At 44.2% G+C, this 1,153,433-nt stretch overlaps 3 protein-coding genes and 1 long non-coding RNA gene across 7 annotated transcripts; 3 read left to right on the forward strand and 1 right to left on the reverse strand.

Annotated features, from left to right (window-relative positions):
• Nucleotides 1-46,348: 46,348 nt before the first annotated feature.
• On the forward strand, nt 46,349-538,831 carry STXBP5 (syntaxin binding protein 5). Of its 3 annotated transcripts, XM_073557677.1 has the most exons (28): nt 46,349-47,112; nt 70,961-71,058; nt 162,120-162,201; nt 165,274-165,374; nt 254,239-254,373; nt 309,992-310,055; nt 311,818-311,901; nt 321,871-321,994; nt 356,001-356,079; nt 400,106-400,260; nt 411,002-411,074; nt 418,598-418,745; nt 418,827-418,894; nt 429,442-429,482; nt 437,970-438,190; nt 439,994-440,163; nt 443,833-443,958; nt 452,498-452,649; nt 482,151-482,216; nt 502,111-502,164; nt 502,262-502,309; nt 507,996-508,046; nt 512,111-512,350; nt 512,551-512,920; nt 529,975-530,140; nt 531,518-531,629; nt 534,654-534,871; nt 537,898-538,831. In XM_073557677.1, the coding sequence occupies exons 1-28, from the start codon at nt 46,966-46,968 to the stop codon at nt 537,937-537,939; spliced, it is 3,435 nt and encodes a 1,144-aa protein (XP_073413778.1). In that variant the 5' UTR covers nt 46,349-46,965; the 3' UTR covers nt 537,940-538,831. The 3 variants fall into 3 exon arrangements, with proteins under 3 accessions (XP_073413778.1, XP_073413779.1, XP_073413780.1); XM_073557678.1 differs by lacking the exon at nt 502,111-502,164; XM_073557679.1 differs by lacking the exons at nt 502,111-502,164; nt 502,262-502,309.
• Nucleotides 538,832-581,488: 42,657 nt separating this feature from the next.
• On the reverse strand, nt 581,489-602,924 carry ZBTB2 (zinc finger and BTB domain containing 2). 2 transcript variants are annotated; one of them, XM_073557681.1, is made up of 3 exons: nt 602,519-602,924; nt 590,338-590,524; nt 581,489-583,383 (listed from the first exon to the last, which is right to left on the reverse strand). In XM_073557681.1, the coding sequence occupies exons 2-3, from the start codon at nt 590,508-590,510 to the stop codon at nt 582,021-582,023; spliced, it is 1,536 nt and encodes a 511-aa protein (XP_073413782.1). In that variant the 5' UTR covers nt 590,511-590,524; nt 602,519-602,924; the 3' UTR covers nt 581,489-582,020. The 2 variants fall into 2 exon arrangements, with proteins under 2 accessions (XP_073413782.1, XP_073413781.1); XM_073557680.1 differs by lacking the exon at nt 602,519-602,924 and adding an exon at nt 601,764-602,134.
• On the forward strand, nt 601,940-609,423 carry LOC141063561 (uncharacterized). The gene is made up of 2 exons (XR_012224896.1): nt 601,940-602,032; nt 608,960-609,423. It is a non-coding gene; the product is annotated as an uncharacterized lncRNA (long non-coding RNA).
• A 115,703-nt stretch (nt 609,424-725,126) lies between these two features.
• CCDC170 (coiled-coil domain containing 170) lies at nt 725,127-1,096,786 on the forward strand. The gene is made up of 13 exons (XM_073557682.1): nt 725,127-725,360; nt 754,793-754,866; nt 775,050-775,077; nt 876,395-876,529; nt 913,769-914,025; nt 916,633-916,777; nt 926,468-926,653; nt 928,391-928,708; nt 990,911-991,111; nt 992,903-993,076; nt 1,001,303-1,001,545; nt 1,032,591-1,032,827; nt 1,095,148-1,096,786. The coding sequence occupies exons 1-13, from the start codon at nt 725,208-725,210 to the stop codon at nt 1,095,283-1,095,285; spliced, it is 2,289 nt and encodes a 762-aa protein (XP_073413783.1). The 5' UTR covers nt 725,127-725,207; the 3' UTR covers nt 1,095,286-1,096,786.
• The last annotated feature ends 56,647 nt before the right edge of the window (nt 1,096,787-1,153,433 follow it).

A 1,153,433-nucleotide genomic window follows, 5' to 3' on the forward strand; every position in this document is an offset into this window, starting at 1 on the left:
AGAGTAATATCTCCTCCCCTTATGTCCATTTGAACAGACTCAAGTCCTAGGATTTTGGTACCATTCCACCAAGAATTATGCAGATCTAGATAGTCTGATGCTACCGAAGTGAGTGTTTTACCCTTCTCCAAATCCTTTTTGGCTGTTGTAATACCCGAGAACTGCTGTTGTATCCTCCTCCTCAATTCCTGCATTGTTTGCCCAACATAAATCCTCGGGCACGGGCACACCAGAGCATATACTACATTACGAGATTTATAATTAAAATAGCTCCGTGTAGTGACCTGGAATGGAAAAACAGGTAGGGTAAGAACATTAGAGCCAATGGTAAATGGGCAAATGTTGCAGTTGCCACAGGGGTATGTGCCAGTCAAGCGTACCCCCCCTATTCAATCTAGTAACTGGTCGTCTAAAGTGACTATGGCACAGATGGTCTTTAAGATTAGTGGCCCTTCTTGCAACCAAACTTGGTTGTGCTGAGATATGGGGTTTTAGTCTCGGCTCGCTTCAGAGGATCCCCCAATGTTTAGTAAGAATTCTTCCAATATCCCGCCACTGGTTATTATATGTGATAATGACCCCAAGTGGTTTAGGGGGTCCCTTAACCCGAGGTACAAGCAAATCATCCCTATCAGCATCCCTTGCTGCCATAAAGGCCCGTGATAGTACCTTTTTGGGGTAGCCTCTGTTCTTGAATCGTGTTGTTAGGTCCCGTGCATGGGCCAAAAAATCCTCTTGCGTGCTACAGTTCCTTTTGACACGATAAAACTGCCCCTTAGGGATGCCATTCCTAAGGTGTTGTGGATGGAAACTGGTAAAATGCAGTAAACTGTTAGTAGCCGTCAGCTTACGGTATAGGGTAGACAAAATGCGAGAACCATCCAAACGAAGCTTCAGATCCAGAAATTCCACTTCTGTTTTGGAGAAGTGGGAGGTAAGTCGTATATTCAGAACATTGTTGTTTAATGTCTCAACAAACTGCTGACATTCATCCAGGGTGCCTGTCCAGAGAAACAAAATGTCATCAATGTAACGATACCATGTATTGACATGGGTGGAGAAGGACTCAAGACAGTACACCCTGGTGAGCTCCCGCCACCCCAAAATCAGATTTGCACACGCGGGCGCACAACATGCGCCCATCGCGGTGCCAGTCACTTGCCTGTAGTGGACCCGATCGAAGACAAAATTATTTTTATCGAGTATAAAATGTAACAAGTCCAGCAAGAACGAGTCATGTTTTCGATCGCCCGATGTATTTTGGTCCTAAAAGAAAGAGACCCCTGGATCCCCAAGTCATGTCGTATACACGTATACAATGACTCAACATCAAGCGTTACAAGCCAGGTGTTCGGAGGGACATCAAGATCCCGTAGCTGTTGGATGGGAAAAGTGGAGTCCCTTACAAAAGAATTGAGGGAGGACACAAGTAGCTGAAGAAAAAAGTCAACATAGATGCACGGTCATTCCAATAAACCACCCATCCCGGACACGATAGGCTGCCCAGGTGGCACCTGTAAAGATTTATGTACCTTGAGTAACATATAGAAGGTCGGTGTCCTGGGATGGTGGTTCGTCATAAACTCCTTTTCCCTCTTGTTGATAATGTTGCAGGTGAATGCCGAGTGCAATAGGCGGTCCAGTTTAGCTTTAAAGGCACAAGAGGGGTCCAAGGGGAGAACCTGTTAACAGTTAGAGTTTGATAATTGTCTTTTAGCTTCATCAAGATATAATTTGAAAGTCCAAATAACCAGATTCCCCCCTTTATCAGCCTCACGGATGACAAATTCCCAATTTGACCCCAACCTAGCAATAGTAGCCTGTTCAAGCTTACTTAGATTCCTATCTCTGTTAGAATCTAACCTTAAAGCTTTTATTTCACTGCACACTGTATTGAAGAAGGACTGCACTGCTGGAAATAGTGAGAAGGAGGGTGTGGCCTGGGACGGTAACCTACCGGAGAATCTCTTCCTCCTTGTAAACCCTTCTTCATTCTCATCCAACAGATCCAATAGATCTCTAAAAGCCTGTCTTTCGATTAAGGGGAGGTCATCAATGGCGGATGGCTGGTGATATAGTAGTCTGAATGTGAGCTGTCTACAAAAGAGATAGACATCCTTAGTTAGGAGTTTATGACTAACCACCATCCCAGGACACCGACCTTCTATATGTTACCCAAGGTACATAAATCTTTACAGGTGCCGCCTGGGCTGCCTATCGTGTCCGGGATGGGTGGTTTATTGGAACAGCCGTGCATCTATGTTGACTTTTTTCTTCAGCCACTTGTGTCCTCCCTCAATTCTTTTGTAAGGGACTCTACTTTTCTCATCCAACAGCTACAGGATCTTGATGTCCCTCCGAACACCTGGCTTGTAACGCTTGATGTTGAGTCATTGTATATGTGTATACGGCATGACTTTGGGATCCAGGCGGTCACTTTCTTTTTGGACCAAAATACAAACGGCGATCGAAAACATGACTCGTTCTTGCTGGACTTCTTACATTTTATACTCGATAAAAATCATTTTGTCTTCGATCGGGTCCACTACAGGCAAGTGACTGGCACCGCGATGGGCGCACGTTGTGCACCCGCGTATGCAAATCTGTTTTTGGGGTAGTGGGAGCTCACCAGGGTGTACTGTCTTGAGTCCTTCTCCACCCATGTCAATAGATGGTATCGTTACATTGATGACATTTTGTTTCTCTGGACAGGCACCCTGGATGAATGTCAGCAGTTTGTTGAGACATTAAACAACAATGTTCTGAATATACGACTTACCTCCCACTTCTCCAAAACAGAAGTGGAATTTCTGGATCTGAAGCTTCGTTTGGATGGTTCTCGCATTTTGTCTACCCTATACCGTAAGCTGACGGCTACTAACAGTTTACTGCATTTTACCAGTTTCCATCCACAACACCTTAGAAATGGCATCCCTAAGGGGCAGTTTTATCGTGTCAAAAGGAACTGTAGCACGCAAGAGGATTTTTTGGCCCATGCACGGGACCTAACAACGCGATTCAAGAACAGAGGCTACCCCAAAAAGGTACTATCACGGGCCTTTATGGCAGCAAGGGATGCTGATAGGGATGATTTGCTTGTACCTCGGGTGAAGGGACCCCCTAAACCACTTGGGGTCATTACCACATATAATAACCAGTGGCGGGATATTGGAAGAATTCTTACTAAACATTGGAGGATCCTCCGAAGCGAACCGAGACTAAAACCCCATATCTCAGCACAACCAAGTTTGGTTGCAAGAAGGGCCACTAATCTTAAAGACCGTCTGTGCCATAGTCACTTTAGACGACCGGTTACTAGATTGAATAGCGGGGGTACGCTTGACTGGCATATACCCCTGTGGCAACTGCAACATTTGCCCATTTACCATTGGATCTAATGTTCTTACCCTACCTGTTTTTCCATTCCAGGTCACTACACGGAGCTATTTTAATTGTAAATCTCGTAATGTAGTATATGCTCTGGTGTGCCCGTGCCCGAGGATTTATGTTGGGCAAACGACGCAGGAATTGAGGAGGAGGATACACCAGTTCTCGGGTATTACAACAGCCAAAAAGGATTTGGAGAAGGGCAAAACACTCACTTCGGTAGCATCACACTATTTGAATCTGCATAATTCTCGGTGGAATGGTACCAAAATCCTAGGACTTGAGTCAGTTCAAATGGACATAAGGGGATTAGATATTACTCTTGAACTTTTGAGACGAGAATCAAGGTGGATCTTCAATCTCGGAAGTCTGACTCCTTCAGGCTTAAATGAGGACTTATTATTCACTGGCTTTTATAAACAGATCTGATCATGCGCGGTACAGATGTCTTGTTTTTCACCCTGGTCCATGTAAACATCAATAGTATGGCCCATGTCTAAATAACATCTACCTTTTGACTACTTTTCTTTACAGGTTTCCTGTGGTGGCTACATGTCAGTGGGGCGTGATTACCCATATCTATCCTTTTTCCGTCCACCCTTAAGATGTTTAGTTCTTGACTTACTATGTGCGGCTTCTGCTTTATCAAGGCGATTACTCGCTTAGTATTCCTTACAGGCGTTTTTACTCTTTGTTGGGGGCCCTGGGTGTGGAACTTTCATTCTTCCACGCTGTCTCGATCTTTTGGGTGTGCGTGAGAATAATAATAAAATGTGAACTGATCATGACTATATCTGTTTTACTTTTGCTTGATCCCTTCATCCTGATTGGGACTAGCGGGACGCTTTGGTATAAGTTGGGTATGGCTGGGCTCATTCTAATGTCGCGATCTCTATCATTTATATGTCGTTACTTGTTGTCCATACTTGTGCACCGTGCAATTGTGCGTTTGGGGATTGGCCATTTACTCTGTGTTCGATCGGCTTATGGAGCCACTGACTAGTTGGCTATTTATTTCACCAACGGAGTTATGAGTGATATTATGTATACTGGTTTTTTTTGTGCTTGTGACTATTTTTAGTCCAGCACATATAATAATATCTGAGTGCCTGCGCACCATTGATAAGGAGTTCTTTTACCCCTTTATTTGTGGTCACCGTTACTATAATTACTGATTGTAGCACTGGGACTAACAAAAAGGTCAACAGTTACCTTCTGGTCTATTTTTTACAAGATCTGTATTAGAGTGTGTTAGCCCCGCCCACTTGGCTGAGCATAAAGATCTTTATCATTTACATACCATAACTTTTTGTCCACACTTGCTCACGGGGTATTTGTGTGTCTGGAGCCGTTTACTTTGTATCTGGTCGGTTTATCCAGCCACTGCCTAGCTGGCCATTTATTTTACCAACCTAGCTATGAGTGAGACTATGTATACTGGTATTTGCACAGTAGCGCCTTTTCTCTATTTCCAGAACTGACTATTGTTAGAAATGTGCTTGTGACTAATTTTAGTCTAGCATATCTATTATCTTAGCGCCTGCGCACCAGTGATGAGGACCTCTTTCATCCTTTTATTTGTGGTCGTCTTTCCTATATCTACAGATTATAGCACTGGGATAGACAAAAAGGTCAATAGTTACCTTCTGGTCCTTCTTTTATAAGATCTGTATAAGAGTGTGTTAGCTCCACCCAGTTGGCTGAGTATAAACAGTGTCCCGTGTTAGCTCCGTCTAGTTGGCTGAGCATAAAGTGTCCTGTTTATTTAACTGATCATCATGGCAACTGAGCCCCGAACCAGCACGGTCTTTGTATAAGTACAGGCACTTTAGATCACAGGTATTGCACCTTATCATTGTTTTCTCCAGCGAGGTGCGTCTATTGGTGACTATGGCAGCTGCATGACTAGTAATACAGTGGTTATCTACGTCTCGCTCTGGCCGGGAGCGCCTAGGGGGAGTGTTTTTGGTCATCGCCTACTCAGATAATTACTACAGTGAATGTGCTGCATATCTTTAGAATGTCCCCTTAATTGTGTCTCTTCACCTATTTGTGACGCGCGCTTTGTTTATTATACGCCGACGCTTGCGCAGATAATCATCACAGCAAGTGAGCTGTATATCTTTGAGGGTTAATCGGTCACATGACCGCAAGCGTCCCCTTGATTGGTCTTTCTCATTTATTCGTGACGCGCGCTTTGTCTACTATACGCCGACGCCTGCGCAGAAGGCTACTGCAGGCGCCTGCGCAGTAGCAATATTGAGCTCTCTCTCACTTCCTGTATTCAGGATGTGTGCCTTGTCTCCCAGACACCGACGCTTGCGCATTTGGCATTCTGTGACGTCACATGCCGCTGCTGTGAGCTGTCAGCCATAGCTATGGATCGTGACTAACAGCTGACTCTCAGATATATTGGATGTTAACCCTGTCATGGTAAGCAGTGGCACAGCTGCTCCCTATCTACTAATTGTGCAACCATATATATTGACACAGCTGACTGGCAATCTGTACCCCTGACAATGCCACCTAGAGTGGCGACACGCGTCAGGTCTCTGGCTCTACCTGCCCCACTTCACTTCTCATGGGTTTTGTATTGTGCTGATTTGCATGTGTGGTTATCATTTGGGGTGGTTATGGAGATTTTCTCTGTCCACTTAGACCCTCTCTAGCCCCTAATGGTCTGGCTGATCTGGTCCTTGATGTTCCCTATGCCTGATCTTTGCCTGGGGTACCTCTACGCATATATGAGGTCTATTTAGTGTGCATTTCTATCTTTTTTGTACACCTCATAGTGATCAGCATCTTTTTGGGTTTACATTATCCCTTGTACTGTTTTTTGTAATTATTTGGTTGGAATTGCATCATTTTTTCATTGTATTTGTATATTATTGGTGTTTCTGACTTATATGCTCTATATTACCTATGTGTGGGCTTACTAATTCTCCTATTGAGAATCCTGTTTACATGGACCTAGGGATATAGGCATCATTCTCGGTGAGGGTGATAGTCAGTACCGAAATTTGACCACAAGATGGCAGGGGGAGTGTAGTTCAGGACTCAACATCAGCTTATGGCTTGAGAAACGCTTAGTCATGGGGGGCGGGGAGATAGGAACCCAGGAGGGGAATTCCCAGTGAGAGAGGGGATAAATAGAACAGGATAGGGTTCCAGGCAGGCTAGTCCCAGGAGGAGCTCGGTAGAAGACGGTGAAGAGTGAAGAGCTCGACTAGGGGACGGACAGCAAAGAGACAGTCAGGGGGGTGGCCCTGACTTGACAGACCGCAGGACAGACGAGGCCCCGGGGGTCCTGATTGGACGACGACCTCGGGCAGGTGAAGCGCTGGCGGTAGATTGGTCTAGGACAGCCCCTGTGCAAGATCCGCGAGGGACGTTACTTCGACTGGAGCAAAGGTGCAGGTACCCGGGCCTGGAGACAGAGAACTGTAAGGAGGCTACAGTGGGTGGTTGTGGTCGTCAGGAGGATGACGAATAAATCCGGAACTGTTACTATTGAAATCTGTCTCCGCCTCGTCCTTGCATCGCCTGGTGTCTGTGTCATCTGGACAGGGTAAGCAGTGGTCCACCCCCCAATCCCGGCCCCCTACCACAACAACAAGGTCAAGCAGCAGACATTGGGGACAACAAAGATACATACCGGCAGAGGGCAAAAATGACTCTCCACTGACCGGGATGACCGTCATCTTATTCGAATGTCACTCAGCAACGGCAGGATTACATGAAGTGACCTACAAAAGGAATGATAAATGGCAGCTGGGGTGAAGTGCAAGAACAGTTCGTAACAGGCTCTTAGAGGCAGGGCTCAAGTCATGTAATGCTAGAAAAAAAGCCTTTCATCAATGAGAAGCAAAGAGAGCCAGACTGAAGTTTGACAAAGACCATAAGGATTGGACCATAGAGGACTGGCGTAAGGTAATCTACTCTGTGAGTCTAACTTTCAGCTTTGCCCAACACCTGGTCGTCTAATGGTTAGACGGAGACCTGGAGAGGCATACAAGCCACAGTGTCTTGAACCCACTCTAAAATTTGGTGAAGGATCGGTGATGATCTGGGGATGCTTCAGCAAGGCTGGAATTGGGCAGGTTATTCTTTATGAAGGGCGTATGAATCAAGCCGCATACAAGGCTATCCTGGAAAAACAGTTGATTCCTTCTGCTCAGGCAATGTTCCCCAACTCTGAGGACTGTTTTTTCCAGCAGGACAATGTGCCATGCCACACAGCTAGGTCAATCAATGTGTGGATGAAGGACCACCACATCAAATCCCTGTCCTGGCCAGCCCAATCTCCAGACCTAAACCCTATTGAAAACCTCTGGAATGTAATCAAGAGGAAGATGGATAGTCACAAGCCATCAAACAAAGAAGAACTGATTAAATTTTTGTTCCAGGAGTGGCATAAGGTCACCCAAAAGCAGTGTGAAAGATTGGTGGAAAGCATGCCAAGACGCATGAAAGCAGTGATTAAAAATCATGGTTGTTCCACAAAATATTGATTTCTGAACTCTTTCTGAGTTAAAACATTAGTATTGTTGTTTCTAAATGATTATGAACTTGTTTTCTTAGCAATATTTGAGGTCTGCAAGCACTACATTTTTTTGTTATTTTGACCATTTCTCATTTTCTGAAAATAAATACAAAATTTAGTGCTTGGAAATTCGAAGACATGTCAGTAGTTTATAGAATAAAAGAGCAATTTACATTTTACTCAAAAATATACCTATAAAGACAAAAATCACACAAACTGAAAATTTTGCAGTGGTCTCTTAATTTTTGGCAGAGTTGTATATATATATCTATAATAATAATTGCCCTAAGCAGCTTCCGGTTGTAACAACTTCCGTCCAGTTGTAACCGGTGACGTCACTGCACACCTCTTTCCATGTTAACCCTCAACACACACTCCTCTCACCTTTCACCATCTCCACTCACTCTTTCACTCCGCATACGACCCTTTCTCTCACTCCGTCTCTCATACTCACGCTGTCATCGCCGCTGATCCACGATCCCCGACATCTTCTTCCCCCGGCGCCATCCTGGATCCAGACGTCCTCCACGCCGGCGACATGTTCTTGCGGCGACGCCATTTTGGATCGGCGAAATCCCGCGATAGTCAAGATGGCGTCGCCGCAAGAACATGTCGCCAGCGTGGAGGACGTCGGGATCCAAAATGGCGTCGGCGAAATCTCGCGAGATTTCGCCGATGCCATCTTGGATCTTGACGTCGTCCACGCCGGCAACATGTTCTTTCGGCGACGCCATCTTGACTATCGCGGGATTTCACGATACTCAAGATGGCGTCGCCGCAAGAACATGTCGCCGGCGTGGACAACGTCTGGATCCAGGATGGCGCCGGCGGAAGAAGATGTCCGGGATCGTGGAGCAGCGGCGATGACGGCGTGAGTATGAGAGATGGAGTGAGAGAAAGGGTCGTATGTGGAGTGAAAGAGTGAGTGGAGATGGTGAAAGGTGAGAGGAGTGTGTGTGTTGAGGGTTAACATGGCAAGAGGTGTGATCGGGCCATAATCTAGTATATATATATATATATATAGTCATCGTTTATATTTTAAAAATTATAAAAAAGGAAAATGGGTCAATGCAAAAGTTTGGGCATCCTTGGAGATTGTGTGTTCAGATAACTTTGACCAAAATTTCAGACCTTAATTAGTCTGTTAGCATTATGGCTTGTTCACCATTATTGTTAGGAAGGGCTAGGTGGTGCAAATTTCCCAGCTTTATACATGCCTCTTCTAACCTTGTGCCAAAAAACAGCAGTTGCCTATCATTCTTAAAATGAAAATGGTGGAGACCCACAAAGCAGGAGAAGGCTATAAGAAGATTGTAAAGAGTTTTCAAGATGAGGTTAAAATAGAGCTTTTTGGCCACAATGATCAAAGGTATGTGTGGAGAAAAAAGGGCACCGAATTTCAGGAAAAGAGCGTCTTGCCAACCATTAAGTATGGCGGTGGATCAATCATGCTTTGGGGTTGTATTGCAGCCAAATGCACAGGGAACATTTCACAGGTAGGGGGAAGAATGGATTCAATTAAATTTGAACAAAAAAAGAAAAGAGGATAGCTTCTACAAATGGACAATGATCCTAAACAAACATCAAAATCCACAATAGACTACCTGAACAGGTGCAAGCTGAAGGTTTTACAATGGCCCTCACAGTCCCCTGATCTGTACATCATTGAAAATCTGTGGCTAGACCTCAAAATAGCAGTGCATGCAAGATGACCCAGGAATCTCAAAGAACTGGAAGAATTTTCCATAGAAGAATGGATCAAAATCCTTCAAACAAGAACTGAAAGACTCTTGGCTGGCTACTACAAGCTGTGATACTTGCAAAAGGGGGTGCTACTAAGTATTCATTTTGGTTAAGGGCATAGCCTACGACATGGGAGACTGTGGTTCAAATCCCGGCTCTGCCCTGTGTAAAATAAATTTAAATTAATTATATACCATGGCTCCAAACACTATAATAGTACCTTAGGTGACTGTTATAGTTGTTAAAAGTGCACAACTACCGACATGGGAGACTGTGGGTTAAATCACGGCTCTGCCCTGTTGGAAATAATATACCAGTAGTAGTCCTTGGGCAAGACTACTAACACTATAGTGCCTACCTCAATAAACATGAGAGTGTCACAAACAATGAGAGTCATGCCGGCTCGGACATCGGCCATATTAACAAGGTCCATGTTAGATGTTAAGGAACCAGGACAATCTGATGATAAATGGGCTAAAGGAAAAAACCATACATGGACAAGGCAAGAGATCCTGGATCTGGTGAAATGCTACTATAACAGCAGACATCGTACAGGGAGCAGGGAAAGGGATTAGTGGTGCCTCACCAGAATTTGCATGAACACAGGTGCCAGGAACAAGTGGCTGGATACGACTCATTAACAGGCGTCTCTTCATTAAAATCTTCAATATTTTATTTCCATGTCAAGAATAAAACATCATGTGGGGACACAGCCCCTAAACTCTGGATGGATACGAGACCTGCACCCAATGTTTCAATATCATCAAGAGAAAGCTATTATCACAACTTGAGATGGATCAACTGCACTGTAGATCCACCCCAAATGAAGACCTGGAACAACATGTGCAACCCCCTGAAAATTCTAATCCAATCCTGCAATTATAGAGCACTGCAGCTGATCTGAAACAGAAGATCTTAGATAAACTAAATGCCATCAACACCAGAGATCGATTGCCAAGACTCAGCAAAGAAATACCACCAGACACTATGCTAGAAGATGCCAATAGAGCACTTGCATCAATACCTACCACCACAATAACACAAACTAATAAACTGATCTATGCTACTGCCTCAGCAATCATGGAAATGCTTGGCTACACAACCAGCAAGAACAACAGAAGTACGTGCCCCCCTTGGAAAAGAAGACTGGAGAAAAAGATCAAGGTGACACAAAGGGAAGTCAACCAACTAACAGAAATACAGAAGTGTGTAAAGATCAAGAATAAGATCAAGCTGGACAAGTATAAAGGCCTGACCCCAACTGAAGACCTAGAGACTGCTAAGCAAAGCTTCATAGCACTCACTGCAAGACTAGGGAGATACACTAGAGAAGCTGAGGCAAGAAGATAAATGCCCTGTTCTCCAAAGAACCATCCAAGGTGTACTCCCAACTACAGAGTAACAGCACAAAGGCAGCAACTCCACCAGTAGCAGAGACTGAACAATACTGGAGGAACATATGGGAGAAGGAAAAAATGCACAACACCAGTGCAATGTGGCTGCAAGATCTGAGAATGAAACACAGCAACCACCTAGAGCAAGAACCAGTCACGATTACAGAAGCAGACATCCAGCAGCGGGTCAAGAACATGAAGAGCTGGACAACACCTGGCCCAGACATGATCCACACCTACTGGCTAAAGAAATTAACAGCAGTACATGAACGCATGGCAAAGCAGATGAACCAACTGCTAAAAGCAGTCCACCACCCAGCTTGTCTAACAGAAGGAAGAACAATGCTGATCATGGAGGATCCTCACAAAGGAACAGTTCCATCCAGCTACTGCCCAATAACCTGCCTTACAACAACATGGAAACTCCTGTCATGCATCATAGTCACCAATCTACAGAACCATACGAACCAGCACATGAATCCAGCTTAGAAAGGCATTGGGACCAACACCAGAGGCTCTAAGCACCAGCTCCTAGTAGATAGAGCAGTCGCTCAAGACGCAAGATCCAGTCAGACCAATCTCAACACAGCCTGGATTGACTACAGGGAAGCTTATGATTCAATGCCACACACATGGATCTGTGAATGCTTGGCTCTCTATAATGTCAACAGGAAATTAAGAACATTCCACAGAAACTCAATAGGGCTATGGAGAACAACAATGGAATTCAACTCAAGATAACTACCACAAGTGACCATCAAATGTGGCATATACCAAGGTGATGCACTGTCCCCATTGCTGTTCTGCATAGGCTTGAACCCCGTCAGCCAGATAATTACAGAGACTGGCTATGGATACAAGTTCAAGAGTGGAAGCACCATCAGCCACCTCCTGTACATGGATGACATCAAGTTGTATGCGTAAAACAGATGAGACATCAATTCACTGATCCATCCGACAAGGATCTACAGCAAAGACATCGTGATGTCCTTCGGACTGGAGAATTGCGGCCAGTTGGTAATAAAGAGAGGCAAGGTAGCCAAGACTGATGGAGTGGAAATACCAGCAGGGCACATAGCAGATGTACAGACATGCTACAAGTATCTCGGCATCCTACAGGGATACAGTAACCATGAGGAGGAGGCAAGGAAAGCAGCAGCATCCAAATACCATCAAAGGGTAAGACAGGTCCTGAAGAGCCAGCTAAATGGGATGAATAAAATCCGCACCATCAGTACGTATGCTCTGCCAGTTATCAGATACCCTGCTGGCATAGAGTGCTGGCCAAAAGAAGAGCTGGAAGTTGTAGATGTGAGGACACAAAAGCTCCTCACAATGCATGGAGGTCTCCACCCTAAGTCTAACAGCCAAAGATTGTATACCAACAGAAAAGAGGGTGGTCGAGGCTTGATAAGCATCCAAGCCACCATCACGGATGAAATAAGGAGTATCCAGGAATACATCAGAAAAATGGCACCAAAAGATGAGATGCTGAGAGAATGCCTAAGGCAGCAACAACAATAGATCTGGAAGGAAGAAGAGAAACATGAAGCGCCATGGCAAGACAAGCAGCTGCATGGGATGTACCATCGACAGATAATTGAGGTGGCTGACATGGAGAAATCCTACTAATGGCTGGAGAAAGCTGGACTCCGAGACAACACAGAGGCACTAATCATAGCGGCACAAGAGCAAGCACTAAGTACCAGATCCATAGAAGCAGGAATCTACCACACAAGACAAGCCCAAGGTGCAGACTATGCAAAGAAACCTCAGAAACAGTCTAACACATAGTGCAAGGATGCAAAATGCAAGCAGTTACAGCTTATACCGAACTCCACAACCAAGTAGCGGGAATTGTATACAGGAACATCTGTGCAGCATATGGGCTAAGCCTCCCTAAGTCCAGGTGGGAGACCCCAGAGAAAGTGATGGAGAATGAAAGGGCTAAATGCCTGTGGAGCTTCAAGATCTAGACGGATAAGCAGGTGTTGGATAGCCAACCTGACATTGTGATAGTAGACAAGGACCAGAAGACAGCAATGATAATAGATGTGGCAGTGCCAAGTGACAGCAACATCAGGAAGAAGTAACATGAGAAGCTGTAGAAATATCAGGTTCTCAAAGGAGAACTGGAGAAGATATGGAAGGTGAAGGCAACCATGATTCCAGTGGTAATAGGACCACTTGGAGCAATGACCCTTAAGTTGGGAAAATAGCTACAACATATCCCAGGAGCAACATCTGAACTCTCTGTCCAGAAAAACGAAATGCTGGGAACAACTAAGGTCCTGCACAGAACCCTCAAAATCCCAGGTCTCTGGTAGACAACCTGAGAATGAGGAATGCCAAAAAAGAACACCCCCTTTGGGGGATGAGAAGGAAGTTTTTATGATATACAGTGGGGAAAAAAGTATTTAGTCAGCCACCAATTGTGCAAGTTCTCCCACTTAAAAAGATGAGAGAGGCCTGTAATTGACATCAAAGATAGACCACAACTATGAGAGTCAAAATGAGAAAACAAATCCAGAAACTCACCTTGTCTGATTTGGCAAGATTTATTTTTCAAATTATGGTGGAAAATAAGTATTTGGTCACCTAAAAACATGCAAGATTCCTGTCTCTCACAGACCTGTAGCTTCTTCTTTAAGAAGCTCCTCTGTCCTTCACTCATTACCTGTAGTAATGGCACTTGTTTGAACTTGTTATCAGTATAAAAGACACTTGTCCACAACCTCAAAAAGTCACACTCCAAACTCCACTATGGAGAAGACCAAAGAGCTGTCGAAGAACACCAGAAACAAAATTGTAGCCCTACACCAGGCTGGGAAGACTGAATATGCAATAGGCAAGCAGCTTGGTGTGATGAAATCAACTGTGGGAGCAATAATAAGAAAATGGAAGACATACAAGACTACTGATAATCTTCCTAAATATGGGGCTCCACACAAGATCTCACCCCATGGGGTCAAAGTGATCAAAAGAACAGTGACCTGCATAAAGCTGGGACCACCATAACAAAGGCTACCATCAGTAACATACTACGCCGCCAAGGACTCAGATCCTACAGTGCAAGACGTGCCCTCCTGCTTTAGTCAGTACATGTCTGGGCCCATCTGAAGTTTGCTGGAGAGCATTTGGATTATCCAGAAGAGTATTGGGAGAATGTCATATGGTCTGATGAAACCAAAGTAGAACTGTTTGGTAGAAACAAAACTCGTCATGTTTGGAGGAGGCAGAATGCTGAGTTGCATCCAAAGAACACCATACCTACTGTGAAGCATCGGGGTGGCAATGTCATGCTTTGGGGCTGTTTCTCTGCAAAGGGACCAGGACGACTGATTTGTGTACATGAAAGAACGAATGGGGCCATGTATCTTAAGATTTTGAGTGCAAACCTCCCTCCATTAGCATGGGTACTGAAGATGAAACGTGGATGGGACTTTCAGAATGATAATGATCCCAAGCACACTGCTAGGGCAACAAAGGAGTGGCTTCGTAAGATGCATATGAAGGTCCTGGAGTGCCCTAGCCAGTCTCCAGATCTCCACCCCATAGAAAATCTTTGGAGGGATTTGAAAGTCCGTGAGGCCCAGCAGCAGGTCCAAAACATCACTGCTCTAGAGGAGATCTGCATGGAGGAATGGGCCAACATACCGCCAACAGTGTGTGCCAACCTTGTGAAGACTTACAGAAAACGTTTGACCTCTGTCATTGTCAACAAAGGACAAATAACAAAATTTTGAGATGAACTTTTGTTAATGACCAGATACTTATTTTCCGCCATAATTTGAAAAATAAATCTTGCCAAATCAGACAAGGTGATTTTCTGGATTTGTTTTCTCATTTTGGCTCTCATAGTTGTGGTCTACCTATGATGTCACTTACAGTCCTCTCATCTTTTTAATTGGGAGAACTTGCACAATTGGTGGCTGACTGAATACTTTTTTCCCCACTGTATATTATTATTATTATTTATTTATGTAGCAGCATTGATTCCATGGAGCTGTATATGAGAAGGGGTTACATACAAAATACAGATATCACTTACAGTTAACAAACTAACAATGACAGACCAATTCAGAGGGATAAGGGCCATGCCCTTGCGGGCTTACATTCTACAGGATGGAAGGGAATGAGACAGTAGGTTTGGAGGTTGCAGAAGCTCCGGTGTGGGTGAGGCGGCAGCTCCGGTAGTGGTGAGGAGGCAGCAGGGTCATTACAGGCTGGAAGACTTCTTGAAGAGGTGGGTTTTCAAGTCCCATCTGAAGGAGCCGAATGTGGTTGATAATCAGAAGTGTTGGGGCACAGAATTCCAGAGGATAAGCTATATTCAGGAGAAGTCTTGAAGGCGATAGGGTAAGGAACGAATAAGTATGGAGGAGAGAAGGAGGTCTTGGTAAGACCTTATATTATGTGAGGGAAGATATCTGGAGATTAGTTCAGAGGTATACGGAGGAGACAGGTTATAGATGGCATTGTAGGTCAGTATTAGTAATTTGAACTGGTTACGCTGAGGAATTGTGAGACAGTGAAGAGATTTGCAGAGGCGAGAAGCGAACGAGCAGCAATGAGAGTGATGAATTAGTCAGGCAGCAGAGTTAAGGATGGACTGGAGAGGAGTGAGAGCGTTAGCAGGTAGGCCACAGAGCTTGGATGTGCAGTTTGAAGGACAAGGCAGAATCAAGGGTTACTCTGAGGCAGCGGAATTCAAGCATGGGGGGATTTGCGTGATGTCATTTATTGTGATAGATCAGATAAGGAAGATTTGTGAAATGGAGGAAAGATGTTGAGTTCAGATTTGTCCACATTGAGTTTGAGGAAGCGAGAGGAGAAGAAGGAGGATATGGCGGATAGGCACACCAGCAGATAGGTGACATTTGGGCCAGGGAGGTAGATCTGATTGTCATCAACATATAGATGGCACTGGAAGCCATGGGACTTTATGAGTTGCCCTAGACCAAGGGTATAGATTGAGAAGAGTAGGGTGTCTTAGGACATAGCCTTGAGGGACTCCAACAGAGAGAGGGCAGGATGACAAGGTAGTGTTGGAGTGGGAGATGCTGAATGTACGGTTGGTTGGAAAGGTATGAGGTGATCCAGGATAGGGCGAGGTCTTTGATGCCAAAGGAAGAGCGGATCTGTAGTAGGAGGCAGTGGCCAACTGTGTCGAAAGGCAGAGGACAGGTCTAGAAGCAGGAGTATAGAGTATTGTCCATTGGCTTTGGCTGTAAGTAGGTCATTAGTAATTTTTGTCATGACAGTTTCAGTGGAATGATGGGGATGGAAACCAGATTGTAGATTGTCAAAGAGCAAGTTAGATGAGAGGTGGGAGGAAAGTTCAGCGTGGACGTGCTGCTCCAGGAATTTGGAAGCGAATGGGAGCAGCAACAGCTGGACATAGCGGTTGGATCGAGGGATGGCTTGCTAAGGATAGGCGTGTTTGTACAGCCGGAGGTTTTCTGGTATGAACAATTACAAACAATTTGATAAATAACAAAAGGTCAATCAGTTTCTGTGTTAATAATTATAATGAATCCTTGAAAAAAGCATGACATAGATATAGTAACACTCGTTATCTGTTTTTTGTGCACCCACTGAATTATAGTGGGCGAGTCTTTTCCGAGACAACTGCACACACAATTTTACCCCACTCCCTTACTTGCCTGAAGCTTTGAGCTTTGCAGAGATACCCTAACTGGGAGGGGAGGAGATTTAGCTGGTCTGTGAGGAAAGACGGTGTGAAGAAAATGGAGAATGTTCTGGGAGCAGTTACATGTGCTCTCTCCAGGAACGATGCTGAGAATGATCAGGGCTTCAGCCCCTAGGCCATCTATGCTTCTAGAGTCTGATGGTAAGCTGAGAGGCTGTGTGGTTTACACAACCAGCAGTGGAGTGTCTTCTCCCAGGAAAACTACAGCAACAGAGAATCAGTGAGGGATTACGCAAGAACAAACATGTGCCTCACAAAGGATTCAAGCTGCATGTTGCCAGGGCAGAAAACACCATGAGTACTGGTAGTACTAGAAGTTTCAGACTCTGGGAAACATTTGTTCCCGAAGGGATCAGAACAGCAGGAAGTTTACACTGAACCACTGTTATAATCTGTTTAGTTTGTGACTATCCGCCATTTTCTTGTAGTGTTCTGGCTGCTGGTCTTTTTCCTCTGGTGCTGGGTTTGTCTTGGGTCAGGTGATTGTATCACCCTTTATTAACCTGCACCTGTCTCCCAGTCCTTACTGGACAACAATGTTAATCCGCTTGAGTTCTGGCTTGAAGCTTTGCTTTGCCTTCTGTGTGTTTAATTAGTTCAGTATTGGGACCTCTGGTTCTGCTAGTCTTAGTTTCTGTTTTCAGTTTGTTTCTGGAGCCTTCTCTTTGTTTTCTATTAGGAGGTTACCCGTTTTTGTACCCAGTCCTTAGATCTTTCAGGGACCCCCTTCCCCCTATCTATAGGTCTTCGCTTGAGATTAACCTAGGATCGTTGGTGGGTCTATTCATAAGGAATGGGTCGCCCACTCCATCGTAGGGTATCAGCCTAGTTGAAGTGCAGGGTCAGTTTTCCCTTCTCCCCTTGTCCTGTGCTACAGATCCATAACAACCACAGCAGAGAAGTGTAACTCCCACCGTGCAGAACAGACTGTAAACCTGGTGAGAGAGTTGTATTTTATCCTCTGAACTGCATCTGGACTTCAGTAAATGATAAAGTGACTTTCCTTGTCTCCTGCTTTGTTACTCTGTGCCATTTACTTTCATCACTATCTCTGGGGGCCAGCCCTAGTTGGAGGGGATTAAACACCTGCGCTGCCATCATCATCCACCCCCGAGGGATCATCTGCAGTGCTGGCTATCTTACAGTTAAACACTCCAACTGGCGTCACAAACTCTTTCTTTTATTTTTTCTTTCATTTTTAACCCCTATTTCACTGTCCCCAGAGCACAGGCACCAGGCACGGCTGCCACCCCTGTGACTCCCTGAATCCAACGCTGCCCGGCAACCTGAGTACCCCGCTCTGGGTGATACAAAACTTGGCGTCACAAACAGGATCCTGTGCGACTAAAAACACCTTCCTGTGATAGCAAGGAATTCCTAGTCACAATCCGTGCATGTCGTGGCGGGAATCGTGGTAGGTGGAGCATTACTGGTACACCTTGCTCGAGACTCCAGCCATCCAGGATCCTACAGGAGCAACGACCTGTAGCAGCTGAAGCGGTGAGTCGCACCCCTGCAAGGGTTAACTGGGGGGAAGATGTCTAATCCCGGCGACGCTCAAGGTGGAGCAGCTGCGGCTCCCATATTGCCATTCACCATGCCTTATATACCGGGTGCGGCATGGCTGCCACAGTACACATGCGAATCGCACACCATAAGTGACTTCAAGGAGAAGCTGCGCAGCCTGTTTGAAATCTATCCTGTGTCAGAGGAGCAGAAGGCCAGTATACTTACAAGTCAGCTCAGTGGCGCTGCCCAGAGAAAAGTTAAATCTTGGCCAGCGACTGATAAAAAGACTATAAAAGACATTTTTGCTAAATTAAAGGATACTTTTGACACCCGAACTGCTTCAGAAATAAAGATTCGATTTTTCAGCTGCCGACAGAAATCACAGGACACTGTTAGAGACTATGCCCTTAACCTGCAGGAGGCGCTGTGGGCCATTCAACAAATTGATCCAGACAGTGTAAGAGATTCATTGAGGGCCTATTGTCTGACTCTAGTAAGGCTCAACTGCACATGATGTCGCTGCAGAACCCTGACATTGACTTTGCTCAGTTTAAGAACAGATCCGTCCGTATCTTAAGAGAATCTACCTATGTCAGCACTGAGCCAGTTAAATACCCAGCAGTTACGTACCACCAGGGGGCAGTATCCTCAACTCAGGTGCCTGCTGTACAGTATGTGCAGACTCCAATTGATGATTCTACTGTAGATTTACGGCTGCAAGTACAAGAACTGGCTAAAAGTGTGGCTGCTTTATGTAAAACTGTTCAGACTCTCCAGACTTGTTCCCCCACAGAGAGGACTGAATTAGCCTCGAGCCCGAATGATCTCCCATGGCGATGGCCAAAGAGGATGCCACAACAGCAGTGACGACTGAACCACACTGGCAGGAGATCTACTGACCGATTTGACACTTCCGGAAGACCCATCTGCAGACAGTGCGATAAGGTTGATTATATCGAAAGAGAACGTCCTTTAAATGGGCAACCCCTGGGGGCAGGGACCAACCCCCAGGAGTAAGACAATCTGGTCTAATTAACTGGAGAAACAGATATGTTGGAGGATGTCCACTTATACCTATGGTAATTGATGGAATCCCTTTCACTGCCCTCCTGGACACTGGGTCACAGGTAACCACAATGCCCCACATACTGTACCAGAGATATTTGACTGATGCTGATTTCACCCGACTCCTTGATGGTGACTTGTCGTTAATAGCAAGTAATGGTCAACCCCTGACACAGGTAGGGTACAAAGAGGTTGTTATTAAAGTGGGGAAGGTAGAGCTCAAAGCTCAAGGTCTCATGGTAGTAGATGTAGAAAGAGGAGAGTGTCAACCTATCATAACATTGGGCACAAATGTGATTGAAAATTGTTTAAGAGAGGTCATCGCCATTTTGAAGAACATAGCCGAGTCGGCCCTGTACAAAGAGCAGCATGCCCTCAATAAAGAAATCAAGGCCCTTGTGTGGCAACAGCAGGTGGAGTTAACTGGTGGAGAGATTGGTAGCGTAAGGGTGAGTGATCTCAATTCCATTATGCTTCCCCCTAGGAGTGAGACTCTCATCTGGTGCAGAGCAGCCATAGGCATCAGAGGACAGGATTGCCAAGCCCTCCTAGAACCAGTCTATTCAGATAGCAGACCTACTGTGATGACAGCCAGGGGAATTGTTGATGTTAAAAAGGGCAGGGTCCCGGTACGTGTTCTGAACTGTGGGGAGGAGGAAGCTCGCTTGCCCCGATATGCAACCGTAGCCAAACTATTCACTCAACAACAATGATATTCAGGCTGTAGAACCCCCTTGGATCCGTCCGAAGCGACGGATGGCAATGGCTCTTTTGTTCAGACGGAGGAATGGTTCCAAAAGATACATGTTGGCACCGACTCCACTCCTGTACATCAGAAAAATGGAGTGCATCGAGTAGAACAAGAATACGAGAGGGTTTTCAGTAACCATCCCTTGGATTTTGAGCAGGTAAAATGGTTTCAACATAATATCCCCACAGAAGATCACCCACATATCAAAGAGAGGTATTGTCCAGTACTTCCAGCTCATTATCAGTGTGCAAAAGGCATGCTAAAAGAAATGAAACAAGCAGGGGTAATCAGGGATAGCTACAGTCCCTGGGCGGTGCCCCTGGTGTTAGTCAAAAAGAAAGATGGTACCATGCGCATATGTGTAGATTACAGACAACTTAACAAAATTACTAACAAAGATGCATACCCCCTACCGCACATAGAGGAGTCCCTGCCAGCATTAAAATCAGCTAGGTACTTCTCCACTCTGGACTTAACCAGCAGGTACTGGCAGGTTCCTGTTGCTGAGGCAGACAAAGAAAAAACTGCGTTCACTACTCCAATGGGGCTATGTGAGTTTAATTACATGCCGTTCGGATTGAGCAGTCCCCCCTTTCAGAGAATTATGGAATGTTGCCTTGGACGTATGAACTTTAAGACTGTGCTATTGTACTTGGATGATGTGATTGTATATTCCAGGACTTATGAGGAACATCTGCAACACCTGGCCGAGGTCTTTGAGGCGTTGTCCAACTTCGGCTTAAATGTAAAACCATCCAAATGTCATCTCCTAAAGCCCAAAGTGCAGTATTTACATCATGTCGTGAGTGCAGAGGGAGTAGCGCCCGACCCAGACAAAGCGACTGTCAATAGAGACTGGCAGGTACTCTCCAACATCCAAGAGGTCAGACAATTCCTAGGGCTAGTGGGGTACTACAGACGCTTTATTAAACACTTTACTAAATTGGCAGCCTCCCTTCAAGGCCTTCTGGATGGCCAACCCAAAAAGGCCAGAGGTAAGAGTTCTCTGATAGAGTGGGATGCTAGGTTGGATGAGTCGTTCAAAAGCCTTAAGCAAGCACTTACTGGAGAAGAGATCTTAGCGTATCCAGACTATGATCGGCTGCTTATCCTGCACACTGATGCCAGCAATGTTGGGTTAGGAGCTGTCCTGTCTCAAGAGCAGCAAGGTAAGGAGAAAGTCATTGCTTATGCCAGTCGGAAGCTTCGTCCTACTGAGAGGAACTCTACCAACTATAGCTCCTTCAAGTTAGAATTCTTGGCTATCGTTTGGGCAGCGACCGAGAGGTTCAAGCACTATTTTGACTCATCTAAATTTACCATCTATACGGACAACAATCCGTTAACCCATCTGGAGATTGAAAGGCTCGGCATCTTGGAACAAAGATGGATGGCTCAGTTGTCCAATTAAGCCTTGCCGTTCACGAAGTTTCCCTTAAACCACTACCTCACCATGGTTGGGCGGGGACGCAGAGCAGTGACCCGGCTATAAAGTGGGGCAAAAAAGTATTTAGTCAGTCAGCAATAGTGCAAGTTCCACCACTTAAACAGATGAGAGGCGTCTGTAATTTACATCATAGGTAGACCTCAACTATGGGAGACAAACTGAGAAAAAAAAATCCAGAAAATCACATTGTCTGTTTTTTTTTCATTTTATTTGCATATTATGGTGGAAAATAAGTATTTGGTCAGAAACAAGCAAACAAGATTTCTGGCTCTCACAGACATGTAACTTCTTCTTTAAGAGTCTCCTCTTTCCTCCACTCATTACCTGTAGTAATGGCACCTGTTTAAACTTGTTATCAGTATAAAAAGACACCTGTGCACACCCTCAAACAGTCTGACTCCAAACTCCACTATGGTGAAGACCAAAGAGCTGTCAAAGGACACCAGAAACAAAATTGTAGCCCTGCACCAGGCTGGGAAGACTGAATCTGCAATAGCCAACCAGCTTGGAGTGAAGAAATCAACTGTGGGAGCAATAATTAGAAAATGGAAGACATACAAGACCACTGATAATCTCCCTCGATCTGGTGCTCCACGCAAAATCCCACCCCGTGGGGTCAGAATGATCACAAGAACGGTGAGCAAAAATCCCAGAACCACGCGGGGGGACCTAGTGAATGAACTGCAGAGAGCTGGGACCAATGTAACAAGGCCTACCATAAGTAACACACTACGCCACCATGGACTCAGATCCTGCAGTGCCAGACGTGTCCCACTGCTTAAGCCTGTACATGTCCGGGCCCGTCTGAAGTTTGCTAGAGAGCATTTGGATGATCCAGAGGAGTTTTGGGAGAATGTCCTATGGTCTGATGAAACCAAACTGGAACTGTTTGGTAGAAACACAACTTGTCGTGTTTGGAGGAAAAAGAATACTGAGTTGCATCCATCAAACACCATACCTACTGTAAAGCATGGTGGTGGAAACATCATGCTTTGGGGCTGTTTCTCTGCAAAGGGGCCAGGACGACTGATCCGGGTACATGAAAGAATGAATGGGGCCATGTATCGTGAGATTTTGAGTGCCAACCTCCTTCCATCAGCAAGGGCATTGAAGATGAAACGTGGCTGGGTCTTTCAACATGACAATGATCCAAAGCACACCGCCAGGGCAACGAAGGAGTGGCTTCGTAAGAAGCATTTCAAGGTCCTGGAGTGGCCTAGCCAGTCTCCAGATCTCAACCCTATAGAAAACCTTTGGAGGGAGTTGAAAGTCCGTGATGCCAAGCAAAAAGCCAAAAACATCACTGCTCTAGAGGAGATCTGCAAGGAGGAATGGGCCAACATACCAACAACAGTGTGTGGCAACCTTGTGAAGACTTACAGAAAACGTTTGACCTCTGTCATTGCCAACAAAGGATATATCACAAAGTATTGAGATGAAATTTTTTTTCTGACCAAATACTTATTTTCCACCATAATATGCAAATAAAATGAAAAAAAAACAGACAATGTGATTTTCTGGATTTTTTTTTCTCAGTTTGTCTCCCATAGTTGAGGTCTACCTATGATGTAAATTACAGACGCCTCTCATCTTTTTAAGTGGTGGAACTTGCACTATTGCTGACTGACTAAATACTTTTTTGCCCCACTGTATGTATGGTTAAAGAACTCCTTGGTGAAGCAGATTCGTCTCCAGCTCCTGATGCACCTGCAGATGTCCAACAGTTGTGGAAAGCAAGAAAAAAGCTATTCCTTTTTGAAGGAAAGTTGATCCGAAGAGCTATTAACCCACATACGCATGAACTGGTATGGCAGATTGTGGTCCCCAAAAATGACGTGCCCATGGTCTTGGAAGCTTACCACAATCAAGCGGGACACTTTGGTTGGAAAAAGCTGGAAGTAGTCATCCGTGACTGCTTCTTCTGGACAGGTATGAGATGGTCTATTGAACAGTGGTGTAGGGAATGCTGCCCATGTAATCGCAGATGAAAGAATTCTGCCAATCAAAGGGCCCCCTTGCAGCCCATCATCACTAAACAACCTTTGGAACTGGTGGCCTTAGACCACGTGCAACTAACCCCAAGCCGATCAGGGTATACCTATGCCTTAACAATAGTGAATCACTATTCCCGTTTCCTAGTGGTCGTACTTGTGAAAGACCAAACAGTGAGAACAGCTGCAAAGGCATTTTAGGAATATTTCTGCAGACCCCATGGCTATCCAGATCAAGCGCTTACAGACAGAGGTCCAGCCTTCGAAGCAGAGGTCTTTCAAGAATTTTGCTCCCTCTATGGATGTAAAAAGTTCAGAACTACACCATACCATCCACAAGGCAATGGTCTTTGCGAAAAACTGAATCATCTGGTGATCAATTTATTGCAGATCCTACCACTAGAAGAAAGGAACCAATGGCCTGAGAAATTACCTGATTTGATCGAAATGTCCAATCATATCCCAACCAGCGCAACAAGATATGCCCCAGCTTACTTGATGCGTGCAAGCCCCTATAACCTCTCCATCGACCTAGAAATGGGAGTCCTAACTCCTGAAACCATATCCAGCCAATTGGACACTGATTGGAATACAGAAAGACAATTGCAATCTAAAAAAGTTCAACAATGTGTAGAGGAAAGTCTTGCTCAAGCTAGGCAAAAGCAGGAAAGGAACTTTAATAGACATGCTGTGGCAACCTCTTTACCAACTGGTGAACAAGTGTTGAAGAAAAAGAGAAGAAACCACAAGTTAGATGACCAATGGGAGGCTCAGCCTTACACTGTTCAACCATCTAGCTCTGACAACAGCAAAGTGTGTACCATCTCCAAAGACGGCGGAAAAACGTGTACTACCGTATCAAGAGATAATCTGAAAGTATGTCCAGCACAATTGCGTGAAAGAGTTGAGACTAAAGAAGATCCTCAGCTAAAAGAAAAGACTGATACAAAGATTCGCACTGTTCTAGGTGAATTTCCTAGTTCTTGGCTACAAGTTAACAACGCAGGGTAGTTCCAGTGATGGTGTTCCCACAAAGGTCTTTACCAGAGACACCAAATTGTTCTGGAAGCGAAGAGTCGCTAATGCCAACCACTAACACTTTGCATGCGGAAGAATCAGAAAACTTGCCCACAGTCAGCAGTGAACCTGTTGTACCCATGGTAGGTTCAAAGAGTTGTAGGACGTTGCCTAGCACTCCTATCTTGCGCAGATCACAGCGTAGCACACAGGGACAAACCCCTTCTCTCTATAGAAATGATTTGTAAAATATTCTCATAGAGTATTAAGATTAATGAGTTAGTTTTGAGTTGTAATTATATTGAACTTTGACTTATGTAACGTTATTGAAAATGTTGAAGAAGTTGTGCCCACATGGACTAATGTGAGATTACAGTAGTTAATATGCCTTATTCTACCATAAGAACTTTTGTAAAGACTCATAAACTTGAGAGAAAAACCCATTCATCGTGCCTTGGCAGGAAGCCATCTAAAACAGCCAGTGCAGTGAATTTCATATTATGGTCTGTGTGCCCTGCAGCTGCACTCAGGGAGGATCCAACCAATCAGAAGTGGTTTTGGGCTGTAATCCACAACTCAGTTAATGTGACTGTTCGCCGATACTCAGGTTAAATGTTGTAATTTTGCTATACGCTTATGTGCCGTGGTGTAGCCGAGGAAATGGTTAAAATATGCCACAAAATGGTTAAATATGTACTGTTTTGTATGTGTTTTGTAAGCAATGGGAGTTATGCTTTCTCTGCTAGAGACCACTGCACACACACAATTTTACCTCACTCCCTTACTTCCCTGAAGCTTAGAGCTTTGGAGACGTACCCTAACTGGCAGGGGGAGGAGTCGAGTTGTTCTTTTTCTGTGAAGAAGACAGTGGAGGAAAATGGAGAACGCTCCTAGAAGCTATAACATGTGTTCCCTCGAGGAGCAAAGCTAAGAAGAATCAGGAAATCAGTCCCTAGGCCATCCATGCTTTTAGAGCAGGGTGGTAAGCTGAGAGACTGTGTGGGTTTATACAACCAACAGCAGAGTGTTTTCCCCCAGGAAGACTACAGCAAACTAGGATCAGTGAAGAATTGTGCAAGAAGGAACTTGTGCCTCACACAGGATGCAAGCTGCAAGTTGCCAAGGGAAGAAAACACAGTGAGTAGTGGCTGTACTGGAAGTTTCCCACTCCGGGAAGCCTTGGTCCCTGAAGGGATAGAATAGCAGGAAGGTTACACCGAGTCTCAGCAGAGAGAAGGATGACTCCCATCTTGCAGAGCAGACTGTAAACCTCGTGAGAGATGTAATATCTCCTCTGAACTGCATCTGAACTACAGTAAATGATAAAGTGACTTTCCTTGTCTCCTGCCTTGTTACTCTGAACCATCTACTTCCATCACAATCTCTGGGGTCAGCCCTAGTTGGAGGGGGTTAAACATCTGCACTGCCATCACCATTTACCCCCCAGGGATCATCTGCAGTGCCGGCTATCCTACAGTCGAACACTCCAATTGACGTCACGTACTCTTTTTCAAATTTCTTTTATTTTTACTTTATTTTTTAACCCCCTTTTCACTGTCCCTGGAGCACAGGCACCAGGCACGGCCACCACCCCCGTGGCCTCCTGAATCTAACGCTGCCTGGTGACCTGAGTACCCCGCTCTGGGCAAGACAAACGTCTTGCTCAGGCTAGGCAAAAATAGGAAAAAAACTTTAATAGACATGCTGTGGCAACCCCCTTACCACCATGTGAACAAGTGTTAAAGAAAAAGAGAAAAAATCACAAGATAGATGACCAATGGGAGGCCTAGCCTTTCACTATTCAACCATCTAGCTATGACAATAGCAAAGTGTGTACTATCTCCATAGATGGCGGAAAAACGTGTACTACTGTATCAAGAGACAATCTGAATGTATGTCCAGCACAATTGCCTGAAAGAGTTGAGACTAAGGAAGATCTTCAGCTAATAGAAAAGACTGACACAAAGATTCGTACTTTCCTAGGTGAATTCCCTAGTTCTTGGCTACAAGTTGACAACGCGGTGGTAGTTTCAGTGATGGTGTTCCCACAACGGTCTTTAGAAGAGACATCAAACCGTTCTGGAAGTGATGAAACGCTAATGCCAACCATAGACACTTTGCATGCGGAAGAATCAGAAAACTTGCCCACAGTCAGCAGTGAACCTGTTGTACCCATAGTAGGTTCAAAGAGTCTTAGGAAGTTGCCTAGTATTCCTATTTTGCACAGATCACAGCGTAGCATGCAGGGCTAAACCCCTTCTCGCTATCAAAATGATTTATGAAATATTCTCATATAGCAGTAAGATTAAGTTAGTTTTGATCTTGTACTCATATTAAACTATGCCTTATGTAACGTTATTAAAAATGTTGAAGAAGTTGTGCCCACATGGACTAATGTGAGATTTCAGTAGTTGATACACTTTATTCTACTATAAGGACTCCTGTAAAGACTCACAAACTTGAGAGGAAAACCCGTTCATCGTGCCTTGGCAGGAAGCCACCTAAAACAGCCAGTGCAGTGTATTTTATATTACGGTCTGTGTGCACTGCAGCTGCACTCAGGGACGATCTAACCAATCGGAAGTGGTTTTGGGCTGTAATCCATGACTCAGTTAATGTGACTGTTCATCTATACTCAGGTTAAATGTTACGTCATTTTGTTACACTCTTGCGTTCAGTGGTGTAGCCAGAGGAAGTGTTACCTTTAACTAGGGGGGAATGTGGCACCCTGTGTCTTTGCCACCACAAAATGGTCAAATATGTACTATTTTATATGTGTTTTGTAAATAGTGGGAGTTATGCTTTCTCTGCTGGAGACAACTGCACATACAATTTTACCCCACTCCCTTACTTGCATGAAGCTTAGAGCTTTGCAGAGATATCCTAACTGGGAGGGGAGGAGTTTTAGCTGGTCTGTGAGGAAAGATGGCGTGAAGAAAATGGAGAATGTTCTAGGAGCAGTTACATGTGCTCTCTCCAGGAACAATGCTGAGAAGGATCACGGCTTCAGCCCCTAGACCATCTATTCTTCTAGAGTCGGATGGAAAGCTGAGAGGCTGTGTGTTACACCCGGTACCTGTCCTGGCGCGGCGCCCAGGTCTGCCACTGTTACACCTGGTCCCCGTCCTGGCGCTGCATCCAGGTCTGCCACTGCCCTCCATTATGGGCACTCACCTCGAGCCTCACATGCTGTCCTTAGTCAGCAGCCAGCCTCCTCTGTTGTGAGTTCATTTTTCCCTTCACTACTGAGGCCCGAGGAACTCCCTCTTCTGGTGAAGAAAGTTAGTGAGCCTGATTGTCAAACACCTGGGGCTGATGATGATGGCTGGCTGAGTGGAGTTAATGACTGGATATAAGGCTGCCGACGCCCTTCTGGCCTGCGGGTGATTTCTCTGTGGACTTCTAGGAAACCAGTCTGATTCCTGCTCATCTAAAGCTAAGATTTCTGCTTTGCCTTTTTGCATTAGTGTTTTGTTTTCTTTGCTTTTCTGGATTCTGCCATTCCCTGCTGGGGTGAGCTGAATCTCCTTTTGCCTGTTGCTCTGTCTTCAGAATATTCCTGAGTACTGACATAGCTTTTTTGAAGCCTAGCGTCTTCAGGGCTTTTTTTACTGTCAGTTTGTTGGCTCTTATTTTCATAGGGTTTTTCACGGATTGCAGACAGCAGCCTTCCTGTCCTTTCCTATCTAAGCTAGCGTGGGCCCCATCTTTGCTCAGTCTATCTTTCTGTCTGTGTTTTGTTCTTTTTTCTTGCTTCACCATCATTATATGTTGGGGGCTGCCTTTTGCTTTGGGGTCTGCTCTGGGGCAGTTTAGATTTCCCTTTCTGTCTTTAGGCTATGTAGTCCTCCGGCTGTGATCGAGGGGCCTAGGGCATCGTAGGAGCCCCCCACGGCTACTGCTAGTTGTGTTGATAGGTTCAGGGGTCTGCAATCCGATAGCTGCCAACTTCTCTGGTTTTCTGGACTTAGCTAGCATTTCTATTTTTGCCTCCTACGGTGACTCAATCATAACAGAATCACCCGCCATACCGCAGATTCTAGGGTACTCCATAGCAGGAAAGAATTTTATAAAAAAAAAAAAAAAAAAGTGTATATTTTTTCCTCTATATCTCTGAGGCCGTAGGGGGAATTTTTTTTTTCTCTCAATGGAGATAAAGCAATTGTCTGATCGTGTGGAGCAGCTCGCTGTGGAAGTGCGGGGAATTTCCGCCTACCTTGCTCATTCACATGCTGCTGAACCAAAGATTCCTACACCTGATGTATTTTTTGGGGATCGGTCTAAATTTTTGAATTTCAAAAATAATTGGAAATTATTTTTTGCCTTGAAGCCTAACTCGTCAGGGAGCTCCGCGCAGCAGGTTAAAATTGTCATCTCTTTGCTGCGTGGCGATCCCCAGGATTGGGCGTTTTCTTTGAAACCAGATGATCCTATTCTGACTAATGTGAAAGCATTTTTTCAGGCCTTGGGGTTGTTGTATGACGAACCTAATGCCATTGATCAGGCTGAAAAGACCCTGCTGGCATTGAACCAGGGTCGTGATTCTGCAGAATTGTACTGTCAAAAATTCCGAAAGTGGGCAGTACTTACTACCTGGAATGATAATGCCTTGGCTGCTCTCTTTCGGAAGGGGTTGTCAGAAGCCATAAAAGATACTATGGTGGGATTTCCTGTTCCCTCTGGTCTTGACGATTCTATGTCTTTAGCCATTCAGGTTGATCGGCGTTTACGCGAACGCAGAGCTGCTCGAGAGGTGTTGCCACCTGTTGAACAGATGTCTGAACCTATGCAATGTGATAGAGTTTTTTCCAGAGAGCAGCGTCAGGAGTTCAGAAGGCGTAATAAGTTGTGTTTTTTCTGTGGAGATGCCTCGCATATTATTTCTGTCTGTCCTAAACGCGAGAAACGCTTTGCACACACGTTTTCTGTTGGTGGTGTTCAACCTAAGTTTCTTCTGGCTATTACTCTGATCTGCTCCCTGTCCACATTTTCCGCCAAGGCTTTTGTGGATTCGGGAGCAGCTCTAAACCTAATGGACTTGGATTTTGCTAAACGTTGTGGATTTCCGATGACACCTCTGCAGACGCCTATCCCTTTGAGGGGGATTGATGCTACTCCTTTGGCTAAAAATAAACCTCAGTTTTGGACCCAGGTGGTAATGCGGGTCGCCCCAGACCATCAAGAAAATTGCAGGTTTTTGGTGTTACATAATCTGCATGATACTATTGTTCTGGGGTTTTCCTGGTTACAAATTCATAATCCAGTTTTGGATTGGAAATCTGTGTCTGTGGTGAGTTGGGGTTGTCGGTGTGCCTTTAGTGAGGCTCCGGTGTTTTCCACCTCTCCTCAGTCGCATGATGTTCCTGATTATTTGGCGGACTTTTATGATGTATTTAGTGAGAATAAGTCTGCGTCTCTGCCTCCTCATAGGAGTTATGACTGTGCTATTGAACTGAGCCCGGGGTGTAAATTTCCCAAGGGTTGGCTCTTCAATTTATCTGTACCCGAGCACGAGGCTATGCGATCCTATATTAAGGAGGCGTTGGAGAAGGGTCATATTAGACCATCCTCGTCACCCTTAGGTGCCGGTTTTTTTTTTGTAGCCAAAAAGGATGGATCATTAAGACCTTGTATTGATTATCGTGCTCTCAACAAAATTACTGTTAAATATCAGTATCCGTTACCCCTGATTTCTGATCTATTCTCCAGAGTTAAAGGTGCTTGCTGGTTTACCAAGCTTGACCTCAGGGGGGCGTATAATCTTATTCGCATTAAGCATGGGGATGAATGGAAGACGGCGTTTAATACTCCGGAGGGACATTTTGAGTACCTGGTGATGCCTTTTGGGCTCACTAATGCCCCTTCTGTCTTCCAGTGCTTCATGAACGATATTTTCCGAGATTTTGTCGATAAATTTTTGATTATCTATCTGGATGATATTTTGATCTTCTCCAAGGATTGGGATTCTCATGTGGAACATATTCGGACTGTGTTCCGGATCTTGAGGGAGAATTCCCTGTATGTCAAAGGATCTAAATGCCTTTTTGGAGTACAGAGGATTTCTTTTTTGGGATTTATTTTGTCCCCGTCAACTATTGAAATGGACCCGGCCAAGGTACAGGCCATTTACGATTGGGTTCAGCCCACTTCTTTGAAGGCCCTCCAGAAGTTTTTGGGTTTTGCTAATTTTTATCGGAAATTTATAGCAAAATTTTCTAGTATTGCCAAGCCATTGACTGATTTGACTAAGAAGGGTGCTGATGTGTTAAATTGGTCTCCGGAGGCTGTTTCTTCCTTTCAGGAGCTGAAGCGAAGATTCACCTCCGCCCCGGTTTTGCGGCAACCTGATGTCTCACTTCCGTTCCAGGTAGAGGTGGATGCTTCTGAGATTGGTGCAGGAGCTGTTTTGTCCCAAAAGGATCCTGTAACATCTACAATGAATCCCTGTGCTTTCTTTTCCCGAAAGTTCTCTCCATCTGAACGTAACTATGATGAGGGGAATCGGGAACTGTTAGCCATGAAATGGGCATTTGAGGAGTGGAGACATTGGTTGGAGGGAGCTAAGCATCAAGTCGTGGTCCTCACTGACCACAAGAATTTGATTTACCTAGAGTCGGCGAAGCGCTTGAACCCTAGACAGGCTAGGTGGGCCTTGTTTTTTACACGTTTTGATTTTGTGGATTCTTTTCTTCCTGGAACTAAGAATGTCAAGGCTGATGCCCTCTCTAGGAGCTTCTTTGCTGATTCTCCTGTGGTGACCAAGCCTGCTACCATCTTAGGGGAAGGGGTAGTTCTTTCTGCCATCTCGCCCGATTTGAGACGTGCTCTGGAAGAGTTCCAGGAGGACAAACCTGAGCGTTGTCCCAGTGGAAAGTTGTATGTTCCTGACCAGTGGAAGAAGAGAGTGATGTCTGAAGTTCATTGCTCTGCTTTGGCTGGTCATCCAGGTATTTTTGGTACTAGAGATCTGGTGAGTCGGTCTTTTTGGTGTCCCTCCTTGTCTCGTGATGTCAGGAATTTTGTGCAGTCCTGTGGGACGTGCTCCCGGTCTAAATCGTGTTCTCGCTCTAGTGGGTTGTTGATGCCTTTGCCTGTTCCCAAGAGGCCATGGACCCATATTTCAATGGATTTCATCTCTGATATGCCTGTCTCTCAAAGGATGACTGTTATTTGGGTGATTTGTGATAGGTTCTCTAAGATGGTTCATCTTGTACCACTCCCTAAGTTGCCATCTTCCTCTGAATTGGTGCCCCTGTTTTTACAACAGGTGGTTCGCTTGCGCGGGATTCCTGAGAACATTCTATCTGACAGAGGAGTCCAGTTTGTGTCTAGATTTTGGAGAACTTTCTGTTCCAAGCTGGGAATTCAGTTGTCCTTCTCCTCTGCTTTTCACCCTCAGACCAATGGGCACACAGAGAGAACAAACCAGACCTTGGAGTCATATTTGAGATGTTTTATTTCTGCTGATCAGGATGATTGGGTTTCATTTTTGCCCTTGGCCGAATTTGCTTTAAATAATAGAGCTAGTTCTGCCACTTTGATGTCTCCTTTTTTTTGTAACTTTGGGTTTCATCCTCGATTTTCTTCAGGGCAGGTGGAGCCCTCTGCCTGCCCAGGGGTTGAAACTGTGGTGGAGAGAATGCACCAGATCTGGGACCAAGTGGTGGATAAGTTATTTCTCTCGCAGGAAAAGGCCCAGCGGTTTTCCAACCGACATAGGACCATTGGTCCCCAATTTAAGGTTGGTGATATGGTATGGTTATCATCAAAAAATATTGCTATGAAGGTGGCTTCTCCTAAGTTTAAGCCTAGATTTATTGGACCTTACAAGATTTTTGAGATTATTAATCCGCTCTTTCGTTTGGCTCTTCCTGTCACATTTAAAATCCATAATGTGTTCCATAAATCTTTGTTGAAGAGGTTTGTTGAACCTGTTGTTCCGGGGGTTGCACCTCCAGACCCTGTATTGGTTGAATTTACCTTCAATACGCCGCAAGAACATGTCGCCGGTGTGGAGGACGTCTGGATCCAGGATGGCGCCGGCGGAAGAAGATGTCGGGGATCGTGGATCAGCGGCGATGACGGCGTGAGTATGAGAGACGTAGTGAGAGAAAGGGTCGTATGTGGAGTGAAGGAGTGAGTGGAGATGGTGAAAGGTGAGAGGAGTGTGTGTGTTGAGGGTTAACATGGAAAGAGGTGTGCGGTGACGTCACCGGTTACAACTGGACGGAAGTTGTTACAACCGGAAGCTGCTTAGGGCATTTATTATTTTAGATGGTATGAATGTCTGTCTTATTGGCCCACCAGACATAAACACTTAAATCCACAAGCCAATATACAGATAAAAAGTCAGTTCTTGTGAGTTTAGAAAAACATGGTTGTCTGGGAAATTAAGATACAATCTGGTTTCTTCACGCACCTGCACTGCCATCATCATCTACACCCCAGGGATCGTCTGCAGTGTCGGCTATCTTACAGTGGAACACTCCAAGTGGTGTCACAAACTCTTTCTTTTATTTTTTCTTTCATTTTTAACCCCTATTTCACTGTCCCCAGAGCACATGAACCGGGCACGGCTGCTACCCCCATGACCCCCTGAATGCAATGCTGCCCGGCGACCTGAGTACCCCGCTCTGGGTGATACAGAAGCGATGAGCGAATCATGTTCAGGGCCACAATACATGGCATTACATGGAACAAGGCTGTGTTACTACAAAGAGCAGGGCTGTGATACTACACGGAGCAAGGTTGTGTGACACGGAGCAGGGCTGTGTTACTACAAAGAGCAGGGCTGTGATACTACACGGAGCAAGGCTGTGTGACACGGAGGAGGGCTGTGTTACTACATGGAGCAGGGCTGTGTTACTACAAAGAGCAGGGCTGTGTTACTACACGGAGCAGGGCTGTGTTACTACAAAGAGCAGGGCTGTGTTACTACACGGAGCAAGGCTGTGTGACAAGGAGCAGGGCTGTGTTACTACAAAGAGCAGGGCTGTGATACTACACGGAGCAAGGCTGTGTGACAAGGAGCAGGGCTGTGATACTACACGGAGCAAGGCTGTGTGACACGGAGGAGGGCTGTGTTACTACACGGAGCAGGCCTGTGATACTACAAAGAGCAGGGCTGTGTTACTACACGGAGCAGGCCTGTGATACTACAAAGAGCAGGGCTGTGTTACTACAAAGAGCAGGGCTGTGTTACTACAAAGAGCAGGGCTGTGTTACTACACGGAGCAAGGCTGTGTGACAAGGAGCAGGGCTGTGTTACTACAACGAGCAGGGCTGTGATACTACACGGAGCAAGGCTTTGTGACACGGAGCAGGGCTGTGTTACTACAAAGAGCAGGGCTGTGATACTACACAGAGCAAGGCTGTGTGACACGGAGCAGGGCTGTGTTACTACAAAGAGCAGGGCTGTGATACTACAAAGAGCAGGGCTGTGTTACTACATGGAGCAGGCCTGTGATACTACAAAGAGCAGGGCTGTGTTACTACACGGAGCAGGGCTGTGATACTACAAAGAGTAGGGCTGTGATACTACAAAGAGCAGGGCTGTGTTACTACACGGAGCAGGCCTGTGATACTACAAAGAGCAGGGCTGTGTTACTACACGGCGCAGGGCTGTGTTACTACAAAGAGCAGGGCTGTATTACTACATGGAGCAGGCCTGTGTGACAAGGAGCAGGGCTGTGGTACTAGACAGAGCAGGGGCTGTGATACTACACGGAGCAGGGCTGTGGTACTAGACAGAGCAGGGGCTGTGATACTACACGGAGCAGGGCTGTGTGACACGGAGCAGGGCTGTGGTGCTACATGGAGCAGGGCTGTGGTACTACACCGAGCAGGCCTGTGTGACAAGGAGCAGGGCTGGGGTACTAGACAGAGCAGGGGCTGGGGTACTAGACAGAGCAGGGGCTGTGATACTACACGGAGCAGAGATGTGGTACTATGTAAGGAGGTGACCAAGGCTGTCACATGCCTCCCCCTCTTTGGACACTGTTCACATGGATTACGTGCGATTTCATAACGTTTATAAGTGTTAAAGTGTTCCTGTAATGTTGCTGTATTGTGTATGTACTTGATATGTACTGTTTATAAGATTATAGGACAATAGTGAGGGGCACCATAAAGATAGGGAATGAGATACAATAGTATAGTAAGCATTAGGGGTTTTCCAGACTGGGAGGAGTTACAGAGTAGTTTAGTGCAGAAACAGTGGGGATATAGTATAGACACTTCCTGATTAGAGAGCAGAGCAGCCTTGCCCAGGGCAAAAAGTGAAGATGCGCAGTGAGCAAGGACAGTTGGACAGCCATGGGGATAGAGTTGCTTTTGCAATAAGGGGCCCCAGGCTGAGCGGAATGCAGGCGGTCACCAGCTTGAATTGTAAGCATCCCGAAGAGGATCCGGGATCTACGACCAGGGCAGGTGAAGCTGAGATGGCAAGCCTGACACCTTTTCCTTCTAAAGCCGGACAAGGGAATGGTAGGAAGCTGGTGGGCCTAAAGGCACGGACGGGCCAGGGATTGTCCAGGAAGAGTAGTGATTGCCAAGGCAGGACAGGGATTGTCCAGGAAGAGCAGTTATTGCTGGAACAGGACAGAGATTGTCCAGGAAGAGCAGAGATTGCTAGGAAGACAGCAAAGTCACATCTGTGATGGAAGCCCTACTGATAAGTAAAGTTGAACTGTTGAAAAAGGACATTGTATCTGGAGTTGTTTGTGGAGCTCGTGAATCCGGAGCTGTAGTGACAGAAGCAGAGGGGACTCTGACAGTAAATGTGAGTGTTCTGTTGTGCATGCTGTACATACAGCAGAAGGGACATTATGTTTCATCTGTGGGACACCAGGGTGTTGGAACACTACAGCTCGTTGCCATGACTACCACCCTGGTCGCCTTACAACTACACGGAGCAGGGTTGTGTTGTAAGGTATGTCTAAAGCCATGATATTCGTGCCTTTTATTTATGTTATATTTAATCTTGATTAATGTCTTCTCTGTATGCTTTGCTATTATCGTATTTATGTAAGGCAAGCGTAGTTCACTGGTAGGCCCACTAGATGGGGATATAGTTATGTTCAGAATGTAAATAGTTAATGTAGGAGGGGCTAACTGTGGTTAAGCCAGGGAGCATCTGGCATTTTAGTCAGTTGAGCTTAGTAGCCCTGACAGGGCAGATAGCCCTGTAACATTTAAGGACACAAGCCCAGCCGTTCAGGGCCTGAGGGCTACAGATGACAGCAGTGCAGAACATTGCAGTACTGAGCACTACACTGCAGATGGTAGTGAGACAGTTGTCAGCAGTAAGGCAGCACAGATCACTCATTATGAGGCAGCTTGCTATGTGGGCAGATGCCCTTTTGTCTGGGGAGAAAAAGACAGGGAAGCTCCCAAAGATAGTGAAGCTGGACAGGGAGGATGCTGTGATGCTGACCGGGATGGGACGACCTGGGAATGTTCTGAAAGGTGACAGTGAGAAACAGGGCTGTGGAGTTGGTAAGCCAAACCTGCGACTCCGACTCCTCAATTTCCCTTACACCGACTCCGACTCCACGACTCCGACTCCCAGATATATTGCTTATATTAAAGTGAAAAATGTATTCTAGTACAATGTGAACATCAGACATTAAATCATTTTTATGATACAATAATCAAGATATTTAGATAGAACATAATATTTATTGGAATACAACTTTAGAACACAAAAAACTAATAAATTGTAAACATGTTATACACTATGTAATATCTATATATATCTATATATATCTATATATATATATAGTGTGTATGTGTATATATATATATATATATATATATAAAACACTATGTAATAAACTATAATTGGCAAAAAACAGTTTTCAACAAAAACATACTAAATAACATTTGTGCAGTCTATGAATTTGTTCTTAGAAATAAAATTGCCTCCATCAGATCCTCCTTCATAGATGACCTCAAATCTGACCTAATAATTTTAAGGCTAGAGAACAACCTCTCTACACTAACTTGGGTTGGAGGCAAAGCCGTAACCACATGGGCAACATCTCTAACAATTTCCGGGTATAAAGGAATTGCCTCATGCACAGTAAGTTTTGATGAACAGTTGAATTTTTCTATTTCTTTGAGAACAAGTGAAACATTTTGCTGAAATATGGTCAATCTGCTTGCTATAGGAGACAGAGTGAAATCTTTCTCCTTTCGGCAACGCTTTGCCTGCTCCATGTCATACAAATACTTGTCAAAATCAAACTCCTCATCTGATGAGGATGAAGATATGGCAGCAGTAGCACTGTCAGGACCCGAGTCCTCTTGCGCCTGGCAGTCCTCCTGTAGACCACTCTTCCTAACTGCTACCTCAGTCAGAGCTTCTTTTCCTTTAGTAAGCTGTTGATCATCAAGCAATATACGATGACTTGGGTCACATAAACAGCTGCCAGAAAAATTTTATTTTCCAATAGCTGTGTCTCTCTCCATTTCATTGAAGCAGAAATGCCATCTGCGATTAAACAGCAAAATAGCAAGTTCTTCCGCTCCCTCATGAAATTGCCAGGAGGTAAATCCTCAGCTTGTAATTTTTTAGTCACAGTAAATGGGTGATTAAGCAATTCCTTCAATTCAGCCACCTGTGTCCATTGACCTTCATTTAGGGTTACCTGAGGGTTCGCCATATCTATAAGAAATGGTTTTAGTTGATCAACAATTGCCCTTTTCCAGCACGTCTCTTCAAGATGGAATCAATTTTAGGGGTTCTGGCGGCAATAACCAATTTCCTCACTTTTCCAATCAGATTTCCATCATGTCCCTCTTGCAGACTATCTCTTATTGCCAGCTGCAGCGTGTGCACAACACAGCGCATGTGATGAATAGGAAAGTGTTTTGAAGCAGCTTCAACAAGATCATCTATTTCTACAGTATAATTTTGCTGTTCTTCTGTAGTAATATCTGTTTGTTCCTCAGTTTCATGAACAGCACTGTGGCCTTCCATCTGAAACATACTGAATCCTAAATGTTCCTCTAGCTGTTGTTCATTACTCTCATTCATCAGTGTAATTGTACTTATGTTTGAAGCATTGTCCATTACAATAGCAAGAACCTGTTCTTTTTTGCGTTCGTAATCTTGCAGAACTTTTTCCACTAAGGCCTGGAGAAACTGGCTGCTGTGATGAGCTTTAGTATCTGTTACTGCCAGCGTGTTGGTAACAATTTTTGTTGTCACAAACATATCGAACATTGATGGCAAAATAGTTCACTCTGTGACGTGTGCAGGCATCCATTTTAAGAAACATGAAGCGTCTTTTGAGAGTCTTTTTGCCAAAAATACAAAAGAGTAAAATTTCTTGTTTAAACTTGGAATTGGACTGTGTCTTCCAAAAGAGTTGGAAAAAATGCGCAGCCACCTGGGGAAGGCCCTGAAGGTGAGTAGAATGGAGCTACAGGTATGCTAACAGAGAACTGTCATGTCTATGTGAGGGAAGACCAGGGCGTGCCTGAGCCGTTTACCTCAGCCACGACTACCGCCCTAGCCGTATCTTACACCGTGACACGGAGCAGGGCTGTGTTACTACACAAAGCAGGGCTGTGTTACTACACGGAGCATGGCTGTGTGACACGGAGGAGGGCTGTGTTACTACATGGAGCAGGGCTGTGTGACACGGAGGAGGGCTGTGTTACTACATGGAGCAGGGCTGTGTGACACGGAGGAGGGCTGTGTTACTACACGGAGCAGGTCTGTGTTACTACAAGGAGCAGGTCTGTGTTACTACACGAAGCAGGGCTGTGTGACTACACGGAGCAGGGCTGTGTGACTACACGGAGCAGGGCTGTGTGACTACACGGAGCAGGGCTGTGTGACTACACGGAGCAGGGCTGTGTGACTACATGAAGCAGGGCTTGTGTGACACGGAGGAGGGCTGTGTTACTACACGGAGCAGGGCTGTGTGACACGGAGGAGGGCTGTGTTAATACACGGAGTAGAGCTGTGTTACTACACAGAGCAGGGCTGTCTTAATACACGGAGTAGAGCCAGGCTCGGACTGGCCCACAGGGTAACGGGAATCTCCCGGTGGGCCCTTGGTGCAGATCTGGGCCCCCATCCCCACTGGCATAATTCACTTGATTCACGCTGTACAGAAAAAAACAGCATCTCATCATTCACTAACCAAACTGCCCAGTTTATTATATAGAGGTAGAGGTAAATTTGTGAACGAGGGTAATAGAATATGTGTATGCAGGTGAAAAGTGGGCCCCTACTACACAGAGCAGGGCTGTGGCTCTACACGGAGCAGAGCTGTATTACTACACGGAGCAGAGCTGTGGCACTACAAGGAGCAAGGCTGTGTTACTACACGGAGCAGAGCTGTATTACTACACGGAGAAGAGCTGTGGCACTACACGGAGCAGAGCTGTGGCACTACACGGAACAGAGGTGTGGCACTACACGGAACAGAGCTGTGGCACTACACGGAGCAAGGCTGTGGCACTACACGGAGCAAGGCTGTGGCACTACACGGAGCAAGGCTGTGGCACTACACGGAGCAAGGCTGTGGCACTACACGGAGCAGGGCTGTGGCACTACACGGAGCAGGGCTGTGGCACTACACGGAGCAGGGCTGTGGCACTACACGGAGCAGGGCTGTGGCACTACACGAAGCAAGGCTGAGGCACTACACAGAGCAGAGCTGTGGCACTACACGGAGCAGAGCTGTGGCACTACACGGAGCAGAGCTGTGGCACTACACGGAGCAGAGCTGTGGCACTACACGGAGCAGAGCTGTGGCACTACACGGAGCAGGCCTGTGTTACTACACGGAGCAGAGCTGTGGCACTACACTGAGCAAGACTGAGGCACTACACGGAGCAGGGCTGTATTACTACACGGAGCAAAGCTGTGGCACTACACGGAGCAGAGCTGTGGCACTACACGGAGCAGAGCTGTGGCACTACACGGAGCAGGGCTGTGGCACTACACGGAGCAGAGCTGTGGCACTACACGGAGCAGGGCTGTGGCAGTACACGGAGCAGGGCTGTGGCACTACACGGAGCAGGGCTGTGGCACTACACGGAGCAGGGCTGTGGCACTACACGGAGCAGGGCTGTGGCACTACACGAAGTAAGGCTGTGGCACTACACAGAGCAGAGCTGTGGCACTACACAGAGCAGAGCTGTGGCACTACACAGAGCAAGGCTGTGGCACTACACAGAGCAAGGCTGTGGCACTACACAGAGCAAGGCTGTGGCACTACACAGAGCAAGGCTGTGGCACTACACAGAGCAGGGCTGTATTACTACACTGAGCAAGGCTGTGGCACTACACGGAGCAGGGCTGTGGCACTACACGGAGCAGGGCTGTGGCACTACACGGAGCAGGGCTGTATTACTACACGGAGCAAGGCTGTTACTACATGGAGCAGGGCTGTATTACTACAAGGAGCAGAGCTGTGGCACTACACGGAGCAGGGCTGTGGCACTACACAGAGCAGAGCTGTGGCACTACACGGAGCAGGCCTGTGTTACTACACGGAGCAGAGTTGTGGCACTACACAGAGCAAGGCTGTGGCACTACACGGAGCAAGGCTGTGGCACTACACGGAGCAAGGCTGTGGCACTACACGGAGCAGGGCTGTATTACTACACGGAGCAAGGCTGTGGCACTACACGGAGCAGGGCTGTGTTACTACACGGAGAAGAGCTGTATTACTACATGGAGCAAAGCTGTGGCACTACACGGAGCAGAGCTGTGGCACTACACGGAGCAGAGCTGTGGCACTACACGGAGCAGGGCTGTGGCACTACACGGAGCAGAGCTGTGGCACTACACGGAGCAGGGCTGTGGCACTACACGGAGCAGGGCTGTGGCACTACACGGAGCAGGGCTGTGGCACTACACGGAGCAGGGCTGTGGCACTACACGAAGTAAGGCTGTGGCACTACACAGAGCAGAGCTGTGGCACTACACAGAGCAGAGCTGTGGCACTACACAGAGCAAGGCTGTGGCACTACACAGAGCAAGGCTGTGGCACTACACAGAGCAGGGCTGTATTACTACACTGAGCAAGGCTGTGGCACTACACGGAGCAGGGCTGTGGCACTACACGGAGCAGGGCTGTGGCACTACACGGAGCAGGGCTGTATTACTACACGGAGCAAGGCTGTTACTACATGGAGCAGGGCTGTATTACTACAAGGAGCAGAGCTGTGGCACTACACGGAGCAGGGCTGTGGCACTACACAGAGCAGAGCTGTGGCACTACACGGAGCAGGCCTGTGTTACTACACGGAGCAGAGTTGTGGCACTACACGGAGCAAGGCTGTGGCACTACACGGAGCAAGGCTGTGGCACTACACGGAGCAAGGCTGTGGCACTACACGGAGCAGGGCTGTATTACTACACGGAGCAAGGCTGTGGCACTACACAGAGCAAGGCTGTGGCACTACACAGAGCAAGGCTGTGGCACCACACGAAGCAAGGCTGTGGCACTACACAGAGCAGGGCTGTATTACTACATGGAGCAAGGCTGTGGCACTACACGGAGCAGGGATGTGGCACTACACGGAGCAGGGCTGTGGCACTACACGGAGCAGGGCTGTGGCACTACACGGAGCAGGGCTGTATTACTACATGGAGCAAGGCTGTGTTACTACATGGAGCAGGGCTGTATTACTACAAGGAGCAAGGCTGTGGCACTACACGGAGCAGGGCTGTATTACTACACAGAGCAGGGCTGTGGCACTACACGGAGCAAGGCTGTGGCACTACATGGAGCAAGGCTGTGGCACTACACAGAGCAGGGCTGTGGCACTACACGGAGCAGGGCTGTATTACTACACGGAGCAGGGCTGTGGCACTACACGGAGCAGGGCTGTATTACTACACGGAGCAAAGCTGTGGCACTACACAGAGCAGGGCTGTGGCTCTACACGGAGCAAGGCTGTGGCACTACACGGAGCAGGGCTGTGGCACCACACGGAGCAAGGCTGTATTACTACACGGAGCAGGGCTGTATTACTGCACGGAGCAAGACTGAGGCACTACACGGAGCAGGGCTGTGTTACTACACGGAGCAGGGCTGTATTACTACACGGAGCAGGGCTGTATTACTACACGGAGCAGGGCTGTGGCACCACACGGAGCAGGGCTGTGGAAACACACGGAGCAGGGCTGCGTTACTACACGGAGCAGGGCTGTGGCACCACACGGAGCAGGGCTGTGGCACTACACGGAGCAGGGCTGTGGCACTACACAGAGCACAGCTGTGGCACTACACAGAGCACAGCTGTGGCACTACACAGAGCACAGCTGTGGCACTACACAGAGCACAGCTGTGGCACTACACGGAGCAGGGCTGTGGCACTACACGGAGCAGGGCTGTGGCACTACACGGAGCAGGACTGTGGCACTACACGGAGCAGAGCTGTGGCACTACACGGAGCACAGCTGTGGCACTACACGGAGCACAGCTGTGGCACTACACGGAGCAGAGCTGTGGCACTACACGGAGCAGAGCTGTGGCACTACACGGAGCAGAGCTGTGGCACTACACGGAGCAGGGCTGCGTTACTACACGGAGCAGGGCTGTGGCACCACACGGAGCAGGGCTGTGGCACTACACGGAGCAGGGCTGTGGCACTACACGAAGCAAGGCTGTGGCACTACACAGAGCACAGCTGTGGCACTACACGGAGCAGAGCTGTGGCACTACACGGAGCAGAGCTGTGGCACTACACGGAGCAGAGCTGTGGCACTACACGGAGCAGGCCTGTGTTACTACACGGAGAAGAGCTGTGGCACTACACGGAGCAGGGCTGTGGAACTACACGGAGCAGGGCTGTGGCACTACACGGAGCAGGGCTGTGGCACTACACGGAGCAGGGCTGTGGCACTACACGGAGCAGGGCTGTGGCACTACACGGAGCAAGGCTGTGGCACTACACGGAGCAAGGCTGTGGCACTACACAGAGCAAGGCTGTGGCACTACACGGAGCAACGCTGTGGCACCACACGGAGCAAGGCTGTGGCACTACACGGAGCAGGGCTGTATTACTACATGGAGCAAGGCTGTGGCACTACACGGAGCAGGGCTGTGGCACTACACGGAGCAGGGCTGTATTACTACAAGGAGCAAGGCTGTATTACTACACAGAGCAGGGCTGTGGCACTACACGGAGAAAGGCTGTGGCACCACACGGAGCAGGGCTGTATTACTGCACGGAGCAGGGCTGTGGCACCACATGGAGCAGGGCTGTATTACTACACGGAGCAGGGCTGTGGCACCACACGGAGCAGGGCTGTATTACTACACGGAGCAGGGCTGTATTACTACACGGAGCAGGGCTGTGGCACCACACGGAGCAGGGCTGTATTACTACACGGAGCAGGGCTGTGGCACCACACGGAGCAGGGCTGTATTACTACACGGAGCAGGGCTGTGGCACCACACGGAGCAGGGCTGTATTACTACACGGAGCAGGGCTGTGGCACCACACGGAGCAGGGCTGTGGCACCACACGGAGCAGGGCTGTGGCACCACATGGAGCAGGGCTGTATTACTACACGGAGCAGGGCTGTATTACTACACGGAGCAGGGCTGTGGCACCACACGGACACAGAGCAGGGCTGTATTACTACACGGAGCAGGGCTGTGGCACCACACGGAGCAGGGCTGTATTACTACACGGAGCAGGGCTGTGGCACCACACGGAGCAGGGCTGTATTACTACACGGAGCAGGGCTGTGGCACCACACGGAGCAGGGCTGTGGCACCACACGGAGCAGGGCTGTGGCACCACACGGAGCAGGGCTGTGGCACCACACGGACACAGAGCAGGGCTGTATTACTACACGGAGCAGGGCTGTGGCACCACACGGAGCAGGGCTGTATTACTACACGGAGCAGGGCTGTGGCACCACACGGAGCAGGGCTGTATTACTACACGGAGCAGGGCTGTGGCACCACACGGAGCAGGGCTGTGGCACCACACGGAGCAGGGCTGTGGCACCACACGGAGCAGGGCTGTGGCACCACACGGAGCAGGGCTGTATTACTACACGGAGCAGGGCTGTGGCACCACACGGAGCAGGGCTGTATTACACGGAGCAGGGCTGTATTACTACACAGAGCAGGGCTGTGGCACCACACGGACACGGAGCAGGGCTGTATTACTACACGGAGCAGGGCTGTGGCACCACACGGAGCAGGGCTGTATTACTACACGGAGCAAGGCTGTGGCCCCACATGGAGCAGGGCTGTATTACTACACGGAGCAGGGCTGTGGCACCACACGGAGCAGGGCTGTGGCACTACACGGAGCAGGGCTGTGGCACCACACGGAGCAGGGCTGTATTACTACACGGAGCAGGGCTGTATTACTACACGGAGCAGAGCTGTGGCACTACACGGAGCAGAGCTGTGGCACTACACGGAGCAGAGCTGTGGCACTACACGGAGCAGGCCTGTGTTACTACACGGAGAAGAGCTGTGGCACTACACGGAGCAGGGCTGTGGCACTACACGGAGCAGGGCTGTGGCACTACACGGAGCAGGGCTGTGGCACTACACGGAGCAGGGCTGTGGCACTACAAGGAGCAGGGCTGTGGCACTACACGGAGCAGGGCTGTGGCACTACACGGAGCAGGGCTGTGGCACTACACGGAGCAGGGCTGTGGCACTACACGGAGCAGGGCTGTGGCACTACACGGAGCAAGGCTGTGGCACTACACAGAGCAAGGCTGTGGCACTACACGGAGCAACGCTGTGGCACCACACGGAGCAAGGCTGTGGCACTACACGGAGCAGGGCTGTATTACTACATGGAGCAAGGCTGTGGCACTACACGGAGCAGGGCTGTGGCACTACACGGAGCAGGGCTGTGGCACTACACGGAGCAGGGCTGTATTACTACAAGGAGCAGGGCTGTATTACTACAAGGAGCAAGGCTGAGGCACTACACGGAGCAGGGCTGTATTACTACACAGAGCAGGGCTGTGGCACTACACGGAGCAGGGCTGTGGCACCACACGGAGCAGGGCTGTGGCACTACACGGAGCAGGGCTGTGGCACCACATGGAGCAGGGCTGTGGCACCACACGGACACAGAGCAGGGCTGTATTACTACACGGAGCAGGGCTGTGGCACCACACGGAGCAGGGCTGTATTACTACACGGAGCAGGGCTGTGGCACCACACGGAGCAGGGCTGTATTACTACACGGAGCAGGGCTGTGGCACCACACGGAGCAGGGCTGTGGCACCACACGGAGCAGGGCTGTGGCACCACACGGAGCAGGGCTGTGGCACCACACGGAGCAGGGCTGTATTACTACACGGAGCAGGGCTGTGGCACCACACGGAGCAGGGCTGTATTACACGGAGCAGGGCTGTATTACTACACAGAGCAGGGCTGTGGCACCACACGGACACGGAGCAGGGCTGTATTACTACACGGAGCAGGGCTGTGGCACCACACGGAGCAGGGCTGTATTACTACACGGAGCAAGGCTGTGGCCCCACATGGAGCAGGGCTGTATTACTACACGGAGCAGGGCTGTGGCACCACACGGAGCAGGGCTGTGGCACTACACGGAGCAGGGCTGTGGCACCACACGGAGCAGGGCTGTATTACTACACGGAGCAGGGCTGTATTACTACACGGAGCAGAGCTGTGGCACTACACGGAGCAGAGCTGTGGCACTACACGGAGCAGAGCTGTGGCACTACACGGAGCAGGCCTGTGTTACTACACGGAGAAGAGCTGTGGCACTACACGGAGCAGGGCTGTGGCACTACACGGAGCAGGGCTGTGGCACTACACGGAGCAGGGCTGTGGCACTACACGGAGCAGGGCTGTGGCACTACAAGGAGCAGGGCTGTGGCACTACACGGAGCAGGGCTGTGGCACTACACGGAGCAGGGCTGTGGCACTACACGGAGCAGGGCTGTGGCACTACACGGAGCAGGGCTGTGGCACTACACGGAGCAAGGCTGTGGCACTACACAGAGCAAGGCTGTGGCACTACACGGAGCAACGCTGTGGCACCACACGGAGCAAGGCTGTGGCACTACACGGAGCAGGGCTGTATTACTACATGGAGCAAGGCTGTGGCACTACACGGAGCAGGGCTGTGGCACTACACGGAGCAGGGCTGTGGCACTACACGGAGCAGGGCTGTATTACTACAAGGAGCAGGGCTGTATTACTACAAGGAGCAAGGCTGAGGCACTACACGGAGCAGGGCTGTATTACTACACAGAGCAGGGCTGTGGCACTACACGGAGCAGGGCTGTGGCACCACACGGAGCAGGGCTGTGGCACTACACGGAGCAGGGCTGTGGCACCACATGGAGCAGGGCTGTATTACTACACGGAGCAGGGCTGTGGCACCACACGGAGCAGGGCTGTATTACTACACGGAGCAGGGCTGTATTACTACACGGAGCAGGGCTGTGGCACCACACGGAGCAGGGCTGTGGCACCACACGGAGCAGGGCTGTGGCACCACACGGAGCAGGGCTGTGGCACCACACGGAGAAGGGCTGTATTACTACACGGAGCAGGGCTGTGGCACCACACGGACACGGAGCAGGGCTGTATTACTACACGGAGCAGGGCTGTGGCACCACACGGAGCAGGGCTGTGGCACCACACGGAGCAGGGCTGTATTACTACACGGACACGGAGCAGGGCTGTGGGTCTGGGAGACGGGGGAGGAGCGCAGGAGCCGCAGGTGACGGAGTGGACATGGCAGGAGTGGGTGGGGAGTCGGAGGGGGCGCGCTCGGAACTGACAGGAGGGCGGGTGCACAGGAGGCAGGTGCAGCTCACATCGGGGACGCGGAGCTGCAGCAATCACCGCCGGCATCTTGCTGGAGCAGCGCGTAATTACAACGGAGGACAGCGGGGACTGGCGCTAATATGGAGGCAGCAGCGCTGACAAACAGGAAAATGTGACCGTGAGGGAAGGGGAGGGGAGTAGCCGGAGAAGAGAGGAAGGAAGGGGCGGGAAGAGCTGCTGGCGGCAGCGGCTGTCACTTCCAGTGCAGCACAGGCAGGAGACAGGGATCCTCGTACACAAGCACCGAGGCTGGCACCTCTGCCCACTCCCCGGGATCTCTACATGACCGGCACCAGTGGATTCTCTCCTCTTCCCGCCAGGCTCCCGGTGTCCGGCTCGCTCAGGGGTTGTGTCGTCTGGAGAGGCCGATAACCATCAGGAGCAGCCCCCTCCTCCCCGTCACACACAGCACCTGCAGCCCCAGGGCCAGGACCCTCCTGTGTGTGGGGCGCCCATCAGCCACAGCAGCACACCGAGCCGAGGAAGAAGGGAGGAGGAGGAAAGGTGGGGGGTGAGCGGAGAGAGGGATCTGGAGGAGGAGGAGGTGCTGGAACCAGAGGCAGAGAAGGGAAGCGGTGACCATGTGGAAATTTAAGGAATTCAGGAAGGTGCTGGACGGGCTGACGGCCGCGTCCTCCTCCTCGTCATCCGCTGCTTCATCCCAGCCCGGGACCAGGGAGGTGGACATCCAGGAGACGCTCCAGTCCGAGCACTTCCAGCTCTGCAAGGTGAATAGTGATGATGACAATGCCAGCAGTAAATGGGTCTCAACTGCAGGAGGCCCTCCCCGTGTCACAGCAGCCACCACTGCACCGTCCTCCATCATCATCCTCGGGGTGCCCAGTCAGGAGGCCCCCAACAACTGGGTGCCCATTGAGCCGTGCCCCCCCCCCCACCTTCCTTCCTCCGGGGTGCCCAGTCAGGATGCCCACCACCACCTCGGGGTGCCCAGTCAGGAAGCTGCCCCCACCTGTGGGTTCTCAGTCAGGAAGCTGCCCCCCTGCCCTCACCTCTGGGTGCCCAGTCAGGAAGCTGCCCCCACCTGTGGGTTCTCAATCAGGAAGCTGCCCCCCTGCCCTCACCTCTGGGTTCCCAGTCAGGAAGCTGCCCCCACCTGTGGGTGCCCAGTCAGGAAGCTGCCCCCCTGCCCTCACCTTGGGGTGCCCAGTCAGGAAGCTGCCCCCCTGCCCTCACCTTGGGGTGCCCAGTCAGGAAGCTGCCCCCACCTGTGGGTGCCCAGTCAGGAAGTTCCCCCCCCCTTGCCCTCACCTCTGGGTGCCCAGTCAGGAAGCTGCCCTCACCTCTGGGTGCCCAGTCAGGAAGCTGCCCCCCTGCCCTCACCTCTGGGTGCCCAGTCAGGAAGCTGCCCCCCTGCCCTCACCTCTGGGTGCCCAGTCAGGAAGCTGCCCCCCTGCCCTCACCTCTGGGTGCCCAGTCAGGAAGCTGCCCCCCTGCCCTCACCTCTGGGTGCCCAGTCAGGATGCCCACCACTGCTGGGTGCCGAGTCAGAAAGCTGGCCCCCTGCCCTCACCTCTGAGTGCCCAGTCAGGAAGCTGCCCTCACCTTGGGGTGCCCAGTCAGGATGCCCCCGCCACTGGGTGCTCATTGAGCCCTTCCCTCACCTTAGGGTGCCCAGTCAGGTCCCCCCCCCATCTCTAGGTGCCCATTGGGCCGTCCCCCCACTTGTGCCCACTCAGGAGCTGCTCCTGCCCCCACCTCGGGGTACTAAGTCATGAGGGCCCCCACATTGCTCCCCAGACGGCCCACAGCCTGATAGCCAACCCATGTATTGTGGCCCCCACATCAGTGTGTGTGTATACTATTGTGAAGCTCACGGTATACTTTTGGGGGCGGACATATCATTAGTGCAAACTGTGCAGTCGTAAAGGGGCCTGAAAGGTAAAGGGGCCTCTACCACACAAAGAGGTGCGTTATGATAATCTATTGGATTGCAAAGGCCCAAATATTCCTGCACAGGGGCCTCATTGGCTGTCAGCCCCTGGATGAGGATGCAGCGTAATTGTGTGTAGATATATCTATATATCATGCGGGTGTGCACGGTGTGTGTGTGTGTATATATATATATATATCATGCGGGTGTGCACGGTGTGTGTATATATGTGTGTGTGTGTGTAATATATATATATATAATGAGGGTGTGCACGGTGTGTGTGTATGTATATATATATATATATATATATATATATATATATATATATATATATCATGAGGGTGTGCACGGTGTGTGTATGTATATATATCATGAGGGAGTGCAGTGTATGTGTGTGTGTATATATATATCATGAGGGAGTGCAGTGTATGTGTGTGTGTGTGTGTATATATATATCATGAGGGAGTGCAGTGTGTGTGTGTGCGTGTGTGTGTATGTATATACACTCACTGGCCACTTTATTAGGTACACCTGTTCAACTGTGTGTTAAGACTTAATTTCTAATCAGCCAATCACATGGCGGCAACTCAGTGCATTTAGGCATGTAGACATGGTCAAGACAATCTCCTGCAGTTCAAACCGAGCATCAGTATGGGGAAGAAAGGTGATTTGAGTGCCTTTGAACGTGGCATGATTGTTGGTGCCAGAAGGGCTGGTCTGAGTATTTCAGAAACTGCTGATCTACTGGGATTTTCACGCACAACCATCTCTAGGGTTTACAGAGAATGGTCCGAAAAAGAAAAAAAATCCAGTGAGCGGCAGTTCTGTGGGCGGAAATGCCTTGTTGATGCCAGAGGTCAGAGGAGAATGGGCATACTGGTTCGAGCTGATAGAAAGGCAACAGTGACTCAAATTGCCACCCGTTACAACCAAGGTAGGCAGAAGAGCATCTCTGAACGCACAGTGCGTCGAACTTTGAGGCAGATGGGCTACAGCAGCAGAAGACCACACTGGGTACCACTCCTCTCAGCTAAGAACAGGAAACTGAGGCTACAATTTGCACAAGCTCATCGAAATTGGACAGTAGAAGATTGGAAAAACGTTGCCTGGTCTGATGAGTCTCGATTTCTGCTGCGACATTCGGATGGTAGGGTCAGAATTTGGCGTAAACAACATGAAAGCATGGATCCATCCAGCCTTGTATCAACGGTTCAGGCTGGTGGTGGTGGTGTCATGGTGTGGGGAATTTTTTCTTGGCACTCTTTGGGCCCCTTGGTACCAATTGAGCATCGTTGCAACGCCACAGCCTACCTGAGTATTGTTGCTGACCATGTCCATCCCTTTATGACCACAATGTACCCAACATCTGATGGCTACTTTCAGCAGGATAATGCGCCATGTCATAAAGCTCGAATCATCTCAGATTGGTTTCTTGAACATGACAATGAGTTCACTGTACTCAAATGGCCTCCTCAGTCACCAGATCTCAATCCAATAGAGCATCTTTGGGATGTGGTGGAACGGGAGATTCGCATCAGGGATGTGCAGCCGACAAATCTGCGCCAACTGTGTGATGCCATCATGTCAATATGGTCCAAAATCTCTGAGGAATGCTTCCAGCACCTTGTTGAATCTCTGCCACGAAGAATTGAGGCAGTTCTGAAGGCAAAAGGGGGTCCAACCCGTTACTAGCATGGTGTACCTAATAAAGTGGCCAGTGAGTGTATATATATATATATATATATACACACTGCACTCCCTCATGATAGATATATATATATACACATACACACACACACTGCACTCCCTCATTATATATATATATACACTCACTGGCCACTTTATTAGGTACACCATGCTAGTAAGGGGTTGGACCCCCTTTTGCCTTCAGAACTGCCTCAATTCTTCGTTGCAGAGATTCAACAAGGTGCTGGAAGCATTCCTCAGAGATTTTGGACCATATTGACATGATGGCATCACACAGTTTGAGCAGATTTGTCGGCTGCACATCCCTGATGCGAATCTCCCGTTCCACCACATCCCAAAGATGCTCTATTGGATTGAGATCTGGTGACTGAGGAGGCCATTTGAGTACAGTAAACTCATTGTCATGTTCAAGAAACCAATCTGAGATGATTCGAGCTTTATGACATGGCGCATTATCCTGCTGAAAGTAGCCATCAGATGTTGGGTACATTGTGGTCATAAAGGGATGGACATGGTCAGCAACAATACTCAGGTAGGCTGTGGCGTTGCAACGATGCTCAATTGGTACCAAGGGGCCCAAAGAGTGCCCAGAAAAAATTCCCCACACCATGACACCACCACCACCAGCCTGAACCGTTGATACAAGGCAGGATGGATCCATGCTTTCATGTTGTTTACGCCAAATTCTGACCCTACCATCCGAATGTCGCAGCAGAAATCGAGACTCATCAGACCAGGCAACGTTTTTCCAATCTTCTACTGTCCAATTTCGATGAGCTTGTGCAAATTGTAGCCTCAGTTTCCTGTTCTTAGCTGAGAGGAGTGGTACCCAGTGTGGTCTTCTGCTGCTGTAGCCCATCTGCCTCAAAGTTCGACGCACTGTGCGTTCAGAGATGCTCTTCTGCCTACCTTGGTTGTAACGGGTGGCAATTTGAGTCACTGTTGCCTTTCTATCAGCTCGAACCAGTCTGCCCATTCTCCTCTGACCTCTGGCATCAACATGGCATTTCCGGCCACAGAACTGCCGCTCACTGGATTTTTTTTCTTTTTCGGACCATTCTCTGTAAACCCTAGAGATGGTTGTGCGTGAAAATCCCAGTAGATCAGCAGTTTCTGAAATTCTCAGACCAGCCCTTCTGGCACCAACAATCATGCCACGTTCAAAGGCACTCAAATCACCTTTCTTCCCCATACTGATGCTCGGTTTGAACTGCAGGAGATTGTCTTGACTATGTCTACATGCCTAAATGCACTGAGTTGCCGCCATGTGATTGGCTGATTAGAAATTAAGTCTTAACACACAGTTGGACAGGTGTACCTAATAAAGTGGCCAGTGAGTGTGTATATATATATATATATATATATATATATATATATATATATATATATATATATATATATATATATATATATATATATATATATATCATGAGGGTATGTGTGTGTGTGTGTGTGTGTGTGTATATATATATATATATATATATATTCTCTCATGAGGGTGTGCACGGTGTGTGTGTATGTATATATATATCATGAGGGTGTGCACGGTGTGTGTGTATGTATAGATTCAAGATTCAAAGAAGCTTTATTGGCAGGACTAAATACACATTAGTTTTGCCAAAGCAGGTGTACAGAAGGGAATAGGGATAGGGACTGTAGGGATGTTGGGAAGGGGCTGTAGGAAAGGTGGATGGGGCAGATCCAGGTTGGGGCTATAGAAGTCCATGGCATAGGGAAGGTGGATGGCGGCATGGGGGCAGATCCAGGATGAGGCTATAGAAGTCCATGGCATAGGGAAGGTGGATGGGGGATTGGGGCATATCCAGGGTGGGTGCCATAGAAGTCCATGGCATGTCAGAGTTCTCTTTCTCGCAGTCTATGGCATTTGTTCACATATTGCGCTGCTATCTCCACTGCTCTCTCTTCTTCCCCCAGCAGGATGTATGTTTTCTCTTCCTCCTTCATGGTGGTGAAATCCGGGAAGAGATGTGAGTGTCCCTCACTGCTGAGTACTTGGAGCAGTGTAGCAGGAAGTGGGTCTCATCCTCCAGGGCCTCCTGGTCACAGTGTTGGCACAGTCTTTCCTCCCTGGGCTTGTAGCTCTGCCTGTGTCGGCCGGATTCGATGGTCAGACTGTGGGCACTGAGTCTATACCGGCTCAGGATCTTGCGGTCTTTGGGGTCCTGGAGTTTCTCCAGGTATGGAGCCAGTCTGTAGTCTCTCTGTAGACTCTGGTACATGGTCAGTTTCTGTGAGCTGATGATGTCGTTCTTCCAGTCACTTACGTACCTCTCCTGGCCTTCGTCTACCATCTTCCTGATTCCGGCTTTTGTCAGGTTGTTGTGATTGGTTTTCTGGTCAGGTTGGGTTTGGGTGAACTGTTCCGAGGGTCCTGGTTTTTCTGTTTCCCCTACATGTGTCAGGGCTTTATGGTGATGGGAGCTTGGATTGCTCCTACGTAGGTGAGCCCGGAATGACAGTGCCCTCTTTAGAACCGTTAGGTGTAGAGGGAATCTGCCCAGCTCGGCCCGGCAAGCACTGTTGGAGGTGCTCCGATGGACTTGGAGAAGGTGCTTGCAGAATTCCAGGTGGAATATTTCTGTTGGGCTTGAATCCCACCTTGACCAGTCTGGGTAGGTGTGAGGACCCCAGACTTCGCTGCCATACAGGAGGATTGGGGCGATGATAGAATCGAAGATTTTTAACCAGACCCTCACTGGTGGCTTTAGATGGTAGAGTTTCCTTCGGATGGCATAGAAGGTTTTGCATGCCTTGTCTTTCAGGGTCTCTATGGCTTGTTTGAAGCTCCCTGATCGGTGAATCTCTAGGCCCAGATATGTATATTTGTCCGTTCCTGTAAGGGCGCAGTTGTTGAGGATAAATGAAGGGTGCTGGTCTGATTTTCTTTCTCTTCTGGAACACCATGATGTTGGTTTTCTTTAGGTTGACCGGTAGAGCCCAGGTGGAGCTGAATTTCTCTAAGATTTTCAGGTTGTCTTGGAGGCCTTTCTCGGTTGGTGACAGAAGCAGCAAGTCATCTGCATACAGCAGGAATTTCACCTGCACGTCGTGGAGGGTGAGACCTGGTGCTGTGGAAGATTCCAGAGCGGTAGCCAGCTCATTGATGTAAATGTTGAAGAGCGTTGGGCTTAGGCTGCAGCCTTGTCTGACTCCCCGGCTCTGCTGGAAATAAGCCGTTCTTCTGCCGTTCACACTCACACTGCAGAGGTTCTCGGTGTAGGAGCTTTTGATAACCTCATAGGTCTTTCCTCCTATTCCGCTCTCCAGCAGTTTCAGGAATAAGCCTGGGTGCCACACCGAATCAAAGGCCTTTTTAAAGTCCACGAAACAGGCGTATATCTTCCCGTTCTTTGTATTGTGGACGTGGCTCTGAATGAGGCTGTGCAGGGTGTAGATGTGGTCAGTAGTGCGGTGGTTTGGCATGAACCCTGCTTGGCTCTTGCTGAGGACGTTGTGCTCGGTGAGGAAACTGGGGATCCTCTTGTTCAGGATGCTGTTGAACAGTTTTCCCAGGTTGCTGCTGACACATATTCCTCTGTAGTTGGCTGGGTCATACCTGTCCCCATTCTTGTGGATGGGTGTGATGAGGCCTTGATTCCAGGTAGGAGGGAAGTAGCCGGCACTTAGCACAATATTGAAGAGTTTAACCATTGCGGCCTGTATTTCTGGTGGGCTGTACTTCAGCATTTCTGGTAGGATTCCATCCAGGCCACCGGCTTTTCTACATCTTATGGAAGAGATTCTCTCTGCTACTTCCTGTAATGTAATAGGTGCATCCACGGGGTTTTGGAAATTTTTTACTTTTTCCTCCATTGCTTTTAGTTTTGCCATTATGTTTTCCTGTTCTTGGCTTAGTTCTTCCTTTGGAATGTCTTTATAGAGGTCTCTGAAGTACTGGAGCCAGATGTTGCCATTTTGGATATGGATGTTGTTTTTCTTGTCTTTTGTGCCCATGTGGTTCCATAGTTCCCAGAAGGAGTTGTCTTGGAGGGCGTCTTGGAGTTGGTTAAGTTTGGTGGAGATGTAACTCTGCTTCTTCCTCCTGAGGATGGTTTTGTACTGCCTTTGTATGGTTTCATAGGTTTCCCTCAGACCCGGGTGGTTGGGGTCTCTGTGTTTCTTGTTTGAGGCTGTTCTCAGGGTCTTCCGTACGGCTTTACATTCTCTGTCAAACCATCCATTGATCTGTTTTTCTTTTGGTCTCTTGTAGTTGACTTTTTTAAGGTCGGACAGTCTGGCCATTGCATAGAATATATTGTTGAGGTCTTTTGCAGCTTGACTCACTCCCTTTGGGTTAGGCTGGTACTCGTAGTTGTAGAAGTGGTGGAGCATCCGCTGTATTTCAGGTCTGCTGGGAACCTCTTTATACTTTAATGCCGACGTTTTGTGCCATTTATAGGATGGAGGCCGGGTGAAGAGGCCGCTCTGCTGTGGCTTTTGAGTGGATGGTTTCTCTGTAGATTTCAGGTACAGAAGAAGTTGGTGTATGTGTGTGTATATATATATATATATATATATATATATATATATATATATATATATATATAGTAAGGATTCGGACTCGCTTAGGTGCGGCGGGAGTCAAACATGAGGCACGTTCCTTTAAAATTTCACAGGGTTTATTACTCCATAAACCAGAGACAGCACATAAACAGTCCTTAGCTGGGCTGTGTTCCCTCAGGTCCTGTGCACACAGGTCAGGGCAATGTCCAGAGCAGCGCTCTATCTGCAGCCGCAGACACAGGAAGGCTTCGCCTTCCTTGGAACACAGACCACTCTCTGTAGTGTCGCACCTGGACACATGGAAGTCTGTCCACACTCTGCCAGACTTCCTCACAGTCTCTCTCACATGTGCCAAACACCTTAATTACATAGCCCTGTAACCACACCCATAGGTGAGGTATGGATCACATGAGCTGGTCACATGGTCAGGACTTCACCACATGTCCTGAACAAACACATATCTTCAGGCAAAACGGAGTACATTCCGCACCCAGTGCACTAAATGACATCTTTAGTGCTCATGTACACTATAGGCAAAATACTCCGGGTTGCATCGCAGGGAGCATCCCTCCATGTGACATATCTCCCATTAACCACGCGTTCACCTGTCACACCACATATCCCCCTCCTCTGCCTAAAGCCGTGGGGCTTGGCACTTTCTATTACTCGACCAGAGATCCTTCTCGGTCGTCTCTGCCAGTCAAATCGTCTATCAAAGTCAGGCCCTGCTAGTGAACTCTTCAGTAGGCATCCCTTATCCGACATTGTCTTGTTCTTTGATAAAGATGGGCCCACGTCAGACCACCCGCATCCCCGGCGGTCAGTATGGTGTTGCGACTCCCTTGCCCCCATACCTCTTGTCTGGACTGACTCTTTGTCACCACGTCTTCTACAGGGTCTCCTGCCTAGGTCACTCAGCTCTGAGCTAACTGAGGCATCACTACTTCCTCTTCCATCAGGCCACCTACTGTCCTCTCTCTGCTGGCCATTTCTCCTAAGGTCTATAAAGTCCCGAGAGCAGCCCTTCCATTTATCTCTATGTACTCTCTTATCTCCATCTTTAGGACTTCCAGTCTTAAGTGAACCTCTTTGCCTTTCTATACCGCGAGTTGAAGGAGGCGGCCATCTTCTTTCCATTTCCTCCAGCTCTCTACTGATCTGCTTCCTCTCAAGTCTTAGCTGCTCTACTTCTTTCAGGTATGACACGCGATACTCCAGGAGCATCCGGATATTCCCAAGGCTCTCCATGGACCCGACAACGAGGAATGGAACCATCCCATCTTCACCCTTGTCCTGGGTTTCGTCATTAGCCGGAATCCTCACTCTCATCACGCCAGACCTGTTCACCATGTCCTGCATCACTTTCCCAAACCTTCCGATGACTTTCCTCACCAGACCTCCGGGCACTTGAATAATGTCTTCTGCAATGCCCTGCTGACTTTGAACTTTCCTCGCACACTCTAGACATCGAGCGGCTTCTTTTTTTTCCAACAGGATCATCTGCCTTGTGCGGAGGCATTGTAGATGCATATCCCTCAGGATAGTAACCCGCTTCCTTGTGACTTCCTTAGATGACAGTATGACCAGCTGCTTCGTCTCTGGTGCCCAGATCACACTACATGCTTCTATAGCCTTCCTAAAGGCCTCATGCACACCTTCCTCAGCACAGGCTTCCTGCATGTCTTCTGGTACATCAATTACAACCTTGAAGGTCGTGGACTTGCTCTCACCCTGAACAGATGGCTCTGGGTTCCCTACGGACACTTCCCTCAAGATATCTGTCACGATTGGATGACTGTCTTGTGCAGCCCTTGGCTCACCATCTTCCTGAGATTTACAGTCTTCAGGACCCTTTTCCAAGATGGGCTTTGGCAGTTCTGCCTTGCTATCAGGCGGGCACGGCTGCTGTACGTCTTCGCCCATCCACTTCTCCCGTAGAAGACCTTTTCCTACTCCACTGAGTTCTTGCAGAACTTTATCTCGCTCTTCTGCCAGGTAGCGACGCTCATCCTCTCTCCTGAGAATCTCCTGTTGATACTTCTCTTGGGCCTCTCTGAGCACCTCCATATCTTCCAACAGGGTCTTGTTCATGGTTTTACACGCTGACAGGTGACCTCTGAGCTCAGAGACTTCCTTCTCCAGCTCATCCACTCTGTGCTCAGTCACTTGTCTCAGTGCTTTGCCTGCCAAGAGCTCGGACTCTAGGTGGTGCAACCGCTCCACCTGCGCGGAGTTGGCGACTTCCAGACTCGCCACCTTCAGACACTCCCTCGCCAGCTGCTGACACATCTCTTCGCGCCCTTGCTCCAAGTCTCGTAGGTGCGCTTCTACCTGGTGCAAACTGTCATTACACTGGATTCGTGCTTCTGTCTGACAAACACTGTCTTCAGCCCTAGTGGTTGCTACTGGCAATAACATATTACAGTCACGCCTGGTACCTGTGTCACACCCCACCGCATGGGAAATGTTCATGTTGCTCTCTGTTCGGGTGTCAGGTCCACTCTTTTTAATTACCACACCACTATCAGTCTCTCTCTGGTACCCGTCAGGTGACATCATGTCTGTAAGTGGGGCCGACGCACTGTTCTCTCTGGTCATGTTTAACTTAGGCCTGTCAACTTTAGGAGGCGGACTTTTCATACCATTACCTCCCATACACATTATATCAACAGACACTTCTCCTTTTGTCCACCAGTCCCACAGGGCTTCTAAGTCCCGCCCTATTACCATAGTATACTGTAAGTCTGGGTCTACTGTCACTACATGGTACGTGGAACTCTCAGTTGTGTCAATGTAGAGGTATGCTGTCAAAAGTTCTTTATCGTCCCCACCAAAGCCATTCACTCTCGTCACCGTCCCAGGCGACACAGAACGTCCAGGAGTGGTTTTTAGCACAGATACCGGACTCCCAGGGTCTAACAATCCCATCACCCGTTCTCCATCCAGCCAGAAGGGGCACTGTAGTGTTGGTTCACTGACCGAGCTACTCACAGTCGTCTCATCTCCCAGCCCACCATCCGTCATGTCACGAGACGTCAGGTCCGTAAGTTGGGCAGATGTCCTTCTCCTTCCGGTCAGTTCTACCTCTGACCTGTCTACGTCAGGAGCCGTCACTATCTTAGTGTCCGCTGGCCCCACAGTCGAAGCATCTCCATCGTCCGACCAAACGTCATCAAACAAAACAAAGTCCCGGCCCCTCTCCCAGGCATAGACTAAGTCCCGTGGTATCCCTCCCCCTTGGCACTCACCACCTTTGGTCCCCTCAAACACTACTCTGTCTACTGCATAGTTCACCGTGAACCCGTGTTTACAGCGAACCCTGACGTTTTTCTCGGACAGACAAAGTGAGAGGAGTTCCTGTCAGAGTCACCTGATTCTCTGATTCCAGCCGACCAAAGGCTCCTTCCCGGTGCAGCATCACTGTACACATCTGTGGCCCGTCATTACTACCTGGAAAGGATATTCCACATTCTGGAAAAGACCTGCACATACACTGCGGTACTCCAGACGTACCTACTGAGTCACCCAGTGCTGTCACTTCTTCAAACTTGGCCCCTTTCTGGACCACCACCCCGCTTTGGGTTGCCGCCCCCTCCCGGGACTCCACCCCATTTTGGGTTACCACCCCAATTTGGGCCACCGCCCCCTTTGGGGACTCCACCCCTTTACGGGCTACCACCCCGATTTGGGCCACCGCCCCCTTTTGGGACTCAACCCCTTTACGGGCTACCTCCCCGATTTGGGCCAACGCCCCCTTTTGGGACTCCACCCCTTTACGGGATCTCCCCATGTCTGTCCTGCAGAACCTCTTAGGCCACAGTTCACACAGTACAGTTTATGCCTTTTTCTGGTACTGGCCCTTTAAGCACGACACCACACCAATTCCTTCTGGCACTGCCCCAGCTCCTGCCGTCGCTCACAAGCAGCTGCTGGTGTTTCTGCAGCTCCTGCTGCGTCATCTTCGAGGACCCGCCGATCCACCGGAAGCCACTTGTCACCCTCAAAGATAAAAAAACCACAAAAGCGCGCCCATAGGGCCTTACCAGTGCAGGTATAATGGGTATAAGGACATAATACAGGGTACTCACCCTTAATAGTTGTGTAAAGCCACAACTACTGTATCCGCTTAGTCATATGCCATAAAGCTGCAGCAGGATGGTGTAGACAGACAGCGTCTGCTACCAATGCTCAAATAGGAGATCCCAAAAAGAAAAAACATCAGGTCCCCGCGCTGCGAGACCTTCGTGAGCGTACTGAGCCACAGCAAGCACTTTCAGGATTTTTTTTTTTTTTTTTTGCAGAGAAGCGAGGAAAAGGGAAAAAAAAAACACAAGCACAGTCTCTCACTGACTCTGGTCAGTGCAACACGGATTCCTGTCCGTTACCTGCTGGTGTCAGCCACACAGGTTCTCGGGTACCTTTTCTCCTCATAGGCATCCCACAAATCTCCATACAGTCATTTCCTCTGACCTCGGTCAGTATTACTCACGATTTTCCATACCGTCTGTGCTCCTGGGAATCGCTGCCCGCATTCTCCACCAATTGTAAGGATTCGGACTCGCTTAGGTGCGGCGGGAGTCAAACATGAGGCACGTTCCTTTAAAATTTCACAGGGTTTATTACTCCATAAACCAGAGACAGCACATAAACAGTCCTTAGCTGGGCTGTGTTCCCTCAGGTCCTGTGCACACAGGTCAGGGCAATGTCCAGAGCAGCGCTCTATCTGCAGCCGCAGACACAGGAAGGCTTCGCCTTCCTTAGAACACAGACCACTCTCTGTAGTGTCGCACCTGGACACATGGAAGTCTGTCCACACTCTGCCAGACTTCCTCACAGTCTCTCTCACATGTGCCAAACACCTTAATTACATAGCCCTGTAACCACACCCATAGGTGAGGTATGGATCACATGAGCTGGTCACATGGTCAGGACTTCACCACATGTCCTGAACAAACACATATCTTCAGGCAAAACGGAGTACATTCCGCACCCAGTGCACTAAATGACATCTTTAGTGCTCATGTACACTATAGGCAAAATACTCCGGGTTGCATCGCAGGGAGCATCCCTCCATGTGACATATCTCCCATTAACCACGCGTTCACCTGTCACACCACTATATATATATATATATATACTCACTGGCCACTTTATTAGGTACACCTGTCCAACTGTGTGTTAAGACTTAATTTCTAATCAGCCAATCACATGGCGGCAACTCAGTGCATTTAGACATGTAGACATGGTCAAGACAATCTCCTGCAGTTCAAACCGAGCATCAGTATGGGGAAGAAAGGTGATTTGAGTGCCTTTGAACGTGGCATGATTGTTGGTGCCAGAAGGGCTGGTCTGAGAATTTCAGAAACTGCTGATCTACTGGGATTTTCACGCACAACCATCTCTAGGGTTTACAGAGAATGGTCCGAAAAAGAAAAAAAATCCAGTGAGCGGCAGTTCTGTGGCCGGAAATGCCATGTTGATGCCAGAGGTCAGAGGAGAATGGGCAGACTGGTTCGAGCTGATAGAAAGGCAACAGTGACTCAAATTGCCACCCGTTACAACCAAGGTAGGCAGAAGAGCATCTCTGAACGCACAGTGCGTCGAACTTTGAGGCAGATGGGCTACAGCAGCAGAAGACCACACTGGGTACCACTCCTCTCAGCTAAGAACAGGAAACTGAGGCTACAATTTGCACAAGCTCATCGAAATTGGACAGTAGAAGATTGGAAAAACGTTGCCTGGTCTGATGAGTCTCGATTTCTGCTGCGACATTCGGATGGTAGGGTCAGAATTTGGCGTAAACAACATGAAAGCATGGATCCATCCTGCCTTGTATCAACGGTTCAGGCTGGTGGTGGTGGTGTCATGGTGTGGGGAATTTTTTCTGGGCACTCTTTGGGCCCCTTGGTACCAATTGAGCATCGTTGCAACGCCACAGCCTACCTGAGTATTGTTGCTGACCATGTCCATCCCTTTATGACCACAATGTACCCAACATCTGATGGCTACTTTCAGCAGGATAATGCGCCATGTCATAAAGCTCGAATCATCTGATTGGTTTCTTGAACATGACAATGAGTTTACTGTACTCAAATGGCCTCCTCAGTCACCAGATCTCAATCCAATAGAGCATCTTTGGGATGTGGTGGAACAGGAGATTCGCATCAGGGATGTGCAGCCGACAAATCTGCGCCAACTGTGTGATGCCATCATGTCAATATGGTCCAAAATCTCTGAGGAATGCTTCCAGCACCTTGTTGAATCTCTGCCACGAAGAATTGAGGCAGTTCTGAAGGCAAAAGGGGGTCCAACCCGTTACTAGCATGGTGTACCTAATAAAGTGGCCAGTGAGTGTGTGTATGTGTATATATATATATATATACACTCACTGGCCACTTTATTAGGTACACCATGCTAGTAAGGGGTTGGACCCCCTTTTGCCTTCAGAACTGCCTCAATTCTTCGTGGCAGAGATTCAACAAGGTGCTGGAAGCATTCCTCAGAGATTTTGGACCATATTGACATGATGGCATCACACAGTTGGCGCAGATTTGTCGGCTGCACATCCCTGATGCGAATCTCCCGTTCCACCACATCCCAAAGATGCTCTATTGGATTGAGATCTGGTGACTGAGGAGGCCATTTGAGTACAGTAAACTCATTGTCATGTTCAAGAAACCAATCTGAGATGATTCGAGCTTTAGGACATGGCGCATTATCCTGCTGAAAGTAGCCATCAGATGTTGGGTACATTGTGGTCATAAAGGGATGGACATGGTCAGCAACAATACTCAGGTAGGCTGTGGCGTTGCAACGATGCTCAATTGGTACCAAGGGGCCCAAAGAGTGCCCAGAAAAAATTCCCCACACCATGACACCACCACCACCAGCCTGAACCGTTGATACAAGGCAGGATGGATCCATGCTTTCATGTTGTTTACGCCAAATTCTGACCCTACCATCCGAATGTCGCAGCAGAAATCGAGACTCATCAGACCAGGCAACGTTTTTCCAATCTTCTACTGTCCAATTTCGATGAGCTTGTGCAAATTGTAGCCTCAGTTTCCTGTTCTTAGCTGAGAGGAGTGGTACCCAGTGTGGTCTTCTGCTGCTGTAGCCCATCTGCCTCAAAGTTCGACGCACTGTGCGTTCAGAGATGCTCTTCTGGCCACCTTGGTTGTAACGGGTGGCAATTTGAGTCACTGTTGCCTTTCTATCAGCTCGAACCAGTCTGCCCATTCTCCTCTGACCTCTGGCATCAACATGGCATTTCCGGCCACAGAACTGCCGCTCCCTGGATTTTTTTTCTTTTTCGGACCATTCTCTGTAAACCCTAGAGATGGTTGTGCGTGAAAATCCCAGTAGATCAGCAGTTTCTGAAATTCTCAGACCAGCCCTTCTGGCACCAACAATCATGCCACGTTCAAAGGCACTCAAATCACCTTTCTTTCCCATACTGATGCTCGGTTTGAACTGCAGGAGATTGTCTTGACCATGTCTACATGCCTAAATGCACTGAGTTGCCGCCATGTGATTGGCTGATTAGAAATTAAGTCTTAACACACAGTTGGACAGGTGTACCTAATAAAGTGGCCAGTGAGTGAGTGTGTGTGTATATATATATATATATATATATATATATATATATATATATATATATATATATATATATATATATATATATATATATATATATATATATATATATATCTATCTATATCATGAGGGTGTGCACGGTGTGTGTGTATATGTGTGTGTGTGTATATATATATATATATATATATATATATATCTATCTATCTATATCATGAGGGTGTGCACGGTGTGTGTGTGTGTGTATGTATATATATATATATATATATATATATATATATATATATCTATATATATATATATCATGAGGGTGTGCACGGTGTGTGTGTATGTATGTATATATATCATGAGGGTGTGCACGGTGTGTGTGTATGTGTGTGTATATATATATATCATGAGGGTGTGCACGGTGTGTATGTGTGTGTGTGTGTATATATATATATATATATATATATATATATATATATATATATATATATATCTCATGAGGGTGTGCACTGTGTATGTGTGTGTGTATATATATATATATATATATATATATATATCTATCTATCTATATCATGAGGGTGTGCACGGTGTGTGTGTATGTATATATATATCATGAGGGTGTGCACGGTGTGTGTGTATGTATATATATATCATGAGGGTGTGCACGGTGTGTGTGTATGTATATATATATCATGAGGGTGTGCACGGTGTGTGTGTATGTATATATATATCTCATGAGGGTGTGCACGGTGTGTGTGTATGTATATATGTCATGAGGGTGTGTGTGTGTGTGTGTGTATATATAATCTATATCATGAGGGTGTGCACGGGGTGTGTGTGTGTGTGTGTGTGTATATATATGCACGGTGTGTGTGTATGTATATATATATCATGAGGGTGTGCACGGTGTGTGTGTGTGTGTATGTATATATATATCATGAGGGTGTGCACGGTGTGTGTGTGTGTATGTATATATATCATGAGGGTGTGCACGGTGTGTGTGTATGTATATATATATCATGAGAGTGTGCACGGTGTGTGTATGTATGTATATATATATATATATATATCATGAGGGTGTGCACGGTGTGTGTCTGTCTTGTCTGTCCTGTGTTTATTTCCAATATCTGCTCGTCCTTTGTGGCATTCTGTGCTGGTCTTGTCCTCGGGTGGCTTGAAGGGCATATCGGAAAGCTCTGCACCATTTACAATTCTTTTTGGGCTGTATTTGCTGAGATCAGGCTCCCCCCACCTTGTCAATGCCTCCCCCTCACTCCTCCTCCTCCTCCTGTCAATTTCCCTCTAGTGATGGCCGTAATGTCAGCTGTTGTCAGGCTGGCTCTTGTTGATATGTTTAGTCATTGGTCCGCTAGCCTCCTGCCTGTCTTCGGACATGTCCTTTCACCCCTTGCCAGGTTTTACCCTGGATTTGTGGTGGTGATGTTCCCAGTCCTCGGACGCTTTCCTGCCAGTTGTGTAGGCAGCTGTCGTAGACGGGTCAGGTATATCCAGGGTGGAGATGGGCATTTGTGCTGGGCGCAGGCTGATGGCACAGTGGATTGCACATAGCAGGCAGATAGAACGATGGTTTGTACTGATGAGACTTGTGAGAGATGTAGTAATGGATGCTTTGCTTGTTTGATACTGATGTGTATAGCAGTGAAGCAGATCTGGTCTGGACAGTGTCAAGCCCCTAATGCAATGTGTACACAGCTGATCCTCCAGTGTCAGGCATCTGTCTGTATATCTAATCAATGGACTGACAGATCCTGGAGCCTGGTAACCAAGGCAGCCATAACATCACGGCTGCCTTTTACAGTTGAGTCATGGTAATGGAGGTCAGTAGCCGCACGTCTTCTCCAGCTCCCATTGGGATGTTATGCTGTAACCATTAACAGCAGCCATCACCGTGACAAAAGGGGTCATCCATTCTGTAAATGAATGGAGCCGAGGGCCGTCGTAAAGATGTGACAGCCATCACAAGAGCCCCTGTGCGATCTCTCATCACAGGGTCCCAGAAAGGCTACCTGGATTCTGCAGGTGCAGCCCCCGGAAAGAAGACGGGGTAAAGACATACTCAGTGACTGCCCGGCTTCATTATGGAAACTGCTTACAATGCTGGAGGGAGGGATGTACAGAATAGGTGCATTTAGGGCCAATTCTCTAATATATTTGTTACAATGGCTCCTAGTGATGCATGGTGTAATGTCCCTTATTCTTTCAGTGAAAGACCTGTTTAAGATATGTTTTCTCCTATGTGTTTTATCCATTCTTTTCTCACAATTAGAACATGTACCCATCAATTTTTCAGAATGATTGCAAAATAATAAATGGGGACATGGGTCTTTTTTTCATCTGATTTGTGGATCAAACTTTCAACTTCAAGTGATTTGATGTGAAAAAAAGCAGAAAAAACAAAACAAGTCTCAGTCTCCTCCCTGTGTGACACTGTCGGCGTGGTGTGTACAGAGCGCCTCACCATCATTGTGTATACAGCATAGTGCTGATTATTACTGTCTAATGGGCAGGAGAAGCTAGGTATTTGTTTCTTTTTGTGTATTATTAAAAGATGTTACGCTGATGGTAAAAACTGACACATGGACCAAAAAATGGATACAAATAAGAACCAGCACACAAATGTGTTTTACCTTTTTTGTGTATGCAGAAAACACCTGATGTGAATGAGGCCAAATTATAATTTCCAAACCATCAGCAATATAATGACCACGTTGGACATCGTGCCCCCACCGTGAAGACGTGTACACTAACTTACTAGACAATCTCCATCCAGTTTTGAAATTGAAAGCCATCAGTCTCCAATGATGTATAAACCTGTCGGGAATGGTTGGACTGATCACATCTATTGTGTGTGACCAGCGGGGCTAAAATGTCCTCTCTTCTGGTAGAGGAGACGTAGAAATGGAATACGGTGCATCCTCAGCGGACAGGACTGCTATATCCTGTTTATAAGGCTGGTTTTCTTACATTAAAAATTGATGGCAAATGCAGTCACTGGGCCACACAAATCTAAGCCCACCATATGTTCATTTATATAAGTGTCTGGATGTAACCAGCTCCAATGCGGTGTTGCTGACCATTTGCAGTCCAGCGGGAGTGTGGATGTTACCTTTAGAGTGCAGTCATGTACAGTGCACCCATATACAGGGGGGCCGTGGCCCGATAATACAGCCTGTTTACAGTATATGCCTCATGTATGAAAACGAGGTAAGCAAAAATGGCAGGACAGGAGGCAACTAGATGGCAATTGCTATAAGCACACCTTCTAGTAGCGAAACGTTAGGACCTTGGCAACCTAACCCCATGTAATGGGGGGAGGGGGGAATTCTTAAAGGGGTTGTCCACTACTTTAAATTAACCCACCAATGTATCCCCCTGGGCCCTTAATGAATTTTGTAAATACTTTGTTGCCTATACTGCCTGTGAGCGTCGCTTTCTCAATGAATGGGCGCGCGGTGGATGTTGGGTGTGACGCAGGGGGTAACCCTGCCCACAGCCTGGCAGCCAGCGCGGAAGGAGGAAGAGGGACCCCCGGCTGCTGCCAGCACTTGTCGGGACGTCAGTGGAAGCAAAAGTCGGCTGTATCCGGGGGTCACGTGCTGCTTGTGAGCGACCAGCGATAGCGCCGCTTGCAGGCAGTATAGGCAACATGAGGTATTTACAAAATTCATTAGGGCCCCGGGGGGGATACATTGGGGGGTTAAATTAAAGCAGTTTTTTTCCGATCTTTTTGTTAGGTATCACATGTAAAGCGCTGTGGCATATGTTGGTGGTATATAAATAATAATATATGTAAGTGCAATGCATGTAGTTTCATACTTATTATTCGGCGTCTCCATCTGTTTTCAGCTCCGCTGCGGTTGCTGCGGCACAACTTGACTGCTTGTCACCTGCCCGGTCGCTACATCCCGGAAGACCTTTTTCTCAGATGTAGTGGACTCAAAATGGGGTTATAGACCCTGTGTCTAAATTCCCGTAGATGAGCATGGAGAAGATTTTAAAAAGTGACCTCCGCTTCACACATTATACTCTGTGTGAATTGGCCGGTCACAACTGCAGTCACGCGCTGCAATAATGGGGCTGAAAACCGGTAAAGACTGCAACCGGCGAATCTGAGACTTGCATGTGTTACTCTTATATGTGATCCCTAACAAAGGGTTAAAAGACACCAGAAAAACACTGGACTAGTGCTTTATAGGAAACCTGCCATCTGCTACCAAATCCACAGGCAGCATGAGTCAGAGCTGCATTATTGTATCCATGTGTGCTATGGCGATTCCTGCCATTGCCTCTAGTGTCGCTCACTACCGCTCCCTCTGGGACTGTGCACACTGACAGCACAACGGTTTTGTATTGGTGGCATTCACTCTGCTGAAGTTTGCACTCTGTAAAGCTGTTATTAATGGGATTTTTTTTTTTTTTTGTACTGGTTAGTCTTAAATTTTAGGGTGTGTGCACACATAAGCGGTTTTTTTTTCGCGTTTTTTAAACGTTTTTACTGGCAAAAACTCTTAAACGCCTAAAAGAAGCATTCCATTCATTTTAATGAATTCTGCACTTTGTGCATATTGATGCATTTTTTTCTGCGAAAAAACCGCATTGCGGTAAAAAACACAGCATGCTCATTAATTTCTAGGTAAAATCTGCATTTCTAACGCTTTTCTATGAGACTGGGGCCGCTCCGGAAAAAAACGCATAAACGCGTGTTTTCTGGGAAGGAGTCCGGTTTTCAGTCAGGAATTTTCTGCATACGTGGGTACATAGCCTTAGTAGGCTTTTTAAAAAAAAAAAAAATATCTGTTGTTGGACCAAACACAGCAGCACACCCTTGGGGTGTTAATGTATGGAGGTGGAGAGCTCCTGATGAACTCCTGCACCACAATATTGTGTTATCCGAGCCCTGTACAGCAGTAAATGTGATACTCCATGAGTAAATGTGCTACAGGCCTACAAAACGGTCCAATGTAACTGGATCCATGTGCAGAAAGCAAGCACTAGTGACCGGATACATTACTATTAGGCGCAGGGTAGATGGTGGTTTACAGGAGCGCAGAGAGAATGTCTTGGCTTTGGAATACAGGCATTTTGCTGCAATGTCCTTATATTTATAGACACATGAAATTTATAGGGAAATGGGAATAACACGAGTCAGTAAGGTTAGTGTGGTGCCAGTCATGGGCACATCATGTGGTATGATTGTGGGCCGAGGAGAGGACACTTCCTGGGGACTTGTCCATACAGATTCAGATAAATACTTTTTTATACTTAATTTATCAAGAGTTGGACACGTTATTAAATATTTGTTGAAAAACTCTTGGGGTGTGTGCACACGCTGCAGATCCGCAGCAGTACCATAATATCCTATGGGAAATGGAAACCACTGTGCAGACGCTGCGGAATTTTCCACGCAGATTATCTGCGGTTTCTAAACCGCAGAAAGAATTGACATGTCAATTCTTTCTGCGGATTCCTATCTCCTCCATTGTGGAGATGGTGAAACCGCAGGGCAAAACTGCAGGCTAATCCGCAGATAAACCGCAGGTCTTTTGACCTGCGGATTTATCCACGGATTTTGCAAAATCTGTGCAGATGAATCCGCAGCAGATTCTGCAACGTTTGCACGTACCCTAAAGGACTCTTTCAGAAATCCATTTTTTTTTCATGACTAGAACATGTACCTACTGTTGCCTATGGATCAGTTCTCATGTTAGTTTTTCTTCTCTATATGACCCCCCCAAGATGGGCCTTTAATTATAATTTTTTTTTTTATTAATGTGATGCACAATAAATGGTTTCTTCAGTTGTCTGAGTGTTCTCACCCCATTTTTTTTTTTTTCTCTGGGGGGGGGGGGCTACAGTCACTTAGTGTAGTATATAGTGTCACTGGTGGACCTCTGATGGTGTTCAGCCTCGGTATACTTTCTGCAGGCGTCTTATGTTTGTAATAAGCTTTCTGATTCTTCTTATCCCTCCCCCATTGTTCCTGGATTTGGCCGATTACTTGAATTCTCCATTGTTTTGTCTGTCGAGTCTCTTTTCCATCTCTGTTCCTTTTTCTTGTGTTTCCATGTGCGTACAGATCCTTTACTGTATCCTCTTCTTTAATGGACTGCAGTTTTCATTCAGTGCACCAGATATTTCTGAGAACGAGGAGGGAGCAGCTCCAAAACTGCAGCCAAGTGGATGTTGATCCTTTCATTGTCGATTTTATTTTATTTTTCTCCCCCCTAATGAAAGAGCTTTGTGAAATAAACTGCCTAATGTAGATCTCCTGTAAGGTTAGATGTTGTCCAGCAGCTCTGTATCCTAGCATAATATGATTGTTCTGGGCATGTTTACCAGATTTAATAAAAATGGTAGATGTTTAGCAGGTAGTGGTTTGTGCCGAGGTTTGATACAGTATCCATATTGTAAGATGCATTCGTTACTGTACAGTGCAGTTAAATTCACATAGCCCTGTAAGGCCTGCTTCATACTTCAGTTTTTTGACGTCAGTAAAAGACCGTCGTTTTTATAAAAAAGCGGATCCGCCCTTTTTTTGGCTGATCCGTTTTTTCCCCCATAGACTTGCATTAGTGCGGATTTTGACTGATGGTCGTCCGTTGCATCCGTTTTTAGACAGATCCGTTAAAATTGTAGCGGCCGCTGAAGTGAACCAACAATATAACATTGTTTTGCAGCGGCGGACCTCTCCACTGAAAGGATATCTGTACAAATCAGGAAGTGTGAGTCTATTGTGAAAATTGAATAACTTTGAAAGTTTAGAGTTAAAAAAAAGTAACATTAAAAACCCAATTTAATAATTTCTAAATATATATTCTCTTTAAGGGAGTGTTAGAATTCTTATTTATATAGGCGTGAATTAATCCAGTTTGCTGTGCCCACGAGACGTTTGTATCAAGATCTGTCTGTGTACACATGGGTCCAGAATACGGTACCGTTATTATGCTGCCCATTCATACTGTGGCTTAATGTGCCTACAGCCCCACATGGAGGGTTTTGTTACAGATTCATTGTGAATTCAAGTGTGCGGGAAAAATCGGTGCATGTTATGTTAGCGGTTTTTCCACCTCGAAATATTGCTTTTAGTGGAGACGATGGTGCCTCATGGAATACTCCGGAGTCTGTAATAAAGATCTAAGTGATCTTGGCTTAACCTGAAGAAAAGCGGATAATTTTCAGATACATTTGTTGCATAGAGTACACCCCGAAGGAAAGGACCTGGCTGGCGTCTGGGACAGTTGCCGATTTGCAAAAAAAAAAAAAAAGTAACAACAAAAATAAGGAGTTGTGGTGAAGTCAGTACATCCGCCTTCCATGTGAAATGAGGATGAGCCTAAGGCTATGTGCACACGGTGCGGATCCTCCTGCGCGGATTTTACTAAATCCGCAGGTCAAATGACATGCATTTTTCCTGCGGATTTCTTCCTTTTTTTTTTTTTTTTTTTTTGCGGTTTTACTGCAGTTTTTGTGCGGTTTTCCACCTGCGGATTTGTAGAATGGAGCAGGTGGAAAACTGCAGCAAAACCGCACAAAAGAAGTCACATGCAGCGTTTTTTTTTTTTTTTTTTTTTACATAGGCTATAATGGTACTGTACATCACCTGCAGTTCTGCTGCAGATCCACAGCGGCAAATCCTCTGCGGATCCGCAGCAGAATCCGCACTTTGTGCACAGGCCCTTAATGTAGTTGTTGGCTCAACAGTATAAACATTGGGGACCAGGATGGTTAATAATAAGTATGGTAGATGGGGTGGCCCAGTCTGTTTTTTAAGATGGCACTTCTTGAGTTTTGTATTTAGGATCTGGATACCATGTGTGTGCTGCTTGTACATATGTATTGTGCTGTGGCATATGTTGGTGGTTATAACATAATATCTTTATTTCCGTTTGGCATTTCTATTCCCTAATATCGATAGCAGGGTCAATCACATTATAAAACTTATGATATATGAAAATATCTAGGAATCATTTTTGGCAGCTCAGACCTGTAGCGCGTGCTTTCTCCCTATAGATGTGACGACACGTTTTACTGTCCTGTGATCATTTCTGAGTTTTTGAGATAGTCAGGTTGCAATTGCATAAAATGTGTTGGTTTTCTCAAAACCCTGCAGGTCAAGAAACTATCACATTAATCAGCCTGGTCTGTGTGGGTCAGGAAGAGCTGAATAGATTGCGGGGAAAGATTTTGTATAATGTTTTAAGTAATTTGTTTTTTGAGTCCGTTGGATGGCCTTATCTCGGACAGCTCCCACTGTAAGCACGCTAATACACGGTGGGCTGTTAGTGATGAGGAACGTGCTTAGATGTGGTGTTATCTGGGCATGCTCGAGTGCTAACCAAGAGACCTTGGGATGCTCAAAAAATGTGTTTGAGTCCCTGTGCCTGCGTGTCTCGCGGATGTTCAACAGCCACAATGCATGCAGGGATCGCCTGACAGACAGGGACTCGAACATATTTTGCGAGCACTCCAAAGACACTTGGTTAGCACACTGAGATAACGCCTTATCCAAGCACGTTCGCTCATCACTACTGTTAATCGGTGAGTAGTGCCGCCCCCTGGACTCCTAAGCAAATACTGAGCAGGGATTTAAATTGAAAAAATAAGTTATACAGAATATTTTTCAACACATTGCTATATATATATATATATATATATATATATATATAGTTATAGTATATCAATCAGTTCAGCTCTTCCCGTTCCGTATCCCGGTGCCTACAGATTGGATATTTGACGTTGCCAGTTTCCCTTTAGGTGTTTAGTGCTGTATCTTTAATCACAATGTATAAACATGTAAATATAAATTGAGTTTCACAAGATACTAACATTTCTCTTGTTTTCTTTGTGGTCAGACGGTCCGCCATGGATTTCCCTTTGAGCCATCCTCAATGGCGTTTGATCCAGTGCAGAAGATTCTTGCAATTGGCACAAATCATGGAGCTCTAAGGCTGTATCCTTTTTATTATCTAAAGCAGCAACAGATGATGTCAGAGGAAGTGGACAGACACGGATCTCGTTGGTAACAGGTACTTTGTGTCATAGAATATGATGCCAAACAAAACTTTTACTTTTCCTTTTTTTTTTTTTTTTTTTTTTAAGGGAAATGTGTTAGCAGGCTTTTGCAAAGTAATATAAGTGCACCGTGATGTAGGAGCAGAGATCCCGCTTCTATTACTAGACCTTATTTTTCTGTTTCAATACAATTAGAGTTTTATCAGCAGTAGAATATCACTACTGGCCTTGTGTCTGCTAGTCAAGCAATGTCCTCAGCACTGATTAGCAGCTCTGTCAATAAAGAGTGTACACCGTTGGCTGCCAGTCAGTGGTGTGGACGGCACTATATAGGGATCAACATTCTGAGCTCTGCTGGATCTGCATCAGAAAACTGTGATTGTATCACCATTGCTGCAGCCAGTAAACTAAGTGATACATTGCTGGAATCGGGGTCTCTGTCCCTAAGTTTTGCTGTTGTTAGATTACATAGCAAAAATCTGCTGATGGATTCCTTATATCAGTTTATTAAGCTGTCCAATATAACTAAGATAAATTGATCTACTCTTTACAATTGCATTGGTGCTGTGTGAATTATACTGGAAAAAAATATTCTATGACTTTTTTTTTTTTAATACTTTAACTTTGATACTTTTCCCTTTCTAACGTCAATCACAGCCAGGCTCCTGTGAGCACAGCTCGGATACACAGGCAAGGAAGTGAGTAGGTGTCAGTCTGTGTACGGCAATTCATGATATGCAGATATCTCGGTGCCTTTGTGGGGCGTTAATGTATGTATTTGTTCATTATTTTTTTAAGTGGCGTATGCCCAAAGATAAAGCAAGAACCCATTCATCTGCACTTGTCTCCAGGCAACCAAATCAATGATCCTGATGTCTGCGTGATATTGACAGTGTCTTTCTCGCGCTGTGCTGTCGTTACTCAGTGCTGTAAAGGTGATATTCTGAACGAGCCGCCTGGAAGAGGATGATATCCAGAAAAATCTGCCAAAAACCAAACTGTGCGATGGGACCTGGCATTTTTCCTGATATAGAAATATATTTTTTTGTTTCATCATAAAATGTGTGTATGTATTATGCTCTTTGGTGTGTTTTGTGGCATTTTTATATTTGTTTGTGCAATCCAATGATATAAATCTGATCTGTCATCAGTCTGCAGACAATGCCAAGAGCAGCACAGTATTGGCACAGTACCGCTTGCTGTTATAGGTTGTACACTAAAGAGTGTGAGTGTGTGCAGGTCTTGTTTATTGTACAATTTATTCTTATATGATCATATGGTTAAACCTACCATTCTTTAAGAAAAGAGTAAAAAAAGAAGCCAAATATTAAAGCTGTAAATTATAGGCTTGTAAAGTTTTACTTGCAATGTGGGTACAAAATTTAAAACTTGGGTATGTTAACTCTTTCCCAGCATCTGCTTCATGTGTATTGAGCTTCCCTCTTTATTGGTGCTGGTCCTGTTATATAGCAGCGTCCGGAGCTAGCTCCGGTTGCTGCTGTTGGCTTCAAGCAGAGCATTTTCACCATATCCTTCAGCACGTAGGTGTTATTGTACATTACTGTAAAGGCTAATGGTCTTGCCACGGATCTTAGCCTCGGCATTGCAATCTGAGAAAATTCATAGCCTGAATTTATTGATAAGCTGGATGTCAAATCTGTAGTTTTGCTCAATTTTATCTGCAGCTTTGGTAAAAAAAATCTCCAGTGGTACTGAAAAATGGAGCGTCTGAATGTTGCACGCATTTGGCGCAGCTGAAATGTATTATGTAGTTTGAATTCTTGACAATTGTGAATAAATAACTAAAGATAGCCATGCTTGGTTTGATTGTCCTTGTTTGAGAGAAATTACTGGTTTATTACTCAGAAGGGTTTTCTTAGAAGCCATCCTAGTTTGTCAAGTCATATGAGGCCTCATAGGGGTTACCGAGACTAGTGTTTATATGGATTTAAAAAAAAATCTGTTTCTAACTACCTTCCTGTTCTACCCAGCTCTGGCTCAGAGTGGTTATGGACCGCTCCTTCTGGCGATTCTGCTACTTCATGTCAACAGAATAGCTCTTCCAGGCTGCTCTGGTGACAATATGTGAGACTGCAGACGTCATGCTGATTGACAGCCGGCTCCCCGCAGTTACGTTAACCAGCATGACATCGGTAGTCACGCCCCGTCAACAGGAGAGAAGCAACTGCTCTGTTGACGTGACATCAGCAGACGCCGTTGAATCGCCAGGCATTTGCGACTACCTACCTGTTAGTTCTTCAACTCTTAGTAAAAAAAAAAAAAAAAAAAAAAAAGGTCCCAAAATAACCCTTGAAGCCACCAAAACACTTCAGATAGCTTCTGGCCATGCAGTTAGAAGTCTGCAATCTTGCCTGACTTTCCTATACACAGCAGCACTGTTTGGCCAAGTGCCCCTGTGTTCCCTATATGAGGGTTACTACCAAACTTCTCTGGCAGCATCTTATCTCTAGAGAACATAAGGATCGCTGTCCGAAATTGGACGTGACGTCTCATATGTTGGGGGGGGTTTCCCCATACACGTGATCTTTGTTACTTTTGGCCAAATCGGTCGATATTGGTAAGCTCAACCGACGTTAGTCGGGGGCTTTACGGAGATTTCAGTATAATTCCTGAAAAGTTCTTTAATTACTTTCTGATGAGCACATTTCACTTTTAAAAGTGTTTTCTACTACTGATATGGATGATCTATCCTATATTGATTACCTTTCCTTTTGTGTATATATCTATTCAATAGTGATGAGCAAACGTGCTCTGATAACATGTTATTCGAGTATCTTAAGCATGCTTGGAAAATGAAACAATCACTGACCTCAGGGAGACCAGTCAAAGAAAACACTGCGGCAGCCGGCAAAGGCGCTCAATCGGTGAAATCCTAGGTGCATTACTCCCTGGGAAATACGAATATGCAAATAAAGTCCGTGGAGCCTCATTTAAGAGTCTCAAACGTGGGACTAACCAGATCTTCCTCCAGGGAAGGACCCAGCCAAGCATGCTTGGATAACATTCAGGTCCCTGCGGCTGCATGTTTTGTGGGGGTAAACGGCCGCAACATATGCAAGGATTGCCTAACACGTTATCCGAGCAGGTCCGCTCATCGCTAATAGTCCGTATCAGACGTTTGGGGATCTGACCGCCTCCCAAACCTGTTGGTCCGTTATCAGTTTAGCCAGTGGGCGGATGTAATCGGTGTACGGAATGGAATACCACAGCTGTCACCAGAGAGAGTAAGGGTGTGTGCACACACTGCGGATTCTGCTGCGGATACGCAGCGGATTTGGCCGCTGTGGATCCGCAGCAGTTTCTGCTGCGGTGTACAGTACCATTATTCCCTATGGGAAATGGAAACCGCTGTGCAGACGCTGTGGAATTTTCCGTGCGGATTATCTGCGGTTTCTAAACCACAGAAAGAATTGACATGTCAATTCTTTCTGCGGATTCTGCAGCGGTTTCCCATCTCCACCATTGTGGAGATGGTGAAACCGCAGGGCCAAACCGCAGGATAAACTGCAGGTCTTTTGACCTGCGGATTTTGCAAAATCCACGCAGTTGAATCTGCAGCAGATTTCGCAGCGTGCACGTACCATAACAGCTGATCATTAGGAATGCCAGGTGTTAAAAGTTCTATCTGATATTGTTCACCCATCCAAAGGACACTGTGTCAGTGGACATTCCCTTTAAGTTGAGGTTAAGGCTGAGTGATTTTTCTGTAGTAGCAGCAATTTCACAAATCTATAGTGAAAATGTTGTATTTTTGTGGTCTGCTCAGTAAGGTAGATGTTGGAACAGTGTCGACTTATTCCATATACCGCAGTCTCGAGTTGTATTAATGCAAATAACTGTAGGCAACGTAATTTTACAATAAATCACGTTCAAGTATAATTTTTCACTGGTATAATATTTCTGCCTAAGTAAAGAGGACAGGTATTATCACTAGGTGACTTTATTTTTCTTGACTGATGTGATTCAGAGGATTACGCAGGTTTCGCCTTAAACATTTCAATACATTGATTACGCAGTGTGTAGCCTACGCATAGCTCCCTTGTAGGGCTCTATTGACATTACGGCTAAGCCTTCCATCAGACGTATACATTGACAGTATTGACCAGCCAAAGGCTATGATGCTTTCCTTGTGAGATGCCACTGAAAAGCTTAGACCGTAATGGCTTTCCTGTGCAGTACAAAATAATTGTGCAGATTTATATCAATGTAATGTTGGTTGAAGGGACAGACTCTTAACCATTGGGTAATTGGAGACCTATGGATATATTTGATATATGAACCTGTGCTTGTAACATTACGTGAGCAGAGCCCGTGCTGTTCTTGTATACATTTTAACCAGAACTTTATAAATACCCTATTAAATACAACCTGTCACCAAGTTTTTGCCATTTGTTCTGAAAGCAGCATAATGTAGAAATGAGACCCCCGATTCCAACAGTCTGTCATTTACTAGGTTTTGCTAAAATTGCTATTTATACAGCATCAGATTTCTTGGAGGACCTGCCGCCATGTAGACCTTCATATTGATGAGCGGTGTATAATCACTCGCCCCCTATCGATTGGCAGCTGTCTGTGTACACACCATAAGCTGAAGATGACAGTCAGTGGGGTCGGCAGGGCTGTATAGAGCTCGGCATTCAGAGAACTGGTAGATCTGCAGCAGATAAAACGGGAATTGTATCAATACTATAGGAAGCAGCCCAGTACGTGATACATTCAATCTGTCAGATTCTGTTTTACCACAAGCCCAGAAACTCCAGCGTTGTATAGACCCCACTTCTCTACCTTGCTTCATCTAAGATAACAGATCTGATTGGTGAAAGATTTGGGAAAATAACTTGTTGGGTCTACGGTCAACATGACAATTTGATGTTAGGTCCGCGAGAGCAGGTCTTGCAGAATGACTTGAGTTGGTGGTGGTTTTGATGGTTGGAGGTGTTGATTTGATTAAATGTATTATAATTTTCTAGAAAGCCAGTTGACTTAAATGTATCCTAAAAAACAGACCAGATCCACACTTGAGCATTAGTCGGGCAATAGCTTGCAATCCGAGGTCTGCAAGACCATAAAACAATTGAAGGACCTATGTTCTTATAAAATGTCTCCTAATGGAAGGCGCAGTTCTCCTCTAGCCTTCATTCATGAATGCATGTAATCAATGCCCCTCTGTACCTCAGCATAATTCGGGAAGCAGATCTGATGAAACAAATTGTAAACAGAAATATAGCAGCAGCTTCCTTTGTTCTATTAATTTTGTTTTTGCAATGTGTCCTTTTAATGTATAGCCAGGATTGACTTTTTCAGTATACTGTACATGTGGTCCGTAGATTATTTTTTTTCTAATATTGACTTCATCAGTGTGCCATTGGCAGTGTTTCCGGATGGCGCCATAATGACTAACTGTAAGGAGGACGGTTAGCGGAACTGTGACTGAACCTGATTGTGCCGCCTGATTGTGAAGGAGAATATGCTCCGCTGATTAGGAATTTAGTGACAGCTGCGGCTTTGCTTTATGTATAGGAAACTTGGTGATATGATCCATTTCTGTAACAGGAGGAAGTGGAAATCTTTTTTGCATATCAATCTGTGCAAATTGTGGTCTGTTTCAAGCTGCCTTTGGCATCAGTCTGTTACTGAAGAAGGACATAATTGTGGGTAGTTTCTTATTTTTTTTTTACAGTTTCCTTTAGATTTTACATACATGCACATAATCTTTATAATGAATTTTAGCTCCTATTCTCAAAAAAATTGCTTTAATGAGCCTACATAGATCAGACTTTGCCCATATGGTACGTGTAAATATATATTTTTAATATATAGTATGAGGCCATTCTGACTCATGGCTATGGATGACTCGTGTATGCTGGTCAGGCCGCAAAAACTAACACTGGATTCTGATTACTGCTGCTTGTTTTTGTTATTCTTTCATTAACAATAACACTCCCACATATTTTATTTCCCTGTTTATATAATACAAAGACTACTTTACTGCGGCGAGAGACCTTGGTAAGGACAATCTCATGCCTCCAGGCTACATTAGTAGCATTTTCTGGGATTTTTCGCCTTTTTCTTTTTTGCACCCTTAGCAAGAACCTGTGTAATTTACATTACTTTGTATTTTCTCATAGTAGAGCATGTCCCATGCTAAAAGGTTATGAACGCCATTGTTACACTGCATTCACAGGAAAAAATAAAGCCTCCAGGCCAGAAGTCAGCAACATTCTCACTGTGCCATGCAATATTGAAATATTGCACAAGCTGATTGGGGGATTGCACCTGACAGTATTGTGCCAGCTGTCTGCATGTGATATGTTGGCAGTCGTCTTAAGGCCCTTTTACATTTAGCGATGCACCAGCGATCCAACCAGCGATCCGACCCGGTCAGGATCGCTGGTGCATCGCTAAATGATCGCTAGTGAGCTTTCATACAGAAAGATCTCACAGCGATGCAGCAGCGACGCAGCGCACGATACTTACCATTCACACACAGCGATCCTGCGTCCTCCCGCCCGCGTCCAGCGTCGCTCGTCGTCACAGCAGGAAGTCTCAGCAGGAAGCGCCCGACGAGAAATGGAGCCGGACATTCTCGCGCGATCAGCGATGAGCAGCGGGGGAGCCGGTCGCTGGTAAGTATCACACATAGCGATATCGCTAGTAATATCGCTATAACGTCACAAAACCAGTGACGTTTTAGCGATATTGCTAGCGATATCGCTTAGTGTAAAACCCCCTTTACTCTCAGAGGCTGCGATTTTCTGCATTTGATTGGAAAGACGTCATTAACTTTCCTATTGTTTTAAATGGACTTTGTCACCAGTTCAGACCAGGATTATTTATGCCAAAATGTGCGTAGCAGGTAAGAAGTTCAGCGTTCAGTGCATGCCCTGATGCCCGGGTCTCTACATGAGTGGGCTCTGCACATGTTATTAGCCTAGCCTCCTTTACAATGGCTCAGTCAACACCTTGGCATCTCACTTTTATAGGGGGTTTTCGGTTTTCTCCTTCCCTCTGCTTTACTTGCCCTCCCCGAGTCCAGTGATGAATCTCTGCCTTTGCTCCCAGTGTCTTGGTACAGCCAGTAACTGAGCTCAGTGGTCCGTGCCGTCGACTCTGGCAGAGCCGCTGAGCTCAATAACTGCTGCAGCACTATCGACGTGACATCAGCGTTGCCGACACTAACGGGACATTGTTCGCAGCGGCGGAGACTCGGCGCTGCACCCAGGGCTGGTGAAAAAAGTATCTACACAATGTACCTGGGAGAGAGGGGTCTTCCGAAACTAGAAAATCCCTTTTAAACCCAGTGATCTGAGTCTCTACTCCTTTATTTACTAGTCCTAACTATCTTACATTCCTGTGATTTCCTTAAAAAAAAATCAAAAAATCAATGTTCTAGTTCTTGCTTTAATGGTGTATGACAGCCCAGACAGTAGTGTAATGTTAATCATCATTGTGTGAGGTGTATGAAAAATTGGTCTGTTTGTAACTAAAGGTTGCACCGCTAAACAATCCGCCAGTCCAATCACTGCAGCCAGCGTCAGGCGGAGGTGGTCACGCGCCCGCACACAATCACCATGAAAATGGCAGCATCCAGTTTAAATTTACCTTAAGAATTACTGTAGGCTAATGGCACAATGCAGAACCATCAAAGGTACAAAGTCCAGAAATAGAAGGCGAGCACCATCACAATAGTCCACACATCCGAACCATCATACGTGTATAAAAGAGACCAGCCGGCAATACAACTGTTTTACCCTTAGGTGCACATTCATGGAAAATAAGCTAATCCACATAGCAAAGTGAGTGCCGCTCTTTTCTACTATTTTTTGCTATGCAGAACCATCAAAGGATGTACTCCAAAATGATTTAGTAAAACAGATATGTAAATGGTGACTGATTCTCTGGATTCCCACCAAAAAGCTAAAATGAGAGCAGTAACCAAGGTTTGGTTCTTCTAATTCAAAATGAAAGCTTATATGGCTCCATCCAAAGATGTGGACCATCCCGAAATCGAGACTATTTGATAAAGCTGGAAATATCTGACTTTTTTTGGTTTCTTATAGTGTTTACTTGGATAAAAAAATTGGTTAACATCGTGGTTCTTAGGGTATGTTCTCACGGTCACTAAACGCTGCAGGTTGAAATCCCATCTCCTCTATGCGTGCTCTGACACCTGCAGACTCCCTGCGGAGACGGACATGCGTTGAATCTTTCCAGACTACAGCATGTCTATTTATCTTGCAGAGACTCGAGTCTCTGCAAAATAAATATCACCCGAACAATGGTTTGGACGCCGTGAATTTGCACGGTTCAGTGATCACATGCGGATTCACCTGCGTTCAAAAGCAGACAGCGCTTTGGACGCAGCAGACATGTGCTGCATACAGTGCCTTGCGAAAGTATTTGGCCCCCTGGAACTTTTCAACCTTTTCCCACATATGCTTCAAACATAAAGATACCAAATGTACATTTTTGGTGAAGAATCAACAGCAAGTGGGCCACAATTGTGAAGTTGAATGAAATTTATTGGTTATTTTTAAATTTTTGTGGATATTCTAAAACTGAAAAGTGGGGCATGCAATATTATTCGGCCCCTTTACTTTCAGTGCAGCAAACTCACTCCAGAAGTTCATTGTGGATCTCTGAATGATCCAATCTTGTCCTAAATGACGATAAATATAATCCACCTGTGTGTAATCAAGTCTCCATATGAATGCACCTGCTCTGTGATAGTCTCAGGGTTCTGTTTGAAGCACAGAGAGCATCATGAAGACCAAGGAACACAACAGGCAGGTCAGTGATACTGTTGTGGAGAAGTTTAAAGCTGGATTTGGATACAAAATGATTTCCAAAACTTTAAGGCTATGTGCACACGTAGATTTTTGTCCTGCGGATTTGGAAAAAAATTAAATTCTCCGGTCTAAAGACCTGCAGATTAGCCTGCAGTTTAGCCCTGTGGTTTCACACCTCTACAATGGAGAAGGTGTGAAACCGCAGCGGAATCCGCACAAAGAATTGACATGCTGTGGATTTGAATACGCAGCGTGCACAGCGGTTTCCAGTTTACCAAAAACAATGGTACTGTACAACGGACCTAAATCTGCTGCGGACCTGCAGAGCCTGAAACGCTGCGGATCAGCAGCAGAATCCGCACCATGTGACATCGCAATGCAAGCGATTATATTGAAATGGAAGGAGTATCATACCACTGCATATCTACCAAGACCCAGCCATCCCTCTAAACTTTAATCTCAAACAAGGAGAAGACTGATCGGAGATGCAGCCAAGAGGCCCATGATCACTCTGGATGAACTGCAGAGATCTACAGCTGAGGTGATACAGTCTGTCCATAGGACAACAATCAGTCGTACACTGCACAAATCTGGCCTTTATGGAAGAGTGGCAAGAAGAAAGCCATTTCTCAAAGATATCCATAAAACGTGTTGTTTAAAATTTGCAACAGGCCACCTGGTAGACACACCAAACATGTGGAAGAAGGTGCTCTGGTCAGATGAAACCAAAATCGAACTTTTTGGCAACAATGCCAAACGATATGTTTGGCGTAAAGGCAACACAGCTCAACACCCTGAACACGCCAGCCCCACTGTCAAACATGGTGGTGGCAGCATCATGGTTTAGGGCTGCTTTTCTTCAAGGACAGGGAAGATGGTTAAAATTGATGGGAAGATGGATGGAGCCAAATACAGGACCATTCTTGAAGAAAACCTGTTGGCGTCAGCAAAAGACTTGAGACTGGGACGGAGATTTGTCTTCCCACAAGACAATGATCCTAAACATAAAGCCAGATCTACAATGGAATGGTTCACAAATAAACGTATCCAGGTGGTAGAATGGCCAAGTCAAAGTCCAGGCCTGAATCCAATCGAGAATCTGTGAAAAGAGCTGAAAACTGCTGTTCACAAACGATATCCATCAAACCTCACTGAGCTCGAGCTGTTTGCCAAGAAAGAATGGGCAAGAATTTCAGTCTCGTTGTACAAAACTGATAGAGACATACCCCAAGTGACTTGCAGCTGTAATCGCAGCAAAAGGTGGCGCAACAAAGTATTAAGTTAAAGTGGCTGAATAATATTGCACGCCCCACTTTTCAGTTTTTGACTTTCCACAAAAATTTAAAATAACCAATAAATTTCGTTCAACTTCACAATTGTGTCCCACTTGTTGTTGATTCTTCACCAAAAATTTACATTTGGTATCTTTATGTTTTGAAGCATGATATGTGGGAAAAGGTTGAAAAGTTCCAGGGAGCCGAATACTTTCGCAAGGCACTGTAAAAAGCGCAACCTAATACTGAACGTCTGCGCATACCCTTACAAGTTTCTTATTGACTATATACCCAGGACCATTTAGGCAGTGACTTATGGTCATAGTCTGATTTTATAAAGAATTCTTTACATGCAATGTGTTCTGTTTGCTGCCCATTCATCTGAGACCACAAATACAAATCTAACCCACATACTAATAAACTGTTAATTTTTGCCCAGGTTTTCGATGTTGTTTATCTGTTGTCCTGTCACGAGCACATCATGTGACATTGTACACACGTTGCTCATGTGATTGTTGGGAGCCTAGTAATTGTGAAAGAAAGCCCGGAATTAGTTACATTTTTTTTTTTAATAGAAACTCTCTTAAATGTAAGCAAACTGTTCCCATGCATTTGTTTTCCCCTGTGGACTTTCCTGAAACGCTGCACGCTTTTGTGCTGTCGACTTCTTTATAATTGAGTAACAGTAATGATCAGTGTTTGCCATGTGCGTTCTGCAGCCCGGCCGCTGGCATGGTTTCCACAAGCCTGCTAGCACAGATGACACATCCCACTCCTGTCCTTTAGCTTACTGATGGATTTCCTTTCCTGCAGGGTAGACGGTCCTGATAGAAATGTCCATTGGATCCTAACCAATGACTTTCACAAATTGGTTTATCATTAGAATTTAAAAACATAGTCTTCTGTTTTTCTATTTTTTTTTTTTTTTAAACATCTTTGGTTTAGGTCTACGTGCTATTTTTCAAGGTTTTATTTTCCTGCTAATTTCCATCTGTAGCACCTTTCTATAGTTGTCTTTGCCGCCCGACATGTGATATGGCCTGGGGCAACTCATAAAGCCCCATGGATTCCAGTACCATCTTTATGCCGATGATACTCAGATCTACCTCTCTGGCCCAGACGTCACCTCTCTGCTGTCCAGAATCCCGTAGTGTCTATCAGCCATATCCTCCTTCTTCTCCTCTCGCTTCCTCAAACTCAATGTGGGCAAATCTGAACTCATCATCTTTCTCCCATTTCATAGATCTTCCTTACCCGACCTATCTATAACAATTGACGACATCACGCTTTCCCCTGTACCAGAGGGCCCGCTGCCTCGGAGTAACCCTTTACTCTGCCCTGTCCTTCAAACCGCACATCCAAGCTCTCTCCACCTCCTGTTGCCTCCAGCTCAAAAATATTTCCAGAATCTGTCCCTTCCTCAACCCTTATTCTACTAAAATGCTTGTACATATCCTCATCTCCTGCCTTGACTATTGCAAAATCCTTTTCTGTGGCCTCCCTGCTAACACCCTTGCACCTCTCCAGTCCATCCTTAACTCTGCTGCCCGACTAATTCATCTCTCTCCTCGCTACTCCACTTCTTCCCTCTGCAAATCTCTTCACTGGCTCCCATTCCCTCAGCGTATCCAATTCAAATTACTAATACTGACCTACAAGACCATGTATAACCTGTCTCCCCATATGTCTCTGAACTAATCTCCTGATGCCTTCCCTCGCGTAATCTCCGGTCCTCTCAAGACCTCCTTCTCTCCTCCACACTTATTCGCTCCTCACCCAACCGCCTCCAAGACTTCTCCCGAATAGCCCCCATCCTCTGGAATTCTTTGCCCCAACACGTCCAACTATCAACCACATTCGGATCCTTCAGACGGAACCTGAAAACCCATCTCTTTAGGAAAGCTTACAGCCTGCAATGACCCCGCTGCCTCCTCACCTCTATTGGAGCTACTGCCTCACCATCACTGGAGCTGCTGCAACCCCCCAACCTACTGTCTCCTTCCCCACCATCCTGTAAGAATATAAGCCCGAAAGGGCAGGATCCTCTCTCCCCTCTATATCAGTCTGTGATTGTTAGTTTGTTTACTGTAAGTGATATATGTAATTTGTATGTAACCCCTTCTCATGTGCAGCACCATGGAATCAATGGTGCTATATAAATAAATAATAAAAATAGAACTGTTCCGCCCTTTGGGGAACATACCAGAGGTTTATTTTTCATAGCACTGTCCAGCACAAATTATTCCAAAGTTTCTCTTAATTAGTGGAAAACAGACTGCACTTGGATGGCAGTCGTGTACTGCCTGTGTGTGGGTCGTTTCTTACCGCTGGATATCTATCTTTCTCTTTATTTCTGCAGACTATTTGTTAACAAAAAAACAAATTTGAGAAAACAATTTTGACTAGCTGTTACTGCTGATACATGTTACGATACAGAAAACCATTTAATTTACTGTTACTAATAAAGCAGTAAATACTACTGCTCTTGTAAGGGTACGTGCTGACGATCAGTAAGCGCTGTGGGTTGGACGATGGGTACTTATGCAGCGTCAAATCTTCAGCGGCCAGATGTTACAGCATAGTGGATGGGATTTCAGGAAATCCCATTCCTACTGTGCGTCCACAGAGGCCCACGGATCACCTGACGTGCGGCACGTCTCTCCAGACCGCAAGAGAAATTTTAACCGTAGACTGTATTGGATGCGGTGCTTTTGCACGGTTCAATGAACACATGCGGATTCACCTGCGTTCAATAGTCAGCAGCGCTTAGGACACAGCAGACATGCTCTACGTCCAAAGCGCTGCCGATTCCTGAACGTGTGCACCCGGCCTTATTCGGCTCTAAATGCCGTCATCACGACAAAAATGCAAACCTTTTTAATTATGGTGTATAATCAGCCTGTATCTATGTCCTGCCTTTTATATGTTTGTGGGTATTTGTTGCATCACCCGCTTTTCCATGGGCGTCATATCCAGGAGTTATATTTATCAGAAAATTTGATTTGCATAAATTTCCTTGAAAAAATTTCCCCTGATTTCTCCATGATGACCCTATACCTGACAGAACCGAGAATAGAAGATATAATTGGCCTTATACAGTACCTGTGTGGCAACATAATAGTAAGAGATTGAAGGAAAAAAAAAAGTTTTCCAATTTGTTTTGGAATGTCTCAATTTATTGTTGCAATTTCCTTTATCTGTAGAAAGCGTGTGACTGGCATCGTGTTTTGCTTTGGGCTGTGTTCATACATGCATAATGTGGACGGTGCTAAATATTTAATGACATAGACTGTGCCGAGGTGAGAGGCTTTCTTCTGTACCCATGTTTGAGTCCTGGCCCTTCTGTGGCAATGTATAAAGGGCTCATTCACAGCAAGAAAAATGTTTTCATTTTTTTTTTAAACTTTAACTGTGTAACGTAACAATTACTAGTTTTAAAGCAATGTGAATGCAGCCTAACAAATGGCCAAATCGTTGACCACCTCAGTACAGGACCCTTATCTATTAGCTAGAGCAATAAGTGGCTGTAAAGGACTTTGCATAACCATTTATTGCACGGAGTGCCAACCCATTGATTTACACCTCTATTTTAGCTGGGCAGGACTTGAGCGCTTAAAGGGAATCTGTCAGCATGTTTTTGCTATGTAATCTGATGACCGCATGAGGTAGGGGTTAAAAACAGAATTAAAGGATGTCCTTTATCAAGCTGTGTGATGTTCTTTGTTTTAGAATGAAGGTTTTATCACCAGCTTATCACTGCCTGGAATAGCTCCCTTGTACCACGCCTGTTCCTGTGATAAGCAGCTCACTGTCAATAGACAATGAACATGGAGAGCCTGTTGTGGGTGAGGTTAGCTTTCTCAGCTCTGCTGCACTTTGATTGTGTCACAACTGCTGTACCTAGTAAACTAAGTGATACACTGTTGGATTTGGGGGCTCTTTGCTTCCATAATGTTGCTTTCGGATGAGGTAGCAGAAATTTGGTGGCAAATTCCCTTTTTAAGGTCCCATACACCTTAAATTGGCCAGACCTACAGATGCCAGTGTGATCAGCCAATAGTGTAAGGCGGCCACCCAGCTCTTAGCTTACCGATGTCTGGAGAGAGAAGCTTACTGTTGAATTTCAACCTCGGATCCTTGTTATCCCTGGAGTTAAGCCACAGCTAAAGGAGCCGGTTAGCGGCTCGTTTATAGAGGGCACAGGGGCGCTCAGCCAAGCCCCAGAGTTCCTGTATATGTTGGGAGATACAGCTCTGGCAAAAATTAAGAGACCACTTCCAAATGTTCACTTTGTCTTATTTTTCTCTTTATAGGTATATTTTTGAGTAAAATGTAAATAGTTCTTTTAGTCTATAAACGTCTGACAACATGTCTCCGAATTTCTAAGCAATAAAATTTTTTTTTTCTGAATAGGAGAAATGGTCAAAATTAAAAAAGAGTTCTGAAATCAATATTTTGTGGAATAACCATGATTTTTAATCACAGCTTTCATGCGTCTTGGCATGCTTGCCACCAGCCTTTCACACTGCTTCTGGCGCAAAAATGTAAGCAGTTTTTCTTTGTTTGATGGCTTGTGACTATCCATCATCCTCTTGATTACATTCCGGAGGTTTTCAATGGGGTTCAGGTCTGGAGAATGGGCTGCCCATGGTAGGGTTTTGATGTGGTGGTCTCTTCATTTTTGCCAGAGCTTTATAGGTGATTGCTGAACAGTTGTCTGTGTGTCATCTTGGGAAGAGCGTTGCTGCCAGGTTCCACAGATTTCAGCTAATTGCTGTGAGTAGAAGCAGACAACACGTGATCAACTTATTGTCCCCCCAAAAAGCATAAAGTTCCTTTTAAAAGTACACAGCTTGTCCATTGGGATGTCTCCATGATGTACTTCAATTACAGCATTAGTCTTGTCAGTGTTGATTGACTGCTGAGTCTTATTACTTGAAGCTGTGTCCTTGAAGTTTGCAGCAAGTATCCAATCACTATCGGCACCACAGTGTATGTAAACCTTTAGGCTACTTTCACACTTGCGTTTTTTTGCGCTGCGTGCGCAGTGCAAACGCGCATAAAAAACACCATGCGCTTTATGCGTTTTCTTGTTTTTTTGCGCATGGTTTTTACAAAAAAAAGCATGCGTTTTTAAACGCTGACGTGCGCATGACCATACAAAAGCATGATAATGCGCACCCATGTTAAATATAGGGAAAAAAACGCATGCGCATTTTTGTGCAAAAAAACGCAAGTGTGAAAGTAGCCTAACACAATTATTGAGAAGCGAGGATCCTAGGAACGCTTGCTTCCTAATAATTGTGCAGTGTAAACGGGCTCCCAGTTGCCCAATGAAAGAGCAAAACACTTGTTCGACCGGTGCAATGATCTTTTGGTGTGCCCCAAATCCTCATTGTCTTGTGTAGAAGAGACCTGTGCTGCCGATAGCGATGACGGCCTTTGTTCTCAGAACCATCTACTACTGAACATTCTGGAGCGCAATCGGCCTTTCTAAACTTTCTAAACGAGGAAACGAGTGCCGGCCTGAAAAGTGTTGCCGTTCGGTGGTTGTTTAGCATGATGCTAACCACGGTTTAAATTGCCCTGTTAAATACTGATTTTGTTTTCAGCTCTTATAACATGATATTTCCTTTAATCTTTTCGATTACTTGAAATGAGAATTTTGGCTACTTATGGTAATTTGCATGTACTTGCTAATAACCGTGTTTTCATTTTCATACACAAACCTTCCCATTGGGAATGACCAAGCAGATGGATGGTAGGTAAAACTTAAATCACTAGTGTTTGTGACAAGTGTTGGCTTGTACTTGGGCATTGTTCAGTATTTTCATTGTAGATGGAGAGAAACCAGTTTGCTGTTACAGGGAAAGTTAATGTATTATCTGGGTCCTCTCTAACCTGTCATCTTCTATTGATAAATGCAGCATAAGAGACGGGTGTAATAAGGAGTTACCGTTGGCAATATAGAATTTTATTCTAGGTGTTGAAGAACTGGCCGGTGTATTATGGCAGCATGGGATTTGCTTCTTGTCCATGAAGCTTATGAAGCACATTACAGGTGGACTGTCCCTGCTAATGTAGGAAAGCCGCGAGGTGTGCCGCCATGTCCTGCTTGTATCAGTGCTTTTTCTGCGAGCCAAATACATATAATCAGAAACCTCATTTACTCAGTGTATCAATTCATGAAGGTGCGTAACGCTGCAGCGGCTCAGGTGCTCTCCGGAGCTGTCAGCCATCCACTCTCAGTGGGAGGTTACCTATCTTGAGCCGTCTAGAATTGAATTTACACACTTACTGCAGTGAACGAGGAGATGCTGGCCCTAAACAAAAACCTCTCCTCCCGTGTGAGTTAACGCACAGCGAGGGCTAGAGGTGATGGGGTACAGAGAAGATGGCAGCATCAATAGTTACTGTAATTTACAGTCCCGTCTGTCTATATGTTACACAGAGCAGGTATAGGCTTTGAAACCTTCTGTTACCAGCTAAATTGGAACATTGAAGGGTTAATCATGATGGTGCAGCACACCCAGCTTGGAAAGGTGGAGGACATGGGTTTTCACTAATAACTGCGTGGGAACTAAAGGCTTAAGACAGTGAAGCGAGATCAAGGCGCAGAGTGACTGTGGATAAGCCAGGCATGAGAGAGATTCCCAGGCCCTGTGTAGTAGATCACAGCTAGCAGACGCACAGACCTGTAATCTGTTTCTCTATTACTTGAGACTGATCTAACTTATAGGTGTCGTCCATAGTGATGAGCAAACGTGTTTGGATTACGTGTTATCTGAGCATGCTCGGGTGTTATCAGGGTACCTTGGGCGGGCTCAGGTAATGTATTCGAGTCCCTGCGGCTGCATGTTTTGCACTGGTAGACAGCCGCAACACATTCAGGGATTTCCTGTTTGTTTGGCAATGCCCCACATGTATTGTGGCTATCTACCATTGCAAAACCTGCAGTCTCGGGGACTCTCTTAATATATTATCCGAGCCCGCCCAAGGTACTCGGATAACATGTTATCCGAGCACGTTCGCTCATCACTAGTTGTCAACCCCTTCTTAACTGAAACTGGGCACCATTGAGAATAAGAACTGCTTATATCCCTTTCTGGACCAGTGTAGTTCCAGAAACGTCACCGCATCTGCCGGTACTCAGGTGATGTTGGCTGCAGCACTCACGTGACCGAACAGAGATCACCAATGGTCGGCTCCGCACACACTTCCCTCTTATTAAACTTGGGCATCCAGGGAAGATGTGAGCGCTGCAGCCCATTTTAGCAGGCATAGATTGGCTGCCGTGCTCCCTTCACTTAACGATATTGAGTACTGGGAGACGCTGCGCTGACCTCACTGGAACGGCACAGGTCCAGGAGGTGAGTAGTAATCTGAATCTGCTTTCAAAGAGAAGTCCTTGTACTGCATGCTTTGGTCACAACTTATGTGAAAAAGAATGTAAATTTTCTGTACGTTACAGTTTCTATATACTGTCCTTAAATCCTAATTTCAGATGCTGAAAAGAAAAATGTATTTTATTCTCCACTTAATCGTACTCCTCTCCTCCCACCAGCCTTCTTTTGTCACATATCAGTTCAGTGGCAAAATTAATATTTAGAAAGGCAGAGTAGCGAGATTGATTTTATGTAGAGATAAGGCAGGTTATAGCTGCTGCCTACAGATATCTATGTAAAAAGAATGGGAGGAAGCAGCTGCAGTGAGAGATTGAGCTATTTCTGTATGTTTCCTGCTAGCTCACCCTGGCGCTGGATTCACAGAAGCTCTGCTTATTACTTCTGTAGTATGTCCTTCATGCTGCTGCCATCGGCACTTCTGAGGTTGTGCTACAGAAGCAAATTGGAGACTAGTGTTCAGTCACTCTGGAGTGGCGCTCAAGGAAAACTGGCAACTAGAGAAGTCTGTGGGGAGTTAAAACCGATATGCAGGGTATAAGTCATAGTTGTGAGAACTCACACAATTCATATGCCATGTACATCGGCTGTCCTCAGTAGTTGGCATGGTAGGGACTGGAGCTGCTGCAGAGGGCTAGCACTGGACCTGGGGAGAGTATGTAAACTTCAGTTTTTAATTTTAAACATCACTGAGCAGGTGGGCCAACAATAGGTGAAGGATATCAAGTCCCTTTTAGGCTGTGTTCACACACAGCGTTTTTTTTTGCGGATTTACCAAAAAATCCGCTTAAAAAAAAAACACTTAAAAGAAGCTTCCCATTCATTTTAATGCATTTTGCACTTTTTGTGCATATTGATGCGTTTTTTTTCCGTGAAAAAAAACGCAGCATGCTCATTAATTTCGCGGAAAATTTCGCATTTCTGACTATTTTCTATGTGTCTGGGGACGCCCGGCAAAAATCGCAGCAAAAACGCGTGTTTTCTGGGAAGGAGTCCTGTTTTTATGCAGAAATTTTCTGCATACGTGTGCACGTAGCCTTAAGGGTATGTACACATGTTAAGTATTTGCTGCAGAGTTTTCTAATACAGATGCTAGAATTGGCATAAAATTGTGCTTTTTTTTGTGGTTTGTTTTTTTTTTGACTAGCATCTCTGCACTAGAATTTGACACGCTGCGGTCTTGATGGATGCCCCGCATGTCAGTCTCCACGGGTGATCCACAGGCGCCCATGGTGGACATGGGATTTCTAGAAATCCCAGCCACTCTGCTTGGCCACTTTTGGGTTTGATGCTGCATAAATGCGCAGCGTCAAACCCACAGCAGTTCCTGATCGGGAGCACATAAGCTTAAAGTACTAACAAAAGCTTTTAGACTTCAGGAATCTCCCGCACGGGAGAAGAGTATAGGCTTTTTATTTTATTGGGGTCAAACATTTAGATCACAAAAAGGTTGTCCTAGTAGTGCACAACACCTTTTACATGTGGGTTCCCTGAGCTCAGTGATTGGCCACAGCACCATCTATATAACGTCACATTCTGTAGCTGCTCAAGAAATACCTGAGGTTTAGCGATGAATGGAAGGAAACCTCCGCTTATTTTATAAATCACTGAGCCCTTGGGCTAAAATAGTTGGAAAGGGACAACCCTGGTTTTAATTGTGCTGATCAGCAAAATAAATGCAACGTTTCATTTATACAATGCGATGTGCACTGTAAAGCTGATCTTAATAGTAATTCTGAAGTTTGTTTTTTTTTGGCATGCACCTAAAGTTTTATAAAATCTAATATTTTGCACCTCAAACTGGCATTAAAAAATAAACCTTGTAATGCATAAACGCGCATTTATATGGCTGAATTGATAGAAAATTTGCTGAAGGAATGCATTGATCAAAAGGTAAATAGTGTGAAATAGGTGGTCCCTTTTAAAGGGGGACTATTCAATTTAGTAGGCGCTCAGCTGCAGTTCTGGTCAATGGCCACTACACACCATTAAGGGATCAAACGCTGTAAGAAGCCTGTGTGCTGGGGATTTATTACGTTGTGGTTTCTCTTTATAGTCTGAATAGGATCGGAGCACAGTTCTCCTTCACATCTAGGAATAGTAGACGGAAAATTAAACGCCCATTAAGATCCGTTTTGTATCAGTGATGTAGTATATGTCAGGTCTCCTATGCTTCCCTACCTGAAGGCAGAAAAGGATAAAGGGAGGGATTTCTGAGCTCAGGCATATAGTTTTATATGGATTTATGTGTGTGTAAAATGATGTGCGAGTTCAATTTAGACTTGCTTAAGGTATGTTTATGAGATTTTTACCCCAAATTTCACAATACATCATAAAATATTCCACATGACAGCATGTGATAAATCTATCTAAAAGTAAGCAATCTAGGTGAAGGAATCAACTAGCAAAAGCTCTATAAATGTTAGTGATAAGGGCTGATGAATGTAACTGGATCACATGTTCCTCCATAAACAGCAATTTACAGGCTGTGAGCGGCGGTGCTGCCCAGGGATCAAGTTTGGTTAATAAAGGGAGCTGGCTTCAAAATGAAATTGATCAACAAGGCTCTTTTTGAAGAACTTTTTAGTAAATTCCTAATATACATCTTTCCTACCTTTTTGTACACCTTTATATAAAGTTGGTATGGAAACAATTTTGATAGGTTATACATTTGTAATTTTTTTTTTTTAAATTATACATTTTCTTATGTAGTCATGGTTTTTCCCACACATGCTGAATGTGAGAGTTGTGTGACACCACTAGCTGTTGTATTGAAGTACATCTTCACTCTGTGCTGGTTTATCACTCCCTTGGTCTGACACCTTTGTTAACGGGGCTGCGGAGTCTCTGTCCATTTTGGTGAAGTTGGGAGTCGGTATAAAATGGACTGACTCGGACTCCTAAAATATATAATAAATTGGCTGAGTTTAAGAACCTTGCGTTTGAAACGCGTCCAGGTGCTCTGCAAATCGGTCCAAGGTAATTCCCCTAGTGGGTATACCTATCTACACTTAGCTGCCCTTTTTGTATTAATGATTTTATCAATTTTGGAAATAAAACCTGTGAATTTTATTCCTTGAGCTGGATTTCTTCTTTTTTTGACATGCTCATTAGTGACCAGTGTTGTGGAGTCAGAGTGGAGATGAATCTGCTGCACCTTATGTACATTCTCAGTAGTGCGGCCGCGCTGTGGAGTCGGAGGTTTGGCTTACCGACTTCACAGTCCTGGTTGTTGGTGTGATTTCTCTTTCTCCTTGGTCTTCTGTGGGTCATATCCTCCTCTTTTTTATGCCACAACCTATGTGATTGCTCCCCATTCCTCTTGCAAATTTCTTCTATTTTCCTCCCTACCTAATGCATGTGATCTTCTCTCCCTGAAAGCATGGATACTTTCCTTCTCTAATCTTTTGCCATGTACAGTTGTGCTCAAAAGTTTACAGAATGTTTGCTTTCTTGGCCTTTTTTTTTTTTTTTTTTAGAGAATATGAATAACACCAACATTTTATCCACTCATGGTTAGTGGTTGGTTGAAGCCATTTATTGTCAAACTACTGTGTTTTCTCTTTTTAAATCATAAAGACAGCCCAAAACATCCAAATGACCCTGATCAAAAGTTCACACACCCCATTTCATAATACCGTGTATTGCCCCCTGTAACATCATGACGGTTTGTAGTCTTTTGTGGTAGTTGTAAATGAGGTTCTTTATTTTCTCAGATGGTAAAGCTGTCCACTCTTGGCAAAAAGCCTCCAGTTCCTGTAAATTCCTGGGCTGTCTAGCATGAACTGCATGCTTGAGATCTCCCCATAGTGGCTCAATGATACTGAGGTCAGGAGACTGAAATGGCCACTCCAGAACCTTCACTTTGTTCTCCTGTAGCCAATGACAGGTTGACTTGGCCTTGTGTTTTGGATCGTTGTCATATTGAAACATCCAAGTATGTCCCATGCGCAGCTTCCTGGCTAATTGCCAATGTGCCTCCAGTATTTGCTGATAACGTGCTGCATTCATCTTTCCTTCAACTTTGGCCAAGTTTCCTGTGCCTTTGTAACTCACACATCCCCAAAACCTCAGCGAAACACCTCCATGCTTTACAGTAAGGATCGTGTTCCTTTCATCATAGTACTTGTTGACCCCTATCCAAATTTAATGTTTATGGTTGTGGCCAAAAAGTTCAATTTTGGTCTCATCACTCCAAATTACCTTGTTCCAGAAGTTTTGAGGCTTGTCTCTGTGCTGTTTTGCGTATTGTAGGCGATATACTTTTTTCTGGCGACTCGACTATGCAGCCCGTTTTGCTTCAAGTGTCTCCTTATTGTGTATCTTGAAACAGCCACACCGCTTGTTTTCAGAGAGTCCAGTATTTCAGCTGATGTTATTTGTGGGTTTTTCTTTGCATCCCGAACAATTTTCCTGGCAGTGGCAGTTGTGGACAAAATTTTTGTTGGTCTACCTGACTGTAGTTTTATTTTTACAGAACCCCCTGATTTTCCATTTGTTAATCAGTTTGAACACTGCTGACAGGCATTATCAATTCCTTGGATATCTTTTTGTATCACTTTCCTGTTTTATACAGTTCAACTACCTTTTTCCGTAGATCCGTTGACAATTCTTTTGCTTTCCCCATAACTCACAATCCAGAAATGTCAGTGGCTGGATGAAAGATGCAAGAGTCTGTCTGGATCCCAGAAACTCACTCAGCTTTTATGCACACACTGATTACAAGCAAACAGGTCACAGGTGAGGATTTTACCTTTAGCAGCCATTTAAACTCATTTGTGTCAACTTCTGTGCATGTTATCAGGCCAAAATCACCAGGGTATGTGAACTTTTGATCAGGGTCATTTGGATGTATTGGGTTGTCATTATGATTTCAAAAGGGGAAAACATTGATATTCTCTGAAAAAAGGCCAAGAAAGCAAAAATTCTGCCGGGGTATGTAAACTTTTGAGCACAACTGTACTTGCCTCCTCACCCTTTCAGCTGCTATCTCTAACACTGTAAGAAGAGAGGAGGATAGCAGAGAAAGGTTTCACAGCCAAGTCTATTTAGAAAGGTTCTCCCGGATGACTTTCAGCAATTTTGCATTTGGTAAGCAAATCAACAATACAAAAAACAATACAAAAAAATTACACTGCAAAATGTCCATAACTGTTTTACTTCATATATCACAAAACATCCATGTTTATCATAATCTGCTCCTATGCCCGAATGATGGCTGTACTGTTCCAGGTAAAATGCTGAACTCATGTAGGGGACTGACCTTCATTTGTGACTTAATTTCTGCTCCTTAATCCTTAGGCTCAGGAGAACCAGCCCTTGCTTTCCATGGACACCTCGCTTGCCTTGGTAGGCAACCTACAGACTTGTAATCAATGAGGGGGCGAACTGTATCATTTTCTGGAAAAGTAACAGTGGACAGTTTGGATGGAAAACATCTCGGCATTCATAAATCAGTGAATAGCTGAAGATTATATTGTTTACCTATTTTTTTGCACATTTAATTAGCGGGTTGAAGGCTGTGGTGTATGTTTATAAGTAGGTGATAATAAAGCTAAAAGTTCTTTAATTGAATTTGTGCAGATAATACACTGTGTCTGCCAGTGCTGCCTATCTGCAGTCATGATGCCCAACCTCCATTAATCAATATTTTCAGTTGTGGATGTGCCAGTCGCACTATGCTATCCCTGAAAAGGATAGAACAGGCAAGGTTGGAATGACAAATGATGATACCGCTTAAAATTAGAAAGAGAACTAATACTTACACAGATGTTTTTATGGCATGCACTTGCCAAAATTGGCTTCAAATCACAGCTAAGTTCTGGTCCATACGTTGTTTTTTGTAGACACTGTTTACCATAAAGAATCATGTATACTAAATCGCTTCTACAGCTGCAGCCAATCACTGGTGTTATGCCCCACAACAGTGAGCCCTGTCCCTGTGATTGACTCTTGCAGTCACCTGTGTACATGGGACATATAATATTATGTGTTTTTCCTTCTCGACCTTGGACAGCTCCTTTGAATGTGCAAAGACACTTAACTGTTGGCCGACAACTGTTTCTCCTCACCTCCCACATAAAATGTTGCCTGCGTTTTCAGTTGGGGTGAAATAAACCACTGCCAGCCACCTCTGGCAAATAGCTTTTGTAAAATCAAAGGATTGTGCCTGATCATTCCTTCCTCACAGCTCTGCTGGCACGGTAAATTCTCAACACCCCCATGAAAACTGAAAACCTGTTTGTTTTCGCCTGAGGTTCATTTACTGTACATGGAATCCTTAACATTTTAAAGGGAATCTGTCTCCAGGTTTTTCTACCTCATCTGAGAGAACATGATGCCAGGCAGAGACTCTGATTTTAGTGCAGCATCACTCGTGGGGCCGTTTTCTCTAGTTTTGATAAAATCCTGTGTTTATCTGCTGCGGATCTAGCAGTTGTCTTATTGCTGATCTCTGTATAACTCCGCCCACACCACTGACAGCTTTCTGCCTATGCACAGTGTGCATAAAATGGTGTCAATACCTTTTAAACACCGTTTATTTCTGTTGATCTCTTACGAAATATTGAGTTTGGCTTACTCTATATTCTTATAGTAGTTTGTTCCAAGTGGATAAAGAAAACGTCCAATACAATTCCAAATCCGAGTTGACGTGACCCAAGGCATGCATTTATGATGTCTACTGTATGAAGTGCTAACACTGCAGTTTTTCCAACTCTGATGACTGCTCAGGCTGTTCTGTGTGTTTTCCCCCCCACTACCACCCCCCAGCCCCAATCCTAAGGGTACCTGACCTGTCGCCTTGTTTGTTGACTGACTGCAGCTTCCAGCTCTTAAGTATATGCCCTCTTGTCTTTGAAGCGTAAACCACTCACCCCTGTCATGCCATCATTTTTGGTTGTGCTCATGGCGTTAAAATCCTAAAACTATTTTCATACAAAGCTCCTTTGTTAATGTATTCTGGCATAGGCTAGGTTCTGCAAGCAGATTTTTTTCCCCTTCCATTATTGATGCAAATTGGCAGTGTTTTCTGCACAAAGAAATATTTCATTTGTTGTCAGCAAAAACCCAGAGGTTAAACTGGCCGTGGATTATAAATAGCAGTGAGCGGCTGCAAGCCGCAATCTGTACTGCAGAAAGTGTAAATGAAGCTGTTTACGGAGGATGTGAAGGCTTAATACTATGCCGAAAGAGGAAAACAGGAAATTCTCTCTAATTTTGTGACATTGGGGATTCCTGTAGTGACATGTAAATCTCTTGTACACCGGCATACTACTAGGGAGTGTGATAAAATATATATTTTGCCTTCAAAAAGTATTCATACCCTGTGAAGTTGTCAACATTATTTCACGCTACAAACACAAACGTACATGTTTTTTATCTGGGTTTTGTGATATACCAACAGAAAGTAGTATTTGTGAACTGTAATGAAATGATTATACGGTTTTCTAATACTTTTAAATGCAAGTCTGAAAATTGTGACTTTCACTTGTATTCAGCCGCTCTGAGTCAGTAATATGTGGGACCACCTTTCTCCATAATTACTGCTCCAAGTCCATTGGGGTCTGTCTCTACCAGCTTTGCACATCGAGAGGCTGAACGTTTTGTCCATTCTTCTTTGTAAACTAATTCTAGCTCCGTGAGATTGGCTGGAGATGTCGTTTCACAGTTTTCAAGTCTTGTCGCAGATTCTCAATGGGATTAATGTTTGGACTGTGATGGGGCCATTCATACACATGAATATGCGTTAGTCTAAACCATTCCATTGTAGCTCTGGCAGTATGTTAGGGTCACTGTTTTGCTTGAATAATGGACCTATGCCACAGTCTCGGGTCTTTTGCAGCCTCTAACAGATTTTCCTCCAGGATTGCCCTGTATTTCGCTTCACCCTCCCCATCAACTCTGACCAGCGTCCTGGTCCCTGCTGAAGAAAAACATCCTCACAGTATCATGCTACCACCACAATGTTTGACGGTGGGGGTGCTGTTTTCATGGTGATGTGCAATGTTAGTTTCCAATACGAGTAGCATTTCACTTTTAGTCCAAAAAGTTTTATTTTGGTCTTATCTGACCAGAGCACCTTCTTCAACATGCTAGCTGTGTCCCCCGCATGAGTTTTTGAAAACTGCAAATGGGACTTCTTATGGCTTGCTTTTAAAACATGGCTTTCTTCTTGCCAGTCTTCCCATAAAGACCAGATTTATGGAGTCTATGACTAATAATTGTATTGTGGACAGATTCTCCCACCTGAGCTGTGAATCTCTACAGCTCCCCCAAAGTGATCATGGGCCTATTGGCTACTTTTCTAGATAGTACTTTCCTTTCTTGGGTTGTAAATTTAGGTGGACGGCAATGTTGTGGTAGGTTTCCGGATATGCCATACTCCTTCCATTTTTGGGTTATGGTTTGAACAGTGCACTGGGAGATGTTCAGAGGTTGGGCTGTTTTTGTGTAAACTAACCCTGCTTTCACATGGTGGGAGCCAGTGTTTCTCAGCTACATGCATGTGCAATTACTAGAGTAGAAATTAGTGTGTCTGCGTTACCAATTCCAAATATGTAGCTGATATATTTGCCAGTGTCAAAACAAGAAATGCTATTCCGCCAAGCACTGCTCAACTGCCAGGTAGGAGCAGATTTGTTTCTACCTTATTCAGAGTGCTATGTGGAATTGATAAATGTAAAACCTTGCTTCTTTATACAAGTATAATCCCCTTATTTAATAAAGTTTGTTTTTAGTGCAATGCCCGTCGGCGGTATATACTTTGAGGTTTTTCCGATGCATGTCTAAAATGTATATTTTCTGCAGATACCACCTAAAGGTTATATTGTTGCAATTGTTGCCCAAAGGCTCCCCTTATTAAAATCCTATACACTGCTTGTCTTTTTTTTTTTTTTTTTATTATTTTTGGCTTAGTTTAAAAATGTTGAAAAATTGGAAACTCTGTAATGTTTTAAAGTGTGTATTTTGGACATATCTGGGAATTTGCAAGTCCTGACCTTGAGAAATAACCTTCCAGTATTGGGCTCGTCTACTCATTTTTCTTGTTTTTCTGACAATAGACCACGCTTTCAACTGGAAACTGTTTTGTTCTGCAAAAACTGTTCCCCAAGCAAATCGCAGTTACATAACTTCTCATTATAATTATGATTAGGCTACTAGATTGAACAATCCCTTTAAGCGTCCTTTCCCGTAATGTTGAGACACTTGCATGAAAGCAAGTGAAGAGGCAAGAAAATGGATGTGAATGGCATTTCACTCATTGTTTCTGGGGAGAATAAAGAGAAATGTCACATCTTGTGTTTCCTGGTAAATGAAAACTCTTTGAATTGAATTGGACAGCTGCCATATTGGATGGCAAGACAAAATTGAAGTTATCATGGGCAATTCAGACCTGATGATCTAGGATAGTGTAGTTACTCCCTCAACAATTGTGTGAGCGGTTATTGACTGTGACTTGCTTTGGTAAGGCTTCATTCTTCTTGAAACAGAGTTTTTGTCTATACTTGGATATATCTGAAGTGAATTCTGTTCTTTTTACATCTGGGTGCATGACGGGGTGAACCTTTCTCTGTTCCTGAGATTTATTTCCTCACTTATAAACTTGAGACCTATTGATTTGGTATTAAATGATGAGCCAATTTCATCTCTCCCATATTTTAACATTTTAAGGTGGGTTTAACTGATCAGTCATTGGAGTCTCCTAGTGAATTGGGGTGACTAAACCGGATGGTTTTGACATCTCACTGCATGTTGATGTTCTACACGTTTTAATTGTAATTTGACAAGTCCTCTATACTTTGAGGAGTGTAAAAACTGAATGCAACTAACATTTAGGAAGAAAAATCAAACCCAAATTAGTGGCCTAGATTGATGGCACTTCCATCAAATGAATAAAACCTATAAACAAAGGGAAGTTATATGCCAAATATAAAAATTATATTGAAATCTTTATTGAAACATATATACACATAAGGTTAAAAAATATTTTGGCAGGTGGCTACAAATGCAAAATTTACATTCATAAGGTGCACTAGAAGTCTATAAATAATACTAAATGTTTACATGATTAAACAAATGATCTCATGGAATAATTTACAGGATTGTATATGAAATATAAAAATATTAAAGAAAAAGTAGATATGACAAAGTGCTTACAGTGCATATAGTACAAATACATACAGGGGTTGGACAAATAATGGAAACACCTGGAAACATCAACAAAAGTTAGTTTAATATGGTGTAGGTCCACCTTTTGCGGCGATAACAGCCTCAATTATCCGAGGTATGGATTCATACAAGGTGTGAATTGTTTCCAAAGGAATTGTAGCCCAATCTTCAGTTAAAACACCCTCCAGTTCTTTGAGCGACGACGGCGGCGGAAATCGACATCTAACTTGAATCTCTAAAATCGGCCATAAATGCTCAATAATGTTGAGGTCTGGGGATTGTGGGGGCCAGATGAGATGCTCAACTTCATTACAATGTTCCTCGTGCCATGCTTTAACGATTCTAGCTGTATGAATTGGTGCATTATCATCCTGAAAGATGGCGTTCCCCTCCGGGAACAGTTCTTGAACCATGGGATGAACTTGGTCTCCCAAAATGCCTAAATAATTGCGGCTATTAACTCTTCCATGAAGGGATATCATTGGCCCAACGGAGCTCCACGAAATAGCACCCCAGATCATCACAAAACCTCCGCCATGTTTTTCGGTTGTGAGAAGGCAGTCTGGATGGAATGCTTCTTTCGGCTGTCTCCAAATGTACACTCGGCCGGAGGTCGGAAATAGAGTAAACGATGATTCGTCTGAGAATGTCACGTTTCCACTGCTCGAGGGACCTATTCTGGATGTTTCTACACCACTCTAAACGCTTGGAAACATTTGTCATTGAGAGCAGAGGTTTTCGAATTGCAGCTCTTCCGTGGAATCCAGATTTGTGAAGCTCCCGACGAACATTTTTTGTGGAAACTGGGTTCTGTAGGTGTTCATTGAGCGCAGCAGTGATTTTCGGAGCCGTGGTCTTGCGATCCTCTCTAACATTTCGCTTTAAAGTCCGACTGTCAACTTCGACTTTAGGCCGGACCTGTGCTTTGCTGCTGACATTTTTCCTTCTCTTTCAAACGCAGTCATTACTTTGGAGACAGTACATCTTGACACGCCAAGCATTCGGGCACTTTCTGTTACCCTAGCGCCTGCCATACGAGCACCAACAATTTGGCCTCTTTGAAAATCTGAGAGGTCTGCCATTGGTATCAGGTCTTCATCAATGTTCTTACAATTCTGCAAAACAAACAGTTAATTTACATACACATCACATAACACAACTAATCAACTACAAAACATTACCATATGTCACGGATTGCACGTTTATAACATGTTCGAAGATCATGATGCCAAAACGTTAGGTGTTTCCATTATTTTGTCCAACCCCTGTGTCTGCTGCAAATAAATTAAAGTAAAAAAATCTTATAGTAAGAGAAATTAGCAGCATGTCATATGTATCAGCAGCATAATAACGCTAGCAATAAATAAAAATAACAGCCCAAAATAATTCCAAAAAGACAGAGGGGTCTCAAGGTGCTAACAGTGCATAAAGTGCAAAAACAAAATATATGCATCAGCTGTAATCAAGCATAGGTCAAGTGTCTTATATAAGAGGTCTCCTAGTGATTATAGGTCAAGTGCCTTATAAAAGAGGTCTCATAGTGAGAATAGTTAGCAGCATATCACAAGTTTTTAGCAGCACAATGTTACTGAAAGTAAACACAATGCTACCCTCTACAGTGTCACAACTCCCTAAAGTCCTCTTCCTCTCTAAAGAGACAATATGCATATTGCCCAGAGGAGCAATGCAAGGCTTAAGTCTCCTCACCTTGGCATGTCAGTCTCCGCAAGGAGAAACGTTACCCCTTGGATCCTGGTAAGACGCCGCTCACCCAGCCAAACCAGATCTCACACTTTGCACTGATGAGGAGCAGCACCCCGAAACAGTGTCTTCAAATTGAGATTTTGGGTTTGGCTTTTATCCCAAGTCATGTAGCAAGGCTCGTTAGAGTCGATATTGACTTTTAGGATTACTTCTTCCAATAGGTGGCACTAAAGTTCTAGTCCTCTTCCTTTCTGAATAGACAGTTTGCACAGCTCCCTTAAACCTGTGTACCTGATGTCCCTACAGTTCCGCTGTACACAGTATGATGTCCCAACAGTTCCACTATAGACCGTATACTGTCCTGATAACACTGATGCCTCCACAGTAGTCCCCACACTGTGTGAGGGCCCCACAGAAGTCTCCACAATGTATAATAGCCCCTTAGCAGCCCCCACACTTTGACTCCCATAATGTTTGATGTCCCCACTGTATGATTGCCCCCTCACTGTATGATGGCCCACACAGTAGTATTTAACTTGTATGATGGCCTCCACAGTAGTCCACACAGTATATTGGCCCCCCTTAGTAGCCAAAACTCTGTAAAATTGCCCCCTCAATAGACCTCTCTCTAATGGCCCCACTGAAAGGTCCAACTCTGAAGGAGGGCTCCCTTATTAACACCTACTCTATAGGAGGGCCCCATTAGTAGCCCCAACTCTATCATGGCCCATTTAGTAGCCTCCAAACTGTATAAAGGTCCCTCTTAGTAGCCCCCACACTATATCTTGGTCCCCTTGGTAGCCACAACTCTGTAGGAGGACTCCTTAGTAACCCTAACACAGTATCATGGCCTCTTTAGTAGTACCCACATTATATGATGGTCCCCCTTAGTAATTCACACTTTGTGTGGATCCACTTGGTAACACCCACTATGTGTGAGGGACCACTTAGTAGCCCCTATGTTATATGATGGCCCCCTTTATTAGCCCCCACACTATTATGATGGTTCCCTTTAGTAGTCCCCATGCTATTGGCCCCCTTAGTAGTAGCCCCCCATACAGTCCTGCTCATCGTTATTGGCACCCATGAAGTGTAAGTATATTGTGAGGATCTGGACACGTATTAAACACTAATGGACCATTGCCCGTAGAGCAGAGTCCATGGCTCTACGGGATGCAGACTTTTTCCAGCATGGAGCACCAGTTGCGATGATGTTGTTTTATTCTTTATTTGCTTACTGTGTTTTAGTAGTGATTGGATTGCTAGTCATTTCATCCTCAGGAATTATTTCAATTCAGTGACGTCAAGCAGAGAATGTCATCCTGGTGGACATGGATGAATGGCCTATGGAGTTTGGAGATCGGTTGTTGGCTGGAGGGGTATCCATGAGCTATGGTTGTGATAGCCATTGTTTGGAGGAACATAGGCTGTGAATGCCCACTATACCGGCTGGAGACACCAAAAGCTGTCGGCCGAACAAATATTGGGAGACGGTGGGTATCGCCTGGTACGGGAGCAGTGGTAGTGCCGATAATGGGTTGGGAACTTGTGGACTGAGGATATTGCCATCTAACTGGATTTGTTGTACAACCTTGGACGTAAGGAATAAAAAGTAGTTGCATTGTTAACCTGTCTACATTACTATTACAACCCACAACCTCAGATCTTCACATACATAATGTGGAATATCTCCTGAAAAAAATGAATCAAATGAAATTTTTTTTTGTATAGAGCACTCGTGTAAAATACAAAAGAGCAAAATGATAAACCATAATTTAATACAAAAAAACAATGGGAGGGAAAATTAGAAAAACTTAAAGCTTTCTGGGACACTGGAATCGGCACCCTTTACATTAAATTAGTATGGAAAAACACTTTGATTCGCCTGCGGTAAATCACAAATAGGATTAATTCAGTGCCCATGTGACATGAATTGGCCAATGAATGATGACTTCATTGTTTTAAAGTCACATGGTAGGGCCCTGTTCCTTTATCACAATAGTGAAGACACAGGAGCTGTCTGAGGACATCAGAACTGCTATTATTAGCAAACACAAGACTTCCAAATGGTATGAGGCCATCTCCAAAGACCTTGGTATTCCAGTTTCAACAGTGCGCAATGTTAAGAACTTTGCAAAACATATAACCGTCAAGAACCTCCCTAGACGTGGGGGAAAGGGGAAAATTCACGAGAGGTCTTTGTAGGTTTGCTCCAATGGTGCAAAAACACCACGTCAAGCATCCAAAGACCTGAAGGCCAACTTTGAAGACTATGGGGGTCATGGTTTCAACAAGTACCATATGTCGCACACTAAACCAAGCATAGCTTTATGGGCAAAAGCCAAGGAAGAAGCTATTGCTGTAGAAAAGACATAAAAAGGAACAGCTTATTTTTGCCAAAGCGTACCTTAACCAGCAACATTTCTTCTGGGAAAATGTTCTGTGGACAGAAGAAACAAATAGAGCTTTTTGGCAATGCAAAGCAGCAGTTTGTTTAGAGACTGTGCAATGAAGCATATAAGGAAAAGAACGCCCTACCAAGAGAAAAGCAAGGTGGAGGATTCATAATGCTGTTGGTTGGCTTTGCTGCATCTGGTACTGGATGACTTGACTGTATCACAGGAATCATGAGAATTATCAAGAAGAGCGAAATGTAAGAAAACTTTGTTTTTAGTCAAAGATCATGGGTCTTTCAGCAAGACAATGACCCAATGCACACATCCAAAAGTACACAGGAATGGTAGAAAATGAAAAAAATGGACTGTTTTAAAATGTCCAGCAATGAGTTTTGACCTCAATCCCATTTTAAAATCTTTGGGGTGAGCCGAAATCTGCCATTGGGGAAAAAAACCCTGCAAACATTCAAGTGCTTGAACAAAATGCAAAGGAAGAGTGAAGAAAATACCAGCTTAGAAGTGCAGGAAGCTTATAGATGGCTACAAGAAATGTTTGGAGGCTGTCATCAATGCCAAATGGTATGCAGCCAAGTATTAATTAGGGGGGGGACCTTTATTGCTGCACATGATGTTTATTCTGTTTCTTCTTTGAAATTACAACATGCAAGTTGAAAAACAATGTTTTATTTTATTACTTTGGACCACTAATTCAAAAATCTCAAGGATATAACTTTAGTACATTTATATTTCTGAAGATATTATAGAGTCTATGAAAAAATGAAGGGGTGCCAAATCAATAATGGTGAGCAGCACTGTACATAAAAACAATCTTAAAATAAAAAAAATAAACTTATACTCACCTAAACATGGCAAATCAGCAGATAGTGGTAGGTCCTGGGCAGTCCAACGCAATGACGTCATTGCATCGGAACTTTGACATCCAGTGCATGGCGCGGAGCAATGACGTCATCGCGTCGCTCCGCCCTGGAAATACTGTTTTGTAGGCCTCAGGCTGAATGCGTATTGCTACCTATAGAGTGGAGAGCGACGTTGCTGGGAGGCCATCTATCCCTGCTCTGTCCCAGGGTTTAACTGTATCGGCACGCTGTGCTCGTCGCTACAGTTAAGTGTAGTGTTGCTGTGGGCGGGCCTCTCAAAGCACTGGGCCCGGGGCGACCGCACCCTCTGCCACCCTACCTGTTGGTATGCTACCGGCTAGTTCTAATCTAATTGTAATGGTTTTTACTTGCAGCTGAACTTTTTGTCTACAGGTTAATAGCATTTAGGTACGTGACTGATTGCCTTTAACTTCAGTGATGACCTGTAATGCTACTGTGCAATTTTAAGTGGAGTAATAGACTAATGTGAAATGACTGCTGTGTGTGCACAGCAATGAGATGCACACAGTTTTGCACAGGGGCTTCTGCATGGCTTGTTCTGTCCCTGAGAATATAGTATAATGTCTGTGAACGTAAAAGCTTTGCGTTTCAAAATTCATATAAGGAGCACATGAACACAAAGGTAATATGGTAATTTTATGTTCTACAGTCATATGTAAAAGTTTGGGCACCCCTATTAATGTTAACCTTTTTTCTTTATAACAATTTTGGTTTTTGCAACAGCTATTTCAGTTTCATATATCTAATAACTGATGGACTCAGTTATATTTCTGGATTCAAATGAGGTTTATTGTACTAACAGAAAATGTGCAATCTGCATTTAAACAAAATTTGACCGGTGCAAAAGTATGGGCACCCTTATCGTTTTCTTGATTTGAACACTCCTAACTACTTTTTACTGACTTCCTGAAGCACTAAATTGGTTTTGTAACCTCATTGAGCTTTGAACTTCATAGCCAGGTGTATCAAATCATGAGAAAAGGTATTTAAAGTGGCCACTTGCCAGTAGTTCTCCTATTTGATGCTCCTATGAAGAGTGGCATCACAAAGATTATTCAACATAGCTTTTCAGGGGAAGGATACAAAAAGTTGTCTCAGAGATTTATCCTGTCAGTTTCCACTGTGAGGAACATAGTAAGGAAATGGAAGAACACAGGTACAGTTCTTGTTAAGCCCAGAAGTGGCAGGCCAAGAAAAATATCAGAAAGGCAGAGAAGAAGAATGGTGAGAACAGTCAAGGACAATCCACAGACCACCTCCAAAGACCTGCAGCCTCATCTTGCTGCAGATGGTGTCACTGTGCATCGATCAACAATACAGCGCATGCATAACGCCTTTTTGTATGACCAAACAACTCAATCTTTGTTTCATCAGTCCACAGGACCTTCTTCCAAAATGTAACTGGCTTGTCCAAATGTGCTTTTGCAGACCTCAGGCGACTATGTTTGTGGCGTGCTTGCAGAAACGGCTTCTTTCGCATCACTCTCCCATACAGCTTCTCCTTGTGCAGAGTGCGCTGTATTGTTGACCGATGCACAGTGACACCATCTGCAGCAAGATGATGCTGCAGGTCTTTGGAGGTGGTCTGTGGATTGTCCTTGACTGTTCTCACCATTCTTCTTCTCTGCCTTTCTGATATTTTTCTTGGCCTGCCACTTCTGGGCTTAACAAGAACTGTACCTGTGTTCTTCCATTTCCTTACTATGTTCCTCACAGTGGAAACTGACAGGTTAAATCTCTGAGACAACTTTTTGTATCCTTCCCCTGAAAAGCTATGTTGAATAATCTTTGTTTCCAGATCATTTGAGAGTTGTTTTGAGGAGCCCATGATGCCACTCTTCATAGGAGAATCAAATAGGAGAACTACTTGCAAGTGGCCACCTTAGATACCTTTTCTCATGATTTGATACACCTGGCTATGAAGTTCAAAGCTCAATGAGGTTACAAAACCAATTTAGTGCTTCAGGAAGTCAGTAAAAAGTAGTTAGGAGTGTTCAAATCAAGAAAATGATAAGGGTGCCCATACTTTTGCACCGGTCAAATTTTGTTTAAATGCAGATTGCACATTTTCTGTTAGTACAATAAACCTCATTTGAATCCAGAAATATAACTGAGTCCATCAGTTATTAGATATATGAAACTGAAATACCTGTTGCAAAAACCAAAATTGTTATAAAGAAAAAAGGTTAACATTAATAGGGGTGCCCAAACTTTTACATATGACTGTATAAGCTAAGAGCAGACAAATGAGGACCCCACATTATTTGATAAAATCACAGCTTTCACGAAGTCTAAGTATAGTCTTGCACATTTAAGATTAGTTTCTGTGCTAAGGGAACCTGGCACCTACTATAAAGCTCATTGTATAACAAAAAAGGGAGGCTGGGGAGGAAATCCTTTTAATGTGACCCCCATCTTTTAAATTGAAGTTTTAATGGTACAGTAGTTCCTCTTTAGTGCATTTCAGCAGGCCCATTCTTCCTTCCTAAGGCATGTTATTATCCTTCAGTTGTGTTTCCAGAGTAGAATTTGTTTTTTAATTTCACTGCTGCCCATCTTGGCAGTAATTGCCAGATAATAGGCCTAGAGTATGTCGGAGGATAGATGCAGCTGATAAACGAAGAGTGTTCTATGTAAAAGGCCTTCATGGGATTTTCAGAGCTTGGCACACATTGCAGATTGGGCGCGTTTTTGCCATGCAGATTTGCTAGCAAAACCTAAAGCAATCCTGACGCCAGCAACGTTCCACCCATCTGTGGCTGGCAAGTAGCCGCACCATTGTGGAAGTCAGGTGGCAATTGACCATCTCTGTGATTTTTCCGTGCAGTCACTGCACCATCTGGCCATACCCTTATATAATAATAATCTTTATTTTTATATAGCGCTAACATACTCCGCAGCGCTTTACAGTTTGCACACATTATCATCACTGTCCCCGATGAGGCTCACAATCTAAATTCCCTATCAGTATGTCTTTAGAATGTGGGAGGAAACCGGAGTGCCCGGAGGAAACCCACGCAAACAAGGGGAGAACATACAAACTCCTTGCAGATGTTGTCCTTGGTGGGATTCAAACCCAGCACCACTGAGCCACCGTGCCGCCCAGATCTGCTTACGTGGATCAGGCATATAAAAAACAGGAAATATTTCTCTTCCTCAATGCTTTCTTACGAAAAGTGTGTAAATCTTTATGTATGCGAGCTGTATATACACTAAATCTTGAATTGCTTTTTTCAGTAATTGCTTCAGTAAAGCAAGAATATCTGGCCCTTCCAGAAGTTGTTCTGCCTCAGTGGACAATGTGCTATGGGAACAGTGCCCCAAGCAGTGATTGTCAGTCAGCTTCCAACATGACAGCGGATTAGAATAGTTAAAAGGTCAATGTAAATGTACGTATGTGTGTATGTGTGTGTATATATATATATATATATATATATATATATATATATATATATATATATATATATATATATATATATATATATATATATATAATGTGTGTGTATATACAGCTCTGGCAAAAATTAGGAGACCACTGCAAAATTTTCAGTTTGTCTGATTTTTCTCTTTATAGGTACATTTTTGAGTAAAATGTAAATTACTCTTTTATTCTACTGACAACATGTCTTCGAATTTCCAAGCACTAAATTTTGCATTTTCAGAAATTGAGAAATGGTCAAAATAACAAAAAAAAAATGCAGTGCTTGCAGACCTCAAATAATGCTAAGAAAACAAGTTCATAATCATTTAGAAACAACAAAACTATTAACCGAGGAAGGGATCAGAAATCAATATTTTGTGGAATAACCATGATTTTTAATCACAGCTTTCATGCGTCTTCGCATGCTTTCCACCAGTCTTTTACACTGCTTTTGGGTGAACTTATGCCACTCCTGATACAAAAAGTTAAGCAGTTTTTTCTTTGATGGCTTGTGATTATCCATCTTCCTCTTGATTACATTCCAGAGGTTTTCAATGGGGTTCAGGTCTGGAGATTGGGCTGGCCATGACAGGGATTTTATGTGATGGTCATTCATTGGTCCTCTAAGGTCCAATCGTTATGGTCTTTGGCATACTTCAGCCTGGCTCTCCTTTGCTCCTCATTGATGAAAGGCTTTTTTCTAGCTTTACATGACTTGAGCCCTGCCTCTAGGAGCCTGTTACAAACTGTTCTTGCCATGAACTTCACCCCAGCTGCCACTTGCCATTCCTTTTGTAGGTCACTTGATTTCATCCCGCAGTTGCTGAGTGACATTCGAGTAAGATGACGGTTATCCCGGTCAGTGAAGAGTCGTTTTTGCTCTCTGCCGTTCTGTAGCTTTGTTGTCCCCAATGTCTGCTGCTTGACCTTGTTGTAATGGACTGCCAACTTAGAAATTTTAAGGATAGAGGCAACATGACGCTCACTGTATCCCTCTGCTAGTAAAGCCAGAATTGAGCCCTTCTTTTCCTCGCTCAAGACTTTTCAACTCCTTTGGCATGGTTAAAGTTATTTTTTATATATTTGTATATATTATATTTTTTCATAGTTTTATATTCATTGTTTTTTACATGAAGATTGTGATATAAAAATACCAGCCAAGAATGCATGCAACACAAACTTGATTTAAGAAAGAGGTTATACATAATATATTTTTTAAAAAAACATTTTTGCATTTTTTTCCCCAGACATGGATATTTGTCTGAAAAAGAGAAACTCCACCAGAGTGACGACATCTGCATACAGTAAAATGAATCCCTCTGTCTGGGATCCTGTTTTGGGGATTCTAACAGAAACCCTGACCGTGTTCAGCAGAAAGCGCTGTATTGATGTGAACCTAGCTTAATAAAGATCCTATGGGGGAGAAAACAAGCCAAAAAACGTTTAAATGCATGTAATACAAAAATCTGATTTTAAACCAGGTCATATTCTGATGATAGCTTCTTTTCAAAGATGAACTGTGGATTATTATTTTTTTATTTTTAGATAACTCAATTGTAAACTACCTGCACTATAATAAAGGTACTAGTTGTTTCTTCCCAAATTTTCTCATGGGCAGCCTTCTCATGTGATGTCAGTTTGGCCAGAAGTCTATACCTTGATTTGCTGTGTAGCTTGGCGGTTGGTCCCCACCATGTGGAGGACTACCGGTGAACTAACCTCACTTACCAAATCTCTCCTGGCAGTCCTCTCGCACCTTGTCTCCTTTATAAACCTCTACTTTGCTCCACTACCTGCATCTCCATGTATGGAGCGCTGCTGCTGTCATTTCGTTCATGTTTAAAGGACACGAAGAGCGGTGATCTAGTAAACGAGCCTCTGCAATGATATACTGCAAAGTTATAAATCTACCATAATTCTCCCTGAACATTCTGTACCGTTCATGGGTGCTGTAATCTCAATTGTATCCTACAAGATGCCGCTTACCTTGGTTTCCAGCTTGTATGAAGTGACACGGACCACAAATGACAGAAAAGCCAAGCTCCATTACATAGGGATTTCTATTACCCTGCATGTAAGTTAATGTGCTAATAACTCTGGAACACTTCAGCAAATCCCAGAGATTTTGAGATTGTTATTTCATGGCACATTATAATTTCTGATAATAAATTTAGGTTGATGTGTTAATTTATAAAAAAAAAATATAAAATTTTACAAAAATATAAAAAATTGCAATTTTCAAACTTTGAATGATTATCCCTTTAATCCAAATAATCACTCTACCCAAAAACATTAATACAGAACATTTCCCTCATGTCTGCTTTAAATCAGCACCATTTGTAAAATGGTTTTATTGTTACATTTCTAAACCTCCTATAATGCTATCAGTAATGTATCATATTTTTTTTCAAAGAAATTTACAAAATTAATTTTTTTTTAGGGACCTATCCAGGTTTGAAGTGACTTTTGGGGATCCTAGATATCTGAAAACCCCCAAAAGTGATATATTTTTTAAAAAAAACAGTACCGCCTCCCCCAACATATTGAAAACTGTCAGGTAGTTTATTAAGCCTTCAGGTCATTTTCAGGAATTAATGCAGAGTGACTTGACAGAAATGAAAAAGTGTATTTTTACCACCTATGTTACTAATTTCTGAACAGGTCACTACAGCGGGCGGACTATAAGGCCGCTATTTGGCCATGAATTGCCATGACAATCACCAGGACCACGCAATCATGATCTCAGGGTGCCGATTGGGATAAAGAGGAAGCCTCCATACTCACTATTGACAGCAGCATCTAAGGGGTTAAACAGATATGGACGGTGCCAACACTGATCGTTTGTGATGCGGCAAGTTGTCAGCTATAGTGCACAGCTGACAGATGCTGGATGGTCACCTGTATGGGGATGATATTCTCATATCTCAGGTCATAACATAAAGTCAGTACTGTGCTGCTAACCATCACCCATCTGGTTCCTTGTTTGGTGCAAAAACAGGAAGCAGTGATATCACTATTCCACAATCCGCCAGACTATTGCAGCTTGTGATTAGCTGCAGCGGTCAGGTCACTTTGAACAATGTTTCTCTGTGCGTTTCTGGTCTCGTGAGCGCTGCAGCCAATCACAGCATGAAGTGGTCCTCTGACATTTAGAGCTGGTGCAGACCTCTGGAGTCTCCTGCTCTTGATTATAGATGGGGCTAAAAGTTGAGAATTCCTGTTTTATTATAAGATTGACTCCAGAAGGCTTTTTGTGGACTTTTTCGCTCTGCTGATGAATGAAGATGTAAAATTCAGATGATTATGTGTTTATTCTACGTGTTCCGAAGGTACAATACACTTCTTCCTTAGGAAAACCCATACCCAATACAGCTGTGTGTTTTTTCCTGTGGAAAAGTGTATTATACTTGAATAAAACCATATAATTTCTTCAGTCTTCTGAATTTGATGTCTTAAGTGAGCAGCATCGTGAACAAGTCCACTAAATCCCTTCTGGTTTCTATTGCAAGTTGTCTGACGACCCGTGGATCTGCAGCAGCTAAATAACATTTTAAAACGCACAAGCCTATGGATCAGGTGAGCAAAATCTGCTATTTTTAATTCTGAGTTTTTATCGGTTAAGACCCTATTGTGCTTTTTTTTTCTTTTTCTCTCGATCCTATTTAACATTGTTCATGTCTCAATAAAATGAAAAACATTTCTATATTGGGCAACCATTTAAACAGCACTTTATGAAAGATAATCATTCATTATAGTTTGGACCTAAAATACAAATGAGAAAAGCACGAAATGCCAAGTAAGAGTGCTCCATATGATTACATTCACCCTAATAAATGATGAAAACAGACCAAAAGGAGCAAGAGCCAATATAAAGGGAAGCCGCCCACAAACACAATCATTGTGTGAAATCAATGAGGCTCCCTACAGGACACTCCCAAATACTAATATGAAACTGTTGAGGTAGGGCTAAATTAACCCTTCACGGTTGAGCCAGTGATTTCCAAATTAATTTACAGGGCGTTGCTAGCAACTGGGAATGACCACACGGAGACGGGGGGGTCTCTGTACGGGAGGATCGAGGCAGATCACTGAGCCCCTTTACTGAATCTCACATTACATAGCATTCTGTTTAATTATGCAAAGTATACAGCTACCAATAGAATCGTAATACATTTAAGCCAATAGTATTGTAAGAAAATCAGAATATGTCCCCAGCTGCGTGACGGAGAATATAGAACAATAGCACATTCTTTTAGGGTCTCATCTCATATCTCATATCTTGTACAAGCTGGAACAGTCTGGTTTCATAACAGCCATGAACTTTCATCTAGTTAAGTTACAAAATTGAACTCGTAAACAGCAAAATGGCGTCGCAAGCACAAAAATGGATCCCGAAGAACAAGATGTCCCGTACATCTGAATACTGTACTTCACAATTCCCCCCTAGATAAATTTTGTTAACACATATGCAGCATCAGAGGTGCTATCCCAAGCTAACAGCTTGAGGAGTACTGGTCTTCACATGACTGATGCCGTGTTATCAGTCATGGCTGTCGCGGCGCACCCGTCCCCCCTGTATACTGCAGTTCACGAATAACAATTTTTGATGACGGTGGTAGGGATCTTTTGTAGGTAGCCATGTGCTTGGCTTCAACATCTTCATCAAGTAGCCTTTTAAGATCGGTGCAGAGAAGAACAGGGGCAATGACACCTTTGGTATCATCATTAGCTGTCTTAGTGCAGAATTTCCTAATACATACAGAAATACACCAAAGAACAAGTTTTAGTATCACATATACAACAAGGATACAGGTAGCAATGTGTAACAAGCTCTGTAAGATCCCAGCTATCCAGCCCCCAATTCCCTTAAACCAATTGGCTGGATTGAGAAAGGAGAAAGTGTCTGACCACCAACTCTCCTTATTACGATCATTGTGTTTATCGTATTAATCTCTGAGTCTTTGAATATCTTCTAACTTTTAACTTCATAGTACTGTTAGGATCTATATAATGACAGCAAGCGGGTCCACTGACCTGACACATACTGCCTTGTGCCGCTGTTAAGTAGTCCAGCACTATAGTATGTTGATTAGTGACTATAATAAGTTGATTTTGGACAGCAACAGTAGTGTTAAGTATATCCAATATATCCCAAATTTGATCATCTAGATAGTCTGTGGCTCTAACCAATTTATCCCACATTTGTGTAATCATTGGGTAAATGAAAATAGAACTGACAACTTTATTGGCCACACTCATCTGCACTATATGTGGTCTCCCTGAAGGGCGGGGTGAATTGTCCGCAGCTCTTTTGTATAATGTATGTTTGGGTATAGCCTGTGTATCCAATTGTTTGTTTAGAATAACAAAGGTGGCCGGGGTCAAGCGACCCAGAGTACAAGTACCTCTTACCCCTACTGGCACCCATTTATAAGCATTGTCTCCACATACCCAGAACATGTCATCAGGTAAATCCCATAGGGCTGAATGTTGCAGTACCAATCTATGAGTTAAGTCTATGAATGCAGATGCATTCTGAAGCATGCACCAAGCTGGAGATTGTCCTAAAGGACTACAATAACCTACATCGGGATTTCCACAAGTGGGGGTTCCTGGCACATATTCAGAGGACTCATTACAAGATATATTGCCAGGAATACTGGCACAGGTTTCGTTAGAACCCTGGGGAAACAAATTAGAATATTCCCATGACGTGTTATGTAACCTTCTTTCTAGCAACATTAGTTTGAAAGCATCAGTAGAGTGTGAAGTTACATTGAAACTGACTTGTAGACCATACATTGGAACTTGCCCCAGATTGGTTAAACTAGTCTTATTCTTAGGGACCCAAGCCCCTCCTTTGTAGGCCAAATATTGAAGTTGTGTATTACTTCCTGAAAGGTTACCTTGCCACCAGGGGTATCCCACCCATCCCACAATAGGTATACCAACAGTTAAATTCCATAACTTAACATTATCTGTGGCATTATTAGCGAGTGTGTCAGAACAGTCAGTCCAAGCAAATAACTCCTCGGGTGGAACAGGGATAGCCAAAAAGGGGATGCTTGTGGCTGACACTGGTGAATACGTGCAAATCCAACAGTCTGCCAGAGACTGGGACTTGTCCAACAAATCTCTCAGTAATTTTTCATGATGTTGTATAACCTTATTATTCAAGGACGTTGGGGAATTTAGGCTGTCCCATGCAGTTACCAATAATGTGAAAAATGCGAAAAACCAAAACATTATGTCCCTTCATTTGCTATTGGCTTGTTGGGTGATGAGGAGGACTTCATAGGGACCATCATACAAGAGTTCTAGTCCGTGCTTCCTGACATGCCTTTTCACGACTACCAAATCACCAGGCTTCAGGTTATAGCAGGTGTCGGTTTCTGCTGAATCTGGAAAAGAAGAGGAAACTAGAACATGGGTGTTAGCAAGATTTTTACTAAGCTGAATAACATATTGAACAGCACGGTCAGTGTCTTCTGATAACTGCTGGGGCTGGAAATTTGCAACTGGGGGCCTAGTACCAAACAATATCTCATATGGGGACAGGCCATGTTTTGCAATAGGGGTAGTACGAATATGGTATAGTACAATGGGTAGGAGCTCTGGCCATTGAGCCCGTAGTCTCCTGCATCATTTTGGTCAATTGTCCCTTCAGTGTGCCGTTCAGCCTCTCAACTTCCCCACTGGATTGTGGGTGGTACGGAGTATGGAGGGCTACAGTGGATCCAAGCATTGTCAGAACTTCTTGGTACACATGAGAAGAAAAGGCCGGACCTTGATATCAACAACTTCTGGAACCCCATATCTGCATATAACTTCCATTACCAGTTTCTTCGCTGTGGTTTTTGCAGTCATATTGGTAACAGGGAATGCTTCCGGCCAACTGGAGAACCGGGGCCCAGTAGAATTTTTGCACCAGTGCGAGGGCCTGATTCTTTCCTCGATGTGTAGGCCCATGTGCCCATGTGGCAATAGCAGGGTACATCCGCTTAGGGAGACACATGAGTTGGTCCTTTTTCCAGAGACCATTATCCATACGTGCCTCATCAGTCTTCCATTGCTTCACCTCTTCCTTTGGAGACATTCTCTGCATCGTCATTAAGCGGTCTCGCAGGGTCCGACAGAAAACTTCTGTCTGTTGTAGATCCTCAGGTTCTTGTAGGGTCAGTGCTTCTTGTAACTGTTTACGCTGAGAGCGTGTGGTCACCATAGTTGGTTCAACGGGTAAGAGAGCGGCGGCTTTTGCTTGCATATCCGCAAATACGTTGCCAACAGTCTGTGGACTGTTCCTAGGACCGTGCGCCTTAACTTTGATAATGGTCACCTGAGTAGGTAATTTGATTGAGTCCATGAGGGTTTTAACAGCTTCACCATTTTTCACTGGGGTTCCGGCAGTAGTAATAAACCCTCGATTGGCCCATAGAGCCCCAAAATCGTGAGCAATACCAAATGCATACCATGAGTCCGTGTATATATTAGCCCGTCTGTTCTTGGCCAAAGTACATGCAGTAGACAGAGCCTGGAGTTCTGCTTCTTGTGCGGACTGTGAGGGCGGGAGTGCAGCTGCGTGCACTACAGTGTCTTCTGTGGTAACAGCATATCCCGTGTGGAATCTACCAAACTCGTCAGCATATCTTGAACCATCCGTGTATAACACCAGATCGGAATTTGGGAGTGGATTCTCACTGACATTTGGTGGAGTAGCTGTTTCTTCAGTCAGAAGTTGGGAACAATCATATTGGAGGTAATCCTCATCACTGCCATCTTCCCTTATAGTTCATTATACTGTCTTTCAAGGCGTTGTAAAGGGGTTGCATTATGCGGGATGCATCCGGTATCCACTGACGACAATAAGTGCATAAGAAAACGCTGGAGTTCAGTTTCATCTTTTGGGAAAGGAAGGGAGCTGACAGCTATTTTTCTTTCTTCTGCGAGGTGTCTGGCACCCTGAAGGAGACAGTGACCCAAGAACATCACTTGACCAAGGCAGAAGTGAAGTCTCGAGGCCGAAACCCGACAGTTCAGTGCTGCCGGATACTTAAGGAGGCTAACAGTGGCAGAAATGGCTAAAGACACCTGCTCATATTTTTTTTGCAAACTGGTTGGGACTGTTTTTGGGCCCCTTGTGGCATAACTGTCCATGTTAACTGTTGTCCCTGATAAATGAAGGCAAATAGAAACTGACAGTCTGGGTGTAACGGAATGCTAAAGAAGGCATTGGTAAGATCAATAACTGTAAACCAAGCAGCATCCTGGGGTATTTGGGACAAAAGAGTATGAGGATTAGGCACCAGGTCTGAGAAACACTTTTACTGGTTCTACAGGCATTTTCCCTATATCATTTCGCCCTTTTGACCAGAATTTAGATAGTATCTCTGAGAGGTATGGGGCGAGTCATTGATCCTCAGGTAATATTGGGGGTGGATCTGAGCCTATCGGGGCCATCATAACTGTAGGAAGGGCATGCAAAATACAGTTTTCCTCACTGTCTTCTTAACGTAAGAGCCATCTGACCATCATCTTGGAATTGTATTCCGGAGCGGAACTGTGATAATAAATCTGCCCCTAGTAAATTTACTGGACATGTGGGAGAGATTACGAACTGAACAGTAACCTTGGGAAAAGGTCCCACAGAAATAGGGTTTATGAAAGAATATTAATTGGGTCTACCATCTACTCCGATTAAAATAGCAGGGGAATGACAATCTCTGAAAATGTTCGAGTCTGGCACAGCGCCATAATTAGCAGGGAGGGGCTGAGGAGTAAGGTTCTCAGTAGCTGAAGACTGGGGGGGCAGAGTTTGCTGTGTGGGCTGAAGGGCACACTGTGTGCTCGCAGCTGCGGTGGGGACTGGAGGCTGCTGTTTGCTTTTGCTTTTTTTTTTCTCTGTACGCTGAACAGACGGGTTAAATACTTCTGAAAACTTTTTTTTTTTAGCGGGGACTGAGGCTGGCAGCGGTGGCTCATAAGAGATACCGTGAGCGTTTAACAAAGAAAAGGTGGGGGCTGCGACTCTCGGTCTCCTTGTACCATTGTGATCTAGCAGGGAGACCTCTTCTTTCAAATCATCACTTTTAACTATTCGTCTGCCTGACACATTAGTATCATTAATCTCAGTTCCTTCTTTTAATCACTTCCTCACACCACAGCCACTTGCTTGAACCACAAACAATCCGTCTTTTCCATAATAGACAATTTTTCCTTCTTCAACATAGCAGTAACAGAAACAATCAGAATTCACTTCCTCTGTTCTTCCTAACACCTTCGTCACACAATTCATGTGCCAAGCCACAAAATTCTTCTTTTCCTTCCACGGATTCTCTCATTTGGAGCTAAATATCCTTTGGTTGTGAACAATACTGGAGCGGCCGTCTCAGTTTGTTCCACCGGGTCAATAATCCCCCTCTGGGATTGCCCAAAATTCGTGGTACTCAGTGAAAGGAGGAGGGCGTCTCAGACTATCCCTCCGGACACCTCTGGTTATATATATAATATATATATATATATATATATATATTCTATATATACCTGAGTTACGCGTCCTACCCATCTTCGATTACATGACCACCCTGATTACTAACAGTGAATTCAGGAATTCAGGATATTTTGACTATAAAGAGAGTCACAATCACTGGTCAATCCGGGGTGTCCGTCCCTTATGAGGTACGGTTCGAGCACTGGGCCCCCAACGGGACTACACCTCTATATGATTCCACCCATGAATCACACCACGGGGACAAACCTCAGATCCTCTTTGCAGCAACAAGCACAGGAAAACCACACCAACGGTCAGTCTGAACAGTATAACTGCCAACTTACCGAGGCTGTGGGGGGTGATCAGTCCCAATTTTCCAACACCTGTGTCCGCTCCGAGGGTCCTTTGTCTTGTTGTCCTCCGGGGGCAGAGGCGTCCCTACTCGGGGGCCCCACGTTTGGGCGCCAAGACTGTTGAGGTAGGGCTAAATTAACCCTTCACGGTTGAGCCAGTGATTTCCAAATTAATTTACAGGGCGTTGCTAGCAACTGGGAATGACCACACGGAGACTGGGGTCTCTGTACGGGAGGATCGAGGCAGATCACTGAGCCCCTTTACTGAATCTCACATTACATAGCATTCTGCTTAATTATGCAAAGTATACAGCTACCAATAGAATCGTAATACATTTAAGCCAATAGTATTGTAAGAAAATCAGAATATGTCCCCAGCTGCGTGACGTAGAATATAGAACAATAGCACATTCTTTTAGGGTCTCATCTCATATCTCATATCTTGTACAAGCTGGAACAGTCTGGTTTCATAACAGCCGTGAACTTTCATCTAGTTAAGTTACAAAATTTAACTCGTAAACAGCAAAATGGCGTCGCAAGCACAAAAATGGATCCCGAAGAACAAGATGTCCCGTACATCTGAATACTGTACTTCACAAAACCAAGAGGAACACACTGGAGTACAAAGTCCATAATGATAAAAATTATATAAATTTATTAGAGTAATTTAAAATGACAAGAACAATGAATACACATACATTTAATACAGTATAAAGATCATGCAATAATGGCTGGGATCAATAGTAATAAAGTTAAAGCAAATTTGCCTAAAATACAGGCAGCACACAGGGATTAAAAAGCTCACACGTCTGCAAATAGAAGTTTTTATACAAGTGTACAGACAATAATCTGAGGTGTAAAAAATTGCTTAAGCAAAGTGCTTACCTATGATAAATTGCCCAGGACCACAGACCGCCGCAACCGACGCGCGTTTCGTTCACTCTTTTTCAAGGTGCGGTGCAAATTGTGGGATATTGGCACAATATATTCTTCTGTTGGCCGGCATACATTGGCTTTTAAGAGGTCTACGGCAATGGGTAACTCCAATAATATCGCCATATCTGAAAAGTAAAAATCTACAACAATTTTTCACGATTACATAGCGTTATGAACAAATCTAAAGATCCTGTGGAGGCCAGTTTGTCTTTTATATTAATCCAGAGCTATAACTGTGCCTTTTCTCTACCCGTTTCATCTGATTTCCTCCTGCCATTGCATTTATTATTAATGAAGTGTTCTGTTCCTCACCCTATGCATGTTAATCTAAAGTTCAGCAGAGATGTAAAGAATGCGTAATTGCATTACTCCCACACGTATTGTGACTTCTCTAACACTGCATTTTTTTAAAGGGGTTCTCCAGGAAAAGAAAAACGCTCTGTTGTGGCATGTGTCTTAAAGCCCTGGAAAACAAAATTCAGATGTTTGCACTGATGGGGCCAATGACTGTAATGCTTCAAACGCAGTCACTTTGCGAACATATGCTCCCCGTTGTATGGAGACAAAAATCCACAGTCTGATGAGCCAGGTGGTGCATGGAATGGAGCAAGCAGCTTGTTGCCAAAATAAAGAAGATGTATCCAGTGCTCATCCCCAAGGTTCGATAAAATGATGGCCTGAGTCAGTGTGCTTTGTCGTCCATCGATTTCTGTAGCCGACTGTTTGTAGTGGGCTCCAAGATGCAGTTGACCTCAGGATGAGTGGTGGATACTTTAATGCTGGACCTGCCTGTTCCATTCCAAGCACCACCTGGCTCATCAGACCATGGATCTATACAAAGGTGAGCTGAAACTGCCTTTTTTCCCCCATGATCACACACTGACTCAGTCTGCCTCATTACAGTCAATGGCCCCATAAGCACAAATGTCCAAAACCCATTTTCCACACTTTCGGCCATAATCCCCGACAGAACCACTGACCGTATGCGAAAACCTATGAACACAGCCTAATGTGTTTACTGTTTTTGTGCTGATCTGAATAGGAGGGTGTCTTCCTGGAAAAATGATTGAGATACATTGAAATGTCTTATACTGGGAAAGAGGATCTAGCTTGCTTGGTCTCAGAGTAACTGTTTTTATTTCATAAATGGTGCACATGAAAATATGCAACTTATAGTTTGCCAGAGAAACTTGCTTTTGAGATTTTACTCTCAATTCATGGGAGAACATCTGTATTCGGTGAAGTCAGATTTTCACGTTATATAGTAGATGGTATTGTTTTTTGATTTTACTGACAGATTTCTTTTTAATCGTTTCACAACCTTTGACATACCCATAAGTCATGGTCGAGAAGGGGGATCCTGACCTTTGTATGAGTATGTCATGGCGATTTTGCGGTGCAAAGGAGCTGTGCCTGAATGATCGCCGCCGGGAGCTCGGATTACATCGTTGTCTAGCCCTGGGCTGTTTACCCCCTAAATAAATGTCACAACTGATATCGATCGTAACATTTAGAAGGCTGGGAGAGAGAGGGGCTCCCTCTCCCGCACCATCGACATTACAGCGACGTCATCATGGGCTACAGGTAATTGCCATGTAACCTGAGGTCACTGCATGACCTCCAGGTTAGCCAGCTACAGCAAGCCTGTTAGCCATACTGAGAACATGGTCTAAGAGGCTTCTGTCATTACACCAATGCATTACACCAATGACCTCAGTAATGAAAGTTAGAGGGACTAGGTTTAAAGTAAATCACAAAATAAAGAAAAAAAAATGAAAAAATATTATACCAAGATACGTATATTTATATATAAACAAAAGTACACATTTGGTATTGCCAAATTGTCACACGATTTAACCCCTTCATTGAACATTGAAAAACAATGATTAAAAAACATGTCAACTATTCTTTCATCAAACCGTGAAACAAAAAATTGAAACGCCATCAAAATGACTTATTGTATCTCTGAAAATGTTATCTTATAAAACAAGCAACCATACAGCTCTGTCAGCGGAGAAATAAAAAAGATATAGCTCTCAGAATATAGCGATGCAAAAACAATTTTTTTTTTCTCTAAAATAGTTTGTCAGAAGACATAAAAACCCCCGATATAAATGGGGTATTACTGTAATCGTACTGACTCTGAGAATAAAGCTGCCTTATCACTTTTACCATGCTTGGAGCAACAAGAAAAAAACCCCAATAAACAATTCCTGAATTGCTGGTTTTTGTTCATTCTGCCTCCCAAAAATCAGAATACAAAGTGATCAAAAAATGTTGTACCTGAAAATGGTACCAATAAAAACATTGACTCATCCCCCCAAAAATAACCTGCAACATGACTGTCTGCAGAAATACAGAAAAATTATAGCTTTCAAATATGGAGCGGCAAAATTTTTTTTTTTTTTAAACTTTTTAAAAGCAGCTAAACAGAAAAAAGCTTTATAAATATTTTATCGCTATAATTGTACCAACCCTAAAAAAAAATAGTCTAATCACTGATGCCTCACGAGGAACGACGTAAAACATAAAACCAATTCTTCACCTGCTATTGATTTGTTTATGCTGACTCCCAAAGATCGCAGTATTGCTCGGCTCATATTTATCCTGCACTCTGTGCTGTGTGCTTACACCTGGGTTTCCAATTACATCTCTGAAATACATGACTCAGACTGAACAGCCTATGCCAAAAATAAAAGCGTCAACTCGACCCACAAACAATAAGCCCCCACACAGGTTCGTCACCTGTTTAACAGAAATATAGCCTGGTGTCCAAGTTACCGGTAGCACAAAGGCTCTGGAAAAGCAATAGGTCTCCCAACAAAAGAAATGTAGCAAAATCCATACCCTCCAATCTAAATCCCCCCCGCCTTCTGGGCCCTACAATGTGCCTAAACCACGGTTAGCATCCACATGTTTTACATTAGCGTAATGAAGAGAGCCAGCTTAATTCCCTACAATGGCATCTTTACAGTATTTACTCTCACTTACACTGCATGTTTGATTCTGGAAAATGCCCATAAAAATAGAAGTCAAATAGCACTCCTTGCTTCCTGAGCACTGCCATGTGACCAAACAATACTGTACAGACTTAAGGCTCATTCACATGTCAGTATTTGGTCAGTATTTTGCATCAGTGTTTGTATGCCAAAGCCAGGAATGGAACTTACCAAGAAAAAATATAATTGAAAGACTGATTCCTGTTTTGTGTTTTGGAGACACTCCTGGTTTTGGCATAAAAATACTGATGAAATACTGAGCAAAAACACTGATGTGTGAATGAGGCCTTACATGGGTTATTGCTATTTTCAGGAGAAATTGTGTACAAATTCTGGGGCCTTTTTTTACCCATCTCCCCTTGTGAATATAAAAAAATCTGGAGATAAAGCAATATTTGTGATTAAAAATGTAGTTATTAATTCTTCACTATAAAATGGTATAAAATTGTATGACATGTGGTGTCAATATCCTCACTGAATCCCTAGATTTATTCACTGGGGGGGGGGGCAGTTTGTAAAATGGTCTCACTTAGAGGGTTCCGTTATTCTGGCACCTCAAGGGCTCTGCTAATGTGACATGATGCCTGCAAACCGTTTCAGCAAAATCTGCATTTCAATATGGTGCTCCTTCCCTTCTGAGCTTTGCCCTGTGTATGAAAAGTAGTTTCCGACCACATATAGGTTATTGGTGAACTCAGGAGGAAATGGACCATATAATTTATGCAATTTCTCCAAACAGTCATTTTGAAAATTAAAAACATTTTAATGGAAACAAAAAGTTTTCATTTCTGCAACCCAGTGTTACACAATTCTGTGAAGCATCTATTTAAAATGCTCACTACAGCCCTAAACTAATTTCTCAAGGGGTATACTTTCCAAAATGGGGTAACGTGTGTGTTTTCTTCTGCCTTGGCACCGTAGCGGTCCTTCAAATGCGACATGACACCTGCAGTCTGTTCAGGCTAAATCTGCGTTCGAAAAGTTAAATGGTGCTCTTCCTTTCCACTATATATGGGGTATCGGCGTACTAAGGCGAAATTGCGCAAGAAATTGTATGGTCCATTTTCTCCCGGTTTCCTTGTGAAAATGAACAATTTTGGGATAAAGCAATATTTTTGTGCAAATTTTTTTTTTTTTTTTTTTTTCCATTTTCACTGCTCATTTTAATAAAATTCTGGGAAGCACCTGTGTGTTCAAGGTTCTCATCACACCTTTAGATACATTCTTTGAGGGCTGTAGGTTCCAAAATGGGGCCACTTGTGTTGGGTTTTCCACTGTTTAGGCACATAAGGGGATCTGCAAATGTGACCTGACATCTTATCTATTCCAGCCAATCTTGTGCTCCAAAAGTCAAAATGGTGCTCCTTCCCTTCCAAGCCCTGCCGTGTGCCCAAACAGTAGTTTTTCGCCACATATGAGGTATTGATGTACTCGTGAGAAATTGTACAACATATTGTATGGTTCATTTTCTCCTGTTACCCATGTGAAAATGTTAAATTTGGAGCTAAAGCAACATTTGTGGGGAAAAAAGTACAATTTAAATTTTTTCCTTCCACATTGCTTTCATTCATGTCAAGCACTTGATAGGTTAATAAACTTCTTGAATGTGGTTTTGTTCACTTTGAGGGGTGTAGTTTTTAAAATGGTGTCGCATTTGGGTATTTTCTGTCACATAGGCCAGTCAATCATGGTCCCCCCCAAAAAAAATATACAGCTCAAGTCTGAAGCGGGTGCATTGAGTGAGCTCACACAGTGAACCCACACCATACCCAGCAGCCAATGTCTGAGTATTATAGCCAGGACCTGCCACTACAATCGCGGGTGGAGTGGAGCTCCACCTGTGATTGTTAACCTGATGCTGATGTTAGGGTATGTTTCCACGGTCCTGATTGCCGACGCTTTGGATGCAGCGGAAAGCCCGCTCCGCCCAAAGCACCGCCCACCTTTCTACGCGCGGTGATTCCGCAAGTGTTCATTCAGCTGAACACATGCGGAATCACCACATCATATCCATATACTGTGTAATTTATCTTGCGTAGACGGAGCGTCTACGCAAGATAAATAGACATGCTGCGGTCTAAAAAGACACGCTGCATGTCCCTAATTTCGGGTGTGTCATCCGCGTTCTTGCACGCATAGTGGAGACGGGATTTCTTAAAATCCCCTCCACTATGCTGTAACATCTGGATGCTGCGGATTAAGGCTATGTGCCCACGTATGCAGAAAATTTCTGCTTCGAAACCGGACACCTTCCCAGAAAACGCACGTTTTATTTCCGTGCGTTTTTTGCGCGTTTTCCGCGCATTTTCTGACTCATAGAAAATGGCAAAAACGCGGACTGTTCAGCAAAATTAATGGGCATGCTGCGTTTTTGACCGCTAAGCGTTTTTTGAGCGGAAAAAAAAGCATCAATGTGCACAAAAAGTGCGGAATTCATTTAAAATGAATGGGATGCTTTTATGCGTTTTTGAAGCGTTTTGACCGGATAAACGCTTCAAAAATGCTTAAAAAAAGCTTACGTGGGCACACAGCCTAAACGCGGCTGTATGCAGTGTTCAATCCGCAGCAAATCCGGATGCAATCCTGAACGTGGAAACATACCCTTAATCTCTGACAGTAGCATTTAAGGCCTGTTTCACACATCCGTTTTTCCCCATCAGTCAAAATCCGCCGTTTTGCAAAAAAAAAAGGATCCGCCATTTTTCTTGGCAGATCCCTTTTTTTCCCCATTGACTTGTATTAACGGCGGATCTTGACGGCTGGTCTTCTGTTCGATCCTTTTTTTTTTACGGAGCCGCCAAGATTTTGCTGTCCGCTGAGCGGACAGGACGGACAATGAAACGTTTTTTTCTCCGTCCGGACCCGCATTTTCTATTGCGCAGGCCCGGGAGAAATGCCTGTGTCGGAAATTTAACCCTAAACTCAGTTCTCACGTCTGGAAAAAACTCGCTCGCTCGCTCTCGGCAGCGGTTCCTTCAAAATTCTTCCTTCACCGGATCCGTTAAAACAACGGTCCGGTGCCAAATGTTGTCAGTACAGGAACGGATCCGTTGACCGCCATTTTAGTGGATTTTAGCTGACTAAAAAAACTCATGTGTGAAGCAGGCCTAACTCGCACTGACGACTGCGTTTCCTTCCACCCATCGGCGCTCCTGTGACGTGATCGTGGGTCGCCGATGGCAGAGCTTCAAAAGGGACTGATTTCTGCTGTATGCAGTGATGTTGAAGCATTCCTGAATATAGCACATGCAATTGGACAGCTTCAAGTTAGTGGGCTAACAAAATCGGTAAATAAATAAAAAAATAAATTAAAATAAATATGAAAATAATAACTAAAAGTTCAAATCACCCTCCTTGAAAATAAAAATATAAAAAAAATTGAAAAAAACCTGTGGTATTGCTGCGTTCAGAAAAGTCCGATCTATAAAAATATAAAAACAAATAACCCGATCGGTAAACACCGTAAACGTAAAAAACCATAATTACACCATAATTGCGCCATAATTACATTTCTTTTAGTCACATCAATTCCACAAAAAATGCTCTAACAAGTGATCAAAAAGTCATATCTATCTCAAAATGGTACTAATAAAAAACGTCTTGCCCTACAGGTCTTGTAAAATGGCGACACCACAAATTTTTTTTTTTGCACCACTATAATAAAAAAAAAAATTGGTCATGTTTGGTATCTCCTTAATTGTATTGATGAGGAGAGTCATATTACATGGTAATTTTTATTACAAAATGTACACCGTAAAAACAGCTCCCAAAAAACTGTCAGAATTGCTGTTTTTTTTTTTTTTAATTTCACATTTTCACCGCACTTGGAATTTTATTTCCAGTTTTCGAGTACACCATGTGGTAAAATGAATGATGTCATTCAAGAGGTACAACTGGTCCGGCCAAAAACAAGGCCTCATGTCTATGTGGGCAGAAAAAGAGATGGCTCTGTAAAGACGTGGAGGAAAAGCTGAAATGAAAATGGGCCCAGTTAAAAGGGTTAAGGGGGTAAAAATTAAGTCTTTGAAAATTGCAAAGTTTTCTCCAAAATTCCGATATTTTCACGAGCGCAAAAAATAACATATTTACCAGTAACATAAAGTACAATGTGTCACAAAAAATAACCTCATAATCACAGGGAACGGTTGAAGAGTTCCAGAGCTATTACCGCATAATGTGACACTGGTCAGAATTGTAGAATTTAACCTGGTCAGGAAGGTGAAAACAGGCTCAGGTGTAAAGGGGTTAAGTGTAACTATTGGCTAATAGCAACTATAAGATGCTTCCTTTTGCCATTTGTAAGATATTTTCTTAAAGGGCAGGACAAATTGCAGAAACCGGTAACTGCTGGGCCAAGAAACTTGCACAACTTGCGCCTGGCTCCTAACCTTTTGGACTGTTTTCTGAATTCACTATAGGACCTTTTTGTTCCTGCTACTAAATGGAATTAATAAAGTTACTACTAATGTTCAAACTGGTTAAAATATATTCTCTATTCCCAAATGTTAACGTTTATGCATGTGCAATAATTTATGCAAAAAAAAAAATTATGCAGGACTGCATTGACGTTTAAGTTACTGTCTTTAGCTAGTGTAAGCACAGATTTTGTCTTTCTAATATAAAACCTCAGTATTCGGGGCACTTTGCAAAAGATAAGTGGGTTTTGGATTGCAATTTGAGCTCTCGGTCACTGGACTAGTAGTACTTGACTTATTCATGGCGTCTCAGGTATAATGAGCTCTTCATGATGCCCTGACGCGCGTTTCGCTTTATCAGGGGTAAGTCACTACATACACCTGTCTGAACCTGATTTTGCACAGTGGCTGAAAGCCAAGTTGGGAATTGCAAAAGTATCATAGTGATGATGTCTAGGGTAGCCTATTACTGTGTGAAAAAAAGTTATTGGTTAATTCTGGTGGTGATATATTATTTGCAGACTGTAGTCAAAGCAGCTTTTTTTTCTATGTTTGTATATAGTACCTAATTGTCAGTGAGGAAAATGTCACAAATGCATAGCACTTAGTCTTCAAATCGCCAGAAAATTTGGTCACATGTGGCTGTAAAACAGAAATAAGCTAGTTCGTAGATGTTACCAAACATACTAAAACAGTTACATTATTAATTCATTATAACTTGGCCACTTAATGAAAATGCTGATGCTATTTTGGTTTGCCTTAGCACAGCAGAATACGTTGTAGTATATATTTATAGATGAAAATATGCAGAGAAATGGTGTTGTGTGTAGAGAATAAATTAGCCTTGCTTCGTATTCCTAGAAAGATTTATGAAATGTGATTTTTTTTTTTTTTATTGTATTTATCTACCTCTTAAAATCTTTGTGTTGTATTGTCATAATCGAGAATAATAATTTCCACTACCATTAATGTACTTAACTTCAGAGAAAACTGTAATCTCAGATCATTTGTACTGTTTAGTTCTATCTCACGTGCTGGAGTAGGTATTTTTATATTGCTTCTACATACTGTCATCTAATGGCTGATGATTACAGAAGTGAACACAGCGGATGGCATCTTAGTCATGCTTTGTTTTGTCATTGACATCCATATTTAATGGATCATAAAATTGCTTAGGTGAGCCATTAGTTGAAAGCCTTGGCGAAAAAGATGATTAGACGTTTGTCTCAACAATGTGATTGTGGACTTTACCTGCACATACTCTTCTTAATCTATGGATTCTGTACTGAGAATACTCACTGTACGTACAAGGTAAAAATCCAAGGCCTCATTCACACTTAAATATTGAGTTGGCTAAAAATACAAAAACCTTCTTTATACAGCGGTCTGTAATCCTCGTTCTATGTATGCCTACTGTCAAGAGAAGGAAGACCTTTTAAGTCGACAACAGGTTGGTGAAAAACAATGTAAAAGGGGCAGGCGGGTGATTGTAGAGCAGTACACGGGACAAGTTTATAAAGAGACAGTCTAGACGGCATTTACAGAAATCGGTATTGGGATGGAAAAGAGACAGCTTTTTATTCTTTACTGCTTATCATATACAAGGTGTCTCAAATGGAAGGAAACTCCTATACCAAATTAAAACTAGCCGATGTTGAGCCACTTTAGGCATAAGCTGTGGGTGATTGGAAAACCTGATAGGCCATGTCACCAAGTTGGTGGCCAAAATGTCATCATCTTGGATTCAACTTCAGTTATTCTAATGGCAAGGTACAGTAGAAGTGACACATCAGACTCGTAGAGAATTAAATGTGTTGTCCGGCTTTGGGGTACAAATCTGCAGTCACACTCTGTGTGCATTGAGGATTCTTCGTTGGTGGCGCATGATCGGAAATATGTGATTTGCGTATATCCGCTCACATGCCAACTAAATGAGTACTGCCTCACTGAAGGCAAGTGTATTGAGCAAGGTCAGATATAGTCTAGTAGGAATGTGGCCTGAAGTGTGCAAAATACATACTTGCGGTCTCGGGGTCGCCTGCTCCCAGCGCGCAGACTTAGTGATTGCAAACATGTAGCCTGAGGCCGGACAAACCCTTTAAAGCTGGGGTCAGACTTGTGAGAAACTCGCACGTCAATACCTGGCACTGCCGCCGGCACTCAGATCGGAGCGTTCAGCTGCATGTATTTCTATGCAGCTGAACTCTCCGGTCCTGAGTGCCGGGTATTGACTTGCGAGACTTGTGCGTAACCTTATTTGTAGTGTTAAATCTGTGCATTTTGTTCTATTAAGGTAATGTGAAGCGGAAGATGTTAAGAATTCAATTTCAGTGAACAAGCACACATTTTTGCAGGTTTTCAACTGGCACTGCTGACTTGGGTTTCCAATTACCCACAGTGCAGTTTCCATACTTCTTGCCAAATTCCAGGTTGTTACCAGTAAACTGAAATCTGATGACCAAAAAACACAGCAATGTTGCAACAACCACTGTTCTGGAATCCTTGAGCAAGAATGAAAAATTGTAGTACTCGTCTCTCTGGATTGTCTGGTTAGCTGTGTCTCAATTCAATACATTTTGCTTGCCCATATTTGACACCCTTAAATAATTCAGATGCTGCAGCACCCAACTGAGGACGACCCAGATCTTCGGATAGAATTTGTATAATTGGTGACATAGCAACTTCATGAAGTTTGGCAGCTAGATTTTGAGTAATGGTGTAACAAGGCGGCACGGGGGGGTAGTTATGGCCGAGTTACTAAGGGTACCGTTACACTTAGCGATGCACCAACGATCCCGACAACGATATGGATCGCTGGTGCATTGCTAAGTGGTCGCTAGTGAGCTGCCACACAGGCAGATCTCACCAGCGACATCGCAGGGGTCGCTACTTACCTGTCAGACGCGGCGATCCTGACGTCCTCCCGCCCACGCGTCGCTCGTCGGCGCCACAGGAAGCCCACGACGAGAAATGATCCAGGACGTTCTCGTGCAATCAGCGATGAGCTGCGTGGGAGCCAGTCGGAGGTAAGTATTAGACATAGCGATAGCGCTAGCAATATCGCTATAACGTCACAAAAAACAGTGACGTTACAGCGATATTGCTAGCGATATCGCTATGTGTAACGGGGGCTTTAGACCCAGTCCACTGAGCAAGCGGTCAGCGAGCACCCCCCCCGGCCCCTTGAACATAGAGAGGACTGACTGACACAGCTTCTTGCCATGGGTTACCTCTTCTTTCCAGCCACTGTTGTCCGGCATTCAAAATCCAGGATCACTGCTGTGATCCAACAGGGATAACTTTTTATGCTTTGCAATATTAAAGAAGTATGAACGGGTAGTAGAAAAGACACAACACTGGTTTCCTGCTCTTTCCCTGACACTATCCACGGTCATATCCACAACCGCTACGGTAGCTGATATCAGGCAGTCCACTTGCTGGAATCTGGATGCTTGTAGTCCCTTCAGCTGGGGCACATCTCAAGTCCTGGGGCCTGTGTTTTGGTCCTTTGGTGCCTAGTCCTTTTGCCCGGGGCAGCAGATCCTCTCCCTCCTGGGAGTCTGGCAATGCTCTAGCTGCAGCCACACGTCTACCCAGGGCGAAAGTGCCCAGACTTCTGACAGGAAGCAGGAGCTGACCCAGCCCACAAAGTTAACCATTAACTGTCCCTCAAATTGACATCATGGAGACAAAGCCAATTGAAGGGAACTCACCATAGAACAATGTAAATATAACACATTAAAGTAAGGCAGAGCAATGAGATTACATGTAATATACAGTATACACGAGAACAACAGTAGTACATAGTAGTGTATAACACATTTTTACATAGAATGCATGGGGGAGCCACACAGGAAGGAGAGAAGGAGCACAAAGGTCCTCCGCCACCTCCTCACAATGGGAAGACCTGGTTTGGTAGAATTAGTTGACATTTTCTGTGATGTGTGCACCATAAATGAGGACTCTCTCAACATGTTCTCAATGGGATGATGTCCTCCTTCACATGAGCTGTACAAGAAAACACAAATCACTATTTTTACAGGAGTGCATATATACTCAACAGAAAGAAACAATGATCTGCTTCATGGTAAATCCCCTACCAGTGTGACATGTTGCATAACTTCTACCGGACATTGAATCATGGCTGCACGTTGGTGACATGGCCCATCTGGTCTTCCCCTTGCTCCACAGCTTCTGCCTGAAACTGGATTTCTGCTTGCCAAGCAGTCATTCATTTTACAAGGTTGTTTTCTTACCTTTGAGACACTCTGTACACGTTATGTGCAGCGAGTTGTGATTTGTGTTTTTTTAATTTTTTTCCCATTCATTGCTCACGTGACCTCCGGATTGTATTGTCTGCATTTAGCTGAGCATAGTCAGTGCTTTGCCCTCTAGGTTCCAGTGTTTTTTGTTTTGTTTTTCACATGCATTTTACCTGCATACGCACCAGTGCAGATATATAGCTCTAATATGTTGAGAAGACACATGGCCAACAATAGATATCTATTATTGCAAAATGTCAAGGATTTGTTTTTCATTCATCTGCATCTGAGAAGATTGCGACTGCTTTATGTCTCCTTCATTTGTATTTGCAAGATTAGGACACTATGGCAACACCATGGTATATGTAGTATCATGGAAAATGTAACTTTTCTGTTAGGTGGATTGTAGGTAATGGTCTGCAGCTGCAAAGACCTAGCCTGCCCTCAAGCACTGACCATGCGGGTCTGAATGCCGTATCACTTATTTGTCACTTTGCAGTACTTGGTTATGTCAGAATTATGCCGTTGCACCGGTGTGTTAAATCCTCATTGCATATCTGCATTAGGGACAGGAACAGCCACTTACAGATGTATCCATCAGGTTTGTTCAGACAAATCTCGCTCTTGTGTCAATACTTTCATTTTAAGTGTTTTCCATTATTGCCAAAGTCCGGATACAAATGTCAGCATAAAAACCTGCTGTCAAACTGCACCACTCTGCTGCTCCCTACAATTACAGGGAATCAAATTCCAGAGACAGTCTGCAAAATAAGATCTCTACGAGAGAACCAGAAGGGAATATTCAAATGGGTCCGATTCAGTAATGGCACCTATCAAACAACTGGAACCTGTGTATCATTGCATAGCCATATATACATTTGCCATGTATACCAAGAAAATAATGTGCAAATTGGGTCATCACTTTGCAAAAAAATCCATTTCTCAATTGGTATATTAAAATGGGCTAATTACCGTAGATGTACAGTCATGCACCACAAACTATGGTAATATGCATTTTAATAATCTTTTTAAATCTTTTATCTCTTGTTTGTAAGATTTATAGGGCTTTTATAGTGTGGTTTCTTTTACTAGTTTAACTTCAAACATTTCGTTTAAAAAAAAAGTTAGTCACCATTTTCTGATTTGCAAATGTTGCAGCTGTGTAAAGTCTTGGGTTTTTTTTTGCATGACAAGCTGACATTTTTATGAATTTCAATTTTTTTAGTACATGATGGTTTGATTGCTTTTTTTTTTTTAATTTATTTTAATGGGGATTGACTTTCAAAAACTGCAATTATGACACTGATTTTTCTCCCCTTTTTACAGCATTTATTGGATGGTTTAATTCTTATATTTTAATAACCATTAATTTTAGAGATCAAACAATACCAAAATTCATTTACCTCACAATACCAAATACGTGTTAGGTTATGTTCACGTGTTGCGTGTTTGCTCTTTTTTTTTTTTTTCTACTGCTTTTTGTTGTGCAGTTTAAGCTACTTTATGCAGTACCAGCAAAAGAAATCTCATGCTTATGCTTTTTTTCCTGACTGAATAGGAAAAATGATGCATCTAAATTATTGCAGCTTTTCTCTTTTTTCACCCAAAGAAAGCAATGGGTAAGTGAAAAACACTGCCATCAATATCTGCAGCCTTTTTGGTGGGAAAAAACACAGGTACAGCAGGATGTGAAACACATTTATATTTGTGATTTTCCCAAGTTTAAACCATAATGTCTTGATGTCCTCACATGGTCATTTATGTTAGTATTGGTACAGTTTAGTTAAATTAGTGATGTGTTAAAGTATTTAATGTCCTATCAATGTGAGAAGGTAAACCATGCCCTACCAAGTCAATGCCCTACCCATCTGAGAAAGTAAACCATGCCCTGCCAAGTCAATGCACTACCCATCTGAGAAATTAGACCATGTTCTACCAACTCAATGCTCTACCCATCTGAGAAAGTAAACCATGTTCTTCCAACTCAATGCTCTACCAGCTGAGAAATTAAACCATGTTCTACCAACTCAATGCTCTACCCATCTGAGAAAGTCAACCATGTTCTACCAACTCAATGGTCTACCTATCTAAGAAATTAAACCATGTTCCTCCAACTCAATGCCCTACCCATCTGAGAAAGTAAACCATGTTCTACCAATTCAATGCCCTTCCAATGTATTGGGTAAACAATGCCTGACCAATTTAACTTTCCCCTGTTGCTTTTTACTTTCGCAATAGTGTATTTTTTAATGAACTCATAACCTTAGTTCATGGCTGCGCTTCATACATGAATCGAGCTTTTAGGAATAGTCACTAATTTTTTTTTTTTTTTTTTTTCCAGACCCACAACTTTTTCCACTAAATAATTTGATCAAATTGTCCTTTTTTTCAAAAATATTTTATGGTTTCATGTACATCTTGCATTGGTGGCCTAACACCTTCTAATGGTCATGCTCGCAAGGTGGAAGCAAAGCTGAACTTTGGAATCCTGAAAAACCATGAAAAAGGCAGAAAAACCTCCGTTTGTAGTTTCTTTCACTGCCAAGAGATCAGGTTTTGGCTGCAGGAAAAAAAAGCAGCAAAAAAAACTAACCTTACAGGAGAACGAAGATGGTGGCAAAATTCATCAAACCTACATGAGCAATTTTGAATATTTATGCAAAAAAAAACTCCCAAAAAAAACAAAACCGCATAATGTAGACCTCAAGATAAAAAAATCTGAAATGATGAGTCTGCTACAGAGTCCACTCCACTGTGTGTGTCTCAATGGGAATGTGTTTTCTGCTTGGTGAGCGTGTTGTAGATGGTGTATGGCTAATCTGCATTAAAACGTGTGACTTATTCTACAATTTCATATCTATAAACTGTGCTGAATGGATTAATTTATTTCTGCTGATATATTAATGCGCCCATAACCTTTTGGGTGAAAATGAATAATTTTTCAGCCTGCCAGAGGATTTTCCGTCTTTCCGGCAAACGAAGTTTGAGCTCATCCAAGCTCTGCATGATATTGAAATTCCGTCAGCGCAGTTCCAGTACCTGTGCCTTTTTTGGGAGCTGTAATTGCAAATTGCACACATTGTGGCTTTTTGCACTACATTTAGATCGTTTCATAGTTCAAAGACCTTCAGCTTTGAGTGGATAATAAAATAAGTTTTATTGTTAAGTCTTATATTTTGTTTTTTATTTTTTTGCTAATATAAATGCATTTTTGCTTTTAGGTAGGTCACCTTGGTTAATGTTTTTAATTGACAGTGATCTGCATGTTCATATTGCAGTTTTAGGCCTCATTCAAATGTGTCTGACTTACATGTAAAAACAGGCTATTGATCCGTGTTTTGGAGATCAATAACTCGGAGCAAAAATGTACATGTCTTTTGTTGATTTTTTTTTTTTGTTTGTTTGTTTTGTGCAAGAAAAAAATCACCAGACACATGAGTAGCCATGTAGGCCATGATGGGTACGTATTTCACGCTTGGAAAAACCTGGGTAGAACGAGTACCTGACTCCCAGATGCCTTGGCGGGGCCTTAGTGTTGTTAGTCTTCCCCAGGTTAGAGTTTATATCATTTACATTTTATTTATTTAAAAAAAAAAAAAAAAATTTCTGTGTTATGTTGTCACCTAATTTTACTTTGGGGACACGTTTATTAACCCCCTTTCACTACCCACCTATTTTCTGTTTTTCAGTTTAGTTTTCTCTTCCCCTACTTGCAAGAGCCATAACTTATTTTATTTTTCCGTCAATATGACCGTATGATGGCCTGATTTTTGCGGGGCGAGTTGTACTTTTGGTTGCCATTCATTTTACCACATAGTGTGCTGGAAAATTGTGTTTTTTTTTTTTGTTTTTTTTTTTTTTATTTACCATATTCACTATATGGTAAAACTGACCTGGCAATCTGATTCTCCCAGTCAGTTTGAGTGCACAGATACCAAACGTTTAATTTTACAATTTTTTTTTTTTATTCCGGTGGTGAAAAAAATTGAATATTTGTATGTAATAAAATACAAATATTTTGCTCTACACTTATTGCATTTTTTGGCCACCGCAACATTGCAATAAAGGCGTTTTTATTTTCCCGTTACGTTGTTGGTTTGGACATTTCTGAACACAGCTATACCAAATGTGTATTTTTTTTATTTTTTTTTATTCTTAAAGGGAAGGTGCCGTGTTTTTCATAATTTAATGTAAAAAAGAAAATAGTATAAAAAGATATTGTCCCCTTAGCTTGACTGTGGTGGTGTGTATGTTTTTTTTTTTTTTTACTGCATTAATGCAGCCACTGGGGGCTGCCATCTTACCTTTCTGGCTGCTGAACGACACTTTCCATGCTCATTTACGGCAGTCCCTGGGCATAAGAGACAATAGTCGGCTCCCGACCCTATCTGTATCATTGCAACAGCATCAGCTGTGAACTGGGCACACCTCTGTGGGCAGCTCAATTCACAGCTGTAGGTGTGGCCAGGCGCCATTTTATTAGAGCCCAGTGCTTTCCTTTTAGCTCCATTTACACTCTATTGTAAGCCTTGGCTGCTGTACTGCTCCAGCATAACAGGGCTTGGATGTTCACTCTGCACATACAGCTGCCGGAGAGGAATCAGGACGAGCTCCTGGAGACCGAGCTGCTCTTTCCAAAACACCCGACCAGCTGCAGCCCCTGCTCTTGCAAAACATAGGAGGAGCTGCTCCCTGCTCTTTCAAAACACTTGGCCATCTGCTAGACATCTAATCCTCTCCTGTATGATGCTGACTGCTGAGAAGTGTATCTAATCCTCTCCTGTGTGATAGTCTGCTGAGCCGTGTTTCTAATCATCTCCTTTGTGATACTGACTGCTGATGTGTGTATCTAATCCCATCCTGTGTGATACTGACTGCAGAGCCGTGTATCTAATCCAATCCTGTGATACTGTCTGCTGAGCCGTGTATCTAATCCTATCCTGTGTGATACTGACTGCTCAGCTGTGTATCTAATCCTATCCGATACTGTGTGCTGAGCTGTGTATCTAATCCTATCCTGTGTGATATCTGCTGAGCCGTGTATCTAATCCTCTCCTGTGGGATACTGTCTGCTGAGCCGTGTATCTAATCCTCTCTTGTGTGATACTGTCTGCTGAGCCGTGTATCTAATCCTATCCCTGTGATAAGGACTGCTGAGCCGTGTATCTAATCTTATCCCGTGTGATACTGCTCTCCTGAAATACTCTGTGCTGCTGTCACCCTGCTGGTTTTATATGTGATCTACATGGTGGTATTGTGTATGATCTATATGGCGGCATTATGTGTGAACTGTATGGTGGTATTATGTGTGAAGTATATGGCAGTATTATCTGCAGGAAGGGGACCCATTCTAGGGTGGTCCTGGCTGAGCACCTGCACACAGGTCAGGGGTAATGGGTGCAGTCACGGGAGGGCTGCTGAGGCAGCTGAAGAGAGGGGTCTCATTTTTATCGTTACTATATGGCTACATTTCCCCCAGCCTGCTTCCCAGCGTCACCCCGGACTGCGGCTGTCGCCTCGCTTTCACATCGCCAGGACAGGATCTGAGGAGGGAATGGGATCTTTGCATGCAAAGTCTGGATCAGAACAGGTCATCAATCAGCAGAAATGTTTCCTGGATTTCTGTGGTGCTGTCACCCTGCTCCTCCCGCCTATATCTCCCTCTGTGCCCCCCATAGACCAGCGCACTGCTCTCCTGAAATCTGTGCTGCTGTCACCCTGCTCCCAGAATCCTTGCCTGCCATCCTCGTTGACCGAAGACCCCATTCCTCTCCTCAGATCCTGTCCTGGCGATGTGTGAAAGTGAGGCGACAGGAGCCTGATATATGGTGGAAAGAGCAGGGTGACAGCGGCACAGAGTATTTCAGGAGAGCTGTGTGCTGGTCTATGGGGGGGGGCACCCTGTTCGGTGCCAGGGATTGTACATAGAGCGCTGTGTTTTATACACATGGATGGACCGTCTTCTTGTCTGCTCCACAGAAATCCAGGACACATTTCTGCTGATTGCATGCAAAGTCTGGATCAGAACAGGTCATCAAAGACAGTCAGTAACTTTGCAGGCCCCATCAAAATGGCTGCTCACTGTGTTCCTAAATGTCATCCTCTCTTTTTCCTTAGCAAACACCCAGAAGAGGAGGAGAGGAGTGACATCACACCCATGTCAGCAGATTCCTCCCATAATTACTGCAGGGCAGTAATGTGAGCTAGTTGTACACTAGGTTTTTGTGCCAAATTTCAGTAGCTGCTCCCCCTAGTGTTAACAAGTGGAAATGCCAAAGTTTTTAAAATTATTTTTCATATTTTACAAAATTAAAAACAAATGATATCTTTTAAGAAAATGTAAACATTAATTCTTTACATTTTTACAATTGCTGAAAAAAATTTTTTTGGATGGCACCTTCCCTTTAAAGGGGCAAAAGGGTGATATTAAATTTGAACTTTTTTTCATATTTAACTGAAATCACCCTTCGTCGCCCCATTTAAAATAAAAAAAAAATTACGCACGTTTGGTATCGCCGCTTTCAGAATCGCCCGATTTTATTAATATATAAAAATTAATCAGATTGATAAACGGCGTATCAATCAAAAACAATTAAATTGCCAGAATTATTTTTTTTGGTCACTGCAACATTGCAATAAAATGCAATAAACGGCAATCAAAAGGTCATATCTACATCAAAATGGTATAAATAAAAATGTCATATCGTCGCACGCAAAATAATCCCTCACCCAGCTGCAGATCCCGAAAAACTAGATGCTGCGGGTCTTGGAAAAAGGTGACTTTTGTTGTTTTTGGAAAAACTTTGGATATTATTTTTCACAACTTAAATGAAAAAAGAACTTAGACATGTTTTGTTTTATTTTCCCATTTTCAAGTACACTATAGGGTAAAAACCTTTGGTGTTCAAAAGTACAATTTGTCTTGCAAAAAGCAAGCCCTCACGGCTATATTGACAGAAAAGTTACAAAGTTATGGCTCTGGGAAGACGGGGAGCGAAAAGGGAAATGTATAAAATGGAAATATCCCTGGTTCTTAAGGGGTTAAAAGACCTGAAGCTGCGATCGTCTGATCACTTGTGCTATACTTTACATTCTCCTATGAACACCGCTCCCGGGCCGGCCCTCACAGGAGGATCATAATGACAATTATGGGGTCATCAGCAGACCCCTGGCTGTCACAACAACCTATCAGTGCCCCGCAATCACGTGACACAGACGTCTATGGGAAGGATTAATGACGCTCTTTTGGCTGGCACAGGTTAAATCCCGCTGTTGGTAATTAACAGTGGGATTTTACTGGTTAACAACCAGGGTGGAGAAGACAATGTTGGAGGCACTTGATGTGAGCTCTGCAAACATGTACGTCAAAGTTAATGAAGAGGTTAAGTCTCCATGATATTTTAGTTTTGAATGTACAGTGCTGCTCACCATTTGGCACCCCTTCATTTTTTTTGATAGACTGTACAATATCTTCAGAAATAAATGGAAATATATGAAAGATATATCCTCAGGGTTATTTAGTTAGTGGTCCAAAGTAATACAACAATAAAACATTGTTTTTCCACTAATGGTACATGTTGCAATTTCAAAGAAGAAACTGAATAAACAGCATGTGCAAAAATAAAAGCCCCCCTAATTAATACTTGTTTGCACCCCCTTTGGCATTGATGATAGCGTCCAAACATTCCTTGTAGCCATCTATAAGCTTCTTGCACTTCTCAGCTGATATTTTCTCCCACTCTTCCTTTGCTCTTGAATGTTTGCAGGGTTCTTTTTCCTAATGGCAGATTTCAGCCCACCCCAAAGATTTTCAGTGGGATTGAGGTCAGGACTCATTGCTGACCTTTTTAAAACCTTTTTTTTTTCCTTTTTCTACCATTCCTGTGTACTTTTGGATGTGTGCTTTGAGTCATTGTCTTACTGGAGGACCCGTGATCTTCGACTCAGAACAAGTGTTCTTATACTGGGTAGGACATTTCCCTCTAAAATCTCTTGATAATTCTCTGATTTCATGATTCCTGTGAATGGACAATGCCTCCAGTACCAGACGCAGCAAAGTAACCCCACAGCATTATTGATCCTACTCCATGCTTAACTATTGGTAGGGTGTTCTTTTTCTTTATAACTTTCATTGCGCAGTCTGTAAACAAACTGTTGCTTTGCATTACCAAAAAGATTTACTTTTGTTTCATCTGTCCACAGAACATTTTCCCAGAAGGATTGTGGGTTGACAAGATATTCTTTGGCAAAGATCTGTTCCTTTTTATATCTTTTCTTCAGCAATGGTTTCTTCCTTGGCCTTTGCCCACCAAGTTCTGCTTGGTTTAGTGTGTGGCATATGGTACTTGTGGAAACTATGACTTCCAGACAGTTCCAGTTTGGCCTTCAGATCTTTGCATGTTCGATGTGGTATTTTTTCCACCAACCTTCAGAGACCTCTTTCCCCCACAACTAGGGAGGTTCTTGACTGTTCCATGCTTGGCAAACTTCTTAACGGTTGAACCTGGGAAACCAAGGTCTTTGGAGATGGCCTTAAACTCCTCTTGTGTTTGCTAATTATAGCAGTTCTAATGTCCTCAGACAACTTTGTCTTCACCATTGTGACAAAGGAACAGGACCTACCATGTGGCTTTTTGAAACACTGAAGTCATCATTCATTGGAGAATTCATATCACTTGGGGACCAACAATCACATGTGATTCTAATTTGCGATTTACCATAGGCGAGCCAAAATGTGTTTCCATACTAATTTAATGTGAAGGGTGCCAATACCAGCGTCACAGCAAGCTTTAGGTTTTTCTATTTTTCCCTCCCATTGTTTTTTTTACATTGTTTATTTGCTGTATACAAAAAACTGTTTCACTTGATTCATTTTTTTCCACATTCTGTACTTACACCTCATGGTTGCCAATAACGATGAGCAGGACTGGATTTATAAAATGTACAAAAGTTATCGAGTTATACAAACTTGTAAAACGAACTAATAAAGATAAAAATGTGAGTGGTTAACGTGGTGTACATAGGATGTGGTTTATCAAAGTAATTTTTCATTTGTCAATTATTGTAGTACATTTTGTGGCATGTTTATCCCCTTTCTGACATCAGACGTACTATCCCGTCCATGGTACCCGGGCCCCTATGCCCATGGGCGGGATAGTACGTCTAGCGCGATCAGCGGCGCCCACGTGGTGAGCGCCGCTGAACGCGGCCGGGTGTCAGCTGATTATCACAGCTGACACCCGGCACAATGTGTCAGGGGCGATCACGGACCACCCCCGACACGTTATCCCCTTGCACACCGCGATCAAACATGATCGCGGTGTTCCGGGGGTTAAAGGGAAGCATCGGCAGGGAGGGGGCTCCCTCCGTGCTTCCCTGAGCCCCCCACAGCATAGCAATGTGCAGCGCTGCTGAGGGGGGCTCCTTCCCAGCAGGCCCCCGAATCCAAGATGGCGACGGGGGCCTTCGGTGGCCTGCAGGGAGCTGACTTCCTCAGTGCCTGCAAAGCACAGGCATGAGGAAGTCTGCAGCAGTGCCTGTGATGTGACAGATTAGCGATCTGTCACAGGACAGTGATGTCCCACCTGGGACTATGTAAGGCTGGTTTCACATTTGCGCTTTTGTGCGCAGCGCATCGTGCGCACCCGTGCGCATGCGCACTGCGCACCTATGTTTAACATGACGTGCGCATGTTTTTGCGCACACTTGCGTTTTCGTGCGCATGCGTTTTTTTGTCTTTTGCGCCAGGTGCGCCAGACGCAACATGTTGGATTTTTTGGTGCGCCCTGTCTCGGCAAAAAAACGCATGCGCACGCTTGCGCACGGAATGCGCAAAAACAACACATTGAAGTCTATGGTAACGCATGCGTGCGCATGGTCTTGCGCACGGTTGCGTTTTTTTACGCATGCGTTTTTGAGTGAAACAAGTCTAGAATGTTCTCTAGACAATGGAAAAAACGTCACACTTAAAAACGCATGCGCATAAAAAACGCCAACGCATGCAAAAAACGCATGTAAAACGCAAACAACGCTGCTTTTTTTTACACATCAGCGTGCGCATGACGTTAAAAAAACGCGCGTTTGTTTTGCGTTTTTCTTTGCGTTTTTATGCGCCCGATGCGCTGCGCAAAAAAACGCTAATGTGAAACTAGCCTAATAAAGTTAAAAAAAAAAAAAAAAAAAAAAAAAAGTGTTAAAATCATTTTTAAACGCCAAATAAATTAGAAAAAAAAAAATCGGAATAAAAAGCGATCAAAAAATGTCACGTGCCCGAAAATGGTACCAATAAAAACGTCAACTCGTTCCGCAAAAAATAAGACCTCACATGACTCGGTGGGTCAAAATACGGAAAAATTATAGCTCTCAATATGTGGTGATGCAAAAACTATTTTTACAATAAAAAGCGTCTTTTAGCCTATGACAGCTGCCAAATATAAAAACCGCCATAAATAGTAAATCAAACCCCCCGTTATCACCCCCTTAGTTAGGGAAAAATAATAAAATTAAAAGAAAATGTATTTATTTCCATTTTCCCATTAGGGTTAGCACTAGGGTTAAGGTTAGCGCTGAGATTAGGGTTAGGGGTGTGTTGGGGTTAGGGCTGGAGTTAGAATTGTGGGTTTCCACTGTTTGGGCACATCAGGTGCTCTCCAAATGCAACATGGCGTCTGATCTCAATTCCAGCCAATTCTGAGTTGAAAAAGTCAAATGGTGCTCCTTCCCTTCCAAGCTCTGCCATGCGCCCAAACAGTGTTTTACCCCCACATATAGGGTATCCGCATACTCAGGACAAATTGCAAAACAACTTTTGGGGTTCAATTTCTCCTGTTACCCTTAGGAAAATTAAAAATTAGGGGCAAAAATATCATTTTTGTGGAAAAAAATTATTTTTTTATTTTCACGCCCAGGCGCTATAAACTTCTGTGAAGCACTTGGGGGTTCAAAGTGCTCACCACACATCTAGATAAGTTCCGTGGGGGGTCTAGTGTCCAAAATGGGGACACTTGTGGGGAGTTTCAATAGTTTAGGTACATCAGGGGCTCTCCAAACGCACATGACACCCGCAGACCATTCCATCAAACTCTGCATTCCAAAACGTCACTACTTCCCTTCCGAGCCCAGACGTGTCTCCATGCAGTAGTTTTCTCCCACATATGAGGTATCAGCGTACTCAGGACAAATTGGACAACAACTTTTGGGGTTCAATTTTTCCTGTTACCCTTGGGAAAATAAAAAAATTGGGGACTAATTGATCATGTTTGTGGAAAAAATAAAAAAAAATTATTTTCATGCCCGGGCATTATAAACTTCTGTGATGCCCTTGGGGGTTCAAAGTGCTCCCCACACATCTTGATAAGTTCCTTAGGGGGTCTAGTTTCCAAAATGGGGTCATTTGTGGGGGGTTTCCACTGTTTAGGTACATTAGGAGCTCTCCAAAGGCAACATGACACCCGCAGACAATTCCATCAAAGTCTGCATTCCAAAACGTCACTACTTCCCTTCCGAGCCCCGACGTGTGCCCATACAGTAGTTTTCTCCCACATATCGGGTATCAGCGTGCTCAGGACAAATTGAACAACAACTTTTGGGGTCCAATTTCTCCTGGTACCCGTGGGAAAATAAAAAAAATTGAACCTGAAGTATTTTTTTTGTGAAAAAAAGTTAGATGTTCATTTTTTTTTAAATATTCAAAAAATTCCTGTGATGCACCTAAAGGGTTAATAAACTTCTTGAATGTGGTTTTGAGCACCTTAAGGGGTGCAGTTTTTAGAATGGTGTCGCTTTTGGGTATTTTGTATCATATAGACCCCTCAAAGTGGCTTCAAATGTGATGTGGTCCGTAAAAATAAAATGGTGTTGCAAAAATGAGAAATCGCTGGTCAATTTTTAACCCTTATAACTTCCTAACAAAAAAAAATTTTGGTTCCAAAATTGTGCTGATGTAAAGTAAACATGTGGGAAATGTTACTTATGAAGTTTTTTGTGTGCCGTATCTCTGTGATTTAAGGGCATAAAAATTCAAAGTTGGAAAATTGCGAAATTTTGAAAATTTTCGCCAAATTTCCATTTTTTTCACCACTATCATGAAGTACAATATGTTAATAGAAAAGTGTCAGAATCACCGGGATCCATGGAAGCGTTCCAGAGTTATGACCTTATAAAGGGACAGTGGTCAGAATTGTAAAAATTCGCCCGGTCATGAACGTGCAAACCACCCTTGGGGGTGAAGGGGTTAATTAATAAATCTTTACTAATTTAAGACATGTGACCTATTTATGTCATGTATGTGTTAGGAGATAGTTTTGACTTTTGCAATGTTGAGCAGAGAAAATAAGTGGAAAATGGAACAAAAAGCGAATTCTAAAATTTTTTTTATATATGGAACGGTTAACAAGCTTGGTAATTTGCCACCTGTTTGAAGGTTGGGTGGCTGTACATTTGTTTAAGGATCATATGAAAGATACAATAAAATGACTAAGAAGCTCAAACCAAAACCTTTATTGAACTTTGAGCCCTTTCCCAGATCTAAAGGCAGAAATAAGTAATAAAGCCTAGTAATAGAAAGGTGTCACACCGAATGTAACTTACAAAATATAAAATTTCTCTCTAACTACAGTAATTATTAACCCCGTTAGGGCTTCCCTAATTTGGGCCTTTAGAGTATATATCTACCGTATATATTTTTTTTTCGTATCGGTCAGTGGCAGCATTTTGGATTAAATGTCTAGTTTCCTGACTTAAAGGGAGCCTGTCACCAGGTTTGTCCCATACGAGTTACGGCCACCGCCTTTCAGGGCTTGTATACAGCATTCTATAATGCTGTAGATAAGCCCCTGATCCGACCTGCAAGAGAAGAAAAATGACTTTTATTATCGTCACCTGCGGGGTGCTCCGGTCCGAGGGGTGTCTCAGGTCTTGGTCTGGCTCCTCCCATCTTCTTGTGATGCCATCCTCCTTTTTGCTTCTTGTGGATGACGCATCGCTGCATCATTCACACAGGCTCCCCAGCATCGTGCTCCTGCGCAGGCGTACTTATCTGCTGTATTGAGGGCAGAGCAAAGTACTGCAATGTGCATGCATCGGGAAAGGTCAGAGGCCCAGCGCCTGCGCACTGCAGGAATTTGCTCATAATGTAGATTGTGAGCCCCAATGGGGCACAGCAATAATCATGTATGTAAAGCGTTGCGGAATATGATAGCGCTATAAAAGCAAAGCATAATAAATAAAATAAAGTTGTATGCATAGAAGAGGATTCTTTACAGTTAGGACAGTGAGAATCTGGAATTCCTTGCCTGAGGAGGTGGTGATGGCGAACTCAGTCGAAGGGTTCAAGAGAGGCCTGGATGTCTTCCTGGAGCGTAACAATATTGTATCTTACAGTTATTAGGTTCTTTAGAAGGACGTAGATCTGAGGATTTATTCTGACAGAGTATAGGCTGAGCTGGATGGACTATTGTCTTTTTTTGACCTTACTAACTATGTTACTATGATATGAGATGTTATAGCTGTAAACAAAAACTTGGCTTTTGAATCCGAACTTTATCAGTAGGAATTGTTGCTTTTATCACGCATCAAATGATAGAACTGCTGCAGTAAGTACTGTAGAGCGGTTACCATTAAAGTTGAGCTGTCACATTAATGAGTAAGGACCATATAGATAAGCTACAGGTTAGTAGTCATAGTAGTGCAAGTAATACAGCTGATGGGGAGTCCAGCCTACCCTATTTGATAGCTCTATATATGCACAAACGGATAAAACTGCAGCTTGTTGCAATAAACGTAGTCATTTGCATCTTTATATATGTACATATGATGTCATGAAAGGGAAATTTAAAAAAAAAAAAAAAAAAAAAAAAAGGTGAAATGCCAGAAACCTTGTTTTTATGGGACTCTGCTTTGTCTGGATACATTAGGCATATACCTTAAAGCAAAATGAGAGCCCAAATAGAGCGTTAATAATGTGTTTTAGGGCAGGGTTCCCCAACTCCAGTCCTCAAGGCCCACCAACAGATCATGTTTTCAGGATTTCCTTAGTATTGCTCAGGTGATAATTGCTTCACCTGTGCAATACAAAGGAAATCCTGAAAACATGATCTGTTGGTGGGCCTTGAGGACTGGAGTTGGGGAACCCTGTTTTAGGGCTTCCAAAAGTTAGCTAGAAAGTTTAATGAACATGAGTTAGTTTATTTGGCTGTGAAAGAGCTGTTGTGTGTTTTGCAGTTTGGAGATATGTGCTGTTACAGATGTGTGAAGAGTGGGGCAGCCATACTTCGTCTGCGGGCTTCTGGACTTGCTCTCCGCTTATGGATGCATTGGACGGCTCATAGGCTCATACAAATGGTGGAAAGACATCAGAGATTGTACAGATTACTGCAGGTGGTTTGACAAAATAGGTCTAATAATGTGACTAGTATTTCATGTGGCTTTATTGTAGCTGTTTTTTTTATTCCGTACTCTCCCTGTATAATGGTGCAGGATATAGGTATTAATGGGGTTATCTGCATATTCCAATGTTAGCAAGGAACCAACAAAGTTGTTCAGGGTTTTAACATTTTTAACCTTTTTCTAACAGCAGCAAATGCCTGTGTGCAGATATAGATCTATATAATGAATCCATCCGTGTACCAGTATAACGCGCACGTTTTATTATCTACATGTTATAGAATGTGTACATTACATGCGGACAAGGCACCTTTGCCCATGACCTGGCGAGCGTTAGGTTACATGTGTTCACTATACCATCCCCTTCATAGCTACTAGCAATTACCCCAAGATGTCTTTAGGATCAATTTCCAGTCCTTTATTGCTGTTCCCGATAATATCTACATCCTGAATACTGTCCGTGGCCACAGCCCTGTAAGTAAACAGACCGCCTGTTCCATCCTTTCATACAGCAAATGTACTTTGTGTATTGATGCAGTAAAAGCCGTTTCCCAGGGTTAACTAGAAATTGTAAATCCGATCTAAACATGTAATTAGTATTCTTTATACTCTCTTGCTGTCCTTGTGTCCTTGCATGTCACTGGTAACCTCTGTTGACTTTAGAATGAGATGAGCAGCAGAGCGCTCAGCCGAAATAAACATTTCCGTAGACACACACAAGGTATAACACCGCGCATGTGAACAGGACACCCATTCCATGGAATTAGTAGAGCTTTTGGGCCTGTGTCGCACGTTTCCAGAGAACAATGTGTTGTCTTATTTTCTTTGCTGGCAACCATTCTGAGATTTAGCAAGAAATATTGTGACAGGACTTGTACCTGAGAATACAGAAGTCAGAAAGACTCAGCAAAAATGAAATTTTGCCTGTCTCCATAATGGGAACCTTCACTGGTCATGAAACGGTGGCACAGAGACTCTTGTATGGTGTCCAGCTCTCCTCAGTTCTTCTTCTCCATTAGATGGCCGTGCTGAGAAGGAACAGACCTTTTACAGAAATGGGTCACGTACAGAGGACGCAATTTCCTCAGAGGTGGAGCGCCTTCCTCCTCCTCTCCTGACAAAGGGAGCGACAGCGCCTGGACCCCACAACTTATGGTAGTCAAGACGTCACGGGGACACAGCAAAGTGAACACTTACTGTGTAGCGCTCTCATCTTTTATCTCTGAAATGAATTGTGTACGATTGGGCCATTCTAGCGGAGTGGTCTTCGCGTAGCTGGGTCTAAAGTGTGAAAGTCTTTTCCTTTTTTGTCTGTACAGTTCTCTTTCTTAGGAGATCTTTAGTTTCATTAATTACCTAGCTCTTCATGTGCTCTTGTATATTTGCTTTATCATATAAAGGGCCCTCCACCCACCTGAGAACCAGATTCTCACCTTCTGAGAACACATTCGGAAGGGTGGAGTGCATCAGACAAATATGGGCATAGTGTTTGATTAGATAAGATCCTGTGTATGGAAGAATTAGAAGCGGCTTACGGTACTTGTGGATCTACACAGGCAATGTGATGAATTTGTAACACAATGATCCAAAAGGCTAGCTCCCATGAGCGTATGACTCGGCTGAGTGCTAGCTCATGTTTTATCAGATAATGCTTGGTCCAATGTTATACTATGGGGCAGTGCAGATCTGTATTTTTTTTTTCTCATGCCGACTCAGCGTGCGCAAAAAAAAAAAAAGACATCATGCTACGAGTTGCTCCGGCAATCGGACCACGTACACACCCATTCAAGTCTATGGGTGTGTGTGATTGGCTGCACCCAGATGTCTTCCAATTCCAGTCTGACATCTGCAAACTAAGACTATGGAGGAATTGAGTTCTGTCTTCACCACACCTGTGCTACGATTCTCTCACTATAGATCTGGATCACACTGAGAGGACACGTAGATCTACACTCAGACAGAGATTGATCCCAGAGGATTTGCATAATCGACCCGATGATCTCGCATGAGAGAATATACGCCAGTGTGTCCCAGTCTAAGGCCAGGGGGGGTCACACTTGAGATTGTGATGCGAGAAACTCTCGCCTCAATACCTGGTACTGCTGTCGGCACTCGGGCCCGGCGCGTTCAGCTGCATAGAAATACATGCAGCCGCACAGTCCACTCCCGCGTGCCAGTGCCGGGTATTGAGGCAAGAGACTCGCGCAAGTTTCTCGCATCACACTTGCAAGTGTGATGCCGGCCTCAAAGTGATATTTGTGATGTGACGGAAGCAAACAGACTCCCTCTTTGTATCGAGTTTACATTTTATTCTGCAGCCGGGTGCCTGTAGATTAACCTGAGTGTGACCCATACGATCCTGTTGACCACATATGGCAAAGGCACCAGCAGAGTGGAGCGCTACATCATATTCTTTGTTTGTCGTTTTTTCAAGCCGCTACAGGGATGATTTTATGGAACATATGTAGATAGATATTTCTTTATTGTGCATAAAAGTTGCTTCCTTTCCTTAAATTATGGCTTTAGGCCAGATCACGGCTCATATTACTTGAAGATCCTTTATATACTTTTCAGATGTTGCTGGTTGAGAAATGTTACGTTTGCTGTGAATATATTGGTGCGCTTATTTCCTACAGTGCGCATAGTACATTATTTTGCATTACTTTTATGAGGACTCTGTGTTTTTAGTGATGAGTGAGCATGCTCGGGTGCTAATAGTGTCTTCGGTGTGGTCGAATAATATGTTCAAGTCGCCGTGGCTACTTTGTCTCGCGGCTGTTCAACAGCTACAATACATGCAGCCATGGCAACTCAAACATAGTATTCAAGAACGCCGAAGACACTATTAGCACCCAAGCATGCTCAGATAACTCCTTATCCCAGCACGCTCGCTCATCACTATGCAGCAGTTGTGTGGGGGTTGCGGGCTGTGAATGATTTTGCCAGTATGTCACATTGAAGAGGCCTCTAAAGGGGTATTCCATCTCCAAGATCCAATCCCGATAAGTTATCGAATGCCTCCAATTAGAAATGTAGTATAATTCTTCTGATTCGCTCTGTCGCTTACCCCATGTGTATAGCTGTGCAGTAGCTTAGATATTCATGATTAATACCACTCATATAGTGACTTGGTTGTTAGTGGTCGTAACCTTGGATATCTAAGGGTACTGTCACACTTAGCGATGTACCAGCGATCCCGACCAGCGATATGACGCTGTCAGGATCGCTGGTGCATCGCTAAGTGGTCGCTAGTGAGCTGCCACACAGGCAGATCTCACCAGCGACATCGCAGGGGTTGGGGGTTGCTACTTACCTGTCAGACGAGGCGATCCTGACGTCCTCCCACCCGCATCCACGCGTCGCTTGTCACAGCAGGAAGCTGACGACGAGAAACAGTCCAGGACGTTCTCGTGCGATCAGCTTCTGATTGCTTGTGCGAAACGTTTCAGGGCTTCAGCCTATTTGTAGCAGAAATGCTCATCTGCTATGAATGCCAGCCATGGGGCGGTGCTCATAGCATATCGGCAATGACAACCACAGACTGTAGACCCCCAGTTGTCATGCCAAGCCATCGTGATCAAGTGACGGGTGCTGATGGGCAAGCTAGTGACGCTCTTCCGGCATGTTAAATGCCGCTATTCGAGATTGACAGCAGCATTTAACGTGTTAACAGCCACGGATGGGTTGGGATCAAATCAGCTGTCATGTGCCGGAAACTGTGCGGGTTCAGCGTCAAAGCCCGCGTCAAAGAGGGGAAAGACACTACCTATGAAGTGTATATATACTTCATATATTGTGAAGGGGTTAAACTTATTGCTGGAGGGTATCAACAAAGATGGCCGATTTGTGGAAAATAAAAGGTAAATTAAGGGAAGGTTTTGCTGAAGTGAAAACAGAGACGTCTCTACTCCCACTTCATTCACGTAAAGGCTCATTAGAGGCCAGCAATTATGACTTTCTACAAAGCAGTTAATAACTGATTAGACCAGAGGTGCAAAACATTTTTTGGTTCAAGGCCGTAATGCCATACTGAACCAATCCCAAGGGCTACTGAAGTGTTTGAGGGGGATATTTTGAAATTGTACTAAGAAAAAAAAAATGTGAACATGATGAGTTTTTGGAGCAGAAACTGAGCAAAATTTTGCCAAATCCTAATCATAATCTCAAAATTGTAAGTTGAGGATTTTTAAGTTTTAACATAGCCATGAAGCATGCTTTACTGTCTGCACATGAATGAAGCTCCAGGACCACCGGCAGTACATACAAGCAGTGCTAGAACCACTATAAGTACATGAATAAATCGCCAATATTAGTAGAGTGATCAATTGCAATGTCAGGTCAGCCCCATGTTCAACTGAATCACATGAACCTACAACTCCTAGTATGTCTTTAACAATGCTAAGGAGATACAGGGAGCTGTTAACAGTCATCATACTGTCATCATACTGTGGACCATGTGGGAACCATAGCACTGATGAGACGCAGGAAAGATCACAAACGATTACATCCAGGTACCTTATATCTTCTCTGATTGAAGTCCTTCCCATCTCTGTCTCCAGTACAGACCCCATGGTGAGATTTTACACCCAGAGCTCATCCCCTCCCCTGCACACTGACCCTCTGCAAAATGTCTTCCCCACCCCCTCCCCCGACAATGCTTCTTTGCAACAGGTCCCCCTTACACACGGTCCCTCATAAAACTGTGCCCCTTTTCACAATTTGAACCCCCCCCCCATTTATGTGCCTTTACAGTGCCCCAGTCTCTATGCCAGTTTTAGAATGTATGACATTTGACCATAAGAAGGAATAGATGTTCCTCAGATGGCTCCAGGGACCACATGTTATGCAGGCCTGGAATAGACATGAAGAAACTAGGGAAGCACTGTGGTGTTTATCTAGTGACCAGACGGCTGAGATTTACTCTATATATAACCCATTTTCTATCCAGTTTACTGTGTGTGAAAGTTCTTCTTGTGCCAGCCATCTAATCCTGAGTATGGTGGTCCCATGAGATAATTTGGCCCCGTTTGTGTACTACAGTCTGAAATATAATGAAAGGCTGCAGTGCAGGAGTTTTCTCTTGTTCTATTTTTACCTTTGCTCAGTCACTGTTCTCGCTGTTACAGATTTTTTTTTTCCCTTTGCTTAGTATAAAAGGTTGCGGCTGTGCGGTTTCTTTAGCAATCTGGAACTATCTTTGTAGTTGGAGAAATATCTACATTTGGTTAATCAAAGTAGATGCCTTTTTGAGTATTTTCGGGTGGTCGGCGAAATTCATGTTTTGTCTCATAACCCTTCTTATTCTATCTTCACTAATGCATGGCATCAAATAGAGTTGGCAAGAACATAGCTTGTGTATTCGGTGCGGTTTGTATATTAGATCTACACAATATACAGAAGGAATGACCTTCATTGAAGTTTCCTGACATGACAAAACTGCGCAAAATATGTAAAGATAGGTGTTTCATACATCGGTTTTAAACAAAATCTACCTGGAGTAATATGCTGTCATTTAAAAGATGAATCTAAGTCTACAGTTTCGTACTGCGGCTAGAAGACGCCGAAGCCACCAGATGAAGTGACTACCTTTTACTCGTATTTTATTCCACAATCGGTGAACTAGGTCGGCACTACTATTCATTGTATGCTATTATCGGCATTATCCACGGGTATCCGCATTACTAGGCGTGGTGCTCTGTGCCAATTCGTAAAATACTGCAAAGTAATCAATGTATAGAGAGATATTCACAACACCCGGCCCATTAAACTTCATCCAAAAGTTCCGTTTCTCTGAATAAGTGCATACAGGATGCAGAGCAGGAGACAAACGCGGCAAAGCCACTATGGTCGCGTCACGTCCTCTGCGCGTTTGTCTTCTGCTCTTCATCCTGTATTCACTTACTCAGAATTTGCACTAAGTATTAAAGGCACTGGATGTGTGTGATGGTGTGATATGCTATATGGATATCATTTTGTGTATATTTCTACTTCACTGATTTTCATAGTGTTTTTCTTGATGCCTTGTATGTCTGCAGCCTGACTTTTATCTATGTCTCTTGATGACCCCCTGTAGTGTCATAATGCCCCAGGCACCTTTTGTCAGGCATGGGAGGCCTGAGAACCACCCCAACCTGTCTGGCTACTCCTGGACATGGGGAGGGAGCTGGAAGGGACAGGAGGGGGGAAGTCAGTTGCTGTGTGCAGAGCATGGTGTGAAGACAGGTCTTCGGAGAGAAAGAAGAGTATATGGAACATGTTATCCACGGTCAGCTGGATTTTGGACTCTCATCTCCCTGGACATATTATCCTGTTACTGGACTGTATTTGGATTCTGGACTATCTTATCCTTTTGTGGTGGACTGAATATGGACCTTTTGAATTTTTGCCTAAATAAAGGTCTTGGAATTGTTCACTCTTCGCATGCTCTGTTGATTGTGTGATACCAGAGAAGGACCCCGTGACAGATGGATTTAAAAAAAACAAATAAACACAAACAAACTGAATACTCAAAAGTAGCAGGTATAAGAAAAGGGCAGTAACGGTCTACTCTTGACATGAGGACAGGTTCTCTTTGTAGACAGATGGCTGTTTCACCTGGCAAACTAAATGTGCGCAACACAGACCGCCCCTGCATAGGTGCTGTGGTTTTTGGATGCAGTGCGACTGCTGTGTGTAACTGCAGCCTTAATCGGCCTGTACAGTATAAAATATCTACACTGGCTACAAGCTGCTCAGTTTCCCCTAATCTGACCCACGTTATTTAAAAAAAACAACTTTGGGGACCTAACTAAATCCAGTTGACCGTTGGGCTCTGCTGTCCTACCGGCACGCCTCTTGTTTCTTTTGTCCATCTGATCTCATGCTGGAGACCAGAGGGGTCCAGACAGTTCAGTGAAGCACTTTAATCCCCCCTTTTATAGATGAGTTTTTACAGGGCATTGGCCACTTAATTTAAATACTAGCCCACGCAATAGGAGTCTTGAATAAATAAATACACAGACAACATCTGCAAGACATAGGACGCAGGTTCTGGCGTTATTGTGATGTCTGTATGGGCCAGTACAGTCAGTGACAGAACGTTTCAGCCATGCAGGAGCACCATTGTTGGGTGTGGCGTACCATTCAGTAGTAAGGGCCTCGGCTTTCCAATCTTTGCCACTGTATATGTAGCTATGGAGCCAATGCTTGCCAGGTATGCCACCATAGCCAATTACATGACAAAATAGTGGTTTATATACTTAATATTCCTCATTATGGTCGTCTATGTACAACATAAATGAATCCGTCTTTTCTTATGTACAACTCGCAGCAGCTGGATCCTCCGTGAAGAAGAGGGTCTAAATTAGTAAAGGCAGGTAAATAATATATAAGGAATCAGCTGCTATGAAGATAAGTCAGTGAAGATATTATGATCAAACATTAAAGCTAAAAATACCATCTGTCCTCGGTAACCCTTAGTGTGAGTCGGAACAACGCTCCATCAAAGGTCGGCTTATGATTTAATTTCAAGCTACGCTGTTTTAGCATACCGTAAGTTATTCCTCCGGCCTCCTAGAAATAAATCTTCTGCTTCTGTTAAATCTTTACTATACAGTGCTTCTAAATAAGGGAGCAAATATTAAGGAAAAAATAATTACATTCAAGAACCGCAAGATGTTTTATCACAAGGTGATTGCCCCCATTTCATCAGTTGAGTGGTTTGTGAAAGTATTCCACATCGCTGGTGACATAAAATTGGGCAAACATTGGACAAACATCATGGCCTCAGAAGGCAGAGTACATAATTTTGGTAAGTGTGCCCCCATGAAAAAGAAGAAACGATCGAGAACTAATTTAATAAAGCAGTGCAGAGAAAAAATACAAATTCTCAGATTAGTTTCTTCCGTGTGTTGGATGAGACTCGCCCAGTTAAGTGTATGGGTGCGGAAAATGAAATCTGATTCCGTGTGGAGCCACTGTATGGCATCCGATTTTTACCTATACGTTGCAATTCTATAACTTGGGAAACTATTTGGTCTTATAAATGTTTTACAACTTCTGATGTATAAAAACGGATGCCATACATATGACAAATGAGAGAAAATGTCAGTTTTTTGGATGAAATTTGGCCTTTTTTCATTAAACCCTTTCGTGAGCATGGCCTTTATAGATGGTGGCACTCCCATCCACTATACGATGCAGTTCAGACTGTACTATTTTAGAACTCCCATTGCTTCAGCTTGGCACGTGAGCTAAGGCATGAGCCCCTCAGAGTGAAAAATGTGAAAACATTTTGTAATGGGAAAGGGAATATCCATATCAGATAACCCCAATCTTAGGCTACTTTCACACATCAGGTTTTCGGCGTCAGGCGCGATCCGGCGTCGTGCCGGAGCGCCGGATCCGGCAAATATTTCGTAAAACCGGATGTGACGGATCCGTTTTTCTGCCGCATCCGTCTTGTTCTTGACAGACAAAACCGGATCCGTCTCATCCGGTTAATCCAGTTTTTGTTCCGTTTTTTGGCGGATTACGCCGGATCCGGTTTTTAAAATTGACCCTTGTGGCCTTCCGAACGGGATTGGCTACTGAAAAACTATATATAGCATGTTGCTACAGCCCTTCTTTGACAGGTTGTAGAGGAGAAAGTGCAGGTTGGAGAGAAATATTTTGAAGAATTTGGCGGATTTTACAGCGGAGGCGAATCGTTTGAGGGTGATTGTTCTGGAGAAGGAGAAAGCGAGACAGCAGCTCATCAGGCATCGTAGACGACGTTTATGGATCCACCCCATCACAGCCAAGAGAATGACGCGTGGGGTCTATTCTACACTCTGCATGGACCTTAGACGAAACCCGGATACATTTTTTGGATATGTTCGGATGAAAATGGAGAATTTTGATTACTTGGTGGAGCGCATTGCACACCTCATAAGAAAAGCGGACACCTATTGCCGCTTCTCTGTTTCACCCGCAGAGCGTCTGATGGTGACTTTAAGGTAAGCCACATTTATTGGATGTGCTCGCATCAGAGCACACTTTCACTGCAATCTTGTTGGTGGTAGTTTGTATCTCCAAGTGTTATAGCTGAGTTTTGGTATGTAATGCTGTGATTTAAAACTAATTGATTGTTTTTTTAATTCCCCACAGATTTCTTGCAACTGGAGAATCCCTTTCGTCACTGCATTTCCAGTACAGACTCGGAATTTCCACCATATCTGGAATAGTGAAGTACACATGCCGTGCACTGTGGGATTCCTTAGCTGAAGAGTTTTTACCAGAGCCCACAACAGAGAGGTGGATTGAAATTTCAGAAAAGTTTCTACAGATATGTCAGTTTCCGAACTGCTTGGGCGCTGTGGACGGGAAACATATCCGCATTGTAAAGCCAGCCGGATCGGGATCGGAATATTTCAATTACAAGAAATATTTTTCAATTGTCCTCATGGCCATCGCTGACGCGGAATACAAATTTATTGCTGTTGATATTGGGGCCTATGGCCGCTCCAATGACTCTCAAGTTTTCAAACTGTCTGCCATGGGGAGTAAACTGTATGGAAACACCTTCCAGTTCCCACCCCCTAGACCGCTGCCGCAAACATCTGGTCCACCTATGCCATTTGTCTGTGTAGGGGATGAAGCCTTCCAGCTGTCAGAACACCTTTTGAAACCGTACTCTAGCAGAGGATTGACAAGAACAAAACGCATTTTTAATTACCGCCTCACAAGAGCAAGAAGAATGGTTGAATGTACCTTTGGTATTCTGACAGCCAAATGGCGGGTCCTATTGACTGCGATCAACCTCAAGACAGAAACTGTGGACGAGGTGATCAAAGCTTGCGTGGTACTCCACAATTTTGTTAGCTGCAAGGAACCCATTTCCATTGAGGACACCTCTGAAGAAACCACCTTGCAAGATTACCATGACATTACCACTAGAAGTTCTGTGACGGTTTCAGTAATGAGGGACAATTTTGCACTATACTTTGTCACCTCAAGGCAGAGTACACTGGCAGGATGACAGAGTGTGAAAGATTTGTGCCCTTAACCAAACTTGTGTACCTTCTGTACCAACAGTATATACCTTTGCCAACCAAAGTTGGCTATCTTGTCATGGTCTTACTATTTTTACCTTTAGGCCACAGGTGTGTACCTGGTTGTGTTTTATGCAGTATTTCACCTTGTAACAAAAGTTGTGTACATTGTTAGGAAATCACCAACAATAAACACAACTTTTTAGGTGAAATACTTTGCTTCAAACACAACCAGGAACACAACTGTGGCAAAAAGGTAAAATTTACCCACAGTTATATACCTGGTTTTGAATACCTTTTTACCTTTGAAATACCCTGTATTTAACCTTTTTTTTAAACATAGTTCGCCGCAGAAAGAAATGACAGACAACCATTGTAAAACGATAATTTATCTTTTACTTAAAATATTTTTTTTTTTGTAAAATGTTTTTAAAGTTTAAAACACTTTTTTAATAAATGTTTGAAACCAACCAAATGGGCATTTTTATTACAACAAAAAACATTATAACTCGGTGTAGTGTGGGGTGGAAATAGTGCTGGAGGGGCTGCGGGACACTTCGACACTGGGAGTGTGGAGAGAGGACTGGGATCGTGGTGGGGAAGGAACAGTTAGAGGTGAAGGTGTGGAAAAAGCTACAGAATGGGTGGACATGTGGGAGGCAGAAGAGGTGGTGGGCGGTGGAGTGGAGGGTTGGGCAGGGACTGTAGGAGCAGATGATGTTGATGGCAAGTTGTATGGGGAAGGAGTTTGGTACTGGGAAGGAGTTTGGTATGGGGCAGGTTGCTGGAAGTGGGGAGATGTCTGGTACTGGGGAGGTTGCTGGTACTGGGGAGGTTGCTGGTACTGGGGAGGTGGCTGTTGCTGGGGAGGTGGATGGTATGTAATAGGAGGGGGAGGATGGAAAGTGGCTGGAGGGGGTGCAGGTGGAGGAACTACTGTGGTGGGAGGAGGAGGTTGGGAGGTAACGTGCTGGAGAGCACCGTGGCATGAATGCATTACATGCATCTGCTGGGTAGGAGAGAGCGTTTCCATGCGCTCCACAACAGACCTGAAAAAGGTGTGGTTTGGCGAAGATCTTGCTTCTGAATGCATGGTTTGCAGAAGTGTCTTCACCTCCAGAATGCTGGAGTTGATCTGCTGAAAGCCTGCGGAGATTTGCTCTGACAAGACTTTTAGACAGTTCTGGAAAGATGCATTCAGATGCAAGAACTCTGGCGCATAAGTCTTTTCCTGACCCCTCTGCCGCTGCCGCCCAGTACCCGCAGGTGTACTAGAGGTGGCAGGGGCAGAAGGGTGGGGTAAAGGGAAAGCGATCTCCTCACCAGCAGCTTCATGTAATGTAGGCGGCCACAATGCTCCTGTGCTGGTGGATGGGACAGATGGGTCGAATGTGTGGGAAGGCTGGGAAGGTGCAGATGTACCGGGGCGGTCGAAGTGTCCCTCGGTGCCGGTCTCCTCAGGGATCGCCTCAGAAGGGTCCAATCGTGCAGGCTCCCGAGTGCTGCTCACCGTGCTGTGGAATAAAGAGAAAAAAAAACAATTAAAATAGTGACATGGTATGGCCCTGGCTGAAAAAAAAAAGTTACATCTAAACATTTTTTTTCACATGTGGTGTGTAATATTTACCTTCTGGTGACCATTGTTTCCCGGAGGAACGACAGGGCTTGTGCGTACTTGTACTTGCTCCTGCGTCCTCCAGATCCACTCGGGGCCCGCATCTCTTTATTGAACTCCTTCTTGAAACAATCCCTCACAGACCGCCACCGCTTCACAATTCTGTCCCCTGAAACGAGAAAGGAGTGGTTAGTATACAACATCAGTGTTTCCCAAACTCCAGTCCTCATGGTCCCCAGGGGTCATGTTTTCAGGATTTCCATAGTAAATAGAAATCCTGAACACATGATCCGTGGGGACCACGAGGACTGGAGTTCGGGAAACACTGGTTTACATCAAGCAACCGGTACTGTATATACTTACGCTCTTTAATCTGGGCCCGAGCATCGAGGTCCTCCCAGCGGTCCACAAGGAGCGAACAGATTTCCTCCCAGAGTCGTCGGGTAACGATCAGGTCAGCATGGCGGCGGTCAGCCATATTCTATAGCGGCTCCTTTTCTCTGACGAGATCGATGAGGTGGTCCACATCAATCCCTCCATCCTCACCGTCAGAGTCGGGAGCACGCTGTGAAGGCTGTTAAAGAAAAAGACAAAAATAACATAATTTGCCTCCACAAAAGAAATGAAATAAAAAGTGCAAAAAAACAAAGCAAAAATATTTATACTTACACGCTGGTGATCGCCGCCGCGTTGCTGTCGCCGATGACCCTGGGAGGCACTGCGAGGACCTCTTTGCCGAGCACCAGATTGGGAAGACTAGAGAAGAAAACAAAAAATGTTATGTCTTTGGATGTAGGCATTTGTTTGCTGTGTGTGGTCAGCAGAACATTGTTTTCTATGTGTTGTATGTAGTGTGATGTTGTGTTTCTGCGTTTGATGCAAAAAACTTACCAATTGGGAGCCCACTCCAGGTGTCTGTCCACCCCTTCCTTCTTCTTCTGGGAGCTCCTCTTCATCTTGTGATTCCTGTTTTGAAATAAAAGGCAATGAATATGTTTTCGTAAACAGATTTTATCCTGCTTTGTCATGTGAAAACCATTGATAATATTTTAGTTGAACGACAAGACTAGAGACACCACTTTGGAGTGGTTTATCTTGATGAAAAGTCAGTTTGGGTAAATAAAGTAGTCTTGCATTTTTGTTACTTCTTGCACTGCAGGCTGTCCTGAAAATGAGAAGGTTTTCAAATTCTCAATTTTCCTTACCTTGAGTTTTTTTTTTTGTACGAGACTATTTCATTATTTCGATCAGTGTTATTGTTTAATGTCTAACTCATTAAAACCAGTTTTTTTGGTGGTCAGTGAGTGTCAGCATTTGATGTGTGTGTGTAGGTACAGTAGGTGTGTATGTGTGTATTTAGTTTTACAAAATTAATACAACAAAGGATCAAATGTATTGGAAGACCAGCCACACAAGCCAAAATTGGATGAAAAATGTGATTCAGCAAGGTGAAAATAGGTCTTTTTTTTTTTTTTTTTTTTTTTTGTGTGTGTGTGGGGTAATGTGAAAAAAAATGCATGAATTAAACGTTATACTAAACTCCTGTAATGTTGTTTGTTCTTGCAGATGATTGTTCACTGCTCAGAATGCATATCAAAGAGCCCGTAAGAAATGCTGGGATATTTTAGCATTGAAGCTATGTTATGGTGTGGAACTTTTTGCACTTAGACTTTAATAGAATGGTCCCATTATTTTGGTGCTGTAGAGTCTGATCCTTTTTTATATAGCTGGTTGTCCTGCTGCTGACATAAATCTGATGGCATGTTGCTTTTGGCTGTTTTGGCTCCCACTGCTCTACTGCTCCTGATTTTCTTAGTATAACACTGTTTATAGGAAGTTATCGATAGCAGATCAGTATTGTAGAGAGGAAGGAAAGCATTGAAGTCTTCTGGGGCTTGCAGAAGGTGTGAGCATCAGCAAATAGATATTGAGATCACGAATAGCAGTCTATAGTAGAGAATCGCGTGTCCTGCGTGTCTGTAGAGGAAAGGGCATTAAGTGCAGACTCGTTAAGGAGAAGAAAATGGCAGACACACATTGCAAGGCTTGGGGTTAGATTGCACTGGCACCAATTTCTAGCACGTTGGATGAGTGTGTATATATATGTATCTACAGTTACAGTTGTACAATGCAATAGGGTGATCGCTGTATTGCTAAAATACATTATTCCATTCTACTAACAGTTTTCTAAGCTATTCAGAAAGATTAAGGATATTTTTTAATAGAATTATTAATCATAAGCAAACAATAAAATCAACTTCTGAATTTTGATCTTGCTTGAATCTGCTTTGTCTCTGCTTTTGGGCGATTTGTATACTAGTTTGCCAAATGTAAAAGTGTGTGTCTCCATAGCTGGTTTGACAGCCCAGCATCTACACAGTCCAACTAGACTTTGCCGACATCCTGCTTTCTCTAATCCCCAACCCCTCTGCTTTTTAGAGCATTACCATTTTCATCTAAACTAAAAATCGCAAGTATTATGTAGTTATGCGGACCTGAGATCTTCATGGACCTGCACATAGACCAACATTGGTTCGTGCGTGCTCTGTTGCGAGCCGACCATACATTCATGTCAATGTACTCCCGCTGCTAATATTTATAGGAAAAAGCCTAATAATTTAATGCATGAACGATTTCCCCAGTATGGATATTTCTTCTTTACACTATATTTAAATGTTGGCTGGTGGGCGCATAATGTTTTTAAGTTGTGTACTGTAATGTGGAGATTTCCAACTTTATCTCTGAAATTAGGGGATGCAGTCCATCTCCTCTAGTAAATGTAGAATGGATGTCACCAGCTTCTTAATTAGTGATGATTTGCCTTAGTCCTCCATGTGTTCTCTATGACTCCAAACCGTATAGATGACAGCACTCTGATATGTATCACTTTGATTAAGTGATTTTGCTAAAATTATTAACGATACATGTCTATATTTCATTGAAATGTAGCTGCTGCTGCAAGTCAAGGTGCCTGAAGGGGTTAAGCGTTGATGGTGGCTCTTCTTCTAGGAGTAGCACTTGCTGGTGCAGCATCCTGACCTTGAAGTAGTCCTCTCTCCAGTGGAGCATACCCTGGAATAGACAAGAATCAGATTTGGCATCAGACATAGCCTGGATCCCGGGTCACCCACTTTAGAACAACTGGGGAAAAACACAAATTGTTTGAATAAATGAAATTTGCTCCCTTCCCTTAAAATACAAGTGACATCCTGCCTTCCCAGCAGTAAGGAAAGCAATAAGTTGCCATAGAAACCAGTTTAATCTCGTGCATGCAGCTTGCAGCAGAAATATGTTTCGTAACTACTGACATTTCCATTCCCGATCTGCTCCTGACTCGCAGGTAATCACATCACTAATTGGGAATGGTACATTGTTTCTGTTACACCGTTGTGTAGCTGCTGGTACGAAAAATGCCACAGTGCCAACATTACTAACCTCTTCATTTATGTCCGTCACCACTGATGGGAGCGAACGCTGCGTTGTGATGGTCTACACTATATTATGCTATGTGGATATACCTATAAGTGTATTTAATGAAAAAAATGCTTAGAAACGAAAATTCCCATTTTCCCTGTAGCTGCATCTCATATACATATAAAGATGTTCTCTACTACCGAAAAGATGACTGTTCAAATGATGTCCCGCCGCTCGGGGCTTTACAACGGGGACAATCCTTTATATACACCTTCCCACCTGCTTGTTTTCCATATATCCTCTTTGACAGCGAGAAACCAAGCTGAGAAGTTATAATTGTTTGACCACGCCATGGAGCGCCTGAAGAAACATGACATGCCCGAAACGGCTGTCGGCCACTTCGTCTCCACAAACTTTGTTTGGAACTGCAAATAAAGCTTATTTTAATGTACAGTGTTATTGCCCCATTTCTCTCCTTACTTTATGAATTGGACTTTCTCCTGGTGATCACCATTGAGACGCTTTATTAGCTGCTGAATCTAGACAATTCTTTTCACTGCTGTTTAATGGACAGTGTATGGCAGTACTTGCATTAACATTAATGTGTGCTGGAGTGGTGTCTGGTGTGGGTGGAAAGTATAAAAATATTTTCTCTGAAGCACAATTGTAATTAAGGTTTTTAATTTAATCGGCGCATTTAAGGTATCGTCTATGCAGTAGATCCCTTTAATTGCAAGAAGTACATCACATTTAGTTCTGAACTCTTATCGAGCTGAATGATCCCTGTATGGCCACATAACAAAGTATATTGATCACCTGTGGATGTATTTTGAATGGGTGTAGTCACTAGATAGATCTTCAGACCTGTTGTATACAAATTCTTTTAATACCAAACCTTATGCTAAAGGGATGGCATCAGCGTGTGCCACCTCCAGGTCTGGCATCAATGCATGTGGGAATAGCAGGGTTTGACAGAGTGCAGAATCGTACACCACATTTTCAGGCCAATGAAAAGGCTTCTCTGTCATACTCTTCATTTTAGACATTTTGCTATGAATCCTTTAGTATCTAGACATTTGTATGTGAGCTCCATGTTAAATGATATCACGTGAATCGTTGGCCTTCTTCTGCCCTACACGTGGATGCATATGTACAGAAAAACTGGCATTTTGTAGGCAAGTGGAGCAGCAGGAGAACATTTGAGTGATGAGTTCATCAATCTACAGATCTAATTTTCCACCATTACAGGAGGTTTATCTCTCCCCCTACACCCTCTTCCAGTGGCGGGCAAGCTCAAAGCTGACTGGAGGAAGGTGCACCAAATATCTATTAATGTATAATGTCTACCAGTTTTTAGCTTAAATGTTATTAAGTATGTTGGCAGCTATAGGCCATGTCCTCCTTTGTAAGCTCCATTTCCTTTTTGTCGCCTTCATAAAAGGTCAAAAAGTTCCCAAATTTGTGGGTAAAGTACCACTAAAGTCTGGATTCATAAAACCATGTCACGCTTTCTGACTATGGACCCGCGATGGGGTGTCCTGACCTTAAATTTTATAGGGCCGTATATGCGTGTCAGGGTGGCTAGCCACTGCCTGTCCATTTTTAGACCGCTAAACATGGATGTGGGGATCCAGCCTAATGCCGTATTTTTGGTCCAAATTCTGTCTGTGGGGAAAAAAAACAGATGGCACTCTGATCACTGTTATTTAGTGGGGTGGTGCAACTGAATTTTATTTTTTGCACAAACCAAATCTGCACTTTAAAAAATAAAATAAAATGAAAAAATTGCTGCATGCAAGTCAATGGGTGCATAAAAAATAGGCTTTCATGCTGAGCAACCATACGGCATACATTGCAATTCTTCACCATATGAAACTGTATTGGGTCTTGTATATTTGTAATAACTCCTGATGTATAAAAACGGATTGCATGCAGATGGTAAATGGGGGGGAAGTGTCCATGTTTTCTGAATGACGCTCAGAAAATCTTTTATACTCCCATCTGAATATGGCCTAAGACAAATGTCAGATGTCAGAATGTCAGAAAGCGTCCGCAGGGGCAAGATAAATCCCCCCTGTAAGTGACCTCCCCCTTATATCTCCAGGGAAGCACGTGCCTGCCACAGGGTAAGGGTCCCGTTTCACTTAGCGACGCACTAGCGATACGACCTGGTAAGGATCGCTGGTGCATCGCTAAATGGTCGCTAGTAAGCTGCCAAACAGGCAGATCTCTTCAGCGACGCAGCAACGATCCAGCGATCCTCGGGGGTCCTTGATACTTTGTCACACAGCAGCTTTTCTGAACGATTCCAGCCTGCGTCCTGAGTTTTGCGTTGCTGAAGAGATCGCTCGTCGGCGGCGTCAAACACAGCGATGCGCGCTGGCCAGCGGGACACCGACGATGAAAAAATGGCCCAGGACATTGCAGCACGATCAGCGATATCCAGCCTGGGGGGGCCGGTCACCGCTGCGTGTCACATGTAGCGAGATCACTGTTGCGTCACAAAATCGGTGATGCTTCAGTGATCTCGTTAGCGATCTCGCTATGTGAGACGGGGTCTTAAGTCCCTCCTTGGGAACCGTGCATCCCACCTTTCTAGTTTATTCATTGTGAGACCTTCCATTGCTTGCGGAGTGCCGGTGTAATGGTGACACTGATCTGTGCTGGCTCCTTGTATGGTACAATACATGAATAAATCTCCTCCTGGTTGTCTGGTAATATGTTGAGTGCAATTGCTCTGATTCTTCATTTCTTGCCTTTGCATTATATTTGAGCCCTTTTTTATGCTATAAGGAGGATCCGATGTAAATGCCTTTTTAGACCTTGTTTTTCTCTTTCCCCCGCTCGTGTCTGAGGCTCACTGTTACATTCTGGATGATGCTATTCAGACAAGATGTGGAACAAACCTCCATCTGTATATAAGGAAGCGTGCGGTCTTGTGACATTTTCACAGCTTATGTTCTTTCCTTTGTTAGTTTCCAAACATGCTCTTTTTATTTAACAATTTTTTCTTTCTTAAGCGGTTCTTCCTTAACATAATTAATGTCAGGTTTGGTCGGCCAGGAGTTGAGTGCTATTGCCAGCATGACAGTGCTTCTTCAGTAATCCAGCTTCAGTTCCTGATTAATGAGGTTAGTGGAATCACTTTAATCTCCTCTCTGACATCACTGGCTCATGTGTTTCTTCTCTCCTTCAATTCCTATTGTTATCTTTGTCTGTTTAGTGTTGAGCAACTACTACTGGACAAAAATCCCAGTAAACGGCGTTATACACATATTTCTGTGCATATTATGTACGGTATATGTATGCACATTAATGAGACATGCATTTTATTCTGCATAGACTTAGTTCACTCTTTTTACATTAAAACCAGACATGTTAGAAGTATTATAAAGCCAATTTTAACATTAACGTGCATTACATACATAATTCCATAATGTTTTTTTTGCAGTAATTTTCTAATAATCCACATTTTAAAAGCACATGGGTTACATACTGAGATACCTTGTGATGGGCTTCAGGAGTACTCGTGATATGGTGTAGTTGTTCTCTGTTCTTTGAGGGGCCAATATAATGCAGCAGCTTCTGTGGGGCTCAGCAGATGTGGAAACCCAACTGAATTTCTAACCAGACAATGACAAAGTGCTGGAAATTTACCTGGTCTTCCTGTAATCCTGCGCCAATGTAAACTCATGGATCTTTCTTAACGCTCCTGCGACCTAGCAGTAGCAGGTCCATTTCGCAGCTGCATGGCCGTGGACCTCAAAGAGGAGATAGATGCAGTTTATTGCCGCTTCTGTCTTTTTGCCGGTTACATAACGCTTACTGAGCGCTGTGGAGTGAAAAGAAGCTTTGGCACTGCCTTTACTTCTGTAAAAACGATCACTAGATCGCCAGGTCACTCCAGGGCATATCCAAAGAACTTACTTACAGCAGGGTATATACTCATTTTTGCTTTAATCTCAGGTTTCGTCTCCCCCCCAGTGTAGCAGCACTGCAAAGTCCTTGTAGACACAGATTAGATCTGCCATTGAGATGTGGCACGGGGGAGGGGGACCATTTTCCTATGGATGCCCTAGTTAGAGAGGGAAAAGTAAACATTAAAGGAGAAAAATTGCTCTCTAAAGCCCCCTTTACATTTAGCAATGCACCAGCGATCCCGACCATGATATGACCCGGTCAAACAGGCAAATCTCAGCAGCGATGCAGCAGCGGTCGTTACTTACTTTTCAGACGCGGCGATGAAGACGTCCTCCCGCCCGCGTCCATTCGTCGGCCTCAGCAGCAAGCCACCAACGAGAAATGGACCTGGACGATCTCGCCCGATCAGCGATAACCAGCGGGGGAGCCGAGCCGGTCGGAGGTAAGTATCACACATAGCGATATCGCTGCTGTGTCACAAAATCGGTGACGCTTTAGCGATATTGCTAGCGATATCGCTATGTGTAAAGCCCCCTTAAGGATCTATTATGACTTCTTAAGGAGCAAAAATCTAAAAAGTGCTTTGGAAATTACCACCAAACCTATACAAAAGCCCCTTCAGGAAAGCGACTCCTACATTTTTTTTTTTTTTTTTTGAAGGGTCCTCCTCTTGAAAAATTTGGATGCTTCAAAAAAATGTCGTCTGCTCATACCCTAACACCAGCGAGAGAAGCTCTGTCCGCTGTGAACTTGTATGTAAACGGCATTTAAACCGGGTGAACCAAAGGTGTGCTCTTTTACACACCCTTTTGGCTCCCTAAGGGGACTAACAAAGTAACATACTAAGAAAAAAGTTTTGAGAGATAAGATACTGCAAATTTTTTTTGAGTGTTATATGTATTTTTTTATCGCAATTTGACTGCACATGTAACTTTTTCTTGTTTTCTGTTACAAAAATAAATGTCATTTAAGAACTACAATTCATCTTACAAAACCAAACTCTCAAATGGCTTTGTGGACAGAGAAATACTTATGGCTACTGAAAGAAAAGGAGGCAAAAACTCAAAGCGAAGAAAAACCAAAAACTGAAAGTCACCCATTTTGAAAGTGTTTAAGGACGTTCAGGCAAATGACCTTACCCACTTCTTGATCACACTCTGTGGTAAGAGCTGTCATGGTAGAGTTGCATGCCCCCACTTCTCAGGTCCTCTACCAGAGGCCTGGGAGTTTGAGGGTTCTGCGCTGGATCTTCGTTGTTTCCAGCATTGTGCTTTTCTGGACAGAGACTTCAGATGTTGCTCCTGGGATCTGTTGTAGCCATTATCCCAACTTAGGGGTCACTACTCAAAGTGCTCCTATCACCACTGGAATCACTGTTGCCTTAACCTTCCACATCTTCTCCAGTTCGCCTTTGAGGCCTTGGTATTTCTCCAGCTTCTCATATTCCTTCTTTCTGATGTTGCTGTCACTTGGCACTGCCATATCTATTATCATTGCTGTCTTCTGATCCTTGTCTACTATAACAATGTCTGGTTGGTTAGCCAACACCTGCTTATCCATCTGGATCTTGAAGTTCCGCAGGATTTTAGCCCTTTCATTCTCCACCACTTTCTCTTATATGTAAGAGTTGTCCATTAAATTATATAATCCTAAAGTATTTAGAATTGTCGTTGTTTTACTATATTTGAGCAACAGTACACCTGAAACTATGACAATACCTACTTAAATTGTCAGTGGTCAGCGGCACTTGATGTACAGGCATCGGACACTTGGTAGGTTCTCTGGATCAGAGCTTAGCACTACTGATGGACTGAAGCTGGAAGTAACTTGCAGCATGAAATGGACCAGAAGGGACAAAGTTCCGTATATCAAGAAAAAAAAAACCCATTGCAAACACATAAACCCCTATTATAATGGATAATCTATCACTGTTCTTAAACATATACAAGATATATATATATATTACATAAAAAATAGTTTAGCTATTTCTTTAGCTCTCAATTATATGTATATTTTTTTAAATTGGAAAGTTTTAGTAAATACACTTGCACAATATGCCTTTTCTGTTTCATTTAAAAACCAAGTAGCAGCTATGTGTTATTGGATAACCCTTTGAAATGTTTAATTTGAACCATTTGTTGCTGTTTTTTTTCTTAGAATATGTTCAAAGCCAATATAAAAATGTTCCACTATTGGAGCTAATTTCCTATCAGAACACACCCAAACTTTCCTTGTAACCATGTTGCGTTTATTTTCTGACAATTCGTGTATCATTTTTATAGGGAGCGCTTGTGAGTGCCTTGACGGATGACACTTTACATCTTTGGAATCTGCGACAGAAGAGACCTGCCATACTGCATTCCCTGAAATTCAGCAGAGAACGGTAAGAAAATGCAGATAGCCACTGATTGTAGTGATGGGCGCCTTTTGTCATAATGCATAGTTAATTGTGTTTGGAGACCACTAGTTGTGCTGCTTCACTGTCAAGACGATGATCTGCGGCAGGTAGAAAATCCTAGTAAATGAATGTATCATAATGTCAAATGAGATGTCCAATACTGGACTTGCCTTTCTTCACTTCAGTGCCCAAGATATGATAAAAACACTTCTCTGAGCGGCGATGTTGGCGCTATCTCTTGCCGCAGGTCATGTGGCTGTGTGACCCAGCAGGAGTGACGCCGACAACCTCGCAGAAATGGTGCCACTCCATAAGGTTCAATATCACATTTTTTATGTTATTTTGGGCACTGAAACTATTAATAAGTTAGTCCAGTAGTGGACATCCCCCTGTAGGTGACAAGTTGTGACTAAGCCTTTAAATACTGCTTCTTCATATTAGTTACAGATTGCACCATACCTAATGTTTCTATTATGTTCCATTATTAGTAGTTACTGTATCTCTATAGATGACCTGCAGACTTTACGTTGACCTGCAGACTTTACGTAAGTATTCCTATGTAATTCTCCATGAACAGAAATATTCCACTTATCGGACATTTGGCATGTGGTGTTTTGTATGTCAGACAAAAATACCATATTTTTCGGATGAGACGCACTTTTATGTTCCTTAAAATTAGGGGGAAAATGGGGCTGCGTCTTATAAACTGAACACTGTTCTTACCGAAGGGTCAATGCTGCGGGCCCGGTGCTGGGGGTGTTGCGGTGGTGGTACAGCGGCGGCATATGTCGGCCACCATTCCTCTTCCAGGGTCCGGCATCCGGCTTCTCACTCGGCGCAAGCACAGATGGAGGAAAGCCGAGATCTCCATCCACGCCTGCCTCTACGCGATGTCTTCAGGAAAATGGCCGCAGATGCGGCGCAGATGGAGATCTTGGCACCAAGATCTCGGGAGATGAAATCTCAGCGCCAAGATCTCCATCTGCACATGCGCTGTCCCGGCAGCCATTTTCCCAGAGTCCAGCGCATAGTAAACAGTGCGAGGGCTCTGGGCTTTCACAAAATGTCGGCGGAGCACCCACACCACCGAACACCCGCACTGCCACTCTTGCCTCCTCCATCTGCGACCCTGGGACCCTGCTTCACTGAGACCTGCACCACTGAACACTCCTTTCTCCCAGTCTGGGGTCCGCAGCAGTGACCCTCGGACCCTGCTTCACCGCTGCCACCATCCCCATTATGGAATAAGACACCTGGATTGTAAGAAGCACCACCATTTTATTTTAAAAAATTCTTTTTTTCCTCCTTTTTTTTTTTCTCCTCTGGATTCGGGGTGCGTCTTATAATCCGGTGTGTCTTATCAACCGCAAAATACGGTAATCTATTGTTCATATAGTGATTATTTTAATATAATAAGATAAACCTTCATAAGAAGTGCAGCATGCAGTTTACATGAGAGTTTCAGGGGTGATCACTGTGGCGGATAGGAGGTCACTAGCAAACAAAGGTCTATATGGTGATAAATTATCCAGCGATTTGTAAAATGGGGTACAGCTGTTGACTTTGATTTTTTTTATGATCCTGGAAGGCAGTGGATTGCTGGACAGAGAGGGAAATATATGATGGTAGGTGGTAGATTTTAAGGCAACTTGTCAGAAGATTATGCTCCCCGAACCACAGGCAGCAAGAATCGGACACTGGCTTTGCTTTTGCTGCAGAGTATGCTTTACTCGGAAACAATTTCTTTTGTTTTTCAGAAAAATACTATTTTGAAAAGCCAGCTGGTGGCTCTGCGTTGAATGATGGGTCCGCTGCAGCTTCTCTAGGCTTACTGGTCTCTACGTGCTGTATTTGTGTGCGTAGGGAGAGACCTTTCAATCTAGCGAGACTGTCAACTTCTCCTGTAGGTTTTATCTCTGAACTCTTCAGCATAAAAGATACCTGGTTGCAATAACTCAGCCAGTGTCTGATTCTTGCTGGCTGGAAGGTCTGACATATGGCGGGCTAGTAGTATAGGTGGTGTTGGAGTCTAGCTGAATATGATTAGTTATAGTATGATGGCCATTTCTTAATACTTGTAATTATGTATTTGGTGCATGAAATACTACGTGATGTTACCCTTTTGCAGTAAGTGGCCGCTAAGGGCTGTTGCTGTGTTCATTTATAGTGTAAACTGTATCGGCGCATTGTACAACCAGTTTAAATCACTTTCTGTGCTACTTTTTCTGAGGATCACGTAGGATATAGGCAGCTGCCCTGTTTTCAGGGGTGTCTCACTGGATGTCCTGAAGTAGTTTCCATAAAATCAAAGTGTATTTCCTGCAGCATGAGATGAGCATGGAGTGTGATGATTTGTGAGCGGCTGTTTTCCTTACTTTCACCGACAGTCCTCTCCCTCTATGGTGGAAGCTTCCAATCTGTTACGTGGAGAGTCGAGAACCCCTTTAATATTGATTAGTGTGCACAAGTAATGGAGAGGAATCCAGTGTTTGGTACCCATTGCAGGAGAAAGTCCTATTTTATGAAAACTACGTTTCATTAGAGAATCCCTAAGCAGGTTTTTTCTATTTAATCTGGTAATAGCATAATGTATGGCACGAGACCGATTCCAGGAAGATGTCACTTATTACGCTGTTATAGTTTCATTACAAAGTGTTTTATCAGCAGGAGATTAACACTACCAGACTACAGCTCACATGCCAGTCCATCAGGCCAGTCTGTGTGATCCCGCCCCATCACTGATTAGCATCTTGCTCACTATGCACAGCGTACACAGGAAGCTGCCAGTCAGGGGTGGGGGGGAGGGGTTATACTGAGCAAAAGACTTACATCTACATTAGACAAATAGGGATTCTAAGAAAACTGCGCCAAGCAGCCCAGTAAGTGATACATCCCGGGAATCGGGCTTTCTTGCCCTATGTTATGCTGTTCTCAGATTATGTAGCAAAAACCTGCTGAAAGATTCCCTTTAACCTTAACGACCGCCGATACACCTATTAATGGCGGCAGTTAAGGGTACTTGTTACATTAAAAAGTCGCGATGAGAATTAAGGTTATAGCGAACCCCAGCATCGGATAATTTCCGGGATCTCTATCGGGGGTAGCTGAGACCACGGAGAACATGATTCAGGTCAGTTTTTACCAACCCTAGTGTTGAGTTCACCGTTATTTAAAGAATAACTGCAACCGCAAAAAAACCCCAAAACATTTTTTATTTGTCTCTCCTCTGATCTTGATCTAGCACATCAGAGGAGAGAGAAATGGGGTCCCCCTGCCCTCAGTGTAATCTTCTAGGAAGAAAATGGAGACGTATGCGCAGTGCGCCCGCCGAGATGTGCCTGGTGGCACCCATCAACAATAGATTTTTCTTATTGTTTCATTTTGAAAACTGTGATAGACCCTATCACAGTGATCAAAATAATAATAAAAAAAGTACATCAAACCCCCCTTTATTACCCCCTTATTTAGGTAAAAATAATATAATAAAAAAAGTTTTTTACCGGTTGGGGTTTGGGCCAGGGTTGGGGCTAGGGTTAGGGTTGTTGTGTTGGGGTTATGGGTGTGTTGGAGCTTGGGTTAGGGTTATGGGTGTGTTAGCGTTAGGATTGGGATTAGGGTTGGAGTTTGAATTAGGGGGGTTTCCACTGTTCCTCATCAAGGGGTCTCCAAATGTGACATGGCGCCTGCCTTTGATTCCAGCCAATTTTGTGTTCAAAAAGTCAAACTGTGCTCCCTCCCTTCTGAGCCCTGCCATGTTCCCAAACAGTGACTTTCTCCCACATACAAGGTATCTGCGTACTCAGGAGAAATTGCACAGCAAATTTTGTGGTCCATTTTCTCCTGATACCCTTGTGAAAATAAAAAAGTTTGGTTTCAAAGTAATTTTTTTGTGAAAAAAGTAAAATGTTCATTTTTTTCCTTCCACATTGCTTTAGTTCTCGTGCAGCACCTGAAGGATTAATACACTTCTTGAATGTGGTTTTGCACAACTTGAGGGGTGCAGTTTTTAGATTGGTGCCACTTTGGGGTATTTTCTGTTATATTATCCCCCCCCAAACTTGCTTCAAATGTGAGGTGGTCCCTAAAAAAAAAAAAAAAAATGGTTTTGTTAATTTTGTTGCAAAAATAAGAAATTGCTGGTCAATTTTTGACTCTTAAAATTTCCTAACCAAAAAAAAATTGTGTTTCCAAAACTGTACTGATATAAAGTAGACATGTGGGAAATGTTATTTCTTAACTACTTTGTGTGATATGACTCTCTGATTTAAGGGCACAAAAATTAAGTTGAAAATTACAAAATTTTCAAAAATTTTTGACAAATTTCAGTTTTATTTCATAAATAAACGCAAGTCATATCGAAGAAATTTTACCATTAACAAGAAGTACAATAGTACAATATGTCGCGAAAAAATAATCTCAGAATTGGCGAGATCCGTTGAAGCGTTCCAGAGCTATAACCTCATAAAGTGGTCAGAATTGTAAAAATTGGCTTGGTTATGAAGAACAAAATTGGCTCTGTCGCTAAGGGGTAAAATCATGCAGTAAGTGAGCCACTGCTGGAATTGGGTCTCTTACTAATGTGTGCTGCCCAGCTGACGCACAAATGCAGCAACCTTCATCTTTGTTTATACCAGAATAAAAGGGGTTTTCACAATTTATTAATGTGGTATAGTGCAAAGTGCTTGATAAAGAAGACCTCTTTGAAATTTACCTGTTTGTCATATAGTGATATGTTGTACAGATCATTGCCTAGGTGATTGGCCACCACTGCAATTTAGAGGCGGCTAGTTACTTAGGTAAGGAGCTTGTGCTAACAAGCTCTTATCCTTATAGCTTGCAAACACTATTCTCCTTATAGCTAACAAACACTATTCTGAAGCTGGCCGTATTGCATCATCCGAAACTGTATACTGGGGTATATAGCAAGGGATTAGATTAGGATCATTGCTTTATTATGGAATTTTAGTTATGGGAAACAAACCACTTAATGCCTTGAAGCATGCAGAAAAGATATTAGTATTTCTATCTCTTGTATTTGTGACTTTGTCTTAGTCACTGTAATACTTTTAGGTCATTTTCTATTACATGCCTACAGTACTCTAGAAATACAAGTTCCTATAGAATATCCATTGCTGCCTTGGAGGATGTTGCCCTCCTAATCCTTCTAAGTATTTATCAAAAAAGGACCAGGAGCAGTACATAAAATATATATGGATTTTATTATTATACAAAAATGAAAGATAACAACAAGATTATATATAAGTAATTTAGGATTACATATATAAGGGAATCAGCAACACCTAGATACCACACACAGGGGGGTTAGGTAAAAAAGTGGCAATTTAATGTAAATCACATATACCAATACAGATGGCCGTGAAAAGTACACAAAAGGTATTACATTACATGCAAAAAATATAATCACCACCAAAAAAGGATCTATAAAAAGTGCAAAAGACAGATATCTCTCAGTAGTGATATAAAGTGCAGCAGTGCATTATTTAGTGATCCGAAACACGGACCTACATAAATAGACCACAGAAAAGAAAGTTATAGTCTGATACCTAATGTGACTACCACCAATAATAGCCAAATTGCTATTGTGTTTTTTTTTTGGGGTAGTCACATTAGATATCAGACTATAACTTTCTTTTCTGTGGTCTATTTATGTAGGTCCTTTTTTTTTTTCTTGGGTTCATGTGATGTTATAATGGATGAGCTTTAATAGTTCTAGCCTTTTTTGGGATTATTGTATTTCTCAAAAAGTCTAGCCAATAATATGTATGGATAAAGTACCCCATAGCATTAATTCTAGGACTTGTTTGGCTGTACATGTCTTTACCCTCTTCAGGCTGCAAAGTGTAAGACCTTATGTCATTGCTAAAAAGATATTTGGAGTTGATGTGAATCTATCTATGAGCGTATTCACTCACTTGTCCCATATGTTCTACTAACGTTCTAGGCCCCCTCCTCTTCTCCTTGTACACTGCCCCTATTGGTCAAACAATCAGTAGATTTGGTTTCCAGTACCATCTCTATGCTGATGACACCCAATTATACGCTTCTTCTCCTGACATCACGCCAGCCTTTCTAGAAAACACTGGCGATTGTCTAAACGCTGTGTCTAATATCATGTCCTCACTATATCTGAAACTGAACCTGTCAAAGACTGAACTCCTTGTGTTTCCTCCCGCTACTAATGTACCTACACCCGACATTGCCATTTCCGTCTGTGGTTCCACTATTACTCCCCAGCAACATGCCCGCTGTCTTGGGGTCATACTTGATTCCGAGCTTTCCTTTGCCCCCCACATTCGATCACTGGCTCGCTCTTGTCATCTGCACCTCAAAAACATTTCTAGAATTCGACCTTTTCTTACTTTTGACTCTGCAAAAACTCTTACTGTTTCTCTTATTCATTCTCGTCTCGACTATTGTAACTCTCTTCTAATCGGTCTCCCTCTTACAAAACTCTCCCCTCTCCAATCTGTCTTGAATGCTGCAGCCAGGATCATATTCCTCACCAATCGTTACACCGATGCCTCTACCTTGTGCCAGTCATTACACTGGCTACCCATCCACTCCAGAATTCAGTATAAACTTATTACCCTCACCCACAAAGCCCTCCATGGCTCAGCACCACCCTACATCTCCTCCCTTGTTTCAGTATACCACCCTACCCGCGCCCTCCGTTCTGCTGATGACCTGAGGTTGGTATCCTCAATAGTCAGAACCTCCCACTCCCGTCTCCAAGACTTTACACGTGCCGCGCCAATTCTTTGGAATGCACTTCCCAGGTCAATACGATTAGTCCCCAATCCCCACAATTTTAAGCGTGTCCTGAAAACGCATTTATTCAGACTGGCCTATCGCCTCAACACATTAACCTAACCTATCCCTGTGTGGCAGAGCCAAAAATTTTACCATAACCAGGTTCCCAGCATCATGTTCCCACATGCTTTATGCATCCATTAGCCCTCTGTGTCTGTACTGTTACACACTTAACATTATGGCTGGTCCATACAATCAGGGCAATTGTTACCACCCACCTTTCGTGTCTACCTCTTTCCTCATAGACTGTAAGCTTGCGAGCAGGGCCCTCACTCCTCTTGGTATTTGTTATAATCTACTGTATGTGATTATTGTTATGCTGTAATGTCTATTGTCTGTACAAATCCCCTCCGAAATGTAAAGTGCTGCGGAATATGTCGGCGCTATAAAAATAAAATTTATTATTATTATTATTACTAACGAGATTTGAAAGGATACAACTTTAGGAGTGTCTCTATGTAATAATTTTAGGCTTTAGCTTGATCTATATAGACAAACCAATTCACCCATGTGCGTCCTGAGATTCCGCATCTCCTTCTTTGGGATCACATAGTTCTACACTTATGCTGAGTAGTATGTACTCACACTTGCAATTCTATCAATGGTTGTTGAAATCTGCATTGACGCATTCTAAACCGCTTAGCTAAGCTCCTCTAATGCATTAAGGCACCTGATTTTTCCTAATCAGATTAAGGGGTAGAACAGAGACTTCCCAGAATGTGAAGCATCAGAGCAAGGACTGTGCTGATTGCGAAGCCAGCTATGCGTGCTGGGAGGTTTCCACTTGTACAGAATAGTAAATGCTGAACCGTAGGACAGTCTAGATTAGAGATGTGCGAACCCGAACAGTAAAGTTCAAGGTCTATACCGAACGCCTACTGTTTGGGAAAGGAACTGCCTAACACGGACTTCTCCAGGAAGTCCATGTCAGGCTGCGTTCACACTTTACGTTTTTTTTGCGTTTTCGCGGCGGTTTTTAACGCACGATTTTGCCGCAAAAACACAAAAAAAAGCATCCCATGCAATCCTATGGGATTCCACAATGCTGTGCTAATGCAGCGGATTTTCCTGCGGCGGAATCGCATTGCGGAAAAATACGCAGCATGCTCACTATTTTGCGGAATCGCGGAGATTCCACCCACATAGGAATGCATTGTTCTACTTACTTTACGCATGTGGCTGTGCCCACCATGCGAAAAGTAAGCAGAACATTTGCGGATGGTACCAACTGTCCGGAGGAGTGGAGACTGTTCTCCTGGCTCTGGGTACCATATCCCTGTATAAAATAGAATTAAAATAAAAAAATCGGGTTATATTCACCTTCCGATGTCCATCGCGGCGTCCCCAGGCCTTCGCGATGCTCGGCAGGTCCCGTTTCAAGTGATGCATTGCGATAATGACCTTTGCGGACATCGCGGTCTTGCGATACTGTAGCGGTCTCGCGAGACTGTGACGTCATCAAAGGTCATTACCGCAATGCATCACTGGGAACGGGACCTGCCGGCAGCATCGCGATGATCGGGAATGCTGCGCGGGACGTCGGAAGGTGAGAAAAACACTTTTTTTTTTTTTTTTTTTTTTTTTTAACATTAGATCTTTTTACTACTGATGCTGCATAGGCAGCCTCAATAGTAAAAAGTTGGTCACACTAGTCAAACACTATCAGTTCTCCAAGCGATGCTACAGATCGCTTGGAAAACGCTAGCATTCTGCAAGCTAATTACGCTTGAAAATCACTAGTTTTTCCGTGGGAATTTAAAATGCGGTTTTCCCGCGGAATGGAATTCTGGAATTCCCGCAGTAACTTCCGAGGCAGTTCCGCAACGTGTGAACTTAGCCTTACTCTTCGGATTCGGCACCCCGAACATCGGGTATTTTCCATGCTGTCCATTAGCATGAGAGCACAAGAAATACCTGCGACTCTGATGTGTGGTAAGATTATTACTAGTGATGGGTGAGTATACTCGTTGATCGGGTTTTTTTGAGCATGCTCGGGTGTCCTCCGAGTATTTTGGCATGCTCGGAGATTTAGTTTTCGATTCTCATCTACATGATTTGCAACTGCTAGAAAGCTTGAATACATGTGAGGAATGCCTGTTTGTTAGGGAATTCCCACATGTATTCAGCCTGTCTACAAGTCGCAAATCATGCAGATGAGATGACAAAAACTAAAGCTCCGAGCACGGCAAAATACTCGGAGGACACTCGAGCAAAGAGTATACTCACTCATCACTAATTATTACCACCGGTCAGAGTGCTGCTGCTCCCACGGTGACAGATACCAGTGCAAGTCAGCACCTGTGTCTGGCGGTAAAAAGTTTACTTCTGGTCACAGGTGTTGACTGAGAACAGCGAGAGCAGATTCCAGCTGATGGGAGTATTCAATAGCTGGCTCCTGTGCTATAAATAAAAAACTGGCACGGGGTCTCTTCTATGTTTAATAACCAGCTTTCATGGTAAGCCTAGGTTACTTTAGGCTAAAACCCCGGGAGCCCTGCGGTGTCCCTCAGACTAGGGAAAACCCTGTCTGTCCCTCAACCCAGGGTTTACACTGAAGGTGTGCCTGCCTGGGCCTCCACCCTGTCCCTGTCTCCTGTCCAGCCCTAAGCTGAACCCACCACCCTCCACCCAGTGAGGGGACCAGACACCAGACCCCACAAATACGTATGGACAGGGGTAAAAGAAACACCACACCGTTAATACACAAGGGAATACAATAATGCGCAAGGGCAACCAAATATATATATATATATATATATATATATATAACAGATAGGAGAAAGAACAACTGAGAGATATACTGCACCAGATATCAGACGCTCCAAAACCACCACTGCTGACCGGTATTGCTAGCACTATGCAAAAGCTATAGTCGGCGACGCCCATAGTCAGGACGGACTATTTAAAGACCAAGGGCGTGGCCCAGCCCTCAGCCAGCATGACAACCTGGTTAACCCTATCCCGACTGGAACAGAATACCCAACAAAGTCCCTGAGCATACTGTAGTGGAATAGGGTATTACCGCTGTCTGCCGGACACCCTGGTGTGAACAGTGTCCGACATGACACCAGCATGGCAAAACTGACAACTGTGGGCTGCAACCATAAGCGTTCAGCTTTATTATGGCTGGTAATCAAAAATAGAGGGGTTCCCATGCCATTTTTTTTCATTCTATATGTAAAAAATAAAAAATAATAATAATAATAATAACAATATTCACCTAACGCCCATTCAATTGGAGCCCTGGTTTCCTGTTAAAAAACAAAAAAGCAAAAATAAAAGACCATATCCCTTACCTGTCCGACATATTGTCCCACTCCATAATCCATGCCTAGACGGTGCCAATATGCAACCGTCCAGGCTAAAGACCACAGGAGAATGGGTTGCTGCGAGCGCAGTCAGTGACTAGCTATGAGGTGATATCATCGAGGTTACCATAGGTCACAGAGGCTGCATTCCCAGATCACTTCAGTGTGAGCCGGGCCAATGAACTGCGGTGACTTCAATGAGATCACCATGAGAAAAAGTCTCACGGTGCAGTGCTGAGCTCAGTGAGTTCATCGTGAGAAATTTCTTATGGTGAGCTGTAGTGCACTCGCTGAGCTCAGTGCTGCACCTTGAGACTTTTTCTCACTGTGCTAGCGATGATCTCATAGAGGTCACCACAGTTCATTGGCCCCGCTCACACTGAAGTGAGCCGAGAACGCAGCCTCAGTGACCTTTGGTAACCTTGATGATGTCACCGCTAGTCACTGATGATGCACTCGCAGCAGCTTATTCACCCAGGTCTTCAGCCTGGACGCTCACGTCTTGGTGCCTTGGGTAAGTATAACTTTATTTTTTATTTTTAAATAAAAAAGAAAAATGGTGTGTATTTTTATTTAAAATAAAGGAATTTTTTTGGCTGTGTTTATTTACAATATAACCATAGGATAAGTAATTGATAGGTGTCTTGTAGACTCCTCTCCATTTTTTATCCGTGTTCTTGATGTCACCTTTGTATTGTTGGGTGACATCAACCCTACAAATATTAACCCCACTTTCCACCACCACAGGGCAAGTGGGAAGAGCTGGGCAAAGCTCCAGACTTGGTGCATTCAATAGAGGCACCTTTTCTAGCGTGGCTGTGGGCTGCTATTTTTAGGCTGGGAGGGCCAATATGGCCCTCAGGCTGTTTTTTAAATTATTTAGTTAGTAATTTTAAAAAAATGGCAGTTGGAATTTTTTTTTTTTTTTATATAGCCAGTCATGATAAAGCTGACCGCTGAGGGTTGCATCCCCAGCTATCAGTTTTGCCATGCTCTTCATCAAAAATAGAGGGGAACCCACTTCGGGTTTTTTTTATTTTTAATTTTTTTATATGAATACTCCTCAGTCGTGCCTGCTCTCGTTATCAGTGACAGCAGGCGTAGACTGATGGGAGTGGTAGTCCCATCATCCGCACCTCTGACCGGCAGTAAACTTATTACCTCCGGTCACAGCAGCGCTCTGACCACCGGTAATGATCTTAGATCAGAGCCAGTGTATGCCACGCTGTCATGCAGATTACAGTGTGGAAAACAGTGGATGTTCAGGCTGGGGTTCGGGTACTGTTCTGGTGCACGATCCAAACTTTTTTTTTTTTTAACTGTTCGTCTGAACCCTCCGGATTCGAACATCCACGGGTTTGCCCATCACTAGTCTAGACTTCAACAACACAAGATAGGTAATGTTCAACTCCCTGCAACTGAAAGTCAAGACTTGCCTAGTATTTGTTCTGTTGATGTTCAGAAGCTGCTTTGATAATATGCAGTGAATTCTAAAATCCATTGACTGTTCATGATGGTGATCAGATTCTTTCCATTGTTTTTTATTGAAATGTGTATTTCCAAATGAATCCACAAAACGTGTTGGATATGGTATTAATCTCATTGCAGTTGATAAAAGAAATCAGTACAATTTTAAAAACTGGTGATCTTAAGATATGTGATCTTGGAATTTGATGATATTGTACAATTGTGGTGATTTTCCCATTGCAGAACCGGTGTCCTCAACCCTTTCCTCTGAGAGGTAAAGGCCTTCCAGAGAGGATACGGCCCATTGACTCACAATGAGCTGCAAAATGTGGTTAGCTGTGTGTGTTTGCTGTTTGGGGCTGCTGGTAGGCTGCGCAGTTGATAGCTACTTGTCTGTGATGTTTTGGACAAATCCACAGATGTTTTGTTCTAGCAAATTGCAGCCTCTGTTTGGGAAAGAAGTGGCCAGGCCATGCTGTTTTTTTTGGTGGTGGGGGTAGGGAGGGTGGAGTATTGCTATTTTGACAACACCAAAATAAGAACATTCGGTATACCATAGCACTGATACACAAGCTTTATATGGGATTCTTGGTGGTGCACACTTTGCTGACCTCTTCCTGCAGATTCAACCGATCAGCTCGCTTTTGGATTTTATATTTATAGAAAAGGGAATTTTTTAAAAACATCAAGATGCATTAGCTATAAGCTATGAAATCCTTTTCTGTGTTATCTAGTTGAATGAACATCACACTGTTCCTGGAAGCACGGGCTCCTTTGATCATTTTAAGGGAGGATGTATATGTTCAGAGTAATTGCAGGTTTGTAGCGGTTCCATGCGATAGCTGATGTTTGCTTTTAATAGTGCTCTCCTGATTCCGAGCGTGTTAGGAAAGCTTGTTTTTCTCTTGGAAAGGTGGTTTTGTTCAATTCTACAGCTCTGGAAAACATTAGGAGACCACTGCAAAATTTTCAGTTTGTCTGATTTTTCTCTTTATAGGTATATTTTTGAGTAAAATGTAAATTGCTCTTTTATTCTATAAACTACTGACAACATGTCTTTGAATTTCCAAGCACTAAATTTTGTTTTTATTTTCAGAAAATGAGAAATGGTCAAAATACCAAAAAAATGCAGTGCTTGCAGAACTCAAATAATGCTCAGAAAACAAGTTCATAATCATTTAGAAACAGCAATACTAATGTTTTAACTCAGGAAGAGTTCAGAAATCAATATTTTGTGTAATAACAATGATTTTTAATCACAGCTTTCATGCGTCCTGACATGCTTTCCACCAGTCTTTCACACTGCTTCTGGGTGACCTTATGCCACTCCTGGTTCAACAATTTAAGCAGTTCTTCTTTGTTTGATGGCTTGTGACTATCCATCTTTCTCTTGATTACATTCCAGAGGTTTTCAATGGGGTTCAGGTCTGGAGATTGGGCTGGCCATGACAGGGATGTTATGTGGTGGTCCTTTATCCACACATTGATTTTACCTAGCTGTGTGGCATGGCACATTGTCCTGCTGGAAAAACCAGTCCTCAGAGTTGGGGAACATTGCCTGAGCAGAAGGAAACTGTGGGTTGATTCATACGTCCTTCGCAAAGATTAACCTGCCTAATTCCAGCCTTGCTGAAGCATCCCCAGATCATCACCGATCCTCCACCAAATTTCACAGTGGGTGCAAGACACTGTGGCTTGTACGCCTCTCCAGGTCTCTGTCTAACCATTAGACGACTAGGTGTTGGGCAAAGCTGAAAATTACTCATCAGAGAAGATTACCTTACTCCAGTCCTCTATGGTCCAATCCTTATGGTCTTTGTAAAACTTCAGCCTGGCTCTCCTTTGTTTCTCATTGATGAAAGGTTCTTTTCTAGCTTTACATGACTTGAGCCCTGCCTCCAGGAGCCTGTTACAAACTGTTCTTGTCGTGCACTTCACCCCGGCTGCCATTTGCCATTCCTTTTGTAGGTCACTTGATATCATCCTGCTGTTGCTGAGTGACATTCGAATAAGATGACGGTCATCCCGGTCAGTGGAGAGTCGTTTTTGCCCTCTGCCAGTCTAGCTTTGTTGTCCCCAATGTCTGCTGCTTGACCTTGTTGTAATGGACTGCCGCCTTAGAAATTTTAAGGATGAAGGCAATATGACGCTCACTGTATCCCTCTGCTAGTAATGTCAGAATTGAGCCCTGCTTTTCCTCACACAAGACTTTTCTTTTCAACTCCTTTGACATGGCTAAAAGTTATTTTTTCATTCTTATAACTTTTGGGATATTACTAGCACTTGTTTTGCCATCCAGCTTGTCCTATTGCAAGAGGAGTGTGAACACCACAGCAGGGTTTTTTATACCTTCCTTCGTTAAATAAAATTTGGTTCCGGTGATCACCTAATCAGAAGCACATTAAGTGGAATGAGATGTACTCTGGTTGGAATTCAACTGACACTGGAATGGAATGGCTGTCAGACATGTAGAGAAGATGATTTTTATAAAACTGTGCAGTGGTCTCTTAATTTCTTAATTTTTGCCAGAGCGCATGTATATACTGTATGTATGTGTGTGATAGATAGAGATATATATATATATATATATTATTATACAGTTGTGGCCAAAAGTATTGACACCCCTGCAATTCTGTCAGATAATACTCAGTTTCTTCCTGAAAATGATTGCAAACACAAATTCTTTGGTATTATTATCTTAATTTAATTTGTCCTAAATGAAAAAACACAAAAATAATTGTCCTAAAGCCAAATTGGATATAATTCCACACCAAACAAAAAAAGAGGGTGGACAAAAGTATTGGCACTGTTCGAAAAATCATGTGATGCTTCTCTAATTTGTGTAATTAACAGCACCTGTAACTTACCTGTGGCACCTAACAGGTGTTGGCAATAACTAAATCACACTTGCAGCCAGTTGACATGGATTAAAGTTGACTCAACCTCTGTCCTGTGTCATTGTGTGTACCACATTGAGCATGGAGAAAAGAAAGAAGACCAAAGAACTGTCTGAGGACTTGAGAAACCAAATTGTGAGGAAGCATGAGCAATCTCAAGGCTACAAGTCCATCTCCAAAGACCTGAATGTTCCTGTGTCTACCGTGTGCAGTGTCATCAAGAAGTTTAAAGCCCATGGCACTGTGGCTAACCTCCCTAGATGTGGACGGAAAAGAAAAATTGACAAGAGATTTCAACGCAAGATTGTGCGGATGTTGGATAAAGAACCTCGACTAAAATCCAAACAAGTTCAAGCTGCCCTGCAGTCCGAGGGTACAACAGTGTCAACCTGTACTATCCGTCGGCGTCTGAATGAAAAGGGACTGTATGGTATGAGACCCAGGAAGACCCCACTTCTTACCCCGAGACGTAAAAAAGCCAGGCTGGAGTTTGCCAAAACTTACCTGAAAGAGCCTAAGGCTGAGTGCAGACGGACTTTTTTGCCCTGCGGATTTTTCCGCGCAGAATTGATGAAATCCGCAGGTCAAATGACCTGCATTTTTCCTGCGGATTTCTTCCATTTTTAATGCGGTTTTCCATCGGCTTTTGTGCGGTTTTCCACTGCGGATTTCCCCCTGCTGATTTGGAGACAGGGGAGGTGGGAAAACCGCGCAAAAGAAGTAACATGCTGCGGATTTTGTACCGCAGGAAAACCGCGCGGAAAAATCCGCAGCGTCTGCACAGCGGTTTTTTTTTTCATTGATTTCTATGCTACTGTACATCACAGCGCGGAAAAATCCGCTGCGGATCCGCTGGATATCCGCATCGTGTGCACACAGCCTAAAACGTTTTGGAAGAATGTTTTCTGGTCAGATGAGACAAAAATAGAGCTTTTTGGGCAAAGGCATCAACATAGAGTTTACAGGAGAAAAAAAGAGGCATTTAAAGAAAAGAACACGGTCCCTACAGTCAAACATGGCGGAGGTTCCCTGATGTTTTGGGGTTGCTTTTCTGCCTCTGGCACTGGACTGCTTGACCGTGTGCATGGCATTATGAAGTCTGAAGACTACCAACAAAATTTGCAGCATTATGTAGGGCCCAGTGTGAGAAAGCTGGGTATCCCTCAGAGGTCATGGATCTTCCAGCAGGACAATGACCCAAAACACACTTCAAAAAGCACTAGAAAATGGTTTGAGAGAAAGCACTGGAGACTTCTAAGGTGGCCAGCAATGAGTCCAGACCTGAATCCCATAGAACACCTGTGGAGAGATCTAAAAATGGCAGTTTGGAGAAGGCACCCTTCAAATATCAGGGACCTGGAGCAGTTTGCCAAAGAAGAATGATCTAAAATTCCAGCAGAGCATTGTAAGAAACTCATTGATGGTTACCGGAAGCAGTTGGTCGCAGTTATTTTGGCTAAAGGTTGTGCAACCAAGTATTAGGCTGAGGGTGCCAATACTTTTGTCTGGCCCATTTTTGGAGTTGTGTGAAATGATCAATGTTTTGCTTTTTGCTTCATTCTCTATTGTGTTTTTTTCATTTAAGACAAATTAAATGAAAATAATAATACCAAAGAATTTGTGTTTGCAATCATTTTCAGGAAGAAACTGACTATTATCTGACAGAATTGCAGGGGTGTCAATACTCTTGGCCACAACTGTGTATATATACCTTATTTTCCGCTTTCTAAGACGCACTTTTTTTCTCCCTAATTTGAGGGGAAAATGAGGGTGCGTCTTACAAAGAGGATATACCTTTCTGTGCTGCCGCAGAGGGTGTCCAGTACTTGCCGCGGCGCTGTCCCCCAGTGCTGCCGCGGTGCTGTCCCCCGGTTCTTATCGCCGTTGTCGCCACCGCCGCGCTCTGTCCCGTTCAGCGTGGGGGGGTCTCTGCCGCTTCATGCCTGCTTTCCTGTGGATTTCTTCCTGGAAAATGGCCGCCGCGCATGCGCAGATGGAGATCTCGGCAGATTAGATTTCAGCTCTGAAATCTCATCTCCCGAGATTTCAGTGCCGAGATCTCCATCTGCGCATGCGCGGCGGCTATTTTCCAGGAAGAAATCCACCGGAGAGCAGGCATGAAGCGGCAGAGACCCCCCACGCTGAATGGGACAGAGCGCAGCGGTGGCGGCAACCACCGGGGGACAGAGCGCGGCGGTGGCGGTAAGAACCGGGGGACAGCGCCGCCGCAGCACTGGGGGACAGCGCCGCAGCAAGTACTGGACACCCCCACGCTGAATGGGACAGAGCGCGGCGGTGGGGGTAAGAACCGGGGGACAGAGCGCGGCGGTGGGGGTAAGAACCGGGGGACAGAGCGCGGCGGTGGGGGTAAGAAGCGGGGGACAGAGCGCGGCAGTGGTGACAAACACCAGGGACAGAGCACCGCAGTGGCAAGCACTGGGGGACAGAGCACGGCGGTGGTGGCAAGCACCGAGGGACAGCGCCGGGGCAGCAAGCATCAGGGGACAGAGGGCAGCGGCAGTATCAGACACCGGCAGCGGCACTCTGCACATCAAAACACCCCCTCATCCCAGCAGCAATGTTCCACTCCGGCCTCCTCCAGCACCACCCCCAGTAAGCAATAATACGCATGGATTATAAGATGCACCACTATTTTATTAAAAAAAAAGTTTTTTTCCCTATTTTTCTCCTCAAAATTTGGGGTGCGTCTTATAATCCGGAGCGTCTTATAAAGCGAAAAATACGGTATATATTTTGTTTTTTCATTTATTTACCCGCAGACACAGTGGGAATCCAAAGGTAATTGTTTTAAAGAGTAACAGTCAGTTTTAACTTTTATTTCATAAATCAATAGCGCATTTAAAAATAAGCAACTTTGTAATATATCTTTATCAGATAAATCTGCTTCTTTCTACTCGTAGACTGATTTTTTTTTTTCTCAAAATTTTAAATTCAGAGGTAAAAACTGTATTCAGTGAAGACAGAATGGTACATTCCTGAGATGGGAGAAGACAGTAGATACTGATAGAGTCCATGGAGGGGGAAGAATTAGCTCTGCTTCTAGCTCCTTCCCGTGGTCTACATGAAATCTGAGCAGCAGCAAAGTTGTCATCTCCTATCTCAGTAATGTAACATTGAATACAAATTTTACCTATGAATTGTTAATTTGCAGAGTAAGGCTATGTGCCCGTTATCAGGAAATAGCAACGTTTTGGACCCAGTGTATTTTCGCTACGTCGAAAATGTTTCGTTCTAATCGCGCAGCTAAATCCGCATGTGTTCAGTGAACCATGTGGATTTACCGCATCTAATGAATGGCTATGGGTGAAACTACGTAGCTTCTCCTCTGCAGATGATTGGCATGATGCTGCTCGTAAACCACAGTGCGGGTGAGTTTACTAAGCGTTAAAGAGAAGCACCGTGGACATTGGTTTACTATAAATCCCATCCACTCAGCTCCTAATGTAGAATGCAGCGTTTTGGATGTTGGTTCCCAATTGTGGGCACACAACCTTAACGATCAATCCAGGAGGAGAAAGAAGACTATTTCTTTGAGATATTTTTACAAAGTTTTACATTTTCATGATTACTAATGATTTTTTTTTTTTTTTTACAGCAAAATATAAATGATTTATTTTTTTAAACCTCTTTGTGTAACTGGAACAACGGCTGCAGTGACAAAATGCAGTTATATCCTCCTTGTAGCCACTCGCTTCCAGTCATTGGGACGGTACAGGGAGCCATTAGTCTCCACTCCCTACAGTGAGCGCATCACTATCGCTGCGTAGTGATTGCAACGCGCGCTCTGTATAGTGAGTGGAGACTGTTACGGACCTCTGCACCGCCCCGATGACTTGGATGAATTTCAGCTTTATTTTCTCCTTGTAGCCTCTCTTCCCGTTGGTCGCCCTTCACACGTCGATATAATTCTGGAACCATAAGTGTGCATCTGCCTTTTTTCCAGGATAGCTTAAGAAAAATTCCCCTATACTTTGCAGTGTTTAAAGACATGCAGCACACAGATGCCATCTATGTTCTGTGCATGTTTTACTTGGAACCATAGACTTTAATGGCTCTTGTCATCTGTGCTATTAGTGAAAAATAAACGTGAGCGGCCCCATAGATTGTAATGGGTGTGTTTGGTATCCGTGAAACAAACGGATGGCACATGTACCTGTCACATGTACATGTGGAGGGGGTCTTTAGGCAGCTAAACTATAGATCTTCAGGTAAAAGCTGTTTTTGTTTTTTATTTAAATATTTTTTTCTGACACGTTTCCTTTGACTAGTTGTGTTTACAGCATAATTGAACATTGAATAGCTGACGTAATAAAAATAGAAAAATTACACTAAGTTACAGTAAATAAAATAGACAGCTAATTTTAGGTGGTCAATCAGTAAAACCTGGGAGGATGATAAAATGGTTAAAATTAGTGATGAGCGAACATGCTTAGATAAGGTGTTATCTGAGTGTTCGGTGTCATGATACCAGTGCTGGGTGACCGGCACTTCTGGGGTTAATGTTCTGATCGCAATGCAGACTCTCACCTGCACACCTGGGACCTATTATGGTGGCCTCTCATTGGTTCTGGGGAGGCTTCTTATAGCTTCAGGAAGCTCCCATCCCCCCGTCAGTTATACTTTCGCCCTTGGCATTGTGTGGTGACCCCTGAGTGTGTTTTGTGCTGGGTTCTGGTTGCTTGATTCTCTGTGTATGACTCGGTCTGTTCTCTGGATATCGCTTTGGATCCTGCTTGGTACCTTCTATGTACGTTTGGTTTTTGATCTCTGCTTGGCCCTGACTATCCGTTCTGTCTCATCCCTGGTACTGTATTGATATCTTGTGTATGACCTTTGGTTTTGTCTGACCTTCCGTCTGTTTATCCCTCCTGTACCTCGCTTGCCTGTATTGTGCCTGACCTCTGCTTTGCCGACTCTGAGTTTTCTTCCTCCTCTGAAAGCAGGACGCTAAGCCCTGCCCCCTTGCAGTCACTTGACCGTTCAAATGACCGTAGGTCCTGTGCCGGCTTTCTAATCTTCTACATTCAGGTCCCGTGCATCTTTAATGTCCGACTGTTCTTGTCTCCAGGGGTCCCTACAGTGCGGGTGAGTCCCTGCTTAGCGGAGGCTGTACGCCGGCGCTGTCAGGACCCTGACATTCGGATGCTAACTGGGCGACTTCAGCGTGCTCCGATAATTTGTTTGAGTGGCATCCATCATCTTTACTTTTTCCTTTTTGATCTATACACATTTTTTTCTAAGCCCTTGACAAGGCAAGGACATAAAAATGGTTTTGTAGGGACAGCCACTGATGAGTGGAGTGGCCACTTACTGTTGACTTATAGGGTGCCGGCGTCCGCAGCTAGGCAGATATATCCAAATAGGATAATGCTACATGATGTAATAGGATATTTAGTGTTGACTGGTGACCTCATGATACTGATTTACTCTGAGGGAATATTTGTTAGTTTGTTTGTTCTATTTTAATGGATATCTAATAAAATTTATTTTTAAGGTTTTTCATGATCATTGACATTGATGACCTTGAGAGGTACATCATACTTAATGTGTTAAACCTTGTCAAACATCAAGTCATTACTACAAGTTCAGTGTTTCTAATTTTATCTCTTATTTTAACTGCGATATTTTCATCCACTGGGAAATGTTGGTTAAGACTTGCAAATTCTTGGACTTGATTTCTAGCTGGAATATGTGGAGGAGGGATGGAGTGATGGACGGAGGGATGGGATTCCTTGACGGACAGCACGCTAATCCAATAAAAAAAGTGTCTGTGCACACCAATGGTCTACATGAAAGAATCACAGCATGCGCTAGTTTGATGTACAGACCAGAATAGTCCATAATGGGAAGCTAATGTGCTGTGCAGACGAGCGCGCTGAGCCAGTTTCGTATGTTACTGGTGCGAGTTTCAATACAGCAGTCTAAAACCGGCTTTAATTTTTTTTTCTCTCTTAAATACATCCGATTTGTGTCAATACTATTATGGCAGAATGTTCCCTACTAAAAGTACAGTTCATAGAGTAATCGCTTATATTAATATTGTGGTTCTAGATCTACCCACTGTAAATACAGAGTTGGATGTAACCTCCAAGTGCTGTATTCATTATAATCTATATTAATCCTTCTTGGATTATTGCAATATTTATCCAGAACAAAGTATTAGTTGTGGTGATGTTATTGATGCTAGAAAACCAATTTGTAGCCCTCCACAGTCCATATCACCTTTTAAAAACCACAGTGTCCCTGCACATGTCCTGTGCTTTAAACAGTTGGTGCTCTGCCTGCGGCTGTTAACCAGTTAAATCCCGCTGCCAATCATTGACAGCAGATTTTAACACACGCCAGCCAGAAACGTGTCATTCATATCAGACCTGTGAAGTGATCGCAGGTCGCCGATGGGTTGCTGATGACCCCTGTGTCATTACTATCCTTCTGTGAACGCTGGCTTGTGGTTGGTGTTCATTGGAGATTGTGATTTCTGCTATAAAGATTTCTGCTGTAAAGAGCAATCTCAGCGTCAATCCTGTAAGATGATTACTCAAAAGTGAGAAAAAAGTTTTTAAAAATGAGAAAAATAAAAAACACAAGTTCAAATCATCCCCTTTTGCCCCCATTAAAATAAAACAAGTTAAAATAATACACAAATACACATATCTGGTATGTCTGCATTCCTAAATGTCTGGTCTATCAAAATGTAAAATAAATTAATGTGATTGGTAAACACTGTAATGAAAAAACAAATCAAAACACCAGAATTACCATTTTTTGGCCTCCGCAACATTGCAATAAAATGCAATAAGAAGCAATCAAAATAACGTATCTACCCTCGAATGGTATCATTAAAAATGTCAGCTCAGGATGCAGAACATAAGCTCTCATCCAGCCCCAGATCACGAAAAATGAAAACGTTACAGGTCTCAGAAAATGGCGACACAAGCTAAATTTTATTTTCTTGCAAATTGCAACATTTTTTTCACCACTTAAGTAAAAACAAATGCAAAAACTCTACATGTTTGGTATCGGCGTACTCATACTGACCTGGGGAATCATATTGCCAAGTAAGTCAAGTTTTGCTATATAGTGAATATGGTAAATTAAAAAAAACCAAAACATTTGTAGAATTGAACTTTTTTTTGCAGTTTCAACATACTTGGATTTTTTTCCCGCTTTCTAGTGCATCACATAAAATAAATGGTGTCAATCATGATTACAACTCATACTGCAAAAAACAAGCCCTCATACGGCTATGGAGATGGAACAATAAAAAAAAATATGATGGCTCTTGGAATAAGGGGAGGAAAAAGCAAAAACAGAAAATCACAATGTCATGAAGGTGTTAAGGAGATATTTTATGTTCCTTTTTTCGAATGTCACCTGTCATGAAGTAACTTTAGATTTCATAGACTCCCACCATTCTCAGTAAAAAAAAAAAAAAAATTATCCGTCTATTATTTGTACAAGCAACTATGTAATGTTCTGAACCCTGTGGTAAATCTACCAGACGTGCTACTGAGTGTTTTTTTTATCCAGGTACTTAGAGGATTCTCCTAGACCAAAAAATGGTATTTTGTCCTCAATCACCATCTTTCCCTACTTCGGGACCCATGTTATAAGCCTTGGTTCATGATTAGTGAAGGGCAGACCCGTGGATGTACGGGACCATTGGGTTCGGCCGAACATTTCAAAAACAAAAATAAAGTTTGGTTCGGGTACCAGAACGGTATCCAAACCTGGACTCCATTCAAATGAATGGGGGTCCCGAACATCCAGCATTTCTCACGCTGTCATCTGTTTGACAGCATTGGAAACACCGTCTTTGATCGGCGGTAAGTTCTTTCCCGCCGGTCAGAGTGCTGAGGTTCTCGTGATGTCATTTGTGTGAGCCAGCAGCTGTGATCAAGGTTACCGCCGGTCACAGTCGTCTCCTGATGAGAGTACTACTCTCATCATCGTACACCTGGTGTTTTGCTAATAGCAGCAAGAGCAAGTGTACGATGATGAGAGTATTCTCCAGCCAGCACCTGTGCATTAAATAAAAAAAAAAATGGCTTGGGGTCCCCTCTATTCTTGCTAACCAACTCGGTTAAGGCTCACAGCTGCGGGCTGCAGCCCTCAGCTATCAAGCTTTTATCTTGGCTGGTTATCAAAAATAGAGGGGTCCTCATGCTGTTCAAAAAAAATAAATCAAAAAATTTTTTTTAGTCCACCCCATTTTTGACAACCAGCCAAGCTAAAGCAGACAGATAAGGGATGTTATTTTCAGACTGGGAAGAGGCCATGGATATTGGCCCTCCCCAGTGTAAAATGGCATCCCGTAGCCGCCTCATAAAAGGCGCGTTGCCCGGCTCTTACCTCTTATACTGGTGTGGTGGCAAGTGGGGGAATAGTATTAAGGTTGAAGTCAGCTTTGTAATGTAAGCTAACATGACACCTAGGGGTTAGTAATGGGAGACGTCAATATGATCCCCCCATTTACTAACCCCGTAGTGAAAATTAAATAAAGACACATAGAAAAAACTCTTATTTAAAATAAACACTCCCCACCCCCTTTTACTCATTTATTACTATAAAAATTAAAAAAAAAATTGTGTTTCTCAACAGTCTGCCAATAATCCATATGTCCCACTACGTGCTCTCACTCGCTGAGCGCTGGCATCAGTAACGTGACTGGAGTTCATTGGCTATGAATTCCGCTAATCTTATTAAGGTAACCGCACTGAAGCTACATTCTCACGCTCAGCTCAGTATCTCCTGGATGCTCGGCTGAGTGGTATCATCCTACCACCCACCGCTCAGCAATGCATCCAGCCTCGCTTTTTCCACTTGCCCTGGTGCGGTGGTAAGTGGGGTAATAGTATTTGTGTTGATGTCAGGTTTGTAATTTCAGCTGACATCAAGTCCCAGGGGTTAGTATTGGAGAGGTGTCTATAAGACACCCCCATTACTAACCCCATAGTCAAATGTAATAAAGACACAGAGTAAAGTCTTTTAAATATTGGCCTCAAGGATACCGTTCTCTCCTGGTTCTCCTCCTATCTCTCCGACCGCTCCTTTACTGTATCTTTTGCCAGTTCCTCCTCCTCTCATCTTCCCCTTACTGTTGGGGTCCCCCAAGGATCGGTTCTAGGTCCCCTCCTCTTCTCCTTGTACACTGCCCCTATTGGTCAAACAATCAGTAGATTTGGTTTCCAGTACCATCTCTATGCTGATGACACCCAATTATACACTTCTCCTGACATCACGCCAGCCTTTCTAGATAACACCGGCGATTGTCTAAACGCTGTGTCTAATATCATGTCCTCACTATATCTGAAACTGAACCTGTCAAAGACTGAACTCCTGGTGTTTCCTCCCTCTACTAATGTACCTATACCCGACATTGCCATTTCTGTGTGTGGTTCCACTATTACTCCCCAGCAACAGGCCCGCTGTCTTGGGGTCATACTTGATTCCGAGCTTTCCTTTGCCCCCCACATTCGATCACTGGCTCGCTCTTGTCATCTGCACCTCAAAAACATTTCTAGAATTCGACCTTTTCTTACCTTTGACTCTGCAAAAACTCTTACTGTTTCTCTTATTCATTCTCGTCTCGACTATTGTAACTCTCTTCTAATCGGTCTCCCTCTTACCAAACTCTCCCCCCTCCAATCTGTCTTGAATGCTGCAGCCAGGATCATATTCCTCACCAATCGTTACACCGATGCCTCTACCTTGTGCCAGTCATTACACTGGCTACCCATCCACTCCAGAATTCAGTATAAACTTATTACCCTCACTCACAAAGCCCTCCATGGCTCAGCACCACCCTACATCTCCTCCCTTGTTTCAGTATACCACCCTACCCGCGCCCTCCGTTCTGCTGATGACCTGAGATTAGCATCCTCAATAGTCAGAACCTCCCACTCCCGTCTCCAAGACTTTACACGTGCCGCACCAATTCTTTGGAATGCACTTCCCAGGTCAATACGATTAGTCCCCAATCCCCACAATTTTAAGCGTGTCCTGAAAACGCATTTATTCAGACTGGCCTACCACCCCAACACATTAACCTAATCTATCCCTGTGTGGCAGAGCCAAAAGTTTTACCATAACCAGGTTCCCCGCATCATGTTCCCACATGCTTTATGCCTCCATTAGCCCTCTGTGTCTGTACTGTTACACACTTAACATTATGACTGGTCCATACAATCAGGGTAACTGTTACCACCCACCTTTCGTGTCTCCCTCTTTCCTCATAGACTGTAAGCTTGCGAGCAGGGCCCTCTTTCCTCTTGGTATTTGTTATAATCTACTGTATGTGATTATTGTTATGCTGTAATGTCTATTGTCTGTACAAATCCCCTCTGAAATGTAAAGTGCTGCGGAATATGTCGGCGCTATAAAAATAAAATTTATTATTATAAATAAACACTCCGCAGCGCTTTTTTACCCATTTATTCAATAAAAATAAAAAAGGAAAGTTATACTCGCCTTTCTACTAATAATCCATTGATGACCATGTCCCACGACTATTTGAATGGTTTGGAGAGCTCTCACACCAGTGATGCGACCGCTCTCCACGCCAGCCGGAACACACTGAGCACAGCGTGAGAAGCTCTGCCTGTGACCGGTGGTGACATGATTAAGGTTACCGCTGGTCACTGCAGCCGCGTTCTCACACTCTGCTCAGTGTGTTCCGGCTGGCGTGGAGAGCATAACTTTGCTTTTTTAGTTTTGTTGAATAAATAGGTTAAAGAGGGTCGGAGAGCGTTTATTTCGATTAAATGTCTTTTATTACATTTGACTATGGGGTTAGTTACGGGGTGTCTGACTCCTCTCCATTACTCCATTACTAACCACTTTGCTTGATGTCTGTGAACATAAGGAACAGCTGACTTGAACCCCACAACTATTACCCCACTTGCCACCGCACCAGGGCAAGTGGAAAGAGCTTATTAAAGCACCAGAATTGGCGCATCTAATGTATACACTTTTCTGGGGCAGCTGTGGGCTGCTATTTTTAGGGTGGGGAGGGCCAATACACATGGCCCCATCCCAGTCTGAGAATACCATCCCCCAACTGTCTGCTTTAGCTTCAGATTTTCAACAAGCTTTGTTCAGGCTGCCAAACACAAACAGTAATACGGACTTCCAGGAGAAGTCCATGTTTGAGGTCCATGCACATACAGGAGGTGTCCAGTACGGACCCGAACTTTACCGTTTGGGTTCGCCCATCTCTATTCATGATGCACAAAACCTCCATGCTATGACATTCACTGTACGTCCTTGGCAGTAAGATAAACTTCCATTAGTGTCATTTTCTCACCCTATATTAGCAGTTATCCATTTTTTATTCATCCTTGTCAGCTGATCCTCCGCTATTCTTCTGGAGGTTAACCACCCCAGTGAATAATTTGCAACAAATGCAGGTTGGCAGAACAATTTACATATTTCCCAGATTAGGTTTTTTGTGTTTTTCCCTCATCCATTCAAGAAAATTTCATTTTCTCTTGCTTCTATTTACTTATTCTTTTAGCTCTACTCAATTGGCCATCATCCGTCAGAAGATGTGCTATTTATAAACTAGATTTTGTTTGTGAAATTTGCATGATGTGGAGCTGCAGGATAGCAGCTTTAATAGCATACTTGCTTATGAGAAAAGAGGTTTACGGTTTTCATTAGTTCCTCCACCGCTTCTTTTCCAGTGCTCCCACTTATGGTGTTTATGTGCTCTCCATTCAAGTTATGGTCCTGCTTATGTACATACAACGAAATGTTTGTTATAGAGCTGGATATGTTATTTTTAGGTTTTTTTCACTATTCTCTATGGGTGTATTCACACTTTGTGGGCAAATTGTGGTTAACCTCAGTGAATGGCTGAGGATTGGCTGGATGAATAGACAATGGATAACTGCTCACGCCGAGCAAACAGATCATGCTAATGGAAGATTTTGTGATTGTCTTTTCTAATAAATAAAAAAAAAAAAAAATATATATATATATATATATATATATATATATATATATATGAGAAAGCTATATATAGATAGATAGATACATTATATATCTATCTATGTGTATATATAATGTTTATATATATTATTTTTTTTTTCCAGGACATCCCTCCTGATAGCACCATGGAGCTCGTCCTCCTCCTCCTCCTTTCAGGGACAGGAAACACACAAGAGATTTAAAGGCCCCTCAGTGTTTTTTCCTGTCCCTGCATGGAGGGACGCACGAGAGAGTGAGAGAAGCGCAGGAGCTTAGCGGATGGGCTCAGGGGGATCATACAGCACAGTCAATCCTTCCCCCTGTCAAGAAAGTCCGAGGCTGACACTCTCTGGTGGGGAGTCCCTCAGCCACAGAAACCAGTCGAGCAGAGCTCCTGGGTAGAGCCGCTTCCTCCCGATGGGGGGCTCTCGGCTTTGACGCCTGCAGGGTGCTTCTTCTTCCCGAAGTCGCGCCGTGGGGAGATCTGTCGCACTTCCGGTAACGTCAGGAGGGCGCCGGGTTTACAAGATCGGCGTGCGTTCCGTAGTGGAACGCTGAAGTGGCGGAGACAGGTGATAAAACCATTACCTGGGTCTCGGGAGGCACACGGCAGAAGTAGTGATGGAAAATCCAGAATGGGGCATGAGATACTCCTTTGCCTTGGAGGATACCGATGACCTAGTCCAGGTAATTAGAGATACGATGCAGATGGAGGTAGTCCCAAAACCGCAGTCTAGACAGGATGAGATGTTTGGGGGTCTCAGATCTCAGAAGCAATGGGTGTTCCCAGTGAATGACCATATCGGGGCTATGGTCCTGGTGGAATGGGAGGATGTGGAGAAATGCATGGTGATACCACGGGACTTTAAAAATCGTTTACCGTTTGATCATGAGGACATTAAGATCTGGGAGGAGGTTCCCAAGATAGATGTTTCGGTCGCTAGGAAGACATCTATACCCTTTGAAGATTCATCAAGTCTGAAGGACCCTATGAACAGGAAGGCGGATAACCTCCTGAAACGGGCTTGGGAGACATTCGCGACTTTGATCAAAACCAATATAGCCGCCACTTCATTTGCCAGGTCTATGTTTCTATGGATGGGGCAAACTGGAGGAGCACTTAAATAGTAAAACACCTAGTGAAAATATATTCTCCCTCCCACTGATGAAGTCGACCACAGTCTTTTTGGCAGATACATCTGCCGAATCAGTAAGGTTCTCGGCTAAGAATAGCTCGTTGTCTAATGCGGCCCGTTATGCTATCTGAATGAAAACCTGGTTGAGGGACAGCGCATCTAGAAATAAGTTATGCTCCATTCCCTTCTCCGGGTTAAGGGTGTTTGGGCCGGCACTGGACGACATTTTTGAGAAAGTATCGGACAAAAAAAAGTGTTTCCCGAAGATAGGTTTAGAAGGATCTAGTCTTTTCGCAAACCTGGGCCGTCTCGGAGACAGTTCGATTACAGGGTCCAAGGGAAGTCCAGTAGAGGAGCCTACCACAAAGGAGGGAAGAGTAAGGGATCCCTATTTGGGTCAGGGTCATCCATTTTATTTTTCTTCTTAAGCCGTGTTTACATGTAGCATTAATGTTGAACTTTTTCTAATGCTTTTTTGCGCAAAAAATGCTACAAAAATTAGATAATCACTGTCCCCTCTGACAGCTCCTCCTGCCAAGATCAAGAAGGCAATGACACCATCTTGGTCGGGGGGAGGGCACTCAGGCGGTTCACGGCAAGTTGGCACCACATTACCCAGGATCCTTGGGTTCTCAGAACCATAGTGGAGGGTTATGGAATAGAGTTTACTGCGCCTCCCCGAAAGGTTTATCGCTCCCCGCACCTTGTCGACAGTCACCCATGGTAGCAGATTTAAGAGAGCTGGTCGACACTGCTGTTATAATTCCAGTCCCCCAGTCAGAGGAGGGCAGGGGTCACTAGTTAGCATTATTCACCATCATAAAGCCATCAGAAGAATCTCGCACTAAAATAAATATTAAACTTCTGAGTAAAGTACAAAAGACTCAGGATGGAGTCAATAAAATCTACGGTTCCCCTTATAGACAGGGACACATTTATGTGCATCCTGGATCTAAAAAGTGCATGTTACCAGACCCTGATACACCCGGCGTCTCAAAAATTTTTGGGATTTACAGTAAAGATCCAGAATCGAACCTGCCACTTACAATTTCAGTGCTTTCCATTCGGCCAAGCATCGGCTCCTCCGGTATTCTCCAAATTGGTGGAAGAGATGGTAGCCTACTTAAGGAGCAAAGGGATAATCATAGTGCCATATTTGGACGATTTCCTCCTGGTGGCGAGTTCGATGGAAGAACTCCGACTTCACAGGGAGAAGACCATATCCAGAATAGAGTACCTTGGATGGATCCTCAACCAGCAGAAGTCAGACCTGGTGCTGAAAAACAGGAAGATTTTCCTGGGAGTACTATTGGATTCCAGATGCAGAACATCTTTCCTACCGGAAGAAAAGCAGGAGTCTGTGCGAAACAGAATTCGAGAGTTCCTGAGAAGTCTGGCTTCAATCAAGTCGGCAACGAAGATTCTAAGCCTCCTGACTGTCACGGTCCTGTCAGCGCTGGCGTGCAGCCACCGCGGGGCAAGGACTCGCCCACACTGCAGAGGGGCCCGGGGTCAGACACGGCCGGATAGTTCAAGCAAACAGGACCTGGAGAAGCTAAAGTCAGTGAGCAGTGAAGGACCTATGGTCATGTGACCGCAAGGGGGCGGGGCTTAGCGTCCTGCTGTCAGAGATGGGCAAAATACTATACAGGAATACTCAAAGTCAGACAAACCACAAACCAAGTCATACACAGAGATAACAATAAAGTACCAGGGATGAGACAGAACGGATAGTCGGGGACAGGCAGTGGTCAAAGCCAAACAGACATAGAAGGTACCAAATAGAATCCAACAAGCAGTATCCAGAGAACAGACCGAGTCGTACACAGAGTATCAGATAAACAAGAACACAGCACCAACACACTCAGGGGTCACCACACAATGCAAAGGGCGAAAGTATAACTGACTTGGATGGGAGCGTCCTGAGGCTATAAGAAGCTTTCCCAAAACCAGGGAGAGGCCACAATCATAAGCCCCAGGTGTGCAGGTAAGCCTGCACTGGGATCACAACCTTTAACCCCAGAAATGCCAGTCATCAGCACTGGTTCCAGACATTAACCCCGCATGTGTGAGTCAAACCCGCACTGAGATGACAGTACCCCCCTCTCAACGGGGGGGCCTCTGGACCCCAAGGCTTGCCCGGGTACTTAGCATGGAAAGCCCGCACCAGGCGATCAGCATGCATCATCCGGGCCGCTACCCAGGATCTGTCTTCCGGACCACACCCCTTCCAATGAACCAGGTACTGTACCGACCGCCGTACCAACCTGGAATCTACGATATGACCAACCTTGTACTCCACCTACCCCTCGACCAAAACAGGAGGAGCAGCGGACTCGGAGTCTCCCCGGACTGTTTCAAAAGGTTTCAGTAGATATTTGTGGAAGACGTTAGGGATCTTGAAAGAGGGTGGAAGGCACAGCCTATACGCCACTGGATTGATTTTTTCCACAATCTTGTATGGGCCAATGAATTTGGTCCCCAACTTGGCTGAAGGAACCTTCAACTTAATGTTTCGTGTGGAGAGCCAAACCTTGTCTCCAACCTGAAACGTGGGCCCTGGTGTTCGTTTCCTGTCCGCGAAAAACTTATACCTGCCCTGAGACCTAGATATACTCCGCTGGACTTCTGCCCACTTATTCTGTAATCGCTGAACAGAGCCCTCAGCCCCGGGACACCCCGAGTCCAGACGAGAAAACTCCCTAAAATGAGGACTGAACCCATAATTGATCAAAAAAGGAGTCATACCCGTGGATTGACTCACCTGACTATTGAAGGCAAATTCAGCCAACGGCAGTGCATCGCACCAGTCATTCTGTCTAGCAGAGGTTAGACACCTGAGGATCTGTTCCAGGGACTGGTTAGTGCGTTCCGTCTGACCATTGCTCTCAGGATGGTATGCAGACGAAAAGGACAGACATCCCTAATTTTTTCAGAAAGCACGCCAAAACTTAGCCACAAACTGCACACCACGATCAGACACCACATTCAGGGGTACCCCATGCAACCGGATCACATGCTGCACAAACAACCTGGACAACGTCTCAGCTGACGGTAGTGCGGACAGGGGTACAAAATGAGCCTGCTTAGAAAACCTGTCCACCACTACCCATACCACCGTATTACCCTTAGATGGAGGGAGATTGGTAACAAAATCCATGGATAATTGAGTCCATGGTCTTTCGGGCACTGCCAAAGGCATTAGCTCCCCTGCCGGCCGGCTATGAGAGCTTTTGGAACGAGCGCAGACCCCACAACCAGCAATTAACTTTTTTATGTCCGAACCCAGGGTAGGCCACCAAAAGGTCCTAGCCACCGCCAGACGCGTGGCTGAAATACCAGGGTGAGCACTTAGCTTGGATTCGAGAGTTTCAGGCGAAGTTGCTCTGGGACAAACAACTTACCCCCCGGCTTGGCCGCCGGAGCCCGCGACTGGGCCCCCTGAATCTCCCGTTCCAATTTAGATGAGACCTCTGCTAGCACAACCCCAGGGTGAAGAATGGAGGACGGTGGCTCGGAGGGAGACACCGGATGAAAACTGCGCGATAAGGCGTCAGCCTTGACATTCTTAGACCCTGGACGAAATGTAATCTTAAACTGAAAACGGGGAAAAAAAGTGACCAACGGGCCTGTATGGACGTTAGTCTTTTAGCAGACTCCATGTATGACAAATTTTTGTGATCCGTGATCACCGTAACCGGGTGACTGGCCCCCTCCAAAAAGTGCCTCCATTCTTCAAACGCCAATTTGACCGCAAGAAGCTCTCTATTGCCTACGTCGTAATTTCTTTCCGCAGCAGAGAACTTCTTGGAAAAGAAAGCACATGGCCTGAGGTTGGTTAGAGTGGCAGGCCCTTGGGACAACACTGCCCCCACCCCCACCTCGGAGGCGTCCACTACCACGAAGAATGGTTTGGAAGGATCTGGCTGTACTAACACGGAAGCAGACATACAGCTTTTTTTCAGGGTCGCAAAGGCCTTTTTTGCGAGCAAGGACCAGTTTCTCACATCCGCACCTTTACATGTAAGATCTGTGAGTGGTTTGACCACCTGGGAAAACCCCCGAATAAATTTGCTGTAATAATTGGCGAACCCCAAGAAGCGCTGAAGACCCTTAAGGTCTCGAGGTTGCACCCAATCCGCAATGGCCTGCACCTTCTTGGGGTCCATGCGAAAACCCTCACAGGACACAATTAAACCCAAAAAAGACAATTCTTGAACAAAAAACACACATTTCTCCAATTTGGCATACAGATGATTTTCCCTCAGTCTTTGGAGAACGGTTCGTACATGATTCAGATGAGATTGATTGTCGGGAGAGTATATCAGAATATCATCTAAGTAAATGACAACAAAACGACCAATGAGATCCGAGAATACCACGTTGATGAAGTTCTGAAATATGGCTGGGGCATTGGTAAGACAAAATGGCATGACTAAATTTTCAAACAGTCCCTCGGTCGTGAGGAACGCCGTTTTCCATTCATCCCCCCTCCCGGACCCTTATCAAATTATATGCCCCGCGAAGATCCAGTTTGGAAAACCATTTTGCCCCTGAAAGTTGGTTACACAAATTGGGAATCAACGGAAGGGGGTACGTATTTCGTACAGTAATCTTGTTGAGCTCACGAAAATCGAGGCAGGGACGTAAACCACTATCTTTTTTCTTTACAAAAAAAAAACCCTGCCACCACAGGTGAGGCTGAGGAACGTATGTGTCCTTTGCGCAGACTCTCAGCAATGTAATCTTTCATGGCCAAGCGCTCAGGGCAGATAAATTAAACAGACGGGCTTTAGGCAATTTAGCCCCCCGGGACTACCTCGATAGCGCAGTCAAAGGGTCTATGTGGCGGCAACGTCTCGGCCTCGCTTTCAGAGAAGACATCTTTGAATTCTTTCAGGTACTCCGGAATACCTTCCAGCTCAACAGATGACACAGATACAGATTTAACAGGTTCAACCAATAGTGCAGACTTATCACATAACATTGAATCATTAAACCCCCACTGAACAATCTCCCCCGTTTTCCAGTTAATGACTGGGTTATGGCGTTGTAACCAGGGCATGCCCAACACCAATCCTGCTGGTAGATTGTCCAGAACCAAACAACTTAAGTTTTCCACATGGGTAGCACCCACTTTGAGCGAAAACAAGTCAGACATAGAGAATTCCCTCTTTAGTGAGGGGGGAGGAGTCAATGGCCACCACTTTGATCGGAACCTCAAGTCTAACTGTCCCTATCTTACAGAGTGTAGCCAATTGGGAGTCAATAAGCTGTAGAGGGAAAACAACAACCGTCCACTAACAGTTCCACATGAAGCAACACCTTAGAAAACGAGGATAAGGGTACCTGAGGGTCTGAGTAGTCTCCCTGCTGACTACCCAGACTTAGTCGTTTCCCGTCGACCGGGTTGAGGATGGACAATCAGGACACTCCTTTTTCCAATATCCCGTTTTACCACAGTAGAAGCATAACTGCTTTTCTCTCCGGCGTTGTCTCTCCTTTTCCTTCAGGGAGAGAGCCCCTACATCCATGGGCACAGAAGCAGTCTCTTTTCCACTAGGGAACAATGGAGTCTGCGCCTGCATCACCCCCCTGGCCCGCAGCCTGCGGTCCATCTGGACGGCCTGGGTCATGGCGTCCTCGAGTGAGTTAGGTGGGGGATGTAATGCCAACGCATCCTGTAACCCCTCGGACAAGTCTCTGCGAAAGAGTCCTCCGAGTGCGGCGTCGTCCCAAGAGACCTCTGCGGCCCAGCGGCGGAATTCTGTACAAAACCACTCAGCCGAGTGTTTCCCCTGACACACTCTTCACCATGTCCTCTGCCAATCGCACTCAGTCCGGCTCATCATATATGTGCCTGAGGGCCTCAAAAAACGCATTCACAGACACTCAGGGGAAGTGGGAGGAAGGGAGAAAGCCCAAGCTTGTGGGGACCCTCTTAATAAAGACATAATGACCCCAACCTTCTGACTTTCGTCCCCAGAGGAACGTGGCCTCAAACTACAGAAGAGTTTGCACCCCTCCATGAAGACCCTGAACTCCTATTTGTTCGCAGAAAAGAAATCAGGCAATTTAACAGGTGGTTCTGGGGACACCAAAACAACATCAATCGCCCCAGCCCCCAGAGACCCAGCAGCTAAAGCGCCCCCCACACTGTCTCCGAAACCTGCTGCTGAGAATGAGCCAGAGCTTGCTGCTGCAGAGATAAACCCTGAAACATCTGACTCAGATTTTTCACTTGCTCAGCTAGAGATTGTATGGGATCCATGTTTCTCAGCAGAGAGAGAAAAAAAACAAACCCAAAAAACTTAACGGTCAGTTATAATGTCACGGTCCTGTCAGCGCCGGCGTGCAGCCACCGCGGAGCAAGGACTCACCCACACTGCAGAGGGGACCGGGGTCAGACACAGCCGGATAGTTCAAGCAAACAGGACCTGGAGAAGCTAAAGTCAGTGAGCAGTGAAGGACCTATGGTCATGTGACCACAAGGGGCGGGGCTTAGCGTCCTGCTGTCAGAGATAGGCAAAATACTATACAGAAATACTCAAAGTCAGACAAACCAGGTCATAGCCAGAGATAACAAAGTACCAGGGATGAGACAGAACGGATAGTCGGGGACAGGCAGTGGTCAAGCCAAACAGACATAGAATGTACCAAGCAGAATCCAACAAGCAGTATCCAGAGAACAGACTGAGTCGTACACAGAGTATCAGATAAACAAAAACACAGCACCAACACATTCAGGGGTCACCACACAATTCCAAGGGCGAAAGTATAACTGATGGGGATGGGAGCGTCCTGAGGCTATAAGAAGCATTCCCAGAACCAGGGAGAGGCCACAATCATAAGCCCCAGGTGTGCAGGTAAGCCTGCACTGGGATCACAACCTTTAACCCCAGAAATGCCAGTCATAAGCACTGGTTCCAGACATTAACCCCACATGTGCGAGTCAAACCCGCACTGAGATCATGACACTGACCACTTGCATCCCCTGGGCCCAGTTCCACTTGAGAGCCTTGAAGGGGGAAGTCCTATTCGTCTGGGACCGGTGCCAGTCTTCACTCGACAGAGGAATGTCCTTATCTCTGGCAGTGAGAAGATCTCTACTTTGGTGGACTCAGCCAAAAAATCTGCAGTTAGGCATTCCTTGGATCTCCTCACCGTGCATGGTGATCACTACGGACACCAGCAAGTGGAGTTGGGGAGTGTACTTGGAGAGAAGGATTCTTCAGGGCAGATGGCCATCAGAGATCCAGTCCAAGTCGATCAACTACAGGGTCTGGCCGACGGAATGGGAGCTACACAAAGAAGTTTTCCAGTACTGGTGTCATCTCTGGGGTACACCTCAAATAGATCTATTTGCGACGCAAAGGTCACCAGGTTTTACTCCCTAAATCCGAAGGACAATCCAGAAGCCGTTGACGTGTTGAGTCAGAGGTGGGACAGGTCTCTGTCTTATGCCTTTCCCCTGATGGCGCTTATTCCAGGAGTACCCAGGAAAATCCAAGAGGATCAGGCAAAAGTATTTCTGATTGTCCCTTATTGGCCAAAGTGAAGTTGGTTCCCACTGCTAAGTCCTATGGCATTAGAAGATCCAGTTATGCTACCTCAGAGGAAAAATATGATCCACCAGGGTCCAGTCTTTCATCAGAACCCAGAAAGACTTCATCTGTCAGCCTGAATCCTGAGCGGGACATCCTAAGAGCTCAGGGGTTATCGGACCACGTTATTACCACAATTTAGGCTAGCAGAAAACCAGTCTCATCTGCAATATACAATAAAATCTGGAAAATGTTCTGTTTGGAAGGTGGCAGGTCCAATGTTGTTTCCGGCAGGCCCAATATTCCAAGGGTTTTAGATTTCTTACTGGCGGGTTTTAATAAAGGGCTCAGACCAAGCACCCTTAAAGTCCAAATATCGGCATTACGTACATTCTTTGACTATTTTTTGGCCACTCACCCGTGGGTAGCTACTGTAGGTTTGTTAGGGCAATTCAGAGGTTGCATCCTACTATAAGGTGGTCGGTGCTCCCTTAGAATCAGAATCTGGTCCTTAAAGCCCTCTATAAAGATCCTTATGTACCTGGGAAGAAGATATCCATCTAATATTGGACAACCAAAACGGCATTTTTAGTGGCTATTCCTACCGTGACGAGGGTAGGAGAAATTCAGGCCCTGTCCACTCGAGATCAATATCTTCGAATATGGGAGGATCGCATAATCCTAAAATTAGATCCTGCTTTCTTACCAAAAGTAGTGTCCTCTCAGAACCTAAACCAGGAGATTATCTTGCCCTCCGTTTGTGAAAACCCGTAAAATCAGAAAGAGCAGGCCTTTCGCTCATTGAACGTTAGGAAGACGGTCATCGAATATCTAGAGGCCACTTGTAGTTGGAGGCAGGATCCTAACTTGTTTATTTTGTTGGGGGAAAAAATAAGGGGAAAAAAAAAACTCAAAACCACCATCGCAAGATGGATCACTTCAGTAATCTCCCTACCGTACGAGTCAGAAGGGATTATTCCACCCGAAGGATTAAGAGCCCACTCGACGAGAACAGTCTCCATCTTCTGGGCTGAGAGGGAGGGGGCAACAGTTGAGAAAATTTGTAGGGCCGCAACCTGGGCCAGGCTTGATACATTTTGCAAACATTATAAATTAGATCATCAAACTGCCGTCGGGAGAAAGGTTCTCCAATCAGTGGTCCCACCCTGAGGAGTTAGTTTAGTATTCTCCATGCTGCTGTTAGAAGGGATGTCCTGGAAAATAGGTATTAGACCTACCGGTAATTGTTTCCAGGAGTCCATCCTGACAGCAGGGTTAGTTTCCGCCCTGTTTGTGTTGTTTCATGATGTCTTGATATGATATCAGTTGGAATAAATTTAAGTTGCATCAATCATGGTGGAGTACTTGTTAAAATACTGAGGGAGGTGGGTGAGGAGGGGCCTTTTAACCTCTCGTGTGTTTCCTGTCCCTGTAAGTAGGACAACGATGACCTCCATGGTGCTGTCAGGATGGCCTCCTGGAGACATAATTACCGGTACGTCTAATACCTATTATATATGTGTGTGTTTTTTTGTTTGCTCGGCGTAAGCAGAAAGAAATTGAATATATTCTTTTTTTAACATAAAAAACTTATTTAAGTGTAACCATATATCTGGCAACCAATGTTTTAATTCAACATGTGTTTCCTATATACAATGAGCTATTCAGGATAATGGGCAGAACATTGACCTGTATGAGAATCTGCCTCCAGAGAATGTTTACTAGAAAGGGGTATTGCCAGTGTGAGACATGTAACTAAGACAGAAAAGTAGAAATTAACTTTGTCTCCTTAAAATCACAATGTGCTGCAGCTCTCACAGCTCTGCTGTATTACAACAATATTACAAGCCTGTCTTCCTGTGAGATGGAAGTTGAGAGGAACCTGCAGATTTGTCGGGTATAATCACACAAAGCTCTTCCTTGAGATCAGGACAGCAGAGAGCGGCCATTACACATCACTCTGATAACCATGGCTGTGGAATCAGAGTTGGAGTCTGTGTCCATTTTGGTGGTGTTGGTCAGTAAAATTTGGACCGACTCAGACTCCTAAAATATATAATAAACAGGGTTCAAGTAGTTCAGTGCAGGATTTGCTTTAAATGTTTTCATAATTTTGTAAAGTTATGAACTGTCCTATAAATATCTGTTCTGTTCCTGATCTAAGGATCTCGTCTTTTAGTTGAGATGAATCTGTGCTTCACTTTATGTACATGCTCAGTAGTGACCAGTGCTGTGGAGTCGGAAGTCGGGGAGATTGAGGAGTCGGTGTTTTGGCTTATCGACTCCACAGCCCTGTTAACACTGGTAACCCTTTACAAATCACACTGGTAATGCCCCCTTTTATTAGAGGCAGATTCTCATGCAGATAAATGTCCGGCCCATAGCTCATTTACAAATAAGCAAAACATGTATTTCTCGGCAATCCCATAAGACATGGCATTGTCGATACCAAAGTATCACTTTAGTCATTTTCCAGTGATCTACATGCCCATATAGACGGTTTAGGAGGGTTTGTCCTACTGACAGATTTCCTTTAATTCTTTTATTCTATCTACTGATAAACTTTGACTGAAGATTTTCTACGTCATTGCTTTACTGCCATTTATTATACTGGTCTTATGTGACCAAGGCTATGTTACGCTATGTTATGCACCAAGACTTCCATATGACTGTTACCTTTGCACCCTTACACTCCTCTTCAGATTCCATATGTTGCTGACACTAGGCTTGGGAGACTGGCTTAAATCTTGAAAAAGTGTTTTTTTATTTTGAAAAGCAATTTGCTCAATAGTTACCAAGTAACTTGCACAATATTTGGATCATTATAATCTGATTTAAAAATAAGTAAAATATTATTGGATTAAAATTTGTTTATTTTTTTTCTACCAGCTACATTTGAGTATAAAGTAGCAAAAAAATTAGACAAAATGCAATTTTTTGCCTAAAAGGCAAGCCAAAGAAATTTAACTATAAAAAAATTCTAAATGCGTTCGTTCAAAACACCTTCCCACCTTTTTGCTCTTCAAATTCTTAAAAGCTAATTTTAAAAAACTTCAAAATGTTGCTTAAAAAATTGTACACTACATCCCAAAAAATCTCCGCACAGCTGGAAAAATATAAAACTATGGCAGACTGCATGTGGGAGATTAAAGTCAAAAGTTGCCTTTTAGTGATGAGCGAACGTTCGGATAACGTGTTATGAGAGTATCTTGGGCATGGTTGGATAATATGTTCGAGTCCTCATGCCTGCATGTCTCGCAGCTGTTAGGCAATCCCCACACGTGTTGTGATGACTAACAATAGCTGTATGTATTGCAGCTATCTAACGGCCGCGAGACATGCAGGCGTTGGAACTCGAACATATCATCCGACCATGCCCAAGATACACGGAGTAAGGCTAGTTTCACACTAGCATTTGAAGGCGCAGCGCACGCTTGGAGTGAAGCTCCGCCCCCTGCCACGCCTCCTCCGGTCAGCTCCGCCTATGGGCGCATGCCGCTGCATGCGACCTGCGTACCCTATCTTTAGCATTGGGTACGCAGGCCGTGCGCAGGTATGCTTTTGGCAGTTCATCTGGCCCTTTGATGGTGCGCCGGGCGCACCAAAATGCAACACGGTGCGTTTGGCGCAGGTCAGCGCACCGTCAAAAGGACGCATGCGCCGCCAAAAGCATGCCTGCGTACCCAATGCTAAAGATAGGGTACACTGGTCGCATGCAGCATCATGCGCCATAGGCGGAGCTGACCGGAGGAGGCGCGGCCATGGTGCGGAGCTTCACGGCAGCCGTGCGCATCCCTCCTCAGCTCCATGAAACGGTAGTGTGAAACTAGCCTAACACATTATGTGAGCGTGTTTTCTCATCACTATTTCCCTTATTCCGACCAAATGCAAACATGCCTAAGTTGCACATCTAAAATTAAAGAGGTTGGCCACTACTAAGGCAACGCCTTCTCATACCCCTCGCTTGGCCCCGATGAAATAAAAAAGCATATACTAACCGCCTGTGCTGGCACCATTCCTGTGGTGTCGGCGCTCGCTCTTCCCGGGGCTCCTGTGTGGTTGTTGTGACATGTGACCCCGGCACCCAATCAGTGCTGGCGTCACTGTCTCCCCCTTTGGACAACTTGAACATGAAGACGTCAGAGATCAGTTGCAGCTCGGACTTCCTCGTCTTCATCATTTTATCAGAAGGCAGAGACAGTGACTCCAGTGCTGATTGGGCATCGGGGGCATGTGCACAACAAATGCACGGGAGCCTTGGGGACAACGAGTGCTGACACCGTGGGAACAGTGTCGACACTGGAGGAGGGAGTATAAGGCCATGTGCACACGGTGCGGATTCTGCTGCGGATCCACAGCGTTTCAGGCTCTGCGGGTCCGCAGCAGATTTAGTTGCGTTGTAAAGTACCATTGTTTTCAATGGTAAACTGAAAAACGCTGTGCACATGCTGCAGATTTTTCCGCGCGGATTTGCTGCGGGTTCAAATCCGCAGCATGTCAATTCTTTGTGCGGAATCCGCAGCGGTTTCACAGCTTCTCCATTGTAGAGGTGTGAAACCGCAGGGCTAAACCGTAGTCTAATCCACTGGTAAACCGCAGGTCTTTTGACCTGAGAATTTACCTGTGGATTTTTCCAAATCTTCGTGGAAAAATCTCAAACTACCTCAAACTACGTGTACACATAGCCTATGCTTTTTTTTATTTTATCGGGGCCAAGCGTGGGGTATGACAAGGAGTTGTCCAAGTAGTGGACAACTTCTTTAAGGACTACAATTAATCTCAGTCTAACACTATATTCACATTCAGTGTTTTTGCTGTGTTTTTTTGTGCAAATTAAAAGCTTGTTTTAACAGACGTGGCAAAATCAATAAGATTTCAGAAACCTCATGCACACCCCTTTTTTGTTCCTGCATTTTTGCATTTGCATTTTTTGTGAATAAAGCCAGCTTTATATTAAACATTTACTGTCTGCTCAGAATACATGTAATCTGCACCCAGAAAATGCTGCAGAACGGGCTTTTCGAATGCATTTTTTTACTGACTTGAGCAGGTTTTGGCAAATCTAAAAACGCAGCAAAAAAGCTACGTGTGAACCTAGCCTGATGCTCATTAGGCTCACCCTGGCACCTTCATAAAACATTGGTCTCCTGGCTTCTGGGGTTTCTCCAGCCCTTCTGGATTGTAGGTAAATGTATATTTTCGCTCTGGTCTTCTGAATGCATTCACACATCTTTTCATGAGTGGATCTGGGCATTTATCTGTTCAAGTGAAATATGAACAAAATAGCAGTTAACACTGTTGTAATTTTAATAATCTGAAAATTGCTATTGTTTTAGCACATCCCTCCCTGAGGATATTTTGATTTGCTGCTAAATAGTTTCCAGAAAAAGCTGAAATGTTGTATTGTTTTGTACAAATGTGCTGCCATGGGATATATTGTATTTGATTGATGTTCGCGGCTCCAGAGATCCGGCTTTATGTGCTACATTTACATGCTATACACAACATTAATTAGCTACCAGTTAACATGGAGTCCTGTGATACAATCAGCAGAATTTACCAACTTGCATTTGTTATATTAAAATAATCCCAAAGCTAAAATAGCAAAATGATTTAGTTTATAGAAAAAGTAGCATGAGTTTAAAGCACAGATGACTTCTTTAAGTCTCCTGACAAGGTACAAGCACATGTTAGAGGAGGTTTTATTGTTGATATGCCCTGACTATCAAAAAACAAACAAAACTGATCGTGCATATGTATCGCATCTTATTTTTACAGATACATTGCAATTTTTAAAGGGTTTGTCCAGGGCTAAATTGATGGCCTATCCAAAGAATAGGCCATAAGTATCAGAGTGGTGAGGGTTTGACAATCAGCTGTTCTAGGTGGCATAAGGCTTCTTGAAGTGATCATTTGTATATCGGAACTTCACAACTGTTGACTTGTCAACTGTATATTGGCCATAGTGGAGTACTGCAGATCCACTTCTTTGCTTTTGGTCGTCTGAAATTGGCTGAAGTCGGCAACAAAAATTTCCATTCTTCTATAGGAAGTTAATGGGTGAAAATACACAGTTAGGCCTGGTGTGCTGTCCCCTTTTCATTGGCTCAGGCAGGTGTTGATAGTTCAGCATACCTACTCTGAGTGTTGGGCATGGAGATAAGCAGAAGCTCTCCTCTGCGCCACCGACTCAGCTGGACTCTGTTACTGACTTTCCTGGCAGTTTGCGACTGACTTCTGCTGCCCTTGGCTGACTCCTGCTCAGTCTGCAACTCAAGGGATCTCTTCTGTTTATATGTGCAACATTCCAGGAGCAGCTATGCAGAAACCTGCGTTACTGTGCCTTGTGAGCATGTTCAGTGCGTCGATGAAGCCAGGGAGCGTACGCCCTGCTTCACTGTGCATGCTCAATTAAGAAGAAATGAGATTTATAGCGATCTGCAAATGAAATGGACATCAGGCAGGACATAAATCACACTCAGTATCTAAGGCTTCAGAAGTCTGAGGAAAGCAACTTCCAGGTCCAGTTCTGGCTAATAATTTGACGATGCGTTATTACAGTACATGAATAGAGCTCTGGAGCATAATGGTGGCAGCTTAGGAAACTTGGGCAGACCCAAGAGCTGCCCTCTGCCTCTACGAGCAGGAGACTTGTGGCTCAACATCTGTAACAGCTGGTGTCATTTGTTGTTAGGAGTTCCTTTAATATGTTATTTCTGACTTCTGATCACCATATGTTGAGTGCTTCTTCAGATTGCTCGATTCTTTCTGTCCATCAAATATTAATACGATATCATTAAAATTAAGGAAACCATGCGGGGAGCCAGGAAGCCATTATGTTTCATGCTTTTTTGCTTGTGACAGGCATATTTTGACCTTTAAGCCTTTTCTGACAACTTCTTTGGGGCTCTACTGTATGCACACAGAGTTCATGCAGCTGTTAGGCTGTGTGCACACGCTGCGGATTTTGCTGCGGTTCCGCAGTGGTTTTGGCCGCTGCGGACCCGCAGCAGTTTTTGCTGCGGTGTACAGTACAATGATTCCCTATGGGAATCAAAAACCGCAGTGCAGACGGTGCGGAATTTTCCGCGCGGATTATCTGCGGTTTTCAATCCGCAGAAAGAATTGACATGTCAATTCTTTCTGCGGATTCCCCTGCGGTTTGCCATCTCCTCCATTGAGGAGATGAAAAATCGCAGGGCCAAACCGCAGAGCAATCCGCAGGTAAAACCGCAGGTATTTTGACCTGCGGTTTCACCTGCGGATTTTACAAAATCCGCGCGAATGAATCCGCACCTAATCCGCAGCGTGTGCACACAGCCTTAAGTGCAGAGATCTTGTGATATTTTGCTTCAGTGACTTTCTCGTTTAACCCGTTCATCGACATTAAGATATTTAATATGTTAGGACTTTAAATGAATGTGAGCGAAATCTCCATTTTTCTCATTCTCTCCAGCACCTTTTCTTCATTTCTGATGTGGGTGTGGATATATTTTCAAAACAACTAGGTCTCGTTGGATGGCTTTAATAATATAAAGGCAATAGTGAAAGGTATTACTTTTGTAATCAGGATCTATCTACAGCCTAATTGCAGAGGGAGCTAAAGCAAAGCAGTAGTTTGGAAATAATTGAAAGAAATCACCTGCAGGATTTCAGACTGCATAGAGTGGTGAAGCTATTGATTGAGCTTTACAACTACTAACTAGACCATCGCTGTGTACAGTAGGCTGCTGTACGTGCTATTAGAAAGTTTCATACTAGATGGTGGCCCGATTCTAACGCGTCAGGTATTCTAGAATATGTATGTATTTTATTTAAAGGGAATCAGTCACCCCATTTTTGCCCCATAAGCTGGGGCTGCAGCCATCAGGGGTTTATCTACAGCATTCTGTAATGCTGTAGATAAGCCCCCGATGAAACCTGAAAAATTAGAAAAACATGTTAGATTATACTCCCCGGGGGGCCGGGGCGGTGGGTGTCGCGGTCCGTTCCGGCGCCTCCCATCTTCATACGATGATGTCCTCCTCCTTGCTTCTCCCTCGGCTCCTTCGCACACGTACTTTATCTGCCCTATTGAGGGCAGAGTAAAGTATTGCAGTGCGCAGGTGCCAGGAAAGGTCAGAGAGGTCCGGTGCCTGCGCACTGCAGTACTCTGCTCTGCCCTCAACAGGGCCGATAAAGTACGCGTGCGCAGGAGCCGAGGGAGAAGCAAGTAGGAGGATGTCATAATCGTATGAAGATGGGCTGCGCCGGACGGGACGGCGACACCCATTGGACCGGACCGAACACCGGGGTGAGTATAATCTAACTCTTTTTTTCTTATCTTTCAGGTTTCATCGGGGGCTTATCTACAGCATTACAGAATGCTGTAGATAAGTCCCTGATGGCGGTGGCTGCAGCGGATAGGTCAAAAATGGGGTGACAGATCCCCTTTAAATTCCGCGCCAATATCGCTGATTGTGGCAAATCCGTGCGGCAGGAGATGACCCGCAGATCTCCCAACGGTAGTAGTGGCGTGCGTCGTTCGAATTCCGCACCAATTCACGGCCGGACTGCGCCTGTTGTTGGTTGGTAGCGCGGCCAATCAGCGATGCATGATTTCCGTTACAAACAGAATTAGACGATCACTTAGTAGAGCGTACACACGTGTGGAGGTCCATGTAATGGAAATATAAGTGTAGAACTCACTTATAATTTTTGATGTATGGGTATGTGGCCTTTAAGTTTCTTCAGATCCGGCAGGAGCTGCGCCAACAAAAAAAAATATATATATAGGGCCCGCACACCTTTTAGTATAAATGAATATACAGGTGCACAAATACACTATGTGGCCAATGTATGAACAGTCATGGCAGAAAGTGTTGGCACCCTCAAAATTGTTCCAGAAAATGAAGTTTTTCTCCTAGAATATGATCGCTTTGTTATACACATGTTTATTTCCTTTGTGTGTATTGAAACAAAACGAAAAAAGTACAATTTAAACATACCGTATATACTTGTGTATAAGCCGAGTTTTTCTGCACTTTTTTTGTGCTAAAAACAACCCCTCGGCTTATACATGAGTTATTGTCCCAGAAGCCGGCGAGGGAGGGGGGCGGCGGAGCAGCGGGTCACAGAGGCAGGAGCCGGTTGCTGCGGCTGTAACTGTGCCCGCTGCTAAAGAGAAATGAGTATTCACTGCACTGGCAAAGAATATTCATTTCTCTTTTAGCGCGCACAGTTGCAGCTGCAGCCGCCGGCTTCCAGCAGCTGTAAAAAAAAAAAAGAAAACAAAAAAAAAAATCCTCCTACTTACCTCCCCTGCGTGCCCTCGTAGCATCTTGTTCAGGCTTCCAGCAGCTCCTGCAGCCGTGCAATCACGTGTCCCGCTGAGTGGAGAGAGGTGAATATTCATTACCTTAATGAACGGGGACACGTGATCGGCCGACCACAAGAACTGCTGGCACTGGAACAAGATGCTGCAAGTGCATGCAGGGAAGGTAAGTAGGAGGTTTTCTTTATCGCCTTATTGGGGGACACAGATTACCATAGGTGTATGCTGCTGCTGCTAGGAGGCTGACACTATGCAAAACACTAGCTCCTCCCCGGCAGTATACACCCACCGACAGGCACCAATTACCTCAGTTTGTGCTTAGTGTCTGTAGGAGGCGGACCGGGATCTCCCAGATCCACACTTAAAGATTTCTTTTTAGGCTTTAGTTGTGTGTGTATTTATCTTTTCCGTTTATTTTTCAGATTCAGCATCAGGAAACAGGGTGTAAGTTCACCCTGTTTTCCCATATCAGGCGGCTGAGCGAGCAATGTGGTAGTGCCCACATCGCAACTCTCAGGACCGCAGGCAGGACTTTTCCCCTATCACCCTCGGGTGCTATGGGCTGATGACAGTGGCCGGTCCTAGCCAATTCCCCTCCTCACCCCTCTCCCGGGACAGGGCTGAGAGGAAGACGGCGGTCACCAGCGGTGACATTCCTCCTTTCAGCAAGAAATGGCGCCGTCTTCTGCACTATAGGGACATGGTGCGGGTACAGAGGACTTTCGCGCCCAGCGGCCTGCTCTCTATTCGTGGGCCCCTGCGGTCACCCTCCTCAGGGACATCAGGTAAGCTGTCTGAATGTCCCCTACAGCCCCGCATTCACCTGGACCTATGCTGACCCCCTCAGTACCGCAGCGTGACACAGGCATCTAGTAGCAGTCACTGGGGGAGCTGGCCCCTGTTTGAATCTCCCACCCTGCGTTCTGTTCACATGGCAATTTTCAGGACTGGCTCCTATAATAGCCAGTTTGAATTTCCCGCTCCCTTTTCCCCCGGGCGCGCGTCTCCCCTGCCATCGCTCTGCTCTGAGGGAGTACATCGGTGTTTCTTCTCGGCGGGCAGCAGTTACCTTCTTCTTTCATATGTCCGCAGCATCGCGGGCGTGGGTACGCCGTCCGACATTAGCCTCGGGGGAGACGCGCTTTAACTTTCACTTTCACTTTGGCAAGCTTCTTCCTCCTCTCTGCGCGCGCTTTATTCGCACCTTTTTCAGCCCATCACGGGGCTGCTTTCTCTTCAGCGCCATCAGTCTCCCCCTCTAGCCGCTCCCCCCCGGTCTTCATCCAATCACGCGGCTCAGCCGTTAAGCTCCGCCCACCGCTAGCGTTTTTCTGGCATTTCTGAGAGATCACTTTCTCTCCCTTCTCCGACTCTATTCTTGGGGGACACAAGGTGTTTGCTCCGCATCTGAACCTCGGTAGGCTCGGCGCTGCTATAGTTTGATGCTACTCTTAGCTCCCCACAGCAGATTCCTGTCAGCTTAGTGCTACTGCCGCATAGACTTATGCCCAACTCTGCAAGGGCTCTCTGTTCCAGACCCACCGCTATTCACTACGCCTGCGCGCGCTGTAAAAAGAAGTGGGCATCAGGTCAGTCTTCAAGCAGACAGGTCGGGTAGAGATTCTAGGAAGCGGGCTCTGTCTGGCTCTTCTTCCAGCTCGCAAGGTCCTTCCGCTTCACCCAGGCTACGCTCCTCATCTCCCTCATCAGCAGACGACCATAGGTCAGACGATGATTCCCCATCCGGATCTGACTCAGAGGCGGACAACACGGCTAGAACTCGGGACATGGTAGATAGTCTCATATCAGCTATCTTCCAAACCCTCAAAATAAAGGAAGATAAGGCACCTCCTCAGGAATGCTCTGTCTCTTTTAAGCGAGCGAGGCCTCCCCCTCGAACCTTTCCTAATCACAAGGAGTTCGACACCTCCTTAGCCAATCACTGGGAACACCCTGAGAAACGGTTTTCAGGCCGCAAGTACTTAGATGTGCTATATCCCTTCGAGGCGGATCTAGTCACGAAATGGACCAAAGCTCCTGAGGTAGATCCCTCCAGTTTCCCGTCTTTCCTCTGACGGTTCTATCCCTCCCGGACGGAGCTTCGCTTAAAGATCCGACGGACAGGCAAATAGAATCTCTGGCTAAGTCAATTTTTGAGGCATCTGGCGCCTCCCTCTGTCCTATTTTCGCCTCCGCCTGGGTGGCCAAGGTCATTTCAGCTTGGGCAAAAATTCTTCGCAAGGGCATCTTAGCAGCAGCACCTCAGGACGAGCTAGCAGATTTGGCAGATCAAATTAATCATGCAGGTACTGTAAATACCTTTTGGCCGCCTCCTTGGACGTGGCCGGGTGTGTAGCAAGAGCTAACAGCAACATAGTAGCCATACGCCGCATCTTTTGGTTGAAGTCGTGGAGTGCGGACACCACCTCTAAAAAGTCGCTCACCAACCTAGCTTTTCATGGCTCTAGGCTCTTTGGCGCCAAGCTGGATCAGATAATTTCGGATGCCACTGGTGGTAAAAGTACCTCTCTTCCTCAGTCCCGGCCTAGAAGGTTTTTCAACAAAAAGGCTGCTCGGCCATTTAGGTCCTTTTGCCCCTTCGCTTCCACAGAAGGTTCATCCCAGCAGGACCGGCCCTCCGCTTCCAGGGACCGGAGGAAACCATCATATAAACCCGCTCCCCGCTGGAGGTCAAGAGGCCAGCCCACCAAGTCTTCAGGCTCCCGGTCCGGCAGATTTTCCTCTAAGTGACGGGTCACCCCCACCTGGAAATTCTTCCAGGTGGGAGGCAGACTTTCCTTTTTCAAGGACGCTTAGCTGTCTGTTGTCGATGACGCTTGGGTCAGGGAAATCATCACTTCCGGTTACAAAATCGAATTTTCTTCCCTCCCAAACAGTCGCTTCTTCATGTCTTGACCCCCAAGACAGCGGTCCCAGATTCCAGGGTTCCTTCAGGCCGTCTCCTCCCTTCTTTCCGTCGGGGTTGTCGTCCCCATGCCGTCAAATGAACGGTTTTCAGGGTTCTACTCAAATCTCTTTGTAGTCCCGAAAAAAGACTGCTCTCTTCGTCTAATTTTAGACCTCAAGTTGCTCAACCACCATGTGAGGGTCCTCCACTTCAAGATGGAGTCCCCGCGCTCGGTAATAGCCTTGATGGAACCCGGGGAGATCCTCTGCTCTGTCGACATACAGGATGCCTACCTCCACATCCCTATTTGTCTGCAACATCAGAGATTCCTCCGCTTAGCGATTCAGGACAATCACTAACAGTTCGCGGCCCTTCCCTTCGGCCTGGTCTCTGCTCCCCGTGTCTTTACGAAAGTAATGGCAACAGTCATGGCCATCCTTCGATCCAGGGGGATTCTCATAATCCCTTTTCTGGATGATCTCCTGATCAAGGGCTCGTCCCACCAAGACTGTCTTCAAAGTCTTCAGATAACCCTGGATGCTCTTGGCCACCTCGGAAGGATAGGCAACAAGGAGAAGTCCATCCTGCACCCTACCCAGTGTCTGACCTTTTTGGGCATGGAATTCGACACGAATCTAGCCCGGGTGTTTCTACCGATGGACAAGTTTTCAACCCTTTGCAAGGGAATCCGATCCCTAAAACGCTCGAGGATCATGCCCCTTCGGTCCTGTATGAGGGTCCTGGGGAAGATGATAGCTTCCATGGAAGCAGTGCCTTTCGCACAATTTCTCTCTCGCCCTCTCCAGCTGTTCCTCCTTTCAGTCTGGGACAAGACTTCGTTTTCTCTGGACCGCCCCATCCTCCTTCCGCTCAGAGTCAGACAATCGCTGACTTGGTGGACTTTGCCGGCGTCAGTTCTCCAGGGAAGGTCCTTTCTTCTGCCTCAGTGGCAAGTCATCACCACCGATGCCAGTCTCCTGGGATGGGGGGCGGTTTACCATCGGAAAACGGCCCAAGGGCACTGGAACGCCAAGGAGGCTCTTCTTCCCATCAACCTTCTGGAGATCAGAGCAATCTTCCTTGCTCTCCTTCGTTGGCAGCCTCTCCTCGTAGGCAAACCAGTCCGCATTCAGTCAGACAACGCCACGGCCGTGGCGTACATAACCCACCAGGGCGGTACTCACAGCAGGCAGGTAATGTCAGAAGTGGCAAGGATACTGCGTTGGGCAGAGCGTCACGTTCCAGCGATCTCTGCCATTCACGTTCCAGGGGTGGAGAATTGGGCAGCGGACTTCTTAAGTCGCCAGGGTCTAGCGTCAGGCGAATGGTCCCTTCATCCCACAGTCTTCAATCAGATATGCCAGCGTTGGGGCACCCCGGACGTCGATCTCATGGCATCTCGGATGAACAACAAAGTTCCTCACTTTGTAGCCAGGTCCAGGGATTCTCTAGCCGTCGGTTGCGACGCACTGGTATTCCATGGTCCCAGTTCCAACTGCCTTACCTGTTTCCTCCCCTTGCCCTAATCCCAAGGGTGGTCAAAAATATAAAGTCAGAGGGCATCCCAGTCATTCTGGTTGCTCCAGACTGGCCAAGACGTCCTTGGTACGCGGAGTTGGTGAACATGCTCGCGGACGTCCCCTGGAGGCTTCCAGACCGTCCAGATCTTCTCTCACAAGGCCCCCTTTACCACCAGATTTCTCAGTCTCTGAGTTTAACGGCATGGCCGTTGAGGCCGCAATTCTGAGAGAATCACCGTTTTCCAGCCGGGTCATTCAAACCATGATCAGAGCTAGGAAGCCAGCCTCCTCCCGCATTAACCATAGGTACTGGAAGGTATTTTTCCGTTGGTGCGATGATAACGATGTTTTTCCATTGTCGTTCTCCATTCCATCCATACTTGGCTTCCTACAGTCCGGTTTGGATGCGGGCCTGTCTCTCAGTACCCTCAAAGGTCAGGTGTCTGCCCTGGCAATCCTCTTCCAGAAGGATCTGGCTTCCTTACCGCAGGTGAAGACTTTTCTCCAAGGAGTCGCCCATGTGGCTCCTCCTCATCATTCTCCTATAGATTCGTGGGATCTCAATCTCGTTCTTGGCGCTCTCCAAAAGGCGCCGTTCAAACCAATCCAGGACATTCCTCTGTCCCTTCTCTCATGGAAGATGGCTTTTCTAATCGCCATTACATCCATCAGGAGAGTTTCTGAGCTGGCGGCTTTATCCTGTCGGTCCCCGTACCTAATCCTCCACCAAGATAAGTTCGTTCTCAGGCCAGTTCCTTCCTTCCTTCCAAAGGTGGTATCCCCTTTTCACATTAACGAAGATATCGTCCTTCCATCATTTTGTCCTGCGCCTGCTCATCCTCTGGAAAACTCGCTCCACAAACTGGATGTAGTGAAAGCCTTGCGTGTCTACCTTGCCAGGACCGCTTCTTTTCGCCAATCCGATTCCCTGCTTGTCATCTCTGAAGGTCGCCGGAAAGGGCTTCCGGCATCCAAATCCACGATTGCTCACTGGATTCGTTCTACCATTCTGGAGGCCTACCGACTTCAGGAAAAACGGCCCCCTCCGGGAGTGAGCCCACGCCACCCGGGCCGTAGGGGCTTCTTGGGCTGTGGGACACCAGGCTTCGGCCTTACAACTTTCCAGAGCTGCGACCTGGTCATCTTTGCACACCTTTGTGAGGTTCTATAGGGTTCATACCCAGGCCTCGTCCTGTGTCCGTCGAAAAAGTAAGCTCCCGGCTGGGGCAGACTCTCTCTCAAAATCGGGACTATCCCGCTGGGAGGTATGAATGCTCCCCACCATACACCTTGTACACGTATGGCTCTGCACACCTCATACACACACGGTTCCGCTTTTTATGCCTCGTACACACATGGCTCAACTCCGTAAACCTTGTACATATGCGGCTTTGCTCAATACACCTCGTACACACGCGGCTCCGCTCTGTACACATGCGGCTCCGCTCTGTACACACGCGGCTCCGCTCTGTACACACGCGGCTCCGCTCTGTACACACGCGGCTCCGCTCTGTACACACGCGGCTCCGCTCTGTACACACGCGGCTCCGCTCTGTACACACGCGGCTCCGCTCTGTACACACGCGGCTCCGCTCCACTCCGTACACACACGGCTCTGCTCCGTACACTTCGTACACACAGGGCTCCATTTTGTACGCCTCATACACACGCTGCTCCACTCCGTACACCCGTGGCTCCGCGCCGTACACCTTGTACTCACGTGGCTCCGCACACACGCAGCTCGTACACATCTCTCCTCCGTACACCTCGTACTCGCGCGGCTCCGCTCTGTACACCTCGCACACGCTCCGCACACCTTGTACACACATGGCTCTGCTCCCTACACCTCGCACACGCGCGTCTCCGCTCCATACACCCTGTACACACACGTCTCCTCTCCGTACACCTCACACACAAGCGACTCTGCTCTGTACACCTTGTACACACATGGCTCTGCTCTGTACACCTCGTACACACATGGCTCTGCTCCGTACACCTTGCACACACGGCTCTGCTACATCCACCCTGTAAAACCTCCCCTGACCCAACACATAAACTTACTGATCCAGCACCATGACAACCAGCACAGCAGAGTCCTGCACACAGTGAGGGCTGTGCCACAGGACCTGTGATGAGTTCACAGGAGGGGAGGAGTCAGGGATCACATGATCAGGGGCCCCTGACTCCTTCCCTCCTGTGACCTCATCTACAAGGCTCTGCATGCTACTGCAGCACCAGCGTGCAGAGGCTAAATTGTAGGTGCTGCGGGTAGCAGAACGCATAATTCCGCCCCATGAGCACAGCAGCTGGCTGCCGCCTGAGCCACAGTCTCAAATGGCCTCATTATAGGTGCGGCCCTGAGCTGAACACAATGGTATTGCCTTGCTCTGTCGACATATTAGTCTTTGTATTGAGGCTTTAATCCTCTTTCATGTCAAAACTGTCAGGAAAAATGGAGGACATGGTGCAAGTGCCAGGATGGTACACACTGTTCTCCTACACTGGGCGCAGCTGCTGTGCCTCCAGCTAAAGTCCATCCACCTGTAAACCCCGCAAATCTGTGCATAACCATGTAACATGTATATACAGTAAATGTATGGAATATTGATGCTCAACGTTTTAGTACATTTTTAAAATATAAACCGATCCTTTACCAGGTTAATGGGCTGCAAAACATTGATGAATCACTACCTTTATCTTCTCACGCCTGAAGTGCCAAATTAGTTTGGTCTGCAATTGATTGCGTCTCTAGTGTATTTTTATTTTATTTTTAACAGGCTTAGAAATACAAGTTTTAAAGGATTGCTTGGGGTGATGTCTTCCCATTGTTCAAGAGAGTATCTGTTCTTTGCAGTGAAATTGCACATGTAATACATCTTTTTTTCCTACTTATGTAGAGATATTATATTCTGTATTGAGCGTACTGCTGATTCAGGCTTGATGAGTTTAGCTTTAGAAATGATAATTTGGACTAATTACTTGCTTTGCTTATCGTGGTATTTTTTTTTTGTATCATTTTAGCTTTTGTAAATGTTATATGTATTTGATATGTGTGCACATAGTAGTGTTTCAGAACAGTCTGCCATAATCAGCCGGAGTAGATATGTTCCTTGACTGATAGGGAATGGTTGTGATAAAAGAAATGACACTGTGACTGATAAAGCTTCAGCTAGTTTCTAAGCTACAGTGCTGAGCACTTTTCCGTCGTAATCCCTGAAAAACTGTGTGCCAACAGGAGCCCCGAATGAGCCATTCACTTCAATGTAGACTGAGTTGTTTTTGTGCACTGCCAGAATGGAAGCCATACTATTATGTACATAGTGACTCCATCTTCCCCATTTTAGTGAATGACTGGGTAGTCCTCAAAATACACTTTTTTTGAGAATTCCGATAGAAACTCTGACTCTGTACTCTGTGTAGAGCACTGATACATATATCCTCTTTATTTTTCCCAGTCTTAAAAATGTGTCTAATAAAGTTTAAGATATGTCTTTAATGGAATGAAACCAAAATAGCTATCTGTAGAGGAGTAAGATGAGTAAGTTGAACTGTTCTACAATACAAATACGAACAATCCAATATATAGTATTTTATAAAGGACATGAAAATACTGTACTGATGAGTACAAACATTGCCCCAATATGCATTTCACTATTCATATGGGGTATTTAGCCTGAAAAATAAAAAAACTACTTATATTTCATGTAGGTATAGAAGGAGAGAAGGTTTGTGAGGGTGTGAGGGTGTTCTGTGATAGTTTATTGGGCTTGTCGAATCTTCATGGTGTTCTAATCAAAGGGAATCTGTCAGTAGGATCGACCTTCCTAAGCCATCTGTATCGGCATGTAGGTCATAGGAACCTGCACAGAATGTATCATGGTGGTTCATGCTGTTTGACAAACTTAAGGTAGATTTAGGCTACATTCCCACGGTGAGCTTTTGGTGAGTGCTTGACGCTGCAGAATTTCTGCACCTGTTATTTTCCATTACGTTTTTGTGCGGGTTTTTTATGCTTTTTTTTTTTTTTTGCGTATCATGCTTTTAAAGAAACTGCTTTGTTTTTGTTTTTTTTTATAACTCCTGCTATTTGGCTTTGCCAAAAATTTGATATACTTAGGTGCAGATTACATGTGGTTTCAGTTTGTTTCCACCACGTAAAAGCACTAAAACGCAGGTGCTTTATTATCTGCAGATTTTCCGTATCTAATGTAAAGGCCCTTTTACATTTAGTGATGCACCAGCGATCTGACCAAGTCAGGATCGCTGGTGCATCGCTAAATGATCGCTAGTGAGCTTTCACACAGAAAGATCTCACAGCGATGCAGCAGCGATGCAGCGCACGATACTCACCTTTCACACACAGCGATTCTGACGTCCTCCCGCCCGCCTCCACGCGTCGCTCGTCGTCTCAGCAGGAAGCCCCAGCAGGAAGCTGACGACGAGAAATGGAGCCGGACATTCTCACGCGATCAGCGATGGACAGCGGGGAAGCCGGTTGGAGGTAAGTATCACACATAGCGATATCACTAGCGATATCGCTATAACGTCACAAAATTGTTGACGTTATAGCGATATCGCTTATGTGTAAAACCCCCTTTAGTCTGTGTTGAAAATCTGAGAAGAAAACTGTGTACACAAGAGACCTTTGACATGCTGAGGTGGCTTTGAAACGCTCACCACCATTCACTTTACGCTGAGTAAGGTAGAAGCACAGTGGGCAGGAGATTTCTATAAATCCAATCCACTCTGCGGGAACTGTTAGACAATGAGTTTAAGACACAGCAAAAATACACATCATCAAAAATATACCAAAAGGTCATCGTGTGAACGAAGCCTTAGACTTTAGTCTAGGTTTACATAACGTGCTAGTTGCCTTAGGCTATGTGCACACGGTGCGGTTTTTGCTGCGTTTCCGCAGCGGTTTTGCCACTGCGTAAACGCAGCAGTTCCGCTGACCAAGTACAGTACAATGAAACCCTATGGGGTTTCAAAAACGCTGTGCTGACGGTGCGGTTTTTTCCGCGCGGTTTTGCTGCGGTTTACAAACCGCAGCATGTCAATTGTTTGTGCGGTTTCTGCAGCGGTTTCATACCTCTACCATAGTAGAGGTGTGAAACCGCAGGGCAAAACCACAGACCAAAACGCAGGAAAACCGCAGGTCACTTTACCTGCGGTTTTACCTGCGTTTCCGCGCGGAAAAAACCGCAGCGGAATCCGCAACGTGTGAACATAGCCTCAGGGTATGTGCACACGCTGCGGATTCTGCTGCGTTTCCGCAGCGTTTTTGGCTCTGCAGAAACGCAGCAGATTTTGCTGCGTTGTACAGTACCTTTATTTCCTATGGAAATAAAAAAAAAGCTGTGCACATGCTGCGTTTTTTTTCCACGCGGTTTTGCTGCGGTTTACAATCCGCAGCATGTCAATTGTTTGGTGCAGAAACGCTGCGGTTTTACACCTCATCCATTATGAGGTGTAAAACCGCAGGGCAAAACCGCAGAAAAAACGCAGATAATCCGCAGATAAACCGCAGAAAAACCGCAGCACTTTGTCCTGCGGATTTCCTGCGGTTTTCTCTACAAAATCCGCAGAGACTAAAAACTACGTGTGCACATACCCTTACTTTGCTGAAATTTTGCCGCAGATTTTTTGCACACAGTTTTTGGTGCATAGTGCTGCTCATTACACTATGCTCCTCGGGATCCCACCAGAGCAGAGGCCAGACTTGAGACCAAGGTGACTCAAACTGCCTCTTTATAGTGGGGGGTTCCATCGGGTATATCTTTTTAGTAGTTGTAATATTTTTAAAAGCAGAAACAATCTAAAATCGGGAAAAAAGATATGGCTGACATGGAACATGTATAGGTGCATAAGAAAAATATCTAACCAACTAACGTACTATCAAAATAAAGGACCGCTTAAAGGATGCTTTTTGTGAACTAGATATGTGGTAAATGTTTAGTATCTAGTATGTGTGGTATGATTAAGGTTATTAGCATTCAGAATTTTCTCTTTTTTTTCCTAATTTTTGGACAGTTTTCAAATTCCACGTATTTTCATGCAAAACAGATGGACCTAAATTTCCTACCATCATAAAGTATAACGTGTCCTGAAGAAAGCCTCTCCAAATTATTGGGATATGTAGAAACATGCCAGAGATATTACCACATAACTGAACGCTTATGGAAGATATGGAAAATGGGCTCTGTCCCTAAAGGGTTAAACACACTTTCTCAAATTGAAATGCAATCATGCTAAGTAATATTTGAGATGCTGTTAGCAGTGTGTTATGCAAACTACTTATGTAAGCTTCCTTTTCTAAAAGTGTTGCGACAGATTAAATGTTGAAAATAAAGTTCTTTATTCCATAGCTTAGGAACATACGCTACAGCCAGTTGTTTCTTGGGTACTAGCAAAATCATACAAGAGTGAAGTGTTATTTTTTTATTCTAATTCAGCTTGATTTAGTAAAGAGGCCGTTAATGCACATGTACTGAATTTGTAAATGTATTCAAAGACCAATACCAATATACCTTATACTGATGAAAAAAATAAATGGAACAATAAAATACCACATCCTATATATCACTGAAATATTCTAGTTCCAAATATTTATAACATAGTGAAATGCGTTGAGAACAATAAAACATAAAAATGATCAATGTAAATCAAAACTAATATCCCATGGAGGTCAGGATTTGGAAGAATACTCAAAATCAAAGTGGAAAATCAAATTACAGGCTTATCCAACTTCAGTGGAAATGCCTCAAGACAAGGCCATTAAGGACATTATGCTTAGTAGGGTGTGTGGCCTCCATGTTTCCTGTATGTCCTCCCTACAACACCTGTGCATGGTCCTGATGAGGTGGCAGATGTTCTCTTGAGGGACCTCCTCCCAGACCTGGATTGATGCATGAATCAACTCCTTGACAGTGTGTGATGCAGCGTGGCATTGGTGGATGGAATAGAGACATGATATCACAGATGTGGGTCAATTGGCTTCAGGTCTGGGGAACAGGCAGACCAGTCCATAGCATCAATGTCTTCATCATGCACGAAATGCTTACACACTTCTGTCACATGAGGCCAAGCATTGTCATACATCAGAAGGAACCCAGGGCCCACTGCACGTGTATAGGGTCTCACAATGGATCTGAGGATCTCATGCAAGTACCTAATGGAAGTCAGGGTATCTGGCTAGCACATGGCCCTCCAAAGAAATGCCTCCCCATAGCATTACGGACCCAATGCCAAACTGGTCATGCTGGAGGATGTTGCAGGCAGCAGAATGTTCTCCACGGCGTTTCCAGACTCTTGTCATGTCTTTCACATGTGCTCATTGTGAGCATGCTCTCCTCCATGAAGAGCACAGGGAGCCAGTGTCGAACCTGCCAATTGCCCTGCACAGTGTTGGGCTGTAAGCACAACACCCACTTGTGGACGGTGGGCCCTCATAAAATCCTCAAGGAGTCTGGTCTGACAGTTTGAGCAGACACATGAATGTTAGTGGCCTGCTGGAGGTTATTTTGCAGCGCAGTGGCCCTGCTCATTCTGTTCTTCCTTGCACAAAGGAGGAGGTAGCAGTCCTGCTGCTGGGTTGTTTCCTTTTTATGGCCCCCTCCATGTCTCCTGGTGTACTGACTTGTCTCCTGGTATCTGATCCATACTCTGGACACTGTGCTGACAGACACAGCTATCTTTCTTGATGTGCCATCCTGAATGAGCTACACTACCTGAGCAACCTCTGTGGGTTGTCGACACCGTCTCATAGTGTACGCACCTCTAAGGGTAAAAACAATGACAAAATGCAAAAGTGACCAAAACCGGTCAAAAGGAAGAGAACAGAGAAAGGCAGAACCACTCCTTTATAGGGGTTGTCGTGCTAATTGTCTATAAGTTCTACCTGTTGTCTGTTCCATTTGCTCAATAGCAGGAGAAAATGATTCACAATCAGTGTTGCTTCATAACTGGACAGATTGAGTTCACAGAAGTGTGACTGACTTGGAGTTACACTGTTGTTTGTGTTCCCGTTATTTTTTTGAGCTGTGTATGTATATATGGTACACACACTCATTTGAATATTATACACATGAAAAATTGAATTTGTAACACCGAAGGAAAACTCTTCATAGGATGGATAGACATGTGAATTAAACTGTAAATGATGAAAAACAGAAAACAAAGCCTCTGTTTTATTCAGTATAGATTGAGCACCGCATGCAGGAATACATGCATATGCACACCTTGGAATGCTTTATATTGTTGTTGGTTGTCTAAGGAATGTTCTTCACACTGAATTCACTTGATCAAATCAACATCTGCTGCTGGCTGCTCCCTTTGCAGTTTCTGACCAATGACTCCCCCAGATTTGCTCAATGGCAGTCAGTCTGTAGATGCTGCCAGGACATGGTAGCACCAAACAAGCTGCCCACGGTAACACAGGCAGAATGCGGTTCCACGTCCATATTGATTTAATGCTGAGCTGTTAGTGAACATCTAATAAAGACTAGAGGTATCCAGATGTTGTATGATTTCTTAATTCCTTGACTTCTCCCTCCTTTTTTATACAATTTCAATGTTTAGATGTGTCTGTTTATACACACGCTGTGCTCATGATTTGCCAATCATGCTTTTTATCTTGAACAAAATTGATAGAATTGTAATTAACCCTGACCCGACATATGACATACTTGCTGTAACCCTGCTATGTATAGAACAAGTGATGAGATGGTTATTTCCCTCAGGGGACTTGAACCTGCAAAACAGTAATATATACATATATTAAATATATTTTTTTAAAAGTTCAAATCATCCTCTTTTTGCGCCATTAAAGATGGCGGTGTCAGAAATTGGCCATGTTGTGAAGGGGTTAATGATACTGCTATACATAATCGATTATTACTTGCATACAGACAAATACTTACATACATCCAGACTGTACAGTGATAGAATATGCTACACACTGCGTGTGTGGGACTGTGCAGCATTCTAGACTCCAATTCAGTACTTGTGTAGCAAGTAAGTAACACCTAAGGATAAAATGTCTAATGTAGATGACACCTTGTTAAAAAAAAAAATATATATATTATAGAGCTCATTTTGCAGTTTTGTTTATGCAAATTAAAAGCTGCTTTTTATAGTACCAGCAAAAGCTATGGGTGCCTTCACATTGTGGCTAGGGTCACGTTCACTGGTCCTGTCGGGGCATATGTCCATACCTCCATCAAAACTGGATCCAGCCACATGCGCCAATGTGCTCATAGACCTTTATGGTTCCGGCAGAGTGAACGTGCGCTCTGACGTGCATCATTATCGGGAGTTTATGCCTACAGGAGACTGACACACAGACGCAGTCTACTATGTCTGCTAAGTATTTCTGAAATCTCATGCACATGCTTGAAAACTGCAGCATGTCTATTTTTTCAGTGTTGTTGCAGCATTTCTCACTCATAGAAAGGAATGAGTAAGTTGTAACTATTAGTGCAGTTTAAATTAGTGATATGTGACAAAGCCTGACCATTACAGTGCCTGACCAATGTGTGAGATTAAACAATGACTGACCAACTCAATGCACTGCCCAATGTCATAGGTAAACTATTCCCAATTCATAGTAAAAAGGAATGCAGTTGTTGACATTTGTAGCTTTTATTTGTACTTAAACCTCAAACAGAGTTAAAATTGTGATAGTAGTCCTGTAAAAATCCAGTCTTCTCATGGTTCCTGCTGCCCTCCGAGGTCATGTCGTTGTGATCACCCTGCCTTATTGTATGGCATACATGCTTTGTCACAAATGGAGGTATTTTCCCTAGGAATCCACAGTACGTGTGTGAGCAGATTATTGAATCACTTTGGCTGCATTTCCATGATGAATGAGTTTTTGTTGGTGCAAATTTTCTGCACCTATTTAGGTAGTTCAGTCTACTTGCAGTTTTTCTTAACAATCAGGTGTTTTTTTGACCTTTTTTTTTATTACATGTTTTACGCTACATGTTTGATATTTCCTGATGTTTCGCTTTGACAAAACTTTGATACAGTTATGTGTTAATTATGTGCATTTGTAACCCATGGATTTTCCGTCAGATGCGCCTTGTGAGACCTTAAACTTAAAGGAGCTCTCCCCCTAACTATTTTATTAATGTGTACATATTATGAAGTGAGTGTATTAATATACTCACCTAGCGCCGTGCTTCTCTGTGATGTCACCGCAATTCTTACTAGCCGGCTCATTATATGCACTATCCATGACATGGAAGTCTATTTTACAATGAGTGCCTGTGGGGTCTCGTTCTGACGCTCCATAGGCTGTCATTGTAGAAGATACTTCCCGGTCGCGCAGTGTGACCTGGTCATTCTGCAGAGCGGTGACATCACTGAGAAACAGAAAAGGACACTGGAGAAAGCGGTGGTAGGGGATTATAATTCATACTCCCACTACATTATTTGCATGTACACATATTTAATCAATTAGTAGTAGGGCCTCTTTAATCACCTTTTGCACCTGTTGTATTCAGACTTTACGCTGTCACCATAATTTACTACACCTTTAGGCTGTTTCATACAAATGTATTGAAAAAACAAAAAAGTTCAATTTTCATGCAGAAAAATGTTTTCACCTGTATTGTCACACGTCTGCTACCTGTACTTCCCTTTCTGTTCACATGTTCAGGCTTTTGAGCATCTTTTAAAAGTGTCAGCTTTCCAAAAACGGCAATAGTAAAAATTGAGCAGACCGGTCTTCATTTTTTTCTTGGATGGCGCTCCATTCTTTAATATGGTAGTCAATGTGAAAGCAAAAAACTGCCAGAAGACTTCTTTTGGAGCGTGAGGTTAACTTTTACTTGTTTTTGAATGGGCTTTAAAAAAAAAAAAAAAAACCCAGCTAGTCCCACCACCCTCTATGGTCTTCCCAAAAAAGTTAAATATATCCCCGCATAAGAATAAAAAAAAGCTTCAAGGAGTTTGCTAGTACTAGGGAAACACCTTCTTAAATACTATATTCACCCTTGTAAAATAAAAATACCCCGTACTCTCCTCTCGTTCCAACGATGTCTGCGTCGGGTCTCCTGAGGATTTCGTGACATTCTTTGACTACCGAGATCACGTGGCATGAGAATGTCATGGGAGACTACGTCAGCATTGCTGGAACGACCCCAGTACAAGAGGGGACAGTAGGATATTTATATTTTGTCAGGGGGAATATCGTATTTAAGAAGAGGGTTGCCCTTGTAGTTAAAAAAAAAAAACAACAAAAAAAAGTCCTTTAAGAAAATGCCATCAAAAAAGTTTACAATCTGCTTCAAGAAATGCTCGGAAAAAAACATACAAAGGTGCTTCAGAGAAAAAACGCTGGCCCTTCATGCAGCGGTTTCCACATTCAAACCTCTTCTGTTTTGCATGCCAAGGAAAACGTTGAGTAGGTGCAAATGTGTTTTTAATTTATTTGCATTTTATCATAAAGGTACGTGAAAGTGGTCATGGCTGTCAGCAGCACGCACTGTTACGATAGTTGTCTGCTTTAAAAAATGTGCAGGTTGTTGGGTTAGACGTAATTTTCATCTTGCGTCATCCCCGTATTATAGGTGGCTTTAACATTTCCAGCTTTACGCCAGGTATTTTGCTTGTCCATTTCAGATATTCTCAAGATGGCCCATAAGCCTATTTAGTATGTTTATATTCTGTACATTATATTTTTTACTTTTTGGCGGGTTTTTGTGTCTAGTTTATGGTTTTAATTTACCCTTGCAGCTTTTTTTCTTTTTCTTTCATCTTGTTATAAAATTCAATGAAGTGCATTTTTGGAATTCGCCAGGTGTCTACTTTCAGAAAATATATTGGTAAAGGTGTTTTTAATATATTGCCTTGTAATTTTACTTGTACCTGTCATAAGTGTGGAACTTGTCCTTGTTACCAGCGACACAAAATGTAACAAAAAAAAAAAAAGTTTCTGCAAAAAATGTTATGGGCCGAAGCATTTTTAGAATCTGATCGCCGAACTTTTCCTTTTACATTGTGGAAAAACTGTTTTTGAGGGACAGTAGGGACACGTCCCGACCCATACAGCTCTAGGAATCCTGCAGTAATGCCACGTGTATGGGTTCTTATCACCCACCAAACATGGGGGGAATTGTATCTTGTGCCCATTCTCTACTTATTTCTGTAATATCTCTTCCTTATGTGTGTGTTTTGTGTTTTTTTTTTTTTTGTATTCCTTAAAACCAGAAATGCATGAACCGATCACTTGGTGTTAATGCCGTCATATTTATTTTTTCTGAAATTGCCATTTTTTATCAGTAAGAAGCCAGTTAGATGTTCTCCTGCAGTAAGAAGAATAATCCATAAGCTGTACATACAGTATGTGATTCCCACATCTGGTGTTGGCCTCGTCTGGGGCGGCTTATACTGTGGCTCGCCCTTTGTTTCTCTCTTTAATTGCACTCTCTTCTCTAGAAGACAACAGGGTTTTGTTCCCATTCCACCTCACCAGTTTCTGCTCCGCTAATGACTTCTGCAGACAGCATGCAACTGCTGAGAGAGACTCCTGGATGAGACTTAAGGTGGACCAGGTGATGCATGAAGCATTTAACAAAATGTTACACTGTTATGAAAGGCTTATTAGCCGGCTTTGTGTGTAAATGATGTGCGCTCGTGGAAACACTGTTACAGCATTGTACATCTAGGTAATTAATGTGTGCAGCCTCCTGTTCTCAACATGTTTAGTCCACATTAGTTCTGCTATCAGTCTCTTAAATCTATAAAATTGTAAGATGTAACCTCTTTATTTGCCTGAAGGATTATAGATTGCTTTCTTGTTTCTTTGTTTTTTTATGGGTTTTTGTATTTGTGCTTGATAAAATACTTGCGTATGTGATTTGGCTTTGTATGACTAAGAATTATAGATGTTAATTACTGGATATCTGAGGTTCATGTAATATATAAGGGTATAGAAGAATGCATATGTCATATGCACACATTATTCTCTAAATCCCTTTGTGTGTCCAACACAGTCTATTTAGTTTAACCCCTTTTTGACATCGGGCTTAATAGTACGCCGATGTCGGACTCCCTCCCTTTCATGTGGGCTCCGGCAGTGAGCCCACATCTTTCCCAGCACGTGTCAGCTATTTTGAACAGCTGACATGTGCCCGCTATTGCCGTGCGTGAAATCGCGATTCATCCGTGGCTATTAACTGGTTAAATGCCGCTGTCAAACGCTGACGGCGGCACTTAAATGATGCTTCCGGCAATCGCGCTGGAAATACGCATGCCGGTGACCCACGTCACGTGATCGCAGGTCACCGGTGTGTAAGCATGTCAACCCGAGGTATCCTGGAGACCTCTATGGTTGTAAATGCCGGAAATTCTACTACATAAAGGTGATCTGCTCATCGCCTGTATGTAGCAGAGCCGATCGGGTTATGGCAGCTTCTAGCCTCCCATGGAGACTACTGAAGCATGGCAAAAGTAAAAGAAAAAAAAAAAGTGTTTAAAAATATATATAAAAAAAAGTTCAAATCACCCCCCTTTCGCCCTATTCAAAATAAAACAATAAAAATAAAATCAAACATACACATATTTGGCATTGCCGAGTTCAGAATCGCCCGATCTATCAATAAAAAAAGGATTAACCTGATAGCTAAACGGCGTAGCGAGAAAAAAAGTCAAAACGTCAGAATTACTTTTTTTGCCGCGACAATATTGCATTAAAATGCAGTAACGGGCAATCAAAAGATCATATCTGCATCAAAATGGTATCATTAAAAACGTCAGGTCAGCACGCAAAGAGTAAGCCCTCACCCAACCCGAGATCACGAAACATGGAGACGCTACGGGTATCGGAATATGGCACAATTTTTTTTTCTTTTTTAATGGAAGTTTGGACTTTTTTTTTCACCACTTGGATAAAAAAAAGAACCTACACATTTTTGGTGTCTATGAACCCGTAGTGACCTGGAGAATCATAATGGCAGGTCAGTGTTAGCATTTAGTGAACCTATCAAAAAAGCCAAACAAAAAAGAAGTGTGTGATTGCACTTTTTTTGCAATTTCACCGGACTTGGAATTTTTTTTCCCATTTTCTAGTACACGACACTGTAAAACCAATGGTGTCATTCAAAAGTACAACTCGTCCCGCCAAAAATAAGCCCTCACATGGCCATATTGACGTAAAAATAAAAAAGTTATGGCTCTGGGAAGGAGGGGAGCGAAAAACGAAAACGCAAAACTGAAAAAAGCTGCGGGGTTAAAATGATAACCTAAATAAAGACCCCCTAGTTAATATGGCTTTAGAACCGAACCTAACAATATATTCTGTCCCTATACTGAACCTTAAACCTTCATAGGCTACTTGTTTCTTTTAAATACGATATACGTTTTTCCCTTTTTTATGCATCATGCAGATCACAGGGAGGGGGTCTTAGGAACCCGATCCCTATTCATTTTCTAAACATGCAATTGACTTTAAATCCTATACTAGAACCCCAAATTCAGATTCTAGGTAAAAAAAATAATCAGATCCCAGATTAGACTGCTACCACCCTTGCCCTCCTCAATCCTAAAATCCTCTTAAGGACCTTTTACACATATCGATATCGCTAAAGCATCACTGATTTTGTGATGCAACAGCGATATCACTAGCGATCTGGATATCGCTGATCGCGCGAGAACAGGATGGTCTATTTCTCGTCGTCTGCTTCCTGTTGGCTCCGACAAGCGATGCATGGACACGGGCGGAAGACGTCATCAGAGCTAAGCTGTGTGTGACAGGTAAGTAACGACCGCCGACCACTGCTGCATCGCTGGTGAGATCTGCCTGTTTGGCAGCTCACTAGCGACCATTTAGCGATGCATCAGTGATCCTGTGCATCGCTAAATGTAACGGGAGCTTTAATCTCGGGACATCGCCAAAACAGGGTTATAACCTTTGAAAGTGCTAGGACATTGTGTACGGAGACTTTCCAGTGTGAAGACATTGTTCAAGGTCACACAGTGTAGGGAAAAACACTATATATAGATGGGTATGTGTATGTATGTATATGTATTTATATGTGTGTGTGTATGTATGTATGTGTGTATATATATATATATATATATATATATATATATATATATATATATAGTGAAGAAAATAATTATTTGATCCTTTGCTGATTTTGTAGGTTTGCTCCCTGACAAAGACATGAACAGTCTATAATTTTAAGGGTAGGTTAATTTTAGCATTGAGAGATAGAATTTAAAAAATAAAACTCAAAAAATCACATTGTATAAATTTATTTGCATTTTGCAGTGAGAAATAAGTATTTGATCCCTCTGGCAAACAAAACTTAATGCTTGAATAAACAGGAGCCCAATGGCGCTCAGCACTCAAATTGGATTTTAGTCACCTTGTTTGGTTGAAAACTACCACCTGTTGTCAAAAAAGAAATACTATAAGATATGAATAGAGATCAAATGGTGCTCAGGACCAATAAATTATAGATACAATTGTCCCTGTAGCTGTTGCAGGTCAACATACACCATTAGTGTTGATCGTGCAACAATTCACTGTGGGAGGGGGCGGTTAATCTTACCGGAGAAATTGTGTCAGGGTATAAGTTAGTGTAACAGTGACAAACTGTGCCACCGGTAGGATTATACTGAGGTAATACCTGTATTGCTGTATGGTTGCTGGATCTAGTAGTAGCAGTCTGCACCGCAGGAGGGATGTGCCGTTTGCTCTAACTCCTTGCATGTGACAGCCGTTGTTGCAGACAGACGGCGATTCCTGCTGGAATTATACTTCCTTCTCACCCTTCAATGGGGGTGGACTTTTTTCCTTTCTTATTCTCGGGTCCTCTACCAGATGCCTGTGAGTTTGAGGGTTCTGCACAGGATCTTAGTTGTTTCCAGCATTGTGCTTTTCTGGATAGAGCGCTCAGATGTTGCTCCTGGGATCTGTTGTAGCCATTCTTCCAACTTGGGCGTCACTGCTCCAAGTGCTCCTACCACCACTGGAATCACTGTTGCCTTCATCTGCCACATCTTCTCCAGTTCTCCTTTGAGACCCTGGTATTTTTCCAGTTGCTCATACTACTACTTTCAGATGTTGCTGTCACTTGGCACTGCCAGATCAATTATCATTGCTGTCTTCTGCTCCTTGTCTACTATCACAATGTCTGGTTGGTTAGCCATCACCTTCTTATCCGTCTGGATCTTGAAGTCCCACAGGATTATAGCCATTTCATTCTCCACCACTTTTTTTCTGGGGTCTCAGCCTTGGACGTAGCCCATATGCTGTGAAGATGTTCCTGTATACAATTCCCGCTACTTGGTTGTGGCTTTCAGTATGCTGTTCCTGCTTGCATTTTGCATCCTGACACTATGTGAGGTTTCTTTGCAAAGTCTGCATCTTGGGTCTTGTCTTGTGTGGTAGATTCCTGCTTCTATGGATCTGGTACTTAGTGCTTGCTCTTGTGCCGCTATGATTAGTGCCTCTGTGCTGTCTGAGTCCAGCTTTCTCCAGCCATTGGTAGGATTTATCCTTATCAGCCACTTCCATTATCTGTCGATGGTACATCCCATGCAGCAGCTTGTCTTGCCATGGTGCTTCATGTTCCAGTTCATCCTTCCAGATCTGTTGTTGCTGTCTTAGTCCTCTTTCACACATCCGGTGTCAGGGGTCCGGCGGGGTGCGGCGAGAAGCCGGGCCGCCGGATCCGGCCTGCAGCGGTGACACCGGATGTAGATGCGGCGCCTGATGTGGCTTGGATAACATTTAAAGGAGCCGCAGCATCGGGGGACGAGAGAGCAGCTGGAGAGAGAGCAGCCAGAGAGAGAGAGCGGGGGACGAGAGAGCAGCCAGACAGAGCGGGGGACGAGAGAGCCAGCCAAAGAAAGGTATGGAGCGTATTGAGAGAGAGGGGAGGGGGAGAGAGAGAGATGCGCGCCGGGTACTTGTGGGGTTAAAACTCACAGTGCCCGGGCATGCGCTGTTTGAAAAGCCGTTCTGACGCTGCAAAAAAAACGTAGACAAGAACGTTTTTTTGCAGAGGCCGGACGGCGCATGTTTGCTGTATCCGGCAAAACCTGGAGGCGCCGCATGTCCATCCGGCACGATGCGGCGATCATTATATTCTATGTAAAAAAAACGGATCCAATTCCGAATCCGGTTTTCACAATTTTCGCCGCATCGTGCCGGATTTAAAAAAACGGATGTGTGAAAGTAGCCTTAGACTTTCTCTCAACATCTCATCTTTTGGTGCCATTTTTCTGTTGTATTCCTGGATACTCCTTGTTTCATCCGTGATGGTGGCTTGGTTGCTTTTCAAGCCTCGACCACCCTACATATAGCTCTGTCAGTAGACCTTATCATTCTCTGTTGTCACGTAACTTCTAGGCAGGTCTTGCATTACACAACAAATTAGAAATTTGAAAGTATGTAAGATGCATGCTTAGTAATTGTTCTGCTGTTTACTTGGGTAATGACAGAAATGTTATGTAACTGGTGAATAATATAATAAGCAGACATCATAGAATTTGCTAACACAACTATAAAATGTACAAAGTGTAGTCCAATCACTGCAGGTTTCATCACCAAGTAAAAAGTGCGATGTAGGACGTGGGTACACTTTGAATGGGAGTTGACCGCTTGGTTCCTGAGGTCATGAATACTATATACGCTTGGATGAACTGGACATAATAAGGTACAAGAACATGTTTGATATTTCTTTGATGTCCACAAGCCACCCAGAAAAAGGAGCTGATGAAAGTGTCAGGCGTTCAGGGTCAAGGGTTGTGTTCTCCAAAGTGATTCTCTGGAAAATGAATAGCACTTTTCAGAGAACCACTTGCCTGCCCCCTGACCCTGAAGTCATGGCTGCTCCTCCTCTTACCAGCTTTTATGCCTGACAAAAAAAACATCTTTTACCTGAAACGTTACTACTCTTCAGTACATATCGCCTTAATGCCGTGAGGATTGTGGACATAAAGTGTTTCCACCGTATTCTTGTGCTTTTATGGTATTCAAAAATGAAGTAACAAAAGGCCCGTTTTCACCAGAATTTTGTTTGAGATGTTACAAAATTTGTTTGTCTTTTGACAGTTGACGTAACACCTGGCTCTCCCACCAGCTTTCGGACAGTGGGTGGATGGTAGCCTGGAGGAGGCATGGCTGAGTGCAGCCAACAAATTCATGATAACTTACACCAGTTATGCCATAAATGAGTATATACAAAATGACACTGTTTATTAACCCTTGCCTATATGTGAGGACCAGTGATGACAATGCTTGTTATTCTGGTTGTCTGGGCCCAGATTTCCAGGTTTTGGTGAGCAAACTTGCAGTCTTTCACCATCTGACGTCCCCCAATAGGTGGGGTAACATGTAAGTGACTTCCTCGTTAGATCACTTCTTTCTTGATGGTGCCTCTTTGGACCATAAAAGTCTTCTGGTTTGTATTCAGGATATTGTGATCTGTAACGTAAGCAGCACATGTTTCTTCGCTATTGCGCCCTGGCGAACATTATACCATTTCATTGGCAAAAATATCGATGACCTATATTTTCCCTAATGTAATTTTTAGATTTTTAGTTTAATGACTAACTGGACTAGTTATTGTCTAGTCACAAAATCAGAAACTAATATTGATGCGTTGGTTTGTAATTCAATAATCCATCTATATAACTTAAAGGTTATCTTCCGAAGACTGACTGAAGACTTCTTTCGGTCTGGTGTAATTAACCCTTCAATGTACATTGTACGACTGTCTGCAGTTTTTTTGGGGTGTAATAGTTCAGTATAACGGGCTCCTAAGACCGCCAATGTCTGCTCATGCCTTGACCACCGTAAATTGAAAAAAGGATTTTGCTTACAAGATTTTACGGTGGGTAGTTTGTGGCCTTTATTTGGATTAGTCAGCTAAATATACTTCCCTCCACTAGGAGAGCATATTACATGTCAATAGGAGCAATAAAATGGCATAGCAAACCTATAGGCCTATTTCATCCGTGTCCTGGATTAGGTTTTCTGCAACATTTAGTTGGTGTGTCCCTTTTTGCAAACTGATTTTTCTCATATATCAAAAAGCAATATGAGGGCAAGGTTTATCTATTGCAAACAGACATGCCATCCCTGTGGTGTCCATGTTTGTCATGGATTCATAGATTTGTATGCCTGATGTTGATCTGTGACCAGATTAAAAAGCGTACACACTGCCATGATTTTTTTTTTTTATGTTGGGGGGTAGGTACTGATAGAACAGGTACATAAAAAATGGTGTTCTGAATAACTATAGGTCCTCACTCGCATTAGATTAATGCTGGCTGAACACGCCAATATTGACGGGTTTGGTTGACAATACATAGGAGTGCCAGCCAACTGATCGATTAGGCATGTCTGGTTTCCGACTGCCGATCACAATGTTCTTGCTGATGTGTCAGCTGGCGGCCTTCTCATAGAGAGCAGGAATGCTCAGCTAAATGAATGCTCTGGTGCTGGGGAGATATGGGTGAGATGGCTGCTGACTGACTGACCAGCCAAAGTTCAGGTGACAGCCTTCTAATGTGTATGGCTGCTGTATTAATGATGGGAGGACTTCATCACCACCAAGGTGTGATCAGACTGCTGTGGTAATGTGCTAAATTAGCAGCTAGTGTAGGGAAGGCTTCCTCCAATGAAATTACTTTTGACATCCATGAGTACAGAGCTGTTGCTGTAATATGCCGCATTTACATAGGACTGAGATTTTATCAGATTTTAATCTGGAAATACAGTGGGTTTTAAAATGTGTTTTGGCCACATAATCATTACATGTAACATAACACTACACTGTCACTTCTCCATTCTTAGTAACTTTGCTATATTTCACAATATCCGTTTAAGATTTTTTTCTATGCTCCTCCGTTTAAACAGCAGCGTGCCAGTGATCCATGGTATTGTACAGACATTTGCTCACATGGCTGGATAAAAATGACCACAATAGTCTTGTATGTTCATATGTTACTTGGTGAACAAATGTTAGAGTATGTTTGGACTAAAGGATTTGTACCATGATCTCCAGCAGGTTACATTGAGAATGACTGACTACGGCGGAGGTACGCATGTCCACCTCTGTTCCCGTCTGATGGAGCTCTTCAGGGCCCCATTCTCCAGATCAGTGGGGTCCCAGGAGTTGGAACCCCAAGCGGTCATCCCGGGGGGTTGGAACCCCGAGCGGTCATCCCGGGGGGTTGGAACCCCGAGCGGTCATCCCGGGGGGTTGGAACCCCGAGCGGTCATCCCGGGGGGTTGGAACCCCGAGCGGTCATCCCGGGGGTTGGATCCCCGAGCGGTCAGCCCAGGGGTTGGATCCCCGAGCGGTCAGCCCGGGGGTTGGAACCCCGAGCGGTCAGCCCGGGGGTTGGATCCCCGAGCGGTCAGCCCCGGGGGTTGGATCCCCGAGCGGTCAGCCCCAGGGGTTGGATCCCCGAGCGGTCAGCCCAGAGGTTGGTTCCCCAAGCGGACAGCCCAGTGGTTGGATCCCCAAGCGGTCAGCCTCTAGTAATCGGGAATAATGTGCAATACTGATATAAACTTTTTAATAATGAACATCCATATTATCAAAATTATTGTCTTTTATATGGTTGTACAACAAGGAATGAAAAAAATTTAGAAAAGGTTGTATGATGACCTGCAAGAACATAGCTGGATAAACTCGCAAAAAAAATCATAAATTTACCTTTCAAATCAAACTACTTTATTTCCTGCAACAAAAACATCAACATTGTTTAAAAATGTAATAGAACTAGAAAGTATCTTTTAGTCATAGTTTGTCATTAAACCATTAAATTCTTTTGTATGTATTTCCTGTTGCTGCATATCTGCAGCTCTGCTCGTGGGTCACGCTGATTGGTGCAATTTAGATTTTTCCAAGCCTGGAGAAAATCTGTGTACAATTTTCCGCTGATAGGTTTATTTCAGTGTAATTGATTTAGCTTTTGTCAAAAAAATTGCAGTCATCTAGATGAATTTATTTACAATACGTCCTTCTCAACTTTCCCTCTGACTTTAAAGTCTTGGTACATCACAGAAATGTATTGTAATAGGGTTATTTGTCTCCTTGTGTTAGTAATCATAGTGCATTAGACATTGCATTAGAGCTGTGATATTTTGTGGCAATCTGTCATAGTGTATATGTGAGAAACACATTCATTCAGTCTATATGGCCAGTAATCGTTTCCCCCAACCCTTTTTAATGTCTTTATTTGTATGCATTCTCTTAGCATTTTAATAACATGGAGGTTCTCCAGTGGAAACTGGCACCCCCTTTAGTTTAAGACATGTTTACCAGAATCTAAGATATAAGGACCTAGAATGCCATTCAGTAACAAGAAGGTCCTGTAAGACATGGGATCTTTGGAACATCCACTTGCCTACCTATAAAATAGAAATTGCACCACTTTTCATCCTTCTCCTACTCTCTTCACCCATGCTCTTCTGTCCTTTGCCGCGAATAGATCCTTCTTGTCAATAGTACATTCTTATACACATTAGCAAAAGAGTATGGCCCAATTCATCAAGACCGGCAGGAGTCAGATGCTCCTGATGAAGAGGTACATGCCATTCATGAATGACGACCGCCTGACGAGTAGCAAACACCTCTGTTCACCTCGCCAAATCATACTGTAGCCCCTGCTGGAGTAAGAGTTGTGCCATAACGTATGCTGCTGCCCTTCAGGAATTTGACTAGCGGCCTTCACCGTGTTCCCGTCCCGCCCCGCCCCAGCTTTGCCCACTTTCTCTGAGCGGAGTGAAAATAATGTGCATGCGCCAAGTCACATTTTCACGCAGCAGTCAGTTTAGCCAAAACTCTACAACTTACGCAGAATACTGGTGTAACGGCTTTGAATTGTTCCCTATGTTTAGAGCCTTACTGTTCATGTGATTTTTGCTTTGTTTTTCATTGTAATGGACTTGACCTATTATTCTGTAATATAGAGGAGTTACTGTGCATACCTGCCTCATTCCATTATTATTTATGCCTAGGTTTATTATTTTTAACCAAAATATATTTAAAATGCTCAATTAAAAAAAAAAAAAAAAAATGAAACAATGAAGTATCAGATCAGTGGCGGTCGGACACCTGGGACCACCGACAGCAGGCATGGATGCCGCTGGGGAGCTGCCTGTACGGCTAGTCACCTGTGCGGCTCGGTCCCTGGAAGCTATTAAAACACCGCAGCGTTTCAGAAACGAATATACCTAGCTGGGATGCTGCCGTCAGTGGCGGATACATGCTGCTCACGGATTGAGCTGCATTGATCAGCTGACCGTTTAAATATATGAAAATTGCTGTTATCAGTGGATTATTATGCATTGATTATATAGCGCCATCATATTCTGTAGCGTTTTACACGCTCATCACTGTCATCATTAAGGCTCACAATCTAAATTTTCTATCAGTATGTCTTTGGCATTGTGGGGAAAAAACACAGACACAGGGAGAACACAAACTCCTTGTAGATGATGATCTAATGCAGATTGATCCCAGGATCGCAACACTAGACTATCACCAGTGTTAACCACTGAGCCATCATGGTCAACGATTTGCATAATTTATTACTTCTATATTGTGTAATAGATGTCTGATTATATTTATGTGTAGTAACTCTGTGCGTCTGGTATTACATGAAAAATGCTACTAGGTAAAGGCTGTGTTCACACACAACGTTTTTTTTTGCGGTATTTTTAGCGGATTTTCCAGTAAAACCGCTATAAAGCTGCTAAAAATAAGCTTCCCATTCATTTCTATGCATTTTGCACTTTCTGTGCATACTGATGCGTTTTTTTACCACGAAAAAACCGCTTCGCGGTAAAAAACGCAGCATGCTCATTAATTTCGCAGATTTTTCCACGTTTCTATTCTATTCTATTTCTATTTCTATGCGTCTTGAAAACGTGTGGAAAAAACGCATAAAGATCGCACATTTTTTGCGCAAAAAGCGCGCAGAAAACGTGCAGAAAAAGACGCCCGGTTTCTGGGAAGGGAGTCAGGTTTTTCAGCATAAATTTTCTGCTACGTGTGCACTTAGCCTAAGGCTGTGTGCACACGCTGCGAATTCTGCTGCGGATCCGCAGCAGTTTCTGCTGCGTTGTACTGTACCTTTATACCCTATGGAAAAAAATAAAACGCTGTGAAGACGCTGCGGAATTTTCAGCGCAGATTTGCTGCAGTTTCAAAACCGCAGAAAGAATTGACATGTCAATTCTTTCTGCGGATTCCGCTGCGGTTTGCCATCTCCTCGATTGTGGAGGTGAAAATCCGCAGGGCAAAACCGCAGGACAATCCGCAGATCTTTTGACCTGCAGATTTACCTGTGGATTTTGCAAAATTCACAGAGCATTCCGCAGCGTGTGCACATACCTTTAGGCTATGTGCACACGGTGCGGATTCTGCTGTGGAATTTTCCGCGCAGATTTTGCTAAGGCTGTGTTCACACACACTGGTTTTTTAGCTGTATTTTTAGCGTTTTTTCCAATAAAACCGCTAAAAATAAGCTTCCAAGTCATTTCTATGCATTTTGCACTTTTTGTTCATACTGATGCGTTTTTACCGCGAAAACAGCGCATCGTGGTAAAAAACACAGCATGCTCATTAATTTCGCGGATTTTTCCGTGTTTCTAGCTATTTCTATGCGTTTTGAAAACGCGTGGAAAAATGCATAAAAAGCGCGCGTTTTCTGCGCAAAAAAACGTTTCTGGGGCGGCAGTCAGGTTTTTCAGCATAAATTTTCTGCTACGTGTGCACTTAGCCTAAGGCTGTGTGCACACGCTGCGAATTCTGCTGCAGATCCGCAGCAGTTTCTGCTGCGTTGTACTGTACCTTTATACCCTATGGAAAAAAATAAAACGCTGTGCAGACGCTGCGGAATTTTCAGCGCAGATTTGCTGCAGTTTCAAAACCGCAGAAAGAATTGACATGTCAATTCTTTCTGCGGATTCCGCTGCGGTTTGCCATCTCCTCGATTGTGGAGGTGAAAATCCGCAGGGCAAAACCGCAGGACAATCCGCAGATCTTTTGACCTGCAGATTTACCTGTGGATTTTGCAAAATTCACAGAGCATTCCGCAGCGTGTGCACATACCTTTAGGCTATGTGCACACGGTGCGGATTCTGCTGTGGAATTTTCCGCGCAGATTTTGCTAAGGCTGTGTTCACACACACTGGTTTTTTAGCTGTATTTTTAGCGTTTTTTCCAATAAAACCGCTAAAAATAAGCTTCCAAGTCATTTCTATGCATTTTGCACTTTTTGTTCATACTGATGCGTTTTTACCGCGAAAACAGCGCATCGTGGTAAAAAACACAGCATGCTCATTAATTTCGCGGATTTTTCCGTGTTTCTAGCTATTTCTATGCGTTTTGAAAACGCGTGGAAAAATGCATAAAAAGCGCGCGTTTTCTGCGCAAAAAAACGTTTCTGGGGCGGCAGTCAGGTTTTTCAGCAGAAATTTTCTGCTACGTGTGCACTAAGCCTAAATCTGCAGGTAAAATGACCTGCGTTTTACCTGCAGTTTTAGTGCAGATTTAGTGCAGTTTTTGTGCAGATTTCCCCTGCAGTTTTCACTTGCAGATTTCTATAATGGAGCAGATGAAAAACTGCTGCAGAACTGCACAAAAGAAGTGACATGCTGCAGTTTTAAATCTGCGCGGAAAAATCTGCAGCATGTGCACAGCGGTTTTTGTTTTACATAGCCTTAAATGGTACTGTGCATCACGTGCTGTTCTGCTGCAGTTCTGCTGGGCCAAATCTGCTGCAGAACTGCACAGAATCTGCACCGTGTGCACATAGCCTAAGGCTATGTGCACACGCTGCGGTTTTTGCTGCGGTTCCGCTGTGGTTTTGACGGCAGCAGAACTGCAGCAGTTCTGCAGACAGTGTACAGTAGCATGTTATCCTATGGGATTTACATTCTGCTGTGCACATGCTGCGGATTTTTAACTGCGGAAAAGCTGTGGTTTTGAATCCGCAGAAAGAAATGACATGTCAATTGAATCTGCTGCGGTTTGCCACCTATTCCATTGTCCAGGTGGCAAACCGCAGGCCTATCCGCAGGTAAAACCGCAGGTCATTTTACCTGCGGTTCCGCAGATAAGAATCCGCAGACCAATCCGCAGCGTGTGCACATAGCCTTAGGCTATGTGCACACGGTGCATATTCACCCTCGGATTTGTATCTGCGGATCCGCAGGTAAAACCACAGCTAAAATGACCTGCGGTTTTCCTGTGAATTGGCCTGCGGTTTTCCCCTGCGGTTTGACACCTGGACAATGGAATAGATGGCAAACCGCAGCAGAGTCCGCAGAAAAGAATTGACATGTCAATTTTTTCTGTGGATTCATAACCGCAGCTTTTCCGCTGTTGAAAATCTGCAGCATGTGAACAGCAGAATGTAAATTACATAGACTTACATTGTACTGTACACTGTCTGCAGAACTGCTGCAGATCCGCAGCGGCCAAAACCGCAGCAGATCCACAGCGTGTGCACATAGCCTTAGGGGGACATAGCCGGTCCTAAATTCACTAGTACAATAATATTTGCAGATTTAATTATTTAGCTGGTCCTATGAGGGTATTGGGTGGGTCTTGCTATATAAATGCACAGTAAGAAAGTTTATTACGGTTTACTTGATCAATCTGTCTTTTAGGTTACACGTTATAATCCAGATAATAGACCCACATTAGTAATTGCCATGGAAGCCAGGATGCAGACCTTACTTTAGGAATTGGCAAATGTTCCTTCTCCGTAATGATTAGCCTGGGCATGTTTCCTGACATTGGAAATGGCTAAATGGAAAATGAGTGATATCCGATATTTGCTGCCATTTTCCTCAGTTTAATTCTCAGGACATGGTTACAAATAAAAAGGACTTCATTCACAGTGCTATGGGGGCTCCAAAATCTCCAAAATGTTTTTTATAGGATGCAATGAAATCAACACGTTTGTCAAATTCAGAAATTGAAATCCATTCCCAAAGGGTAGATGGGTCATCTTTTAAAAGGACAGTTTTTCTTTTGTAGGCCAGAAATGCTACTCTAGTCAGCGCACCACTCTGAAGAGGCACTGAAGTCATTAAGTGGTGTGTGACCCTTAATGGATTTGGTGCCTTTTTGTCCAGCAGCGCAAATTATCAAAACAGGATTGGTGATCATTTCTTGTTTGGGCATTTGACTGCTGGGCCCATCACTGATTGGTACAACAGGGAACTTTTATACTGTTAGAATGGGACAGCAGGGTGAATTGTCGACCTTTGCTCCATTCATTCTCTATGGGGCTGCTGAACGGAGTGGCGGTCAGGCATCTGACTAGTCATTCCATATTGTAATGGATCTACTGATCTATGCGGGTCCCATCATTGAGACATCCACTGATAAACAAGTCATCACTCATACTGTGAATAGGTGATAACTTGTTGTACCTGGACAACCCCTTTAAGATACGCTTTTATAATTGCTGCCGCATGTGGGTGTAAGCATAGCTAGTCCCCATTACATAACTAACAACCTTATTTACGGTATTTATTTTTTATATCTATCGCTCCACTGCAGCAGATTGGGTGGAGGAAAGTGGGATTGGGTTTGGATCGTACTGTATATTTCCTTATAAAATAATTGTATTATAAAATTACATTTATTGAGTATTTGGTGTGTTTTTTTTTTTTAAAGGGAAAATTGGTAACCTTGCATTTTTTTCACATTACACTGTGTTCCAAATTATTATGCAAAAAATATTTCCTCATGTTTTCTGTAAATTACCTATATGAATTGCAGTCATTGTTATTTTGCAGTCATCTACTATTCTAGTATAATTGCAATGTTTTTGAACAAACTGCCTATGAAAACAGTATATTTTTAAAAATAATAAACACTCAAAATGCATGTTCCAAATTATTATGCACAGCAGAGTTTTCAACCTTTTTATTTTTATTTTGAACAAAAAAATGGTCAATTGTGAAATTATAAGCATTATGAGCTTATTGCAAAATGAAATCAAAGGTTTCAAGTCAAAACTTTATTCTAGGTGATGTTACATTTGCACATAGGACCCCTTGTTGGAAAGAAGCTTCTAAACTCTCTCGTCCATTGAATTTGTCAGTTTTTGGATGGTTTGTGCTTCAATTGTTTTGCATGTGGACAGAATACCCTCCCAGAGCTGTTGCTTAGATGTGAACTGCCCCCGCCATCATAGACACTCCTTTTGATGATGCTCCAGAGGTTCTCAATGGGGTTGAGGTCAGGGGAAGATGGTGGCCACACCATAAGTTTGTCCTCTTTTATGCCCATAGCAGCCAGAGATGCAGATGTGTTATTTGCAGCATGAGACGGTGCATTATCATGCATGAAAATGATCTTGCTGCGGAAAGCGCGGTTCTTCCTCTTGAACCATGGCAGGAAGTGCTGTTTTAGAAACTCCACATAGATTATGGAGTTCAACTTTACCCCTTCAGGGATCCTAAAGGGGACGACAATCTCTCTCCCCATGATTCCAGCCCAAAACATTACTCCACCTCCTCCTTGTTGGCGCCTTAGCAGTGTTTTCATGGGGTGTCCATCAACCAGCCATCCTCCACTCCATCCATCTGGACCATCGAGCGTTGCACGGCACTCACCGGTGAAAAAAACAGTTTGGAAGTCAGTCTTCATGTATCGTTTGGCCCACTGGAGCCGTTTCTGCTTGTGTGCAGTGGATAGAGGTGGTCGACAGGATGGCTTACGCACAGCTGCAAGCCTCTGAAGGACCCTGCATCTTGTTGTTCGGGGGACGTTGGAGGCACCAGCAGCTTCAAAAACTTGTCTGCTGCTATGACAAGGCATTTTTGCAGCTGCTCTTTTAACCTGACGCAATTGCCTGTTGGAAAGAGGCCTCAATTTTTCCTTGTCAGCATGCACACGTGTGCTGGGAATCAGCTACATACTTCTTGATTGTGCGATGATCACGATGAAGTGTCTTGGCAATGCTGATTGACCTAAATACTCCACAATTTGTTGCTTCTCAGCAGCCGACACATCCTTTTTCTTTCCCATTTTGGCAAAAAAATGTAGGCTGCTTAATAATGTGGAACAGCCTTCTTAAGTAGTCTTGCCTTTATTTGGACACACCTGCCAAACTAACTTGCACAGGTATCTGCAATTGCTTTCAGTGATATAAAGAGCCCTGACACACATCACCATCAATGAGTTTAAATGACAAACAAAAAAATTCTAACCTTATCACTCCTAAACTCTTTTTGCATAATAATTTGGAACACAGTTTAGCCACTGAAGTTTTTTGTAGTTTTACATAGAAGTACTGAAATTACTGATGTAACTAGTGATCAAATGTTTCGGTTTCAATGTGACGTAGCGGTGATGGATATTTAGCAGTTTCCTGTAGGTCTGTATTATTATAGATATATAACATCCATGGCAGTCACACAACACATAGGACTGTGCGCCATTACATTAGTCTGGGTATTGTGCAGACTTTCTTAGTAGGGCCTTGCAGTCATATATTGTGATAAAATCCACGTCACTTGAATTAAATTTGTGACCTTTTGTTTCATATTGGGCTGCGTTGTATGTGGACCCATGCAGTTTAAACTGGAAATGTAAAGGTCAGTCTTGGACGTCTCCAGAATATTACTATGCGCAATGAATGATTTTACACACACTCCCACAGTAGTGAGATCCAGAGCCCTCCTTTCCAGTCCAATAACCCAACCATCGCACATTAATGACACTGAGATCTTGTAGCCTCCTCCCCTATCGGCAGTAACGTACGTACAGGGGTTCCCACCTTATTATAATTCAGTATTCTTGTGCTAAGCTCTTCCTCCACATTATTACTTTAACCAGCCATCCCACTGGAAGTATGATCTGATTACCAGCTTGCCATATTTATCTCTCCACCATTACGGCCCGCATGTGCACATCAAAATCGGATCTTCTATACAGGGCAACACCAAAAAAAAGTCTGGATACCTGCTCTTCATAAGTTTGCATGAGCCCAAGACGTACATTTAACTTTGAAGCCAAAGGTTAGGGGGAACTTTGCTCTATAGGGTTGTCTGTGTTTGCAAACCCATTTTATAGTTATTAGGGCTTTCTGATGTAATAATGGGGAATCCTTCATTCAGGAACTTAAGGTGGCCATACATATACGATATCCGAGGGCTCATTTGGCAGTCTGCTAGTTCTCCTGCCCCCTCACCTTCCCCATTCACGTGAACTTTTGGCTTGGGGGAGAGTTTAGAGGCCCCCGCACGTTGACTTGGGGCTTTTAACCAGAACAGAGAATGGCTGTGAAGAAAATGTCTCTTGAAGACCCTACAATACACATTTTGTGCATTCCACAGCAACAACTTTGACCTTCAGTCTGAGCGAATACCATTTGGATATGTGCACAAGTCTTTTAGACGCACGGAAACTCGCCTAGTTTTTCAAGAACAGTGTTCAGTACACGCCGGCATCTTTTGTCCTGAAGTGTCTTTTTGGCCGCTTTTTTTTTTTAACTTGAAATGAATAAACTAGTGAGCTGCTTCAGTAGCTAAAAGGAGCTCAAAGGCTGAACAAATGAGCTAGTAGTTTTTATATAGAAATGTTCATAAATGAAATTCCTTTTTTAGCTTTTTATTTTTTTTTTAAAGCACAAGCTATCAGAAAATAAGTTGGTTTTCTTATGTTTTTGTGTTTTATTTGCAATTTCTTTTTGTTCCCCATCTTACCTTATTACAATTTGTTTTAAAAATAGAAATCGCACTCTCCGTTTTCACTCTGGCTTATTAGACTCGTCCCGTTTCAGCAAAGGCATGTTTATTAGATGCAGTGAATGGACTCTGATCCTATTCTTTCATATTAAAGCATCTATCCAATGTGTGTGCAAACGTCATTGTGAAAATCGCAAAATTGCTAATTTTGGTTTGAATAAAAATAGTGGTATGACAAATGCCTAAAATTTTGCAAAAAAAAAAAACTGCATGTAACACAGAAGCCTGGTTCCTCTTTAACAAGTTCCATCTTGTGTGTTCTCCAGAGAAGCATCTCCACACACTGGAGTTGTTTTGGAAGTTTGTAGTTGTTTTATTTCCCATATCGCCATCTTTCATGCCACCTCCTCTCTCCTTTCTAAGCATCACTTGGAGGTAGTACGAGTTTAGCAGCGTTTGTATTTAGACATCCGCACGTTTCACCCTTGTGGATTACCGTAATTGGCACAGCCTGGGCATGCTTCCTGACATTAAAAATGGCCAAAAAGAACAAGAGTGTGTGTGTGATAACAGATTTTTGCTAACATTCCAGCTACAGTCACAAGCATAACATGAACCAATTAATGGACTCACTTTAGGCAAGAATTAGATTAGAAAGAAGAACTAAATCTCGTATCATTAAACTAAAAACAGATTATGGGACCAGAATGAACAAAAAGAAAGGACTGTTCCTCAGAGTACTGTCATGTAGGTGCCGGAGCGTTATCTTGGCAAAGAGCTGAATTGCTGCAGTATTTGGGGAGTAGTTAGTTGGCAGACGTAGGCTGCCAAGCAATGATTTTACTTTATATTGTTTATATATATGATTGTACACATTTTGTGACAGTATTACATATTCTTGTGGATGTGTATAGTATTTTTTTTTGCCCCCCTCCCCCAAACTCCCAATTCACCCCTTTTTATTACTTTTTAATAGGACTGCTGTTCATTGCAGGGTAACAAGTGATTACTGTGGTTTTCCTAGAAGCGATCAGTCTATAGGCATGTAGAGACGATAAGTAATGATCTTTGCGGTATTACCCTTCCTCAGGTCTAGGGCTGCCTCTGCGCTGCGGTGACTTCTCTACTACAGCACACGACTGCTGCAGCCAAACACTGGGCTGAGCAGTGATGCTGAGGTAGTCCGCAAGAAACCGATGCAACAGTCGCCTGCCCAATGTATATGGGTGCACTCTGATAAGGCATTTGTGTCAGACTATATATATATATATATATATATAATTTTATTGGTTGCCCATTTAAACTTCATTAGCTGAATTTTTAATACAATGCCATCTGACACTGAAATGATTTTTTTTTTTGCTTTGGCACAGCCCATGTTAGAGTTGGCATTCATCACTGCGCATTTGCTTGAAGGCCTATTCCACTATAATTAAATGGCTTTTCCAATTGTTAGCATTATACAGTGATTAAGCTTTTAATAACATAAGTTCTGCAACTTCCTAATATTCTTTGTTATACTTTTCGCCATAACAAGGTCTGTTTTAAGTCATTAACTGAAAATACCTTTATTTAATTCTATAGAGCTGAAAACCTTCAAACATCTAAACTTGAGAGGTAAAAACAATTGTATACAGTCTAGACAAACCACTTGCACTGATGCAGCCAATATACAATTATATTCACGTTCAGCTTATTTTCCAGTATCTGCTTGTAAAAACCAATATTCCGTAGTTTTATTTTGATTCCATCCTTTCAGTCATTGCTGACTCTCAATATGCTTCCCTGTTTTCCACGACTTATTTCAATTGCTTGATGTTCATTCCCTTGTCATTCTTTATGGTATCAGCCCGTGGGCTCTCGGTCTACCCCTTTTTCCTTTTACTGCTGACCATTCCGCGTAGTCTCTCCTTGACCATTCCAAGTAGCATCTCCTTTTCAAGTGAATTTGCTGTCATCGCACATCCTAAAGGTCAATTTGTGCTTGGTGATCTTTTCTTCCTGGGACAAGTTTGGGTTTAATATGATTAAGAACATAATTATTGGTGATCCTAGCTATTAGTGGGATTTGTGGAAGTGTTTTACAGTACCACAACTCAGACATCAATTTTTCTCCAGCTTTTGTGACATTCCACGCCTTACAGCCATAAGTCACATTTTAAACACATGTTAAGAGATTTGTCTGTGTGATAGTAACTGAGACATTCCTTGCAGTCCCAAATTTGGTCCATGCTCACCATGGCTGTATGCCCTTGTTAATCGTTCCTTGATTTCTTTTGTTGAACTGCCACTGTAATTAATAATTTACGCAAAGAAAACAAAGCTGTTGGGTACTCGGCCACGACTACTTTTTAATTTTTATTTTTGTGAACTTATTTATTGGTGTTTGTTATGATTTTTGTCATCTTGAACAGATAAGATTCCATCTCCCCTTTTAACTTCAGGACCGGTTTATTCAGGTCTTGCTCGCTCTTTGCCAGTAGGTTTATATTCATCTTCATCTCTGATTGCTGGTGGTTCTTCTGCCTATTCTCACCTAAACACTGAAATCCTTTAAAAAGGTTGTCCACTACTTTTATTGATGGCCTATCTTTGATAGGTCATCGATGTCTGATCGGCCGGGGTCCGACACCTTGCACCCCTGCTGATCAGCGGTTATCTGTGTCAGCAGCGGCGACCGCCACAAGTACTCTCTTGCCGAGGTGGCCATTTTCTGGTGGTGGCCTATGCTTGGTACTACACATCCGCTGTCTAGGACCCTCGCCGATCAGACATTGGTGACCTAGCCTAAGGATAGGTCATCAATGGAAAAAGTAGTGGACAACCTCTTTAAGTACCATTAATTTCTTCTGCGTAGAGGTTGAAATCAAAATGAGCAATGATGTATCCTTGTTTTGTGTGTTTTTTTTATTTTCTTTTTTATCTTGAACCATTTTCCTACCTGTTTAGCATTGTTGCTTCTTGATCGTCGTAGATTAACCTGACTTTATCTAATAAAGTGCGCTGGCACTACCACACTCTGTGCTTCCCAAAGCGTATTGTATATGTCAAACTCTCAAAAGCCTTGGTATAGTCCATGAAGCACGAGTAGAGCTTCTTCTGGTACACCTAATCTTTTCTATAATCCTTACCAGGTTTGAGATGTGATCAGTGATCTCTCTGTTCTAACAGAATCCAGTTTGGGTATCAGGAAGTTATCGATCAAGGATGTTGCCTAAGTGATTTAAAAAGCACCTTTCTGAATCGGGGATCAGAAAGTTGTTCTATAATTGACATAGTCCCTGGCATTGACTTGTTTTGCAGTTAAATGAAGACTGATGTTTTCCAGTCCTTTCCAAGTCATCCAAATCTTCTGATATAATACGGTCAGTGCACCCTTCCTATACCTGGCCCAAATTGCCAAGGAGGGTCATGTGGCAGTGATGTTTCTAAGTGCCTTGGGTTGGGGAAATACTTGGTGGCCTACCCCTTAAGACGTTCACTTTGAAATCCTATAAATCTGAATCAGAATCATTATGCTTTATAAATTATGCTTTACAATGCCCTCCACGCCACCTCAGGCTGGACAGCATAATTCATGTGACTGGAGAAGAACGAAAGGGAGCCAAAATAATGACAAGTATGACTCAAGCAGGAGAAACCCACATGGAGGCACAGTTGCTGAATGAATCTATGAAAGAAAGGGCTACCTGGGCTACAAAGAATGATATACCTTCAGACTCTGGTGCATGAGAGGGATAACCTATTAAAAGGGAAATGGGGAAAAAGTTTGCTCTATTGTGGCTAACACATGGATTGCAAGGTGTGTAGCAAGTTCTCAGTATATCAAAATGAGGGTCATGTCCATCCGCATCAGAGTGAAACCTCTGAATGTGATCATCATCCAAGTATACGCACCAACAGCAGACTCTTCAGAGCAGGATTTCTATGCCCAGGTTCAAAACTCACTCAAAAGAACCCCATGAAAGGACTTAATCTACATTATTTACATTATGGGAAACTTCAACCTTGTTCCAAAGTTGGTGGAGGAAAGGTTCAGGAGTGCTTGGCCAACACTGCCTAGGGGAGAGAATCAAACATGGGGAACACCTTGTTAAATTCTGCCACAAGAACAAGTTTAGAATCGCCAACACCACCTTCACCCAGCCAAAACAGAGTCTATATATATCTGAGGCTCCCCAAATGGATCACATTGTAACCCTATTGTCTACATTCTCTGCCAGTAAAAATGGAATGGACCAATTCTGTACAAAAACACAACCAGGTGAAAAAGATTGTGGAACTGATCACCAAATTCTTATAGGCAAGTTTTGGTCAGACTATGCAAGATAAAGCATGCAGAGGACATTTGATGTCAATAAAATCCCTGCCGAATATACACTGCTCAAAAAATAAAGGGAACACTTAAACAACAGAATCTAACTCCAGGTGAATCAAACTTCTGTGAAATCAAACTGTCCACTTAGGAATCAACACTAATTGACAATCAATTTCCCATGCTGTTGTGCAAATGGAATAGACCACAGATGTAAATTATTGGCAATTATCAAGACACCCTCAATAAAGGAGTGGTTCTGCAGGTGGGGACCACAGACCACATCTCAGTACCAATTGTTTCTGACTGATGTTTTGGTCACTTTTGAATGTTGGTTGTGCTTTCACACTCGTGGTAGCATGAGACGGACTCTACAACCCACACAAGTGGCTCAGGTAGTGCAGCTCATCTAGGATGGCACAGCAATGCGAGCTGTGGCAAGAAGGTTTGCTGTGTCTGTCAGGTTAGTGTCCAGAGGCTGGAGGCGCTACCAGGACACAGGCCAGTACACCAGGAGACGTGGAGGGGGCCATAGGAGGGCAACAACCCAGCAGCAGGACCGCTACCTCCACCTTTGTGCAAGGAGGAACAGGAGGAGCACAGCCAGAGCCCTGCAAAATGACCTCCAGCAGGCCACAAATGTGCATGTGTCTGCACAAACGGTTAGAAACAGACTCCATGAGGATGGCCTGAGGGCCTGATGTCCACAGATGATGATTGTGCTCACAGCCCAACACCTTGCAGGACGCTTGACATTTGCTACAGAACACCAGGATTGGCAAATTTGCCACTGGTGCCCTGTGCTCTTCACAGATGAAAGCAGGTTCACACTGAGCACGTGACAGAGTCTGGAGATGCCGTGGAGAGCGATCTGCTGCCTGCAACATCCTTCAGCATGACTGGTTTGGCAGTGGGTCAGTAATGGTGTGGGGTGGCATTTCTTTGGAGGGCTGCACAGCCCTCCATGTGCTCACCAGAGGTAGCCTGACTGCCATTAGGTACCAAGATGAGATCCTCAGACCCCTTGTGAGACCATATGCTGGTGCGGTTGGCCCTGGGTTACTCCTAATGCAGGACAATGCCAGACCTCATGTGACTGGAGTGTGTCAGCAGTTCCTGCAAGATGAGTGCATTAAAGCTATGGACTGGCCCACCCGTTCCCCAGACCTGATTCATGTCTCGCTCCATCCACCAACGTCACGTTGCACCACAGACTGTCCAGTAGTTGGCGGATGCTTTAGTCCAGGTTTGGGAGGAGGTACCTCAGGAAACCATCCGCCGCCTCATTAGGAGCATGCCCAGGTGTTGTACAGTAGGGAGGTCATACTGGCACGTGGAGGCCACACACAATACTGAGCATCTTTTCCTTGTCATGAGGCTTTTCCACTGAAGTTGGATCAGCCTGTAATTTGATTTTCCACTTTGATTTTGAGTATCATTCCAAATCCAAACCTCCATGGGATATTCATTTTGATGTACATTGATAATTGTTATATTTTATTGTTCTGAACACATTCCACTAGGCAATGAATAAAAATTTGCAACTGCAATACTTCATTGAGATATCTAGGATGTGGTATTTTAGAGTTCCCTTTATTTTTTGAGTAGTGTACAACTGAAGTGAGTAACTGGTTTATCTGGCTTGGGCAGGAAGAAGAGGCTCTGAAATCAAAGGAACAGTCACTGAAATTGCTCAACAAACATGTGTTATGCAAGAAGCCAATGCATGATGGGAATTAATTGCAACCACCGTATTGATCACTAGGAAGAGGAGAGACCAAGGAAGGCTATGGTCATGATACACTTGAAGGTTGGCTACAGCCAAAACCCGTAGTGTTTTTACTTTTTTCTATCTGCACTTAGTAGATCTATCTGCCTTTTTCATCTCGACAGGAGCGCCCTCCATCTGTGTGTTTTTTGTGTTTTTTTTTTTACCTTATGTGGAAGACCATCATGTACAATGGATGGTTAGTGTATTCCACAGGAAAGTCGGGTCGGGTCAGCCATCATCAGTTTGTAGGGAGCCTTCACTTTTCCTACATGTACAATTGCTGTCATTGCACCTGCAGTTGAGAAGTATCCTGGCGGGATTGGATTACAGGTGATATCCATATACTATAGAAATGTCAGTGATATCAAGGTCCACATGTGTTTACCTCAAGGCATCCCCATTTCGTGGATGAATCCCACAAGACCTTTCCATACATTATTTATTATAAATGTGTTTCTTGTAGTACAAATTGTTAAAAGCTTTGTTATTTGCTCTGGAAGCTATTTGCCTTGACATCAACCCTTTATAAAAGCCGAGTTTATAACAATACGTCAGAACGCATGAATCATTCCTTCAAGGCAGCCCTTCAGTGTCCTTGTAGAGAATCTATGCGAAGGCACAGGAGAAAGGCACAATCATTTTGTAGCTCTTTGTCACGCTATTATACCCTGTTGGGTAACATTTTGCCACTTCCCTTCCTGTAGAAATGTGTACAGACTTCAATTTCTGATGTAGATTTGCGACATCGGCTAAGTAGTTCACAACTCCTCATAAAGATTAATCACTAATTTTGAAACCTCCATGAGATCATTTTTTATATTAGAGGAACACAATTGCTTTCTGTAGAAGGCATGTAAGGGGGTGAACTGCAGATACCCCTTCTTGCCATCTTTATAACTGTTCAGTATTTTATTTTGGATTGTGAACAGGGGTGCATGAGACTGACTGTTGCCATTCCTGTGCTAGTTGATGACACTAGGACCAGCTTACCTGACTGTCACTATGTAGGTGATGCAATTGTTAGCATTGCTTGTTGCCTTGCATCTGTCTTGGTGCTGGACATTGCAGCATTAGAAGTATTATGGTGTATAAAAGCCAAGTCTTACAGAAGGTGTAGCTGCACAAGAATGTTTGCTAGTGATGAGCGAGAATGTTTGGATATTGTGTATCTTGGGCGTGCTCGATTAATATGTTCGACTCCCCCCGAGGCTGTGTGATTTGCGGCTGTTAGACAGCTGCAACACAAGAGGGGATTGCTTGATAGGCCACGAAACGTAGTTGCGGGGACTCTGACATTTTACTCGAGCACTCCTGAGATACTTGGATAACACCCAAAATGCTCGGATAACACGATATCTGAGCACGCTCGCTCATCACTTCATTTTTTTGCAACTTTTGCTGTTGATGCCAGCCCAATGACTTCTCTAAAATATTGATTGGAGCTTAGATATAATGTTGTGGTAATTCAGTGTCTGACAACGGTATTATAATTTTTGATAGAAAGTAGTGGAAATTATAGTAAAAAATCTATTTCAGCCCATAACGACAGTTGATTTCTGATACAAGACAGCCCAAAATGTCAACTTCAAGAATTTGGTGCATTTTAATCCAGAGGGCTACTGTAGCATCTCTAGTTATCCTCCAGTGAGACATATCCAGAGACAATGTATTGAAATTTGTTAAATTAGTGCCCAGTTAAACCATGTGCCCTTATTCCAAGCCGAAATCTTGGGGTGTGGTCACACTGAGTTTTTTCAGTATTTTTAGAACCGAAATTATCCTATCAAAACCTCTCATGGTTTTTAAAGAATTCTTGCTTCCAAAACTCATGGGAAAAAAGCCCTCTGTGTACACACCCTTGAAGAAGCAATGTCCCAGTTAGTGGGCTGTGAGCTTTGTTAAGTTGACCATTGTCTGTTAAATAGTGAGTCGGAATGGTTAGGCTACTTTTACACTTACCGCATTTTTTGCGGATCGCCGGTTTTCATTTTTCCAATACTATGTAAATAGTATTTGGGGAAAAAAACGGCGTTCCGCAAAACCGTAACTCACGGGGAACCGCAAAAATAAACTTCCGTTTGTTTTTGCGGCCCCATTGATTTTCAAAGGGGGCCATGTCCGTACACAAGTAAGCTCTATCTTTTATAACAGCCGCAAATACGGCCCTCACGGCCGTACGGCACATGTTGCACCATGTAATTTTTGCTGGACGATTTTGCAAAATCATCCCGCAAAACACGGTAAGTGTGAATGCGGCCTTATTCTGGAAACCAGTAGTTGGAGCCAGTGTCATTAAGGCGTATTGGGCTAGCACACAGTCATTCTTAACAGACCTTCTTCTACAGCACAGTCTTTTTATGACAACGCTGTAGAATAGGGTCATGATGCTGCAAGTTGTGTTGAAATTTTCATGCAAGCCTACAGTCAGGCCATGGGAAGAAGCGCTGATTGGACCCTCAAAGGAAGCAATGGTGAAATGCGTTTGGCTGGGTAGGCACCATTCGGTATTCCGCTATATCGTATGCGCTCTCTCCAGTGGTGATACTTTTACACTTGTCCGGCTGCCTCAAATGGGGAGATCTTTCTTGTCTTTTTATATACTACTGTCTGCTGTTTTACATGTTGGGAGTAAATGCAGGTCTGTGGTGCAGCATGTGATGGGTGCCGTAGACCTCTAGATATACATGCAATGAATCGCTTATTCCTGGACAACTCTTCCATCTTGTGGGAAGATGGCCTTCCCATGTCAGTGTGCGCACATTCCATTATTATCGGTTTGTGCTATTTTGTTGTCTGTATTGAATAAAATAAATGTCCTCATGTACGGCGTGAGGTTTGCTATTATTGTATAGGAGTTGCTGGTAGTTTTGGGAAAGCCCCACCCAGCGATTACTAAATAGGCCATTTTCTATGTTTCCTAACCTTAAATTAACCCTTGCCCTTGTCCAAACTCCTAACCCTTTATATTTGTGGTGATTATATTTTTTCATTCCTGTTTGGATCTTTTTGTAACTTCATGTACACATGGTTATATTGGACAAGCCTTGTTGATGGTAAAAAAACAAAACATGTAATTTATGTATCTAAGGCCCTCTTTCATGTTTCATTTTAGCGATTTGTAGTAGAGTGACAACTCTTATTAGATTGTTGTCCAGGATGTGGTAATCTTTTATTTATTTTTTGTCTATGTAAAATATCATTGTTAGAGTTGAGCAGATGGCTTCACGGGACGCTGGTCCAGGTCAGTGGCACCTGGCTGCTGGACGGGAGACCCGTAAATCCCTTACTTTCCAGTGTCCCCAACATAGCATTTCATTTACCAGGGCTGGCGCAACATCATGTAAACTTTAAAGGTTTCAGTCGCGACCCAAAACGTTATTAAGCTGCAGATAGGGGTTAATCTCCAGGTTTGCAGCCTTCCAAAGCTTATCCATCCGCTGCACTAAAAGCCCGAGGAGGAAATGAACCTTATTCCAACCTGGAACCTCAGGCTTCGTCATACAGTGTAGAGCCGGCTGTCAGTCAGTGCCGGGGGCACAGTTATAGCCCTACTGAGCAGTGACTGAAGCCAGACCTCTATGACTGAAAGCCGGAGGCTGCTGGGAGGAATAAAGTTCATTTCCTCCAGGTAGCCGGGCTTTCTGTGCAGCGGCCGAGCAGCTTGGGAACACTGTTAAACTGTGGATTAACCCTGTATATGCAGGTTAATAGTCTTTAGGGATGTGACAGGTTGTTGCAGGGACAGGTGTTCTCCCATTGTGTCAGAATCACTGTTTTGCTGATGGACAGTATTAGAGGATAAAAAGCGGTTTGTTTGTTTTTATTTTTCCCCTCCATTTTTTCTTAAATTTTGCTACTGTGAAGTTTTACTGTTTTGCCTCATTGTAAATATATTTTTTTATACAGCAATGAGCTATTCTTGGATGAGAAAGTATAAACTGCACATGAAAATGCCATCTGTAGCATCCACACAATTTATGAAAACTTGCAGTCATAGGTAAAGGCTGTATGTATAGAGCTCAATGCAAACGGGTAGATTGGGGTACAGCCATGTCTGCATTGGGGTGCTATTGGGTAGCATCTGTTGCTGTAGTGTATGGTCCTAGCATGCATGGTACTTAGTACATTATTCATTCATTTCTTTTTTTCTTTTCAGGATAACATTTTGCCACCTGCCTTTTCAGAGCAAATGGCTCTACGTGGGGACTGAAAGAGGAAATATTCACATTGTCAACGTGGAGATGTTCACGCTCTCAGGCTACGTCATCATGTGGAATAAAGCCATTGAACTGTGAGTGTTACGTAGCCAGTGACATTAATGAGAACATTTGTGTCAATTCTGCATGAAAATGCCCTGAGGGGCCCTCCAGAAAACCAGGCACCAAGCCAAGTTAAAGATGCATAAATTCGTCCTAATTGGTTGCAGAGAATCTGATGCCTCACTAGATTATCAGTTTATATACGTCAGTTCTTGCTCCGAGAGCTAATTACTTTTTGGAGGCCTGAATGTTGGCTGCAGAGAAATCCAAGCAGATAAAATCACTTGGAGCCTTTATGTGGCATGACACGGTCTCCAAGCTGAGCTTGTACTCCATGCCCTTATTCTCCTTTTCATCTTTTGTATGCTCTTGACAGCTGCATGATTTTATTAAAACTACTCCTGGGTAAAATCCCAGAATTTCCACGTTCTCCTCCTTTACAAAACTAATAATAGATCTGGGCATTGTCTCATACCGTAAAAAACTTTCCTGTGCCGCATTGCTAGATATGTGGGCACCGTCTCCCACCAGCTTTGCTGGCCAATTTCGGAGCCGTCTATAAAATGATTACCGCTCTTAAGCAGTTTTACCAGCATATCCAGCTGGCACTGATAAGGTGACCGTATCAAACTGGCTGCATGGCTGATATTCACAGCGGTGGTACAGTATCCCAGTATTGCCATATACAGGGTGGGCCATATATATGGATACACCTTGGTGGGACATGTATATGGATACACCTAAATTAAATGGGAATGGTTGGTGAGATCAACTTCCTGTTTGTGGCACATTAGTATATGGGAGAGGAAAAACTTTTCAAGATGGGTGGTGACCATGGCTGTCATTTTATAAATGACCCACCCAGGTGTATCTATATAAATGGCCCACCCAGGTGTGTCCATATAAATGGCCCACCCTGTACATGCCACTGTGGTTATGGAGTATTATATATATCTGAAAGCAGAATAAAGCCAACCATTCAAGGCACCAGGTAACCAATGTAGGTAATTTAAAAAGAAAAAGTACTGTACATCAATGACTGCTAAGAAGATCCACTTGGCTCTTATGTTGGCTCCTGAAGTCCAACTCTACTGTAAGGTGGTTGTTTGGCGCAATCACATAAGTAATTTTTTCTGACTTTTTAGTTGAGGCAATGGTTAATATGACTGGCACAGCACATTAGTGGCTTTCAGCATGCCAATATATGGCCAAGGTGCTGAGCGTCCATTGACTCTTGCTGCACCTATGCTTGGCCTGTGCCACTCAACCTTTACCCTTATGTGCATGTCATACTTATATTTTGTTTTTCTATATGGCTGGCATAGATACAATATTGTGTTAAAGGGAGCCTTTCTTCTATTTGCAAGGCTACAAGGGGGAAAGCTGTCAATTGCTGAACATCAGAGGTGGGAATGGGGTTTGTATCTTATACCATGTACCCCAGACCCCTGACTAAACGCTCTGGCATAACACACATGCTTAAATTATATGTTCTCCAAAACTAAAGCACATTGGCACTCACAACAAATGACACTGCTAAAATCAGCATGCCACTACTCAGTGATACGTAAATGTTTACAGTGTGACCCGTGACCTATCACAATGTGACTTTGGATTCTTGGACTCGTCTTTTGACCATTAGAGCTCAATTTACGGACTGTGCCACTTGCCCGTGATCTAGGTTTGTTCTTTGTTTTTTCTAGTGCCCAAAGAATTGTCGCATAACAGCAAAACGCAAACAAGTTTCACAAATGTTTATTGATCGCTCGCCGTGTCTGACAATGTCTTTTGTCATACATCTTGTAAAATAATCTGGCGGTTTCACAATCCATATTAAATGCACGAATCCTTGGTAAACTCAGCCAGTGTCTTGGTGTATGTACACTTTTATTACCGATTATATTCGCTTACTATGGAAGGTAAATTTCTTTCAGCCTCTAATGAAATTGAATAATTCCCTAGCGTATAATCTTCCTTAAACTACTCTCTAAATTTCTGCCTCCTTGTTTCCCCTCCATGCACATAAATCTGAGCCTAGGTACTGTGTGGCCAAGTAACAAATGGAAACAGTAATAGGTGGGCATAGGGAGATGACTTGAGGATCAGTGGTCTCTAACCACTGGAACCCCCACTATCCTGACAGTGGGACTGAAATCCGCTATTAAAATGACTGTTCAAGCAGGATATTGCAGTGGTATGGTGCTGTACTTGGCACTCTTGCTGTCCCATGCACAGTAAATTGATCAGTTTTTGTACATATAATCATTGACAACCGGGCAATTCAGAAGCCCTTTCCAAATTAGAGGGCATACCTCACCAATCTGCAAGTTCTCCTTATCACCTGTTCTTTAATTGTCAATTTCTCATATTTGTTTCAAAGCAACAATCTGCAACAAGATGACATCTAATGAAGAAGTTGCAATTTGCAATAACAAATAGTTTTTTGTATTCCACTGTTCTCAGAACCTCCGTAGAAGGGAATGAGCGCTATTCCTGAAGTGATTGAGGGTCACTTATCTGATATTATACTGTAGATGTCTCATTGAAATCACCAGTTTTTACATCCTTCAAAATTCACTATGGGAATTCTTTACATTCTCATTGTGGACCTGCAAGCAGAATGCAGTCCTTTTGATGATCCTTTATTACTGGGAATCAGTGGGACATTAATGGAGCCCTTTGTCCATACTGTTAGGCTGTTTTGTGTTGCTTTAGCTCTAGTTTCTTAAAACAAGTTTCGCTAAGCTACAGTTGGTTGTATCCCCCTCCGTTAGCTTTACATGTGGCTCGTGCGCTGAACATACACCTTTATGGTCAAAAGTATTTGTACACCTCACCATCAGTTCTGTGACCTGTTTTAACATCTCTCCACATGTAGTATGGATATGTGGGGTTCTCTTTTTGTTACTTTAACATTCTTCTCTATACTTGAGACTTACTCCTAAAATATTGCTAAATGTCTGTCGGTGTTTTGTGCCTTTTTGGACAAAAATATATATTTCCAGGTCACCACCTGACAGCACATTGGAGGACGTCCTGCTCATCCGTAGTGGGACAGGAAACCACGAGAGTTTAAAAGGATCCTCCCCTTCCCATCCCTCAGTGTTTTTCCTGTCCCACTGCAGATGGGAACGACGAGAGAGGATCCGGGGCGTTCCATGCAGATGGTCAGGATCGGGGGGCTCAGCCTCACCCTTCCTACCTGATAAGATCTGCGGCTGAAACCCGATGTAGGGTCCCTCAGCTTCTCCGGTGTAGCGCTGCTCCTGGACGCGGGGTCGCTTCCCCTGACGGGGGGCTCTCGACCCTGGACGCCACCACCGCAGACCGCCACTGGGGTTGCAGAGCCCGCAAGCGGTCCATCTACAGCAGACTACCTCCGGGTGACGCTGTTGTGTCCGGAGGGCGGGAGCGCGCTGTAGCAGGCGCGCGTCAGCCGCCCGCCCCACCGGAGGGTGCGCGCGTCACGGACGCGTCACTGCCGACCGGACGCAGTACTTTCGGCCGTGCCGCTGTCAGGACACCTCACGCAGTGACCGCCCAGTACTGAGCACACCGCGGCGGCATCTGCCCATCAGGAGAAGGGCAGGCGTCCGGAGATTGGAGCGGTAGCGACAATAGAGGCTGTATGCAGCTCTGCTCCACAGGGCAGGTGGCAGGGGGCGCCCGTCACCACTCACATGTATGGGTCTCCTCAGCAGTCAGCGACTTCCATCACCACCAGCATGGAGGACCAGGCAAAGACGGAGGCAGGAGCAGAGTGCCAGGGTCACGTGAGTAAACTCTGAAGAGGTCACTGGAGGGCCCCGTAAGAATAAACCCCATAGAACCCGTATTTTATATGTTCTAGGGGGGAACCTCTACCTCTGAGAAAAAGGAGCCTAAACGAAAGGATAAGAAGTGTCCGGTCTGCTCTAAAAAGCTAAAGGACACGTGGCAGAAGACCCTTTGTGACGCATGTACAAAGCGTATAATGGATGAAGAGCAGGCTACGTTTATGTCTAATATGAGAGCAATAATTAGGGAAGAAGTGCAGGCCTCGGTATCCGGCCTAGCCACCTCCCTGGCCCTGCAGGCGAACCCCCAGCCATCCAGGAAAAGAGAGAGGGAGTCTGATACGTCATCGGAAGGCATTCTGTCCGACTCTGACGCAGAGGAAGAGGAGACTAGAGAACACCCAGAAAGGGGGAGAAAATACTTGTTTTCGTCTGGGGATACGGACGAACTATTGGGAGCGGTGCGGCAGACTATGCAGATTGAGGAACCCCCTCCTTCCCTCTCAATACAGGACGAAATGTTCGGGGGATTACGCTCCCAGACTTCGATGGTCTTCCCAGTAAACACCCACATACGGGCAATGATACTGGAGGAGTGGGAGGAGGCAGAGAAGAGATTAACTTTTCCCAGGGACTTTAGGTCGCGTCTACCATTCGACCCTGAGGAGGTTAAAGTCTGGGAAGAGATCCCTAAAATTGATATTCCCGTAGCTAAAGTATCAAAGAAAACGGCAATTCCGTTTGAGGATTCCTCAAGCTTGAAGGAACCCCTAGATCGGAAGGCAGACGGGCTCTTAAAAAGGGCCTGGGAAAGCTCAGCAGCGGTCATAAAGACAAATATAGCCGCGACATCGGTAGCACGCTCCATGCATCTGTGGATAGATGACCTAGAGGAGCATCTGTCAGACAGAACCCCGAGGGAAACAATCCTAAAATCACTCCCCTTGCTTAAGTTGGCTACGGGATTCTTGGCCGACGCCTCAGCAGAATCAGTTAGGTTCTCGGCCAGAAGCCAGTCCCTGTCCAACACAGCCAGAAGAGATATCTGGTTGAAGAATTGGACAGGCGACATGCAGTCAAAAAATAAACTCTGCTCAATTCCTTTCTCGGGGGGCAGGGTCTTCGGGCCCGTGCTCGACGACATTTTAGAGAAAGCGTCGGATGAAAAAAAGGGTTTCCCTGAGGAGAAACGTAAAAGATACCAGCCCTTTCGTAGGCCCCGTTACAACCAGAGAGCGGACTACAGGGGGAAAGGTAAAACGGGTAGATGGAGCTACCCCAAAGGAGGCGAAGGTAGAAGTAGGAATAGAGATAACATCTTTTCCGGCCCAGGGTCCAGCTCCCGGAGGAAATGACGCCACCAGAGTAGGGGGGCGATTACTCAAGTTCCCGGGAGAGTGGCAAAAGGTCACCTCCAGCCCCTGGGTATTACATGTCATCTCAAAGGGGTACAAAATAGAATTCAGCTCCCTACCCCCGAACAGATTTCTGGTGACCAGTTCACGCCTCCGTGCAGCTTCCCCAATGGGGTTGGACATCCAAGATCTTATAGACATGGAAGCAATTACTCCGGTCCCCGCCCAGGAGGAAGGCAGAGGACACTACTCAAGTCTCTTTGCAATAAAAAAACCCTCGGGGGAAACCCGAACAATAATAAACCTAAAACCTCTGAACAAATGGGTGTCTTACAGGCGCTTCAAAATGGAATCGATAAGATCCACGATTCCCCTTCTGGGAAGGGATGTGGTAATGTGCACTTTGGATTTAAAAAACGCATATTATCATGTCCCTATCCACCCGGATCACCAGAGATACCTCAGGTTTGCGGTCGAAAGAGACGGCACAATATACCACTATCAGTTTTGTTGCCTGCCCTTCGGCCTAGCATCGGCCCCAAGGGTCTTTACAAAAGTAATAATAGAGGTAGTGGCCTACCTAAGGGCCCGAAATATCACGGTGGTCCCATACTTAGACAACTTCCTATTTATAGCTGATTCAGCAGCCCAGCTCAGGATCGACTGTCAATCCTCAATCTCCACGCTGCAGAGTTTAGGATGGATAATAAATTGGGCAAAATCAGATCTCATACCCAAACCCAGAGTAAAATTCCTGGGGGTCATGTTAGACTCAGAAAAAAGGATGTCGTATCTACCAGCCGAGAAACAGACTTCAGTGCCGAAGAAGATTCGTCAGTTCTCGAGAAATCAGGTATCGGTCAGAGATGCAATGAGGATCCTGGGGCTGATGACTTCTTGCATTTCCTGTGTCAGATGGAGTCAGTTTCACTCCCGCGACCTCCAACACGCAATTCTAACATCCTGGGACAGAAGGTAGACTTCTCTGGACAGCAAGATACGGTTAACCCTCCGAGCCAGAAGATCGCTTCTATGGTGGACCATTCCGAGAAACCTAAAAAGGGGTGTCTCATGGGTTCAGTCCCCGGAGGTCGTAGTGACGACGGACGCAAGTCTATTCGGCTGGGGCGGACACGTCGCAGGAAAGTATTACCAGGGGCAATGGAGTTCAGAGGACAGCAGAAGATCCTCCAACGTCAGAGAACTACATGCGGTCTGGAAAGTGCTGCTCGTCGCCAGGTCCAACGTGAGAAACAAACACGTCAAAGTCCTGTCAGACAACACCACAACAGTAGCCTTTCTCCGCCATCAAGGCGGACTAAGACATCCCACACTTCAGGCCTTAGCAGATCAGATTTTCAGATGGGCAGAGAGGGAAGTCCTCTCAATCTCGGCCGTACATCTGGAGGGCTCTCGGAACCAGATCGCAGACTTCCTCAGCAGGAGAAGGGTAACGGCAATGGACTGGGAGCTCAACGACGTTGTGTCCAGCAGCCTGTGCGATCGTTGGGGACAACCAGCGGTAGACCTGTTCGCGGACAAAGAGAACGTAAAGCTTACGACCTTCTACTCCCTGAACCTCCTGGGAAATCCGGCAGGAATAGATGCCCTATCACAGTCTTGGAGCAGGGGTCTGTTGTATGCCTTCACGCCCCTAGCCCTCATTCCACGGGTCCTCAGGAAAATCTGCGAGGACAGAGCCAGCGTTATATTGATAGTTCCCTACTGGCCAAGAAGAACCTGGTTTCCCCTACTCAGGAAGCTAGCGGGCGAGGAACCCATTTTTCTACCAAGAAGGAAAGACCTCTCCTCCATCAGGCTCCGGTTCTGCATCAAAAACCGGAAGCTTTCCAGTTGTCAGCCTGGATCCTGAGCGCCAGGTCCTAAGGGCAAGAGGTCTATCGGACGAAGTCATTTCTACTCTACAAGCAAGTAGAAAACCCGTGACCGCGGCAATATATAATAAAATCTGGAAAAAATTCTGCAGCTTTTGTGGGGAGGAGACAGTCGGAACTGACCAGCCTGACATCCCGAAAATACTCGACTTCTTACAGGAAGGGTTCAGGAAAGGCCTTAGACCCAGTACTCTGAGAGTACAGATATCAGCCTTGAGTGTATTCTATGACACAGCCCTATCATCACACCCATGGGTAGCCCGGTTCTCGAGAGCGGTGCAAAGGCTTAAACCCCTAATTAGGAACAGCATACCGGGGGCAGCTCATAAAACTAGCCTCCATCCAAAAACGGAAAAAAGACGCAGATATTAAATATATATTAACCCGTATTCATCACCTTGAATCCCTGAATAAAGCCAAAGCAACCCCTAACTTGACTAAAGAAATTGTAACCCATAGATTCCAACTAAGATCCCTACTCCTGCAAAAATACGAACATAATCTTAAAAAAAATAGATCGACATTTTATGCTATGGGGGATAGAGCGGGGTCCTTATTGGCAAGAAGGACGAAAAAACGTGAGATCCAATCTAAAATAGAATTCCTGAGGGACCCAAACGGAACAATCACTAGACATCCCATTGAAATAGCAGAAGCATTTGCGAAATATTATGAGGCCCTGTATAATCTAAAATATGATTCCAACACGTCACAGCCGACTCAAGTGGATATACAGGGTTTTCTAGACACCCTGGATCTTCCCCGGGTCTCAGATGAGCAATTAGAGGAACTTAATCTTCCCTTTACTACACATGAAATCCTAGGTGCCATCAAAATGACTAAGTCTAACTCTGCCCCAGGCCCTGATGGGCTGCCATACGAATATTACAAACAATTTACCTCCACTCTGTCCCCCTTTATGTTAAAAACCTTCAATTTTTGGCAAAATAAAGGGTCAATTTCCCCAGACAACTTAGAAGCGATTATTATCACGCTACCCAAGCCAGGGAAACCTGCAGACACCCCGAGTAATTTTAGGCCCATTTCACTCCTAAACTGTGATGTAAAAATTTATGCCAAACTAGTGGCGGATAGACTTCATAAAGTGATCCCGGCCTTAGTGGCTCCAGATCAAGTTGGTTTTGTGACAGGCAGGCAATCTAAGGATGGCATCAGACGGATGCTTGACTTGATTAGACTGGTGGAGATATCGGGTGGACCCAGTGCATTCCTGTCTCTTGATGCTGAAAAAGCTTTTGACTGGGTGCACTGGGGGTACCTGGAGAGAGTTCTAACAAAATTCGGGTTCTTGGGGAAAATCAAGTCATCCATTCTAGCTCTCTACTCTTACCCAAATGCGTCAGTGTTGGCATCGGGGTTTCTGTCATCTAAATTTCAAATAAGTAATGGCACTCGCCAGGGGTGTCCATTGTCTCCCGCTATTTTTGCTTTAGTGGTAGAACCTCTGGCGGAAGCTATACGAAAAAACATAGCCATTTCTGGTATAAGAGTTGGGAAATTTGAACATAAACTTGGTCTATACGCAGACGATGTGATAATTTCCTGTTCTAACCCTGTAGTTTCGATTCCAGCAGTGGTGAACACATTATCAAACTTTTCGAAAGTGTCGTATTATAAGCTTAATGCTGCAAAGTCTTTGATATTGCCGTTTAATGTACCGGTGGAGGCCAGGAGTGCGCTGGAGGGGGCCTTTCAATTCAAATGGTGCGACAGGGGGATACCTTATTTGGGTATTAAGCTGACACCATCGCAGATGTTAATTAAAGAAAATTTAGAACCTCTGATCCAAAATTTAGAAAAGGAATTGGGAAGGTATGAAAAAATATCGTTGTCCTGGATGGCCAGGATACAGTCCTTTAAAATGGTTTTCTTACCCAAAATATTGTATGTGCTCAGATGCCTACCCATTAAAATTTCTCACAAAACCCTGATGAAACTTCAATCGTTGACTAACAAATTTGTCTGGGGTAATAAAAGGGCTAGGGTCGCAGGTAAAGTGTTATATCCCCCATATGACTTGGGGGGATTGGGCACCCCAAACATAACGGCATATTATAAAGCCTTACAAATTGAATCACTAAAGGAATGGTGACGTCCAGGTAATTCACATAGATGGGCTCAGATTGAAAATTTCCTGTCCCGCCAGGGCTCGGTCAGAAGAATGATGGAAGCAGAATATTTGAGCCGTTCACGGTTCTCCCCGTGTGTTCCCACCATGTCAGCCTCCCTGGAGGTCTGGCGAAATGACTTGATTCATAAGATTCAGATTCCTCTTTCAGAGATTTCCCTCAAGTCGTTGGAATCTCAAATACCCTTTTTGAATCTGGCCAGGTGGGAGGGATCGGGCATTACAGTGCTGGCGGATCTCTACTCTGATTTGGGTGTTAACCCCTTTAATGAAATAGTACGGAAACACCCCTCTTTAAAGGGCTGTTTCTATCAACACATCCAAATTAGTCATTTTCTGGCCTCTAAATTTCCTCCAAAGTCGAATCCTCTGTTACCTACAACAAAGGCCTTGGTATTTAAAAAGATAATTAAATCCAAAGGTATCTCCTCAACATACAAATGGCTCAATAACCCCCCTGAAGAGCAAAAATCTCCTTATATGAATAAATGGGACGTGGAGTTGAGTGTCTCTACCTCTCCTTCAAACTGGCACTCGGCTTCAGCAAATATCCAAAAATATTCCAAGTGTATAAATCATCTGGAGCAACTGAAAAAAGTACACCTGCGATGGTATCGGTCCCCAGCCAACTTAGCACAGTTCCTCCCAAATTATTCGCCACATTGTTGGAAGGGCTGCCTCCAAAAGGGTACTCTTGGTCACTGCTGGTGGGATTGTCCCAAGGTTTTCTCGTTCTGGTTGGAGGTGTTTGGCCTGATGGGTGAGCTGACAGGCAATCCTATTAATCCGAATCCAGGTTTGGCAGTGCTAAACGTGGGTATAGAGGAGTTCTCTTGGGAATCGAGGGGATTATTAGTTCACATTCTAGTTGCTGCCAGATATTGCATAAGTAGCTATTGGAAATCCCCAAAGACACCTACATTAGCTGAACTATATAACCGAATTAATCTCCAATGCCAATACGAGTTCTGTCTGGCTCACTCCATCCGCGCCAAAAACAAAATACTTCAGACTTGGGACACGTGGCTAAACTCTGTATATGCATCCCCTGTCAGGCATCTGTTTCCAGGGCAAACTGTCTGAGATTAATAAAATGGGTCAAATAGGGTCAAAGAGAGTGTTACGCAGGGAGTTCATCCGTACCACATGTCAATATTCAAGGTGTTATAACTCTGTTGTTGTTACTGCTCGGGCTACCCCGGAACGCCATCTAATTCCCTACCTCCCCCCTCCCCCTCCCTGGTTGCATCTTTGCAACCATCCATGGTTCTCCCCCCCCCCCCACACCTCTTTCTCCCCTCCCTTTTCTTATCTTCCTTTCTTACTCTCTGGTTCTAGTTGTTTGGAACCCTCGTTTTGAGGATTAAAGAGTAAATTGGTAGGTTGACTCTATACGTATTGGGTGTTGATTAACCAAAAAAAAAAGTTTCAACGGACATGATTGTTGGTGGTGTGATAGGAAATGTGAATCATAATCAAAGGATTTACTACCACGTGTTACAGCGTTGTTCTCTTTGTGTATTATTGCCAATGATACCTGAATTTCTCCTATTTGTAATGTAACTTCCTACAATAAAAATTGATTGGAAAAAAAAAAGGAACAGCATACCACCTTGGGACCTTAACCTAGTCCTCAATATGCTTTGCAAACGGCCATATCAGATAGGGACAGAGATGAGTATTCGTAATCTCTCTCTTAAAGCAGCCTTCTTAGTGGCAGTCACCTCAGCCAAGAGGTTAGGAGAACTGCAGGCCTTATCAACCCAGGATCCCTACTTACAGGTGTTTAGTGACCGGTTAGTGTTAAGACTCGACCCGGCCTTCCTACCCAAAGTCGTCTCAAACTCCAACATGAATCAGGAAGTAGTACTTCCTTTTTCCAGTCTCCCAAAAATAGCAGGGAAAAAAGCAACCATAGCTTGGACGTAAAGGAAACTGTGCTCAGGTACCTGGATGCAACCAGACCCTGGAGACAGGATAGTAATCTTTTTGTCCAGTTTACAGGTCCTAATAAAGGGAAAAAAGCATCAAAATCGACAATAGCAAGGTGGATTAGGTCCACTATTAGCATAGCCTACAAATCACAGGGTCAAAATCCCCCGGGGAACCTTAGAGCCCACTCAACCAGGGCCATGGCCGCTTCATGGGCAGAAAGGGGGGGGAGCCTCGGCGGAGCAGATTTGCAGGGTGGCATCTTGGTCTAGTCTTAGTACTTTCTCCAAACACTATAAACTAGACATAGCATCCACACAGCTGGCATTTGGGAGAAAAGTACTCCATGCAGTAGTCCCGCCCTAGGACCAATATACTTTGGTACTACTCCAATGTGCTGTCAGGTGGTGACCTGGAAAACGGTAATTAGACCTACCGGTAATTGTGTTTCCAGGAATCCATCCTGACAGCACTGTTAGATCCCTCCCGATAATACTTTTCATACAACTGTGATGTAACATGTGTATGGAGACTGTTGGTTTAAATAAAAACTGTTTGCATCCATCCAGAGGTGTTACTTTGTGAAATCACTGAGGGATGGGAAGGGGAGGATCCTTTTAAACTCTCGTGGTTTTCTGTCCCACTACGGATGAGAAGGAAGTCCTCCAATGTGCTGTCAGGATGGATTCCTGGAAACACAATTACCGGTAGGTCTAATTACCGTTTTTTTAGAGCAGATACTGAGATTGTATGAGAATAGCTTTGTATATGGCAATACAATTTGTCTCAGGGGTCCCAGATGGCATTGAGGTCAGAGCTCTGTGCAGGATACTTTTGTTCGACCATAACAAAGTCATCAAACCATGATGACCATGCTTTGTAGAATGGGGCACAGTCATTTTGGGACAGATAAGGACCCTCCCCAAATTGTGTAATGTATGCAATAACAGTACCATCAATCGTCACTTAAGTATGAAGTCTTCCACAAGCCATAAAAAACAGCCCTGTGCCATTGTACCTAATCTACCAAATTTTACGGTAGCCACAGGTAGCACCTTTGTTGACATGTGGTCTATGACATGCCTGACTCCTGGGAAAGCCTGTGCAACAATTTGTGGAGATGCCAGAAGTCAATGTTTCACATCTTGAATGGTTTCCTCAGACATTTTCGGACAACCTTACTCATTACTATCTGGTATTCTTCCTATACACTCCAGCTTATTCACCAATGACAGATTACACACGATGCACGGTAGATTTCATCCTTCAAACTTCTTTAGAAACTCACTTTTCACCTCTTTAAGGACTTTCCAATAAGTTTTCATAATGAAAAACACTCCTCCAATCTGTCTCTATTGTTAGGGGTGAAATGCCAGCACCACACACAGACTTCCTGCACATCGGTATTTTATCTCGTAGTAGAGACGACCAGCAGGGCTCCAAGACGGCAAGACCACTTGGTGCGAGTATGTTTCTCACCGCTGTCGCTGAGGTTTATTGCTCTCTAACTTCTCATGAATCAAAGTATGTACAGTCCAAATTTCAGTACAGTTCAGTCTTTTAGAAGTTACAGCCGTTTTCCCGGGTAAAGTAGCTCGTGAAATCACCCTGTATAATTATGAAAAAATAAATAGCCCTAGTATATCAGAGTATACCGTAGGTATATTACTTTTATGTGATCGGTTCCAACATGGCATCGGTTACTAAAATGCTTGCGTTCTATTTGAATGGACACGTCTCAATTAGTTTTCTTTTTTTTTTTTTAAAGATTCAGGGCGCAGACCTTAACTACACCGCCCCTGTAGACTGTGTGATGTTAGTCCGTCAGTTTAATTTTAGAATCGTATGTTTCGTAAAGAACATCTCTCGTCTCCAGACTTCAATAATATCTTTCAGATTCCAGAACGTCACATCAGTAATGCTAATTTAAGTTCCGTCGGTTCCAGATAGAAAGGAATATGATTTGGAATCTGTGGTCAGATGTTCAGAACTTAATTAGCGGCTCAAAAATCTGATATCTGCTTACGCCAGTGCTATTCTTGTCCAGGCCAGTGACATTGTGGAACATACAGTTACAGTTCAGTGCATAGAAAGCTAAATTCAACTTTTCAGCACAATGAACATCTGGTCCACTGTTCAAATCATTGTTACGAATAAACTAAGGAGTATTGGCACAATGTGGAGATGGCTATTAAAAACGAGAGGGAAACATGCTTTGTGAGGGGCAGTTGTGATACATGTGAGATTTTACTTATTCTTTTGGTTTTCAGGATTTTTGCAAGCAATTTACACTTTTTCTACAAAAAGTAACTTTCAAGATTTTCTTGATTAGAAATGTGATGCGATGATTTTACTGTGGCAGAGTTCAGACGAGCGTGTGAAAAATCATCAATTTTGCAACATTGAAAATTGGCTGCTTTTCCATACATATCATGTTCCATGTGTTGCTCATGTTTTCTTTCTCTCACTCATTGTGTGGCAGAGTTTAGTCCACAGATCAAACGTGACTAGCCGATGCTGTGATTGTTCTTTTTTTTTTTTTTTTTTTATATATCTTTCTGAATTGTGCTGTCTACATACCGTATGTGTTTGTGTAGTACACTGAGCACATTTACGGCACACAGGCAGAAAATAAGCTTGTGTAAACTCATCGTGTGAAAGTCTTGCACAAATCTGATACAGCACTGCTCCTGGGTTTGATGGTTTTTTCTACCATCAACCTCCCTTATCTCAGTGTTAAAGATCGAAGTACGAAGAGATTGGGTATTTACACAGATCTTAGGCTAGTTCACATTTGCGGACAGAGGGCTGCAGACTTCCTCCGTGAAGCCCCGCCCCTGATGCACCTCCTACGGTCAGCTCCGCCTATTTCTGCATGCGGCTGCATGTGGCCTGTGTACCCTATCTTTAACATTGGGTACGCAGGCTGTGCCGCAGTATGCGGATGCCGCCGCATGCGTCGTTTTGACGATGAGGCGCCCGCATAAAATTCCGACATGATGCGTTCTACGCGGGTCACCGCACCGTCAAAATGATGCATGCGACGGCATCCGCATACTGTGGTACTGCCTGCATACTCAATGTTAAAGATAGGGTACACAGGCTGAATGCAGCCGCATGCAGAAATAGGCAGAGCTGACCGGAGGAGGCGTGGCAGGGGATGGGGCTTCATGGAGGAAGTCTGCAGCCCTCCGTCCGCAAATGTGAAACCAGCCTTAGAGTGGAGAAAGTACTTATGGTATTAGGGAGGGGAGAATACTCAAGTTGTAGAGAGGACAGCACAAGAATAAATCTGTTCTAATACAAGTGCTTCTCACTAAATTAGAATATCATCAAAAAGTTAATTTATTTCTGTTCTTTAATACAAAAAGTGAAACTCGTATAACAGCTGCAAGGAGTTTGTATGTTCTCTCCATGTTTGCATTGGTTTCCTCCCACATTCCAAAGACATACTGATAGGGAATTTAGATTGTGAGCCCCATCGGGGACAGTGATGATGTCTGTAAGGGTACCGTTACACATAACGATGTCCCAGCGATCCCACCAACGATCCGACGTGGATGGGATCGCTGGGACATTGTTAGCTGATCGCTGGTGAGCTGTCACATAGACAGCCCCTCCAGCGATCAGGACCAGCGAGCATGCTGGTTACCAACGTAAACATCGGGTTTCTAAGGGCTGCCGGGCCCTTAGTAACCCAATGTTTACCCTAGATACCAGCGTGCACTGCAGGCAGGGCGGAAGGTGGAGGCAGAGCGGCGCACAGACAGACCGGCGTAGCTCTGCTATCTGCTACTCCGGTCTGACAGACTGGAGTAGCAGATAGCAGTGCTACTCCAGTCTGTGCGCCGCTCTGCCTCCACCTCCCACTCTGCCTGCAGTGCACGCTGGTATCTAGGGTAAACATTGGGTTTCTAGGGCCCCGCAGCCCTTAGAAACCTGATGTTTACATTGGTAACCAGCGTGCAGCGTCGCTCATCGCTGGCTCGCCCTGCCACACGCAGCGATGCGCTCTGGCCAGCGGGAGACCAGCGATGAAAAAATGGCCCATGACGATCCAGCACGATCAGCGATACCCCGCAGGGGGGCCGATCGCTGCTGGATGTCACACACAGCGATCTCGCTTGAGAGATCGCTGATGTGTCACAAGATCAGCGATCTCGCCAGCGAGATTGCTGTGTGTAACGGGCCCTTAAAGCCTTGTGGAATTAATGGCGCTATATAAATGAGTAAAATAAATAAAAAAAAATAGTCATTAGAAAGTTATCTATTTCAAGTGTTTATTTCTGTTAATGTTGATGATTATGACTTACAGCCAATGAAAACCCAAAAGTCATTATCTCAGTAAATTAGAATAATTAACAAAAACACCTGCAAAGGCTTCCTAAGCGTTTAAAAAGGTCCCTTAATCTTTTTCGGTAGGCTTCACGATCATGGGGAAGACTGCCGACTTGACAGATGTCCAGAAGGCAGTCACTGACACACTCCACAAGGAGGGTAAGCCACAAAAGGTCATTGCTAAAGAAGCTGGCTGTTCAGAGTGCTGTATCCAAGCATATTAATGGAAAGTTGAGTGGAAGGAAAAAGTGTGGTAGAAAAAGTTGCTCAAGCAACCGGGACAACCACAGCCTTGAAATTGTTAAGAAAAGGCCTTTCACAAATTTGAGGGAGATTCACAAGCAGTGGACTGCTGCTGGAGTCATTGCTTCAAGAGCCACCACGCACACAGACGTATCCAGGACATGGGATAAGTGTCACATTTCTTGTGTCAAGGCACTCATGACCAATAGACAACGCCAAAAGTGTCTTACCTGGGCCAAGGATAAAGAGAACTGGACTGTTGCCCAGTGGTCCAAAATGTTGTTTTCAGATGAAGGTAAATTTGGCATTTCATTTGAAAATCAAGATCCAGAGTCTGGAGGAAGAGTGGAGAGGCACACAATCGAAGCTACTTAAGGTTTAGTGTGAAGTTTCCAAAATCATTGATGGATTGGGGAACCATGTCCACTGTGTTGTATCAAGACCAAAGTCAGCCCAACTGTCTACCAGGAGAGTATAGAGCACTTCATGCTTCCCTCTGTCAACAAGCTTTTTGGAGAGGTAAATTTCATTCTCCAGCAGGACTTGGCACCTGTCTACACTGCCAAACGTAACAACACCTGTTTTAAAAACAGCAGTATGATCCCAGCAAAGAGCAAACAGATGAATGGCACACTAGGGCACACAAATCACCTCATTAACAGACGGAGCTATTTATCTGAAGTATTGCGGTATATATTTCAGTCAAAAAACGGAGGTGCTTGCATGAAAAAACATGAATATTTCAATGTGAAGCGAAAAAGAAAGAACTATGCAGCACTCACCAATATAGCTGAAAATCTGTGCGTCTTTATGTCACATGAATTCCATCAATGGATATGTGGACATGCAGGACATTAGAGGAATGCTAGGGGAGGGAGGTGCCGGACAAAGGCCGTTTTGCGATTACTCGCTTTTAAGGGTCCACTGTGCTTGATTGGCCATGCAACTTGCCTGACCTTAACTTTGTCAAGAGGAAGATGAGAGACACCAGACCCAACAATGCAGATGAGCTGAAGGCTGCTATCAAAGCAACCTGGGCTTCCATAACACCTCAGCAGTGCCACAGGCTGATCGCCTCCAAGACCAACACCTCAGCAGTGCCACAGGCTGATCGCCTCCAAGACCAAGCATTGAGTGCATTTACTGAACATGCATATCAGTAAGCCAACATTTAAGATTTTAAAATAATTTTTCAGCTGGTGTTATAAAGTATTCTAATTTACTGAGATAATGACTTTTGGGTTCTCATTGGCTGAAAGCCATAATCATCAACAAGAACAGAAATAAACACTGGAAATAGATTACTGTTTGTAATGACTCTATATAATAGTTTCACTTTTTGTATTGAAGAACTGAAATAAATTAACTTTTTGATAATCTAATTTAATGAGAAGCCCTTGTGAAGGCAGCAGCATGCATGACACACAAACTCGCATCAAACATACACCCATAAAATAAGTCTGAAACATGGATTAGCCGGCAGACTGCTTATCAAGCGGTCTAAAAGTGAATGAAAGAATGGAGATTGCAGCCTGTAACTTTATGGACCTAACTGTCGACACTAAACTTTCTGCTAATGCAAAATATATATTTTTTTATTCCTTGTCCAAGGTGTCTGTTAATCATTAAATCAATACTTGTTTTTTTTTGTCAGTGAAACGAGCTGTATCTATTCCTCTTCTCTACCAATTCTTGTGGTGTGTTGTTGCTTCTCAGCCTTACTCACGTTAAAGGAAACTGTCACATTATATAGAGTTAATCTGCAGCTTGATAATAGCGTTATGAAGAGAACTGTAGTGAATGTGCGGCACCCGGAGGAAAATGGACTTTATTTCTCCCTGGAGCCGCTGGCTTTCAGTCATGCAGGTGTGCACTGAGAGCAGTGGCTGTGAGTACGCCCCTACAATGATTCACATCTGGCTGTGCACTGATGCACTCCTGAGCCCACTGTTAGTCCAAGTGCCAGGCTGTGCTTACAATGGCCAATGATTCAGTGGCCAGGTGCTGCCAACATTCCCCTCAAAATGACAGCCAATTGCTGCATGTTTTTGCTTTTATATTCGTGCCACCATTAGCTCACCATGCATAGGAAAAGAAGCATTGGATGAGCAACCACAGCACCATTTGGCCCTACCCTAATAAAAGTGAAGTTAGTGCTTTGGGACATCCCACTTTGCTCTGGATTATGGTGTTTGGGTTTTGCACCTAATAGTGAGTACAACCCATGGACAGGTATGACACGACTGCGGAAAGACCTGTTTTTCTAATCCTACACGACCTGTAGGGTTTTGTTCAAGCTGCTGCCAAGTGCGTAATGTCCGCTCCCTCATGGATTGTTAGTTTAAATTGCATTAAATCACAGAGTGAGCGGTGCTATCAATTTACACTCAATTCTAACAATTCATTTGAAACCCAATGCTATTTACATGATGAAGTGGGATTCAGCAGCATTGATGGGCAAGTACATAAGGAAAAACTAACTCCTATAACATATGAAGTCTTTTGTGTGTTAGGCTATGTGTACACATTGAGTATTTGATTGCAGAAATTTCTGCAGCGTTTCTGCATCTCTAGGAATTTATTTGCAGCACAAACACAAGAGAAAAGCGTGTTTTTGGGGTGTTTTTTGCATGCTTTTTTTGCATGCATTTTTTTATACGTTTTGTACAGCAATTAATACTTTTTCGAGCTAAATAAAGATATTTGAAAAAAGGAAAAAAATAAGTTTTGTAATGTAATTTCCTTGTTCAACACCTTTTTCCTTGCTTATTTGCCCCGTCCCAGGCTAAAAATATCAGCCCTCAGCCGCCCCAGAAATGGCACTTCATATTTGAAGCACCAATTCTGGCACTTAGTCCAGGGTCTTCCTGATGCCCTGGTGCAGTCGCATTGTGCTAATGGGATTAGGGGTTGGTGTCAGCAGCTGTCACTGACAACAAGCCCTAGGTTTGGTAATGAAGAGAGGTCAGCCAGACACCCTCATTACTAAACTTGTAAAGAGTTAAACACACAATGAGAATAAAACACTTTAAAAATGATGTCTGTTTTATTTCAAATAATCATTTAAATTAACCCAATACTTGCCCCAGGTCCGACGGTAATTCAATGGTTAAAGCGATGTCCCACGTTGTCACAAGCCTATGTAGGAGCATTCACAGAATGAACCTGTATAGTATTTACACTACCGATCAAAAGTTTGGGGTCACTTAGAAATTTCCTTATTTTTGAAAGAAAAGCACAGTTTTTTCCAATGACGCTAACATTAAATGATTCAGAAATACACTCTATACATTGTTAATGTGGTAAATGACTATTCTAGCTGCAAACGCCTGGTTTGTAATGCAATATCTTCATAGGTGTATAGAGGCCCATTTCCAACAACCATCACTCCAGTGTTCTTATGGTACTTTGTGTTTGCTAACTGTGTAAGAAGGCTAATGGATGGTTACAATACCATTGAAAACCCTTGTGCAAGTATGTTAGCACAGCTGAAAACAGTTTGGCTGATTAGAGAAGCTATAAACCTGACCGTCCTTTGAGCTAGTTGAGAATCTGGAACATTACATTTGTTGGTTCCATTAGATTCTCAAAATGGCTAGAAAAAAAGAACTTTCATGTGAAACTCGACAGTCTATTCTTGTTCTTAGAAATGAAGGCTATTCCATGCGAGAAATTGCCAAGAAAGTGAAGATTTCCTACAACGGTGTGTTCTACTCCCTTCAGAGGAGACCACAAACAGGCTCTAATCGGAGTAGAAAAAGAAGTGGGAGGCCCCACATCACAACTGAGCAACAAGACAAGTACATTAGAGTCTGTAGTTTGAGAAATCAGGGTATGTGCACATGTTGCGGATTCTACTGTGGATTTTTCCACACAAAATCCACATCTCTTGACAGAAAACACAGGTGGGTTTTTGATGCGTTTTTGCTGTGGATTTGATGCGTTTTTTCAGTGCGGTTTTGCCTGCGGATTTGTATGCGTTTTTGTAAGCTAAATAGATGTTGTTTAACAAAAAAAAGATATGTGATGTCATTTCTGTCCAACCTCTTTTACATTTGTCCAACCCACACTCCATTACACACACAGATAGACAGATGATGATAGATGATAATAGATGGCTAGATAATAGATAGCTAGATAGATATGAGATAGCTAGATAGATATGAGATAGATAGCTAGATAGATATGATATACTCCAAAAATGGGCCAGACAAAAGTATTGGCACCCTCAGCCTAATACTTGGTTGCACAGCCTTTAGCCAAAATAACTGCGACCAACCACTTCCGGTAATCATCAATGAGTTTCTTACAATGCTCTGCTGGAATTTTAGACCATTCTTCTTTGGCAAACTGCTCCAGGTCTCTGATATTTGAAAGGTGCCTTCTCCAAACTGCCATTTTTAGATCTCTCGACAGGTGTTCCATGGGATTCAGGTCTGGACTCATTGCTGGCCACCTTAGAAGTCTCCAGTGCTTTTTCTCAAACCATTTTCTAGTGCTTTTTGAAGTGTGTTTTGGGTCATTGACCTGCTGGAAGACCCATGACCTCTGAGGGAGTGTTAAGGGCTGGCGGAACACACCAAATAATAAGATGGTGTTTAGGTGCGTTCGCAGCCCGGGGTCCACCGTGCAGAGGTGTTAACTGCTGATCGGTAATGGGGGACGCGATATGGCGGTGCAATAACGGCACACACGGGGTTAACCTCACCCAAGGTGTACCGAGGCGAACTCTTATGATTTAGAGCCACACTACCGCAAATAATAGATGCCGTAGCCTGTTTTCGCTCACAGAGCTCGGCAGAGTAAGCGCTAGCGTAACGTCACAGAACTCAGCCCTTAGACAGCAGGACTGAAGTCCCTCTAGACCGCTAGCGCCCGGTACCGCGACTGCGATACCAACAGGGATCAAATAAATGGCGTGTGCAAGGGTGCAGACGGCCGGTATGCACTGTGGCCTACAGGCTAGCCACTAGCAGGCGCTGACTCAGTCTCTAAACCCTAACAGACGTATCAAAGGGTAGGGGTTTCATAATGAGTCAGACACCAGATACATGCATCCATCATCATACACACCAAACTATTTGAGTCTATCTTAGCGCATGGCCGAGCGGCCATGCGAACCTTTTATAGCCGCAGGCGTCCGTGATCCTCCTTGCTTCTCGGATGGGCCAATCCGAACACGAGCAGGACCTGAGCACATGACCTTTGATCTCCAATGGGAGATCACTCCACAGGCATGCTCAGTGGCCCGACATGAGGACTTAGTCCCTGGAGGATCTTGCTGCTGAGCAGCATGCATTGCCAAAGCTGAACCAGGGGTGGCAGCAGCAAGCAAACCCACGGAGCTGATCTGGACAGAGCGCCGGGACCGACGAGTTTGCTGAGCAAGCTCCTCTGCGGCTGGGGAGGAATGGGAGACCGTCGGAGACAAGGCTCAGGATTCCCGCTGTGCAGCGCCGGAAATCCGACGCCTAACAGGGAGACACAGCTTTCTCACACTGGACCCTACATTATGCTGCAAAATTTGTTGGTAGTCTTCAGACTTCATAATGCCATGCACACGATCAAGCAGTCCAGTGCCAGAGGCAGCAAAGCAACCCCAAAACATCAGGGAACCTCCGCCATGTTTGACTGTAGGGACCGTGTTTTTTTCTTTGAATGCCTCTTTTTTTTCTCCTGTAAACTCTATGTTGATGCCTTTGTCCAAAAAGCTCTACTTTTGTCTCATCTGACCAGAGAACATTCTTCCAAAACGTTTTAGGCTTTTTCAGGTAAGTTTTGGCAAACTCCAGTCTGGCTTTTTTATATCTTGGGGTAAGAAGTGGGGTCTTCCTGGGTCTCCTACCATACAGTCCCTTTCCATTTAGATGCCGACAGATAGTATGGGTTGACACTGTTGTACCCACGGACTGCAGGGCAGCTTGAACTTGTTTGGATGTTAGTCGAGGTTCTTTATCCAACATCCGCACAATCTTGCGTTGAAATCTCTTGTCAATTTTTCTTTTCCGTCCACATCTAGGGAGGTTAGCCACAGTGCCATGGGCTTTAAACTTCTTGATGACACTGCGCACGGTAGACACAGGAACATTCAGGTCTTTGGAGATGAACTTGTAGCCTTGAGATTGCTCATGCTTCCTCACAATTTGGTTTCTCAAGTCCTCAGACAGTTCTTTGGTCTTCTTTCTTTTCTCCATGCTCAATGTGGTACACACAAGGACACAGGACAGAGGTTGAGTCAACTTTAATCCATGTCAACTGGCTGCAAGTGTGATTTAGCTATTGCCAACACCTGTTAAGTGCCACAGGTAAGTTACAGGTGCTGTTAATTACACAAATTAGAGAAGCATCACATGATTTTTCGAACAGTGCCAATACTTTTGTCCACCCTTTTTTTTAATGTTTGGTGTGGAATTATATCCAATTTGGCTTTAAGACAATTTCTTTTTGTGTTTTTTCATTTAAGACAAATTAAATGAAGATAATACCAAAGAATTTGTGTTTGCAATCATTTTCAGGAAGAAACTGAGTATTTAATCTGACAGAATTGCAGGGGTGTCAATACTTTTGGCCACAACTGTATGTGTTATATGTTTTATGTATGTTATATGTTGGGTATTTGTGTTTTTTTATTACATTCAACACATTAGCCGGATGATGGAACTTACTACTGTCCCATCATTGGCTAATGTGTCACTCACTGTCAGTGTAGCAGGCATAGCCCGATGGGACTTGCAGTCTCATCGGACGATGCCTGCATACACATTCAAACGCACAGCCCGGCAGACCCCCGGACTGCCCGATGACCCCCCGGCAGACCCTCACAAGACCCCGGAAGACCCACGCACAGCCCGATGACACCCCGCACAGTCCCGGCAACCCCCGCAGACCCCCCCACACACACACCGTCACCACCCACACACCATACACACACACAGTCACCGCCCACACACTATACACGCACACAGTCACCGTCCACACTCCGCCCACACTCTTCCCCCCCTCCCAATCTGTAGCGTTTCATCCGCAGCAAAACCGCAGATACTTTTTAGACTTGCGGTTTTGCTGTAGATGTGCCTGACTCAATGCAGGTCAATGGGTGCAGAAACTCTGCAGATCCGCACAAAGAATTGACATGCTGAGGAAATGAATCTGCAGCGTTTCCGCGCTGATTTTTCCGCAGCATGTGCACAACGCTTTTCAATTTAAGTAGGCTATAATGGTACTGTACAATGCAGGAGATTCTGCTGCGGACCCGCAGGGCCAAATCCGCTGCGGATCCGCGGTAGAATCCGCAACGTGTGCATACCCTGAGTCACAGGTTCTCACCCGGCAGCTTCAGTGAAGAGGCGACTGCGGGATGCTGGCTTTCAGGGCAGAATGGCAAAGAAAAAGCTATATCTGAGACTGTCTAATAAAAGAAAAAGATTAATATGGGCAAAAGAACACAGACATTGGACAGAGGAAGATTGGAAAAAAGTGTTATGGACAGACAAATCCAAATTTGAGGTGTTTGGATCACACAGAAGAACATTTATGAGGCGCAGAACAACTGAAAAGGTGCTGGAAGAGTGTCTGACACCACCTGTCAAGCATGGTGGAGGTAATGTGATGATCTGGAGGTTGCTTTTAGTGCTGGTAAAGTGGGAGATTTGTACAAGGTAATAGGGATTTTGAATAAGGAAAGCTATAACTCCATTTTGCAATGCCATGCCATACCCTGTGGACAGCACTTAATTGGAGCCATTTTCATCCTACAACAGGACAATGACCCAAAGCACACCTCCAAATTATGCAAGAACTATTTAGGGAAGAAGCAGGAAGATGGTATTCTATCTGTAATTAAGTGGCCAGCACAGTCACCAGATCTTAACCCCATTGAGATGTTATGGGAGCAGCTTGACCGTATGGTATGCAAAAAGTGCCCATCAAGCCAAACCAACTTGTGGGAGGGGCTTCTGGAAGCATGGGGTGAATTTTCTCCAGATTACCTCAGCAAATTAATTGCTAGAATGCCAAAGGTCTGCAATGCTGTAATTGCTGAAAAGGGAGCGTTCTTTGACGAAAGCAAAGTTTGAAGGAGAAATAAAAATCTTTTTTTCGAACCTTGTCAGTGTCAGGACTAGCTTTTAAATTAATTTGGTAACTCATAAAAGTATGAGTTTTCATGGAAAACACAAAATTGTCTGGGTGACCCCTAACTTTTGAACGTTGGTGTAAATTTTAGAAATTTTTTTAAATTTGATTTAAAAGTCTTAATACTAAAAGGTTATTTTATGGACAACAGAGAGAGAGAAATTGGGGAATTCAAGCTAAGGATGTTTAAGTCTCAATGTAACACCTGGATTTATGACACTTTTCACACCTCCACTAGACTGACTCCAGATCACCAAACTCTTAAACCATCAATCCCACCACCTCTCCATTTGTAAAAAAAAAACCCAAAACAAGAAAATCCTTGATATAACCTTGTCTTATCTTTTGGAGGCATCAGTCGATCCCAACATCTCTTAAAATGTAACAGTAGTTTTAAATTTTCATTTCGTAAATCACTAGAACAAGAAAAAGCTTTGTAATATCTACTCCTCCTTCTCGACCTGTCCTCTGCCTTCGACACGGTTGACCACTGCCTCCTACTACAGATCCTCTCTTCTTTTGGCGTCAAAGACCTTGCCCTATCCTGAATCTCCTCATATCTTATTAACTGCACATTTTGCTTTTCCTACTCCCCCACTACCTCCTTATCTCATCTCACCCTCTCCCTCTGTTGGAGTTCCTCAAGGCTCTGTCCTAGGACCCCTTCTCTTCTCCATCTATACCCTTGGCCTAGAACAACTTATAAAGTCCTATGGCTTCCAGTACCATCTATATGCTGATGACACTCAGATCTACCTCTCTGGCCCAGATGTCACCTCTCTGCTGTCCAGAATCCCGGAGTGTCTATCAGCCATATCCTCCTCCTTCTCCTCTCGTTTCCTCAAGCTCAACGTGGACAAATCTGAACTCCTCATCTTTCCTCCATTTCGCATATCTTCCCTACCTTATCTATCTATCTATCTATCTATCTATCTATCTATCTATCACAATAATTGACGTCACACTTTCCCCTGTCCCAGAAAACCGCTGCCTTGGAGTAACCCTTGACTCTGCCCTGTCCTTCAAATCACACATCGAAGTTCTCGCCACCTCCTGTCGCCTCCAGCTCAAAAATATTTCCAGAATCTGTCCTTTCATCAACCCTCACTCTACCAAAATGCTTGTGCATGCCCTAGTCATCTCGCGCTTCGACTACTGCAACATCCTCCTCTGTGGCCTACCTTCTAACACTCTCGCACCTCTCCAGTCCATCCGTAACTCTGCTACCTGACTAATCTCTGTCCTCGCTACACTCCTGCTTCCCCTCTTTGCAAATCCCTTCTTTGGCTCCCAATTTCCCAGTGTATCCAGTTTAAACTACTAACACTGACCTACAAAGCCATCCATAACCTTTCTCCTCCGTATGTTTCCGAACTAATCTCCCAATATCTTCCCTCACGTAAACTCCGATCCTCACAAGACCACCTCCTCTCCTTCACACTTATTCACTTCTCTCCCAATCACCTCCAAGACTTCTCCCGAATATCCCCATCCTCGGTAATTCTGTGCCCCAACACGTCCAATTATCCACCACTTTTGGATCCTTCAGACGGAACCTGAAAACCTAGCTCTTCAAAAAAGCTTACAACCTGCAATGACCACACTGCCTCCTCAATGCCATCATTGCTACTGCAACCCCCAAACTACTGTCTCCTTCCACATAATCCTGTAGAATGTAAGCCCGCAAGGGCACGGTCCTCTTCCCTCTGTACCAGTCTGTCATTGTTAGTTTGTTTACTGTAAGTGATATTTGTATTTTGATGTAACCCCTTCTCATGTAAGCACCATGGAATAAATAATGCTATATAAATAATATTGTGATCTGAGAAATCTGCTTTATTTGTGCCCTGTCCTATCTTAGTAAAGTAAAAATCTGTATTCATTGAAGACTAATTTTACCCAGAAATTAAAGAGAAATAAAACTATTGACCCTTTAATGAGCTTTGCAATATGACTTTGCATAAAAGCCAAACCAGAATCTCAATTTGCAGACATTGTGTTTCAGGATATTGCCCCTTGTCAATGCAAAATATGAGATCTGATTTGGCTAGGTGAGGGGCTCTTGACTGAGGTCAGTTTGTCACTCTCCACAAGGAGAAACGTTACCCCTTAGACCTCAGTCCAAAGCATCTCAAATCCGTTCTCCTACTTTGCACTGACGAGGTGCAGTACCCCAAAACATTGTCTGCAAATTGAGATTCTGATTTGACTTGTATCCCGAGTCATATTGCAAGGCTTGTTAAATGGTCTATAGTGACTTGTAGGATTGCTGCTTCCAACAGGTGGCGCTATGGAGGTTTAGTTATCTTTAATTTCTGGGTAAAATTGGTCTTCAGTGAATACAGATTTTTACTAAGATAGGATATGGCAGTTGCTATCGCTAAGATTCTATACAGATGAGAGAGGGAGGAAGAGGCAGCTCTCTGGTTCTAGCTTCCCCTCCCCCTACAGTACATAGTGCTTTATGAGCAGCAACTGCCATCTCCTCTCATTAAAGGAAATCTGTCACCCCTTTTTTGAGATATCATATAATGATATCATTCAATTGTGTGTCACATAAGGATTCTCTTAGTACTTTTGCTTCCCCCTGACCCCGCACCTTTCATGCATAAATACCTTTTTTATATTGGTTCAGATGTATGTAAACTGCCGCTGTCCGGTCCGCTGGGCGGGGCTTATTCACCTGCCCCCCCCCTCCCTGTCTGGCTCTACACAAGAAGAAATGCGCAGAGCAAGACAGGGAGGAGGGAGCAGGTGAATAAGCCCCGCCCAACGGACCGGACAGCGGCAGTTTACATACATCTGAACCGATATAAAAAGGTATTTATGCATGAAAGGTGCGGGGTCAGGGGGAAGCAAAAGTACTAAGAGAATCCTTATGTGACACACAATTGAATGATATCATTATATGATATCTCAAAAAAGGGGTGACAGATTCCATTTAATGTAGTTACTTGTCTCCACTGAACACAGATTTTACCAGAGAATTGATCATTTTGAAAATGCATGCTCAGTCTTTGGGGAGAAAGAAGCAGATTTCTGACATGATATATTATAAAGTTTCTTGATTTTTATACGCACTACTGATTTACTCTTTAAAAGGAACCTGTCACCTGGAAAAAAAAACCGCTGAACAGCTGTCAGTGTTGGGGACGCAGTCACAGCCATTGTTCTCTGTATTCAGAGCGGTGACTGAAGCTGTATCGGCATCGCCCCTATGAGGGGAAGCTGAGAACTATCAGGAGGAATAACGTTAATCTCTTCCAGGCAGCACGGGTCTAAGTCCCCGCACCGGGCAGGTTCACAATGCTATTAACCTGCAGATTCACCCCATATCTGCAGGTTAATAGCATTTTTTTTAGGTGACAGGTTCCCTTTAAATGTTGTGCTTGTGTCTCAATAATTCAATTGTAAATTTGCCGTAGGAAGGACCTTCTGTGCGCTGAAAGCTTGCCAACATAAATTTTCATTCTTTAAATACTTTTATGCCCAAAAAGACAAATGTAATTACATACATTTTTCTGGCCAACACTGTACCACAGAATAATTTTTTTTTTTTTTATTGTACAATATTATTTAAAATGTGCTAGTGCTGTGTATTCACCAGTTTCAATACTAATTAAATACCTTAAGTAAGGGTATGCCCATCTTTATAACCAATTTTAAAATGCTCCAGTGCTATAAGAGAAACTGATCAAGAAATTGATCTTAGTTAACACTTTCCCACTGCGCAGTGCACATTTACAGTGTTGGCGTAATGTGATCTACAGCTGACTGCCTACTACTACCAACAGGAGTGAAGTGATCATTGAACCTGACTGTTTAACATTTTAGATGTGACTGCCAGTATTGACCTCTGCACTCAAGTCCTGTAAAAAAAAGAACCCTTCTACACCTACATTTGAAAGAAAAAAAAAATTAAAATTGATAGCTAAAAGGGTGTACTTAAAATCTAGTACAGTGCAAGTTTTGTGCAAGAGTTATTTAACATACACACGTGGTTAAAATTGTTGGTACCCCTCGTTTAATGACAGAAATAACTTTAATCTGACAAAAGTAATATTAATCAAAAATCTATGAAAATGAACAAATGAAAGCCAGACATTGCTTTTCAACCATGCTTCCACAGAATTAAAAAAAATAAATAAAACTCAAGAAATAGGCCTGGGCAGAAATGATGGTACCCCTGAATATAATGTGACAAAAGGGAAACGTTAATCAAGGTGTGTTCATGAATTAGCATCACAAGTGTCTACAATCTTGGAATCAGTGAGTGGGCCTGTATAGAGGGCTACAGATGCTGTTTGGTGACATGGTGTGTATCGCACTCAACATGGACCAGAGGAAGCAAAGGAAATAGTTGTCCCAGGAGATTAGAAAGAAAACTATAGACAACCATGTTAAAGGTAAAAGTTATAAGACTATCTCCAAGCAGCTTGATGTTCCTGTGACTACAGTTGCACGTGTTATTCAGAAATTTAAGCTCTATGGGACTGTAGCCAACCTCCCTGGACGTGGCCGCAGGAGGAAATTTGATGACAAATCATAGAGACGGAAAATACGAATGGTAACAAAAGAGCCCAGAAAAACTTCTAAACAGATTAAAGGTGAACTTCAAGCTCAAGGAACGTCCGTGTTTGCTCGCACCATCCGTCGCTGTATGAGCCAAAGTGGACTTATTGGGAGACGACCAAGGAGGACACCGTTGTTGAAAAAAAAATCATAAAAAAAGCCTGAATGGGATTTGCCAAACTACATGTTGACAAGCCACAAAGCTACTGGGAGAATGCCTATGGCAGATGAAACAAAAATGAAACTTTTTGACAAGGCACTTCAGCTCTATGTTCACAGATGGAAAAATGAAGCATATCAAGAAAAGAGCACTGTCCCTACTGTGAAACATGGAGGAGGCTCTGTTATGTTCTGGGGCTGCTTTGCTGCATCTGTCTCAGGGTGTCTAGAATCTGTGCAGGGTACAATGAAATCTCAAGACTATGAACGGATTCTAGAGAGAAATGTGCTGCCCATTGTCAGAAAGCTTGCTCTCAGTCGCAGGTCATGGGTCTTGCAACAGGATAATGACCCAAAACACACAGCTAAAAACACCCACGAATGGCTAAGAGGAAAATATTGAACTATTCTGAAGTGGCCTTCTGTGAGCCCTGACCTAAATAATATTGAGCATCTTTGGAAAGAGCTGAAACATGCCGTCTGGAAAAGGCAACCTTCAAGCAAGTGACAACTGGAGCAGTTTGCTCTTAAGGAGTGGGCCAAAATACCTGTCGAGAGGTGCAGAAGTCTCGTTGACAGTTACAGGAATTGTTGGATTGCAACAAAATATTAAGTTAAGGGTACTATGATTTCTGTCCAGGCCTATTTCATGAGTTTTGTTTTTTTTTTTAAATTCTGTGGAAGCATGGTTGAAAAGCAAAGTTTGAATATCATTTGTTCATTTTCATAGATTTTTGATTTATTACTTTTGTCAGATTCAAGTGGTTCATTGTTATGAATGGGTCACCGAGGAGGATGGCAGGAACAGGCTAAGCCACCAGAAAACCAGAGAGGTTGGTAACTAAGCGGATTTCAGACCTCTGATCCTTTCCACACAACTAGCAGTAGCCGTGAGGCATAACTACGATGCCCTAGACGCCTTGGCACAGCCGGAGAGCTAACTAAGCCTAAAGCAAGAAAGGTGAAATCTAAACTGCCCCGGAGCAGACCCCAAAAGGAATAGATAGCCCCCAAACATATATTGTTGGTGAGACAAGATGAAACACAAACGCAGGTAGGAAAATAGACTGAGCAAATGATGGGGCCCAAACTGACTAGATAGGAAAGGAAAGACACTGTCTGCAATCACACAAAAACCCTGAAAAATCCAACACGTCTGATGTACAGAAAAACACTGAAGTCACACGACTTCGCCCCCACTATATCAGCACTCTGGTATGAACTAGAAGCAATGCAAAAGAGACCAATATAACAGGGGACTGAACAAACTGACACACGCTGTAACATATGGAGCGGTGGTCCAGCACAGCCCCCCCCCCGAGGAGCAAGTTGAACCCGCACAACAAGCAGAGAGAGACAAAAACAGATCAGGTGCAAAGGATTAGCAAATGAGCACTTAGCTGAACAATGCAGGATCAGGGCAGGAGACTTCAGACCTCAGAATGCACATGAAAGCAATCACCAGCAGGGATTGAAGGAAGTCTGCAGACTTAAATACTCCAATCAAGTAACCCCAGACCTCCAATCGTCATCAGGTGGCAGACCTCTGTCAATCTGGCCAACTCCACTACCTCCAGTAACCACCGGAGGGAGCAGGGGGAACTTTCGCTCAGAAGTCTGAGCTAGGGAATTCACAACAGTTCATACTGCATTTAGGCAGTCCGTTTAACGGATTGCGTTACACCGCAGCATAGCGCGATGTAACGCATCCGTTAATGCTGCCATTAACGAGCGCATCACTAACGTATGTCATAAGCGGCATACGTTAGTGATGTCCTGTCATTCTGTGATGGACCCTTGGACGCGGTCTGCAGCGTCCGAGGGTCCGTCACTGCTAGCGCAGATGAAGTATCACGGGATCGTGTGATGCAGTAGTGTTAATGCAGTCCGTCAACAGTATACATTGAACGGACTGCATTAACGCAGTATGAACCTGGCCTTATTTCTGTAATCATTGTGGGTTTTTCTGTCATTATACACACTCTTATGCTAAAAGTATCGGCCAATAGCCCAATGTTTATTGGGTATTCTTGCCTCAACCGATGGTTGTGAGAGAAGGATCCAGCCTGTTTAATGTCAATATCCAGTCCATGTGTTCTACCTGGCGACAAGTTTACCAGCAGCAGCTCTTTCATAGAGAAAAGAGGAATTCTCCTCCTAACTGGGTGTTGCCTGCCTATGCAAGGGGCCAGGAGAGTGCAAGTGTTGGGCCAACAGTTATTTAATGAATATGGGGGTCTCTTTATAAAAGTTTTCACATATTTTTGATTGTTGGCCTCAGATAAAACAGCAAGGCAGAAACTTTCCACCCTTGGGAGTAATTCTTCCACAGTTGAGGTCACAACCATGATTTAGAAGTTTTTCCTTTCCTCCATGTATGTAAGATCAGAGCCGCTGGACATGCAAGTATGGTTACTCTTCGTTGTTCGCTGAATTCTCTTTAGTCCTCTCCTTGCTAATGTTGGTGGTGTCGGTATTATGCTCCTTGATGGTGAAGAACCTTATCCATGGTCTTATACTCTAAAGCAGAATTGCAATAATTGCCTATGTCCATTTTACCTTTCTATTACTGTTTGCAGTAATGACCAGCTCTGTATTGTACATATTGACCTTTCTCATCCTGTAATTAATTTGACATTAATGAAGATGCTCATCTGACCTAATTTTCATATGTAGGGTAATGCGACCAATACATTGTAGCCGACAGCTATTCTATATTCAGTATGGCTGCAATAGGAAGAGGAGAGAAGGCTATTCAAAATGCTGTACTTAAATCAGCCATTCATGCAGGACATTGGTCGTACATCACATTATTTGTGAAGAATAATAACATTCCGTTGCCTAACATTGCAGCTACCCCATAGGCTTCTATGAGTCAAATGATTACATGCTTTAATTAGGTTTTGTTGCATGTATTTAAAAAAAAAAGTTGTTTTTTTTTTGTTTTAGAAGTTCCAAGACTTATTAATCTCTTACTTTTCACACTTCCAATCCTTGCAGGAACAATTTACAACCGTTTGTGTCGTCAGAGAGAGGGTTACAATAACTGATACCACCTCTATAACCAGCTGAAAAGAAAAGATCCACTCTTCATAATGGGTGTGTGATAGTTCAACACACGTGAGGGTATATCGAGGTAGAAAACAGGAACACGTCTCTTTAAATCTTCGGTTGGTTTATTGTTGTGCGGCATAAACCATCAAGAAGGGAAAATAAACACAGCTTTTCCGACTAAAACAGAAAAAACAAAACACTGCAACACAGTCCATATGTATGTGGGTAGCACCCCGCTCTGAAGCAACACAGGTTTAGACTCTCTTCAGGACACAAAACAACTGGAGAGTCTCCCTTCAGTCTAGCTGAACCCCGACTGTCTCCAGAGCCCAGTGATTTAAGCCTCAAACCATGTGACTTTCCCACACGCGACTCTTTCCCACACGCGTCTCTTTCCCACACGCGTCTCTTTCCCACACGCGTCTCTTTCCCACACGCGACTCAACACATCACACAGGTCCTGTTAGCACACCGCAGTACTCGGGTCTGTAGGTAGCGATACGGTGGACATTCTCCGACCCGCTCTAGGAATGTTCACTAAAATCCAGCCCATAATGTTACTTTAATTTTACCCTCCCAGCACATAGTGTGCTGGAGGAAATTACCCTGATTTCAAATCACTAACGCCAACATGCACAGTGACACGTATCTCCCCTCCAACGATACACAAGTGATTTTGTCACAGGTGATATCACAGCTCTCCTGTTCCCTTCACATTGACCTTTTCACACCCATTAGATATTTCAATACACAAAATAAAGTTAGTCCATTAAAGTTTGTTATAAATAAAAATCAGTGGGAAAAATTTCAAGATTTTTAATTTTTATTTTTTAATAAAGATTGTGATATGGGAAAAACATTCAAAAATATAAAAATAAATCACATTAAGCATAAAAACCTTTTGATTACCTTTTGTCACTTTTTATTACACATTCCCTTTTAAGTTGCTTTTCCAGTCATTTACTGTTGACTAACAAATATCTTTTTTTCCTGCGTCATCTGAAAGGTATGACTCTCCTCTTGTAGAATAATATGTAGTATAGGTCCACATACATACTTGTGATTGGTAAATGGTCTACATCCCGCTGACAGACCATGTGGCATTTTAACCACCACCATAAATGCAGCATTTTGCCTGCCTGCCCGCTTTTCAACATTTACCAGAGTAAATGAATTGACATACCAGCGATTGCCCATTAACAGGGCCATATTATATCACTAGATGGAGGCCCGATGCTATCGTATCAGGAGGGCGGTAATGTCATGATGGGGGCAGGCTTTGTAGCGTTGAGAATCCCCCCCCCCCCATGTGCTCACCCACCTAGCCACTCTCTCTTTCCCCATGTGCTAACTTCTCCCGTGCTCTTTTCTTTGACCTGTCTACCCCATGTGCTATCCCCCTTGTCTGCTGTCTCTCTCCTCCCTGTGCTGTGTTCTCCCCTCATGTGCTGTCCCATTTGAGCTGGCTCCCCCCATGTGCTCTGTCTCTCTCACCCCTGTATCTGACTGTGTACAGCGCATACCACAGCTCCTGGGCAGGGGAGGAAGCAAAAGACAATACTGACATTACAGCAGGAGATGGTAGAGGATACATTTTGTGAGGTAAAATATTGTTTAAAAACAGTGAAATATTTTACCTCACAATATGAATCCTCTGCGATCCCCTGCTGTAATGTCAGTATTGTCTTTTGCTTCCTCCCTTGCCCAGGAGATGTGGTATGCTCCGTACACGGTCAGACACAGACAATTTTTAAAATGAACTTTCATTCTTGGGAAACCCCTTTAATGTGACCGGCTTCCTCTGCCTGTAGGCACATCGTGCATCTGCCGCCGGGATCAGCCAAATGATTCACTGCGCCTGCGTGGAATTCGCGCAGGCGCAGTGCGACGGTGTTCCGCTGGTGGAACCACTCAAAGACTGTGCGAGTGTGTGAGGTGTGTGCGGCGTATAGAGTTTGTGTGTGGTGCGACGGTGTTCAGCTGGTGGTACTGTGCAATAGGTTGGTACCAGCAGCAGTTTCCATATTGAGACACCCATCACTTGGGTGCCCAATATGGCGGTCGGTGAACTTCCTTCGCTTGGAATTCTAGGATACGGTGACATCTGGACAGAAAAGGAAATGAAAACATTACAAGGCAATTGTATAACTAGATTGCATTTGCTTTCTTGGACTGTTTTGCAGCGTTGCAGATGACCCTTTCTTATATCTTATAATCCACTAATTAACTATGACCTTGGAATTAATAAGCTGGAAATCCTCTGCAATAATGAGTCTCTGGATGTAACCAAACTGCATCTTATTTTATCCGAGGGTTTAACAATCAGCCCTTACTTCTGTCTTCTGACAAAACAATACATGGTGAAATAGACTAATGTATCACTGTAAACGTAAGATGAAGGCGACTTCAGCAATGCCCTGAAGGTCCTTCTCTGAGGTGGTACAACGCGTTTCTGTTGTTGCTTGGCAAGCTTTTCTGAAACAGAAATAGATGACCAAGTGATACGTCCCCAGCAGTGTCTGTCAGGGAAGGAGAATGTGTTGTGACAATGACATACAGGAAATGGCGGCCTAAACACATAGGGCAAACTTGCTTGATTCAACAGCAACGAATACGAGACAGAACATCAAGAAAATATTATATTGACAAGCTCTGCCTGAAATGCGTCAGCAATCCAAGGAGCTTATTACATTACAATAAGCTTTAATGCCTCACTGTATTAATGGGTCTGGTGGCAGCATGCTATTATCATTCAGAGTCAATGTGATTAAATGATTCATTTTTTTAGATCTATGCCTGCCGTTGTAATCTGTACATAATGTACATCTGAGGAGAGTATAACTCATGGAGCTAGTATTAACCAAAGTATCTTGGCGGCTCAGTTGTTACCACTGATACCTTGCATTATTGACTTCAAACGTCTGCTTTGTGTTTATATTGCGTTTTCTATGGATTTTCTCTGTGTTTATCAAATATGTCGGCTGGCTTCTTATGAAATTGGCCTTAGGCCATGTGCACACGGTGCGGATTCTGCTGCGGATCCACAGCGTTTCAGGCTCTGCGGGTTCACAGCAGATTTAGCTGCGTTGTAAAGTACCATTGATTTCAATGGTAAACTGAAAACTGCTGTGCAAATGCTGCAGATTTTTCCACACGGATTTGATGCGGGTTCAAATCCGCAGCATGTGAATTCTTTGTGCAGAATCCGCAGCGGTTTCACACCTTCTCCATTGTAGAGGTGTGAAACCGCAGGGCTTAACCACAGGCTAATCCACAGGTAAACCGCAGGACTTTTGACCTGCAGATTTTCCCAAATCTGCAGCACCTAAAGCTACGTGTGCACATAGCCTTAGGCTGGTTTCACACATCCGTGTTGCAGAGTCCTAGAACAGACTGAATCCGTAGGCTGGCTATGGTCTCATGATCGAAACTAAACAGCCTCTTGGACATATATAACTTTTGGATACAAAACCTGCAAAAGACAAAATGAGAAAAACCCTGCTGTAATTAAATAAATAAAAAGCAAAAATGCATTTAAATAATTCAGAGTTCTTAGTAATACTGTATTTGATCAAATATCGCATAAAAGCCGTCCCATCGTCGACGAGGTGAGTCTGATTGGGGCGGTCCTACACTGTCTAATATTAAAAACCTAATCATGTGTCAAAGTTGACGTCAGTGTGTGAATAACGGCAGACAAAAGGCTGGGAGTGGACACCAGTCAGGGGATATAAATTTTGGGTCAGAAGACCTGCTGCCAGGCTGTCCTTCACGGTCCGGTGGTCTATACCTAGTAAGTGAAACATAGCATATGTGAACCCAGCCTAATGGTTATCATAACACCTTAAATAGCTATCCGCGTTTGGCAGTGGCTTATATTCATGAAGAGCAAAAAGATAGGACACTTTAAATTGCAAATGCCAAAACCTGCTTTCCCCCCACATCATCTGACAAGTCAGGAGGCCCCATAAACATTACATTTTCCACTTTTTCCTCAGTTTTCCTCTCTGTATGGGAGCGTTAAGTATGCCCAAAATGAAAAGTGAGCTCCACTGCGAATAGGAGTTGATGTCAGGGCTGTGGAGTCGGTAAGCCAAACCTGCGACTCCGACTCCCACATATATTGTTTATATTTAAGTGAAAAATGTATTGTTGTACAATGTGAACATCAGACATTTAATCATTTCTATGATCCAATAATCAAGATATTTAGATAGAACATAATATCTATTTATTGGAATACAACTTTGGAACACAAAAAACTGTAATAAATTGTAAATATGTAATACACTGTATAATATCGATTACATACATACGGTACAGACCAAAGTTTGGACACACCTTCTCATTCAAAGAGTTTTCTTTATTTTCATGACTATGAAAATTGTAGATTCACTCTAAAGGCATCAAAACAATGAATTAACACATGTGGAATTATATAATTAACAAAAAAGTGTGAAACAACTGAAGATATGTCTTATATTCTAGGTTCTTCAAAGTAGCCACCTTTTGCTTTGATTACTGCTTTGCACACTCTTGGCATTCTCTTGATGAGCTTCAAGAGGTAGTCACCAGAAATGGTCTTCCAACAGTCTTGAAGGAGTTCCCAGAGGTGCTTAGCACTTGTTGGCCCTTTTGCCTTCACTCTGCGGTCCAGCTCACCCCAAACCATGTCGATTGGGTTCAGGTCTGGTGTCTGTGGAGGCCAGGTCATCTGGCGTAGCACCCCATCACTCTCCTCCTTGGTCAAATAGCCCTTACACAGCCTGGAGGTGTGTTTGAGGTCATTGTCCTGTTGAAAAATAAATGATGGTCCAACTAAACACAAAGCGGATGGAATAGCATACCGCTGCAAGATGCTGTGGTAGCCATGCTGGTTCAGTATGCCTTCAATTTTGAATAAATCCCCAACAGTGTCCCCAGTAAAGCACCCCCACACCATCTCACCTCCTCCTCCATGCTTCACGGTGGGAACCAGGCATATAGAGTCCATCAGTTCACCTTTTCTGCATCGCACAAAGACATGGTGGTTGGAACCAAAGATCTCAAAATTGGACTCATCAGACCAAAGCACAGATTTCCACTGGTCTAATATCCATTCCTTGTGTTCTTTAGCCCAAACAAGTCTCTTCTGCTTGTTGCCTGTCCTTAGCAGTGGTTTCCTAGCAGCTATTTTACCATGAAGGCCTGCTGCACAAAGTCTCCTCTTAACAGTTGTTGTAGAGATGTGTCTGCTGCTAGAGCTCTGTGTGGCATTGACCTGGTCTCTAATCAGAGCTGCTGTTAACCTGCGATTTCTGAGGCTGGTGACTCGGATGAACTTATCCTCCGCAGCAGAGGTGACTCTTGGTCTTCCTTTCCTGGGGCGGTCCTCATGTGAGCCAGTTTCTTTGTAGCACTTGATGGTTTTTGCCACTGGACTTGGGGACACTTTCAAAGTTTTCCCAATTTTTCGGACTGACTGACCTTCATTTCTTAAAGTAATGATGGCCACTCGTTTTTCTTTACTCAGCTGCTTTTTTCTTGCCATAATACAAATTCTAACAGTCTATTCAGTAGGACTATCATCTGTGTATCCACCAGACTTCTGCACAACACAACTGATGGTCCCAACCTCATTTATAAGGCAAGAAATCCCACTTATTAAACCTGACAGGGCACACCTGTGAAGTGAGAACCATTTCCGGTGACTACCTCTTGAAGCTCATCAAGAGAATGCCAAGAGTGTGCAAAGCAGAAATCAAAGCAAAAGGTGGCTACTTTGAAGAACCTAGAATATACGACATACAATATTTTCAGTTGTTTCACACTTTTTTGTTAATTATATAATTCCACATGTGTTAATTCATAGTTTTGATGCCTTCAGAGTGAATCTACAATTTTCATAGTCATGAAAATAAAGAAAACGCTTTGATTGAGAAGGTGTCCAAACTTTTGGTCTGCAAAATATATATATATATATATATATATATATATATATATATATACATACAGTATATATATATATATATATATATATATATATACACACACACTATGACTTATCTTGGCTAAGATAAAGCCTAGATCCTCTGGCTACATTCACACTGTGGGCGTAGCCAGGATCAAACCTGGGGGGGAGCAGAACCTCATACTGTTCTGCAGAATTTCATACTGCACACCTCAGCTGCTGCAGAACCTCATACTGCACACCCCTACACTTGAAAATAAAGCCTGCACCTTAAGAGGATGTGGCGATGAATGCAGTCTATTTATTCCAACTATCAATTGATGTTGATGTGTTACTGAAGACGAGTAATGCCTGTCCTGGGCGTCCTTTTGGGCAGCTATGAGGTGTACCTGACTGGTGCTAAAAAAAAGGAGTGTTAGTCTGTGTGCTATCCGGCTTTCATTCTTTTTGGTATAGATATGATATGGATAAATGGATATATAGAGCAGATTTCTAATCTGCTCTTGCTATTAAAACATTAGCTATGAGCTCAAAAACCTTTCAGGTGATGCCGTTTTTTAAAAAGCTGATCTGCTTTTGCAACTGAAAAACGTATACTCAAAAAACGCAGGAAAAATGCTGTGTGTGAATGTAGCCTTAGATCAGGAATAGAACAGTCATTTATAGGACAGTTCATAACTTTCCCAAATTCTTATGAAAAAATATTCAGCACATTCTGCACTGAACTACTGTACCCAATTTATTATATATTGTCGGAGTCGGTCCATTTTATACCGACTCCACCAAAATGAGCACCGACTCCGACTCCACATCCCTGGTTGATGTCAATATAAACTGGGGAAGACTTCTCTTTTTGGGCTGGACACTTGTGATGCAGCCTTTGGAATTTTAACAGTGGCACTGTCATTTCATGCCATAATTCATGTGCTAACATTAGTTGTCTGGTCCACAAGAAGTGCTGAAATTGGAAAATAAAGATGGTTCAGTCGGAAAATACACAAGTGCATAAATACACCCCTGCATGTGCTGGTGAGCTTACTGTAATTGCTTTGTATAAAAGATACAGGGAAGATGTATATCTTTGTACCGTGTTAGCCAGTAGATAGAAAAATATTCAGGATTGAGAGTCCTCAGTAGTTGATACCTTTTAATGGCTAACTGAAAAGATGGTAACACATTGCAAGCTTTCGAGACTACTCAGGTCTCTTCATCAGGCTAGACTAATACAAAATCTGAAGTGTCACATATTTATGCACAATACAGCCTAGAAAAAATGCAATAGATAAGACAAGTGACGTGAAGCAGAACTATCAATATGGGAGAGGGAGAAACATAAATATAAACATTGGACCAGTTCATAGATAAGGAGTCCGGATGTTTTATGGTCCTCTGATTGGGGTCTAGTTCTGTGTTGTGATGCCCCCACACGGTTTTAAAAGGAAATTCCTTAATTGATGTAAAAAGACATAAATCCATGCGACACATTCATTCCAGCACTGAGAGTGTCAAAGTTCGTCATAAATTTGTACTCCCAAACTCGTCTCTCTCTCTGAGAATTGAAGTTACCTTTCAATACCAGTAATTTCATATCCACGCTGCTGTGATCAGGGATACAAAAATGTTTTGCCACAGGTAGATCCATTCTTTTTTCTCTTATTGTGTGACGATGTGCATTCATCCTTGTTCTAAGCTTTTGCCCTGTCTCCCCCACATACATACCCCCAGTTGGACATTTAGTACAAATAATTAAGTACACCACATTAGATGTAATGCAGCTGAAAGTACCTGCGATCTTGTAGTCCTGATGTGAGTTGGGGATCTTTATCTTGTCCGTGGTCATTATAAATGGACAGGTTTTACATTTTTTCTGGTTGCAAGGAAAGGTTCCTGCAGTTGTTGTAGAGGACAGGGAGCTTCTGACAATGATGCTTCTTAAATTTGGGGGCTGCCTAAAACACAGCAGTGGGGGGTCTGGAAAAATGGATTTCAATCGGGCATCTTTTTGTAGTAAAGGTTGTAATTTCCGTGCAGCTCCCCTTAGCACCTCCAGATTTGGGTTGTAGGTGACTACTAGAGGCACTCAGTTATTTTCTTCTTTAGCTTTGTAATTTAGCAGGTGATTCCTTGACAATCTGGTGGCTCTTGTAATTTGGTTTTCAATTGTTCTTGGATGGTAACCTTGATTCAAAAAGGTCTTTTGGAGGCGACCAAGGTGTTTGTCTCTGTCCATGGGGTTGGAACATATACGATTGTATCTGATGGCTTGGCTATAGATAATAGAGTTCTTTATGTGTTTTGGATGGAAACTGTCCCATTTAAGGTATGTTGGACGGTCGATTGGCTTCTGATACAGGGATGTCTCTATTTCATTGTTTTTTAGCTTAATGATGGTGTCCAAAAAATTAATCTCAGTACTGGAGTAGTTGAGTGTTAAATTGATGGTGGGATGAAATTGATTAAACTGTTCGTGGAACGTCTTTAGCTGTTGCTCAGACTCCGTCCAGATGATTAAAATATCATCAATGAAGCGGTAGTAGGCCAGGGGCCTGATGGGGCATGAGGACAAAAAGTCGCTTTCCAGCTTTGCCATGAAAAGATTTGCATACTGTGGAGCCATTTTACTTCCCATAGCTGTGCCAGTCTCCTGTAGATAGATCCTGTTGTCAAATTCAAAGTAATTGTGGGTGAGGATGAATTTTATAAGTTTCACCACAGCATCAGCATCAGTCCCTGTGTTTTCCATGAAGAATTTGCAGGCATTTAAACCATCTTGGTGTGGGATATTAGAGTACAAAGATTCCACATCCATGGTGGCCAGGATGGTTCCTTCTGGTAGAGGACCTATTGCTGCTAGTTTATTCAATAGGTCAGTTGTGTCCTGAATGTAGCTGGATGTATGCTTCACCAGTGGTTTAAGAATACCCTCTACCCATCCAGATACCTGCTCAGTGAGGGTGCCCACACATGAAATAATTGGTCTTCCTGGATTTCCAGATTTGTGGATTTTGGGAAGCATGTAGAATGTCCCTATTCTTGGAGTCTCTGGTATCAGGTCATCGCCAGCTCTTATGGACTGGTCAGGCAGACAAGAAACCAACTTGTTTAGTTCCTTGTAATAGTCCTGTGTAGGATCCGACTCCAATTTTCTATAGTAGCGTGTGTCCATAAGTTGCCTGTTTGCTTCCTTCATGTAGTCTGACGTATTCATCATGACTATTGCACCTCCCTTGTCAGCAGGTTTAATGATGATTTCTTTGTTGGTTTTTAAAGACTGTATGGCCTTTCTCTCCTGGGCACTGATGTTGGATGCTTGTCTCCTGTTAGTGTCTATGATTGTGGATTTTATCAAATGTCTGAAGGAGTCTATATATTTATCCAAATGAGGGTTGCGTCCAGGTGGAGGTGTCCAGTCTGACCTTTTCCTAGTTGTTACGATCCCTTTTCCTTCGGTCTGAGTGTTTTCTGAATCTTCTGTATCATTGAAATATTCCCTCAGGCGCAGTCTCCTGAAATACTGTTCCACATCACTGCAGAGTTCAGTTTTATCTAGGGCCTTAGTGGGACAAAATGAGAGTCCTCTAGAAAGCACGGGCAGTTCCACTTTGTTGGGTTTATAATCTGAGAGATTGATGACACAGATGCTTTTGTGTCTGGAGTGGAGTGGTTGTCCAAGTTGTCAGGTTTTGGATTTGTTTTGTATCTGTTTGTATAGAGTCCTGAATTGAGACGCAGTCTGTGCAGTTTCTTTTCCTTGTTATGAACCAGAAAGGTCCATAGTTTGTTGTAGTATTGTTGTAATTTTTGCTCTGTGCTTTCTGTAAGTGTTTTCCTCAGAGTTTCAAATTGCCCCTGGACTTTACTCCTTATGCTGTAGCAGACATGTAAAAGGTGAATTTGAATTTGACAACAGGATCTATCTACAGGAGACTGGCACAGCTATGGGAAGAAAAATGGCTCCACAGTATGCAAATCTTTTCATGGCAAAGCTTGAAAGCGACTTTTTGTCCTCATGCCCCATCAGGCCCCTGGCCTACTACCGCTTCATTGATGATATTTTAATCATCTGGACGGAGTCTGAGCAACAGCTAAAGACGTTCCACGAACAGTTTAATCAATTTCATCCCACCATCAATTTAACACTCAACTACTCCAGTACTGAGATTAATTTTTTGGACACCATCATTAAGCTAAAAAACAATGAAATAGAGACATCCCTGTATCAGAAGCCAATCGACCGTCCAACATACCTTAAATGGGACAGTTTCCATCCAAAACACATAAAGAACTCTATTATCTATAGCCAAGCCATCAGATACAATCGTATATGTTCCAACCCCATGGACAGAGACAAACACCTTGGTCGCCTCAAAAAGACCTTTTTGAATCAAGGTTACCATCCAAGAACAATTGAAAACCAAATTACAAGAGCCACCAGATTGTCAAGGAATCACCTGCTAAATTACAAAGCTAAAGAAAAAAATAACCGAGTGCCTCTAGTAGTCACCTACAACCCAAATCTGGAGGTGCTAAGGGGAGCTGCACGGAAATTACAACCTTTACTACAAAAAGATGCCCGATTGAAATCCATTTTTCCAGACCCCCCACTGCTGTGTTTTAGGCAGCCCCCAAATTTAAGAAGCATCATTGTCAGAAGCTCCCTGTCCTCTACAACAACTGCAGGAACCTTTCCTTGCAACCAGAAAAAATGTAAAACCTGTCCATTTATAATGACCACGGACAAGATAAAGATCCCCAACTCACATCAGGACTACAAGATCGCAGGTACTTTCAGCTGCATTACATCTAATGTGGTGTACTTAATTATTTGTACTAAATGTCCAACTGGGGGTATGTATGTGGGGGAGACAGGGCAAAAGCTTAGAACAAGGATGAATGCTCATCGTCACACAATAAGAGAAAAAAGAATGGATCTACCTGTGGCAAAACATTTCTGTATCCCTGATCACAGCAGCGTGGATATGAAATTACTGGTATTGAAAGGTAACTTCAATTCTCAGAGAGAGAGACGAGTTTGGGAGTACAAATTTATGACGAACTTTGACACTCTCAGTGCTGGAATGAATGTGTCGCATGGATTTATGTCTTTTTACATCAATTAAGGAATTTCCTTTTAAAACCGTGTGGGGGCATCACAACACAGAACTAGACCCCAATCAGAGGACCGTAAAACATCCGGACTCCTTATCTATGAACTGGTCCAATGTTTATATTTATGTTTCTCCCTCTCCCATATTGATAGTTCTGCTTCACGTCACTTGTCTTATCTATTGCATTTTTTCTAGGCTGTATTGTGCATAAATATGTGACTCTTCAGATTTTGTATTAGTCTAGCCTGATGAAGAGACCTGAGTAGGACTCTCGAAAGCTTGCAATGTGTTACCATCTTTTCAGTTAGCCATTAAAAGGTATCAACTACTGAGGACTCTCAATCCTGAATATTTTTGTATAGAAGACAAACTTTACTGTAACTGACTAGTAAATGTATCATTTAGGTATCATTGGAAATGTTACTTTGCCCTGTCCCGTTTTTCTTTAGTTTCCTAGGTAAATGCTTCCTAGTTTCCCTACAAACTGCCTTTAGAAACCACATCAATGTGTTGCCGTTTTTTTATTTGTGCCTTTATGAATTGCTTTTATTGCCAGTTGGGCACTCCAAGTTCTTACGCTATGCACAAGGCGAAGACAATAATGGAGCCTCTGAGCCCTGGAGAGTTGCATTTCACCATTTGGAATAATATTGGCTGTATCTGGGTTTATAGGAGAATTTCTTTTGCTGAATGATATAATTAGTACTATAAAGTTTGAAAGCGTAATAATTATGGGCTGTATTAAGCCTTTTGGTTTCAGAGAATGAAAAGCCTTAAAGTGAACCTGTCAGCATGATTTTGCTAAGTAAACTACAGGCATTGTCAGGTTGACATTCTTCCATTGATTAAAATGATAGGTGGGGTGAATAAATCAGTCTAGTGGTTCCTGTGTAATCAGTGTTAGTTTTCAGTTAAAGGGAACTTGTCACCTGTTTTGGCCGCTATAAGATGCGGTCACCACCTTTCAGGGCTTATATACAGTATTCTGTAATGCTGTAAATAAGCCCCTAATCCGACTTGAAAGGTGAGAAAAATAACTTGTATTATACTCACCTGCTGGGCTGTCCGATTCTGATGGGTGTCATGGGTCTCGCGCCTCCCATCTTCTTGCGGTGCCGCCCTCCTGCTTGCTTCACCGCACCCCTGCATCGCCCTGCTGCGCAGGTTTACTTCTCTGCCCTGGCAGAGCAAACTACTGCAGTGCACCGGCTTTGGGAAGGGTCAGAGAGACCAATCGGATCGCCCCCCCCCGGGTGAGTATAATAAAACTTATTTTTCTTATCTTTCAGGTAGGATCAACAGCTTATCTACAGCATTATAGAATTCTGTAGATAAGCCCCGAGAGGCAGTGGCCGCATCTTATAGCTGCCAAAACAGCTGACAGGTTCCCTTTAATGATATGCCCGTGCTCCAGGGCAGGAATGTAGGCAGAGTCTTATCTTCCTGCTCTAAGCCAGAGAAGCCAAGAAGAGACCTGCCCACAGGCCGCCCCAAAGTAAAAATATGTTCCTCGTCATAGAAACAGAAAGGGAAACACTGTTTTCTTCACCACAGGTATCATTTTAATCCGTGTAACAGCGGAAACCTGACAATGCCTGTAGTTTAATTAGCAAAACCATCCTTACAGGTTCGCTTTAAGCTACAGAAAAACAGTAATGTTTTATGGGGCCTTGATTGCTTGCAATGCCATTAAAGCACAATAATATGTGCATTATCTACCATGGTAGATGTTGTTTCAGCGAAACTGTTTGATAATGGTTTTCCCCTAGGATAGGGTTAATATTGTGATGTAGTATATACATATTGTCAGCTGCACATTCCGTGTACATGGAGTGATGTGCTCCCAACAAGTGATTTTCATGTTAGCATAAACTGTCCGATTGGTCAAAAATCCAAGTTTTGCATGTTCATCTGCGTGTTTACATGAGCTAACGAACGTGAACAAGCATTCTTATGGAGTCTTATTTGCCAATTACCTGCGGGCCAAAATTCCACTACAAGTTCACATCTCGTCATTATGAATTGTTTAAGTTGATATAGTGGATGTCGGGCTAATCACACAATAGACTGATGATTGATAGGCAACGGCTGCGATAACTATTAGGCAAAAGTATTCGGCTCCTTGGAACTTTTCAACCTTTTCCCACATATCATGCTTCAAACATAAAGATACCAAATCTAAATTTTTGGTGAAGAATCAACAACAAGTGGAACACAATTGTGAAGTTGAACGAAATTTATTGGTTATTTTAAATTTTTGTGGAAAGTCAAAAACTGAAAAGTGGGGCGTGCAATATTATTCTGCCCCTTTAACTTAATACTTTGTTGCGCCACCTTTTGCTGCGATTACAGCTGCAAGTCACTTGGGGTATGTCTCTATCAGTTTTGTACATCGAGAGACTGAAATTCTTGCCCATTCGTCATTGGCAAACAGCTTGAGCTCAGTGAGGTTTGATGGAGATCGTTTGTGAACAGCAGTTTTCAGCTCTTTACACAGATTCTCCATTGGATTCAGGTCTGGACTTTGACTTGGCCATTCTAACACCTGGATGCTTTTATCTGGACTTTGCATGTATACCGCCTCCTGTGCCTACCTCAAGAGCAGCTAAGTGAGTGCAAACCTCTACAGGGCCAATAAATAAGATTCGGTCTCAGGTACCAAAAATTGAGATTCTCAATCTTTTGGATCTTTGCTCCCTGGATGTCCCAGGCAGTTGATATTAACACCATATTTCCTATCACAATTTTAGCTCTCTATGCACATGAGACATATGCAACTGTATCCGCCTGGCTGATATTAATTCTGGCCTAATGGCTAGGCAGTAATGCAAGGGAATACGTTGTGTTCAGCACTGCACCACAATGCCGAAAATTTCTCTTATGTCTATAGAACCTAAATCTGTTATTACAAATCCACAAGGACATTGGCCATGTGGCTTTAATGTTTCTTTTTAAGTCAGAAAGATCCTAATGATAAAGTGACCAGAAAGTGTCATCACACAAACCTGTTTCATATTCGTACTGACCATAACAAAAGAGGTTTCTGCACCACAGACCCTCCGCTCAATGGGGGGGTGTTTGAACAGTTGGGCAGCAGATATGGTCAGCTCTTCTTCCCAAGGCCCTGATTCACAATTCATATTGAAGCCATGCTCCTATGGTTGATATGAGGGTGACATTGGATACAGTAGAATACACTTGGGCAACTTTATTTTAGTTTTGACCATTTGAAGCCTTTCATTTGCCGTACATCTGCATTGTTACTGTGATCGACGCTTACCATAACCTGAGCCGTAGTGGGATTATTATTGCTCGGGCTATGTATAGTACATGTTATCATGCCTTTTCTATGTAACCGTTACCAGTCCTTGTTTCTATACCCACAGACTGTTTTCTCAGTGTTTTACTATCTCTACCTTTTAACTTGTAGCTAAACAGGAAGGGAAGTGTTACCTCTTTCCTTCCACCTCCCTTGTATTGTGAAAATGCACGTGTGACTGCTTGCATGGTTTACATAGGATTGAGTAAGACGCATCTTGCTTCACCAGTAGATCAACTGGAAAACTGCCTCACGACATCCTTACAAAATGTACCCGATAATCTGTATTAATAGGACTTCCACTACCTGCAACCGTACAATAGAACACATGGTATTTGCAGGTCCTGGGTTATCAGACTTATTAGACTGGTACTCTAAGGGTTATCTGAGGGTTATTTGCTTTACAGAGGACCTTTCACTACTTTTTTTTTTTAATTGTATACCTCATGATTCTCATTTGGTGTGACATGCACTGTGAGCTGTGAGGTGTTATATAGACAGGTGTGTTCCTTTACAAATCAAGTCCTGTCAGTTTAATTAAACACAGCTGAACTCCAATGAAGGAGTAGAACCATCTCAAGGAGGATCACAAGGAAATGGACAGCAGGTGACTTAAATATGAATGTCTGAGCAAAGGGTCTGAATACTTATGACCATGTGATATTTCAGTTTTTCTTTTTTAATAAATTTGCAAAAATTTCTACATTTGTTTTTTTCAGTCAAGATGGGGCGTGTACATTAATGAGGAAAAAATTGAACTTTGTTTCATTGCAGCCGTTTGGTAAATTCAAAAAAGAGTGAAAAATTTAAGCGGGTATGAATACTTTCCGTACCCACTGTAAAAGAATAACGTACTCTCATAATATGTCTATATACACTTAGGCACTAGGCCACCTGGCCTATTTATGTCTAAATGCATGAACATACTTAAATAAGTATATAGGCATAAATGATGGTAAAAATCAGGACCTGGGAACGCAAGGACCGAAACCACATATGACAGTCCTTTGAGACCTCTGACTGGCACATCTAACCCATCTGCCCTTGTGTATTTAGTGGATGAAGGCAAAGGGACTACCTCCTATCCCTAGATGTAAGCAGTTATCACTGGGGGAAGTAGCTTCTGCCTATACATTGTATTTTGTATGATTCAAAGGCTTTTGTCGGTCTCATTTTACTCTGGCTTATGCCTCTTCTGGCAGCGATAAGCATAGCCCTCTTTCTGAAATTATTTTTAGAGCACCAGTGATGACATAGTACTGTACATGAGAAAAGGGGTTATATACAAAATACAAATATAAATTTCAACCAACAAACTAACAATGACAGACTAATATAGAAGGGTTAGTCTACAGTGTAATGGGGAAGGATACATTAGGTTGGGGGGATGCCGCAGCTTTGGTGGTGGCTAGGTGACAGCAGGGTCATTTCAGGCTGCACATTTTCTTGGAGATGGGCTTTCAATTTCATTTGAAAGTTCCAAATGAGGTAGATAATCGGATGTGACTGGACACAGAATTCCAGAAGATGGAAGGATTTTTGGGAGACTTTTTGGAGGTGATTGGGTAAGGAACGTATGAGTGAGTTGAAGAGAAGGTGTTGGGAGGACTGAAGATTACTTTGTGCAAAGATATTGGGAGAAAAATTAAAGATATATGGAAGAGACAGATTATGGGAGACAGATTATGGACGGCTTTGTCAGTCAATGTTAGTGGTTTGGACTGGATACTTTGCAGAATTGGAAGCCAATGAAGGAATTTGCAGAAGGGAGAGAAGTGGATTAGTTGGGCAGCAGATATAAAGATGGACTGCAGAGGTTCAGGATTGTTAGCAGGAAGAAGATATTGCAGTAGTCAAGGAGAGAGATGATGAGGGCATTCAGAGTTGGGGAAAGGACGAATGCTAGAGATATTTTTGAGTTGGAGATCCCAAGAGGTTGGTTGGTTTGAAGGACAAGGCAAAGTCAAGGGTTACTCCGAGGTAACACACTTCCAGGGGAATTAAGTGGGATAGAGGAAAGCTTATCAGTTTGGTTTTGGCACATTGAGCTTTAAAAAAGCATGATGAGGAGGATGTGGCTGAGAGATGGGAGGAAAGTTAGGTTGGGACAATGCTGTTTGAGGAGTTTGGAGGCGAACGTAAACAGCAATATGGGACGATATCTGGATGTGGAGGTTGTGATCAAGGGATGGTTTCTTCAGGATATGTGTGATTGTGGCATTTTTTAAAGCAGAAGGGAAGGTACCAGATGTTAATGGTAGGTTGAAGAGATGGGTTAGAGCTGTGATGGGCATGGTGGTGAGGTTGGGGATGAGGTGGCATGGGATCAGATCAAGTGCATAAGTGGTGAGGTGTGATGTGGAGGGAAGATTAGTAAATTCTCTTTTTAGTGATATTTAAGGAGGAAGGTTATAGAGGAAGGGCAGTGGTCTATTATACATAGGGGCTGTGGTAGTTAATTAGTAAAGACTTGGTCGATCCTGTTTTTGAAATGTACAGCAAAGTCCTCTGCAGAGATGAGGGAGGTCGGAAGGGGCAAAAGTGGGTGGAAAAGGCAGCTAAGTATTACCTACCAGTTAGGTGTTGTGGGATAAAGAAGATTTGAATTTGTGAAGTAGTGCTGTTTAGCAGAGGTGAGGGCTGACTTGATTGTGAAAGTTGCTTGTTTGAATGGGGTGAAGTCTTCCTGCGAGACAAGTGAGTATTCTTTCACTTGTCCATCATGAAACCTAAATTCTCTAAGCTCTTATTTTGAAGGGTTTTTTTTTTGTATTTGAGATATTGATGTACTATCCTTAAAATAGGTCATAAATATCGGATTGATGGATGTCTGACAGCTTACACCTCCACTAATTTGCTGTTTTCAGTGCCAGTCAAATGTAAGTGGGTCGCCCTCCCTGGGCTGTGGGGTACTCGGTACCGGGCCGGTGTCGACGGGATGTGTCACAGCAGCGGTGACCCGGTCCGTGGCCCTGGGCGCCCAATTAATGGGGGAAATTGAATGGTAGAATGTAGTGAATGGAATAGTTTGTGACGCCACCTTTAGTGTTCGGCAAGTGAGATGTTAGGCCGACACTGCATGCAGATCCTCTGGGGCTGGTGGTGTGTTGCAGCCAAGATGGTGAAGCTCCCCACAGTGTAGATGTAGGGGAAGAGGAGAGGCACAAGCGGTGTAGAAGCTGGTACCCAGATGTAGCGGTGCTGGGTGCGTTGGCGCAAGAATGAATGGAGGACACCAGGGCTTGTAGTTCCAAAGCTTTAATCACAGTCTGTAGTACTCACAGGTGCCTGCCTCCGTGCCGTGTCCTGCGGGTCAGGGACTCAGTCAACCTCCAGGCAAGATGGAATGCTCTCTTCCAACGCTCCGCCAACATGTACCTTTCTGAACGTCTCCTCTTATAGCGCCTTTAATTGTGAAGATCTCCTAGTACTGAGTTACACTGGAGTTCCTCCTGACAGATGTTCCCAAGAACTCTACTTGTACGGCAGACTGCTGTAGCCTGCTTCGGGGACTCCTCACTCCTGAGTCCCGGCTCACTATCCAAGTTGCTTTTGTGCCCCAAGTCTTAGATGGGAGTAGTGCATTTACAGCCCACTACTCCATCGGTGTCTGCTTGCTGCAGGACCATTAGCATCCATACAACCTCGGGGACCGGGCCCCGGCCTTGCGCTTAGAACTTCTACACAGGGTTCTCTCCTAACCCACGTCCTCTGTTCCCTTTTACTCCTTCGTTTCATACTAATCTCTCTCTCTTATGGAAGATCAGGTTTCAGTTCAATGTCTTTCTCCTTTCCTTTCCCATGCCAGCAGACCCAGGTCACTGAGGTCTGCTGCAGCACCTCCTTCCTCCATCCCTCTCTCAGGGATCTTCTTTCCTCACTCCTCTCTGAGTGGCTTCCTCTCCCAGACTGACCTGTAATCCTAAACATTCCCGCTCTTATGTGTTCTCAACTCCACCCGCCTCCCAGCACGTTTAGTGTTCCAAGCAGGGAACCACCAAAGGTGCTCTGCTACTCTCTAAGCAAGGAGCCGCAATGTGGTTTTGCTGAACTACTCTATTGTGTGGAGTGCGAGTGTTGGAGCGTGGTCAGGAGCCTCCAACTTACCTGGATGGTGGGGCACCACACCTCAGGAGGAGGTGCAGTACCTCTGTGGCGACTGAGCCTCAGGGGCGCCACATAAGCAGTGGATCTGAGCAACACCATTCCCTTTAGTGTGTAGTGACTGTTCTCTGGTACTGCACCTCGGCTCATGTTTACAATAAATGTTAAGCTACACGACCTATAAATGTAAAATGTGAACAGAGCTGTGCTGTTTTGCTCAATTTACCAGCTGTTGCCATTGTTGAATTCAGCTGGAAAGTTGATTGTCAGTCCCACACAAATCAGATATTCATGATCTAGTTACAGATAGCTCATCTATATCTTAAGATTGGATAATTGTAAAGTGCTGCGGAATTTTTTTGGCACCATATAAATAAAATGAACCCCTTTAATCTCTTCGCTGTCATACTGCTTGATACTACTTCAGAGCTGACAATGTTGGCTAAATTGCTGATCTGGAAAATCTGTCTTTGCAAAATAATGATCATAATGATTTTCCAGATTTTTTTTACCTTTCCAAAGAATGGTTGAATTTCTTTAGTCCCTATTCTTCCTCTGAATATTTCTGGCACACCTCTGACACATTTTTTACATTGATGGTAAAATTAAAAGCAGGTGCGATTAATGGCAACTTTGAGGTAGTTAGACATCTGGAAAGGTTCTGTAGTTTAACCATTGGTAAATTAAAAAATATATAATTACCAACGTTCCAATTTTTAATTTATAAATAAATAGTACACTTGAAATTGATAAAAAAAAAAAAAAAAAGTTTTCAGAGAAATCAGTTTCTCTCTCCTTGTAGTCTAACCAGTCATTACAAAATTTTCAATTAGCTGGTAAAATCTGCATTCAGTGAAGACAGATATTTACATTATTGAGATTACAGCTGCTACTGATAAGTCAATCTATACAAGGGGGAGGAGATTTTCCTCTTGCTCCTCCTCTCTCTTCAAAGTTTCCCTTTTATGTAGAATCTTATTGGCAGCAGTGGTCATCTCCTATCTCAGAAATGTAATAATCTGTATTCACTAACTGCGGATTTTACCCGTGAACTGAGTTTTGAAAATTATCGTCTTGGTGGAGAAAGAAGTGGATTTTCCTAAGATATATTACAAAGATGGTTATATTCACCTGTACTATTGATTTATTAAGTCAAAATTAAAATAACTTTAACTCTATCTACTCATGTGTAAGTGTTATCATGTAATTCAAAAACTGAAGCTTTCTGTGTAAGGCAAAAATAAATTACATTTTAAGACCTGATAAGGACAACTCCTCTTCTCTAAAACTATGTACAGTGGGTACGGAAAGTATTCAGACCCCTTTAAATTTTTCACTCTGTTTCATTGCAGCCATTTGGTAAATTCAAAAAAAGGTATTTTTTTTCTCATTAATGTACACTCTGCACCCCATCTTGACTGAAAAAAACCCAGAAATGTAGAAATTTTTGCAAATGTATTAAAAAAGAAAAACTGAAATATCATATGGTCATACGTATTCAGACCCTTTTCTCAGACACTCATATTTAAGTCACATGCTGTCCATTTCCTTGTGATCCTCCTTGAGATGGCTCTACTCCTTCATTGGAGTCCAGCTGTGTTTAATTAAACTGATAGGATTTGATTTATAAAGGAACACACCTGTCTATAAAAGACCTCACAGCTCACAGTGTATGTCAGACCAAATGAGAATCATGAGGTCAAAGGAACTGGCCAAGGAGCTCAGAGACATAATTGTGGCAAGGCACAGATCTGGCCAAGGTTCCAAAAAAATTTCTGCAGTACTCATGGCCATATAGTCAAACTGAGCAATTGTGGAAGAAGAGCCTTGGTGAGCGAGGTAAAGAAGAACCCCAAGATCACTGTGGCTGAGCTCCACAGATGCAGTAGGGAGATGGGAGAAAGTTCCACAAAATGAACTATCACTGCAGCCCTCCACCAGTTGGGCCTTTATGGCAGAGTGGCCTGACGGAAGCCTCTCCTCAGTGCCAGACATGTGAAAGCCCGCATAGAGTTTGCTAAAAAACAGATGAAGGACTCCCAGATTGAGAAATAAGATTAACTTGTCTGATAAGATGAAGATAGAACTTTTTGGTGATAATTCTAAGCGGTATGTGTGGAGAAAACCAGGCACTGCTCATCACCTGCCCAATACAATCCCAACAGTGAAACATGGTGGTGGGGAGGATCATGTGATGGGAGTGTTTTTCAGCTGCAGAGATAGGACGACTAGTTGCAATTGAAGGAAACCTGAATGCAGCCAAGTACAGAGATATCCTGGATGAAAGCCTCTTCTAGAGTGCACTGGACCTCAGACTTGGTCGAAGGTTCACCTTCCAACAAGAAAATGACCCTACGCTCACAGCTAAAATAACAAAGGAGTGGCGTCAAAACAACTTTGACCATACTTTGCTGGCCCAGCCAGAGCCCTGACCTAAACTCCAAAGGTGTATCTAGGCTTTCTGGCACCAGGGGCAAGAATTCAGTTTGGCCCCCCCCACCCCTCCAAGGACATATGCAATTTGCACATTTAGTCATGTACCGATGAGCTGCTCTCCCTTCTCTCAATGTTCAGTGAAAAACTGGCAGAAGCAGAACAGAAGCTCATTGTCACAGGACCATAAGTATGAAAATTGCTAATGAGTGAAGTGTCCATGTGATGAGTGCTGGAACCTGCAGAGCTGATTCCTGACATTGCAGGCTTCTGAATTCTCACAACAAATGCACTTGCACAGTTTTTAGGATTCTCCCTTACCGGTGGCAAGAGTGCGCAGTCATGTCAGCACAAGCATGTGATTCTGGCCTCATTCCGACTAGATGTGCCCAGCTTCGCTCCATTCATTTTCATTGAGTAAGGCCACACATGTCTAGTCAGCATGTGACTGCATGTATGTAATTTACCGGCACGAGAGAATCCTAATAGCGTTCAGTGAGCACTGTGTGAATCAGAAGTCTGCAGTCACATAGAATGAAAACAAACAAAAGCCAGCTCACCAAGTGTTCTTCGCAGACCTCGGAGCTCCGTCTGGACTGACGTGTAATCAATAGGAAAAAGCAATTAGTTCCAGCTGCGTGTAAAAAATTTCTTCTTTATTTCAACATTAAAAATATGTCATCTTCATAGTATATGCCATACATGCCGTGTCCGTGTGTATGGCATATACTATGAAGATGACATATTTTTAATGTTGAAATAAAGAAGAAATTTTTTACACGCAGCTGGAACTAATTGCTTTTTCCTAGTCACATAGAATGACTGGAGACCCAGCACAAACCTGGACAACCCCTTTAATGCTCCAAACATAAATAAACACATCAGAATTAGTCAGTATCGCAAATAACATTTACATCCAGGTACTTTACTGATGACGTAGTCTCTGGAGTCGTTCTGATTCTTTTCTTCATCTTGTCAAGACCCCATGATGGGTTTTCTCATCCACATCCAGCTCTGCAGACTTCCATCTTCTCCGGTCTTCTGCGGCAAATCTCCACAGGATGCCCTTAAAGATAGAAGTGTCATTATAATGCTCCTGAATAAAGATATCTGCATTACACTGAGCCCCTGAATAAATAATTGCTCCTCACTGTTTGTGCAAAATATGTCCCCACACTGTGCCTCTTTTGGTACATGCTTTTCACATTGACCTCTCCTTTCCAGACTGGGATACCTTTTTACACTGTACTCTCACTCTGCGTCCTCCCTATAGGGTTCCTGCTCTATACTGTACCATTTTATCACACTTACCCCTCCTTAGAATACTGTCCCCTCCTGGCTGTAACCTTAAGCTGGAGTCACACATAGCGACTTACCAGCGATCCCGACAACGATATCAACGTGTCAGGATCGCTGGTAAGTCGCTATGTGATCGCTGGTGAGCTGTCAAACAGACAGCTTCACCAGCGATTAGCACAGCGACGCCGCACGCGCGCGGCATCGCTGTGTTCGTTAGCGCTGATGCCATATTCATGTCAAAAATAGAATTAAAATAAAAAATATTGTTATTCTCACCTTCCGACGTCCCGCGCAGCATTCCCGCCTCTCTCCACGCTCCGGTCCCAGTAATCCTTTGCGAGAATTACCGCGATGACGTCCATTCTCGTGGGATCGCGAAGTCTCACGGTCATTCTTGCAAAGGATTACTGGGACCGGAGCGTGGAGAGAGGCGGGAAGACTGCGCGGGACGCCGGAAGGTGAGAATAACAATATTTTTTCTATTTTACAGCTGATCGCTGGTCTCCCGTCTGTCACACGCATCGATGCGTGCTGGCCAGTGGGAGATCAGCGACGAAAAAATTGTCCAGAGGTTTCTTGCAGCGATCAGCGATACCGGCAGGGGGGCCGGTCGCTGATCGCTGTCACACACAGCAATCTCGCTGGTGAGATCGCTGTTGTGTCACAAAAGTTGTGACTCAGCAGCGATCTCGCTAACGAGATTGCTATGTGTGACGGGGCCTTTACACTGTCCCCACCCCCATGCTACGCCCCCGCTACTCAGACTATTCTGTGCCCACTCACTTTTCTCTCCCCATACTGTCACCTCACACTATTCCCCTCCCTCCTCATACTGTCTCCTCTCACATCCCACTGTTCACCATATAGTCTCCTCATATATTTACCCCCTCACTCTCTATACTGTCTGCTCACACATACCCTTGACTCCCCATACTGTGTGTGCACACATCCCATCACCCTCACTCCCCATACTGTGTCCACATACATTTTTTCCATCGCTACTTATACTGTGTCCACATACATTCACCCCATACTGTTTCCGCATACATACATGCTCCTCATTTTGTTTCCTCAAATCTCCCCACACATTAAATCCCCCCATGCCCACTCCAAATCCCCACACACACATTAAATCTCCCCATCCCCACCCCAAAACCCCCCACACACATTAAATCCCCCATCCCCACCCCAAAACCCCCCACACACATTAAATCCCCCCATCCATACTCCAAATCTCCCCACACATGTACCCCCCAGCCCTACTCCATACTCCCCACACACATTATGTACCCTCCCCCCTTAATCTTCAGTGGTTTATTCAGCTCCAGAGTGAAGCACACTCACCACCGATGCTCTTCGCGCTGCTGGGTGTTGGCAAGTGACGTCAGCAGCGTGATCACATGACATGATCACTCTGCTGGCGTCGCTCTGACCCGGTGGTCAGAGCTTCAATTGTAATCGCGTATGACTAGGGCTACACAGCGACTTTGGCCGATACCAAAGTTTCAGAAGTCAGTAGGGTCACATTGTGAGAACTGCAATACTGCGACTAACAAGAAGGAAAAAATCCGACTTTTTTTTTTGCGACATGCGTGTCATGGAAGTATAGGTGTCGCAATGTGATTGTAGAAATTTTATTTTGGAAGTTTCTGAGAAATCCACCAATGAAATTGTATGCAAAGGAGCAAAATTTGCTCTTGCGTCTCTCCTGTCCTCTCCCCCCTCATCCGCTGTCCTGGCAAAATATTTGCATCCCTCTTGATTTTCCTATATAATATCCTATCCTATTTCCTATATAATATTAAGACTTTGATTTTTTTTGTTTATCCAGGTCATCCAAATCACATCCAGGGCCAGTCGTCCATATCAGTGATAATCCAATGGATGAAGGAAAGGTAGGTGTTAATATATTTTTTGATTATTGGAAACATTATTTGTAGAAAAATATTCCAGAGTTCATTGTCAGACAGATCATGTTTTCAATAAATCTGTTATCCCAATAACGAACACAACAGGTTTCCAGATAGTAAATCTTTTCCTGGCTAGAAAGGTCAATGTTTCCAAAGCATAAAGACCTGATTATAAAGAATGAGCAAGACAAAGACTTCAATGATGAAACTGTGGCCTCCTGCGATGCTCATTTAGGACCTGTAGTGTAGCATGGCAGCTGTACCTGGGGTACCAGGATTTGTGACCATATTTATGAGAAAATAAAAACCTACCATAGCAAGATCTATGATACCAATCATTGATGTCACCTTGCAGCCAGGATGGATTTCTAGCATTTTTTTTTCAGTAGAAAATAGTGGGCTCCTCTGTCATTCTGTAAAGAGGAACACAAGTATTGAAAGAAGAACAGGTCTCACAATGGAGTAAAAACAACTTATAAAATAAGTATTTTATCCTGCAGCTATATGTAATAAATTTATGATTGACATGATTTGGGACCAGAACTGAAAAACCGCTATGGAGCCTGCCTCGTAAAATGCACGTCATGAGTTTGTTCAGTGACCTTTAGCATTGAACGTCTCATACTTAATCTGCTTAAGTATTCTGCATTTAGCTCCTAGGGGTAAATTGGATGATTAGTACTCGACCTTCGTCATATCAGGCCTGACGATTTTGGTCCTTTAGAGCTGATTTTTGGGACAATCACTTTGAGGAACGTAGCATTGTCATTCTTTGCCATCCCTGCAGGTGAGGCTGGCATAATGGATTTATTGCTTGCCATTATCTTTTTTTTTTTTTTTTTTAGAGTTTACTTTTTAAGTGATTGTCTAGTGAAATGGAGTAACTTTTTTTTTTTTCCATGAAAAAAATCCACATTACAAAATGGTGCTGCCAATCAGAGGGAAGGACCGCAGCTTCATTCTCTATGGGACTTCCAGAAAAAGCAGAGTATAGAGCTCAGCAGCCACAGAAGGAATAAATGGAGTGGTGCTCAAACATGCGCGCTGACGCTCTATTCTACCTGGAATAAAAGCTCCCCGTTGTGCCAATGAGCGTAGGTCCTAGCGGAGAGATCTCCACCAATCAACAGACAACCCCTTTAAGGCAAACCTTCAAAACGCAAATGGCTAGCAAGGGGGAAATGTGCCTCCACTACTTTAGGTCTGCCTTTTATATAGTGATTACAAGTCTGTGTAGACAGGAGATCTTAATGAATACTCTACTTGTCTGTTTCTGTTAATGGCAGCAAGAATAGTAATTGTTCCTTATCAGTTCTCTCCGTTGGTGAACTAACCATAATGTAAAGCGAAGCCGACCATAACTAGTAAAGTGCCGTTACTTCTCCTGTGAAATTTCTGTTTAGTTCTTGGAAAATTCTTCCCTTCCATATCCCTCGGTGCTGACATCTGTTGTAAACGACAATGGCAGTCTTTCCACTAACTACAAATTAAAGTCTTTCACGGTGTAATTTGAACATCTGCTCTTCACTGATATGATTGTGCACATCTTGATAATTCGACCAAGAGCCCGAGATGAAAACACTACTTTCTGCCGTCTTTTCTGTCTTAGTCACCTAACATAATTGATCTAATGTCAGAAAATGGGAAGGAAAACAAAGTTGAATGTATCTTAATTGAAATGAAAGAAAAAAAACCCAACTCTTTAGTGTGTTCAGTAATATCTGACATTTCCGGTGTTTTCTTTCAGCTGCTAATTGGTTACGAGTCTGGTACAGTAGTATTATGGGACCTCAAGTCGAAAAGAGCGGACTACAGATACACCTACGATGAGGTATGTCATTCACCTCAACTTATTTTCTATGTTCTGGATTTGTAATAATGGTGTATTGTTTAGGAAATCTATATAGAAGTCAAAAAACGAGTGAATAAATTGGAAAATCTAAATCTGCAGCTCGCTCACATGATTTACCACTCAATGAATCTTTACCTATAATTCCATCTTGTGATGTAGCTGACAGCTTTCAGCATAAATATACCAGATAATAAGATCTAGTCCAAGCTTCCTTTTTATGAATATAATGTGACAACTCCAGGAACTACTCCAGTGAAAGAATAGATCTTTGTATAATACAGAATAGCCATTATGTTAGAGACTCTTGCATTTCATGTTTGGAGCTTTCCTCTATAGAAACTAGATATGTGGGGGGGAGTGCATGAAAAATGTAACTCTTTGAGTGACTTTAAGCGAGGCGTGGTTAAAGGTATTAGAATCAGTGAGGTGGAGTCGGTAAGCTAAACCCCCCACTCTGACTCACAATCAATTTCCCTGACTGACTCGCGACTCCCTCATACATGCCTTATGTTTAAGTGATCCATTTACTGTAGTAAAATGTTAATAGCAGGCTTTTCATCACTAATATGATATAATAATTAAGCTATTTACTTGCCTTAATCCTTTTGTCCTGTTTAGGCTAGCAGTTCTGAGATAAGTGCAGGGTAGCAGGCAGGGCTGTGGAGTCCGTAAGGCAAAACCTCCGAATCCTCAATCTCCATGACACAGTCTCAACGACTCCGACTCCCTCATACATGGCTCATGTTAAGTGATAAATTTACTGTAGTAAAATGGTGACATCAGGCTTTTAATCTTTATTATGATACAATAATCAAGCCATTTAAATAGAACATAAAATATATTTATTGGAATACAACTTTAGAATAATTTTTTTTTTGCACTTTTACAATTTATTATACACTCTGCAGTAAGTGGGGAAAAAAACAGTTTTCAACAAAAACATACTGAATAGCATTTCTGCAGTCTATGAATTTGTTCTGAGACATAGTATCGCCTACATCAAATCCTCCTTCATAGATGACCTCAAATCTGACCTTCTTATTTTAAGGTTAGAGAACAACCTCTCTACACTATATTGGGTTGGTGGCAAAGCAGTAATGGGCAACATCGCTAACAATTTCAGGGTGTAAAGGAATTGCCTTGTGCACAGTCAGTTTTCATGAACGATTGAACTCTTCTACTTTGAGAGCAAGTGAAAAATTTTGCTGAAATATAGCCAATCTGTTTTCTATGGGAGTGGAATCTCTTTCCCTGTGGCAATGCTTTGCCTGCTCCATGTCGTCCAAATACTTGTCGAAATCAAACTCCTCATTTGATGAGGATTAAGGAGCGGCAGCAGCACTGGCAGGACCCGAGTCCTCATGCTCTTGGCCATCCTGTAGCCCACTCATCCTAACTGCTACCTCAATCAGAGCTTCTTTTCCTTTAGCAAGCTGTTGATCATCAAGCAATATACGATGACTCGGGTCGACATAAACAGCTGCCAGAAGAATTTTATTTTCTAGTAGCAGTGTCTCTCTCCGTTTCATTGAAGGGTTTCAGCTCAAGCAATCGCTCAATCATTAAATAGATGCTGCCCCACCGAATGGCTTGATCTACAATTGCCCCTTTTCCAGCACATCTCTTCAAGATGGAGTCAATTTTAGGGGTTCTGGCAGCAATAGCCAATTTCCTCACTTTGCTAATCAGAGTTCCAGCATGTCGCTCTTTGCAGACTATCTCTTATTGCCAGCTGCAGAGTGTGCACAACACCGCCCATGTGATGAATAGGAAAGAGGTGTGAAGAAGCTTCAACAAGAACATCTAATTGTAAAGAATCCTTTTGCTGTTGTTCTGTAGTAATATCTGTTTGTTCCTCCGTTATGGGAACAGGACTGTTGCCTTCCATCTCCAACATACTAAATGTGAAATGTTCTTCTAGCTTCTGTTCACCTTTGTTTTTGCGCATTCATCAGTTAAATTGTACTTATGTTTGAAGCATGATCAGTTACAATAGCATAGAACCTGTTCTTTTTTTATTTCATAATCTTGCAGAACTTTTTCCACTAAGGTCTGGAGAAACTGGCTGCTTGCTGTGATGATCTTTAGTATCTTTTACTACCAGTGTTTTAGGAACAATTTTTTTGTTGTCACAAACATATCAAACGTTGAGAGCAAAATAGTTCACTCTGTAACGTGTGCAGGCATCCATTTTAAGAAATACAAAGTGTCTCTTGAGTCTTTTTAAGATCTTTCTTTAGGTTAAGGGTTTCTTCACTAATTTTCTAATACTCTCTCTTTCCAGAGAAACACCAAGTTTGCAAATCATTTCTCCATTAAGAGCTGTAAAATCTGGTCATGCAAATAATAACACAGTCCCTCACAACAAGCTCGATGAGCTGTCTTTTAAACACATCTGCTGTCATTCTTACAGTAACTTTCACTTACAAAATACCTTGTAACTGAGGTTTAAGATGCTCTTTCCTACTCCTTTGCCTGGCGGGAAGTGCTGGTCTCTGGTTTCTTGGTGCTGCTGTGAACTTTTTCAGTTACAGCTTTGTAAACTTCCGGGTGGCAGCGTTGTAAATGTTTTTTTTAGATTGGAAGCTCTTGAAGGAGCATTTTTACCACTGCCTGGAGTATGCACTGATTTTGTCATCACAGCATTTGTTTTCATCTGAGTCACTTATACACTGACGCACAAAATGTTCATCATCTTGAGTCACTGTGAAATGCTCAAATACAGCTGACTACATAAGATGCTTCTTAGACATTTTGTAATTATGTAAATTTGCTCTCAAAATAATTTTGTCCTGTAAAAAAAATAAAGTATATTGTAATTCTTGTAAGAATAGGGAATCATGCACTGTATAGTTTGGGATAGAAATAAAACAATCTTTGCATATACCAATTGGACAGATAAGTTTTAAGTTTGTAAAATGTGTTGTTAGGTAGCCTTACTCTGAACTTTCAATGTCAAGGCTTGTCTTAGCAGGGTACAGCTCACTAAATGCTTTACATCATATTTCTTCACAGTCTATGAAGAGGGAGCATGTTTGTGCTGAATCATATTTCAGAACACACACACAAATACATATGTCCTCATCGATCCTCTTACTGTATTTCCAAATTTGAGATGTTAGAAAACATTTTTTTCCCCCTTATATTCTATGTATAATGTATATAAGTCATCGGAGCAGCTGATTTCTCCAAACATGGGCTAAGAGGAAAAACAAGCTAAAACATCAAGCATACAGAGACAACATATACAGGACTATTGATTTATGCACAGTTTATTGAAAGTTTAGATATGCTTTAAGAAGTACTTACCTTAATCCTGCATTCCTGTTCACTCCAGAAGTTCTGAGATGAATGCAGGCATTCCTTCCCTGTGTGTTTTGTTATTTTTTCCCCTTATCTGTAGAGGAGGAGCTTCACTACTTATCATGAACGTAAACTGCAGCACAGATTTATCTCAGCTAAAAATCGACACCTTAGATCAGGATCAGGAACAGGACAGACATTTTTAGGACATTTTATAACTTTCCCAAACCCTTAGGGTATGTGCACACGGTGCGGATACTGCTGCGGATCCGCAGCTTTTTCTGCAGCTGCGGGTCCGCAGCAGATTTAGCTGCGTTGTACAGTACCATTATTTTCAGTGGTAAATTGGAAAACGCTGTGCACATGCTGCAGATTTTTCAGCGTTTTACAATCCGCAGCATGTCAATTCTTTTGTGCAGAAACGCTGTGGTTTCACACCTCATCCATTATGAGCAAGAGAAAAAAAAAAAAATTGATCCAGCTGGAGACAGAGGCGGCTGCAATTAACAAAGTTTTATTGGACAACTTAAAAATATGTTGGTTCTAAAAAATTTCTTATAGCAAACACCAAGCACACCAGTGAGGAGGATCAACGCGTTTCAACTAAAAAATAGTCTTAGTCATGAGATCATGACTAAGAGTATTTTTTAGTTAAAACGCGTTGATTCTCCTCACTGGTGTGCTTGCTGTTTGCTATAAGAAATTTTTTAGAACCAACATATTTTTAAGTTGTCCAATAAAGCTTTGTTAATTGCAGCCGCCTCCGTCTCCAGCTGGATCAACTTTTTTTTTTTCCTCTTGCTCCTAATTCATGTGGATGCTCACCACAGTCCGTGCTGGCAGGCTTGGGGATTGCTTTGCAGACGGGTAAGCTGACTACACTTTTTTTTACTCATCCATTATGAGGTGTGAAACCGCAGTGCAAAACCACAGGCAAATCCACAGATAAACCTCAGGACTTTAGTCCTGCGGATTTATCTGCGGATTTTACTACAAAATCCGCACCACCAAAAAACTCCGTGTGCACATACCCTTAAAAAAAACTATTCCGCACATACTGCGTTGAACTACTGTACCCAATTTATTATATATATTAGGATTCGGTCCATTTTATGCCAAAATGGACACTGATTCCAACTCCACGACAGTGACTCCACATCGCTGGCTAGAAGAGCTATTTAAAAAATAGCTTAGCTTTGTGCAGTTTTCTGGTGTAATAGTCTTTACAATGTGTTTACAGAAAAACATCCAGCAAAAAGGGATCCTAGAGAAGTAAATGACTCAATAAGGGGGTCTCGCATTACTTAGTTTCTCCTTACCTTGGAAAGCAAATAATTGTTCAATTCACTTCCATTACCTGTGCTGGTTCTACCTGCGAAGCAAATAGCGAGTCACGTGATTTGTTTCCATGCAGCTCATTCCTTCAGTCCGAGTTTTGTCCGATCAGCATCTCTTCCGGGCTCCGGATGAACATGTCAGACTCGTTCTGGTGGAGGCGGTGCAGCACTCATTTGATTGATGCATTGTCTGCATTTGTATCTCAGGTCATTAAGTTGCATTTACACTGAACGAGCGTTCCTAGCATTTAGATTGGATCGCAGGAGCAAGTAAAGGCTTGGTACTCGGCATGCAGACTAATGGACTGAGATGCAGATGAAGCATCAATCAAATGGGTGTTGCACAGTCCCAAACAGAAGGAGGGTGACATGCTCATCCAGATTCGCCCAGGGCCCGGAATGATGGCTGATCAGACAAGACTGAATAGGACGGTGGGGCTGCATATGAATGGTAGAGCAAATGACCTGCCGTCAGCTGCACGGATAGCAGCAGCAAATGACATTGGAGTATGGTAAAAGCTATCAGGAGTTGGGGCAAATGAAGTGGAGTTCAAAGGTTGTGGGAAAACCCTTTAATGAAATGGTTTAAGGAGGATGTCGAAAAGAATTCAGACACATACAGATTGCAACCAAATCCAAGGTTTGTGGTCCATAGCAGTGTGAGTTATAAATCTAGAAATATAAAAACTGGTGGAGAAAAGTTGAACTTGAGGGACCTAAGTGCTTTCAACCTTTATAACTATTAATGTGTCCAAATGCACAGCTCATCATTCCTTACCATAAATGGCAAACTACCACCTCAAGTACTATTGCTTGTCTGAGCGAATAACACTGCCGAGTCTAAGGAATCCAGGTTTCTCTAGCACCATGATGGTGGTAGGGTCAGAATTTAGGTGTAGTAGCAACACTCACTAATCCCTCTTATAAGGCAAAAGTTCAGACTGGTGGAGATGGAGTAATGGTGGGTAACGGTTTCTTGGCACTCGCTGGAACCTCTAATACCTGTTCATTAGGACACTAGTCCTTCCTAGGCATTGCAGGAGGCCCAAGTTCAAATTTTTATTTTTTTGCTCAAAACTGCATGCAACCAATTCTAAATTCACCCCTTTATGTTCTCCCCATGGAAAGTGATAGCCGTCTATTGGCAGCAAACTACCCAACGATCTGAGCCACACATCCTTTATGGTAATAATAATCTTAATTTATATAGTGCCAACATATTCCGCAGCGCTTTACAGTTTAACAGTTCCAAACATAAGTCATAAGTAGCAACGTTAACAATACAATAATTAAAGCAAAATACACGACCCTGCTCGTGAGAGCTCACAATCTACAATGAGGTGGGGAGATACAAAGTACAGGTGTGTATTTACAATGATGGTCCAGCCATCTTGAGAGAGTGAGGGATAGGTAGAGATAGTGAATGGGCTACACATGCACACTTACACATAGAATGACTGTGATTAGTGAACGTGATAGGCCGCTCTGAACAAATGTGTTTTGAGGGAGCGCCTAAAACTGTGCAAATTGTGGATAGTCCTATTTTCTTGGGGTAGAGCATTCCAGAGGATTGGCGCAGCGCCGGAGAAGTCTTGGAGTCGGGAGTGGGAAGTACAGATTAGTGCAGAGGTTAGTCGAAAGTCATTTGCAGAGCGCAGCGGTCGGTTAGGCCGATAGACATGGTAAAGTCACATGTGGCAGACTCACTGCTGAACTTCTGTTCTAGATTTCTGAATTTGGTTGTTTTCGAGCCAATTCATGATGTTCGTAAAGGGAATCTGTCTGCAGGTGTTTGCTATTTAATTTGAGCAAAGCATAATGTAGGGACTGAGAATCCGATTCCAAGGATGTGTTACTTGGCAGCACAAGATTATCACTAGTGGACTAGGTGTCACTTGCAAGACAGTCCGGCTAATCTGTGTGTTCACCGCCCCCACCACTGATTGGCAGCTTGCTGACAATGCACAGCGTACACAGAAAGCTGCCAATCAGAGGTGGGGACGGGGTTTATACAGGGATCCACATTCTGAGCACTGCTAGAAAACAGGGTTTATAGTAAAGCAGCCCAGTAAGTGACACATCGCTGGAGTGCAGCTATGATTTCATAGCAAAAACCTGCTATGTCTGCCATCTAAGTGATATTTAAATTAATAGGTGTTTCTGGAATTATAGGAATAATCCTGCCACATGTGAATGCAATGTCACATTCAATAGGGAGCAGCATAAGATTAAGATTTAGTAGTAGCCCTTAAAGGGGTTTTCTGGCTCCAGTAGCATCTTCATAAATAGGGGAGTAGAGTGGGTCACATCCAGGAATATTGCATGATACTGTCCTATTACACTTGTGACACGGAAGATGTCAGATGTGACTTCACCATTGTCGCTCAACTCCCAAGAAGTATCTGGAGCTAGAATACCCCTTTAAAACTATGTATGTTTGACTAATGCTCTCTTCACCTCAACTTGGTGCCAGATCTGTCAGATAGTAGATACTGGCTTTGCCAGTAAAGACCCCAATGACCTATAATTGAGTCTGCAGTGTTCTTTTGACCTGTCGGTTTTCTTGACAGAAGAATTAGGCCCTTTAAAAGTGACCTATTCTGCAAGCGAGCCTCCAAACCAGACGGTATAGATTGTAGCCTACCGGTGTGCGTTTCCTGCAGCTTTGAGAAAGGCCTATCCACACACAGAAGATGTATGATGCCCTCTGCTGGCAGCTGCTGGGAACATTCAGAGATGGTCATATAAATGCTTACGTCTCTTATGCTTGAAGTTATCTGTAGCATAGCAGGGGAAGGCCTTTGGATATTGTTTTGGTTTGTCTTCCTTCTTAAGGCATTAGTGAACTGTTTGTAAAGGGAATCGCTGCTTGTGCAATGCCGTATTTTTAATGAAGAGTTAAAAAATAACACTCCTCTCTAATTGTCCTTTTGCGCAATGGATGAAAGAGCTGTTTTTCAGATTTGTAGGAAAGTCTTAATAAGCATTTTCTGCATCACAATACAAGTCTTGCCGTTTAGTCCTTCAGATTAGTTATGTTAGGGGCTTACGCTCAGTTGTCCTGGCCACACTTTCCTCAGTTCTACGAGTGTGACAATTACCATTGTGTGAGACTCGGCGAGCGGCGGTCACTAGGAATCTTGGCTATCATGCCGTGTATCCAGTCTTAGCCCAGAATACTTACTGCTTAGATGATAACCTCTTTAAGCAGAAAATGCCAATTGGAGGATTAACATCTGGCAGCTAATACTCCGTCTGTTAAGTAAAGGCATTGAAAGGTCATGTGAGGAAACTCCGCGTACATCTGTCATTAGCCCACTCCCCACTGACTAACTTTTCCTAATGTTTTTAGCCTACATCAGAAACCATTACTACGATTTCCACAGATGGTTTAATCCCACTTGGTTTTATTGCTGCTACTACTAATGTGAAATAAATCTTTAGAAATGTTGGAGGCTTCCATTTGTGGTGGGGGCTAGATAAGCTGGGAAGGCTTGCTAGGCCTTGTATTTCTCATCCAGTGTTAGATGAAAAAATGCATGTGACCCATTGTTGCAGTACTTCCCCCGAATTTAATTTTCCGCTAAAGTATAGAATCTAAGGGGTAAGTTTTCTCCTTGTAGAGCGTTACATGCTAGGTCTGACATGCCAGTATGAGGAGACTTACAATAAATGCCATGCATGCTCCTCTGGGAAATTAAATAGACACTGATAAAGTTTATAAGCTAAAAAGTACGGTAGCGGTATATCACTTCAGGTGCATCTACTTGCACCGATCTCTGATCAGTTAGATCAGTTTAACAGCTTCTAAAATTGTTGGCGTTGGCCATCTGCACCAACAGATATTCTCATCTCCCTCTTCTGTTGTAATTGTGCCAATATATATAGTTGAGTTTCAAATATCTGTTTGACACTAACATCTGTGTATTTGGAAGACGGATGTCTTTCAACAATTGGAATGAATTTTTCTGCACAAGAGAACGATTTATTGTGCACCTGTCACCAGGTTTGGCCAATATAAGATGCGGCCACCGCCTTTCGGGCTTATCTACAGCATTCTATGATCCTGCAGATAAGCCCCCAGTCCGACCTGCAAGAGAAGAAAAAGAAGTTTTATTACAGTATATTCGCCTCACCTGCGGGGCGGTCCAGTCCGATGGGTGTCGCAGTTCCGGGTCCAGCGCTTCCCATCTTCTTACGATGCTGCCCTCCTGTTGCTTCATGGCTCCCCGGCATCGCGGCTCCTGCGCAGGCATACTTATCTGCCCTGATGAGGGCAGAGGAAAGTACTGCAATGCACAGGTGGCAGGAAAGGTCAGAGAGGCCCAGCGGCTGTGCACTGAAGTTCTTTGCGGTGCCCTCACTGGGGCGGTTAATCACGCTTGCGCAGGAGCGTGATGCCAGGGATCCATGAAGCAAGCAGGAGGGTGGCAATCATAAGAAGGGAGGCGCCTGACCTGCGACACCCATCGCACTGGACCGCACCCCCCCCCCAGGTGAGTATAATTTCTTTTTCTTATCTTTCAAGTCGGACCTGGGTCTTTTCTAGAACATTACAGAATGCTATATATAAGCCCTGAAAGGCGGTGGCTGTATCTTATATCGGCCACATCAGCTGACAGGTTTGCTTTAAATTTGATCAAATGGGCATGCACATGTGCAATACTTTTATCACCGCTGGACAGACATTTGTCAGATATCTAAAAAATTGAAAAAATGGAGTGCTGACTTCATCAATATAAAAAGAGGACTCTGAATCCGCACCCTGGGAATAAAGAACTGGTTATGGGATTGATCCACAAAAATGTGTAATGTCAAAAGTTTAAGTAATTCATGGGAAGAAAATCCATGAGAGCGGAGTACATCACTCCAAAGGCCCAAACAATACAGGAGAATAGTAAAGTGCCTGTGCTGAGATCATGACTCGCTCAGTTTATTATTTAAATGCTATTACTAAGCATGAGTATCAGAGTTTAAATGGAACAAACAAACTGCAGCTGCGCAGTTAGATCGTATTCAGTGACACTCACCCATTTGTATAGTGCACAGATCAGAAATTCTCAAGTAATCCTTACTAAAATTAAGTGACACGTCAGATCAGAAAATGGGGCTGCGTCCTCCGATCCAAAATATGCTGTCTCCATTAAGGATTGTCATGCACAAGCTTATTATAATATGGATCACCACATTGCTGGCTGTTTAAAAATGATTTAACACTTGAAAGCATGAAGTCTTGTACATCCTCATTCACCTATGTAGTTTTTTAGCTATTGGTCAATTTCAGTACTTTCTTGATTTTTACTCTTAGGCAATCCATTCTGTTGCTTGGCACCATGAAGGGAAGCAGTTCATCTGCAGCCATTCAGATGGCACCCTGACCATATGGAATGTACGGTCTCCTGCCAAGCCCATACAGACAATCGTTCCACATGGTAAGAGAACGTTATCTAATGTTACGTATTTTCACACCGCATGGACACCAAACTGTTGACCTAATGTTATCTTTTGTATGCTTTTTTTTTTTCCTTCTGAAAAGCCTTTTCTCAAGAAACCCATATTTACTTTTATGACTCCTTTTACTGTCACTAGGATTTTACCACCTCATCTGAAAGCAGCATAATGCAAATGCAGAGACCCTGATTTCAGCAATGTATCACTTGCCTTACTGGCTGCTGCAGTTTCGATAAAATCCTTGTCTGGATCTACCAGAGTTCTGTATAACCCCACCTACACCACTGATTGACAGATGTGTACACTGTGCATAGGCAGAAAGCTGTCAATAAGTAGTGTGGGGGGAGAGGTGTATAGAGCTTATAAATAAAGAAGACTTCTCTACTATAGTGATAATTTTGTGGTTGTAAAATGTGATTTTATTAAAACTACAGCAAGCAGCTCAGTTAGTGACACATCACTGAAATCAGCATCTCTGCCCCTGCATTATGCCTCTGTAGATTGGGTAGCAATACCTGGTGACATATTCCCATTTAAAGGTAACCTTTCAGGTCCGATGACGCTACTAAGCTTCAGATATACTGCTAGGTTACTGCAGGTTAATAGCATTATAAAAGTGCCCGGCTGCTGTACTGAAAGTGCGACACCCAGAAGACAAGGAAATATATTGATGTTGCGAGTTGCCAGCTTTCAGTCATACTGGTGTGCCGGCACAGCTTCAGTCACCGTCCACAGCACCCAGGACATCAGCGGTAAGTACGGCCTGGCACTGATTGACAGCCGAGGCAATACCAGGGCGTGCTTACAGCTGCCACAATCAGTACTGTGTGCAGTGACTGTATTTTCACGTGGCATGCATTCATGACTGAAAGCTGGCAGCTTCCAGCCTGAAAGTTAATTTTCTCACTTTCAGTATGGCGACTGGGCACCTTCATAACGCTAATAACCTGCCGATTAACCCTTTGTCTGCTGCCAGTTTATAGTGTTATTGCACCTGACAGGTTCTTATTAAGGACCAGAAAGAATAATGAGACTGTTAGAATTGCATTTAGGAATTGTGTGTTTTTCTTTATTTTTGTTTGCTTCGTTTTGTGACACAATGACTATTGATCGTAGTAGTTATTATATGAACAGACATGCGCATTTCATGCATCCGTGCGTTCTCTCTCCATAGAAGAAATAATAAAAAAAAATATTATCTCAAATCCAAAAAATCAATATCAGTTTATTCTATAAATGTTACCACCTAGAGTATCAAAACATTACTGCCAATAATACTGATATACAAAGGAGACAAATTACGCTCCCAAACCACGACAATGTATTATCCTTGTACTAACTGTGAACCAAAATCTCTGTGCAAAGCCCAATATTGCCCCAATACAGTGGACACGAGGTTACACTGTTGCTCTGCTAGACCACATTGTGAAATACTCTCCAGATAAATCCAGTGACTCCTGGCTGCTGTCTGTCCTGATTGGAGTCACATGCTTTCCCTTTTCTTATCCATCCTTCCCAGACTGCTATAAAGACTTCTCCTGCCTTGATTCCTCTCTGCTGCATTTAACACACACCTGATTGATCGCTTTTGATTTTCCTGCTTCCTGAGAGTAACAGAGGCATGATCATCAGGGGATAAAAAAAAACACACTTTCTCTAACCTCATACAACTTTTTATAAGCATAACTTGCTTAGACCCAGAATCCCCTTTGTCTTCTAAGTACACTATTTCTTGACCGAAAATGGTTTGGCGCCTGACAACAAAAGATGTAAACGAAGCTCGTGACTATTTCCTGAAAGGGTCCCAATACAGATTGATATATTACCTTACAGCACACATAGTCATCTTGATGACTCCATCAGGAAATATTGGTAGATGTTGTTAGTCCGTGTGGGCAGCGCTTGGCCGTATGCTGTAAGTTTTACAAATGTTGTAGGACGACGCCACTGGGTGCCAGAGGGGAAAGTCGTGGCAGAGGAGTGAATTTGTGCTCCATATGGTCTTTACATGTATTCTACTTCACCCATGTTTGGAATTGGTTTTTAGTTGTGATAATGTCATGAGTGTATGCACATATTAGGACTAGCAACACAAAGTATTTAAAAAATGTTGGTTGGCTGCGATTGCACTGAATTTCAAGATTTTAAAGGTTCGTTAATAAAAGGCTATGGATTTTTGGGTGTAAAGTCAATCTAACTTTAACAATTTTCACAATCCAAAATTATTTTAGAAAGACTAAGTTATATGTTATGTATTGGCCTGTATAAAGTCTATATAAAGCTTTAATAATGGCTTATTTTGTGACCAATCATACTTTTTCTCCATTTTTTATTTACAGGTGCATTCATGGACTCTACTTTTTTTATTTTGCGGTTGAATAATGATATAGAACACCAAACCTATTGCGTTTTTTTTTTTTTTTTTTTTTTTGTGTGTGTACACTAGTGGTTTATTTTTTTTCTTTTAAAACAAACTGCATCTCTCTCTCGGTCTGGCGCAGAGTCTCCGCTGCTGCTGTCAGTGTCTGCTGATGGTCTGTTTTGCTTGAATTATTTTCGGACATATTAGTGATCTATAGCGGTGCACGATGATACAAAGGTTTGGGCGCAAGAGCGCTGCTCGTTCTGCAGCTTGGCCTCGGCTCCGCTTCTCAGGATACATTGCGTTAAGTGCACATATTGTAATTAAGGTTACCTTTTATTCACACTCTATATAATCGCTTTCTTCTTCCTTTCCTTATTTATCTTCTGCTGTTTGTCTGCAGTGCTGATGTCACATCCAAAGGCGCTGCGGCCAATCGCTCAGGGGCACTGACCGTGTACATAGCATGAGCCGCTGAACGCAATGATTGTTTGCAGCGCTGTTGATGTCACGATGACACTGGAGATGATCGCAAACACTGGGGACCTGGGGAGGGGGTGTAAAACAATACACAGGGACCACTTTCTTGAATATGAGAAACCCATTTTGAGTGTTCTCCTACGTCTTTCCCGCTGCATTAGTAGGTGAGAGACGCTAGTGACGTCATCCGGTACAACATTAAGATGTTCGCACAACATAAGCTGGCTTTTATGCAGTAAAAACACAATTTGTGGTACAAAAATCAGCGATCATTTTGCTTCTGTGCTTTGTAGCACATCCTGAGAACGATTCGTACAAGTAAAGGAATCTTCACGGCAACATGGTGCAGTAGGATTTTTGCTGGTGGCAGCGATTTCTGGATCTTTGTCATGAATATAAAGGAATATCGGAAAACAAATGGTCCTGACAAAACTTAGATTTTAGTTGGGATTCATTAAATAATGTTCAAGTGTCTTGTCTATTGTTTCTCGTAGTAGGCAAGTCGGAACCATTTTGGCTCACTTGGGTGTTCGTGTTTTTGAGGCACGCTGCTTGTTAAAAAACACATTATGTTTATTTCAGAGTCAACCCAATAGTTCTATCTTTTCCTAGTGTGCGTGCAAGGTCAGTCTGGAAAATGTGCTGCATTCAGATGAGCAGGTTATAATTTATTGAAGGGCTCGCAGCCTTCCTCTGCCATGGTGCCGCAGGAAGCTCCAAGCAGTAGAGGTCATGTTGTCTCGGAGTTGGAAAGAAAGGAAGCGGTGTAATGAAGAAGATGATGTAAAGGTACAGCTGTTATGGACAACAAGCACAGCCGCTGCACGTTAAAGTTTAATGAAATACACTGCATAAAAGCAGCAGGATAGGGACATGTTCACTCTAATAGAAGGGTTACCAAAGAAACACAAGTTTGACCATCAGTTGTATCACCGTTTTAGAAGGAATCAAATAGCTCTCAGTAAGCGAAACAAAATGATAATCTTGAAAACACCTACAAGAAGCAAAATAAACAAAAACCCTGCTATAACTAAATAAGTAAAAAGCAAGTGCGTTTAAATAACCCAGGATTCTTTGTAATACGATTTTTGATCAAAAAAAGCATGAAAGCCATCCCGCGGCGCCAAGGTGACCCTGATTGAGACGGTCCTACATGCGTTTATATGCTGCATGTATACCAACTTTAACTAAGCTCAGTTTTTGCGTTGTTTTTTTTAAAAATGTTAATCTTGTAGATATAATACATTTTAATGGCTAACAAAAATAAATTGTTATACAGCAAGCTTTCAAGCCTTCTTGGCGCCATCAGGCATGGAATAACACAGAATCTGAAATTGCAAATAGCCTGGTCCGAGAGAAAGACGATAGGAACTCTAGATCCACCTATTCCTAAAGACCACTAGGTACCCAATAAAGGGTCCTGCGACATAATTTAGGAAAAGAAGCCAAGGAAGGACAACTTGGTGAAATGATTCTGACAATGGGTTAACCCTTTCACCCCGAAGCCTGTTTTCACCTTCCTGACCAGGCCAATTTTTTCACTTCTGACCAGTGTCATTTTGAGGTCATGACTATGGATCGCTTCAACTGATCTCACCGATTCTGAGATTGTTTTCTCATTGCACATTGTACTTCCTGATAGTGGTAAAATTTCTTCGATACAACTTGCATCTATTTGTGAAAATATTGAAAATTTGGCAATTTTCAAACTTTTTCATTTTTTCTGCCCTTAAACCTGAGCATTATGTCACACAAAATGGTTAATAAATTAGAGGCAAAACAGCTGAACGGAGGGCACCGCTATACTACAATATAAAAGGGGCATGTCAAATAAGCAGTAACATAGAGTAAAGAGAAAGCGACTTGCCCATGAAATGGGAACACCACAAATATAAAATTTATGGTAGACAAAGAAAAAAATTTTTATTAATCAGAAAATGGCACAAACATGGAACACTAAACCCATAAAACCAATTAAAAACATGCAAAAGTGCAAACTGGTCATGTCATAGAATGATACAATGACCCTCCCACATCAAAAATCCCACAAATGGAAGCAAATATATTAAGGCAAGGTATGCTCCATACATTTAGTGTACAAAATAGATAGCCTGTAATGCAATTGCATATAAATGGTAAAGAGACCTGCACACTACAAGTATGGCTACTCACAGCACCATGCAAATTAAATCCTAAGCCTATATAAGGAAACAAAGCAAATGCCTATACATCATTAAGAAGAATAAATGGATGCTGCATGTTACCAAAAGATGGAAGGCAGAGAGCCAGATGAACCAAAGCTCCCTGCATGTAGGTGCATGAAAAAAGGTAAAGTGCCTGGTGCAGCTGTGGGATGAGATGGTGTATCTCCACTACCCAAGTGGCTTTCTCAAGGGAGGATGAAGCGCATTGGTTCATCTGGCTCTCTACCTTCCATCTTTTGGTAACATGCAGCATCCATTTATTCATCTTAATGATGTATAGGCATTTGCTTTGTTTCCTTATATAGGCTTAGGATTTAATTTGCATGGTGCTGTGAATAGCCATACTTGTAGTGTGCAGGTCTCTTTACCATTTCAAATTTTGAAATCGGACCACTGTCACTTTATGTGGTTATAACTCTGGAACACTTCAACGGATCCCGCTGATTCTGACATTTTTTTTTTAAATTTCTTCGATATGACTTGCGCTTATTTCTGAAAAAAATGGAAATATGGCAAAAAAATTTAAAATTTTGCAATTTTCAAACTTTTAATTTTTATGCCCTTAAATCGGAGAGATATGTCACAAAAAATAATTAATAAATAACATTTCCCACATGTCTACTTAACATCAGCACAATTTTGGAACCAAATTTTTTTTTTCTTAGGAAGTTATAAGGGTTAGAAGTTGACCAGCAATTTCTCATTTTTCCAACAAAATTTACAAAACCATTTTTTTTAGGGACCACCTCACATTTGAAGTGAGTTTGGGGGCGTCAATATAACAGAAAATACTCAAAAGTGACACCATTCTAAAAACTGCACTCCTCAAGGTGTTCAAAACAACATTCAAGAAGTTTATTAACCGTTTAGGTACTTCACAAGAATTGAAGCAATGTGGAGGAAAAAAATGAACATTTAACTTTTTTCCCCCAAAATTTTTGTTTGGACACAATTTTTTTTATTTTGTTAAGGGTTTCAGGAGAAAATGAACCACAATATTTGTTGTGCAATTTCTCCTGAGTACACCGATACCCCATGTGTGGAGGAAGACCAATCTTTAGGCCATGGCAGTGCTCAGAAGGGAAGGAGCATCATTTGAGATTTTGAATGTCAAATTGGCTGGAATCGACAGCGGACGCAATGTCGCGTTTGGAGAGCCCCTGATGTACCTAAACAGTGGAAACCCCCCATAAGTGACCCCATTTTGGAAACTAGACCCCCCCAAGGAACTTATCTAAATGTGTGTTGAGCACTTTGAACCCCCAAGGGCTTCACAGTAGGTTTTAACGTAGAGCCGTAAAATTAAAAAAATCATATTTTTTCCTCAAAAATGATCTTTTCACCCCCAATTTTTATTTTCCCAAGGATAACAGGACCCCTAAAGTTATTGTGCAATTTGTCCCGAGTACGCTGATAACCCCATATGTGGGGGTAAAATACTATCTGGGTGCGTGGCAGAGCTCGGAAGGGAACGAGCTCAATTTGACTTTTTTGGCTGGAATTGAGATCGGACGCCATGTCGCATTTGGAGAGCCCCTGTGTGCCTAAACAGTGGAAACCCCCCACAAGTGACCTCATTTTGGAAACTAGACCCCCCAAGTAGCTTATCTAGATGTGTGGTGAGCACTTTGAACCCCCAAGTGTGTTACAGAAGTTTATACCATAGAGCCGTGAAAATAAAAAAATCATTTTTTTCCACAAAAATGATCTTTTTTCCCCCAAATTTTTATTTTCACAAGGGTAACAGGAGACATTGGACCCCAACAGTTGTGGTGCAATTTGTCCTGAGTATGCTTATACCCCATATGTGGTGTGGATCCACTGTTTGGGCGCATGGCAGAGCTCAGAAGGGCAGGAGCACCGTTTTGGAATGCAGACTTTGATGGAATGTTCTGCGGGCGTCATGTTGCATTTGCACAAGTGACCACATTTTGAAAACCAGACCCCTCATGGAGCTTAACTAGATGTGTGGTGAGCACTTTGAACCCCCAAGTGCTTCACAGAAGTTTATAATGCCCGGGCGTGAAAATAAATCATATTTTTTTCCACAAAAATGATCTTTAATGAGCTATAATTTTTCCATATTTCGGCCGACAGAGTCATGTGCAGGCTTGATTTTTGCGGGAAGAGCTGACGGCTTTATTGGTACCATTTTCGGGCACATAACGTTTTTTGATCGCTTTCTATTCTGATTTTTCTGTTCATTTTTTGAATGAACAAAAACCAGCAATTTAGGAATGCTTTTTTTTCCCCTCTGTTCCGCGTGTGGTAAAATTAGTATGGCAGCTTTATTTTTCGGGTCACTACGATTACAGCGATACCTCATTTATATTTTTTTTATGTTTTAGTGTTTTTTACACAATAAAAACTTTTATAGAAAAAATAATTATTTTTGCGTCACTTTATTCTGCGAGCTATAACTTTTTTATTTTTTCGCTGATGATGCTATATGGTGGCTCGTTTTTGCGGGACAAGATGACGGTTTCAGCGGTACCATGTTTATTTATATCCATCTTTTGATCGCATTTAATTGCACTTTTTCCAAGCGGTATGATGATACCGCTGAGAATAAGAATAATTTGCTACTTTTTTGTGTTTTTTTGATTTTTACGGTGTTCACTGAAGGGGTTAACTAGGGTGACACTTTTATTGATAGGATTTTTACGGATGTGGCGATACCAAACGTGTAATTTTTTTGTTTATTTTATTTTTTTTTTTTTTACATACAAATGTGTAATTTTGAGGGGATTTTTTAGGATTTTTTTTTTTATTTTTTATATTTTAATACTTTTTTTACATATATTTTTTTTTAAATGTTTTTTTTTTTTTTATCTTGTCCCTTCATGGGACTTTGACTTTCACATTAGGTACAATACATTGCAATGCTCCATCATTGCAATGCATTATACCAATGCTGAAAGCTGGTGTCACCATGTTATGAGCATGTTCTCACCAGCTTTCCATAGGTAAATGACCCGGAGGTTGTCATGACGCCTCCGGGTCATCATGGCACTGGTCGGGCCCCGCGATTACATCGCGGGGACCGACCTGAGGCAGATGGAGCCCCCTACCCTCTGCCTCCCCCTCTGAACGCTGCGATCGCAGCAGTGAGCGGTTTAACAGCCAGGGGCGGTGGGGGCTCCGCTCCTAGCTGTCAGTGCTGGACGCTCAGCCACTGCAGCGCTGAGCTTCTTCACGGATCGGGCAAGGAGAGGCTCAAATTTCAGCTTCTCCTGCTCATCACTGCTGTGTTTGGTCTGTCAGATTGACTGACCAATCACAGCGCTGTGGGTGCAGGGACCGAGTGCAAGGGTCCCTGCCTCCCTTGCTGTGCCTCTCAGCTGTCATAGACAGCTGTCTGCACTGAACTGAAACTGCGTGTTTACACTCAGTGACAGTTAAAAGGCAGGACGTGCAGAGTCCGTCATGGTGCGGGAAGTCTCCTCCTGCCATGACGGACTCTGCACGTCCATAGACATTAAGGGGTTAACCCCCAATTTTTTTTTTTTATGTAGCAATGTAGTGTCGGTAGTGGGGTGCCAAGCTGGGGAGGGTAATAGGGGGTGATCCCACTTCTTACCGCGCAGAGATGATACAGAGACACGATGAGGCAGATTCTGGGTGCAACAGGTCCAAGTTTATTTCACACCGTCCGACTGACGGTCCTCGCGGTACACCGCGATATCTCTCTCTGCCCTCCGTGTTCAGGGCCGCTTCAACACCGTATGTTACACAAGGGACGTACTTACACGTCACGTCCCGTCTCACACTGTGACAATCCTGACAGCTCGGTTACTGTGGCCGCCTTAGGCCCGTACACCAACAGCACTTTACTAATCAGTTTCGTCGTAACACATACGGTGTCTTCCACCCAGAGCCTTGTCTCTGCTGCGGTCCTTCCCTGTCAGGACCACCCCCCTGACGTTTCTTCTCCTCAGTCCCCCTGGTCGGATTCTCCTCAGGGCACACAGACTGGCGAAGTCCTCCTGTCACCTGGGCTCCCCCTGGGGACTGGAACCTTCTGGAACCCTCCCTCAGAATTTATAACTTCCCCGGTTCCTTGAAACTGTCACTAACTGTCACCACGCCCCCCATGACCAACGGTTTCTAAAGCCCTAAGCTGCTGTAAAGTCCTTTGCTCACACTCCACCCTGCCATCTAATGGTCATCCCAAGGTACTGCACGTCCACTACACTTTTCTAGTTGTTTCCCCACTGTAATCACTGTCTCCTACCTACAATGTGCAAACCTATCTTTCTTCACTCTGACTAGTCCGTCCGTCCGTCAGGTCACCTTCCCTACACTCTCCCTTCCTTTGTCCATTGTCGTCCTCGACAATCGTCATCCCTGCCTTCGTCGTTCTGAATCTACACCTACGTTCTGTTGTCGGACCAGAAGTTGAGCCAAACCCACTATCCGCGGGGGCCGAACCATACTGGGAGCACTATGCTCTGAGCAGCCTATTGCTACTCACCAGCGCGCACGCCACATGACAACGCCTTTCAAATTGGGCAAGGTACACCCGTATTCTCTCTACGGCGTGTATCTTTCCCCTACTCTCCCCTACTGTTACCTTTCACTATCCGGTACGCCATGATCGAGGCCACTCACCTACCAGATCATTGCCGGCGCCCGCCTTTCCTTCTTCAGGGGTGTCCGTGGTGTCGGGGACCTGACCTAGGACGGCTGTCTTTCTCACATCTTCCCATTCATTTTCCTTCTTTCAATTACATGTCATGGTCGGCGTCCCGGTCTCCCAGACCTCAACTCTTAGATCCTTACCGGATCTCACACTTTCCTTTGGTCCCGCAGACCTTCCCTTAACCCGGACCTGTTGCATTTTACTTTGCATATTATACATCATACAACTTTATAATAGCACAAGTACCCCATTTTTTATAATTTTTTTTTTCATTTTCTCTTGCTTTTAAAACCAAAATATAACATAACATTGCATTTCCTCTTTCTTCCTCCCCCCCTTCCTTGGACCTGGACACTCCTCCACTTTTCCGTATCCCCGTTCTGTCAGGTAAACATATTTTCGTATATAAAGAACATAGAAAGAAGAAAGAAAGAGAGAGAGAAAATAGTTGCATCAGTTAAACAACAACAAAATTTTTTTTTTTTCTGAATGCAACTGTCCTTATAATCTGCACAACGGTGCATCGAACTCCTGACAGTTCAGTCCTCCTTCCGGTGGTCAGTAGTAAGGGACCCCACAACCGTGGAACTCCCAGAATGCAAGAAGTGTCCCTTTCTGCAAGTTAGTATAAACGAGCCGTCCCGGGGGTCGTGCAGCCGCCATGCCAGCCTCTCCCTTCTCATGGAGCAGGTTCCAGACATCCTGCCCCCTGGCCCTCTTCTTCTCTATAACTCCTGCGACCCAAACAGAGGGTCCGGCACGAGCCCTGGAGTCCGGTGGGCGGGACTTAACCGAGGAAGGGCGTGGATCAGAGGCGGCCGATGATTCCTGCGGCTCAACAGCCACTGAGGCCAGGTGGCAAATGGGGACAAACGGGTCCTCGGAGGCTGGAATCACAGGGCCCACTAAGTCAGCTGCAGTCGACTCCAGCAGTGGCATAACCGCGGCCTCAGGACAGGCTGCATCCACTACTTCCAATGGAGCCGGAGTAACGGCCGGTTCCAACGACGCAGCTGCTATCAGCAGGGGGAACGCAACAGCGTCTTCTTTGGATGACTTCCACACTGGCGGCTCCAGGCGGGGTACCTCTGGGACTTGAGCAGGGGCCTCGCTCAACTCTGCATACACCACGGGGCCCGTGGTAACTAGGCCTTCCGGTGCGCAGGGGGCCGCGTGCTGCAGCAGAATGGTGGGGGCCGCTTGCGGAGGCACTGGTAGGGCCGGGGGTACTCTCACCTTCCCCGGCGCTGCGGCCTCCGTTCCATCATCACGCAGTTTCCCCCGCAGCCTCCGTTCCTTGCTCCACTGTCCTGCGGGCCTTCCCTCCGGACTCGGGGGCTCCGCTGAGAAGTCCTCTGCTGGTATTGGTGGCAGCCGTTCTCGCTGACTCCCCTCAGGCTCCGCTCCCCGGCTCAGCATCCCGCTGCCTGCCCGTAAATCTGAAGATGACTTCTGGTGCAGCTCCATCTCCTGCCACCATTGCCACTCTAGGCGGCCAATGCCCCGACACCCGCAGCATCTCATACCGTTGGTTGGGCAGCACTCGAATGGCGTCAGACAGCTGCAGCCAAGTTTTTCTTTTGTGCCACTCCCTCTGTGAGGTGGGGTGTCGGCAGGCCTCTCCACCCACCTGTCAGGGTCCAATATAGGGAAGCGTCGATCTCCAGGCACATACTGCTTCTTTTTGGGGTACGTTGGAGGGGGTCCCAGTCCATTCTGAACAACTGCAAACACCCGGACCTCTCCTCTGCGCTGAAGCAATACCGTCATACTGCACAGTACCTGGTACCGCCCCGGATCCTCTGCTGGCCACACAGATCCGACACAGCGCTCCCAATTCATATTCCACAGGTAAGTCATTTGTAATCCACAGGTGTTTATAATCCATGCAGCATAGTCCAAGTCCTTTTCCATTACTTGAGGCAGGTCTGCCGCAGAAGATGAGGTATTAGCGGCGGCGATCCTGCCGACTACGCCAAATGTAGTGTCGGTGGTGGGGTGCCAAGCTGGGGAGGGTAATAGGGGGTGATCCCACTTCTTACCGCGCAGAGATGATACAGAGACACGATGAGGCAGATTCTGGGTGCAACAGGTCCAAGTTTATTTCACACCGTCCGACTGACGGTCCTCGCGGTACACCGCGATATCTCTCTCTGCCCTCCGTGTTCAGGGCCGCTTCAACACCGTATGTTACACAAGGGACGTACTTACACGTCACGTCCCGTCTCACACTGTGACAATCCTGACAGCTCGGTTACTGTGGCCGCCTTAGGCCCGTACACCAACAGCACTTTACTAATCAGTTTCGTCGTAACACATACGGTGTCTTCCACCCAGAGCCTTGTCTCTGCTGCGGTCCTTCCCTGTCAGGACCACCCCCCTGACGTTTCTTCTCCTCAGTCCCCCTGGTCGGATTCTCCTCAGGGCACACAGACTGGCGAAGTCCTCCTGTCACCTGGGCTCCCCCTGGGGACTGGAACCTTCTGGAACCCTCCCTCAGAATTTATAACTTCCCCGGTTCCTTGAAACTGTCACTAACTGTCACCACGCCCCCCATGACCAACGGTTTCTAAAGCCCTAAGCTGCTGTAAAGTCCTTTGCTCACACTCCACCCTGCCATCTAATGGTCATCCCAAGGTACTGCACGTCCACTACACTTTTCTAGTTGTTTCCCCACTGTAATCACTGTCTCCTACCTACACTGTGCAAACCTATCTTTCTTCACTCTGACTAGTCCGTCCGTCCGTCAGGTCACCTTCCCTACAGCAAGAGAAAACCAATACCAAATATTTTTGTGCAATGTGTCCTGAGTATGCTGATTGATACCCTATATGTGGTGGAAAACTATTGATTGGGCACCCGGCAGGGCTCGGAAGGGAAGGAATATCTGGAGCGCAGACTTAGTTGAAATGGTTTGCGTGCACCATTTCGCATTTAGAGAGCCCTTGATTCGACCCTCAACAGTGGAAATCCCCCAAAAGTGACCCCGTTTTGGGAACTACACTCCTCAAGGAATTAATCTATGTGCAATGTTTTATAGTAATGATTATAATGTTTTTGGTTTTATTAGTGCATGAATTTATTATGTGGTGGTATGTGTAAGATGTGCGGGGTACATCAAATTATAGAAGTGTGTTGTGTCAACATGGTAAAGACAAATTTTATTAATTTGTGGATGTGTGGTACTCTTTGAAGCAGTCCTTAATGCAAAGGCCAGGTTTCTCATGGCAGGTTACCCAAAGGTAAATTGTGTCTTTTTGTATTCCCCTCTTGGAACATACTATTCACCATTTTTGTTATCTTCCCTTTCTTCGCTGTTTGGGGAACCTCTCTGGAAAAATGTTGACCTGGTATTATACGAGCACTATCTGTTTCAGAAGTGACCCTCACCTTCCTGAATGCCAAACTGAAGGAAGGTCCCCTTATTGCCTGTAGATCAAAATGGCTCAAAAGCATTGTACAGTGCCATCTGTACAATGTGCATGGCCAATATTTTGTACCATACTTTAGCTTTTTGCATGGCACTGTATGGTTTGAGGATCTGATATGAGAAATCTACACCACCCATGTACTTATTTTTTAAGGATACAATCTGACTTTTTGTTGTGATAGCTCGCGGACTGTGACAAGGTAACTGATGTCACGGTGTATGGTGGTCAAGATATACTGTCCTTATACTTGACCACCAGCATGTTGTCGCTGCATTGAGCTCTGCTTTTGCCCTTTTTCAGCAGTTGCCTAATTATCGGCTTAGGGAGGCCTCTGAATTTTTTTTGCTTGATGCCGCATGCAGCTGTTCCTCTGACAGAGGGTATTGAAGAGTGGGATGCTGGTGTAAACGACGTTATCAATGTAGAGGTGATAACCCTTATCATCCAGCAGTGGGTACAGCAATTCCTACACAATTTTCTCCTTCACCTCATTGGGGGACACAGGACTGTGGGTGTATGCTACTGCTGCCAGGAGGCTGACAGTAAGTGAATAAAAAAAAGTTAGCTCCTCCTCCGCAGTATACACCCTCTCCCTGATTGCCGGCGAGACCAGTTCATGCTTAGTGTCCGTAGGAGGCACACGTCTGGTATTTTTCCCAGACTTTTTTCTTTTTACTTTCCATGAATATGAGACGGGAGACGGACCCTATTGAAAGGGTATGATCTCCCCAAACCATCAACGGGCGAGCACGTGCGAGTGTCACCTCCACGTATCCTCTCCCACAACGTGGGACCTGATGCCGGACTTAGCCCTGACCACCCTGAGGTATTAAAACCCTAGGCTGTACAGAGGCACAATTAAAGTTTGTGCGGCCCCCACTGCATGACCAATGCAAGGACTGTGGTGGTGGAAGGAGGCAGACGGTCCCTCTCCTCAGCCCTGGTAAGGATCGATGGAGCCAGGGTGCCTGCACTGTCCTGTACACAGCTCCCCTCTCCCCCACACACACCTGACAGGCTGGCATCTGAAGCGCTCCATGCGATCAGGACATGGGGCACGGATCGAGGTTGGGCTGGGATGGCTCCTTTGGATGGCCTGCCGTCCTTCCTGTGCGGTGCAGCTTTCGCTGCAATATTAGCGCCAGCAGCAGTTCCCTGGCGCGTGTAGCACGGCGCTGCTTCATTGCCGGCCAACACCAGAACTTTTCTCCCTGGCTCCTAGTTTGCCCTAGGCCGTGGGTGGGAGTCCATTTCCGGCAGCCCGCCCCCCGTGTCCTCGGGCCGGAGCTGTTAATTTAGCCCCCGGCTTCGGCATGTGCAAGGCCACAGCCGGACGTCAAGCTCCCAGGCATGCCTACTTCCGGCGGGCCCGCTCATTCGCGAGGTGCAAATTTTGACGTTAGAAGTGGCCCAGACCCCTCCTGCTGCACTTCAGGATGCTCAGGGGCGCAGGACTATGGGTAAGTGCTACCCCCCTCCAGCCGGGCAGCCATACTAATGGCGTCACTGCCGCAGGCCATGTCAGCCAGAAGGCCCAGCATGTCGCCACCAGCCATTCTAGGCTGAGTATGACTGCTCTTGTCAGGTGGCGGCCGATAAAAGGTCACTGGCCATGAAACTGAGGACCAAGCTCATACGGTGCTATTTGCTGCATGCACCTCCTGGCGGTCTGTTTTTTCCGCAGGCACAGAGCAATCAGTTATGCGAAGCCTGTGTTTCCTAACGCACCCAGTAGCCCTCCCCTGCGACAAAGTCCCGGAATGGGCTCTGTTTTTGTCACAGTCTATGGCACAATAGAGTCCCTCTAGGCCCCAGATAGGGACAGGGACAGTGGCTCGCCTGTCTTGGAGAAATCCTCGACCTTACAGGAGCCTCCAGCCTAGAAGGGCCGCCCTCACTCTAGGCAGACGTGAGGGGGGAAACAAACCCACACAGCGTCGCCGAGCCCGACTGGTGCCTCAGCATTCATGAGCTCTGCTTCTCACTCCCCTTTTCCAGGGGGTGACAGCGAGCAAAACTCGAATTACGATTCCGAGGGGCCCCTCAATTTAGATGCACCTGGTTACCAGGAATCAGTTGACAGTCTCATTGACTGTCTTTCAAATGGGTCAGACGGCCTCATAGACTCAGAGTTTGAGGACAATGGCAATGACACAGGGAGCAGCCAAACAAAGGCTTTGCAGGACAGTGGGCACTGGATGCAAGATAACCGTTTGCCTCTGAACTCCGTGAAAGGTGGGCAGAGCCCCCATCAGTAGATCCACCCTTATCGCGGTTGGTATCAAGAACCCGATTATCCCTATCTAACTGGTCTTCTAATAAGGATTCCACTGACCGTCTCAATAGAGATCCGGGCTCGCTTGGTGTTTTAGGTCTCAGGATCAGCCCTCTCTCCCTCTTGCACGGCAATTTGGGTAGCCAAGGCCATGATTTCCTGGTGAGAGTCACCAAAGTCAGCTTTGCAGAGCCTGTATCTACCGTCAGATGTAGCTGAGATCGCGAATCAGATAGTCCTGGCAGGAGGTTATTTTATTACCGCATCCTTGAATGCAGCTAACCACGCAGCACTGGCTGCCGCAAATGCGTTTTGCATCAGGGGAGCCCAATGGTTGAGAACATGGCGAGCCTACCCAACTTCCAACAAATTCCTAACTTCTTTGCCCTATCAGAGCAGCAGAGTATTCAGTGAGACGCTAGATCAGCTTATCTCTGACACCACAGAGGAGGAAAGCAACTTTCTCCCACAACAGGGGGCTAAGCAGCCATTCCGTCACCAGTTTCAAACATGGTTTCGACTGCATATTCAGGTCGGCCCCATCAGGGCAGAGATTGTCAGATCTCATATAGAACCAACCCATTGGGGAGGATGCTTTCCAACCAGCCAAAATCAGGGGGATCAAGGTCCCACAGGTTCACGGCCAAATGACTGGAGGAACTTCCGGTCTACACCTGCAGAGTAGGCAGGGGCCTGCTATGGTTTTGTCACATCTGGCTCACCGTCGTACACGAAGCGTGGGTAGGAGAGACGGTGTCTTTAGGGTACAAGATAGTATTTATCAGCCACCCCCAAATGATTTTTCCTGTCTCGCCTCCCAAATCTGAAACCCGGGCATGCGCCTTATTTGAAGCCGTCGAGCCTCTCAGGTGCAGTGGATTGATCACCCCTGTACCGGAAAAAGAGAGATTTCAGGGTTTCTACTCCAACCTGTTTGTGGTCCCCAAAGAAAAAAAAAAAAAGAAGAAAGGAACGGATCCGTGAGGCTCATTCTGGACCTGAAGCTTCTGAACAGGTTTTTTTGTCAGGATCAGACATTTCTGGATGGAGTCTCTCCACTCGGTCATATCTGCCGTGAAAAAGGGGGAGAATATTTGGCCGCTATCGACGTCTAAGGCGCCTACCGGCACGTTCCCATTTTTTTTCCTGGCATCAAAGGCTCTTAGATTTGCCATCAGCAACCTGCATCACAGCCTTATCCTTCGGGCTCGCCATCACCCCCAGGGTATTCACAAGGGTCATGGCGGCCATCATGTCCATCCTGCATGCCCGGGGCATAATCATCTGGCCTTATCTGGACGACCTCCTGGTCAAGGGCCCATCTTTTCAGTCTTGTGAAGAGAGCGTCAACATCACACTGGTTACACGTCTCCACCTAGGGTGGCTGGTGAATTTGAAGTTCTGAAGTTTTCCCCTATTCCAACTCACACAATTTCCTTTCTAGGGATGATCTTTGACACTTCCCGAGAGTTGGGAAAAATCTCCCTCGGGACAAGGCCCTAGCACTCCGGCAGGGAGCCTGGGTACTTCACTATCCGGTCTCCCATACCATCCAGTTTGGCATGATGGTTTTAGGGAAAATGGTGGCAGCAATTGAGGCTGTTCCATTTGCCCAGCCCCATCTTCATCCCTTGCAGCACGCCCTCTTGGCAGCTTGGGACAAGAAGCCTGTTCTCCTTCGACCACAAGTGCCGGCTGTCCGCACCGGTCAGACAGGCTCCCAGATGGTGGACGATGAGTCCCTCCCTTCTGCAGGGGAAGACTTTTCCTTCGAACTATTGGTTGATGGTCACGACTGACGCCAGTCTCCTTGGATGGGGAGCAGTATTTCGCCACCACACAGCCCAAGGATGTTGTCACCTCGGGAATCATGCCTCCCGATCATCCTTTTAGAAATTCGGGCGATTCAGCTGGGTTTGCAGCACTTTTCGTCATCTCCTGGCAGGACGCCCTGTAAGAAATCAATCAGACAATGTCACGGCAGGGGCTTACATACAGTCATGGCCAAAAGTTTTGAGAATGACACAAATATATTTTCACATGATCTGCTGCCCTCTGGTTTTTATGTGTGTTTGTCAGATGTTTTTATCACATACAGAAATATAATTGCAACAATATTATGAGTAACAAAAGGTTATATTGACAGTTAGAATGAGTTAATGCAGTAAGTCAATATTTGCAGTGTTGACCCTTCTTCTTCAGGACCTCTGCAATTCTCCCTGGCATGCTCTCAATCAACTTCTGGATTAAATCCTGACTGATAGCAGTCCATTCTTGCAAAATCAATGCTTTTATTTTGTCTGAATTTGAAGGTTTTTGTTTGTCCACCCGTCTCTTGATGATTGACCACAAGTTCTCAATGGGATTAAGATCTGGGGAGTTTCCAGGCCATGGTCCCAAAATCTCTATGTTTTGTTCCCTGAGCCATTTAGTTATCACCTTTGCTTTATGGCAAGGTGCTCCATCATGTTGAAAAAGGCATTGTTGATCGCCAAACTGCTCTTGGACGGTTGGGAGAAGTTGCTCTCGGAGGACATTCTGGTACCATTCTTTATTCAAGGCTATGTTTTTAGGCAAGACTGAGAGAGAGCCCATTCCCTTGGCTGAGAAGCAACCCACACATGAATGGTTTCAGGATGCTTGACAGTTGGCATGAGACAAGACTGGTGGTAGCGCTCACCTCGTCTTCTCCGAATAAGCCGTTTTCCAGATGTCCCAAACAATCGAAAAGGGGATTCATCAGAGAAAATGACTTTACCCCAGTCCTCAGCAGTCCACTCCCTGTACCTCTTGCAGAATATCAGTCTGTCCATGATGTTTTTTCTGGAGAGAAGTGGCTTCTTTGCTGCCCTCCTTGAGACCAGGCCTTGCTCCAAGAGTCTCCGCCTCACAGTGCGTGCAGATGCACTCACACTTGCCTGCTGCCATTCCTGAGCAAGCTCTGCACTGCTGGTAGCCCGATCCCGCAGCTGAAACACTTTTAAGAGACGGTCCTGGCGCTTGCTGGTCTTTCTTGGGCGCCCTGGAGCCTTTTTGGCAACAAGGGAACCTCTCTCCTTGAAGTTCTTGATGATGCGATAGATTGTTGACTGAGGTGCAATCTTTCTAGCTGCGATACTCTTCCCTGTTAGGCCATTTTTGTGCAGTGCAATGATGACTGCACGTGTTTCTTTAGAGATAACCATGGTTAACAGAAGAGAAACAATGATGCCAAGCACCAGCCTCCTTTTAATGTGTCCAGTGGTGTCATTCTTACTTAATCATGACAGATTGATCTCCAGCCCTGTCCTCATCAACACCCACACCTGTGTTAATGGAGCAATCACTGAAACGATGTTAGCTGGTCCTTTTAAGGCAGGGCTGCAATGATGTTGAAATGTGTTTTGGGGGATAAAGTTCATTTTCTAGGCAAATATTGACTTTGCAAGTAATTGCTGTTAAGCTGATCACTCTTTATAACATTCTGGAGTATATGCAAATTGCCATTAGAAAAAATGAAGCAGTAGACTTTGTAAAAATTAATATTTGTGTCATTCTCAAAACTTTTGGCCATGACTGTAGATCATCAAGGGGGGGCAGCCGCAGCAGGATGGCCATGCTCGAGACATATCCTTTGCTGGGCTGAGAAAAATCACTCTGTGATCTCGGCAGTTCACATTCTGGGCAGGGAACTGGAGAACTGGGCGGTGATCTTTCTCAGCCAGCAGGGTCTCGCGTCTGCGGTATGGCCGCTCCATCCCGAGTTTTTTCCAACACATTCTCCAACATTGGGGAACCCCAGAAGTGGACCTGATGACTTCCAGGCTAAATGCCAAGGTGCCCAGGGTTGTCGCTCGGTCCCGGTACCCACAGGCAATCGCCGTGGACGCGTTGGTCCTTACATGGAACCAGGTTTCACCTCTCGTACCGGTGTCCTCCGCTTCAACTGCTTCCGAAGGTCCCAGGAAGTTCAAGGCATAGGGGGTTCCAGTAATACCGATTGTCCCAGATTGGTCTCGTCAGACAGGATACGAGATTTAGTGCAGCTACTCGTCGACATCCCCTGGCGGCTGCCAGAGCGCCCAGACCTACTTTCCCAGGGCCCGATCTACCACAAGAACCCAGAGGCCCTGAGTTTGGCGTCTTAGCCGTTGAATCTTGGATCTTGGCCCAGGCCGGGTTCAGCCAGAAGGTGGTGGCTGTGATGGTTAGTGCCTGGGAGCCTGCCTCAGCAAGTCTTTACCATCACGCCTGGGAAGTTTTCTTCTCACGGTGTAGGGACCGCGGTTATCTGAGATTCTCCATTCTTAACATTTGTAGCTCTTCTCCATTCTGGCATAGACTCAGGTTTAGCTCCAAGATCCCTCAGGAGGCAGATTTCGGCCTTATCTGCCCTTTTTCAGCGTAGGATTGCAACCAATCTGCGGTTTAAAGACCCTCAGCCAGGGGGTCTCCCACTTGATACCCCCCTATAGGGTCCCTCTTGACGCTTGGGGCCTTAACCTGGTCCTAACCGGTCTGCAGCAAGCTCTGTTTGAACCACTACTGGGTGCCTCTCTGTCATACCTTTCCTGGATGGTTGGTTCCTCGTGGCCATAATATCAGTTAGACTGGTCTCGGAGCTGGCGGCTCTATCCTGTCAAGCTCTGTATCTGATTTTCTACAAGGATAGGGTGGTTCTCAGGCCGACTCCTCCTTTTTCTCCCAAAGGTCGTTTTCTTCATCTCACTTTGAGGATGTTGTCTTGCCCTTTTTTCTGCCCAGCACCGGTACACCGGGTGGAAAAGGCTCTTCATATGTTGGATCTGATGAGAGCTCTCAGGAGATACGTGTCACGGAAGGCACCCTTTCGGTAGACAGACATGCAGTTCGAGCTTCCCGAGGATCGCAGGAATGGACTCGCGACCTCAGGATCGACCATAACCAAGTGGATTCATTTTGCTATGCAGGAGTCTTACCGCATCAGAGGCGCACCTGTTCAGCGGGGATCAGAGCACACTCCGCTCGGTCGGTGGTCGCCTCTTGGGCTCTTCAGCACCAGGCTTTGGCGCACATTCTGGAAGCACGACAATATCTATACTCAGGCTTCAGCATACGTGAGCCTGGGTAGAAGGATTCTTCAAGCAGCGGTGGTGCACCTTTAGACAGGAGGTGCGTATAGCTTGGACCGGTGAGTCGACGTCCCACAGTCCTGTGTCCCCCAATGAGGCGAAGGAGAAACCGGATTTTTGTGATGACTCACTGTAAAATCCTTTTCTCCGAAACGCTCATTGGGGGACACAGCACCCACCCTGTTAGCCAATTGGCTAATTTGTTTGTTAATATATATTTATGATAAAAGGTGGGTATTTCCAGACATGTTGTTACCTGCATTAAGGTTTATTTTTGTCTGTGTTTTTCATCTCCTACTGCTTTTGCACCGAACTGGTCTAGCCGGCAATCAGGGCGAGGGTGTATACTGCGGAGAAGGAGCTAACCTTTTTTTCATTCACTTAGTGTCAGCCTCCTGGCGGCAGTAGCATACACCCACAGTCCTGTGTCCCCCAATGAGCGTTTTGGAGAAAAGGATTTTACGGTGACTTATCACAAAAATCCCTGTTTTATTACTATGCCCATAATGCAGCACAATTCCTCAAAATGTCAAAATTTATGCTGCATTTACAGGGGTCCATCTGGCGTTTTTGGATGAAAAACTGGTGGGCATACAAATTCGTCATGGCCACCATAAGATTTATTATTTCCCCTCTGAAAAAGAATTTTAAAAAGTTAATTTCAGTGAGGCCTTTAGCGTCAAACTGAATTCTTGAGCTGCCCATGAGGCTGATTATTATTATTTTATTTTTTTCGGGGGGGGGGCTGTCCATGTGGGATCAATTGCTGTAGGGGTTTGCTAGAGCACCTTGCTGGGGGTTCCTTCCTCAGTAGATGAGGAGGAGGAAGAGATATAAAGAAATGCGGCATCTTTCTTACTGCCTGAATCCATGTTGAAGGCAAGGAAAGCATATGCCTCATATGGTGAATATCGTTGTCTTGACAAATCAGCCTTTTTTTTTTCTTCAAAACACTGGGAATGTGTGTGTAAGTGGTGACAAAAGTAAAAAAAATATTTAGAAGAAAGGCTTAGGAGAAAAAAAAAAAAGATATCAGTAGGTGTAAAAAAAATTATAAATTATATCCTTGTATGCATTGTTCCTCATCCCTATCTTTGCATGGATGGCACCCATGAGAAAAGCATAAAAAAAGCATCCTACTTACCTTCCCTGTGCTCCCTCTCAGCATCTTGTTCCGGTGCCAAAAGCTACTGCGGCTGGGCGATCATGTGTCCCTGCTCATTAAGGAAATGAATATTCACCCCTCTCCACGCGTATGGGAGTGGAGAGAGGTAAATATTCATTACCTTAGTGAGCGGGCACCCGTGGTAGCCCGGCAGCTGCTGGAAGCCGGCGGCTCTAACGGTGTGTGCTTTAAGATAAATGATTATTCATTGCCAGTGCAGTGAATATTCATTTCTCTTTAGCAGCGAGCACAGACTTTAGCCACTGGCTCCTGCTTCTTGTAATCCTCTGCTCCACCGCTCCTCCTCCCCCCCTACTGTCTTCTGGGACTATGACTCATGTATAAGCCGATGGGGGCATTTTCAGCACAAAAAAATTGCTGAAAAACTCAGCTTGTACACGAGTGTATATAGGGTAAATAAAAAGTGCATAAAAAATTAGTGATGTTCACTACACCAATGCACTACCTATAAAGTTACTCGGCTATAACGATTCTTTTTTTTTTTTTTTTCAAAATAAAAACGTCATCAACACTGTGACGGACTCTCCCCTAATGCACTAGCTAAAAATTTATTTGGGGACATAGGCTTCCCTAATGCAATAGAAAAGCGCCTACCTGTAAAGCTAGGCTGTACTATTTTTTTTTAGCTAAAAGAAAAATTGGTCGTCAATAACACTGCTATGTCTGCAACGCTAATTTGTTACCAAACTACCTATAGAGCTGCACTTTTGTAACTTTTTTTATAAACTTTTATATTGTTTAAATGTCAGAAATCGCTTACACTGCGACGTCCGCTACTCTTACTAGCTTAAAAAATAAATAAATAAAAATCCCCTTGGTGCAGACTCTGACCAACAGCAATGCCGATCAGAGTGCTTTCGCCACGGGAAGAGCACAAATCTTTAGCCCAGGACGCTGCTCACATGGAGAAAATGCAAAAAATATATAAACGCCAAAAATACAATTGGGAGTGAGGTGGACTGAGGCTGGCCGAATGGGGGGGGGTTTACGGGGATTGGGAAACTGCTGCTGCTAGGCTCATAGAGGGGTCACACCACAGTGAGGACAGCACTGTATCGCAGGACGATCGCACCGGCCACCAATGATTTTCTCTCACTCCATTAACAGGGTGTATACAACCACTCTGCACGCCAACTTTGAGGTAAAGATGATGTGCAGAGTGGCAATTGCCATTTTAGATTAACCCCTTTGGCACTGATTGGCTGAGCAATGGTTACTGACCAATCAGCATAAAAGAGGGTTAATCATGCAAGTTGACATTGCGATCACCCCACCCATTGTGACTGCTGGGAATCAAATGTCACAATGAGTTTTTTTTCTACATTTTGTCACATCGCAGTGATAGGCTGGAATTAATCAGCCAATCACGGCGTTCGCCGGTGTGGGGGGGGGCGTACAGCCCTCTGGGGGGATTTGCAGGGATGGCCTGTTGGCAGAGACAGCAGCCATTAAAGCTAAATATTTTTTCTGATATCCATTGGTCTCATTGCCACACAATTACAATTGGCTCTAGGATGGGGTAAACCAGTTGTTAAGTTCACCACGCTATTGCTATTTCTTTTTAGTCTCTGCCTGTTCCCTCTCTCTGCTCCTCACTCCACCTCCCCTCTCCATAGAGTATAATGGGCTGTGTAACATGACACCTTCTGTCTGAGCGAGATGAAATTGACTTGTCTTTTCAGAGTGGAAAGCAAGTTCAGGAGGGCAGGTGGGAGAGTAAGGCTACATTCACACGTAAGCGTTTTTTTTGCAGTTTTACCAAATAAAACGCTGTGGTGTAGTAACCACTGTGTCCACTAGGGGGCACTGTGTGGATGTCCCAGGAGAGTGGATGAATGGCAAGATACTGAATGACCGTTATGTATCTCAAGGTGGGTGGCCTTGAGATGGAGATTTATGTGTGTGTTAATCAGCAGTGATACTGCTGAAGTGCTGGTTCAATGTGTCAGGACTAGTTACCTATAAACCCACCCAGGGGGTGTGTTTAATAATGCTATTGTAAAGTGTATATGTGTGTGTGGAGGACCTGTGATGATGTCAGTCATGTGACCCAGTGGGCGTTGCTATGGACCATATAATGTGGCCAGGGTAGGTCACATGGGGGTGAATGCTGGGACCTGGTTGGTCCAGTGTGGAAGGTCCCGCTGAGATGGGGCTTCCTGCCTGACAGCACGTGTGGACGCTGTGAGTAATGGCTGCAAGTGCCTGAGAGTTCCCTGGATGGAATGAATGTCTGCAGTATGGAGAAGCAGCCATGAGAGAACCCTGACGGGGTGAGATATAACTGTGAGGCTGAAAAGCCTGCGTACTGGACATTGCTACCAGAGTGAAGCTATAATGGATGCTATGCTGTTATATGCCGTTTATCATGGAGGAATAAACCGCATGGACTATGTTATGATTTATGAAAACACGGTGCCGGATGTGTTTTGTTCGCTGCCTAGCGAGGATCCCCTAATTGAATGACAGCGCTACCTCACAACGCTTAAAAGAAGCTTCCCATTCATTTTAATGAATTCTGCACTTTTTGTGCATATTGATGGGGGAGGGTTTCCGCGAAAAAAAAGCATCGCGGAAAAAATTCTGCATGCTCATTAATTTCGTAGGAACATTCCGCATTTCTAGCTATTTTCTATGAGGCTGGGACCGCTCCGGAAAAAACTGCATAAACGCGCGGAAAAAAACGCACGTTTTCTGGGAAGGAGTCCGGTTTTCATGCAGAAATTTTCTGCATACGTGTGCACATAGCCTAAGAACTATCTGATAAATGGGGAAAGAAGCAGATTTATTTTAATAGCATATCACAAATTTTCTTATTTGCATGTACTATTGATTTTTTGCAATGTGTTGAAAGTAGTTCCTTTTTTAAGCTTGAGGAAACAAAAAGCAAAAAACACAAATTACCTGAACTAAAAATAAAAAAAAAACTGCAAATAATGCATAAAGGTAATAATAATAATAAGGGTATTTAGTAAACATAATTTTGATCAAAATAATGTGCAAGCCATCCTGCCACATCACGGCAACCCTTGTGGGACAGTCCTACTCTAGTATTTAAAACCTTTTCACTTGCGAAGTGACGTGAATGTGAACAAGGATCGAGCGACTAAACCACTAGTAACAGCTTAGGCCAGACTGGATGGCTTTCCCAGCTCAGAAAGAGGGTGGTCACACCCATATATTATTATTACCTTTATGCATTATTTGCAGTTTTTTTTTTAATTTTTAGTTTAGAATATTTGTGTTTTTTGTTTTCTCTGGTTAAGGCCTGTTTCACACTTCCGTTTTTGTGTCCGCCAAACGGATCCGTTTCCGTTTTTTTGACGGAAACTGATGCAAACGGATCCGTTTTTTTAAAAACGGATCCGTTTTTTTGACGGATCCGCGGTAACCGTAATGGAAGTCTATGGGACAAAAAAAACGGATCCTGCAAAAAATGGCGGATCCGTTTTTTTACGGAAAACAACGGATTTTGACGGATTTGAAAAAACGGAAGTGTGAAACAGGCCTAATGGTCATGTGTTAATATGCACTTACATTGTGCATACACATTAACTTACTTTCTCAGTTCATACTCCAGTTTTTTATTTCCTTTTTTAGGCTATGGGCCCACGTAGCGTTTTAAAAAGCACAGTGAAAACCGGACTCCTTCCCAGAAATCGCGCATTTTTTTTCTGCGCGATTTCACAGCGATTTTACCGCGATTTTGCCGCGATTTTCTCAAGCACTTTCCAAGCGATTTGAAGCATCGTTTGGAAAGTGATTGACAGGTTGGTCACACTCGTCAAACATAGTGTTTGACAAGTGTGAACAGCTTTTTACTATTGAGGCCGCCTATGCGGCATCAATAGTAAAAGATAGAATGTTAAAAATGATAAAAAAAAATAAAAAATTGGGGCATATTTACCTTCCGACGTCTTGCGCTGCATTCCCGGGCCTCAGCGTTCCCAGCGATGCCTTGCGAGACCTGTGATGACGTTGGTCTCGCGTTACTATAGCGATCTCGCGAGACCGCTAGAGTCACGCGAGACTACATCATCACAGGACCTTGCCGCAAGGCATTACTGGGAACGCTGAGGCCCGGAAATGCAGCGCGGAACGTCGGAAGGTAAATATACCCCGATTTTTTATTTTTTATTCTTTTTTTTACAGGGGTATGGTACCCAGGGCCTGGAGGACAGTCTCCTCTCCTCCACACCGTGGGTACCAACCGCACATGAGACGCTTAACTTCCCGCATGGTGGGCATAGCCACATGCGGGAAGTAAGCGATTCTCATGCATTCCTACGGGTGCGGAATCGCGGCAATTCTTTGCGATTCCGCACAAAAGAATGAGCATGCTGCGATTTTTTCCGCGATGCGATTCCGCCGCGGGAAAAAAGCGCAGCATTAGCACAGCATGTGCGGAATGCCATAGGAATGCATGGGGGGCATTCTGTACAAGATTTTTAAACGTTTTTACTGCGGTTTTTGTGCGGTTTTCCACTGCGGTTTTCCACCTGTGGATTTGTAGAATGGAACAGGTGGAAAACTGCAGCAAAACTGCACAAAAGAAGTGACATTCTGCTTTTTTTTTACCGCACGGAAAAATCCGCAGCGTGTGCACATCGTTTTTTTTTTTTTCATAGGCTACAATGGTACTGTGTACATCATCTGCAGTTCTGCTGCAGATCCGCAGCAGCAAATCCGCTGGGGATCCGCAGTAGAAACCACACCGTGTGCACAGGGACGTGAACTTCACTTTGCACAGAAGGATGGTTTTCTCTTTGAAGAACCTAGTGAGATAACACTGCACCTCTCCTTTATAGCAGTATTCTCTTTTTACAGGACTAGAATTAACTGTCTCCTTTGTAGGTCAAAAGCAGAAAGTTGCTGACCTGTCCTCTGTCCAACTCAAAATCTCTTAGGCTGTGTTCACACGTTGCGTTTTTTTCGTGTTTTTTTTTCCGAGTTTTTACCAAATAAAACGCATAAAAAAGGCTTAAGAAGCTTCCCATTCATTTTAATGAATTCCGGACTTTCTGTGCATATTGATGCGTTTTTTTCTGCGAAAAAAACACAGCATGCTCATTAATTTTGCGGAAAATTCCACATTTCTTGCTATTTTCTGTGTGTCTGGGGATGCCCGGAATAAAAAGGCATAAACGCACTCTTTTTGAGCAAAAACCGCACAGAAAAAAACGCGTGTTTTCTGGGAAGGAGTGCTGTTTTCATGCAGAAATTTTCTGTATACGTGTGCACATAGCCTTAGTGCTAGCATTCCTAAATTCTAGCAGTCTCCCACAGACTGCCTCTTTTTAGATACTGTGAAAACACACAGGCCTTGCTGCAAAACATCATTCTTGCAGTTTGGATCCCCTGGTCTCCTGTAGATTGTACAAGCTGCTAGTGTTAGATATCCCTACTCTGCACCACTCAGGTTCTCGGTGACTCGCTTCTTCTTTAAGCCCACTGGCAGCCTCTTTAATGACTTGGTACAGTGACGAGCAAATGGGTAACAAGGTTTTGAACGTTTAGCTTTCAGGATCCATACCTGACCATCCACTACTGCTTCGAACGTGAGTCTACAGTCATTTTATAGACCAACTTGTTGTTTATCGCATACATGAATTTGACTAACAACTATTTAGCATATGCTGGAACACTGTCGTCTTTTTCATACCCATTGTACTCGAATGTAGAAAGTAACTGGTCCTGTAGGATACTCACATATAGGTCAGCATTGAGACCACCATCAATTCTGGTCAAGTCAACAACTCCTTTGGATATGAAACAGTCCCGATCATCAGGCTTCCTTCACCAAACTTGACAGTTCCTTCAATTTCTCGATCCTTTAGCCCCCTTTCCCCTTGTTTCTTCCAGACCCATTTGCACCAGAGCCAACTCTATTGACTTTCGTCTCCTCGCTCCAAATCACCCATTTCTAATGTTCTACTGTCCACTTTGCATACTTTTTTGAAAACTAGGGACAACTCTTCTTATGACTATTTTGAAGTCAAGGCTTCTTCACCTTTTTCAGGCCACCATTCCTGACTAGTGTAATGTGCGATGCATGATGCCTGCATGGGTGCCTGTGATCTCGTTATTATGAAGCATATGAGCCACCTCCACTGGTGTATTTGTCACTCCAGAACTGATAGACTTTGTTATGAGCTGACTTTTTGATGACAATGTTTTGCCTGGATGTCCACCTCTTGACTTTGGAACAGTTGGACAAACTTAATTTCGTATTCTGCCAACTGTCATGGCACTCTTATGATGCAGTCTGGCAAGTTTCTTGGCCAAGACACCACTGACAATGAGCTGGATGATGATGTTTATATTTTCTTGGGATATCTTCTTCATGGTTGTGTCACAATCCATTTTTGGATCTGTGTCAGTTTGGGCTGCTCACATTTAAACTTTTTTCCTTTTTGGCCTCTGGGGGTTAATGTCAGTTTTTCCCCCTGGTGGCTGCTGGTGTTACTACAACTTTAGTTAGTCTTCTGGTGGGTTTTTCCCCCCAGTGGCCGCTGGTATTACTACATGTTTTGTTAGTCTGAATCTACTGGTGGTTGACCACTCTCACCTTCCTTTTAGAAGGTCACCAGGTGCTGCAGCTCACTGTTGGTGATACAGGTCATTTGCAAACCAACCTTTCTGAAGAGAGGAGCTATCTGGAGCAGTGCTGTTTGCAGCCTAGCTGGAGCTGTGGTGTTTCTGCTGAAAGCAGTATTCGGGTACCTTACTCTGCTGTCTGGTGCATGGCAGCAGAGGAAGCTAAGTGTTTGTTTTTTTCCCTGTCTGTTTTCTTTCCTTGGTGTTGTATTAGTGCAGCGGTGGGACCAGTGTCCGCACTAGCCAATTCCCTAGTGAGGGATAGGTGGAGGGCAAGTAGGGGCTGAGGTATCCTGGTCAGCGACGGTTTGAAAGAAGCCGTATAGGGACATCAGGATAGTCCAGGACACAGCCTCAGGAGAGTGCAGGAGTTGTCCCTTTCCCCGTACCCTATTGCAGGGCCCACCATTGTAATTGTGTCCCCGGTGTCCCCTTGATTTGTCTTGTTGTTTGGTGACCGACCGATCATCGGGTTGCGTCACGCAGGGCCAGTCCAACATCATGACAGGTTGTTCTTCAATTTGAACCAGTGACCTTTTGATGCTTGGACATCAACCTAATAACACACTGAGCTATTGGGGAATGTGAGAACAGGTTGTATTTTGTAGTATATAGGAAAAAAAATATTTTTTTTCCACCACCAGGAGCAAAACAGTAACAATGCAGTGATATAGGAAGCTTCATAACTAATCATATGCTAAATATGAGACACCAAAAAACGAGGTATAAAAAGTCCATTTAAAAATTACTGCATAGCTTTATTCAATAAATATTCCAATACAGGTATGTGAATACATACATTTATACACAAAAGAAAAGGTCAAGTAAATGCCGCAAGTGGTAGAAGGCTAGCTCATCCTGCAAAAAGTATGGTGGACATGGGAAATGAACCATGAAAAGGTATTGTAATGATAAGAAATGGCATTAATAAAGTGTCAGTGCTTCAGCATTTAATATAGTCCCAGCACAATGCTTATTATCACTGGAAAAAGTACTATTGATTTAATTTCTGTGACTCACATCATCAGGGAAATCGTTTATAAGGGAATTTCCCAACCAGTTTAACAATGCATGAGTTCAGGATGCAGCACATGATTTAATCAGAGTTCTTACCCATGGATCTAACTCCAGGATGAGTCAGTCAGCAGCCCCAATGCGCGTTTCACATGGGCTTCCTCGGGGGACTGTGCATTTTGTGAATAAAGCTATGTACTAATTTTTAAATGGACTTTTTACTCCTTGTTTTTGGTGTCTCAAGTTTAATATAAGGAGTGTCTATAATATATCAGGCCTGTAAACCTAATGGTATAAGGCCTTGACTTTGATTGTTTTTCATAATTTTGAAATCTGTTCTAGTGATATTGTTTTCATCATATGCTAAATAGTTGTAAGTAAAATTTACGTATGAGTTAGCCAAGATGATTGTTTATAAAATGATGGTAGTCTCCTGATCGAAGCAGTAGTGGATGGTGAAATATGGAGCCTGAAGGTCAAAAGTTCTAAACATTGTATCCGTTTACTTGTCCATATAAAGGCTTACACCATTCACACAGTATAAATTGCCTTCCAGTCATGTCCTGTCATGTATAGCCCCTCCTACAGCCCCAATTCCAAAGAGTTGGGATGCTGCGTAAAATGTTAACAAGAATGCAGCGATTGGGAAATTTCCTATAGCTAGATTTTATGTACAACAGAACGTAGGGCTCGGATCAGAAGATGAAGGGTGGACCTTTTTAATTACATTTGAAAAAATTACTGTAACTCCTTTAGAAATTCAATGCAGCAAGAAATCTACTAATACTAATGAGAAACTGAGGTTGTTAATGAAATTGGAGGGTCACTTTTCAATTAAATAATGACCTTGTACAAAAAGATCATGTTAGAAAGGCAAAGTCTCTGAGAAGCAAAGGTAGTCAGAAGGGCGCTTACACCTGACCGTACAGGAACACGGCCTGATAAATCTCAGCTGCTGGCCAGGAGAGAAAGTCTATACAGACATTACAGCATTGTATCAATGGGGTGAATATAGTGAAATCTTATTGGATGACACGCAATATCCCCTTTTGGTGTAGGTACTAAATAGCAAGGGACGCATCGCTATGGCGCTGACCATGGACGACCATAGATCCAATTGTTGGTAACGCTGACCAATGGCAATGACATATCCTCATGATGCTCTGTAGGCTACTCATCTTTTGCCCAGTCGACGAGTTTCTCGTCACCCTCATATATACCTAGGATGTATCTGGCCCTCATTTGCAGGCACCGAGCACGGCAGTAATGCTATTAGTAAATCGATTCTGATACCCTTAGCTACTACTATGATTTGCCGTAAAAATATGCATGTCACGATCATGTGCATGCACTGATAATTAAACAGGATGTGATGTTTTCCAATACAATGTTACATACAGTGGGCATGTCTGCCATTGAGGCCACTATCCCATCCACAGATGACGCACTGTATTCAGTGAAATATTTCGAGGGAGAAGGGAAGGACATGTGCCTGGTGTTGGGTATAAACCTATCGTTTTGGCTTCTCTATCCTTGTATGACACTCCCCAGGGTTTTATCCAAAATTCCGGTGATAACCAATTGCTACTCTATCAATCTAAAGATCATTAATTTTATTTTATTCATACCCTAAATTAGTTTGCATCTTTTAGCACAATGAATTAAAGGTTGTGTTTTATAATCTGTTTGTGAGGATTACTATTTATTGGGGCTTAACCTTTTTAGGAATTTGCATTTATAGGATTATATCAGTGCAGAAACTTTTTTTTTTTTTAACACATCCTATTTTATTCTGAGATCTATTGACTGAAATGGACTTTGTTGGTGGGAAACCCCTTTTAAAGGAAATCTGTCAGTACATTTGACCCATCTAAACTATTAATATGGGCATACAGGCTACAGAATGCTGTCAAAAAAGAACATTCCTGTGTCTCATATCAGATGCCTTGTTGCTGGGAGATCCTCTTTTATCACTTATGTAAATGACCTCTTCCAGGCTATGAGGAGGATGTTTCCTTGATAACTTTGCCCCCCTTTACAAGAAAGGAGAGTTACCAGTGTGATGTGTAATGGCCGCTCTCCTGATCTCACTGCAGAGCTGTGTGTGATTTATAACTGATCCATTTGCAGGTTCCTCTCCCCTTCAGCTTCCATCTCATAGGCAGACAGTGTTATAATATTGTTACAATGCAGCAGAGCTCAGAGAGCTGCAATAATGTGTTTTCGCAAGAAGACAGTTAATTTAATTTCTCCTGTTCTGTGTTGGTTACTTGTCTCACACCGGTATCTTTCATTTCATGTAAAATAAGCTCTGGAGGCAGAGTTATCTTCTAGGCAGCTTCCTTACCATAGCCTGGAAGAGGTACTTTACATAAAGTGATAAAAGATGATTTCTCCATAACAAGGTATCTGATATGAGACACACAGGGAGGATGTTTTTCAGCAGTCTATTACCTGTATGCCCATATTAATAGTTTACATAGGTCAAATGTGGTGACATATTCCCTTTAAAGATCTGATTTTTGTAGAATGAATCATGATTTTCCTACAGAAGTGCAGCACTATATGTCAGTGTTTTTATACAGAATCAATATATACAGTAGTTGTGTGTTCATTTAATATCTTGGTCGTGCTTTACCACAGAGGTGGTGCTTACAGTGATTCCAGGTGGGAATTCGGTGCAGTATACACCGCGCCAGTGTGCACCACTTCTGTCACCAAGTCTTAGTGTTGGAATCTGGCCGCACGTTTCCAGGCAATAGATGCTTGTTTACGATTCCAATAAGATTGTGGGAAATAAGCATCCCCATGGCAACAGCAGGCATGTCATGTGAAAAGCGCATTATCAGCTCCTGCCTCACCGAGGTTACCGAGAAGCTGTGCAGCTGATTGCCAAATGACAAGATATCGTTTAAATGGAAATGTACTTAAGTCATGCAAAGGACTAATAATGCAAAGGGCTCTGGTCAGTAACACAGAAGAACATGGCCTGCGTGGAAGGGACTAGTAGATTGTATTCATGGCACAGTTTGATAATAGCCTGCCTGTTGGCACTGGTCGTGTTATAATTGGTGGCTGCTCGTCTGTGTCCGAACAGTATGTGAAATTACACGAGCGCTGTTAGTGACCGATCCATTGTTTGTAACCACGTCTATTAGTTTTTCCATACCTGCTATCTGTAACAGCGCACAGAACCTATAAGTAGTAGTTCGGCAAAGATCAGAGGTTTTCCATTTCACAGATTGTGAGATTCACTCTGAAACAGGAATTGTGTAACCATCGCATTTCTCTAATCTATTTGTAGGATTTCTACAGGTAAATGAAATAATCGAAAAAGCTTGAATAATCTGGATGTTTCCGCATTATGAAAAGCTGTTTAAACCTGATTAGCAGCACTCAATGAATAGTTCACTCTGCATTCTTGTCCCCATCTGAGACTTTCATCTGAGTTCCTGAAAATGGGTTTTTCGAACATGATGGTATAATTGAGTTGACTAAAGGTTCATTCACACATTCGATTTTTCCACGTATGAGAAAAATGGATGGATGAGACTTTGATCAGTGTGTGGTCCGAGTGTCATCTGTTTTTCTTGTATGTGAAGACTATTTTCACAGACCCATTGACTTCCAATGCAGATTTTGATCTGACCCTCGGATCAAAATCGGTCATATCGCCATGGTTTTCCATGGACCTCTGAGCCAGCAAAAAATCACGGATATGTGATAGCTTTCATACATGAAAATCGGCCGTCTGAATAAGGCATAAGGAAACGCTGAGCTTCATTTGCATTTTTTATCATTGTATATGATTTCAGACCAGGACAAGATCAATGTAGGGTGTTCCTACTGTAGGCGCGGTGTTCCTTCTGTAGGCGCTGTGTTCCTACTGTAGGCGCGGTGTTCCTACTGTAGGCGCAGTGTTCCTACTGTAGGCGCGGTGTTCCTACTGTAGGCGCGGTGTTCCTACTGTAGGCGCGGTGTTTCTTATTCAGTGGCTCAATTAGGGGCACATCTGAAATGTATTTTTTGGGGATTTAGCTGCAAGTCCTGAACATTGTCTCCAACCCACTACTAAAACAATGAACAGTCTCTAAGCTGAAAATGAATGTTCATAGTGTCAACTCTAAAAATGTATTTTTAATTCTTTCAAGTATTAACCTGTAGGGGCTGCCTACTCTGCTGTTATTTCTATGCTATTAGACAGTCTTTTGGTGGGTTTATATTTCTCCACTTGCATTGTATTTAATGCTTATGTTTATATGGTTTTCATCAGCCGCCTTGTTACCTTATTCTATTATACTTCCTTACTCATTAGTGGGAATATATGACAACGTGAGGAATGTGCTTCATACACATCACAAGTAATGGAATAAAAGAATTATAAGTGGTATTTTCTTCAATTTAAAAATAAAGTACAACTTCCTGCAGCTATCAAAATATTGAAAAAATTGTGATATATTTCCGCTCATGGGACATCAGTTGGCAACTTTGTCCTATAGGTATTGTATAATGGATGCCTCATGAGCTGACGTCAGCACAGGCAAATGTCATGACTGTACTTCAAAGTAATAATGTACATTGTTTATTCACAAGGAGAATATTGTAATATTTGTGTTACTTAGCTACAGAAGCGATAATTTGCTTTTCAGTGTAAGCCTACTGCACTATAAAATACATTTAATATGAACGTCGTATTTGTATCCTAGGTAAACAGATAAAGGATGGAAAGAAACCAGAACCGTGCAAGCCTATTTTAAAAGTGGAGTATAAAACAACAAGAAATGGGTGAGCAAACCATTAACAATCTGAATATTTAACTCAGAATGCAGTAAGACTTTGTTCACATCGTGTCTGAGCATACCATACAATTGCATATATTTCCTTTACACTTTTGTTGTTGTTTTTTAAATCTACTATGTTGTAAACATTTTTTGTGATTGCGTGCAGTATATGAAAATATCAGAAGCTGCGCTTTCCTGACACAAAAAAAGTTCTATTTCTTTTCACTTTGCGCCCACATACTTAAATGTTTTTGCTTATCTAAATATTTTAAAAATATACTTTGTGATGTGCCTTTGTAGTCAGCTCTACTGAATCTCTACTTTGTAGGACCACCTTTTCCTGCAATAACTGCTGCAAGTTTATTGGGGTATTTCTATACCAGTTTTGCATATCTAGAGGGTGAAATTTTCCTTTATTTTATTGCAAACTTAATCTAGCTCATTGAGATTGTGGTAAGAATTGAAAATTGGTGTTCAGACTCTCTTCTTCCAGATTCTCAAACAGATTTGGTCATTCAAACACCTGAATATGCTTTGTTCTAAACTATTCAATTGTAGCTCAGACAGTATGTTTAGAGCCGTTGTCCTGTTGGAAGGTGAACCTGTGCCCCAGTCTGAAGTGTTTTGCAGCCTCTAATGGAGTAAAAACCTAAGTTTGCCCTGTATTGAGCTCCATCTTTCCATCAACTCTAACTAGCTTCCCTTTTCCTGCTCAATAAAAACATCCCTACAGAATGATGCTGCCATCACCATGTTTGACAGTGAGGATGGTGTTTTCATGGTGTATAGTGTTAGTTTTTCACAACACATTGCATTTTGCATTTAGCCTAAAAAGTTCTATTTTGGTATGACAAGCAGGGCTGTAGAGTCGGTAAGCCAAACCTGCGACTCCAACTCCTCAATTTTCCCTTACACCGACTCTGACTCGACGACTCCGACTCCCACATATATTGCTCATATTTACGTGAAAAATGTATTGTAGTACAATGTGAACATCAGACATTTAATCATTTTTATAATCCAATAATCAAGATATTTAGAACATAATATATATTTATTGGACTACAACTTTAGAACACAAAAAACTGTAATAAACTGTAAATATGTAATACACTATGTAATATCGATTACATATATACAGTACAGACCAAAAGTTTGGACACACCTCATTCAAAGAGTTTTCTTTTCTTTATTTTCATGACTATGAAAACTGTAGATTCACTCTGAAGGCATCAAAAATATGAATTAACACATGTTTAATTATATAATTAACAAAAAAGTGTGAAACAACTGAAAATGTCTTATATTCTAGGTTCTTCAAAGTAGTCACCTTTTGCTTTGATTACTGCTTTGCACACTCTTGGCATTCTGTTGATGAGCTTCAAGAGGTAGTCACTGGAAATGGTCTTCCAACAGTCTTGAAGGAGTTCCCAGAGATGCTTAGCATTTGTTGGCCATTTTGCCTTCACTCTGCGGTCCAGCTCACCCCAAACCATCTCGATTGGGTTCAGGTCTGGTGACTGTGGAGGCCAGGTCATCTGGCGTAGCACCCCATCACTCTCCCTCTTGGTCAAATAGCCCTTACACAGCCTGGAGGTGTGTTTGGGGTCATTGTCCTGCTGAAAAATAAATGATGGTCCAACTAAACGCAAACCGGATGGAATAGCATGCCGCTGCAAGATGCTGTGGTAGCCGTGCTGGTTCAGTATGCCTTCAATTTTGAATAAATCCCCAACAGTGTCACCAGCAAAGCACCATCACACCTCCTCCTCCATGCTTCACGGTGGGAACCAGGCATGTAGAGTCCATCCGTTCACCTTTTCTGCGTCGTACGAAGACACGGTGGTTGGAACCAAAGATCTCAAATTTGGACTCATCAGACCAAAGCACAGATTTCCACTGGTCTAATGTCCATTCCTTGTGTTCTTTAGCCCAAACAAGTCTCTTCTGTTTGTTGCCTGTCCTTAGCATTGGTTTCCTAGCAGCTATTTTACCATGAAGGCCTGCTGCACAGTCTCCTCTTAATAGTTGTTGTAGAGATGTGTCTGCTGCTAGAACTCTGTGTGGCATTGACCTGGTCTCTAATCTGAGCTGCTGTTAACCTGCGATTTCTGAGGCTGGTGACTCGGATGAACTTATCCTCCGCAGCAGAGGTGACTCTTGGTCTTCCTTTCCTGTGGCGGTCCTCATGTGAGCCAGTTTCTTTGTAGCGCTTGATGGTTTTTGCCACTGCACTTCGTGACACGTTCAAAGTTTTCCCAATTTTTCGGTCTGACTGACCTTCATTTCTTAAAGTAATGATGGCCACTCGTTTTTCTTAGCTGCTTTTTTTCTTGCCATAATACAAATTCTAACAGTCTATTCAGTAGGACTATCAGCTGTGTATCCATCAGACTTCTGCACAACACAACTGATGGGCCCAACCCCATTTTTAAGGCAGGAAATCTCACTTTTTTAACCTGACAGGGCACACCTGTGAAGTGAAAACTATTTCTGGTGACAGCCTCTTGAAGCTCATCAAGAAAATGCCAAGAGTGTGCAAAGCAGTAATCAAAGCAAAAGGTGGTTACTTTGAAGAACCTAGAATATAAGACATATTTTCAGTTGTTTCACACTTTTTTGTTAATTATATAATTCTACATGTGTTAATTCAAAGTTTTCATGACTTCAGTGTGAATCTACAATTTTCATAGTAATGAAAATAAATCTCATTGAATGAGAAGTCCAAACTTTTGATCTGTACTGTGTGTGTGTGTGTGTATATGTATATGTATATATATATATATATATATATATATATATATATATATATATATATATATATATAGTGTGTGTATATGTATATACACTATGACTTATCTCAGCTAAGACAAAGCCTAGATCCTCAGGCTACATTCACATCATGGGCGCAGCCAGGATCAAACCTGGGGGGGCCAGAACCTCATACTGTTCCGCAGAACCTCATACTGCACACCTCAGCTGCTGCAGAACCTCATACTGCACACCGCTACACTTGAAAATAAAGCCTGCACCTTAAGAAGATGTGGTGGTGATGAATGCAGTCTATTTATTCCAACTATCAATTGATGTTGATGTGTTACTGAAGACTAGCAATGCCTGTCCTGGGCGTCCTTTTGGGCAGCTATGAGGTGTACCTGACTGGTGCTAAAAAAAAAAAAGGAGTGCTAGTCTGTGTACTACCAGGCTTTCATTCTTTTTGGTACAGATATGATATGGATAGACAGATATGGATAAATGGATAGAGCAGATTTCTAATCTGCTTTTGCTATTGAAAACATCTATAAGCTCAAAAACCTTTCAGGTGATGCGGTTTTTTAAAAAGCTGATCGTTTTTTGCAGCTGAAAAACGTATCCTCAAATAACGCAGGAAAAACGCTGTGTGTGAATGTAGCCTGAGATCAGAAATAGAACAGCCATTTATAGGACATTTCATAACTTTCCCAAATTCCTATGAAAAAATATTCAGCACATTCTGCATTGAAATACTGTACCCAATTTATTATATATTTTAGGAGTCGGTCCATTTTATACCGACTCCGACTCCACCAAAATGAGCTACGACTCAGACTCCACAGCCCTGATGAGAAGAGCACCTTCTTTCACATGCTTGCTGTGTCCCCTACATGGCTTTTTGCAATGCAAGTGGGACTTCTTATGGCTTGCTTTCAAAAATTCCTTTCTTCTTGCCGCTCTTCCGTAAAGGCCAGATTTGTGGAGTTGTCCTATGAACTGATTTTGCCACCTGAGATGTGAATCTCTGCAGCTCCTCTAGATTGACCATGGGCCTCTTGGCTGCTTCTCTAGTGCTAACCTTGCTTGGGATGTTCGTTAGGTGGACAGTTATGTCTTGATAGGTTTGCAGTTGTGCAATACTCCTGCATCCAGATTCTTTTATTTTTGGGTGATGGGTTGAACAGTGATCTGTGAGATGTTAAGAGCTTGGGCTATTTTTTTTTTTTTACAACCTAACCCTGCTTTACTCTTCTTCACATCGTTATACCTCACATGTTTGGTGTGATCCTTGGTTTTAATGGCACTGTTAGTAGATCCCTAGTGTTCTCAAGCAAACCTCTGAGGCCTTCACAGAACAGCTGTACTTATACTGAGATTAAAATACACATAGGTGGACTCATTTTACTAATTGTGGTTTCTGGAGGCAATTGGTCACTCCAGATTTTATTTAAAGGTATCAGACTACAGGGGTCTGAATGCAAATGTCACAATTTTCAGATTTATATTTTTAAAATAATTAGAAATCCATGTATCATTTCCTTTACCCTTCACAAATACTTGCTATTTTGTGTTGATATATCGCATAAAATGCCAATAAAATACTTTTAAGTTTGTGGGAGTAAGGCCGGTTTCACATTTGCGCTTTATAGCGCAGCGACGGCCTGCGCACGGCCGCCGCTAAGCCCCACCCCTCCCGACTCCCTGCCCGCCCCATCCGGTCATCGCCGCCTACTAGCGCACATGGACGCTTGCGATCTGCGCACCCTATCTTTAGCATAGGGTGCGCAGATCGTGCGCTGGCCGTGTGCTAGCAGGATTTTGCCGTGCGCTGCGCACTTTTGAAGGTGCGCCCGTGTGCGCCGAACGCAGCATGTTGCATCTCGGCGCGCATGGTGCACCTTCAAAAGCGCGCAGCGCATGGCAAAATCCTGCTAGCGCACGGCCAGCGCACGATCTGCGCACCCTATGCTAAAGATAGGGTGCGCAGATCTCAAGCGTCCATGTGTGCTAGTAGGCGGCGATGACCGGAAGGGGCGGGCAGGGAGCCCGCAGGGGGCGGGGCTTAGCGGCGGCCGTGCGCAGGCCGTCGCAGCGCTATAAAGCGCAAATGTGAAACCGGCCTAACATGAAGAAAAATGTGGAAAAATTCACAGGGTATGAATAATTTGTGAGGACCTGTCATTTAGCCCCCGTGTTGCACTTATTGTGATCCCATGTGTGAAGGTACTGGTTCTTCTGTGAGCACAAATGTTGGAGATCTTCTCTCTGTGAACTAGAGCTGTTTCAGTGACAATGTAACATCTCTGTGTAACACCTTGTAGAATTGCATAAGTAGCAAAAACTTATTTTGGGATTCCAGTGGATGTTCAAATATAGCAGTTTTTCATTTGGCCTAATAAGTAATATCTGCGAAGTACAACAGTCCAATATGTAATAACATACTATTGGCTGGTTTCTTTTTGTTTTTGGTGTCTTATTAGCATGAATGAAAATTCATTGTTCTGTGAGCTATAGCAAGAAATACTGTGGAAATGTGTACTCAAATGTGCAAGTTTTGTTCATTCTTAATAGTTTTTGAATGTCTCTAATTGAATACAGTTTTGGTTTTTGTTTTTTTTTAAATTTACAACCAATTATTGGAAGTTTTGTAGAAACCAGTACTATGTATCTTCCAAGGGTTGGAAAATGTATATTGAATTCAAAAGATCTGCACAAAAACATGACATTTTAATAGGGAAGTGTAGACTTTTCATATCCGCTGTAAGACACCATATAAAGTCTGCAACATTATTATCAGCAACTGTATAATTGGCTAGTATGCCGGACACAATTTGCATATATGGCATTTTTATACCAGATGCACATCTCAAAATTAGCTTGTATTCTGCTCCGGAGACGCAGCTGTTCCAATTGTATCTCTGTGTACAAACGTCATTTTTAGTTAACTTGACATGAAAAATGTAGATGGAGAAAATCGTTGATAAACCTATATATAACAATAGAATTTTTGTGCCTGGTTTATCAACTGTTAACAAAAAATTGCTAATGGCGGTATTGTAACATCAACTGTTGGTACAAAGATAAAACAAAGTTATTTTAGTTCTTATGATGCATTTACTGCATCTACTTGTGAGGGGTTCCAGGGCCGTAGTCATGGCCCGCAATGATAGCTGTTTAGGCGCACCCTGGCCACCCGCCACATACACACACAGTCCCTATGACTCACTTGACTGGCCCTCCGGGTCCTCCTTGAGCCGGCAGGGATTCCTTGCTTCAGTTACTTGACAAAGACAAGCAGAGTCCAGGTCCAACTTCAAACAGTTAACTTTACTCAACACTTGACACAGCTCGTCCAGTTTACATACGGATACAGCACACAGTTCTTTACACAGTTTGACATTCTCTGTCCCTGTGAAGTTCCTTGCCTCCATAGGAACGCTGCCGGGTCACACCGTATTTCCCAGCACCGCAGCTATCCATCTGACCAGCTTTAGGAGTTCCCAGTCCATTTCGCCCCAGACACTCAGACAGCTGCTTATGTAGCTGACGGTCTTCTTGATGTAGCTGTCCTGCATTCCTTCTCTTTTCCAGTGTTTCACTACTGTCAAGCCCTGGACGAGCTGGGCTCCTTGATTAATGTTAGGGGTTCCACCCGACCTGTCCTTGCTCTCAAGCCCTACTAACTAAAATGCCGGGAACTTGCTGGCTTACCCACGGTTGCCCCTTCCTATATTAACTATTTACTCTACCCTGTATACTAATGTGTCCCCATCTAGTGGACTTACATACTGCACTTTCCCTAGCTAATCATACATTATACATATATACAATACGCTACCCAATGGTATACATATAACAGACGTTATAACACCAACATGAGAAAGGGGAGTGGAGCATCACGTAATCTTAGTACACCCCTTACACACTCCCCTTGTGAAACTGTGGTAATCTAGTTAATTAACTCCTTACCGATATACACCAGCACCAGGTCAGATTACCAATGCACTTAACACAATATATCAGACCCTCATGATAAAGGCGGGGGCAGTATAGGTGCAAAATAGCCACTCATAAACCTACCAATCCATGAATGGGGGTGGCTGTGTAATATTAAACATGCACCCAGATGGCGCTTGCATAATACTCCAGTCACACAGGTACATGTGATGCAGTGTCTGGCTTGTAGCCTATTAATGACACCCATACTACTGGAATAAGAGGGTTATCCAACAACATATAAGCGCAACCCACAAGGACAGACACCCCCAGGACACCCAACCAACACTAAACTAAAGGGTCTGGCTGCATCCTGCAAAGAAATTTAAAAAATGCATTAAATAAGATGAATAATGCATAACATACATACATTACATTAAGTATTAGTTGCTATTTTGGCCAAAATTGCGAGTCCCTAACACAAAATTAAAATGGCTAACAAAATTTCAAAAAACATCACAGACTAAAGCTGGAATCACACATAGCGACTTACCAGCGATCCCAACAACGATATCAACATGTCAGGATCGCTGGTAAGTCGCTATGTGATCGCTGGTGAGCTGTCACACAGACAGCTTCACCAGCGATCAGCACAGCAATGCCGAGTGCCCGGCATCGCTGTGTTCCTTAGCGCTGATGCCATATCCCTGTAAAAAAATAGAATTAAAATAAAAAAAATTGTTATTCTCACCTTCCGACGTCCTGCGCAGCCATCCTGCCTCTCTCCACACTCCGGTCCCAGTAATCCTTTGCGAGAATGACCGCGAGAATGTGACGGTCTCGCGGCAGTGTGACGTCTCGCGGTCATTCGGGCAAAGGATCACTGGGACCGGGAGCGTGGAGAGAGGCGGGATGGCTGCGCGAGACGTTGGAAGGTGAGAATAACAATATTTTTAATTTTTTTAATTATTTTTTACAGCTGATCGCTGGTCTCCCGCCTGTCACACGCAGTGATGCGTGCTGGCCAGCGGGAGACCAGCAACGAAAAATATGTCCAGAGGTTTCTTGCAGCGATCAGCGATACCGGCAGGGGAGCCGGTCGCTGATCGCTGTCACACACAGCAATCTCGCTGGTGAGATCGCTGTTGTGTCACAAAAGTTGTGACTCAGCAGCAATCTCGCTAGCGAGATTGCTATGTGTGACTCCCGCTTAAAAGATACAGCCTTACCAACACCAGTTGAGATTACCAATGCGCTTACCAGGTAGCAGCAGAACCCCATGATAAAGGCTTGCTCCATAACCCAGCAGGTAATTCCTACCTCTAACAGCTGCAGGTGGAGCAGAGATCTGCCCACGACTATTAACCTGTTAAATGCTGCTGTCAAACTCTGACAGCAGCATTAACGGTACTTCGACATGGGGGTGTATCTTTCTATTAACTCCGTGACGTGATGGCGGGGCACCGATGGATTGCTTGGATTTCGTTTTCCAATACACTATGTGGTAAAATGCATGGTGTCGTTAAAAAGTACAACTCCTCTTGCAAAAAGCAAGCCCTCATATGTGTATGTAAACAGAAAAAATAAAAAGGTTATGTGTCTTGGAAGAAGGGTAGGAAGAAATGAAAACAGAAAATGGAAACTGGACATATCGGGAAGGGTTAGTATTAATATAATAGGAATATATTTATTTCCTATCACTTTGATTGGCGACGGTCTGACCTCGCTGGCCCTGTGATTACATGTGCCACAGTTCTGTATTCGCATCGCGTCCTTTGACACTTTGCACTATAATTTTCAGAATACCTCTTAAAAGAAGCTCCTGTACACATTGAAAACGGAGAATAATTAGATTTAACTTTTTTTCCTCTGCTCCAAAAAGTTTATTTTGTTTCATTTTAGGTGGTGTTTTATTACACTTTCAACCCTTAATGACCAAGCCAATTATGACCCTAATGACCAAGATAAATTTTACAATTCTGACCAATGTCACTTTATGATATAACTCTGAAATGCTTCAACGGAGCCCACTAATTCTGAGACTGTTTTTTCGTGTCATATTGTACTTCGTGTTAGTGGTAAAATTTCTTCTATATAACTTGCGCTTGTGAATAAACTGAAATTTGAGGAATTTTTTTTAAAATGTAGCTATTTTCAAACTTTTAATTCTTATGCCCTTAACTCAGAGTTCTATCACGCAAAATAGTTAATAAAATTTTCCACATGTCTACTTTACATCAGCACATTATTTGAAACATAATTTTTTGTTATGAAGCTAAAAGGGTTAAAAATTGACTAGTGGTTTTTCATTTTTCCAACAAAATTTACAAAACAATTTTTTTAGTGACCACATCACATTTGAAGTGACTTTGAAGGGTTTGTATGATAGAAAATATCCAAACGTGATGCCTTAATAAAAATTGCACCTCTCAAGTGCTCAAAACCACATTCAAGAAGTTTATTAACCCTTCAGGTGATTCACAGGAACTAAAGTAATGTGGAAGGAAAAAATAAACCTTTAAATTTTTTCCACAAAAAATTAACTTTAGACCCAAACATTTTTATTTTCAGAAGGGTAACTGTAGAAAATGGATCCCAAAATTTGTTGTGGAATTCCTCCTGATCATGCCGATACTCCATTTGTGGGGGAAATCTACTGTTTTGGCGCACGGCAGAGCTCAGAAGGGAAGGAGGGCCATCTGACTTTTTGAATGTAAAATTTGCTGGAATAATTAGAAGAGGCCATGTCGAGTTTGGAGAGCCCTTGTGTGCCTAAACAGTGGAAACCCCCTACAAGTAACCCCATTTTGGAAACCACACCCCTCAAGGATTTCATCCAGGTGTATCATGAGCATATTAATCCTACAGGTACGACACAGTGTTTGATAACATTTGGTCGTCACTTTGAATATATCGTCATTAGTGTTGAGCGCAAGTGCTCGCTACTCGAGTTTGCATTGGGTGCTTGGGTATGCACCGAATTTTGCGGGTGTTAAAGTGACATGGCTGAGTCCCCGCACCGAATTTCACGGTCGAATCCCCACCCCACATGTTTTGCAGCTGTTAGACACCCAAAAAAAATCATGCGGGGATCCGCAATATTCTGTGCATACCTGAGCACCCAATGCAAACTCGAATAGCGAGTACTTTCAACATTAGTAGTCATATCGTAATTTTTTTTTTACTTTTGAAAAAAAAACAACTATATCCCTAACCCCAACACTGCCCTATCCTCAACTGCAAAGAGTGAAAAAAAAATATTTAAAAACTTATTTTATATTCTTTATCTTATTAAGGGGATGACAAAGAGGATTTGATTTACATTTAGGGTCTATCACAGTGATCAAAAGGAACCAATAAAAAAATTACCTACTGTTGCCAGGCACTGGCCAGAAGATCTCGGCGGGAGCACTGTGCGTCCGCCCGCCATTTTTTTTTCCAGGAAGATGACGCTGGGTGACAGATCAGGAGGGCCCGGGTATGGCGAAGGTACCAGGAGGTCTTTGGGGGTATGATATCGTTCTTTTCTGACATGTATATCATATCAGAAGAGAGAAAAATCATTGCAACAGCGTGCACACTTTTTTTTTGCGATTGCTGTTATCCAGTGAATAACGGCTATCATGTGATTGTGCACCGGAAAATCCAGCCCTGATAATGTTCTCTGAGATTTTCTGACTCTGGGGTGAGCTACGGCCTTATTCCCGATTGCCGTTTTAAAATAACGGTGAGGGAATAAGGACCCTTAGCGGCACTGTTTTAATGTGTATCTGGTGGTCACTAAGGGGTTAAAGAATTGTTGCTTTTCACCTGTAGTAAATCCCGGTCATATTATTGTTTTATTATCATTTTAGTACTTAAGAGTTTCTTCAAAAAATTACCTATTTTTATCTGTTTTTTTGTATTAAATGTATTTTCTGTTTTAATTTACATTAATTGTCAAATACAGTCAGGATCGTGTCCTTAATTCTAATTTGCTTGCTAAACAGTTTACCAAATGCAAGGGACTTATAGTTAAAGGCTCTGGTAATGTTAGATTGTGCTCAGAGGAGTTTTCTCATTTCAAAGGGGAAATTGGAATCTCCTATTATCCTGAAATGTTTTCTATCCTTGAGAGTCTTTCCCTGAAGCCTGGACTGTTGTCACTATTGAATTCTGCTGAATTTGCCTTCTGTCTGTGCGAGTCTTTGGGGCTGTCTAACTTTTGCTATGACACAAGTGGATTTTACCAGCATATACACTTTGTGGAGATTCATTATTTAAAGGGTTTTTCCCATGATTTAAAATTCCCTTGCTTGAGAAAGGTCCGTACCCCTTTTGGACCAAAACGTCACGCTGTATGGGCACATAGCTGGATGGGCTAATAAACATCACTCAAATTGAAGTCTCCATGGCGTGCGGCTTTCATTTCTGATGGATAGTTTGGAGGTTTCGGTATATGCCTGGAAGTGTGCACTCGCTTTTTTCCTTCTTTTGTGCTGCTTTTTCTTTTTTCATTTTAAAATTCCCTTGAAGACAATCCCTACAAATCGGGCATGCAGATATTTTAAATGGTAATCCATTGACACCTTTATATCTTTTATGTGTTGCTGCAGCACTGCATAAGGTGTTGTCAGATATTGGTAGAGATCCACACAAAACCACCGAGACATCTGATTATGGTCTGAGTCTCATTAATCTTTCCAATGCAAGTCTATAATTCAGTGAAAACCATCCTTGTACTGACAGTGTTTCCCTGGCTAATAGGAGAGGCTTAGTCTATATTCTTGTTTTGAAGCACTGGTGAATACTGGGTCAAAAAACATTACTAAAACTCAGACTGTATTTTGTTTAAACTGGTGTGGGAACTGATGCCGTGTTTTCCCATTTATGCCATTATTTGTTATGCTGAACCCCTAAAGGAGCCAGATGAAAAAACACTGCATATTGCATTTTTCGATTGGTTTCTTTATTTTACAGCAGAAACTTGTTTAACCCCTTCCTGACATCAGACGTACTATCCTGTCCATGGGACCCGGGCCCCTATAGTACGTCTAGCGCGATCAGCAGCGCCCACGTGGTGAGCGCCGCTGATCGCGGCCGGGTGTCAGCTGATTATCACAGCTGACACCCGGTACTATGTGTCAGGGGCGGTCACGGACCGCCCCCGACACGTTAACCCCTTGCACACCGTAATCAAACATGATCACGGTGTACCGGGAGTTAAAGGGAAGCATCGGCATGGAGGGGGCTCCCTCCGTGCTTCCCTGAGCCCCCCATGGCAGCGCAATGTGCAGCGCTGCTGCGGGGGACTTCTTTCCTCCAGGCCCCTGGATCCAAGATGGCGACGGGGGCCTTCGGGGGCCTGGAGGAAGCTGGCTTCCTCAGTGCCTGCAAAGCGCAGGCATGAGGAAGCCTTGTGCACTGCCTGTGACAGATTGCTGATCTGTCACAGTGATCTGTGATGTGACAGATCAGCGATCTGTCACAGGACAGTGATGTCCCACCTGGGACTATGTAATAAAGTAAAAAAAAAATTAAAAAAAGTGTAAAAATAATTTTAAAAAAATCGCCAAATAAATTAGTAAAAAAAAAAAAATATTCCCCAATAAATTCATTTTTTGAAAATAAAAAAAACCAAAACAATAAAAGTACACATATTAGGTATCGCCGCGTCCGTAACGACCCGCCCTATAAAACTGTCCCATTAGTTAACCCCTTTAGCGAACCCCTTAAAAAATAAAAATAAAAAACGAAGCAAAAAATGATGATTTATTATCATACCGCCAAACAAAAAGTGTAATAACGTGCATATGAATATCCATGGTACCGCTGAAAACGTCATCTTGTCCCGCAAAAACGAGCCGCCAGAAAGCATCATCAGCGAAAAAATAAAAAAGTTATAGCTCGCAGAATAAAGCGAAGCAAAAATAATTATTTTTTATATAAAATAGTTTTCATTGCATAAAACCGACAAAACATAAAAAAACGACCTAAATGAGGTATCGCTGTAACCGTACTGACCCGAAGAATAAAACCGCTTTATCAATTTTACAGCACGCGGAACGGTGTAAACGCACTCCCCCAAAAGAAATTCATGAAACGCTGGTTTTTGTTCATTCTGCGTCCCAAAAATCGGAATAAAAAGCGATCAAAAAATGTCACGTGCCCGAAAATAGTACCAATAAAAACGTCAACTCGTCCCGCAAAAAATGAGACCTCACATGACTCGGTGGGTCAAAATACGGAAAAATTATAGCTCTCAATATGTGGTGATGCAAAAACTATTTTTACAATAAAAAGTGTCTTTTAGCGTGCGACAGCTGCCAAAAATAAAAACCGCCATAAATAGTAAATCAACCCCCCCGTTATAACCCCCTTAGTTAGGGAAAAATAATAAAATTAAAAAAATGTATTTATTTCCATTTTTCTATTAGGGCTAGCGGGTTAGGGTTAGGGCTTGGGTTAGGGCTGAGATTAGGGTTAGGGGTGTGTTGGGGTTTGGGTTGGAGTTAGAATTGGGGGTTTCCACTGTTTGGGCACATCAGGGGCTCTCCAAATACAACATTGCGTCTGATCTCAATTCCAGCCAATTCTGAGTTGAAAAAGTCATATGGTGCTCCTTCCCTTCCAAGCTCTGCCATGTTCCCAAACAGTGTTTTACCCCCACATGTAGGGTATCAGCCTACTCAGGACAAATTGCAAAACAATTTTTGGGGTCCAATTTCTCCTGTTACCCTTAGGAAAATAAAAAATTGGGGGCAAAAATATCATTTTTGTGGAAAAAAATGATTTTTTTATTTTCACGTCTGAGCGTTATAAACTTCTGTGAAGCACTTGGGGGTTCAAAGTGCTCACCACACATCTAGATAAGTTCCGCGGGGGGTCTAGTGTCCAAAATGGGGTCACCTGTTGGGAGTTTCAGTAGTTTAGGTACATCAGGGGCTCTCCAAACGCACATGACACCCGCAGACCATTCCATCAAAGTCTGCATTCCAAAATGGCACTGCTTCCCTTCCGAGCCCCGACGTGTGTCCATACAGTAGTTTTCTCCCATATATGGGGTGTCAGCGTACTCAGGACAAATTGGACAACAACTTTTGCGGTCCAATTTCTCCTGTTACTCTTGGGAAAATGAAAAAATTGGGGACTAATTGATCATGTTTGTGGAAAAAATGCGATTTTTTTATTTTCATGCCCGGGCATTATAAACTTCTGTGAAGCCCTTGGGGGTTCAAAGTGCTCACCACACATCTAGATAAGTTCCTTAGGGGTTCTTGTTTCCAAAATGGGGTCATTTGTGGGTGTTTCCACTGTTTAGGTACATTAGGGGCTCTCCAAAGGCAACATGACACCCGCAGACCATTCCATCAAAGTCTGCATTCCAAAACGTCACTACTTCCCTTCCGAGCCCTGACGTGTCTCCATACAGTAGTTTTCTCCCACATATGGGGTGTCAGCGTACTCAGGACAAATTGGACAACAACTTTTGGGGTTCAATTTCTCCTGTTACCCTTGGGAAAATAAAAAAATTGGGGACTAATTGATCATGTTTGTGGAAAAAATACGATTTTTTTATTTTCATGCCCTGGCATTATAAACTTCTGTGAAGACCTTGGGGGTTCAAAGTGCTCACCTCACATCTAGATAAGTTCCTTAGGGGGTCTAGTTTTCAAAATGGGGTCATTTGTGGGGAGTTTCCACTGTTTAGGTACATTAGGGGCTCTCCAAAGGCAACATGACACCCGCAGACCATTCCATCAATGTCTGCATTCCAAAACGTCACTACTTCCCTTCCGTTCCCCGACGTGTTCCCATACAGTAGTTTTCTCCCACATATGGGGTATCAGCATACTCAGGACAAATTGGACAACAACTTTTGGGGTCCAATTTCTCCTATTACCCTTGGGAAAATAAAAAAAATGGTGACTAAAAGATCATGTTTGTGGAAAAAATACGAATTTTTTATTTTCACGCCCGGGCATTATAAACTTCTGTGAAGCACTGGGGGGTTCAAAGTGCTCACCACACATCTAGATAAGTTCCTTGGGGGGTCTAGTTTCCAAAATGGTGTCATTTGTGTGGGGTTTCCACTGTTTAGGTACATCAGGGGTTTTCCAATCGCGACATGGTGTCCGATCTCAATTCCAGCCAAAAACGTCAAATGGCGCTGCTTCCCTTCCGAGCTCTGCCATGCGCCCAAATAGTGGTTTACCCCCACATGTGGGGTATCAGCGTACTCAGGACAAATTGCACAATAACTTTTAGGGTGCTGTTACCCTTGGAAAAATAAGAATTGAGGGTGAAAAGATCATTTTTGTGGAAAAAATATGATTTTTTAATTGTACGGCTTTATGTTATAAACTTCTGTGAAGCCCTTGGGGGTTCAAAGTTCTCACCACACATCTAGATAAGTTCCTTAGGGGGTCTAGTTTCCAAAATGGTGTCATTTGTGGGGGGTTTCCACTGTTTTGGTACATCAGGGGTTTTCCAATCGCGACATGATGTCCGATCTCAATTCCAGCCAAAAACGTCAAATGGCGCTGCTTCCCTTCCGAGCTCTGCCATGCGCCCAAATAGTGGTTTACCCCCACATGTCGGGTATCAGCATACTCAGGGCAAATTGCACAATAATTTTTAGGGTCCTGTTACCCTTGGGAAAATAAAAATTGGGGTGAAAAGATCATTTTTGTGGAAAAAATATGATTTTTTAACTGTACCGCTGTACGTTATAAACTTCTGTAAAGCCCTTGTGGGTTCAAAGTTCTCACCACATATCTAGATAAGTTCCTTGGGGGGTCTAGTTTCCAAAATGGGGTCACTTGTAGGGGTTTCCACTGTTTAGGTACATCAGGGACTCTCCAAACGTGACATGGCGTCCGATCTGAATTTCAGCCAATTTTGCATTGAAAAAGTCAAACGGCGCTCCTTCCATTCTGAGCTCTGCCATGCGCCGAAACAGTCGTTCCCCTCCCACAAATCAGGTATCAGCGTACTCAGGACAAATTGCACAATAACTTTTGCAGTCCAATTTCTCCTGTTACCCTTGGTAAAATAAAAAAAATTGAACCTGAAGTATTTTTTTTGTGAAAAAAAGTTAGATGTTCATTTTTTTTTAAATATTCAAAAAAATTCCTGTGACGCACCTAAAGGGTTAATAAACTTCTTGAGTGTGGTTTTGAGCACCTTAAGGGGTGCAGTTTTTAGAATGGTGTCACTTTTGGGTATTTTCTATCATATAGACCCCTCAAAGTGGCTTCAAATGTGATGTAGTCCTAAAAATAAAATGGTGTTGTAAAAATGAGAAATCGCTGGTCAACTTTTAACCCTTATAACTTCCTAACAAAAAAAAATTTGGTTCCAAAATTGTGCTGATGTAAAGTAAACATGTGGGAAATGTTAGTTATCAAGTTTTTTGTGTGCCGTATCTCTGTGATTTAAGGGCATAAAAATTCAAAGTTGGAAAATTGCGAAATTTTCAAAATTTTTGCCAAATTTCCGTTTTTTTCACAAATAAACGCAAGTTATTTGAATGAAATTTTACCACTAACATGAAGTACAATATGTCACGAGAAAACAATGTCAGAATCACCGGGATCCATAGAAGCGTTCCAGAGTTATGACCTCATAAAGGTACAGTGGTCAGAATTGTAAAACTTGGCCCGGTCATGAACGTGCAAACCACCCTTGGGGGTGAAGGGATTAAAATAAATCAGTATTGATCAGTTGTGGAAGAAAAAATTATCCTAATAGCCCAAGATGTAACTCAAACATGAAAGGGGCATAGCACTTCTGAGTTAATACTGGCACTTTTTTTAGCAATCGGCTGTGTTCACAGCAAGGAGAGATTAAAAATCAAAATTAATAAAGTTCATTTAAGATAATTTTGCGATTTAAAGTGTCTGCTTTGCAGCATAAAAAAAGGAAAATAAAACCTTTCAGTAATGTTTTCAGCTTTCATCGTTTTCTTTAATAAAAAGCTTTGTACTTCTTTCACCAGTTAACTTATTTCTCAATTGCACTTCTGCTATGGCTGTGCGAAACAGTCGTCCTCATTTTTATATAGCTTGTAAATAAAAATTTTTGCTCTTAGTTGATTATTCCTTTGTGCGGATACCCCAAAATTAACTACCGATACTTAGATTTCCTACTAAATCATAACTAAACAGACTACGGTCCTATTTCAGCAAGCCTTTTATGACTTCTGTACCCATTGTTACACACGTGGGTTTGGAACCACTGTGCCACAGTCTGGTGAGAGCCTGGAGGGGCATAACTAAGTGGCATAACTAAGTGGACAACCTGAATCTTTGCTAGAGTCCATGATGGTGGGGTTAGATTTGTCTCCAGGTGAACGCCAGATGCTTTTCCAGGACGAACCCACAGAGCTGTGGCAGCCGACTCCCCAAGGAGGACGGGGAAGTAGGATTGGCAAGGAACTGGTTAGCATGTTTTTCCTGCATGACGCTTCCTGTTTATGATTGGGCAACGTCATGCAGGGGAAAATTAAATGTCTCCAGGGAAGAAGCTCTGTTAAAGGGAATCTGTCACCCCTGGACGCTTCAAGCCCATAACTATGGGTATATAGGTAATAGAATGGGTAAAAAAATACTTACCTGAATGTCTCATCACTACGTTCTTGTTGTGGAGAGTTAAGAGATTTAATGTTTAATGTAAATGATTTCTTCCAGGCTCCGGGGCGTGTGGTGCCTGCTAGAAACCTCTGCCTCCCGACTTCATTATAATACCACCCTCCTCTCCCATGCCATTCACAATACCCTGTGACGTACAGTTGTGGTGCCATAATCTCGCGCCTGCGCCCTGCACTCGCGCTGTTCTGGGTACCTTATCCACATTTCTATGGGCAGTGTCTTCATCCTGCTTCTGTGCAAGCACCACTTGCTGTCTTTCCCCCTCTACTGGGCAGCACGGTGCCTCAGTGTATAGCACTGCAGCCTTGTAGTGCTGGAGTCCTGGGTTTGAATCCCACCAAGGACAACATCTGCAAGGAGTTTGTATGTTCTCCCCGTGTTTGCGTGTGTTTCCTCCACGTACTCCGGTTTCCTCCCACATTCCAAAGACATACTGATAGGGAATTTAGATTGTGAGCCCCATCGGGGACAGTGATGATAATGTGTGCAAACTGTAAAGCGCTGCGGAATATGTTAGCGCTATATAAAAATAAAGATTATTATTATTCTACTGTCTTTGTCTCTCCCTCCACTGTCTTTGTCTCTCCCTCTACTGTCTTTGTCTCTTGCTCTACTGTCTTTCTGTCTCTTCCCCTACTGTCTCTCCGCCCCGCATTGTTTTTCTGTGTTTCTCCCCTCTACTGGTTTTCACTCCCTCTCTCCCCTACTCTCTTGGCTGGCTGTCTCCTTCCCACATTGTTTTTCTTTGCTTCTCCCCTCTACTGGTTTTCACTTCCTCTCTCCCCTACTCTCTTGGCTGGCTGTCTCCTTCCCACATTGTTTTTCTTTGTTTCTCCCCTCTACTGGTTTTCACTCCCTCTCTCCCCTACTCTCTTGGCTGGCTGTCTCCTCCCCACATTGTTTTTCTTTGTTTCTCCCCTCTACTGGTTTTCACTCCCTCTCTCCCCTACTCTCTTGGCTGGCTGTCTCCTCCCCACATTGTTTTTCTTTGTTTCTCCCCTCTACTGGTTTTCACTCCCTCTCTCCCCTACTCTCTTGGCTGGCTGTCTCCTCCCCACATTGTTTTTCTTTGTTTCTCCCCTCTACTGGTTTTCACTCCCTCTCTCCCCTACTCTCTTGGCTGGCTGTCTCCTCCCCACATTGTTTTTCTTTGTTTCTCCCCTCTACTGGTTTTCACTCCCTCTCTCCCCTACTCTCTTGGCTGGCTGTCTCCTCCCCCCTGCAGATATACCGTAATTTCAATATTGCAGGTTCCCTTTTAATGTAAAATGCTGAAGTTTTAAAAATCCTAACAATTTTTCCTTTACTATTCTCCTCCCAGTTTAATTTATTCAGTATTTTATGGAGATAAAAATGTCTATTTCATCGTGTCTGGTGGTAAGGTAACTGGCTATAGCACTTGATTCATCCTGCGCCTGTAATAAAAGACCTGAACCCTTAGGCTATGTGCCCACGTAAGCGTTTTTAAAAGCTCAGGAAACTGATCCCCTTCCCAGAAAACACGTGTTTTATTTCCGCGCGTTTTTGACGTTTTTTTCCGCGCGGTTTCTGGGAACATTGGAAAAGGCTAAAAACGCTGAGCGATGCGGAAATTCATGAGCATGCTGCGTTTTTAGCCGCTAAGCGATTCCTGAGCGTTAACGCATGCATTGGCACAAAAAGCCAAAAACGCATGCAATTTAATGGGAAGCTTCTTTTAAGCGTTTCACACAGCCTTAAACACACACCCTTATTAAGACCACACATTAAGGCCCTAAATCAGTAAAATCTCACTCTACCATGCCTCTCCATCAAGATTACATAAGCGATGTGCGTCTTTTAATGAATCGGGCTCCTCTTAATCAGTCACATTGTGTGCGTTGCATGCGAATCATCCGAAATTTTACTCCAGGAATTCTGGAATTAGATTTCTAGAGTAAGGTACAGCTGGTTACTAGAGTCCCGCCGTTACCACACACCACAGCTCTTGCCATTTTGTCTGAGCTTACCAGGACAGGCGGGAAAACTGCACGTCACAACGCTTCTGCACAACTCGTCATTGCATAGTTATGTTGTGTTGTACACTAGAAAACTGGCGTAAATATTTTGAGACATCAGCCCACATGGATCTTGTCATCGAAACCTAGAAAAGATCAGAAGAAAAGGACTACCTGTATTCTTTATAACATTTCTACAGGCTTGTATGTTTCAGTAGCATGGAAAAACAATCCATTTCTAGTTTAAGTCTTCCTTTAATTTGTTTCTCACCCAATGCCGATACATTAATTTGACCCTAATGAATTGCAGCATACATCTGATTGTGATTCGCTGGTACTTGCTGGATCTTGTTTAAGTTGTGCCAGGAAATTATTTTAATGATGAATAGCACAAATTCCCTGTTTCTTCAGCACATCTTTATTAGAAAAGCAAAGTTATAATTTGGGCAACCAAATAAATGTAAATTGGTGCTTATCTGCTTACTGCTGTTTCCACAGATGGGATTTGCTCATTTGTAACAAGAAAAACAAGGATTTAACTGCAGCAACTTGAAATGTAGAACGTCAACTCAGTTCCTTTCCATCCCTCATTCTTCTCTGGCTGCTGTCTTTCTTTTTGTGAGACATTGAAAAATTGCAGCAGAACCCTATTCCACAAAGTCATCTGTTTTTCATTTGACACATGGTTATATAGATTTAAAAAAGATCAATCAAGTTCAACCATTCTCCACCAATTATACATTTTGTCACTAAATCATCTATAACCCACAACATTGTGTATTGAGGAAATCATCAAGCACGTTTTAAAAGCTGTCATATAGTCTGCCATTACTAATTCTTGTGGTCGGGTTTCACATTCTGCCTGCTCTAACTGTAAAGAACCCTTTCCTATTTATCTGCTAGTGTCACCTTTCTTCTTTCTTGAGTGCCCCCTGGTTCTTAGTATGGTCTTTGGAAGGAATAAGTCATGTACCTATCCTTTGTACTGGCCATATATATATTTTTATACATACTCTATACACGAGATCTGCTCTGAGACTTTTTTGTTCTAAGCTAAACAAGCCCATCTTTTCCAACATCTCATCACATGAGAGGCCTCCATCCCTTGTAGTAATCTAGTTGCCCACCTTTGAACTGACTTTCTTCTGAATATCCTTTTTAAAATGTGGAGCCCAAAACTGGATCACATATTGTAGATGTGGCCTCACCAGTGATTTATAAAGGGGTAACAATACGTTGGGATCGCAGGATTTTATCGCTCTTTTTATACATTCTAAAATCTTGTTTGCTTATGCAGCTGCTGACACTGAGTACTGCTGCTCAGCTTACTTGTAACCAGAATACCCAAATCCTTCTCCTGTTCTGTAGTCCCTAGTATTCTCTCATTTAATGTATATGCAGTGTTAGGATTACTCCGTCCTAGGTGCATTATTTTACATTTATCAACATTAAATCTCATTTGCCAAGTGTTTGCCCATTCGGTCATCTTATCCAGATTGTTTTGTAATATTTTAATGTCTAGGTCAGAATTTAATATCTTACATAGTTTCGTGCTGTCAGCAAAGACTGACACTTTACTCTCAATCTGATTCACAAGGTCATTAAGAAAAAGGTTAAAGAATCGGTCCTAGCTCAGATCCCTGCGATACCCCACTGCTGACTATTTCCCATTTAGAGAACGTATTATTTATGACTATTTTGTTTCTGGTCTTTTAGCCAGTTAATTACCCATTTGCATACAGTTTCCCCCAGTCCTTGCTCCTGTAGTTTCAGTATATAGTTGTGGCCAAAAGTATTGACACCCCTGCAATTTTGTCAGATAATACTCAGTTTCTTCCTGAAAATGATTGCAAACACAAATTCTTTGTTATTATCTTCATTTAATTTGTCTTAAATGAAAAAACACAAAAAGAATTGTCCTAAAGCCAAACCGGATATAATTCCACACCAAACATAGAGGGTGGACAAAAGTATTGGCACTGTTCGAAAAATCATGTGATGCTTCTCTAATTTGTGTAATTAGCAGCACCTGTAACTTACCTGTGGCACCTAACAGGTGTTGGCAGTAACTAAATCACACTTGCAGCCAGTTGACATGGATTAAAGTTGACTCAACCTCTGTCCTGTGTCCTTGTGTGTACCACATTGAGCATGAAGAAAAGAAAGTAGACCAAAGAACTGTCTGAGGACTTGAGAAACCAAATTTTGAGGAAGCATGAGCAATCTCAAGGCTACAAGTCCATCTCCAAAGACCTGAATGTTCCTGTGTCTACCTTGCGCAGTGTCATCAAGAAGTTTAAAGCCCATGGCACTGTGGCTAACCTCCCTAGATGTGGACGGAAAAGAAAAATTGACAAGAGATTTCTACGCAAGATTGTGCGGATGTTGGATAAAGAACCTCGACTAACATCCAAACAAGTTCAAGCTGCCCTGCAGTCCGAGGGTACAACAGTGTCAACCCGTACTATCCGTCGGCATCTGAATGAAAAGGGACTGTATGGTAGGAGACCCAGGAAGACCCCACTTCTTACCCCGAGACATAAAAAAGCCAGGCTGGAGTTTGCCAAAACTTACCTGAAAAAGCCTAAAACATTTTGGAAGAATGTTCTCTGGTCAGATGAGACAAAAGTAGAGCTTTTTGGGCAAAGACATCAATATAGAGTTTACAGGAGAAAAAAAAAGGCATTCAAAGAAAAGAACATGGTCCCTACAGTCAAACATGGCGGAGTTCCCTGATGTTTTGGGGTTGCTTTGCTGCCTCTGGCACTGGACTGCTTGACCGTGTGCATGGCATTATGAAGTCTGAAGACTACCAACAAATTTTGCAGCATAATGTAGGGCCCAGTGTGAGAAAGTTGGGTCTCCCTCAGAGGTCATGGGTCTTCCAGCAGGACAATGACCCAAAACACACTTCAAAAAGCAACACCTGTGGAGAGATCTAAAAATGGCAGTTTGGAGAAGGCACCCTTCTAATATAAGGGACCTGGAGCAGTTTGCCAAAGAATAATGGTCTAAAATTCCAGCAGAGCATTGTAAGAAACTCATTGATGGTTACCGGAAGCGGTTGGTCGCAGTTATTTTGGCTAAAGGTTGTGCAACCAAGTATTAGGCTCAGGGTGCCAATACTTTTGTCTGGCCCATTTTTGGAGTTTTGTGTGAAATGATCAATGTTTTGCTTTTTTCTTCATTCTCTTTTGTGTTTTTTCATTTAAGACAAATTAAATGAAGATAATAATACCAAAGAATTTGTGATTGCAATCATTTTCAGGAAGAAACTGAGTATTATCTGACAAAATTGCAGGGGTGTCAATACTTTTGGCCACAACTGAAAGGCTGTTATGTGGTACAGTAACAAATGCCTTTGCAAAGTCCAGGTAAATCACATCCGCTGCATTACTAACAACCAGATTTGCACTTACCTCCTTATAGAAACCCAACATATTGGTTAGACTCACACAACTTATCTTTCATGAATTCATGCTGGTTGTCATATATTATGCTCTGCAATATATCTCTGCAGGTCATCTCTTATGATGCCCTTAAAAACTTTGCACACTACTGAGATCAGACTTACTGGCCTCAGTTGTCTGGATCCACCTTCTTACCTTTCTTAAATATTGGTACCACATCAACTATCCTCCAATCCTCTGGCACCACCCTTGTTACAAGAGAGTGTAAGAATATGAGATACAGAGGTCTGTCAGCTACTGAGCTCAATTCCCTTAAAAGCCATTGGTGAATGCCCTCTGGGCCGGGGGATTTGTCAGTGTTTAGTTTGTTCCGATGCAGACGTACTTCTTGTGTTATACTAGTTATATCGGGTGGTGAGCTTTGTCTTTTACCTTGTTGAATGATCCCTGGAACAGACCATTCATTGGTGAACGCAAATGAAAAGTGCCTGTTTAATATATCAGCCTTTTCTTTGTCCTCTATAATTATCTTATCTTTTAAAGGGCTGATACCGTCCATTTTTTTTCTTTTTGGCATTGATATGTTTATAAAGAAAAATGTGGGGCTTTATTTTAATGTCACCGGTGATTTTGTATTTCTGTAGCTAGCTTACATTTCGTATTGAAATCTTAATACTCCTGAAATGCTATTTCTGTATTCTCGGCCTTGAAGATTTTGAATGCCCTTTGCTTTTTGTTTTAAGTTTTCTACTTTTATTTATCCATAATGGTTTTTCGTTTTATTCCTGGACATTTTATTTTTATTGCCAGAAGGGTATGTTTTCTACAGGGTTCAAGTAGTATATCCTGAAACATTCCCCATTTATGTCTCTTCCCTTGGGTGTTTTTTTATATATCCACTGTGTAGTAGAAATTTAAAAAAAAAAATTGTGCACCTAAATAGAACTTTCAGTGGAATTAACGCAAATATTTTATTTTCTACAAAGGAAGAGAATGCCTACCAGGGATAGCAAATGAAGTTATTTTTTAGATTTGTTTTGTCAACCTATTTTGATTCTTTTTCAATGAAAAAAAAAAAACAACTAATGCTGTTCTAAGTTTATATCTATCGTGGTAAATAGATGTAAACATTATTAAAACTTAAGTTCTTTATCTTTTACATTTCTTCGGATTTTATTTTATTTTGAGGAAACAAACACTATTTATAGATTTACAGTATTGTAGTTATATATCCGTTTTACTACAACGTTGAGTCCGAAGCAGGCAAATTAAGCCTGATGAAGAGTATGATACAAAAATAGATCCAGATTTTATATGCCTGGTATAGACTTGGTTGATCTGCATTTTAATAAAGGCCCTGATTTTAAAGTGAGCAATTGTGGAATGAGCAGTAGTTATTTACTAGGTGACATTTTGACACGTTACCATTGATTTCAAGAGAAGAAAAAAAATAGGAAAAAAATAACGCATCTGTCTACCCAAAAAACAGGACCAGAACATATAACTTGGCATATAGTATAAAAAATGATGATACAAGGCAGATTAAAAAAATCACACTGGAAACAGATTTCATGTTGTGATGAAATCCTTTAACTTTCCGTTCCGTTGGTCAGCTATTCCGTTTACTTGTCAGTGAAGCGAGTGGATCTGACCATTTTTGCATTATGTCCTTTTAAGCTGCAGTTTGCAATCAATACCCCATGCTAGGCTAACAGCCATCGAGCTTGTTATATTTTTGTAAGAACAGCTGAGGATAGGAGTCTCTGTGCTGGATTATAGAATATCACTATATATACTGTACTAGGGTGCCAAGGAAAAATGAACTTTACAAATTGGTAAGTCTTACCCCTCAAATTTGTTCCTTTTGGAATAAGGATTCACCATGTAAAATATGTTGACATTAAATTTAGATTTACCACTTGCTCAAGGCATGTGAATTATTCCATGTTTCTCATTTTCCACAATATTGTACACACAATAGCCACTCAGTTTGTCATTATATGTTTAACTGGATATAATAAATATATATATATATATATATATATATATATATATATATATATATATATATATATATAAGTTCAAATCACCCCCTTTTCGCCCCACTGAAGATTAAAGGGTTAAAAAAATATACCCACATTTGGTATCGCCGCGTTCAGAAACGCCCGATCTATCAAAATATAAATACAATTAATCTGATCGGTAAACTGCATAACATACCATACATAACGCGGGATATGCATGACGATAAATGCTAAACAAAACTGCAATATGATGTGCAATTGAGCAACCAGTAAATGATAACTAATCTTAAAAGAAAATTATAAAATATCTATGACCAAAAAGTAACAAAATTAGGAGATAAGACCTTCAAAATCTTGCTACTTAATTTTTACCATTGTAGGGATTCGACTCACTCAGGAGCTACGGGAGTCAATCAGGAGGCACGTTCCTTTTAAAAGTTCACAGGGTTTATTGCTTCATAACCCATAAAGTAGCACATAACCCAAGGAATAGCCTTTAGCTCAGGCGAAAGCAAGCATAAGTGTCCATGATTTCAGGCTCAGTCCTGGAGCCTCAGCAAACAAAGGAGGCTTATCCCTCCTTGCATACAGCCAATATACACAGGCCTCACCGGGTCAGCAGCCTCAGCACGTGGTCTTCAGGAAGGTAGCACACCTTCCTCCAAATAGGCCTGCTAGGACCTTCCACATGGCTCAATCAGATCCATGTGCTCTCTCTCATGTGACCTACTCTGGTTACCTTATATGGTCCGTAGCCACGCCCACTGGGTCACATGGCTATGACCTCATCACAGGTCCTACAAGCATTCATACACTCTATTAAGGCGTTCTAGACACCGCCCCTTGGTGGGTTTGTAGGTAGCTCTCGCTGACAGTGTAACAACAGCTCAGCAGTGCCTCTGCTGATCAACACACATATTCAAGCTTCCATCCCAAGGCCACCTACCTTGGGATACATAACGGTCATTCAGCAACCTATACCCTTTACCACAATGGATATGCCTGTAGGCCCGTCCTGGGACACCCACACAGCGCCCCCTAGCGGACATAGTGGTCACTATGTAGGGTCGGTGAGCCGGGCTGGGGGGTGGTCCCTCTGTATACCGCGCAGTAACGTACAGACACAAGCTGGAGGCAAGTTTTGGGTGTAACAGGTCCAAGTTTATTCTTTCTCTCGCCGTCCGCCAGATGGCCTCACAGCACAACGCATTTTTCTTCACAGTTCTCCTTCAATAGAAGTCTTCAAACAGAGGCTGGACAGACATCTGTCTGGGATGATTTAGTGAATCCTGCTTTGAGTAGGGGGTTGGACCAGATGGCCCAGGAGGTCCCTTCCAACTCTACCATTCTATCCATGATTCTTCATCATGTTGCGAATGTAGGTGCAAATGCAAAGGGTGGCTGCAGTGTAGAAGTGGTGTAGGAACATTGCCTTTCTCACCTATTCAGTCCTTTACAAATCCTGTTATAAATCTTAGTAGTATCATTTTTCATCTTTCTCCCCAACTTCATATGAGTTTTGTGCCCCAAGCACTGCACCTACGGATTCAACCTGGTGTTTTCTAAAAGCTAAAATTTCAGCTCTAGGCCAGATTCTGGTCAGAGGAGTTGTTTAAATTAATTCTGTGTTATGTACATCCTTGGCAGTGGAAGGGTTAATGCAGTATTCTTACTATTAAAAATAGAGAGGCCAACAGAGACCCGAGCAGAACACTGGTATACTGTAGTAGTGTGAATAAAGTCTTGGCAAAAAGGAGAGAAAGAAATAGGCTGAGCAGGGGATCACCCTGAATAGGACATAGCATTTATAATACAAATTTTATTAAACACAGCAAACCGCAAAAATTCTTAAAAACATTAAAGATGGTCACAGATGTGACACATACACAAATAATGCAATGCTCATAATAGAGCAACCCACCTGCTACCAACTATCACCCTCACCGAGAATGATGCCTATATCCCTAGGTCCATGTAAACAGGATTCTCAATAGGAGAATTAGTAAGCCCACACATAGGTAATATAGAGCATATGAGTCAGAAACACAAATAATATACAAATACAATGAAAAAATGATGCAATTCCAACCCAATAATTACAAAAACAGTACAAGGGATAATGTAAACCCAAGAAGATGCTGATCACTATGAGGTGTACAAAAAAGATAGATAGAAATGCACACTAAATAGACCTCATATATGCGTAGAGGTACCCCAGGCAAAGATCAGGCATAGGGAACATCAAGGACCAGATCAGCCAGACCATTTGGGGCTAGAGAGGGTCTAAGTGGACAGAGAAAATCTCCATAACCACCCCAAATGATAACCACACATACAAATCAGCACAACACAAAACCCATGAGAAGTGAAGTGGGGCAGGTAGAGCCAGAGACCTGACGCGTGTCGCCACTCTAAAGTCTTGGCTAGCAGGTCTTAGACCTAATATGTAAGATTACTAGAAAAAACATATTTGGCTAAAATATATCATGAGGGACTAATAAATGAATCAACCATTACATGGATGCTGCAATCCTTGACTTTGTTTTGTATGCTTGCTACAGGCTATGCCAGTAAATTAGTCAGTTTGTGTGGCAAAGACAATGGAAACTCCAACAGACCCCGATGTAAAACTGTAGAGTTAGTTGGGCACCATTGGGATTCATTATGACCATTCTAACTTGTGACATGACCATGCTGGAAGTATAAAACTTCTGTGTAACAAAGGATACTTAGAAACCCTCTGTCATAGCATCTTATAAGGTAAGATCTTTTCTTTTGTTTTTAATTTTTCAAATTATTCCAAAAACTTTTGTGATATCTAAAAGAAATGATCTAGCGTTTCTTACCGACCTTGGCCAATCACACTGAAAGGAGAGTAGGAAGCATATAGATATCACTTTGCTGTCAGGCCATGTAACATAATGATTTCACCATTGAGGCGTAAAATTGACTTTTATTATAGCACAGAATATGAAAAGCCATTTCACAACACAATCAAAACTGGTAACAAGAAAATGAGGTAACAGAAGAATCAAGAGCCGCATGAATCCCAAAGATTTAAAGCAAGATGATGCTTTCTTGTTATAGACTTGCACAGAAGTAAATATTCAATCTTGCGTGTCTGTGCACGCAGAAACTAAAGGTATGATTTCTAAGCAGAGCTTACAGAGGAAAGGGGCCGTAAATGCAGACACAGCTTACAAAGACCCTACGGTTTCTGCAGTTTAGCTTCAATTACACTTTTTGGTGATTGTAGGATCCTGCCAAATATTCTGGCAGCAGCTTGTCTTCCATGGGAAAAAAATGTTGAAATCGAATAGATGTGCCATAAGAAGAAAGTTGAGGGTAATATTGTATGGTCAGCTGTATGGCCAGCCTTACATAAATGGCAATTACACTCATGTTATAGGATCACCCTGAGCAATATCTCATCAAACCTGCATGCATTCCTTGAGCAAAAGGTCCATAATAGTGATGTGAACATGCTCGGATAGGGTGGTTATCAAACTCCGATAAGTTGTTCACAAACTGGCAATCTCTGCATGTGTTGCGGATGAGACATGCTGCCGCGGGGATTTGAACAATTTTCGAGCATGCTGAAGACATTCGGTTAGCACCCAAGCAAACTTGGATAACTCCTTATCGAAGCACGTCATTTGCTCATGACTAGTCTACACTAGAAAAATGTTTTGACTCTTTACAGTTTCTTCCATCATTAGAGATCTATTTTGGTGCAACACCCAGTAAATTTCAAGATTGAGTTTGACGAATAATTTTGAAAATGCAGACCTCCTTCAGAACTCCTTTCCGTATATGAGTTGCCTGAGTCCACTCTATATTCTTTACATATACAGAGATGTGTTTGGTTTTGATTCAAGTCACTGATCAAAATCAAACTTGCATGCCGTCTTTGTGCTGTCTGTTTTTAGCACTGTAATGGGGGGTAATAAAAGCATTGCAATTTTTTAAAACTGATTGCTGGGGTCACATCACAAACACCTGAGAAAATTATTTGGGGCCTTTATTTTAGGACCAAAGAAAAGTGTTCTTTAAAACTAGTGTCTCAATCTGGACCCTTCCTGCTATTCTATTACAAACATGAATTTTCCCAACTATTTTTAGACAATTTCCCTCCTTACTTATCGGTAACTTGGCACGTGGCTGCTGATACCTAGAATGGATATGTGTATATACCTTTTATATATCTTTATTTACTATATGTTAATTACTGTTAACCATACCATGTCTTATATCTTTATTTGATTGATATCAGGCTGACATATATTGTAAACTAATATTTTTTGTTAGATACATGTATAATACCCACCATTTGATAGCCCATGATATACCTCAGATGTTGACACTTTATATGTACGGTCATCCCCTGCACCTGCCGGTACTTTGTGTGGTGCACTCACCGCCACGGCCAGTGTACATGCGTGCCCTATCTCCACCGTCCTCACCGGCTCTCGGTGTATATAGAGCATCTGATGCTGGATCACGTCGGGTCCCATGTGTCTCTGACATCACCTGCTTTGTGACTCGGATGCCAACGAGCATCGTGATAACCATGGTAATGCATCATCACTTCCAGGACATATGCTTTTTAAACACTGTCTGTACAATATACGTTATTCCCCCGTGACGAAGGTGATGTTCCGAAACACGCGTTGGGGCGGATGCACGGATCATATGAGCCCCTGCTGGTGGGACTCTTTCAGGTAATAGGATACTCTGAGTGTACTTTTGACTGCAGCGTCATTTTGGACTCTACATTTTCTTGCATTAGCCATCTATGTGTATCCATATAGTAATGGCTTCAGTTTTAAGATATATGTACATCTCTTTATTAGTATTTAATCCTTACACCATACTTCAGGTTGTTTCCTACAGGACCTTTACTAAAAGATTGTGCTTATACCTATAGTAGATGTTGCCTATTAGGTTTTTAACCCTGCAGGATATCATCTGCTTCTATCATCTGGTGCTCCCTCTGCATACATTTTTGTGTATCTTTTTCACATGTTCTTTACCCACGCCTATTCATGCCTGTTAAAATTATTTAATTAAGCTATTTTGTTTTCACTATATGATGGACTTTAAGATCATTTTTTTGTGGGGTCTCCCTCCCCCCCTGTCTCTTATCTGTAACCTTGTAGTTAGTTTTCTCTGCTTTTGTATAACAAACTAGTGCATTTTGATCACTTTATTGACTTTATTTTTTTTTTACTCCAGTCTGATTTGATGATATTTTAAATGCAACCTTACTTTATAGAGTAACAAATCTCCACTTCTATGGTTTTCACAAAAATACTTTAGCCTCTATGTATTTTTTTTCTGCCCATTCTCATATATCACTGTATTTTTTAAAATTGCAAATCTTTTTTTTTTTTCCTCTACCTTCTCTATTTTTAGTTTTACAGTGAAGTTCTGTTGTCTCATATAAAGGCTGATATTTTTTGTGATTATACGTGGATTACCTTCACACTACAACACACAATTCTACATCAAACTAATGGAAGTTCTGTTAGGGCAAATTAGTTAGAAACTAATTTAAAGGGTTGTCCACTACTAGGACAACCCTTTCTTAAACGAAATGTTCTGCCTCGATAAAATAATAAAGCCTGGCGTTGTTCCCGCTGTGTCGGCACTCGTTTTCCCGGGGCTGTGATGCGGTATTATGATACCTGATGCCGGCACCCAATCAGAGCTGGTGTCACTGTCTCTGCCTTCGGACAAATTGAACATTAAGAGGAAGACAGGGATTAGCTGTAGCCTGGACTTCCTCTTCAAGATGAATATGCAGCTTTTTCAGTAACCAATGTGTTTGCATGTGTTTGTGTAAATCAGTCCAGTATGTTAGATTTATTAATGCTCTCAGTGTGAAAAACAAGATTATCTTGTAGTTATGATACACGGGCTCACCATGTATGTGTTGTGACTGGCACACAGCCCCGTGACACATGCAGCTGCGGCGCCAAACAGCTGATCAGCCGGTGCCCTCCATGTATCCGGGTTCCTACTGTAGCTTAATCGGTAAGTGCTTGTAGCTTGCCGAATAAGCAGGGACCCGAACAAATTCGCTCATCTCTAATGATAATGTCTGTAAAGTGCAACATACGTGAGTAAAATAAATGTTCCACTATAAATGCCTATAGACTAGGTAGCTTTCATGCTGAACACAAAGATGTCAGTAGTGTTCACTTGTGAAACGGCATCCAGGCATTGGCTGTGGAAGAAATAACAAGTCAGATGAAAGCATCCGCTGCTGTGATATGATGCTCTTGTAGTGTCAAGAGTCTGTGATGCTTTATTCTGAGATGGCCTAGCCGCAAATACAGAATGTCATGAATTTCAGATTGTGGTAGTCGGGACAACTGTCAAGATGACCCATCTGTGCCCTAATGAGTCAATCTAGGTACTTGGGCTACAAATCAAAAAGGAAAAATATGGAAAATTTGACTCAACCATTTTATATTTTTAAAGGAATATTCCTTTGTATTTTTAACATTCTCGGTGGGGAACCTTTCTGATTAAAGAAATGCTTACACTTGGAATCTGCTTTAGTGTTGCGGCTCAGCCCGTCTAAGTTTTTTGATGATTTTATAATCTCAGTGTGAAACATTAAATACATTGAAGTATAGAATAGATGGTCGTACATTGATGTTTATATTGAGTTCAGCTATCTAAATTTCAGTGTAATGTACATCATTTTACAGGTTAAACTGTCCACCATATGGCACATAATAGCCTTGATGTTGGGCATTTTAAGATTATGCTTATCCCTGGCTTGTTGTGATAGTTTGTGGTCAGGTAACTTTGGGTGGAATATACTAATACTCATACATTAATTATCATGCATATAGATGATATCACAAGAGAAAATAAACAAGATTTCTATGCAGACAGTATTTTACGCATCATATAGTACCATATTACTGTATAATAAAAAGGGAACTATACTTTAACCCCTTTCTGACATCTGACGCCCATGGACGGGATAGTACGTCATAGCGATCAGCGGCGCTCACAGCTGACACCCGGCACTATGTGTCAGGAGCGGTCACGGACCGCCCCCCGACACGTTAACCCCTGGCACACTGCAATCAAACATGATCGCAGTGTACCGGGGGTTTAGGGAAGCATCGGCAGGGAGGGGGCTCCCTTCTTGCTTAACTGAGCCCCCCCGGAGCAGCGCAGCACATCGGGCCTCCTTCCCTGCAGGTCCCCGGATTCAAAATGGTGGCGGGGAGCTGCAGGGACCCGGCTTCCTCATGCCTGCAAAGTGCCGGCATGAGGAAGCCTCCAGCACTGCCTGTGATCTGTGATGTGACAGATCAGCGATCTGTCACATGACAGTTATGTCCCCTCTGGGACAGTATAATAAAGTTAAAAAAAGTGTAAAAATAATTTATAAAAAATCGCTAAATAAATTTTTAAAAAAATACCCTAATAAATTCATTTTTTGGAAATAAAAAAACAACAATAAAAGTACACATATTTAGTATCGCCGCGTCCGTAACGACCCACCCTATAAAACTGTCCCATTAGTGAACCCCTTTGGCGAACCCCTTAAAAATAAAAATAAAAAACAAAGCAAAAAATAATGCTTTATTATCATACTGCCGAACAGAAAGTGCAATAACGCGCGATCAAAATGACGGATATAAATAACCATGGTACCGCTGAAAATGTCATCTTGTCCCGCAAAAAATGAGCCACCACATAGCGTCATCAGCAAAAAAATAGTTATAGCTCGCAGAATAAAGCGATGCAAAAATAATTATTTTTTATATAAAATTGTTTTTATTGCATAAAAGCGCCAAAACATAAAAAGACATAAATGAGGTATCGCTGTAATCGTACTGACCCGAAGAATAAAACCCCCTTATCAATTTTACCGCACGCGGAACGGTGTAAACGCACCCCCCAAAAGAAAATCTTGAAATGCTGGTTTTTGTTCATTCTGCGTCCCAAAAATCAGAATAAAAAGTGATCAAAAAATGTCACGTGCCCGAAAATGGTACCAATAAAAATGTCAACACGTCCTGCAAAAAATAAGACCTCATATGACTCGGTGGGTCAAAATATGGAAAAATTATAGCTCTCAAAATGTGGTGATGCAAAAACTATTTTTACAATAAAAAGTGTCTTTTAGCGTGCGACAGCTGCCAAACATAAAAACCCATCATAAATAGTAAATCAAACCCCCCTTGATCACCCCCTTAGTTAGGGAAAAATAATAAAATTAAAAAAAATGTATTTATTTCTATTTTCCCATTAGGGTTAGGGCTGAGATTAGGGTTAGGGGTGTGTTGGGGTTAGGGTTGGAGTTAGAATTGGGGGGTTTCCACTGTTTGGGCACATCAGGTGCTTTCCAAACGCAACATGGCATCTGATGTCAATTCCAGCCAATTCTGCGTTGCACCTTCCCTTCCAAGCTCTGCTATGCGCCCAAGCAGTGTTTTACCCTCACATATGGGGTATCAGCCTACTCAGGACAAATTGCAAAACAACACTTGGAGTCCAATTTCTCCTGTTACCCTTGGGAAAATAAAAAAATTGGGGACTAAAAGATCATGTTTGTGGAAAAAATATGATTTTTTTTTATTTTCACGCCCGGGCGTTATAAACTTCTGTGAAGCCCTCGGAGGTTCAAAGTTCTCACCACACATGTAGATAAGTTCCTTGGGGGGTCTAGTTTCCAAATTGGTGTAATTTGTGGGGGGTTCCCACTGTTTTAGCACATTATTGGCTTTACAAACGCGACATGGCGTCCGATCTCAATTCCAGCCATAAAAGTCAAATGGCGCTGCTTCCCTTCCGAGCTCTGCCATGCGCCCAAATAGTGGTGTATCCCCACATATGGGGTATCAGCGTACTCAGGACAAATTGCACAATAAATTTTGGGGTCCTGTTACCCTTGGAAAAATAAAAATTGAGGGTGAAAAGATCATTTTTGTGGAAAAAATGATTTTTTAATTGTACGGCTATATGTTATAAACTTCTGTGAAGCCCTTGTGGGTTCAAAGTTCTCACCACATATCTAGATAAGTTCCTTGGGGGGTTTAGTTTCCAAAATGGGGTCACTTGTGGAGGGTTTCCACTGTTTTGGCACATCTGGCTCTCCGAACGTGACATGGCGTCCGATCTGAATTCCAGCCAATTTTGCATTGAAAAAGTCAAACGGCGCTCCTTCCCTTCTGAGCTCTGCCATGCGCCGAAACAGTGGTTCCCCCCCACATATCAGGTATCAGCGTACTCAGGACAAATTGCACAATAACTTTTGCAGTCCAATTTCTCCTGTTACCCTTGGTAAAAGAAAAAAAATTGGACCTGAAGTAATTTTTTTGTGAAAAAGTTAAATGTTCATTTTTTTTAAACATTCAAAAAATTCCTGTGAAGCACCTGAAGGGTTAATAAACTTCTTGAATGTGGTTTTGAGCACCTTGAGGGATGCAGTTTTTAGAATGGTGTCACTTTTGGGTATTTTCTATCATATAGACCCCTCAAAGTGACTTAAAATGTGATGTGGTCCGTAAAAATAAAATGGTGTTGTAAAAATGAGAAATCGCTGGTCAACTTTTAACCCTTATAACTTCCTAACAAAAAAAAATTTTGGTTCCAAAATTGTGCTGATGTAAAGTAAACATATGTGAAATGTTACTTAAGTTTTTTGTGTGCCATATCTCTGTGATTTAAGGGCATAGAAATTCAAAGTTGGAAAATTGAGAAATTTTCAAGATTTTCGCCAAATTTCTGTTTTTTTTCACAAATAAACGAAAGTTATTTGAATGAATTTTTACCACTAGCATGAAGTACAATATGTCACGAGAAAACAATGTCAGAATCAGTGGGGTCCATGGAAGCATTTCAGAGTTATTACCTCATAAAGGGACAGTGGTCAGAATTGTAAAAATTGGCCCGGTCATGAACGTGCAAACCAGCCTTGGGGGTAAAGGGGTTAAACAAACTTTGCATAAATCTGGAGTGCAAGAGATTATAAACGTTGTAACGCCTCTGATTGGAGAATTCTGCTCTACTTATGAGCCACTACCCCTGCCTTCTGAATTTGTCATCTCATCTTTAAAAAAAACAAAAAAACAGCTCAACTCTGTCTTGCTCAAGGCAAGATGGACTGCCAATCAAGGCTGTGGAGTCGGTAAGTCAAACCTCCAACTCCCTTATACATGGCTCATGTGTAAGTGATAAATTTAGTGTTGTATAATGGTAAGATCAGGCTTTTAATCATTATTATGATACAATAATCAAGCCATTTAGAACATAAAATATATTTATTGGAAGAATAAAAAACTTTTTCATGTTTACAATTTGTACACTTTGCAGTAAGTGGGGAAAAAACAGTTTTCAACAAAAACATAGTGAATAACATTTGTGCAGTCTATGAATTTGTTCTTAGAAATAGTATTGCCTCAATCAGATCCTCCTTCATAGATTACCTCAAATCTAACCTACAGTGTTGGCCAAAAGTATTGACACCCCTGCAATTCTGTCAGATAATACTCCGTTTCTTCCTGAAAATGATTGCAAACACAAATTCTTTGGTATTATTATCTTCATTTAATTTGTCTTAAATGAAAAAACACAAAAAGAATTGTCCTAAAGCCAAATTGGATATAATTCCACACCAAACATAAAAAAGAGGGTGGACAAAAGTATTGGCACTGTTCGAAAAATCATGTGATGCTTCTCTAATTTGTGTAATTAACAGCACCTGTAACTTACCTGTGGCACCTAACAGGTGTTCGCAATAACTAAATCACACTTGCAGCCAGTTGACATGGATTAAAGTTGACTCAACCTCTGTCCTGTGTCCTTGTGTGTACCACATTGAGCATGGAGAAAAGAAAGAAGACCAAAGAACTGTCTGAGGACTTGAGAAACCAAATTGTGAGGAAACATGAGCAATCTCAAGGCTACAAGTCCATCTCCAAAGACCAGAATGTTCCTGTGTCTACCATGCGCAGTGTCATCAAGAAGTTTAAAGCCCATGGCACTGTGGCTAACCTCCCTAGATGTGGACGTAAAAGAAAAATTGACAAGAGATTTCAACGCAAGATTGTGCGGATTTTGGATAAAGAACCTCGACTAACATCCAAACAAGTTCAAGCTGCCCTGCAGTCCGAGGGTACAACAGTGTCAACCCGTACTATCCGTCGGCGTCTGAATGAAAAGGAACTGTATGGTAGGAGACCCAGGAAGACCCCACTTCTTACCCCAAGACATAAAAAAGCCAGGCTGGAGTTTGCCAAAACTTACCTGAAAAAGCCTAAAACGTTTTGGAAGAATGTTCTCTGGTCAGATGAGACAAAAGTAGAGCTTTTTGGGCAAAGGCATCAACATAGAGTTTACAGGAGAAAAAAAGGCATTCAAAGAAAAGAACACAGTCCCTACAGTCAAACATGGCGGAGGTTCCCTGATGTTTTGTGGTTGCTTTGCTGCCTCTGGCACTGGACTGCTTGACCGTGTGCATGGCATTATGAAGTCTGAAGACTACCAACAAATTTTGCAGCATAATGTAGGGTCCAGTGTGAGAAAGCTGGGTCTCCCTCAGAGGTCATGGGTCTTCCAGCAGGACAATGACCCAAAACACACTTCAAAAAGCACTAGAAAATGGTTTGAGAGAAAGCACTGGAGACTTCTAAGGTGGCCAGCAATGAGTCCAGACCTGAATCCCATAGAACACCTGTGGAGAGATCTAAAAATGGCAGTTTGTAGAAGGCACCCTTCAAATATCAGGGACCTGGAGCAGTTTGCCAAAGAAGAATGGTCTAAAATTCCAGCAGAGCATTGTAAGAAACTCATTGATGGTTACCGGAAGCGGTTGGTCGCAGTTATTTTGGCTAAAGATTGTGCAACCAAGTATTAGGCTGAGGGTGGCAATACTTTTGTCTGGCCCATTTTTGGAGTTTTGTGTGAAATGATCAATGTTTTGCTTTTTGCTTCATTCTCTTTTCTGTTTTTTCATTTAAGACAAATTAAATGAAGATAATAATACCAAAGAATTTGTGTTTGCAATCATTTTCAGGAAGAAACTGAGTATTATCTGACAGAATTGCAGGGGTGTCAATACTTTTGGCCAACACTGTAATTATTTTAAGGCTAGAGAACAACCTTTCTACAGTATATTGGGTTGGTGGCAAAGCAGTAATGGGCAACATCTCTAACAATTTCAGGGTGTAAAGGAATTGTCTTGTGCTAAGTCAGTTTTTATGAACGATTGGACTCTTCTACTTCTGTGAGAGCAAGTGAAAAATGTTGCTGAAATATGGCCAATCTGTTTTCTATGGGAGTGGAATCTCTTTCCCTGTGGCAACGCTTTGCCTATTCCGTGTCATCCAAATACTTTTCGAAATCAAACTCCTCATCTGATGAGGATGAAGAAACGGCAGCAGCACTGGCAGGATGCGAGTCCTCTTGCTCTTGGCCGTCCTGTAGCCCACTCATCCTAACTGCTACCTCAATCAGAGCTTCTTTTCATTTAGTAAGCTGTTGATCATCCCGCAAAATACAATGACTTGGGTCCACATAAACAGCTGCCAGAAGAATTTTATTTTCTAATAGCTGTGTCTCTCTTCCTTTCTTTGAAGCTGCAATGCCATCTGTGATTAAACCTCCTCTTTAGGACAGGAAAAACATCAAGTTCTTCCACTCCTTTATAAAAATGCCAGGAGATAAATCCTCAGCTTGAAACTTTTTAGTCACTGTAAATGGGTGAATATTCAGAATTGAGAGTCCTCAGTAGTTGATACCTTTTAATCGCTAACTGAAAAGATGGTAACAAATTGCAAGCTTTCAAGACTACTCAGGTCTCTTTATCAGGCATTGACTAACACAAAATCTGAAGAATCACATATTTATGCACAACACAGCACAGAAAAAATGCAATAGATAAGACAAGTGACTTGAAGCAGAACTATCATTATGGGAGAGGGATTAACATAAATATTGGACCAGTTCATAGATAAGGAGTGATATGTAAATTGGTGATGAAGCAATTCCTTCAATTCAGCTACCCGTGTCCATTGACCTTCAAGTAGTGTTACCTGAGTTTTGGCCATATCTACTTGTACAAGGAAGGGTTTCAGCTCAATCATTAAATAGGTGCTGCCTCACCGAGTGGTTTGAACCACAATTGCCCCTTTTCCAGAACGTCTCTTCAAGATGGAATCAATTTTAGGGGTTCTGGCAGCAATAGCCAATTTCCTCACTTTGCTAATCAGAGTTCCAGCATGTCCTTCTTGCAGACTGTCTCTTATTTCCAGCTGCAGCGTGTGCACAACACAGCGCATGTGATGAATAGGAAAGAGGTGTGAAGCAGCTTCAACAAGATTATCTAATTGTAAAGAATCATTTTTCTGTTCTTCTGTAGTAATAACTGTTTGTTCCTCCTTTATGGGAACAGGACTGTGGCCTTTCATCTCCAACATTCTCAATGTGAAATGTTCATCTAGCTGCTATTCACCTTCCTTATTCTCATTCACCAGTTTAATTGTACTTCTCATGTTTGATGCATTATCAGTTACAATAGCATAGAACCTGTTCTTTTTTGAGTTCATAATCTTGCAGAACTTTTTCCACTAAGGTCTGGAGAAACTGACTGTTATGAGCTTTAGTGTCTCTTACTGCCAGCGTCTTAGTAACAATTTTTTTTGTTACAAACATATCAAACGTTGATAGTAAAATAGTTCACTCTGTGACATGTGCAGCCATCCATTTTAAGAAACACAAAGTGTCTCTTGAGTCTTTTTAAGATCTTTTATTTAAGGGCTTCTTCAATCACTTATTTTCTAATACTTTCTCTTTCCAGAGAAGCACCAAGTTTGGGGGCTATTTCTCCATTAAGAGCTGTAAAAGCTAGTCGTGCAAATAATTATAATGGTACACTGTCCTTCACAACAAGCTCAATGAGCTGTCTTTTAAACACATCTGCTGTCATTGTTACAGTAAGGGTACCGTCACACTTGGCGACGCACCAGCGATCCCGACAACGATGCGACCTGGTAGGGATCTCTGGTGCGTTGCTATGAGGTTGCTGGTGAGATGTCAAACAGTCAGATCTCCACAGCGACGCAGCAATGATACAGAACGATACGACGGTCGTTGGGACCCTGTCACTCAGACCTATAATATTGAGGTCGTTCGTCATTGTCCCTGTCAAACACAGCGATGCATGCTGGCCAACGAGACACCAGCGATCAAAAAATGGCCAAGGACATTCGAGCACGATCAGCGACATCACAGCAGGGACCCAATTGCCGCTACGTGTCACACGTAGCGAGATCGCTGTTGCGTCTCAAATTCTGTGATGCAACAGCGATCTCGCTATGTGAGACGGGGGCATAACTTTGTCACTTAGAAAATATCTTGTAACTGGTGTTTGAGACGCTCTCTCCTCATCCTTTCCCTAGCAAGAAGTGCTGGGCTCTGTTTTTTTGGTGCTGCTGTGATCTTTTTCAATCACAGCTTTGTAAACTTCTGGGTAGCAGCGTTGTAAATGTCTTTTTAGATTGGAAGCTCTTGCGGGAGCATTTTTATCACTGCCTAAGTATGCACCGATTTTGGCATCACAGCATTTGTTTTCATCTGGGTCACTTATACACTGACACACAAAATGTTTTTTATTTTGAGTCACTGTGAAATACTCAAATACAGCTGACTTCATAAGATTCTTCTTAGACATTTTGTAATTATGTAAATTCACTCTCAAAATAATTTTGTCCTGTAAAAAAAAGGTATATTGAAATTCTTGCAAGAATAGGAATACATGCACTGCATAATTTAGGATAGAGATAAAACAATCTTTGCATAAATCAATAGGACAGATAATTGTAAAGTTTGTAAAATATGTTAGATATCTTTACTCTGAACTTTCAATGTCAGGCTTGTCTCGGTACAGCTAACTAAATGCTTCACTTCATATTTCTTCACAGTCAACGAAGAGGGGAAGAGGTAGGGAGCATGTTTGTGCTGAATCATATTCCAGAACACACACACACATAAATTTTATATATATAATTTGAGATGTTAGAAAAGGTTTTCCCCCTTATATTCTATGACTCTATGCTTAGTGTATATAAGTCATAAGAGCAGCTAATTTCTCCAAACAGGAGTTAAGAGAACAAACAAACTAAAACATCAAGTATACAGAGGCAACATATACACGACTATTGATTTATGCACAGTTTATTGAAAGTTTAGATGTGCTTTAAGAAGTACTTACCTTAATTCTGCTTTCTTGTTCACTCCAGAAGTCCTGAGATGAATGCAGGCATTCCTTCCCCGTGTGTTTATTTTTCTCCTTATCTGTAGAGGAGGAACTTCACTACTTATCATGAACATAAACTGTAACACAGATTCATCTTAGATAAAAGTCTACACCTTAGATCAGGAATAGGACAGACATTTATAGGGCATTTCATAACTTTCCCAAATTCTTATGAAAAAAATATTCTCTACAAACTCCATTGAACTGCTGTACCCAATTTATTATATGTCTTAGAAGTTTGAGTCGATCCATTTTATTCGGACTCCACCAAAATGGACTCTGACTCCGACTCCACAGTCCTACTGCCAATACATGTATGATGTCAGATTAAACCTCTTGTCATATTCTATGGGTAGAGGAAGGGGGGGGGGGGAAATAATCAAAGTAAGAAAACATTGTGATGAACTTTTCTAACAAGTCTTTTACCTCACCCGCAAAGCTGTATTAAAGGTGTTGTTTGATATCTTAAATTTTTAAATTGTCTCTATATTTAAAAGCAAAGTGTTTTAGTTGACACTTGTGTAAAATTCCCTACCATTCTTATGTCAGCCTAATTTCCTTTTTACTTCTGATGGCATTTCATTTGAAACTCCCAGCATGCATAGGGCAGTCTAAAACTGAACCTTATCACGGATTTTCACTCAGTGGACTGTTCCAGCACCATGCTTTCCCTCCTCGCTGCTTGTTTCAGTGCCACTTCTTCCTTGGAAAAGAATGTCCACTACTCAGTCGGTCCTCTCTCTTCTTGCTGACGTTCTTTCACTGCACTCTGCTCCATAGTCTCATTTGAAGCTGGCAATGAGTTGTACAATACAGTGATCTTTCAAGTCACAATGAGATTTTGTTGGAGATGATCATTGTAAATTGAAATTGTTATTTTAGACCATAATTTAATGGACAACTAGTAATTTGTCAAATCTGACAATTGTCGCCTCTAAATTAAAAAAAGGTAAATTAGAAAAATTAAGAATATAAAAAAGGCAACTATTTAAAACAAGTCATTACAGAGAACATTAAAGTGCTGCTGATAAAACCTGTAAATCACTTTGAGGTTAAGAGCTTCTCCAAAGTTCCTGTAGATTAATAGATTAGAACGGGACATTTGAAGTGCCTGTACTTTTATAATGCTTATCATTCATGGTAAAAATTCCAAGGTTTCACCAGTAAAATGCCTAATCTGGTTGCATAAATCTTCTAGCCACTCACATGAGCCACCAACCATCATTGTTGTGTTATATGTGGAATTTGATAACTTGATGGACCACTTAATATTTGTTGAACATTGCCCGCTCTCATTCCCTACTTTCCCCAATACATTTCACTGAGGTGTTTAGTTTAGCAGACACCCTATCATTGCACAGGGAGGTTTTTCGCTGTGTCTGAGGCTATTTTCTCCGACAGCTGTGTCACATATACTCTCTGCCATTTATTGAAGCTTATACGGTATCAATTTGCAGAATTCTGTGTTTGCTGTTACTACTGACCCGCCACTGAAGAAAAACAAAAAGTGTTTTAAAACATAACATAATACGTTGTCACTCCTGTTATAACACAAGCCAGCTCACCCCACGTTCTGTACTTCTGTTTGGCTGCAGTGGTCACAAAATCATACAGATCAATCGTTGCAGCTAGTGATTGGTAACATGTTATTTGGAAAGGGACAATCACAAATGGATTTTAGCAAAACTGTTATATAGCAATTGTATACATACATTCAAGCAAAGAAAAATTCACACTTTGAATATTCATAGTACTTATGTCCTCAGTGTCTAAACTTGGTGTAAATGACTAACAGAATTAGCATACCACATACTCACAAATTGCAGTTCTGTAGCCTCAAGTACAGCTCTGATAACGCAGCCCACATGGCACCATAGTGGTGACTTTAGTGGTACTGTGCCCCATCCTTAGGGCCCTGTCACACATAGCGATTTCGCTAGCGAGATCGCTGCTGAGTCACAAGTTTTGTGACGTAACAGCGATCTTACCAGCAAGATCGTTGTGTGTGACAGCGATCAGCGACCGGCCCCCCTGCCGGTATCGCTGATCGCTGTTGGAAAGCCCTGGACATTTTTTTGGTCGCTCGTCTCCCGCTGGCCACGCATCGCTGCGTGTGACAGGCAGGAGACCAGCGATCAGCTGGTAACTAAGGTAAACGCAGGGTTTTAAGCACGGCGCTGTGCTTAGAAACCTTCTGTGTACCTTAGTTACCAGCTCCCTGCATCAGCACGCTGGTAACTAAAGTACACAGCGACGCCGCGCGCTGGTCCTGATCGCTGGTGAAGCTGCCTGTTTGACAGCTCACTAGCGATCATGTAGCGACTCACCAGCGATCCTGATACGTTTATCTTTGTCGGAATCGCTGGTGAGTCGCTATGTGTGACGGGGCCCTTAGTCTCCGTGTAAAAGTCCGTTCAGATTGTCGGGCAAGTCACATCTGCAGCTTCATGCCCTCGTCGTCATTGGCATTGAAACACATGCGGTCTCATCTTCCTGGTAAACGGCTTTATTAAAGTTTTTATTAGAATAACCAGAATAAAGAATTACAAGATATAAATCAAAATGAAGAAAAAAATAAATACAGACCCCAGTTCATGATGACCTGACATTTTGTGCACTAGTCTTCATAGAGTACGGTAATAAGATGCAGTACATTAATTTGGCACCTGCATACTCCACTTCAAGAAATGTACCCAGAGACTGTTGTACCTGCTAAAATCTTCCCACCCAATTTTTTCAGAGCTGACTTAGACAAGCATAAAAAGTTTCAATTTCCGATGGAGTGTACTAGTGTGTGTACAAATATGTGTGTATGTATGCAATTTTTTCTGACACAGGACCACTATAATGCAGTTTAATTTTTTTTCTCATAGCCGTAGTAATTATTTTTATATATTGGACATGTTTTTGTTTTTCTTTCCCGAGGGTGCGTGGGCTTAGTAACCACAGTTTGGACAGCGTGATTTCAACATTTAGAGGCGTTGGCCACTTTATCAGATATCAGATGTGTTGAGGACATAATTTTATGGTACTTGCTATTATGCAAGTTTAACAGTTTATTCCCTGCTGGTGGAGGAGCAAGCATGTGACCAGACCAATCCAGCAGCTTACCCCAATAGAAAAGCCATTTTCCCATGTGAGGTGTTTTACAATTGGAGGAGGATGATAAACGGGTGTGGGCACATGCTCTTCCACGCGGTGCAGTCTGCACAAGGGAAGGAGGAGAACCTGTCCTACTTATGTAATGGTGTCCTCAACATGTCTGATAAAGATAATGTGGCCAAGCCCGTTATCTCATTCTGCTAAAAATTTTTACACCTAATTACATACATTTAAATAAGAAACTGTATCGTCCCCAAATCCTTTTTTTTAATATACATCTAATTTTCCATGTAAATGGGGCTGGTATTATTAGGCCCATTTGCAGGGCAATTTCAGGCTTCTGGCTGCACCACCGAGCTGATTTGGGACTGTGGGAACTCTACATCTTAGTGTAATATGCTGACCACCCAGTTTAATGTCTATGGACGGTTCACAAGTAATATATAATGCTTGGATTTTTTTTTAATTTTTTTTAAAGAAAAAAAATATAGGAACAGCAACATTCTGAAATGAATATAATAGACGGGGAGATTTATCCCGCTATCAGCTTTTGGCATAGATTCTAGAGGGGATAAGTAATAAAAGTTTTAGAGCTTGGTGGGGTAAGGTATATGTTCACTAGCACATAGGCCAACTTGGGTCCGTGTGTTTTCCATATGCAGTTCACAGTGTGCGCAGGCTACGTTCACATAACAACCATATTTTGGGTCTAACAAGCATAATTACCTAGCCCCTAGTGGACCAGGCAGTAGTGGTAATGCAGAGGAATGGCGCAGTTTCCTCTACAGAATATATTGTTTGGTTTACAACATGTAAAATGTTGCTGTATAATGAAGTCTTTTCTGTGGTAATATGGAAATTAGTTTTACTCCTTTGTTACAGTGTTTATATCATCCTTTTTGCTCTAGGGAGCCCTTTATTATCCTGTCTGGTGGTCTGGCCTATGACACGGCGGGAAGAAGGCCTTGCTTAACAGTCATGCATGGAAAAAGCACAGCAGTCCTAGAAATGGATTATCAAATTGTGGATTTTCTTACCCTTTGTGAAACTCCATATCCAAACGGTGAGTGTAAAACTAAATGAGGGAATTGTTTGGTGAATCTTCACCGCATTTCTTGTAATAGCTTCTTTAGTAAACGGCATTGATGAGGCTAAGGTTTGACAAAATGGGCGTCTGCTTACGATGCTGGAGTTGGTTTCTTATTTGGCAATTTCATTTGTCTTTTTTATTTATTTTTTTTTTTTACAGGTTTAACAACAAAGGTAGAAAATCACAATAATAAAATACAATACAGTGAGGTACAAGTCTGCAGTCTCTCTGTGTGACTGTTACTGCAGACTTGTGAATCCTCACATCGCACGCACTGCTCACTGTGAGGATTCTCTGTTGCCAGCGCCACGAGCGGCGGGTGTTATGATCACAAAAAACTGTTGAATCTCCGCTGCGCACATATTGGTTTGGATCGGACAACCCCTTTAAATGTTTTTATTTGTTCATTATTTTTTGTTTTTTGTGTTTTTATGTTCATCATTTTTTATTTTATTATTTATGTTTTTATTCCTACACAATCCCCCTGAAGCTTAAATACAAACCCAGCTATGGGATTACACCATGTTAGTGCTGTTCCACATCTTGTGCTATCGGTGCCAACAATCCTTTGTCCTCCCAGTAGAGTCTGTGCAAATAAAGTAGAACAAGGTGGAATAGATTGTTGAGAATGAAGACATAATAGAGATTATATGCAAAAATATCATGAGCACATGGAAATTTTTTTTTCTATTATAGTATCAAGTAAGCTTGATTTAACTCTTGAGATTCCTTGGAGAATAAACATTTGGTCCCTATTGGATAAATGCACTTTTTGGTATTTCCTTCATAGACATAGTTAGCGCAGCTGCATTTTTTATCTCCCTTCACGGGTAAGTCGACTTTTAACTTTTAAGGAAAAATTTGTTAATAAATTTTCCACAAACTTTTTTTTTTTTTTTTTTTTTTACTATTTACCGTATGTGTCTTTATGATTCTTGTGAAAAAAAAAACTAAAGCACTTTCTAGCATTAGCCAGTGACGAATGGACAGCAGACAGAGGCTACGTCACAGGTTTGGTTCGGAAACTAATTTAAAAAAAAAAATTAGAAGAGATACTTGAAACATGAACGTGTGAATGGAGCTTTTACTGTGAGAAGAGCTAAAAGCCGCAAAGAATCCCTCACTAGGAGCACTGTGTACCCACAAAAACACTATAAAGTTGCTTTAAATATAATGAGAAAATTTTCCTGGAGTAGTGGTACAGTGACAAAAGAAGCTGTAGTCACCCATTTAATCTTTCGACTCCATGCGTATGGTCTTCCTTTCTGGCCTTCTGTTTACCTGGCAGCTGCTGTAATCACTGGTCTTGGCAGTATAAGGCACAAGACCAGTAAATGGCTGTAGCACTCAAGTGCAGTATACCGGAGCTTGGTTAGCAGAAGACTGACTAGTGAGGAGCAGGGACTTAGTGATGTAGGGGCATTGTCTAAATGGCATCACCGCGCAATGATGGGAGCTTCTGCGGTCATGTGTCAACTGCATATAAATGGATGCAAGAATTGATACTGAAGGCATGGAGAGGGAAGTTTTAGGGAAATGGGTGAGCAGGATATTTTTTTTTTCTATTTTATATTAGTTGTTTGTAAGAATGGGCTTTAGTTCATCAGAAAACATGAAAAAATAATCTTCACTATGGATAACTGCCTGCAGACTGAAAAAACAAAGAGAGGGCTTTCCTGTACTTTCTGCCATAAAGTTTATTTGATAAGCATGATGGCAGTTTCAAAAAGAAAGAAAATCCAAGTCAATGTTGAAAACAATTCTTTATTCATTCAAATTCAGCAAAATAGAGGATAAAATTATCAGCATAGGTAGAAACAGATATTGCGATATCAACACGTTTCAGGTGTCACAGCACCCTTAGGGTCCCGTTAAACATAGCGACGCTTCAACGATCCTGACAATGATACGACCTGGTAAGGATTGCTGGTACGTCACTAGTAAGCTGCCAAACAGGCAGATCTATTCAACGATGTAGCAACGACACGGAGATCCGTATAACGACCTCAGCAGTCGTTGGGACCTTACCACACAGCAGCTATTCTGACGACTCACGCTTGCGTCCCTGAGTTCTGCATCGCCAACGAGGTCGCTCGTCGGCGTCAAACACAGCAATGCATGCTGGCTAGCGGGATGCCAATGATCAAAAAATGGCCTAGGACATTCGAGCACGATAAGAGATATCCAGCGGAGGGGGTCAGTCGCCGCTATATGTCACACGTAGCGAGATCACTGGCGAGGTCACTGATGCGTCACAAAACCTGTGACGTTTCAGCGTTTCAGTGAGACAGGGCCTTTAGTCATCGTATCGTACGCCCAGAGGGTGGGTGGGTGTGTGTCGTATGCCCAGAGGGTGAATTTTCAAATGCATATCAATTATCTTATTTCCTGTTTTCATATTTTAATGTAGTGTTGCAATTCCCATGCTGTTTAGTTACCGTATATACTCGTGTATAAGCCGAGATTTTCTGCACATTTTTTTCTGCTGAAAATGCCCCCTCAGCTTATACACGAGTCATTCAGCAGAAACCCAGTGTGGGAGGGGGAGCGGCGGCAGGAGCCCGGTGGCTGGGAAGTCATACTCGCCCCTCCCATGCCTCGCTGAACCCTGCTGTGCCATCGCTGAACGCCCCTGCATCCTCCTTGTCCCAGCGCTGACAGCTTCTTCTTGCCTTCAGCAGTCACATGGTACCGCTCATTAAGCTCATGAATATGGACGCCTATGGGTGTGGAAGCATATTCATGAGCTTAATGAGCGGTACCATGTGACCGCTGAAGGCAGGAAGAAGCTGTCAGCGCTGGACAACGGAGGATGCAGGGACGTTTAGCGACGGCACAGCAGGGTGCATATGAAGGGGAGGACAGGGGAAGCATGGAGGAGGACAGGGACTGCACAGAGGGCATTGGAAGCACGGAGGACGGGTGCAGCACGGAGGACGACGGTGGCAGCACTGTGGAGGATGGGGGCTGCACAGAGGACATTGTAAGCACGGAGGAGGATGGGTGCTGCACGGACGACGGCGGTGGCAGCACAGAGGACGACGGGGAGAGCACAGGGAGGACAGGGAGCTGAGCCATACATAGAAGGGGGAGCTGAGCCACGCGTACTGGGAGGGAGAGCCACACAGAGCAGGACAGGGATGAGGGGACAATGTACACCCGGCTTATACTCGAGTCATTAAGCTTACCCAGTTTTCCGTGGCAAAATTAGGGGCCTCGGCTTATACTCAGGTCGGCTTATACTTGAGTATATACGGTAACTTGTTTTACGTTTTAGTTTTTGAAAATATTTGCAAAGAACTTGAGCATATTGGCGCTTTAGTAACATGCATCAGAAGAGTGGGTGGCCAATGACCGCATTGTACAATGTTACAATAATGGTTATTAGTGCAACGGATGTATGGAGCTGGCTGTCATGTGTTTGCAGCTGTGCTCTTCAGAATAATAAACATCTTGACTATTTGAAAATACCATAGTAAATTGCTTAGTGCATTGGCACACTGTGCTGATCAAAAATCTGTAACCTTGTCATCTTATTTCTTTACAAAGTTGCTTTCATACCAAAATCGTTTTTTACTTCTTATTGGAGGTCCCAGTAATCACACAGCTCCACGCTCCTCCTGAGTGACTATTGTAGGGAGTTTGAGCAGTGTAGCAATAATGCAGGTAATACACGCACTGCTGCTGCATTCATACTATAATGGAGTTGTGGAGAGAACACGATCTACTAGAGTGCAAACATTGTACCAGGACTGTGGAGTGTATAAGCCAAACCTCCGACTCCTCAATTTCCCTGACTCCCGACTCCCCAGCACTGGTCACTACTGAGCATGTACAGAATGTGCAGCACAGATTCATGTCAACTAAAAGCCCAGAGCCTTAATGTGGAACAGAACAGACATTCATAACTTACCCAAATTGTTATGAAAAAATTACAGCACATCCTGCCCTGATCTACTGAACCCAATGTACTATATATTTTAGGAGTCTGTCCCTTTTTATACCGACTCTGACTCTCTGGCTCCATAGCCCTTCTTTGTATTGTGAGAAGCAGACCCACACCATAATCCTTGTTCTACCAAATCTCAGAGTGTGGGCCATATGCTTATTTGTAGTGAGCAGTAATATTAGTGACCCAGTTTACACAGGCTTTTGACCCATTATTGTTACAACATTACTGTGCTATTTTGCAAGAAGTGAGGCCAATAAAGTTGATAAAGACACATTCTAAATTATGCCAATAAAATAAAGTGCCAAATTTACACATTTATATAAAGGTGCACAGCTCTTAATAAATTTGGTGCATTTATGGTAGGACAAAATCATAAAATTAATCTATTCATATATTGGCCATACCCTCTTCTGATATACCACACATTTTTTATCAACTTTTGGTAAGCATGGTGCAAAAAAGGTAAAATTTTGCACATGTTGTGACTTTTTGGGGCTCTGTTTTTTCCAAAAACTAGACAGATTAGTAGAAAAGTAGTAATATCCAGCTCGACCGGACAAATGGTTGCAGAAATTGAAGCAAGGAAATAATCTATGCCAAGATGTGGTTCAGCGAGAAAAATAGGAGGATTTCCAGCTTCACAATGGTGCAAAATTATTTACTTGGTGGAAGAACACAAAACCACCATAGAGAAAAAATTGAAATGTACAAAAGGAAGATAAAAAAGATACCGTATGATTTTAATCTTCCTTTGTACATTTTAATTTTTTCTATATGGCTGTGTTATATTCTGCCACCAAGTAAATAACTTTGCATCATTGTGAAGCTTGACATTCTCATCTTTTCCTCGATAAACTGTTTGCTAGCTGTGAACCATCACAGTGTGAAGAATTTTGACCTTAATCCCATTAAAGGTATATGTACCACACTTCTTTAAAACTCTGGTTTACTCCTTGAATTTTTCAAGCAGAAGACACTTAAGAATACTCTGGCATGGCTTTCTTTCCCCTCTAGCATCTTTTTCTTCATTTTTTTATCACTTCCTGAGCCGTTTTCTGGTGCCTGTGTGTGAATAAGAAACCGCTAGAGTTTTAAGCAGAAACAACATCAAAACGCTGCAAAAAACTTACAGGTTTCTTACGAGTCTCTTCTGCTCTTTCCATTGACTTATTCTGTATAGTACAGAGCATTTTCCAAGTGGAGAATGCCAGAAGAATGGACGCGACTTCCCTTTACCGCATTGCCTGAAGCGGTTAAGACGTTTAAAAGACTTATGCACATCAAGTTATTACATAGAAATGTTTTCTGATAGTTTAATTCTACCAAAGAAGCCACCTTAAGGCTATGTGCACACGTTGTGGATTTTGCTGCAGATCCGCATCTTTTCTGGCCCTGCGGGTCTGCAACAGAATCTGCTGCGTTGTACAGTACCATTTTACTCTATGTAAAATGGAAACCGCTGTCCACATGCTGCGGAATTTTCCGCGCGGTTTTGCTGCGGTTCCTAATTCGCAGAAAGAATTGACATGTCACTTTTCTGCGGATTCCGCTGCGGTTTACCATCTCCTCCATTGTAGAGGTGATAAACCGCAGGGCAAAACCGCAGGCCAATCCGCAGGTAAACCACAGGTCTTTTGACCTGAAATTTACCTGCGGATTTTTACAGAATCCGCAGGGACAAATCCGCAGCAACAAAAAATACGTGTGCACATAGCTTAAGAGGTAAGTGCATATAGCCGGGCACGTTTAGGATTAATTAGAATTGGGATTGTGAGCCTGGCCCTTTATGTCCAACATCAGTATCTGACCTCACAAATTCTTGTCTGGATGAACGTGTAAAACTTCCCTCATATGCGCTCCAAAATCTTCTAGAAAGCCTTCCCAGAAGAATGGAAGCTGTCAAGGGATGAGCTCCATATTAAAGTACATGGATGTTGAATTGAATTTCCAATAAGCTCCTAAACGTGAGGATGAGGTGTCCATATACTTCGTGGCATATCCGAGATGTGATTCCTTACTGGAAATAACAATCAGAAGATGAGGATAGCCGTGATGTATGTGAAGACGATACATTTGGCTACACGTCTGTTTAAAAGTAGAGTTTGGTGCTTGGGCAATTATCTGTTATCTTAAATCATAATTATAACTTAGCAATATGAATTCAACAAAAATACAGCATGCGGTGATTCCTAAACTATTATTAAATGTGTTCAGCGCTGTCCCTACTGTGCAAGCATGTCTGTCACACACAGCACTATGGAGCCATCTAATGGTGACCACGGTGATCGTTTTTGCTGTTGTCGTCTATACACGGGCCATTAACATGGAGGCATTGAGAAACTGAATCAAAATGAAGTGCTTTTTAGCAGCCGTAATCTTTTCACTGACCTGACTGTATGAGGTTGTGTTTATGTGGGCAAAATTGCGCTATTACTATGGTGTTTTGGAGGTGTAATAAATTGCGATGTAATGGAACATTAAATGAGCTATTGAACTAATTCCTAATATGTGCTTGCGGATACCTAATATGTTGGCTTTCTGCTATCTGACCTGCTACAATGCAGAGGCATTATTGCATTAAAGACATTAAACAGACTCTGGACTTGCTCTGCCCACTGTCAAGACACATTGGGTATGATGGCTACGCGAGGGGTTTTTGGAATTTAAAACCAAAAGAAAATGTCACTCTGGAATCAGGGCCTGTGTAAGTGCTTGGCCCTCAGCAGGCGGGGGGGGGAGGTGTCACTCGCTGTCGAGGAAATGGGCATGCTATGGGGGCCCAGTGCCTGCGAGTGGCTCCGGTACTTGCAATACTTACCTCTCCCCGTTCCTCCACTCCGGCGTCTTCCTCTTCTCATTGTGAGGCTATGTGCACATCCACATGCGGAAAGTAAGCAGAACAATGCAATCCTATGGGTGCAGAAGCGCCGCGATTCTGTAAAATTAATGAGCATGCTACGTATTTTTCTGCAATGCGATTCCGCCGTGGGAAAATCCGCAGCATTAGCACAGCATTGCGGAATCCCATAGGACCAGAGGAAGCTAAGGAAAGAGTTATCTCAGGAGATTAGAAAGAAAATTATAGACAAACGTGTTAAAGGTAAAAGTTATATGGCCCTCTCCAAGCAGCTTGATGTTCCTGTGACTACAGTTGCACATATTATTCAGAAATTTAAGCTCCATGGAACTGTAGCCAACCTCCTTGGACGTGGCCGCAGGAGGAAAATTGATGACAAATCAAAGAGAAGGATAATACGAATGGTAGCAAAAGAGCCCAGAAAAACTTCTAAACAGATTAAAGGTGAACTTCAAGCTCAAGGAACATCAGTGTCAGATCTCACCATCCGTTGTTGTATGAGCCAAAGTGGACTTCATGGGAGACGACCAAGGAGGATACCATTGTTGAAAAAAAAAATCACAAAAAAAACAGACTGGAATTTGCTAAACTACTTGTTGACAAGCCACAAAGCTTCTGGGAGAATGTCCTATGGACAGAGGAAACAAAAATGGAACTTTTTGGCAAGGCACATCAGCTCTATGTTCACAGACGGAAAAATGAAGCATATCAAGAAAAGAACACTGTCCCTACTGTGAAACATGGAGGAGGTGCTGTTATGTTCTGGGGCTGCTTTGCTGCATCTGGCACAGGGTGTCTAGAATCTGTGCAGGGCACAATGAAATCTCAAGACTATCAAGGGATTCTAGAGAGAAATGTGCTGCCCAGTGTCTGAAAGCTTGTTCTCAGTCGCAGGTCATGAGTCTTGCAAACAGGATAATGACCCAAAACACACAGCTAAAAACACCCAAGAATGGCTAAGAGGAAAACATTGGACTATTTTGAAGTGGTCTTCTATGAGCGTTGACCTAAATCCTATTGAGTATCTTTGGAAAGAGCTGAAATATGCCGTCTGGAAAAGGCAACCTTCAAACACAAGACAACTGGAGTAGTTTGCTCTTGAGGAGTGGGCCAAAATACCTGTTGAGAGGTGCAGAAGTCTCATTCACAATTACAGGAATCGTTTGACTGCAGTGATTACCTCAAAAGGTTGTGCAGCAAAGTATTAAGTTTAGGGTACCATCATTTCTGTCCAGGCATATTTCATGAGGAGTTTGGGTTTTTTTTAAATTCTGTGGAAGCATGGTTGAAAAGCAAAGTGTGACTTTCATTTGTTCATTTTCGTAGATTTTTGATTTATTATTACTTTTGTCAGATTCAAGTTATTTCTGTTACCATTGTGGGTTTTTCTGTAATTAAACAAGAGGTACCAACAATTTTGACCACGTGTGTGTGTGTGTATATAGCAATATATGGGGTCCATCATCTACTGTACTGAGCATTATAGCATTAAATGGTGCCTTTTATGTTTGGAGCATTATATGGGCCCCTCATATACTATATGGGGCCCATCATATACTGTATAGACATACTGATAGGGAATTTAGATTGTGAGCCCCATCAGGGACAGCTATGATAATGTGTGCAAACTGTAAAGTGCTGTGGAATGTTAGCGCTATATAAAAAAAGAAAAATAAAGTATGGAGCATTATATGGGGCCCATTATATATGGAGCAATATATCGGACCCATCATATACTGTATGGAGCATTAAATGGGGCTCATTATACTGTATGGATGATCATTATATGGGGCCCATAATACTGTATGGTGCAATATATGGGACTCATTATACTGTATGGAGCCCATCATATACTGTATGGAGCAATATATGGCTCATGTATGGAGCAATATATGGCTCATGTATGGAGCAATATATGGGGCTCATTATATTGTATGGAGAATTGTATGGGGCCCATCATATATTGTATGGAGAATTGTATGGGGCCCATCATATATTGTATGGAGCAATTTATGGGGCTCATTATACTATTTGGAGCACTATTTGGTCTCATACTGTATAAAGCAATATATGGTGCTCATACTGTATGAAGCAATATATGGTGCTCATACTGTATGAAGCAATATATGGTGCTCATTATTCTGTCTGGAGCACTATGTGGTGCCCATAATACTGTATGGAGCAATATATGGGGTTCATTATTGTGTATGGAGCACTATGTGGTGCCGATAATACAGTATGAAGGACTACACTGTCCGGTTCCTGAGCTATTGTAGCATTTACAATAGATATCACTCATGTAATGTAAGAAGTAAGTAAAATCTTTGGCATTGTACTATACCTATATTTCTCTGCCGTATCTGTGCATCATGAATCATGGTATGTTTTAAAGGGACTCTTTCGTCCGGGACCCATGAAAACCTGAAGCCGTCCCTGCCTGGACGGCTTCAGGTTTATGCCTACAGTTTAAATGATAATTGGATTATATGAGTTTTTAATTTAAAAACTTTTCCTGATCTAACTCTAACAGCTACTCATTAGTAGAGATGAGCAAATTTGTTTGTTTTTTGTCCCCGAATCTGATTTTGACATATTCGAGCCATATTCGAACACTATTCGTGTCGATTGTATGTTTAATGATTGGTTCCAAACATATATGATTAATTTCTACTCCCATTGACTCTAATGACGTTCAGCTGTGTTTGACGAATATTGCAAAAACAATATTCGATGCTGATCGTATTCGGAACCGAATCTGAACAAATTTGCTCATCTCTTCATTGGTTAAATCTTCTGCCACTGCACTTGTCCACGTCTGACTTTTCTTTTATAGAGCAATTGCGTGCCATACTGGCACATAACTTCTACAACCTATTATTGGCTTTGGACACATGCAATGCCAACTAGCATCAGAACTGAGGCAATAATTGGCTGCAGCGGTCTTTCTTCTATAGTCCTTCCTCACTTAAAGATATTGAGCGAGAAAGCAGCCAAAACCACCAAAGACTCCGCAAAGAGTTTGGGAGAGAGGTTGTGTATTAGAATATCTAATGATGTTTAATGTCTAAAACTTGTGTATAACTTCTGTATGTCAATATAACCTTAAAGAGTATATCTGGGACTTAAAAACATACAAAAAAGGCATGTAGTTGCTAACAGAGGAAACTACCTGCCTGTTGTACCCAGCGCAGGTCATCGACTGCTCCTGCAAAAGATTCAGTTGCTCCCAATCAACAGCAGCAATTTCTCATCTTGTTGACATGGCGGGACTACTGATGCCGATTGACAGCCGGCTTCCCCCCATTAGACAGTGGATAGCCAGCTGTCAATCAGCATGACACCAGTAGTCCCGCCCTGTCAACAGGAAAGCAAACTGCCGCTCTGTTGACGTGATGTCGACGGAAGACTGTGATTGCTCTGTTAAAATGAAAACATGACAGTAGTGCACACAGTATTTTCTACTAAATGTGATTGCTCTGTGACAGCGGAGAACGGCGCCTGGCACAACACAACCTGCCTGGTAGTGCTTAAGCACATTTGTTTGGGTTTTTAGAGCCTCGCATATCTCCTTTAAAGAGGTTGTCTTAACTATTTTTTTGTGTTAGAAGGGTTTTTGTTAATGAGCAGATCTCAGGGTATCACACTGGAACTGTGGGGAAAGCTGGAATGTTTTAAATTCCCCTGAAATGCCATCATAAGTGAAATTAAGCATTCTACAAGGCTTTTGAAATTAGGATGATTCAGCGTCAGGCTATGACATGAGGTTCCTGAATGGGGGCCTCCCTTATCTTGCAATATCCTTACAGTACTCACCATTTAAATTACTTTTTTCTTTTTGTATGAAAACTTTTTATAATTGGAATAATTTGTAATCCTTTATCAATACAACTATTTTATCTTCCTAGATTTCCAGGAGCCCTATGCTGTGGTTGTGCTTTTAGAACAAGATTTAGTAGTTATAGACCTTGCACAAAACGGGTAAGATTTTATTTACTTCCACCATTTGCCTTTGCCTATAGATGTCATCTATTACGTGGACAGGAATGTGTGGCCATATAATCAGTTTCATAGATGCCTAAAATCAGTCATACTGATATGTAATTTCTATTGACAAATATCAGCAGTATATTGGATCTTCATGTATAGTACATGGCATTAATGAAGTCATGACAGAAACTACAGTGACCATTTACAGGAGGGTGCTTTGAGAACAGTGATGAGTAGTGTTGTTCTGGAAAATGTTGATGCCTAAAGCCCCCGTCACACATAACGATGTCCCAGCGATCCCACCAATGATCCGACATGGATGGGATCGCTGGGACATTGTTAGGCTGATCGCTGGTGAGCTGTCACATAGACAGCCCCAGCGATCAGGACCAGCGACGCTGGACGCTGGTTCTAATGTAAACGTCTGGTATCCAGGAGCCGCGACTCCTGGATACCCGCTGTTTACCTTGGAAACCAGCATGTAAGCCGGTTTCCAAGGTAAACAGCGGGTATCCAGGAGCCGCAGCTCCTGGATACCTGACGTTTACATTAGAAACCAGCGTCACAGATCGCTGGTCTCGCGCTGCCACACACAGCGATGCGTGCTGGGCAGCGGGAAACCAGCGATGGAAAAATAGCCCAGGCCGCTTGAGTACGATCAGCAATAACCGGCAGGGGGGGGGCGGTCGCTGATCCCCATCACACATAGCGATCTCGCTGGTGAGATCGCTGATATATCACAAAATCAGCGATCTCGCTAGCGAGATCACTGTATGTGATGGGACCCTAAGGCTGGTGATTGCAGCAGCTTTGTCATGAGCTGAGAATGGTAGGAGTATGTGAACAGTTGACTACTGTATAGAAATCAATGGATTGGAGAGAGCTGACAGAGATCTTAGGAGATAACTCAGTCTGGAATGTAGCTACTGCATATACTCTGCTCTTGTGGTCAATCTGCTTGGCAACAAGCTGTACACAATGCAAGTTAAAATTTCACAACAGTTGAATGAAAGCAAATAGAGCAATTCAGTTGAAAACTTCCTTATTTTCATGCTGTTTAACCAACTATACTGCAATAGCCGTGGTATGGGGCCATTCCGTTCACTGTTATCCACCCCCACAAAGTGTCCACAGCCAATAGAATAACCACAGACAACAGGTCTCGGGGATAACAGCTGCTTTACTTCAGCAGAACGGGAAAAAATAACATGGAGTTATGGTAACAGTTCACGTGGGGAATCCACGGCCAATACAGTTCAGGATTGGATTCTGACACAGAATTGAGGTTCTGGAGCTTTAAGAACCTGTTTTAGTTAGGAGCAGTACTTGCAGGTAATTATAAGAAACTCAAAGTCTCTTGGTTGCATAAAGGCAGAAGAGGGAATATATGGCAATATTTACAGACCTGAAATCCCGTATTCATTTCCTCAGCTGGTCACGGTACGTGCAGAAATATACTTGAAGTAAATAACGGATAATTTGCGGTGAGGCGGGGGACCCTCAATTTCCTCAACACGCGGAGCAATAGGTTCATCTGTACACATTTAGTGTGGCCTAATACTGTAGAAACACGACTTAAACCGGATAGCAGGGATCTAGGGTTAAAAAAGGTTAAAAGTCTTCAGCCATCTTGGCTGTAGAAGGCAGGGGAAGATCCAAGGCATTAGGCCTGGCTATAAGTGTTTAGATGAAGAGAAGGATGAACCTCCAGGCTTGGAGCCTGGAGGGGGTCAGGAGACCCCTCACATGAGGTCTGCTCTGGGTCACATCTTGAACCAGACTCCCCAGGGAACCTTCCAGAACCCTGTCTTGTCTCCACAGAGACTGGAGGTAGCTCCTCCCATTGAACCTTGGTGATAGGGTCACCGACCAATAGGATAACTCTCAATTGTTGTGCCTGACTTCACATTGTGAGATTAATCTATAAATCATGAATATATGAGAATAGTGAGTAATGGATTCATTTACACCATATAACAGTGAAAGGATAACTTAGGGGTGAGCTGAGGTGTACAAGAGCTACTCACGGGCCAGAGTTACTTAAAGGGACATACCCAGTCTGGACCGGGTCACTGCAATACCAATTTCAAAACGTGAGAACCCCCTCTTTAAACCATGGGAACCTTTATCTGTAATTGCTTTTTGCTATTTAGCTATTCTTTTAAAATCAAATGTGAAAGTCTTTTCATGGATAAGCCGTCATAAGCTATCAATCAGTTAAAATCTTAGATACAACTGTACTGAATATTTAAAGAGGTTCAGTAGAAGTGACTTATTGACTTAAATGGCCTGTAAAGAATCCTAACCGGAACCCTAAGGACATATTTAGTACAAATGGAATACGTCCTGAGACAGAATTATCCTACAACACTGCCCAGACTCACAAAGGCTCTTCTGGCTGCGAATTACTGAAACCATGTTCCAAAATTTAGAGGAAAACATCCAGAATATTGGAGTCTGATATATCAAAGAAACCTTTGCACAACATGGATTTCGTGTTGAAATATTCATCAAAATGTCCATATACTTTTTAAGATGTAGTGTGTGGAAAAAAAGGCAGTTTGGTTCACCCTTGTCAGTCAATGGCGAGCAAACAAATGTTGGATTTTGCATAATACTCTTGTAAAATGAGACACCAGTAGAGGAGTCTGTTTTGTTGTTTTGCTCCCCTTCCTTTCACCACTGAAAGACCCCTATACATTCAGCTGATTTAAGTGTGTGTGTATGTAGGGGAGTTGGGCAGAATGTCTAACATGCATTTGGCTGACTCACATCTAAGGATACCGTCACATTTAGCGATGCACCAGCAATCCCGACAACGATATGACCCCGTCAGGATCGCTGGTACATCGCTAAATGGTCGCTAGTGAGCTGCCAAACAGGCAAATCTCACCAGCGATGCAGCAGCGGTCGGCGGTCGTTACTTACCTGTCAGACGCGGCGATGAAGACGTCCTCCCGCCCGCGTCCACGCGTCGCTCGTCGACTCCAGCAGGAAGCGGCCGACGAGAAACGGCCCAGGACGTTCTAGCGCGATCAGCGATAGCCAGCGGGGGAGACGGTTGGAGGTAAGTATCACACATCGGTGACGCTTAAGCGATATCGCTATCGATCTCGCTTAGTGTGATGGGCCCTTTAGATGTATGATGCCCCACACACCTTTTATTAAAGTTTACTTTAGATCTGGTTTCTAATTGACATTTTGTATACTATGTTACCTTATGTCCATACAGTGGGTGAAATACACTTATGATCGAAAGTTTTGGCACCCTTGAATTTGTTCCAGAATATGAAGTATTTCTCCCTAAAATTATTACAATTACACAATTTGTTATACACGTTTATTTCCTTTGTGCGTATTGGAACAGCACAAAAAAGGGGAAAAAAGGCAAATTGGTCATAATTTCACACACAACCCCAAAAATGGGCCGGGTAAAATAGTTGGCACCCTCAACTTAATACAGTATTTGGTAGCACACCCTTTTGGAATAAACAACTGCAATCAATCGCTTCCTATAACTATCAACAAGCTTCTTACACCTCTCAACTGGAATTTTGGACTTCTTTTGCAAACTGCTCCAGGTCTCTCATATTTGACGGTGCCTCATCCCATTGCAATTTTAAGATCTCTCCACAGGTGTTCAATGGAATATAGATCCGGACTGATTGCTGGCCACTTTAGAACTCTCCAGTGCTTTGTTTCCATCCATTTCTGGGTGCTTCCTAAAGTATGTTTGGGGTAATTGTCCTGCTGGAAACCCATAAACCAGGATGCAAACCCAGCTTTCTAACACTGGACACTACATTGCAACCCAAAACCCTTTGGTAATCTTCAAATTTCATGATGCCTTGCACATAGTCAAGGCATTCAGTGTCAGAGGCAGCAAAACAACCCCCAATACATATTTAAACTTCTTCCATATTTGACTGAAGGTACTGTGTTCTTTCCTTTGTAGACTTCAATTCGTTTTTCGTAAACAGAATGATGTGCTTTACCAAAAAGCTCCATCTTGGTCTCCTCTGTCCAGATGACACCTTCTCAGAAGGTTTTCAGCTTACTCAACATCTAGCGTTGTCTGTATTTCCTGCCATAGCATTTAATTTCATTCAAATCTCGATGGATAGTTCGTGCTGACACTGATGCACCCTGAGCATCCAGGACAGCTTGAATTTTTTTGGAACTTGATTGGGGCTGCGTATCCACCATCCGTGGCTATCCTGCATTGCAAACCTTTCATCAGTTTTTCTCTGCCATCTACCACCAGGCAGATTAGCTACAGTGCCATGGGTTGTAAACTTCTTGAATATGTTGCACACCATGGTCATCAAGATCTCTGGAGATGGACTTGTAACTTTGATATTGGTGATATTTTTCAACAATTTTGGTTCTCTTCTCTGTTCTCCATGCTTAGTGTGACACAATTCAAAGATTGAGTCAACGTCGTCCCTTTTTTTATTTGGTTTCAGGTGTGATTTTCATATTGCCCACACCTGGTACTTGAAACAGCTATGTTTGAACTAGCATCACATGTTTGAAGCAAAGTTGTTTGCCCACTTTTTTGGAAAGGTGGCAACAATTTTTTCCAGTCAATTTTGGGGGTTTTGTGTGAAATGATCTAATTTGTCTTTTTTTAACTGTTTTTGTGTTGTTCCAATATACACAGGAAATAAACGTGTGTAACAAAATGTGTAATTGCAATAATTTCCAAGGAGAAATACTCAATTTTCTGGAACAGTTTAAAAGTTCACAACATTTTCACCCATGACTGTTTGTATTGAACACGTTAACAATTTTCTAAGTAAATCTATTTCTAAAGGTGCTGTTGACATGAAATGCTCACTACATGTCTGTAACAATACATCCAAGTCACGCTGACAAAGAAATCAAACCATAGATAGCTATAAATTAAGTTGTGTAATAATGAGAAATGAAGAAAAAGAGGTGCAAAAATCCATGGAAAGTCATGACACCAGCTGAAATCTATCGATGGTTAGAAAACAATCTTGCCACTTAACGAAAAATATTCTTGTTAAACCGATGGCCAATAAAAAGGTGTCTCGTTACCAAGGTGCCACACGTGAAAAATCTCATGATGGTTAAATCAGTGAGCTATCTCAAGACCTTTGCAACCTTATTTTTGTAAAACATACTGATGGCATTGGTTACAGAAAAATGTCTAAATTGCTGAAGGTTCCAGTGAGCACTGTTGGTGTCATAATCCAAAAGTGGAAAGAATACAATTTCACCATAAGCATGCCACGACCAGGTGCTCCATGAATGATTTCAGAAAGAGTGAAATGAATTATCAGAAGAGATTGTCCTAGAGCCAAGGACCACCTGTGGGGAGAGCTTCAGAAAGATCTGGAATCAGCAGGTACAGTTGTTTCAAAGAAAATGTAAGTAATGCACTCAAACTGCATAGCATGTATGTGAGCTTACAATGAAAAACTTAGTTACTGAACAAAAAGCATGTTCAAGCACGTTTAAAGTTTGCTCAATAACATTTAGACAAGCTTATGAAGTACTGGGATAATATAGTCTGGTCATAGGAGACCAAAATTGAACTCTTCGGATACTATAATACTGACCTTGTTTGGAGGCCAAAAAGCACTGCATATCACCCCTAAAACACCATACCAACAGTGAAGTTTGGAGGTGGGAACATCATGGTGTGGGGCTGTTTTCAGCATACGGCACTGGCAAACTTAATATAGTTAAAGGAAGGATGAATAAATAAATGTACCGATACATTCTTAATAAAAATCTTATGCCATCTACCAAGCTGATGAAGATGAAACGAGGATGGACGCTTCAAGACAATGATCCGAAAAAAGATTGCTCTCAGTAGGAATAAACAAAATAATAATTTTATCCCAAAAGGTAAGTGTCTTAGAGGCAGCTTCAATATTCAAAACCGATTCTAATAACAGAAGAATCTATATGCCAAATAATACAATTACAATATTTTATTGAGATACGTGTAAAAAAATAACATTAAAAAACATATACAAAATAGGGACAACAATGTGCAAAAAAACACCACATCATTAAGGTAAGTAGAAAGCCATCAAAAAAATCTCATAGCAGTGTATGGACAAAGAGTGAAAAAGCTACACGCGAAACGCACGTCGGGGTACTGCCACTATTTAAGGTAATGTAGCAGCACCTTTTCTTTTACATACCTTCTCCATACTTTAGCCTTCAATACCTTTAATATGTACTCTGGTCACTTTGCCACATGGATTAACATTTTTATACCTGGAGTTACATATTTTCTTTTGGACGCTTAGGCAATTATTTGAGCCTTTTTTTATATTTGGCCCCTTAGTACCATTTAGGACTTATTTTGATTCTACTACACATGGGTGCTTTTTTCTATTGTCCTGAGTTTTGATTGCTGCCAAATGTAGTGAGTTTTTTTCACTCTTTGTCCATACACTGCTATGGGATTTTTTGATGACTTTCTGCTTACCTTAATGATGTAGTGTTTTTTTGCACATTGTTGTCCATATTTTGTAAAATAATGATCTTGTAGTTATACCTTTTTTAATGGCTAGCAAAAATAAAATAAATGATGTTGCTTAGCAAGAGCAATCATTTTTTCAACCGGCTAACACGGTAACAAACCTTTTTTTTATTTTTAATGATCCGAAGTGCACAGCCAAGGAAATTCTCAATTGGTTTCAGAGAAAGCAAATAAAGCTGGAGGTATGGCCCAACTAATCACCTGACATGATACGATAGAAAACTTATGGAAGGAACTACAGCTCAGAGTTCATAGGGGCTCAAGGAACCTTCAGGATTTAAATTGATTGTGTGGAAGGATGGGCCCAAATCACACCTGAGCAGTAGGTGCAACTAGTTTCTCCATACAGGAGGTGTCTTGAAGCTGTCGTAATCACCATCAAAGGCTTTTATACCAAGTATTAAATTTCAGTGTGTGCAATACTTTTTCCTTGTGTCATTTCTCATTGTTATACACAACTTAATTTATGGACATCTGTGGTTTGATTTCTTTGCGAGTGTGGATTGGATGGGTTGTTACTGAGATCTGGTGAGAATTTCATGTCAATTGCACCTTTAGAAATATTTCCTCAGAAAATTGGTTAAGTGATCAATACTTATTTCACCCAATTGTGTACAGTATTAGTGACAGCACTCAGTAGGAAATGACAGTCTCTAAATATGTCAGCCATTTTCATACTTTTTACATTTGTTCATTTTAGAGAAAACTAGCTGCACCAGATGCGCAATCATTTCTTACTATTGCGTTTACATGTGGCATACAGAAAAAGAAAACGATAAATATATCAGGAGTTTTGCTAAGAATATATTGATCTTTCATAGCAAAGACAGGGCTGTGATGAGCTTCCATTCTGATTTCCTGAAACACAAGTTGGGTGTCAGCAATAAAAGAATGAGAAAACAATGATATAAAAATTATTATTGCAATTTGTTTGGATGGTGCTCAGCTGTGATATGTTACGAACTATGTTTATTTTTTCTTTTGGTAGATATCCGATATTTGAAAACCCTTATCCTCTGAGCATACACGAGTCTCCGGTCACTTGCTGTGAGTATTTTGCGGACTGTCCTGAGGACCTTATCCCTGCACTTTATTTTGTTGGCAACAGGCAAAAGCGACAAGGTTACAGTAAAAAGGTGAGTACTGACAACCCTCATATATCTACAGATATTTTCTTATTTCATCTGTTTCATAAGTTTGATCTTGTTTTATTACAGGAATGGCCCATCAGTGGTGGTAACTGGGGTGTTGGCACTCAAAGTTACCCAGAGATAATAATCACAGGGTAAGTCAGCACCACAGCATTTCCTTATATTACTCTTTTAAGGTCAAAAGCTAATGCTTACTCATTCTGTGGAATTTAAATAGTAACAGTCGTTTTAATTTTTATTCCATAAATTGATAGTACACATGAAAATAAGCAACTTTGTAATATATCTTATCTGCTTTTTTTCTCTGCGAGGACCAAGCATTCATTTTCAAAAATCTTAAGGCTGCGTTCACACGTCGCGTTTTTTTCGCAGCGGTTTTTAATGCGCGTTTTTACAGCGAAAACGCAAAAAAAGCATCCCACGCGTTCCTATGGGATTCCGCAATGCTGTGCTAATGCTGCGGATTTTCCCGCGGGGGAAACGCATCGCGGGAAAATACGCAGCATGCTTATTAATTTTGCGGAATCGCGGGGATTCCGCCCACATAGGAATGCATTGTTCTGCTTACTTTCCGCATGTGGTTGTGCCCACCATGGGAAAAGTAAGCAGAACATTTGCGGATGGTACACACTGTCTGGAGGAGAGGAGACTGTCCTCCAGGCTCTGGGTACCATATCCCTGTAAAAGAAAAAAAGAATAAAAAATCAGGTTATATTCAACTTCCGGCGTCCCGCGCAGCCTTCCCGGGCCTCAGCGATGCTCCCGTTCCCAGTAATGCCTTGCGAGACCTTTGATGACGTCGCAGTCTCGCGATTACTGTAGCGGTCCATATTCCTTGCGAGATCGCTACAGTATCGCGAGACCACGACGTCATCAAAGGTCTCACAAGGAATTACTGGGAACGGGAGTATTGCTGAGGCCCGGGAAGGCTGCGCGGGACGCCGGAAGGTGAATATAACCCGACTTTTTTATTTTTAACATTCGATCTTTTTACTACTGATGCTGCATACGCAGCCTCAATAGTAAAAAGTTGGTCACACTAGTCAAACACTATGTTTGACGAGTGTGACCAACCTGTCAATCAGTTCTCCAAGCAATGCTATAGATCGCTTGGAAAACGCTAGTATTCTGCAAGCTAATTACGCTTACAAATCGCTAGTTTTTCCACTGGAAAATTGTGGGAATTTAAAATGCGATTTTCCCGCGGAATGGAATTGTGGTCTTCCCGTGGAAGTTATCGTGGGAATTCCGCAACGTGTGCACATAGCCTAATTCTTGGGTAAAAACTGTATTCACTGAACAGACTTTTTACATTACTGAGATGGCTATTGTTACTGATAAGATTCCATGTAAGTTGAGGAGGTGAGGGAAGAGGATGTGGTTGGATCTAGAGTAAAAGCTCCCATCCTTCTCTTGTCTACATAGGAGACAGCAGTTACTACTGAAAAGACTATCTCACCTATGAAAAAAAAATCTATCTACACTGATTTTACCTGATATATGAGAGAATCAAAGATTAATCCTGGGGAGGAAAAAATGATTTCTCTAAAAAGACATATTACAAAGTTGCTTATTTTCAGGTATACTATTTATGAAATAAAAATTAACGCGACAATTAAACTTTTAAGATTTCACAATCATTATGCAAAAAAACATTAGCTCGCGCATGCATATGATGCCTTACAGAACAGTTAGAACTATTTCTCCTACCAAACCATGCCTATCCAATATGTTCAGGTGCTTCTCACAAAATTAGGATATCCTCAAAAAGTTAATTTATTTCAGTTCTTCAATACAAAAAGTGAGTTGTACAAACTCGGTGATCTATTTCAAGTGTTTTTCTGTTAATGTTGATAAATATGGCTTCCAGACAATAAAAATACAAAAGTCATTATCTCAGTTAATTAGAATACTTTATAACACCAGCTTGAAAAATTATTTTAAAATCTGAAATGTTGTCCTACTGAAATGTATGTTCAGTAAATGCACTCAATACTTGGTCGGGGCTTCTTTTGCATCAATTACTGCATCAATCCGGTGTGGCATGGAGGCGATCGACCTGTGGCACTGCTGAGGTGTTATGGAAGCCCAGGTTGCTTTGATAGCAGCCTTCAGTTCGTCTGCATTGTTGGGTCTGGTGTCTCTCATCTTCCTCTTGACAATACCCCATAGATTCTCTATGCGGTGAAGGTTAGGCGAGTTTGCTGAACACAGTGGACCTACACCAGCAGATGAGATGGCTCCCCAAACCATCACCGACTGTGGAAACTTCACTCTAGACCTCAAGCAGCTTAGATTGTTTGCCTCTCCACTCTTCCTCCAGACTCTGGGACCTTAATTTCCATATGAAATGCAAAATTTACTTTCATCTGAAAACAACACCTTGGACCACTGAACAACAGTACAGTTCTTTTTCTCCTTGGTCCAGGTAAGAAGTTTCTGGCGTTGTCTATTGGACATGAGTGGCTTGACACAAGGAATGAGACACTTGTAGCCCATGTCCTGGATACGTCTGTGTGTGGTGGCTCTTGAAGCAATGACTCCAGCAGCAGTCCACTTCTTGTGAATCTTCCCCAAATTTTTGAATGTCCTTTTCTTAACAAACCTTTCAAGGCTGTGGTTATCCCGGATGCTTGTGCACCTTTTTCTATCACACTTTTTCCTTCCAACTTTCCATTAATATGCTTGGATACAGCACTCTGAACAGCCAGCTTCTTTAGCAATGACCTTTTGTGGCTTACCCTCCTTGTGGAGTGTGTCAGTGACTGCCTTCTGGACATCTGTCATGTCAGCAGTTTTCCCCATGATTGTGAAGCTTACTGAAACAGATAAGGGACGTTTTTAAACACTTAGGAAGCCTTTGCAGGTGTGTTTTGTTAATTATTCTAATTTACTGAGATTATTTTTGGGTTTTCAATGGCTGTAAGCCATAATCATCAACATTAACAGAAATAAACACTTGAAATAGATCACTGTTTGTAATGACTATATAATGAGTTTCATTTTTTTGTTTTGAAGAACTGAAATAAATGTAACTTTTTGATATTTTAATTTTTTGAGAAGCACCTGTATTAAAGGGAATCGAACCCTTTTTTTGTGATACGATGTAAAGATATAATTCAATTTAGTGTCACATAAGCATTATAGCAGGACTTTTGATACCCACTGACTCCCCACCTTTGATGCATAAATACCGTTTTTAGCTCCTGCAGTGTATGTAAATCTCTGCATCTTGATGGGCGGGGCTTATTCTCCTTCTCTCCCCCCCCCCCCTCTGCTTGCTGTACGTATTGTGATCTGTGAATATCACAGATCCTGGAGAGTTACCGCGCGTGCGCATTGAAATGGCCTCTCGCACGTGCAGAATGCTTTGCCCAACTGTGGGCAAAGCATAAAATCAGTATTGCGCATGCGCTGGCATACGCAATTACGTTCTGTGGCCCAGAAGTATTGTAATACGTACAGCAAGCCGAGGAGGGAGAGAAGGAGAATAAGCCCCGCCCATCGGACCGGACCGCGGAGATTTACATACACCGCAGGAGAGCTAAAAACGGTATTTATGCATCAAAGGTGGAGCGTCAAGGGCTATCAAAAGTACTGCTATAATGCTTATGTGACACTAAATTGAATGATATCTTTACTTCATATCGCAAAAAATGGGTGACAGATTCCCTTAAAAACCGTCTATTAAAGTAGCGCTCCCATTAGTTTTTACCCTCTTAATATATTGCAGTCATCTAATATATAAAGCTCAAGTGTGTGTATGTATGTCCGGGATTGGCATCCGCACCGTCGCAACTACAGCCACAAAATTTGGCACAGTCACACGTCTGGACCCCGAGAGTGTCCTAGGCTATGTTTTGAGGCGAAATTTTAACCCCGCGCGTTCCAATTCACCAAACAATTTTGCCCCTATCTACATGATGGGGAAAAAGTGTGTATCAAGCCCCGCCCCTCATTATGATGTCATAATGGTTGCCATGGCGACGCTGATGTCATCATAGGTTGCAAGCCCCGCAGCTCATTATGATGTCATAATGGTTGACTATGGGAAGGAGGATGTGTGATGGGTATATGGGCACTGGACTATGGGATGAAGGATATGTATGATGAGCATATGGGCACGGGACTATGGGATGGAGGATGTGTGATGGGTATATGGGCACTGGACTATGGGATGGAGGATATGTATGATGGGTATATGGACACGGGACTATGGGATGGAGGATAATTATAATTTGCTATAACAACAGTTAGTTACTATGCCCGGGCAGCGCCGGGCTCTTCAGCTAGTCTTATTATATATGCCTATGCATTTAAAAATTGCTCAATTTGCCTTTCTACCCAGTTAATATGTTTTCTGCTACATGTAGCAACAGGAAGTCATAACCCTCTTTAACTCCTGACCCAGCTGCTCCCTCCTCCCCTGCCAGGGACTTTGCAGCCAGTAAATTTGTAGTTCTAATGATGACGTGTGCAGGGAAAAGATATCTCCTGTTTCTACATAGAGCCTAGAAGAATTCAGCTAGTGTGCTTTTTAAGCACGTAATGTCATAGACCTAATGGAAAAGAGAAAAATTAACTGGAAAGGAGAGCAAAATGAGCAGTTGTAAGCACACAGTGCCATATAATGTGATGATTAAGGGGATAAAATTTGATGGGAGTGCTTCTTTAAGTGATCCCCGAGAATATTGGAGAAATGAATTACTACATTACAGATGAACAGGTTTTTCTTACTAAAGCCTGAATATATCTTTAAATCACCACTCCAGTGTTTTTTTTTATCTTATTTTGGCACTGGAGTGGCGCTGTAAGCCCCCTGCCCCATTCTTTTATCACATTCCAGCCTCACCTTTTGCCGACGACGTTCCTGTCCCCCTGCGCCATCTTGTGCCCGTAACTTGTTCTGACTAGCCGGAAGTCAGAAGCTAAGTCACAAGAGTTTTATTCAAGTCTTTGAGAGCCAGTACAAGGCTCTCATGGGAGCAACACTGGAAAAGGACGAAGGCAGCAGCAGGTGAGTATGAGACAGGGAACAGGGGAATTAAGTTTAAAGCACCGCTCCAGTGGTGTAGAAAAAAAAAAAGGAGCTTACTTAGAGGTGTAGTGAGCACCTTGAACCCACAGGTACTTCACAAAATTTTATAATGTTGAGATGTGAAAATGAAAACATTTATTTTTCCCCACAAAATGTTGCTTTAGCCACAAATATTTCATTTTCACAAGGGTAACAGGAAAAAATGGACCATGTAATTTGTTGTACAGTTTGTCCTGAGTACGCAGGTACCCCATGTTTGGTGGAAAACTACTGTTTAAGCACACGACAGGGCTCTGAAATGAAGGAGCGCCATTTGAATTCTGGATCATAATTTTGGCTGAAATAGATTGCGGATGCCATGTCACATTTGAAGAGCTCCTGACATGTCAAAACAGCAGAAACCCCAAAAAGTGACCCCATTTTGGAAACGTACCTTTTGTTGAATGTATTGAGTGGTTTTAACCCTCAAACGATTTACAGAATTGTAGAACATTGGGCTGAGTCAAAGGAAAATTTCCATTTTTACACTAAAATGTTACTTTAGCCCAAAGTTTCAATTTTAAAAAGGAATAATAGGAGAAAATAGACCACATAATATGTTAAGCATACCACATGTGTATTATAGTACAGATTTTGCTGCTATGGTTTGCAGGTACCATGTCTCATTGGCAGTGTCCCTGAGGTGCCAGAACCGCAGAGCTCCCCCATAACTGACCTCATTTAACAAACTACACCTCTCAATGTATTTCATCTAGGGGTGCAGTGATCATATTGACCACCACATTTGTCACAGAATTTTTTATACCATTGGGCGTAGAAGAAAAAATAATTCCATTTTTAGAATTCTTTTGTTTTAGCCCCAGATTTTACATTGGAGATTATTAACAAAATGGCACCACAATTTCTGTTGAACATGGCTGTACCCCATATGTGGCTATACTGTACTGCTTAGCCACACGAGAACAAATTATCGTGGAATAGTTTGCAAACTCCATATACAGAGTCCCTAAGTGCCAGAAGGGCAGAATCACCCCCCCTCCCAAGTGACCCCATTTTGGAAATTACACCCCTCTGTGAATTTATCGTCAGGTGCAGTGATGATTTTGACTCCATGGGCGTTTTCCAGAAACAAGCAGCAGTGAATGTAACGGCGGTAAAATTGCAAATCTTCCATAGACCCCATAAATTAAGCAGGCTCTCATCAGTTCAGAAATGCCAAACATGTGGATGTTAATTGTAGTTTAGATGCACACTGTGGGGCCCAGAAAGGGGGGTGGGCATTAGGATTTAGGAGCACGGAATTCACTAGATTTATTTTTGGTGGTGAGGAGCCATTTTGCTTTTCCAGAGCCTCTGTACTACCAGTAACATGGAAGCCCCCTATATTTCCATTGACAGATGATGGAAATGCATGGGGACTTGCTTTTTAGTGGATTGAATGAATGTACAGCATGAGCTAAAAACAGCAGTACTGGAATGATTATTTTTGTGTGCCTTTTAATCGTGTAGTAAAAGTGATAAGGCAGCTTTACTCTTTGGGTCAGTACGATTACAGTGATAGCACATGTATATCTTTTTTTGTTTGTTTTGGCGCTTTTACACAATAAAAACTATTTCATTGAAAAAAAAATTGTTTTTGCATCGTTCTATTCTGAGAGCTATACCTTTTCTTTATTTTTTCACTGATATACAGTGGGTACATAAAGTATTCAGACCCCTTTTACATTTTTTATTGTTTTATTGCAGCCATTTGGTAAATTCAAAAAAGTTCATTTTTTTCTCAATAATGTACACTCTGCACCCCATCTTGACTGGAAAAAAACAGAAATGTAGAAATTTTTGCAAGTTTATTAAAAAAGAAAAACTGAAATATCACATGATCATAAGTGTTCAGACCCTTTGCTGAGTATTGAGTAGAAGCACCCTTTTGAGCTAGTACAGCCATGAGTCTTCTTGGGAATGATGCCACAAGTTTTTCACATCTGGATTTTGGGGTCCTCTGCCATTCTCCCTTGCAGATCCTCTCCAGTTCTGTCCGGTTGGATGGTAAAAATTGGTGGACAGCCATTTTCAGGTCTCTCCAGAGATGCTCAATTGGGTTTAGATCAGGGCTCTGGCTGGGCTAGTCAAGAATGGTCACAGAGTTGTTCTGAAACCACTCCTTTGTTATTTTAGCTGTGTTTAGGGTCATTACCTTGTTGGAAGGTGAACCTTCAGCCAAGTCTGAGGTCCAGAGCAATCTGGAAGAGGTTTTCATCCAGGATATCTCTATATACTTGGCCACATTCATGTTTCATTCAGTTGCAACCAGTCGTCCTGTCCCTGCAGCTGAAAAACCCCCATAGCATGATGCTGCCACCACCATGTTTCACTGTTGGGATTGTATTGGGTAGGTGATGAGCAGTGCCTGGTTTTCTCCCCCCTTCCCTTTTAGAATTATCACTAAAATGTTCTGTCTTTGTCTCATCACACCAGAGAATCTTGTTTCTCATAGTCTGGGAGTCCTTCATGTGTGTTATTTTTTTTATTTATTTATTTTTTTTAAAGCAAACTCTATGCAGGCTTTCATATGTCTGGCATTGAGGAGAGGCTTCTGTCGGGCCACTCTGCCATAAAGGCCCAACTGGTGGAGGGCTGCAGTGATAGTTGACTTTGTGGAACTTTCTCCCATCTCCCTACTGCGTCTGTGGAGCTCAGCCACAGTGATCTTGGGCTTCTTCTTTACCTCTCTCACCAAGGTTCTTCTCTCACGATTGCTCAGTTTGGCTGGAGGGCCAGGTCTAGGAAGACTTCTGGTGGTCCCAAACTTCTTCCATTTAAGGATCATGGAGGACATTGTGCTCTTAGGAACCTTGGGTACTGCAGAAATTCTTTTGTAACCTTGACTCGATCTGTGCCTTGCCACAATTCTGTCTCTGAGCTACTTCGCCAGTTCCTTTGACCTCATGATTCTCATTTGGTCTGACATGCACTGTGAGCTGTGAGGTCTTATGTTGACAGGTGTGTGCCTTTACAAATCAAGTCCTATCAGTTTAATTAAACACAGCTAGACTCCAATGAAGGAGTAGAACCATCTCAAGGAGGATCACAAGGAAATGGACAGCATGTGACTTAAATATGAGTGTCTCAGCAAAGGGTCTGAATACTTATGACCATATGATATTTCAGTTTTTCTTTAATACATTTGCAAAAACTTTTACATTTCTGTTTTTTTCAGTCAAGATGGGGTGCAGAGTGTACATTAATGAGAAAAAAATTAACTTTTTTAAATTTACCAAATGGCTGCAATGAAACAAAGAGTGAAAAATTTAAAGGGGTCTGAATTCTTTCCGTACCCACTGTAGCTGCATGGCGGCTTGTTTTTTCCCAGACATGATGGTGTTTTCCACGATACCATTTTTATTTACTTTTGAATCTGTCTCGTTTTATTCCTGTTTTTTTTTCGGTGTTATGATGAAAAAGCATAGTTTTTTGCCTCATTTGTAATTTTTCTTTTACGATGTTCATTGAAGGGATTAACTAGTGGGACAGTTTTATAGGTTAGGCTGTTCCGGACGTGGTGATATCAAATATGGTACTTTGTTTATTTTTGTTTTTACATAAATGTATGCATTTATCAAATTAATATTTTTTCATTTTATTTTGGATTCTTTATTTTGTGATTTTTATTTTTTTTAGATTTTTACAATTTTTAAAAACCTTTTTTAATTTTTTACCTTGTCCCAGTGTGATCATATGATCAGTAGATACAGTAACACCTGAGAATTCCACAGTAATATATTGTGCCAAAAAAAAAAAAAAATGTAGACGTGCTAATATATTAATTACCAGGTGCACTGAAAGAGATAAGTGGGAACCACTCAATTATGTACCAAGAAAGGAATACCCCAAAACAGAGGATAGAAAAAAGTGCCAGACAACAGAGATATTGAAATAAAATTGCCTTTATTATGCAAAATTGGCAAGTAAGTAGTACTAAACATCAAAAACATGTGCCCGTGCTGGGGTAAAAAGAGATGGACCTAAGGGAAGGAATGAATCAGCATTATAATAATTGATCATATAAAAAACAATAATACTGTATGGTCCCAAGAATGAAACCCCAAAAGCAAGGAATTGGTTGATTCAATATGTATCATATCAAAAAAGTGGAAAGTTACATAATTAATATACATAATGGTGCACGTAATAGAAAAAACCTGTACATGTACGGCAGATGTCGTGAAGGGGTTAAAAAGCCTTTAAAATAAAATGTGCATGAATGGTTCCTTGAATTTATGAATGGAACGCCATAAAAAAATCTCAGCTAGCCACTGTGTAAATGAACATCATGTAAAATCTGGGTCAAATGAGCATTAAACTTTTATAACCGTGATTTTAAAAGCAACATTTGGGAAAGTGGAACAGCTGTAAGGTGGGTGAAGTCGGGTTACATTTGAATTTGTTAAAATACATTTGTATGAAGGAACATATTACATTAGAAAGCTTATTCTGGGATTTATTCAGTTTTCGTAGCACTGATATTAAAAGGAACCTGTCCCATCCTTGCTAGCATGTAAACTGTCCCCAATGTGTTCATAGGGATGCAGTCTACATCACAAGCACTTTTTTAGTCTTTAAAAACGGCGGTCTCATCATGTGCAAAAAGCACTTTATATAGTTAGATCGTTACCTGTTCATTTAGTCATAGGGGTGTGCTTCATTTCATTCAGTCTCCATTGGCGCCACTCATGCAATTTGAATGATATTCCTGGGGTTGTGCCAATGTCGCTCATATTGGCTTTAAAAAAATCCTGCGCTTGTGCAGTGTTGATCGGGGAGCCGCGTTTGCGCCATGACGAGCGACTCCAGACATACAGTGATGCCGGGTACTATACACAGCTTCAGTGCGCATGCGCTGGTATCCACTCGTCACGGCGCATGAGCGGCTCCTCGATCGAAATTGCGCAAACGCGGCTCCATGATGCCAGCACTGGATTTTTCAAAGTGGATTTGAGTGATGTTGTCGCAACATCGTTCAAATTAAGTGGTAGGCGACAACCGTGACTGAATAAAATGAAGCACACCCCTACGACTAAACGGTGCGATATAACTATATAAAGTGCTTTTTGCACATGATTAGACCGACGTTTTTAATGAAAAAACATGTTAGTGATGTACATTGTATCACTAAATTCACACTGGGGAAGTTTACATGCTGAAAAGGTACATAATAGGTTCCCTTTTAAATGACATTTTAATTATTCTTGATAAAAGTTTTATATAGTTGCACTCATAAATTCTGTATTCAAAAATTAGTACACGGACTATCTATATGTCACCCTTTGGTGCCACCATGAGGCACTGTATTGGCCCCTAGAAGCAGTGCTTTGGTCATACAGAATACAACGTTTAAAATCTGTAAAGAAAAATGTATAAACTGATGGATTACATTATCGCACATGTTTCTATGGGAGCTCTGTCGGGTTTCTGTGCCTCATTGATCCCAATTACAGCTGGGTATGAGGCCTCGTCATTGCCATGTCAGCTAGTCTACAGTGAGCAAGCTGTTCTGTCTGTATCCAAGCGTTCTATTTAATAAGTGTTGGTATGAGCAGTGTTAAAAAATCCCTTTTAATAGATGTTTGTGTCTGTACTTTTCAGTCATGCGGATGGATCAATCAAATTTTGGGATGCGTCAGCAAGTAAGATTTTTTTTACTTTACATCCACATGTAAGCCAACCATGTACTTTCTTCTTTTATACTATTTGATGTGTGGAAAATACTGAGTGGCTATACCATTAATTCGTCTTTCTTGTAAGATCTCCATAATATCCTTGTGAGCATTCTTTGATCTGTGCTGCCTAGACTTGTTTCTTGTTTGGCCAATAGATCCTTACTAGTAATCCTGGCCTTTAAAAAGTAAGACTTTTCTTTAAACATATTTTAATTTAGAACTCAAGTGGTTTAGTCATTAAATAGAATGCGTGACATTGTAATGTTTCCATATCGTTCTCTGTGATGGCACCACTGATGGTTGACCTCTCTATAGACAGTGGTAAAAAGTTCCTGTTGCCACCACTGTTCTCTGAGCTTACATCAGATGTGGCAGAGAGCAACAGTGGTCTCTCTAGGTCCATGAGGGAGGGAAGGTTAAATATGAATGTGTGGTGCAGCATGATTCGAATGATTGAATTTTCCTTTCTTTACTTCCAGATATGCTGCTTATTTTCCAGCATGTTGCTGACAAATTTGGAGTCCTACTACTTTTTAACGAGCTGATATAGCAGAATACAGTCTTATTTCCTTTGTATTTTGGGCAAACAATATATTAGTTTTTACTTTTTAAAAATTACAAAAGGGAAAATTGGCTGATGCAAAAGTGTGAGCACCCTTGGAGATTTCTGTGCTCAGATAACTTTGACAAAGGTTTCAGACCTTAATTAGCCTGTTTGGGTTATGCCTTGTTCACGATCATCATTGGAAAAGGCCAGGTCATAGAATCATAGAATCGTAGAGTTGGAAGGGACCTCCTGGGCCATCTGGTCCAACCCCCTGCTCAAAGCAGGATTCGCTAAATCATCCCAGTCAGATGTCTGTCCAGCCTCTGTTTGAAGACTTCCATTGAAGGAGAACTCACCACTTCTCGTGGCAGCCTGTTCCACTCATTGATCACTCTAACTGTCAAAAAGTTTTTTCTAATATCTAATCTGTGTCTCCTCCCATTCAGTTTCATCCCATTGCTTCTAGTCTTTCCTTGTGCAAATGAGAATAAAGTTGATCCTTCTACAATGTGACAGCCCTTTAGATATTTGTAGACCGCTATTAAGTCTCCTCTCAGTCTTCTCTTTTGCAAACTAAACATTCCCAAATCCTGCAACCTTTCCTCATAAGACAGGGTTTGCAGACCGGTCACCATTCTGGTCGCTCTTTTCTGAACTTGCTCCAGTTTGTTGATGTCTTTTTTAAAATGTGGTGCCCAAAACTGTGATGCAAATTTCCCAACTGTATAAAAACCGAGCCTCCTCCAAAAAACAGCAGCCAAGGGATCTTCTAAGCAGCTGTCTAACACTCTGAAAATTAAAATGGGGGAGGCCCACAAAGCAGGAGAAAGCTGGAAGAGGATAGCAAAGCGTTTTTAAGTTTCCTTTCCTCGGTTCGAAATGTAATTAAGATTAGGCAGTTAACAGGAACAGTGTAAGTCATAAGGTCTGGAAGGCCAAGCAAAATTTCAGTGAGCACTCCTCTTAGGATTGACAGGCAAATCAGAACCCCTGCTGGTTGAAAAAGACATTCAGAAAGATTTAGCAGACTCTGGAGTTGTGGTGCATTGTTTTACTGTTCAGAGAAACCTGCACAAATATTGCCTTCGTGGAAGAGTCATCAGATGAAAACCTATCCTGCGTCCTCACCATAAAATTCAGCGTCAACGATATGTAAAAGAACATTTAAAGAAGCCTGATGCATTTTGGAAACACGTCCTGTGGACAGATAAGGTTAAAATAGAACTCTTTGGCCACAATGATCAAAGATGTTTGTGGAGCTAAAAATGTCACGAACAGAGGGAAGAATGGATTCAATGAAATTTCAACAAATTCTTGACGCAAGCATAACTCCATCTGTAATAAAAAGCTGAAGTTGAAAAAAGGATGGCTTTTACAAATGAATCATTATACTAAACACACGTCAGATTCACAATAGACTACCTCAAAAGGCGCAAGCTGAAGGTTATACAATGGCCCTCACAGTCCCCTAATTTGAAAATCTGTGGTTACCCCTCAAAATAGCAGTGCATGCAAAACAAACCCGAAATCTCACAGAACTGGAAGAATTTTTCAAGGAAGAATAGAAGAAAATATCTCAAAACAGAATTGAAATACTCTTAAATGGCTACAAAGAGTGTTTACTGTGATATTTTCAAAACGGGGTGCTGGTGGGTACTAAACATGCAGGCTGCCCAAACTTTTGCATCAGCCTATTTTCCTTTTAGTAATTTTTAAAATGTAAAAGATGAAATTGTGGTTTGTTTGTTTGTTTGTTTGTTTTTTGCCTAAAATACAAAAGAAATGTGTAATCTTTAACTTTAGGCCTTTTTAGAGATCATTTCATCTTCAACTTGCTAAATAAACTGTTCGTAATAACAGTAATATTGATCAGAGATGCCCAAACATTTACATGCTGCTGTAAGATGAAGTTTGATGTTAAAGAAAAAAATGAATGTATGCTATTCATGCAAAAACATTTTTACCTAAATACACTGCTCAAAAACATAAATGGAACGCTTAAACAGAATATAACTTCAAGTAAATAAAACTTCTGTGAAATCAGACTGTCCACTTAGGAAGCAACACTACTGACAATCAATTTCACATGCTGTTGTGCAAATGGAATAGACAACAGATGGAAGTTATTGGCAATTATCAAGACACCCTCAATAAAGGAGCGGTTCTGCAGGTGGGGACCACAGACAACATCTCCGTACCAATGCTTTCTGGCTGATGTTTTGGTCACAAACCCCCATCTGTGGACGTCGGGCCCTCAGACCATCCTCATGGAGTCGGTTTCTATCCGTTTGTGCAGACACATGCACATTTGTGGCCTGCTGGAGGTCATTTTACAGGGCTCTGGCAGTGCTCCTCTTGTTCCTTGCACAAAGGCTGAGGTAGCAGTCCTGCTGCTGGGTTGTTGCCCTCCTATGGCCTCCTTCCATGTCTCCTGGTGTACTGGCCTGGCTCCTGGTAGCGCCTCCAGCCTCTGGACACTATGCTGACAGACACAGCAAACCTTCTTGCCACAGCTCGCATTGATGTGCTGCCATCCTGGATGAGCTGCAGTACCTGAGCCACTTGTGTGGGTTGTAGAGTCCGTCTCATGCTACCATGAGTGTGATAGCACAACCAACATTCAAAAGTGACCAAAACATGAGCCAGAAAGCATTGGTACTGAGATGTGGTCTGTGGTCCCCACCTGCAGAACCGCTCCATTATTGAGGGTGTCTTGATAATTGCCAATAATTTCCATCTGTTCGCTATTCCATTTGCACAACAGCATGTAAAATTGATTGTCAGTCAGTGTTGCTTCCTAAGTGGACAGTTTGATTTCAAAGAAGTTTGATTTACTTGGAGTTATATTCTGTTGTTTAAGTGTTCCCTTTATTTTTTTGAGCAGTGTAGTTCAAAAAGGGAAAAAAAACCTTTTTTTTTTTTGAACTAGTAGATTGTGTAAAGGATTCGGAATGAAATCCATAAAATCTTTGACATTTTATGTGCCCTGTACTTATCAGATGTCTATTTTTACCCCACACAAAATTCAAGCAATTTTGGACAAAAAAAAATTTCGGCAGTGAAAGTCAAGTTAATGGTCAGGTGGGCAAGAAGAATACATTTCTAAAAAGGGGTCAAATTTTTTCAAAAGTAATTTCCAAAATAAAACATATACTGCCCAATTAGACAAAAGGCTCGTTCTTTAGGAGAGTTTTCTTAAGGGCTCATGGTTATAATCTATAGTAACCAACATGAAAATAAGACTGTTAAACTTAAAGGGGTATTCCCATCTCCAAGATCCTATCCCAATATGTAGTAGGTATAATAATATTAGCAATTGCTTCCAATTAGAAATTTAGTATAGTTTTTCTGATTCGCTTGGTCTCTTTCCTCATGTGCAGGCATTGCTGGACCTTAGGTATTCATGTTTACGACCACTAGCAACCAGCTAATTAATGGTCAATATATCAGTGGTCATAACCATGGATACCTAAGGTCCTGCAATGAATGTACATGAAGAAAGAGACATGGCGAATCAGAAAAACTATACTACAATTCTAATTGGAGGTATTTGGTAATTGTATTATTATTTCACCAACTACATATTGGGATAGGATTTTGTAGATGGGAATGTATTTTTAACCCCTTTACAGCCTTGGACATATAGGTACATCCAAGGCCGCCTCCCGCTGTTTGCTGTGTGCTTTGGCAATGAGCCTTCAACTTTTCTGGCACATGTCAGCTGATTTTCTCAGCTAATATGTGCCCCTAACAGCCACAGGTGGAATCGCGATCCACCTGCTGCTGTTAACCTCTTAAATGCCGCTGTCAATATGATCGCGCCAGAGAGTGCATCACAAACCCCACCCATCAGCACCCATGTCACATAAGCACAGGTCGCCGATGGATTACCTTGACAACCCTAGGTCTGTGGTTTTATTTACAGGATAGCTATGAGCGGCACCCAATGGCCCGCGCTTATAGCAGATGAGCATTTCTGCTATACAGAAGATCATAGCTTTTAGTCTACACATATTTGGTATCATCACATTCAGAATTGCCTGATCTATCAATATATAACAAGAATTAAACCGATCAGTAAACAGTGTAACAAGAAAAAGAATCAAAATGCCAGAATTACGTTTTTTTGGTCACAGGAACATTGCATGCAATAACGGGCGATCAAAAGATCGTATCTACACCAAAATGGTTTCACTAAAACTGTCAGCTCGACACACCAAAAAATAAGCCCTCATACAGCCCCTGATCGTAAAAAATGGAGATGCTACGGGTCTCAGAAAATGGTGACTTTTTTTCCACCACTTAACTAAAAAAAAAAAAAAAAAAAAGCCTATAGATGTTTGCTACCTATGAACTTGTAATGATCTAAATAATCATAGTGGCTTGTCAGTTTTAGCATTTAGTGAACATGGTAAAAAAAAAAAAAAAAAGTGTGGAATTTTTTTTGCAACTTCACCACACTTTCAATTTTTTAGTCCCATTTTCCAGTACATTATATGGTAAGCCACTGGTGTCATTCAAAAGTACAACTCATCCCGCAAAACACAAGCCATCACATTGATGGAAAAATAAAAAAGTTTTATGGTTCTGGGAAGAAGGGGATCAAAAAACAGAAAAACCCGATGTGTGGAAGGGCTTAAAGGGAATCTGTCACCTCAGTTTGGTGTGGTATGTAAATGAGTTGTGTCCGGTCCGATGGACGGTGTTTTGGCTCCTTCCCTCGACCCCTCCTTGGACGCTGTACGTAATCTTTCTGGGAATTTCCGTAGTTGTCATCCAGATTACGCGCGTGCGTAGTATGCTTTGCCCAACTGCGGGCGAAGCTGAAAAGCATTAGTGTGCATGCGCCGGTGAAATATGTCCCGGAACACAGAAATGGCAACAAAATACTTCAGGGACATCGTTCACCGGCGCATACGCACTAATGCTTTTCGGCTTTGCCTGCAGTTGGGCAAAGCATACTGTGCATGCGCTTGGATATTGCATCGGACCAGACACAACTCATTTACATACCGCGCCAAATTGAGGTGACAGATTTCCTTTAAATATATGTTTTTCAATTGAATTTTCATGATAAAACTATATTACACTACAATGACAGTACTTTACCACCTAGGAGGTATTAAATCCCATCTAATATATCTTTTATTGGTCAGAGAAAAATCATCTTGACCACAATATCAGCTAAAAGAAAAAAAAATAGCTGTTACTGACTATAAATACAAAGGAAGTTGTCAGCAAATTAATACATTTTGGAGATTCCCATAATGGGTGTGTAAATGCAGGAAAACGTAACTCCATCTCTTAGGTTGGATATGAAATTAAGACATGCGCTTTTTCCAAATACTATATTCCAGGGCACTATAAAGTCAGGATATACAAAGATCACACTAATAATTCCTCATTGTCAACAGAAAATCTTGTCTGAAAATTGATCCCCAACATATTCACTGTTTTATATGATACAACCTTCTGTCTCAAGTAAGATCTTGCTTGTCATGGCTCACTTACCTAAAGAATAGTGAGCTTCCCTCATAAAGTGATCTCTCCATGGCAACTACAAAGAATGGTGTTTTCTATGCATTTTAAAAAGATTTTCCCCCACACAAAGAAAAAACTGTTTGTCTGATATTGATAACCGTCTTTAGGGAGACTATTTGTCCAGGCCTAGCACCATTAAGGTACAGATTTGTATTACCATATTTTTTTTTTAATCTAATTAGTTGATCATTAAATGAATAATAAAATGAATGAGCAGCTTCTTGACCAAAATCTTTATTAAAATGAACCTGACAGCTGATACATGCTGTCCTATCCACGGGCAGCATACATAAGGCACTGGCTGTATGATCTCACCCAGGTATGTTTGGTCCTGAAACACTATGGATTTTCAAAGAAAAATAGTTTTGAAGCCGCGAATGACAGAACTACACGGAAGACTAGTCGGACAGATGTGCATACAAAGAGTAGCAATCGAGAGTAGCTGGTGAGAAGAAGCCGCTGGTGACCCTCCTGTCCGACTAATGTCCTATGCGGCTCGGTCCTCGGCAGCTATTAAAGTATGTTTTTGTCCGAAATGTATTCACAGTATCAAACAGGGTAGACAGTATGAGTAGGAATTAGCTAGCTCACCGTAGAACTCTAAACTTTATTTAGGGTTAAAATGTAACTTTTAATTCATATTAATAAAATAGCAAAAACCTACGTAACGTGAAACCAATCACCATCACCAGGAAACTACAAGATACAGATACCACAGGGAGGTGCCTACCCCTGTATAATACTGAACCACCCTACCTACCAGCGGAGGTTGGCACCCTATAAACCTGTACAGTAGCTCCCCAGGTCGTCTATTGACTGCTCACCCTGCTAACCCTGTTAGGCCCTGGTGATGGTGTTTGTTTTCAAGTTATCTAGGGTTTTGATATTTTATTGATATGAATTAAAAGTTACATTTTAACCCTATGTTTTTGTCCCGCACCGTTTGAGTCAAACATACCTAGCTGAGATCATACAGCCAGTGCTTAATACACAGTCCAATATACAGGCAGTATGTATTTACTGTCAGGTCCCCTTTAATCCCGATCAGCCTTTAGTGGAAATTGAATTCTGTGAGGCCTAGCCCTTAGCGTTGGTAGCGTCACTGGATTTATAAAACTGATCCTGTAGTACGATTTTCTTGGCTGTAATAAGATCTTATACAAGTGATTGAGAGATTCCGCCTTCCTTTCAGGTGGCCTCTCACTGATCTCAAAACATTCACTTCAACATTAACTTTTTTGAAAATCAAAAAAATAGAAACATTTCACACTTTGGCCATGAAACTAAAAGTTCAGAAATACCTGCTTCTTTTTAAGTAGAGAAGGAAGTTTTTCATCGAATTTCAAGCTAGAAACAAGGAAAAGAATATCACAAAGAATGCCATAGTAAGATTAATTTTGTATGTTAGATTGCAAGACACTTTATCTACGGGGAATGGAGGGAGAGGGTTGTGTGTTAATGTGAAAGGAAGACATGGAGCTGGCAAGGAGCCCACTTTATGGGAGAGTAACAGCATACTTGTGGGCTGAGATGCAGAGCGACTACATGGTTCAGCCTCCCTACCTTTTGAAAGGTTGCTTTGGTAAGACTTGATACATATGATGACTTGATGATGGCATCACCTTGGAAGGAAACTTTTGTAGGCTATTGTTCCCAGTGGTACCATCATGAGGGACGGAATGGAAAAAGGGAATTGGTCCTACAGGGAATTCTGATTCCATGAGTCCACCATGACGGCATCATTCTTTCCATCTAAATTTTCTCTTGCATGTGTGAGAGTGTTTTGTTGGTTAATAAATATTTCAAAATGAAGGAGTCTGGTCTAGTAATCTGGTAAAGACTCCTAGATGGGGCCTTTTAACTGCTCTCCGATTCCTGTCCCTCCAGAGGTCAACAATCAATGTGCAGAAATGCCATCACAGTGGACTGGAAACCAAGTTACTGGTAAAGCTTACATTTTTTTTTCTTCTCCCTGGCCTTTGGTGTAAACTAAGGGTAGGATATCCCCATTCTGATCAACTTAAATGTTTCTGAACATGTGTAAAATGTGTGCTTTAGAAACTCACATGTAAGCTAATACATCTGTATACAGAGTTACTACATTTTATTTCATGACTAAACTTTCTCACTGATGAAAAATTAGTAAACTGTAGCTTTTACCATAGATGTTGCCCTATGAAATATTATATATGCAATATTTTTGTATTCTGTAACATCAAGTGGCCTGCACTTAGCAGATTGGGTTTTAACATTTTAGAATGCATGCCACTTTACCAGGTTAAAGCAATGTTCAGCTTGGCATTAGTAAATGACCTTTTCATAAGTAGTGTTCTTCTACAGTTCCTAATTACATTTTTTTCCCCTAGTAACGTTGCAAATGTTATATAAACTCAAGACCGCAAAAGTATTTGAGAAATCTCGGAATAAAGAGGATAAACCCAGCACCGACATTGTAGATGAAGATCCTTATGCCATCCAGATGATCTCCTGGTGCCCAGAGAGCAGGATACTTTGTGTGGCCGGTGTCTCAGCCCATGTCATCATTTATAGATTCAGCAAACAGGAAGTGACCGCAGACGTCATCCCGGTAAAGACCATGTTTGGCTTTCGCATGCCTGGTTAAGTGTGAAGCCTAAATATTTTGTGCCCCCTATTAATTGATGATAGTCTAGCATCCATGATAAATAATATTTAACTGCAGTAATTATTATAATTCCAATGTCGCTTTCCCTTGATTGTAAACAGAATTGGGAGCATCCGTTTGCCACACAACATGGATTAATTACAAAGAATTGTTGTTAAAAAAAAATATTTGGGAACTAGACAAAATCCCAGTGGTAGTAAAGCAGAAAGTGACATACTTTGCCATCTAGAAACATTTACCTCTGTAATGTAATGTTTTGGAATTTCCATTTCTGCAATAACCAGAATTCCAATTTTAAAAAGGCACCGCACCACAAATGACAGCGAAAAAGCAAAACCTAAAACCACAGCTGTAGATATGTATGACATGTTATGGGTCTTTTCATGCCTCTGCAGCTTTCAAAATTTTTGTGTGTTGTTTTCTGGTTTTGCAGTTCAGCCCCATTAACTTGATAAATTAATTCAGATATACTATTGTGGTAGGAAGTGTTCACTGTAATGCATTTGTTAAAATTATGGATTAAGGAGCTTAGATTTGGGTATTGTTTTGCCCCAAATATTCACTTTTAATAGATTTTGGGATACCAAAGCTCACAAGTCAATATTTAATATGCAGGTCAAATAGCAGGACGAGAATTTTTACTTAGAAAAAGGCAGCCTTACTCGCCAACACCAGGTCACAATACATTACAGGAAGCGGTAGACACCTATGATAAAGGCGGAAGCAGTATAGGTGCACAAGACTGATGAAACGCCCACTCACACACCTACCGTTTATGGAGGGGTGGTTGCCTAGTATTATAACACACCCAGATGAGGCTTGTGTATGGCACCAGTCACTGATTTATGTGGAGCACACTGTCTGGCTTATGGCCTGTTAGTGACACCCATACTATTAGATCAACCTGGCTTCCCAGTACTATAACTATATACATGCACCCACAGGGACAGACACCCCAATTTGCCCAACCAGCAATATTAAAGGGCCTGGCTGCATCCTGCAAAAAATGGGGAAATATCTATAAAAATAAAGTATAATGGGCATATGCGGTATTAGTTGATATTTTGGTCAAAATATCCAAACTTGCAACCCAAGTCAAAGGTCCTCATTGTCTTGGGAGTCCCTACACTAAAATCAAAAGCAGCTCACTAAAAGTTGTCATGGTCATCTCTCTATTACAGCCTGCAGTGACTCCTGAGGATATTATTTGTCCTTTTCCTCGTGTTATCTCATACCAATGTGAAAGCTCTTCGTCATATTTATGTCTGTTAAAAGGGTGTAATGATGATCCAGAACGGAGATCTGCTCTTTGCGAACAGGTCCTGCTCTGACAGACTAATGTCCCTGTCGCATACACATTTATGTGAAGGGCCACCATGTAAAATGACTTTATCCTTACTCCAGGGTAAACGCCGATCTGCCTGCTGCCTCCACCTACAGAATCAGCAGAGTGATGGGAGTGAGGCTATCGGCTAAGCTGTGTACAATACAACCTCTTTAAAACCGTGGATGATGCCAGCGTCAATTACCTTTGGTCTCTGCGGATTTTTTATTTCTGTTTCGAGAAGTTATTTACTACTTGAGTGATATTTAGTGTAACACCGTGAACATTGTAAAAAATGTTCCAATATATTGTAAGTTATTCTGCAGATGCACATTGGCCAAAGATAAAAAAAACTTTTTTCTTGGTTCTTGAAGTTCATGTTGTTTTTCTGCATTTGTTTATATTTTGTGCTTGACTCTAAGATGCTGGAAGTAAGATTGCTTTACGAAATTGGTGAACTAGAGTCCCCGGACATTGAACAAGTGCCAACGCCCAGTGGTCCTTCGAACTCCCAACCCATAGCTCTTCAGTCTCACCCGTCCACAAGCAGCAGTTCATCGGATGGGATTCGTGATAATGTACCCTGTTTAAAGTAAGAATTATGTTATGATGTTTACATGGCATTGCAAGTATACTAGCTAAATGTGAGCCTGCACAGAACACAGACTTGATTATTTAGAGGATCTGTTTTTTGGTTAAATAGGTCTGGTTTACAATGGTGTCCTACATGCTTTGTGGCACCTCGATTATAAGGCTCTCTTGGAGATCATTGATGAGATGAAAGATTTGAAATGGTCAATGTCCTTTCTTTGCATAAATCAATAGTACTGGAAAATATAAGATGCTTTACACTATAATTTATTAAAGAAATAGACTTCTTTCTCCATTTATGAGACCTTTATCTTGCCTCATGAACTTCCATCGATTTCTAAAAAAAAAAGACGAAAATTTGTCTTGATAAGACGAACTGCAAGCTCACAGAGATTTCAGATTACATCTGACTATTAAAGGGGTTGTCCACTACTAGGACAACCCATTCTTGATTTGAATGTTTGGTGCTGATGAAATAAAAACACCCTTGCTTGCGCCGTTCCAGCATTGTTGGCACTCATGTTCCTGGTGCTCTCATGCAGTTGTTATGCCTCGTGAACCCGGCGCCCAATGAGCACTGGAGTGACTGTCCCCTACTTTGGACAAATCACATATCAAGAGGAAGTCAAACAGCAGCTGCAGCCCTGACTTCATGTTGATGTGTTCAATACATCCAAAGTTGGAGGACCATGACGCCAGAGCTGATTTGGCATCGGTCTCACATGGCATAATAACCGCACAAAAGCCCCGGGAACGTAAGTGCCGACATCGCTGAAACTGCACAAACACGGAAGGTGAGTATAAGTGTCCTTATTTTTTTCTGCGCCAAACATTCATATCAAAAAGGGATTATCCTAGTAGTGGACAACCCCTTTAAAGGCTTTGAAGAGTGAGGTAAAGATTGAAAGCAAGAAATGCCCAAGCAGCAGTATTCTAGTTAGTGTTTTATCTCACCCCAAAGCTGAATTCACAGCTACACTGTTCCGTAATGATTTACAACTGTCATGCTTGCTGCTGCCACTATATGTTTGCCGCAGAGAAGAGAGCAGGAGTCCCTAATGCGCCTGTGTACAGTGCATGTGAGACATCATGGCAGCTAGTGTCTATCAGTTAGAGACAACTGAAATTTAGCGAGACCAGCTGTGTGAAACGTGAAAAATGCAGGCCAAATGCCAGATAGCATATTCTGAGCAGTCAACCAAAGTAAAGGTATGCTTCAAGTCCTTATAACATATACAGTGTAAAATTACATGTAAAATTTTGTGCACCCCTGGAAAAAATACTGTTATTGTGCACATTTAAGCAAGTTGACACATTTCCTTAGTATTTTAGGCAAAAGTCATTTTTTACATTTTAAAAATTGCACAAAAAAAGTGGCCCGATGCAAAAGTTTTGGCACTCTTGGAGATTTGTGTGGTCTGGTAACTTTGACCAATGTTTCAGACCTTAGCCTGTTAGGGTTATGGCTTGTTCACGATCATCGTTGGGAAAGGCCAGGTGATGCAAATTTCCCAACTTTATAAAAACCCAGACCACTTCTAAATAAAAGGGGAGAAAGGAACCTCTGGCCAACCATTAAGCATGGGAGTGGATGAATCATTTTTTGGGAATGTGTTGCAGCCAATAGCAGGGGGAACATTTCACGGATACAGGAAAGAATGGATTCAATGAAATTTCAACAAATTCTTGATGTAACAATCGCGAGACATGCAGCCGCGACTACTCAAACATATTTTTCGAGCACGCCGAAGACACTTGGCACACGATCGTGCTTGGATAACATCTTATCCGAGCACGTTTGCTCATCACTAATCTTAAACACACAGCAAAATCCACAGCAGACTACCTCAAAAGGCGTGGACTGAAGGATAACAATGGCCCTCACAGTCCCTTGATCTTAACATCATTGAAAATCTGTCGCTAGACCTTAGTTTGAGATGCTTCATTTCCCATAGCGCAAACTTCACATCCTATGGGCGCCACTCGTGCCCTCCCACAAATCAGACACCGCTCCAAGACATTATTGGGTCAAAAAAACAGACCATAAGCATTATCGCTACTAAATCTCAGGAGCTAACTCATATTGGGGCAGAAAATAAATTTATTAACATTTATTAATTTCTTTATTTTATGCCACAATAGGAGTTAGCTCCTGATATTTAGTAGCGATATGCTTATTGTCTGTTTTTTGACCCAATAATGTCTTGGAGCTGTGTCCGATTTGTGAGAAACGCGTCGGAGTGCCTCCACACATAAGTGACCTCCTTGGAATCTTTACCTATGTTTGTATACCCCTGAGTGGCACTATTGGTGTTGAATATCATGTTTTTTGGACATATTGTTGGTCTTTAGGTATCATGATGTGGATTCATTTGTTTATCTTTTGATTATCGTGGTCTGGGATTTTCTGCATTGTACTGTATGTAGGGCATTCTGATATCTAATCTCTGCACAATCCTGACGTTGTTTTACCACCTGTGAAACCAGGGACTGGTAGGGGACTGAGGGATAGTCCTTGTTGAGTGGGGGCGTCAAAATAGTTTCTTAGGGTGCCAACCTCCACAGTCAGGCAGGCATCAGATAGGCCTAATATCCGGGTTTTGCAGCATCTCAGAATAGGTCTTTTTTCTCTATTTTGGTGGCATTTGCCAATACTTTCACTGGGAAGGTGTCTTTTAACATTTATGAAATAAAAAATTGGTTTAAGGGGATTGCATGTTCACTTCAAAAATGTTCTGATTCCCAAAAAATAGTGTTTTTGTTCTAGACCTCAAAATAGCAGTGCAGACAAGAAGACCAAGTAATGTCACAAAACTGGAAGAATTTTCCAAGAAAGAATCTATGAAAATCCTTCAAACAATAATTGAAAGACCCTTGGCTGGTTTCAAAAAAACAATTACAAGCTGTGATACTTGCAAAAAGGGGGTTCTACTACGTACCAACCATGCAGGTTGCCCACATTTTTGCATCAGTCTATTTTCCTTTTTGTATTTCTTATTATGTAAAATATGCATCTCTCTCGATATATAATATATTTTTTATTGGGGTCAAAAATACAAAGGATATGTGTCATCTTTAACTTTAGCCCCTTTAGAGATCATTTCATCTTCAACTTGCTTAACTGTTCACAATAACAGTAATTTTGACCAGGGTGCCCAAACTTTTACATGATGCTGGATTAATTGTATGAATTTTAGATGTCAAAATAATAGTTTAAATTGTGTGAATACAATTCTATATTAATCTATTCTAGACAAGTATGTAGCGTGCATTCAGGCAATCACTATTCCCACAGTGTGGAATGAGTTTTGTGTTTACTGAGGAATCCTAGCACCTATTTCTAAAAATGGTCTGAGAGGATAAAAATGCTAAAAATAATGTACATTTTGAGTAGCATCAGTGTAAAAACTAGTTGCCTCAGAAATTATATAAATGTTGCCTGATCATATGTCTAATCCGCTTATCAAGAAGTATAAAATGTCAGATTTATACTTGGAGGGAGGGGGTAGGGTGTCGTTATCACCTTGATTAGTTTTTCTATCTTAAATTTTAATTTTTTATCTAGAATGTACCGTCAATCATGTATATTTTTTTTTACTATAGATTAGTTGTTCTGATGTTGCTGCTCATTTTGGATTTATCTGATATGAAAGAAATTTCCTTTTCACAGGGTCAAAAGCACTCCATTAAAGCAATCTGCTGGCTACCAAGTAGAGCTTGTAATACAACTTGTGTGGGTTAGTGGAGAACCTCCGCAGCAAATAACCAGCCTAGCTGTCAATTCTGCGTATGGCCTGTAAGTATGTTTTAATTTCTTAATGTCCATGAGCTTTATATACGCAAGACTTCAAAAATTCTCGGGGTCTGTTTGGAACCCTTGAGATGGGCTTAAAATTTTTTTTTTCTTACTTTTTCCCACTGTTGGTTTATGTTCTGGAAAATTAGAATATAAAACAGTTATTTCATTGTTATCTTGTTATTGTCATTGCAGTAGATGTAGAGACTTGGCAATAGAAGATATGTGACAGTCTTCCCCTTGTTCTAGAGGGCTGTTCACATCATGTCTTCCTTTTTTAGAGCCCACTTTTGAGATCTAGTCTAGGAAAGCTAGAAAGTTCCATGTGTGCAGAGCAAATGTATTCATAGTTTGTCTACTCGACAGACATGATAATATACAGTATATGTATATATGTGTGTGTGTGTATATATATATATGTGTGTGTGTGTGTATATACATTCTCAAAAAAATAAAGAGAACACTTAAGCAACACAATGTTAACTCCAAGTCAATCACACTTATATGTAATCATCCTGTCCAGTTATTCATTTTATAGGCAATTAGCAAAAAACCCCTGTAAAGGATTGGTTTCTGAAATGTCTGCGGGGAAACCTTATTTATGCATGTTTCTTACATTAATATATGATAACAGTTTTGACCCGGGTTTTTATGGTCTCTCCACCTTTTCTATTATACTAATTGCCTTCTGCTGCCCCGTGTTTGCACTGCTGCTCGCTTGTATTCTATTATAGATTATTGGTGTGTGGACTTATTCACATTATTACTGTTCTGTGTATCTATTAATTAATAAAGATGTCTTTTGTACCTTTGACATGTTGACAAGAGCAGTCTTTAAAAAAAATATATATATCTGAGAACATACATATATAGGTATATATGTATGTTATCACATTGAGGCTTATTCATACAATTAGGCCGGTTTCACATTAGCGCTTTTTCAGCGCGCGCACGGCCGGGGGTAGCTCCGCCCCCGAGCCGGCTCTCTGCCCGGCGTGCCCGCCCCTTGCTTGTAGCGCCGCCTACTAGCGGACAGCGGCGCCTGCGATCGGCGCACCCTATCTTTAGCATAGGGTGCGCAGATCGTGCGCAGGCCGTGCGCTAGTTGCGCTTTGACCTGCGCTGCGCACTTTTGACGGTGCGCCGTGCGCGCCAAAATCCGAAAAGTTTGATTTTAGCGCGCACGGCGCACCGTCAAAAGTGCGCAGCGCAGGTCAAAGCGCAACTAGCGCACGGCCTGCGCACGATCTGCGCACCCTATGCTAAAGATAGGGTGCGCCGATCGCAGGCGCCGCTGTCCGCTAGTAGGCGGCGCTACAAGCAAGGGGCGGGCACGCCGGGCAGAGAGCCAGCTCGGGGGCGGAGCTACCCCCGGCCGTGCGCGCGCTGAAAAAGCGCTAATGTGAAACCGGCCTTACTGGGATGCTTAAACTCTCTATGGTCCTTTATTTAATTTTTCTCCAACATCCATCTGTCTGCTCTGTCAGAAGCAGACTCCATGAGGGTGGTATGAGGGCCTGACGTCCACAAGTGGGTGTTGTGCTTTACAGCCCAACACCGTGCAGAGCGATTGACATTTGCCAGAGAACACCAAGATTGGCAGATTTGACATTGGCGCCCTGTGCTTTTCACGAATGAGAGCAGGTTCACTTAGAGCACATGTGAAAGACGTCTGGAGACACAGTGGAGAATGTCCTGCTGCCTGCAACATCCTCCAGTATAACCGCTTTGGCAGTCAGTAATGATGTGGGGAGGCATTTTGTTGAAGGGCCACACAGCCCTCCTTGTCCTAGCCAGAGACTTCCATTAAGTACCAGCACGAGATCTTTAGACCCATTATAAGACCATAGGCAGGTGCAGTGGGCCCTGGGTTCCTTCTGATGCCTAACAGTGCTAGGCCTCATGTGGCTGAAGTGTGTCAGCAGTTCCTACATGATGAAGCCAATGATGCTATGGAGTGACCCACTCGTTCCCCATACGTGAATCCAATCGAGCACTTTGAGAACATCATGCCACATTGCACCATAGTCTGTCCAGGAGTTGACTGATGCTTTAATTTAGGTCTGGGAGGAAATACCTCAGGACATCCGCCGCCTCATCAGGAGAATGCCCAGTCGTGATATGGAAGTCATGCAGGCACATGGAGGCCACCCACACTACTGAGCATAATTTCCTTGTCTTGAGGCATTTCCACTGATGTTGGATCAGCTTGTAATTTGATTTTCCACTTAAATTTTGAGTATCATTCCAAATCCACACCTTCATGGGATATTAGTTTTTATTTACACTGATCATTTTTGTTTTATTATTTTCAACGCATTCCAATATGTAATACATAAAGATTTGCACCTGGAATATTTCATTTGTTGTTAGCTAGAATGTGGTATTTAAGTGTTTCCTTTATATTTTTGAGCAGTGTATATTGATGTAAATACTCATGTCCCAAAAAAATGAGAAGAGTGTTCAAGGAGTGATGCCTTTATTGGCTAACCAGAAAAATTTTATTTGCAAGCGTTAAGAGCTCAAAAGGCCCCTATATCAGGCTGTATTACAAGTGAACCCTGAAAGCTTGCAAATATAGTTTCTCTGGTTAGCCAGTAAATGTATCACTCCTTGAATACTTTTCTCATTTTTTGGGGACATAAGTATTTACCGACTTACTGAAAAAAGCTCTATTAAAATGTAAGTTTTATTAAGTACCTTTAAAAAACTTTAATCCTGATTTTTGATACAAATATCCCCTACTCCATGGGTTATCTGGGCTTCCAGCATTACTAAAGAAAAATGGATGATAACTTGCAGATGAAACTGATCTACCCAGTCAAAAAGCCAGTTAAATGTATCTGGCCAGATATAACAAACTGCAACAGGAAAAAATTCCTGCAAGAACAGCTCATAAGAAAGAGTCTCAAAAAGGAAAAACGAAAAGGAAAGGGACAAAAACAATATGTACAAGATTGATATGTAGTGCTGCACACGAATTACAATTACACTCAGCCGGTGTGTGGAAGAGAGTGATCTGGCCCTATAGATAGCTTGGCCTAACTGAACACCCACCTAGGTGCGGATGTTGGCACCCTAAGAGATACGAAAATGGCACCCCCGCTTGTGCGTCGGCTGTCCCTATTCTCCTATAACTCCCTATAAGACGTAAGATCAGAAAAAGAGAGCCAGGTGGCCTGTATCCACTTGTTTATGACATCTTCATGGATGCAATAGAATATTTTATACAATCAGATATAGGTGTTCAGAAAGAGTAAAGGGTCCATGCAGCCTAAGTTGCTTCACACCACTCACATTAGATAAGTATTAGATAAATTGTATGATACATATAAGTCCCTACCCAAAAAGAAAAATACACTAAAATAGATATGCAATATATGATTAGTCACAGCAAATATGTCTATTGATCCATCATGTTGCTACAGTGATGCCATTTTTGCGTGCAAGGGTAAGGACACCAACATATCTACTGACATACACATATAAAGATGAACTAAAGCCTCATGAATTGGACAATGTTCCACTGCCAGACCGCTATGACCGCAATGAGTCTCTACTGATGAACCCACAAAGGGGCGGACTCCATCTGAGTGATCATACTATCATATACTTATGGGCTATTACTATGCTGCAACTGATGGTCACAGATAAGTACAAAGTTTGGATTTTGATGTATGGCTTCACATTTATGCATAGATGGGCATCTGTATATCTGCCTAAGGCATCGATAGTGGTGTTTAGCCACTGAATGTTTGTTTATATGTATATATTCATCAGTATGTGAACCTGTTACCTTATGTGATCCATCTTTGGTGTCTACGGATTTGTTTTGATGGTATACTGCTTTTGTCTAGAGTCCAGGATCGAGGCTTTAATTCATCTTTATATGCCAACCTCCGCACCTAGGTAGGTGTACAGTTAGGCCAAGCTATCTATAGGGCCAGATCACTCTTTTCCACACACCGGCTGAGTGTAATTGTAATTCGTGTGCAGCACTACATATCAATCTTGTACATATTGTTTTTGTCCCTTCCCTTTTCGTTTTTCTTTTTTTGAGGCTCTTATGAGCTGTTCTTGCAGGAATTTTTTCCTGCTGCAGTTTGTTATATATGGACAGATACATTTAACTGGCCTTTTAACTGGGTAGATCAGTTTCATCTGCAAGTTATCATCCATTTTTCTTTAGTAATGCTGGAAGCCCAGTTAGCCCATGGAGTGGGGGATATTTGTATCAAAAATCAGGATTAAGGTTTTTTAAATGTACTTAATAAAAGTTACATTTTAATAGGGTTTTTTTCAGTAAGTCTGTTTATGCTCAACCCTTTTTGTATATATTTTTTTTGTTAGCTTTTGGGACATAAGTATTTACTGTATATACTCGAGTATAAGCCGAGACCTCTAATTTTGCAAAAAAAAAAATGGGAAAACTTATTGACTTGAGTATAAGCCTAGAGTGGAAAATGCAGCAGCTACTGGTAAATTTCAAAAATAAAAATAGATACCAATAAAAGTAAAATTAATTGAGACATCAGTAGGTTGAATGTTTTTGAATATCCATATTGAATCAGGAGCCTCATATAATGCTTCATACAGTTCATGATTGCCCCATAAGATGCTCCATACAAAATACCTCCCATATAATGCTGCACAAAGGTTAATAATGACCCCATAAGGTGTTCCATAGAATATGCCCCATATGCTGCTCCATAAAGCTTATGGCCCCATAAGATGCTCCAAAGATTATGCCCCATATGCTGCTCCATAAAGATTATGGCCCCATAAGATGCTCCATAGATTATGCCCCATATGCTGCTCCATATATCTTGATGGCCCCATAAGATGCTCCATAGAATATGCCCCATATGCTGCTCCATAAAGGTTATGGCCCCATAGATATATATGCCCCATATAATGCACAAAGATTGATGGCCTCATAAGATGCCCCATATAGTGCTGCATAAAGGTTGATGGCCCCATAAGATGCTGTATAGACATATATGCCCCATATGCTGCTCCATAAAGGTTATGGCCCCATAACATGCTCCATAGAATATGCCCCACATGCTGCTCTATAAAGGTTATGGCCCCATAAGATGCTCCATAGAATATGCACCATATGCTGCTCCATAAAGGTTATTGCCCCATAAGATGCTCCATAGAATATGCCCCATATGCTGCTCCATAAAGGTTATGGCCCCATAAGATGCCCTATATATATATATATATATATATATATATATATATATATATATGCTCCAAATAATGCTGCATAAAGGTTGATGGCCCCATAAGATGCCCCATATAATGCTGCATAAAGGTTGAAGGCCCCATAAGATGCTCCATAGATATACTGTATATGCCCCATATGCTGCTCCATAAAGTAATGGCCCTATATGATGCTGCGATTAAAAAAAATGACATACCTCTCATCGCTGGGGACCAGGTACCAGTGTCCTGAACATGGTCTCTGGCAGCTCCTTCCAGTGTTCAGCGGTCATGTGGTACCGCTTAATAAAGTAATGAATATGTGTATATTCCTTACATTAATGAAAAGTACCATGTGACCGCTGAACACAGCAAGAGCTGCGGCGCTGGAGACCATCTGAGAAGCAGGGACTGCAGAGACTTCGTCAGCAGTGGGTGAGTATGATCTAACAGCCGCGTTCCCCCGCCGACCCCCCCGGGACAATGACTCGAGTATAAGCCGAGAGGGGCACTTTCAGCCTAAAAAATGGGCTGAAAATCTCGGCTTATACTCGAGTATATATGGTACTTTGATTTTTCTTGCAAACACAGTATCACAATATTATTTTGTATTGTACATGAGCAGTGTATATAAACGATGAGAACAGAGAAATGGTCTGTGGTCACCCCCTATGCAACCACTCCTTTTATAGTGGTTGTCGTGCTAATTACCTATAATTTCTACCTGTTGTCTGTCCCATTTGCACAACAGCAGGAGAAATTGAATCACAATCAGTGTTGATTTCACAGAAGTGTGATTGACTTGGCGTTGCATTGTGTTGTTTAAGTGTTCCCTTTATTTTTTTGAACAGTGTATTATATTTTTCTGTATATGGGGCATGCCATTCAATACAAAGGTATACAGTAAAAAAAACAGCCTTCTGAAAGTTCAACAGGAAGAGTTTATGGCCTTTGTATACCACTGTACCATGTGACTATTCAGTGTGTGGCATATGTATGGATATCCTTCCAATGTATACCTTTACATAAGTCTCCATGTCATATGAACATATATGACTTTTTCATTTTGTAGCACTGTCTAAGATGCCTTCCAATACATGCGCATGAACTGGAATTTATAATAGGTAGCTTTATTATGGCTGCTTAGTGTTTTCAAAGGAAAGACGGCTCCATCAAGCTGACACATAAGTCCACAGTAATTATTTTGGGTTATCAGGAAGCCGGTGCTGGTCAGAGAGGAGCTTGCTTGTAATTCATCTTAATGAGTGATGTGTGGAGCAGTTGATAGTGTCAGGGAGCAGAGCTGCCTTTTTAGGCACAGATTTAAATCACTTTTCTAGCAAATGGCTTCTTTACATCCCATCTGTCTTGTCACTTTTCTAATTGACTGATTTGTTTACTGTATTGAAAGAACTGCTGAACAGAATCCAACAGGGTTGGAAAATAATCTTTAGAATGTTGCATGGAAAAACTAGTGATTTTCTTGAATTTTATACACGATCTAGCCAAAGAACTGAACAATACTGCTCTAATGGCTTTTTTACATTAAGATTATTTATGAAATGTGCAACATTCCTTTGCAAAGACAATTAAAATCCACCATAAAAAAATAACAGTATAATATGAATACAAAAAATGTTTTTGTTTTTTAGATTCGATCTCCACACTTTGGATTTTTTTTGTTTTAAACAGTAAGATTATTAGGATTAAAATAAGATCTAAATAGAATAGCTGGACCTTTTTTTAGTGGTTCTGTAGTCAAACTTTTTTTGGGACTTTTATCTTTTTAAAATTATAATGTTTGCATGTAGTAAAAATTAATAAGAAGAATATGCCTGAGCTGTCGTAGGGTGCTCCAGAATCACTTAATTTTCATAAATCACGATGATTCACTTAATTTGTCCAACCTCATCCACATCTAGCAGTGCTGGTCTTTAAGGATAGTTACACTCTTGTTCTCTTACAGTGTCTGACAGCGTTTTCTTTTAATTACTGCCTATATTTTAAAGCAATTATCACATATATATTTGATTTTCAGATGATCTAACAAAGCCGTGGCAAATGAAGTCTAAATATCATGATTTTTATTCATTCATAGATAATTATATTGACATTTCTGAGGGATATTGCATAAAATATTTTTTACATCTGTTTTTACAATCCTATTGTGTCATGATGTTTTTTATCTGTAAAACATCATTGTATCTTTACCCCTTTTCATTTTTCCTTCACCTACTTTTCCATGTTTATATTTTTCCTATCTATTTCCCTGGTCTTTCCCTTTTACTTTCCTACTCTTCCTTCCACCTTTTTATTTCTTTTTCTTTTCCCCTGTAATACTCTAACCCTTTTCCTTCCCTTTTCATTCTTTCCCTTCTCTCCCTCCTTCTTCCGTTGCCCCATTTTTTTTCCTTTAGCCTTTCCTTTAATTCTTCATATTTTAGGTTATTAGTGAAGACTTGGTATATTGCTATATTGATGTTTTTATTATCCCAACTGTAACACTATAAAAGTGTAATCCTATAAATACATATTTTATATTGTGTCCACCCCTTTACTTTCCCCAGTTTATGTAAAAAAAAAAAAATCCCCTAATACATTGATACAAAAATTCAATATTTTTTTTATTTGGCTCACTTAAAAGGAATCTGTCAGCAGGATTGCACACGCAAACAATTTATATCTTCATGTAGCTCTTTCAAAGACAAGTCCAGCAATACCTTTACATGGCCAGTCCATTCTTACAGTGGTGAGAAATCATCAATGTTCATACCCAACGTCAATTCCTCCTGCTTGACTGATTCTTTGCCTGAAGGCATACAGCATGGAGGCTGTCAGTCAAGCAGGAGGCAGTGGTGCTGGGCGGGGAATAGAGCTGGAGTGACACAGGCATCAGATCTATAACCTCATTTTCATGTCACTTGAAAAGCTAATTTCTCTGAAATAGGAAGGGATTAATTAAATTGGCCATTTAAAGGTATAGCGGAACTTGTCTGTAAAAGAGCTACATGCATATATCTATAGTTTGGGAGTGACGTTCTTCTGACAGATTCATTTTAACATCTCGGTGTTAATATTGTAACCTGAAAGTTACTTTTTAATTAATTAGCCATCCAAATCTTATAATATTTTTTCTAGCATTATTTCCAATGGTATTCCTCTTATTTGTTCTGTCCCTAATGTTAGTCACTGGGTTTAAAAAAGACTCGATAAAGTCTGCAAACCACTTCTGTAGAATGTAGCAGAAAAAAATCTGAAATTACAGCCGACAATATATTCTAAAATATTTTTTTAATTTTTTAATTTTCCCATATTTAATCTCCACTTTCAGAGTAGTATTTGGAAACTGTAATGGTATTGCAATGGTGGACTACATTCAGAAAACAGTGTTGTTAAACCTTAGTACAATCGAATTATATGGCTCAAATGACCCATACCAGAGGCAACCACGTTCTCCACGCAAAACAAGGCAACCGTCAGGAGGTAAGGAGCCCGCACTGCTTGCACAATATGTAATCTTTGGGTTTCAGCTATTTGCTGAAGTAAAGAGAAACTGACAGTAGGTCCAACCATCCTAAGCCATTTATATGGGCTTGCAGGTCATAGGAAGTTGAATAAAACAATATTTTATCTGTGGTCCGATGTCTTATTACAGAGAAATCATTGTTTTTCTTAGATTTTAACTGCTCATTACATATGATGAGCCGGAGATGGATCTCCCTGATAACCTGCCTCCAGACCTTATTTTACTGAAAGGGGACATTACCAGTGTGAGACATGTAATGCCCGACAGCCTGATCTACATGTCTCGCACTGGTAACGCCCCCTCTCGTTTAAAATAAGCCCTGGAGGTAGATTCTCTTGAAGAGCTGTGTCCGGCCCAGAAATTTTAAAAGCTCATTTACATATTAAGAAAAACATGGATTTTTCTAGAGTAAGACATTTAAATCGTAGATATTAAGGTATCATTTTATTTAACTTACTATGGCTTGCTTGCCCATATAGTCTGCTTTGGAGGGTTGAACCCACTGACAGATTACCTTTAATGCAATTTAAGATGAGATATCACATGTAAGTTTTTCTTTGAACATAAAATATATCATATGTGCTAAAATAAGTATAATGTATTTAATATTGATATTTTCATTTCTTGTACTATTTTTCATGTGTGCTGTTCCCATAATCAGGTTTATGGCACAGATGAAGCTAATAACTGCAATATCTCTGGATGAGAACAGCTGCTCTGTGTGCAATACACACACATATACAGTATATATATATATATATTGATCTATCAGTACAGATAGGAAGTGGCACTCACCTGCCTTTTAAAAATATATTTACTCGCCATTATAAAAAATACTGGCTGCAGTGACTCTCGGGGGGGGATTATGTGGACTGCAGCTGTGTTGCATATACAAACGTCCGTTGTCCGCACGAATCCCGCTGGCTTTTCTGCAGCCTGTTTTTTTAATAGTAAATAAATGCATTTTAAAGTGGCTGATGAGTGCCACTTTCCTTTCTGGATTGATAAAATGCAGTAGTCTATGCTAAGTTGAGCACCACGAGGTCCATTTCAGCTGTATGGTGAGTCCTGTATCACCTTTGCACCTTGGGCATTTTGAATTCCACAAAGTGATCTCTTTTGCTCCATATTAGACTTGACTATTGTAATGACACCCTATTTATAGTTGACGTTACTCGTTAAGGAATTAGTAGCCATGAGGAATTTGGTAACTCATTTGTTACATCCATCATTTTTGACATTTTAGCTGAGAGACGCATAATGTAGGTGCAGAGAGCATGATTCCAGGGATGTGTCACTAATTAGGCTGTGTGCTGTAGTCTTAATACAATCAGTTTTTTATAGCCAGGTGATTATAATTAGAGGACTAGGTCTCACATGCTGGCCAGTCACACTAATCTGTGTAACCACACCCCCATCACTGATTGGTAGCATCCTGACAATGTATAGCGTTCAGAGGAAGCGGTCAATCAGTGGTCGGGGTTATTCATAGCTCAGCATTCTGACCACTGCTGCATCTGCAGAGAAAACAGGGATTCTTTCCAAATTACACCGAGCAGTTGAGTCAGTGATATATCACTGGAATCCACCCCGCTGCCTCTTCAACATGCTGCTCTCAGATTATGTTGCTACATCTTGCTGACAGATTGCTATTTAGCAATCCGTTTCTCCCAACATTTCACTTAGTGTAATTTATGCTTTAATGAGCATGAGCTGAGGCATGTGAAAAGCATTTAATTACACTGTGTTTTGTAGTTGATGTCAGATTTGATTCCTTGTCTCTTGAAGACAACTCTTGTACATATGCATTAGTAGGTCATATGGATGTCATAGAGGCAGCTGCCATCCTAAATGGCCACCATATACTACATTGCTATTGGGGTAATAGATGGCTAGTCATTTCTTTTTCTGGCAAAATAAGCGATTGACTGTTGAGCGGAGGGAGTGTATATAGATAGATAGTATATGTCTATGTATGTATACGTGTGCGCGTATATATAATGTTTGTGTGTATATACTGTATATATACTCACACGCTTAGAGCACCCTTGGTCAAAATTACTGTTATTGTAAACAGTTAAGCAAGATGACGTTGAAATGATCTCAAAGGCTATGTGAACACGTTGAGTATTTGCTTGCAGAAATTTCAGCAAGGTTTCTGCATCTCTTGGCAGGAAAAATGCTGCGGAAAAAAAACCGCGCATTTTTGCATGCGTTTTTATACCGCAATGAAGGCTTTTTTGAGCTAAATAAAGATATTTTAAAAAAAAGTTTTGTGATGTAATTTCTTGGTTCAACACCACCTTTTTCATGCTGATGCAGTAGCATCAGAATAATGGGATTAGGGCTTGGTGTCAGCAGCTGTCACTGAAACCTAGCTCTAGGCTTAGTAATGAAAAGGTGTCAGCCTGACACCCTCATTACTAAGCCAATAAGTAAACACAAACGCACACATTGTCACCAGCCTATGTACAGGTGTTAACAGAATGAACGTGCATAGGCTGTAACTAACCAGACAGTGACTGTTAATTTTAAAGAAAAAAAAATGGAAAAATAAAATTGCTTGGGCTCCCATGTAATTGTAATAACCAGCAGAGGGAAAGATTATGGCTGGGGGCCAATGTTTTTAGCCTGGGAAGGAGCCAAAAGCCATAAAGGTTCCCAGGCTAGTAATATCAGCTCACAACTGTTTGCTTAGCCTTTACTGGCTAGTTTATAGGGGGACCCCAGAAAAAAATTGACGCAGGGTCCCCCTATAAAATCTAACCAGCAAAGTCTAGGCAGACAGCTGCGGGCTGATATTAATAGCCTAGGAAGGGGCCATGGGATAGTGAGTTTTTATTTTAATGTGTATGTAATTTTACCTTTTTTTTTTTTTTTAATAACTGTGACCACAGATGCCATCAGATGAGACTATTTCTCCGATCAGCATCATCTGCTGTCACTGTTATCAGTGACAGCATACGTAGCCCAATAGGAGCAGTAGTCTCCTCTGCCCATGCCAGCAGGTCACAGTTACAGCTGCGGGGCAACGCTGACATCTGACAACGTGATCCCACAGCGCTCTGACCGATGGTACCAGTGGTAGCGTTACTGCGGGTGACAGCCACAGCTGTGGGGTCATGCTGACATCTGACAACGTTACCCTGCAGTGCTCTGACCGACGGTCTTACCAGCGGTAGCATTACCGCGGATGATTGTTACAGCACGATCCCGCACTGCTCTGACCGACTGTCTTAACCGCCGATAAGAACTACCGCGCCGGTGTTTCCCTTGCTGTCACACAGATAGACAGTGTGGGAAACACCATAGGAAGCTGGTAAAACACAAAACAGACACTCAGCAAATCCGCAAACATTTTTATACCTGCGTTTTTGCTGCGGATTTGACTCAATTGAATCAATGGGTGCAGAAAAGCAAATTGAACTGACATGCTCCAGAAAAAAACTGCAAATACGCACAGAAATTTACTGATCATGTGCACAACACTTCAGGATTGTCATTGAATTAGCTTGCATAAGGATTTCATTGCGTTTTAGGACCATTTTTGAGCGGAAAAAAATGCCGCGAAAAAGCATAAAAAACGTATCGTGTGCACACAGCCTAAAAAGCCTAAAGTTAAAGATGAGACATTTCCTTTGTATTTTAGGCCCAAAAAAAAATGCTTTTACATTTTAAGAATTGCAAAAAGGATAATGGGACAATGCAAATGTTTGAGCACGCTGCATGGTTAGTACCTAGTAACTCCCTCTTTTGAAAGTATCACAGCTTGTAAACATTTTTTTTTGTAGCCAGCCAAGAGTCTTTTAATTCTTCTTTGAGAGATTTTCATCCCTTCTTCCTTAGAACATTCTTCCAGTTCTTTGAGATTCCTGTGTCATCTTGCATGCACCACTGATGTGATGTTCGGATCCAGGGGACTGTGAGGGCCACTGTACAACCTTCAGCATGGTCCTTTTGAGGTAGTCTATTGTGGATTTTGACCTTATATTGACCTCCACTTTTTCTGTTAACTGCCATTTCTTTCATGTAGAACTGAGACCCATCTTCTTATGGCCTTCTGCTTTGTGGGCCTCCACCATTTTCATTCTCAGAGTGATAGGCAGCTGCTTAAAATAACCCATGGCTTCTGTTTTTGACACTAGGTCAGAGGAGGCAGGGTTTTTATAAAGCTTGCAAATTTGCATCACCTGGCCCTTCCAAACAATGATTGTGAACAGGATAATTTAAGTTTTGCCAAGGTTACAGAACTTATCTGAGTACACAAATCTCAAAGGGTGCACAAACTTTTGCATTGGCTTATTTTTATTTTTCTGATTCTTGAAATGTAAAAAAATTCAATTTTTTTTATCAGTATACAAAGGAAATGTGTCATCTTTAACTTTAGGCCTGTTGGAGATCATTCAATCTCTAAATTGCTTAGCTGTTCACAATAACAGTAGTTTTGATCAGGGGTTCCTAAACTTTTTCATGCCACAATGTGTATGAGATATATATATATATATATATATATATATATATATATATATATATATATATATATATATATATATATATATATATCTCAAATAGGTTTGGACCGTGAAGAAGGCGGGTTAGGTCGCCGAAACGCGTAGTCCCATTTGCGTTTATTTCTACCATGCACTCTGGTTCCTGATCCTTGTGGGTCGTCTTTTTAACCTTGTTGAAGAAATAAAGAAAAGCATCATTTTACTCCAATCCTGGTTTGCTGAGTTCTTGCTGGATTTCCTTTTTGTTCTCCTATTGAAGGATTTACTCCTAATCCAGTCCGTGCAGGAACTTGATTACCAGGTGGGAAAGACCCATGAGTCTCATTGCTGTAGCTGGACACTGACATACATACTCATATATCTAATATATATACCATATTTTTCGGACTATAAGACACACCGGACCATAATATCCACATAGGTTTTAGAGGAGGAAGTTTGGAAAAAAGATCGAAGCAAAAAATGTGGTCAATTCTGTACTTAATATCCCCTATCCTGGTATATATGGTCCCCTCATTCCCATCCTGATACACATGGCCTCCTCATCCCTATCCTGGTGTGCATGGCCCCCTTATCCCTATCTTGGTGTGCATGCCCCCCTCATCCCTACCTTGGTATGCATGGCTCCCCTCATCCCTACTCTGGTTTTCATGGCGCCCCCTTATCCCTACACTGGTATGCATGGCTTTCCCTCATCCCTACCCTGGTATGCATATCCCCCCCCTTATCCCTTTCCTGGTGTGTATGGCCCTCATCCCCATCCTGGTATGCATGGCCTTCTCATCCCTAGCCTGGTATGCATGGCCCGCTCATCCCTATCCTGGCAGGAATGATCACCATTATCCCTATCCTGGTATGCAGAGCCCCATCCTTAACCTGGTATGATTGAACCCCATCCTGATCCTGGTATGCATGGTCCCATCCTTATCCTGGTATGCATGGTCCCCATCCCGGTATGCATGGGCCCATCCTTATCCTGGTATGATTGGACCCCATCCCAGTCCTGGTATGCATGGCCCCATCAGAATACATTAAAAAACAAACCATTACACTTACCTTTCCTGAGTTCCCTCGCAGCCTCCTGCTCCGATGCGAGCAGCTGCTTTATGCTTATAAGCAGTGCATGGCAGGGACATCATGCGCTGTTTGCAAGCCGAAGGGCAGCTGCCGGAATACTCACTCAATGCTCTGCACGCCGGGACTGTGTGCGCACAAAGCAGTAAGTATTCATTGCTTTCTAGCGTGCATAGTGTCAACCAGAGCATTCCTGCAGCTGCTGGCAGTCACGTGCTGATACTTAAGAGAAATGAATATTCACCCCATCCCATGAATATTCCTTTCTCTTAAGTATCAGCACACATGGCAGCTGCAAGAAGGCTCCTTCTGACACTGTGAAGGAAAAAATCAGGCACTCCCAAATGCAAAAAATAGAAGTTCTTCTTTATTATTCACAGCTTAGTAATCCACATGATATACATTCAATATATATGTTTTTTTTTTTTTTTTGTTTTGTTTTTTTGCAAAAAATAGAAGTTCTTCTTTATTATTCACAGCTTAGTAATCCACATGATATACATTCAATATATACGTAACGTTTCGGTCACTATTATGGACCTTCTTCAGACTGAATATGACACAACAAAGAAAAAATAAAACAAAAAATCACATAAATTTCAATTCAAAATATTACAAAACATAACTGGTTTCAAAATACCTATCAACAACAGATATGGTCAATGAAGACCAGAGCTGCACAGAAAAACAGGTTCTACAGGAGTGAATCCTATATGCATCAGATTATCTGGTAATCACAAAAATAGAAACATATAATAATCATACAAAGAGATAAAGTATCCCATATGAAACAGCAAAAAAATATCATATAACATACTATGGGAAGACACAGATATAGATGGAACTACCAATAAATGGGTTACCAAAGAAATACTCAATATAGCTATCAAATCATCATTCAGTTAATATCATAGATAAAGGCTAGTGATAAAATGACCAAAAGACTGACATCAGAGATCTATATAATGCAAAATACCTAGAAAAAATAAAAGGGAGAAAGAAAAAATACAAAGTGGCTCCAAATGCAATCATTTATTGAGGTGCCTTTGAAAAAAGGAGACCCAATTTTAGAAAAAAAAAAAAATCTTGTTAAGGCTCAAAGGTGACCAAATGAGTCACAATAATGTAGATTAATCTGAACAGACTGCACTGTTAAGAGACCACAAATAAAATGGTCCCACCAACATCCTATGAAAAAAATGCAATGGAATAAAGCAATGATGCTTACCATGTGGAGCTGTGAAAATCGCCACGTGCGGGAAACAATGCGCTATAAGTTATGTGCTGCCATGTAAAGAAATGCGCTACTGGTGGCTGTGTGCCGTTGGGATTATATACCCAACGGAGGTGCGCACTAATGTGCACGAGTGTGAGCTGACAGGCGGGGATGAGCCGAGAGTGAGGAGTGGAACGCTCAATGGAGCGCAAACCGGAAGTGCGTCGCGGACGCTGCCCGCGACCGGAAGTAGTGGAACGCAATACGGATGCGGCGGTGAATTCAATGGTGTTTCAATGGAGCGCAAACCGGAAGTGCGTCACGGAAGCTGGCAGCAACCGGAAATAGTGGAACGCAGTACGGATGCGGCGGTGAATTCAATGGTGTCTCAATTCTTCTAAGCGGCTTGTCTCTCAGTGCAGTGACACTAGGTGAAAAGAAAAAAAGGGGCACATTACAAGGCGGCTTATATGTAGCCTAATGTACAATATTACTATGAATAGGCAGTTTACTATCTTGCTAAAAAAAACGGAAAGGAAAAGAGGGGGATCAAAATAAAAAGGGGATAAGGGACCATATAAAGAAAAAAACCCTTGTGGGAAAAATATAAATAAAAAATAAAAAAATGTAAAAATAGGGAAAAAAAAGAAATACTACATGTAAAACAGGCAACTAACTAACGAGAAAAAAAAAAAAAAAAAAAAAATTATAAAAATAAAAAATGTAAAATAAAAAGTAAAAATGGGGGAAAATATTAAAAATAAAACAATGACGGAAACAAATTATTATAGACACCATACCCCTCCAACGATACTCTCTAACGAGATTGTTGCTGCTGTAAAAAATAAAAAAAGGAAAAAAAAGGAAGAAGGTTAAGAAGAGATCTCGTGATATCAATCTTAAAATAAACTCTTAACATCATATTCTCTATTTAACCCTTTGGGTTCCAAAGTTTGCAACGAATGAATCCAAAAGGCCTCCCTGAGCTTTAGTGATTTCACCTGATTACCCCCTCTTCTATGTGCTGGAACTTGTTCGAGGACAAGAAACCTTAATTGGGCTATAGTGTGACCCGCAGTGTGGAAATGAAAAGGTATGGGTAAATGATGGCGTCCACAGCGTATGTCAGACTTATGATGCGAGATCCTATCCTTCACGCTCTGTGTCGTTTCCCCTACATATACTTTGCCACAAGGGCACTTAATCGCATAAACCACAAACTTAGAATCACAGGTGTAGAACCCCTTAATAGGGATATCTACACCTGTCTGAGGATGTGAAATAGAGGAACCTTTTAAAACGTTAGCACATTGTGCACATTGTAGACACTGGAAGGTCCCTCTTTTCTGTGTTTGGAGAAAACTTTGCCTAGGAATTTTTAATGCAGAGCCAATATCTGCTCTGACGATCTTATCTCTCAAATTATTGGGTCTCCTAAAACATGGGAGAAAAGGGACCTGAAAATCGGGTATCTTCGGGAAACTATCCCGAAGTATGGACCAGTGTTTACAGATTTTTTTGTGCAATCTGTACATAAAAGGATGGAAAGTATGGACGAAGGGGATTCTAGAACCCATACTCAATTTATTGCGGGAACAGTTGTCATCCCGACACTTCTTAAGCAAACAGCGGGGATAACCCCTCTCCACAAATTTCTCTTCCATATTGCTTAGTCGTGTAGAACGTATTAGGGGGTCACTAACAATCCTTTTAATTCTATCAAATTGTGAAATGGGGATTGACTTTTTCACTGCCACTGGATGACAGCTTTGGTATAGCAACAAGTTATTCCGGTCTGTCTCCTTTGTAAACAAATCTATAGACAGATTACCAGAGGTGTCTTGTATAATCATGGTATCTAGGAAACTAATCCTAGATTCATGACTACTCAAGGTAAAGGTCAATTCGGACCAAATGTTATTGAGGTATATATGAAATTCCTCTAACGAGTTAAGTGATCCATGCCAAAGGCAGAATACATCATCGATGTATCTGCGCCAAAGTAAACAATGAGATTGGTAGTCAATGTGTGGGTATATGAATTCCGACTCAAATTGGGCCATGAAACAGTTAGCATAAGGTGGAGCCATGTGTGACCCCATAGCTGTCCCCTGTATTTGAAGATAAAAAGAATCTTCAAAAAGAAAAAAATTTTCTGTCAATACCATTCTCAGCAAGTCCATCAAAAAATTAATGGCATTGGGCTCAATTGTAGACCTCTCTAATAGGAGTTTAGTTGCCCTCATTCCCTTCTCATGTCGAATAGAAGTATATAGGCTGTTGACATCAAAGGTCACCAGTAAGGTGCCTTCTGGTAATTGACCAAAACCCTTTATAATCTCCAGAAATGCCCCAGTGTCCAAAATAAAAGAGGGAGTGTCCTTAACTAGTGGAGTAAGTGTTCTCTCCAGAAGTTGGGACAATGGGGATAATATGGAGTCAGTTGATGGGACTATTGGTCTACCTGGGGGATTATGGAGCCTTTTGTGTATTTTCGGGAGTGTACACAAAAATACAACAAGTTCCAGCACATAGAAGAGGGGGTAATCAGGTGAAATCACTAAAGCTCAGGGAGGCCTTTTGGATTCATTCGTTGCAAATTTTGGAACCCAAAGGGTTAAATAGAGAATATGATGTTATGAGTTTATTTTAAGATTGATATCACGAGATCTCTTCTTAACCTTCTTCCTTTTTTTTCCTTTTTTTATTTTTTACAGCAGCAACAATCTCGTTAGAGAGTATCGTTGGAGGGGTATGGTGTCTATAATAATTTATTTCCGTCATTGTTTTATTTTTAATATTTTCCCCCATTTTTACTTTTTATTTTACATTTTTTATTTTTATAATTTTTTTTTTTTTTTTTCTCGTTAGTTAGTTGCCTGTTTTACATGTAGTATTTCTTTTTTTTTCCCTATTTTTACATTTTTTTTATTTTTTATTTATATTTTTCCCACAAGGGTTTTTTTCTTTATATGGTCCCTTATCCCCTTTTTATTTTGATCCCCCTCTTTTCCTTTCCGGTTTTTTTAGCAAGATAGTAAACTGCCTATTCATAGTAATATTGTACATTACGCTACATATAAGCCACCTTGTAATGTGCCCCTTTTTTTCTTTTCACCTAGTGTCACTGCACTGAGAGACAAGCCGCTTAGAAGAATTGAGACACCATTGAATTCACCGCCGCATCCGTACTGCGTTCCACTATTTCCGGTTGCTGCCAGCTTCCGTGACGCACTTCCGGTTTGCGCTCCATTGAAACACCATTGAATTCACCGCTGCATCCGTATTGCGTTCCACTACTTCTGGTCGCGGGCAGCGTCCGCGACGCACTTCCGGTTTGCGCTCCATTGAGCGTTCCACTCCTCACTCTCGGCTCATCCCCCGCCTGTCAGCTCACACTCGTGCACATTAGTGCGCACCTCCGTTGGGTATATAATCCCAACGGCACACAGCCACCAGTAGCGCATTTCTTTATATGGTAGCACATAACTTATAGCGCATTGTTTCCCGTACGTGGCGATTTTCACAGCTCCACATGGTAAGCATCATTGCTTTATTCCATTGCATTTTTTTTCATAGGATGTTGGTGGGACCGTTTTATTTGTGGTCTCTTAACAGTGCAGTCTGTTCAGATTAATCTACATTATTGTGACTCATTTGGTCACCTTTGAGCCTTAACAAGATTTTTTTTTTTTTTTTCTAAAATTGGGTCTCCTTTTTTCAAAGTACCTCAATAAATGATTGCATTTGGAGCCACTTTGTATTTTTTCTTTCTCCCTTTTATTTTTTCTAGGTATTTTGCATTATATAGATCTCTGATGTCAGTCTTTTGGTCATTTTATCACTAGCCTTTATCTATGATATTAACTGAATGATGATTTGATAGCTATATTGAGTATTTCTTTGGTAACCCATTTATTGGTATTTCCATCTATATCTGTGTCTCCCCATAGTATGTTATATGATATTTTTTTGCTGTTTCATATGGGATACTTTATCTCTTTGTATGATTATTATATGTTTCTATTTTTGTGATTACCAGATAATCTGATGCATATAGGATTCACTCCTGTAGAACCTGTTTTTCTGTGCAGCTCTGGTCTTCATTGACCATATCTGTTGATAGGTATTTTGAAACCAGTTATGTTTTGTAATATTTTGAATTGAAATTTATGTGATTTTTTGTTTTATTTTTTCTTTGTTGTGTCATATTCAGTCTGAAGAAGGTCCATAATAGTGACCGAAACATTACGTATATATTGAATGTATATCATGTGGATTACTAAGCTGTGAATAATAAAGAAGAACTTCTATTTTTTGCATTTGGGAGTGCCGGATTTTTTCCTTTATGGTATATTGGGACTGGTATCCTGTTCTGAGCACCCCTCATCTATTTCCGGAGTGACGTGTCTTTTTTGTCATACCTTCTGACACTGTGCACGCTAGAAAGCAGTGGATACTCACTGCTTTGTTCGCACACAGTCCCGACGTGCAGAGCATTGAGTATTCCGGCAGCTGCCCTTCGGCTTGCAAGCAGCGCATGACATCCCTGCCATGCACTGCTTACAAGCATAAGGCAGCTGCTGGATTCTGAGCAGGAGGCTGCGGGGCAACGCAGGGAAGGTAAGTGTAATGGTTTTGTTTTTTTAATGTTTTCTGATGGGGCCAATCATACCAGGATAAGGAAAGAATGGGACCATGTTTACCAGGACCGGAATGGGGGCCAATCATACCAGAATGCCATGAAATAGAAATGAATATTCATCGCCTTCCACGCCCATGGGCGCAGAATGCAGTGAATATTCATTTCTCTTTAGCAGCGGGCACAGGAGTTAGCTGCAGCAGCCTCTGTGACTCGCTGCTTCGTCGATGCTGCTCCCCACCACAGCCAGAGCATACGGACCATAAGACGCACCCCACATTATCCTCCACATTTTTGCAGGAAAAAAGTGCATCTTATAGTCCGAAAAATACGGTATATGTACGTGTGTATATATGTGCATATATACAGTGTGCCCGTAAAGTCCTGGTGCACTTTTGACCAGTCACTGTAGAGCAACAAAAGACAACATAAATGTGAAATCTGCACCAAATAAAAGGAAAACCCTCCCAGTTTCTGTAGAATGATGTGGCAGCATGTGCACATGCGCAGATGATGATGTAACACCGTGTAAACAGAGAATCACAGACGTTATTCACTCTGTTACACCAGACATCCTTACCCGTGTGTGGCAAGAACTTCACTATTGTTTGGATGTGTGTAGGGCAACAAATGGAGCCCACATCGAACTGCACTGAATAGGTATGAAACTGGGAGAGTTTTTCTTTTATTTGGAGCAGATTTCACATTTTTGTCGTCTTTTGTTGCTTTCCAGTGACTGGTCAAAAGTGCACCATGACTTTACGGACACACTGTATATGTGTGTGTATGTGTATATATATATATATATATATATATATGTCTATTTGTGCATATATATATTTCTAATGTCTATTTGTGCATATATATATTTCTAATGTCTATTTGTGCATATATATATCTATCTATAATATTTTATATATATATATATATATATATATATATATATATATATATATATATATATATCTTAAAAAAAAAAAATAAAGGGAACACTATTTCATTTGCAACAGGCTGTTTGTGTTCCCTTTATTTTTTTGAGCAGTGTGTATGTATATATATTGTGGTGCAGTGACCACTATGTCCGCTAGGGGGCGCTGTGTGGGTGTCCCAGGACGGGCCTACAGGCATATCCATTGTGGTAATGGGTAGAGGATGCTGAATGACCGCTATGTATCCCAAGTTAGGTGGCCTTGAGATACAGGCTCGAGTATTGATCAGCAGAGGTACTGCTGACGTTTCCATTACAATGTGTCAGGGAAGCCTGTGTGTGGATGTGTGTAATAGGACCTTTAGTGAGGTCATAGCCATGTGATCACCTGTGAGTGTGGTTATGGACCATATAAGGTACCTGAGGTCTGGTCACATGAGAGAGTGCATGGATCTGATTGGGCCATGTGGAAGGTCCCGGCAGGCCTAGGTGGAGGAAGGTGTGCTACCTTCCTGAAGACCACGTGCTGAGGCTGCAGACCCGGTGAGGCCTGTGGATATTGGCTATATGTGAGGACGGATAAGCCTCCTGTGTTTGCTGAGGCTCCAGGACTGGGCCTGAAATAATGGATACTTATGTTTTCGCCTGAGCTAAAGGCTATTCCTTATGTTATGTGCTGGTTTATGGGTTATGGAGCAATAAACCCTATGAACTTTTAAAGGAACGTGCCTCCTGATTGTCTCCCGTGGCTCCTGAGCGAGTTGAATTCCTACAAATAAATAAATATATATATATATATATATAGTGCATATATATAATGTGTACATATGTTATATATGATGTGAACATATTTTATATATCTATGTCGCATGAACAATCCCTTTCCATACATCTTTCAGTGTTTATTGCTTGGGGTATGCGTAGTCATTTATGGTTCCAGAAGCAAAGGTTGTTAGCTTCCCTAGGCCTGGTTGAGACAGACTGTGTCTAGTAAGGTACTAATACAGTGAAGGAAATAAGTATTTGATCCCTTGCTGATTTTGTAAGTTTGCCCACTGACAAAGACATGAGCAGTCTATAATTTTAAGGGTAGGTTAATTTTAACATTCAGAGAAAGAATATTAAAAATAAAATCCAGAAAATCGCATTGTATAAATTCTATAAATTTATTTGCATTTTCCAGTGAGAAATAAGTATTTGATTTTCTACCAACCATTAAGCATTCTGGCTCCTACAGACCAGTTAGACGCTCCTAATCAACTGCATTAAAGACAGCTGTCTTACATAGTCACCTTTATAAAAGACTCCTGTCCACAGACTCAATTAATCAGTCAGACTCTAACTTCTACAACATGGGCAAGACCAAAAAGCTTTCTAAGGATGTCAGGGACAAGATCATAGACCTGCACAAAGCTGGAATGGGCTGCAAAACCATAAGTAAGGCCTAAAGATAACTGCGGTTTCATCTGTATAGACATATGTAGAGAAATCTACAAGGACTGCTTCAGCACAGTTGCTACATGTACTCCTCAAAATGAAAATTGCAAGACAAAGAAGGAAAAGTTGTGGAATTATGAAAATCAAACGATTGATATCTCGATCTATTCAGTATCAAATATGAATGGCATGTGAAGAAATACATACACTTGCACGTCTTGCTATGCTATCAAATGAGGCTCTTAAAGGGAATCTGTCACCCCTTTTTTGAGATATCATATAATGATATCATTCAATTGTGTGTCACATAAGAATTCTCTTAGGAATTTTGCTTCCCCCTGACCCCGCACCTTTCATGTGTAAATACCTTTTTTATATCGGTTCAGATGTATGCAAACTGCCGCTGTCCGGTCTGATGGGCGGGGCTTATTCACCTGCTTCCCCCTCCCTGTCTTGCTCTATGCATTTCTTCTTGAGTAGACCAAGACAGGGAGGGGGGAGCAGGTGAATAAGCCCCGCCCATCGGACCGGACAGCGGCAGTTTACATACATCTGAACTGATATAAAAAAGGTATTTATGCATGAAAGGTGCGGGGTCAGGGGGAAGCAAAAGTCTTAAAAGAATCCTTATGTGACACACAATTGAATGATATCATTATATGAAATCTCAAAAAAGGGGTGACAGATTCCCTTTAATCGTTGTGTGAAGAATGTTCTTGCTCACTGAATTCACTTGGGCACAAAATTGTCAAGATCTGCTTGTGGCAGCAACCTTTGTAATTGCTGACAAATGACATTGCAGATGTGCTTGATGGCAGACAACATCGGAGACGCTTCAGGCCATGGTAGCACATTTAGGTCACACAAGCTGCTCACAGTGGCGTAAGCATCATGGTGTTGACTAGTTAAAAAACTGCTCCTGGTATACTTTGAAGACAGTTGCACCACTGGTTACAACACACAATCAATGTAACGCTGAACTGTTTGTGTACCTGGAATGAAGACTAGCAGGGTACGTCTACTGTACATTATGGCACCCCACACCTTAATCCCTGAAGTAGTATTGATGTGACATTCACTCATTAAGCTCTCTTATGACATTGCGTATGTGGTGTCCAGATGGAGACCAGGGGCTGGAATGGAGGTCTATCCTCTTCAGTGATAAGTCCTGCTTTTGTCTTGTGCACAATTATAGCCAGAGATTGGCCTAGACACCATGTGCGCATTGCCCTGAGGGTGCCTTAGGGCCCCGTCACACATAGCGACGCACCAGCGATCCCGATAATGATATGACCTTGTCAGGATCGCTGGTGTGTCGCTACATGATCGCTGGTGAGCTGTCAAACAGGCAGCTTTACCAGCGATCAGCACCAGTGACACGCGGGTAGCAAGTGACGCACGTCGCTTAGTTACCCACTGTGTACCTTAATTACCAGCGCGCTGGTGCAGGGAGCTGGTAACCAAGGTACACATCGGGTTTCTAAGCGGCGCGCGGCACTTATGAACCCGATGTGTACCTTGGTTACCAGTTCCCTGCACCAGCGCGCAGGTAGCTAAGGTACACATCGGGTTTCTAAGCGCTGCGTGCCGCTTAGAAACCCGATGTGTACCTTAGTTACCAGCGCCAGCTCGCTGATCACTGGTCTCCCGCCTGCCACACGCAGTGATGCGTGCTGGCCAGCGTGAGACCAGCGATCAAAAAAATGTCCTGGCCATTCCAGGACGATCAGCGATACCCGACAGGGGGCCGGTCGCTGGTAAGTGTCACACACAGCGATCTCGCTGGTGAGATCGCTGTTGCGTCACAAAACTTGTGACTCAGCAGCGATCTCGCTAGCAAGATCGCTGTGTGTTACGGGGGCTTTACACCAATCCTAATTCCAGAATTATCGTGTGGAGTGGCATAATGATTGGACTCCTTTAGACGACTTCTTCCCAGGTACACCAACAGCTTGGCGTTATATTGACTTGGTCGTGGAACCAGAGCTACGACCATTTCTCCAAATGAAAACTGCGCTTATTATGTGTAAATATAAACATTGCGTCCTCGGGGTGTATGTATACTAACACAGATCTGCTTAATCTGTGGTGTGAGTGTGTCTCGAATTGTGATTGGCTAATTGTTTCATCGGTATAATATGGGCTAACATATGTAAATCCCTACATATTCAGTTTCAAAATATAGTCCAGTATATAAAAACACAAACACACTGTAATCAATTTCTGATGTCAAACACTGGTATTCCTTTGTCGCCCTGTTAGGACACCTAATTCTCAGTCCCTGCTTAAACAGCGGAGGTTGGCACCCCAATGAATTTGACAATGACGCCCCTGCTTCTCGGTGACTGTCCCTGGAGACCTGTATATATGAAATCCCTAGTAATTGTCTGAAGATTCAAAATGATATACAAAATGCAGACAAATAGACTCAATAGTATATGAGGACAATGTACCCCAAGCAATCACTGACTCAAAAAAATGGGAGGACAAAGATGCTGTGTGTGGATAATGAGTCGCTCGTCGGCGCCAGCAGGAAGCTGACGACGAGAAATGGACCAGGCCGATCTCGCGCGATTAGCGATATCCAGCGGGGAGCCGGGTCGGAGGTAAGTGTCACATGTAGCGAGATCGCTACCGATTTCGCTGTTGTGTGACAAAATCGGTGACGCTTTAGCGATATCACTAGCGATCTCGCTATGTGTGAAGGGGGCTTAAGATTTAAAGGGCCTTGTTTAAATATCCCACTTTCTATGAGACCACTCCCCAAACATATCCATGTATTCCTGTTTTAAGGGATTACTATGCATGGAGTCTGTCCCTTTTAATCCACTGTGCCTATGCCACATTTATTGGATACTAGAGGTCTTCACATATGCATCTGTCATTACTGCACATGTTCTTCTTGATTGCGTTCCACATAATGTGCACGTGTCTGGAAATGCCCCACACTGGAACGCACAGGTCCTATAGGGCACGATTGAGCATGACGGGATGCATGAGGAATACCTGTGTTTGAGATCACAAATTGTTCAGTGAGTTGTATGTTTTGGTGTTTTTATATACTGGATTACAGTATGTATGCGTAAACTGTTTAAATAAAGTATATTGTTTTAGTAGGTGTTTACGTATGGCAGCCTATGTTTCTGAGACGTCTTTTTTTCATCAGAATATTTCCAACTGTAGCCATACAGATATATACATACAGGTCGAAATGTTGCGCTGTGATTAGTATATGGAGAAATAAAGGACTTTTATGTGGGACTTCCTGATGAGCGTGGTCTTCGATTAGTTTTGTGGATTTTATATTGAGTGAGTGGCTGTGGTACATTTTGACCATGTTGCCCTAATGTGTACGGCAGACATGCATATTGGGAGAATTTCTCCAAACTGTGCCAGGAATTGGTTTTCAACACAATGTCAGGCCGCATGTTGTTTGTGCTGTCAGCAACCTGTTTAGCCTAAAAGTGTTGCCATTGCCTGCAGAGACTCTTAGCAAGCACGTGGAACGTTGACGTCGGCAAATGCAAACAAAGCTGCCAGCGGCGGATCTTGATTATTTGCGTTGTCAAGTGCATTCAGCATTGCTTACCATTCTTCAGGAAACCATTAATAACCTCACTGATGGTATGCAGAGTCATGTATGAGAATGCATTTCTGTACCTGGTTCTCGAAGGCGATACTAAATAAATAGAGATGTGAAGGGGCAACTGATCTGTGTCTAATTGTCCTGACCAGTTCAACATAATTTTGCTAAAGTTGCTGATGAAATATAGGTGGCTTAATTATGCAGCTTTAGGATGCCAAATTAATATCAAACACCTCATTTAGTGAAACTGGAAGATCTGTTCATGATGGTTCTCCTGCAAACAGCACAGATGGTATTACAGAAGACTTCAGCCGATCTGCTAACAGCAGAGCTTGGGGCTCCTCAGACCCTAAGGGACAATGTATCCGGCTATATTAAGTGACTCCTCTCTACTGAAATCAACAATGTTCTTTTTTAGATCAAGGAAGTTTATAGACTCTCTTGTGACTGGGGCAGAAGAATAATTCCATCAGTACTAAGCAAATTTCCTTTAGCCGTGGAAATGTTTGTTCAGTAAGCAGAGAGTTGTATGGTCATTGGAAGCAGCATTTTATGAGAATACCACTATAGTGAGGGCCAGTAGTCACCAGTGACCAGCCAATCAATCCATCCATGGAAAGGCCATCTCCATGGCATCATACAGCAGTGTGCTGAATTATGGCAGTGTACGTTACTCCTCTGTACGCCTAGACCGTGTGCCCACGATGAGCTTTTGGGGCGCTTTTGACGCTGCAGCAAAAACGCAGCGTTTAACAGCACCAGCAAAGTAGATGGAATTTATAGAAATCATTCACTTTGCTTCTTTCTTTATGCTGTGTAACCTCGCCTGCAGTGCCTATATTTCCAATCTGCAACTTGTCAATTTCTCTTGTGGGTACGCGTAGTTTTCTGTGCGGAATTTCCCCGTAGACTTACATTAGATGCAGAAAATAAACCGGTATAAGGCACATGCATTTTCAGTGCGTTTCCACTGCAGAAATGCATAAAAAATGCCTGTAATAAACACCTGAGAATGTGAAATATTAGAAAATTTCAAAAACAAAGCAGCTTTATTTAAAGCATAACACACAAAGCAGAAGCAAAAAACGCAGTGTTAAAAAAGGCACAAAAACGCAATGAAAAAGTACATGTAACCTAATTTACGTAAGAGATGCAGAAATTCTGCAACTTCAGAAACTTGCCATATACTCATCGTGGGAACTTAGCCTTAGGAACTGTATTAGCTATACATGCATCCATTCACTGTCACCTGTTATATGGCGAAAAGAGCAGCTGTCCCATCATTCTTCACGTTTCTCATTGTTATTTCTCATTGTTTTCTTTTCTCATGTGTTCTCACATTATATTTCTCTAAAGATGACATTTCTCTGTTGAAGTTTTCTTTTTTTCATGTTGTATATTGTTCTGGTGTCTGTCTCTTCCTTTTTTCCATCGCTTCACTAAGGCATGCTGACTGTGGCTTCTTGCATGTGCGGCTTTTCTAGCTTGTATTCTGAGTCTGTGAAAAAACTGCGCTCCTCTCACTTAAGTAAGTCAAGTCCCGACAATAACGCATGATACTTTAACCTTTGTTTAAAGAGAATTTGTTACCTCTTTCTACCACCAAAACTAAATACAAAAGTGTGTTGGTCATGAAATTGCAATGTACGCCATAGCTTTGTGTTCAAAGACCACAAATGGAACCTTTGTTAAATGGGTTATCTGGTCTAAAATGAAAAGTCTGCAGTCACAAATGTGTTGAGCGAGGCTGCACCCATTTGACTGGTTCTGACCGGGAGTATGCATTTCGCAAACCTTGACCACCGTTCCCCTGGCAGAAAACTGCAAATGTTTGCATTGCACAGTGTTTGTGCTGAGAGGATTCACAAGTCTGCAGTCGCACATAGTGACTGGCGACTTTTCATTTTAGACTGGAGAACCTTGGGTTAAACATAAGGATTCAGAGGGGATTGTCCAGAAACTGCTCTCTTGCGGAGAAATCGCCTTTAGACGTGGCATGCAAATGAGGCTGGTAGTGCTTTGGATGGTACTGACTTTCTATGCCTTGACTCCCAGTTTCATTCTTCACTTCTGAGCTCCTTCACATGTCAGTCATTTTATTTTTTTGTACACGAAAAGAGTTCATTGGTGTTTTCGATTAGAGTATCATAAGCGTTTTGGTCAGTGTGTCGGTATTTACTATCATTTTCATCATGCTTTTTCATATGAAAGAAAAAAAAACTGGAGGTTTCTCAAGCTTCTTTAAAATAGTCCATGAAAAATGGACAGCACACAGATGGCATCCAACTGTTTTGCTTGACCACTTTGTCTAAGGGGAAAAAAACCATGTGAGCTACACCGTAGACTATCATAGATTCAAGAGCTGTTCTAGAGGAAAAAAAAACCCATGGATAGCAGTCACACCAAAAACTGATTCAAACACAAACAGAGAGCACAGAATGACAATTGTGCAGAAATATCCTGCAGTAAAACATATACCAGTAGTCAGCAAGTGCTGATAAAAAGATGATACCCAATATAACAAATACAGGGTATTTAGTCGATAAATTTTTTTGCAAAAAAAAATGTATACCAAGCTGCTCCACCGCATCAAGGTAACCCCTATTGAAGCAGTCCCTATCTAATGTATTTAAAACTTGAACATGTGAACAGTGTCTAAATGAACAGGATGAAGACAGGCGCTTCTTGGTCTGGGCATTTGGTGTAAGCTAGCTCTTTATGTGCATGTCACACAAGAGAGGGGTGGGGTCTCTCAAATCATGCATAGGCACGGAAAAAACTGGATTAAAAACACATGTAACATGCACACATATGAACAAGTCGGTAGGACACTGTTCAAACCACCCACTGACTCAAACACAAACAGAGCACAGAATGACAATTGTGCAGGAATATCCTGCAGTAAAACATATACAGTGGGGCAAAAAAGTATTTAGTCAGTCAGCAATAGTGCAAGTTCCACCACTTAAAAAGATGAGAGGCGTCTGTAATTTACATCATAGGTAGACCTCAACTATGGGAGACAAACTGAGAAAAAAAAATCCAGAAAATCACATTGTCTGTTTTTTTTTCATTTTATTTGCATATTATGGTGGAAAATAAGTATTTGGTCAGAAACAAGCAATCAAGATTTCTGGCTCTCACAGACCTGTAACTTCTTCTTTAAGAGTCTCCTCTTTCCTCCACTCATTACCTGTAGTAATGGCACCTGTTTAAACTTGTTATCAGTATAAAAAGACACCTGTGCACACCCTCAAACAGTCTGACTCCAAACTCCACTATGGTGAAGACCAAAGAGCTGTCAAAGGACACCAGAAACAAAATTGTAGCCCTGCACCAGGCTGGGAAGACTGAATCTGCAATAGCCAACCAGCTTGGAGTGAAGAAATCAACTGTGGGAGCAATAATTAGAAAATGGAAGACATACAAGACCACTGATAATCTCCCTCGATCTGGTGCTCCACGCAAAATCCCACCCCGTGGGGTCAGAATGATCACAAGAACGGTGAGCAAAAATCCCAGAACCACGCGGGGGGACCTAGTGAATGAACTGCAGAGAGCTGGGACCAATGTAACAAGGCCTACCATAAGTAACACACTACGCCACCATGGACTCAGATCCTGCAGTGCCAGACGTGTCCCACTGCTTAAGCCTGTACATGTCCGGGCCCGTCTGAAGTTTGCTAGAGAGCATTTGGATGATCCAGAGGAGTTTTGGGAGAATGTCCTATGGTCTGATGAAACCAAACTGGAACTGTTTGGTAGAAACACAACTTGTCGTGTTTGGAGGAAAAAGAATACTGAGTTGCATCCATCAAACACCATACCTACTGTAAAGCATGGTGGTGGAAACATCATGCTTTGGGGCTGTTTCTCTGCAAAAGGGCCAGGACGACTGATCCGGGTACATGAAAGAATGAATGGGGCCATGTATCGTGAGATTTTGAGTGCAAACTTCCTTCCATCAGCAAGGGCATTGAATATGAAACGTGGCTGGGTCTTTCAACATGACAATGATCCAAAGCACACCGCCAGGGCAACGAAGGAGTGGCTTCGTAAGAAGCATTTCAAGGTCCTGGAGTGGCCTAGCCAGTCTCCAGATCTCAACCCTATAGAAAACCTTTGGAGGGAGTTGAAAGTCCGTGTTGCCAAGCGAAAAGCCAAAAACATCACTGCTCTAGAGGAGATCTGCATGGAGGAATGGGCCAACATACCAACAACAGTGTGTGGCAACCTTGTGAAGACTTACAGAAAACGTTTGACCTCTGTCATTGCCAGCAAAGGATATATCACAAAGTATTGAGAGAAAATTTTGTTTCTGACCAAATACTTATTTTCCACCATAATATGCAAATAAAATGAAAAAAAAAACAGACAATGTGATTTTCTGGATTTTTTTTTCTCAGTTTGTCTCCCATAGTTGAGGTCTACCTATGATGTAAATTACAGACGCCTCTCATCTTTTTAAGTGGTGGAACTTGCACTATTGCTGACTGACTAAATACTTTTTTGCCCCACTGTACCAGTAGTCAGCAAGTGCTGATAAAAAGATAACAAATACAGGGTATTTAGTCGATACTTTTTTTGCAAAAAAATGTATACCAAGCTGCTCCACCATGTCAAGGTAACCCCTTTTGAAGCAGTCCCTATCTAATGTATTTAAAACCTGAACATGTGATCCTTGTCTAAATGAACAGGATGAAGACAGGCGCTTCCTGGTATGGGGACGTGGTGTAAGCCAGCTCTTTATGTGCATCTCACACAAGAGAGGGGTGCGGTCTCTCAAATCATGCATAGGCACGGAAAAAACTGGATTAAAAACACATGTGACATGCACACATATGAACAAGTCGGTAGGACACTGTTCATACCACCCACTGACTCAAACAAAAACAGAGAGCACAGAAAACTGATGCCTGAACAAGCCCTAACCCCCCTGTCTACTAGGCAATTAATATGTTGCTGCAGTGCTATCTAAGGCCTGTTTCACACTTCCGTTTGCAGGCGTCAGTCACAGCCCGTTGTTTGGGTAAAAAAACAGATCTGACAGATTTTCCTGGCGGATCCGTTATTTTCCCCATAGACTTGTATTGACGGTGGATTGTGACGGATCGCCTTCCGTTGCGTCCGTTGTGCGGCGGGTCCGTCAGGAAAAAAAAACATCCATAGGAACGTTTTTTGTCTGCGTCAAAAAGGCGGACATCCCCGTCCATCACATGCGGAATCAGTTTCTTTAAACTGAGCATGCCCGGAAGAATTTCAGGAAATTTAACCCCAAAACCTGTTCTGGCACAAAATCTCTCTCTCTCCCCCTCTCTCCCTCTCTCTCTCCCCCTCTCTCTCTCCCCCCTCCCTCTCTCCCTCCCCCTCTCTCTCCCTTTCCCCCTCTCTCCCTCTCTCTCTCTCTCTCTCTCCCCCCTCCCTCTCTCCCTCTCTCTCCCTCCCCCCTCTCTCCCTCTCTCTCTCTCCAGAATCATGTTCCTTTACATTCCAAAATCTGCAGTTTCGACGGATCCGTCAAAAAACTGAACAACAGGTTGAAAAAAACGGATGCAACTGATTAAACGGATCCGTTTTTCTGGCGAATTCGCTAGACGGATCAGTCGATAAAAGGATCAGTTGCATCAGTTTTTCACTAATTTCGACGGATCCGTCAAAACAGCGGATTTTGACTGATGCTGAAAACTGAAGTGTGAAACAGGCCTAAGGACTCATTTAACATACCGTTGTCTGTCATCCGTGCGTCCATTTTTACCATCAGTGTCATCCGTGTCCATTTTTACCATTAGTCTATCATCCGTGTGTGTCAGTTTTTACCATCAGTGTGTCATCTGTGTCTCTTTTTACCATCAGTGTGTCATCTGTATCTCTTTTTACCATCAGTGTGTCATCAGTGTGTGTGTTGTTACCATCATTGTGTCCATTTTTACCATCAGTGTGTCATTGGTGTCCTTTTTTACCATCAGTGTGTCCGTTTTTACCATCAGTGTGTCCGTTTTTACCATCAGTGTGTCTGTGTCCATTTTTACTATCAGTGTGTCATCCGTGTGTTCATTTTTACCATCAGTGTGTCATATGAGTCCGTTTTTACCATCTGTTCATCCATGTCTCCGTTTTTACCATCAGTGTGTCAACCGTGTCCGTTTTTACTATCCGTGTGTTCGTTTTTACCATCAGTGTGTCATCCGTATGTTCGTTTTTACCATCAGTGTGTCATCCGTGTTTTTCTGGTATGGATACAGAAAGGAAGAGATTACAAAGCTTGTTCTATACTTTGCAATGTTAAATATGGATGGCACATTGATGCCACCCTGTGCTATATGCGTTGTTCACGATCCCTTAGACTTGTATTGAATCTTTTCATTCGTGCTGCCGGGAAAAAAGCGGACAAGTTTCTGTGTGTTTTGTAAGGACACATGGTCCTATAAAAACACTGACATTTGAACAGCAGCATAGATTATAATAGGTGCTCACTATATGGCTATGTGCACACGTTGCGGATTGGCCTGCGGAATTTTCCACACAGAAACTGCATCTCTTGGCAGAAAACAAAGGCCAAAATGCTTCCGGTTTGCATGCGGAATTGGTGCGGTTTACTTGTGGATTTGTTGCAGATTGTCATGCGTTTTTTGAAGTGCAGATTTGCCTTACTCAATGTATAGTCATTGGGTGCAGAAACGCTGCGGATCCGCACAAAGAATTGACATGCTGCGGGAAAAAAAAGCAGCGAATCCGCACGGATTTTTCCGCAGCATGTGCACACCAATTCTCAAATTCCCATTGACTATCATTGGTACTGTACTACACTGTGGATTTGATGCAATTCCGCGCGTCCAAAAACGCTGTGGAAACGCATCAAAATCCGCAATGTGTGCCCACAACCTATCTGTAAAAAAATAAATCTGCTACAACAAGGGCATCTGAATGAGGCCTTACTGTCACCGGGGGAGGACAGAGTTGGGCTAAGAATGGAGCCTTTAGCTGAGGCATAAAAATCCTCCGTTCCGCTCTGAGCACTTCCAGCTTCATTTGGATATCACTTCTAAAGTTTATTTTTCTGCAACAAAGTAGCTCTTTTATTAATAAGTGTTTCAATTGTGATCTTAGAACCTGCATACGTGTAATCTTGGGGGGATAGGATGGGCTGATTGATTCCCTTTAAAAATATGCTTTGTAATGTTATGTGAGTGATATGAGCGTCAATATGTAACTTTGCCTCAATTTCACTAGATAATCATTTAAATGTATAAAAACCTGTTCAACCCCATGTAGAGATTGTTAATTTGTTTAACCATATAAATGAAGATATCTTATGATACAATCCTTTATAGTTTTTTTTTTTTCAGGAACATACCGTTCACAGCCTTCTGACTTCCTGCTTAATGGGGGCGGTGTGCTCCTGTAGTTTGGCAGATTGGATCAGCAGCATGGTCATGAACCTGGCCCAAACTGTGCACGCTTCCATATTCCAACCAGAAGCACCTTGGTCTCTGGAGCACAGGGATGCAGAAACTGGCCAGATTCAGAGCAGCGCTTGCAAGCTTTAAAGAGAGTCTGTCACCTACTTTTGGCGGGCTATTTAAATGAGGTCGGTCTAGTCCGATGGGCGGTGTTTCCAATCTTTGCCGCCTCCCCATCCTTTGCCACCGTCCGCAGTTTTTTCATGAATAGGAGTAGGTGTCCGCCATTTTATCGCCCGTGCGCTAAGCATTCTTGGCTCTCGCACGCGCAGTATGTTTTGCCCAACTGCGGGCAAAGCCGAAAAGCCTGACTGTGCATGCGCCGGTTAACTAAGCCCCGGAAGTATTTTGCTGTGTTCCGGGGCCTAGTTAATCGGCGTAGCGCCTAGATTTAGCAATGGTTCATTTTCTGATGAGACATTCCCTTTAACTGTACTGCATCTTGCCTTCTTTCATATTACTGGTAAAGGACTACATGTGCAGGTACAGACACCAAACAACCGCTCATTTTGGGATAACAATCCTATCACATGTAAAATGGTGGTCCACTACTCTGACAACCTATTCTCAATCCCTTTGTTTCACCCCCAGTGAAAAAACACCTAAACTCACCTCTGGTGCCGGCACTGTTCCATATGTGTTGGCAATGGCTTTCCCCTGGGATTGCGTGACATTGTCACTGTGGTCAGTCAGCACTGGCTTCACTCTTACCGCCTTCGGACAAATCAAGACATTTGGAGGAATTCTGAGAGCATCAGTTCTCACTTCCTCCGTATGTCAATTACGTCTGTAGGAGGGAAGGGTAAAGCCAATGCTGATTGGCTGTAATGATTGCTTAACATAATGTCACTCGATCCCCGGGGAGAGCCAGCGACAACACCGCTGGAACGACACCAGCAACGGAGAAGAGCTTAAGTGTTATTATATTACTGGGGTGAAACATAGGGATTCAGAGGGGGCTGTCCAAGTAGTTTGCTTGGTGCTTGCAGCATCTCTGAGGCCCTGCAGACATTGCTTGGTAACAGCCAGAGAGAGCCACATGTGGTTCTCCATCCACTGAAGATGAACACATTTGCAGTTGAGATCTTTAAAGTACAGTAGCAATGCATAGTACAACAGTTGCATAATTTCTAAATGTTAGTGTACGTCAAACCCAGTGTTTGCTTTTAATTTATGTGAGTTTACTCACATTCTTAGAGGGGCATTTATTGTAAAAGGTTAAAAAGCTGTGTAAGATTAAATAAAATTGTATTCTTGCCTGAGTAAAATGAGATGCGCCCGTGTGTGTAGGATCAGTGGTCATGTCTGTTAATAATGCACTGGATGCATACGTTTAACCCCTTAGTGGACTGTGGATGTGCTTTAATGAGTCATTCACAAGCTTTATTTTCCAATTTCAACTTTTTACAGCAGGGCTGTAAAGTAAGGTCATGCTGCAAGTTTTGCTAAAATCTACATGCCGCTGCTGTTAGTTACAGTCATAGGTATTTTAGCCCGAGGCAGGGTGAATGTCTCAATTGCACTAAGTATATAAGACCGAAAAAGAATAACGTGTTGGGAAAGAAATTTATAAAGAATTCAAATCTTTTATTAATGAAATGTAGTATTATAAAAAGGAAGTATGAGAGGATTTAAATGAAAAAACAAATATAGCAGCTACAGATAGTGGGTGACCCCCAAGCAGGGTAAAAAAATATATAAAAATATTTTATTATGGTAAATAGGTCTCCCGTCCTCAAGACCCACCAACAGATCATATTTTCAGGATTTCCTTTGTATGGCTCAGGTGATAATTGCTTCACCTGTGCAATACAAAGAAAATCATGAAAACATGATCTGGAGTTGGGGAACCCTGCCTTAATGAACACCCAGATATGAAGAAATAGTAATAATCAGTATCATGAATCAAGATAATGGGTATGAGAGAAGGCACTAATCAGAGGTATTTTAAAAGAATAGAGCTGGAGAGAAAGACAGTGCCAACACTATTTATAATAACCTGGGAAGCGTATGAATAAATATAAGATGCAGTAATGCAAAAGTGTAAGAGGACCCCTGATGAAGCATTGGTGAAACGTGCGTAGGGTGTGGTGGAAAGCATCTCTGCACTTGGTCCACTATTTCCTATATCCTCTGAAACGTTTGCATTACTGCATCTTTATTCATATGCTTCTTCGGATATTCTAATAGTGTTGGCATTTTCTTCCTTTCCATCGCTATTGTTTTCAAATACCTCTGATTAGTGCCTTCCCTCATAACCATTATCTTGATTCAGGATGCTGATCATTACTATTTCTTCATACCTAGTTGTTAATTAAGGTACACTTCATGTCATCTGTTATAAAAAAAATATTTATTTTTATATATTTATTTACTCTGCATGATGCTCCCCCACCGTCTATTTGTCGTCTCCAACTTGCTAAATTTCATTAATAAAGATGAGTATCCTTTTTATTAAATGCTTTCCCAGCATGTTTTTCTTTGTCGATCGTCGTGGTATCTGACCGTGCAGCACGGGGTGAAGCTGGAATAGGTTTCTCATAGCGTTGAGTTCTGTGATGAAACAATCAGTCTTCACAGCTCAGCTAAGGCCAGGTTCACACTACTACAGTGATCGCCGCTGAAAACTACATCAGTGGTTTCTGTTGGAATCGCTGAAAAATGGGACGCCATCGGGAACCCTGACCGAGCCCCAACGGAGCAATTGTGCTATGTAGTTGTGCCGATCTGAAAAATGCTGCCAAGATAGAGGCCAAACAGTGACCCTGTCCGTTTAATAGAAGTGAATGTATCTTTCAGACTTCCCATCCGATTTCTGTTTTTCAGGGATTCCGACAGAAATCCGATAGAGTGCTCAGTGGAGATCATTGTATTAGTGTGAATCTGGCCCAATAGTGAATAAACAGCTGTGCTCTCCTGCAGCTCCCCATTTATACTCTCAATTGTCTTTTTGTTTTTCCAAACCCCAAAAAGGGGGAAGGTGTATCATCATCTATTAGTCCTACAGAAAAATTAAATAAACCTAAAAAGTTATGTATTATAATATAATTGTTAGCTAGAGCCATAAAATTAACTTTATTTATAAAATTAAGTAAGAAATGTTAAAATATGTGCATCAGCTCTCCCATAATGAAGAAATAGTAGCAATGAGTATCATGAATCAATATAGTGGGTATGAGAGAAGGCACTAATCAGAGGTATATAGAAACAAAGCTGCATATAAGCGCACTTTCTCCACACGTGCGCAAATAAACTGTTAATAATGAAAAAGCTCTTATATGTGCTAAGAATAACTGGTGTTTATCAGGAGCCTTCCTGCGCTTATATATGTCTGTGATGTGGCGTGCTTTCCTTGGTTTCACCCGAAGGTTTGGAGACGTGATGATTCAGCTGTCCTGGATCCACTTGAGTGGTGCGTCAGATGCCCTGGATCCGTGCTTGATCCTCCAACAACTGTGTAGACAGCGTGCCGGCCGGTCACGTCTGGTCTCACACTGGTTCGAAAAAAAATCTGCGGCCCTGTGCAAAGAGAGAGAAAGTACCCACTGTTCATCCAGATGGAAGCCAGTACTTTCTCTCCCTTTGTGAAGGAGAGCCTGCGGTTTTAGTGAGGTCACGCAGGCACAGGGCCGCAGATTTTGTTTCAAACCAGTGTGAGAACAGACGTGACCGGCCGGCAGTGGTCTGCAGAGGATCAAGCACGGATCCAAGACAGCAGACTTACAACTTTTATTTAAAAATTGAAAAGAAAAAAAATCCCCTCTCCCATATTTTTGGGCTCTTTGTAACATTTTTGGAAAGAAAAAATCCACTAAAGGCCACTAAAAGAAAGCCCTGCTCCTCCTGAAAAAAAAAATACAATTCATGGGTAAACATCTAGTTTTCTACAAAGTTATAGCCTGTTCTATACTAAGTCACTGAATTAGCTTTGGTTATGTCGTCTAGAATTCATGCATGGGAAAGGGGTTAAATGAATGTGTTCAGCGGATCATATAGGGCAGGGCAATACACAAAGATGACTCTGTAGGATGCACATCACTTTTGACCCTACGTTTAGTGGTTCTGTTGGGGCTTGTGTCCAGACCTCAAAACTGCATTCAGGCATGGATGCTGACGAGCTATTTACTACAGTGATGCAGAAGGAGTCACAGTATGCTCTATCATACATCATTTTCAGTCATATATGCCTAGTTGAGGCTGATAGCAAGTCATAATCTATCAAGTCTTACTCCCTGCCTCCTCTATATAGTGTCAGACCTTATGTGAACATAGCCTAATAAGGTTGCATGTGGTAGAGCCATTTTTGCTAATCTGCAAGTCTGATGCTCGTCTATCAGAGAGTAACACCTGTTTAATAGAAAGGGCGTAAACTTTATTTTTTTTTATCTCTTCCACCTTCTCCATATCATCCAGTTCTTTTTTCTGTTTAAACCAAGCCCCCCTCTCCTGAGGCTTCCGAGATGTTTGACCATTACAATAGTGATAAGATACGAATTCAGTGAATGCAGGCATCTTCAGGAATGAAATATCTATCAACCATAATGATTGATCTTTAGGAATTATTGAACACTGCAATAATCCTCCTGCAATGTTTTATATTTCAGCTGGTCTTTGTGACATTAATGAAACTACCACAACATCAGAAGACCGATGCAAATCCCCCACCTCAAGTAAGCATATTTTTGTGAGGGTGACTTAATTTGCATGTTTTAATTTCTAATCTAGCCGTATTAATTATTGTGGCTATATGTTTTTAACTACTAAATATAAAATATCATGCTTATCTTTGTCTAAGTATTTTTTTGTTTTTTTTAATTCCAGTGGGAAAAAGAGTAGTACACTTTGTTAGCCTTATGTTTTGTAAAACAAATATTTAGTGCATTAAAACATTATTTTTACCCTGGCCTGCAAAATTACTCTGACTGCATATTTACCAATGGAAAGCTACATGTATTAGTTTCCAAGATTTGTGTGGCAACCAAAATGGGTGCTTATAGTGTATTTTCTTTCAATGGTACTTTAAAACCACTGTTCTAGTATGTCCAAGACATCATTTCAAATTCTTCTTTGCCATAAGAGCAAGAATTTGCCCAGTTGTTTAAGGCAGAGTTCCCCAACTCCGGTCCTCAAGGCCCACCAACAGCTCATGTTTTCAGGATTTCCTTAGTATTGCCCAGGTGATAATTGCAGTACCTGTACAGTACAAGGGAAATCCTGAAAACATGACCTGTTGGTGGGCCTTGAGGACCGGAGTTGGGGAACCCTGGTCTAAGGAAGGCGTTGAAAAAAGAGATTCTGTCAACATAAGTATCAGTTGCAAAAAAATCTTTTGACAAGCTGAACAATTAGTAACACTTTATAGCATTGATTAACGCAAAAAAAAGTGTGACTAGGAAGCATTTAGGCGACATGCAGTTCTGTCGTGTAACCCTGGAATGGATGGGATGTCACAGTGATGGCCATTCTTTGAGCATATATGAAGTAATGCAGAATTTTAGGTAACAGGCTGCTCTTTTATATTTAAAGAGTTTGTTGAGATACAACTATTTTATATTATGGAGCTTAGGACTAAGAGCAGTGAACCCCTGCTCGGAATGCTTATCTCTAGACCAGAAGAAAGAGTGCTTACAATAAGCATGTCCAACTCTGGAGACCTGGTCCTGTCCTACACTACACAGGAAGACCATTGCTTAGAGCGATCACAGTGTAATACTTCTCTTGTGGCACTGCACGGCACAGAAACGTTTAAAGGTCAATTTACAAACCGTTCTGGCTTTTTGAACTTTTGGCCAATTTTTTAATTGCTTCCAGCAAGAAAGGGGTTAAGCTTGTTAATGATGAACAAATTGGATGGGGATGTCACCGTACAGCTAGAATAAAGTGTGTAAATTTTTCACTATCTTTGAGTGTTCATAAGTTGCCTCTGTTGTATGATCTATCATTTCTCAGCTTTGGACGAGCTTAACATCAGCGTATGACTTTGTTACCAAAATGAGCATATACGTTTTTCCATAAACTGATCAGTGTCTGACACGTAAACAGGAATTTTGCAAATGATAAGGATATTTTTATAAACAATATAGAGACTCCTAACCGGCTAATTCCTGGGGATCCAGCGCAAACCACTCCAGTGGTCTCGGCCATGACGTCAGGGTAGTCATACTATAAATTGCATTTCTGTTATGGTCTTTTGGCTTAATATAGGAATCTGATGAAGTTGGCCGTAAAGGTAAAAATGTAATGACTTGTAACGTAGTAGATCTGAACACCAAGTCATCGGTCCACAATTACAAAGAATTCTGTCATTTAAGAAATGTAGGTTGCTGGAGTGATTTTTGCACAACCCAGCCAGGAGAGAATACATATAGGAAGATAACTTTTATTAGACTGATAAAAAGGAACAAAGCCTAAATAATCAATGAAACTGGTTAGGGCAAACCATGAGTACCGTAGAAATGGAGCAGTCTCGTGTATGAACGAGATGAACATTCAGGATCAAATCATATAAAACCGTGAACTGTATTGTATTCTGTACATGCCCAACTGTGTAGTGCGCTTGTAAAAAATTAGTTAGATATCACCTGATCCGTGCAATAATATTTCACCATCTAAAGAGAGCAGCAGGGACCACGAGCCAGAAGGTGCGCTTGGTAATTAGCCTATTGTGCCTCATGTAGTAGCTCCCACCCTTACAAGGGCTGTTGCAATTTGTCTGTGCCACATGCTACAAAAGACCCCCATTCGCATCCTGATGCTTTTCATCCTTTGTCAAGAGGAATCATAACTGGAGTGTTTTTGTGGGGAATTCACAGCAGAGACTTTTAGTGACAGGGATCCCTGATTGAGTGTGTGGAGTGCTGCACAGCCTGAATGTACGGAGGGTATGAGGGTACGTTTATCCTTAGATGGATGGTGTATGTATAAGAGAATTAGTTCAGTCTCTCCTCCCCAGCTTGGGTGACTGACGTCAGTCAGGGGGTGGTGTCCATAATCCCCCTACCAGAGATGCTGACACCATTAAGAGACTCACGCGTCTCCTTGGCGACGTGCCTGTATAGCATGCTCTTCTCTGTATAGGAATCATTGGTAGACTGGTTCAGGTCCTGTCATTTTTGAGTAGTAAATTTAAAGCACCATTCCAGTGTTTGTTTATTTCATTGAACCACTGGATTAGTGATACTAATGTAAGATCCCTGCACCTAATTTTATACTCACACCCCATCACCTTCAGCTCTCACCGTAGCCCCCTCCGGTCCTGCACCATCATCTCTCAAGTGTAAGTCTAGGAGCCAGATTGAGGCTCTCATAGACTTGCATTGAAAAGTGATCTTCCACTCGTCCAGCAAACACTGGAGCAGTCTGGCAGGTCACAAACTGCTGGAGACCGACCATAGTGGCGCAGATAACAGCAGAAGATGGACGGTAATTATAAGACGAAGTGCACTTGCCTTATATTGGTGGCACCACTCCAGTGCTGCAATATAAAAAAAAAAACATGCTGGAATGACGCTTTAAAGGTGCACTTCATAAGTTTTTGAACTATCATGCTGTGAGGAATAAAAAATAAGCAGCACACCTCTCTAAAACTTGAAAATCTGCAATCATCGGGAAGATGCTTTTGACCATGTAAGCCAGTCCTTGCAGCCTTTTGTATAAAATAAAACAGTTTCCTTTATATCCTAAACGTTAAACCATTTAATAACTTTATTTTATTTTTATTGCACAATTCAGTAATATAAATAAACATGGTAAAGGGTTGTCACAACAAAAGTAGGAAAATTTGCTTTGGCGTTTATTATTAAAACTAGTGAGGAGTCAACATTTCTACGGTGAAAAAGGATAAATGTTGTGTAGCCGGGTTTCTGGAGCAGTGGCTACAGGGAGAAAATAAAGTTTCATTCTCCCTGCAGCCGCTCGCTTCTGGTCATCAGGGCAGGCGCTGTAACAGTCACCAGTCACTATACAGTGAGCGCACTGTGCTCACTCGCATGCACATTGAGAAGCAGACTGATCTACATAAGTGTTTAATTGCCATTTACCTGCAGCTTGCCACCGCATTAGCACTAATTAACATTTTGGATGTGACAGTTTTCCTTTAGGTAGTGTAAAATTTAAATTGTCATATGGTGAGATACATTAAAATATCACTGCAAATCGCTAGTATGAAATAATAACCTTGCAATGAAGAATTAGCTTCATGTTTTTCAAACTTTTATTTACAGTGTTTTCCTTTAAAACAATAAGCAGAATATATGTTTAAATGTAATGTAAGGAAGTCCGCTTTAACTTAAATGGGGTTTTTTTTCTCTAACGCCAGCATATTCTTCAACACTTTACATTACAGTTTACTTGTATAAACAAGATAATACATTAGAGTAACACTTTGTTTTAACACTTGCCAAAAGAAGTGACAGTCCTGCTCGCAAGCTTACAATCTACGAGGAAATAGAGGGTACACAAAAGGTATAAAATGATGTTTATCGTGTAAGGTCCATCCATCGATATAATACATAGGTGCATTCATACACTGCAGGAACCAGTCAGTATCTGTACAAGTACAGATACAATGTGCTATTGAGTGCATGGAAGGGAAACTAAGGAACAGGTGAGGTGATAGGACAATCTAATGAAATTTTGTTTTAGGACATTCTTCAAAATGGATGCTGGGAATTATCTGGATTTTCGAAGGTAGTGCATTCCAAAAATTGGCGCAGCACAAAAGAATTGCTGGAGACAGGAGTGATGGGTTCAGATCATAGAGGATGTCAGTCTTATCGCATCTATAGGGTATAACTTAAACCCATTATTATTATAGTGACAACATATTCTGCAGCACTTTACATTTTATAAGGGACTTGTACAAATAGTAAAGACTGTAGGATTCATTAGTACATACTCTGAATTAGAAGCCTATTTGCAATTATGTAAAAATGTAATGTTGTTGTATCTATGTATGAGGCAAGTTCTGTAAACCTGTTCTGTTGTCGGTATTGCAGCAGAGCACAAAGACTAATTGAGCAAAGAGTAAGACTGAAGGATAAAAGGTTTTTCTGCATCATGCTGGAGTGAGCAGATCAGTAGTGCTTGTTAATGATCATGCTTCTCAGCCTTACAGTTGAGACACAGGTCTCAAACTTTGTTTCTTCAGTCAGGAAACCTGTCCTGAGGCACAGGTTTAGAATGGGTTGCAGTTTTAAATATGTGATGGAGTCCATTTTGATCGCATTTTCAGAGAACCCTTTTAGTCATAGCCATCTATATCAATGGTTTCCTCCAGGTTCTTTGGTTTCTTTCCACACTCCATACTGATAGAATTTTGCAACATTTTGAAAATAATTTGGTAAAATCGCAATTTCCTTCCATCTTCCCCCTCAAAAAATGAAAACAAGTAAAGGTAAATAATAAAGCATAACCTAAGTCACTACTAAAACCATTTTAATTCTAGAAGAAAAGCATATAGACAACGATGAATCATGGTCCTAATGTTTTATTGATTTAATATAAGATTGCAGTGTTCTGCTAAATCAAGATGGATGATCGTGCAAATTTGTATATCTGTACTTTTCATGTACTTGGAAGCAGATACAGTTGTAAATTTATTGGCTCATTAGAAGAGTTTTACCAGAAGGGAAGGTGCTGCTGCCTGTCAGAGGAAAGCAGCGGCCAAAGCTTCAGGAGAATAGTATATTCTTTAAATAGGATATTGAAATATAAAGTGGAATATTTAGCTCTGTACAAAAGTTTTTTTTACTTGAGCAATATTTTACCCACATGTGAAAGTGGCTAAAAGTTTATTTACATGAACAGATAATTATTTAAAAGATGAACAATGCAATCGTAACTCACGACTAGCAATGTTAGACAAGTATTTATACAGGATGATTCATCCAAAGAGAAACAGTTGGCCGGCACCGCTACTAAGCTCACACATCTGGTTATAATAACATACAGGAGCCGCAGTCGGCTAAATATCCCAAATAACCCACAGGTGCTCATTGACATGAAGCAACAATGTCCACGAACCAAAACGGCAGAAAAAGTTGGACGTCACTCACCGGGTAAAATTTTCAAGACTTTATTGGGAAGACGGGAACGGGAGACGAAAACAAGAGTCACGATGATCGTTTCGCACACACAATGCGCTTCCACAGGTCACGTGGTAGGATGGGATTATCGGAAGGAGAAAACTCTTCCCAACGAACCCGCCCACAACATATGCATCTGACAAATTAAAATTAAAAAGACAATGCCATAATAGTTAAAAACAATAATATGTACAAAATACTTTGAGCGACAAAACCTTTAATTTAGAGGAAAATGGACATAGCAATCCTTTCATTTAAGCCCATGGATTCAAATGCGTGAGTGCGCATGATCCACCTTGCCTCTCCTATCAAAATATTTTTATGCAGATCACCTCCCCGAGGTGAAGATACAACTCTTTTTATCTCAGCAAATAACAAAACACTAGGGTCCCACCATATGCCTCCCTAATGTGGTTAATTAACCTACGAACACTTTTTCCTGAGATGATAGAATTGTAGTGTTCTCTAAATCTAACATACAGGGGGCGTATTGTTTTTCCTATGTTAAAAAAAAACAGGAACAGAAAATCACGTAAACTACATGGGTGGTTTTGCAAGAAATAAAATCAAAAACACGGTGCGTAACCGAACCTATATGCAAACAGCGGTCCGTTAAGTGTTGTGCGCAAAAAGGACAATGTCCACATCTATAATTTCCCATAGGGTCAGAAGAACTAAGCCAATTGTTCTGTTAACGATCAGTACGATTATGAACATGTATATCCTTTAAACTAGTTCTCATCCTGCACGCAAAAAGCGGACCCCTCTTTACTACCTCAGATAAATCATTTTCATGCCCTAGGATATACCAATTTTTTCGAACTACAGATCTAATATGACTATCCATAGGACCATAATTACCAAACTGAAGACAAATTTCTTCTCTTTCTTGTCTTTTTTTATCCTTTCTCTTCCCAGAAAGATTAGATTAGATTCTTGGATAACCCTAGTTTGTGTATCTCCAATTTATTGGGATACCCCCTCTCTCTGAATCTCCTGCACAAATCTATAGATTGGCTATCATAGCCTATGGCTGTGTTATTTATGCGTTTCGACCTTAGAAACTGGCTGTATGGTAGAGAATGTTTCATATAAGGTTGATGGTAACTGTCATAATGCAACATAGCATTTGTGGAAGATAGCTTGCGGTATACCATAGTACATAGAAACCCATCCCTGATCTCTAAGTAAACATTCAGAAACTCTAACGATTCACCCCCAAATTTTGCTGTAAAAGACATTCATGTCATTCGAACCATTAACCCCTTCACGACCAATGACGCCACATAGGCGTCATGAAAACTGGTGCCAATCTGACCAGTGACGCCTATGTGGCGTCATGACTTTAAAGCACCCCTGCGGGTCGGGTGACCTAGGTCACTGAAAGGTCACCTGACCCGCAGATACACGGGGCTTTGTTCTTCATAGGGGGCGTGGCTTCGCCCCCACTTGACTACGATGGCTCTGCTTGGCTGTTAAAAGTGAAACAGCCAATCAGCGATAGTAATATTTCATCAATGAAAATTGATGAAATATTATAATCCAGCCATGTCCGACGCTGCTGTAGCATCGGACATGGCTGGTGACAGCGATCCGACCCCTCCCGTTAACGGGGGCTATCTGCCCCCCGCCGCTGTCATCATCTGCCCCCCTGCCTTCCCTCCGCTCCCCCCCGGCTTCCGATCGCCCCCCCCACCCCCCAGTACTCACAGAGTCCCGTTATGGCTCCCGCGGTCCCGGACCATGGGCGCCGCCATATTGGAAAATGGCGGGCGCATGCGCAGTGCACCCGCCGGCTGCAATTTCCATTCATTTTGATCACTGTGATAAACTCACAGTGATCAAAATTGAATGAAAATTAAATAAACCCCCCATTTATCACCCCCATAGGCAGGATCAACTAATAAAATAAAGAAATTATTTTTATTTTTCCGTTAGGGTTAGGGTTGGAAAGAGGGCTAGGGTTGGAAAGAGGGTTAGGGTTGGAAAGAGGATTAGGGTTGGAATTAGGGTTAGGGTTGGAGTTAGGGTTGGGGTTAGGGTTGGAATTGGGGATAGGCTTGTGGTTAGGGTTATGGTTAAGGTTGGGATTAGGGTTAGGGGTGTGTTGGGGTTAGGGTTGGGATTAGGGTTAGGGATGTGTTGGGGTTAGGGCTGTGGTTAGGGATGTGTTGGGGGTTAGGGTTGAAGTTAGAATTGTGGGGTTTCCACTGTTTAGCCACATCAGGGGGTCTCCAAACGCGACATGGTGCAACCATTGATTCCAGCCAATTTTGCGTTCAAAAAGTTAAACGGTGCTCCCTCCCTTCCAAGCCCCGACGTGTGCCCAAACAGTGGTTTACCCCAACATATGGGGTATCAGCGTACTCAGGAAAAATTGCACAACAACTTTGGGGGTCTATTTTCTCCTGGTACCCTAGGGAAAATAAAAAATTGGGGGCTAAAAAAATATTTTTGTGGAAATTTTTTTTTTTAATTTTCACATCTCTGCGTTATAAACTTCTGTGAAGCACTTGGGGGTTCAAAGTGCTCACCAGGCATCTAGATAAGTTCCTTGGGAGGTCTAGTTTCCAAAATGGAGTTCTCTTGTGGGGGGTTTCTATTGTTTAGGCACATCAGGGGCTCTGCAAACGTAATGACGACCGCAGACCATTCCATCAAAGTCTGCATTTCAAAACGTCACTACTTCCATTCCGAGCCCTTACGTGTGCCCAAACAATGGTTCCCCCCCATATATGGGGCACCAGCGTACTCAGGACAAACTGTACAACAACTTTTGGGGTCCAATTTATCCTGCTACCCTTGTGAAAATAAAAAATTGCTGGCTGAAAATCATTTTTTTGAGGAAAAAAAAATATTTTTTATTTTCACGGCTCTGCGTTATAAACTTCTGTGACGCGCTTGGGGGTTCAAGGTGCTCACCACACATTTAGATAAGTTCCTTGGGGGGTCTAGTTTCCAAAATGGGGTCACTTGTGGGGGGGTTCCACAGTTTAGGTACATCAGGGGCTCTGCAAATGTAACATGATGCCCGCAGACCATTCCATTAATGTCAGCATTTTATAATGTCACTACTTCCCTTCCGAGCCCCGACGTGTGCCCAAACAGTGGTTCCCCCCCACATATGGGGTACCAGTGTACTCAGGACAAACTGGACAACAACTTTTGGGGTCTAATTTATCCTGGTACCCTTGTGAAAATAAAAAATTGTGCACTAAAAAATAATTTTTTGAGGAAAAAAAAATTTTTATTTTCAGGCTCTGCCTTATAAACTTTGTGAAGCATTTTGGGGTTCAAAGTGCTCACTACATATCTAGATAAGTTCCTTAGGGGGTCTAGTTTCCAAAATGGGGTCATTTGTGGGGGAGCTCCAATGTATAGGCACACGGGGGCTCTCCAAACACGACATGGTGTCCGCTAACGATTAGAAGTAATTTGCATTTCAAAAAGTCAAATGGCGCTCCTTCCCATCTGAGCCCTGCCGTGTGCCCAAACAGTGGTTCCCCCCCACATATGGGGTACCAGCGTACTCAGGACAAACTGGACAACAACTTTTGTGGTCCAAATTCTCCTGTTAGCCTTGTGAAAATTAAAAAGTGTGCTAAAAATCATTTTTGAGGAAAAAAAATTATTTTTTATTTTCATGGCTCTGCGTTATAAACTTTTGTGAAGCACTTAGGGGTTCAAAGTGCTCACTACACATCTAGATAAGTTCCTTAGGGGGTCTAGTTTCCAAAATGGGGGAACTCCAATGTTTAGGTACACAGGGGCTCTCCAAACACGACATGGTGTCCTATAACAATTGGAGCTAATTTTCCATTCAAAAAGTCAAATGGTGCTCCTTCCCTTTCGGACCCTGCCGTGTGCTCAAACAGTGGTTTATCACCACATATGAGGTATCGGTGTACTCAGGAGAAACTTTTCAACAAATTTTAGGATCCATTTTATCCTGTTGCCCATGTGAAAATGAAAAAACTGAGGCTAAAAGAAAATTTTTGTGAAAAAAAAGTACTTTTTTTTTACAGATCAATTTGTGAAGTACCTGGGGGTTCAAAGTGATCACGATGCATCTAGATAAGTTCCTTGGGGGGTCTAGTTTCCAAAATGGGGTCACTTGTGGGGGAGCTCCAATGTTTAGGCACACAGGGGCTCTCCAAACGTGACATGGCAACCGCTAAATATTCCAGCATATTTTCCATTCAAAAAGTCAAATCTTGCTCCTTCCCTTCTGAGCCCTGCCATGCGCCCAAACAGTGGTTTATGACCACATATGAGGTATCGGTGTACTCAGGTGAAATTGCCCAACAAATTTTAGGATCCATTTTATCCTGTTGCCCATGTGTAAATGAAAAAATTGATGCTAAAAGAAAATTTTTGTTGGAAAAATTAAAATGTCCATTTTTTCTTTCCACGTTGCTTTAGTTCCTGTGAAACACCTGAAGGGTTAATAATCTTCTTGAATGTAGTTTTGAGTCGCTTGAGGGGTGCAGTTTTTAGAATGGTGTCACTTTTGGGTATTTTCTTCCATATAGACCCCTCAAAGTGACTTCAAATGTGAGGTGGTCCCTAAAAAAATGGTTTTGTAAATTTTATTGTAAAAATGAGAAATCGCTGGTCAACTTTTAACCCTTATAACTTCCTAACAAAAAAATATTTTGTTTCCAAAATTGTGCTGATGTAAAGTAGACATGTGGGAAATGTTATTTAGTAACTATTTTGTGTCGCAGATCTCTCTGGTTTAACAGAATAAAAATTCAAAATTTGAAAATTGCGAAATTTTCTACATTTTCGCCAAATTTCTGATTTTTTCACAAATGCAAAAATTATCGACCTAAGTTTATCACTAACATGAAGCCCAATATGTCACGAAAAAACAATCTCAGAATCGCTAGGATCCGTTAAAGCGTTCCTGAGTTATTCCCTCATAAAGGGACACTGGTCAAAATTGCAAAAAATGGCCTGGTCATTAAGGTCAAAATAGGCTTGGTCATGAAGGGGTTAAGGCATAAGACAAAATCATTAAAGGAATTTTTGGGACCATCCCACACCATAAATATATCAACATAACGAATAAAAAATTTGATATGTTTCAAATATAAGTTGGTGTGAGAATAGTTGTATCTATTCTCAAATACTGCTAGGAAGAGATTGGCGAAAGTACATGTCACCGGAGTCCCCATAGCAGTCCCAACCTGCTGCAAAAACTTGTGTCCTGAAATTTAAACGCATTGTGCCTAAGGATAAATTGTATCCCCTCGCACAAAAAATCAGCAAAAGTGGCCTCGTTATCTGTTGTGTCCAAAATCTCCCTTATAACACTTACCCCCATATCCTGGGGGATTTTTGTGTACAAATTTTCAACATCAATGGAAACGAGAGAAATCCTGGGTTGCCACGAAAAACCTTTAATAACATCCAAAAAATTGTTAGTGTCCTTAATGTACGAGGGGACCTCCTTGAGCAAAGGACGCAAAAGACAATCTATGTACTGGGATAGGGGGGTCCTTGAGGGATCCCACCCCAGATACTATGGGTCAGCCTGGAGGACAAGACATGGACTTATGCACCTTGGGAATGCAATACCAATATGTTTTCTGGGGAACTCCGGCAGCAGTCTCTCCGCCATCCTCTTAGAGATTACAACCAGTTCAACATGTTTCCTTAAAAAGGAGCTAAGATCATTCTTAAACTTGTAAGTAGGATCATTTTTGAGTGTCAAATATGTCTGCACATCAGAAAGTTGCCTATTAGCCTCATTTAAATACAGAGACTTTGGCAGCAATACTGTGTTGCCACCTTTGTCAGGCTCTCACCACGTCATCTGACCAACTCACAATTTTCAGAAAACGCCTGTTTTTCTTCAATAGTTAAATTAGAGGGGGCTTTATTATAGATTATAGCTTCCATTTCTTTTAATACCTTGGTTTCAAAAAGAACAGTAATGTTTTTTGGTGAAATTGGGGGCATACAGTATATGAAGATTTCAGACACCCCATAAAAGGTTTGCGATTCAGATGTATTAGTTACCGTATCAGCAATAACATTTTGTCTCACATAAGCTATTCAACAATAATACATCGTCTCTGATGTCAGCAAAAGAGCTGGAGTCCGCAAGAAAACCCAACGGACCCACAGTGAAAGGGCTAGCGTTCTCGACTACAGCACCATTAGGTTTTTAAGAAAAAGACTTATGTAGATGAATTTTTCTAGTAGCCTTAAATCAATTTTAAAGTCCACAGAATCATATTCCCTTGGGAGACAAAAGTTTAATCCTTTCGATAGCAAAGAAAAATGTGCCGGAGTCAAAACATGGTTGGTTAGATTGATCACTAGATCTTTAGAGAGGATTACTTCTCCCTTCGATTCCACGATAATGTTTTTCTTTAGTACCGTGGTGTAATGTTTTCTCCTCTTGCCCCCTCTCCTTGTCCTCCGTTTAAAGGGACAGGTGCAACACTGGAACAGTCCTCACCAATACTTGAATCAGAATCTGTTGTTAAAGGGAATCTGTCACCGGAAGTTGGCGGCCTGTGTAAATGGCCTGTGTCCGGTCCGATGGGTGGTGTTTATTCTTCTTTCTCCACCCCATCCGTGGCCCCCGTCCGCGATCTTTTCCGGTATTGGAGAAGTTCAACTCCATATTTTGCTCGTGCGCAAAACAATCTTGCTTCATGCACGCACAGTATGCTTTGCCCAACTGCTGGCAAAGCCGAAAATCATTACTGCGCATGCGCCGGTACACTATGTCCCCGGAAGTATTTCGCTGTGTTTCGGGACATAGTGTACCGGCGCATGCACAGTAATAATTTTCGGCTTTGCCCGCAGTTGGGCAAAGCATAATGCGCGTGCTTGAAGCAAGATTGCTTTGCGCATGCGCGAATTATGGAGTTGAACTTCTCTAATACCGGAAAAGATCGCGGACGGGGGCCACGGATGGGGTGGAGAAAGAAGAAACATCGCCCACGTTAGAAACTGGCTGTATGGGCGCATATGTTGTGGGCGGGTTCGTTGGGAGGAATTTTTCTGCTAGCAGGTATTTCTCCTTCCAATAATCCCATCCTACCACGTAACCTGTGGAAGCGCATTGTGTGCGCGAAACGATTGTCGTCACTCCTGTTTTTGGCTCCCATTGAAAACTTCCCAATAAAGTGTAGAAAATTTTACCCGGTGAGTGCCGTTCAACTTTTTCTGCTGTTTTTGGTCCATTTATACAGGATGAGAATCATAAATGAAAAGTTTGAATAGCAATTGTTATATTGTACATATTGCACTTTATTCATAGACAGATACATATTTAGGGAGTGAATTTGTCGGTCAAATAATGACATGAGCAAGCAATCTCCATTTTTGTTACAAAGTTTTCAAAGACTGTTCAAAAATTTATTCGCGCTCCTAAAATAATGCATGCCTGATGAACAAGCGTTTTTGGAGAAATCATTCAGTCACTCGATGCATTCACATTACACAATTATTGTGAACAATGAGTCATTAGCATTACAGTCTGACATACTATCGGCCAGTGTAGCCTATTCTAATATTTGACAGCAACGTTTTGTTCTGAAAAGAATTGGACTTTAACTTCCAACTGTATTTCTCGATTTAAAGGGGTATTCCCATCTCCAAGATCCTGTTCCAATACGTACTAGGTGTAGTAGTAGTAATAATATTATTAGAAAATACCTTTAATTGGAAATCTCTATATATAAAAATGAATGTGTGTGTGTGTATCACCAACCAATCACGAAGCATCTTTAATTTCACCAGAGCTGTTCAAAAGAAGCTGAGCTGTGATTGGTTGCTATGAGCAAGTTTTCCTTGCAAACAATCACTAAGCATCTCTCATTTCACCAGAGCTGGTTAAAAGAAGCTGAGCTGTAATTGGTTGCTATGACCAACAGTTTTCCTACTTGACAACACCTCAGCATACACTGACATAGTGTGAGAAATCTAGCATCCCCAGGAACATAAGCTCCCAGCCATTGTCTGCCCCCTGAAAGGAGCAGAGAGCACATGACAGAAATGAATCCCCCCTCCTGTGCCCATATACCCATCACACATCCTCCATCCCGTATGCACATCTTCCCTCTTAAAGTGATAATTGGTATGGAAGTCAGAGCAAATCCATCTAGCGCTTTAGTTTTGACCCCAGGCCTCTCTTAAAGGGATCCCGGGTATGGAAGTTAGGACAGTTCCGCTCAGCTCTGTGGTTCTGTACCCAGGGTCTTTTAAAGGGATCATTGGTATGGAATTTAGGACAAATCCACTCTGCGCTTTCGTACTGACCCCAGGCCCTTCTTAAAGGGATCTCTGGTATGGAAGTCAAGGCAAATCCATCCAGCGCTTTAATTCCGACCCCAGGCCTCTCTTAAAGGGATCCTCGGTATGAAAGTCAGAGCAATTGCCTTCGAATGCTCTGGTACTGACCCCAGGCTCTCTTAAAGGGATCTCCTGTAATGAAGTTAGGACAAATCCCTCGGCGCTCTGATTCTGACCCCAGGATTCTATTAAAGGGATCATTGGTATTCAAGTCGGGGCAAATCCACTCAGCGCTCTGATTCTGATCCCAGGCTCTCTTAAAGGGATCCCCGGTATGAAAGTTAGGGGAAATCCACTCAGCGTTCTGGTTCTAACCCAAGTCTCCTCTTAAAGGGATCCTCGGTACAGAAGTGAGGGAAAATCCACTCTGCACTTTGGTACTGACCCCAGGCCTTTCTTAAAGGGATCTCCGATATGGAAGTTAGGGTAAATCCCTCAGCGCTCTGATTCTCACCCCAGGCTTCTATTAAAGGGATCATTGGTATGGAAGTTAGGACCGTTCCACTCAGCGCTCTGGTTCTGACCCCAGGCTGACGGGGATGATGTGGGATATTATGGGTAGTAGTCCGGTAGCTCTGGCTGACGGGATGATGTGGGCTATTAGGAGTAGTAGTCCAGTGGCTCTGGCTGACGGGATGATGTGGGATATTAGTTGTAGTTGTCCGGTGGCTCTGGCTGATGGGATGATGTGGGATATTAGGGGTAGTAGTCCGGTGGCTCTGGCTGACAGGATGATGTGGGATATTAGGGGTTGTTGTCCGGTAGCTCTGGCTGACAGGATGATGTGGGATATTATAGTGAATGTGGCTATGCGGAGTGGGCGGCGCTCTACACTCGGCTTTATATATATATATATATATATATATATATATATATATATATATAATCATTATAATTTGTTATAACTAACCATAGTTAGCTACCATGCCCGGGCAGCGCCGGGCTCTTCAGCTAGTGTATTATAATTCTTATGATTTGCTATGTGGCTTACCCCATATGCACGGCATTGCAGTATTTTAGGTATCCATGGTTACAACCACTCATAGTGACAGCTGTTAGTGGTCGTAACCATAGATATCTGAGCTACTGCAATGCCCTGCACACCGGGTAAGTGACACAGCGAATCAGAAGAACTATAATACATTTCTTATTGAAGGGATTTACAAATATTATTACACCTAGTACATATTGGAAATAGGATCTTGGATGAGAATACCCCTTTAAATCCACATAGGTGTTACAACCAGTGGTGGCTCATGTGGATTAGTGGACCCACTGTGCCACAGTACCGGGTCTGCCAAGAAAGGGTTGTGGCTAAGCGGCTACGTGGTGTCAACTGGAGCCTCTCGTGGTGAAGTCAGGCTTGTGCAGCAGGTAGCTGCTAGGTACCACTCCATTGTGCATTCAGTGCATATAGGGGTGTGACCGCCCTCTTTCTGAGCTGGGAATGCCATCCAGTCTGGCCTAAGCTGTTACTAGTGGTTCAGCCGCTCGACCCTTATTCACATTCATGCCACTTGGCAAGTGAAAAGGTTTTAAATACTAGAGTAGGGACTGTCCCACAAGGGTTGCCGTGACGTGGCGGGATGGCTTGTACATTATTTTGATCAAAATTATGTTTACTAAATACCCTTATTATTATTATTATTATTATTATTACCTTTATGCATTATTTGCAGTATATTTTTTACTTTTTAGTTCAGGATATTTGTGTTTTTTGCTTTTTGTTTTCTCAGGTACCACTCCTAGGCAGAAACCAGTACTGCAGCGGCTGACCCCAGGGGTCCGGTACGCTCGCACTGAATAGGGCTCCGTTCAGACTAACAGGTTAAGTTTGAGTTCACTGCAGAACAGCACTGACTCGGAGATTCAGATAGGGACTATGTTCAGGATGCTGGCCACACCGGGACCAGATCAACAACTCGCTAGTAGGGGAGACTAATGAATGCTGTTGCTTCAGCAACTCCCTAAGGGAGAAGGGAGTCTTTTTTATACAGGATGACGCTCAGCAATTGACTGGGAGCCATCCTGCAGGTGAACTAATTATAATAAGTGCCTCTCAGCAACAGACTGAGGGCATTTCACTATATGTGCGCTGCCCCTTTAAGAAGGTGGAAGCGAACGCGTGACGTGCCGCCAGGAAGTGCAGCGTGCACAAGATATACCAGCAGAAGGGGACCACACTGAAGGGTTTAGGAGTTTCAGCTCCTTAACATGTGCCACCCTGTTTTTAAAGGGTCCAAAAGTAATTGGACAATTGACTCCAAGGCTATTTCATGGACAGGTGTGGGCAATCCCTTCGTTATGTCATGCTCAATTAAGCAGATAAAAGGCCTGGAGTTGATATGAGGTGTGGTGCTTGCATTTGGAAGGTTTTGCTGTGAAGGAAACATGCGGTCAAAGGAGCTCTCCATGCAGGTGAAACAAGCCGTCCTTAAGATGCAAAAACAGAAAAAACCCATCCGAGAAATTGCTACAACATTAGGAGTGGCAAAGTGGCAAAATCTACAGTTTGGTACATCCTGAGAAAGAAAGCAAGCACTGGTGAACTCATCAATGCAAAAAGACCTTGGCGCTCACAGAAGACAACAGTGGTGGATGATCGCAGAATAGTCTCCATGGTGAAGAGAAACCCCTTCACAACAGCCAACCAAGTGAACAACACTCTCCAGGAGATAGGCGTATCAATATCCAAATCTACCATAAAGAGAAGACTGCATGAAAGTAAATACAGAGGGTTCACTGCACGGTGCAAGCCACTCATAAGCATCAAGAATAAAAAGGCTAGACTGGACTTTGCTAAAAAAAAATCTAAAAAAAGCCAGCACAGTTCTGGAAGAACATTCTTTGGACGGATGAAACCAAGACCAACCTCTCCTGGAATGATGGAAAGAGAAAAGTATGGCGAAGGCATGGAACAGCTCATGATCCAAAGCATACCACATCATCTGTAAAACAGGGCGGAGGCAGTGTGATGGCTTGGGCATGCATGGCTGCCAGTGGCACTGGGTCACTAGTGATTATTGATGATGTGACACAGGACAGAAGCAGCCGAATGAATTCTGAGGTATTCAGAGCCATACTGTGTGCTCAGATCCAGTCAAATGCAGCCAAACTGATTGGTCGTCGTTTCATACTACAGATGGACAATGACCCAAAACATAAAGCCAAAGCAACCCAGGAGTTTATTAAAGCAAAGAAGTGGAATATTCTTGAATGGCCAAGTCAGTCACCTGATCGATCTCAGCCCAATTGAGCATACATTTCACTTGTTAACGACTAAACTTCAGACAGAAAGGCCCACAAACAAACAGCAACTGAAAACCACCGCAGTGAAGGCCTGGCAGAGCATCAAAAAGGAGGAAACACAGCGTCTGGTGATGTCCATGAGTTCAAGACTTCAGGCAGTCATTGCCAACAAAGGGTTTTCAACCAAGTACTAGAAATGAACATTTTATTTACAATTATTTTAATCTGTCCAATTACTTTTGGTCCCTTTAAAAACAGGGTGGCACATGTTAAGGAGCTGAAACACCTAAACCCTTCATCCAATTTTAATGTGGATACCCTCAAAGGAAAGCTGAAAGTCTGAACTTCAACTGCATCTGAATTGTTTTTTTTTTTTTAATTCATTGTGGTAATGTCTAGAACCAAAATTAGAAAAATGTTGTCTCTGTCCAAATATATATGGACCTAACTGTATGCTAAACCTTCTCTTCAGCTGATCAGGAGGAATCAGACTGCTGGAGACCCTGGCAAAAAGGAAATGCAGTGGGAATCTACCACAGCCTATATATTTTGTAGCAGGTGAAATATTCTGTTACATATTTGAAGCTCTCAGCAGCCACTTTCCATTAGCAGGTTGTCTCCTATGGACAATTTGTGCCCACATTCATATAATAGATGAAGCTGCCACTTTGGATTTCCCCAAAGCTTAGCCAGACTGGATAGCTGTCAGAATGGTAGCCTTCCATCTCTACCATTCTATGATATAGGAGAGTCCCTATCTCTAGAAGTTCCTACCTGTACATGTCCTACATAGTCGGCCACCATTTTGAATGGCTGAAACTGCTGCTCCCTTTCAAAGCAGCTATTATAAATTGGGTTGGAAAAGTGCTTCTGCATATTTAAGCATGTATAAAACGGAGCAGAGTCAGATTTTTACAGTGTGGTGACAAGTAGCAGTAAATAGCAGCCTTTCTGTAACTTTTGCATATTTGCAGAAAAAACGCAATAATTTCAAAGAACCTTGTGCATCCCTTTGTTTAGACGTTATAGAGATAAAGACTTCAGTCTGTAGTATGTGTTCAACCTCGTCACAACCATAATTAGTAGTTGTCGTCCTGTTAGTATGTTGCACTGTACGGCAAAGCCAAGAATATTCCTTTTATGTTTTATCTTGGAAGAGATGTCTGTGCTTATTAGATGACCAGGAGCTGATATAATCTGCTGCCTTTCACAACCATATGACTCAAAGTGATCCATACTTGCGTTTAATACTTCAATCCTGAACCAAGATCCCGCAGGAGTTAGATACGCCAAGTTTATTAGGTACATGCTTCTTAATAAACTTGGCACCTCTCATGACAATCTGTGCTTCAGAAAAAAAGAATCTACTGCCGCCGTTATCTGACGTAGATTCCAGCTTCAATGTATATTCTGGCTTGCATTATAGTAAACGTGTTGCTCAGCTGTTGGTCACACTCTTTTGCAAAGCCTCACTCACTTTTTCACAAAAACATCCAGCTACAATTTTAACGACTTTTTGACGCCAGGAAACTAGTGTAGAGTGAATTATTAATTCCCCCAAATGTTTGCTCCCAAATGAATTATCCATGTGACATCCATCTAATGGCAATGGTGACCATTGTAGCCTACTTTTCATGGCCATCATGTCTTTATGGGATGGGGAAAGGGTGTGCACAGCAGTGATGCATATCAGTATTTTGGAATAGATTTCTTTCTGTACACAAGAAACTTTTTTTTTTCTTAATTTTTGACTAGAGTGCTGGAATTGCAATGAAGACCGACACTTCTGCATAATAACATCATAATGACTTAGTTTCTTTCAAAATCGAGACTCTGATTGATAGACCCCTGTATGAGCTGTCATTATGTTTTGGTTTTATTTGATCATTCGTAGAATACATTTTGTGACTTTTTTTTTTTATAGAGGAAAGCTTTAATACTGTATTTACAATGTAGTAAACACTCTTTTGGTTAGCACACAGGAGTTCAAGTAGTTGAAATCTTCTTAAAGGGGTTGTCCACTACTAGGACAACCCCTTCTTAAACTAAATGTTATGTTCCGATAAAATAATAAAGACTGTACTTGCCTCCTGTGCCGGCTCCCTTCCAGCAGTGTCGGCACTCACTGTCCCAGAGCTGTGATGTGATGGAATGACTTCTGATGCCGGCGCTCAATCAGCATTGACATCAGTGTCCCCGCCTTCAGACAAACTGAACATAAGGGAGTCCAGGATCAACTGCAGCCCTGTCTTCCTCTTCATGTACATTTTGTACAAATTTGTAGACAGTGACGCCAGCGCTGATTGGGTGCCGGCGGCATGTGTCATTCCATCACATCCCAGCCCTGGGGAGAGCGAGTGCTGACACCACAGGAATGGTGCCGGCACGGGTGGGGAGTATAGGCTTTATTATTTTATCGGCGCTAAGAAGGGGCTGTCCTAGGAGTTAGTGGACAGCCACTTTAAGATAACCTCAGAAAATTTCTTCAGTTGTTGAAAGCAGGGGGTGGGATATGTGAAAAGCAGGGGGTGGGATATGTGAAAAGCAGGGGGTGGGATATGTGAAAAGCAGGGGTGGGATATGTGAAAAGCAGGGGTGGGATATGTGACCGGTTTAATACTGTAAACTATGATAATTAGTTGTTTTTTATTTTGTTTTGCAACAGCTTGCTTATTCATTCTGTAAAATGTGTGAATAATACAAATTATGCGTAAATGTTTAATTTGCTTGCAGTTTGAATAAATTCCACGACTGCTTATAATTGTGTGCCAGTTAAGTAATTTACGTTATGCATTCAATGTGTGAATAACTGCAGTTACTAACCTTGCTTTTCCATAACCACCATTGCGTCCTTATACGTCTAGCTTGATTCTTTGCTATATCTGTACATTAAATTTTATTTTCACTTGTATAGGTTATGGCTCTCCCAAATATGATGAACAGGAAATGAAATTATTTATAGAAAGGGGTACAGTATTGATGTTGTTCATAACTACTCAGCCTTTTTCAGTTTCAGATGTCCTCCTTTTAGACACTGACAACTTATATTGACATGTTATTTGCAGTGAAGAGCAAAAGCAGAAAGTTTTCCAGGGCGGTAGCCACTGATCTAGGTAGGACAGACACAATTCTCCTGTCATCCTATTGTTGTGTCTTGCTCTATCAGAAACTAACCACAAGGGGAAGGGCAACAATCTCTTCTTTGATTGCACCACACTAATCACTTTGTTGCTTCTGTTTTGGGGTTTGGTGACTCAATTAACAAAAAAAAAAATCATGGATTGGAAAATCATTTTTCCAGGATAAATACTTTCTTGATAATTGAGTTTGTGGTTTGTCTGGGAAATAGCAAGGTTCAAGTAATACAACATGCTCTGGCGAACAACACACACGCAAATTTGATTTTTCCAATGAACAATCTCAATAGTCACAAAGTTCATTACAAAATCTCTCCTAAAATGACCGGTAACACAATGTATTTGTATGTTGAACCATGCTGTCTGACCAGTTATAAGGTGAGTTGCACTTGGTTCAGATGTTGGCTTTATTTATATGTTCCAGTAAGGGGTCTTCTTCACTTTATATTCCCGGGAAGAGGAAGTGTTTAGCATATCACTGTCATTTTATACAGATATATTCAATCATCTGTTCTAAAAATTAAACTGATTAGCTACGGTAATTATTTTTCCTTAAATCTTATTATTGTGCGTTCCTTTAAGTATTGTCCAGATATTCCATATCGCGAGAGCGAAGTATGCCAAGGTAAAGTATATACTAGTCAAAGATATTTTTATTATTATAGCGCCATTTATTCCATGGCGCGTTACATGTATTCTTAACAAGGTGTAACCACAGTTAATAAGCCGATATGGCTTCGCAATCAGTCTTTATGTAAGAGGTAAGTACAATCATCCTGTTAAATATTCCTGTAGCAATAGATCTCATGATTCATAATGTTTTATATAGTAGAGATTATTCAATTAATATTGGTGCATAATATGTTTAACGAAAACAGGAGTACTGGCATGAAAATATAGGGCATGAATATAGAGAAGGACAAATAGAGCAAGAATCACAAAAAGAGAAAAAAAGACTGAAGAGCTAGTTCTGAATTTGTAGTTGTAAATGTTAGAGGTAAAGGAGTTGTCCCTTTTCAGAAATTGTTTCCCTATCTGCACAATTTGATGTAAAAACAAGCAAACTGTGCTTTATTTAACCTCCCGATGTCCGGTTCTGGGGGCTGCCACAATCTGTTGTTTGTCTGCAGCAGTGCTGTCTTGTTGACATCATTGTAGCCACTGAGCGCAACAAACTATGTACTGTTGTGCTCAAAAGTTTACATACCCTGGCAGAATTTTTGCTTTCTTGGCCTTTTTCAGAGAATATGAATGATAACATCAAAACTTTTTTCTCCACTCATGGTTAGTGGTTGAGTGAAGCCATTTATTGTCAAACTACTGTGTTTTCTCTTTTGAACATAACTGTATATGGGGAAAAGATGGCTGCAACGGCTCAATCCCTTTATTGGTGGATTCTTAGGCTGTGCAAGGCATGTGGAGTTCAATATCAGGAAACCAGCGTTCCCTCACCTGTAAAGATGTACTTGAAAATGTAATCTAAGCTGGACATTCACTTTAAACAATAAGAATGGATAAATGGGGTAATGTTCATGAGTCCTGGGTGTGCGGTTATCAGAGAATCCATGGCAGGAATTTGAAGTTGACCCTTGCATTTCTGCCCCAGTTGTGCCTGCTATTCTGAACTAGCGCTTTCTATGCAGAATACACAAGAGGAATCCTTTTTCATTTATTTTTTGCCATAATACAGACAAAAATTTACTTGGATTTTTTTTTTCATTTGCATGAGAAATTCTCATTGAATACTAAATGTTTGAACAAGACTTATAGGGGTTGTTCAGAAATTGAAAAGCTTCCACAGCACTCCTATAAAGGAGGCAAAGACAAAATGCTAAGGAATCCACGCAGCTTAAACAATTAAGAAGAAGGAATAGAGCTTATAATATTCTGTAAACGGAAAAAGAAGCATTTTTTGTCCTTTATGGTATTTACTGAGCTTACATATTATACCTTCACAACTATCTTACATAGATAGAAAATGAAAGGGAACCTGACAGCAGGTTTTCAGAGCCTAAACCAGCGTAAACAATGTAATATACAGTATTTGGCATGTTGATGACATCCATATCCTTAAATTAAGTTTTTGCCTCCATTTTCTTCCTATGTCGGTGGATGCAATTAAACATGCATGTGAGGGGCTTGGCCCGACTCTGCAAAAATATGGAAAAATTATAGCTCTTAAAATATGGCCATGCAAGTACTTTTTTTTTTTTTTTTTTTTTTTTGCAAAAAGCGTTTGTGTGTGATAGCAGCCAAACATAAAAATAATATAAATCTGGTGTTGCTGTAGTTGCATCGCCCCAAAGAATAGTCGTCTAATCACTTATAACGCACGAGGAACAGCATAAAAAATAAAATTGATTTTAGACCTGCTGTTGATTTGTTTATTCTGCATCCCAAAGATTGCAGTAAGGCTGTGCTCACATTAATCCTGCATTCTACACTGAACACTTGTGTAACTGAATTTCCATGTAAAGCTCTAAAATACGTGATTCAGATGGAACCTTCAATGGAAGATTCCCTATAATGAGGCACTGTGGACACTATCTGACATATGATCCAGCTGTGTCTGTCTTATTAAGTGTGCACAAAAGCATGATCGGCTATAGTTTTGTGTACTTCTAAAAAGACTGACACCACTGAATAGAGGCCAGACAAAGTCCAGAGTAACTCTGCTGCCTCATTATAGTGAATGGATCTGTCGGGGGTTTCATCTGAATAATGTAGTTCAAAGAGTTAGATGGAAACCTCAAAGTAAGTGGTCGGCGTAGAGTGCCAGATAAATCTGATCCAAATCCAAATGTTCCCCTCCCTTTCAAGCACCATAGTGTGCTGAAACCACTTGTTTGGAATCTCTGAAGTAATGGGAGCCCACTTAATTTATGGGGTGTGTGTCTTCAGGAGTAAGAGCTGGGCATAATGTAAAGGCACTGCAATGACAGATTTGCAGTTTTTACTTCAACATCCATGGCTGCTTGTTTCTGGAAAATACCCATGGAGTCAAAATCGTTACTACACCTATCTCAGTAATGGGAGAGTCTGTCTTCACAGAATACAGATTTTCCCTCAGAATTGAGACTTTTGATTACCAATTCTGTCAGAGAAAGAAGCAGATTTCTCTGATCAGATATATTACAAAGTTGCTTATTTTTGAGTACTATTTATTAAAAATTAACACAGGTACACTTTAATGTTTTGACCTAATCCTATCATACTATAAGGATTTTATAGGCATCATACTATATAGGTTCTCAGACAATTGATGATGACCCATATCTGTCAGGCATATTGTAAAACGTATTGCATTGCTATTGGAAATAATAAAATAAAATTGAAAGGGTCTTATCGTGGATATATAGGCTGAGTTACTAGCATATATCCCCCTTTCACCACCATACAAAGAATAGGGGGCATCCTCAGGTGCACTATCCAATGCACCAATGCCACGAATAAATCAATGTCGGGTGTGCACTACTCTCTGGCCCCCAGCATCCACACCAACCCATCTTTAAGCCCCTAATTCATAATGTAACCGCAGCAGAAAGTGTAACTATTTGGAAGAGAATTTTAGTGGGCACCAAAATAACACTTCAAGGTCAAACCCATCCTAGGTTGTCAAATGTTTTACCTCTTACGCCACAGATTTCTTAATGCCCAGCTTATCCTGATTGGTATCAAAAGGGAAACATATATGGGTAGTTAGATGTACCTGCTTATTCATGTCCCTGGTAAGCAGTAACCCTTTCTTGTCCCTCTTATACTATTCATTACTTCAGTCGTAGATAAGATTCTATAATGCAGAAACACAAATAGTAAAAAAAAAAAAAATTATACAAGGCAATGCATTCTCACAATCTGCACACTTTTACATTAGATACTCAGGCACATAAACCTCCTATAGTCGACCCTACTAATCTAAAGAAATAATTGTAGAATCTGTCGACCTCTCCTCTTAGATGAGGAACATAATCGATAACCCTAAATCTCAATTGGCTAATTGTATTTTCCTTCTCAACGTGCTGTGGAATCAGTAAGTCTGTTATACCTGTATCTTGTACTTTTGTGTGTTCTTATACTATCTTTGTTTTCCATCATTGTTTTTTCAATTTTTAAATTATTCTACAAGTAATAAGTACAATGAAGCTATATGTACACTACTCAAAAAAATAAAGGGAACACTTAAACAACAGAATATAACTCCAAGTAAATCAAACGTCTGTGAAATCAAACTGTCCACTTAGGAAGCAACACTGATTGACAATCAATTTCACATGCTGTTGTGCAAATGGAATAGACAACAGATGGAAATTATTGGCAATTATCAAGACACCCTCAATAAAGGAGTGGTTCTGCAGGTGGGGACCACAGACCACATCTCAGTACCAATGCTTTCTGGCTGATGTTTTTGGTCACTTTTGAATGTTGGTTGTGCTTTCACACTCGTGGTAGCATGAGACGGACTCTACAACCCAAACAAGTGGCTCAGGTAGTGCAGCTCATCCATGATGGCACATCAATGCGAGCTGTGGCAAGGTTTGCTGTGTCTGTCAGCGTAGTGTCCAGAGGCTGGAGGCGCGGGATGGATGTGCGGGGCTCTGGCCTTTCATAAAATGTCAGCGGAGCCCCCGCACCACGAGCGCCACAGAATCTGCTGCACCAGTCTGGGATGGGAGTCATATCACCGGACCACAGAACATACCCTGTGACCACACTCCACCAGAACTGCCGATTTCCCCCATAAGACGGACCCCCATTCGACGCATTAATTTTTTTCCCTATTTTCCTTTTAAAAATTTGGGGTGCGTCTTATGGTCCGGTGCGTCTTATAGTCTGAAAAATTCGGTAGATTAGTGAGATGATGTGGAATACCTGCCTAAAGAGTTTATAAGGAACATGTAAAACTGTGGTTGATAGGAATTAATCTGATTGTTATATGGTAGTTCTTTACAGAGAACTGAGATCATGTGAAAGGTCTTAAAGACTGAAGTGGGAGATTTGGATTATGGAGCATGTTTGTCTTAGATCATTACCAGAAAGGAGAGCTCCTTAGACAGATGAGGAAGGAAATGTAGGGTGGTGCAGCATAGTGGAGACCTCTGATTGTGTGCATGATAATTTTATGTTGTATTCTGTAGAAAATGGGCAACAAGGACATTGGCTGCACAGGGTGGAGGCAACAGTATAAGAAATATGAGTCTGGCTACAACATTAAGGATGGAGTTTAGTGAACGGAAGACCAATTGGTAGTGAATTGCAGTAGTAAAGATGAGAGAGCATCAGCTGAATGTCCGATTTTCTTGCAGGGTGGAAGGTTAGAAAAAGTCAGATTCTGGAGATGTTTTTGAGCTGCGGTTGACATGAAATTCATTAAATTACCCCTTATTTGCTTTCAGATTTCGGTTGTTAAATATATTTGCTTTGTGTTTTAAAAAGCTATCATTTTTAGTTGATGTATTACTTATTTTATTCTAAGATTTCAAAATCAGTTGTACTGCAATCAAACCAACTAATCTTAATTTCTGGAATGATTTTTCTTCAATTCTTGTTGACTGTCCATGAAGCAAAATAATTAGTGCTTGAACCCTGATGGGATCTCTCTTATAACATCTTGATGAATTTATGTACCTTAGCAACTTTTAAAAGTATTTCTTTTTTCTTTCAGCAAAGATGTCAAGGAAGTTGAGCCTACCTACAGAATTAAAGCCTGAACTAGGTAAGATGTGGCCACTGTGGAACTGTTGAGATCCCTTCCCGATGCAAGTCATGTGTAGGGTGTCAATTTATGGAGCGAGCAAAAAGCTGTTACACAGTTAACACCAGCTGTAACCCACGCAATGTGAGCAAGAATCACATAGCAGGGCATTAGATATAAGAGAGTATCCCTGTGGTATTGTCACGCTCAGTGTGGGAAAGAATAAGAGCAACATGGAGGAATGAGGAGAAGGAAGTGCAGACACTAGGGAAAGGGTGGAGACCCCTAAGCAGATCTAATAACATCTTACCTGCCCTATCATCCGTAAATTGGTACCTCACCAATAACCAAGCGGGAAACCTAAGCCCTGTATCTCCCTTGAGCTAAGCCCTGGATAAAGAGGGGGTGGGATGAGCACTGGTCAGTCCCCACTGTAAACTAAAGACAAAAAGGTAGGCAGACAAAGGAAATGAACTTAGCTTGAGCAGAAATATAGCCAGCAAAGATGCAGGTGCAAGGTGAATATAAATAGCCCCCCCCCCCCCAAGGAGTGATAGGACAGAGCCAAAATTGTAAGAGAGAGATGCCTGAATAGGAGCAAACCAAGAACATACAAAAAAAACCAGCAGTTTGGACAGAGACCAAACTGGCTGTGGCTCAGCAGAAAGGGAAATAGACTGCGCAGCAAGAGGTCACTGGATCGAGTCTCGAAACCAAGACATGACTCCTGGTTTCTCTGGATGCTGGTATTACCCTTGCAAGAGCCATTGTAGTACCAGTCACAAAAGGAATACCCTCCTGTTAAATAGTGCCACCCATTTTCTGACTTTAGTTACCACTTTCATTACCTGTTATTCTGCATCTGAGTATCCAGTTCAACCTTCCTGGTTGTCTCCTTTCATCTTCTTCCTTTCTATCTATTGCTGGCAGACCTCTTACATATGATTTGGATTTGGTCCTGGTTTACTAGAATACTAGTAATGTACAGAAATCATTATGCCCAGGTAAGGGTTAATGGATTTCTGTTGGACCCTGCTGCGTGCTGGCCAGCTGGAGACCAGCGATCAAAAAAATGTCCTGGCCATTCCAGGACGATCAGTGATAACCGGCAGGGGGGCCGGTCGCTGGTCAGTGTCACACACAGCGATCTCGCTGGTGAGATCGCTGTTGCGTCACAAAACTTGTGACTCAGCAGTGATCTCGCTAGCGAGATCGCTATGTGTGACGGGGGCTTAAGTCTCATGGAGGACCTTCCCTTTCCGTTTACAGAGGACTTCTATAAAAGGATTTATTTATCTTCAGATGTAAATGACCTTTGTTCTCTGAATTATGTTCATTTGCTTGAGTGTACTGAGAAAGTAAATTACAAATGGCTATGATTCTAAGATTATTTTTTTCTAGACTGTTTACTCATACCTCATACTCCATTTTCTTGTGGATTAGTGACCTATTCCTAAATGCACAGGAAGAAAAGGTCTTTCATATTTAAAAATACACTGTTTAGCCATCATGTTCCAGGTAGAGACTAAGCACTAGGTACAGTTAGAGGAAGATATTGTTGCAAATTATCCTTCACCCCTTCATGACCAGGGCTTTTTTCAGTTTTGCATTTTCGTCCTCCCAGAGCCATAACTTTTTTATTTTTCCGTCAATATGGCCATGTGAGAGCTTATTTTTTTGCGGGACGAGTTGTACTTTTGAATAAAACCTTTGGTTTTACCATATCGTGTACTAAAAAACAGGAAAAAAAATCCAAGTGCGGTGAAATTGCAAAAAAAAAAAAGTGCAATCCCACACTTGTTTTTTGTTTGGCTTTTTTTGCCAGGTTCACTGAATGCTAAAACTGACCTGCCATTATGATTCTCCAGGTCATTACGAGTTCACAGACACCAAAAATGTCTAGGTTTTTTTTCTATCTAAGTGGTGAAAAAAAATTCCAAACTTAGCTAAAAAAAAAAAAATTACGCCATTTTCCCAGACCCGTAGCGTCTCCATTTTTCATGATCTCAGGTTGGATGAGGGCTTATTTTTTGCGCACCGAGCTGACTTTTTTAATGATACCATTTTGGTGCAGATACGTTTTTTTGATCGCTCATTATTGCATTTTAATGCAGTGTTGTGGCGACCAAGAAAACGTAATTCTAGCGTTTTAGATTTTTTTTCCCACTACGCCGTTGAGTGATCAGGTTAATCTTTTTTTTTATTGATCGGGCGATTCTGAACTCGGCAATACCAAATATGTGTGTGTTTGACTTGGGGTGATTTATTTTTTTTTTAAATATTTTTAAAACAATTTTTCTTTAACTTTTGGCATGCTTCAATAGCCTCCATAGCCCGATCGGCTCTACTACATAGAGACGATGCTCAGATCGCCTCTATGTAGCAGAATTACAGACTTGCTATGAGCGCCGACCACCAGGTGGCGCTCATAGCAATCCATCATCAACATCCATAGAGGTCTCAAGGAGACCTCTGGTTGTCATGCCGACATACCGGTGACGCGGGTCACCAGTAAGCGTATTTCTGGCCCGATCGCCGGAAGCGCTTGTTAAATGCCGCTGTCACCGTTTGATAGCGACATTTAACTAGTTAATAGCCGCAGGCGGATCGCGATTCCACCCGCGGCTATTGCAGGCACATGTCAGCTGTTCAAAACAGCTGACATGTCTCGGCTTTGAGATGGGCTCACCGCTGGAGCCCACCTCAAAGCAGGTATACTGCCATCCAACATACTATACTTTTTTTTTATTTATATATATTATAGAACAATTTTTTTTACCATACATTTATGGAACTACACTATTATTGGGGAACACCTAGCTAAATATCTGGACCTCTTGACCCTTCTGTTGACTAATCCATCATTTATTTAAGAAAGATAGCTAATGGTTTTCTAATTTAGTTAGAAGTTGGATGACGCTCGCTTGTTTTATATTTTAACTGCAAGCATTATCTGGATCAGCATATCTCTTGGCCAGCATATGCTCAGTTGAAGTCCTTTATTTTTTTCTCATGTAGTCCTCCTAGACTATATGGATACCTCAGTCCCCTCTTTTCAAAGGTCCTGGGAAAAGAAATTGGAAGACCCAATAGCTGCAGATGATTGGGCTAAGTCTCAGAAGCTACTGACAGCCTGCACCGCTTAAGAAAAAACTGCCCACCTTCGGTGGCGTTGTCATAGACTGCTCTTCAATTCAGTATGTGGAATCTGCTTAGTAAAAGCCCCCCAAATGGCACTCCTATTTATCATTCCTGGTTTGAGAACTTCGGCAGAACAATAAATTATCCATCACATTCTCAATGCTGCTTATATTGTTACATTCAGTCACTGGTGAGAGGCAGATCCTCTTTTCATTTTTCAGTGTTTTTTAAGTGGTTCAAGAAAATAAATTGCACCATGAGGATTAATTCTTTGCGGAATAAGCTGAAAATTCCTACCAAATATGCTCTGATACTTGGGCCTGCTGGCTGCTGCTCCAGTCTACACTGGAAATCCAAAGGCTTGTGGTCTGTTCTTATTGATTTGATCCCCACCCCTCTTTCTCTTTTCCACTTTTTTTCTTCCTTTTTTTTATTTCATATTCTGATTCATTCTCTTTTGTCAGGCTGATTCATTCACTAACTTACTCTCCTACTATGCAATAATGTTTTTCATTATGTAAACTAGAACCAGTTCTGATTTATTTTGCTTTCTACATACTTCATTATGCTCTATGTGACTGCAAGTACATTATGCATTTGTCATCATATGCCAGTGCAGACTTGACATTTTATTTTATAGTTTTCCGTTCTATTCAATGCCTTTTCTTGCTGCTTCTGATTATTTTTTTTGAAACTTTTTCAATGAAGAAAGATTGACAATAAAGTTCTATTATCACTAGTGAATGTAGTTATTGGTCCTTTTTAAAAGTCTTATTTAGTGTAGATGAATAAAAATATGTTGTAGCCATGGTGTACATTTTGTGTACACTAGTCTTTGTGCTCTTTAGTATTTATATATCCTAAATATGTTTTTTTTAATTTTTTTTTTTAATTTTTATTTTTTTTTCAAATAGTCAGTGATTAATTAGCTCTTTTAATCGTAGATGTCAGAGACAACTCCTTCAGTCGTTCCCGGAGTTCCAGTGTGACCAGCATAGACAAAGAGTCGCGGGAAGCAATATCTGCTCTCCATTTTTGTGAGACATTCACAAGAAAACCTGACACATCGACATCACCTTGCTTATGGGTTGGAACCACCTTGGGGACTGTGTTAGTTATTGTACTAAACCTGCCACCAGGAAGAGACCAGAGACTTCTTCAGCCTGTTATTGTATCTCCAAGTGGTAGGTACCAAACCAAGTGAATGCATTTCTTAGGTGTTCTTAGCGGAGACTCAACAGGATTGAAGCAGTATTTTTATTTTTGTGAAACTTGGCATTTTTATGTCATCACTTTTAGCATTGCCTCAACTACAGAGTAAAAAAATAATGCAGTATTTGCTAAAACAAAGTAAATAAAAAGATTTTTTTTTATTTTTTCACAGGAACAATACTAAGACTAAAGGGTGCAATTTTAAGAATGGCATTTCTGGACTCATTAGGAGCTATAATCCCACCGGCATATGAAGCTTGGAGGGAACCCAATGCACCTGAAGATAAGGATGACAAGGAGCGGTTGAAAAAAAGGAGGCCAGTTTCAGTGTCACCGTCTTCGTCTCAGGAAATCAGTGAAAACCAATATGCAGTAATATGTTCAGAAAAACAGGCGAAGGTGATCTCACTGCCCTCCCAGAACTGCATTTATAAACACAATATTACAGAGACTTCTTTTGTCCTTCGTGGAGATATAGTGTCAATGAGTAGTAGTACCTGCCTTGCATGTTTCTGTGCCAATGGACACATTATGACATTTAGGTAAGAAATATTTAGCAACAAATTGTAACACCTATATTCTATTTAGTCTTTAATTACAATAATACTTGGGAAGTGGAACTCAAGATCATGTGTAACACAGAAGCAAACTGTGGTACCCTTGTAGAGAGCTGGACCAGCTCTGTACATAACTTCCTCCCACAATGGAGCTGCATTGTGTTTGCAAAGAAGAGACTTTCAACTTTGCTCAAGGTCCATGGAAAATCCAGGGAAAACAAGTAAATTTTTTTCTCTTAAGTGGTAAAAGACAGCACCTGGAGACAAAGTTTAGTCTGTTCTATAGGAGGCTTCCTTTTGTTCATGTACAACACTGGTGAAAGGGATTGCCCAAACTTAACAATACATTTTTTGCAACACTGTGTTTAGATTTAACAAGATTCAAATCATTTTATTAACCCCTTCGCAACATAGCTTTCTTTGCTTTGACTTTTTAAATATAACTGGAATTTAAGGGGTCTAGTTAGCTATGTTAGCTATGTAATATTCTTGACAAGGTTGAAAACTGACATAGCCTTACTATAGGGAATGTACTTTTCAGAGAGTTGGATACAGAAACTCAATAGAATCTGGGTAGACCAGGTGAGAAGGACAAGAAGATAACTGTGTTGAAGAAAGGGGTGATATACGATACTTAAAAATAAAAACTAGCTGTAAAGGAAAAATTATATATACAGAATATGGTGAGGAGAGAAGATCAATGAAAACTAGGAGGTAATGATAACGTGTGTGCTTTTAGTGAAATTAAAGATTTTTGCTAACTGGGTCAGCACTGATAAGAAATATAAGTTTATGGTTGGAGAATTTACTAGGACAAGAAACTATTTTTGGAAAGTTCAGCCTTCCACGCCAGTTGAAGGACAACTCCAGTAGATGGAAAAGATGTTGAGTTACTGAGCAGTTTACGGTAACCTCAGTGGCTTACATATGGAGATTGTGAAAACCTGCAGAACATAAATGTTCTGTTCTAGACCAAGTTCCCGTTGTCTTGGAAATATGCTGATAATCTAAAGTAATGTAGTTAAATGGAAAATTGAACCAATAGGGAACAATCAATATGAGAAAATGCCCCCCCAAAATGGAAAAATAATTTTCATTAAGTAAATTATATAAGGAGGCCTCCTTTTAAAGGGATGGTCCAAAGGCAAATTAATTTTGCTACTAACTCCCTATCTATTTAGTCCCATAATCTACTCTATTTTCTAATATACTTAAAAAAAATTCTCACTGTTCCCTAATTTCACCAACAGCTATTGTATTTTTTTTTCTATTTCCTGTCTGACTGTTTAGTTGAGTATCACCAGTGCATGCTGGGATACTCAAATGAAGCATCATCAGGGGGCAGAGGCTACAGCCCCTTCCCCCTCCCTGAAGCTGAGTTATCGGTGATGCTTGTTTCAGTAGCTGTGGTGTCTCCCCTGTGCACAGTGCTGTCCCTGCTCTGTTGTTAGCTTATAAATAGTAATAAGCCAGAAGTGGAAGTAAATCTTAAGAGAATGAACACATATAACTGATATCACCCTAGTTATATAGAGCTACTTATAAAAAAATAAATAAATAAAAAACAAAACAAAAACAGGCCCTGATGTATACACAGCAGAGCTCTTTCCAATAATGCTGCTTCAAACAGGAGAAATCCCATGTTTGTGGAAGGATATAGATACGATTTATAGAGATAATTAAAAAAGCAAATGCTATGAATCTAACCTCCTAAAGACCAGTCTCCTGAAATAATTTGGACACAAAGATACTCAGGAATATTGGCTGATAGATTAAATTAAATAGATCTTGTTATATACTCAGGAACACCAAAATTAGTTTGTGAATGGGAATCACAAAGTGAAAGCTATACGGCCTACTCTGGCTGTTCTGGATTAAGCTACACAGCAGGTCAGCAATTAATGTAAAATAGGTTGACCTGGACTGGGAGGGATGAATTGGCAAGTAGAACCTCTTCTCTAGAAAAGACATCAATATGGCTAAGAGACATCTGAGTAGTATGAAAGATAATTCAGAAGGAGGTTTCAGCTATCAAAAAGTGTATCTGAATTTTTGATAGTGGTATATCTGCAGGATACGACGATTTAAAATGGGATTAATGAGTGGACAAAGGGATGGTAATGTAAAGGACTGGAAGAAAAACAGGCATTATTGCATTGACATACTAAAAAAGCTAGACCTTTACTTAAATGTAAGAGAAATCTCAGATGAACATTGGACAATTTCTAAATCTTGCAGATCTTGGAGAAATTAAAGGAGGAAATCTAGAAAGGGTGATGCAGCAATCAAAACAATGTTAAGAAATAGAGTGAAAGGTATTAACAGGAGTCCTTCACTATTACAAAGTAGAAAGCGGAAAACTGCAAAAAAAAAAAAAAAATAGCGATAAAATAAGCCAATGGTGGCATAGATAGTTGTGTGGATGGTTAGGGGGACAGAAGTCAACCAGGGCTGTGAAGTTGGAGTCGGTATAAAATGGACCGACTCTGACTCCTAAAATATATAATAAATTGGGTACAGTAGTTCAGTGCATGTTGTGGGGATTAATTTTTTCATAAGAATTTGGGAAAGTTATGAAATGTCTTATAAATGTTTTTTCCTACTCCTGATGTAAGGTCTAGAGTTTTAGCTGAGATGAATCTGTGCTGCAGTTTATGTTCATGATAAGTAGTGAAGCGCCTCCTCTACAGATAAGGGGAAAAAATAACAAACACAGGGAAAGAATGCCTGCATTCATCTCAGAACTTCTGGAGTGAACAGGAAAGCAGGATTAAGGTAAGTACTTCTTAAAGCATATCTAAACTTTCAATAAACTGTGCATAAATCAATAGTCCAGTATATGTTGACGATGTCTGCTTGATGTTGTAGTTTGTTTTTCTTCTTAGCTCCTGTTTGGAGGGGTTAGCTGCTCTGATGACTTATATACACTATACGTAGAATAAAAGGGGAAAAATAGTTTTCTAACATCTCAAATTCGGAAATACAGTAACAGGATCGATGGGGACATATATTTGTGTGTGTGTTCTGGAATGTAATTCAGTACAAACATGCTCCCTCCCTCCTCCCCTCTTCATAGACTGTGAAGAAATATGAAGTAAAGCATTTAGTGAGCTGTACCCTGAGACAAACCTGACATTGAAAGTTCAGAGTAAAGCTATCTAACAACATATTTTACAAACTTTATACTTATCATCTATCCTATTGATTTATGCAAACATTGTTTTATTTCTATCCTAAATTATACAGTGCATGATTCCCTATTCTTGAAAAAATTTCAATATACCGTATATTTTTTTACAGGACAAAATTATTTTGAGAGTGAATTTACAGAATTACAAAATGTCTAAGAAGCATCTTATGAAGTCAGCTGTATTTGAGCATTTCACAGTGACTCAAGATAAAAAAAAACATTTTGTGTGTCAGTGTATAAGTGACCCAGATGAAAACAAATGCTGTGATGCCAAAATCAGTGATACTCAGGCAGTGATAAAAATGCTCCTTCAAGAGCTTCCAATTTAAAAAGACATTTACAACACTGCCACTGCCAGAAGTTTACAAAGCTGTGATTGAAAAAGATCACAGCAGCACCAAGAAACCAGAGCCCATCACTTCCCACCAAGCAAAGGAGGAGGAAAGAGCATCTCAAACATCAGTTCCAAGATATTTTGCAAGTGACAGTTACTGTAACAATGACAGCAGATGTGTTTAAAAGACAGCTCATCGAGCTTGTTGTGAAGGACAGTGTACCATTATCATTATTTGCACGACCAGCTTTTAATGGAGAAATAGCCCCCAAACCTGGTGTTTCTCTGGAAAAAGAAAGTATTAGAAAAATAGTGATTGAATAAGCCCTTAACCAAAAGGAAGATCTTAAAAAGACTCTCTAGGCGCTTTGTGTTTCGTAAAATGAATGCCTGCACATGTCACAGAGTGAACTATTTTGCTATCAACGTTAGATATGTTTGTTACAAAAAAACTGTTACTAAGATGCTGGCAGTAAAAGATACTAAAGCTCATCACAGCAGCCAGTTTCTCCAGACCTTAGTGGAAAAAGTTCTGCAAGATTATGAACTCAACAGGTTCTTGCTACTGTAACTGATAATGCTTAAAACATGATAAGTACAATTAAACTGATGAATAAGAATAATGAAGGTGAACAGCAGCTAGAAGAACATTTCACATTCAGTATGTTGGAGATGGAAGGCAACAGTCCTGTTTCCATAACGGAGGAACAAACAGATATTACTACAGAAGAACAGCAAAATTATTCTTTACATTTAGATGACTTTGTTAAAGCTGCTTCACACCTCTTTCCTATTCACAGGCGCTATGTTGTGCACACGCTGCAGCTGGCAATAAGAGAAAGTCTGTAAGAAGGACATGCTGGAACTCTGATTAGCAAAGTGAGGAAATTGGCTAGTGCTGCCAGAACCCCTAAAATTGATTCCATCTTGAAGAGACGTGCTGGAATGGGGTCAGTTGTGGATCAAGTCACTCGGTGGAGCAGCACCTGTTTGCTTGAGCTGAAACCCCATCCTTGTAGATATGGCCAACCTTCAGGTAACACTACATGAAGGTCAATGGACATGGGTGGCTGAATTGAAGTGACTAAAAAGTTACAAGCTGAGGATTTACCTCCTGGCATTTTTATAAAGGAGTGGAAGAACTTGTTGCTTTGCCTGTCCCAAAGAGGAGGTTTAATCGCAGATGGCATTGCTGCTTCAATGAAGCAGAGAGAGACACTGCTATTACAAAATAAAATTCTTCTGGCAGCTGTTTGTGGACCCAAATCATCATATATTGCTGGATGATCAACAGCTTACTGAAGGAAAAGAAGCTCAGAGGTAGCAGTTAGGATGAGTGGGCTACAGGACAGCCAAGAGCTGCTGCCATTTCTTCATCCTCAACAGATGAGGAGTTTGATTTCGAAAAGTATTTGGATGACATGGAGCAGGCAAACCGTTACCGAAGGGAAAAAGATTCCACTCCCATAAAAAACAGATTGGCTATATTTCAGCAACATTTTTCACTTGCTCTCAAAGTAGAAGAGTTCAATTGTTCATCAAAACTGACTGTGCACGAGGCAATTCCTTTACACCCTGAAATTGTTAGCGATGTTGCCCATGTGGTTACTGCTTTGCCACCAACCCAAGTTAGTGTAGAGAGGTTGTTCTCTAGCCTTAAAATAATTAGGCCAGATTAGGTCATCTATGATGGAGGATCTGATGGAGGCGATACTATGTCTCAGAACAAATTCATAGACTGCACAAATGTTATTCAGTATATTTTTGTTGAAAACTTTTTTTTTTCCACTTAATAAATTGTAAATATGCAAAAATAAATTTGTTCTAAAGTTGTATTCCAATAAATATTTTATGTTCTATCTAAATGGCTTGATTATTGTATGATAATAATGATTAAAAAACTGATGTAACCATTTTACTGCAGTGAATTTATCACTTAAGATTAAACATGAGCCATGTATAAGGGAGTCTGAGTCGTGGAGTCAGAGTCATTGTCATGGAAATTGAGGAGTCAAGAGTCGGAGGTTTGGCCTTACCGACTCCACAACCCTGAAGTCAACTATGTTAGAGGCATGGAGGGAGATGTAATGCATCTTAGGGCTCATACTCACTTGCGAGAGACTCGCACAATTCTCTTGTGAGTCTCTCTCATGAAAACCTGGCACTGCCGCCGGCACTTGGACCGGAGCGTGCGGCTGCATAGAAATATGTGTAGCCGCACGCTCTGGTCCGAGTGCTGGCAGCAGTGCCAGGTTTTCATGCCAGAGAATCGTGCAAGTGTCTCGCTAGTGAGTATGAGCCCTTAGGAAGTACTGCTTACAGAGCCCTTAATATCACATGAAAACCTCATTCAGTTCTAGGCAACAGTGTTCCTAAATGTGATGAAACTAAAGTAATGTGATACACTGTCTGTAGAGGTGCCTGGTGGTTTGATGTAACCATCAATTAAATTTGTATTTAGTAAATCAATAGTACAAATGAAAATAAATAAATATGTAATATATATTATTAGAGAAATCTGCTTCTTTCTCCACCAAGTCCGATTATTAATTTTTCAAATTTTCAATCCAAAAATCTGTATTCAATGAAGACTTACATTATTGAAATAAAAGATGACCGCTGTTACTAAGATTCTGTGCAGATGGGAGAGAAAGTAGAAGGGAGGATCGAGAGGCAGAACTTCTTCCTCCTCCTGCCCCTCCGTTTCCATAGAATCTTATCGGTAGCAGCTGTCATCTCCTATCTCAGTAATGTAACAATCTGTCCTCCCTGAATGAATACAGCTTTTACCATTGAATCGAGAATGAAAAATCACTCTTGGCAGAAAAAGAAGCAAATTACAAATTTGCTTATTTTCATGTGTACGATTGATTTAAAAAAAGAAAAATTATAACAACTATTACTTTTTAATGGTTATGGGCTTTTGCAGAGACCTATCTATAACGTGCTGTACCTGGACAAGTCTTTCACTTTTCAGCTAAACATCTTTGGGATTTTTATATACGGTATCGAATGATGTGGTCAGTAAAAAACGTTCAATTAACGGAGTGGATAGCAATGTATTTACCTTCTACTTTACAAGTAAAAAACAAAGTGGGGGGGGAGTATTCTTCGTGCAGTGGTTCGATGAAAACATAGAATAGATTTTTGTCAGAAATAGAAGTAAACCTCATTTATGGAGTGATCTGAGCACAATCAAATGCCATGGATGGCAAGCCGCAGACCCAGCGTGAGAGGCAGTGTTGGGGTGATAACCATCCTACATTAATGATTTATGTGCTTATGGTGCCAAGTGGGGCCACACACTGTGGATGTATAGGGTTTTATTTGCTTAGAAAGAAGTGAACATTAATACAACCCGCTGTGACATTTACCATAAATATACGTATATATGTGCCTGTGTCAAAAGCTTTCTCCATCTGTATGTTTACACCAAAATGCTCTACGTTTTTTTTCCACGCACACTTTTGGTCTGTTTCGAATGTATCCAGCACAATAGCTTAGTGTAGATTTATGGAGAATCTACTTGTAGAAAATTATTCCTTATTTGTAAACTTTGCATAGTACATTTTATTATACATCATCATGCTCAAGGCCAATGTTTTTAAATTGTTTATGTACAGGTATTTAGACAAATCATTATTAATCCCTAAAATTATATATATATAGATTTTATATATATATCTATCTATCTATGCACACACACACACATATATATATATATATTATATATAGTACAGACCAAAAGTTTGGACACACCTCATTCAAAGAGTTTTCTTTATTTTCATGACTATAAAAATTGTAGATTCACTCTGAAGGCATCAAAACTATGAACTAACACATGTGGAATTATATAATTAAGAAAAATGTGTGAAACAGCTGAAAATATGTCTTATATTCTAGGTTCTTCAAAGTAGCCACCTTTTGCTTTGATTACTGCTTTGCACACTCTTGGCATTCTCTTCATGAGCTTCAAGAGGTAGTCACCGGAAATGGTCTTCCAACAGTCTTGCAGGAGTTCCCAGAGATGCTTAGCACTTGTTGGCCCTTTTGCCTTCACTCTGTAGTCCAGCTCACCCCAAACCATCTTGATTGGTTTCAGGTCTGGTGACTGTGGAGGCCAGGTCATCTGGCGTAGCACCCCATCACTCACCTTCTTGGTCAAATAGCCCTTACACAGCCTGGAGGTGTGTTTGGGGACATTGTCCTGTTAAAAAATAAATGATGGTCCAACTAAACGCAAACCGGATGGAATAGCATGCCGCTGCAAGATGCTGTGGTAGCCATGCTGGTTCAGCATGCCTTCAATTTTGAATAAATCCCCAACAGTGTCACTAGCAAAGCACCCCCACACCATCACACCTCCTCCTCCATGCTTCACGGTGGGAACCAGGCAAGTAGAGTTGGAACCAAAGATCATTCGTTTTTCTTTACTTAACTGCTTTTTTCTTGCCATAATACAAATTCTAACAGTCTATTCAGTAGGACTATCACCTGTGTATCCACCAGACTCCTGCACAACACAACTGATGGTCCCAACCCCATTTATAAGGCAAGAAATCCCACTTATTAAACCTGACAGGGCACACCTGTGAAGTGGAAAACCATTTCCGGTGACTACCTCTTGAAGCTCATCAAGAGAATGCCAAGAGTGTACAAAGCAGTAATCAAAGCAAAAGGTGGCTACTTTGAAGAATATAAGACATATTTTCAGTTGTTTCACACTTTTTTGTTAATTCTATACAGTATGTGTGTATATGTGTATATATATATATATATATATATATATATATATATATAATATATAGTTAGCAAGGCCAGAAAGACATTTGTCCATCCAGTTCAGCCTATATTCCGTCAGAAAAATCAATATAAGAAAGCCCTTACAATATCATATAGTTCTAAACAGAACATCAAATCAACAATGTGAATCCAGACAATCACCACCGTCCAGAGCACAAAACATGAACCATGAAAGCAATTGGTTACGTTTAAAATAATTTTAATTAATATTAAAAGTTAATGAACCAATTTAACAGCAAAAAAGTCATATATGAGGTGCCTCTAAATTTAAAGGAAACAGAACCACCATGCAATGTATACATATAAAGATGAATAGACCACCCAATATAGATTACATAGAAAAAAACCTTTTTGTACTATAGTTGAGAAAGGAAATTAAATTAATAATTTATCTTCATATTGGATATCTTTCAAAGGCCGATGTATAGATGAAATCACAAATCAATGTGCAAAGTACATATAAATTGTCTTTTTGTGCCAAGAATTATCACTCAAGAACATCTACTATAAAAGAAATATATGCACAAAATCCCTAAAGATAAAGTTTTACCTGTTAGGAAGGAAAAAGTAGGCAGAGAATATAAGGTCACTATAGAGATATCTAATAAGCCAAATATAAGCGCTATTACATAAAATCCCCAATTAACAATTGTAAAAGAGAGTATACACTAATTATCCGTATCAAAATAAAAGTAAATGGAAAGTGGATACAGTGACTCTCTATGGAGAACAAAGTATAAGCGCTATTGCACAGAGTGTATATAATGAATAGAGATCCATTGTATACACTCTGTGCAATAGCGCTCACACTTTGTTTCCGATAGAGATCCATTGTATACACTCTGTGCAATAGCGCTCACACTTTGTTTCCGATAGAGATCCATTGTATACACTCTGTGCAATAGCGTTTATACTGTTTTTTTATAGAGATTTATTTTATACACTCTGTGCAACAGCTCTTACATTCTATTCCTCATAGAGATTCATTGTATACACTCTGTGCAATAGCGCTTATACTTTGTTCTCCATAGAGAGTCACTGTATCCACTTTCCATTTACTTTTATTTTGATACGGATAATTAGTGTATACTCTCTTTTACAATTGTTAATTGGGGATTTTATGTAATAGCGCTTATATTTGGCTTATTAGATATCTCTATAGTGACCTTATATTCTCTGCCTACTTTTTCCTTCCTAACAGGTAAAACTTTATCTTTAGGGATTTTGTGCATATATTTCTTTTATAGTAGATGTTCTTGAGTGATAATTCTTGGCACAAAAAGACAATTTATATGTACTTTGCACATTGATTTGTGATTTCATCTATACATCGGCCTTTGAAAGATATCCAATATGAAGATAAATTATTAATTTAATTACCTTTCTCAACTATAGTACAAAAAGGTTTTTTCTATGTAATCTATATTGGGTGGTCTATTCATCTTTATATGTATACATTGCATGGTGGTTCTGTTTCCTTTAAATTTAGAGGCACCTGATATGACTTTTTTGCTGTTAAATTGGTTCATTAACTTTTAATATTAATTAATTAAAATTATTTTAAACGTAACCAATTGCTTTCATGGTTCATGTTTTGTGCTCTGGACGGTGGTGATTGTCTGGATTCACATTGTTGATTTTATATATTCCGTCAGAATAAATCCCCAGATCTACGTCCTTCTAAAGAACCCAATAACTGTAACATACAATATTGTTACGCTACAGGAAGACATTCAGGCTTCTCTTGAACCCCTCGACTGAGTTCACCATCACCACCTCCTCAGGCAGGGAATTCCAGATTCTCACTGCCCTAACAGTAAAGAATCCTTTTCTATGTTGGTGGAAAAACCTTCTCTCCTCCAGACGCAGGTGACCGTCACCTTCCTTGGTATAAACAGATCCTCTGAGAGATATTTGTATTGTCCCCTTATATACTTAAACATGGTTATTAGATCGCCCCTCAGTCTTTTTTCTAGACTAAATAATCCTAATTTTGCTAATCTCTCTGGGTATTGCAGTTCCCCCATCCCCTTTATTAATTTTATTGCCCTCCTTTGTACTCGCTCTAGTTCCTTTATATCCTTCCTGAGCACCGGTGCCTAAAACTGTACACAGTACTCCATGTGCGGTCTAACCAGGGATTTGTACAGAGGCAGTATAATGCTCTCATCATTTGTATCCAGACCTCTTTTAATGCACCCTATGATCCTGTTTGCCTTGGCAGCCGCTGCCTGGCACTGGCTGCTCCAGGTAAGTTTATCATTAACTAGAATCCGCAAGTCCTTCTCCACGTCAGATTTACCCAATGTTTTCACGTTCAGTGTGTAATGGTGATATTGATTCCTTCTTCCCATGTGTATAACCTTACATTTATCATTGTTAAACTGCATCTGCCACCTTTCGGCCCAGGTTTCCAACCTATGCGTATCCCTCTGTAGCAGAATACTATCATCTCTTGTATTGACTGCTTAGTTTAATGTCAGCTGCAAATATCGATATTTTACTGTGTAATCATTCTACCAGATCATTAATAAATATGTTGAAGAGAATAGGTCCCAACACCGACCCCTGCGGTACCCCACTGGTCACAGCGACCCAGTTAGAGAATATAACATATATAACCACCCTATACTTTCTATCACTAAGCCAGTTACTTACCCATTTACACACATTTTCCCCCAGACCAAGCATTCTTATTTTGTGTACCAACCTCTTGTGTTGCACGGTATCAAACGCTTTGGAAAAATCAAGATATACTACGTTCAATGACTCACCTTGGGCCAGCCTATAGCTTACCTCTTCATAAAAGCTGATTAGATTGGTTTGACAGGAGCGATTCCTCATAAACCCATGCTGATATGGAGTTAAACAGTTATTCTCACTGAGATAACCCAGAATAACATCCCTCAGAAACCCTTCAAATATTTTGCCAACAAAAGGTTAGACTTACTGGCCTATAATTTCCAGGTTCACTCTTAGAGCCCTTTTTGAATATTACTACCACATTTGCTGCTGGCCTATAATTTCTAGGTTCACTCTTAGAGCCCTTTTTGAATATTACTACCACATTTGCTGCTGGCCTATAATTTCCAGGTTCACTCTTAGAGCCCTTTTTGAATATTACTACCACATTTGCTATGTGCCAGTCCTTTAGAACAGACCCCGCCACTATAAAGTCCCTAAATATAAGAAATAATGGTTTGTCTATTACATTACTTAGTTCTCTTAGTACTTGTGAATGTATGCCATCGAGACCTGGAGATTCATCTATTTTAGCCGATTTCGTACCTCTTCTTGGGTTAGATTCGTGACCCTTAATATAGGGTTTTCTTTGTCTCTCGCCATTTCACCTAGCATTTCATTTTCCACCGTGAATACCGTGGAGAAGAAGGTGTTTAATATATTAGCTTTTTCCTCATCATCTACAACCATTCATTCCTCACAATTTTTTAAGGGGCCTACATTTTCACTATTAATTATTTTACTATTGATATAGTTGAAGAACAGTTTGGGATTAGTTTTACTCTCCTTAGCAATGTCCTTCTCTGTTTCCTTTTTGGCAGCTTTAATTAGTTTTTCAGATAAAGTATTTTTCTCCCTTTAGTTTTTTAGAACTTCAACGGTGCCATCCTGCTTTTGTAGTTTAAATGCTTTATTTTTACTGTTAATTGCCCCTTACTTCTTTGTTTAGGGGCACATTGGGTTTTCCTATTTCTTCTCCATTTATTCTCACAAGGTATAAACTGCTTACAGTGTCTATTTAGAATGTTCTTAAACATTTCCCATTTATTATCTGTTTTCTTATTTCTGAGGACATTGTGTGATGGAAATATATATGTATTTCATATAGATCTCACTTGCATGCACATAGCTATATACTGATCTATATATATATATATATATATATATATATATATATATATATATATATTCACAAGCTAAGATGAACTCTATAATCAATTGCTCAGAATGACCCAGTGACCTCGTGAGCCATCTAGCTCAAACCAGACTGTCTTGTGATATATTTGCTAGACATGAGAAAAGAGGAAGTAGGAACAGATGTACCAGTCAATGTCTGATTTTTGCTCAATGGCAGGAAAATGGCTACAGTACATCATGTGTTTCTAAATCACCCTTTTGTTGAACACTTCCATATACGTTCATATACTCAAACCAGCCAATAAGCTAGAAGTTCAGCCTTATGTTAATTTAATAACCACTCCTTTCTATACGTAATTATAAAACTATGTATGTGCAATAAACCTCCAGAGTTCTGGTGGAATGTTGTGCTGCTAACAGTGTATAGCGTCTTCATTCCTTTGAGCGCTCAAAAAGACTCTGTTTTAATTGAGAGCAGCCGCAGCACACACAGGGATCTATCCATCCAAATTTCCATAACATCTGTCCCAGTCAACTAGATTAAGGGCATCTCTAAGCTGGTCAAACTTTGCCTTCCTAAAGTTCAGTGTTTTTGTGACTCCTTGACATGTCCCCCTAGCGAAAGACAAGTGAAACTGTACAATATTGTGGTCGCTATTTCCTAGATGCCCAACAACCTGCAGATTTGTTATTCTGTCAGTTCTTTTAGATAGTATTAGGTCTAAAAGTGCTGCTCCTCTGGATGGGTTCTACACCAATTGTGAAAGGTAATTTTTCTTGGTTATTAGCAGAAACCTGTTGCCTTTATGGGTTTCACAGGTCTCTGTTTCCCAGTTAATATCTGGATAGTTAGTCTCCCGTAACAAGGACCTCATTATAGGTTGCAGCTTCATCTATCTGCCTTAGTAATAGACTTTCTATGATTTCTGTTATATTTGGGGGTTTGTAACAGACTCCAATGAGAATTTTGTTACTATTTTTCCCTCCATGTATTTCGACCCATATGGACTCAACATCCTCATTCCCTTCGCTAATATCCTCCCTTAAAGTGGACTTTAGACAAGACTTTATATAAAGAGAAATTCCTCCTCCACCAATTTTTATGCTCCTTTCTAAACAGACTGTAACCCTGTAAGTTAACTGCCCAGTCATAGCTTTCATCTAACCATGTCTCAGTTATTCCCACTATGTCATAGTTACCAGTAGATATTTCTGCTTCTAGTTCTTGTTTGTCAGGCTTCTGACATTTGTGAGCATGCAGGTTAGAGGATTTTGTTTTGTTCTAATCTCCTCCCTGTAGATTTTTTAGAAATTTTCTTACCTCCCTTCTGAGTATGTTGTCTTGTGTCTTCTTTGCCGCACCTAATATCATACTCTGTAACGCACATATTGTAGAGAACATATTTAATAACTTATCATACGTGATAATTTTTCTGCGAGCATTTACAAATGGAAAGTTGGGAGGTATCACAATGAAAATCATTGTTGATTTGTGTAAGCAACGTTTTTGAATTAAATATTTATTTAATTTATATTTTAAAAAATACTGAACATTTGGACTTCCCAAATTTTATACTTTTATCTCCGAAACATAAATTGGAAGTCGTGCATAGAGTAATATCTACGTACCTTAAATTAATTTTATGGTCATCCTTTTTAAGTGGTTCAAGACTGGGACATATGTATTTGTTCCTGACCAGGCACATTTTGTTTTTGTTTCTTTGTACATGGGGTTCAAGTAATTTTTGTGGATTCAATTTTGTCCTTTTTTGTTTTGTGTTGCATGTGACTTCACTGAGTTTTGTTCTTTCATTTTACAGTTTCTTTTTTTTTTTTTGCAGACATCTGGCTTCATCAGTGGGAATATAAAAGGGATAGGCAGACACTTATTTCCTCTTATGGCCGTAAAGGACATTAAAATGCATTAAAAAAAATTGTTCCCCATTCGATAACAAATGTTTTTATATATCGGACACTTTTTTTTTTTTTTTACAGTAGCATAGTTTGTAGCAGCCAATAGCATTTTTATTTTTTCACCTGCTACATTTAATTAATTTTATTCATTTATTTCACATATTATGCTCCTCATAAGGTCATAAAAGGCATGGGGTGGGAGGCGGGGGGGGTTGAGAAGGGGTATGACATTTCAATATTAAGAATTGATTAGTTTTATCTAATTTCTCTTGTGGCTGACATCAGAATCCAGGTGAGGAAATCTGACAGCTATCAGTCAAACGAAAGAGGCTGGTGCTGGGCGAGGAAATAACTTGGGGAGGTAGCGGCTTAAGTGCTATGTCATGCTAAAAGCACTGAATGCTTGATTTTCCTGTGAATAAAAGATTTATTACTCTTTTAACACAGCAGCAGATTGAAATGTAAATTCATTGTCACCTTTTACAATCTTCTAAGACCTGCAAGTCCATATATTCAATTTGGGAGGGGTGGGCGTGGATCTTGTTGGTATGATTGTTTTAATGGGCATTCATATTTAATGCTATTTACAATTACTTATAACTGATTGAATAGCAAATTTATCTTTTGGACATGGGATCACATAGCCAACATTATTATAGATCATAAATCTAAATTGGGAAAAAAACAGGCAGCCTTTCAAGCCTCAACTACTACAAATTAATAACAGATTTTCCCGGATTTTGCCTAATGCAGGCATTGCTCTAAAGCAAAGGTGAGGCACGTTTTGTCTGCCAAGGGCCATTTGGTACAAATCGCTTGCTACCGCCGCCCACAAAGTATGTCCTGGCACTGGTGTCAGGACGTAATCTTTCACTGTACGTACCTCATCGTTGAGTTATGAATGCTGTGTGTGTGCAAGTGGTCACAAAGCAAGAAGAAACTAAAGGTCCAGCAGCCATCAAAACACAGCTGGTAAACCAAGCACTGAGGTACCTGGGAATCTGCCTGGTGGCCAGATAAAAGGTCATCACAAGCTATAAACTGCTATCCCCCCCCCACACACACTGCTCTAATATAATAAATGGACCATTACTTAACAGTTGAGTTTCCCTGCACTTAAGCATCACTGCTGGGGTGATCTCGGCTGTATCTGAAATGATTGCATCCATCATTCAATTTGACCACAGTACACAATCACGGACCTCAGTGAGAACGCTTGAATGTACAGCGGGGGGAGGAGGAATGAAAAAGTTGGAATAATTCTTTAATTATTTTAGAATTGTTGTTAGGCTTTTTTTTAAGATCTCAGAAAACTCTTTTATCCCCTTATTGAAATCAGTACTACATGTTGCAGCTGCCTCCAAAAGGAGCAATTGGATTTGGCTCTGATTGCTGCTGTTTGTTCAGCCCCTTGGTTGGTTGCTGCTGTAAATCGATGTCATTCAATGAGTATCAATTCAATCTAGGGCTGCAGTTTGGTCACCACTTAGTAAACGATATGGGGACATTGGATAGCTTAGTCATAAGGGAGGGGTCACATTTACTTGCCCATCATGGGCTACCCTCAATACTGGTTTTGGACAAAGTGGGGCCCTGGGCAAAAGCTTATAGTGGAGCCACAAATGCTAACACATTGCACCATCACACAGAAATATTTCAGTTGTTTTTTTATGTGCTGCTTTTAGGCTGTTAAAGGAGCATTATCAACAATATTGAAGTCATTTAATGCAGGTTTCCTGGCCTCTATGCACCGGCTGAGGAAGAATAATGTGCTTAGAACGATTACTAGTAGATCAGTCTGTCCCCATACAGTATCATGTTATCAGTAGCATATCTGCAGTTTTCTCCAGGCAATGTGCAGCTGAGAGCAATTACTTTTTTTCCAGCATAAACAATCCAATCACTTGATGACTAGACAGCATTTTGCTTAAGTATAATGCACCCCATAGTCCTCCACATAGTATAATGTGCCCCACAATCCTCCATACACTATAATACACACCCCAAAGTCCTGCATATAATATAATACACTACCTATAGTCCTCTATATTGTCTAATTCAACCCCCATAGTTCTCTATAGAGTAAAATGCACTTCTTATAGTCCTCAATATAGTATAATGCATCCCATAGTCCTCCACGTAGTATAATGCACTCCCCTTATTTGTCCATAAAGGGATCAAAAAGTATTTTAAAAAAGTGACTTTGCCCTGCAATAAAAATCCAAAATACAGCTCCTGCAATGAAAAAAGAAGTGTTATGAGTGTTTTAAAATGGCCATTTTGATGTTTTATTTATTTTTTTTCTAAAAGGAGTAAAACATTTGTTTTGCAAATCAATATAAATTTGGTATTACCGTAATTGTACAGACCTGTGAAATAAAGTTCCTAGGTTATTTTACTCCACAAACGCTGTAAAATGGAATCTAAAAAAATAGCTGAATTGCTTTATATATTTTTTTTCTTTTCACACAACTAGGGTTTTTTCCCATTTTACGGGACTTATATTGTGTAAAAGGTGTAATTCATAACTAAAACTTGTCCCACAAATATTAGTCATTGACCAGTTATGTTTATGAGGAAAAAGTAAGTTACAGCGCTTGAGACATCAGGAGAAAAAAAAAGTACATAAGAGACAAAAATTGTTCCTATTGATTCCTATTGACAAGGAGTTAAACTCGTGTAGTAACCAATAGTAATGATAAGATGTTTTCAGAGCATGCTCGTGTGCTAACCGAGTGTGTTCATGCTCGAATAATATGTTCGACTCCCCACTATAAAGTAAGCATATGATAGATAAGACAAATTAGAGGAACATATGGTAGTATGGCGGTTTTCTACAGATTTGTGTATTTTACATGTGAAAATTGACACGTATGGTTTAGAGATGAAACTTCTTTTCTACTTTTTTTTCTTTCTAAGTTTGCCAAGTTTAAGGCCGCTGTTGGATGTAAATTATTTGCCGCTAACCAACATGCGGATAGCCCGAACATTCTGCTTCACGAACAATGGGCAGGCTTTGTATCTCGTCTCAGCTACAGAAATACAAAGAATTACCTACAGTCAAGAAACTTGTGAGAACCTACAGGTAACACATCATGATATCTTTTACAATTTTCAGGACTACTGTTCATACTAACTAAATCACTTTCCACTCCACTGATGGCCAGCGCTTCCAGTGGTGTAACTTAGCTGGTCTGTGCAGAGATATGATGCACTTAGATATTTCAATAACCACTTTCTCTTAGGTTTGGAAATCTCAAAAAATGCCTTCATTGGGTTTAAATCACCATTCACATTAATATCTGATCACAAGCTGTAATTATAGTAAATATCTCTCATTACCACTGTACAGATCACTATCCTCTACTCTCTCAGCCCTGTAAAACAAAAATGATGAAATTGTGTCTCTCCTAGCATCTCATTTTACTGCCTGAATTTTCTGCTTTACTTTGTTTCCACTCTGGATTCAGCATTGACAAAACTTTAGCCTCCACTCTTTATGTTCTGCTCTCTAGTTGGCTGCCCATTTCTAATTTTGGTTATGTCTCCAAATTATACAGACATCTTTTCTACAACAGCCTAACCCAGACATAGGGGATATTCACTTGTTACCCTCCCCAATTTGGTTACTATCCTGTATATGCAGCTGGCAGCACGGTAATAAAAGCAACCAATGATGGCACCAAATCAAAAATATTACTACTACATCTTCTGAGTTCAACATTTCCCACCACATTTTGGTGCCACAACCTCTAAAATCTCTACGCTATCCAGCTGATGCCCAAACATGTTCTCGATGTTAAATCACCACTCCAGCTTTTTTTTTTCCACCACTGTAGTGGTATTACAAATCCATGATCCCTGACCCCTCCCCAGTAATATCCTTATCAGACGCCATCTTCTGTTCTTCCCAGCGCTCCTTCTGTCCGAATCCGCTATCTGGTGACCGCAACTTCTGACTAACCGGAAGTCAGAGCTAGTTGTCACAAGCGCTCAGTGTAATTCTGGTAGCCTCATTTTGGGCTCGTTCTTGTTCTCATAGACCTACATTGAGAAATGACCGCGCAAACACGGTCAGCAAAGAATGAAAATGATAAAATCCTGCTTTCACTTCTTGGTGTACAATAATTTTTGTTTTTCATGTTGCTCTTGACTCCTTTAAGGCAGGTATGTCAATGTATTTATCCAGATATACTACCAAATAGAAATAAATACAAAGAGATCTATTTATGAACACCATATTTATGTTGAGCTAATGCTTCAGAAGTGTCCCCCAGAAATGTAGTGTAAATCCTATCAGAAATTTACACCAGTTTATTTCTGATGAAATTTCGTGTAAAATGACTGATAAATGAAAATCCGATTAATTTGTCATCAAGCTTTTTAAGAATTTGACCTCAATTAAGATAACACGTTCTCAGTTTTTAACTTTTTTTAAATTGATTCCTTCTCACTCATGTAGGAAATGCTAGGAGAGATGTTCACTCCAGTTGAAACACCTGAAGCCCCAAATAGAGGTTTCTTCAAAGGCTTGTTTGGAGGAGGTGCACAGTCATTGGACAGAGAAGACCTCTGTGAGTTTTTTTTGTATTTTGCTTTTAGCTAGCTGATAACTAGAAAAAATAAAATGAGTGTTCGTTTTCTGAAGATGACCTTACATTAGTGATTATAGAATGGAAAGATAACATGGGGAGGGCACTGTGGATTTTATGTCCATATTTGTGGGTTGAAAATCTGCAACGCATCATAGCAGCAGAGCAGATGAAATTTTACCAAATTTCATCCGCAATATATCAGTTGGTACTGTGGGTTTTTAATGCTCATTTTAACCTTCGCAAATGATACAGCAGATTATATCTTCAGCAAAATTTTTAGTGGAAAATTTGTGTGTGAACATACCTTAAAGGGGTTTCCATACTTGTGGTGAGAGTCTGCAGTGATTTTGATTGCAGACTTCAGAATCCTTAAGAGTCCGTACACCACATGCTTTTAACATCACTGTTGAGAGTGGGTGGTCACGTGACCGCAAATAGGCGATTTGAAGACCTACTTCCATTCACTTTCTGACTACGTGTTCGATCTTAAGCCCCCGTCACACAGAGCGAGATTGCTAGCAAGATCACTGCTGAGTCACAAGTTTTGTGACACAACAGCTATCTCACCAGCGAGATCGCTGTGTGTGACAGGTATCAGCGCCGTAGCGCTTAGAAACCCGCAGTTTACCTTGGATACAAGCTCCCTGCACCAGCGCACTGGTATCTAAGGTACACAGCGACGCGCGCACTCGTCCTCGCTGGTGCTGATCGCTGGTGAAGCTGCCTGTTTGGCAGCTCACCAGCGATCATGTAGCGACACACCAGCGATCCTGACAAGTTCATATCGTTGTTGGGATCGCTGGTGAGTCGCTATGTGTGACGGGGCCCTTACTCATTTTACTTGTATTGAGTGAAGCTAATCAGTTGACCACATGTATTCAGATTGCATACTTGCTGTCATGTGACTACCTACTCTCAGCAGTGACACCAAAGAATTCTGACAGCTCATGGTGCACACACTGTAAGGATTTAGAAGTCTGCAGTCACTCGGTCTTTCACCACAAGACCAGACAACCCCTTTAAACCCTTCCTGACATGCACCGTATACAGCCCTGGCAAAAATTAAGAAACCACTTTCAAATGTTCAGTTTGTCTGATTTTTCTCTTTATAGGTATATTTTTGAGTAAGATGTAAATTTTTCTTTTAGTCTATAAACTTCTGACAACACGTCTCCGAATTTCCAAGCAACTAAATTTTGTTTTTTTCTGACTAAGAAAAATGGTCAGAATTAAAAATAAAAACCCAGTGCTTTCAGACCTCAAATAATGCTAAGAAAACAAGATCATAATTATTTAGAAACAACAATACTAATGGTTTAACTGGGGAAGAGTTCTGAAATCAATATTTTGGGGAATAACCATGATTTTTAAAAACAACTTTCATGCGTCTTGGCATGCTTGCCACCAGCCTTTCACACTGCTTCTGGCGCAAAAATATAATATAGAGCGAACACACAATCTCTGTGGTAAAAATGTAAATTATTTTCTGTTCACTGCTCAGTGATATAAAATTCCCTGACACACCTGTGGTGTCAATATGATCACTGCACCCCTAGATGAATTCATTGAGAGCTGTAGTTTGTAAAACGGAGTCACTTATGAAGGGTTCTGCTGTCCTGGCACCTCAGGGGCTCGGACAATGTGACATGGCACCCTCAAAAAAGTGCAGCAAAATCTGCACTGTAATATGGCGCTCCTTCCCCTCTGAGCTCTGCACGATGCCTGAAAAGTAGTTTTGGACCACATATGGGATATCGGTGTACTCAGGAGAAATTGCGCAACACATTTTGGGGTCCATTTTCTCCTGTTACCATTGTGAAAATGCAAAATTTGGGGCTAAAAAAATCTTTTAGTTAGAAAAATGTGTGATTTATTTATTTTTATTATTTTCACAGCTCAACATTATAAACTTTGCATTCAAAAAGTCAAATGGCGCTCTTTACCTTCCTATCCCTGATGTGTACCTAAACAGTGGTTTTCCCCCACATACGGTGTATCGGAATGCTCAGGAGAAATTGTACAAGTTGTATGGTCCATTTTCTCCTGTTACCCTTGTGAAAGTAAATAAATAAGTCTAAAGGAATTTTTTTGTGAAAATAAGATACATGTATAATTTTTTCTTCCACATTCCGTTAATTCCTGTGAAGCACCTGAAGAGTTAATAAACTTCTTCTCGAATGTAGTTTTTGTGCACCTTGAGGGGTGCAGTTTTTAGAATGGTGTCACTTTTGGGTACTTTCTCTCATATAGGCCCCTCAAAGTCATTTACAATGTGATGTGGTTCCTAAAAACATGTTTTGTTAATTTTGTTGTAAAAATGAGAAATTGCTGGTCAAATTTTAACCCTTCTAACTTCCTAACAAAAAAAAATTTTCAAAAATTGTGCTCATGTAAAATAGACATGTTGGAAATGTTGTGTAATAATTTTGTATGACATGACTCTGATTTCTGGGCATAAACATTAAAAGTTTGAAAATTAAAAATGTCCAACATTTTTTGCCACATTTCCATTTTTTTTTTTCACAAGTATACGTAAGTCATATCAAATCAATTTTGCCATTATCATGAAGTAGAATATGTCACGAAAAAAGTCTCCGCGTCAGCAGAATCCATTGAGGCGTTCTAGAGTTATAACCTCATAAAGTGACAGTGGTCAGAATTGAAAAAAATGGCTTGGTCAGGAAGGTGAAAACAGGCTTTGGGGTGAAGGGGTTAATTACCTGTATTTCATCTGCTGAGAGAAAATTACAAAATACCGAGCTCTCTGAAAATGTCTGACAAGGCCCAACAGATGAATTTTAATGTGGTGACCATCTGTCATTAGTTTTGGCGGATTTTCTGAAACAACCAAGTAGAAACCAAAATATTCAACATTTCAGATTGTTTTTGACTGTTGTATATACTTTGGTCAGCAAAAGATCACAGGACACATATTACAGATTTTAAGTTCTAAAATGTACTGTATTGTAAAACTAATAAGTAATTCTAATGTTTTTGTTTTAGTTGGAGAAACATCTGGGAGACCACGACCAACTGTTGTTACGCACATTCCTGGACCAGGGGGTATGGAAGGAGTGAAAGGCGCTGCAACAGGTGTTGGTGCCGAACTCGCACGAGCAAGATGGGCCCTAGACGAGAGGGGACAGAAATTAGGGGAGTTAGAAGAAAGGACAGCTGCCATGCTTGCTAGTGCGGACTCTTTCTCAAAACATGCTCATGAGGTATTAAAACTTGTATTTTTCCTGCCTTTAAGATATGTTACATTTTATTCAGATGTGAAACCGAGTAGTCAAGTCAGTTTATGTTATGCATGTAGAAAAAGAGCCAAAAAAATAGGTATTAAATAAATTCCTATGTTTGTGGAGTATTCCAGTCATCTTATATTGAGCATGTTGACCATTGAGCAGAATATGGTGCTCATTATACTGTATATTTAACACCTGCTGGTAATTTACACATAGTTTAATTTTCTGTTTCACATAAGCTTGAAGGAAGAATGCTCTGCTTGAACCTTAAAGTACAGAACAGCGGTTCTATGGAAATGTGGCGATAATAACGCATTTATTTTAACAATTGAAATATTAATATAATTTATTACATTTTATTTTTTTATGTAGAGGAATATACAGTACAAAAAATACTTTTTTTTTTTTTTGTTAATAACTTGTCACAGGATTCATGCTGCGCAAATCATGGATATCACAAATCAGAGCCTGGCTGCATGATTGCAACCTGCTTTGTTTCTCTTTAAAATGCTCCAGTATTTGAGAAAGAAACAAGTTTAATGATTTGGCTAGGGTCTATAGGCAGAGACTAGACTAGTCCAGTGCTGCCTCAAGACTCCTTTTTCCTGACCCTCTCCGGGTGATTGACAAGTCTCTCTCATGTCTGGGAATAGGAGATGCCAGGTGGGGCCAGGGCCAGACTAGTCTGTCCGTGCATATGGTCCCCGGGCAGATCTATAAACTATCTCTTGATTCATGCTACCCATGATTTGAGCAGCATGAATTGACTGACAGGCTCCCTTTGATAATACATTGGGAACATTTTGCAAGTTTTCCCACCTACAATGGAATGAAGAGGCCTGTAAATTTTATTGGAGGTACACTTCAACTGTGAGAGACAGATTATAAAAATATAAACCAGAAAATCATATTGTATGTTTGGTTAATATTATTTTAGATTATCCCTTTAATATTGGTTGCTCATTTTTTTACTTGTCTATTATCAGTTATTTATTAGGGTACCGTTACACGTAGCGACGCACCAACGATTCTGACAACGATACGATCTGGCTAAGATCGTTTGTGCATCGCTAGTAAGCAGTCATACAGGCCGATCTTCATAACGACACATCAGCGATCAGCGATGTCACTAACGACCACACACTGTCTATAATAGCGATTCAGACTTTGAATAGGCGTCCTTCAGCGCTATCTATATGAGTTCGGAGTCGCCAACGAGGTCGCTCGTCGTTGATAAGGGGCGTCAAACAGCGATGCATGCTGGTCAGCGTGACGCCAGCGATCAAAAAATGATCCTGAATGTTCGCGCACGATCAGCGAAATCGCAGCAGGGAGCCGGTTGTTTCCGCGTGTCACACATAGCGAGATCGCTAGCGATGTCACTGTTGCGTCACAAAATCGTTGTCGCTTCAGTGATATCGCTAGCGATCTCGCCGTGTGTAACGGGGGCTTTAGACTCTAGTCATTGTCTGAGTTATCAAGCACCTCTTAAGAGCATTCCCTGATGACTATCTCCTCTGGAAGACTCCAGTGAAAGCTATTGTATGGCCATTACAATGATTTGTAGTACAGTCTACTTTTTAATATACATATACAGTTAAAGAAAAGTATGAAAACAGATTAAAGCCCAGCCAAGACCAAAAGCATACTCTCGGCCTGTTGTGGTTGAATGCATTTGTGCTTCAGTTTAAATTCCAGCTGTACCAATGGTCATCTACAACTAACTTTATTATTGGACTTTTTAATATATAAGGATTCAAACTTAAAAGAAATCTGTCACCAGGTTTTTGCTATTTAATCTGAGGTCAGCATAATGTAGGACTCTGATTCCAGTGATCTTTCAGTTACTGGGCAGTTTGTTATATTTTCAGTAAAATCCAGTGTTTTATCAGCAATAGATTATTGCCAAACTAATTGTACCATGCTTTGTAGTCCTCCTGCTCTGTATATCCACGCCCCCACCACTGATTACCAATTCTCTGCCAATGTACAGAGTATACAAAAAGCAGCCAATCAGTGGTCTGGCTGAGGTTATACAGAGCTCAGCATTCAGAGAACTTATAGATCTGCAGCATAGAAAACAGTTTTATCAAAATGACATCTTGCAGCCCAGTAAATGACACATCCCTGGATTTTGGTTTCTGACCTTACATCATTCTGTTCTTCGTTTTACATTGTAAAAACCTGATGACAGATTCCCTTTAATAATGTGTCTTTTGACAGTAAGTTTAAAGAGAACCCGTCACCAGTAATTTCCATATTAAACAAAACGTATGGACAGAATGGCACTGTCATACTGAATTGATATATCTTTAGTGTAAAAATCTGCAGCCTAGTTTTCGTTAAATCAACATGATAAATTTCGGTTTTCTCATCTCTTGGTGCTTCAGGGCGGGACTGTGAGTAGGATTTGCGGCTCAGACTAAATCCCTCCTCTCCCACACCCTAGCTGTGGGTGGCGCCCTCACTGATTCAGCTGGTGGTGGTCTTAATGAATATGGTGCATGCACAGATCAGCTTCTGGGGGTCTTCAGGAAAATGGCGCCGGAGGTGGCGCATGCGCAGAATGAGATCTCAGCTTAATGAGCCGAAATCTCATTCTGCACATTCGCCGCCTCCCTCGCCATTTTCCTGAAGACTGCTGGAGGCTGATCTGTGCATGCGCTGGAGCCATTTTCATGAAGATCACCACCAGCCAAACCTGCAAGGGTGCCACCCACAGCTAGGACGGCGTCAACCCAAAATATTAATTACGAAGATAATGAATATAACAGAGGCAGTAAAGGGTGTGTCTGAGCTGTCCTGCCCCAAAGCGCAAAGAGATGAGGAAACCAAAATATATCATGTTGATTTAACAGAAACCAGGCTGCAGATTTTGACATTAAAGGTATGTATAAAATCTGAATGACAGTGCCATTCTGCCCATACCTTTTCTTTAAACTTTTTAAAGTTTTTTCTTTTTTTTTCTTAATGCAAATTTTGTAATTATTTTTCTTTTGCAGATGATGTTAAAATACAAAGAAAAGAAGTGGTATCAGTTCTGATGAGCCAGACCCAAATACATCTATTTTAACTTCACCGGGAAGGAAACTTTTAAACACAACCTGCATCCATTTTCTCTCCATTTCTTTCTGCTGGACAGTTGGGAACAAGGGTTGAACATTCATCTTTGGTTACTGTTTCCTAGCACAAATCATATACTGTCTTACCTCAGTGTCTTGGTTTGAACTGAGGAGCATTACATCCAAGAATATAGAAACAAACTCAGTATTTGTCTCTAAGCTGTGGTTAGGTGATGAGGTGCAAGATATGAGGAAGTGGTGGTAAGACGGCACAAGAATAAGCAGTGGAAATAATTTTTCTTGTTTTTTTTTTTTTTTTTGGTCTTTTTTTTGCCTTTGACGGATGTTTCACGTCTCTGAAAAAAGGAGAAGGTACATCTGGACAATGAGCTTACAACCTCTGTTGCTTGACCACAAATATCACAGGCTCTTACATGGGATGGGACATAAAACCGTTCTAAGACTTGGCTAACTGCACAAGTGCGGTAGTCACAAATCATTCATCTTTAGACTGTGCAAAGATTTCTATTGAGAAGATTCATTGCTCATCCATTCCGTATACTCCATTCATCTCAAGCTCAACATCGGATTGGTAAACTGTCCATATGAATCTTTTTGGCTGAGTTTTTTTTGTGTATTACAATTTGTTTACTTAGGGAAAATGGGCCTCTGCCTCAGTCACTCGAGTCGTTACCCACCCAAGAATTTTTTTGGTTCTTGCATCAAATAATTCTGCTGTTTCTCTGTTCACTGGGGGCGGGCGTGCTGCAGCGAAGACTAGATTGTGGAGGTATCTCCAGCCATTCTGTGTTTACTGTTTGTTAACTAACTTATGTTTGAAAGAAACTGCTAAATTACAAGTTGAATTTCTGGACCAGTTTTGTACACGTTTAGCATCCTTGTTTTAGTAGATTTTAGGAATATAGCAAATTGAGCTGAAGCATTAATAGGACTTGATGTCAAACATGACTAGCATACGTTGTTCACCAAGTAAAAAAAAAAAAAAAAAAAAGAAAGAAACAGACCGATGGTTTAAGTGCACAGCACAGATTATTATTCTATCCGGATAATCCCAAATTCGTTATCTATACCAAAGTGTGTCTTGCAAAAGACAGAATAGATTGCCGAAGGCGAATGCACTGTAACCCATATCAAACTATTAATTTACTGTTAAAACTAAAAAAAGAAAAAAGTATTCCACGGGTTACATTTTATTTGGATATTTAATCCTGTTAACAAAGTGTGTCTTGCAAGAGATTGAGATTCCGTTACTGAAGGCTTAGCCGATATGGTGCCAAATTCCCTGTGACCCATATCGAACCACTAACTCATTGTCAACCCGAAAAATACAAAAAAAAAAATCTACTTTGTGGGTTACATTATATTTAGACCTGTTATGTAGAGGTAAGATGTATGCTTACACCTTAATGAAAGGTCACCTCTTGCCTAGAGGTGAGATACTTCTAGGATTCAGTGCTAAGAGATATAATTTCTATTAGAAGCTGAAAGGTCTACTTGAAAACAAAATGCATCTGATCCTATTGTGCAGTGAGGGGTAGCGTGGAGGGTTTATACCATGGAAGGAGCCACATACCGAATGATTGGGGAGATGTCTTATTTGTGTCCTTCCCCCAACCACCCACCTGACTCATCGGCCGATGACCACCATCCATTTATTAATAGTTCATTTCTTTTAAGTGCCTATAATAGTAACTAGGAAATGAGGCGACATTTCTGTTACAGCAGCGTTGTACATTTGTAGTTGCATGTTCAATTCCAGTATTATCACGTTTTGGCGCATGCAGTTCTAAAGATATATTTTTCTATTTATTTTAACCTTTCAAATGGTTGTTGACCACCAACGTCTCTCCGGCATGACGCGGTCATGTACGGACTTGTCTCATGATTGTGATGTCATTTCTGTACATTCAGTATAATAAAGTAGACACTCCAATTTCAGTGATGAGGGAAGCGCTGCAAATAGGCACTGAGTTAATTTTATAAGAAACACAAACTATTTGTGTATGGTCACAAGCAGTGCAATATATAATGTAGAAAAATAGAGGAAAAGTGATGAATTTAGTATTTATCAGATGTGTGTTAATATAAATTTAAGCTGTTTTTCTTGTAATTATAAAGAATTTAAGCATTTGTGTATATTTTTTTTTTTTTTTTGAGACTCGAGATAAATATTTTGCTACCAAGCACATTTCCAAAATCCCTAAAGTTATCAAACTTGAATATAGTATTTATTTGTCAAACTATGTACAGAAGTGTCCGCCGATTGGGCTCATGGAAATATTATTTTCACACTACCATAATTTATGGCCTAGCTTCCTAGACTTGGGTTCATGGTAATTTCCTGATCTGTCACACTCGTGAAGAAAAGGCGACACCTGGCAGTCGAGTTCTAAAAAGATCATGTCTACTGGTAGCCTTAGAAGCTGTATAGAAATGTGAAGGCTATGTACCATTCATTTTCTCCACTACGATTCACTGATCCCTGCCGGTATACCCAAAGCAAATACTGGGCCATTATAGCTATTGTTCTGCTTATCTTATCCCTTTCTTGTTGTCTGCACATACAATTAAAAATAAAACTATTAAGGTTTGAAATAAAATAAAATGACCATACGGTTACTCAGTTTATAGATCATAATGCAATATATTTTTTATTAAATCCTAAGTTGCAGCGGGAGGAAATGATTATTTTAATAGTAAACATTAAGTTTTGCCATTCTCTTGATCATGTAAAACTTTTCAATGTGTTGCTTTTTACGTCCATCATAAACAAGTCTTAATATGGCTCGAATTGTTTCACCTCGATCGTGATCTACATTATGAGGATGTGGCCTCCTTAATTCACAAGAAGCTGGTAAATTTGCTAAATTTGCTGACTACTTGCTTGTGAATTTACAAAGTGCCTCAACTATATCACTTCTCCGACTATTATCAGATGAATCCCTAGAATTGCTGATACTTTTTCTCACTGGTTCTTTTGTAAGGTCTCCACTAGTGATGAGCGAGTATACTCGTTGCTCGGGTTTTCCCGAGGGTGCTCGGAGATTTCTTCGTCTCAGCTGCATGATTTACGACTTGTAGACAGGCTGAATACATGTGGGAAATTCCCTAACAAACAGGCATTCCTCACATGTATTCAAGCTGTCTAGCAGTCACAAATCATGCAGATGAGATGATGAAAACTAAATCTCTGAGCACGCCAAAATACTCGGAGACCACCCGAGCAACGAGTATACTCGCTCATCACTAGTCTCCACCTTTTAGTTTTGGCATTATGTATACAGAGGTATAATGTCTGACATCTGGAAAAGGGAATTCAGTGTTGAGTAAATGTAATATATCATATTTTCATATAATAAGCCTTTTATTTTGTTAGAAAAGTTGGTGTGTTTCATTGGGCAGCTCTCCTTGGTGGCATTACTTCCTTTTTATACTCCAGTTACAACACCATTGTACAGCCATTCCCTGATTCACAATGATTTATATTTGCAATAGTATCCGAATTCTCAAAGCCCCATTTTCACTGGCTGATTTTCTCTATGATTTCCTTATTTCCAAGCAATTGGCCAGTGAGATGGAGAAGGGAATCCTGGCTCGAAAAGTAAATACATTTGTCAATTTCTGATAGTCCATGGCTTCCTGGGAAACGTTGCTGATGAAAATGCCTAACAGATAATTCTAGCTCAAGTTGACAAGTGATCGATCTTTTGGTGTGAAAAGTAATTTACAGGATATATGAACGCTTTTGTGGACTTTATTTTAGTCTCTGCACATTGGTAGCTATGATGTTGGCAAATATGTCCACACACAGCACACTTATACGTTTACAGTATAACCCATAATGTGGCAGACTAAATTTTCTGCCTGGACAAAGTAGTGGGTTCAGTACATGCGAAAACATAAATCCTATAAAAAAAAAAAAAAAAAAAAGTGTACTCAAGAACAAAGTATCAAAAAGTATTACGTTTTATTAATCCTAACAATACAAAAGACCATGTTAATTAAAAAGTGGGAGACCACAAAGTGGCGCCACAGTCCCACAAATATTAAGTACAGGCAGAGAAATTCATAAAGTCAGCTACAAGAACACAACCCATAAGTACATAGACAGATCAGGGGCGAGGAAGTTCTTCTCCACAGTCTGCTGACATGATATGCAACAAGCCCAGCTATATAGGGTAACATCTTATGCAAAAGAAACCTCATATAACAATCATCCAGCAGTTGTTCATGAACAAAAGAACACAATAAAGCGCATGCTGTTACCTGTAGTGAGACGTGGAGCCGGCCTAGAACCCAACGCCAACGTACGTCTTGGCATCTAGCCTTCATAAGTCTATATGCTGAAATGTACGTCGGATTCTAAGCCGGCTCCACGTCTCTCTACAGGTAACAGCATGCGCTTTATTGTGTTCTTTTGTTCTTGAACAACTGCTGGATGATTTTTATATGATGTTTCTTTTGCTTAAGATGTTACCCTATATAGCTGGGCTTGTTGCATATCATGTCAGCAGACTGTAGATGATTTCCTCGCCCTTGATCTGTCTATATACTTATGGGTTGTGTTCTTGTAGCTGACTTTATGCATTTCTCTGCCTGTACTTAAAATTTATGGGACTGTGGCGCCACCTTGTGGTCTCCCACTTTTTATATATAAACGTTTTAATTAACATTGTCTTTTGTATTGTTATGATAAAATGTAATACTTGATTCTTGTGGACATTTTTTTTATATGATTTATATTGGTAGCTATGGGGTCACTGAATCTGTCAGTGAGTTTTTGATCCTTTTCTGACCACTTCTCAGGTGATTTTAGACCACTTTACAGTTTGGCTCAAGTTTAATGTGGTCTTAAATCTTCCGGTCCTAAATCAAATGCACTGGAGTTCTGAAAAAAGATGAGCATTATTAACCCCCTCTCAGATCAAGCTCAATGTTCAATTAACGCGATCTATGGCCAGCAATATGCAGGAAAACAAAGAGCCAAACATTTTCATTTTTAGCCTAAAATGAATTGCCCCCAAGGATATCCTTTAGTGTAAAGGCAGCTTAAGTTCAAATGGCAGAAGCTATACTGCAAGCTTGACTCCCACCTTGCCATCACTTTGAAGAAGAATACAATACTAAATGGCTAGCTTCGTAGAAGCTTTGTTGAGAAGGTGAATATTCTTGCTCCTCCCTTTGATTTAATTTATTTAAGGGCAGCTATCTTTTGGAAGTATTGTTAAATATGTTGTCCGTTTGTGTACTGGAATACTATATAATTCTTGTTACAGAAACTTCCCGACAGTCAAAAGTATTTCAACAGATATCTGTTATTTTAAAAGGAATTTATCTGATCAAATGTAATGTTTTGGTCTTGGGGAGATTAAAAATGGCATTTTGGGGTAATCGCCCCTCACTGCTCGTGAGATGACTTTTTGCTGCTGCTTGTCTGTGTTGATGTTGATAAGTGGCAGTGGTGATGTCGCACCTCCTCTGCGCACAATCTCTGAACTCAGCTGCTATGGTCATGTGAAGTATAAACGTGACATGACCGCTGCAGCCTGTCAACACTGATCGTTGACAGTGGCTGAGAGGTAGCGATAGGTCAGTATAGCAAATCGTTGGCAGGGTTCATGAAGTAAACCAGATCTCTGAAATTATTACATAAATATAGGGTTTAGGTTTATTATTGCCTACACTTACTGCAGGGACAGCATATATTGCCTGGTTTGACTAAATGTTTTTCAAATGCTTAGTTGATTTTGTTTACAGGAAAACGAAGCCTATAATACGCAAACTGTGCATCAGAAAACCCTTTTAATAGAGGAGTCCCTTGATTATAATAATTTAGTCAGATCAGAGAACCAGTGTAAGGTCTCTTTTGCTCTTACTTCACATCGGCAGGCCATTGAATTTAGCTCGAGTGCTTTGGGTGACTACACTACGACACTCTATTAGCATCAGGGGACCTTCTTAACTAAAATGTATTGAGGTGGCTAAAGAAGCCTTCTTTTCAATGACTTTCTTGTCTTATCCTACTGAATGGAATAAATGTGCCTAATCTGCTTGCGTATTGACCTATGCGCTTGACTTGTCCATGCAGTAAGCTGTGTAGATACAAGTGATACATGTCATGTCGCAGCAAGTTGTCGATGATTTAGTGTTCAAGTAACAATGCACTCAATGTTTTGGACTTTAACAATCCACCTTGCGCAACCCAAACAATGGAGACCCTAGATACTTTTAGTAATTCACCAGTTGAGCTAGGTGACAACGAATAAAACAAATTTGCAGAGATGTATGTGAAAGGTGATTAAATGTGCCACTACAAATTCGACTTTGGATAAACTTTTATAAATCCTCATTTCATCATTAGCACCACTGAGCAAAAGTTAGAGTTTCTAATGCATAGGAAAGACTTGAAGTTGGTAAGCTTTTAAAACAGGGTTCCCCAACTGCAGTCCTCAAGGCCCACCAACAGATCATGTTTTCAGGATTTCCTTTGTATTGTACAGGTGATAATTGCTTCACCTGTGCAATACAAAGGAAATCCTGAAAACATGACCTGTTGGTGGGCCTTGAGGACTGGAGTTGGGGAACCCTGCTTTAAAAAACGTTGAGAGGTACAGACATAAATATCCAATCCAGGCTATAAAATGTTAAGTACTTTGTAGTCAAGTACTTGTAGACTCTCAGGATAAGAGTGAACCTGGCCATCCCCAAAACCTGCCTGATCTGCTTATGTGATATTTTATGCCTTGGAACTAGAGGACGGTGGCAGCAATCAAGCCGGTTACGTAGAATTTGGGCATGGCCAGCTAGCATCTTTTCCTAAGAGCTGCAACCTACTTGAATCCTGCTGGCTAATTAACATGTGGAGATTTAGAGGGATATTTATTTTTTAGGTTTTTTTTTTTTTTTGTTTTTTTTTACAAATCATGCTTGTGTTACTGTATACAAAAACACCTTAAGAAAGAGCACAAGTGAATTCTAATACGTGATGGTGGTTTAAAGAGGGAAGACGTCAGACAGGTTGCTTTTAAAACATAACAGTATTTTACATGATAATCGAGATACTTTTATTTCCATCTGTGCGTGCAAGATTTAACTACTGGGACTAAGTAACTGTTCAGTTATTTTGGCCGATTAGATTTAACAGAATTATGAGGTTCTTGCCAATGTGGGAACGCACGTTAGCTTCATAGGAGGCAAAATGCTTTCCTTTCAAATATTGTTTTAAAGTCTGTCAAACATCTAGCACATAATTTTCCAAGTACTGTTTAAAGTAGTCCGATGTAATTCTAATACCCCACTGAATTGGTTATCTCTAAAATATACATTACACGTATACATTCAAACGTATGTGTGTTTTTTGAAATATAAATACAGTCAGCGTACTAATGTATGTAAACTGACAAAGGTGTTACGAGATACCGTCATTGGCTCTAGCTTATGTTTCACAGAGCAAGTGTTTCTAATAGTGACACGAGACCATTGATGTATGTAAAGGGGGCTGGCTTACCTTAATAGCCAAGCCAGTCTCCTTCTCTGTCTGCGCTTCAGCTGTAAAAGAGAAGTGGGCTGATTTAGTAAGCGATCGTACATTATACGTATTTATAATTCAAATATATTTAATTTTCAGCTAATTTTGAAATGGACAACTCCTTTAATGTTAATCACAGCTGATTTTAATGATATGAATAGGCAACCCTGTGAAAATGGGCTCTACACTTGGATGCCTTCATACTAACTCAAATTTTTGGATATCTTGGAGGAACACATTACATTTCCCTGTCTACTCCCATCCCATGCAGTGGTTGCCATTAGAAAACATTCACAAATAGGCGTTCAGTTTTACATATTACGGCACAGCTGGGAATAATCTGATCCAACAGTCGTCCCACATCAATACATGTAATACATGGTTTGCACAGCCTGATCACATTTAGAAATGACTAAAATGGGGACATGCTGGATTTTCATTTTGTAAAAAGCTTTAGAAATTTTTCAAATGATCCTTAGGGACTTGTGTACATGGGCATCATACCACATGACGATAAACATATGAAATTTCAGGCATTTAAAAAAAATCTCCTCTTTTGGACCTCCGGGATTCATCATACATGGATCAGAGAATATTTTGATGCCCTTGTACATGATCTCTACATGCATTATTTTTTTTTCTTTTTATGATCATGAAACTAGACCACTAGTGTTATCCATATTTACCAAAACGAAGTGAGCATACTGCTGATTAGACCGGAAGGAAAGTTGATGAATACTACCTCAGCTAACTCTCGTATGACCGTTCATTGGCTAGAAATATTTTACGTGGCATTTCAGCATCAACAACAATTAACAACCTGTTTCACGTTAGTTTAAAACATATTTTTCTAAGTTGAAATTACCAGCAGATGCCTTATGTTATATTTTCTAATTAAATTAAGATTTAAAATAGATTTATATTTTCTTTGTTTAATAAGGTGGAGTTTGAATGTATTGTATATGTGTTAATGATATGTGCATCCGGAATTTGTGCCAAAACATTCAATTCACTTTGTCGCTATGAACACGGCATTGTAAAGTTAGCCAACACATTTAGAGAGCGATTTACCCTGACCCCCTCCATGTACCTGCAGGCCCGCGCAAGCATGTAAGTGATCTCGTAAGGAAAAAGGAAGACTGCTATCACATATTTACTTCCCAAGAAAAAGAATCTGGCAGTTGATGTTAAAATCTTGATCTCTGCCGACATCTTCTGTCGCAGGAGAGTCTAGAGTCTCCCATATGCATTAGAAAATAAGCCGGTCTTGCCAAAATTGCCAGTTTGACTGATGAACTTCTAATAAGTAATGTCAGCTCAAGTTTAGCGGAGCTTGATGAAAGGAGAAAATTACTCAGTGGAGGCTATTGGAAGCATGGAATATTACAAAGAAAAGGAACCAATTACTAAGCTCATCGGCAGGGAAATGATCACTCACTGCCAATTATATACTTACCCCTTTATGGTTACCCTAAAATATGTAATATTTGTAGTGGAGAATTCCCAAATCCCAATCTCCGATTGTGGTTTATTAAATAACATTGGTATGTTTTTCTGTGGAGTCTGTAAAAGGTGATGACCAGATTTGTATGATACAGAACAGCCTTGATTTTATGACAAACCTTTTAATATAGCTCAAATTCTAGTTCTGATCTTTGTGGGATGAAACCTAATAATTTTGCAGATAACGCTTCCTACTTACAAAACCACATAAGTGAGTGAGTTATTGTTTCTAAAAGGTATACGAGCAAGCTCAACATTGCGAAGGGAATGAGTTGGATCTAGACCGTAAAAGTTCAGTGCTGATGGAGAGTTCTATAAACAAGCCACCTTATTCTGCGGGATATCGAAAGAAAATAACATTACTACAAGGAGATGTACGTAATTAGGAGCAAAAATTCTGAAAAATAGATTTGGCCTTATAAATCCAAAAAAATCTTTTTTCTTGCCTTTTAACTGCTGTTTTTTTTTGTTTGTGTGAAAATAGTGAAGACTAGAAATGGAATAAAATACAAAAAGAATGTTTTAAAGTTTTATGTGAGTGTATAGATAAAAAGCCATTGTGTACCACAAAACTGTGCACGGATATTGAAATATGTTTCTAATCAGATCAGCTGGAATGTGGTTGAAGAATAATCCAAAAAATCCTCCTTCATTAAAGTGGAAAGGTTATATAAAGGTTATATAAAGGAAATAAGAGACTGCAGCCATCACGTGTAGATTTGACTCTACGGAGGAGGCTGTAACGTGCCAAGGTCCACTTATAAAGGCCTGTTTCGCCAGAACATCACATAAATACCAAACTAGCTGTTTAGATTAATCCTTCAAATTGGACTAATTTTAGTCACCATGTTGCCAACTTCGACAATCAAGTCTAATTACATAGTGCAATATATGAGCCGTAACGTTCGTATCCGTAACGTCATGAAGTTAGCCATGTAGAATGTTTGCTCGACAATGCAAGTCTTTGTCATGTGGAGAAAAATGTTATTTTTTGCAATTGTAAATATTCAATAGAAATGTAATTTTCGAGACCACCCAATCTTGTAAGAAAATGAATATTGTTACAGATGTTGCTAAAGGGGGGACACTAGATTTAGTCCTTTAGGCTATTAGATCTAATTATTTTATAGATCTTGACTAAATTTCAATGATCTATAATATAGGAAAATATTTTTTTTCGAAGATTGGCTTAAAATACATGAATATAAGGTGGAATTGTACTTTTTTGTACTGATCAAAGTTGCATAAGGTGCGTGAGTTTTTTTTTACTATTTTATTTATTTTATTAAACTTTTGTTACTTTTTGTAAACTCTTTTCTTTGACCATGCGTTATCTAGATTTTAAATTGTTTTGGTTTTATTCTCTAGCATTATGCATTGTTTTTTTTTTCCTCTCCAACCTGCAGCTATTTTATATGCTAATTAAACCATATGAAGCACAATTGACCCCATTGCAATTGCTACGCCCCTTGCATTGGGTATGACTTCAATAGCTTTCTACAGTAGGGCGAGAATAGGTGATCAGCAATTATAGTTTCTAAATTCTATTATTTTAGCATTGAATTATTTAAAATGGTATAAAAACAGGCAACTTATGATTTTTGTTTGTTGTTTTTGTTTTTTTTTAAAAAAAAAAAAAGCTAAATTTATTCTGGACGCTTAGTGGTTTTCCAGGGAACTTTGAGGTGGTTCTCTTAGGATGTGTGGTCACTGTACATTTTATTTGACAAGATTACAATAAAACCTGGAACTTTTTTTGTCCTGATTTTTTAAACATTGCAGCGAATTAATGTAATTTATGAATTAATATTATGAAATAAAATAATTTGCGCTTATATTATATAATATAATTTATCTCCTTTGGTCTGTTTGGCTGAGACCCTAATTTTGCTGCGGATATAGGGTAATACATGAGCGCCACTAATCACAGCAATAATTTATGAATTAAGCCTTAATATCCTGATTTCATCTTGTATAACTCTATTTAGTTTGCTCAAAGATCCTTTAATTTTGAGGGCTTGAGTTAAGGGGGTTTCACACATAGCGATATCGCTCGAGCGTCACCGATATTGTGACGCAACAGCGATATCGCTAGCGATCTCGCCAAGTGCGAAATGTAGCGGTGACCGGACCCCCCGCTGGCTATCGCTGATCGAGCTAGAATGAGCAGGTCCATTTTTCCATCGTTGGCGTCCCGCTGGCCAGCACTCATCGCTGTGTTTGAAGCTTAAAAACGACGAGCGACGTCGTTAGCGACGCAGAGCTCAGCGATACAGGTCTGAATCGGTTACAATTAAGTTGTGTGAAAGGTACTCAACGACCAACGAGGTCGTTATGCAGATCGCTGATCTGTCTTGCGTCGTTGATGAGATTGGACTGTTTGAAAGCTATCTAGCGATCATGTAACGACGCACCAGGGATCTTTGCCAGGTCGGATCATTATCGCTGGTGCGTCGCTATGTGTGAAGGGTCCTATACTTCCAGAATTTTACAAATTGCATGTTATTTATGCAGAGTTAGAATCTTTCATTAGATCTGGATTCCCTGTTACGTTCTCTATTTATGTTACAACATAAGTGTAGTTACCATTTCCATCAGAGTGTCCTAAATTACAGAAAGGGGTTGTCATTGTGAAATTACTCGCTTGACTGTTACAGTAATAAAGGTTGTATTTCACTTTAGTACTGCAACCATGCTGCCTGCTAGTTGCTTGGGTCAGGATTTCTTGTGGCTCACTGGTTTGCATTGGGCAGTATTGTTGCACAGTGCTGTTTATTGCCAAAAAAAAGTCACAAAAGCTAAAGCAAGAGGTGTTTAGCGCATTTTTTATTTTTTTAGCAAAAACATTTTGTGACAATCTGACATTGACTATTGTATGTGTAATATTCCTGCATCTGTCATCCTTTATGGACACTAGTAAATGTTTTATTATACTACACTTGACCATTTAAACTAAAAGTTGTTGGGTTTTTTTTTTGGAGGGGACATTCTTACCATTTGGAATAGTTGTATTGCTGATATCAAGTGTTTGTGCTTAACTGTGACTTATTTACGAAGATATTTTTTCTTTAGTCTGATAGCTGTACATATTTGTCAAATAAACCTAAAGATATGTATACACCATAAGTAATATGTGGCTAATTGAGAAAAAAAATAATAAAATCCATAAAAAGTAGAAAAAATGTGCTCAACTGTAGTAAACAGTGTAATTTTAGCTTTGTTACATAATTACAGAGGTGACCAATTGATTTTGACTCAAATTGTTATTCAAGGAACTATTTATAATAAAAACAAGATTTTTATTCTGCATAAAATCCTAAATATTCTGTTCTGATAACAGTCTGCTTATAAGTAGTGGTGAGCGAGTATACTCGTTGCTCAGGTTTTTCCAAGTATGCTCAGGTGACCTCCGAGTATTTTGGAGTGCTCGGAGATTTAGTTTTCATCGCCTCAGCTGCATGATTTGTGGCTGCTGGACAGGCTGAATACATTTGAGGAATGCCTGTTTGTTAGGGAATTCCCACATGTATTCAGGCTGTCCAGCAGCCGCAAATCATACAGTTGAGGTGATGAAAACTAAATCTCCGAGCATGCCAGAATACTCGGAGATCACCCGAGCAACGAGTATACTCGCTCATCATTACTTATGAGCTGTCATCCCACAGGGTCATGTAGCAAGTATCTTCCACCTTCAATGTCTCCTTGTATTCTGCTGATTTTAATTTTTAGTCACAAGGTCCTCAATGTAATTCATCTTGAATATTCATTGTCCCCACACACACTTTTTATGGAGTGGGTTGGTGTTTTCAAAAGGTGCCAACTGTTAGAAAATTAATTGTGGGCCTGAATGAGATTAGAAAAAAAAGGATCAGCATGAAAAGGAACAACTCGTGTCCTTAGCTTCTGTCTACTGAACAGCTCCATTTAATGGAATGGGACGGAGTTACCATACCTAGCACATTGTTATGAATATCATTTTATTGCCAGGATTTATTTCTGTACTTTAGTACCTAAATCCGTGTGCACTGGAAGACAAACTTAGTTACACTTTATATACATTTTCGTTTGATATTTGGGTATCTATGCACATTACAGAATTTTGATTAGCACACTTTTCTAAAATTTAGGCACATTACAGGAAATTTACCAAATACTACCACACAAGCATTAATGTGTGTGATGCAAACGATTCTTGAATGCATAGCATTTTAAACCTATCTGCTGTGTTGGAGAACTAATTAACAATACAGTGACAATAAAAATTAAATACAAATAGAAAAACCACTGGAATTGAGTCATGCAACCCAATGCAAAATGCATGGATTATGAAGAGTGATGAGCGAGTATGCTTATAACTCGAGATTTCCAAGCATGCTCGGGTGTTCTCCGAGTAGTTTGGGTGTGCTGGGAGATTTAGATTGTCACTGTAGCTGCATGATTTGCGGCTTCTACATGTGAGCAATGCCCCTTAATAAAGACCATAAGATTTGTCATTACATAGAAAGACCCATATCTCTGGAACTATATAGTAGATTTAACAACAAACTGGAAACCCGAGCATAAAATAAGAGCTAAATGTGGCCACTTCTGATTTGGTGACAGGTCCTCTTTAAATAAAATGACTGGGCATAAAAATAAACTTTTCCTCCCCTATGCAGGTACTATTTCTGTAGATGACATAAGATCTGTCCTCATATGGATATGTTTAAAAAGCTATAAAATACAATGGGGTCGATTTATTATTACTGTCTTAAATTTTGGTAGCTTAAGACTAGACCAGACAAAGGATGTGCCAACGTTATCACAGGGATACAGGTCTTCATTGCTGCATCTCACAAGACCTGTTAGGCATAGTTTCTTTCATTATGGCACCCATTGGCTTATTTTAGACTAATTTTGTGGAAAAATATTGGCACATTTTAAGCTACAACCACATTTTTAGACAAAAAGTATCAAACATTGGATCTACACCAGTTTTGGGGGGGCACAAATTGAATTGAGCATTCTTGGACTTTAACATGGTTAACCTCTAGTAAATGAATAGAGCCGCACAAGAGCTATCACCCCTCCATGCTTAACGCCTTTGTCAACAGGAAGGATGGAGGTTGGAAACCCTGTTCTATTGATGTGTGGTTCCTCAAAGTGTGGGACCTGCATTTGGCAATCCTTTACGGCTTATGCCTTTTAACATTATCTACCTATCAATTTTAATTGGTCTATTATAATTATCCCTATTCACCAGCTCCCTGCAGTCTCTGAAGATACATTTTGCCATCAAAACAAGCTACAGCAGAATTACCTAAATATTTTCATTGCAAGACAACCTATTAAGCTTTAATAGAAGACATTTAATTGTGATTTTTTTTGGGGGGGGAATTTGTTGGAAACCAACTCAGCAGGAGAACTACTCACGACAATAAGATCCAGAGATGCGGTTATTCGATACTTTGTAACACTGAATCTTTGACAACCTTAATGGTACATTCATACTGGTTATAAGGCAAGCTGCACATAGGTCTGATCTCTCATTTATCATTTACCTCTTAAAATTAATTTGCTTAGATAATCTTGCCTTCTAAACAATGTATTAAAGACTTTATTTTATATTTGTGTATTTTTCTAAATATGCTTAAGATAATAGAATGAAATTAAAATATATGAAGAGTAAATGGGTGGCACATTTTGCAAGGAGCAAATTAACGGTATACGCGTATGTCATGGTATACCATAAGAAATTGTGGAGGCTCATCATTTTTATACAGTTAGAACTGCCCTGTTTTAGTTCATCACCCCCATTAAAATTGCTACATATGTTTAGCAAAATAGCATAATCTGATGAAGTTTTAGTTATAACCTGACAAATTCGTACGTGTGCACTTCTGGACAGGCATCACTTCTAGAAAATAAATGTAGATGAAGATGTAGAAACCAAGTTAGACATTTCATTGGTAATATAAAATACAAATTTGTGTATGTTTGCAGGCATTTTAAGGAAATGTTCTTTACCGTCAACTAATTGGATTTCTTAGTATTTTAGATAATGGCATACCGTTAGTCTAATGGGGACAGAAACACAACTAACAATTGCTCTTTTATACGCTAGATCAATGTGGTGGCATCACCGTGGTTTCAATCCGGTATTCACTCTCATAACTTATATTGGTGTTACACCCCTTTTAAGAGTTTTCAAATTGCGTAAATTGTAGGTTATCGCCTATTTGTGGAAAAGGCGACTATTGGTCATTAATGAAAATATAGTTTTGTGAAGTATAATATCTTCCTCCGCCTCAATTGTACACCGTTCTTAGAATTCTAAAAGTTTTGTATCTTATGTGTATACCATGGTGGTCTTTGCAAAGCGAGTTTATTATGTTTGACTATTCAGTTATAAAAAAAAAAAGGGGAAATGCATTTCTGATCGGTTCTTTGGTTATAGCAACCAAAAAATACCTGTTTTCTAGTTGTAGTGTTTTAATTTGATCACCCTAATTCATAAGATACAGAATGCCATCAAACGTCCTACTAACTCATCATTGACTTCATTCCACTGAATCTACATTGTTTAGTGAAGTCCTTAGGCTTCTAAGTAGACACTGTGTTTAATGAGTCCGACTGTCGTCGTGTAGGACCATTTTCCAGACTAACTCTTCATGAATCACAGCCATAATATTAAAGTGATTTAAAATTGCTGCTGAATTTTTATTAAAGCTTTATTTTCCTGTGTCATAAACTGATCATCTCTTGAAGAAAAGCATATTACGTGCTTCTTTGTTTTCTTATGTGTATGTCCCTCGAGGGTTGGGCATTAAGTGTATGGGCTTGTAAATACGCAATTATGTCATTAGAATGAGCTGCATTAAAAGCGCACATGTTTCTCAAGAAACTAATAATTTTTAATCATTTGTGTAAGAAAAGATGCTGTGATGCTTTCAAAATGGCTGCTCATTTCTTGTTTCTGACCGGCTACAGGCAAAAAATAGGCTTGAAATGGAGGTCATTTTAGGATATCAGGTTCAGGTTGGCTTTTGGACTGAAAACTATGTTTGATCCTTGACGCGTCATTTATTTCTGGTTTTGTGACCATCAAAAACCCTGTTGCCACATACCAGTCTTGGATCGGGGTTACTTATCCATCTTGTATCTATGACCAAAGAGCCACTTACACTGCAGGATTATTGTAAAATGTGAGTTCCTATGAATGCTTATTTCATGATAATCTTCCAGTCTAAAACGACTAAAAAAAATCACCTTGCAATTGAGCAAGCTGCATGTTTGTTGGATATAATGATTTTTTGTGCTGCACAAAAGATCATCACTCTCAGCAGTATTTGTCATGTTAGCACAGACCGATGTGCTGCCGAGAAGCCAAGCCGGCATGTGTAAACAAGCACCTAAACACCTGCTAATAAGAAAACATGTAGCTGATGAGCGGTCATTTACTGCTCCAGCTCGACCCATGTAAACAGACCTTAATGCTGCCTGACAATGTCTTTGGTCAGATGCCACAGACCTAGTTATTCGAGACATAGAGCCACTGTTTCTATGTCTTAGGAGATCTGTTTCAGTAAAATGTAATGGCATCTAATATAGTTTGCTTGTGCTGGACTAAATTGTGCATTAATAGCTATCATCCTTTTCCTCTGTTCTATTGGATCTTTTTTTGTTTTCTACATCTAGTGTCTTTATCTGATGTAAAATAATGTAGATAACTAGTCATTTATCACTAGCCAAACAGTTTGAAGACTGTGCAATTTTCAATTTTTGTGGGTGTGTACTATCTGCTGCCTCAAATCTTAAACAATCAAAGAACTTGTAAATAGATATTAACTGTGAAATGGATCAAAAGTGTAATAAAACGTTGAAAAAAATGTGTATTTTGATCAGCAAATGGAAATTATATTTTTAACTTATTGTAACATGTGATTGCCATATTTCATAGGTTACAGGACACAAATTAGTCTGTTCATTTCCAACAAATTGAAATTTGCAATATCTAGTAAAATATGCTAAATGGTAATGATCACATAACAATATACCTTCCTATAAAATGCTTAGGACTACAGATTCTAAAATCGGAATTCAGTGCTATAATTACCATGGAAATGTGTGTTAGGCCAGACATGAGTGACTTACAAAAAAAATTTGCAAAGTATTAGTAGAGGTTAAAATTTTGGAAAATGTGAATGAAGTTGTACACATTAAGGCTATGTTTCCACGAGTTGTAATCCTTCAGGATTTGCTGCGGATTGGACGCTGCGTACAGCCGCAGTGTCCAATCTGCAGCGTCCAGATGTTACATCATAGTGGAGGGGATTCTATGAAATCCCGTCTCCACTATGTGTGCACAGCCGCATCCGGCGGCCCTGCATAACCGGACATGTGGCACGTCTTTATAGGCCGCAGCATGTCTATCTTGCAGAGACGCGCCGCCTCCGCAAGATAAATAACTCAGTCTATAAATAGGATGCGGTGATCCCGCATGTGTTCAATGAACACATCTGGAATCACCGTGCGTACAACAGAGGGCGGCGCGGAGTATCCTCTGCATCCAAAGCACAGGGATTCCAGCCCATGGAAACATACCCTAAGGCTTTGTTCATCTTCCATGTGCCACGGTCCAGGTATGTACCGCAATGCTTGAACTGGCCACGGTTCTCCTGACATTGACCACCTCATAGGCTGTTGGTCAGGAGCTATGCAGCCATCCTTATATCACAGTCCATACTCGGACCATGTTTCACTGACATCTGTATTTGGCTTCCTTTGGTTACTGAGCACTAGAAATATTTTTCAACTGTATCCCTAATTTTTCACACCTTACCCCCAAACATTGGGGGCACATTTATCAAAACTATCTAAAGAAAATTCTGGTTAATTTTAGTTCATTTTCAGGACCAATTAGGAAATGTTAAACCCAATAGATTTAGGATGTCAAGTCTATTCTTTGTTAGTTTACCGACACAGATTTTCAGGGCATCAATTCTGTTCATTCTTATATCAAAAGGAAGATTGTGAAATAAAGAGAAGAAACTTGTCCTAACTTTGCTGTGATCTGATCTACCTTTTATATAAAATGTTTTAGAAGGATCCTCCATGATATGCCAGGGGTCTTAAATGTTTTCATAAATTTGCCCACTGTTTTTGTTTGCGATCATATCTTATTCTGAGAATGTGCAGTAGAATATCATTCAAACCTTACTGTGAAATATACCTTTTTTAGTTTTGTAGAAAGCAGGATGTGGTGGTAAGAAAAACAAGGGAGCCATTTCTAGATTGCAGTCTAAGTCTGTATAGGCGCTAACTGCCGCTACGTAAAATAAACTGAACTTGTTTTTGAAGTGTTGGAAGATGTTCGTCATGCAAGTAGCTTTTTGAGTAGGAATAATTCCAGACCGTTAAAATTAATTGTAATGGCACATTGGAAATTGGATTAAAGGGTTTCTCTCGTACCTTTTTGCTTCAACATCAGCAGAGGCAAGACACTGAAGAAATTGCATCAATAGGTGCCTTGAATTTGTGCATAGCTGGCAGTTATTGTGCACGTACTCTAATTAATAGGAATAACCCTTTTGTGATTAGTCATTATATGGGGCATATATGTGGGGAAACCTTTTTGCTTAATTGAACTGAGGAAGTTCCTTGAGCGAATGAAATGATTTATTCAAGGTCTTTTAAACAAGTACAGTTGATTTCTTCTTCCCATTACATGATGCACTACACTGATATTAACAATAGTGGTAACTATTTGCATATTTCAAAGATGCCAAAAGATTGCCTTTCACTCTTTCATGATGAATTATATATTTCAGATTTTATTTTTAGACACTGGGTAGTACATTCTGTTGTGGTTCTTGTGTACTCCAACTGGGTATGAAAAGGCGGATTGTGTTTGAAGAATATTTGGGGCTCCTAAATTATTTTTCAAGACCTTAAGTCAATAATGATGCAAATCTATAGACCACAACATAGACATAAATTGATCTGAAAACTTTTTGTGATTGGAGTTTAGTTATTCCTAGTTGGTTTATATTTTGGAGTGAAAATAATGGAATGAGAAGATGATGATCATAAATATTCAAATATCAAAAAATTAAAAACGGGTGAAACTTTTTTTTTTGCATTCTGATTCATCTGAAGAAGATTTAGCTATGAAAAATTACCATAAAAATGTAAACTGTTAAGTTAAACATTTGTAATAAATAAAAATCATTCACCACTTTTTGTGCTACAGCACTACTTGCCACTATCTCTACGCAGATCTATTCTTGACATAAATTTGCGGATAGACTACATATTCTTTCCATGATTTTAATACTAGTTAGGTGAATTTTTAAACAAAGCTGTTTGTGGTATTTATTTTTGAAAATGTAACACTTGAAAGGCAACACGGCTGGTCTTCGGGGTCATGTAGAAAATACTACATCTACCCTGGAGGGCTTTGTTGCCTCTGAAGCCCCCAATATCTATTCTAGGAAGTGAATACAGGGACATTATTTTAAATTAACCTAATTCAGATTCACTCGGCATAATTCAATGTCAATCTGATTTCAACAGAAACCGCTATTAAAACACTTGTATGTATTAGACAATGTAGAATTACTTCACATTTATGTAATTGATCTAATTATCTCTGGGTATGACAAAAGAATATACATAGGCCATTGCTTATTTTTGTAAATAAACGACTTTGAAAAACCTGTTGGACAACGTTTTAATTACTTTGCTGCCACAGTGTCCTGGTAAAAATATTTGCAAAGCAACAATGTGCTGATTGTTGAGGCAGTACAAAAATGTATTATAAGTTAATGTTTCAAGGAGAAATGTTCATATGTATGTGTATAAGAATGTGTGATTATGCTGAAGGGCTCTTTATTGGGCAAATAAACTATTCAAATATGTCCTGATGGCATTTCATGTATTTATTAAGTCATACATTTTCCGTTTCATGTACAGTGGGTATGGAAAGTATTCAGACCAGGAGGGTGGAGAACTGATCTTCTGTCATGGTGGGGAAGTATTCAGACCCCCTTTAAATTTTTCACTCTGTTTCATTGCTGCCATTTTATAAATTCAAAAAAGTTAATTTTTTTTCTCATTAATGTACACTCTGCACCCCATCTTGACTAAAAAAACAGAAATGTAGTTATTTTTGCAAATGTATTAAAGAAAAAGTATCACATGGTCATAAGTATTCAGACCCTTTGCTCAGACACTCATATTTGTCACATGCTGTCTGTTTCCTTGTGATTCTCCTTGAGATGGTTCTACTCCTTCATTGGAGTCCAACTGTGTTTAATTAAACTGATAGGATTTGATTTGTAAAGGCACACACCTGTCTATATAAGACCTCGCAGCTCACAGTGCATGTCACACCAAATGAGAATCATGAGGTGAAAGGAACTGGCCAAGGAGCTCAGAGACAGAATTGTGTCGAGGCACACATCTGGCCAAGGTTACAAAAGCATTTCTGCAGTACTCAAGGTTCCTAAGAGCACAGTGGTCTCCATAATACTTAAATGGAAGACGTTAGGGACCACCAGAAGTCTTTCTAGACCTGGCGTCCAGCCAAACTGAGCAATCATGGGAGAAGAGCCCCAAGATCACTGTGGCTGAGCTCCACAGATGCAGTAGGGAGATGGCAGAAAGTTTCACAAAGTCAACTATCACTGCAGCCCTCCACCAGTCAGGACTTTGTGGCAGAGTGGCCCGACAGAAGCCTCTCCTCAGTTCCAGACATATGAAAACCCACATAGTTTGCTAAAAAAACACATGAAGGACTCCCAGACTATGAGATATAAGATTCTCTGGTGTGATGAGAGGAAGATAGAACTTTTTGGTGATAATTCTAAGCGGTATGTGTGGAGAAAACCAGGCACTTCCGATCACCTGCCCAATACAATCCCAACAGTGAAATGTGGTGGCAGCATCATGCTATGGAAGTGTTTTTCAGCTTCAGGGACAGGACGACTGGATGCAATTGAAGGAAACATGAATGTGGCCAAGTGCAGCGATATCCTGGATGAAAACCTCTTCCAGAGTGCTCTGGACCATAGACTTGGCCGAAGGTTCACCTTCCAACAAGACAATGACCCTAAGCATACAGCTAAAATAACAAAAGAGTGGCTTCAGAACAACTCTGTGACCATTCTCGACTGGCCCAGCCAGAGCCCTGACCTAAACCCAATTGAGCATCTCTGGAGAGACCTGAAAATGGCTGTCCACCAATGTTCACCATCAAACCTGATGGAACTGGAGAGGATCCCCAAATTCAGGTGTGAAAAACTTAAATACTGAGCAAAGGGTTTGAATACTTATGCCCATGTGATATTTCAGTTTTTCTTTTTTTAATTTGCAAAAATTTCTACGTTTGTTTTTTTCAGTCAAGATGGGGTGCAGAGTGTACATTAATGAGAAAAAAATGAACATTTTTTTTAATTTACCAAACGGCTGCAATGAAGCAGAGTGAAAAATTTAAAGGGGTCTGAATACTTCCACACCATGACAGATCAGTTCTCCACCCTCCTGTCAAGATCACATCTCACCACTTGCACACTTGACCCGCTTCAGTCCCACTTCATCCCTAACCTCGCCAGTCTTAATCCCAACCCTAACACACCTCTTCAACCTCTCACTTACAAATGGTTTCTTCCCCTCATCTTTCAAACATGCCTCGATCACACGCATCCTCAAAAATCCCTCGATCACACGCATCCTCAAAAATCATGGTAGCATGAGTCCAACCAACATTCAAAAGTGACCAAAACATCAGTCAGAAAGCATTGGTACTGAGATGTGGTCTGTGTCCCCACCTGCAGAACCACTCCTTTTTTGAGGGTGTCTTGATAATTACCAATAATTTCCATCTGTTGTCTATTCCATTTGTACAACAGCATGGGAAATTGATTGTCAAACAGTGTTGCTTCCTAAGTGGACAGTTTGATTTCACTGAAGTTTGATTTACTTGGAGTTATATTTTGTTGTTTAAGTGTTCCCTTAATTTTTTTGAGCAGTGTATATCTATGGAGCATCTTATGGGGCCATCAACCTTTATGCAGCATTATATGGGGCATCTTATCTGGCCATCAACCTTTATGCAGCATTATATGGGGCATCTTATCTGGCCATCAACCTTTATGGAGCAGCATATGGGGCATATTATTCTATGGAGCAGCATATGGGACATTATTCTATGGAGCATCTTATGGGGGCCATTATTAACTTTTGTGCAGCATTATATGTGGCATATATTTTGCATGGAGCATCTTATGGGGCCCATCATGAACTTTATGGGGCATATTTTGTATGGAGCATCTTATAGGGCCCATCATGAACTGTATGGAGCATTATATGGGGCTTCTGATTCAATATGGATATTCAAAAACATTTAACCTACTGATGTCTCAATTAATTTTACTTTTATTGGTATCTTTTTATTTTTGACATTTACCAGTAGCTGCTGCATTTCTCACCCTAGGCTTATACTCGAGGCAATACGTTTTCCCAGTTTTTTGTGGCAAAATTAGGGGCCTCGGCTTATACTCAGGTTGGCTTATACTCGAGTATATATGGTATTTAAAAATCATTCCATGTGATCTTCTAGTTTTTATTTTTTCATTCTGTCTCTCACAGTTGAAGCATACCTACGATAAAAATTGCAGACCTCTCCATTCTTTGTAGGTGGGAAAACTTGCAAAATTGTCAGCAAATACTTATTTTTCCCACTATGTGTGTATATGTGTGTGTATATATAATTACATTTTTTACATCTAACATTGGTTGTGGCAACTGGGTCTTTTTTAGGCTTCCTACTGTTACTGGAAAAATCACCTATTGCGAATGGTAGATCCTGTGTATAGAAGTATTACCTGTAATTGTGATTCTACATCTGAATTTAAAGCTTTGCAGTAAACTCTTTCTGAAAAAGCAGGAAGTGGTAGTCTAAAAAAAAAAAAAAAAAAAGCCTTAGTGACCATTGTGAAAACTGCAGGATTATATAATTTTTTATATATATATATATACACACACACAAAAAATGTAAAAAAAAAAACCACAATGTTGAAAAAGTATTTATGGCCATTTCTATAAAAATCTGATGTAAACAATAGGTAATTTTCTGCTCATGCACTCCATTTAAATGCAACCGTAGATCACTGACAGTGGCATTTGAAAGGACTATCATTGAAAAATATAAAAACAAAACTATTTAAACTAACAGTTTACCATATATACTCAAGTATAAGCCGACGCACCTAATTTTATCATGAAAAACTGGGAAAACATTGACTCAAGTATAAGCCTGGTATGCATTGTCCCCTCATCCCTATCCTGGTATTCATGGTTCCTTATCCCTATCCTGGTATGCATGTCTCCTCCTCCCTAACCTGGTATGATTGCCCCCAATCCCTATCCTTGTATTCATGGCCCCATCGCTATCCTTGAATGCATGGCTCCCATCCCTATCCTTATAAGCATGGTCGCATCGCTACCCTGGTATGATTGGCCCTCATCCCTATCATGGTATGAATGGCTCCATCCCCATCTTTGTATGCATTGAAAATAAAAAATTGCACGTCACTCCGTGTGTAATAGGTGCTCCGAAAACAGGATACCAATCCCAATATACAAATAGAAAAAAGATGTGGCACTCTTGATAGACTTCAACAGAGCATTTATTCAGGGTTGAACAATCCAAAATATATAAAGTTTCAGTCTTCAACTCAGACCTTCTTCAGACTGGAATACATAAGTACATAAAAAAGACAAAAAATATATTCAATATCCTCATTACACCTCATGAGAAATATCAACAAAGAAATTATGTACAGAACACAGTATAATAAGTGGCATATATCAGAGTAATGGATCTACATTGCATTAAGCTAGTCGGTGCAAAAAAAAAAAAAAGTTTTATAGAAACCGCAATCCACTCAAAAAAGTATTAAATGAAGTGTATATAAACATATAAAAATATATGTAAAATTAAACAAGAAGCAGTTCTTCTTGGGGGGAGGAAAGGTAACAGACATGTCTAGAAATATTGAATAGAAAATTGGAAACATGCCAACAGGCTTTCTGTTTGCAAAGTGAGAGCCTAATTGCCCCGTTACACGTATCAGTGTCCCAGTGATCACACCAATGATCCGACGTGGATGGGATCGCTGGGACATAGTTGATCGCTGGTGGGCTGTCACATAGACAGCCCCTCCAGCGATCAGGACCAGTGAGCAAGCTGGTTTCCAATGTAAACAGCGGGTATCTAAGAGCCGCGCGGCTCTTAGATACCCGCTGTTTACCTTGGAAATCAGCGTCCAGCATCGCTGATCGGTGGTCTCTCGCTGCCACACGCAGCGATTCGCACTGGCCAGCGGGAGACGAACCATCAAAAAACGGCCCAGGACGTTCGAGAGCGATCAGCGATACTCGGCAGGGGGGACGGTTGCTGATCCATGTCACACACAGCGATCTCGCTGGCGAGATCGCTGTGGCGTCACAAAATCAGTAATCTCGCTGGTGCGATTGCTGTTTGTGATGGGGCCTTAACACAGGAACTCTGAGTCAAATGAAAAAATAACCAGTACCAGGCACATGTGACCACCTGGCAGCTGCAGTAGCTGACTGCTGCGGCTGACACTGTGCAGGCTATTACAGAGAAATGACCAGCGCAGTGAATATTCATTTCTCTTTAGCAGTGGGCAGAGGCTTTAGCCGCAGCAGCCATCTCCTGCTTCCTGTGACACGCTGCTCCGCCGTTGCCACTCCCCCTCCATGTTCTGGACACCTCACTTGAGTATAAGCCTAGGTGGGCATTTTCATCATGAAAAAATGTGCTGAAAAACTTGGCTTATATACGGTAAATGTATTTTTTTTAAATGTTTATTTTTCAAATCACAATCAAATTTTTTTTTTACAATTTTCACACTAGTCACTGGGACCATTCTAGACTCCTACTTCCTGTTTCAGGAAATTCATGTGTGCGCATTACCAGCAATGGACTGTCTCAGACCCTATCTTTTGTATGGAAGCATTAAATGTAATGGTAAAGGACATTACGGAGGGAGAGCAGAAATAAGCTCACCAATTGTAAATGGTGGATCCTGTTATCTGCTGCTGTATAGAGGTCTTTCTTGGCATTATAATGCAATCTGTTTTGATGAATTAGTGTTAAGAGTCTTCTGGAAAAAAAAACAGGACATACAAGAATTCTACTTTTTTTTTTTTTTTTTTTAAATACAGATTAGAATATAAAAAAGCCCAAAAATATATATAAAAAAAAATACATTTCATACAAAAACCTGATTTAAACAATAGGTCTGTTTCTGCTTTATACATTCCCTTTAAAGCCTGTGTGATGCCAGGTGTGCTCCTTTGGGCTTACCATATTCACTATACGTAAAAATTACCTGGAAATAGGATTCTTCAGGTTATTGTGATAAAGGAAATACCAAACATGCATAGTTTAAGTGGAAAAAGAAATCATAAAAAGTTTTCCGCTTGGTGCCTTTTTTTTTTTAAGACCTGGAACATTTTTATTTTTTGTTCAATGATGCTGCATTTTCATAAAGCCAGGAAATTTGCATCATATGGCCTTTCCTAACTATGATAGTGAACACAACCCATTACCCTAACAGGCTAAGGTTTGTAACATTGGTCAAAGTTATCGGAGCATGCAAACTTTTACATGCCAGTGCATGTGCTAGACTTTCGGGAATAATGGAGGTTAAAATGATGTCTGGAAGACAAAGCACAATTTCAGTGAGATCTGCTCATAGGATTGCTAGAGAGGCAAGTCGGAACCATCGCTTGATTGCAAAAGACCGTTAAAGATTTAGCAGACTCTGAAGTTGTGTTACACTATTCTACAGTTCTGAGACATTTCAACAAATTCTTGATGGAAGCCTAACACTACAACCCCTGGCAAAAATTATGTAATCACTGACCTTGGAGGATGTTCATTCAGTTGTTTAATTTTGTAAAAAAAAGCAGATCACAGACATAGCACAAAACTAAAGTCATTTCAAATGGCAACTTTCTGGCTTTAAGAAACACTGAAAGAAATCAAGAACAAAAAAATGTGGTAGTCAGTAATGGTTACTTTTTTAACCAAGCATAGGGGAAAAAATTATAGAATCACCCTGTAAATTTTCATTCTCAAAACTAAGACCTGCATCAAATTAGATCTGCTCGTTAGTCTGCATCTAAAAAGGAGTGATCACACCTTGGAGAGCTTTTGCACCAAGTGGACTAACATGAATCATGACTCCAACACGAGAGATGTCAATTGAAGCAAAGGAGAGGATTATCAAACTCTTAAAAGAGGGTAAATCATCACGCAATGTTGCAAAATATGTTGGTTGTTCACAGTCAGCGGTGTCAAAAATCTGGACCAAATACAAACATGGGAAGGTTGTTAAAAGCAAAAGGCAAACATACTGGTAGACCAAGGAAGACATCAAAGCATCAAGACCGGAAACTTAAAGCAATATGTCTCCAAAACAGGAAATGCACAACAAAGCAAATGAGGAACGAATGGTAGGAAACAGGAGTCAACGTCTGTGACCGAACTGTAAGAAACCACCTAAAGGAAATGGGATTTACATACAGAAAAGCTAAACGAAAGCCATCATTAACACCTAAGCAGAAAAAACAAGGTTACAATGGGCTAAGGAAAACCAATTGTGGACTGTGGAGGACTGGATGAAAGTCATATTCAGTGATAAATTGCGAATCTGCATTGGGCAAGGTGATGATGCTGGAACTTTTGTTTGGTGTCGTTCCAATGAGATTTATAAAGATGACTGCCTGAAGAGAACATGCAAATTTCCACAGTAATTGATGCTATGGGGCTGCATGTCAGGTAAAGGCACTGGGGAGATGGCTGTCATTACATCTTCAATAAATGCTCAAGTTTATGTTGATATTTTGGACACTTTTCTTATCCCATCAATTGAAAGGATGTTTGGGGATGATGAAATCATTTTTCAAGATGATAATGCATCCTGCCATAAAGCAAAAACTGTGAAAACATTCTGTGAAAATAGACACCTAAGGTCAATGTCATGGCCTGCAAATAGTCCGGATCTCAATCCAATTGAAAATCTTTGGTGGAAGTTGAAGAAAATGTTCCATGACAAGGTTCCAAGCTGAACTGGCAACAGCAATCAGAGAAAGTTGGAGCCAGATTCATGAAGAGTACGGTTTGACACTCACTAAGTCCATGCCTCAGAGACTGCAAGCTGTTATAAAAGCCAGAGGTGGTGCAACAAAATACTAGTGATATGTTGGAGGTTTTTTTTGTTTGTTTTTCATGATTGCATAATATTTTCCCTCAGAATTGAGTGATTCCATAATTTTTCCCTATGCTTGGTTAAAAAAGTAACCATTACTGACTACCAAATTTTTTGTTCTTGATTTCTTTTAGTGTTTCTTAAAGCCAGAAAGCTGCCATTTGAAATGACTTTAGTTTTGTGTCATGTCTGATCTGCTTTTTTTTCTACAAAATTAAACAACTGAATGAACATCCTCCAGTGATTCCATAATTTTTGCCAGGGGTTGTATAAAAAAAAGCTGAAGCTGAAAAGAGGATGGCTTCTACAAATGAATAATTCTAAACACGTCAAAATCCACAATAGACTACCTCAAAAGGCGCAAGCTAAATGTTTTAGGGTGTGTACACACGCTGCGGAATGCTCTGCGGATTTGTCGGCGCGGATATAGTAAAATCCGCAGGTCAGAAGACCTGTGGTTTATCTGCGGATTACCCTGCGGTTTATCATCTCTACAATGGAGCAGATGGCAAACCGCTGCGGAATCCGCAGAAAGAATTGACATGTCATTTCTTTCTACGGATTGAAAACTGCGGAAAAATCTGCACCGTCTACACTGCGGTTTTTGTTTTCCATAGGTTATGCTACTGTACACTGCAGCAGAAACTGCTGCGGTTCCGCAGGGCCAAAACCGCTGCGGATCCGCAGCGTGTGCACACACCCTTACAATGGCCCTCACATTCCCCTGATCTGCACGTCATTGAAAATCTGTGGCTAGACCTCAAAATAGCAGTAAGACAACCCAGGAATCTCACAGAACTGGAAGAATTTTCCAAGGAAGAATGGATGAAAATCCCTCAAATAATAATTGAAAGACTCTTGGCAGGCTACAAAAAGTATTTACAAGCTGTGATATTTGCAAAAGGAGGTTCTACTAGATACCATTTTAATTTCTGTAATTTTAAAAATGTTGCCTAAAATACAAAAGGAATACAAAAGATAGTGGGATCCCCTCGAAAGAAAATGGTGTGGGGTCCCCCTATTTTTGTTAACCAGCCAGATGAAGCAGACTACTGGGGCATGTATTTCTGGCTGGTAAGGATCCAATATCCATGACCCTTACCAGCCTGATAATACCAGGCCACAGCAGTCTGCTTACCTTGGATGGTTAGCAAAAATAGTGGGGTCCTCTCGAAAAAAAAATGGCATAGGGTCCCCATGTTTTTGTTAATTCCAGCCAGAGGAAGCAGACTACTGGGGCTGGTAGTTCAGGCTGGTAAGGATCTAATATCCATGAACCTTACCAGCCTGATAATACCAGGCTGCAGCAGTCTGCTTAACTTGGATTGTTAGCAAAAATAGTGGAATCCCCTTAAAAAAAAATGGTGTGGTGTCATCCTATTTTTGTTAACCAGCCAAGTAGAAAGCAGACTACTGCGGCCTGGTATTCTCAGGCTGGTGAGGCCCATGGATTTTGGCCCTCACCAGCCTAAAAATAACAGCCCACAGCCGCCCCACAATTGGCGCATCCAAAGATGTGCCAATTGTGGCACTTTACCCAGCTCTTCCCACTGCCCTTATTGACACCTCTCCATTATTAGCCAGGCTTAATGTCACCTTACAATAGCAAGGTGACATTAACCCCTTATTACCGCATATGCCACTCGCTACAGGGCAATGGGAAGAGAGCGGGTAAGTGCTGGAATTAGCGCATCTTACATATGCGCCTTTTCCGGGGTGGCTGGGGGCAGATTTTTTTTTTGCCGGGGGGGGGCGCAATAACAATGGTCCCGCTCTAGGCTATTAATATCTGTCCTCAGTCACTGGCTTTCCCTCTCTGGCGGAGAAAATTGCGCGGGAGCCCACGCCAGTTTTTTCCATTAATTAATCCTTGAATTTAACACCTACAGCTCCAATATTTTAAACACACACACACAACTAACATTATTAGTGAGGGACATATATAAATCTAATGGATATGCAATGGTTTACCGTATGTAAACCATGTCTCATATCCTGTCGGGTTCTGTAATGATTTTACAGAAGCCGACAAATGAACTAACGGCTTTTGTTCCATCTTACTGTGCACTATAAATATATGTAAAAAAATAAAATGAATATATATATATCATAAAATAAATATATATATCACATATAAAATTTATATTTTTTGTCAGTGACAAATACAATTAGTATAGTGTTGCTGTCTATAAATTATAGGGGGACCCCACGCCATTTTGTTCCTTGAAATAATCATTTATTAATTAAATACATGTCCATATTAGAATCAACACTATACTAATTGTATTTGTCACTAACGTATGTACAGTATATATATATATTATCCTAGCTGAAGAGCCCGGCGCTACCCGGGCATAGTAAATAACTACAGTTGGTTATAACAAATTATAATGATTATATATATAAAGCTGAGTGTAGAGCCCCGCCCACTCCACATAGCCACATCCACTATAATATCTCACATCATCCCGTCAGCCAAAGCTACCGGACAACAACCCCTAATATCCCACATCGTCCCATCAGTCAGAGCCACCGGACTACTACTCCTAATATCCCACATCGTCCCATCAGCCAGAGCCACCGGACTACTACCCCTAATATCCCATATTATCCCGTCAGCCAGAGCCACCGGACAACTACCCCTAATATCCCACATCATTCCTTCAGCCAGAGCCACCAGACAACTACCACTAATATCCCACATCATCCCGTCAGCCAGAGCCACCGGACTACTACCACTAATATCCCACATCGTCCCATCAGCCAGAGCCACCGGACTACTACCCCTAATATCCCATATTATCCCGTCAGCCAGAGCCACTGGACTACTACACTTAATATCCCACATCATCCCGTCAACCAGAGCCACCGGACAACTACCCCTAATATCCCACATCATTCCTTCAGCCAGAGCCACCAGACAACTACCACTAATATCCCACATCATCCCGTCAGCCAGAGCCACCGGACTACTACCCCTAATATCCCACATCATCCCGTCAGCCTGGGGTCAGAACCAGAGCGCTAAATGGAATGGTCCTAACTTTCATACCGGGGATCCCTTTAAGAGAGGCCTGGTGTCAGAACCAGAGCACTGAGTGGATTTGCCCTAACTTCCATACCAATGATCCCTTTAATAGAAGCCTGGGGTGAGAATCAGAGCGCTGAGGGATTTACCATAACTTCCATACCGGATATCCCTTTAAGAGAGGCCTGGGGTCAGTACCAAAGCGCAGAGTGGATTTGCCCTCACTTCCATACCGGGGATCCCTTTAAGAGAGCCTGGGATCAGAACCAGAGAGCTGAGTGGATTTGCCCTGACCTGACTTGCATACCAATGATCCCTTTAATAGAACCCTGGGGTCAGAATCAGAGCGCTGAGGGATTTGCCCTAACTTCCATAAAGGAGATCCCTTTAAGAGAGCCTGGGGTCAGTACCAGAGCATTTGAAGGCAATTGCTCTGACTTCCATACCAGGGATCCCTTTAAGAGAGCCTGGGGTCAAAACCAGAACGCTGAGTGGAATTGCCCTAACGTCCATACCGGGGATCCCTTTAAGAGAGGCCTGGCATCAGAACCAGAGCACTGAGTGGATTTGCCCTGACTTCCATACCAATGATCCCTTTAATAGAAGCCTGGGGTGAGAATCAGAGCACTGATGGATTTACCAAAACTTCCATACTGGAGATCCCTTTAAGAGAGGCCTGGGGTCAATACCAAAGCAAAGAGTGGATTTGCCCTCACTTCCATACCAGGGATCCCTTTAAGAGGGGCCTTGGGTCAGAACCAGAATGCTGAGTGGAATTGCCCTAAATTCCATACCAATAATCCCTTTAAGAGAAACTGGGGTGAGAATCATAGAGCTGAGTGGAACTGTCCTAACTTCCATACCAGGGATCCCTTTAAGAGAGGCCTGGGATCAAAACCAAAGCGCTGGATGTATTTGCTCTGACTTCCATACCAATGATCCCTTTAAGAGGGAAGATGTGCCTATATGATGGAGGATGTGTGATGGGGATATGGGCAGTGAGGGGGGGATTCATTTCTGTCATGTGCTCTGTGCTCCTTTTTGGGGGGCAGACAATGGCTGGGAGCTTATGTTCCCAGGGATGCTAGATTTCTCCCACCATGTCAGTGTCGGCTGAGGTGTTGTCAAGTGGCAAAACTTGCTCATAGCAACCAATCACAGCTCAGCTTCTTTTAACTAGCTCTGGTGAAATGAGAGATGCTCTGTGATTGGTTGCAAGGAAAACTGTTGCTCATAGCAACCAATCACAGCTCTGTTGAAATGAAAGATGCTTCGTGATTGATTGGTGATACACACACACACACACACACACACACACATTCAGATATATATATATATGTGTGTATTATATATAAGATAAATGTATATATATACTGTATATATCTTATATATAATACACACATATATATATGTTCTTTGTATATTCAATATATATTTGTGTATGTATATATATATATTCTATAATTATATATATATACAGTATATTAGATTAATATATAATGTATATGTAATATATTTGTGTGTGTATATATTATGTATATATACAGTATATTAGATATATATTACATATATTTATTATATCTATTATGTACAGTATATAGATATTATAGGTGTGTGTCACTGATGTGTATATATGTATGTATTCTATGTGTATATATCTAGTGTTTTGTGAGCTGTCAGTGTGATTATACAGTAGCCGCACATGAATTGCCAGCTTTTCAAAGGACACTGGTACATAAAAATCGGACAGCACATGCATGGTGCGAGAAAAAACTCGCAAATGAGATCTCACCTATTGAATAACATTGGTCCGAGTGCAATCCGTTTTTTTATCGGATTGCACTTGTCCGTATTTCTCTCCAGTGAGTATGAGCCCTTAAACTAATAATGGGATAAAACTGAAAAGGAAAGAGCGCAATAGGGTCTTATCTGGGTGGAAGATAGAATAAATTCAAATGGAATCTACTCACCTTTCCACGAACGAACAAACGCATGTAAATCAATGTCAGCCTGCTGTACGCCCGAGGTTCACAACCGTGACCGCCAATATAGTTCCTTTTGGATAAATATTTAGGCTTACTGTGCGCTGCTGAGACCAGGATAAAGTCACCACATGAGAATCTTATTAACTCTTTATTCCCTTAAGAGTTAAAAAGATTCTCATGTGGTGACTTTATCCTGGTCTCAGCAGCGCACAGTAAGCCTAAATATTTATCCAAAAGGAACTTAAACTAATAATGCAAGATCCTCATTCTGGCCCCCATACACTAATTATGACACCCATCCTAGCCCCATCTTGTAATAATATCTCCCATCATGGTCCCTTTTATTTAATAATGCCCTGTATCCTGTCATAAATGTTAATAGCTCCCACATTGGCCATTTTAATAATGTCCATCATCCAGGGGGCCCCTTTATTAAAGAATAGAGGACATTATTAAATGTCTTCCAACCTGGGCCCCACCCTTGACCTTTTTATTTAATAATGTCTCCCATTCTAGGCCGCTATGTTCCCCCATCCTGGACTATTATGATCCCCCATCAAACCACATCCACAGAAATTTACAGTATGTATATAAAAAAATTTTTTATAACCTGAACTCCATCACCGAGGGCACATTGCAGTGAGGTCAATCCAATGCGCCACACTCTGACTTCAGCTGCCAGCCTCCTACAGGTCATTAGCCATTTTAACTATGGCGGTCCAGTTACCGGCAGGCCCCCTCTACATCCTGATCGGAGGCCCACTGAGAGTGAGGTGTTTGTTTTCTGCCACGCAAAGAATTTTGCATTTAGACTAAAAAGTTCTACTTTGGCACCATCCGACTTGAGCACCTTCTTCCACAAGCTAGTCGAATCCCCAACATGGCTTTTTTCAAACTGCAAATGAGGCATCTTATGGCTTGCTTTCAAAAAGGGCTTTCACATCACTCTTCAATGCATGATTTGTGGCATTTACAAGAGTTGTCCTTTGGACAGATTCTTCCACCCGGCTGTGGATCTCTACAGCTCCTACAGAGTGACCATGGGCCTCTTGGCTGCTTCTCTAATTAGTGCGCACCTTGCTTGGGATGTCAGGTTAGGTGGATGGCCATGTCTTGGTAATGGACTGAACGTTTATAGTTTGGGCTATTTCTTTCTAATACCATAAAGTAGGAATTAGTCCTACAGGTAATGGTATTTCTGAGGAGTCCAACATGACAGCATCATCAAGAGGTTGTCCTTCTTATCCTTGATAGGGACAGGAACACAGACAAGGTTAAATAGCCCCTCCCCGCTAACACCCTTCTGTGATTTTCTAAGTAACACACCAGGATGGATACAATGTGATTTTATTGAACTTCCTTCTACACGTGTTTACATCACATATCAGACTGGAAATTCAAGGGAGGGTATATAGGGGTGCTGTTGTGATGGATTCCTGGAAATACCATTACTGGTAGGACTAATGCCTACTTTCCAGGATGTCCCTCCTGACAGCACCACCAGGAGAATTACCAAATTACTCCAATTAGGGCAGGATTACAGCCTGAAGGACTTTCCTCCCAAAGGCTATTTGATGATTTGCCATAACATCCAATTTGTAATGTTTACAAAAGGTATTAAATTTAGACCAGGTTGCGGCCCTGCAGATCTGGTCCATGGATGCTCCCGCGCTCTCTGCCCATGAGGCAGAAACGGCTCTCAGTGAATGGGCCCTAAGGTTTTCTAGCGGAGTTTTCCCCGCCGACACGTATGCTGCGCCAATACTTGCCTTCAACCATCTGGCCAGGGTAGCTTTCGACGCCTTCTTCCCTTTGTTCTTGCCTGCCATTTGGACAAAGATTAGAGTCCACTCTCCAGTTTTCTGTGAGTTAAGTATTGAAGAACGGTTCTTTTAACATCAAGAGGTGGAGAGAGCGTTCTTTCTCGTTGCTGTGATTCTGGAAGAAAGTAGGTAATACTATTTTCTTTTTCCTGTGGCAATCGGTAACCACTTTGGGAGGAAAGGACGGATTTAATTTTAAGACCATGCAGTCCTGCATTTTTAAATATGGGTGTTATATGGACAGGGCCTGGATCTCGCCTATGCATCTCGCAGTAGTTATTGCTACAAGAGAGCCTTGAACGTTACTGACCTTAGGAGGACCTGCTTTAGTGGTTCATATGGATCCTTCCGTAGTTCATTTAGGACTAAGCCGAGATCCCAGGGTGGTATTGAGCTACGGATTGTTGGTCTCATATGCTGTGTGGCTTTTATGAACCTCATCACCAGGGATGATTGGCTAGTGGATAATCAAAATATGAACCTAGGGCTGACACCTGTACTTTTAGTGTACTAGGCCTCAGTCCCTTGTCAGAGCCCACCTGGAGGAAGTCGAGAATGTGGGGGATATTTGGACCATGGGTGATGGATACTGGTACTTTACACTGAGAACAACTTCTTCCAGATTTTCCGATATATGGCTGAGGTTACCGGTTTCTTACTCTTTTGCATAGTAGATATCACTAGTTCGGAGAGCAGTTTTGATTTTAGGATCCAGGCTGATAGCTGTAGCATCTCTGGTCTCTGATGTGCTAGAGGTCCCTGTGTTAGACGGTCCGGTCTTGCTGGTAGTAGTATTGGATCTTCCAGCACCATCCATCTTAGTAGGGAGAACCAGCTCCTTTTGGGCCAGTAAGGGGCAATCAAGATTACTGATGCTCTGCTTTCTTGGATCTTCCTCAAGACTCTTGGTATAAGAGCAAGTGGTGGGAAGGAGTAAGAGAGATTCATGTTCTAGTTCTGTGCCAAAGCGTCTTCCCCTATTGGGTTGTCTCCTGGATTTAGAGAAAAAAAAAAGTCTTGTTTTTGAGTTCAATGGCAAATAAGTCGATCTCTGGTGTCCCCCCAGTGCCAGGATAACTGTATGAAGACTTCTTTGTTTAATGACCATTCTGAAGGGTGGACCTTCTCTCTGCTTAGAAAGTCCGCCACCTGGTTCTTTGATCCTTTCAGGTGAACTACCGTAAGGCTAGTTTCACACTAGCGCTTTTGAGCGCAGCGACGGCCTGCGCACGGCCGCCGCTAAGCCCCGCCCCCTGCCGCACCTCCGCCAGTAGCTCCGCCTACCGGCGCATGACGCTGCATGCGTCCTGCGTCCCCTATCTTTATCACTGGGGGCGCAGGCCGTGCGCAGTATGCGTTTGGCGGCGCATGCGTCCTTTTGACGGTGCGCCGACCTGCGCCAAACGCAACCTGCTGCAGTTTGGTTGCGCTCGGCGCACCGTCAAAAAGGACGTGTCTAAATGTGTCTAAATGAACAGGATACAGACAGGCGCCATGTTCAGGTTTTAAATACATTAGATAGGGACTGCTTCGTGAAGGGTTACCGTGACGTGAAGCAGCTTGGTATATATTTTTTGCAAAAAACGTATCGACTAAATACCCTGTATTTGCTGATTACTGTCATGTTTTTTACTGCAGAGTATTTTTTGCAAATTTGTCATTTTGTGTTTTCTTGTTGTGTTTCAGCCATTGGGTGGTGTGAGCATTGTCTTACCGACTTGTTCACACTTGTGCATGTCGCATATATTTTTAATCCGTTTTTTCCTTGCTTAGCATGGTTTGGGAGACCCCACCCCTCTCCTGTGTGACATGCACATAAATGAGCTGTCTTACACCACAAGCCCATATACTAGGAGGCGCCTGTCTGCATCCTGTTCATTTAGACACTGTTCACATGTTCAGGTTTTAAATACATTAGATAGGGACTGCTTCGTGAAGGGTTACCGTGACGTGGTGAAGCAGCTTGGTATATATTTTTTGCAAAAAACGTATCGACTAAATACCCTGTATTTGTTATACAGCACTTGCTGATTACTGTCATGTTTTTTTACTGCAGAGTATTTTTTGCAAATTTTGTGTTTTCTTGTTGTGTTTCAGTCATTGGGTGGTGTGAGTATTGCCGACTTGTTCACACTTGTGCATGTCGCATGTTTTTAATTCATGTGGAATATGTTAGCGCTAGATAAAATAAAGATTATTATTATTATTGTTAGATATTCTCCTGGATTTTTTTTATGCAGAATAGGGTTGAATAGTGACCCTGAAATCTTTGAGCATGGGGTACCCAGGTTATGGCCCCTATCTCTATTAGCTCTTGTATGTCTTAAAAACCTTTGGTGGGTCACCTGAGACTGGGTTTGGGTTACGCAGTATCTCCAGGGAGGTCGCTCTGTGAATTCCATCTTGTACCCCTTTGTGACCGTATTCAGAATCCACAGGTTCGGGTAATGTCCCGCCAATTCTTTTGGAAGTAAAGGAGTCTCCCTCCTACCTTCCTGGTGTCATTGACTGCTAGGTCTTGTCCTCTGATCTTGAGGGGAACTTTTCCCCTTTTGGGTAGCTCCACCTGCCAGACTTCCCTTTACAGTCCTGCCTGGGATGGCAGCGGATCCTTCGACAACAGAGTACTTTTGCACGTTTGTCATACTGTGCTTTTTCTTTGTGTTTCAGTCTTTGGGTGGTGTGAACATGGTCCAACCGACCTGTTCACTTTTGTGCAAGTGACATGTGTTTTTAATCGAAAGGATGGCATGGTCTTAGGCCTTTCCTCTGGAAAGCCCTATTTGTCAGAAGCTTTCCTCGAGTAATTCATCCAATACGGGCCCGAATACACGAAGGCCTAAGGCCATGTGCACACGCTGCGGTTTTTGCTGAGGATCCGCTGCGGTTTTGGCCGCAGCAGAACTGCAGTGTACAGTACAATGTAAGTCTGAGATTTACATTCTGCTGTGCACATGCTGCGGATTTTTAACTGCGGAAAAGCTGCGGTTTTGTATCTGCAGAAAATGACGTCAATTCTTTTCTGCGGATTCTGCTGCGGTTTACCATCTCCTCCATTGTAGAGGTGATAAACCGCAGGTCAATTTACCTGCGGTTCCGCAGATAAAAAATCCGCAGACCAATCCGCAGGGTGTGCACTTAGCCTAAGAACGGTATGGAGTACAATTTGTTCTTTGACTGGGTATCTCCTGTCCAGGACCTCAACCACACCACTCGTCTTTCTGCATTAAACAGTGCATTATTCCTTGCTGCGAAGCGGACAGACTCTGCTGCGGCATCCGCCATGAAGTCGGTTGCCATTTTCAGCAGAGGTAGTAATTTCAGAATCTCTTATCTGGTGGTTTTGTCCCTAATCTGATCCTCTAGCTCACCTGTTAGGATTGGGTCACCGAGGAGGAGAGCAAGCCCAAGCTAAGCCACAGAAAACCAGAGAGGTTGGTATCTAAGCGGATTGCAGACCCCTGATCCTATCCACACAACTAGCAGTAGCCGTGGAGCGTGCCTACGATGATCCTAGATGCCTCGGCACAGCCGGAGAGCTAACTAAGCCTAAAGCATGAAAGAGGAAATCTAAACTGCCCCAGAGCAGTCCCCAAAGGAAGATAGCCCCCAAACATATTGTCGGTGAAACAAGTTGGAAACACAAACGCAGGTAGGAAAATAGACTGAGCAAACGATGAGGCCCACACTGACTAGACAGGAAAGGAAAGACACTGTCTGCAATCACGCAAAAAACCCTGCAAAAAGGTCCAACACATCTGATGTAAAAATACTGAAGTCGCACGACTTCGCCCACTATATCAGCACTATGGTATATTCTGAAAGCAGAGTAAAAAGAGGCCAATCTAATAAGGGACAAAAACAAACTGGCACAAGCAGTAATATATGGATGGTGATTCAGCACAGCCCCAGCAGTAGCTGGCTGAACAACACAAAACTGAAATTAGCAAAACCAGATCAAATGTGAACAGAATAGTAAAAGAAAACTTAGTTTCCAGCTCAGTCCTTGCATGCTCAGCTAAGACCTCAGGAGGCAGGAAAAAATCACCAGCAGGGATAGAGGGAGTCGGCTGTCTTAAGTCCAGTCTGAAACCCCAGATCTCCAATTGTCGTCCTCATTATCAGGTGGCAAGCCTCAGTTAATCAGATCAGCTCCATTACCTCCAGAGGGAGCCCAGAAAGAGAACTCGCAACCCCTCCGTCAACCTGACCAGCTCCACCACCTTCAGCAATAACCAGAGGTAGGCCAGAAAGCAAATTCACAACACTCACCCACCCATAAGCTCACATTGATCTGGCTACCAAGGTGGCTACTGTTAGCCTTCATAACAGCTGCCAGCGCTTCCCAGGCTTTCTTGAGGAGGTCCTCTGATCTCTTATCCATCGGATCCTTAAGGCCGGATGAATCCTCAAAGGGAATAACGGTCTTCTTTGACACCCTGGCTACGGGTGTGTTGATCTTTGGGATTGATTCCCACACATTGGTCTCTTCCAGATCAAAGAAAAGGCGGTATTTGAAGTCTCTTGGGACTACCAGCTTTATTACGCGCTTCTTCCTACTCTTCCAATATCATTGCTATTATGTTTGTTAACAGGAAATACTCTATTGTTCATGGCTCCATAGAATTTTCTACATTCATTGTATTCCTGACTGCCTGTAGGAGCATGTCAGTATTGTCAGATGAAAAAAGGTATCTCTTCCTTTCTTCCAGAAGAGCTGCCTAGGAACCTTCCCCGGAGTCAGGATCGGAGTAGTCTGACACCTCTACTTCCGAACTCCGTTCCAGTTCCCATTTAGGCCTCTTAGGATGCGGGGACTGTGATGGTACAAGTGCTGCAACTAGTCTGTACCTATTCTTGGATCATGGACTTTATATTGTCTAAAAGAGAGGATTGCTCCTGTTTGAGGAGTCCCGATATGCTGTCTTCACATAGTTTCTTTGTATGTCCCGGTTGGAATCTGGCTGAGTATAGGGGGTATTCATTAGGCTTCCGCTTGGTAGCCTTGGTGGATTGCCTGCAAAACATGTATAGGAAAGAGGCTCCTGTATGTCTGCATATGGAGACCTGGAAGGGACCCTACTACCCCTTTACTCACATGGTCCAGGGCTGGCTCAGGATTGGACGTCTGGACGGTTAACACTTTCCATCTTTACTGAGTCAAGTGTGGTGTCAGTCTGTGTCTTTAAATAGTCCGCCTTACCCGGCTTCAAGACATCTGATTCGTCCTCCTTTCGAGCCCAGCTACTGTTGATCATGACGTGGCTGGCCATGCTCCTCATGGAATGCACGCCGATCTATCTGGCTCAGTCCCAGTCTGAAGCCCCGCCTCTCCTGACTCACGGGGCGCCAGAATTCAGTCGACGCTGGTCTCTGAACTCTCCCTCACCGAAGGCCGCATCTCCCTGGGCGCCACCATGTTTGTTCTCCCAGAAGTCATCACCGAGGTGCCGGCTGCCACACAGCTGCTGCGCAGAGCCCTCTGAGGGGATGTGGCAGGGATCGGGAGCATGCAGCTCGACCGCGCGCTGAGGGACCTCACGAGGTTTCAGCGCCTGTTGCGGAGTGGGTTCCAGCTCCTGACTCCGTACCTCAGAACCCTCTGGAGGGGTACAGCTTCTCCCAGGAGCTCCCGGCTCCTCCGGGTCCCGATGCCCCGAAGGTCGCTGGCATAACAGGTACTTCCGTGCACCTCTGCATCTGTCCCTAATAGGGACAGGAAAAACACTGAAGGGTGTTAGTGTGGAGGGGCTATTTAACCTCTTCTGTGTTCCTGTCCCTATGAAGAATAAGAAGGACAACCTCCTGGTTGTGCTGTCAGGAGGGACATCCTGGAAACATGCTTTACTCTTCTCCACAACGTTATCCCAGACCTGTCTGGTATGTTCTGTTATGAATGTGTTCACACTCACACAGGTAAGCGTAGAAAGGACTTACAAAGATGCAGGACCTGTACCCAACTGGTCCCTATACAGGCTAGGAAAGTCCCTAACCACACAACTAAAAACACCTCCTTGGACCTGGATCCCTAAAAGGCCATTGAGGGGTTTCTCAAACCTCCTGAGAACCAGAGGGGAGGCAACAACACAAATCCCACAAAAGGAAAAGAATGCAAGGAGACATGATGCCAGGGTAAGAAACAAAACACTTTCAAACAAGATAGACAGGGAAAAATAGAGGACAAAAAATATATGGACTAAGTGTAAAACCACTCAGACTCCAAAACGTAAAAGAAAGGGAAGGGTGCTGGGGAAGAGGACTCACAGACAGCAGGAAAAGCAACTGATGTTGTTCAAGCTTGATAATAACTAGTTGAGGAAATGCAACTCCTAGTCCTAACACCATCTACATAAAAGTATAGCCAGTAAAAAAGTCAGTGAAAGGTGAATATAAAGCCCATCCTAAAATGTGATCATACAAAACAAAGAAAATGGAAAACACCTGAAGTTTAAAAAAAAAGAAAAAAAAAAAAAAAAAGAAAAAGGAAAGCAAGGACAAAAGAACCATCAGCATTTGGATAGACACAAATCAGGCTGTGACTCAGAGGGATAACAAACCACACACAGCAAGAGGTCACTGTATTGAGTCCTGAAACCAAGCCAAGACAGTTTCTTGGTTCTCATGATGCCATTTTACCCCTAATGCTCTTAAACAAACCTCTGAGGCCTTCACAGAACTGTTGTAGTTATATCAAGAATAAATTACTCACAGATTAGCTCAATTTACTAAATATTATGACTTCTGAAAGCAATTGGTCACTCAGGATTTTATTTATGGGTATCAGACTACAGGGGCCTAAATACAAATGAAATTTTCAGACTTATCTTTCTAAAATAATGAAACGCACTATGCTATATTTCCTTTACACTTCAGAACTTGTAAGTTTTTGTTGGTAATATCACATAAAACCCTAAAAAAAAAAAAAACACATTTAAGTTTGTGGGTGTAAAGTGAATAAATGTGGAAAAGTTCATGGGATATGAATATTTTTTCAAGGCACTGTATAGTTAAATTAAAATTACCCTCCTTTCATGAGGAACATTGTGTAAGCCTAGAGCAGCCCCCCCTTCCCCCTTAGCTCTCATGGGGGAAGTGAAGCGATGAGCGTTGGTGGACATTTAAATGGTTAAACAGCAGTGATGAGCACTTACTCCCGTCACTGCTGTTACAGGCAGATTCTGGCTGTATAACATAGCTGGCATCTGCTGTGTATAGTGTTGGTTCAGTTCTTGAGCTTACTCTATAAACTCCTTGTGTCCATTGTACAAAAACTTACATTGAGGGTGTGTGCACACGTAAGCGTTTTTTTCACGTTTTTACCAGCAAAAAACGCTTAAAAGAAGCATCCCATTTATTTTAATGAATTCTGCACTTTGTGCATATCGATGCGTCTTTTTCCGCAAAAAAAAACATCGCGGTAAAAAACGCAGTATGCTCATTAATTTCGCGGAAAAATCCGCATTTCTAACTATTTTCAATGAGAATGGGACGCTCCGGAAAAAAACGCATAAAAAAACGTGCGGTTTTTACGCATTTTCTGGGAAGGAGTCCAGTTTTCAGTCAGGAATTTTCTGCATACGTGGGTACATAGCCTAAAAGGTCATGAAGTGGATATTTGAAAAAAAATTCTATAAAAACATTTGAATAGGAATACTTGTGCTTACTTGGGTCTTAAATTTAAAGCTGGAGAATGCTCGATTTCCACCCTAAAACAAAAAGCACCTTCTAATAAATGCCCTATGCAATCCTGGTCAAATTGGACAAAAAAAATATAAAAAAAATAGCCAAGGGATGCTCCATTTATTGGCATATCTGTCTCAGAAGCATTGCTTTACACGTCTTCCCCATTGGAGCAGAGCAGTCTTAGCTAATAGTACAAGTGGTGAAACCAAGCACATGAGACCTAAAGCTCTTATTGTAATAAAGACTGTCAGCTACCAAGTTTCTCTTTATGAGAAAAGAGTGTATGAATCAAACAACATGACAAGCTACTTTTATTTTATTTTTTTTAAAAATTGATTTATTTTGAAGAAAATAAAGTTTGTATGTGACAACGGATATCAGCTAGCAGGTTAATTGAATTGACTTCTAAACATTGCTACTTGAAATACTTTAAGAATGAAAACAAATGAGAAATGAAAAGATTTAAAAAATATATATAGGTATACTGGACTTAGAATGAATCTGGTTTACTGGCAATTAAAAAAAAAAAAAAAAATAGCCAGAAGAAGATTAACTATGAAAAAACAGCAAAAAAAAAAAAAAAAAAAAAAAAAAAAAAAAAGATTCTTTTTATGGTTTCATGTAGTTTCGAAGAAAGAAGCATTTGCCAGAACCCATGAACGTAATGATTTTCTCTACTGGTAAAGAGGTGAATCACCTAAGGATCAAAAATAAGTTATGATAATCAGCTAAGAGTTTGGCCACCACTACCTAAGGCTAGTTTCACATTTGTGTCTTTGTGCACAGTGCATTGTGCGCAAGTAAAAGCGCATGCAAAAACGCACATGCGTTTTTGCATGCGTTTGCGTTCTTTATGCGCATGCGTTCTCTATGTGTCCCATTTCACAGGAGGAAAATCCTTGAAACAGACTCCACCAATGGGACATCAAACAATGTTTCTTTGTGCAGAGGGTAGTTTAAACCAGTGTCTAGACATGTCTACTCAAAAAACGCATGCACACGAAAACGCAGACGAACGCATGTCCATGCGCACGCCTGCGTTCCCATAGACTAATGCGTTATTTTGTTGCATTCCGGCGCGTCTAGGCGCACACCTCGAAAAAAAGCATGCGCACGAAAACGCATACGAACGCATGCAAACGCAAGACCATGCATACGCCTTGCTAAACATAGGTACGCATGCGCACGATGCGCTGCGCACAAAAACGCTAATGTGAAACCAGCCTTAATGCGGCAAGATGTTGCACTGGAAGTAGGTCCTCGGGATTATCACCTTTGTAAGCAGTAAGGCACAGCAGGTTGTAATGTGAATTTTGCGGTGTATCAAAATAATTGGAAACCATCAGTGAAATAGAGAAAAATAAAAATTTTAGCCAGACATTGTTTTTTTGTTTAAGTAAAACCGCTATTAAGATTAAAAAAAAAAAAAATTGCTACACAAGCAAGTTATTATTGGGAAATGAGAATCTAGTCGTAAGGGGCGTTTCTGGTGACCCATTCTGTTAACTATATACTAAACTATTTTCTGACAAACCAACCTTATGCTTTGACTACATCAAATACTAATTTTACACTTTGATCTGAAGACAGATGAAAAACACATCAGAGCCATTGTCTTAGATACCTGCGACTTCTAAACAGGTTAGTTTTGTTAATTAAAGGAAAAAAAAAAAAGCAACATTAGAAAATAAATTTATTAAAATAGTAAATGGGCCGAACAACAGTATATAATAACCTAAAAAAGGAATTGAACAAACAAAAAAAAAAAAAGCATTAAAATTCCCTACATAATTACCAATCGATCCTCCATTTATATATAATGTATCAGATACTGCTTGCCCAACATTATGCTGTTGAGGATATGCACTGAGGAAATCAATCATATATTAAATGTGTATGCATTTAGATTTATTTAAACTTCTCCGAGCCAAAAATACTTGCGTCCCCAATATGCACAAATACATTTCAAACATGTTTCATCTACAAACATTTCTTCTAAACTTCAGTAGTTCTACTGATATTAGGGAGGCCGTTACAATGTTCCAGTTCCATAAAGAAGAAAGAAAAAGTCCTCAAAGTTTGAATTATAACTCACTGCCGCACTGCAGAAGGGACGGAAGAAATAGAAATGAAAGATGCGCTAGGTAAAAAAAAAAATATATATATTTATAAAATGTAGGAAATCAAGAATATACACAGCCATCAAAACTAATCCAGTACTGTGTCTTGCTCCTTTTTAATGCTCGTCAGCATAGAGTGCTCATTTTCTGCAGATTCTGAGTCCCCGCTACTTAACAGGATGGACTTTCCTTCATCCTCAAGAGCAAAGACGTCTGAATTTTGGCCTTGGCACGTGTGTTTGACCACCTCATTGGGCGTAGAAAACGTTTTGTCACACAAATTACACTTATAACGTTTATTTGTTTGAACTAACAGGTTGTCCATTTGGCTACTCTCATCAAAGGAGCATAACTCTAGAGTCTGCTTATCCACCACCGTGTAGGTGTCAGAACTCTTTAGACACACGTGCCTCGCAGCTTGATTTGCCCTACAAAAGCTCTTGTCGCAGGTGCTGCATTTGAATGGCTTGCCAGTGTGGATGTACATATGCTCCCGCCAATGACTTTTCTGGATAAACTTGCGCCCACAAATGGTGCACTCATACTTTCTACGTTTGACTTCTCTTTCCTGGTCAGCTTGTTCCAAATTATCTATATCTGCAATATCTGAAGGAGGCGGGGTCTCTGCCTGCTGTTGCCCATCAATGATCGGGGAGTCTGAGATCTGTGGCATATCACTGTCACTGATGATTCCAGCCTCAGCAGCTTCCATCGATTCTTTCCCAATTTCCGATCCATTGTTACAGAAAGAAGGGGAAATGCTGGCTTCTGTCTGTCCAGCGGAGGAGATAAAAGGAATTCCTGTGTGAATCTGGAGGTGTTCACGTAAGCTGCTTCTTAAATTGAAGCGCCTGCCACACAAATGACAAGCATAATACTTGGGGAAGCTTCCATTCCTCTTCATGATACTTGGCTTCACATGAGCAATAGTTAGCGATGAATTTTGTTCTTCACTTGGCGAATCTTCCATGCTGTTTTCCTCCAGAGTAGAAGCTGTAGGAAGAACAGAAGATGTTGGCTCTGGAGACATAGGTGCTTGTGCGGTCTCAGAAAACGTTAAATTTGTCCGATTTGCTGCAGGCAGAGATGATGAGAGCTGCACATTGTCCGACAAAGTATCCTGATTAATTCTGGTGGTCTGTGGTCGAGTCTCACGGTTAGTTTTCTCAGATGCAGTAGTAACTTTTGCCGGAGGTCTTATCTGATGATCTGCTATCTGAATTCCATAAAGAGAGGATGCAAGAGGGAAAACCTGATCTGCATGTGAAAACCCACCATGGCTTGCCAGACTGGCCTCTTGAATTAGTGGAAAAGCATGCAAAAATTTTATGCCTTGCTCAAGGCGCACAGGATCAATGAGTTGAGGTGCCATTTTTCCAGTATACATCAGGTGTAGAAGATAACTAAATATATCTGGCTGGATATCTGTTGACTTCAAGCGAACACATTCACTGTAGAGAAAGAAGAAAAAAAAAATACATAAGGAAGTAGAAAAATAACCTGAAAGGAAAATAAAAAAATTCGAACTGTTTAATCTATAACATTACATCACTTAGTGATTTATATTAGAACCACTCCGTTATTACATGTTTAGATGCTGGAAAACATGGTCAATATGACAAATGATTGGACTCTCTTGCAAATCATACTGTGGGTACTGCACGGGGGTAGTATTGCTTAACCCCTTTCCTACATTAGACGTACTATTCCGTCCATGTGACCTGGGACCTAAGTCCCAAGGACGGAATAGTACGTCTAGCGCAATCAGCGGCGCTCACGGGGGGGAGCGCAGCTGATCGCGGCCGGGTGTCAGCTGATTATCACAGCTGACACCCGACACATTAACCCCCGGCACACTGCGATCAAACATGACCGCAGTGTACCAGCGGCATTAGGAGAGAAGCGTGCAGGTATGGGGCTCCCTCCATGCTTCCCTGAGACCCCCGGAGCAGCGCGATGTGCTGCGCTGCTCCGGGGGCCTCCTTCCCTGCAGGTCCCCGGATCCAATATGGCGGCAGGGACCTTCGAGGGCCTAACAAAAATAGCTAAATAAATGTAAAAAAAAAATATTCCCTAATAAATTCATTTTTTGAAATTAAAAAACACAATAAAAGTACACACATTTGGTATCACCGCGTCCGTAACGTCCCGCCGTATAAAACTGTAGTTAACCCCTTTATTGAACCCCTTAAACAATAAACAAAGCAAAAAATAATGCTTTATCATCATCCCGCCGAACAAAAAGTGCAATAACGCGCGATAAAAAGATGGATATAAATATCCATGGTACCGCTGAAAATGTCATCTTGTCCCGCAAAAACGAGCCACCATACAGCATCATCAGCGAAAAAATAAAAAAGTTATAGCTCGCAGAAAAAAAATAATTTTTTATATAAAATTGTTTTCATTGCATAAAAGCGCCAACATAAAAAAAGACAAATGAGGTATCGCTGTAACCGTACTGACCCGAAGAATAAAAACGCTTTATCAATTTTACCGCACATGGAACAGTGTAAACGCACCCCCCAAAAAAAATTCATGAAACGCTGGTTTTTGTTCATTCTACATCCCAAAAATTGGAATAAAAAGCGATCAAAAAACGTCAAAAACGTCATGTGCCCGAGAATGGTACCAATAAAAACGTCAACTCTCCCCACAAAAAAATAAGACCTCACATGACTCGGTGGGTCAAAATATGGAAAAATTATAGCTCTCAAAATGTGGTGATGTATAAACTATTTTTACAATAAAGAGTCTTTTAGCGTATGACAGCTGCCAAACACAAAAACCCGCCACAAATGGTAAATCAAACCCCCCCTTTATCACCCCCTTAGTTAAGAAAAAATAATAAAATAAAAAAAAAAAAAAAGTATTCATTTCCATTTTCCCATTAGGGTTAGGGGTGTGTTGGGGTTAGGGTTGGAGTTAGAATTGGGGAGTTTCCACTGTTTTGGCACATCAGGGGCTTTCCAAACTTGACATGGCGTCCGATCTCAATTCCAGCCAAAAAAGTCAAATGGCGCTGCTTCCCTTCCGAGCTCTGCCATGCGCCAAATAGTGGTTTACCCCCACATTTGGGGTATCAGCGTAGTCAGGGCAAATTGCACAATAACTTTTGGGGTCCTGTTGCTCTTGGGAAAATAAAAATTGGGGGTGATAATTTTTGTGGAAAAAATATGATTTTTTTTAATTGTACGGCTGTACGTTATAAACTTCTGTGAAGCCCTTGGGGGTTCAAAGTGCTCACCACATATCTAGTTAAGTTCCTTTGGGGGGGGGATCTAGTTTCCAAAATGGGGTCACTTGTGGGGGGTTTCCACTTTTTAGGCACATCAGGAGCTCTCCAAACTTGACATGGCATCCGATCTGAATTCCAGCCAATTTTGCAGTGAAAAAGTCAAACGGCGCTCCTTCCCTTCCGAGCTCTGCCATGCGCCCAAACAGTGGTCCCCCCCCCCACGTCAGGTATCGGCGTACTCAGGACAAATTGCACAATAACTTTTCAAGTCCAATTTCTCCTGTTACCCTTGGTAAAATAAAAAAAATTCAACCGGAAGTAATTTTTTTGTGAAAGAAAGTTAAATGTTCATTTCTTTTTTTTTTAAAACATTAAAAAAAATTCCTGTGAAGCACCTGAAGGGTTAATAAACTTCTTGAGGCTATGGGCCAACGTAGCGTTTTAAAACGCACAATGAAAACCGGACTCCTTCCCAGAAATCGCGCGTTTTTTTCCGCGCGAATTCACCGCAATTTTACTGCGATTCTGTTCGCGATTTTGCCGCGATTTTCTCAAGCACTTTCCAAGCGTTTGCTCTCATCCTGCATCCCCATCCCGTCATGTGCTGCTCCAATCCTGCGCCCCCATTCTGTCATGTGCAGCCCCCATTCTGCAACCTCATCCTGTTTTGTGCGCCTCCATCTTGTCATGTGCTACTCTTCCTGTGCTCCCATCCTGCACCCCAATCCTGTCATGTGGTGCTCACATCCTGCGCCCCCATTCTATAATGTGCTGCACCCCCATTCTGTCATGTACTGCTCCACCGGATAGGTAAGATGTTGTGCCGGAGATTGCGGCATGCATTCGGTGCTTACGCATACCGTGATCTCCTGAGCCACAATCCTCATCCCCGGATGCGTAACTCTGTGGGTTCCAGACTGCGCCGGCGCGTCGTGCTTGCGCAGTCTATAAAGGTTTCGGACAGAGTGACGCTCCTAGCATTATATTGTATGATAGCGCCCCCCCCAGCGTCGGAAAATCATCGGTGTCTCGGCTACTGGAGAACATTATTCGGGTCGTTTTTGCCGTCCCGTCAAGTAAAAGGTTAATAAACTTCTTGAATGTGGTTTTGAGCACCTTGAGAGGTGCATTTATTAGAACGGTGTCACTTTTGGGTATTTTCGGTCATACTGACTCCTCAAAGTCACTTCAAATGTGAGGTGGTCCTTAAAAAATGGATTTGTAAATTTGATTTGAAAAGTTTGTAATTGCTGGTCAACTTTTAACCCTTATAACTTCCTACAAAAAAAAAAAAATAAATAATATATATATGTTTCCAAAATTGTGCTGATGTAAAGTAGACATGTGGGAAATGTTGCTTATTAATCTTGTGCGCCTCAGCAAATTTTCAGTTGAAGTGCTCAACTACTGACCAAATTTTCTATAGACAATCAAAGTTAGCATAGTCTTCGGTGGCTCAGTGTATAGTACTGCAGCTTTGCAGTGCTGGAGTCCTGGGTTCGAATCCCACCAAGGACAACATCTGCAAGGAGTTTCAGTTATGATCTTCCCGTGTTTGCGTGGGTTTCCTCCGGGCACTCTGGTTTCCTTCCACATCCAAAGACATACTGATAGGGAATTTAGATTGTGAGTGATGATAATGTGTGCAAACTGTAAAGCGCTGTGGAATATGTTAGTGGTATATAAAAATTATTATGCCTCGGGGAGGACACTGCGCATTATCACTATAATGCAAAAAATGTTTGGATCGCTTCAAATCGCGTCCTTGTCATGGCCATAGGGTATACCAGTGTGCTGTAGAGAATATCAGTACGCCAGTATTGCCGAAGCTCTGGTTTTCTGATAATGCCCATATGCAGCACAATGCCCCCAGTTTTTTTTTTTTCTTTTGAAACTCTGCTGCATTTACAGGGGTCCATCTGGCATGTGATGATGTGGGATTTTGTGTGAAAAATTAATGGGCATACAAGTTTGTCGGCCCACCATTTATTATTTCCTAGCTGAAAAAGAATTTGAAGAAGTCAATTTCAATGAGGCCAGTAACATCAAACTAGATTCCTGAGTTGCCAATGCAGTACATGTGTGTCCTAGGGCACCTTGGTGGAGGTCCTACTTCACTTGACGAGGCGGAATAGAGGAACGTGGGATCTTCCTCACTGGCTGAATTCGTGTGGGAGGCAAGGAAAGTGTATGCCTCCTCTGGTGAAGAGTTTTGATGAATAGGCCATTTTTTTTTTCCCCTAAAACACTGGGGGTGTGTGTAAGTGGTGCTTTTACATGTGCATTATGTGGGGCTTGTGTAAAGAGTACTATTGATTATAAAAAGAGCGAAAAAATAAAAATTTAGAAAAAAAGATGAAAAAATTTACAGTGACACTTACTATACTAATGCCCTACCTATAAATTTACCAGGCGGTAACTTTTTTTGGCAAAACAAAAACGGACATCACTAACAATGCAATGTACGCTCCCCTAATACACTACCTAAAAATATACTCGATGCAAACAATTACTTTTTTGCCAAAGAAAAACGAACGTCACTAACAATGCGACGTATGCTCCCGTAATACACTGGAAAATACCTGGCAAAAAAAAATCCTTTCATGCAAAAGACGCACGCTACCTCCCTACCTATAACTTTTTTTTTTCAAAAACAAAATTGGACGTCAAACACTGATGTCCGCTATTCTAATACACTACCTATAAACTATTCTGTACAATTCTTTATTCTCTAAAACAAAATCGGACGTGGTCAGCTACTCTAATACGCTACCTCCCTACCTATAAAACTACTCGGCACCGTTTTGGTTTTTTTTAAGAACAAAAAAATATATCAGACTTCATTTACAATGTGACATCTGCTACACTAAAGAAAAAAAAAAGGTCCCTTGGCGCAGTCTCTCATCAGCAGCGATACTGATCAGAGCGATGCGGCCACAGAAGAGGACAAATGCTCAGGGCAGGAAACTGCGCACACATAGAAGAGCACCAAAAATTCAATCTGGAGTGGGGGGAAGGGAGGGGACTGGGACAGGGGAACTGCTGCTGCAGTGACCACAGATGAGTAAAGCCCCCGTTACACACTGCGATATCGCTAGCAATATTGCTGTAAAGTCACCGATTTTGTGACGTTACAGCTACAGTTATATTGCTAGCGATATCGCTGTGTCTGATACTTACCTCCGACCGGCTCCCCCGCTGGTTGTCGCTGATCGCGCGAGAAGCTCCTGGACCATTCCTCGTCGGCCACTTCCTGCTGTGACGACGAGCGACGCGTGGAGCCGGGCGGGAGGACGCAGGATCGCCGCGTCTGACAGGTAAGTAGCGACCCCCGACCCCTGCGATGTCGCTGGTGAGATCTGCCTGTGTGGCAGCTCACTAGCGACCACCTAGCGATGCACCAGCGATCCTGACAGCGTCATATCGCTGGTCAGGATCGCTGGTGCATCGCTAGGTGTAACGGTACCCTTACACAGCAGACAGCACAGGATCTCGGCACACAACACAGCAGGAGGCACAGATCACGGGGGGGGGGGGGGGGGGTAGGTAATCGCACCGGCCACCAATGAATCTCATGTATACAGGAGGGAGGGGGGGGGCTCAAAACTGCTCTGCACGCCAAAAGGATGGCATGCAGAGCAGGGATCACTATTTTAGACTAACCACTTTGGAAACAATTGGCTGAATAGTTTGACCAATCAAATCCAAAAGGGGTTAATCAAGAGGTGACGTGACGATCACCACACCCATTGTGATGGCTGTGATTGGTACTGTCAGACAGCACCGATCACACCATGTAACATGATTTTTCTTCCATTTTGTTTTTTTTGTTTTTTTTAATCAATTTGTCACATTGCTGTGATTGGCTGGTCAGAATTAACCATCCAATTACAGTAATCTCCGAAGGGTGGGGGAGGGGCATTATAGACCTCAGGGCCAAGTGCAGGGATGGCCTGCTGTCAGGGACAGCAGCCATCTTAACCCGGTAACCACGTGATGCACCGTATATATACACTTTTCTTTGTAGTAACGCATGTCGGAAATGGGTTAAAACCTGAAATACCAAATAGAAATAACCACAACATCAAAAATGCATGTAAAAAACAAAGCCACAAACTCAAAAAAGCAATGAAAAAAGGCAAGTGACAATTTACATAATAGGTTCAGAAAGACGTTAAAAAAAAAACAAAAAACCCTGCAACATTAAAACATCTTCAAAAAAAGTTAAGTCTTCTAAGCACTGACACTGATGTTTAGCCAGACTTTGGAATATGAAACACAGACTTTATAGCAAGTGTTTCTTGTCAAAAAAAATACTATAAGTAAATTATTTCCCTTATTAAATTTTACTAACTACTGTTATAAGAAATCTATGATTGACATAGAGAGAGCAGTATCTTAGAGCTTTTAAAATATACTAGAAAAAAGTAGGAAAAACATTATACTAGTTAAGACAATAGTGATGAGCGAGCGTGCTGGGATAAGGTGTTATCCGGGTATGCTCATGTCCTAATTGAGCATTTCCAGTGTGCTTGTAAAATATGCTCGAGTCCCCACAGCTGCATGTTTCACGGCTGTTCAACAGCCACAACACGTTTGGATTAACGAACATGCTCAAATAACACCTTATCCGAGCACGCTCGCTCATCACGAGAAGACAATCTATATGATCAAAGTCTAGGTTGAAAAATGCAAGATGAATTAAAGAGGAAAAAAAAAAAAAAAACACCTTTATTAAACTGCAGATATGGGGTTAATCTGCAAGATAACAGCGCTGTAAAGCTGTGCGTCCTCTTCCCGGCCACTGAGAGGACTGTAACGTGTTTCTTCCTGGCAGCTTTCAGTCAGAGCCGCGACTTGGGACACCGGCCAGCGAATAATGAGCAGCAGCTGTCACCGCGCACTATGTACTGAGCGGGTGAGCAGGGCGGGGCCTCTATTACTGAACGGTGGAATAGTTCATTTTGCATCTCTGTAGCCGTTCCCTTGGTGTAGCGGCTGCAAGGATTTAGAACACTATTACCCTGCAAATAAATCCCATACCTGCAGGTTAATAGCGTGTTTTTGACACATACTCCCAAGTATTAAACCTGGAGGTGGAAGGGGTGAGGCAGAACACCTGTCGTCATAGGGTGACAGATTACAGACTTGCTGACAGGACACTTACCTTGTCTGGTGGACAAAAAGCATCTTGAAGTAGTTGGAAAAAGACGCCAGCACTGATTTGTGAGCCTTAAAGTAGACATCCCCAATAGCAACAGTGCAGTCACACAAGAACCCAAATTCCCTCTGGGCATTTAACTGCTGCAGAAGTATCAGTCCGTGATTGGCCAAATCCATCTTCTCAAAGGAGTCTGCAGAAAAATAAACATTCGAGGTCACTTTGTAGAAAACCAAAGGAAAAAAAAAATGATCATTTTATTTGGGATACTCAGGTGAGACTTCTCAGTTGCCCCAACACATCTGTTGTAGTGAATACCATTCTGAAGCATTTCTTGATTTCCCTATGTATTATCATAGCCGTACACTGGCCAATCAATGCTAGCAGACTGAGTAAGATCCTGTTCACACTGTTCTCAGAGTCTTTCCCCCGCACTAGCCTCCTCCCACCCAGCAGAAACCATACACTCACATGGATTCAGTTTTTCCTCTTTTTCCTGACTTTTCGGACAGTCATAAAAACATGGTCTACTACGTTTTACTGCTTATTTGAAAAGACAGACACCGTAGAAAAAAAAACCAAACACTGAGTCCATTAGAAAAATATCCCCGGATGCACTGCATAAGCAGCATGTATAGGGCCCAAGGGCACACCGTGCACGCCTTCTTACCGCAAGGTGTAACCATTCTCCTTAGCCTAATCCTTCCAGAATAAGATCAGGCCATGTTCCTATGTTCACAAACACTGCATTTTTTTTCCTGCTGCATATAAAAGGGGTTGTCCACTAGTCTTAAAATCATTTTTTCACTCTCTATATTACTCCCTTATAAAATAATAACACCTCCGGTGTGGGCGATGTTCCAGTGGGGTGGCGCTGGCTCTCCCGTGACATTGTCACATCAGCCCTGCACCCAATCTGTTATTGGTGTCTAATCTGTGAGATTTTCCCTCCACAGTGGAGCCCCCGGCTGCACAGGAAACTCCTTCATGGGCTACATGAGTTAAGGCCCTTTTACATTTAGCGATGCACCAGCGATCCCGACCACGATACGACCCGGACAGGATAGCTGGTGCATCGCTAAATGATCGCTAGTGAGCTTCAACACAGGCAGATCTCACAGCGATGCAGCAGCGATACAGCGCACGATACTTACCTGTCAGACGAGGCGATCCTGACATCCTCCCGCCCGCCTCCACACGTCGCTCGTCGGCGCCACAGGAAACGCCCGACGAGAAATGGAGCCGGCCGATCTCGCGCGATCAGAGATGGACAGCGGGGGAGCCAGTCGGAGGTATCGCACATAGCGATATCGCTAGCAAGTCACAAAATCGGTGACGTTATAGCAATATTGCTAGCGATATCGCTATGTGTAAAACCCCCTTTACATTGCTGTAAATGCTATAAAATACTACTTCTTGTTTGAATAAACCAGAAAAGTGACTTGCTCAGAACCAGTGTGCATTCTTTTCTCCAAGCTCGTTATCTGGGGGCGAAATCTCTTAATTCGGCCTCACTGGTGATCCGGCATATCTGCCTTTGGGTCAGAACGAAAACAGCCACAACACTACTGACGACCCCCGCTTACTCAATTCAGGACTCCATCGGATGTAAAAACAGTATACTCACCTTCTGCAACCCTGATCCAGCGACGTAATATCTCGGGCCAATATTCCGTTTTAGCAGACGTCCACTCTAATGAAATAGTAAAGTCTGCAGCTGACGATCAGCCGCTTATTGGCTGTGCCCTGCACGTGACAACAAGGTCACGTCACTCAGGGAACAGAGGCACCCGCTCCAGAGTAGGCTAGGTTTTTTTTAATTAGCTTTGTAAATGGTTAAGCCAGGAATATCTAGTAGACACAGCAGGAATGGTAACACTGCAGGAGGAGAGACTACACTGTTTATACCGGGTGAGTCATAAAGGACGGACGTTTTTAAACTAATCATAAAATCGTTAAATATTTATTAAATATAAATGTATTCACAGATTTGGTTATGTATACTAATAGCATTTGACAAATTCAAGTGTGGAAAACAACATCTGCCATGTGGTGGCCATTATCAGTGATGCATTTCCAAAGGCGTTCTTGGAAGTTGGCATCAACACGTTCCAACACAACTCTGTCGATTTGGGCAACTTCCACTCGAATAGCTTCCTTCAGTTCTTGTAATGATCGAGGCTTAAGCTTGTATACACGTGATTTGAGGTGACCCCATAAGTAATAATCGCACATGGACAGGTCTGGGGACCTAGGAGGCCAATTAATATCGCCAAACCTGGAAATGATGCGACCAGGGAAGAGAGGGCGAAGAACGTTCATTGTTGCTCCGGCTGTGTGGGCCGTTGCCCCATCTTGTTGAAACCACACACTAGAGATGGGGATATGTTGCCGTCGTAACTCAGGAACAAAGAAGTTATTTATCATGGCGATATAACGTTGTGAGTTCACGGTAACAGTATTGCCATTATCGCCTTCGAAAAAGTACGGACCGATCACGCCATATTTGCCCATAGCGCACCACACCGTTACCTTAGGGCTGTGCAGCGGTCGTTCATGTAATTCTTTCGGATTTTCATAGGCCCAATAACGGCAGTTCTGCTGATTAACCATGCCATTGACATGGAAATGAGCTTCATCACTCATGAATAAAATAAGGTTGTCGTTTTGCTCAATAATTGCTTCCATCTCATGTGCGAACTTCAGTCGCGCTGCGTAATCCCCGCGCTCCAACTGTTGCACAATGGCCAATTTATAGGGGTGGAAATGCAGGTCTAAATGCAAAATACGCCTTACTGTACGATTACTGAGGGCAAGTTCTAAAGAATGTTTCCGAGCAGATCGACTCTGACTACGCAGCATGGCTTGCCTGACGCGTTCCACATTTTCAGGGGTACGTGCCGTTCGTGGAGCCCCCGGTGGTCGTTTGTTCATTAGTGTACCTCGTGTACGGAGTGCTTCAACCCAACGTAGGATAGTGTTACGAGCGGGAACAGCTTGATTTCTGTGAATATTGAAATGATGCCGAAACTCACGCTGAACGGCTGTGATACACTCATTATTCTTGACAAAACTGTCGTACGCAAAAACGCGATGTTCTATCGTCCACGGCACCATAGCTTAAACTGAAACTAAAATAAAAACAATGCTTTCACCTCACAAACATAACCCCGCCTCCCGCACATCTCTACCTCCACCTGGTGGTGAGTTATAGCCACTTCAAATACATCCGTCCTTTATATTTAACGATTTTATGATTAGTTTAAAAACGTCCGTCCTTTATGACTCACCCGGTATTATATCTGGGGTTCAGAAACTATGAGGCAAGGGTGGTCTTGTAGTGGACATACCCTTTAAAGGTCAAACGAATTTAGACACATCTAGAAGTTTAAAATTATTTAAAAATATCATTAATTCAATTTATTAAAAAAAATATATAATACAGTGATGTTACCACTTACTAGACTACAAATTCTCATACGGGGAATATAATGTACCGGAAGCCTTTGTCTGACCGGTAACTGATCACTGCAGCTCCGACACTTCAGCTCGATCTTATTTCGTAATTCTGCCTCCCAAATATCGAACACTCCCGAGTGCAGAAGGCTGGTGCATGATAGGAATACGCATTATTTTTGTCACTTATATTAGCGCCATTAATTTCACAGCACTTTACAGACATCAGCACTGTCAAATTTGGGGCTCACAATCTAACTTCCCTATCAGGATGTCTTTGGAATGTGGGAAGAAACCCACACAAAACATGAGAACATAGACTCCTTGCAGATGTTGTCCTTGGTGGGATTTGAACCCAGGACCCCAGCGATGCAAAGCAACAGGGCTAACCACTGAGCCACCGTGCTGCCCATGACACTTAGCAAGTAGGGGAGGGTCACGTGACACAGGCCTGAAGTTGCAAGACATGTTTGTCAGAACTATAATGTTGCAATTTTTGGAAGAATAAGGATTCAACCCACCTCATCCTGTGAGTGCAACCACAGTGACCAAAGCATTTTTAGTTTTAGCAGACTTCTAAAGATAAGGGCGCATTACAAAAAAAAAAAAAAATGGGGGGGGGGGGGCAACTTAAAACTATTTTGCTGAACATACTTAAGACTACACAGATCTTTCATGGATAGAATTATGGGCGATAAGACATTCTTAAAATTCTTTACGAGATTCTGTCCTCCAGCAACATTTCACTAAAGCAATTATCCCTAAAATTCTGACCAAGGGAAAATAACACCACAAAATCTAACTATAGGGCTTTTCCGACAGACCTCTACAGCTTGGGTGCAGGAACTTCAGAGCTTTACTTCATGTAGGTCCACAAATACTGCAAAATCCCTAACTGAAAAATGGCTAAGAAATGCTAAGATTAATGCATTAAGGCTCCCGATTCATCATTGCCTTTGCACCTGTTTTCTGTCTAATTTTAAGAATTGCGCCTTTTTTGTTTGCACCCAATCCATTATTGTATTTGCACCTTTTTTTTAAAGCTTATGTGTTAGTCTTTTATTTTTACGTTTTGTGGGCGGATTTAACAATTTCAAATGTTTTAGCCTGATTTAACAATTGAGACTTTCTAAAAAGTTGCAAAATATGGCACCACTTCACTCCAATCCTTACATAGCGTTTGAGTATGCCAAAATTTTAGCACAATTTGTTTTTAACACCAAAAGTCGCCTTTTTTTTTTTTTTTTTTACTTTGCGGCAAATATATGAGCCATTCACCAATTTCATGAATTTGAGTACAGTACTAAAAAAAACAAAACAACAAGACCGCATAAAGAAAAACAGGGCGGCGACTTAAAAGTCTACATATGATGAATCGGGGGCCTAAGTGTTTTGTCACATTGGGCCTGATTCATCAACACTTTCATGCCAAAATTCTGGATTAAAAGTTTTAATATGTGGCAAAATTTAGGAGCAACTCTTGAGTTTTGTGTACATTTTTTAACTGTTGGCTTCTTCATGTGTGCGCCTCTTCATAAATCAGGAGCGTCTGACTCCAGCATAGCCCTTCCATCCAGACTGGCCTGAACACCAGTCTTGACTAATCGCGCCCATTGTGTTTAATAATCAGGTTTACAAAATTGGGCAAACCCCTTAAAAACTATCAACTGGCTGAGGAGCAGACTAGACCCATGTTCAGAGAGGTGTGTGAAAATATAAGGGGCGACTCACTAAGACTAGCGTACCGCACACCCGTCTTAATGAAGCACTCGCTGGAGTACACTGACCTGATATATTAGGCGATGTTTAATGAATCAGGCCCGTCTGATACTTAGCGTGTGCCCTGGTGTACATTTCTGGAGTAACTTTAGTGGTGTCATTTATAAACTGAACGTGTGTGACCATGCCTTGTCCATGCTATGCCCATATTGCTGTAATTGGTTGGGACTGAAGTGTAATATTTTTGCGTAACTTACGAATTGCGATTTATTAAAGGGGTTTCCAGATTTCTGGCATGAAAAACTTAATCAACCGACCTCAGTTTTTCATCCAAGAAAATATTCTTTCCCCTGCTCTATGGTGTTTGGAGGCTCAGTTTTTGAGATCTGTATGGCATCCAATTATTTACATCCATGTTGACAGACAAATGGTAGGAGACCTCCTATGTAATCTATGTAATGGATCTGCTAATGCCATGCGCATGGTGTCAGTATAGCATTGTTTCCTCTTTAAGGACTTGATGAGTTCTATGAGTGGGTGAACCTTATTTGAAAAACTGAAGAGACTAGGGTGTTCTAAGTTTTTTCAATTTGTTTTTTAAAGTCACATGTGTGCACAAAAGCAAACACAAAAACATGCTCATCTGAATGATTCTAGACATTCAATTAAGGGGCAATTAGGCTGGAATCACATATAGCGACTCACCAGCGATCCTGACAACAATATCAATGTGTCAGGATCGCTGGTGAATCGCTATGTGATCGCTGGTGAGCTGTCAGACAGCTTCACCAGCGATCAGCACAGCGACGCCGAGCTCCCGGCGTCGCTGTGCACGTTAGTAACCAGCGCGCTGATGCAGGAAGCTGGTAACTAACGTACACATCGGGTATCCAAGGGACGTGCGTCCCTAGATACCCGATGTGTACATTAGTTACCAGCAGATCGCTGGTCTCCCGCCTGTCACACGCAGCGATGTGTGGTGGCCAGCGGGAGACCAGCGACCAAAAAAAGTCCTGGCCTTTCCTGCAGCGATCAGCGATACCTGCAGAGGGGCCGGTCACTGATCGCTGTCACACACAGCGATCTCGCTGGTGAGATCGCTGTTCTGTCACAAAAATTGTGACTCAGCAGCGATCTCGCTAGCGAGATAGCTATGTGTGACTGGGCCTTAAGTTTTTTCAAAGTCACATGTGTGCACAAAAGCAAACACAAAAACATGCTTATCTGAATGATTCTAGACATTCAATTAAGGGGCAATTACACTGAAAGGTAGTCCTTAATGAGCAGTGTTAAACACTGGTTTCACAATTATCTTGCCATGTAAACAGGCTGCCGATCACCCGGTGAAGGAACAAAAATACTCGTTCATCGGGTGAATTGATTCTGTGCGCAGCATAAAAGATCATCGTTCTAGACGGTGCACAGTGTCGTGTAAACAGGGACTATGGCGGTGTCTGTGCTCAGAGAGGTCCAGTACAGATCACACAGTGCCCATCGTTTGCTTGGGTCTGCCTGTATAAACGTATAAGGTTTACCGATCGGCGATCGTATCATGCCACCGATCGGTGTGTGCGCTATTGGTTTTGCACATGGAACAGCACAGATAGAAAGTACTCATCTGAACAGGGCCCAACACTTTACACAAGGACTCTGCAGCGAATTCAATGTTTCGCATTGCTAAGAGTAAAATGTGCTGCGAATCTGCAGCATAGCAGGTGCCAAATTGGTTTAGAAATTTGCAGTATGCCCTCAAATTTGCAACTTGAAAACATGTGGGTGAATGGGATTTTTCTAATTCCAGTCACATGTACTAGGCCGGGTTCAGATAGCCATACTTCACGAACTTTACACGGACCACAACGCCCAGACTGACCATGGGTCTTATTAGGCTCTTAGTTTGGTTCAGGAAACAGCAGTTATGCCAGGCATTGAGGCCCGTAAACGGACTGTGAAATACAGCAGTCTGAACCTGGTCTTACACTTTGCTGACGACTGTATAACCAGCACCAAAAATTCACAACAACCCAATATGAACAATCATTCTGAAAACTTGTATTACAGCTATGGAAAAAAAAAAAAAACCTATTCCATAACAAAATATCGAGATGGTTAAAACTGCATTTCCAAGGCAAAAGAGCATCAAAGACGCATGTTATCCGCTAGTAAGTATATCAATGTTGTCAACAGGGGAAAAAAAAAAAACAAAGTATCAAAAACAAAGTAGCTTTATTTAAGGCATGACAGACAAAAAAAATGCAGCGTCAGAAACGCAAGTAACTTAATTTAAATAATAGGTGTGGAAATGGTGCAGAAAATCAGCATACAAAATGCACCAAAAGCTCATCATGGGAACTTGGTCAAGCAGGTAATATTTACACAAAGCAGAAACGAAAAATGGAGGTGCAGTGAATATCTGGTTATTGGGAGTGGTCCATGGGATTGTATAAAACAATAAGGGTACGTGCACGCTATCAGAGCACGCTAACCTACATGAGTTGATAATTTTACATAGTTATCTAATCTATTCTAGAGCTTTTGTTAAAGTAGTTTTTGAAACGTCAGAAAATAATGCTCGGCATTTGCTTACAACTTGCAGGACATATTGCTTTTGTTCTTCATCTTTTGTCAGAAGGTCGTTAAAGTCGGTTACTTCCTACCTCTTTTAATTTTTCTTTCCTAACTTTTGGATTTACAACCCTAGCGTGCTCTGATGGTTCATCTGTGCTACTGAGCAATTTATTTGCCATTAACAACTTTTCATTGTCTGTAATGGTGGGATCAAAAAACGATAATCCCACCAACTCTGCATTCAAATACCACAAATGGTTCGAAAATTTGGTCAGGGCTATTTCTGCAATGTTGTTGTCACATTCTTTATAGTCTAACAGACTATGCAAAATACCTAAATCTTAAAATACCTCAATTTGGATTTTTTCAAACTTTGAGCGACGAGCGGCACGGGTTAACATCATTTGATCGAGCTCAAATTTTGGCTATCTCAATATCTGGAAAGGGGAATCGTTTTGTGGGGTCCAGACGGACAAAATTGCGACATCGATTTTTTGCGGTCACCCTAGTGTGCACGCAGCCTAAGCGTGACTTTCATAGAAACCTCACAAACATAAGAGGCGAAGACTGCTATGGACCGCTTGTGACGGAGAGATCACTTCCTGCAGACAGCAGACGTCCCGTCACCCAGACTCAGTTATAAGTAGCTGAATAAAGTGGAGAATCTAATGACCCATTTATACTGGGTAATGTGAGGTCAGTGCGAGTGTTACACTATATTCGGAGCTGGGGACAGCATGATCATTACAGGGCTATTTTCATCATTTTTTAATAAAGTGTGCTAATATAGGTATTTTACAAATCCTCACAGTTTAGCACTGATTATCCTCTAGTAATGAAGGACCCTCTCGGCCATATTTACCCTCTATTGCCATTGTAACCTTCCTTCTGTAGCTCTAATGGGCTAGGTCAGTCATGCCCACTGTAGGTATCCTGATCTATTGCTACGTGCTCCCTCACAACAGAGCGCTCAATGATTCATGGAGCCACGCAAGGGCTGAGGTGAGCCGGCAGCGCTACATAGAGGGACTCTCACTGACTGCTAGTGCAACCATGTTGTGATTTTGGACCTGTGGTACTAGCAACAACTGTGCTGTGCTCACACTTGGCTCAAAGAGCAGCAAAACGTAATCTCCCACATAAGTTATGAAAAACTAAAATACACAGCTATATTGTATATGTGTATTACGTGAAAGCTGTGCTGTGTGATAGACATATATACATACACATTTGAGAGCAGGGGGGGGGGGGGACTGTAGTTTTAGCAAATAAGGGTGCTTTCACGTTGCCTTTAGTTACATGCTCAGTGGCCCTGTCAAGGCATAAGTCTGAACCCCTCGCAAAATGGGTTTTCGTGCATAAGCGCCAAAGTGCTCAAATTATAACGGTGCCGGTAGAGTGCACGTTCGGACACCCAGATGCAGTCATGTCTGAGTGTCTATTTCTTGTAGGTGTACACGTGCGAAAATGATGCACGGCAGAGGGCATGTTCGGTCTGCCAGCACTATTATAGTCTGTGTCCCCTGTTGGCGTATACTTTCAAATCCTTTTTGCTGGGGTTCGGACCCCTTCCTCCGACAGGGCCACCGAGCGTCACCCTCGGGAAGTCCTCGGTTCAGCTCTGTGCAGCTGGAAGCACAAAAGTGCAAGTAAGATAACTACTGTTGGGCATAGCATGTATACAATAGTTATGCCGACACTATGCATTTTAAAAAAGTTGTTATGATCACTCTGTCCCCATACATAAGTTAGTGGCAGAAGGTCACCTGTTTCCATGCTGCAATGTGTTGCTGCTATTGTCACATTAAGCTGGCATAAAACTCAAATCACCCCACAAACAAGCAAGGGCAGATAACAGAACATTTTGTTTCCTACAACAGTCATTAAATCAATTATTATCCGTCTTGACAGATTCCCTTTAAGACACATTTAGACAAACTGGTAACACTGTTAACCTGCAGATAGAGGGTTAATCTGGAGTTTAATAGTATTATGAAGGTGCCCTGCTGCCTTAGGCCGGGGTCACACTCTTGCGTGTGTAATGTGAGAAACTCGCATCAATACCCGGCACTCGGACGGGAGTGTGCGGCTGCATGTATTTCTATGCAGCCGCACACTCTGGTCCCAAGTGCCGGGTATTGATGAGAGTTTCTCGTATTACACACACACACACACACACACACACACGAGTGTGACCCCAGCCTTACTGAGAGTGGCACAGCAGGGCAAAAATGCACTATTCCCTTGGGAGACGCTGGCATGGCTAGTCACTGCTTGCTGCACAGCGGTTGTAAGCATGCCCCTGCACTACAACTGACAGCTCACTCTCATAAGCAGCAACTGTGGCCACGCAGGCAGGCCTTTATGACTAAAAGCTGTCAGTTCCTGGGAAGAACATAGTTGGCAGTGTTTGTCCTGCATGTTTTGTGGCTGTACTACAAACATGTGACTGTTGGGACTCAAACATGTCACTTGTGCACCCACGATCCTCTGCATATCCGAGCACCCCAGGCAAACTCGAGTAACAGGCACTCACTACCTAGGATCACTGTGGCTCTGGCAAATTCCTAACTTTGGATTCAGGAAATAAACCTTTAAACAAGTATGACGATTGGCTAATGGTCAATATAGACTGAGGCCGTGGTTTCACAAGACAATGTGTATGTGCAGTGGTCGTAAGATTTAACAAAAAAAAAAAAGTGCTAAAACCTTCATACGTTTTACACTCAGTTGTCAGGTTTTATTCCAGTAGGTTTTTTTCCTTTACAGGTAAAACTTTTTTCTTCTAATTCTAAAAACTGCATTACCAAAAAGCAAGCTGCAGTGTGAAGTATACAATTAAGTGAAAAAGGTTCCGTGAAAACCCAGCCTTAGGGTATGTGCACACGTAGTTTTTAGTCTCTGCGGATTTTGTAGAGAAAACTGCAGGAAATCCGCAGGACAAAGTGCTGTGGTTTTTCTGCGGATTATCTGCGTTTTTTCTGCGGTTTTACACCTCATAATTGATGAGGTGTAAAACCGCAGCGTTTCTGCACCAAACAATTGACATGCTGCGGATTGTAAACCGCAGAAAAACCGCGCAGAAAAAAACGCAGCATGTGCACAGCTTTTTTTTCCATAGGAAATAAAGGTACTGTACAACGCAGCAGAATCCGCAGCGTGTGCACATACCCTAAAAGGTGGCTGGCAGCGTCAGGATGATGTTCGCCTGCGTGTGGGTATGGCCATCTTAGGCTAAGTGCACACGTACTTTTTTGCCCTGCGGATTTTTCCGTGCAGAATTGAAGAAATCCGCAGGTCAAATGACCTGCATTTTTCCTGCAGATTTCTTCCTTTTTTCTTGCGGTTATTGTGTGGTTTTCCCCTGTGGATTTGGAGAATGGAGAAGGTGGAAAACCGCACAAAAGAAGTGACATGCTGCATATTTTGAACAAGAAAACCGCGCGGAAATATCCGTAGCGTCTGCACAGCGGTTTTTTCTCTATTGATTAACATGCTACTGTACATCACAATGCGGATATGCAGCGTTTCTGCGCGGTAAAATCCGCTGCGGATCCGCTGGATATCTGCATCGTGTGCACACAGCCTTAAAGAGGTTCTCTCCTTTCGGAAAACTTTGCCATACACCAAATAAAAAGCTAACTACCCAAGTATTAAGGGTCCATGAGACTAATGATGGCCGAACCCACCAATATCAACAGTGGGTAAAATCAACGGGCTAATGTGTACGGGGGATTGGCTGAGACTCAGGGCGATGATGATCCAGCACATCTCAGGACGCAGATCGCATTGTTCTCGCGGCGGTGGCAGTGAGCAGGTCTCCTGTGTATGCGCTCTAATCCCTTCAGTACGAGAAGGGGACGGGCCGACCCCTGCCCCTCTACCCCTGGGGTGTGCGGTCAGCAGGTGTATGGCTGATGCTGCGGAGTCGCCTCCTGTCCCCGGCACTTCCAGCACGGTGAGAGTGCAGCAGACACCACAGAACACGCTGCCCTGCCCGACCGGATACGCCGAGTGGTGAGGCCGGGGGCGGAGCCCGGAGGCGCAGTAACTTCCGCGCAGCTGGAGAAGCCTCTGAGGGGGAAGGGGAGACTACCATAACGAACAAAGATGGCTCCGGCTGGGGCTGTCGCCTGAGCGGTGGGAGAGGAGGCGGGGTGTGGAGGCGCTGCTCACATACATGGCGGCGGCAGCAGCACTGCGGAGGGGGATGGGAGGCTGCGGCCGCCGCTGGCTTTGTCCGGCCGCCACCTCACGGCTCTCGTTGTAGCCCGGTGGCGCGGAGAGGGAGAGCGGACATAAGTGCGGGTGTTCCGGCGGCCCCGACCACCGAGTGCGCGCAGCCGAGGCCCTGCCAGGCCCGTCCTACCCCGTGCATGGAGGCGGCCAGCACCGGCCCAGAGCCGCTCGTCACACGTGGTGTGTGCCGCCGCGATGCGCTCACCTCTGCCCTGCGTGTGCTGCGGAGCCCGTGCTCGGTGCCTGCTGCTGCCGCCTCCTCCGGCGTCTTCTCTTCCTCTACGAGAGGCGGGCGGTAATAGAGGGAAAAAAACTGTCGGTGCTTTCCTGTCCGGTTACGTTAAGGTCACATGACCGGCAGCGGGGGGCAGTCGTGCAGAGAGGCTTGTGCAGCTCTCCCGCCGGGAGTATGAGGCGAGGCCCCCTCCCCCTCTGTGTGTAATGTCTCGTTTCCTCTGGCGAGGGAGGCAGCCCACAGCACGGCCCCGCCACCACCGCCATGTCGGTCTCCTCCCGCCGAGCCTCATGTTTCAGGCCTCTGCAGAGGAGAGTGCAGTACACGCGGCAGCCGCCTGCTGTATGGGGCTGTGACAGCGTTTCATGGCTGAACGTGGCCAACCACAACCAGGGTCACGTCAAAAAAATAATTGTGGAATAATATAGACAACCAATACGATAATGGCAGAAGAGCGGAGCGTACAGCCCCCAGCTGGGCCGCACATGTGCCGTGTACACACCTGGGAGCTGCCGCCTGGCCTGTGCTGGGGAAACACTAGTGATGTGTGTGTGGTGGGAAAACACTAGTGATGTGTGTGTGGTGGAATAAACACTAGTGATGTGTGTGTGGTGGGAAAACACCAGTGATGTGTGTGTGGTGGAATAAACACTAGTGATATGTGTGTGGTGGGAAAACACCAGTGATGTGTGTGTGGTGGAATAAACACTAGTGATGTGTGTGTGGTGGGAAAACACCAGTGATGTGTGTGTGTGGTGGAATAAACACTAGTGATATGTGTGTGGTGGGAAAACACCAGTGATGTGTGTGTGTGGTGGGAAAACACCAGTGATGTGTGTGTGTGGTGGAATAAACACTAGTGATGTGTGTGTGGTGGAATAAACACTAGTGATGTGTGTGTGGTGGGAAAACACCAGTGATATGTGTGTGGTGGGAAAACACCAGTGATGTGTGTGTGGTGGAATAAACACTAGTGATGTGTGTGTGGTGGGAAAACACCAGTGATGTGTGTGTGGTGGAATAAACACTAGTGATATGTGTGGTGGGAAAACACCAGTGATATGTGTGTGGTGGGAAAACACCAGTGATGTGTGTGTGGTGGAATAAACACCAGTGATGTGTGTGTGGTGGAATAAACACTAGTGATATGTGTGTGGTGGGAAAACACCAGTGATGTGTGTGTGGTGGGAAAACACCAGTGATGTGTGTGTGTGGTGGGAAAACACCAGTGATGTGTGTGTGGTGGAATAAACACTAGTGATGTGTGTGTGGTGGGAAAACACCAGTGATATGTGTGTGGTGGGAAAACACCAGTGATGTGTGTGTGGTGGAATAAACACTAGTGATGTGTGTGATAACTGAATGAGTTAAATGAATTCTGCTGAACTTTATCTTTTCTTCGAGGAGATGTCTCAGACATCTCCCTTGTGAACCAAGGTCAAATACTCCTGTTTTTTTAGCCTATATGACTTTCTTTGTAGAAAACAAGTTGTGAAATCATTTTATACTGCGCATGACTGTAAATGTCTAAATTCTTTGCTATAAAAGATGGAAGCCTAACTGATAAGCCAGAGGCGTCTTGGCAGGCATCCCGAGTGGTATTATACAGCTTGTGTCTGTGTTATCCTTCTCGACGGAGCAATCAATTAGAGACATATGGTGCCTTACACCCAAGAACATCGGTCCTTCAGATGAAAGAGATATCTGAGGGATCCCGACAGTTTCCTGGCGCCCGAACAGGGACCTGATATAGGCACCTCTCCAAGACTACCCGATCTACAGACCACTTCAGTTACTGATGAAATTGTGAACAGCAGACCTAAACACCTGGCCAGGTAAGAGATCAATTTTTCTCTTCTCTGCTCTTCATAATGTATCATTATAACTAAGGTCCGTATAAAGGGGAATCTAGTAGAGGAGGGGGCCGTAAGATCAGGTCCATATAAGAACTCAGAGGAAATCGGGTGTGACACGCATATGTAATTTCTGCTCGAATGAGAGGTTACTGTAGGTTCTGTCTGTGCACAGCTATTTTTAGAAAAAGAGCTGATGCAAATCGAAATGGGAGAGGTCTGACATTACGGAATATAAGGCTGGGTGAACAGTTCATGCTGCAAAGCCCCGACGGACAAGTTCTCCACAATAGAAGATTCCGTGTTAGGAATCAGGGAGGTTGTTGAATGGCTACTTTGATTTGAAAGGTTGTGGAAAGTAGAAAAATAAGCTGCACAGTAGGTATTCGTTCAAAGAGTGGTGATATTGCCTAACTGGGTTATGTGACAGCGTCCTTTCGGGGAGGTCACCGCCTAAGCTTAAATCAACACCCTTTACGAATAAACCTTGTGACAGATAAGAGTGTGACCGAATGAGCACAGGACCACGAAATGAGTCTGTGACAGGATATGACTGAAGAACCCCGATAAATGGACACTTTGTTTACAATCCTGTGTGTTGTGGGAGTGTTACTGTTCGGATGCTACCTAGCATATAAGTACACGAGACACGTAGTACAAGGAGGAACAGACACCCCGTTTAACCTGTTGGCACCTTAGGAAGAAGGTAACGAGGTATAGTAGAGCCTAGTCTTGAGCTTACCCAATACACCACCTAAGGAAGAGAGGATTAACAGGAAAGAAACAAGAAAAACAGGATAAGAATAAAAGATAAAATGGGGAACAATCAGGGAAAGACACCCGAAGAAGGAGACCGGTTATGTGATATAATTGAGGATAGATATGGAAGTAGTGCAGCAAAGAACCTGGAAAAAGTATTAATCAAATCCAAAGTGCAAGATAGGCAGGCTGTGTGAATCCTTGTATATATGTCTATGAGAACCTCTGAATAAGATGAGAGATGAGTAATTGAGTAAAAAAAAAAAAATCAGTGAATGAGCACGTATGAATGAATCATCACACATCATTTTTGTGTCAAGAGATTTGTGACCTTTCTAGTTGTGGAATCCCGGACAGATGCGTTATAGATATTTCAAATCTACATCTGAGACTGAATGAATTGAGTAATAGTTCGTGTTATATGTGGCATTACATTGTAAAGTTTCCTGAATGCATTTGGCCAGAAAAAGGGCAAGGCATGGTTAATCTCATTATACAGTTATCTGCCCTTACAGTGAAATCCCGTGATTTTGAGTTTCTTTGTAGAAATTGATTTTGATAAGTCTAAAGAACTACAGAATTCTGTGAAGGACGACGCTGCATTCTGACGGGAGGGAGGAAGGATGGCGCTGCGCAGTTTTTCTTCTCCCTTCGCTCTTATCTCTGCTGAGTGTGAGCTGTGCTCAAAATTCTCTGTAATTCTATCCGTAAGGTACGCGCTGAAAGATTTGTGCATTTTAAAGCAACAGTACTTAATTGAAGATTGGAAGTTAAAAGTAAGATATGGGGCCTAATTTAGAAGGGAATTGTAAGTGATTGTTTGGTCATTGTAAGTGATTGCTTGGTCATTAATGTGTTTGAACCTGCTTCTAGTTGTGTGATTGATTTGTATAGCAAATTGTGTCAAATTACAAAAGACAGAGAAGGAAGGAAGCAGTAAAACAAGTGGGACAAATATTGAAAAAGGCAAAAATACCAGAGTGTGAATGTTTGGATGTACAAAAAGGCACAGACAAGGGAAGAAAATAGCAAGTGAATAAATGATGCTTGAGAATGTGTAGCAGTATGGAAGGTGTATAATGAATGTTTGATTGACAAAGTGTAACCAGAGACCCAGACAAAACAGATGGACTTGTAAACACTGTGATCAGACTCAGACAAACCCAGACTGAATAGCTACTTGTGTGACCTGTGCTACTGACCTAAGAGAATTGCACTAAATCCTATCCAGACAAGATCATAAGAAGCTGACATAATAGTGTGGGTAGTGGGGACATTGGCCCTTGAGGAGTAAGCTGACAGTAGACATCAGACGACCAACCCCATCAGGACCTAGAAGTGTGACTAGAATAAGAAAGATACAGGTGTATTATCCCTGGAGCCCCTCTGACCAGCTAGCTTTGCTGAAGCAGCTGCCTGACCCTGAAGACCAACCATTCCCGTTTTACAGACACATAAAGGAAGTACAGCAGACATATAAGTGTACCTGGGCAGACCTAGAGAGGTTGGTGAGTTTAAAGGCAGGTGACGCACTAGGACATATAATTAAGACACACAGATGTGACAAAGGATCAGGCTTGGGGCATGGATGATAAATCTGCACGATCTGGGGAGACGTACTGTGAGTCACTAAGACAATGGGCTGCAGTGGAACAATCAGAGCAGTCTGTACTCCTGACTGACACAGCAAAGAGGAGAGAGAGTAGAGATGTACTTTGGACGGTTACAGCTGAAATGGGCAGACATAGGGTACATTTGCATAAACCCACTTGATGTTAGAATACTGGTGAATGCATTCATTGACGGTATGAACAAAGACTTACGAGACGCAGTACAGACAGCCAGACCTGAAGGGAGACATGTAGATCCGAAAGACCTCCTTAAGGTAGCTAAAGAAATTGAGCAAACAAGGACAATAAGACAACCTGTCATGTATGCTGGAGCACAAGGAAAAAAGTGGAGACGTAATAGGGAAGGCATGTGAGATCACACTGACGTTTCTTTTGACAATCTATTCCCCACATGACATCCATGCCATACTCCTACAAGTTCAACCAAAACATCTGTCTATGGCCAGACAGCTCCGACTTGAGTGTGCTCTACTAATTCCTGAGTATGTCACTCCTCAAAAGATGTAACGTTCTGAATCCAGCCACCCTCCTGCCTGTGGATTCAGAAAAGGGGGAATTGGTGACCGTATTAGCGAGTAAGGAAGGATACTTTGACATGATGCATGAACATGTCTGCATAGAACTGATGAGTCAGGAGACAGTTGGGTTTGCACACATTCATGAAAAACCTGTTCCTAATGCAGACTTTGAGTTTCTTTTTTGTAGATGGCCCCAGATACCACCAGGATAGACGATTCTACACTGGATATGCAGTAGTATCCTCACATGAGGTAATCCGAGCGGAGCCACTCTCTCCTCACATGTCGGCGCAGGAGGCAGAGTTGAAGGCACTCACTGAGGCGTGTAGAGCCGCTGCAGGTAAAGTCGCTAATTTTTTCACAGATTCGAAGCCCATTAAAAATGCAGAGCTGGTGAAACAATTGATGGAGGCATTGATGTTACCAGTCCAGGTTGGCATTGTCAAGGTAAAAGCACACACAAAGGTAGTCACCGTGGAGGTAGAGGGCAATAGAAGGGCGAACGAGGCTGCTAAAATAGCACAAGGCGGCCTAGAGAGAGCAGTGGACGATGGCGGGGAGTCAGCGTATTCCAGCCACATTGGGTCTAGATGTCCTGAAATCCCTCCAGCATAAAGCTGCCCAAACAGAGAAGGTACACCGGGGGAGACTGGGAGCTGAGCTGAACTCAAATGGAGTATGGGAGAATAAGGATAAAATGTGCCCACCAAAGTCCCTGTTCCCAATCATGGCGCAAGCAGCACATGGCCCCAATCACACCTCAAAAAGTCACATGTGTGCCATGGTAGATGCCTTCTGGATCGCTCCTGGTTTCAGTTACGCAGCCGCGAAACTTGTACAATCATGCCTCATCTGTGCACAGCACAACCCAGGTAAAACAGTAAAAGTCCCTAAGAAAGCGACACCTAGGCCTCTCTACCCGTTTCAGAGACGGCAGATTGACGACATACAGCTACCAAGGTAGGAGTGTATGCAAATATCCTAGTATGTGTAGATCTCTTCTCTGGTTGGCCGGAAGCCTATCCGGTAAAACGTGCAAATGCTAAAATGACTACAGACAAACTGATGAAAGAACTGATCTGCAGGTATGGTGTCCCAGAAACCACAGAAACAGATAGGGGTGCACACTTCACGGGAGAAATAAAGAGGGAAGTCATGCAGGCCCCGGGTGTACAGCAAACATTTCATACACCATATAGGCCACAAGGTAGTGGGAAAGTGGAAAGACTAAATGGGACACAAACTGAAAATTCAAAAGGCCATGGCAGACACAGGAAAGAGCTGGGTGGAGTGCTTGCCTCTTGCACTCTTTTCAGTCAGACACACTCCAAATAGAAACACAGGCTTGTCTCCTTCTGAAGTCCTGAGACTTAGAGATCAGTATGATAAAGACAATGATCGTACTAAAGATGGTTGGTGGTCAGACACTTTCTCCTTTCTTAATCCAGCTAATTGGTTTAAGGGTATTGGAGGCTGGATAGCTGGTATTATACTAAGTTTATTACGTATTGCCGTTTGTCTCCTTATAATATATGTGCTACTGAAACTTGTTTTTTGGTGTATCTCTGTATGCAAGAAAAGATGCAGAAATAGATAAGGAAGTTTAACTGTAAGCAACAAGAATTTAACTATTATTCCTTTGAGTCCTAGATTGACATCTCATTTCTGGCATGAAGGAGCGTACTCTTGCAATGATGGACGTGGCTTCAGTATCTGGGGGATGGAGAAGGTAGAAGACCTGTCTCCCTTGGGTAACCCGTCGGCCTGGGATAGTACCTGGTGAACGAGCCACTATCCGCTGTTGTTGCAGGATCCAGTGTTCCAGATTGTGGAAAATGAAGATGTCAAAGGGGGGAATGATAAGAACTGAATGAGTTAAATGAATTCTGCTGAACTTTATCTTTTCTTCGAGGAGATGTCTCAGACATCTCCCTTGTGAACCAAGGTCAAATACTCCTGTTTTTTTAGCCTATATGACTTTCTTTGTAGAAAACAAGTTGTGAAATCATTTTATACTGCGCATGACTGTAAATGTCTAAATTCTTTGCTATAAAAGATGGAAGCCTAACTGATAAGCCAGAGGCGTCTTGGCAGGCATCCCGAGTGGTATTATACAGCTTGTGTCTGTGTTATCCTTCTCGACGGAGCAATCAATTAGAGACATATGGTGCCTTACACCCAAGAACATCGGTCCTTCAGATGAAAGAGATATCTGAGGGATCCCGACATGTGTGTGGTGGGAAAACACCAGTGATGTGTGTGTGGTGGAATAAACACTAGTGATGTGTGTGTGGTGGGAAAACACCAGTGATATGTGTGTGGTGGGAAAACACCAGTGATGTGTGTGTGGTGGAATAAACACTAGTGATGTGTGTGTGGTGGGAAAACACCAGTGATATGTGTGTGGTGGGAAAACACCAGTGATGTGTGTGTGGTGGAATAAACACTAGTGATGTGTGTGTGGTGGGAAAACACCAGTGATATGTGTGTGGTGGGAAAACACCAGTGATGTGTGTGGTGGAATAAACACTAGTGATGTGTGTGTGGTGGGAAAACACCAGTGATGTGTGTGTGGTGGAATAAACACTAGTGATGTGTGTATGGTGGGAAAACACCAGTGATATGTGTGTGGTGGGAAAACACCAGTGATGTGTGTGTGGTGGAATAAACACTAGTGATGTGTGTGTGGTGGGAAAACACCAGTGATGTGTGTGTGGTGGAATAAACACTAGTGATGTGTGTGTGGTGGGAAAACACCAGTGATATGTGTGTGGTGGAATAAACACTAGTGATGTGTGTGTGGTGGGAAAACACCAGTGATGTGTGTGTGGTGGAATAAACACTAGTGATGTGTGTGTGGTGGGAAAACACCAGTGATGTGTGTGTGGTGGAATAAACACTAGTGATGTGTGTGTGGTGGGAAAACACCAGTGATATGTGTGTGGTGGAATAAACACTAGTGATGTGTGTGTGTGGTGGGAAAACACCAGTGATGTGTGTGTGGTGGAATAAACACTAGTGATGTGTGTGTGGTGGGAAAACACCAGTGATATGTGTGTGGTGGAATAAACACTAGTGATGTGTGTGGTGGAAAAACACCAGTGATGTGTGTGTGGTGAAAAAACACTAGTAGCGGTGATCGTGCAGAGGACGCAATGTGTTTCTTGAGTAGAGATCGATGAAAACATGGATCCTAAAGGTGGGCGGCAAAACAAGTTGGAATGCAACGGGATTGATGAAGGCCACAATCTTATAAGGACCAATAAACAAAAAAAGAAAAGAGAAGCCAGCGTTGCCAAGGTCAGAACGCATAACATAAAGTGCATTTGCACATAACATCTAACTGTATTCAAAATGAGATATTTAGCAAAAAAATTGATCAATTCAATTGAGCCACCCCGCCGTCTTCTCTTTTTTTGTACATTGGTATGTGGCTGACCACCACTGTTGCCGTGCGCGCTGGGTTGTGTTCGCCATTTTTTCTGTGTTCACTGTGATGGATCTAGGCTGCTGTGCACACACACGGCAGCCCCACCCTGCCCCAAGCTTTATTTAATTGTGCACCTGTATCTGAACCTGCATTGCCCTTCATCTATGCTTGCTGGTCAGGCAATGTGTGGAGGCTAAACCTGACACGTCTGCATTCAGACCTGGTTGGCCTTCATCCGCACTTGCCTTTTCTGGCATCATGGGAGCGATCCAGAAATGCTCAGGTACGGATTGCATTTAAAGTGGTCTTGCTTTTAATGTATCTAGGAGGCCGTAATGGCACAGTGTTTATTAAAAACGTAGAGTAGGACCCCCCACATGAGATTGCCTTGGCGCGGCGGGGTGGCTCAATTGAATTGATCAATTTTTTTGCTAAATATCTCATTTTGAATACAGTTAGATGTTATGTGCAAATGCACTTTATGTTATGCGTTCTGACCTTGGCAACGCTGGCTTCTCTTCTCTTTTTTCATTTGAGGGTATCCACATTAAAATTGGATGAAGGGTTTAGGAGTTTCAGCTCCTTAACATGTGCCACCCTGATTTTAAAGGGACCAAAAGTAATTGGACAATTGATTCCAAGGCTATAGAATGAACAGGTGTGGGCAATCCCTTCGTTATGTCATTCTCAACTAAGCAGATAAAAGGCCTGGAGTTGATTTGAGGTGTGGTGCTTGCATTTGGAAGGTTTTGCTGTGAAGGAAATAACGGTCAAAGGCGCTCTCCATGCAGGTGAAACAAGCCATCCTTAAGCTGCAAAAACAGAAAAAACCCATCCGAGAAATTGCTACAACATTAGGAGTGGCAAAATCTACAGTTTGGTACATCCTGAGAAAGAAAGAAAGCACTGGTGAACTCATCAATGCAAAAAGATCTGGGCGCCCACGGAAGACAACAGTGGTGCACTGCACGGTGCAAGCCACTCATAAGCATCAAGAATCCAAAGGCTAGACTGGACTTTGCTGAAAAACATCTAAAAAAGCCAGCACAGTTCTGGAAGAACAATCTTTGGACAGATGAAACCAAGATCAACCTCTACCAGAATAATGGAAAGAGAAAAGTATGGCGAAGGCGTGGTACAGCTCATGATCCAAAGCATACCACATCATCTGTAAAACACGGCGGAGGCAGTGTGATGGCTTGGGCATGCATGGCTGTCAGTGGCACTGGGTCACTAGTGTTTATTGATAATGTGACACAGGACAGAAGCAGCCGAATGAATTCTGAGGTGTTCAGAGCCATACTGTGTGCTCAGATCCAGCCAAATGCAGCCAAACTGATTGGTCGTCATTTCATACTACAGATGGACAATGACCCAAAACATATAGCCAAAGCAACCCAGGAGTTTATTAAAGCAAAGAAGTGGAATATTCTTGAATGGCCAAGTCAGTCACCTGATCTCAACCCAACTGAGCATACATTTCACTTGTGAAAGACTAAACTTCAGACAGAAAGGCCCACAAACAAACAGCAACTGAAAACCACTGCAGTGAAGGCCTGGCAGAGCATCAAAAAGGAGGAAACACAGCGTCTGGTGATGTCCATGCGTTCAAGACTTCAGGCAGTCATTGCCAACAAAGGGTTTTCAACCAAGTTCTAGGAATGAACATTTTGTTTACAATTATTTAATCTGTCCAATTACTTTTGGTCCCTTTAAAAACAGGGTGGCACATGTTAAGGAGCTGAAACTCCTAAACCCTTCATCCAGTTTTATATGTGGATACCCTCAAATGAAAGCTGAAAGTCTGAACTTCAACTGCATCTGAATTGTTTTGTTTAAAATTCATTGTGGTAATGTCTAGAACCAAAATTAGAAAAATGTTGTCTCTGTCCAAATATGTATGGACATAACTGTATTTAGGCACAGACGGTAGGCATCCAACAAGCCGGGTGCCCAAGCATTATCCTAGACAATACTCACTCCACTTTACCATCTCCCGAGTCTGCCAATCTACCACAGGATTATGCAGAGTGAGCCATGAAAGTCCAAGAACCACAGGAGAGGGCAGACCCTCTAGCACAGGGGTCCCCAACCACCGTTCCGTGGACCAGGACCGGGCTGTTGGGTTTTTTTTGCCGGTCCGCGCCACTGCCGCAGACCAGCACTAAGCACTGACTGTGTGATCTGCGGCGGCTGACGGCCCCTTTAATTTTCCGTGTGCCGGGGCGCAAGTTTGCACTTGGAAGGTCCTCTGTGTAGTGGGAGTGTCAGTCTCTGGGAGCTGCAGCTGCTCATTGGCTGTGCAGCTCTGTGCTTTGATTGGCTGCCAGGCAGCAATTGGCCTGACGCTGATTGGTGCATCAGGGCAGCGTGAGGCAGGCTTAGAAGATAGAAGGCGTGCATTCAGTACAGACTCGTGCGCCTGTGATAGCTACTGTATACCGTATAGGTGAGCATCTCTGTCCTGAGCTATATACAGTGAACAGAGCTGTACAGGTGAGCATCCCTGACCTAAGCTATATACTGTAACCAGAGCTGTGTAGGTGACCATACCCGTCCTGAGCTATATACTGTACCAGAGCTGTTTATTGTGTAGGTGAGCATCGCTGAGCTAAGCTATATGCTGTAACCAGAGCTGTATAGGTGAGCATCCCCATCCTGAGCTATATACTGTGAATAGAGCTATATGCTGTAACCAGAGCTGTATATTGTGTAGGTGAGCATCCTTGAGCTAAGCTATATACTGTTTATATGTGTGGGGCCATCATACTGTATATGGGGGATTACAAGTGTGGGGCCATCATACTTTATATTGGGGGATTACAGGTGTGGAGCCATCGTACTAAATATGGGGGATTACAAGTGTGGGGCCATCGTACTATATATACCCGCCCTCATATGACCAAAGCCCCGCCCCTGCCCCACTCCCACCCCGCCGGGAAATGGAAAAATGGTCTTGCTTGAAGCCGGTCCCTGGTGCAAAAAAGGTTGAGGACCAATGCTCCAGTATATCAGTCAATACCTTCTGAGTGCATGGCCCCTACCGGTAGATGTAACCCTCTGATGGCTTGAGTAAAATACCCCTGTCTCAAGGGTGCAGAGTCGATGGCGATTATGGGAATAGGTCTGGAGAATGTATGTGGTTTCAGCCCTGGATCTGGAAGAGCCTAGGGTCGATCAAGTTAAACCCTGCCCCACGGTCCAGAAATGCAGAAATAACTGCCTTAATTTTGACCAGATGGATTTCAGCCGGCAGAAAAAATTGTGTCCTACCCACGGAAGAGATATGTACACCCGGGTTTCTAACCTCCCCACAACCTGGGCTCTTTAGATTTCTGGTGACTGTTTACCATGGGATAGGGAAGAACACGTGCCCACTAGTGATGAGCGAACGTGCTCGCCACTACTCGTTACTTGCCCAAGTATCACGGTACTCGGTTTACTCGGCGAGCACCGAGCATTTCCGGGATTACTTGGCGGGAACTCGGGTCTCCACCCAGCTTTTTTGGTGGACTTTACAGAACCAATCACGATGCAGGGATTGTCTGCCAGGCAATGAAACGATGCAGCCATCTTTGTTGTGGTCGTGCAGTGATTGGCAGGCCGCACAGCATCATCAGGGGTATAAAAAACCTGACGTCGTGTAGGGAGAGCTGCTGCCGAGATAGGGTCAGATTTGGGGATTTAGTCAGTGTGGGGTCTACCATCGTAAACTACTCAAATCCAGCTAAACCAACAGTCCTTCTAAGGACTAATTCCGGAGTATATAGGTTCCAGTGTAACGTAGGCAGGGTAGTGTTCATCGCTGTATACATATCAGTGCAAGGTCTGCAGGCAATGTATGTGTGTATATACATTTTATTGCATACATCAAGAGTGTCCATTCCCTTCCTGTGTTCTGGTGCTGCTGCTGCTACCTCTAGGATATATTGCCCGCATATACCTAGCCCCAGGTGTAATTAGCTTAGAAAATTTTTTTGGCCAGGGTTAATAGAGCTTTTCTTATTGCAAAGCAATCCAGAGCCTTTTTTTTTTTCTCCATTTGCTTTTTGACAGTGCACAATACAGCCAGATCCTTTTCCTAGCACAGCGTAAAAAGCCAGCAATTTTAAAGGGGTCCCAAAAATCCCTTTTGAGTGCACAGAGAAAGTTTTATTTTTTTATGTGGTACAGTTGAGTAGATTTTTTTTTTTTTAGTGTCTTACACAATTTCTTGACACTATTTTGCTGAACCCCCCCTCAAAAAGGCCATGTATTTTACAGTGTGTTATATCTGTGACATGCCTCATCCATCTGTCTGTTAAAAATTGTGGTCTTTTTAGCCATAAATTCAAGGTTTTTTTTTGCTGTCTGGCACTGTACAGCACTATTTAGCAAAAAATAAATTCAGGCCACACATTTGTCCGTGTGGCATTTCCGTGTCAGCTCATATCTGTGTGTGCTCAAAGTTTGGCCAGATTAGGCCGGTTTTCTTTTTTTGCCCTGGGTGTCACTGTACTTATATACAGCACTATTTAGCCAAAAAATACAGGCCACACATTTGTCATAGTGGTATCTCATTTATCAGTGCCAAAAATTTGGCCATTTTAGGTCTACACATTTTTTTTTTTGCAGTCTGTTAACGTACTTATTGACACAAATTTGATTATTAAAACACATTTTTACCTACAGTCCTTATAGGTAAAAGTGTGGATTTCTAGCACACATGTCACATGCAAGTTGCCTCCCAAATCAGCCGTTTGTAGTGAACGTGTATAATATTCTAGTCCATTTAAAATGAGCAAGGCACGTGGCAAGGGACGGGAAAGTGGACATGATGCTGATGGTGCAGGCCGAGGCTGTGGGCAAGCTGAAATTGGGCCACCAAAAACACCCATATCTTCTCACTGGACCTTAGGTGTCCGAAGTGCTAGGGGACTGCGGCAAGACAGCACTATTGAAGCCCGAGCAGTGTGAAAAGATTGTTGGTTGGATAGCGGATAATACTTCCAGTTACTTATCCACCATCACCAGCACCCTGCCTTCCACACGGTCAAGTCACAGTAGCCGTGAATCTGGACCGCATATTCCTTACCCTGATCCTCCATTCTCCCACCATGCTGAGTGCCCTGAGACAACTGATCCCACACTCGGACACTCCGAAGAGCTGTTCAGTTTTCCATTTGGAGATTTGTGCCTCTTGCCCGATCCACTTGAAGCAGGGCAAGATGATATTCCATGTAGCGATACACAAATATTTGAGCAGCCACGGTCACAAGAGGTGGACCATGATGAGACACAATTTCCGGAAAGTCAGGAGGAGGACCAGGATGGGGAAGTGGAAGATGAGGTGGTGGATGATCTAGTAACAGACCCAACCTGGCAGGAGGACATGCACAGCGAGGACAGCAGCACACAGGGGGAGGTAGGTGTTGCACCACGTCAGGCAGGAAGAAGCAGTGTGGTGGCTGCAGACAGAAGGCGTGCAACCATTACACGTTACACCAACTTGACGGAAGTTGCCAGTCCAACTGTTAGGTCTTCCCGAGACTAGTTATTTTTTTAAAGACTCTGAAGATAACTCCAAACAGGCCATTTGCAACACCTGTCATGCCAGCATTAGCAGGGGTAGCAAAACTATTAGCCTTACCACCACCAGCATGATCAGGCACATGGCAGCAAAGCACCCGACTTTGTGGGCCCAAGCCGATGGTGCAGGAACAGTGTCTGCGGGTGACACCACAGCTTCTTCCAGTGTTGTGAGTGCAAGCCAATCCCCAGTCCACGGTGCATGTGAAGATGCCTCGTGCCCTGCACCTGCCGTTTCCCACAGTCAAATAGCACCATCGTCAACCATGTTCTTTTACCAGCGCAGCCTTCAGTTGTCCATTCCCCAGTCATTGGAACGTAAGCGTAAATATGCAGCCAAAGCCCCACAGGCCACAGTACTCAATCCTCATTTTTCTCATCTGCTTGTGGTCGAAATGTTGCCTGTTAGGCTCATGGAGACGGAAGCTTTCCACAACCTGATGGCGGCGGCCGTCCCAAGGTACTCGGTCCCCAGCCGCCACTATTTCTCCTGCTGTGCCAGTACCGGCATTACACAAGCACGTGTCCCACAACATTACCCGTGCCCTCAACAATGCAGTTACTGGGAAAGTACGCCTAACCACGGACACGTGGACAAGTGCTTGTGGCCAGGGACGGTACATCTCGCTGATGGCACACTGGGTTAACATAGTGGAGGTCGGGACCCAGTCAGATCTTGGGATGGAACACGTCCTCCCGACGCAAGGATTGTGGACCCTACGTCAATCAGGGTTGCCCCCACTGTGTACAGCTCCTGCACCTCTTCTTCCTCCTCCTCCTCTTCAGCCTCCATGTCCGAAATGAGCACATAAGTCACAAGCTGGAAGCACTGCAGCATTGCCAAAGCAGTTGCAACAGGCTGTGCTGAAGCTAATTTGCTTAGGTGACAAACCGCACAATGCTGAAGAGTTGTTGACAGCTCTGAATGAGCAGGCAGATGTGTGGCTGACATCACTGAATCTACAGCCAGGCATGGTTGTGTGTGACAATGGCAGGAACCTGGTGGCGGCTCTGAGGCGAGGTGAACTGACACACGTACCATGCCTGGCCCATGTGCTGAATCGCGTTCAACATTTTCTAAAAAGCTATCCGGAGCTGCTGGTTAAAGTATGTTGCCTGTGTGCATATTTTAGAAAGTCAGCTACACCTTCAGTCGCCCTTGCCGTGCTTCAGCAGCGTTTGCAGATTCTGGCTCACCGACTGGTGTGTGATGTCCCAACACGTTGAAACTCTACACTACATATGTTAGAAAGGATTTGTGAGCAGAAGCGGGCAGTTGTTGAATTACCAGCATCAACAAGGCCGTCGTTTTTCAGGTTTGACTCCCCTCATAAGACCTCAGGAGTGGACATGGATGTCAGACATATGTAGCATCCTCCGAAACTTTGAGGTGTCCACCAAGATGGTGTGCGGTGATGATGCCATTTTTAGCATCACCATCCCGCTCATCTGCATTCTGAAAAGCTCTCTGCTGACAATGAAAGAGGATGCATTGCAGGCGGAGCATGAGGACATGGATCAAGGAACCATACAGGGTGATTACACAGCCCAGCCTCATGTCATCCGAACGTGGATTGGTTGACAATGAGGAGGAGGAGGAAGAACAGGAGCTACTTTCATGTGCTATAGAGGGGACTACAAGCACAACTGTCATACCGTCTGTTCAGCGTGGATCGCCTGAGGACAGGGAAGAAGAGGAGGAAGACACCTTGGTCAGTCGTCCTGTTGGTGAGGACACAGAAGGCTTGCCTGTTACCAGTCTGGCATGAATGGCTGACTTTATGTTGCGCTGCCTTTCCCGTGACCTTCGTATTGTCAAAATATTGGGTACCAGTCATTACTGGCTAGTGACACTTTTAGACCCAAGCTACAAGGATAACTTTCAATCTCTTGTTCCAGAAGCAGACAGGTGTCCCAAAATGGTGCAGTACCATAGGGTCATTGTTGCAGAATTATTAAAAAAAATTCCCATCTCAAAACGCTGGCGGCAGAGATAACAGTTCGATGGCCAACCAAGCAAGACAGGTGAGACAGACACAAGTCCACTCCAGCAGAGGCAGGGGAGCAATGGCAAAGTTCTGTGACAGTTTTCTAAGACCCTCCTATCGCCCATGCACTGAGGCGCGGGGTAATCTCACAAGGAATGCAATGTTTTCTAAGATGCTGAGGGAGTACCTTGCTGACCGTACCAACGTCCTTCAGGATTCCTCTGTGCCTTTTAATTATTGGGTATCCAAGCTTGACACGTGGCATGAGCTGGCTCGCTACGCTGTTGTGAGTTCATTTTTCCCTTCACCATTGAGGTCTGATGAACTCCCTCCTCTGGTGAAGGAAGGTAGTGAGGCTGATTACCAAACACATGGGCAGCTAGATGATGACTGGGTGGCTGGAATTGAGGACTGGATATAAGGCTGCCGACGCCCTTCTTCCTGGCTGGTGATTTTCCTGCTGGATTCTTGGAGACCAGTCTGATTCCTGCATCTCAAAGCTAAGTTTTTCTGCTCTGCTTTGTACTTTTCAGTTTTGTTTTTGTTTTGCCTTGTTTTTTGGGAGTTCTGCCATCCCCGGCCGGGGGTGAGCTGAATTCCATTTTTGTCTCTGATCTGTTGATCTTTTGCTCTGTCTTCAGAATATACCTGAGTGCTGATATAGTCTTTTGAAGCCTAGCGTCTTCAGGGCCTGTTTTTCCTATCAGTCGGTTGGCTCATTTTGATAGGGGTTTTGCGGATGGCAGACAGCAGCTTTCCTATCCTGTCCTATGTAGTTAGCTTGGGCCCCATCATTTGCTCAACCTATCTTTCTATCTGTGTTAGTGTTTTCATCTTGCTTCACCGTCATTATATGTTGGGGGCTGCCTATTGCTTTGGGGTCTGCTCTGGGGCAGTTTAGTTTTTCCCCTTTCTGTCTTTAGGCTATGTAGTTCTCCGGCTGTGATCGAGGGGTCTAGGGCACCGTAGGAACCCCCCACGGCTACTGCTAGTTGTTGTGGATAGGTTCAGGGGTCTGCAATCCGATAGCTGCCAACCTCTCTGGTTTTTCTGGACTTAGCTGGTATTTTGTTTTTTCCTCCTTCGGTGACTCATCATAACACTACGCCTTGGAGATCCTAACCTGCCCTGTCACTAGCGTTATGTCCGAGCGGGTTTTTAGTGCTGCTGGTGGCATTATCACAGATAAGCGCATTCGCCTTTCAAAGGAAAATGCAGACAGGCTGACTCTTATAAAAATGAACTTGTTTACTAAATACCCTTATTATTATTACTACCTTTATGCATTATTTGCAGTATATTTTTTACTTTTTAGTTCAGAATATTTGTGTTTTTTGCTTTTTGTTTTCTCTGATTAATGGTCATGTGTTAATATGCACTTACATTGTGCATACACATTAACTTACTTTCTCAGTTCAGATTTGTTTTTTATTCATTTCATTGTGCATTCAGTGCATATATGGGTGTGACCGCCCTTTTTCTGAGCTGGGAAAGCCATCCAGTCTGGCCTAAGCTGTTACTGTGGTTCAGCCGCTCGATCCTTATTCACATTTACGTCACTTGGCAAGTGAAAAGGTTTTAAATACTAGAGTAGGGACTGTCCCACAAGGGTTGCCGTGACGTGGCGGGATGGCTTGTGCATTATTTTGATCAAAATTATGTTTACTAAATACCCTTATTATTATTATTATTACTACCTTTATGCATTATTTGCAGTATATTTTTTACTTTTTAGTTCAGGATATTTGTGTTTTTTGCTTTTTGTTTTCTCTGATTAATGGTCATGTGTTAATATGCACTTACATTGTGCATACACATTAACTTACCGTATTTTTCGCTTTATAAGACGCTCCGGATTATAAGACGCACCACAATTTTTGAGGAGAAAAATAAGAAAAAAATATTTTTTAATAAAATGGTGGTGCCTCTTATAATCCTTGCATCTTATTGCTTACCGGGGTTGGTGGCTGCGGTGTAGAGGGGTCCCAGGCTCGCTGCTGGAGGAGGCAGGCGTGGAGTGATGCTGCAGGCCGCATTCAGGGATGAGGGGGGGCTCCGATGTGTGCTGTTGCTGCTGCAGAGTCTTGTGCTGGTGTCAGGTTTCTCCACTTGTCCGGCGGTTGGAGGCCGGTGCTGCAGGTGCTCCGGTGCAGCGTTGTGTGTCCATCGATGCCCGGGGCTCTGCCGACATTGTTTGACAGACCAGAGCCCCAGCATTTCCTTGGTTCCCTGTATATGTGCGCTGAAGTGCCGGTAAAAAAAAAATGGCCGCCGGCACGTGCGCAGATGGGATCTCGGGACCAGTTCTCGAGAGATGAGATCTGAAATCTCATCTCTCGAGAGCTGGGTCCCGAGATCCCATCTGCGCACGCGCGGCGGCCATTTTTTTGCAGGCACCACCGCGCGCACACAGGGAACCCAGGGAAAATGGCCGCCGGCGCGTGCGCAGATGGGATCTCGGGACCCACCTCTCGAGAGATGAGATTTCAAATCTCATCTCTCGAGAACTGGGTCCCGAGATCCCATCTGCGCACGCGCCGGCGGCCATCTTTTTACTGGCACACAGGGAACTGAGGAAATGCCGGGGCTCTGGCCTGTCGCACAATGTTGGCAGAGCCCCGGGCATCGACGGGCACACAACGCGGCACCGGACACACCCGCAGCAGCGGCCAGCAACCGCCGGACGCCCCCGATCACAGCCTAGGTAAGGCATGTCCGCTTTGTAAGACGCACCCCTGTTTTCCCCCCAAATTTTGGGGAAAAAAAGTGCGTCTTACAAAGCGGAAAATACGGTACTTTCTCAGTTCAGATTTGTTTTTTATTTTTTTTGTCTTTAGGCTATGTAGTTCTCCGGCTGTGATCGAAGGGTCTAGGGCACCGTAGGAACCCCCCACGGCTACTACTAGTTGTTGTGGATAGGTTCAGGGGTCTGCAATCCGATAGCTGCCAACCTCTCTGGTTTTTCTGGACTTAGCTGGTATTTTGTTTTTTCCTCCTTCGGTGACTCATCATAACAGAATCACCAGCCATACCGCAGATCCTAGGGTACTCAATAGCAGGAGAGAATTGTAAAAAATTTTGTCAGAATTTTTTTTTTTGTGTGCATATTTTTTCCTCTATATCTCTGAGGCCGTAGGGGGAATTTTTCTCTCAATGGAGATGAAGCAATTGTCTGATCATGTGGAGCAGCTCGCTGCTGAAGTGCGGGGAATTTCCGCCTATCTTGCTCATTCACATGCTGCTGAACCAAAGATTCCTACTCCTGTTGTATTTTTGGGGGATTGGTCTAAATTCTTGAATTTCAAGAATAATTGTAAATTATTTTTTGCCTTGAAGCCTAACTCGTCGGGGAACTCCGCGCAGCAGGTTAAAATTGTCATCTCTTTGCTGCGCGGCGATCCCCAGAATTGGGCGTTTTCTTTGAAACCTGATGATCCTATTCTGAATAATGTGAACGCATTTTTTCAAGCCTTGGGGTTGTTGTATGATGAACCTAATGCTATTGATCAGGCTGAAAAGACCCTGTTGGCATTAAGCCAGGGTCGGAATTCGGCAGAGTTGTACTGTCAAATATTCCGAAAGTGGGCGGTCCTTACTACCTGGAATGATGGTGCCTTGGCAGCCCTCTTCCGGAAGGGTTTGTCAGAAACTGTAAAAGATACTATGGTGGGATTTCCTGTTCCCTCTGGTCTTGACGATTCTATGTCATTAGCCATTCAGGTGGATCGGCGTTTACGTGAACGCAAAACTACACGAGAGATGTTGCCACCTGTTGAACAAATGTCTGAACCTATGCAATGTGATAGAGTTTTGTCTAGGGCGCAACGTCAGGAGTTCAGAAGGCGTAATAAGCTTTGTTTTTTTTTGTGGAGATGCCTCACATATTATTTCTGTCTGCCCTAGACGAGAGAAACGTTGTGCACACACGTTTTCTGTGGGTGGTGTTCAACCCAAGTTTCTTCTGGCAATTACTCTGATCTGCTCCCTGTCCACATTTTCCGCCAAGGCTTTTGTGGATTCAGGAGCAGCTCTTAACCTGATGGACTTGGATTTTGCTAAACGTTGTGGATTTCCTATGACACCTCTGCGGACGCCTATCCCTTTGAGGGGTATTGATGCTACTCCTTTGGCGAAGAATAAACCTCAGTTTTGGACCCAGGTGGTAATGCGGGTCGCCCCAGACCATCAAGAAAATTGCAGATTTTTGGTGTTGCATAATTTGCATGATACCATTGTTCTGGGGTTTCCCTGGTTGCAAATTCATAATCCAGTTCTGGATTGGAAATCTTTGTCTGTGGTGAGTTGGGGTTGTCGGTGTGCCCTTAGTGATGCTCCTGTTTTCTCCACCTCTCCCCAGTCGCATGATGTTCCTGACTATTTGGCTGACTTTTATGATGTATTTAGTGAGAATGAGTCTGCGTCCTTGCCTCAGTGGTTAGCGCTGCAGCCTTGCAGCGCTGGGGTCCTGGGTTCGAATCCCACCAAGGACAACATCTGCAAGGAGTTTATATGTTCTCCCCGTGTTTGCGTGGGTTTCCTCCGGGCACTCCGGTTTCCTCCCACATTCTAAAGACATACTAATAGGGAATTTAGATTGTGAGCCCCATCGGGGACAGTGATGATGATGTGTGCAAAATGTAAAGTGCTGCGGAATATGTTAGCGCTATATAAAAAAAAAATAAAGAAAGAAAGATAGGAGTTATGACTGTGCAATTGAGCTGAACCCGGGGTGTAAATTCCCCAAGGGTCGGCTTTTCAATTTATCTGTACCCGAGCACGAGGCTATGCGATCCTATATTAAGGAGGCATTGGAGAAGGGTCATATTAGACCATCCTCTTCACCCTTAGGTGCTGGTTTTTTTTTCGTGGCTAAAAAGGATGGTTCATTAAGGCCTTGTATTGACTATCGTGCCTTCAACAAAATTACTGTTAAATATCAGTATCCGTTACCCCTGATTTCTGATCTATTCTCCAGAGTTAAAGGTGCTTGCTGGTTTACCAAGCTTGACCTCAGGGGGGCGTATAATCTTATTCGCATTAAGCATGGGGATGAATGGAAGACGGCGTTTAATACTCCGGAGGGACATTTTGAGTACCTGGTGATGCCTTTTGGGCTCACTAATGCCCCTTCTGTCTTCCAGTGCTTCATGAACGATATATTCCGAGACTTTGTGGATAAATTTTTGATTATCTATCTGGATGATATTTTGATCTTCTCCAAGAATTGGGACTCTCATGTGGAACATGTTCGGACTGTGTTCCGGATTTTGAGGGAGAATTCCCTGTATGTCAAGGGATCGAAATGCCTTTTTTGGGTACAGAGGATTTCATTTTTGGGATTTATTTTGTCTCCGTCAACTATTGAAATGGACCCGGCCAAGGACAGGCCATTTATGATTGGGTTCAGCCCACTTCTTTGAAGGCCCTCCAGAAGTTTTTGGGTTTTGCTAATTTTTATCGGAAATTTATAGCTAATTTTTCTGGTATTGCCAAGCCATTGACAGATTTGACTAGGAAGGGTGCTGATGTGCTGAATTGGTCTCCGGAGGCTGTTTCTTCCTTTCAGGAGCTGAAGCGAAGATTCACTTCTGCTCCGGTTTTGCAGCAACCTGATGTCTCACTCCCGTTTCAGGTGGAGGTGGACGCTTCTGAGATTGGTGCAGGAGCGGTGTTGTCCCAAAAAGATCCTGTGACATCTAAAATGAATCCTTGTGCTTTCTTTTCCCGAAAGTTCTCCCCATCCGAACGTAACTATGATGTGGGGAATCGGGAACTGTTGGCCATGAAATGGGCATTTGAGGAGTGGAGACATTGGTTGGAGGGAGCCAAACACCAAGTCGTGGTCCTTACTGACCACAAGAATTTGATTTACCTGGAGTCGGCCAAGCGCTTGAATCCTAGACAGGCTAGGTGGGCCTTGTTTTTCACACGTTTTGATTTTGTGGTCTCTTTTCTTCCGGGAACTAAGAATGTCAAGGCAGACGCCCTCTCTAGGAGTTTCCTTGCTGATTCTCCTGTTGTGACTAAGCCTGCTACCATCTTAGGCGAGGGGGTAGTTCTTTCTGCCATCTCGCCCGATTTGAGACGTGCTCTGGAAGAGTTTCAGGAGGACAAACCTGAGCGTTGTCCCAGTGGAAAGTTGTATGTTCCTGACCAGTGGAGGAAGAGAGTGATGTCTGAAGTTCATTGCTCTGCACTGGCTGGTCATCCAGGTATTTTTGGTACTAGAGATCTGGTGAGTCGGTCTTTTTGGTGGCCCGCCTTGTCTCATGATGTCAGGAATTTTGTGTAGTCCTGTGGGACTTGCTCCCGGTCTAAACCTTGTTCTCGCTCTAGTGGCTTGTTGATGCCTTTGCCGGTGCCCAGGAGGCCATGGACCCATATTTCAATGGATTTTATCTCTGATATGCCTGTCTCTCAGAGAATGACTGTTATTTGGGTGATTTGTGATAGATTCTCTAAGATGGTCCATCTTGTACCACTCCCTAAGTTGCCATCTTCCTCTGAGTTGGTGCCCTTGTTTTTGCAACAGGTGGTTCGCTTGCACGGGATTCCTGAGAACATTGTATCTGACAGAGGAGTTCAGTTTGTGTCTAGATTTTGGAGGATTTTCTGTTCCAAGCTGGGAATTCAGTTGTCCTTCTCCTCTGCGTTTCACCCTCAGACCAAGGGGCAGACGGAGAGAACAAACCAGACTTTGGAGTCGTATTTGAGATGTTTTATTTCTGCCGATCAGGAAGATTGGGTTTCATTTTTGCCCTTGGCCGAATTTGCTTTAAATAATAGAGCTAGTTCTGCCACTTTGATGTCACCTAGAATCATAGAATCATAGAGTTGGAAGGGACCTCCTGGGCCATCTGGTCCAACCCCCTGCTCAAAGCAGGATTCGCTAAATCATCCCAGTCAGATGTCTGTCCAGCCTCTGGTGGTTCAGTCCCTCTGTCCTTGTTCACATGTACGTCACTTGACAAGTGGAAAGGTTTTAAATACAAGAGTTAGGACTGTCCCACAAGGGTTGCCGTGACGTGGCGGGATGGCTTCTACATTATTTTGATCAAAATTATGTTAACTAAATACCCTTATTATTACTATTATTACTACGGTACCTTCATGCAATTTTTGCAATATATTTTTTTACTTTTTTATTCCAGGATATTTGTTTTGTGTTTTGCTTTTGGTTTTCTCTGTGTAAAGGTCATGTGTTCATATGCAATTACATTTTGCATGCACATTAATTTACTTTTTCTGCTCAGACCCAGTTTCCCATTTGTTTCATTGTGCATTCTGTGCATATAAGGGTGTGACCGCCCTGTTTCTGAGTTGGAAAATCCATCCTGTCTGGCCTATACTATTACTGGTGGTTCAGTCCCTCTGTCCTTGTTCACATTTACGTCACTTGACAAGTGGAAAGGTTTTAAATACAAGAGTTAGGACTGTCCCACAAGGGTTGCCGTGACGTGGCGGGATGGCTTCTACATTATTTTGATCAAAATTATGTTAACTAAATACCCTTATTATTACTATTATTACTACGGTACCTTCATGCAATTTTTGCAATATATTTTTTTACTTTTTTATTCCAGGATATTTGTTTTGTGTTTTGCTTTTGGTTTTCTCTGTTTGAAGACTTCCATTGGAGTAGAACTCACCACTTCTCGTGGCAGCCTGTTCCACTCATTGATCACTCTAACTGTCAAAAAGTTTTTTCTAATATCTAATCTGTGTCTCCTTCCATTCAGTTTCATCCCATTGCTTCTAGTCTTTCCTTGTGCAAATGAGAATAAAGTTGATCCTTCTACAATGTGACAGCCCTTTAGATATTTGTAGACAGCTATTAAGTCTCCTCTCAGTCTTCTCTTTTGCAAACTAAACATTCCCAAATCCTGCAACCTTTCCTCATAAGACAGGGTTTGCAGACCGGTCACCATTCTGGTCGCTCTTTTCTGAACTTGCTCCAGTTTGTTGATGTCTTTTTTAAAATGTGGTGCCCAAAACTGGACACAATATTCCAGATGAGGTCTGACCAAAGAGGAGTAGAGGGAAATAATGACTTCACGTGATCTAGACTGTATGCTTCTGTTAATACATCCTAGAATTGCATTTGCCTTTTTTGCTGCTGCATCACACTGTTGACTCATATTCAGTCTGTGATCTATTAGTATACCCAAGTCTTTTTCACATGTGCTGTCACTTAGCCCTATTCCTCCCATTCTATATATGCTTTTTTCATTTTTATTGCCCAGATGTAGTACTTTGCATTTCTCCCTGTTAAAAACCATTCTGTTAGTTGCTGCCCACTTCTCCAGTTTATTTAAATCTTTTTGAATCCTCTCTCTCTCTTCTCTAGTATTAGCTATCCCTCCTAGCTTTGTGTCATCAGCAAATTTAATCAGTTTACCCTCAATTCCTTCATCTAAATCGTTGATAAAGATGTTGAACAATACAGGGCCCAGGACAGAGCCCTGTGGTACCCCACTTGAGACATTCTTCCAACTGGATGTGCAGCCATTTACGACCACTCTTTGGGTCCGATCACTAAGCCAGTTATGAATCCACCTAACAGTTGCCTTGTCCATTCCATACTTAGTCATTTTTTCAATAAGGATTGCATGAGAGACTTTGTCAAATGCTTTGCTGAAGTCAAGATATACTATATCTACAGCATTTCCTTGATCCACCCAATCAGTGATACCGTCATAGAAGGAAATTAAGTTAGTCTGACATGACTTATTAGTTACAAACCCATGCTGACTCTGTTTAATCACCTCATTCTTATCCAGGTATTGACATACATGTTGTTTAATAATTTGTTCAAAGATCTTTCCTGGTATAGAAGTCAGACTCACCGGCCTATAGTTGCCTGGGTCCCCCTTCTTCCCCTTTTTGAAGATAGGAACAACATTTGCTCTTCTCCAGTCTTCTGGCACTTCTCCTGTTCTCCAAGAATTTTCAAAGATTATGGAGAGGGGTTCAAAAATTTCTTCTGCTATCTCCTTCAGTACTCTGGGGTGTAATTCATCTGGACCTGGAGACTTGAATTCATTTAGGTTAGCTAAGTGTTTCCTCACTATCTTTCTGTTTATAGATATCCTGGATTTTTCTATTCCCTTAATAGGACAGTGAATAACAGTTGATGTTACATTTCCTTTCTGAGAGAAAACAGATGCAAAATAGGAATTTAAAAGTTCAGCCTTCTCAACATCCTGTCTTACCATTTCATCATTTTCATCCTGTAAAAATCCTATAGCATCTTTGACTTTTCTTTTACTTTTGACATATCCCCAAAATCCTTTATTATTGCTTTTGACATCTCTTGCAAGCCTCAATTCATTTTCAGCTTTAGATAATCTGATTTGTGCCCTGCAGGTTCTGCAGACAGCATTATATTCTTCTTTAGATATGCCTCCCTCTTTCCATTTTATAAACATTTTTTTCTTCCTTTTTAGCATGTGCTTAAGTTCTGTGTTCATCCATCCTGGTTTCCTTAAATGCTTCCTATTCTTCCCTCTTTTCGGAATTGTTAACAACTGTGCTTTGAGAATTTCATTTTTCAAGATTTCCCATCCTTCCTGGACATTTTTGTCGTTAAGGATATCCAGCCATTGGATCCCTCCAATTCTCTTTCTGAATCCCTTAAAATCTGCCTTTCTGAAATCTAACCTTGACGTCTGAGTCTTCACAGGTCTTCCTCCTCTAGTTATCCAAAATTCTAAAATAGCATGGTCGCTACCTCCTAGGGTCCCAGCCACTTTTACCTCCTCAACCATTTCCTCCCTGTTTATAAGGATTAGATCCAAGGTAGCAGTTCCCCTTGTTTTCTCCCTTACCTTTTGGAAGGTAAAGTTGTCAGCAAGAGAGGATAAGAATTTCCTTGACCTGTTAGTTTTGCCTGAGAGAGATTCCCAACAAATGTCTGGATAGTTGAAATCTCCCATGACAACTATGTCATATTTTTTGGAGAACTTGGCCATTTGATGCATAAAGAGTTCATCCATATCTTCAGCTTGCACAGGCGGCCTGTAGTAAAGGCCCACAATGGTGTCCTTTCCATTGTTCTGTCCTTGTATTCTTACCCAAACAGTTTCCACAGAACTCCCAGTCTCTGAAGCTTCAATCTCTGTGCAGATATACCTGTTTCTAACATACAATGCGACACCCCCTCCTCGTTTATCAAGTCTGTTTCTTGCAAATAAGTTGTATCCTTCTAGTCATGTATTCCAATCATGTGTATTGTCCCACCAAGTTTCAGTGATTCCAATGACATCATATTTCTTTTCCTGTGTTAGTAGTTCCAATTCTCCTTGTTTGTTGCCCATGCTTTGTGCATTAGTATAGAAACATTTTAGTTTGTGATTGGTTTCTCTTTCTCCAATATTTTTATTAATTAGATTCTTTCGTCTTTGTTCTTCCTTTCCACTTCTAATAGCAGAGTTCTCAATAGCATTTGTCAGGTGTATGGCTTTTTCTGGTCTTTTGCTTCCCTTCCCATGTTGTTCTAGTTTAAAGCTCTCCTTACAAGTGTAGCAAGGCGACTTCCAAATACATGCTTTCCAGTCTTCGTAAGGTGCACCCCATCTCTAGCAAGTAGTCCATCGTATAAGTAGTTCACTCCGTGATCCAGAAATCCAAATCGTTGCTGACGGCACCATCGACGTAGCCAGTTGTTCACCTGCAGAATCTTATTCCACCTCCTTGTTCCATGGCCATCCACTGGGAGGATGGAAGAGAAGACCACCTGCGCTCCCAGTTCTTTCACTTTCTTGCCTAAGTCTTCAAAGTCTCCGCAGATGGTTTCCAGGTCGTTTCTTGCGGTGTCATTTGTCCCCACATGTAGTAGCAGGAATGGGTAGTCCTCTGTAGGTCTGAAGAGTCCTGATATCCTGTCAGACACATCTTTAATTTTTGCACCTGGAAGACAGCACATTTCTCTTGAAGTTATATCCGGTCTGCAGATAGCGGCCTCTGTTCCTCTCAACAGGGAATCCCCCATGACCACCACTCTCCGTTTCTTCTTCACAACATTTTTCTTTCTCCATTATGGAGGACTCTGAAGGCGTACAAGGTTGCTGTTTGTTGGCAAAGTCTTATCCTGATGTATTTCTTCATCGTTTTCCTGCGTGAGAGCCTGGTACTGGTTTCTGAGCAGTATGGGTGCTGACTGCCTCCCGATCCTCCTGCTTCTCTGGGTCACATGTCTCCATTCCTCTGTTTCTTCAGGTGCACTTCGAATTTCTTCTCTTTCTGTAACATGAAGAGATAATTCTGCTCTGTCCAAGAACTCTTCACCTTCCTTAATGATCTTCAACGTAGCTAACCTCTCTTCGAGATTTTGCAACTTTTCCTCCAACAGGGACACAAGCTTGCATTTGTGGCATGTGAAGTTTGGCTTTTCCACTGGTAAATCTGTGAACATGTAGCAAGAAATGCAGCTCACCAAATGGCTCCTGGCCTCTTCCATCTTGAGATTTCTTAAAAACGATGAAAGATGAGCCAAATTTCGGCGCGCAGTTTTTCCGATTTCCTCTTTTCAGCTGCAACGGCCAAAACCCAGTGATCGTTGAGCTCGCGGAGACTCTTCACTTATCCCAGAAGGCACTGGGAATATGCAAATGATCTCCTCAAGACTCTTCCCCTGGTTTACCTTTTTTTTGTAACTTTGGTTTTCACCCTCGATTTTCTTCAGGGCAGGTGGAGCCTTCTGCCTGCCCAGGTGTTGACAGTGTGGTGGAGAGAATGCAACAGATCTGGGACCAAGTAGTGGATAAGTTGTCTCTCTCCCAGGAAAAGGCCCAGCGGTTTTCCAACCGGCGTAGGACCGTTGGTCCCCAGTTTAAGGTGGGTGATATGGTTTGGTTGTCATCAAAAAATATCGCTATGAAGGTGGCTTCTCCTAAGTTTAAGCCTAGATTTATTGGACCTTACAAGATTTTGAAGATTATTAATCCGGTCTCTTTTCGGTTGGCTCTTCCTGTCACATTTAAAATTCATAATGTGTTTCATAAGTCCTTGGTGAAGAGGTTTGTTGAACCAGTAGTTCCTGTGGTGGCACCTCCTGACCCTATATTGGTTGAAGGTAACATGGAATATGAGGTAGAGAAGATACTGGATTCCCGTCTGGCTAGACGGAGACTCCAGTATTTGGTTAAGTGGAAGGGTTATGGTCAGGAGGATAATTCCTTGGTCTCTGCCTCTGATATTCATGCCTAAAGATTGGTGCGTGCCTTTCATCGGGCTCACCCGGATCGCCCTGGTGGCATGGATGAGGGTTCGGTGACCCCTCCTCAAGGGGGAGGTACTGTTGTGAGTTCATTTTTCCCTTCACCATTGAGGTCTGATGAACTCCCTCCTCTGGTGAAGGAAGGTAGTGAGGCTGATTACCAAACACATGGGCAGCTAGATGATGACTGGGTGGCTGGAATTGAGGACTGGATATAAGGCTGCCGACGCCCTTCTTCCTGGCTGGTGATTTTCCTGCTGGATTCTTGGAGACCAGTCTGATTCCTGCATCTCAAAGCTAAGTTTTTCTGCACTGCTTTGTACTCTTCAGTTTTGTTTTTGTTTTGCCTTGTTTTTTGGGAGTTCTGCCATCCCCGGCCGGGGGTGAGCTGAATTCCATTTTTGTCTCTGATCTGTTGATCTTTTGCTCTGTCTTCAGAATATACCTGAGTGCTGATATAGTCTTTTGAAGCCTAGCGTCTTCAGGGCCTGTTTTTCCTATCAGTCGGTTGGCTCATTTTGATAGGGGTTTTGCGGATGGCAGACAGCAGCTTTCCTATCCTGTCCTATGTAGTTAGCTTGGGCCCCATCATTTGCTCAACCTATCTTTCTATCTGTGTTAGTGTTTTCATCTTGCTTCACCGTCATTATATGTTGGGGGCTGCCTATTGCTTTGGGGTCTGCTCTGGGGCAGTTTAGTTTTTCCCCTTTCTGTCTTTAGGCTATGTAGTTCTCCGGCTGTGATCGAGGGGTCTAGGGCACCGTAGGAACCCCCCACGGCTACTGCTAGTTGTTGTGGATAGGTTCAGGGGTCTGCAATCCGATAGCTGCCAACCTCTCTGGTTTTTCTGGACTTAGCTGGTATTTTGTTTTTTCCTCCTTCTGTGACTCATCATAACACTACGCCTTGGAGATCCTAGCCTGCCCTGTCACTAGCGTTATGTCCGAGCGGGTTTTTAGTGCTGCTGGTGGCATTATCACAGATAAACGCATTTGCCTTTCAAAGGAAAATGCAGACAGGCTGACTCTTATAAAAATGAACAATGGATGGATTCGGCCTGACTTCTCGACACCACCAAATGATGACAGCAAAGCATAAAGTCCAATGTAGTGTTTTTTTGTGAGGTGTATTCCCATGCACCTCTTCACAACCAAACATGGGTATACGTTTCTTGATTTTGGCTATTTGGTGTCTTCCTCCTCCTTCTCCTCATCCTCACTGTCCACCACCACTTGAACACCATGGTGAACATATTCAGTCATGCTCCGGCCACTCTTTGTTTTGGCAAGGGTGATATGATGCCCCTCACCATAATACAAAAAATATGTACACCCCCAAGGGGAAATGTTTGCCAGCCCATACACTAAGTGTATGGGCATTCCAAGTACATGAGACCCGCTCCTAGAAATTGGGCCTATTTTTTTAATCAGGCCTTCCTCCAAGTCTCATCATCCACCACCACTAGATCAAGAGGGTTAACGTATTCCATGCTGCTACAGCCAGGGTTGAATTCCGAACAAGGGTGGGTGCTTATGCTGTGTGTAAAATACTTGTTCTTAAAATGGTTGAGGTGTACCCCACAGGCGAAATGTTTGCAAGCCTATGGGCATTCCAAGTCTATGAGACCCGCTCCTAGAAATTGGGCCTATTTTTTTATCAGGCCTTCCTCCATACCTCATCATCCACCCCCACTAGATCAACAGGGTTAACGTGTTCCATGCTGCTACAGCCAGGGTAGAATTCCTAACAAGGGTAGGTGCGTTTGCTGGGCATAAAATACTTGTTAAGGAAAAGGTTGAGATGTAACCCACAGGGGAAATGTTTGCAAGCCCATACACTAAGTGTATGGGCATTCCAAGTCTATGAGATCCGCTCCTAGAAATTGGGCCTACTTATTAATCAGGCCTTCCTCCACGCCTCATCATCCACCTCCACTAGATCAACAGGGTTAACGTGTTCCGTGCTGCTACAGTCAGGGTCGAATTCCTAACATTGGTGGGTGGTTATGCTGGGTGTAAAATACTTGCTCTGAAAATGGTTGAGGTGTACCCCACAGGGGAAAATGTTTGACAGCTAACCCAGTTAGTGTATGGGCATTCCAAGTCTAGGAGACCTGCTCCTTTAAACTTGGCATAGACTTTAATCAGGCTTTCCTCCACGTCTCATCATCTGCCGCCACTAGATCACCAGCGTTAACGTGTTCCATGCTGCTACAGCCAGAGTCAAAATCTTAATAAGGGTGGGGGATTTGCTGGGTGTTAAATACTTGTTATGGAAAAGGTTGAGGTGTACCCCACAGGGGAAAATGTTTGACAGCCAACACACTTAGTGTATGGGCATTCCGAGTCTAGGAGACCCCCTCCTTTAAATTGGGCATAGTTTTTAATCAGGCCTTCCTCCACGTCTCATTATCCGCCGCCACTAGATCACCAGCGTTAACGTGTTCCATACTGCTACAGACAGTGTCGAATTCCGAACAAGGATGGGTGTTTTTGCTGGGCGTAAAAGAATTGTTATGGAAAAGGTTGAGGTGTACCCCACAGGGGAAAATGTTTGTCAGCCCAATACACTTAATGTATGGGCATTACAAGTCTAGGAGACCCGCTCCTTTTTAATAGGACATTTTTTGTTAAGAGGCCCTCCTACATGTTTCTTCCAAGGGGGGATTGGGGTTATTGTAGTGCATATGACTTGTTAGCAGGGCAGACCTTGCAGTCAATGCATAAGAAAACAGAATGGGAGTACAAAATGAATAATGTGAAGTGGATTTTCCTGGGCCCATCCAGTACCTGGGTTCAAAGGCTTATTGGGGTGCATATGACTTGGTAGCAGGGCAGGCCTTGCAGTCAATGCATAAGAAAACAGAATGGGAGTACAAAATGAATAATGTGAAGTGGATTTTCCTGTGCCCATCCAGTATGTGGGTTCAAAGGGTTATTGGGGTGCATATGATTTGGTAGCAGGGCAGACCTTGCAGTCAATGCATAAGAAAACAGAATGGGAGTACAAAATGAATAATGTAAAGCGGATTTTCCTGTGCCCATCCAGTATGTGGGTTCAAAGGCTTATTGGGGTGCATATGACTTGGTAGCAGGGCAGGCGTTCTGCCCTCTGAATAGGGCAAAGAATGTTCGTATTATGTGCTAGGTTAGTTATAGCACCATCTAGTGGTGGCTGAATTTATAGCAGTGTCTTTGATAACATTTTCAGTCTGTTACTTTAACAGAAGTAATGCACTATGGGATTGAAGCAATGCTTTGTGGGAAGGAAGCAATGTATTCTGGGACAAAGAAGGGCCATTTTACTTCTGTGTATATCATAGGATGCATGTGTTTACCTGTCCTCCATGTTAACTCTCCAACTCGAGTTCGTTATCCGGGTAAAGCATATCTGGTAAGCTTAATCTTTCTTACAATGCAGTGTGTGCAGAGAGTTTATGAGAGATGTAATTAGACGCCTGTGTTTTTTCTATGTAGGTTGCATCACACTGAATGCTTCTGTATTTGTGTTAGCTGTGATCCTCTGCCCAATACTTATGCATATCATTTGTATTCTTTACAGTTTTACCGCATGTTCTATACTCATCACCAATAAACAAGTTAGACTACAGAGAACAGTCTGCTTATTTTGGAAGACAGAGCTGTGGTTTATGCTGTATGCTGGAGTGCACAACGTGTCAGCGTGCCTGAAGGCAGAACAGCAGGCCTTGCAGTCAATGCATAAGAAAAGTGTTTGGAACTATGAAATGAACAATGTGAAGTAGATTTTCCTGTGCCCATCCAGTATGTGGGTTTAAAGGCATATTGGGGTGCAGATAACTTGGCAGCAGGGCAGGCCTCGCAGTCAATGCATAAGAAAAGAGTTTGGGATTACGAAATTAATAATGTGTAGGGATGAGTGAGTAGTGAAATACTCGGACTCGCTGTACTCGTTACGAGTACCTCCTAATACTCGGGTACTCGTAACAAGTCCAGTGTAAGTCTATGGGAAATGCGAGTAATGGGCTGTGCGGGACAGTGTTGTGCTGTGCTTGCCTGTGCTGGGCTGTGCGGGGACTGTGCTGGGCTGTGCGGGACTGTGCTGGACAGTGCGGGACTGTGCTGGACAGTGCAGGCACTGTGCGGGGACTGTGCTGGGCTGTGCGTGGACTGTGCTGGGCTGTGCGGGACTGTGCTGGGCTGTGCGGGGACTGTGCTGGGCTGTGCATGGACTGTGCGGGGACCGAGCTGGGTTGTGCGGGACTGTGCTGGGCTGTGCGGGGACTGTGCCAGGCTGTGCGGGACTGTGCTGGACTGTGCGGGGACTGTGCTGGGCTGTGTGGGTACTGTGCGGGGACTGTGCTGTGCTGTGCGGGGACTGTGCGGGCTGTGCTGTGCCCAATATTGCAAGGCGAGTAGTGAAATTCTCGCCAGGATTCGAGTACCGCGAGTACCGCATTACTCGCTGAGTACCGAATCCTAACGCGTATACTCGCTCATCCCTAATAATGTGAAGTGGATTTTCTGGTCGCCATCCAGTACGTGGCTTGAAAAGCCTTTTGGGGTGCATGTGACTTTGGGGCAAGCCAGGCCGTGCATTCAATGGAAGCCCTCCTGGACATCTTGTTAAAAGGGTATTGGGGTGCATCGTAATTCTTGACAGCCCATCCACTCACTGCATAGGCAATAAAAGTTTAGCAGACCCACTGTTTTAATAATGGCCCTTTAAGAAGATTAATGCCGCCTGAAGCCCCTGTAAAAATAGGCTCTGTGACTTTAAGAATCCCTCCTTCATAAATGAAACAAGATGTGTCTGCTTATGTGTCACACACCACATGGCCAGCTAGGGTTGATAAATGCTACAATGCCATTTCCCAGTGAATGCATTTGTATTGGTTGAAAGCAATGTTAAAGTTGAAAAACGCTTCAAAAACGCTGCGTCTGAACATAGCCCAAGTGGTGGAGGAACATTTTGGTCTGGGGTTAATTATTTTGCCTTATATACAAGTCATTAACCTGGAAAGGATGTACCTTAAAAGGACCCCAGGGAGGGGATCGCGGAAAAAATGCTCGGGTCTCCCATAGACTTACATTAGGCACGTTGTTCTGTCTGAGTACCTGAGTATTCCAATTTGCTCGACCCGAGCAATGAGCATCTGAGTATTTTAGTGCTCACCCATCACTAGTGCCCACGACACGGCCCTTTCTACCACAGTAAAAACATACTTCCATTTGCGCCAAACAACACTGCTTTCCAGAACGAGTTGCCCCACCCAACTGCTTGGGTTCCTCAGATGAGTCAGACCAAGTTTCCGTTGGCCTCTGACCTTGAGCACATTGGGGTGTCTCTTTATGTCTCTGATGAAGATGGAAATCTACCCAGATGGAAATCTACCCAAAGACATGTTCACCTCAAGGGAAACTGGAGTCTCAAACAGGGCTAAGGCATCCTTCACCCTGATTGATAGCCTTTCACAGATCTGGCTATGGAGCGCAAAGTCATTCCACTTAGTGTCAGTGGATCACCCCCGAAACTCAGAGCAAACTCCTTTGCTGGCCAGCATCCCTGCTGAAGCAGATGTAGTGTGGACTCAGCTAGGGAGATATGGTCGGGGTCGTTGTATATATTACCCAGCTCCAGAAAAAATCCTCCACCATCTGGATTTACTGGGAGACAGATGGGAGAGAGAATGCCCATGCTTGGGGGTCACGCTGAAGGAGCAAGATTATCATCCCTATTATCCCCACCCGTTGCTTCTAGGTTCCTGAGGAACAAGGGCGTTACCTCAAGTATTGTTTCCAGGCCTCCCTGAAAACAACAAACTTGTCATGCCCCCTAGAGAATCTGTCAGGTAAAGCAATCTTGGGCTCCACTAAGAGTTACCTGGGAATCATGGACCTCAAACCTGATATGAAGGAGCTGCAAAATGACTGTTCGTAGATCTGCCACCATCAGGCTGATCTGCAGTTGCCCTGCCAGAGCAGTGATACGATCCATAATGGATCAAAAAATGGTTTCGATCAGAGCTAATGTCACGTGTTGTGAATTCTCTTTCTGGGATCCCTCTGCTGGTTACTGAAGGTAGTGGAGCTGGTCAGATTGACAGAGGTGTTGCGAGTTCTCTTTCTGGGATCCCTCTGGTGGTTACTGGAGGGAGTGGAGCTGGTCAGATTGACAGAGGCTTGCCACCTGATAATGATGATGACTGGAGATCTGGGGTTTCTGACTGGTGTATGTAAGACAACTGACTTCCTTCAATCCCTGCTGGTGATTTTCTTCCTGTGCCTTCTGAGGTCTGATGTCTCCTGCACTGTTCCTGTATAGTTCAGCTAAGTGGCTCATTTGCTAATCTTTTTGCATTTGAGCTGGTTTTATCTATCTCTGCTGTGTGCGGGTCAGCTTGCTCCTGCTGGGGCTGTGCTAGATCACCGCCCATATGTTGCTGCTTGTGTCAGTTTGTTTTGTCCCCTGTTATATTGGTCTCTTTTTGCCTTGCTTTCAGTATATACCAGAGTGCTGATATAGTGGGGGCGAAGTCGTGCGACTTCAGTGTTTTTTGTGCATCAGACGTGTTGGATTTTTCAGGGTTTTTTGTGTGATTGCAGACAGTGTCTTTCCTTTCCTGTCCTGTCTAGTCAGTTTGGGCCCCATCATTTGCTCAGTCTATTTTTCTGCCTGCGAATGTGTTTTCATCTTGTCTCACCGGCAATATATGTTTGGGGGCTGTCTATTCCTTTGGGGTCTGCTCCGGGGCAGTTTAGATTTCACCTTTCTTACTTTAGGCTGTTAGTTCACCGGCTGTGCCGAGGCATCTAGGGCATCGTATGTACGCTCCACGGCTGCTGCTAGTTGTGGGGATAGGATCAGGGGTCTGCAATCCGCTTAGTTTCCAACCTCTCTGGTTTTCTTTGGCTTGGACTGGTCCTGTTATCCTCCTCGGTCACCCGTTCATAACAGTCATGAATATGTTGTCGGGTGTCCTGAGACCAGGGGCTCCTTCCCTGTCCCTAGCGCTAGGGGCGCCCTAGCTCGCCCTGTTCCCTGGATTACTTCTGATGGTGAAGACGTCGGGGCCACATACCTTGCCTTGTCTCCTGAATCTGCTCTTAGTCTGTACTTTTCCCCCACCCAGGGAAGAGGGGATTAGTAGTATACCGTAATACACCAACCAGACTAACAAGATAATACGAATTTCTCAGTAATTTTGTCCTATTTGTTGTTTGCTTCACCACGAAAAGAAAACCAAATGTTCATAGTTGTAGGCATGTTCTTTTCATAAACTGATGCAAACCCTAAAAAAATGTGAAACTAAAGGTTGTGAGGTAGCAAAACAGAAAAAATTATTTATTTTTACAGCACCATTGATTTCATGGTGCTGCACATGAGAAGGAGTTACATACAAAATGCAAATATAAATTCCAAATGATGGGTGATACTCGAAAGAAGTTTTGGAGGTGATTGGGTGAGGAGTGTTTAAGCGTTGCGAAGAGAAGGAGGTCTTGGGAAGTTGCCAGAAGTTAACAATAGGTTGACGAGATGGGTTAGGGCCAGGATAAGCGTGGTGGTAAGGTTGGGGAGGAGGTGGGATGGAGTCAAGTGCACACGTGGTAAGGTGTGATTTGGAGAAAGATGAGTAAGCTCTCCTTCAGTGATGGTAGGGAGCAAGTTTATGGGGGAAGGTAAGTGGTCTGTTATACATAGGGGTTGTGGTGGTTGAGCAGTAAAGACTTACCTTCTTTGTTCGATCTTATATTTTGAAATATGCTGCAAAGTCATTTGCAGAGATGACGAAGGTCGGAGGTGGCAGTGGTGGGCAGAGTAGGCAGTTAAAAGTGTTGAATAGCTGTTTGGGGTTGTGGGACAAGGAAGATAATCAACCTCTTTCCTCACTAGTCCACGGCTTCTCCCCTCTTCAAATCCTTTCATTGGCTCCGAATTCCCCAAGTTATCCCGTTCAAACTGCTAGCATTGATCTATAAAGCCTTCCAAACTCTGTCTCCTCCATATATCTTCTAACAAATCTCCTGACATCTTATAGCACATTCAGTGGCTTGCAAAAGTATTCACAACACTTGTTTAAATATTTTTGTAATCCTATTTGTGTGTGATGCAGCAGCACTAAATAGTCTACCATATATACTTGAGTATAAGCCGACCCGAGTGTAAGCCGAGGCACCTAATTTTGCCATAAAAAAAACTGAGTAAGCTTATTGACTCGAGTATAAGCCAGGTATGCATTGCTCCGCTCCCCCGTCCCTGTCCTTGTATGCATGGCTCCTTATCCCCTATCCTTGTATGCATGGTTCCCCCATCGCTGTTGTGGTATCCATGGCCCACCCATCCCTGTTCTTGTATGCATGGCTCCTGATGCCCTATCCTTGTATGCATGGCTCCCCGGTCCCTGTCCTGGTATGCATGGCTTCCCCATCCCTGTCCTTGTATGCATGGCTCCTTATCCCGTATCCTTGTATGCATGGCTCCCCGGTCCCTGTCCTGGTATGCATGGCTTCCCGTCCCTGTCCTTGTATGCATGGCTCCTTATCATTAACTGAATGAGCTGGGCCACGTGATCACGTGGCCGAAAATGCTGCTGGCACCGGAACCAACAAGATGCAGTGAGGATTTTTCAAATCTTGCCGAATCAGACAAGGTGATTTTATGGATCATAGTTGTGGTCTACCTATGATGCCAATTACAGGCCTCTCTCATCTTTTTAAGTGGAGAGAACTTGCACAATTGGTGGCTGACTAAATACTTTTTTCCCCACTGTACACGAGTATATACAGTAAGTTGGTGAAGTGAAGTAAGAAAAATTAGGCATAAATTAAATTTATGGGATCAAATAACTAAAATTGGCATGTGCATATATATTCACCCCTTTTGCTATAAAGCGCCTAAAAATTTCTGGTGCAAGCAGTTACCTTCATAAGTCAAATTCTTAGTGAAAGGAAGTCCACCTGTGTGCAATCTAAGCGTCACATGATCTGTCACTATATACATGTCTTTTCTGAAAGGCCACAGAAGCTGCAACACCTTTAAGCAAGAGGCACCAATAACCAACAACACCATGAAGACCAATAGTCAAATTACGGAACAAATTGTTGCGAAGTCCAAGTCATGGTTGGGTTATAGAAAAATATCCCAATCTCTGATGATCCCACGCAGCACCATTAAATTTACTGTCATCAAATGGAGAGAACATGGTACCACAACATACCTACCAAGAGAGGGACGCCCACCAAAACTCTCAGTCTGAGCAAGGAGGGCATTAATCAGAGAGGCAGCAGAAAGACCAAAAATAATCCTAAAGGAGCAGCAGACTTCCGAAGCAGAGACTCGAGTATCTGTCCATATGACCACAATATGTGGTACACTCCATAGAGGTAACCTTTATTGAACAGTGGGCAGTAAAAAGCCTTTACTTCGGCTACTTTCACACTAGCGTTTTTTTGCGCTGCGTTTGGAGCGCACATGAAACGCATGTCAAAAGCGCATGTAAACGTTGATTAACGCTGCGTTATTTTGTAGCATTATTGTGCGCATTACAACAAAAAATCGCAGCGTTTTTATGCGTTTGTAAGCGTCTTTCATGCGTTTGCATTTTTTGTGCGCAATAAACTGGAGAAAAAATCCTTGAAAAATTCTTGCAACACACTGCACCAATGGGACACCAGTGGGCGTGTCTATGGAAATTCTTTACATAGCCCCTGTTTACACCTGAATTCTTCACATTTGCTTGCATTTGACTTGAGAAACATGGATCTGCGCTGGAAGAGCTTTTACTTTGACTTGGATCTGGACATGAGGACGGCTCAGGCTTATGCCATAGCTTGGCACGAACAAAGGGAGAGAGAGAGGCAGCGAAGACGGCAGCAGCGGCGTATGTGGATACATCCCATTATGGAACTCCAGGAGAGCCGTGGAGCGTACCACACCCTGTACAGCGAGCTACAGGCAAACCCGGAGAAATTAACGAATTATACCAGGATGACCCAAGAAACATTTCACTATTTGCTTGGTCGGGTAAAAGAAGTCATCCGGAGACAGGACACGCAGCTCCGGCGTGCGATTACTCCTGAGGAACGGCTCCTGGTCACACTAAGGTACGTAGTTTTGGTAAACCAATGTCTGCTGAATTTTCTTGCTTGTGACATGTATTCTTACAAATCTGGCAGAATTACAGTTCTGCCATGTCGGTAACTACAAGCTGCGGTAATTGTTGGATGGCATGTATTCAAACAAAGGCTGCAGAATTTTTTTTTTTTTTTTTTAATGTAACGTGTGTAAAAAAAAATATGTATACAAAAATTATTAATTATTGTTTTCTTTGTGTCACAGATTCCTGGCTACTGGAGAGACCCTGTCGTCACTGCACTTCCAGTACCGGATTGGAATCTCCACGTTGTCTAGAATTGTAGCGGACACCTGCCGAGCTCTCTGGAACATTCTTTGTCCCGAATTCATGCCCATGCCAACCACAGAAAAGTGGTTGGACATCGCTGAAAGATTCTGGACTGTCTGCAATTTCCTTAACTGTTTGGGAGCGGTGGATGGGAAACACATCAGGATTATCAAGCCCAAAAGAACAGGCTCTGAGTTCTTTAACTACAAAAAGTACTTTTCTACTGTACTGATGGCCATTGCAGATGCAGACTGTCAGTTTATTGCTGTGGACATTGGTGCATTTGGCAGCGGTAATGACTCCCAGGCTTTTAAGACATCGGACATGGGCAGGAGGTTGTATGGCAACAACTTCAATTTCCCCATGCCACGGCGTCTTCCCAACACCGAAGGTCCGCCACAGCCATTTGTACTGGTTGGTGATGAAGCGTTCCAGATGTGCCAACACCTCCTCAAACCCTACTCCAGCCGGGAATTGGACCTCCAAAAAAGAATTTTCAATTACATGCTCACCCGGGCCAGAAGAACAGTAGAGTGTGCCTTCGGTATACTTGTATCTAAATGGCGCATTCTTGGCACAGCTATTAATCTGAAACTGGAAACAGTGGATGCTGTGGTCAAGGCCTGTGTTGTTCTACATAACTTTGTACTTTCTCGAGAGCACCCGAACTTTGATCTTGATGATGTGGATCCTAATCCACTGCCAGAATTTACTCAGCACCCTCTCAGGTCATCTGTTTTAGTTGGGCACATGAGGGACCAATTTGCGGCATACTTCAACTCAGATGTAGGACGGATGGAGTGGCAAGAGCAAATGGTTTAAATAAATTTTCTTGCATATTGTTCCTATTAATAAAAAAAAAAAGTTTTGATACCTGAACTGAGTGCATTTTTTTTTTACACTCCCAATACCATAACCAAGTAGACAGGTGTATCAGTGAATTTATGATGCTGTGTTTTGTTCATCATGAATTCACTTATACTCCTGAGTTGGTGAATATATAGATTATGTGGTTATTTACAAGGTATATCTATAGTTCTTTGCATTATTTTAAATGCGAACAATAGATATACCTTGCACTCAACACCATCCTCTATAGCAATGGTTGTGAAATGTTACTCCTAAATGTCAACCAACATATCATGTTTAATTTTTTTTTTAAACTCAAATGTAATTACTAAAAACATGCTATGTTGGTTAGGTTTGAACACTGTATTTAGGGAAACCGACTCTATTCATTTTGCCATACACCAGATATCTCAATTACTGACGTGTCCTGTGTCAGTCTTGGAGATATGTTTTGTCAATGAAACCAATCTACATCTTCACCAACTCCACAAGGTTCAACAACAGATCATGTTGTAATGAAATCCATAGCTCCGTAGCTAAAACGGTTTCACAAGAGCACCAAAAAAGAGGATCCCATACAACATGATCTTTTGTTGGACCTTGAGAACTGGAGTTGGGGAACCCTGCTGGATCCACTCTGTGCAATATTCCTACTGTAGAATGTAGAGACTAGAGTTGAGCGACTTTTGTTTTTTTAGGGTCGAGTTTCGTTTCGTGAAACCCGACTTTTCCAAAAGTCCGGTCGAGCAAGATCGGCCGATTGTAGGGAAAAGTCGGGGTCGTCCCGAAACACGAAACCCAATGTAAGTCAATGGGGAATAAAAGTCGGCAGTGAGAGGAGGACAGGAAACACACCTACAGTGCCCATTTGAATGCCAAAAGCATCAATTCTTCTTACTTAAGCTTGTCAACCTTAATTAACTTCATAATACAAGTTACGCAGTGAAAAATGGGGGTTATTTGGCTAAAGTTGTGGGGGGGTAGGGCTGGCTCCAGGTTTTCATGTGCCCTGGGCGAAAGAGCGCCCCTTTAACACATACCACAACTCATCATGCTCCGATACGGCAGAGAAATAGCGGTATAGTACAATGAAATATACTTCACTTTTTACATCTCATGACGAGGCCCATCTATTTCTCCATACAGAATCATTGGTCCCATATAATGTTTGAAACAGTATATGATGAGCTCCACATAATGCTACAGTATATGTTGGTCCCCATGGATGAAGCTCCACTGTCTTATGGGCCCAAATAATGCTCCAAACATAATGGGCCCCATTTCTAATGCTCTAGTGTATAATGGGCCCTGTAAATGCTGCTCCAGTGTCTGATGTCCACCTTTGGAATGTTCCAGTGTATGGTGGGCCCCATCTATCATTCTTCAGAGTATAGGGCTCCCCAAAAATTGCTGTCCCAACATTGAAAACAATCAAATAAGTCTCCTCGCTAGGGAATCCCTGTACTAGTCTGGACTCCTCGTCGTCCCCATCTTCCATCTCACTGCACAGTATTTCAACCTTGCAAGTGCTGTGATCCTGAGCAAGCAGGGGGGGCCCACTCATTGGCGACGGCACTGGCACAGGGCCCCTGATAGTACGGTGGTGTGTCTGATGGCGGGTGGGCCGAACCTGCACTTTCATCTGCAGCTTCCTCTTTGTCACCGTGTAAGATGGAACTGTATATGGGAAGGGTAACCTGAGTTTCATCAGGGTCAGATTCAGGCCGTGTAGCGTGCGAGGGGAATGCAGTGGTCTGGGTCAATGTACCAGCAGATTCATCGAGCAGTGGCTGGGCATCAGTGCACTTGTGTCGCCCCCAGGAGTACGGTCACTACAGTGGCATTACCTTCCTCCTAGGGAGTGTGATGTCATGCTTGGGAGCAATGAAGGATCTCTCTAGCAGGTTAACTGATTGGGCGGCGTTATTCCCACGAGTCATGACCCTCCAAACAGCGTTCATGAAGGCAAAGTGTTTGTTTTACGTGGGCAGTATGGTTGCAAAGCTGAACCTTAAAGGAATGTCCAGAAGGGCACCACCAGGAGTGGAGCCTACGGTTAAATTCGACTCCACCTGGGAAACCTCAACCATGCCAGCTACAGAAAAGATGCACACATTGCAAGCTTAATTCCGTTAACGAACGAGACTCCGTCATGCCCCGCGGTCCGAGTCCGGCTTACTAGAGGGACACGTGAGGCTCTGGCACATGAGATTGGCCAATAACTGGTGTGTCATGCCCTTTCATGATGTGGCTGCATGTGCGCTACACTGAAAAGGCCAGCGTTTGTCGCTTACAGGTGCAGATAACCCGCTGAACAACGTTAGTGATGGGGATCACTGATTACAATTATTACCCGCGAACGATGATTTCCCAGTAAGTGCAGGTCAACCGCAGTTCCGGAATTAGGCCTAACCGTCATTCCTGAAAAAATGAAAAACTCGCCAGCCGTTCTCACGCCCAGTATGGATTACACGTGATTGCACAAAGGTGAGAAAGGGTACCGTATCCCCGGATAACATGTATGGATAGCGTACACATTCAAAATATATGTCTATACATCAGGAGGCAGGCTCAGATGGTGTTAGGCCCAGTATGGATTGCACGTGATTGCACAAAGGTGAGAAAGGGTACCGTATCCCCGGATAACATGTATGGATAGCGTACACATTCAAAATATATGTCTATACATCAGGAGGCAGGCTCAGACGGTGTTAGGCCCAGTATGGCTTGCACGTGATTGCACAAAGGTGAGAAAGGGTACCGTATCCCCGGATAACATGTATGGATAGCGTACACATTCAAAATATATGTCTATACATCAGGAGGCAGGCTCAGACGGTGTTAGACCCAGTATGGATTGCACGTGATTGCACAAAGGTGAGAAAGGGTACCGTATCCCCGGATAACATGTATGGATAGCGTATACATTCAAAATATATGTCTATACATCAGGAGGCAGGCTCAGACGGTGTCAGGCACAGTATGGATTTGACGGCCCAGACTACACAGCGGAGGAGCAGGGAGAGGTAAAGATTGCAAATGCTGGGGCCCTGCCCAAGCAAGGGGGGCCCACTCGTGGGCATCGGTACTGGCACTGGGCCCCTCATAGTACAGCGGTGTGTCTGACGGCGGGTGTGCACCACCACCGTCAGAGACACTTGATTGCACTATGAGGGACCCTGTTCCAGTGCCCGCGCCCGAGTCGGCCTACCCACCTGTCCAGGGCAACGGCACTCGCACAGTGTCGTGCGCTAGGTGGTGACCCCGGCCATGGGGGGGGAGGCAGCACAGTTAGGGAGTTTTAGAAAGTGGCATATGTTGATGTTGGACATTCAGCTGATGCAAAAGGCGAAATAGGTGAAGTCCCAGGAAGAGGTGGACCAAAGCAAGCCATTTTTCTGTCACCCTATGTGTCATCAGGGGAAGGTGGGACAAAATCCTTGGAAACCCATGCATGGTTGATTTTAATGAAGGTTAGATCATCCACATTTTGGGTTGACAGACGGGTCCTTTTTTCTGTCAGGATTGATCCAGCTGCACTGAAGACTCTTTCCGATAGCACACTTGCAGCTGGGCAAGCGAGCTCCTGTAAGGCATATTGTGCCAATTCAGGCCAGGTGTACAGTTTAGCGGCCCAATAGTCAAAGGGGAATGACCTGTGTGGGAGAACATCGATATGGGAGGAAAAGTAGTTTGTAACCATAGTTGACAACTGCTGTCTCCTCTCACTTTCCATCGATGCAGTATTACCAGTTGTGTGAGCGGTACTTGAAAAATCAGTCCACAACATTGTCATGAAACCCCTGTCTCCAACGCCACTTCTGCTGTGTGCACCATGAACACCTCTGCCAAGCTGCCCCCGGCCCGTATGGCTCGTGTGAGAACCATCACCGCTGCTGTGTGCTGGGAATGCCTCAAGCAACCGATTTACCAGAGTTGCTTGTTTATTAGCCAATATTAGGTCAAGGTTCTCCTGTGGCATGATGTTTTGTAATTTGCCTTTATAGCGTGGATCCAGGATGCTGGCCAACCAGTAGTCGTCATCGTTCATCATTTTGGCAATGCGGGGGTCCCTTTTTAGGATTTGCAAGGCATAATCTGACATGTGGGCCAATGTTCCTGGTGTCAATGATGCACTGCGAGTGCTGGTTGGAGGAGCACTTTCTGGCAAATCCACATCCCTCCAGTCACGCACAAACCCTGTACCAGACCTTGCCACGCCAACATTTTCACTTGCCCCACGAGATGCATCCTCCTCCCCTAAGTAATCATCCCCATCACCATCCTCCTCCTCTTCTTCCTCCACCTCGTCCAGGAGAGGTCCCTGAGCAGACAATGGCTGAATGTCATCAAGGATTCCCTCCTCGTCAACATTGGCTGCAGACGCCTGCTCCTTAAGGTGCATCAAAGTTTGCATGAGCAGACGCATAAGTGGGATGCTCATGCTTAGGATGGCGTCGTCTGCGCTTACCAGCCGTGTGCATTCCTCAAAACACTGAAGGACTTTACAGAGGTCTTTCAGCTTTGACCACTGCACACCTGTCAACTCCATGTCTGCTCTCAAAGTGCCTGGCCGTGTATCCTCCCACAAATACATTATGGCCTGCCTCTGCTCGCACAGCCACTCCACCATGGGCAGGGTGGAGTTCCACCTTGTTGCAATGTCGATAACGAGGCGGTGGTTGGGAAGGTGGAGCAATCGCTGCAGCTTCTGCATACGAACGGAGTGTACAGGCGACCGGCGGATGTGCGCGCACAGTCTTCGCACCTTCTGGAGCAGGGCTGTTAACTCCGGATAATTTTTGAGGAAGCACTGCACCACCAGGTTCAAGGTGTGAGCCAAGCAAGGTATGTGGCTGAGTTTTGAAAGGGCTATGGCTGCCACAAAATTACGGCCGTTATCACTAACTACCTTGCCTGCCTCAAGATGTACACTGCCCAGCCATGACTCAGTTTGTCGCTTCAAGTACTCGGCCAGCACCTCGGCGGTGTGTCTGTCGCCCAAACACATTATCTGCAACACAGCCTGCTGACGCTTTCCACTAGCTGCTCGATAGGGGGACACCTCGTGTGCAACAGTGGCAGCTGCAGATGGAGTGCTCGTACGACTGTGCTCTGTGGACGAGCTTTCGCTTCTGGAGGAGGAGGAGGAGGGTCGAACGCCTACAGCCAACTGTTTCCTATACCGTGGGCTAGGCAGCACTGTCCCACCACCGCTGTCCCCTGTGGACCCTGCATCCACCACATTAACCCAGTGCGCAGTGATGGACACGTAACGGCCCTGGCCATGCCGACTGGACCATGCATCAGTTGTGAGGTGCACCTTTCCACTCACTGACTGCCTTAGTGCATGGACAATGCGGTCTTTTACATGATGGTGGAGGGCTGGGATGGCTTTGCGAGAGAAGAAGTGGCGACTGGGTAGGTCATAGCGTGGTACTGCATAGGCCATGAGTTCGCGGAAAGCTGCGCTTTCCACCAACCGATAGGGCATCATCTCAAAAGAGATTAGTTTGGCAATGTGGGCGTTCAAACCCAGTGTACGCGGATGAGAGACTGAGTACTTTCTTGACCTACTCATAGTGTCTGGGAGGGTGAGCTGGATTTGAGAGCTGCATATGGTGGAAGTAGCGGTGGACATGGCGGACTGAGAGAGGGTTGATGATGGTGATGGAGTTGGTGTTCTTTCTGATGGCCTAGATTCAGTATTTCGTTGATATACAGTGGGGCAAAAAAGTATTTAGTCAGTCAGCAATAGTGCAAGTTCCACCACTTAAAAAGATGAGAGGCGTCTGTAATTTACATCATAGGTAGACCTCAACTATGGGAGACAAACTGAGAAAAAAAAATCCAGAAAATCACATTGTTTGTTTTTTTTCATTTTATTTGCATATTATGGTGGAAAATAAGTATTTGGTCAGAAACAAGCAATCAAGATTTCTGGCTCTCACAGACCTGTAACTTCTTCTTTAAGAGTCTCCTCTTTCCTCCACTCATTACCTGTAGTAATGGCACCTGTTTAAACTTGTTATCAGTATAAAAAGACACCTGTGCACACCCTCAAACAGTCTGACTCCAAACTCCACTATGGTGAAGACCAAAGAGCTGTCAAAGGACACCAGAAACAAAATTGTAGCCCTGCACCAGGCTGGGAAGACTGAATCTGCAATAGCCAACCAGCTTGGAGTGAAGAAATCAACTGTGGGAGCAATAATTAGAAAATGGAAGACATACAAGACCACTGATAATCTCCCTCGATCTGGTGCTCCACGCAAAATCCCACCCCGTGGGGTCAGAATGATCACAAGAACGGTGAGCAAAAATCCCAGAACCACGCGGGGGGACCTAGTGAATGAACTGCAGAGAGCTGGGACCAATGTAACAAGGCCTACCATAAGTAACACACTACGCCACCATGGACTCAGATCCTGCAGTGCCAGACGTGTCCCACTGCTTAAGCCTGTACATGTCCGGGCCCGTCTGAAGTTTGCTAGAGAGCATTTGGATGATCCAGAGGAGTTTTGGGAGAATGTCCTATGGTCTGATGAAACCAAACTGGAACTGTTTGGTAGAAACACAACTTGTCGTGTTTGGAGGAAAAAGAATACTGAGTTGCATCCATCAAACACCATACCTACTGTAAAGCATGGTGGTGGAAACATCATGCTTTGGGGCTGTTTCTCTGCAAAGGGGCCAGGACGACTGATCCGGGTACATGAAAGAATGAATGGGGCCATGTATCGTGAGATTTTGAGTGCAAACCTCCTTCCATCAGCAAGGGCATTGAATATGAAACGTGGCTGGGTCTTTCAACATGACAATGATCCAAAGCACACCGCCAGGGCAACGAAGGAGTGGCTTCGTAAGAAGCATTTCAAGGTCCTGGAGTGGCCTAGCCAGTCTCCAGATCTCAACCCTATAGAAAACCTTTGGAGGGAGTTGACAGTCCGTGTTGCCAAGCGAAAAGCCAAAAACATCACTGCTCTAGAGGAGATCTGCAAGGAGGAATGGGCCAACATACCAACAACAGTGTGTGGCAACCTTGTGAAGACTTACAGAAAACATTTGACCTCTGTCATTGCCAACAAAGGATATATCACAAAGTATTGAGATGAAATTTTGTTTCTGACCAAATACTTATTTTCCACCATAATATGCAAATAAAATGAAAAAAAAACAGACAATGTGATTTTCTGGATTTTTTTTTTCTCAGTTTGTCTCCCATAGTTGAGGTCTACCTATGATGTAAATTACAGACGCCTCTCATCTTTTTAAGTGGTGGAACTTGCACTATTGCTGACTGACTAAATACTTTTTTGCCCCACTGTAACAGTGGGATTCCCTGACTGCTGTGGCCTTGCAACGACACCTCAACATTTGCTGCTGTGCTAACCAGTGGGCTTACAGTGGGGGAAACAATGTAGCGTTGCTGACTACCTTCTTTGTGATCAGTTGCACATGTGGCACTTGAGGCTTGGTGTTGTGTCCACGCTTTCAAGTGCATGGTGGTTAAATGTCTAAGCATGCAACTGGTATTCAAATTTTTCAGATTTTTCCCTCGGCTAAAGGTCTTTGCGCACTTCTTACAGATAACCTTGGCCTGATCATGAGGATTTTGTTCAAAAAAGTGCCACACTGCACTCTTCCTACTTTGGCAGACATTTTGCGGCCTAGCACGCTGTGATCTTTTGACCCTCTGGACAAGCTGTCCAGCAACTCTTTTGATTTTTGGAACCTGTCTTTGGAGTGCTCCGGGCCTGCCAGATAACAGCTGTTGCGATGTCGATGTCTGCTGTGGATGCTCCTCATCTGAGCTATTGGAAGCAGCACCCTCTTCCCCCAATGGATGCCAATCTGGGTCAACAACTGGGTCATCCATCACCTCCTCTTCAATGTCATGTGTACCTTCCTCTGTGTCACCGTGTATGGTGGTATAGTGTGCGGGAAGGGGCACCTGAGTCTCATCAGGGTCAGAATCTGGCTCTGTACACTGCGAGGACAATGTAGTGCTCTGAGTGAATGTACCAGCAGAATCATCCATCAGCGGCTGTACATCAGTGCACTCCATGTCAGATTCATCTTGGCCTGGGTAATTCACCATTTCACTTGATAATCCAGGCATGGTATGTGAAAACAGCTCCATGGAGTAATCAGTAGTATAGCCTGCGTCATCCTTCAATCTTGGTTGGGGTGAAGGACACAAGGAAAGGTGTGGTTCATGAACATGAGCCTCCAATGACGACTCAGTGCTTTTACTTTTTACAACTTCAGAAGAGGAGGCGATAGAGCTGGAGGCTGAGTCAGCAATGTAAGACAAAACTTTTTCCTGATGCTCTGGCTTTAAAAGCGGTTTGCCAACTCCTAGAAAACTAAGCCTTCAAAGCCTTATGGAGCCAGACGATGACGCAGGCTCAACACCTCCTGCATTCGGTCCTATTTTGCTCTTGCCACTACCATCAGATCCACCACCAACACCATCATTACCAGCTGCCCACCCCCGCCCAATTCCACGGCCTCTTCCACCAGCCTTCCTCATTTTTTGTAGAAATGTAGACAAAATCCAACAAACTATATAGTAATGTAAAACAAGGTACAAGGTGTCTATAGGACAGGGGAGATTTTGAATTTCTGCACACACTTGTGGACACTGGACACTTATGGATTGTGTGAGGCCCACTGAATATCAGAGCACTATGTCACAGGCTCGATGGCACAGGTGTGAAAAAAGTGACTACAGGATAAGGGAGATTTTGAATTTCTGCACACACTTGTGGACACTGGACACTTTTGGATTGTGTGAGGCCCACTGAATATCAGAGCGCTATGTCACAGGCAGAAATTGGCTAGTGTATCACAAACTACAAGGTGTATGTAGAATTGGGCAGAATAGGAATCTCCCTAGAGTGTAGGTCTGTAAGAACGGAACAAGTCCTCCACTTATCCTTCCACAGTGACACACAGCTTCACTGTGGCCGTGATAACAGCCGTTACACGGTACTGAGAGGAGCGTGCACGTACACGGCTGTCCGGTGTACGTAAAATTGTCAAGCTCCGTGTTTTTTAAGTATACGGACTGACACACGCTGTCTCTCTATAGTTTTGAATGTGATCAAACAGCAAATATATTTAACTGTTTGAAAGCTAGACAAAACTAGTAGGTGCAGGTCTGTAAGAACGGAACATGTCCTCGACTTATTCTCACAGAGTGACACACAGATAGCATCACTGTGGCCGTGATAACAGCTGTTACACGGTACTGAGAGGAGCGTGCACGTACACGGCTGTCCGGTGTAGTAAAATTGTCACGCTCCGTGTTTTTTAAGTATACGGACTGACACACGCTGTCTCTCTATAGTTTTGAATGTGATCAAACAACAAATATATTTAACTGTTTGAAAGCTAGACAAAACTAGTAGGTGCAGGTCTGTAAGAACGGAACATGTCCTCGACTTATTCTCACAGAGTGACACACAGATAGCTTCACTGTGGCTGTGATAACAGCCGTTACACGGTACTGTGTGAGGAGCGTACACCGCTGTATGGTGTGAAAAAATGCACGCTCAGTACCTCAGCAGGACAAGAAAAAAAATTGGGATTGCTTTTAAAAAAGCAGTTTGCAGAGCAGTGGGTAAACAGCAATGCAGCTGTCAGGAAGCCTTAGAAGGCAGCCTAACAACCAACACCGCTGATCCACCACAATATAGCCTCCCCTTGCACTGCACACACAGTGACTGGTGTGTTGTACAGGCAAAATCGCTAGCAGCAGAAGCAGTTTTTTTTTCTTCTTCCCTGCCTAACGCTCTCCCTACAGAATCAGCAGCAGCAACCTCTCCCTATGCTAAGATCGGCAGAAGTAAGATGGCGGTCGGCGTGCACGCCCTTTTATAACCCCTGTGACGCCCACCAAAGCAAGCCAATCACTTGCATGCCCTTCTGAAAGATGGTGGTGACCCCTGCCTATGTCATCACGTTGCCCACAGTGTCCGTGGATCCTGATTGGCTGAAAAAGAGCGCAAAACAAACTTTTGAAACGCGTCTTTGGCGCGTAAGTCGCCGACCTCGTGGCCGACCTCATCCTAGGGTCGGGTTTCGTTTTATGAAACCCGACTTTGCCAAAAGTCGGCGACTTTTGAAATTTTTCGACCCGTTTCGCTCAACTCTAGTAGAGACTGTTCTGGAAAAGGAAATTCATGTAGATTATACCAATATGACTTTTCTTTTCCACAGCAGTCTCTACATTCTTGTAATATTGCACAGAGTGGATCGAGCAGGCTTCCCCAACTCCACTCCACAAGGGCCACCAACAGATCATGTTGTAATGAAATCCATAGCTCATTTGCTAAAACTTTTTTACACAGAGGATTCCATACAACATGATCTTTTGTTGGACCTTGATGACTGGAGTTGGAGAACCCTGCTGGATCCACTCTGTGCAATATTCCTAGAATGTAGAGACTGTTCTGGAAAAGAAAAGTCATGTAGATTTGGTTTGTTGACAACACATATCTCCACGACTGACACAAGAAATATGTCTCACACAAGAAACAGTAATGGAGATATATGTTTTTTAAAACACCCTGAGTGTATGGCGCAGTGTGTGTAGTCGGCGATAGACACAGTAAACCAGTACCAATTTTTTGAAAGCACAAGTGCACATTTATTTAGAAACCAAAAAAAAAAAAATTAGGAATGACGTTTGGGGGAAGATTGGGATACTTTGGGTGTGTGGAGAGACGAGGAACGACTGGAGGTAGAGGAAGGGGTTCGAGGAGAAGGGGTGACAAAAGTACTCGGGGAAGGGAGCTCTGGAATAGACATTGAGGCAGGTTGAGACACATTAGGAGGAGACGGTGGATGGACAAACAAGGTTTTTTTTTCTTTTTTGGCACAGGCATATCCGGCCCCGACCTACTTGCAGCCTGTGACCGCCTTTCTTTTGTAGAACGCCTGGTGACGGTGGACTGTGGCGTTGCCCTGTAGAATAGGGAATGCGGATCACCCCTTTGCTGCTTTGTGGTGGCGGTGCTGCTCAAAGTGGCAGTGGTGGTGCTCCTAGAAGGGGAGCATGTAGAGTCGGTGTTACAGGAAGGAGTCTGCGTCTCAGGTATCTCTGCCAAAGTTCTTGTGGGACTGCGAGGAGGAGTGGTGGTGGTGCTCTGAAGATGAGGAGTGCTGGGGGTGCTCCTTTGATGAGGAGTGCTGGCGGTGCTCCTTTGATGAGGAGTGCTGGCGGTGCTCGTTTGATGAGGAGTGCTGGCGGTGCTCCTTTGATGAGGAGTGCTGGCGGTGGTATGTTGCTGAGGAGTGCTGGCAGTGGTACGTTGCTGAGGAGTGCTGGCGGTGGTACGTTGCTGAGGAGTGCTGGCGGTGGTACATTGTTGCTGACTGCTGGTGTCGGTGGCCCAAGCAGCTGCTGTGGAGGTTTGGCTCAAAGCTGGTGGTGCTGTGGCGGTGGTGGTGCTCCATACAGGAGCAGCGTTTGCCATTGTGGTGGTGACGGAGGAGTGTCCAGCAGCACTCAGACTTGTGGTGTAGTGATGACCGGCTTCGCTGGGAATGCAGGTGGCCGTGGAGTGGTATGCAGCAGAAGTCGGTAGTGTGGTTAAGCGAATCAGCGGTGGAACTGTTGGAAAGGACACCACTTACTGCTGAACATACCGATTCTGCTGCATAGCCTGCAAGTAAGCAGTGTTGCAGGCCTGTAACACACTCAGCTGTTGCTCAGGACTAAGGTGTTCCGCCATGCCCTGTTCAATTTTACTGAAAAAATGGTGCGCTGGTCTGTTGAGGTCGGCCTCCAGACGGTCAAGGCGCTGGTCGACAGAGTGGAAGCGGTGGTCCATGTGTTGAAAACCACATTCCATGTGGTTAAAACCACGCTCCATCAGTGCAAAACCGCTTTCCGTTCTGGCGGCCAGCGCCTTGAGGCTGGCCTTAACCCCTTCACCCCCAAGGGTGGTTTGCACGTTCATGACCGGGCCAATTTTTACAATTCTGACCACTGTACCTTTTATGAGGTCATAACTCTGGAACCCTTCTATGGATCCCGGTGATTCTGACATTGTTTTCTCGTGACATATTGTACTTCATGTTAGTGGTAAAATTTCATTCAAATAACTTGCGTTTATTTGAGAAAAAAACGGAAATTTGGCAAAAATTTTGAAAATTTCGCAATTTTCCAACTTTGAATTTTTATGCCCTTAAATCACAGAGATACGGCACACAAAAAACTTGATAACTAACATTTCCCACATGTTTACTTTACATCAGCACAATTTTGGAACCAAAATTTTTTTTTGTTAGGAAGTTATAAGGGTTAAAAGTTGACCAGCGATTTCTCATTTTTACAACACCATTTTATTTTTAGGACCACATCACATTTGAAGCCACTTTGAGGGGTCTATATGATAGAAAATACCCAAAAGTGACACCATTCTAAAAACTGCACCCCTTAAGGTGCTCAAAACCACATTCAAGAAGTTTATTAACCCTTTAGGTGCGTCACAGGAATTTTTTTTGAATATTTAAAAAAAAATGAACATCTAACTTTTTTTCACAAAAAAAATACTTCAGGTTCAATTTTTTTTATTTTACCAAGGGTAACAGGAGAAATTGGACTGCAAAAGTTATTGTGCAATTTGTCCTGAGTACGCTGATACCTGATTTGTGGGGGGGAACGACTGTTTCGGCGCATGGCAGAGCTCAGAATGGAAGGAGCGCCGTTTGACTTTTTCAATGCAAAATTGGCTGGAATTCAGATCGGACGCCATGTCACGTTTGGAGAGTCCCTGATGTACCTAAACAGTGGAAACCCCCTACAAGTGACCCCATTTTGGAAACTAGACCCCCCAAGGAACTTATCTAGATATGTGGTGAGAACTTTGAACCCACAAGGGCTTTACAGAAGTTTATAACGTACAGCGGTACAATTAAAAAATCATATTTTTTCCACAAAAATGATCTTTTCACCCCAATTTTTATTTTCCCAAGGGTAACAGGACCCTAAAAGTTATTGTGCAATTTGTCCTGAGTATGCTGATACCCCACATGTGGGGGTAAACCACTATTTGGGCGCATGGCAGAGCTCGGAAGGGAAGCAGCGCCATTTGACGTTTTTGGCTGGAATTGAGATCGGACATCATGTCGCGACTGGAAAACCCCTGATGTACCAAAACAGTGGAAACCCCCAACAAATGACACCATTTTGGAAACTAGACCCCCTAAGGAACTTATCTAGATGTGTGGTGAGAACTTTGAACCCCCAAGGGCTTCACAGAAGTTTATAACATAAAGCCGTACAATTAAAAAATCATATTTTTTCCACAAAAATGATCTTTTCACCCTCAATTCTTATTTTTCCAAGGGTAACAGCACCCTAAAAGTTATTGTGCAATTTGTCCTGAGTACGCTGATACCCCACATGTGGGGGTAAACCACTATTTGGGCGCATGGCAGAGCTCGGAAGGGAAGCAGCGCCATTTGACGTTTTTGGCTGGAATTGAGATCGGACACCATGTCGCGATTGGAAAACCCCTGATGTACCTAAACAGTGGAAACCCCCCACAAATGACACCATTTTGGAAACTAGACCCCCCAAGGAACTTATCTAGATGTGTGGTGAGCACTTTGAACCCCCCAGTGCTTCACAGAAGTTTATAACGCCCGGGCGTGAAAATAAAAAATTCGTATTTTTTCCACAAACATGATCTTTTAGTCACCATTTTTTTTATTTTCCCAAGGGTAACAGGAGAAATTGGACCCCAAAAATTGTTGTGCAATTTGTCCTGAGTATGCTGATACCCCATATGTGGGAGAAAACTACTGTATGGGAACACGTCGGGGATCGGAAGGGAAGTAGTGACGTTTTGGAATGCAGACATTGATGGAATGGTCTGCGGGTGTCATGTTGCCTTTGGAGAGCCCCTAATGTGCCTAAACAGTGGAAACTCCCCACAAATGACCCCATTTTGAAAACTAGACCCCCTAAGGAACTTATCTAGATGTGAGGTGAGCACTTTGAACCCCCAAGGGCTTCACAGAAGTTTATAATGCCAGGGCATGAAAATAAAAAAATCGTATTTTTCCCACAAACATGATCAATTAGTCCCCAATTTTTTTATTTTCCCAAAGGTAACAGGAGAAATTGAACCCCAAAAGTTGTTGTCCAATTTGTCCTGAGTACGCTGACACCCCATATGTGGGAGAAAGCTACTGTATGGACACACGTCAGGGCTCGGAAGGGAAGTAGTGACGTTTTGGAATGCAGACTTTGATGGAATGGTCTGCGGGTGTCATGTTGCCTTTGGAGAGCCCCTAATGTACCTAAACAGTGGAAACACCCACAAATGACCCCATTTTGGAAACGAGAACCCCTAAGGAACTTATCTAGATGTGTGGTGAGCACTTTGAACCCCCAAGGGCTTCACAGAAGTTTATAATGCCTGGGCATGAAAATAAAAAAATCGTATTTTTTCCACAAACATGATCAATTAGTCCCCAATTTTTTCATTTTCCCAAGGGTAACAGGAGAAATTGGACCACAAAAGTTGTTGTCCAATTTGTCCTGAGTACGCTGACACCCCATATGTGGGAGAAAACTACTGTATGGACACACGTCGGGGCTCGGAAGGGAAGCAGTGCCATTTTGGAATGCAGACTTTGATGGAATGGTCTGTGGGTGTCATGTGCGTTTGGAGAGCCCCTGATGTACCTAAACTATTGAAACTCCCAACAAGTGACCCCATTTTGGACACTAGACCCCCCCACGGAACTTATCTAGATGTGTGGTGAGCACTTTGAACCCCCAAGTGCTTCACAGAAGTTTATAACGCTCGGACGTGAAAATAAAAAAATCATTTTTTTCCACAAAAATGATATTTTTGCCCCCAATTTTTTATTTTCCTAAGGGTAACAGGAGAAATTGGACCCCAAAAATTGTTTTGCAATTTGTCCTGAGTAGGCTGATACCCTACATGTGGGGGTAAAACACTGTTTGGGCGCATGGCAGAGCTTGGAAGGGAAGGAGCACCATATGACTTTTTCAACTCAGAATTGGCTGGAATTGAGATCAGACGCAATGTTGCATTTGGAGAGCCCCTGATGTGCCCAAACAGTGGAAACCCGCAATTCTAACTCCAACCCGAACCCCAACACACCCCTAACCCTAATCTCAGCCCTAACCCAAGCCCTAACCCTAGCCCTAACCCTAACCCTACCCTAACCCTAACGGAAAAATGGAAATAAATACATTTTTTAAATTTTATTATTTTTCCCTAACTAAGGGGGTGATAACGGGGGGTTTGATTTACTATTTATGGCGGGTTTTATTTTTGGCAGCTGTCGCACGCTAAAAGACACTTTTTATTGTAAAAATAGTTTTTTGCATCACCACATATTGAGAGCTATAATTTTTCCGTATTTTGACCCACCGAGTCATGTGAGGTCTTATTTTTTGCGGGACGAGTTGACGTTTTTATTGGTACCATTTTCGGGCATGTGACATTTTTTGATCACTTTTTATTCCGATTTTTGGGACGCAGAATGAACAAAAACCAGCGTTTCATGAATTTCTTTTGGGGGAGTGCGTTTACACCGTTCCGCGTGCGGTAAAATTGATAAAGCGGTTTTATTCTTCGGGTCGGTACGGTTACAGCGATACCTCATTTAGGTCATTTTTTTATGTTTTGTCGGTTTTATGCAATGAAAACTATTTTATATAAAAAATAATTATTTTTGCATCGCTTTATTCTGCGAGCTATAACTTTTTTATTTTTTCACTGATGATGCTGTGTAGTGGCTCGTTTTTTGCGGGACAAGATGACGTTTTCAGCAGTACCATGGATATTTATATGCGTCTTTTTGATCGCGCGTTATTACACTTTTTGTTTGGCGGTATGATAATAAATCATTATTTTTTGCTTCGTTTTTTATTTTTATTTTTTAAGGGGTTCGCTAAAGGGGTTAACTAATGGGACAGTTTTATAGGGCGGGTCGTTACGGACGCGGTGATACCTAATATGTGTACTTTTATTGTTTTGGGTTTTTTTTATTTTCAAAAAATGAATTTATTGGGAAATATTTTTTTTTTTTTTTTTACTAATTTATTTGGCGATTTTTTTAAAATTATTTTTACACTTTTTTATTATTTTTTTTTTACTTTATTACATAGTCCCAGGTGGGACATCACTGTCCTGTGACAGATCGCTGATCTGTCACATCACAGATCACTGTGACAGATCAGCAATCTGTCACAGGCAGTGCACAAGGCTTCCTCATGCCTGCGCTTTGCAGGCACTGAGGAAGCCAGCTTCCTCCAGGCCCCCGAAGGCCCCCGTCGCCATCTTGGATCCGTGGGCCTGGAGGAAAGGAGTCCCCCGCAGCAGCGCTGCACATTGCGCTGCTGTGGGGGGCTCAGGGAAGCACGGAGGGAACCCCCTCCCTGCCGATGCTTCCCTTTAACTCCCGGTACACCGCGATCATGTTTGATCGCGGTGTGCAAGGGGTTAACGTGTCGGGGGCGGTCCGTGACCGCCCCTGACACATAGTGCCGGGTGTCAGCTGTGATAATCAGCTGACACCCGGCCGCGATCAGCGGCGCTCACCACGTGGGCGCCGCTGATCGCGCTAGACGTACTATCCCGTCCATGGGCATAGGGGCCCGGGTCCCATGGACGGGATAGTACGTCTGATGTCAGGAAGGGGTTAAAGGCCTCGCTCAAGTGCATGAACTCGGGCAGGACATTCCTGTCCAAGGCCCTCTGCCGCTGGCGGGTAGTGCCCGCATAACCAGTGACAGAGACTGGGACAGGGGAACACCTGATGGACCAGCTTCCTAGTCACCAGCTGTCTGTGTTGCTGACCTGCAAGATGCTTCCTGGCTGTCGGATGGCTGGGACGGGTCCAAGGTCGATCGATGAAGAACCGCTCCCGGGACAGGGTCAGGTTGCAGGGTACTGCTCCAAGTGCTGTGGAAAGAAAGGGAAAACATTACTATCATGCATTTACAAGATGCATCACCTGTGGAATAGAAAAGCACATAGTAATAACAAAGCAAACACAAAAACACTTACTCTCTGCTGGCAAGGACCGGTCTCAGGAAAGCCAACTCGCGATGGTAGCGGTACCTTCTTCTGCGCCTTGCCGCAGAACCACTCCGAACCTGTCCCTCAGCACGAACATCGGCGTTGAAGCGGTCCTTCATCGAGCGCCAACGTGTGCGGAGTTTTTTCACTGTGGTTAAAAAAAAGGAAAAAACAAAAAAAATAATGCTGCAGCAACACTAAAAATATAGACACAACTAGATTAAGGCCCGATGCTATCGCATCGAGAGGATAGTGACACACCTCTTGCCATGTTAACCCTCAATACACACACACCTCCTCAACATACACTCCTCTCACCTTTCACCATCTCCACTCACATCCACTCACTCTTTCACTCCACATACGACCCTTTCTCTCACTCCGTCTCTCATACTCACACTGTCATCGTCGCTGCTCCATGATCCCCGACATCTTCTTCCGCCGGCGCCATCCTGGATCCCGACGTTGTCCACGCCGGCGACATGTTGTTGCGGCCATGCCATCTTGAGTATTCTGAAATCCTGCGAGTGGACATTAGTGGAGATAGTGAAAGGTGAGAGGAGTGTGTGTTGAGGAGTGGTGTGTTGAGGGTTAACATGGCAAGAGGTGTGCTGTGACGTCACCAGTTACAACTGGACGGAAGTTGTTACAACCCGGAAGCTGCTTAGCGCATTTATTATAGTAGATTAAGGCCCGATGCTATCGCATCGAGAGGATAGTGACACACCTCTTGTCATGTTAACCCTCAATACACACACACCTCCTCAACACACCACACCGCCTCAGCACACACTCCTCTCACCTTTCACCATTTCCACTCACGTCCACTCACTCTTTCACTCCACATACGACCCTTTCTCTCACTCCGTCTCTAATACTCACACCGTCATCGTCGCTGCTCCACGATCCCCGACATCTTCTTCCGCCGGCGCCATCCTGGATCCCGACATTGTCCACGCCGGCGACATGTTCTTGCGGCCATGCCATCTTGAGTATTCTGAAATCCTGCGAGTGGACATTAGTGGAGATAGTGAAAGGTGAGAGGAGTGTGTGTTGAGGAGTGGTGTGTTGAGGGTTAACATGGCAAGAGGTGTGCTGTGACGTCACCGGTTACAACTGGACGGAAGTTGTTACAACCCGGAAGCTGCTTAGCGCATTTATTATAGTAGATTAAGGCCCGATGCTATCGCATCAGGAGGATAGTGACACACCTCTTGCCATGTGAACCCTCAACACACAGTCCTCCTCAACACACCACACCGCCTCAACACACACTCCTCTCACCTTTCACCATCTCCACTCACGTCCACTCACTCTTTCACTCCACATACGACCCTTTCTCTCACTCCGTCTCTCATACTCACACCGTCATCGTCGCTGCTCCACGATCCCCGACATCTTCTTCCGCCGGCGCCATCCTGGATCCCGACATTGTCCACGCCGGCGACATGTTCTTGCGGCCATGCCATCTTGAGTATTCTGAAATCCTGCGAGTGGACATTAGTGGAGATAGTGAAAGGTGAGAGGAGTGTGTGTTGAGGAGTGGTGTGTTGAGGGTTAACATGGCAAGAGGTGTGCTGTGACGTCACCAGTTACAACTGGACGGAAGTTGTTACAACCCGGAAGCTGCTTAGCGCATTTATTATAGTAGATTAAGGCCTGATGCTATCGCATCGAGAGGATAGTGACACACCTCTTGCCATGTTAACCCTCAATACACACACACCTCCTCAACACACCACACCGCCTCAACACACACTCCTCTCACCTTTCACCATCTCCACTCACGTCCACTCACTCTTTCATTCCACATACGACCCTTTCTCTCACTCCGTCTCTCATACTCACACCGTCATCATCGCTGCTCCACGTTCCCTGACATCTTCTTCCACCGGCGCCATCTTTGATCCCGACGTTGTCCACGCCGGCGACATGTTCTTGCGGCCACGCCATCTTGAGTATTCTCAAATCCTGCGAGTGGACATTAGTGGAGATAGTGAAAGGTGAGAGGAGTGTGTGTTGAGGAGTGGTGTGTTGAGGGTTAACATGGCAAGAGGTGTGCTGTGACGTCACCAGTTACAACTGGACGGAAGTTGTTACAACCTGGAAGCTGCTTAGCGCATTTATTATAGTAGATTAAGGCCCGATGCTATCGCATCGAGAGGATAGTGACACATCTCTTGCCATGTGAACCCTCAACACACACTCCTCCTGAACACACCACACCGCCTCAACACACACTCCTCTCACCTTTCACCATCTCCACTCACTCTTTCACTCCACATACGACCCTTTCTCTCACTCCGTCTCTCATACTCACACCGTCATCATCGCTGCTCCACGATCCCCGACATCTTCTTCCACCGGCGCCATCCTAAATCCCGACGTTGTCCACGCCGGCGACATGTTCTTGCGGCCACGCCATCTTGAGTATTCTAAAATCCTGCGACTAGACGTTAGTGGAGATAGTGAAAGGTGACAGGAGTGTGTGTTGAGGAGGAGTGGTGTGTTGAGGGTTAACATGGCAAGAGGTGTGCTGTGACATCACCAGTTACAACTGGACGGAAGTTGTTACAACCCGGAAGCTGCTTAGCGCATTTATTATAGTAGATGCAGTCACTGTTGAGACGGAGGACACTGTTATGTTTCCTGCTACAACATATGTGTCAGCCAAAACAACAGTATCATCAGAAACAAGAGTGAAAACAGGATCAAGATAGCAGTTGAAAAATCAATCAGTTTTCAACAAGGCGTTGGTGCTTTTCATGCAAGAATATATCTTGCCAAAAGGCAACACCACCGTCAGGTCCAATAATCAATGCAGCAGTTCAATACACAAATCAAGCACAGTTCTCAACAAGGCGTTGGTGCTTTTCATGCAAGAATATATCTTGCCAAAAAAGCACCACCACCATCTGGTCCAATAATCAACGCAGCAGTTCAATACACAAATCAAGCACAGTTCTCAACAAGGCGTTGGTGCTTTTCATGCAAGAATATATCTTGCCAAAAAAGCAACACCACCGTCAGGTCCAATAATCAATGCAGCAGTTCAATACACAAATCAAGCACAGTTCTTAACAAGGCGTTGGTGCTTTTCATGCAAGAATATATCTTGCCAAAAAAAGCACCACCACCGTCAGGTCCAATAATCAATGCAGCAGTTCAATACACACATCAAGCACAGTTCTCAACAAGGCGTTGGTGCTTTTCATGCAAGAATATATCTTGCCAAAAAAGCACCACCACCGTCAGGTCCAATAATCAATGCAGCAGTTCAATACACAAATCAAGCACAGTTCTTAACAAGGCGTTGGTGCTTTTCATGCAAGAATATATCTTGCCAAAAATAGAACCACCACCGTCAGGTCCAATAATCAATGCAGCAGTTCAATACACAAATCAAGCACAGTTCTCAACAAGGCGTTGGTGCTTTTCATGCAAGAATATATCTTGCCAAAAAAGCGCCACCACCGTCAGGTCCAATAATCAATGCAGCAGTTCAATACACACATCAAGCACAGTTCTCAACAAGGCGTTGGTGTTTTTCATGCAAGAATATATCTTGCCAAAAAAGCAACACCACCGTCAGGTCCAATAATCAATGCAGCAGTTCAATACACAAATCAAGCACAGTTCTCAACAAGGCGTTGGTGCTTTTCATGCAAGAATATATCTTGCCAAAAAAGCACCACCACCGTCAGGTCCAATAATCAATGCAGCAGTTCAATACACAAATCAAGCACAGTTCTCAACAAGGCGTTGGTGCTTTTCATGCAAGAATATATCTTGCCAAAAAAGCAACACCACCGTCAGGTCCAATAACACAGGTCAACGAAAAAAATTTTTTTTTCTGGTGTCCAAAATATTTTAATGAATTTGGGGTATTTTTGGGGTGCTGATTCTGAATATGTCATCAGTTTTGCCAGATTGGCTCAAGTTTTTGAGATTTTTGGTATCTTATTTATAGCACTTGTTGGTAAATGCGACGCATCATCTCATTAATTTCTTTGGATTAGTACTTGAACTGAGCAGTTCTCAATATAGTTTTGTGTTAATTAGTGTTCTAAAAGTTTGTTCATAGCTTGATTTTTGCACTAACTTTATGTTGTTGTCTGTTTTCCAGTGAAAAGCATGAACTCATCATGAAGAAGTTGTCTTAACGATCCAGACTCATTCTGTTACATTTGTGGTGAATATACACTGCCAAAACATAGAAGAAACATAACAGACTTCGTAAAAAAAGTGTATTTTGCCTATTTTGGGGTTATGCTTGGGGACCAAGACAAGTTTTGGGCACCACACATAGTGTGCAAAGCATGTATCGAATTATTACGAAAATGGAGCAAAGGACAAAGAAAAAGCTTCAAATTTGGTGTTCCAATGGTGTGGAGAGAGCCAAAAAATCATCATGATGACTGTTATTTCTGTGCAGTGCAAGTGCAAGGATTCAATAAGCATAAGAAACGAAAATGGGAGTAACATGGAATCTGCAAGAAGGCCTGTCCCTCATTGTGAAGATGTGCCTGTACCTGTGTTTACCATAAATAACAGTCATCATGATGATTTTTTGGCTCTCTCCACACCATTGGAACACCAAATTTGAAGCTTTTTCTTTGTCCTTTGCTCCATTTTCGTAATAATTCGATACATGCTTTGCACACTATGTGTGGTGCCCAAAACTTGTCTTGGTCCCCAAGCATAACCCCAAAATAGGCAAAATACACTTTTTTTACGAAGTCTGTTATGTTTCTTCTATGTTTTGGCAGTGTATATTCACCACAAATGTAACAGAATGAGTCTGGATCGTTAAGACAACTTCTTCATGATGAGTTCATGCTTTTCACTGGAAAACAGACAACAACATAAAGTTAGTGCAAAAATCAAGCTATGAACAAACTTTTAGAACACTAATTAACACAAAACTATATTGAGAACTGCTCAGTTCAAGTACTAATCCAAAGAAATTAATGAGATGATGCGTCGCATTTACCAACAAGTGCTATAAATAAGATACCAAAAATCTCAAAAACTTGAGCCAATCTGGCAAAACTGATGACATATTCAGAATCAGCACCCCAAAAATACCCTAAATTCGATGAAATATCTTTGGCACCAAAAATGCTGTTGACCAGTGTAATCAATGCAGCAGTTCAATACACAAATCAAGCACAGTTCTCAACAAGGCGTTGGTGCTTTTCATGCAAGAATATATCTTGCCAAAAAAGCAACACCACCGTCAGGTCCAATAATCAATGCAGTATCACAGAGCATCTTTATACTTACTGAGCACCCTTTTTGAAGCTGCAGAGGCGCTGTCCCAGCCAGCCATCAGCGCTGCGGCCACCTCATTCCAGAGCTGCCGGGTCACCACTGTGTCTTTGTACTGCTGGTCACGGCTGTGCCACAACAGGATGCGCTCATCAACGAGGCGGATGAGGTGCTCGTTGTCAATGTTCACGTCTTCGTCATCCCGCTGTGGAACCTAGAAAAAAATATAGAATGTTTAGAAATTTGGAAAAGATACAAAAAGAAACAGAAAAGAAGCAAAAGAAATGAAGACAGAAAAAAAAAAAAATATATATATACTCACATTGCGTCTCCTCGCCACGACTTGACTACGCTGCTCCCGCTCAGAATCCTCAGACTGCTCAGGCTCAGACTGCTCCCGCTCAGACCGCTCCCGCTCAGACCACTGCCGCTCAGACCGCTCCCGCACTCCATCTTCACTGGCCGTGTCTGATGTCTGTAAAGAAAGAACAAATTAAAAGACATTCCTAGAGGCAGCTATACTTACCAAAAGGCAGCAAGATTCTCACCTCACGATCAGCTTGGGCCAGTTCTTGCTGAGATGGCGAATAGACCGATCCGGAAGAAGACATGCTGAAAAGAAAAGAAAAAATACATTAGTACATTATAAAATTGTACAGGACACACAGACACTATGTTGAAGAATACTCACGTTTTGGCTGCTGAAGAAAGAATCCACAGTAGGAAAGCTCTTGGAGGTGCTTATCTTGTCTCTGCAAGGCTGTCTGTAGAGTAATTGTCTGACCCTGAAGACCTTCTTTTATGTACACTCCTCCCAAACAATGTTGCTTGTTTAGGGGGAGTTCTAGACAAGTGTCTAGACATTATTTACTCAAATTGCGTGCGCGCACAAGGCGCTGACGTGCGCGGTCAGCGACCACATAGACTGTAATGCTATTTTTGGGCGCACAACGAGCGCACACGTGCGCGCGAGATTATTTTTAACAATGCTGCCAGAAAAAAAATGCAACATGCAGCGTACTGCGCGTCTGGGCGCACACATGTAATATGCGCAGCGCACACTAAACGCTGAAGAGCGCGTAAATTCGCAAGAGCCTGCGATCACCATGTTAAAGATAGGGGGACATTGCGCGTGTGCCCGATAGCGCACGATGCTCTGCGCGATCGAACGCTAGTGTGAAACCAGCCTTCCACAAAAAAATTGTAAGGCTCGAGTGGCTTAAGGGGAAATGTGTAATTGTTTTAGAGTAGCCTAGTGAAAGCCCAGACCTTAATACAATTGAGAATCTTTGGTCAGACTTGAAGATTGCAGTTCACCAGAAGAAACGATCTAACTCGAAGGCGCTGGGGCAGTTTTGCTTTGAGGAATAGACAAATGTGGAAAGCTCATAGAGACTTATCCAAAGCGACTTGCAGTTGTTATTGCCGCAAAAGGAGGCGCTAAAAAGTTCTGACTTTAGGGGGGTGAATAGTTTGCACACTGAAGTTTTCAGTAATTTTATCCTATTTGTTGTTTGCTTCACAACAAAAAGACAACCACATTTTCATAACTGTAGGCATATTCTTTACATAAAATTCCTGGTTATAGAGCAACAAAACACAAAATATGCAAGGGGGTGAAAACATTTGCAAGCCTCTCAAGACCTCTCCCACACTTATATGTTCCTGACCCAATCGCCTACAAAACATCCCCTATCCTCTCTTCAAGAAAGTTTACAGCCTGCAATTAGTGATGAGCGAGCATACTCGCTGCTCGAGTTTTCCCGAGCATGCTCTGGTGTCCTCCTGAGTATTTTGGCATGCTCGGAGATTTAGTTTGTGTTGACGTAGCTGCATGATTTGTGGCTGCTTAACAGCCTGAATACATATGAGGAATGCCTGTTTGTTAGGGAATCCCCACATTTATTCAGGCTGTCTAGCAGTCGCAAATCATGCAGCTGCGTCGACACAAACTAAATCTCCGAGCACATCCAAAATTCTCGGAGGACACCCGAACATGCTCCGGAAAACCCGAGCAACGAGTATGTAACATCCATACCTCTGCGGGGTCCCTGTCGGTGTCCCCGCTCTCAGTCTGCTCCCCGCTACCCAGCTTCGGTCTCTGGTTCCTCTCCTGCTTCCTGGCATGGCCAGCAGGTCTCCAGGTATGACGCTGAGGTCACACGTGCGCTCCCGGTCTCATAAAGAGACAGCGCACATTTTCTAATATGATCCTAACCAATGGTGTGATAACGAGTGCTATTTCTGGCCCCTCTACAATAGAGGGGGCGCCGTAGCAACAAGTGTTTCCTGTTGCTAGTTTCTGGTATAGAGTTCTGTAGTACCTGTGTTCTGTTGTGCACTGCTAGTGTCCTGCCAGTACCCAGCTAATACTGTTTTTTTTCTCAGACTACCAGCGGCTCTCTACTCCATACCCGTGACGATCCCTGTGCTACCTGTGCAAGTTCCATTCCACTCAGCCTTGCATCACTCCGTTTCCTTGGACTACGTCAGTACTGTCTGTGCCAGCTCTGTCCCGTGCTGTCGCTTCCCGCCTGTCAAGTTCAACTCTACCTGTTATCCCTGCCTGTTCACCTGTTCCGCTGGGCCAGCTTCCACGTGTCCGGGGTCTAACTGGAGGTAGCACCTGCGTCCCAAGACCTCTCCAATCTGATCGTGTTTGAGGAATCTTACTATGGGTGTCTGGGACTCGTATAGTCACGCCCCCCTTCTGAGCCCCCCGGTCTGTGGTCCCGTGGTTCCACAAAAATAGCAATAAACAAATGTGCACTGCAACATCTGTGCCTCCACTTGCATTCGTTACAGAGTATAGCCAAAATGAAATATCAGGGTTAATTACCTGTGTCCATACTGTAGAGGTATAGTGACTGCTGAAACGCACCTCAAAATTAGGAGTGTCTAACTGGTCTGTCGGAGCCAGAACTCTTAATAGTTGGTAGGGAATGAAATACTTATTTCTCACTGCAAAATGAAAATAAATTTATATAATTTCTACAATGTGATTTTCTGGATTTTATTTTTGATATTCTGTCTCTCAATTTTAAAATTAGACTACTCTTAAATTATAGACTGTTCATGTCTTTGTCAAACTTACAAAATCAGCAAAGGATCAAATAATTATTTCCCCCACTGTATGTATCTGAGATAATGCTGGAGATACCAGGGCAGCTCAGGTAAGAAGAAGCTTCTCACACTGCTGTCTACCATATATACACGGTATATATATATCTGATCTAATACTGGAGATACCAGGGGAGTGGCGATAAGAAGAGGCTGCTCACACTGCTGTCCACCATATATACAGTGGGGGAAAAAATATATAGTCAGCCACCAATTATGCAAGTTCTCCCACTTAAAAAGATGAGAGAGGCCTGTAATTGACATCATAGGTAGGCCACAACTATGAAAGTAAAAATGAGAAAACAAATCCAGAAAATCACCCTGATTTGGCAAGATTTATTTTGCAAATTATGGTGGAAAATAAGTATTTGGTTATTATCAAAAATTCATCTCAATATTTTGCTATATATCCTTTGTTGGCAATGACAGAGATCAAATGTTTTCTGTAAGTTTTCACAAGGTTGGCACACACTGTTGGTGGTATGTTGGCCCATTCCTCCATGCAGATCTCCTCTAGAGCAGTGATAGTTTGGGTCTGTCGCTGGGCAACATGGACTTTCAAGTCATGGGGAGAGAGCTGGTAGGGTCTATGAAGGTATGAGGTCTGCTCCCTCGTTTCAGTCTATCATCCTATCCGTGCCCTCCATTCTGCTGATGACCTGAGGTTAGCATCCTCAATAATCAGAACCTCCCACTCCCGTCTCAAAGACTATATACGTGCTGCGCCAATTCTTTGGAATGCACTTCCCAGGTCAATATGATTAGTCCCCAATCCCTACAATTTTAAGCGTGCCCTGAAAACACATTTATGCAGACTGGCCTACCGCCTCATCACATTAACTTAAATATTCCTGTGTGGCACAGTCAAAAGTTTTCCATAGCCAGGTTCCCCGTATCATGTTCCCACATGATTTATGCATCTATTAGCCCTCTATGTCCGTACTGTAACACACTTAACATTATGGATGGTCCAAACAATCAGGGCAATTGTTACCACCCGCCTTTCGTGTCTGCCTTTTTTCCTCATAGATTGTAAGCTTGCGAGCAGGGCCCTCATTCCTCTTGGTATCTGTTATGATCTATGTGATTATTGTTATGCTGTAATGTCTATTGTCTGTACAAATCCCCTCTGAAATGTGAAGTGCTGCGGAATACTGTATGTCGGCGCTATAGAAATAAAATGTATCATAAATGATCTTGGCAAAGTATAAAGCATTTCTGACTGACGTCTTTCTTTTATGGTACAAAAAGAAGAACCATCTGTAGGTAGGTCATCTTCATGCATGACAATACACTATCTCATACTGCAATGAATACCTTTGAGTCATTGGCTGCTATGGGCATAAAAGGAGAGAAACTCAAGATGTGGCTACCATCCTCCCCTCACCTCAACCCAATTGAGAACCTTCTCAAGCAAAAGAGCTATGTGGGTGGGAGACAGTTCACATCAAAACAACAGCTCTGGGAGGCTATTCTAACATCTTGTAAAGAAATTCAAGCTGAAACTATCCAAAAACTCACAAGTTCAATGAATTCAAGAATAGTGAAAGTGATATCAAAGAAACGGTCCGATGTGAACATGTCACTTGGCATGTTAAAATGTTTTTAATTGCAAAAGATTTTAATTTCAGTAAATGTCACTATATAACCCCTTTCTGACATCAGACGTAATATTCCATCCATGTGACCTGAGCCTATTTCACCAGGGACGGAATATTACATTATTGCGATCGGCCGCGCACACGGGGGGTGCGCAGGCGATCGCCGCCGTTTGTCAGCTGATTCTGACAGCTGACACTTGGCATTAGATGACAGCCCCTATGCCTTTGGATCAGAGACCCCGTGGCGTGATGCGGGGTCCGGGTCTTTGCCATGGTGACCCAATGTCCGACATCTAGGTCACCAAAGCTAGGAAACTTTCTGATCATTTCTGACAGCCCCTTTGCCTTTGGATCGGAGACCCCATGGGGTGACCCGATCGTTGCCATGATGACTCGATGTCTGACACCTGGGTCACCAGAGCTAGGAAACTTTATGATCATGCTCATATAGATAAGGTTAAAAACAATTTTTATTAATAAAAAATATAGTAAAAATTAATACACAGCTGAAATAAATGGAGCACGAGTTCTACATTGAAATATGAAATCCTACATAAGGGATTATATAATAATTGTTAAAAATAGCCCAAATAAAAAGAAAATAGGTTAATTAAAATAAACCAACAATAAAATTTCTTCTATGTATATAGGACTAGAAACATATAGATCTCAGAAAAAAAGCACCTTAATAAAGCCATAAAATTTGACACGACAACAAAAGTATGCCGCAAAGTAGTGTAAAATGTGATAGGCAATAAAGTGACAGAGTGCTGTGGTACTGTTTGCAATGAAAAGCTACGGTAAATGTAAACAAAAAAAGCACACGGTAAAAAAAGCTGCAATATGCAAAATGTGCTGAGCTGTGACCTTTGCCTGGCTGGTTATAGAAAATACAGGGGAACCCACGCTGGTTTTTCATTTATTTATTTATAGTGCAGGCGGCGGCTGATGAATACCCGCATCAGCAGCTCCTGCTGTTACTGTTATTAGCAGCAGCAGGGATAGGCTGATGGGATTAGTAGTCCCATCAGCCACTGCCTGCTGTCTCTTTTATCACTTAAATGTACACTACCGTTCAAAAGTTTCGGGTCACCCAGACAATTTTGGGTTTTCCATGAAAACACATACTTTTATTAATCAAATGAGTTGCCAAATTAATTTAAAATCTAGTCCAGACATTGACAATGTTCGAAAAAAAGATAATAATTTTCTCCTTCAAACTTTGCTTTTGTCCAAGAATGCTCCCTTTGCAGCAATTCCAGCATTGCAAACCTTTGGCATTCTAGCAGTTAATTTGCTGAGGTAATCTAGAGAAATTTCACTCAATGCTTCCAGAAGCCCCTCCCACAAGTTGGTTTGGCTTGATGGGTGCTTTTTATGTACCATACGGTCAAGCTTCTCCCACAACAGCTCAATGGGGTCGAGATCTGGTGACTGCGCTGGCCACTCCATTACAGATAGGATACCAGCTGCCTGCTTATTCCCTAAATAGTTCTTGCATAATTTGGAGGTGTGCTTTGGGTCATTGTCCTGTTGTAGGATGACATTTGCTCCAATCAAGCGCTGTCCACAGGGTATGTCATGGCATTGCAAATTGGAGTGACAGCCTTCCTTATTCAAAATCCCTTTTACCTTGTACAAATCTTCCACTTTACCAGCACCAAAGCAATCCCAGACCATCACATTACCTCCACCATGCTTGACAGATGGTGTCAGGCACTCTTCCAGCATGCTTTCAGTTGTTCTGCATCTCACAAATGTTCTTCTGTGTGATCTAAACTTGGATTCGTCTGACCATAGCACTTTTTACAAATCTTCCTCTGTCCAATGTCTGTGTTCTTTTGCCCATATTAATATTTTACTTTTATTAGCCAGTCTCAGATATGTCTTTTTCTTTGCCACTCTGCCCTGAAGGCCAGCATCCCGGAATCACCTCTTCACTATAGATGTTAACACTAGCATTTTGCGTGTACTATTTAATGAAGCTGCAAAATCTGTGAGCGTGTACTATTTAATGAAGCTGCAAGATCTGTGAGGCATCGATTTCTCAAACTACAGACTCTAATGTACTTGTTTTGTTGCTCAGTTGTGCTTCGGGGCCTCCCACTTTTCTTTCTACTCTGGTTAGAGCCTGTTTGTGCTCTCCTCTGAAGGGAGTAGTACACACCATTGTAGGAAATCTTCAGTTTCTTGGCAATTTCTTGCATGGAATATCCTTCATTTCTAAGAACAAGAATAGACTGTTGAGTTTCACATGAAAGTTCTTTTTTTCTGGCCATTTTGAGAGTTTAATGGAACCAACAAATGTAATGCTCCAGATTCTCAAATAGCTCAAAGGAAGGTCAGGTTTATAGCTTCTCTAATCAGCTAAAATGTTTTCAGCTGTGCTAACATACTTGCCCAAGGGTTTTCAAGGGTATTCTAACAATCCATCAGCCTCCTTACACAGCTAGCAAACACAAAGTACCATAAGAACACTGGAGTGATGGTTGTTGGAAATAGGCCTCTATACACCTATGAAGACATTGCATTACAAACCAGACGTTTTCAGCTAGAATAATCATTTACCACATTAACAATGTATAGAATGTATTTCTGAATCATTTAATATTAGCTTCATTGGAAAAAACTGCGCTTTTCTTTAAAAAATAAGTAAATTTCTAAGTGACCCATAACTTTTGAACGGTAGTGTAATTTCTCGCCGGCAGACAGGGGAGAATAATGAGAGCCGTGTTCAGCAATTCTGTGATGCACATGTGGTGTTAATATGATCACTGCACCAGTGAGTGTAGTTTGTAAAATGAGTTCAAATATAGGGGGTTTCTGTTGTTCTGGCACCTCAGGGGCTCTATCAATGTGACATGGTACCCTCAAACCATTCCAGCAAAATCTGAACTCCAATGAGGCGCCTCTTCACTTCTGAGCTTTGCACTGTGCCTCAAAAGTAGTAGTCTCCTACATATGGGGTACTCACAAAAAATTGTACAACAACTTTTAGAGTCCAGTTTCTCCTAGTAGCCTTGGTAAAATAAAAAATTGGGGGCGAAAATATTATGTGGAAAAAATATGATTTTTTTTATTTTTATGGCTCTACGTTTTAAGCTCCTGTGACGCACTTGGGGGTTCAAAGTGCTCACCACACACCTAGATAAGGTCCTTGGGGGGGTCTAGTTTAAAAAATGGTGTCACTTGTGGGAGTTTCTACTGTTTAGGCACATCAGGGGCTCTCCAAATGCGACATGGCGTCCGATCTCAATTCCAGCCAATTTTGCATTGAAAAAGTGAAATGGCGCTCCTTCCCTTCTGAGCTCTGCCATGCACCCAAACAGTGGTTTATCCCCACATGTGGGGTCTCAGAGTACTCAGGACAAATTGCACAACAACTTTTGGGATCCAATTTCTCCTGTTACCCTTGGTCATACGTGGGCAAAGTGTGGACCGAGACAGCCATGGGGCTGGAAACCAGAGATCCGCAGGCCGCACTATAATAATAATAATAAATTTTATTTTTATAGCGCCGACATATTCCGCAGCACTTTACATTTCAGAGGGGATTTGTACAGACAATAGACATTACAGCATAACAATAATCACATACAGTAGATTATAACAAATACCAAGAGGAATGAGGGCCCTGCTCGCAAGCTTACAGTCTGAGGAAAGAGGTAGACACGAAAGGTGGGTGGTAACAGTTGCCCTGATTGTATGGACCAGCCATAATGTTAAGTGTGTGACAGTACAGACACAGAGGGCTAATGGATGCATTAAGCATGTGGGAACATGATGCGGGAAATCTGGTTATGGTAAAACTTTTGGCTGTGCCACACAGGGATAGATTAGGTTAATGTGGTGAGGCGATAGGCCAGTCTGAATAAATGTGTTTTCAGGGAACGCTTAAAATTGTGGGGATTGGGGACTAATCGTATTGACCTGGGAAGTGCATTCCAAAGAATTGGCGCAGCACGTGTAAAGTCTTGGAGACGGGAGTGGGAGGTTCTGACTATTGAGGATACTAACCTCAGGTCATCAGCAGAACAGAGGGCGCGGGTAGGGTGGTATACTGAAACAAGGGAGGAGATGTAGGGTGGTGCTGAGCCATGGAGGGCTTTGTGGGTGAGGGTAATAAGTTTATATGAATTCTGGAGTGGATGGGTAGCCAGTGTAATGACTGGCACAAGGTAGAGGCATCGGTGTAACGATTGGTGAGGAATATGATCCTGGCTGCAGCATTCAAGACAGATTGGAGAGGGGAGAGTTTGGTAAGAGGGAGACCGATTAGAAGAGAGTTACAATAGTCAAGACGAGAATGAATAAGAGAAATAGTAAGAGTTTTTGCAGGCAACATCGTTGAGCTGGCGAAGAGCCTCCTCCTCATACATCGCTCTTGGCCAAGCAACCATGTTGCCGCCTATGTCGGCAGGCTTGATAATCTGTTCCTCTTCTGTGGGAAACAATTTAGTAGTATCATCATTACGATATTGTCGCCTGAATAACAAGGATCGTGCAAAAATATGAACATCCTTGACAGCCGTGAAGGTGTCATAGCCGCAAGTAGGTGAAAAGGATAACCCTTTACTGAGTAAGGTCAAGTCAGCATGTGTTAACTTGTGCTCACTAAGGTTAATTACCTTATTGTCCTTGTTAGAGGGTTTAAGTGTGTCAGCCATACGTCTCTTATATGGGTGGAAACTGTGATCTCGTAGCCGGTTGGAGATGGCTCTGATGGATGTGGATGCTGTAGAATTATCAGACCTCTCACTCAATGAGGAGATAGATGAAATAGAAGGATTACGTGAAATATTAGAATTGACCTTACTCCTCCATAGATAGACTTTTTTGCTCTGATAGTCTTTTAAGTCTCTGTTAAATTTGGATACTTGTGTCTCCTGGATAGTCTTCACAGTCCCATCAAGAATTTTGTTTAACTCAAGATCGACTGACTGAATCTTGCCATTAGGACAACTAGATTTCAACTCATTAGTGGCTACATCAATTGATTTATCAAGTTCACCAATTTTATTGGCATTCAAATTAATAAGAAGTTGGATAAGTGCAAAGGAACATGTATTACACGTCTCCTCCCAGTCAGCAATTAATTGTTCATTTTCTATAGGAAACGCGGGGATAACCCTTACTCGGAGGCCCCTAGGAATCATTTTACTAGATAAATACTTCTCCAAAAACGATTTATTCCACCATATTTTGGTGCGTTTGACCAACATGATCTTAATGGAGGCAATCTTATCGTCCCATCCTTGGTCATTGGACTGTTGTACAGTTGCGCCACCATTTCCATACCTCTGCTCCATCTGATTAAGCCAGGTTTTGTCCCGGGTTCTAAAGTCCATCTTGTCACAAAAAATACCTGTGCAAAACACAGCAACAATACCATAACAAAATGTGACAGACATGTGTAAATATATAGAGCATGAATAGGTAACATGAATTAGAATTCTAACCCAATATGAACAGATAAATTGTTCACATGTACCAAGATGGACATATAATCAAGATAAATTGTTACACTATATGTATAAGGGGGAAGGAAGACCAACAAAACAATTGACACAGATGATAGAGAGAAAGTATACAAAACTTTATTTAAATAGGGAAACAGATAAAAATGGTTACAAAATACATGTGTCTTAATAATCCTCACAGACAAGGGCAGACTGGGTCCAAAAACAGGTCAGACATAGGCAAACAATGGCCTGTAGAAATGCACAACAACACCCCATCAAAATAGTAATAACGAAAACATAGTTGCCCATAGAGATGAATGGGGAGTATAAATTGCACTCATAAGGACAAAAATTGAGTCATAGCGGTTCTAAATCAGGTAAGTTACCTTAAATGGAAGTAATAAAAGTTTGACAGCAGAGGACCTGCCTGCAGCCCTGACCCCTACGTACGTTTCGGATGAACGCTCCTTCATCAGGGGGTGCAACTATTGTGAAAACATGTGACACTGTGTGATGTCATACTGACATGCGCAGTAGTAAAAGGTCCGTCCTCCTCTGGTCATGTGACCGGACTTTCAGCAATGTAAACATACATTGCGGTTTTGGATTCTGTGATCGCAATCTTATTTGGCATTTATTTATATTGCTATGTTGCAGTGCCGCTATTGCACACTGAGTGACAGGCGGGATTATGCGATGGTCACGCTCTTCCTTTGCCTTGTTGCCCTGCTGTGTAGTAATGGACGACATCATGGCTTCTATGGTTTCTATGGTTACTAATTCCTTTCAGCAGTCATTTCCTGTTCCTTTTGTCATGATCCCAGTGCCGGTTTTGACCTGCACGTCAGGGGTTAATGTCTTGAGCTCAGTGCAGGCCTTGACCTGCACACCTGGGGTTAATTAGTGTGGCCTCTCTTTGGTTCAGGCAGAGCTTTTTATTGCCCTGAGATACTCCAATCCCTGTCAGTTATACTTTTGCCTTTGGCCGAGTGTTGTGACCCCTGTGTGCCTGTTTGTTGTCTTGTAGCTTGCTTATATGGTTCTGATCCGGTTCTGTCCCCCGTGGTGAGTTTGCCTGTTGATTCTGTACTGTATATCTGCTTCTCTGTTTCTGACTTTTTGGCTACGTCTTGACTATCCGTTCTGTCTTGCCCTTTGGTAATTGTCGTGCTATCTCGTGCTTTGACCCCAGCCTGATCTGGATTATTTCCCTGTCTATGCCTATTAGTAACTTTGTTCCGTAGTTACCATTCTAGGAGTTTTCCTGCAGCTCCTAAATCTTGGGAGTTTAGGCCATGCCCCCAGCAGTCACATGCTTCAGGTCCTGTGGGTTTGAAGCACGCATCTTCTCTGCTGCTGCCCGCTCCACAGGTATCTCTGAGCACAGCTTGTCTTACTCAGGACACGCGCACTGGCTCAGTGAGCAAGTGCAGTGCGGTGTTCCTGACACCTTTCCTATATATGTCACATGTTTTCACAATAGTTGCACTCCCTGATGAAGGAGCGTTCATCCGAAACGTACTTAGGGGTCAGGGCTGCAGGCAGGTCCTATGCAGTCAGAGTTTGATTACTTCCATTTAAAGTAACTTACCTGATTTAGAACCGCTATGACTCAATTTCTGTCCTTATGAGTGCAATTTATAGTCCCCATTCATCTCTATGGGCAACTATGCTTTTGTTATTACTATTTTGATGGGGTGTTGTTGTGCATTTCTACAGGCCATTATTTGCCTATGTCTGACCTGTTTTTGGACCCAGTCTGCCCTTGTCTGTGAGGGTTATTAAGACACATGTATTTTGTAACCATTTTTATCTGTTTCCCTATTTAAATAAAGTTTTGTATACTTTCTCTTTATCATCTGTGTCAATTGTTTTGTTGGTCTTCCTTCCCCCTTATACATATAGTGTAACAATTTATCTTGATTATATGTCCATCTTGGTACATGTGAACAATTTATCTGTTCATATTGGGTTAGAATTCTAATTCATGTTACCTATTCATGCTCTTTATATTTACACATGTCTGTCACATTTTGCTAAGCTAGCCCTATACGCCAGCAGATGTCAGTGCCTGGGCCCACTGGAGAATCATCTGGTTCTCCGGTGGCCCAGTCCGACCCTGTGTGGGGGCCTCATGCAGTATATGGGAAGGCTGTGTGGGGCTCATGCAATGTATAGGGAGGCTGTGTGGGGCTCATGCAGTATATGGGGAGGCTGTGTGGGGCCTCATTCAGTATGTGGCGAGACTGTGGGGCTCATGCTGTATATGTGAAGGCAGTGTGGGGCTCATGCTGTATATGGGAAGGCTGTGTGGGCTCATGCTGTATATAGGGAGGCTTTTTGTGGCTCATGCAGTATATATAGGAAGGCTGTGTGGGGCTCATGCAAAATATGGGGAGGCTGTCTGGGGCTCATGCAGTATATGGGGAGACTGTGGGGTTCATGCAGTATATAAAGGTAGGCTGTGTGGGGCTCACGCAGTATATAGGGAGGCTGAGTTGGGCTCATGCTGTATATGGAGAGGCTGTGCGAGGCTCATACTGTATATGAGGAGGCTCTATGAGGCTCATGCTGAACATAAAGGGCTGTGGGGGGTCATACGATATATTTGGGTTCAAAGATATATAGGGGGTGTCAGCATACTTAAATCTGCTCAATTTTAAGTGATACAATTAATAAGTTAATATTGAGTAGAATTAATTTCAAGCTATTAGTTCAGCCCTCCACAACAGTCATGGTGGCCCCTCGGGAACATTAATTGCCCACCTCTGCCCTTGGTAAAATTAAAAAATTGTATCTGAAATTAATATTTAGTGAAAAAATGTTAAATGATCATTTTTTTTTTAAAAATTCCAAAAATTCCTGTGTAGCACCTGAAGGGTTAATAAACTTCTTGAATGTGATTTTGAGCACCTGGAGATGTGCAGTTTTTACAATGTTGTCACTTTTGGGTATCTTCTATCATATAGACCCCTCAAAGTGACTTCAAATGTGATGTGGTCCCTAAAAAAAAAAGGTGTTGTAAAAATGAGAAATCGCTGTTCAACTTTTAACCCTTATAATTTCCTAACAAAAAAAATTTGGTTCCAAAATTGTGCTGATGTAAAGTAGACATGTGGGAAATGTTACTTATTAAGTATTTTGAGTGACATATCTCTGTGATTTAAAAGCATGAAAATTAAAAGCTGCAAAACTGAGAAATTTTCAAAATTTTTGCCAAATTTCCATTTTTTTCACAAATAAACACAAGTCATATCAAATAAATTTTACCACTATCATGAAGTACAATATGTCACGAGAAAACATTCTCAGAATCAACAGGATCCATGGAAGTGTTCCAGAGTTATTACCTCATAAAGGGACACTGGTCAGAATTGTAAAAATTGGCCTGGTCATTAACATACAAAACACCTTTGGGGTAAAGGGGTTAATGCTACAATTTCAACAAATCACCAGGGACGGGATAGTAAGTCAGCACAATTAGCAGTGCCCCGGGGGGAGAGTGCCGCTGATCGTTGCCGGGTGTCAGCTGATTATTTCAGCTGACACCCGGCACTATGTGTCAGGGGTGGTCATGGACCGCCCACGGCACATTAACCCCTGGCAAACTGCGATCAAACATGATTGCAGTGTACCGGGGGATTAGGGAAAAAAATCGCACAGGGAGGGGGCTCCCTGCGTGCTTCCCTGAGCCACTCGGAGCAGCGTGATCTGCTGCGCTGCTCCGAGGGTCTCCTCCCTGCAGGCCCCCGGATCCAATATGGCCACGGGGCCTTCGGGGGCCTGCAGGGAGGCGGCTTCCTCAGTGCCTGTTGAGAGCAGGCACTGAGAAAACCTGTTTAAAAACACATGTGACATGCACAATGTGAACAAGTCGGTAAGACAACGTTCACACCACCCACTAACTGAGACACAACAAGAAAACAGATTTGCAAAAATACTCTGCAGTAAAATATATGACAGTAATCAGCAAGTGCTGGATAACAAATACAGGGTATTTAGTCGATACGTTTTTTGCAAAAAAATGTATACCAAGCTGCTTCACCGCGTCAAGGTAACCCGTATTGAAGCAGTCCCTATCTAATGAATTTAAAACCTGAACATCTGAACAGTGTCTAAAATGAACAGGATTCAGACAGGCGCTTCTTAGTATGGGCTTGTGGTGCAAGACAGCTCTTTTGTGCATGCCAAAGTGAGGGGTGGGGTCTCTCAAACCATGCTAGGCAAGGAAAAAATGGATTAAAAACACATGTGACATGCACAATGTGAACAAGTCGGTAAGACAACGTTCACACCACCCACTAACTGAGACACAACAAGAAAACAGATTTGCAAAAATACTCTGCAGTAAAATATATGACAGTAGTCAGCAAGTGCTGGATAACAAATACAGGGTATTTAGTCGATACGTTTTTTGCAAAAAAATGTATACCCAGCTGCTTCACCGCGTCAAGGTAACCCGTATTGAAGCAGTCCCTATCTAATGAATTTAAAACCTGAACATCTGAACAGTGTCTAAAATGAACAGGATTCAAACAGGCACTTCTTAGTATGGGCTTGTGGTGCAAGACAGCTCTTTTGTGCATGCCACACAAGAGAGGGGTGGGATCTCTCAAACCATGCTAGGCAAGGAAAAAATGGATTAAAAACACATGTGACATGCACAATGTGAACAAGTCGGTAAGACAACGTTCACACCACCCACTAACTGAGACACAACAAGAAAACAGATTTGCAAAAATACTCTGCAGTAAAATATATGACAGTAATCAGCAAGTGCTGGATAACAAATACAGGGTATTTAGTCGATACTTTTTTTGCAAAAAAATGTATACCAAGCTGCTTCACAGCATCAAGGTAACCCGTATTGAAGCAGTCTCTATCTAATGCATTTAAAACTTGAACATCTGAACAGTGTCTAAAATGAACATGATTCGGACAGGTGCTTCTTAGTATGGGCTTGTGGTGCAAGACAGCTCTTTTGTGCATGCCACACAAGAAAGGGGTGGGGTCTCTCAAACCATGCTAGGCAAGGAAAAAACGGATTAAAAACACATGTGACATGCACAATGTGAACAAGTTGGTAAGACTGCAGAGTATTTTTGCAAATCTGTTTTCTTGTTGTGACTGAGAAAGCCTGTGCAGCGCCTGTCAGATCGCTGATCTGACAGAGTGCTGTGCAAACTGTCAGATCAGTGATCTGGCACTATATAGTGATGTCCCACATTGGGACAATATAATAAACTGAAAAAAACCAAGTGTAAAAATAATTTATAAAAAATCCCTAAATAAATTTAAAAAAAACCTTCCGTAATAAATTCTTTTTTTTGTAAATAAAAACCAAAAAAATAAAAATACACATATTTAGTATCGCCACATCCGCAACGACCTGCCCTATAAAACTGTCCCACTAGTCAACCGCTTTAGTGAACCCCTTCAAAAAAAAAACCGTTAGGCAAAAAACAATGCTTTATCATCATACCGCCAAACAAAAAGTGCAATAATGAGCGTTAAAAAAGACAGATATGAATAAACATGGTAACGCTGAAAACGTCATCATGTCCCACAAAAAACGAGCCGCCACATAGCGTCATCATCGAAAAATTAAAAAGTTATAGCTCGCAGAATAAAGCGATGCAAAAATATTTTTTTTATATAAAATTGTTTTTAATGTATAAAAGCGCCAAAACATAACAAAAATTATATAAATGAGGTATCACTATAATCGTACTGACCCGAAGAATAAAACCCCTTTATCAATTTTACCACGTGCGGAACTGTGTAAACGCCCCCCCCCAAAGAAATTCATGAAATGCTGGTTTTTGTTCATTCTGCGTCCCAAAAATTGGAATAAAAAGCGATCAAAAGAGTCACGTACCCGAAAATGGTACCAATAAAAACGTCAACTCATCCCGCAAAAAATAAGACCTCACATGACTCTGTGGGTCAAAATATGGAAAAATTATAGCTCTCAAAATGTGGTGATGCAAAAAATATTTTTACAATAAAATGTGTCCTTTAGTGTATTGCAGCTGCCAAACATAAAAACCCGCCATAAATAGTAAATCAAATCCCCCTTTATCACCCCCTTAGTTAGGGAAAAAAAATAAAATAAAAAAAATGTATTTATTTCCATTTTCCCATTAGGGTTAGGGTTAGGGCCAAGTTTAGGGTTAGGGCTAGGGGTGTGTTGGGGTTAGGGTTGGAGTTAGAATTGGGAGGGTTTCCACTGTTTGGGCAAATTAGGGGCTCTCCAAACGCAACATGGCGTCTGATCTAAATTCCAGCCAACTCTGCGTTGAAAAAGTCAAACGGTGCTCCTTCCCTTCCAAGCTCTGCCATGCGCCTAATCAGTGGTTTACCCCCACATATGGGGTATCAGGCTACTCAGGACAAATTGCACAACAACTTTTGGGGTCCAATTTCGCCTATTACCCTTGGGAAAATAAAAAATTAAAGGGCAAAAATATCATTTCTTTGGAAAAAATATAATTATTTTTATTTTTCTGGCTCTACATTATAAACTTCTGTGAAGCACTTGGAGGTTCAAAGTGCTCACCACACATCTAGATAAATTCCTTGGGGGGTCTAGTTTCCAAAATGGGGTCACTTGTGGGGGGTTTCCACAGTTTAGGCACGTCAGGGACTCTCTAAATGCGACATGACACCCGCAGACCATTCCATAGAAGTCTGCATTCCAAAACGTCACTACTTCCTTTCCAAGCCCTGACGTGTGCCCATACAGTAGTTTTCTCCCACATATGGGGTATCAGCGTATTCAGGACAAATTGTACAACAATTTTTGGGGTCCAATTTCTCCTATTACCCTTGGAAAAAATTTGATTTTTTAATTGTACGGCTATACGTTATAAACTTATGGAAAGCCCATGGGGGTTCAAAGTTCTCACCACACATCTAGATAAGTTCCTTGGGGGTCTAGTTTCCAAAATGGTGTCATTTGTGGGTGGGGGGTTTCCACTGTTTAGGCACATCAGGGGCTCTCCAAATGCAACATGGCGTCCAATCTCAATTCCAGCCAAAAAAGTCAAATGGCGCTGCTTCCCTTCCGAGCTCTGCCATGCACCCAAATAGTGGTTTATCCCCACATATGGGTTATCAGAGTACTAAGGACAAATTGCAGAATAACTTTTGGGGTCCTGTTACCCTTGAGAAAATAAAATTGGGGATGAAAAGATCTTTTTTGGAAAAAATATTATTTTTTAATTGTACGGCTGTACCTTATAAACTTATGTGAAGCCCATGGGGGCTCAAAGTTCTCAGCACACATCTAGATAAGTTCCTTGGGGGGTCTAGTTTCCAAAATGGTGTCATTTGTGGGGGATTTCCACTGTTTAGGCACATCAGGGGCTCTCCAAAACATGACATGGTGCCCGATCTCAATTCCAGCCAATTTTGCATAGAAAAAGTCAAACGGCGCTCGTTCCCTTCTGAGCTCTGCCATGCGCCGAAACAGTGGTTCCTCCCCACATATCAGGTATCGGCGTACTCAGGACAAATTGCATAATAACTTTTGTGGTCCAATTTCTCCCGTTACCCTTGGTAAAATAAAAAAAATTGGACCTGAAGTAATTTTTTGTGTGAAATGTTTTGTTAAATGTTCATTTTTTTTTACACATTTAAAAAATTCCTGTGAAGCACCAGAAGGGTTAATAAACTTCTTGAATGTGGTTTTGAGCACCTTGAGGGGTGCAGTTTTTAGAATGGTGTCACTTTTGGGTATTTTATATCATATAGACCTCTCAAAGTGATGTCAAATGTCATGTGGTCCCTAAAAAAAAATGGTGTTGTAAAAATGAGAAATCGCTGGTCAACTTTTAACCCTTATAACTTCCTAACAAAAAAAAAATTTTGGTTCCAAAACTGTGCTGATGTAAAGTAAACATGTGGGAAATGTTACTTATTAAGTTTTTTGTGTGCCGTATCTCTGTGATTTAAGGGCATAAAAATTCAAAGTTTGAAAATTGCAAAATTAAAAACAAAAATTTTTTTAAAAAAGTTATATGAATGAAATTTTACCACTATCATGAAGTACAATATGTCACGAGAAAAACAATGTCAGAATCACCAGGATCCATGAAAGCGTTCCAGAGTTTTTACCTCATAAAGGGACAGTGGTCAGATTTGTAAAAATTGGCCCGGTCATGAACCTTGGGGGTAAAGGGGTTAAAACCTATAAAATGCTTTGTTTATCATGCCTTCTAAAATATGAAAAAAAGTGATCAAAAAGTCACATGTTCCTCAGAATGGTACCAATGGAGTATACAGTTTTTTTTACGCACAATTAACAAGGCTTCACACAGCTCTGTCCACAAAAAGATAAGTCATGACCTTCAGAATATGGCAAACAAAAACAATTAAGTATGGAGAAAGGATTTCCTGAGCAGATTATATTCTTAGATCCAAATAAATGACTCCTGCATGAAACAGAAAACTTACGGTACTAACATTTTCTTTATACTGGGGTTATAGGATTATGTATAGATATAACAGTGTTGTGTTTTCTACTTATGCCGTCATTTCCTTCTGCTGTGTATGCTGTGTGGCTGAGTTCTCAGAGATCAATGAAGGTTGTTAGCTGTATTGTGAAACATACTTTTAAGTCATACATACAGTATGCTGCACATAGCCATAACCAGTATTGTCACTGGCAGACACAGACCAAAATGGGCCTCTGTGCAAGAACAGTATATGGGCCATTCACAGTCCAAGAGCTCATCATAATGCAAAATTTCACCTGCCTTGGAGGTAGACGTTGACTCCTTACCTCTTGGGCCTGCCGATGTTATGTCCGTCCCTGGCCTGCATTGTAATACTGGGAAGAAATATAGGCTGCAACGAAATATATTCATTGTTTGTTAACTTTTGCTTAACCCCTTAATCCCATGTGACGTACTATCCCGTCCATGTACCCTGGGACTTAATTCCCAGGGATGGGATAGTACGTAATAGCGATCAGCAGCGCCCACGTGGTGAGCGCCGCTGATCGCGGCCGGGTGTCAGCTAATTATCACAGCTGACACCCAGCACAATTTGTCAGGGGCGGTCACGGACTCCCCTCGACACGTTAACCCCTTGCACACCGCGATCAAACACGATCGCGGTGTACCGGGGGTTAAAGGGAAGCATCGGCAGGGAGGGGGCTCCCTCCGTGCTTCCCTGAGCCCCCCACCACAGCGCAATGTGCAGCGCTGCTGTGGGGGTCTCTTTCTCTACAGGTCCCCGGATCCAAGATGGTGTCGGGGACCTTCGGGGGCCTGTAGGGAGCTGACTTCCTCAGTGCCTGCAAAGCGCAGGCATGAGGAAGTCTGCTTCTATGCCTGTGACAGATCACTGATCTGTCACAGTGATCTGTGATGTGACAGATCAGCGATCTGTCACAGGACAGTGATGTCCCCCCTGGGACAACCTAATAAAGTTAAAAAAAAAGTGTAAAAATAATTTTAAAAAAATCGCTAAATAAATTAGAAAAAAAAATATTCCCCAATAAATTCATTTTTTGGAAATAAAAAAAGAAAAAAACAATAGAAGTACGGATATTTGGTATCGCCGCATCCGTCACGACCCGCCCTATAAAACTGTCCCATTAGTTAACCCCGATATAGAAGAGTTAATGGTTTGCTTTTATATCCCTTTAAATGCCTTTAAGACTTCAATTGCCTTTTGCCTTATTATTGCTAGAATTATTCTTATGTAGACTAGTAGTCTCTGTCTTCAAGGAAACTATGCTTGTTATCATATTTGTTCTCAACAACGTGTTCTGAGTACATTGTGAACAAGGTACGACCCTGATGTGATTGTGGGGGGCCAAATGAGCTCCATAGAGTCACATATAAATGGTATAAAAACATGTCTTGTATTTCATTACGTCAGATAAACTGATTTGACCACGGCTTGTGTGTCGTCCCTTTGTCTCCAAGCGCTTGTCATCAGAAGGGCGAAAAACCTCACAATTCGGACTCACTGGTGATCTGGCGAACTGACTTTGGTCAGAACGAAAACAGCTACGACAGTTTTTGACGCCCAACGGGGACCGTGGAAACCAGCCTATTCGGAATCCGTATGTGGGAGCTTCCTGGGAGGTTGAATATGCAGAATCCAGGCTGCAGCAGGTGAGAACATTTATTCTTACATTGATTCTGCATCTACAGCTTCTCTAAGGATCTCTACATATCTCTGGGTAAGACTGTACAAACACGGTTCAAAAGAACCCACATCACCAGTGAGTGGTGAGTATGTCTGTATGAGAGTTGAATAATAGAGTAATAAGATAATAATTGTCATCTGTATTATCTGTCAATCTGTTCTAGCAATATACTAATATACTAACTGGTTGTGTACTGGTGTACTGTGTAGCACAAAGTCTGGGATAGACTCTGTGCAGTGGTTATTTTGGATTGGCAGTAAATTTGTATAAGGCTGTGGTTTTTGGTTGCTCTGGTTTTCAATGTTTCTTGTTGTTTAAGAAGTTGGCTTTGGTGTTCTCGGAGTGTCAGTGGACACTGCTGTAGGTTAAGGTGTTAAATCCAAAGTCCAAGATAGGCAGGCTGTGTGAATCCTTGTATGTATGTCTATGAGAACCTCTGAATGAGTTCAGAGACTGAATAAAAAAATCCCTGAATGAACACGTATGAATGAATCATCACACATCATTTTTGTGTCAAGAGATTTGTTACCTTTCTAGTTGTGGTGGAATCCCGGACAGATGCGTTATAGATATTTCAAATCTACATCTGAGACTGAATGAATTGAGTAATTATATAGTTCGTGTTATATGTGGCATTACATTGTAAAGTTTCCTGATTGCATTTGGCCAGAAAAAGGGCAAGGCATGGTTAATCTCATTATACAGTTATCTGCTCTTACAGTGAAATCCCGTGATTTTGAGTTTCTTTGTAGAAATTGATTTTGATAAGTCTAAAGAACTACGGAATTCTGTGAAGGACGCTGGATTCTTATTGGAGGGGGGAATGATGCCGCTGCGCAGTTTTTCTTCTCCCTTCACTCTTATCTCTGCTGAGTGTGAGCTGTGCTCAAAATTCTCTGTAATTCTATCCGTAAGGTACGCGCTGAAAGATTTGTGCATTTTAAAGCAACAGTACTTAATTGAAGTGGAATGAAATTTTGTAAGTTGGAAGATTGAAAGTAAAATATGGTGCCTAATTTAGAAGGAAATTGTAAGTGATTGTTTGGTCATTAATGTGTTTTGAACCTGCTTCTAGTTGTGTGATTGATTTGTATAGCAAATTGTGGATCAACAAAGGAGGTAGCCGACTGTATGGCTGATAAAGTAGGTCAGAGGCCTATCACACCTGGGCCTTCTTACTTTAGTCAGCGGGTTTTATTGTTGTGGGTGAGAGGCGAGGGCAAGGAGCCCTCTGGATATACCTTGGCAGGCTCGCTCTGACTTGCTACGTGTGGCCGCCCGTAGATATGGTTAGGCACACTAGAGGGGCATTTCAGAATAAAGGTGAGCTGTCGGTAGAAAAAGGTTGAAGCCATGGCAACTTTTTCTGTGTACAGTCGGTGCCCCCAATGGGATCCAAGACAGCTATGCAAATTGTAAAAGACAGAGAAGAAAGGAAGCAGTGAAACAGGAAACAGGTTGGACCAATACTGAAAAAGGCAAAAATACCAGAGTGTGAATGTTTGGATGTACAAAAAGGCACAGACAAGGGAAGAAAATAGCAAGTGAATAAATGATGCTTGAGAATGAATGTGCAGCAGTATGGAAGGTGTATTATGAATGTTTTGATTGACAAAATTTAACCAGAGACCCAGATAAAACAGATGGACTTGTAAACACTGTGATCAGACTCAGACAAACCCAGACTGAATAGCTACTTGTGTGACCTGTGCTACTGACCTAAGCGAGTTGCGCTAAATCCTGTCCAGACAAGATCATAAGAAGCTGACATAATAGTGTGGATAGTGGGTAGTGAGGACATTGACCTTCGAGAAGTAAGCTGACAGTAGACATCAGACGACCAACCCCATCAGGACCTAGAAGTGCGACTAGAATAAGAAAGATGCAGGTGTATTATCCCTGGAGCCCCTCTGACCAGCTAGCTTTGTTGAAGCAGTTGCCTGACCCTGAAGACCAATCATTCCCGTTTTACAGACACATAAAGGAAATACAGCAGACATATAAGTGTACCTGGGCAGACCTAGAGAGGTTGGTGAGTTTAAAGGCAGGTGACGCACTAAGACATATAATTAAGACACACACAGATGTGACAAAGAATCAGGCTTGTGGCATGGATGATAAATCTGCACGGTCTGGGGAGACATACTGTGAGTCACTAAGACAATGGGCTACAGTGGAACAATCAGAGCAGTCTGTACTCCTGACTAACATGACACAGCAAAGAGGAAAGAGTGTAGAGATGTACTTTGGACGGTTACAGCTGAAATGGGCAGACATGGGGTACATTTGCATAAACCCACTTGATGTTAGAATACTGGTGAATGCATTCATTGACGGTATGAACAAAGACTTACGAGACGCAGTACAGACATCCAGACCTGAATGGAGATATGTAGATCCGAAAGACCTCCTTATGGTAGCTAAAGGAGTTGAGCAAACAAGGACAATAAGACGACCTGTCATGTATGCTGGAACACAAGGAAAACAGTGGAGACGAAATAAGGGACCTAAGGACATAGAAACAGTGAGGTGCCGGAATTGTGGTACTTACAAAACTTATTGTTAGTGACAATACCCCAATGAATTTACTGGGAGCAGATGTGCTGAGTGCGATCCCGGCCACCATTCAGTACTCTCCTGAGGGTATTACAGTCACAAGTCCCCTCTCAGATAAACATTTGTGTAAGATTGCGGCAATGGTGTATATGACAAAAGCGGTGAAACTAACACCTGACACCAAAATGCCTGAGGATGAAGAAATGGGACAGGGGCCCGACACTGTTTGGGCAAGGGGGAAAAATGATGTGGGTCAGTTGCCCATTCCCCCTGTCATGATTAAATTGAAAAAAAAAAAAAGGAACCACTCCTCCTTGTTTTAAGCAATACCCCTTGAGCCTAGCCAAATCAATTGCCCCGAGCAGAGATATTAGAGAGTATGTTAAGGCAGGGGTTCTGGTGCAAAGAAACCCCCCCTGGACTGCAAAGATCTTCCCCCTGCGACACCACTTTGTATCCCATTAGGAAAAAAAGGACTCAAGGGTTTGCTGACACTTACAGAAAGGTTCATGACTTAAGGGCTGTTAATGATGATACAGTGAGTGTGACCTCAATCGTCCCTAACACACACACACAATACTGTCACAGATCCCAGTAATGTCAAAATGTTTCACAGTCATTGATTTAGCAGGTGCATTTTTCTCTGTACCCCTGCACCCTGACTGTCAGTATCTTTTTCCTTTACTCATAAAGGTGAACAATATTGTTGGACAGTCCTCCCACAAAGGGGGAAAGAAATCCCCTGCCATCTATTCAGTAGTGATGGCAGGGATCCTTAAGTAGTGGCAATCACCTCATCCGCTGATTGTACTATTACAGTACGTGGATGACACTAAGGGTTGCAAGGTCTCACGTGACAAATTACAGTATTGCAAACAAAAGGTGACATTTGTTGGGACATTATATTGCCGAAGGTACCAGACACCTGACAGGAAACAGGCAATTCAAAATCTCCCTCTACCCAGGTCACATCAGCATCTATGCACTTTCCTAGGTTTAGTGACCTACAGTAGGCCTTGGATAAGGTCCGCTTCACAAATATTCCAACCACTTTATGACTGCTTGTCATCAGACCCGGGACCTCACACAAAATTGATTGTGTCTGTGCGGTAGGAGCAGCTGCACTACTACTAGAAAAGGCATGTGAGATCACACTGACGTTTCTTTTGACAATCTATTCCCCACATGACATACATGCCATACTCGTACAAGTTCAACCAAAACATCTGTCTATGGCCAGACAGCTCCGACTTGCATGTGCTCTACTAATTCCTGAGTATGTCACCCTCAAAAGATGTAACGTTCTGAATCCAGCCACCCTCCTGCCTGTGGATTCAGAAAAGGGGGAATTGGTGACCGTATAAGCGAGTGAGGAAGGATACTTTGACATGACGCATGAACATGTCTGCATAGAACTGATGAGTCAGGAGACAGTTGGGTTTGCACACGTTCATGAAAAACCTGTTCCTAATGCAGACTTTGAGTTTCTTTTTTGTAGATGGCTCCAGATTCCACCAGGATGGACGATTCTACACTGGATATGCAGTAGTATCCTCACATGAGGTAATCTGAGCGGAACCTCTCTCTCCTCACATGTCGGCGCAGGAGGCAGAGTTGAAGGTACTCACTGAGGCGTGTAGAGCCGCTGCAGGTAAAGTCACTAATATTTTCACAGATTCGAAGCCCATTAAAAATGCAGAGCTGGTGAAACAATTGATGGAGGCATTGATGTTACCAGTCCAGGTTGGCATTGTCAAGGTAAAAGCACACACAAAGGTGACTCCGTGGAGGTAGAGGGCAACAGAAGGGCAGATGAGGCTGCTAAAGCAGCACAAGGCAGCCTAGAGAGAGCAGTGGACGGTGGCGGAGAGTCAGCGTATTCCAGCCACATTGGGTCTAGATGTCCTGAAATCCCTCCAGCAAAAGGCTGCCCAAACAGAGAAGGTACACCGGGGGAGACTGGGAGCTGAGCTGAACTCAAATGGAGTATGGGAGAATAAGGATAAAATGTGCCCACCAAAGTCCCTGTTCCCAATCATGGCACAAGCAGCACATGGCCCCACTCACACCTCAAAAAGTCACATGTGTGCCATGGTAGATGCCTTCTGGATCGTTCCTGGTTTCAGTTACGCAGCCGCGAAACTTGTACAATCATGCCTCATCTGTGCACAGCACAACCCAGGTAAGACAGTAAAAGTCACTAAGAAAGCGACACCTAGGCCTCTCTACCCGTTTCAGAGACTGCAGATTGACGACATACTGCTACCAAGGTAGGAGTGTATGCAAATATCCTAGTAGATCTCTTCTCTGGTTGGCCGGAAGCCTATCCGGTAAAATGTGCAAATGCTAAAATGACTACAGACAAACTGATGAAAGAACTGATCTGCAGGTATGGTGTCCCAGAAGCCACAGAAACAGATAGGGGTACACACTTCATGGGAGAAATGAGGGAAGTCATGCAGGCCCCGGGTGTACAGCAAACATTTCATACACCATAAAGGCCACAAAGTAGTGGGAAAGTGGAAAGACTGAATGGGACACTTAAACTGAAAATTCAAAAGGCCATGGCAGAGACAGGAAAGAGCTGGGTGGAGTGCTTGCCTCTTGCACTCTTTTCAGTCAGACACACTCCAAATAGAAACACAGGCTTGTCTCCCTTTGAAGTCCTGTTTGGTAGTGCACCAAAGACTGGTCTGTACTTCCCACAGGTGCTGCAAATGCAACACGGGTCTATGACAGCCTACTTCCAGGCCTTGCAGGAAAGACTTAATGTGGTGCATAAACATGTGTTCTCATCCATTCCAGATCCTAATGCCAGTGCAGATGTGCATCAGCTGAATCCAGGTGATTGGGTGGTTATATGCAGACACGTGAGAAGGAGCCTGGACCCACGATTTGACGGCCCCTTCCAAGTTCAACTGACCACATCCACCTCAGTAAAACTTGAGGAAAATCCAACCTGGATCCACGCCAGTCACTGCAAGAAGGTCCTGTCAACAGTAGAATGACTGTACTCCTCATCACCTTGCTGGCAGTGGCAGGGTTACTGCACTCTACAGAGACACAGGACAAACTCTTAAATGTTGACTGGGACAACAAACTTATTCGGCATCATGCTCTTCTTATAGAGGACATGGAAGGACAGAAACCGAAGGACTGTTGGATCTGTACACACAGCCCAGTATCTGCAAGGACTATGCCGTATTTAGCCTTACCTCTGGAGCCATGGGAGGTATTAACCCCACACTGCATACACAATGAGACTTGGACTCAATCTAGGTTTTGGGGAAAAGATGTGCCCCGTGATATATCTGCCTCATTGGCTATAATCGGATGGGTCGCTAACCCCTGGTTTCAGTTTAATATAACGCAGCCTAAAGGTACAAATATGGTGGCGGGAATATGACTCAGATGTCGTAAATATGGTCGCCAGGAGGAGGACTGAAATCCCTCACTCAGACCCTATTCCCAATGATGGACTGTGGTTCAGTCTTCAACACACTGGCGCAGACACCTGTGGAGAGGACAATAATTGCTTCCGCATATACACGCATGATCAGACACAGGTTAATGAGATGGTGTGCCAGGATGGTGTTGAAGGCTGTAAATTATCTACGGGTAAAATAATAAGGAAAGAAAGGGGTAAATGTACATCTGGTGTAAGTGGAAAACAAATGAATAATACTTGGTGTGCCCATAAGCCTATGTCAGGACTTTTGAGATTATACCAATGTATACAGACCCCTGGTCACGGTTGTGTTCTCCCTGACGGAGTATTCTTGGTTTGCGGACATCGTGCCTACAGGTGGGTGAGCCGGACATGAGGGGTTTGCACTCTTGCTAAACTGACACCAGCCACTTTCATAGTTCCTCATAGTAAAACAGACACAGCAGCAGTCCCAATTCATACCTTGTATAGAAGGGCTGCAGACAATAAGCCAAATGGTAGGCCGCATCTAGTAGAAATGGGGATAACAAATAAAATATTCCGTAATATGCTAATATACCCCTTCATAACACAACTGTGGGATAAATTAGTGGAAGCTACCGACTACCTGGACGATCAGATTTTCCAGATTCTTGAAGTCCTTAATGAAACTAATACAATACAGAGACAATTAATCATAGTTACTAACCAACATACTATAGTACTAGATTACCTGACCGCAAAAGAAGGAGGAATGTGTCAAATAATTGGTCCCACCTGTTGTAATTATATCGACCCTGCTGGCAATCTCCCGATCAGGGCCAGTATAGACAAAATAGGTGAACGTAGAGACCAATGGTTAAAACAACACAGTGCAAACAGAGACTCCTGGTGGGGTAACACATTCTCTTTTCTAAATCCAGCAAATTGGTTTAATGGCCTTGCAGGATAGATTTTTTGGCATTATACAGACTTGTATGCAAAGTTTGTTGTTTTACTTATTGTTTTATGTAGCCGTAAAAGCGCTAATATATGTATTACTTAAGCTACTGAATAATGTATGCATAAAAAAAGAATCTAAGGCTGAACCTTCTGAAGTGTATCATAGACCCCAGGTAGCCATTGCTGATGGGGAAAGTGAGTGTCCACACTGAGGGTGGATGGGCGAAGCAGGTAGGAAGCCCCCTTATGGGTACTAGACCCATGAGACAGTAGCTCCTTTGTGGACATCAGCTGACCCTGTGGCAAAGGTTATACCATTTACAAAAGGGGGAAATTGATATAGAAGAGTTAATGGTTTGCTTTCATATCCCTTTAAATGCCTTTAAGACTTCAATTGCCTTTTGCCTTATTATTGCTAGAATTATTCTTATGTAGACTAGTAGTCTCTGTCTTCAAGGAAACTATACTTGTTATCATATTTGTTCTCAACAATGTGTTCTGGGTACATTGTAAACAAGGTACGACCCTGAGGTGATGGTGGGGGCCAAATGAACTCCATAGAGTCACATATTGTTGTAAATGGTATAAAAACATGTCTTGTATTTCATTACGTCAGATAAACTGATTTGACCACGGCTTGTGTGTCGAGTCCCTTTGTCTCCAAGCGCTTGTCATCAGAAGGGCGAAAAACCTCACAATTCGGACTCACTGGTGATCTGGCGAACTGACTTTGGTCAGAACGAAAACAGCTACGACAACCCCTTTAGCAAACCCCTTAAAAAGTAAAAATAAAAAACGAAGCAAAAAATAATGATTTATTATCATACTGCCGAACAAAAAGTGCAATAACGCGCGATCAAAAAGACGCATATAAATTTCCATGGTACCGCTGAAAACGTCATCTTGTCCCGCAAAAAATGAGCCACCATACAGCATCATCAGCGAAAAAATAAAAAAGTTATAGCTCGCAGAATAAAACGATGCAAAAATAATTATTTTTTATATAAAATAGTTTTCATTGCATAAAACCGCCAAAACATAAAAAAAGACCTAAATGAGATATCGCTGTAACCGTACTGACCCGAAGAATAAAAGCGCTTTATCAATTTTACCGCACACGGAACGGTGTAAACACACCCCCCAAAAGAAATTCATGAAACGCTAGTTTTTGTTCATTCTGCGTCCCAAAAATCGGAATAAAAAGCGATCAAAAATGTCACGTGCCCAAAAATGGTACCAATAAAAACGTCAACTCGTCCCGCAAAAAATAAGACCTCAGATGACTCGGTGGGTCAAAATATGGAAAAATTATAGCTCTCAATATGTGGTGATGCAAAAACTATTTTTACATTAAAAAGCGTCTTTTAGCCTATGACAGCTGCTAAACATAAAAACCGCTATAAATAGTAAATCAAACCCCCTGTTATCACCCCCTTAGTTAGGGAAAAATAATAAAATTAAAAGATAATGTATTTATTTCCATTTTCTCATTAGGGTTAGGGCTAGGGTTAGGGCTAGGGCTAGGGTTAGGGCTAGGGTTAGGGCTAGGGCTAGGGTTAGGGCTGAGATTAGGGTTAGGGGTGTGTTGGGGTTAGGGTTGGAGTTAGAATTGGGGGTTTCCACTGTTTGGGCACATCAGGTGCTCTCCAAATGCAACATGGCGTCGGATCTCAATTCCAGCCAATTCTGTGTTGAAAAAGTCAAATGGTGCTCCTTCCCTTCCAAGCTCTGCCATGCGCCCAAACAGTGTTTTACCCCCACATATAGGGTATCAGCCTACTCAGGACAAATTGCAAAACAACTTTTGGGCTTCATTTTCTCCTGTTACCCTTAGGAAAATAAAAAATTGGGGGCAAAAATATTATTTTTGTGGAAAAAAATGTTTTTTTCAATTTCACGCCCGGGCATTATAAACTTCTGTGAAGCACTTGGGGGTTCAAAATGCTCACCACACATCTAGATAAGTTCCGTGGGGGGTCTAGTTTCCAAAATGGGGTCACTTGTGGGGAGTTTCAATAGTTTAGGTACATCAGGGGCTCTCCAAACGCACATGACACCCACAGACCATTCCATCAAAGTCTGCATTCCAAAACGTCACTACTTCCCTTCCGAGCCCCGACGTGTGCTCATACAGTAGTCTTCTCCCACATGTGAGGTATCAGCATACTCAGGACAAATTGAATAACAACGTTTGAGGTCCAATTTCTCCTGTTACCCTTGGGAAAATAAAAAAATTGGGGACTAATTGATCATGTTTGTGGAAAAAATACGATTTTTTTATTTTCATGCCCGGGCATTATAAACTTCTGTGAAGCCCTTGTGGGTTCAAAGTACTCACCACACATCTAGATAAGTTCCTTAGGGGGTCTAGTTTCCAAAATGGGGTCACTTGTGGGGGGTTTCCACTGTTTAGGTACATCAGGGACTCTCCTAAAGCAACATGACACCCACAGACCATTCCATCAAAGTCTGCATTCCAAAACGTCACTACTTCCCTTCCGAGCCCTGACGTGTGCCCATACAGTAGTTTTCTCCCACATATGAGGTATCAGCGTACTCAGGACAAATTGGACAACAACTTTTGAGGTTCAATTTCTCCTGGTACCCTTGGCAAAATAAAAACATTGGTGACTAAAAGATCATGTTTGTGGAAAAAATACGATTTATTTAATTTCACGCCCAGGCATTATAAACTTCTGTGAAGCACTGGGGGGTTCAAAGTTCTCACCACACATCTAGATAAGTTCCCTGGGGGGTCTAGTTTCCAAAATGGTGTCATTTCTGGTGGGTTTCCACTGTTTTGGTACATCAGGGGCTTTCCAAACGCGACATGGTGTCCGATCTCAATTCCAGCCAAAAACGTCAAATGGCGCTGCTTCCCTTCCGAGCTCTGCCTTGCGCCCAAATAGTGGTTTACCCCCACATGTGGGGTATCAGCGTACTCAGGACAAATTGCACAATAACTTTTAGGGTCCTGTTACCCTTGGAAAATAAGAATTGAGGGTGAAAAGATCATTTTTGTGGAAAAAATATGATTTTTTAATTGTACGGCTGTATGTTATAAACTTCTGTGAATCCCTTGGGGGTTCAAAGTTCTTACCACACATGTAGATAAGTTCCTTGGGGGGTCTAGTTTTCAAAATGGTGTCATTTGTGGGGTGTTTCCACTGTTGTGGTACATCAGGGGTTTTCCAATCGTGACTGTCATGTCGGACACTGTTCGCACCAGGGTGTCCGGCAGACAGCGGTAATACCCCATCCTACCACATGGTTCTCAGCGGCGCTGGTTGGTCTTCTGATCCGGCTTGCATTGGGTTAACCAGGCTGTCATTCTGGCTGAGGGCTTAGCCACGCCCTCTGTCTTTAAATTGCCCTGTGTGACTATGGGCATCGCCGACTATAGCTCTTGCCTTGTGCTAAGCGATACCGGTCTGGAGTGGTGGTCTAAGAAGCATACGGTTGCTGGTGTAGTATATTCCATTGTTGCCATTTTGCCTCCCTGTGTTGTATTATTTGGTTGCCCTTGCACATTACTGTATTCCCCTGTGTGTACGCGGTGTGGTGCATTTCCGTTTTCCCTGTCCATACTTATTTGTGGGGCTGGTGCTTGGCCTCCTCACTGGGTGGAGGGTGGTGGGTTCAGCTTAGGGCTGGACAGGAGACAAGGACAGGGTGGAGGCCCAGGCAGGCACACCTTCAGTGTAAACCCTGGGTTGAGGGACAGACAGGGTTACCCCTAGTCTGAGGGACACCGCAGGGGCCCCAGGGTTTCAGCCTAAAGTTACCTAGGCTTCCCATGACATTATAGTCGGCCCAAAAAGAAAAAAAAAAAGAAAAAAGGAATTATTTACCATGGATCCTATAGTCTCCATAACCAAGCAGCTGGAGGCTCTGTCCATACAGGTCACTGAACTGAGGGGGGTGGTCCAGCAACAAGGCCTCTCAGTTCCTGCTGTGCAAACTGAGGCAGCAGTCAGGGCAGCAACAAGGTCTCTCAGTTCCTGCTGTGCAAACTGAGGCAGCAGTCAGGGCAGCTGAACCTAAGTTACCTCTCCCTGAACGATTTTCTGGTGATCGCTGTAAGTTCGTTGTATTTCGTGAATCCTGCAAATTGTATTTTCGCATGCGTCCTCTCTCCTCAGGAAATGAGGCTCAGCGTGTGGGCTTGGTAGTTTCCTTGCTGGGTGGTGACCCACAATCATGGGCGTTTTCACTACCTTCTGATTCACCTGCATTTGAGTCCGTAGACCTTTTTTTTTCTGCTCTGGGTTTAATCTATGACGATCCTGACAGACTGGCGTTAGCAGAATCTAAAATACGCTCTCTACTCCAGGGTGAGCGACTGGCGGAGGATTACTGTACTGAATTTCGTCGCTGGGCTGTGGACACGCAATGGAATGACCCTGCATTAAGGAGTCAATTTTTGCATGGGGTTTCTGAAAGGGTTAAACAAGCTCTGCTAATGTATGAGACTCCCGCTTCTCTGGAGGCTGCTATGGTGCTTGTAGTACGCATTGATCGCCGCTTTCGTCAGAGGTCGCAGGAGATATTGCCTGTGGGGGTAGGGGCAGTCTCTGGTGAGGTTGCCTCAGGTGAATCCGTGGAACCTATGCAGATCGCTGGTATATCACATACACATAATAACAAGCATAAATGTCCCTTGTCCAGAAAGCAAGGGGTCTGTTTTTTTTGTGGCAAAAAAGGACATTTTATTAATGCTTGCCCCCTGGTACCTAAGAAAGACATGCCGACGGAAAACTGCTAGGCTCAGAGGGTTTGGAGGAGTCTAGTCTGAGCCTTTGCATATCCTCCGTGGTGGTCTCCCAGTGTATGCTCCCTGCCAAGGTAGTTATCGGGGGCCAAGAGCTGTCAATTACTGTATTTGTAGATAGTGGTTCAGCCGCTAATCTCATCGATGAAAAGTTTGAGCGTACTGCGGGATTTAAGGCGGAGACGCTGCCTAATCCTATCCGGGTGGTTACCATCAATGCCTCCACTCTCTCACAAGGGGAGATTAAAGAGTTTGTGGCTGATGTAAAACTCCACATTGGGGTCCTACACTCTGAGCGGGTAACATGTAAGGTGCTCAGTAATTTACCTGCTCAGGTAGTTCTGGGGTTTCCATGGTTGTCTATGCACAATCCGCTGATTGATTGGAAAACCCAGGACATAATTCAGTGGAGCAGATACTGCCAGGAGAGTTGTCTGGCCACGTGTATCTCCGCTGTGAATCCCATCATCCCGGAGCCACTGCTGGACTTTGCTGATGTATTTTCTGAAAGAGGTTGTTCAGAGCTGCCACCGCATCGACCCTATGACTGTGCTATTAGGTTAAAACCGGGGGCCAAGTTACCAAAAGCCAGGATGTTTAATATCTCAGGTCCTGAGAGGCAAGCTCTCAAAGAATACATTGCAGAAAGTCTAAGCAAAGGGCACATCAGGCCTTCATCATCTCCATTGGCGGCGGGGTTCTTCTTTGTCAAGAAGAAAGAAGGCGGGTTACGCTCGTGTCTGGATTTCAGGGAACTCAACCAGATTACGGTTCGTGACCCCTACCCGATGCCACTGATACCCGATTTGTTCAACCAGGTGTCTGGTGCCAAATGGTTTTCCAAGCTTGACCTCAGGGGGGCGTACAATCTCATAAGAGTCCATCAAGGGGATGAATGGAAGACGACATTTAATACCCCTGAGGGTCATTTTGAGAATTTGGTGATGCCATTTGAGTTGACGAGCGCGCCAGCAGTATTTCAACATTTCATAAATGATGTCTTTTCTCATCTCTTGGGGAAATTTGTTATTATATACCTTGATGACATTCTTATTTACTCACGCGACCGTGATGCACACATAGAGCATGTTAGGCAGGTGTTGCAGTTGCTCAGGGAAAACAAGCTCTATGCCAAGCTTGAGAAATGTGTATTTGTCATCCAAGAATTACCTTTTTTGGGTTATGTAATTTCCGCCTCAGGGTTTAAAATGGACACCGCTAAGGTGCAAGCGGTGCTGCAGTGGGATCGGCCTGATAAACTCAAGGCGCTTCAGCGATTCCTGGGCTTTTCAAACTATTATAGGAAATTTATTAAAAATTTTTCTATGATTGCTAAGCCACTCACCGACATGACTAAAAAAGGTACCAATTTTTCTGACTGGTCTGAGGCTGCTGTGCGCGCGTTTGAATTCCTCAAAAACAGTTTTGCTTCAGCTCCCATCCTGGTTCAGCCTGATGTCTCCCTACCATTTACCGTGGAGGTGGATGCATCTGAGGTTGGAGTGGGGGCGGTACTGTCTCAGGGTCCATCCTTGGGCGAATTGCATCCGTGTGCCTACTTCTCCAAGAAACTGTCGCCGGCCGAGCGTAATTACGATATTGGTAACAGGGAATTGTTGGCCATCAAGTTGGCATTTGAGGAATGGCGACACTTCTTGGAGGGGGCTGTCCATCAGATTACTGTTATAACAGACCATAAGAATCTGCTTTATTTAGAGTCTGCTAAACGCCTGTCCCCCAGACAGGCTCGCTGGGCGTTATTCTTCACCCGGTTCAATTTTTTTGTGACATGCCGACCAGGTTCTAAGAATACTAAGGCGGACGCCTTGTCCAGATGTTTTCCGGGTGGAGAGCCACGTGAGGATCCGGTGCCTATCCTCCAAAAGGGAGTTGTGGTCTCGCCTCTCACGACAGAGGTTGAGGCAGAGATTGCTGATGCTCAGGAGGAGGTACCGCCGGATCTGCCTCCTAATAAATAATTTGTGCCACTACACCTACGCTTAAAAGTGTTAGGGGAACATCACGATACTGTCCTGGCGGGTCACCCAGGAGTTAAGGGCACTCTGGAACTTGTATCACGTCGTTTTTGGTGGCCCAAAATCCGGCAGGACATGGCCTCATATGTGTCAGCCTGTACCGCATGCGCACGGGCCAAGACACCACGCTCCCGTCCTGCTGGCACATTGCATCCTCTCTGTGTGCCCAGTAGGCCATGGACTGAGATTTCCATGGATTTCATTACGGATTTGCCCTCCTCGGCTGGGAACACGGTCATTCTGGTAATAGTTGATCGGTTCTCTAAAATGTCGCATTTCGTTGCTTTGCCATCTTTGCCCAATGCCAAGACCCTTGCTCAGGTATTTATTCGTGAGGTGGTCAGACTTCATGGTGTCCCATCTGACATTGTATCTGATAGAGGTACACAATTTGTGGCAAAATTTTGGAAAGCTTTTTGTTCATGCCTAGGGATTAAATTGTCTCATTCATCGGCTTTCCATCCTCAGTCGAATGGGCAGACTGAGCGTATGAACCAAAACCTGGAACAATACTTACGCTGTTTTGTGTCTGACAATCAGGAAGAGTGGTCGGCGTTTCTTCCTCTGGCTGAATTCGCGATAAACAATCATTATCAGGAATCGTCTGGGGAATCTCCTTTCTTTTGTGTTTATGGTCAACATCCCCAATTCTGTACCTTGCGCCAAGGGAGCTCTGCGGGCGTCCCTAAGGAGGACCAGCTGGGAGCACAATTGTCTTCCGTTTGGAGGAGAGTAAAGCAGCGCTTGCTGAATGTAGGTTCTAGGTATAAACGTGTGGCTGACGGTAGACGTGTGCCTGGTCCGGACCTGTTTGTGGGTGATTGGGTGTGGTTGTCTACAAGGAACATCAAACTCAAAATACCATCGCTTAAGTTGGGGCCCAGGTTCATTGGTCCATTTAGGATCTCCGCAATTATCAACCCTGTGGCATTTCGTTTGGAGTTACCTGCTGTATACAAGATACATAATGTGTTTCACAAGGCGTTACATAAGAAAGTTGTGGGTGCTGTTGATGTTTCTCCCGTGCCACCACCTCCCGTCTTGGTGGATGGCACGTTGGAGTTTGAGGTGTCCAAGGTGGTTGACTCTCGGGTAGTGCGTCGCACTCTACAGTACCTGGTCCACTGGCGTGGCTATGGTCCTGAGGAGAGGACTTGGGTGCCGGCCTCGGACATACATGCGGACCAACTGATTACAGTGTTTCATTGCCGCCATCTGGACAAGCCGGGTCCTCGACATTGTGAGGTTCCTGGGGTCCCTCGTAGAAGGCGGGGTACTGTCATGTCGGACACTGTTCGCACCAGGGTGTCCGGCAGACAGCGGTAATAACCCATCCTACCACATGGTTCTCAGCGGCGCTGGTTGGTCTTCTGATCCGGCTTGCATTGGGTTAACCAGGCTGTCATTCTGGCTGAGGGCTTAGCCACGCCCTCTGTCTTTAAATTGCCCTGTGTGTCTATGGGCGTCGCCGACTATAGCTCTTGCCTTGTGCTAAGCGATATCGGTCTGGAGTGGTGGTCTAAGGAGCATACGGTTGCTGGTGTAGTATATTCCATTGTTGCCATTTTGCCTCCCTGTGTTGTATTATTTGGTTGCCCTTGCACATTACTGTATTCCCCTGTGTGTACGCGGTGTGGTGCATTTCCATTTTCCCTGTCCATACTTATTTGTGGGGCTGGTGCTTGGTCTCCTCACTGGGTGGAGGGTGGTGGGTTCAGCTTAGGGCTGGACAGGAGACAAGGACAGGGTGGAGGCCCAGGCAGGCACACCTTCAGTGTAAACCCTGGGTTGAGGGACAGACAGGGTTACCCCTAGTCTGAGGGACACCGCAGGGGCCCCAGGGTTTCAGCCTAAAGTTACCTAGGCTTCCCATGATAGCGACATGGTGTCCGATCTCAATTCCAGCCAAAAACGTCAAATGGCGCTGCTTCCCTTCCGAGCTCTGCCATGCGCCCAAATAGTGGTTTACCCCCACATGTGGGGTATCAGCATACTCAGGACAAATTGCACAATAACTTTTAGGGTCCTGTTACCCTTGGAAAAATAAAAATTGGGGGTGAAAAGATCATTTTTGTGGAAAAAATATGATTTTTTAATTGTACCGCTGTACGTTATAAACTTCTGCATTCCAAAACATCACTACTTCCTTTCCAAGCCCTGACGTGTGCCCATACAGTAGTTTTCTCCCACATATGGGGTATCAGCGTACTCAGGACAAATTGTACAACAACTTTTGGGGTCCAATTTCTCCTATTACCCTTGGAAAAAATATGATTTTTTAATTGTACGGCTATACGTTATAAACTTATGGAAAGCCCATGGGGGTTCAAAGTTCTCACCACATATCTAGATAAGTTCCTTGGGGGTTCTAGTTTCCAAAATGGGGTCATTTGTGGGGGGTTTCAACTGTTTAGGCACATCAGGGGCTCTCCAAACGCGACATGGCGTCCAATCTGAATTCCAGCCAATTTTGCATTGAAAAAGTCAAACGGCGCTCCTTCCCTTCTGAGCTCTGCCAGGCGCCGAAACAGTGGTTCCCCCCCACATATCGGGTATCGGCGTACTCAGGACAAATTGCACAATAACTTTTGCAGTCCAATTTCTCCTGTTACCCTTGGTAAAATAAAAAAAATTGAACCTGAAGTATTTTTTTTTGTAAAAAAAAAGTTAAATGTTCATTTTTTTTTAAATATTAAAAAAATTCCTGTGACGCACCTAAAGGGTTAATAAACTTCTTGAATGTGGTTTTGAGCACCTTAAGGGGTGCAGTTTTTAGAATGGTGTGACTTTTGGGTATTTTCTATCATATAGACCCCGCAAAGTGGCTTCAAATGTGATGTGGTCCGTAAAAATAAAATGGTGTTGCAAAAATGAGAAATCGCTGGTCAATTTTTAACCCTTATAACTTCCTAACAAAAAAAAATTTTGGTTCCAAAATTGTGCTGATGTAAAGTAAACATGTGGGAAATGTTACTTATCTAGTTTTTTGTGTGCTGTATCTCTGTGATTTAAGGGCATAAAAATTCAAAGTTGGAAAATTGTGAAATTTTCAAAATTTTCGCCAAATTTCCATTTTTTTCACAAATAAACGCAAGTTATTTGAATGAAATTTTACCATTAACATGAAGTACAATATGTCATGAGAAAACAATGTCAGAATCACCGGGATCCATGGAAGCGTTTCAGAGTTATTACCTCATAAAGGGACAGTGATCAGAATTGTAAAATTTGGCCCGGTCATGAACGTGCAAACCACCCTTGGGGCTTAAGGGGTTAAACATGAGCCTAATTTAAAGGGGTTATCTGGGACTTTGATTATTTTTTTCTATGGGGCTAAGAGCTTAGGCAAGTAGTTGCAAACTGCTTTTTCTACGCAGCAACGATCATTGCTGGCTCAGAGCGGTCATGCAGTGCTCCTATCAGCAATACTCATGCTGCTGGTGACATCACATCGACTGAGCAGCTTTTTCTCTTCCGCTCTGCACCGTTGATGGGTCTTCACTAGCGATGTCATGCTGTGACAGCTGACTCGCCACTGAGGGGATGCCCCATTGACAGAGCATACTAAAAGAGAAGATGTTGCTCTCTTGAAGTGGGATGAAATTAAGAAGGAGAGTTACGGATTGTAACGGCAGATATCATAGCCGGAAAGCTACCTAACCTGCCTATAAGTTCTTAGCCTCGTAGGAAGAACTAACAAAAGTCCTGGATAACCCCTTTAAATAAACTACAATCTGATGCATATTGAGTTGCTTAGCAGTGTAAAACATAAGGACAATATACTAATAGCCAGTACCAGGAGAAAATAGATTTATTTTGTTATTACAGCTAAGAAATGGTCAATAAAAAGTTTAGGTGCCAAATATTGTGATTATCTTTTAGGCCACTGGGGATATTCTGCACAATGCTGGATACCTAGTTTTGGATAATAATAAGTCCTGTGCGATTGTCATGGGGTATGGTTTGCTTTTGTTCAGTAGATATGATGTTGCTGGAGTGAAAGGAAGATTTGTTAATGAGTAAGTGAAGAACCGGTAGGAGGAAATTAAAGCATCTCCGAGGAAGGTCAGAGGGGAGGAAGCTGCTCCCACCATTTCCTGTTTTTCTGACCCACAGTATAGGTACATTTTATATTTGTGCTTTAAGCAATTACAACTATAGTAATGGTAATATTTTCTTTCCCTTTTCTCCCGACTGATACTGAAGTCACATTTTAATAGAAAACTTGAATATTTACTTTGCAAAAACTATTATAAGCTGTGGAAGTCAGCTCACTCAGCTGCTTGCCGAGGTAGACATAGGAATACTTTGTATCCCAATCTCCGTGTCACTGGGTTTCCGTGACATTGTGGAGCCAGAAGACCGCAGCATCTGTTTGCTACTACTCCGGTGCTGAGAAGAACCACTTCTCTTTCATTTTTAATGTGTTTATTTCTTCTGGCAGAACAGGGTTTAATCGGCCATGTTGGAAATCCCTGTGCTCACAGCTGAGCTTGGTTAGCCACTCCTTTCCCTTTTAAAATCTGGCTCTGTTACAAATCCTTGTCAGAGGAAGCATTTGCTGCATGGCTAATGGAGGGAGGGGAGTTCATTTGAGAACCAGAGTTGGAGGAGTTATCAATTACTGTTGCTTGGTTTGTATGTATGGCAATTCCCAATCCTTCTCTATTTTGGTTTAATCCCCTACCTCCGTGCCCCAGTGCATTCCTCTTTTATATGTGAGTCAATATTTTGTATGCCTGGAGTTTTCTGTTAATCCTTGTTTGTGTTGCTTTGATTGGTGTACTATGGTGCACAGTAGCAAACCTCTTCCCTGGGTGGGGGAAGAGAACAGACAAAAGGCTAACTCAAGAGATAAGGCAAGGGTGGAGGCCCCAGCATCTTCACCTTCAGAAGTATCCCAGGGAGTAGGGCGAGTTAGGGCACCCCCTAGTGTTAGGGATAAGGAAGGAGCCCCTGGTGCTGGGTCACCCGACAGCTGTGTCTTGACACTCTGGGTGGTTTATTGCTTCATAAACCATAAAGCAAAAATAGGGACACAAAAACAGTCTTTCGGTCACAAATGAAAATAAAAACGCTGTCAGGATCCTGTCAGTGCCGGCATGCAGCCTCCACTGAGCAGGGACTCACCCGCACTGTAGGGGGCACGGGGTCAGGTACAGCCGGAAAGTACAGATACACAGGACCTGTGGACGCTGAAGTTTAGCAAGCAGACACAGGACCTACGGTCATGTGACTGCAAGGGGGCGGGGCTTAGCATCCTGCTTTCAGAGATGGCAGGACACTATACACAAATAATCAGAGTCAGACAAAACGGAGGTCATACACAGAGATATCAGTAAAGTACCAGGGATGAGACAGAACGGATAGTCAGGGTCAAGCAGAAGTCAAAACCAAACAGACATAGAAGGTACCAAGCAGAATCCAAAGCAATATCCAGAGAACAGACCGAGTCGAACACAGAGAATCAAGCAACCAGAACACAGCACAAACACACTCAGGGGTCACCACACCATGCCAAGGGCGAAAGTATAACTGATGGGGGATGGGAGCTTCCTGAGGCTATAAGAAGCTTTCCCAGAACCAATGAGAGGCCACCATAGTAATTCCCAGGTGTGCAGGTAAGAGTCTGCACTGAGATCAAAACATTAACCCCAGAATTGCCGATCGCCCAGCACTGGTATCATGACAGTACCCCCCTCTCAACGGGGGGCCTCTGGACCCCCAGGCTTGCCCGGGTACCTAGCATGGAAAGCCCGAACCAGGCGATCCACATGCATCTACCGGGCCAGCACCCAGGACCTGTCCTCCGGCCCATACCCCTTCCAATGAACTAGGTACTGTACTGACCGCCGTACCAACCTAGAATCTACGATGTGACCAATCTCATATTCCACATGTCCCTCAACCGAAACCGGAGGAGCAGTGGACTAGGATTCTCCCCGAACTGCTTCAAAAGGCTTCAGTAGAGATCTATGGATGATGTTAGGGATCTTGAAAGAGGGTGGAAGGCACAGCCTGTACGCTACTGGGTTGATTTTTTCCACAATCTTGTACGGGCCAATGAATTTGGGGCCCAACTTGGCTGACGGAATCTTTAACTTAATGTTTTGCATGGAGAGCCAAACTTTCTCTCCAACCTGAAACATGGGACCAGGTGTTTGTTTCCTGTCCATGAAAAACTTATACCTGCCTTGAGACCTAGATATATGCCGCTGGACTTCTGCCCATGTATCTTTTAACCGCTAAACAGAGTCCTCAGCCCCGGGACACCCCGAATCAAGACGAGAAAACTCACCAAAATGAGGACTGAACCCATAGTTGATCAAGAAAGGGGACATACCAGTGGATTGACTCAACCGACTATTGAAGGCAAATTCAGCCAACGGCAGTATATCACACCAGTCATTCTGTCTAGCAGAAGTCAGACATCTGAGGATCTGTTCCAGAGACTGATTAGTGCGTTCCGTCTGACCATTACTCTCAGGATGGTATGCAGATGAAAAGGACAGAGATATCCCTAATTTTTTGCAGAAAGCACGCAAAAAATCTTAGCCACAAACTGCACACCACGATCAGACACCACATTCAGGGGTACCCCATGCAAGCGGACTACATGCTGCACAAACAATCTGGATAAGGTCTCAGCAGAAGGTAATGCGGACAGGGGTACAAAATGAGTCTGCTTTGAAAATCTGTCCACCACTACCCATACCACCGTATTACCCCTGGAAGCGGGAAGATTGGTAATAAAATCCATGGACAGATGGGTCCATGGTCTTTTGGGAACTTCCAAGGGCATCAGCTCCCCCGCCGGCTGGCTACGGGAGCTTTTAGAACGAGCGCAGACCCCACAACCAGAAATGAATTTCTTTATATCAGAACCAAGGGTAGGCCACCAGAAGATCCTAGCCACCGCCAGTCACGTGGCTGAAATACCAGGGTGAGCACACAACTTGGATTCGTGGAATTCTTGCAAGAGTTTAAGGAGAAGTTGCTCTGGGACAAACAACTTGCCCCCTGGCTTGGCCGCAGGAGCAAGCGACTGGGCCCCCTCAATTTCCCGTTCCAATTCAGACGAGATCCCTTCTAATACCACCCAAGGGTGCAGAATGGAGGACGGTGGCTCAGTGGCAGACACAGGGTGAAAACTACGAGATAAGACGTCAGCTTTGACATTCTTTGACCCTGGACTGAATGTAATAGTAAACTGGAAACGAGAAAAAAAAAGTGACCAACGGGCCTGTCTGGGCGTTAATCTTTTAGCAGACGCAATGTATGACAAATTTTTGTGATCACTGATCACAGTAATCGGGTGACTGGCCCCCTCCAAAAAGTGCCTCCACTCCTCAATCGCCAACTTGACCGCAAGAAGCTCTCTATTGCCTACATCATAATTTCTTTCAGCAGCAGAGAAGTTCCTGGAAAAGAAAGCACATGGCCTGAGGTTGGTTAGAGTGGCAGGCCCTTGGGACAACACTAACCCCACCCCCACCTCGGAGGCATCCACCTCCACCACAAATGGCTTGGAAGGATCTGGCTGTACCAACACAGGAGCAGACATAAAACATTTTTTCAGCGTCGCAAAGGCCTCTTTTGCGAGCGAGGACCAATTTCTCACATCCGTACCTTTGCATGTTAGATCCGTGAGAGGTTTGACCACCTGCAAAAACCCCCGGATAAATTTGCGGTAATAATTGGTAAACCCCAAGAAGCGCTGAAGACCCTTAAGATCTCGGGGTTGCACCCAATCCGCAATGGCCTGCACCTTCTTGGGGTCCATGCGAAAACCCTCACCGGATACAATTAATCCCAAAAAAGACAATTCTTGCACACAAAATACACATTTCTCCAATTTGGCATACAGATGATTTTCTCTCAGTCTTTGGAGAACAGTTCGTACATGTTCCAGATGAGAATGCCTGTCGGAGGAGTATATCAAAATATCATCTAAGTAGATAACGACAAAACGACCAATGAGATCCGAGAATACCACGTTGATGAAATTCTGAAAAATGGCGGGGGCATTGGTAAGACCAAACGGCATGTCTAAATTTTCAAACAGTCCCTCGGACGTGAGGAACGCAGTTTTCCATTCATCCCCCTCTCAGACCCTTATCAAATTATATGCCCCCCGAAGATCCAGTTAAGAAAACCACTTTGCCCCTGATAGTTGGTTACACAAATCGGGAATCAATGGAAGTGGGTACGTATTCCGTACAGTAATCTGATTAAGCTCCCGAAAATCGAGACAGGGACGTAAACCGCCATCTTTTTTCTTTACAAAAAAGAAACCTGCCGCCACAGGTGAGACTGAAGGACGTATGTGTCCCTTGCGCAGACTTTCAGCAATGTACTCCTTCATAGCCAAGCGCTCAGGGCCGGATAAATTAAACAGACGGGCTTTAGGTAATTTAGCCCCCGGGACCAGCTCAATAGCGCAATCAAAGGGTCTATGTTGCTGTAACGTCTCGGCCTCGCTTTCAGAGAATACATCTTCGAAGTCCTTCAGGCATTCTGGAATACCTTCCAGCTCGACAGATGATACAGACACAGATTTAACAGGTTCAACCAGCAGTGCGGATTTATCACATAACTTAAAATCATTAAACCCCACTGAACAATCTCCCCCATTTTCCAGTTAATAACTGGGTTATGGCGTTGTAACCAGGCATGCCCAACACCAACTCTGCAGGTAGATTGTCCAGAACAAAACAACTTAGGTTTTCCACATGAGTAGCGCCCACTCTGAGCGAAAACAAGTCAGACATAAAGAGAATTCCCTCCTTAGTGAGGGGAGAGGAGTCAATGGCCATCACCTTGATCGGAACCTTGAGCCTAACTGTCCCTATCTTGCAGTGTGTGACCAATTGGGAGTCAATGAGATTAATCGATGATCCACAGTCCACGAAGGCTGTAGAGGGAAAAGAACTACCATCCACAAACAGTTCCACATGAAGTAACACTTTAGAAAATGAGGAAAAGGGTACCTGAGGGTCTGAGTAGTCTCCCCGTTGACTTCCCAGACCTAGTCGTTTCCCGCCGACCGGGTCGAAGACGGGCAATCAGGACACTCCCTTTTCCAATGTCCCATTTTACCGCAGTAAAAGCATAACTGCTTGTCCTTCCGGCGTTTCCTCTCCGTATTCTTCAGGGAGAGGGTGCCTACATCCATGAGCTCAGGGGCAGTCTCTTTTCCACTGGGGAACAATGGAGTCTCCACCTGCATCACACCTCTGGCCCGCAGCCTGCGGTCCATCCGGACGGCCTGGGTCATGGCGTCCTCGAGAGAGTTAGGTGGGGGATGTAACGCCAAGGCATCTTGCAGCCGCTCGGACAAGCCTCTGCGAAAGAGTCCTCGGAGTGCGGCGTCGTTCCAAGAGACCTCTGCGGCCCAGAGGCGGAATTCAGTACAAAACCACTCAGCTGAGTGTTTCCCCTGACAGACGGTCATCACTGTGTCCTCTGCCAATCGCACTCGGTCAGGCTCATCATAAATGTGCCCGAGGGCCTCAAAGAATGCATTCACAGGGGCAGTGGGAGGAAGGGAGAAAGCCCAAGCATGTGGGGACCCTCTTAATAACGACATAATGACCCCTACCTTCTGGTTTTTGTCCCCAGTGGAACGTGGTCTCAAACTAAAAAAAGTTTGCACCCCTCCATGAAGACCCTGAACTCCATTTTGTTCCCAGAAAAAAAGTCAGGCAGTTTAACAGGTGGCTCCGGGGACACCAGAACAACATCCCTCGCCCCAGCCCCCGGAGACCCAGCAGATAAAGCCCCTCACACTGTCTCAGAAACCTGCAGCTGAGAACGAGCCAGAGCTTGCTGCTCCAGAGATAAACCCTGAAACATCTGACTCAGACTTTTCATCTGGTAAGCCAGAGACTGTATGGGATCCATAACTCTCTGCACAAAAAAACCCCAAAAACTTAATGGTCAGTTATAATGTCAGAATCCTGTCAGCGCCGGCATGCAGCCTCCGCTGAGCAGGGACTCACCCGCACTGTAGGGGGCCCGGGGTCAGGTACAGCTGGAAAGCACAATTACACAGGACCTGTGGATGCTGAAGTTTAGCAAGCAGACACAGGACCTACGGTCATGTGACTGCAAGGGGGCGGGGCTTAGCGTCCTGCTTTCAGAGATGGCAGGACACTATACACAAATACTCAGAGTCAGGCAAAAAGGAGGTCATACACAGAGATATCAGTAAAGTACCAGGGATGAGACAGAACGGATAGTCAGGGCCAAGCAGAAGTCAAAACCAAACAGACATAGAAGGTACCAAGCAGAATCCAAAGCAATATCCAGAGAACAGACCGAGTCGAACACAGAGAATCAAGCAACCAGAACACAGCACAAACACACTCAGGGGTCACCACACTATGCCAAGGGCGAAAGTATAACTGACGGGGGATGGGAGCTTCCTGAGGCTATAAGAAGATTTCCCAGAATCAATGAGAGGCCAGCATAATAGGTCCCAGGTGTGCAGGTAAGAGTCTGCACTGAGATCAAAACATTAACCCCAGTAGTGCCGGTCACCCAGCACTGGTATCATGAGAAATGCCATACAAAAGTCCTCCCCAGTATGGCTCCAGCCTTCTTGGACAAACACACGCTAGATCTCAACAGAGTTTCAGCCTGGAGGCTTCCTTCCACCAAACAGACCAGAAAGAAAAAATACAGTCGCTGGATATTTAACTCCCTTCAACCTCACCCTTGAGGTGGAATTATGGTGAGTAGGCATCCCGCTCATCTCTTACACCTCTCTATGAAACCCAGACCCTGGTAACGACTGGTTTACTCTCAGCCCATATCATGGTAGAGGGCAACTTATCACATCATGCAGCTCTGTGACTTCACCTCAGATCACGGTGAGAAATTCTCATGGTGATATGCTGTGAAAGCACTGAGCTGAACTGCGGTGACCTCATCACTGACTTTTTCCCCCGGTGCTGAGGTCATCGCAGTTCAGCCAGACTGGGAACACAGCCTAAGGCTGTGTGCACACGTTGCTTTTTTTTAGCGTTTTCGTGGCGTTTTTCCGCTGTGGAAACGCTGCGACAACGCTAACAAAAAGCATCCCCATACATTCCGCAATTGCTGTGCTAATGCTGCATATTTTACCGCGGCAGAATCGCATCGAGGTAAAATACGCAGCATGTTCAATAATTTTGTGGAATCGCGGCGATTCCGCACACAGACTTGTATTGGAACACTTGAAATCCTCAAATATTAAAAATGTTTGCGGATTTCAAGCGTATTTGCTGCTGTAGAAAACGCAGCAAACAGGAAGTGATGACTGGTCATCCCATCATGCCATCCCATCATGCCATGCCATGAGCATCCCATAATCCAGGAAGATGAGAATTCCATAATTCCCGTCTTCCTGGATCATGGCTGCCAACATGGAGTGGTATAACAGGATGGACCTGGATGTACCTCTGATGATTAGTGTAGTAAGTGTCTATGTGTGTGTGTGTCAGTGCATGTCTCGGTGTGTGTGTCGGGGTGTGTGGTGTATATGCGGTGCATGTGTGCTGTCCGACATAGGCCGATGAGACTATAACTCCCATCGGCCTATGTCTGATGCGCCATTTCTGGGGTGGCTGCAATATCCATGGCCCCTTCCTAGGCTATGAATGTCATCCCGCAGCTGTCTGCGTAGCCTTTCTGGCTATAAAATATAAGGGGACCCCACATTAATTTTTTTTGGGGTCCCCCTATTTTAACCCCTTCATGACCCAGCCTATTTTGACCTTAACGACCTGGCCATTTTTTGTAATTCTGACCAATGTCCCTTTATGAGGTAATAACTCAGGAACGCTTCAACGCATCCTAGCGATTCCGAGATTGTTTTTTCGTGACATATTGGGCTTCATGTTAGTGGTAAGTTTAGGTCGATAATTTTTGCGTTTATTTGTGAAAAAAATGGAAATTTGGTGAAAATTTTGAAAATTTTGCAATTTTCAAATCTTGAATTTTTATTCTGTTAAACCAGAGAGTTATGTGACACAAAATAGTTTATAAATAACATTTCCCACATGTCTACTTTACATCAGCACAATTTTGGAAACAACATTTTTTTTCGTTAGGAAGTTCTAAGGGTTAAAAGTTGACCAGCAATTTCTCATTTTTACAACAAAATTTACAAAACCATTTTTTTTAGGGACCACCTCACATTTGAAGTCACTTTGAGGGGTCTATATGGCAGAAAATACCCAAAAGTGACACCATTCTAAAAACTGCACCCCTCAAGCTACTCAAAACAACATTCAAGAAGATTATTAACCCTTCAGGTGTTTCACAGGAACTAAAGCAACATGGAATGAAAAAATGGACATTTTAATTTTTCCAACCAAAATTTTATTTTAGCATCAGTTTTTTCATTTTCACATGGGTAACAGGATAAAATGTATCCTAAAATTTGTTGGGCAATTTCTCCTGAGTACACCGATACCTCATATGTGGTCATAAACCACTGTATGGGCGCACGGCAGGGCTCAGAAGGCAAGCAGCGCCATTTTACTTTTTGAATGGAAAATATGCTTGAATATTTAGCGGTTGCCATGTCGCGTTTGGAGAGCACCTGTGTGCCTAAACATTGGAGCTCCCCCACAAGTGACCCCATTTTGGAAACTAGACCCTCCAAGGAACTTATCTAGATGCATAGTGAGCACTTTGAACCCCCAGGTGCTTCACAAATTGATCTGTAAAAAAAAAAGTACTTTTTTTTTTTCACAAAAATTTTATTTAGCCTCAGTTTTTTCATTTTCACATGGACAACAGGATAAAATGGATCCTAAAATTTGTTGGGCAATTTCTCCTGAGTACATCGATACCTCATATGTGATCATAAACCACTGTTTGAGCGCACTGCATGGCTCAGAAGGGAAGGAGCGTCATTTGACTTTTTGAATGGAAAATTAGCTCCAATCGTTAGCGGACACCATGTTGTGTTTGCAGAGCCCCTGTGTGCGTAAACTTTGGAGCTCCCCCACAAATGACCCCATTTTGGAAACTAGACCCCCTAGGGAACTTATCTAGATGCATAGTGAGCACTTTGAACCCCCAGGTGCTACACAGAAGTTTATAACGCAGAGCCGTTAAAATAATAATATTTTTTTTCCTCAAAAAATAAATTTTTAGCCTGCTATTTTTTATTTTCACAAGGGTAACAGGATAAATTGGACCCCAAAAGTTGTTGTCCAGCTTTTCCTGAGTACGCTGGTACCCCATATGTGGGGGGGACCACTGTTTGGGCACACGTTGGGGCTCGGAAGGGAAGTAGTGACGCTTTGAAATGAAGACTTGATGGAATGGTCTGTGGGCGTCATGTTACGTTTGCAGAGCCCCTGATGTACCTAAACAGTGGAAACCCCCCACAAATGACCCCATTTTGGAAACTAGATCACCCAAGGAACTAATCTAGATGTGAGGTGAGCACTTTAATCCCCCAAGTGCTTCACAGAAGTTTATAACGCAGAGCCGTGAAAATAAAACATTTTTTTTTTCCTCAAAAAATGATTTTTAGTCCACTATTTTTTATTTTCACAAGGGTAACAGGATATTTTGGACCCCAAAAGTTGTTGTCCAGTGTGTCCTGAGTACGCTGGTACCCCATAAGTGGAGGGGACCACTGTTTGGGCACACGTTGGGGCTCGGAAGGGAAGTAGTGACGCTTTGAAATGAAGACTTGATGGAATGGTCTGTGGGCGTCATGTTACGTTTGCAGAGCCCCTGATGTACCTAAACAGTGGAAACCCCCCACAAATGACCCCATTTTGGAAACTAGACCCCCGAAGGAACTTATCTAGATGTGTGGTGAGCACTTTGAACCCCCATGTGCTTCACAGAAGTTTATAATGCAGAGCAGTGAAAATAAAAAAATCATTTTTTTTGCTCAAAAATGATTTTTTAGCCCGCTATTTTTTATTTTCACAAGGCTAACAGGAGAAATTGAACCACAAAAGTTGTTGTGCAATTTGTCCTGAGTACACCGATACCCCATATGTGGGGGGGAACCACTGTTTGGGAGCACAGGAGAGGTCAGAAGGGAAGGAGCGCCATTTTGGAATGCAGACTTTGATGGAATGTTCTGCGGGCATCATGTTGCGTTTGCAGAGCCCCTGTGTGCCTAAACAGTAGAAACCCCCACAAGTGACCCCATTTTGGAAACTAGAACCCCCAAGGAGCTTATCTAGATGTGTAGTGAGCACTCTGAATCCCCAAGTGCTTCACAGAAGTTTATAAATGCAGAGCCATGAAAATAAAAAAATATTTTTTTTTCCTCAAAAATGATTTTTTAGCCCGCTATTTTTTATTTTCCCAAGGGTAACAGGATAAATTGGACCCCAAAAGTTGTTGTCCAGTTTGTCCTGAATACACTGGTACCCCATATGTGGGGGGGAAACCACTGTTTGAGCGCACTGCATGGCTCAGAAGGGAAGGAGCGTCATTTGACTTTTTGAATGGAAAATTAGCTCCAATCGTTAGCGGACACCATGTTGTGTTTGCAGAGCCCCTGTGTGCGTAAACTTTGGAGCTCCCCCACAAATGACCCCATTTTGGAAACTAGACCCCCTAGGGAACTTATCTAGATGCATAGTGAGCACTTTGAACCCCCAGGTGCTACACAGAAGTTTATAACGCAGAGCCGTTAAAATAATAATATTTTTTTTCCTCAAAAAATAAATTTTTAGCCTGCTATTTTTTATTTTCACAAGGGTAACAGGATAAATTGGACCCCAAAAGTTGTTGTCCAGCTTTTCCTGAGTACGCTGGTACCCCATATGTGGGGGGGACCACTGTTTGGGCACACGTTGGGGCTCGGAAGGGAAGTAGTGACGCTTTGAAATGAAGACTTGATGGAATGGTCTGTGGGCGTCATGTTACGTTTGCAGAGCCCCTGATGTACCTAAACAGTGGAAACCCCCCACAAATGACCCCATTTTGGAAACTAGATCACCCAAGGAACTAATCTAGATGTGAGGTGAGCACTTTAATCCCCCAAGTGCTTCACAGAAGTTTATAACGCAGAGCCGTGAAAATAAAACATTTTTTTTTTCCTCAAAAAATGATTTTTAGTCCACTATTTTTTATTTTCACAAGGGTAACAGGATATTTTGGACCCCAAAAGTTGTTGTCCAGTGTGTCCTGAGTACGCTGGTACCCCATAAGTGGAGGGGACCACTGTTTGGGCACACGTTGGGGCTCGGAAGGGAAGTAGTGACGCTTTGAAATGAAGACTTGATGGAATGGTCTGTGGGCGTCATGTTACGTTTGCAGAGCCCCTGATGTACCTAAACAGTGGAAACCCCCCACAAATGACCCCATTTTGGAAACTAGATCACCCAAGGAACTAATCTAGATGTGAGGTGAGCACTTTAAACCCCCAAGTGCTTCACAGAAGTTTATAACGCAGAGCCGTGAAAATAAAACATATTTTTTTTTCCTCAAAAAATGATTTTTAGTCCACTATTTTTTATTTTCACAAGGGTAACAGGATATTTTGGACCCCAAAAGTTGTTGTCCAGTGTGTCCTGAGTACGCTGGTACCCCATAAGTGGGGGGGACCACTGTTTGGGCACACGTTGGGGCTTGGAAGGCAAGTAGTGACGCTTTGAAATGAAGACTTGATGGAATGGTCTGTGGGCATCATGTTACGTTTGCAGAGCCCCTGATGTACCTAAACAGTGCAAACCCCCCACAAATGACCCCATTTTGGAAACTAGATCACCCAAGGAACTAATCTAGATGTGAGGTGAGCACTTTGAACCCCCAAGTGCGTCACAGAAGTTTATAATGCAGAGCTGTGAAAATAAAAAATTATTATTTTTTTCCTCAAAAAATTATTTTTAGCCCACTATTTTTTATTTTCACAAGGGTAACAGGATAAATTGGACCCCAAAAGTTGTTGTCCAGTGTGTCCTGAGTACGCTGGTACCCCATATGTGGGGGGGGAGCACTGTTCAGGGACACGTTGGGGCTCGGAAGGGAAGTAGTGACGCTTTGAAATGAAGACTTGATGGAATGGTCTGTGGGCGTCATGTTACGTTTGCAGAGCCCCTGATGTACCTAAACAGTGCAAACCCCCCACAAGTGACCCCATTTTGGAAACTAGACCCCACAAGGAACTTATCTAGATGTGTGGTGAGAACTTGGAACCCACAAGGGCTTCACAGAAGTTTATAACGCAGAACCGTGAAAATTAAAAATCATTTTTTTTCCACAAAAATAATTATTTTAGCCCCCATGTTTTTATTTTCCCAAGGGTAACAGGAGAAATTAGACCCCCAAAGTTGTTGTGCAATTTTTCCTGAGTAACCTGATACCCCATAAGTGGGGGTACACCACTGTTTGGGCACATGTCGGGGCTCGAAATGGAGGGAGCACCGTTTGACTTTTTGAACGCAAAATTGGCTGGAATAAATGGTGGCTCCATGTCGCGTTTGGAGACCCCGTGATGTGCCTAAACAGTGGAAACCCCTCAATTCTATCTCCAACCCTAACCCCAACACACCCCTAACCCTAATCCCAACCCTAACCTCAACCCTAATCCCAACACACCCCTAACGAAATCCCAACTCTAACCCTAACCACAAGCCTAACCGTAATCCTAACCCAACCCTAACCCTAATCCCAATTACAACCCTAACCCTAATTCCAACCCTTAGTCCAACCCTAACCCTTAGTCCAACCCTAACCCTAACCCTTAGTCCAACCCTAACCCTATTTCTAACCCTAACCCTAATTCCAACCCTAGCCCTAACCCTAGCCCTAACCCTAACCCTAGCCCTAACCCTAACCCTAGCCCTAACCCTAGCCCTAATGGAAAAATAAAAAAAAAATATTTTGCTTTTTTTATTATTTGTCCCTACCTAAGGGGGTGATAAGGGGGCGGTGATTTACTTTTTTTTTATTTTGATCACTATGAAAGTTTATTATAGTGATCAAAATAAATGAATGAATCTGCAGCGTTGCAGATTTGATTCGGCGCACTGCGCATGCGCCCGCCATCTTCCAAGATGGCGGCGCCCATGACGCTGGACGGCAGGACACCGGGACGGATAGCGGGAGATCGGAGGCACAAAGGAGGGTGAGAGGGGGTGATCGGAGGGCTGAGGGGGTGATCGGAGGGCTGGGGGGGCGGAGGGAAGGCAGGGGGCAGATTATGATGGCGGCTGCCGATCGGTGCCGTCAGACGGTGGCGGCAGCCGATCGGTGCTGTCAGTCGGTGTGGGGGGGGTCGGGTCTCGGTGTCCAGCCATGTCCGATGCTATTTCAGCATCGGCCATGGCTAGCTTGTAATATTTCACCAATTTTCATTGGTGAAATATTACAATCGCTCTGATTGGCAGTTTCACTTTTAACAGCCAATCAGAGCGATCGTAGGCACGTGGGGGCTAAGCCACACCCTCAGGTGTTAACTCTGAAGGGTCCTTTGTGTGCGGGTCGGGTGACCTTTCAGTGACCCCGGTCACCCGACCCGCAGGGGGGCAATCAATTCACGACGCCACATAGGGGTCATGGATCGTATTGTCACGACTTTTCATGACGCCTACGTGGCGTCAAAGGTTGTGAAGGGGTTAATAGCCAGTAAATGCTATGCAGACAGCTGCGAGATGATATTCATAGCCTGGGAAGGGGCCATGGGTATTACACCCTTCCAAGGCTACAAATATTGGCCCCCGGCTGTTGGCTTTCTCACTCTGGTGAAGAAATTTGCACTGGAGCCCACGCAATTTTTTTTGCCAACCCCTTTTGTTAACCCCCCCAAAAAAAAGGTTTAACAAATAAAACCCTTGTGTCACACCATTAATTATGACAAAATAAAGTAAATGTTTTAATTTTTTTTGGACAATTTCAAATTAGGATAATGGTTAGGGCTAGGTTTGGGATTAGGGTTATGGTTGGGATTAGGGTTTGGATTAGGGTTATGGTTAGGATTAGGATTAGGGTTGGGATTAGGGTTATTAGGGTTAGGGTTTGGATTAGGGTTGGGATTAGGGTTATGGTTGGGATTAGCGTTAGGGTTTGGGTTTGGATTAGGGTTAGGGTTGGGATTAGGTTTAGGGGTGTGTTGTGGTTAGGTTTGGAGTTAGAATTGGGGGGTTTCCAGTGTTCAGGCACATCAGTGGCGCTGCAAACGCGACATGACGTCTGATCTCAATTCCAGCAAATTCTGCCTTGAAAACGTGCTCCTTCCCAATCAAGCTCTGCCGTGCGACCAAACCTTGGTTTACTCCCACATATGGGGTATCTGCGTACTCAGGACAATTGATCAACAACTTTTGGTGTCCAATTTCTCATGTAACCCATGTGAAATGTCAAAATTGGGGACAGAAATATAAAAAAACAAAAAAATCATTGCTTTGTGGGTCTTGTCCGTCAGTTATGTGTTGCTTATGTGTTTATCAGTTTCTCCGGTATGTGTCAAAAATGTCATCACAATTCTCACCAGAGGTTATGGTGAAAGAGCCGTGTTGGGGGGGGGTTGTGTGTGCGTGCACATGTGTACATAGCTTCATGCATATCTACATTGGTTTTGCGTGTGTGTTTCAGTGTGGATATATATGTATGTTATGTGTGCAAATGTATATATACATAGAATATTTAGATTTTTGAATCCACAATTTTTTTAAATAAATTTATTGACTTGAAATTTTGAACATTGTAGATTGAGAAACATCCGGCCGTTTGGGACTGCGCCAGCGATGATTACAAGGGATCTAAACGCGAGGTCTGGCCGGCCATTGTAACCAAGCTGTATCCCCAGTGGCCTCAGTTACATAAAGCGGGACAAAAACAGATTAGCAAGTATTTATTAATTTGAATTTGTGTACTTTTTGGAAATATAGATTTTTTAAATCCTGTTTTTTTTATTGTTTCATTTCAGTGGACTATGTAAAGAAGAGGTGGCGATTGGTGACAGATAGGTTTATTAAGGCCATGAAGACACCAAGTGGGAGCTCGCCATCAAAAAGGAGGGCGCCGTACACCGATCAGCTGCAGTTTATTTTAACAAGCAGAAATTTGCGGAGTTAAATTATATATATTTTTTTGGTACAATTTTTAAAATAGTCTTATTAACATGGCTTTTTTATTCCTTCTACATAACTGACGGCAATGTAAGGGCCCAAACGCCACTGGCCCATGAAGGCAACAGCCCGGAGCAGGGTCTTGGAGAGGAGGTCGAGGACTTTCTGATGTGCTGCTCACCAGATCCTGCGGAGGCCATGCCTTCATACGCTGCGTCATCCGACCTGTCAGCTGCTACGGCATCCTTCTGTGTGGATTCCAGTTCGTCATCTGTGGTGGAGGAGGCGTCGGTGTCTAGTGTTGCTGCTCCTGCCTCCGACGCTGCGTCAAGCTCTGCTGGTGGCGTGTCAAGGCCCACTGGGATGGGGGCTGTTTCTGCTGGTCCAGTGACATTGAGAAGGGTGGCACCCAAGAAGGGAAAAAAATATTGAGACTTCGACTAGTGTGATTGAAACCTTCACTAGTCGAACCCTCAATCTGCTCAACAATTCGTCGCAGCAGGATGAGCTTGATAAATTCGACTCATTTTTAGCCGGCCGCCTAAGATCCATGCCACGGGACAGGCAGAATATGTTTATGTCAGCAGTCAATGTTCTTTTAATGGCTGTTGACGTCCCATCCCCTATTCCCCATCATCCGCTATAATGACGGGGATTCTTAATATATTTAATCCCCCAAGTGCTCCTCCACCACCGCTAGCAGCTGCATCGCAGCGTTTTGGGCAGGCGGCAGCATACAGGCCCGACGCTGCTGAAGAATACCAGCCCCTCCCACAACTGGACAACACATGTCCCAGAATCAGAGTTTGTCCTCTCAAGACCTGTTCCCGGGGTATGGGTACGAGCCGAAGTACAACCAGTTTTGATGTGTTCTGTCACCATCAACCAGCCCAGCCGTCCCAACCCCCCCTCCCCTGTCCTGTTGACAGGTTGTTAATGGTTATTGTTGGACAATGTTTGTCCGAATGTTGGACTATGAAGTCTAGCTAAGACTTTTGTTACATATGTTTATTACATATATAATGTTTATAAAAAAAATTGTTTTGGAAAACTGTGTCTGTCTTTTTTATTTTGTTTTAAAAAAGGAGTATATGCTTAATTACAGTTTCGGTACTGTGGGTAATGGGATCATAACACGTGTCAGTCAGAAACACATGGAGACAAGATTTTAGATTTAAATTAAAGTAAATTTTTAATAAACTTTTTTTGTTTCAAGAATTGTTCAAGAAAAACGGGACTTGATCGCTTGGGGTTAAGCATCAGATTTTTTCTGCTGTTCAGGCTGCTCAACACCGGCACAGGAGTATTGCCAGTGCACGGCACCTTCAGGACTCATGAAGTAGTCAGTGAAGGTTTCTTGCACACACACACTGGAGTTGGATTGCCTTCCTTGACCCAAGTTCTCAACTGTAATTAATTCAGACAGCTGTGACTCCTCATCTACCTCTGTGCTGTATTCACGAGCGTAGTTGTGGAGAACACAGCATGCCTTAATTACAGTGTCAACGGTCTCCATATCTAACTGGATGGCAGTGTGAAAGATCCTCCACTGACTACACATGATCCCGAAGGTGCATTCCACATATCTGCGTGCACGACTCAGCCGGTAATTAAAAATCCTCCGTCGGTCATCCAGTCCCCTTCATGGGTATGGGCGCAGCAGGTTGGTCTTTAAGGAAAGTGCCTCATCCGATACCATCACAAAGGGAACTGGATGTGTGGAACCCGGCAAAGGTCTTGGGGCTGGGAGCGTTCCGCCATCTCGAAGAATTTGCAGTTCAATCTGTGATGTTCGCAACACCCGAGAATCCCCAGTACTGCCATAGGCACCAATATCAATGGCAACAAATTTGTAATGTGCATCAGCCACCACCATTAGGACCACAGAAAAATACTTCTTATAACTAAAGAAGCGGGATCCTGATCGTGGTGGCTTCAGCACTCTCACATATTTGCCATTGACAGCACCTATGCAGTTGGGAAAATTGGCCACAGACTGAAAGCCTGCTGAGACCTGCAGCCATTTCTCCTCGGTTGGGGAAGGCATCACAATGGGCTGCAACTTCTGCCAGATGACGGTACATGTGCACCTCACAATTTTAGAGATGGTGGTTTTACCAACCGAAAATTGGAGGTGCAGTGATGTGTAGCTCTCTCCTGTGGCCAAAAACCTGAAAAGAAAAAGGAAAAAAAAAAAACCATAAACCAAGCTTTAAATGGCACATTTGAAATTTATATGGAAACATATATGGTCTTATTAATAAATAAGCTTCAAACACTGAGTGAATTTTTTTTGTTGCACTCTGCCTGGCAGTATTATGGGGGGCACTGGCTGGCAGCAATATGGGGGCACTGGCTGGCAGATAAACCTTAAAGAAAGAATAATCTGGGGTTCAAGGATCAAAAAAAACAGAGAGCACAAAAAAGAAAAACACCTAAAATTCACCTTTTAGTTCAATGATTAAAAAAGACACACAGATGTGAAATCACTAGATACCAGGGGGTCAGGAATCACAAAAACCAAAATACATCATACGTATTGAGAATATAGATATATGTAAATCAGAAGGGCAAAAACCTATAAGGCCCTAATACACTCTAATCCAGCCCTTCCTGACTGCGGAGGTTGGCACCCTAGTTGTTGACGACATGGCGCCGCTGCTCAACGTTGACGTCCCTAATAACGCCCTAGACCACCCTACGTATGCAAAAAGGGACACAAAAAAGACACACACTCACACCTATAATACCGAAAAACAATAATTACATAAAAAAGTGCTATAGTGCTGTAAACTTATCTCGTAGTATAAATACCCCCAACAATGAAATCTTATCTCGGAGTCAAGCAAGGGTATAAAAAAATGCAGCTTCATGACACTTATCTCGCAGTCAAAAAATACTGACACGCTGAAATCAGCAGACCAATGGGTAAATACCCCCTTAGGAGGATTTAAAAACGTCTACAGAAAAAAGTCTAATAGATATATAAAATGAGTAGCACCTATAGAAGACATCCAAAAATCTGGACAAACCTGTGGGATGATTCAAAACACGCTGCACATTAGATGACAGACAAAATATTATCCACATGCAACATCTGTTGCAGAGAGACAGGGGTGTACAATAACACTATATCACATAAAGCAAAAAAGAGAGACGGGGGTATAATAACCCTGTGTAACAGGAGGTTATATCCACCTCAACAAGTGGTAACTAGCAAAAAAATGCTCACAGAAATGGCATGCAATATGCGATCCTCCTTGCAGCACAATCAATTCTTAGTAAAACTCCATCTCATGAGGCTAACGAAATTACCTCAATCATGATTCATCATGTGGTATAGCGGTCTGCCAAATATAATGTGCAAGAAAAAATAATACTTATCAGCCATTGATGACAATGGAGCCCGACGCGATTCCCCCTCTAGGTTGGGGGAATATTATGGGGGCCAAATGCAAATGCAAAAAAACAGCATCGCATGCAATCCTAAGGGATTCCGCAATGCTGTGCTAATGCTGCATATTTTCCCGCCCCGGAATCGCATCGCGGAAAAATACACAGCATGCTCATTATTTTGTGGAATCACGGCAATTCCGTCCACATAGGAATGCATTGTTCTGCTTACTTTTCGCATGTGGCTGTGCCCACCATGCGAAAAGCAAGCAGAACATTTGCGGATGGTACCCACGGTCTCTGGGTACCATATCCCTGTAAAAAATAGAATTAAAATAAAAAAAATTGGGTTATATTCACCTTCCGATGTCCCGCGCAGCATCCCCAGGCTTCAGCGATACACGCGGCAGGTCCCGTTCCCAGTAATGCATTGCGCCAATGACCTTTGCTGACGTCGCTGTCTCGCAATACTGTAGCGGTCTTGCGAGACCGCGACGTCATCAAAGGTCATTACCGCAATGCATCACTGGGAACGGGACCTGCCGGAGCATCGCGGAGGCCTGGGGACCCTGCGCGGGACATCGGAAGGTGAATATAACCCGATTTTTTATTTTTTTATTATTTTTAACATTAGATCTTTTTACTACTGATGCTGCATAGGCACACTAGTCAAACACTATGTTTGAGGAGTGTGACCAATCTGTCAATCAGTTCTCCAAGCGATGCTACAGATTGCTTGGGAAACGCTAGCATTCTGCAAGCTAATTACGCTTGCAAATCGCTATTTTTTGCGTGGGAAAATAGCGGGAATTTAAAATGCGATATTCCCACGGAATGGAATTCCGGAATTCTCTCTGTAACTTACGTGGGAGTTCCGCTACGTGTGAACTTAGCCTTACTCTTTATATGTTCAGGCTTTTGAGCGACTTTTAGCCGCTTCAGATTCCCAAAGATGACAAGTTTTGAGAATAAAAATGAGCAGATCATTCTTCAGGCATTTTTTGCTGTGGAAAGATTTTATACCAGGAGTAGTAAGCTAAAATTGGTTCCTGTGCCACCTATTAAACTTATGTTGAGGCTACACTGCACAACAAAGGTTGCGTGATGAAAGTTTGCTCTCTGTAGCTGCTACATCAAGGTAGAAAAAAATCTTCGACATATAAAGAAGAAAAATTCTTTCAAACTTGAATTTAATTAAACCAGCCTGTATGAAACAGAAATAATATCCAACGTTTCAGCCCAAATGGCCTTTATCAAGGATTTTTGCTGTGCTGCATGTCGGCATTTAGATAGGACAGGTGATGGCGTATAGGAAATGAGCATGACTGAAATGGGACACTTACCACTGCTACCCTTACCGGCTCCCATCGATGCCCGGTGACATGATCATGTGGTGCCAAGGGGTTACTATTGCAGCTGCTGAAGGTCCCCATCATTGCCATCTTTGACTTCCTCTTGAGCACATCTACATACTAAGCTTCGAAAGAGATCGAGATCTACACTATATGCTGTAATACTAAGGTACAACAGTATATAGTATAAGTGATTGGACAATATAAGGTTCAAGTCCTCTAAGGAGACTACAGTATAAAAATAAAAGTTTTAAAAAAGGAAAATAATATAAAAGTTAAAATCACCTCCCTTTGAAAATTAAGAAAATAAAAAAGAAACATATGTTATCAGTTTGATCTATCAAATTATAAAATTAATGAATCCAATCGACAAACACTGAAATGAGAAAAAAAGTGAAAACATGAGAAATGTGGTTTTTTAAGTCACAACTGCATCCTAAAAAGCAAAGAAAACAAAAAGCAAAAAACACAAATATCCTGAACTAAAAGTAAAAAATATACTGCAAATAATGCATAAAGGTAATAATAATAATAATAATAATAAAGGGTATTTAGTAAACATAATTTTGATCAAAATAATGTACAAGCCATCCCGCCACGTCACGGCAACCCTTGTGGGACAGTCCCTACTCTAGTATTTAAAACCTTTTCACTTGCCAAGTAGCATGAATGTGAATAAGGGTCGAGCGGCTGAACCACTTGTAACAGCTTAGGCCAGACTGGATGGCTTTCCCAGCTCAGAAAGAGGGCGGTCACACCCCTATATGCACTGAATGCACAATGAAATGAATAAAAAACAAATCTGAACTGAGAAAAGTAAGTTAATGTGTATGCACAATGTAAGTGCATATTAACACATGACCATTAACCAGAGAAAACAAAAAGCAAAAAACACAAATATCCTGAACTAAAAGTAAAAAATATACTGCAAATAATGCATAAAGGTAATAATAATAATAAAGGGTATTTAGTAAACATAATTTTGATCAAAATAATGTACAATAATGTAGGACTGTCCCACAAGGGTTGCCGTGACGTGGCGGGATGGCTTGTACATTATTTTGATCAAAATTATGTTTACTAAATACCCTTTATTATTATTATTATTACCTTTATGCATTATTTGCAGTATATTTTTTACTTTTAGTTCAGGATATTTGTGTTTTTTGCTTTTTGTTTTCTCTGGTTAATGGTCATGTGTTAATATGCACTTACATTGTGCATACACATTAACTTACTTTTCTCAGTTCAGATTTGTTTTTTATTTGTTTTTTATCCTAAAAAGCAATAAAAACAGATTATAAGCTCGTAAATGACAAAAAATGGTGTCAATAAAAACGTCACCTTGTAAAACAAAAAGGAAAACCCTCTCTCAGCTCAATTGAAAAGGGAAAAATGTTACGGATCTCGGAATATGACGAAACAATTCCCCCACCCCTCCAATTTTCTTTTTTTTCCACACATTTTCAGAACTTTTTTTCACCACTTAAATAAAAAAAATCTATACAAGTTCACCATTGCTGTAATTGTACTGACTTGGAGAATCATAATTCATAATAACTTTTACAATAGAATGTATGCCATAAAAAACAAAACACAAATAAACATGGCAGCATTGCATTTCTCATCCTGCAAAAAAAAAAAGCCATTATACAGCTATATGGCTGAAAAAATAAAAAAAAGTTATGGCTATTGAAAGAAGGAGAGGAAGAAAAGTGCAAAAACGAAAAGTGGCCATGGAAGGAAGGGGATAAAGATGATGCTTTAACCCCTTCCCGGAAAACGAAGTACATAAATTTCAAAGCTGACTACACAAACATAGGTTAGTAATGTTGGCTCGAGTGCCAAGGGCCCATCAGTAACCAACTCCAGGACCCCACTTTTCAGCTGCATGCAAATGTGACATTATCCTGAATCACAAATTTATATAACAATGAACTGGGAAGATTATTAAAAGAATAAGATTCTGCCTTTGTCTGTAAATAGTAATTCAAGTATATATTGCCAAGTACTGCTCATATAAGAGGGTGGTTGCCACTCTTCCACAGGGGCCCACCGGAGGATTCTCCTGTTCTCCTGTGGGTCAGTCCAAGCCTGTAGGTAAAGACCCCGTTACACATGATGGGATCGCTGGGACATCGCTAGGATGATCGCTTGTGAGCTGTAATATAGACAGCCCCAGCGATCAGGACCAGCGACGCCGGATGCTGGTTTCTAATGTAAACGTCGGGTATCCAGGAGCCGCGACTCCTGGATAACAGACGTTTACCTTGGAAACCAGCGTGTACACCGGTTTCCAAGGTAAACAACGGGTATCTAGGTGCCGCGACTCCTGGATACCCAATGTTTACATTAGAAACCAGCGTCCAGCGTCGCTGATCGCTGGGCAGCTGGAGACCTGTGATCGAAAAACGGCCCAGGCCGCTCGAGCACGATCAGCTATAACCGGCAGGGGGGGGCGGTCGCTGATCCCCATCACACACAGCAATCTCGCTGGGCTGGCGAGATCACTGATGTGTCACAAAATCAGCGATCTCGCTAGCAAGATCGCTGTGTGTGATGGGACCCTAAGATTGGAAAAGTATAGCTTTCTGAGTAGATATTTACAATATATAATGGAAGTCAGTAGGCACAGTGCCTAGAAAAGTATTCATATTTATCATACAAATGCATATCACAATTTTCAGATTTATATTTTTCGAACATATTTAGAAAACCCTGTATCATTTTGTATTTTGTGTTGGTACATCATGTAAATCCCCAAATACATTTACGTTTGTGGGTGTAACGTGAAAAAATGTGGAAACGTTTATGGGATATGAATACTTTTTCAAGGCATTATACAATGTACATCCTATCTACAACATTGTACATTAGTTTCAGTCCGGAAGAAAAAAAAGTGAAAAAAAAACATTTCTCTATTTGACTGAATGTAAATCACATAAATTATTTACGTACATGGTACATCATTTAATCTGCTGATTTGCATTAAAGCTGTAGCTTTTTTCTGGCTTTCTTCCTCCCACATTCTATGATGGCATGTGCTTCATTGTGCACTCCTGTCCTCACCCCAGCCAGCACAGCCCTGCCCTATGTGTATACAGGTTGCTATGCAGCCTTGTCTCCTGGTAACTTTTGTACTCATTGGTGTCGCTGGCAGCAGAGTTTTGCTTTTTAGCTGCCGGCAGAGACATCCGGGGCATATTCTTTCCCTCTTTCCCTGAAACTTCTATTGCAGTCCTTTGAGGATGAGTAACAGTAGCCTGAGCAATACCAGTGATCGTGCTTCTCCATCCAGCGTCCCTAGAGCTGAAGCTGCATTCGGAAGCAGACGTATTGATGTGAATAGCAATGAAGCCTTCCGCGCTCTATCTCCAAGTCTGTCTCGAGGTGATACCGAGGTACTCCTATGTTTTATACTGATATGATTCATTATATCGTGTCTCTTTGCACTTAACAAGATCCTATTTCAGCCATCACTGGAAAAGATGCATTTAGCTATGTTTATTATGTCTGCCCCATGGATGCTACGCAACACCATGTTTCTATGGTATACTTTCTCAGTGGGTCTTTGACACTCACCAGTTGTGTAACTAGAGACCCACGGGCAGAGGTTTTAGCTAGGGGTTCAGCTCAGGGTGGGCGAAATATGTGAGTGGGCCCCTAACAGGCCGACATATCATTAGTACAACCTGCACAGCCGCACATGGGCCCCAGAGATAAGGGGGCTCATTTCTACCTCCAAAGAAGGTGCAATTTTGCATTTTTAGGAGCTCTTGGGCTGAAAAGGGCCCATATATTGTTCTTGCACAGAGGCAAGTGTCTGCCTGTGGTCCCTAACCGGGGAACCATGATTATAACTACGGAGGCAGTGAGAATAGGGGAACCTTAGGATATGATGGCACTGTTATTGAAAATAAATCTTTATACAAAGACCAGCACTGGTATTACCGCCATATGGTGATATATAGTGGTAGATACACTGCAGTTACAGATGGTGACTTACAGCTGATGTTCTTTCTGGTGGAGTCATTCACTTTTCCAGAAGGGGGCGGGGGAGGGCACAGCCTAGAGGAAGCCCCCCATGACTGCAACTGGCGGGCAAGTTTTGAATTTGTTGGCAGATTTAAAATGATTGGTTGGAAGGGGGCAGGGGAGGGGTTCGGGCTGGGGGGCAGCCTGGTTGTGGAAAAAGTGCAGGAAGAAGCCACACTTCATCATCAGCAGAGGAGAGAAGACCCACCTGTAAAGTTGTCAAGAGGATGGAGACTGTGGAGCAGCTTTTTTCCAGGCTTCAGGATGCTGCTTGTTCCAGGAGGGGAGGTTGGCTCCGGACACAGCTGTCCTCCCTCCTCAGGGCGGCGGATCCCCCTTGCACCAGCCGGTGTGGAAGACGGACCCGGCCCCCTGAAAGGCTGTCACCGGAGGTGACAGCGCGCACCAGGCGACGGCTGCGGAGCCCCTCCAGGGACCCTGCGGGCGGCACTAGCGCTTCCCTCCTCAGTGCCCGTCCCGGCAGGAATCCGCCCAGCCGGCCTGTTAGCGCTCGCAGCAGAGATCCGGGAGCCGCACAGGACCAGGAGGCGAGGGAGGATGTGACGTCGCGGGCGGGAGCCGAAGTATCGCGGGGCGCAGCAGCGCCTGGCCGGCACCAAGGAGAAAGAGCAGGCCGAGGCAGGTCCCTGTCGCAGCGGGGAGGACTACAGCGGGCGGCGCCAGAAAGTTCAGCGGTGGGTGATGCAGCAGGTGCCTCAAATGAAGAGGGTCGTCACGGGGTGCCTGGCAGTCGGAAAGCCAGACGGGGCAGCACGACGGGCAGGAGGGGGCATGGTGAGGGCGCCCTGCCTGGCCCCAGTACATCATGTTTGGAAGAGGGATCAGCGGGCGGGAGGGAGCAGCGAGAGGACTCCTTGCCTGGCCCTTATGCAGCGCAGAGGTCAGAGAGAGCGGTGGGCAGGGGGGGTTACTGCGAGGATCCCCTGCCTGGTCCCAGCACATCGTGGGGTACAGAGGGTGCGGCGGGCAGTCAAGAGATGATGTCCGGCAGTCGGCCAGAGGATGCTGCGGGCCGGTCAGGCTGGTCCGGGTCCAGGGACCGTCGCAGGTCCTGCTCCGGCGGGAGTTCAAGTGAGCACTGGGTTTCGCGAGCTTGGGTCCCCCCTGGTGACGAGGAGGCCAGGGGCGTGGGCCTTGAGCAGCGAAGCGCGCATCGGGATCACGGAAGACGTCAGGATTCCGGATATCCAGCTAGCGGGGACACAGCACCCGCACAGCTATGTGAGTATGGCTCTATGTCTTGTGTGTCGCCCGCAGGGGCTGTATTGCAGGATGTTGGGGGTAGGATGGGAGATGCTAGGGAGCTAGGGGGGCTTAGCAGGACTACCAGGGCTGAGGTGCCCGGGCTGAGGGATATTTTGGACAATATGTCACTAATTTTGAGGAGATTGGAGGGGGGTGTAGTTGGGGAAGCAGCTCCATCCCCGGCGGGGGCATGGTTAGTGGGTCGGGGTTCCGGGAACCAGCCAGTAGGTGAGGTGCTGCGCACGGTCGAATGCGACGTGGGGTCATCGGCGGGGGTATCTGTCTCAGTGCAGACAGAGACAGATAAGGGTGATAAAATTAAATTGGACGATAGGGCAAAAGGGGAGGTTTATGTATGTTTTGAGGGACCTTTGGGCGCCCATTTAAAGAAAGAAGTAAAAGAAAAGATCTGGCGGAATGAGTACGTGGAGATATTTTCCCTTCTTACGTTGAAAAATTTAACCTGGATAAGGGGAAGAAGGACGATAGTAAAAAGGAAGAGGAGGAAAAGAGGACGTGGCGACTGATTCCGCAGACTTTTGTGAACTGGATGCAGGCATTTGCTATTTTGGCAAGTGTCATAGGTGAAAAGTCTCCGGACAATTGTTCTGGTTTGTTTTGTTATTTAGATGCTATTGGGGAGGCGCATCGTGTTTATGGGGGGCAGGCGTGGCTGCGTTATGACGAGCAGTTTAGACAGAGAAAGGCGGTAAGGCCAGAGATAAAGTGGGATCAGAAGGATATCGGGCTGTGGCTGAAGGTGATGGCTCCGGTGAGGTATGGCCAGTCCTTTCACGGGAGCGGGGGAGGTGGTAGTCAGCAAGCAGGTCACGGAAGTGGTGGTCAGGCAACCCAGGGAAGAGAAAAGTCGGGTACTTGCTGGCAATTTAATGATGGGCAATGTAAGTACGGGAACAGTTGCAAGTTCAAGCACGTGTGCTCACACTGCAATGGCAGTTCGCACGGGACGTCTAAATGTTTTAAAAAAGGAAAAGGTAAGCCGAACGTTGGTGCCGGTCAAGGGGGAGAGTCCGGTGAGAGTTCAAGAGATGGCCCCCTTTCTAAATAGGTATCCGGCTCGGGCGGAGGCAAGGGTTATTTGGGACGGTTTTGTTGAGGGCTTCAAGATTCCACCTCCTGGCCATGTGGTTCCTGTCTCCTTCAAGAATTTGCGTTCGGCAATGATGCATGCGGAGGTGGTGGACGCGAAGTTAAAAAAAGAAGTGGAATTGGGTAGGATGGCTGGTCCGTTCCCCAAGGCTCCGGTAGCGGGTGTAGTTGTTTCCCCTTTGGGGGTAGTTCCGAAGAAGGAGCCTAACAAGTTTCGTTTGATTCAGCATTTGTCATATCCAAAAGGTTTGTCAGTTAATGACGGTATTGATAGAGAGTTGTGTTCCGTGGAGTATACCTCTTTTGATATGGCGGTGCTTTGGGTGCGTCGGTATGGTTCAGGGGCTTTGCTGGCGAAGACAGACATTGAGTCTGCGTTTCGGTTACTGCCGGTTCATGCAGAGAGTATCCCGCTGTTGGGTTGTTTTTGGAATGGGAGTTTCTACCTCGATAGGTGTTTGCCGATGGGTTGTGCGATTTCGTGTTCATTGTTTGAGACGTTTAGTACTTTTTTGGAATGGGTGGTGAGGGATGTTACAGGCATACAATCGATCATTCATTATCTGGATGATTTTCTTTTCATTGGTCCCCCGGACTCGCCGTTGTGTAGGAACGCATTGGCAGCCATGTTTTGGGTGGCTGAGCGCTTTGGGGTGCCGTTGGCATCAGAAAAGACTGAAGGCCCTAAGACCGTTATAAGTTTTTTGGGCATCATCATCGATTCAGAAAGGATGGAGTGTCGTTTGCCAGAGGACAAACTGTTGGTGTTGAAACAGGAGGTGGATAGGGATGCAAAGTTGCGGAAAGTGACCCTGAAGGAGTTGCAATCTTTATTGGGGAGATTGAACTTTGCCTGTAGGATCATGCCTATGGGTCGCATTTTTTCTCGTCGCCTGGCTGGTGCGACGGCGGGAGTGAAAGCTCCGCACCATTATGTTCGTTTGAATAAGGAGCATAGGGAGGATTTGATGGTTTGGCAGAGTTTTTTGTGGGAGTACAACGGTCGGTCGTTGATGCAGGAGGAGACTTTGAGCAATTTTGATTTTGAGATTTATACGGATGCAGCGTGTGGCTCTGGTTACGGCGCCTACTGCAAAGGAAGGTGGAGCATTGGGCGGTGGCCTCCGTCGTGGAAGTTGTTGGGTTTTACAAAAAATTTGGCGTTGTTGGAACTGTTTCCTATTGTGGTAGCTGTTTTCGTGTGGGGTCCCATGTTCGCGAATCGTAGAGTGCATTTTCGTTGTGACAACGCAAGTGTAGTGGCGGTGATTAACAGTTTGACTGCCTCTTCTCCCCCTGTGATCAGGTTGGTTAGGGTTTTGGTGCTTCGTTGTTTGGAGTTGAAAGCCGGGATTTCAGCAGTGCATGTGCCCGGTGTTACGAATTCAATAGCAGACTCTTTGTCTCGTTTTCAGTGGGGGCGTTTTCGAGAGCTGGCGCCAGGAGCGGATGCCACGGGTGTGGAATGCCCTTCTCATCTGTGGAAGGTGATTATGGACGAGCGGGACGACTGATTCGGGAATCGTTATCACATCAGACATGGTCGGCATACGAATCTTCGTGGCGAATATGGCAGAGTTGGATGGCGGAAGTTTGTAGCGGGTTTGGCTTTTGGTTTTAAATTACAGGGAATGACAGATGTGACCAAAGCTTTCTTGATAAGACAGGCTTTGAGGGGGTTTCGCAGGGGTAAAAAGGTTTGCGACAAGAGAATGCCTATTTCGTTTAGTATGTTGGAAAGTTTAGGCAGAGTCCTGGAGGGTATTTGTACTTCTGGATTCGAATTGGCGCTTTTTAGGTTGGCTTTCTCTTTGGCCTTTTTTGGAGCAATGCGCATTGGTGAGGTGGTGTCAGGCAGCAAGGTTTCAGCCGGTGGGTTGTTAGCTGGGGACGTGGAATTTTGGTCGGGGGGCATTGTTTTCTAGATTCGGCGTTCAAAAACTGATCAATTGGGTAGGGGCAGACGAGTGGTTTTGGGCCGAGTCGGAGGCGCAGTCATGTGTCCATGCAGTTGTTTAAAATCATATTGGGACTAGTGTTGAGCTTTCCGATACCGCAAGTATCGGGTATCGGCCGATATTTGCCGTATCGGAATTCCGATACCGAGTACCGATACTTTTTTCGTATCGGATACCGGAATTGGAAGTCCAAAATGCAATGAGCCACTTTTGTGGCTCTGATTGGCTGCCGAAATGACGTCATCATGATGCGCTGTCTGTGCGCATCATGATGCGCCGTCAGTTCGGGCCTTCGGGGGGGCTGTGCCGACTGTCCGGGGGTCTGTGCCGGCCTGCCGGTGGTCTGTGCAGGCTCCGGGGGTGTGTGCTGGCCTGCCGGGGGTCTGTGCCGGCCTGCCGGTGGTCTGTGCAGGCTCCGGGGGTCTGTGCCGGCCTGCCGGGGGGGCTGTGCCGGCCTGCCGGTGGTCTGTGCAGGCTCCGGTGGTCTGTGCCGGCCTGCCGGGGGGCTGTGCCGGCCTGCCGGTGGTCTGTGCAGGCTCCGGGGGGCTGTGTCGGCCTGCCGGTGGTCTGTGCAGGCTCCGGGGGTCTGTGCAGGCATCGTCCGATGGGACTACAAGTCACCATGACAGTGATTGACACATTAGCCAATGATGGGACAGTAGTAGTCCCATCATCCGGCTAATGTGTTGAATGTAAAAAAAAATAAAAAAAAAATTTACATGCTACATACATGCTACATACATGCTACATACATACAACATGCATACTACATATATACTACATGTAACATACATACTACATGCAACATGCATACTACATACATGCTACATACTACATGCATGCTACATACATGCTACATACATACTACATACATAATACATATATACTACATGCATGCAACATACATACAACATATATACTACATGCATGCAACATGCATACTACATATATACTATATATACTACATGTAACATACATACTACATATATGCTACATGCTACATACATGCAACATACATACTACATACATGCTACATACATACTACATACATAATACATATATACTACATGCATGCAACATACATACAACATATATACTACATGCATGCAACATGCATACTACGTATATACTATATATACTACATGTAACATACATACTACATATATACTACATGCTACATACATGCAACACACACACTACATGCTACATACATGCAACATACATACTACATACATGCTACATACATACACACTACATGCTACATACATGCAACATACATACTACATACATGCTACATACTACATACATGCTACATACATACTACATATATACCACATGCATGCAACATGCATACTACATATATACTGCATATATACTACATGCATGCAACATACATATATACTACATACAATACATACATGTAGACATACAGTACATATAACATAGAGTACATACTCACCGTCACTTGTCACTTTGATCCCCGAAGCCATTGTCCCCTTGAGGAATAAATATCAAAATAAAAAAACACCAATATACTTACCCTGATCCGCAGAAGTCCACGAGGGTCCCACGCAGCAATGGCATAAAGTGAGACTAGGGACTTTTTTTTTTTTTAAAGTGGTGGAGGAATACAGTGCGGAAGGATACCTACCTTCCGTCATTGTATTCCTGGAGCTGGTAGAGAACGGTAGCATCAGCTGATGCTGCTGTTCTCCACGCAAGATGGACGTGGGACCCTCGTGGACTTCTGCGGATCGGGGTAAGTATATTGGTGTTTTTTTATTTTGATATTTATTCCTCAAGGGGACAATGGCTTCGGGGATCAAAGTGACAAGTGACGGTGAGTATGTACTCTATGTTATATGTACTGTATGTCTATATGTATGTATTGTATGTAGTATATATGTATGTTGCATGCATGTAGTATATATGCAGTATATATGTAGTATGCATGTTGCATGCATGTGGTATGTAGCATGTATGTAGTATGTAGCATGTATGTAGTATGTATGTTGCATGTATGTAGCATGTAGTGTGTATGTATGTAGCATGTATGTAGTATGTATGTTGCATGTATGTAGCATGTAGTGTGTATGTTGCATGTATGTAGCATGTAGTATATATGTAGTATGTATGTTACATGTAGTATATATAGTATATATGTAGTATGCATGTTGCATGCATGTAGTATATATGTTGTATGTATGTTGCATGCATGTAGTATATATGTATTATGCATGTAGTATGGTATGTATGTAGCATGTATGTAGTATGTATGTTGCATGTAGCATGTAGTATATATGTAGTATGTATGTTACATGTAGTATATATAGTATATATGTAGTATGCATGTTGCATGCATGTAGTATATATGTTGTACTGTATGTATGTTGCATGCATGTAGTATATATGTATTATGTATGTAGTATGTATGTAGCATGTATGTAGTATGTATGTTGCATGTATGTAGCATGTAGTATATATGTAGTAAGTATGTTACATGTAGTATATATGTAGTATGCATGTTGCATGCATGTAGTATATATGTTGTATGTATGTTGCATGCATGTAGTATATATGTATTATGTATGTAGTATGTAGCATGTATGTAGCATGCATGTAGTATGTAGCATGTATGTAGTATGCATGTTGCATGTAGTATATATGTAGTATGTATGTTACATGTAGTATATATGTAGTATGCATGTTGTATGTATGTAGCATGTAAATTTTTTTTTTTTTTTTCTTTTACATTCAACACATTAGCCGGATGATGGGACTACTACTGTCCCATCATTGGCTAATGTGTCAATCACTGTCATGGTAGCAGGCATCGCCCGATGGGACTTGTAGTCCCATCGGACGATGCCTGCACAGACCCCCGGAGCCTGCACAGACCACCGGCAGGCCGGCACAGCCCCCCGGCAGGCCGGCACAGACCACCGGAGCCTGCACAGACCACCGGCAGGCCGGCACAGCCCCCCCCCGGCAGGCCGGCACAGACCCCCGGAGCCTGCACAGACCACCGGCAGGCCGGCACAGCCCCCCGGCAGGCCGGCACAGACCACCGGAGCCTGCACAGACCACCGGCAGGCCGGCACAGCCCCCCCGGCAGGCCGGCACAGACCACCGGAGCCTGCACAGACCACCGGCAGGCCGGCACAGCCCCCCGGCAGGCCAGCACAGACCACCGGAGCCTGCACAGACCACCGGCAGGCCGGCACAGCCCCCCCGGCAGGCCGGCACAGACCCCCGGAGCCTGCACAGACCACCGGCAGGCCGGCACAGCCCCCCGGCAGGCCTGCACAGACCACCGGAGCCTGCACAGACCACGGGCAGGCCTGCACAGACCACCGGAGCCTGCACAGACCCCCTGGCAGGCCGGCACAGCCCCCCGAAAGGCCCGTACAGACCCCAGAGAGGCTGTACAAGGCAAAAATAGGGTTTTTCTTATTCCGATACCGGAAGTCCCATAGACTTGAATGGGACTTCCGGTATCGGAATCGGCGATACCCGATATTTTTTTTAGATCGGCCGATACCATCCGATACGATACTTTTAAGTATCGGACGGTATCGCTCAACACTAATTGGGACGTGTGGGCAGGTAGGGCGGGTCCTCTGTTGTGCCATGCGGATGGCACCTATTTGTCTCGCTTCCAGTTTATTGCGGTCTTGAAGAAGGGATTGTTAGAATTGGGCCTTCCCCTGGGCAGGTATGGGTCCCATTCTTTTAGGATCGGGGCTGCAACTGAGGCGGACAGTCTGGGCCTGGGGGCGGAGGCGATCAAAGGCATTGGTAGATGGCAGTCGGATCGCTATTTACTTTATGTTCGGCGTTAATTGTGTTGGTTATATGTCCAGGACTGTGTTTTTTCCATAATCTGTTATGTTTTTTCAGGTGGCGCCCCCTTTCTTGCCTGGATATTTGGACACTCGTATGTGTATTGGGGTGCGCTACGGGCTGATGCAAGGCCAGATGGGAGGCAATTGGGCTTTAGGAGGGAGCAGGTTCTGGTCCGTTGGTTGGGTTTCCGTGGGATGGTGTGGAGCAGGGTGCTACCGGAATTGGCTAAGTCCGCACGCCTGGACAGAAACCCCGATGTTATTGTAATACACGCGGGGGGTAACGATTTAGGGGTCAGGCCGGTGAGGGAACTAATAAGGGACATACGTTCTGATTTTTTAAGACTGTGGACATCTTTCCCGAATGTGGTGACTGTATGGTCGGATGTGGTTCCTAGGAAGAGGTGGAGACAAGTGAGGTCTTTAAAGGGGATTAACCGGGCTAGGGTAAAACTGAATCGGGCAGTGTCGGGGTTTGTGTCTAGAAATGGGGGAATTAGCGTTAGGCACTTTGAATTGGAGGCAGGTGTCGGTAATTTTTGGCTGGACGATGGAGTTCATTTAAATTCTATTGGTGTGGATTTGTGGGCATTGGCAATCCAGGAGGGGATTGAGAGGGCCTTGGTGGTTTTGGGGCACTCACGAGCCTGAGGTGGTCAGGGCTGTTCGTGGTTGGCGGGGGGTGGGGTTCTTGGAGTTGGAGGTGATTGGTCGGGGAAGGAGTTGGAAGTAATATTCCCGACAATTTAAATGGGTATGGGGGATCTGGCTTTTGGTGATGGGCTCTGGACGGGGTTGTTACCTCGGGAGCTCTGGTGGTTAGTCTCCCGGAACGGGAGTTACGGTGCCCTCGAGCTGGGCTGGACAGCTGAGGGTAACATGGTGGTAGATTTTGAGGTTTTATAGCCAGATCTTTTAGCTCCAAAAACCCTCCCCTCATATTATTTGCATAATATTTTGATGTTTATTGTTAATGTTATTGTTCATTAATAAAATCGGCCGCTGTGGCCAAAATTATCCAAAGAATTAAAAAGTTGTAGTGTGAGTTATTTTAGGAGTGGGGGGAATACTGGGAGCTGGGTAGGTATTAATAAAAAGGGAAAACTGTAGTCGACATATGCGGTCAAGAAGGGGGCTGGGGAGGGCACAGCCTAGAGGAAGCCCCCCATGACTGCAATTGGCGGGCAAGTTTTGAATTTGTTGGCAGATTTAAAATGATTGGTTGGAAGGGGGCAGGGGAGGGGTTCGGGGTGGGGGGCAGCCTGGTTGTGGAAAAAGTGCGGGAAGAAGCCACACTTCATCATCAGCAGAGGAGAGAAGACCCACCCACCCTCCCTGTTGTGCAGTCGTACAGGGTGAGGGATTAGGTCATTCCTGTGTTTTTATGTGTTTATATTAAAAAAAAAAAAAAAAAAAATTTTAATACAGTTAATGGATAGATATGTAAAGTGCAAGAGGAATTTTGGTGAAAATCCCTGCGAGGTGTTGTTATTGCCGTCATCACATTGGCTACGGGGCGGGGGGTGGGGTTCTTGGAGTTGGCAGTGATTGGTCGGGGAAGGAGTTGGAAGTAATATTCCCGACAATTTAAATGGGTATGGGGGATCTGGCTTTTGGTGATGGGCTCTGGACGGGGTTGTTACCTCGGGAGCTCTGGTGGTTAGTCTCCCGGAACGGGAGTTACGGTGCCCTCGAGCTGGGCTGGACGGCTGAGGGTAACATGGTGGTAGATTTTGAGGTTTTATAGCCAGATCTTTTAGCTCCAAGAACCCTCCCCTCATATTATTTGCATAATATTTTGATGTTTATTGTTAATGTTATTGTTCATTAATAAAATCAGCCGCTGTGGCCAAAATTATCCAAAGAATTAAAAAGTTGTAGTGTGAGTTATTTTAGGAGTGGGGGGAATACTGGGAGCTGGGTAGGTATTAATAAAAAGGGAAAACTGTAGTCGCCATATGCAGTCACGTCTTTTCCATCTGGCCCAGACTGACATGTTGAGTTCTCCAGCCAGGACTCGGCTGCAGAGATTACAACAAAGGCACGGAGACGCTGTGTCAAGGCGTGAAACAGTCAAGAAAATGAAAGATCCAGCCCAGCAAAGTAGTGAAAAAAGACTTTTTCTTTATTCATTGAAGAAAGTGCTCAATAGAGGATAAAGACATCAATATAAAAAGTTACATAATGAATGACATTGACGCGTTTCTGGTGACTAATCACCCTTAATAATGTCCCCTGAGTTCCCCATGTGCAACTCCCCTATACACAGTTGGTGAGTCCACAGATACACTGTATGATGATCCCACAGCTCCCCTATACACAGTATAATGCTGACAGAGCTCCACTACACACATTATAATGAGCCAAGTTCTCCCCTATACACAGTATAATGCCCCACAGCTTCCTTATACACAGTATGATGGGCCCACAGCTCCAAATACACAGTAATATGCTGACAGAGTTCCACTGTACACAGTATAATGCCCCCAGAGCTCCCCTATACACAGTATAATGCCCCCACAGCTTCCTTATGCACAGTATGATGGATCCACAGCTATCCTATACACAGCATTATTGGCTCACAAGTGCCCCAACACAGTATAATGTCCCCACAGCTTCCTCATACACAGTATGGTGGGCCCACAGTTCCCTTAAACACAGTATGATGGTCTCACAGTTCCCCTATACACAGTATAATGGGCGCACAGCTCCCCTATACACCGTATGATGTCCCCACTGCTCCCCTATACACAGTATAATGGTAACAGTGCTGCACTATACACAGTATAATGCCCCAACAGCTTCCTTATACATAGTATGATGGGCCCATAGTTACCCTACATATAGTATGATGTCCCCCAGAGTTCCTCTATACATAGAATGATATCCCCACTGCTCACCCAAAACACAGTATAATTACTCCCACAGTAGTCCTCACACTTTATGATGCCACCCAAACTGTATATTGGCACCCACAGTAGCCTGCTCAATGTTTATTGGTCATCACAGTAGCCTCCATACTGTATAAGGTCCCTCACATTTCATAATAGCTGCCACAGTAGTCCCCACACATTATGAGGGCCATGCACAGTAGTTCACACATTGTATAATGGCCCTCCCATTAGCTCCCAAACTGTATAATGGCCGCCACAGTAGGCCCCACACTTTATGATGGCACCTCACAGTAGTCCCCACACTGTATATGGGCTCCCTGCCGTACTGTAGACTACAGGCTTAAAGCGACCTGAGAGCAGTAGTGCAGGGAGATCGTATTTCTCCCTACTCTACTGCAGAGCTTAAATGGAAACTGTCATATAAAGTAATGCTAATAACCTTCAGATATGGGGGGAAACCACTGTTTGGGCGCATGGCAGGGCTTGGAAGGGAAGGAGCGCCGTTTGACTTTTTCAAACTAAAATTGGCTGTAGAATCGTCAAAAAGAAAAAAAGAAAGTCTTTATGCCATAAAATCTCAAAATTTATTGATATACCATTAAAATTTGTACAACAAATTTAATAAAGATGGGGACAGCAAAATGCAAAAAATGACGGTCATTCAAAATACAGTAATCAGGATATTTATAATAAAGGGTGTTTATCACATGAAGAAAAATTCCCCTCAAAAAAATTCATGTGATAAACACCCTTTATTATATACTAGCTGGAGCCCGGCGCTGCCCGGGAATAATAACTAACTACGGTTAGTTATAAATAATTAGAGTTGAGCGAAACGGGTCGAAAAAATTCAAAAGTCGCCGACTTTTGGCAAAGTCGGGTTTCATGAAACGAAACCCGACCCTAGGATGAGGTCGGCCACGAGGTCGGCGACTTACGCGCCAAAGTCGCGTTTCAAAAGTTTGTTTTGCGCTCTTTTTCAGCCAATCAGGATCCACGGACACTGTGGGCAACGTGATGACCTAGGCACGGGTCACCACCATCTTTCAGAAGGGCATGCAAGTGATTGGCTTGCTTTGGTGGGCGTCACAGGGGGTATAAAAGGGCGTGCTCGCCGACCGCCATCTTACTTCTGCCGATCTTAGTATAGGGAGAGGTTGCTGCTGATTCTGTAGGGAGAGCGTTAGGCAGGGAAGAAGACAAAAAAACTGCTTCTGCTGCTAGCGATTTGGCCTGCACAACACACAAGTCACTGTGTGTGCAGTGCAAGGGGAGGCTATATTGTGGTGTATCAGTGGTGTTGGTTGTTGGGCTGCCTTTTAAGGCTTCCTGACACGCTGGCATTGCTGTTTACCCACTGCTCCGCAAACTGCTTTTTTAAAAGCAATCCAATCCCTTATCCTCTAGTCACTTTTGTCACAGCTGTGCCATCGAGCCTGTCACATAGCGCTCAGATATCAGTGGGCCTCACACAATCCACAAGTGTCCAGTGTCCAAAAGTGTGCGCAGAGATTCAAAATCTCCATTATCCTCTCGTCACTTTGGTCACAGGCAGCTGTGCCATCGAGCGTGTCACATAGCGCTCAGATATCAGTGGGCCTCACACAATCCACAAGTGTCCAGTGTCCAAAAGTGTGCGCAGAGATTCAAAATCTCCATTATCCTCTCGTCACTTTGGTCACAGGCAGCTGTGCCATCGAGCGTGTCACATAGCGCTCAGATATCAGTGGGCCTCACACAATCCACAAGTGTCCAGTGTCCAAAAGTGTGCGCAGAGATTCAAAATCTCCATTATCCTCTCGTCACTTTGGTCACAGGCAGCTGTGCCATCGAGCCTGTCACATAGCGCTCAGATATCAGTGGGCCTCACACAATCCACAAGTGTCCAGTGTTCCAAAGTGTGCGCAGAGATTCAAAATCTCCATTATCCTCTCGTCACTTTGGTCACAGGCAGCTGTGCCATCGAGCGTGTCACATAGCGCTCAGATATCAGTGGGCCTCACACAATCCACAAGTGTCCAGTGTCCAAAAGTGTGCGCAGAGATTCAAAATCTCCATTATCCTCTCGTCACTTTGGTCACAGGCAGCTGTGCCATCGAGCGTGTCACATAGCGCTCAGATATCAGTGGGCCTCACACAATCCACAAGTGTCCAGTGTCCAAAAGTGTGTGCAGAGATTCAAAATCTCCATTATCCTCTCGTCACTTTGGTCACAGGCAGCTGTGCCATCGAGCATGTCACATAGCGCTCAGATATCAGTGGGCCTCACACAATCCACAAGTGTCCAGTGTCCAAAAGTGTGCGCAGAGATTCAAAATCTCCATTATCCTCTCGTCACTTTGGTCACAGGCAGCTGTGCCATCGAGCGTGTCACATAGCGCTCAGATATCAGTGGGCCTCACACAATCCACAAGTGTCCAGTGTCCAAAAGTGTGCGCAGAGATTCAAAATCTCCATTATCCTCTCGTCACTTTGGTCACAGGCAGCTGTGCCATCGAGCCTGTCACATAGCGCTCAGATATCAGTGGGCCTCACACAATCCACAAGTGTCCAGTGTCCAAAAGTGTGCGCAGAGATTCAAAATCTCCATTATCCTCTCGTCACTTTGGTCACAGGCAGCTGTGCCATCGAGCCTGTCACATAGCGCTCAGATATCAGTGGGCCTCACACAATCCAAAAGTGTCCACTGTCCACAAGTGTGTGCAGAAATTCAAAATCTCCCCTGTCCTATAGACACCTTGTACCTTGTTTTACATTACTATATAGTTTGTTGGATTTTGTCTACATTTCTACCAAAAATGAGGAAGGCTGGTGGAAGAGGCCGTGGAATTGGGCGGGGGTTGGCAGCTGGTAATGATGGTGTTGGTGGTGGATCTGATGGTAGTGGCAAGAGCAAAATAGGACCGAATGCAGGAGGTGCTGACCCTGCGTCATCGTCTGGCTACATAAGGCCTCGAACGCTTAGTTTTCTAGGAGTTGGCAAACCGCTTTTAAAGGCAGAGCATCAGGAAAAAGTTTTGTCTTACATTGCTGACTCAGCCTCCAGCTCTATCGCCTCCTCTTCTTCAGTTGTAAAAAGTAAAAGCACTGAGTCGTCATTGGAGGCTCATGTTCATGAACCACACCTTTCCTTGTGTCCTTCACCCCAACCAAGATTGAAGGATGACGCAGGCCATACTACTGATTACTCCATGGAGCTGTTTTCACATACCATGTCTGGATTATCAAGTGAAATGGTGAATTACCCAGGCCAAGATGAATCTGACATGGAGTGCACTGATGCACAGCCGCTGATGGATGATTCTGCTGGTACCTTCACTCAGAGCACTACATTGTCCTCGCAGTGTACAGAGCCAGATTTTGACCCTGATGAGACTCAGGTGCCCCTTCCCGCACACTATACCACCATACACGGTGACACAGAGAAAGGTGCACATGACATAGAAGAGGAGGTGATGGATGACCCAGTTGTTGACCCAGATTGGCATCCATTGGGGGAAGAGGGTGCTGCTTCCAATAGCTCAGATGAGTAGCATCCACAGCAGACATCGACATCGCAACAGCTGTTATCTGGCAGGCCCGGAGCACTCCAAAGACAGGTTCCAAACATCAAAAGAGTTGCTGGACAGCTTGTCCAGAGGGTCAAAAGATCACAGCGTGCTAGGCCGCAAAATGTCTGCCAAAGTAGGAAGAGTGCAGTGTGGCACTTTTTTGAACAAAATCCTCATGATCAGGCCAAGGTTATCTGTAAGAAGTGCGCAAAGACCTTTAGCCGAGGGAAAAATCTGAAAAATTTGAATACCAGTTGCATGCTTAGACATTTAACCAGCATGCACTTGCAAGCGTGGACACAACACCAAACCTCAAGTGCCACATGTGCAACTGATCACAACGAAGGTAGTCAGCAACACTACATTGTTTCCCCCACTGTAAGCCCACCGGTTAGCACAGCAGCAAATGTTGAGGTGTCGTTGCAAGACCACAGCAGTCAGGGAATCCCACTGTTATATCAACGAAAGACTGATTCTAGGCCATCAGAAAGAACACCAACTCCATCACCATCATCAACCCTCTCTCAGTCCGCCCTGTCCACCGCTACTTCCACCATATGCAGCTCTCAAGTCCAGCTCACCCTCCCAGACACTATGAGTAGGTCAAGAAAGTACTCAGTCTCTCATCCGCGTACACTGGGTTTGAACGCCCACATTGCCAAACTAATCTCGTTTGAGATGATGCCCTTTCGGTTGGTGGAAAGCACAGCTTTCCATGAACTCATGGCCTATGCATTACCACGCTATGACCTACCCAGTCGCCACTTCTTCTCTCGCAAAGCCATCCCAGCCCTCCACTATCATGTGAAAGACCGCATTGTCCATGCACTCAAGCAGTCAGTGAGCGGAAAGGTGCACCTCACAACTGATGCATGGTCCAGTCGGCATGGCCAGGGCCGTTACGTGTCCATCACTGCGCACTGGGTTAATGTGGTGGATGCAGGGTCCACAGGGGACAGCGGTGGTGGGACAGTGCTGCCTAGCCCACGGTATAGGAAACAGTTGGCTGTAGGCGTTCGACCCTCCTCCTCCTCCTCCTCCTCCTCCAGAAGCGAAAGCTCGTCCACAGAGCGCAGTCGTACGAGCACTCCATCTGCAGCTGCCACTGTTGCACACGATGTGTCCCCCTATCGAGCAGCTAGTGGAAAGCGTCAGCAGGCTGTGTTGCAGATGATGTGTTTGGGCGACAGACACACCGCCGAGGTGCTGGCCGAGTACTTGAAGCGACAAACTGAGTCATGGCTGGGCAGTGTACATCTTGAGGCAGGCAAGGTAGTTAGTGATAACGGCCGTAATTTTGTGGCAGCCATAGCCCTTTCAAAACTCAGCCACATACCTTGCTTGGCTCACACCTTGAACCTGGTGGTGCAGTGCTTCCTCAAAAATTATCCGGAGTTAACAGCCCTGCTCCAGAAGGTGCGAAGACTGTGCGCGCACATCCGCCGGTCGCCTGTACACTCCGTTCGTATGCAGAAGCTGCAGCGATTGCTCCACCTTCCCAACCACTGCCTCATTATCGACATTGCAACAAGGTGGAACTCCACCCTGCACATGGTGGAGCGGCTGTGCGAGCAGAGGCAGGCCATAATGCATTTGTGGGAGGATACACGGCCAGGCACTTTGAGAGCAGACATGGAGTTGACAGGCGTGCAGTGGTCGAAGCTGAAAGACCTTTGTAAAGTCCTTCAGTGTTTTGAGGAATGCACATGGCTGGTAAGCGCAGACGACGCCATCCTAAGCATGAGCATCCCACTTATGCGTCTGCTCATGCAAACTTTGACGCACCTTAAGGAGCAGGCGTCTGCAGCCAATGTTGATGAGGAGGAAGAGGAGGAGGGAATCCTTGATGACATTCAGCCATTGTCTGCTCAGGGACCTCTCCTGGACGAGGTGGAGGAAGAAGAGGAGGAGGAGGAGGATGATGGGGATGATTACTTAGGGGAGGAGGATGCATCTCGTGGGGCAAGTGAAAATGTTGGCGTGGCAAGGTCTGGTACAGGGTTTGTGCGTGACTGGAGGGATGTGGATTTGCCAGAAAGTGCTCCTCCACCCAGCACTCGCAGTGCATCATTGACACCGGGAACATTGGCCCACATGTCAGATTATGCCTTGCGGATCCTAAAAAGGGACCCCCGCATTGCCAAAATGATGAACGATGACGACTACTGGTTGGCCAGCATCCTGGATCCACGCTATAAAGGCAAATTACAAAATATCATGCCACAGGAGAACCTTGACCTAATATTGGCTAATAAACAAGCAACTCTGGTAAATCGGTTGCTTGAGGCATTCCCAGCACACAGCAGCGGTGATGGTTCTCACACGAGCCGTACGGGCCGGGGGCAGCTTGGCAGAGGTGTTCGTGGTGCACACAGCAGAAGTGGCGTTGGAGACAGGGGTTTCATGACAATGTTGTGGACTGATTTTTCAAATACCGCTCACACAACTGGTAATACTGCATCGATGGAAAGTGACAGGAGACAGCAGTTGTCAACTATGGTTACAAACTACTTTTCCTCCCATATCGATGTTCTCCCACACAGGTCATTCCCCTTTGACTATTGGGCCGCTAAACTGGACACCTGGCCTGAATTGGCCCAATATACCTTACAGGAGCTCGCTTGCCCAGCTGCAAGTGTGCTATCGGAAAGAGTCTTCAGTGCAGCTGGATCAATCCTGACAGAAAAAAGGACCCGTCTGTCAACCCAAAATGTGGATGATCTAACCTTCATTAAAATGAACCACGCATGGGTTTCCAAGGATTTTGTCCCACCTTCCCCTGATGACACATAGGGTGACAGAAAAATGGCTTGCTTTGGTCCACCTCTTCCTGGTACTTCACCTATTTCGCCTTTTGCATCAGCTGAATGTCCAACATCAACATATGCCACTTTCTAAAACTCCCTAACTGTGCTGCCTCCCCCCCATGGCCGGGGTCACCACCTACCGCACGACACCGTGCGAGTGCCGTTGCCCTGGACAGGTGGGTAGGCCGACTCTTGGGCGCGGGCACTGCACAGGGTCCCTCATAGTGCAATCAAGTGTCTCTGACGGTGGTGGTGCACACCCGCCGTCAGACACACCGCTGTACTATGAGGGGCCCAGTGCCAGTACCGACGCCCACGAGTGGGCCCCCCTTGCTTGGGCAGGGCCCCAGCATTTGCAATCTTTACCTCTCCCTGCTCCTCCGCTGTGTAATCTGGGCCGTCAAATCCATACTGTGCCTGACACCGTCTGAGCCTGCCTCCTGAGACATATATTTTGAATGTGTACGCTATCCATACATGTTATCCAGGGATACGGTACTCTTTCTAACCTTTGTGCAATCACGTGCAATCCATACTGGGCCTAACACCGTCTGAGCCTGCCTCCTGAGACATATATTTTGAATGTGTACGCTATCCATACATGTTATCCGGGGATACGGTACCCTTTCTAACCTTTGTGCAATCACGTGCAATCCATACTGTGCCTGACACCGGCTGAGCCTGCCTCCTGAGACATATATTTTGAATGTGTGCGCTATCCATACATGTTATCCAGGGATACGGTACCCTTTCTAACCTTTGTGCAATCACGTGCAATCCATACTGGGCCTGACACCGTCTGAGCCTGCCTCCTGAGACATATATTTTGAATGTGTACGCTATCCATACATGTTATCCGGGGATACGGTACCCTTTCTAACCTTTGTGCAATCACGTGCAATCCATACTGTGCCTGACACCGTCTGAGCCTGCCTCCTGAGACATATATTTTGAATGTGTACGCTATCCATACATGTTATCCAGGGATACGGTACCCTTTCTAACCTTTGTGCAATCACGTGCAATCCATACTGGGCCTGACACCATCTGAACCTGCCTCCTGAGACATATATTTTGAATGTGTACGCTATCCATACATGTTATCCGGGGATACGGTACCCTTTCTAACCTTTGTGCAATCACGTGCAATCCATACTGGGCCTAACACCGTCTGAGCCTGCCTCCTGAGACATATATTTTGAATGTGTACGCTATCCATACATGTTATCCGGGGATACGGTACCCTTTCTAACCTTTGTGCAATCACGTGCAATCCATACTGGGCCTAACACCGTCTGAGCCTGCCTCCTGAGACATATATTTTGAATGTGTACGCTATCCATACATGTTATCCGGGGATACGGTACCCTTTCTAACCTTTGTGCAATCACGTGCAATCCATACTGTGCCTGACACCGTCTGAGCCTGCCTCCTGAGACATATATTTTGAATGTGTACGCTATCCATACATGTTATCCGGGGATACGGTACCCTTTCTAACCTTTGTGCAATCACGTGCAATCCATACTGTGCCTGACACCGTCTGAGCCTGCCTCCTGAGACATATATTTTGAATGTGTACGCTATCCATACATGTTATCCAGGGATACGGTACCCTTTCTAACCTTTGTGCAATCACGTGCAATCCATACTGGGCCTGACACCGTCTGAGCCTGCCTCCTGAGACATATATTTTGAATGTGTACGCTATCCATACATGTTATCCAGGGATACGTTACCCTTTCTAACCTTTGTGCAATCACGTGCAATCCATACTGGGCGTGAGAACGGCTGGCGAGCTGTTAAGCAAGCTACAGCACCTGTCCAGACAAGTACAGGGATTCCCTAGCGAGGAGACTTATTTGATTGTTTTCAATGTTGGGACAGCAATTTTTGAGGAGCACTATACTTTGGAGAATGATAGATGGGGCCCACCATACACTGGAACATTCCAAAGGTGGACATCAGACACTGGAGCAGCATTTACAGGGCCCATTATACACTAGAGCATTAGAAATGGGGCCCATTATGTTTGGAGCATTATTTGGGCCCATAAGACAGTGGAGCTTCATCCATGGGGACCAACATATACTGTAGCATTATGTGGAGCTCATCATATACTGTTTCAAACATTATATGGGACCAATGATTCTGTATGGAGAAATAGATGGGCCTCGTCATGAGATGTAAAAAGTGAGGTATTTTTCATTGTACTATACCGCTATTTATCTGCCGTATCGGAGCATGATGAGTTGTGGTATGTGTTAAAGGGGCGCTCTTTCGCCCAGGGCACATGAAAACCTGCAGCCAGCCCTCCCCCCCCACAACTTTAGCCAAATAACCCCCATTTTTCAGTGCGTAACTTGTATTATGAAGTTAATTAAGGTTGACAAGCTTAAGTAAGAAGAATTGATGCTTTTGGCATTCAAATGGGCACTGTAGGTGTGTTTCCTGTCCTCCTCTCACTGCTGACTTTTATTCCCCATTGACTTACATTGGGTTTCGTGTTTCGGGACGACCCCGACTTTTCCCTATAATCGGACGATCTTGCTCGACCCGACTTTTGGAAAAGTCGGGTTTCACGAAACGAAACGCGACCCTAAAAAACCAAAAGTCGCTCAACTCTAGTTATAACAAATTATAATGATTATATGTATATATATAAAGCTGAGTGTAGAGCCCCGCCCACTCTGCATAGTCACATTCACTATAATATCCCACATCCCAGCCAGAGCCACCGGACTACTACCCCTAATATTCCACATCATTCCGTCAGAGCCACCGGACTACTACCCCTAATATTGTACATCATTCCGTCAGCCAGGGCCACCAGACAACTACCACTAATATCCCACATCATCCCGTCACAGATGCCGGACTACGCCCCCTAATATCCCACATCATCCTGTCAGCCAGAGCCACTGGACTACTACAACTAATATCCCACATCATCCCGTCAGCCAGAGTCACCGGACTACTCCCTCTAATATCCCACATCATCCCGTCAGCCAAAGCTACCGGACTACTACCACTAATATCCCACATCATTCCATCAGCCAAAGCCACCAGATTACTACCCCTAATATCCCACATCGTCCCATCAGCCAGAGCCGCCGGGCTACTACCACTAATATCCCACATCATCCCGTCAGCCTGGGGTCAGAACCAGAGCGCTGAGTGGAACGGTCCTAACTTCCATAGCAGGGATGCCTTTAAGAGAGGCCTGGGGTCAGTACCAAAGCACAGAATGGATTTACCCTCATTTCCATACTGGGGATCCTTTTAAGAGAGACTGGAATCAGAACCAGAGCGCTGAGTGGATTTGCCGTGACTTGCATACCAATGATCCCTTTAATAGAACCCTGGGGTCAGAATCAGAGCGTTGAGGGATTTGCCCTAACTTCCATACAGGAGATCCTTTTAAGAGAGCCTGGGGTGAGAACCAAAGCGCTGTATGGATTTGCCCTGACTTCCATACCAGAGATCCCTTTAAGAAAGGCATGGGGTCAGTACCAAAGCGCAGAGTGGATTAGCCCTAACTTCCATACCAATGATCCCTTTAAGAGACCCTGGGGTCAGAACCACAAAGATGAGTTTAACGGTCCTAACTTCCATACCAGGGATCCTGGTATGGAAAGGCCTGGGGTCAAAACCAAAGCCCTGGATGGATTTGCTCTGACTTCCATACCAATGATCCCTTTAAGAGGGAAGATGTGCCTACGGGATGGAGGATGTGTGATGGGGATATGGGCAGGGAGGGGGGGATTAATTTCTGTCATGTGCTCTCTGCTCCTTTCAGGGGGGCAGACAATGGCTGGGAGCTTATGTTCCGGAAGATGCTAGATTTCGCCCACCATGCCAGTATCTGCTGAGGTGTTGTCAAGTGTAAAAATTTGCTCATAGCAACCAATCACAGCTCAGCTACTTTTAACGAGCTCTGGAAGAAATGAGAGATGCTTAGTGATTGGTTGCAAGGAAAACTGTTGCTCATAGCAACCAATCACAGCTCAGCTTATTTTGAACAGCTCTGGTAAAATGAAAGATGCTTCGTGATTGGTTGGTGATACACACACACACACACACACACACATACATTCACTTTTATATATAGCGATATCCTGATTACTGTATTTTGAATGACCGTCATTTTTTGCATTTTGTTGTCTCCATTATTATTAAATTTGTTGTACAAATTTTAATGTTATATCAATAAATTTTGAGATTTAATGGCATAAAGACTTCCTTTTTTTCTTTTTGACGATTCTATGAATCTGGAGGTTGCCCGCTATTTAAGGCACACTATGAATTTTGAGGTTTAAAATTGGCTGTAATTGAGATAGGACACCATGTCGTGTTTGGCGAGCCTCTGATGTGCCTAAACAGTGGAAACCCCCCACAAGTGACCTCATTTTAGAAACTAGACCCCATAAGGAACTTATCGAGATGTGTGGTGAGCACTTTGAACCCCCAAGTGTTTCGTTAAAGTTTCTAATGCCTGGGTGTGACAGCAGCAGGCCCGGATTGGTAATATGCCCAACCGGGCATTTTCCCGCTGGGCCGCTGTCATGTGGGCCACGGGCGGCAGCGCCCGCTCATCTGTCCACTTGCCAGCTGATGCGGCCAATGGCCTGGCTGTTGTTCCTGCCGCCGGCCCTCTGCGCGCACTGCAGGGAGATAAGCCGCCACGCACCCCCCGAGCCACTCACAGCGTCGCTTGCCTGCTCTCTTCTCTGTACACAGGACCTGTGATGAGGTCACAGGAGGGGAGGAGTCAGGGGTCACATGATCAGGAGCCTTTGTCCAGACCCCTGATCATGTGACCCCTGACTCCGCCCCTCCTGTGACCTCATCACAGGTCCTGTGCTCACAGCCCTGCCTCTTGGTGTCTGCCGAACTCTGCTGTGCTGGTTGTCATGGTGCTGGATGAGGTATGTATGTGTGGGGTCAGGAGGCGTTTACAGGGTAGATGTAGCAGAGCTGTGTGTGTATGAGGTGTACGGAGCGGAGCCATGTATGTGCGAGGTGTGCGGAGCGGAGCCGTGTGTGTACGAGGTGTACAGAGCGGAGCAGCGTGTGTACGAGGTGTACGGAGCGGAGCTGGATGTGTACGAGGTGTACGGAGCGGAGCCGTGTGTGTACGAGGTGTACAGAGCGGAGCTGTGTGTGTACGAGGTGTACGGAGCGGAGCCGCGGGTGTACGGAGCGGAGCTGGATGTGTACGAGGTGTACGGAGAGGAGCCGTGTGTGCACGAGGTGTACAGAATGGAGCCGCGTGTACGAGGTGTACGGAGAGGAGCCGTGTGTGTATGAGGTGTACGGAGAGGAGCCATGTGTGTACGTGGTGTATGGAGCGGTGCCGCGTGTGTACGAGGTGTACGGAGAGGAGCCGCGTGTGTACGAAGTGTACGGAGAGGAGCCGCGTGTGTACGAGGTGTACGGAGCGGAGCCGTGTGTGTACGGGGTGTACGGACCGGAGCCGCGCGTGTACGGGGTGTACGGACCGGAGCTGTGTGTGTATGAGGTGTACGGAGCGGAGTCGCGTGTGTATGGGGTATACGGAGCGGAGCCGTGTGTGTGTACGGAGTGGAGCCATATGTGTACGGGATGTACGGGATGTACGGAGCGGAGCCAAGTGTGTACGAAGTATACAAAGCGGGTTTTTCCCACGGACACAGGAGTACACGGTGGAGCCCCGAGGAGCATTTTAAAACTCACACATGACGTTCCACCGGAAGTCATGTGCGGGAAGCTGACCGGAAATGAGATAATTTCATGAGGAGATTGTGACGGAACTAGGAATGCTTCAGTTCCATCACCATGTCCTCCTACGACAGCGCAGACAGCAGGATCGCCATTGGAATCGGGGATGCCGACCATGTGAGCTGATCATGATATGTCCTGCATTGGGAGGCTCAGGTGGGCCCTACAATGGGAGCCGGGCTGCTATTGTTAGGAGTCAGATTTCTGCCTCTCCTTTGCTGAAATCTAGGTCCTCACATTCTGCAGTCTCCTGCGCTTTTCCTGCTGCAGAGGAGATTGCAGAGGAGATTGCTCTGCGGCAACTCTCTCCAGAGGCTAAGTCCTTTGTTCCCTCATCTGAGCATGCTCATGGGACAAACTTCTATTGGAGTTCGGGAGTCAGGTGCTCAGGTCCTGTGTCGAATCCCATTGGCTCTTCCTGGAGCCTTGGAGATTTCCGGAAAGGTCCCGTTCATTATAAAAAGCGCGCATGGCTGTTCCGCCATGCGCTAGTATATTCATACCTGCTGCTGTATGTTTGTTGATGGATGCTTGGACTGGTGAATGACTCATTTAAAACCCCCATTCCTCTGATACTACGTCCGTGTGAGTGTTTGAGTTCTGCCAGTAGCAGCGCTAGCGCCAGCGCGCATTTGCTCCATCTATCTCAGCAGCTTAGCGTCTGCATTGGGCCAGCGTGAGAGCGGCGTTTTGCCAGTGGCGCAATTATCGCCGCACTGCCATTGCAGTCCTGCCGGGCGTTCACAGTTGCGACGCCACGCACACTTGTCTTTACGGTAGGTTTAGATGGAGTAGTCCTGCTGTCTAAGGCTACTCCTGTGACCATAAATGCCGCGTGTGCATCGCTGAGAGTCTGTGACCTTAAACAGACTCAGCGTTTCTGTGTTTGGTTTTTGCTTGCAGCCTCTGTGATTGTAACAGAGCTTGCTTAGTGTAATTGGATGCAGTTTAACCCTTTGCACACTGCCGCCAGATTGCTCTGCCTTCACTTAGCTGCGGTTTTTCCAGCTTCCGCACGGTGGACCCCGAGTGGCGAAGGCACTTTAATTATATTTTTATTTAGTGCCTTCAGCCACTCCTAACAGCTATAGTATCTTTATAGAATCTTTCTTTCTTTCTCTCTTTTCTTTCTTTCTCTGTTCTTTCTTTCTCATTCTCTGTTCTGTCTTTCCCTCATTTTCTTTCTCTCTCTCTGTTCTTTCTTTCTCTCTCTAATCTTTCTTTTTTCTTTCTCTCTCTCTCTGTTCTTTTTTTCCCCTCTTTCTTTCTTTTTCTTTCCTCTCTGTCTTTCTCTCTGATCTTTCTTTCTTTTCTTTACTTCTTTCTCTCTCTGTTCTTTCTCTGTCTCTCTCTGTTCTTTCTTTCTTTCTTTCCCCTCTTTCTTTCTCTCTCTGTTCTTTCTTCTTTCTCTCTCTGTTCTTTCTTTCTCTCTGTGTTTTCTTTTTTCTCTCTCTCTGTTTTCTCTCTTCCTTAGTGCCAGTCAGTGTGCCCATAATGCCAGCCACTGTGCCCTCAGTACCAGTCAGTGTCATCAGCAGTGCTAAATGGGTGCGGTTGGGCGTGGACATGAGTGTGACTAGTTGCAAAATGGATGTGGCCGGGGCGTGGCCTAAAACTTGCAGCGGTGCGCTGCGTGCGCCAATGTCTTTCTCCCTCTTTCCCTTCTTCAAAAGTTGGGAGGTATAATAGGGGCGGCTGTGACCAGGGGGTCTGGTTGCCCAATGGATAGCAGTTCAGCCAGGAATTCTGTCACCATGCGTACAAAAGGGGACAGAGCTTTGGGAGGAGTACTGTCCCTAAAAGCAATAAATAGGACTGAGCTGAAATACTAGGCACAGCTGTGACGACATGTTATAAACTCGTGTTAATCTCTCACTTCTTGTAACCTACAAGTGTACAAAGATATTATATAGTCACCATGTGACTAGTGGGCCTGTGTAACTTCAAATGCCAGGGCTCAATTTTAGTCCCAGTCCGGCCCTGGACAGCAGGGACAGGTGAGACCAATTGTTTACTTTTTGTTAGATTCCTGGTGAATCGTTTATTTTTGGTACATATTTTTTATAGACTCCTGGTCCACAGCTAGTGTGGGACAGAGTATGGCAGTGATGTCATGCGCCATTTGCAGCGGGCACACCGACATCAGCTGCCACACCGACATCAGCTGCCATCCTCTGATAGCCCGGCAGTGCGCAGAATGCTGGTGCTCTGTGCCACAAAACAAATCAACTGACACTCATTCAGCTGAAATCGGGGCAGGTATTGGCAGGCTACCTTCTTGAATATTTGAAGTTACATAGGTTGAAAAAAGACCTAGGTCCATCAAGTTGCACCCTCTGCGTCCCCAACTGTTACACCCATGAAAAACACTTTCCCATAAAGTATTATTATGCTTTGCTTATATAGTGTTATCATATTCCATAGCATTACATGCATTATCATCACTATCCCCAATGGGTCCCACAATCTAAATTCCGGATTACCCAGAGGAAACCCACACAAACATGGGGAGAACATGCAAACTCCTTGAAGATGTTATAAGGTCTGATTCCTATAAACTAATATCAAATATTACATCTGATTACACTAATGTAATATTCAACTAGTTAACACCAAGCATAAGAATTTTTACTGTAGTTATTTCCACTTGGACTTAAAAATTTGCAAATATATTTAACGAATTGTTTAATATTTAATTGCATGAAATGTGTTTAAATGCATAAATATTTAAACATTTTAGGCTTTGTTCAGAACACTGTAGAGCCCTATGTTTGGCAAATTTGCCAGGAAAACTGTGCTTTTGCTGTGTGTTTATTTGCATCATGACAATTACTATACTAGGGTTTGGCAGCATTGTGTACGGATACCCTGACACTGAATAACCTTTGTAACTGCACACATCCTATCACATTCAGCAGTTGTTTTCACATATAGAAGTTGTCACAGAAGAACACATTATTTAGTGGGTTGATAGGGAAGCCACTACAGCTCTTTTGGCTAAGAGGCTCACATGTAACTAAAGTTGACCCCATTGTTACCCAACATTTTCCTTTACAGTCTGTTTTTGTTCATGTGTACACTTAAAGGGAACCCATTGTGGCGCCACAGAGGTACTGCACCTCCTCCTGAGGTGTGGTATCCCACCATCCAGGAAAGGTGGAGACTCCTGACCACACTCCAACACCTGCACCCCACACCACAAAGTAGTGTAGCAAAGCACCTTCGGCGGCTCCCTGCTTGGAGTATAGCAAAGCACCCATTGGTGGCTCCCTGCTTGGAACACGAAACGTGCTGGGAGGTGGGTGGAGTTAGTTTACATTACAAGGAGCGGGAAGAGTTTAGGATTAGAGGTCAGGTGGTTAGAGAGCTGGAGAGAAGAAGATCCCCGGAGAGAGGGATAGATGGATGGAAGTGCTGCAGCAGATCCCAGTGACCTGGCTCTGCTGGCACAGGAAAGGAAGAGAGAGCAACATAGCCTGAAAGCCTGATTCTCCATAGAAAGAAAGATTAGTACGGAACGTGAGGACGAAAAGAGAAGAGAGGACGTGGGTTAGAGGAGAACCGTTCCTAGAAGTTCTGAGCGCAAGGCCGGGGCCCGGTCCCGGTCCCCGAGGTTGTATGGATACTAATGGTCCTGCAGCAGACACCGGAGGAATAGAAGTAGTGACCACTTTATTGCCACACAAGACTTGGGGGCACAACAGCAACTGGATAGTGAGCCGGGACTTAGTAGCAAGAAGTCCCCGAAGCAGGCTACAGCTGTCTGCCGTACAAGTAGAGTTCATAAGAACATCGGACAGGAGGCACTCCAGTGTAACTCAGTACTAGGAGTACTTCACTTAAAGGCGCTATAAGAGGAGACGTTCAGAAAGGCACATGTTAGCGGAGTGTTGGAAAGGAGTATTCCATCTGGCCTGGAGGTTGACTGAGTCCCTGACCCGGAGGACACGGCACGGAGGCAGGCACCTGTTTGCACAACAGACTGTGAGTAAAGCTTTGGAACTACATGCTCTAGTGTCCTCCACTTATTCCTGCGCCAACACACCCGGCACTGCTACATCTTGGTGCTCGACATTGCCTCACCTGCGCCTTCCCTTGGCCTCTACATCTACACTGCCCTGGGACTACAGCTCCACCTGTGGGGAGCTATAACATCTTTGCTGCGCTATACCATCTGTCCCAGGGGATCTGCACGCATCGTTGGCTTAACACCTCCCTTGCCGAACACCACAGGTGGCGTCACAAACTATTCATTTCAACTACATTTCACCATTCAATCTCCCTTTTACTTGGGCGCCCAGGGCCACGGACCGGGTCACCGCTGCTGTGACATTCCCGTCTGAGAGACCAGCCCGGTACCGAGTACCCCACAGCCCTGGGAGGGCGACCCACTATCACATACAGATACACTATTTACCTGCCATAGTAGGGTAAATCTGCAGGTAAGCAGCGTTTGTGTGATGCTGAGTCACTTCTCACGGCTGTGCCGCGAGATTGATAGTCAGGAGTCCAAGATCAAAAGCCTGGAAGGTTTGTGATCAACAGAAGGAAGAGACAAAGGTGTAGTCAGGTAAGATTCCAAGGTCAGAATACTAGGAGGATAGCAGATCAGGGCAGAAGGGGTTAAACAGACTGATGGTCAGAAGGCGGTCTAAGGTCAGGCAACAAAAGAGCATGGTGGCTCAGTGTTTAGCACTGCAGCCTTGCAGCGCTGGAGTCCTGGGTTCAAATCCCACCAAGGACAACATCTGCAAGGAGTTTGTATGTTCTCCCCGTGTTTGTGTGGGTTTCCTCTGGGCACTCCGGTTTCAAAGACATACTGATAGGGAATTTAGATTGTGAGCCCCATCGGGGACAGAGATGATAATGTGTGCAAACTGTAAAGCGCTGCGGAATATGTTAGCGCTATATAAAGATAAAGATTATTATTATTTTCTACAAACAGAATGCCTGGCACATAGAGACAAACCACACAGTAGATGAATGTACATCTGACAGAGGTCTGGGACTAACAGCCCATTTAAGTAGCCTGGCAGTCACCCTGGATAATGAACACCTGGAGACAGCCAGCGCCTCCCAGTCTCAGATTGGATGGCTGAACTGTCAATCAACACACTGACAGCTCAGTACGCCCCTGCACCAGACTGGATGACTGAGCTGTCAATCAAATACTGATTGTACCAGACTGGATGGCTGAGCTGTCATAACGGAATCTCAGACACACTGATGGGTAGAACCATGACCGTTTATATCCTGTGGAGTCGGCTTACTGAAGCAGTAGCTACAGGAGGAAAATGTTGTTTTACAGTCACCGATCACTACATAGTGAGAGCGGTGTTTTTGTTCCTCTGCACTTTGACAACCTGCTTTGCACTCTTACACTGCACACACTGGCTGCAGAGCTCTCTACCAATCAGTGAGAAGGGAAGTGATCACAGTCATTCTCATTGTATAGTGAACACTTTCTGTAACAACTCGTACAGCCCCAAATATGTCACAGGCTTCTTTGTATCAAAGACCTGGATACCTATTGGAGCACAAAAATACAATTTTAATATTTCTAAAACTATGTTTAATCATATTAAATATGTACTGATTCTCTTTTAGGGACTGGATGACTATAACACTTCTAGAAGACATGTTGATTTTATGGAGGAGTCAGGAGCCCGGAAAGCTAAGAAGTAAGAATAATGTTGTTAATCAACAAAAAAAATTACCAAAAGTACTCAAAAACTACTCGTACCATTGTAGTCGAATGTGAAAATCTTTATGTGCTCATATAGTGATTTAGTGATTAAATGCCCTTAATTTCAATAGAAAAAACTCTATGGCCACAATTCATCATTTTCAGGTTTTTTTTAAAGAAGCACTCCTTCCATCAAAGTTTTTATCATCTTAACAGATTGGAATCATCATATTATATGGCACTGTGTACTAACAGTTGCTCATTTTCTCTTTCTACCCAACTAATTCTTCTCTTTTCCATTAGATCTATGACATCATGTGATTAAAAATTGACTAGTTGAATGTTTTTAAGCTCTATGTAGAAACAGGATGTCAATTTTGCCTGTATGAGTCATGAGTCACTGCAAAAGTCAGTGAAAGACGACACATGTTGCATACATACCCTGCAGAGGATACTGGCTTCCTGCATCACCCCTATGACTGAAAGAGATCAACAGATCAACTACGGAGAGAATATAAGTACATTTTCTTCCTTTAGCCACTTCTCCAGTAAGGCTGAGGTCACACTGCGTTATGACAGTCTGTTAACCCCTTTCTGTCATGTGACGTACTATCACGTCCATGTGCCCTGGGACTTAATTCCCTGGGACGGGATAGTACGTCACAGCGATCAGCGGCGCCCACGTGGAGAGCGCCGTTGATCGCGGTCGGGTGTCAGCTGATTATCACAGCTGACACCCGGCAAAATGTGTCAGGGGCGGTCACGGACCGCCCCCGACATGTTAACCCCTTGCACACCGCAATAAAACACGATCGCGGTGTACTGGGGGTTAAAGGGAAGCATCGGCAGGGAGGGGGCTCCCTCCGTGCTCCCCTGAGCCCCCCACAGCAGTGCAATGTGCAGCGCTGCAGCGGGGGGCTCTTTCCCTGCAGGTCCCCGGATCCAAGATGGCGACGGGGACCTTCGGGGGCCTGCAGGGAGCTGGCTTCCTCATGCTTGCAAAGCGCATGCAAGGAGGAAGCCTCGTGCAGTGCCTGTGACAGATCGCTGATCTGTCACAGTGATCTGTGATGTGACAGATCAGCGATCTGTCACAGGACAGTGATGTCCCACCTGGGACAATGTAATAAAGTTAAAAAAAAAAAAAAAAGTGTAAAAATAATTTTAAAAAAATCGCTAAATAAATTAAAAAAAAATATTCCCTAATAAATTCATTTCTTGGAAATAATAAAAAAAAACAATAAAAGTACACATATTTGGTATCACCGCGTCCGTAACGACCCGCCCTATAAAACTGTCCCATTAGTTAACCCCTTTAGCGAACCCCTTAAAAAATAAAAATAAAAAACGAAGCAAAAAATAATGATTTATTATCATACCGCCAAACAAAAAGTGCAATAACGCGCGATCAAAAAGACGCATATAAATATGCATGGTACCGCTGAAAACGTCATCTTGTTCCGCAAAAAATGAGCCACCATACAGTGTCATCCGTGAAAAAATAAAAAACTTATAGCTCGCAGAATAAAGCGATGCAAAAATAATTATTTTTTATATAAAATTGTTTTCATTGCATAAAAGCGCCAAAACATAAAAAACCACCTAAATGAGGTATCGCTGTAACCGTACTGACCTGAAGAATAAAAGGGCTTTATCAATTTTACCGCACGGGGAACGGTGTAAATGCACCCCCCAAAAGAAATTCATGAAACGTTGGTTTTTGTTCATTCTGCGTCCCAAAAATCAGAATAAAAAGCGATCAAAAGACGTCACATGCCCGAACATGATACCAATAAAAGCGTCAACTCGTCCCGCAAAAAATGAGACCTGACATGACTCAGTGGGTCAAAATACGGAAAAATTATAGCTCTCAATATATGGTGATGCAAAAACTATTTTTACAGTAAAAAGTGCCTTTTAGCGTGTGACAGCTGCCAAACATAAAAACCGCCATAAATAGTAAATCAAACCCCCTGTTATCACCCCCTTAGTTAGGGAAAAATAATAAAATAAAAAAAATGTATTTATTTCCATTTTCCCATTAGGGTTAGGGTTAGGGTTAGGGTTAGGGCTAGGGCTAGGGTTAGGGTTAGGGCTAGAGTTATGGCTAGGGTTAGGGCTAGGGCTGAGATTAGGGTTAGGGGTGTGTTGGGGTTAGGGTAGGAGTTAGAATTGGGGGGTTTCCACTATTTGGGCACATCAGGTGCTCTCCAAATGCAACATGGCGTCTGATCTTAATTCCAGCCAATTCTGCGTTGAAAAAGTCAAATGGTGCTCCTTCCCTTCCAAGCTCTGCCATGCGCCCAAACAGTGTTTTACCCCCCACATATAGGGTATCAGCATACTCAGGACAAATTGCAAAACAACTTTTGGGGTCCAATTTCTCCTGTTACCCTTAGGAAAATAAAAAATTGGGGGCAAAAATATCATTTTTGTGGAAATTTTTATTTTCACGCCCGGGCGTTATAAACTTCTGTGAAGCACTTGGAGGTTTCAAAGTGCTCACCACACATCTAGATAAGTTCCTTCGGGGGTCTAGTTTCCAAAATGGGGTCACTTGTGGGGGAGCTCTAATGTTTAGGCACACAGGGGCTCTCCAAATGCGACATGGTGTCCGCTAACGATTGGAGCTAATTTTCCAATCAAACAGTCACATGGCGCTCCTTCCCTTCCGGGCCCTGACGTGCGCTCAAACAGTGGTTTATGACCACATATGAGGTATCGATGTACTCAGGAGAAATTGCCCAACAAATTTTAGGATCCATTTTATCCTGTTGCCCATGTGAAAATGAAAAAACTGAGGCTAAATAAAATTTTTGTGAAAAAAAAAAGTACTTTTTTTTTTACGGATCAATTTGTGAAGCACCTGGGGGTTCAAAGTGCTCACTATGCATCTAGATAAGTTCCTTGGAGGGTCTAGTTTCCAAAATGGGGTCACTTGTGGGGGAGCTCCAATGTTTAGGCACACAGGTGCTCTCCAAACGCGACATGGCAACCGCTAAATATTTAAACATATTTTCCATTCAAAAAGTAAAATGGCGCTCCTTGCCTTCTGAGCCCTGCCGTGCGCCCAAACAGTGGGTTATGACCACATATGAGGTATCGGTGTACTCAGGAGAAATTGCCCACAAATTTTAGGATACATTTTATCCTGTTACCCATGTGAAAATGAAAAAACTGATGCTAAAAGAAAATTTATGTGGGGGGTCTAGTTTCCAAAATGGGGTCACTTGTGGGGAGTTTCAATAGTTTAGGTACATCAGGGGCTCTCCAAACACACATGACACCCGCAGACCATTCCATCAAAGTCTGCATTCCAAAACATCACTACTTCCCTTACGAGCCCCGACGTGTGCCCATACAGTAGTTTTCTCCCACATTTGGGGTATCAGCGTACTCAGGACAAATTGGACAACAACTTTTGGAGTCCAATTTCTCCTGGTACCCTTGGGAAAATAAAAAAAATGGGGACTAAATGATCATGTTTGTGGAAAAAATAAGATTTTTTTATTTTCATGCCCGGGCATTATAAACTTCTGTGAAGCCCTTGGGGTTTCAAAGTGCTCACCACACATCTAGATAAGTTCCTTACGGGGTTTAGTTTCCAAAATGGTGTCATTTGTGGGGGGTTTCCACTGTTTAGGTACATTCGGGGATCTCCAAAGGCAACATGACAGCCGCAGACCATTCCATCAAAGTCTGCATTCCAAAATGTCACTACTTCCCTTCCGAGCCCCGATGTGTGCCCATACAGTAGTTTTCTCCCACATTTGGGGTATCAGCGTACTCAGGACAAATTGGACAACAACTTTTGGGGTCCAATTTCTCCTGGTACCCTTGGGAAAATAAAAAAAATGGGGACTAAATGATCATGTCTGTGGAAAAAATAAGATTTTTTTATTTTCATGCCTGGGCATTATAAACTTCTGTGAAGCCCTTGGGGTTTCAAAGTGCTCACCACACATCTAGATAAGTTCCTTAGGGGGTTTAGTTTCCAAAATGTTGTCATTTGTGTGGGGTTTCCACTGTTTAGGTACATTCGGGGCTCTCCAAAGGCAACATGACAGCCGCAAAGCATTCCATCAAAGTCTGCATTCCAAAACATCACTACTTCCCTTCCTAGCCCCGACGTGTGCCCATACAGTAGTTTCCTCCCACATTTGGGGTATCAGCGTACTCAGGACAAATTGGACAACAACTTTTGGGGTCCAATTTATCCTGGTACCCTTGGGAAAATAAAAAAAATGGGGACTAAAAGATCAGGTTTGTTGAAAAAATACGATTTTTTTAATTTTCACGCCCGGTCGTTATAAACTTCTGTGAAGCACTGGGGCGTTCAAAGTGCTAACCACAGATCTAGATAAGTTCCTTGGGGGGTGTAGTTTCCAAAATGGGGCCAATTGTGGGGGGTTTCCACTGTTTAGGTACATCAGGGGCTCTCCAAAAGCAACATGACACCCGCAGACCATTCCATCAAAGTCTGCATTCCAAAACGTCACTATTTCCCTTCCGAGCCCCGACGTGTGACCATACATTAGTTTTCTCCCACATATGGGGTATTAGCGTACTCAGGACAAATTGGACAACAACTTTTGGGGTCCAATTTCTCCTGGTACCCTTGGGAAAATAAAAAAGTTGGTGACTAAAAGATCATGTTTGTGGAAAAAATACGATTTTGTTATTTTCACGCCCGGACGTTATAAACTTCTGTGAAGCACTGGGGGGTTCAAAGTGCTCACCACACATCTAGATAAGTTCCTTTGGGGGACTAGTTTCAAAAATGGTGTAATTTGTGGGGGTTTTCACTGTTTTGGTACATCAGGGGCTTTCCAAACGCGACATGGTGTCCGATCTCAATTCCAGCCAAAAACGTCAAATGGCGCTGCTTCCCTTCCGAGCTCTGCCATGCGCCCAAATAGTGGTTCATCCCCACATGTTGGGTATCAGCGTACTCAGGACAAATTGCACAATAACTTTTAGGGTCCAGTTACCCTTGGAAAAATAAGAATTTAGGGTGAAAAGATCATTTTTGTGGAAAAAATATGATTTTTTAATTGTACCGCTGTACGTTATAAACTTCTGTGAAGCCCTTGTTGGTTCAAAGTTCTCACCACACATCTAGATAAGTTCCTTCGGGGGCCTAGTTTCCAAAATGGTGTCATTTGTGGGGGGTTTCCACTGTTTTAGTACTTCAGGGGCTTTCCAATCGCGACATGGTGTCCGATCTCAATTCCAACCAAAAAAGTCAAATGGCGCTGCTTCCCTTCTGAGCTCTGCCATGTGCACAAATAGTCGTTTACACCCACATATGGGGTATCAGCCTTCTCAGGACAAATTGCACAATAACTTTTAGGGTCCTGTTACCATTGGGAAAATAAAAATTGGGGGTGAAAAGATCATTTTTGTGGAAAAAATATGATTTTTTTAATTGTACCGCTGTACGTTATAAACTTCTGTGAAGCCCTTGTTGGTTCAAAGTTCTCACCACATATCTAGATAAGTTCCTGGGGGGGGTCTAGTTTCCTAAATGGGGTCACTTGTGGGGGGTTTCCACTGTTTAGGTTCATCAGGGGCTCTCCAAACGTGACATGGCGTCCGATCTGAATTCTAGCCAATTTTGCATTGAAAAAGTCAAACGGCGCTCCTTCCCTTCTGAGCTCTGCCATGCGCCGAAACAGTGGTTCCCCCCCCACATATCAGGTATCATCGTACTCAGGACAAACTGCACAATAACTTTTGCAGTCCAATTTCTCCTGTTACCCTTGGTAAAATAAAAAAAATTGAACCTGAAGTATTTCTTTTGTGAAAAAAAGTTAAATGTTCATTTTTTTTAAATATTAAAAAAATTCCTGTGAAGCACCTGAAGGGTTAATAAACTTCTTGAATGTGGTTTTGAGCACCTTAAGGGGTGCAGTGTTTAGAATGGTGTCACTTTTGGGCATTTTCTATCATATAGACCCCTCAAAGTGGCTTCAAATGTGATGTGGTCCGTAAAAATAAAATGGTGTTGCAAAAATGAGAAATCGCTGGTCAACTTTTAACCCTTATAACTTCCTAAAAAAAAAAAATGTGGGTTCCAAAATTGTGCTGATGTAAAGTAAACATGTGGGAAATGTTACTTATTAAGTTTTTTGTGTGCCGTATCTCTGTGATTTAAGGGCATAAAAATTCAAAGTTGGAAAATTGTGAAATTTTCAAAATTTTTGCCAAATTTCCATTTTTTTCACAAATAAACGCAAGTCATATGAATGAAATTTTACCACTAACATGAAGTACAATATGTCATGAGAAAACAATTTCAGAATCACCAGGATCCATGGAAGCGTTCCAGAGTTATTACCTCATAAAGGGACAGTGGTCAGAATTGTAAAAATTGGCCCGGTCATGAACGTGCAAACCACCCTTGGGGGTTAAGGGGTTAAAAGGACTGCGTTACACCGCGGTGTAACGCAGTCCGTTAACGCTGCCATAGACCCCCATTATGTGGCGCATCGCGACGCATGCCGTAAAGAGGCACGCTACAGCATATCGCGTTATGCTATAGTGTTAACGCAGTTAAAGCTATGTGAACCTCGCCTTAGGCAGGCAGGATTTTAATGATTTTTAACTGAAGATTTACCCTACATCTGCATGTACAGAGTGCTTCTGCACATGACAAGTTTGTTTCTAATAAATCTCTTTCAAATTACCGTAGCCTGTTCCAAAGACAGCAATGTAAATCTGTCTCTTCTTTAAACAGATGTAAATTTCTGCTAGAAATTAAAATGCATCACTATTTTTTATATATGAAGCTGTTTTGGTGTTTTTAGACCCATAGTCTGGGTATGGCATATTTTTTTTCTGGCATTTCCCTATGGCATGACTTTTACTCTATGTTACATGTTACAAATGTATCAATAAAAAAAGTTAAAAAAAATGCAGTATCAGTTTTTCACTTCGAGAGCTAAAAAAAAGCCATAATATACTATTATGTCTTCTGATATTTGCTGGTGCACCAGTTGCTAATGTGACTGACACCTGGATGTGCAGGTGAGAGGATATAAACATGGGAAGCAGGTCTTGCCACCTGATGAAGACGAGGTTATCCGTTGAAACGCGTAGTGGAACTTAATAAGGAAGAAAACCTTTCAAGCTTCTCCCTTTCCTTTGCACTTCCCTCCGATCAGGTTACCCTGCTTTCCAATTTACATGAGTGTGTCTTGTCTCAGTGTTTTTTTGTTTTTTTTTTGAATTTGTGACATGGATTTCAAATTAATGTTAAAAAAATTATTTGAATATCAATAGAGGATTTCTTATTAAAAAACAATGTCAGAATTGCATTTTTGTCACAATTTCATCTAACTTGGATTTTTTTTTTGCCCATTTTCCAGTATACTATGTGGTAAAATGTATGGTTTCATTCAAAACTTGTCCTGGAAAAAAAAAGCCCTCAAAATTCTATGTGGCTGCAAAAATAAAAAAGTTATGGCTCTTGGAAGAAGGAGATGAAAAACAAAAAAACGAAATTAGCCTTTTCGAGAAGGGGTTAATTTAATGTTTTTTAGAATTCAGGAGACAAATAAAAAGTAAATTAAGAAGTGTGTTATTTTTTCCCAAGACTTCCACTACTGTGCTAAAGTATAGGCTACAAAATGATGTTTTCACTCTTGTTATGTTTTTATCGCCTTGTCATATTATATGAATCCTCTGTTGAGAAATAACAACAGTAATGATGAAGTAGTATAAAAACATAAAAATAGAAAAATCTTTCTATGGCCATGTTCACTTCACACAGTGCATTTTTGCTGCTTTTTTAATGCAAATTTGAAGCTGCGTTTTACAGTACCAGTGTAAGAAGATGAACCGAGGCAGAGTCAGCGGTTTCCGGTGCCCTTTAGGGTCGGAACTATCGGGACTGTCACCACTGTTGCCGGGGAGGCTTCTTCTGTGAGGGAAAGATCTTCCCGCTGGACAGCAGGGGGCGCGGGGTATATAAGAAGGACTGAGCGCGGGAATGGGTCAGACGTGGCGGGAAAGTGACAGGAGAAGGTTGAATCCCTCTCCGCTGCTCCGGCTGACAACTCCACGCTGCTCATACCTCAGCGTACTGACTATAAGATTGACTTTGACGCTATTGAGTTATTGTCTGACCCTGTTCTTCTGGACAGCTCTGTCCTGTCTATGGTAATGGATAAGCTGCCTAGAGACTACCCTCAGTCAAAAAGCTCTCTAACAATGCTCAAGATGCCTCGCCCGTAGAATGGCGAGTGAAAAGAGAGGGAGGGTGTAAGAAGATGAGCTGAGGCAGAGTTAGTAAATTCTGGTGCCCTTTAGGGCTGGAACTATTGGGACTGTCACTACTGTTGCCGGAGAGGGTTCTTCTGGGAGGGAAAGACCTTCCTGCTGGAAGGGGGCGTGGGGTATATAAGAAGGACTGAGCGCGGGAATGGGTCAGACTTGGCGGGAAAGCGACAAGAGAAGGTTGACTCCCTCTCTGCTGCTCCAGCTGACAACTCCACGACGCTCACACCTCAGCGTGCTGACTATAAGATTGACTTTGACGCTATTGAGTTATCGTCTGACCCTTTTCTTCTGGACAGCCCTGTCCTTTCTATGGTAACGGATAAGCTGCCTAGAGACTACCCCAAAGGACCGCTCGCTGCTGCAGACTGTGAGTATGCCGATGGCTTGTGTTCGGCGGCATTCCTGAGGAATCCATATCAAGGACTGTTTCCACGTTCCAGCACACTCAAGCCAAGCAGGGCCAGATCCATCAGCACCGTCGGTAGACAGTGCTTCTCGTTCCTCCGTAGCAAAGCTAGAGACGATGTCCACGATTTGCGTCGCCATCAGGAGATTTTCCAGCCTTTCCTCTGCAAGAACTACAAGCGATAAGTTACCCTGTTTTTGTATATCTTATTCTTGAGAATTGTGTTTGTGTGCAATTCCGGCCACTGCCGTACTATTTTTGCCTCCCTGCGTGGAGTATTACTTGTTGATTGCCTGTTCAGTAAATCTTGTTATCCCCTTCATTGCCTCCAGCTCTTCACTGCATCCAGCGAACCTTACTCAATTTACATTTTGGCGTAGTCGGCAGGATGCAGTCTAATAGCACCAAAGCGATAGAACAGGCAGCTGGGCCCAGAACCAGTATCTCTCTGGGGGCCATGCTGAGTAACTCGCCGAAATTTACGGGGGTCTAATACTATGTTGTGGAGTTGGACGGACCATATGAGGGGTATGATGAGAATGCACCCTATGACCTCTGCACTCGAGGCTGAGGTGGCCTTTATGGCTTTAGATGGGGAGGCTCAGGACTCTGTGATGCTGCGTACCCCCTGAGACTGTGATACATTTGCTAAAGTGCTCCAAATCCTGGAGGCGACCTATGGTGGCCCCACTGAGGTTGGAGAACTTAGGACTCGCTTGTTTAGCCATCTGTAAAGAGAGTGGGAGATGGTTACGCAATATATGAATGCCCTACAAGAATTACACACCACCATTGTCGGAAAAGAGGGGATGGTGATAGGGCCGACAGATGTCGTGCTGTGTGACTTGTTGGTGACTGGCCTGTGGGATGCCCTGACCAAGCAGACCCTGAGAGAGCTGGTGCGGGTAGACCCTCGTATCCCTTTTGCTGACATAGGGAGAGAGGCCCGCTCACGTGAGCAGGAGCAGGGGGTGACAGTCCAGGTAGGGAAGGTCCAGAGTGGTGAAGCAGCAGTACAGTCGGTAGTTGAACCCCAATGGGTTGAAGAGATGAGAAAATAACTGTTGAATATTCAAGCTGGCTCAGATGAGAGAGTTGAGGCTGGCCAGTGGGCCGCTGGTAGCCAAGGCGAAGCAAATGTCTGTAACGAGGCCCGAAGGACCCGTTGACTGAGGTCTTTCGCTTGTTATAACTGCGGAGAGATAGGACATATGGCTAGAGAATGTCCCCTATGGCCCGGCCCCCGGCCACGCGGCCCGTTAAACTAGAGGGCTCCGAGCCTGGGGGACATCGCCTGGAGCCAGAATGGAAAGGAAGGAGTAGTGAAAGTCCCATGAATCTGGTGTCTACATGCCTGCTGGTCTGGGCTGAGTTCGATGGCTGGGCCATGTATTGCCTGGTGGATACCGGGTCTCAAGTGACCACGATACCGGAAGCGTATTTCCGTTGGCACTTCCCAAAGTCTCTCAGGCCCGAGTGGGGCCCAGTGGTAAAGCTGATGGAGGCAAATCACCTGCCTATCCCAGTAGCAGGGGTGGTATGGATGCAGGTCTCCTTGTGTGGGAAGGATCTTGGATGGAGGGGTATCTTGCTGACCCAGGGATAGGCTGGCCACGGTAATATCATTACGCTGGGGATGAACATCCTAAAAGAATCTGGAAAAATGCTGAGTGATGAGCCATCTCACTTGTCTTTAAACCAGTGCAGTCCGCATACCCCCAGCGGGTGTTCCAACAGTTGATTTGTACAGCCCGGGTGCAGGAAGTCTCTAGTCAAGGGGAAACATTAGGAAAAGTGATTGTGCCGGCCTCCACTCAACTCACCTTACCACCAGGACAGACCGTACTAACCATGCCCATCCGAGCACATGTCTCGCTGGAGGGGGTGGAAGTCCAATTGGAACCTCCGGTAGTGGAACTGCCTGCAGGACTGTTGGTGGCCCGAACACTGGCCGTGGTACAAGAAAGGACGGTGCTGGTACGCTGCGTGAATCTGACAGACCAGGAGATTGTCATCCCACATAGGGGGAAATTCGCGTGGGTAGTGGGCATGCCCGAAGAGGTCATACTGCCCCGGGTCATAAAGTTGGCGGTGAATCCGGAAGACCATTGGTCGGTGAAAGTCACCACCTCTCCGACGGCTAAACCTCAATATATCCAAGAGGGTCAGCGCATCTTGAAACAGATGCGCGCTGAACTGTCCGAACTCACGCCCACCCAAGTGCACCAAGTAGAAGCGTTACTGTGGTGATATCAGTCAGTTTTTGCAAATCATGAAGATGACTTCGGCTGCACCACGGCGATCGCTCACAAGATACTAACGGGAGATACAGCACCCATTCGACAGCGCTACCTGCAAATTCCCCCCCAGTTATATCAGGAAGTGAGAGAAATGCTCAGTCAGATGCTGCAGGCGGGTGTCATTAAGAAAAGCCAGAGTTCAAGGGAAGCTCCCATTGTGTTGGTGCGGAAGAAGGACGGCTCGTTGAAGTTCTGTGTAGACTACCGTAAACTTAACGCCTGTACCGTATGGGATTCGTACCCTCTGCCCCGGATTGAGGAATCTCTGTCCACATTGGGAAAGGCCAAATTCTTCTTGATGCTGGATCTTGCCAGTGGCTACTGGCAAGTGTCCATGTCAGAAAAGGATCGGGTGAAAATGGCCTTTATACTTCCCATGGGCCTCTTTGAATTCAACAGAATGCGGTTCGGCCTGTCCAATGCCCCCAGTATGTTCCAACGACTGATGGAGAGGTGTCTAGGTGATTTGAACTTTGAGGCCACGCTCATCTATCTGGATGACCTCGTCATATACGCTGCCTCATTTGAAGATCATCTACGGCGACTGAATCAAGTGTTGAGCCATTTACAGAAGTATGGGCTAAAAGTTAAACCCCAAAAATGGCACTTGTTCCGGACTCAGATCGAGTACTTTGGTCATGTCATTTCCACCGAGGAAGTGAAGCCATCACAGGAGAAAATTGTGGTGATTAGAGACTGGCCGACTCTGGAGAACATAAAAGACGTTCGGGCGTTCTTGGGATTGATGGGGTACTACCGTCACTTCTTAAAAGGGGTACCTCCAAATGCCAAGGGTCGATCCATCCATTTGGAGGAGAGGCAAGAGAAGGCGTTTTGTGACTTAAAGAAGGCGCTGACCGAGGTCCCAGTACTGGCTTATGTGGACTTCTCTATACCATTCATTCTCCACACTGACGGCAGCTTGCACGGACTTGGGGCTGTGTTGTCGCAGGTGCAGGACGGAAGAGAAAGGGTGATCACCTATGCTAGCCGGTCCCTTCACAATTCCGAATGCAACCCAGATAACTACAGTTCCTTCAATTTGGAGTTTCTGGCGTTGGTGTGGGCCACGATGGAGAGATTTGCAGAATACCTGTCCGGCTCGGAAGTGCTGGTGCGCACCGATAATAACCCGTTAGCGCATCTGGAGAATGCCAAGCTATGGGCCTTGGAACAATGCTGGGTAGCCCGGATGGCGATGTTCCGGTACAGACTACCCTCACTAGTCTTCCCTTCTTTTGAGGTCCATGCCGTCAGACTCTACACCCCCTTCTCCATGCAAGTGGTGGTGGTGTATCGTCCTCCCGGCCCCTCCCATCAGTTCCTGGATCATTATGCCACTTGGCTTCCACATTTTCTCTCCTGTGACATCCCTACCCTCATCATGGGAGATTTCAACATCCCCACTGCTCTTCCCCTCTCCCCATCTGCTACTCACCTTTTATCTCTAACCTCCTCGTTTGGCCTTTCGCAGCTTACTAATTCTCCAATGCATGAAGACGGAAACTCCCTCGACTTGGTCTTCTCTTGGCTATGTGCAGTGGATGATTTTGCAAACTCCCCTCTCCCACTCTCTAACCACAGTATTCTTTCATTCTCTATCAAGAACTGCCAGGCTGCTCAGGTCACCCCCACTGTCCATACTTATAGAAACATACAGGCCATTAACACCCACAAACTTATGAAGAACTTGCAGTCTTCATTGGCCCCTATCTCCTACCTCTCACGTCCTGATTCTGCACTGAAGCATTACAATGAAACACTTCAAAGTGCCCTGGATGAATTTGCACCCCCTATAAATAGAACACCACAACACAGACGGCGACAACCCTGGCACACCCCGCAAACACGTTTCCTGCAGCGGTGCTCCAGGTACACCGAAAGTCTGAGGAGAAAATCCAATCTACACGAAGATTTCATCCATTATAAGTTTATGCTTAGAACATACAACACTGCTCTTCACCTCTCCAAATAAACCTATTTCAACACCCTCATCACCTCACTGTCCAATAACCCGAAACGTCTCTTTGACACTTCTCATTCTCTACTCAACCCAAGAGTACAGGCCCCAACCACGGAGCTCCGAGCTGATAATCTGGCCAATTACTTCAAAGAAAAATTTGACCAGATTCGACAGGAAATTATCTCCCAATCACCTCATACCATGCAATGTCCTTCCTCCCCCACTGCATCTAGCTCACTCTCTGATTTTGAACCAGTCACAGAAGAAGAAGTAAGCAGGCTCCTTGCAGCTTCTCACCCAACCACTTGCATCAGTGACCCATTTCCGTCACATCTCCTCCAGTCCCTTTCCCCTGCTGTCACCCCTCACCTAGCTAAAATATTTAACCTCTCTCTCTCTCTTCTGATATCTTTCCCTCCTCATTTAAGCATGCCATCATGCATCGACTACTTAAAAAACCATCCCTCGACCAAAACTGTGCCGCTAACTATAGACCTGTCTCTAATCTTCCCTTCATCTCTAAATTCCTGGAACACCTGGTCCACTCCCATCTTATTCGCTATCTCTCTGATAACTCTCTTCTCAACCCTCTCCAATCCGGTTTCCGCTCTTACACTCTACTGAAACTGCCCTCACTAAAGTCTCTAATGATCTACTAACAGCTAAATCAAATGGTCATTACTCCATGCTAATTCTCTTGGATCTCTCTGCAGCATTCGACACTGTGGATCATCAGCTCCTCCTCACTATGCTCTGTTCCATTGGTCTCAAGGACACCGTTCTCTCCTGGTTCTCTTCCTATCTCTCTGACTGCTCCTTTACTGTATCTTTTGCCGGTTCCTCCTCCTCTCACCTTCCCCTTACTGTTGGGGTTCCTCAAGGATCGGTTCTAGGCCCCCTCCTCTTCTCCTTGTACACTGCCCCTATTGGTCAAACAATCAGTAGATTTGGTTTCCAGTGCCATCTCTATGCTGATGACACCCAATTATACGCTTCTTCTCCTGACATCACGCCAGTCTTTCTAGAAATCACCGGCGATTGTCTAAACGCTGTGTCTAACATCATGTCCTCACTATATCTGAAACTGAACCTGTCAAAGACTGAAATCCTTGTGTTTCCTCCTTCTACTAATGTACCTATACCTGACATTGCCATTTCTGTGTGTGGTTCCACTATTACTCCCCAGCAACATGCCCGCTGTCTTGGGGTCATACTTGATTCCGAGCTTTCCTTTGCTCCCCACATTCGATCACTGGCTCGCTCTTGTCATCTGCACCTCAAAAACATTTCTAGAATTCGACCTTTTCTTACTTTTGACTCTGCAAAAACTCTTACTGTTTCTCTTATTCATTCTCATCTCGACTATTGTAACTCTCTTCTAACCGGTCTCCCTCTTACCAAACTCTCCCCTCTCCAATCTGTCTGGAATGCTGCAGCCAGGATGATATTCCTCACCAATCATTACACCGATGCCTCTACCTTGTGCCAGTCATTACACTGGCTACCCATCCACTCCAGAATTCAGTATAAACTTATTACCCTCACCCACAAAGCCCTCCATGGCTCAGCACCACCCTACATCTCCTCCCTTGTTTCAGTATACCACCCTACCCGCGCCCTCCATTCTGCTGATGACCTGATGTTAGCATCCTCAATAATCAGAACCTCCCACTCCCGTCTCCAAGACTTTATACGTGCTGCACCAATTCTTTGGAATGCACTTCCCAGGTCAATATGATTAGTCCCCAATCCCCACAATTTTAAGCATGCCCTGGAAACGCATTTATTCAGACTGGCCTATCGCCTCAACACATTAACCTAATCTACCCCTGTGTGGCACAGCCAAAAGTTTTACCATAACCAGGTTCCCCGCATCATGTTTCCACATGCTTTATGCATCCATTAGCCCTCTGTGTCTGTACTGTTACACACTTAACATTATGGCTGGTCCGTACAATCAGGGCAACTGTTACCACCCACCTTTCGTGTCTACCGCTTAACTCATAGACTGTAAGCTTGCGAGCAGGGCCCTCATTCCTCTTGGTATTTGTTATAATCTATGTGATTATTGTTATGCTGTAATGTCTATTGTCTGTACAAATCCCCTCTGAAATGTAAAGTGCTGCGGAATATGTCAGCGCTATAGAAATAAAATTTATTATAAAAGGGGGGCGGAAAACACTCACGCTGACGCCCTATCCAGAGCAAGGCATGCACTGCCGGGAAAGAGTAAAGATGAGATGCTAGAGGAGGTGCCAAGGTTCCGAAGGACCACTGGGATGGTGGCGGCCGCTCTGGACCAAATACAGACCCCCCATCATGAAGGAGTGTTGGGAAAATCTCGGGATGAGTGGGTTCGGTTGCAGCAGGAAGATTGTGAACTTGCTCTGTTCAGACACTGGGTGATACTGAAGTAGCTGACTAGTCCGGAACAGCGGAGTGCTCTGACTCCAGATGCATTGAAGATACTCCGAGAGTGGGAGCACCTCCAGATGAGAAACGGGCTGTTATATCAGAAGGTTCAACTACAGAGGGAACTTGGATCTTCCTGGCAGATAGTGATTCCAAAGATGGTGCTGTCTGCCTGGCCACTGAGGTCCATGAAAAAGGGGCTCACTTCAGTCTTGAAAAAACTTTCCAGTGGCTACAGTGGTTCGTTTACCACCCACGGCTAAGAGCAGCGGTCGAGGAAGCTTGTAGACTTTGTCGGGCCTGTGAGTTGGCCAAGTCCCCGGAACAAAGAGCTCCTACTCAGACGATAGTAGCCTCAGCTCCCCTGGAATTGTTAACCATCAACTATCTGACTATCGGGCCAGCCCTCCAAGGATACGACCACTGTTTAGTAATGGTGGATCATTTCACGAAGCTTGGGGTAGTGACGCCCACCCGGGACCAGACGGCTGAGTCTGCTGCATACGCCATCTGTAAACATTTCATTCAAGTGTATGGATGCCCACAGTGGATCAATTCGGATCAAGGAGCTTGTTTCTTGGGAAAAGTAATGGATGAATTACAGTGGATCTATCAGTTCAACAGGTCACACACCACACCATACCATCCTCAGGGAAACGGGGCCTGTGAGCGGTATAACAGTACTATAATCCAGATGCTGAGAACCCTGGAAGACGATAGGAAGACTAGGTGGCCAGAATATGTCTGAGCTCATGTGGATCTACAACAATTGAGTCATCAAACCACCGATTACACACTTTACTCCTTGCTGTTTGGCCGAACAGGAAAAGAAGTCACGGAACTGGAGCTGGATCCAGGGGAAGACTACCCACGGACGGGGGTGTCTACTTGGGTCCGAGACCATCTCCACCGTCTAGAGACCTTACATCGCTTGGTTCAGACACGGCTCTGGGAACTAGAGCACCTTGAGAAGCTTCTTCTGCGGGGGACAGATCTTCAGGTTGGTGATGGTGTGTTGGTGAGGGAGAAACGTCTGTGTGACAAACTGGAAAATCGATGGGAGAGTAGGCCATACAGAGTGAAGCGTCGGATCAGTATGGAAGGGCCTGTATACGAGATTTATCCAGAAGGAGAAGAGAATGCGCCCACCAGAGTGGTCCACAGGAGTATGCTCTGGGCCGGCCATGCCTCTTTGAGGACCCCACACTGAGGCTACTTTCACACTTTCGTTTTTTTGCTGCACGTTTTTTGCGCACACAAACGCATGAAAAAAAACGCATCATGCGTTTGTGTGCGTTTTTTTGCGGGTTTTGGTGCATTTTTTTAAAAAAAGCATGTGTTTTTTTGCACATACGTGCATATTACAATGCGCATGTATGTGCACCCATAGACTTTAATGGGTGTTTTGCTGTAAAAAAAAACGCATTGCGTGCGCATGCGTTTTTTTGGGGCAAGTCGGATGCACAAAAAATGCAGCAGGATGCATTTTGTGCGCCCGAGCGCACACTGCAAAAAAAGCATGCGCATACAAACGAGTACGTGCGCATATGTATGCGCACCTATGCGCACCCATGTTAAAGTATAGGGGAAAAACGCATGCATTTTTTTTGCGCTAAAAAGCCTGTTCAGTAAATCTTGTTATCCCCTTTTCTGCCTCTGGCTCTTCACTGCATCCAACGAACCTTACTCGGTTTACACCAGCAAAAACTATGAGATTTCAGAAATCTCATGCACAAACATTATTTTTTTCCTCACTGAATTGGAAAACTGCTGGACTTTTGAAAACTACAGCATGTCACTTCTTTCAGTGTGTTTTTCAGTGTTTTTTTACCAATAGAAAGAATGAGTAAGTGCAAAAACGCACATATCAGGTTTTGCTGCGTTTTTAGTGAAGAAAAAGCAGGTACGCTGTATGTGAAACCCATTTATACCCATTTATTTTTGTGATTTTCCCAAGTTTAAAGGATAATGTCTTGCTGTCCTCACCTGAGAATAGCAGTTTAGGATTAGTACAATTTAATTAGGATTAGAACAGCTTAATTAAATTAGTGATATATGTAAACATTGGCCTACCAAGGTGTGAAATTGATCAATGCCTGATCAACTCAAGGGCCCATCAAAGTAAACAGTGTCCTACAAACTCAATGCTCTGCCAAGGTCTTAGGTAAACTATACCTGACAAATCACTTGCCCCCGCTGTTATATTTGCAACTGTGTATTGTTTCTTGAACTCATGTGAACTTTTTGTTCAGAATAGTCACTGTTTTTTCAGACATAAAAATCTTTTTCTATTAAATAATTGGATCAAATTGCCCTTTTTTTCCAAAAATGGTTTTATGATTTCACATATTTCTTGGTAACCTGTGTTCATGCTTCTGTGGTGAAAGCAATACTGAACTGGGATCCTGAAAAATGCAGCAAAAAATGCAGCAAAACCTGCTTTTTTGGAAAGCATCTTGTTTACTGCCAAGAGAGTAGGTTTTGCCTGTAAAAAAAAACTCAGCAAAAATGCATAAAAAATAGCAAAAGGGCAACCAGTGACCATAGCCTATGTGTCACAGGAATCTACACAAAGGCTTTTCAACATTAGAATGGGTCAGTGCCAGTTGGGCCACATTCAAACAACAGTGATATTTCTCCTGTGCAAAAAAACAGACCAATTTTCATCAGTGTTTTGGATCCTGTTTTAATCTGAGTTTAGTCAATGTGTCAGTTTTTACCAGTTTCATCACTTTTTCTCTAATGCAAAAAAATAATGGAGACTCCTCTAGCTTCTTCTATCTAACAGCCCATGTAAAACGGACAGCCCATGGATGGCATCCAAGAGCTGTTCGAATTTTTCACAGACCCACAGTCTTGCATTGGCAAGTTTGATCCATGACTTTGATCAAAATTGGACATTTCCATATTTTGTGCAGATTACTCGATTGGTAAGAATGCACAGACATGTGAACAGCCCCTTAAATTATAAACTCAGATGAAGTACATGAAAAATGGACATCTGAATGAGGCTTTACATAATCCTTCAGCCATGTAATTTATCATGTGGATCAATGACCACCTTCTAAAGAAGATATTACTATAGCTATTGTTCTTCGGTTATAACTTAGAGATCTGCAGGGCAGAGAATAGAACAAGGTGAAGATGATTTTCCTAGAATGGTTATAGATGTTATGTTTCAATTATTCTCTGGGCAAAATCTAATAGAACACTGACTGCAGCATTAGCTAGTAGCACGGCTGGCAAGATTTAATTGAGGTCAGTAGGACTTTATTATATTTGATTAGAAAAAAGATATTAGCAAAATTACAGTTTTAAGTAAGGAATTGTCATTGAATAATTAATAATGCTCTCATTAAAAAAATTGTATGCAAATATCTTGTTCACAGAGAAAGAGGGCTAGAAAACTAGTGCCACCTATTGGGGTAGCAATCTTATATGTCAGTATCGACCCTTTTACCACCCTAACATATAGATTTTAGGATTGCTACCCCTATATGTGGTACTAAAGTTCCTGTTTTCTTCCTCTCTAGAGATATTTCCATATTTAAATTCCCACTGGAGCATTGCCTGACTTACAAGCAGGGCTGTCTCCAGGTGTGCGTGGGCCCCGGGCGAAAGAGTCTCAGAGGGCCCCTTTAACACATACCACGATTCATGGTGCACAGTTGCGGCAAAGAAATATAGGTATAGTACAATGCCAAAGATTTCAAATACTTCTTACATTACATGAGTTATAGCTATTGTAAATTCTACAATAGCTCAGATACCGGACAGTATAGTCCTTCATACAGTATTATGAACACCACATAGTGCTCCATACAGAATAATGTGCCTCATATATGGCTCCATACAGTATTATGGGAACCACATAGTGCTCCATACGATATTGCTCCATACAGTATTATGGGAACCACATAGTGCTCCATACGATATTGCTCCATACAGTATTATGGGAACCACATAATGCTCCATACAGAATAATGAGCCCATATATTGCTCTATACAGTATTATGGGAACCACATAATGCTCCATACAGAATAATGAACCCCATATATTGCTCTATACAGTATTATGGAAACCACATAGTGCTCCATACAGTATAATGAACCAAATATATTGCTCTATACAGTTTTATGGGCACCACATAGTGCGCCATACAGAATAATGATCCCAATATATTGCTTCTTCCAGTATCATGTGCCCCACATAGTTTTAATGGAGCACTGCAGAAAGCTGGATCTGAAGTTCACAATGCATATTCAGCCTGCTTCAGAGCAGCACCTACCAGCTCCATTGGAAACAGCTTGAAAGTCCTTCACTCCTTGTTGAGGAGAACGGCTACTGGTAGACTTAATTGCAGCAATAGATGAGAAACTAGGCACGGAGTAGTAAATAATAAAAATCCATTGATTCTAGAGAATAGAAAGTTTTTAATAACAGGTAATTTGCAAATTTCATTTTTTAAAAAACATTTATTTTAATGAGAATAACCCTTTAAGTAGGAGCATCTATAAAATAGTGCTGAGTTTTGGATCTACAATCCATCTGAGTGGACGTGTGGGCACTTCTTCAGGAATGGGCAATCAATGACTGGTCTCTCCTGGAGAGCCATACACAGGTTCTTTTTTTGAGAGCTCCATTCAGCACCCCTCAAACTCAGCTTTTCATTGTTTTAGATCACTTTATTTAAAACGCCAGCAATGCACCTTATGTAATGTAAAACCTGCAATAATTAAAGGTCCACAATATATTACTATTATGAGGCTGATATTGTGCATATTACTCACATTCATGTTGTTTTGTTTTTCAGAAATAAAAACAGAGCAGAACGTCCAAAGGTAAGCAAGTGCCCCCTTTTTATGTTCACAGAAACGTTTAACTATTTTTGCTCAAAAATGAGAAGACAGTTTGATTGTCTAGTAATTAGTACTGGATGGAAAGAACATTATTTTTTGAAAAAGCTGTGTAAAAGTCGGTTGTTTCTACTTTTCCTTATCTCATACTTGCAAATATAGACAAATCTGTTAATCAAGGGGTTTTACTGAATAAAGGAGAATGGTTGAAGAAAAATGACATACTGGCATCAGGCTTTGGAGGTGGTATCTGGCAGTGTACGGAGCAGTGTTTGGAGCCCCTCAGGGTACAGTGCTGTCACCCTTCCTCTTCACATTGTATACAGCTGACTTTCAGTATAAGGCCGGGGTCACACTAACCGACGCAAAATACGGTCCGCAGTTTACAGGCGTAATACGGATGAATGACCCCTAAATAGTGCTCCGTATGTCATCCGTAAGCAAGGTGTGGTTGCGTATTTTGGGCATGTCTGCATCCGTATGTAATCCGTATGGCATCCTATGCAATCCGTATGGCGAGATTTTCTCGCCGCCTTGCAAAATGGACATATAATGGAGCCCTATGACAGGGTTTCTAACAGAAACGAAATAATAGATATAGACACATAGAATGCATATATATATATACTGTGTGTGTATATATATATATATATATATATATATACACACACAAGTCATTGAGATAAACATATATATATATATTTCACAGAGTTCTTCATAGCAGAATAGCCGCTAATTAAATTGCCGGCTTCTAACAAATCATTCCCCAACCCGACATGAAATGACACATGGTTTACATTCAGTAAACAATCTCATTTCATGTTTTTTTAAATGTCCTTGACTAATAATTAGATGTGGGTTTGTGTGCAAAATTTGGGAGTTGTAGTTGCTATTTTAAGGGGTTAATTCATGTTAAAAAATGCGTGGGCTTCCCATTGCTCTGTAGCGGTGGCGAATGGGTTAATCTAACAAAGAGTTAATGTCACCTTACAATCGAATGGTGACATTAACCCTTTGTTAGATTAACCCACTGACTCGCCACCAATATAGGGCAATGGGAAGCCCATGCATTTTTAAACAACGAATTAACCCCTTAAAATAACAACTACAACTCCCAAATTTTGCACACAAACCCACATCTAATTATTAGTCAGAAACATATAAAAAAACATGAAATGAAATGGTTTAATGAATGTAAACCATGTGTCATTTCATGTCGGGTTTGGGAATGATTTGATAGAAGCCGGCAATTTAATTAGCGGCTATTCTGCTATGAAGAATTCTGTGAAATATAAATATATATATATATATGTTTGTCACAATGACATGTATATACACTCACTGGCCACTTTATTAGGTACACCATGCTAGTAAGGGGTTGGACCCCCTTTTGCCTTCAGAACTGCCTCAATTCTTCGTGGCAGAGATTCAACAAGGTGCTGGAAGCATTCCTCAGAGATTTTGGACCATATTGACATGATGGCATCACACAGTTGGCGCAGATTTGTCGGCTGCACATCCCTGATGCGAATCTCCCGTTCCACCACATCCCAAAAATGCTCTATTGGATTGAGATCTGGTGACTGAGGAGGCCATTTGAGTACAGTAAACTCATTGTCATGTTCAAGAAACCAATCTGAGATGATTCGAGCTTTATGACATGGCGCATTATCCTGCTGAAAGTAGCCATCAGATGTTGGGTACATTGTGGTCATAAAGGGATGGACATGGTCAGCAACAATACTCAGGTAGGCTGTGGCGTTGCAACGATGCTCAATTGGTACCAAGGGGCCCAAAGAGTGCCCAGAAAAAATTCCCCACACCATGACACCACCACCACCAGCCTGAACCGTTGATACAAGGCAGGATGGATCCATGCTTTCATGTTGTTTACGCCAAATTCTGACCCTACCATCCGAATGTCGCAGCAGAAATCGAGACTCATCAGACCAGGCAATGTTTTTCCAATCTTCTACTGTCCAATTTCGATAAGCTTGTGCAAATTGTAGCCTCAGTTTCCTGTTCTTAGCTGAGAGGAGTGGTACCCAGTGTGGTCTTCTGCTGCTGTAGCCCATCTGCCTCAAAGTTCGACGCACTGTGCGTTCAGAGATGCTCTTCTGCCTACCTTGGTTGTAACGGGTGGCAATTTGAGTCACTGTTGCCTTTCTATCAGCTCGAACCAGTCTGCCCATTCTCCTCTGACCTCTGGCATCAACATGGCATTTCCGGCCACAGAACTGCCGCTCACTGGATTTTTTTTCTTTTTCGGACCATTCTCTGTAAACCCTAGAGATGGTTGTGCGTGAAAATCCCAGTAGATCAGCAGTTTCTGAAATTCTCAGACCAGCCCTTCTGGCACCAACAATCATGCCACGTTCAAAGGCACTCAAATCACCTTTCTTCCCCATACTGATGCTCGGTTTGAACTGCAGGAGATTGTCTTGACCATGTCTACATGCCTAAATGCACTGAGTTGCCGCCATGTGATTGGCTGATTAGAAATTAAGTCTTAACACACAGTTGGACAGGTGTACCTAATAAAGTGGCCAGTGAGTGTATATATATATGTATTCTATGTGTATATATCTATTCTTTCTTTCTTTATTAAACCTGTCAGTGTGAGTTTACTGTATAGCGCACTGAATTGCCGGCTTTTCTAAAAGACACCGGGTGCGTATTTCTCGCAAGTCACATGTGTGGTCCGTGTGTAATCCGTATTTTTTGCGCACCCATAGGCTTGCATTGGCGTATTACGGGCGTAGTACGCTGACAATCGCAGCATGCTGCGATTGGCACGGACCGTAGAATACGCCCGAGAAATATACGGCTGTTGGGAACAAACCCATAGAGAATAATTTGTCCGTGTGTAATGCGTGCTTTTAACGCCTCTCACTCATCCGTATTCCTCACCAGTGTGACCCCAGCCTAAATCAAATATCTGTCACCTCCAAAAATTCTCAGATGACTCAGTGATTGTAGGGGGAATTGTGGGGGACCGGGGGGAGGAGGAATATAAAAGGGTGGTTTCTGACTTTGTGGATTGGTGCCAGACTGTCTAGAATTAAATGTGAAGAAAACCAAGGAGATGGTGGTGAGTAATTAACCCCTTCATGACCCAGCCTATTTTGACGTTAATGACCTGGTCATTTTTTGCAATTCTGACCAGTGTCCCTTTATGAGGTACAGGAAAGATGTATATCTTTGTACCGTGTTAGCCAGTGGATAGAAAAATATTCAGGATTGAGAGTCCTCAGTAGTTGATACCTTTTAATGGCTAACTGAAAAGATGGTAATACATTGCAAGCTTTCGAGACTACTCAGGTCTCTTCATCAGGCTAGACTAATACAAAATCTGAAGTCACATATTTATGCACAATACAGCCTAGAAAAAATGCAATAGATAAGACAAGTGACGTGAAGCAGAACTATCAATATGGGAGAGGGAGAAACATAAATATAAATAAATAAATGTTTATGGCAATTTCTCCTGAGTGCACAGATACCTCATATGTGGTCATAAACCACTGTTTGGGCGCACAGCAGGGTCCGTAAGTGAAGGAGCACTATTTGACTATTTGAATGGAAAATTAGCTCCAATCGTTATCGGACACCATGTCGCGTTTGGAGAGCCCCTGTGTGCCTAAACAGTGAAAACCCCCCACAAGTGACACCATTTTGGAAACTAGACCTCTTATGGAACTTATCTAGATGTGTAGTGAGCACTTTGAACCCCCAGGTGCTTCACAGAAGTTTATAACGCAGAGCAGTGAAAAGAAAAAATAATTTTTTTTCCTCAAAAATGATTTTTTAGCACGCTATTTTTCATTTTCACAAGGGTAACAGGAGAAATTGGACCACAAAAGTTGTTGTGCAATGTGTTCTGAGTACACTGATACCCCATATGTGGGGGGGAACCGCTGTTTGGGCGCACGGCAGGGCTCAGAAGGGAAGGAGAACCATTTGACTTTTTGAAATGAAAATTACCTCTAATCGTTAGCGGACACCATGTCGTGTTTGGAGAGCCCCTGTGTGCCTAAACATTGAAGCTCCCCCACAAATAACCCCATTTTGGAAACTAGACCCCCTAAGGAACTTATCTAGATACATAGTGAGCACTTTCAACCCCCAAGTGCTTCACAAAAGTTTATAACGCAGTGCCGTGAAAATAAAACATATTTTTTTTTCCTCAAAAAATTATTTTTTAGTGCGCAATTTTTTATTTTCACAAGGGTACCAGGAGAAACTGAACCCCAAAAGTTGTTGTCCAGTTTGTCCTGAGTATGCTGGTACCCCATATGTGGGGGGGGACCACTGTTTGGGCACACGTCAGGGCTTGGAAGAGAAGTAGTGACATTTTGAAATGCTGACTTTGATGGAATGGTCTGCGGGCATCATGTTACATTTGCAGAGCCCCTGATGTACCTAAACTGTGGAAACTCCCCACAAATGACCCCATTTTGGAAACTAGACCCCCCAAGGAACTTATCTAGATGTGTGGAGAGCACCTTGAACCCCCCAAGTGCTTCACAGAAGTTTATAACGCAGAGCCGTGAAAACAAAAAATCATTTTTTTTCCTCCAAAAAAATGATTTTTAGCCAGCAATTTTTTTTCCACAAGCGTAACAGGATAAATTGGACCCCAAAAGTTGTTTTCCAGTTTGTCCTGAGTACGCTGGTACCCCATATGTGGGTGGGGACCACTGTTTGGGCACATGTCGTGGCTCGGAACGGAAGTAGTGACATTATGAAATGCTGACTTTGATGGAATGGTCTGCGGGCGTCCTGTTACATTTGCAGAGCCCCTGGTGTGCCTAAACTGTGGAACCCCCCACAAGTGACCCCATTTTGGAAATTACACACCCCAAGGAACTTATCTAGATGTGTAATGAGCACTTTGAACCCCCAAGTGCTTCACAGAAGTTTATAACGCAAAGCTGTGAAAATAAAAAATCATTTTTTCCTCAAAAAATGTTTATTTTAGCTCGCAAATTCTTATTTTCACAAGGGTAACAGGAGAAATTGGACCCCAAAAGTTGTTGTCCAGTTTGTCCTGAGTACGCTGGTAACCCATATGTGGGGGGGACCATTGTTTGGGCGCACGTAAGGGCTGAGAATGGAAGTAGTGACGTTTTGAATTGCAGACTTTGATGGAAAGGTCTGCGGTCGTCGTTACGTTTGCAGAGCCCCTGATGTGCCTAAACAGTAGAAACCCCCACAAGTGACCCCATTTTGGAAACTAGACCTTCCAAGGAACTTATCTAGATATCTGGTGAGCACTTTGAACCCCCAAGTGCTTCACAGACGTTTATAACGCAGACGTGAAAATGAAAAAATCATTTATTTTCCAAAAAAATAATTTTTTAGCCCCCAATTTTTTATTTTTCCAAGGGTAACAGGAGAAATGAGACCACCAAAGTTGTTGTGCAATTTTTCCTGAGTACGCTGATACCCCATATGTTGGGGTAAACCACTGTTTGGGCACACGTCGGGGCTTGGAAAGGAGGGAGCACCGTTTGACTTTTTGAACGCAAAATTGGCTGGTATCAATGGTTGCACCATGTCGCGTTTGGAGACCCCCTGATGTGCCTAAATAGTGGAAACCCCTCAATTCTAACTCCAACCCTAACCCCAACACACCCCTAACCACAACCCTAACCCCAACACATCCCTAATCCCAACCCTAACCATAACCCTAACCCCAATACACCCCTAACCCTAATTCCAACCCTAACCCTAATTCCAACCCTAACCCTAATTCCAACCCTAACCCTAGTTCTAACCCTAACCCTAATTCCACTCTAACCCTAATTCCACTCTAACCCTAATTCCACTCTAACCCTAAATCCAACCCTAACCCTAATTCCAACCCTAACCCTAATTCCAACCCTAACCCTAATTCCAACCCTAACCATTTTTCCAACCCTAACCCTAACCCTTTTTCCAACCCTAACCCTCTTTCCAACCCTAACCCTAACCCTCTTTCCAACCCTAACCCTCTTTCCAACCCTAACCCTAATGGAAAAATAAAAATAAAAATGGGGGGTTTATTTACTTTTCATTCTATTTTGATCAATGTGAGAGTTTAACACAGTGATCAAAATGAATGAAGGAAAATTGCAGCCGGCGGGCGCACTGCGCATGCGCCCACCATTTTCCAAGATGGCGACGCCCATGAAGCAGGACCGCGGGACACCGGGAGGCGGAGAGGGACATCGGAGGTATCGGGGGGGGTGAGGGGGGGTCGGGAGCTGGGGGGAGCCCAGAGAAGGGGGAGGGGAGCCCAGAGAAGGGGGAGGGGAGCTGATGATGACGGCGGCGGCACATTGCCGCCGTCAGTCGGTATCGGGGACCGATCGGCCCCGTGAGTCGATGGGGGGGTCGGATCACGATCTCCAGCCATGTCCGATGCTACTGCAGCATCGGCCATGGCTGGATTGTAATATTTCATCAATTTTCATTGATGAAATATTACTATCGCTCTGAATGGCTGTTTCACTTTTAACAGCCAATCTGAGCGATCGTAGCCATGTGGGGGCGAAGCCACACCCCCTGTGGTGAAGAACAAAGCCCCCTGTATCTGCGGGTCGGGTGACCTTTCAGTGACCTAGGTCACCCGACCCACAGGGGGGCTTTAAAGTCATGACGCCACATAGGCGTCATGGGTCGTTTTGGCACGACTTTTCATGACGCGTATGTGGCGTCAAAGGTTGTGAAGGGGTTAACCCCTTCACGACCATTGAATTGAGGGGTTTCCACTGTTTAGGCACATCAGGGGGTCTCCAAACGTGAAAAAAGATGATTACTTACTGATCACTATTGCTGGCCAGGAGGTGGAGATGGTTGAGAGCTACAAATATTTGGGGGTCCACCTTGATAGCAAACTCGATTGGAGTTGTCATACGGAGAAGGTTTGCAAGAAGGGAATGAGCAGACTGTACTTTCTACGGAAGCTCAGGTCGTTCAATGTGTGCAGTAAAATGCTAGAAATGTTCTACCAGGCCGTTGTGGCAACTGCCATCTTTTTTGCTATTATTTGCTGGGGCAGTAGTGTGCGAGTAGCTGACGCTAATAAGCTCAACAAACTTATCAATAAGGCAAGCGCGGCTGTTGGCCTCCATCTTGACTCTTTTGAGGAGGAAGTGGAAGATAGGTTTCAGAAGAAGTGTAGGGCTATAATGAACAATAATACACACTCACTATACAAGCTGTTCTTGAAGCAGAAGAGCACATTCAGCAGCGGTCTAATCCTACTTAGGTGCAAGAAGGGAGAAATTCAGGAAATCGTTTGTGTCTACTGTTATGGGGATATATAACAATTTCCTAAGGGTGAAAGATGACAATGACCTATGGCTGGTTTACTAATAGCAATGATCAGAGATTTAAGATTTAAGTACCTGCACTTACACAAATTTGTTTGTTACGTAATGTGGTTAGTCATGTGAAAGATCTTTGTCAAGGAATTACTTTATGTAATGCTCTTTGTAACGCTGCTGTAATACCATAATTTCCCTCGGGATCAATAAAGTGTATCATATCGTATAGCATCACATCGTATCATATCGTACAAGCAGTAGCTACTTATCCAAACCTCCCTATATGCCAAGGGTGTATGTGTCCTAAATGGGGAGAGGGGCATATACCGCAATCTGACAGATGCCTTTGTCACCAGCCTTTCTCCCTTAAAGAGAACCTGACAACTGATTCATGCTGCCCTATCCATGGACTACATGTATCAGACACTGCTATTTGATCTCAGCCATTTATCTTTGACTGTAAAGTGTTACAGCCATTCAGAGAAAAACATAGTTTAAAAACTACTGATGAAGGAGCTAAGAGACTAGTTGGACAGGGGTGTTCCTTGCAGCTTCTCCCCACCCACTGCCCTGGATTGATAGGTCTCTCCCTGTGTGTATTGGAAGAGACTTGTCACACCAATATGGAGGGTAGAAAGAAGCTGCCAGGGACCCGCCTGGTCACCTAGTCTCCCGTGTGGCTAAGTCACCAGCAATTTGTCTCTGAAACTCTGTAGTGTTTCTGAGTTAAAAATGAGTGATGGGCGAGTGTGCTCAGCACTGCTCGATGCTCAATTGAACATCGGGGTGCTTGATCGAGTGTTAAGCTGTATCGCGTTGTGCTTGAGTTCCCGTAAGTAGCTCATTGTGCCACACAGAAGCCGGGTATTTTGCTGATGGGAGCGCAGGGATTCCTCTGTCAGCCGGACTCTGCGAGCTGTAGAACTGTGAGAATGGAGAGAGACCTCCGAAAAAAAGCTTGAGTTTTACTTTAATTTCCATTAAGTTCTCTACTCGAGTCAAGCAGGTTCGAGCATCCAACGTGCTTGATTCATCTACTGAGTGCTCGAGCATTTCAGTTGTTGATCAACACTATTAAATATATATGGCTGAGGACATACAGCCAGTGTCTGATACATGCTGCCTGTGGATCGAGTAGCATGTATCAGCCGATAGGTTCTCTTTAACCCCTTTCTGACATCAGACGTACTATTCCGTCCATGTGACCTGGCACAATTTGACCATGGACGGAATAGTACGTCAAGGCGATCGGCCGTGCTCACGGGCTGCAGTGAGATCCGGGGTCACTTATAAAATTCACATACCAGGAAACAGTAGATTAGTTCCAAAAAGGGGGCACTTGTTGGGCATTGCCACTGTTAAGGCACATCTAGATAAGTTCCTTGGGGGGTCTAGTTTCCAAAATGGGGTCACTTGTGGGGGGTTTCCACTGTTTAGGCACATCAGGGTCTCTCCAAATGTGACATGATGCCCGCAGACCATTCCAACAAAGTCTACATTCCAAAACATCACTACTTATCTTCCGAGCTCTGCCATGCACCCAAACAGTAGTTTTCTCCCACATATGGGGTACCAGTGTACTCAGCACGAATTGGACAACAACTATTGGGGCCCAATTTCTCCTGCTACTCTTGGGAAAATAAAAAATTGGGGGGGCTAAGAAATCATCTTTGTGGAAAAAAAATACTTTTTTTTCACGGCCGGGCATTATAAACTTTAGTGAAATACTTGGGGGTTCAAAGTTCTCACCACACATATAGATAAATTACTGGAGGGGTCTAGATTCCAAAATGGGGTCACTTGTGGGGGATTTCCACTGTTTAGGCACATCAGGAGCTCTCCAAACGCGACATGGCGTTCGTTCTCAATCCAGCCAATTTTGCGCTGAAAAAGTAAAACAGTGCTCCTTCCCTTCCGAGCTCTGCCATGCACCCAAACAGTGGTTTACCCCCACATATTGAGTATCAGCGTACTCAGGAGAAATTGCTCAATAACTTTTGGAGTCAAATTTCTCCTGTTACCCATGGGAAAATAAAAAATTAAAGGTGAAAAGATCATTTTTGTGGAAAAAATATGAATTTTTTTAATTTTATGGCTCTACGTTATAAACTTCTGTGAAGTCCTTGGGGGTTCAAAGTGCTCACTACCCATCTAGATAAGTTCCTTGGGGGGTCTAGTTTCCAAAATGGTGTCATTTGTGGGGGGGTTTCCACTGTTTAGGCACATCAGGGGCTCTCCAAACCTGACATGGCGTCTGATTTCAATTCCAGTCAATTTTGCATTGTGCCCAAACAATGGTTCCCCCCCACATATGGGGTATCAGTGTACTCAGGACAAATTGCACAATAACTTTTGGGGTTCGATTTCTCCTGTTACTCTTGGATCTGAAGTAAATTTTTTTGTGATAAAAAGTTAAATGTTCATTTTTTTTAAACATTCCAAAAATTCCTGTGAAGCACCAGAAGAGTTAATAAACTGCTTGGATGTGGTTTTGAGCACCTTGAGGGGTGCAGTTTTTAGAATGGTGTCACTTTTGGGTATTTTCCATCATATAGACCCCTCAAAGTGACTTCAAATGTGATGTGGTCCCTAAAAAAATAAATATGGTGTTGCAAAAATGAGAAATCGCTGTTTAAGTATTAACCCTTATAACTTCCTAACAAAAAAAAATTTGATTCCAAAATTGTGCTGATGTAAAGTAGACATGTGGAAAGTGTTACTTATTAAATATTTTGTGTGAAATATCTTTGTGATTTAAGGGCATGAAAATTCAAATTTGGAAAATTGCAAAATTTTGAAAATTTTCACCAAATTTCCATTTTTTTCACAAATAAACGCAAGTCATATCAAAGAAATTTTAGCACTATCATGAAGTACAATATGTTCCGAGAAAACAATCTCAGAATCATCTGGATCTATTGAAGCATTTCAGAGTTAGCACCTTATAAGTGGACAGTGGTCAGAATTTTAAAAATTGGCCTGGTCATTAACATGCAAACCACCCTTGGGGGTAAAGGGAATCTGTCAACAGACTTCTGCTTTGAAATTTGACTGCAGCACAAGGTAGGTACAGTGACCCCTGATTCCATTGATCTATACAGGGTGCAGCATTTATGATTCAATCACAATTTTCTCTGCTACAGATCTATTAGTGCTCAGTTGTTAACCCCACCCTGTCATAGCTTTCAGTCTACATTGAACAGTAAGGCCGGCATCACACTAGAGAGAAATATGGACGAGTGAGAGGCGTAAAAACATCGCACTAAACACGGACCAATGATTTTCTAAGGGGCAGCTCCCAACAGCCGTATATTTCTCGGACGTATTTTACAGGCCGAGACAATCGCAGCATGCTGCGACTGTCAGCGTATTCCGGCCAAAATACGCCAATGCAAGTCTATGGGGGCACAAAAATTACGGATTACACACCGACCAGACATGTGACTTGCGAGAAATACGCACCCGGTGTCCTTTAACAAAAGCCAGCAATTCACTTTGTGAGACAGTAAAATCACACTGACATGTTTAATAAAGAAACGAAAGAATAGATATAGACACATAGAATACGTACATATATACTGTGTATATATATATACACTCACTGGCCACTTTATTAGGTACACCTGTCCAACTGTGTGTTAAGACTTAATTTCTAATCAGCCAATCACATGGCGGCAACTCAGTGCATTTAGGCATGTAGACATGGTCAAGACAATCTCCTGCAGTTCAAACCGAGCATCAGTATGGGGAAGAAAGGTGATTTGAGTGCCTTTGAACGTGGCATGATTGTTGGTGCCAGAAGGGCTGGTCTGAGTATTTCAGAAACTGCTGATCTACTGGGATTTTCACGCACAACCATCTCTAGGGTTTACAGAGAATGGTCCGAAAAAGAAAAAAAATCCAGTGAGCGGCAGTTCTGTGGCCGGAAATGCCTTGTTGATGCCAGAGGTCAGAGGAGAATGGGCATACTGGTTCGAGCTGATAGAAAGGCAACATTGACTCAAATTGCCACCCGTTACAACCAAGGTAGGCAGAAGAGCATCTCTGAACGCACAGTGCGTCGAACTTTGAGGCAGATGGGCTACAGCAGCAGAAGACCACACTGGGTACCACTCCTCTCAGCTAAGAACAGGAAACTGAGGCTACAATTTGCACAAGCTCATCGAAATTGGACAGTAGAAGATTGGAAAAACGTTGCCTGGTCTGATGAGTCTCGATTTCTGCTGCAACATTCGGATGGTAGGGTCAGAATTTGGCGTAAACAACATGAAAGCATGGATCCATCCTGCCTTGTATCAACGGTTCAGGCTGGTGGTGGTGGTGTCATGGTGTGGGGAATTTTTTCTTGGCACTCTTTGGGCCCCTTGGTACCAATTGAGCATCGTTGCAACGCCACAGCCTACCTGAGTATTGTTGCTGACCATGTCCATCCCTTTATGACCACAATGTACCCAACATCTGATGGCTACTTTCAGCAGGATAATGCGCCATGTCATAAAGCTCGAATCATCTCAGATTGGTTTCTTGAACATGACAATGAGTTCACTGTACTCAAATGGCCTCCTCAGTCACCAGATCTCAATCCAATAGAGCATCTTTGGGATGTGGTGGAACGGGAGATTCGCATCAGGGATGTGCAGCCGACAAATCTGCGCCAACTGTGTGATGCCATCATGTCAATATGGTCCAAAATCTCTGAGGAATGCTTCCAGCACCTTGTTGAATCTCTGCCACGAAGAATTGAGGCAGTTCTGAAGGCAAAAGGGGGTCCAACCCGTTACTAGCATGGTGTACCTAATAAAGTGGCCAGTGAGTGTATATATATATATACACATGTCATTGAGACACATATATATATATGTATATATATATTTATATTCAGGGTCGGACTGGGGTGTCTAGGGCCCACCAAGGTAATTTAATTTTAGGGGCCCACCTACAGTAATGTACAACTCAACATTTAGGCTTTGAGACCGCAGAATTACACCATGGGTTCTTTTGCCGTATATCCCACGCCAAATCTGCATCATTTCAGCATCCTAATTCTACTAAAAGCTGCACCGTTGTTCATATGCTGCAGATCTTTCCGCACTATGATTCATTTAATCCTTTAGGGCCGCAGGCCTGTTTTCACCTTAATGCCCAGGCCATTTTTTGCAAATCTGACCTGTGTTACTTTGAAGTTAAAAAGTGACCCCATTTTGGAACCTACACCCCCAAGGATTGACGTAGGGGGTATAGTGATCACTTTGTCCCAACAAGCGTTCCATGGTAGATGTTACACAGCCCAGCCAATCGAAGCGTTCGTATCTGCAGGGGGGGCTAAAATTTGCCCGGACCAGCCAGGCAGCGTTGCTGCCTGCCGGTCTTAGCGGCGAAAGCCTCCCGGTACCCGTGCGATTAGCTGCAGGGACCGACGGAACCCCTCGCCGTACATTAGTACAATAGTGGACATTTTAATTTAGAGACTTGGAGAAAAGATGTCTGAACACAAGGATGTCAGCGCCATCACCGCACATACAAGAACCAAACAGAAGAATCCAGAAGATGGATCATTAATGGCAATGGCAGGCCTGTCATAGCATACAGTACACCACATATCCCTACATACAGAATTATGGTCACCGCATAGTCCTTCATACAGAATAATGGGGCACCATGTAGTCCTCCATACAGAATTATGGGCACCACATAGTCCTTCATACAGAATTATGGGGCACCACGTATCTCTCCAAACAAAATTATGGGCACCACATAGTCCTCCATACAGAATTATGGGACACCATGTAGTCCTCCATACGGAATTATGGGCACCACATAGGCCTCCATACAGAATTATGGGACACCACGTATCTCTCCATACAAAATTATGGGCACCACATAGTCCTCCCTACAGAATTATGGGCACCGCATAGTCCTCCATACAGAATTATGGGGCACCACGTATCTCTCCAAACAAAATTATGGGCACCACATAGTCCTCCATACAGAATTATGGGACACCATCTAGTCCTCCATACAGAATTATGGGCACCACATAGGCCTCCATACAGAATTATGGGACACCACATATCTCTCCATACAAAATTATGGGCACCACATAGTCCTCCATACAGAATTATGGGCACCGCATAGGCCTCCATACAGAATTATGGGGCACCACGTATCTCTCCAAACAAAATTATGGGCACCACATAGTCCTCCATACAGAATTATGGGACACCATGTAGTCCTCCATACAGAATTATGGGACACCATGTAGTCCTCCATACAGAATTATGGGCACCACATAGGCCTCCATACAGAATTATGGGACACCACGTAGCTCTCCATACAAAATTTTGGGCACCACATAGTCCTCCATACAGAATTATGGGACACCATGTAGTCCTCCATACAGAATTATGGGCACCACATAGGCCTCCATACAGAAATATGGACACCACATAGTCCTCCATACAGTATTCTGGGCACTGCATAGTCCTCCATGCAGTATTATGGGCACCACATAGTCCTCCATAGAGTATTATGGGCACTGCATAGTCCTCCATACAGAATTATGGGCACCACATAGTCCTCCATACAGAATTATGGGCACCACATAGTCCTCCATACAGAATTATGGGCACCACATAGTCCTCCATACAGTATTATGGGCACCGCATAGTCCTCCATACAGTATTATGGGCACCGCATAGTCCTCCATACAGTATTACGGGCACTGCATAGTCCTCCATACAGTATTATGGGCACCGCATAGTCCTCCATACGGTATTATGGGCACCGCATAGTCCTCCATACAGTATTACGGGCACCGCATAGTCTTCCATACAGTATTATAGGCACCACATAGGCCTCCATACAGAATTATAACATTTCATTACTGATCCTGAGCTACCTGCTGTATTACATTCCAGAGCTGTAGTTCACATCCGTCTCTCCCCTGTGGGATGATAGAATGTACAGCTGCAGGAGCAGCGCTCCCCGTGACATAGGAGTATTACATCTCCAGGATGTGTAACCTGTGCATTCACCCTCCCACCCCCTGTAATTACTCAGCGCTCCCTCCTGTGCTCCTCCAGTTGGTGCACGGCTTGTAGGAATGATTGTATAATCCTGGGACCTTATAAGATGAGAATTTCACAACCCGACTAGCGCTCAGAAAACGCCCAGCGGAGATTCAGGCAGCGAAACCTTCATGCAGGATTATTCAGCCAACCAGACATGGATTTGCAGTCAGTTCACCAGCCTCATCAGGTCCATTAATGCAGGCAGATTGGAATGTGAATTCTGCTGATAGATTTCCTTGAAGTTATACTGACACTGACGGCCATTTCTTGTGTACAGCGCAAAACATATTGTGGCCTGTACAAAACTCACGTGCATGCAGAGCGTAGCGGCACAGAGAAGAGAGCGTTGGCACAGGCAGAGAAAGAGAAGAGAGCGGTGGCACAGGCAGAGGAAGGGTATGTGCACATGTTGCAGATTTGGCTGCGAATCCGCAGCAGTTTTCCATGCAGTGTACAGTACCATGTTATCCCATGGAAAACTAAATCCGCTGTGCACATGCTGCGGAAAATTCTACGCAGATTTGCTGCGGTTTATTTTCTGCAGCATGTCACTTCTTTGTACGGAATCCACAGCGTTTTTACACCCATTCCATTATAGGAATACGCAGGTGTAAAAATGCAGGCGAAATCCGCACTAAATCTGCACTAAATCTGCAGGTAAACCACAGGTCATTTTACCTGCGGATTCAGCCAAATCCGCAGCACAGTCCACAACGTGTGCACATACCCAAAGAGAAGAGAGCGGCGGCAGGGAAAGGGCAGAGCGCAGCTGAGGGGACAGGGCAGAGCGCAGGGACAGGGCAGAGCGCAGCTGAGGGGACAGGGCAGAGTGCAGGGACAGGGCAGAGCGCAGGGACAGGGCAGAGCGCAGCTGAGGGGACAGGGCAGAGCGCAGTGACAGGGTAGAGCGCAGCTGAGGGGACAGGGCAGAGCGCAGGGACAGGGCAGAGCGCAGCTGAGGGGACAGGGCAGAGCGCAGTGATAGGGCAGAGCGCATCTGAGGGGACAGGGCAGAGCGCAGGGACAGGGCAGAGTGCAGTGACAGGGCAGAGCGCAGTGACAGGGCAGAGCGCAGTGACAGGGCAGAGTGTAGCTGAGGGGACAGGGCAGAGCGCAGGGACAGGGCAGAGCGCAGCTGAGGGGACAGGGCAGAGCGCAGGGACAGGGTAGAGCGCAGCTGAGGGGACAGGGCAGAGCGCAGTGATAGGGCAGAGCGCAGCTGAGGGGACAGGGCAGAGTGCAGGGACAGGGCAGAGTGCAGGGACAGGGCAGAGTGCAGGGACAGGGCAGAGCGCAGTGACAGGGCAGAGTGCAGCTGAGGGGACAGGGCAGAGCGCAGGGACAGGGCAAAGTGCAGCTGAGGGGACAGGGAAGAGCGCAGGGACAGGGCAGAGCGCAGGGGCAGGGCAGAGTGCAGCTGAGGGGACAGGGCAGAGCGCAGCTGAGGGGACAGAGCAGAGTGCAGGGACAGGGCAGAGCGCAGTGACAGGGCAGAGTGCAGCTGAGGGGACAGGGCAGAGCGCAGGGACAGGGCAGAGCGCAGCTGAGGAGACAGGGCAGCGTGCAGGGACAGGGCAGAGCGCAGGGCAGAGTGCAGCTGAGGGGACAGGGCAGAGCGCAGGGACAGGGCAGAGTGCAGCTGAGTGGACAGGGCAGAGCACAGGGACAGGACAGGGCAGAGCGCAGGGACAGGACAGGGCAGAGCGCAGGGACAGGACAGAGGCACTCACCACCTCTCCTAGTATGTCTCTGGCAGCCCCCGGCCGGTGCTTATTCCATCTTCAATCTCACCGCTGTTCTTCTTCCTGCTTTCAGCGTCCACGTGGTTCCGCTGAGCCGCTCATTACATATGCGCATATGTAATGAGCCGCTCATTACTTATGCACATAGGTAATGAGCGGCCACTGAATACAGGAAGATAGAACATCGCTGAGATTGAAGATGGAATAAGCACAGGGGGCTGCAAGAGACATGCTAGGAGAGGTGGTGAGTATGTAATTGCACTACTTGGATGATCTGATTCACAGGTACAAGCGGCCGGCAGCAAGCTGGCTTGTTCAGTGACATTCATGGTCAGGCGGGGGCGGGGCCCACCGAGGGATCCAACGGTACCTCGGTGGGCCAGTCCGAGCCTGTTTATATTTCGTAGAGTTCTACATAGCAGAATAGCCGCTAAATCAATTGCCGGCTTCTGTAAAATCAATACTAAACCCGACATGAAATAACACATGGTTTATATACAGTAAATCATTTAATTTCATGTATTTTTTTATATGTTCCTAACTAATAGTTAGATTAGGGTTTGTGTGTAAAATTTGGTACTTCTAGGTGTTAAATTAAGGGGTTAATTCATTATAAAAAAATGTGTGGACTCCAGCGATAAAATCTCAACCAGAGAGGTAAAGCAGGTGAGTGAGGGCAGATTTTAATAGCCTTGAGAGGGACCATTGTTTTTGCCCCCCTGGCTACAAAAATCTGCCCCCAGACACCCCAGAAAAGGCGCATCTATAAGATGCACCTATTCTGGGACTTATCTTCTCTATTCCCATTGCCCTGTAGCGGTGGCTAATGGGTTAATAAGAAGGGGTTAATGTCACCTTGCTATTGGAAGGTGACATTAAGCCAATTAATAATGGAGAGTTGTCAATAAGACACCTATCCATTATTAACCCTAGACTATTAAAAACACACAGACATTAATGAAAAATTATTTTAATGAAATAAAGACACCAAGTTTTTGACAATATTTGTTCCTCTGCTAATCCAAAACTAAACCATCAACCTGTAGCAAAAATAAAACAAAAAAACAACAATATCCCTACCTCTCCGCTGCTCAGTCAGGTCCCCCGCTGCAATCCATCAGAAGGGGTTATTAACATCAGCCTCCAGCCATGGGCTTTCCCTCTGCTGGTTATGAAAACTAAGTGGGATCCCATGCCATTTTTTTTTTATTTATTTCTTAATTTTACACAGAATGTACTCAGCAAGTGCTGAATTCAAATCCCATCATTGTCGCATGGTCGCGCTGATCTCAGAGACACCAAGCGACAATGATTAGCGTTGCTATCAGCAACCATTGCCTGAGAACAGCTAACTGTACTGTTTTTCACAGGCGCCGGTACGTGTCACATGGACAACACATGGATGTGACACACGGACTGCAAACAGATACACGGATGTCACATATGTACAGGCTTACGTACATGGCAGACAAGGAGATTCATGTTATGCCCCTGCTGCTGTGTAAATTAATTGGCACACCATGCGTATATGGTAGGAGGTTCCTCCCTACCTGGTCCCCTGTACTCTACCCACAAACATTCAATTGGGTTGAAGTCTGGGGATTGTGGGGGCCATTTCAGCACCTTTACTTAATTGTCATTGGACCACTTCTTCACCAACCTCGACATATAATAATAATAATAATAATAATAATAATAATAATCTTTATTTACATAGCGTCAACATATTCCACAGTGGTTTACAATTTAACAGCTTCAAACACAACAATCAAAAGTAAGAACTTTAGCAATAATACAGTGATTAAACCAAAATAAGATGGCCCTGCTCGTGAGAGCTTACAATCTACAATGAGCTGGGGAGACACAAAGTACAGGTGTGTATTTACAGTGATGTATTTACAATGATGGTCCAGCCATCTCGAGGGAGTGGGGGATAGATAGAGATAGTGAATGGGATACTCCCGCACACTTACACATAAAATGACTGATTAGGGAACGTGATAGGCTGCTCTGAACAAATGTGTTTTGAGGGAGCGCCTAAATCTGTGCAAGTTGTGGCTGGTCCAAATTTCTTGGGGTAGAGCATTCCAGAGGATTGGTGCAGCGCGGGAGAAGTCTTGGAGTCAGTAGTGGGAGGTACGGATTAGTGCAGAGGTTAGTCGAAAGTCGTTTGCAGAGCACAGCGGTCGGTTAGGCTGACAGAAATGAGGGAGGAGATGTAATGGAGTGCCGCACCGTGGAGAGCTTTGTGGGTGAGAACAAGTACTTTGAATTGGATCATATAATGAATGGGCAGCCAGAGTAACGACTGGCGAAGAGCGGACGCGTCCGAGTACCGATTAGCCAGATGGATGACCCTGGCTGCTGCATTAAGGATGGACTAGAGAGGGGAAAGTCGAGTGATGGGGAGGTCAATTAATAGAGCATTACAGTTGTCCAGGCGAGAGTGGATCAGGGTGACAGTGAGGGTTTTTGTTGTTTCCATGGTGAGAAAAGGGCGGATTCTAGAGATGTTCTTTAGGTGTAAGCAGCAAGAGCGGGCAAGAGATTGTATATGGGAGGTGAAGGAGAGATTGGTGTCAAACACCCAGACAGCGCACCTACTGCCGGGGTGTTATTATGGTGCCACCCACGGAAAAAGAAATGTCAGATTTAGGGAGGTTGGTAGACGGCGGGAGTAGAAGAAGTTCAGTTTTGAAAAGGTTGAGTTTCAGATAGAGAGTGGACATGATGTTGGAGACTGCGAATAGTCACTGGCGTTCTGTAGTACAGCGGTGGTAAGGTCAGGGAATGATGTACTGTATATAGTTGTGTGTCATCAGCATAAAGATGGTACTGAAAGCCAAATTTGCTGATGTCTGTCCAAGTGGGGCCAAGAGAAGAGAAAGAGAAGAGAAGGGGGCCAAGGACTGAGCCTGATGTAACCCCACAGCGAGAGGAAGAGGAGATGAAATGGAGCCAGCGAACAAGATGCTGAAGGAGCGGTCAGAAAGATAGGAAGAGAACCAGGAGAGAGCAGTGTCCTTAAGAGGGAGAGAGGAAACAGAAGAAACAATAATATTAGAAATAATAAATAAAACATAATAAAATACAAAAAACAAAAAATAAATTAAACAATAAATAAATAAATACAAAATTTTAGTAAAAATTGACGTTGGGTAGCGGTGGTCCCTAGCCGGTCACCTCAAAATAACACAACCCTATACACTTCTGTGACATTATCTCCTGGGTTAATTTATTTAATATAAAGTTACTATTCTACTCTTTCTCAGTTCTTGGTTATATCACTTGGCAAAATGAGTCATTTCAACTCAAAATTACCTATGGCTAAAACTACAGGTGTCTCTAGAGGACTAAAGCAAAATAAAGAGCCCAGGTCTCATCGTGGTTCTTCCAGGGACACGGTTAATCTATTGAGTCCGCTTAAGTCCCGTTCTCCCATTGACAGAGACTGTTCGCAGCTTTCTACCGACAATGTGTCTCTCTCGTTGTCCACACATGGTGCTTGTTTGACGTTAAGTGGAGATCTTCCTTCCTCAAATTCTCATACTGAGACAATGGATCTTTCTTCCTCTTCAAAGAGGAAGGGTCCCTTGGGTGGGGGAGTACGCGGTCTTCCAGTGCCAATTCCTCGGGGGAGGATTGTACTGTAGTTCTTCCCCCAACCCTACTCCAAAAAAATCTAGGCCGAAACCTGAGGAGTTGTCCGGGGCCTTCCCTGGTGCTACAATGCTTGAGGCATATATGAACACATTAGTTGAAAAACTTTTAAGGGAGTTAAGGGAGTTTTTAGGAGGATGACCATTGATCTTATCATTGATAGTATCCATCGTCTTCCTAAGCCTCCTTCCATCCCTAAAGACCTACCCAGGGATGTAATTATGAAAATTCATTTCTACTACATAAAAGAGAAAATTCAGAATTTGGTCAGAATTAAGGAAGGCTTCCCGGAACCATATCACCATCTAAAGTTGTTTTCTGATCTATCTAAAGCAACTATTGAAGGTCGGAAACACTTTCGATCACTGACCTCCGTGTTGAGGGAGCGAGGCCTTCCTTATAAGTGGGGCTTTCCTCTATGCCTCTTTTTTAATTACAAAGGGAAGAATGCAACTTTTCTTTCACCTGAAGAGAGGTTCCAATTTCTGAAATCTCGGGGTGTCTTGACCTCTGTTCCTACAGTTTCTTTTGCTGGTCCAGGACATGTCACCTGAGCCTATTGTGATGTGTGTCTATGGGTTATCTGATATATGATTTAATATTGTGCATAGCTTGTATATTTTTCTATTTGATATAGGTGTTAATGAGGGTTTCCTTAGCCTTGCACTGCATGGACTTTTCCCCCGGCGCAAGTAGGAGAACCATTTTCTGTGGTTTCCCTCTTAGGGTTCTAACACTGTACAATTTTAAGTTTGTACTTATTCTTTGGTTATTTAGTTTTGTAGTGTTTTCTTTTTCTGACACTTTCCAGCTGGTGATTGTTTTTTAACGCCATTTTTTCATGGTACTTACATTAGTTACTTATAACGTTAAGGGGCTTAATAGTCCAAATAGGCGTTTTTCCTTTCAGAGAGAAATTAATAAATCTGCAGCAGATGTCGTGTGCCTCCAGGAGACTAAATTTAAAATTAATAATCATCCCACGTTTTCCCTAAAAATTACCCTCATGTTTTTGAGGCCTCAGGTCCCTCTAAAAAGGCAGGTGTCATGATCCTAGTCAGGGACTCCTTGTCGTTCGAACTGCTGGAGGAATTGGTTGATGTGAACGGTCATTTTCATGTCCTTGTCTGTTCTATAAAGCAACAGCCGCGGAGACACCATCACATGTTTCTCAACGCAAGCAATGACTAGCCAGGTCTTTCCCCGGGAAGGAACAACCACGGGAAGGGCAGTCTCCAATGAAGGAAACCACCTATGCCAAAACATGGTATCCATCCACAGACAGCTGTTTCGGGGTATTGCCCCTCATCAGTGTGGAGTAGGAAACTGGCTAGTAGGAGCAATGCCTAGTGAAAGGCTATGAACATAAGGATGAGTGACCTCATGGAGATCAACATCCAACACTGCGGAGACACCATCACATGTTTCTCAACGCAGTGATCTAGAGCAATGCCCCCATCCCTTATGGGAAATATGCAAAAGCATGTAAAGCAACAGCCGCGGAGACACCATCACATGTTTCTCAACGCAAGCAATGACTAGCCAGGTCTTTCCCCGGGAAGGAACAACCACGGGAAGGGCAGTCTCCAATGAAGGAAACCACCTATGCCAAAACATGGTATCCATCCACAGACAGCTGTTTCGGGGTATTGCCCCTCATCAGTGTGGAGTAGGAAACTGGCTAGTAGGAGCAATGCCTAGTGAAAGGCTATGAACATAAGGATGAGTGACCTCATGGAGATCAACATCCAACACTGCGGAGACACCATCACATGTTTCTCAACGCAGTGATCTAGAGCAATGCCCCCATCCCTTATGGGAAATATGCAAAAGCATGTAAAGCAACAGCCGCGGAGACACCATCACATGTTTCTCAACGCAAGCAATGACTAGCCAGGTCTTTCCCCGGGAAGGAACAACCACGGGAAGGGCAGTCTCCAATGAAGGAAACCACCTATGCCAAAACATGGTATCCATCCACAGACAGCTGTTTCGGGGTATTGCCCCTCATCAGTGTGGAGTAGGAAACTGGCTAGTAGGAGCAATGCCTAGTGAAAGGCTATGAACATAAGGATGAGTGACCTCATGGAGATCAACATCCAACACTGCGGAGACACCATCACATGTTTCTCAACGCAGTGATCTAGAGCAATGCCCCCATCCCTTATGGGAAATATGCAAAAGCATGTAAAGCAACAGCCGCGGAGACACCATCACATGTTTCTCAACGCAAGCAATGACTAGCCAGGTCTTTCCCCGGGAAGGAACAACCACGGGAAGGGCAGTCTCCAATGAAGGAAACCACCTATGCCAAAACATGGTATCCATCCACAGACAGCTGTTTCGGTGATGGTGTCTCCGCAGTGTTGGATGTTGATCTCCATGAGGTCACTCATCCTTATGTTCATAGCCTTTCACTAGGCATTGCTCCTACTAGCCAGTTTCCTACTCCACACTGATGAGGGGCAATACCCCGAAACATAGGTGGTTTCCTTCATTGGAGACTGCCCTTCCCGTGGTTGTTCCTTCCCGGGGAAAGACCTGGCTAGTCATTGCTTGCGTTGAGAAACATGTGATGGTGTCTCCGCGGCTGTTGCTTTACATGCTTTTGCATATTTCCCATAAGGGATGGGGGCATTGCTCTAGATCACTGCGTTGAGAAACATGTGATGGTGTCTCCGCAGTGTTGGATGTTGATCTCCATGAGGTCACTCATCCTTATGTTCATAGCCTTTCACTAGGCATTGCTCCTACTAGCCAGTTTCCTACTCCACACTGATGAGGGGCAATACCCCGAAACAGCTGTCTGTGGATGGATACCATGTTTTGGCATAGGTGGTTTCCTTCATTGGAGACTGCCCTTCCCGTGGTTGTTCCTTCCCGGGGAAAGACCTGGCTAGTCATTGCTTGCGTTGAGAAACATGTGATGGTGTCTCCGCGGCTGTTGCTTTACATGCTTTTGCATATTTCCCATAAGGGATGGGGGCATTGCTCTAGATCACTGCGTTGAGAAACATGTGATGGTGTCTCCGCAGTGTTGGATGTTGATCTCCATGAGGTCACTCATCCTTATGTTCATAGCCTTTCACTAGGCATTGCTCCTACTAGCCAGTTTCCTACTCCACACTGATGAGGGGCAATACCCCGAAACAGCTGTCTGTGGATGGATACCATGTTTTGGCATAGGTGGTTTCCTTCATTGGAGACTGCCCTTCCCGTGGTTGTTCCTTCCCGGGGAAAGACCTGGCTAGTCATTGCTTGCGTTGAGAAACATGTGATGGTGTCTCCGCGGCTGTTGCTTTACATGCTTTTGCATATTTCCCATAAGGGATGGGGGCATTGCTCTAGATCACTGCGTTGAGAAACATGTGATGGTGTCTCCGCAGTGTTGGATGTTGATCTCCATGAGGTCACTCATCCTTATGTTCATAGCCTTTCACTAGGCATTGCTCCTACTAGCCAGTTTCCTACTCCACACTGATGAGGGGCAATACCCCGAAACAGCTGTCTGTGGATGGATACCATGTTTTGGCATAGGTGGTTTCCTTCATTGGAGACTGCCCTTCCCGTGGTTGTTCCTTCCCGGGGAAAGACCTGGCTAGTCATTGCTTGCGTTGAGAAACATGTGATGGTGTCTCCGCGGCTGTTGCTTTACATGCTTTTGCATATTTCCCATAAGGGATGGGGGCATTGCTCTAGATCACTGCGTTGAGAAACATGTGATGGTGTCTCCGCAGTGTTGGATGTTGATCTCCATGAGGTCACTCATCCTTATGTTCATTTCTTGTCTGTTCTATAGACTCCCAAATTTATACCATTGTCAATATCTATGCTCCTACTAAAGGTCAAATTAGGTTTTTGAACAAATTACTAAAAAAACTTGAACCGCTAAAGAGAGGCATTCTTTTACTCTTAGGTGATTTTAACTTGGTACCCGATAAAACGCTTGATGCCTCTTCTTCCAGTAGACTTAATTTCCCTTCTTTAAATAATTGGCTTTTCACTAATGAATTTTTTGACATTTTTCGTTGTCTCAATTCCACCTCAAAGGAATATACATTTTTTTCTGACTCTCATTTATCTGCCTCTCGTATTGACCTAATTTTGTCAGATGTATTTTCTCTCCCTAGATTTTCCTCAGTTTCAATTGGAAATAAATCTATTTCAGATCATGCTCCTGTTATTGCCAAGTTAGTTGAGGGGCACTCTGTTAATAATCAGCAGTTGTGGAAGTGTAATGCTTCTATTTTTAAAAATCCTACTTACTATCAGGATCCTGACAGCGCCTGCGTACAGCCTCCGCTGAGCAGGGACTCACCCGCACTGTAGGGACCCCTGGGGACAAGAACAGCCAGAAAGTACAGATGCGCAGGACCTGAACACTGAAGTTTAGCAAGCCGGCACAGGACCTACGGTCATGTGACTGCAAGGGGGCGGGGCTTAGCGTCCTGCTTTCAGAGAAGGTAGAAAACTCAGAGTCGGGCAAAACGGAGGTCATACTGTCATGATCCCAGTGCAGGTTTTTGAGCTGCACACCTGGGGTTAATGTCTGGAGCTTGGTGCAGGTTTTGACCTGCACACCTGGGGTTAATGATTGTGGCCTCTTTCTGGTTCTGGGAGAGCTTCTTAAACCCCTGGGAAGCTTCAGTCCCTGCCAGTTATACTTTTGCCTTTGGCCTAGTGTGCTGACCCCTGTGTGCCTGTTTGTTTCTATAGCTTGTTTATATGGTTCTGTCCCGGTTCTGTTTCCCGTTGTGAGTTTGCCTGTTGATTTTGTACTGCGTTATTATCTCTGTGTATGACTCATTGCCTGTGACCTGACTACTCTCTGCTCGCCCCTCTTGTACCTTTGCAGCTATCTCTGTGTGTGACTCATTGGCTACGTCTTGACTATTCTCCCTGTCTATGCCCCCTGGTAACTTTGTCTCGCAGTTACCCTGCTAGGAGTTATCTTGCAGCTCCTAGCTCTGTGGAGTTTAGGCCACGCCCCTAGCAGTTACGTGTTTCAGGTCCTGCGGCTCTGAAGTACGCATCTACTCGGCTGCTGCCCGCTCCACAGGTATCTTTGAGCACTGTTCGCTTTACTCAGGACACGCGCACTGGCTCAGTGAGCAAGTTCAGTGCGGTGTTCCTGACACATACACAGTACGGGCAAATGAGGTACAGGAGGGGTAAACAGATGGGAGGTCAGACAAAGCCAAAGGTCATACACAAGAGGGCGGTGCAGTACCAAAGGGATGAGCAGAGAGCAGTCGAGTCACAAGCAGAGAGTCACACACGAGAGAGCGGTGCGGTACAAGAGGGACAGACAGAACTCGTAACTGGGACAGAACCGGATCACAACCAAACAAGCAACAAGTTATCAGGCACAAGGCACACGTATACAAGAGGTCAACTAACTCAGCCAAGGGCAGGAGTATAACTGACACCGGACCTAGGTCCAGTGAACATTAAATAGCCGCCCTCTGCCAGAGAGAGGCAGAACAATTAACCCCCAGTCTGACCAGGACGGGCCAAAGCGAAACCCCGTCCTGAATCATGACAGTTACCATGAGGAAATATCTAAATCTCTCAATTTTTATTTTTCAGAAAATATATTTGATCCTTCCAAACCATTCCTCTAGTGGAATGCTCACAAGGCGGTTATACGAGGCGCTCTTATTCGTATTTCCTCCCGTATAAAAAATTTTAACCGTCAAAAAATTAAAAATTTGCAGGCTTTGATTAAGGAGAAAGAGTTGGAATTGTCCTTATCTAAGAATCCTCCCTCTAGCTCCACATCTCTAGCTGATTTATCCCGTCTTCGAAATGAATTAAGGGCCACAATTTTTTCGTTCTATGATTCAGCAGTAAAGCACTCAAAATTTCATCATTACCTGTCCCTTAATAAACCCACCCATTTTATGTTTAATTGAATAAAGAAGCTTAGAGTACGCAACCGCATTGCCAAAATTACTTCTATGGGATTATCCCTCACCACCCACAAGACATTGCAAATGAATTTGCGAAATATTTCAATCAACTGTATAATTTGAGGTCTCCAGATGCGGACTCTATTAATAATTTTTTATCTTCGGTTAACCTTCCAAATCTCAACTCTGTGGACACAGATTTTTTTATCTGCTCCTTTTACTGCTGAAGAGATCGGTGACACCATTAGTCAATTAAAGTCATATAAAGCCCCTGGTCCCGATGGTTATAGTAACAATTATTATAAGTCTTTCCGCGACATTCTTGTCCCCCATTTAACTAAACTTTTTAATGCCGCTGCGTCTGTTGGTTCCTTCCCTAGAGAAAATTTAGATGCTACAATCGTACTAATTCCCAAACCCAATACTAATCCTGATCAAATTCTTAATTATCGTCCCATTTCATTAATAAATACTGACCTCAAAATTTATTCTAAAGTTTTAGCTAATCGTCTTAATATTATACTGCCTAAATTAATTTCCACGGACCAAATTGGCTTTATCAAACATCGGCAATCCATTGAAGGGACCAAACGGCTGATAAATATTATAAAGTTAATCAATTCCCAAAAACTTCCTTCTGCTCTAATTTCATTAGATGCAGAAAAAGCATTTGATCGCTTGAATTGGACCTTTCTCCAATGCTTCCTACTAAAATTTGGATTTAATTTAGACTTTATCACCAAAATTATGGCCTTATATTCTGACCCTCAAGCAAAAATTTACATTAATAATCACTTTTCCTCCCCATTTCCAACTTCTAATGGTACCCGGCAGGGTTGTCCCCTCTCTCCATTGTTTTTTGCCCTTGCAATAGAACCGCTAGCCCAATTAATCAGAGATCATTAGAGGGTGTTCAAACAGATCATCAGGAGTTTAAGATCAGTCTATATGCCGATGATGTCCTCCTGTCTCTCACTAATTCCTGCTCCTCTAGTCCACATTTACAATCCCTTCTTCAAAAATTTTCCTCCCTTTCCTATTTTAAGATTAATGAGTCCAAATCCAAAATGTTCCAATTTAATCTCACCAATTCTAAAATCAGGAGTATAAAGGCTGTCTCTTCTTGGGGTTGGGCGGAGAGGGAAATTGTTTATTTAGGTCTGCGGTTTTCTAGAAACCTTGGATCTCTGATTTCCACTAATCTAGATTCCCTAATTGCCTCCATTTCTAAAGGCCTTAATTTTTACGTGGACAAAGAATTGTCCTGGTGGGGAAAAAGTCTAGTAGCCAAATCAATATTCCTTCCCAAAATCCTTAATGTTTTCAGATCCCTTCCCCTGCTTGTTTCCACTTCTTATTTAACTAGTCTTCAGACACGCCTTAATTTATTTATTTGGGGAAATAAAAAGGCCCGTATTGCTTCGAATCAGTTATACAAACATAAGTTACGTGGAGGTATGGGACTGCCTAACATCTCAGCTTATTATTACTCTAATCTTATTAAGCAAAGTCTATGTTGGTGGTCAACTGGCCATATACCTTCACGGGCGGACTTGGAATTTTATTTTAATAAAAATTCCCCTCCTTGTTCTCTTATTTTGAATCTATTGACATCTAAGCATTTATCTCAGTCTAATCATCCAATTTTTATGGCTGCTATTGTGGCTTGGAGGAAGTTTTTTAAATTTAAGAGTGGTTTTTCTAGGATTCAACTCCTGTTGAGGCTTCCTCTCTCTTTTCTGGCCTCTGTTTATTCATTCGATTTGCATGCTACTTGGGCTGACTGGGGTATTTCTAAATTAAATGACATCTTTGATGGTCATAAATTTGTATCTTTTTCTCATCTTAAGAATAGGTTTGGGGTTCCCTCCTCTGCTTTTCTACACTTTACTATGTTGAAAGAATTTTTGACTCCATTGGTGACTCGCTGCCCTCTGCTATCGGAGCCAGCGATCAATATTTTATGCAACTCAGGCCATAATATTTTTTGGTCCACTCGCTATATCTACCAGTGGTTCAACAATAATTCTGCAATTATAAAATCCCCATATATGAAAAAATGGGAATTGGTTTTGAATTTTTCTGTTACCCCAGATGTTTGGGAACTGACCATGTCTCTAACCTATTCTGCTACCATGTCTATGGCTCTCCATGAGGCCTACTTTAAAATCATATCGAGATGGTACTATTCGCCATCTCGTCTAGCTTTTATCAACCCTTCCACCTCCCCTCTCTGTTGGAGGGATTGCAGGCATCATGGTAGCCTTTCCCATTTATTTTAGTTTTGTCCACGTCTTTGGCATTTTTGGGACGACATCTCCTCTCTTATTTCTCATATTTTAAATCAGATTTTTCACTGACTCCTCAGTTCGCCCTGCTCTCGTTGGATGCAAGTCGTTTGAATCCTTTTGTTAGGAAATTGGTTATTCATTTACTTTTGGTTTCTAACAATGAAATTGCGTTTTATTGGAAATCCACTCGAGTGCCCTCTTCACTCGATATTATTGCAAAGCTGACTTTACATAAGTCATATGAGCAAAAATTGGCGTTGCTGAATGGCTGTCTTTCTTCCTTTATAAAGAAATGGTGTCGCTGGCTGGAAATGTTTCCATGAATTCTTATTATTATTATTTATAGTCTGGTTGTGTTTTTTTATTTTTTCTTTCATGTGTCATGAATGCCTCATGATATTGCATTAATGTATGCTCTGTTATAAAATGTTAATAAAATTGTTTGGAAAAGGGTAATCAACCTAATAAAACACTGAGCTATTAGAGAATGTGAGAACAGGTTGCATTTTCGAGAATGAAGGAAGAAAATTATTTTTCCACCACCAGGAACAAAACCGTAACAAAGCAGTGACATGACAAGAATCTGCACAACTAATCATATGCAAAACAGTTGCAAGTTAAATTCATTTATGATATACCCAAGATTATTGTCTATAAAATGATGTTTGAAACAGTAATGGATGGTGAAATATGGAGCCTGAAAGTCAAAAGTTCAAAACATTGTTACCCTTTTGCTCATCAGTGTATAGAATAATGCCCCCACACCCCTATACACAGTATTATGGCCCTCACAGCCCCTAAATACTGTATAAGACCCCATCCTTTCCGTCTCTCTCTTCTTTTTTTATTTATATAGCGGCAACATATTCCACAGCGCTTTATAGTTTGCACATATTTTCATTGCTGTCCCCGATGTTGCTAACAATATAAGATCCCTATCAGTATGTCTTTGGAGTGTGGGAGGAAACCCAAACACAAGAACATACAAACACCTTGCAGATGTTGTCATTGGTGGGATTTGAACCCAGGACTCCAACGCTGCAATGCTAACCACTGAGCCACCATAATGCCCATAGCTCCAAATACACAGTATGATAAACCAACCAATCCCTATATATAATATGATGCCCCAAAGCATCTTAATGTCATGAGTGAGTCACGCCAACCTGGGAAATCAGGGGGTAGAAGATCACTGCATATTTTGAATCGCAGTCCTTCCATTTAGCCTTTGTGTTTGGATCCCATATTAAATTAATTTGGTTTCTTTTGGTGCTGAAGAGGTTATCAACCATTTTTATGATCATCAAAAACATGCAGCTTCATTTCAGCTGCTTCAGATCTGGTCGTTAACTCTTTCTGTAAAACCTGACTAGACCCTCTCTGTCTTGCCAGTGAAAGCATAGCTTCCTTGCTCTTAGGAGGCGCTGTGCTGAATAGGAGTTCGTTGTTGCTATTGGAGATTTGTCTTCCTTTGCGGTGTGCTCAAGCTAAGTGATTTGGAGAGAAGTTGTTGTAGAAGTGTTTTGTTGAACATTTGTGTTTATCTCCTGGTCCCTATTTCCCGTGTAGTTTATTCCTCCCTGTCCCTATCCTCCTCTCTTTTGTTGGTTGGTGCTTTTGCATGATAGGGGGTTTCTGTTATCCCTGTTTTGTCTTGTGTGTCTTGTACACATTACATTTCTGTCCCAAACTCCATGGGGTTGGGGTGGGGACAGACCAATGATTAACAGGAGCATAGTGAGGTCAGAGATTCGGCCTCTCTACCATCAAGAGTACTCCCATGACAGTAATAGTTAGGGTCTCAGTTCCAGGGACAGTTTGAGGCTCCCCTACCTAAGAGCGTGACACTCATATACAGTATGATGCTCTCACTGCTCTCTTTACATGTAATGATGCTCCCAAAAGCTCCCTCTATAAAATATGATGGCATACAGCTATCTATCTATCTATCTATCTATCTATCTATCTATATATATATATATATATATTCTTCCCATTGAGCTGGCTCTTCTTTGGGAAGGATAAAATCTGCGCCATCAATACATATGTCCTGCCAGTTATCAGTTACCCTGCTGGCATAGTGTGCTGGCCCAAAGAAGAGATAGAAGTTGCAGATGTGAAGACATGAAAGCTCCGCACAATGCATGGAGGTCTCCACCCTAAGTCTAACACCCATATATTGTATACCAACAGAAAAGAGGGTGGTCGAGGCTTGATAAGCATCCAAACCACCATCATGGATGAAACAAGGAGTATCCAGGAATACATCAGAAGAATGGTGCCAAAAGATGAGATGCTGAGAGAAAGCCTAAGGCAGCAGCAACATCAGATCTGGAAGAAAGAACAGGAACATGAAGCGCCATGGCAAGACAAGCTGCTGCATGGGATGTACCATCGACAGATAATGGAGGTGGCTGACATGGAGAAATCCTACCCATGGCTGGACTCCGAGACAGCACGGAGGCACTAATCATAGCAGCACAAGAGCAAGCACAAAGTACCAGATCCATAGAAGCAAGAATATACCACACAAGACAAGACCCAAGGTGCAGACTATGCAAAGAAACCTCAGAAACCGTCCAACACATAGTGTCAGGATGCAAAACGCAAACAGAAGCAGCATATACTGAACGCAACAACCAAGTAGCAGGAATTGTATACAGGAACATCTGCACAGCATATGGGCTAAGTCCTCCTAAGGTGGGAGGCCCCAGAAAAAGTGGTGGAGAAAGAAAAGGCTAAAATCCTATGGGACTTCAAGATCCAGACAGATAAGCAGGTGTTGGCTAACCAACCATACATTGTCATAGTACACAAGGATCAGAAGACAGCAATGATAATAGATGTGGCAGTGCCAAGTGACAGCATCATCATAAAGAAGGAATATGAGAAGCTGGAGAAATACCAGGGCCTCAAAGGAGAACTGGAGAAGATGTGGAAGGTGAAGGCAACAGTGGTTCCAGTGGTGATAGGAGCACTTGGAGCAGTGACCCCTAAGTTGTAAGAATGGCTGCAACAGATCCCAGGAGCAACATCTGAGCTGTCTGCCAGAAAAGCACAATACTGGGAACAACTAAGATCCTGCACAGAACCCTCAAACTCCCAGGCCTCTGGTAGAGGTCCCGAGAATGAGAAAGGACAACAAAAACCACCCCCATTGGGGGTGAAAGGGAAGAGATATATATATATATATATATATATATATATATATATATATGTGTATGTACATATAGATATATATATACAGTTGTGCTCAAAAGTTTATATACCCTGGCAGAATTTTTGCTTTCTTGGCCTTTTTTTTCCCAGAGAATATGAATGATAACATCAAAACATTTTCTCCACTCATGGTTAGTGATTAGGTGAAGTCATTTATTGTCAAACTACTGTGTTTTCACTTTTTAAATCATTATGACAACCAAAAACATTCAAATGACCCTGATCAAAAGTTCACATAGCCCATTTCTTAATACCGTGTATTGCCCCCTCTAACATCAATGACAGCTTGAAGTCTTTTGTGGTAGTTGTGGATGAGGTTCTTTATTTTCTCAGATGGTAAAGCTGCCCATTTTTCTTGGCAAAAAGCCTCCAGTTCCTGTAAATTCCTGGGCTGTCTAGCATGAACTTCATGCTTAAGATCTCCCCAGAGTGGCTCAAAGATATTGAGATCAGGAGACTGATTTGGCGACTGCAGAACCTTTACTTTGTTATGCTGAAACCAATGACAGGTCGACTTGACTTTGCTTTGGATTGTTGTCATGTTGGAACATCCAAGTACGTCCCATGCGCATCTTCCAGGCTGATGATTGCAAATTTGCCTCCAGCATTTGCTGATAACTTGCTGCATTCATCTTTTCTTCAACTTTGGCCAAGTTTCCTGAGCCTTTGTACCCATCTCATCCCCCAAACCTCAGTGATATACCTCTGTGCTTTACAGTAGGAATGGTGTTCCTTTCATCATAGGCCTTGTTGACCTCTCTCAAAATGTAATGTTTATGGCTGTGACCAAAAAATTCAATTTTGGTCTCATCACTCCAAATTTCCTTGTTCCAGAAGTTTTGAGGCTTGTCTCTGTGCTGTTTTGCGTATTGTAGGAGAGGCACTTTGTGGCATTTGCGCAGTAATGGCTTTCTTCTGGCGACTCAACCATGCAGTCCATTTTTATTAAGTGCCTCCTTAATGTGCATCTTGAAACAGCCACATCGCTAGTTTTCAGAGGATCCAGTATTTCCACTGATGTTATTTGTGGGTTTTTCTTTGCATCCTGAACAATTTTCCTGGCAGTTGTGGACAAAATTTTTGTTGGTCTACCTGATCGTGGTTTTTATTTTACAGAGCCCCTGAATTTCCATTTGTTAATCACAGTTTGAATGCTGCTGACTGGCATTCTCAATTTCTTGGATATCTTTTTGTATCCCTTTCCTGTTTTATACAGTTCAACTACCTTTTCCCATAGATCTGTTGACAATTCTCTTGCTTTCCCCATGACTCACAATCTAGAAATGTCAGTGGCTGGATGAAAGATACAAGAGTCTGTGTGGATCCCAGAAACTCACTCAGCTTTAATGCACACACTGATTACAAGCAAACAGGTCACAGATGAGGATGTTACCTTTAGTAGCCATTCAAACCCATTAGTGTCAACTTCTGTGCATGTTAAGAGGCCAAAATCACCAGTGTATGTAAATTTTTGAACAGGGTCATTTGGATGTTTTTAGTTTTTCATTGTGATTTAAAAAGAGAAAACACAGTAATTTGACGATAAATGGCTTCACCCATCCACTAACCATGAGTGGAGAAAAAGTTTTGGAGTTATCATTCATATTCTCTAAAAAAAGACAAAGAAAGCAAAATTCTGCTGGGGTATGTAAACTTTTGAGCACAACTGTGTGTATATATATATATATATATATATATTGTGAGGTAGCGCTGTCATTCAAGTAGGGGATACTCGCTCAGCAGCCACAAAATCAGATCCGGCACAGATTTTCCATAAACTCCTAACAGTCCATGCAGTTTATTCAGCAGCATAAACCCATAGAAGCAACTTAAAGTTCATATAACAGCATAGCGTCCATGACAGAGTTCAGCTCTGTAATCCCTGTGGTCACACAGGTTAAACGTACACAGGCTTTCTAGCCTCAGATATCTCACCCACGTCAGGGTCACTCATGGTTCCTTTATCATACTGCGGCAGACGTCCATTCCCTCGAGGGAATTACCAGGCACGTGCAGCCATTAACACAGCGTTCACTTGCTGTCAGAAGGCAGCCCCATCTAACTCAGACGGGACCATCCACACTGGACCAACCAGGTCCCAGCATTCACTACATGTGACCTACCCTGGCCACATTATATGGTCCATAGCCATGCCCACCGGGTCACATGACTATGACCTGATCACAGGTCCTTCAACCACTCACACTCTTTACAACAGTGTTCTTTAAACATACCCCCTGGGTGGGTTTGTAGGTAACTGGCCCGCCCATCTCCCTAGTTACCTGGAGACTTCTCCCCTGACACATTAAAGCAGCACCTCAGCAGTATCACTGTTGATCAACACATAAGTCTCCATCTCAAAGCCACCCACTTTGAGATACATAACGGCCATTCAGTATTCTGCCATTCATCCTTTCTCCTGGGACATCCACACAGCGCCCCCTAGGCGACAGTGGTTACTACACCACATACCTTCCCCCCTCTGTTCAAACTTGTGGGGTTGAACACACAACATTACACCAGGGTCTCGCGACCGGGCACTCACTACACCTTGCCCCACAGGTCGAGAGAACCGTCTCCATCTGTCATACGGCCTCGTTCCTACGTTAGACCTCCCCCGCCTTCAGCAGTCAGAATATCGGTCATTGGCTTTGACCCTCCAGTCACGGTCTGTCTGCGTCGTCAGACACTGGTTAGTCACCATCCTTTCTCTATCTAAGCGTCGTGTAAGAAATGGTACCCCACCACATCTAAGTTTACTTTTCAGTGCAATAACCTCACAGTTCTTTGCATCTGCTGTCTCTGTAGCAACCTCCAGTTCACACTGTAATCTACGGGGCAACGTATTGGCACGTTAAGCCTCTTTCTCTGCTTCTTCCACCTGGCGTTTCAACTGTTTCAGATGCACATCATTTCCCTCCGCCAGGCCTTTGTACTGCTCAGAATTACGCCTTTCATCATCCATTGGCCTTAGTACAACTTTCAGTTTTTTCTCTGTATGACGTACTTGCTTGCTAGCAGATTGTCGCACTTTAATTTCTGCAACAAGCTGTTCCTCCAGTAGTGCAACCTTTGCTTCTAAGTCCTTATTCTGGCGAACTAATTGCTGACGGGCACTCTCATTCTTCTGAGCATTACTACGTTCTGTCTTCAGATCAGCATCCATCTGGTCAAACTGAAGTGTGGCCTTTCTCAGCTTGTCATTGGCTAATTCAACGTTGCCGTGTTCTTCTTCCACTTCTTCAAGCTGCACAATGCGAGACTCTAACCGCCTCTTTTCTTCCAAAGCCAGAGCACCTTTACCTCTGTTGTTGGCAATCACATCAGCCAGTTCATCTCTTTCCTGCTGTGCTTGTCTTTTAGTACACTCTGCAGCAGCAAGCTCCGTCTGAAAACGAATCACCTCTGCTTCCATGCTTTTCAGTTTCTTTTTGTCTTCACACTGTTCTTCATTCAGGCCTGGCCGCTGTAAGTCTTCGTCCCACTTCTCTCGCAGAAGACCTCTTACAGTTTCTGTTAGTACTCCTACCTCTTCTCTGAGGGACTTATTCTGACCTTGCCAGGATACCAGGTGACCTTTGAGCTCGAAGACTTCTTTCTCTAGGTCATCTAGTCTGTGCTCCCTTTCTCTCTCAGAGCCACAGTCACTCCTAGAGTCTGAGTCACGCCGATCATCCAAGTCAACCCTCCAGTTACCCTCTGACCGTGTGTCCACTCCAGTCACCTCATCTCCCAGCCCACCATCTGTCTTGTCACGAGACGTCAGGTCCGTCAGTTGGGCAGATGTATTTCTTCTTCCGGTCAGTTCTACCTCTGACCTGTCCACGTCAGGAGCAGTCACCGTCTCAATACCTGTTAGCCCAACAGTAGAAACGTCTCCACCCTCCTGCCATATGTCATCAAACACGACAAAGTCCCGGCCCCTCTCAAAGGTATGTACTAAGTTTGGTGGCATACTACCACCTTGACACTTCCCCTTTGTCATCTCAATCATAACTCTGTCCACCGTATAATTCACAGTGACCCCATGGTCGCAGCGAACCCTGACGTTTTTCTCGGTCAGAGATAAAATGAGAGGAGTTCCTGTCAGAGTCACCTGACTCTTTGAGTCCAGCCTACCAGGGACTCCTTCCCGGTGCAGCATCACGGTGTACACACCTGTGGCCTGTCTTTATCAGGAAAACACATACCGCACTCCTCAAAACTCATACACACACACTGCAGTTCCCCAGACCTACCCACTGAGGCAACCAGTGCTGCCATTTCCTGAACCACCCCAATTTGGGTCACCGCCCCCTCCCGGGACTCCACCCCTTTTTGGGTTACCACCCCAATTTGGATCACCGCCCCTTCTGGGACTCCACCCCCTTTTGGGTTACCACTCCAATTTGGGTCACCGCCCCCTTTTGGGACCCCACTCCCTTTTGGCTTCCACCCCGATTTGGGCGACCGCCCCCTTATGGGATTTCCCCATGTCCGTTATACCGGTCTTCTCAGACCACAGTTCACACATCACAGTTTATGTCTTTTAGCAATACCACACAAGTCCTTGCTGGCACCACCACAGCTCCTGCTGTCACCGATCACCGACACCACCACAACCCCGCCGAGTTACAGGAAGCCGCTTGTCCCCTTCGTAACCCCGCCGAGTTACCGGAAGCCGCTTGTCCCCTTCGTAACCCCACCAAGTTACAGGAAGACGCTTGTCACCTTCTTGACTCCCATTGAGCCACCGCAGGCTGAGTTGAGAAAAGAAAAAAAACACCACACAAAAACTCATGTGTCCTTTCTGTGTGCTATTCAGGACGTTCTGTCTCCGCCTGAGACCGTCCAACACACAGGGCGCACCGGGTGCTATTCAGGGAGCGGCCCTCCTCCCAGGGTTTCCCAACACACCAGCCTCACCAGGTCCAGGGGCTTAGCGGGTGCTCTTCAGGACATCCATCTCCTCCTGAGACTGCCCAACACTCACACTTCACCAGGTCCAAGGTCATACCAGGTGCTCCAGGGATCCGATTCTTCTCCCACAACCTCCCAACACTGACCCTCCAGGACCTTGCTCACTGAACCCTCCAGCTACACAGTCTTTCCCACTGACCCAGGTCAGTACAACATGAACACCTGTCCATTACCTGTGTCGGCCTCACAGGTCCTCGGATACCTCTTCTCCACAGAGGCACCCTATCAATCACCAGTCTCTTTCTCACTGACCCCGGTCAGTACAACACGGTTTTCACGACCGTCACCTGCTGGCCGCGCAGGTTCTCGGACCCCTCTACCGCAGAGGTATCCTATAAGTCTCTTTCTCCTGGGGAAACGGCCGCACTGGGCTCACTGATCTGGACAGTGCCTTACTCACTAGGCCGCCCCACGGTTCCAGAACCACAGCCGGGCAGTGGCTTCCCCAACCGTCAGCCTTCCTGGCTCAGCGTTGCAAGCACTGCAACATGCGTTTTTGGAAACCGTTGCCCTTAGCAACCGAACTTTGCAGTCCTCTTCCGTTGCTTCCAGCAACAAGGCTACAACAATGCCCATAGCATTTCTCCACCAATTGTGAGGTAGCACTGTCATTCAAGTAGGGGATACTCGCTCAGCAGCCACAAAATCAGATGCGGCACAGATTTTCCATAAACTCTTAACAGTCCATGTGGTTTTTTCAGCAGCATAAACCCACAGCAGTAACATAAAGTTCATATAACAGCATAGTGTTCAGCTCTGTAATCCCTGTGGTCACACAGGTTAAACGTACACAGGCTTTCTAGACTCAGTTATCTCACCCACGTCAGGGTCACTCAGGGTTCCTTTAGCATACTGCGGCAGACGTCCATTCCCTCCAGGGAATTACCAGGCACGTGCAGCCATTAACACAGCGTTCACTTGCTGTCAGAAGGCAGCCCCATCTCACTCAGACGGGACCTTCCACGCTGGACCAACCAGGTCCCAGCATTCACTACATGTGACCTACCCTGGCCACATGATATGGTCCATAGCCATGCCCATCGGGTCACATGACTATGACCTCATCACAGGTCCTTCAACCACTCACACTCTTTACAACAGTGTTCTTTAAACATACCCCCTGGGTGGGTTTGTAGGTAACTAGCCCGCCCATCTCCCTAGTTACCTGGAGACTTCTCCACTGACATATTAAAGCAGCACCTCAGCAGTATCACTGCTGATCAACACATAAGTCTCCATCTCAAAGCCACCCACTTTGAGTTACATAACGGCCATTCAGTATTCTGCCATTCATCCTTTCTCCTGGGACATCCACACAGCACCCCCTAGCGGACACAGTGGTTACTACACCACAATATATATATACATATATATATACAGTGGGGAAAAAAGTATTTAGTCAGTCAGCAATAGTGCAAGTTCCACCACTTAAAAAGATGAGAGGCGTCTGTAATTTACATCATAGGTAAACCTCAACTATGGGAGACAAACTGAGAAAAAAAAATCCAGAAAATCACATTGTCTGTTTTTTTTTTCATTTTATTTGCATATTATGGTGGAAAATAAGTATTTGGTCAGAAACAAAATTTAATCTCAATACTTTGTGATATATCCTTTGTTGGCAATGACAGAGGTCAAACGATTTCTGTAAGTCTTCACAAGGTTGCCACACACTGTTGTTGGTATGTTGGCCCATTCCTCCATGCAGATCTCCTCTAGAGCAGTGATGTTTTTGGCTTTTCGCTTGGCAACACGGACTTTCAACTCCCTCCAAAGGTTTTCTATTGGGTTGAGATCTGGAGACTGGCTAGGCCACTCCAGGACCTTGAAATGCTTCTTACGAAGCCACTCCTTCGTTGCCCTGGCGGTGTGCTTTGGATCATTGTCATGTTGAAAGACCCAGCCACGTTTCATCTTCAATGCCCTTGCTGATGGAAGGAGGTTTGCACTCAAAATCTCACGATACATGGCCCCATTCATTCTTTCATGTACCCGGATCAGTCGTCCTGGCCCCTTTGCAGAGAAACAGCCCCAAAGCATGATGTTTCCACAACCATGCTTTACAGTAGGTATGGTGTTTGATGGATGCAACTCAGTATTCTTTTTCCTCCAAACACGACAAGTTGTGTTTCTAACAAACAGTTCCAGTTTGGTTTCATCAGACCATAGCCAGGAGGTTAGCGTGCACTCAAGTCCAATAGCGAGGTGCAGGTGTAACAGACCTGTAGGTCCTATTACCAATGATAATATAATTCACCGCACACTCAGAGGGGTTTTTTTATGCAAATAAGTGCTTATTTTTATTATATACAAAACATGTGGGAGCCAAACAAGTATATATAACACGAAGTAGAAGCGATATAATTTAGTACAAATTATATCGCTTCTACTTCGTGTTATATATACTTGTTTGGCTCCCACATGTTTTGTATATAATAAAAATAAGCACTTATTTGCATAAAAAAAACCCTCTGAGTGTGCGGTGAATTATATTATCATCAGACCATAGGACATTCTCCCAAAACTCCTCTGGATCATCCAAATGCTCTCTAGCAAACTTCAGACGGGCCCGGACATGTACAGGCTTAAGCAGTGGGACACGTCTGGCACTGCAGGATCTGAGTCCATGGTGGCGTAGTGTGTTACTTATGGTAGGCCTTGTTACATTGGTCCCAGCTCTCTGCAGTTCATTCACTAGGTCCCCCCGCGTGGTTCTGGGATTTTTGCTCACCGTTCTTGTGATCATTCTGACCCCACGGGGTGGGATTTTGCGTGGAGCACCAGATCGAGGGAGATTATCAGTGGTCTTGTATGTCTTCCATTTTCTAATTATTGCTCCCACAGTTGATTTCTTCACTCCAAGCTGGTTGGCTATTGCAGATTCAGTCTTCCCAGCCTGGTGCAGGGCTACAATTTTGTTTCTGGTGTCCTTTGACAGCTCTTTGGTCTTCACCATAGTGGAGTTTGGAGTCAGACTGTTTGAGGGTGTGCACAGGTGTCTTTTTATACTGATAACAAGTTTAAACAGGTGCCATTACTACAGGTAATGAGTGGAGGAAGAGGAGACTCTTAAAGAAGAAGTTACAGGTCTGTGAGAGCCAGAAATCTTGATTGCTTGTTTCTGACCAAATACTTATTTTCCACCATAATATGCAAATAAAATGAAAAAAAAACAGACAATGTGATTTTCTGGATTTTTTTTTCTCAGTTTGTCTCCCATAGTTGAGGTCTACCTATGATGTAAATTACAGACGCCTCTCATCTTTTTAAGTGGTGGAACTTGCACTATTGCTGACTGACTAAATACTTTTTTTCCCCACTGTATATATATATATATATATATATATACAGAATTATGCTCCCAAACCCCTATATACAGTGTATATATATATATATATATATATATACACACACAGTATGATGGTCCTCACGACTCCCTATATAAAGCATCATGGCCCCATATATTCTGACTTGTTTGTAGGGAGATGCAACAGGCTGGGGCATCTTCTTGTGTGTCTGGGCTGGAACCATCGGGGCAGTCACCATTGTTGCAGGGGGAAGCACTTTCTGACCAGAGCAGACCTTGGCACCTGACTGCAGGGGGAGCGGTAGGGATAAAAGGTGATGAGCGCGCAAAAGAGTTTCTTCTGGTGGGAAGACAGAGAAAACTCAAGGCGAAAGTTGACTCCATCTCCACTCTTCCACACCAACCAGCAGCCCAACACCGTGGCTTAACCGCTTCTGTGCACACAGCCTGCGTTCAGATAGAGCCGAGCACCCAGCAGATTTCCATACCTGGGAGCTCTGACTGGACAGCACCCCTCGCAGTGCCTGATAATCTTGCCAAATGTACCACGCGCTGCATGCTGACTCCGTAGGCCCCTCTGCGGCTTCCTCTCCGGAACTTTGTGGTCCACTTGTTGTACCGTCTTCTACTCCCCGTGCAACACCATGTATCAGGACCGGAAGCTCGCGTCTGGAAAAGCTAGGAACCGCCATTTCGTTCAAGAGACATTGCTTCAACTTCAGAGACTTCTCGTGTCACCTGCGTCGACATCGTGGGATCGTGCAACCCTTAACGTCCGGCAGCTACCTCCTGATAAGTTGATTCATTCCTTTACTGATCATTATTAACGTTATTTCTACATTATTCTTCTTTCCTGTACTTGTATCATTATGGTTCTGCGATCTCCCTGCGTGGAGTATTGATTGACGATTAACCTCTTCATAAAATACACGTTAACTCTTGTTCTGCCTCCTGCTCATCACTGCATCCCACGGTCCTGCAAGGACCTTACATGTCCACCAGGATAGTCAGTGTCGCAGTGCAGAGTGCAGATCAGGTGACATCATCACAATACTTGTGCAGGAACGCTGATGTCCTATGTGTACTTCTGCCTACTGTAGGTTGCAGTGCTAAAGTGACCTATGGCCTACGGAAGGAAAAGTGATAGGGGAGGGAGACTATATCTCTCTGGTCTACTGCAGAATTTAACCATATTGGCATCCATTGCCAGACTATAAAGTTAAAAGTGTCAGTCTTTCCGAGTTGGCCCCACTGTTGAGTGGGCCTGGGGAGGCTACTACCACTATGGCCACTTTGGAGGTAGGGACCCTGGACAGTTTTGCCTTCTTGGACAGTTTCTCCCCCCTTAATGATGGCCCTGGGTAAATGTATCCATAAGGTATACTGCTAAAACCAAAGAACACCTAAGCCCCAATTTATCAGTTTTCAATACATTTCTTCCATTCTGCTACTTTTTACGTTTATACTTTTCTCCTTGCCAGCACAGCCAACTTTCTGAAAAGTAGTGAAAAGGTGGGTGGTATAGTACGGCTGACAAATTTATCATAATCTATAGGACAAAAATAGTATAAATAATAACAGCAGTGTACTTTTGACTGCATGGGCCTCTATGTTGACGCATCTTATTCCAGCGCACCATTCAACAATTCTGCCATGCAAAATGTCAGTCTCAGTAAATGTGTCTATGTACTTCCATAACTTTGGTGCTATGACTGTTATCACTACTGTTCCCATGTTATCTCACTGGGTAGTTTTGTTATGAAGATAAAGATGCTCCCTTGGAAACTGTTGCTCATACTTTGTACACAGGATGAATGGTGGCTTGTAACAGAACAAGAAATATAAGCATAACCACATAACAGAATGTGTGTCCTTCCCAAAGGCCCAGAGACGAAACCTCCAGTTCTAAGAAAATTAGATTAGACATTTCTGTGCACAAGGTATTTCCATTACACAATAATATTTAGACCTGTTATTACTACTTGAACCTCAATCATGATGACTATTAAAATAATTGATGAGTTTATTCAGCATATTTTAGACAAAATGTTTAAATTTATAAACATAAAAATATGGACCAAAGTTTTTCACCACTACACTTGGTTTTTACTCATTAATTAAAGAAGCACTCCCAATAATCTTATTATTTGCTAAACCTGTCTAAATACATGCGTTGTCTACTGCAAATGCAATAAAATACTTACCGATCACCTTGTTCTCTGGTTTCCAGCGCTGCTCTTGCCCTCTTTTCACTCATGTGACTGAAATTTTGACTCTCCAGGTCTCATTGGGTTTTGTGTGTGAACCGGAAGTCACTTTTATAATTTAAATTCATAAGCTCATCAGAATTAGACAAATACAGGATCATAGAATCATAGAAAGGTAGATTTGGAAATGACCTCCAGGATCATCTGGTCCAAACTCTGCTCAATGCAGGAATCACTAAATCATCTTATCTAGCCAAGGCAACCTAAAGAAACCCTGCAGATCACAGTTCATACTACCCCTCCCAAAATAATAGTGCCATGCAGCGTGTCTCCCAACAGTACCCAGCAGAATAAGTGTGCCGAACAGATTGCCTTTAACAATAAAATTACTGTCCTGTAATGTCTCTGAAAGTATCCTCCCAATTGTTATGGTTCACTAAAAACTTCCACCATCTATATATATAGAATAGAATGTGTGTGTGTGTGTGTGTGTGTGTGTGTGTCACCAACCAATCGTGCAGCATCTTTCATTTCACCAGAGCTGTTTAAAAGAAGCTGAGCTGTGATTGGTTGCTATGAGCAACAGTTTTCCTTGCAACCAATCACCTAGCATTAGAGTTGAGCGACTTTTGGTTTTTTAGGGTCGCGTTTCGTTTCGTGAAACCCGACTTTTCCAAAAGTCGGGTCGAGCAAGATCGTCCGATTATAGGGAAAAGTCGGGGTCGTCCCGAAACACCAAACCCAATGTAAGTCAATGGGGAATAAAAGTCGGCAGTGAGAGGAGGACAGGAAACACACCTACAGTGCCCATTTGAATGCCAAAAGCATCAATTCTTCTTACTTAAGCTTGTCAACCTTAATTAACTTCATAATACAAGTTACGCACTGAAAAATGGGGGTTATTTGGCTAAAGTTGTGGGGGGGGGAGGGCTGGCTGCAGGTTTTCATGTGCCCTGGGCGAAAGAGCGCCCCTTTAACACATACCACAACTCATCATGCTCCGATACGGCAGATAAATAGCGGTATAGTACAATGAAAAATACCTCACTTTTTACATCTCATGACGAGGCCCATCTATTTCTCCATACAGAATCATTGGTCCCATATAATGTTTGAAACAGTATATGATGAGCTCCACATAATGCTACAGTATATGTTGGTCCCCATGGATGAAGCTCCACTGTCTTATGGGCCCAAATAATGCTCCAAACATAATGGGCCCCATTTCTAATGCTCTAGTGTATAATGGGCCCTGTAAATGCTGCTCCAGTGTCTGATGTCCACCTTTGGAATGTTCCAGTGTATGGTGGGCCCCATCTATCATTCTCCAGAGTATAGTGCTCCCCAAAAATTGCTGTCCCAACATTGAAAACAATCAAATAAGTCTCCTCGCTAGGGAATCCCTGTACTTGTCTGGACAGGTGCTGTAGCTTGCTTAACAGCTCGCCAGCCGTTCTCACGCCCAGTATGGATTGCACGTGATTGCACAAAGGTTAGAAAGGGTACCGTATCCCTGGATAACATGTATGGATAGCGTACACATTCAAAATATATGTCTCAGGAGGCAGGCTCAGACGGTGTCAGGCACAGTATGGATTGCACGTGATTGCACAAAGGTTAAAAAGGGTACCGTATCCCCGGATAACATGTATGGATAGCGTACACATTCAAAATATATGTCTCAGGAGGCAGGCTCAGACGGTGTTAGGCCCAGTATGGATTGCACGTGATTGCACAAAGGTTAGAAAGGGTACCGTATCCCCGAATAACATGTATGGATAGCGTACACATTCAAAATATATGTCTCAGGAGGCAGGCTCAGACGGTGTTAGGCCCAGTATGGATTGCACGTGATTGCACAAAGGTTAGAAAGGGTACCGTATCCCCGGATAACATGTATGGATAGCGTACACATTCAAAATATATGTCTCAGGAGGCAGGCTCAGACGGTGTTAGGCCCAGTATGGATTGCACGTGATTGCACAAAGGTTAGAAAGGGTACCGTATCCCTGGATAACATGTATGGATAGCGTACACATTCAAAATATATGTCTCAGGAGGCAGGCTCAGACGGTGTTAGGCCCAGTATGGATTGCACGTGATTGCACAAAGGTTAGAAAGGGTACCGTATCCCCGGATAACATGTATGGATAGCGTACACATTCAAAATATATGTCTCAGGAGGCAGGCTCAGACGGTGTCAGGCACAGTATGGATTGCACGTGATTGCACAAAGGTTAGAAAGGGTACCGTATCCCCGGATAACATGTATGGATAGCGTACACATTCAAAATATGTGTCACAGGAGGCAGGCTCAGACGGTGTCAGGCACAGTATGGATTTGACGGCCCAGATTACACAGCGGAGGAGCAGGGAGAGGTAAAGATTGCAAATGCTGGGGCCCTGCCCAAGCAAGGGAGGCCCACTCGTGGGCGTCGGTACTGGCACTGGGCCCCTCATAGTACAGCGGTGTGTCTGACGGCGGGTGTGCACCACCACCGTCAGAGACACTTGATTGCACTATGAGGGACCCTGTGCCAGTGCCCGCGCCCAAGAGTCGGCCTACCCACCTGTCCAGGGCAACGGCACTCGCACGGTGTCGTGCGGTAGGTGGTGACCCCGGCCATGGGGGGGGAGGCAGCACAGTTAGGGAGTTTTAGAAAGTGGCATATGTTGATGTTGGACATTCAGCTGATGCAAAAGGCGAAATAGGTGAAGTACCAGGAAGAGGTGGACCAAAGCAAGCCATTTTTCTGTCACCCTATGTGTCATCAGGGGAAGGTGGGACAAAATCCTTGGAAACCCATGCGTGGTTCATTTTAATGAAGGTTAGATCATCCACATTTTGGGTTGACAGACGGGTCCTTTTTTCTGTCAGGATTGATCCAGCTGCACTGAAGACTCTTTCCGATAGCACACTTGCAGCTGGGCAAGCGAGCTCCTGTAAGGCATATTGGGCCAATTCAGGCCAGGTGTCCAGTTTAGCGGCCCAATAGTCAAAGGGGAATGACCTGTGTGGGAGAACATCGATATGGGAGGAAAAGTAGTTTGTAACCATAGTTGACAACTGCTGTCTCCTGTCACTTTCCATCGATGCAGTATTACCAGTTGTGTGAGTGGTATTTGAAAAATCAGTCCACAACATTGTCATGAAACCCCTGTCTCCAACGCCACTTCTGCTGTGTGCACCACGAACACCTCTGCCAAGCTGCCCCCGGCCCGTACGGCTCGTGTGAGAACCATCACCGCTGCTGTGTGCTGGGAATGCCTCAAGCAACCGATTTACCAGAGTTGCTTGTTTATTAGCCAATATTAGGTCAAGGTTCTCCTGTGGCATGATGTTTTGTAATTTGCCTTTATAGCGTGGATCCAGGATGCTGGCCAACCAGTAGTCGTCATCGTTCATCATTTTGGCAATGCGGGGGTCCCTTTTTAGGATCCGCAAGGCATAATCTGACATGTGGGCCAATGTTCCCGGTGTCAATGATGCACTGCGAGTGCTGGGTGGAGGAGCACTTTCTGGCAAATCCACATCCCTCCAGTCACGCACAAACCCTGTACCAGACCTTGCCACGCCAACATTTTCACTTGCCCCACGAGATGCATCCTCCTCCCCTAAGTAATCATCCCCATCATCATCCTCCTCATCCTCTTCTTCCTCCACCTCGTCCAGGAGAGGTCCCTGAGCAGACAATTGCTGAATGTCATCAAGGATTCCATCCTCCTCTTCCTCCTCATCAACATTGGCTGCAGATGCCTGCTCCTTAAGGTGCGTCAAAGTTTGCATGAGCAGACGCATAAGTGGGATGCTCATGCTTAGGATGGCGTCGTCTGCGCTTACCAGCCGTGTGCATTCCTCAAAACACTGAAGGACTTTACAAAGGTCTTTCAGCTTCGACCACTGCACGCCTGTCAACTCCATGTCTGCTCTCAAAGTGCCTGGCCGTGTATCCTCCCACAAATGCATTATGGCCTGCCTCTGCTCGCACAGCCGCTCCACCATGTGCAGGGTGGAGTTCCACCTTGTTGCAATGTCGATAATGAGGCGGTGGTTGGGAAGGTGGAGCAATCGCTGCAGCTTCTGCATACGAACGGAGTGTACAGGCGACCGGCGGATGTGCGCGCACAGTCTTCGCACCTTCTGGAGCAGGGCTGTTAACTCCGGATAATTTTTGAGGAAGCACTGCACCACCAGGTTCAAGGTGTGAGCCAAGCAAGGTATGTGGCTGAGTTTTGAAAGGGCTATGGCTGCCACAAAATTACGGCCGTTATCACTAACTACCTTGCCTGCCTCAAGATGTACACTGCCCAGCCATGACTCAGTTTGTCGCTTCAAGTACTCGGCCAGCACCTCGGCGGTGTGTCTGTCGCCCAAACACATCATCTGCAACACAGCCTGCTGACGCTTTCCACTAGCTGCTCGATAGGGGGACACATCGTGTGCAACAGTGGCAGCTGCAGATGGAGTGCTCGTACGACTGCGCTCTGTGGACGAGCTTTCGCTTCTGGAGGAGGAGGAGGAGGAGGGTCGAACGCCTACAGCCAACTGTTTCCTATACCGTGGGCTAGGCAGCACTGTCCCACCACCGCTGTCCCCTGTGGACCCTGCATCCACCACATTAACCGAGTGCGCAGTGATGGACACGTAACGGCCCTGGCCATGCCGACTGGACCATGCATCAGTTGTAAGGTTCACCTTTCCGCTCACTGACTGCTTGAGTGCATGGACAATGCGGTCTTTCACATGATGGTGGAGGGCTGGGATGGCTTTGCGAGAGAAGAAGTGGTGACTGGGTAGGTCATAGCGTGGTACTGCATAGGCCATGAGTTCGCGGAAAGCTGTGCTTTCCACCAACCGAAAGGGCATCATCTCAAACGAGATTAGTTTGGCAATGTGGGCGTTCAAACCCAGTGTACGCGGATGAGAGACTGAGTACTTTCTTGACCTACTCATAGTGTCTGGGAGGGTGAGCTGGACTTGAGAGCTGCATATGGTGGAAGTAGCGGTGGACAGGGCGGACTGAGAGAGGGTTGATGATGGTGATGGAGTTGGTGTTCTTTCTGATGGCCTAGAATCAGTCTTTCGTTGATATAACAGTGGGATTCCCTGACTGCTGTGGTCTTGCAACGACACCTCAACATTTGCTGCTGTGCTAACCGGTGGGCTTACAGTGGGGGAAACAATGTAGCGTTGCTGACTACCTTCGTTGTGATCAGTTGCACATGTGGCACTTGAGGTTTGGTGTTGTGTCCACGCTTGCAAGTGCATGCTGGTTAAATGTCTAAGCATGCAACTGGTATTCAAATTTTTCAGATTTTTCCCTCGGCTAAAGGTCTTTGCGCACTTCTTACAGATAACCTTGGCCTGATCATGAGGATTTTGTTCAAAAAAGTGCCACACTGCACTCTTCCTACTTTGGCAGACATTTTGCGGCCTAGCACGCTGTGATCTTTTGACCCTCTGGACAAGCTGTCCAGCAACTCTTTTGATGTTTGGAACCTGTCTTTGGAGTGCTCCGGGCCTGCCAGATAACAGCTGTTGCGATGTCGATGTCTGCTGTGGATGCTCCTCATCTGAGCTATTGGAAGCAGCACCCTCTTCCCCCAATGGATGCCAATCTGGGTCAACAACTGGGTCATCCATCACCTCCTCTTCTATGTCATGTGCACCTTTCTCTGTGTCACCGTGTATGGTGGTATAGTGTGCGGGAAGGGGCACCTGAGTCTCATCAGGGTCAAAATCTGGCTCTGTACACTGCGAGGACAATGTAGTGCTCTGAGTGAATGTACCAGCAGAATCATCCATCAGCGGCTGTGCATCAGTGCACTCCATGTCAGATTCATCTTGGCCTGGGTAATTCACCATTTCACTTGATAATCCAGGCATGGTATGTGAAAACAGCTCCATGGAGTAATCAGTAGTATGGCCTGCGTCATCCTTCAATCTTGGTTGGGGTGAAGGACACAAGGAAAGGTGTGGTTCATGAACATGAGCCTCCAATGACGACTCAGTGCTTTTACTTTTTACAACTGAAGAAGAGGAGGCGATAGAGCTGGAGGCTGAGTCAGCAATGTAAGACAAAACTTTTTCCTGATGCTCTGCCTTTAAAAGCGGTTTGCCAACTCCTAGAAAACTAAGCGTTCGAGGCCTTATGTAGCCAGACGATGACGCAGGGTCAGCACCTCCTGCATTCGGTCCTATTTTGCTCTTGCCACTACCATCAGATCCACCACCAACACCATCATTACCAGCTGCCAACCCCCGCCCAATTCCACGGCCTCTTCCACCAGCCTTCCTCATTTTTGGTAGAAATGTAGACAAAATCCAACAAACTATATAGTAATGTAAAACAAGGTACAAGGTGTCTATAGGACAGGGGAGATTTAGAATTTCTGCACACACTTGTGGACAGTGGACACTTTTGGATTGTGTGAGGCCCACTGATATCTGAGCGCTATGTGACAGGCTCGATGGCACAGCTGCCTGTGACCAAAGTGACGAGAGGATAATGGAGATTTTGAATCTCTGCGCACACTTTTGGACACTGGACACTTGTGGATTGTGTGAGGCCCACTGATATCTGAGCGCTATGTGACAGGCTCGATGGCACAGCTGCCTGTGACCAAAGTGACGAGAGGATAATGGAGATTTTGAATCTCTGCGCACACTTTTGGACACTGGACACTTGTGGATTGTGTGAGGCCCACTGATATCTGAGCGCTATGTGACACGCTCGATGGCACAGCTGCCTGTGACCAAAGTGACGAGAGGATAATGGAGATTTTGAATCTCTGCGCACACTTTTGGACACTGGACACTTGTGGATTGTGTGAGGCCCACTGATATCTGAGCGCTATGTGACACGCTCGATGGCACAGCCGCCTGTGACCAAAGTGACGAGAGGATAATGGAGATTTTGAATCTCTGCGCACACTTTTGGACACTGGACACTTGTGGATTGTGTGAGGCCCACTGATATCTGAGCGCTGTGTGACACGCTCGATGGCACAGCTGCCTGTGACCAAAGTGACGAGAGGATAATGGAGATTTTGAATCTCTGCGCACACTTTTGGACACTGGACACTTGTGGATTGTGTGAGGCCCACTGATATCTGAGCGCTATGTGACAGGCTCGATGGCACAGCTGCCTGTGACCAAAGTGACGAGAGGATAATGGAGATTTTGAATCTCTGCGCACACTTTTGGACACTGGACACTTGTGGATTGTGTGAGGCCCACTGATATCTGAGCGCTATGTGACACGCTCGATGGCACAGCTGCCTGTGACCAAAGTGACGAGAGGATAATGGAGATTTTGAATCTCTGCGCACACTTTTGGACACTGGACACTTGTGGATTGTGTGAGGCCCACTGATATCTGAGCGCTATGTGACACGCTCGATGGCACAGCTGCCTGTGACCAAAGTGACGAGAGGATAATGGAGATTTTGAATCTCTGCGCACACTTTTGGACACTGGACACTTGTGGATTGTGTGAGGCCCACTGATATCTGAGCGCTATGTGACACGCTCGATGGCACAGCTGCCTGTGACCAAAGTGACGAGAGGATAATGGAGATTTTGAATCTCTGCGCACACTTTTGGACACTGGACACTTGTGGATTGTGTGAGGCCCACTGATATCTGAGCGCTATGTGACAGGCTCGATGGCACAGCTGCCTGTGACCAAAGTGACGAGAGGATAATGGAGATTTTGAATCTCTGCGCACACTTTTGGACACTGGACACTTGTGGATTGTGTGAGGCCCACTGATATCTGAGCGCTATGTGACAGGCTCGATGGCACAGCTGTGACCAAAGTGACGAGAGGATAATGGAGATTTTGAATCTCTGCGCACACTTTTGGACACTGGACACTTGTGGATTGTGTGAGGCCCACTGATATCTGAGCGCTATGTGACAGGCTCGATGGCACAGCTGCCTGTGACAAAAGTGACGAGAGGATAATGGAGATTTTGAATCTCTGCGCACACTTTTGGACACTGGACACTTGTGGATTGTGTGAGGCCCACTGATATCTGAGCGCTATGTGACAGGCTCGATGGCACAGCTGTGACCAAAGTGACGAGAGGATAATGGAGATTTTGAATCTCTGCGCACACTTTTGGACACTGGACACTTGTGGATTGTGTGAGGCCCACTGATATCTGAGCGCTATGTGACACGCTCGATGGCACAGCTGCCTGTGACCAAAGTGACGAGAGGATAATGGAGATTTTGAATCTCTGCGCACACTTTTGGACACTGGACACTTGTGGATTGTGTGAGGCCCACTGATATCTGAGCGCTATGTGACACGCTCGATGGCACAGCTGCCTGTGACCAAAGTGACGAGAGGATAATGGAGATTTTGAATCTCTGCGCACACTTTTGGACACTGGACACTTGTGGATTGTGTGAGGCCCACTGATATCTGAGCGCTATGTGACAGGCTCGATGGCACAGCTGCCTGTGACCAAAGTGACGAGAGGATAATGGAGATTTTGAATCTCTGCGCACACTTTTGGACACTGGACACTTGTGGATTGTGTGATGCCCACTGATATCTGAGCGCTTTGTGACACGCTCGATGGCACAGCTGCCTGTGACCAAAGTGACGAGAGGATAATGGAGATTTTGAATCTCTGCGCACACTTTTGGACACTGGACACTTGTGGATTGTGTGAGGCCCACTGATATCTGAGCGCTATGTGACACGCTCGATGGCACAGCTGCCTGTGACCAAAGTGACGAGAGGATAATGGAGATTTTGAATCTCTGCGCACACTTTTGGACACTGGACACTTGTGGATTGTGTGAGGCCCACTGATATCTGAGCGCTATGTGACAGGCTCGATGGCACAGCTGCCTGTGACAAAAGTGACGAGAGGATAATGGAGATTTTGAATCTCTGCGCACACTTTTGGACACTGGACACTTGTGGATTGTGTGAGGCCCACTGGTATCTGAGCGCTATGTGACAGGCTCGATGGCACAGCTGTGACCAAAGTGACGAGAGGATAATGGAGATTTTGAATCTCTGCGCACACTTTTGGACACTGGACACTTGTGGATTGTGTGAGGCCCACTGATATCTGAGCGCTATGTGACAGGCTCGATGGCACAGCTGCCTGTGACCAAAGTGACGAGAGGATAATGGACATTTTGAATCTCTGCGCACACTTTTGGACACTGGACACTTGTGGATTGTGTGAGGCCCACTGATATCTGAGCGCTATGTGACACGCTCGATGGCACAGCTGTGACCAAAGTGACGAGAGGATAATGGAGATTTTGAATCTCTGCGCACACTTTTGGACACTGGACACTTGTGGATTGTGTGAGGCCCACTGATATCTGAGCGCTATGTGACAGGCTCGATGGCACAGCTGCCTGTGACAAAAGTGACGAGAGGATAATGGAGATTTTGAATCTCTGCGCACACTTTTGGACACTGGACACTTGTGGATTGTGTGAGGCCCACTGATATCTGAGCGCTATGTGACAGGCTCGATGGCACAGCTGTGACCAAAGTGACGAGAGGATAATGGAGATTTTGAATCTCTGCGCACACTTTTGGACACTGGACACTTGTGGATTGTGTGAGGCCCACTGATATCTGAGCGCTATGTGACACGCTCGATGGCACAGCTGCCTGTGACCAAAGTGACGAGAGGATAATGGAGATTTTGAATCTCTGCGCACACTTTTGGACACTGGACACTTGTGGATTGTGTGAGGCCCACTGATATCTGAGCGCTATGTGACAGGCTCGATGGCACAGCTGCCTGTGACCAAAGTGACGAGAGGATAATGGAGATTTTGAATCTCTGCGCACACTTTTGGACACTTGTGGATTGTGTGAGGCCCACTGATATCTGAGCGCTATGTGACACGCTCGATGGCACAGCTGCCTGTGACCAAAGTGACGAGAGGATAATGGAGATTTTGAATCTCTGCGCACACTTTTGGACACTGGACACTTGTGGATTTTGTGAGGCCCACTGATATCTGAGCGCTATGTGACACGCTCGATGGCACAGCTGTGACCAAAGTGACGAGAGGATAATGGAGATTTTGAATCTCTGCGCACACTTTTGGACACTGGACACTTGTGGATTGTGTGAGGCCCACTGATATCTGAGCGCTATGTGACAGGCTCGATGGCACAGCTGTGACCAAAGTGACGAGAGGATAATGGAGATTTTGAATCTCTGCGCACACTTTTGGACACTGGACACTTGTGGATTGTGTGAGGCCCACTGATATCTGAGCGCTATGTGACAGGCTCGATGGAACAGCTGTGACCAAAGTGACGAGAGGATAATGGAGATTTTGAATCTCTGCGCACACTTTTGGACACTGGACACTTGTGGATTGTGTGAGGCCCACTGATATCTGAGCGCTATGTGACACGCTCGATGGCACAGCTGCCTGTGACCAAAGTGACGAGAGGATAATGGAGATTTTGAATCTCTGCGCACACTTTTGGACACTGGACACTTGTGGATTGTGTGAGGCCCACTGATATCTGAGCGCTATGTGACAGGCTCGATGGCACAGCTGCCTGTGACCAAAGTGACGAGAGGATAATGGAGATTTTGAATCTCTGCGCACACTTTTGGACACTGGACACTTGTGGATTGTGTGAGGCCCACTGATATCTGAGCGCTATGTGACAGGCTTGATGGCACAGCTGTGAGCAAAGTGACGAGAGGATAATGGAGATTTTGAATCTCTGCGCACACTTTTGGACACTGGACACTTGTGGATTGTGTGAGGCCCACTGATATCTGAGCGCTATGTGACAGGCTCGATGGCACAGCTGCCTGTGACCAAAGTGACGAGAGGATAATGGAGATTTTGAATCTCTGCGCACACTTTTGGACACTGGACACTTGTGGATTGTGTGAGGCCCACTGATATCTGAGCGCTATGTGACAGGCTCGATGGCACAGCTGTGACCAAAGTGACGAGAGGATAATGGAGATTTTGAATCTCTGCGCACACTTTTGGACACTGGACACTTGTGGATTGTGTGAGGCCCACTGATATCTGAGCGCTATGTGACACGCTCGATGGCACAGCTGCCTGTGACCAAAGTGACGAGAGGATAATGGAGATTTTGAATCTCTGCGCACACTTTTGGACACTGGACACTTGTGGATTGTGTGAGGCCCACTGATATCTGAGCGCTATGTGACAGGCTCGATGGCACAGCTGCCTGTGACCAAAGTGACGAGAGGATAATGGAGATTTTGAATCTCTGCGCACACTTTTGGACACTGGACACTTGTGGATTGTGTGAGGCCCACTGATATCTGAGCGCTATGTGACACGCTCGATGGCACAGCTGCCTGTGACCAAAGTGACGAGAGGATAATGGAGATTTTGAATCTCTGCGCACACTTTTGGACACTGGACACTTGTGGATTGTGTGAGGCCCACTGATATCTGAGCGCTATGTGACACGCTCGATGGCACAGCTGCCTGTGACCAAAGTGACGAGAGGATAATGGAGATTTTGAATCTCTGCGCACACTTTTGGACACTGGACACTTGTGGATTGTGTGAGGCCCACTGATATCTGAGCGCTATGTGACACGCTCGATGGCACAGCTGCCTGTGACCAAAGTGAAGAGAGGATAATGGAGATTTTGAATCTCTGCGCACACTTTTGGACACTGGACACTTGTGGATTGTGTGAGGCCCACTGATATCTGAGCGCTATGTGACACGCTCGATGGCACAGCTGCCTGTGACCAAAGTGACGAGAGGATAATGGAGATTTTGAATCTCTGCACACACTTTTGGACACTGGACACTTGTGGATTGTGTGAGGCCCACTGATATCTGAGCGCTATGTGACACGCTCGATTGCACAGCTGCCTGTGACCAAAGTGACGAGAGGATAATGGAGATTTTGAATCTCTGCGCACACTTTTGGACACTGGACACTTGTGGATTGTGTGAGGCCCACTGATATCTGAGCGCTATGTGACACGCTCGATGGCACAGCTGCCTGTGACCAAAGTGACGAGAGGATAATGGAGATTTTGAATCTCTGCGCACACTTTTGGACACTGGACACTTGTGGATTGTGTGAGGCCCACTGATATCTGAGCGCTATGTGACAGGCTCGATGGCACAGCTGTGACAAAAGTGACTAGAGGATAAGGGAGATTGGATTGCTTTTAAAAAAGCAGTTTGCGGAGCAGTGGGTAAACAGCAATACCAGCGTGTCAGGAAGCCTTAAAAGGCAGCCCAACAACCAACACCACTGATACACCACAATATAGCCTCCCCTTGCACTGCACACACAGTGACTTGTGTGTTGTGCAGGCCAAATCGCTAGCAGCAGAAGCATTTTTTTTGTCTTCTTCCCTGCCTAACGCTCTCCCTACAGAATCAGCAGCAACCTCTACCTATACTAAGATCGGCAGAAGTAAGATGGCGGTCGGCGTGCACGCCCTTTTATACCCCCTGTGACTCCCACCAAAGCAAGCCAATCACTTGCATGCCCTTCTGAAAGATGGTGGTGACCCGTGCCTAGGTCATCACGTTGCCCACAGTGTCCGTGGATCCTGATTGGCTGAAAAAGAGCGCAAAACAAACTTTTGAAACGCGACTTTGGCGCGTAAGTCGCCGACCTCGTGGCCGACCTCATCCTAGGGTCGGGTTTCGTTTCATGAAACCCGACTTTGCCAAAAGTCGGTGACTTTTGAATTTTTTCGACCCGTTTCGCTCAACTCTACTAAGCATTTTTCATTTCACCAGAGCTATTTAAAAGAAGATGAGCTGTGATTGGTTGCTATGAGCAACAGTTTTCCCACTCGACAACACCTCTGCAGACACTGATGGGGTGGGAGAAATCTAGCATCCCTGGGAACATAAGCTCCCAGCCATAGTCTGCCCCCCAGAAAGGAGCAGAGAGCACATGACAGAACCGAATCACCCCCTCCTGTGTCCATATACCCATCACACATCCTCCATCCCATAGGCACATCTTCCCTCTTAAAGGGATCATTGGTATGGAATTCAGGGCAAATCCATCCAGCGCTTTGGTTTTGACCCCAGGGTCTCTTAAAGGGATCATTGGTATGGAAGTTAGGGCAATTCCACTAAGCGCTCTGGTTCTGACCCCAGGCCTCTCTTAAAAGGATCCCCGGTTTGGAAGTTAGGACCGTTCCACTCAGCTCTGTGGTTCTAACCACAGGGTCTCTTAAAGGGATCATTGGTATGGACATTAGGGCAATTCTACTAAGTGCTCTGGTTCTGACCCCAGGCCCCTCTTAAAGGGATCCCTGGTACGGAAGTGATGGCAAATCCACTCTGCGTTTTGGTACTGACCTCAGGCCTCTCTTAAAGGGATCTCCGGTATGGAAGATAGGGCAAATCCCACAGCGCTCTGACTCTCGCCTCAGGCTTCTGTTAAAGGGATCATTGGTATGGAAGTCAGGGAAAATCCACTCAATGCTCTTGTTCTGATGCCAGGCCTCTCTTAAAGGGATCCCCGGTATGAAAGTTAGGGCCATTCCACTCAGCGCTCTGGTTCTGACCCCAGGCTGACGGGATGATGTGGGATATTAGGGGTAGTAGTCCGGTGGCTTTGACGGGATGATGTGGAATATTTGTAGTTCGATGGCTCTGGCTGACGGGACGATGTGGGATATTAGGGGTAGTGAATGTGGCTATGCAGAGTGGGTGGGGCTAAACACTCAGCTTTATATATATAGATATAATCATTATAATTTGTTATAACTAACTGTAGTTAGTTACTATGCCCGGGTAGCGCCGTGCTCTTCAGCTAGTTAGTAATAATTCTTTACTAGAATGTCTTTAATTAGTTTTAACACAACATTTGGCTCTAATAGTAATAATGCTCTCCTAGAGTGCGCAATTAGTAATATTGCACCCCCATTGTGCCTCTATGAAGCTTTATTGTTAAAAATGCTTTTTCACAGTGGCTCCATTAGTAATAGTGGCTGTTATTGTACACCCATTTGTAAGAGAGCTCCTCCCAAGCGCCCACCAGTTTAAGTATATGGCGGGGGAAAAATGGTTCTCACTTAACTGCCATTTCACTGTTCTTTCAACAGTACGAGCAACAGGTCCCGAGTTACGGCTTGGTCTAATTGCAGCCTAGTGTGATTATGTCACTACAATGCCTGTGTTGTTCAGCCTTGTGGCTAATAAAGACTAACTCCGCTGCAGGAAGACCTGAGGACATGAATACAGGGGATTGTGGTGCTGACTGTTAGATCAGGGCACCATACCAAGTGTTTGCACGGACTGTGTCAGGGGGGCGCAACTCTGCTGCCTCCAATTATCATGAGAATTACAGAATTGACTGACAAGTGATGGACGGGGTCGCAGCTGTTTTCCCTACTAGGCCAGTTATTGGGGAACTCACAGTATAGTATATACATCTCCAATTCCAATGTAGGGAATATGTATATAATCACTACCTACTAGACAATAACAAAAAAAACTAGCTGCCACCACCAATTGTTTATACAGGACGATTAGACACCTGTTACAGATAGCATATGTCTTCACGGGTGCGGTTTACAGGGCAAGAGGAATGGAGCTATTAAATGTTATATATTTAATTCGGAAAAGTAGGCAGTGTTTAGCAAAAATATACAAAGATGTTACAAATTGGAAACAAAACAACACATATACAATAACGTAAAATAAAAGTGATAACAAAAGAAAAAGTACTAAACCTGTGTCACAGAATTGGCTAAGAGATTAGCGGAGCAAAGCACTCCTTAGAACAACTCCTTAGTTAGAGCAATGGACAGAGCTACAGAGGACTGTGTCTTCCAGAATTGACAAATGACAAAAGTTCAAACTCTGATTTTTATTAGATAAAGGTTACAGCCACATACTGTACCTCCCCTTGGTGAGTTCAAAAGGGGGGGCTGGTTGTGGGATGTGTAGGTCTTTAGAAAATTATGAGATCCCCAAATTTCAGGTTTTTTTTTTTGTTCATAGAGGGCCCAGGCAGGAGATGATGTTGTCATGTTTCTTATCATGACTATACTTTTCGGAAGAGATGAAACATGGCATGGATAGTATCGTCCTTCAGTCTGATATTAAGTTTGAAGTATTCGGCCGGCCTTAAAGTGATGTGAGTGAATGCGTTATGTTTGTCACTTTGATACGACATTATATCTCCCATAAATGTTGGATCAATGCAAATCCCAATATTCATCACTGATGACTGGCTACAGAGTGTCTGAGATGATTACTTTGAACAGAGGAAGTCCCTGTACGTCTCCGCCTTTGAGAATACCAATCCTAGACTTGGTGTGTGGTTCTCAGCAGATCTGTTGTAATTATCTGTTCCCATGCAGGAGGTTCTACTTCCATGGAGGTTGAAGTGTCAGCTCTTTCTCACTTCACCAGTTATAATTAATCCTATATGTTCAATGTGAAGGTGACATGTCCCCTCTCTGGAGATGTCTTTATGGACTTTACAATTTTCTGTACAACAGACTGGAACAGGTATTGGCAGTCTTGTGTGCAAATACTGAGAGGTAAAATGATATTCAGTGTTTCTATAAATTACAGTGGCTTTGCATGGTTTAAGTCATGCTGCCTTCTGCAGAGACACCCAGAGGAGTTACATATTAACAAAATTGCAGTTGATTTTAGAGGAAATACATCTTTTTTTTGTAAAGTATAACTACTCGTGGTTTTAGTTTAATGTATGGTATTCAGATTCTGGAAGACTTGTGAATGCAGGCAGTATAATCTATCAACATACAGAAAAAACTAAATCCATTGTGCAGGAGAACTCTATTTAAAACAACAATTTTCCCCTCAGACAGGTTGTTGCTGGTCTGGGCTGCTGTACTATTTTATTCTCTATGACAACTGTACCCCTCTCTGGCATAATCTCTTAGCGAACTGGTAGACCTAAAGAATGATTCTTTATAGGAGAGAGTGGGCATGGTCTACCTGGGTCAAATTTATACAACCGACTCTATTAAAACTTTCCAAACACTATAGGAAAAAATAATCTTTCCTAGTAACGTTCTCTTCAGTTTCCTACAAGTTAGGCATGCCCTAAAAACCCAGTTCCTTCATGTTGCTCCTACTTTGCAAGACTTTCATTTGGTTAAAGTTCTATTGGTTCTCTCATCAGCTGTTTGCATGTTTTTATTACATACTATTTTGCTTGATGAAATCGCTGAGCCAAACCATACAACAGCTAGGAGAAGTTCGGAGGCAGAGGTTGGAACTATGACTGAGCAGTTGAAACTAGCTTTAGAGACTTCTAAGCTGGTTTCTTCCTACTAGGCATAGATCCTGGACTTGTGTCCCAAATATTATGTCACAAATGTTATGCTGATGTAAGAATTAGCGGGATGCAGTGACGAGCAGGAGGCAGAGCAAGAGTTAGGCTATGTGCACACGTTGCAGAATTGCCGCAGAAATTTCCGCGGGAATTCCTGAATTCCAATCCACTGGAAATATGCGAGCAAATCACATTTTAATTTCTGCCTATTTCCCACGGAAAAACTAGCATTTTCCAAACAATCTGTAGCATCGCTTGGCAAACTGATTGACAGGTTGGTCACACTCGTCAAACATAGTGTTTGACAAGTGTGACCAACTTTTTACTATTGAGGCTGCCTATGCAGCATCAGTAGTAAAAAGATATAATGTTAAAAATAATTTAAAAAAATAAAAATCGTGTTTTTCTTACCTTCCGGCATCCCGCGCAGCGTTCCCGATCATCGCGATGCTCCCGGCAGGTCCCGTTCCCAGTGATGCATTGCGACAATGACCTTTGATGACGTCACAGTCTCGCGAGACTGCTACAGTCTTGCAAGACCGCGATGTCGTCAAAGGTCATTATCTCAATGCATCATTGGGAACGGGACATGCCGGGAGCATCGCGGAGGCCTAGTGATGCTGCGAGGGACATCGGAAGGTGAGAATATGACGATTTTTTAATTTTAATGCTATTTTTACAGGGATATGGTACCAAGAGCCTGGAGGAGAATTTCCTCTCCTCCAGCCCGTGGGTACCATCCGCAAATGTTCTGCTTACTTTTCGCATGGTGGGCACAGTCACATGCGGAAAGTAAGCAGAACAATGCATTCCTATGTGGGCGGAATTGCCGCGATTCGGCAAAATTAATGCGCATGCTGTGTATTTTTCCGCGAAGCGATTCTGCTGCGGAAAAATCCGCAGCATTAGCACAGCATTGCAGAATCCCATAGGATTGCATGGGATGTTTAAAAACGCAGCAAAAAAGCAAATAAACGCTACGTGTGAACACAGCCTTAACGGGTTTATTACAGGGGATACTCCACTCAGGGAGAGTGGAAGAGGTATAGAGTGTAAGGCTCAGTATAGTAACAGAAAGAGAATAAATGTTCATATAACAGGTAAACTTATCAGTCTGATGTTTCCGGATGGTGAATGCTTGAAATCGCCCGGTGGCGCCGCAAGTGACGCGTGAAGTTACTGGCCTTGTCCTGTAGGAATGTAAGGCACTGTGTCCTGATGGTAGCGGCGTATCCTGGCTCTCCTAGGTGCAGCCTCACAGTCTCGGGCCGAAGCACACGATGCGGAGTAGGCTGTGGCGCCGCCATAGAATGACTCTGCGTGTTCCACCCGGTCAGAACTAAGTCGCGCTTCAGCAACAGTCAGCACGGCACGGGATGTCTTCTCTGTATCAGAGGTGAGCATGCACACAGTCACAAGTTTCTCACAGTTAGTATGCGCATGGGCTGATAATATGCAGCATGGTCCTGTACTCTGGCGTCTCTCCTCGGAGAGTAAATCAACCTTCTCCTGCTGTGCACTCTGTCTTCCCCCCAAGAGCCCTGCATTGGCGCACTCTGTCCCGTTTAAGTCTGACCTGCCCCCTACAGTCGAGTGCAAAGGTTTGTCCTGGTCAGAAAGCTCTCCCCCCAGCAACAGTGGTGACAGCCCCAATACAGGGGGAAGCCATTTATATGGATACACCTAAATAAAATGGGAATGGCTGGTGATATCAACTTCCTGTTTGTGGCACATAAGTATATGGGAGAGGGAAAACTTTTCAAGATGGGTGGTGACCATGGTGGCCATTTTGAAGTCAGCCATTTTGGATCCAAGTTTATTTTTTCAATGGGAACAAGGTCATGTGACACATCAAACTTATTGAGAATTTCACAAGAAAAATAATGGTGTGCTTGGTTTTAATGTAACTTTATTCTTTCATGAGTTATTTACAAGTTACTCTTTATTTACAGTCATTGACATGTCGCAGAGGTTAACACGTGAGGAGCGGATAGAAATTTTGCTGATGTCTGTTGAAAGCAGTACCCAGGTCATTGCAGCAAATTTCAATGCAAGACACCATACGCAAGAAAACTGTCACCATTCCTATTTTATTTAGGTGTATTCATATAAATGGCCCACCCAAAAAAGTTTGCCTCATCACTGAGCATAATGTTCTGTGCAAACTGAGGATCCTGATCCAATTTTTGTTTGCCCATTCTGCAAATTCAGCGCGCCAATCTGGGTCACCAACCATTCCCATTTTATTTAGGTGTATCCATATAAATGACCCACCCTGTAGTTCCGGCCCTGACACGAGAGAGGTACCACTGGCCCAGTCCATCTTCTTACACTCCCCCTCTTCTTTTGCTCGCCATCCCATGGGCGAGGGTTCTTGTAAAATGCATGGATGTTCTTTTTCTTCTTGAACCGTTGCAAAATAAATTGGTCTTGATGATATTGATTGGGAGGTATTCCAGCTGTTGTTCATTTGCAGCGCCATAAATCAGAAGGAGTAGTTGAGTCACCTTGAGTGGTCAAGTCGGGTTGTATAGGAGAGGGCGGTAGTTCATCTGTTCCTACTGGGGCAGACCCTTCAGGAACTTTGGGTTCTTGTCTGGCTTGAACATCTTCTTCACAATCCACTGCAACTGGTGGAGATACTTCTGGAGCATCTTGCAGCTCTTCCACTTGGACAGGATCCTTTGACAGACAGGACCGAAGCATATTCCGGTGAACTATTCGAGTAACAGGTTTCTCTCCCTCTTCAGACTGGATCTCGTATACAGGTCCTTCAGAGTTGACTCGCCGCTTCACCCGATAAGGGTTCCTCTCCCACCAGCTTTCCAGTTTGTCTCAAGGACGTTTTTCACGCTCTAGTACATGGTCTCCTACTTGGAGATCTGTCCCCCGCAGTGGAGTCCTCTCCACATGCTCTAATTCTTGGAATCTGGTCCGCACCAGGTGATGCAAAGTTTGCAAACGATGGCGGTGTTCTCGAACCCAGGTGGACGCTCCCGTCCATGGGTAGTCCTCCTCTGGATCCAGCTCCATCTCGGTAATCTCTTTCCCTGAGCGACTAAATAACAAGGTGTATGGCGTATAACCGGTCGTTCGATGTGTTTGATTATTGTACACCCATACTAATTCAGCTACGCACTCAGGCCACCGGGCATTCCGGTCTTCCTCCAGTGTTCTCAACATTTGAATTAAAGTCCTATTGAACCACACACAGGCTCCATTTCCCTGAGGATGATACGGCGTGGTGCGAAACTTATCATGGTACATACTGTGTAATTCTTCCATCACTTTCCCTAGAAACAGGCCTCTGTTGTGAGTTCATTTTCCCCTTCATTACTGAGGCCCGAGGAACTCCCTCTTCTGGTAAAGAAAGGTAGTGAGCCTGATTGTCAAACACCTGAGGCTGATGATTGTGACTGGCTGAGTGGAGTTATGGACTGGATATAATGCTGCCGACGCCCTTCTGCCCTGCGGGTGATTTCTCTGTGGGATCCTTGGAGACCAGTCTGAATTCCTGCTCCTCCAAAGCTAAGTTTGCTGCTCGGTCTTTTGCTTTTGTGCTTTGACTTTGTTTTTGCTTTGTTTTTCTGGATTTCTGCCATTCCCTGCTGGGGTGTGCTGAATTCAGTTAGCTCTGTCTTCTGAAAATATCTGAGTGCTGATTCAGTTTTTGAAGCCTAGCTGCTTCAGGGCCTTTTTCATATCAGCTGGTTGGCTTATGTCTTTGATAGGGTTTTGGCAGATTGCAGACAGCAGCCTTCCTTTCCTTTCCTATCTAGGTAGTTTTGGGGCCCTGTCTTTGCTCAGTCTATCTTTCTGTCTGTGTTAGTATTTTCATTTTGCTTCACCGTCATTATATGTTGGGGGCTGCCTATTGCTTTGGGATCTGCTCTGGGGCAGTTTAGATTTCCCCTTTCTTTCTTTAGGCCTATGTATTTCTCCGGCTGTGATCGAGGGGTCTAGGGCATCGTAGGAACCCCCCACGGCTACTGCTAGTTGTGTTGATAGGTTCAGGGGTCTGCAATCTGATAGTTGCCAACTTCTCTGGTTTTCTGGACTTAGCTTGCATTTCTGCTTTTGCCTCCTACGGTGACTCATTCATAACAGGCCTCCTGGTCAGAATGAATACACTTCGGACAACCGTAGACTTGAATGAAATTTTTACAGATGGCATGCACGGCGGACTCCGCTGACTGATCTTGTGTTGGGGTCATGACAGCGAACGTCATGATGTGGTCTGTCATTACCAAACAATGTTCGTACCCTTGATGAGCTGGGCCGATAGTCAGATAGTCCATCATTAACAGTTCCAGGGGGGCAGAAGTCACGATAGTTTGAGTGGGAGCTTTCTGCTCTGGTGCTTTTGCTAATTCACAACTCCTGCATAGCTGACAAGTCTCTTCCACTACAGCCTTCAGCCGAGGATGGTAAATTAACCGATGTAACCACTGAAAAGTCTTCTCTTGGCCAAAGTGTGCTCCTCTTTCGTGTGCCTCTGTGGCCACCTTGGGTAACAGTCACTAAATAGACAGTCTATTTATTGACTATTACTTGTGGATTTTCCACGCTCAGTCAGCACCTATGTAAATAGCAAGAGTGCGCGTCTTTTTCTTCTACACCCCCTTGGGTAACAGCATCTCTGGGATCACCACTGTAACGGACTCAGCTTCTGGGTCGTGGCACCCACCCACCGAGGGCGAGCTGACCTTGTGAGGAACCACCCCCTATACAGGGAGTGTCAGGGGCAAGACCAAGGGGGTGAGCCACCACGACTGCCGGGACCACACGCCGGCTCAGGGGGACACTAGTGAGTGTCTAACAACAGGAACGAGCAGGATGCAAAACATAAAGCGAGCTCACTGGGTTTCTTCAATAAACGTGGTTTGAAACTTTAATCAGGTGCAAGGCATAAACAGTGAAACACAGCAAAGTGCATGCAGAGGCACGCCAAATATTCAAGGCATAACACGTGCTAGAAAACATACCAGGGTCCAAGGCAGGGTACGTGCTAGGAGACACACCTGGGTTTCAAGGCAGGAGGCCTGCTAGGAGACATGCCAGAGTTCAAGAGAGGATGCGTGCTAGGAGACATGCCAGAGTTCAAGAGAGGATGCGTGCTAAAGGACATGCCAGAGTTCAAGAGAGGATGCGTGCTAGGAGACACGCCAGAGTCCAAGACAGGGTGCGTGCTAGGAGACACGCCAGGGTCCAAGGCAGGGTGCGTGCTAGAAGACACGCCAGGGTCCAAGGCAGGGTGCGATGGCATCGGACTCCGGACTACTGGCAACAACTGACAGGATCCAGGCATCAGGCTGCGGAAATCAGCTCCGGACATCAGGCCACAGTCATCTGGTTCCGGACCTCTGGCAGCAGTCGGCAGGTTTCGGGAATCCGGCAGGCAAGCCAGGGTTCAAGGCAGGGTGCGTGCTAGGAGCCACGCCAGGGTTCGAGGCAGGGTGCGTGCTAGGAGCCACGCCAGGGTTCGAGGCAGGGTGCGTGCTAGGAGCCACGCCAGGGTTCAAGGCAGGAGACACGCCTCACTGGCCAGTGCACATGGCTGAGACACAAGCAAGCTGCACGACTAAGGCACAGGAGGCGGGCAAGGGGCAATCTGTCACATATGCCTATCCTGTGTGGCACGACCCGAAGGCCGGTAACTAAAACAACAAGACTGACACGTGACACTGTCCTGTGTGATGCGACCAACAGGTCGATACTGAAACAACATGACAAGGGGAAGGGAAAACCAGACAGGGCCAGGAAAAGACAAAGCAAGGAGCGGAACCTAGGCAGAAGCACAGAGCGGGGTCAGAGAGAGTACAGGAAAGGAGAGTGTGTCAGGAGGCACCACAAAGCAAGGCAGAATACAGAGCTAAAAGCGGAGCGTAGGTCGAAGCCCAGAGACGGGTCAAGGAAGAACCTTGAGACTAGCCTGGAAATGTGCTTGAGAAGCACCATAGGTCAGAGCAGGAATGGTGCGTGTGTCAGGAGGCACAACAGAGCACCAGGCAGAGAACAGGGCTAGCAGCGGAGCATAGGTCGAAGCCCAGAGCCGGGTCAAGGAAGAACCTTGAGACTAGCCTGGAAATGTGCTTGAGAAGCACCATAGGTCAGAGCAGGAATGGAGCGTGTGCCAGGAGGCACAACAGAGCACCAGGCAGAGAACAGGGCTAGCAGCGGAGCGTAGGCCAAAGCCCAGAACCGGGTCAAGGAAGAACCTTGAGACTAGCCTGGAAATGTGCTTGAGAAGCACCATAGGTCAGAGCAGGAATGATGCATGTGCCAGGAGGCACAACAGAGCACCAGGCAGAGAACAGGGCTAGCAGCGGAGCGTAGGCCAAAGCCCAGAACCGGGTCAAGGAAGAACCTTGAGACTAGCCTGGAAATGTGCTTGAGAAGCACCATAGGTCAGAGCAGGAATGATGCATGTGCCAGGAGGCACAACAGAGCACCAGGCAGAGAACAGGGCTAGCAGCGGAGCGTAGGTCGAAGCCCAGAGTCGGGTCAAGGAAGAACCTTGAGACTAGCCTGGAAATGTGCTTGAGAAGCACCATAGGTCAGAGCAGGAATGGAGCGTGTGCAAGGAGGCACAACAGAGCACCAGACAGAGAACAGGGCTAGCAGCGGAGCGTAGGCCGAAGCCCAGAGCCAGGTCAAGGAAGAACCTTGAGACTAGCCTGGAAATGTGCTTGAGAAGCACCATAGGTCAGAGCAGGAATGGTGCATGTGCCAGGAGGCACAACAGAGCACCAAGCAGAGCAAAGGCAAGACATGGCAAAGCAGGCAAAGGCAGAGAACACAGGAAGGACTACAAGTCAAAGCATGACAGAGACAAAACATGGCAAAAGGACTACACAAGACATGGCACAGGACAAGAGGCAGAATACAAGCACAGAGTGTGTGCAGAGACGCACGACAGGGCAGAGTGCAGGGGCACAGAATACAGGGAGCGGCCGAGCAGACCAAGCAGCCATGCAGGGAAGCAACACGGTAATCAGGCCCCGACCATAGGAAAGGGTGGTCTGATATAGGGCATTAGCACCTGCACTTCCGGGTCAGACCAGGAGGGGTGTTGTGAGTTCATTTCCCCCTTCATTACTGAGGCCCGAGGAACTCCCTCTTCTGGTAAAGAAAGGTAGTGAGCCTGATTGTCAAACACCTGAGGCTGATGATTGTGACTGGCTGAGTGGAGTTACGGACTGGATATAATCCTGCCGACGCCCTTCTGCCCTGCGGGTGATTTCTCTGTGGGATCCTTGGAGACCAGTCTGAATTTCTGCTCCTCCAAAGCTAAGTTTGCTGCTCGGCCTTTTGCTTTTGTGCTTTGACTTTGTTTTTCTGGATTTCTGCCATTCCCTGCTGGGGTGTGCTGAATTCAGTTAGCTCTGTCTTCTGAAAATACCTGAGTGCTGATTCAGTTTTTGAAGCCTAGCTGCTTCAGGGCCTTTTTCATATCAGCTGGTTGGCTTATGTCTTTGATAGGGTTTTGGCAGATTGCAGACAGCAGCCTTCCTTTCCTTTCCTATCTAGGTAGTTTTGGGGCCCCGTCTTTGCTCAGTCTATCTTTCTGTCTGTGTTAGTATTTTCATCTTGCTTCACCGTCATTATATGTTGGGGGCTGTCTATTGATTTGGGGTCTGCTCTGGGGCAGTTTAGATTTCCCTTTCTGTCTTTAGGCTATGTAGTCCTCCGGCTGTGATCGAGGGGTCTAGGGCATCGTAGAAACCCCCTACGGCTACTGCTAGTTGTGTTGATAGGTTCAGGGGTCTGCAATCTGATAGTTGCCAACTTCTCTGGTTTTCTGGACTTAGCTTGTATTTCTGCTTTTGCCTCCTACAGTGATTCATTCATAACAGAATCACCTGCCTTACCGCGGATTCTAGGGTACTCAATAGCAGGAAAGAATTGTAAAAAAAAAAAAAAAAAAAAAAAAAAAGGTGTGTATATTTTTTCCTCTTTATCTCTGAGGCCGTAGGGGGAATTTTTTTTTTTTCTCTCAATGGAGATAAAGCAATTGTCTGATCGTGTGGAGCAGCTCGCTGCGGAAGTGCGGGGAATTTCCACCTACCTTGCTCATTCACATGCTGCTGAACCAAAGATTCCTACACCTGATGTATTTTTTGGGGATCGGTCTAAATTTTTGAATTTCAAAAATAATTGTAAATTATTTTTTGCCTTGAAGCCTAACTCGTCAGGGAGCTCCGCGCAGCAGGTTAAAATTGTCATCTCTTTGCTGCGTGGCGATCCCCAGGATTGGGCGTTTTCTTTGAAACCAGATGATCCTATTCTGACTAATGTGAACGCATTCTTTCAAGCTTTGGGGTTGTTGTATGACGAACCTAATGCCATTGATCAGGCTGAAAAGACCCTGCTGGCATTGAGCCAGGGTCGTGATTCTGCAGAATTGTACTGTCAAAAATTCCGAAAGTGGGCAGTACTTACTACCTGGAATGATAATACCTTGGCTGCTCTCTTTCGGAAGGGGTTGTCAGAAGCCGTAAAAGATACTATGGTGGGATTTCCGGTTCCCTCTGGTCTTGACGATTCTATGTCATTAGCCATTCAGGTTGATCGGCGTTTGCGCGAACGCAAAGCTGCACGAGAGGTGTTGCCACCTGTTGAACAAATATCTGAACCTATGCAATGTGATAGAGTTTTTTCCAGAGAGCAGCGTCAGGAGTTCAGAAGGCGTAATAAGTTGTGTTTTTTCTGTGGAGATGCCTCGCACATTATTTCTGTCTGTCCCAAACGAGAGAAACGCTTTGCACACACGTTTTCTGTTGGGGGTGTTCAACCTAAGTTTCTTCTGGCTATTACTCTGATCTGCTCCCTGTCCACATTTTCCGCCAAGGCGTTTGTGGATTCGGGAGCAGCCCTAAACCTTATGGACTTGGATTTTGCTAAACGTTGTGGATTTCCGATGACACCTCTGCAGACGCCTATCCCTTTGAGGGGAATTGATGCAACTCCTTTGGCTAAAAATAAACCCCAGTTTTGGACCCAGGTGGTAATGCGGGTCGCCCCAGACCATCAAGAAAATTGCAGATTTCTGGTGTTGCATAATCTGCATGATACTGTTGTTGTGGGGTTTCCCTGGTTATAGATTCATAATCCAGTTTTGGATTGGAAATCTGTGTCTGCGGTGAGTTGGGGTTGTTGGTGTGCCTTTAGTGAGGCTCCGGTGTGTCATGGTCACTGTGTGTCTGGGCGCAGGTGTTACCGCAAGGCGAACCCATAACACATGTGACCCTGAATACAGCGCCTCCAGTGGGGCGAATTTAAATAATAATACGTTCAGATGGATACACCGCCTCCACCTGGCGAATTTAGGTATTACACGTTAATAAACATTCTGGAAACCCCGCCTCCAGTATGGCGAATTTAAATAATAAGGGGGACCTGGGAAACATTAACAGTGGTGGGCCCTGCAATAGGGAAAAGGGAATTGGAGACCTCCTGAGCTCCCCTGAGCCAGTGTCCCTGCACTCCTAACGTTCCCTATGCCGGTTTCGCACCAGGCGCCGCACGCGTACCTCAACGCCCTAGCTCGCCCTGACCCTAAACCCTCACTAGGGAATAGGTCGGTGTGGAAACTAATCCCACCACTGCACTAATAACACACATGAGGGAAGAGACAATACAGGGGGACACCACTTAGCTTTATGCTCTGTGCTTATGCTCCTGCAACAGAGCCCTCCACCTGCGTGTGTCTTCTCCTCCACCCAGATCCATCACCATAACAGGATCCTGCACCATAGTGCTGCCTAGGAGCAGAGTCCACCACCAGTTGCTGCAGCTTAATAACAGAGTCCCAAGGATAAGTTCAGCTTCTGCCACGAAGTCAAGCATGCTTGAGTCCAGCTCAGCAGCCAAGTCCCACATGGTGAGTGCCACTCTCCATAGTAGCCACTCCACCAGACCATGCAGACACTTCCCGCTGACACCATCACTGCGACTCCACCATGCCATGCCAGCCCTTCGTCCAGACACCATAGCTGACACACGTCCCCCCTGGCTAAGCTGCGCAGGACTCCTCCTCAGCTCCATCCTTCCACCAGGCTCTCACAAACTCAGAATAAATGAATCAGTCAGTATCACCAGCAGTGATTGCACACCCTGAGACTCCTTTATAGAGCCCCACACCTGATTCCTAATTACGTGCACATTAACTTAAACCTAAGGTGTGATACCACTAACCACCACCGGGGACAGTCAAGTCACCTTGGCAACTTGCCAAAAGGAAAAAAAGTTCACACAGTGCTTTTAATACTGTCAGATAACTTCAGATCATGACAGTACCCCCTCCTTAATGAGGGGCCTCTGGACCCTCAAGACCACCCCTCAATAGGAAAACACATACAGCGGGGACGCCCAGATCCTGAGTTCACTCACTACTACCTGACACTTCAGGTTTATGACAACACACCGCTGAAATTGGCAATAAAGTTCATCTTGGAGGCACCACTCATCTCCACAGCGCCGACCTGGGGAACGAGTTTATGTATGTATGTTTGTTTGTTATGAGCTGATCAGGCTCCACAACACACTTCCACAAGATGTTTTTTGGTGGCACACATACACGCTCGTTCACACACAGGTCCGGACCTGAACGTTTATTGCATACATTCGATTGTCATAATTGGTGAACTCACTCTGAACTAGACAGCAGAGGCGTCCCCCTGCATCACCACACTCACACCCCTGCAAATCACCAAGGGGTCACCACCCTCCAACCCTCTTCACCATGAGGTCTGCACCTCCCAGGGTTGGTTAATGGCGAGGGTTGAGATTTGTCCCTACTCCCCCGCAGCACACCTGCTGCTCACACCAGGAGAGGGACCGGATATGGAGGAAATATACACTCACTGGTCGCCTCCACACGACCCGGAGGGGCGGCTTCTTCGGTGATATTTGAAGATTTGGCGTAAACCCCGCGGACTCAACCCCAGTCTGCTCATCACCGGGACGTACCCCTTCTCCTCGGGGAATACCAAGCAGCTCCGTGGGGCACCATTCCTCCCACCTACCTGGGTACGCCCGCGTGCATGAGCAAGTCCCGCTCCCCAGCAGCGACTCTAGGGGGCTTTAGTACCAGAGCCGCAGGAATATGGAGGAAAATATATACACTCACTGGTCGCCTCCACACGACCAGGAGGGGCGGCTTCTTCGGTGGTATTTGAAGATTTGGCGTAAACCACGCGGACTCAACACCAGTCTGCTCATCACTGGGACGTACCCCTTCTCCTCGGGGAATACCAAGCAGCTCCGTGGGGCACCATTCCTCCCACCTGCCTGGGTACACCCGCGTGCATGAGCAAGTCCCGCTCCCCAGCAGCGACTCTAGGGGCTTTTAGCAAGATCACAGCCGCCATATTGATTCCCTGGTTATCTGAGCAGAGGCCCCAGACCCTGATAACTGCTGCTGCAGCGGCTCCAACACACCATGCCGCTCCTCACACACCTCAGTGAGGCCCGGCAGCAATTACCACAGGTCTCCACATGGCCACAAGCTCACCAGGAAAAAGGTAAGGCTGGTGATAATGTCATGGTCACTGTGTGTCTGGGCGCAGGTGTTACCGCAAGGCGAACCCATAACACACGTGACCCTGGATACAGCGCCTCCAGTGGGGCGAATTTAAGTAATAATACGTGCAGATGGATACACCGCCTCCACCTGGCGAATTTAGGTATTACACGTAAATAAACATTCTGGAAACCCCGCCTCCAGTACGGCGAATTTAAATAATAAGGGGGACCTGGGAAACATTAACAGTGGTGGGCCCTGCAATAGGGAAAAGGGAATTGGAGACCTCCTGAGCTCCCCTGAGCCAGTGTCCCTGCACTCCTAACATTCCCTATGCCGTTTCGCACCGGGCGCCGCACGCGTACCTCTACGCCCTAGCTCGCCCTGACCCTAAACCCTCACTAGGGAATAGGTCGGTGTGGAAACTAATCCCACCACTGCACTAATAACACACATGAGGGAAAGAGACAATACAGGGGGACACCACTTAGTTTTATGCTCTGTGCATATGCTCCTGCAACAGAGCCCTCCACCTGCATGCGTCTTCTCCTCCACCCGGATCCATCACCATAACAGGATCCTGCACCATAGTGCTGCCTAGGAGCAGAGTCCACCACCAGTTGCTGCAGCTTAATAACAGAGTCCCAAGGATAAGTTCAGCTTCTGCCACGAAGTCAAGCATGCTTGAGTCCAGCTCAGCAGCCAAGTCCCACATGGTGAGTGCCACTCTCCATAGTAGCCACTCCACCGGACCATGCAGACACTTCCCGCTGACACCATCACTGCGACTCCACCACGCCATGCCAGCCCTTCGTCCAGACACCATCGCTGACACACGTCCCCCCTGGCTAAGCTGCGCTGGACTCCTCCTCAGCTCCATCCTTTCACCAGGCTCTCACAAACTCAGAATAAATGAATCAGTATCACCAGCAGTGATTGCACACCCTGAGACTCCTTTATAGAGCCCCACACCTGATTCCTAATTACGTGCACATTAACTGAAACCTAAGGTGTGATACCACTAACCACCACCGGGGACAGTCAAGTCACCTTGGCAACTTGCCAAAAGGAAAAAAAGTTCACACAGTGCTTTTAATACTGTCAGATAACTTCAGATCATGACACGGTGTTTTCCACCTCTCCTCAGTCGCATGATGTTCCTGATTATTTGGCGGACTTTTATGATGTATTTAGTGAGAATGAGTCTGCGTCTCTGCCTCCTCATAGGAGTTATGACTGTGCAATTGAACTGAGCCCGGGGTGTAAGTTTCCCAAGGGTCGGCTCTTCAATTTATCTGTACCCGAGCACGAGGCTATGCGATCCTATATTAAGGAGGCGTTGGAGAAGGGTCATATTAGACCATCCTCGTCACCCTTGGGTGCCGTTTTTTTTTTTGTAGCCAAAAAGGATGGATCATTAAGACCTTGTATTGATTATCGTGCCCTCAACAAAATTACTGTTAAATATCAGTATCCGTTACCCCTGATTTCTGATCTATTTTCCAGAGTTAAAGGTGCTTGCTGGTTGACCTCAGGGGGGCGTATAATCTTATTCGCATTAAGCATGGGGATGAATGGAAGACGGCGTTTAATACTCCGGAGGGACATTTTGAGTACCTGGTGATGCCTTTTGGGCTCACTAATGCCCCTTCTGTCTTCCAGTGCTTCATGAACGATATTTTCCGAGATTTTGTCGATAAATTTTTGATTATCTATCTGGATGATATTTTGATCTTCTCCAAGGATTGGGATTCTCATGTGGAACATATTCGGACTGTGTTCCGGATCTTGAGGGAGAATTCCCTGTATGTCAAGGGATCTAAATGCCTTTTTGGAGTACAGAGGATTTCTTTTTTGGGATTTATTTTGTCCCCGTCAACTATTGAAATGGACCCGGCCAAGGTACAGGCCATTCACGATTGGGTTCAGCCCACTTCTTTGAAGGCCCTCCAGAAGTTTTTGGGTTTTGCTAATTTTTATCGGAAATTTATAGCAAAATTTTCTAGTATTGCCAAGCCATTGACTGATTTGACTAAAAAGGGTGCTGATGTGTTAAATTGGTCTCCGGAGGCTGTTTCTTCCTTTCAGGAGTTGAAGCGAAGATTCACCTCCGCCCCGGTTTTGCGGCAACCTGATGTCTCACTTCCATTCCAGGTAGAGGTGGATGCTTCTGAGATTGGTGCAGGAGCTGTTTTGTCCCAAAAGGATCCTGTAACATCTAAAATGAATCCCTGTGCTTTCTTTTCCCGAAAGTTCTCTCCATCTGAACGTAACTATGATGTGGGGAATAGGGAACTGTTGGCCATGAAATGGGCATTTGAGGAGTGGAGACATTGGTTGGAGCGAGCTAAGCATCAAGTCGTGGTCCTCACTGACCACAAGAATTTGATTTACCTAGAGTCGGCTAAGCGCTTGAACCCTAGACAGGCTAGGTGGGCCTTGTTTTTTACACGTTTTGATTTTGTGGTTTCTTTTCTTCCTGGAACAAAGAATGTCAAGGCAGACGCCCTCTCTAGGAGCTTCCTTGCTGATTCTCCTGTGGTGACCAAGCCTGCTACCATCTTAGGCGAAGGGGTAGTTCTTTCTGCCATCTCGCCCGATTTGAGACATGCTCTGGAAAAGTTCCAGGAGGACAAACCTGAGCTTTGTCCCAGTGGAAAGTTGTATGTTCCTGACCAGTGGAAGAAGAGAGTGATGTCTGAAGTTCATTGCTCTGCTTTGGCTGGTCATCCAGGTATTTTTGGTACTAGAGATCTGGTGAGTCGGTTTTTTTGGTGGCCCTCCTTGTCTCGTGATGTCAGGAATTTTGTGCAGTCCTGTGGGACGTGCTCCCAGTCTAAATCGTGTTCTCGCTCTAGTGGGTTGTTGATGCCTTTGCATGTCCCCAAGAGGCCATGGACCCATATTTCAATGGATTTCATCTCTGATATGCCTGTCTCTCAGAGGATGACTGTTATTTGGGTGATTTGTGATAGGTTCTCTAAGATGGTTCATCTTGTACCACTCCCTAAGTTACCGTCTTCCTCTGAGTTGGTGCCCCTGTTTTTACAACAGGTGGTTCGTTTGCACGGGATTCCTGAGAACATTGTATCTGACAGAGGAGTGCAGTTTGTGTCTAGATTTTGGACAACTTTCTGTTCCAGGCTGGGAATTCAGTTGTCCTTCTCCTCTGATTTTCACCCTCAGACCAATGGGCAGACAGAGAACAAACCAGACCTTGGAGTCATATTTGAGATGTTTTATTTCTGCTGATCAGGATGATTGGGTTTCATTTTTGCCCTTGGCCGAATTTGCTTTGAATAATAGAGCTAGTTCTGCCACTTTGATGTCACCTTTTTTTTGTAATTTTGGGTTTCATCCTCGATTTTCTTCAGGGCAGGTGGAGCCCTCTGCCTGCCCAGGTGTTGACACTGTGGTGGAGAGAATGCACCAGATCTGGGACCAAGTGGTGGATAAGTTATCTCTCTTCCAGGAAAAGGCCCAGCGGTTTTCCAACCGACATAGGACCATTGGTCCCCAGTTTAAGGTTGGTGATATGGTGTGGTTATCATCAAAAAATATTGCTATGAAGGTGGCTTCTCCTAAGTTTAAGCCTAGATTTATTGGACCTTACAAGATTGTGGAGATTATTAATCCGGTCTCTTTTCGTTTGGCTCTTCCTGTCACATTTAAAATCCATAATGTGTTCCATAAATCTTTGTTGAAGAGGTTTGTTGAACCTGTTGTTCCGGGGGTGGCACCTCCAGACCCTGTATTGGTTGAAGGTAACATGGAGTATGAGGTAGAGAAAGTAATGGATTCCCGTCTGGTTAGACGGAGACTCCAGTATTTGGTTAAGTGGAAGGGTTATGGTCAGGAGGATAATTCCTGGGTCTCCGCCTCTGATATTCATGCCAAACGATTGGTGCGTGCCTTTCATCGGGCTCACCCTGATCACCCTGGTGGCATAGTTGAGGGTTCGGTGACCCCTCCTCAAGGGGGAGGTACTGTTGTGAGTTCATTTTCCCCTTCATTACTGAGGCCCGAGGAACTCCCTCTTCTGGTAAAGAAAGGTAGTGAGCCTGATTGTCAAACACCTGAGGCTGATGATTGTGACTGGCTGAGTGGAGTTACGGACTGGATATAATCCTGCCGACGCCCTTCTGCCCTGCGGGTAATTTCTCTGTGGGATCCTTGGAGACCAGTCTGAATTCCTGCTCCTCCAAAGCTAAGTTTGCTGCTCGGTCTTTTGCTTTTGTGCTTTGACTTTGTTTTTGCTTTGTTTTTCTGGATTTCTGCCATTCCCTGCTGGGGTGTGCTGAATTCAGTTAGCTCTGTCTTCTGAAAATACCTGAGTGCTGATTCAGTTTTTGAAGCCTAGCTGCTTCAGGGCCTTTTTCATATCAGCTGGTTGGCTTATGTCTTTGATAGGGTTTTGGCAGATTGCAGACAGCAGCCTTCCTTTCCTTTCCTATCTAGGTAGTTTTGGGGCCCCGTCTTTGCTCAGTCTATCTTTCTGTCTGTGTTAGTATTTTCATCTTGCTTCACCGTCATTATATGTTGGGGGCTGCCTATTGCTTTGGGATCTGCTCTGGGGCAGTTTAGATTTCCCCTTTCTTTCTTTAGGCCTATGTATTTCTCCGGCTGTGATCGAGGGGTCTAGGGCATCGTAGGAACCCCCCACGGCTACTGCTAGTTGTGTTGATAGGTTCAGGGGTCTGCAATCTGATAGTTGCCAACTTCTCTGGTTTTCTGGACTTAGCTTGTATTTCTGCTTTTGCCTCCTACGGTGACTCATTCATAACAGGCCTCCTGGTCAGAATGAATACACTTCGGACAACCGTAGACTTGAATGAAATTTTTACAGATGGCATGCACGGCGGACTCCGCAGACTGATCTTGTGTTGGGGTCATGACAGCGAACGTCATGATGTGGTCTGTCATTACCAAACAATGTTCGTACCCTTGATGAGCTGGGCCGATAGTCAGATAGTCCATCATTAACAGTTCCAGGGGGGCAGAAGTCATGATAGTTTGAGTGGGAGCTTTCTGCTCTGGTGCTTTTGCTAATTCACAACTCCTGCATAGCTGACAAGTCTCTTCCACTACAGCCTTCAGCCGAGGATGGTAAATTAACCGATGTAACCACTGAAAAGTCTTCTCTTGGCCAAAGTGTGCTCCTCTTTCGTGTGCCTCTGTGGCCACCTTGGGTAACAGTCACTAAATAGACAGTCTATTTAGTGACTATTACTTGTGGATTTTCCACGCTCAGTCAGCACCTATCTAAATAGCAAGAGTGCGCGTCTTTTTCTTCTACACCCCCTTGGGTAACAGCGTCTCTGGGATCACCACTGTAACGGACTCAGCTTCTGGGTCGTGGCACCCACCCACCGAGGGCGAGCTGACCTTGTGAGGAACCACCCCCTATACAGGGAGTGTCAGGGGCAAGACCAAGGGGGTGAGCCACCACGACTGCCAGGACCACACGCCGGCTCAGGGGGACACTAGTGAGTGTCTAACAACAGGAACGAGCAGGATGCAAAACATAAAGCGAGCTCACTGGGTTTCTTCAATAAACGTGGTTTGAAACTTTAATCAGGTGCAAGGCATAAACAGTGAAACACAGCAAAGTGCATGCAGAGGCACGCCAAATATTCAAGGCATAACACGTGCTGGAAAACATACCAGGGTCCAAGGCAGGGTACGTGCTAGGAGACACACCTGGGTTTCAAGGCAGGAGGCCTGCTAGGAGACATGCCAGAGTTCAAGAGAGGATGCGTGCTAGGAGACATGCCAGAGTTCAAGAGAGGATGCGTGCTAAGGGACATGCCAGAGTTCAAGAGAGGATGCGTGCTAGGAGACACGCCAGAGTCCAAGACAGGGTGCGTGCTAGGAGACACGCCAGGGTCCAAGGCAGGGTGCGTGCTAGAAGACACGCCAGGGTCCAAGGCAGGGTGCGATGGCATCGGACTCCGGACTACTGGCAACAACTGACAGGATCCAGGCATCAGGCTGCGGAAATCAGCTCCGGACATCAGGCCACAGTCATCTGGTTCCGGACCTCTGGCAGCAGTCGGCAGGTTTTGGGAATCCGGCAGGCAAGCCAGGGTTCAAGGCAGGGTGCATGCTAGGAGCCACGCCAGGGTTCGAGGCAGGGTGCGTGCTAGGAGCCACGCCAGGGTTCGAGGCAGGGTGCGTGCTAGGAGCCACGCCAGGGTTCAAGGCAGGAGACACGCCTCACTGGCCAGTGCACATGGCTGAGACACAAGCAAGCGGCACGACTAAGGCACAGGAGGCGGGCAAGGGGCAATCTGTCACGTATGCCTATCCTGTGTGGCACGACCCGAAGGCCGGTAACTAAAACAACAAGACTGACACGTGACACTGTCCTGTGTGATGCGACCAACAGGTCGGTACTGAAACAACATGACAAGGGGAAGGGAAAACCAGACAGGGCAAGGAAAAGACATAGCAAGGAGCGGAACCTAGGCAGAAGCACAGGAGGCACCACAGGAGGCACCACAAAGCAAGGCAGAATACAGAGCTAAAAGCGGAGAGTAGGTCGAAGCCCAGAGACGGGTCAAGGAAGAACCTTGAGACTAGCCTGGAAATGTGCTTGAGAAGCACCATAGGTCAGAGCAGGAATGGTGCGTGTGTCAGGAGGCACAACAGAGCACCAGGCAGAGAACAGGGCTAGCAGCGGAGCATAGGTCGAAGCCCAGAGCCGGGTCAAGGAAGAACCTTGAGACTAGCCTGGAAATGTGCTTGAGAAGCACCATAGGTCAGAGCAGGAATGGAGCGTGTGCCAGGAGGCACAACAGAGCACCAGGCAGAGAACAGGGCTAGCAGCGGAGCGTAGGCCAAAGCCCAGAACTGGGTCAAGGAAGAACCTTGAGACTAGCCTGGAAATGTGCTTGAGAAGCACCATAGGTCAGAGCAGGAATGATGCATGTGCCAGGAGGCACAACAGAGCACCAGGCAGAGAACAGGGCTAGCAGCGGAGCGTAGGTCGAAGCCCAGAGCCGGGTCAAGGAAGAACCTTGAGACTAGCCTGGAAATGTGCTTGAGAAGCACCATAGGTCAGAGCAGGAATGGAGCGTGTGCCAGGAGGCACAACAGAGCACCAGGCAGAGAACAGGGCTAGCAGCGGAGCGTAGGGCAAAGCCCAGAGCCGGGTCAAGGAAGAACCTTGAGACTAGCCTGGAAATGTGCTTGAGAAGCACCATAGGTCAGAGCAGGAATGATGCATGTGCCAGGAGGCACAACAGAGCACCAGACAGAGTACAGGGCTAGCAGCGGAGCGTAGGCCGAAGCCCAGAGCCAGGTCAAGGAAGAACCTTGAGACTAACCTGGAAATGTGCTTGAGAAGCACCATAGGTCAGAGCAGGAATGGTGCGTGTGCCAGGAGGCACAACAGAGCACCAAGCAGAGCAAAGGCAAGACATGGCAAAGCAGGCAAAGGCAGAGAACACAGGAAGGACTACAAGTCAAAGCATGACAGAGACAAAATATGGCACAAAGGACTACACAAGACATGGCACAGGACAAGAGGCAGAATACAAGCACAGAGTGTGTGCAGAGACGCACGACAGGGCAGAGTGCAGGGGCACAGAATACAGGGAGCGGCCGAGCAGACCAAGCAGCCATGCAGGGAAGCAACACGGTAATCAGGCCCCGACCATAGGAAAGGGTGGTCTGATATAGGGCATTAGCACCTGCACTTCCGGGTCAGACCAGGAGGGGTGTTGTGCGTTCATTTCCCCCTTCATTACTGAGGCCCGAGGAACTCCCTCTTCTGGTAAAGAAAGGTAGTGAGCCTGATTGTCAAACACCTGAGGCTGATGATTGTGACTGGGTGAGTGGAGTTACGGACTGGATATAATCCTGCCGACGCCCTTCTGCCCTGCGGGTGATTTCTCTGTGGGATCCTTGGAGACCAGTCTGAATTTCTGCTCCTCCAAAGCTAAGTTTGCTGCTCGGCCTTTTGCTTTTGTGCTTTGACTTTGTTTTTGCTTTGTTTTTCTGGATTTCTGCCATTCCCTGCTGGGGTGTGCTGAATTCAGTTAGCTCTGTCTTCTGAAAATACCTGAGTGCTGATTCAGTTTTTGAAGCCTAGCTGCTTCAGGGCCTTTTTCATATCAGCTGGTTGGCTTATGTCTTTGATAGGGTTTTGGCAGATTGCAGACAGCAGCCTTCCTTTCCTTTCCTATCTAGGTAGTTTTGGGGCCCCGTCTTTGCTCAGTCTATCTTTCTGTCTGTGTTAGTATTTTCATCTTGCTTCACCGTCATTATATGTTGGGGGCTGTCTATTGCTTTGGGGTCTGCTCTGGGGCAGTTTAGATTTCCCTTTCTGTCTTTAGGCTATGTAGTCCTCCGGCTGTGATCGAGGGGTCTAGGGCATCGTAGAAACCCCCTACGGCTACTGCTAGTTGTGTTGATAGGTTCAGGGGTCTGCAATCTGATAGTTGCCAACTTCTCTGGTTTTCTGGACTTAGCTTGTATTACTGCTTTTACCTCCTACGGTGACTCATTCATAACAGAATCACCTGCCTTACCGCGGATTCTAGGGTATTCAATAGCAGGAAAGAATTGTAAAAAAAAAAAAAAAAAAAAAAAAAGTGTGTATATTTTTTCCTCTATATCTCTGAGGCCGTAGGGGGAATTTTTTTTTTTCTCTCAATGGAGATAAAGCAATTGTCTGATCGTGTGGAGCAGCTCGCTGCGGAAGTGCGGGGAATTTCCACCTACCTTGCTCATTCACATGCTGCTGAACCAAAGATTCCTACACCTGATGTATTTTTTGGGGATCGGTCTAAATTTTTGAATTTCAAAAATAATTGTAAATTATTTTTTGCCTTGAAGCCTAACTCGTCAGGGAGCTCCGCGCAGCAGGTTAAAATTGTCATCTCTTTGCTGCGTGGCGATCCCCAGGATTGGGCGCTTTCTTTGAAACCAGATGATCCTATTCTGACTAATGTGAACGCATTCTTTCAAGCTTTGGGGTTGTTGTATGACGAACCTAATGCCATTGATCAGGCTGAAAAGACCCTGCTGGCATTGAGCCAGGGTCGTGATTCTGCAGAATTGTACTGTCAAAAATTCCGAAAGTGGGCAGTACTTACTACCTGGAATGATAATGCCTTGGCTGCTCTCTTTCGGAAGGGGTTGTCAGAAGCCGTAAAAGATACTATGGTGGGATTTCCGGTTCCCTCTGGTCTTGACGATTCTATGTCATTAGCCATTCAGGTTGATCGGCGTTTGCGCGAACGCAAAGCTGCACGAGAGGTGTTGCCACCTGTTGAACAAATGTCTGAACCTATGCAATGTGATAGAGCTTTTTCCAGAGAGCAGCGTCAGGAGTTCAGAAGGCGTAATAAGTTGTGTTTTTTCTGTGGAGATGCCTCGCATATTATTTCTGTCTGTCCCAAACGAGAGAAACGCTTTGCACACACGTTTTCTGTTGGGGGTGTTCAACCTAAGTTTCTTCTGGCTATTACTCTGATCTGCTCCCTGTCCACATTTTCCGCCAAGGCGTTTGTGGATTCGGGAGCAGCCCTAAACCTAATGGACTTGGATTTTGCTAAACGTTGTGGATTTCCGATGACACCTCTGCAGACGCCTATCCCTTTGAGGGGAATTGATGCTACTCCTTTGGCTAAAAATAAACCCCAGTTTTGGACCCAGGTGGTAATGCGGGTCGCCCCAGACCATCAAGAAAATTGCAGATTTCTGGTGTTGCATAATCTGCATGATACTGTTGTTCTGGGGTTTCCCTGGTTACAGATTCATAATCCAGTTTTGGATTGGAAATCTGTGTCTGTGGTGAGTTGGGGTTGTCGGTGTGCCTTTAGTGAGGCTCCGGTGTGTCATGGTCACTGTGTGTCTGGGCGCAGGTGTTACCGCAAGGCGAACCCATAACACATGTGACCCTGGATACAGCGCCTCCAGTGGGGCGAATTTAAATAATAATACGTTCAGATGGATACACCGCCTCCACCTGGCGAATTTAGGTATTACACGTTAGTAAACATTCTGGAAACCCCGCCTCCAGTATGGCGAATTTAAATAATAATTGGGACCTGGGAAACATTAACAGTGGTGGGCCCTGCAATAGGGAAAAGGGAATTGGAGACCTCCTGAGCTCCCCTGAGCCAGTGTCCCTGCACTCCTAACGTTCCCTATGCCGGTTTCGCACCGGGCGCCGCACGTGTACCTCAACGCCCTAGCTCGCCCTGACCCTAAACCCTCACTAGGGAATAGGTCGGTGCGGAAACTAATCCCACCACTGCACTAATAACACACATGAGGGAAAGAGACAATACAGGGGGACACCACTTAGCTTTATGCTCTGTGCTTATGCTCCTGCAACAGAGCCCTCCACCTGCGTGTGTCTTCTCCTCCACCCGGATCCATCACCATAACAGGATCCTGCACCATAGTGCTGCCTAGGAGCAGAGTCCACCACCAGTTGCTGCAGCTTAATAACAGAGTCCCAAGGATAAGTTCAGCTTCTGCCACGAAGTCAAGCATGCTTGAGTCCAGCTCAGCAGCCAAGTCCCACATGGTGAGTGCCACTCTCCATAGTAGCCACTCCACCAGACCATGCAGACACTTCCCGCTGACACCATCACTGCGACTCCACCATGCCATGCCAGCCCTTCGTCCAGACACCATAGCTGACACACGTCCCCCCTGGCTAAGCTGCGCAGGACTCCTCCTCAGCTCCATCCTTCCACCAGGCTCTCACAAACTCAGAATAAATGAATCAGTCAGTATCACCAGCAGTGATTGCACACCCTGAGACTCCTTTATAGAGCCCCACACCTGATTCCTAATTACGTGCACATTAACTGAAACCTAAGGTGTGATACCACTAACCACCACCGGGGACAGTCAAGTCACCTTGGCAACTTGCCAAAAGGAAAAAAGTTCACACAGTGCTTTTAATACTGTCAGATAACTTCAGATCATGACAGTACCCCCTCCTTAATGAGGGGCCTCTGGACCCTCAAGACCACCCCTCAATAGGGAAACACCTACAGCGGGGACGCCCAGATCCTGAGTTCACTGACTACTACCTGACACTTCAGGTTTATGACAACACACCGCTGAAATTGGCAATAAAGTTCATCTTGGAGGCACCACTCATCTCCACAGCGCCGACCTGGGGAACGAGTTTATGTATGTATGTTTGTTTGTTATGAGCTGATCAGGCTCCACAACACACTTCCACAAGATGTTTTTTGGTGGCACACATACACGCTCGTTCACACACAGGTCCGGACCTGAACGTTTATTGCATACATTCGATTGTCATAATTGGTGAACTCACTCTGAACTAGACAGCAGAGGCGTCCCCCTGCATCACCACACTCACACCCCTGCAAATCACCAAGGGGTCACCACCCTCCAACCCTCTTCACCATGAGGTCTGCACCTCCCAGGGTTGGTTAATGGCGAGGGTTGAGATTTGTCCCTACTCCCCCGCAGCACACCTGCTGCTCACACCAGGAGAGGGACCGGATATGGAGGAAATATACACTCACTGGTCGCCTCCACACGACCCGGAGGGGCGGCTTCTTCGGTGGTATTTGAAGATTTGGCGTAAACCCCGCGGACTCCACACCAGTCTGCTCATCACCGGGACGTACCCCTTCTCCTCGGTGAATACCAAGCAGCTCCGTGGGGCACCATTCCTCCCACCTGCCTGGGTACGCCCACGTGCATGAGCAAGTCCGCTCCCCAGCAGTGACTCTAGGGGGCTTTAGTACCAGAGCCGCAGGAATATGGAGGAAAATATATACACTCACTGGTCGCCTCCACACGACCAGGAGGGGCGGCTTCTTCGGTGGTATTTGAAGATTTGGCGTAAACCCCGCGGACTCAACACCAGTCTGCTCATCACTGGGACGTACCCCTTCTCCTCGGGGAATACCAAGCAGCTCCGTGGGGCACCATTCCTCCCACCTGCCTGGGTACACCCGTGTGCATGAGCAAGTCCCGCTCCCCAGCAGCGACTCTAGGGGCTTTTAGCAAGATCACAGCCGCCATATTGATTCCCTGGTTATCTGAGCAGAGGCCCCAGACCCTGATAACTGCTGCTGCAGCGGCTCCAACACACCATGCCGCTCCTCACACACCTCAGTGAGGCCCGGCAGCAATTACCACAGGTCTCCACATGGCCACAAGCTCACCAGGAAAAAGGTAAGGCTGGTGATAATGTCATGGTCACTGTGTGTCTGGGCGCAGGTGTTACCGCAAGGCGAACCCATAACACACGTGACCCTGGATACAGCGCCTCCAGTGGGGCGAATTTAAATAATAATACGTGCAGATGGATACACTGCCTCCACCTGGCGAATTTAGGTATTACACGTAAATAAACATTCTGGAAACCCCGCCTCCAGTACGGCGAATTTAAATAATAAGGGGGACCTGGGAAACATTAACAGTGGTGGGCCCTGCAATAGGGAAAAGGGAATTGGAGACCTCCTGAGCTCCCCTGAGCCAGTGTCCCTGCACTCCTAACGTTCCCTATGCCGTTTCGCACCGGGCGCCGCACGCGTACCTCAACGCCCTAGCTCGCCCTGACCCTAAACCCTCACTAGGGAATAGGTCGGTGCAGAAACTAAGCCCACCACTGCACTAATAACACACATGAGGGAAAGAGACAATACAGGGGGACACCACTTAGCTTTATGCTCTGTGCATATGCTCCTGCAACAGAGCCCTCCACCTGCGTGCGTCTTCTCCTCCACCCGGATCCATCACCATAACAGGATCCTGCACCATAGTGCTGCCTAGGAGCAGAGTCCACCACCAGTTGCTGCAGCTTAATAACAGAGTCCCAAGGATAAGTTCAGCTTCTGCCACGAAGTCAAGCATGCTTGAGTCCAGCTCAGCAGCCAAGTCCCACATGGTGAGTGCCACTCTCCATAGTAGCCACTCCACCAGACCATGCAGACACTTCCCGCTGACACCATCACTGCGACTCCACCATGCCATGCCAGCCCTTCGTCCAGACACCATCGCTGACACACGTCCCCCCTGGCTAAGCTGCGCCGGACTCCTCCTCAGCTCCATCCTTTCACCAGGCTCTCACAAACTCAGAATAAATGAATCAGTATCACCAGCAGTGATTGCACACCCTGAGACTCCTTTATAGAGCCCCACACCTGATTCCTAATTACGTGCACATTAACTGAAACCTAAGGTGTGATACCACTAACCACCACCGGGGACAGTCAAGTCACCTTGGCAACTTGCCAAAAGGAAAAAAGTTCACACAGTGCTTTTAATACTGTCAGATAACTTCAGATCCTGACACGGTGTTTTCCACCTCTCCTCAGTCGCATGATGTTCCTGATTATTTGGCGGACTTTTATGATGTATTTAGTGAGAATGAGTCTGCGTCTCTGCCTCCTCATAGGAGTTATGACTGTGCAATTGAACTGAGCCCGGGGTGTAAGTTTCCCAAGGGTCGGCTCTTCAATTTATCTGTACCCGAGCACGAGGCTATGCGATCCTATATTAAGGAGGCGTTGGAGAAGGGTCATATTAGACCATCCTCGTCACCCTTGGGTGCCGTTTTTTTTTTGTAGCCAAAAAGGATGGATCATTAAGACCTTGTATTGATTATCGTGCCCTCAACAAAATTACTGTTAAATATCAGTATCCGTTACCCCTGATTTCTGATCTATTTTCCAGAGTTAAAGGTGCTTGCTGGTTTACCAAGCTTGACCTCAGGGGGGCGTATAATCTTATTCGCATTAAGCATGGGGATGAATGGAAGACGGCGTTTAATACTCCTGAGGGACATTTTGAGTACCTGGTGATGCCTTTTGGGCTCACTAATGCCCCTTCTGTCTTCCAGTGCTTCATGAACGATATTTTCCGAGATTTTGTCGATAAATTTTTGATTATCTATCTGGATGATATTTTGATCTTCTCCAAGGATTGGGATTCTCATGTGGAACATATTCGGACTGTGTTCCGGATCTTGAGGGAGAATTCCCTGTATGTCAAGGGATCTAAATGCCTTTTTGGAGTACAGAGGATTTCTTTTTTGGGATTTATTTTGTCCCCGTCAACTATTGAAATGGACCCGGCCAAGGTACAGGCCATTCACGATTGGGTTCAGCCCACTTCTTTGAAGGCCCTCCAGAAGTTTTTGGGTTTTGCTAATTTTTATCGGAAATTTATAGCAAAATTTTCTAGTATTGCCAAGCCATTGACTGATTTGACTAAAAAGGGTGCTGATGTGTTAAATTGGTCTCCGGAGGCTGTTTCTTCCTTTCAGGAGTTGAAGCGAAGATTCACCTCCGCCCCGGTTTTGCGGCAACCTGATGTCTCACTTCCATTCCAGGTAGAGGTGGATGCTTCTGAGATTGGTGCAGGAGCTGTTTTGTCCCAAAAGGATCCTGTAACATCTAAAATGAATCCCTGTGCTTTCTTTTCCCGAACGTTCTCTCCATCTGAACGTAACTATGATGTGGGGAATAGGGAACTGTTGGCCATGAAATGGGCGTTTGAGGAGTGGAGACATTGGTTGGAGGGAGCTAAGCATCAAGTCGTGGTCCTCACTGACCACAAGAATTTGATTTACCTAGAGTCGGCTAAGCGCTTGAACCCTAGACAGGCTAGGTGGGCCTTGTTTTTTACACGTTTTGATTTTGTGGCTTCTTTTCTTCCTGGAACAAAGAATGTCAAGGCAGACGCCCTCTCTAGGAGCTTCCTTGCTGATTCTCCTGTGGTGACCAAGCCTGCTACCATCTTAGGCGAAGGGGTAGTTCTTTCTGCCATCTCGCCCGATTTGAGACATGCTCTGGAAGAGTTCCAGGAGGACAAACCTGAGCGTTGTCCCAGTGGAAAGTTGTATGTTCCTGACCAGTGGAAGAAGAGAGTGATGTCTGAAGTTCATTGCTCTGCTTTGGCTGGTCATCCAGGTATTTTTGGTACTAGAGATCTGGTGAGTCGTTTTTTTTGGTGGCCCTCCTTGTCTCGTGATGTCAGGAATTTTGTGCAGTCCTGTGGGACGTGCTCCTGGTCTAAATCGTGTTCTCGCTCTAGTGGGTTGTTGATGCCTTTGCCTGTCCCCAAGAGGCCATGGACCCATATTTCAATGGATTTCATCTCTGATATGCCTGTCTCTCAGAGGATGACTGTTATTTGGGTAATTTGTGATAGGTTCTCTAAGATGGTTCATCTTGTACCACTCCCTAAGTTGCCGTCTTCCTCTGAGTTGGTGCCCCTGTTTTTACAACAGGTGGTTCATTTGCACGGGATTCCTGAGAACATTGTATCTGACAGAGGAGTGCAGTTTGTGTCTAGATTTTGGAGAACTTTCTGTTCCAGGCTGGGAATTCAGTTGTCCTTCTCCTCTGCTTTTCACCCTCAGACCAATGGGCAGACAGAGAGAACAAACCAGACCTTGGAGTCATATTTGAGATGTTTTATTTCTGCTGATCAGGATGATTGGGTTTCATTTTTGCCCTTGGCCGAATTTGCTTTGAATAATAGAGCTAGTTCTGCCACTTTGATGTCACCTTTTTTTTGTAATTTTGGGTTTCATCCTCGATTTTCTTCAGGGCAGGTGGAGCCCTCTGCCTGCCCAGGTGTTGACACTGTGGTGGAGAGAATGCACCAGATCTGGGACCAAGTGGTGGATAAGTTATCTCTCTCCCAGGAAAAGGCCCAGCGGTTTTCCAACCGACATAGGACCATTGGTCCCCAGTTTAAGGTTGGTGATATGGTGTGGTTATCATCAAAAAATATTGCTATGAAGGTGGCTTCTCCTAAGTTTAAGCCTAGATTTATTGGACCTTACAAGATTGTGGAGATTATTAATCCGGTCTCTTTTCGTTTGGCTCTTCCTGTCACATTTAAAATCCATAATGTGTTCCATAAATCTTTGTTGAAGAGGTTTGTTGAACCTGTTGTTCCGGGGGTGGCACCTCCAGACCCTGTATTGGTTGAAGGTAACATGGAGTATGAGGTAGAGAAAGTACTGGATTCCCGTCTGGTTAGACGGAGACTCCAGTATTTGGTTAAGTGGAAGGGTTATGGTCAGGAGGATAATTCCTGGGTCTCCGCCTCTGATATTCATGCCAAACGATTGGTGCGTGCCTTTCATCGGGCTCACCCTGATCACCCTGGTGGCATAGTTGAGGGTTCGGTGACCCCTCCTCAAGGGGGAGGTACTGTTGTGAGTTCATTTTCCCCTTCATTACTGAGGCCCGAGGAACTCCCTCTTCTGGTAAAGAAAGGTAGTGAGCCTGATTGTCAAACACCTGAGGCTGATGATTGTGACTGGCTGAGTGGAGTTACGGACTGGATATAATCCTGCCGACGCCCTTCTGCCCTGCGGGTGATTTCTCTGTGGGATCCTTGGAGACCAGTCTGAATTCCTGCTCCTCCAAAGCTAAGTTTGCTGCTCGGCCTTTTGCTTTTGTGCTTTGACTTTGTTTTTGCTTTGTTTTTCTGGATTTCTGCCATTCCCTGCTGGGGTGTGCTGAATTCATTTAGCTCTGTCTTCTGAAAATACCTGAGTGCTGATTCAGTTTTTGAAGCCTAGCTGCTTCAGGGCCTTTTTCATATCAGCTGGTTGGCTTATGTCTTTGATAGAGTTTTGGCAGATTGCAGACAGCAGCCTTCCTTTCCTTTCCTATCTAGGTAGTTTTGGGGCCCCGTCTTTGCTCAGTCTATCTTTCTGTCTGTGTTAGTATTTTCATCTTGCTTCACCGTCATTATATGTTGGGGGTTGTCTATTGCTTTGGGGTCTGCTCTGGGGCAGTTTAGATTTCTCCTTTCTTTCTTAAGGCCTATGTATTTCTTGGGCTGTGATCGAGGGGTCTAGGGCATCGTAGGAACCCCCCACGGCTACTGCTAGTTGTGTTGATAGGTTCAGGGCTCTGCAATCTGATAGTTGCCAACTTCTCTGGTTTTCTGGACTTAGCTTGTATTTCTGCTTTTGCCTCCTACGTTGACTCATTCATAACAGAGGGGACTTCCGGTTCAGATCCTCCAGTATCGTAGAGAGCATTGCTAGATCAGACTGGGCTGGACCATAGAGAAGGTCACATGATCAAGGGCTCCAGAAACACTGAGAGGTTAGCTGGGTCAGACAATGCTGGAACATAGGAAAGGTCACATGATCAGGGGCTCCAGAAACACAGAGAGGACTGCTGCATCAGACAGTGCTGGAAAGGTCACATGATCAGGGTCTTCAGGAACACAGAGGATTGCCGCAGGCAGAGCAGAGACAGCTGGTCACACAGCCACAGCATGCAGCCATGAGGTGAGGTGCACACTGGTCCTGGGATCTTGCAGCACAAGACATGAGAGACCTCCAGGGCGCCCGCAGGGACCCGGCACTGGGGGCAAAGCGGCATGACAGGCATGGCAGGCGTGACAACCACTTGCCAGGTGATACCTAGTTCCCATTGTAATTGGACCTTTCGATACAGCAATCCATTCTTCATTTGATGACGATCCCACTGTTGCAGAATCCGCAGAGTCACTGGAGATAGGGCATTTCTCTCTTCTAGACTGGGCCGTCGCTTTGACGTCACCCACTGTCTCAGTTGGGCAAGCTCCTCATCTTCCTGTTGCAACTGGACCCACTCATCACGGGCTCGCCCCAAGACTCCCGGGCTGACTCTTGCACCTGCTCCTGCGTAGCTGCCACCTTCCTGGCAATTTCTTGGAAATTGGGGATTTCCTCATCTTCTAACTCCTCATCCCTTTTTCGCCCAGGCATCGCCTGTTTCATCCTGGATAAGGTGTCAACATGAGTATTCTCAGCCCCTCTTTTGTAGGCTATCTTATATCAAAATTTGGCTATTCTAGCCACCCATCATTGCTCCAGAGCTCCCAGCTTTGCATTTTCTAGATGAGCCAGTGGGTTGTTATCGGTGCGCACCAGTACTTCAGAACCGGACAAGTATTCCACAAACCTCTCCGTCATCGCCTACACCAACAGCTCTAACTTGAATGAACTATAATTGTTCGGATTTCGTTCGGATTCATGAAGGGACCGACTCGCATAAGCGATCACCTTCTCTCTTACGTCCTGCATCTGCAACAACACAGCCCCAAGTCCATGCAAGCTCCCATCAGTGTGAAAAATGAACGGTTGAGAAAATTCTGCATAAGCCAATACAGGTGCTTCTGTCATTGCCTTCTTCAGGTCTTGAAAGGCCTTTTCCTGTCATTCTTCCCAAAGAATAGTCTGGTTCTTTGCGCCAAAGGGCACTCCCCTTTAAAGTTCCAGCAGTGGATTCACTATGCGGGCAAAATTCCTCACGAAACGCCGGTAGTACCTGGTCAGTCCCAAGAATGCTCGGACATCTTTCACCGTCCTCGGTGTGGTCCAATCTTTTACCACAGCAACCTTCTCTTGGGATGGTCTAACCCCTTCAGCAGAGACGACATGACCCAAGTACTCAATTTGAGTGCGGAACAGATGACATTTCTGAGGTTTCACCTTTAGTTCGTGTCTTTGAAGGCGATTTAACACCTGTTCCAGTCTTTGTAGATGGTCCTCAAATGAAGCGGCATACACTATAATGTCGTCTAAATAGGTGAGTGTGGCTTCGAAATTTAAATCACCTAAACACCTCTCCATTAAGTGTTGGAATGTTCCAGGAGCATTGGCTAAACCAAACGGCATCCGGTTAAATTTATACAGTCCCAAGGGAAGTATAAAGGCTGTTTTCGTCTGGTCTTGCTCTGACATCGGTACTTGCCAGTAGCCGCTGGCGAGGTCCAACGATGAAAAGAATTTGGCTTTTCCCAGTGCAGACAAAGATTATTCAATCCTGGGTAATGGATAGGAGTCTCTTACAGTACAGGCATTGAGTTTACGATAGTCCACACAAAAACGCAGTGTGCCGTCCTTCTGCACTAACACAATAGGGGCAGCCTACAGAATTTGGCTCTCCCTTATGACACCTTTCTGCAGCATCTGACTTAGCATACTTTTCAGCTCTTGGTATAGTTGTGGAGGAATGTGTCGATATCGTTCTCTTATGGGTGCGGCGTTTCGAGTTGATATCGCGTGTGTGATAGCTGTAGTGCAGCCAAAATCATCCTCATGATGTGCGAATACGTTCCGATATCACCCTAGTAGAGCTTCCACCTGCTGAATCTGTAGCGGAGTAAGGTCTGTCAGCTCGGCTTGTATGTGTTCCAATATCTGTCGTCCTTCCCGGATATGCTGGAGCTCTGGCGTCAGAGAAGTATCTACTGCACGGTCCAAGGGTCTCCCTGCTTTACCGTCAGCTGCACAGTCTGAGGGGGTATCACTTCTTCTGGCATGCCCATAATCTGGGCTACTTCACTTTTAGGAGATAATGTGATGTCCTGTTTTCCCAAATTGACCCAGCGTATGGGGACCGTTCCGTCACGAACAATAGCTAAAGTACGTGCCACAAGGAAACCTGAGGGTAGTTGTTCTGTAGTACATGGCTCAATTTGGATCTCCACTCCTTCTAGAGGTGTACAAGCCCAGATGTCCAAGGTCACAATTGTCTGTCCTGGTGGTAAAACGAGTTTAGCAGAGGCTGGAACCATCACTTTTCCCAAAATTCCTCCGTCACTTGAGGACTCCTGAGCTTGAGCCATGCGGATCAACTGTTGGAAAACTCTTCTCTGGGGAGTGTGCGGGCTCCACTGCTTCAGAGTTGCATCACATGGCTCATTGATGAGGAGGCTCCCGAACTCCTTTAATACATTCATCCCCAATGTGACAGCATGTCCGTTACTTACATCTCCAAGGGTTAGCACCACACCCTTCCGTCTCAGATCCTTGCCACAGATGGTTATCTGCATCCACACCACTCCTGCGACCGGAATGGGCAAATGATTGTCAGCTGTCAACTTTATCACTGGGCCCCATTCAGGCCGCATTGCCTCTGGAAAATATCGCCGGAAGTAGGTTTCAGGCATCGTAGTCACCTGCGAGCCAGTATCCACCAAACAATGTATGGCTCGACTGTCCATTTCAGCCCAGACAAGAGGGCACGTTGAGACTAAATTTGTGGGACTTCTAATACTCCTTCGTACCTGTTCAGGCTTCGGGCGGCATCCCCCAGGCTCGGAGCCCTCTAGTTTAACAGACGTCGTTGTTGGGGCATACCCTGTCGCGGGCACTCCCGAACCAAATGTCCAATCTCTCCACAATTAAAGCAGGTGGGGGGGTCTCTGTTGATAGAACATCCTTGATTTGTGATGGAGATCTGGGTCATCTCTACCCCCTGGCAGATTCGAGGTACCTCCTGACTTCTTCACATCAGCCAGCTCCCCTCTAATATCTTGGAGTTCCTTCCACAATTCTTCCACCCATTGTGGCTCAATGATCATGTGTCACGACTGCGGCCGCACACGCGGCCCAGCAGGCGCCTCCACGCCGAAGGCGAGGGGCGGGCATCCCACGGGGATGCAATATGGACCCTCTATACCACAGAGGGGAACCCGGGCCTACCCGAACTAGGGAAGGGCAGCGACTGGGATTCTGTGGCAGCTGAGCATGTGCACAAAGAAGACACGTAGGACTAGATAACACCGCACAACTTCAGGTATCAAAAACGTAAAGTTTACTAAAGTAAAGTCACAGTACATAGATGAAACAGGGCTATGCCAGGCTCCCGATTCCACACCCCCCAGAAGGGTACCACCCAGTGGACCCCAAGGCACCAACGGATCACCGAGGCACACATAGGCGGGACATCGGGACACAGGCAGGACATAAGGGTACAAAAGGTCACCAGGACACACGAGGTCATCAGTACATCAGGACACACGAGGTCATCAGGACATCAGGACACATGAGGTCATCAGGACATCAGGACACATGAGGTCATCAGGACATCAGGACACACGAGGTCATCAGGACATCAGGACACGCAAGGTCAACAGGACATCAGGATCACTCAAGGACAACCGAATCGCCGGCAGACATCAGGCAGGAGTCGTTTGGTTCCGGACATCCAACACGACCTACAGGCACCACTGCAGTCGTCAAGCTCCAGGCAGCGGTCATCAGGTTCCAGACTGCAGTCGTCAGGCTCTGGGCATAGGACCTAGGAAGGAACTCAAGTGTGATGGTGCTAACACCGCAGGATTGCTGGGCCTGCATGGAGCTAGCACCGCATGGTAGTCAGAACACAGGATAGTAGATGCTCAGCTGAAACACTAGTTACAAGAGTCTGAGTCACTGGGTGCGGGGCTCTGAACACAGAGGGATTCCAGGAACATAACACAGCATACAGTTCAGACATAGTCAGGTATGGGATAGGTACAGGATCAAGGATTCAAGCCTAGATACACCGCCTCCAGGCCAGGGTGAATTTAGATGGGGTCGGGTACAGGACAGGTACAGGATCCTGGATTCAGGCCCGGATATACCGCCTCCGGGGCAGGGCGAGGGAACAGGATAGGTACAGGATCAAGGATTCAAGCCTGGATACACTGCCTCCAGGCCAGGGCGAATTTAGACAGGGTCAGGTACAGGATCAAGGATTCAGGCCCGGATATACCACCTCCGGGTCAGGGCGAGGGTACAGGACAAAGCAGGAATCAAGGCAGGGACTTTGGTACCATAACCGAGACAGACGAGGTCCACAGACACGAGACACACATGGCAAAGTCCAGGAGCTTTGTGAGTAGCTCTGGCCCCACCCATAAGGCAAGGTAAGTTTATAAAGGGGCTGCCACTAAGCAATTGGCTGGGGACAGCATTTCAAGTACACACACTAACCCTGATGAAAGCAGGGGAGGTGTGGCCGCGCACACCCTAAGCACACACAGAAACCATTGCAGCACAATCAGTGCAGGAACTGCAGCTTAGAGCACCTGGCAATGGCTGCCAGCCAAGACACACGTGGAAAGTCATGCACCAGCTGCAAATGACCTCGCAGCCCGCGGACAGCTTCCACAGTGGCAACCAGGGGCCGCACATGCGGATGATCAAGCAGCAGAGCAAAGACCTAACAACACATGTGCAGCTACGCAGCAGAGCAGGGAACCGAGCAGGCTCCATACAGGTAATAGCCAGCAGTATCCCAGCTCAATTAGGGGGAAAGGAGTAAGGGGTTAAAGCAAACACATGCATTGTCACGCCGACAAGCAGATACAGACAGAACGGCGTGACATCATGTTTATAGATACCTCTCTGCTCCAGACCTTCCCTACCGGGACTGCACGACCTTTGCTTCCTATCTCAGAAAAGGTCAATCGAGGGTTCACCCGCAAGCGCTTCCGCAGAGCCTGTTTCGTCAGTACGTCCTGCAGCACTACATCAGTAGGGCCTATGCCTATCGCCTATGCCGTCTTTCCTAATGATAGCAGTATGTAACTCCTGGAGGGTGTTCATGTACTGAGTCAAAGTCTCCCCCTCCCTTTGCATACTGTGGAGCACAGCATCACCCTCCTACTGTAAGTAGCGGGGTGAGTCCCCCCTTTTCTGTCCAGAGTAGTCTCGGAGGTGGCTTAGTATGCCTTCTCTCTCTCTTGTAGGGAGACAAGGCCTCTGACCCTAAAAAGAATAAACCAGGTGTGGTTCCAGGCTTCCCTCTTCATATAGGAGAAGCTTTGTCAGCCCTGCACGGATGATGTATTACGTACAGAGCAGCCCTCCCTACTGGACAGTATAAAAACTCTCATCGGACAAGAAGTCCAATCTTCTATGACGACATTTTCCCAGCCACAGCCCCCTCCTGCTAGGAGGAAATCAGCACCTGTGGAATCTGATTGATGGGCGAATTTGATACCTCTAACTCAGAGGATGCTTGGGAAAATGAGGGTTCCACTTCCACCCTCAGATCTGGGAATACTATTTCTCTTCCGAAGGTGCCTCCGGCCATTCTAGGCTGAGCGTGACTACATTCATCATGGCCGCTAAGCAGCTTGAGGCTGGGCTGGGACCGGAATGAGAAACCAGATTAGTTAGTACGGGAGGAGCAAGTGGAATTCTCTATATAGGATGAGATGTTTGGAGGGGCTGAAGCCTAATGCCCCAAAGGGGTTTCCCATTCACGGCTGGTAATGGGCCCCTCCCGAGAGAGAATTAGTGTCACCTCAGAATTGAGGAATCGGTTTTTCTCTTGGACAGAGATGGCTCCTTATGGGAAGTCCCTAAAGTGGACATGCAGGAGAGCGGCTCTTCCATTTAAGGGCAACTCTCAATGGCAAGCTTGCTCAGGAAATCCTGGGACGCCTCCACAACCCTGCTTAAGGCCAATATAGCCTCTACGTGTGTAGCCGGGACCCTGTCTGCTGGTGGCGTACGCCGAAGGATCACCTTACTCAGGGGACCTCCAGGGAAGAAACCCTTGACTCTCTTTCCCTATTACAAAAGCAGCAGGGTTCCTAGCGGATGCTTCCGCTAAGTCCGTTCGGGTAGCAGCAAAATCTGCGGTGCCAACTGGCCCTTCTAGGTTCGTCAGGTGGCGGCTGCTAAGCAGCTTGAGCCTGGGCTGGAACCCGAATGGGAGACCAGCCTGCAATCGCAGGTCATGGGTCAAGCATTTACCTCTCTGAAAGCTTGGGGAGGAGACTTTATGTCAAACGTCTATATGTTTCCCTTTCAGGGAAATTATTATGTGGCCCAGCTCTGGATCAAAGGCGTATCTAGGCTTTCTGGCACCCGGGGCAAGAATTTGGTTCGGCGCCCCCCCCCAAGTACATATGCGACTTGCACACTTAGCCATGCACCCACGAGCCGCTCTCCCTAATGCTCTCAATGTTCAGTAAAAAACTGAAAGCAGGATGAGCTGCTCGTTGTCACAAGACCATAACTATGAAAATTCCATATGAGTGATGTGTCCATGTGATGACTGCTGGAACCTGCAGCGCTAAATCCTGACGTTGCAGGCTTCTGAATTCTCACAATGAATGCACTGCACACTTTTAGGATTCTCCCTTGCCGATGTACAGTCATGTCAGCACAAGTATGTGATTTATATACTTCTGGCCACATTCCGACTAGACATGCCGGGCCTCGCTCAGTTAATTTTCATTGAGTGACGCCACACATGTCTAGTCAGCATGTGACCGCGTGTATGTAAATTACCGGCACGAGAGAATCCTGACAGCGTTCAGTGAGCACTGTGAGAATTCAGAAGTCTGCAGTCACATAGAATGACTGCAGACTCTGTACAAACCTGGACAACCTGGACAATGCTCCTAACAAATAAAAACATGAGAATTAGTCAGTATCACAAATAATATCTACATCCAGGTACCTTATAGATGATGTCGTCTCTAGAGTCGTTCTCCTTTTCTTCTTCTTGTCCAGACCCCATGATGAGTTTTCTCATCCACAGCCATCTCTGCAGACTTCCATCTTCTCCGGTCTTCTGCAGCAAATCTCCACACGATGCCCTTAAAGATAGAAGTGTCATTATAATGCTCCTAAATAAAAATATCTGCAATATACTGTCGCCTCACACTATTCCCCTCCCTCCTCATACTGTCTCCTCTAACATCCCACCTGTTCACCATACTGTCTCCTCATATATTTCCCCCTCACTCTCTATACTGTCTGCTCACACATACCCCTGACTCCCCATACTGTGTCTGCACACATCCCATCACCCTCACTCCCCATACTGTGTCCACATACACTCACCCGTTCGCACCCCTTACTGTCTGCACCCATCCCCCATACTGTTTCCTCATACATGCCCTCATACATACTCTTCATTTTGTGTCCTCAAATCTCCCCACACACACTAAATACCATCCCCACTCCAAATCCCCCCAATCCCCCACACACATTAAGTACCCCCCATCCCCACTCCAAATTCCCCCACGCACATTAAATCCCCCATCCTCACTCCAAATCCCTCACGCACATTAAATAACCCCCCATCCCCACTCCAAATCCCAATACACATTAAGCATCGTCCATCCCCACTAAATAACCCCTCGTCCCTACTCCCAAATCCCCCCCACACATTATGAACCCCCAATCCAAATCCCCCCACACATTATGTACCCCCACTCCAAATCCCCCCATACATTAACCCCCATCCCCACTCATTAACCCCCATCCCCACTCATTCACCCCTCCACTCATTAACCCCCATCTCCACTCATTAACCCCCCACACATTAACCCCCATCCCCACTCATTAACCCCCCACACATTAACCCCCATTCCCACTCATTAACCCCCACACATAAACCCCCATCCCCACTCATTAACCCCCCAGACATTAACCCCCATCTTCGCTCATTAACCCCGCTACACATTAACCCCCATTTCCACTCATTAACCCCCATCTCCACTCATTAACCCCCCACATTCATTAATCCCCATCTCCACTCATTAACCCCCCACTTATTAACCCCCATCCCCACATTAACCCCCATCTCCACTCATTAAACCCCCACACCCATTAACCCCATCTCCATTCATTAACCCCCACTCATTAATCCCCATCCCCACATTAACCCCCTTCCCCACACATTAACCCCCCACACTTTAACACCCATCCTCACTCATTAACCCCCATCCCCACACATTAACCCCCAACCCCACATTAACCCCCATCCCCACTCATTAACCCCCATCCCCACATTAATCCCCCACACATTAACCTCCATCCCCACTCAACCCCCATCCCCACATTAACCCCATCTCTACTCATTAACCCCCATCTCCACTCATTAACCCCCATCTCCACCCATTAACCCCCATCTCCTCTCATTAACACCCCCCATCTCCCATTTTCGGTGGTTCTTCAGCTCCATGGAGGAGCACACTTACCACCAGCGTTTGCTCTGGGCGCCGGGGAGTGACGTCAGCAGCGTGATCACATGACATGATCACGCAACTGACGTCGCTCTGACCTGGCGGTCAGAGCTTCAATTGTACTGGTGTCTGTGTAGACGCCAGTACAATTGCTGCCTGGGAGCCTGTGTGGCCTCCTTCTCTGCGCCGGCTGTCAGCTTGACAGCTGACACAGAGAACCGCCGACTCTCAGGCCGGGGGGGCGGCAGAACGCAGCCGCCAGGGAGGACACTGCGGACCGCTGCATTAGGCGGCCCGACTGCGCCCCCCTGCTGCCTGCGCCCTGGGCAACTTCCCCGGCTGCCCCCCTGGATACGCCTCTGCTCTGAATGATATCCTAGAGAAAGCCACTGATAAAAAGACTTCCAGAACCTAGGAAACAATTTTTTCGTCTCATTCCCCGTAACCAGTCCTCCCAGAATACACGGTTCTCTGGTCGGGGACCGACCCTTCAATTTCATAGATTGTTGCAATCCATAACCTCAAACCAATGGGTTATTCGCACCTTTCACGATGGACTGAGATTGAGGTTCGAGAGTCCTCCCCCTCAATGCCTAAGAGTGATGTCCTTGCAGGCGTACCTCCAAGAATCCTTGCTGTCAGACATAAAGACACTTCTGCAAGGCGATCTCCCCAGTTCCAAGACAGGAGATAGGCAGAGGCCACTACTCTCGCCCTTCGTAATTATAAAACCCTCAGGAAAGCTGGGTTATAATAAACTTAAAACCCTTGAACCAAGTGGTAAAGTACAGATGATTCAGGATGGAGTCGGTTAAATTGGCAATCCCCCTCATAGGACAAATTGGGTGTTGGCCACAATAGACCTGAGGGACGCTTACTATCATGTCCCGATTCATCCAGACCACAGGGAATTCCTCAGGTTTGCAGTTTTCCAGGGTCCTCGGGTCAACCACTACCAGTTCAGTGTCCTGCCGTTTGGGGTGTCATCAGCCCCTCGAGTGTTTACCAAGATAATGACAGAGGCAATGATCTTCATTTGCCAGCAGGGGATTTGCATTGTCCCATACCTAGACGACCTTCTAATAAGGGCTCTATCCATGTCTCGCCTGAACCAGGACGTAGGAAAGTCCCTGGAGATTTTACAGTCCTTGGGTTGATTCCCCAACCTGGAGAAATCAGACCTTCTTCCTTTGTCAGGGAAAAAGTTCTTAGGGATACTCCTGGACTCTGGATGGCGAACATTTTTTTTACCCAGGGAACGACAACTCGACCTTGTTCAGAGGTCCTCCAGGTTAGGAGACCTGAGAGCACCAACCCTGAGACTCAATGTCCATCCTAGGTTCGCTTACAGCGGGCGTCCAAACTGTTTACTGGGCTCAAGCCCATACTCTGTTCCTTCAGTCCTATGTACTCCGGGGTTCGAAGAAGTATCGGAATACTCTGACCAAGAGAACCCCTCTTCCTGGTCATGGGAAGGCGTCTCCTATGGTGGCTGGACTACCAGAACCTCCAGCGGGGCGTCAGCTGGGATCAGCTCTCCCTGAAAATTGTCACCACAGACGCCAGTCAGAGAGTCTGGGGTGCTATAGTGGAGAAATTGCACTTCCAGGGGGTATGGCCTCCAGACGTCAGAGCCAGTTCTTCAAATGTGAGAGAGCTGAAAACTGTGGAGGAAGCGTTGAAAGCAGCATCAACCCTTGTCCAAATCATCATGTACGTGTCTGCCCAGACAATGCGACTACAGTGTCCTACATCCGACACCAAGGAGGCACGAAATTCTTCGACCAAAAAATTGGTAGCCGCAAGAAATTTTTCTTGGGCAGAGACATGTCTGTTGTCCATATCAGCAGGCGAACTTCCTCAGCAGGAAGGACGTTCATTCCGGGGAATGGAGCCTAGACCAAACAGTATTTTTGCCTCTGGTGTCAAGGTGGGGAAATCCCGATGTGGACCCTTTTTGCCAGCGGTCAAAATGAGAAGGTGGAAACTTTTTTCCCTCAGTCCCACTGATGGAGCGTGGGGAGTAGATGCCTTCTTCCATCTGTATCAGTTCAATCTGGCTTACACCTTCCCTCCGATTCCCACGGTAGCGAGAACCCTGCAGAAGATACGGGCAGAACATGTCGCTACAATCCTAATGGCTCCCTTGTGGTCAGGGAAAAGATGGTACAGAGCCCTACGGAACATGGCTCAGGAAGGCCCAATACGTCTGCCCCTTAAGGGCCAGTCTCCTTTACTAAGACCCTCTACTGCACCCAGACCCGCACAGAATGAACCTTGCGGCCTGGCTACTGAAGCCAGAATTCTAATGGATTAAGGCCTTTCCGAGGAAGTGATTCAAACTCTACAGGGCCACCGGCCATTCTAGGCTGAGCATGACTAACGCCATTTACGGGAAGGTTTGGAAGATGTTCTCATCTTGGTGTTCCTTAAGTGCCCTGGACCCCTTCCATCCTAATATCACACAGATCTTAGAATTTCTTCAAGACGGCTTAGTTCTAGGGCTCACTCCTAGTACACTAAAGGTACAGGTGTCAGCTCTTAGTTCATTTTACAATCAAGATCTGGCAAGCCATCGATGGATCAAACGATTCATAACCTCAGCAACTAGAATCCGTCCCAGACTCCATAGTTAGTTTCTCCTTGGGACTTGAACCTGGTTCTCAAAGGCTTCAGGGTTTGAGCCACTGTCTTCCGCAGCTCTGGAAAACTTAACACTAAAAACTGTGTTTTTGGTAGCAATTACTACCGCAAGGCGCATAGGAGAATTACAGGCCCTTTCAATACAGGAGCCATATTTGACCATCATGGAAGATAGCATTTTCCTAAGGTTAAATCCCTCCTTTATGCCTAAGGTAGTCCCAAACTTTCATATGTTCCAGGACATTGTATTACCTTCCTTCTGTACAAACCCCTCCAACACGAAAGAAGAAGCCTTTCACACCCTCGACGTCTGTAGAGTAGTTCTCTTCTTCCTCCAGCAGACGGAGAGTTGGAGGATTGACCAGATTTTATTTATTTAAATTTCCGATCGGAATAAAGGCAAAAAGGCGGCAAAAATTACAATTGCGAATTGGATCAGGCAAGCTATCAGCCTCACCTACTCGTCACAGAACGTTCCTCCTCCTACATCTCTGAAAGCCCACTCTACTCATTAGTATCAACATCATGGGCAGGAAGAGGGGACGCATCTTCTGAGCAGATATGCAGAGCCGCCACCTGGTCGTCTGTACATACATTCACCAGTCACTATACACTAAATTTCAACAGGGATTTAACGTTTGGCAGATAAGTTCTGCAGGCTGTTGTGGTGACTAGAGAAAATAGAATTAGTCTTACCGGTAGTTCGGTTTCTAGGAACCTTCCACAACAGCACTAATTTCCCTCCCTATCTGATACTCTTATTGGATGATTCCTACACCTTGGTGGTAACTATACATGCTAGTGTGTCCAGAAAAAACACTGGAGATAGCAGGAAGGGGAGGGTTATTTAATCTCTTGTGCATTTCCTGCCCCCCATTAGGGCGGGGAGACATCCTCCGATATGGCTGTCGTGGAAGGTTCCTAGAAACCGAATTACCGGTAAGACTAATCTAATATATAAAGCTCAATGTGGGTGTGTATGTATGTATGTCCAGGATTGGCATCCGCACCGTTGCAACTACAGCCACAAAATTTAGCACAGTCACACGTCTGGACCCCGAGAGCGTCATAGGCTATGTTGTGAGGCAAAATTTTAACCCCGCGCGTTCCAATTCACCAAACAATTTTGCCCCTATATACATAATGGGGAAAAATTGTATGAATTGGCATCTGCACCGTCGTAGCTACAGCCACAAAATTTTGCACAGTCACACTTCTGGACCCCGAGAGCGTCATAGGCTATGTTGTGAGGCAAAATTTTAACCCCGCGCGTTCCAATTCGCCAAAAAATTTTGCCCCTATCTACATAATGGGGAAAAAGTGTATGTATGTATTGGCATCTGCACCGTCGTAGCTACAGCCACAAAATTTTGCAAAGCCACACGTCTGGACACCGAGACCGTCATAGGCTATGTTGTGAGGTGAAATTTTAACCCCGCGCGTTCCAATTCACCAAACAATTTTGCCCCTATCTACGTAATGGGGAAAAAGTGTATGTTTGTATTGGCATCTGCACCATTGTAGCTACGTATCTAATCCTATCCTGTGTGATACTGACTGCTGAGCTGTATATCTAATCCTATCCTGTGTGATAGTGACTACTGAGCTGTATATCTAATCCTATCCTGTGTGATACTGCCTGGTGAGCCATGTGTCTAATTCTCTCATGTGTGATACTGACTGTTGAGCTGTGTATCTAATCCTATCCTGTGTGATACTGACTGCTGAGATGTGTATCTAATCCTATCCTGTGTGATACTGGGCTCCCCATGCAGTCTGTGTCAGAGGGTGGTCTGTGTTGGCACGGTAATAAATTGTGTTATTTCCAGCTTTACAGAAGGACGATAACACCATAGAAATGATAAGAATAATAGGCCTCAGTTACGCGGAGTTAAAATTTTGCCTCACAACATAGCCTATGACGCTCTCGGGGTCCAGACGTGTGACTGTGCCAAATTTTGTGGCTGTACCTGCGATGGTGTGGATGCCAATCCCAGACATACACACACACCCACATTGAGCTTTATATATTAGATATTTATATTTCATACAGCGGTAGATAGCAGAATTGCCGATAATTCAATTGTCGGCTTCTGTAAAATCATTACTGTACCCGACAGGATATGAGACATGGTTTACATACAGTAAACCATAGCATATCTGTTATTTTTTTTATATGTACCATATTTTTCGCTTTATAAGACGCTCCGGATTATAAGACGCACCCCAAATTTTGAGGAGAAAAATAGGAGAAAAACTTTTTTTTAATAAAATGGTGGTGCATCCTATAATCCATGCGTCTTATTGCTTACCAGGGGTGGTGATGGAGGAGGCCGGAGTGGAACATTGCTGCTGGGATGAAGGGGTGTTTTGATGTGCAGCGTGCCGCTGCCGGTGTCTGATACTGCCGCCGCCCTCTGTCCCCTGATGCTTGCCACCACTGCCATTCTCTGTCCCCCGGTGCCTGCTTGCCACCACCGCCGCACTCTGTCCCCCAGTGCTTGCCACCACTGCCGCGCTCTGTCCCCCGGTTCTTACCGCCACCGCCGCACTCTCCCCCAGTTCTTACCGCCACCGCCGAGCTCTGTCCCCCGGTTCTTACTGCCACCGCCGCACTCCTGTCCCCCGGTGTTTGCCGCCATCGCCGCGCTCTGTCCCGTTCAGCGTGGGTGGTCTCTGCCGCTCCATGCCTGCTTTCCTGTGGCTTTCTTCCTGGAAAATGGCCGCCGCGCATGCGCAGATGGACATCTCGGCACTGAAATCTCGGGAGATGAGATTTCAGCGCTGAAATTTTGCGTTTTGATCTCACTGCAGAGCTGTGTGTATGAGAACAAGTGATTACTTGATTCACACTGGATATGCTCCCCTTCATTCAAGATAAGTTCTGGAGGCAGATTTTCAGGGAGATCTGTGTCCGACCCATAGATGTTAACAACTCTTTTACATATTAAGAAAAAATGTGTATTCTCTGGAATAAGACATCAGATCGCAGATATCAAGGCATCATTTTATTCAACTTTCTATACCTATATAGAAGGCTTAGGAGGGTTCATCTTACTGATAGACTCCCTTCAACATTGGCTAAAGACTATTATTATTTGCTGAGTTTGAGAAGAGTTACTCATTGGGTACTTCCCACCATTATATCATTGTTCAACACACTAAGTTAACTGCTTTCTTCTTACGCACAAATGACTTAGAAGGATGACAAAGTTTACAATAAATGAGGGCTGCCATTTATCTAAGATATTAGAATTACTGTTAACAATTATTCTTTTGACATTACAAAGTCTTTTTGCTGTCTATAGTTGGTAGGTTGGCTTAGTATGGTTAATTTTTAGGTAATGTTAACTAAATAAGAAAAACTAAACAAATAATTTACAATAACAGCTTTTTTTTCTTCCATGTCAGTCTTCCTACTACGATCCTACATTTATGGATGTACCTATCACACGGGAGCAAATGAATCACTATAGGATGGTAGCTGAAAATTCACAAAGTGAGCTGGCTGCTCTTCATGTAAAGTATGAGACTACACAATCAGAGGTAAATTTTGCCTTATTAAATTACATTTTTATTAGAATCTACATAGTATAAAAGGAGATGATTGAAGAAAAACTTGCAAAAAGCACAAACATCTTTCAATAATAGTAACCAGGACTGAATTATCTATTTGGTCAGTACTTCTGGTCAAATTGAAGAGGACAAGCATTTTTTTTGCAGATGTATGACACCGAGTGGCCTTCACATATTAGCCTCTGGCGTAGTCATACAAAACAATATTAGTCACAAGAGTCATACCAGTTTCTGAAGTGGCTTTCTCCATAAATCAATGTTTGTACGCTACACATTGATTATTCTGTTAGGCTTAGTGCAGACGTACTTTTTGGCCCTGCGGATTTTTCCGTGCAGAATTGAAGAAATCCGCAGGTCAAATGACCTGCATTTTTCCTGCATTTTTTTTCCATTTTTCCTGCGGTTTCCTTGCGGTTTTTGTGCGTTTTTCCACTGCGGACTCCCCCCTGCGGATTTGGAGACAGGGGAGGTGGAAAACCGCACAAAACAAGTAACATACTGCGGATTTTGTACCGCAGGAAAACCGCGCAGAAAAATCCGCAGTGTCTGCACAGCGGGTTTTTTTTTTTCATTGATTTTAAGGCTACTGTACATCACAATGCGGATATGCAACGTTTCTGCGCGGTAAAATCCGCTGCGGATCCGCTGCAAATCTGCATCGTGTGCACACAGCCTTAGAAGTTAGGCTTTGATTATGTTCCTCACAGAGTCCGATGATGGTTTCCTGGCAATCCTATAAAATGGAGAGGTTCGATTTTCAATTCACATGCTCCAAGAATAATCAGCATCAGAAAAATTAAAGAACTGCACATTTTAATATTTACATCCATAAATCAGCTCTATTAAATTACAATGTGGAAAACCCACGTGTGGCCAGTCTGTGCCAGAAATCCAAGTTTCAGACTTGGATTTTCTGAAAAACTCACTTTCAATTTGCCCATGGTAAATCCATTTAATGGGAACATGCTATAACTTGCAACAAATACAGTAACAGGGTACCTCCATACAGTCAAATACAGCTCTGGCAAAAATTAAGAGACCACCACATCAAAACCCTGTCATGGGCAGCCCATTCTCCAGACCTGAACCCCATTGAAAACCTCTGGAATGTATTCAACAGGATGATGGATAGTCACAAGCCATCAAACAAAGAGGAACTGCTTAAATTTTTGCACCAGAAGCAGTGCTGGAAAGCATGCCGAGACGCATGAAAGCTGTTTTTAAAAATCATGGTTATTCCACAAAATATTGATTTCTGAACTCTTCCTGAGTTAAAACATTAGTATTTTTGTTTCTAACTGATTATGAACTTGTTTTCTTTGCATTATTTGAGGTCTGAAAGCACTGTTTTTTTTTTTAATTTTGACCATTTCTCCTTTTCAGAAAAAACAAACAAAATTTATTGCTTGGCAACTCAGAGACATTTTGTCAGAAATATACCTATAAGGCTGGAGTCACACTAGCGATTAAATCGGACGAATGCAATGCGATAAAAAAAATCGCATTGCATTCGTCCCAATGTTATTCTATGGTGCTGCCCCAATCATGCGTTTTTTTATCGGATCCGTTCCTCGGACCGAGACAATCGCAGCATGCTGCGATTGTCACCGATTTTCGGATCGGATTCGCCAATGCAAGTCTATGGATGCGATTAAAAATCGCATTGAAAACGCAACACACGTGTGACTTGCGATTAAATCGCAAGACTTCTCCAGGTCAACAGGAAAGAGCATCAGGCATTGACATTGGATGTCAATTTGATGCTTAGATGCGAATAAAATCGGTTCTTCGCCGGAAAATGGGATGACAGACGGATCCCTGGACAAGAAATCTTTGTGCGATTTTGTACCGTTAAAATCGGACCGATTTTTTATTCGTTGTGTGTGACAACAGCCTAAGGCCGGGGTCACACTGGCGAGGAATACGGCCGAGTGAGAGGCGCTAAAAGCACGCATTAGACACGGACCAATGATTCTCTATGGGGTCACTTGCACCAGCCGTATATTTCTCATCCGTATTCTACGCTCCGTGCCAATCGCAGCTGCGATTGTCAGCGTACTACGGCCGTAGTACACCAATGCAAGTCTATGGGTGCGCAAAAAATACGGATTACACACGGACCACACATGTGACTTGCGAGTAATACGCACCCGGTGTCTTTTAGAAAAGCCGGCAATTCAGTACGCTATACAGTAAACTCACCCTGACAGGTTTAATAAAGAAACGAAAGAATAGATACAGTCATGGCCAAAAGTATTGACACCCCTGCAATTCTGTCAGATAATACTCAGTTTCTTCCTGAAAATGATTGCAAACACAAATTCTTTGGTATTATTATCTTCAATTAATTTGTCTTAAATGAAAAAACACAAAAAGAATTGTCCTAAAGCCAAATTGGATATAATTCCACACCAAACATAACAAAGAGGGTGGACAAAAGTATTGGCACTGTTCGAAAAATCTTGTGATGCTTCTCTAATTTGTGTAATTAACAGCACCTGTAACTTACCTGTGGCACCTAACAGGTGTTGGCAATAACTAAATCACACTTGCAGCCAGTTGACATGGATTAAAGTTGACTCAACCTCTGTCCTGTGTCCTTGTGTGTACCACATTGAGCATGGAGAAAAGAAAGAAGACCAAAGAACTGTCTGAGGATTTGAGAAACCAAATTGTGAGGAAGCATGAGCAATCTCAAGGCTACAAGTCCATCTCCAAAGACCTGAATGTTCCTGTGTCTACCGTGTGCAATGTCATCAAGAAGTTTAAAGCCCATGGCACTGTGGCTAACCTCCCTAGATGTGGCCGGAAAAGAAAAATTGACAAGAGATTTCAACGCAAGATTGTGCGGATGTTGGATAAAGAACCTCCACTAACATCCAAACAAGTTCAAGCTGCCCTGCAGTCCGAGGGTACAATGGTGTCAACCCGTACTATCCGTCGGCATCTGAATGAAAAGGGACTGTATGGTAGGAGACCCATGAAGACTCCACTTCTTACCCCGAGACATAAAAAAGCCAGGCTGGAGTTTGCCAAAACTTACCTGAAAAAGCCTAAAACATTTTGGAAGAATGTTCTCTGGTCAGATGAGACAAAAGTAGAGCTTTTAGGGCAAAAGCATCAACATAGAGTTTACAGGAGAAAAAAGAGGCATTCAAAGAAAAGTACACGGTCCCTACAGTCAAACATGGCGGAGGTTCCCTGATGTTTTGGGGTTGCTTTGCTGCCTCTGGCACTGGACTGCTTGACCGTGTGCATGGCATTATGAAGTCAGAAGACTATCAACAAATTTTGCAGCATAATTTAGGGCCCAGTGTGAGAAAGCTGGGTCTCCCTCAGAGGTCATGGGTCTTCCAGCAGGACAATAACCCAAAACACACTTCAAAAAGCACTAGAAAATGGTTTGAGAGAAAGCACTGGAGACTTCTAAGGTGGCCAGCAATGAGTCCAGACCTGAATCCCATAGAACACCTGTGGAGAAATCTAAAAATGGCAGTTTGGAGAAGGCACCCTTCAAATATCAAGGACCTGGAGTAGTTTGCCAAAGAAGAATGGTCTAAAATTCCAGCAGAGCATTGTAAGAAACTCATTGATGGTTACCGGAAGCGGTTGGTCGCAGTTATTTTGGCTAAAGGTTGTGCAACCAAGTATTAGGCTGAGGGTGCCAATACTTTTGTCCGGCCCATTTTTGGAGTTTTGTGTAAAATGATCAATGCTTTGCTTTTTGCTTCATTCTCTTTTGTGTTTTTTCATTTAAGACAAATTAAATGAAGATAATAATACCAAAGAATTTGTGTTTGCAATCATTTTCAGGAAGAAACTGAATATTATCTGACAGAATTGCAGGGGTGTCAATACTTTTGGCCATGACTGTATAGACACATAGAATACATATATATATATATATGCATTCTATGTGTCTATATCTATTCTTTGGTTTCTGTTAGAAACCCTGTCATAGGGCTCCATTATATGTCCATTTTGCAAGCCTGCGAGAAAATCTCGCTATACGGATTACATACGGATGCTTAGGCTGGTTTCACATTTGCGTTTTTTAGCGCTGGAAAAAAACGCATACGTGCGCATGCGTTTTTTCCCCTATATTTAACATGGGTGCGCATACCTGCGCGCTGGTAAGCGCATGTATGCGATTTTCATGCGCTGCGTTTTTTTGGGGTGTGCGTTTGTATTTTCCAGACGCAGCATGTTGCATTTTTTGGCCCTGCAAAAAAGCGCATGCGCACATATGCGCACGTTTTGCGCTAAAAATGGCCATTATAGCCTATGGATGCGCATACATGCGCACTGGCATGCTCATGTATGCGTTTTTTTGCACATGCGTTTTTTTTTGTTAACCATGGAATTTAGGGGTTTGGGTTAGAGTTAGGGTTAGTTAAGGGGGTTTAGGGTTAGGGTTAGGGTCAGGGTCAGGGTTAGGGTTGGGGTTAGGGTCAGGGTTAGGGTTAAGTATGGTTTGGTTAAGGGTCAGGGTCAGGGTTAGGGTTGGGGTTAGGGTCAGGGTTAGGGTTAAGTATGGTTTGGTTAAGGGTTAGGGTCAGGGTTAGGGTTAGGGTTAGGGTCAGGGTTAGGGTTAAGTATGGTTTGGTTAAGGGTTAGGGTCAGAGTTAGGGTTAGGGTTAGGGTCAGGGTTAGGGTTAGGGTTAGGGTTAGTTAGGGTTTGGGTTAGGGTTAAGTATGGTTTGGTTAAGGGTTAGGGTCAGGGTTAGGGTTAGGGTTAGGGTTAGGGTCAGGGTTAGGGTTAGGGTTAGGGTTAGGGTCAGGGTTAGGGTTAGGGTTAGTTAGGGTTTAGGGTTTGGGTTAGGGTTAAGTATGGTTTGGTTAAGGGTTAGGGTCAGGGTTAGGGTTAGGGTCAGGGTTAGGGTTAGGGTTAGGGTTAGGGTCAGGGTTAGGGTTAGTAAAGTCATGGTTTGGGTTAGTGTGAGGGGCCACCTAATGTTGGAAAAAAACGCAAACACGGTAAAAACGCACTAAAAACGCATACAAACGCATAAAAACGCTGCGTTTTTTTCAAGCATGCTCATAAAAATGCTTGAAAAAAACGCAGCAGTTGTATGCTTTTGTATGCGTTTTTTCAATGCGTTTTTTTGCGGGAAAAACGCGCTGCAAAAAAAAGCAAGTGTGAAACTAGCCTTACATGCGCAAAATACGCGACCACACCTTGATTACGGATGACATACGGAGCACTGTTTAGGGGCCATTCATCCGTATTACGCATGTAAAATACTGACCGTATTTTGCGTCGGTTAGTGTGACCCTGGCCTAAGGCTGGGATCACACTTGCGATTTAAACAGCCGAGTTTCGCATGGTAATACACGGCGCTGCCGCCGGGACTCAGGAGCGGGGCGTGCAGCTCCATGTATTGCTATGCGGCCGCATGCCCCGCTCCTGAGTCCCGGCAGCAGCGCCGTGTATTACCATGCGAAACTCGGCCGTTTAAATCGCAAGTGTGATCCCGGCCTAAAGAGTAAAAACTGACAAACTGAACATTTGGAAACGGTCTGTTAATTTTTGCCAGAGCAGGGATATTTACAAATCCCTTTCTCTCCTGTTTTTTTGAGGCTGAGCAAACTCATCTGTGACCAAAAAGCATCCCAACAATTTGTCAATGGGCCTCAGGCCCCTTAGCTATAATTGAGGAGGGGCAAAGGTTAATGTCAGACTACAAAAAAGGTATTTATTACGCTACTAACATTGCATCTTCTTTTTTTTTCTCTAAGTCCCTAAAGGGTATGTGTCAATAGAAAATGAACTATTGTTTCAATCAGATTGATGTGTTACTTGTATTTTTTTTGGCAATGTGTTTTTTTCATATCACATTCTATATATTCTTTGCAATTTTTACACTGGCTACCAGGGCTATTTAAGGGTATGTGCACACAGAGAGATTTAAAGAGTGTTTTGAAGTATGTCCGCTTCAAAAAATGCCTGAAGCATCACTTCAGAATGCCTAAAAGACCCATCTTATTAGTTTCTATTGTAAAATTACTTTTCTGTTCATGAGTTGGGTTTTGACAGTTTTTTATTTTCAGCTTAATCTTTTTAAAAACACCTGAAAGTGCATTTTAATTCTTTGAAGTAGTTCTGGATAGAGTTGGCAATAGCCTAGGCACTGTCCAAGCAGAAAGCTGCAAAAAATACTTCCGTAAAAAAAACTCTTCCAAAAACTTTTCAAAACCACTCCACAATTCAGAAAATGAAAAATTACTTCAAAATCTCCTCAAAGAAGGAGCACTTCCTGAACCTAGTTCCACTAAAAAAGTGTTGTTTTTGAACACCTCAAAAACCCATATGCACAACTTCTTGACCTTTTAGGGAAAATGTATAGAAGTTCCCTTATGAGAGGAAGGATTGCAATAACAGGTAACACCTCTATACACAACTGATAACACAGGATTCACCCTAATAGGTGATGTCACAGCTCCCACTGCTCTCCTCCTTTCACAAAAGCCACTGCACACAATCATTAGACACTTCAATACAAAAGGTTTGGTCAAAGTCCATATTTTGCAGCATATATACATGTGCTGTTTCCTGAAACAACAGGAAATTGGGGTCTAAATAGCCCCAGCTACAAGTGTAAAAATTGCAAGATGTTTAATTTTTAATTTGTTGGAAAAACAGTGCCAACAATTTTGGAGAAATACACAAACAATTGATTTAAGCAATAGGTCATTTTCTGATGATACATTCCTTTTAACCCCTTAACGTCCATTGACGGGCATAGCCTGTCATGGCAGGATGTCAGTTCCCGTTCAGTGCCATAGACAGCTGAGAGGCATGGCAAGGGGTGCAGGTGTAGGAGGGTGGACTGATATGTGGACCTGTCTGATGGAAGAAAGATAAACTGTAAAATGTGCTGTGTATAATGCTTTATTATAACTTATATATGTGTATGGGGGAAACAGCAAGAATTAGTTAGAGACGGTGTAGTACTGAGTTTTGGCCACTAGAGGGAGACACAGTATAGTGAGAAAAGGACCTAACAACAGCTGAAGCTAGGAAATGCAAAGTCATGGTGGGCGGAGTTACGGGAACTGAGAAGGGGAATTCCAGAGAAAGGGAATAAAAGAAGGGAGGGTCCCAGAGAGAGTCAGCCAGTCAGAGGGTGGCCCTGACAGCACAGCTGCAGACAGAGGACGCCTGGGGTACCGGACAGCTGGACTCCGAAGAGGTAGTAAGTGTCGCAGTGGACGGACGGACTCAACCAGGGGAAAGGGGAAGAGCTGTGGCCGAGGGCCTAACGGCAGCCACAGTGAAAGAACCTAGAGGGTCATCGCATCAGGAAGAAGAAAGAGGAGGTGACAGGTACCCAGGCCAGTGGGCAGGAGCTGTCGTATTGCTGTGGATGTCGGAGAAGACAACCAATAAAGAGGACCTGATTGAACTTGCATCTGCTTCCGACTCCAGTTTTTCTGCAACCGGCAGGGACCACCCCCCCAGTCGGCACACGATCCAACAAGTGGCGTAGTCGGCAGGATCATCACTGCCCAACACAGGGGTGAGACCGTGCCGGAAGATAGAGAAGAAGAGAAGTGCTGTGTGGAGGATTATAAGGATCCGCAGGGAGCGGGTTGAAGATTCTGCTGGCATGATTTATGGACTGTGCTCAGATTTGACGGAGAAAGGAAATTGAAAGTGACTGTGCAAAATAACAAAAAGGACTGCCCATGTAAACAAGGGGCACTCTGGGGGGAGACAGCGTCTGGATGGCGCCAAACGCAGACTGCCAACTATGCTGGGTCCGCCCCTGGGAGGAATGGTATACGCCGAGTGAAAGGCGCCTTGTCCGAACTCTGGAATATGGGTGGAGAGGCCAGTGCAAGCCCCACCTTGGAATAGGAGTGACACGGCTGGGAAAGCTAGGTGCTTCTACAGGATAGCTGGGCACCCTTCCACATTAAAGGACTACAGCGGGAGGTGGAGTCCCCAACAGCTGGACCTGCGGAGCTGGGAGCAGTTACAGCAGCAGCAGACTCTCACCCGTCTTGAAGAACTGCAGCAGATGGCGTTCCCAACATCTGAGCCTGCAACCCCGGAGCCAGATCATCCAGCGGAGATGTGTCCGTGCTCTCCACAGTCCACGCTGGAGACAGTGCGGGAAGCGGAACCCGCTCTTCAGCCGGAGGAACTACCGCTCACACTCCCCGTGGAACCATCGTGCCTGGAGGCTGTTCCTGCCAGACGGCAGGAAGAAGAACGACAGCACACCCCAGATGGTGGCACCGGAAGTGACAGCGAGGCAGCAGAGCCAACTCAGAAGGCGCCGATGGTGACACCAGGCTCCCGCATGCACCAGTACCTGCAGGAGCCCAGGGCCGGTCGGAGCGGAGCCGCGACATCAGAGGGGGTGAGTGCATCTCCACCTCAGCCGTTGGTGGACTGCATGGCCCCAATGCTGTCCCTCTGCAGGGACACGAGGCCCAAGGTCCACTTCACCGGGTCCCCGTGCTCCTGCTCGGCATCCCCTGAAGCTACCGTGCCCTCCGGAGAAGATGTTGGTCCCCATGCAGAGGCAGCTGAGAACGCCTCTGCCCCTGATTCTTCCCCTCGGTTTGGGGGCTCTGCGGCTGCAGAGTCATCTTCAGCCCGAGCCCGGGCCTCCCTTAGGGATACGGTACAGGATGCGTGCTGCGGAACTCTCCATGGCCCCTTCTTGCCCTTCTAGTGCACGTTGGCACCTTCTGGGACAGCCCAACGTTCCCCCCCAGGGTAGGGAACCCTGCAACGCTCGTCTGGAGAGTCCATGACGGTCCACGAGAGGAAAATTGTTCGTGGGGCGCCTGTTGTGCTCCCGTACCAGAACTACTGCAGCGAAGGTGGACTCTCGTGCCCCTGGAACTGACAGTAATCCTGGGGGCTCCACAGCGGCGGAGTTCCCTGCGGCTGGCGACCATGGTTGGTCAGCAGGGGGAGACCCGGAGCACCTCTGAACCATCCGATTGCGTGACTGCTGTGCACGGTTGTGTGGCACCCCTGAAGCTTCAGTCACCACAGAGGTACTGCACCTTCTCCTAAGGTGTGGTGCCCCACCATCCAGGTAAGGTGGGAACTCCTGACTATGCTCCACACCTGCATTCCACACACAGGATAGTTCAGTGGGGCCACCTAACAGCTTCAGGCTGGGGGTTAGCAGAGCACCCCTCGTGAAACCCTGCTTCGTAACAAGAGATGTGCTGGGAGGCGGGTGGAGTGAGATGATACAAAAAAGTGGGAAGAGTGAGAGTTAGTTGGTTAGTTGGAGAGAGAGAGAGAAGAGTGAAGATGGGTGTCTGAAGGACGTGCTGCAGCAGGTCCCAGTGATCTGGGCTGCTGGCACAAGAAAGACCAGAGAAAGAGACTGATAAGATTGATAACCTAACCTTCCATAAGAGAGAGAGAGAACAGATCGGAACGAAGGAGAATAGAAGGACGGTGGGAAGCTGGTTGAAGAAAGACATAGGACCCTTCCAGTCCAGAGCGCAAAGGCCGGGGCCCGGTCCCCGAGGTTGATTGGATCTTTATGTCCAGCAACAGACACCGGAGGAGTAGTGAGCCACTAACGCCTTGCTCCCATCATAGACTTGGGACACAACAGCAACTGAATAGAGAGCCGGGACGCAGTGAGGAGTCCCCGAAGCAGGCTACAGCTGTCTGTCATACAAGTAGAGACTAGGAACACCTAGAGAGAGGCATTCCAGGGTAACTAAGTACTGGAGTGTGGAAGGGAGAACCCTATCTGGCCTGGAGGTTGGCTGGAGCCCTGACCTGGAGAACACAGTATGGAGGCAGGCGTGTGTGTGAACTGCAAACAGTGAGTAAAGCCTTGAAACCGCACACCCTGGTGTTCTCCAGTTATTCCAGCACCACTACACCTGGGTAACAACATCTATACCATTCTGCGCCTCTCCTCATCCACGGACCGGGTCACTGCTGCTGTGACACATTCCCACCTTGACATCGGCCCGGTACCGAGTACCCCGCTGCCCTGGGTGTGAGAGGGTGACCCAGTTGCACAGCCTGGAGACTGTACCGTGTCCCCTCAGAGTAAGAAAAACCCTGGCTCCGGCAGCGTGGACATACGCTGTGCTCGTCGCAAAGGATGGGGACACACCAATGTTTGAAGATGTTTAATATATAAATGTTAGAAATGTTGGAAAAATATTTAGTGGATATGGTGAACAAAATGATAGTTTAAGCATTGTAATTATTAAAGGTGGTAAAATGTTGAAACCATGTACAGTGGGGCAAAAAAGTATATAGTCAGTCAGCAATAGTGCAAGTTCCACCACTTAAAAAGATGAGAGGCGTCTGTAATTTACATCATAGGTAGACCTCAACTATGGGAGACAAACTGAGAAAAAAAAATCCAGAAAATCACATTGTCTGTTTTTTTTTTCATTTTATTTGCATATTATGGTGGAAAATAAGTATTTGGTCAGAAACAAAATTTCATCTCAATACTTTGTGATATATCCTTTGTTGGCAATGACAGAGGTCAAACGTTTTCTGTAAGTCTTCACAAGGTTGCCACACACTGTTGTTGGTATGTTGGCCCATTCCTCCATGCAGATCTCCTCTAGAGCAGTGATGTTTTTGGCTTTTCGCTTGGCAACACGGACTTTCAACTCCCTCCAAAGGTTTTCTATAGGGTTGAGATCTGGAGACTGGCTAGGCCACTCCAGGACCTTGAAATGCTTCTTACGAAGCCACTCCTTCATTGCCCTGGCGGTGTGCTTTGGATCATTGTCATGTTGAAAGACCCAGCCACGTTTCATCTGCAATGCCCTTGCTGATGGAAGGAGGTGTGCACTCAAAATCCCACGATACATGGCCCCATTCATTCTTTCATGTACCCGGATCAGTCGTCCTGGCCCCTTTGCAGAGAAACAGCCCCAAAGCATGATGTTTCCACCACCATGCTTTACAGTAGGTATGGTGTCTGATGGATGCAACTCAGTATTCTTTTTCCTCCAAACGCGACAAGTTGTGTTTCTACCAAACAGTTCCAGTTTGGTTTCATCAGACCATAGGACATTCTCCCAAAACTCCTCTGGATCATCCAAATGCTCTCTAGCAAACTTCAGACGGGCCCGGACATGTACAGGCTTAAGCAGTGGGACACGTCTGGCACTGCAGGATCTGAGTCCATGGTGGCGTAGTGTGTTACTTATGGTAGGCCTTGTTACATTGGTCCCAGCTCTCTGCAGTTCATTCACTAGGTCCCCCCGCGTGGTTCTGGGATTTTTGCTCACCGTTCTTGTGATCATTCTGACCCCACGGGGTGGGATTTTGCGTGGAGCACCAGATCGAGGGAGATTATCAGTGGTCTTGTATGTCTTCCATTTTCTAATTATTGCTCCCACAGTTGATTTCTTCACTCCAAGCTGGTTGGCTATTGCAGATTCAGTCTTCCCAGCCTGGTGCATTGCTACAATTTTGTTTCTGGTGTCCTTTGACAGCTCTTTGGTCTTCACCATAGTGGAGTTTGGAGTCAGACTGTTTGAGGGTGTGCACAGGTGTCTTTATATACTGATAACAAGTTTAAACAGGTGTCATTACTACAGGTAATGAGTGGAGGAAAGAGGAGACTCTTAAAGAAGAAGTTACAGGTCTGTCAGAGTCAGAAATCTTGTTTGCTTGTTTCTGACCAAATACTTATTTTCCACCATAATATGCAAATAAAATGAAAAAAAAACAGACAATGTGATTTTCTGGATTTTTTTTTCTCAGTTTGTCTCCCATAGTTGAGGTCTACCTATGATGTAAATTACAGACGCCTCTCATCTTTTTAAGTGGTGGAACTTGCACTATTGCTGACTGACTAAATACTGTTTTGCCCCACTGTATATTTAAATATTGCAGAAGCTAAAAGTGTTATACAGATAAAAAATGTTCAAATAGGTCCAAGATGCGAATATGTAGGAAAATGCCTGCCATGATAAAATGTAAAAGAATGAATAGGAAGATTTGTGGTTTGGAACAGACAGCAGGCCACAGGTCTGGTCCTCGGTGGGAAATACCCAAAAAGAAGGAGGGGGGAAAACGGTGACCTGGTAGGCTCCATGACAGCCTCGGTCATTTTGCCCCTAGAACTAAACACAGTTCTGGAAGCATGAAAAAGTGGAGGAAAGCACCTGTTGAGGAGTCCGGGTGGTTCTACTCCAATCAAAGATGGGCATTTGAAGTGTAAGATACGTGGGAAAGAGTACCCGTCGAGGAGACCGTGTGGTCCTTTCCTCTCATGGATGGAGATTGTCATATAGGTGCAAGTGCCTGCGGGTAGCCGTCAGCTACTCGGAGCTTAATTGCTCCCAGCTCTGCCCAGCACCCCGTGTAGAGCAAGAATGCTCCAGGCTCTGATGGGCAACCAGCCACACAGACAAAACAAAGTGGGGAAGTACTAAAAAACGAAAGTTATAGAATTGTCGGGGATGACAATGGTCAAAAGATTGGAGCATGTAAGAGGGTAGACTGATATGTGGACCTGTCTAATGGAAGAAATATAAAATGTAAAATGTGCTGTGTATAATGCTTTATTATAACTTGTATATGTGTATGGGGGAAACAGCAAGAATTAGAGATGGTGTAGTACTGAGTTTTGACCACTAAAAGGAGACACAGGATAGTGAGAAAAGGACCTAACAACAGCTGAAGCTAGGAAATGCAAAGTCATGGTGGGCGGAGTTACGGGGACTGAGAAGGGGAATACCAGAGAAAGGGAATAAAAGAAGGGAGAGTCCCAGAGAGTGTCAGTCAGTCGGGGGGGTGGCCCTGACAGCACAGCTGCAGGCAGATGCTGCCTGGGGTACCGGACAGCTGGACACCGAAGAGGTAGTAAGTGTCGCAGCGGATGGGCGGACATGACCAGGGGAAGAGCTGTGGCCATGGGCCTAACGGCAGCCTCAGTGAAAGAACCTAGAGGGTCGTCGCATCAGGAAGGAGGAGGAGGAGCATGCTCTCACAGCATGGTTTCAGAAGCTTTCTCCATAGGCATAATGCATTGCTGGAGCATTGCAATGTATTATACCTGCAATCAAACTGTAAAAAGTGAAAGTCCCATAAAGGAACAAGGTAAAAAAGAACATTTTTTAAAAAAAAATATTAAAAAACAATAAAAGATTCCACTAAAAATTCCCCTAAAAAAATAAAAAAATACACGTTTGGTATCGCCGTGTCAGTAAAAATCCAAACTATAAAAGTGTCACTCTAGTTAACCCCTTCAGTGAACACCATAAAAAAACACAAAAAAGTAGCAAATTACACTTTTTCCAAGCAGCATCATCATACCACTTGGAAAAAGTGGAATAGAACGCGATAAAAAATGAATGGTAATAAAAATAGTATCACTGAAAGCGCCATCTTTTCCCACAAAAAACAAGCTGCCATACAGCTACATCAGCGGAAAAATAAAAAAGTTATAGCTCTCAGAATAAAGTGATGCAAAAATAATTATTTTTTCAATAAAAGTTTTTATTGTGTAAAAAAAGCCAAACATAAAAAAAGATATAAATGAGGTATCGCTGTAATCGTACTGACCCGAAGAATAAAGCTGCTTTATTAATTTTACAACACACTGAATGGAGGGAAAAAAAACAAAACAATTCCTGAATTGCTGTTTTTTGTTCATTCTGCCTCCACAAAAATCGGAATAGAAAGCGATCAAAAAACGCCATGTGCCCAAAAATGGTACCAATAAAAACGTCAGCTCGTCCCACAAAAAAACAAGACCTCACATGACTCTGTCGGTCAAAATATGAAAAAATTATAGCTCTTAAAATACGGCGACGCAAAAATTTCTTCCAAAAAATTCTTTAAAAAAAAAAGATTCTTTTAGTGTGTGACAGAAGCTAAACATGAAAAAAGGATATAAATCTGGTATCACTGTAATCGCACCGACCTGATGAATAAAGTCGCCTAATCACTAATACCGCATGAGAAACGGCTTAAAAAATAAAACCAATTCTTCACCTTTTATGGATTTGTTCATTCTGCCTCCCAAAGATAGCAGTAAGGCGAACACAGTGGTTCCCCCCCACATATGGGGTATCAGCGTACTCAGGACAAATTGCACAACAACTTTGGGGGTCTAATTTCTCCTGTTACCCTTGTGAAAATAAAAATTTGGGGGCAAAAAGATCATTTTTATGAAAAAAAATATGATTTTTTTTATTTTCACGGCTCTAATTTATAAACTTCTGGGAGGCACTTGGGGGTTCAAAGTGCTCACCACACATCTAGATAAGCTCCTTGGGGGGGTCTAGTTTCCAAAATGGGGTCACTTATGGTGGGTTTCTACTGTTTAGGTATTTCAGGGGCTCTGCAAATGCAACATGACACCCACAGACCATTCCATCAAAGTCAGCAAAACAGCGCTCCTTCCCTTCCAAGCTCTGCCATGCACACAAACGGTGGTTCCCCCCACATATGGGATATCAGCATACTGAGGACAAATTTCACAACAACTTTTGGGGTCCTATTTCTCCTGTTACCCTTGTGAAATTAAAAATTTGGGGGCAAAAAGATAATTTTTGTGGAAAAAAATATGATTTTTTTTATTTTCACAGCTCTACGTTATAAATTTCTGTGAAGCCCTTGGGGCTTCAAAGTGCTCACCACACATTTAGATAAGTTCCTTGGGGGGTCTAGTTTCCAAAATGGAGTCACTTATGGGGGCTTCCATTGTTTAGGTACATCAGGGACTCTCCAAACACGACATGGCGTCCGCTCTCGATTCCAACCAATTTGACATTCAAAATCTCAAATGATGCTCTTTCCCTTCTGAGCACTGCCATGCACCTAAAGGTTGGTCTTCCTCCACACATGGAGTATCGGTGTACTCAGGAGAAATTGCACAACAAATATTGTGGTTCATTTTCTCCTGATACCCTTGACAAAATAAAAAAATTATGTCCGAAGAAAAATTTTTGGGAAAAAAAGTTAAATGTTAATTTTTTCCTTCCACATTGCTTCAATTCTTGTGACGTAACTAAAGGGTTAATAAACTTTTTGAATGTGGAATTGAACACCTTGAGGGGTGCAGTTTTTAGAATGGTGTCATTTTTGGGTATTTTCTGTTATGTTGATCCCCCAAACTCACTTCAAATGTGAGGTGGTCCCTAAAAAAATGGTTTTGTAAATTTTGTTGGAAAAATGAGAAATCGCTGGTCAACTTTTAACCCTTATAACTTCCTAACAAAAAAGAATTATGCTTCCAAAATTGTGCTGATGTAACTATTTTGTGTGACATCACTCTCTGATATAAGGGTACTGATTTTCAGTGTTAAGTTGTGGGTTTATGTAGAGACCTTAAAAACACCAATAGTTAGACACTACACTGAAACTAGTACTAAAATCTTGGAATGTACAGAGTTACAGTAATTAAATAAGGCATCTCCATGGACAACTGCACTGTTTATTAAGCTGAGTGTTTTGTTCTTAAAGTTTAACCCCTTAACGACCAAGCCATTTTGTAGGTTAAAGACCAGGCCTTAATTTTTAAATCGGACCACTGTCACTTTATGTGGTTATAACTCTGGAACGCTTCAACGTATCCCGCTGATTCTGAGAATGTTCTTTTGTGACATATTGTCCTTCATGTTAGTGGTAAAGTTTCTTCGATATGTCTTGCGCTTATTTATGAAAAAAATGGAAATATGATGAAAATTTTTAAAATTTTGCAATTTTCAAACTTTTAATTTTTATGCCCTTAAATCAGAGAGATATGTCACAAAAAATAGTTAATAAATAACATTTACCACATGTCTACTTTACATCAGCACAATTTTGAAACCAAAATTTTTTTTTCTTAGGAAGTTATAAGGGTTAGAAGTTGACCAGCGATTTCTCATTTTTCCAACAAAATTTACAAAACCATTATTTTTAGGGACCACCTCACATTTGAAGTGAGTTTGGGGGGTCAATATAACAGAAAATACCCCAAAGTGACACCATTCTAAAAACTGCAGCCCTCAAGGTGTTCAAAACCACATTTAAGAAGTTTATTAACCGTTTAGGTACTTCAAAAGAATTGAAGCAATGTGGAAGGAAAAAGTGAACATTTAACTTTTTTCCCCCAAAATTTTTATTTGGACACAATTTTTTTTTATTTTGTCAAGGGTATCAGGAGAAAATGAATCACAATATTTGTTGTGCAATTTCTCCTGAGTACACCGATACCCCATGTGTGGAGGAAGAGCACTCTTTAGGCGCACGGCAGTGCTCAGAATGGAAGGAGCATCATTTGAGATTTTGAATGTCAAATTGGCTGGAATTGAGAGCGGACGCCATGTCGCGTTTGGAGAGCCCCTGATGTACCTAAACAGTGGAAACCCCCCACAAGTGACCCCATTTTGGAAACTAGACCCCCAAGGAACTTATCTAAATGTGTGTTGAGCACTTTGAACCCCCAAGGGCTTTACAGAAGGTTATAACGTAGAGCCGTAAAATTAAAAAATCATATGTAAAGTGCTGCGGAATATGTCGGCGCTATAGAAATAAAATTTATTATTACTATTATTATTATTATTAGATGCACAGCCATGTGTGATACAACCAGGTCTCAATTTTTAAAGTGAACCACATCCAGGGGTGGAGACTAGAGTTGAGCGAAACGAGTCGAAAAAATTCAAAAGTCGCCGACTTTTGGCAAAGTTGGGTTTCATGAAACGAAACCCGACCCTAGGATGAGGTCGGTCACGAGGTCGGCGACTTACGCGCCAAAGTCGCGTTTCAAAAGTTTGTTTTGCGCTCTTTTTCAGCCAATCAGGATCCACGGACACTGTGGGCAACGTGATGACATAGGCACGGGTCACCACCATCTTTCAGAAGGGCATGCAAGTGATTGGCTTGCTTTGGTGGGCGTCACAGGGGGTATAAAAGGGCGTGCACGCCGACCGCCATCTTACTTCTGCCGATCTTAGTATAGGGAGAGGTTTCTGCTGATTCTGTAGGGAGAGCGTTAGGCAGGGAAGAAGACAAAAAAACTGCTTCTGCTGCTAGCGATTTGGCCTGCACAACACACCAGTCACTGTGTGTGCAGTGCAAGGGGAGGCTATATAGTGGTGTATCAGTGGTGTTGGTTGTTGGGCTGCCTTCTAAGGCTTCCTGACAGGCTGGCATTGCTGTTTACCCACTGCTCCGCAAACTGCTTTTTTAAAAGCAATCCAATCTCCCTTATCCTCTAGTCACTTTTGTCACAGCTGTGCCATCGAGCCTGTCACATAGCGCTCAGATATTCATTGGGCCTCACACAATCCAAAAGTGTCCATCCAGTGTCCAAAAGTGTGTGCAGAGATTCAAAATCTCCCTTATCCTCTAGTCACTTTGGTCACAGCTGTGCCATCGAGCCTGTCACATAGCGCTCAGATATCAGTGGGCCTCACACAATCCAAAAGTGTCCAGTGTCCAAAAGTGTGTGCAGAGATTCAAAATCTCCCTTATCCTCTAGTCACTTTGGTCACAGCTGTGCCATCGAGCCTGTCACATAGCGCTCAGATATCAGTGGGCCTCACACAATCCAAAAGTGTCCATCCAGTGTCCAAAAGTGTGTGCAGAGATTCAAAATCTCCCTTATCCTCTAGTCACTTTGGTCACAGCTGTGCCATCGAGCCTGTCACATAGCGCTCAGATATCAGTGGGCCTCACACAATCCAAAAGTGTACATCCAGTGTCCAAAAGTGTGTGCAGAGATTCAAAATCTCCCTTATCCTCTAGTCACTTTTGTCACAGCTGTGCCATCAAGCCTGTCACATAGCGCTCAGATATTCATTGGGCCTCACACAATCCAAAAGTGTCCAGTGTCCAAAAGTGTGTGCAGAGATTCAAAATCTCCCTTATCCTCTATTCACTTTGGTCACAGCTGTGCCATCGAGCCTGTCACATAGCGCTCAGATATCAGTGGGCCTCACACAATCCAAAAGTGTCCATCCAGTGTCCAAAAGTGTGTGCAGAGATTCAAAATCTCCCTTATCCTCTAGTCACTTTGGTCACAGCTGTGCCATCGAGCCTGTCACATAGCGCTCAGATATCAGTGGGCCTCACACAATCCAAAAGTGTCCATCCAGTGTCCAAAAGTGTGTGCAGAGATTCAAAATCTCCCTTATCCTCTAGTCACTTTTGTCACAGCTGTGCCATCGAGCCTGTCACATAGCGCTCAGATATTCATTGGGCCTCACACAATCCAAAAGTGTCCAGTGTCCAAAAGTGTGAGCAGAGATTCAAAATCTCCCTTATCCTCTAGTCACTTTGGTCCCAGCTGTGCCATCGAGCCTGTCACATAGCGCTCAGATATCAGTGGGCCTCACACAATCCAAAAGTGTCCATCCAGTGTCCAAAAGTGTGTGCAGAGATTCAAAATCTCCCTTATCCTCTAGTCACTTTGGTCACAGCTGTGCCATCGAGCCTGTCACATAGCGCTCAGATATCAGTGGGCCTCACACAATCCAAAAGTGTCCATCCAGTGTCCAAAAGTGTGTGCAGAGATTCAAAATCTCCCTTATCCTCTAGTCACTTTGGTCACAGCTGTGCCATCGAGCCTGTCACATAGCGCTCAGATATTCATTGGGCCTCACACAATCCAAAAGTGTCCAGTGTCCAAAAGTGTGTGCAGAGATTCAAAATCTCCCTTATCCTCTAGTCACTTTGGTCACAGCTGTGCCATCGAGCCTGTCACATAGCGCTCAGATATCAGTGGGCTTCACACAATCCAAAAGTGTCCAGTGTCCACAAGCGTCTGCAGAAATTCAAAATCTCCCCTGTCCTATAGACACCTTGTACCTTGTTTTACATTACTATATAGTTTGTTGGATTTTGTCTACATTTCTACCAAAAATGAGGAAGGCTGGTGGAAGAGGCCGTGGAATTGGGCGGGGGTTGGCAGCTGGTAATGATGGTGTTGGTGGTGGATCTGATGGTAGTGGCAAGAGCAAAATAGGACCGAATGCAGGAGGTGCTGACCCTGCATCATCGTCTGGCTACATAAGGCCTCGAACGCTTAGTTTTCTAGGAGTTGGCAAACCGCTTTTAAAGCCAGAGCATCAGGAAAAAGTTTTGTCTTACATTGCTGACTCAGCCTCCAGCTCTATCGCCTCCTCTTCTTCAGTTGTAAAAAGTAAAAGCACTGAGTCGTCATTGGAGGCTCATGTTCATGAACCACACCTTTCCTTGTGTCCTTCACCCCAACCAAGATTGAAGGATGACGCAGGCCATACTACTGATTACTCCATGGAGCTGTTTTCACATACCATGCCTGGATTATCAAGTGAAATGGTGAATTACCCAGGCCAAGATGAATCTGACATGGAGTGCACTGATGCACAGCCGCTGATGGATGATTCTGCTGGTACATTCACTCAGAGCACTACATTGTCCTCGCAGTGTACAGAGCCAGATTCTGACCCTGATGAGACTCAGGTGCCCCTTCCCGCACACTATACCACCATACACGGTGACACAGAGGAAGGTGCACATGACATAGAAGAGGAGGTGATGGATGACCCAGTTGTTGACCCAGATTGGCATCCATTGGGGGAAGAGGGTGCTGCTTCCAATAGCTCAGATGAGGAGCATCCACAGCAGACATCGACATCGCAACAGCTGTTATCTGGCAGGCCCGGAGCACTCCAAAGACAGGTTCCAAACATCAAAAGAGTTGCTGGACAGCTTGTCCAGAGGGTCAAAAGATCACAGCGTGCTAGGCCGCAAAATGTCTGCCAAAGTAGGAAGAGTGCAATGTGGCACTTTTTTGAACAAAATCCTCATGATCAGGCCAAGGTTATCTGTAAGAAGTGCGCAAAGACCTTTAGCCGAGGGAAAAATCTGCAAAATTTGAATACCAGTTGCATGCTTAGACATTTAACCAGCATGCACTTGCAAGCGTGGACACAACACCAAACCTCAAGTGCCACATGTGCAACTGATCACAACGAAGGTAGTCAGTAACGCTACATTGTTTCCCCCACTGTAAGCCCACCGGTTAGCACAGCAGCAAATGTTGAGGTGTCGTTGCAAGACCACAGCAGTCAGGGAATCCCACTGTTATATCAACGAAAGACTGATTCTAGGCCATCAGAAAGAACACCAACTCCATCACCATCATCAACCCTCTCTCAGTCCGCCCTGTCCACCGCTACTTCCACCATATGCAGCTCTCAAGTCCAGCTCACCCTCCCAGACACTATGAGTAGGTCAAGAAAGTACTCAGTCTCTCATCTGCGTACACTGGGTTTGAACGCCCACATTGCCAAACTAATCTCGTTTGAGATGAAGCCCTTTCGGTTGGTGGAAAGCACAGCTTACCGCGAACTCATGGCCTATGCAGTACCACGCTATGACCTACCCAGTCACCACTTCTTCTCTCTCAAAGCCATCTCAGCCCTCCACCATCATGTGAAAGACCGCATTGTCCATGCACTCAAGCAGTCAGTGAGCGGAAAGGTGCACCTCACAACTGATGCATGGTCCAGTCGGCATGGCCAGGGCCGTTACGTGTCCATCACTGCGCACTGGGTTAATGTGGTGGATGCAGGGTCCACAGGGGACAGCGGTGGTGGGACAGTGCTGCCTAGCCCACGGTATAGGAAACAGTTGGCTGTAGGCGTTCGACCCTCCTCCTCCTCCAGAAGCGAAAGCTCGTCCACAGAGCGCAGTCGTACGAGCACTCCATCTGCAGCTGCCACTGTTGCACACGATGTGTCCCCCTATCGAGCAGCTAGTGGAAAGCGTCAGCAGGCTGTGTTGCAGATGATGTGTTTGGGCGACAGACACACCGCCGAGGTGCTGGCCGAGTACTTGAAGCGACAAACTGAGTCATGGCTGGGCAGTGTACATCTTGAGGCAGGCAAGGTAGTTAGTGATAACGGCCGTAATTTTGTGGCAGCCATAGCCCTTTCAAAACTCAGCCACATACCTTGCTTGGCTCACACCTTGAACCTGGTGGTGCAGTGCTTCCTCAAAAATTATCCGGAGTTAACAGCCCTGCTCCAGAAGGTGCGAAGACTGTGCGCGCACATCCGCCGGTCGCCTGTACACTCCGTTCGTATGCAGAAGCTGCAGCAATTGCTCCACCTTCCCAACCACCGCCTCATTATCGACATTGCAACAAGGTGGAACTCCACCCTGCACATGGTGGAGCGGCTGTGCGAGCAGAGGCAGGCCATAATGCATTTGTGGGAGGATACACGGCCAGGCACTTTGAGAGCAGACATGGAGTTGACAGGTGTGCAGTGGTCGAAGCTGAAAGACCTTTGTAAAGTCCTTCAGTGTTTTGAGGAATGCACACGGCTGGTAAGCGCAGACGACGCCATCCTAAGCATGAGCATCCCACTTATGCGTCTGCTCATGCAAACTTTGACGCACCTTAAGGAGCAGGCGTCTGCAGCCAATGTTGATGAGGAGGAAGAGGAGGAGGGAATCCTTGATGACATTCAGCCATTGTCTGCTCAGGGACCTCTCCTGGACGAGGTGGAGGAAGAAGAGGAGGAGGAGGATGATAATGGGGATGATTACTTCGGGGAGGAGGATGCATCTCGTGGGGCAAGTGAAAATGTTGGCGTGGCAAGGTCTGGTACAGGGTTTGTGCATGACTGGAGGGATGTGGATTTGCCAGAAAGTACTCCTCCACCCAGCACTCGCAGTGCATCATTGAAACCGGGAACATTGGCCCACATGTCAGATTATGCCTTGCGGATCCTAAAAAGGGACCCCCGCATTGCCAAAATGATGAACGATGACGACTACTGGTTGGCCAGCATCCTGGATCCACGCTATAAAGGCAAATTACAAAACATCATGCCACAGGAGAACCTTGACCTAATATTGGCTAATAAACAAGCAACTCTGGTAAATCGGTTGCTTGAGGCATTCCCAGCACACAGCAGCGGTGATGGTTCTCACACGAGCCGTACGGGCCGGGGGCAGCTTGGCAGAGGTGTTCGTGGTGCACACAGCAGAAGTGGCATTGGAGACAGGGGTTTCATGACAATGTTGTGGACTGATTTTTCAAATACCGCTCACACAACTGGTAATACTGCATCGATGGAAAGTGACAGGAGACAGCAGTTGTCAACTATGGTTACAAACTACTTTTCCTCCCATATCGATGTTCTCCCACACAGGTCATTCCCCTTTGACTATTGGGCCGCTAAACTGGACACCTGGCCTGAATTGGCCCAATATGCCTTACAGGAGCTCGCTTGCCCAGCTGCAAGTGTGCTATCGGAAAGAGTCTTCAGTGCAGCTGGATCAATCCTGACAGAAAAAAGGACCCGTCTGTCAACCCAAAATGTGGATGATCTAACCTTCATTAAAATGAACCACGCATGGGTTTCCAAGGATTTTGTCCCACCTTCCCCTGATGACACATATGGTGACAGAAAAATGGCTTGCTTTGGTCCACCTCTTCCTGGTTCTTCACCTATTTCGCCTTTTGCATCAGCTGAATGTCCAACATCAACATATGCCACTTTCTAAAACTCCCTAACTGTGCTGCCTCCCCCCCATGGCCGGGGTCACCACCTAGCGCATGACACCGTGCGAGTGCCGTTGCCCTGGACAGGTGGGTAGGCCGACTCTTGGGCGCGGGCACTGGCACAGGGTCCCTCATAGTGCAATCAAGTGTCTCTGACGGTGGTGGTGCACACCCGCCGTCAGACACACCGCTGTACTTTGAGGGGCCCAGTGCCAGTACCGACGCCCACGAGTGGGCCCCCCTTGCTTGGGCAGGGCCCCAGCATTTGCAATCTTTACCTCTCCCTGCTCCTCCGCTGTGTAATCTGGGCCGTCAAATCCATACTGTGCCTGACACCGTCTGAGCCTGCCTCCTGATGTATAGACATATATTTTGAATGTGTACGCTATCCATACATGTTATCCGGGGATACGGTACCCTTTCTAACCTTTGTGCAATCACGTGCAATCCATACTGGGCCTAACACCATCTGAGCCTGCCTCCTGAGACATATATTTTGAATGTGTACGCTATCCATACATGTTATCTGGGGATACGGTACCCTTTCTAACTTTTGTGCAATCACGTGCAATCCATACTGGGCCTAACACCGTCTGAGCCTGCCTCCTGAGACATATATTTTGAATGTGTACGCTATCCATACATGTTATCTGGGGATACAGTACCCTTTCTAACCTTTGTGCAATCACGTGCAATCCATACTGGGCCTAACACCGTCTGAGCCTGCCTCCTGAGACATATATTTTGAATGTGTACGCTATCCATACATGTTATCTGGGGATACAGTACCCTTTCTAACCTTTGTGCAATCACGTGCAATCCATACTGGGCCTAACACCGTCTGAGCCTGCCTCCTGAGACATATATTTTGAATGTGTACGCTATCCATACATGTTATCCGGGGATACGGTACCCTTTCTAACCTTTGTGCAATCACGTGCAATCCATACTGGGCCTAACACCGTCTGAGCCTGCCTCCTGAGACATATATTTTGAATGTGTACGCTATCCATACATGTTATCTGGGGATACGGTACCCTTTCTAACCTTTGTGCAATCACGTGCAATCCATACTGGGCCTAACACCGTCTGAGCCTGCCTCCTGAGACATATATTTTGAATGTGTACGCTATCCATACATGTTATCTGGGGATACGGTACCCTTTCTAACCTTTGTGCAATCACGTGCAATCCATACTGGGCCTAACACCGTCTGAGAATGATAGATGGGGCCCACCATACACTGGAACATTCCAAAGGTGGACATCAGACACTGGAGCAGCATTTACAGGGCCCATTATACACTAGAGCATTAGAAATGGGGCCCATTATGTTTGGAGCATTATTTGGGCCCATAAGACAGTAGAGCTTCATCCATGGGGACCAACATATACTGTAGCATTATGTGGAGCTCATCATATACTGTTTCAAACATTATATGGGACCAATGATTCTGTATGGAGAAATAGATGGGCCTCGTCATGAGATGTAAAAAGTGAGGTATTTTTCATTGTACTATACCGCTATTTCTCTGCCGTATCGGAGCATGATGAGTTGTGGTATGTGTTAAAGGGGCGCTCTTTCGCCCAGGGCACATGAAAACCTGGAGCCAGCCCTCCCCCCCACAGTCTGTAGCCAAATAACCCCCATTTTTCAGTGCGTAACTTGTATTATGAAGTTAATTAAGGTTGACAAGCTTAAGTAAGAAGAATTGATGCTTTTGGCATTCAAATGGGCACTGTTGGTGTGTTTCCTGTCCTCCTCTCACTGCCGACTTTTATTCCCCATTGACTTACATTGGGTTTCGTGTTTCGGGACGACCCCGACTTTTCCCTATAATCGGACGATCTTGCTCGACCCGACTTTTGGAAAAGTCGGGTTTCACGAAACGAAACGCGACCCTAAAAAACCAAAAGTCGCTCAACTCTAGTGGAGACATGGTGAGCAGCCGCCTTTCCCAACTCTTCAGCTGCTCACAATTAAACTGTCATTGCCGATTAACCCTTTTAGTCCTATATGTGCTAAAGCAGGGGTGGGCAATTAATTTTCCCGAGGGGCCACATGAGAGACCATGACTGTTGTAGAGGGCCGAACCAATAGCTTGAAATTAATTCTACTCAATATTAAATTATTAATTGTATCACTTAATATTGAGCAAAATTAATATGCTGACACCCCTCTATATATCTTTAACCCTCCCCCCACAGGCCCTTATATACAGCATGAGCCTCACACAGCCTACTACATATGCAGCATGAGCCCCACACAGCCTCCCTATATATGGCATGAGCCCCACACAGCCTCCCTATATACGGCATGAGCCTCACACAGCCTCCCCATGTACAGCATGAGCCTGACACTGCCCTCCCATGTACAGCATGAGCCCCACACAGCCTCCCCATGTACAGCATGAGCCCCACATAGTCTCCCCATGTACAGAATGAACCCCACACAGCCTTCCCATGTACATCATGAGCACCACACAGCCTCCCCATGTTCTGTATGAGCTCCACACAGCCTTCCCATATACTGCATGGCAGTATTCAGCCTTCCCATAGCCTCCTCATGTGCAGCATGTCACCCCCATAGTCTCCCCATGTGCTGCATGTCACCCCCATAGAATCCCCATGTGTTGCATGTCACCCCCATAGAATCCCCATGTGCTGTACGTCACCCCTATAGAATCCCCATGTTTACCCCCATAAAGTCCCCATATTCTCCCCATAGAACCCCCATATTCACTTCCATGGAATCCCCATGTTCACTTCCAAAGAATCCCCATGTTCACTTCCATAGAATCCCCATATTCACTTCTATAGAATCCCTGTGTCCACCTCCATATAATCCTCATGTTCACTTCCATGGAATCCCCATGTTCACCCCCATAGAATTCCCATGTTCACCCCCATAGAATCCCCATGTTCACTTCCATAGAATGCCCATGTTCACTTCCATAGAATGCCCATGTTCACTTCCATAGAATGCCCATGTTCACTTCCATATAATCCCCATGTTCACTTCCATAGAATCCCCGTGTCCACTCCCATAGAATCCCCGTGTTCACTTCCATAGAATCCCCATGCTCACTTCCATAGAATCCCCATGTTCACCCCCATAGAATCCCCATGTCCACCCCCATAGAATCCCCATGTTCACTCCAATAGAATGCCCATGTTCACCCCCATAGAATCCCCATGCTCACTTCCATAGAATCCCCATGTTCACTTCCATATAATCCCCATGTTCACCCCCATATTCATACACATGAAAAAAAAACACCACATACTCAACTTGGTCCCTATCCCTGGTGTTCTGCTCTTCTCTCTGCCTCTGGTGCGCTGACTCTCCGGCGGTACTCAGTTGACGCGAGGAAATGACTTCATCACGTCAGCTGTTTCACACCCTGACTGGTGAGGAAGTGGCCAGAGGCCCCTCCTCCACCAATGCTGACTGTGGTAGACAGCGAGCGAGCGGGTGGGCACGGTGCGGCCTGCGGACCTCAGGTTTCCAGCCCCACAGCTATCTCGGTCCATGGGCCAGACTGAGACAGCCAGAGGGCCAGATGTGGCCCACGGGCCGCACTTTGCCCAGGTCTGTGCTAAAGCATTTCTCCAGGTTTGTCTCCCATCCACTAGGTGTCCTACAGCCACCTTACGCAAGGTATCATTTTATTCAGCTTCCTATTATCTGCGGGCCCACAGATGACAGGAATGTTGATACTACTGATAGATTCCCTTTAAAAGTTATCTGCGATCTGTGGGATAGGTTGAATTGAGTGGAGGTTGATTCATTATTAATGTGAGCTCTGGAGATTGTTGAGCCCAACGCTTAGTGAATCTTCAGTACTCCTACTAGAATGAACAGAGAGGCAGTGCACATGATTGACCACCGCTCCATTAAGCTGGGGCTCTTCTTGGGATCAGTGGGGGCCAGTGATTGGAATGTTATATACCCAATCCTTTGGATATGAGATAACTTTCAATCTTTAGAACACACCTTCAAGATTTGTTCAAGATTTTCTGTCCTCATACTCTAATAGATTGTGTGGAACGATTTTTAGAATCTCTATTCACATCTACTTTTAAGATTTACAACTGCAGTCCAATGACTGTTTACACTGTGAATTTGCTAGGATTAGTAAAATAAAAGGTTTCTGAATGTTTCATTTAACTCTGGATTTCCATTCACTTGTTAATAAGCTTAGTCTAATAGAAGCATATTTACAGCCAATAATTATTTACTGAATATTCAGCCGTTTGTGGTAGAAATCTTTCCTTAAAGGGACTTTGTCACCTCATTTTTCACATTTAAGCTGCGTCCATTAGGGGCTTATTTACAGCATTCTGTAATGCTGTAGATAAGCCCTCGATGTAACCTGAAAGATAATAAAAACAAATTTGATTGTGCTCACCCAGGGGCTGTCCGGTGCGGTCCAGGTCCAATGGGTGTCACAGGTCCGGGTCCGGCGCCTCCCGTCTTCTTGAGATGACGTTCTCTTCCTTGCTTCTGTCGCGGCTCCTGTGCAGGCGTAATTCTCTGCTCTGTTGAGGGCAGAGCAAAGTACTGCAGTGTGCAGGTGCTGGAAAAGGTCCGAGAGGCCCGTCGCCTGTGCACTGCAGTAATTTACTCTGCCCTCAACAAAGCAAATAAGTACGCCTGCGCAGGAGCCACTGCAGAAGCAAGAAGAGGACGTCATCGCATGAAGATTTGAGGCGCCAGACCCGGACCCGCGACACCCATCGGACCGGACCGCCCCACCAGGTGAGTATAATCTAACTTGTTTTTCTTATCTTTCAGGTTACATCGGGGGCTTATCTACAGCATTATAGAATGGTGCTGATAAGCCCCTAATGGCAGTGGCCGTGGCTTATATGCGAAAAATGAAGTGACAGATTCCCTATAACAAAAAACTAGGTATGGACAAACCATTTTTACTGTTCACCAGGGTTACTTTATTGTTTAGCTTTATTTTTACAAAGTCTTCCTATGTAGATGTAGCAACAACTATCATTACGTGACCTTTAGAGTTATTATAATAAAACTAAACCTGAGATGTGCTCATCAGAAATATCAGAAAATGTTTGCTAATATAAGAAAGGATAGCCTGGGTGGCTTGCTTACCTGTTTTCGTTATGCTGCGGTGATGATCCGTCCTAGATGTTGTTACGTTACGTCCAGTTAGCTGCAGGGTATCCTGCAGCAACTATGATGGCGATGAGTTCTCCTGATTGTGAGAACCCACTCTCGGTTTATGGAAAAGTTCCAATGCCTTGAATGATGTTTAAGAGAAGTAGAAAAGTCAGTCAGTTAGGAGCGCCAGCCATACGTGAATTAGGGCAAGATGCAGCTCCAGCCGGGTGCCTCAGAAGAGGAAAGAAAAAGGGTTGCAGAGCTTGGTGACCCGGTCCAAAAGAGTGCAAAACAAGGGGGATGAGAATATTAGCAATTCTTATTTTTATTAGATAGTCCACAACGCGTTTCGACAGACAAGTTCTGTCTTCCTCAGGTGGCAATATTAACAGTATACAGGGGGCAGATATTTAAAGCGGCAATAACCAATGGGAAACAACGAACAATTAATGACATCATGCATAATTACAGCAAAGTAGTGCAGATAAAAGCAATAAAAATGATAAAAATCATTGCGCAAAAAGTAAAAGCAAACACACTATAATAAAAGATACAAGATAAAAGTGGTTACCACCCAAAAGCATATAAATTTGAAATTTATCATAAAATGAAATCACCCTAGAAATCCAGCAGACCTTAATTAGTTTTCTCAATTATGAGATTTAACCCCTCTGAAGCCAAAGTGCCGAGTTTAAAGATCCAAAAACTCTCTCTTCTGATTAGATTGTCATAACGGTTTGCTACGTCATCACGAATGTGATCTATGATCGTGAGTTTCAATGAACTTTGGATTTTTATGTACTAAAAGGAAGTGTTTAGAAAGGCTATGCAGTAAAATTCCGTTTTTTGTATTTTGACGGTGTTTGTTGAGTCTATTGAGCATAGCCTGTATCGTCCTACCCACGTACTGTAACCCACAGTCACATTCGATCAGATAGACAACGCAGCTTGATTGACAAGTAACTCGGCAGTAAATTTTAAACATTGTACCAGTGGTGCGAGATTTGAAATGTTGCATTCTATCCAGAATGGATGTGCAACAAAGGCACTTTGGGACCCTGCATGCAAAGCACCCTGGGTGGGGAGAAATCTGGGTGGTTGGAGAAGGTGAATGCCTAACAGAGGTGTTACTAGGAGCCACAATATTCCGAAGGGTAGGGTTCGATTTTTCCTAAAAATGGTGATTGGCTGCGCCCGCAAATGTACCGACAGAACCGGATCACCCTTCAGGATAAACCAGTACTTCTTAAGTAGATTACGTATAGAAGCATGGGATTGATTGAAAGTCGTGATGAGGCTCCATTTGGCCAAATCAGAAGATTCATCATTCCTTTGCAGATCAGTCTTGCTTATGCTTCTGTTCTTAATTTTCTCAATACAACTTTTTGTGAGAACCCGCTGCCCTAGTGAAAGCAACCTGCAGTAATTTCTTAGGGTAACCCGAATCGATCCTTCAAAATTTTGGCCTCTTTTAGGAAGTCAGTGTCGTTAGTGCAGTTCTTCCGGACCCTCCAATATTGCCCATAGGGAATATTGGAAATCCATTTTGGGAGATGGCCACTCGAGAAACTGAGATAACTATTGACATCCACTTTCTTGAAGAAAGTGCAGTTGGAGATTCGACCATGGTGATCAATGTTGATCATGAGGTCCAAGAATTGAATACCTGTTTTGGATAAGTTGGAGGAAAATTTTAGACCCCAATTGTTCAGGTTCAAGGAGTGGGTAAATTCACATGCTTCTAACTCTGAAGCGGTCCATGTTGTGAGTTCATTTTCCCCTTCATTACTGAGGCCCGAGGAACTCCCTCTTCTGGTAAAGAAAGGTAGTGAGCGTGATTATCAAACACCTGAGGCTGATGATGATGACTGGCTGAGTGGAGTTACGGACTGGATATAAGGCTGCCGATGCCCTTCTTGCCTGCGGGTGATTTCTCTGTGGGATCCTTGGAGACCAGTCTGAATTTCTGCTCCTCTAAAGCTAAGTTTGCTGCTCGGCCTTTTGCTTTTGTGCTTTGACTTTGTTTTGCTTTGTTTTTCTGGATTTCTGCCATTCCCTGCTGGGGTGTGCTGAATTCATTTAGCTCTGTCTTCTGAAAATACCTGAGTGCTGATTTAGTTTTTGAAGCCTAGCTGCTTCAGGGCCTTTTTCATATCAGCTTGTTGGCTTATGTCTTTAATAGGGTTTTGGCAGATTGCAGACAGCAGCCTTCCTGTCCTTTCCTATCTAGGTAGTTTTGGGCCCCGTCTTTGCTCAGTCTATCTTTCTGTCTGTGTTAGTGTTTGTGACGGGAGTATTCTCCAGAGGAAGGAGGGACAACAGGCCTGGGAATAATCCAACAGATTTATTGACCAAAAAACAGGAACAACACGAAGGTAATTTGCAGAGTCCCAAAATAAGTCCACAGGAAACTGATTCGGGGGCACTTCCCGACAATCCTTGTGCCAGATCACAAAACCATAGTCCTTTAAGAGTCCCAGAAATCCACCACGATCACACAGAGGCCGAAGCTTCCTCAGACAGCCTCGTCCTACTCTTTTAGCATCCAACTCACATCTGATCTTAAAGCAAGAATGTATTGTCAGGGCTCCTGGGATCAGTCCATCTGAAGGGGGGTAGGGGTCACACCTACTATTCAATGGTTTGGTCCATCAGAAGATTCTAGAAATGTAAGGGCTCCACTTAGTCTACAGGATGTGTATTGTAGGTTATCTTCTGCTTAGGAAAACAATAGCCAAAGTTCCACTAGCTGTTGACACAAGCCTAAATTAGATTATGGTCCAGGTACATCACAAGACATTGCAAAGTATTGGGGAAAGGAGACATGGTTAATTTACAGCAAATGAATCAGAGGAAAGTTAAATGACCTATTATACAAAATACAGGACAGGGCAAGACTACAAATCATGACAATCCCTTCCCCTCCTAATTTGTGTACGTACTAGGGACCTCTACAGGTCACTGGTTAAGTACACACAGGCATGGCGTAACTTACATGTGGCTTCATGCAGCCACAAATTGGCATCGTAGCTTTCCCACATCATTGCCCAGGAGAACAGCTGCAGGCAGACAACCCATCACCCCAACCAAACATCGCCTGACCCCAAAACCAAAGTTCAGATCCACAGTGGCTGTGGGAATAGTCCTCCATTGTCCACCAGCCAGTTCAATGACAATTCCAGGTCCTCTATGGATTGCCTCAGGCCGAACCACTCGGGGATCAGCCAGCGTGAGGAAAGCTCCTGAGTCACAAAATCCAACAAGTCTTTGTCCATCCAGCACGACCTCCTGCAAGTGCTTACCTCGATGAGCTGAAGTCGTCATAGCTGCGGGTCGCACACCATAAACTCCTAGTGGTGCAACATGGGTGGGTGAGGCACTAGGCCAGTCCTCACTTAGTGGTGACACGTCTTCCTCCATGGCACTTGGCTGTACATAATTAATAATATGATTGGGTACAAGATCAATCCTCATTTGAACAGCTGGGCAGGAGGCTTGCAGATGCCCAGGCTGCCCACAACCATAACACCTGCGCTCTGCTACTTCCTCTCCTCGTCGTATTCCAGAAAACGCAGTGGAAGCAACAGGAGGCACATTAACACAGGTATCAACACGAGGTGGTGGCTCAGAGGAACGGGGAACAATGGGGACAGAAGAACTGGGGGCCACCGGTGTTGTGGAGCTGGTAGGCCTCTCTCCATCCTCCAACAGAACTCTCCACCGAGGCTTGATGGTGAGAGCCTCATCAGCGAGAGATGCAGCTTCTTCCACTGTAGCAGGTTTCCTCTCACGCACCCATTCCCTGATCTCAGCGGGGCACTGGGCAAAAAATTGTTCTTTTAGGATAACCTGGAGACAGGTGTTCCAGGTTAAGGCCTCCTCTGCCTCCAGCCAGCGATTACATATTTGTTTGAGTCTGTGGGCATACATCTTGAAAGACACTTCCTCATTACAGGCTAAAGTACGAAACTGGGTCCTGTAAGTGTCTGGGGTCACAGCATAATGTTCTAGAACAGTCCGTTTAATCTCTGCATACTCACAGTTCCACCGAGGGTCCATAGCTCTATAGGCTGCGGCAGCTCCACCCTCTAAGAGCCCCACAAGATGTCGGACGCGCTCCCTTTCCGGGACTTCCATTAATCGACACTGATGCTCAAAGTCCAGGAAGAAGCCCTCAATGTCACCGGAAGCCTCATTAAACGGCTTGAAGTCTTTGCGGGACACTCTGGGGAGTTCCCTCATGGGGGATGCTGTGGGTACAGTCTGTCTGGAGCTTCTCGCTGCCTCCAAAGTGATCTCCCTCTCCAGCATTGCCCTCTCCTCCATCCTGCGCTGCCTCTCCTTGGCTGTGCGCATGACCTCCCTCTTATCTTCACCGTCATTATATGTTGGGGGCTGCCTATTGCTTTGGGGTCTGCTCTGGGGCAGATTAGATTTCCCCTTTCTTTCTTTAGGCCTATGTAATTCTCCGGCTGTGATCGAGGGGTCTAGGGCATCGTAGGAACCCCCCACGGCTACTGCTAGTTGTGTTGATAGGTTCAGGGGTCTGCAATCTGATAGTTGCCAACTTCTCTGGTTTTCTGGACTTAGCTTGTATTTCTGCTTTTGCCTCCTACGGTGACTCATTCATAACAGGTCCATATAATGAAAAGATCATCAATAAAGCGTCGATACATTGCTATCTTTCCAACCGCCAGTGGGGACTACACGATAAAGAGGGACCTGAATGCCCCCATGAACAAATTAGCGTAACTAGGGGCAAATCTCGTCCCCATCGCACAGCCCCTCACTTGGCGCAAGTAGGTGTTCTCAAAAGCGAAAACATTGTTATTGAGAACAAAGAAAATAGCCTTTTTCAGAAAATCTTTCTGTAAAGGAGGTAGAATATCATCGGTTGAGAGAAAGTGTTGAACCGCCTCCAACCCCAAATCATGGGGGATATTAGTATACAGGGCTTGAACGTCAAGGGTTATTAAAAGGCAATTAGCCATAGTAGGTAGGGAAAGGAGAAGGTCGATCAGATGAGATGAGTCCTTGAGGTATGAAGTCAGGTTTAAAACATATTTTTGTAAGAACAAATCAATATAATGGGACAAATGGCAGGTAATAGACTTAATTCCCGAAATAATGGGGCGGCCAGGAGGGTTTAAGGGATCTTTATGGATCTTAGGTAAGAAATAAAAAAAGGCAATTTGAACTTAGAAATATTAAGGAATTTAAATTCATTCAGATTTAAAATTCCAAGAGACCTAGCATCTTTAATAAGTGTGGTATACTCAGAAAAAAATCACAGGTGATGGGTCTTGTGCAAGTTTATCATAATATTTCAAATCACTCAGTAGTCTAAAACCCTCTTGAATATAGCGTTGTCTGTCCATAATAATCACCCCACCCCCTTTAACTGCATTTCATATAATTATATCCTTATTGGCTTTTAATAAGTGAAGCGCTCTTCTTTCAGCAGGGTGCAGATTAGAGAATTTTTTAAAACCAGGGGAAAAAGAACGTAATTCTTTAAATAAAAGTTGTTGCAATGTTTCGACATACGGGGCCTTATGATAAACAGGGTAAAAATTGGGTAAAAATCAGGTTTTTGATATAGTGCCGGCAGGTCACTGTTCTACCATCACATGTTCAATCTGTCATGATCCAGTGTTGGATCTGGCGGTATTAAAAGCACAAAGTGAACTTTTTTTACTTTGGTTAAGTTCAAAGGTGTTTTGACTGTCCCCGGTGGTGGTTAGTGGTATTGCACCTTAGGTTAGGTTGCACTTAATTGTGGTTCAGGTGTGACACTCTATAAATGGGTCTCAGGGTGTTCACTCACTGCTGGTGATATTTCTTGCTGAGTTGTTGGAGAGCCTGGTGGAAGGATGGAGCTGGATTGGAGTCCTGCGCAGTCAGCCAGAGAGAACGAGTGCCAGCTAATGGTGTCTGCAGGAAGGACTGGCATGGCCTGGTGGAGTCGCAGTTTATGGTGTCGGCAGGAAGTGCGGGCATGGCTTAGAGGAGTGGCAACTAGGAAGAGAGTTGCACTCAGCATGCTCGACTTGGTTGCTGAGAACTGGACTCGAGCATGCTTGGATTCTTGGCAGAGGCTGGACTCATCTTGGGACTCTGTGTACTGGACTGCTGCAAGTGGTGATGGACTCTGCTCCCAGGCTGCACGATGGTGATGGATCCAGTTATGGTGATGGATCAGGGTGGAGGAGAAGATGCACACAGGTGGTGGGCTCTGTTGCTAGGAGCGTACGCAACAGAGCAAAGCTAAGTGGTGTTTCCCCTGTATTGTCTCTTTCCCTCATGTGTGTTATTAGTGCAGTGGTGGGATTAGTCTCCGCACCGACCCATTACCTAGTGAGGGTTTAGGGTCAGGGCGAGCAAGGGGTTAAGGTTCGCGTGCAGCGACAGGTGCGGAGCCTGTATAGGGAATGTTAGGAGTGCAGGGACACTGGCTCAGGGGAGCTTAGGAGGTCTCCATGTCCCCATTCCCTATCGCAGGGCCCACCATTGTTAAAGTTTCCCAGGTTCTCCCCTTATTATTTAAATGCGCCTTACTGGAGGCGGTGTTTCCAGAAATATATTTATAACGTGTAATACCTAAATTCGCCAGGTGGAGGCGGCGTATCCACCTGCACGTTCTATTATTTAAATTCACCCCACTGGAGGCGGTGTATCCAGGGTCACATGTGTTATGGGTTCGCCTTGCGGCATCATCTGCGACCTGACACACGTGATCATGACATTATCACCAGCCCTACAGTTTTTTTTTCTGGTGAGCTTTGGCCATGTGGAGACCTGTGGTAATTGCTGCCGGGCCTCACTGAGGTGCAGTGGGGAGCGGCATGGTGTGTTAGAGCCGCTGCAGCAGCAGTTATCAGGGTCTGGGGCCTCTGCTCAGATAACCAGAGAAACAAAAATGGCGGCTGCGGTCTGGCAAAAGCCCCTAGAGTCGCTGCTGGGGAGCGGGACTTGCTCTTACAGGGGACGCACCCAGGCAGGTGGGAGGAATGGTGCCCCACGGAGCTGCCTGGTATTCCCCGAGGTGAAGGGGTACGTCCCTGTAGTGAGCAGATTGGTGAATAGTCCGCGGGGCTCATGCCAAATCTTCGATGCCACCCCTCCTGGTCGTGTGGAGGCGACCAGCGAGTGTATATATTTTCCTCCATATTCCTGCGGCTATGGTACTAAAACCCCCTAGAGTCGCTGCTGAGGAGCAGGACTGGTTCATGCAGGCGGGCGCACCCAGGCAGGTGGGAGGAATGGTGCCCCACGGAGCTGCCTGGTATTCCCCGAGGTGAAGGGGTACGCCCCTGTGGTGAGCTGACTGGTGTGATAGTCCGTGGGGTTTTACGCCAAATCTTCATACCATCGAAGAAGCCGCCCTCCTGGTCGTGTGGAGGCGACCAGCGAGAGTATATTGCCTCCATTTCCCGGTCCCCTTCTCCTCCTGGTGTGTGCAGCAGGTGTGTTGCGGGGGAGTAGGGACAAATCTCTACCCTCGCCATTAACCAACCCTAGGAGGCGCAGTCCTCATGGTGAAAGGGTTGGAGGGTGGTGTCCCTTGGTGAATAGCGGGGGTGTGAGTGTGGTGACACAGGGGGACGCCTCTGTTGTCAAGTCCAGAGTGAGTTCACCAAAAATGACAAATGTATGTGTGCAATAAACGTTCAGGTCCGGACCTGTGTGTGAACGAGCATGTATGGGTGCCACCAAAAAACATCTTGTGGAAATGTGTTGTGGAGTCTGATCAGCTCTGAGCAAACATACACATACATTAACTCGTTCCCCAGGTCGGCGCTGTGGAGATGAGTGTTGCCTCCAAAATGAACATGTATTGCCAATACCAGCGGTGTTTGTCATGAACCTGAAGTGTCAGGTAATGGTGGGGTGAACTCAGGGTCTGGGCGTCCCCGCTGTAGGTGTTTCCCTAATGAGGGGTGGTCTTGAGGGTCCAGAGGCCCCTCATTAAGGAGGGGGTGCTGTCATGATCCAGTGTTGGATCTGGCGGTATTAAAAGCACAAAGTGAACTTTTTGTACTTTGGTTAAGTTCAAAGGTGTTTTGACTGTCCCCGGTGGTGGTTAGTGGTATTGCACCTTAGGTTAGGTTGCACTTAATTATGGTTCAGGTGTGACACTCTATTAATGGGTCTCAGGGTGTTCACTCACTGCTGGTGATATTTCTTGCTGAGTTGTTGGAGAGCCTGGTGGAAGGATGGAGATGGATTGGAGTCCTGCGCAGTCAGCCAGAGAGAACGAGTGCCAGCTAATGGTGTCTGCAGGAAGGACTGGCATGGCCTGGTGGAGTCGCAGTTTATGGTGTCGGCAGGAAGTGCGGGCATGGCTTAGAGGAGTGGCGACTAGGAAGAGAGTTGCACTCAGCATGCTCGACTTGGTTGCTGAGAACTGGACTCGAGCATGCTTGGATTCTTGGCAGAGGCTGGACTCATCTTGGGACTCTGTGTACTGGACTGCTGCAAGTGGTGATGGACCCTGCTCCCAGGCTGCACGATGGTGATGGATCCAGATATGGTGATGGATCAGGGTGGAGGAGAAGATGCATACAGGTGGTGGGCTCTGTTGCTAGGAGCGTACGCAACAGAGCAAAGCTAAGTGGTGTTTCCCCTGTATTGTCTCTTTCCCTCATGTGTGTTATTAGTGCAGTGGTGGGATTAGTCTCTGCACCGACCCATTCCCTAGTGAGGGTTTAGGGTCAGGGCGAGCAGTTCGCGTGCGGCGACAGGTGCGGAGCCTGTATAGGGAATGTTAGGAGTGCAGGGACACTGGCTCAGGGGAGCTTAGGAGGTCTCCATGTCCCCATTCCCTATCGCAGGGCCCACCATTGTTAAAGTTTCCCAGGTTCCCCCCTTATTATTTAAATGCGCCTTACTGGAGGCGGTGTTTCCAGAAATATATTTATAAAGTGTAATACCTAAATTCACCAGGTGGAGGCGGCGTATCCACCTGCACGTTCTATTATTTAAATTCACCCCACTGGAGGCGGTGTATCCAGGGTCACATGTGTTATGGGTTCGCCTTGCGGCATCATCTGCGACCTGACACACGTGATCATGACACAATCTCTGAGAAGCAGCGTGTTCGTTCATCCAACACGTTTCTGCGGTTTTGACCGCCTTCATGAGGGTGAACTCCTGCAGTCCATGCTTATATAGGTGAGTGTCTCATCTCAGAAATTGATCTTGGATTTTTTTTATCTTTATCAAAAATCGAACAGTTCTATCTCACTGTTAAGACCTGTTACTCACTGTTAGGACGGATCATCACCGCAGCATAACGCAAACAGGTAAGAAAGCCACTCAGGCTATCCTTTCCTATATTGTTGAACATTCTCTGGTAATTCTAGTGAGCACATCTCAGATTTAGTTTTATTTTAATTTTTTCATTGGACATTGTCCCATGTGCACCAGGGCAAAGGTTGATTCTGAGTATGCAGTTATAAAAGAAGTAGGTATATATTAGCGCTAGTGCTCATCTTTTCCTTTTTTATGATATAAAGTCATTATAATGTTGCGCCTATTGGAGATTGTAGAATTTACACTGATTGAAAGTCCTATTGAATACTCTCAGCAACTTATTTTCCATTTTTTTCAGCTGCTTGATATTCGGTCTAAACTTTCCTCCAAAGATTTGTGTGTGCAAGAGCTAAAAGCTGAAGTGGAAAGCTACCGAGAAAACAATGCACGACAGTCCTCTCTTATCACCTCTCTAAGGGCAAGGCTACAAGAGACAGAGGAAGATTCTGGTGTATTGGCAAATTCAAAAACTAGAGCAGAATTGACCTTAAAGGGAATCATTCAGGAAAACCAAGGACTGAAAGAAAGACTGCAAGAAATGGAGTCTAAGTTAAAGTAAGCTATCACTTCTGTTACAGGGAATCTGTCAGTAGATCAACTCTCCTAAGCCATTTAAATGGGCATGTAGGTTATAGAAAGGTAAATAAAATGATGCCTTGATATCTACGATCATGTCTTACTCTAGAGAAATCTACATTTTTCTTAATATTAAGAAAAAGAGAGAAATAGATGATCAAAAAGACTTTTTGATCATCTATTTCTCCCTTTTCTTGATATATAAGTTGACAATTTGTCCGTATTGAGTCCTGTCCTTACATTGGTATTACTAGCCACATAAAGCATACTATATGATTATATTTTTTACTTGTTACCAATGTTGTTCACAAGCTGTTCATTTTTTTTTAATATGTAGATGTGCTGTTCAGATGGGCTGGACACTGATCTACATGACAATCTGCATCTAGAGATTATTTTAAATGAAATGGAACAAGAAGGGATTATAGGGAGAAAAATGGGAAGCGCAAGCTTCTAAGTGTAATAATTAGTTTCCAAAGGTATATACTCAGTCTGAATAAACTCACCTATTTGGTGTCTTGAGACACTGCATGCTTTCATAGGCTATATTCACCAAGCTTAAATGAAATGGAGCATTACAAGTGTGAACCAAATAATGGCTGCCAATTTACTCTCATAATCACACAGTTATGCAGTAAGACGAAAATTAACACAGTACAGAAGTGAAGTTTGATGCATTACAAAAATATTTGCAGCTGCAGTTCTCTCACAGTGCTGTCAGCTTCCATTTCACAGCAACTAGTTTGAGGGAAGGTAACAGCTCTGTGAGAAGATAACTGCAAATGTTCTTGTGTTTGTAAAGAAGCAAGGTTCAACTCTTCTGTACTGTGTTAGTTATAGTCAGGCACAGCTCTGCAGCAGAGCTGACAGCACTTTGAGAGGACAAAGGCTGCTGCAAATATTTGTAATGAGACAGAGTTCACATCTGCTTTCCTGTGTCATTACATGACTCACACTGATAATGCCACTTTTATTTTAAATAATCTCTGGAGGCAGATTCTCATGCATATCAGTGCCCTGCCCGTAGATCTTAAAAGCTTATTTGCATATTAAGAAAAATGTAGATTTCTCTGGAAAAAGACATCGGATTACAGATATCAAGGTATCATTTTATTCAACTTTCTAAGACCTGCATGCCCTTATAGATGGCTTTCAAGGGTTGATCCTACTGACAGATTCCATTTAACTACAGCTGTTTGAGGATAATAGTTAATAGACTTCCTAAGAATAAAACATGTAATTTCATTATAATATAGAGATATTAATGCATTAGATTCCTAAAGCCTGAGCCACTGTTAATGGGTTATACACGGCCATTATAACCTTTTGCTTATTAAATACAAATGAAGTAAACATTTGTTCTTGTTTTTTTTAATTGACAAAGGCAAGTCAATCAAATGAAGCAAACAAGACTTGTGGCTCTTTCATGTGCAGATATAATTGTAAGGCTAAGTGCACACGTAGCAGAAAATTTCTGCTCAAAAACCTGACTCCCTTCCCAGAAACTGCGCCTTTTTTGTCTTTGCGTTTTCGTTGCGGCTTTTGCGTGATTTTTGCGTGGTTTTGATGCGTTTTTTTCCGGCGCGTTTTCAAAACGCATTGAACTAGCCAGAAACACGGAAAAATCCGTGAAATTAATGAGCATGCTGCGTTTTTTACCGTGCTGCGTTTTTTTTCGTGGTAAAAAACGCATCAATATGCACAAAAAATGCAAAATGCATAGAAATTAATGGGAAGCTTATTTTTAGCGGTTTTATTGGCAAAACCGCTAAAAATACCGCTAAAAAAACGCCGTATGTGAACACAGCCTAATTGCTTAAAGGTAGTCTTTCAGCAGGTATTTACGACCTCATCTGAGAGCAGCATGATGTAGGAAAAGAGATCCAATGATGTATCACTTAGTTTACCTGGTGGAGCCGTTCTGAAACAATCAGAGTTTTTAGATGTAGAATGCAACAGAGCTGAGAAATCTAGCTCCGCCAACACCAGACTCCCTATGTATATTGTCTATTGACAGTGAGCTGCCTTACCTTTAAAGAAGTTCTCTGACTCTCAAAGCTTGTACAAACAGAAAAAGGGGGAAAAGAATGGCACATCATAAGTGGAATAAAAACTCTTCAAGCTTTACTAAACATTCAGCTCATAAAAACCATGTACTGGTAATGGCATGGTCACTCTGACCATTCACCAGAAACGAATGAGAGTGACAATGCAGTTACCTGTATATGGTGTCTATGCGATGGACGTTTACTAAAGTTTGAATAGGTTTTTTTTATTCTACTTCGGATGTGCAGACGTTTTCCCCTTTTTCTACTTGAAGTAATTCAGTGATTCAGCAGATGGACTGACACCCAGTTCAATAAGACAGAGGTCGTTTGTTCATTTGCATGGTGAGCGACATACACCTTAATATTTTTTGATGAGCTTGTTCAGTTTCCTGTCATACACATCAAACTGAACATATGTACTGTATGTGTTACTACCTGTTTCATTGCCCTGTGATTTGAATTTTACAGATGTCTATAGTTGGCTGTTAGATTGCTATTATTATTATAATTATGAGAAAATATACATCTCCTTATCTAGAACCCTCATGACTCATTTGGAAGATAGCAGATCGGAGGCGTCTAGAAATATTCGGAGTCATGGTCAGTTTGTGACTCAATTGTCCTCAAGTTTGGGTATTGATATTATGGGAAAAGAAGATCCGGAAGTGATGATACTGTCCAAGGTACCAATTTTAAGAACTATGAATAGATATTGAGTATTACATGTAATTAAATGTTTCAAACAAATATTTGCAAGATAAGATCAGGTCCACTCACCGCGACAGCAATCCTCTCAGAGTACTGAAACAGACCCTATCACCAAAACTTTCTAATATAAACTAAAGCCACCACCTACAATGCCTATTTTACCACAGTCCAACAACCTGTATGTAAGCCCCCAACTCCTAATGCATATCTCAAAAAATACATTTTATAATGCTTCCATATCGAGATAGGCGATGTTGTGTGGATGACATAGGACATATCATCCATATCAATCAAGGCAGGAGGATGGCGATTGAGAAAATAGAGGTGACGCCGAGCAAGCCCAACGTCTCCCATCGTACCAGACTGTGCCATATGATGGAATAATAAAAGATTTTTTTTTTCATATAAAGAGGCAATTATGAGCTTATATACAGGTTGCTGGACTGCTGTAAAAGATGATTTAAAGGTGACAGGTTCCCTGTAAAGAGGACTTGCCACCCAATCAAGTCATATTTTATTCCCACTGGGAATGGGTCTTCTTTTTTATTTCCAGTAATCTTTATTGGATTTTAAAGAGTATTAACATACAAAAAAAGGGGGGAAATATAAAGGATAAGGGAAGGAAAGAAAAGGGGAAATGGGGAAACAGGGTAAAGAAAACCCCCTGTGAAGACAGGGAGACCCCCAGATGGGGGATAGACAGGCAGACATACAAAAAAAATAGCATGATTGCATAAGTGATATTGTCACTACTTATTAACATCAAAATGCAAAGGTCCTTATTACTGTCGGCTATGAATAAATAGACTGTATTACTTATAATCCACATCGATACCAGTAATGAAAATCAATATGCCAACATGACATAAATACTGCATATTTTGTTCATAGCTTTGCCTTGTATTAAACCCTACACAGCATAGATAGCGCTATACCTAAAAAAATCATATTATATCGCAAATACTATAAAAAGGAAAAAAAAATAACGGCTATAAATGTATGAATGGCCTGTCCCGTCTGGTACATCATAGATGGCCCTAAGACCGATTGGGGCAAAAATCGGTTCATTCAATGCTATAAAAGTGGAATAGGACTCCTTTAGCTTGACACAAATATAAACAATATTAGGATCGTTGATCCAGTAACTATCACTTAACTGGTGAATTATATACTCCAAAATTTAACCCCTCTAAAGCAGAGAACTACTATTATATTCCAATTCTTTCAAATTTCCGGCGTTTTCAATTAGGACGAAGATCCGATTTACGTGATTTTAAGAGTCCAGCAGAGGTTGTAGAAGTTAATATTCCTGCGCCATTCAGGAATTCAATTCCTTCCTCCGGTGAAGTAATAAGAATCATTTTGGATGCAAACTTGACCTGAAGATCAGAGTACTGAGTCCAATTGTAGGGAATACCGGCACGAAGGAGTTCGCTTGTTGTGGCGTGAAACAATTTTCTTTTTGTCCAGGTGTCTTTAAACAGGTCTTTTTAAAAGATAGGTGACCATAGGGAGATGAAGAAAATTTTGGCTATTTCAAGATATTTAAAAGCGTGTTCCTAGCCCAATTAGGGTAGAATGAGACAATGACATCCCTGGCTACACCAGGAGGAAGAGAAGGAGGTCGACGGATTCTAAAAGCTTTTTCAATTAAGTTGCTCTCTTCAATATTTGGAATTGTATGGTGAATCATAGAGAAAATGTAACTTTTTAATTGGAAGGTCTGAACTGTTTCGGGGATTCCTATAATTTTAACGTTATTTTTCCTTTTAAAATCTTCATATGCAGCCAAATTGTTTCTAAAGGAATCAATATCATTTTGAATCTTTTCCACGGATTTTGATAGTGTTGATAAGCTCTTAATTCCCTCAGTGCATAGGGACTCATATTTTGAATAAGGAGATTTTGCAAACTTGGATTCGAGAGATGAACTGACAGAAATCTCAGTAGAATTACAATGATAATCCTCTGCGAATAGTGACAGCGTCTTTTGAAAAATCCAAAGGAAAAAAGAGGGGGTCTCCAGCACCAAAATTAGTGAAAAAAGATAAAACTCACATTTATTAGGAAGGTTTTAAAATCATATTAATAAGCCACCATGATAGGCAAGGCTACTTACGCGTTTCAGACAGATATTACATGTCCTTAGTCATAGGTATATCTTATCAAAACTAGGAAGCTTAAATAAATGTCTATTGTGATTTATGGTTTATTGCTGTTTGTGCATGTATTCATTTATGTCTGCATACATATATTTCTTATTTATATGTTAACTTTGTTTAGCAGCATTAATTGCTTAGGTCTGACTAAGGTGGAGATAATTAATTACCTGAAACTGGGTGTTCACTCTGCAGTTTCCTCATGTATTCATTTATTTAACTGTCACACTTAGCGATGCACCAGCGATCCCGACCAGCGATATGACGCGGTCAGGATCGCTGGTGCATCGCTAAGTGGTCGCTAGTGAGCTGCCACACAGGCAGATCTCACCAGCGACATAGCAGCGGTCGGGGGTCGCTACTTACCTGTCAGACGAGGCGATCCTGACGTCCTCCCGCCCGCGTCCACGCGTTGCTCGTTGGCGCCACAGGAAGCCCAACAGGAAGCTGACGACGAGAAACGGTCCAGGACGTTCTCGCGCGATCAGCGATAATCAGTGGGGGAGCCGGTTGGAGGTAAGTATCAGACATAGCGATATCCCTAGCAATATCGCTGCAGCGTCACAAAACCAGTGACGTTATAGCGATATTGCTAGCGATATCGCTTAGTGTGACAGGCCCTTAAGGACATGTAATATCTGTCTGAAATGCGTAAGGTAGCCTTGCCTGTAATGGTGGCTTATTAATATGATTTTAAAACCTTCCCAATAAATGTGAGTTTTATCTTTTTTCACTAATTTTGGTGCTGGAGACCCCCTCTTTTTTCCTTTGGATTTGGATTTATAGCGCCAGTTGAACCGCACTGGACATCTCCTGGCATCAGACCGCTTATGGACTATATGGACACTGATGTACGGTAGGCTTAATATTTCTTTCTCTTTTTTTGTCTTTTGAAAAAGCTTTTTTATAAAGGCTTCAAAAGTTTTAGCTTGTTTTGTATCGGTAGTTTCAGTTCTAAGTTCGATCACTGCTTTTGAATCATTATCTGTAATGGGATTTTTCCTTAGGATTTTCACAGATAGCAAAAGGGCTTTAAGCATTCTAGCCATAAATCCTTCTGTAGGATATTCGTCAGAGGCAGGAATTTCGTCTATAAATGATGTGGTAGAAGTATTATAATTTGCGTCTAACTGAGTAGGATAATTTCCTCCAGAGTCAAAGTTATCATCTCTGACAATGTCTCCTGAGATAGAGCCTGAGGAGCTATATTCCCCAGAATCCGTGTCAGCAGTAAAATCGCTTCCTTCAAGTTCGGTCAACCCCGTCCTCTTTATAAAATCATCTGAATGTATACTTTCTAAGCCTTCCAATGAGTTGAAAGATCTGTATGAATGATTAGATGAAATCTCAGAATTATGGTCACAGTTAACTTCTTTTTCATCCCAGCATTGTATATCGACCTCAGACAGCTTTTCCCCCTTCCCTATTTCTGCCATTATCATTACCATCCACTCTAGGGAAAAACGTCGGCGCATCATACCTAAGCTTGCCATTAAAGTTATCCCTGAGTGGGAAAGACCTGCCAGGGTTGTGCAATGGAAAAGCCACATTTCTATCACTTCGTTTTATCTCTCCCACTGCTGCCAAATAATCTCTCCCAAAGTCACCACAGTTTGTCCAGCCTCCATTATAAGATTTCCCATCATTCAGGTCAATGGGGTATCCTCCATTAGTGCCCCTCCGCTACATAGCGCTACTCTCCCCCTCCAACACCGCCACCCGTAGCCGACTTCTTCCTCCTACTGCTGCTACCGTAAACACCACCGCACTTCCTGGGCTCCTGCCCCCAGCGCTGTCAAAAATTAAAAATGCTGCTCCCCACTACCGCTGACTCCGAGGATGCCTCCTCCACTCCTCCTCACTGTCTCTCAGCCTCTGATCTTACCGCGGGCTCCTGTCTGAGCTGTGTAGCGCTGCCTTTCCTCTCTGTCCCCGCCGCCTGCTGCTGGCTTCTTCCTTCTCCTGCTGCTGCTACAGACACCGCCGCACCTCCCTGGCTCTTACTTTTAGCTCCCTGCGGTCTCCAAGCCTTTGATCTCCCCGCTGGTTCTCTCTGAGGCAGTGGCTTCATAACGCTGCTCTTCCTCACCAACACGGCCACCTGTCTCCTCCTGCTCCTGCCGCCGATGTAAGAGCTGCTGCGCCTCCTGGACTCCTGTCTTCCTCTCTCTGCTCAGCTGAGGGCGCGCTGCTGCTCATGGACGTCGCTGACACCCACTCTCTCATGGTGACAGGCAATTGTCAAAGGGAAAATATGATTTATAAATTTAAACCTCCAAGTTGTTGTTTTATATATATATATATATATATATATATATATATTTTATACCATTGTAGTGTAAAAATGTACATTTCATGTTGCTGTATTGTTTATATATTATGTGTTGTTATGTTTCTGCACCATGTAATTGGTAGGAACAGTGCAATTTGGGTTATGGTCACTAGATGGGGGCACTACTTGGTAGATATAGCTGTAGTACACATAAGAGTTAACTGTAGGAGGGGTTAGCTGGGGAATAAGCCACGAAGGTCTTCCTGTATCAGTCAGTCAGGGGCCTGACCCCAGTGTGCTCGGGTGGGCTATATGTCCGAGCTGGCTATCTACCCTGTAACATTAAAGCATATACCCAGTCATCCAGGGCTACACAGAGAAGAACAAGGTACAGCAGAACCAGCAGTAGCGAGGAAAAGAAAGGAAGGAAGCAGAGGAAGATTGAAAGTCATGTAAAAGTGTACGGGCTGGTCACTACAGATTGTGGTGAATAGCTACGTGGGCTGAATCTCTGATATCCGTGGCGAAATGGGCAGGAGAGCTCTTTACTGTGGTGACGCTTTACAGGGGGGACACTGAGGGGCCGTCTGAGACGCTTTACTGTGATGGAAATGCTGGAAAGTACGTGGATGTGCTGTGTCCTGTAGTAAATAAAGTTGTTCAGTTAAGAGTTGCCCTGGACTGTGTCTCTATTCATTGGGATCCAGGATCAGCTTCAAGTCAACTCAGCAAAGAAGACGCTGACAGCACCGTGAGTACTGATAGTAACATGCAAGAGAAGAGGTACTGTTTCCTGTAGAAGGAGGCCAGAGTATACAATACCCGAAATACGACTACTGCCCTGGCCTACCTTTACAACTGGCGTAGTCGGCAGGAGACCGACACCTTATAATGCAGAGGAACCGCAGGAAGAGATGAAGATTCAATTGTGACCAGTGAGGAGATAAAAGGAGATGCTGAAGAGAAATTGGATGTGACCAGTTTGACCTGAAGAATGTAGGTTGAAGATACTGCAATTGTGAGTAAATTACCAGATGTGACTGAAGAAATAAATGTAAAAAAGACTGTGATTGAGTCTGATAAAGTGAGTAAGAAGATGGCAGCCATGAAGGTGGAGGACTTTGGCTCCAAAAAGGACTGTAATGACACCCTTTGTGGGCGTGACGGTGCAGCAATGGTGCCAACAGATTTCTGTCAACATCTCCTGACCCACCCCGAAGAAAGAAGGAAACACGCCCCCTACATTAGGTCCCTAGGCAATGGGTGGAGAGGCCCGAAACGGCCCTGCCCTGTAATGGGAGTGGCCCAAGCAGGGATATCCGGGTGCAGCTGCCTGACGCCAGTACGAGACGTGATGATGGCGGCGATGCATCACTGCTGCGTCCTCCACTGTCGGGGTATTGAGCGAATGGAATGGAGGTTGCGGAAGGAGATTGAAAAGGCAGCCCGTGCACCTGTGGGATGAAGTGGCGGTGGAGGAGAAGATACCTGCAGTGAAGGATCCTTGGCAACTGCCTGGACCTGAGCCTCCACAACGCCAGAGTGCGGAGTGTCGTTTCTCCACGCTGGAGCCAGGGATTGCACCAGTGGACCATCAGCTAAAGGATCGTGCTATACCGGAGTCACATGGGCATTAGCAACGTCAGGAGCCAGAGCGGGAACCTAGATGAGTGACGGAACCTTTGTCAACGGAGCTAGTTCCACCACAGTGGGGACCGGAAATGATGCCCACCTCCGAGGAGCTGAAACCGGAAGAACAGGCTGCACAGGATCTACACTAGCGTGGGATCAGGTGCGCAGCCGCGCCCATGGAGGAATCTGACATCCGCGGGGTGGAACTTACCAAATCCTCAAGTTCCTTGGCAAACAGTGTGCAGTGGTTGATGATGGAGGTCAGAACCAGCCTGAGTGGGATGGGAGTGAATGGTGCCACGTGACCAAAAGTGTCTACGCGACCGGTGAGTGACCTTCGGTCCATAAATCTGAGGATAGGTTACACCGACAATAGGCCCATGTCAGACACCTTTTTGGCAGCAAACATGTCTCCGGCCTCCGGGGTGAATCAGAGTCCCAAGGTGTAACCTGGTCAATCATTCTGGATCACAGATATTATAGCCCAGAAAAAGGCAAGGGAGAAAGAAGTGTGGGCTCAGCTGCTCCAATATGGGGAGGGTGCTATGGCTGGGCGCCGCTCCCATGGACAGTTGGTCTATACTAACATAGAAAGAGGATGCGGTTTTATACGGGAACCAGGAATAGATGCCAAAGTTTACATCAACGCTGCCTCCGTAAAGCATGGTAGACCACTGGCAGAGGGGGATTGGATCTCCTTCAGAAGGGAAGATTGTCTCTGGGGCTACTATGCCATAGCCATGACGTTGTGCCAGGAGGATGGCAGTCCTGTATTACAAGTGGACCCTACACAGGCACAGTCGGTCCCATGCGGGTCGTCCGCCTCCAGTACTACACCTGCTTTTCCTTGGCAATACCGGGATCCTGTGGCTCCAGAGTCCTCTTTGGCCTGTACTAGGGCCTGGAATTCTAATTACAACGCGACACGAGATGCATGTCGATGAACTTCACCCTTCAGCTAGTAATTGATAATAACTTAAGTCATGCCTGTTGTACAATATTTGTTTTTTGTCCAATACGGGACTGTTCTGCATCCCCTCAGATGAAGAAATCCTGACCTGCTCTCAAGAGAAAGAGCAGTGCGGCCGTAATGGCCAAAAGTAATCGTTACTGTGTAAAACATTTTTTTTTGTTGCAACCGTTGTGCCCCTTCTGCTGAATAGCAGAACTTGACTCTTAACCGTTGTGGATTCATGGACTGATGGACCACATGCGACTGCAGCAGCGAACTGCGTATTGAAAACAGCTCGCATATGGGTCGCGGGACCGAGCAATCGTTAAAGGGAGGGGGACGACTCCCTTAAGGGTAACATACCTGAGGGTACGCGTTTGTACAATAAAATGAATGGACTGTCTCCATGCATCTACTTTGTACATACCGGCTAAAGTGGATGCTCTCCTTAAAGGAAGGGGGATCACCTTAAATTATCCTAGGCCCAACTAGGAGGGTCATTTGTGTTTTATAGGACACTGCCTGAGGACTGTCTGTGCAGGTGCTTGTTAAAAGAATATATATATAAATAAGAAAATGAAGTGGACATTCACTTCATATAAATCTAGCTCATATTGAGCTGTTGTATATGTCTGTTCTGCCTGCGTGCAGTATCCACTGTAAAATAGTAAAAGTTTATTATAATTGTAGCATTGTCAGGGACCACAATGATTTAAGGAAGGAGGAATGTAAGGGGGTGAGAGTCTTACCGCTTTAAACCTCCATGTTGTTGTTATGCATATATATATATATATATATTTTTTTTACTGTTGTAGTGTAATAATGTTTATTCCATGTGGCTGTATTGTTTATATATCATGTGTTGTTATGTTTCTGCACCATGTACTTGGTAGAGACAGTGCAGTTTTGGTTATGGTCACTAGATGGGGCACTGAGTCCACTACTTGGTAGACATAGCTGTAGTACACATAAGAGTAAACTGTAGGAGGGGTTAGCTGGGGAATAAGCCATGAAGGTCTTCCTGTATCAGTCAGGGACCTGACCTCTGTGTGCTCGGGTGGGCTATATGCCCAAGCTGCCTAACTACTCTGTAATGTTAAAGAGAATGCCCAGTCAACCAGGGGGTACACAGAGAAGAGCAAGGTACAGCAGAACCAGCAGTAGAGAGGAAGGAAGCAGAGGAAGATTGAAGGTTGAAGGTCACCGTTAATGTGTACGGGCAGGTCACTCTAGATTGTGGTGGATAGCTATATGGGCTGTATCTCTGATGTCCAGGGCAAAACGGGCAGGAGAGCGGTTTACCGTGGTGACGCTTTACATGGAGGACACTGAGGGACTGTCTGAGATGCTCCATCCCGCGGAAACACTTAGTGACGAAAGGAGCAGTGAAGGGAAAGATGAAGTATTGTGCCGTCTTTACTGTGATGGAAATGCTGGAAACTACGTGGATGGGCTGTGTCCTGAAGTAAATAAAGTTGTTCAGCTAAGAGTTGCCCTGGACTGTGTCTCTATTCATTGGGATCCAGGATCAGGTTCAAGTCAGCGCAGCAAAGAAGACACTGACAGCACCATGAATACTGATAGTAACATGCAAGAGAAGAGGTACTGTTTTCCTGTAGAGGGAGGCCAGGGTATACAATACCCGAAATATTCAGCCATGACTACTGCCCTGGCCTATCTTTACACACACATACCCATATGTTTTTTTCTAGGGAAATGACTAAAAATCCACCATGTGTTGGCATATCCTAGAAAAGAGAAGCACAGCCTTATGCCACATAGCTTGTAGTTTTATGCTTTTATCAATGGAAATTTGATCTGCCTCCTCTGAGGTGCATGGAGTACACCACCTGGACTGTACATTTCCAGATAAATATAAGTCATATTGCACGCATACCTGCAGGGTTGCCAACTTTTTTTTCTGGACAGCTTATCAAAAAAGCACAGGAACACAATATTTTTTACAGACACATTGGAAAAATGTAATAAATCATTATGATTATAAATGATCCATGTCTACAGCCTATAATTCTGATATGAAGACATCAGCAGCATACACTGTAAACTGTAAAATAATGATAATTACACTCATATAATGAGTAGCAGTTTCTTCTTCAAAAAATTCATGGATGCTTTACATTTTTTTATGGACAGAGCAAAAACGTGCCTTATTTTTACCTCCTGTCCTGCAATTTCTGGATGGTTATCAACCCTGTTCCATTGTGTAGATTTTGCTCCTCCGGGGGGGTCCTTATATACATGCATTATAAAGCACTCCAGTGTTATAATTCACATAGCTTTACACTGCTGCTTTGTCGTCCTCCAGGCGTCATTGTCTGCATTGTAAATCCTCATATGTGTTTTCAATTAAATTTACATCTACATTGAGATGCAGATTTATCCATTCATGCATCTTCTCGAAAATAGTACAGATCACTTCTCAATGAAAAGAGCATTTTGCAGATTTTAAAATCCGCAGCGCTTCCTACAATCTTCACATTTTTTTCTGCAGTAAGTGAATTGGATTTTGATTCACTGCTCTGACTTGGCTCACCCTTGCCTTTCCAGTGATTGAATGGGTATAAGAATATTATAATGCCTACTTATAAGCAACACTACAAGCTTAGCACTTTTTTTTTTTTTTTTTTAGGCAGGTGAACTCTATAAGGAGAATTCTACATTAAAAGGTAATATATTCACTCTCGAGGAAACCATTAATGTCAATGAGACAGAATCTAAAGCCAGCCGAGAAACCATAATGAAGCTGGTCTCTGAAGTGAACAGAGAGAAAAAAAAGAATATTTCATTTATCCAACAAATAGAGACCCTGCACAAGGTTTGTATGATCTCTGTGATGAATTATGGTTTGGAAAAAGAGCAAGTTATCACATTCAATGTATGTAAGGGTGCTTTCACATTGCGTTCCGGCACCCGTTCGATGGCTCCATCAACAGATGTAAGCGCCGACGGGGCTATAGACTATAATGATGCCATCAGAACAAATGTGGACCCTGCCTTGCATCATTTTTGAGCGTGTATGCCTACTGGAGGCGGACACTCAGACGTAGTAAACTGATGTAGTAAAATGAAGCACAGCAGAGTGCACATTCGCTCTGTTGGCACCATTATAGTCTATAGTTCCATCAGTGCATGCGTCTGAATCCCGTTTATATTCTTGAAAAGCTACCGTACTTTATAGAGAATATTCTTTTAATGCTTTATTAATATTGACTTTCCTGAAAGAGAGACATTTTATGTGGATGACTTCACCAAATTTTTAGTTTGCTATAATTTCTAAATATGTTATTCAAAGGGATAAAATTGAAGCTGAAGGCTGCTTTTCCAAACCTTGATGGCTGTGATCTAGAACCATCTATTTCCGCTGTCAGGCATCAACGCTCTGACCGTGCAAGTGGCGCTGATTGCAGAGTAGGCGACTCTGGCGTAACCACTAGGCAGCCTGTTCGCATTCTTCTCTGGCGCTTGGTGGGGCATGTTATGGCCAACTGCAACATCATTGTAGTTTGTGTATCTTGAGCTGGACAGCCTGTATTGTCGCCCAGTTAATTATAACTTTTTGTATATTAGGTCTTGATCTTAGGTACGGTCAGCAGTCCACATTCTGAGCACACCGCTATATTTAAATTTTCCCTTGACACTCAGTTCTTGCCTGTTGTAGGTTTTCATATAGACGCTGGTGCACTTTATCTCTTTCCCGATCTTAATATTGGACCTTCCTTCAATTCACTACCCCATCAGTCTAAGCCTTGGATTGCTATTTTTTGCTGACCATGAACTGATTTAATTCCTTATTTGCCTCACCATTCTGTCTCCAATTTCTTCTACTTGGTTCAGACCTCAGCTATCCTCCATACCATGTCATTGCCACCTGATTTTGTCTATTGATTTAACTTTTGTGGTACTGACACAGCTATTCTACTGACAACTTGCTTCTCCAGCCCACAGCAAAGCTGGAGTCTTTGTGACAAAGGCCGGATTCCTGTATAGTAGCAAAAGGGTTAAAACAAAGGTGCTATCTGAAGCCTGTTAAACAGAATAGCTACCACAAAGACTGGCCATGACAGGTCTCTTAAGAGTTGTCAGATTTCCACTCACAGTCTATAGCAGCTCTGTACACAGTAGATTGAAAATACTCAAATTGCATTACTCACACTACTGAATCCCAGCAAAAAATATAATTTATATTGAAATTTTGTTGCCATTTAATATCTGTGTTGGTATGTGTAAATGATGTTTAGCTAACCCCTTTCACTATCTTTTTTTGTGATATTTTGTACTTTTGTATGAAAATGGCTCTCTTATTCAGCTCAATGGACGAGTAGGACAAAGAAGGTGGCTAAATTTGTATTTTTTTTGGTAAGGATGACATAAAGTGCTCCATAGTGCAGAAGAATAATAATCAGGCTTGTTCAACATAAACAGCCCCACTGCTGGCAAAAATTTAGATGAGAGCGAGCATGTACAGTATACTCAACCCATTTTAAGAAAACCTTGTTTGGATTGTGTAATAAGAAAATAAATTATTTGTCTCATTCTGTTGTGCTAATTTCAGAATTTAGAAAGTGTTACTGATGCCAAGAACACTCTTGAAAAGGAGATTACAATCCTCACTGATAGGTTAAATGCATCACATCGAGCCTGGGAGGCCAGCAAACAAGAGCTAAACCAGATAAAGAAGAGCACAACCGAACTAGATGTGACATTGAAGAGTACTGTAGGAGAGGCCAAAGCATCAAGAAGCTTGCATGAATCTTTCAAGGAGGAAATTGTAGCTGCTCTCAGTCGGGACCCTGTAACTGTGAAGCCAAAAGAAGAGGCTATCTTGGAGAGGATTCGTGACTTGTGCAACAGGACAGAAAATAAACAAATAGTAAGTTTGTTTCAACAGCAATTATACTATAGTATTACAATGTATCCTTGTGTAATATAGTTGCCATGAAGATTTAAAGGGAACCTGTCAGCAGGATTGTGCACAGTAACCTACAGACAGTGTAAGGTTGGCACTGTTATACTGATTAGAATGATACCTTGGTTGATGAAATCCATCTTGTGGTTGTTGTTTAATCTTTATTTTCAGTTTTGAGTAAATGATATGCTCATGCTCTGGGGCAAGCCTGTGGGGGGGGTCTTCATGTGGTGTTCTGATTAGATATTCATCAGTATGACTTCTTGCTAGAGAAAAAAAAATTCTTCCTCCAAGATGGCACTGCCTGTGCACGCAGTAGCTGTTATCGGAACGCCAATAGCTGCTACTGCTCATTCGCGGCCAGTGCCATTTTCAAACTGATTTTTTTAGTTAGGAATTTAAGGATAGCATCAATCTAATGAATTACATACACATTATAGATGCGATCATGCTGCAGCACAAAATGGAAAAGGAAAAAAAAATCTCCAACGTGTAATCCAATAAAATCAATTCTTTTATTCAAGACAATTAAAATGTATGTATCAAAAATACAAATGAACAAAGGAAAGGAAAGATGGGGTCCCCATAACAAACAACACGTTTCAACCTCTTGCGGTCTTAGTCATGGTATATAGTCATATTTTTGATACATACATTTTAATATGTCTTGAATAAAAGAATTGATTTTATTGGATTACACACTGGAGATTTTTTTCCTCATCCATTTTTCATTGTGAACCACACCTCTGATCAAGGCGGCTGTGTGCGTACTCAGAGAAACCTGCAGAAGACTGGTGAGCTGACTATTTTCCTTTTCCCTTTTACCTATGTCATTAATTTCATGCTGCAGCGTAGGCGTCATGGGCAGCGCCTGCCTGTAGAAGGGGATTTTTTTCAATATCTATATACAGTATAATATTCATTATGTAAACTAGGGGGCAGGTCACTGAGGGATCAGTGACCTGTCAGAAGCCATACTGATGAATACCTAATCAGAGCACTACATGAAGACCCCCCACAGGTCACCCAGAAGCACGAGCATATCATTAACTCAAAACTGAAAATAAAAATTAACAACCACAAGATGGATTTCATCAACTAAGGTATCATTTTAATCAGTATAACAACCTGACACTGTCTGTAGGTAACTCAGCACAATCCTGCTGACAGGTTACCTTTAAGTATATAAACTTAAACAGATCTCTCCGGGCAACTGGTAAACCAGATTTGTCCATCAGACTATCAGATAGCAACATGTGAATCCAGTGGTGATGTGCTTTACACTGTTTTAGCCACTGCTTTGCATTGTTCATGCTGATCATAGGCTTTTGTGCCTCTGTTTAAAATGGAACTGCACTTTATTATTATTTATTATAGCGCCATTTATTCCATGGCGCTTTACATGTGAGGAGGGGTATACATAATACATACAAGTACAGTAATCTTAAACAAAACAAGTCACGAGTGGTACAGGATGAGAAAGGACCCTGCCCGCAAGGGCTCAGAATCTACAAGGGATGGGTGAGGATACAGTAGGCGAGGGTAGAGCTGGTCGTGCAGCGGTTTGGTGGATCGGTGGTTACTGCAGGTTGTAGGCTTGTCAGAAGAGGTAGGTCTTCAGGTTCTTTTTAAAGGTTTCCATGGTAGGGGAGAGTCTGATATGTTGTGGTAGAGAGTTCCAGAGTAGGGGGGATGCACGGGAGAAGTCTTGTATGCGATTGTGGGAAGAGGAGATAAGAGGGGAGTACAGAAGGAGATCTTGTGAGGATCGGAGGTTTCGTGCAGGTAAGTACCGGGAGACGAGGTCACGGATGTATGGAGGACTCAGGTTGTGGATGGCTTTGTATGTCATGGTTAGGGTTTTGTAGAAGGGAAAAACACTGTGAGCACAACTTAAGTAATGGTGCTAAAGGTTAGGTTCCCAAACCAAGTAGTTATAAGTTAAAAACCTAGCACTCAACTTTAGGATATTCAGAAGAATATTTATTGTAGTACGTAAAAAACGTTTCGGTCAAATTTTTACCTTCAGTTACTTATAGAGGCCAGTAGATGAAGGAACATATGCACATATGTTGTTTACTGGGGAGATCCATCCCACAGCCTTGTGTCAGCAAGCAGCTGGGGCGGGACGTGCCTCCAGACACAGTATCCACTGCATGGTTAGGGTTTTGAACTGGAGTCTTTGGGTAATGGGGAGCCAGTGCAGGGATTGACAGAGGGGGGGGAGGCCGGGGAATAGCGGGGGGACAGGTGAATTAGTCAGGGAGCAGAGTTTAGAATAGATTGGAGGGGTGCGAGAGTGTAAGAGGGGAGGCCACAGAGCAGGAGGTTGCAGTAGTTAAGGCGGGAGATGATGAGGGCATGGACTAGGGTTTTTGCAGATTCTTGGTTGAGGAATGTACGGATCCGTGAAATATTTTTGAGTTGAAGTCGGCAGGAAGTGTAAAGGGCTTGGATATGTGGCTTGAATGAGAAATCAGTGTCAAGGATCTTTTGTTTCCATCCTCTAGCATTGTAGCAGCCTATATGGGATTTCTGTTATCATACACAGTATATATATATATACTGTATATATATACAGTATATATAGCAATGGCAAAAATAAAGAGATCACTGCATAATTTTCAGTTTGTCTGATTTTTCTCTTTACAGGTATATTTTTGAGTAAAATGTAAATTGCTCTTTTATTCTATAAACTACTGACGACATGTCTTCGAATTTCCAAGCGCTAAATTTTGTATTTATTTTCAGAAAATGAGAAATGGTCAAAATAACAAAAAAATGCAAAATGCAGTGCTTGCAGACCTCAAATAATGCGAAGAAAACAAGTTCATAATCATTTAGAAACAACAATACTAATGTTTTAACTCAGGAAGAGTGGTGTATCTCTGCACATGCACCTGTCCCTGGGATTACGTGAGAAAAAATAAATGTGAAATGCGGGTTCGTATCAGTGAATACCTTGAGGACATTAGGCACGGCAGAGATACACCACTTGCACGTCATGTTAATACTGTACACGCGGGCGATCAGGGATGTATTTCATTTCGTATCATAGGGATCATCCAGCCCTCAGGTATATTGCTCATTATAGTCATAATTATGTTTAATATAATGTCAATAGTGTATTCTTTTAGGGTTAGGGTATATTTGTGCGGCCGCTACCTATATTATCCCTTTAGAAAATAACTCATAGACACACTGACTAGCCACTAAAACAAGCTCCTAAGCCTCCCTGCGAATATACCCTAACCCTAAAAGAATACACTGTTGTCAGGATACTAAACATACTTATGACTATAATAAGCAGTATACCAATATTCTAAGACATATACTGACTAAGCAGATTTTAAAAGTGTTTTCCTTTAAATAGTCTAATTAAAAGTTAATTTTCATAGTCTTTAGTTAGGGTTTATTTACCTTTGGCAATTTGTGAATATATGTATGATTACTCTACGCTGACTATCTGAACAGCATCAATTGTTAATAATCTTGAGTCTAGAATGACTTAATGAACAGGTAACTTTTTCTAGTTTCATCTGAGTTCGCTTTATGATATGTTTTGGTCCTAGAAGCTAGCCCTTTCTTATACATAAAGAATGGAGAGACTGTAATGTCCATATAGGTGTAAGGAGGTGGCAGGTCCCCTCAGTTGCACTCCCTCTTTCTGTCATGTGACCCCCCCATGCACTTCCCATGTATCTAAGTGATGTACCTGTATGGTTATATGTGTGTCTTATATCTGGCAATGTATTGTACTATACTATGTATGTTCTCCTTTAAAGGGCTATATTTAGTTAGGGACAGAAATGGTTAAGGTGAGGGGCTGGGTCAGCCGCAGAGAGAGAGAGAGAAAGCTGCTGTTTCACTCCAGAACTGTCGGGATCGTTGACCAGTGCAGACGTACAGACAGACGGGGCATTGCTAGACCCCACAGATGGGAGAGGTCTGTTGCTCCGGGCTAAAGATCACCAAGGACTAAAAAAGGACTACAACACAGACCCTTTGGACTTTAGAGGGGCCTTTGCTGAAGGGGTCTCAGGCGCCAAGATTCCAGTGGTTGGACAACTGTGATCCTCAGCTGCTGTGGTCGTTGTGGGTATGACTGCAGCAAATGTCAGGGCGAGAGCAGGAAATCCAGAGTTGAAAATTGTCTTTTATGTCCATCCTTCATCCTCTGTACAATAAAAAAGTTACATTTTCCCTGTTGGAATACAGCTGCATCTCTGGACTCCTAATTGCCTGGACTGCTGTGGCCGAGGAGAGAAGGTTACTCTGTGGAAAAGGCTAAATTCTTCCCATACTGCATGTACAAGGGTTGTCTACAGACTATATTTAGTGGGTGAGCTCAGTCCAGACTACTACCCCGGTGCCCCTTGTTACATGGGGACCTACCCGGTGACTTTTATCTTCCCCTTTAGCTTGGGGCTGTTTTTTTCTGCTTTGATCCTTGGCATATCTGTCTTTGATCTGATTCAGTAATGTAAATCTGCTCCTCTCTAATCTGGTCACTTGGGGGTAATTTACATAATGGGTGCTAATTTTTGCACCTGTTCCCCTTCATGTTACTTTGGGAACATCCCTACTTAGATTCCCTGGCCCTTACTGGCTCTAGGGAGTCTATTCGTACTCCATCACTCGCATGGTGGGACACATTATGCGTCTCACTGATGCACATCTGGTTTGACAATCACGGCATCATATCCAGTATGTATAATGGAACACATGTGAGCTCCATTGATGTATTTCTGGGTCCAGCAGTGAGATCAGGGGACTTCTGGCTTAGGTGGAGTGCATTTACACTCCACTCCTGTACTTCTGACCTCAACTCTCCAATTCCATTTGGCATGGAACGCATCTGCGCGCCAATGACGCACTTCTGGGTTGCAGAGGCGAGAGTCTTGAATCAGAAGACGGTGAGCAATGCATACTCATCTATTTAAGTGGCTTCTTTCGCTATGGAAGGTATACACTTTTATCCAAGTGGAGAGAGATAGATGTCTCCCATTGGTCCCCTGAGATACCCTGGAGAACGCAGGGGGGAAATGCGTTGGTACAAGCTTTTATGATAAGTGTTAAACTTCTCTTTATAGTGAAACCTCCACCAGGGGGAGCTGGTGAGGGAAGAGAGGTTACACACAAAGAGCAGCAACCCTGGGCAACAGCACAGGTGCCACAGGTAACGAGAGAGAATAGTCAGACAAACCGAGTCAGAAACTAGCAGGAGCAGACGTACCAGAAGGAGCAGCAATACACGTAGTCAAAATACCAAAGCCGAGAGTCAGAAAACCAGAACATGAGCACGGGGTCCAAAACATGAGACGAAATACGTGGTCGGGGTACAAGCCAGGGAGTCAGATGCCAGAGAGGGAACGTAACAGCAGAGACGAATACCAAGAGACGGGGTCAGAAATCAGTCCGGGTCATACACGTGAATATCAGTCAGAGGCAGGAGGATCACCAGGGTGCAAGGGTCAGCGGCTCTAAACTGCAAGCTTGAGCTATCACTAACACTGGTCAGCAGGCTGTGAGGGATTGAAATAGCCCAGCTAGCTCCAGAACGAGGCTGAGGAGATTAACCCCCGCATGACCAGTCCGGAGTGAAGACAGCAGAAGATAAACTCCGGACTGGACCATGACACTCTTATTCCATTTTGATTTGGAAGCACGTGTATTCACTATGGCTATCTATGATCCCAGCTGGATATAAATTGGGAAAAACTATCATGATGATTGTTTATTTTTCTCTTATGCTCTGATTGGGAAGAACTTGTATGATAGCCTAAATTTTCATTATGACTTTCTGTTGGTCTAGCTGTATATACAGTATATTGTCTTATGGATATAAATGCTTACAGTAACTATGAGACCTGCTGTCTGAATCTCTAATTTTGTTCTGAGTATTACATCCATAACTTATTACCTTATTTATTTGACTAGAACCATTGGATATATCTATATTATTAGCCCATTTCTATAAGATGGTCTTATGACTGCCTGGTTTACTAATCACTATGTGTTATATATAATTGGGTACTCTGATCGCCCATTGTGGTGGAATTGAATATCTTTTTCTCATACAGTGTTATTGCCTATTTTCATCTCCTTATATCTTCTGTTGTATTCTCTACACATGGGTAGCTGACCACTGTGTGCAAAATAGGGCACCATCATCTCTTTAGCACAGAGTGGATCAGTCCTCATATTTATGGAGTATTACTTCCATCATTATATCTTGTTTTAGTGCTTTATCAGGGTATTTAGGGCTGCCAGCGTTGAGCGGGGGGCACTATACCATTTCACAGTAGGGTGCCAACCTCCACAGTCAGGCAGGGAGAGGCAACAGGGCTCATTAGGGTGAGTATAGGTCCCTATTAATCTCCACTCTTGATGTTTAATTAGAAACATGTCTATTGAAGGCTGTTAGCCATTAAAGACATTTTTCATTCTAGTATAAGCATTGTATCCATACGTTTGCCCATGGTATCCCAAGCAGGCTGTTTATTGCACTATTTCTGCACTTTATTTACAAATTGGGTATCCTTCAGCAGCATGCAGGAACAGAGTTAGTAAGTGTTTAGATATTTTTCTTACTATAAGGGCTCATACTCACATGCGAGAAACTCGGACGAGTTTTGCACATCAATACCCGACACTGCCGCTGGCACTCAGGAGTGGAGCGTTCAGCTGCATAGAAATACACGCAACTAAACACTCAAATCGGAGCGCCCGCGACAGTGTCGGGAATTGACGTGCCAGACTTGTCCGAGTTTCTTGCATGTGAGTATGAGCCCTAAGAGTATATCTCTGGTATTGGACTATCATTACCTGTTTCATAGGTTCATACCCTTATTTCTTGTCTTGCTTTTTGTATTAAGTTTTGTGGGGATTTGTTTTGTTTAGTTCTTTTAAAATTATCAGTAAAAGTTATATTTTATATGGTCATTTTTTCTGTTTATTTCTACACATGAGACCATGTACTTTATTAGGTTTTGTCCTGACAGCTGCATAGAAATACATCAATCTGTAACTGTCTATACTGTATAAAAAGAAAAAAATGAAAATTTGCCTGGGCAGGAAAGGCGTTAAATGGCTTGATCCTGAACTGGTTAAGAAAACAATTGCTGCAAAAGTTTTTATCTTTTTGCAAATGTAATGATATACTGTATCAACAACAGTTAACCTCCCTCCAGAAACCACTGGAGCCATAGGCGGAGGAGGACATGACTTGGGGATGGGTGGACCTTTACTCCTGCAGCTTTTTTGGTATAGTGGTGTAGATTTTAAGCAAGAGTGATGTTGCTTTCAGAGTAAGAAGCCCAGTATGTTTGTGCCTGGGTGGGTTACTGTGAGGAGGGTGGGGCTTATATAGAGCAGGAAATCTGTCTCTCTCCCTCTTTCTTACACAGGAGGAACAGGAGGAAGCATGTCTGCAGTTTCAGGGAGTATAATACTGGGGTTATCACCTCACACGACAGATGATAGGAGGACATTCACCTCAGACATCATGTACCAGTGTAATATCAGCTCCTACATCATATCTGGGATCAAGACTACCTCAGAAATTCATTTAGCTGCCATGTTCCCTCATGTGCATGCTACATTTTCCTCACAGACTGTGAGACAACTTCCGTGTGACCTCCCTGCAGACATGTTTGATATACTACTCTGCATTCACCTCAGACATTGTGTAGTGTGTACTAGGGTAGTATCAGCTCCTACATCATATCTGGGATCAAGATTACCTCAGAAATTCATGTAGCTGCCATGTTCCCTCACTTATTGCAGAGGCAGCTTTTGTGTGACCTCCCTGCAGACATTTCTGATATACCACATTACTGCTGTATTATACAGAGTCTTCATGAGTTCTGGGTTTATGTATGATAGGACAGAGCAGGGACACATACAGTGTCTGCAATTACTATGGTGGAGCTGGGCAGTCACATGTATTAGAGACACTGGTGAGAGTGGAGCAGTCCGGGGATGGTATATGTATGATGATGAAAGGCTGCACTTCATGTTAGTGCACTGTATACTGACCCTGCTATGTGCTGATTATCCCCCCTTCCCAGTTATGGAGTCTGATGATCTGTATGTGACCTCATCTCTGTTACATACTGTGAGGCTGGGTGTACAGATCCAGTGTAACCAGGTTATTCACTAGATGTGGTATATGTGTAAAGGCTCTATTCCTGTGCTGTATACTTAACCTGTACCACAGGTCTGTATACATGATATCACTCCTTACTCTGCTATATACGGATCATGCTGTGTATAGACATCCTGTGTCTCCAGGTCATTTTCCTTGCTGTACATATAATCTGGACGTGACTTCCAGCTTAGTGCTTGATTTCTGTAGCTATTGCTGCCTTTAGTCCTCTTATGTTACATGCTGTCTTGCCAGATATATCCATCCTGTTTCTGTATATTGTCTCCCTCATATGTTGCATGATCAGAGAATACCCACCAAGAGCTTATTTTATATTACTTAAGATGGTGGATAGCACAGGCATGAATGGTTTATGTTTTATCATGTGTAAAATAAATAATCGGTGTGTAACTCGGCACATTTGAGTGGGCACTAATAACTCCGCACATGGCGGGCAGTGAGTGGGCACTCCTAGTGTGATGCTGCACATTGCTCTGGAAAACACATCATGGGCCCAGTTTTCAGCCCTGTCTCTCGTCTATTGTAATTGTATGTAGTAGAGTGACTGACTGGGATACAGAACTTGCAGTTTTCTGCTCACACACCTATGGCTGCAGGCAGCTTATATTAGACCTACATATTTCTTACCATTTATGTGCAGCTGGTGATTAGAGTCTGTCTGTAACTGCTGTAGAGGAGCAGGCGGCTTCTCATTTATGGTTACAGCATATAACACAGCATTGCCCATCTCTGTCTATTTCTAGACCTTACGATGGGATATTTTCCTTTATTAACCTGTTGTATACCTTGGTTGTAAACCTGCATGGTTTTCACCCTCACTTATCCCACATCTTGTGCGGTTGGAGGGGTCCTTGAAGTTGGTTAAATATGGTCTTGGGGATCCAATGGGATATGGTTTCCTCCTTTTGGAATTTAATATGGTTCTGGATCTGGTGAAAGGTGGAGGGGAGTTTCGGCAAGGGTTTGTCGGATCCCCAGGAAATTCAAGTGAACATTGGAACCCTTGTGGTTATGGTGCTCCCAAGCTAGTGGGGTAACGGCTGGGAGTAATTGTTGGTACATTTTATGTTCACTTTATGTATGGTAATCACCAGATTTTGGGAGCTTCAATGACTCCTACCAGCATGTTAATATTATTTATGCTTTGATGTTCTATTGTATATTTGTTTTAATAAAGAATAATAATTAAAAAAAAAAAAGGATCGGTGTATACCCACCAAGTGCTTATTTTATATTACTTAAGATGGCGGATAGCACAGGCCTGACTGGATTACCTGGAGCCTGGTGGTTGGGGGGGTCCTTGAAGTTGGTTAGAAATTGGTCTGCGGGATCTATTGGGATATGGATTCCTCTTTTTGGAAGTTCATATGGTTCTGGGCCTGGTGAAATGTGGAGGGGAGTTTCGGCAAGGGTTTGTCGGATCCCCAGGAAATTCAAGTGAACATTGGAACCCTTGTGGCTATGGTGCTCCCAAGCTAGTGGGGTAATGGCTGGGAGTAATTGTTGGTACATTTTATGTTTGGTAATCACCAGATTTGGGAGCTTCAAGGACTCCCCCCAGCGTGTTAATGTTATTTATGCTTTGATGTTTACTTGATGTTTATTTTAATAAGAACATGAGTTAAAAATTTAAAAAACAAAAAAATAACAGTTATTTGTCTTCCTTTTAGTGGGTCCTTGAAGTTATTTATAAATTGGTCAGTAGGGGTAACCATATCAAGTATGGACCTCTGGTTTGGGGGGGTGTTCATAACAGTATGACCTCCCTGGGTTTGGAAGTGTAACCATTTCAGGTATGGCACCCTGGTTTTGAGGGGGTAATCATCTCAGGTATGGCCCCCTGGTGTGGACTGTGTAACATCTCGGGTATGGCTCCCTGGTATGGAGGGGTGACCATCACGGTATGGTCCCTGTTAGGGTAAAGTCCCTGGGGTCATGGCAATCATATTTTGCATGCCTACAGAATAAATTGTCTCCTCTGAGCCAGGAACTGCAGCTGGAGGGGAGAAGAGAACAAGGTAGGCATGCTTTTCAATGCAATCTATAGCTTCAAGGACCCTCTCTTTTTTCATGTGACTTGAGAATGCCGAGGCACGGTTTTTGACTGTTTATATTGACCAAACCATGTTTCTTTCAAGGTTGTCTTCTGGACAATGCAGTTATCTAGTGCATGAAACTGAAGAGCAATGTACCTAATCTGTGTGCCCTTGAGTCAGTGGCAGTGACTAAGGGTAATGTAATAAAGTGCATTAACATGAATGGGCAATATGCCTATTCTCGATGCCCTTGAGCTGGTGGGAGCGGCTAAGGGTATAATCTAGTGCATTAAAACAAAGGGCAGTATGCCTATTCCTGATGCCCTTGAGCCAATGGGAGCGGCTAAGGGTATAACCAAGTGCATTAACACAAAGGGCATGAAAAACAATTAACAATGGTGTGGCAGGATTATTAATAATGCCTTTGTAGACTATTTCTGCTTTAGGTTTATTTAAATTACTACTTCCAGATATTCTGAACGTTATTTTATGGTCGGTTATAATGTTGATGTTATATTGTGTATAGTTTTTAATTACTCCCTATTTTTAATATCTTTCTATTGATATGTTCATCACTTTTCAGGTAGTGATAGTAAGTGGGTCTAAGAAATTTTACTGCACAGCTACTGTAAATAATGGTGGTTTCTAGAACTAAAATCTGTGAATTGGTGAATTTTTAGAGCTGGCTACAATACATGCAGTATAATAGTTTTTTGAGGCATGACAGATGTCATTATACAGGTATTCAGATTGTAGCTATGACCTTAACTATGGTTTACTTTCCACATTCCCCATTATGGGATCCTCATTGCAGGATGTTTAGCAACTGTTATTTTGCTGTAGTTACCGTATTATCGATCATAACTTGGTAGCATGGCATTGATAAAATTAATCTGTCGGAGCTCTGGAATTTTATTTATTTATTTATTTATTTTTTTACTTGTATGCACAGTCTTTCCATAGCATGTAGAAATGGTTGATGGCTTTATTAGGCATGGTTGATGGGGGGTCGAGTCAATTTAAGGTGTCAAATGGCCTCTCTGATGGCGGTTTAGGAGTCAGGTGGAAGTTGCAGACAAGTTAAGGTGGACTCATTTTAACTAATAGAGGATGTAAAACCTCATGGTGGTGAACAGGCTCAGCTTAGGTGGCCAGCCTCAAGGACATTGTAATGGTAACGTCAATCAGGGGCGGGCACAGTGGTTAAGCACAGGAGTGAGGATAATAGGGTCATTGGTGCCCTGAAAGTTTACTGGCTTTGCTTGAATGGCAAGCCAGTGCGTGCCGCCCCTTTATGGCTGTCTGTCCTGGTTCTGTATGTCAGACAGCTGGGATATCACAGTACTTGTGAATCCCAATGAACTAGCACTTCACCTGACTCCTACTGTGATTGTTTTAATCCTGTGATTTAAATAAAGCTGTGGCCATTTTGACAACCAAAATAATGTGTTGTGTATTTATTCTAGTGCCTAGGTTTACTGTAGTTATGGTGGCTTTAAGATGGAGTGGGGGTCCGTCCCATATCCATAAGTCATGTATACTGTTGGTAAAAACAAGACATTTCCGCTAGAATCCAGTAGGTGGCAATGTAGTACGTAGAGTTGAAGAAGATGTATTTATTGCATAAAGTTGCAAACAGACCTTAAAACTACAACTTACAATGAAAAATATAAAAATATATATTTTTTGTGCTTGAAATACATTTTTTGTGGGTTTACGGTTCATTCATTGGAGCCTATACTATACCTGTGACAGCATCCTTGCCTGCAGCTGTAAGCACATAGTCTACAGCAGTATGCTATTACCTCTACAAGACAGGCAATGAGATGACTGCTCACAATTTTCCACCTTCTCACCCTTCCTCCAAGAAAAAGCCAAGTGCATCAATCCGCACCGCTTTATTGAATGAATGGAGAGGTGGTCGGGCATGTCCACCTTCGCTCCATTCCAACGGGGGTAGAAGTGGTCGTGTTCTAACAATCAGTGGTCGGTTCTCCACCAAACAATAAGTTATTACCTACTCTGTGGATAGGTGATAACTTGTTTTGACTGGAGAACCCCTTTAACTACAAAGTCATAAATCACTATCACTGGATGACCACCTCAGGCTGTGTTCATATTACAATTGAACACCATTCTCTGTGTTTGTTCCAGAAATTAATTCTCCATCCATGTATCTATAGGGACTTTTTGGCCCAGTGTATTGCAAAAAGGCCATCCTATTGACATACTGGGATGGAAAACACACTTACAGTTGTTGCCAAAAGTATTGACACCCCTGCAATTCTGTCAGATAATACTCGGTTTCTTCCTGAAAATGATTGCAAACACAAATTCTTTGGTATTATTATCTTCATTTAATTTGTCTTAAATGAAAAACACAAAAAGAATTGTCCTAAAGCCAAATTGGATATAATTCCACACCAAACATAAAAAAGAGGGTGGACAAAAGTATTGGCACTGTTCGAAAAATCATGTGATGCTTCTCTAATTTGTGTAATTAACAGCACCTGTAACTTACCTGTGGCACCTAACAGGTGTTGGCAATAACTAAATCACACTTGCAGCCAGTTGACATGGATTAAAGTTGACTCAACCTCTGTCCTGTGTCCTTGTGTGTACCACATTGAGCATGGAGAAAAGAAAGAAGACCAAAGAACTGTCTGAGGACTTGAGAAACCAAATTGTGAGGAAGCATGAGCAATCTCAAGGCTACAAGTCCATCTCCAAAGACCTGAATGTTCCTGTGTCTACCGTGCTCAGTGTCATCAAGAAGTTTAAAGCCCATGGCACTGTGGCTAACCTCCCTTGATGTGGACGGAAAAGAAAAATTGACAAGAGATTTCAACGCTAGATTGTGCGGATGTCGGATAAAGAACCTCGACTAACATCCAAACAAGTTCAAGCTGCCCTGCAGTCCGAGGGTACAACAGTGTCAACCCGTACTATCCGTCGGCGTCTGAATGAAAAGGGACTGTATGGTAGGAGACCCAGGAAGACACCACTTCTTACCCCTAGACATAAAAAAGCCAGGCTGGAGTTTGCCAAAACTTACCTGAAAAAGCCTAAAACGTTTTGGAAGAATGTTCTCTGGTCAGATGAGACAAAAGTAGAGCTTTTTGGGCAAAGGCATCAACATAGAGTTTACAGGAGAAAAAAAGAGGCATTCAAAGAAAAGAACACGGTCCCTACAGTCAAACATGGCGGAGGTTCCCTGATGTTTTGGGGTTGCTTTGCTGCCTCTGGAACTGGTCTGCTTGACTGTGTGCATGGCATAATGGAGTCAGAAGACTACCAACAAATTTTGCAGCATAATGTAGGGCCCAGTGTGAGAAAGCTGGGTCTCCATCAGAGGTCATGGGTCTTCCAGCAGGACAATGACCCAAAACACACTTCAAAAAGAACTAGAAAATGGTTTGAGAGAAAGCACTGGAGACTTCTAAGGTGGCCAGCAATGAGTCCAGACCTGAATCCCATAGAACACCTGTGGAGAGATCTAAAAATGGCAGTTTGGAGAAGGCACCCTTCAAATATCAATGACCTGGAGCAGTTTGCCAAAGAAGAATGGTCTAAAATTCCAGCAGAGCATTGTAAGAAACTCATTGATGGTTACCGGAAGCGGTTGGTCGCAGTTATTTTGGCTAAAGGTTGTGCAACCAAGTATTAGGCTGAGGGTGCCAATACTTTTGTCTTGCCCATTTTTTGGAGTTTTGTGTGAAATGATCAATGTTTTGCTTTCTGCTTCATTCTCTTTTGTGTTTTTCATTTAAGACAAATTAAATGAAGATAATAATACCAAAGAATTTGTGTTTGCAATAATTTTCAGGAAGAAACTGAGTATTATCTGACAGAATTGCAGGGGTGTCAATACTTTTGGCAACAACTGTATCTATGTGGAGGCATAAAGTGAGAAAAGTATATTGTGTGGTATGTTTTTTGTTTTGCAATGGGGCCTTATGGGTGATGTACTCCACTATACGCCCATACAGTGGAACATGCCAGAGCCTTTTAGTAGAGTTATACTCCATACATACATTTGTGCCTTGCATTCCAGCTATGAGTGTTTATACGAGGGAAGAATATTAAACCCAGTAAAAAGTGGTGACTATTGGACAGTCACATCTGGGCACTATAGAAGGCATCTTAATTCATTTTGCATTGTTACTGGATTATTGATATAAAAATTTTGGAAAATTGTATTAAGCATATCCAATACAAGTATATGTGTTGTCGTCCAGTTGGCCACAATTGGGACATAAATGGCATAATGATAATAATGATAACACTGTTCAACAACAAAATTGTAATTTGAACAAAAGTAGCTAATTTGTATAGATTTGATGCTGCTAAAAAAGAAAAAGACAGATACAATTTGAGAATTGGCTCTAGTTTTTATTTTACAATTGTTGATCGTGTAGAATTGTAATGCAGTAAATGTTTGTAAGCGAATACATTTTTTCATATTAGGTTGCATTAGGTTGGCAATATCTGGGAAGATAAAAACTGGTATGGTCTCACCCATAAAGAGATTCCTTTATCTCCATTTCAACTATGTCACTTCACCAAGGAATGAATGCGTCCCTTTTTCTTTCAGACAATATGGTGACAAAAAATAGAAAGGGGGGGAGTATTTGTTACAAATTACCACTCCGTGTCGTGCCCCTGCATTGCTGCCGCCCTAACAAGGGCAGTACCCTTGGGTGGGCCTAATCATAAATTACCCATAGGGTTATATTGCCTTCCCCATAAGTTGTGTAGCCTCCCCAACGCGTTTCCCCCTCTGTACAGAGGGTTTATCAGGGGGATTGAGCAAAAATTGGGAGCAATGTATGTATGGGTCCCCTGCAGTGGCAAGTAGAACCTAGACCGCTGGCTATTCAGGTCAGCATTCCTTGTCTTGGAGAAAAAAGTCTTGGACTTAAACCCGTTGGAGAGGCTGCACAACTTATGGGTAAGGAAACAGTTCTTTTTCCCAAAGCCATAACTTTATTTGTCTGTCAATAAGTGCTTGTTTGCGGGACGAGTTGTACTTTTGAATGACACCATTTATTTTACCATATACAGGTGCTTATCACAAAATTAGAATATCATCAAAAGTTAATTTATTTCAGTTCTTCAATACAAAAAGTGAAACTCATATATTATATAGAGTCATTACAAACAGAGTGATCTATTTCAAGTGTTTATTTCTGTTAATGTTGATGATTATGGCTTACAGCCAATGAAAACCCAAAAGTCATTATCTCAGTAAATTAGAATACTTTATAACACCACACACACACACACATGTATATCGTAGTAGAAAAAGACAGCAGGATGGCACTCACCGTTCTCTTGAAATGATTCACTTTATTTCATGTTAATAAAGCACAGGCAATGGCACGGGAGAAATGCAAAAAGACGGACGACAGCCGTTTCGTGCACAATGCACTTCAACAGTCCCATGCTCAGGCTCAAGGAAACACTAATTTATACCACATGTGTGAACAAAAGAAACTCCACCATTTACCTGAACGTGTCTTAAAAAAAACCCAAAATAAAAACAAGCATAATTTACATACACCATATGCAATAAAACTAGCAATCATAACCGCTTCAGAGAAATACGGACATATCCACTTTTTCATTTAGACCCAAAGGACCTGTGGCTTTTGTACAGAGGATCCATTTAGCCTCTATTTGTAAAAGATGTTTTTTATGACTCCCTCCATACTGCGGTGCAGACACCCTTTCAATGCCAGTAAACCGTAATGCTTCCGCATTCCCCCCATGTACCTTCCTCATGTGTTCTATAAGTCTAGGGACAACCTTTCCTGTGCTGATGGAATTGAAATGTTCTCTGAATCTTACACAGAGAGGCCGGATAGTTTTCCCAATGTAGAAAAAACCACATGGGCAAAACAATGCATACACTACAAAGGAGGTCCTGCAAGTAATGAATTCCGTGACTTCGTGAAATATAGGTCCCATTTTTACAGTTTTGCCACTTAATTTAAATGGGCACCAAGAACAGTTTTTACATATATAATTTTACTTTGGGGTACTAGATTCCAACCAATTATTTCGTTTGTTTTGAAATCTGTTCTTGACTAATAAATCTCGAAGGTTAGTACTTCTTTTACTCGCAAATAAAGGACCCCTACTGACCACATCTGTGAGGTCTCTGTCACTTTCCAGTAGGTGCCAATTCTGTCTGATGACTAGTGTTGAGCATTCCGATACCGCAAGTATCGGGTATCGGCCGATACTTGCTGTATCGGAATTCCGATACCGACTTCCGATATTTTTTCAATATCGGAATTCGGCATCGGAATCGGAAGTTCAGTTGATTGACGGCCTGACGTCATCATGATGCGCGGTGTGTGCGCATCATGATGCGCCGTCATTTCGGGCCTTCCGGGGGTCTCTGCCGGCCTGCCGGGGGGCTGTGCCGGCCTGCCGGGGGGCTGTGTGGACTGCCCGGGGTCTCTGCCGGCCTGCCGGGGGGCTGTGCCGGCCTGCCGGGGGGCTGTGCACCCTGTGGGGGTCTGTACCGGCCTGCCGGGGGGCTGTGCCGGCCTGCCGGGGGGCTGTGCTGATGTCCGGGGGTCTGTGCAAGCATCGTCCGATGGGACTACAAGTCCCATCGGGCGATGCCTGCTACCATGACAGTGATTGACACATTAGCCAATGATGGGACAGTAGTAGTCCCATCATCCGGCTAATGTGTTAAATGTTAAAAAAAAAAAAAAAAAAAAAAAATACTACATACATACTACATACATACTACATATATACTACATACATACTACATACATGCTACATACATACTACATGCATGCTACATACATACTACATACATACTACATACATACTACATATATACTACATACATACTACATACATACTGCATGCTACATACATACTACATACATACTACATACATACTACATGCATGCTACATATATACTACATGCTACATACATACCACATACATACTACATGCATGCTACATATATACTACATGCATGCTACATACATACTACATATATACTACATGCATGCTACATACATACTACATGCTACATGCATGCTACATACATACTACATACATGCTACATATATACTACATACATACTACATATATACTACATGCATGCTACATATATACTACATACATACTACATATATACTACATGCATGCTACATATATACTACATACATACTACATATATACTACATACATGCTACATACATACTACATACATACTACATATATACTACATGCATGCTACATATATACTACATGCTACATACATACCACATACATACTACATACATGCTACATATATACTACATGCATGCTACATACATACTACATATATACTACATGCATGCTACATACATACTACATGCTACATGCATGCTACATACATACTACATACATACTACATGCTACATACATACCACATATATACTACATACATACAATACATTCATACAATACATACATAGACATACAGTACATATAACATAGAGTAACATACTTACCAATACTTGTCACATTGTTCCCCGAAGCCATTGTCTTTCCGGAATAAATATTAACATAACAAACCACAAAAATACTCACCCACGATCCGAAGCAGTCCACGAGTGTGTCCCACGACGATCTTGGGTAGAGAACTGCAGCATCAGATGATGCTGCCGTTCTCTACGGGCTGCAGGAATCCAATGACGGAAGGTAGGTATCCTTCCGCACTGTATTCCTCCGCCACTTAAAAAAAAAAAAGTCCCTAGTCTCACTTTATGCCATTGCTGTGTGGGAAATTCCCACACAGCAATGGCATAAAGTGAGACTAGGGACTTTTTTTTTTTTTAAGTGGCGGAGGAATACAGTGCGGAAGGATACCTACCTTCCGTCATTGGATTCCTGCAGCCCGTAGAGAACGGCAGCATCAGCTGATGCTGCAGTTCTCTACCCAAGATCGTCGTGGGACACACTCGTGGACTGCTTCGGATCGTGGGTGAGTATTTTTGTGGTTTGTTATGTTAATATTTATTCCGTAGACGACAATGGCTTCGGGGAACAATGTGACAAGTATTGGTAAGTATGTTACTCTATGTTATATGTACTGTATGTCTATGTATGTATTGTATGAATGTATTGTATGTATGTAGTATATATGTGGTATGTATGTAGCATGTAGTATGTATGTAGTATGTATGTAGCATGCATGTAGCATGTAGTATGTATGTAGCATGCATGTAGTATATATGTAGTATGTATGTAGCATGCATGTAGTATATATGTAGCATGTATGTAGTATGTATGTGGTATGTATGTAGCATGTATGTAGTATATATGTAGTATGTATGTAGTATATATGTAGCATGCATGTAGTATATATGTAGTATGTATGTAGCATGTATGTAGTATATATGTAGTATGTATGTAGTATATATGTAGCATGCATGTAGTATATATGTAGTATGTATGTAGTATATATGTAGCATGCATGTAGTATATATGTAGTATGTATGTAGTATATATGTAGCATGTATGTAGTATGTATGTAGCATGCATGTAGCATGTAGTATGTATGTAGCATGCATGTAGTATATATGTAGTATGTATGTAGCATGCATGTAGTATATATGTAGCATGCATGTAGTATGTATGTGGTATGTATGTAGTATATATGTAGTATGTATGTAGTATATATGTAGCATGTATGTAGTATGTATGTAGCATGCATGTAGCATGTAGTATGTATGTAGCATGCATGTAGTATATATGTAGTATGTATGTAGCATGCATGTAGTATATATGTAGCATGCATGTAGTATATATGTAGTATGTATGTAGTATATATGTAGCATGTATGTAGTATGTATGTAGCATGCATGTAGCATGTAGTATGTATGTAGCATGCATGTAGTATATATGTAGTATGTATGTAGCATGCATGTAGTATATATGTAGCATGCATGTAGTATATATGTAGTATGTATGTAGTATATATGTAGCATGTATGTAGTATGTATGTAGCATGCATGTAGCATGTAGTATGTATGTAGCATGCATGTAGTATATATGTAGTATGTATGTAGCATGCATGTAGTATATATGTAGTATGTATGTAGCATGCATGTAGTATATATGTAGTATGTATGTTGCATGTAGTATGAATGTAGCATGTATGTAGTATGTAGTATGAATGTAGCATGTATGTAGTATGTAGTATGAATGTAGCATGTAATTTTTTTTTTTTTTTTTTTTTTTTTTTTACATTTAACACATTAACCGGATGATGGGACTACTACTGTCCCATCATTGGCTAATGTGTCAATCACTGTCATGGTAGCAGGCATCGCCCGATGGGACTTGTAGTCCCATCGGACGATGCCTGCACAGACCCCCGGAGCCTGCACAGACCACCGGCAGGCCGGCACAGCCCCCCGGCAGGCCGGCACAGCCCCCCGGCAGGCCGGCACAGCCCCCCGGAGCCTGCACAGACCACCGGCAGGCCGGCACAGACCACCGGAGCCTGCACAGACCCCCTGGCAGGCCGGCACAGCCCCCCGGCAGGCCGGCACAGCCCCCCGGCAGGCCGGCACAGCCCCCCGGAGCCTGCACAGACCACCGGCAGGCCGGCACAGACCACCGGAGCCTGCACAGACCCCCTGGCAGGCCGGCACAGCCCCCCGAAAGGCCCGTACAGACCCCAGAGAGGCTGTACAAGGGCAGGAAAGGGTTTTTCTTATTCCGATACCGGAAGTCCCATAGACTTGAATGGGACTTCCGGTATCGGAATCGGCGATACCGATACTTTTTTTAAAGATCGGCCGATACCATCCGATACGATACTTTGAAGTATCGGATGGTATCGCTCAACTCTACTGATGACTGTTCTAATGTGTCTATCCATAGAATTATATGTAAAACTAAAAACAAACCGTTTCTCTTTTCCTTTTTTGATCTGCCCGTTAATAACTGGTTCACTATTAACCCTCTGTAAGGCGGAATCTAGAATAGAATCAGGATATCCTCTTTTTTTGAATCTGCTACGCAATTCATTCGCTTGTCTCTGAAAACCTTCATTATGACTATTAAATTTCTTTAATCTCAAAAATTGGCCATAAGGCAAGGAATTCTTTACATAATGGGGGTCCTGACGCTGTGTCTTGAGCCCCCAGCTTCTCCCCGTGCTCTCTCTTCCTGCCTTCAGCGGTCACGCGGAGCCGCTCATTAAAACTCATGAATATGCGCATATTCATGAGTTTTAATGAGCAGTACCACGTGACCGCTGAAGGCAGGAAAAGAGCGTGGAGAAGCTGGGGGCTCAAGACACAGTGTCAGGACGGGTAAGTATAGCGATACTCACCTGTCCTGCGTCCATGGCTGCTTGCTGCTGTCTGTCATCGGTCAGTGACTTCAGACAGCAGAGGGCGCGGTGACGTGGTTAGTGCGCGCCGCGCCCCCTGCAGTCTGAACGTCACTGACTGATGACGTGGCAGATAGCGGTGAGCAGCCATGGACGCAGGACACGTGATTATCTCAGGTGCCAGCAGTGACACCGGCACCTGACACCCAGCGACAGAGAGGTGAGTATGTCTTTTTTTTATTTTTACATGCAGCAGCAGCAGCATGGGGCAGCATATGGGGGAACAATCTATGGAGCTTCTTATGGGGGCACCATATGGGGGAATAATCTGGAGCTTCTTCTGGGGTCAGCACATGGGGGAACAATCTATGGAGCTTCTTATGGGGGGCAGCATATGGGGGAACAATCTATGGAGCTTCTTATGAGGGACACCATATGGGGGAATAATCTATGGAGCATTTCCCACCCTAGGCTTATACTCGAGTCACTAAGTTCTCCCAGTTTTTTGTTGCAAAATTAGGGGGGTCGGCTTATACTCGGGTCGGCTTATACTCGAGTATATACGGTATTTGGAAATCAACCATATTAAAGTCCTGAGGAATGCAATAATTAAGACCCTTGGACAATACATCTAAATGTCTCTTTTCCAGGACACGGTCTGTTAAATTGATGACCAAATTTTGCATGGAATCAGTCTCCTCTATGTTTTCCAAGACACCTGTTTCCTTTTTCGTAAATTGCCGCTTGGGCCCCCTCTTTCCTCTGTGGAGTCTATGTCTAAAGGGAATGACGTAGACTCTGCGATATTCTTCCTATCACCTGGACATGCAGACGGAATAATGTCCTCATTAGCGCTAGAGTCTTCCAACTCTCTCACGGAGCCCCTATCCCAGTACATAGACTGGCTTCTGCATCCTCTCCTCAAGGAGATTCCTTCGTACATAAAAGATTCGAAAGATTTTGTGACAGTTCTAAAAGAAATTGATTGGCAGGATAATTTCCAGATGACATCCATAGATGTGGAAAATCTGTACACTAGAATTCCACATGAGGGTGGAGTAGACGCAATTAGACAAGTGCTTTTGAGTTCTGATAGAGATCTGGGAACCATCAATTTCATCATAGATGGTCTTGATTTTATTCTTAGGCCTCTTTCACACATCTGGTTTTTGTAATCCGGCACGATGCGGCAAAATTTTTCATAACCGGATCCAGCACCGGATCCGGTTTTGTCCCATAAGCTTTCATGGTCGCCGCATCGTGCCGGATGGTTATGCGTCGTGTCCGGTTGTTGCCGGACACGGCAAAAATTAGCCGTCCGGCATCTGCAAAAAACGTTCTCTGCAACGTTTTTTGTCAGCGCCGGACCGGCTTTTTCCACAGCGCATGCCCGGACTCTGTGAATGTTAACCCCACAAGTGCCCGGCGAGAGAGAGAGAGATCTCTCTCTGCCACCCAGACACTTGTGAGAGATCTCTCTCGCCAGGCACTTGTGGGGTTAACACTCACAGTGTCTGGATGAGAGAGAGAGATCTCTCTGTGGGGTTAACCCCACAAGTGCCCGGCAAGAGAGAGAGATTCTCTCGCCTGGACACTAAGTGTTAACCCCACATGTCTCTTTCCACCCCCCTCTCCTCTCCCCTCCCCTCTCCTCTCTCCTCCCCTCTCCTCGTCTACCCTCCCCTCACCTCCCTTTCAGCAGCTGTCTCTCTCAGCGGCTGCCTCTGTCCACCTCCTCCTGCGGCTCCTTTAAATCACGTCCGAGCCGTATCAGACGCCGCACACACATCCGGTGTCACGGCTGCAGGCCGGATCCGGCGGCCCAGCTTTTCGCCGCACTCCGCCGGACCCCACACACCGGATGTGTGAAAGTAGCCTTACGCATAACGCGTTCCAATTTGACAATGTCTGGTATAGGCAAACGGAGGGTACAGCGATGGGTACGCCCGTCACGTGCACCCTTGCTAACCTGTTTTTGGCAGTTTTGAAGGAGAAAGTAGTTTATGCGGTCACCAATCCCTTTTTGAAGTATATAAAATTATTTATTCGCTATGTGGATGACATTTTCATTGTGTGGGACGGGTCAAAAGAGGATTTCAATTTATTTGTGGAGTTTCTTAATTCACATAATAATATGAATATGAAGTTTACTTCGCAATTTGGAGGCTCAGAAATAGATTTTTTGGATGTCAGATTAAAGTTAACCAATGGAGTTTTGTACACAGAAATTTTTCGTAAATCTTCATCCACAAACTCCCTCTTACATTATAATAGTGCACACCCCCATTATGTAAAGAATTCCTTGCCTTATGGCCAATTTTTGAGATTAAAGAAATTTAATAGTCATAATGAAGGTTTTCAGAGACAAGCGAATGAATTGCGTAGCAGATTCAAAAAAAGAGGATATCCTGATTCTATTCTAGATTCGGCCTTACAGAGGGTTAATAGTGAACCAGTTATTAATGGGCAGATCAAAAAAGGAAAAGAGAAACGGTTTGTTTTTAGTTTTACATATAATTCTATGGATAGACACATTAGAACAGTCATCAGACAGAATTGGCACCTACTGGAAAGTGACAGAGACCTCACAGATGTGGTCAGTAGGGGTCCTTTATTTGCGAGTAAAAGAAGTACTAACCTTTGAGATTTATTAGTCAAGAACAGATTTCAAAACAAACGAAATAATTGGTTGGAATCTAGTGCCCCAAAGGGAAATTGTATGTATGTAAATGTGTATGTAAATTATGCTTGTTTTTATTTTGGTTTTTTTTTAAGACACGTTCAGGTAAAGGGTGGAGTTTCTTTTGTTCACACATGTGGTATAAATTAGTGTTTCCTTGAGCCTGAGCATGGGACCTGTTGAAGTGCATTGTGCACGGAACGGCTGTCGTCCGTCTTTTTGCATTTCTCCCGTGCCATTGCCTGTGCTTTATTAACATGAAATAAAGTGAATCATTTCAAGAGAACGGTGAGTGCCATCCTGCTGTCTTTTTCTACTACGATAGTTCATGTTTTTTCTTCACATGGATAGAGCACCCGTTCAGCAAGGGTTACAGGTGTCACACTGATAGCGGTTATAAGTGACTTTGCGGGTATTTCTTTCTCAGGGACAGTGCCGGATGTTTCTTTTTTCTTTGACTGACATACATGTATATATTTTACATAGTCTCCTTTATTATGTATATTGCCTTCCCTTATTACACAGTGCCCTCTATTGTTATGAATCGTTTTGTCTCTTACATATCGGATTATATAGAGCCCTGTTTTTTATTACATACTGTCCTCTCTTGTTAGATATATAATGCAATGACTGCTGATGGAGCATTGGAAAACTTCTTTTCTAATGGAGGAGCTGATGGACTGGTCGTCTGGTCACCGGCGGCTCCATCAGCAGTCATTTTATATTCTAACAAGAGAGGGGACTATGTAATAAAAGAGGGCGTTGTGAATAACAACTACAACAAGAATACTCTATGTAAGTGAGAGTGTTGCACATAACAGCAGAAGAAGCTATATAATAAGGGACGGCATTATATATAACTAGAGACGATGGTAAGTAATAAGGGATGGTGTTATATATAATAAAAGAGGAAACGATGTAACTAAGGATGGCACTATACATAATAACTGAGTACATGATATACTAAGGGAGTGGACCTATAAATCTCTACGAGTCCGTGTGCCATCCAATAAAAAAATCTGGAAGCACACAGGCATTTCACACAAATGTAAGAATGTAGATAGAGTTGAGGGACTTTTGTTTTTTTAGGGTCGAGTTTCGTTTCATGAAACCCGACTTTTCCAAAAGACAATGGGGAATTAAAGTCAGCAGTGAGAGGAGGACAGGAAACACACCTACAGTGCCCATTTGAATGCCAAAAGCATCAATTCTTATTACTTAAGCTTGTCAACCTTAATTTACTTCATAATACTAGTTACGCACTGAAAAATGGGGGTTATTTGGCTACAGTTGTGGGGGGGTAGGGCTGGCTCCAGGTTTTCGTGGGCCCAGGGCCAAAGAGCGCCCCTTTAACACATAGCACAACTCATGATGCTCCGATACGGCAGAGAAATAGCAGTATAGTACAATGAAAAATACTTCACTTCTTACATCTCATGACTGATATCCATTTTAAATTCTTCAATACCTCCAAAAACGGACAGTATATAACTCCATACAGTATTATGGCCAGCACTTAGTGCGCTATACAGAGTGACGAGGCCCATATATTTCTCCATATGGAATCATTGATCCCATATAATGTTTCAAACCGTATATGATGAGCTCCACATAATGCTATAGTATATGTTGGTCCCAATGGATGAAGCTCCACTGTCTTATGGGCCCAAATAATGCTCCATATATAATGGTCCCCATTTCTACTGCTCTAGTGTATAATGGGCCCTGTAAATGCTGCTCCAGTGTCTGATGTCCACCTTTGGAATGCTCCAGTGTATGGTGGGCCCCATATATCATTCACCAGAGTATAGTGCTCCCCAAAAATTGCTGTCCCAACATTGAAAACAATTACATAAGTCTCCTTGCTAGGGAATCCTTGCACTACTCTGAACTCCTTGTCGTCCCCATCTTCCATCTCACTGCACTTGGCTGTTTAGGCCCTCCCACCGGCAGAGACACTTTTGCGTACTATGCGGTGCCCTGTGCCAGTGCCATCGCCCATGAGTATGCCCCCCCACCTGCTCAAGGAACCTGCACTTTCATCTGCACCTTCCTCTTTGTCACCGTGTAAGGTGGTATAGTATGTGGGAAGGGGAACCTGAGTTTCCTCTGGGTCAGATTCTGGCAGTGTAGAGTGCGAGGGGAATGTAGTGGTCAGGGTCAATGAACCAGCAGCATCATCCAGCAGTGGCTGGGCCTCAGTGCACTTGTGGCGTTCCTAAGAGTACGGTCGCCACTGTGGCATTACCTTCCTCCTAGGGAGTGTGTTGTCAAGCTTGGGAGCAACGAAGGATCTCTCTAGCAGTGAAACCAACACACAACACATTTCCCACTCCAGGCTAGCAGGGAGACCTCTGAACCTGACTGCTGAGGAGCTGCTCTCTGTGGTCAGGAGGAGGTAAGTTAGGGCACTCTGTGCAGGGAAGGGGAAGTGTGTGGACGTGAGAAGGGAGCTGGAGGATGAGCAGAGTTAAGGCTCACTCCTAGCTGGAGCGCATGGTCCCGATTCCGGTCTCCGAGTTTGTAGGGACACTGACGTTCCTGCAGCAGAAACCGGGGGAAGTAGCAGCTATAAATGCTCTGTACCCAACTAAGGCTCGGAGGCCCCAGCATCAACGTGTGGGAGCCAGAAGGAAAAGGCTACAGCTGTGTGCCATACAAGTAAAGTCTGAGGAACATCTGTTAGACAGGAGGCGCTTCAGTGAACCACGGTCCTGTGAGCGCTTTCCCCACAAGCACTAGAAAGGAGACGTTCAGGAAGGTGCATGTTGGCGGAGTGTTGGAAGGGAGCTTTCCATTTTGGTCCCGGAGGTTGGCTGAGGTCCTGACCCGGAGGACACAGCACGGAGGCAGGTATCTGTGTAACCTGCAGACTGTGAGTAAAGCTTTGGAACTGCACGCTCTAGTGTCCTACAGTTATTCCAGCACCGCTACATCTGGGTACCAGCACCTACACCACCTGTGCCTTTCCCCCATCACTACATCTACACTTCCCTGGGACTCCAGCTCCACCTGTGGGGAGCTTCACCATCTTTGCTGCACAACACCATCAGTCCCAGAGGATCTGCATGCAGCGTCGGCCTAACATCTATGTTGCCGAACACCACAGGTGGCGTCAAACTATCTATATAAACTCTACCATTATACCACGCCATTTACATGGGAGCCCAGGGCCACCGTCCGGGTCACCGCTGCTGTGACACATCCCACTGACACCGGCCCGGTACCGAGTACCCCACAGCCCTGGGAGGGCGATCCATATGCCGACTGCTGATCAGGTGGCGTTATTCCCACGAACCTCCAAACAGCGTCCATGAAGGCATAGTTTTTGGTTTCCGGGGGCAGTATGATTGCAAAGCTGAACTTTAAAGGAATGTCCAAAAGGGCACCACCAGGAGTGGAGCCTGTGGCTTAATTGGACTCCACCCGGGAAACCACAACCATGCCACCTAAAGAAAAGATGCACACTTTGAAAGCTTTGTCGATTCTGTGTGTTGTGTGGTATGTGTGTTTGTAGTTTTGCTAGCGATTTCTCAGCTTTATTCCGTTAACAACCGAGACTCCGGCATGCCCCCCGCAGTACGCGTCAAGCTTACTAGAGGGATAAGCGAGGCTCTGGCATGTGAGATCGAGCAATAACAAGTCTAGCATTCCCGTACATGTCCAGGGCTGCATGCATGCTACACTGAAAGGACCAGCTTTTGTCGCTTACAGGTGCAGATAACCTGCTGAACTCCGTTAGTGATGTGGATCTGGGATTCAGATTATTCCCCGCGAACGATGATTTCCCAGTAAGTTCAGGTCAACCGCAATTCCGGAGTTAGGCCTAACCGTCATTCCTGAAAAAATTACGTGTCCAAACCACAGGTGCTGTAGCTTGCTTAACAGCTCGGCAGCCGTTCTCAGGCCCAGTATGGATTCAACAACATTGTAGAAAGTTGATAAAGGGTACAGTTTCACCGGATAACACGTATATATGTAGCCTAGTTTACACATTAAAAATATATGTCTATAGATCAGGAGGCAGACTCAGATGTTCTCAGGCCCAGTATGGATTTGACCAGATTGTACAAAGTTGAGAAAGGGTACTTTATCACTGGATAGCAGGTATATATAGCATAGTTTAAACATGTAAAATCTCCGTGTTCTCAGTATGGATTACACAGCAATCTAAAAAGTGGAAAAAAGGAAATGCATTTGAGGCGTACACAACTATATACTTTTGGTGTTATTTTTAAATCTTCATATATATTTCTGTCTCAGTAATACAGTCCAGCCTCTCCGCAATAGGAAATGAGATGCATACAATTACTGACATAAAGGCTAGTGATTGCAGAAATCCAGGAATTACTATTCACAGGAAAAACTTCCGTCACAATTCTCATAGGCGATGCTGACCCTCAATTAATTTGTGTGTTGAGACAGTGAAAACATTTTTTTGTGAATAAAGTCTTGCTGTATCGCACTTCCGTTGATTCCATCACTGTTACTCATCTCAATCAATTTTTTATCACAGGGAGCGATGTAAACATGGTGCTCACTGGCTATCATGATCTGTCACGTAACTCTGGAGTGCAAAAGACAGAAGCCACAGGCCGTAGGCGATTCTATTTGATTGGCATGAGAGGGCACATTTTAAAATGTGCGCCGGAATGTCACACGTTTGTGAGTAGGAAAACTGTGAAAGCTGATGATAAACCACCACTGCATGTCATTGTGAGTCGACGTCCATAAAAAATGGAAACCATTGATCATCTGGAGCTAGAGCCTGGCCAGCAGGACAGGGCATAGCTACATCTTAACCATAATCTTTCAGTTCAATCAATTTGTAGTGGCACTCCCAGTGAAGGATTTGACAGCCCAGACTACACAGCGGAGGAGCAGGGAGAGGTAAACATTGCAAATGCTGGGGCCCTGCCCAAGCAAGGGGGGCACACTCGTGGGCGTCGGTACTGGCACTGGGCCCCTCATAGTACGGCGGTGTGTCTGACGGCGGGTGTGCACCACCACGTCAGAGACACTTGATTGCACTATGAGTGACCCTGTGCCAGTACGCGCGCCCAAGAGTCGGCCTACCCACCTGTCCAGGGAAACGGCACTCGCACGGTTTCGTGCGCTAGGTGGTGACCCTGGCCATGGGGGGGCAGCCCAGTTAGGGCAGTTTACAAAGTGGCATATGTTGATGTGGGACATTCAGCTGCTGCAAAAGACGAAATAGGTCAAGTTCGCAGAATAGGAGGAGGACCAAAGCAAGCCATTTTTCTGGCAACCTATGTGTCATCAAGGGAAGGTGGGACAAAATCCTTGGAAACCCATGCATGGTTCATTTTAATGAAGGTTAGATCATCCACTTTTTGGGTTGACAGACGGGTCCTTTTTTCTGTCAGGATTTATCCAGCTGCACTGAAGACTCTTTCCGATAGCACACTTGCAGCTGGGCAAGCGAGCTCCTGTAAGGCATATTGTGCCAATTCAGGCCAGGTGTCCAGTTTAGCGGCCCAGTAGTCAAAGGGGAATGACCTGTGCGGGAGAACATCGATATGGGAGGAAAAGTAGTTTGTAACCATAGTTGACAACTGCTGTCTCCTGTCACTTTCCATCGATGCAGTATTACCAGTTGTGTGAGCGGTACTTGAAAAATCAGTCCACAACATTGTCATGAAACCCCTGTCTCCAACGCCACTTCTGCTGTGTGCACCACGAACACTTCTGCCAACCTGCCCCCGGCCCGTACGGCTCGTGTGAGAACCATCACCGCTGCTGTGTGCTGGGAATGCCTCAACCAACCGGTTTACCAGAGTTGCTTGTTTATTAGCCAATATTAGGTCAAGGTTCTCCTGTGGCATGATGTTTTGTAATTTGCCTTTATAGCGTGGATCCAGGATGCTGGCCAACCAGTAGTCGTCATCGTTCATCATTTTGGCAATGCGGGGGTCCCTTTTTAGGATCTGCAAGGCATAATCTGACATGTGGGCCAATGTTCCCGGTGTCAATGATGCACTGCGAGTGATGGTTGGAGGAGCACTTTCTGGCAAATCCACATCCCTCCAGTCACGCACAAACCCTGTACCAGACCTTGCCATGCCAACATTTTCACTTGCCCCACGAGATGCATCCTCCTCCCCTAAGTAATCATCCCCATCATCCTCCTCCTCCTCTTCTTCCTCCACCTCGTCCAGGAGAGGTCCCTGAGCAGACAATAGCTGAATGTCATCAAGGATTCCCTCCTCCTCTTCCTCCTCATCAACATTGGCTGCAGACGCCTGCTCCTTAAGGTGCGTCAAAGTTTGCATGAGCAGACGCATAAGTGGGATGCTCATGCTTAGGATGGCGTCGTCTACGCTTACCAGCCGTGTGCATTCCTCAAAACACTGAAGGACTTTACAGAGGTCTTTCAGCTTCGACCACTGCACACCTGTCAACTCCATGTCTGCTCTCAAAGTGCCTGGCCGTGTATCCTTCCACAAATGCATTATGGCCTGCCTCTGTTCGCACAGCCGCTCAACCACGTGCAGGGTGGAGTTTCACCTTGTTGCAATGTCGATAATGAGGCGGTGGTTGGGAAGGTGGAGCAATCGCTGCAGCTTCTGCATATGAATAGATTGTACAGGTGAACGGCGGATGTGCGCGCACAGTCTTCGCACCTTCTGGAGCAGGGCTGTTAACTCCGGATAATTGTTGAGGAAGCACTGCACCACCAGGTTCAAGGTGTGAGCCAAGCAAGGTATGTGGCTGAGTTTTGAAAGGGCTATGGCTGCCACAAAATTATAACCGTTATCACTAACTACCTTGCCTGCCTCAAGATGTATACTGCCTAGCCATGACTCAGTTTGTCGCTGAAAGTACTCGGCCAGCACCTCCGCGGTGTGTCTGACGCCCAAACACATCATCTGCAACACAGCCTGCTGACGCTTTGCACTAGCTGCTCGATAGGGGGACACATCGTGTGCAACAGTGGCAGCTGCAGATGGAGTGCTCGTACGACTGTGCTCTGTGGATGAGCTTTCGCTTCTGGAGGAGGAGGAGGAGGAGGGTCGAACGCCTACAGCCAACTGTTTCCTATACCGTGGGCTAGGCAGCACTGTCCCACCACCGCTGTCCCCTGTGGACCCTGCATCCACCACATTAACCCAGTGCGCAGTGATGGACACGTAACGGCCCTGGCCATGCCGACTGGACCATGCATCTGTTGTGAGGTGCACCTTTCCACTCACTGACTTCTTGAGTGCATGGACAATGCGGTCTTTCACATGATGGTGGAGGGCTGGGATGGCTTTGCGAGAGAAGAAGTGGCGACTGGGTAGGTCATAGCGTGGTACTGCATAGGCCATGAGTTTGCGGAAAGCTGCGCTTTCCACCAACCGATAGGGCATCATCTCTAACGAGATTAGTTTGGCAATGTGGGCGTTCAAACCCAGTGTACGCGGATGAGAGACTGAGTACTTTCTTGACCTACTCATAGTCTCTGGGAGGGTGAGCTGGACTTGAGAGCTGCATATGGTGGAAGTAGCGGTGGACAGGGCGGACTGAGAGAGGGTTGATGATGGTGATGGAGTTGGTGTTCTTTCTGATGGCCTAGATTCAGTCTTTCGTTGATATAACAGTGGGATTCCCTGACTGCTTTGGCCTTGCAACCACACCTCAACATTTGCTGCTGTGCTAACCGGTGGGCTTACAGTGGGGGAAACAATGTAGCGTTGCTGACTACCTTCGTTGTGATCAGTTGCACATGTGGCACTTGAGGTTTGGTGTTGTGTCCACGCTTGCAAGTGCATGGTGTTTAAATGTCTAAGCATGCAACTGGTATTCAAATTTTTCAGATTTTTCCCTCGGCTAAAGGTCTTTGCGCACTTCTTACAGATAACCTTGGCCTGATCATGAGGATTTTGTTCAAAAAAGTGCCACACTGCACTCTTCCTACTTTGGAAGACATTTTGCGGCCTAGCACGCTGTGCTATTTTGACCGTCTGGACAAGCTGTCCAGCAACTCTTTTGATTTTTGGAACCTGTGTTTGGAGTGCTCCGGGCCTGCCAGATAACAGCTGTTGCGATGTCGATGTCTGCTGTGGATGCTCCTCCTCCTCATCTGAGCTATTGGAAGCAGCACCCTCTTCCCCCAATGGATGCCAATCTGGGTCAACAACTGGGTCATCCATCACCTCCTCTTCAATGTCATGTGCACCTTCCTCTGTGTCACCGTGTATGGTGGTATAGTATGCGGGAAGGGGCACCTGAGTCTCATCAGGGTCAGAATCTGGCTCATTACACTGCGAGGACAATGTAGTGCTCTGAGTGAATGTACCAGCAGAATCATCTATCAGTGGCTGTGCATCAGTGCACTCCATGTCAGATTCATCTTGGCCTGGGTAATTCACCATTTCACTTGATAACCCAGGCATGGTATGTGAAAACAGCTCCATGGAGTAATCAGTTGTATGGCCTGCGTCATCCTTCAATCTTGGTTGGGGTGAAGGACACAAGGAAAGGTGTGGTTCATGAACATGAGCCTCCAATGACGACTCAGTGCTTTTATTTTTTACAACTTCAGAAGAGGAGGCGATAGAGCTGGAGGCTGAGTCAGCAATGTAAGCCAAAACTTTTTCCTGAAGCTCTGGCTTTAAAAGCGGTTTGCCAACTCCTAGAAAACTAAGCCTTCGAGGCCTTGTGGAGCCAGACGATGACGCAGGCTCAACACCTCCTGTATTCGGTCCTATTTTGCCACTACCATCAGATCCACCACCAACACCATCATTACCAGCTGGCAACCCCCGCCCAATTCCACGGCCTCTTCCATCAGCCTTCCTCATTTTTGGTAAAAATGTACACAAAATCCCACAAACTATATAGTAATGTAAAACAAGGTACAAGGCGTATATAGGACAGGGGAGATGTAGAATTTCTGAACACACTTGTGGACACTGTTGGATTGTGTGAGGCCCAGTGAATATCACACCGCTATGTCACAGGCTCAATGTCGCAGGTGTGAAAAATGTCACTATATGACAGGGGAGATGTAGAATTTCTGAACACACTTGTGGACACTGTTGGATTGTGTGAGGCCCAGTGAATATCACACCGCTATGTCACAGGCTCAATGTCGCAGGTGTGAAAAATGTCACTATAGGACAGGTGAAATGTAGAATTTCTGAACACACTTGTGGACACTGTTGGATTGTGTGAGGCCCAGTGAATATCACACCGCTATGTCACAGTCTCAATGTCGCAGGTGTGAAAAATGTCACTATAGGACAGGGGAGATGTAGAATTTCTGAACACACTTGTGGACACTGTTGGATTGTGTGAGGCCCAGTGAAAATCACACCGCTATGTCACAGGCTCAATGTCATAGGTGTGAAAAATGTCACTATAGGAGAGGGGAGATGTAGAATTTCTGAACACACTTGTGGACATTGTTGGATTGTGTGAGGCCCAGTGAATATCACACCGCTATGTCACAGGCTCAATGTCGCAGGTGTGAAAAATGTCACTATAGGACAGGGGAGATATAGAATTTCTGAACACACTTGTGGACACTGTTGGATTGTGTGAGGCCCAGTGAATATCACACCGCTATGTCACAGTCTCAATGTTGCAGGTGTGAAAAATGTCACTATAGGACAGGGGAGATGTCGAATTTCTGTACACATACTTGTGGACACTTTTGGATTGTGTGAGGCCCAGTGAATATCACACCGCTATGTCACAGTCTCAATGTCGCAGGTGTGAAAAATGTCACTGTAGGACAGGGGAGATGTAGAATTTCTGAACACACTTGTGGACACTGTTGGATTGTGTGAGGCCCAGTGAATATCACACCGCTATGTCACAGTCTCAATGTCGCAGGTGTGAAAAATGTCACTATAGGACAGGGGAGATGTAGAATTTCTGTACACATACTTGTGGACACTTTTGGATTGTGTGAGGCCCAGTGAATATCACACCGCTATGTCACAGTCTCAATGTCGCAGGTGTGAAAAATGTCACTGTAGGACAGGGGAGATGTAGAATTTCTGAACACACTTGTGGACACTGTTGGATTGTGTGAGGCCCAGTGAATATCACACCGCTATGTCACAGTCTCAATGTCGCTGGTGTGAAAAATGTTATTATAGGACAGGGGAGATGTAGAATTTCTGAACACACTTGTGGACACTGTTGGATTGTGTGAGGCCCAGTGAATATCACACCGCTATGTCACAGGCTCAATGTCGCAGGTGTGAAAAATGTCACTATAGGACAGGTGAGATGTAGAATTTCTGAACACACTTGTGGACACTGTTGGATTGTGTGTGGCCCAGTGAATATCACACCGCTATGTCACAGGCAGAAATTGGCTAGTGTATGACAAACTACAAGGTGTATATAGAATTGGGCAGAATAGGAATCTCCCTAGAGTGTAGGTCTGTAAGAACGGAACAAGTCCTCGACTTATCCTTACAGAGTCACACACAGATAGCTTCACTGTGGCCATGATAACAGCCGCTACACGGTACTGAGAGAGGAGCGTGCATGTACACCGCTGTCCGGTGTCCGTAAAATTGTCACGCTCCGTGTTTTTTAAGTATACGGACTGACACACACTGTCTCTCTATAGTTTTGAATGTGATCAAACAGCAAATATACTTAACTGTTTGAAAACCAGACAAAACTAGAAGGTGGAGGTCTGTAAGAACGGAACATGTCCTCGACTTATCCTTACAGAGTCACACACACAGATAGTTTCACTGTGGCCGTGATAACAGCCGTTACACGGTACTGTGTGAGGAGTGTACACCGCTGTATGGTGTGAAAAAATGCACACTCAGTACCTCACCAGGACAAAAAAAAAATTTGGATTGCTTTTAAAAAATCAGTTTGCAGAGCAGTGGGAAAACAGTAATGCAGCTATCAGGAAGCCTTAGGCCGGTGTCACACTAACCGACGCAAAATACGGTCAGTATTTTACATGCGTAATACGGATGAATGGCCCCTAAACAGTGCTCTGTATGTCATCCGTAATCAAGGTGTGGTCGCGTATTTTGCGCATGTAAGCATCCGTATGTAATCCGTATGGCATCCGTATGGCGAGATTTTCTCGCAGGCTTGCAAAATGGACATATAATGGAGCCCTATGACAGGGTTTCTAACAGAAACGAAAGAATAGATATAGACACATAGAATGCATATATATATATATATATATATATATATACACTCACTGGCCACTTTATTAGGTACACCTGTCCAACTGTGTGTTAAGACTTAATTTCTAATCAGCCAATCACATGGCGGCAACTCAGTGCATTTAGGCATGTAGACATGGTCAAGACAATCTCCTGCAGTTCAAACCGAGCATCAGTATGGGGAAGAAAGGTGATTTGAGTGCCTTTGAACGTGGCATGATTGTTGGTGCCAGAAGGGCTGGTCTGAGTATTTCAGAAACTGCTGATCTACTGGGATTTTCACGCACAACCATCTCTCGGGTTTACAGAGAATGGTCCGAAAAAGAAAAAAAATCCAGTGAGCGGCAGTTCTGTGGCCGGAAATGCCATGTTGATGCCAGAGGTCAGAGGAGAATGGGCAGACTGGTTCGAGCTGATAGAAAGGCAACAGTGACTCAAATTGCCACCCGTTACAACCAAGGTAGGCAGAAGAGCATCTCTGAACGCACAGTGCGTCGAACTTTGAGGCAGATGGGCTACAGCAGCAGAAGACCACACTGGGTACCACTCCTCTCAGCTAAGAACAGGAAACTGAGGCTACAATTTGCACAAGCTCATCGAAATTGGACAGTAGAAGATTGGAAAAACATTGCCTGGTCTGATGAGTCTCGATTTCTGCTGCGACATTCGGATGGTTGGGTCCGAATTTGGCGTAAACAACATGAAAGCATGGATCCATCCTGCCTTGTATCAACGGTTCAGGCTGGTGGTGGTGGTGTCATGGTGTGGGGAATTTTTTCTGGGCACTCTTTGGGCCCCTTGGTACCAATTGAGCATCGTTGCAACGCCACAGCCTACCTGAGTATTGTTGCTGACCATGTCCATCCCTTTATGACCACAATGTACCCAACATCTGATGGCTACTTTCAGCAGGATAATGCGCCATGTCATAAAGCTCGAATCATCTCAGATTGGTTTCTTGAACATGACAATGAGTTTACTGTACTCAAATGGCCTCCTCAGTCACCAGATCTCAATCCAATAGAGCATCTTTGGGATGTGGTGGAACGGGAGATTCGCATCAGGGATGTGCAGCCGACAAATCTGCGCCAACTGTGTGATGCCATCATGTCAATATGGTCCAAAATCTCTGAGGAATGCTTCCAGCACCTTGTTGAATCTCTGCCACGAAGAATTGAGGCAGTTCTGAAGGCAAAAGGGGGTCCAACCCGTTACTAGCATGGTGTACCTAATAAAGTGGCCAGTGAGTGTATGTATTCTATGTGTCTATATCTATTCTTTCATTTCTTTATTAAACCTGTCAGTGTGAGTTTACTGTATAGCGCACTGAATTGCCGGCATTGCTAAAAGACACCTGGTGCGTATTTCTCGCAAGTCACATGTGTGGTCCGTGTGTAATCTGTATTTTTTGCGCACCCATAGACTTGCATTGGTGTACTACGGCCATAGTACGCTGACAATCGCAGCATGCTGCGATTGGCACGGACCGCAGAATACGGATGAGAAATATACGGCTGGTGCGAGGGACCCCATAGAGGATCATTGGTCTGTGTCTAATGCGTGCTTTTAGCGCCTCTCACTCGGCCGTATTCCTCGCCAGTGTGACCCCGGCCTTATAAGGCAGCCTAACAACCAACACAGCTAATCCAGCAAAATATAGCCTCCACTTGCACTGCACACACAGTGACTGGTGTGTTGTACAGGCAAAATCGCTGGCAGCAGAAGCAGTTTTTGGTGTCTTCTTCCCTGCCTAACGCTCTCCTTACAGAATCAGCAGCAGCAGCAGCTCTCCCTATTCTGAGATCAGCATGAGTAACATGGCGGTCGGCGTGCACGCCCTTTTATACCCCCTGTGATGCCCCCCAAAGCAAGCCAATCACTTGCATGCCCTTCTCAAAGATGGTGGTGACCCCTGCCTATGTCATCACGTTGCCCACAGTGTCCGTGGATCCTGATTGGCTGAAAAAGGGCGGAAAACAAACTTTTGAAATGCGACTTTGGCGCTAAAGTCGCCGAGCTCATGGCCGACCTCACCCTAGGGTCGGGTTTCGTTTCATGAAACCCGACTTTACCATAAGTCGGCGACTTTTGAAATTTTTCCACCCGTTTCGCTCAACTCTAAATGTAGAATAAAGGATTTTTCAGATAACATTATTACTCCAAGTCATACAGAACAAATGCAGAATAATATTTACATCCAGGCACTTACTGCTGACGTCTCGTCTAATTAGAGCCATTTTCTGTTGTTTCTTCTCCATCTGGTCAGACTTTCATGTCGACATCTCCAAGCCATGTCTCATCTGTCACGATCATTGCAGCCCTGAAAATAACAAGTTCACATATATTTTATACATACTTGTGTCTTCCCCCTGAATACAGATGTGTACCTCACCCTTCAAAATATAAAGTGATATGCAGAACTGTGCCCCCATTAACTACCGTATATACTCGAGTATAAGCTGACCCGAGTATAAGCCAACCCCCCTAATTTTGCCACAAAAAACTGGGTAAACTTATTGACTCGAGTATAAGCCTAGGGTGGAAAATGCAGCAGCTACTGGTGAATTTAAAAAATAAAAATAGATACCAATAAAAGTAAAATTAATTGAGACATCAGTAGGTTAAATGTTTTTGAATATCCATATTGAATCAGGAGCCCCACATAATGCTCCAACAAGTTCATGATGGCCCCATAAGATGCTCCATACAAAATACACCCCATATAATGCTGCACAAAGGTTAATAATGGCCCCATAAGATGCTCCATAGAATAATATGCCCCATATTCTGCTCCATAAAGGTTATGGCTTCATAAGATGTTCCATAGATTATGCCCCCATAAGATGCTCCATAGATTATGCCCCCATATGCTGCCCCCTTAAGATGCTCCATAGATTATGCCCCCATATGCTGCCCCCATAAGATGCTCCATAGATTATGCCCCCATATGCTGGCCCCAAAAGATGCTCCATAGATTATGCACCCATTTGCTGCCTCCATAAGATGCTCCATAGATTATGCCCCAATATGCTACCCCTATAAGATGCTCCATAGATTATGCCCCCATGTGCTGCCACTGCTGCATTTAAAAATAAAAAAAATGGCATACTCACCTCTCCGTCGCTGGGTGCCAGGTGCCGGTGTCACTGCTGGCACCTGAGATATTCACCTGTCCGGGGTCCATCGCTGCTTGCTGCTGTCTGGCTCGTCATCTGTCAGTGACGTTCAGACTGCAGGGGGCACGACGTGCACTAACCACATCACCGCGCCCTATGCTGTCTGAACGTCACTGACAGATGACGTGCCAGACAGCAGCAAGCAGTGATGGACCCTGGACAGGTGACTATCACTATACTTACCCATCCTGGCGCGGTCTCTGCAGTCCAGTTCTCACACGGTCTCCCTTCCTGCCTTCAGCGGTCACGTGGTACCGCTCACTAAACTCATGAATATGCGCATATTCATGAGTTTAATGAGCGGTACCATGTGACCGCTGAAGGAAGGAAGCGAGATCGCGGAGAAGCTAGGGGCTGCAGAGACCATGCCAGGACGGGTAAGTATGACCTGACACCCCCGCCCCCCCTTCCCCTCCGACCCCCTGGTGTATATGACTCGAATATAAGCCGAGAAGGGGATTTTCAGCCCAAAAAAATGGGCTGAGAATCTCGGCTTATATTCCAATATATACGGTATATTATCTGCCGCCCAATAATATAAATTATTCAGTCTCTGTGACTCCCTAAAAAACTGTAAGGCTATGTGCACACGGAACATATGCAAGGCTTTACAGTACAAGCAAAGTAAATGAGATCCCTGAATTCTCATGCACACTTTGCATATTTTTTCCTTTCAGATTTGCAGTGTCAGGGTCCTGACAGCGCCGGCCTACAGCCTCCGCTAAGCAGGGACTCACCTGCACCGTAGGGACCTCTGGGGACAAGAACAGCCGGAAAATAAAGATGCACAGGACCTGAAAGTAGAAGTTTAGCAAGCTGGCACAGGACCTACGGTCCTGTGACTGCAAGGGGGCGGGGCTTAGCATCCTGCTTTCAGAGAAGGTAGAAAACTCAGAGTCGGGCAAAGCAGACTTCATGCACAATACAGGCAAGCGAGGTACAGGAGGGATAAACAGATGGGAGGTCAGACAAAGCCAAAGGTCATACACAAGATATCAGTAAAGTACCAGGGATGAGACAGAACGGATAGTCAGGGCCAAGCAGAGATCAAAACCAAACAGACGTAGAAGATACCAAGCAGAATCCAAAGCAATATCCAGAGAACAGACCGAGTCATACACAGAGAATCATGCAACCAGAACACAGCACTAACACACTCAGGGGTCACCACACAATGCCAAGGGCAAAAGTATAACTGATGGGGGATGGAAGCTTCCTGAGGCTATAAGAAGCCTCCCCAGAACCAATGAGAGGCCACCATAATAGGTCCCAGGTGTGCAGGTGAGAGTCTGCACTGAGATCAGAACATTAACCCCAGAAGTGCGGGTCACCCAGCACTGGTATCATGACAGTACCCCCCTCTCAACGGGGGGCCTCTGGACCCCCAGGCTTGCCCGGGTATCTAGTATGGAAAGCCCGAACCAGACGATCCGCATGCATCAACCGGGCCGGCACCCAGGACCTGTCCTCCGTCCCATACCCCTTCCAATGAACTAGGTACTGTACTGACCGCCGTACCAACCTAGAATCTACGATGTGACCAATTTCATATTCCACATGTCCCTCAACCAAAACCGGAGGAGCAGCAGACTTGAATTCTCCCCGGACTGCTTCAAACGGCTTTAGTAGAGATCTATGGAAGACGTTAGGGATCTTGAAAGAGGGTGGAAGGCACAGCCTGTACGCTACTGGGTTGACTTTTTCCACAATCTTGTACGGGCCAATGAATTTGGGGCCCAACTTGGCTGACGGAATCTTTAGCTTAATGTTTCGCGTGGAGAGCCAAACTTTCTCTCCAACCTGAAACATGGGACCAGGTGTTCGTTTCCTGTCCGCGAAAAACTTATACCTGCCTTGAGACCTAGATATGTGCCGCTGGACTTCTGCCCATGTATCTTTTAACTGCTGAACAGAGTCCTCAGCCCCGGGGCACCCCGAATCCAGACGAGAAAACTCACCAAAATGAGGACTGAACCCAAAGTTGATCAAGAAAGGGGACATACCAGTGGATTGACTCACCCGACTATTGAAGGTAAATTCAGCCAACAGCAGTATATCACACCAGTCATTCTGTCTAGCAGAAGTCAGACATCTGAGGATCTGTTCCAGAGACTGATTAGTGCGTTCTGTTTGACCATTACTCTCAGGATGGTATGCAGACGAAAAGGACAGAGATATCCCTAATTTTTTGCAGAAAGCATGCCAAAACTTAGCCACAAACTGCACACCACGATCAGACACCACATTCAGGGGTACCCCATGCAAGCGGACCACATGCTGCACAAACAATCTGGATAAGGTCTCAGCAGAAGGTAATGCGGACAGGGGTACAAAATGAGCCTGCTTTGAAAATCTGTCCACCACTACCCATAAACCGTATTACCCATGGAAGAGGGAAGATTGGTAATAAAATCCATGGACAGATGGGTCCACGGTCTTTCGGGAACTTCCAAGGGCATCAGCTCCCCCGCCGGCCGGCTATGGGAGCTTTTAGAACGAGCGCAGACCCCACAACCAGAAATGAATTTCTTTATATCAGAACCAAGAGTAGGCCACCAGAAGATCCTAGCCACCGCCAGTCGCGTGGAAGATATACCAGGGTGAGCACACAACTTGGATTCGTGGAACTCTTGCAAGAGTTTAAGGCGAAGGTGCTCTGGGACAAACAACTTGCCCCCTGGCTTGGCCGCAGGAGCCAGCGACTGGGCCCCCTCAATTTCCCATTCCAATTCAGACGAGATCCCTGCTAACACCACCCCAGGGTGCAGAATGGAGGATGGTGGCTCAGGGACAGACACAGGGTGAAAACTACCAGATAAGGCGTCAGCCTTGACATTCTTTGACCCTGGACGGAATGTAATAGTAAACTGAAAATGAGAAAAAAAAAGTGACCAACGGGCCTGTCTGGGCGTTAATCTTTTAGCAGACTCAATGTAAGACAAATTTTTGTGATCAGTGATCACTAGAGTTGAGCGACTTTTGGTTTTTTAGGGTCGCGTTTCGTTTCGTGAAACCCGACTTTTCCAAAAGTCAGGTCGAGCAAGATCGTCCGATTATAGGGAAAAGTCGGGGTCGTCCCGAAACACGAAACCCAATGTAAGTCAATGGGGAATAAAAGTCGGCAGTGAGAGGAGGACAGGAAACACACCAACAGTGCCCATTTGAATGCCAAAAGCATCAATTCTTCTTACTTAAGCTTGTCAACCTTAATTAACTTCATAATACAAGTTACGCACTGAAAAATGGGGGTTATTTGGCTACAGTTGTGGGGGGGGAGGGCTGGCTCCAGGTTTTCATGTGCCCTGGGTGAAAGAGCGCCCCTTTAACACATACCACAACTCATCATGCTCCGATACGGCAGAGAAATAGCGGTATAGTACAATGAAAAATACTTCACTTTTTACATCTCATGACGAGGCCCATCTATTTCTCCATACAGAATCATTGGTCCCATATAATGTTTGAAACAGTATATGATGAGCTCCACATAATGCTACAGTATATGTTGGTCCCCATGGATGAAGCTCCACTGTCTTATGGGCCCAAAATAATGCTCCAAACATAATGGGCCCCATTTCTAATGCTCTAGTGTATAATGGGCCCTGTAAATGCTGCTCCAGTGTCTGATGTCCACCTTTGGAATGTTCCAGTGTATGGTGGGCCCCATCTATCATTCTCCAGAGTATAGTGCTCCCCAAAAATTGCTGTCCCAACATTGAAAACAATCAAATAAGTCTCCTCGCTAGGGAATCCCTGTACTTTTCTGGACTCCTCGTCGTCCCCATCTTCCATCTCACTGCACAGTATTTCAACTTTGCAAGTGCTGTGATCCTGAGCAAGCAGGGGGGACCCACTCGTTGGCGACGGCACTGGCACAGGGCCCCTGATAGTACGGTGGTGGTGTCTGATGGCGGGTGGGCCGAACCTGGACTTTCATCTGCAGCTTCTCTTTGTCACCGTGTAAGATGGAACTGTATATGGGAAGGGTAACCTGAGTTTCATCAGGGTCAGATTCAGGCCGTGTAGCGTGCGAGGGGAATGTAGTGGTCTGGGTCAATGTACCAGCAGATTCATCGAGCAGTGGCTGGGCATCAGTGCACTTGTGTCGCCCCCAGGAGTACGGTCGCCACAGTGGCATTACCTTCCTCCTAGGGAGTGTGATGTCATGCTTGGGAGCAACGAAGGATCTCTCTAGCAGGTTAACTGATTGGGCGGCGTTATTCCCACGAGTCATGACCCTCCAAACAGCGTTCATGAAGGCAAAGTGTTTGTTTTACGTGGGCAGTATGGTTGCAAAGCTGAACCTTAAAGGAATGTCCAGAAGGGCACCACCAGGAGTGGAGCCTACGGTTAAATTCGACTCCACCTGGGAAACCTCAACCATGCCAGCTACAGAACAGATGCACACATTGCAAGCTTAATTCCGTTAACGAATGAGACTCCGTCATGCCCCGCGGTCCGAGTCCGGCTTACTAGAGGGACACGTGAGGCTCTGGCACATGAGATTGGCCAATAACTGGTGTGTCATGCCCTTACATGTCCGTGGCTGCATGTGCGCTACACTGAAAAGGCCAGTGTTTGTCGCTTACAGGTGCAGATAACCCGCTGAACAACGTTAGTGATGGGGATCACTGATTAGAATTATTACCCGCGAACAATGATTTCCCAGTAAGTGCAGGTCAACTGCAGTTCCGGAATTAGGCCTAACCGTCATTCCTGAAAAAATGAAAAACTTACGTGTGCAAACCACAGGTGCTGTAGCTTGCTTAACAGCTCGCCAGCCGTTCTCACGCCAAGTATGGATTACACGTGATTGCACAAAGGTGAGAAAGGGTACCGTATCCCCAGATAACATGTATGGATAGCGAACACATTCAAAATATATGTCTATACATCAGGAGGCAGGCTCAGACGGTGTTAGGCCCAGTATGGATTGCACGTGATTGCACAAAGGTTAGAAAGGGTACCGTATCCTCAGATAACATGTATGGATAGCGTACACATTCAAAATATATGTCTATACATCAGGAGGCAGGCTCAGACGGTGTTAGGCCCAGTATGGATTGCACGTGATTGCACAAAGGTTAGAAAGGGTACCGTATCCCCAGATAACATGTATGGATAGTGTACACATTCAAAATATATGTCTATACATCAGAAGGCAGGCTCAGACGGTGTCAGGCACAGTATGGATTTGACGGCCCAGACTACACAGCGGAGGAGCAGGGAGAGGTAAAGACTGCAAATGCTGGGGCCCTGCCCAAGCAAGGGGGGCCCACTCGTGGGCGTCGGTACTGGCACTGGGCCCCTCATAGTACGGCGGTGTGTCTGACGGCGGGTGTGCACCACCACCGTCAGAGACACTTGATTGCACTATGAGGGACCCTGTGCCAGTGCCCGCACCCAAGAGTCGGCCTACCCACCTGTCCAGGGCAACGGCACTCGCACGGTGTCGTGCGCTAGGTGGTGACCCCGGCCATGGGGGGGGGAGGCAGCACAGTTAGGGAGTTTTAGAAAGTGGCATATGTTGATGTTGGACATTCAGCTGATGCAAAAGGTGAAATAGGTCAAGTCCCAGGAAGAGGTGGACCAAAGCAAGACATTTTTCTGTCACCCTATGTGTCATCAGGGGAAGGTGGGACAAAATCCTTGGAAACCCATGCGTGGTTCATTTTAATGAAGGTTAGATCATCCACATTTTGGGTTGACAGACGGGTCCTTTTTTCTGTCAGGATTGATCCAGCTGCACTGAAGACTCTTTCCGATAGCACACTTGCAGCTGGGCAAGCGAGCTCCTGTAAGGCATATTGTGCCAATTCAGGCCAGGTGTCCAGTTTAGCGGCCCAATAGTCAAAGGGGAATGACCTGTGTGGGAGAACATCGATATGGGAGGAAAAGTAGTTTGTAACCATAGTTGACAACTGCTGTCTCCTGTCACTTTCCATCGATGCAGTATTACCAGTTGTGTGAGCGGTACTTGAAAAATCAGTCCACAACATTGTCATGAAACCCCTGTCTCCAACGCCACTTCTGCTGTGTGCACCACGAACACCTCTGCCAAGCTGACCCCGGCCCGTACGGCTCGTGTGAGAACCATCACCGCTGCTGTGTGCTGGGAATGCCTCAAGCAACCGATTTACCAGAGTTGCTTGTTTATTAGCCAATATTAGGTCAAGGTTCTCCTGTGGCATGATGTTTTGTAATTTGCCTTTATAGCGTGGATCCAGGATGCTGGCCAACCAGTAGTCGTCATCGTTCATCATTTTGGCTATGCGGGGGTCCCTTTTTAGGATCTGCAAGGCATAATCTGACATGTGGGCCAATGTTCCCGGTGTCAATGATGCACTGCGAGTGCTGGTTGGAGAAGCACTTTCTGGCAAATCCACATCCCTCCAGTCACGCACAAACCCTGTACCAGACCTTGCCACGCCAACATTTTCACTTGCCCCACGAGATGCATCCTCCTCCCCTAAGTAATCATCCCCATCATCCTCCTCCTCCTCCTCTTCTTCCTCCACCTCGTCCAGGAGTGGTCCCTGAGCAGACAATGGCTGAATGTCATCAATGATTCCCTCCTCCTCTTCCTCCTCATCAACATTGGCTGCAGAAGCCTGCTCCTTAAGGTGCGTCAAAGTTTGCATGAGCAGACGCATAAGTGGGATGCTCATGCTTAGGATGGCGTCGTCTGCGCTTACCAGCCGTGTGCATTCCTCAAAACACTGAAGGACTTTACAGAGGTCTTTCAGCTTCGACCACTGCACACCTGTCAACTCCATGTCTGCTCTCAAAGTGCCTGGCCGTGTATCCTCCCACAAATGCATTATGGCCTGCCTCTGCTCGCACAGCCGCTCCACCATGTGCAGGGTGGAGTTCCACCTTGTTGCAATGTCGATAATGAGGCGGTGGTTGGGAAGGTGGAGCAATCGCTGCAGCTTCTGCATACGAACGGAGTGTACAGGCGACCGGCGGATGTGCGCGCACAGTCTTCACACCTTCTGGAGCAGGGCTGTTAACTCCGGATAATTTTTGAGGAAGCACTGCACCACCAGGTTCAAGGTGTGAGCCAAGCAAGGTATGTGGCTGAGTTTTGAAAGGGCTATGGCTGCCACAAAATTACGGCCGTTATCACTAACTACCTTGCCTGCCTCAAGATGTACACTGCCCAGCCATGACTCAGTTTGTCGCTTCAAGTACTCGGCCAGCACCTCGGCGGTGTGTCTGTCGCCCAAACACATCATCTGCAACACAGCCTGCTGACGCTTTCCACTAGCTGCTCGATAGGGGGACACCTCGTGTGCAACAGTGGCAGCTGCAGATGGAGTGCTTGTACGACTGCGCTCTGTGGACGAGCTTTCGCTTCTGGAGGAGGAGGAGGAGGAGGGTCGAACGCCTACAGCCAACTGTTTCCTATACCGTGGGCTAGGCAGCACTGTCCCACCACCGCTGTCCCCTGTGGACCCTGCATCCACCACATTAACCCAGTGCGCAGTGATGGACACGTAACGGCCCTGGCCATGCCGACTGGACCATGCATCAGTTGTGAGGTGCACCTTTCCGCTGACTGACTGCTTGAGTGCATGGACAATTCGGTCTTTCACATGGTGGTGGAGGGCTGGGATGGCTTTGCGAGAGAAGTGGCGACTGGGTAGGTCATAGCGTGGTACTGCATAGGCCATGAGTTCGCGGAAAGCTGCGCTTTCCACCAACCGAAAGGGCATCATCTCAAACGAGATTAGTTTGGCAATGTGGGCATTGAAACCCAGTGTACGCGGATGAGAGACTGAGTACTTTCTTGACCTACTCATAGTGTCTGGGAGGGTGAGCTGGACTTGAGAGCTGCATATGGTGGAAGTAGCGGTGGACAGGGCGGACTGAGAGAGGGTTGATGATGGTGATGGAGTTGGTGTTCTTTCTGATGGCCTAAAATCAGTCTTTCGTTGATATAACAGTGGGATTCCCTGACTGCTTTGGCCTTGCAACGACACCTCAACATTTGCTGCTGTGCTAACCGGTGGGCTTACAGTGGGGGAAACAATGTAGCGTTGCTGACTACCTTTGTTGTGATCAGTTGCACATGTGGCACTTGAGGTTTGGTGTTGTGTCCATGCTTGCAAGTGCATGGTGTTTAAATGTCTAAGCATGCAACTGGTATTCAAATTTTTCAGATTTTTCCCTCGGCTAAAGGTCTTTGCGCACTTCTTACAGATAACCTTGGCCTGATCATGAGGATTTTGATCAAAAAAGTGCCACACTGCACTCTTCCTACTTTGGCAGACATTTTGCGGCCTAGCACGCTGTGATCTTTTGACCCTCTGGACAAGCTGTCCAGCAACTCTTTTGATTTTTGGAACCTGTCTTTGGAGTGCTCCGGGCCTGCCAGATAACAGCTGTTGCGATGTCGATGTCTGCTGTGGATGCTCCTCATCTGAGCTATTGGAAGCAGCACCCTCTTCCCCCAATGGATGCCAATCTGGGTCAACAACTGGGTCATCCATCACCTCCTCTTCAATGTCATGTGCACCTTCCTCTGTGTCACCGTGTATGGTGGTATAGTGTGCGGGAAGGGGCACCTGAGTCTCATCAGGGTCAGAATCTGGCTCTGTACACTGCGAGGACAATGTAGTGCTCTGAGTGAATGTACCAGCAGAATCATCCATCAGCGGCTGTGCATCAGTGCACTCCATGTCAGATTCATCTTGGCCTGGGTAATTCACAATTTGACTTGATAATCCAGGCATGGTATGTGAAAACAGCTCCATGGAGTAATCAGTAGTATGGCCTGCGTCATTCTTCAATCTTGGTTGGGGTGAAGGACACAAGGAAAGGTGTGGTTCATGAACATGAGCCTCCAATGACGACTCAGTGCTTTTACTTTTTACAACTGAAGAAGAGGAGGCGATAGAGCTGGAGTCTGAGTCAGCAATGTAAGACAAAACTTTTTCCTGAAGCTCTGGCTTTAAAAGCGGTTTGCCAACTCCTAGAAAACTAAGCCTTCGAAGCCTTATGGAGCCAGACGATGACGCAGGCTCAACACCTCCTGCATTCGGTCCTATTTTGCTCTTGCCACTACCATCAGATCCACCACCAACACCATCATTACCAGCTGCCAACCCCCGCCCAATTCCACGGCCTCTTCCACCAGCCTTCCTCATTTTTGGTAGAAATGTAGACAAAATCCAACAAACTATATAGTAATGTAAAACATGGTACAAGGTGTCTATAGGACAGGGGAGATTTTGAATTTCTGCTCACACTAGTGGACACTGGACACTTTTGGATTGTGTGAGGCCCACTGAATATCTGAGCGCTATGTCACAGGCTCGATGGCACAGCTGTGACCAAAGTGACTAGAGGATAAGTGAGATTTTGAATTTCTGCACACACTAGTGGACACTGGACACTTTTGGATTGTGTGAGGCCCACTGAATATCTGAGCGCTATGTCACAGGCTCGATGGCACAGCTGTGACCAAAGTGACTAGAGGATAAGTGAGATTTTGAATTTCTGCAGACACTTGTGGACACTGTACACTTTTGGATTGTGTGAGGCCCACTGAATATCTGAGCGCTATGTCACAGGCTCGATGGCACAGCTGTGACCAAAGTGACTAGAGGATAAGGGAGATTTTGAATTTCTGCAGACACTTGTGGACACTGGACACTTTTGGATTGTGTGAGGCCCACTGAATATCTGAGCGCTATGTCACAGGCTCGATGGCACAGCTGTGACCAAAGTGACTAGAGGATAAGGGAGATTTTGAATTTCTGCAGACACTTGTGGACACTGGACACTTTTGGATTGTGTGAGGCCCACTGAATATCTGAGCGCTATGTCACAGGCTCGATGGCACAGCTGTGACCAAAGTGACTAGAGGATAAGTGAGATTTTGAATTTCTGCAGACACTTGTGGACACTGGACACTTTTGGATTGCGTGAGGCCCACTGAATATCTGAGCGCTATGTCACAGGCTCGATGGCACAGCTGTGACCAAAGTGACTAGAGGATAAGTGAGATTTTGAATTTCTGCAGACACTTGTGGACACTGGACACTTTTGGATTGTGTGAGGCCCACTGAATATCTGAGGGCTATGTCACAGGCTCGATGGCACAGCTGTGACCAAAGTGACTAGAGGATAAGGGAGATTTTGAATTTCTGCAGACACTTGTGGACACTGGACACTTTTGGATTGTGTGAGGCCCACTGAATATCTGAGCGCTATGTCACAGGCTCGATGGCACAGCTGTGACCAAAGTGACTAGAGGATAAGGGAGATTTTGAATTTCTGCAGACACTTGTGGACACTGGACACTTTTGGATTGTGTGAGGCCCACTGAATATCTGAGCGCTATGTCACAGGCTCGATGGCACAGCTGTGACCAAAGTGACTAGAGGATAAGTGAGATTTTGAATTTCTGCTCACACTAGTGGACACTGGACACTTTTGGATTGTGTGAGGCCCACTGAATATCTGAGCGCTATGTCACAGGCTCGATGGCACAGCTGTGACCAAAGTGACTAGAGGATAAGTGAGGTTTTGAATTTCTGCAGACACTTGTGGACACTGGACACTTTTGGATTGTGTGAGCCCCACTGAATATCTGAGCGCTATGTCACAGGCTCGATGGCACAGCTGTGACCAAAGTGACTAGAGGATAAGGGAGATTTTGAATTTCTGCAGACACTTGTGGACACTGGACACTTTTGGATTGTGTGAGGCCCACTGAATATCTGAGCGCTATGTCACAGGCTCGATGGCACAGCTGTGACCAAAGTGACTAGAGGATAAGGGAGATTTTGAATTTCTGCAGACACTTGTGGACACTGGACACTTTTGGATTGTGTGAGGCCCACTGAATATCTGAGCGCTATGTCACAGGCTCGATGGCACAGCTGTGACCAAAGTGACTAGAGGATAAGTGAGATTTTGAATTTCTGCAGACACTTGTGGACACTGGACACTTTTGGATTGTGTGAGGCCCACTGAATATCTGAGCACTATGTCACAGGCTCGATGGCACAGCTGTGACCAAAGTGACTAGAGGATAAGTGAGATTTTGAATTTCTGCAGACACTTGTGGACACTGGACACTTTTGGATTGTGTGAGGCCCACTGAATATCTGAGGGCTATGTCACAGGCTCGATGGCACAGCTGTGACCAAAGTGACTAGAGGAAAAGGGAGATTTTGAATTTCTGCAGACACTTGTGGACACTGGACACTTTTGGATTGTGTGAGGCCCACTGAATATCTGAGCGCTATGTCACACGCTCGATGGCACAGCTGTGACCAAAGTGACTAGAGGATAAGGGAGATTTTGAATTTCTGCAGACACTTGTGGACACTGGACACTTTTGGATTGTGTGAGGCCCACTGAATATTGAGCGCTATGTCACAGGCTCGATGGCACAGCTGGGACCAAAGTGACTAGAGGATAAGGGAGATTTTGAATTTCTGCACACACTTGTGGACACTGGACACTTTTGGATTGTGTGAGGCCCACTGAATATCTGAGCGCTATGTCACAGGCTCGATGGCACAGCTGTGACCAAAGTGACTAGAGGATAAGTGAGATTTTGAATTTCTGCAGACACTGGACACTCTTGGATTGTGTGAGGCCCACTGAATATCTGAGCGCTATGTCACAGGCTCGATGGCACAGGTGTGACCAAAGGGACTAGAGGATAAGGGAGATTTTGAATTTCTGCAGACACTTGTGGACACTGGACACTTTTGGATTGTGTGAGGCCCACTGAATATCTGAGCGCTATGTCACAGGCTCGATGGCACAGCTGTGACCAAAGTGACTAGAGGATAAGGGAGATTTTGAATTTCTGCAGACACTTGTGGACACTGGACACTTTTGGATTGTGTGAGGCCCACTGAATATCTGAGCGCTATGTCACAGGCTCGATGGCACAGCTGTGACCAAAGTGACTAGAGGATAAGTGAGATTTTGAATTTCTGCAGACACTTGTGGACACTGGACACTTTTGGATTGTGTGAGCCCCACTGAATATCTGAGCGCTATGTCACAGGCTCGATGGCACAGCTGTGACCAAAGAGACTAGAGGATAAGTGAGATTTTGAATTTCTGCAGACACTGGACACTTTTGGATTGTGTGAGGCCCACTGAATATCTGAGCGCTATGTCACAGGCTCGATGGCACAGCTGTGACCAAAGTGACGAGAGGATAAGGGAGATTTTGAATTTCTGCAGACACTTGTGGACACTGGACACTTTTGGATTGTGTGAGGCCCACTGAATATCTGAGCGCTATGTCACAGGCTCGATGGCACAGCTGTGACCAAAGTGACTAGAGGATAAGTGAGATTTTGAATTTCTGCAGACACTGGACACTTTTGGATTGTGTGAGGCCCACTGAATATCTGAGCGCTATGTCACAGGCTCGATGGCACAGCTGTGACCAAAGTGACTAGAGGATAAGGGAGATTTTGAATTTCTGCAGACACTTGTGGACACTGGACACTTTTGGATTGTGTGAGGCCCACTGAATATCACAGCGCTATGTCACAGGCAGAAATTGGCTAGTGTATCACAAACTACAAGGTGTATGTAGAATTGGGCAGAGTAGGAATCTCCCTAGAGTGCAGGTCTGTAAGAACGGAACATGTCCTCGACTTATTCTCACAGAGTGACACAGATAGCTTCACTGTGGCTGTGATAACAGCCGTTACACGGTACTGTGTGAGGAGCGTACACCGCTGTATGGTGTGAAAAAATTCACGCTCAGTACCTCAGCAGGACAAAAAAAAAAAATTGGGATTGCTTTTAAAAAAGCAGTTTGCAGCTCAGTACCTCAGCAGGACAAAAAAAAAAATTGGGATTGCTTTTAAAAAAGCAGTTTGCAGAGCAGTGGGTAAACAGCAATGTAGCTGTCAGGAAGCCTTAGAAGGCAGCCCAACAACCAACACCACTGATACACCACAATATAGCCTCCCCTTGCACTGCACACACAGTGACTGGTGTGTTGTACAGGCACAATCGCTAGCAGCAGAAGCAGTTTTTTTTTCTTCTTCCCTGCCTAGCGCTCTCCCTACAGAATCAGCAGCAACCTCTCCCTATGCTAAGATCGGCAGAAGTAAGATGGCGGTCGGCGTGCACGCCCTTTTATACCCCCTGTGACGCCCACCAAAGCAAGCCAATCACTTGCATGCCCTTCTGAAAGATGGTGGTGACCCGTGCCTATGTCATCACGTTGCCCACAGTGTCCGTGGATCCTGATTGGCTGAAAAAGAGCGCAAAACAAACTTTTGAAATGCGACTTTGGCGCATAAGTCGCCGACCTCGTGGCCGATCTCATCCTAGGGTCGGGTTTCGTTTCATGAAACCCGAATTTGCCAAAAGTCGGCGACTTTTGAAATTTTTCGACCCGTTTTGCTCAACTCTAGTGATCACAGTAACCGGGTGACTGGCCCCCTCCAAAAAGTGCCTCCATTCCTCAAACGCCAACTTGACCGCAAGAAGCTCTCTATTGCCTACATCACAATTTCTTTCAGCAGCAGAGAACTTCCTGGAAAAGAAGGCACATGGCCTGAGTTTGGATAGAGTGGCAGGTCCTTGGGATAACACTGCCCCCATCCCCAGCTCGGAGGAATCCACCTCCACCACAAATGGTTTGGAAGGATCTGGCTGTACCAAGACAGGAGCAGACATAAAACATTTTTTCAGCGTCACAAAGGCCTCTTTTGCGAGTGAGGACCAATTTCTCACATCCGCACCTTTGCATGTTTGATCCGTATCCGTGAGAGGTTTGACCACTTGCGAAAACCCCCGGATAAATTTGCGGTAATAATTGGCGAACCCCAAGAAGTGCTGAAGACCCTTAAGATCTCGGGGTTGCACCCAATCCGCAATGGCCTGCACCTTCTTGGGGTCCATGTGAAAACCCTCACCGGATACAATTAATCCCAAAAAAGACAATTCTTGCACACAGAATACACATTTCTCCAATTTGACATACAGATGATTTTCCCTCAGTCTTTGGAGAACAGTTCATACATGTTCCAAATGAGAATGCTTGTCGGAGGAGTATATCAAAATATCATATAAGTAGATAACGACAAAACGACCAATGAGATCCGAGAATACCACGTTGATGAAATTCTGAAATATGGCGGGGGCGTTGGTAAGACCAAACGGCATGACTAAATTTTCAAACAGTCCCTCGGTCGTGAGGAACGCGGTTTTCCATTCATCCCCCTCTCGGACCCTTATCAAATTATATGCCCCCCGAAGATCCAGTTTAGAAAACCACTTTGCCCCTGATAGTTGGTTACATAAATCGGGAATCAACGGAAGGGGGTACGTATTCCGTACAGTAATCTGATTAAGCTCCCGAAAATCGAGACAGGGACGTAAACCGCCATCTTATTTCTTTACAAAAAAGAAACCTGCCGCCACAGGTGAGACTGAAGGACGTATGTGTCCTTTGCGCAGACTTTCAGCAATGTACTCCTTCATAGCCAAGTACTCAGGACCAGACAAATTAAACAGACGGGCTTAAGGTAATTTAGCCCCCGGGACCAGCTCAAGAGCGCAGTCAAAGGGTCTATGTGGTGGTAACGTCTCGGCCTCGCTTTCGGAGAATACATCTTCGAAGTCCTTCAGGCATTCCGGAATACCTTCCAGCTCGACAGATGATACAGACACAGATTTAACAGGTTCAAGCAGCAGTTCAGATTTATCACATAACTTAAAATCATTAAACCCCCATTGAACAATCTCCCCCATTTTCCAGTTAATAACTGGGTTATGGCGTTGTAACCAGGGCATGCCCAACACCAACCCTGCAGGTAGATTGTCCAGAACAAAACAACTTCGGTTTTCCACATGAGTAGCGCCCACTCTGAGCGAAAACAAGTCAGACATAAAGAGAATTCCCTCCTTAGTGAGGGGAGAGGAGTCAATGGCCATCACCTTGATCAGAACCTTGAGCCTAACTGTCCCTATCTATTGGTGTGTGACCAATTGGGAGTCAATGAGATTAATCAATGACCCGCAGTCTACGAAGGCTGTAGAGGAAAATGAACTACCATCCACAAACAGTTCCACAGGCAGTAACACTTAAGAAAACGAGGAAAAGGGTACCTGAGGGTCTGAGTAGTCTCCCCGTTGACTACCCAGACCTAGTCGTTTCCCGCCGACCGGGTTGAAGACGGGCAATCAGGACACTCCCTTTTCCAATGTCCCGTTTTACAGCAGTAAAAGCATAACTGCTTGTCCTTCCAGCGTTTCCTCTCCGTATCCTTCAGGGAGAGGGCGCCTACATCCATGAGCTCAGGGGCAGTCTCTTTACCACTGGGGAGCAATGGCGTCTCCACCTGCATCACCCCTCTGACCCGCAGCCTGCGGTCCATCCAGACGGCCTGGGTCATGGCGTCCTCGAGAGAGTTAGGTGGGGGATGTAACGCCAAGGCATCCTGCAGCCGCTCGGACAAGCCTCTGCGAAAGAGTCCTCGGAGTGCGGCATCGTTCCAAGAGACCTCTGCGGCCCAGCGGCGGAATTCAGTACAAAACCACTCAGCTGAGTGTTTCCCCTGACAGACGCTCATCACCATGTCCTCTGCCAATCGCACTCGGTCAGGCTCATCATAAATGTGCCCAAGGGCCTCAAAGAATGCATTCACAGACACTCTCTCGGGCAGTGAGAGAAAGCCCAAGCTTGTGGAGACCCTCTTAACAGGGACATAGCGACCCCAACCTTCTGACTTTCGTCCCCAGAGGAACATGGTCTCAAACTAAAAAAAAGTTTGCACCCCTCCATGAAGACCCTGAACTCCTTTTTGTTTCCAGAAAAAAAGTCAGGCAGTTTAACAGGTGGTTCTGGGGAAACCAAAACAACATCACTTGCCCCAGCCCCCAGAGACCCAGCAGCTAAAGCCCCCCGCACTGTCTCAGAAACCTGCTGCTGAGAACGAGCCAGAGCTTGCTGCTCCAGAGATAAACTCTGAAACATCTGACTCAGACTTTTCATCTGGTCAGCCAGAGACTGTATGGGATCCATAACTCTCTGCATAAAAAACCCCAAAAAACTTAATGGTCAGTTATAATGTCAGGGTCCTGACAGCGCCGGCCTACAGCCTCTGCTAAGCAGGGACTCACCCGCACTGTAGGGACCTCTGGGGACAAGAACAGCCGGAAAATAAAGATGCACAGGACCTGAAAGTAGAAGTTTAGCAAGCTGGCACAGGACCTACGGTCCTGTGACTGCAAGGGGGCGGGGCTTAGCATCCTGCTTTCAGAGAAGGTAGAAAACTCAGAGTCGGGCAAAGCGGACTTCATGCACAATACAGGCAAGCGAGGTACAGGAGAGATAAACAGACGGGAGGTCAGACAAAGCCAAAGGTCATACACAAGATATCAGTAAAGTACCAGGGATGAGACAGAACGGATAGTCAGGGCCAAGCAGAGATCAAAACCAAACAGACATAGAAGGTACCAAGCAGAATCCAAAGCAATATCCAGAGAACAGACTGAATCATACACAGAGAATCATGCAACCAGAACACAGCACTAACACACTCAGGGGTCACCACACAATGCCAAGGGCAAAAGTATAACTGACGGGGGATGGAAGCTTCCTGAGGCTATAAGAAGCCTCCCCAGAACCAATGAGAGGCCACCATAATAGGTCCCAGGTGTGCAGGTGAGAGTCTGCACTTAGATCAGAACATTAACCCCAGAAGTGTGGGTCACCCAGCACTGGTATCATGACAGCAGCAGATTAAAATCTGCATAATGTCAATTCTTGCAGTTTATTTCAGCCATACTAATGAGAATATGTAACAAAAGCATGTCAGAAACGTTGCAAAAAATAAATGTATTTTACACTGCTTTCTTCATGCCCACACATTAGGACATGCAGCCGAGTTTTCTCCTGCAAATCCAGAACATGTGCATATAGCCTGATTCCCTGTCCTATGTCCCTCCATTCAGTATAATTCCTTGAATTTGTGGGTGGGAGAAGACGCTATCAGGTACTGAGCATCCTCTGCCACCTCCCAATTCATTACAAGTCCTTGACAGCGTCTTCTCCCACCTTTCAGTTCATTATAAAGGGTCATATGTACCTTACTCTCTCCTCTCCCACTCCCCAATAAATTTTAAGTACCCAATAGCATCACAATGAATTGTGAGATGGAGAAGGACATTATCAGGGGCTTAGCACCCTCCTCCACCACCCAAATCATTTTATATCCATATCTAGTGTCCTCATCCCCCTACCCTGTTCATAAGCTCAATATAAGTCCCCCTTAGTCCCATCCCAATCCCCCACATCCCTCATTCTCCTCCTCCCCCTCGTTATCCTCTTCAAAATCTCCATCATTGCCCCTCCACCACTTCCATCATTGCCCTCTCCCCACCACCTCTATCATTGCCTTTTTTCACCATCTCCATCATTGCCATCTCCACCAACCCCATCATTGCCATCTCCAGCAGCTCCATCATTGCCCTCTCTCCTACCACCCTCATCATTGCTGTCTCCACCACCACCCCATCAATGCCCTCTCCACCATCTCCATCATTGCCCTCTCCCCCACCAACACCATCATTGCCCTCTCCACCACCACTTCCATCATTGCTCACTCCCACACCACCACGATCATTGCCCTCTCAACCATCTCCATCATTGCTCTCTCCACCACCACCACCATCATTGTCCTCCTCACCACTCCAATCATTGCCCTTTGCACCATCTCCATCATTACCCTTCCCACCACCTCTATCATTGCCCTCTCCCCACCTCTATCATTGCCCTCTCTCCCACCACCTTCATCATTACCCTCTCCACCACCTCTATTATTGCCCTCTCCATCAACCCCATCATTGCCATCTCCACCGCCCCCATCATTGCCCTCTCCACCACCTCCACCATTGCTTTCTCCCGCTCCACCTCCATCATTGCCCTCTCCCCAACACCTCCATCATTGCCCTCTCCATCACCACCTTCATCATTGCTCTCTCCACCACCCCCATAATTTCCCTCTCCACCACCCCCATCATTGCCCTCTCCACCACATCCATCATTTCTGTTTCCTGCTCCACTTGCATCATTGCCCTCTCCCCCACCACCTCCATCATTGCCCTCTCCATCATCACCTTCATCATTGACTTCTCCAGCATTTCCATAATTGGCCTCTCAACCACCCCCTATGATTGCCCTCTCCCCCACCCCCTATGATTGCCCTCTCCCCCACCACCTCCATCATTGCCCTCTCCCTCACCACCCCATCATTGCCCTTTTCACCATCTCCATCATTGCCCTTCCCACCACCTCTATCCTTGCCTTCTCCCCCACCTCAATCATTGCCATCTCCCCCACCATCTCCATCATTGCCTTCTCATCACCACCTTCATCTTTGCCCTCTCCACCACCTCCATAATTGGCCTTTTGACCACCCCTGTTATGAATGGGTCACCGAGGAGGAGAGCGCAATAGGCTATGCCACCAAAACACCCGAGAGGTTGGTCGCTCAGCGGATTGCAGACCCCTGATCTTAACAACACAACTGAGGAAGTGGTGATGGCCAACTCACTGAATGAATTTAAGAAAGGAATGGATGCTTTTCTTGTGAGTAACAGTGTAGAAGGTTACGAATAACATAATATTATAGGTAGATGGTTGAACCAGCTTAGGCTACTTTCACACTAGCGTCGCGCGACGGACGTCGCCCTGCATCGGGGCGACGTCCCGTCGCACGTTGTGAAAGTTTTGCACAACGGGGACATCTGATGCAGTTTTTCAACTCATCCGCTGCCCCATTGTGCTGTCCAGGGAGGAGGGGGCGGAGTTTCAGCAGCGCATGCGCGGTCGAAAATGGCGGACACGACGCACAAAAAAAGTTACATGTAACGTTTTTGTGTGCGTCTCGGCTGCCAAAACACGATGCATCCATCGCACAACGGATGCGACGTGTGCCCATACATCGCAATGCGCCGCTAACACAAGTCTATGGAGAAAAAACGCATCCTGCGGGCAACTTTGCAGGATGCGTTTTTTCTCCAAAATGACGCATTGCGACGTACGTCGGCCGACGCTAGTGTGAAAGTAGCCTTAGGGGAAGGAGCTTTTTCACTTTGGAGAAAATTGGCTGCTACTCTGTGGGTTTTTTGCCTTCCCCAGGATCAACAATGCAGAACAGCTGCACTAAAAATAGGGACATAAGGTCTTCTTTCAGCCTTCAAAACTATGTAACTATGTAACTAGCAGTAGCCGTGGAGCGTTCCTATGTTGCCCTAGATGCCTTGTCACAGCCGGAGGACTAACTAAGCCTAAAGACAGAAAGGTGAAATCTAAACTGCCCCGGAGCAGATCCCCAAAGGAATAGACAGCCCCCAAACATATATTGTCGGTGAGACAAGATGAAGCACAAACACAGACAGAAAACAGACTGAGCAAATGATGGGGCCCACACTGACTAGATAGGACAGGACAGAAAAGGCACTGTCTGCAATCACGCAAAAACCCTAATAATTCCTACACGACTGATGTACAAAAATACTGAGGTTAGAACAACCTCTCCCCCACTATATCAGCACTCAGGTGTGAACTGGCAGCTAGCAACAGGCTAATACAGCAGGCGAATGAGCAAATAAACACAAGATACAAAAATACAGGGCAGGAGCCAGCAGCCCCAGGGGGAGCAAGCTGACCCCTGACAGCAAGGCAAAAACAGATGCAAAGGGTTTAGCAAATGACACTTAGCTGAAAAATTGCAGGATCAGGCAGGAGACAGAAATCCTCAGTAAGCAAAGAAAGGAGTATCACCGGCAGTCACTGAGAGAAGTCTGCTCGCTTATGTAGTCCCAGTCACTACCACCACTCCTCCAATTATCTTCTGCAGCTGTTGGGTTAACATCATGTTGACCAGCACCACTACCAGCAGTATTCACCAGAGGGAGCCTTGCCTCAAAAGTCGGATCAAGAGAGCTCACAATACACCCCCATCATTGCCCTCTCCACAACCTCCATCAATGACCTCTCTACCACCACCCCATCATCCACCACCTCCATCATTGCCTCCCCCACCACCCCATCATTGCCCTCTCCCCCACCATCACCATCATTGTCCTCTCCACCCCCCAAGGTATTGTTAAAAAAAACCCAAGCAAACACACCACTCGCCTCTCCGCATGTTCCCACCCAACCACTGCAGCATTGTTGCTGGTAGCTTTCCCTCTGACACAGGCATGCGCTGCATGCAAGCATCATCCAGTCGCACAGATGTTTCAGACAGAAAGTGCAGACAGGAAGCAGAGGACTAATCCTGCAGCTCCGCTGTCATTTACTCCTGTGGGCAACAGAGCTGCAGGGATCGCTCCGTGCCCGCCGCACATGAGTGCAATCTAGCCATGGCCCCCCAGAGCCTCGGGGCCAGAGAAACAGGCCAGATTGCCCACATTATTAGCCACCCTGCAGGGGCCCCTCTACACCTCCAGGCCCGGTGAAAATGTACTGGCTGCACCAGTGGTTTATAGTGTAGTGTAGTGTACTGGAAAACAAGGAAGAAATTCCAAATTTCCAAATAAAAGTTCAATTCCACCACTGTTTTTAGGTTTGCTTATTTACCATGTTCACTAAATTCTAAAACTGGCCTGGCAATATGATTCCCCACATCGGTATAAGTATGCAGATACCAAACATGTATAGGTTCTTTTTAATTTAAGAAGTAAAAAAAAGCAAAGCAGAAATTTGTAAGAAAAAAAATCACTTATGTCGCCATTTTCTAAGAACCATAATGTCTCCATTTAGAGGATCTGGGGCTACGTGATGAGTTATTTTTTGTGCTCTGAGCTGACATTTTAATTGAAACCATTTTGAGGTAGATTTGATGTTTTGATCACCTGTTATTGCACTTTATTGCAATGTTCTTGCCACCCAAAAAAAATAATTATGGTGTTTCAATTTTTTTATTGTTACACAGTTTACCAATCAGATTATTTACTTTATATTTTGATAGATCGGACGTTTCTGAAAGCAGCAATACCAGATATGTGTATTTTGTATTTTATTATTTTTTTTTATTTTCAATAGGGAATAGGGGGTGATTTTAAACTTTAGTGTTTTTTTTTTAAACTTTTTAATGGCTTGAAGCTATGGTTGTCCGATCATTTGTGCTACACATAGTACTTCCACCAGCTCAGGGGCACATCGATGGGAAGTCCATATACTCCCACGTATGCCAATTTGTTCCTGGGCTGGTGGGAGGACACCAGCATCTTGGGTGATGAGGATGCGTGGTGGAATGCACACATCAGTCTCTGAGGCAGATTCATTGATGACATTTTCAATCTGTGGTCTGGCTCAGAGGCTGTTTTTCTCAGGTTTGTGACTTGTGTAAATAAAAACAAACTTGGATTTAGATTTACTTGTGATCATAATATCAATAAAATCACCTTTCTTGACTTGTATATCAGTAAAGACAGACACGTACCGTAAACCCACATCTACAAACAACATTCTAAAGTGGGACAGTCATCATCCCATAACACTAAAATGGGGTATACTTAAGGGTCAGTTTCTTTGGATTAGAAGGAACTCTTCTCATGTTTAGGATTTCCAAACACAGGCACTGGACCTTAATATAAGACTTTCCGAAAGAGGGTATCCTTCCCGTGTTCTGAAGGGAGCATATAGATATGCTTTCAATAAAGAGATAGAGCATCTCGTTCAGACAGAGTTAGAAAAGAGGATAATTACATGAGAATTATTGGCTGTTAGGGACGGCGGAACACACTAAATATTAAATAATAGAAAGTGCGTTCGCCACCCAGTGTTAAAACCGCTGCTAGACAATGGCAGATGCGCTATATGGTGGTATAGCACACGCGGGTTATACGTCACCCGATGTGCGCTGGGCGTACTCTGTTGATTCACAGAGTCACCTAAGGCATAAACATAAATGCCGAGCCTGTTGCCCTCACAGGACTCAGCAAAGTGCACACACGGTATGTGGTCACAGGACTAAGCCCAAGACTCAGGGCGATGTCCGTCTAGACCTACCGTGCGTGTGGCGTTGCTACCGCAGACGCCAACTAGTGCTGCTACAGCAGCGCGGCGACTGACCCAGCCGCAATGCGACAGTGCCCAAGAGGGGCGCGCTGTCGGACGCTAGCACTGTGGAGGATGTGCCGTGTGGCCAGTAATTTGCCACTGACTGGCGCTGACTCTTTAACTAGATCCCTAAACGCATTCGTAATATCAGAGGGAGGGGAATCTTAATGAGTCATTCGCAGTCCATACATCCATCACCATTCACACAGTAGCAATTAGAGTCTATACTAGCGCATGGCCGCTCAGATAAGAGGATAAGTAGACCCACTTGTTATCATTTTATATCAACCTGTACTTGTCCATAACATAGTGTTTATTATGCACATCTCCTAGAAGTTTTGCAAAACCAGTGGTGTATTTTGGCTACAAGGTGCATCATAGGGGTTATGTTACTTGTGAACAATTCTCTATTCATAGGGTCATCATCAGAAATTATACATATATAGCACAAAGAAGAGGCACTTTTCAATATGTTTACTACCTTGTCCGACCACTGACTATCTGGCTAAAAATTTGGAAAGTGTTACAACGAGAGGGCAATAGACTTAAGATGGAGTCATAGTACTCACATGGTACAATTATATGTGTACTGATCTACAGTCACAGTACACACATGGTATAATTATTTATGTACTGGTTTACACCAAACTTGTAAAGCTGACAGCTGAGGGTTGCACCCCACAGCTGTCAGTTTTGCCTGGCTGGTTATCAAAAATACAGGGCAGGCGCCGGATGATGAATACTCCCATCAGCCTCGCCTGCTCTCGCTGTTATTAGTGGGAGCAGGCGTAAGCTGTTGGCGCAGTAGTCCCATCATCCAATGCCAGTGAAAGGGGGTAAACTTTTTTTCCGGTTGACAGTGTGGAAACAGTGTCTATTTGATCGGCGGTTATGATTTTACCATCAATTAAAGACAGTGTTTGCTGTACTGTCATGCACAGCACAGCGTGAGAAACACCCGATGTTCGGGTGCCGAACCCGAACAGTAACATGGACTTCCTGGTGAAGTTGTAGAACTGTTGCATGTCACATTTTACATCAGATGGCAGAACGTCATCTCCTTGGGTGGAACCACTGGAGTGGTGCTTTAAATGTAATTCCCTAGCCCCCTGTCTCATACTCAACTGTCGCCATCTTCATCCTTTTCCAGTGTCGCTCCCGTCGGTCCAGCGAAAAATGACCGGCCAGTAACTCCAGTGTTTCATGGAGCAGCTCAGAGGTCACTTTTCAATATATTTCTATTTGAATCTCGTTCTGGCTGTCATAGACTTGCATTCGGCTCTTGCTACTTAACTTCTGACTTGCCCCCATTCAGAAGTTACGGGCACATGATGGCGCTATGGTACCGGAGCTGTGTCAGTAAAAGGTGAAGCAGGACGGTGAGTATAAGAACGGGGCAGTGGTCTTATATTTAAAGCACCACTCCAGAGCTGAACAACAGAAAAAACAGAGTCCATGCCCGAACAGTAGGTGTTCTATATGGACCCCGAACTTTACTAATCCCTCTTCCTCCCCTCTGTCCAGTTTTTGCGTTGCTGTCTTTCAATAAAGCTTTGTGCTTGAGATTCCCCCTCTTTATCACCTTTTTTTCAATCTCCTTCCCCTCATCACTGGTTGTGGACTGATTTGTTGTTGTAAATATGCTGGAGTGTTAGTATAATATGGGGTATGATGTATAGTTTATGGCAGGGGTGGGCAATTAATTTTTTTGAGGGGAGACATGAGAGACTGTGACTGAACCAGTAGGTTGCAATGAATTCTACTTAATATTAACATATTAATTATAGTTATTTAACCCCTGCCTGACATGGCCAATTTCTGTTTTTGCATTTTTGTTTTTTCCTCATGTTCTTCCCAGAGCCATAAGTTATTTATTTCTACGTCAATATGACCACGTGAGGATTTGTTTTTTTGCGGGACAATGTTGCCATTCATTTTACCACATAATGTACTGGAAAACAGAAAAAAAATTCCAAGTGGGGAGAAATTGGGAAAAATACGCAGTTCTGACATTGTTTTCTTGGGAATTGTTTTTGCGGTGCACATTTTGTGGTAAAAATAACCTCGGAATATGATTTTGCTAATCATTTCAATTACAGCGATACCAATCATGTACAGTGTTTCATTATTTTAGTAATGAAAAAAATTATATGGATGGGATACTATTGACAATATGGTTGAAAAATCATCTGTTATTTTCTGGATGAAAAATGGATGATTTTACATACGGCTCTCTGACCCTAACCAAGGTAAAAGTCAGGATTTTACCACATCTGAAATTTCCACCAGACAAATGGCAAATGTTAAAGCTATATCTTTGCTGACTTATTTAATTCTGAATTTCTCGTTGAACTACTAGCCAAGCTCAAGTGCTTTTCTCACATTGTACATTGCAGTGAAATTTGGCATGCACATGTTCCGCTATTTTAATGGCTTTCATTATGCCTAAACTTTATAACTTGATATGAACGTTAACATATTTTTCTTGGGTATTCTGTAGATAGTAACTGAGCTGGAAAACAAAGTATGCAAACTAAATGAGCAGCTACAGAACCAATCAGATCTGCACCAAGAAGCACTTCTTAGAGCGAGGAAAGTTGAGCAGCAACTAGAAGACCTGCGGGCTCGGCTAAAATTAGCTGAAAGAGAACTAGTTTCTGGAGATGTTGTGAGAGACAATCTAAGTTATGAGAAGCAAAAGGTGAGATGGGAATAAAATGTACACACTATTGGAAACCAAAATATCTAAGTAAAGGGATCCTTCATGTGTGGATTGAAATTTACAGACTACTTAATGGGAAATCATTTGTGTATTCAATATACTACATAACAGTTGTCCTCAAATTTATTTCCTCTAAAGAAACCCTTGAAAAAATACAGACCTCACTGAGTTACCTGTACAACCTGACTTGATCTTTATTTAATGCTTTGCTGATGGTATGAGAGGTATTACTATATAATCAAGAGGTAAGGCTGCTTTAGAGGAGTTTCCTTTGTTTCCTAATACCATTGTTTTTAGATTTCTCTTGCTTTTCTTTTGTCCTTTTATAATTTTTTAAATAATTTATTGATTTTTTTATTACCTTTCTAAGTCTTGCCTTTGTCGTCTTTTTTCCCCCTATACCTGTCTCAGAGTTTTAGCCCAGCAAAAGTGGTTCATGATTAGTCAGTATAATGTCATTCCTCCATAGAGAAAAGATGGAGATGGCTGTTTTTTTTGCGGAGACATATTTCTTTTTTTTTGCCAGCTAGACATAATCAGGGAGAATCCATGCCCTCTTATCAGACAGTCTGGTTGACTGTATGTGTGACTGAGGTTCAGTGACTAAAGAGATCTTTGTGTACTTAGCTTTTTTTTTAAGGCCCCGTTACACACAACGATGTCCCAGCGATCCTACCAACGATCCGACATGGATGGGATCGCTGGGACATAGTTAGGCTGATCGGTGGTGACCTGTCACATAGACAGACTCACCAGCGATCAGGACCAGCGAGCAAGCTGGTATCTAGGGTAAACAGTGGGTATCTAAGAGCCGCGTGGCTCTTAGTTACCCGCTGTTTACCCTAGATACCAGCACGCAGCGTCGCTGATCGTTGGTCTCCCGCTGCCACACGCAGCCATGCATGTTGGCCAGCGGGAGACCAATGATCAAAAAATGGCCCAGGACGATCGTGCACGATCAGCGATACCCAGCGGGGGGGCGGGTCGCTGAGTCGCTGATGAATGTCACACACAGCGAGATCGCTGATGCATCACAAAATCAGCGATCTCGCTGTGTGTGATGGGGCCCTTAGGAGGAAGGGTTTGAGACTCTAAATGTGTGAAATACACTGAGATTTTAGTTGTGGAACTGTTGCATATCACATTTTACATCAGATGGTGGAATGGCATCTCCTTGGGTGGAACCGTTGGAGTGGTGCTTTAAATGTAATTCCCCAGCCCCCTGTCTCATACTCGACTGTCGCCACCTTGATCCTTTTCCAGTGTTGCTCCCGTCGGTCCAGTGAAAAATGACCTGGCAGCAACTCCAGTGTTTCATGGAGTGGCTCGGAGGTCACTTTTCAATATATTTCTATGAAAATCTCGTTCTGGCTGTCATAGACTTGCATTCGACTCTTTTTACTTAATTTCTGACTTGCAGCCAGTCAGAAGTTACGGGCACATGATGGCACTATGGTACCAGAGTAGTGTGTGGGTAAAAAATGAAGCCTGACGGTGAGTAAAAGAACAGGGCAGTGGTTTTATATTTAAAGCACCACTCCAGAGCTGAACAACAAAAAACAGCTGGAGTGGAGCTTTAATGGACTAATAAGTAACATTTTCCCTCTAATATTTCATTTTGTGCTGACAAATTCTCTTATCATGTATATTTGAATCAGTGATGAATATAATATAGTGTCAATTTACTGGTTATTATAGATATTCACAAAATAAGATAGCATTGGCATATTTCTACATTTTTGACTTTCCTTCCTCTGATACCTCCCGCAGTACATGAAGTTCTTGGAAGACCTGTCTGAAAAGATGAAGCTAGAAAGAATAACTGCTGATGTAGGCTTTGACATGCGTCTGGATGCCATCCTTGCCCGGGCAGATCAGTTGGTCAAATTAGAATCAGATGCTGTCATTGGAAATAGGACACTTGCTCAAAGTTTGCAAAGAAAGGTATAGAAAATGAGACTATGTCACTATATTGTTGAGCTGTACTTCAGCATAACTTGCTTTAGAGGGAAATATCTGAATGTCACTTAGATTGTTAATTACACAATATACATATGCTGTATAAGTCAGATAGTTTGTTCACAGATACAGTACTGCGCAAACTTTTTAGACAGGTGTATAAAAAACGCTACAAAGCAAGAATGTTATCAAAAACAGAAATGTTAAAAGTATTTTTTATCAATTAACAAAGTGCAAAGTGAATGAACAAAAGAGAGATATAAATTAAATTATTATTTGGTGTGAGCACCCTTTGTCTTCAAATTTGCATTAAAGCATTAGTTCTTCTAGGTATACTTGGACACAGCTTTAGAGGGAACTTGGCAGGGAGATTGTTCCAAATTTGTTGAAGTTAACCACAGATCTTCTGTGAATGTATGCTTTCAGAAATCCTTCTCTTTTATGTAATCACAGACATACTCCATAGTGTCTACTTATTTCATACTCCACCTTCGATATTTTATCGTGGAGTCTCTAATTTTCAGGATATATTGGTTGGAGCCGATTTAGGTTCCTCAAAGATCTATATTCAAACTGTGTTGGCATCTCTCATGATGGGTTGTTACCCATGTCTCAATTGTGTCATTTGTCCTATTATGATAAAAAGCAATAGCTTTACAAATACACACACTGGGAAGGTTTTTGGGAGTGGAAGGACACACAGGTTGTCATATCCCTAGCAGCAGTGATTTCCCTATCAACTGTAACCATACCATACCATTTATATTCATAGAATCATAGAATGGTAGAGTTGGAAGGGACCTCCTTGGCCATTAGGCCCAACCCCATGCTCAAAGCAGGATTCACTAAATCATCCCAGACAGATGTCTGTCCACCCTCTGTTTGAAAACTTCCATGGAAGGAGAACTCACCACCTCTCATGGCAGCCTGTTTCACTCATTGATCAGCCTAACTGTCAAAAAGTTTTTTCTAATATCTAATCTGTGTCTCCTCCCATTCAGTTTCATCCCATTGCTTCTAGTCTTTCCTTGTGCAAATGAGAATAAAGATGATCCTTCTACAATGTGACAGCCCTTCGGATATTTATAGACAGCTATTAAGTCTCTTCTCCGTCTTCTCTTTTGCAAGCTAAACATTCCCATATCCTGCAACCGTTCCTCATAGGACATGATTTGCAGACCGGTCACCATTCTGGTCGCTCTTCTCAGAACTTGCTCCAGATGTCTTTTTTAAAATGTGGCACCCAAAACTGGACACAGTATTCCAAATGAAGTCTCACCAAAGAGGAGTAGAGGGCAATAATATATTGATCATAACATTTCTGATACAGGGTAATAGAGCTGTTTTGATAATATTCTTATGTATAACTTAGACTTTAGTGGGAGGGTTTTCTTATTTCTTAGTTATTTACACTGGCATTATATTGTCCCCCATTTTTACCTATGCTATGATATTTATTCTATATTGATAGCTTTATATATAGGCAATTGTAAGTTTCCTCCAACTAGAGGTACTCTATGTTTTATATTGTCTTTCTAAATATATTATATATATATACATTTTCCATAAACTGTGATGTTTTAATATGTATTATGAGAGTTTTACTTCTCTAGGACACCATTAATGACTGGGAAGGTTTTTAGTATTAATCACTTTTTAGTTTGTGATTCACCTTCAGCAATTTACCTTTTTCAATGTCACTGTGATTTTTATTATATAGGGGAAACAACCACTGAATATAAGACTCAAGTTAACAATCATAGACAATCCATTTGTAACAAGCACTTGAATTTACCTGTACATAAGCACTTTCCAGAAGGCAGACATACAGAACGACAGCTCCCTTTCTGTATCATAGACCATATTCCGGTTCCCAGAAGGCATGGTGATAGAGTTGCATTGTTGAAGAATTGTGAACTTAATTGGATCCATAGGTTAAAAACCCTCAATGCATTTCCCTATTTTCAGATTTATATTATCTACCTTTTGTTGGTATATCACATAAAATGCCAATAAAATACATTTAAATTTGTGGATGAAAAATGTGGAAAAACACACAGGGTATGAATACTTTTTCATGGCTTGGTATATATACACAGTTGCTGGGTGCTGAGTCTGAAGCATAATGATATTGCAAGTGTACTGAGACTTTGATGATCCATATGGTCTTTTGAACTCTCCACTGCCACTTTTTCCTGTACCACTTCTTGAAGAAAGTGTCTTCTAAAAACAATAGGCTTGTGTAAGGGGATTGAAGAATGTTACTGCTTTCCCTTTCCTTCTCAGGTGGTCCCAGTACTGCATGTTTTAGTGTAATATAAAGTTGACGTACAGTATGTTTGTTGATATATTGTAGTATTGCTACATGAGTAAATGTATTACCTGCTATAAGTAATGGTATTGCAACACGATTCCGTGTATTACCATTCCTTGTAAAATGTACATATCATATTATGTTTCTTTATACTGTATATTGTATTCATGTAAATTTTAGGGAGAGTGTAGTGCTCGCTTTTGGCCACTACATGGGGGCCATTCTAGTGGGTGCAGTGGTAACTTAGGGACTAGTATAAGAAACGGTTAAACATAGGAGAGGCTGCTGTGTAATAAGCTAGTGTATGTGTTAGGTTAAGCCAGAGGGCGAGCGACGCCCGAACCGTCCACAAGGGCTATAGGCCCCGGACACCACAGCAGCAACTCAACGTTAAAGGAGTAAAGCCCAGTCATCCAGAGTACAGGACATCTCAGCAGCGGGCAGATACAGGTGGGGAGCCAATAGTGGTTCCAGTATGTGGCAACTTATCTGATGGGCAGATACTCTAAGGGCCAGGGTGGTTCCTCTGGCCTAGAGGAACCTACAAATGCAGTTAGTTTGGACAGAGCAAACGTGCAAGTGCAGTGAACAGCACAGAAGGGCAGATCGCTCTCCCAGTGGCTTCTGACTCCGGGAAATAATGATCTTGCATCTGGGGTGAAACAGACCAAAGGAAGAAAATCCGTAGCAGAGCTGTGTAGAGAGTATGCTGAGGAATCATCAGGGACGGTCCGACCCGGGCCCATGTCTTGTGACCATGAGAGTAGCGCAGGGAAAGAAAAGGAATATTGTTTTGCGAAGCCTGTGGTAAAAGCTGTGACTTTGGATGCGCTGTGTAACGAACCCAGTAAAGATGTTCTTGTTAAAGATGAAGTGGACTGTGTCTCAGTCAATGTAAATCTGCCTGGAGAGGATCCCCCACGCCGTAGGGATGATCCTGAAGGAGCCGGACCTGCAGACACAGGTATGCTGATCAGTGGACATTATTTTTCTGTGAGGGGAGGCCAGGACACTGAAGCTCAGGTGTCCTCGGCTACGACTACAGTCCTGGCCGAACCTTACATTTGGCATAGTCGGCAGGATGTGATTACCTCGCAATGTGGAGGAATCGCAAAGAGAAAAGTTGAAGATGATTTGTGTGTGGCTGCTCTGCCCTTGGAAAATGGCAAAGAATATGTGAAAGTAATTGCTGTGTATAGAAAAGTTAAAGAAGAAGAATTTGTGAATGCTTTTGAAATAGCAGATGTGACTGACAAACTGAATTTGACTTATACCATGAAAGAGACTGACTTTGTGATGGCAAAGATGGCGGCCGTGAAGATGGCGGGAAATGGCGCCGAAGAAGTAGATAACAACATGGGCCTTATCCTTCGTGGGCATTTCAGTACAGCTAAGGCGCCAAAATCCACCTGTCGATATCCCCCTGTCCGCCCCTGGTGGGTGCGGCTGAAGAAAAGAAGACCTCACCCTCCCCTAAAGAATTCCAGCAAATGGGTGGAGTTGTTGGAAGCGACCCAACCTTGGAATGGGTGGGGCCCAGAAGAGAGGCCTGTGTGCAGCTGCACACAACTATAAGTACCAGAGTAAGTCAGTGTTCTGGAAAAGGGTAAGCCAGGACGTCTTCTTCAGGAGCTGGAACATCAGCGGGGTTCGGAACTCCCTCTTGCGGAGGGGAGGTTGTGACGTCTTCCGGAGCACGGATCTCGTCGATGGGAGCTGCCAAGCTGGGAGATGACATCTTCCTGTTGGCAGCTGGAACCGGGACGCCGGGAGTCAAAGAACGAGGGATCAGAAACAGCGACTGCCCCAGAGGAGCCTGTGCCGGAAGTAGGAGCTGAGCATACTACATTTTCGGTAGCCAGACTGCACAGCTGCAGCCATGGAGGAGTGTAGCATTCATGGGATGGGTGTGTACAGGATGTTGTATCAGGAGGTGGTGAGTACACTTTGGCCTTTGTCCCTGGAATGTGGGCCTATTCCTCAGTTGTGTGTTCCGGAAAGCAGGCCCCTTGTTCTGTCATCTAGGAGACCGGACCCACCGCTAGTATTAGTGCAACGTTGGGCATCTCTTTTTTCATACAGGCAGCAGAGAGCCCATTTCTTGCTACCGCTCACTCTTCTGATGCCTCTGCTGCATTGTTGCAGTCCATGGATTCTGCAGAAGCAGAGTCCTCTTCGGCCCTTAAACGGGCATGAATACAGGATGAAAACGAGGCATGGAAAGCATACCGCTAAAAAAAATGCTGATTCATTGAGTGAAAGGACTTGGGCTAGGGCTGGCGGAACGCACCAAATAATAAAAGATGGTAATGAGGTGTGTTCGCAGCCTGGGGTCCACCGTGCAGAGATGGTAGACTGCTGCTCGGTAATGGCGGACAGAAACTGGCGGTATAGCAAACACACTTGGGTTAACTTCACCCTGTGAATAGGAGGCAGACCCTGTTGCTTCACAGGGCCGCGATACCGCAGAGTGAACGCTAGTGTTTTGGTCACAGGACCCTGCCCCAAGGACACAGGGTTAGAGTCCCTCTAGACCCTCTAGCGTTCGGCGCCGCAACTGCAACACCAGGGAGAGACCCTTACTGAACGCTGTGCCCTGTTAACAGACACAGGGTGCAGCTGATTGATGAATACTGCACGAAGTACGTACAGCGCAGCTCTTGTGCATGGCACTAACCAGCCTAAGCTTTGGTCTGGAAAGCGCATTAATGGCTCACAGCACCGCTCTGTCTGATGTCGCTGAACGTGCGGTACCATAGTGCCTAATGTAGCGTGGTGCACACTGGCATTAACATGTGATAGGAGCTGGGAGCACTGCGGTGCTAGGCAGTGCCACTACTCGGTGCTGACTTGAAACTCTAAACCCTATTAACATGCGTATCCGAGGGAAGGGGTTTCATAATGAGTCAGTCAGTGGTTCACAAGCATCCATCATCACACACACCACTACAAATTACAGACTATACTAGCGCGGCCGTGCGCTACTTTTGTAGGCGCAGCCTTCCGGGACCTTCCTGATGGCCCAATCAGAGCTGCTTGAGGACCTGAGCGTGTGACCCCTGACCTCCATTGAGAGGTTGTCCCATGGGCATGCTCAGATGGCTGCAAAAAGGACTTAGCCTCTGGAGTTGTTCGCTGCTGGCTAGTGCGGATTGCCAAAGCTGACTCAGAGGTGGCAGCAGCAACCAACCTGACAGCACTAGCCTGAGCAAGACACTGGGAATGACATCTTTGCTGAGCAGGATCCTCTGTGGCTGGGACTGAATGGGAGACCGCAGAAGGCAAAGCTCAAGATTCCTCCTGTGCAGAGGCAGGAATCCAACGCATAACACTTGGTGCTTGTTGCACCTTTAAAATAAAAAGGGGGACTGTTCTGCATCCCTATGGGTAATGGAGTCCTGCAACACCCCAAGAGGTGGGTGTAATGTGGCCGGACAGCCTAAGTAAATGATCTCTTCATTTTTTTATTATTATTTTTCCTTTTTGTCGCGCCTGTTGCTCCCCTTCTGCTGGAAAGCAGGAGCTACCTCTCAACTGTGGACTGTAATCGGATGGAGAAGAGGATTGGTCTCAGCGGAGAGGGACTGTGGTCTCTTCAAGGGAAGGGGGAGCCCATTCCAAAGGACTACCCACTAATGAGTCATGCTGTAAAAATGTTTTCTATATATATATATATATATATATATATTATTGCACTAAATAGGCCTATATTTAGTGGGCTTCACCTGGAGGACTCTGAGAAAGGAACTTGCTTTAATTGCACGGACTGCGGTGCATTATTTTATGGACTTGGCTTGTGTAAATAGCATCGGGACTACTCCAAATTTAGTAGCATCTGGACGCCGCCAACATTTTGTAGCACTTGGACTGCTTCATATTGCCTCCCTGTGTGGAGTATAATTTGTACAAATAAAGTTTTAAGCGGTACTTTGGTCGGGATGACCAAATTCTAGGGAGAGGGAGAATGTAAGGGGATTGAAGAATGCTACTGCTTTCCCATTCCTTCTCAGGTGGTCCCGGTACTGCATTTTTTAGTGTAATATAAAGTCGACATACTGTATGTTTGTTGATATATTGTGGTATTGCTACATGAGTGAATGTATTACCATCTATAAGTAATGGTACTGCTACACGATTACGTGTATTGCCATTCCCTGTAAAATGCACATATCATATTATGTTTCTTTATACTGTATATTGTATTCATGTAAATTATAGGGAGAGTGTAGTGCTCGCTTTTTGCCACTAGATGGGGGGCATTCTAGTGGGTACAGTGGTAAATTAGGAACTAGAACAAGAAACGGTTAAGCCTAGGAGGGGCTGCTGTGTAATAAGCCAGTGTAAGTGTTAGGTTATGTCAGAGGGCAAGGGACGCCCGAACCGTCCACAAGGGCTATAGGCCCCGGACACCACAGCAGCCATGCAATGTTGAAGGAGTAAAGCCCAGTCATCCACAGTATCAGGACATCTCAGCAGTGGGCAGATACAGTTGGGGAGCCAAGAGTGTTTCCAGTATGTGGCAACTCATCGCATGGGCAGATACTCTAAGGGCCGTGGCAAAACGGCCAAAGGAACCTACAGATGCAGTGAATTTGGACAGAGAGGACGTGATGCAAGTGCAGGGAACAGCACAGAAGGGCAGATCGCTCTCCCAGTGGCTTCTGACTCCTAGAAATAATGATCTTGCATCTGGGGCAAAAAAGACCAAGGGAAGCATATCCGTAGCAGAGCTGTATAGAGAGGATGCTGAGGAATCGTCAGGGACGGTCCGACCTGGGCCTACACCTTGTGACCACGAGAGTAGCGCAGGGAAAGAAAAGTAATTTTGTTTTGTGAAGCCTGTTGTAAAAGCTTTGAAGACTTTGGATGTGCTGTGTAACAAACCCAGTAAAGATGTTCTTGTTAAAGTTGAAATGGACTGTGTCTCATTTAATGTTAATCTGCCTGGAGAGGATCCCCCACGAGGTAGGGAAGATCCTGAAGGAGCTGGACCTGGAGACACAGGTTTGCTGATCAGTGGACATTATTTTTCTGTGAGGGGAGGCCAGGGCACTGAAGCTCAGGTGTCCTCAGCTATGACTATGTTCCTGGCCGAACCATACACTTGAAGTTGATTTTGAGTTCATCTTTAACTCAAACAGGTCTAACTAGCTCATTTTTAATATTATCAGTCAATAGAAGTTTCCCACCTCCACCTTGCTGGTGTCTGAGTCAAAGTGGAGGTCTTTGCCCATTACTGATTCAGCCATGGGTCTATCCAGCTGGTCTGTCAGGAGTCACTCTCATCTCATCAGTCCATAAAACCTTTGAAAAATATCTTCCTTACCCTAGCCAGGTCTTGTACTTCTGGGTGCTCCAGGGAGGTTGCAGTACTGGAATATGACAGCACTGGAGGATAATGGGTTCCTTGTCACTTCTAGTTTGACTCTTCTCAAATCTTTGACAGTTAATGATTCTTTTTTCTCAATATGTTTTCTGCAATACTTTTGATTATTTACACCAAAAGCCTTGATGGTTCTGTGTTTAAAGACCTTAATAACTGAGCAATTTCTGTAAGACTTGTAACAGTTTTGGACTTTTCAGAATCTTTGTTTTTTTTTACTCATTTTGCCTTAGGAAAAAAGCTGCTAATAGTTCTGCGCACCTTGATAAAATGTGCTGAATGATATATTTAGGTCACACCCTACCTCATTACACAAACACACATGACCTGATCTGCTTCATCCAATAAGCATTCAAGTTTATTGAGCTAGAAGTTGTAAAATCTACATAAAAATGATGATATGAACAAAAATACTCAATTGCCTAATAATAGTACACACAATGTACAATGTTCCTTAAGACAGTTTTGGTAATCATCACCATAAATAACAATTGTTAAAATAATTTTGATTTAGTTAAAAGCACAGAAGCAGCAATTTGATAGCAAGGAGCTACATATGGAGCTTTTGAGGAAAAAGATTGCCCAGCTTGAAGAGGAAAAACAAGTGCGCACAGCTCTGGCAGTAGAGAGAGATGAGGCCAACTTGACTGTGAGGGGGCTGCAGAAGAAGGTGGAGAGACTGCAAAAGGAGCTAAGTTCAGCCCAAGAATCTGTCACAGGACTAAAGTCCAGACTTTCTGATACCAACGAATTAAAGGCAAGTTTAACATATCAAACATATTTACAATAAATGGTCTTATTTTTTAATCTTATGTCCTCAGCCTTCTAAAATGTATTCTGAAATATGAGGTTTGTAACTCTGGCCAATGTTTGGGGTGGTGAGAGGGCACACTTTAATAAACTAATATCTTGTTTTCCAGAGCACACCCTTCAACTTGTGCTGTACAGATTAAGGCATTAGTATAGAATACTATGGAGAACATCTACTAAGGCCTCTTTCACACATCAGGTTTTCGCCGTCAGGCGCGATCCGGCGCTTTTGACAGAAACCGGATCCGGCGAAATGCAATGCCGGATCCGGTTTCCCCCCCATTGACTTGCATTTGCGCCGGATCGCGCCGGATGGCCATGCGTTTCATCCGATTTTCGCCGGATCCGGCAATGTGTCACGATCCAGCGTCTGGAAAAAACGGCTACTGTAACGTTTTTTGTCTCCGGCGAAAAAGCCGGACACGCCGGATCCGGCGCGTCCGGCTTTTTCACACAATGAAAGCCTATGAGCGCCGCAATGCGCCTGATCCGGCGAAAGCCGGATCCGGTGGCCGGATCCGGTTTTTTGGTCTGAGCATGCTCAGTAGCTCTGCCCACAAGACATATATAAAAGCAAGACAGTGGGACCCACAGCCACACCCAACATGCCACCCAAGAAAGCAACCAAGCGCAGCAGGAGAAGGCAGGAGACCACTGCAGCACCATCAGCACCACCACCACCCCAAATGGAGCAGCAAATGGAACATGCTGAGGAGGGGAGGCCAGCAGCAGATGAGAGACGGTAATTATCAAATCCCCCATTCCTCCAAACTAGGGCTATTGAATATCAAGATATTCATTGGCCCTTTGTTTCTCTTTATTCAACAGCCGCCCAATAGATGCAGCAGAAGCAGCAGCAATGGCAGCAGCTGGAACACCACCCACAGGCATGGAGTGTGGCCACCAGGAAGACAGCACATCATCTTCTGGGAGCCCTCCCTCGCATCGTCAGCGTTTGACGGTAAGTTTTTATTTCCAAAATCCATCATCTCTGTAATATATTCATTGCCTTTTATTTCAAAACAGGATTCACAAGATGAAGAGGAGCTCCCAGAAGAAGAAGGAAGTGGTGGACAGACACTTGGAGTGGGCTCACAATTGGTAAGTTTTTTGCATCAAACGCAGAAACACAACATCACACTACACACAACACATAGAAAACAATGTTCTGCAGACCACACACAGCAAACAAATGCCTACATCCAAAGACATAACATTTTTTGTTTTCTTCTCTAGTCTTCCCAATCTGGTGCTCGGCCAAGAGGTCCTCGCAGTGCCTCCCAGGGTCGTCGGCGACAGCAACGCGGCGGTCACCAGCGTGTAAGTATAAATATTTTTGCTTTGTTTTTTTGCACTTTTTATTTCATTTCTTTTGTGGAGGCTAATTATGTTATTTTTGTCTTTTTCTTTAAGAGCCTTCACAGCGTGCTCCCGACTCTGACGGTGAGGATGGAGGACTCGATGTGGACCACCTCATCGATCTCGTCAGAGAAAGGGAGCCGCTCTGGAATATGGCTGATCGCCGCCACGCTGACCTTATCGTTACCCGACGACTCTGGGAGGAAATCTGTTCGCTGCTTGTGGGCCGCTGGGAGGACCTCGATGTTAGGGCCCAGATTAAAGAGCGTAAGTATATACAGTACCGGTTGCTTGATGTAAACCAGTGTTTCCCGAACTCCAGTCCTCGTGGTCCCCACGGATCATGTGTTCAGGATTTCTATTTACTATGGAAATCCTGAAAACATGACCCCTGGGGACCATGAGGACTGGAGTTTGTGAAACACTGATGTTGTATACTAACCACTCCTTTCTCGTTTCAGGGAACAGAATTGTGAATCGGTGGCGGTCTGTGAGGGATCGTTTCAAGAAGGAGTTCAATAAAGAGATGCGGGCCCCGAGTGGATCTGGAGGACGCAGGAGCAAGTACAAGTACGCACAAGCCCTGTCGTTCCTCCGGGAAACAATGGTCACTAGAAGGTAAATATTACACACCACATGTGAAAAAAAATGTTAGATGTAACTTTTTTTTTTCAGCCAGGGCCATACCATGTCAGTATTTTAATTGTTTTTTTTTCTCTTTATTCCACAGCACGGTGAGCAGCACTCGGGAGCCTGCACGATTGGACCCTTCTGAGGCGATCCCTGAGGAGACCGGCACCGAGGGACACTTCGACCGCCCCGGTACATCTGCACCTTCCCAGCCTTCCCACACATTCGACCCATCTGTCCCATCCACCAGCACAGGAGCATCGTGGCCGCCTACATTACATGAAGCTGCTGGTGAGGAGATCGCTTCCCTTTACCCCACCCTTCTGCCCCTGCCACCTCTAGTACACCTGCGGGTACTGGGCGGCAGCGGCAGAGGGGTCAGGAAAAGAGTTATGCGCCAGAGTTCTTGCATCTGAATGCATCTTTCCAGAACTGTCTAAAAGTCTTGTCAGAGCAAATCTCCGCAGGCTTTCAGCAGATCAGCACCAGCATTCTGGAGGTGAAGACACTTCTGCAAACCATGCATTCAGAAGCAAGATCTTCGCCAAACCACACCTTTTTCAGGTCTGTTGTGGAGCGCATGGCAACACTATCTCCTACCCAGCAGATGCATGTAATGCATTCGTGCCACGGTGCTCTACAGCAGGTTACCTCCCAACCTCCACCTCCCACCACTGTAGTTCCTCCACCTGCACTCCCTCCAGCCACTTTCCATCCTCCCCCTCCTATTACATCTGCACCCCCTCCAGCCACTTTCCATCCTCCCCCTCCTATTACATCTGCACCCCCTCCAGCCACTTTCCATCCTCCCCCTCCTATTACATACCAGCAACCTCACCAGTACCAGCAACCTTCCCAGTACCAGCAACCTCCCCAGTACCAGACATCTCCCCACTTCCAGCAACCTGCCCCGTACCAAACTCCTTCCCAGTACCAAACTCCTTCCCCGTACCAAACTCCTTCCCCATACAACTTTCCATCAACATCATCTGCTCCTACAGTCCCTGCCCAACCCTCCACTCCACCGCCCACCACCTCTTCTGCCTCCCACATGTCCACCCATTCTGTAGCTTTTTCCACACCATCACCTCTAACTGTTCCTTCCCCACCACGATCCCAGTCCTCTCTCCACACTCCCATTGTTGAAGTGTCCCGCAGCCCCTCCAGCAGTATTTCCACCCCACACTACACCGAGTTATAATGTTTTTTTTGTAATAAAAATGCCCATTTGGTTGGTTTCAAACCTTTATTAAAAAAGTTTTTTTAACTTTAAAAACAGTTTACACAAAAAAAAATATTTTAAATAAAAGTTAAATTATTGTTTACACTGGTTGTCTGTCATTTCTTTCTGCGGCGAAATATGTTTAAAAAAAAGGTTAAATACAGGGTATTTAAAAGGTAAAAAGGTATTCAAAACCAGGTATATAACTGTGGGTAAATTTTAGCTTTTTGCCACAGTTGTGTTCCTGGTTGTGTTTGAAGCAAAGTATTTCACCTGAAAAGTTGTGTTTATTGTTGGTGATTTCCTAACAATGTACACAACTTTTGTTAAAAGGTGAAATACTTTGCATAAAACACAACCAGGTACACACCTGTGGCCTAAAGCTAAAAATAGTAAGACCATGACAAGATAGCCAACTTTGGTTGGCAAAGGTATATACTGTTGGTCCAGAAGGTACACAAGTTTGGTTAGGGCACAAATCTTTCACACTCTGTCATCCTGCCAGTGTACTCTGCCTTGAGGTGACAAAATTGTCCCTCATTACTGAAACCGTCACAGAACTTCTAGTGGTAATATTTCCAATGACAACATCCATCTTCGCCAGTAACTTGCTCTTCTCTCCAACCTGCACTTTCTCCTCTACAACCTGTCATAGAAGGGCTGTAGGAACATGCTATATATAGTTTTCCAGTAGCCAATTCCGTTCGGAAGGCCACAAGGGTCAATTTTAAAAACCAGATCCGGCGTAATCCGTCGAAAAACGGATAGAAAAACGGATTAACCGGATGAGACGGATCTGGTTTTGTCTGTCAAGAACAAGACGGATCCGGCAGAAAACCGGATCCGGCACATCAGGTTTTACAAAACATTTGCCGGATCCGGCATTCCGGCACGACGCCGGTTCGCGCCTGACGCCGAAAACCTGATGTGTGAAAGTAGCCTAAGGCCGGTTTCACATTAGCGCTTTTTCAGCGCACGCACGGCCGGGGGTAGCTCCGCCCCCGAGCCGGCTCTCTGCCCGGCGTGCCCGCCCCTTGCTTGTAGCGCCGCCTACTAGCGGACAGCGGCACCTGCGATCGGCGCACCCTATCTTTAGCATAGGGTGCGCAGATCGTGCGCAGGCCGTGCGCTAGTTGCGCTTTGACCTGCGCTGTGCACTTTTGACGGTGCGCCGTGCGCACCAAAATCAAACTTTTCGGATTTTGGCGCGCACGGCGCACCGTCAAAAGTGCGCAGCGCAGGTCAAAGCGCAACTAGCGCACGGCCTGCACACGATCTGCGCACCCTATGCTAAAGATAGGGTGCGCCGATCGCAGGCGCCGCTGTCCGCTAGTAGGCGGCGCTACAAGCAAGGGGCGGGCACGCCGGGCAGAGAGCCGGCTCGGGGGCGGAGCTACCCCCGGCCGTGCGTGCGCTGAAAAAGCGCTAATGTGAAACCGGCCTTAGACTGTTTTTTCATGATGTAAAAGCAAATGTAACTAATCAGACTAGGCTTTCAATTGTTACGTGGTCCTGATTTGAGTCCTATGTGCCCACTGCAAACAATTTTTCGCAGTGGACAGAAGTGAGTATTGGCAATATAAAATGATTTAGAAAAAAAGTTCAAATTCCTGGACACTTTGAAGAATTGTTATTTTACCAGAGGTTATGCTCAATAACCCTTGTTAAAATCATCATAAATTCTTGTGCTTGTCCAATTTTCCTACTTACAACAAATTCTTTAATCTAAATCTTCACATGTTTCCTAATACATACACCCCCTACTGACAAATGCCATTGAGATAAAATAACTAATTGATATTAAGAAAGATTTGGTACCATGTTAACCACTTGAAAAAAGACTACTCTCAGTGGGAATAACAAAAGAAGAATCTTGTTGTTATGATACCTTTTAATAGCTAACAAAAATAAAATAATTGATGTTACATAACAAGCTTTCGAGACTTCCCAGAAGTCTTGAAAACTTGTTTTGTAACATAATTTATTTTGTTTTCCTCCCTCTTCTTAATTAGCCATACATGATAGGCTTCTGATTATCCTTCTCCATTTGTGAGGGACAGTCCATCAGCGTTTCTTTCAGCACAGAAATGAATGTAAGGTTTCACAATCATGAGAACAAGACTTTGCATCATCTAGTTTCCTCAAAGCACATTCCATATTTATTGTGAATAAACTCCACAATTCCCATTCGTCCTTGTGTACATCAGTATAGCAGACATCTCCAGCTTCTATCATATGATTTTTCAGATCCTGCAAACTCCCTGATGCGGGGAGCCCTGAGACGAGGACTTTGTATTCAGTTTGCCAGGAAGAGAGCTCATTCCTCCTGCGGGGTCCTACATATCCTCCCCCTGGTCCCTGGCTTGACCTGGGAAACTCCACATATAATCGACGAGAACCAAACTCGTATCCATTGCATCCACTCAAGGCATCCTCCGCATCCCGTGGATCCTGGAAGCTGATGAAGGCCAACGATGTGGCATCACCTCCCCATGCAATTCTTCAGCTCGATGGTACAGATCCTCCCATACCAATGGAACAACTCTTTCAGCTCCTTCTCCTGCTTGAGGATCCAGGTCCCAATGTGACCAATAACTCCTAGATCCTTGCTGCTTGGGACTGGGTATTTTATTCCAGACTGCCACTGGATCCTTGATTTGGTAGGCAGTTCAATTCCTTTTGGCAAAAATTATCATCCATGGGAGTGTATATCCACTACGGTCCTCTTCTCAAGGCCGAACTGTTGGTGTTGAACATGGAGGCATTTGAAACCTTCTGTGAATGCCTCTCCTATGGTCTGCTGGGTCTGTCTTTCTGCCTCCCTAGTTGTGGAGCCCATGAACGGTGTCTACGAACACTAGTGCCCTGCAGCTCCCCCTGGTCCACCGGTTAAGTAGTATTCCACTGCAGGCACCAAGTGTGGAAACACGAGGGTCAGTGTGTGCTCTCGTCTGCTGGCCTGACTGTCTTTATAGAGACCACATGGAATAGGGCTCAGCCCATTCAACACTCATATTCCTTTCCCATGAATAGAATACTACTCAGACAATACAGGGTGACAGTAACACAGTGTGGCAATACTTTATTGAACTACCAACAGACAATGGCATATAGTACAGTCCCAAATTGCAAATTCTCACCCGTAGCTTGCCAGGAATTTAAACATCTGTGACTTCGGGGTGTCCAGGGCCAACTACCTCAACCAGTAGCTCCCTGCTTTTGACAGGCACCCATAGAGAGAAGGTAGCAGGAAGCTTAGGAAGCTGACAGTTCATTAAGGTACAAGGCCAGGTGACCTGCTTGTCCCAACCTTGATTCTCCAAATGTCTCCATGGGTTCAGTGACGGGCAGTAGATCACATCTATATTCCTCTTGTTTTAGCCATTGTGCCTTGGCTGCTGTCCTCTAGAGACTCCTAGTAGAAGGAGAGATGTCCCTTTTATACCCACAGCTGTTTTTCAGGCCATTATCCACAGGTTTGGGGGAGGTGGGAGAAGGTCATCATTGTTCAAGTATTCAATTAACTTGCATATTTTGTTCTTCAATGTTTGCAGAACAACAAGCTATAGGGACTGATATGATAACTAGTCAGCAGGCATTCACCAAATGAACAGACATCGATTGTTCAATTAACCTGCCCCTTTGTCCCTCAAGTATAAAAGAGCAATAACAAATCAGCAGGCATTTAACAAATTAACAAACATCAATTCAATCTACAACAGAGACAACATTCAGGCTCATATGAACAAGAGCTCATGTCCCTGGGCCTACTGAATAATATGTCTGGCATAATTAAGAATAAACATGGTGTCATCACAGGTATCATAACTACAAGATTATTATTTTGTTTTTCTCACTGAGAGCAACATAATTAATATTATTACCTTTTCCTGTTTTATTGCTAAATTAGAGATTGTTATAGCCATACAAAATATTGTTCAGCATATGATCACTTTTATGACACTGTCCCCAACTCTGGATCATTAATAACATTTGTAAATTTGAAAAGCACTGTTCTAGACAACCTTTCTAAACCAAATACCCTGCTATCTAAACAAAATACATCAAAATCAAATTATCTATATTGTCTGGTGTCTAATAAATGTATAGAAAGAGAACAGTGCATATATCCCCAAGAGACAAGTCTTGTGGACAACTGGAGAGCACCCGTTGGAGCAAGAGTCAACATTGTATGTGGCCAAATTAATAGAATGAAATGCTTCTTTTTTCATTTTAGATTTTCTATTAGTTGTAACTGACAATGCAGATCTTATACATGAAAGCAGTAGTCAGGGCTACAAAATTATTATTCTGTAAAAGATTTGTAGTTTGGATTTTTGCATTTGATGTAAATCTTGGATTAATTTAAGATCTTAAACTCTTAATTTTGTGCTTTTAATTTAACAAATAATAAAAAGAAAAATATTTTTAAGTACTATACAAATAATTGCTTTTAAACATGCTAGATTCTAACCAAAGACAAATATAACCAATATTGCTTGAAACTTTCTAAAAGCCCTTATTGCACCAATGAATGTAGAGTGAAGTCCACGGCTCTTAGGGATGCAGACTTTTTTCAGCATGGAGCGCCGGTTACGTCGATCTGAATGTTGTGTTTGATTAGAAATTTACTTGTTCATCAGTTTAATGTGCACAAATCTCCTGAAAAGAATTCAGCCTCAGCAATCAATGCTTCCATTCAGTCACAGTAAGCAGAGGAATATGTGTGGGCTGGATCTTATGAATACATAAGGCCCGACATGAAATTGGCAAAGATTGGTAAAGCAATCACTCCATTACTCTCATCAGTGTCTCAGGGGCCTCAATTAAGCCATTTTCCCCCCAGACACTAGTCCCATTGTGTAGAAAAGGGGTTGTAGACCCAGTGAGCTGTCACCATAGGAGGTTTCACATGCAGTCCCAGGTGATGGGGTTCGACCTAAGGAAAATACTTCCACCAATACACAGTTAGCATGGGGGGGGGTTTCCGAAGGCCAAGCTCAATTCCAGAGGGGCGGCTAGGGATATTTAGGACACTGATGAAGGAATGGGGTTGTTGTTGCTGACTGGAGCTGGATACATGTGCTAAGGTCATGGTATCCATCATCTGGAGTAGCATGGGCTGTGACTGCAGATTATATCGGTGGAAGATACAAAACCTGTGGTCCAACCAAAAGTTGAGAGACAGTGGATATCACCTGGTACGGGGGCAATGGAACTACCATCCCCTGGTTGGGATCTTGTGGGTTGGGGGCATTGCGTTGTAAACATCTACCCAGAGTTGCTGTAAGACCCAGGATGTAAGTAATAAAAAAATAAGTGAATTGTTAATCTGGGTAGGTAATTATTGCAACCAACAACATCATATCTTCACAGGGCCAATTAATATTTTTGTGCCTTTTTCTGAAACAAAGAATGGTTCTAATAGTGAATTTTTTATTTGCACTTTATTCATTATTCATTTTGTGCCTTTCTAAACTCAGTTTTTTACTCGATTTCATTTTTTTCCTTTGGTATTATGGCAATGGTTTTGGCAAGAGGATTTAGAGCCTAGTTCATCACTTGCAAGTTTTCTAAATGTCATAACATTTTTCTCCAGCTGCAGTCCAGTACAAAATCCATCTAGTTTTTTTTTTGTGCAGTTGCAGATGATCTTGAAACTTCCCAAGTTTGATAAATTTGCCACAAAATCTACAAGTAAAAGCAGAAAGACAAAACAAAAAATTACAAAATAAAGAACACATCATGAATAAGGGTCACACAGCAAAGTCTTAAAGGAGTTGTCCACCTTTTCATCATTTGTGCAATTGTGTGTCATTAAAAAATGTTTGTGGCCGTGAATCAGCAAGGAGAGAAAAGCTCAGAAAAGGGTAGGTAAAGAGAGTTACAAACTCGCCTACAGACTATCCTAACAGGCTGACCGAAGCATTTTCAATTACCTTTCAGCCGTCAGCAATAGAGAGTGTAACACATAGGCCAAGATAGCCAAATAATGCGAAGCTTTTAATGAAATTCAGTTTTAAAAATGAATTTTAGCCCAGGTTCCATGTCCTTTCAGTGAACCTGTCACCAGTTTTGGCCATTGTGAAGTAAAGCCACCACCTTTTGGGACTGATATACAGCATTCTCTAATGCTGTATATAAGCCCCCAACCCGACCTGCAAGAGAAAAAAAAAAACTTTTATTATACTCACCTGCAGGGCGGTTTGGTCCGAGGGGTGTCACAGGTCTTGGTCAGGCGCCTCCCATCTTGTTACGATCGCCTCCCTCCTGCTTGCTTCATGTGAATGACGTGTCCCTGTGTCATCCACACAATTTTCTCGGCATCGCGCTCCTGCGCAGGCATACTTCTCTGACCTGTTGAGGGCAGAGCAAAATACTGCAGTGCGCAGGCATTGGGAAAGGTCAAAGAGCCCCGGCTGTGCACACTGCAGTACATTGCTCTGCCCTAAGCAGGTCAGAGAAGTACGCCTGTGCAGGAGCGCTATGCTGAGGAGACTATGTGGATGACACAAGTATGTGTCATCCACATGAAGCAAGCATTACGACGGAGATCGTAAGAAGATGGGAGGCGCCGGACCAAGACTGGCGATACCTCTCAGACCGGACTGACCTGCAGGTGAGTATAATAAAAGTTATTTTTCTTCTCTTACAGGTTGGGTGGGAGCTTATATGCAGAAATATAGAATGCTGTATATCAGCCCTGAAAGGTGGTGGCCTTACTTCATAATGGCCAAAACTTTTGAAAGGTTCCCTTTAAGAAAGAAAAAAATGCCCTAAGGATTTGCTCTTATCAGCATTTTAATTTGGCTAGAGAAAACTCTGTATTACACTCACTATGTTAGTGAATTAAACAGTGCTCATCTGTGAGTTTTTCCTCACCTGGAATAGGGGTGAGGAAAAACTCGCAGCAGGCTGTGTATGGCCGAGTAAAAAGGCTGAGACTCAGCAATGAAAGTCAATGGGTGGAAGAAAAGAATTGCACAGCACATGGACCATGCATGTGCCGTGCAATGTTTACTCACCGATCTCATAGGAAACCCAACATTTCATCAGCCGAGTACAGTAAATTCACTACGTGACACGTCAGAATCGAATAGATAGAATAAAAGATAAAAATTGTGTCGGGTCCCCCATATTTTTCTTAACCAACTGAGGGAAAGCCGACAGTTGGGGGCTGATGTTTATAGTCTAGGAAGGGGGTATTAAACCTAGAGCTTCCCAGGCTATGAATATCAACTCACTGCTGTCTACTTAGCTTTTACTGCCTGTTAACAAGGGGTGACCTTATTAATGTCAACACAGAGAGCAGTGACTTCAGTTAGGTGAGCGGAGTTCATCTATAAACTCCAGTCTCCTTACTGATGTCAGCGCTTGACACTGAAGCTGCATTCACACTGGCAGCTCAGTGTTTCCTGGATGCCGAGCTGAGCGATCGCATTTTATATGACCGCTCAGCAAAGCATCCAGATGTAATTATGGATTATTGGCATATAAGTGAGGATTTTTTTTTCTTTGGATATTAATAAATAAGTAAAAGAGGGTCTGGAAGTTTTTATTTCAAATAAAGGACTTTTTGCATTAATTTCAGTTAATGGATTTTACTCTGTGTTTGTCTTTATTACATTTGACCATTGAGTTAGTAATGTGGGTATCTTATAGACGCCTCTCCATTATTAACCCTTGGACTTGATATCAGCTGACATTACAAAGCTGACATCAACCCCAAATACTTGTACCTCACTTGCAACCACACAAGGGCAAGTGGGAAGAGCCAAGGCTAAGCATCAGAATTGGAGTATCTAATGGATGCGCCATTTCTGGGGCCGCTGAGAGCTGATGTTCTTAGTTTGGGAGGGGCACAAAATCTATGGCCCCTTCCTACGATATAAATATAAGCCCACAGCTGTCTGCTTAGTCTTTGCAACTTGTTATTTATAGGGGGGATCTCATGTCATTTTTTTGGGGGGGGGGTCACCCCTTGTTGATAACCAGTAATGGCTAAGTAGACATCTGTGAGCTGATATTAATAGACTGAGTATTAGGGTTGGCGGATTGCACTAAATTAAAATAAATTATAAAGTACAATTGCAACCCAGGGTCCACCGTACAGAGATGTTTAACTGCTGCTAGTGAACAATGACGGAAACTAAACAGGGAACGATTACTTCACACAGTGTGAACGGAACACTCAGTACCAAGCTCCATTACTTCACAGAGCGGTACTGAACAAAAGTGTACTAAGAGCAACACCCTGTTAAACGTCACAGGGATAAAGCAAATATGACGCTAGGTGTGGAACCCTATCACTTCCCAGGGAAGTCTAGGCTAAGGGTTGGACTTGCTCTGCAACTCAACTGTGCTAACCGCACACAAGATGGAAGCAGATGCTAAGCTAAGTGGGGGTTTCCCACCCTACACTAGCTGCCTAGACACACAGTCTCTGGTAAAAGAGCGGCACACGTGAAAACAGAGTGGTAGCGTATTTGTGATGGAGTCAGCTTCTGCTGAGTCGATTTCTAGAGTGGACCCTCTGCGTCGTTGCACCCACCCACCTAGGGCGAGCTGACCTTGTGAGGAACCACCCCCTATACAGGGAGTGTCAGGGGCAAGACCAAGGGGGTGAGTCACCACAACTGCTGCAACCAGACGGCCGCACAAGGAAGACACAGGTGCGAGTGTCAGTCAACAGGGAACGTGCAAGATACAAGACAAGACAAAGCGTGGTCTCAGGGTATCTTCATTAAAGCTTGGTCTCAGGGTAACATCAGGTGCAAGACATAATTACGAGGACAAAGTGATACACAGCAAGGTGCGTGCATGGGCACGCCAAAGTCCAAAGCATGGTACGTGCTAGGTGGCACACCAGGGTACCGGCAAGGGCTAGATGGCATCGGACTCCGGACATCTAGCAATGATCGACAGGCTCCGGACATCCGGACCTCTGGCAGCGATCGGCAGGTTCCGGGCATCTGGCAGGCAAGCCAGGGTTCAGGCAAGGAGGCACGCCAGAGTTCAAGACATGGTGCGTGTTAGGAGACACGCCAAGGTCCGAGGCAGGGTTCAAGGCAAGATGCATTCTGGGAGAAACACCAGGGTCCAAGGCAAGGTTCAAGGCAGGGTGTGTGCTAGGAAACACCAGGATTAAGATAATAGGCATGGTGCGTGATTAGGGGACACACCAGGGTTCAAGACACTAGACATGGTGCGTGTTTAGGGGACACGCCAGGGTTCAAGGTCCAAGGTCCTGGGCGCGCTAGCAGAACCGCCAGGATTCAAGATTCAAGGTCCTGCGTGTGCTAGAAGCACGCTAGGGTCACGGTACAAAGAATGGTCCTGGCCGTGCTAGGAGGCACGTCAGGGTACAAGGTTCACAGCAGGTCCCACACGTGCTAGAGAACACGTCAGACTTTGAGCTTCAGGACAAGGTCCTACACGTGCTGAGGGCACACCAGGGTCAGGGTACTAGGCATGGTCCTGTGTGTGCAAAGGGGCACGCCAGGGGCAGCGTTCAAGGCATGGCCCTGCGCGTGCAGAGGGGCACACCAGGGGCAAGGTACTAGGCATGGTCCTACGCGTGCAGAGGGGCATGCCAGGGGCAAGGTACTAGGCATGGTCCTGCATGTGCAGAGGGGCACGCCAGGGGCAGGGTTCAAGACAGAGAGCGGAACAAAGGCAGTAGCACAGAGCCGGGGACATACAAAGGACAAGGTACTCAGGAAAGACAGAGCATAGAACTCAGAACAAGACAGAGAAAAGATTCAGGACAGAGCAAAGATAGCAAAAGACATGTGCTAAAGAAGCATGAAACGCACAGTGCGAGAAACAGTGCATGTGCAAGGGAGCACAGAAAACACGACTGAGGCACCAGCAGGTGGTACCGGCTGAGGCACAGACAGGCGAGCACAACAGAGGCGGCACGGTTGAGGCACAGACAGGCGGAAACCACTAGAGCACTAGCCGGCGAGCACAGCTGAGGCACAGGTAGGCGGGCATGACTAGAGCGGCACGGCTGAGGCACAGACAGGTGTGCATGGGAACGACCAGGCATGTGCAAGGGGCACGCAGCCACAAGGCAGGGCTAGGCAAAGGTACAGAACTAAGAAGCGTGCCAAACGGCACGGCGAAGCCTGGTACGAAAGGTGAATGTGCAAGTGTGCATGAAAAACGGAACTAGACAGGAAGCGAGCTAGGAGTACAGGCAAGATACAAAGCCAGAAAGCGGAACGTAGGCAGAAGCACAGAGCCGGGTACAAGAGAAAGAAGTGGAACGTATGCTAGAACCCAGAGCTGGGCAAGACAGAGAACATAGGAAGTACTACAAGGCTAAGAATAGCAAAGACAAAACATGGCACAAAAGACATGGCACAGGACAGTAGACAGAGTACAAGCACAGAGAAGCACAACAGGGCAGAGTGCAGGGGCACAGAATACAGGGAGCAACTGAGCAGACCAAACAGCCTAGCAGGGAAGCAACACGATACTCAGGCCCTGACCATAGGAAGGGGCGTTCTGAAATAGGGCATTAGCACCTGAACTTCCGGGTCGAGTCCTCCAGGATCATAGAGAGGATTGCTGGATTCGGTCCTCCAGGACCATAGAGAGGACCACAGCAGGCAGAGCAGAGACGGGTGCGCACATAGCAACGGCATACAGTCATGAGGTACGCGTGCACACTAACGATGGCGCACAGTCATGAGAGGTAGCACATGTGCACACAAGCAATGGCGGATAGCCATGAGGTAAGGTGCTCATGCACACTGCTCCAGGGGTCATGCAGCATAACAGTCATGAGGTGCGCATACACACTGCTCCAGCAGTGAACATACAGCATAACAGACATGGCGGGCATGACCGTATACACACACACACACACACACACACACACACACACACACACACACACACACACACACACACACACACACACACACACACCTCTGAGAGCCTTTTATACACTAGGCTCATGTCCACATCACAGCTGACATCCGACCACCATTGAGAGGACGCCACATCAGGGACATGCTCAGTAAAGTGATTTCTGGACTTATACTCCAGAGGACAGAGTGCACCTGCGTATCACTGGTTATCATAGACTTATCTGGAGAAGCAGCAGCAGCCAAGTGCATACCATGAGTCTGAGCGAGATGCCGTATTGAGGTTGTTAGGCGTCAGGTTCCTGCCACTGCACAGCAGGAATCCAGAGCCTTGCACCCAGCGGTCTCCCATTCTTCTTCGGCCACAGTGGAGCCTGCTCAGCATATTCGTTGGTCTCGGCGCTCTGCCCAAGCCAACTCCGTGGGTTTGCTTGCTGCTGCCACCTCTGGCACAGCTATGACAATGCATGTTGCTCAGCAGTGAGATTCTCCAGGGACTAAGTCCTCATGTCGGGCCACTGAGCATGCCCGTGGAGTGACCTTCCATTGGTGATCGAGGGTCATGTGCTCAGGTCCTGCTCGTGTTCGGATTCGCCCATCCGAGAAGCCAGGAAGGTCCCGGATGCCCGTGGCTATAAAAGGTTCGCATGGCCGCTCGCCCATGTGCTAGTATAGACTGTATTTACAGACTATTTGGAGTGAGTGATGTATGCACGTATGAATGTCTCTGGTGAATGACTCATTAAGAAACCCCTACCCTTGGTACGCATGTGTTGTGCAACCTAGCCTGCTAGCGCCCAGGCTTAGGCGTAGGTAGGTCTGAGGTTGAGTCAGGCATCTGGCCTCACCAGGGACTCGGCACGCCTCAGTGCACGTGCTCCATACCCAGCGTCTATAGCGGCGCTCGCGGCAGAGACACCGCACGTTTAGTGGGCCTAGAAGGACTCTAACCCTGTGTCCTTGGGGTAGAGTTCTGTGGCCGTACACTGTGCGCTCTTTTGGCTGCGCTCTGTGAGTTAACAGGCTCCGGCATCTACTTTCAGCGGTGGTGCAGCTCTGTGCAGTAACAGAGTTCGCCCTGTTCACATTGGGTGACGTAACCCACGTGTGACTGGTTTCACACCGCTTAATTCTTCTGCCATTACTTAGCAGCAGTGTACCACCTCTGCACGGTGGACCTCGGGCTGCGAACACACCTACTATTATTTTATAATTTGGTGCGTTCCGCCAGCCCTAACATTATACTAGCGCCAGGGTCTGGCTAGTAATGGCGAATGAACAGCGACTGCTGCAGTACATCCGGCAGCTGCAGGGCACGTTGGCGGCTCTCGAGCGTTCAGCCTCAGCTGCGGATGTTACTGCGGTTGCTATTAAGGCAGCCACAGAGGCTGTCTCCCGTGTGACCACAGCCATCCCTGCCCCGACTTTGTCCCGCCTCCCGCTGCCCGAGAAGTTCTCGGGTGATAGTGCTTTTTGTAGGGGTTTCGTAAGCCAGTGCTCTATACAGCTGGAGCTGCTGGCCGCATGATTCCCCTCTGAGCGGGCTAAAGTGGGATTTATTATTTCCCTCTTGTCGGGCAGGGCTTTGGAGTGGACTACACCGCTGTGGGAGCGTGGTGATCATGTGGTGCATAGTGTCTCACGGTTCTTGGACACTCTGAAGCAGGTCTTCCTGGGGCCACGAGTCACCCATGACACCGCGCTCCGGCTGCTGGCATTATCACAGGGCTTAGCCATGGTCAGCCACTTTGCCATCCAGTTCCAGACACTGGCCTCAGAGTTAGAGTGGCCAGATAAGGTCCTCATTCCGGCATTCTGGAGAGGTTTGGCTGGCCATGTGAAGGACGCTCTGGCTACCAGGGAGATTCCCGCTACACTGGAGGAGCTTATCACTGTCTCCACCTGTATTGATCTTCGCTTCGCCGAGCGAAGGTTGGAGCGGGCCCAGTGTAGGCAGAGGTTTAGGTTGGCATCTAGCTTTGCTAAACCTCTGGAATCTTCCGATCGGGCGTCCGAGCGTCAGGGAACTTCACGTGAGGGATCCAGGCCCCGGTCCGCTGTAGCTCCTGTGAGCTGTCATGTTTGCCGGCAGTCCGATCACCCTGCCAACTGGTGCCCACAGCAGCTGGGAGAACGCTCGCGCCTAGTGGCCGTAGGAGGCGGCGCACTAGAATCAGCTGCGTTTTCCTCCAAGCTGTCCTTTAAGGGGACACTTGAGGTTGATTCTTCCACTCTGGCGGTGGAGGTTTGCGTGGATTCCGGGACAGAGGGCAATTTATGTCATCAGCCTTCGCTCAACGGCACGCTATACCCCTGGTTATGATGTCTACACCAGTCACAGTCAGAGTGGTGAACGGCGCCACTCTACCCTCACAGATAACCCACCAGACCGCCCCCTTGTTACTCTCAGTGGCTCCATCTCATCAGGAGACGATATCCCTCCTCATCATGCCCGAGGGTATTGACCAGGTACTTCTAGGGGTCCCCTGGTTGCGGTACCACTCCCCCCATATAGAGTGGTCCGCAGGGAGGATTATTGGGTGGAGTAAATCATGTGAGAGTAGAAGTCTGAGGGAGTGCGTTCAGGTTGCCTCCACCGAGGTTCCCGCAGATCTCTCCTCGCTCCCCAAACACTATCGACAGTATGCGGACGTGTTCTCCAAAAAGGCGGCGGAGACCCTTCCACCGCATCGCCCCTATGACTGTCCTATTGACCTCTTGCCTGGTGCTGAGCCTCCCCGGGGTCGAGTCTATCCCCTATCTCTCCCGGGGACAGAGGCCATGTCTCAATACATCAGAGAGAATCTGGCAAGAGGATTCATTAGGAAGTCAGTGTCACCAGCGGGGGGCGGGATTCTTCTTTGTCCAGAAGAAGAGTGGGGAACTACGTCCTTGCATTGATTACAGGGGTCTTAACGCCATCACCGTTAAGAATAAGTATCCTCTGCCCCTGATATCAGAGCTGTTTGATAGGCTACGGGGAGCGAGAGTGTTTACCAAACTTGATCTGCGGGGGGCTTACAACCTGATTCGCATCCGTGATGGGGACGAATGGAAGACGGCATTTAACACCAGGGATGGACACTATGAATACCTGGTGATGCCTTTCGGCCTCTGTAATGCCCCAGCCGTCTTCCAAGACTTTGTGAACGATATCTTCCGGGATATGCTTACCACCTCGGTTGTAGTCTATCTGGATGATATTCTCATCTACTCACCAGATATTGACTCCCACCGGAGAGATGTTTGCAAAGTTTTCGATCGCCTGCGGGCAAACTCCCTCTATGTCAAGTTGGAGAAGTGTGTGTTTGAGCAGGAGTCCTTGCCTTTCCTGGGCTATATCATCTTCGCCCGGGGGTTGGCCATGGATCCTGCCAAGCTACAGGTGGTGATGGATTGACAGGAACCTCATTCTCTCAAAGCGGTGCAGCGCTTTATGGGGTTCATAAATTACTATCGCCAATTCATCCCCCACTTCTCGACTTTGGTGGCACCCTTGGTAGCCCTCACCAGGAAGGGCGCAAACCCCAAGTTGTGGTCGGATCCGGTCTCCAAGGCCTTCTCCTCCATTAAGTCCCATTTCGCTAGCGTTCCCATTCTACATCGCCCCGATGTAGATAAGCCCTTCATTCTGGAAGTGGATGCCTCTTCCGTCGGTGCTGGAGCGGTCCTGTTTCAGAAGGACACACAAGGTCGGAAGCACCCATGCTTCTTTTTCTCAAAGACCTTCACACCGGCAGAGAGGAATTATGCCATTGGGGACAGGGAGTTGCTAGCGATGAAGTTGGCCTTCTCGGAGTGGAGACACCTCCTGGAGGGGGCTCGCCATCCTTTCCAGGTGTTTACCGACCACAAGAACTTGGTGTATTTACAAACAGCCCAGCGGCAAAATTCTCGCCAGTCCAGATGGTCTTTGTTCTTTTCCCGGTTCCACTTCACCCTCCATTTTCTCTCCAGGGAGAAGAACGTCCGGGCCGATGCTCTCTCCCGCTCCATGGTGTCATCGGAGGAAGAGGAGGAGGAGCCTCGGCTGATCGTCCCATCCGAGAGCCTGAGGACTGTGGCTCCGGTTGCTCTTGAGTCAGTACCTCCAGGCAAGACATTTGTCCCTGCCCGTCTGCGACCGGAGGTCCTCTCTTGCGCCCAGAATAGGTCCTCTCGGCAGCGGCCCGCTGGGCTTCTTTTTCCTCTGCCAGCAGCGGACACGCCCTGGGAGATGGTCGGTATGGATTTTGTGGTGGGGCTACCCAAGTCCAGTGGCAGCACGGTCATTTGGGTTGTCACCGACCATTTCTCTAAGATGGTGCACCTGGTACCTCTCTCCCGGTTACCTTCTGCGCAGGGCCTGGCAGTGTTGTTCATTAAGCACATTTTCCGCCTGCATGGCATGCCGGACAAGATTGTCAGTGACCGGGGTCCTCAGTTTGCGTCCCGGTTTTGGAGAGAGCTTTATTCCCTGCTCAGCATTGAGCTGAATCTCTCCTTGGCCTATCATCCCGAACGGGTTGGTAGAGAGAGCCAACCAGACCCTGATTACATATTACATATCTTCGACATTTTGTCTTGGCCAAGCAGGACGACTGGGCATCCTTGCTGCCGTGGGAAGAGTTCGCTTTGAACAATGCTGTGGCCGACTCCACCGGTCAGACCCCATTCCTCCTAAATTACGCCAGCATCCGCGCGTCCCTGTGCCCATGCCTGTGTCATCCACCGACTCCAGGGTGGCAGACTGGGTGGTGGAGGCACGCAACATTTTTGATCACACCCAGGATGCTAACCGGGCTTCCAAGGAGAGAATGAGGACCTCCGCTGATGCTCACCGGCGCCCTGCTCTGACTTTTGCCCCTGGCGACTTGGTGTGACTCTCCGCCCGAAACATCAGGCTGCGGGTAGAGTCCACTAAGTTCGCACCATGCTACATTGGCCCCTTCAAGGTCCGAGCAGATCAGCTCTGTGGTCTACCGTCTGGCCCTTCCTCCACACTTGGCTGTCTCTGATACATTCCACGTGTCTCTCCTTAAGCCTGTTCACTTGTCCCGGTTCTCCGAGTCTTCGGACGAGTTTGAGGTCAATGCCATCGTGGGATGCAAGGTGATGTGGGGCAAAAAGTTTTATTTGGTGGATTGGAAGGGTCATGGTCCAGAGGGCTCGGACCTGGGAGCCAGTGGAGAACATCCACGCTCCACTCCTCATTGCAGCATTTGAGCGTAGCGAGGCTCAGAGGCCCTCGATGGGGGGTAATGTTAGGCGTCAGGTTCCTGCCACTGCACAGCAGGAATCCAGAGCCTTGCACCCAGCGGTCTCCCATTCTTCTTTGGCCGCAGTGGAGCCTGCTCAGCAGATTCGTCGGACCCGGCGCTCTGCCCAGGCCAACTCCGTGGTTTGCTTGCTGCTGATACCTCTGGCACAGCTATGACAATGCATGCTGCTCAGCAGCGAGATTCTCCAGGGACTAAGTCCTCATGTCAGGCCACTGAGCATGCCCGTGGAGTGATCTCCCATTGGAGAATGAGGGTCACGTGCTCAGGTCCTGCTCGTGTTCGGATAGGCCCATCCGAGAAGCCAGGAAGATCCCAGACGACCATGGCTATAAAAGGTTCGCATGGCCGCTCGCCCATGCGCTAGTATAGACTGTATTTACAGACTATCTGGAGTGAGTGATGTATGCACGTATGAATGTCTCTGGTGAATGACTCATTAACAAACCCCTACCCTTGGTATGCATGTGTTGTGCAGCCTAGCCTGCTAGCGCCCAGGCTTAGGCGTAGGTAGGTCTGAGGTTGAGTCAGGCATCTGGCCTCACCAGGGACCCGGCACGCCTCAGTGCACGTGCTCCATACCCAGCGTCTATAGCGGCGCTCACGGCAGAGACACCGCACGTTTAGTGGGCCTAGAAGGGCTCTAACCCAGTGTCCTTGGGGTAGAGTTCTGATGCCGTACACTGTGCGCTCTTTTGGCCAAGTTCTGTGAGTTAACAGGCTCCGGCATCTACTTTCAGCGGTGGTGCGGCTCTGTGCAGTAACAGAGTTCGCCCTGTTCACATTGGGTGACGTAACCCACGTGTGACTGGTTTCACACCGCTTAATTCTTCTGCCATTACTTAGCAGCAGTGTACCACCTGTGCACGGTGGACCCCGGGCTGCGAACGCACCTACTATTATTTTATAATTTGGTGCGTTCCGCCAGCCCTAACAGAGGTTCATGCTGAGCAACAATCGCAGTGGCTCGACCAAAATGGGAGACCGCAGATCCAGACAAGGCCTCGGATCCATCCTGCACAGTGGGAGAGTCCTGGCGTCTAACACTGAGAAGCTCCATTTTTATTATCCCTTCCCAGACGATAAACATCGGTCCCCAGCTGTCAGCTTTCCCTCAGCTGGTTAAGAATAATATGGGGGACCCCACACCATTTTTTTTGCAGGATGCATCTAGGCCTCTTTTTGTTGGCTTGGTTTATTAGGGCGTCTGTCCCTGTGTGTTGCATACTATATATATGAAGAGCCGTGGCGTGGCTTGCGTCTTATCTATTTTGGCCAAAATATTAACCAATACCTCATTTAATGTATTTATCATATGCATTAATTTTTTTGCACTTTTTGTCATATCAGTTTTTGCAGGGTGCAGCTAGGCCTCTTTTTGTTGGCTTGGTTTATTAGGGCGACTGTCCCTGTGTGTTGCATACTATAGCGCTGGTACAGCCCGCCTGATAATACTATGGGCGTCATTAATAGACTGCAAGCCAGACACATTGCATCACACTTACCTGTGTGACTGGCGTCCTATGCAAGCCATATCAATGTGCAATCTTTTCTACTAGGCAGACAACCCCTCCATAGTCTGGTAGGTGTGGGGTGGCTGTTTTTTATCAGTAGTTTGCACTTGTGCTGCCCCTTGCCTTTATTAGTGGAGGCCTGCTGCATCCAGCTAGATGTGCATTTGTCATCAGAGAGGGTTTTGGGAAGGCCATATTTCATGGTATGTGTTTTTTTTAAATTTTTTTCTATGTTAGCTGTAGCTTACAGCTAGCCTTCCAGAACTGTGATGTGAACTTGATGCCTCTGTCAGAAACTATATGGAGAGGTAACCCATGAAGACGGAATAGATCCTGGATTAACTTCTCAGCAAGCACAGCAGCAGAAGGGAGTCCAGGCAATGGAGTAAAGTGGGCCATCTTCGAAAAGTGATTCACAACTACCCAGATGACCTTACAAACGGCAGATATTGGAAGATCGGTAATGAAGTCCATCACAATGTGCTGGCAGGGCTCTGGTGGTGGGCTCTGGTGGTATGGGCAAGGGTAGTTAACGACTTGGCAGAAGCTGTTTCGGATTATTATTATGGGAACAGGATGGACAGGCTGTGACGAAATCGGCAATATATTTGAGCAGAGATGGCCACCAATAATGCCTTAAAATAAGAAGAGCCATTTTCTTGTGCCTGACATAACCAGCCAATTTAGATGAGTGACCACACTGAAGAACCCGCTTCCAGTCTGGATCCACGACAAAGGTCCTCCCATGTGGATCCTGAGACAAGTCCACCAGAGTAATAGAAAGCATCTTGGAGGATTCAATGATGTTTTGATTTGTTAAAAGACAGAACGGATCTAGAAAACGCATCCGCCTTCACATTCTTGTCCTCTGGCCCAAAATGGAGAACAAAATCAGATGGGGCAAAGAACAATGACCACCTGGATTGACTCTTATTTAGCCTCTGTGCAGACTGCATGTAGGCTACCTTCTTGTGGTCAGTGTAAATAATTACTTGTTGAACTGCTCCTTCAAAAAGAAAGCACCACTCTTACAAAGTCAATTTAATCCCCAACAGTTCTCAATCACCAATCGAGCAATTGTGTTCAGGAGCCAAAAAGACTTTGCAAAAGTAGTCGCAGGTCATCATACATCCGGTAGAAGACTTCTGAATAAGAAAGGCACCAGCCCCAGTGAAAAAAGCATCCACTTCCAAGAGGAATTGCTTATTATTGTCAGGTCTGTGCAGCACTGGAGCTGAAGAGAAGGCCTGTTTTAGGGAGTTTCCAACCTCCGGAGTCCATACTCTAGGATTAGCACCCTTGAGAGTCACAGCAGAAAGTGGAGTGGAAAAATGTGGTATGAATCGGTAGTAATTAGCGTATCCCAGAAAGTGCTGGATTACTTTCAGACCATCAGGACAGGCAACTTCGGAACAGCATACACCTTCACTGGTTCCATCCTTAGTCCGGTCTCTGAGATAATGTAACTCAGGAAGGGAATAGAGGTCTGCTCAAATACACACTTCTCGAACAGATGGTTCCTCCTCAACCACTGCAGGACTTGGCGAATGTCCATTCTATGTGTGGGCAGATCGAGAGAGTACGTCAATATGTTGTCCAAGTAGACAAAACACATGAGTAGAATAGATCCGGAAAATATTCACCAGTTCTTGGAAGATGGCTAGGTCATTGTAGAGCCCAAATGGCATTACGCTATACTGACTGCCCTGGGTGTTAAAGGCAGTCTTCCATTCATCCCCCTGGCATATTCGGATCATGTTATATGGCATTCACAGATCAAGATTAGTAAAGACTCTAGAACCTCGGAGATGATCAAACAACTCCAAGATGATAGGCAGAGGATTCTTATTCTTGATTTTTATCTAGTTGAAGCCCCTATAGTCAATACATGGACAGAGTTAGCCGTCCTTCTTAACAAAGAAGAATCCTGCTCCAGCTGGGGAGGAAGACTTCCTGATAAATCCCATAGCTTATACTCCTTGATATATTCGGACCTAGCTCTGGTCTCTGCCTGGGACAGAGATTAGATACAGCCATGAAGGGGGGACGAGCCAAGGAGAGGGTATATAGTATAATTGTATACCATTTGTGGTGTTAATGTCTCCACTTCCTTCTTATCAAAAACATCCATGTAAGTCCAATAAGTGGGAGACAAGCCAGGTAAATTTGACAGTAGCCAGAGGTCGGGCAGGATGGATGGGGACAAGGCATTTCTTATGACAGGACTGACCTCAAAGGAGTACCTCTCTGGATCTCCAATCCAAGGTAGGCTCATGTGCTCATAACCATGGTAGGCTCAGAAGCAGAGGATAGGACAAACCTGGTAGCACATAAAAGGAGATCTTTGAGTGCAATGTTCCTATCCGAAGCTTGACTTGCTCTGAAACAAAAATAACGGCGTCATATGAAGCACAGCAGCGCAGCTGCTTAGTAGTGACCACCATAACGGTCACTGACCACCAATTACTCTATTGTACTGCATACTAAGATTACCCCTCTATCACTGCGATACCTTATGTGAGATTTCACATGAATTTGCATTCACCCTAGTACACTGATGAAGGTCTTACTTGACCGAAACGTTTGTTACTAGTGGCTACTGTATGTATAAAAATTAAAATTTATTTTTCTCACATCAAAATCGATGAGTGTGCCCAGTATTTGATATTTATCACATGAAAGCAGACACTGATAGAGTCAGTTAAGGAGAGTAGTTCTCACCCAAGGTAGCCTCTCTTACTCGCCCTAGGTTTGCATTTTACCAGCTTCTCAGGACAGGAGTGAATTAAATATTTGGGACTATCGCAGTACAAGCACCTCCTCTCTTAATGATGCCTAGCCAGCTTCACACTGTCAACTTGCATAGATTTGGAGGGGAATATCAAAGCTGAAGTCCATGGCATGATCGGCCTCTGGAAGGTAGGTTTTATTTGCTCGGATCACCTCCCTTGAGCGCTCCTGAAACCTGAGGTCAATCTGTGTAGCCAGGAATGCCAGGTCTTCTGAAAAGGCAGTAACATCTCAACTGGCTAGTTCATCATTAATTCTCCCCACCCTCCCAGAAGTCAGCTACCAGTTGTTCATTATTCCAAATGAGCTCAGAGAATAGGCTATAAAAACGGATGGCGTATTGGCCCACAGTGACATTTCCCTGGCACAGTCAGATAGAGGGTGCTGCAGAAAAAACATGGCCTGGCTAATCAAAGACCTTGCTGAAGGCCGCTAGGCAAGTCTGGAGGTTCCCTCTCTCCCATAAGGAGATAACCATGCAAGAGCCTCGCCACCTAAGTGGAACATGATGAATGACACTTTGGCTCGGTCAGATGAGAACTGATGTGCCAAAAGCTCAAAGTGTAGTGTGCACTGTTTGAGGAAATTGTTGCATTGTGTAGGATCAACGTCAAATCGTGGAGGAGCAGACAGACGAGGTCTGCAACCAAGAACATAACTAGTGGACTGGAGTGTCACAGCAGAGTTTGCCACAGCTTGGACAGCAGCGGATGCGGCCACAGATGTCAGCGTGTCCAAGCGGGTGTTCACTGTCTGCAGATAGAAGATCTTATCCTGCTGCTCTTTCTGGTGGAAAATCTCCTGGTACAGCTCAGAGAGTGGAGGAGATTGAGATTCCATGGCCTGAGCCATCTGTAGCACATGAGGTAGTGGAACCACTGTGCCTTGGACCTAGGAAATCCTGGAGGGGTGTGATTAGGCGAACACCCAACTCTTCACTAGAGCCCCTGATAGTGTGGTTATACTTAGCTCTAGATGGACACCAGGTGCTACTCCAGGACAGACCTTAGACACACAGCACTTGACCCCCAAAGGGGTAGGAAGCTGGTACAGTAATGGGTGGGCATGGCAAGCATGGCTGATATACAGAAAGACACGGTAGATGCTGGCAGGCTTGACTGGTATACAGGAAGGTACGTCAGGTGCTGGCAGGCACGGCTGGTATACACAGCACGTGCAGGTAGATATGGCTGGTATACAGGAAAGCATGGCAGGGGCAGGCAGGTATGGCTGGTATACAGGATGGCATGGCAGTTGGTGGCAGGAACGGCTGGTACACAAGACGGCATGGCAGGTGCTGGCGGGCCTGGCTGGTATACAGGAAAGCATGGCAGATTCAGGCAGATACGGCTAGTATACAAGAAAGCACGGCAGGTGCTGGCAGGTACAGGTGGGTACAGGCAGGTACAGGTGCGTACAAGCAGGTACAAGAGGGAACAGCCTGGTAAACAAGAACAGGGGACCTGACAACTAGTGTACAGAAAACTGACCAAACACATTTCTCAGGCACCTTCCATCAGGTGGAGGTACCTTAAATAATAAGTTTCTCCCAGCCATTGGCCAGGGACATTTTAGGACAGTGCACGCTGTCTCTTTAAGAGACCGATAGCACATATGCCCTAAGAGCAGTGCTCAGGGATCAACCAGATGTGCGCAGACCCCAGGAGAATGCAGGAGCAGGAGGAAGCACAGGCTGAGGGCTAGACAGTGAGTGAGTCGGCATCCCTGCCGAGGGAAAGGAAGATGAAGATGCTGGCGCTGTAGAACTATAGATTTCTCTAAAACAACAAAATGGATTTCTACAAGAAAGGTAAGGATTTAATGGCTGATAGTTAACTACTGAATGTTTGACTGAGTTTAGATAGTTATCATCTTCTAATATCATGCCCTATCAAACAAAACCAAATGATATTCTTATTCTCAAGAACCTATGGGCATGAGATTAGTCACTATGTGCTAAACACTACAATACAAGCATAGTATTTTTACACAGCATGTACATAATCAATTTATCTAATTTCTAGACTTTCCTCAGGGTACAAGAAAAACTACATTACATTTAGCGATGCACCAGCAATCCCGATAACGATACGACCTGGTCAGGATCGCTGGTGCATCGCTAAATGGTCACTAGTGATCTGCCAAACAGGCAGATCTCACCAGCGACGCAGCAGCGATAAGCGATCCGTCGGCGGTCGCTCTTACCTGTCACACCTCAGCGATGATGACGACTTCCGTCTGCGTCCATGCGTCACTAGTTGGCGCCAGTGGGGCGCCAATGAGGACAAATGGGCCAGGACATTCGAGCGTGGTCAGCAATATCCAGAGGGGGAGCCAGTTGCTGGTACGTGTCACATGTAGTGAGATCGCTAGCGATATCGCTGTTGCATCACAAAATCGGCAACGCTTTAGCGATATCGCTAGCGATCTCGCTATGTGTAAAAGGCCCTTAAGGGCAGACAAAGTGTAAGCTAGGTAGGCAGGATATTTAAATATAGCTTTATCTCTGATCACGACTGCTATTAATTGGTCTGGGATTTTAGCTGTAAGCTACTGAAAGTTAACCACTTTTTTTTTAGAAAAAGTACTACGGTATTTGAATTACAACGGTGTAGTTCGTATTGATTTGTGTAGGCAGCCTTATTTATTGTAGTTGGTGATCAAAATGTTTGCGTCAGGGCAGACTTAAGGCCCCGTCTCACATAGCGAGATCGCTGATGCGTCACCGATTTTGTGACACAACAGCGATCTCGCCAGCGATCTCGCTACATGTGACACATACCGGCCCCCCCGCTGGATATCGCTGATCGTGCTCGAATGTCCTGGGCCAATTTTCATCATCGGCGTCCCGCTGGCCAGCATGCATCGCTGTGTTTGACACCGACAAGCGACCTCATTGGCGACGCAGAACTTAGGAACGCAGGCTGGAATCGTTCAGAATAGCTGCTGTTTGACAACGCACCAGCGATCCTTACCAGGTCGTATCGTTGTCTGGATCGCTGGTGCGCCGCTATGTGAAACAGGATCCTTACAAATTAACCCCTTTACCCCCGAGGGTGGTTTGCACATTAATAGCAGGGACAATTTTAGCAATTCTGACCACTGACCCTTTATGAGGTAATAATTCTGGAACGCTTCCTTGGATCCTGATGATTCTGAGATTGTTTTTTCATGACATATTGTACTTTATGATAGTGGTAAAATTTCTTTGGTATGACTTTATGAAAAGAAAACGGAAATTTGGCGAAAATTTGGAAAATTTCACAATTTTTAAACTTTGAGATATGTCACAAAAATGGTTAATGGAAGTTATAAGGGTTAAAAGTTTTTTTTTTCGTTTTTTCATTTTTCCAACAAATTTACAAAACCATTTTTTTTAGGGACCACATCATATTTGAAGTCACTTTGAGGGGTCTATATAAAAGAAGATACCCAAAAGTGACACCATTCTAAAAACTTCAACCCTCAAGATGCTCAAAACCACATTCAAGAAGTTTATTAACCCTTCAGGTGCTTCACGGGAGTTTTTTTAAACAAAAAAATTAACATTTAACTTTAATACCCCATATGAGGGAGAAAATCACTGTTTGGGCGCACGGCAGAGCTCGGAAGGGAAGGAGCGCCATTTGACTTTTTGAATGCAAAATTTGAAGGAACAATTGGCGGACACCATGTCGCGTTTGGAGAGTGTCTGATGTGCCTAAACAGTGAAAATCTTCAACAAGTGACACCATTTTAGAAACTAGATCCCTAAGGGTAATTGATCTAAATGTGTGGTGAGCACATTGAATCCTCAGGTGCTTCACAGAAATTTATAACTATGAGCCGTAAAAATAAAAATTAAAAAAATCAAGTTTTCCCCACAAATATGTTTCTAGCACAAAATATTGCATTTTCATAAGGGTAACATGAGAAACTGCATCATACAATTTGTTGTGAAATTTCTCCTGAGTACGCTGATACCCCATATGTGGGGGAATACTACTTTTGAGGCACAGTGCAAAGCTCAGAAGGGAGGAGGCGCCATATTGGAGTTCAGATTTTGCTGGAATGGTTTGAGGGTGCCATTTCACATTGGCAGAGCGCCTGAGGAGCCAGAACAACAGAAACCCCCTATACATGAACTCATTTTACAAACTACGCTCCCCAATGAATTCATCTAGTGGTACAGTGATCATATTGACACCACATGTGCCTCATAGAATTTTATACCACTGAGCAGTGAAGAAAAAATAAATTACATTTTTACGACTAAAATGTTGTTTTAGCCCCAAATTTTTCATTTTTCTAAGGGCTAATAGGAAATTTTTTTTACAACAAACTGAGATCCATTTTTTCCTGTGTGCGCAAATACCCTACATGTATTTGGGAAATACTTTTCAGGCACAGTGCACAGCTCAGAAGGCAAGGAGTACCAGATTTTACGGTTATGATTTGCAGGTGCCATGACCCACTGAGAGAGCCCATGAGATGCCAAAACAGCAGAGCTGCCCATAAATGACCCCATTTTACAAACTATACCTCTCAATGAATTCATCTAGGGGTGCAGTGATCATTTTGACACCATGGGTGTGTCATAGAATTTTATACCATTGGGCAGTGATGAAAAATAACTACTGTATTTTTCGGATTATAAGACGCTCCAGATTATAAGACGCACCCCAAATTTTGAAGAGAAAAATAGAATTTTTTTAATAAAATGGTGGTGCTTCTTATAATCCATGTGTCTTTTTGCTTATCGGAGGTGGTGGCTGCGGTGAAGCGGGGTGCTAGGGTCGCTGCTAGAGGAGGCAGGAGTGGGGTGATGTTGCAGGCCGTAGGCTGAGATGAGGGGGTGTTCTGTTGTGCGACGTGCCGCTGTGGGGATGTCTGGTGCTGTGGGTGTGTCTGGTGGTGATGCCTGGTGCTGCTGCGGGTGTCTCTGGAGGTGTGGCGGATGCCCTGTGGTGCTATGGGGTTGTCCGGTGCTGTGGGGTGTCTGGTGGTGCTGACTGATGCTGCTGCGGGTGTCTCCGGTGCTGCAGGGGGGCTATGGTTTCCTGTGCGGTGGACTCTGGGAAAGTGGCCGCTGGGCGTGGCATATGTGCAGATGGAGATCTCGGCACCAAGATTTCGGGAGATGAGATCTCAACGCTGACCCAGAGCCTTTCTGCTACCAGTAAGGTTGAAGCCCCCTATATTTCCATTAACAGATGGTTGACCTGAGTGAGGGTTAGCTTTTTTGTGGATTGAGTTGAAGCTTTTATTGTGAACATTTTACATAATGCTTGGCATCACATTTAACCTGCACTCTTTGCTGACCACTTACTTTGGGGTTTCCATCTAAATCTCCAAGTGACGTGATTCAGATGAAACCCTCGAGGGATCCATTCACTATAATGAGGCAGCAAATTTACTCTGGACTCCGTCTGACCTTTGTTTAGCGGAGTCCTTCTTTTCAGAAGTGCACAAAACTGTGGCTGACGGCATTTTAGTGCAATTCTAAAAAGAGATTGACACTGCCGTATCACAGGTAACATGGCGTCCACATTGTCTCCATCTGCCTCATTATAGTGAATCTTCTGCCAGAGGTTCCATCTGAATCACGTATTTTAGAGATTTACACGGAAACCCCGATATAAGAGCACAACGCAGAGCGCAGGATAAATGTGCACCAAGCCTTACTGCGATATTTGGTAGGCAGAATGAAAAAATCAACAACATGTGAATAATTGGTTTTATTTCTTTTTTATGCCATTCCTTGTGTGGTACTGTATACGTGATTAGGTGACTTTACTCTTTGGGTTGGTGCGATTACAGCGATACCAGATTTATGTCGGATTTTTATGTTTGGTTGCAGACACACACTAAAAGACGCTTTTTATTGCAAAAAATAGTTTTTGCGTCACCACATTGTGAAAGCTATCATTTTTCCATATTTTGGCCAATGGAGTCATTTGAGGTCTTGTTTTTTGCAGGATGTTTTTATTGGTAATATTTTTGGGCACATAACATTTTTTGATCGCTTTCTATTCTGATTTTTGTGAAGCAGAATGAGCAAAAACGGGCAATTCAGTAATTTATTTGGGGAGTGGGTTTATGCCGCTCCTTGTGTGGTAAAATTGGTAAGTCAGTTTTATTTTTCGGGTCAGCACGATTACAGCTGTACCTCAATTATATTTTTTTTTATGTTTTGGCGTTTTTATATAATAAAAACTATTTTAAAGAAAAAAATTATTTTTTTTGCATCACTTTATTCTGAGAGCTATAACTTTTTTATTTTTCCACTTATGGAGTGATATGGTGGCTTGTATTTTTGCGGGACAAATTGCCGATTTCAGCAGTACCATGTTTTGTATTGTTATTATTATACCATTTATATTCGTCTTTTTGCTCTTGTTTTATTACACTTTTTGTTCAGTGGTATGATGATAAAGTCAGCCCTCTGCCTGCTCCCAAAATGCTGCAATCATGTTTGATCACAGCATTTTGGGGGTTGAATTGCCGGAAGCGGTTTGTGACCGCTCCTAGCACTTAGTGCCGGATGTCAGCTGTCAGAATCGCGCGGGCGATCATTTAGACGATCCATCGAACAGACCAGGGGTTAAAGGGAACCTTTCACCAGGAGTTCCCTATATAACGTACTGCCAGCACCTGTAAACCCTCTGTTATAGCATACTAGAATGATGTATGTATGCCCTCAATTCACTATGTAAGTCACAAAAAAGACCTTTTATTATACTCACCTATGCCACGGTCTGGTCCAATGGATGTCTCTGGTCTTGATTTGGCACCTCCTTTCTTCTTACAATCTGTGTCCTTCTCTGCTTTATGTAGATGATGTATCTTACATCATCCATGCAATTTCCCAAATGTGTTCTTGTGCAGGTACACTCTCTTTCCTGCTGAGGGTAAGGCTGAGTACTGTAGTGCTCTTCGACTTTTGCCAGCATACACGTATTATAGTACTTTGCTTTGCTCTCATCAGGGCAGAGAAAAGTGCGCCTGCACAAGAGCAGAGTACTATGTATGGGTGACGTAGAACATGTCATCAACTCAAAGCAAGAAGGAGAACAGCGAAAGCAACAAGAGAGGATGCACCAGATGAATACCAGCGACACCCATCAGACCAGATGGGGAGTATAATGAAGGCCATTTTTTGTGTTATGAAGAGCGCATTGGAGACATATTCACAACATTCTAGTATATGGGGAAAACCTGATGACAGGTTCCCTTTAAAAATATTTTAATAGATGTGAAAAATGTAAAGCTACACAAAAGGACAAGGAATTATTTTACTTTTAACTCCTTTTTAAAGAATTTATTTTTCTGATATATTTATATTTGTTTTTTATTTCTCCAGATCAAGACACTGGAACAGCATAAAACAATTGAACAGCTGAGCAAGTCAATGGATGACTTGGAGAGGGTTAAAAGCAAGACTCATAAGAAACTAATTTCTATTAAATCAGAATTAGACTACACAGAACGGGAAGCAAAAGAGGAGAAAGAGAAAACAACCAATTACATTGAAGTGATCACCAGTGAGCTGAAGACTCTCAAGACAACTTTAGAAGAGGTTTCCAAAAGGGAAAAGCAGGTAATAAATATGTATATATGTGTGAAAACTGCAGGAACTTGAGATGTCGACACAGACAGGAGACAGATCAAGAGTTGAAAGGATTTTATTAACAACAAATATACTCCACGCAGGGAGTAGCAGGGCATGGAGGGGTATAAAAGGAAAAAGGACGGAAAGGGAGTCTGGACGGGGTAGGACAGGGATGAACGATAGTTCAGAAGAAATAAAGGGTAAAAACTTATCAGTCTGTAGTCCTCGTTTGCGGCGTCTCGGTACTCCAACAGTGGCATCGGCAACAATGGCACATGACGTCCAGGAGATGTCTGTAGAGGACCGGGTACCAATCCACTGGGCAGGAGAACAGTCTCTGAAGGGTGCAGGAAGCTCTCATACACAGGAACTCCACACACTGTGCTATTCCAGTAGAAGTTACTGCCGGAGTGAGTGTATTGGGAACTTGGCTTAAGGGCTCTGGCCTAGTCACTTGCGGCTTAGAGTGGGGCGAGAGCGTCACAGTATCTGGTCTGGTCTGCGAGTCACCTCCCGACACGGAGGATAGCAAGGGACAGGCTGTCAGTCGACTACTTGCGGCGGACCTGTACGCAGTTGAACCATCAGGTCTGCGTGCGCTCACGTGTTGTTCCACCTTTATGTCTGTCACTTTACCCAACTGCTTGCTTCGGTTTCCCGCCTGCACTCTGTCCCTTTTCCCGCATGCAACCCTTTTTAACCCTGCCCCGCCTACCTCAGTCGCATGTAAGGGACAGTCCCTCTCAGGAAGTCTTTCCCTCTGCAACATGGGTGACAACCTCGGCAGTTCCAGAACCGAAATGATAGAGGTACCCCAATCTTGTTCTTCCTCTTACATTCCCCTGCTCTTTTAGCTCGCCATTCCATGGGAGTGGAAGGCACATTTTCTTTCATCGACGTCGGATTCTTCTTCGTCGTATTCAACTGGGACTGGTGGAACTATACCCAGCGCATCCGGTGTTTCCTGTACTTGGTCGGGATCTCTGGACAAGTAGGGGTGTAACATATTTCGATGAACTATGCGAGTGGGAGCAACTTCTTTTCCTTTTGGCTGAATCTCATAAATGGGCCCATTAGCGACGACCCTACGCTTCACCCGGTATGAGTTCTTCTCCCACCGGGACTCCAGCTTATTTCGAGGGTGCCTTTCCCGCATTAGCACATGGTCTCCAACTTGAAGAGCTGTCCCATGCAGAGGAGCGGTCCCGGGATGTTCCAATTCTTGAAACTTAGTCCGTATCAGACAATGCAAAGTTTGCAGGCGATGTTGATGTTCTCGAACCCAGGTCGATACCCCTGTCCACCGGTAGTTCTCGTCAGTCTCTAGCTTCAGCTCAGTAATCTCTTTTCCTGGTCAAACAAACCGGAGGGTATAAGGCGTATAACCCGTGGTGTTGTGTTTACGATTGTGAAACACCCATACCAACTCAGCCACGTATTCAGGCCACTGAGCCTTCCTATCTTCTTCCAAAGTCCTCAGCATTTGAATCAAAGTATGGTTGAACCGCTCGCAGGCCCCATTCTCCTGGGGATGATAGGGGGTCATCCTAGACCTCTCGATCTGATACAACCGATGTAACTCCTCCATCACTTTTCCCATGAAGCAGGCACCTTGATTTGAATGTATGCGTTTTGGACACCCGTACAGCTGAATTAAGTTCTTGCAGATGGCGTATGCTGCGGACTCAGCCATCTGGTCTCGTGTTGAGGTCACAACAGCAAACTTTGTGAAGTGGCCTGTCATCACTAAGAAATGTTCATAACCCTGATTCGCTGGGCCAATGGTGAGATAATCTATCATCAGCAGCTCCAGGGAAGCAGATGTTCTTATGGCCTTTATGGGGGCCCTTTGTTCAGGGGGCTTGGCCAACTCGCAACGCCAACATAGTTGACAGATTTCCTCTACTACGGTTTTTAGCTGGGGATGGTAAATCAGTCATTGCAACCACTGGAAGTTTTTTCCAGTCTGAAGTGAGCTCCACTTTCATGGGCTGTAGCCACCTGGGACAGCAACGCTTCAGGGATTACCATTTTCCAGGTGATGCAGTTGTTTGGACGACACCCACCATCTTATTTGAGCCAGTTCTTTGTCTTCCTACTGTATCCTGAGCCACTCATCGTGGGGTTGCCCCAATAGACACGCACAAGATGCTATCTGTATTGCTCCAGCGTGGCTTCCACCGTCCTGGCAGAGTCTCGAAATCTAGGTTCCTCTTCAGCCTCCAGTTCCTCGTCACTAGAGTTGAGCGAAACAGGTCGGTCATCTTGAAAAGTCGCCGACTTTCGCCAAAGTCGGGTTTCATGAAACGAAACCCGACCACAGTGTGAAGTCGGCCATGTGGTCGGCGACCCAAGCGCCAAAGTCGGGTTTCACCGAATGCTTGCACGTGACTTTTTTCAGCCAATGACAGAAGCGGAGTGTAGCTGGAGTGGGAGAGAGAGAGAGAGAGGGAGAGAGAAGAGAGAGAGATTTCGCCGCCTCTAGGGTTAAAATTCATGCCAGGTGTGTTTACAGTCCTCCACTCACTGCCGACTTTTCTCCCCATTGACTTGCATTGGGTTTCGTGTTTCACGACTTTTCCCCTATAGTCGGCCGATTTCGTTCGACTCGACTTTGAGAAAGTTGGGTTTCATGAAACCCGACTCGACCCTAAAAAAGGCAAAGTCGCTCATCTCTACTCGTCACGATTGGGCCCTGACTCTCCGTAGTTCACTCGAGACAAAGCATCGGCATGGGTATTCTCACCTCCTATCTTATAGGTGATCTTATAATGAATTTTCGCCATACTAGCTACCCAGCGTTGTTTCAGTGCTCCAAGTTTCGCTCTTTCCAAATGCGCCAATGGATTGTTATCCGTGCGCACGTGAACCTCAGAACCGGACAGATATTTAGCAAATTTCTCCATCATGACCCATACCAACGCCAACAATTCCAGCTTGAATGAACTGTAGTTATCTGGGTTCTTTTCTGAGTCATGAAGGGATCGACTGGCGTAATCGATTACTCGCTCTTCTCCTTTCTGAATCTGAGACAGCACTGCTCCGAGTCCATGCAAACTTCCATCCGTATGTAAAATGAAAGGCTGCATAAGAAGGAGTACTAGAAGTCTCGCAAATCTCATTTCCATGTGTCCCCTCATTGGGCAGAGATGAACAGCCAAGCTGTACCCTTGCCTGGTCGATACAGGCTCTCAGGTGACCACAATGCCCAAAGTGTACTTTCGCCGGCAGTTTACTGAAGCAATGCGGCCTGAATGGGGGTCAGTGATCAAGCTCAGTGGTCTGTGGGAAGGACCTTGGATGAAAAGGAGTGGTGCTGATAGCTGGAGAGCCGAGTAACAAACACACTGTGACATTGGGCATGGATGTGTAGAAAGAGTTCAGAAGTCTTCTTATTAATGGATCCCCAGACTGGTTCCTCAAGCAATGGAGTATCCATACTCCCCAGCGGATTGTCTTCCAACAGATGATACGGGCAGCCCAAGCACAAGAGACCTCCAGTGGCGGAAAGACACTGGGGAAGGTAATTGCCCCAACTTCAATCAATAGGGTCTTACCGCCGGGTCAAACAGTACTTTCCCTACCCATCTGAGTCTGTACTCCCCTGGAAGGCATCGAGGTCCAGATCGAGCAGAGCTCGACCGCTCCTGGCACTTAGTGCTGGTTGTCAGCTGTGAGAATCAGGTGACATCCAGCCACGATCAGCCGCGCTTCCCCCGTGAGCGCGGCTGATCAGTATGACGTACTATCCCATCCACGGTCATACGGGCCCGAGTCACCTGGACGGCATAGTACGTCATATGTCAGAAAGGGGTTAAACAGGACCGTGGTGTCGATAAGCTGAAGTTCTGACTTCTGACTTTTTCACACCATAAATAAAACCCCAACTCCAAATTGCAGCAGCATGGACATACCAAGTGTAAGGACAGGGCACAGGAGAGCTGATAACCAACGTTGCATCACCACTAGAACACCCTGGTGGCCACAATTATTTCTGATAATTACAGGTCTTGGATTTATAGAACATAATAATATAAATATATTTCAACATCTCTACACTTTTCTGAATTCATATGAAAGTTAAGAAATTACTTATACATTATAAGTTACAGATATATTTTTTTAAAGCTGGAGTCAGTACATTTCTACCGACTGCACCAAAAATGATCTCTGACTCCACAGATGTCGAATTAAACACATGTAATTCATACGTTTTGTTGTACTTTTTATGCTACATGATCAACATTAATAGCAGGACTGCCCTTTGTATTATTGAATCCAACAAAATTTGCCAACTCCCTCTAGGAAGACGTTCATGCAGATTTTCGTAGGGTCACTGTGCCTTTTGAATACTTTGACAATACCCTTTTAATTGGGTTGGTCACTTTAAGGAAAGTGGACGGTAAGGGTATGCGCACACGTTGCGGATTCTACTGCGGATTTTTCCCACGCGGTTTTTGCTAAATCCGCAGGTTAAATGACCTGCGTTTTACCTGCGGATTTAGTGCAGATTTCCTGCAGATTTTGTGCGGATTTCCCCAGGTGTAAAAACGCTTCGGATTTCGCTCAAAGAATTGACATGCTGAGGATTCAAATCCGCAGCAAATCTACGTGGAAAAATCCGCAGAATGTGCACAGCGTTTTTTGTTTTACATTGATTATAATGGTACCATACACCGCAGGAGAATCTGCTGCGGATCTGCAGGGCCAAATCTGTTGCGCAGTAGAATCCGCAACGTGTGCACATACCCTAAAGGATGTAAAATGCCTAAATTAGAAAACTCAGCAGTTACTCACCCTCCATAGGTCTAGTGATCGCTCTCCGCTTTTGCTCCAGTCTTAGTATTTCACTGCAACAGTGACGTCACGACAACAATGTGCATCACCGATATAGACAATCACTGAATTCAGTATCTGTGCTGAGGTAGACAGCACAAGATTCTGAGCTCAGAGATTAGCTACTGCAATCATGCATGCTGTTCACGTGATGCTGTTGCAGCAGCCAAAATATTGAGCAGCGGAGGACAGCTGTCACACCTACTGTGTGTTTAGGCTTACCTGGTGAAGTGTTTCAGGTCTGATTGGGCATATGGACATGGGGCGTTGGTGTGGCAAGCAGGAAGACACGTGGTAATCAAGGACTTGGCAAACTCTGGAATCTTGGGAGCAGCAGAACAGATGTAGTGGTACCCAGAAGGAATGGAAGCAGGTTAAAGTGCCATGTACACAAAAGATTGATACACCAAATAAAAGTCTTGAGACACAATCCTAAAACACAGGCGTGTGTCCTAATGGGCTTTAAAGGGAATCTGTCACCCTATTTTTCACCTACAGTATCAGCTGCAGGCACCGACATCAGGGGCTTATCTACAGCATTCTGTAATGCTGTAGATAAGCCCCCGATGTAACCTGAAAGGGAAGAAAAAAGAGTTATATTATACTCACCCTGGCGTTTGGCCCGGTCCAATGGGTGTCACCGTTAGAAGAAGGGAGGCACCAGACAGCAACACCCATGGGACCAAGACCCCCCAGTGAGTATAATCTAACTAATTTTTCTTTCCTTTAAGGTTATATCTGGGGCTTATCTACAACATTACAGAATGCTGTAGATAAGCCCCTGATGTCGGTGCCGACAGCTGATAGGGGAAAAATAGGTGACAGATTCCCTTTAAATAGGATTAAGGAGATGATGTAACTGAGCCACACTGGGCAACCTGCAAAACCTAATGTGGAGCACAACAGAGGGCAGCGGACTGAGGAGAAGAAAGCAGCGCCCAGGATACCTTAACAGGTGTGTACTGCTGTTTGTTTTTCTAGTTATCTTACAAAATTTGGAGTCCAGTGTCCTAAAATGTGGACATCACATGGGCTCAACAGATTACATAATAATACCTTGCTCTGACTTCAGCAATTGATAGTTGCTTAGGCTGGTTTCACACTAGTGTTTTATCGCGCAGCGCATCGTGCGCTATCGGTCGCACGCGCAATGGTCCCCTATCTTTAAAATGGCGGGCGCAGTGTCTAGCGATTGCACGCGTGGCTCAGCGTTTCAGTGCGCTGCGCATTTAACAAGTGTGCGACCAGACGCGACGGATGCTACATGTTGCATTTTTTGTTCTGCTCAACCCCGTTAAAAATGCGCATGCGCGCGTCAGCACATGCAATGCGCAAAAAAATAGCATTAGAGTCTATGGGGGCGCTGAAGTGCACATTGTAGTGCGCATGTCAGCGCTTTTGCAAGCGCGCGTGATTTCAGAGTAAACAATGTCTAGACACTTGTTAAATCCACCGCCTAAACAAGCAACATTGTTTTGGTGGAGGGGACATAAAAGAAGGGCTTTGTAGTGCCAGATCATCACTCTCCAGACAGACTGCAAGACAAGACAACACCCACCCAGCGAGAATCCATTATAGTTTGGAGAATACAGCACTGTAATGTGAGTATAAACAAATGTATGTGAGCCTTTTCTTTTAAAAAATATATAATGTACTAATGTTTTTTTTTTCCCAGCATGTCTTCTGGATCAGAATATTCTCCTACCAGGCAAGAATTGGCAGACGCAGAGCGTAAGGTGAGTATTTTGCTGCCTTTGTGTAAGTATACCTGCCTCTACAAATGGGTAATTATTTCTGTTCTTTGTCAGACCTCAGCATCGGACCAGCCAAGTGAGCCGGAACAGCCGGAGCAGTGTCCACAAGGCACGGTGGGAAGGAGACGCACTGTAAGTGGGTCGCTCTCCCAGGGCTGTGGGGTACTCGGTACCGAGCCCGATGAGCTACAATAGGAGATGTCACGGCAGCTGTGATCCGGCCCATGGCCCTGGGCGCCCATTGTAAAAGGGGTTGTTTCAGTGTGCTTGTGGTGATGAAAGTTTATAAGTGATTCGTGACGCCACCTGTGGTGTTCGGCAATGAAGGTATAAGCCGACGCTGCAGACAGATCCTCTGGGACAGATGGTGTGGTGCAGCAGTGATGGTATAGCCCTCCACAGGCAGGACTGTAGTCCCAGGGCAGAGTAAATGGAGTGACACGTAGATGGTGCAGTGTCAGATGCAAGGGATGTAGCTATGCTGGGCAGGTTGGCGCAGGAATAAGTGGAGGACACCAGGGCATGTAGTTCCAAAGCTAAACTCACAGTCTGTTGTACAAACAGGTGCCTGCCTCCGTGCCGTGTCCTACGGGTCAGGGACTCAGTCAACCTCCAGGCCAGATGGAATACTCCTTTCCAACAGTCCGCCAACATGTACTTTTCTGAACGTCTCCTCTTATAGCGCCTTTAGGTGAAGTACTCCTAGGACTGAGTTACACTGGAGTTCCTCCTGTCCGATGTTCTTATGAACTCTACTTGTACGGCAGACAGCTGTAGCCTGCTTCGGGGACTCCTTGCTACTAAGTCCTGGCTCACTATTATGTTGCTGTTGTGCCCCCAAGTCTTGTGTGGGAATAAAATGGTCACTACTACTATTCCTCCGGTGTCTGCTGCAGGACCATTAGTATCCATACAACCTCGGGGACCGGGCCCCGGCCTTGCGCTTAGAGCTTCTAGGAAGGGTTCTCTTCTAACCTATGTCCTCTGTTCTCTTTTACTCCTCACGTTCCGCACTGATCTTCCTCTCTATGGTGAGTCAGGCTTCCAGTCTACATTGCTCTCTCTTCCTTTCCCGTGCCAGCAGACCCAGGTCACTGGGATCTACTGCAGCACTTCCATCCATCTATCCCTCTCTCCGGGGATCTTCTCTCCAACTCTCTAACCAACTGACTGACTGTTCTAAACTCTTCCTGCTCCTTGCAATGTCATCTAACTCCACCCACCTCCCAGCACATTTCGTGTTCCAAGCAGGGAGCCACCAATGGGTGCTTTGCTATACTCCAAGCAGGGAGCTGCCAAAGGTGCTTTGCTACACTACTTTGTCGTGTGGGGTGCAGGTGTTGGAGCGTGGTCAGGAGTCTCCACCTTACCTGGATGGTGGGATACCACACCTCAGGAGGAGGTGCAGTACCTCTATGGCGACTGAGCCTCAGGGGCGCCACATATGTATCCTTTTTTCTTGCCTATTAATGTTTTGTATTCCTGTTTTTCTGGCCTGCTTTTCTCCCCCTTTTTTTTTCATCTATATCATTCTCCACAACTACAAAGATTCTAAATGTATTTCTTTTCTAGGTTCCACAACGGGATGAGCAAATCATCAGCCTTGTCCTGGAGCTTGTCCCGTTGTGGGACAGCCGTGACCAGCAGTAAAAAGACATTTTGGTGACCCGGCAGCTCTGGAATGAAGTGGCCGCAGCATTGATGGAGGGCTGGGACAGCGCCTCTGCAACTGTCAAAAAGGCGTTCAGTAAGTATTTCTCTGTTGTGCGATGCTGCATTGACTCTTGTTCCTGATGATACATGTGTGTTTATTGAAAGATATATACTTGCAGTAAACACACAAGTGTCCTCAGGTTCAATAGGTTCAATAGTGTACGCATTGTGTATTGTCATGCTGAATATTTCATGCTTCACTCTTGTTCCTGAGGATACATGTGTGTTTATTGCAAGATATATACTGGCAGTAAACACACAAGTGTCCTCAGGTTCAATAGTGTACGCATTGTGTATTGTCATGATGTATATTTCATGCTTCACTCTTGTTCCTGAGGATACATGTGTGTTTATTGCAAGATATATACTGGAAGTAAACACACAAGTGTCCTCAAGTTCAACAGTAAATGCATTGTGTATTCAATTTGTTGGGATGCTGCCTTGACTGTTTGTGTGTGTGTGTTGATACAGATGTTACCATCTGTGCATTGTATAATATAATTTTCTTTTTCTTTGCCATTTTCTCAACACTGGACAAAGTCCGCACACGTTGGCGCTCGATGAAGGACCGCTTCAACACTGATGTTCGTGCTGAGGGACAGGTTCGCAGTGGCTCAGCGGCAAGGAGAAGAACCAAGTACCGCTATCATCACGCTTTGGAATTCTTACGACCAGTCCTTGCCACCAGAGCGTAAGTTTTTTTTTTTGTTTTATTGAACCTAATCGTTCATTTTCTATTCCACAGCTGATCCGTCTTGAAAATGCTTGATACTAATGTTTAGCTTTTGTTTCCACAGCATCTGGAGCAGCACCCTGCAACCTGTCCCGGGAGCTGTTCTTCATCGATCGACCTCGGACCCGTCCCAGCCATCCGACAGCCAGGAAGCAACTTGCAGGTCAGCAACACGGACAGCTGGTGACCAGGAAGCTGGTCAATCAGGTGTTCCCCTGTCCCAGGTCTCTGTCACTGGTTATGCGGGCACTACCCGCCAGCGGCAGAGGGCCTTGGACAGGCCTGTCTTGCCCGAGTTCATGCACTTGAGCGAGGCCTTTCATGCCAGCCTCAAGACGCTGTCCGAAAGAGTGGAAAGTGGATTTTCACTAATGGAACGTGGTTTTAACTACATGGAACACCTCTTCCACTCTTCCACACAGCGCCTTGACCGGCTGGAGGCCGACCTCAATAGACCAGGGTACCATTTCTTTAGTTAAATTGAACGAGGCATGGCGGATCACCTTAGTCCTGAGCAACAGCTGACTGTGTTACACGCCTGCAACACTGCTTACTTGCAGGCTATGCAGCAGAATCAGTACGTGCAGCAGTCAGTGTTGTCTTTCCCACCTATGCCACCACTGACTTGCTTCACCACAGTACCGACTTCTGCTGCATATCAATGCACAGCCACATGCATTCCTAGCCAAGCTGGATATGACAATACAACACAAATGCCGAGTGCTGCTGGACACTCCACCACCGCCACCACCATGTCAAACGCTGCTCCGGTCTGGAGCACCAGTACTGCCACGGTGACATCAGCTTGGCGCACAAGCGCAAAATCATCTTAGGCCACAGCAGCCTCTTCTCCTGTTCGGAGCACAGAGAAATCATCATCTCCGGATCGGAGCACCGCCACTTCTCAACTGTATGAGAGCACCGCCACAACTCCTCACCATTCAAGGACCACCGCCACCACTCTTCAGAGGAGCACCACCACCACCCCTCTTCAGAGGAGCACCGGCACCACATCTCCTCATTGGATTACTGCCACCACTTCGCCTCCTCATAGCACTGCCAGCACTCATCAGAGGAGCACTGCCACAACTTCGCCTCCTCATAGTACTGCCACCACTCCTCATTAGAGGAGCACCGCCAACACTTCTCCTACTAGAAGCACCACGCACAATTCACCTTCGATGAGCACCGACACCACAATCTCTCCTCCAAGGAGCACCGCCAGCACCACCACAGAGCACCCTAGGGGAGACCCACATTCCTTATTTTTTTCTGCACGATCATGGTCCACCAGCTCTAGGCGTTCAAGTAATGTAAGGTGGTCACACGGTGATAGTCGGTCCAGGCTGGTGACTCCTGCCCCAAAGAAGACCAAGAAACAAAAGACTTTGTTAGGGCAGTTTCACACGTCCAGATAATTCCGGTACCGGAAAAACTGGTAGCGGAGCTATCCGTGTCCGTGTGTCCGTGTGCATACGGAGGTCATCCGTGTGACATCCGTGTGCTATCCGTATGTCTGTGTGTACCATCTGTGTGCTGTCCGTGTGCTGTCCGTATGCTGTCCGTGTCCGTGTTTTTGAAAAATTACTTTTAATGTTAACCCTTTGAGTTTTAAAAATGCACACGGACAGCACACGGACAGCATCCGTGTGCGGTACGTGTTTACACACACCCATTGACTTGTATGGGTCCGTGTGATCCGTGCTGTTGCACAAAAATGGACATGTCAGCGTGTTTTGCACACGGACACACGGTCCGTGAAAACACGCTGACATCTGCATAGACACATTCCTGAGAATGTGTCTACGTGTGTCAGTGTCTCCGGTACGTGAGAAAACTGTCACTACACGTACCGGAGACACTGACGTGTGAAACTGCCCTTAGGCTAGTTTCACATTTGCGTTTAAGGCGGCAGCGACGGTCTGCGCACGGCCGCCACTAAGCCCCGCCCCCTGCCGCGCCTCCTCCGGTAGCTCCGCCTACGGGCGCATGACGCTGCATGCGTCCTGCGTCCCCTATCTTTAGCACTGGGGACGCAGGCCATGCGCAGGTATGCGTTTGGCGGCGCATGCATCCTTTTGACGCTACGCCCACCGCACCAAATTGAAATAGGTTGCGTTTGGCGCTGGTTGGCGCAGCGTCAAAAGGACGCATGCGCCGCCAAACGCAAACCTGTGCATGGCCTGCGTCCCCAGTGCTAAAGATAGGGGACGCAGGACGCATGCAGCGTCATGCGCCCGTAGGTGGAGCTACCGGAGGAGGCGTGGCAGGGGGTGGGGCTTAAACGCAAATGTGAAACTAGCCTTAGTCAGTCCCCCCTCTCCTTCTGATGTTTCTCAACCTGCCTCCTTTTCCATGCCTCAACTCCCTTCCCCCTCAAATTTAGTTGCCCCTTCACCTAGAACCCCTTCCTCAATTTCCAGCCTTTCCTCATCTCTCCACACCCCTAAAGTATCCCATTCTTCCGACAAACCTCCTGCAAATAAAAGTTTAATATTTTTTTTTCTCAAAAGGTTTGGTTAATGTGTCTTTCGCCGCATACACACACAGCGCCGTACACACACTGCGCCGTACAGTTCGCGTTTTTGGGAACACATAGCTCCATTAATGACACATGTTTCGTGTGTCAATCTTGGAGATACGTGTTGTCAAAACAACAAATCTATATGACTTGCAATTTCCAAATCCCCTCAGTGTCTTTTCTCAGGTAATATCGCAAAGACTGAATAGAGTATGGTGTTGAGTGCAAGGCCTATCTATTGTTAACTTGCCTGGTACCCTTAACAATTAATATGGTGCTTTTTAACATCATTTTACTGTTTGGAATGCAATCCCAGGTTATTATAGATAGACCTTGTAAATAACCCCATCCTCTATTCAGTGTGTGTTTATAAAGTGAGGAGATTATGTGGAAAATACACGCCATATGTTCAGTAACCTGGCCATGTATCAGAATTTTAAATTAAAAAACACAGATTATAGTACAGGTATAAACACAGGTGTTTTATTAACATACAACCAAAAACAAATTGCTTTACACCATTTGCTCTTGCCATGCCACCTGTCCTACATCAGAGTTGAAGTAGGCCGCAAATTGGTCCCTCATTTGCCCTACTTCAACGGATGACCTGAGAGGGTGCTGGTTAAACTCTGGCAATTGGTTAGGAGCGTCATCATCGAGTTCAAAATGCGGGTGCTCTCTAACCATCACAAAATTGTGTAGTAATAATAATAATAATAAATTTTATTTCTATTGCGCCGACATATTCCGCAGCACTTTACATTTCAGAGGGGACTTGTACAGACAATATACATTACAGCATAACAATAATCACATAGATCATAACAGATTCCAAGAGGAATGAAGGCCCTGCTCGCAAGCTTACAATCTATGAGGAAAAAAGGGGAGACACGAAAGGTGGGTGGTAACAGTTGCCCTGATTGTATGGACCAGTCATAATGTTAAGTGTGTAACAGTACAGATGCAGAGGGCTAATGGATGCATAAAGCATGTGGGAACATGATGTGGGGAGCCTGGTTATGGTAAAAAAAACTTTTGGCTGTGCCACATAGGGATAGATTAGGTTAATGTGTTGAGGCGGTAGGCCAGTCTGAATAAATGAGTTTCCAGGGCACGCTTAAAATTGTGTGTAATCAGTAAATTTATCCTGGTTTGCCTGTAGCTCGTTGTAGAGGGTGTGGTACGCTCTACGGCTCTCCCGGAGTTCAACAATTGGATGAATCCACAAACGCCGCCGCTGCCGACTTCGCTCTCTCTCTCCCTTTGTTCATGGCAAGCAACTGCATAAGCCTGAGCCATCCTGATGTCCAGATCCAAGCTGAAGTGAAAACTCTTCCAGCGCAGATCCATGTCGTCAAGAAAAAAAACAAACAAATGTGAAGAATAGCTGTAAACAGGGTCTATATAAAGAATTCAAATAACACACGCCCACTGCTGTCCAATTGGTGGAGTCTGTTGCACTAATTGGTCAAGGATTATTACTCGTGATTGTGACATCATGTGCAATAAAAACGCAAATGCATGAAAAACGCTTTAACACACATACAAACGCTGCGTTTTTTTGTCTTAACGCGCACAATGAGGCGAGAAAAAAATGCAGCGTTTACAAGCGTTTGTAAGCGTTTTTGTCATGCGTTTGATGTGCGCACGAAACGCAGCGCAATAAAACGCTAGTGTGAAACTAGCCTTAGATGCTGATAAAACAGGTTTGAAAATTGAAAATGATTTTGTCTGAGAACTTACTTCAGACAACCAATATGGCTGTCATTAATGTTGTCACTTTTACAAAAATATCTGCCACAATAAGGCAAGTGATGTAATTTGCAGGGAACTTGGTTCCTAGTTTCACAATTCTCCTGCAGCACCAACACACCAATTTTAAAACTATTTTTTTTAGCCAGATAACCTATTTAACATTTTTAATATTCTAAAAGACGGACGTTTCAGGTTGACATAATTGTGGCATTGAAGTAGAGCACTTTTGTCACATTCCCCTAGGTGTCATACTGAGGACACACTGGGCCTCAAATATCAAGTGACTTGTTTGCTGTGGTCCAAAAGGACAATGTATTCTCAGACTGTTTGTATCATGCACACTTAGGCCTCTTTCACACATCAGGTTTTCGCCGTCAGGCGCGATCCGGCGCTTTTGACAGAAACCGGATCCGGCGAAATGCAATGCCGGATCCGGTTTCCCCCCCATTGACTTGCATTTGCGCCGGATCGCGCCGGATGGCCATGCGTTTCATCCGGTTTTCGCCGGATCCGGCAATGTGTCGCGATCCGGCGTCTGGAAAAAACGGCTACTGTAACGTTTTTTGTCTCCGGCGAAAAAGCCGGACACGCCGGATCCGGCGCGTCCGGCTTTTTCACACAATGAAAGCCTATGAGCGCCGCAATGCGCCGGATCCGGCGAAAGCCAGATCCGGCGGCCGGATCCAGTTTTTTGGTCTGAGCATGCTCAGTAGCTCTGCCCACAAGACATATATAAAAGCAAGACAGTGGGACCCACAGCCACACCCAACATGCCACCCAAGAAAGCAACCAAGCGAAGCAGGAGAAGGCAGGAGACCACTGCAGCACCATCAGCACCACCACCACCCCAAATGGAGCAGCAAATGGAACATGCTGAGGAGGGGAGGCCAGCAGCAGATGAGAGACGGTAATTATCAAATCCCCCATTCCTCCAAACTAGGGCTATTGAATATCAAGATATTCATTGGCCCTTTGTTTCTCTTTATTCAACAGCCGCCCAATAGATGCAGCAGCAGCAGCAGCAGCAATGGCAGCAGCTGGAACACCACCCACAGGCATGGAGTGTGGCCACCAGGAAGACAGCACATCATCTTCTGGGAGCCCTCCCTCGCATCGTCAGCGTTTGACGGTAAGTTTTTATTTCCAAAATCCATCTTCTCTGTAATATATGTCGATTCATTGCCTTTTATTTCAAAACAGGATTCACAAGATGAAGAGGAGCTCCCAGAAGAAGAAGGAAGGGGTGGACAGACACCTGGAGTGGGCTCACAATTGGTAAGTTTTTTGCATCAAACGCAGAAACACAACATCACACTACACACAACACATAGAAAACAATGTTCTGCAGACCACACACAGCAAACAAATGCCTACATCCAAAGACATAACATTTTTTGTTTTCTTCTCTAGTCTTCCCAATCTGGTGCTCGGCCAAGAGGTCCTCGCAGTGCCTCCCAGGGTCGTCGGCGACAGCAACGCGGCGGTCACCAGCGTGTAAGTATAAATATTTTTGCTTTGTTTTTTTGCACTTTTTATTTCATTTCTTATGTGGAGGCTAATTATGTTATTTTTGTCTTTTTCTTTAACAGCCTTCACAGCGTGCTCCCGACTCTGACGGTGAGGATGGAGGACTCGATGTGGACCACCTCATCGATCTCGTCCGAGAAAGGGAGCCGCTCTGGAATATGGCTGACCGCCGCCACGCTGACCTTATCGTTACCCGACGACTCTGGGAGGAAATCTGTTCGCTCCTTGTGGGCCGCTGGGAGGACCTCGATGTTCGGGCCCAGATTACAGAGCGTAAGTATATACAGTACCGGTTGCTTGATGTAAACCAGTGTTTCCCGAACTCCAGTCCTCGTGGTCCCCACGGATCATGTGTTCAGGATTTCTATTTACTATGGAAATCCTGAAAACATGACCCCTGGGGACCATGAGGACTGGAGTTTGGGAAACACTGATGTTGTATACTAACCACTCCTTTCTCGTTTCAGGGAACAGAATTGTGAATCGGTGGCGGTCTGTGAGGGATCGTTTCAAGAAGGAGTTCAATAAAGAGATGCGGGCCCCGAGTGGATCTGGAGGACGCAGGAGCAAGTACAAGTACGCAGAAGCCCTGTCGTTCCTCCGGGAAACAATGGTCACCAGAAGGTAAATATTACACACCACATGTGAAAAAAAATGTTAGATGTAAATTTTTTTTTCAGCCAGGGCCATACCATGTCAGTATTTTAATTGTTTTTTTTTCTCTTTATTCCACAGCACTGTGAGCAGCACTCGGGAGCCTGCACGATTGGACCCTTCTGAGGCGATCCATGAGGAGACCGGCACCGAGGGACACTTCGACCGCCCCGGTACATCTGCACCTTCCCAGCCTTACCACACATTCGACCCATCTGTCCCATCCACCAGCACAGGAGCATCGTGGCCGCCTACATTACATGAAGCTGCTGGTGAGGAGATCGCTTTCCCTTTACCCCACCCTTCTGCCCCTGCCACCTCTAGTACACCTGCGGGTACTGGGCGGCAGCGGCAGAGGGGTCAGGAAAAGACATGCGCCAGAGTTCTTGCATCTGAATGCATCTTTCCAGAACTGTCTAAAAGTCTTGTCAGAGCAAATCTCCGCAGGCTATCAGCAGATCAACTCCAGCATTCTGGAGGTGAAGACACTTCTGCAAACCATGCATTCAGAAGCAAGATCTTCGCCAAACCACACCTTTTTCAGGTCTGTTGTGGAGCGCATGGAAACGCTCTCTCCTGCCCAGCAGATGCATGTAATGCATTCATGCCACGCTGCTCTCCAGCAAGTTACCTCCCAACCTCCTCCTCCCACCACAGTAGTTCCTCCACCTGCACCCCCTCCAGCCACTTTCCATCCTCCCCCTCCTATTACATCTACACCCCCTCCAGCCACTTTCCATCCTCCCCCTCCTATTACATCTACACCCCCTCCAGCCACTTTCCATCCTCCCCCTCCTATTACATACCATCCACCTCCCCAGCACCATCCACCTCCCCAGCACCATCCACCTCCCCAGCACCATCCACCTCCCCAGCACCAGCAACCTCCCCAGCACCAGCAACCTCCCCAGCACCAGCAACCTCCCCAGTACCAGCAACCTCCCCAGTACCAGCAACCTCCCCAGTACCAGCAACCTCCCCAATACCTGCAAACTCCCCAGTACCAGCAACCTCACCAGTACCAGACATCTCCCCACTTCCAGCAACCTGCCCCGTACCAGACATCTCCCCACTTCCAGCAACCTGCCCCGTAGCAGACATCTCCCCACTTCCAGCAACCTGCCCCGTACCAAACTCCTTCCCCATACAACTTGCCATCAACATCATCTGCTCCTACAGTCCCTGCCCAACCCTCCACTCCACCACCCACCACCTCTTCTGCTTCCCACATGTCCACCCATTCTGTAGTTTTTTCCACACCTTCACCTCTAACTGTTCCTTCCCCACCACGATCCCAGTCCTCTCTCCACACTCCCAGTGTCGAAGTGTCCCGCAGCCCCTACAGCAGTATTTCCACCACACACTACACAGATTTATAATGTGTGTATTTAAATAAAAATGACCAGTTTTATGGTTTCAGTTTTATAGTTTCAAAGTTTTATTAAACAAGTTTATTAAAATTTTAAAAAAGTTTACTAAAAAAAACATTTTTCAATAAAAGTTAAATTATTTTACACTGGTTGTCTGTCATTTCTTTCTGCGGCGAAAAAGGTTAAATACAGGGTATTTAAAAGGTGAAATGGTATTCAAAACTAGGTATATAACTGTGGGTAAATTTTAGCTTTTTGCCACAGTTGTGTTCCTGGTTGTGTTTGAAGCAAAGTATTTCACCTAAAAAGTTGTGTTTATTGTTGGTGATTTCCTAACAATGTACACAACTTTTGTTAAAAGGTGAAATACTTTGCATAAAACACAACCAGGTACACACCTGTGGCCTAAAGCTAAAAATAGAGACCATGACAAGATAGCCAACTTTGGTTGGCAAAGGTATATACTGTTGGTACAGAAGGTACACAAGTTTGGTTGGGCACAAATCTTTCACACTCTGTCATCCTGCCAGTGTACTCTGCCTTGAGGTGACATAAAGTATAGTGCAAAATTGTCCCTCATTACTGAAACCGTCACAGAACTTCTAGTGGTAATGTCATGGTAATCTTGCAAGGTGGTTTCTTCAGAGGTGTCCTCAATGGAAATGGGTTCCTTGCAGATAACAAAATTGTGGAGTACCACGCACGCTTTGATCACCTCGTCCACAGTTTCTGTCTTGAGGTTGATCGCAGTCAATAGGACCCGCCATTTGGCTGTCAGAATACCAAAGGTACATTCAACCATTCTTCTTGCTCTTGTGAGGCGGTAATTAAAAATGCGTTTTGGTCTTGTCAATCCTCTGCTAGAGTACGGTTTCAAAAGGTGTTCTGACAGCTGGAAGGCTTCATCCCCTACACAGACAAATGGCATAGGTGGACCAGATGTTTGCGGCAGTGGTCTAGGTGGTGGGAACTGGAAGGTGTTTCCATACAGTTTACGCCCCATGGCAGACAGTTTGAAAACTTGAGAGTCATTGGAGCGGCCATAGGCCCCAATATCAACCGCAATAAATTTGTATTCCGCGTCAGCGATGGCCATGAGGACAATTGAAAAATATTTCTTGTAATTGAAATATTCCGATCCCGATCCAGCTGGCTTTACAATGCGGATATGTTTCCCGTCCACAGCGCCCAAGCAGTTTGGAAACTGACATATCTGTTAAAACTTGTCAGCAATTTCAATCCACCTCTCTGTTGTGGGCTCTGGTAAAAACTCTTCAGCTAAGGAGTCCCACAGTGCACGGCATGTGTACTTCACAATTCCAGATATGGTGGAAATCCCGAGTCTGTACTGGAAATGCAGTGACGAAAGGGATTCTCCAGTTGCAAGAAATCTGTGGGGAATTAAAAAACAATAAATTAGTTTTAAATCACAGCATTACATACCAAAACTGACCTATAACACTTGGAGATGCAAACTACCACCAACAAGATTGCAGTGAAAGTGTGCTCTGATGCGAGCATATCCAATAAATGTGGCTTACCTTAAAGTCACCATCAGACGCTCTGCGGGTGAAACAGAGAAGCGGCAATAGGTGTCCGCTTTTCTTATGAGGTGTGCAATGCGCTCCACCAAGTAATCAAAATTCTCCATTTTCATCCTAACATATCCAAAAAATTTATCCAGGTTTCGTCGAAGGTCCATGCATAGTGTAGAATAGACCCCACGCGTCATTCTCTTGGCTGTGATGGGGTGGATCCACAAACGTCGTCTACGATGCCTGATGCGCTGCTGTCTCGCTCTCTCCTTCTCCAGAACAATCACCCTCAAACGATTCGCCTCCGCTGTAAAATCCGCCAAATTCTTCAAAATATTTCCAATGACAACATCCATCTTCGCCAGTAACTTGCTCTTCTCTCCAACCTGCACTTTCTCCTCTACAACCTGTCAAAGAAGGGCTGTAGGAACATGCTATATATAGTTTTCCAGTAGCCAATCCCGTTCGGAAGGCCACAAGGGTCAATTTTAAAAACCGGATCCGGCGTAATCCGTCGAAAAACGGATAGAAAAACGGATGAACCGGATGAGACGGATCCGGTTTTGTCTGTCAAGAAAAAGACGGATCCGGCAGAAAACCGGATCCGTCACATCCGGTTTTACGAAACATTTGCCGGATCCGGCGTTCCGGCACGACGCCGGATCGCGCCTGACGCCGAAAACCTGATGTGTGAAAGTAGCCTTAGCTGACGCAGTTCATTAATCTTGGCTATGAGGACTTATATTGTTGCAATATGTAAATTGCATCATGGCATGCAGTGAAAGACAATATGTGGACTCAGCATAGACTCAGAATATCTGTGACTTATGATGATAAATTCCAGCGTGGGCTGTTTGCCTCTAAAATTCTGTTTAGACAAAAACATAAAATTTAACATCATTAAATTACCGGAACTTTTTTTTTATTTTTCTGCTAAGTTTGCTTTGTGACTGCAGTTTGGTGTGGTGATTTAGTAATATGAATTGTTTTAAACGAGACTTTCAGCCTCAGCAGTTTATCTATGTTTTCTAATAAGTTATGTAATTAGTTTAAACAGCAACTGAAACCTTTTTAGCACTGGCACATCATTCAGATTGCTGTTTTTTTCCTTTTCTTTTAACACTTAACGTGCAAAGTTAGGACCTAATTCATCAAGGTGTCTTTGTCAGAATGCTGTTGTAAAAAACTTTGATATGACACAAAATTTTTGAACAACTCAAAGATGTGACATTTGCCATTTTTACACTAATTTTGGCCAACTCTGCCAAAGTGGGCGAAGTTGAAGAGGGTCGAAGTGTTCCAAAATGATCACAGTAGCTTATGCTGGATCATTAATTTGGCTCATCATTAGACACCTTTGTCTAACTCTATATCACTTCTTGGTTGGTTTACTGTAGAGCAGATTTTTTACTGAAAAGTGGTGCCTTGTCCTTTTGTCTTCAAGCTGGTCTCATTTGTCCTGCAAGGCTTAAAATTTGTTTTAAACACATAAGGGTATCTTCGCAAGATAGCATATCTCGCATCCATAGGGTAGAGAATAACTTCTTGATCAGTGGGTGATTGATCTCTGGGAACCCCAGTGATCCCAAGAACGGGCTTTACAGATAACTTTCTGAATGTAGCAGGAATCAAGCTCTCAAACCTCACTGCCATTCATTGTCTTTGTGACTACCAGAAAGTCAAGAACTACACTTGACTATTTCCAGAAGTCCCTTAGAAATGGGAAGTTGAGGTGGTCATGTTCAACTTACCCTCTACTCAAATGGGGCCCTACAGAGCACTGGTTTCGGGGTTGCTGGATAGGGGATAACCTACCATACTTTGAATACTGTGGTGAACCACATTTTTGCCCATGTCTGACATGACAAATACTTGCATGAAGGAGGTCATACAATGTCTACAGTAACTCTGGTCGCTTCATTCATTTGAATGGCTCAGTTGGGTTTCCCATTGAAGTAGTGTTTTGGGGAATTCTAAAACCCTGAGGTAGTGATCAATGGAGAATACTGTATTAAGGCAAACCCAGCCTAAATCCTAGAGCATTTTCATTGCCAGGAAAAAAACATGTTGAGCCAGACATTTCACTTGCAGTGGATGTTACTGGGAAGTGTAAAATTAGACTTAAAGAGAAGTGTAAAAGTTGGTAATCCACATCTATGATATCCATATTCCTATAAGTCTTCAAGAGACACTCTCTTCTTTATGAGTCAACCCCTTTAAATATCTTGGGAAAACCCCTTTCATGCCTTCTTGACGTGCATAAATCTCTGATCAAGTAAGAAGGCCAAATGCTGTACTTGCTGTATTAAGCTGTGTTTTTCATTGCCGTAATGAAGTTTATATATGTATTCATATCAATAGCTAATGCTACTTAATGGCTGGTAGGCAAAGCACAAGGGCAGTGAAGTAAGCTAGCCATAATTTGAGTTGTCCTGGCAACTCTATTAAAGTCTTCAATCTCTGGAGGGACAGAGAAGCTGATGAACAATTGATGGTGGATGCACAAGAACTAGTTAAAATAAACAAACAAAATGTACCGTCTAAAATGAAGAGAACAGTTCAATCAGTTCTGACTCGAGGAGGGAACAGATACGGCATAATAAGAGACATGGAAGATTAATCTTCTCTGTATGGTTACTTGAATCATTTCATGAAGTTACTTCACATGTGATGCAATAAACTATTTTTGATGATTATGCTAGGCTGACTGATTTCATGCACCAATTTTTTTTTTTTATATAAAGCAATAACTTAGTAAAAAAGATAGAAAAAGTAATATAAATAATTAGCATACTATTTACAGTGATACTGATGCTATTTATACAGTGGGGAAAAAGGTATTTAGTCAGCCACCAATAGTGCAAGTTCTCCCATTTAAAAAGATCAGAGAGGCCTGTAATTGACATCATAGTTAGATCACAACTATGAGAGTCAAAATGAGAAAACAAATCCAGAAAATCACCTTGTCTGATGTGGCAAGATTTATTTTGCAAATTATGGTGGAAAATAAGTATTTGGCCACCTAAAAACATGCAAGATTTCTGGCTCTCACAGACTTGTAACTTCTTCTTTAACCCCTTTCTGACATCTGACGTACTATCCAGTCCATGTGCCCTGAGCCCGTATGCCCATGGACAGGATAGTACGACATAGCGATCAGTAGCGCTCACGGGGGGAGCGCAGCTGATCTCGGCCAGGTGTCAGCTGATTATCACAGCTGACACCAGGCACTATGTGCCAGGAGCGGTCGCAGACCGCTCCTGGCACATTAATCCCTGGCACACTGCGATCAAACATGATCGCAGAGTACCAGGGGCATAGGGAAGAATCGCGCAGGGAGGGGGCTCCTTGTGTGCTTCCCTGAGCCCCTCGGAACAATGCAATGTGCTTGCATTGTTTCGAGGGCCTCCTTCCTGCAGGCCCCCAGATCCAAGATGGCCGCGGGGGCCTTAAGGGTCCTGCAGGGAGGTGGCTTTCTCAGTGCCTGTTGCTGAAAGCCTCCTGCACAGTGCTATGCAAAGTGTCAGATCAGCGATCTAACACAATATAGTAATGTACCCCCTAGGACAAGGTAATAAAGTAAAAAAAAAGCAAGTGTAAAAATAATTTTTTAAAAATTCCTTAATAAATTTAAAAAAAATATATGTACTGTATATTCCCTAATAAATTCTTTTTTTTGTAAATAATAAAAAACAATAAAAGTACACATATTTATTTAACCCCTTTAGTGACCCCCTTCCAAAAAAAAAAACAAGGCAAAAATCAATGCTTTATCATCATACCGCCGAACAAAAAGTGCAATAACACGCGATCAAAAAGACGGATATAAATAACCATGGTACCGCTGAAAACGACATCTTGTCCCACAAAAAATGAGCTGCCATACAGCGTCATGAGCAAAAAAATAAAAAAGTTATAGCTCGCAGAATAAAGCGATGCAAAAATAATTATTTTTTATGTAAAATTGTTTTTATTGTATAAAAGCGCCAAACCATAAAAATGATATAAATCAGGTATCGCTGTAATCATACTGACCCGAAGAATAAAGCCGCTTTATCAATTTGACCACATGCGGAATGGTGTAAACGCCCCCTCCCAAAGAAATGAATTCTGTTCATTCTGCGTCCCAAACATCGGAATAAAAAGCGATCAAAAATTGTCACGTGCCCGAAAATGGTACCAATAAAAAATTCAACTCGTCCCGCAAAAAGTAAGACCTCACATGACTCTGCGGGTCAAAATATGGAAAAATTATAGTTCTCAAAACTATTTTTTGCAATAAAAAGCGTCTTTTAGCGTGTAACAGCTGCCAAACATAAAAATCCGCTAAAAATAGTAAATCAACCCCCCCTTTATCACCCCCTTAGTTAGGGAAAATAATAAAATTAAAAAAAGTATTTATTTCCATTTTCCCGTTAGGGTTAGGGTTAGGGCTAGGGCTAGGGTTGTGTTAGTGTAGGGTCGGTGGGCCGAGCTGGGGGCTGCTCCCTCTTCTTACCGCGCAGAGACGAAACAGAGACAAGATGGAGACAGGTTCTGGGTGCAACAGGTCCAAGTTTATTTTCCACCGTCCGACTGACGTCCCTCACAGCACACCGCAATATCTCTTTCTTGCGGCCCTCCGTGTCCAGGGCCGCTTCACACACCGTACTTTACACCTGGGACGTATTTATACGTACCGCCCCTTTCCACTCTGTGACGATCCTGTCAGCTCAGTCACTGTGGCCGCCTTAGGCCCGTACACCATCAGCACTTTACTGGTCAGTTTTGTCGTTACAAATACGGTGTCCTACACCCAGAGCCTCGTCTCTACTGCGGTTCTTCCTGTCAGGACCACCCCCCTGACGTTCTCTCTCTTCAGTCCCCCTGGTTTGGTTTTCCTCACAGTGCACAAACTGTCGTATTCCTCCTGTCACTGGAGCTCCCCCTGGGGACTGGCACTTTCTGGAACCCTCCTGTCAAATTTATATCATTCCCGGTTCCCTGTAACTCCGCCCCCATGACCAACGGTTTCCTAAGCCCTAAGCTGATGTCAAGCCCTTTGCTCACATTCCTCCCTGCCCTCTAATGATCAACCCAAGGTACTGCACGTCCACTGCACTTTCTCAGCTGTTTCCCCACTGTAGTAACTGACACCTGTCTAAACTGTGCAAACCTTCCTTTCTCTATTCTGACAAGTCCGTCCGTCCATCAGGTCACCTTCCCTACACTCTCCCTTCCTTTGTCTATTGTCGTCCTCGACAATCGTAATCCCTGCCTTCGTCGTTCTGAAGCTTCACCTACACTCTGTTGTCGGACCAGTTGTTGGGCCAAACCCACTACCCGTGGGGGCCGAACCATACTCGGAGCACCATGCTCTGAGCAGCTTACTGCTACTCACCAGCGCGCACGCCACATGACAACGTCTTTCAAATTGGGCTAGGTACACCCATATTCTCTCTATGGCGTGTACCTTCCCCTACTCTCCTCTTCCACTGTCCGGTATGCCATGATCGAGGCCTCACACCTACCAGATCATTGCTGGCGTCCATCTTTCTCCTTCAGGGGTGTCCATGGTGTCGGGGACCTGACCTAGGATGGCTGTCTTTCTCACGTCTTCCATCTCTTGTACCTTTCTTTCAATTACATGTCATGGTCGGCGTCTCGGTCTCCCAGACCTTCTCCACACATAGACCCCTTTCGGATCTCACACTTCCCTTTGGTCACACAGACCTTCCCTTACCCGGACTTGTTGCATTTTTCTTGTGCATATTATACAACAAAACAACTTTATAATATCACAAATACCCCATTTTTTATATATTTTTTTTTCATTTTCCTTTGCTTTTAAAACCAACATATAACAATAAAAACTTCACATGTTCTCCTCCCCCCTTCCTTGGACGTGGACACTCTCTCTTCTTGACATCCCCGCTTTGCCAGGCTTAATACCAAAACTAAAAACCCAAACTTCTATCGTAAACTTTTTTTTTTTTGAAACTCGGACGCAAACTGTCCTTGTGATTTGCACAACGGTGCAACGAAATTTCGAAAGTTCAAACCACTTCCTAGTGGCCGGCAGCAAGGGGCCCCACAGCCGTGGAGCTCCCGGGATGTAGGGAGTGTCCGCAACAGTCCTCTTTACGGGGGCTCGTGTTCTTCTGGCTCAGCAATCACAGCTACCGCGTAGTAGCTGCGGGGGCAGTATTCTTTGTAGTACGACACCAAGTCCCCCTCTTGTAGAGCCCGGCCGTGACGAATAGAGGCCACATTAATATAGACCTTCTGGCCAGTAGCTAGATTGCATATGAACCCATACCCATACCCTTTGGCAATGTTAGTATACACCAGCCGTCCCTTAGACCTCTTAGCCGCCATTCCAGCCTCTCCCCCTGCGTGGAGCTGGTTCCATATCTCCCACTCCCGAGCCTTCTTCTTCCTTATAACCTCTGCGACCCAAACAGAGGGCACACTACAAGCTCGGGAGTCCGGTGGGCGGGACTCTGCCGAAGAAGGGAGCGGGGCAGAGGCGGCTACTGATGTTAGTGGCCCAGCGGGTGGCAGATGGGAGCGGCCGTGCTCTTAGAAGATTGGGGCACATGGCCTGTCACACAGGCCACAGTCGATTCCTGTGCCGGCATAGCAGCCGCGGCCGTAGGGTAGGCCGCACCTGAAATTTCATTCGGAGCCGGGGCAGCGGCCGCCTTTGAAGATGCGGTCGCTAACGGCAGAGGGGATGCAACGGTGTCTTCTTCGGTCAGGCTCCGCACCGGTGACACTGGGCGTGGTGCCACCAGTTGGAGTGGTTCGGGACCAGGAGCGGAGGCCCTGCTCAGTTCTGCGTGTATAGTAGGGCTCTCCTTGGCCGGGCTCTCAAGGACACAGGATGCCGCGCGCTGCGGCCGAATGGTGGGGGCCGCTTGCGGAGCCACTGTCGTGGCTGGGGGAACTCTCACCTTCCCGGCGCCATGGCCTCCGTCTCATCACGCCTTCCGCAGTCTCCACTCTTTATCCTGCCTTCCGGTGGGGCTAGCCTCCAGGCTCAGGGGCTCCGCAGGGAGGCTCTCTGCCGGTAACTTAGGTGGCCGCTCCCGGTGGTTCCGCACAGGCTCCGCTCACCATCCAGCTGCCTGCCCGTGGCCCTGAGGGGACACGTTTCCTGGCGTGACTCGACCTCCCGGCGCCACCGCCACTCTAGGCGCCCGATGCCCCGACATCCACAGCGTCTCATATCGTCCGATGGGCAGCACTCGAATGGCGCCAGACAGCCGCAGCCAAACTTTTTCCCTGTGCCACTCCCTCTGCTTGGTGGGGCGATGGCAGACCTTTCCACCCACTTGTCAGGGTCCAGTACATGAGAGCGCCGGCCTCCTGGTGCATATCGCTGGCTCCAGGGGTACGTAGGAGGGGGCCCCAGTCCATTGGAAACAACAGCAAACACCTGGAACTCTCCTCTGCGCTGAAGCAGCACCGCCATCTTGCACCAGTCCTGGTACCTCCCCGGATCTTCTGCTGGCAACTCAGATACGCCACAGTGCCCCCAATTTGTAATCCACATGTGGGTAATTTGTATTCCACAGGTGTTTGTAATCCAAGCAGTGTAGTCCAAGTCTTTAGGGCAGGCCTGCCGCAGAAGATGATGTATTAGCGGCGGCGATCCTGCCGACTACGCCAAGTGTAGGGTCGGTGGGCCGAGCTGGGGGGTGGTCCCTCTTCTTACCGTGCAGAGACGAAACAGAGACAAGATGGAGACAGGTTCTGCGTGCAACAGGTCCAAGTTTATTTTCCACCGTCCGACTGACGGCCCTCACAGCACACCGCAATATCTCTTTCTCACGGCCCTCCATGTCCAGGGCCGCTTCACACACCGTACTTTACACCAGGGACGTATTTATACTTACCGCCCCTTTCCACTCTGCGACGATCTTGTCAGCTCAGTCACTGTGGCCGCCTTAGGCCCGTACACCATCAGCACTTTACTGGTCAGTTTCGTCGTTACAAATACGGTGTCCTACACCCAGAGCCTCGTCTCTACTGCGGTTCTTCCTGTCAGGACCACCCCCCTGATGTTCTCTCTCTTCAGTCCCCCTGGTCTGGTTTTCCTCACAGTGCACAAACTGTCGTATTCCTCCTGTCACTGGAGCTCCCCCTGGGGACTGGAAATTTCTGGAACCCTCCTGTCAAATTTATATCATTCCTGGTTCCCTGTAACTCCGCCCCCCATGACCAACGGTTTCCTAAGCTCTAAGCTGATGTCAAGCCCTTTGCTCACACTCCTCCCTGCCCTCTAATGGTCAACCCAAGGTACTGCACTTCCACTACACTTTCTCAGCTGTTTCCCCACTGTAGTAACTGACACCTGTCTAAACTGTGCAAACCTTACTTTCTCTATTCTGACAAGTCCGTCCGTCAGGTCACCTTCCCTACATTAGAATTAGGGTTGGAGTTAGAATCAGGGGCTCTCCAAACATGACAATTGATCTCAATTCCAGCCAATTCTGCGTTGAAAAAGTCAAACGGTGCTCCTTCCCTTAAAATCTCTGCACCCAAACAGTGGTTTACCCCCACATATGGGGTATCAGCGTACTCAGGACAAATTGCACAACAACTTTTGGTGTCCAATTTCTCCTGTTACCCTTGGGAAAATAAAAAATTAGGGGCAAAAATATCATTTTTGTGGAAAAAATATGATTTATTTTTATTTTTATGGCTCTACGTTATAAACTTCTGTGAAGCACTTGGGGTTTCAAAGTGCTCACCATACATCTAGATAAGTTCCTTGGGGGGTCTAGTTTCCAAAATGGGGTCACTTGTGGGGGGTTTCCACAGTTTAGGCACATCAGGGGGTCTCCAAACGCGACATGACACCCGCAGACCATTCCATCAATGTCTGCATTGCAAAATGTGAGAGGAGAGAAAAGACTGGGCTAATAACAGTATGCACATCCATATAAAAAAGTGAAAAAACCTCTCATGTTCTCATTCACTTATGGGCTAGGTATTGCACTCCGTTTATAGCAATTAGTTGACAGTAGTGCACCCCTTTCTTATACTATTCATGCATTGCAAAATGTCACTGCTTCCCTTCCGAGTCCCGACATGTGCCCATACAGTAGTTTTCTCCCACATATATATAGGCACATCAGGGGCTCTCAAACGCGATTCTCTCTTCTGCCCCAGATGAAGTCACAGCAGTGACGACACGCATTGGGCTTACAGGAGCCATGCTTATGCCCTGCTGTTTACCTGTATTATAGTTTGACTGTCTATAAGCATGCCTATTATGGTGATTCTAACATAGTAGTATTGTATTAAGTATAATCTGTGGTGGATGGTGAGAAGGTTTGACAAACTTATATACCTCTGACTTTTTGTCCTCCGCCATTCCGCATTCATGTATGGGGTTTTCTATGATTAAGTATTTAGACTGGTATGATCCTTGGTTTATTCCCTCTCCTTACTTATTGTATTTGGTGTCCATCTATATCCCCCTTAGGGATTTTGTCATGGGTGACTCCTATTTACATAATATTCACCTTACATTTGTCTTTACCACATCTTATCAGTCTTTATTATAGCCATATGGTTATGTAGACTTATTATTCCTTCAGAATACTCTTTTATATGCAGGGCATAAATTGTGGCTGTCTGTATGTATTTTTGTAACTGTTTTTAACTATTTTTAAATCTCTTTGTGGTTTTGTGTGTCCCCATAAAAAATTAATAAATTTGTTAATATTTTTCTGGTGATCCCCGCTACTAGTATGTTTCTTGTCTCTCGTTAATAAAATGTCTTTTTAGACATACTGTGGGTGGATCCTAGTACTTATAAATTTTTTGATGATTGATGGTGCCCTCCTTCTTTATATATATCAAACAGTGGTTTACCCCCACATTTGGGGTATCAGCGTACTCGGGACAAATTGCACAATAACTTTTTTGGTCCTGTTTCCCTTGGGAAAATAAAAATTGTGGTGAAAAGATCATTTTGGTGGAAAAAATATGATTTTTTAATTGTACAGCTGTACGTTATAAACTTCTGTGAAGCCCTTGGGGGTTCAAAGTTCTCACCACACATCTAGATAAATTCCTTGGGGGGCATAGTTTCCAAAATGGGGTCACTTGTGGGGGGTTTCCACTGTTTAGGCACATCAGAGGATCTCCAAACGCTAGGGCTAGGGCTAGAGTTAGGGCTAGGCTAGGGTTAGGGTTGAGATTAGTGTTAGGGGTGTGTTAGGGTTAGGGTTGAAGTTAGAATTGGGGGGGTTCAACTGTTCTGGCACATCAGGGGCTCTCCAAACGTGACATGGCGTCCGATCTCAATTCCAGCCAATTTTGCATTGAAAAAGTCAAACGGCGCTACTTCCCTTCCGAGCTCTGTCATGCACCGAAACATTGGTTCCCCCCACATATCAGGTATCAGCGTACTCAGGACAAATTGCACAATAACTTTTGCAGTCCAATTTCTCCTGTTACCCTGGGTAAATTAAAAAAATTGGACCTGAATTAATTTTTTTGTGAAAAAAAGTTAAATGTTCATTTTTTTTCAACATTCAAAAAATTCCTGTGAAGCACCTGAAGGGTTAATAAACTTCTTGAATGTGGTTTTGAGCACCTTCAGGGGTGCAGTTTTTAGAATGGTGTCACTTTTGGGTATTTTCTATCATATAGACCCCTCAAAGTGACTTCAAATGTGATGTGGTCCCTAAATAAAAATGGTGTTATAAAAATGAGAAATCGCTGGTCAACTTTTAACCCTTATAACTTCCTAACAAAAAAAATTTTGTTTTCAAAATTTTGTTGATGTAAAGGCATATATATTCAAAGTTGGAAAATTGCGAAAGTTTCAAAATTTTCACCAAATTTCCATTTTTTTCACAAATAAATGCAAGTTATATGAATGAAATTTTACCACTAACATGAAGTACAATATGTCAAGAGAAAACACTGTCAGAATCACTGGTGTTAAGCCCAGAAAAACCAGAGAGGTTGGTAACTATGCAGATTGCAGATCCATGATCCTAACCACACAACTAGCAGCAGCCGTGGAGCGTACCTACGATGAACCTAGACGCCTCGTCACGGCCGGAGGACTAAATAAGCCTAAAGCAAGAAAAGGGGAAAACTAACTGCACCAGAGCAGACCCCAAAGGAATAGACAGCCCCCACACATGTATTGACCGTGAATCAAGATGAAAACACAAACACAGGCAGGAAAATAGCCTGAGCAAACAATGGGGCCCAAACTAACTAGAAAGGAGAGGAAAGGAAAGACACTGTCTGCAATCTGCCCAAAACCCTACAAAATAATGTCCAACACTTCTGATAACAAAATTAACCATGAAGTCACTAGACTTCTCCCACTATATCAGCACTCTGAAATATTCTGAGACAGAGCAAAAAGAGGCCAATCTAATAAGGGACAAAAAAGCAAATTGGCAAATACAGATAAATAACAGTGGAAATTCAGCACAGCCCCAGCCGGGGCTGGCTGACCACACAAAAAACAGAATAGAACAACAAAATCAAGTGTGAACATTAGCAGAAAAACTTAGCTTGAGCTGACTGGAACAGAGCTGAGAACCAAGACCTGACAAGCAGAAGGAATCACCAGCACCAGAGTAGGGCGTCGGCTGTCTTAAATCCAATCTGAGATTCCTGAGTTCCAATCGTCATCCTCATTATCAGGTGGCAGATCTCTACTGATTAAATCAGCCTCACTACCTCCTGTTACCACCAGAGGGAGCCTGGAAGGAGAACTCACAACTGGTAGACCAGAAAATGAACTCACAACAGTCCCCCCCCTTGAGGAGGGGTCACCGAACCCTCATCCACGCCACCAGGCCGATCAGGATGGGCCCGGTGAAAAGCACCAACCAATCTATTGGCATGAATATCAGAGGCAGAGACCCAAGAATTATCCTCCTGGCCATAACCCTTCCATTTGACCAAATACTGGAGTCTCCGTCTAACCAAATGAGAATCCAATATTTTCTCTACCTCATATTCCACATTGCCTTCAACCAACACAGGGTCAGGAGGTGCTGCCATAGGAACCACTGGCTCAACAAACCTCTTCAACAGAGATTTGTGAAATACGTTATGGATCTTGAACGTAACTGGAAGAGCCAATCGAAAAGAAACAGGATTAAGAATTTCCAAAATCTTATAAGGTCCATTAAATCTTGGCTTAAATTTTGGAGATGCAACCTTCATAGGAATATTCTTAGACGACAACCAAACCATATCACCCACTTTAAACCGGGGACCAATGGTCCTATGCCGGTTGGAAAATCGCTGGGCTTTTTCCTGAGAAAGTGACAACTTATCCACCACTTGGTCCCATATCTGCTGCATTCTCTCAACCACAGTGTCCACACCTGGGCAGGATGAAGATTCCACTTGCCCTGAAGAGAATCGAGGATGAAACCCAAAATTACAGAAAAAGGGTGACATCAAAGTGGCAGAACTAGCTCTATTGTTCAGCGCGAATTCGGCCAAGGGCAAAAATGAGACCCAATCATCCTGATCAGCGGATATAAAATATCTTAAATAAGATTCCAAGGTCTGGTTTGTTCTCTCAGTCTGTCCATTGGTCTGGAGATGAAACGCGGAGGAGAAGGATAACTGAATTCCCAGATTGGAACAAAAGGCTTTCCAGAATCTGGAAACAAACTGGACTCCTCTGTCGGACACAATGTTCTTAGGAATCCCATGTAACCGAACCACCTGTTGTAAAAACAAGGGCACAAATCACAAATCACCCAGATAACAGTCATTCTCTGAGAGACAGGAAGATCAGAAATAAAATCCATTGAGATATGGGTCCATGGCCTCTTGGGCACCGGCAGGGGCATCAGCATCCCATTAGAACGAGAACAGGGTTTAGACCGAGAACAAGTCCCACAGGACTGTACAAAATTCCTGACATCACGAGATAAGGCAGGCCACCAAAAGGACCGACTCACCAAATCTCTGGTACCAAAAATACCTGGATGACCAGCCAATGCGGAGCAATGAATTTCAGACATCACTCTCTTTCTCCACTGGTCAGGAACATACAATTTTCCCATAGGGCAACGCTCAGGTTTATCCTCCTGAAATTCCTCCAGGGCGCATCTCAAATCGGGCGAAATGGCAGAAAGAACTACCCCCTGACCTAGGATGGTAGTAGGCTCAGTCACATTAAGAGAATTGGCAAAGAAACTCCTAGAAAGGGTGTCTGCCTTAACATTCTTAGTGCCCGGAAGAAAAGAAACCACAAAATTAAAACGCGTGAAAAACAAGGCCCATCTAGCCTGTCTAGGATTCAAGCATTTGGCCGACTCCAGATAAATCAAATTCTTGTGATCGGTGAGGACCACAACTTGATGTCTACCTCCCTCCAACCAATGTCTCCACTCCTCAAATGCCCATTTCATGGCCAACAATTCCCGATTCCCCACGTCATAGTTGCATTCAGATGGGGAGAACTTTCGAGAAAAGAAGGCACAGGGATTCATCCTAGAAGTCACAGGGTCTTTTTGGGACAAAACAGCTCCTGCACCAATCTCAGAAGCATCTACCTCCACCTGAAATGGAAGTGAGACATCAGGTTGCCGTAAAACCGGAGCTGAAGTAAATCTCCGCTTAAGCTCCTGAAATGCTGAGACAGCCTCAGGAGACCAATTCAGCATATCAGCGCCATTCTTGGTCAGATCAGTCAGTGGTTTGACAATACCAGAAAAATTACCTATAAATTTACGATAGAAATCAGCAAAACCCAAAAACTTCTGGAGGGCCTTCAAAGAAGTAGGCTGAACCCAATCATAAATGGCCTGTACCTTGGCCGGGTCCATTTCAATAGTCGATGGAGACAAGATAAATCCCAAAAATGAAATCCTCTGTACACCAAAGAGGCATTTCGATCCCTTAACAAACAGGGAATTCTCCCTCAAAATCCGGAACACAGTCTGGACGTGTTCCACATGAGAATCCCAATAACTAGAAAAGATCAAAATATCATCCAGATAGATGATCAAAAACTTATCCACAAAGTCCCGGAAAATATCATTCATAAATGACTGGAAGACAGAAGGGGCATTAGTGAGCCCAAAAGGCATCACCAGGTACTCAAAATGTCCCTCCGGAGTATTAAACGCCATCTTCCATTCATCCCCGTGCTTGATGCGAATAAGATTATACGCCCCCCTGAGGTCAAGCTTAGTAAATCAGCAGGCACTCTTAACTCTGGAGAATAAATCAGACATCAGAGGTAATGGGTACTGATATTTAACTGTCATCTTGTTAAGGGAATGATAATCAATACACGGTCTTAATGAACCATATTTCTTGGCCACAAAAAAACCCCCAGCACCTAAAGGTGACGAGGATGGTCTAATATGACCCTTCTCCAACGATTCCTTAATATAGGATCGCATAGCATCATGTTTGGGTACTGATAAGTTGAAAAGCCGACCCTTGGGAAATTTACACCCAGGCATCAACTCAATTGCACAGTCATAACTCCTATGAGGAGGCAAAGACGCAGACTTACGCTCACTAAATACATCAGAAAAATTGGCCAGATAATCAGGAATATCATGAGACTGAGGAGAGGTGGAGAAAACAGGAGCATCCTTAAGAACACACTGACAACCCCAGCTCACCACAGACCCAGATTTCCAATCCAAAACTGGATTATGAGTTTGCAACCAGGGAAAACCCAGAACAATAGTATCATGCAAATTATGCAGCACCAAAAATTTACAATTTTCTTGGTGGTCTGGGGTAACTCGCATTATCACCTGGGTCCAAAACTGAGGTTTATTCTCCGCCAAAGGAGTAGCATCAATACCCCTCAAAGGAATAGCTGTCCGCAGAGGCGTCATGGAAAAACCACAACGTTTAGCAAAGTCCAAATCCATCAGAATCAACGCTGCTCCAGAATCCACAAAAGCCTTAGTGGAAAACGTGGATAAGGAGCAGATCAGAGTAATTGCCAAAAGGAACTTAGGTTGTACACTGCCCACAGCAAATGTGTGTGCAAAACGTTTCTCTTGTTTAGGGCAGACAGAAATAGTATGAAAGGCATCTCCACAGAAAAAACACAGCTTATTACGCCTTCTAAACTCCTGACGTTGCACCCTAGACAAAACCCCATCACATTGCATAGGTTCAGACGTTTGTTCAAAAGGTGGCAGCGCCTCCCGTGTAGTTTTACGTTCACGTAAACGCCGATCAACTTGAATGGCTAAAGACTAGAGTTGAGCGAAACGGGTCGAAAAAATTCAAAAGTCGACGACTTTTGGCAAAGTCGGGTTTCATGAAACGAAACCCGACCCTAGGATGAGGTCGGCCACGAGGTCGGCGACTTACGCGCCAAAGTCGCGTTTCAAAAGTTTGTTTTGCGCTCTTTTTCAGCCAATCAGGATCCACGGACACTGTGGGCAACGTGATGACATAGGCACGGGTCACCACCATCTTTCAGAAGGGCATGCAAGTGATTGGCTTGCTTTGGTGGGCGTCACAGGGGGTATAAAAGGGCGTGCACGCCGACCGCCATCTTACTTCTGCCGATCTTAGTATAGGGAGAGGTTGCTGCTGATTCTGTAGGGAGAGCGTTAGGCAGGGAAGAAGACAAAAAAGCTGCTTCTGCTGCTAGCGATTTGGCCTGCACAACACACCAGTCACTGTGTGTGCAGTGCAAGGGGAGGCTATATAGTGGTGTATCAGTGGTGTTGGTTGTTGGGCTGCCTTCTAAGGCTTCCTGACATTCCTGCATTGCTGTTTACCCACTGCTCCGCAAACTGCTTTTTTAAAAGCAATCCCAATTTTTTTTTTGTCCTGCTGAGAAGAAAAAAAAACTGCTTCTGCTGCTAGCAATTTGGCCTGCACAACACACCAGTCACTGTGTGTGCAGTGCAAGGGGAGGCTATATAGTGGTGTATCAGTGGTGTTGGTTGTTGGGCTGCCTTCTAAGGCTTCCTGACATTCCTGCATTGCTGTTTATCCACTGCTCCGCAAACTGCTTTTTTAAAAGCAATCCAATCTCCCTTATCCTCTAGTCACTTTTGTCACAGCTGTGCCATCGAGCCTGTCACATAGCGCTCAGATATTCATTGGGCCTCACACAATCCAAAAGTGTCCAGTGTCCAAAAGTGTGTGCAGAGATTCAAAATCTCCCTTATCCTCTAGTCACTTTGGTCACAACTGTGCCATCGAGCCTGTCACATAGCGCTCAGATATCAGTGGGCCTCACACAATCCAAAAGTGTCCATCCAGTGTCCAAAAGTGTGTGCAGAGATTCAAAATCCCCCTTATCCTCTAGTCACTTTGGTCACAGCTGTGCCATCGAGCCTGTCACATAGTGCTCAGATATCAGTGGGCCTCACACAATCCAAAAGTGTCCAGTGTCCAAAAGTGTGTGCAGAGATTCAAAATCTCCCTTATCCTCTAGTCACTTTGGTCACAGCTGTGCCATCGAGCCTGTCACATAGCGCTCAGATATCAGTGGGCCTCACACAATCCAAAAGTGTCCATCCAGTGTCCAAAAGTGTGTGCAGAGATTCAAAATCTCCCTTATCCTCTAGTCACTTTGGTCACAGCTGTGCCATCGAGCCTGTCACATAGCGCTCAGATATCAGTGGGCCTCACACAATCCAAAAGTGTCCAGTGTCCAAAAGTGTGTGCAGAGATTCAAAATCTCCCTTATCCTCTAGTCACTTTGGTCACAGCTGTGCCATCGAGCCTGTCACATAGCGCTCAGATATCAGTGGGCCTCACACAATCCAAAAGTGTCCATCCAGTGTCCAAAAGTGTGTGCAGAGATTCAAAATCTCCCTTATCCTCTAGTCACTTTGGTCACAGCTGTGCCATCGAGCCTGTCACATAGCGCTCAGATATCAGTGGGCCTCACACAATCCAAAAGTGTCCAGTGTCCAAAAGTGTGTGCAGAGATTCAAAATCTCCCTTATCCTCTAGTCACTTTGGTCACAGCTGTGCCATCGAGCCTGTCACATAGCGCTCAGATATCAGTGGGCCTCACACAATCCAAAAGTGTCCATCCAGTGTCCAAAAGTGTGTGCAGAGATTCAAAATCTCCCTTATCCTCTAGTCACTTTGGTCACAGCTGTGCCATCGAGCCTGTCACATAGCACTCAGATATCAGTGGGCCTCACACAATCCAAAAGTGTCCAGTGTCCAAAAGTGTGTGCAGAGATTCAAAATCTCCCTTATCCTCTAGTCACTTTGGTCACAGCTGTGCATCGAGCCTGTCACATAGCGCTCAGATATCAGTGGGCCTCACACAATCCAAAAGTGTCCAGTGTCCAAAAGTGTGTGCAGAGATTCAAAATCTCCCTTATCCTCTAGTCACTTTGGTCACAGCTGTGCCATCGAGCCTGTCACATAGCGCTCAGATATCAGTGGGCCTCACACAATCCAAAAGTGTCCATCCAGTGTCCAAAAGTGTGTGCAGAGATTCAAAATCTCCCTTATCCTCTAGTCACTTTGGTCACAGCTGTGCCATCGAGCCTGTCACATAGCGCTCAGATATCAGTGGGCCTCACACAATCCAAAAGTGTCCAGTGTCCAAAAGTGTGTGCAGAGATTCAAAATCTCCCTTATCCTCTAGTCACTTTGGTCACAGCTGTGCCATCGAGCCTGTCACATAGCGCTCAGATATCAGTGGGCCTCACACAATCCAAAAGTGTCCAGTGTCCAAAAGTGTGTGCAGAGATTCAAAATCTCCCTTATCCTCTAGTCACTTTGGTCACAGCTGTGCCATCGAGCCTGTCACATAGCGCTCAGATATCAGTGGGCCTCACACAATCCAAAAGTGTCCAGTGTCCAAAAGTGTGTGCAGAGATTCAAAATCTCCCTTATCCTCTAGTCACTTTGGTCACAGCTGTGCCATCGAGCCTGTCACATAGCGCTCAGATATCAGTGGGCCTCACACAATCCAAAAGTGTCCATCCAGTGTCCAAAAGTGTGTGCAGAGATTCAAAATCTACCTTATCCTCTAGTCACTTTGGTCACAGCTGTGCCATCGAGCCTGTCACATAGCGCTCAGATATCAGTGGGCTTCACACAATCCAAAAGTGTCCAGTGTCCAAAAGTGTGTGCAGAGATTCAAAATCTCCCTTATCCTCTAGTCACTTTGGTCACAGCTGTGCCATCGAGCCTGTCACATAGCGCTCAGATATCAGTGGGCCTCACACAATCCAAAAGTGTCCAGTGTCCAAAAGTGTGTGCAGAGATTCAAAATCTCCCTTATCCTCTAGTCACTTTGGTCACAGCTGTGCCATCGAGCCTGTCACATAGCGCTCAGATATCAGTGGGCTTCACACAATCCAAAAGTGTCCAGTGTCCAAAAGTGTGTGCAGAGATTCAAAATCTCCCTTATCCTCTAGTCACTTTGGTCACAGCTGTGCCATCGAGCCTGTCACATAGCGCTCAGATATCAGTGGGCCTCACACAATCCAAAAGTGTCCAGTGTCCAAAAGTGTGTGCAGAGATTCAAAATCTCCCTTATCCTCTAGTCACTTTGGTCACAGCTGTGCCATCGAGCCTGTCACATAGCGCTCAGATATCAGTGGGCCTCACACAATCCAAAAGTGTCCAGTGTCCACAAGTGTCTGCAGAAATTCAAAATCTCCCCTGTCCTATAGACACCTTGTACCTTGTTTTACATTACTATATAGTTTGTTGGATTTTGTCTACATTTCTACCAAAAATGAGGAAGGCTGGTGGAAGAGGCCGTGGAATTGGGCGGGGGTTGGCAGCTGGTAATGATGGTGTTGGTGGTGGATCTGATGGTAGTGGCAAGAGCAAAATAGGACCGAATGCAGGAGGTGCTGACCCTGCGTCATCGTCTGGCTACATAAGGCCTTGAACGCCTAGTTTTCTAGGAGTTGGCAAACCGCTTTTAAAGCCAGAGCATCAGGAAAAAGTTTTGTCTTACATTGCTGACTCAGCCTCCAGCTCTATCGCCTCCTCTTCTTCAGTTGTAAAAAGTAAAAGCACTGAGTCGTCATTGGAGGCTCATGTTCATGAACCACACCTTTCCTTGTGTCCTTCACCCCAACCAAGATTGAAGGATGACGCAGGCCATACTACTGATTACTCCATGGAGCTGTTTTCACATACCATGCCTGGATTATCAAGTGAAATGGTGAATTACCCAGGCCAAGATGAATCTGACATGGAGTGCACTGATGCACAGCCGCTGATGGATGATTCTGCTGGTACATTCACTCAGAGCACTACATTGTCCTCGCAGTGTACAGAGCCAGATTCTGACCCTGATGAGACTCAGGTGCCCCTTCCCGCACACTATACCACCATACACGGTGACACAGAGGAAGGTGCACATGACATAGAAGAGGAGGTGATGGATGACCCAGTTGTTGACCCAGATTGGCATCCATTGGGGGAAGAGGGTGCTGCTTCCAATAGCTCAGATGAGGAGCATCCACAGCAGACATCGACATCGCAACAGCTGTTATCTGGCAGGCCCGGAGCACTCCAAAGACAGGTTCCAAACATCAAAAGAGTTGCTGGACAGCTTGTCCAGAGGGTCAAAAGATCACAGAGTGCTAGGCCGCAAAATGTCTGCCAAAGTAGGAAGAGTGCAGTGTGGCACTTTTTTGAACAAAATCCTCATGATCAGGCCAAGGTTATCTGTAAGAAGTGCGCAAAGACCTTTATCCGAGGGAAAAATCTGAAAAATTTGAATACCAGTTGCATGCTTAGACATTTAACCAGCATGCACTTGCAAGCGTGGACACAACACCAAACCTCAAGTGCCACATGTGCAACTGATCACAACGAAGGTAGTCAGCAACGCTACATTGTTTCCCCCACTGTAAGCCCACCGGTTAGCACAGCAGCAAATGTTGAGGTGTTGTTGCAAGACCACAGCAGTCAGGGAATTCCACTGTTATATCAACGAAAGACTGATTCTAGGCCATCAGAAAGAACACCAACTCCATCACCATCATCAACCCTCTCTCAGTCCGCCCTGTCCACCGCTACTTCCACCATATGCAGCTCTCAAGTCCAGCTCACCCTCCCAGACACTATGAGTAGGTCAAGAAAGTACTCAGTCTCTCATCCGCGTACACTGGGTTTGAACGCCCACATTGCCAAACTAATCTCGTTTGAGATGATGCCCTTTCGGTTGGTGGAAAGCACAGCTTTCCGCGAACTCATGGCCTATGCAGTACCATGCTATGACCTACCCAGTCGCCACTTCTTCTCTCGCAAAGCCATCCCAGCCCTCCACCATCATGTGAAAGACCGCATTGTCCATGCACTCAAGCAGTCAGTGAGCGGAAAGGTGCACCTCACAACTGATGCATGGTCCAGTCGGCATGGCCAGGGCCGTTACGTGTCCATCACTGCGCACTGGGTTAATGTGGTGGATGCAGGGTCCACAGGGGACAGCGGTGGTGGGACAGTGCTGCCTAGCCCACGGTATAGGAAACAGTTGGCTGTAGGCGTTCGACCCTCCTCCTCCTCCTCCTCCTCCAGAAGCGAAAGCTCGTCCACAGAGCTCAGTCGTACGAGCACTCCATCTGCAGCTGCCACTGTTGCACACGATGTGTCCCCCTATCGAGCAGCTAGTGGAAAGCGTCAGCAGGCTGTGTTGCAGATGATGTGTTTGGGCGACAGACACGCCGCCGAGGTGCTGGCCGAGTACTTGAAGCGACAAACTGAGTCATGGCTGGGCAGTGTACATCTTGAGGCAGGCAAGGTAGTTAGTGATAACGGCCGTAATTTTGTGGCAGCCATAGCCCTTTCAAAACTCAGCCACATACCTTGCTTGACTCACACCTTGAACCTGGTGGTGCAGTGCTTCCTCAAAAATTATCCGGAGTTAACAGCCCTGCTCCAGAAGGTGCGAAGACTGTGCGAGCACATCCGCCGGTCGCCTGTACACTCCGTTCGTATGCAGAAGCTGCAGCGATTGCTCCACCTTCCCAACCACCGCCTCATTATCGACATTGCAACAAGGTGGAACTCCACCCTGCACATGGTGGAGCGGCTGTGCGAGCAGAGGCAGGCCATAATGCATTTGTGGGAGGATACACGGTCAGGCACTATGAGAGCAGACATGGAGTTGACAGGTGTGCAGTGGTCGAAGCTGAAAGACCTTTGTAAAGTCCTTCAGTGTTTTGAGGAATGCACACGGCTGGTAAGGGCAGACGACGCCATCCTAAGCATGAGCATCCCACTTATGCGTCTGCTCATGCAAACTTTGACGCACCTTAAGGAGCAGGCGTCTGCAGCCAATGTTGATGAGGAGGAAGAGGAGGAGGGAATCCTTGATGACATTCAGCCATTGTCTGCTCAGGGACCTCTCCTGGACGAGGTGGAGGAAGAAGAGGAGGAGGAGGATGATGATGGGGATGATTACTTAGGGGAGGAGGATGCATCTCGTGGGGCAAGTGAAAATGTTGGCGTGGCAAGGTCTGGTACAGGGTTTGTGCGTGACTGGAGGGATGTGGATTTGCCAGAAAGTGCTCCTCCACCCAGCACTCGCAGTGCATCATTGACACCGGGAACATTGGCCCACATGTCAGATTATGCCTTGCGGATCCTAAAAAGGGACCCCCGCATTGCCAAAATGATGAACGATGACGACTACTGGTTGGCCAGCATCCTGGATCCACGCTATAAAGGCAAATTACAAAACATCATGCCACAGGAGAACCTTGACCTAATAATGGCTAATAAACAAGCAACTCTGGTAAATCGGTTGCTTGAGGCATTCCCAGCACACAGCAGCGGTGATGGTTCTCACACGAGCCGTACGGGCCGGGGGCAGCTTGGCAGAGGTGTTCGTGGTGCACACAGCAGAAGTGGCGTTGGAGACAGGGGTTTCATGACAATGTTGTGGACTGATTTTTCAAATACCGCTCACACAACTGGTAATACTGCATCGATGGAAAGTGACAGGAGACAGCAGTTGTCAACTATGGTTACAAACTACTTTTCCTCCCATATCGATGTTCTCCCACACAGGTCATTCCCCTTTGACTATTGGGCCGCGAAACTGGACACCTGGCCTGAATTGGCCCAATATGCCTTACAGGAGCTCGCTTGCCCAGCTGCAAGTGTGCTATCGGAAAGAGTCTTCAGTGCAGCTGGATCAATCCTGACAGAAAAAAGGACCCGTCTGTCAACCCAAAATGTGGATGATCTAACCTTCATTAAAATGAACCATGCATGGGTTTCCAAGGATTTTGTCCCACCTTCCCCTGATGACACATAGGGTGACAGAAAAATGGCTTGCTTTGGTCCACCTCTTCCTGGTACTTCACCTATTTCGCCTTTTGCATCAGCTGAATGTCCAACATCAACATATGCCACTTTCTAAAACTCCCTAACTGTGCTGCCTCCCCCCCCATGGCCGGGGTCACCACCTAGCGCACGACACCGTGCGAGTGCCGTTGCCCTGGACAGGTGGGTAGGCCGACTCTTGGGCGCGGGCACTGGCACAGGGTCCCTCATAGTGCAATCAAGTGTCTATGACGGTGGTGGTGCACACCCGCCGTCAGACACACCGCTGTACTATGAGGGGCCCAGTGCCAGTACCGACACCCACGAGTGGGCCCCCCTTGCTTGGGCAGGGCCCCAGCATTTGCAATCTTTACCTCTCCCTGCTCCTCCGCTGTGTAATCTGGGCCGTCAAATCCATACTGTGCCTGACACCGTCTGAGCCTGCCTCCTGATGTATAGACATATATTTTGAATGTGTACGCTATCCATACATGTTATCCGGGGATACGGTACCCTTTCTAACCTTTGTGCAATCACGTGCAATCTATACTGGGCCTAGCACAGTCTGAGCCTGCCTCCTGAGACATATTTTGAATGTGTACGCTATCCATACATGTTATCTGGGGATACGGTACCCTTTCTAACCTTTGTGCAATCACGTGCAATCCATACTGGGCCTAACACCGTCTGAGCCTGCCTCCTGAGACATATATTTTGAATGTGTACGCTATCCATACATGTTATCTGGGGATACGGTACCCTTTCTAACCTTTGTGCAATCACGTGCAATCCATACTGGGCCTAACACCGTCTGAGCCTGCCTCCTGAGACATATATTTTGAATGTGTACGCTATCCATACATGTTATCCGGGGATACGGTTCCCTTTCTAACCTTTGTGCAATCACGTGCAATCCATACTGGGCCTAACACCGTCTGAGCCTGCCTCCTGAGACAAATATTTTGAATGTGTACGCTATCCATACATGTTATCCGGGGATACGGTACCCTTTCTAACCTTTGTGCAATCACGTGCAATCCATACTGGGCCTAACACCGTCTGAGCCTGCCTCCTGAGACATATATTTTGAATGTGTACGCTATCCATACATGTTATCTGGGGATACGGTACCCTTTCTAACCTTTGTGCAATCACGTGCAATCCATACTGGGCCTAACACCGTCTGAGCCTGCCTCCTGAGACATATATTTTGAATGTGTACGCTATCCATACATGTTATCCGGGGATACGGTACCCTTTCTAACCTTTGTGCAATCACGTGCAATCCATACTGGGCCTAACACCATCTGAGCCTGCCTCCTGAGACATATATTTTGAATGTGTACGCTATCCATACATGTTATCCTATCCATACATGTTATCCAGGGATACGGTACCCTTTCTAACCTTTGTGCAATCACGTGCAATCCATACTGGGCCTAACACCGTCTGAGCCTGCCTCCTGAGACATATATTTTGAATGTGTACGCTATCCATACATGTTATCTGGGGATACGGTACCCTTTCTAACCTTTGTGCAATCACGTGCAATCCGTACTGGGCCTAACACCGTCTGAGCCTGCCTCCTGAGACATATATTTTGAATGTGTACGCTATCCATACATGTTATCTGAGGATACGGTACCCTTTCTAACCTTTGTGCAATCACGTGCAATCCATACTGGGCCTAACACCGTCTGAGCCTGCCTCCTGAGACATATATTTTGAATGTGTACGCTATCCATACATGTTATCTGGGGATACGGTACCCTTTCTAACCTTTGTGCAATCACGTGCAATCCATACTGGGCCTAACACCGTCTGAGCCTGCCTCCTGAGACATATATTTTGAATGTGTACGCTATCCATACATGGTATCTGGGGATACGGTACCCTTTCTAACCTTTGTGCAATCACGTGCAATCCATACTGGGCCTAACACCGTCTGAGCCTGCCTCCTGATGTATAGACATATATTTTGAATGTGTACACTATCCATACATGTTATCTGGGGATACGGTACCCTTTCTCACCTTTGTGCAATCACGTGCAATCCATACTGGGCCTAACACCGTCTGAGAATGATAGATGGGGCCCACCATACACTGGAACATTCCAAAGGTGGACATCAGACACTGGAGCAGCATTTGCAGGGCCCATTATACACTAGAGCATTAGAAATGGGGCCCATTATGTTTGGAGCATTATTTGGGCCCATAAGACAGTAGAGCTTCATCCATGGGGACCAACATATACTGTAGCATTATGTGGAGCTCATCATATACTGTTTCAAACATTATATGGGACCAATGATTCTGTATGGAGAAATAGATGGGCCTCGTCATGAGATGTAAAAAGTGAGGTATTTTTCATTGTACTATACCGCTATTTCTCTGCCGTATCGGAGCATGATGAGTTGTGGTATGTGTTAAAGGGGCGCTCTTTCGCCCAGGGCACATGAAAACCTGGAGCCAGCCCTCCCCCCCCACAGTCTGTAGCCAAATAACCCCCATTTTTCAGTGCATAACTTGTATTATGAAGTTAATTAAGGTTAACAAGCTTAAGTAAGAAGAATTGATGCTTTTGGCATTCAAATGGGCACTGTTGGTGTGTTTCCTGTCCTCCTCTCACTGCCGACTTTTATTCCCCATTGACTTACATTGGGTTTCGTGTTTCTGGACGACCCCGACTTTTCCCTATAATCGGACGATCTTGCTCGACCCAACTTTTGGAAAAGTCGGGTTTCACGAAACGAAACGCGACCCTAAAAAACCAAAAGTCGCTCAACTCTACTAATGACATAGAATCATCCAGACCAGAGGGAACAGGAAATCCCACCATAACATCTTTTACGGTCTCTGATAAACACTTCCGAAAGAGAGCTGCCAAGGCACCATCGTTCCATGTAGTAAGGACCGCCCACTTTCAGAATTTTTGACAGTATAACTCTGCAGAATCCTGACCCTGGTTTAATGCCAACAGGGTTCTCTCAGCTTGATCAACAGCATTAGGTTCATCAAACAACAACCCCAAGGCTTAAAAAATGCATCCACATTAGTCAGAATAGGATTTTCAGGTGTCAGAGAAAAAGCCCAATCCTGGGGATCGCTGCGCAGCAAGGAGATGACAATTTTACCCTGCTGCGCAGAGCTCCAAGATGAGTTAGGCTTCAAGGCAGGAAATAATTTACAATTATTCTTAAAATTCAGAAATTTAGACCAATCCCCAGAAAACACATCAGGAGTAGGGATCTTACGTTCAGCAGCATGTGACTGAGTGAGGTAGGTGGAAATTCCCTGCACTTCAGCAGCAAGTTGCTCCACACAATCAGACAATTGCTTAATCTCCATTAGGGAAAAAAAAAATCCTCCTACGGCCCCAAAGAAAAAGAGGAAAAAATACATATAAAAACAAAATTCTGACACTTTTTTTTTAACAACTTTTCCCTACTTTTGAGTACCCTAGAATCTGCGGTATGGCTGGTGATTCTGTTATGAATGGGTCACCGAGGAGGAAAAAACCTAAACAGGCTAAGCCCAGAAAAACCAGAGAGGTTGGTAACTATGCAGATTGCAGATACATGATCCTAACCACACAACTAGCAGCAGCCGTGGAGCGTACCTACGATGAACCTAGACGCCTCGTCACGGCCGGAGGACTAAATAAGCCTAAAGCAAGAAAAGGGGAAAACTAACCGCCCCAGAGCAGACCCCAAAGCAATAGACAGCCCCCACACATGTATTGACGGTGAAACAAGATGAGAACACAAACACAGGCAGGAAAATAGGCTGAGCAAATGATGGGGCCCAAACTAACTAGAAAGGAGAGGAAAGGAAAGACACTGTCTGCAATCTGCCCAAAACCCTACAAAATAATATCCAACACGTCTTATAACAAAATTAACCCTGAAATCACTAGACTTCTCCCACTATATCAGCACTCAGAAATATTCTGAGACAGAGCAAAAAGAGGCCAATCTAATAAGAGACAAAAAAGCAAATTGGCAAATACAGATAAATAAGAGTGGAAATTCAGCACAGCCCCAGCCGGAGCTGGCTGACCACACAAAAAACTGAATAGAACAACAAAATCGAGTGTGAATATTAGCAGAAAAACTTAGCTTGAGCTGACTGGAACAGAGCTGAGAACCAAGACCTGACAAGCAGAAGGAATCACCAGCGCCAGAGTAGGGTGTCGGCTGTCTTAAATCCAATCTGAGATTCCTGAGGTCCAATCGTCATCCTCATTATCAGGTGGCAGATCTCTACTGATTAAATCAACCTCACTACCTCCTGTTACCACCAGAGGGAGCCTGGAAGGAGAACTCACAACTGGTAGACCAGAAAATGAACTCACAACACACTGGGATCCATGGAAGCGTGCCAGAGTTATTACCTCACTAGCTGTTTCCAGCCAGCTAATGCTCATTGCTATCTAATTAACGCTGCTGCTGATTAAACTAAAGTAAATAATGACAACATTCAATAGTGCCTACGCAAGTGGTAAATTAAATTAAAATGAAGTTAATAACAATAATAATCATTAAAAATCTGAATAATACTAATGATACATTTTATTCACAGTATAAAATCAAAAACAAACTGGATTCAGTAAGATGTGCATTTTTTATTCATTCCAGCATCTAAACAAATTTCATAACGAAACATAAATTAAGTTAAAATTTCTCTGTAAACACAATTAAATGTACGTTTACCTTGGCTGAAGTGGTTGAATTACATAGAAAGGAAGTGCTGCGTGTGGTAATGTGGGGGGGGGCGGAGCCTCGTGTGGTAATTTGTGGGGACGGAGCTTCGTGTGGTAATGTGTGGGGGGACAGAGCCTCGTGTGGTAATGTGGGGGGTGGAATTATGTGTGGTAATGTGGTGGGGGGCGAGATTATGTGTGGTAATGTGGTGGGGGGCGGGATTATGTGCTGTGTTAGGCGTCGGATTTCTGTCGCTGCACAGAGAGAATCCCGAACCTTACTTCCGGCGGTCCCCCATTCCTCTCCAGCCGCAGAGGAGCTTGCGCAGCAAACTCGTCGGTCCCGGCACTCTGCCCAGACCAGCTCCGTGGGTTTGCTTGCTGCTGCCACCTCTGGCACAGCGATCTCAATGCATCCTGCTCAGCAGCGAGATTCTCCAGGGACTAAGTCCTCATGTCGGGCCACTGAGCATGCCCGTGGTGTGATCTCCCATTGGAGATCGAAGGTCATGTGCTCAGGTCCTGCTCGTGTTCGGATTGGCCCATCCGAGAAGCCAGGAAGGTCCCGGACGCTCGCGGCTATAAAAGGTTTGCATGGCCGCTCGGCCATGCACTAGGATAGCCAGTATTTTCTGACTATAAGGAGTGAGTGATGGATGCACGCATGAATGTCTTTGCTGACTGACTCATTATGAAACCCCTACCCTTGGTACGCATGTGTTGTGCAGCCTAGCCTGCTAGCGCCCAGGCTTAGGCGTAGGTAGGACAGAGTTGAGTCCGATATTAGTCACTATCAGTGACTCGGCACGCCTCAGAGCAAGTGCTCCGCACTCCTTAGCCAGCGTCTATAGTGGCGTTCGTGGCAGCGACGCCGCGTGCTCGGTGGCCTAGAAGAACTCTAACCCCGTGCCTTGGGGTGGAGTTCTGTGACTGTTTGCTGTGCGCTCTGTGGCCGGGCTCTGTGAGCTAAACAGGCTCCGGCATTCACATTCAAGCAGCTGTGCAGTTCTGTGAAGTAACAGAATCTGCTCCTGTTCACACTGGGTGACGTAACCCACGTGTGACTGTTTTCACGCCGCTCTTCCCTTCCGCCATTACCTAGCAGCAGTGTACCACCTCTGCACGGTGGACCCCGGGTTGCGAACACGCTCTCTACTATTTTATAATCTGGTGCGTTCCGCCAGCCCTAACATTATCCTAGCGCCAGGGTCTGGCTAGTAATGGCGGATGAACAGCGACTGCATAGATACATCCAGCAGCTGGAGTGTAGGTTGGCAGCGCTAGAGCGTTCCACCTCAGCTGCGGATGTTACTTCGGTTGCCGTCCAAGCAGCTACAGAGGCTGTCGCCTGTGTCTCCACAGCCAGTCCTGCCCCGACCTTGTCCCGCCTCCCGCTGCCCGAGAAGTTCTCGGGCGATAGTGCTTCATGCAGGGGTTTCGTGAGTCAGTGCTCCATTCACCTGGAGTTGCAGGCCACACGATTCCCCTCCGAGCGGGCCAAGGTGGCGTTTATCATCTCCCTCCTGTCGGGCAGGGCCCTGGAGTGGGCCACCCCACTGTGGGAGCGCGGAGATCTCCTGGTACAGAGTGCCACCAGAGTTGGAGTGGCCAGATAAGGTTCTCATACCCATATTCTGGAGAGGCCTGGCTGATCACGTCAAAGACACCCTGGTCACCAAGGAGGTGCCCACCACTTTAGAGGAGCTCATTACGGTCACTACCCGAATAGACATTCGCTTCACGGAGCGAGGTTTGGAGCGCTCCAGGTCCCGCCAACGTTATAAGTTGGCTCCAAATTTCGCGAGACCTCTGGAATCTTCTGGTCAGCCTTCAGAGGCCATGGAGGTGTCCCGCACGGGGTCCAGAACCCGGTCTGCGCGGGTACCTCCAATCTGCTTCCGCTGTCGGCAGACTGGGAATCTTGCTAACCAGTGCCCACAGCGCTGGGGAAACGCTCCCGTCTAGTGGTTATCGGTGGGAACCTACTAGACACTGCGACTTTCTCCTCCAAGCTCCTGTTTAAAGGGGCATTAGAATTTAATTCCTCCACTCTGATGGTGGAAGTTTGTGTGGACTCAGGGGCGGAGGGCAATTTCATGTCATCTACCTTCGCTCAACAACACGCAGTCCCCCTGGTCTTGCTACCTCAACCAGTCACCTTCAGAGTGGTGAATGGGGCGACACTCCCATCCCATATCACCCACTAGACGGCTCCACTGAGACTCTCTTTGTCTCCTTCTCATCAGGAGATGCTGTCTCTCCTTGTGATGCCCGAAGGGATCGACCAGGTCCTCCTAGGGGTTCCCTGGTTGCGATCTCACTCTCCCCATATAGAGTGGTCTTCGGGAAAAATCCTCAGTTGGAGCAAGGCCTGAGAGGGTAGGTGTTATGATTGAGTGACCGTAGGAGGCAGACACAAAAATAGAAGCTACGTCCAGAAAACCAGAGGAGCTGGCAACTATCCGATTGTAGACCCCTGAACCTATCAACACAACTAGCAGTAGCCGTGGGGGGTACCTACGGTGCCCTAGACCCCTCGGACACAGCCGGAGAACTATATAGCCTAAAGATAGAAAGGGAAATCTAAACTGCCCCAGAGCAGATCCCAAAGTAAAAGGCAGCCCCCAACATATAATGACGGTGAAGCAAGATGAAAAAACACTGACACAGATAGAAAGATAGGCTGAGCAAACGTTGGGGCCCAATCTAATCTAAACAGGAAAGGAAAGGAAAGCTGCTATCTGCAATCGGCAAAAAACCCTATCAAAAACATAGGCCAGCAAGCTGAAATGGAAAAAGACCCTGAAGCAACTAAGCTTCAAAACTAAATCAGCACTCTGGTATTTTCAGGAGACAGAGCTAAGGAGTTCAGCTCACCCCAGCAGGGAATGGCTGAAATCCAGAAAAAACAAAGCAAGGCACAAATGCAAAAAGCAAGGAAGAAAACTTAGCTTTAGCAGAGCAGGAATTCAGACTGGACTCCAAGGATACCACAGAGAAATCACCCGCAGGGAGAATGGGCGTATGCAGCCTTATATCCAGTCTGTGACTCCACTCAGCCAGTCATCATCATTAATCTCAGGTGTCTGATAATCAGACTCACTACCTCTCCTTACTAGAAGAGGGAGTTCCTCGGGCATCAATGATGAAGGGGAAAATGAACTCACAACAGTACCTCCCCTTTGAGGAGGGGTCACCGAACCCTCAACCACGCCACCAGGGCGATCAGGGTGTGCCTGATGAAAGGCACGCACCAGTCTTTTAGCATGAACATCAGAGGCAGAGACCCAGGAATTATCCTCCTGACCATAACCCTTCCTCTTAACCAAATACTGGAGTCTCCGTCTAGCCAGACGAGAATCCTGTACTTTCTCTACCTCATATTCAATGTTACCTTCAACCAATACAGGGTCTGGAGGTGCCACTCCCGGAACAACCGGTTCAACAAATCTCTTCAACAAGGACTTATGAAACACATTATGGATTTTAAATGTGACTGGAAGAGCCAAACGAAAAGAGACCGGATTAATAATCTCCAAAATCTTGTAAGGTCCAATAAATCTAGGCTTAAACTTAGGAGAAGCCACCTTCATAGCAATATTTTTTGATGATAACCACACCAAATCACCAACCTTAAACTGGGGACCAATGGTCCTATGTCGGTTGGAAAACCGCTGGGCCTTTTCCTGGGAGAGAGATAACTTATCCACCACTTGGTCCCAGATCTGGTGCATTCTCTCCACCACAGTGTCAACCCCTGGGCAGGCAGACGGCTCCACCTGCCCTGAAGAAAATCGAGGATGAAACCCAAAGTTACAAAAAAAAGGTGACATCAAAGTGGCAGAACTAGCTCTGTTATTTAAAGCAAATTCGGCCAATGGTAAAAATGAAACCCAATCATCCTGATCAGCTGAAATAAAACATCTCAAATATGACTCCAAGGTCTGGTTTGTTCTCTCTGTCTGCCCATTGGTCTGAGGGTGAAAAGCAGAGGAGAAAGACAACTGAATTCCCAGCTTGGAACAGAAAGTTCTCCAAAATCTAGACACAAACTGAACTCCTCTGTCAGATACAATGTTCTCAGGAATCCCGTGCAAGCGAACCACCTGTTGCAAAAACAGGGGCACCAACTCAGAGGAAGACGGCAACTTATGGAGTGGTACAAGATGAACCATCTAAGAGAACCTATCACAAATCACCCAAATAACAGTCATCCTTTGAGAGACAGGCATATCAGAGATGAAATCCATTGAAATATGGGTCCATGGCCTCTTGGGGACAGGCAAAGGCATCAACAACCCACTAGAGCGGGAGCATGATTTAGACCGGGAGCACGTCCCACAGGACTGCACAAAATTCCTGACATCACGAGACAAGGAGTGCCACCAAAAAGACCGACTCACAAGATCTCTAGTACCAAAAATACCTGGATGACCAGCCAAAGCAGAGCAATGAACTTCAGACATCACTCTCTTCTTCCACTGGTCAGGAACATACAACTTTCCACTGGGACAACGCTCAGGCTTGTCTCTCTGGAACTCTTCCAGAGGACGTCTCAAATCGGGCGAGATGGCAGAAAGAACTACCCCTTCGCCTAAGATGGTAGCAGGTTTGGTCACCACAGGAGAATCAGCAAAGAAACTCCTAGAGAGTGCGTCTGCCTTGACATTCTTAGTTCCAGGAAGAAAAGAAACCACAAAATCAAAACTTGTAAAAAACAAGGCCCACCTAGCCTGTCTAGGGTTCAAGCGCTTAGCCGACTCTAGATAAATCAAATTCTTGTGGTTGGTGAGGACCACGACTTGATGCTTAGCTCCCTCCAACCAATGTCTCCACTCCTCAAATGCCCATTTCATGGCCAACAGTTCCCGATTCCCCACATCATAGTTACGTTCAGATGGAGAGAACTTTCGGGAAAAGAAAGCGCAGGGATTCATTTTAGATGTTACAGGATCCTTTTGGGACAAAACAGCTCCTGCACCAATCTCAGAAGCATCCACTTCTACCTGGAACGGAAGTGAGACATCAGGTTGCCGCAAAACCGGGGCGGAGGTGAATCTTCGCTTCAACTCTTGAAAGGAAGAAACAGCCTCCGGAGACCAATTTAACACATCAGCACCCTTCTTAGTCAGATCAGTCAATGGCTTGGCAATACTAGAAAATTTTGCTATTAATTTCCAATAAAAATTAGCAAAACCCAAAAACTTCTGGAGGGCCTTCAAAGAAGTGGGCTGAACCCAATTATAAATGGCCTGTACCTTGGCTAGATCCATTTCAATAGTTGACGGAGACAAAATAAATCCCAAAAATGAAATCCTCTGTACCCCAAAAAGGCATTTAGATCCCTTGACATACAGGGAATTCTCCCTCAAGATCCGGAACACAGTCCGAACATGTTCCACATGAGAATCCCAATCCTTGGAGAAGATCAAAATATCATCCAGATAGATAATCAAAAATTTATCCACAAAATCTAGGAAAATATCGTTCATGAAGCACTGGAAGACAGAAGGGGCATTAGTGAGCCCAAAAGGCATCACCAGGTACTCAAAATGTCCCTCCGGAGTATTAAACACCGTCTTCCATTCATCCCCATGCTTAATGCGAATAAGATTATACGCCCCCCTGAGGTCAAGCTTGGTAAACCAGAAAGCACCTTTAACTCTAGAAAATAGATCCGAAATCAGGGGTAACGGATACTGATATTTAACAGTAATCTTGTTGAGGGCACGATAATCAATACAAGGTCTTAATGATCCATCCTTTTTGGCTACAAAAAAAACCCCAGCACCTAAGGGTGAAGAGGATGGTCTAATATGACCCTTCTCCAATGCCTCCTTTATATAGGATCGCATAGCCTCGTGCTCGGGTACAGATAAATTGAAAAGCCGACCCTTGGGGAATTTACACCCCGGGTTCAGCTCAATAGCACAGTCATAACTCCTATGAGGAGGCAAAGACGCAGACTCATTCTCACTAAATACATCATAAAAGTCAGCCAAATAGTCAGGAACATCATGTGACTGGGGAGAGGTGGAGAAAACAGGAGCATCACTAAGGGCACACCGACAACCCCAACTCACCACAGACAAAGATTTCCAATCCAGAACTGGATTATGGATTTGTAACCAGGGAAACCCCAGAACAATGGTATCATGCAGATTATGCAACACCAAAAATCTGCAATTTTCCTGATGGTCTGGGGCGACTCGCATTACCACCTGGGTCCAAAACTGAGGTTTATCTTTAGCCAAAGGATTAGCATCAATCCCCCTCAAAGGGATAGGCGTCCATAGAGGTGTCATAGGAAATCCACAATGTTTAGCAAAATCCAAGTCCATTAGGTTTAGAGCTGCTCCCGAATCCACAAATGCCTTGGCGGAAAATGTGGACAGGGAGCAGATCAGAGTAATAGCCAGAAGAAATTTAGGTTGAACACCACCAACAGCAAACGTGTGTGCAAAGCGTTTCTCTCGTTTAGGACAGACAGAAATAATATGCGAGGCATCTCCACAGAAAAAACACAACTTATTACGCCTTCTGAACTCCTGACGCTGCTCTCTGGAGAAAACTCTATCACATTGCATAGGTTCAGTCATTTGTTCAACAGGTGGCAACACCTCTCGTGCAGTTTTGCGTTCGTGCAAACGCCGATCAACCTGAATGGCTAATGACATAGAATCGTCAAGACCAGAGGGAACAGGAAATCCCACCATAGTATCTTTTACGGCTTCTGACAAACCCTTCCGAAAGAGAGCAGCCAAGGCATTATCATTCTAAGTAGTAAGTACCGCCCACTTTCGGAATTTTTGACAGTACAATTCTGCAGAATCTCGACCCTGATTCAATGCCAGCAGGGTCTTTTCAGCCTGATCAATGGCATTAGGTTCGTCATACAACAAGCCCAAGGCTTGAAAAAATGCGTTCACATTAGTCAGAATAGGATCATCTGGTTTCAAAGAAAACGCCCAATCCTGGGGATCGCCACGCAGCAAAGAGATGACAATTTTAACCTGCTGCGCGGAGCTCCCTGACGAGTTAGGCTTCAAGGCAAAAAATAATTTACAATTATTTTTGAAATTCAAAAATTTTGACCGATCACCACAAAATACATCAGGTGTAGGAATCTTTGGTTCAGCAGCATGTGAATGAGCAAGGTAGGCGGAAATTCCCCGCACTTCCGCAGCGAGCTGCTCCACACGATCAGACAATTGCTTTATCTCCATTGAGAGAAAAAAAAAAAATTCCCCCTACGGCCTCAGAGATATAGAGGAAAAAATATACACACTTTTTTTTTTTTTTTTGCAATTCTTTCCTGCTATTGAGTACCCTAGGATCTGCGGTCAGGCGGGTGATTCTGTTATGATTGAGTGACCGTAGGAGGCAGACACAAAAATAGAAGCTACGTCCAGAAAACCAGAGGAGCTGGCAACTATCCGATTGCAGACCCCTGAACCTATCAACACAACTAGCAGTAGCCGTGGGGGGTACCTACGGTGCCCTAGACCCCTCGGACACAGCCGGAGTACTATATAGCCTACAGATAGAAAGGGAAATCTAAACTGCCCCAGAGCAGACCCCAAAGTAAAAGGCAGCCCCCAACATATAATGACGGTGAAGCAAGATGAAAAAACACTGACACAGATAGAAAGATAGGCTGAGCAAACGTTGGGGCCCAATCTAATCTAAACAGGAAAGGAAAGCTGCTGTCTGCAATCGGCAAAAAACCCTATCAAAAACATAGGCCAGCAAGCTGAAATGGAAAAAGACCCTGAAGCAACTAAGCTTCAAAACTAAATCAGCACTCTGGTATTTTCAGGAGACAGAGCTAAGGAGTTCAGCTCACCCCAGCAGGGAATGGCTGAAATCCAGAAAAAACAAAGCAAGGCACAAATGCAAAAAGCAAGGAAGAAAACTTAGCTTTAGCAGAGCAGGAATTCAGACTGGACTCCAAGGATACCACAGAGAAATCACCCGCAGGGAGAATGGGCGTATGCAGCCTTATATCCAGTCTGTGACTCCACTCAGCCAGTCATCATCATTAATCTCAGGTGTCTGATAATCAGACTCACTACCTCTCCTTACTAGAAGAGGGAGTTCCTCGGGCATCAATGATGAAGGGGAAAATGAACTCACAACAGGTAGGTATCTGAGGGACTGCGTACAGGTCGCCACTTCTGAGGTTCCTGCAGATCTCTCCTCGCTTCTTAAGCCATATCGACAGTATGCAGACGTATTCTCCAAGAAGGTGGCAGAGACCCTTCCACCGCACCGCCCATACGACTGTCCTATTGACCTCTTGCCCGGTGCTGAGCCTCCCCGGGGTCGAGTATATCCACTATCTCTCCCAGAGACAGAGGCCATGTCTCAGTATATCAGGGAGAATCTGGCAAGAGAATTCATTAGGAAGTCGGTGTCTCCGGCGGGTGCGGGATTCTTCTTTGTCCAAAAGAAGAATGGAGAATTACGTCTATGCATCGATTACAGGGGTCTTAACGCTATAACCGTTAAGAACAAGTATCCTTTGCCCCTGATATCGGAACTGTTTGATAGGCTACGGGGAGCGAGAGTGTTTACTAAGCTCGATCTGCGGGGAGCCTATAACCTGATTCGCATCCGTGAGGGGGACGAATGGAAGATGGCTTTTAACACCAGAGACGGGCACTATGAATACCTAGTGATGCCCTTCGGGCTATGTAACGTGCCAGCCGTCTTCCAAGACTTTGTGAACGACTTCTTCCGGGATACGCTTACCACCTCGGTAGTAGTCTATCTGGATGATATTCTCATTTACTCTCCAGATATTGACTCCCACCGGAGAGATGTTCGCAAAGTTTTCTATCTCCTGCGGGCCAACTCTCTTTATGCCAAATTGAAGAAATGTGTGTTTGAGCAGGAGTCCTTGCCTTTCCTGGGCTACACCATCACAGCCCAGGGTTTGGCCATGGATCCTGCCAAGCTACGGGCAGTGATGGATTGGCAGGAACCCCATTCTCTCAAATCGGCGCAGCACTTTATGGGGTTCATAAATTACTATCGCCAATTAATTCCCCATTTCTCAACTTTGGTCGCGCCCTTGGTTGCCCTCACCAAGAAGGGTGCAAATCCCAAACTGTGGTCGGAGACTGTCTCCAAGGCCTTCGCCTCCATTAAGTCCCACTTCGCTAGCGCTCCCATTCTACATCGCCCTGATGTAGATAAGCCCTTCATCCTGGAGGTGGATGCCTCCTCCGTCGGTGCTGGAGCAGTCCTATTTCAGAAGGACACGCAAGGTCGGAAGCACCCATGCTTCTTCTTCTCTAAGACCTTCACACCGGCGGAGAGGAATTATTCCATCGGGGACAGGGAGTTGCTAGCAATGAAGCTGGCCTTCTCAGAGTGGAGGAGACACCTCCTGGAGGGGGCTCGCCACTCATTCCAGGTGTTCACCGACCACAAAAATTTGGTCTATTTACAGACAGCCCAGCGGCTGAATTCTTGCCTGGCCAGATGGTCCTTGTTCTTCTCCCAATTCCATTTGACGCTGCATTTTCTCTCCGGGGAGAAGAACGTCCAGGCCGATGCTCTTTCCCGCTCCGTGGTGTCATCGGAGGAGGAGCCTCGGTTGATAGTCCCATCAGAGAGCCTGAGGACCGTGGCTGCGGTTACTCTTGAGACTGTACCTCCGGGCAAGACTTTAGTTCCTGCCCATCTGTGACCGGAGGTCCTCTCTTGGGCCCATTCGTCCAGGGTGGGTGGCCATTTTGGGATCAAACGGACCTCAACTCCTGGCGAGGACGTACTGGTGGCCGCATATGGCCCGTGACGTCAGGGACTATATTCAGGCGTGCGTCTCTTGTGCCCAGAATCGGTCCTCTCGGCAGCGGCCCGCTGGGTTACTCTATCCTCTGCCGGTTGCGGACAGGCCCTGGGAGATGGTCGGTATGGACTTTGTGGTGGGTCTGCCCAAGTCCAGCGGCAGCACTGTCATTTGGAAGGTCACCGATCATTTCTCAAAGATGGTGCATCTGGTACCACTATCTCGGCTACCATCGGCACGGGGTCTGGCAGCGTTGTTTATTAAACATGTTTTCCGCCTGCACGGCATGCCGGATAAAATTGTCAGCAACCGGGGTCCTCAGTTTGCATCTCGGTTCTGAGAGAGCTCTGTTCTCTGCTCAGCATTGAGCTAAATCTCTTCTCGGCCTATCATCCCGAGACGAATGGGTTGGTTGAGAGAGCCAACCAGACCCTGGTGACATATCTGCGACATTTTGTCTCGGGCAGGCAGGATGATTGGGCATCCTTGTTGCCATGGGCGGAGTTCGCCTTAAACAACGCTGTGGCCGACTCCACCGGTCAGACCCCATTCCTCTTAAATTACGGTCAACATCCACGCGTCCCCGTGCCCATGCCCATTTCATCCACCAACTCTAGGGTGGCAGACTGGGCGGTGGAGGCACCTGACATTTGGGATCACATGCAAGATGCTATCCGGGCCTCCAAGGAGAGAATGAGGTCCTCCGCTGATTCTCGCCGGCACCCTGCTCTGACCTTCACTCCTGGCGACTTAGTGTGGCTCTCCGCTCGAAACATCAGGCTGCGGGTGGAATCTGCTAATTTCACACGGCGCTATATTGGCCCTTTCAAGGTCCTCGAGCAGGTTAACCCTCTGGTCTACCATCTGGCCCTTCCACCACATTTGGCTATCTCGGACACGTTTCATGTGTCTCTCCTTTAGCCGGTTCACATGTCCCGGTTTTCTGAGCCATCTGCCAGGACATCAGACCTGTCGTCTGACGAGTTTGAGGTCAATGCCATCGTGGGATGCAAGGTGATGCGGGGCAAAATGTTTTACTTGGTGGATTGGAAGGGTCATGGTCCAGAGGCTCGGACCTGGGAGCCAGTGGAGAACATCCACGCTCCTCTTCTCATTGCAGAGTTTGAGCGGAGTGATGCTCAGAGAGGAGGGGGCGTAATGTTAGGCATCTTATTTCTGTCACTGCACAGCGAGAATCCCGAGCCTTACTTCTGGCGGTCTCCCATTCCTCTCCAGCCGCAGAGGAGCTTGCTCAGCAAACTCGTTGGTCCTGGCGCTCTGCCCAGACCAGCTCTGTGGGTTTGTTTGCTGCTGCCACCTCTGGCACAGCTATGGCAATGCATGCTGCTCAGCAGTGAGATTCTCCAGGGACTAAGTCCTCATGTCGGGCCACTGAGCATGCCCGTGGTGTGATCTCCCATTGGAGATCGAAGGTCACGTGCTCAGGTCCTGCTCGTGTTCCGATTGGCCCATCCGAGAAGCCAGGAAGGTCCCGGACGCTCGCGGCTATAAAAGGTTCGCATTGCCGCTCGGCCATGCACTAGGATAGCCAGTATTTTCTGACTATAAGGAGTGAGTGATGGATGCACGCATGAATGTCTTTGCTGACTGACTCATTATGAAACCCCTACCCTTGGTACGCATGTGTTGTGCAGCCTAGCCTGCTAGCGCCCAGGCTTAGGCGTAGGTAGGACAGAGTTGAGTCCGATATTAGTCACTATCAGTGACTCGGCACGCCTCAGAGCAAGTGCTCCGCACTCCTTAGCGAGCGTTTATAGTGCCGTTCGTGGCAGCGACGCCGCACGCTCAGTGGCCTAGAAGGACTCTAACCCCATGCCTTGGGGTGGAGTTCTGTGGCTGTTTGCTGTGCGCTCTGTGGCCGGGCTCTGTGAGCTAACCAGGCTCCAGCATTCACTTTCAAGTGGCTGTGCGGTTCTGTGAAGTAACAGAATCCGCTCCTGTTCACACTGGGTGATGTAACCCACGTGTGACTGTTTTCACGCCGCTCTTCCATTCCGCCATTACCTAGCAGCAGTGTACCACCTCTGCACGGTGGACCCCGGGCTGCGAACGCACTCTCTACTATTTTATAATCTGGTGCATTCCGCCAGCCCTAACATGCGGTAATGTGGTGGGGGGCGGGATTATGTGCGGTAATGTGGTGGGTTGCGGGATTATGTGTGGTGATGTGGTGGGGGGGTTATGTGTGGTGATGTGGTGGGGGGGCGGGATTATGTGTGGTGATGTGGTGGAGGGGCGATATTATGTGTGGTGATGTGGGTGTGCGGGATTGTGTGTGGTGATGTGGTGGGTGTGCGGGATTGTGTGTGGTGATGTGGTGGGTGGCGGGATTGAGTGTGGTGATGTGGGGGGGCCGGATTGTGTGTGGTGATGTGGGGGGGCAGGATTGTGTGTGATGATGTGGTGTGGGGGCAGGATTGTGTGTAGTAATGGGGTGGGGGGGATTGTGTGTGGTAATGTGGTGGGGGCGAGATTGTGTGTGGTAATGGGGTGGGGGCGGGTTTATGTGTGGTGATGTGGTGGGGGCGGGATTATGTGTGGTGATGTGGTGGGGGCAGAGCTACTGTGCAGGGGCGGGATTAGCGAGTAATCACGATGCCTCTTATATATATAGATAAAGGGACAGTGGTGAGAATTGTAAAAATTGGCCCGGTCATTAACGTGCAAACAACCCTTGGGGGTAAAGGGGTTAAGAGGCTCCTCTGTCCTCCACTCATTACCTGTAGTAATGGCACCTGTTTGAACTTGTTATCAGTATAGAAGACACCTTATGACATTCTCCCTATACTCTTCTGGATAATCCAAATGCTCTCTAGCAAACTTCAGGCAGGCTCGAACATGTATTCACTTAAGCAGGGGGGACATATCTGGCACTGCAGGATCTGAGTCCCTGGCGCATAGTGTGTTACTGATGGTAGCCTTTGTTACGGTGGTCCCAGCTCTATGCAGGTCATTTACTAGGTCTCTCCGTGTGGTCCTGGAATTTTTGCTCACCGTTCTTGTGATCATTTTGACTCCATGGAGTGAGATCTTGCGTGGAGCCCCAGATTGAGGAAGATTATCAGTGGTCTTGTACGTCTTCCATTTTCTTATTATTGCTCCCACGGTTGATTTCATCACACCAAGCTGCTTGCGTATTGCAGATTCAGTCTTCAGAGCCTGGTGCAGGGCTACAATTTTGTCTCTGGTGTCCTTCGACAGCTCTTTGGTCTTCACCATAATGGAGTTCGGAGTGTGACTGTTTGAGGTTGTGGATGGGTGTCTTTTATACTGATAACAGGTTCAAACAGGTGCCATTACTACAGGTTATGAGTGGAGGACAGATGAGCCTCTTAAAGAAGAAGTTACAGGTCTGTGAGAGCCATAAATCTTTCATGTTTTTAGGTGACCAAATACTTATTTTCCACCATAATTTGCAAAACTAATGTTGCCAAATCAGACAAGGTGATTTTCTGGATTTGTTTTCTCATTTTGACTCTCATAGTTGTGGTCTACCTATGATGTCAATTACAGCTCTCTCTCATCTTTTTAAGTTGGAGAACTTGTGCAATTGGTGGCTGACTAAATACTTTTTCCCCCACTGTACTAGCGTCCATTTAAAAGGAAACTAATGCATCTTTTAGTTTTTTTTGGAGTTTGAGATTAAACCAGAGTACCAGAAATGCTAAATGTTGTTCTTGGTTGAATTTGAAGCCAGGAGCTATTTATACTATGGGTTTGGTAAGACAAAGGCATATGGAATGAATTATACATTATTCCACTGGAACTTGCATTGGACTTGTCCCATTTAACCAATAGGGCCTGGTATCATAGTTCCGTTTGGGGATTTGATCCAGTGACCTGTTGTTGCATGGTTGGTTCCTCTATCTGCTGAGCTATTTCCTTTTCTTCCCTGTCCAAATGCAGATGGTTTTTATTGTCTTTGCTTTCTTTTCTTGGTTTGCTCCTTTCCATGTGTTTCACATTTTCCCATTTTTGATTTGCCTTATCACATTCTGTGTGGGAGTTTGTATGTTCACCCGTCACTGCATTTCCTTGCTGGCTATAATTCTGGGAGGGTGTGTGTTCAGGAGTTACAGGTCTTCAGCAAATGGGTTTAGCTTGCTTGGTAAACTTCAGTTGTATGAGGGGCGCCTGAAAACTTCAAGGCCCACCCATGAATTCTTTTTTGCATGGTCTTGTTTTGCAGTGCAATATGTTATTTAGTTAGTTGAATGGTCTCATGAGCAATCTGAATTTATTTTGATTTTTTTTGTTTCCGTTACAGCATTTTAAAGTTGGGTCGCAAGGCTGAAATATGGAAATGGAGAAGTTGGCAAAGTTCACACATCGGCTGTTGCAATGGCTGCAATGGCTGCAATTCCACCTTCCACCAAGGTGCTTTTTCATCTGTGGGAATAGGTGATAGTCCGAGGGAGCCAAATCAGGGGAATAGGGTGGGTGCTGAAGCAGTTGGAAACCACAGGAGTGAATTGCAGCAGCCAATGTGTGAACTTTGCCAGTGAGTATACAGTATTTGCTTTTCCTCCCAACACCATTTTCTTTTATCACTGGGAGGTTTCTGGGAGCACAGGTAAAGTGAAGCTTTCACATTGAACCTTTAGTCCAATCAAGCATCATATTGCAGAGCAGGAGGAGTTGAAGTAGGTTGATATATAATTTTGCAGGGAAAATTTATCATAAGGCCTGTTTCACACATCCTACATTCATGGTCTGAGTTCGGACTGTGATGTCTGAACTGAGCATGGGTCTCCTGGCCTGAGCTCAACAGCCTCATAGGCAAATGATGCTGTTGGCTGCTGAGATTGGGTCAGAAAACCCACAGCTTGTCTGAACATTCCAGTCTATACTCAACCATGAATGCCAGTCATGTGAAACTGGCCTTGCTTGTATTTTGTTCATATAAATAATTGCTTGTTCTGGACTTTTCAGCAAAATGGGTGGTCTTGATTGATCAGTGATTTACAGCTATCTCTGTATGCACACTCACATAAGGAAAGATGGCAATCACTATGTAGAACCAACTTGTTGAAGGAAAATCCCCGAATCAATAGAGATTTAACTGAATAAACACAGGTTGAACCTTTTGCCACATCAATCTACCCAGCTCCTCGTGTTCTATAAGAGAATTGGACTATGTGTTTAATGTGACAGGTTTCCTTTAATAGCAAAAACAGAAGTATTGTATCTTTGATTTGAAAACATTTTTATTGACTAACAAGGTGTTGTGGTACAGGCTATTGTTACGTCAGCCATAAGATGGAGTAAATGTGTTCGGTTTACTTTGAATCGTGCCAGATGTACCACCAACAATTTTGTCAAATTTGGTACAATTTTTGAAAAGCCTTGATTTCTCTTTGTAAAGTGTCATTCTACTATGATCTGTATGGAGTCTGGCAACTTTTAATATGGCTTCCACTAACAGACTTGATGCAAGCCAGTCCACTTAGCAAGCCCCCATTGAACAGTCTGGTATGCAATCTTTCACCACATTACTGAGATTTACTGTTAGGCGTCGGGTTCCTGCCACTGCACAGCAGGAATACAGAGCCTTGCAACCAGCGGTCTCCCATTCTTCTTCGGCCGCAGTGGAGCCTGCTCAGCAGATTCGTCAGTCCCAGCGCTCTGCCCAGGCCAACTCCGTGTGTTTGCTTGCTGCTGCCACCTCTGGCACAGCTATGGCAATGCAGGCTGCTCAGCAGCGAGTTTCTCCAGGGACTAAGTCCTCATGTCGGGCCACTGAGCATGCCCGTGGAGTGATATCCCATTGGAGATCGAGGATCACGTGCTCAGGTCCTGCTCGTGTTTGGATTGGCCCATCCGAGAAGCCAGGAAGGTCCCAGACGCCCGTGGCTATAAAAGGTTCGCATGGCCGCTCGCCCATGCGCTAGGATCAGACTGTATTTACAGACTATAAGGTGTGAGAGATGTATGCACGTATGAATGTATCTGGTGACTGACTCATTATGAAACCCCTACCCTTGGTACACATGTGTTGTGCAGCCTAGCCTGCTAGGGCCCAGGCTTAGGTGTAGGTAGCTCAGGGTTTGAGTCGGACATTGGTCCTCACCAGTGACCCAATACGCCTCAGTGCACGAGCTCCACACTCCACTGCCAGCGTCTTTAGCGGTGCTCGTGGCAGCGACGCCGCGCGCTCAGTGGGCCTAGAGGGACTCTAACCCCGTGTCCTTGGGGTCGCGTTCTGTGGCCGTACACTGTGCGCTCTTTTAGCCGAGCTCTGTGAGCACAAACAGGCTCCGGCGTTTATGTTCAGCGGTAGTGCGGCTCTGTGAAGCAACAGAGTCCACCCCCGTACACGCCGGGTGACGATAACCCGCGTGTGTTCTTATGGTATACCGCCATATTGCATCCGCCATTACTGAGCAGCAGGTTACCACCCCTGCACGGTGGACCCCGGGCTGCGAACGCACCTTATTACCATCTTTATTATTTGGTGCTTTCCGCCAGCCCTATCATCTACCTTTGCTGCTGTGGCCCATGGGTTGCATTCATTGAGTAGCTGATGGCCAATGATGTGAGTTGATAGTAGAATGGTCAGCAAGCCGGGTCATTACCAGAGATAAAGGGACAATAACAGAATCAGTAGGCAGGTATGTAGTTAGGATAAAAGCCTGGACAAGTCTAGAGAATTGGGCAGTAGAATTACCAAGGAACAGTGGCCAGGCCAGAAAACTCCAGTAAATTTCCGCTATGAGCAGAGGAATACAATACAATACTTGGAGAGCAAGACCCAAACATTATACATAACATACTCAATGACTGGTTAGTGATTTTACCACCCTGTAAGGGGAGAAAATGTAGGGGGTTTTGCTGGGCCACCCAGCAGACAAGGAGGCTACTCCCCCCATCAGGAGACTGAGGAATGTGCTCTCAGGCAATTACATAACCTCCTCCTCCTCTGCCAGTGCTGATTACCCCATGTGTGAGCGGCACTGCTTGGCAGTAGAGGCAGTCAATGCTGAAGGAAGATGAGGTGAGTCCGTATCACATACCTTAGATGCTATTGATAGATGTTCCATAATGTACCTGTGTGACTGAAAAGATTTAAGAACAGTATTTTGGTGTCTACTTGCAAATTTTACAAAAAATAATACTTTAAAATGTGTTTCTGCTTTTTTAGCTCGTAGACTTTCGAGAAGTGATATCACGAATGCTGGGACTAAACATCAACTCCTTGGCATTACCAGATTATGAAATAATCAAACGGCTTGAAGGACTTCTCCATACCCACCATCACCATGTAGTATCCTGTGCATAAAGAACCAATGGGCATACAGTATAAATTGAATGGATTTGGGAGTACTGTTCCTACCATATTTTTGTTGTACCTATTTTATGTTAAATGATTACATTATTATACACTGTACCTGCATATGTGTGTTCTCTATATGATGAGGTAGATTAAATATTCAGAGTGCTACTAGGAAATGTTATTGAATTATAAGCAGTGCCATATTTTTTGAACCTCATTATCATGTCTTTATTTGCAAGGGTGTGACTTCAACAATCTTATGCCAAAGAACAACGTAGCATAATCCAGGACTGTGACATATGTATAACCTTGTAAAATGCCTACTTGTAATCACCATCAAAATATACTATGATTCCATCTAGTTCATTAAAAAGGGAATTCTCCTTATTTAAAGACTCTTAGAAATGTAGTGTTTGAGACCAACAGATTAAAATATTAGCTCTCCATGTAAGGCCTGGTTCATATGGGTGCATTTCACGGTCTGTAAAGGGATCGCAATATTCACAGTGACCAATGGGTCTCCTGACCTAAATTTACAGCTGAAAAACACATATTGGGCTGTAACTTTTTGTCTGGGCACTGCAGTCTGTATACTGAAGCCTGTCTGAACCCCGTCTAATGCAGAGTATGACCTGTTTCCAAACAACTCCCGGACTTGCATCTGTTCTGTATGAGATGTATGCAGCTGTGTGTGTTCATAGAGAGCCACACTCTGCCACTGATTTTCAAACAATTGTATAGAAACTACCCTTTTTGATATGGTTGATGCAATTATGTACAATTTATGTGATGATTAATCTTTTAAAAGGCAGAGGGGCTAGTCAGGTGAGCTTACAGCAGGTGCCGAGTGGGTCCATACCTCCCACCCATCAGGACAATCAGGTCTTGCTACCCTACAGGGAGAACAGTGTATGCAAATCATTATTAGAGGTATTCCGGGCTGCATGGAATATATCATTAGGATACTAATTATGAGATACATGACATGCTGGCGACAGGTTCCTTTTAAATGGACAGTGTCAGCACAGAATAACTGTTCAAACTAAGTCCTACCGCTTGATTCTTCATGGCGGGGCCAGTCATTTTTTCTCCTTCCCAACTGCTTGTTTTCCACCAATCTCCACCTTGCTCTTCTTTGATTGACAGCTTTGGCTTCATAGAGCCAGAGAAGGATGGAGATAGATGGAAACAAAGCAGGTGGTAAGTTGTATGTATGATCGGTCCCACCACGGAGCACCAAGCGCCTGTACTTGGTTTGAACAGTCATTCTGTGCTGACTGCGAGTCCCTTTAAGAATATATTTGAATATTAGTACTTAGATGTGCAAGACAAATATAGTGTAAGCCTATTCTAATTTTATTTTGCAAGGTGTTTCCCTGTAATAATTTTTTTGTTTTTAGTTTCTATAAGGATGAAAAGAGCGTCTCTATAAATTTATGTCTCATTTAAGATATCGTAATAAAATAATCCATTTATTTTTGCAATAAAATTACAGCATATCACACAGTTATATTTGTGCAGTTTATTGCTGTTACTATAATGCATCAAGGCCGATCATTACTTGGTTCTATATTTGAGGAGCAAACTTAAAATATTTCCCTCTTACTGATGACAGAGTTTCATACAGCATTTATTATTAGCTATTGTGACCTGAGGTCTGCTTGACTTGTTTCTCTATTATGTTTCAAAGGTTTGTCATATAAGGCAGGAGTGAAAGATAATACATGATAGAAATGCACCAGCCCAATTTGTCATCAACTGATAATTGAATTCTGTAAGAGATCTCGTCCATTTGAAACTTTGATTTGGGCACATGGACTTATGATGTATTGGATTCTTCACTCATTGAAGTCAATAGGAAAATCTACAGAACAGAAAATTAATAGAACCACTGCCAATGAGACATACTGCAGTTTAGCATAAAATCCATGGGATGGCATAAAAACAATAACATGTGCAAGTGTTTTTATTGTCATACATCTCAACTTTTGGGACAAATAATGTGGCACCTTCATTTTCTTTATGCTAAGCCACATCCCTAGCCCAGTCTCATCCTTGTTGTGCTCCCATAAAGAACACTATGGGAAAGATAAACCAAAAATCCAACTTTAAAATATAGTTTATTATGCCAAAAAAACAAATTCCTTAAAAAAAAATCCCCACCTATTTAGTATTGGCTCACCTGTCATAAGTGTCATTCAATGGCTTCATTATTTAGTATTAAACTATTTCATTATTTAGACACAGAAAAAACACACAGTATGACAAACGTGCATGAATACTCTGTTGTAAGATATATATAACAGTAAGCACCAAGCGCTAGTAAAAGATGATAACAAAAACAGGGTATTTAGTTGATACGTTTTTTGCAAAAAGCTTGCATGAGCAAGAAATTAATAAATTAAAAACACATGGGACATGCACTAAAATGAACAGGTTAGTAAGACAATGTTCACACCACCCAAAGACTGAGACACAGAAAAAACACACAGTATGACAAATGTGCATGAATACGCTGTTGTAAAATATATATATAACAGTAAGCAGCAAGCTCATGAAAGCTTTGGGATATTCCCGCCTCTCTCTTGTGGGACATGCACATAAAGAGCCATTTTGCCCAGCGTGCCCATACTGGGCAGCGCCTTTCTGAATCCTGCTCAGGTAGGTATTGTTCACATGATCAGGTTTAAATACATTAGATAGGACTGCTACGAGATGGGTATACCGTGATGTGGTGGGGTGGCTTCGTATAAATTTTTTTGCAAAAAACGTATCAGCTAAATACCCTGTTTTTGTTATCATCTTTTACTAGCACTTGCTGCTTACTGTTATATATATTTTACAGCAGAGTATGCACGTTTGTCATACTGTGTGTTTTTTCTGTGTCTCAGTCTTTGGGTGGTGTGAACATTGTCTTATTGACGTGTTCATTTTTGTACATGCCCCATGTGTTTTTAATTTATTTAATTATTTATCCTGAATGGTGAATGTTATTAAAAACGCTGAGACAAAATTGCTTTCTTTTTGTTGTTTCTATCTATTCATGTTTTCATGTGTAGAAAACTTACCCAATATAGTCTATGGGGCTGTTCAAATTTCCATTTGTTTTAGAGAACCGAGTGTCTGCAAAAAAAAAAAGTAAAAACAAAACTGAGACATGACTAGTTTTGATCCTAGCTACGAATCAAAGTTGCACATTTCTGTCTATGGGTTAAAAAAAAACTCAGACAGTATGGCATCCTAGTTGCATCATAATAGTGCATGGTTCACAGATTGTTCAAACCTGGCCTTAGAAGACATCAAAAAAGTTGCATGTACCCCAGGTAGGTACGCAAAAAAAACTACAGCCCATAATGCCCACACACATCTGTAAACAGAAAACGTTTTAGCTTTGAAAATATGATATTTCTTTCAAAAAAGGATTTTCTTGTGTAGAACCTGTAAATCATAAAAAACTACACAAATCCAATCATAAGCAGGAGCAAAAGGACACATCCACCATAAATTACTGCAGGTTTCTCAGTGTGTGAGATCATGGAAGTATTGAAACAGTCTCAGCTTTGGTCTATCAAGCTGCATGATTAGAAAGTGCTGGAGCAGAGCAAGCAGACTAAAAACTTTCAGATGATGTAATTACACAGCCTTGAAAAAGAATTCCTACCTTGTGATTTTTTCCACATTTTATCACTTACACCCACAAACTTAAATGTATTTTATTGGAATTTTATGTAATACTAGCTGAAGAGCCCGGCGCTGCCCGGGCATAGTAACTAACTGTGGTTAGTTATAGCAAATTATAATTATCCTCCATCCCATAGTCCCGTGCCCATATACCCATCATACATATCCGCCATCCCATAGTCCCGTGCCCATATACCCATCATACATATCCTCCATCCCATAGTCCAGTGCCCATATACCCATCACACATCCTCCATCCCATAGTCCCATGCCCATATACCCGTCATACATATCCTCCATCCCATAGTCCAGTGCCCATATACCCATCACACATCCTCCATCCCATAGTCAACCATTATGACATCATAGTGAGCGGCGGGGCTTGCAACCTATGATGACATCAGCGTCGCCATGGCAACCATCATTACATCATAATGAGGGGCGTGGCTTGATACACACACACTTTTCCCCATTATGTAGATAGGGGCAAAATTGTTTGGTGAATTGGAATGCGTGGGGTTAAAATTTTGCCTCACAACATAGCCTAGGACACTCTCGGGGTCCAGACGTGTGACTGTGCCAAATTTTGTGGCTGTAGCTGCGATGGTGCGGATGCCAATCCCGGACATACACACATACACACATACATACATACACACACTTGAGCTTTATATAGTAGATACCAACACAAAGTAGAGCGTATCTGTGAAGTGAAAATGTACAGTAATGATACATGGTTTTCTAACCCCTTTCCGACATTGGGAGTAATAATATGCAGATGTCGGTCACCCTCCCTTTCATGTGGGCTCCGGCGGTGAGCCTGCATCTTTCTCAGCACATGTCAGCATCTTTGAACAGCTGACATGTGCCAGGGAACAGCCGCAGGTGGAATCATCACCCACCCATGGCTATTAACCCGTTAAATGCCGCTGTCAAACTCTGACAGCGGCATTTAACATGCGCTTCTGGCAAGCATGCCGGAAATCCGCCCGTCGGTGACCCCGCGTCACGTCAACGCGGGTCATCAATGGGTTGACATGACAAGCAGAGGTCTCCTGAAGACCTCTATGGTTGTCAATGCCAGATTGCTATGAGCGCCGCCCAGTGGAAGGCGCTCATAGCAAGTCAGCAATTCTGCTACATACAGGCGATCTGATTATTGCCTGTATGTAACAGAGCCGATCGGGTTGTGGCAGCTTCTAGTCTCCCATGGAGGCTATTGAAGCATGCCAAAAGTAAAAAAAAAAAAAGTTTTTAAAAATATATATAAAAAAAAAATATGAAAGTTCAAATCACCCCCCTTTCGCCCCATTCAAAATAAAACAATAATAAACCAAACATACACATATTTGGTATTTCCGCTTTCAGAATCGCCCGAGCTATCAATGTAAAAAAAAGAATTAACCCGTTCACTAAATGGCCTAACGAGAAAAAAAGTAAAAACAGAATTACGTTTTTTTGGTCGCTACAACATTGCAATAAAATGCAATAACAGGCGATCAAAAGATTGTATCTGCACCAGAATGGTATCATTAAAAATGTCAGCTGGGCGCACAAAAATAAACCCTTACCCAACCCGAGATCATAAAAAATGGAGATGCAATAGGTATCGGAAAATGACGCAATTTTTATCTTTTTTTAATAAATTTTGGAATTTTTTTTCACAACTTAATTAAAAAAGACATGTTTGGAGAATCATAATGGCAGGTCAGTTTTAGCATTTAGTGAACATAGTCAAAAAGCAAAGCAAAAAACAATTGCAAAATTGCAAATTTTTTGCAATTTCACCACACTTGGAATTTTTTTCCCTGTTTTCCAGTAAGCGATATGTTAAAACCAATGGTATAGTTCAAAAGTACAACTCGTACTGCAAAAAAAACAAGCTCTCACATGGCCATATTGACTGAAAAATAAAAAAGTTATGGCTCTGGGAAGAAGGGGAGCAAAAAAGGAAAATACCTCCGGTCATGAAGGGGTTAAAAATATAAATCTCAAAGTTGTGACAGTCATTTATATGCAGCCGCCGCCTGTATTCTGATACCCCGAAATAAAATCTTGAGTGACCAATTGCTTCTAGATATTACATAATTGGTAAATTGAGTCCATCTATGAGTAATTTATTCTAATTTGTTATACTACAGCTGTTCTGTGAAGGCCTCAGAGGTTTTTTTGAGAACATTAAGATTAGAACAACATCATGAAAACTAAGGAACACGCCAGACAGGTCAGGGTTAAAGTTGTGGAGAAGAGAAAAGCAAGGATGCGTTATGAGAAAATGGCTCAAGATCTGAACATCTCACTGAATACTATTTAATCAGTCATCTAACAATAGAAGGAGTATGTCACAACTGCAAACCTACTAAGACATGGCCATCCACCTAAAATTACATCCCAATCAAGGAAAGCACTAATTAGAAAAGCAGTCAAGAGGCTCGTGAATACTCTGGATGAGCTGCAGAAATCCACAGCTCAGGTGTCATAAGCTCCCCCAATCTGGCGTTTATGAAAAAGTGGCAAGAAGAAAGACAGTTTTCAAAGCAAACCATGAGAAGTCCAGTTTGCAAAACGCAATGTAGGGGACACAACTACCATTTGGAAGATGATACTTGTAAGCACTACGCTGGACAAGGCGGAATCCCGGAGTGGACCCTCTGGACCGTGGCACCGAGGGACTATGGATGAGCAACCAGGTGGACCCGGCCCCTATACGGGGACCGTTAGGAGCAGGTCCAGGGGTTCGAATGCCACGGCAGCCGGAACCAAGAGGGGCGGCTCAGAATGGAGTACTGAAATGAACACAGGAAGGCAGGACTGGAGTCAGATAGCAGGTGCGGACACAGGAGGACTGGACTGGAGTCAGACAGCTGGTATGAACACAGGTAGGCAGGGCTGGAGTCGGGTAGCAGGTACGGACACAGGCAGGCAGGACTGGAGTCAGGTAGCAGGTGCGGACACAGGAGGACTAGACCAGAGTTAGACAGCTGGTACGGACACAGGTAGGCAGGGCTGGAGTCGGATAGCAGGTATGGACACAGGCAGGCAGGACTGGAGTCAGACAACAGGTCTGCAAGGGAACACAGAGCAGTCAGTGGCAGGCAGCCTAATGCAAGGCAAGATCACAGGACCTAGAATTGCTGTACTACAACAACGATCAGGCGCCTCCATTATGGGAGGGCGGCCTCATATACACGTAGCTGTGCCCCCATTGGTCCGGCGGTGCTACCAAGTCAGGGCACTGCCGGAGATGAGATCAGAGATGGAGGGCCGGGCGCGACCTACTGCGCAGGCGCAGGGCCCGTAATGACGTCACCGGCCGTGGGCCGGTCAGAGGAGGACACCGGCGCCGGAGCAGAAGGGAGTATATTGGGATTTTTGCCGAACACCACTAAAAAGGGTGATTTGGTCGAGGATTCGCCGGCATGATTGTTATAGGCGAACTCCGCCCAAGGGAGCAGATCCACCCAGTCATTCTGATGAGCGTTGGAGAAATGCCTAAGGTACGCCGTCAACATTTGGTTGGTTTGCTCTACTTGCCCATTGGTCTGCGGATGATAGGCAGATGAAAAATCCAGGGATATATCCAGAAGTTTGCAAAGCGCCCTCCAAAACTTAGAGGTGAAATGGACTCCACGATCAGATACAATCCATCGAGATAGGCCGTGGAGCCTGAAAATCTGATGGACGAAAATCTTGGCTAATCCGGGTGCAGAAGGAAGGCCGCTCAAAGGAATGAAATGTGCCATTTTGGAAAAGCGGTCCACAACCACAAGAATCACCGTATAGCCAACAGAGCAGGGCAGATCAGTGATAAAGTCCATGGCAATATTCTCCCAAGGAGACGTAGGCACCGGCAAAGGAAGCAGCAGCCCAGACGGGGACCAACGTGGAGTCTTATTCCTAGCGCAGGAGGAACAGGAGGCAACAAAGTCTGCCACATATTGGCGGAGAGAGGGCCACCAATAATACCGAGATATGAGAGCAAGGGTCTTCCTAACTCCGGCATGACCAGCCAACTTGGAGGAATGTCCCCATAGCAGCACGCTACTCTTGGCATCTCCCGGCACGAGTGTCTTGCCTGGAGGTGGAGAAAGCAGCGTCAATGGTGCCACAGTGATAATCCTGGTAGGCTCGATGATGTGGGAAGGTTCCTCCCCAACCTCAGTCGGTTCAAAGACTCTGGAGAGAGCGTCGGCTTTGGTGTTTCTGTCCCCTGGGCGAAAGTGAAGCTCAAAATCAAAGCGAGCAAAAAATAAGGACCATCTGGCCTGTCGAGGATTAAGTCTCTGAGCGGACTGGAGGTAGGCTAGGTTCTTGTGTTCCGAGTAAATAACAAACGGATGGACAGCTCCCTCAAAAAGATGATGCCACTCCTCCAATGCCAAATTGATGGCCAAAAGCTTGTGGTCGCCAGTCGAGTAATTGCACTCGGAAGAGGAGAAGGCTTTGGAGAAGAATCCACAGGGGCGTAAGCGACCCGAAGAGGTCTTCTGGGATAAGACAGCCCCAGCACCAGTCGAGGAGGCGTCTACCTCCAGCACGAAAGGTTTGCTGCTCTCAGGACGGGACAACACAGGAGCCGTGGAAAAAGCCCATTTTAGCGACAAGATGGCCTCCTCAGCCTGTGGCGTCCAGGAGTTTGAAGAAATCCCCTTATGAGTAAGGACGGAGATTGGCTTGGAGAGTGAGGAAAAGTGCGGAATAAACTGCCTGTAGTAGTTAGCGAATCCGAGGAAACGCTGGATGGCCTTTAGGCCGACGGGGCGGGGCCATTTGAGAATAGCTGACAGTTTCTCAGGATCCATCTGCAGTCCGGTATCCGAGACGATGTAGCCCAGAAATGGTAGTGAGGTTTGCTCGAAGAGACATTTCTCCATCATGGCATACAAATGATTCTCCCGAAGACGCTGAAGAACCAGGTGGACAGTTCTCCTATGGGATGGGAGATCTGAGGAGAAGACAAGGATGTCATCCAAGTACACTACCACACAGGAGTACAGGAGATCCCGGAAGATCTCATTGACGAACTCCTGGAACACAGCTGGAGCGTTGCACAGGCCGAATGGCATCACCAGGTACTCATAGTGACCGTCACGGGTGTTAAAGGTGGTCTTCCATTCATCGCCGGCCCGGATGCGGTTGAGATTGTACGCCCCTCTGAGGTCCAATTTGGAGAAGATCCGTGCCCCTCTAAGACGGTCAAACAACTCCGGAATGAGTGGGAGTGGGTACCGGTTCTTGACAGTGATGTTGTTTAAACCTCTATAGTCGATGCATGGGCGCAGCGAACCATCCTTCTTTTTGATGAAGAAAAAAACGGCTCCTGCGGGGGAGGAAGACTTCTGAAAAAATCCCTTGGCAAGGTTCTCCTTGACATACTCAGACATGGCTGTGTTTTCTGCGGAAGACAGAGGATAGATCCTACCCCTAGGAGGCATGGAACCAGGGATTAACTCGATTGTACAATCAAAGGACCGGTGTGGTGGAAGGACCTCCACCTCCTTCTTATCAAAGATGTCTGCATAGGACCAATAGGCTGAAGGAAGCCCCGAGAGTTCCCGAGGTGGGCGTGCGGGAACGGCCAGACGAATAGGATTCAGACACCGACCTTGACACGAGTCTCCCCAGCGCAAAACCTCCCCGGATGACCAATTGAGTACCGGCTGATGAGTCCCTAGCCATGGAAGGCCAAGTAGAATGGCGTGACACAGATCGGGCAGCACGTAGAAGGCCACTTTCTCTCGGTGGAGAGCGCCGATTTGCAAAACAACCTCCTCCGTGACCGTGGTGATGGGTTCCTGTTGGGGTCTGCCGTCAACGGAAGCAATCACACGAGGATTCTTCAGAGTAACCACGGGAATTCGATACTTGTCCACCACTTCACACCGGATGAAATTACCTGCCGAGCCCGAATCCACGTAGGCCACCTCGGACCCACGTCTCTCCCCTGAAAGTAAAAGAACAGATAACGTGAGAGCTAGAGAGGAGTCATTAACACCTAGGGAGGCCTCTCTTACCTGACCTAGGTGGAAGAGTATCCAGGTCTCTCAGGACAAGAGCGGATGAAGTGAGATGCTCCTCCGCAATAAAGACAGAGACCCTGCTCCCGTCTTTCTCTGACGTCTCTCCGCCATCCGGAGCCGGTCTACCTGCATGGGCTCAGGAGACAGAGTGTGAACAGAACTAGCTGGTCGAGGACTAAAGGACTGATTAACGGTCGGGACTGGCCTGATGGGTCTCCTGTCTCTAGCTGACTCCCGGGCGCGTTCCTGGAACCGAAGGTCTATTCGAGTGGCCAGGGAGATGAGGTCCTCGAGAGTAGTGGGAGTATCCCGACCTGCCAACTCATCTTTTATCCTGCCCGACAACCCACGCCGAAAGGCTCCGACCAATGCCGCATTATTCCAACCCAATTCAGAAGACATGGTGCGGAACCGGATGGCATATTGACCAACTGTCAGGGTGCCCTGGTGGAGGTTGAAAAGTGACTCCGTCAGGGAAGCTACCCGTCCTGGCTCATCAAACACCTTACGAAAGGTGTCCAAGAAAACCAGAATGTTGGAGACCATGGGGTCATCCCTCTCCCAGAGAGGATTTAGCCAGGATAAGTCCTCCCCCTCCAGGTGGGACATGATAAATGCCACCTTGGCTCTATCAGAGGGGTACTGGTGAGGCTGAAGCTCGAAATGCAGGCTACACTAGATTAAGAACCCTCTACACTGTTTGGGGTCACCACTGTACCGGGGTGATTTGGCAAGGCGAGGAGAGGGAAATGAGGCGGGACTGGGGATGGCGGTCGAGGCTGCAGCGGCGGACTGGAGGTCCCCCAAATGGTTGTCTACTGAGGCCATATACGACAGAATATGGGACTGGGCGTCATGCTGCTGGCCCAGTTCCTGCTGGAGGCTGGCCAGTTGGGCAGCATTCCCAGGGTCGGCAGCCTGAAGAGCAGACAGACGTGACTCCATGGACTTCATCACTGACATGATGCTCCTCTGGTTCTCCCGCAAAAAGAGCCACTCTTTTTGATCAGGAGTGGAAATACCGGCGGGATCCATGGCCTGATCATACTGTAAGTACTACGCTGGACAAGGCGGAATCCCTGAGTGGACCCTCTGGACCGTGGCGCCGAGGGACCCTGGATGAGCAACCAGGTGGACCCGACCCCTATACGGGGACCGTTAGGAGCAGGTCCAGGGGTTCGAATGCCATGACAGCCGGAACCAAGAGGGGCGGCTCAGAATGGAGTACTGAAATGAACACAGGTAGGCAGGGCTGGAGTCGGGTAGCAGGTACGGACACAGAAGTCTAAGTTGGAGTCAGACAACAGGTCTGCAAGGGAACACAGAGCAGTCAGCCTAATGCAAGGCAAGATCACAGGACCTAGAATTGCTGTACTACAACAACGATCAGGCACCTCCATTATGGGAGGGCAGCCTGATATACACGCAGCTGTGCCCCCATTGGTCCGGCGGTGCTACCGGGTCAGGGCACCGCCGGAGATGAGATCAGAGACGGAGGGCTGGGCGCGACCTACTGCGCAGGCGCAGGGCCCGTAATGACGTCACCGGCCGTGGGCCGGTCAGAGGAGGACACCGGCGCCGGAGCAGAAGGGAATGAGGCTGCAGCGCGAGGTCAGTGTGAGCGCTCGAAGGAAGGCTTGGGAAGGTGAGCATCTGGAGGCACGGGAACCGTGACAGTACTAAGATCATATGAGACCAAAATAGAACATTTAGGCTAAATTCAAAACTCTATTTATGGTGTAAATCTTACAATGCACATACCCCTGAAAACACCAGCCCCACTGTCAAACATGATGGTGGCAGCATCATGCTGTCAGGATGCTTTTCTTCAGCAGGGGCAGGGAAGCTGGTCAGAGTTGATGAGAAGATGGATGAAGCTAAATAACAGGAAAACCTGTTAGATTCAGCAAAAGACTTGAGACTGGGGCCTAAGTTCACTTTTCATCAGGACAATGACCCTAAATATACTGCCAGAGCTACAATGGAATGGTTTAGATCAAACAATAAATATTCATGTGATTGAATGGCTCAGATAAAATCCGGAGCTAAATACACTTAAGAATCTGTGGAAAGACTTGAAAATTTCTGTTCACAGATGGCTCCATCCAATCTCACTGAGCTAGAAGAATTGGGAATTGGCAAAAATTTCATCCTCTAGGTGTGCAAAGCTGGTAGACAAATACCCCAACAGACTTGCAGCCATTAACAATTTAGACATCTGTGTGATGCTCACACCTTAGAATTAATCTCCGGAGAAGCAATGTGAGGTTAGGGGCAGTACAGCAAAGGTGCCCTTCCCCCCAGCTGGACTGCCAGGACTTTACCTGAAAGGAGTTAAGCCCCCATTACACACTGCGATATCGCTAGCAATATCGCTGTAAAGTCACCGATTTTGTGACGTTGCAGCGATATTGCTAGCGATATCGCTGCATGTGATACTTACCTCCGACCGGCTCCCCTGCTGGTTATCGCTGATCGTGCGAGAAGCTCCTGGATCATTTCTCGTCGTCAGCTTCCTGCTGGGCTTCCTGTGGCGCCGACGAGAGACGTGTGGAGCCGGGCGGGAGGATGCGGGATCGCCGCGTCTGACAGGTAAGTAGCGATCCCTGTCCCCAGCGATGTCGCTAGTGAGATCTGCCTGTGTGGCAGCTCACTAGCGACCACCTAGCGATGCACCAGCGATCCTGGCCGCGTCATATCGCTAGTCGGGATCGCTGGTGCATCGCTAGGTGTAACGGTACCCTTAGTCATCTATGCTCTACTCACAACACTTTTCAATCATGCAGGATGTTAGACCACGAGATCAGAGCTGTATCCGTACATCTCATACGCTGAGAAAGCTAACCTGTGATGGAACCTATGAAGGGGTGTGGTGTTCTTTTTTTGCTGTGTTGCTTCCTGCCTATGATTGGGTAACTCATTCAGGAACAAGTATATGCCCCCAGTACAAAACATCTGATAGCACCCACTTAGACTTAAAAGTTAACTCTATTTGATGACATTGGATGTAAAATACTTTGATTGCTGAACGACGCAAAAAAAGTTTACCGCTCTGCAGCTACTGTTACTTCATGCATTCAGATAAATATGGAAAATTTGGTAAAAGATACTCTTTAAATGGGTTGTCTGGTCTCAAACTACAAGTCTGCAGTTGCTCTATGAGACTGCAGACTTGTGAATACTCACATCGCACACATGCATGCTGTGAGGACTCTCCAAGAGGCCATGAAACTCCAAGTATGCGATATGCATGCTCACAGCCACATTCCGACTAGACATGTGTCACGGCCGCCACCGATACTCACCTGCAGGGTCCTGTGCGCACCTCCCGGCGCGCACCCGCTCCCCGGCGCGTCCCCGCTGCTGACCTCCGGCCTCCCCGACGTCGCTCGCACGCTCCTGTGGCTGGCGCTCTGACGGCACCATGTGACGCGGTGGCTCCGCCCCCAACATGGCGGCGCCCATTGTCTATTTCTGGCAGGCGTCTCCCCAGATAAGACGCCTGTGTATCGTTCCCGGGCTGCTGTCCTTTTGGCCAGCGCTCAGTACGCTCTCAGGCCCTTCATACCCTGTATCACCTTGCTCCGCTTAGTTAGGTTTTTCTTCTGTCGTTCTCTGGGTTCGCCACTCTGGCGGTTCTGGTTTTCCCTGCCGTCCTCTCTGTGTGCTTGCGCTCCTGTGACCTCCTTGTTCGTGTACTCTCTTACCCTCTCTCTCTCTTGCAGCCTCCAGCCACTACCTGCTCCGCACCCTCCAAGTCTCTGCGTTCCTCTGGCTCCTACCGCTGTCTCCCGTACCGCTGCTCCGCTGACTCTCCACCCTAGTTCTCCTGGTGCTCACTCAGTCGTCCCTTTGGCTCCGGCTGTCACGGTTCCATCCCTTGTGGGCCTGCCCCTAACACTCCATGTATAGGGGGTGGCTCCACCTGGTCCAGCTCGTCCGCAGGGAATCTGGAGCCGTGACCCAGAGGGTCCACTCCGTGTTGCTCTCTTTATTTTTGCCATCCTAAACACACTCCGTAACAGATACACAGGCCATGGACCCCGCTGGAGTCACGGCTACTCAGAAGGAGTTACTTTTTTTACGGGAGAATCAAACGCGCATAATGTCCTTTATGAAATCGATGGACGCGCGCCTCTCCGCCCTCCAAACCTCTGATCCTGGTAATGCGGCCCAGCTGGCGGGCTTACAGCAAGAGTTAGCGCAGCAGCGGGACGCACAAAGTCACATCCTCAGCTACATGGCTTTGGTTGATGGCCGCTAACTCGCGCTCCAGGTAGCCGCGGCTGCTCCTCCTCCAGGTACTGGCCCTCATCCCCTTCCGCGGTTGGCCAAACCACCCCGCTATAACGGTGACGCTAAACTATGCCGAGGTTTCCTGAACCAGTGTCGCCTCCACTTCGAGTTGCAGCCTCAGGCATACCCCACGGATCGCTCTAAAGTGGCCTTCATAATCTCCCACCTCGAGGGGGACGCTTTGGCATGGGTAAACCCCCTCTGGGAGCGTGATGACCCCCTGGTTGCCCATTTGTCAGATTTTTTGGACACTTTCCGTCGCGTATTCGACGAGCCAGGTCGTCTCGCCTCCACCACTGAGTCTCTGTTCAGTTTATGCCAGGGGTCCCTAACCGTGGGGCAATATGCCATCCAAATCCGGACTCTGTCGTCCGATTTGGGTTGGAACAATGAGGCTTTGGTAGGAGCTTTTTGGAGGGGGCTTTCGGGGCGTGTAAAGGACGAGTTGGCAGGCCGCGACACTCCCACGGCTCTTGAGGATCTAATCTCTTTGGCAACCCGAATCGATCTGCAGTTCCAGGAACGAGCTCGTGAGAGAAGATTCGCGTGCCCGCTGCCATCTCCTCACAGACCACCCAGTCCTCGGTCTAGGGCTTTTCCCCCTGCATCAGGACCCGAGCCTATGCAAGTAGATCGCTTGAAACTCTCCGAACAGCGACGCAAGGAGAGAAGTTCTCACGGCCTATGTTTATATTGTGGTAGCGGGTCTCATTTGCTCCGTACCTGCCCGGATCGTCCAGAAAACTTCTCCGCCTAGGTCAGGTAAGAGAGGCCTCCCTAGGTGTGCATGATTCCTCTCAACCCCTTTCCCTATCTGTCCTATTGCATGTGGGTGGCAAGCGGGTCTCCTTAGCAGCCTACGTGGATTCGGGCGCTGCTGGGAATTTTATTAGACTCGATGTAGTTTCCAAATTTTCGGTCCCTGTGAAGGCCCTTGAGAGTCCCCAAGTCCTTGCATCTGTAGATGGGAATCCCTTGCAAGAGACCGTTAAGTTAGTTACGCACGAGGTCGAGCTTCAGATTGGCGCCTTGCACAAGGAGAAAATCTCGTTTTTTGTTTTAGCCGGTGTCTCTCATCCTATTCTCCTTGGTCTTCCCTAGTTGCGACTTCATGAACCCACTTTAGATTGGCGTAATGGCAATGTTTTGTGCTGGGGGGACTCTTGTCGGTCTCGGTGTCTGCAGCCGGTGCATCCCGTAGGTGTTCCCCGTCTCCTCCCTGGTTCCTCCAGTTTGCCGCCTGCATATCGGGTCTACGCGGATGTCTTCGACAAGAGAGAGGCTGAGGTTCTTCCACCACACCGACCCTATGACTGCCCTATCGAGCTCATTCCTGGTGCCACTCCACCCCGCGGCAGAATTTTTCCTCTCTCTTTAGCCGAGACGCAGGCTATGTCGGAGTACATCCAAGAGAACCTAGCCAAAGGCTTCATTCGAAAATCATCCTCACCTGCTGGAGCAGGCTTCTTTTTGTGAAGAAGAAGGACGGGTCTCTTCGTCCGTGTATTGATTATCGGGGTCTTAACCGCATCACGGTAAAAAACAAGTACCCGCTTCCATTGATTCCTGAACTCTTCGATCGCTTGAGAGGAGCACGAGTCTTCACCAAGCTAGACCTGCGAGGAGCCTACAATCTAGTTCGTATACGGGCCGGGGATGAATGGAAGACCGCATTCAACACACGGGATGGGCATTACGAGTACTTAGTAATGCCATTTGGACTTTGCAACGCTCCTGCAATATTCCAAGAACTCCTCAACGACATCTTTCGAGATCTCCTCTATGTCTGTGTAGTGGTCTATCTGGACGACATCTTGATTTTCTCTCCCGACTTGTCTACCCACCGCCGAGATGTCAGTCAAGTTCTACATCGTCTCCGGGAGAATTACCTGTTTGCTAAGTTGGAGAAATGCCTCTTTGAGCAGTCCTCTCTACCATTCCTTGGCTACATCGTTTCGAGTACTGGCTTGGAGATGGATCCTGAAAAGGTCTCTGCCGTTCTCAAGTGGCCGCGTCCCCAAGGTGTGAAGGCAATCCAGCGTTTTTTGGGCTTCACCAATTTTTACAGGCAATTCATCCCGCATTTTTCCTCCCTAGTCAAGCCTATCTCGGCTCTCACTCGCAAAGGGGTTAGTCTCCACTCCTGGCCGCCGGAGGCTGAAGCCGCTTTTAAAGATTTAAAGCAGGAATTCGCTAGGTCTCCGGTACTCCACCGTCCAGATGCCAATAGGCCATTTTTCCTGGAGGCTGATGCCTCGTTGGTGGGTGCAGGAGCCTTTCTTCTACAAAAGACCTCCTTTGGACGCGTGGTCACATGTGGGTTCTTCTCCAAGGTCTTCTCCGCCCCAGAACGTAATTACGCTATCGGAGACAGAGAACTACTGGCCATTAAACTTGCCCTCGAAGAGTGGCGCCATCTTCTTGAAGGAGCTGTCCATCCGTTTACCATATTCACGGATCATAAGAATTTGGCTTATGTTCAGACCGCCCAAAGACTCAACCCGCGTCAAGCTAGATGGTCTTTGTTCTTCGGGCGCTTTGATTTTCAGCTCCACTTCCGGCCAGCGAATAAGAACGTCAAGGCTGACGCCCTATCTCGTTCCTTTTCGCCTGTGGACAGTGAGGATGATCCAGCGCACATCATCAATCCAGCTAAGATTATCACCGTGGCTCCCCTAAGCGTACTTTCTCCACCACCCGGTAAGACCTTCGTTCCAGGTAGGGACAAGGCTAGGGTCTTACGCTGGGGGCACTCATCTAAATTCTCGGGACACGCTGGAGTAAGGAAGACTCTCTATCTCGTCTCCCGTCACTATTGGTGGCCATCACTTCGCCAAGACGTCTTGGACTTCATCGCTTCCTGTCCTTCGTGTGCCAGGAACAAGGTCCCTCGATCCCGACCTTATGGGCTCCTACACCCATTACCCATACCCACGACTCCTTGGACCCACATAGCTATGGACTTCATCACCGATCTGCCAATGTCCTCGAGATGTTCGGTTATCTTAGTGGTCGTGGATCGGTTTTCTAAGATGGCTCACTTTGTTCCATTGTCTGGTTTGCCTTCTGCCCCCGAGTTGGCGAAGATTTTCTTGCTCCATGTCTTCTGTCTCCATGGCTTTCCTCGGCACGTTGTCTTGGACAGAGGAGTCCAATTCACCTCTCGATTCTGGCGAGCTCTCTGAGGATTGATGAAGATAACTCTGGATTTTTCATCAGCCTATCATCCCCAGTCAAACGGACAAGTGGAACGGGTCAATCAAGTCCTGACTTCCTACCCTCCGGCATTTTTCCAACGCGCAGCAAGATGACTGGGTTTCTCTTCTTCCGTGGGCTGAATTCACGTACAATAATCATCCCAGTGAAGCCTCTACCAAGTCTCCCTTTTTTGTGGTTTTTGGACAACATCCCGGCATCCCCCTTCCCGTTTCCCCCACCTCGGGTGTACCGGCGGCGGATGCTGTGTCGATATATTTCTCCCAGATTTGGAGGGACACCAGGGAGGCCCTTGAGAGAGCCAGTCGCAAAATGAAGGATTACGCCGATAAGAGACGTTTAGATGCTCCTCCGTACTCCCCTGGGGAGAGGGTCTGGCTTTCCTCATGGTATATCAGACTAAAGGTCCCTTCCTATAAGTTGGGTCCACGTTTCATCGGTCCTTTTGAGATTCTAAGGCGCGTCAATGACGTGGCCTACAAATTAAAATTGCCTGCCTCGCTAAGAATTCCCAATGTTTTTCATGTATCCCTCCTCAAGCCTGCGGTATTTAATCACTACCACTCAACTGCTTTGCAAAATTTCCAACCCAGCAGTTCTGATAATACCTTTGAGGTTAAGGATATACTCGCCACAAAGACTGTTAGAGGTCGAACTTTGCTTTTGGTCGATTGGAAGGGTTTCGGCCCTGAGGAGAGGTCCTGGGAACCTCAAGAAAACATTAATGCTCCTCGGATCATGAAACGATTTCTCGACAACCTTAGGAGAGGAGGGAGTAGAGGGAGGGGTACTGTCACGGCCGCCACCGATACTCACCTGCAGGGTCCTGTGCGCACCTCCCGGCGCCCACCCGCTCCCCGGCGCATCCCCGCTGCTGACCTCCGGCCTCCCCGACGTCGCTCCCACGCTCCTGTGGCCGGCGCTCTGACGGCACCATGTGATGCGGTGACTCCGCCCCCAACATGGTGGCGCCCATCGTCTATTTCTGGCAGGCATCTCCCCAGGTAAGACGCCTGTGTATCGTTCCCGGGCTGCTGTCCTTTTGGCCAGCGCTCAGTACGCTCTCAGGCCCTTCATACCCTGTATCACCTTGCTTAGCTAGGTTTTTCTTCTGTCGTTCTCTGGGTTCGCCACTCTGGCGGTTCTGGTTTTCCCTGCCGTCCTCTCTGTGTGCTTGCGCTCCTGTGACCTCCTTGTTCGTGTACTCTCTTACCCTCTCTCTCTCTTGCAGCCTCCAGCCACTACCTGCTCCGCACCCTCCAAGTCTCTGCGTTTCTCTGGCTCCTACCGCTGTCTCCCGTACCGCTGCTCTGCTGACTCTCCACCCTAGTTCTCCTGGTGCTCACTCAGTCGTCCCTTTGGCTCTGGCTGTCACGGTTCCATCCCTTGTGGGCCTGCCCCTAACACTCCCTGTATAGGGGGTGGCTCCACCTGGTCCAGCTCGTCCGCAGGGGCTCTGGAGCCATGACCCAGAGGGTCCACTCCGTGTTGCTCTCTTTATTTTTGCCATCCTAAACACACTCCGTAACAACATGTCTGGCCTTGCTTAATACACTTTAATTGAGCAAGGCCGCACTTGTCTAGTTGGCATGTGACTTTAAATAGGTGAGGTGACTTCAGACCGGTGAGGTAGCAAAAACTTGGTGACAGATTCCCTTTGTAATGGTGCATTGATAGTGGTTAATTTCAAGAACAAAAAATGATGTCCTTGTTTTAATCTCTATTTGTGCAGATGACAGCAGCCTTGTACCTGTGCCCACCATATTCAACCTGCATACACCAGTATAATAAAAATATGGCAGCTGTCGACCTTGTTGATCAGATTTTCTATCTTGCAGCAAACTAAAATAAAGCTGAGAATTAATTTGGTCCAAAAGGTACTATATGATAGTTTTACACTATTCAAAAAGCCTGAGAACTAGGGGTCTTATATGGGCTACTAGGAGAATATAATAAAAAAAATAATTTTTAGAAACCAGGGTCCTGACACTAGAGCATCAACTTTGAACATCACCGGCAGGATTAGCCCATGACAGATTTTCCATTTGAAATGTCCCCAACTGCTCATAAAATACGGCCCAAAAGAGATGCAATTTATATATCAATGTGATACATCCACGTATGTTTTCGGGTACAGGGTGGGCCATTTATATGGATACACCTAAATAAAATTGGAATGGTTGGTAATATCAATTTCCTGTTTGTGGCAAATTAGTATATGGGAGGGGGAAAAATTTTCAAGATGTTTGGTGACTATGGTGGCCATTTTGAAGTTGGCCATTTTGGATCCAACTTTATTTTTTTCAATGGGAAGAGAGTCATGTGACACATCAAACTTATTGAGAATTTCACAAGAAAAAGAATGGTGTGCTTGGTTTTAAAGTAACTTTAGTCTTTCATGAGTTATTTACAAGTATCTCTTTGTTTACAGCCATTGACATGTCGCAGAGGTTAACATAGAGGAGTGCATAGAAATTGTGCTAATGTCTGGTGAACGCAGTACCCGGGTCATTGCAGCAGATTTCAATGCAAGACACCCTACGCAAGAAAACTGTCACCATTCCCATTTTATTTAGGTGTATCCATATAAATGGCCCACCCAAAATGTTTGCCTCATCACTGAACATAATGTTCTGTGTAAACTGAGGGTCCTGTTCCAATTTTTGTTTTGCCCATTCTCCAAATTCAGAGTGCCGATCTGGGTCATCAACCATTCCCATTTTATTTAGGTGTATCCATATAAATGGCCCACCCTGTATTATTAAATAATTTTATTGTTCTTCTGTTTTGGCTCTTTGGACTTATCATTTTTATTCTTTCAATTCAATGTCATCCCATTTCTCATTATAATATTGGCCACCTATATATTTCAGAATCAAAATTCAAAAGGAATGCAACAGCTACTAAAATAATATTTAGCGCATTATACCCCTAAATGAATATCTTATGGGGTGAGATAGGCTTTAAATTCATTCATTGTGGCCTGACAATCATATGGTCCTTGTTCATCCAGGGCCACAATGGGGTGAAGGACTCTTTACATTGTGGAAGCACATCTGTCAAACAGTGTCATGTTTCTGAACCGAAATGCAAATTACATTATTTCACTTGTTCCTCATTAAACTTATCAAAAATGGAGGGGTCTAAATACTCATTACACTGCTAGATAAATAACTCTCATAGTGTTGTTTTTAAGTGTTTGTCCTTATTCGGGGGTTTCTGATATTCTGCCACTTCTTCACCTATGCAAATTTGGCATGCAAAATAAAAACGGTTATTGTAAAATGTTAAAATCACGGTAACATGTACGCTTCGTAAAATATGTTCACGACATAAAAACCTTTTCTAAAGCTCCACGCCAGCGTCTTCTTTCCAGTACTGGAGTGATTATTCTAATGTAAGGGTATGTGCACACGTTGTGGATTGGCTTGAGGAAATTTCCGCACAGAATATGAATCTCTTGGCAGAAAATGTAAGTAAAAATCTGCGTAGATTTGATGCGTTTTTGATGTGGATTTTCATGGGCTTTTTTTATGCGGATATGTCTGCATTTTTGAAAGCTAAATAAAGATATATTACTTGACAATAAAAACGTGATGTCATTTCCTTGTCCAACCCTTCTTCTTCCATTGTCCATTTTGACTAAGGCTGGGTGCACACTTGCATTTGGGTAGATTGTGTAGGGCTGCATACTTCTTTCGTTAAGCCCCTCCTACTTCCGCATGTGTCCTGCGTACCTATCTTTAACATTGGGTATGCAGGGACATGCGTTGTATGCGGATGCGTCCGCATGCGTTGTTTTGACATGCCTGCCGACCGCACAGAAATGCAATGTTTCGGCACGTATGTCACAACAACGCATGCGAACGCATCCACATACAACGCATGTCCCTGCATACCCAATGTTAAAGATAGGTGCGCAGGACGCATGCAGAAGTAGGCGGAGCGTAAGCAAAAGACGTACGCAGCCCTACGCAATCTACCCAAGCGCAAGTGTGCACCCAGCCTAAGATAAATGTTTGATTTTACCAAAAATGTTAATTTGATATTTTATGTAATAAAAATAAAAATACGATAAATTAATGTTTTTTGAGTTTTATTTATTTTACAAGCTGAAGAGCCCCGCATTGCCCGGGCATAGTAACTAACTGTGGCTAGTTATAACAAATTCTAATGATTATCCTCCATCCCATAGTCCCATGCCCATATACCCATCATACCTATACTCCGTTCCATAGTCCAGTGCCAATATACCCATCACACACCGCCATCCCATATTCCAGTGCCCATATACCATCATACATATCTTTCATCCCATAGTCCCATATCCAGTTACTGATCACACATCCTCTCTCCCATAATCCAGGAACACACTTATGAGTGTGATGCGAGAAACTCACATGAGTCTCTCGCATCAATTCCTGATACTGCCGCCGGCTCTCGGTACCGTAGTGTGTGGCAGCATAGAAATACATGTAGCCGCACACTACAGCACTGAGTGCCGGCGGCAGTGGCGGGAATTGATGAGAGTCTCGTGAGTTTGTCACGCCACACTCGCAATTGTGACCCCGGCCTAATGTAAGTCCATGACAGCGATAAGGCTAGAACATGGCTATCATCCATTTTAGATTCCACTGTGACTGATTCTACTCAGTCACAAGTATCAGTCAGACGATGGTGGTGTAGGTTTGAAAGGTCGCCAGGAATATATTTAAATGGCGGCTGTTCATTAGGTCAGGGAATACATTTGCATCACCACTCCAGCACTGTAATCAAATAAGCTGGAGTAGTGGCAAAAGTATTATGTTATTCAGCAAAAGAGCCCTTGTATATACTGCTTATGTTAAAGTTATAAAAAAAAGCAAAAAACTTTGAGAGATAACTTTATTTTAAAACCAATAAAAACACTATGACAAACATTGTCATTTTTTTCAATATGAAAACTTTTTTTTAACTTTTGGCCAAATAAGTAAATTCTTTGACCACAGAACAAGAATGTTGCCTTGCTTCCAAGAAGGTGTTAGGTCTCTTGGTGGTGAAGCGGGTCTTGTTGTGGCAACGTCAAAATCGGTGTGGCAGACTTTGAACTGATTGATGGACTCATACCACCATAAGAACATATAATAAATGGATACGTGGTGAGTCCCGACACAACATTACAGGTATCTGAACATGCTTTGCACATAACGGTGGCACATTTCCTTAAAAAAGTTTAAACTTTATACCATTTATTATATGCTCTTATGGTGGTATGAGTCCACCGTTTGTTTGCACATAGACACTTTATTGTAAGCAGCGGTCAGGCGCCATGATGTGTTTTACTAATTGTAGGTCATTTCATTTATATTGATTAAGCTGCTTCCAAGTATTTACTATCTATAAATCTGTGCAATATTATTATGAGTAGGAGCATTTATTGATATATGAGTTTTATGTTCCACCTAGCGTGGTACATATATACACTGTGTTCCAAATTATTATGCAAATTGGATTTAAGTGTCATAAAGATGTAATTTTTTGTTTTTCAAATAAACTCATAGATGGTATTGTGTATCAGGGCTCTTTGGATCACTGAAATCAATCTCAAATGCCTGTGATAATTAGTTTACCAGGTGAGCCCAATTAAAGGAAAACTACTTAAGAATGATGTTCCACATTATTAAGCAGGGCACAGGTTTCAAGGAATTTAGGAAAGAAAAAGGATCTCTCTGCTGCTGAAAAGCATCAAATAGTGCAATGCCTTGGTCAAGAGATGAAAACATTAGATATTTCCCAAAAATGTAAACGTGATCATCATACTGTTAAGAGATTTGTGGTTGATTCTGAGCACAGACATGTTTGTGCTGATAAAGGCAGAATGAGGAAGGTTTCTGCCAGGCAAGTTCAACAGATTAAGAGAGCGGCTGCTAAAAAGCCATTACAAACCAGCAAACATATATTTAAAGCTGCTGGTGCCTCTTGCTGTGGTGCATAAACCTACTATTCTGCCACCCCTAAACAGTGCTCACAAGCAGAAACGATTGCAGTGGGCCCAGACATACATGAAAACTAATTTTCATACAGTCTTGTTTACTGATGAGTGTCGAGCAACCCTGGATGGTCCAGATGGTTGGTTGGTGGATGGCCACTATGTCCCAACAAGGCTGCGACATCAGCAAGGAGGTGGAGGAGTCATGTTTTGGGCCGGAATCATGGGGAAACAGCTGGCAGGGCTCTTAAGGTTCCTGAAGGTGTGAAAATGACCTCTGCAAAGTATATCGAGTTTCTGACTGACAGCTGTCTTCCATGGTATAAAAAGCAGAAACGTGCCTTCAGGAGCAAAATCATTTTCATGCATGACAATGCAAAATCTCATGCTGCAAAGAATACCTCTGAGTCATTGACTGCTATGGGCATAAAAGGAGATAAACTCATGGTGTGGCCACCATCTTCCCCTGACCTCAACCCTATAGAGAACCTTTGGAGTATCATCAAGCAAAAGATCTATGAGGGTGTGAGGGAGTTCACATCAAAACAGCAGCTCTGGGAGGCTATTCTGACTTCATGCAAAGAAATACAAGCAGAAACTCTCCAAAAACTCACAAGTTCAATGGATGCAAGAATTGTGAAGGTGATATCAAAGAAGGATTCCTATGATAGCTTGTAACTTGGCCTGTTAGGATGTTTTGGTGTTAAATAGCTTTTTTGTTCAGTGAATGTGACCTCCTAATGCTGCAAATTCCACAAATGAGCATTTTCAGTTCTTTAAAACATATCAAATGTTTAGAAATTCTACTGTGCCTAATAATTTGGAACAGTGCAATTTGAGTTTTTATTCATTTTGGAGATTATACTGTTATCATTGGGAGGTTTCTTCAATAAAATTTGATGTATACTCTAACGGGTGATGACTTTTATTAGACTGAATGGCATTTGCACTGACCATTTAGGAAAATCAGAGAAAAATATAATTTGCATAATAATTTGGAACACAGTGTAATTATTTTTGTGACCTGTCTGTTTGTGTTTGTTCCCATCCATTTCTGGTTGATCTATGAGCACCCATAATATGTATTTTTGAATGTTAATTAATAAATTACATTTTAAATTAACCTTATACATTCCTGGTATCCGTTTAGGGTATGTTGTTTTTATTATCATTCTCAGTCCATTTTAAAAAAAATAGTATTAATTGTTAAAAAAACGTTTATAATTACCAATTTGCAACTAATGCAAATTTGTGCACGCATCCCATTCTGGATGTAGTTCCCGACAGATTTTCGTCCAGCAAATATCATGGACGTATTTGTCCTTGTAGGACTCAAACGCTGGGTCCCAGATAGCTGGCATATCCCTTACCTACAATGAAAATGAAAAAATGAACGTTAAACTTTTTTTCACAAAATATTTACTTCAGATTTAATTTGTTTTATTTTAACAAGGGTAAAAGTAGAAATTGGACCCCAAAAGTTGTTGTACAATTTGTCCCGAGTACGCTGATACCCCATATGTGGGGGTGAAACACTGTTTGGGCACATGGCAGAGCTCGGAAGGGAAGGAACGCCATTTGACTTTTCAATGCAAAATTGGCTGGAATTGAAATCGAACACCATGTCACGCTTGGAGAGCCCCTGATGTGCCTAAACAGTGGAAACCCCCCAATTTTAACTCCAACCCTAACCCCATCACACCTCTAACCCTTGTCCCTGCCCTAACCCTAATACCAACCCTAACCCTAATCCCAACCCTAATCCCAAGAGGGGGCCCCCCAAAAAATGACGTGGGGTGCCCTATAATTAAAAGCCAGAAAGGCTATGCAGACAGCTGCAGACTGATATTTATAGCCTAGGAATGGACCATGAATATTGACCTCCCCTGGCTACAAACACCAGCCCTATGCCGCCCCAGAAAAGGTGCATCACTAAGATGAGCCAATTCTCGCACTTAGCCTCTCGCTTCCAACTGCCGTGTAATGATGGCATATGAGGTAATAAGGGGTTAATGTCACCTTTGTATTGTAAGGTGACATCAAGCCCGGTTAGTAATGGAGAGGTGTCAATAAGACACCTATCCATAATTAATCCTATAAAAAAATGGCATGAGCCATCGCCCAATTTTCAAGTCCAGAAAGGGAAAGCCAGTGACTGTGGGCCGATGTTTATAGCCTGGGAAATGGGTAATAACCATGGATCTTCCCAGGCTATTAATATCAGCCCACAGCTGTCTGCATAGCCTTTACCGGCTATTAAAATAGGGGGGCCCAAAAAAAAAATGGCGTGAGGTCCCCCTATAATTAATAGCCAGAAAAGGCTATGCAAACAGCTGCGGGCTGATATTCATAGCCTATGAAGGGACCATGGATATTGGCACCCCCTGGCTACAAACACCAGCCGCCCCAGAAATGGAGCATCTCTAAGATGCGCCAATTCCAGCGCTTAGCCTCTCTCTTCCCACTGCCATGTAGCAGTGACCTATGGGGTAATAAGGGATTAATGTCACCTTTGTAGTGTAAGGTGACATCAAGCCTGGTTAGTAATGGAGAGGCGTCAATAAGACGCCTATCCATTACTAATCCTATAGTAGTGAAAGAGTTAAATAAAGACACAGTATTTTCAATAAAGTATTTTAATGAAATAAAACACAACACGGTTTTCCATCTTTATTGAACTCCTAATTCCCCAAAGCCACTGATCTCCTGCAAAAAAAAACAACAAAAAATAATAAACCAATAGTATAGTCCGTGGTCCGAAGTAATCTATGTAACGAGTGTCCCACGATGGTCTCCCATGGAGAACAGTCACATGGTTAGATGTGACTGCTCTCCACGGCTCTGGTCACACACTAATAGGAGCTAAATCTCCTGCAGTGTATCACTGCGCATGCATGAGAATTTACTGGAGTTCATTAGCTCCGGTACTCTCACTTTACGGCACAGCTGTGTGGGAAAATTCTCACACACCTCTATTGCCGTAAGTGACAGCACAGAGCTGCAAAACTCCGGAGATCTCCAGCGACTCAGTGATACCCTAACAGGTGCATAGCTCCTGGTAGTGTATCGCCGGCGGACATGGGAGTTTGGCGTGGGTCATTCGTTATTATTGAATTACGGCAGACCAGGGAAGTATACTATTGGTTTGTTATTTTTTAATTTTTTACAGTAGATTGATGGCTTCGGGGAATTAAGTGTATATGGTGAGTATGTACTCTATGTTGTATGTACTATATGTTGTATGTACTGTATGTGATTATATGTACTGTATGTGTATTGTGTGTGATTATGTGTTTTGTTAACAATTGTACTCAGTTGCCAGACGATGGGACTACTTTCCCATCATCATAGCTGGATGGGAGCAGTAGTCTCATCCAACAACTGAGTACAATCCCTGTCATACTATCGTCGCATGGGGACAGACACAGACAGACGCACATAGACAGACAGACACATAAAGACACACACACACACACACACAATTAACCAGATCTATCAGACACCCGACATCCATCCTCATGCGACGATAGGACTCCATGCTCGTTCCAAGATGGTGACTCCTTCTTCCTCGACAATAGACACACACTCCACCCACACACTTCCTACTGACATCACTTCCTTCTGCAGCTTTTTTGACACCCAAATCTACAGCAAATCCACAGATCTTTTTACATCTGAGGTTTTGCTGTGGATTTGCCTGACTCAATGGAAGTCAATGGGTGCGGAAGCGCTGCAGATCAGCAAAAGTAATTGACATGCTGCGGAAGAAAACCTGCTGCGATTCCGTGCGGATTTTTCTGCAGCACGTGCACAGCAATTCTTAAAGTCACATTGAATAACATTGGCTGTGCACTACACTGCGGATTTGATGCAATTCCGGGTGTCCAAAAACGCTACGGAAACTTATGAAAATCCGCAGAGTGTGCCCACAGCCTTAGGACTTTGGTCTTATACTTGCCCGCTGCTGTCTTCACCTTTTTACACTCCTGTACGGTGCTGTTATCTTGTGAAAGCAACTTCTGACTTGCCAGAAGTCAGAAGTAATGGTCACAAGTAGAGATGAGCGACTTTGCCTTTTTTCGGGTCGAGTCGGGTGTCATGAAACCCGACTTTCTCAAAAGTCGGGTCGAACGAAATCGGCCGATTATCGTGAAAAGTCGAAGGCCAACTGAAACACGAAACCCAATGCAAGTCAATGGGGAATCAAGGTCGGCAGGGAGTGGAGGACAGGAAACACACCTACAGTGCCCATTTTAATGCCAAAAGCATCAATTCATATTACTTAAGCTTGTCTACCTTAATTTACTTTATAATAATAGTTAGGCATTGAAAACTGGGTGTTATTTGGCTAAAGTTGTGGTGGGTAGGGCTGGCTCCAGATTTTCGTGGGCCCAGGGCCAAAGAGTGTCACTGGACTCTTTTAACACATGCCACAATTCATGATTCTCTGATACGGCAGAGAATTAGCGGTATAGTACACAGAAAAATACTTCACTTCTTACATCTCATGACTGATATCCATTTTAAATTCTCCAATAGCTCCAAAAATGGACAGTATATTACTCCATACAGTATTATGGCCACCGCATAGTGCGCCATTCAGAGTAATGAGTTCCATATATTTCTGCATACAGAATCATTGGTCCCATATAATGTTTGAATCAGTATGTGATGAGCTCCACATAATGCTACAGTATATGTTGGTCCCCATGGATGAAGCTCCACTGTGTTATGGGCCCAAATAATGCTCCATATATAATGGGCCCCATTTCTAATGCTCCAGTGCGTAATGGGCCCTGTAAATTCTGCTCCAGTGTCTGATGTCCACCTTTGGAATTCTCCAGTGTATGGTGGGCCTCATATAACATTCTCCAGAGTATAGTGCTCCCCAAAAATAGCTGTCCCAACATTGAAAACAATTAAATAAGTGTCCTCACTAGGGAATCCCTGTACTAATCTGGACTCCTCGTCGTCCTAATCTTCCATCTCTCTGCACTTGGACTGTTTAGGCAGAGGACGTACAGTCGTGATGTCATCGTGCTCTCTGACCAGAATGTCACTGTCAGGAAACGCGGAAGACGTCACGGCGGTGGAGCAGGGAGAGGTAAGTATTTCAACTTTGCAAGTGCTGTGATCCTGAGCAAGCAGGGGGAGCCCACTCGTTGGCGACGACGCTGTCACAGGGCCCCTCATAGTACGGCGGTGTGTCTGACGGCGGGTGTGCACCCCCACCGTCAGAGACACTTGATTCTACTATGAGGGACCTTGTGCCACTGCTGTTGCCAAAGAGTGAGCCCACCCACCTGTCCAGGGCAACGGCACTCGCACGGGTGCGTGCGCCAGGTGGTGACCCCAGCCCTGTGGGGGGAGGCAGCCCAGTTAGGGAGGTGGAAAAAATGGCATATGTTGATGTTGGACATTCAGCAGCTGAAAATGGAGTAATTGGAGAAGTCCGCGGAAGAGGAGGACAAAAGCAAGCCATTTTTCTGGCAACCTACGTGTCAGCGGGGGGGGGGGGGGGGACAAAATCCTTTGAAATCCATGCATGGTTCATTTTAATGAAGGTTAGATCATCAACATTTTTGGTCGAGAGACGGGTCCTTTTTTCTGTCAGGATTGATCCAGCAGCACTGAAGACTCGTTCAGATAACACACTAGCAGCAGGGCAAGCGAGCTCCTGTAAGGCATATTGTGCCAATTCAGGCCAGGTGTCAAGTTTACTGGCCCAATAATCAAAGGGGAATGACCGGTGAGGGAGAACATCGATATGGGACGAGAAGTAGTTTGTTACCATAGTTGACAACTGCTGTCTCCTGTCGCTTTCGACCGATGCAGTATTACCAGTCGTGTGAGCGGTACTTGAAAAATCAGTCCACAACATGGTCATGAAACCCGTGTCCAACGCCACTTCGCTGTGTGCACCACGAGCACCTCTTCCATGTTGCCCCCTATGGCTGGTTGGAAAAACATCACCGCTGCTGTGTGCTGGGAATGCCTCAAACAAACGGTTTACCAGAGTTGCTTGTTTGCTAGCCAATATTAGCTCTAGGTTCTCCTGTGGCATGATGTTTTGGAATTTGCCTTTATAGCATGGATCCAGGATGCTGGCCAACCAGTAGTCATCATCGTTAATCATTTTGGCAATGTGGGGGTCCCTTTTTAGGATCTGCAAGGCATAATCACACATGTGGGCAAATGTTCCAGGTGTCAATGATGCACTGTGAGTGCTGGGTGGAGGAGCACTTTCTGGCAAATCAACATCCCTCCAGTCACGCACAAACCCTGTACCTGACCTTGCCACACCAACATTTTTTCTTGCCCCCTGAGAAGCATCCTCCTCCCCAAAATAATCAGCCCCATCATCCTCCTCCTCCTCCTCTTCCTCTTCTTCCTCCACCTCGTCCACGAGACTTCCCTGAGCAGACAATGGATGACTGTCATCAAGGCTTCCCTCCTACTCTTCCTCCTCGGCTGCAGACGCCTCCTCCTTAATGTGTGTCAAAGTTTGCATGAGCAGATGCATAAGTGGGATGCTCATGCTTGTGATGGCGTTGTCTGCGCTTACCAGCCGTGTGCATTCCTCAAAACACTTAAGGACTTTAAAGAGGTCTTTCAGCTTCGACCACTGCACACCAGACAACTCCATGTCTGCCTCCAAACTGCCTGCCCGTGTATCCTCCCACCAATGAATTACAGCCTGCCTCTGTTCGCACAGCCTCTGAACCATGTGCAGGGTGGAGTTCCACCTTGTTGCAACGTCGATAATTAGGTGGTGCTTGGGAAGGAGGAGCAATTGCTGCAGCTTCTGCATACGACTGGAGTGTACGGGCGACCGGCGGATGTGCGAGCACAGTCTTCGCACCTTATGGAGCAGGGGTGTTAACTCCAGATAATTATTGAGGAAGCACTGTACCACCAGGTTCAAGGTGTGAGCCAGGCAAGGTATGTGTCTGAGTTTTGAAAGGGCTATGGCTGCCGTAAAATTCCGGCCTTTATCACTAACTACCTTGCCTGCCTCAAGATGTAGACTGCCCAGCCATGACTCAGTTTGTCGCTGCAAGTAGTCGGCCAGTACCTCCGCGGTGTGTCTGTTGTCGCCCAAACACATCATATTCAACACAGCCTGCTGATGCTTACCACTAGCTGTTCGATAGTGGGACAACTCGTGTGCAACACTGCCAGCTGCGGATGGAGTGCTCGTGCGACTGCGCTCTGTGGACGAGCTTTCACTTCTGGAGGAGGAGGAGGAGGGTCAAACGCCTACAGCCAACTGTTTCCTATACCGTGGGCTAGGCAGCACTGTCCCACCGCCGCTGTCCCCTGTGGACCCTGCATCCACCACATTAACCCAGTGCGCAGTGATGGACACGTAATGGCCCTGGCCATGCCTACTGGACCATGCATCTGTTGTGAGGTGCACCTTTCCACTCACTGATTGCTTGAGTGCATGGACAATGCGGTCTTTCACATGCATGTGGAGGGCTGGGATGGATTTTCGCGAAAAGAAGTGCCGACTGGGTAGGTCATAGCGTGGTACTGCGTAGGCCATGAGGTTGCGGAAAGCTTTGCTTTCAACCAACCGGTAGGGCATCATCTCTAAAGAGATTAGTTTGGCAATGTGGGCGTTCAAAGCCAGTGTACGCGGATGAGAGGATGAGTACTTTCTTGTCCTACTCAGAGTCTCTGGTAGTGTGAGCTGGACTTGAGAGCTGCATATGGTGGAACTAGCGGTGGACATGGCGGACTGAGAGAGGGTTGGTGATGGTGTTGGTGGTGTTGCTGATGGCCTAGGCTCAGTCTTTCATAGCAATAACATTGTGATTCCATGACTGCTTTGCCCTTGCGACGACACCTCGACATTTGCTGCTGGTGGTGTGCTAACCGGTGGGCTTACAGTTGGGGAAGCGATGTAGCGTTGCTGACTACCTTCATTCGGAGCAGGTGCACGTGTGGTATGTGAGGTTTGGTAGTCCGTCCACGCTTGCAAGTGCATGGTGGTTAAATGTCTAAGCATACAACTGGTATTCAAATTTCTCAGATTTTTCCCTCAGCTAAAGGTCTTTGCGCACTTCTTACAGATAACTTTTGCCTGATCATTAGGATTTTGTTCAAAAAAGTGCCACACTGCACTCTTCCTACTATGGAAGACATTTTGAGACCTTGCACGCTGTGCTAATTTGACCATCTGGCCAAGCTGTCCTGCAACTCTTTTGTTTTTTGTAACATGTTTTTGGACTGCTACGGTCATGCCAGATAACAGCTGTTGCGATGTTGTTGCCTGCTGCGGATCCTCCTCCTCCTCTTCTGAGCTATTGGCAGCGGCACCCTCTTCCCCCAATGGATGCCAATCTGGGTCAACAACTGGGTCATCCATCACCTCCTCTTCAATTTCATGTGCACCTTCCTCTGTGTCACCTGGTAAGGTGGTATAGTATGCGGGAAGGGGCACCTGAGTTTCATCAGGGTCTGATTCTGCCTCAGTACACTGTGAGGACAATGTAGTGCTCTGAGTGAACGTACCAGCAGAAAAATCTAGCAGTGGCTGTGCATCAGTGCACTCCATGTCAGATTCATCTTGGACTGGGGAATTCACGATTTGACTTGCTAACCCAGGCATGGTATGTGAAAAGAGCTCCATGGAGTAATCGGTAGTGTGGCCTGCCACATCCTTCACTTTTGGTAGGGGTGAAGGACACAAGGAAAGGTGTCGTTCCTGACCAGGAGCCTCCACTGACGACTCAGTGCTTTTATTTTTTGAAACTTCAGAAGAGGAGGCGAGAGAGCTGGAGGCTGTGTCAGCAATGTAAGCCAAAACTTGTTCCTGAAGCTCCGGCTTTAAAAGTGGTTTACCTACTCCCAGAAAAGAGAGCCTTCGAGGCCTTGTGGAGCCAGGCAATGATGCAGGCTCAACACCTCCTGCCTTAGGTGCTATTGTGCTTTTGCCACTACCAACAGATGCAACACCACCACCACCACCATCGGGACCAGCTGGCAACCCCCGCCCACTTCCATGGCGTCTTCCACCATACTTCCTCATTTTTGTGGAAATGTACCCAAAATAACACCAGCTATATGGTACTGTAAAACAAGAATGAGGATGTGGAGACCACAACAGAAATTGCGACCATAAATCCATATCAGTAAAGGTATAAATCATCTTTATTAAACAATGGACAAAGAGGGACAAAATAGGGGATCTGTGCAAATGGCAAACAAAGTGCAATAGTGCAATAGTACAAAACACGAGCAGGACCAGCCACAGTCAACCAAGGCTGTGATAATAAGCTGTTAATAAGGTATTCAAATCTATATGAAAAGGTATGGACTATACCCAAAATGGGCTCAAAATAGACCAAAGGTTAAAAGGTATAGAGGATGAGCTACCTTGAATTCCTAAAACAGCTGCGCATGTGCAATCACTATACTAACGGGGCTAGTGCCCATCAACATTTGTCCATATGTGCTCTGTAAACCAAGCAACTGAATGCCAGTGAAAGTCTAACACTGCTGCCCCAAAGCACGACCAATTATACTATCAAAGCACATGTGAAAAAAAGTGGTTGATTATTCCCACCACTACAGAACATGCACACAGCCCACCCAGGAGGGGTAAATACCCCGAGACTTCATTACCTCACTACAGACTTCAGGATGACCGTGTCTATAGGATTGATGAGAATTTGAATCTCACCATAGATTTGAGGATGCTGAACTATTGTCTCAGGCTCAGGAGAGATTACACCTCAATGTAACAGGCTGAAATTGGATGGTGTATTTCAAGGTGGAGGGTGTCTATAGGATTGGTGAGAATTTGGATCTCACTAGAGATTTGAGGACCCTGAACTATTGTCTCAGGCCCAGGAGAGATTACACCTCAATGTAACAGGCTGAAATTGGATGGTGTATGAAAGGTGGAGGGTGTCTATAGGACAGATGACAATTTGAATCTCACTATAGATTTGAGGACGCTGAACTATTGTCTCAGGCCCAGTAGAGATTACACCTCAATGTAACAGGCTGAAATTGGATGGTGTATGACAAGGTGGAGGGTGTCTATAGGATTGGTGAGAATTTGAATCTCACTATAGATTTGAGGACGCTGAACTATTGTCTCAGGCCCAGGAGAGATTACACCTCAATGTAACAGGCTGAAATTGGATGGTGTATGAAAGGTGGAGGGTGTCTATAGGACTGGTGACAATTTGAATCTCACTAGAGATTTGAGGACGCTGACAATGATGCTCTCAGTCCAAGTATGGACGCAGGCAGCCTAATAAGCAGGACTGCTGCACACACAAAATGGTGAATAAATGAACGCTTGTTAACTATGCAGATAATAGGAAGAAAAGTATTTTTGCTTTTAAAAAAGCAGTTTGCACAGCAGTGTGCAAACAGCAATGCAGCTGTCAGGGAGCCTTATAAGCAGCCTAATAACCAACAGAGCTGATGCACAAAAATAGAGCCTCCCCTGTCACTGCACACAAAGTGTTGTGTTGAAAGTGGAAATCACTAACAGCAGAAGCAGTTTTTTTGTTCTTCTTCCCTGCCTAACGCTCTCCCTACAGAATCAGCAGCAGCTCTCCCTATGCTAAGATCGGCATAAGTAAGATGGCGGTCGGCGTTCACGCCCTTTTATAGCCCCTGTGACGCCACACAAAGCCAGCCAATCACTTGCATGCCCTTCTCAAAGATGGTGGTGACCGATGCCTATGTCATCGTGTTGCCCACAGTGTGCGTCCTCCATCATTGGCTGAAAAAGGGAGCTGGAAGCACCTTTTGAAACACGACTTTGGCGTTCTGGTCGCCGACCTCGTGGCCGACCTCACGCTATGGTCGGGTTTCGTTTCATGAAACCCGACTTCAGTGAAAGTCACCGACTTTGAATATGACCGACCCGTTTCGCTCAACTCTAGTCACAAGTTCTCAATGCAAGTCTATGAGAGCCAGAACGAGGCTCTCATAGTCTTGCATTGAAGAGTGGCATCCGTCGCTCCATGAAACACTGTGTTAGGCGTTAAGTTTCCCCCACTGCACATGGGGAATCTCAAGCCATCTCCTCTGCAGTCTCCCATTTTTCTGCAGTTGCAGAGATTCCTGCTCAGTAAAGACATCGGTCCCAGCGTCTTGCCCAGGCTAATGCTAGGCATCTGGTTGCTCCTTCAGGCTCTGCTATAACACCTTGCTTGAGTCAGCAGCGAGCAGACGCTTCTGGGACTAAGTCCTGTCTTTTGCCTAGTGAGCATGCTTGTGGGACGACCTCTCATTGGAAGTCACATGAGCAGGTCCTGTTTCTACTCTGAGTGGTCCACTGGGAAGGTCCCGGAAGGACGCCGCTATAAGAGTCACATGGCCGCTCGGCCATGCACTAGTATAGACTCTTATGGTTAGTTGTGTGAAAGATGATGGATGCTTGACACTGGTGACTGATTGTACTGCATCGACAGCAGTGTCCACCAGTAACGGCACCGTATGCAAAATAGCTTTGGGTGGTTAGTGGCGTCCTCCTGGACAGCGCTGTATGCACATCAAATGATGTATATTTAGTTGGGTTACTCAGGCACCGCTGTTGCAGTGCCGAATGCTGGGGGAGCTAGATGGATTCTAACCCCTTGCCATTGGGGTAGGTCCTGTGACCAAACCCTAGCGTTCATCTTGTGGTATTGCGGCCCTGTGAAGTAACAGGGTTCGCCTTCTACTTCACCGGGTGAAGTTAACCCGTGTGTATTTGCTATACCGATAGTCAGTGTCCGCCATTACTGAGCAGCAGTTCTACATCTCTGCACGGTGGACCCCAGGCTACGAACGCACCTCATTATCATCTTTATCATTTTGTGTGTTCCGCCAGCCTAACACACTGGAGCCATGTCGCAGGTCACAATCTGCAGGAGGAGCAGCAGCGATAGAGAGGAAGACAGCAGCAGGTGAGTATGAGACTAAATGCAGGGATGTTAGATTCAAAGCACTACACAACGGTAAAATAATAAAATTGCTGGAGAGTTGCTTTAAATAATTGTTGTTAAAATTTATTACGAGATTTGCCAAGTGTACACTACCGTTCAAATGTTTGGGGTCACCCAGACAATTTTGTGCTTTCCATTAAAACTCACACTTTTATTAATCAAATGAGTTGCCAAATGAATTTAAAATCTAGTCCATACATTGAAAAGGTTCGAAAAAAAGATTTTTATTTGAAATAATAATTTTCTCCTTCAAACTTTGCTTTCGTCAAAGAATGCTCCCATTGCAGAAATTGCAGCATTGCAGACCTTTGTCATTCTAGCAGTTAATTTGCTGAGGTAATCTGGAGAAATTTCACCCCATGCTTCCAGAAGCACCTCTCACAAGTTGGTTTGGCTTGATGGGCACTTTTTGCATACCATACGGTCAAGCTTCTCCCACAACAGCTCAACTGGGTTGAAATCTGGTGACTGCGCTGGCCACTCCATTACAGATAGAATACCAACTGCCTGCTTCTTCCCTAAACAGTTCTTGCATGATTTGGAGGTGTGCTTTGGGTCATTGTCCTGTTGTAGGATGAAATTGGCTCCAATCAAGCGCTGTCCACAGGGTATGGCATAGCGTTGCAAAATGGAGTGATAGCCTTCCTTATTCAATGTCCCATTTACCTTGTACAAATCTCCCACTTTACCAGCACCAAAGCAACCTCAGACCATCATGTTACCTCCACCATGCTTGACAGATGGCATCAGGCACTCTTCCAGCATCTTTTCAATTGTTATGCATCTCACAAATGTTCTTCTGTGTAATCCAAACACCTCAAACTTGGATTCGTCTGTCCATAAAACTTTTTTCCAATCTTCCTCTGTCCAATGTCTGTGTTCGTTTGCCCATATTTTTCCCTTTTATTAGCCAGTCTGCCCTGAAGGCAAGCATCCCGGAGTCGCCTCTTCACTGTAGACGTTGACACTGGCGTTTTGCGTGTACTATTTAAGGAAGCTGCCAGTTGTGGACCTGTAAGGCATAGATCTCTCAAACTACAGACTCTAATGTACTTGTCTTGTTGCTCAGTTGTGCAATGTGGCCTCCCACTTCTCTTTCTACTCTGGTTAGAGCCTGTTTGTGCTCTCCTCTGAAGGAAGTAGTACACACCGTTGTAGAAAGTCTTCAGTTTCTTGGCAATTTCTCGCATGGAATAGCCTTAATTTCTAAGAACACGAATAGACTGTCGAGTTCTACATGAAAGTTCTTTTTTTTCTGGCCATTTTGAGAGTTTAATGGAACCAATGCTCCAGATTCTCAACTAGCTCAAAAGAAGATCAGGTTTTATAGCTTCTCTAATCAGCCAAACTGTTTTCAGCTGTGCTAATATACTTGCACAAGTGTTTTCAAGGGTATTCCAACCATCCATTAGCCTTCTTACACAGTTAGCAAACACAAAGAACACTGGAGTGATGGTTGTTGGAAATGGGCCTCTATACACCTATGAAGATATTGCATTACAAACCACACGTTTGCAGCTAGAATAGTCAATTACCACATTAATAATGTATAGAGGGTATTTCTGAATCATTTAATAATAGCTTCATTAGAAAAGACTGTACTTTTCTTTCAAAAATAAGGAAATTTCTAAGTGACCCTACACTTTTAAACGGTAGTGTATATGCAAATATTTAACAAACAGGAATTAAATATTAAAAAATGTAAAAAAAAAAATCTATTTTTTAAATTATTTTTCATAAATGAATGAAAAATGCATTCATAGTACCTAAAAACAGTACCAAAACAGCTTGGCTGCACAAAGGATATAGAAAGTTATTCCCTGAAATATACAGTACACACATCGTAGGTTTAGAAAATCTTGTTTGATCATTAAGATGCAAACAGGGTCCTTGAGGAGTTAAACCAATAATACATGGAATTCTTGAATTACTATACAAAGCCAGCTTCTTTTCATGAAGATTTAGCTCATCTACTTCTAAAAATACTGTGATGAGAAATTATTGCTTCAAGTGGGTCAGATTTATTACTTTTGATAATAAGTAAATACTTCTGCTCTGTAGGTCAGGTCTACAGACGTCTTAGTACAAATATTTTATTTGGTTTTATTGAAGAACAACTATAATAAGTATAAGAGTAATAAAATAGAAACAGAGCAGGAATAGTATGAAAATCAGGTTTGCTGAAAATGGATGGATCTACAAGTGCTTCTCACAAAATTAGAATATCAATGGGTTTTCATTGGTTGTAAGCCATAATCAACAACATTAACAGAAATAAACACATGAGATAGATCACTCTGTAATGACTCTATATAATATGAGTTTCACTTTTTATATTGAAGAACTGAAATAAATTCACTTTCTGATGATATTCTAATGTTGTGATATTGACCTGTATTTATATAAGCCTAGTCACTATGGTCTGAGTTTACCAGCATTCTTGAACCACACCAATGTGTTTCATTACACAGGGGTATACGCAACTGCAGATTCCTCTAGTAGCAGTTTATCTCCTACAGGAGCAATTAATCTTGCTTGTAGACATTTATGACAGTGCCAGGTTGTCCCCATACACATTAATAGAAGGATTGAGGGACCTAACACATGTGGTCAACTTTAGGCCAATTTACCATTATCATGAAAAGGTCCCAATTTTGAGTCTGTATTACCATCATAATTCCTGTCCGCTGTGGATCTTCTATGCTGAGAATGACAATCTAGTATGATTTACACATGCAATATTATTGAGGGAATGATTTCATACATTTATATGCCACAGACACATGGATTGCAAGACCGTCTAATTTTCTCCAATATGGCAACAATACTTCTAAAACCAGCAGAAAGAAGGCAGCCTCCAGACAAATGCACTCTCAGATTGCAGCAGACCCATGTAGTTAAGATGGCGGTAACACAAGTGCAAAAATACTGATGAAACAACCAATCACGGCCTACCAATCCATGGAGGGAGTGGTTGCTTAGTATGTTATTGCACAAGAAAGACTTGTATGCGGCGCTGTTCACACAACTGTAATGCACAGCATCTAGGTTAACAGCCTATTAGTGACACCCAGGCCCAGATTAGGCATCAGCAAAGGCGGGCAGATGCCCGGTGGGCCGGCAGGTCTGCACCACAAAGTACGCCGCCGGCCCTTTAAAACTTCTGAGTGAAGGCCCTGTATGCACGCGCTCTCTTATTGCATGTGCTGACAAGGGCCGCGGCAGCCCACGTCAGTGCACGAAAGCGGCTGTGGCCCTCGTTCATGTGTGTACACGGCTGCTGCTCTTGTCAGGGCAGGAAAGTAGGAGAGCATGCGCACACACAGGGACAAGCTTGAAGTTTGAAAAGGTCGCCACGGCGCTCATAGGGCGGCTCTTCTCACCAATCCTTGGCATCCGCTCTTCAGCAGCACCTCTGACGCTGAACACTGCTCTCCTCACCAATCTCCAGCATCCTCTCCTTAGCAGCACCTCCGACGCTGAACACTTCTCTCTTCACTAATCACCAGCATCCTCTTCTCAGCAGCACCTCCAATGCTGGACACTGTGGACCCACCTCATCTCTTCATCCTCCCCCCATCTCATGGACCTAGGTGAGTTCCAAAATGAAAACTTTTTTTATCTATATACAACAGTTGCACCTATATAATGTATATAGACTGCTGTATATGCAATATATAAGTGATAGTGCTTTATATAATCACTGTATCACCTATATAATGTATGCACAGCAGTCTATATACAGTACCTTATGGGTGTTACTGCACATCAATACCAGGCACTGGCGCTGGCACTCGGATCGGTGCGTTCAGCTACATGTATTTCACATTTCTCACTAGAATCTCTTGATAGTCTTGAGATTTCATTGTACCATACACAAATTCTAGACACCCTGTGCAAGATGTAGAAAAGAAGCCCCAGAACTTAACAGAGCCTCCTCCATGTTTCACAGTAGGGACAGTGTTCTTTTCTTGATATGCTTCATTTTTCCATCTGTGAACATAGAGCTGATGTGCCTTGGCAAAAAGCTCCATTTTTGTCTCATCTGACCATAGGACATTTTCCCAGAAGCTTTGTGGCTTGTCAACATGTAGTTTGGCAAATTCCAGTCTGGCTTTTTTATGATTTTTTTTCAACACTGGTCGTCTCCCATGAAGTCCACTTTGGCTCATACAATGACGGATGGTGCAATCTGACACTGGTATTCCTTGAGCTTGAAGTTCACCTTCAATCTGTTTAGTGTCATGATCTGTATGTGAATTCTGGTTTAGTGCTGCAGGGGTTAATGATTTTGGCCTCTCTCTGGTTATGGGAGGGCTTTAAATAGCCTCATTTGGGCTATGTCAGTTGTCAGTGATACTTTTGACCTCGGCTTAGTCCTGACCCCTGTGTATCTGTGGATACTGCCTGCCTGTGTATGTTTGCTCGTGTATGACCTGGTCCGTTCCTTTTTCTGATATTGCTGCCTGCCTCTGTATTTGTTTTGGCTCTCTGTTATGACCTTTGCCTGTCCCTGACCTTCCGTTCCTTTGCTCTTGCCTGTACCGTGCTGCTATCTCAGGTTTCCAGACTCTGCTTTGTGACTGACCACGTCCCTCTCTTGCCCCTCCTGTACTGTGCCATCTTCTGGCTTAGACCCGCACCTGCCCAACTACTCTCTGGGCATCTTTAGCCCAAGCGCCGCTCTCCGGAGCTCTGGGGCTTGTCTTCACCCCCAGATACTCCTCAGCAGTCATGTGCTTCAGGTCCTATTTACCTGAAGCACGCATCTCCACCGCTGCTGCTGCGCTCCACATAGTTTGTTCAACTCAGGACATGCGCACTGGCTCGGTGAGCAAGTGTAGTGCAGTAGTCCTGACATTATCACTGACCCTTAAGTTTCTCATGTGAGTGGGGAGTTTTTTTTCTTCTTTTTTTCACCAGGAGTATTGTGGATCCCATGCGCACCCTCTCTGAACAGGTGAATAGTCTGATTCAGATGATGCAAAAAATGAATGTTGAACAGAGATCCCTTTCTCAGTGTCAGCAGCAAGTGACTGATGTTGTGTGAGGGGCTTTGTCCTCAGGGAATCGGGGAGCTGTTGCCAGTGATGTTACCCTTATTTCTCCTGAACCTCCTGTTAAGTTGCCAAACACCTTTTGTGGGGATAAAAAAAATTCAGAGTCTTCAGGGAAGGGTGTAAACTTTTCTTCTCCTTAAAAGCCCGCTCATCAGGTGATGAAAGTCAGAGGGTGAAGGTCATTATTTCACTATTAAGGAAGCCACTCAGGCTTGGGCTTTTTCTCTTCCTCCCACGGCTCCTGAGAGAATGTCAGTGGATGCATTTTTTGAGGCCCTCAGGTATATCTATCATGAACCTGATCGTGTGCGTCTGGCTGAGGACATTGTTATGAGTGTTTGTTAGGAGAAGCACTCAGTTGATTGGTTTTGTTCCGAGTTCAGATGCTGGGCTGCTTACGTTTCTTGGGACACCGCCTCCCTCAGGGGCTTGTTCTGCAGAGGACTGTCTGAGTGCTTGAAGAATGCCCTGGCATTACATCTCCCACCTGATTTTCTAGAGGAGGCCATGACTCAGGCTGTCCGTATGGACCATAGGCTGCGTGCTAGAGGGGTGATGCAGCTGGAAACCCCATTATACTCCAGCAAGAGTGAAACACTATCCACAGCTGAGTCCATGGAAGTGGGTGCTATAAGGAGAAGGAGAGGAGACGCCGCCGTGAGTAACAGCTGGGCTTTTATTGTGGATAATCGGGACACTGAAAGAAGGACTGTTCCTCCTGTCCTTCATCAGCCAAGACGTCGGGAAATGATTAGGTCTGGGTAGTTGTCGAGGAGGCTATCCAGACCCTCAGGTACATTTTTCCTCACTCTCGAAAATTCTGCTGCAGGGGAATTACTGGTGGACGGCTGTCCTTTGCTTTCTACAGCTTTTGTTGATTGCGGCTCATCTATCAATTTGATTGACTCTCGTTTGATATCTCAATGCAAGATAGGGACAGTTAGGCTTGAGACTCCGGTTAAAGTGGTGGCCATTGACTCCTCTCCCCTCACCAAAGAAGGGATTGTCTATGTTTCTGAGATCTTTTCCCTCAAGGTGGGCCCAGCTCATGGTGAAAGAATAAGTTGTTTTGCTTTGGACAACCTACCTGCTGGGTTGGTGTTGGAGATGCCATGGTTACAACGCCACAACACAGTCATTGATTGGGAATCTGAGGAAATTGTTTGATACGGTCCTAACTGTGTCAATCTATGTTGCCAATTTGCATTTTTATCTCAACCTGCTTAATCTGTTTCTGTGTTGTCTGTCGGTCTGGAGGGTATTCCAGAGTACCTAAAAGACTTTGAAGTTGTGTTCTCCGAAAGCTAGGCTGAGGTCTTACCGCCACATAGACCCTTTGATTGCACCATTGAATTAATTCCTGGGGCTAAATTGCCTAAAGCCCGTCTGTTTAATTTGTCTGAACCTGAACACTTAGCCATGAAGAAGTATATTGCGGAAAGTCTCCGCAAGGGGCATATACGTCCCTCTGCCTCTCCTGTGGCAGCGAAGTTTTTCTTTGTAAAGAAAAATGATGGCGGTTTACGTCCTTGCCCTGACTTTCGGGAACTTAACAAAATTACCGTGAGAAACACGTATGCTCTTCCCCTTTTTCCAGATTTATGTATTCAGTTGTCAGGAGCCAAATGGTTCTCCAAACTAGATCTTCGTGGAGCCTATAATCTGATAAGGGATCGGGAGGGGAATGAATGGAAGACTGCATTTCTCACATCTGAGGGGCTCCTTGAAAACTTTCTTATGCTGTTTGGTCCTACTAACGCTCCTGCTATATTTCAAAATTTTATTAATGTGGTGTTTTCTGATCTTATTGGTCGTTTTGTTGTTATCTTCCTTGATGATATTTTGGTCTACTCCCCTGATAGTCATTCCCATCTGCAACATTTACATACAGTTCTCCAAAGACTCAGGGAAAATCAACTGTTTGCTAAATTGGAGAAATGTTCATTTTTTGTACAGGAGTTGTCTTTTCTAGGCCTGATTGTGACCAGTGAGGGGTTTCACATGGATCCCAAGAAGGTGCAGGCTATTGTTGACTGGGTTCAACACCGGGACCTTAAGGGGCTCCAGCGCTTTTAGGGATTCGCCAATTACTATGAAATATTTATTGGGGGTTTTTCACAGGTGGTCAAGAAGCCACTTACTGATCTTACTCGCAAGGGTGCGGATATAAAAAATTGGTCTGTGTCTGCCAAAGAATCCTTTTTGATGTTGAAAAACATGTTTTATGTCCGCTGCGATATTGGTGCAGCCGGATCTGCCTAAACCTTTCATTGTAGAGGTGGATGCTTCTGAGGTGGGGTGGGAGCAATGAAGCGTGTTGTGAGTTCATTTTTCCCTTCACCATTGAGGTCTGATGAACTCCCTCCTCTAGTGAAGGAAGGTAGTGAGACTGATTACCAAACACGAGGGCAGCTATATGATGACTGGGTGGCTGGAATTGAGGACTGGATATAAGGCTGCCGACGCCCTTCTTCCTGGCTGGTGATTTTCCTGCTGGATTCTTGGAGACCAGTCTGATTCCTGCATCTCAAAGCTAAGTTTTTCTGCTCTGCTTTGTACTCTTCAGTTTTGTTTTTGTTTTGCCTTGCTTTTTGGGAGTTCTGCCATCCCCGGCCGGGGGTGAGCTGAATTCCATTTTTGTCTCTGATCTGTTGTTATTTTGCTCTGTCTTCAGAATATGCCTGAGTGCTGATATAGTCTTTTGAAGCCTAGCGACTTCAGGGCCTGTTTTTCCTATCAGTCAGTTGGCTCATTTTGATAGGGTTTTTGCGGATGGCAGACAGCAGCTTTCCTATCCTGTCCTATGTAGTTAGCTTGGGCCCCATCATTTGCTCAACCTATCTTTCTATCTGTGTTAGTGTTTTCATCTTGCTTCACCGTCATTATATGTTGGGGCTGCCTATTGCTTTGGGGTCTGCTCTGGGGCAGTTTAGTTTTTCCCCTTTCTGTCTTTAGGCTATATAGTTCTCCGGCTGTGATTGAGGGGTCTAGGGCACCGTAGGAACCCCCCACGGCTACTGCTAGTTGTTGTGGATAGGTTCAGGGGTCTGCAATCCGATAGCTGCCAACCTCTCTGGTTTTTCTGGACTTAGCTGGTATTTTGTTTTTTCCTCCTTTGGTGACTAATCATAACAGAATCACCAGCCATACCGCAGATCCTAGGGTACTCAATAGCAGGAGAGAATTGTAAAAAAAAAAAAAATAAAAAGGAAGGGTCATATTAGACCATCCTCTTCACCCTTAGGTGCTGTTTTTTTTTTCGTGGCTAAAAAGGATGGTTCATTAAGGCCTTGTATTGACTATCGTGCCCTCAACAAAATTACTGTTAAATATCAGTATCCGTTACCCCTGATTTCTGATCTATTCTCCAGAGTTAAAGGTGCTTGCTGGTTTACCAAGCTTGACCTCAGGGGGGCGTATAATCTTATTCGCATTAAGCATGGGGATGAATGGAAGATGGCGTTTAATACTCCGGAGGGACATTTTGAGTACCTGGTGATGCCTTTTGGGCTCACTAATGCCCCTTCTGTCTTCCAGTGCTTCATGAACGATATATTCCGAGACTTTGTGGATACATTTTTGATTATCTATCTGGATGATATTTTGATCTTCTCCAAGAATTGGGACTCTCATGTGGAACATGTTCGGACTGTGTTCCGGATTTTGAGGGAGAATTCCCTGTATGTCAAGGGATCGAAATGCCTTTTTGGGGTACAGAGGATTTCATTTTTGGGATTTATTTTGTCTCCGTCAACTATTGAAATGGACCCGGCCAAGGTACAGGCCATTTATGATTGGGTTCAGCCCACTTCTTTGAAGGCCCTCCAGAAGTTTTTGGGTTTTGCTAATTTTTATCGGAAATTTATAGCTAATTTTTCTGGTATTGCCAAGCCATTGACGGATTTGACTAGGAAGGGTGCTGATGTGCTGAATTGGTCTCCGGAGGCTGTTTCTTCCTTTCAAGAGCTGAAGCGAAGATTCACTTCTGCTCCGGTTTTGCGGCAACCTGATGTCTCACTCCCATTTCTGGTGGAGGTGGACGCTTCTGAGATTGGTGCAGGAGCGGTGTTGTCCCAAAAAGATCCTGTAACATCTAAAATGAATCCTTGTGCTTTCTTTTCCCGAAAGTTCTCCCCATCCGAACGTAACTATGATGTGGGGAATCGGGCATTGTTGGCCATGAAATGGGCATTTGAGGAGTGGAGACATTGGTTGGAGGGAGCCAAACACCAAGTCGTGGTCCTTACTGACCACAAGAATTTGATTTACCTGGAGTCGGCCAAGCGCTTGAATCCTAGACAGGCTAGGTGGGCCTTGTTTTTCACATGTTTTGATTTTGTGGTCTCTTTTCTTCCGGGCACTAAGAATGTCAAGGCAGACGCCCTCTCTAGGAGTTTCCTTGCTGATTCTCCTGTTGTGACTAAGCCTGCTACCATCTTAGGTGAGGGGGTAGTTCTTTCTGCCATCTTGCCCGATTTGAGATGTGCTCTGGAAGAGTTTCAGGAGGACAAACCTGAGCGTTGTCCCAGTGGAAAGTTGTATGTTCCTGACCAGTGGAGGAAGAGAGTGATGTCTGAAGTTCATTGCTCTGCATTGGCTGGTCATCCAGGTATTTTTGGTACTAGAGATCTGGTGAGTCGATCTTTTTGGTGGCCCGCCTTGTCTCGTGATGTCAGGAATTTTGTGCTGTCCTGTGGGACTTGCTCCCGGTCTAAACCTTGTTCTCGCTCTAGTGGCTTGTTGATGCCTTTGCCGGTGCCCAGGAGGCCATGGACCCATATTTCAATGGATTTTATCTCTGATATGCCTGTCTCTCAGAGAATGACTGTTATTTGGGTGATTTGTGATAGATTCTCTAAGATGGTCCATCTTGTACCACTCCCTAAGTTGCCATCTTCCTCTGAGTTGGTGCCCTTGTTTTTGCAACAGGTGGTTCGCTTGCACGGGATTCCTGAGAACATTGTATATGACAGAGGAGTTCAGTATGTGTCTAGATTTTGGAGGACTTTCTGTTCCAAGCTGGGAATTCAGTTGTCCTTCTCCTCTGCGTTTCACCCTCAGACCAATGGGCAGACGGAGAGAACAAACCAGACTTTGGAGTCGTATTTGAGATGTTTTATTTCTGCCGATCAGGATGATTGGGTTTCATTTTTGCCCTTGGCCGAATTTGCTTTAAATAATAGAGTTAGTTCTGCCACTTTGATGTCACCTTTTTTTTGTAACTTTGGTTTTCATCCTCGATTTTCTTCAGGGCAGGTGGAGCCTTCTGCCTGCCCAGGTGTTGACACTGTGGTGGAGAGAATGCACCAGATCTGGGACCAAGTAGTGGATAAGTTGTCTCTCTCCCAGGAAAAGGCCCAGCGGATTTCCAACCGGCGTAGGACCGTTGGTCCCCAGTTTAAGGTGGGTGATATGGTTTGGTTGTCATCAAAAAATATCGCTATGAAGGTGGCTTCTCCTAAGTTTAAGCCTAGATTTATTGGACCTTACAAGATTTTGGAGATTATTAATCCGGTCTCTTTTCGGTTGGCTCTTCCTGTCACATTTAAAATTCATAATGTGTTTCATAAGTCCTTGTTGAAGAGGTTTGTTGAACCAGTAGTTCCTGTGGTGGCACCTCCTGACCCTATATTGGTTGAAGGTAACATGGAATATGAGGTAGAGAAGATACTGGATTCCCGTCTGGCTAGACGGAGACTCCAGTATTTGGTTAAGTGGAAGGGTTATGGTCAGGAGGATAATTCCTGGGTCTCTGCCTCTGATATTCATGCCGAAAGATTGGTGCGTGCCTTTCATCGGGCTCACCCGATCGCCCTGGTGGCATGGATGAGGGTTCGGTGACCCCTCCTCAAGGGGGAGGTACTGTTGTGAGTTCATTTTTCCCTTCACCATTGAGGTCTGATGAACTCCCTCCTCTAGTGAAGGAAGGTAGTGAGACTGATTACCAAACACCTGGGCAGCTAGATGATGACTGGGTGGCTGGAATTGAGGACTGGATATAAGGCTGCCGACGCCCTTCTTCCTGGCTGGTGATTTTCCTGCTGGATTCTTGGAGACCAGTCTGATTCCTGCATCTCAAAGCTAAGTTTTTCTGCTCTGCTTTGTACTCTTCTGTTTTGTTTTTGTTTTGCCTTGTTTTTTGGGAGTTCTGCCATCCCCGGCCGGGGGTGAGCTGAATTCCATTTTTGTCTCTGATCTGTTGTTATTTTGCTCTGTCTTCAGAATATGCCTGAGTGCTGATATAGTCTTTTGAAGCCTAGCGACTTCAGGGCCTGTTTTTCCTATCAGTCGGTTGGCTCATTTTGATAGGGTTTTTGCGGATGGCAGACAGCAGCTTTCCTATCCTGTCCTATGTAGTTAGCTTGGGCCCCATCATTTGCTCAACCTATCTTTCTATCTGTGTTAGTGTTTTCATCTTGCTTCACCGTCATTATATGTTGGGGGCTGCCTATTGCTTTGGGGTCTGCTCTGGGGCAGTTTAGTTTTTCCCCTTTCTGTCTTTAGCCTATATAGTTCTCCGGCTGTGATCGAGGGGTCTAGGGCACCGTAGGAACCCCCCATGGCTACTGCTATTTGTTTTGGATAGGTTCAGGGGTCTGCAATCCGATAGCTGCCAACCTCTCTGGTTTTTCTGGACTTAGCTTGTATTTTGTTTTTTCCTCCTTCGGTGACTCATCATAACAGAAGCGGATGCATTTTCTCGAAGTTTTGATTCTGCGTCTCCCCCCCGAACCACTGTCCTTCATTCTTCCACCCGGGGTGGTGGCGGCTGATGGCTCATTGGAGCTAGAGCGAGAGATTTTAGAGGCTCAGTCTCTTGCTCCTGCTTCTAAACCGGGGGGGTAAGTAGTTTGTCCCAGAGCAATTTCTTCCTAGGCTCCATCAAGAGTTTCATGGGTCTATGTTGAGTGCTCATCCTGAGATTTCTGCCACGCGGGAGGCCATGGCAAGGGTTTTTTGGTGGCCCTCGTTGGGTAAAAATTTCAAAAAATTGGTATCTGCATGTGAGGTTTGTGCCTGTTCTAAGAGCTCGGCTGGGGAACTGGTGCCTTTGCAAGTTCCTGATAGACCATGGACGCACTTGTCCATGGATTTTATCACCAATCTCCCTCCTTCCAGAGGTAATACCGTGATATGGGTGGTGGTGGACAGGTTTTCTAAGCAAGCTCATTTTGTACCCTTGTCCGCATTACCCTCTGCTGAAAACTTATGAGCGCTGTTTGTGCAACACGTGGTCTGTCTGCATGGGGTACCCATGAATATGGTGTCTGACAGAGGTGTGCAGTTTGAGGCTAAATTCTGGAGGGCATTCTGTAAAAAATGGGATATTACATTGTCCTTTTCTTCTGCGTATTACCCTGAGAGTAATGGTCAGACTGAAATCACGAATCAGTCCCTTGAGCAAAGTCTTCGGTGTTTGGTCTCTACTAGGCAGGATGAGTGGTGTGATGCGTTGCCTTTGGATGAGTTCGCTTTTAATAATCATGTGAGTCAGTCCACTGGTATGTCTCCTTTCCTGAAGAACTATGAGTTTCATCCACAGTTTGAGGAATTTTCTTGTTTTGATTCTGGTTGTTCTGTGGCGGAGGAGTCTGCACAGCGTTTAAAAAATCTGTGGGCTGAGGTCCGTCGTAACATCTCCAAGTCTCAGGGGAGGTATAAGTTTTTTGCAGACAAGAGGGTCTCAGGTCATACTTTTCAGGTTGGGGAGAAGGTTTGGCTCTCCATGTGGAATATTAACCCCTTTCTGTCATGTGACGTACTATCCCGTCCATGTGCCCTGGGACTTAATTCCCAGGGACGGGATAGTACGTCACAGCGATCAGCGGCGCCCACGTGGTGAGCGCCGCTACTCGCGGCCGGGTGTCAGCTGATTATCACAGCTGACACCCGGCACAATGTGTCAGGGGCGGTCACGGACTGCCCCCGACACTTTAACCCCTTGCACATCGCGATCAAACACGATCGCGGTGTACCGGGGGTTAAAGGGAAGCATTGGCAGGGAGGGAGCTCCCTCCGTGCTTCTCTAACCCCTCCACAGCAGCGCAATGTGCAGCGCTGCTGTGGGGGGCTCCATCCCTGCAGGTCCTCGAATCCAAGATGGCGATGGGGACCTTCGGGGGCCTGCAGGGAGCTGACTTCCTCATGCCTGAAAAGCGCAGGCAAGAAGGAAGCCAAGTGCAGTGCCTGTGACAGACTGCTGGTCTGTCACAGTGATCTGTGATGTGACAGATCAGCGATCTGTCACAGAACAGTGATGTCCCACCTGGGACAATGTAATAAAGTTAAAAAAAAAAGTGTAAAAATAATTTTAAAAAAATCGCTAAATAAATTAAAAAAAAAAAAAAAATTCCCTAACAAATTCATTTTTTGGAAATAAAAAAAAAACAATAAAAGTACATATTTGGTATCGCCGCGTCCGTAACGACCCGCCCTATAAAACTGTCCCATTAGTTAAACCCTTTAGCGAACCCCTTAAAAAATAAAAAGCGAAGCAAAAAATAATGATTTATTATCATACCGCCGAACAAAAAGTGCAATAACGCGTGATCAAAAAGACGCATATAAATATGCATGGTACCGCTGAAAACGTCATCTTGTCCCGCAAGAAAGGAGCCACCATGCAGCACCATCAGTAAAAAATAAAAAAGTTATAGCTCGCAGAATAAAGCGATGCAAAAATAATTATTTTTTATATAAAATTGTTTTCATTGCATAAAAGCGCCAAAACATAAAAAAACCACCTAAATGAGGTATCGCTGTAACCGTACTGACCCCAAGAATAAAAGGGCTTTATCAATTTTACAGCACGCGGAACGGTGTAAACGCACCCCCCAAAAGAAATTCTGAAACGCTGGTTTTAGTTCATTCTGCGTCCTAAAAATTAGAGTAAAAAGCGATCAAAAGATGTCACATGCCCGAACATGATACCACTAAAAGCGTCAACTCGTCCCGAAAAAAATAAGACCTCACATGACTCAGTGGGTCAAAATACAAAAAAATTATAGCTCTCAATATGTGGTGATGCAAAAACTATTTTTACAATAAAAAGCGTCTTTTAGCGTGTGACAGCTGCCAAACATAAAAACCGCCATAAATAGTAAATCAAACCCCCCGTTATCACCCCCTTAGTTAGGGAAAAATAATAAAATAAAAAAAATGTATTTATTTCCATTTTCCCATTAGGGTTAGGGCTAGGGCTAGGGCTAGGGCTGGGATAAGGGTTAGGGGTGTGTTGGGGTTAGGGTTGGAGTTAGAATTGGGGGGGTTTCCACTGTTTGGGCACATCAGGTGCTCTCCAAATGCAAGATGGCGTCTGACCTCAATTCCAGCCAATTCTGCGTTGAAAAAGTCAAATGGTGCTCCTTCCCTTCTAAGCTCTGCCATGCGCCCAAACAGTGTTTTACCCCCACATATAGGGTATCAGCGTACTCAGGACAAATTGCAAAACAACTTTTAGGGTTCAATTTCTCCTGTTACTCTTAGGAAAATTAAAAATTGGGGGCAAAAATATCATTTTTGTGGAAAAAAATGTTTTTTTATTTTCATGCCCGGGCGTTATAAACTTCTGTGAAGCACTTAGGGGTTCAAAGTGCTCACCACACATCTAGATAAGTTCCGTGGTGGGTCTAGTTTCCAAAATGGGGTCACCTGTGGGGAGTTTCAATAGTTTAGGTACATCAGGGGCTCTCCAAACGCACATGACACCCGCAGACTATTCCATCAAAGTCTGCATTCCAAAACGTCTCTACTTCCCTCCGAGCCCCGACGTGTGCCCATACAGTAGTTTTCTCCCACATATGAGGTATCAGTGTACTCAGGACAAATTGGACAACAACTTTTGGGGTCCAATTTCTCCGGTTACCCTTGGGAAAATAAAAAAATTGGGGACTAAATGATCATGTTTGAGGAAAAAATATGATTTTTTTATTTTCATGCCCGGGCATTATAAACTTCTGTGAAGCCCTTGGGGGTTCAAAGTGCTCACCACACATCTAGATAAGTTCCTTATGGGGTCTAGTTTCCAAAATGGGGCCACTTGTGGGGGGTTTCCACTGTTTAGGTACATTCGGGGCTCTCCAAAGGCAACATGACACCCGCAGAGCATTCCATCAAAGTCTGCATTCCAAAACGTCACTACTTCACTTCCGAGCCCTGACGTATGCCCATACAGTAGTTTTCTCCCACATTTGGGGTATCAGTGTACTCAGGACAAATTGGACAACAACTTTTGGGGTCCAATTTCTTCTGTTACCCTTGGGAAAATAAAAAAAATGGGGACTAAAAGATCATGTTTGTTGAAAAAATACGATTTTTTTATTTTCACGCCTGGTCGTTATAAACTTCTGTGAAGCACTGGGGGGTTCAAAGTGCTCACCACACATCTAGATAAGTTCCATAGGGGGTCGTTTCCAAAATGGGGCCACTTGTGGGGGGGTTTTCACTGTTTAGGTACATCAGGGGCTCTCCAAAAACAACATGACACCCGCAGACCATTCCATCAAAGTCTGCATTCCAAAACGTCACTACTTCCCTTCCGAGCCCCGACGTGTGCCCATACAGTAGTTTTCTCCCACATATGGGTTATCAGCGTACTCAGGACAAATGGACAACAACTTTTGGGGTCCAATTTCTCCTGCTACCCTTGGGAAAATAAAAAAATTGGTGACTAAAAGATCATGTTTGCGGAAACAATACGATTTTTTTATTTTCACGCCCGGGCGTTATAAACTTCTGTGAAGCACTGGGGGGTTCAAAGTGCTCACCACACATCTAGATAAGTTCCATAGGGGGTCTAATTTCCAAGATGGGGCCACGTGTGGGGGGTTTCCACTGTTTAGGTACATCAGGGGCTCTCCAAAAGCAACATGACACCCGCAGACCAAGCCATCAAAGTCTGCATTCCAAAACGTCACTACTTCCCTTCCGAGCCCCGACGTGTGCACATACAGTAGTTTTCTCCCACATATGGGGTATCAGCGTACTCAGGACAAATTGGACAACAACTTTTGGGGTCCAATTTTTCCTGGTACCCTTGGGAAAATAAAAAAATTGGTGACTAAAAGATCATGTTTGTGGAAAAAATACGATTTTTTTATTTTCACGCCCGGGCGCTATAAACTTCTGTGAATCACTGAGGGGTTCAAAGTGCTCACCACACATCTAGATAAGTTCCTTCGGGGGTCTAGTTTCCAAAATGGTGTAATTTGTGTGGGGTTTTCACTGTTTTGGTACATCAGGGACTTTCCAAACGCGACATGGTGTCCGATCTCAATTCCAGCCAAAAACGTCAAATGGCGCTGCTTCCCTTCCGAGTTCTGCCATGCGCCCACATAGTGGTTTACCCCCACATGTGGGGTATCAGCGTACTCAGGACAAATTGCACAATAACTTTTAGGGTCCTGTTACCATTGGAAAAATAAGAATTGAGGGTGAAAAGATCATATTTGTGGAAAAAATATGATTTTTTAATTGTACGGCTGTATGTTATAAACTTCTGTGAAGCCCTTGGGGGTCCAAAGTTCTCACCACATATCTAGATAAGTTCCTTGGGGGGTCTAGTTTCCAAAATGGTGTCATTTGTGGGGGGTTTCCACTGTTTTGGTACATCAGGGGTTTTCCAATCGCGACATGGTGTCCGATCTCAATTCCAGCCAAAAAAGTCAAATGGCGCTGCTTCCCTTCTGAGCTCTGCCATGCGCCCAAATAGTCCTTTACACCCACATATGGTGTATCAGCGTTCTCAGGACAAATTGCACAATAACTTTTAGGGTCCTGTTACCCTTGGGAAAATAAAAATTGGGGGTGAAAAGATCATTTTTGTGGAAAAAATATGATTTTTTAATTGTACCGCTGTACGTTATAAACTTCTGTGAAGCCCTTGTTGGTTCAAAGTTCTCAACACATATCTAGATAAGTTCCTTGGGGGGTCTAGTTTCCAAAATGGGGTCACTTGTGGGGGGTTTCCACTGTTTAGGTACATCAGGGGCTCTCCAAATGTGACATGGCGTCCGATCTGAATTCTAGCCAATTTTGCATTGAAAAAGTCAAACGGCGCTCCTTCCCTTCTGAGCTCTGCCATGCGCCGAAGCAGTGGTTCCCCCCCACATATCAGGTATCAGCGTACTCAGGACAAACTGCACAATAACTTTTGCAGTCCAAATTCTCCTGTTACCCTTGGTAAAATAAAAAAAATTTGAACCTGAAGTATTTTTTTGTGAAAAAAAGTTAAATGTTAATTTTTTTTTAAATATTCAAAAAATTCCTGTGAAGCACCTGAAGGGTTATTAAACTTATTGAATGTGGTTTTGAGCACCTTAAGGGGTGCAGTTTTTAGAATGGTGTCACTTTTGGGTATTTTCTATCATATAGACCCCTCAAAGTGGCTTCAAATGTGATGTGGTCTATAAAAATAAAATGGTGTTGCAAAAATGAGAAATCGCTGGTCAACTTTTAACCCTTATAACTTCCAAAGAAAAAAAAATTTGGGTTCCAAATTGTGCTGATGTAAAGTAAACATGTGGGAAATGTTACTTATTAAGTTTTTTGTGCGCCGTATCTCTGTGATTTAAGGGCATAAAAATTCCAAATTGGGAAAATTGCGAAATTTTCAAAATTTTCGCCAAATTTCAGCTTTTTTTCACAAATAAACGCAAGTTATATGAATGAAATTTTACCACCAGCATAAAGTACAATATGTCACGAGAAATCAATGTCAGAATCACCAGGATTCATGGAAGCGTTCCAGAGTTATTACCTCATAAAGGGACAGTGGTCAGAACTGTAAAAAGTGGCCCGGTCATGAACGTGCAAACCACCCTTGGGGGTTAAGGGGTTAAGATCAAGGTTCCATCAGCGAAATTGGGGCCAAAATTCATTGGTCCATACGATAGGGTTTTGGTTCAGGGGGGACCAAAGTTCTGAGTGGGCCCCTAACCAGGTAACCCTGATTACAACTCGGTGACACACCCTAATAGTGGATGTAGGAGAACCTCAGCAGATGACAGCGATGTTACCGAAAATAATCTATTTATATAATTGCCTTATAATGTTTCCATTTCCTGTTCTGTCCTGATGTCACCGTATCCCAGAATTCCAAGCGGAGGAAGTTCACCGACCGCCATATTGGGACACCCAAGTGATGGGTGTCTCAATATGGAAACTGCTGCTGGTACCAACCTATTGCACGGTACCACCAGCGGAACACCGTCGAACCACACACACACTCTATACGCCATATGCACCACACACACACTCACATTCACACTCACTCTCACAGTCACACTCCTACACTCACACTCTCACATTCACACTCTCACACTCACACACTCACAGTCACACTCACACTCACACACTCACGCAGCCTCTTGCGCGGTACCACCAGTGGAACTCCATTGCACTGCACCTCACCCAACCGCCTCCAAGAGTTCTCCTGAATATCCCCCATCTTCTGGAATTCTTTGCCCCAACATGTCCGACTATCAACCACATTCGGATACTTCAGAAGGAACCCAAAAACACACCTCTTCAGGAAAGCTTACAGCCTGCAATGACCCCGCTACCTCCTCACTACTACCGGAGCTACCGCCTCATCATCACCAGAGCTGCTGCAACCCCCCCAACCTATTGTTTCCTTCCCCACCATCCTATAGAATGTAAGCCCGCAAGGGCAGGACTGTGATCAGTCTGTATCAGTCTGTGATTGTTAGTTTGCTTACTGTAAGTGATATCTGTAATTTGTATGTAACCCCTTCTCATGTGCAGCACCATGGAATCATTGGTGCTATATAAATAAATAAATAATAATAATACTGTATATATTAAAGTGGAGAACTCTATACTAGCCGATGTGGCAACGTTTCAGATTCATAACAGAATATTTCTCTGCTATGGAACTGAAATATTGCCACAAGGGCTAATAAAGAGACCACTGCTTGAAGGGATTTTCTCCCACTAGGACAACCCCATCTGAAACTAAATGTTCAGCCCTGAGCTGGCACCATTCCCGTAGTGTCGGCACTCACTCTCCCCTGAACTGTGATATGGTGTTGTGACACGTGATGCCCGATGCCAATCAGCGCAGGTGTCACTGTCTCCACCTTCGGACAGACTGAACATGAAGAGGAAGCTAGAGGCTTACAAAGACTGCACAGTACCACTCCTCCTGTCCTGTATATATACACTGCACATATACAGGACAGGAGGAGTGGTACTGTGCAGTGTATATATACAGGACAGGAGAAGTGGTACTGTGCAGTGTATATACAGTATACAGGATAGGAGAAGTGGTACTGTGTAGTGTGTATATACAGGAGGAGTCGTACTGTGCAGTGTATATATACAGGATGGGAGAAGTGGCACTGTGCAGTGTATATATGCAGGAAATGAGAAGTGGTACTGTGCAGTGTATATATACAGGACAGGAGAAGTGGTACTGTGCAGTGTATATATACAGGACAGGAGGAGTGGTACTGTGCAGTGTACAGGAGAAGTGGTACTGTGCAGTGTATATATACAGGACAGGAGAAGTTCTACTGTGCAGTGTACAGGAGAAGTTCTACTGTGCAGTGTATATATACAGGATAGGAGAAGTGGTACTGTGCAGTGTGTATATACAGGAGGAGTCATACTGTGCAGTGGATACATACAGGATGGGAGGAGTGGTACTGTGCAGTGTATATATACAGGACAGGAGGAATGTTACTGTGCAGTACATACAGTATATACAGGACAGGAGAAGTGGTACTGCACAGTGTATATATACAGGACAGGAGAACTGGTACTGCACAGTGTATATATACAGGACAGGAGGAGTGGTACTGTGCAGTGTATGCAGTATATACAGGACAAGAAAAGTGGTACTGTGCAGTGTATATGTACAGAACAGAAGTGGTACTGTGCAGTGTATATGTGGTACTAGCAGGTACGCAGGAAGCAGTGACGAGTCGCGAGACAGTTTGGTGTTTTTATAATAACGTTTATGGGCCTAGAGGTGACTTTACTCAGGCTCGGCCTGACCGGCAAAAAGGGGGAACACGGGTTGCCCTCGCAGGGGCTCAATACAAATAAACATAAACGATAGAACACGACTACTTCCGGCAATAGCCGGTCACTATAGGGCCGCGGTACGGCCGACTACGGGTCCTTAATCATAAAGTCAACTTAGCTTTTCAAATGTCCCTCGCCGTTCGGGTTGGTGGTCTTTCGGCGTAGTAGTTGCCGGGCCCAGTTGTTGAGACGATGGCGAAGTCTTCGCACGCTCCAGCGCACTGATGACACTGGAGCCCCACAGGCTCCGGCGGGGTCCTTGGGCCGCAGGCCCCGGCTTGGGGCAAGCGGCAGCGATGGCTGGTGGTGGGTGACTGGCCACCTGCGCAGCTAACGGCTGCGACGGGGAGTCCGCGGTCAGCAGAGGCCCGGCCCTTGCCGCGGACCGGAGCGGGACAGTGATGGCCGCCAGCAGTGCTGTACTTGCCGTGGCCACTCGTGAGGACAGGGCGGCTGCCAGCGGTGGGGAACAGGCTGCCGACGTGGGCTCAGGTGGGACAGCAGCGGCCGCGGGTGACCGCGAGCAGGCCGCAGCCGTGGGCTGAGGGGAAGCGGCCGCGGGTTGGACTGGGGCTGCAGTGGCCGCGGGCTGGAGCGGGGTAGCAAGTTCCAGATAGTTGCCTCGGTACCAACCCTCTGGAGTCCTCGGTGAGCGTCCTCCCTGGCACTGGTAAGTCGCTCTCCCTTGCAGCAGCTTCCACTGTCTCCTGCTCTCTCTGTGTCGGTTTGCTGACTCATCGCCCCGGCAATTCCCCACCTTATTTATATTGGTCTCTCCCCCAGCCCATCTGTCTGTCACAGTGGTCCGTCCCTGAATCCTATCCCCCGGGGACAGTTTCCCCCAGAACCCAGATGACGGCTCCCATGGTTCCGGCCCAGGCACTCGACGGGGGCCGTTCCTCCCACACTCCCCCACTCTGTATGCTCGCCAGTCCTCGGGCGAGGGTTTTTGTAGTCTCGGGCTAGTCTTTCGGTACGCCATACGAACTGGTCCTGTTCATAACATTCAGGGGGTTTGCCAGCTGTTGACCGCTTGGAGCGTCGAAGCTCGGGTATCGTGGAGTCTTCTGGGGTGGTGGAGGGTGGTCGCATAGTGGGTTCTGGTGGGATGTCCGGGTCTACTGGAGTGCCACTACTGGGGTGACCCACAGATGTGACGGGGGAGTCCTCTTCATCATCCAGGTCCCAGACTGTGGGTAGGGGGTCGGGGACCTGGAGGGTCGGTTCGAGCCACGGGGGATCGGTAGACGTACAAGTTCGTAACATGTTGCGGTGCACAACTCGAGTGAGAGGCGCGTCGTCTCCTTCTGATTGTATATCATACACAGGCCCGTCGGGGCTTATTCGGCGCAATACTCAGTACGGATTCACCTCCCACCGTGGCTCTAACTTGTTTTGGGGACGTTGATCAAGTACGAGGACCCGATCCCCAGTCTGAAAGTCAATGGGTGGGGGCAGTGCTCCCCCCTGGTGTTCTAGATCCTGAAGTTTCGTGTGGACGATACGGTGAAGGGTCTGCAGCCAGTGCCGGTGGTTTCGGACTCACGAGGATACCCCGGTCCAGGGTAGGGGATCCTCTGGGTTCAACTCCACCTCCATAATTCCTTTGCCTTCCCGTCCGAACAACAATGAGTAGGGGGTGTAACCAGTCACTCGATGTACCCGATTGTTGTATACCCACACCAGTTTGGGGACATATTCAGGCCAGCGGGTCTTGCGGTCGCTCTCTAGAGAATGCAGCATTTGGATTAGCATGCGATTGAATCGTTCGCAGGCTCCGTTTCCCTGCAGGTGGTATGGCGGAGTCCACGACTTATCGATGCCGTAAAGATGGTGTAGCTCTTCCATGACTTTTCCTAGGAAGCATGCTCCTTGGTCCGAATGTATCCATTGTGGACAGCCGTACACTTGAATAAAGTTCTTACAAATCGCATAGGCAGACGACTCAGCTGTTTGGTCTTGAATTTGGTGAAATGGTCCACCATATCGAGACAATGTTCATACCCCTGATTGGCTGGACCTATAGTCAGATAGTCCACTGTAAGAAGCTCCAGAGGGGCTGATGTTACGATAGTTTGCACCGGGGCTCGTTGCGCAGGGGGTTTAGCGAGCTCGCATGGGCGGCAGGTTCGACAAACTTCTTCTACAGCAGCGTGCAAGCGTGGGTGGTATGCTATCTGCTGCAACCATTGTAAAGTCTTTTGAGCCCCAAAATGAGCTCCCTTCTCGTGGGCTTCCCGGGCCAGTTGGTTGAGATGGGCTCCCGGCACGATCACCTGCCATATCGTAGCCGACGTGGTTCGTGAACGGCTTTTCGATACAAAAGTCCCTTTTTGATGATTAGTCTTTCCCACTGGCGCAACATTAGCAACATATCTTGGGTTAAAGTCTGTCTCTGTGAGCCCGTGGGCAATTTACCAGTGGCCACCCATCGGCGCAGGAGTCCAACTTCTGTATCTTCCTGTTGCTGCTGAATCCATTTGTCACGGGGCTGTTCCAGCATCCCTCCTAGGAGCCCTGGATGAGGCACTTCCTGCGTGTTGACTGTAGGCGCGACGGGGGTGAGGGCGAACGGCATCTCGTCTGTTTCTAATTCGACGTCTCGACTTCGCCCTGGGGTGGTGTGTTGGATTCTGGAGAGCGCGTCGGCGTGCACGTTTTCAGCACCCAGTTTGTAGATGATCTTATAGTTGAATTTGGCAATCCGAGCCACCCACCGCTGCTCCAGGACCCCCAGTTTGGCATTCTCCAAATGGACTAACGGGTTGTTATTGGTCTGCACTACTACTTTGGAGCCCGCCAGGCACTCAATCGCTCCGTCATTGCCCACACTACCGCGAGGAGCTCGAGCTTAAAGGAGCTGTAATTGTTCGGGTTACGTTCTGAGTCATGCAGTGACCGGCTA

This window comes from Dendrobates tinctorius, unplaced genomic scaffold, assembly GCF_039654945.1.
Source record: "Dendrobates tinctorius isolate UK_male_01 unplaced genomic scaffold, ASM3965494v1 ptg000250l, whole genome shotgun sequence".
In the NCBI taxonomy this organism is placed as follows: Eukaryota; Metazoa; Chordata; class Amphibia; order Anura; family Dendrobatidae; genus Dendrobates; species Dendrobates tinctorius.

Excerpts from the sequence above, each read along its gene's own strand:
- ZBTB2 (XM_073557680.1), bottom strand. The coding sequence starts at position 601,845 with ATGTGCTGGATCATCATCGCCCTGAGTCTCAGCCAATCCCCCGTACAC. Across the intron at positions 590,525-601,763 it reads TTTACCCACTGTTGATATTG|ACTCCTTTGAGAAGATGGAT; the intron begins GTGGGTTCGGCC and ends ATTTTTCTGCAG. Across the intron at positions 583,384-590,337 it reads CTTTTTGTCCACCAGACAAG|TGAATGTGTTCGCTTGAAGT; the intron begins GTAAGTGTCCTG and ends CTTTCTCTACAG.
- CCDC170 (XM_073557682.1), top strand. The coding sequence starts at position 725,208 with ATGAGTAACAGTAGCCTGAGCAATACCAGTGATCGTGCTTCTCCATCC. Across the intron at positions 754,867-775,049 it reads GGAGCCCGGAAAGCTAAGAA|AAATAAAAACAGAGCAGAAC; the intron begins GTAAGAATAATG and ends TTTGTTTTTCAG. Across the intron at positions 993,077-1,001,302 it reads CTCAAAGTTTGCAAAGAAAG|TTAAAAGCACAGAAGCAGCA; the intron begins GTATAGAAAATG and ends ATTTTGATTTAG.
- STXBP5 (XM_073557677.1), top strand. The coding sequence starts at position 46,966 with ATGTGGAAATTTAAGGAATTCAGGAAGGTGCTGGACGGGCTGACGGCC. Across the intron at positions 165,375-254,238 it reads CTGAAATTCAGCAGAGAACG|GATAACATTTTGCCACCTGC; the intron begins GTAAGAAAATGC and ends TTTTCTTTTCAG. Across the intron at positions 530,141-531,517 it reads AAACTTGTGAGAACCTACAG|GAAATGCTAGGAGAGATGTT; the intron begins GTAACACATCAT and ends TCACTCATGTAG.